Source organism: Chrysemys picta, chromosome 3 (assembly GCF_011386835.1).
Source record: "Chrysemys picta bellii isolate R12L10 chromosome 3, ASM1138683v2, whole genome shotgun sequence".
NCBI classification, from domain to species: domain Eukaryota; kingdom Metazoa; phylum Chordata; order Testudines; family Emydidae; genus Chrysemys; species Chrysemys picta.
The window spans coordinates 114,836,195-115,938,981 of record NC_088793.1 but is presented as its reverse complement, the minus strand read 5'-3'; the positions used below and the strand labels follow the sequence as shown (position 1 = coordinate 115,938,981).

Below are 1,102,787 nucleotides of genomic sequence, written 5' to 3'. Positions count from 1 at the left end.
CGACTGACTGCTGCCAAATGTAACTACCTGAGTTTTGTCAACCATCGTGGGCCGCTACAGCCTCAGTAGATAGATTTCAGACAATGAGAGAGCAGCACAGTAGGTCATATTTAATTCAAGCCTTCCTGTTCTTAGTGCTTGTTCATAGAGTTCTGTCAGAATGCTGCATCCTGACTTGGTGTATGCTCAGCTTTTTTCTTAATTTTGTAATCATGTTGGGAATAGTAGTACAGACCAACCTCTATCAATGTCTAACATTGGTTAACTCAGATCTAAATGGTTAACATGCCAGTGTCTGCCTGAGCCTCATCTATACTAGTGCTCCTACAAGTGGAGCTATAATGGTAAGAATATTTTAAAGTCTAATGTAGACATGCTTTTCTGGCCAGGGGAAGAATAGTGTTTGCAGGGGAGATGGCCAGGAACTGGAAAAGATAAGGTTGCTTTAGTGATTGCTTTTTCATATAGTTGTAAGATGATACATTGAGCTCAATACAAAGATTTATAGTTTAACAAACTTATGGATTGTAAAATATGTTTTGTTGTATCCATCATGTCTCACCGTTATAACACTTTCTACAGAACAGACATTTTGGTTGGGGCCATAGGACTTCCCCTTCTTCTGCAGATCTCTGCCAACAGAGCCAAGCATTAAGTCTCGGACCTTTTTGGCAGAACATTCAGATGTCTTAACTCAAAACTTTTCTATGCCTGCTTTGGAACTTAAGTTTATTTAGCCAGCAAATTTGCCTTTTGGAGAGGTCAGACTAAGGAGAACATCTATCTTGCCAGCAGGACCCAGTTCTGTAGGTGTGCTCTAATGCGGGCCACTGATAGGTTGGGTGCAGGACAGCACTCAAGAAAGCCAGGAAAGGAGGCAAGCATGAGGTGTTGTGAATGAGCAGGAGCCATGCAGTTTTGGCTATTAAACATGGGCTACCTAAGCAGCTGACCTGGCTTAGATGTTTAATTCCAGGAGAAGTTCACAGCTGAGGATTCCAAGTGGAGTGTGGTGCTTATCTAGCCCACCAACCAGGTCAGTCAGCTGCTTGGGTGCCTAAGCCATTCTCAGCATTTTATTCCTGACTAGCTTGGGCAGCTCCCTGCTCAGCTTGCTGGCTTCTGAAAATTCCTTTCTTAGGGCTTGTCTACAGTGTTAGTGCCCACCAATTGGGGTGTGAATTCTACTACATACCAGTGTGTTGTGTGCTAATATGGCCATGTGGAGCCTGCTGGTTTCCATTAAAAGTTTCTAGTGTGTTGTAGTTCAGTTTCACAGCGCTATGTCAGCACACACAAGAAACTTGGTATGATCCAGCAGGGTCCATATGGACAGGTTAGTGCATGACATGCTGGTGTGCACTAGAATTTACCACCCAGCTGGTGTGCACTAACGCATCATGTAAACAAGTCCTTAGAGACCTAACCCGCATGGTGAATTGTTTAGGAAGTGTGAGTGCCTACTTGGTGGCTGAGGATTCTACTAGGCAACAGGGCATGTAGCAGGCAGGCATTGCAACATTGAACTGAGCAATGTCTAAGCCAGTGGTTTTCAAACTTTTTTTCTGGTGACCCAGTTGAAGAAAATTGATGCCCACGACCCAACGGAGCTGGGGATGAGGGGTGTGGGAGGGACTCAAGGCTGGGGCAGAGGGTTGGGGTGGGAGGTGAGGGCTGTGGGTTGGAGCTGGGAATGAGGGGTTCAGGGTGTGGGAGGGGGCTCTGGGCAGGGGTTGGGGTGTGGGAGGGGATCAGGGCTGGGGGTGCAGGCTCGGGGGGGCTGGGGCAGGGTGTTGAGGTGCGGGAGGGGGTCAGGGCTCGGGTGGGGGTGCAGGCTTGGATGGGGCTGGAGATGAGGGGTAGGAAGGGGCTCTGAGTTTGGGGGGTCTCAGGATGGGGGTGCGGGCTTACCTCAGGTGGCTCCTGTGCAGCGGGGGTGCTAAGGCAGGCTTCCTGCCTGTCCTGGCACCGTGGACTATGCTGTGCCCTGGAAGCAGCTAGCAGCAGGTCCGACTCCTAGGCAGAGGCACGTGGCTCTTGCTTGCAGGCACTGCCTGCCCCTACCCCCAAGTTTCCTATTGGCTGGAAACTGGCCAATGGGAGTGCAGAGCTGGTGCTTGGGGTGGGGCAGTGAACGGATCCCTGTGCCCCCCCCCCCCAACCTAGGAGCTGCATCGGCTGCTGCTGGCCACTTCTGGGGCAGAGCGTGGTGTCGGAACAGGTAGGGTCTAGCCTACCTTAGCCGAGCAGCACCACCGACGGGACTTTTAATGGCCCAGTCGGCAGTGCTGACCAGAGCCGCCACAACCCAGTATCTTACGTTCTTCTTTGAGTGATTACTCATGTACATTCCACAATACGTGCGTGTTTGCCATGTGCACCGATGCCGGAAAGTTTTTCCCTTAGCAATACCCGAAGGGGAGCACCCCTAGTGACCCCTGGAGTGGCGCTACCATGGCGTGGTATAAGGGGCGCTGCGTGCTCCCCCCACACTCAGTTCCTTCTTGCTGCCAGTGAAGGTGCTTCGGAACTGCTCTGCTGTAGCTTTACCTCTCTGGACTTTGTTAGTTCGTAGTTAGTTATACCTGTAGTTACCAAAAAAAAAAAAAAAAAAAAGTTTAGTTAGAATAATTAAGTGCGCCCAGGTCAGGGCATGCCCTGTGTCCCGGGCTTTAAGTTGTGCAACACTTGCAAGCGGCCTATGCCTGTGAGTGATCTGCACGTGGACTGTTTACGCCAGTGGTTCTCAAACTTTTGTACTGGTGACCCCTTTCACATAGCAAGCCTCTGAGTGTGAACCCCCCCCCTTATAAATTAAAAAGAAATTATATATTTAACACTATTATAATGCTGGAGGCAAAGTGGGGTTTGGGGTGGAGGCTGACAGCTCATGACCCCCCATGTAATAACCTCATGACTCCCTGAGGGGTCCCGACCCCCAGTTTGAGAACCCCTGGCTTGTGTTGTCTGGGAGAAACCCACCTCAGCAATCACTGCAAAATTTGCAGATCCTTTGAGCCTCAGACCAAGAAGGAGTGGGACACAGGGCTCCAAGCCATTTTGATGGAGTTGGCCCTGACCCCGACACTGCTGCACTTCTCCAAGTCAGCACCGAGCACTGCAGCATTGATGCGCGGCTACCCAATGGTGCCCTCCACCAGTTAGCACTGCTCCCCATCCACGGGACACTCTAAAAAGGCAAAGAAGTGGTCTTCTCCGCCAAGGCACCAGAGCAAGGCTGTGGGAGAGACTAGACCTGCATTGGGCAGCTCTCGATCCCTCACAGCCTCCCACTCAAGTGGAGCGGAGTAGCCCGGCCCACTCCGAGCCGACCTCCCCAGGCACCAGTGCTCACATTTGGGTCCCCTCCACGCTGGAGGCCCTGCAGGCGGCTCGAGATGTTATGTCTCTACCGGTACCAGTTGCACCGATGCCAGCAGCTCCACAGTCCAGAGGCAAGCCGCCGCTTGGACCTCCACAGTCAGCGCCTGGATGCTACCGCTCATGGTTGAGGGAAGGTTCCCGATGCTGTTCTCTGCACAATGACCGTCCCGCATGCAGCCCGCACCAGTCTCCGTCGACCCCCACCAGTTTATCTGGCTGGGTCCTGAGCACCAGGGGTTCCAGGCACTGTTCTGCCTCGAGGAACCGCAGATCTCGCGATGAGAGCATGCCCCACCGGGACAGACGGCACCAGAAGTCGTTGTCTCCGAGAAGCTATCGTAGCCCTTTGTGGTACGGATGTCGATGCCACTCCCGCTCATCGTCACGCTTGAGGTCCCCACCATGGCACTGCTCCCGCTGCCCCAGATGTAGATTGCCAGCACCATGCCATCATGGATCCGCCCGTATGAGCCGTTCGTGGAGCAGCCACTACAGATGGTACTCCTGCTCCTTCACGCCGAGATCACGGTCTCGTGCTTGGCACCTCTCACGACGACGCCACTCGTCCCTGTCCCGGGATAGCAGTAGATCATGTGCCAGCCCGGCATCCCTTTGAAGTCGACAGTCAGTGGGCCAGGGGAGTTAGGCAGGGCAGTCTGCTCTGACGGTGCCACTGTACCTGCTGTGGCACTGGGCCCCATGGGCCCTGACGCAGCTTCCAATGGTGGCTCACTCGGTGGCCGGAGCCTCGGAAAGACCATCGGCTTTCCTCTCTCAACCCCCAAGAAAATGGTCAGCGATGCGCTCATCCCCAGTCCCGCGCTTAGAAGGGGACCAAGTGGTGGGACCTGTGGCACTGGTGGGGATGCAGAGTACCGCACCCCCATCCTCATCCTCCCCTGATGAGGCAATTACGGCCCCTCCTCCTCCCGTCCCACAGGAGGACATGAAAGCCCACCAAGAACTGTTGAAAAGGGTGGCATCAAGCCTCAACCTAATGGCGGAGGAGGTGGAGGAACCCTTGGACTCCTTCTTCGATGCCGTCTCGGCTACGGCACTGGCCAGGGTGGCTCTCCCACTCCATGAAGGGGTGGCAAAAATCTCAAATGCCCTGTGGCAAACCCCGGCTTCCTTGCCCCCCCATCTGTAAGAGGGCCGAACGGAAGTATTTTGTGCACCCCAAGGGGCACGAGTATCTATATACCCACCCCGCCCCCAGCTCCCTTGTGGTCAAGACGGTCAACCATAAGGAGCATCAAAGTCAACGCGCTCCTACCCTTAAGAATAAGGGCTTGAGGAAACTAGATTTATTTGGTGGAAAGATTTATTCGTCTCGAGCTTTCAACTGAGGTTGGCGAACCACCAAGCCCTGCTGGGCAGATATAACTTCAACTTGTGGGGCTCAATACCCAAATTTGCGGACTCCTTCCAGGAGCATGATAAAAAGGAGTTTAAGGCTCTAGTTGAGGAGGGCACAACTGCCGCCAGGGTGGCCCTTCAGGCAGACTTGGACGCTACGGATACGGCTGCAAGATCTATGGCCTCCATGGTGTCCATGAGGAGAGTGTCGTGACTCCTGTTGTCTGGGTTATCCAGCGAGACACAGAACTCCTTGCAGGACCTTCCAATCGATGGCAAGGCCCTGTTTGCGGAACAAACAGATATGAAGTTACACGGTCTTAAGGACTCCTGCACAACATTAAAGACCCTTGGTCTCTATGTCCCAGCCCCGGCCAGGGCCAAATTCAAACCGCAGTAGGCCCCCAATCAGGCCACCCACTCCAGATATGAACCCCCTTATAAAAAATCAAGGGACTATAAAAAGTGCCAACAACGGCAATCCTAGCCTGCGCCCCAGTCTGGGCCCTCTAAGGGCAAGCAGACAGGTAAGTGCCAGTTTTGATAGGATGCTCGGGAGCGACTTACCAGTTTGCATCAGGGATCCACCCGACCTTCCCTTCTCCAACCGCCTATGTACTTTCCTCCCGGAGTGATTGCTGCTGACCTCGGAGCGATGGGTCCTCAACTCCATCTCCCTGGGCTATACCCTCCAGTTTCGTTCTACCCCAGCCACCCACTGTGTCTCCCTCCCTCCCCGTACCTCTTCAGGGACCCCTTGTGACAATGCGGTTCTGGCGGAACCCAACTGAGAGTGCCAACTCAGGACAAATTGCTAAAACAGGGCAGTTCCAGCCCAAGGCTGGGGTTTTTCCACCTCTAAGGCAAACCAAACCAGCCAGACTAGGAAGACTTCGGTCTCATCCCACTGGCTAACCGCAAGTCTCACAAGCAATCTCCTTAGACACTCCAGTTTCCCAGTATTACCACCAGTGCCACACGTTATGGGGACAAATAGTTATGAAAACCAATACCCCAGTAAAAGAAAAAAGTTCTCCTGATCCCAAAGGACCAAGCCCCAGACTCAGGTCAATATACAAGTCAGATCTTACCCACAAATCACGCTGCTGCCAATCCTTTAGAATCTAAAATCTAAAGGTTTATTCATAAAAGGAAAAAGATAGAGATGAGAGTTAGAATTGGTTAAATGGAATCAATTACATACAGTAATGGCAAAGTTCTTGGTTCAGGCTTGCAGCAGCGATGGAATAAACTGCAGGTTCAAATCAAGTCTCTGGAATACGTCCCCAGCTGGGATGGGTCATTCAGTCCTTTGTTCAGAGCTTCAGTTTGTAGCAAAGTTCCTCCAGAGGTAAGAAGCAGGATTGAAGACCAGATGGAGATGAGGCATCAGCCTTATATAATCTTTTCCAGGTGTAAGAACACCTCTTTGTTCTTACTGTGGAAAATTACAGCAAAATGGAGTCTGGAGTCACATGGGCCAGTCCCTGCATACTTTGCTGAGTTACAAGGCGTATCTGCCTTCTCTCAATGGGTCCATTGTATAGCTGATGGTCCTTAATGGGCCATCAAGCAGGTTAGGCAGAGCTAATCTCAGCTTGTCTGGGATGTCACCCAGAAGCATAGCATAAGTTTGCCATACAGACAGTATAGAGCCAACACTCATAACTTCAACCACAAAACTGATACACACCCACAGACAGCACAATCATAACCAGTAAACCATAACCTTGTCCTAGACATCCCATTTGACCCCCTTTACACAAGATTTGGGTGCCACTACAGGACCTTGGTTGCAACAATGATCTATACGGTCCCAGTTTATGTCAATAACGTCACACCCCTCTCATGAGAGCTTACTCGAGCAAGAGGTGTGGAGGCTCCTCTCTTTAGGAGCAGTGGAGGTGGTACCGGCAGAGTTCAGATACAAGGGGCACTACTCCTGCTATTTCTTTATCCCAAAGGCAAAAGAGGGACTCAGGCCCATTCTGGATCTGTGAGGCCTGAATCAGTACATGGTAAAGCTCAAGTTTTGCATGATCTTTCTGACCTCCATCATCCCCTCCCTGGATCCCGGAGACTGGTATGCCGCCCTCGACCTACAGGATGTGTACTTCCACATTCATATATTCGAGGGCCACAAGCATTTCCTCCGCTTCACAGTAGGGCAGGAGCACTACCAGTTCACTGTCCTCCCGTCTGGCCTATCAACGGCATCCAGAATCTTCACAAAGTGTATGTCTGTGGTAGCGGCCTACCTCAGGCATCAGGGGATCCAGATCTTTCCCTACCTCGATGACTGGCTGGTCAAAAGCAGCTCCGGATCACAGGTACAGGATCACATAACACTCCTCCTGGCCACGTAAACCACACTGGGGCTGCTGATAAACAATACCAAGTCCACATTGGTTCCGGTGCAAAACATAGAGTTCATTGGCGCGATTCTGGACGCGACATCAGCCAGAGCCTCCCTCCCACTGGACAGATTCAAAACCCTGAGGGAGCTCATCAGGGTGGTCACAAGGTTTCCTGTGATGACTGCCAGAGTGTGCCTCCAACTCCAGGGTCATATGTCAGCATGTATGTACGTAGTTCATCACGCCAGACTCAGGATGTGGCCCCTGCAGCTCTGGTTCACCTCAGCATTCTCCCAGTCCAGAGACAGGATGGACAAAGTCCTCACTGTGCCCAAATTGTGCTAGCCCCCCTCCGCTGGTGGTCCAACATGGCCTCGATGTTCTACATCAATAGGTAATGCAGGGCTGCTCCTCAGCCCTCTGCCAGGAAGCCCTCAGGCTGTGGGACTTCTGTATAGCCCATGATATCAACTTGGAAGCCCACCACTTACCGGGTGTCTGAAATTCTTGGGCAGATCGGCTGAGCCGGGACTTCTCCTCTCAGCACAAATGGTCGCTGCACCCGGAGGTGGTGCACAGGATTTTCTGAACATGGGGCACTCCCCAAGTGGACCTCTTTGAGACCAGGCAGAACCGCCGGTGCCTCCTCTTCTAATCCAGGAGAGGGCTGGGCAGGGGCACAATCTCCAATGCCTTCCTTCTGTCCTGGTCGGGTCAGCTTTTCTATGCTTTTCCCCTGATTCCGCTGATTGGCAAGGTCTTGGAAAAGATAAAGACAGACAGGGCTCGAGCCCTTCTGATTGCCCTGGCGTGACCCAGGCAGCACTGGTACGGGACTCTCACGAGCTTGGCAGTCGCCCACCCCCAGCCGTTGCAAACCTGCCTGGACCTTCTCTCCCAGGACCAAGGTCGCTTCTTCCACCTCAACATAGCAGCCCTTCACCTCATGGCGTGGCTGCTCAATGGTTAGTCCGGGAAGAGAGAACTTGCTCGGGGGAGTCCAGCACGTCCTCCTGGAGAGCAGGAGGCCCTCCACACGTCAGGCCTACCTGGCGAAATGGTCTTGGTTTTCCTGGTGGGCCACCAATCGGGGCGTCTCACCAGTGGCTGCTCTGATCCAGCTCATACTAGATTACCTCCTTCATTTTAGGGCCCAGGGCCTTGCGCCCTCATCCGTCAAGGTGCATCTGGCAGCCATATCGACTTTTCACCCGCCAGTGCAGGGCCACATGATATTCTCTTGTGCCATGACCAGTTGGTTCCTTAAGGGCTTGGATCACCTCTTTCCCTTTGTTAGACCCCCGGTACCTCAGTGGGACCTGAACTTGGTGCTGGCCAGGCTAACAGGACCTCCACTTGAGCCGCTTGCTATATGCTCCTGGTCTCACTTCTCCTGGAAAGTAGACTTTCTTGTGGAGATCACATCTGCTAGGAGGGTGTTGGAGCTCCAGGCCCTGACCTCCGAGCCCCCGTACATGGTATTTCATAAGGATAAAGTCCAGCTCCACCCGCACCCATTGTTCCTCCCTAAGGTGGTCTCCGCCTATCATATGGGCCAGGACATTTTCCTGCTGGTGCTCTGTCCCAAACCCCACACATCCAGTGAGAAGCACCACCTTCACATGCTAGATGTAAGATGGGTTCTCGCCTTTTACCTAGAATGTACAAAACCGTTCAAGAAGTCTTCGCAGCTGTACATGGCCAAACGCATGAAAGGTCAGCCAATCTCCACTCAGAGGCTCTCCAACTGGATCACCTCTTGTATCTGTACTTGTTACGACCTGGCAGGAGTTCCCCCACCACCGATTACGAGGGCGCACTCGACTAGGGCGCAAGCCTCGTCAGCTGCTTTTCTGGCTCACGTCCCTATTCAGGACATTTGTAGGGTTGCCACATGGTCTCCGGTCCAAACGTTCACCTCACATTATGCGATCGTCTCCCAAACTAGGGAGGACGCTGGGTTTGGCAGGGCAGTGTTCCATCCCGAGTGTCTGTGAACTCCTACCCACCTCCAACAGATATAGCTTGGAATCATCTATTGTGGAATGCACATGAGCAATCACTCGAAGAAGAAAAGACAGTTACCTTTTCCATAACTGGTGTTCTTCAAGATGTGTTGCTCATGCCCATTCCACGTCCCGCCCTCCTTCCCCTCTGTCGGAGTTGTCTGACAAGGAGGAACAGAGGGTGGTGGGAGCGCGCAGCGCCCCTTATACCACGCCATGGTGGAACCACTCCAGGGGTCACTAGGGGAGATCCGCTATGGGTACTGCTAAGGGAAAAACTTTCTGGCACTGGTGCATGTGGTAAGCACACACACACCTATTGTGGAATGGACATGAGCAACACATCTCGAAGAACACCAGTTACAGAAAAGGTAATCGCGATGGAGTACTGGGTCACAACCCACAGTTTGAAAACTATTGGTCTAAGCACCTTGGAGGATTTGGGCCAATGTGTCTTCATTTCTCCAGCACCACTATGTCTAGAGCAATTGGGATGCAATAGCCTTTAGAGCAGGGGTTCCCAAACTTGGCTTGCAGCTTGTTCAGGGTGAGCCCCTGGCGGGCCTTGAGACACTTTGTTTACCTGAGCATCTGCAGGTACGGCCGCTTGCAGCTCCCAGTGGCCGCGGTTCGCCGTTCCCAGCCAATAGGAGCTGCAGGAAATGGTGGTCCGGCCCACGCCGCTTCCCGCAGCTCTCATTGGCCGAGAACAGTGAACCACGGCCACTTGGAGCTGCGAGAGGCAGTACCTGTGGACGTTCAGGTAAACAAAGCATCTCACAGCCTGCCAGGGGCTTACCCTGAACAAGCTGTGAACCAAGTTTGGGAACCCCTGCTCTAAAGACTATTGCATGCCAATTCATGGGACATTGCTTCTATGGCTTCTATTGCTGTCCAAGGTTCCCAGCCTCAATCCCAGATTGCCAGTTGTCAGAATCGATATTTGAAAGGGCTGAGAACCAATTCCACAATCCTCCGTCAGAGGGATATTCAGCCTGCCCCAAAGAAGTAAAGCAAAAAGAAAAATGCCTTCCATGAGTCTCACTTATCCCCAGAACTCATCCCACCCCAACATTAAAGATCTAATAATAGGAAGAAAGAGAATAGACAGGTAATCTTGTGCCCTAATTCTGCTTTTGACCCAGACTAGCCCCTTAAGAATTAGAAAGGTTTTTAAGCCTTAGCCCTTTGAAATTCAAAGAAGTCATTTACCTCAAGACAAGTCTAAGAAATCAAAAAGCAAGAAAAAGTTTTGTCACTTAGTTTATTGTTCCCAAAAGAAGAGGGAACTCCCAGTGAGATGGAGGAAGATGACACTCTAGGAGACTTCTCCTGTACCTTTTCAGATAGTCAAATAAGATAATTATATTAAAGATCCAACCTCAGCAGCCAGAGGTAGTGAAGGATGACAAAAAGAAAAGCATATTCCCCCAGAATCTAAGCTATTAATGTAATCCACCTGTGAGGAATGGCCTTTCCTGCAGTGAGAATCCCATTCTTGAGATTGGCATGGAGGAAACATAAGGGAAAATCTTACCTGATCAATTTGGGTTTTGGACCCTTCATGTTCCACAACCTATTCTGACCCTCACGTGGTAGATTGTCTAAGAAATTGCAGAATTAAGCTATATTTCAGACACATTGCCAGTAGCTGAAGGTTCACTTACAAATGGCTTACATTTTACATGATGAAGTATTTTGGTTAACAAAAAAATTAGTCTTTCATAGCTTTGGAAGTTATCATTCTGGGAAAGGTTCAAAGGCAGTATGCTCCAATCAGGACCAAAGGTTTTGTCTGCCTGTCAAATCACATAGCAGGAGAAGAAACCCATGTGAGACTGTGAGATATGAAGAGTCCAAGAAAGGAAACTCTCAGATAAGACTAGAATTTCCCTTCCTGGCAATTATACTATATTAAAGCGTTCTTAAAGCTAAACTGTGCCATGCAAATGGAAAACCACAAGATGGTGCTCTTGAAACATTGCACAAAGTGAGTTTCATAAACTTCCTTTTGCTGGCATCATCAGGAATCTCTTAATCTATTTCCCTTGCATATAGACTGATAGCATTGAAACTGATCATTAACTTGCTATGGATTTTGCAGTCAAAAATTAGTGTTCATAGTATTAGTTTTAAATCAACAGCTAAAACAAACTTGAATTTAAGCCCTGATTTTAAACGTTGGTTCCAAAAGTAATGTTCATTCTCAACTAGGGTGACCAGACAGCAAGTGTGAAAAATCGGGACGGGGGTGGGGGGTAATAGGAGCCTATATAAGAAAAAGACCCAAAAATCGGGACTGTCCCTATAAAATCGGGACATCTGGTCACCCTATTCTCAACTGTTGATAGCAGAGGCAATCCTGTTTTGTTATCTCTGTTTGATGAAGTGTAGGCTACCTAGCTAAAAGGCTAACAGTGCTGTTCAGTAAAATGTATGCATCTTGTTCAAACAGTGACTTGCTTTACTAAATCAATTCTTTCTTCAGAAAGTTTCTTCAGAAACTTCATTGCTACCATGAAAGTTACTAAGGGTATGTCTACACTACGAGAGTACTTCGATGTAACTTAAATCGAATATGTGGAATCGATATTACAAAGTCGAACGTGTGTTTCCACACTAAGGACAGTAATTCGACTGTGTGAGTCCACACTAACGGGGCAAGCGTCGACATTGGAAGCAGTGCACTGTGGGCAGCTATCCCACAGGTCCCGCAGTCCCCGCTGCCCATTGGAATTCTGGGTCGAGCCCCTAATGCCTGCTGGGGGAAAAAAATGTGTCGAGGGTGGTTTTGGGTAACTGTCGTTATCCAACCGTCACTCCCGCCCTCCCTCCCTGAAAGCGCCGGCGGGCAATCAGTTCGCGCACTTTTCTGGTGATTGACAGCGCGGACGCCATAGCACTGCGAGCATGGAGCCCGCTGCGACCATTGCTGCAGTTATGGCCATTGTCAACACCTCGCACCTTATCAGCCACCTTTTCCAGAGTCAGATGGTGAGAAATCGGGCGAGGAGGCTACGGCAGCACAATGAGGACATGAAGTCTGAGAGTGGCACAGACCTGTCACAAAGCATGGGACCCTGCGCCGTGGACATCATGGTGGCACTGGGTCATGTTGATGCCGTGGAACGGCAATTCTGGGCACGTGAAACAAGCACTGACTGGTGGGACCGCATAGTGCTGCAGGTCTGGGATGAATCCCAGTGGCTGAGAAACTTTCGCATGCGGAAGGGAACTTTCCTTGAACTTTGTGAGTTGCTGTCCCCTGCCCTGAAGCGCAAGGACACCCGGATGCGAGCAGCCCTGACTGTCCAGAAGCGAGTGGCCATAGCCCTCTGGAAACTTGCCACGCCAGACAGCTACCGGTCAGTCGCGAACCACTTTGGCGTGGGCAAATCTACCGTGGGGGTTGTGGTGATGCAATTAGCCAAGGCAATCGTTGATGTACTGCTGTCAAAGGTAGTGACCCTGGGAAACGTGGAGGTGATCATAGATGGCTTCGCAGCGATGGGATTCCCAAACTGCGGTGGGGCTATAGATGGAACTCACATCCCTATCCTGGGACCGGACCACCAGGCCAGCCAGTACATTAATCGAAAGGGCTACTTTTCCATGGTGCTGCAAGCACTGGTGGACCACAGGGGACGTTTTACCAACATCTACGTCGGATGGCCGGGCAAGGTCCATGACGCTCGTGTTTTCAGGAACTCTGGTCTGTTTAGACGGCTGCAGGAAGGTACTTACTTCCCGGACCACAAAATAACTGTGGGGGATGTGGAGATGCCTATAGTCATCCTCGGGGACCCAGCCTACCCGCTAATGCCATGGCTCATGAAGCCCTATACAGGCACCCTGGACAGTGAAAAGGAACTCTTCAACTACCATCTGAGCAAGTGCAGAATGGTGGTGGAGTATGCTTTTGGACGTCTCAAGGGGAGATGGAGAAGCTTATTGACTCACTCCGATCTCAGCGAAACCAATATCCCCATTGTTATTGCAGCTTGCTGTGTGCTCCACAATCTGTGTGAGAGCAAGGGGGAGACCTTTATGGCGGGGTGGGAGGCTGAGGCAAATAGCCTGGCTGCTAATTACACCCAGCCAGACAGCCGTGCGATTAGAAGAGCCCAGCGGGACGCGCTGTGCATCCGGGAGGCTTTGAAAGCTAGGTTCCTGAGTGAGCAGGGTAACCTGTGACAATTTTGTTGGTTTACAGAGAAGCTGAACCTGCCCCCGTTTCTTTACCCAGTGACTGTTCACTATCCTCTCCAGTTTCATACCCCGTTCACCGCGTTCACCCCCTTCCAACCCACGTTTAAAAATAAAATCACTGAAAATTTGTTAATGAACAACTTTTTCTTTATTACTGTTTTCGCAGTAAAGTGTTGAAACTGGGACGCAGACTGTGGTGGGGAGCGGGTGTAGTGTACTGATGCAAAGGACGCTTCTAAACTCGAGGAATGCCAGGCTCCTGCTTCTACAGTGGTCCGCACTGGCGGACTGATTGTTTGAATGGAGCCTGCCACCCCTCCTGTTCGGGACTCTGTGTGTGGGGGCTATGTAACTTTGTGGCAGGGGGAGGACGGTTACAGATTCCCTGCTGCATGGCTCTGTGATCCAGGATAAGGACCACTGCATAAGATCTCTAACGGCCCTCCCCCGCCACAAAGTCACATAGCCCCCCCCCCCCCCCCCGACAATGAAAACCACCTCCCAGACTGACCAGGGTGCCTAGTGAATGCACTGTGTGTGTGACCTGCTGCTGAACCTGCCCCCGTGTCTGTACCAACCACCTTTCCCCCCCTTAAAACAGACTGTCCTCTAAAAAAACATGATGGAAACAGCAATTAACAGAAATGTATTTTTTATTAGCAAATGGACAGTTAGGGGATGAAACTGGGATGGGGGCTTGGGTGAGGCGGGAAGGAAAGGACTTATCACATTTTGGGGAATGACAGCCTTCTGCCACTTGAGCAGTCTGCAGGGGTTGAGTGACAGTTTTCACGGGCTCTGCAGCCCCTCCTTCTGGGTACTTTTGGTGAGGGGGGTATGGGACTTTGTGGCGGGGGACGGTGGTTGCAGATAGACTGCAGCGGGGCTCTGTCCTCCTGCCTCCGGTCCTGCAGAACATCTACAAGGCGCCGGAGCGTGTCTGTTTGCTCCCTCATTAGTCCAAGCACTGTTTGAGTTGCCTGCTGGTCTTCCTGACGCCACCTCTCCTCCCGTTCGCTGTGTGCTCTCTGGTGTTGGGACATGTTCTCCCTCCACTGACTCAGCAGGGTTGCCTCGGCTCGGGAGCAGCCCATAAGTTCTGAGAACATGTCGTCCCATGTCCTTTTCTTTCTACGCCTAATCTGCGACAGCCTCTGGGAGGGGGATGACAGGGTAGGTCGGGAGACAGCCACAGCTGTGGGATGGGAAAAAGGGAGTGAATTCCTCAGAAAGATAAATTTTTGGGTGAACAAAGAAAATAGTCTTTCTCTGTGAAAAAGACCATTCACAGCACCTATCACATGCGCACTCAGGACAAGGTCGAATTTTCGGCCTTCGCATTCAGTCCCTGGGGTCTTGCAGTGCAGATCACAGAATCGGAACAGCACAGCGGAATTTGGGTAGCGGGCTGACATGGTAAGCCGTAGACTTGTGGCAGCTTAAAACTGTAATAATAGCACTGCCCTACTTTCACGTTCAAAGCAATGCTCCTAGCGTTGGCCAGTTCCTGCTGCCAGCAATCCGGCAAGCATGAACTCTGCCCCTGTCCCACCCCCTCGCGGCTGTCCCCGGGAAAGATCCCTCTATGCTGCCCCTCTCCCACCACCACCGCATGGCTGTAAACCGGCGGTTACAGTTCTGTAAAGGAACAGGGAAGCAGTCCCAATACTAACATTCCCCTAATTCAATGCAGGTCACCATGAGCGACATCACTCTGATGCGTATTTCAGACAGCGACAAAGAACGCATGCTTCGGGAAAGCCTGCAAAGACCAGGGCCGTATGCCGCCATGCTGTGCAAGGCAATGATACTGGAGTACTTGATGGTAGCCTGGCGCGGAAACGTTTCGTACTACGGAGGACACAACATGGCCGCTCTGCCAAGGAACCTCATGCAAAGGCTTTCCAATTACCTCCAGGAGAGCTTCATGGAGATGTCCCCTGAGGATTTCTGCTCTATCCCCGGACATATACTTTTACTGTAGCTGCACTGGCAAGGGCTAAACAGTAGAGCGCCTAGGGCAAACCAATCAAGATATACCGGACATTGTTAGATTTTTTTGCAGCAGTTGCACTACCAAAGACTAGAACTTTAAGTGCCTAGGACAATCTAATCATGAAAAAGCCACAGTTAATATTAATATTCTTTTCAAAATAAATGTTTACATGTTTAATCCAGTTACCAACTGATCCTTCCCCTGATTCTGGGTCCGAGTTAACGCCTGGGGACGGTTGGTACAGGATCTCTGTGAGGGTGATGAAGAGATCCTGGCTGTCTGGGAAATCAGCATTGTAAGCGCTGTCGACTGCCTCGTCCTCCTCATCTCCTTCCTCATCTTCCCCGTCCACTACCATCTCAGAGGAAGCGGGCGTGGACAATATCCCATCCTCAGAGCCCACGGTCAGTGGTGGGGTAGTGGTGGCGGCCGCACCTAGGATGGAATGTAGTGCCTTGTAGAAACGGCATGTCTGCGGCTGGGATCCGGAGCGCCCGTTTGCCTCTTTGGTCTTCTGGTAGCCTTGTCTCAGCTCCTTGATTTTCACGCGGCACTGCGTTGCATCCCGGCTGTATCCTCTCTCTGTCATGGCTTTGGAGATTTTCTCGTAGATCTTTGCATTCCGTCTTTTCGATCGCAGCTCCGAAAGCACGGACTCATCGCCCCACACAGCGATCAGATCCAAGACTTCCCGATCAGTCCATGCCGGGGCCCTCTTTCTATTCTGAGATTGCATGGCCATCTCTGCTGGAGAGCTCTGCATCGTTGCCAGTGCTGCTGAGCTCGCCACGATGTCCAAACAGGAAATGAGATTCAAACTGCCCAGACAGGAAAAGGAATTCAAATTTTCCCGGGGCTTTTCCTGTGTGTCTGGTCAGAGCATCCGAGCTCGGACTGCTGTCCAGAGCGTCAACAGAGTGGTGCACTGTGGGATAGCTCCTGGAGCTATTAGCGTCGATTTCCATCCACACCTACCCTAATTCGACATGGCCATGTCGAATTTAGCGCTACTCCCCTCGTTGGGGAGGAGTACAGAAGTCGAATTTAGGAGACCTCTATGTCGAACTAAATAGCTTTGTTGTGTGGACGGGTGCAGAGTTAATTCGATTTAGCGCTGCTAAATTCGACATAACCTGCTAGTGTAGACTAGGCCTAAATGTTATGGGCCAAGTCCTGGCCCCCAACTCTGTGCCCTTTGTACCACTCTGAAGACACAAAGGGGGTGAAAAGCTGAGGAGGGCTTGGGAATAATAAATAATTGACCCAACACTGCTGACTCCCTACTGGCATTGTGCAAATAACTGATTTTTCAGCAAACCAAAACTTTTTTACATTTGGGGGGGGGGGGCAGGTGGGAGTGGAGAGACAAACAAAATGTTTTCTCAGCCTGAAATGAAATGGCTCATTTTGCTTTTGAAGTTTTTAAAACATCCTTAAGGTAAAACTGAAGTAAATTTAAAAACAAAATCCATTTTGAATAGAAAAATTAAAATGTTTCATTTGGATATGTCAAAGCAAAATGTTTCAATTTTTCTAACATTTGTGCTTGATAGTTTTTTAACCAAAACAATTTGCAAAATTCAAAAGTTTGGGGCTAAACATTTCATCCATCTCTGCTCACCAGCTTTCACACAATGGGTGTTCTGGGACAAGCAGAGGGGATGGTCATTAGGTGCTGTAAATTATGCTGTTTGCCAAACTGTCTCCTTCCCTCCCCCATTTCAGGTCCCACAGCAAGTGCAGCTTGGCCAGGCCTGGGGATCCGACTGAATATCTCTGTTTTACTAGGCTTTCACTCATTCAACATTCATGTAAGCTATATAATAGCATTACACTGGCTGTTTCTGAGTGACATTGGAAGTGTTGATTTTGACCTAAAAAGCCTTAAATGGCTAAGGAGGACCTGACAGAGTTCCTTTCTTTGTGCCATACCGCCATAGATGAAATCAGCAGAGATGCTTGAACTGAAGCCCCAAGTGGTATACTGTATACAAGATGGTGCTGTGGATTGGGCATGCTCTGTGATGTGCTTGTGCTCTCAGTTTTGGAAATCAGTCCCCACCCACAGTGCAACATAGACTGAATCAGATGACCTTCGGGGTATGAGGAAAAGCTCTTCCCTGCCCCCACAAGGCACTTAAAAATGGGAAGGAGGGGGAATTTATAAAGGTGGGGAGTTGATGGAAGGGAAGAGGAGTTGAGCTTTTACCTGTCTTAGTTGCTCAGAGTGGGTTATATTGAATTGTACTGATGCACTTTAATTATGCTTAGGTATTAATTCTGTTGTACTTGTAAGTTATGTCAAGGGCACTGATAGCAAATGGATAGACATTCTTATTTAGTGTGTAAATAGACCTAAATAAACAAACAAATTAAAACAAACAAAATCTCTAAAAGGCGCATGTTAGAAGATTTGTTTTTTTTACAATTACCTTTATTAGGATTTTATACTCTCAATAACAAAATATTCCACATAGCTACATCATCATATGGCTTTTTTTTTTAAATAGCTAATACTTTTTATCCCTTGAAGGTTGTTTCTGCTTCTTCAGAATATTCCTTTCTTTCACTGATTTTTTTAAAATACTACTTTGAAATCAAAACTTGCTGATGTGCTGTATAATAAAAGTCAATAAGTTGCTGGTAAAGTAAGTTTCAGTAATAAACCAAATAAACAAGTAATTGAGAGATTTTTCTAGGATAAAGTATCTTCATTTGCAACCTTAATTTAGTTCACTGTTACAGCAGAGGTTAGCTGGTTTATTAATTTCCAGGAACTCTACATTGATAGGGCTGATCAGCAATTTTCATCAGTGCTGTTTACTTTTACTGATATCTTCAGCAGCAAATATATTTTTGAATAATTCTCCAGCCCTGAAGTGTATCATGGTGGGCATGACTGACGGTTGATCTGTAGTTACCCATGTCATTGCAGCATCCATCTCATTTGTATTTGAACGTGTATCCGTATTTTGGGGTGCAAATATGGGCAAAAAATGAGGTGCAGTAAGTGCTTGCTGATCAGTTTCTTCATTGCTTGCAATGTATCCTTATGTATCCTTTTCTGTAGTGGTTCCTAAAGTTCCTTCCAAATTTCAACCCCAGCAACAATGTAACTGCTTGTCTGGTTGCAGTTAGATGAAAGCAATTGAAATGGGTTTCCATGAACTGAGCATGTCTCCTACATTTCTCTCCCAGTTCTTTGTTTACTTCTTGGCAGTGATGGTACCATCTGTTTGTCATAATTTTACTCACAAATTATCATCATGATAGGCCAGTTCTTAACAAAGTGATCAAAACAAACAGCCACCAAATTCCACTCTACATCTTGGGGTAGGAAAATTTTGACCCTCTGGCTGTTTTACAGAAGCTGATGCTATTCCAAAGTATTTTACAATTTCAACAATGTTTTCTTTTATTTCTGGGGCACTTCAGTGTTTGGGTAAAAGAGGCATCAGGTGATACTGCAACCTTAGCTAATAAGTTTCAAAAGCAAAAAGGATTCTCCTATCACCACATGGGCTATTTAAGAGTCTGGCAGAATTGCAATCTGCACTCAAAGGAAGGGAGTCTGCTGGACCCCAGACGGGGCTAACAGTGTGTGTGCACTCCCTCTGCACAGGAGGAAGCTCAGGGAGACAGTCTGCTTTCCTGAGACAGAATGCCTCCTGACAATCCCTCTGGAGTGGTGCTTCTCACTCTGGGCTGCTACCTGTATGCACTGTTTGGTCAATCTAGCCCAGAGGGATTCTTCAGCAGTTTTCAGCAGTTTGAATTAAATCAGTTTCTACAAAAACAAACAAACAGAACTCCGAGTTTTGTGTATTCTGGCTACATACACATCCTTTCTCCTCTTAGCTGAGGTTGTGGAAACAGCAGCTCAGGCTTCACTCAATTTATCATTATCCCACTCTTGTAGTTCTCCAGTCCACCAGAGAGCACTCTAGCAAAGGCAGGAAAGTCAAGAGCTGATATCTGTAACATAAAACAAAACAAGCAGAGGCTGTCTTTACATGTAAAGAAGCAGCAAGAAGGCACAGCACAAGCAAAGGGATCGGTCCTAAGATGGTGTAAACTATAGCTCTGTTGAGGTCAATAGAGCCTTTATTGCCCTTTCTTATGGTTAGAGAGAGTTCCTCCTAGGATTACTGCTTTAGTATATTTCTTAGGACAACATTGTTGCCTGATTGCAATATTTTTGTTACAAACTTCAAGTTTTTCTCACTTATTTTTCTTATTTCCATTGTATTGGTACATACTTGTTTATAATTCTGTGCATTAAAATATACTCTTGGAAGAGTGTGTTTTGTGTTGGATAATAGAAGTTTAATATTTCATAACAAAAAATATGGGGGAGGGACAGAGGAAATAAGCCAATGTCCAAACCACAGCCAGCATGTGCACACATATTCTGTATCAAAGTGCCATCTTGTGGTAACTGCAGCTATGAAAGGGCTGGTCCACACTAACCCCCCACTTCGAACTAAGATACGCAACTACGTGAATAACGTAGCTGAAGTCGAAGTATCTTAGTTCGAACTTACCGTGGGTCCACACGCGGCAGGCAGGCTCCCCCGTCAACTCAGCGTACTCCTCTCGCGGAGCAGGAGTACTGGCGTCGACGGCGAGCACTTCCGGGATCGATCCGGGATCAATTTATCGTGTGTAGACAAGACGCGATAAATCGATCCCAGAAGATGGATTGCTTACCACCGAACCCGGAGGTAAGTATAGACGTACCCAAAGAGGAAGTAGGCTGGACAGAGCCATGGAGGCAGGTTAAGATAAGCGCTTCTTAGAATAACATACTGAATTCAGATTAATCCATTATGCTGTTGATGTAATTGTTAAATGAAAGTAATTAACCTGAGATTGCCTGCTTCCTTGAGAATAGTACATGATGTATTTCAGATGATCTTTCTGAAATACTAACCAGCCAATAATTCTGGAGGTCTGTGGGGGAAAGATTTGTGTAAGATCCAAGCTCTTCCTAGCAAACTGCAGTTTATTCCATATTTGCTACTTTCCTCCCCTTTTTTTCAGAAGTCCATACTTTTATTTGTTCAAATCTCCCATGATGCAACCACTTCCCTTCACCAGGAGACGAGACCATGGTTTATCATAGGAGATGTAGTCTACCCAGGGAGCCCATCACACAGAGCAGAATGAGAGCATAAAGACACCCCAACTATAATTCCCACAAGTCACCAAGGCAGCAGTTCAGAACTGAAATTTTTTGGCTTTCAACTTTTCATTGAAAAGTATATTATTTATTTATTTATTGTTTCAGAAAAACGCTCATTTTCTGAGCTGCTCCAATCATCACTAAATTAGAGCATAGATTATTAGATAGGGCTAATTTTGCATATCTTATTATATCACAATACTTAAATCAAGGCAACTTGTGTGTACCCTTTGATCAAATCAATCAGTTACAGTTTGAGGAAGAAACAATTTTCCTTTGATAGGACTAAGAAAGAAGATAAAACAAACCACTTGACTCCTCAAGTTAACGTACTGCCTTTGTGTCATTTTCTAATCAGGGAATTTACCCGAAACATTGGTGTATCATTCTCTTAACCAAGTTTAGAGTGTAATTTGTATTTTCTGTCTGCCTTTGCATTTAAGCATTTCAAAAGTGCCCATCATCATGCACTGCCAAAGGCTTGAACACTGTCTTTTATTTTATGTTGTTTTTACTTAATAGATTATTGTATGGAAAGAGCATTGAATATTGTAACCTTCTATATAACTGCTAAGTATGATAATGATTGTTACCTGTTGAAACTCTGGATTTCTGTGCTCATTTTTTCTTTTTCCACTAGAGGTCGCAGTAACACCTTTTCAATAAACTACATGAGTGACGAACTCTCATCCAAGGGACTTTATGGTAGCTTTATAGTGCATGAATCATAATGCAAACAGTATGATACAAGGCCTGTGAGAGACACCTTGTACATTTAATGTCAGTTTATGAGAGTCTATCTCTGTTTAGCTAATTGCATTATACTACAGTTTTTCCTTAGTCATATTTAGAACTCATTTTTCAAGCTTGTCCCAGGACACCAAATTACTAGGGAAGAAGTCAGTTGCAATTTGCTTACAAATACATTTTAAACACCAGCTGCTTGCAAAAGAACATACAAATTATTTCAAATTAGAATGCTTTACATTTCCCAAACCAAAACATATTTACATCAAGACAGTGGAATAATGTAGCACTAGCTCCCTCTGATACATTTACGTGGTGTGACCAGGTGCTGACATGAAAATGAAAGAGTCCCCCAATGGCTTACATATCTCTGCCATTCCTTACTTACTGCATTTAATGACTGTGTAATGGATCATTACATAAATTATAGCGAGAAAAGCTCGCTCTGGTGGGTAGAAACAATCTGATGGCAGAGTTGTCATCATATGTTGAAGGAAAACGAAGCAATGAAAATAAAGCAAGGTTTTATTCTAGCCAGCATAGATTCTAGATAGCAATTTGGAACAGCAGCTGGTTGCTAATAATTCTAGTCTTCCCTTCTTATTTTAAGGTAACACTTTACATTCACTTAAATTTTGTGCGTGACAGTTGCCTGAATGACAGTCCTAGAGACTGAAGTCCAGTATTGTATTGTACAGTTACAGTATGGGCAAGCTTCCATGCTTCAAGCTTAAACTACTGGGGTCTCCTATAGATGCAAGAAGTGAGTATTATCTTATAGATGGAGTGTGGCCTGGTGGATAGCATACTGAACCAGGAGCCCTGGGTTCTATTTTTGACTCTGCCATTGGTCTGCTGGGAGAACTTGAGCAGGTCACCTTACTGCTGTGTGCCTTAGTTTCCCTACCTGTAAAACTGGGATAATGATTCTGCTCTCCTTTGTAAAGTGCTTTGAGAGCTACAGCTGAAAAGTACTCTATTAGAGGTCAGTATTATTATTATTCCAAAGCCTATTCAGTGTTTGGCCTCTCTGCTCAGCCTGTCAACAGCTTTGGTAGTGACCTTTTGGTAGTAGATGCTGCACAGGGAACTGGACTGTTACCACCCAACCTAACTCATCTAGACCACTGAACAGCCAGCTGATGGTAACAACTGTAGTTATTCTCTGTTTCCTTTTACAAGAAAAGGTATTTCCTTTTATTAAGAATATTTTTGTTGTTTTCCTACTGTTGTAGGAATTTAGATAGTGTGGGGGAGGGCGCCCTTGAGTCCACACCCGTGCCCAATTCAAGTTGTTTATAATGTCCTTCCCCTGATTGTAGCACAAGGAGCCCCCCAAACAAACTAAAGAAAGGTCCTTTTCCCTCAGTCTCCCTTATGAGAAAGGGGAATCTGAGTAAAAGAAATGAAAAACTCATGTGGCCTGTCTTGTAGGCAGTCTTTCTGGAGCCAGCCCTTTTGGGACTTGGTTTATCAGCTGGCCTACTGTCCTTAACTTTCAGCCTCTCCTCTTGGGTACTCTGCTTTACAGCTGGTCCATGCACTTTCAGGGGCAGTGAGGTCTACAACTATTTCCCTCTTGGGTGATCAATCTCTGAGGTGTGGCAGTCTTCTTCCTATTTACTACCCCCTGTGGCAGGTTTTCCCTTTTTACCCCCCAGCCCGGCCCGGACCACACTCCCCTTATAGGTGTGTCTCATTAGTGCCCAGAAGCCCTCATCAGTCTCCTCTCCACCAAAATGAGGGTGTGCCCCTTCACAGATGGAATATATGGACTACAGGTGTAAACATAACCCAGTCACTGTTCAACATTCTGGGGGTTGGCATAGAGGGATCTCAGTTTGTTTAGTTCCATGTCTAATACACCATTAAAATCCTTTTACCTTTTTAATACAGACACAGGAAAAGGACAATCAGTTAAAAAATTTGAAAAATAAAGTACTAAATCAGGCTTTCATTTTAACAACATCCCTTTCCCTTTAGCTGGTGAGAGTTTTAGAAGGAAAAAACCCCTTGTTTGACAGTCTTAGATGGTATCAAAGATGGTAATAACTGTCCTCTGTGAGGAAATAAGAAGTTAGTTGAGATGGGCTGGATCTATTATTATTTCTTTTGTTGTTTATGTCTCACCCCATTTCCTAAGAAGACAAAACAAGACAAACACATATATAAGAGGAGAGAAAAGAACAGCAAAGATAGAAAATGCAGCTTCTGTCTTTGGTGTTGACTTTCACTTGCTGTAAAAACACAGGCAAGGCACAGTCTTATCAGCCCACTCTAAGACTTGGCAAATTTGGACCAGCATCAGGCTGTTTAGGGCATTGCTTTTATTTGCCCCTCTCTGATCATAGGCTTATAGCAACACTGCAAAATATACAATCTTGCCTGGCTAAGCAAGACAGAAAGAAAAAGACAGGATGAGGAGAAATAAGGCAGGATTTAAAAGGACACACAGTGGGAGGGAGGGCGCCCCATATCCCAGTTGGTGTTTGGGATTCAGCTGGAGCTGGTGGAGATAGCAATGTCATTTGGGGCCCTCTCTCTGGCCAGGTCTGGTCAGGACATCTCTCAGGATCAAGAAAGTCTGTGGTCCCAGAAGATGGTGGAGGTGGTAGCCATGATGGCAAAGCTCACTCCAGTAGCCATTTTTTCTCTCCAAAGTCTGTTTCTGTAAGGACCTACAAAGGGAGTGATGGGTGGAATAGTCTATTCCCTCATTATTTTGTCCACCAGTTAGGCCTAGTTTCTGACACACCAATTGTGGCTCACTGATTTCTAGTTCCACCCTTTTTTATTCTTTTGTTTACTGACCTTGATCTTAACACAATCCCCAAGTTATATCAGTGGGCCTTTTTATTTGGAATAATTCAGTCTTTCTGTCTTCCTTTTGTACCTTTTCCCAGTCCCATATGTCACTATAGGTTATTGTGACATCTTACGAAATTTTGCATACTTTTTCAGTTGAGGGCACAATTAGGGGAAATTTGTAGAGCCAATTATTACAACACTACTGACATGCCACAGCATTATTGCTGTCCATGTTGGGAAGATTCTATATGCCACAGTACATATTTATTGTGGACCTAAATATTTTTGTGTAAGACTCTACCATAAAAGTGTGAGACATCACAAAGTAAAAAAAAAAAAGTAATCTTTTATAACACTTTTTGTCAGTGGATCTCAAAGCACTTTATAAAGGAGGTCAGTGCCATTATCCCCATTTTACAGATAGTGAAACTGAGGTACTGAGCATTGACATGACTTGCCCTAAATCTCCCAGCAACAGAGCCAGTAATAGAATGCAGGTGTCCTGAGTCCCAGTCCGGTGCACTATCTACTACCATGCATGACCTGAGACATTGTGAGAGTCTGCCAGAAAAACAGGCTCGACATTCAGAATATTTTTAAGGTAAAATCCGGCCTGGAAAACCCCCCCACCTTTTAGTCTTTCTTTATACATCATAAAGAAAAAAAAGGGGGCACAAATCACATTTTTAGAAAATCATGTGTAGGTCATCTCTAAGTTCTGAGTAAAAATGTAGGCCCTGATCTTCTCCACCCCCCACACACACTTAACTTCACACAGCCAACTAACCCATTCCCCATCCTGATTTGTTTTTTTCTTTAAATAGCAAAAACTGGGAAATAAGGAAGGTAGCTGACATACAAAATAAAGGCATTTTACACACTCCTTACATATTACTTGTCTCTCATTTACTGACAAGTTAATAAAAAAAAAGTTACTTTTTCAGGTTAAACTTTAAGGGGTTGGTTCACAAAAAGTGCATGTGTGGGGTTTTGGTTGGTCAGTTTTGTTTTATATTTTTACATTAGTTATTTTTTCCATGTATTTTCTGTAGCTCCCCATTGTTCGTTGTCCCACATACTGTATTACAAATGTAGGCAAAAAAACAACAACAACAAAAAAACAATTAAGTATCTCACATTTGCACTCCACTAGATTCCAATTCAGAGAAGCCCTTTGTGTGCATTTGGCTTGCTTTATACATTGTTCCCCTCCCCCTGCCCTTTACCTGGGAATGTCATATTTAGAAATAATTCTAAATAAAGACATGTCCTCTTTAATGAACCAACCCCCTGATCCACTGAAGATTCAGTGTGAATATCTACCGTTCTTAGTGCTCAGTGCAACCACCAAAGCCATATCACTGCTATGAGATAACCATGAAACAGAACACTCATGGTACAGATATGGGAATGTGATCTTGTGATCATTTGCATGTTAATACCCAGCATGCTCTTCCAAGTCAGAGTGCTCTCATGGTAATCTCATAACTCTAGAATAAAAATGGAAAAGTTTGGCTGCTGTTTTGGATGCATAGAGCCCTTTTTTGTGTGCTCTGCAAACCACAACTGAGAAACGGTTTGCTCCACTTTTAGCCTCCATTCCTGTAATGAGTGTGGACTGCAGTGGACCTATTCAGCTTTGCCTTCAGAAAAATAGATTTCGTCACAATTCTTCTGATCTATGGTAGGTCAAAGTGTTTGTTTATATGCCAGGCTTGGGCAAGGCTGACTTTAAAATACTTTGTACCATTACATGATTCTGATGTAAAGTGAGATACTTTATCAGTTCATTTCCTTGCTAATACCCAGAAAGCTGGTATCTAAAATCAAAGCTAAGTTTGGGGCATATTTTTAAGTAGTTATGCAAAACACATATACAAAATATTTAAGGAGCAAACAGCTATTGTATATGAATAAACAGTAGTGAAAAGTATTGAAGTGCTAAGTGAAATGATGACAAACTCTGGCACTATTAAAGAAAATTGGCTGGTAGGAGAGTTAGCACATTCAATTACAGCTTCATCCTATGCAGACAATTTGTTTGAAGATTAGAACAGGACTAATTTACAACGAGTCAGTGTCTTTTGCTTGCAGTGGAGAATTATAAGACCCATACACCCTCAGCAGCCAGTGAGTGCCCAGAGTAGGCTAGATAGACCCTGGAGTGCTGTGAAATCTGTCCAGAGAAAGCATTTTAAAATAACTTTATATTATTTGTGTGTAACCCTTAGACTTCAGAAAGCTTTGGATCAGACCTCAAGATAGCAGGTGTTTTACTATGGGTATTGCTATCATGTGTAGTCCCTGGGAATCAATGAAATGTCTTAATTCCAAACGTAAGTGAAGACCTGTCTCATTCTCCATCTAAGAAACAACTAGGATCATCTGCGACAGATTTTTATATCAAATTTATAACACTCTTTGGATTAACCAGTCATATGGAAGGGCAAAGAGATCTTCAGAGAAATACACTTATAAAGAAAGCTGGTCATAACATGGAAAAGAAAGTGTGTAAACATTTTTGAACATTTTTTCAGTTTTCATTAAACTTTCACTCTTTTTTAAAATATTCCAGCCAACTCTACTTATTACTTCAGGTTAAAGAATTGTTCTTTTCCAGGGGTTTCTATATAGGCATCTGTCACTGTTCCTTTGAAGATCGCTTATTCAAGGCTAATACATACATTATATTGGTCACAATCCTCCACTAAAAGTTGTGATTAGAGCTATGGAGAAAATATTTTGCAGACTCTTTTTGAAATTTTGCAGTTGTTTCCATTTCTCAGTGTTCAAAATGGATCAATTTTCCATATTTTGTGACATTTTCCATATTTTAATCCTCATTTTTATCAAGATCGTTTTACATTTTTTTTACCAAAACAGCATGTTCTTATTAAAATGAACTTTGTAAAATATTCAGTTACAATCACAGAAAATATTGAAACAAATATAAAATTACCATAAGGTTGAAAAGTTTTGGCAACAGGTTTCATTTTTGATCGAAAAAATTTGACCCACTTTAGTTTTGATCTTTCTTTCATTTTTGATCATTTAAGTCTGAATTCAGGTAAAATTGTCATAGAGCTAAAATGAAAGCCCATTTGTCAAAGACAATGGGATTAGACAGATGATAGACATAGAATAAGAACTGCACTTTAAATTCTTCAGAAATTCATGGAACTATCACAGAAGTGCTCAATACAGCATGTCACATTCCAGATCAAAAAGATGCATAACTAAAAAGTGTATTTAATTAAAAGCACAATATTTCCTTATAAGACACCACGAATCTCATGATTTCCTGGTACCAAGCGCTATACCTGGTAATGCTTGCAGGATCAGAAGAAAGTAGGTCACAATTTCAGTTCTCTTCACACTGATAACCCTTCATAAAGCATATCTTTGAAAATTACTTAAACCCAGCAAATGAGGGTGTCTGTTTAAAGTTTAACATAACAAGAGGCACCACCCCAAAAGTCTGTCCCAAGCATGTCTTTCGGGGGCCTGCATATAGCTCATTGCAGGATTGAGATGCAAAACATTAAGGACTGTGAACCTAAATGTGAGAAAATCAAAAAACGGTGTCACAAACCTCTGCCAATTTATGCACAGAATATGCCAGAGAGCTAGCCAATGTAGAGGCAGATCGGGAAAGTGAAGGGCCAAATTCTTCCCTGGTGCATCACCAGTGTACTCAGTAGTGTCACATGAGAGATGAATGAATTTCTCAGAGAGTTTGCTGCACTGCTGTTGTGAGACAATTACGAAGAACCAGTCCCCCTCAGATTGTAACATTAACATTATTCAACTGTTTTGAAGTTAGAGCCATTTCTTCCTAGTGATGAGCGTTGGCTCTCTGAGTGAAATGAAAGCAGCACTTTCATTTCACATTACACTTTAGATGGCATCAACTTCGAATTCAGAGTAAAAATAGGACTTTTGCTTAAGATTAAATTGAATGAATAGAAAAAGGAGAATAAAATTCCCTCCAGTAAGTGTAATTGGATATAGTTAGATATTTAGTTAAGCAAAGGAAGACTTGATAATGGAAGATGTCATCTAGTTTGCTTAGCTTTATTGTGTACTTTATAAAATCTTAAATTCTATTGTCAGTTTAGGGCTTTGTATAATTTTAATAAAACTTTTTGTGTTTTAATCCCTGATCCCCATCATCTTATTCCCATCATGCTGCTGATATGGCAGATTTAAACACTTTCAAGAGCCTTTCATGAGCTTTCAAGTTAAGACTCTCTGAATCAGCAGACTTGACCTCTGAGAAGGTCCTCTTAGTCAATGGCCACCGGGGACCAAGTACAAAAGAGTCAGACTACTTTTAAAAAAAGAGTTTACTAAACCTTCCTACGCTCCTGGTTTCTTATTCCTCTATAATCTGAGGATGAAACAAAACTAAAAGATACATCTGGGCAGTTTGCTGTCCATCCCAGCGCAGGAAGAGTTAATGAAATATCCTTTGGTTTGGTATTGCTAAGTCTGAAGTAGATGTAGATCTCTTGATAAAGTTACTTTCTTTAGTTTATTATTTGTTTGCTCCTTTGTTTATCTGTCCTGGAGCTCTCCTTCTCTAGACCAACTATTATTATTTATATTGTGGGAACATTTAGAGGACCCAAAGTTCTTACTACTGTATATACATGCAGTAAGAGATAGCCCCTGCCCCAAGGAGCTTAGGATACTAAAGGTGAGAGGGGAAACAGAGGACCAGAGATTTTTCCAAATCTCTGCAAACCAGAGATCAGTGGCAGAACGAGGACTAGAACCAATGCCATCCACCAGACCATACTGCCTTAATTCTATTTACTGTACAATCTTGGCCTGCAGGTTGAATTCTGAGGACTAACATTGAATTTCTATAAAAAGGACATGTGGGAGTTGCAGAACAGATGTTGCATTTCACTGTTCCAAGTTAACACATACAAAATTAAAAATATATATGATAGGTGAGAAATTTGAATATAGACGTTTTATTTTGTTAGAAGATACTGGGTTTATCAACATTAATAAAAGTTTCACTGGTGTATTTATGTCAATGGAGTTACCCCAATGCAAAGCCCTAATATAGACATGATGTATTGGCACAAAGTGGGGCTTAACCAGGATAGCATAATTTGTCATGTCCTAGTCTAGACAGGGTCATTGTCCACTGGCATGTCCTGCAATCCCTTATTTACAAAGATAAATCGCTGATTCAAGTTGCTCCATTGACCAAGTTGCCACAATAAGTAAAAACAATTAACATGGATTAGTGCTTGCATGATCAAGGAAAAGATTAGAAAAAAAGGACTATAAAACTGATTACTGAACACTTGCTGAATTAAACTGCTCCATTGTAAGTCCCCATTTGCACTGGTACAGCATCCCTACATTAGGGGTTTGCACTAGTGTAAGTGCCTCTGGGTAGTTACACCAGTGAGGATTTTCATGATGTAGACAAGTTCTGCAGCTGCACAGCCATTTATGCCTGTGCAAAGTGAGTATGCAGCGCTACCATTCTGATCTAACATTTCACACCCACTTTGCACTGGGGTAAATGACCACACAAAGTACAAGGCAACTGAGACTCAGACCCCTTATTGGTAATTTCAGCAGAGACCAAGGATGAACTGGGCATGCAGAGCCTGATTCTTGGCTCTGGCTGGGGAGTCTTCTGAGCAATGTGTGGAGAAGGATTAAAATAAAGATTTAAAGCATCTTTGCACTTCCTTGCTCCTGGCCATTCTGCACCATACTGATACCCCAGGGTGAGTTAGAGCAGCATGAAGGCTCCTCTAACTTACAGCAGCTGCAAATGGCCCCCAAAGGCCATTATAACAATCAAGATCACAATACACATGAATGCATAAAAGGTACTTTAAAAAGCAAACAAATTGCTGTGCTAGGTCATCAGTGTTACAAGCCTTTTGCCTATTCTTTTCCTCAATTCTGCAAATGCTAACTCATGTTAGTGGTGTTCTTTACTTCTGGTTGCACTGAAACCAATGGGACCGCTTGAATCAGGAAGGACTCCTGGCATGAGCCCTGGCTTGCAGAATCAGGCTCATAGACAATATGGCCTTGAGGCATGGTTGCCCTGCACCCTGTGGTGTCCTTTACACTACTGTAAACTGGGTGTAAAAAGCTACCAAATCAGAACTGTTTTGCACCAGCATTACACTCACTTTGCACAGGTGTCAATGATGATTACACAGAGTGCAGAAAGCACATCTGTTAGTCTTAAAGGTGCCACAGGACTCTCTGTTGCTTTTTACAGATCCAGACTAACACGGCTACCCCTCTGATACTTGACAGAGTGCAGAGTCACAGTGAATCAGGCCTAATCTTAATAATCATGGCAATTGGGGGGATCACACTAAAGATGCCAATACCCTGATATACATGCAAAGCAAATGTCCTCCTGAGCTGGAGAAAAGGCAGGCATGGGAAGAGAAAAAAAGTCTTTATTAAATAAAACAAGAGCCAGGAACTTCTACTTTACATCAGAGATTTAACAAAAAAAGATTATCATTTGGCTTCCATGTTGGGCAGAATTCCAGCACAGTGCTTCTGTGTCATTGATAATTATTCATTTCCAAAACTCATTTGAGAAAGATAGCAGAGCTCAAGATAAGAACATTTCGCTGAATTTAAATGTTTGCCTGGTTATATTAACAAAAGGATTGGGGTATTTTTATTTAAAAAACCCGCAAATTTCTGGGAATGATGCCTTGGTTTTGTCTGTGTATTTTTATTATTGTTTAGTTTTAAATATTATTATTAGAGTTAATAGAGAGATTCTCCTTTTAGTTTCAGTTTTTATCCTGTCTTAATAAGAATTAAAAGTTATTGCTGAGTATAATATCCCAGGTATCATCAGGCTAGATTCAAAATTAGGGCGTCTTTCTCTTAATCTTAAATCCTCAATTCCGCAATGACCTTCTCCTCCCACATTTCTGGATTACTCTAAAATTTGGGGGTAGCTTAATCTATTGAAGTGCTTGTCTATGATAACGTTGCCTTATTATTGATTGCAGACTCACTCTCACTGATACATACTCACCCATCCTGAAAAAAGAAACATGTTGTTTCACACTATACTTACAGAGACAGATCCACAGCTGCTGTAAGTTGTTGTAGCGCTGTTGATTTCATAATGGGAATTGTTCATAAAAGAACAATCATAATTCTGATAGTTGTATTACACTAGTGGTTCTTCATAGTGTGGATCATAGAGACTAGGTTTCAGTGGACATATTCCAATTTACACCCTCTTACGATGTGACCTACAGTCTTAATTAAATGTAGGTCATATAGCAATTCATCAGGTGCATGTGAAGAACGTTCTGTTCTCTGGCCAAGGTTGGAAAGCTAACGGCAATCACTTGGACTTCAACAGTATAATATACAGATTCCCAAACTGTGGTCCACAGAACATTCCATGCAGAATTGGCTGGTTATGTGGTGTGGGCTCCTTGTCCTTGTTTACAGTTGCTAAATAGCATTAAAATAAGATAAAAACACATTAAATACTTCCCTAATAGTACTGTTCCATGTAAACAATTGTTGTAGTTGCCACAGGGATGTTATGTAATCTGCTCATGCACAAATCAGAGAAGAGGGATGGTCCACGTGCTAATCTCTCTGTTAAGAGGTGGTCCACCCAAATAACTAGTATAATGCAGCGTTTCAGTTTATGATTGTTCTTTCCTAACAATCATACACACTCTTAATTTGTTAAAGACTCTAGACAGAGAAGCCATTTTCACAGCAGTATTTTAGAATTTGTTTAGCAATGTTTCTATTGTGGGTTAATGGGAATGTCTGGTTTAGAGCAAGGGACATGGGTACATTCCCAGCTCAGCTGTTGATTGCCTGTATGAGTTCAGGTAAGTCACTTACACCATTTTCAAAAGTCACTTATAATTGTGAGTGTCCAATTTTAAACCCCTGGGGTCTGATGGTCAGAGGTGTACCAGGAAGTGAGCACAGAAGGCAGCAGCAGGGGTAACGGTGGAAGGTGGGGGAAGATGGCTGCTGGGATGATGCAGATGCTGAAACAGCCCTTGGCATAAGTTAGAGCAGCCTCTGAGTATTCTGATTTAAGGCATTTTCATGAGGGTTGCCTATGGGCTGCTCTGCTGTCCAGAGCAAGCCAGAATTTCTACAGGATAAGTGTGCTATGAAAACGCTCAATCCTAGCCCTCAGCTGATTGTCCCGTTCTGTCTCCTACCTAGCCACCTCACATTGCACCGGAGCTTATGAGGGTCCAACATACAATGACATTTTTATTTTTCTTTTTAAATTCCCAGTTGAAAAATACTTAGTTTCCAATGAAACCCCATTTTTAGGATGAGATTTTTTCAGTCAAAAAATTTCAACCAACACTGGTGAAAATGCTCTTCCAGCAGCACCCAGATGTTCAAATGTAGGGACTGCAGGTGAGAATGCATCATCTGATCCCCTCTGTCGCAGGAGTGTACAGGGAGAGAGAGAGAGATTCTCAGGCAGCTAAGACCAAAGTCATGCAGGTCTTTAAAGGCCACTAGCCACCATGCCCTGACTCTTACCCAGAAGTGAATGGCTAACTAGTGTTGTCTTCTGTGCACTGGTGCACACTCACTGAAAATAGCACTACTGAAGAAAATGCCTGCTGGCTAGCTAGGACTTTAGGATAGATGGTTTGTTGAAATTAAAAATAATTAAATAAATGATATACATTCTACATTAGCTGTAACTTTCAAGGGATTTCTGTCTAAGTTGGGGTCTATAGCTTACACTTGGTGGGCCATAGTCTAAGCTGGTGTAAATCTGAGTAACTACATGGTTTGCCCCAGAATCTGATCCAATGTGCGCGTCGGCAATTTCTGTTATATTACTAAGATATATGGGCCTGACTCTCCTCTCACTTATACCGGTGCAAATTTGGAGTAACCCCACTTAAGGCAATGGAGTTACACTGATGTGTGTGAGAGAAGAATTAGGTGCTAAATCAGTGCCTATTGAGAAGATCTAGATGCCCAGGCTTTTTTCCCTCTTTGGGTTTAGAACATAGTGAATCTGTATTACATATTCAAGCATTGGGCAGTCATGCCAAGTTTAACCCATCATAGTGTTACTCACACACCGGATTTGTGAGTGAATCAAAATGTATTTAAATATGATGTTTTGTATGATGATCCTGTTGATTTAATGCCTTTGCTGGGCAAAATACCAGTGACTGAGATTAATTGATGATGCTGAAGAATGGAGAATGATATTGAAAGTGACAGGCTTTTTCAGGCAGAAGAGGAATGCAAGGGAGCATGTGTAATATTCTATGTAATATTCCAGGGCAGTATCTCTTTGAATAATTCAGCAAAGAACTGTCATCAGAGCTGCAAACGATCATAATGAGACTATCCTTGTAATGATTCTTATAGGACTGGTATTCTCTAAAAGGTCATTTTTACAAAATATTGAACAGCTAATAATAATGTATGGTGATTTAGGAAATCTGTTTTTACATCTTATGAATTCTGATTGATATTGGGAAGTTGTTCTTATGAAATTGCTGTATTTTTGAACTCCTCGATGTGTATGTGAATTCTGCCCTGGCTGTCCTGGTCTGAGTCACGTCCTCCTAGACCAGATACACTGGAGGATGGTTAGAACTCAAGGGCTGTCTATGCAAGTGAAAATACCTTGGAACAATGGGTGAGTTCAATCTAGGAAAAAACAGTTTTATCCTCCCCATCTGCAGGGGGTCGGGGGGAGGGTGGAAAATCCCTAAACACAGGACAAAGAAACCAGGTGACCAAGCAGGACTCTACAAAAAAGACTAGGAGACACTCAGGAAGTTTGGGGAGGAGGAAGAAAGGGCATGGACTGGCCAAGGAGAGGGGAAGAAACATGACCAAGGTAGAGAAAGCTCCATGTTTCAGAACACAAGCAATGCACTGGAACCAGAAGGACTCTAGATGGGCCCAAAAGACTATGTATGGTGAGGAAACAGAGACAGGGAAATGTGTGTAGGGTTTGTTATTTTTGTATAGATCTGTGTGATCATGAGTGATTAAGTAAAGAACAATGATGTGTTAGATTTCTGTGCAAAGTGCCTGTGTGTTATATGCTATGCCTTCCACGTGACCCCTTGAAGTGGGAAACAAGAAGGCTCACACCTTCGGGAGGAGTTCTGGGTAGAGTGGCCACTCTCACATCCCCAGAACACCAGACATTCTGGCATTTCCAGGAATGGCATGGGTCCACTCCCGACTGCATGACCTCGCCCCCAGTGGCATGATATTGCACACACTGTGCATGCCAGGTCATACCACACAGAGGATGCCAATTTGAAAAGTGCCTTGCCCTACCTCCGCTAGTGTGACCTCACACAGATGCACATGCTAGGTCACGCCAGTGGTGGCAGAGTGATACACTCTTCAAAATGGTGTACCCCCATCCTTGATATGGGACAAAATCGTGTCCAGTTTTTGGACAGGGAACAAACCATTTAAAAATGGACTGTCCAGCTTAAAACTGGATGAATGGCCTGCCTAATTCTGGGACAGGGTGCGTTTAAGCTAGTGAGGTATCTTGGAGGTCAGTGCTGGTCCTAAGGCAGGTGGGCTGAGGAGCTCCATTTCAGAGTTGGTGCCTAGGAACTGTGGCAGAGAGGCCCAGGGAGGAAACAGAGCTGCAGCATGCTGAGATCCAGGGTTGCTTAGAGCACATGGGGGATTCAGGATTGAATCCCCACATAGCTATCTAGTGAGTTGCCGGCAGGGGAAGACTGACCAACTCTGTGACATAGCTGTATCGTTGTCTACAATTTTCTAGAGTATGATTCAATATACGCACATGGCCAAGATTTTTTAAAGTGACTAGTGATTTTGGATGCCTCCGATTTTGAGGACCTAGCTTGGGACACCTAAGAGGGTGTCTCAGGTATTTTCAGAAAGTGCTGAGTATCCACTACTGAAAATCAGACCCCTTTAAGGTGTCTCAGGTCAGGCCCCCAAAACTGAAGAAACGGTCATTAATCATTAGTCACTTCTGGAAAAGCTTGGCCATCGTGCATGTTAAATCATAAGCATCACGTGTTTTTTTCACAACCAGTAATGCTTGAGCTACTATATCTTCCTAGATGATATAATGATTCTAGAGTCTGTCTGATGGTATATGATGCTCTTTGTAAGCCTACAGATAGTTGGATGGTTCTTTCCCTTCCATGGAAAACTCTAAACAGCTCTAGTCTTGTGGAGCAAACAGTAGTAATTACCTGGCTGGCCACATTGAAAAGTTCTCAGGAAAGGAAAAACTTGCATCTGCTTGTACACTATGACTTGCTATCAGTCAGATTTGAAATCTATGAATTTATGTCAAGTGTAATGCATATATAAACTTTGCCTATTCAGTGTGACAGTCTGTCTCCCTCTAGTGATGAACCTGCTACAGCTTTGGCTAAGAGAGCAGGTTCTTTCCGTTCAGGCAGTAGAGATTCAGGTACTAAAATCCAGAAGTCCCAGGTTCAATCCCCACTGCTGATAACCCACCCAGTGGTATCAGATTAAGTATGTAACACTAATAATCAATGTAAGTGGTGACTCAGAGCTGACTGTTGTCAAAAGATGAGACTAGCTGTACTTCGAAGCTGTACTTCGAACATCCCTCTCAGAATCTGGGGATTGTTCAGCAAAGGATTTAACCATCCTCCCCTAAATAGAAGGCTGGGGAAGAGAGACAGGCTGCCAGGAGTGTGGGTTTTTTCTCTCTCTTCCCTCACAATAACAGCTCCCTAGGGTGGCTGTAGAAGTAAAGGCAGCAAGACAGTTGCCGTGCAGAGGGATCTGTAGGATCGACTACTGCTCAGGAGCACTTCCAGGAATTGCTCGCCTTTTATTGCCCATTTCATTCATGTTAAGGGTGGAACCGCTTGTATAAATACATGTATGATGCCCCATTGCCTGCAACTGCCTTAGATTCATATCTTTGCTGGTTTGCTGTCACTGTCACTAGCAACAATTGATCCCTTTGCTTCAGCTCTCCAGCCAGTTCCCACCTGTGGCTAATAAATGCTGTACCTTTTACAGCACATTTATAAACAGCAGCATGACCTTGTCTGGCAGGGTGCATACGTGTTGATTCCCCTCCCTGGCTTACTGTGGGCCTGATCCTGCAAGGTATTAAGTAATACAAGCAAGATGAGGGGGCTCAGCACCTCCCAGAAGGCACTCATCAGCTTGCAGGATCAGGCCCTGTGTGATTTGGACACTTCCAGAAAGGGGAATTGGGTAGGTTGTTGTAATCAACATTTTTGTGCTGCTGCTTTTTTTTTTTTTGAACAGATGCACACTATTGTGCACAGATAGATATTATTGGGTATTATCATATGTGCATTTTCTTTCTAGCGGTGTGAGTCTGTCTCTTTCTGTCTACACTTGACAGCTTCAGGTCCTCTGCAGGTGAATTTACATGACTGCATATTCTCGATACTCAGCAAGTAATAATTGACAGGATGACGCTCTGCTGATGATGAATGGCTCACCTCCAATATTCCTATAAAACCAACTGAGAGCTACAATAAACAAACACTTTGTGTCAGGAAAATGTGTTTATATGGTAATACAGTATTACATAGTATAGGCATTGTTACTGGTATTGTTCAGCGTTTCTCTCCTTTGTGTATCTTCAAGTCAGGCCAATCTTATTTCATTTAGAGGATGTATTATGTCTTGTAATATGTATAATCCAAAAAGGACTATTAGCCATTGAAAAAATAACCACCTGTCACTCTATAGATTTGTGCAGCCCAATGAGTGTTTGTTTAATGCATGCAGCAGCAGCTCAGACTGATTTACACAGTGATGTGTAATAGCCTGATTACCAGATTATCCGGGGTTCAATTTCCATTTCAAATGTGCATGCCTGAGAGGCTGCTGGCCTGAGAAGGCTGAAGATACGGAGCAGCAACTAAGAACAATGCCAAGTGTGAGCACCAAAGAGCAGGACTAATATTATATAGGGTGATCAGAAGGTTGGAATTTGTGAAGATGAGATGGAGCTGAGCTAAAGTCAATTTATGCTTAATATCAGCAACCGTCTCCTGAGGGGTCACTTGCACTGCATGATACTCCCTCTTGAGAAGGAGTGGAAGCCACATTGCTTGTGTGATTTAACACTAGTCTGGGCAAAGTGCTAAAGAATTGTAAGGCTAGAGGCAATCCGTTTCTGATAAAGGGGGTCTGGACTAGGTAGGCCATAATGATTGTTTTCAGTCTTTAGTACCAGAGTTCAATTAAATTATGAATTTTAGGCACAATATCTCTGAACTGAAGGGTATGGGCCAAGTTGTGGTACTTAATTACTGGCCTTTGGTGGGGTCAATGTCAAGCCACACTGTGACAAGTTGTAAAGGCATTTGACATTGAAGGCCTGGTTTATCTGGATGGGGTTAATAAAGGAAATGGAAAGCTGGTGCAAAGCAGGCTACCAGAGGGGAAGGCAGTATCCACTCTGCTCTCAAGATTGGCTGAAATTGGCAAGGCCTCAGCTGGTGGTTACCCAGCAGAATGAGTTATTTTTTCCTGCTTTTGAATTTTGGTTTTGGAAATAAAGCAGCTATGAGGAAAGGGATGGGAAGAGACCTGTAATTAGAACTCTGAGTTTTCCTTCCCTTGCTGGTGACTCTGGACTGGCCTACACACCATGCTGGGGGAGCTCTGGTAGGAATTCTGGCTCCCTCCCACAGCACCTTGGCATACCAGGGGTGGTATTCATGTTGCACGTTCCTTTGGGTTGGCGCAGTATGTGCTCTCCACTGTAGCTGGCTAGTACTCTGTGTGTTAGCCAGGAGCCTATTCCGATCCATCTTGCTCCTTTTGAGACAATTTGAGCTACTCGTGGCACATGTGCATGGCGACTGCCACTGTCTCTACCCTTGTACAGACCACACAAGGGACTGGAGGGAAGACTGTTGGGGTCCTGGCACTCTCTAAACATAGGGGTCATGCTAGAAACAGGAGGAGGGAGCATTCTGGGTGCCACTGCCACCCACTGGGCTAGGTTGCCATCACTTAGAGGAAATCCTTGGGTTGCTCAATTACAGTAGGGACCGTTTTGGCCTATGGAGCATCCCAGTTAGGAGGACGCAAAGGTGGATTAAGTCCTCTCTTCTACAGAGCTGTGAGTTCTCTCGTTTGCCTCCTAGAGCCTCTGTCAGTATAATGACTTCTCCTGTTGCATTCTTTAATTGGTACAGTCTGATTTAATAGTAACACACCGCATGTTACAATTTTTAAAGCACTGCAAAAACATTATCTAGCTAATCTTCACAGCCACTTTGTATTTCAATTTTGCAAATGGGGAAATGGAGGCAAACAATTGCAAATCAGTTCAGAGCCAGGATTATAACTTAGGCATTTCTGGCTCCTGTTTCTGTGTTCTGCTTATTACATCACCATATTCCCTTTATTTTCATATCTCCTTTCTTCAGACTGAAACAATATTTCATAAAGAGATGTAAAGATCTAAGTATTTCAGGGCCTTTATGAAGTCTGAATCAGGGTCTATACGGGGGTTCCCATTGTAAATTAAAATGACTTCTCTTAGCTACAAAATTCCCCTCAATGCCCTGTAAAGCTAGCCAAATGTTTCAGTCCTCTTGAAGACTGAAAAGTTGCACCAAATTATGTGACTCGTCCATTTTGGATTTATAACAAGAGAATAAAAGGTAGGATAATGTGCAAGAAGTGAGATGATCTCCTACTTTGAAACCTCATGTCTTCCAAATGACTTATTGGCCTTGCCTCAAACATTCCAGAGAAGTTTCACCCCGGTATAATCTGTGAAATTTTGGGTGAATTGGCTTAGTCTGGAGAAAGTTAGTTTAGAGAGGACAAATATGAGGGTTATGATGGAAACCTTAGTTAAACCCTAATTATGGACAGACTAGTGTGATACCTGAATGGCTAATAAAGAATTCTAATTAGAATGTTTAAACTCTCCATACTGATAAAAAAATTCCTATTAGAATGCTTAAAATCTCCATACCTTCTGGAATAAGCTTCTATATTAAAATAATAAGAAGTGGTTGATTCTCCTCTCATCTTCACTAGTACAACTCCATTGACTTCAGTGGTGCTATTCTTGACGTACACTGGCATAAGTATGGAGAGACTCAGGCCCATGTTTTTACTTTCCTATTGATCCCTAATTATTGTTCAGATTACAGTAGGAAAAAGAATGTATTGTAGGGTTTGAAGAGCTGTGTCTAAACTCTGGTGTTTGTCTGAAGCGCACTGTGTACAGCTCAACAATGTCAAACATCTCTGATTTGATTTGGGTAGGACCAGATGTCAACAAATTGGAATTTAATGTTGTTGAAACAGATGACAATGCAGGAAGCATAAAAGGGATTCATTGCCAATTAGAATTAGAGGGAAACATTCAGATATGGATGCACAATTTTTATACACTATAATTTAGATCCATTAAAAATGTTCAGAAAGTCATTGATTCATATTTTTATTCCTTCCCAAGGAAGAAGCTATGATTAGGATCTTAGGATGTATAAAAGAAAAACAACAAAAACTCAGGCCACTCAATGAACACCATATGACATTCAATGGTGCCTGACTTCCTTAGCTCCTCTTTAACAATACTAGCACCAGTGTTTGTGATAGGACCAGAGTTGAACAGAAATTCAACAGGACTCCCACATTAAGCCAAAAAACAAATGCTTCCCATGTCTTTAGGTTTATTTACAATAGCGTGAAGTGAATAAGGCAAAAGAGGCTCTGAGTCTTTGTTTGACTCATAAAATGAGTTTCCTTTGGTTATGCTCACACCAGCAAATATGCAAATAATAGAATTTTACTGGTACAAATGATTGCATAACAGATTTCAAAGTCACAAATGCAAATATTCATGGAAACTGGATTTTAAATTTGCCCATACAATCTTTCACATCAGGAGAGCTTGCAAACTCATCTGGTGAGAGAACCGAATGATACAATTGTCTGCCCAATCAGGGTAAGTCTGCGTTGCAATGTTAAGCAATGTGTACTTGAGCCCACAGACATGGTGTTTGTAAGTCTGGGTTTGAGCATCCACCCTGAATATTGACCTTGAGTTTAGAATTTCTGGACCCAATTCTTATACCTGTGCTTATGCATCTACACTGCACTACACAGACCTGAGTGAAAATGTGAGGGCCCAGGAAACTCTCCCTTTTCTCTCGCAGCCAATTTCACCAAAAAGGCCCACATCCTAAGTCAATCAGTTCACCCTCCCTTGCCACAACAGGTTCTAAAGTAATGTATTCTAGTTGCATTCTACACACATTTAAGCAGGTGCATAAGTCTTTGCAGAATTTGGGCCTTAAAGAGGAACTGATGGGCTTTGGCTACAAGAGAAGATACTGTGGTGTTCGGGACTAGTGCCCCATTTGACCTCACCTTTTTCTCTCCCCATCCCTCCCATCTTTTCAAGTGAATCCAAAATTCACCCTCTTTGATTCTCTTTGCAAACTGATGCTACTGAGTCCAGCCTGCCCATCGCTGAAATGTTGGGTTACTTACATGTCTGGCTTAATACTGTCCCACTTTCATACTCACCTGAATGAATATTTCCAGATCCTGTCTGGAAGGTTGTTACATAATCTAGGGTACATTAAGGATGGGCAAACTCTTTCAGATAAAACAAGAACCAACATGAACTGTAGCCCAAAACTCAAACTGAACTGTCCTGGAGTCTGATCTTGCAAGGTTTCCATCCCAAAGTAATTCTGATAAAGTTTCTGAACAACCTTTCCCCAGCCGGTAATTAACAGGATATGACATATTACTTCTAAGAGATTTCAACAGAAAGAATATGAAATACATCTTTAACAAAAAAGCTACACTTTAAAAGAGATTTTCGCTGGTCCTTTTTCTTCACCTGACTGAGAAAATACTTTTGTGAATTATGCTTATATATTGTGCTGTCCTCTTGAGCCTTTTCTCATCTTCCAATTCTGAGTAGCCCTAATTAACCGGTTACAAAGCAATTCATTCTTTTAATAAAGATCTTTCTTAGCGTTGTCAAGAGATCATGTGGCTAACGTCTGTGCTTGGAGATCCTGATGAGTTTACAATAGGTGAAAGACAAGTGACATTAAAACGTTGGTACAAATCTCACTTTCTTTCCTTAGAGTATATGTTTAGCAGTAGATGGTATCTCTCTATATCACCCTGTTGCATTCTATTTTGCTAGCTAGAAATACCACTCTGGGTTGCAATTGACCTTAAAAGTTAATTATGCTAGGATAAGTACCCAGTAAATATCTACTCTTTCTGAAGTGAGTGAAAATTGAGCTCTCCTTTCAGGTGTATGTGATAAATTCAGTGTTTCTGGGATTAAAGCCATTGAAATGGAAGCTCTTGCTCTCTCTCATAAGATCTATCCACACTCTCAGTGTAAACTTGAACCTAGGGCCTGCAGAACTTGTTCAGAATTTGGGCTCTTCATGCAAAAGAAACTAGCAATCCTAATTATCCATACTCTTACCTCCCTGTTCCTCATTTAGTTATTAATTAATTTGTGTAAAACACTAACTGGAGCATCTATCCATATACCTTAGGCACCCCTGGCATTACTCAAAAGTGTAACTGAATGGATACCCAAACAGTGCTGACATGCAGAACCACTAACCTCTGATCTGTGAGTCTTTATTTCTGATGCATATAATTTCAAACAATAAAAGTGGGGTGAGCACCAAACTTGTGTGAAACAAAGAATTTTGGAACTAAAAAGAGTGACATCTCACAAAATGAGGCATCTGTGAGGGAAGGCCAGATAGTGCCCTGCTATCAGGGGAAGGGAAGAGTTTGTTGTTAAAGAAGGAAGACAATGTTTGTTTGTTTACAATTATCAGATGGGTAGCTAGCACCATTATAACGGGCATACTAAAAATGCCTATCCATATATTGCACTATTCTTACCTTTTGAGTCCAGCAGAAGGGGAAAATGCTATACTGATATTATAGATCTTCTGGCCAGACAGTTTGACAAAGATGAATTTATAAATATCTGAGAGCAAATAGCAGCCTCCTTCCTCATCCAGCAGTATCACCACTATTTCTAGAAATACCCCATTCCACATAGAAGATACTTCTGGGCCTAGGCCTTTCTTCTGATCCAGATACTTGCACTTAAAATCATATTACTTCCCCCCGTCCCAGTTTGACTTTTATGAGTTTAATTAGTAGCATCTCTGGCTCAACTCTCCTTAGACTCTTCACTACCGAAGTCAAACTGCGCCTCATCCTTTCCTTCCTTTTCTTCTGGCCTATTGATAACGTGCTCAGAAGTTGCACTAAAAACTGACACCTCAGAGATTTGCCCCTGGAAGGCCACCATCCTCTTTATTCCTGAATCTGTGTCTATTGTGGTACCTGTGATGTACTTCCTCTATTTCACATTCATCACTGCTGTAGAAATTCATTGTTTACCGTTGCCAGCACGTAATATCATCACAAATTCTACTTATGCCCATTTTCTTCCTTCTGTGTCACTCCACATACTTACAATGCAAGAGATAGAGGCTGTGTCATGGTACAGAGCCCATCTCTTGTCCTTAGTTTTATTTCTCTTTTATGTTTAGAGTCCTTCTGGTTTTAGGATGTTTTTCCTTTTCTATCCCGATTTAGCTTTGCTCTCCCTTTCTGTTTTATTTTCATCCTTAGGCTCCAACAGACTGTTCACCCCAGTTTTGCTTCGTGCACAAAACTTTTACATAGTTCTACAGGGCAGAACACTGGATGCTTAGTGAGTATCTGGAAGTAAATACCGTAGCACTTCAACATCACTCCTACAGTTTAGAACTAACAAGGTGGCTAATTCTCTCTTGTACCCAGAGAGGAGCTCCAACACCAGAATAGTGACATTAATCATGTTACAATGCTGCCGCAATTGCTATATTAAAGTTTGGAAAGATCTTGAAAGAAGTCAGATCAGACAAATAATCTCACTTAAGCCCTTTACTATTTTAACATTGAGAATGTTGCTCAATGTAATTATCTCTATGAAATTATCTCCTGTCTTTAATTCCTTAAAAGACAGCAAAAGGTTGGCATAGAAAGCTCTCTGGCTTCTATTTATGAAAAAAACAAACCTTACTATGCACACTAGACAACATTTTTTTTTGCCAGCAGTATTATGTATTAGATTTAATAGAGCATATTGTTCAACTGTAATACATCTAATTTTTTTTCCAGACTCAGTTGTCTTGCTCTTTGTCTCCTAAGGAATCTTTTTCACATTAAGAACACATTGTTGAAATAATAATTTGGAGGGTAGTAATCCCCTCAATCCAATGACAATGGAGACTCTATAACAGCATTTCCTCTGTATATACATTTTGTTCTGATATCTCTGGTGTTAATATTGGCTTTAAGATCTGGCTATCTTGGGTGACATTAGTCTTTGGGGGCTCTGGAATTCACACCTCTCCATGTTTTTTGATCTTCATTGTCATCTTGTTGTCACATTGTAATGGCATTCTCTGATTTTAGCTCTTGAGGGAGCCAGGTAACTTTTATGCATAGGTTTACTCACCTAACAAAAGCTGATTCTAGTTCAACTAAAGCTAATGGGAGTTTTGTCACTGATTGTCAGTGGGAGCAGGAGCAGGTTTTATGGCTGCTGCTAACAAGGACAATCTACCATGAGGGCAGAAAGGGATGATAAAAACTACACACCTCTTCGATTTGAAATCAAATACCTAGATTTTTCCAAATAATTTTTTTCCGGTAGCAATTGTGCTGCTGGAATGATCAGACCATATTCTCATCAGATTCTTCAAAATAAGCTGGATTCACCATTCTTGGCTTTTGTGCATCAGTCTGCACTTAAATGTAGTTTGTATTTTTTGTTTAAATAGAAATGATAATAATGTATCTGCCTGATAGCTTCCTATATCACCTCAAAGGTCTTTAGGTGCCTAACTCCCAATTAAACCAATGAGAATTAGGGGCCTAACTATCATTGAGAATCTGAGACCAAGTGCCTGTATTCCTTGTGCACTTGGGAATTTGGGTTGCAATATGTGGGTGTTACAAACTGATGCTAATAAAAATATTTTTTGAAAATAATCAAAACTTTAAAAATTGGGTGTAAAGTGTGCTCCAAATTGATGGTCATTTTCAAAACACATGCATAGGGTTATGTGTAATATGATAATCATATTAGAACTGGCCAGAGCAGAGCTGTCAGACAAAGATTGCCCAATGTGAAGTGAATGACAACTGATCAACCACTTGGCCACTGATCCATTTGTGTCTGGTTATATGAACACAACTCCCTCCCGTTTCTTTGAGAACACAATCCTTGCCCAATGTGCCTACTTTTAATCATGAATGCCTGTCTACCCAGACAGTATGTGCTAACCACGGAAGTCACATTTTATGATTGTGTCCTGGTATTCTATATAAAAACAATTACACACAAAAATGCTATGTTAAAAGAAAATTTATTTTGGTTGCAAAGTCAAGCACTAAAAAATTAGAAAATTCCAGACTTATCGGGGCTGAACTAAGGTGGCACAGACAACCTGTAGCCCGCGGGCCACATGCGGTCTGTCAGGGTAATCTGCTGGTGGGCCGCAAGACAGTGTTTACATTGACCATCCTCAGGCATGGCTGCCCACAGCTCCCAGTGGCTGTGGTTCGCCGCTCCTGGCTAATGGGAGCTGAGGGAAGTGGCGCAGGCTTGTTGCCCACCACTGAACTAGAGTGAATGGCAGGGGAAGACACCCATGTGTCTCCTTCCTTTCACTGTTCTACAATTCATTATTGTTACCAGGTCATCCTAGTGTTCTAAGGCCCATCATGCTTTTCTTAGACTGAAAGAAAGCCTTATGATGGATCCAAGGCATCAGTGGCAGGAACTGGTAGGACTAATTCTATGCATGAGCCAATAAGGTAGGTGGTGCAGCATGGTTTGTGCTTAGCAAATTTCTTTTCTTACCTATCCTGAGATTTGGAAACACAGTATGTGAAGCTCTCTAAGCCAATTTCTATCTGTCTTTTTGTGCCATGTTCATCACCATGGTATCTGAGCATCTCTTCAGTTATTAGGCCCTTTTTATGTTTCACTTATATAAAATATGAAGAAAATGTGGGTTATCTTATATTTTTCAAGCTTTAATCCCCCAACAGGATGCAAAAGTTGGCTGACTGCCTATTGCCCATCATCTTAGTCAGCAATGAGAACTAACTAATAATGGTACTTCAGCCATCACACTTTTATGCAGTAAAGATAATCAGTTATCAGAACCCTCGCAGAAGTGCATTTTATCTGCCCAAGATAAAGGAAGCTTTAATCTTCAATTACTATTTCCTGTGCTTATTGACTTCATATTCACTCTGCAGAGTACACTATGTTACCACAGCCACAGAATTAGGGCCAAGTCAGTTGGAAGGTGAACCTCCCCTTTACTTCCCACTTAAAATGTATTTAAAAGGTTTTGTAGTGGTGTCTGATTCCATTCATTCAGATGTTTTGGATTATTTTGATTATTTTAACTGCTAATTGATACATGTAGCTTAGACACACACAGTCACTTCTTCATAGTAGTGTTGGTTGTTATTATTATTTATGCAGAGATAATAGGTATGCTATTGCTGCCTGTGAGCTCAAGCTTCAGCCTTTTGTAAGTGATTTCATTGTAGTTTCAAGTTCTGGAGACCAAATTAATCTCTGAAACTCCACTGTTGTCAGTGGAGTTACACCAGGAATGACTTTTGTCTTGAGTGTAATAAGTTCGCGTTTGGACAGTGCAAACAAAGAATTGGGTAGACTTTTGTTCCATCTTAACAAAAAACCTTTTCTCTCCTCAGTAGGTGGTCTGATTCACCTCTGCCAACAGAATGAAGTAGGTATAAAACATTAGCAAATCAGGATTGCTCACTTTGTACTGGTGCAAGGCCGTGGAGAATCAGGCCCTTTATTGCTTTTTGATGCTTTTTGATGCATCAATATAGTACCACAAATGCTGTCAAGGCTGATTTCCTACTCTGGCACTTTGAGTGCAGAAGGTGGGGGCCCGCAAGGATTCTAAAAATTAATGCTGGCCACTCCAGGCTTGTATTAAACTTCCAAGGTTACAGCTTCTCTCTGACCTTGGATGGGTAGATGCTGCCACCACCCAAGTGTATAAAAAAAACAACCCTAGAACCCAGGAAGGTGCACTTGGAAATTCCTTCCTGTGGGGTACTCTCAAGCCCTTTCACTCCCACTCTGGGGAAGAGCTGAGAAAGAAACAAAGAAAATCAGCTGTTGCCACCAGTTAATTAAACAACATGTGCACAAACCTCTTAGGACACAAAAATCCAATCCTGTTATTAAAAAAGGTAAATTTTATTAAAACCAAAAAGGAAGAAAATACATTTGGAACTTAGGCTTTTTGCTAGATTTTAAAAAAACAATTACAAGAATTAAGCATAAAGATAGCTCTCTTGAGGTCCAGCTTAAAGATTACAAGCAAAAAAGCACCTGGGGTTAGCACAGAGGAGTCCACAAGCCATAAAGAAATAAAAGAAATAAACCTAATCCCGTCTTCCTAGACATTTCCTGGTCGACTTACATATCTGGCGTTTCACATGAGTAGTTTCTAGGTATGATTTGATGATTTTGCATACCTGGTGCAAGCTTTTACAGCGTAGTTCCAGCCCTGTCTCTCCTCTCCAGGAGAACAATCACAGACAGACAAAAGGGGAGTCTTGTTTCAATTTTAAAAAGTTCTAGCCTTTCCATTGGCTCTTTTGGTCAGGTGCCCACTCCCTTTCTTTTACCCTTGCATGCAGTCAGACTTAAAGCAAGTAGAGAACAGCTACTAACAGGGATTTTATAGCTAGCTGGCTGGCTGGGTGTCCATAAAAGGGAGCTTCCCTCCCCCCCACTTCATTTATCACAAGCGCAAAGCCATGTGTCTGAGAGGGTTCAAGCAAAGATTATCAACTCTGCAGTTTTAATACCCTAGCACAAAAACCAAGTCCTCTCCCACCTCCATACCCCTGAACCCCAAATGCAATTCTAGACTGAAGAATACAGAACCAACATGATTCTTAATAATGTCTTCCAGATACATTAATCCAAAGATGGACATAAAACATCAATCTTTCTCCCTGTGGACTGGATTGGCACCTTGCAATCCAGTTTGAATATGTGGCAGCAAGCACAGGAACTGAATTGTAACCTGTAAGTCACAATTTTGTCATTTGTTCCCCCTAGCTCCATGAGGGTCATAGGAGCTGGAATGAGGGGTGCTGCTGCACCCCCAGACTTGAATTGGTGTCTATCATATACAGGGTTTACAGTGTGGCTCAGTGGCTCTCAGCACCCCCACTGTACAAAGTGTTCCAGCACCTTGATGAGGGCAGTAAACTCCATCCCCTTTCCTGGTGCATGTTACTTCCCCTCCACACTGGCTCAGCTGCACAGTCTATAGGGAAGAGCCCAGTCTCCTTCCATTCCCTGCCCCTGCCTGCTCGCTGCCTGTTCACCTGTATAGAAGGGGACATAGCAATCTGCTTGTGGCTACTTCTCCCCACTCCAGAGCCCTCACAGGGTTTGGCAACATGAGTAGCCCATGCAGGGTAATAAAGGTGCTTCTTATGCCTGCACAGTTCAGCAGCCAGACTCATGACTGAACCTTAGATGTTTGCATAGCACCTAGCATATACTGGAGGCTTCTGTAACATAAATAATATCCTGAGGTTGGGAACCACTGCAGAGGTGACTCTAGTAGAGGTCCCAGTGGCCATGGAGATCCCTCAACACACATAGTTTTAATTGGTGGCAGCCCCTTTTCATTCTACAGGGGGCAGGACAATCCTCATCCCATAATAGAACAATTAGAATTCCATGAGCAGGGTTTTGCAGCATTCCTCATCCCTTGCCAATTAGCTTTCTTTCTTTCTTTTTCTTTTTCTTTTTCTTTTTAGAGTGAGCAAGAGAGAGAGCGAGAGAGCACTAGGTATAATAGGCCAATTCGATAGGAATGAACACGTGTGTGGGAAAGAAACAGAAAACCTCCAAATAGTGCTTCTACCTAAAATCATTCACTGAATTTTAAATTAAAAAAATATCACCGTTGTAAGACCAAATTGATCTGTAATTAAGCCAGAGCTTGGGCATTTTCAAAAGAAACTTTTACTAAATGAAGGTGTTTCCTTTGCATCACAAATTGCTATAAAGAGAAATAATATTTCAGCTAATTCATTTAGCCTGAAGTACAAAAAGCTTGTTCCAAATAGCAATAGTGATCCCAATAATGCAATGATAATTCTGCTTCTGTCTCCTTTCTCTGGGCATACAAACAACTTTGGTATCAGGGATGAGTAAAATAAACACTTGAGCAAATTAAATTGCTGCTTGCTGATTCTTTCAGATTGATATCAAAATGCTTGCCTCCTTTTCCTGCACTACTCTGGTGATCTATGGGATGGTGTAATTCTAGTTCCTGACAACTCTACCTGTGGCAATAAAGCCACTGGGTTTAAAAAAAAAAAGGCAGAGTGGATGGGGATAAAGAGCTTGAAATGCCTCTCTTTGTTCAAAGCACTTTGCATCTTACAGGGACAAGCCCTCCTTATGTCTAAACCTCTGACTCCTAGAAGCCAGGAGAAGATGAGTGGATCACTCCAACTGCTCTGTTCTGTACACTCCTCCTGAAGCTTTGCTGTGGGTCACTGTTGGAAAAAGGATACTGAGCTAAATAGACTATTGGTCTGACCCAGTATGGACATTCTTATGTTTCTTGACACACAAACTTACAAGGCCACCAGCACAGGGACTCAAGGAGCTGCAGTGGGGAGTTTGCGATAAAGTTTGAAAACTCTCACCCATCCCTCCTCCTCTGAATCTATCACTGACCTCGTCTCATCTAACACCACCAGAAAGTCCTCATGTACATCCTTCCAACTTGGGTTGTTTCTTGCCTCTTTAGTCTTCCTTTTTACAGTGGTATCAGACTAAAAGTTTAGGGCCTTATTCTTCTCTCATTTACATCTAGGGTTGGCAGAATTTGTTTTTGTTTTTTTAATAATCTTGACAGATAATATCAATGTTTATATTTAAGCATTTTTTAAATTTTTATCTACTTAAATTTTCAGTTGCAGGAAATTATTGGCAGCCAGACAAAGGGGGAAGCAGACAATAATTATTTAATGACAGTAGACACTGAGATATAAAAAGTTAAAACTTTATAACCATTAAAACACAAATTGCCAATGTCAAATATAAAAAGTAAATATTCTTAAATCAAACTCTAAGAAATTCTCAAGCAGCATTTTTCTTATCTGTAAATCTTTATTATTATTGATGGAAATGTTTTTTTCATAGGTTTCTGTGTGTGGTCAGTGAAATTGATATTTACTGGAAAATATCTAATCCTTCCAAGCCTACTTAATCATTTCCACATAAATTGGAGAAGCTGAGAAAGAAAGGCAAAGTGACTTCCCTGAGGCCACAACAACAAATCAACGTCAGAGTAAGAACACAGGGTCTCTTGATTCCTACCCTTGAGCTTATTTTTCCAGACCACTCTCCCTCACTGCTAAAGGAGCTGTATCTCCCTTTGACTTCAGCTGCAGTTGTGAATGCTCAGCACTTCCAAAAAGCAGATTCCAGATGTCTCAAGTCAGGAACCCAGAATCTGAGGAACACATAATTAGTGACTACCAGTGACAAATTTTAGTTGACAGGACTTATCCAGCATTACATAAAAGGCCTGTGACAGAGAGGAAACCAAAAACTCCAGGTTGGCATGCAACTGCCTTAACCAAGAGATCACCCTTTCTCTTCCTGCAGTCACCTCATCCTCTACTTCTGCAGCAACTGAGGCAGGGCCCATCCCTGATTCATCCCCAGAGCACTGTCCATCTGCCTTCCAAATGAGATATGGATCCTGTAGTAAAAATTGCACATCATCATATATGACAATACTTATACACAAGCAGAAGAATGAAGGTTGTGTGGGCAGCCATAAGTCTGCTATTTCCTAACTTTTGAGGGCTTGATGTTGCAATCTTAATATTCATTTAATATAGGTTTTTAATATAATTTTCTGGACTAAAACATTCTATGATGTGCATCTAGGTTTGAACCCTAGACCTGCACCACAAACTTCTGCCACTTGAGCTAAAGCAGTGGTGGGCAGCCTGCGGCCCATCAGGGTAAGCTGATTGCAGGCCACAAAACATTTGGCAGATGTTGAGCATCCGCAAGCACGGCCCTCCGCAGCTCCCAGTGGTTGCGGTTTGCTGTTCACAGCCAAAGAGAGCTGCAGGAAGCAGTGGCCAGCATGTCCCCGTGGCCTGCCGCTTCCTGCAGCTCCCATTGGCCGGGAACGGCAAACCACGACCATTGGGAGTTGTGGGTGGCCATGCCTGCAGACGGTCAATGTAAACACTGTCTCGTGGCCCACCAGCAGATTACCCTGATGGGCCGCAGGTTGCCCACCACTGATGTATAACATTCAATTAGTGGGTTACAAATGCATGATTTGCCCCACTGTACTGTCTGCATAGCCTTTCACATAGGTTTAACAGATTCCCTGTGAGAAACGGTGTGAGACCTGGGTTTTATCATCAGCTCTGCCAGAAGTGATCTTGGGTAAACTCTTTGTGGGTCAAGAGGCCTTCCTCAATAATAAAGGCTGTGAAGTATAAAGAATTATTGACACCTGTCAGAAGAAGTGATCTAGATTTCATGATTTCCTGGCTCCTAGTGCAGTGTACCTTAGAACCACAAATCAGAGAACTGTAGGGCTGGAAGGGACCTTGAGAAGTCAACAAGTCCAGTCCCCTGCACTGAGACTGGACCAAGTAAGACTAGATCATCCCCGACAGGTTTATGACCAGTCTGTTCTTAAAAACCTCCAGTGATGGGGATTCCACAACCTCCCTTCGTAGCCTATTCCAAAGCTTAATGACTCCTATAGTTAGAAACTTTTTCCTACTATCTAACCTAAATCTCCCTTGCTGCAGATTAAGCCTATTACTTCTTATCCTACCTTCACTGGATAGGGAGAACAATTGATCACAATATTTATAATTACATTGTGTTCTTTTCTCAAGAGTAAACATGCATAGTTTTTTTTAACCTTTCTTCCTAGGTCAGGTTTTCTAAACCTTTGATCACTTTGTTGCTCTCCTCTGGGCTCTCTCCAGTTTGTTTATATCTTTCCTTAAGTGTGGTGCCCAGAACTGGACACAGTACTCCAGCTGAGGTCTCACCAATAGAACAGGACAACTACCTCCTATGTCTTACATACAACATTTGTGTTAATACAACCAGAATGATATTAGCCTTTTTTTGCAACTACTTCACATTGTTAATTTATGTTCAATTTGTTATCTACTATAACCCCCAGATCCCTTTCAGCACTACTACTGCCTAGCCAGTTATTCACCTGTTTGAAGTCTGCATTTGAGTTTTTGCTTCCTAACTGTAGTATTTGCACTTATCTCTATTAAATTTCATCTTGCTGATTTCAGGTCAGTTCTCCAGTTTAAGGTCCTGTTGAATTCTAATCCTGTCCTCCAAAGTGCTTTGCAACCCCTCCCAGAATGGTGTCATCTACAAATTTTATAAGCATACTCTCCACTCACTAGCCAAGTCATTAATGAAAATATTGAATAATACCAGATCCAGGACTGACCCCGTGCAGGACCCCACAATATATGGCATCCCAGTTGGACAGTGAACCATTGATCACTACTCTCTGAGTATGGGCTTTCAACCAACTGTGTACCCACCTCATAGTAATTTCATCTAGATGGCATTTCTCTAGTTTGCTTATGAGAATGTCATGTGGGACTGTGTTAAAAGCCTTACTAAAATCAAGATATAGCACATCTACGGCTTTCCCCCTATCCACCAGTAACCCTGTCAAAAAAGGAAATGAGTTTGGATTGGCATGCTTTGTTCTTGACAAATCCATACTAGCTATTCTTTATAATCCTATTATCGTGTAGGTGCTTGCAAATGGATTGTTTAATAATTTGTTCCAGTATCTTTCCAGGTATCAACGTTAGGCTGATTGGTCTATAGTTTCTGCGGTCCTCTTTGTTCCCTTTCATAGATAGGCACTATGTTTGCCCTTCTTCACTCTTCTGGGACATCAAGCGTCCTCCATGAGTTCTCAACGATAATTGCTAAACATTCTGAGATTACTTTAGCTACTTCCTTAAGTACCTTACCCTGCCAACTTGAATACATCTAACTTATCTAAATATTATTTAACATGTTCATTCCCTATTTTGGCATGTGTTGCTTCCCCTTGTTGTTAATATTGTGTTTGATACGGGATCACCATTAACGGTTTTAGCGAAGACCGAAGCAAAAGAGGCATAAATAACCTCAGCCTCCTTGATGTCTTCAGTTCTTAGCTCTCCTTCACAAAAGGATTTACACTTTTTTGTCATTTCTTGCTCTTGCTCTTATTCCCATTTATGTCCCTTTTATGTCCCTTGCTAGGTGTAACTCACTTTGTGCCGTAGCCTTTCTGATTTTGTCCCTACAAGCTTGAGCTATTCTCATGTACTCCTCTTTAGCAATTTGTCAATGTTTCCAATTTTTTTAGGTTTCCTTTTTGCTTTTTCAGATAACTAAAGCACTCCTGATGGAGCTATACTGGCCTCTTACTATTTTTTTTAATCTTTCCTTCACACTGGGATAGTTTGCAGGTGTGCCTTTAATATTGTCTCCTTAAGAAACTGGCAGCTCTCCTGAACAACTTTTCCCCTTATTTTATTCCCATGGGAGCTTACTACCAGTTCTCTGTGTTTGTTAAAGTTCTGCTCTTTGGAAGTCGATTGTTTTTATTCTGCTGCTGTCAGTCCTCCCTTTCCTTAGAATCATTAAATCTATCATTTCATGATCACTTTTCACGCGAATTGCCTTCCACCTTCAGATTCATTACCAATTCCTCCTTCTTGGTCAGAATCCAGTCTAAAATGGCCGTCCCACTGGTTGTTTCCTCCACTTTCTGTAACAAAATACATTCCCAATACCTTCCTCGAGGTTAGATGGTATTTTGATGTGGGGGGAGGGAGAGAGAAAGGATGAGCATGATGATGATGGCCCATTTTGTCTGTGTCCTCTCCAGCAGTTTAGCTCTATGTATAGGTTCAACCACAGAAAATGCTGCGTATTGGGGGAGAGAATGATGTAGAGGGCAAATAATGATTTTCAACAGCTTATAACTCAGCCATATGTGAACAGATCTTCACAAAGTGAGCAAAAGGTACTTCTCTCATCCCAGGACTGTCCCCCTGCTAAATTTAAAGTTCCTGCTTTAGACTGTAGAGGCTTGAGAGAGCTTCCAAAAAAGGTAGGAAACCAGTTTATAAAGGAGAGGGTTAGGCAACATAAATGTAGGGGTCACTACCACTCCTCTTATAATGCAGTCCCCGCACAATTCAAATTAAAAAACAAAAGTTGTTTCTGAATTATATGAGTGTAAAAATGTATCTGGAAACAGAGAACCTTTATATGTTTCATACACGTAATATATAAACAGCCAAACAGATTATTTATTTCAAATTTCCTCTTTCAGCCAAGAGCAGATTATTATGTCTGATTTATATAACCATGAAAATAGGGGGGTTGCAAAGGAAACACTGACACCATCTCAATTATCCTGGTGCTAACAGATGGTACTATAGTAATGAGTGCTACAAAGGCCAGAAATAATGGGACATTAGCCCTGCTTGAATTTTAAAAGAGCCAAGTGAGAATGATCTTCTGCTGCTAACATCCTGTAAAGCAGTTTCATTTTAGACACGTTAAAATAAGAAACATAACACAATAGGGTCCTTTTTGGTAGTCCTAGTCAATTCCTATTTAAGTACCTTGTTTTTGTCCAGACATGAATTATAGGAATCCAAAAAATTCGAAATAAACTTCTTTGATGCTTTGTTAACTTCCTAAAGTAAAAAATGGCTTATTATTTTCCAATACTGTAGATTGCAGTCTATATGCCTACATACTGGGAATGGATTGCTTTTGCAATGTCGATTTAAAATGCAAAGAAAACACTTAAGATTTAACGTAAGAGTAAAATTTAATATTTATAGTTTAAACCTTGGGTAAAGCTGACTACAAAGTCATATGCAAGCTCAAAAGCTAGGGCAGCAAAAGGTGGAGAATGCTTTCCACAGTTCTTCTTGGTCAAACAATGTAAATACAGCTACACTTTCACTTATTCACTTTGTTCCCAACCTCTGGTTATTGGAATGAGGAGCATTCTGGGTACTGATGTGTAAATGAGCTCATTAAACACTCAATTTTTACTTCAGAAGCCCCAGGCCTAAATTTGTAATGTTTTTTTCCCCCTACTTTCTTTCAATATTATATGATTCCACCAACACATCTTTATTAAGTTTTAAACATTTGCCTTAAGTCCTATAATTGTCAAAACCCCATGGGAAATATTTTCTTTTACTCCTTTTTTTACATGGTCTGTTATGTAAACACAAGTCTGCCAAAAATTAAACCTATAAAAAGCCCCTCCCCCCAAAAAAAGCACAGCAATCAGACAAATCATATGCAGGTTTTGGGATTTGTTTGGGGTTTTTTTTAGAAAAAGCTCACACGTAATAAAACTGTTATTTCAAACACTATCGAAGCTGTTGAGGCTCTTCAGATACCAAATGCAGCGTAATTTCACAATGTGTTCTGTATGTAGCAACGTGTATCGAACAACATCTTATAGCATATGGTGTGATGCTGGCAGACCAATTGACAGCTCATGCCAAGGCCCAGGCCTCACTGAACACTGATAAATGCATAGCTGGAAACCAGTCTGGCTCACCTCTGTTAGTATGGTTAAAATAGGTTTTGGATTTATAGATATGTGTTTAGTGTTTGGACTTTATGAAATGCTTGTGAGTTGCTGCATGTATTAATCTCACTTATAACATCCCATGTTATAAGGTAATATTTAAGCATTTGCTCTGTAACTATGAAAGTGTTAGCTATGAAACTGGAAACTCCCACAGTCAGGAGAGAAGAATTACTGAGTGCAAAATACTGTTTTACCACACGCGGTATCATTTTCTGCCCAGCAAAAGAAGGCCTTTAGACACCAGACAAGTCATTGTGGATCATCAGTGGACAAAAGACTTTGTTTTCCCCACACCCATGAAGAGGGGACATGCGCAAATGCTCATTCCATCACAGCTTGAATTGGGAGGACGGGAATAAAAATTTCTTCCTGACAGGGATTATCATCCCTATGCTTCTTGGACTTCAGGGAGAAGGCAAGACTTCTAAGCATAAGCAAGGGTCCCCTGGCTGTTTAGCTTGGGTTCGCCCTAAGGGCCTTAGAGCTTGCATATTACAGCAGCTTCTATTACCTTTTGGAACCTAACACAGTAACTCATTTGTGTGTCTTTGTGTTTACCTCCTTTAACCATGTAAATAATTCATTTATTTTTCCTAGTTAATACATCTTTAGTTAGTTTATTATAGGATTGGGTGCAAGTGTTGTCTTGAGAGATCTAGGGTGCACTTGACCTGAGGTAAGTGACTGGTCCTTTGGGATTGGGAATATCCTGAATAGTGCTGTGATTTCTGTATAAGGGACTATCTATCACAAATGCAAGCTTGCCTATGTGGCAAGATAGACTGGGGGTACCCAGGCGGATTGTCTATGACTCCATGTTAAGGCTGTTATAGTGCTTTAGGAGTTCACACTTGATACTTAGTTGGTGAAACAACCAGTTTGGGGTTTGTGCCCTGGTTTGTAAGAGTCTGCTCTGAGATGTGCACCTACATTCATGAGCTATTCTAGACAGCTTGACATAGGGTATAAAATATCTTTCTCTGATATTTGAATCTACTCTTATGCATATGATTCTATAAAGTCTACTAATTATATACCCATGTTATTTTCATTAAATCAATTAAATATAGACCTGGAAGAGACCTTGAGGGGTCATCAAGTCCAACTGCCTGCAATGAGGAAAGACCGAGTATATTTAGATCATCCCTGACAGGTGTTTGTCCAACCCAGTGGTTCTCAAAGCTGGTCCGCTGCTTGTTCAGGGAAAGCCCTGCCAGGCCGGCCCGGTTTGTTTACCTGCCGCATTCGCAGGTTTGGCTGATCGCGGCTTCCACTGGCCATGGTTTGCCGCTCCAGGCCAATGGGGGCTGCGGAAAGGGCGGCCAGCACATTCCTCAGCCCATGCCGCTTCCCGCAGCCCCCATTGGCCTGGAGCAGCGAACCGTGGCCAGTCAGAGCCGCGATCGGCCGAACCTGCGGACGCGGCAGGTAAACAAACTGGCCCAGCCCAGCAAGGGCTTTCCCTCAACAAGCGGTGGACTGGCTTTGAGAACCACTGGTCTAACCTGTTCTTAAAACCTCCAATAATAGGTATTCTACATTCCAGTACTTAACTAACCATATAGTTAGAAAGTTTTTCCTAATATCAAACCTAAATCTAACTTGCTTCAGATTAAGCCCAGTACTTCTTGTCCTACTGTCAGTGGACATGGAGCACAATTGATCACCATTCTCTTTATAACATCCTTAGGGTGACCATATTTCCTAAAGGGAAAATGGGCCACTGTGCAGGGCTGGCTGAAGACCTCATCCTTCTCCCCGCCTCATGCAGGGCTGGCCCAAGCCGCTTGGCCAAGCCCCCCCGCGCAGGGCTGGCCTGAGCCGTTGGCCTGAGCCTCCCTCCCCATGCGGGAGGCAGGCAAGACTCAGGCAAGCAACGATGTGAAGCACATTATTTCCCAAATTCTGTGGCTGGCTTTGCTGCCGCCTGAGCCCTGCCTGCCCCCCAGGCAAGGCTGGGGCTCACATCACTGCTTGCTTGGGCCCTACCTGGCCCCTGCCGGAGCCTTGCCTCCCACCCCATGTGCAGAGCTGGTATGGCCACTCGTCCCCCCCCGCACATTTCTCCACACCCTCCTTTTTTGACAAAAGTGGGCATTTGTCCTGTTTGCTCTTGCCAACTGATCAAGTCGGCAAGAGCACATGGGACAAATGCCCACTGTCACACTGCACGCCATATTCTTCACAGTGATATTATTATGATATGATTATGGCATAATTATGATGCATTTTATGCAAGACGGGTCATGTGAGAGGTCATTGAAAAGGTTATGATTTGCTGAATATGATTATCCTATTTGTGTGCATATATCATTTTTGTATATGAAGTAATGAATATTGCCTATATATCTGTATATCAAATATAGTTACACCTGGGTAACACCCACTAGATAAGATGCTTTCAGTCTAGATAGCTGTTTGGGAAGGGCCTATTCAGGGAAATGGGCCATTAGGAAAAAACAATAGGCCTTAGGAGAAGCTTATCTCCCACCTGGGGAGCCTTCCTGAGAACGCTCCAAACAGCCTGTAAGTAATGGCTGCTATGATTCAAGCACCTGTGACCAGGCCACATGTTGCTGGACTCCATCTTGGGATGTCAGTATTTTTCCACAGGCTGGTCAGGGAACCAAGCTTTGGAACAAAGGGTACCCAGCATATGCAAAAGCTATATCAGGCAGGGAGTACATCATCTGGTGTTCTTCATTCCCCACACAAGAAGACTCCTGGAAACACCTGAGGAACAAAGACTGAACTGAGGGAAGTGCCGGACCCAGGCTAGCTGTGAATGAAACACCTGGGGATTCCAAGCTGTAAAGCAAGTGCTGCTTGCCCCTTAATAATCTGCAGCATACTTGTATCATGTCTTAGGGTGAGAATCTGTTATTCATATCCAGTCTATTTAGTATATTAAGCATAGTTTGCATGTTTTGTTTATTTGCTAGGTAATATGCTTTGATCTGTTTGCTATCACTGATAATCACTTAAAATCTATCTTTTGTAGTTAATAAACTTTTTTTGCTTTATCTAAACCAGTGAGTTGGAGTGAAGTGTATGGGAATCATAGTGTAAGGGGCAAAGGCTGTTGCATCTTCCTCTCCACATTGAGGGAGGGGGTGAATTTTATGAGCTTACACTGTACAGTTCCCTGTGCAGCGCAAGATGGTATAATTTTGGGTTTATACTCCAGAGGGGGTGCATGCCTGGGAGCTGGGAGTTGCCTTGGCTGTAGTCTTCCTATGCAGGGGCTGGTCAGAAAGCCTGCATGTAACTTCAGCTGGGTGTGTCCCTACTTGTATGAATGCTGGTGAAAGTGCAGGCTGGAGGGCTTTGCGGCTGGTCATAGCAGTACAGTGTGAGAGGGAGCCCAGGCTCGTGGGTCAGGGGGCTCAGGGATATTCCAGTTCCAAGTGGCACCCAGGGGGACCCGTTACACTCACTTCTGCCAAAAATTGTCAGGGTAGCCAGGACAGGGCTTAAAAAAGGTACTGTCCTGGCCAAAATGGGATGTATGCTAACCCTAAACATCCTGGAACATACTTGAAGACAGTCTTCTTTTCTGAAGGTTAAACATGCTCAATTTTCTTTTTGGTCAGGTTTTCTAAACTCCTTGTCATTTTTGTGGCTCTTCTCTGGACTCTCTCCAATTTGTCCACACCTTTCCTAAGGTATGGTGCCTGGAATTAGACACAGTACTCCAGCTGACACCTCACCAATTCCAAGTAGAGTGGGACAATTATGTCCCATGTCTTACATACAACACTCCTGTGAATAAACTCCAAAATGTTAGCCTTTTTGTGTGTGTGTGTGTATGTGCAAGTGCATCACATTGTTGACTGATATTCAATTTGTAATGCACTATAACCCCAGTCCTCTTCAGTGGTATGACTGCCCAGCCAGTTATTCCTCAGTTTGTAGTTGTGTATTTGATTTTTTTTCTTTCCTAAGTGTAGCACGTTGCACTTGTCTTTATAATTCTTGTTGATTCCAGACCAATTCTTCAATTTGCCAAGGTTGTTTTGAATTATAATCATGTCCTCTAAAGTTCTTGCAACTCCTCCCAGAATGGTTTCAGCCACAAATTTTATAAGCATAATCACCCCATTATCCATGTCATTAATAAAAATATTGACAAGTACTGGACCCAGGATTGACCCCTCTGGGACCACAGTATCTACACTCTCCCAGTTCAACAGAAAACTATTAACAACTACTCTTTGAGTACAGTCTTTCCACTAATTGTGTACTTGTATTATAGTAATTACCTCTAGACCACATTTCCTTTGTTTGCTTATGGGAATGTCATGTGGGACTGTGACAAAAGCCATACTGAAATCAAGATATATCATGACTACAGCTTTTCCCACCATCCACTAGGGCAGTAAATTTGTCAAAGAAGGAAATTAGTTTGGCTTGGCATACTTTGTTCTTGACCAATCCATATTGGCAATTACTTATCATTATCCTCCAGGTGCTTACAAATTCATTGTTTAATAATTTGTTCCAGTATATTTCCAGGTATCAAATTTATGCTAGCTGGTCTCTAATCTCTGAGTCCTCTTTGTTCCCCTTTTTAAAGATAAGTATTTAAATTTTGGTCACCAGAAAGCTGGTTTTATTTCCATTAATTGAAAAGGTTCTCAGAGTTATTAGTACAGCAGAAACACTCATTACACCAAGAGCATTGATTTCTCCCCAAAGACATTCATTTTATATTAGAAATGATGAGGATCATTTTATTTTCCACCTCTGAGACATCAGGACTTCCTTTGAGGAGAAATCAGGCACTTCATCATAAGGAGTATTTACTTACATTCATTTCTGAGTGCCGTTCAAGGTGTCGTAAATCTACAAAACCCTAAATACTTTCAGCTTTGGGTATCTGAAAGACCACTTTTCTCCTTCGTTGGTAACACTGCAGTTGAAAGCAGCTGAAGTTTTTAAGCTTAGGCCCTCACTTGTCTTGACTGGGACTGAAAGGTGTTTTTGTTCGGAATTAGCTCATACATTCTAACTAACATGTTCTAAAATTCAAGCATAGATAAGGCACTGTAACTCATCCTAAATTGCTCATGTGCAAAGCTAGTCGAGCTGAAGTCTAGGCACCCCACTAGGATTCAACTTGACCATCTTAGTACATGTTAAAGTCTACAGTGCCTTGTCCTCTGTAGAGTTGTAGAACATGTTAGTTAGAAGGTGTAGTGAACACCCGCTATCAATACACCTTGGAATTCTAGTCAAGACAAAGCCTCATCAGACTCTGAAATACACTTCTACCCCAATATAATGCTGTCCTCGGGAGCCAAAAAATCTTACCGCGTTATAGGTGAAACCGCGTTATATCGAACTTGCTTTGATCCGCCGGAGTGCGCAACCCCCCCCCCCCCCCGGAGCACTGCTTTACCGTGTTATATCAGAATTCATGTTATAACGGGTCGTGTTATATCACGGTAGAGGTGTATATGACCAGACAAACTCCTAGTGTATTAGCTACAGCATTTGAAATTCAGTAAACTCCACATCCTCCTGTGTTTCATAAGGGCTCTAGAGAATTGTTTTAGAAGTGGTATACATGAAGCTGGCATGGAGTTGAGCACTGCTATAGGCAGGTGTGGGGGTATAATCACTTTGGCTTGAATGAATTTCACCTTTACTTATTTTTTATTATCCTAAAGTACAATGGGACATATCCTCAGCCAGTGTAAATGGGTGTAGCTCCATTGACTTAAATGGAAATATGCTGATTTACACCAGCTGAGTATCTAGCCCTTTGTGTCTTCAAATGTATTTTCAAGTATTCTATGCATCTGCCTCACTGTTACACCTGTATAGTAAGTTTCCCCATCTATGTGGATCTTTCACACAGAGAGGAAAAGAAAATATTATGCATTTGGTTAAACCTCTTTGAAACTCTGTGTGCGTGGGTGCAATCACAATCCTTCATTTAAGATAGTTGTAAGACACCATTACACTCCTTTATGGAAGCAAGTAGCTAAAACAAAGTGGCCTCTAATTAAACTTAGGCATGTCACTGTCCAAAATAAAGGCACACGTGAGGCCACTCAGGAATTTGAACAATATGAGCAGAGGCTGTGGGGTTGGCTGGGTATTATTTTAATGGAGGTGTGGAGAGGGAGTAACATCACAAAAGCAGACACAGAGAAGCAAAGACAGAAAAAGCCAAGGACACAGAACAAACACTAGCAGTGTGGCCCTGTGAAAAGCTAAGAAAGAGAGAGAGGTTTTGGGCAGGATGCTGACTGGAAAAGGGGCTTGGAACTGCAGGCAAAGATATTGTCCCTAGTATTCTGATTCTCACTGTGTTCAGGGAAACAAGACTTCATACATTCTTTGTAAATAAACCAGATTGCATCAAAGAAACACCTGATTCCTGCATCAAAAAATCACCAATTTTTCTCCCTAACTGAAACAACCTGCAAGATTCTGAATTTTTAGTTAAGCACTCAGGTCAAAGAGATAACAGTGTTTTAAAATTGTAAAACATGATTAGATTTCCAGTTGATGGTGTCACTTTAACAGATATATAACAAGCTTTGGAATCAGAGATACTGAATTGGAGTATTTGCCGAACCTTACTACATAGTTCAAAAGGAAAATAGACACTTAAAAATAGTTAATCAAATCAGGGATAAGGATCAGACGGAAGAAATAAAAAATAGAAGAACAGCCTTTGGGGCATCAGTTGGATCCATCAAAGTCTGATCATTATACAATTCTGGCATTTTGCTTCAGCGCAGGGCACACCCCAAGCACTGCTGTTCAGCAGCTTGCTTAGTAAATGTCAGTTTAACACTATTTTCCTGTTTTGTGAAAAACTCCTGTAGGGTTCCCAGTCAGCTAACCAATTTTATTACTTCCCCAATGCTTTTTAGTCAAGCGTGAATGGTTCTTCTAGATGTAGCCAGTTTCTCAGATTCCCTTGTTTTCACTAACTCAGTGACATCAGATCTTCTAGCCTGTGGGGGTCAAAGGTCAGCTATTTTCAAACCATGAACTATTGGTAATTCGGATGCTTTGTGCAAACTGCATCCCTGAGTACGTCACTGAATTCATTGAGGGTAGCAGCCATGCAAACTATTGTTGCATCTGTCTTTAAATTATTAGTTCCGCTTTAAATGTGATCCATGAATAATATAGCAATGTGAGTGCACAGGAAATATGCTGGTGTTTGGTACTTCTGTCATGGACACAAACAAGATCAAGATAAAGCTTATGATTTGTTTCTGTCTTACATATGGAGATCTCTTAGCATTTCTATTGCCATCCCCTTATTAAGGAGGGATTTTATGGTGCTGCCTATTTCAGCCAATTTAATTTGCTTCATGCTGAAACTTGATGCGCAAGTCTCGGTACTAATACATACTTTGATTTAAATACAAGATTTCATTTACATTCGACTGGCTTTTTAGGAAAATGTAGAGCCAAAGGGAAAAAATGTTCTCTTTGGTTTCAGATACTTTTATTTGACACATTGTAGCATAACAAAAATGTCATAGCCATTGCAGTTGATCATTATCAAGGGCTTATCTACACAAACATATAGTTTGTGGCAAACTGGGGTGTGCATCTACCCAGAACTAGCCTGCAGTGGACTAACTGTGTGAACCCTGCTGATGCACATTAAAAGTGTGATGATGTGCTTTGAGTCATCTTGTTTAAAAAAGGACTGGATCAAAAGTGTACTAACCAACTGTTAGTTCAGCAGGGTCCCCATGGATGGTTGGTGTGCAGCAGGCACATGCCAGCTTGCTACAAACTAATTTTGATGTAGACAAACCCTAGGAAGGATGTGGACAAATTAGAGAAAGGAGAGCAACAAAAATGATAAAAGGGTTGGAAAACCTGACCTATGAGGAAAGGTGGAAAAAAACTGGGCATGTTTTACTCTTGAGAAAAAAAACCCTGACAAATAGGTGAAGGGCTATTATAAAGATGACAGCAGTCAATTGTTCTCCATGTTCACTGAAGGTAAGATAAGAAGCAATGGGCTTAATCTGCAGCAAGGGAGCTTTAGGTTAGCTATTAGGAAAAGCTTTTTAACTATAAGAGTTGTTAAACTTCGGAATAGGCTACATAGGGAGGTTGTGGAATCCCTGTCACTGGAAGCTGAACAAACCTGTCAGGGATTGTTTAGGTTGTCTTGGTCCTGCCTCAGTGCAGGGGGCTGGACTAGATGACCACTTGAGTTCCCTTTCAGCCCTACATTTCTATTCTTCTATTATTATCATCAAAGTGCCATAAGTGTACGTGGTGTTTTACAAGGAACAAAAGCCCTATCCAAAGGACTTCACAATCTAAAGGGTTGTGCAAGGAACAATACAACGAGGAAACACAGTGGCATGAAGAAACAAATGGGTGTCTGACACAAAAATCATGATCTCTATACCTTCTTCACTTCCGCTCCTCACTCCCTGCCTGTTTATGTTATCTGCATATTTAATTAAACTATGAACTACTGGCCTGTAGTTATTCTGAGGAGTGGGGATCCTGCACCACATCTTTTGTTATAGATGCATCATTCTTCCACTTGGGGATTAGAATTAGACTCTGTGGGCCTGATCCTCGGGTGTAACAGGGACAGAAACAGTCCTTTGGCAATACCCCACTGGGCGAGGGGGTTGTAGCTGATGTAAAGCTAGTGGGACCATTCTAATGCTGGGCCCCTTCACAGCTTTTGGCATACAGAACATTCCTGAGGTGAGGAGTGGGCATGGAGATGCATGGACACATCACTCTAGTACTTTTTATCTGTCCCCAAGCCCCTTCCCCCCCCCCACCCCAGGGCCAGACATGCCCCTGGATAGCCCAAGAATACAGACATGCATCTGACGAAGTGGGTATTCACCCACGAAAGCTTATGCTCTGTCATAACTATAAAGGGAAGGGTAACAGCCCTCCTGTGTACAGTATTATAAAATCCCTCCTGGCCAGAGACTCCAAAATCCTTTTACCTGTAAAGGGTTAAGAAGCTCAGGTAACCTGGCTGATATCTGACCCAAAGGACCAATACGGGGACAAGATACTTTCAAATCTTGGTTGGGGGAAGGCTTTTGTTTGTGCTCTTTGTTTTGGGGGTTGTTCGCTCTTGGGACTGAGAGGGACCAGACATCAATCCAGGTTCTCCAAATCTTTCTGAACAAGTCTCTCATATTTCAAACTTGTAAGTAAACAGCCAGGCAATGCATGTTAGTTTTTATCTTTGTTTTCTCAACTTGTAAATGTACCTTTTACTAGAGTGTTTATCTCTGTTTGCTGTAACTTTGAACCTAAGGCTAGAGGGGATTCCTCTGGGCTCTTTAAGTTTGATTACCCTGTAAAGTTAGTTTCCATCCTGATGTTACAGAGATGATTTTTACCTTTTTCTTTAATTAAAAGCCTTCTTTTTAAGAACCTGATTGATTTTTCCTTGTTTTTAGATCCAAGGGGGTTGGATCTTGATCCACCAGGAGTTGGTGGGAGGTAGGAGGGGGGATGGTTAATTTCTCCTTGTTTTAAGATCCAAGGGGTTTGGATCTGTATTCACCAGGGAATTGGTGAAGAGTCTCTCAAGGCTACCCAGGGAAGGGAATTAGCACATTTGGGAGTGGTGGCAGCGGACCAGATAGGGTGACCAGATGTCCCGATTTTATAGGGACAGTCCCAATTTTTGGGTCTTTTTCTTATATAGGCTCCTATTACCCACCACCCCCGGTCCTGATTTTTCACACTTGCTGTCTGGTCACCCTAGGACCAGATCTAAGCTGGTAGTTAAGCTTAGAAGTTTTCATGCAGGCCCCCACATTTGTACCCTAAAGTTCAGAGTGGGGAAGCAGCCTTGACATGCTCCAATACATCTGTTAGTCTTAAAGGTGCCAGAGGACTCTCTGTTGCTTTTTACAAGAATACAGTGGATCTTAAAGCCATCTTAGCCACACCCACTGTTCATCTGTGTTCCTGGTGCAGAAATGAAGCAACGGAGAATCGAGGACTGTGAGTGCAATGGAACTGGATGCAACCCTGTCCCTATTGAAATCAGTGGCAAAACTCCATTTGACTTCATGGGCCTCAGATTTCACCTTCAGTTTGAGAAGATTTAGCAATGTGACATTCATTAACCTAAATGAGACTCACAGAGCTGACTCCTTGCACAGTGCTTTGAAAAGTCGAACCCTAAAGTTCTCAGGCCCCTAGCTGTCTGATACTTATGCTACCCCCATTACTTTAGTATCAGTACCTGACAATAATCTTGGATGAATTTTTACCTCTGAAGTATGGACTTAGCCAGGATCACACAGGAAGTCTGTGGTAGGGCACGGATTTGAATCCCAATATCCTAAATCTTAAACTAGTGCCTTAACTGCTGGACCTTTCTTTTTCTCCTCAAAGATGCCTTGATTCTATAGATGTGTAAATGCCACTGATGTCACTGGGAGATGTGCTTCCAAATCAAAGCTGCATATGGCCATTAGACTGAGCTGGTGTTTGGCCACAGGATTTAGCTTTGAAAAGTGGCTTGCTGTACATGGGCTTTGCAAAGTGCATTCTAAAATCCCTATTAAGGTTTGATGGAGATGTTTAAAATATCAGTGGAAGAACCTTAACAGTGTGGTGCTAAGGGAAGAAGCTTCCTCCTGTATCTTTGGTATATACTTATGGCAAGAAGAAGAAGAAAAATAAGGTGTTGTCTGCAGCAAGAGGTTTCACCAGTTTAGCTGAAATTGTGATATTGCAACGCTTTAGTTGAACTAGTGCAACTTTGTGTGTAGACTGGGCCTAAAACAGCAGAAATTAGATGTAAAATACTTTTGTGTAATGAGTTAGTTTGGTAGACATGGCTCTTTATATGACTAATTAATATTTGTTTTATCTCTTAAAATAACATTTTCCTGGTCTGTTTAATTCTTGTTGTATTTAATCTTTCATTTAAATTAAAGTTACTTTAATAAATTCAGTCCTTTTATCCCACACCCTGCCTCTCTTCTTATCAGCTGTATGGCCCATAAGTGCACACAGACTATAGCACATAAATATAACCTATAATTTAGTTACACTGCACATCCAGTGCAAGGCTAATTCAATATCCCTTCTCTGGATTTTCAGTACTTAAAGGGACCATTGCTCAGTAACCCCATGCCAGTTGTCTGGAGTGCATGGTTCTGAAAACTTACTTACTAGTAACATGCTGCCCTGGGATGTGATCCACTTCTCACCACAGTCATTGGAAAGGCACCCATTGACTTCAGTGGGATTTGGATTAAGACCCTGAAGATTAACATTTATACACTTTTTCTCAAATATGCAATATTGCTGATCATTCTTGTTGTCCCCATCACACTTCATAGTCAGATGTTCACTGTTTTTTTTTTCTCCCTTTCAAAATCTACCTTCTGTCCTACAAGACTCTCCAGGAACCTTCTCCTCTCATCAGTCTGATATAATTTCTTCTTGATCCTTATACTGCTGAAATTCTAGACATTTTCTGCTTCTTCATCGTGTTTCATTTTCACAGTGGGCTGCCAACATCTGTAACAGCCTCACTGCACCCAACTGTTTCTCTCTTTCTCTTCAAATCCCATCTCAATCTCAAGACAAGAGCTGTCTTTTCTACTTGGTGTGTGACTCCTAATCCTGTCACTAATATAACAATCAAATCCTACTCTCTGAGACTCATAATTTTTACATATTCAGTCATTCACCTTTCAGCTATTTACTGTACATTGCTTACTTGTATTTGTACAGGCTTTAATTAGCGCTGGTTTTTATATGTTGGATTTCAGATGTCACATAAATATGTGTAATTTGCTGGTAATTGAAAGTACATACATATTGTGGGGACGGTAGATCCATATTCTTCAGCATACCAGTAATCAGTATAGTAAGAAATAAACTTATGTATTCAGTTTATTGGAAATGTATAGTTAATTTTCTACATTAATCCTTAAAGTGCACTTCTGTGCTGAAAAGTTACTATAAAGATGACATTCTGTTATTTAATATAGTTGCTCTGTGTGTCATAACTAACACCTTGAGTGTCTAAAATAATTTTGACGCCTGTTAGCCCTTCAGAGCCACCATACCACCAAAGTGAAAATAAACTAGATTCTGTCCCAGCTGGTGCATTATACATGCATTCTGATCCATTACAATTGTGCAATGGGATTTATTGAGGTATCACTGAGGGCATAATTTGGACTGCAGAACTATAATTACTATTATTAACTTTCAGATCAGGCTGAGTTTTCAGGGCTGGAAGTTAAGGGGGAAAAATACCAAATATATTTTTCCTTTTAACTGAATAGGTTTGATATGAAAGAGGCCGAGAGACATTAATGTGGAACCCCATTTTTCAAATGTCTATATTTAAAAGTATGAACTGCCATAGAAAGCTTATTTTACTCCTTGTCCTCTACCGTCTGTTAACTTCAACTGTTCAGCTTTCAGTTACTGATTTTATTCTTTCCCCTAGCCACAAAGGCACACGGGTGGCTATCATCAGCATGGTGGTTACTCAGACATGTTGAAAGACTTTGGTTTTAAAAATGTGGTATATTCTATATTTGGCAATCGAAGGATTGCGATTCCCCTATCCTGCATCTGGTTTACAGTTGCTATAAAAAAGTAAAAAGTGGGTGTAAAATATTACCCAATTTAGAAAGCTAGCATTTTTGCATCCACATTGCACAGATGTAAATAACCTTATAAGGAGCAAGGCAGTGGAGAATCAGGCCCATTTTCTATTCTATAACAATATGGATTAGTGCAGTGGTTCTCAAACTAGGGCCGCCGCTTGGTCAGGGAAAGCCCCTGCCGGGCCGGTTTGTTTACCTGCCGCGTCCGCAGCCCCCATTGGCCTGGAGCCGCGATCCGCGGCCAATGGGAGCCGCAATCAGCCGAACCTGCGGACGCGGCAGGTAAACAAACTGGCTCGGCCCGCCAGGGGCTTTCCCTGAACAAGCGGCTGCCCTAGTTTGAGAACCACTGCATTAGTGCATTATACAGGATTTTTAGAGTAGTATTTTTAAAGCCATTTATGGGATTTGGATGTCTAATTCCCATTAAAAATTAATAGAAATTGGACATTCAAAAACATTAGGCAGCTTTGAAAATCCTGTTCTTATTATGTGCAGAAAAAAAGAACAGTAAGCATTTCTTTGTTACACTTGTATAAAGAGGTCAGAACCCACAATGATCTGCATTCTACAGCCATAGTTTTAAATGCATATTGTATTGAGGGGAAATGTGGCTGTTGGGCTGGAAATCACAGAAACAGTGAACTGATGAAAACATACAATGCTTAGGATGCTTGGTTGGACTCAGTGGGCAGATCCTCAGCTGCAGATTGGCAAACAACTCAAAGGTGCCCTTTGCACTGTCCTTGTCCTAGAGCCACTCTGCACCAGGGTAGTCTCTTGCAAAGGTTAGAGCAGCCTGAGGATTGCTCTAACCTTTGCCACCTGCTAATGGCCTCCAGGGACCATTATAGCAGGCAGAGATCCCTATGGCACAGGGAAGCCCCAGCTGTGCCTGCTGTCATGCTCCCCACCCTAGCAGCTGTGGGATGGGAAGAGTGGCTAGTGTAAGAGCTGTTCAATAGTTGTGTGCCATCTGAGGATCCCTCTATTCAGGCCTCTATTTCTCTCCATCTTCTGGGCCTGACTCAGGAAACTGGTAAAATAACCATTAGGGGAAGTACCGAGTAGGAAAAACCAAAGCTACCTTTAAATATCCTTGTGACCTGGAAGTGAAAGATTATGAGTTTCAGTCATCCTCACAGGTGCAGAAGGTGCCATTTGCAAAGCTCATGACACAGGAGGGCATCTTGAAAGTAGAGTCAGAGCTCTATAGCAGCTTCACTAACAGAGGCAGCCTCAGAGATTCATCACATCTTTCAGGTGCCCTCGCCGTAAATCACCGTCCTTTCATCTGGCTACACTTCATTTCTGATCTGCATGGCTGGCTCAGGTTCTTCTTCACCTGTGGCGGTGAGGTCGTGCAAGGCTTGCAACGATGTGCATGGCTTCCTACCTCAGTGGCTGACATCTGCCAGTCGAATTCTAGCAGTGACTCAAACTCTAACTTCTGAGCAGCAGCTTTTCATCTTTCCCTTGTCCTGCAGAATATATACGAATTGTCTGGCAGCTTGATTGCCTCATAAAATAAATGCATCCGTTGGCTTAAACCAACAGAGGCTAAAGTGGCCATCATCAGTTGTTGCTGGATCAAGCTCTGTTTATCAAGCTGCCTCTTTCAGGCTGGCTTGGGTGAAAGTTCATCTCACATTAGCCAGCCAAGCAAACTGTTGTAGTTGGCTGACTGGTGTGAATGGAAGAGGAGAAAATGGGCAAGCAAATGGTGGTATTAGGAAGGTTATCAATAATAGCTTGTTGGCCGCAATGTTAAGCAGAAAGGAGTGTGGTCCGGTGGCTCAGTTCTAGAACTTACTAGTAAGTGATGTGAGTTTCATCCAAGCTCTATCACAGGCTTGCTGTGTTAAGGTTAATTTCTTCATCCACCTAATGTTAGTAATACTACTTCGAGCTGCTCAAAACTTCTCATTCAAAAATACTTTTTAACAAAAAAACTTTTTTGAGAATGAAATTTTTAACTGAACTTTTTTTTTTCTCATTTGTCAAGGAAAAAACCAAAAACCAGAAACCCTAATATGTTTCAATTTTCAAAAATAAACCCCCAAACTTGTTAAGTTTTGAACTATTGGATTTCCCCCTCCTTCTTCTTCCCCTTTTTCTCCCTTTGTCCATGGCAAAGTAGGAAAAGGAAAGGGATAGAAAGTGCCAAAAAAACCAAAAAGTCAACACTTGTGGTTTTAGTTGTTGTTGTTTCTTTTTCATCAAAAACATTTGAAAAAAAAAACAAATATGTTTTAATTTGTTTCCCAAAACATACTTTTAGACCAGCTCTAATAATTATCCTACTATGTGAACTGCTTTGTAATATATGGATCAAAAGTACTAATCCACAGAGAGGCTGGAGACTATGTGGAAAAATGAAGAAAGCATTTTTCTAGCTGTTTGCTTATCTACCTCTTTCTAAAGCTACCAATAAACAAATATGAAATGTAGAACAAATACCACTTCATTTTAAGATATCAGGAATTCAAACTTTTCTGGTAACCTGTACAAAGACCAGTTAATCTAGATATATATAAGCACAAATAATGGTGTAGCAATTGTTCCATTAGAGATCCATACAGATAAAACATTTGCTTGGCACACTATGAATGTATTGCAAGGAATATCATTTTTCAGTGCTGGGCAGAGACTGGTGAAATGTGGCCTGAGACTTGGCAGGTGAAGTCTGCTTTCTTCCCTCCTCCCATGGAGGATGCATCAGAACAAACCAGTAATGGCATAATATTATTTACATAATATCTCTCCTACCTTTAGTCAAAACATTTGGGAAGCCAAATGTGTAAAAACAAATGTAATATAATGAAAACATAAGTCTGGGGCCCCATCTACCAAGGGGTTACAAGCACAAGTCTAGATATGGCCAAATCTGAAAGACAGCTTGCGCCAGGTGTTTGCAAGTGGAACAGGTGAAAAGGTAACAGGTGATAATGAGGGTTAATTATCTTCGACTGTCAATTGGCCCATGAGTGTTCTGAGTTACATTAAAAGAGAGTGTAGGAACAAAAGAGGATGTTTCCTTTGGGAATGGGATAGAGCAAGAGCATTTTGTTGATTAGAGATGAAAACCTAGGAAAATACTGCTAGATTTATTTCTGTTAAACTTTCATGTAGGATGAGAGTAATAGCTGTAGGAAAAGGGAGAGAGCCACAAACTAAAGTGGTTGTAGCTTGCATGTTAAGACCATTTTTATTTTCCTAATAGGTAAACAGGGCTGATCAATAGTGCTTTTTCCCTTTCATATGCTCTCTGATTTCTGTAGCTCAGTGTTACAAATCTATACATTCTTGTATCTCCGTGACTTATTGTTACTTACACACATGCTCTTTGTTACAGAGTTAAGGTATACTTTAAATTTTTCTCTTATTTGAGTTTTCACTGAATTTTCAATGGCTTTTTTTATTCCCATATGTGCACAAAGTGCTCGTAAGAAATCACATTTTTTCTAGTGGGGGGCAAACTTAAGAATCAAATGCTTATCCAAATCTTTTTGGATTGAAAAGCTCATGACAACAGGTTTTGTTTGAGGAAAAGTGGTTTAGGAGTTTGATTTAGAAATTTTAGGTATGGGATTGGGAGTCAGGCTATAGGGTCTTTCCCCTGCCTTGCTGTAGACTTGCTGTAACCTTGGGAAGTCACTTAACCCCTCTGTCTCAGTTTCCCTATCTGTATAGCAGCAGTTTCTTATCTATCACACAGGGATGTGGTTGGATTAAATGTACCACAGAGTGTATTGGTACCAGTATTTCCTGATTTCAGCCTGGTTGGGAATAACACAAAACTATATATATATATATATATATATATATATATACACCAAAAACATTTAAAGGGCGTAGAAACTGTTGATAACGCTTTCTCACATTCCTAAAAAGGTTTTTTGGGGTTCTGCATTACATGTAGACCAAGGTTTGAGTTTTGATCACTTTCATGATGTGTGAGTCTGTATGGAATTTTTACAATAGGGTTGTTCCAAAACGTGTCCTTAGCTTCTCTGTTCGTAGAATAGTTGTGTTGCCTGATTCCCCAGGTGCATTTTGGCAATAGGTATACTTAGGGAGTGGGTATACTTCAGCACCAGTTCTTCACGGTTGTTAACAATCTTCAACACAGCATAGTCTAAAAGAAGTTGAAAATGAGAATATAGATGCTAAACTGAAATGTCAATGAACTTAGAGTTAACATTTAACACTAGACTCTGGAATTAATCTTTCTAGAACCATTCTAATAGATTATTGACTATTTAAGATGTTGAAGGATAATTGAATTCAAAGCTTGTCACAGGTGAATTATTAGGTTTAGACTTTCATGTTGCAATGTGGGTGATAGAGTCACATTTGCTGAAAGAGGCCATAGTAGCAGGTGTCCCTCCATACCTATGGGCTCTTTATCTTCCTAGCACTTACATAATCTATGCCTGTGGACATCTATGCTCTAGTCAATACTATCTGTATGTGGGGGATGTGCTGGACATTAACACTGTGGAGGCTGTGGACATATATGCACACATTCCCCTGTAGAATAAGGCAGACATCAAGTGACATGTAGGCCTTGTGGCTGAAGACTTTTATAGAGGAAATGGACACAAAGGAATGAAGGGAAAGGCAAGTGTGGAGTCAGAGGTTGTTCCAATCAATTAAGGGAAAATACATTAATAGATCAGAAATGTTGAGAAATAATAATAGTTAGGGGTAGTAATATATTGTTTTGTAATATCCAAAAGCTCCACTCAGGTTTGGGGATTCAATTGTGGTGGGTGCTGTACAAACAATGGATGATGAAACCGTCCTTGACCTGGTGAGCTAAATTTCTCTCCAGAGGAATGGGCTCATTGTTATACTGCCTGCTGATGAAGTTTTCCACTTAAAGTCTATCTACCTTTGATAGGGTCACTCAGACAGTGGCCTAATAGCCAACAGGAAAGTGTAACAATAAAAACAATCTAAATGTGTTTATAGTGTTACCCCTTTTGACCTGAGCAGTTAGCCAAATCCGAGGTGATCCAGTTAAGAAATTGATGATGGAGTCAGGAATTTTCTTTGGTGCAATCTTGTTTATTTAGAAGGAACATACAAAGTCCTTTCCCTCCAAAACATGAGAGTTGCTTTTCTTACAGGGCCAAGCCTCTTTCCTCAGCACTAGACTCGGAACCCCACTCTGTAGGCTTGTCCCAGGTGTGTGCACCATGCTTGTCCAGGCTGCATCTGTGTCTGTCTTTTGTGTGTGTGTTGTGTCCTGATTCTCTTATATACAAACACTTTACCTAAAACAATGCCCAGCCAAAGCCCTCTGCCCATACAGTTCAAATTCCAGGACAGGCTCAGTGATGTATGCCTTTCTTTTAAGCTGGGGGCTTCTTAACTGTTTCTCACAGCTGTCTCAGCAATGCACCACCCAACGCACAACATTCATTGCTGATTAAATACATTTGTCTTATGGATATGCTCGTTTTGCAGAAATTCTAACATATGGTTTTACCATTTGAACAATGGTGAAAAATATGCTCTAATATCAGGTGAAATGGATAGTTAATGAGACTTTGTGAATCTTCATGTAAAAGAAGAAATTTCTTGTACTTTTTGCAACCTGCATAGGCAGACTAAAGCCCCAATCCTGAAATGACTTAAGTTTGTAAGGTGCTCAGCTACCTCAGTGATGAATGTGGTTTAAGAACCTATATAGAACAGAATGTGCAAGAATCTCTCTCGGATTGGGGCTAAAGCTACAAGTCGTCCAACTTGCTCAAAATCAGGGGGTTCTAAACTTGCCTTCATTACAGCGGGAGAGGTAAACTGAAGCAATATTAAACCATCTAGCATTTGTTTTGAGTTGATGGGTTTTCTTGTTTTTGTTTGTTTTTTGTTTTGTTTTTTTTATTGTGGCCAGTTTGTAAATCATGTTTGTGTCATGTTTAATTTGAATGGTGAGTTTTAGTCAGATATAACTATTGCCTGTTCTGGGACCACTTAAATAGAAGCCTGAAAGTGCAGCAGACTTTTAGTGTTATCTGATACGGTTTTATAGCAAAGAGTTGTCTGTGTATATCCACAGTGGTTAATATCCAAGAATCTCCAGTTACTAACTGTCTATACTTACATTCTTGAAGCCAAATTGTCATAGCTAATTTAGTTATAGCAAATCCACAGATCCATCAATAATTGATAATTAAATATATTTTTAATTTTTCTGATTACAGCTGGCCATATACCAAAAATATTTTAGTCAGATTAGTCAACTAATACAACTGGTATTGGTCGGTTCCTAAATCAGAAAGATAGTGTTGAACCAGTACTTATTGCTGCTTGAATACACAAAATAAGTAATTTACCAAAAATGTTATAACTTGTATAATATATTAAAATAAACATTCTTAATCAGAATAGAGCTGGTAGTACATTTCAAAGTCAGGCCTTTAATCTTAGCAGTATATCATCATACAGAGTAACTATCACATTTTATTTGTCTTGCTTTCTGTATTAAACATCTGTAATATGCCCATCACTTATCAGGGTAATGGAATAGACTGGGTTATCTAATAGATCTTTTCCCTCCCTAATTCCTGCAACTCTGATCACACTGGCATATAGGCACCTTTTCCCCTCTTTCTCTGCTTCTAGGCACCAGTCCATCTACCCCAGTCTCCCAGCCCTCTTTTTGTGTAGTTAAAGGGTTAGATTTTTAACAATATCCATTTAACTCAAATAACATTTAATCCCACAGTAATTAATTGGCTGCTTTTTGCAGAAAACTTTCAATAACACACCCCAGAGTTCGACAGTCTGCTAGATTCTCCGTTGGATGTCAATGGTGACAATGATTAGAGATACCATTGGCTAAAAAGTCCATTATTAGGCTGGTTATACCGGTACACTGTTTCACATACACTCTTAAAAAAAAACAAAAAAAAACTATTTTGCCTGTGCTGCAGTAATGAAACAAGTATCTCTTTATTCTTTTAATGCTAAAACTGACCTTTAGAGTATAAAGATACAGACAGCTGTATTTCATTTTGTCTCAGTGCTGTATCCAAAAGAGCTGTATTCTGCCCTGACAAGTATATTTGTTTGCTTAAACTTACAGTTAAGGCACATGAGTCTCGTACATTCTTTTCTCCTTTACCACTTCCATTGGCTTTTTTGACAAGGCAGTTTGGGAATTTCTGCACTTCAACTTGTAGAGCTATCTTTGTAAGACAAACCCCATTTTTGGTTTTTCCCCCGTGTTGGTGATGCCTCCCAACATTGTGTTATCAACATATTTCAATAGCGCGCTCCTACTTTTTCTACCAAGGTCATTAATGTAAATATTAAAGAAGATTGGTCCCAAGCCTGATCCATGAGGAACTCCATTGGTCCAGTTACTATATCTCTTCTTAAGGATCTTGGGCCAGATTCATCCCTAGCAGATCCCTCTGTCCACAGGGAGGGCAAGCAACCTTCTCGAAGTTCTGTTAGTGGAAGCAATTGATTTTACAGCCAGAGATGAATAAATACCTTTCTGTCAGAGACCATTCAGTAGATGCAATGAATCACATCAGATACACATGCATCTGCTGTGCACTGCTCCTGGAAGATATATGGCATTTGGGGCCTGCTGCCTGGAAAAACCCAAGTGATGAATGTGTTCCTTTGAGTATTTTGCATCAGTTAGTTTTACAAGCTACTGAAGGCCAGTAGTACCTGTTCTATACTGTGAATTATTTATGATAAACTTCAGCTAGGCTGACTTGAGAACAGACTCTTTGCTACATCAACAGACTATGCAGCATGCCATAAACCACATTAACACATATGTTGGAAAGAGAAATGACTGCCAGAAAAACTCACTCACTTCTTTTACAACTTTGTGACATACAACCGACTCTGCCCAGTTTGTCCAAACTTTTTGGCACACTTCAGGAAATCAAGCTGTTGCTCATGCAAGGTCAGGCAGTACCTGCCTTTGCAAGTTAATAGGTACCAGGGACATTGGATAGGGTGAAATTAATCAGTCAGGGAACCTGGAACAGCAATTAAGTAGGGATGATCTTAAAGCACTATCCTGAATAGGCACATCATCCCTCTTATGTGCCTCGAAGTTGAGTGGCAAAAACATCACAGAATTTTGTGACTTAACATAATTTCTCTTCTAGACAATATATAATTAATCATCCTCTTGCCCTTTCTTAGATAGATGGAACTGAGAATGAAATTACATGCTCATTAGAGCAATTAGCTCACAAAAAAGCTTCACTTGACTTAAATCACGTGGCCTAGTACATAGCTTTATTTCTTACAGATAGAAGTGGCTGTAATACTAAGAACCTGCAGTGCAATTAGACACCTCTCTTTCTTGTATACTGAATAACTGATCTTCATGTTATCTCTCTAATCTCATTGTGTTATCGAGCTGCTTTGATCTTCCCAGAGAGATCTGTAAATTGCTCTATATTTATTTCTTGAAATGAATGTCAAATTATTTTCCCCAGAAGAGGTAAATAATAATTATACCACAAAAAGTTGGGCAAAAGTATCTTAAAAAGAAACAAAATTAGCCTTCTAGAAAATTTCAGTAGTACAAAAAATAATGTAATTTCATACACTGTAGGTTGGATTCAAAGAGATAATAGGAAGATGGGTTGAAGATTTTCATTTTTTAAACAGTGGGTAGAAATCCTGACCCCAATGAAGTCAATAGGATTTGTCATTGAATTCAATGAGGCCAAAATTTCACCCACTGTTCCTACATTCTCTCCACTTTATAATTTTAATATAATTCAAATAATAGCTTTCAATTTCTATATAGAATACCAACAATTCAGTATTCATGAATCAGCTGTTTCTTATAAATTAAAGCACCCCTTTACTCCATGAAAAGACCATTTCCAGTGACCATGAAGGTTCTCTAATCACTAATTCATATTTTAAATTTGGAATGTAAATAAAAAAATCAGTGGGAAATAAAGCCAATTGAGAAGGAAAAGGAAATATAGAAAGGAGTTGGAGATATATAAGGCCCAGTCATTGTGGATACAAACCTATTTTCATTTGCGGTATAATGGGAAGGCAAGAATTTAATGGCAATATTATATTCTGGGATTTTTGTAGTGTCACTAATTCCTATATTTATATATTTCAAGGCCAGAAGGGGCCATTAGATCATCTAGTCTGACATGGGCCATAGAATATCACCCAGACTTGCACAGACCATGGTAACAGTTTAATGTATGCTGAATTTTATTCAAGAGGAGATAACAAGAACTTTCTGGACATGCTCTATAAATAATTATTTCAAATTTATTTGGGAGCTATCCAGCTCAGGGAAATAATTTAAAATTCTTTATCTCATAAATCATTATGAATAATTACTTAGGTTACATGGACGATATCAGAGACTAAGGTGGAAATGGTTTGTTGGTGACCTACTTAAAATATCGGCAGTCCACAGCTGGCAAATAGATGTATGGAATCTAAATAACCCAAAAGACCTACATTTTATTTTTATTTAACATTAATCAGTTTTACAGTTGGATAGTTTTTGTACAGAGTACTGCTACAGCAATAGCAGCCTATTGGAGATAAATAGAGGTAGCAAATATGGATTGTCATTAAACCAAAAACAACACAGGGGAGGTTGAATACCGTATTGAGTAATGTGTACTAGACATTTTTAAAGAACAAGAATCTCTCTTGAAATCAGTACAGGCCCCAGATCAATAAAGGTCCAGTTGAAACACAGGAAGGATTCTAGAAGGTTAACATGGCCTATGGTAAAGGATTGAGGTTAAAAATCTTAGATTACATTCAACAAGAACTGAATGAAAATATATCAGAATTGGAAATGCAAAGATGGCTTGAGGAAGGGTTTATATGGCTGAACCTACAGAAAAAGAAACTGTGAATGAATTGGAAAGAAATATTAAATTAATCAAATTTATCAAAAGAAGACAGGGTACAGACTTTCAGTTGAAGCAAAGACACTGGGGTTGACTTCCATTTACACTAAGGATCCTTCACACAACTTTGGCAATGTAAAGTGGCCATTGTGTAAATTTACACTCGACCCTGCCAATGTAAATGAGAATAAGTCCAATTCTGTATATGAGACTAAAGCAGTGACCTTGCTAGATAGCTATGTTAGACAAAGGGTGACAATAGAACAATTGTACACATTCAGTTAAATTGAAGAAAAATTCAATTGGATGTGTTATTCCTTGACTTTAGCAAAGCTTTTGATACGGTCTCCCACAGTATTCTTGCCGCCAAGTTAAAGAAGTATGGGCTGGAGAATGGACTGTAAGGTGGATAGAAAGCTGGCTAGATCGTCGGGCTCAATGGGTAGTGATCAATGGCTCCCTGTCTAGTTGGCAGCTGGTTTCAAGCGGAGTGCCCCAAGGGTCGGTCCTGGGGCCGGTTTTGTTTAATATCTTTATTAATGATCTGGAGGATGGTGTGGACTGCACTCTCAGCAAGTTTGCAGATGACACTAAACTAGGAGGCATGGTAGATACACTAGAGGGTAGGGATCGGATACAGAGGGACCTAGACAAATTAGAGGATTGGGCCAAAAAAACCTGATGAGGTTCAACAAGGATAAGTGCAGAGTCCTGCACTTAGGACGGCAAAATCCCATGCACTGCTACAGACTAGGGACCGAATGGCTAGGTAGCAGTTCTGCAGAAAAGGACCTAGGGGTCACAGTGGACGAGAAGCTGGATATGAGTCAACAGTGTGCTCTTGTTGCCAAGAAGGCTAACGGCATTTTGGGCTGTATAAGTAGGGGCATTGCCAGCAGATCGAGGAACGTGATTGTTCCCCTTTATTCGACATTGGTGAGGCCTCATCTGGAATACTGGGTCCAGTTTTGGGCCCCACACTACAAGAAGGATGTGGAAAAATTGGAAAGAGTCCAGCGGAGGGCAACAAAAATGATTAGGGGTCTGGAGCACATGACTTATGAGGAGAGGCTGAGGGAACTGGGATTGTTTAGTCTCCAGAAGAGAAGAATGAGGGGGGATTTGATAGCAGCCTTCAACTACCTGAAGGTGGGTTTCAAAGAGGATGGAGCTCGGCTGTTCTCAGTGGTGGCAGATGACAGAACAAGGAGCAATGGTCTCAAATTGCAGTGGGGGAGGTCCAGGTTGGATATTAGGAAACACTATTTCACTAGGAGGGTGGTGAAGCACTGGAATGCGTTACCTAGGGAGGAGGTGGAGTCTCCTTCCTTGGAGGTTTTTAAGGCCCGGCTCGACAAAGCCCTGGCTGGGATGATTTAGTTGGAAATTGGTCCTGCTTTGAGCAGGGGGTTGGACTAGATGACCTCTTGAGGTCCCTTCCAACCCTGATATTCTATGATTCTATCCTCTGATTCTTACTGATCCCACCAAAGGTAATGGAGACGTTGCCTATGTTTGTAAAATCTATACAATTCAGAATCTTTAAGGAATATGAGGACATTTATCTACTTATTTTCCAAAATTAGTGGTATCAGCATTGGAGAGAGACAGTCAAAGAGAGCTGAGATACCCATATATTACCATTTGAAGATGTAATAGAGCCAAAGAATGGTTTGCAACATAGGAAGTCAGCAGGAAATTATGGTTTAAAAAACTTTAAACAATTCTGAGACTAGATTCTAACCATACTGACACTGGTGTGACTGAGGAGAAATATAAAAAGTACTGTTTTGGCTTTAATGGGATTACTTTGGATTGATACCCATGTAACATATTAAAATCTTGACCACAGTCTTCACTCTTAGAGGGCCTTGTTAAATACATAATTGATATGGTATAGAGTCTACCCACAATACAAATACATTGAAGTTTCATCTCCAGACATGGAACTGACTATCTGTTCAGCTGTTCCAGAGCCATATTGTTGTTAAACATGGACTACAACATTTTTGTTTAATAAAAGCAAGCAGACTTTATCAGATTTTATTTCTGTCCTGGTTATTTTATAATATGGGATTCATGCAAGCAACACAAGCTGCTGAAAAGTAGACTTTTATACCTAACAGAAAAACAAAACAAAACAAAACAAAAACTTCTTATGACAACAGTGACATTATCAATAGATGCTGAAAATGCATTTGATAGTGTTGAATAGGACTGATTATCTTCCACTCTGACTGAATTCAGCTTTAGAAGAAAATTTAAAAATATGAAATATTTTATATTCTAAACCAACAGCATCTATAAAATAAATGGTCTTCTATTAACAGATTTTTAGAGGGTCTAGATAAGGATGTCCACTATTGCCATTAGCTTCAGAATCCTTCATCATTACCATTAGGGAATAATAAAAAAATCAGAGAGATAAAACTGGTAGAGGAAGAACATGAAGTAACGTTATATTCAGATTTTATAGTTGTTAATTCAATAACGTAATATATCAATACAAAAATTAGGTTAAAATCTGAATTCAGCCAAAAATCTGGTCATAAATTTATCTGTCCAAATCAGATGTTTTACCTAAAATTTTGTCCAGTGACCATATGTAAAAGCTGGAATTCAAACATGAGGCAAAAATAAAATATATTTCTATATCACATCTAACTGGAGATTAGCGTTGAAGACATGGCTAAAGTCAAATTAGGAGAGATTATAATAAAAACTGCTAATACATTGGCTAGATGTGAACCATTTAACCTTAATTTTGTAAGAGACAATATAATAAAAATGATTGCAATAGTTGTTGAAAATAAATGTTGTATGGCAAATGCTGCCCAGATGATTCACTGCAAGATTTGGATGGAAAATAGAGTGTTCAGGGTCTCAATTTTTTTATATCAAAGAAAGTCCTGAGTCCTGAGATGTAAGAAAGTGATAGGAGACTGTAGATAGATATCTAAACACTGTCTCTCCCTGTAAAATGAAGCAGTTCAGCTTGGGTTGAATTCCGAGGAATCATTTTGCTACCCCACCCCAAAATCCTAATGATGGCTTTATGCATTGCTAAATGATTACGGTGGGCAGGAGCTGGGTATATCTATGGGCAGGTGATTAACTTTTAATATGTCCATCCAAAAATATTGTCAGGTGTGCATACAGATCCAAGAGGTTTGGACGATATATTTGGCTAGCCATCTGAAGTTTTGGGTGCTTGTATTTTGTGAACATCATTTTAGCTAGTGACTTAGAAATACTTTCTATTAATGAGTTAGCAAACACAACAGGATAAAAGACCATTTCAGGAAATGCCAAGTAGAATGCACAGTAAATGCAGCAGGGCTGATTTAGGCTGAGTGAAAACATTTCAAACCCTCTTCAGTTATAACAGGAATCTGGGGGCTCCTGCACGGTCTCCAGTAGCTAGTCATTCTGCTATCATAATCTCAGGTAATTTACCAAAGTTTGGTGAAGTCTCTTTAGTGAATGCCTGATGACTTTTATGATTATTAAATTATGAAATATTAATTGTATTACCTTAGCACCTAGAAGCCCTAGTCATGGACCAGGACCCCATTGTGCGAGGCGTTGTACAAACATAAAACAAGACAATGGTCCCTGCACCAAAAAGCTGACACTTGTATGCAGATTTATCCATAATGGAGCTGGTATTCTTACCAACTACAATAGTGATGGCTAGGCCTCTGACTGTGCTTGTTCTCATGGTACGTATGCACCTGGATGGATAGAATCGGTAAATGGTAGCAACGCACACACTATTTGTCTCAAAAATGAAGAACTTTTAAAAAGAAAATGGAGACTTAACTGAAACCCACAAGAAGCACCCACACACACCACACACAGCACAGCATTTATTCCTGCATTTAATCTAAACGCTCTCACTGTCTGCTTCAGTCACACAACAATGTTATTTCCAAGTTGTGCATCCCTCGACACCGGCTCTGAGAGCTGCCCTGCCAACAGCCTAAACGGAGAGGAAATTCAGTGACATTTGGGTGAGGATGATTCAGCTCATGTGTTCTGCTGCGATGGGGAGGGGGGGAAATGTATTTATGCATGTCAGGAGCACTGAGCTGATGCTCCCAAAACATTTAGGATCTATATTGTAAAAATGTTCTGTGAAACTTAGATACTGTAGTGACAGGTGCTACAGAAAACCCAACGAGGTCTGAAAACAGGTTCTTTCCCGTGCAAATGCATTTCCAGGTTGGCATGCATGGAATGGAATAAAATACACAAGGAAGTTTAAACATTTGCACATACAGTGCACATACAGTATTGTGCAGTTGCTTAAGCACAGCTCCAAAAAAGAATGGAGAGTGGGCAAGGGTATAACAGATGCACAAATAGTTGTGTAACTGTCAAAACAATTTGTGTAGCCAACTTCCATTCCATTTGTGTAACTTTAAGTGACTGAAATCCACAAATAAGGCACGTTCCTAAAGTATTTCCTAAAATTATATGACTATTACAGCAGGAATAACTCTGCTAACTCATACTAGATGCTAAAATTGATTGTCAAGGCATGGATAACCAATAATAAGGATTATTTGTGAGAGGCAAAATCCAAAATCAACCAAAAATGAACATAAGTGGTTTTTGGTCAAGTGTTTTGATTCTATCTGGGTCTGTATGAGCAGAGAAGACTAAGACCCCCCAGGATTACAAAGCACTTTGACACAATGCAAGCAAATCTCCTCAGCTGAAAAGACAGAGATAGCCTTTGCCAGTTATTCAAAATGTTTCCTCCTGTGGGCAGACCAACCAAAACATATTACATCTGTGCTATGGACTCTGCATTGGCTGCTAATTCACTTTTGAGTGAAAGTTATTAAATTAAATTAATGGAGATATCCCATCTCCTAGAACTGGAAGGGACCTTGAAAGGTCATCGAGTCCAGCCCCCTGCCTTCACTAGGGGACCAAGTACTGATTTTGCCCCAGATCCCTAAGTGGCCCCCTCAAGGATTGAACTCACCAACCCTGGGTTTAGCAGGCCAACGCTCAAACCACTGAGCTATCCCTCCCCCGTAATGATGTTGATTACTATCCATAAAGCCCTAAATGAGTGCTAGGCCCCCAGTAAGGACCATCTCTTTCCCTTTTTCTCGCCACCACAACTGATCCTTAATGGAATGCGGTGTGGCAATTTGCCTCAAAGATTAAACTTACAGTAGTGGAAGTAGAACTTTCTCACCCTTGAATCAGAAATTTGACCACATCATGTGTAACATCTAATCCCAAACATGCTCTTTTTTAGGGTACGTCTTCACTGCAGAGTTAACCTGGGAGATCAGGATCCAGGTCTGAGCACTGGGTTTGCCTAAGTTGAGAGCAGCCACATTGCAAAGCCATATTTGAGTTGCTGTATCTTCACTGGTGCCATATTCACCTGGGTGATCCACTAGGATTTCTGGGAGCATAGCCCATGGTTCTTTGCAATGCAGTAAGCTGTGCCACTCTATGAATTCTTTCACAGTGTACTGTAGGAGAACTTGTCTGTCCTTCCTGGATGCCTGTGCAGATTTGGTCTTGTCCCACTAATTCAGTAAAGCAAAACACTTCTGGTTTGGCATGCTCTAGATTTCTGTCCACAGCCTCTGTTCCAACCAGTGGCCGAGGTATGGAGCCAACTCAGGATGATGACTTGCTCCAGCAACCAGAGGCAGATACAGGACATGAGATGCGATGAAGGGCATTTTCAGGGGCGTATTGCCCTGACAAGGCGGCGGTGTGCTTTGTAGGGAGATTACAAAACTGTGTATAGACATGCCATAGTGGAGCCAGATGATTCAGGATTTAATATTGCGGAATCCCACTGTGCTGGAGCAAAGCTATATGCACAGTGATGGGACCACGTTGTCCTACAGACTTAGAATAACCAGCAGTGGACCCAGAATTTCCACATGAGAAAGGCCACCTTCCTGGATCTGTGTGAGGAGCTTGTCTCAGCCCATTGGCATCAGAATATGGAGATGAGACGGGCCATACCAGTCCAGAAGTGGCTTGCGGTTGCCATTTGGAAGCTGACTACTCCAGACTGCCACAAGTCAGTGGTTAATCAGTTTGGCATGGGCATGTCAACTGTCGGTGCTGTGGTGCTTCATGTATGCCAGGCCAATTATCGCTGTGGTTCACACACAGATGGTGGACATATATCAGGGATATTAACTAATAGCAGGCTTTAAGAGAATAGGCTTTGTGAACTGTCATATAGTGATCAAATTTAATGCCAGAAGGGACCACCAGATCATCTAGTCCGACCTCTTGTACATCACAGGCCACCAACACTACCCCGTACCCGCACACTAAACCCAACAACTGAAATTAGACCTAAGTATTACAGCCCACTGGAAACAAGATTGTTATGTACCACAGGCAGAGCATAGGAGGGACCAAGGTGCACCAGTGCTCGAGGCCCCTGCAAAGGCAGGAAAATGATTAAGTGAGACATACCCAGATAATCCTGGCAAGTTACCCGCACCCACACACTGCAGAGGAAGGCAAACCCCAAGGTCCTTGTCAATCTGACTGTAAGGACCCAGAACTGTTAGAACATGGGTCTGCAGAGCCTGGGGAGGGCAAGATTCCCACAGTGCCATAAGAAGACCCTGCAGAGGCACAGCCAGGGAGCACTGTGGAGAATAGGTGCCATAGGAAGTACTGCCCACGAGATCCAGAGTGACCGTACACTGTGGCCCTCTGATTGGCCAAGTGCCCTTATTTAACCCCAGCGATTGCCCCAGGGAGATGTCTGGGCAACCACACAGATCTTGCTACTACGCTGGACTTCACCTTGTCTCCTGATCTCCGACTCCAACTTGACTTTGACACTGACTCCTGTCACATGATTCTTACCAGGTACCACCTCTGATCTCCAGTCTGTACCAACAAATCCTTGCTACCAGACTAGCAATCTCGTGCCAGTTCCTTCAGTATTTTGGGATGGAAATTAGCCTGTCCCCTTGATTTGAGTGCATCAAGCTCTTTAAATTTTTCTTCCACCTTATATGTGGTAATTTCCATTTCTGGACAGACGTTTCCATCAGCTGTACTGCCTTTATGCACATGTTCCATATCATCATCCTTATTGAAAACTGAGGCAAAGTATTCATTTAGTTTTTGGGCCCTACCTAGATTAGCTTTACTCTCCTTCCCATCCAGTCTGTATAGTGGCCAAACCTCATTTTTCCTTGTTCATTTTTTATCTATATAACTTTAAAACCTCTTATTTATTTTAATTTCCTTGGCAAGTGCTAATTCAGCTTGACTTTTACCATTTTTCACTTTATTCCTACATTTTATAACCCATTTTATAAACTCCATGATGTAGCTTTGTTCACTGATCAATCCCTTTGTCCATTCCCCACAGGCTGTCATCTACCACTCTTTATTTCTTGTGTGAGAAATAAAGTAGTGTTACACTGCAACCTTCCAGAAAGAGTATTTTGTATTTTAATCTAACTTCTCTGTTTGTATGCCATGAACGTCACATACAACAAGGGCAGTCTAGCTGACACAAACTAAAGAAAGTGCTACAAACCAAAGTGCAAAGAAAACAAAGCAAAAAATAAAACTTAAATGCAATGTCACTGCCAATTTTCAGTGTACTTGTTCTCCTTCCCCTGGGAATGCCCAGTGATGGAGTGCATTGGCTACATCTGCCCATATGCACTTCCATTCATGAATTGCATTGACAGGACCAGGACAGTGTCTAGGGTGGCAAATTCTGCTGACGATCATGCCAAGCAGCTGCTCAAACAGTTCTTCTGCTGGCAGTCCTGCTTCCTCGTCACACAGTTATGCTCGAAATAGTCCACTGACATTGTTTTCTCTTTCTCTAGCATGGCCTGAGCTGCAGCCTGATGGTCCTGCTCCAGCATCTCCCTCTGGACTTCCAAGAGCGGGTCCAACCTGGTGGCTAAGTCCTTCTGCATCTCCCTCAGAAGGCTGTGCCTGGTCCTCTCTCTTTTCTCCCAAAGGTTCTGGACCCTCTTTCTAACAGTTAGTGATTTCCTAGGTGGGTACCTTGCCTCTACAGAGATGGATGACCCTCAAAAGCAATGAAATGGCACATTATTTTTCTGTCTGGAGTGGGGAAATTTCTCTCCATTAGTTTTCTGTGTCACAGTAAGGCAAAGGTTGCAACTTTTAAATCCTTGGCACGCATGCTCCTCCATCTCTGCTCTAAAGTGGCTGCCTCCCAACATTCCTCTCCACCAAGATATTGGCAAGTACTTTATGTATATTTAAATTTAAAAATTGGCTTTTGTGAGTTTGGGTGGGAGGGGCCAGGCCAGGCATCTTTTACTAGTGATGGTCTTAATATTATTTCATCATGTTGTGGCATTTGAAGGTGTGAACTTGCTGGAGAACGTGAGGGGAAAGGAGGGTAGTTGTTCCAGGTATCTGGTAGGAAACCATCCATCTATGCCATGGAACTCTCTTTGTCACCTTGTGACTGATGAGCAGATTAATGACTGGAGGGGATTTATGAGCTACAAGGGAGAGCCTGTCAAGTTTGCTTTGCCTAGAAACCTGACAGACTGTTTGGAGTTCTGCTGCATGAGACATTCACCTGCATCATTACCCGGGAGTGGACTAACATTCAGGCCAGTATAAAAAATGAACTAGGATGCAGCAGCATAGAACCACCACCGATGTGGGTTTGCAACCTCTCCCTTCCACCTGCAGCAGCTGAAAACTGGTCTTGTGGTTCTGAGAGACTTTGCAAGGGTTCGCAGTGAACTTAATAGCTTGTCTTGCTCTGAAAATGCTTTCATGCTAGTGCCAGTGTGAGAGAAAGCACATTGATATATGCTAGTCCAGCATGAAAATGGGCTATATGGTCAGGCTGGCGCTGAGCACAGGGTACAGCTCATGTAAAATGGGGCATGACCTCCGTGAGTTGCTGGACTGGGAGTTAGTTTTTGGTCTACCAGTACATGTTCTTGAGGGGGTTTATTTTCTCCCTGCACTGAGTGCCCATCCAGTGAATCCTCTCTTCTGCCAGCTTCTTGGAGATGGCCTTGTAGAACTGAAGATTTTGGGTCGATCTCCCCACATTATAGCTTTTACTGACCTCACACTAGAGGTCCACCATGACCTTGGTGTCAGCCTCTGGCCAGCTGGCAGCATGATGTGCCAGAAGTCCATTCTGTTCAAGAGCTGTGGAAACACAGTAGAAATGCAGCTGATACAGAAGACCACATACAATGCGAGGTTTAAATGCCAAATGCCAGTGTGTGTAAATTGGTAGGTGACTTCTTGTGCAGAATAAGGGAATAAATAGAAGTCAAGAAAATATGGCCCAGGGAGAATTGCTGGAAGGTATCGGAGGACATAGCAGCATCCCAGTTGACTAGCCTGTGACACAGTGCAAAATGGGTGAGTTACCTGCCAGAGTGTAAGCTTCACTCTGGTTTTAAGCTATAGGCCCAGACCAGCCAACTAGCCTGTCTGTAGATGGGCTTATAGCCACCAGATGTGGGTCACAGATTGTGTGTGTAGATGGGAGAACACCGGGTAAGAGCCTGGGTTAACTATGTAGTGAAAACATACATCTCACTCTCAGGGTATCACTCACCTTTTTTGTTCAAAACATCCACTAAATGCGGGCCTTGGGGTCTCCTGACACTTAAGCCTAATGTGTTCCTGGCGTGAACCTACAGAATAAGCAAATCTCCCCAAGTTACACTTGCTCCAGTTTCCAAACGTGTAGACATGTAGTCACACGTAGAGCATATTTAGGCTTGGCAGAATTCTATTTTTACTTTTTAATATTTTTTGACAGAGAATGTTTATTCGTAAGTACTTTTACTTATTTTTATCAATTTTAAGTTTTTACAGTTGAGCAAAACTGGGTTTTAAGTGTTTTTTCTGTTCTCAATTTAAATTGTCATGGTTGTGGGAGATTATGGGGGGGGGCAGGTCAGACAATAATTATTTAATGACAGTAGATCTTGAGATTCAAAAAGTTAAAGCTTTATAACTATTAAAACACAAATTGTCAACATAACATATCAAAATGTACAAAGTGTCCTTAAATCAAACTAATAAATTCTCAAACAGCATTTTTCTTGTTTTACCTATCTGTAAATTTCAGTTATTATCGATTGGAAATATTTTTTCATTGATTTATTGTATAGTGAAATCAATGTTTACCAGCATTTACTGATAAAAATCTAATCCTTCCAAGTCTAAGTACCCTAAAGCAGGGGTGGGCAAACTATGGCTCACGGGCCGGATCTGGCTGCCATCCATTTTAATCCGGCCCTCAAGCTCCCGCTGGGAAGCGGGGTCTGAGGCTTGCCCCGCTGGCACTCCAGCCAGGGAACACAGTCGGAGTCTGCTCTACGTGGCTCCCGGAAGCAGCTGCATGTCTCCCCTACAGCTCCTATGCTTAGGGGCAGCCAGGGGGCTCCGCTCCGCATGCTCCCTCCACAGCTCCCATTGACCAGGAACCGCAGCCAATAGGAGTTGCAGAGGCGGCCACCTGTGGACAGGGCAGTGCACAGCAGAGCTGCCTGGCTGCGGCTCCATGTAGGAGCTGGATGGGGGGATATGCCACTGCTTTCGGGAGCTGCTTGAGGTAAGCACCACCCAGAGCCTACACCCCTGAGTCACCCCCCCCCCCTGCACCCGAACCCCCTACCCCAGCCCTGATCCCCCTCCTGCCCTCCAAACCCCTCAGTCCAAGCCCAGAGCACCCTCCTGCACCCCAAACCTCTCTGCCCCACCCCAGAGCCTGCACCCTCAGCCGGAGCCCTCACCCCCCTGTGCCCCAACCCCCTGCCCCAGCCCTGATCCCCCTCCCACCCTCTGAACCCCTTGGTCCCAGCCTGGAGCACCCTCCTACATCTCAAACCCCTCATCACCAGCCCCACCCCAGAGCCTGCACCCCCAGCTGGAGCCCTCACACCCCCTGCTTCCCAACCTTCTGCCCCAGCCCAGAGCCCCCTCCTACACCCTGAACTCCTAATTTCTGGCCCCACCCTGGAGCCCATCCCCCCATCCAGAGCCCTCACCCCCTCCCACACCCCAACCCCAATTTGGTGAGTATTCATGGCCCACCATACAATTTCTGTACCCAGATGTGGCCCTTGGGCCAAAAAGTTTGCCCACCCCTGCCCTAGAGTAATCTTATCTCGGTGTGACAAAGACATGGACAAATGTGGCAAGATCCACAGCAAACCAAAAAGGTCACACTCTTCTTGCCAGGCATAGGTGATAAGAAACTCTTTTGGCCACAGAAGTTATTTAGGTCCTCTAAAAACAGCACAGGATCTAGGCCATCTAAATTGTGCACTTGTGCAAAGACTAGCTGTGGTACCTCATTCAGTTTCCCTCCCCAACAAAAATAGTAATATTTAATATCCAGATATTTAATATCTTTAAGTCCTTGTCCCCAAATGCTGGCCAGTGAAGAAAACTACTCAAAGTATTTGGTGATTAAAATGTTGATATTAGAACTGGGTGTGAACTGGAATTTCTGTTTTATGGGAAATTCTGTGGTTTTGAAATTTTATTTTTGTCTTGAATCAGAACAAGAACAAAAAGTTTGAATTTGTGGAAAAAAAAGTCATTTTGAGTCAATCAAGACATTTTGTTTTGATAAAAAGAAAAGTTTCATTCCAATTTTGACTTAAAAAAAAAAGAAAATTCAAAAGGAAAAATTATTTTGAAACAAAAAATCAAGTTGTTCTGATAAAGCAAAATGGAATGTTTCAACATAATTGAAATGCTTCGTTTTTATTTTTTAAAATGAAATCTCATCAAAACCGACACTTTCCCATAAAACATGTTGATTTTGATGAAATGGCATTTTCTGAAGGAAAAACTGTTCTGATGAAAATTTTCCAACCAACTCTATGTGATATACTATTTTCTCCATGGAAGTATTTGTATTTCTGTATGTGCTACAATGATTATAACTACTTTTTTCAATAAAGAACCTTTTAAAGCATTCTCATCACTGTGATTTGTATATGAAAATTGTGTATTTAGATGTGTAACTGTTCAATTTGCAGGTACAAATTCTTTTGTTCATGCAAATCCAGAACTATTCCATCCCTTTACTGGAGCACTATACTAGCTTAACTGTAAAATGCTGTTGGGAGGTGGGTGAAAACTAGCTGTGAATAGTGGGGGGCAGAGGGATGGAAGGGGGAGTGAAAGGCTCCAGGCTGTGAAGGGACCTCCTGGCATTTCCTTGGCAGCTGATGCCCAGTGCCCTATGTTCCCTCCACATACCCCATTTGCTAGCGTTCTGTGCACCAGTGTCCCACTTCCTCCCGCCCAGGTTTTGGTGCCCTGTCACCCACTCCGGTGGCTGCTACTCTCCTGGGCTGGATGTCTCCACAGGACCACGGGTGGCTGGAAAGTGGGGGGAGGGAGAGCTCTTCCAGTGGCTCAGGAATTTATACAGACACAAAATCATGTGGCAGAGGTGTGGTACTGGTACTTGACCAAATCAAGACTACATTACTGCTGTTCCCACTGCTCCCTGATGGCCAACTCATCTTGTGCACTGTGACTGCTGCTCCAGTCTGTCCTCCAGGTCTCACAGTCACCTCTTCTCTCCTGCCCTCCCATCCACACATCCATGCAGGATGGAAATACAGCTAGATTATAAGAACATAAGAATGGTCATACTAGGTGAGACCAATGGTCCACCTTTGGTCTTTCAGAGGTGGCAGTCAGAGGTTTGGGGACATCCAGAGCATGGGATTACATCCCTGACCATCTTGGCTAATAGCCATTGATGGACCTATCCTCCATGAATTTATCTAGATTCAATTTTACTTTTGGCCTTCACACCATCCCCTGGCAATAAGTTCCACTAGTTGACTCTGTGTTGCGTCAAGAAGTAACCCCTGATGTTTTTTTTAAACCTGCTGCCTATTAAGTTCATTGGGTGACCCTGGAGTCTTGTGTTACGTGAAAGTAATAACACTTCCTTATTCATTGTTGTTTACAGTGTTGTTGTAGCCCTGTTGATCCCAGGATATGAGAGAGACAAGGTGGGTGGGATAATGTCTTTTATTGGGTCCATAAAAGTTCTTACCTCACCCACCTTGTATCTCTACCTTTCTTATTTACTTTCTCCACACCATTCATGATTTTATGGATGCCTATCATATCTTCCCCACCTCCCTTAGTCATCTCTTTTCTAAGCTGAACATTCTCAGTCTTTTTAGTTTGTCCTTGTATGGAAGCTGTTCCATAACCCTAATAATTTTTATTGCCCTATCTTTTTTGAGATGGGGCGACAAGAACTAAATGCAGTATTTCAAAGTGTGGGTGTACAATGGATTTATATAGTGGTTTTATGATATTTTCAGTCTTATCTATCCCTTTCCTAATGGTTCCTAACATTCTGTTAGCTGTTTTGACTGCTGGTGCACATTGAGTAGATGTATTCAGAGAACTATTCACAATACTCCAAGATCTCTTTCTTGAGTGGTAACAGCTAATTTACACCCTATTGTTTATATGTATAGTTGGGATTATTTTTTCCAATGTGCATTATTTGGCACTTATCAACATGAAATTTCATCTGCCATTTTGTTGCCCACTCACCCAGTTTAGTGAGATCCCTTTGTAACTCTTTGCAGTCAGCTTGAGTAATTTTGCGTTGTCTGCAAACTTTGCCACCTGACTGTTTTCCCCCTTTTTCCAGATCTTTCATGAATATGGTGAACAGCATAGGTCCCAGTACAAATCCTTGCTATTCAACTCTCTCCACTGTGAATGCTGAACATTTATTCCAACTCTTTCCCCCCTATCTTTTAACCAGTTACTGATCCATACAAGTACCTTCCCTCTTATCCCGTGACCCCTCACTTTGCTTAAGAGGCTTTCATCAGGGACCCTGTCAAAGGCTTTCTGAAAGTCCAAGTACACTATATCCACTGGATCACCCTTGTCCACTTGCTTGTTGACACCCTCAAATAATTCTAATAAATAGGTGAGGTATGATTTCCCTTTACAAAAGCCATATTGACTCTTCCCCAATATTATCATGTTCATCTTTGACTGATATTTCTGTTCTTAACTATAGTTTCAACCATTTTGGCTGATACTGAAGTTAGGCTTACTGGACTGTAATTGCCAGGATCGCCTCTGGAGTCTTTTTAAAAAAATCAGCATTACATTAACCATCCTCTAGTTATCTGGTGTACAGAGGCTTATTTAAGCAATAGGTTAATAGCTCTTCAACTTTATATCTGAGTTCCTTCACAACTCTTGGGTGAATACCATCCGGTCCTGGTGACTTATTGTTTAATTTATCAACTTGTTCTAAAACTTTCTGTAGTGACACCTGAACCTGAGAGAGTTCCTCAGATTTGTCACCTAAAAAGAATGGCTCAAGTATGAGAATCTCCCTCACATCCTGCAGTTAAGACAGATGCAAAGAATGAATTTAGTTTCTTCTAATAGCCTTGTCTTCCTTGAGTGCTCATTTAGCATCTTGATAGTTCAGTGGCCCCACTGATTGTTTGGCAGGCTTCCTGCTTCTGATGTACTTTTAAAAAATTGCTGTTAGTTTTTGTGTCTTTTACTAATTGGTCTTCAAATTCTTTTTGGCCTGCACGAGTATACTTTTACACTTGATTTGCCAGAGTTTACGTTCCTTTCTATTTTCCTCAGTAGGATTTGACTTCCAGTTTTTAAAGGAATTTTTTTTTCTTTTTTTCCACCTTTAACCCCCTCTTTTGCTTTGTTTAGCTATGGTGACTTTTTTTGGTCCTCTTATTTATTTTTTAAATTTGGGGTATACATTTAGTTTGAGCCTCTATTATGGTGTTTTTAAATAGTTTCAATGCAGCTTCCAGGCATTTCCTTCTTGTGATTGTTCCTTTTCATTTCCATTTAACCAGCTTCCTCATTTTTTAGTTTCCCTTTTTATAGTCAAATGCTATTGTGGTGGATTTCTTTTGTATTTCACCCCCCACATGGATGTTAAATTAAATGACCTTGTGGCCACTGTGTCTGAGCCATTTAGCTATATTCACTTCTTGGATCAGAACCTGTGTCCCACTTAGGACTAAATCAAGAATTGCCTCTTCCCTTGTGCAGGGCCAGCTCTAACATTTTTGCCGCCCCAGGCAAAAAAGAAGAGTGCCGCCCTGCCATAGCACCCCCCCCCGAGCGCCGCGCCGCCGCCCCCCCCCCCAAGAGCCGCGCCACCAAAACCCCCGTTCCCCCCAAGCGCCACGCCGGGCTGCCCAACCCCCATCCCCCCCAAGCGCCGCGCTGGGCCGCCCAAACCGCCCGGCGCGCTGGGCCGCTCAAACCCCTGCCCCCCCACACCCCCCAAGCGCCGCACCAGGCCATCGAACCCCCTCCACCCAGTGCCGTGCCAGGCCACCCAACCCCCCCCCCCAAGCGCCGCGCTGGGCCGCCAAAACCTCCACCCCCCAGGAGCGCCGCATCGGGCCACCCAAACCCCCAGTGCGCCACGCTGCGCTGGGCCGCCCAACCCCCCCCCCAGCGCCGCGCTGCCGAAGGCCCCCCCCAGCGCCGTGCCACCGAAACACCCCCCGTGCTGCCCGGCCAAACCAAAACAAAAAACAAAAAAAAAACCTTGAGCGCCGCCCTGCCGAACAACAACAACAACAACAAAAAACACACCGCGGGCGCCCCCCACCACCCCAACATTGGCCGCCCCTTCTAAGGTGCCGCCCCAAGCACGTGCTTGGTTGGCTGGTGCCTGGAACCGGCCCTGCCCTTGTGGCTTCTAGGAGTAGCTGCTCCCAGAAGCAGTCATTAGTCATGTTTAGAAATTTTATCTCTGTATCCCATCCTGAGATGACATGTACCCAATCTATATGAGGAAAGTTGAAATCCCACAATATTATTGGGTTTTCTGTTTTTGTTGCCCCTCTAATCTTCCTGAGGATTTCACAATCACCATCACCATCCTGGTCAGGCGGTCAGTAGTATACTCTGCTACACTCTTATTATTCAAGCATGGAATTTTTATCCACAGAGATTCTATGGTACAGTTTGATTATATTAAGATTTTTACTATATTTGACTCTATGCTTTCTTTCATATATAGTGCCACTCTCCCTCCTTATGACCTATTCTGTCATTTCTATATATTTTGTACCCTGGTATTACCATGTCCCACTGAGTATCATCATTCCCCCAAGTTTCTCTGATGCCTATTATACCAATATCTTTATTTAATACCACCCACTCAAGCCCACTCATCTTAGTATTTAGACTTCTAGCATTTGTATACAAGCACTTACAAAATTCATCAATATTTAGTTGACTGCCTTCATTTGATGTAATGTAATGGGACTCTTTTTCTCTTCAGTTCCTATCTGTACTTTATCAACTTAAATCCTCTTCTCTTTATTAGGATATAGAGAATCCCCCTAAACAAATCCTCCCTTAAGGGATGTCTGTGTCCAAACCATGTGCTCCTCTGCACCTGTCGTTTCCCCCAGTTCTGTCTGCCATGAGATATTGTGGGGGACAGAAACATACATCAAGCCCCCACAAATATTTGCATTGTGGGGTGCTAGTCCTGCCTTTTGGTTCTGCCACCCCTAAATGCTGTAGTATAGGGGAAATATCTTGCTGACTCCCAGTGGAGTTCCTTTTCTGCACCACAACCTCTTATTCAGGAATAACATTCCCTTCTCCTTCACACAGATGCAACATAAATATTCTGTCAGAAGAGAACCATGCCAGCTTAGGCCCTTGATCTCAGCTTCTCATTATGCAATCCACCCTCTGATTCACTTGAGGATTTCCTTGATGCTAATTTGCACAATACTTCATTTTGTTAACTGAACACACAGGATAGCTCTTGCCATGAAACAGAAGCCAGATACTTTAAACAAGATGAGTGGGGAAAGAAGTTTTATCTAAATAAAAATATTAACTCAAGCAAAGCTAGGAGTAGATTACAAATGTGGGCTAGCTCACTACTTTAGAAGATAGACTTACAGTTAGAACACAAGACTGGGAACCCTTGATTCTATGCCTGCTCCAGCAACAGACTGTGACTTTGGACAAGTCATGAAGGCTCACATTTGTAATTGGCCACTAATTTTGTGTGCCTCAGTCTTTGGATACCCATCTTCAGACACCTAGATCCTGATTGTCAGAGCCCAAAAAATCCAGCTTTGCTGGACAAGGAAGGGGAAGTTTATTTCAACCTGAGTAGCCTTCATGGAAAAAGACTTGCGAGCAGGTTTTAAACCAGGGGAATGCCAGCAGAAGTGTTCCTGCTGGTTGCACGTGCTGCAGTATCACACAGGTGGTCTTTCAGGCAACCAGGGCACACATAATATGGGTCAACACCAACACTATAAACTCTACTTGGAACCTTTTTGGAAGCCATTATATGAGACACATGCCATCTCTCTGAGAAACTCCACTTAATTAGCAGGGAGCCACATTCTTCACCAGCTTATATTTCTGACTAACCTTGAAAATGGATTACAGTAGTCTAATGTGCAAGTGTTACAATTGCCATCGTAGTTCTGGGAGTCAGAAAGTTAGGGCCCCATCTCTAGATATAAGGATGTCAGGGGTGGTAAGTTATGTAGTATTACTCCTGAAGGCAAAAGAACTATGTGCACCTTGTGTAAGGAAAGGAGACCTGAGAGGGGAATGTTTTTCATTATAGCTAGTTGTGTCCCAACATAGATTAGTTTGGGAATGTTTATTAGGGTTCTTTCTAAAATGTTTCTCCTTCCTAAATACTATGGCTGGAATAAGAAAATCTAGAAATTATGACAAATTAACATAACATAAGAACATAAGAACAGCCGTACTGGGTCAGACCAAAGGTCTATCTAGCCCAGTATCCTGTCTACCAACAGTGGCCAATGCCAGGTGCCCCAGAGGGAGTGAACCTAACAGGTAATGATCAAATTATCTCTCTCCTGCCATCCATCTCCACCCTCTGACAAACAGAGTCTAGGGACACACATAATATAGGTCAACACCAACACTATAAACTATACTATTGCCTATATTGCAACTATATTATTGCCTATAAATTATAGGCAATAATAATTATACTTTGCGCTCACATACAATAAACTGCTGCTATTACTGTTAGCTTATGGGAAATAAAAAAGTGCTTAATTGGATTTATAATTCTGAGTGCTCTCATAAATTATTTTAAGTGAATTTAGTGGTGGTTTGACAGGACTGGGAACTAAAAAAACTCTCTTTATAGAACAAATGCTTCACAGCTCAGACAGTGGCAGTTCAAACTACTACACACTGCGCGGCCAACATTCTACAAGACTAAGCTTAAAGAAGCAAACCTCTGTCTGAGGAGGGTAGTTCAGCCTCCATACCCATTCAGTCTTTGACTGCCAATTAATGATGATTGCAATGATATTTTTGTGATATGGAAACCTGGGACTGGATTAGACTAAGATCAACACCTGTCACATTCATGTGTTGGAACTTGTGAGCTATGACAAAAGACTTTTTATCCCATTCCCCTGCCCACCCACTCCATTCTCAGAATTCCCTCTTCAGAAGCGGGACTGGATGGATTAAGTTCTGAACTGTATACATCTGCAAAACAAAATTATATAGTGATGGGGGGGGACCCATACAGTTTGCAAAAATTAATGTATTCAATTATTATAAGATTAACATTTCTGTGCCACCATTGCTTTGGATACAATGGATTTCTGATCCAGAAGGGTCTGAAGCAAATTACCATGTTGTACTGGACTAAGTGCTGTAATGGCAAATAATGGACTGAGCTATTTGTCTACTTATAATTTATCTCTCTCTTCTGTTATGTACACACCATATTAATGTGAACTTACCACACATCCCTGCCCTGATACATAAAATAAGATGTTGTGCAGGACATATGAATAGGATGCTAATTACAGCCCCTATACAGAACTCTGCTGCCAATTTCCACTTCACTAGCACAAAAGGAGTCGTATGTGGCTATGCTGGTGTACCTCACTTCAGCAGCATAGTAATGCACGAAGTGTAACATGTGCATTGAACAGAGCTGTCCATGCGTTAATGATTCTGCTGGGGTCTGTCATGGCTCAGACACTACAATCTCTTTTGATTTTGTACAGGGGATGATGGCTCTCTAGATGGCAAACATGTTCCTTGATAGGATTTTAAACAGCCGGAGGCTTGTCATCCGTTTTGAAGACTGCGAAGATATGACATTAATCAATTTTCAGCAAATCTCTGATTCATGTCTGAGCATGAAAGTCTTACTCCTCCTAGTCACTGTTGTAATTGAATGCAGCAAATCTACAGCCCTAGTATCACTAGCCCTTCATCTCCTTTCCCAAAACTTCAGATTACTCCATCGTTGAAAATATTAAATTCAGAGGGCCAAATATTTTCTCACCTACTCCAGATTTATACCAGAGTCAACAGAGTAAGTTACGTAACAGAGTCAGTTTAGATTTGCATCATTTAAGTGACAGCAGAATTTGGCCCAGAATGCCTAAATATAGAATGCATTCTTGCTTTCTCTATTGAAACCCCATTGTAGCAAAACATTAATATGCCTCTATACTTTTGCATTAGAAATTGGTCCCTATAAAGTCCAAAACCATACAAGTGAGTCAATTTGCCATATAGTAAATTATGCTAAGTGGGAGTAATGCAGGTAAAGCGTTATACATTTGCACTGTCATAGTCTCACACTTTTATAAAGATCCCCTGTGAGCAACTGTTGGCTAACAAATGTAGAAGCTGAATTAGATTTAGTATATTGATGATTATACTTCAGTTATAAGCTGTTCCTTAAGAAAAGTGTTTAACCAGTTTGTATCTTTATGTGAACCTTTTTACTCAACCTAAGTGATGTATTTGAACAGCTGCAAGTAGGCAAAGTGTGAGACTTGGTAAAGAAGGTGTGTAGCACTGCCTGGAAGGGCTGAACTGATTGGGGGAAGTGGCTGCAGCTGGGGCCATGCCCCAATCAGGCCTCAGCTGGCCCTATATAAGAGGCTGGGAGCCAGGAGCTCAGCAGAGTCTCTCTCTTCCTTCAGAAAGAGAAGGGCCTGGCTGCAGGGAGCTGGACAAGGAGTACCTGAGTGGAGCAGGACTGGGGACAGGCTGGGGAGCTCCAGCCTGGAAAGCCCCAGGCTGCAGTCTAGTGGAAGGCCAAGGAGTATGGGGGGTTGCAGAGGGCAGCCCAGGGCTAGGCCAAGGCAGCAGGTCCAAACCTCCCTTGCCAGTGATGAGTGGCCTATACTGCAGTCTGCCCCAGGGAGCGGGGGCTAGTTGCTGACTGGCAGAGGTCCTAGTGCTGATGCAAGATGGGGATAGTGAGTGGGGGTTCCCCAGGGAGGGGAGACCCAGATCTATGGGGTACTGCCAGGGGGCAGCATCCCAGTAATAGGGGCACCGGGTCCTGGGAGGGACACGGGCGCCAGCAGAGGACAAGGCGGATCACTGGCCTGCAGAGGGCCCTCCAGAGGCTGGTGAGCTAATTCCCTGGATGACCAGTAGGAGGCGCCACAGGGGTGAGTCTGTACCCTTTACATTTGGTGAAGAATGTGGGCATACGCGGTCCACCCCGTCACAAGGGGCAAGGTGAGGACAGCAGGACTATTGCCCAGAGACGGTGGAGAAACACAGAGAATGATGGATCCTGGGTACACTGGGGTATACTATGGAGAGACCCCAGGTGGTGTCCCTAGGTGGGTCCCCATGTCAGCGTCCCCGAGATAGGGGGCTGATGTCCTACAGGGAATCTGGGAAACCCAGGAGGGATTATGGGAGGCGCAGGAGACCCTCCATGGACAAATGGCCCAGCTGGTAAGGGAGCAGCGGGCCTTGGCACAAGTTCTTTGCCAGCTGTTCCAAAGAAGCTGCGGAGGGCGTAGGCAGTGGAGTGCCAAGGCCAGGAAGCCAGAGACAGGGCACAGGACTCGCTACACCTACGGAGTAACTGGACATGTGAGGGTGACTTATCCCTACTGGGATGGGGGCAGGCAGCCTCACCCAGGATGGGGGAAGGTGCAAGCCCCAATGAGAGGCCACCTGGCAAAGGAAGGCAGGCGGCAAAGGAGGTGTTGGGCCTGTCGATGGCGGGGGCACCTATGGAGGGAGTGCCCTGCCCAGAAGAGCATGGCCTAGGGCAGCCCAAGGAGGGCTGGCCCTGAGAAGGACCAAACAGGGAAGTCCCGGGCAGCCCAGAGGCCGGAAGCCTGCTGGGGCTGCTGGGAACCAGGCCATGTAAAGAGGCACTGCCCCCTCAGAGGGACTGAGGACCAACTGTCAGAGGTGCCTGTAGGCCTGGTGAGACCAAACGTGGCCGAGATGGTGACTGGGACAGAGGGGACCCCACAAGAGGCTGGGACTCAGCCTGTCGCCACACCAGTTATGAACAGAGAGACCCAGACGGACTGGGCCCCGCAGGAGGCCGGGACCCAGGTGGTCATAGAGAGGGTCATGGTAGGCATCCAGACCCTCAGGGAAGAGGGCCCGGAGGAGTCTGGCCTGCGTGCACGGCTGGAGGCCACAGAGCGAGCCCTCCACGAAGCTCAAGCGAGTGGGGTGGACCTCGCTAAGGAATATGCGGCCATCGTGGAAGAGGATGTTCGCTTGCGGAAGCAGCTGGAGGACTCCGAGAAGAAGCGGGCGGCTCTGGAGGTGCACGGGCGACTGGTCCAGGCCAGGAGACACCCCTACCCCCAGGGGTGGTGATCTTGAGGGGGTGGAGATGTGTAGCAGGGTGGACACCTGCTCCTGCCTGGAAAGGCTGAGCTGATTGGGGGAAGTGGCTGCAGCTGGGGCCACGCCCCAATCAGGCCTCAGCTGGCCCTATATAAGAGGCTGGGAGCCAGGAGCTCAGCAGAGTCTCTCTCTGCCTTCAGAGAGAGACAAGAGCCTGGCTGCAGGGAGCTAGACAAAGAGTACCTGAGTGGAGCAGGGCTGGGGACAGGCTGAGGAGCTGGGGAGCAGTCTAGTGGAAGGCCAAAGAGTACGGGGGGTTGCAGAGGGCAGCCCAGGGCTAGGCCAAGGCAGCAGGTCCAAACCTCCCTTGCCAGTGATGAGTGGCCTATACTGCAGTCTGCCCCAGGGAGCGGGGGCTAGTTGCTGACTGGCAGAGGTCCTAGTGCTGATGCAAGATGGGGATAGTGGGTGGGGGTTCCCCAGGGAGGGGAGACCCAGATCTGTGGGGTACTGCCAGGGGGCAGCATCCCAGTAATAGGGGCACCGGGTCCTGGGAGGGACACGGGTGCCAGTAGAGGACAAGGCAGATCACCGGCCTGCAGAGGGCGCTCCAGAGGCTGATGAGCTAATTCCCTGGACGACCAATAGGAGGCGCTGCAGGGGTGAGTCCGTACCCTTTACAAGGTGTTAGTCTCAATGAATGTAAATTCGTGTCACTGCACCAATACGGCTACCAAAGAAATGGTCCCTAAGCAGGAAAATCCTATGTTATATTTGTGTGGGGTGACCCAAGAATCTCTTAATGCCAACTGGGTTACAGAAATGTCCTGATTCTGGTATGCACCTTCTGGTTCACCAAAGAATGTCATGTGTGGGCTTAAATGAAAGCCGGGGTTACCCTGGTCACTAATCTCATGAAATGTATGTACCGATACTGTCTAAGGAATTGGGTATATACTGAAATTATGTCCTTAGATCTGTGTCAAGGTATGAGTCACCAGCAGAGGTGAATAAATAGGTTTTCTGTCAGAGAAGTGATGTTTATTCACCCCTCTCTCTGTCAAATGTAAATTAAGCATTGTAAGCTAACACAATGGATGCCTATTTTACACATGATGTCATCAAAGAGATGTGAAGTCAACAGGGAAGCAGCACACAGGAGAAACAAGCCACAGGTGGTTACCCAGTCTCTGAGTAAAGACAATGAATGTTGGGGAGTATAACTAGAAGGCAAAGAAGATATTCCTTTATATTGCATCTAGGAAACTAATGAGCACTGTTTACATTCATGAGGTTGGGATAAATATCTTTAGGCAAGAGGTTAACTGCTAGTAACATTTAGTCTCTAGAAAGCATGTTATGATTTAGTTTTATAAGTAAAAGTTTGTTTCCAGTGCCCTTACTCACTATCACTTGAATCATTGTAATAAACTTAGCCTTGATTTCACTATATATAAAATATCTCAGTGCTGTGATGTTAAGCAAGGTGCTGATCCTGAGTTGAATCATACAAGCTGGCATGTACACTGGTCTCCTAAGGACAGCAGACCTGGTATTTCTGTGACCGTTCAGTGGAGAAGGGGCTGGACACTACAGGAGAATGTATCAAAGGGGCTTGGGGGCTGGGATGCACTTATTGTTAACATGCAAGGCAAAGTCAGGGCTGCCATAGCCCAGAGGAGGGTGTTTGGATAACTCTCAGCCTGGTGGTGTCAGGGAGCTGACACGCGGTGAAGCCCAAAAATGTCTCCCTCACGTTAGAGGCAGGGGCGTAACAACATGACTCAGAGTCCAGAGTATCTCAAGAACCATCATATGTAAGTGTGAAACAGGGATAAGACCTAGTGTCAATTAAAATAGGATTAGGAGTACATTGTCCTTTAACTTAGCTTGGCGAGAGAAGCAAATTTCATTTCAGATGTGCCCCGTGGGCAGAATGTCAATGAACTGCACTAACTGAATTAATCTAGAAGGCTATTCTCTTCTTCAAATTCCTCCTTGGAACTCACTTCTGCTATGATGCCTATCTTAAGTCACACAACCAATGCTAGTTAGGTTGTGCAATAGTCTGGAATAGCTGATTTTGTTGTACATAATTTAAAAACTTGATACTAATTTGTAGCCAACAAACAGTACAATAAATTAACCTATGTAACCACTGGTTTTATTTTCATTACCTTTATCCTCTTTCCTGCTTTCCCTCTAGTAGTCATTGCACTCCCCTGTTCCCTTCTGTAGTTTTTTGGATAGGAAGTGTATCTTCTTATGTGTTTGTATGGCAGCTGGTACAATGGAGCCCCCAAACTAGATTTGGACATTTTTGGCACTACTCTGATACATTGTTTGTGGAATTATTATTATTTGTAACTTATGAGCCTCAGTGGAGCCCTACCTTTTAATCATAATAAAACATTTTTTTAATTCATTTTCATCTTCATCTCCTCCCTGAAATAAATTTCTGTGGCTTTAGCGGTGTCATCATTCAGATTGGCAAGAACTATGTAAATTCGATAGCTCTGAAAATATCGACACAGACACCATGAAGAGATGAACTTCACAGCTCATACTGTGAGGAAAAAGAGAAATAGCCATCGCTTTTATACACTTGATTTGCCAGTTATCATAAATTACCTCCTGTTGTTCTATTACTGAGGACTGATGGCAGTATTCTTGTGCCATGCTGCTGACCAGGCTATTTGTGTGTGGATAAAGCTCACTACTAACAGTCCATTCAAAACCCACAACAGGGGACCCAAAATGCCCCTCTTTCCTGCATTGCATGCAAACAAATGTGACAAATCATGAGACATCTCTTAGAACAGTTTATAAAGAAAATATGTGCTTTATTTAGATGACTAAAATGAAAATTAAACTGGATGTTGTTGCCATCTAGTCCCCACAGCAACTTTTTGGATAGCTTTTATTTTGTATCAGTTACTGCTGCACTCTTCTTAAATTTGTTTTTATTCCTCTCTCTGTGCCTCAGTTCCCCCATCTGTAAAATGGGGATAATGACACTGATTTCCTTTTTAAAGGACGTTAAGATATATACTATTGAAAAGCACTATATAAGAGTTAAGTATTATTATTTATTAAAATTTAAAATGCACATTTTTAGAGGTCTAAATGCTCTGAAGCACTTGAACTTTCAGTAAAAACTATCCTTAGAAGTCAAGGTCTCATCTGCTCTGTGATATTATGTAAGAACATAAGAACTGCCATACTGGATCAAAGCAATGGTCCATCCAGCCCAGTAGCCTGTCTCCAACAGTGGACAGTATTAGAGCTTCAAGGAGAGTGTATAGAACAGGGCAGATACAGTCATCCACCCCTGTCTTCATCTACCATCTTCTGAAAGTCAAAGGTTTAAGGTTGCCCCAGTGCCATCCCTAGCCATTCTGGGAGCCCACGCAGCCCCCCTCCCACCCTTGGGGGGGGGGTAGGGAGGAACCACTCCCCAGCACTCACAGGTGGCACGGCTGGGCCTGGGTCGCTGCACTTCCCACCGCCGGTAAATGCAGGCCTGACCCTGTTGCAGGCCTCAGGGGAGTGGGGCTGGGGTGAAGCAGGGGCAGGAAGGAGTGGGGGCAGAGCAGAGGTGGGGGGCTTTGGGGAAGAGGTGGAGTGGGGCGGGGCTGGGGTGGAGCAGGGGCGAGGACCATGGGGAAGAGGCAGAGCAGGGGCTGGAGCAGCACGCAGCTGCGTAGAGCACCAGGAAATTTGGTGCCCCACATTTCCTGGTGCCCTATGCAGCTGCATACTTTGCGTATGGGTTGGGACGGCACTGGGTTGCTTTTCTGACCATCTTGCCTAATAGCCATGCATGGACCTATCCTCCATGAATTTATCTAGTTCTTTTTTGAATCCAGTTATACTTTTGGCCTTTACAACATCTCATGGCAATGAGATCCCCAGGTTAACTTATGTTGTGTGAAAAAGTACTTTTCTTGTTTAAGTTAAACCTGCTGCTTATTAAGTTTTTGTATTGTGGGAAAAGGTAAATAACACATCTCTATTCACCTTTTTTTCCATACCATTCATGATTTTATAGTTCTCTATCATATCCCCTCCTTAGTCGTCTCTTTCCTAAGCTCGAACAACCCTTATCTTTTTAGTCTCTCCTCATACAGAAGCGGTTCCATACCCTGGATCATCTTGGTTGCCCTTCTCTGAACCTTTTCGAGTTCCACTATATCCTTTTTGAGGTGGGGTGATCAGAACTGTACACAGTATTCAAGGTGTGGACGGACCATGGATTTATATAGTACAGTGATACTCAGACTGAGGCTCCCAAGGTTCTATAATATGTCTCCTGTGGCTCTTTGCAGCACATGATATTAAGACACGGTGAGATTTAATTATTAACCAATCTAAGTTATTAACCAATCAGGATGCTTTTATTATGTTAACCAAATGTAGTTGATCAAATATTAATACTTAGTCAGCCATTTTCCTGTGGGAATAATGGTTAGGTGGTCTGTAGTATATGCCTACTGCTATACTCTTAATTACTCAGTCATGGAATTTCTATACATAGGGATTCTATGGTACAGTTTGTTTCATTTAAGATTTTTGCCTTATTTGACTCTGTTTTCTTTAACACAGAATGCCACTCCCCTCCTACCCAGCATGACCTCTGTCCATACGTATATATTTTATATCCTGGTGTTCCATAGAATATTCTCATTCCCCTAAGTTTCTCTGATGCCTACTATTTCAATAGCCTCATTTAAGGCCAGGCACTCCAATTCACCTGTCTTAGTATTTAGACTTCTAACATTTGTATATTAAAAACTTGTGCAGTTTGTCAATATTCAGTTGCTTGCCTTCATGTGTAAGATTTCAGTGAGACTTTGATATTTAACTGCTCCTCACTAGCCCCTATCAATATTTTATCATCTCTTTACTATTCTCTTTACTAGGATATAGAGTTCACCTTTAATAAATTCATCCCTAACCTAAATTCCTCCTCCCTATACCATCATCTCATCCACACGTTGAGACTTTGCAGTTCTGCCTGTTTTTCTGACCCTGCACATAGAAAAGGAAGCATTTCAGAAAATGCTACCATGGAGATCCTGGACTCCTAATCTCTTACCTAGCAGTCTGAATCTTCCTCCAGAACCTCTCTCTCTCTCCTACATTTCCCTATGTTGTTGGTACCTCTGTGTACCACAGCCATCTGCTCCTCCCCAATACTACCTATAAAGCTAGCTATACATCTCGTGAGATCCGCTACATTTGCATTGTATAGTCACTTCACAATGTAGTTCTCCTGGTCATCACAAGCCCAACTATCTATGTTTGTAATAAGTGAATCCCACACTACTATTGCCTGTCACTTTCTAATAACTGTACGTGTCACTCGGGGTTTCTTCTGATGATCTGGGATAAAATTTCCCTTCCATTGAATGTTGTGCCATATGCTATGCTCTAGATGGCTGCCACTCTCCCCAGCTTCGGCAGCTGCATTTTAGTAGTGCCCAATGTATTTAGTTTTGGAATGGCTTCTGTCTCCTTGATGAGGAAAAGTACCATATGAATGTAAAATGCTACTGTAATTTGTTAGATGTTTTCTCTCCCTCCTTCAATGTTACATTCCAAAGCTCATTCAAGTTAATGGGTGTCTGTCCATTAACTTCAGTGGGCTTTGGATCAGGCCCTGAATAAACATTTCAGGAAAAATGTGGACAAACTGGAGAAAGTCCAGAGAAGAGCAACAAAAATGCTTAAAGGTCTAGAAAACATGACGTATGAGGGAAGAGTGAAAAAACTGGGTTTGTTTCTTCTGGAGAAGAGAAGACTAAGAGGGATATGATAACAGCTTTCAAGTACATAAAAGGTTGTGACAAGGAGGAGGGTGAAAAATTGTTCTCCTTAACCTCTGAGGGTTAAGGACAAGGACAAGAAGCGATGGGCTTAAATTGCAGCAAGGACAGGTTAGTCTGGACATTAGGAGAAACTTCCTGTCAGAGTGGTTAAGCACTGGAATAAATTGCCTAGGGAGGTTGTGGAATCTCCATCATTGGGGATTTCTAAGAGCAGGTTAGACAAACACCTGTCAGGGATGATCTAGATAATACTTAGTCCTGCCAGGAGTGCAGGGGGCTGGACTTAATGACTTTTCAAGGTCCCTTCCAGTCCTATGATTGTATGATTTCTAGAAGGAGAAATTAACTAACAAATCCCAAAGTGCACTATTGCACTGAATACTCACACAGTCCAGAGTTTCAACAACCAATCAGATAATTCCTTTTATAAGGTAGCTAATGAAATGTTTTCTGAACTCTAAGAAAAAGTGTAGCTTTTGAATTGGTGGTTGATGTTATATCACCTTCCAACTGCTATGTCTAGTGAAATAATGTACATATAGTATTAAATGCAAGTTATCTGAAAGAAACTGCACTGTGTAGTTATGAAATTTTAAGATATTAAACTTATGAGGTCTCTTAATAAAACACAAGCTGGAGCTGGTAGAGTATTCATGATCAATAATTATTACTTTCGCTCTATTTTGGTTAGTAAATCATTCAGCACCCTGTCCCAATTTTCTAAAAAGATATTTATTATTTGTAAGCATACGCCAGCTTGTTTAAATGAATAATTATCATTGTTTGTTTGCAGACTGCTTGCTTTGGATATCACTATTAGTTATTTGTGACATATGGAATAGATGACAAAGTACATGATATTTTCTGCTCCCTGAGTGGAGTGAAACATTTTAACCAAGAATATAGCAAACTGCAAATACTAAAATATAAATTACATACTTCCCTGATAAATCTTTAGATAAATAATCATTCACGCTGAAAGTCTTGAACCATTTTAGATTTGGGCACATTTTCATGACCACTCACCACTTGTGAATAACTAATAATCTGAGCTCACTAATTATTTTGAAATGAACTGGGCTCTTGTATTCATGGATCAGTTTTCTTAGTATTTGCGCAGCTCTGATAGCAGGCCAATGACATCTTAACTATATACAAAAAATAACCTCACAGACTGGTAATGTCCACATAAAAAGTTAATTTCCAATTCTTTTAATGACATTCTGAAGAGCTTTATTACCCTGTGGAATAGGCTCCTATGAAAAGAAACTCCATTAGCTCTTTGGGGCATAATATGCAATTCTTATATCATTTAACTTCACTGAAAGAAAAATTGATTTGTAGATGTGTTGCATCCAGTTACAAATCTGTCTATAATGTCTTTCCAGTGACACAATACTAATATTTACAGTATCTTCACGAAATCATTGCAGTTCTCAAATCTGATTTCAAATGATACCCAATGCAAGCCATTGCTGCTGGAAAAAAGCTTTATTTATGGATATGTTTTGTATATTAGACCAAAGGTTTTATGATATTCTCAGCATTCTGGGATCAGTATTGGTGACAAGGTCAAAAAAACAAAACTACATCCCTTCAGGCCCTAAAGAAGTGGTTCCCAAACTGTGGGTCACAACCCCAAATGGGCTTGCATCATCAGCAGATTGGGTGGTGATCCCTAGTGTATGGAGGATGCCATTTTGCTTTTCAAAATGTCACCATCCATGCTGTCTGGGTCTCAGCAGGAAATACTTCATTAAAAAGGGGTTGTGCCAGCAAAAAGTTTGAGAAGTCCTGCCCTAGAGGAATTAAAATGGCTTCTGATTAACTTTTGAGAACATATATATTTGAGAATATATTGATAGGGATGGGCAAACTGATCCAGAAAAAAATGAGAACCAACCTGAACCTTTGCCCCATATAACGCCACCTGATATAACACGAATTCGGATATAACGCGGTAAAGCAGCGCTCCGGGGGAGCGGGGCTGCGTGCTTCGGTGGATCAAAGCAAGTTTGATATAACGCGGTTTCACCTATAACGCGCTAAGATTTTTTGGCTCCCGAGGACAGCGTTATATGGGGGTAGACGTGCATTTGTTTTGTCTTTGGCACTGAAAGTGGAAATGCCAAAATATCATGAGTTGATGCTTCCAGCCCAGTTCATGAGAATTTCGTACCAATTTTGCAATCACAAGAAGATCTGATAAGCGTACCATCTTAGAGTGTTCGGCTGTGAAGCCAGACATTCAGCAAGATAGGAAGCCACATTGTGCCTCTTCCCTATACTGGTGCACTGGGGGAAGTTCAAGTGGGGGAGGCTGCTGGAGGCCACTGCTTCCCCACCTTGTCCCCTGACAGGGATCAAATGCACTGGCAAATTTGTGCTTTTCTGAACCGGACTGAGGCTCCAGGCTAGTAGTGCTGCTGGTGCTACTCTGTCCATGGAGGATAGGGCCATTTCCAGCCTTCCTCCACATCATTGAAAAGAGTTGGCCTCTACGGAAGGTGAGGGGACAACTAAACCCTGTAGCAAGATGGCACAGCAGCCATACTTCTTCTGAGGTGCTCCTTTCCAAAGGCAGAATGCCTCCTGGTACTTCTAGTGGGGTATTTCACCTTCACACTACCCTGCACTATGGGTTGTACCTAAAGGCACAAGCAAACTCTATTCTGTTCTATTCTATTCAGGTTCTTATATTGCCTATCTCCTGGCCACCTTCCAGTAGTGCATTAAGTTACATGATTAATCTCTCTCACGCATGGTTCATTTACTTTCTCATCTTCTCTGAAGGGGGAGAACTGTGTGTGCAGTGGAGTGTTTTATTTTGGTAGGGTTTAGGTTTTGCGGCTCTCTAAAAATAGAGGCTACTATGTGTATGTCAGAGAAGGCAAATCAAAGAAATGTGCCTTGCACTTATAGTGGAAAGTGTTAAGGTTTGTGACAGGCCTTAGGTCCTGGGGGAATTTGTTCCACAGTCTTTAGCTGGCCCCCGAGAGGGCTCGTCTCCTGCACAGAGGAGCTTCACTTGTGTGGTAGAGTTCAATAGTGCCTGAGGAGCAGAGTTGTTTACCATAGTCTTTATCCTGGAGCTTTAGGCGATCTTTTAGATAACCTGGGCCTAGACCATTAAGCACCCAGGTACAGCATATCTAAACTCTTATAGGCTTCAAAAAGTCTACTTGTCTCAGTCCTCAATAATCAGCATTCAGAGTAAGGTCTGCATTTGTCCACTTTAATTTTTAGAAAATCATCATCATCGTCATCATTTTATAACAAAAAGTAAAGAACAGATTTAAATAGCAAACTTGGATTTATATAAAACAGGAATAACCTTTCAATTGCAATATGGGTGTATTAACCTACTGGAACAGAATGTAGATGATAGTTGTCAACAACAGATGTTCTATACTCCATACTTCTTCATAACATGTTCTGACTCATACTTTGGGTGCTGTTTCACAAGGTTGACAGTGGTAACTATTAGCAGGCCCTATGGCTAGGTTCCAGGTCAAATCCAAAACTAGAAGGGGCCTATTTTCTGCACATGGTTTGATGCATCTGACAAGCATTCTCACAAGATTCAGTATCAAAATCACAGAAAGCTACTGAGTACAGCTGATCTTGTGAGAGTTTAATCACTGAGGATGACCAAAGAGCTTGTGAGATTTTTGGAACCATTCCCAATCTGAATCTAGAGCCTACACTCTAATCAGGAACTATATCTGAATCCTGTCTAACTGGCCCATCTCTCATTTCAATATGTTGAGCGATCAGCCTAATTACTGTCAGGGCATTCAGCACTTTTGTGTGGGAGTCCTTTTAAAAAAATAAATTTAAATCTAAAGAACTAAAATTCATTGCGGCTGATATTTTCCCAGTTTAGTCTGATGTGCCTCAAGGTTCAGTTCTTAGATATTTGCTATTTTTGTCATTCTCCAATGATCTCAATGCTGTTCCTTTTGATCTTCTGTCTGATGCTGACCACACAGTCATTATTTTCCAGTGACAAATTACTGTCTTTATTGAATAATAAAGCACAAATCTGATTTTAATAGCCTTTTCCTCAGGCTGAAAAATAATAAAAAGGAAGCAAAACTGAATTAATAATGTTTACTTTTTAGCAGTCCATAAAATGTGAACCTGACTCACTAATGTTGTTTCCAGCTTTGTCAACAAATCTTGGTTAAACATCTGAGCTTGGCAGTTGATTCCAAGCTGCCTTTTAAAGACTGCAGAGCTCTAAAATGATAATAAAATAAACAAACCTTGGTGAGCTGTGGAGAGTTTGGGCTCATCTTAGTCCTGCAGATTGACAGCAGGTGGTAACAAGTATGATTCCACCTTCTCTCTGATTATGCAGCTATTATTTGCCCATACTGCAGCTGCATCTTATTTTGGAACAACTGGATGTTCTTTAGCAGAAAAGGGTTTCTAAATGTTTCCCAAATCAACAAAAATGTACTCATTATACAGTACCCTCTATACTAAATTTGTGGAGTCAGATCATGGCTCTATTCTGAGATATCGATGGAGGGACAAGGAAACTGCCCAAGGCTTCTTCCAATGCAGGGTACCTCTTCTTGTGTAAAGAAAATGGGGACTATGTGAAGGGAGTGTCTTGGAGATCTGCCGGAGACATAGCACCATTTAACCATGCTGCCTCAGTTTCTCCATCTTTAAAGTGAGACTAATAATACTTTCACAGCATTCCCTTTTCCCCTGCCCAGACACTTTGTTGCCCTCAACTTGGGACTTCGACAGGGCCCCCAAGCTGCTGTCATTTCATGCTCCTCTCCCAGCATCTCCTACTCCCAATTCTTCCAAAGAAGGATCTGGCAGCTCCTGGCCCCACATTGAACATTCCGGGGGCAAAAATTTGTCCTTGTCCTGGGAGAGCAGGTTTTTCAAGCATTTGCCCTTAGGTCATCCTCCAGTTGCTCCCTCGTAAAGGTGTTCAGAAAAGGACCACCTTCTCACTGGTAATCTGCATGAGATGCATGCTGGATCCTGGACATACTGTCCTTCTCAGGCCTGCTCCCTCTTTTGTGCTAACTAGGGTAACATCAGTGGGCCAAAGAAATCTCCTAAGGCAAAAGGACAGACAAGCTGAGAGAATGGCAGAACTGCTGAGAGAAACTCCCGCAGACAGCAAGGTAAAATAGCTCAGGGGAGCAATGTGAAAGGCACTATAGAAGAATATCAATGGGACTTCTGTAGTGGTCACTATATCATACTGATAAGCAATGTAAAAAGAAAGGAAATATTCAGGAAAATCATAATGAAAAAGGTGAACATTTTTAAGACCTGATTTATCTTGAAAATTAAGATAATTTCTCCCTGTGCTTTATTAGAATTCATGTCCCAAAAGGACACATGAGAGAGTGAGTCAGCAGGAAGCAAAGTGAATCAGAGGATATTGCAAGCAAATGCCACCTACTGATGATTATGGCATTCATCAGACAACTTTTTATTCAGAGAAATTAATTCAGTCAGAAGAGCTCTGAGGTCCAACGTATAGGAAGGGATCATAGTTAACTGCTGAGAAACTAACTCTACCATTATGGCAACTGTCAACATTTCAAAACAGAATGATGAGTATACAATTTCCTAGAAGATCATTATACTGGGTTTAGAAAACAAGTAGGAACTAGACTGCAAAGAGGAGAAAAGCTGAATGGGAACGGCACAAAAGCAGGCACACATTAAACTTGATGCTGCTATTTTTCTACCTCTCACAATCACACGATTGCAGAGTCTTACTTTAATAGCAAGGAGTAATGGCTCCAAAAAAGAACAAAATGAGTTATTCTTAACAGCTGAATGGGGCGAATAATGCAAAAAATGTGAATATTGTGTGTAATACTGACCTGTTTTTCAATTCAGTCATGTTTGCATCCCTTTTGTTCATTTTGCCATTAGCATTTATGCAAACTGGTTTTTGTGCACATAAATGTTAGGGAATGGCTGTTTTTCCATACAAATACCCAAATTCTCTTGTATAAAGTTTCAGTCATCCAGTCAGAAAGCAGAAACAAATCCATGTGACACCATGAATGATGAATAGAAATAGTGGAATTGTTTTGCAAACACCCAATAGGCTGCAGTATGCACAGTTATAAATAACTAAGGACCAGATCCTACCGCCCTTACAGCCTAAGTAGTACCTTACTGTGCAAGTAGTCCCCTGACTACAATGGGGACCTCTATTTGCCAATGTTTGGAAAACAACGATTACAAATATTTATATATGGAAAACTTCCCCCAACAATTTACATAGGATGCAGTTGTGCCTTTATAGTAGAGTTCTACTCTGAGCTCTGTGCATTCTAAGCACATGGGGAATATGTGAGAATTGTCAAAGATTAAGATGTATCTGGACCCTCTCATTTCTGACAGCTGTAAAGAGAAGGACATCTATAGCAACATGGTGCCTTTTTAACTGTTCTAAATCAGAATAATAACTATGGGATATAGCCATTGTAATCATTTTGATTCTTAAATACTTGTTACACTACTAACTCCATCCATCATATACCCTCCATTGGGTAGAGCAGCTTAGACAGCAATGACAGCTTGCTTTGGAACTGTGCCCGTTGTTCTGTTTTACAAGGATATCTAAGATTCCGGAGTTGTGGTTGTGATAGCATGACTTTAATTATTTTAAAAACATACATTAAAATGTGTTGTTTGAGAATGAGATGTGAATAAATTAAAGTGCCTTTGTGTGTTGATTTTTAGTTTCTTCTCTGCCTTTGTTGCATTCACCTGACACACCAGTTTCACGCCAGTGTCACTCCGATTTCAAGGGCGTTATTATTTATTTACTCCAGTGTAAATGAGATCAGAATCAGGCCCTAAATATCAGCTCCTACCATAGTCCCATATCACCTTATCCAATACATTATCATTGATTTTTGATAATGCATTACCATGAAATTATGATGATCTCTGTGCATATAATTCTTTCATAAATAAATTCCATAATTTTCTATGGATTTTCTAGAAAATTAATACAGTTAATTAAAAAACTTACCCGTGCTGCTGTGACTCATAACTAGCTGTGAGTCAGAGTCCCCTAAGCCATTTCTGTAAAGGGCACCAATCCAGCTTCAGGAGCCCCAAGAAAAAATAGACGTCAGTAAAAACAGAATAGTATTAACTTTGAGCAAACTCACAGAGACTCTTTTCATCTCACTTTTCTGTTGTTTTTATCTATCTCAGCTGGTGACTGTCCCTCAGTTCAACAGCACCATGCACTTTGCTCTCAGTTACAAATCAACAGCACTCAGGGCCAGGTTGTAACTTTACAGTCTGCCCTGAGGAAGGGGCAGCACAAAGTTGCACCATCCCAGGAACAGGCCAGAGGACGGATTGTCACAGTTCCTTCCTCTTGCCCCAGGGGCGAGTCATTTCAGAAAAATTTGAGGGGGGAGGGACAAAAAGGTGGAAGACATAATAGAACATATAGAACCAAGAAAAGTCTGGGTGTGGGGGAAGCGCCTCATAGCAAATTACACATCTGGCTCCCCATAACCTCTAGACAGTTACTCCTCCCAGTCCCTGCACCTCTCCATGCCCTCCCATCTACTCATTCAAAGTAGGGTGCAGCTGCAATCTGTAGAGAGCCAAACGGGGGAGTGAAGCAGAAACTTTATCTAGCCCTGCATAGCTGCGTAAGGTCTGTAATGCTTTAGCCCTTATGAAGCATTGCCACTATGGATGAGTGACCCAACTCCCATATAATTATTATTCTTATTTAGTAACATAAGAATTGCCAGACTGGCTCAGATTCAAACTCCATCCCATCCAGTGTCCAGTCTCTGATGGTGACCAGTATTCGATGCTTCAGGGGAAGGTGTAAAAACACTGCAGTAGGCAGATGTGGCATAATTAGCCCCTACATTAGAGCTTGTCCTGATCTTCAATAGTTAGAGGTTGACTTAAGCTCTGAAGCATGAGATTTAACATCCTTTCCAAAATGTTCTTTAGCAATAACATTTATAACTCTTGATATTCTTCCTCTCCATATAAATCTCCAGTATCTTCTTGCATCTTACTAAGTTCTTGGCTTCAACAATTGCTGTGGCAATGAGTACTAATTATGTGTAGTGTGAAAAAGTATCTCCTTTTATTGGTTTTGAATTTGCCACCTTTCAATTTAATTGAATGTCCCCTTCTTCTTGTGTTATGAAACCAAGAGAACAGCTCTTGATCCACCTTCTCCATACCATTCATTATTTTATATACTTTAATGTATTTCTTACTTTAGCAATGTATTTCTAAGGTTCCCATCGCCCTAATATCTGGACTAAGATTGGTTTACCTTTCAAAAGTTGTCTCTTAATCTTAGCTGGAGGTAGGACTCCCAAAATATTGGCTAGGTTATTCTCACTAGTTATTCTGCAACTGTGAGATTGTTCAGCCTAATATGTAAACCAAAATGGCTCAGTGAAATTCTTGAGAAGCTTTGAAAATTTTGGATGCTTAGCCAAATTTTGGGCTTGAGCTAGCACCCAATAAATCCATGATACAACTTCCATAGAATTCAATGGGAGGTGGATTGGGCCTCTTACAAAGATTGCCTATCTCTAGTTGCTGCCCACCCCAAGACCACAAGTCAAAAGCAGGTCCACCATCTCTAGTTTTGTTGAGGTCTCTGGAGCTATTGCAACCAAAGGCAAAGTTCCACACGCTCACTAAATGGAACCTTAAAAGATTAAACCTTTTCTCAAAAGCACAGACACTTCTGTCCAATGCTCCCTCTGACTCATGGTCTGCTGATTTTATTTTGTATGAGGAAAGGAACAGTAAACAAATTCACCTACAGTACAATCCAGGTCCCTAAAGAAGCTTTTTACAAAGTCTGTGGGTAGGAAGTGCTATATGTACAAACCACTGCAGTGGATTAAAGTGATTTCTATTGAAAACTTAGCTGATTCGTTTGAGCTGAGAAATGTTTGTGGGGTTTTGTTTTGTTTTGAGACTTATTAAATTGTCTTCATTACATTTCTGCAGCCAGCACAGATGTCTTTTGGTATTGTGCTATTCATCTTTTATTAATTATCTACTTTGACATATGAACAGACCATTTGGATCCTATAAACATTTGGGATCTGAACTATTCTGTATTGTACATGTTTATAGTTTTCCTCTTGTAACAAAAATGCACTTCATCTGAAGAAAGCATTCAGGTACCGAGACAATAGCCCTGCATTCATAAACAGCCTGGGATTGAACTCAGTCTCTAAATTGTTTTTCTGATAGAAGCGAGAGCACTGAAAATCTCTGTGCTGCTTAATTTTTTAAAAATAGTTGCATACATTTTGTGTGTGTTTTATGTTTCTTTCCCTGCTCCAAACTTTCAAGTGTTGTGTTGTGTTTGGTTTTTGTATGTGCATTGCTAAATAGCAAAAGTTATGACAACATCGTAGGAGGGTGAATCCCACTTTTGAAATATTGTTCTCCTCAGTTAACAGTTACTTCATGACATCCTCAGAGTTGTTTCCATACAAAATTTTGTACCCATTTCTTTAAGAAACTGAAGTAGTTAAATCAGTGCAACCATGTGTGTGGCCACTCAATCAGTGTTAAGAGTGCTTTATATCCATTTAGCTTAAGTCAACTCCTTTCCACCCTACCTCATCTGAAATTGGCCCAGCCCTGGTTTTGGGAGCTTTCCAACCAATTTGGCAGGCCAAACCGGTTCAGATAGTCCCCATAAGCATTCAAAATATTGGATGCTTTTCAATATTTAATCTCTTAATTTTTGACCATTTGTCCATTTCTTACTGAGAGTGAAAATTGTGCTGAAAATTCTGTGCACTTTAATCAATTATCGTTCCATGATGAAAACATTAGCAACAAAATATCTACTTCAACTCATGGCCACGGATAATGAAAATAAAAGTCCAGTTCAGTGTTGGAAAAGTGTCCCTGTGGACTAAATGTGAGACAGATTCTATTTTTCATAGGCTCCATCTCCACAGCAGCTCAGAGCATGCTTCACAAAGCAAGCAGGCCGACATGTCCTAGCTCTGCTCAAGCTAGCATGCTAAAAATAGCACTGTGGCCACACAGCAGCACAGACAGCAACCCAAGTACGTACCAAGGGGGCCAGGCAGGCTTCTACTGGTGGTTGTCCCAAGCTGCCACTGAAGCCACACTGCTATTTTTAGCACGCTAACTCGAGCACAGCTGGAACGTCTCTATCTGTGCTAGGAAGCGCCCTCCCAGCTGCTGTGTAGATATACCTTTAGAGGTGTTAGGGCATCCCTGACACTATTGACTATGGAGCTCTGCCAGACCTCTGGAAGGTATTACCTCTTGGTAGCATGTCTGGTGAGTACTTTTTGGACTCTCATGTCTGATGCCTTTAAAAGAAACACAAGTGTGACAATGTTTCTTTGTTTGAAGAATCAGCTCTGTGAGGGAATAGTCTTTAAAAATACATTTACATTGGGTGGCAGAAATTAAACGAAGTTCACTGTCAAAGATTGTAAGGCTGGTAGTGCTTTTAAGCCCCGTCAGCATACACCAGAGACCAAAGCTGAAATGAGGGACATGAAGTTAAGGGCATTCCTTTTCAGAAAAGGGGGAGAAGCTGGGCACCATTCCTGGCCATTATACTTCCAGAAATTGGAGGCATTTGATTTGGTGGATATTAATCCCTAATTTTTAATGCAAAAATTCACAAGTTATCCAATCACTGACTGTTTTTAATTCCCTCCTTCTGACGTTTGCTCCTCTAAACTGGTCATAGTGCGTTGATGTCCCAGATCACAAAGAAAATCTTGGGAGATCAACTTGCTCCTTGTGAAGTGTTTGTCCAAGGGTTATCCACATGGTACACACTCTTTCCAAATCAGCCAAGCCCAGATATTTCCCAATTCATCAGCCCCATGAGTAGCTTTCTATGAGGTCGAGTGCAGCGCTTAATTTGAATAAAAAGGTGATTGCAAATACCTTCATATATTGGCTTGTGAATCTCATGCTCAGGTACAATACTGGAAATGAACAACTAAAAAACCAGAAAGGAGGGAAACATTTTCTACAAAGAAGGGTCAGGTAAGGAACATCAAATTATGGCCTTAAACAAACTGAAATACATCACAAGAGGTCAAGGGTTTAGTAATTAATCTGAGTTTACCCTGTGTCACGGATGTGCTCAGACTAACTCAATCCAGATTGAATCATATTTTTTTCTCTCCCCGCTATAGCAGATCTATTTGTGTTAGTGTGGCACTTATCTTGAGCACTAAATTCACTTACAGAAAAAGAAAAAAAATCCGAATTTCTTGATGTTGTGATCACCTATTTGGGTCAGAGCCTGAATACCATCTAACATAGAAGCCATATTCTGTCCTCAGTTATCCATTTGCAACCCCATCAATGGCAGGTTCAGATACAAATCATGATATATGGGGTGCCAAAATTTGAAAGTGTGTTTTCTTGACCACAGGAAACTGCATATTTTGAGTTTAATAATTAAATATTTCCATAAGGTATATCCTTCAACGTCTGTATATTAACACAGTATATTATAGTGATCAAAAGACAACTCCCCTTATCCAACTATTTTTCACTGGGACTACTCACGTGACTGAGGCCAGGTAGCTTTGCCCCCATGTGTGATTCCAGTTAGGATCAGATATTGTGGTGCTGGGAGCCATACAGGCATATACTATACAGGTATATAGATAAACATATATTACTAACTATTCAAAATGTTTTGAGAAACCTCTTTGTTGGTGCACATAAATCAGACACAGAATTACACCTCCAGTACATAGCCATTTAGGCATAAAACAAATAAATCTATCTCGTATGGAAGACAACAATATACATTGTCATTTAGCCTCAAAGTCACTTTTCTTTGGTATGCTCAATAAAGGTCTCATCAAAGCTCATTGAAATGGAAGAATGGGGCTCAGTGCAGGTTCAGGGCTGTATCTGTGCGCTGTAAATTGCAGGATTAGTGCCTAAATGACCGATTCTTTTGGCAGACCTTCATTTAATAGAAAAAAAATTATCTAGCGCTTTTAAAGAGATCTATACAAATTAATTAGAATGAGAACTGAGCCATCAGAAAAAATATTCCTTTCAAGGTTTTCAATAAATATTAGGATTACCAGGAACAGAGTATATTGTTTTTGTGCTTTAAGACTAAAACTGTCTATCAGCAGCAAAATGAAATCTGATTAACTGATTCTGTGTTAATTTCCACAAACTTTAATCAGCTCTGTCAATGACGTCTGCCCAATGTGCTGCCAATCTGAACTGATCATATTATTAATGCCTCCAGAGGAGTGAACCTTAAGATTTAATGGATTTATTAATTTAAGTTAAATCTTTATGGGTCAAATATACTGGCAGTCACAGTTTAACTGTTCTGATGTCATTTCTGCTATTTTTAGGTAGTTTAATAGGGGAAAACAGTAACTTCATTTTAAATTAAGTTTGCATAACTGATATGTAGCAAAGCCTTACGCAAGTTTAGTAATGGTAAAGAAGTTAGGAAAAACACAAAAATAAACATAGGTGAAAATATGGCCTTGATTTACTTCCTTGTCACTAGTGTAACTACATTGATTTTAATCAATTACATCAGTTTAAAACTGGAGTAATACAGGCCCAACAAAGAAAGTAACAGAACGCCACTAGCCGTCACCTTCAGCCCCCAACTAAAACTTCTCCAGCGCATCATCAAGGATCTACAACCTATCCTGAAGGAGGATCCCTCGCTCTCACAGACCTTGGGAGAAAGGTCAGTCCTCGCTTACAGACAGCCCCCCAGCCTGAAGCAAATACTCACCAGCAATCACACACCACACAACAAAAACACTAACCCAGGAACCTATCCTTGCAACAAAGCCCGTTGCCAACTCTGTCCACATATCTATTCAGGGGACACCATCATAGGACCTAATCACATCAGCCACACTATCAGAGGCTCATTCTCCTGCACATCTACCAATGTGATATGTGCCAGCAATGCCCCTCTGCCATGTACATTGACCAAACCAGACAGTCGCTACGCAAAAGAATAAATGGACACAAATCAGACGTCAAGAATTATAACATTCAAAAACCAGTGGGAGAACACTTCAACCTCCCTGGTCACTCGATTACAGACCTCAAAGTCGCAATACTCCAACAAAAAAACGTCAAAAACAGACTCTGAAAACGAGAAACTGCAGAATTAGAATTAATTTGCAAACTGGACACCATTAAATTAGGCTTGAATAAAGACTGGGAGTAGATAGGTTTTACTTTGTGTAATGACCCATTTCCCCATGCTAATTTTTTCCCCCTACTGTTACTCACACCTTCTTGTCAACTGTTGGAAATGGGCCATCCTGATTATCACTACAAACTTTTTTTTTCTCCTACTGATAATAGTCCACCTTAACTAATTACCCTCGTTATAGTTAGTATGGCAACACCCATTTTTCATGTCCTCTGTGTATATATATCTTCCTATCGTATTTTCCACTGCATGCATCCGATGAAGTGGGTTTTAGCTCATGAAAGCTTATGCTCAAATAAATTCATTAGACTCTAAGGTGCCACAAGGACTCCTCATTCTTTTTGCTGATACAGACTAACACAGCTACCACTCTGAAACAAATGGTAGTGTAGCCGCAGTATAGTTACACCAGTACTTTAACTAGTATGGTTTAATAATACTAATTGGATCTGAGATATCTAGGCAGTTCTAGTGCTCCCATTAGCAAGGGAGTATCCACTGTAGCATCTTAGCATAATTCTACAAATATAATACATATATTATACTGTTTTATTAGAAAACTAATATGTTAGCTTTCCCAGAAATTAATAAAACGGACAGAAAATAAATCGATTTCTATTGCTTAGCTAATTTTCCACCAGTTCTAGGTGCTGTAGGCTGCACATGCATTCATTCTAGACAACTCTTTGTCAATAAGGCAATGTACCAAAATTGTAAATTTTAACATATTGGCACATCTCTTCCCTGATATTTTTACCAGGTGAGATCTTGGCTTCAGTGGAATTATCCCAGTTTATACCAGCTTAAGATCTGACGCACAAGTACCACAGGAGCATGACAAAACTCTTGCATTTTTAGCCATCCATTACTGTCTGCAGAGTCTGAACAGATCAGATGAAGTTTGTTTCTATAACTATAAGCACATAGCACAAATTTTTGCACACAACACATGACCACATAATTGTGCATTGTTCTCCTATTCTTTAGCTGCCCACTCAGTGAAAAACTAATGACTCTTATAGCACATCCGCCAAACTCCTTTTCTGTTAAGGCACCAAAAATCACCAGAGCTATAGTACCATTGATAAATAATTTGGCATCCGAAAAATGTACTATACTTTAGATTATTTGGTAGATCTGGTGGTATATTGCAATGTCACCCTTCTGGGGTCTTTAAAGTACATTTCCATGCCGAATAGAGAGTATCTGAAAGAGCCATGTCTTTGTGTCAGTATCTGCAGTCAGAAGAGGCATAGTACTGGTCCCCATGGACTGAGGGGTGCTACATTTAATTTCAACACCTTGTGTTTCTGAGAAAAGTTTCCCACTTTGCACCTCACATCCTGCAATGGCAGGAGCATCTAAACAAAGCAATCTGTCACCACATTCACAGGTGTAACTCAGCCTTTCACAGACCCTTGGCCAGCATGGGCATGTGGACGAGATATTTTCCTGTGCAGCAGAAGGTGTGCTAAATACAGTGTCAGAAGGTAAACAGTTGTGGGTGAATAATCCTCCACACCTTTTCCTTGCCTTGAAATCTCTACAAAGGAAGCATGCAGAGCGCAGCTCGGAGCCTTCTCTATGCTTTTTCTGCTGCCATTAATGACACTTGCAGTATTACAGGTATTCCATAACTATGAATCAGGCCCCAAAATCAAGAAATGTTAAAAATAATACATCTTTTCCTTTGACTTCTGGCTTTTAAATCTTTAGGGGTCATATTTTCAAGTTTTTCTTCACAGCCATGAGTGATAGAAACTTAATTTAAAAAAAAAATTGAGATTCTCACATAATACATGACTAGAGGAGGTGGGGCTTTAAGAAAAAAACAAATATTGTGAGACTCGCTATAAAGAGAGTTGGCAACACTACATAAGATGGACCCCTTTCTTCTCTTGACTTGTGTATGCATTGTCAGGGGCAACTGCTAGTAAGACATGGATAACTGACAGACTGGAGCCACAGCACGTCCTGTAGCAGAGGCCAAGGTAACAGGTGTAACAAGGACAGATGAAGCAGGGTCTTGAATAAGGAGAACAGCATAGGGGCAACAGAGTTCAGGAAGAAGAGGGATAAAGATTCGTGCTGGGATGAAGAGGAAGAATATGAGAGAAAATACGGCAAGAGATGAGGTATCTGCCCTCTTGTAGGCCTAGATCTGGAAGAGATCAGAATTATGAGTGAGGCTCCCTATAAATATTTTTATGCAATTGAAAACATTTTTGAGATTTCTTCGAGTGCTTTCCCTGTACTTGTACAGGAAATGCTCCTGTTAGCCTGTTACATGTGTCAGGGACCCATTGGACTAAAATCTGCTCACAGCAAAGCCAGCGTAATTGCATGGGTGTAACTGAGGGCAGAATTTGGCCCATTCTGTATATGCTATGATGAATCAGAAAGGGGTTAGAATGTCAGTAGAAATATGGTTTACATTTTTCTTGCATCATACATTTGGACTATGTTTAGCACATTACTCTAGTTCATTGGCAAATACATGACACCCAGCAGTGTACAAAGGAATCAAGAAGGTGCCATTTCTGTCCTGCAACCCCCACAATAGTATATGTTTTTTACCTGTCTATATGTATTTTCCTAGTGTATTCATGTTTACATCTTTGCTGCTGCTTCTGTTTCAAACTATTTAAATCAAGGACTGTATCTTTAAATATGGGTGCATGGAAAACAAAAAGTCCTCAGAGTCAGTCAATATAGGGTGTAGCAGACCCTTCCTCATTTCTTTTATTCTGCTGCCATCATGTGGCCATTTAATTTCATTCATTTAAAGATGTTACACATTTTACACATTTATCTGTGGTTTTGTGCCTCTCGTGTAGATACCATTCACGTGCCCTTCACATGCTTTTAAAGCTTTTTACTTATGAATATTTTAGAAAATGTAGACAGATAAATGAGAGGCCTTCTGGATCAATGTAATACAATAAACACAAGCAAAGATGCTGATCTCCATAAGACCCTTCTCTGTTTCAGGGCTAGTGTTGTTGGGTCATAACCTGTACATCGCATGGCACAATAACTAGGAAGGAAGAATGCACATTCTGTCTTAAGAGTTAAATAACTAACTTTTTTTCTGTGTTAGTTCACACAACACTTCAGAACAAGGTAGAATTAAGAGAATCATTTATAATGTGCTATGTGGCTCTGCATGAATCCTAAAGTGACTCCCACTTATCAGACAATGGCTATTTCTTCATACACGGTGCATTTTATTGTAACTTTGGCATTCTGCCATTAAGCAGTGCTCACAAGTGCTTTTGTCCTGGATTCCACATCTTGAGGCAGAAAATACCTTCTTCTGTATAAGTTTTGGCTGCAGACCCTAAAGACCTTCGTGGAGGTAGGAGTAGAGAAGGGAGTGACTTACACCATTTCCTGTGCCACAAGAACTGTTATGTCCTCCAATATGTGCAGTACCTGAAATGATTGAGAAGGCTTATGCATCACGGCATGGCCACCAACCTCCCCAGAAACTCCATTAAAAAAAATGTTGAGATTTTGACCTTTTCAATTTCTCTGCACATCTTTCATTGTGATTAAACCGGCTGTGCCCAATGAGTTTCTGTGATCTGAAGCAGTCCTCTTGCCAATATATTGAAGCTCAGTTTCAAAAAGTAACATTTTCTGTCCTTGAAATTCCAAAATGATTTTTTCTGTGCTCCTGCACTGAGCTGTTCAAGACAATAACCTTCTGTGTCTTGTCATATTCTAGGCCCCTCAACCTCTTTAGGCTGCAGTACCTCCAGAATCTGCCCACGCTGCAGAAACCTAGATTATCGTACCTTTGTGCACCATTCCAAGGGGAAGCGTTTCTGTTATGAACTTATGGTTGAAGTTCTGGAGAGGACCAAAAAGCAGGTTGAGTACCAAAGGCAAAGGAACTTACGGCAAGAGGAAAGCCATGCCGAGAGGTTCAGTCTTGCTTCACAGCTTGAGGACAAGGTAGCGATGCAAGAGCAGGCACTCACTTCACAGTTCCTGGAACAGGAACTTTGGTAAAGGGAAGAAAGATAGAGCACAACAGAGAAAACTGTTTGAGCGGCTGCTGTTTCTGATGGTCCGAAGAGCAGGCTCCCGCTGCGCCCCACAGGCTCCTGCTACGCCCGCATCATGGGCTGCAGCCCTTCCGTGGTACCCTGTCCTGTGTTCCAGAACCAGCTTGAACAACTCTATGGCTGGATGGCCCATGGAATCAGGTCCTATGAGTTACTGTGCCCCATGCAGTCCCCAGTGCTGAACCCCTCCCTCATGGACATCTCCACCTCTCTACTCTGGCATCAGGTGCATGGCGAATGGGGGACCAGCAGACACACACTAGTGGTGTGTTTGGAGGGGGTGATCTTGCACATAGTTTCATTGTTTTCACTTGTTTATGTACTTTGTTCTTGATTACTTTTAAACCTTCTGGTGTTGCTTGTGTTTTGGTGTGTTAATGGCAGCTGGCCCAACAGGCAATGGTTTAATATTGTACTTTCCCAATAAACGTGTAAAAATAAATGCTTTTATTTTATAAAGAAATCTTATTGCTCTCACCACAACACTGATCTACGTAGAGACCATCAGCGTCTAACCCGAGGGTTATGAGCAGCATCAGCCAGTTTGAGTCTGCCATGTCTGTGTCCCCATCCTTCTGCTACATCATTAGCTCTGTCAGGTGTCTTTGGTGGGTCAGAAAATGCTGCCAATGTCTCATGGAAGCTCTGCCTGGGTCCTGAAATAGGATCTAAAGCCCATGCAAGAAAAGTTCTTAAAATGGTGATTCCTCCATTTTGCTGGCTTTGACAGTTGGAACCGCAGAGAAAAAAATGACAGCTTGGCAGGATGTATTAGCAAGCTATTCAAACTTCCTGTTACATGTGGTGTGGACAGTCAAGTTTTCCAACACTGCATCATGAACAAATGGCTAGCTGGCCACATTTTGGGAGAGCACTAGGAAATCTGAGATATGGTTGGTTGAACTTGGTTCTGCACACTGCAGTTTGGACACGGGAGCCCTGGGTTCAGGCCTGGGTTAAAAAATTCTTAACCTAGGGTTGTCAATCAGTGTAAAGCTCTGGGTGCTCAAACCCAGGGTACACTGACTTGAGTTCCCCTAGCCCTGGGTTTATATTCAGGGTATGTCTACTCTGCGGTGTCCTTAACACTTGGGACAAACATAGCCCTTTGTCAGGAGGCAGAGTTAAGGTTGAGCTTTCAACTTTGACTCTACATTTCCTGACTTTTGAGTAGGGTTGGGTGAATACTGCAAAACATTTCCCACAAAAATACATTTGACATTTTTTTCACTTTCAGCTGTGTTTTAAGCGCCTTTTGCGTTTTCTTTCCAAAAAATATTCCAGTGAACAAATTTACTGGCAAGAACATTTATAGAAACAGCACATTTTTACCAAATATTGAAAAATACTGGCAGAAAATGAACTCATGGTTATCTGTGTTTCTTCATTTGCACTCATCCAATCAAGGAATAGAAACCTACCATGTGATCTTTGAAACATCACAAATTATGAATACTTGTACCAAACTACAAAATTCCAAATAATGAACACAATAAAAGATGTAAAGATGAATACAGTGAAAGAGCTGCAGTCTGCTTGTGGACAACGTGCTAAAAGAAAGAGCAAAAATTCACAAAATTAATGTATTTCTCAACTTTAATGTTGACTAATGCTGTAGAGGAAGGGATTGCATAGGATATATCAGTTTTCAGTAATTCTCCTGTACATTCAATCCAGAGGATCTCAGAGCACTTTACCAAAAGTGATGGAATAATCCTCACAACCCTCCTCCCATTTTATATATCAAGACACTAGGGGTACGTCTACCCTAGACTGTAGCCCAAGCTTGAACAGTTACGCCACAATTTTACAACCCCTGAGCCTGTGCCCTGGAAGCAGTCAGGCTAGACACAGGTGTTTAGTTGCAATGTAGACATATCCTAGGATAGAGAGAGGTTTGTTTATTTTATTTATTTATTTTATTTATTATTATTGTTATTATATGTATTGAGATAGAACCTAGAGGCCTCAATCAGGGATCCTCAGAGCTCCATTGTGCTAGCAGTGCCAGCACTTCCACTAGGCGACCCTAGGGGGTCTCCTAGGGTGGCAGGATTTGGGAGGCGGCATTTTGCCATCCTCAGCGGAAATTCGGTGGCGGGGGGTCCTTCCGCTCTGGGTCTTTGGCGGAAATTCGGCAGCGGATCCTTCACTCGCTCCGGGACCCGCTGCCGAAGTGCCCCGAAGACGCGGAGCGGAAGGACCCCACCGCCGAATGCTCAGAGGAGGAGCGCTGCCATCTAGGGCAGCAAAAACCCTGGCACCGCTCCTGTGTGCTAGAAACCGTACATGAATGTAATGAAAAGACAGTTCCTGCCCCCAAAACAGTGTACAAGCTAAGCTTGGAGTCCTGCAATTCACCACACAAGAGCACAACAAATTGTAGGATCGAGGCTTGTGTATATATTGGGAGACAACAGGTGGAGAGAACCGGCAAATGGTAATAGCACAAGGTGAAGAGCTTCAGTGACTTGCTGAAGGTCACACAGTGGATCAGTCAGATTCCTGTGTTTTAGCCACAGTGAATTAATGTTGAACAATCACACTTGACAGCAAGACATATCGGCCCCTCATTGTGAAAATATGAAAATTATGGAGAACATTGAGCGGGAGGGCATGTGGGAGGTTGTTTTTTCAGCCATGTTCTTAGGAGTGGCAGTATTAAATTATCATTGTTTTTGGTTTGGTTTTGTTTGAAAGTGCATAATATCTAATGATGAATCTCTTGGTATTTGGAACGCACAAGTCAAAGAAATGAAATCCTAACCTCCTGGAGAACACTACAGTTTGATTAACCTAGAGGGATGAATTCTAATAATTTAACTTGCCACAGTGCTTTACCGAAAAGAGGGGAAAAGTAGTTTTCAGAGATGTAAATTATTTAACTCTCTGTTATGAATCAAAATCCTCAGGAGGGGAAACTTTCCAGCTAGGTCCTGATCACATGCAGATGCCGTAATTACCTCAAGTGTGGTATATTAATTTTACAGCAAGACACTAGCAGAGGCACCATGGTATTATATGATGTTTTCATTTCTTGGGGAACTCCCAGGGAATGTTTCTTCTTAAGTCAACTCATTCCATCGTAAATCTTCCTTCCTATTCTTTATCATGATAAGCACCTAGGGAAGCTAATGTTTGCTAAGTGCTCTGAGGATGAAAAGTTTAATCATTATTATGATGACAGGTAAAAAGAGAGGACAGAAAGAAAGATTGAAAGCAAAATGGGGGAGAGGGAATTGAAGCCTGAAATTTTACCACATCTGAATGGGAAGAAGATTCCCTTTAGGGCATTCATCTTCAAGAGCAAGTGGAAAACATTACTCTGGTCTGAAAGTTTAAAACAATTTTGCAAAGAAGCATCCACTATCATGTGGAGGCAGCATACTGAGCCCATGAGAGAAAGATTGCCTTTTTTATCTCTCCAGTGAGCAAAGGGACCTTCATCCTGCTTTTCTCTGCCACGAAAAGTCACTACACTATGGGACCTTGATGGACTGGGGGGATCCTCCACTGCAGACTGCATTTGGAATAGAGAGAACCCTCCATTGGGGAAGAGTAAAATAACTCTTAGCATTTTTAAGGATTTCTAAGGACCCGTCTTGAGAAGAATGCAAACATTCACTGAATCAGATTTGCGACACTGCTTTGAGGTAGACATTATTGTCTTCATTTTACAGATAGGAAAACTGAGGCACAGAGAAGTAACATGTAACATGTCTACAGTCACACCATTGTAGAAGAGTCAGGAATGGAACTCAGATCTCTTGACTCTAAGTCCCATGCTGTTACTCTTACGTAGCACTTTCTTCTTACCATAGACTTTGTTTAGGTGACTTATATTAGCAGATGTGACTACTTCAGCTCTGGGATACACCATATTGATATTATAAGTAGGTACTACTATAAAGTACAAATTAAGGGCCCATTTCTGCAAGATGCTGAATAAATACCAGGACTGGGACCTAATATAGGTGTTTTCTTCCTGTACCATTATTATTAATAATTATTTTATTACTAACTCTAGAGACCCCAACTGAGATAAAAGCACCATTGTGCTGGGCATCATACATACAGTAAGTGAAAGTCCCTGCCCTGAAGAGTTTACCATCAAAATAGACAAGAGAGGGTACAAGGAAGGGAAACTGAGCCAAGAAATGTTAAGTGACTTGTCCTAGACCATACAGGAAACCATTGCAGAGCCAGAACCAAAATCTCCTGAGTCCCAGTCCAGTGTCTTAATCCCAAAACCATTCTACCTTTCCATTTGAATCTTAGGAGTAAATAGGGTTTTGCTCCAACTTTTTTTTTTCTTCCCTGTGTGAACCAAAAAAATGTTATAATAAAATTATGGAATCGTATTTTAGCTTGGAGTTAAAACCTGGTTCCCTCAGACATTTAGAACACGATTTCTGTCCACACAGACAAGAAAAGGCACTCTATAACAGAGCTGGGACATCACAGCCAGGCATTGTAAATATGTTTAAACATAGTTATTTTTGTAGTGCAGAGAAAGCTGTCCTCTCTGGGCTCATTGCAGAGTTCTCAAGTTCACATTACTGATTATGAACCACTAAATACTAATTTGCATATTATATAAAACCATGCTCAATATTCCCACTCATTAGCAAGCACAATGAAAATAGCACAGGAAAAAAGAACGGCATTACTGTTTTATTTACGTAAAGAAATTTCATTAAAATTCTTTTGATTTTCCTGAAGGCAAAATTTTACATTATTAGGAATACAGATCTGGCCTAATTTCCCAACTGCAAATTAATGAGTATTGGAGATATTTAAATTGCACTCACAGAGCTCAGACGTTTCACAAAGAATTTTTTTAGAAAGAGAGGTTGTGAGAAAAAAATACTCTACTAAAGTTGGAAAACAGAAACATAACTTTCTATGGTTCAGTTTTATTATGATTGGGGCCTATTTACTGTAAATGGTGTTAAGAAAAAAATATTTACTGTGAGCTACAGGGGGAACAATAAGTGAAAGCTCATTGTGGCAGTACAACAGGGAGACAAATGTATGTGATTGTCAAAGGAGATTAAAAATTAGCTCTTCTTGGGAATTAAAAGCTCTCTTTTTCTCTTCTGCTTTGTTTACAGTGCTTAGCCAATTTTCAATCTAAGTAACAGTTTTGCCATTGGTACTGGACTCAGTTATAACTCTGCAGAGGCAACGCAGCACTGAGAAAGGGAAGGAGATACAGTCACAGGAGGCAGTCTGCCATACCAATACCTCTGGAGCACTAAGTGGGACATGCTGGACAGCGAGACTTGCAGTACCTACATAAGATTTGTAGCCAGCACTCCTCCCAGCACAACCCCGCTAAACATATCCCTTCTATCCACTTGCACTGCCATCAGGTTGCACCTGCTTTGTGCTCTGCAGGGCAGAATTATGGATATCTGCTGCAATTAAAAAAAATATGTTCCCACCCCCGCCCTCTCCTTCCTCCAGTTTGGGCCCCCATTCTTCAACCTAAAATTTGGCTCATTATTTGAGCTTGTTGGGAATGATTTTTTCCCAAGAAAAATCTATGATGAAAATGACATTTTAAAAAATGTCCTAGGCTATCTGTCAAAAAACTGATCATCCAAAACCCAAAAGTTTTTGGTTCAAAACCAGAAAAATATTAATTTTTTCAATGAAAGCCCAAATGTTTTTGGCAAAAATTGATATTTTGTCAAGAAAGCCATTTTCCCTCCAAAAAAACTTTTGGCAAAAAATTTTCAGCCAGCTCTATGCCTCGTGTTTACTATCGCCCCTTCAGCTGCTAATTTTATCAATTTGTTTTTTCTAAATCAGGCAGCATTTATACTTCATAAATACTCATCTTTCTGTCTCCAGCAACCCCTCAGAGAGGTATCTGCCTGGTAGCCCATCTCCACTCAATCTGTGTTTTGGTAGTTTCATCTTACAATACTACTCTTGGTTCTTGAAAACAGAACCTAAACAACAAAATGAGATCTAAAGACTGGGGTGAAATTCACCCATGGTGCAAAGGGCTCGCACAAGTCCCTCTGCACCATTTTAGTCTTGCATAGTGACTGCATCCATTGTCTGTCTGATAAGTGACTGCACAGGAGTCCCACAGTAATGGTTGCCACACTGACCCCCCCAAACATGGATAGTATAACTTTGGCTGGGGCAAGGTAGGGGTGGGGCCATGGATACATGTTTGCATAGCTACAGTGGTCCTGACAAACTCTGCAACCAGCACAGGTGGTTTTCCAGCCCATTGTGCAAAATAGCAGTTATAGGGGTGTAGAGATGGAAAGTTCTGCATATTAGCTAGCATCCATTCTCTGGGCTGAGGAATGGATTTCACTTTTCTAGCTATCCTGCATTTCATTTTCACAGAGCCCAAGTACTCAGGCTTTATGCAGGTGGGGTGAATTTTGTCATCAATGTTTTTGTAAATGCTGTGGCCTGCAGCTCTAGAGGATAGGGAGCTCTCTGCTCCCATCTGTTGGTTAACAGGGAGAAAAACAGACACAGAGCAGCTTCATTTGCATGAAGTATTTACCCAGAATTCCTCCAGTGACACTTTGGGAGTAACTGCAACTGTACATAGACTCAGAATTGGCTAGGAAGTAGAGATGAATTGAAAGCAGGAACAGAACTCCTACATGATAAGCAAGGAGGTGTAGCTTCAATGGTAAGGAGCCAGGATCAAGGGTCTTATATGGTATTGTTCCCCCTATAGAGAATTTTGTGCTGTTGGGAGGATTCTTCAATGGGAGACAATGCATAACTGGCAGTTTACTGAAGCTAAAGGGATAGTGGGAGAGCTGAGTGAGTTCTGATGAGGTACTTCCGATCAAGTCATTAAATAAAGTTGGAATCACTTGAGTTGAGTTAGGTAGTGGAGCGCCAGGACAGAACCAGGCAGCACTTTCTGGGGGACTGGGGACAGGCCTGCCCAAGTGCATCCCAAGGGCTCTGGGACCATGCTCCCCGACACCAAATCCTGAATGGTGTTTAGTAGATGGGGAAGGGGTAAGTGATGTGATAGAGGGACATTTGCATATCGTTCATTCATGCTGGTGGATGGGGAACTGAGTTAACAAACTACTGTCAAAGTTACTATGGGAGTGTTTTATTTATTCATTTAGATATATTGTTTCCAAGTTGATGCTGTGTTCACTTTTCCCCTAATAATGTTTTCTTTGTTTCATACACAGACTTGTTAAGGGTGCCTAGGGAAGGTATTTAGTGATCCCAGAAATTCTGAGTGGGGGCTTAAGCTGGTGGCATTTGTTTGTTTTAAGAGGGACACCTTGTGATTTAAACCTGGTTCTTGTTGCTTCTGACAACACTTGGCAGAAGGGTTACAAATAAATGCGGAGCTCAGGTTATTATTATCGGCAGAGAGATGGACAGATGTGCATCTGAAATATTTTGTTCAGAACTCGCATATCAGTGTTAACATGAGGAGGTCAAATGTAAATATGTAGAAAAAAGAAAAACTTCTCTAACGTAATCCATCTTTGATTGCGTTCTTTAATAAAAACTTGTTCTCATCTCTTCATGTAAAATTGAGATAATGCATTTGTCTGATACTCTTCAAATTTGTTCCCATGTAAAAGACTTTCCATTAATAATACTGTATAGAGTAGGTGCAGCTGTGACATAGAGATTAATTATTTAAGAGTAGTTGGTATATAGCTTGAAATCTCTACCAGCTTTAATACCTGGAAATCTGCCTCTTTTATGAATACCAAATTTAAATAGTGGGGAATGGTGGATTGCATGGAGAGGGCATATTTAGGCTGTGTGGGTAATAAATGACATGCTAAACTATCCTGTTTATGATGACTTCACAGTGGAGATTAACAGTTTTATTGGAAATGCCATAAATTAATACCTTTACAGCAGTTATGATTTTTTTTTATCCTGCAGTTAAAAACATTATCCTGGCACTTGGTATGCAACATCGCATTACATGCAAACCAAATGGTGAAAGATGCACACAGATTTTGGGAATTCCTACTGACTATTCATTTGTTCAACTGAGCTTCAAAATGGCAAGGAAGAGACAGGCAGCAGCAGCTGTAGCCTTCAAACTAGGATTTTCCATCTGCCAAATTAGGTGTCTTATTTGTTTGTATATTTAGGTTTTAAAATGCATTTAATCCTAGGCATTAGGGTCCTGATTCAGAAAAGCAGCTAACTACATGTTTAAACCCATCCCTATTCAGGAAAAGCACTTAGTATGAGCTTATGACCCATTGATTTCAGGATTTAAGCACATGCTTTCCTGAAAGAGGGCCTCGGTTCATATCCTGCTATTGACCCACACATTTAACTTGCATCAAAGTCAATGGGAGTTTGCTTGGATATGGCCATACAATAGGTCTTCACTCTTTAAAACCTGAGCAGTGATTTATTGTTTTTATTAGTTGTGAATGAAATGAGGGACAGTGACTATATTTTGCCTTAAATTGTAAGAATTTGAAGGTTGGCAAACCAGAGCAGAATGTACAAGATTTAAGAGGAAGAGATTCTGTTGAACACTCAGAGTCCATATCTAAACCGTTATTCCTAGTGAAATGATTCTCTTCTGTAGCATTCGATATAAAGACAAGAGGCTAAAGTACAATAAACCAAAATCAACTTTTATATTTGGAAAGCTATTTGTGAGTCAATTAAAAAAATATTTTAGTTCCACTCTAGCTTGGCATATTCAATCCCATTGATAATGTTTTATTAATGGCTTGAAAGGAGTCAGCAGCAAGCTAACGAAATTAATGGATATTACAAAATTGCAGTGGGATGAATTAAGTACTAGTCAATACAGATGGTAACCAAGCGGGTCTTGAGTAATTAGTAAATTGGACAGAAAGAACAAAATTTGGGTCTTGACCCTGCAAACTGCTCAATGCTTCTTCACTCATGTGGGTCATTCTCAATGGGACTTTGCGTGGGCTCAGGGCTCCACAGTCATGGATCAGCTTTGCAGATCTGTGCCACAGAGGAGATCACATGGACAGGACTGTGAGGATTGTTTTCTAGGAGAGCAGCAGCTGACTTTATAAGACGTATGCATTTCCCTTCCTTAGCTAAGGAGTGTACTCATTTGTCAAACAATAGGAGACTAGTCTCTAGTTGCTCTTCTGTATCATATTAGACCCATTGAGAGAGAGCGAGAGAGCATAAAATGAGAGAATGTAAAACCAAAGAAAAAGCAGACTGGAATGTACATGGAAAAGAGTGAACAGAAAGTTTGACTATAGAGGTGGAAGACAGAATAGAACTGGGGGGGAAAAAGACTCAAGAAAGAAGAGAAACAGAAAATACATGAAAAAAAGGGAGGGAGAAAAGAATCATGGGATAGCAAAAGCCAGCTGTACAACTCAGATTTTAGAAATATGTGTTTGCCTCCAAAATTATCAATAGGAAAGATGTCATTTTTTAACAAATACTTTTCCAGTGTGGTATAAAATATATAACATGGTTTGGATTTCTCAAGATTCTAGACTACATCCATATGCTGAAAATAGTGATGGGCAGACATTGAAAGGTCTAGAGCTTCAGATCAGGTAAGTATACAATATCTTTAAACCTTTTGAGTCCCCTTATCAGATTCCAGGACCTGTTTTTCCAATCTCTTCCCACCATTATAATCTGACTATAATCAACTGAAACTGCAAGTGCTGCTTAGCACCTCTTAAAAACGAAGACACTTTAATTTAGGCACCCAGTTCTGAAAATTATGGCCTTAACTCAGCTGTAGCTCAATTTCTCCTGTACAAAATTGAGCTCTTTACTTTACAGAAGGTTGTGATGATTGATTGATGTTTGTAAAGTACTTTGAGATTCCCTGGATGGAAGATATGAAAAAAAATCGCAATGTATTATTCTTATACAAACTAAAACATCCGGCCAGATTCTCTGGTGATTGGCATAGCTCTATTGACTTATTTATCAATAGCCTTGCCTGTAATGTTAATCTACACCAGTTGAGAATTTGGCCTTTTATTTTTTTAGATTAACCCTTCACTATTAAAGTGTTTGTTACAATTCAGCCTATACTTAATGCTTATATTCTCTTGAATTGCTCAGTGAATTCAAGCAGAGGGTAATGTTAAAGCTTGAGAGATCATTTTTTCCATCAGCACCTGGTCTCCCTTACCAGCTGATATTTCATATTAAATTTTACTCGTGGTATTTCATCAAAATAGTTTGTAGTTTATATCCTTTATTTGCCTCATCCTTTACTCAGCTCATTGTAAATTTGCACAAAGGGAGACTTAGGGAAACAGCTGTGATTTCTCTGCTCCTCAATACACGCGGCATATTTGTAATCAATTACATTTCAGCTTCTCTTCTGAGCTCATATTCTCTGTGCACATCAGAGATGGCAAATTAATTATTATAATGATCTGGACTATGTACTCATTCCACGTAAGACAAGCCCATTCAAATCCAGAGATCGATTTTTCTAGAAAAAGAATAAGAAGAAAAGAAAAATACAGTCCACCCCCTCAATATGCTTTCAGGCTTTAAAGTTATTTCAGTCTCTTTTAAAAAAAGAGAAAAAAACCTCCTTAAAGAAATTATCTTTTAATTTTGCCTAATTGTTTTCTTTTCTACTGGATAGATAGGCCAGATGTGCATGTTGGGATGGAAGATTTCACACACAGAGCCCAACAGAATGACATGTAGACCATCAGCAATGCTTAGCTGTTGCCTTTCTCTTTGTCCTACATTTAGTACTCCCTGTGGCAAGTAATCAGTTTCTGAACTTCAGAAATAGTTTCTTGAAAATGTTTCATGCTGCACTGTATTGGCTCAGTACCACCTTGCTGGGGCTAGTTAATGGATACAGAGACTACTGTAGTCTATGCCCCAGCTCCCCACATCATACAGTCCAGATCTTATGTCGCCCATCACACGGAGAAATCCTGTAACATAAGCCATTTATTTGGGATTTCAATGGGGAAGGGTAGATTTAGCTCTAAATGAAGTGCAATGAAAGTCCCAGATGATTTCAGTACTTTTAAAATGTCCAAACTGCATTTGTGATAATAATGAACTTCTGCTTTTATAGAGCAGGATCTTGAAATCCTTATTCACTTTTCATTCAGTCCTTTTTTGCTTTGAAAGGAGTTTTGTCAAAGTAAAAAGTAAGCAGGAACTTCAAGATATGTCCCCTTAAGTGCAGTCCTCCCTATCACATGGCATGGCCCTTTAAGAGTTTGGGGTGGTCTGATACTCAGAGCCTGAGGACATAGGATTCCTTCTAAATATTACTTCTTCCAGGGACCCCTTTCTTCTCTTGTCATGTTACTGTATCTTTAAGGACCCAGGACATGGAGCCTTGCAGAGAGGGTGCGGCAGGTCTCCCATTTCTCTTGTCCTATAAGGAGTGAGCTGGGAGAAGCAGCCAGTATAAATATTGGCCTCCTCCTTCATAGCAGCTCATGTGCCTGCAAACACTAAAAGGAGTAAAAGGCTTTTACAGGGTCCTGAGTTAGCAGGGAGCAGACACCAGCAGGAGAAGATTGCCAAACCCTCTGAGCCGGAAGACTAAGTGGGGCCAACTGAGGGAGATAAATTTCCACCCAACTCCAGGAGGAGAGCTTGGGTTCCTGGTATAAGAGACTTAAAGACAAAGAGACCCCTGAGGGGTCTGGGAACAGAGCTTACAGGGCCGGTTCCAGAGGAACCCTGAAAGCTAGAGGATCTTTTGTTTCTTTGGGACTTTTTGTTATGGCCCCTTTTGTAGGAGGCTCTCTAATAAACAATCCCTAAGTGGGGTATAATTGAATCGAGCAGAAAGAGTGGAATTATTGGCTTCCTAAAAAAGGGAAACTGGGGCTCAGCAGGGAGCACTGCAGGGCAGGCATGCCATATCACAGACCCATAGTGAAGTTGTTCTGCAGAAAGAATAACTTTCCTATAAAAGGGCCCTGCTGTAGTTCTAGGACATATTTTATCTCTTAGCTTTCATTGGTCAGTGTATAAGACTCAGCCTCCATATAACCATGTTTTACAATATCAGAGAAAGGCAGACAACACATGGAAAAGGTAGTCAGGCTTTTTCTGCAGCACTGGGCTTTATGTGAAAGGCTACAGTAATTATTCCTTGGGTTGAAAAATACAGACATTGGTTATTTTCTTTTGGCAAAGAATGTCCCAGATATTCAGCGTGTGTACATTGGCACAACTCTATTGACTTCAATTACACTACATTGATTTACTTCAACTAAGGATCTAGCACAATACATTTCTATTCAAATACTGTAGATCTGATTCTCTTCTCATTCACAATAGTGTAAATCAAGAGTAATTTCACTGAAGTCTGTGAACTTACATGTTGTAAAACCAGTGCCATTAAGAGCAGAACCAGCCACTGCAATTTTTATTTTGGATCAATCACACCCAGGGCAAAAATTTTTGAAGCCCACATCATATCACCAGGGAGGTGGTAACTAAAGAAATTGAATATTGAGCTCATAAGTACAATTTGAATTTACCAACCTTGGACTTGGGAAAATTCCCCTTTATTGAATAGGAATTGGAGCCAGTCCCAGCTTGATAGTAGGTTCTTAACCAGTTTCAAAGGCAGTAGATAACTGTATATTTGCTTGTCCAAAAGAGCAGTAAGCAAAGGGGAAGAGCAATGAATTCCCCTTACTAGAAAATAAAGATTAATATAACAAGACTTCACAGATCAGGGCCTGCATTCCAAGCTGCCTTGCTTTGGGATTGTTGACAGAATATTGGGGTTAAACAATGAAAAAAAATTAAGACGTTCAAAAACAGTAAGGAAACAATGTGAATATTTCCTGAGGTCTGATGTGGGTTTTTAATGTAATAATCTTTTTCATTTATATTGAGCAGTGTCAAGAGAAAATGGTATGTGGGCCCTTCCTTCCCTAGGATCCAGCTGGCAGAGCAGGCAGGTGGAGGGAGACAATATGAAAAGGGGATGATTTCATTTTCCTGCACATCTGAAGATCAGTGCGGGGCTGAGTTCCTTCTTTGTTTACTGATCAATCTAAAAAATGTGCTTATCTAAGAGCATGCACGAAACTTCAAACTAGCACAACTCCCTGTATGCTGAATAGACTCTCTCTTCAATATGACTCCATCTTTAACTTTTGCCTCCCCTCTTGGGCAAGTCTGAGTAAGCACCGTAGAAAGACTGGGGAGCTCAAGAAGAGATGTATTCATATACTTGGTATTTGTCTTGTTATATCTCCTCAAGGCAGAGGAGGGAAGGGAAGTGGAGAGATTAGTGAGGATGCAGATATACATTCATATTCTTGGAAATCAGCACTATGAATCTGGATTTTCAGAGATACTTTTATAAGACACTTCTTAGAACAGTGAAGTTAGATCTCCACTGCTGAAGGTAGCTTTCATTAGTCATCGCAACAGTTATTTACTTATTTGTGCTTATTGTTACAGTTCCATATGTTATGCTGTCTGGAGTGTGTGACAGTCAAGCCGGATGGTTGCAAGAGGGTCTCGGAAGGCCTATATATAAGCCCTAGAATGTTAAATGCCCTTTTTTCTACTAGCTGAGAAGGAGTTATCTCAGGTCAATTAGGAACACCTGAATCCAATTAAGGGCTGCCTGAGGCCTTTAAAAAAACCCTCCTCTGGGGATAGCAAAGGGCCTAGAGGCAGTAGGGAAATACCTGGAACAGCCTAAGAGACTGTGCTCCCTCCCATAGGGGAAACAGCCAAACCTGAGTGCCTGCTAGGGGAAGGACTGACACCTCAGGGCAACCACAAGACAACATTTTGTCCTAGCAAGGGTGGCAGAAAAAGATACCCTCCTGTTTTTTTGTTTATGAGACTGTTTCCTTTTTGTTTGGTGGAAGATAACTCCTTAGGCCGACCCTCAGGCCTACCCTGAAAATACGACCAAGGGAGCACAGAAGGGGGAAGGCAAACCTTGCCTGAGTGGGGCTGATTACCCCAGACCCACCATCGCCAGAGGGGGAAGTGCTAAGTATGGCGAGAGAAAAGAGGTGCCTTGCCACAAGTGGTTCACAGCTCAGCATGCTTGGCTCAGGGCAGTCAGAAAACAGGGCAGACACCCCAAACTGGATTTCACCAAGCCCAGTGACAAATGTGAACGCCTGATTCACTATATCAGTCTTACCATGAAGTCACAGACAGTCCCCTTAGACTCTCCAGTCTATCTTGCCACCTGGACAAACTGGACTTTGTGACAAAAGGTCACTTAAACCAAAAATGACACCACACCAGGTTGCTCCCAGTCCCAAGAGACCAGTCACTTACCCAGATCAATTGGTACTCTAGATCTTACATCAAAGACAATGCTGGTAGCCAATTCTATAGTAAATTAATTAAAGGTTTATTAGCCAAGAAAAGGAAGTGATCCTTATTGAAAGGTTGAAGCAGGTAAAATATACGCACAGGTGAGTCACAGTTTGTAATTCCAAATGGTGGTAGTGATGTAATAAAGTGCCAGTTTCCCAAAACTCTTTTCAGGGTACCCAGATCCACTTTGCATCTGGTACACTTCCCTGTAAGAGTCCAAACAGTCCAGAGATGCAGGATCGTTCCTTGAATCCATACGTATATTTTCTTCTTGCAGAAAACAAGCTGGCAGTGTCACTACCCACGTGGACTTTTCCTTTGATGACGGAGAGTGAGGAATGCATTTTGAGCCTTTGACCTCCTATCGTCACACACCATGACCACTGGCTTTGAAATTAGCACTTTTTTCTTAAAGTTCTTCATTTGCATTCCACAGGGCTTCTTTCTCCTTTGATGGGGGTTGTTTAATTACAGGGATATAAACAATGAAAATGTTTGCTATTACATCATAACAGGATACAGATAAGTGAAAACAATGCAAGTAATATCCTACTTGTTTTCATGAAGTTTAAACACCAAATATACTCTTACACATTTAGCAATCACTTCGATGTATGCTAAACTTGTTGATGGCCAGCTTATATCCATTTGTTCTTTTGCAACATTGGCCCTTAAATTAAATAACTCCTCTCCTTCCCTGGAGTTTCCCCTCTGATGTATTTATAGAGAGCAATCATCTCTTCCCCCCCAGTCTTTGTTTCATTAGGCTAAACAAGCCAAGCTCCTTGAATCTCCTTCCATAAGAGATTCTCCATTCCTCTGATCATCATAGTGGCCCTTCTCCACATCTGTTCCAATTTGAATTAATCTTTCTTAAACATGGGAGACCAGAACTGCACACAGTTTTCCAGATGAGGTCTCACCAGTGACTTGTACAATGATAACAACACTTCCCTATCTGTACTGGAAATACCTTTCCTAATGCATCCTGGGATTGAATTAGTTTTTTTCACATCTGCGTCACATTGGCATCTCATAGTCATTATGTGATCAACCAATACACCCAGGTCTTTCCCATCCTCTGTCACTTCCAGTTGGTAAATCTCCTAGCAAAAACTCTTGTCATTAGCTCCTACGTACATGATTGTGCACTTTGCACTCTTACATTTCATCCTATTTATATTAGTCCAGTTTTTAAGGTCTTCCAAATCTTATTGCGTGCTATTTTGGTCCTCCTCCCTATTGGCAATACCTCCCAATTTTGTCATCTGCAAATTTAATTAGCACAATTCCACTTTTTGTGCCAAGGTCATTAATGAAAATGTTAAATAAGATTGGTCTCAACACTCATCCCTGAGGAATTTCACTAATCACCTCCCTCAAGTCTGACAGTTCACTTTCAGTATGACCCGTTATCTCCCCTTTAACGAATTCCTTGACTATCTTTCAATTCTCCCATTAATCCCTATCTTCTCCAAACAAGCTGTCAGTTGCCTCTTAGGAGAAGGATTCAGTGTGTCTATTTGCACTCCCATGTATACCAGACCAATCCTCTGTCTTTATTCGTAAATAGGACATGCCCCTTGCTGTTTTTTTCTTCCTGTAGATTTTCTGTTTTGTAGTTTTTGCACTCTTTCAGTTTGCACCAGGCTCAGTATGCAAATAGGCACACAGTATGAGACATACAATACATAAATATGCAGGTAGGTAAGTAGGTGTCAGTTTTCTCCTGCCTGAGGGGAACATCTCTGCGGTATGTCACATCTAGGACATAAGAGTATAATTTTCAGTATAGCTATATAACTCCTCAAATATTATCCATACATACATTTTGCAATGATTATGACAACTAGTGGGCTACTGGTTCTTGGTAGAGACTTCACATGCCACCCTTTGCTGAACTATTATGCAGATAGCTGACCTAGTGGATCCCTGTACATCTCTATGCTCCCCCTGTGTCCTCTGCCAGGTGGCAACAAAGGGTCCCTGGGTCACAGAGGCATTCATGGAAAGAGGACTATTCCCAACTGACTGACTCCTCCTGAGAATCTGGGGTATTTACTTTCTGGGATCAAGATTGGTAGAATAGACAAGAAGGGCTTTAAACTAGGAAATCGGGGTGGGGGGGAGGGCGGGGTGGACGTTTGGGAGAGACTTGTATAATCTCCACAGCTAGTTTTAATACACAAGAGAGAAAAATCAAATAAATGGGGCTACAGTAAGGGACAGAGAACACCAGACATTAGGTGAATGGACAATATCTAATCCAACTAAGAAATTGGGTGAAGTCAGAAAGAACTAACTGAGATGTCCACACACTAATGGAAGGAGTCTAGGCAACAAAACAGAGGAATGACTGAACAGGTGCAGAAAGTAAAACAGGATATTACAGGGATAACAGAAATATAGTGGAATAAATAGCACGACTGGAATACAGATATTATAGGGTATGCACTGTTCAAGAGAGACATAAATAAATGTACAGGTGGCGGGTAGAGTTGTACATCAATTATGCAGTATATTGTAAAGAAATAAGTGGTAACATAGATACAACAAAATCAGTTTGGGTCAAAATCACTTTGGGAAAGGACTATCAAAGAGGTTCTATTGGGACAGTGTCGTAGGGGTCTGCTATAGACCTTAAGGATCAGCTTTGGATATGGAGAGAGATCTCTTTAATATAATTAAGGCAATAAATACTACTTGAAATTGTGTCATTATGTAAGAATTTAATTTCCTATATATAAATTGGAGAGCGAATGCTACTAATAATGGTAAGGCCCAGTTATTCCTGGAGGCAATAGCTGACATATTTCTTCACCAAATAATCACTGAACCAACAAGAGGTGATACAATTTTAGACTTGGTTTTGATAAGTCATCTTGCATCTGAAGAAGTGAGGTTCTTACCCACGAAAGCTTATGCTCCCAATACTTCTGTTAGACTCAAAGGTGCCACAGGACCCTCTGTTGCTTTTTATGGGAAACTAAGAACTAGTTTGTGAAGTCAGATGGATTGAAGATCTCAGGGACTTAAATGTGGAGGCGTCTTGGAATTTCTTTATGTCAAAGATGCAAAATCTCTCTGGAATTTGCATCCCAAGCAAGAGGAAATAACTTTTAGGGAAGGGCTCCAGACCTAGCTATGAATGACCACTTGAAAAAGGTTAAGCTGAGAGCCTATAAGAAACAGAGGTAGGGACTTCTTAGAGATGAAAGCTACATCTGGGAGGTTAGAAAGTATGAAAGTATTGGGGTAAACTGAGAATTGCCAAAAGTCAAGCTGAGTTAGACCTTGCAAAGACAATTAAAATAAATCTTATAAGGTTTTTTTAGTCATACAGAAAAAGAGGAACAAAGTGGGCTGCTATGCAGCAAGATTGGGATAAAGGTTAAGAATGAATGAATACTTTGCCTCTGTTTTCAATAAGGATGATAATGTAGAACATGGGGGCACAGGCAGGATGGCTAGTGGTAATGAGTGTATGAAATGAGTGAATGAGGAAATAAGTGTATGAAAATGACCACAACTGAGGTAGAAGCAAAATTCAGAGAGCTTGTTGTGGTGACCGGATAATCTCCATCCCACGGGGGCTCTGTGCACTGCCCCCACCCCAACGTCGGGTCCGCAGTTCCCATTGGCTGGGAAGCATGGCCAAAGGGAGCCGCAGTCCCCATTGGCTGGGAAGCACAGCCAAAGGGAGCTACAGAGGCAGCGGCGCCTAGGAGACTGATGGATATGTCGCTGCTTCCGGGAGCCACCTGAAATAAGTGCTGCCCAGAGCCCGCACCCCTTTCCATGCTCCAACCCCCTGCACCAGCCCTGATCCCCCTCCCAAACTGCCTCCCAGAGCCTGCATCCCACACCCCACCCCAAACCCTCATCCCCGTTCCCACCCCAGAGCCCTCACATCCCCCTACACCCCAATCCCCTTCCTCAGTCTGGATCCCCTTCCTGCACCCTGAACCCATCATTTCTGGCCCACTCCTGAGCCTGCACCCCCAGCCCAGAGCCTGAACCCCCTCTCACACACCCCATCCCCCTGCCCTAGCCTGGAGCCCGCTCCCACACTCCAAGCCCCTCGGCCCCAAACTCTGTCCCGGAGAACCTTCCTTTACCCCAAACCATTCATCTCTGGCCCCATCCCGGGGGGCCTGCACCCCCAGCCAGAGCCCTCACCCCCTCTCGCACTCCAGCCACCTGCCTCAGCCTGATGAAAATGAGCAAGTGAGCGAGGGTGGGGGAAGAGCGAGTGACGAAGGGAGGAGGATGGAGTGAGCAGGGGTGGGGCCTCAGAGAAGGAGTGGGTCAGGGGCATGGCCTCGGGACAGGGAAAGGGTGTTTGGTTTTCTGAAAATAGAAAGTTGGCAGTGATGTGAACTTATCTGGAATATGGTGTACAATTCTGGCCACCCGCGTTCAAAAAAGATGAATTAAAGGTGGAACAGGTTCAGAGAAGAACTACTAAATCTCCAGTCCATGATCGTCTATTTTATGAAAGTAGATTAAAAGAGCTTGGCCTATTTAGCCTAGCAAAATGAAGGCTGAAAAGGGGATATGATTGTTCTCTATAAATACATCCGAGAGGAAAGGAGAACTGCTAATTAAGCTAATAGACAAAGTTGTCACAATAAAATTAGGCTATACATTAGAAGAAGGTTTCAAGCCATCAAAGGAGTGAGGTTCTGGAACTGCCTCCCAGTATGAGTAGTGGAGGCAAAAGCCTAACTGGTTTTAAATTGGAGTTTGATAATTTTATGAACGAGATTGTAAAATGGAGTTGCCAACTGATCTCAATGACCAAGGAAGTCTCTTCCAGTCCTGTGTTCACCTGAAAATCAAAGGAATTTGGGTTTTACAGACACAATCAGAGAAATTTTGATGAATTTGGTCTTAATATTTTAGCACCACATTAAATATCCATGTCACAGTACTTTCCACTAGGAATAAAAACCTAGTATAGGAGACTTGAAGTTCCTTCCCTTTAACTATTTATATGCTGAGATCTCTAGAGGAATTTTAAACCACTCTTAAAGATGTATTTGTTTCTCTTACCCTGGACATGATTAAATTTCTGGTGTCTGAACAGCGGCCACGTATGTATATTTCTTCTCTATATTTTATTACTAGCTGATAATTTTATTGTATTCCATTTTGAAATTCATCTCATGAACACACTATGTGTTTTTGCTTTCAGCTGGTCTTTTCTTATTTTTAGATTATGTCTGATGCGCACACACACACACACAAATATATATTCCCAACCTTGCCATTTGTGCAGTACCACTTTGAACCACTTAAAATCATTTTGGGAATTTACACACACATCCCTCACCTCCATAATAGAGACAATAGCTTCTGCACTAAAAGATGCTGATTCAAGAACTGGATGTGCTCAAAAACATATATGCGCTGTGTCTTTTTAATTGGTTTTTAATATAACTGTGCAATTTCTTATCACCTTCTCTGAAGAATGGATTATGTAATCAAAAATACAATACAGTGGATACAGTTTTCCTGATAATCCAAAGAAAGGGCTCAGATATTTCCTCTGGGTACTGTATGTGGAAGACAGAAGACAGAAGACAGATCAGACACACTTAGGGATGGAAGCATAGAAGAAGAAACAGAAGCTCCACAACATGCTCCTCACCTTCACATCATGTCACAACTGCCTTTCTATGGGTACAGCCTGGATGGTGGGGCTGTACAGGTCTGCAAAGGGTACACCTGAGAGGAGAGGCCTTCCACATGGTATCAGCTCTCCAAAGCAAACTAGGGAATTTTCCCTCAGTAAATTCTTGAACTTTTTTGCCTTCTTAACATTGTAACACACTCCAAGCTCTGAAAGCTCACATTCTGGGGCAATCTCTAGTGGTGACTATATGAGAGCATAGATCTTGAGGGAGCCAGTTTACTATATGGACTGATATCATTTGAACCATAGTTCAGAGGCATTTATCCCAAGATCCATGTGCATAAATGCCAAAGTATTCCAGTACATATGCTGGTTCTGAGTAGGACCAGAGCTATGGAACTCATTTCCTGTGGATTTGAGACTAACTGTAAAGTTTATCACCTATTGATCCAAATGAAAATCTCACCTCTTCAAATTTGATTTCCCGTGTAACAAGAGATACTATAATTAAAACACACGTTTTTTTGAAAAGTCAAAAAATTTTGCTGCCACTTGAGAAAAGAAAAGATGCATAATAAGAATGGGTCATCCTGATTTACTTCTCCATTCTGGAAGGTGCTCCAGTTCTATGTTTCTAATGGAGTAGAAACATAGAACTGAAACCATAAAACTTACTACCTGAAGTGTCAAGACAGGAATATTGCTCATGGTGACATTTTGCCACCCTCAGATATTTTATAATATTAAGTTTTGAAACATTTCCAAGCTGATTAAATATTATTTTAATCCAGCAGTTCTCTCCATGATATAACACATAATTCTCATTTAATCGAATATTTTAATATTTAATATTTAATATTGTGAAATAACTAAGAATGACAAAATCTCAGTAAGGTGATTGAATATTTTGGAATAACCACTGATTAAATATCATGAGAAGATTAATGTTTTCATTGCTCTTTACAAAAACTTGAAAGAACCAAGAGTATTATTCAGAATATATGATATTTGTATTTAAATCTGAGATCAGGGTGTTTTCAAAATGGAACAGTAAATAAATGTACTAAAATTATTTTTTTTAAAAATGTGCTGTCAAACTGTAAATGTCAGTGATCTTAAAATTAAGCATTGTTTTTAAACAGCTAGAATATAGTACTGTACTCTACCTACAATGAGTATCTTGGAAAAAATAATTTCTTCTTTCCATTGCCCAGGGAGTTAATACTGTCTGGCCAGATCACAAATAGCACAATTGTCAGATATTCACATGCACAGTAGAACCTTGATTATTCAAATGACTTGGGAGTAACCAGGGGTTCTGGCGTTATTGATATTATTATTGTTTTATTGTTTTTGTAGCATGTAGGAGCCCCAGTCAATTGGTGAGCTACATCAGAAGACTTTAAAATTTTTCAAAGGGTTTACTGATCATGAACACAGACTTCAAAGGCTGAGATGTTCCTGATACTATAGACAGTTTGGCAAGGCTTTAAAAATTTCAGCATATTAATACTTTTGCACACGTGTCTATATGTACTGGAAATATTTCAGCACATTCAAACATCTGCAAGGAAGACTTTATGTACTGATGTATTTTCGATGTATATTGATTTCTGTGCAATGTGCTTAGGTCATGCTGAGCCAATTGCCTTGCAGAAAATGTTTGCTTCTTAAAGGGAAACTTCCTCTCCGTTAAGCAAAGAAGGGAGAATAGGAGTCCGGGAGTATGAACCACACTTGATCTGAACTTCATGTATCTTTCTATGTCCTCTCATGTCTTTATAATGGGCCTGTTGTTGAGGCATCTAAACACTTCGAAGAGCTCCCCACCAGCAGTCAAGGAAGTTTTGATTCAAAAGGAAAGCCTCAGCCAAATAAATAAATAAATAAATAAAGCCATGGGACAGATGTGCATTAGGGTTCAACCATTTATCAGGCCTTTTAACTTTGTTGCACAGCAGCAGTGGAAAGTGTTTAAAAACAAAGATTGTGGTTAGAGGAGGCGTTTCAATATTGGTATACTAAAGGGGCTGATGTGTAAGGAGAGACAGAAAGTTTTCTCAGGAAAGAAGAGATGGGAACTAGGGCTGTCAAACAATAAAAAAAATTAATCACAATTAATCATGCGATTAAAAAAATTAATTGTGATTAATCGTGCAATTAATCCTGCTGTTAATAATAGAATTACCATTTATTTAAATATTTTTGGATGTTTTCTACATTTTCAAATATATTGATTTCAATTATAAAACAGAATACAAAGTGTACAGTGCTCACTTTATATTTATTTTTTATTTTGATTATATTTGATTAAAAAAACAAGTATTTTTTAATTCACCTAATACAAGTACTGTAGTGAAATCTTTTTATAATGAAAGTTGAACTTACAAATGTAAAATTATGTACAAAAAAAAACCTGCATTCAAAAATAAAACAATGTAAAACTTTACAGCCTACAAGTCCAATCATTCCTACTTCTTGTTCAGCCATTCGCTCAGACAAACAAGTTTGTTTACATTCACAGGATATAATGCTGCCTGCTTCTCGTTTACAATGTCACCTGAAAGTGAGTACAGGTGTTCGGATGACACTGTTGTAGCCAGAGTTGCAAGATATTTACGTGCCATATGCGCTAAAGATTCATATGTCCCTTCATGCTTCAACCACCATTCCAGAGGACATGTGTCCATGCTGATGACGGGTTCTGCTCGATAACGACCCAAAGCAGTGCGGACCGACATATGTTCATTTTCATTATCTGAATCAGATGCCACCAGCAGAAGGTTGAATTTCTTTTTTGGTGGTTTGGGTTCTGTAATTTCCGCATCAGAATGTTGCTCTTTTAAGACTTCTGAAAGCATGCTCCACACCCCGTCCCTATCAGATTTTGGAAGGCACTTCAGATTCTTAAATCTTAAGTCGAGTGCTGTAGCTATCTTTAAAAATTTCACATTGGTACCTTCTTTGCATTTTGTCAAATTTGCAGTGAAAGTATTTTTAAAATGAACAACATGTGCTGAGTCACCATCAGAGACTACTATAACATGAAATATATGACAGAATGAGAGTAAAACAAAGCAGGAGACATCCAGTTCTCCCCCAAGGAGTTCAGTCCCAAATTTAACTAATGCATTATTTTTTAATGAGTGTCATCAGCATGGAAGCCTGTCCTCTGGAACGATGGCTGAAGCTTGAAGAGGCATATGAATCTTTAGTGAATCTGGCACATAAATATCTTGCAACACCAGTTACAACAGTGCCATGCAAACGCCTGTTCTCACTTTCAGGTGACATTGTAATTAAGAAGTGGGCAGCATTATCTCCCGGAAGTGTAAATAAACTTGTTTCTCTGAGCAATTGGCTGAACAAGAAGTAGGACTGAGTGGACTTGTAAGCTCTAAAGTTTTACACCATTTTGTTTTTGAGTGCAGTTATGGAACAAAAAAACCCTACATTTCTAAGTTGTTCTTTCATGATAATGAGATTGCAGTACAATACTTGTATGAGGTGAATTGAAAAATACTATTTCTTTTATCATTTTTACGGTGCAAATATTTGTAATAAAAAATAATATAAAGTGAGCACTGTACACTTTATATTCTGTGTTGTAATTGAAATTGATATATTTGAAAATGTAGAAAAACATCCAAAATATTTAATAAATTTTAATTGGTTTTCTATTGTTTAACAGTGGGATTCATTTTTCTGAGCTGTTCGCATGAGTTAACTGTGATTAATCAACAGCCCTGATAGGAACTCTGAGACACTGAAGTTAAGCTTCCAGATAAAACAGCGTGGGATACCCCAGAAAGGTTCCCGTGGAAGTGTTGCTACTGTAAGTAACTGTAATAACTTTGTTTTTGAAGTACTGCAGCAGTGCGTTATGAGGAGTCAGCAAGGATAGCGGCCATTTTGTGAGGCAGAACTGATGCAGCATATTGACAGGAGGGATGGGCCATTAGTTGGCCACTTATAGTTAGGCATACAAATATGGATTAAAATGAATTTTAGATGCTTATTTTAAAAATTCTGGTCCACACTCAAGCTATTTATTTTAGGTGACGAATCTGAGCAACTATCCCAGATTAAGATGCCATTAAAGGAGGTTTTAGAACAAATTGATAAATTAAACAGTAATAAGTCACCAGGACCGGGTGGCATTCATCCATGAGTTCTGAAGGAACTCAAATATGAAATTGCAGAACTACTAACTGTGATATGTAACCTATCACTTAAATCAGCCTCTCTGTCGTATGATTGGAAGATAACTAATGCAATATCGGTTTTTAAAAAAAGATCCAGAAGTAATCCTGACAAATACAGGCCTGTAAATTTAACTTCAGTACAAGGAAAATTGGCTGAAATTATAGTAAAGAACAGAATTATCAGACATAAATAAACACGATATGTTGGGGAAGAATCAACACGGCTTTTATAAAGAGAAATCATGCCTCACCAATCTAATAGATGTCTTTAAGGGTGTCAGTAAGCATGTGCAGAAGTGTGATCCAGGAGGTATAGAGTACTTGAACTTTCAGAAAGCCTTTACAAGGTCCCTCACCAAAGGCTCATAAGCAGCCACGGGATAAGAGAGAAGGTACTCTCATGGATCAGTAACTGGTTAAAAGACAGGAAACAAAGGGTAGGAATAAATGGTCAGTTTTCACAATGGAGAAAGGTAAACAGCAGGGTCCTCCAAGGATCTGTTTTGGGATCTGTGCTGTTCAACATATTGGTAGAGTGAGGTGCCAAAGTTTGCAGATGATACAAAATTACTCAAGATAGGTAAGTCCAAAGCTGACTCTAAAGAGTTACAAAGGGTTCTCATAAAAGTGGGTGACTGGACAACACAATGGCAGACAAAATTCATTGTTAAGTGTGGGTATCATAATGGCATTGTATAATTTTACCTTGGTTCTTCTGTGAATCTCCTTATTTTTCCAGCTGTTTGCCAGTCTCAGGCTCCATTTACCTTCCCAGTTTTTGTTTCCACTGCCTTATGGAGTAGGCCAGCAGCCCTGATTGTGCTTCCAAAATATACAAACTTGTTAACCATGCTTCACTATTGACCATGTGTGCACCATCATTGGCAGCCTCACCTTTTACATGTGCCGTGGTCTTTTTCATAGCACCATCATCTGTGTAAAACAGATGTCATCTGCAAAACTGAGATCTTGAAGTTTTCCTGCACGCCACATAATTCCTGTATCTTCCTTTGATGTTGCTCTTCGCATCTCATAATCTATCACTATGCAGGAGAGGTGATGAAATGCATCCCTGTTGCACTCCACTGGATGATATCAGACCAGTCAGTCTCTCCCCTTTGTCGTACACAGCACTTTGGACCTTCTTACAGCATCTTAGCCAGTGATTCTACCTTTCTAGCAAGCCCATATGGTCGCAAGAGCTTCCATAGTGACTTTCTATGGGTGCAGTCTGAAGCTTTGGTGAAATCTATAAAGTTCAAGACTAATCTTTTCTGATAAGCAAGCCCTTTCTCAATCAATCATCTCGAAGTAAAGATGTCATCTATACACAGTCTTTTTGGTCTAAAGCCTGCTTGCTTAGTAGACAAAGTAAACTACCCTATGCCAGTAGTTAGTGTCTTGTACGAAACTCTGCTCCACTGTATGGTGCTTTTCTATAGCATGGATTTTTACTCTGATTTAGAAGGAGCAAATACTGGTTGTCATATAAATCCTGCATTCTGCACGATTCATTGACCGGAAGGGTCATTTTAGCTCCCACCATGCTGAGGAAGCACAGTGTTTCTCTGTAACTGCCATGTACAGACACAATATTTGTGCCAAATCCCTTTGCCAAGTTGAACAGAAAAAACGAATTGTGGCACACGCTTATTAAAAACCATTTCTAAATGAAATGACATAAATATATAATATGAGGAGAAGTGGGGGGAGATGAGTGTTTTAATATGCACGGCTCCATATTTGTAATTTGTTTACTCGGGAGGAAAGCTCAGCGCAGATGCAGCATTTAATTTTCAGTGAGGTCCTTTTCTTTTCTTTTTCTGCTCAATGTTCCAGCTGGGTTGACTGAAGCACGAGTAGTTTGCTTGTGGGATCTTGTCATGAGTCAGTGGTTCAGATCAGATTACCCAGGATCCTCTTTGTTTTTGTCCTAATCCAGAAAAAATTGACTTGGTCTGTGAGAATTCAGCTGCAACTTGTACAAAAGCAGCAATCAAATACTTACTCAAGCTGACAAGTAAAATCTCTAAAATACTGTTTGTGTAACATTGAAAGTCCCAATATGTACAGAGCTGTGTATAACTTTATGTCCACAGGCATATTAGAAACAAAATCATTTGATGGAATACAGGGTTTAGTATGTCAGTGGGACAGATCCTCAGGAGTTACGGCAATTTACACCAAATGGAAATTTACTCTAGGATATATTCTGCACTGGCAGAGAGATTGACTAGGTGTCTAAATGATAAAAAGCCCTTTCTGGTTCTAATTTTTGTTTGTTATAAGATCTAGTGATTTCTTTGTATCCTGGCTACACAAAATATTCATCTGTTTGGTACAAGATCATGAGACAGAGGTGGGAGTTCTGTTCTCCAAAAGTTAAGCAGCTGTAAAATATATATAGTTTGTGCATTATTTGTAAACATACAAAACAATTGGAGGGAAGGGCTTTGAAAAATTAAATATTTTTAGTGCAATGTCTACTTCAAATCAATCTCAGGACCATAGGAAGTTTTAAAGAAAACTCATTAACATTTTAAAATGTGATTATTTGGCCCTAAGAAAATTTGAATTTAAGGTGAAATTTCAACCAAATTACAGCTCTTTTCTAGTTTCTTGACTATTTTTAAAGCAAATTTAATGCTAGTGAAAGACACCAGATTGACTAAAATCCTTTATTTATGCACAGAACAACTATAATATGGAAAACATTCATATAATCTTCTCCACATTTTCACTTGCCTGGGAAAGACCACATGGACTGGTGATGGGGATTCAGTTTTCATGCCCATTCAATATTAGGCATTATGTCGACTCCACTAACAACGGTGCCAATTAGTGGTAATTATGATGATGGAGTTTTCTGTAATATGGATGGGGAACTGGACTGAAAGGGTTTAGGACTATTGCCCAGTTGACTGAATGAATGATTCTGTAGCACATAATTACACAATAATTAATTATTTTTGTTTTTCTCTGTTCACATGTGGTCTTTAAGGCTCATTGGGCAAGCATGAATCCCTCAGTTTTATGGTCTTTCCATCAGAGATGACGATTCAGTGACCTGTTGTATGAGTTAGCTTTCTCAGAGCAAGTCTGAGAGGACATGTGGACACACGCTTCTAGCTGGCACTAATTGGCTCCTTTGTTGTCAGTCTCAGCAGAAAGGCCAACAGTTGAATAAGAATGAAGAGATGGTCCTCCATGTTGTGATTTGAGATGTATTGGTGGGGGAGTTTGCACTGCCGATACCCATTCTGTCCCTCTTTTTTGGATATACAGAGGGCCTCAGTTTTCAGGGCTGTCAGTATAGCAACTATGAACACATTCTTTTTTCTTAAATGAAGTTCCGAGCCTTTCACAAGGGAGATAACTGCACAAAATGGCTCAAGATGAGCAATTCTTGTTCCATTTCCTGCAGCACATTCCCACATACCCATTGTCGCTTTTTGTTAGCGTTTGAGATAATACATAAATTATATAAGGGAAAGCTCTTTTATGTGTCATGCATGAAAAACTCTCTACTATCTCTCTCCTAGTTCTCCTTATTGGCCAGAGAGTTCTTACTTCCTGAACAATTTGGTCTAGATCATTTAAACTTAATTCACAAATGGCTGATAACTTAAGCATTGCTAGCACTTCAGCAGATTATTTGCAATTACACAATTTCAGTTCAGGGGTCAATATATCTATCCAGTGAATAGAATAGATTCCTTATTTTTAAACTGCCAAAACTAAATTAATATGTATCTGTCTCCTGTTCAGCACAAGTTTAGGTCGTCTGTTTTTGGTTTGTGGGCAATTATTTGGAATTTGGATTGTTCTGGATGAGCAGCTTGTTTGAGCATGAATATAATTTGTTGTTTTAATCTTCTTTTTGTAATTTTTCACCACAGCATGAGCAACAATGGATTAGATGTTTCATAAGTCTAAATACATACATTAGCTAATATAGTAATTACATTTTCCAGTTCTATAGTCTCATACAATAGAATTCAAACTAATACTGAGACCGAGCAACAAAACAAAATAGACTGACCCACAAGCTGCTATGAATCAATAAATGTGAAATATAATCTATGTATTAGAACCAAAGAGCAGGGACATGAGAAAAGAAACTCTGCAGAGAGCTTCAGACACTAATAATGAGGAAGTGTCATTGACTTGTTTCCTTTGATAGTTATCAGTAGCTTTAGTTTAGGGAAGAGGCACAAAGAAAAATTATACCCGGTGAATGCAAATCCAACTAAGTCTATCGTCTCAGTTACATATGAAATTATCCTCCCTGTCTGTTGACACCTTTGCAACCCTTTGATGGCAAAGCAGGGGTGCTGGAACTAGGGGTGCTGTTGCACCCCCTGGCTTGAAGTAGTAGCAACAAACACCAAATGCATTGTTTCCATCATCAGCACCCCCATTATCAAAATTGTTCCAGCACCCCTGCTTTGCCATTATGAATAGTAAATAGACTATTTCTTCTACTAGAATTATCGCAGGATAGAATATGAAAGAACCTTGAATGTACACTAATATGATATAATGGAAGCTTTTCAATATCAAAGCAGCTTTCTTGCTGGGCTCCCTTTTCCCTTTACAAAGTGCTGGAGAGAAGACAGTGAGCATGGTACATGTAAATACTAGTGACATAGGCAGGTCAACAAATATGTGGACAAGGGTGATTCAGTAAATACATTGTGCTTGGACTTTCAGAAAGCCTTTGACAAGGTCCCTCACCAAAGGCTTTTAAGCAAAGTAAGCAGTCATGGGATAAGAGGAAAGGTCCTCTCATGGATCAGCAACTGGTTAAAAAATAGGAAATGAAAAGTAGAAATAAATAGTCAGCTTTCACAATGGAGAGAGGTAAATAGCTGGTCCTCCAAGGATCTGTACTGGGACCAGTGTTGTTCAACATATTCATAAATACTCTGGAAAAAGGGTAAACAGTGAGGTGGCAAAATTTGCAGACAATACAAAATTACTCAAGATAGTTAAGTCCAAAGCACACTGCAAAGTGCTACAAAGGGATCTCACAAAATTGGGTGACTGGATAACAAAATGGCAGATGACATGCAAAGTAATGCACATTGGAAAATGTAATCCCAAGTATACATACAAAATGATGGGGTCTAAATTAGCTGTTACCACTCAGGAAAGAGATCTTGGAGTCATTGTGGATAGTTCTCTAAAAACATGTGCTCAATGTGCAGTGGCAGTCAAAAAAGCTAACGGAATGTAAGGAACCTTTAGGAAATTGATAGATAATAAGACAGAAAATATGATAATGCTATAAATCCATGGCATGCCTACACTTTGAATATTGCATGTAGTTTAGTTGCATCATCTCAAAAAAGACACATTAAAATCAGAAAATGTACACAGAATGTCAACAAAAATTATTAGGGGTGTGGAACAGCTTCCATATGAGAAAAGATTAAAAAGACTGGGACTGTTCATCTTGGAAAAGAGATGAATAAGGGGGGATATGATAGAGGTGTATAAAATCATGAAAGGTGTGGAGAAAGAAAATAAGCAAGTATTGTTTACCCCTTCACATAACATAAAAACCAGGGTCACCCAATGAAATTAATAGGCAGCAGGTTTAAAACAAACAAAAGAGAGCACATTTTCACACAATCTGTGGAACTCATTGCCAGGAAATGTGAATGTCAAAGTATAACTAGTTTAAAAAAAGAATTACATAAGTTCTTGGAGGATAGGTGCATCAATGGTTATTAGCCAAGATGGTCAGAGACACAGTTCCATGTTCTAGGTGTCCCTAAGTCTCTCACTGCCAGATACTGGGATGGGACAACAGGGGATGGAGCACTTTATGATTTCCCTGTTCTGTTCATTCTCTCTGAAGGATCTGGCATTGGCCACTGTTGGAAGACAGGAGGAGACTAAACTAGCTGGACCATTGGTATAACTAGGGCCCTACCAAATTCACGGCTATGAAAAACACGTCACGGACCATGAAATTTGGTCTTTTATATTCTTTTACCCTATACTATACAGATTTCACGGAGGAGACCAGTGTTTCTCATATTGGAAGTCCTGGCCAAAAAGGGAGTTGCAGGGGGGTCACAAGGTTATTTTAGGGGGGGGTCACAGTATTGCTACCTTTACTTCTGGGCTGCCTTCAGAGCTGGGCGGCCAGAGAGCAGTGGCTGCTGACTGAGGGCCCAGCTCTAAAGGCAGCAGCACAGAAAGTAAGGGTAGCAATACCATACCGTGCCATCCTTACTTCTGCACTGCTGCTGGTGGCAGCTCCTCCTTCAGTGCTGGGCTCCTGGCCAGCAGCTGCCACTCTCCAGCTGCCCAGCTCTGAAGGCAGCACCATCTCCGCTGCCAGCAGCAGCGCAGAAGTAAGGGTAGCAGTGCCACAACCCCCGCTACAATAATCTTGCGAACTCCCACCCAACTCCTTTTTGAGTCAGGACCCCTACAATTACAGCACTGTGAAATTTCAGATTTAAATAGCTGAAATCATGAACTTTACGATTTTTAAAATCCTATGACTGTGAAATTGACCAAAAGGGACCATGAATTTGGTAGGGCCCTAGATATGACCCAGTATGGCCATTCTTACGTTATGTTCTTTACATGTTCTAAGTTACTTCACAATGCCAACCCTTTTCATATGTCAGGATACAGTCATCTCAGCTCCTGAAGCTATGGTAGCAAAGGGCAGACTTGACCCTTTGGTTCAGGATGACTCCAACAGAATTATTCGAGTCATTTGACATTAAAATCATGTTCAGTGACTCTGTCATTTTCAAGCAATTTCCTGAATAATTTCCAATCTATTAAGACACAGGAAACTGCTACTTAACAAAGGTTGGATTCAGTGAATCCAAGAGCACCATCTAATTATTAACTTCCCTTATTAGCTAAAATGAAACCTGTTATGACACAACCACATCTTTGGTATGAGACAGTGAAGAAGACAGAAGGGTCAGTTGTAAGCACAGAATCAACATCTTTGCCTGAAGCACTTGTATAAAAATAAATTCTATTCTACAGAGATTGTTTATTATTTGCTTCTCAGTCATACAGTCTTTGCATGGGGGAAGAAAGGATAAAATGAATGTATAACTGTGCTGTATTGAACTTCAGAGACTTTGCTCCCAAAAATAATAGAATTATACAGAGGAATAAAACCACATACACATGGGGCCCCAGTCTGAAGTACACAATGTGAAACCCATTTGGCTGGATTCCTCTATATCTGCAGCATGACATGCATATTGACAGCTCCAAACATCTTTAACGACATCCACCGTTGCTGCAACCCTACAAAGCCCAACATAGATTCCATCTTCTTTCTTTGACAAACTTCTTAGCTGAATGAATACCAAAGGGTAATCAGGTAAATCTGTAATCTCCCTTATGAAGTATTAAAGGTGTTTAGCACTTGACTTTCTTTGTCCAGTTTTAGCTACCAGCACCAGAACTGTAAAACTGAGCATCAGTCAATTTAGTTGCTCCATTCTCAAATGTCATTATCTGATCATGTTTTTCCTCAATTTCCTTGTTCTGGTCTCATGGATTTAGGCACAGACATGTTGAAGCTCAGAACCTCTGAAAAAAAAGGCCACTTCTAGTTAGGTGCCTAACTTAAGAAATTAAAGTTTAAACATAATGGCCACAGATTTTAACTGGGATTGTGTTCTGATAATGTCTATCACTATTTAAATCAAGCTCAGCTTCATGACATATGAGTTTTTCATTGACTATCAGTCAATTTGTCCCAAACACTGTCTGGTTCCAAATCATTTCACCTAGCTTGGTAAATACAGAGTCTTTAGGCAGCAGCTTTAGCTCAGTCACAAAAAACTGTTCTTAGGATTCATTTGGTTCTTTTACTTTGTTATAAAAGGTATGGTATGCAAACACTTGGCCGGATATTAAGGTGGCATTTTCATTAAAGCTATTGCAATATGTCCTCAGTTGTTGTTTTCTCTTCACTTACAATATCTTTCCAAGTATTATAAATGTAAATAAGCGTCTCTCTCCATTCAAGATTAGATGACAACAATTTTTTCTTCCTAATGCTTGGATTTCAGGGGATCTTTGCTGGAAATCTTCTCCTGCTCGGAAGGTGCATGCTTTTACAAGTTTAAGGTAGGCATCTGGACTTCAGCCATCTCTGCAAGATTGGCCAGTTGTCCTTTCTCAGGCTATTTCTACACTTGGAGGGCTTCTGATATCTGATGTTTCGGTTTGGTTGCACGAGTATAACCTCTAGACAGCAGCTTTGCACCTAAGAAATCACTTAAAATGGTGTAGAGGCATGTATCTCTGCAATGATGGCTTTGGCTTTACCGCTGATTCCCCAGGATCCATTCTGAGCCCTGGGGAGGATTGGAATTGAACCCACTCTCTGGGGCAGAATTAAAGAAGCACTCTGTGCTGTGTGGGGATCTAGTGGAGATTTTCTCCTCCAAAGCTCTTTCTGCCAGGTTTTCACAGCCTCTGGCAGTTGGTCTGACAGTAGCTGCCGGTGCACCCAATAGCACCCGAAACTTCAAATGAGACTCTTATTCCAAACACTGCAGCTCTGAAAGATGAAAGAGAGGATTCCTGTGGGTGTTAGAAGAAGTGCTTTTATGAGACCCTTACTCAGACTAAGCGACACTTACTTTAGTGGGATTGCTCACTTGCAGCTCAGCTATGCCTAACGGGCACAGCCCCTGTGGTGGGGGCAGTGTGGAGTCACATTGTGACAGAAGGAACACAAGGAGGCAGAATGTCTTCCAGAGTTCCCTGGCACACAGAGGTAACAGACCTGCTGCTACATTCCCTCACACTCATAGGGTGCAGCTAATTCCCCACATCCTCCACATGGTTAACCAGTGCAGCTGGCCATTGCATGGCAGAACAGAGCCATGTCCTCCTCTTTCTCACCCTCTCAGAGGCACTACAGAGGGAGCAGTCCCTGCACGCCCCTGAGCAAAGGCACTGCCACTGGGGCTGACCCTTACACAGCTCATGCAAAGGTCCATCTTCTCTCTGGCGGGTCAGCCACAATATAGCCTTTGAGTAAGCACTACATGTTGAAAAATCAGAAAAATTCCAGAGGCCTTTCTATAGCTTACATAAATCACTCTTATGAATTCCTTTCCACATACGTCTTATTTTATACACATTATTTATGTTGTTTGCTGGGAGGGGCTGAAGTTCAATAAGGGTCAGCAAGCATGGAACTTCCTCACAGGGCAGGAATGGAGAAATCCTCCCCACTGTTTATACCTTCCTTAATATGCAGAGAAATCATAGAGAAGCCAGCCAATTAGCGTGTGACATACGGATGTAATCAGTGTATTTTTCAGTCACAGGGAGGTAGGGAGCACATTCAAACTCTGACATCTCAAAATTTGCACCCAGGTTGTTAAAGAACATACAAAATATCCCACTTTCCATTATAGCTTCAAAAAATTGTGTTTCAGAATCCTCTGGATCTGTTCAGATGATAGGTTAATAGATAATATAATACTAAAATTACTGTGTGTGTGTGTGTGTGTGTGTGTGTGTGTGTGTGTGTGTGTGTGTGTGTGTGTGTGTGTAAAATAAGCTCTTTGGGGGCAGTGACCACGTCTCCCGATGCATTTGCACAGAACCTAGCACATTTTAGCTCTTATTTTGTTTGGGTCTCTGAATGCTACTGTAATATGAATATTAAATAGTATGACATAGCCTGATTTTCAAAAGTGTCAGCACCTTTTGCAAATCAGAACCAATATATTGTGAACTCGGGAATCAATTTTTTAGGTAGCTAAGACAATTCCAATTTTGCAGTGTACATCTGATTAGCTATTTCTTGGCAGCTTGAGGTATCTGTGCTAACAGATGTCTCTGTCCCAAGCTAGCTTAAGCTTGATAGAAAGATCTTTGCTTTACTGAAGTGGCTGAGTTTATATTGTGAGCTAGTGAGAAATGGATCATTAAAGAGTTTATTTTCAGCAGCCAGACCAAGGAATGACGTTGGTGGATTGAGATATGACATACTGTAGCACCTTGATGAATCTCTAAGATTGTCTCTTGAAGAAAGATTGAAGGACCCATTTGTTCTAATGTCAAGAAGTAGATAAGCCAAGGGGGAAAGGAAAGGAAATCACAAGATAAATTTAATTCAACTGTTGAAATAAGGCGAGTACAATGTGATGATTGTTATATTAGTGATTATACTGTTGTCAATTAAATTAGCAAGTGGCTCTGGCAGTGATGTTGGATGAAGTGGTGATGGGAAGTATCGTTTGAACAGCAACCAAGTGGCTTAGAGCAAATTATATAATAAGGGTTCTAGCATCTTGTCCAGGCAGGCCCATGTGATATGAAATTTCAAGCTTTGTTTATAGATAAAGGTGGTGGTGTTAAGCATCTGAATTGTTGGGTAATTATCCAAAACAAAACAAGCCAGAGCCTGGCTCACCTTCCCTCAGAGCACTATTTGGGGGAGGCAGAACAACCATGAACATTCCCTGAAATCATTCTGGCAGAGGGATTAAAAAAAAATGGGCACTCCTGTTCCCTCCTCCATCCCCCTGGAATAGGGAACGTTCCCCTACTTATGAAAAGAGCCATGGTATCTTTATTATCTACGCAAAACAAACAAGACTATGGTGTTTAAATTCTCATCTGAAAGGCCCATACACTGTAAGCTCCATGGTGTTCAATTTCTCTCTGAAGGTTAGAAAAAAATCATTACTTGTGTTCTCAGTCCCTGCATAGAGTGAGTGGTGCCGGGCAGGGCCGGGGGAGGGGGAGGAGGGAGGGTGTGTGTGTGATGAATTACTTCCGATCTTCATATTGAGGAACTTCTAAGAGTTACTCTTGACATTGTGTGTGCATTATAAGAAGAATAACAGGTAAACAAGCAGACAGGAAAGCATATTTCCCTGAACTGTACTGCTGACATATGGTCCAATCCCGCACCCATCAAGGTTAATGGAAAGACCTCAGTGACTTCAGTGGGAGCTGGAACAGGCCCTTAATGAACCATGCCCTTCGAGTTGGTTACTAGACCTTCAAAACAAGATTTCCAAACTCTTCCCAAATTGAAAAACAGCGCTTAACAACAGAAAACCAGCAGGAAAGGTTGATAATTCAAGTGCGGTTTGTTAATCAAATTGTATTGCAGCAGATAACAGAGTTGATGAAGCACAGTACATGACATAATTGTTTCAAATTACTGATATGATTGAACCAGAAAAGTAGCTATACACTTCTGCTGCTGGTCCATCCCAAATTAAAATACTGCTTCTAAAATATGTTATATTTCTAACATAAAGGACAGATTGTTTTACTTCAGCAAAACAAGCCATAGGAACACAGGGATTGACATACCATAACAGCCTATCTAATAAGCCTCTGAATGTGGTCTGTAACAAATGTTTCAGGGGAAGGTAGAATCCCTCCAATCTCAGTAATGCTTCTGGCATGGATAGAAAGCAAACGCTTCAGAGAAAGAAAGAATGCCTACCCAGGTCCCAAAACTGTGATACGCTGCCAGTATTTTAACCTACGGATCCCCAAAAAGTTTCTCCATAGTTGATGTTAAAGCCACTGTACCAGATATATGTGCTGCAAGTAAGGGGCTACAAAATTCATTCCATTTATTTTCCCCTCTACCCAGCAACTAGCCGTCATAAATCTAATCAAAGAGGAAGAAAATGTCCCATAGGAAACAAACTTGGTAAGCTGCTCTCTCTGTTTATGCTTGGTTCCTGAAAACTCTATTGAGTACATTGATAGTACAGGATAACGTTCAGCATGTACTATTTGAAGCAGGGCATAAGTGAGAACCTGGATGTCTCTTATTCTGAGAATTTTTAGACAACGCCAGCCCTTTGGTGCAATCTGGTCCATTCTGAAGGTAAAATAGTTGCTCTTCAGACTTATTTTTATAAGCTCTAGAGATAAAAAATATCTCTGCTAGGGAGAGGGGGAGGACTGCACCAGAGACAGCAAATTTACCCCAACCTCTCCTTCAGCTATGTAGCAGAATTTCAATAGGGAGCCAAGCAGGTCAGGGGGAAGGTTAGACCTCTAGATAAACAGAAATAAACTGATTGTAAAGTCAGTGTTGAAATAACAGATTCTTAATCGAATATAATAATAAAGCTGATTACAATTGTAGGAATAAATAACCTACCTCTAAAATGGGGTTTAAATTGGATCCCAACTGACCCATGATTCTACTTCATAAAAGTGTTCCCTGATTAAATTGTGTTAGATGCTGGAGAGATTTCAGTGCCATGCAGTCGTGCTCACCTAAACCCAGAAGACTGGAATTACAGCTGCTGATTCCACAAGGGGCATGAGAGATGGAAGCTACATCACAAAGTAAAGAAAATGTTCCTTTGGCCTGGATTTATATATAGTATATAAAGTAGTAAAATGCAGGAAATTTACCTCTTACTGGAGGTAATAACAGAGATTTGTTCAAAAGAGTTCCATAGTGGTAAATATGGGTTTGTTTGGTGTGCAATCAAATAAATCTGGCATAGGTTAATTCTGCTAATAATTTAAGTATCCACTTAAGATCCAGCTACATTCAGTCATTTTACCTGTTCTAGTTTACCATATCTAGAATATCAGGCTAGATGCACACTTTGGATTTTTTTTTGATTGTTCCAGAGATGAAAAAGATGGCCTGGCCCCTATTTATCTACCTGGTCAGACTGGGCATATATCCGCTTTTGCATCATCAACTTTTGCATGTGCAAAGTAGGCACTGTGTTCTGGTGAACGGAGCCAATTAGTTTTTAACAGCTTGATTCCTTGGTTTATCTTTAGTATTCCGGGATTTAAACCTCATAGGCATTGCTGCAATATGTCTTCAGAAAAAAGAGCATTTAAAGAAATAATTATATGTATCACTATTTGCTCAATGTTTTAGTCCTCTCTTTACAAATCCCATTTATGTACTCAGCACTGTAAACTGATTATTGCCCAAATCAAACTAATTGACCAATTAGCTGAAAGCAAAGGTAAATTAGACATTGTGAACATTGTGTAATTAGGTTTACTGTCAGTTAATCAACTAATAAAGATACAGTACATCCACCAAAGTATATCAGGGAAGAGGAATAAAACAGACCTGTCTCAAGAACAAATTGTTAAATATTGTTCTACAAAAAAGGATCTTTTTATTTTCAGGGGGTGGGGGGTGGCTTTGGTACTTGCTATAAAGTAAAACTAATCCACAGGGCAACTCAGAATGTACAGAACTTAGCTTTGGTGTAAAAACCTATTGTCTCTTTGTTTATTGAACAAAACACACAAATCTAGACTTTTGCTAAATTGCAGACTATTATGACAATTAATGTCTGGTGTGCTGATTGTATTTCACTCACACTGCTCATTCCACCATTCACCAGTTGGCAAGTATTGTGAAGGGCAGAAGGGGCATCTTTAAACCACTAATTGTTAGGATTGCTGAATGACAAGAATTGCAAGCAGTAAAGGGTGTATCTCAATAGCTTTGGAAGTTTGATTCAGTTAAGCCCTGAAAATCCTTGATGCTTATCAAAATCCTTTGAGCTTTCCTTTCTATTTTCCTCTCCTTCCTATTCTTCGCCTTGCCCCTGCCCTGTCCCATATAGCTTTTAGCAACTTGCAACAGCCCCCTCAAACTTTTTCTCCCCGACCCTATTTTTAGCAACAACGGTCTAAAAACTTGTTAGATCCAGTTGTCTGGCTGGGCTTGAGCTGATTGCGCCATTTGTATTATGCTCCCTCCCTCTTGGACTTTCTTCTGCAAAGACACCACAATATGCATTGTAGACCAGGTTTTTTAAAGGTATTTAGGCCTAAAGATGCAGATATATGCTTTTGAAAATTCTACTGGACACCTAACTCCCACTGAAATCTGGTTAATTGATGATGAAGGGTTCAGTCACTGAATAGGAGCCAAAAGGGCCCAGACCAACAGAGGATGAAATCAAAAATATTTTCCCATGATAGGATGCCCGAAACACCTGGGTTCTTGTAATGCAGAGTTCCACAGCTACCTGTGAGCTCATCATCAAAATTCATTTCAGTGTGTCAGAATTCTTTTCACTTTAGACCAGAGGTGGGCAAACTACGGCCCGCATCTGGCCCGCGAGCTGTTTTAAGCTGGCCCACAAGTTCCCGCTGGGGAACTGGGTCGGGAGCCACACTGCGCAGTTCGGCCCCACTCTGGTGCTCCAGCCAGGGTATTGGGTTGGGGCCGCACCATGCAGCTCGGCCCCATTCCAACCAGGGCGCTGGGTCGGGGGCCGCACCACGTGGCTCCCAGAAGCCGTGGCATGGTCCCGCTCCGAGGGTCGTGGGATGCCTAGGAGCCGGAGAAGGGACATGCCACTGCTTCCAGGGGCTGCTTGAGGTAAGCACCACTCGGAGCCTGCACCCCTGAGCCTCTCCCCACACCCCAACTTCTCGCCCCAGCCCTGATCCCCCTCCCGCTCTCCAAACCCCTCAGTCCTAGCCCGGAGCACCCTCCTACACCCCAAACTCCTCATCCCCAGCCCCACCCCAGAGCCCTCACCCCCTCCCACATCCCAATCCCAATTTTGTGAGCATTCATGACCCGCCATACAATTTCTATTCCCTGATGTGGCCCTCAGGCCAAAAAGTTTGCCCATCCCTGCTTTAGACCATGCCTATTTCACAGAATTTTCATCAGACCGGGGAAGGATGAAGTACATGCAAGGGCCAGATTGGTCCTTGGGAAAGATTTTCAAAGGCACATTTTAGTTAGGCATCCTCCTGAAAGTTGATGGGAATCTACAGGAAGAGGTTTCAAGCATGCCTAATATAAGGGCCTAGACTCTTTTCTGTGCTCATGGGCACTTTGCACCAGCTTACTAGCACAAAGGGACTGTAAAGCCAATGGATCTTTTGATCTGTGGTGTCATCTGGGATGGGGGAATCTTCAGCTGCTTTCCAGCAGCACTCGCCAGCAATCCTGTGCAGGTGCATTACATCCTAATATATATATTGGATGGTCAAGTGGTAAGGATATCAGCCTGGAGCCCAAGTTCAAATCCCTGTTCTGCCACATACTTCTTGTGTGACCTTTGGTAAGCCACATAGGACCAGGTATTTAGGTGCTCAAGTTTGCAGATGGGTGCTTAATGGGATTTCCAAAGGCTTGTTATGTGCCTAACTCCAATTAATGTCAATGGGAGTTAGGCGCCAATGCCCTTTTGAAAATCCCACTTGATGTCTAAATACTATTAAAAATCTGACCCCTGGTCTCTCTGTACATCAGTTTTTCATCTAAAAAAAAGGAGATGATAATACTTCTCTCCCTCCCAGGAGTGTTGTGAGGGAAAATACATTAAAGATTGTCAGGTGTTTCAGATACTACAGTAATAGGTACCATATAAGTACCTTAGATAGATCTGATCCTGAATGAACATCAATTCATTTTCTTTAGAAAGTTGGACTTTCTTAATCTACCTCCACTCAGAGTGTCATTTCTGGTGGACAAACTAATATCCTGACTGTCATTTTTGATGGACAAACCAATACCCTGACTGACTTTTGACCTCTTATCCATTTCATACCAAAGAGGAAAAAGAGAGAAAAAGAATAGAAGGAAAGGAACTCTCGCATTCGATATCATAAGAACGGCCATTCTGGGTCAGACCAAAGGTCCATCTAGCCCAGTATCATGTCTTCCAACAGTGACCAATGCCAGGTGCCCCAGAGGGAATTAATAGAACAGGTAATCATCAAGTGATCCATCCCCTGTTGCTCATTCACAGCTTCTGGCAAACAGAGGCTATGAACACCATCCCTGCCCATCCTGGCTAATAGCCATTGATGGACCTATCCTCCATGAATTTATCTAGTTCTTTTTTGAACCCTGTTATAATCTTGGCCTTCACAACATCCTCTGGCAAGTAGTTCTACAGGTTGACTGTGAGTTATGTGAAAAAATACATCCTTTTGTTTGTTTTAAACCTGCTGCCTCAATTTCACTTGGTGGCCCCAAGTTCTTGTGTTATGAGGAGTAAATAACACTTCTTTATTTACTTTCTCCACATCAGTCACGATTTTAGAGACCTCTATCATATCCCCCTTAGCCGTGTCTTTTCCAAGCTGAAAAGTCCCAGTCTTATTAATCTCTCCTCATACAGCAGCCGTTCCTTACCCCTAATAATTTTTTCCAATTCCAGTATATCTTTTTTGAGATGGGGCAACCACATCTGCATGCAGTATTCAAGATGTGGATCTACCATGCATTTATATAGAGGCAATATGATATTTGCTGCCTTATTATCTATCCCTTTCTTAATGATTCCCAACATTCTGTTCGCTTTTTTGACTGCCGCTGCACATTGAGTGGATGTTTTCAGAGAACTATCCACAATGGCTCCAAGATCTCTTTCTTGAGTGGTAACAGCTAATTTAGGCCCCATCGTTTTATATCTATAGTTTGGATTATGTTTTCCAATGTGCATTACTTTGCATTTATCAACATTGAATTTCATCTGCCATTTTGTTGCCAGGTCACCCAGTTTTGAGAGATCCTTTTGTAGCTCTTCGCAGTCTGCTTGGGACTTAACTATCTTTAGTAGCTTTGTATCATCTGCAAATTTTGCCACCTCACTGTTTACCCCTTTTTATCCCTTTTTCCAGATCATTTATGAATACAGACCCCTGGGTGACACCACTATTTACCTCTCTCCATTCTGAAAACTGGCCATTTATTCGTACCCTTTGTTTCCTATCTTTTAACCAGTTACCAATCCTTGAGAGGACCTTCCCGCTTATCCCATATCTAAATAGCCAGATGTCACAAATCACATGGCAATACCTTGTATTGATTCTTTCAGCGACATACACTAATTGAAAAGGTTTACATTTTCCTGGCCAGTTCCATAGTCCTCATTGACTGTCAGGGTGCTGTGTCTTGTATGTGAACTTCTATGTTCACACAGCTCAGCCACACACCTATATTCTGTGAATGCAGAAAAGCCATCCTGGACACGTCTGTGGAAGTCTGAAGTAAATTCTAAAAGTAATGTTATCTCTGTGCCAAGGCCTCTTTCCCCACAGGTGAATTCTTGCCTATATTTAGTATCATTGGGCGATATCTGCAAATGTCACATACAGACCTTTTGATTCCACTGAACCACTTCAAATTTCATACAAGGTAAATGTTTGGCCAGACACACTTCCATTTTCATGAATCCAAAACAATCCCTGCCCAATGCCCTAGTAGTCTGAGCAAATATTTCCCAGTTTTGTTGTGCAAATAGATGACAGTAGTTCAATAACTCTTTACTCACCTTTTACAAATATAAAGGTCATTCGAGGGCTCACTTTTAAAGCTTCCTCCCCTAAACAAAAAATTCCCAGTTCAAAGTCAAAAATTAATGCCATTGAGTGGAATTAATATATTAGCTAAAGTTATTGACCCTTTTTGGGCCCTCTCTTCCTTCCTCCCCCAAAACTTCTAGATATAGGGGCAGCTCCTCAGCTGGCACGAATTGCCACAGCTCCACTGAAGTGAATGGAACTATGGCAGCGTACAGCAGCTGAGGAACTATCCTATAATTACTAGCTCACCAGGGGCCCAATCTTGTAAGGCACTGAACTCGCTCAACTCCTGTCGAACTCAGTGGATGTTAAGGGTGCACAGCACGTCATAAACTCAAGCCCAGCAAAAAGAATAAACTTTAGATTTTCTACAAGAGAAACAGACTATTCCAATATTTCTGTTTTACATTTGCTAGTGCTCTCCCTGGACCACACCCGGCATTGGTGTTCCTGTGAACCTATATTTTTTCAGTGTATGAATAATTACATAGGAAGGGTTATATCCTGCTCTGGAAAGCCCAATCAACTGCAAAGTCAGCTCGTCATGAGGCCTTTCTTGGATTTAATAGTAGAACAAACAGTTGTTTTAAAGAAGGAAACAAACAGCACAATCAAAAGCATGAGCTTTAAATAGTTTCCTTGAGAGGGCCTGTATACAGATGGCCTAAAGGGCGAGGAAGGAAATGGATGATTATAGCACATTGGTCTTTCTTCTCTTGTATATCTAAGCACATAAAGATTGGGAGATGGTAATGCTAAAGACTGAGTTCTACTCTTCATCTGTAAGTCATGTGGGTTTCAAGTGCCTGCATTATAAACATTCAGGGCCAGAGCCCAGCTGGTGTAAATTAATATTGCTCCATTGATTTCACTGAAGCTAGTCTGAGTTCCACTAGCTAAGGATCTGATGCTCAGGTGCCTCACCAGTGACATATCATTGAACTGTTTCAAAATCCCTAGCACTGATAGCCCATTTGATGTCCCCAGTTATTCAGTTGTAATGAAATATGGAAATTGTACATGAAACACAACATCCGCCTTTTGGAATATCATGCAGTGTCAACGGCACCATCAGTATCTTGAGGAAATGAAATCTCCCACTGGCCTTTGGTTACTATTTCTGCATTAAAGCTTTCTCTTGGAGTCATTATTTGTGGTGATATTTCTTGATTTCACTTTCCATGCAAATGTCAGATGTATTTAGGCTTTTGGTGCTATAAGATAATCAAAATGGACCCTGGGAAGCATCCATTATCTTAACTAGGTTGACCTTGAATTTGATATTTTAAAGTTTGCAAAAAATTATCATGCTGCCTTCTGATTTTATTGTTCTATTTTTGAATGCAGTTTTGGAACTAGCCCTAGATGGTTTATAAGGGAAAAGAGGGGGGAGAAATGGTGACAAGAGGCTCAAAAAGGGTTAATATAACTGAGATTTTTCACTTGGAAAAATGGGTGCACATTTTGACACCCAGAAGCAAACAACTTTCTGAACTTCCCCACACACCAAATATATTCACAAGGTGATTTTTTCTCCCGGTGAGAGTCTGATAGTCAAATGTAAAGTTGCAAATTTCACAAGGGTGTGTTGTCTGCTTTTCCTCTCCACATTGATCTTGCATGGTTCCTCAGACATGAAGGGTCTGGTCGAGCTCCCACTGAAGTCAATGGGAATCTTTCAATTAATTTCAATGGGATCTGGATCAGGCTCATATTGAAGAGATGTGATAGCGATTTAATTCCTCTCTGTTGACAGGCGAAGTATTTGTAGAAATGATTACAAACTGGTAGACTATTCTGAAAATAATCAGGGCATTCTCAATTCCACTATGAACTGATATGGCATGAAATTGGCTTATTCATAGATTTTAGGAACGGTAGGGACTATTAGATCATCTAGTCTGATCTCCTGTATACCACAGGCCATCAGGGCTGGATTAACCTCTTGTGGGTTCCAACCCCCGCTCCACCCTGCTCTTCCCTGAGGCCTCGCCCCCACTGAGCCTCTTCTCTGAGGCCCTGCCCAGTGCTCGCATGGGGGGAGTGGGCAGAGAGGAGCGAGCAGCAGGTGGGGAGGAAGGGGGTGGAGATGAGCGAGTGGGTGGGTGTGGCCTTGGGGCATGCAGTCAGAGCGGGGGGGTGGAGCTATAGTCCAGGCACTGGGACCCCTTCTGAGTGTGGGCCCAGCACCATTGTAAATCTGGTTCTACAAGCCATAGATTTTTATCGAGGTTACTCTGGAATTGAAACCAATAGCTTGTGTTTGACTAAAGCAGATCTTCCATAAAGGCAATCAATCTTGACCTGAAACATCAAAGAGATGGAGAATCCACCACTTCCTATTGTTCCAATGGTTAATCAACCTCACTGTTTAAAATGTGTGCCTAATTTGCTTTTGTCTAGCTTCAGCTTCCAGCCAGGGTTTTGTTATGCCTTTCTCTGCATGATTAAAGAGCCCTTTTGGTACCCAGTATTTTCTCCCCATAAAAGTCACTTTCCAATCCCCTTTTTGTTCAACTAAAAGGATTGAAGTCTCACAGTAAGGCATTTTCTCCAGCCCTCAAAGCATTTTCATGGCCCTTTTCTGAATCTTCTCCAATTTCTCAACATCCTTGTTAAAAGTGGACACCAAAACTGCACACAGGGTTCCAGTATCAGTCTCACCAGTGCCATATACAGAGGTAAACATCACCACCTTATTCCTACTCACTATTCCCCTGTTTAGACATATCAGGGTTGCTTTAGCCCTTTTTGCCTAAGCATCACACTGCAGCATTACAGTACAGTGAATATTATGAAGAAAATAGGCAAACAGAGTAGAAATCCAGGCATCAGCAACTCAACTCAAACCATTAAGTAAATCTAAATCTAAACTAAATCTAATTTTGAGTGGTAATAATATCATCTTGTACTTCTATAGCACCTTAAATCTAAGGATCTCAAAGTAGTCTTTGGACAAAACATGGAAAGGAAACACTGTCAATGTTGTTCAGATCTTGTCCTTCTGTTGATAATACAACCTTACCCTTTATTATATTATTGCTTGTGAACTCCTCTTTGGTTTGGTTGTTGAATTTAAATAATTTGTATTGAATAAGACTGATTTCCTAATTTACTTTTAAAACACATATTGGAAAAAATTGCATACTGAAAAATTATCTAAAAATATTCCTAGCATCATACTTGCGGGGGTGGTCTCCAAAGTAATAGGAACTTTGCATCTTTTCAGTTTTGCCTGAAAGTGATTTCTCAGGCTATATTACAATTACTAACTATGCTATATTATGTTACACTTTATTTCTGTAGTGCTAATCACTGTGACAGCTACTAATTTAAATTATAAAGATTAAACAAAAATACTCAAACTCAAACAGAATCTTGTTCCACAATATTTTCTAATCCATTGCATTCTAGAGTTATCTTAAATATACGTATAATTCTTTATACAGTTTTAGTGCATTGTCTTTTTTTTCTGATCTTCCTTGTAGTTTCCATAATGTGTGAGGTTGATTTTTCCCCCTCAGATTAGAAAAGTGCAGTGGTCACATTTTTTATATAATTATAGTTTTGTCAAATCATCTTTATATCTATTTCACTTGCTAGAGCCAACAGCAAATTTGCAACCTTAAATTAAGGACAAAAACTGTTAATATACCAAGCAAAGCTTATGTTTACAATTTCAACATTCATTTGGGATATCTTTTAAATTTCCTTCTTTATCTGTAATTTATCCATCTCTGTACTTATAACATTCCCATCACCATGATATTGAGCACAGCTATGTGGCGTTAAGAGCCGTGTACTAATTATGATCTTGATGTTCATGGCTCAACTTCAGTGGGAATTGGATCAGGCCTTAAACAATTGATAATTATGTGAATGTTTTTATATGATTTTTTGTAGGATTACAGTAACATTCTGAACATACATGGACCCTTCATATTTTTCTGCACTAGGAAGTAAATGTGATTCTTTTATCTCAGAAGGAATTTTCTGCTCAAGGTTTTTCAGAAGTAAGCAACTCGTCCTTTTTTAATGGGGATCTTTTGCAATAAAAGTAGAGTTCACTCTTTTTCACCCATCCATGGATTAAGCAAGAAATTAACACTGAGCTAATATTGCCTGGAAGTTGCTCAGCAGCAGAAAGGTCAACAAAAATGGATGTATATTTCATTAGTCCTACTTTCTGGGCAATAACAACCTTCTTGAAACAAGGATTGAAGCTATTGAATGCATAAATCAACCTCCGTTATTAGAGCTCCATTATATGAAGTAACAGCAAGAGTGTATGCAGTTCTTAAGATAACATAACAATTTCACGGAGCAAGTACACACATTAAGAAACTATGCTCTAGAAAACCAATATGTTCAGTGACACTTTAAAATGCAATGTGTGATACTGAGGTCTAAATTATATCTTCCCACAGAGATACCCATGGCAGGAGTTGTGACCAGCCTCTCTGGTTCTTAGTGATCCACTGGTAAGGGAGCCTCTAGTCCCCTGGTTGTACTGCTCCTCTAGTCCTCACCTGTAAAATCTTTTCCCCCCCACTGGTTAGGCACACTATCCATCTACAACCTGCACCCTTCCCTTCTCCCCACCCTCCCCCCCACCACACACAGGTGTGCAGGTGTGGAGCCTGGGCTGATACAGCTCCAAGCAGCATTAACTTGGGTGCAGATATCTGCTTGAATAATCAACTGCCTCTTTAGGGAATGATTGAATGGGAGCAGCACCCTGCCTCCAGGCCCCTCTCTTCAGTTACACCCATAGAGCCCCACTGCATACAGTTGCCGTGCAGAGGGCAGAGTTTGCTCTGCAGTGTTTTTACCACTGGTGTTGATGCATGAGAACTCAGCTTGAGTTGCAGAACTGGCAATTAAATAAGTCATTTTTCTACTTGTAACCTGAGCAAGTTAACTCTTGAAAGCAAACACAGAACTACGCTTCTCAGAATTACTCCTTGGCCTTTTCTTCTTACTCCGAGGTCATTTTCAGTGTCTCTCCTCAGCGTAGAACTGCACTTTTTAAGGTTCCCCCAGTAAGAATACGGGGTGGCTGATAACTAGAAAATGAATTGGAAGCCCTACTCTCCTCCTTCGCCATTCAATTATTAAGTGTGTGTAAAGAGTTAAATCAGTTGGCCCACCTTCACTCACATTCTTACTTCAAGGTATCATGGGAATGTGCAGTCACCTAAAATGCCAATTTTTAGTTTGTCGTTTATGGTACTAGTTTTTCCATGGATATGTAGGGCAGGGATTCTCCAGTTTTGTCCTTCTGCAGAGAAAGATCCTCTCCCTGGGCCACTTCAGCTCTCAGCACCGCAATCTCCCACCATTTAGTTGTCAGAATATTTCACAAGCACTCCATAGTGGTCCAGAGACTGCTAATATAGGGGAGTATGTATCTCTTCATAAACCAAAAACTGCACATTCACTCATTTCTTTGAAGTACGCCCAATGGCCAGATCCATTTCTACACTGCAGTGGCTGCTCTCATTAACAGCTATGACCTACTGTGTGACTGGTGACTCTACTTACTGTCTCGTTGATACTATCATTTCTTCATGACTAGATTATCCTCTCATACCACTGTAGTTCTGGTTATTTCAATAGAGTTGCACTGGTGTGAATAAGGAGAATCCTGGGTTTTTTTGTTACACATTTGTTCTTCTGGTTCCTATTTGGCAAAAATGTTTAGACTAAAAAGCTGGTTCCAAAGCACCAACCCTCTCCAAATTTTCAAGGTGCAGCTTCTTTCTATTCAATTTAGGATAGGTATCGGGAGTAAGAAACAAACTGCTCTCCCTGTAGGGTGCTATGCCATAGGGCAAACTATGGGAACAAAGTCAGGAGCTATGTTACCAGAAACCCTCTATCAGAATTGTTATCGACTTCACATAACGTATGCAGCAGAGACAACCAGAAATTTCTTCATCGTACTCTCTCCAGTAAACAAAAATACAACTGCAATGATATGCATTAATGATAGCTAAACAGGCTATGTAGTATATAGCCTAAAAGCAACTTGAATTCTGCATGCATAGAAAAATGCTGCTTTGGTTTCATGAGGCTGTTATTTCTACTACTTATTTCTTGTGAATATAAAATTAGTTTTAAAAGGTATGTAATAAAAGCAATATTTAGAAGATTGATTTATTTAAAAAATCCTACTATAAGTATAATAAAAACCTTAAACAGGAATAGAAACAACTTCGTAAATTCAGAACCAACTTGCTTTTGTAGATATTACATCATGGGGAGATGCAGGAGCCCAGCCTGAGTATTCTGAGCACCTTCTTCCTCAGCACTGTATACTTTGTAATAGTGTAGCCCATAGAGACTTTTACACTAATTATGGGAAGGGGGAGCCTCAATCATCTGGAGAAATGATGGTTTGCATCATTATTTCAATGATAGCTCTGGCACCATCACAGGAAGAGATGAATGCTTTAGTAGGTAGGAAAGCCAGCATCCCTAATGCAAAATTAAGCCATTTTGATTAAATGCTTACTGCAAATGAAAGGAAATAATTAGGAGAGGAAAATAGAAGCTGGTCATTTGCAGAGCATGAGAAGTTAGGGGAAGCTGTATATTTGCTGGTAATTACAACAGATCTGAAGTCAAAGTTATGGAAGTCTAACTTGTTTTTTAACAGAGTTGGGAAGAGCCTTGTGTGTATAAAGGATGTGTGCTTGGGTCCTATGGGATTTTCAGATCTAACGCTGACAACATTCAAGAGCACTAGAAGCTTTGCTGTTAATGGTGAACTGCAATGATAAAATGAAAATTGAGTTAAGCATATATTTACTGGGGGAATGATCCCACTCGCTAGATCATGGGGGCACACGGCAAAGAAAAATGTACAAGCTTGTAATTATTTTACTAAAATAATTCCCCTCTGTGAAATCTTTCTGGTGCTTCCTGGTTTGCTGAGCACATCCTAGAAAGCAGCATTCCCTGGCATCCCAGTGACAAAGGGTTTGCAATGAGACTTCAGCTGAGTTGTTACAGAATGATGCATTCAGTGCCCAAATCTGGGCTTAACTCAGTCTCCACATTAGCTTTGCCATTTATCTAGTATTGCCAGTGCCTGAGATTTTGATTACAAGTCTCATGATCTTTTGTTTTTCTTAAACCCCCAGGTGCTGGAAACAAGAGACTGCATAAGAATTTCAGCTTTTGTTTAAAAGTAAAATAAGTTACTAGCCCTCACAGATGTGGAGAAAAGCTTGAAATCATGAAGCAAGTGCACCCTAAGGCTCAGAAAGCAGACCGCAAAGAAAAGAAACCAAAATTTACTATTGTTTTTTTAAATCTCATGATTTTGCCTTATGAAAGTTTGCAAAATCCCCAAGTGACAAATGGTATCATTTGTTGGGAAGAACTGGGCTATTTGCTGCAATTGGTAAGAAGTGGTGACCAGTGCTGCCAGAACCATATTAAGAAAATAAGAGGAGCATAAGAATGTTGTTACTGCTTCATTAGAAGCAAGTGATGGAGTAAACAGGCAGAACTGTAGGAAAGAGATTTTTATTGAGCATGCTGACAGGCCTGTGTCTGCCAAATAGCAGCTTGACCAAACTTGTACTCCTGAGTCCCTGGTGTCACACCAAACTGGTGTCTTCTGGGATCTGACCCCTTTTCTCCATTTCCACACATCACACAAGTAGAGATTTCAAGAATTGCCAGGGGAACCCTTCTTACAATATCAGGCAGTCCCATTGTCCATGATAGAAACCTGCCTTTGAGCTTTATCCAAATGGAAGAAAAATAAATTTCCATCTTTAAAACAGAGCAAAAACTACATATAACTGGCTGAGGGAAAAGTTTGCCATTCAGACGAGTCACTTTTTCAGTTCTGTTCCAATGCTAACGCCATACTAGAATAATTTCTCTCATTTTACAAGTTTGATTCACTTTTGATTATGCTAGCCAAGGCACTGTCTGGTGGGGCAAGGGGAAATGTAATGCAGCCTCTGCTTGCAGGGATCCCAGAGAACAATCACAACTTGCTGCTCTCTTCTAGGCCAAATCCTCAAAGGTGCAGCTGTTTCTCCTAGTGAAGGAGGATGGAAGAGGGGGGTATAATCAAACACTGCAGGTGTAACTCATTATCCAAACAAGCTCCTCATCGTTTTGGATATAGGTAGGTTTGTGCCCCAATGATTGTCCATCACTGATGGCTCAGTGCCCCAGTAAAGCAAGCTGTTTATTTTAAGAGCAAAAGACAGCTATTGAGTCATTGTCTTGTGTTCGAAACTCAGTAAAGGAGTGGGTTCAACTCAAGACAAGCTGTGGGCAAAATGTTGGGCTGCCAAAAGCTTAAAAATGAAAGTCAGTAGATTGCAGAGACACATCAATGTGCATATATTTACACTAATTTACCTAATTTGAACAGAAATGCAGATGAGGAGAAAGGTGTAGAAAAAGAGCAACACCAGAATTTCATTCTCTTCCCCCTATATCTTTAGAAGCCTCCTCTAGGCTTGCAGGACTTGGGGATTCCTGGTGGTTTGCCCCTGTCTAGGCAGGATATTGCAGAGAGATGCCCTGCACTGTTCTCCTTGGCAAACTTGATTCCCTTTTGTGGGACCAAGGCAATGTTTGGAGTCCTCTCACTAACCCCCTACAATTCTCGAGGCGGTGGGGATAGGGACAGGGCGTGAAGTCTCCTCACCCTCTTCCAACCCTGCAGGATTGCCTTGCACAACCTCCCCCACTCCCACAAACACATGCACATGCACACACACACCTTCCTCAGACATTGTTTGAGCACTATAGTCTTTGTATCTTTTTAAAAATTCATTTGTGTGCAATTTTCAACATAGCTCTGCAGCTCTGGAACAATATTCATTCCTTGGTGGCCAAAATAACACCCTCATATTCCTACTGATGTTAGCCAAATGTGCCCCCTATTTCATCCAGAATGGTTAAATAGCAAGAACCAAAAAAGAAAGGAATAGCTCTTATTAAGCATGAAACAGGAAATGCAGAGCCAGCTCCAAAATTACTTCTGTAGCAAATATAGGGTCTTCAACCTATCTCCATACAAGATGTACAAGTACTTGATTTATGGTAAGATATAAGTGATCTCAGAGACAGGAACTGTTCTTAAATAGTATGAATCAGTTCAATTCTCTGCTGAACAGAGGCATCACTGTTGTTTTATTTTCTAATTTGTTACATTATACCTGTCAGACTTTCTGATATGAATATAATTATAGAATTGTTGGCACCAATTCTGGCCCTTACAGTCATGAATAAGGGCTATATACGGAGTTGCAAGGGCCCGCTATAGGAGCAGTTAGAGCGAACATGAACAGCCCTGTGCCTCCCCCTCAGAAGCCCCAGCATATGGTGGAAGGGGGTTGGAGTGCATATGCCTCTAGCTCTGAGCGCTCTGGGACTGCTGCAAAGCCATAGACAAGCCCTGAGAAGGCTATTGTAAGTCAGCGCAGTCCTCAGGGACCCATTTCACACACACACACACACACACACACACACAGAGTAGCTCACAATCTAGAGGTAGCAAAGGTGGCATAAATAGAACTGGTCAAATCAGGACACATTTTAATGAACATTTCTTTTGAAAAATTGTCCTTTTTCTCATAAGAAAATGTTGAATTTCGCTCTAGGGTAAAGCTGTCTTTGACCTGTTTTGCTCCCTATGCTGCATCTCCCGGGAGGCACAGCAAAAAAGATAGCCCTTGGCTTTTATCTTTACCAATATACTCATGTAAAATATAACTTTGCTGTACTAGAAACAGAGCTAAGAAAGCGGGCAGTTGTGTTATGCTGATGGTTCCAGAGGCGTAGCGAGCGCCCTCCATACGCTCCGACCGGAGGGGGCCCCGCAAGGAAGGGGGCCCCTAAAAGTGGCAAAAAAAGTGTAAGGTATAACTAGGTAAGTGACATTTATTGACGCTATTGCACAATCCATGTCGATTTTACTGACAAAACCGTGAAGTCATTATGATACATCATAACGCTATTGGCTACATCAGTTGTCTGTCGGTCAGTTTCGAATTTTAGTTGGACCCATTCAAAGAATGTGTATTTGCGTTCATAATGGTGGTCAGCAGATAAATGTTATTAATTTAGTTGTTTAATTTTTTATCATTTGAAACGATTTGTTTCCAACGGAGAAGCGTGCTTTGTGATGTCTAAGAGAACGTATAAGAGCTAGTAAGCAAAAGATGCCGAGAAGGAACTTGAGAAAATTCCAAAGTTGTCAACGTATTTTGCGCTGCAATCCAACGTACAGGTACAGGCACATGAAACGGACAGCGCTAGCAGCGACGAATCGTATCCAGAAGTATCCAGAAGTGCTTCAAGTGAGGTCGAAGGTGAAGCCAGTTGTTCTACCAAACAAACTGTGACAGATATTCCAGCTGCTGCCGGGAAAGAAATATCTGAATCTGAACCACTGACTGATGATCCAGGAGATTGGCCGTCTATAATATCGGACAGGCAAGTGTGTGACATTGTTGCACGTGGCCCACCGCAGCAGAATGAAAGTTACGAATTTCCATTTAACGAGGAAAGATGGAGGTTCACAAGTACTCATTTCTATCGAACCATGGCAAATGGCGAGAAAATAAGACGTTCATGGTTAATGTACTCAGTTCAGAAAGATGCCATTTTTTGTTTTTGTTGTAAATTATTTGGCACTGGCAACATACCGCTACGTCGTGGAACATCTGCTTGGAAAGCACTGTCAAAAAGACTTCAGCAGCATGAAACAAGCAAAGGTCATCAAGACTGTATGGTGAAATGTTTTGACCTTCGGTCAGGCATAGTAAACCGTACATCTAACAAGAATTTTAGTTATAAGCTGGGGATGCATCAGTTGGAAGTAATGGAAGAGCAGAAGGACCTCGGAGTCCTGGTTGATCGCAGGATGACTATGAGTCGGCAATGTGACGTGGCCGTGAATAAAGCTAATGCGGTCTTGTGGTGCATTAGGCGAGGTATTTCTAGTAGGGATAAGGAGGTGCTGGTTCTGTTATACAAGGCACTGGTGAGACCTCATTTGGAGTACTGTGTGCAGTTCTGGTCTCCCATGTTTAAAAAGGATGAAATCAAACTGGAACAGGTACAAAGAAGGGCCACTAGGATGATCCGAGGAATGGAAAATCTGTCGTATGAAAGGAGACTCGAGGAGCTCGGTTTGTTTACCTTAACCAAAAAAAGGCTGAGGGGAGATATGATTGCTCTCTTTAAATATATCAGAGGGATAAATACCAGGGAGGGAGAGGAATTATTTCAGCTCAGTACTAATGTGGACACGAGAACAAATGGATATAAACTGGCCGTTGGGAAGTTTAGGTTTGAAATTAGATGAAGGTTTCTAACCATCAGAGGGGTGAAGTTTTGGAACAGCCTTCTGAGGGAAACAGTGGGGGTGAAAGACCTCTCTGGCTTTAAGATTAAGCTTGATAAGTTTATGGAGGGGATGGTTTGATGGGATAAAGTGATTTTAGTCAATAGGTCAATAACGCGCCATCGCTGGTAATTAGTAACAATGGTCAATGATGGGATATTAAAAGTTACTACAGAGAACTTTTTCCAGAGGGTCTGGCTAGAGAATCTTGCTCACATGCTCGGGGTTCAGCTGATTGCCATATTTGGGGTCAGGAAGGAATTTTCCTCCAGGGTAGATTGGCAGAGGCCCTGGAGGTTTTTCGCCTTCCTCCGTAGCATGGGGCAGGGGTCGCTTGCTGGAGGATTCTCAGAGATTTTAAGTCTTTAAATCATGATTTGGGGACTTCAACAGCTGAGTCAAGGGAGAGAATTATTCCAGGAGTGGGTGGGTCAGCTTTTGTGGCCCGCATCATGCGGGAGGTCAGACTAGATGATCATAATGGTCCCTTCTGACCTTAGAGTCTATGAGTCTATGGCCAGGTCTACACTAACCCCCTAATTCGAACTAAGGTACGGAACTTCAGCTATGTGAATAACGTAGCTGAAGTTCGAAGTACCTTAGTTCGAACTTACCTTGGTCCACACTCGGCAGGCAGCCTCCCCCGTCGACTCCACGGTACTCCTCTCGCCGAGCTGGAGTACCGCAGTCGACGGCGAGCACTTCCGGGTTCGACTTATCGCGTCCAGACTAGACGCGATAAGTCGAACCCAGAAGTTCGATCGCTCGCCGCCGAACTACCGGGTAAGTGTAGCCAAGGCCTATGAGTCTATGAATCTATTGACCAACTCGAATTGCAGGCTTTTCTGAAAGAGATTTCTGGAGAAATGTCAAATGCATGGTTGATGTCGTTATTTTCTTGTCCGAAAGAAACTTGGCATTTCAAGGAAGTAATGAAAAGCTCGGCGATCCTTCAAATGGCAACTTTTGGGGACTGTTTGAATTGCTTGCAAAGTATGATACTGTCCTCAGCGAACTTTTACAGAGGATTAAAAAGGCAGAGACACATGTTCAGTACCTCAGTCCACAGATCCAAAACGAGCTGATTCAACTTGTTGCCAGTAACATTCAAGAGGCCAACATAGCGCAGCTTAAAAAAGCAAAATATTATTCAGTTATTTTGGACTGTACTCCTGACGTGTCACATGAAGAAAAGATGTCTGTGGTGTTACGCTTTGTTGAATGCAACGGTGAAGATGGTGTCAATATTTGTGAAGCGTTTGTTGGTTTTCTTAATGTTCATGATACAACTGGCAAGGGCTTATTGGAAGCGTTTCTTGAAAAGGCAAACAATTTAGGAAGACATTGCTGACATGAGAGGCCAAGCTTATGATAACGGCGCAAATATGAGAGGAAAGAATAAAGGAGTTCAAGCCCGCATGCTAGAAATAAATGACCATGCCTTGTATGTACCATGTGGAGCTCACACTTGGAATCTTGTGATCTCAGACGCAGCAAAGTCATCGAAATATGCCATTGACTTTTTCGGTCTGATTAACAGAATATACGTTATCTTTTCTTCTTCACCTTCATGTTGGGATATACTTCAAGAACATATGCCAATATCTGTTAAAGGGTTATCGGACACTCGTTGGGAGTCGAGAATTGATGCTGTGAAGCCATTGCGTTATCACCTTGAAGAATTGTGCAATGCTTTGTCATCTTTGCGAGAATATGCACTCGAAAAGAAAGATGGCAATACAGCAACAGAAGCCAGTGCGCATTTAGACCATGTTACTACGTGGCCTTTTGTTCTGACTGTGTACACGTGATACGATATACTATTTCACGTCAATAAAACCAGCAAATTAATTCAGTCACCAGATGTGTCAATTGACGTACTGCAGGCAGAAGTCGGTGCTACAAATAAGTTTTTGGAAGACTATCGAAATACAGGATATATCTCTGTGGTCACAAATGCACGTGAAATAGCAGAGCATATGGGTATTGAGCAGGTGTTTCCAGAAACCAGAGTGCGACATAAGAAGAGAATGTTTGATTACGAATGTGCTGATGATTCGAGTCGTCTTTCTGCCGAAGAAAAATTCAAATCGCAGTTCTTTCTTGTTCTCACTGATCAGGCTATATCTTCTGTTTCGTCGCAATTTGACCAACTCATGGAGTGGTATAAGTTGTTTGGATTTCTGCACAACGCTAACAGCCTGAAGCAGTGTCACAGAGAAAATGAACTGGAGAATCACAGCAAAAATTTTGAAAGAAAAATGGGAGACATTGATGCCAACAAACTCATAATGGAATTGAATAGTTTTATTTATGTCATCAAGAAAGAGAGAGGACTTGTCACGGCAAACAATTTTTTAACATACATATACAAGAACAGCCTTCAGGAGATATATCCAAATCTTTGCATTTGCATCAGAATTCTTCTGACCACACCAGTTACTGTCGCTGGTGCTGAAAGAAGCTTCAGCAGAATGAAACTGATCAAGAATATCCTGCGCTCAACCATGACAGATGACAGGCTTTCTGTGCTTGCAGTTATCTCAATTGAAAACAAGATTGCCAGATCTCTGGACTATGACGCATTGATTAACCAATTTGCGGAGAACAAGGCTTGAAAGAAGCGCTTTGCGTAAATACGGAATACATGTACACTGTAGGCCTATGTATACATAATATGAACCCTGTATATTGTATAAAATAAATACCGCATTCCAGTTTCTGCATTGCATCCGCCCGGACATATGTTCGGAGGGGCCATGTTCTTTGTTGCTACGGCCCTGGATGGTTCTGTGTGATTTCAATGGCAGCATCTTCTAGAATACATTGCAATAATCTAATCTGGAGGTGATAAAATACATGGATAACTGTGGCAACGTCCATGTCTCATGGACAATGTCCCATCTTAATGAAAAGATTGTGAAAACTTGCTCTTGGCTATTCTTGCTATTTGACTTTCTGAAAAGTCCAACATTACCCCCAGATTGTAGGCCTTCTTAAGAAAAGGCAAACAAGCTCCCTCTAGATATCAAGTACTAGAGCTGAGCAAAATCATTAGTTATTTGATTCAGTGACCAAACTGAAAAATATGGGGGGGGGGGGGGGAGGATAAAGTTTGGATTGACACAAAGTTCTTTTCAGGTCTCGGCAAAACATTCAACTGGAAATTATTTTTTTTAAATAAGTCTAGCTAAATTTTGAAATGAAAATGCAAGTTTCCTTTCAAAAATGTTGGAACTAAACATTTTGACTTTTTTGAAGAAGAAAAAGAAGAAAAAAAAACTGGACAAAATTTGCCAAATACGGAGCAAATTCACAAATAGCTTTGGTCAACTTGAAACTACATTTTTCAGCAAATAAGCTTTGTCTGTAATATTTTGCCCAGCTCTGTCAAGAACATATCCAGAACATGTTAGGTGAGACTATGCAGTACCAATGTTTTATCTTCATGCTACCTTAAGCCAGTTTGTCTCAGGTCACTGTATCTCTGCTGCTGCTGACTGTCTGAGCTGCTGGTTTCTTATGTAGGTAGTTAATCTGTGAGCATGAGCCGCTCCGGGTGTCTGCATTAAGACATTAGTCTTTTCTCTTTCTAAGGGAAAGAAGGTGGGTGATGTAATATCTTTTATTGGATCAACTTCTGTGGAAGGGACAAGCTTGTCTCTCATATCCTCAGACCAACGCATCTACAACAACAATGGTTAGTTTCACTCTGTCCTTTCATGTTAAACGTTTTCCTTTTTCCATTCTATTATCTCTCCATTATCCTGTTTCTATGCCTATCTCCTTCTGTATCTCTCTCCTCTCCTGTTCCTCTGTTTCACATTTCCCTCCATATTTCTCTCATTTCTCTGACAGCAGATCAGTCTGTTTTTCCATGTCCTCCCTCAACCCCATTTCCTGTCAGATCAGTAACGTTATTTGACGGTATCAATATTGACTCCATTGCCAATGGAGTTTCCAGTGGGGAATTAAAACCCAGGACAATTTGCACATCACAACAAGATACACACTGTTAATATTATAAATCTTTGCTAGGAGGTTTTCATATGAAGTTCTGACAAAAAACAATTGTCAAATCCAAATTTATTTAGTTAGAGTCCAAAAGTGAATTTACAATTAATCCCCTCCTACACACACATCCCACTTCATTAAACACCTTCTCTTGGTTTAAGGTCACCATGGTAGTCTGCTAACTTAACTGTGCTCAGGCTAGAACTATTGTTTTTTAGATTGCTTTTCTTTACTCCCAGGAAGTTGGTTAGCATGTGGGGGAACTAATTGAAGAAGGATAATCTGAGTGTGTCTCCTTAACAAGTATTCTGTGTACACAATCTATGGTATAAAACATTCACGGACAAAACTGGATTTTAAAGCACATTCTCAAGGACCTTTACTGCTCTCAGGGGAAAAAATACCATATACAAATGGCATCAACATTTGGCAGAGTAACAGTTAAAAATATTTGTCTGAAAGACTAACCTCAGTACCATCTGTCATAGAATAGCTGATAGACTGTAGTTGTAAAGCTGTCAGTAATTTCCCATTTCTCAGTGATGTAGGCACAGTATATCTTTAGCAATGCTTCCTTGCAAGTCTCCAACCTCTCCTGTAATGCTGTGCAGGTACATTAAATCTAATTATGTATTAATGTTCTCTTCCTGATCCAACATAAAGTCATTTGCTATAGAACCTTTGATTATTATTAATAGTAGCAGTATGGTAGCACTTAGGAACCCTAGTTAAGGACCAGGACCCCATTGTGCAAACAAAACAAAAAGACAGCCCCCATCCCGAAAAGCTTACAATCTAACTTGTCTTCCCTACCAGGGAGATCGATGCTGCTGCAATCGATGCAGCAGGTGTCAATTTAATGGATCTAATGAAGACCCACTAAGTCGATGGCAGAGTGCTCTCCGGGCAATCCCGGTACTCCAGCTCCCCAAGAAGAGTAAGGGAAGTTGACCGGAGAGCTGGAGTACCGTCAGTATAGACACTGGGGTAAGTCAACCTAACCTATGCCATTATTCACATAGCTGGAGTAGCGTAAATTAGGTTGACTTACCCTGGTAATGAAGATAAGGGTCCTGAGTGTAAGACGGGAGACAACAGAAGGAGACAGACAGGGAAGTACAAGGAAACGATTAGATATTTTGTTCAGCGTGGTGTAGGCTGTGGTCTGAGCACACCAGCTGCCTAGCAGTTGTCAAATCTTGTGTATGCTCCATGGCAAAAGAGCATTTTAAGGCAGAAAAAGCCATATGGGATCATTAAAAACCTGCCCTGGTCAAACCCCATTATATAAACTAAAGCTTGGATAACTTCCTAGTAGAGCAGAAGAAAGAATTTAAAAGAACCCCAAGGGATTGTTTATATATAAGAAAGGCCAGATAGTGGCATTTATATACCACCTGCCTAGAGCCACGCCTTCCCATGGGGAACTCTGAAAGAGTCAGTGTCTTACTCTTCCTCCTCATGCAACTGCACAAGAGCTAGTCACAGCTAGGCACAATGGTTACAGGGAAAATTGTGGTGGCTCTGGGCTGCTGCTAAGGGACATAGCCAGGAATTAGACTCAAAGACACCCTCCCCTGCATGGCCTCCCTGGATCACCACTGTAGTCACAGAGGCGAAAACAGGGGCTATAAACCAGGTACACCTGCTTTGGGATGAGGGAGGAGAGATGCAAGGAATGGGTGGAGCTCCAACCCAGCACACCTCCTACAACAGCTGAATCTTGTAGGTCAGAAGTTAAATCTGCTGCTAGCCTTGGGACAAGTGGGGGAGCAGGGAAGGAATTCTTCCCAGGGCTCATCCTTGTGTGTGTAACAACCCAGAGCTACCCCGCTGCTTCCAAGCACACTCTGCCATGTCCAGTCTTCTTTAAAACACTTATTTGCTTAAAACAGGCAAGGAAACAAACAGAGAATAGTCTTAACTCTGTCCTTTGTCTCAGACTTCAGGTCACCTCTCCCAGGGGTCTCTAAAACTGGGAAGCTGCCAGGAGCAGGAATGCCAGTAAGTTCTGCTCCCTTCCTGGAGCAGCAGCCCAGGGTTGCTTCCCTGAGTACCTGGCCACTTGTTCCAGGGACCCACCACTGGAGTCAAAACAGCTCAGCAGCTTCCCTTCCCCAGGCATAGCCTGAGGCCATTTTCTGCCCTTTATAGGCCCAGCCTAGCACCCTTGAATTAGTTGGATTGGGCTCACCTGCTCTGACACAGGGGAGCTGGGCCTACCTTTGCTCACAGGGACCAGGTTCTCTGTGACAGGTGGTATAACGACACACTGCTCCTTCTTGGCAATTTTAGTTTTCCTCAGTTCAGCTGTGTTTTGCCATTTCCAATTCTAGCCCTATCTATGCTTGAAATGGCAAAAATAATTGTTGTTAACATGTTTTAATTGATCTTTGCACTTTGCTTTTGATGTTTAAACATCTAATCCTGTAAGGGCTAGTGCTTCAGAACAGGGCTCTAGATTTGTTGGACTGAAATCCCTGGAGGCCTGCAAAGTTCACCTACCTTTCTAAAAAGGTATTAGTATTATTACAATAGCACCTGGAGGACCCAACTATCTCAGGGCCCCATTGTGTCAAGATTGTACAGAGACACAGTAAAAGATGGCCCTTGCCCCAGAGAGCTTCCAAACTTAGATTAAGACATGTTAGAACAAGTGCATGAAACAAATAGGGGAGTAACTCTATATTTTAACCCTTCTCACCTTAACCCTTCCCTTCCTGTCCCCAGAGACTGGTAAGAGTTTACTAACATGTTTTCACTTTGACATTTTTTATTTGTTCTTTGTGCTAGAATATCAGCTTTCCAAATTATGCTTTTCTTGGTCTTTACAAAAAGATGTCAAGGTTTAATATTGGTACTTTCATGTTTCTGACACCAAAGATTTACAGAACAAGACCATGCATCTTTGGAGGTACAGTCAGGCCTGCAAAGAGCCTGGTAAACTCACCGTAGGTAAAAATGCTCCCTGAGACACCCTAAGCTCACAGTGAATGACAAATCTGGGTTTCTGTCTTTTTGGAAACCTCCAGAGCCTTGATCTGACAAGTATGAGATTAGTTGTCATCTTTAAATCATGTCAGCCTGAGATCAAACAAGGCCCCTAATCTTGACAATTCCTTTAATATGTATCTCACGGTGGTTGCCAAGGTCAGTACCTGTGGCTCATGCGTTTTCCTCTAACCCCTGAGACAGTAGCACAGGAAATTGCTAAATGGGAAAAAAAATTGGTTCCTTCAAACAAAGGGATGCTGGTCATAAAATATTACATTTTATATAGCATTTTCTGAGAGCTGCCCCCCATCGGAACAAATCTTAGTTGAAATTTGTGATTAAAGAAACAAAAATCTGAATCAAACTTGTCTAGAAACAGGAAGTTTGAGTGACATCTAAACTCATTCTCCTAGTCGGTCAAGCTCTCCCTCTCCCATCTTGTTTGAGGGGATAGGTCTTTCAGATGATCATAATGGTCCCTTCTGACCTTAAAGTCTATGAGTCTATGAGTCATTCTTGTGGGCTCCACCCACTCCTCTGGGATTTAGAATAAGCCCTCCCCTTCCCTGGGGCCTCTCGTCCTCCTCAAAAGATCAAATAGGCCCTCCCCTTCCTAGCTAGCTAGTCAGTCAGCCAGCCAGCTAGGCAATTGGAGCAAGTAGGTTCAGCTATATCATTAGAGGAATGAGTGTAGAAAATAAGGGGTGAAATACTACTGGAAATCAATTCCATTGGGCCTGCAACTGGGCCAGGCCAGTGTATGGGTGGTGGAAGGGAGAACAAAGAGTGGTAACTTCCTAATCCCCTATGGGCCACGGAGACACAAGGGGTGGGGCAATGTGACAGTTGTGCTGGAGTAGCTTTATGTCCCAGAAGTGCTGTCATAATGGAGATCCTAGTTCTGACTATTGGCCGGATGGTTTCCATTGCCACAGGGAGGAGTGTGCCATAGGAGCAGGGCCGGCTCCAGGCACCAGCTTAACAAGCAGGTGCTTGGGGCGGCCAAGGGAGAGGGGCGGCACCTGCGGCAATTCGGGGACGGCAGGTCCTTCATTCCCTCTAGGAGCAAAGGACCTGCCGCTGAACTGCTGCCACTGATCGCAGCTTTTTTTTTTTCCAATTGCCGCCGCCGATCACGATCATGGCTTTTTTTTTTTTTTTTTGCTTGGGGCGGCAGAAATGCTGGAGCTGGCCCTGCATAGGAGTAAAAGGCAGAGCTCCAGTAGTGACCCCCAAGGCTCCCCACTGGCTGCCCAGCCACTATGACCATGATAAAGTCAGAGATGGGGCAAGAGTGAGGCCTTTTTTGCTTGCTCTGCACCTGAGACTTCTCCTATTTGTCCACTCACCTCTGGCATCTAGCACTGTCATTGTACAGTCAGGTTTCCCTGTGCTTTGTGCTCAGGTAGTCACAGGGAGGAAGATTTTATGAGTTTATAGACATCATGGGTAATAAACATTTCTAAGTCATGTCACTATCAGAATGGTAGCATTTTACACCTAATTTGTATTTATTTTCCTCAGGGGTAAGTGACAACCCAAGGCACAAAGCAGTGGACAATGAGGCCCCTGTTCTGTAAACAGTTTGCAAGCAGGGTTTGGTTCCTTCCCCCACCCAGGGCTGCGAAAACAAAACCCGTGATCGGCGGCACTTCAGTGGCAGTTCTACCGCCGCCGCTTCATTCTTCGGTGGCAATTCAGTGGTAGGTCCTTACCTCCGAGAGGGACTGAGGGACCCACGGCCAAATTGCCACCAAAGAGCCGGACGTGTCGCCCCTTTCCGTTGGCCGCCCTAAGCACCTGCTTGCTGCGCTGGTGCCTGGAGCCGGCCCCCCACCCTTTCAGCCTTTGACATTTGAGCTGTTTTGATCAGACACACAGGTCATAATGCACATCTGTATTTCCTGATGAGAAATCAGGTGAGAGTGTGTCTCAGAATCAGTTTCCGGTGTGAATTCCTGAGGTGATTAATTTGAAATTTGCTTTCTACAAATAATCTGCTCAAAACTGGTTGTTTTGGTGAAAACTCCTGTCAGTAAATTCATTTGCTAGACTGTGCACAGAAAGTGAACACAAACATGGACCTGAATATGGTCAAAGTGAATTCATTTAAACATTTAAAAGGATGTTCATAGAACATCTATTTGGCAATATTTGCCCAGCTGTACTCAAGAGTGAGATGATGCATTATAAGAAGAATGCAAAGAACATTAAAGGGCTCAACAGTTGGGGATAAATTCAGCCAGCCAGCCAGCCAGCCAGCCAGCCAGGAGCTGCAGCTCAAAGAAGCTGTTCCTCTTACATTGCGTCAATTCTTGTGAATTTGAAAAAGTATTTATTTAGACTTACATTTTATTTAATGTGTTGTGCCTAACAGTTTAAATGTCCATAAATGTCTAGATTGTTATTATTTAAATTTCTAGAGGCAAACTGTTATGGGAGCAGGGATCTTTTACTTCAATGAATGGGAGCGCTGTGGGAACTGGAACAATCCCAAGGAGAATGAGGCTGGGCCAGAAAGGGGTATAATAATATAATATATGGAGATATACCTATCTCATAGAGCTGGAAGGGACCCTGAAACATCATCAAGTCTGGTCTCCTGCCTTTACTAGCAGGACCAAGTACTGATTTTTGCCCTAGATCCCTAAGTGGCCCCCTCAAGGATTGAACTCATAACTCTGGGTTGAGTAGGTTAATGCTCAAACCACTGAGCTATCCCTCCCCTCTGTAAGGAGTGGAGACAGCTGCTCAGCTATCTAACCACTGGGTCTTGCATACCCTCAGGAGGGAACAGGAATTTCATACAAATTAGTTCTCCACCAGGCTGTGTGGATCCCAGTTTCTCTCTTTGTGGAGCAAGTGGCTGTACTTAGCTTCACCAATCCACAGGCATGAAAAAGAGAGAGGGAAAGCTTGGGCTCAACAGTGCAGCAAGACCCCTCCAAGAACAAAGCATGTGAGAAAAAGGATTGGGGGGTGGGTGGGAACAATGAGGAACTCAGATGCCTCCTCTGCTTCATTTTCCGTAATGGATATGGGAGATATTTGTGCCTCATCTCAGTGCCTGGGGGGAAGGGCCTCTCTGCTCTCTCAGTGCTTTCCCAGCTGTGAGTCAGCCAAGGACACCCTGCCACCACCATGAGGGCATCACAGAAAAAGCCATCTCCCTCCACAGCAATGTCTTCACTCAGTGATATGTATGGCAGCAAGTCTAGGATTCCATGTCTGAAGGAAGAAGTGAAGTTTGGCAGTTACAGAGCAGCTCCACACTTTCATCTACAGAAAAACAAAAGCTAGGTAGATACACAAAACACTACATTTCTTGTTGCACTAAGTTAGTATTAAGCAACAGAGGGTCCTGTGGCACCTTTAGGACTAACAGAAGTATTGGGAGCATAAGCTTTCGTGGGTAAGAACCTCACTTCTTCAGATGCAAGAAGAAAGCAAAGAAGAATGCAAAGAACATTAAAGGGCTCAACCTTAAGCATATTCTCACCAGCAACCACGCACCGCACCATAACAACTCTAACTCAGGAACCAACCTATGCAACAAACCTCGATGCCAACTCTGCCCACATATCTACACCAGCAACACCATCACAGGACCTAACCAGATCAGCTACAACATCACCGGCTCATTCACCTGCACGTCCACCAATGTTATATATGCCATCATATGCCAGCAATGCCCCTCTGCTATGTACATTGGCCAAACTGGACAGTCACTACACAAGAGGATAAATGGACACAAGTCAGATATCAGGAATGGCAATATACAAAAACCTGTAGGAGAACACTTCAACCTCCCTGGCCACACAATAGCAGATGTAAAGGTAGCCATCTTACAGCAAAAAAACTTCAGGACCAGACTCCAAAGAGAAACTGCTGAGCTCCAGTTCATTTGCTAATTTGACACCATCAGATCAGGATTAAACAAAGACTGTGAATGGCTATCCAACTACAGAAGCAGTTTCTCCTCCCTTTGTGTTCACACCTCAACTGCTAGCAGAGCACCTCACCCTCCCTGATTGAACTAACCTCATTATCTCCATACTGATTTATACCTGCCTCTGGAGATTTCCGTTACTTGCATCTGAAGAAGTGAGGTTCTTACCCACAAAAGCTTATGCTCCCAATACTTCTGTTAGTCTTAAAGGTACCACAGGACCCTCTGTTGCTTTTTACAGATTCAGACTAACACGGCTACCCCTCTGATACTTGACTCAATGGAGTGAATGGTGCATTACGTTGTCTACAAAGTCGTGTGTGTAAAACTCTCAATAGTTCTTTTTTTAGTAGAAAACTTCATTCCTTTTCTGATCTGAATTTCTGGAACATCCGCAGCTGGCCTAAGTTATAGGCAGTGTTAAGTTATTAGGAGGTGATGATGACCTGATTGTAGAGGTCTGTTGAATTCCTTTTGAGCAGAAAAACTGTGATAAAATATGGTGGTGTTGTCATTTATCTCATTGTTTCGGAAGGACTGTCAGGGAAAAAGTATGGGGGGGAGGAATGAAATGAGATATTCCCAATATTGTCTTCGTTACATGAATCAGAATTGTGATCTGAAACTTCTGAGTTCAACTGTTATAGTGTACTCAGTTCTAAAAAAATTATCTGGCTGACTATACACCGTAGAAGGCAGTGCAGTAAGTTATATGAAAATAGCATAAATATTGTCATTATTTGAAACCTGCCCGTTTCTAATTCTATGTACAGTTTAAAATTAGATTGTCCTCACAATATATTAATGTAAACTCTTATCAAGTTTTGTGCATGTCTGATGAAATTCAAATGTCTTTCGGGTGCAAATATTTGTCTTCAGAGCTATTATTACAGTTAGCATTGTTAGACCATTGTTAGCAGAAAGGCTAAGAATAGAATTGGCATTGGAGACTGAACTACCATTACATCTCTATAAGGTACGTGGATTGAAAAATGTGAGAAAGTTTAAACTGGATTGCCACTGTCCAGAAAGGACTTCAGCCTCCAGGTCAGGCCCACCTGGAATCAGGCCACTAAGCACTTACATGGGGATCTTCAGCCCCATAAATACAGGCCATGAATTACTTGAACTGAGGACTGAACTGTAAGTAGTAGTAATAATTTTTAGCTCTTACATAGCACTCTTCATTAGTAGATCTCAAAGTGTTGTACAAAGACAGTCAGTGTCATTATTCCCATCTGTAAAATGGGAAAACCAAGGCAAAGTGACTTGCTTAAGGCTACACAGGATGCCAGTAGCAGGGGCAGGAATGGAACCCAGGCCTCTTGAGTTCTAGTCTAGTGCTCTAGCCACTAGTACCTCCAAGTAGTAATAATAGAAGGAGGAGTCAGGGACTAGTGTTCTGTGGTGCCACCCAGAAGTGGTGAGAAGTTCTGCCTGGTCCCTAAGGATCTGTTAGCTCCGAGATTATGCCAGGAGTGGCTAATGGGAGCCACATCCAAGAACATTAAGAACCGAGGTCCAAAGGCTTCTATCAGCCACTTCTGGCACAATCTTGGTGGAGCAGGACCAGCCACTGCTGCACTGAGCTCTGTTGGGGAGCACTGTATGCAGCTACCGTACTTAACTTTGGAGTGGGAAAGGGTGTCTTTTTTACTTCCATGTTTGGAGATGAAACTGTTTAGGTACTTCCTAATGTTTTTCAGTTCTTTACTCTGTTTGGCTATTGGGTATGTCCACTCGAATGATTGTGGATGAGGAAGAGGACAGCTTGATTGATTGGAACAGATTGAGCTATTTAGGATCAATGCAGTGAAAAAAAAAACCATATACAATCATACTGTCAACCCATTCAAGGCCACTTTTTTTTAAGTGATTTGAGTAAATTAGTCTATAAACAACTTACATGTAACTGTTGTATTCATTAAACTAAATTCCATGTGGTGCACCTCTTCCTCCAACAGATTAAAAAAAGTTAGAGGGGTTGCCAAATATGAGACCTGCTTTGTAATGGCAAAACTGTCTAGCAAGTGAGTGAGACAAATTCCTGTTTAGAAGCATTGAGCTGGGATAGCCAGTTACTCATTCATCTCTTGATTTTTATTAATGAAGTATTCACACCTGTTTCAAGTTGTTAACGTAATAAGGGCCCGATCCTGCTCACACTGAAGTCAACAGCAAAGCTCCTATTGAGTTTATTGGGAGTGGAATCAGGCTCATAATCAAGCATGCTGTAGACAGGAAACAGGCATGATGACAGCACCTAACTGATAGGATGATTAGTACATCTGTTCTGAACCATTAAAGTAATGTAAAGAAATTACCTTAGAGGCCTCCTGCAGGACAGCAATTGCACACAATTACCATAGTGTCATTATGAAAAGTTAATGTAGAAGAAAAGTGCTGTTGGAAACATAATCTCTGTGTTACATGGTGCTACTAAAGATGGGAACTGAGAAGTGTTGTCTGTGATGATTATGCACAGGGTTCAGAGTGCATTGCCTTCATATGTCTTACATTCGTGGTGAGAGTGGGTAAGTATTGGGCAGTGGTACTATATACATCAGTGCTGGGTATCTAAAAATGGAAACTTTCTCACTCCACAGCCAAGGTACATTGCTGAGAAGATTCTGTGGATTGTGAGGGCTACATGGACTCCTAGTGTTGGGTTTGAATGACTGCCATTTATTACAAAAGTCTCTTATCCTTTGATTCACAGCCCTGGTCTACAGTGGGGGGGGGAGGGAAGTAGGGGGGTGGGGTGGATCTAAGATACACAACTTCAGCTATGAGAATAGCATAGCTGAAGTCAACATATTTAGGTCTACTTACCGCAGCGTGTGCACGGCGCTGAGTCGACTGCTGCCGCTCCGTCGACTCCGCTTGCACCTCTCGTGGTGGTGGAGTACCGGAGTCGATGGGAGAGTGCTCGGGGATCGATTTTATCGCGTCTACACTAGACAAGCTAAATCAATCCCCGATAGAGCGATCACTACCCGCCAATCTGGCGGGTAGTGTAGACGTACCCACAGTGTAGTAATGACCTGGGCTTAAGGAAAAGCCACTTGCCCAGCCACACAGACAAAGCAAAAATAAGGAAACAAAGATGGGGGGAAATGACGACACCCAAGAACAATTAATCCAAGAGAGCCAACAAAGAGTTTCGCTGTAGCAGAGCCAGAAACTTTTATGGGCAAAAGCAAAAGAGCTTTAAATACATTTATGGAATTAGGACAGGGAGGAAAAGCCTTTATTTATCCTACCCTAAGAAGAGGAACCAGACTCGGTTGAGTCTTTACTTATAGAGTACTTAGATGCCATCATGAGAGGCCTGTTAGAAATCTAATAGATAAAATTGGAAACCAATCACATTAGGTGTGATATGATAACTGGGAGAAAAATAAAACAGAAATGGTAAACAGGAACAGAGAGGCCAGTTACAGGACGTAATGTGAAACTGGGATCAATTCCCGGTGGAGAGATATCAAAAAGGATTAATGTTGTAACTGTTTGATGGCCTTTGTGAAATCAAGTAGTGGTCGCAGTCCAGTTCCCAGGGCAATATGGTCCACATCACCAAAAACCACCACCACAGCTGACATCCTTATATGCCTACAGTCTGGCATTTGAGGTGTCAGGAACAGTGGGAGTCCTACAGTAGACAACTCTCCAGTGGCTTTCCTACTGTAGACAAGGATTGAATGGACATTAGAATGAGTTTTTAATAACCTTTTTACCCCCACAGGTGGTCTCTGCAAGTCAAGGTTCAGGCACATCATGGGACAGTGTGGTGGTGCTGTTTCTTAGGTTGTGCTTGTTATATAGCTTGAGAGGATTTCTGTCTATCTTTTAGAAGCACTAAGTTTTTGATTGCTCACTATTGAAATGGAGGCCCAAGGAGAACTAAATGCAAAAACAGAGTTCCAAGAAAGCTTAGTGTGAATGCAATACATGTTGGTGAGAAATACATATATGGGGATAATTTGTACATGGATTATGAAGGCAATGGGCCAGAGTGTGAAATTCTGGACCCACTGAAGTCAATAACAAAACTCCCATTGACTTCAGCGGGACCAGGACTTCACCCTGCATGTTAAAAGGAAAAAGAAGTGAAAGGGAAATTTGTAATATTGGTCAGAAATCAGGATGCTGGAAAGGAATATAGCCAGATATAAAAAGGAGATTTTAAAAAGTTATAGCAAAGGTTAAAGTAGCAAATGTAATAAAATAATAAAAGGAAACAGATACTTTATCAGTTATATCATTTAACTACACAAGCAAAAAGCCAGCCAAGAGTTCTGTGAAGCCACTGAGGGAAATACAGAAAGTGGGAAGTTAGTTAATGATGACGTTAGTATTGCCCTGAGCCTGAATAAATTCTCTGCCTTAGTCTTCATGAAAGAAGCCAAAGGTCACATTCTGGGGATTGGGATATTTTCCCAAGTGGGAGGGAAGGAATGGAAGCATTGAAAGACTTTGTGAGTACATCAAAGCAGAAAGGCAATTAGAGCTGATAAAAGTTCATACAAAACAGATACAGATAGAGCGCATCCCAGATTTTATAACCTAGCAAAGGAGACTATAAAGTATTAGTTATGGAGATTTCCAGTACCTAAAAACTAAAGAAGTATAGTACCTTCTGCACTGGAGTGCATAGGCATGAGTCAGTCATGCTGTGCAATTATTTTATTTAATTAATGTATTTATTTATTTTATTTATTGACACAGTGGGGCATGAGGAAGAGCCACTGTTATGTGAGTCAATGAGAGTAAATGCAATATGATGAGGTAGTCTAATAATCATAAAAGCTTATTGAAGTTGTCATCACAACATACCCTACAAAGGTTAGCACCTCTGCAGAATCAGGTGTGTTCCTGCTAAAAAGTTAGTTTGCTAGCGCATCATAATTCAATGACAGATCTGATAACAGTTTCCTTCTCCTTTACCGTAGAATCATGACAAAAATAATTGTATTATTATAATGTAAATAATTACACTAAAGATTACTTCAAAGGTAAATTGTTTACACCATTTTAGTTGTTTCATGCAGATGCAGTAAACAACATTCAACATGGTTAGATGCTGTCAGCTAAAGTGCCTACTCAAGTGATTTCACCTAGATTTATCTGAATGTGAATACTATTTGTTTTTTATGAATGAAAGTCAATGGCGAAGAGGATAGCCATAATGAGAGCATGAAGGGGATAATGCTAGCATGTTTCAATATCGTATACTGCATATTAAGATGGTCATAGACACTAAAAGACAAAGTTGAAGAAAATTAAGGGCCTGATTTAACATTCACTGAAGTCAATGGGTGTCTTTCAGAAGGTGTTGGATCAGAATCTATACTGTTAGCAGATGCATGTGCCTCATCTGTAAAGCCTATGAATATATGTTCCTCTTCTTTTTCTGCCAGCAGCTAATATTCTTGATTCTCTTTGTAGCGGGGTGGTCACAGGCTCCTCCTGGGAAAGGGCTGGGGCTGCGAGCAAAAGGCTCGCTGATTGGGGAAGCAGCCCCAGCTTGGCCACGCCCCAATCAGACTGCAGCTAGCCCTATAAAAGCCAGTGACGCTAGAAGCTGAGAGTTTCTCTCTAGTTGTTAAGGGAGACAGGCCTGGCTGCTAGGAGCTGAGCAGAGTACCTAGAGTGGAGCAGGGCTGGGGGAAGGCTAGGAGAACTCCAGCCTGGAAACCCCCAGACTGCAGGCCTTGTTAAAGGCCAGAAAGGTACTGGTGTTGCAGAGGGCAGCCCAAGGTTAGGCAGAGGCAGCAAGAGGTGCTGCTGGGGTGAATCCTGCCCCATGACACTCTTGTATTCCTTGTTCTGCATCCAGACTGGCAGGTAATTTTCAGTTAACATAGTGCTAGCAAAGCTACAGAAGTGTTGTCTTTTATTCAATAAAGAGACAAGCTTTAGTAAGCTGTCTAGAAATCTTGAGTTTAAATGTTTTGGCAATAGGACACCTAGAACAGCAGTGATCTCATAAAAGCTTGAAGTAGTTATCTGAGTTTTAAAATATTATGAGATGATAAATTGGAATGTTCAGTCTACAAAGATGATGGGAAGATATTATTGTAAAACCTAGTCTGGACTGCAAAATGAATGTTCTATTCTATATTCTTCTGCATTGCCTATAAGATCACAGTAAAGGGTGGGAGGTCCCATATTCCAAACCTCTAAAAATCATGGCAATGAAAGGTAGGTTTAAGTATAAAGAGGAAAGGAAATATATTGAATATGGAAGAATTCAATATCTGTGAAAGAAATCCTATTTGTAAATTGCAAGGAAGGTTCCAATTAGAGCTGAGCAAAATTGGTGATTTTTTTTAATTTTATTTTATTTTTTGCAGTCTTGAATCACGGTGTTTTGGGGGGTTTGGCTTTTGTTTTGTTTTTTTGGCACAAAAAATAGCTGACTGTCAAAATTTCCATTTCACAAAAAAAAATGCCTTTAAAAATTTACAAAATTATGATCAAAATGGTAATTTTAAAAACCCAGTTTAGGAAAAATGTATGATTGATTTATAGCAGGGTTTTTTGTGGTTTTGAAAAGATACTTTAAAAACAATTTTTGGGGAAAAAACAAAAAAATGGTTCCATTTTGAACACTTGGAAACAAAAAAGTCTAAATTTTTCATTTTTTTTTTTTTTTTTTTTTTTTACCAGCTCTCCTTTCATGCAATTTGTATTCCTTGGGTTTCATTGCTCTATAGAAAGGTATGTGTAGCGAGGTCGAGACTCACCAGTGCGGCACCTCCTGCTGGTCATCTTGGGAATTAGCTCTTTCCAGCCTTCGGAGTGCCCTCTGCCAGCGGGTGTCTCGCCTGCCTCAGGCCCAGTGTCCCTCCTGGACTCCGGTGCCCTTCTCCTCAGGGTTCTGCCCCAGCAGTACCCCCACACTCTGGGTCTCCCCTCCCCGGGGAACCTCCAACCCTCTAAACCCACCTTGCCTCAGTGGCTACTGCCAGTCGTCATCTAGCCCCTGTTCTCTGGGGCAGACTGCAATCTAATGGCCACTCGTCATTGGCAAGGGGTTATGACCAGCTGCCTCTGCCTATTCCCAAGCTGCACCTCCCAGCCCCAGTACCCACATAGGCCTTTATCAAGGCCACAGCGTGAGCAGTTGCCAGGCTGGAGCTCACCAGCTCCTCTTCCCCCTTCACCAGCACTGCTCTGCTCCAGGTACCCTATTTCCTGGCAGCCAGGTCCTTCTCTCTCCACAGCTAGAGAGAGACTCCTATAGCTCCTGGCCTACAGCCCTCTTACCAGGGCCAGCTGGGCCCTGATTGAGCTGTCCACACCTGTGGTCAGCTACTCACTCAGTGGCTCTCACTATTTTTCTCAGCTGCAGCCCACTCCAGGGCTGTTTTTAACCCCTGTTCTGCAGGAGTGGGGCAGCCACCCCACCACAGTGTGACACAGGTACATTGATGCCAACTAGCAACGGGTTCACTAATCTCTACAAGCAACTCACTATACCTAAGACACTACTTACAGGATATTTATCCATAAAGGATAGCCTGTGAGATCTCCACTGAAACCTTGTAACTTATTGATACTCGATCAGTGAGAGACGTGTGTACAGGTAACATTTAAGGAACAATTTAACTATACTAAAAATTATTTCCTTATGGTCTTGGATTGAAAGTGAGTCACCAGGGAATCATGTGTCTTCATGATAGCCCATACAAGCAGGAGGGAGTTGTCACCCCTTCCTGGCTATCCAGTTGCATAATGCATTGGTTGATTATCCACCATTGCACCAACCCAGAAAAGTCAATGGAAAGACAAACTATAAACATTGAAACCACTTGCAAGTAACAGGAAGGGGATCATCCTATCTGCGAATAAAGACAAAAGACTGATTAAGTATATCACAGGGTGGAGAGACAGACTCTGGATCCATTCACTGAGGAGGTACCTTGATGAGCAGAGATGCTTCATGAAAGACTGGTGTGACGTTACACCCCATATTCTGCATAGAAATATGGTTATGATATGAATATGATCTAACTAAAATATACTTTGTGCAAGATGGGTCTTGTAAAATATCATGGGAAAGGTTATAATTTCATGAATGTGTTTATCCAATTTGTATGCATGCATCATTTTTGTATCTGAAGCTGGGAATATTGACCATGTCCCTGTATTTCAAATGTGCTAGCATAATGATCATCCCAGGAACTGTGTGCAATAGAAACCTCTCAGATAGCTCTATACAATGGGAACTGTTTGACCTAGATCAATGTTTGGCACGTGGCTCGCCAGGGTAAGCACCGGTGCCTTAAGAATCTGCCAGCCTGTTTATCACTCAGGGTGAGAATTTGCTAATTTGTATCCTACCTATCCAGTGTGTCAAGCTTAGTGTGTGTGTGTTTTGTTTGTTTACTAAGGTAATCTGATTGTTCTGTTTGCTATCTCTTGAACCACTTAAAATTTACCTTTTGTAGTTAATAAACTTGTATCTTGTTTATTATTAAACCCATTTTTTGTAATTTCTAACCAGGGGGCAAGATGTTGTGCACATCTCTCTTCACATTGAGGAAGTGAGCGGATTTTTATGAGCTTGTGCTGTACAGATTTTTCTATACAGTACAAGACAGTATTATTTTGGGTTTATCTCCTAAAAGAGGTGTGCACGTGAGTGCTAGGGGAATCCTCTCACACAGAGTTGACTTCAGTCTGTGGTTGCAGCTGGGTGTGGCCCTACCTGTGTGTGTGTGCTGCAAGAGGCTGGAGTGCCTAATTCAGCAAAACAGGGATTGGGACCCCAGGCTGGTGCAGCAGGAGAGGCTCAGTGAAATCCCAATACATCAGGTGGCATCTCAGAAGGGAGAAGGAACCTGTCACAACTAGGTCCTAGCTCATGCCACAAAAGCCTGAACTTTGGGTTGATACCTTTCCTATTTAATAAAGTAGGTTAACTATTAATTAGAAAAGACCCTAGTTCCCATTTTATTATTTTGGTTTATATATAACCATTTGTTTTAATCACTCACACTGGTTTCTATTTGAATATCTATTCTCTCAAATTTCCTTTTGTTTTACTGTAACTGAACTTGAGTTCTGTGTGATGGAGGAGCGGTGGGCTAAGGCAGAACTGATAAAATGGGGTACATTGTTCCTCTGGGAATAGAGAATCTGGGTTTTCTGTGGGTATCTAGAGATCAAGGGCTGCATAGCGCTGGGGGACATGGAAGGGACTAGGGAGCTGGGGAGCACCTATTGTCAAGCTGCAGGGAAAAGGCAGGGCTGGTGTAGCCTAGAGGAGAGCACTTGAGTGGCTGACAAGATTGGCTGTGTTACGAAGCTAACATCAAGCTGGCACAGGCAAGACTCCCTCACGCTAGAGGCAGGGAGCAACAAGGGGACACACAGCCCTAGGTGCCTGAAAAGCATCACAAGAGAATATTTTTGAACATGCAAAAACTCCCATTTTGAACTTCAGACTGCGAACTTGGAAATTTGGGATGCGCTTATTTAGAATGGACTCCTTTTCAAGTGAAAAATGGTGATGTGGCAAATGAATTATGAAACCACTGAATGTTGAGGAATTTTGCTTTTCACTGTGAACATTATGTACCTTTTGAGTTATGTCTACACTGCACTGTAAGCCCAGGGTTTGAACTCGGGCTCAAGCCTAACACCCTTTGATCTGCACACAAATCGCATCAACCCAGGGCTCAGATCCAGGGTCAAAGGACCCCACAGGGGTGGAGGATTTGAGCCTGAGTCAAGTTAGACCCAGCATTCAAGCTCTATTGTTTTGCAGTGTAGAAACAGCCCCACTTGGCTTGTATGCTGGGAGTCCACCAAAAGTATCCTAGAACTTATGGACCTACTTTCTTTGTCCTCTGGACAGTCAAGTTTGGTGGACGGTCAAGTTTTCCCACACTGCACCACAAACAAAGGGCTAGAGCAGCCACATTTTGGGAGGATGCTAGGAAGTCTGGGATATGGCTGGTTGGTCTTGGATCTGCGTACTGTGGTGCTAATGCTGGAGCCCCATGTTTGCACTCCAATTGGAAAATTCTTAACCTAGGATTGACAATCAGTGTAGATGTTTGAGAGATTGTGTGTCACAGGCAGAGACTAGGAGGGACTGAAATTCATCAGTGCTCAAGGCACCTGCAATGACAGGGAAATAGTCCTGGCAAGTTACCTGCACCCATACACTGCAGAGAAAGGTGAACAATCCCCAAGGTCACTGCCAATCTGACCTGGGGGAAAATTCCTTCCTCACCCCACATATGGCTATCAGTTAGACCCTGAACATGTTAGCGTGAGCAAGAACCAGCCAGCCAAGCACATGAGAGAATGCTCAATGCCACCCCAGAGCCCCGCCCACCCTTCCCAGTGTCCCATCCCCAATTGTGGTCATCCCTGGTGTTTCAGAGGAAGGAAATAAAAAACCTTCTAGGCTACATTTGGGGGGTGGAGGAATCCCTTCTTAACCCCTGCCGGTGGCCAGCTGAAGAGCCAGTATAAGTTAGAGTGCTTTACAGTAGCCCACGCCTTTTTAGACCTAACTACACCTGCTTATTGATGTGTACATGTAAGGGAAGTTATATTGATGTAATTTAACCACCAAGGAGCTAAAGAAGGTGTAATTAAAGTAATTTAATTTACATACTTACACCCTCTTGTTAGTTGCTTTTCTTGTTGGGTTCGCTCTTCTGATACCTCAACTTGTAAGTTAAACTAACTTAGACTCCCTGAACCAAATTCAGATGAAATATGTAAGAGGATACTGGGTGAGTTCAAGGTTAGTAGATGGCTGTAAAAGAGACTTGAATTTGGTGTATCTCTTCACCTACCAAAAAACACACTAGGCCAGATTCCTCTGTGGCGTAAATCCTTTAAAGGAAATGGAATTACACCAGGAAAGAATTTGTCCCTGTATCCTTAATATTAGAGAAACGGAAATCTTAAAACCATAACCAGTATACAAGTGCACAGTGAAGCATGGGTTTATATGCAGGTATACCCTGCCCTTCTACTTGATGAATGATAGAGCAGCTCCTAAAATATGTCTAGCAGTTCCCTCTATTGGCTGAGATAGTGAAATTGTTCCCTACAGTTCATTGAGTAAAGACCTGTTTCAGGAAGTGAAGGTGCTATATTGGATTATAACGTTGCATATCTGACTGGTAACCGGGGTGTCTTTATTATTTGAATGCCCCTAAAAGCATCAAAACCTGAGGATCTGTTTTTTCTTAACTTCTTTTGTTTTAGTATAAATGCAGACTTCGGTCATAGCAATGGAAGTAAGCCACTGCGTATAACTACAACATGCTAGCAATGCACTTTGCTTTGTGGGACATACCCAAGTTTAACATTGGCCTTCTACAGTATTTGCTGGATTCTTCAGTGGGCCTCATGCTTTTTAGGATCTTTTTAATTGGAAGAAGTATATTGTGTAGTGCTTAGGACATAACATGCACAATTAGGGGTATTGGGTTCTGTTTCTGGCTTTGCAGTAACTCACTGTCTGACCTTGGGTCTATCACTTACATTCTCTGTGCCTCTCTTTTTGCCCCATCTGTTAAGACTATCATAGTACTAACTCTATTTCCCAGGAACATTGTGATTGAGGCTTAATATTTGTAAAGTGTTTTATGATCCTTATATACACACATTGTAATATAAATGCAAAGTATTATTAAATTTGTGAATTAATCAAAACCCAAAAGATTAATAATATGCTTAATACTGTGCAGAATTTTGATATTTTCTGTTGGCAGGTTTCATGTCAAGTAATGTGGTTGTGGACCTTCACCTGCCCAGAGGAAGGGAGCTTTTGACTGAAGAATTTTATTACAATCTTTTTTTAAGTGTCATGTCTAAAGCAGTTATAATAAAAAATCTGTGTTGACTTCAGAGTTCTCCAAAGTAGTCAGATTTTTTTTTAAGTAAGTAACATTATTCATCAGTGATATGGTGGCAAAATAGAACTCTCTCCCACGCAGGCAAATTAGATGAAAAGTGAGCTTCATGACTGACAAAATCCCATGTCAATTAAGGCATGCATTTTTCAAAAAAGGATTTCCAATATAGTTTTTAAATGCTAATGATTTCCAGATCCAGTATTTAATAAGTTGTGTGAATGCACTGGATTCCCAGTCTGAATCCAGCCCCTTTCCACAGTGACCAAAGATCATTCCTATTAAATTGTTATTCAGTGGCATACATGAAATGTTTTGATTGTCCCAGTCTAGCACCTGATGAACTGATATGCATCACATTTGCCATGAACTGCCACCCTTGATGGCACTTTCAACAGAGAAACTAGACTTGTGAATGGGCATGGAAACAAAACTAACCTTGTCGCCCTGCAATAGGGTTTACAAACCCCACACTGAGCATAGGCAGAAGGGAGAGGAGATACTTCCCTGCTTACAGATAACCAGGGTGACCACACCCCAGCACATATGCCAGAACTGCCAGGTATGAAGGCATGGATGAGGGACCCCCAGCTGAGACCAATAAGGAAAACAAGCCCAACTATAAGACCAAGGAGAACAGAGAGAGATGGGAAGGCAGAAAGGCCTGGAAGAGTGGAGGGGAAACAGCCCTACACCAGACTGCCTTTAAGAATCTGACAGGGAGACAAAGTAAGACTGCAAGCCCTGGAGTTGAAGGGCTGATTGATTTCTTTTAAGTTAAATTGATGGACTGGGCTAATTTGTCATGAACACAGGAAGACCAGTTAGGACGAAGCTGGTTGCTCTACAGGGATTGCCTCTCAAGCAGTTAACACACCCATTAAAAGACAGTGTTATTTGAGGGTTGCACTTTAGTGAAGCCGTGCTGGGAAATTGCTGCCCACACTGTACCTCTTCTATTGAAAAATAAGACTTCACTCTGCAGGGATGTCTAACACTTTACGTGAGCACTACATTTACCTAAGGGAATTAATTGATGAAATGAGTACTGACAAATGTAGCATTGATTCAGTTTCAGTTCAGTGTTGCTGCCATTATAGTTAACTTCTTGAAGTCTCACATAAGGTTTACTAACATCTGGGTCCTTCGTGTTTTTATACTTAAGTCATAATACATTTCCCCTCTATATTAACTCTCCTAAAGCATTTTATTCATGCTGTATCCAATCATAAGAAAAACAAGACTTAATATTTGGAGAAATCTAAGATGTCACTTATTCTCCCCCTTTTTGGCAGTAGCTACATCTCACATCTGGCTTTCAACATCTACTGAGAATTCCACTGTTTGCTTTTAATTAAAATTGTCAATCATTTAGCATATGCCATTAAAGTAAATGTTAAATTCTTAGCTGAAAAAAGTCCAGTTGGACTGTTAGTATGCCACAGTAAAATGGCACTTAAATGTTGATATTTGTACAAGAAAAGGAGTGCTTTATACATGTTGTTGTTGGACCATTAATAAACTAGTATTATACACTAGCATTAGATATGTGATGAAGACAGAAGGGAATTATGGGATTTAGGAGATCTATGTTCGATTCCTGGCTGTGCTACCAACTGCTGGAGTGTTTCAACTGAGTCACGGCACCTCAGTCCTCCATCTGTAAAATGGGGATAATATCTGCCTTACAGAGTGTAGTGAGAATACATTGAGGTTATAATACTATGTTGACGTGGACCATATAAGTAACTGAAAGCAATTTTACTTCACCGCTTCCACAACTGAGGCTATTCCCTGCACTCACTGTCATGGAGATAATCAGGGCTCCTTGTAGGATGCGGTCAGTCTAGGAAACACTTCAAACAGTTTTTGCTGTAAAAATGTCACTAGTTATCACACACAATAGCTTTTGATTAAGATTTCATCAGGTATGAAGGAACCACATTACAATGTGGACCTTCCTTGGTATTAGACACATATTGGCATATGATTAGGATTCATTCTGCATAATAATGGAGTTTCCCCAATTTACATGAATATGCTGGGTTCAAACAAGACTTTGATAAAAAGCTTTCTTCTAAAAAGCAAGTTCTCCGCCTTTGAGGTGACAACTTTCTTCGTTGTTTTCTGACAATACGAATTAACAAAACTTCTTGCATAAAGTTTAATAAGCTTTCTTTTCATACTGCAAATGATTCCAGATAACACCTGGCTGGAAGGGAGTTCTATTAACATACAAATAAACCAGTGGCACTTTTAGCTCCTTTGTACAAGCACAGCTCATGGATGAGAAGGTATTAGAGAATCCACAATTGGAAATCAGAAGTATCGCTACATCAAGTAAGATTAAAATGGAACATATTTATTACTTGTCATCAATACGCTGTGCACCTCAGTTCAAAAGAAATAGCTGCAATTTCTTTATAGCTAGGACTTCCGTTTTGGACAATTTATTAATTTCATTTGGGGCGGGGTATGTTCAAAAATAAGAGGTTTTCAGGGCTTTGCCTTTACTGTTCATGGTATATATAATGTATATTAGATACATTACTCATTATAGTACATATTACTGTAATGAGTAATCTCTTTGTAATGTTCCCTGGTGTGTTTAAAGGTAGTACTGTTTCAAACAGCATAATGTTAAAGTGCACTAAGGAACCTTTAGTGCACAATGGCAGGATTTACACAGACCAATTAATGCACAACACATTAGTGTGCTTTAGAAATCATACTCACAAGCTCCACATTACTGCTTGCCCCATATAGACAAGCCCTTCGATACAAGTAAACATTTCCATTGGTTTTTCTATTGGATAACCACCCCCACCACCCCACTCCACCCCCACCACACACACACCCCACACACACCTTTTTGTAACAGAGTGTTTTATCAGTGTGTGTTGGTTAAAAAAAAAAACAGCTCTACTTATAGCTTAGGGATGCCTTCTGACTGCATAGTAACCTGTGTCCATTTGTCCTGGGTTATATCTGGAGGGTGCCCCCTTGGGGTGAAGGTGAGCACCCCTGTGACCTCAGATGTCCTCCTCTGGCTGCAGGAGCCACCCGAGTACAGAGTGCAGCCTCCAGCTGTATGCATTAGGGAGGTAGCTCCCCCCCACACACCCCCCCGCATCTGGGGATGACTGCAGTCTAAATGAAAAGGGCAAACAAAATAATCCTGCAACCCAGGCTCACCCCACTGCTCCCCACCAGGCAAACAATAAATAGTCTGTGAACAGTCTAGGTTCCTAGCCAGTGTGTGTCTGAGGGGCTCAGGCTGAGTACCCTGGCCTCTAATAAAAAGGAAGCCAAGGTAAAGAGGGTCCCTCTACCTCTCCAAAGGGTCCAGGTAGCAGAGGCTCTTCAGCAGCTTTCCTGGTAAGCCACTCCCCGGCTCTGTGGGGCTAGGGAATAGTTGCTCTGTTTCTCTGAGTGCCACACTGCACTGAGCAGGGATCCGCTTGTTTAAGGACCAGCCCATCTCCAGGCTTGACAGGCCTCACAGGTGCACCAGCTTTTTAACCCCTTCCTGACTGGGGTGGGATCTTCCCCTCCACACCAATGTTCCCTAAAAGTGTGGGAACAGAAACAATTTTAAAACATTTTTTTTTTGCATTTTCTTAGATAAGTAGCTTTGCTAAGGTCATTCTTTTACTTATTTTATAAATATAACCCTATTTTTATATTACAATGAACCAAGAACGCTACACCCAACCACAGATATAAAAAACGGACCAATAAAGGAAATTACGTTCAATTTAAGTTCAAATATTTATGCCATGCCCCTAAATGTCTCTGGCTGACTTCTCAATTAATAGATAATGATAAGCTTTGGGATTTCACCCAGACCAGTAGCGGGTTGTGTCACTGCCTGCCTTGTAACCCTGGTTGCTTCTGTGCTGTGCTGCTTTGGCTCAGAGCCCTGAGACCAGCAGCCTGCTCACAGCACCCTGGCTTCCACCAGCCTGGCTAGTCCTGTCAGGGTGACACCAACAGCTCTTCCAGGCCTGAGTCTCCCCCAAACCCTCTCCCTGCAGTGTCCAGTGCCTCTCACAGGACACTCACAGAAGTTATCATCTTTGCTGCCTCCCAAGAGACAGAGCACACACTAATCTGGTAGTTTGGCTCAAGACCCACACTTCGGTTTAATATACAGCACTGAGATGGTTATGTAATAAAAACAAAAATAAGTTTATTAACAAAGAATATAGGGTTAAGTGATTACAAGTAAGAATGAAAGGGAGAGGAAAGCTTAGAAATAAACCAAACAAAACACGCTTTCTAGTGATTAAAACTTAATTATACTGCGTTGCAATCTTTACCTGAGCAATTTACTTATTTATATAAAGATATTGGCATCCCTAGTCCTTCAGACCAGGTGACCCAACTTTCATAGACTCAAAGGCTGCTGTATCCTATTGTCTCCTCAGTGATGGATGACAAAATGGCTTTTTGCTTCTGCTTATATCTTCCCAAATCTCACTGACTCTGTATCAAGGGGCAGGCAGGCTTTCCCGGGGTGAAATCTCCATCCCCATCAAGATTGCTAAGTGGCCATCTTCCCCTCCTCACCCGATGGCTTCATTTAACCTTACTTGTAAGTGTGCTTTTCATTTTCTTTGGTCTCCCCTTGCTCAATTTACACTGGAGACACAGTCAAGCCTGCAAAACAACATTCCTTTGTCTAGCACAGGCTGGGCTTTGGCTCTGCCTGCCAAACAAATTTTAGGAACATATTTCCAACACACATCTATAATTGTTTATACACTGCCCATACATACATCACACAACATTAATGACTAGCATGTTGCCAGTTTGTATATGACACCTTACACTACGTGTTTTAGATACAGATTATGACAACAGAGAGTTGTGGGCAATTAGTATGTCAGGTCTGAAGAGAGTTATGGTATGGTGTGCCCTCTGCCAATTTTCATTGAGGGCTCCCTGGGTCACATAAGAGAGAACCTATTTCAATAGATTCTGTACATTTATTCTCCAAACCCACTTTGACATTGGACTCCTTTGTCCAATAAAATATCAAAAGTCTAGCTACTGGCAATGCTATTTCAAATAGTTTTCTCTGTTTAATGTTATTTGTTCTCATTCATCTGGTTAAATGAATCAAAAACAGCCAATGAATACTGAATAATATGTACATCATTTTTAATCAACAGTTGGCAATTTTTCTATTTTTCCAAACTATGAGACAGCTAGTGTGGATAGTATCAGGGGGTAGCCGTGTTAGTCTGTATCTACAAAAACAACAAAGAGTCTGGTGGCACCTTAAAGACTAACAGATTTATTTGGGCATAAGCTTTCGTGAGTAAAAACCTCACTTCTTCGGATGCATAGAGTGAAAGCCCCTAGTGTGGATAGTCACAGCTCCATCTACAGCCCCTATATGCAGCAAATACCCAAACTCCATTTTACACTTAATATGCAGTTGCAAAAAGAAGCATTTGAAGTTAATTGGTTTTGGCATGACCAATATGAGAGGAGCAACTCACCAGATATTATTCCGTTTTCCTTTAAAAGTAGATGCTCTCCATTACCACGCATTGTCCTGCCCTGCCCTGGAATAACCTGTACCCTGTAAGACTTTCGGGAAGGAGAGCTGACATTTTCTACGAAGGCCTCTGAACTTAACAACTTTTAAAATAAGAGTAAAAAGAAATTATTTCAGTTTTTACCAAAAATGAGGCAGATGTTCAGCTGGTGTAAATTGGCATTGAAGTCAATGAAGCTATGTTGATTTACACCTGCTGAGACTCTGATGCAATAGATTTATTAATTTAGAATTTGCATGGTCTTACCTATAATAACCCTGATTCACCACTGCATTACTCCTGGTGTAACCCCCCGAAATCAGTGGAATTATACCAGCATGAAACTGGAGTAACACAGTAGTAAATTAGACACGATGGTGACATTTATTTCAAAGATCAAGAGCTAAATTTAATGCGAGAGTGTCAGATTGCCAGAGTGAGAGAGTGATAGGAAAGCAGCCCATGGCAATCCAACAGCTGGAAAGATAGCTCATCAAACATGGTTTAAAACTCCATTGTCTTTGGTAATCTAAAAGTTAGGATTTTTCTGTAAGTCACTGCACCCCTTCATTACTGCACTTGCTTATTTAATCCCCCTCACTTCAAGAAGCAAATGCAGCTTTATTAGGCAGATTAGTTTTTCTTTCTGTATATTCCTCACAAGTGCTTACCAATTAACATCGGACATCAACAGCCTGACGTTTGGAACAGCTGCTGAGCTAAAAAAGTATCTGAGTTGCGAAAATTACTATGCTCTTTCTAGGAATATAACCCAATGAAGTTACTTCCCTACAGTACATAATGAACTAGAGCAATATCATCCCAGAAGGAAAGAGAGTCTACAGCAGGCTTTTCACAAAGGTCCAGTTTAATATACATATTTAATGCATGTGCCTATTTAACTCCATAAGGATGTGGTCTTACTTAATGCAAGTTTTGTCTGAGTAAAAAGTGCAGGCTGGGCCCTATGCATCTTATAAAATATTTAATTATTTTAACGTTCACTTCTTATGCCTAGGCGGTTAACTATTTTATGACAGCATATGGCTCCTTTCAGAAAAGAAAACAAAAGAAAAAAAAAAAGCAAAATCTCTGTCCACATTGATTACAGAGATGTTGAGGACTCTGTTTCCATGGAGCCTAATAATGGTTATTAGGGACCAAAATTATATATTTTCCTTTTCCTCACTGAGTTTTGATGCCTGAATTTTGGCTTTATCTTTCCTCCCACAGACTACAGCAGCACATGAGAACATGTCACCCTCGGGCCCAAGATATGGGTGACACACCAGTAATTGAACTGGGCATGGATTGAGAGAGTGGTGAGATGCACAAATGACAGATAGGCCAGTCACCAGTGAAAGGAAGCAAACAATTTTCTGCAGATTCCTATGAAGTTCTGCTAGCAGGAATTTCAACACTGTGGAGTAAAATGTTCATTAGGAATATCTTTAAGTTCCTTCAGTCCATTTGCTACATAGTACTAAGAGCAAGAAGACACATTTCCTCTGTTTCTACCTTACTGACAGTTGCTTCAACAGCCAGGGAATAAGGGGATTTAAATTCTTGTATAGAGCTGATTTGTGCCATTTTCATATATGTTTGCATTATATGAAAGAGGATTGACCCGTAGCCGGAGCATAATGAGGAGGTTTCAGAGAGAGTTTGGGGACTGCAACATCAAGGGCTTCAAAAATTCAAAGTCAACCTGCTACTTTCTAGGCAGGCAGTGTAAAGTGTCAAGAATATAGAGCAGGCTTTAACAGGCTTTAAAAGCTCAAGCCAGCAAGCAAATGTGCTGCTGCCTTTTGCTCAGTTTCCAAGTGCTGGAGAAACCTTGCTGAGAACCCTCTCACATAGGAATTGCAGTAATACAGTATCATTGTCATAAGAGCATGTGCTGCTGTAACAAAATTGCAATGAAGTAAATGTCATATGTACAAACTAAGCTCTTGTTATTTCTGCTGTTCCCTGGGTGAGTATGTGGAGTATATTTTATGATCTCAAAGGAGTCAAGACATCCTTGCGATTTAGTCAGTCCTGAAGGTCTTCCATGAACTGGCTCAATGAGTGCTAACAGGCTGACCTCTTAAATACTGGATAAAAAAGCATACTTATTGTCATCTTACTGGGTTCCCCAGGTGCTTGCTGTAACCTTTCTGACAGTTTCCAGTGTCTATTAATTCCATGTCTTCTCTTAATGTCCCTCTATTTCTTTTCCTTTCTCTTGAGGGATAAGGAGATCAATGTAGCTAATAAACTGTGAATTAGTGCAGCTGAATCATCCCATAAATATGTGGTTTGGATCCTTGTGTAGGAGGCCAACAGGTCATTTTAGTTCAGAATAATTTTTCACCTTGTGGTAGACATTTATTGTGAGCCTCAATGCAATGGAAAGTTTTACTTAACTTCTCCTTCTCTTTCTATACTCATCGATGTGCCCTAAATCATTAGGAATTAAAAATAATTTGAGATGAGTGACTCACCTGATAATTTTTCTACTTTCTATTAAATGTATTGTACCTTGCTGAGAGTTTTATAAAATGGACTGCAATTAGCATAGCACCTAGAGTGCTATGATTAAATACTACTTTGGGGGATTTTGCCTGTACTGTATCATATTGTATTAATAAAGAGATCTCCCGTTTCATTTTAAAGATGATAATTGCTGCTACAGGGCCATGTTATGGATATATGTTGCAACTTGTAATGGGGGTGTAACATGTAAATGACATCAGAATTAGGACCAGAAAGGCAATCACAACAACAAACCTATATATAACAATTCTATATGACATACAGTATGTCACCAGCCTTTGACTGCAGAAACAATTGGAGCAAATTTTCATGGGAAACTTATGTGGCAGAAGTAGAAAAAATACACAACACTTTATATAAGTAAGCTCTATCAGAGATGGAGAGAAATCTCTTATACAAAGGGTTTGAAATCACTACAGAAGAAATAAATATCCCCAATAAATATCACATTAAGGACACTTTGAGATAATGCTGTCTTGAGGGAATTAATTAGCAGCATCTGAGCTAATGGGTTAAATTCATCTCCAGTGTAATTCCTTTAACTTCAATTACATGCTTATGAGTGGGTTTGGAAGAATGCACACACCCCCACACACCCATTTTTAGCAGTTCTGTGAATATTGCCAATGTTTATTTCCAAGTAGTTAATTTTAACTTTGATTAACTTAGGGCTCTATACTACAAGTGACTCCATACGGAGTGACTCTATTAAAGTCAAAGGGGCTTCATGTGGGATTGCCTGCTGGCAGGACTGGGGTCTCATATTTTCATACTTGTATCCAAGTTTGTTTGAGTTTTTTGTTGTTTGTTTAGTTTTGGTTTTGGTTTGTGTGTTTTAATCAGCTTTATTTTTTTCATCTGCAAAACATAAAGAAAAAAATGGAAATTGCCACTTAGTCAAAATGCATTGACAAGTACAAGTTCAGATTCATTTAATGCATTCAGATATAGGAATATAATATCGGATGATAAACTACGGCATTATCATTGCTTAGTATTTCCCTAAGGCTCAGATACTGCCACTGACTCCATGCAAGCAAATTGGCACTACCAGCCAACTGTACAGGCTCAGGCCTGAGCTTTCTGTTTCATTTACCTGCAAGCATCATGTAGGTTCTAAGGCCTTGGCTACACTTACCCGCTAGTTCGGCGGCTGGCAATCGAACTTCTGGGTTCGACTTATCGCGTCTAGTCTGGACGCGATAAGTCGAACCCGGAAGTGCTCGCCGTCGACTGCGGTACTCCAGCTCGGCGAGAGGAGTACCGCGGAGTCGACGGGGGAGCCTGCCTGCCGAGTGTGGACCAAGGTAAGTTCGAACTAAGGTACTTCGACTTCAGCTACGTTATTCATGTAGCTGAAGTTGCGTACCTTAGTTCGAATTAGGGGGGTAGTGTAGACCAAGCCTTAGGCACAGCCACATTTAAACTTTTCTTTTGCAGACAATTCAGTTAATAATTGACAGAATTATTTTCTGTCAGGTTCTGGCTTGAAGGAGAAATGGATAGTTACCAACATTCACCCTAGGATTCTACAGGGTGTTAGAAGTTTTCAGTTCCCATTGAGTTCAATTATTTCAGTGGCAGCTGAAGTTCACCAGCACCTAGCAGGCTGGTGCATTTAGGACCTGATCCAAGGCACTTTCCATTGTCTTCAATAGGCTTTGACTCAAATTCATTTTCAGTCAATGAGGGCTTTTCTGAAGCCCATTTATAAAAACCTTGTCCAAGTCCTGTCTCTCTCCCAGTCCCAGTTTCTAATTATAGTACTTGTATTTTGTTTGTCATCAGCAATATTCTTCTTGAAAGCCACATACTTCCGGGTTTTCTAGTTCAATAGGATCCAACCCTGCGTACCTCTCCTTAACTTCAATAGGGATTTTGGGTGCACAAAGAATGCAGACGGGCTATGCCACTGGCAGTGTTTTCTGCATCACGCTTTCTTCCTCTTCTAACATAGATTGTGGCTTTTGTTTAAGCTTAGATGCTGCATCAAAAGACCAGGCCCTGGAAAATATGTATTTCCTTGCATAATACGCTTCCTGCCTCCTGAGCCCAGGAGCATTAAGTCAAAGAAAATATATGTTTCTTTATTCTTGATTATGAAAAGTGAACTTCAGCAACCTACAGTAACCTTCAGGATACTGATAAATAACCTTCAGATTAACAGGGCTTTCATTTCACTGTCATTTCTCTTGGGAATTACAAGCCAACAGTTGCCTGGAGCCAGAAAAATAGCTGAGTATTAAAGTAAAATGTGACATCAAGGCTATTTATAAACAAGTAAAAAAGTACACATTCTCAGAAGGTTTGTGCATTTGCAAGGCAAAAAGGGTGGAAAATAAGTGCAATCTGTTCCAGTTTCATAGCCCTGCAGCAGGTTTCACTTGAAGGCCAGCAAGCCTAGTGCACAGGCTGTGTCTCAACAGTCTTTCCCATCAATTTGTAGTGGGTTCTGCTCAGAGGCCAGCAGGCCTAATGGGCAGGTGGTGGCTTGACAGTCTTTCCAAAGTCCTGGGATAGACTTTCCTGACAGGCAGCAGGCAAATTGGTCAAGGAACAGCCCATTGCTCCCCAGACAGATGTGGGGGATAGCTAGGGGGACTGGCCCTCCCTGTAAACCAGGTCCCAGCCCAGGGCCCAAGGGAGAGAGGCACTCGGTCACCTCATTCTGGCATACCTAACTAGCCTTTCGTGGGCCGCTTCCTACCTTTCCTTTGCCTTGAGGCCTGGTCACAGTCCCTATCTCCCTCAGTGGTTTAGTTGGTCAAAAAGTGTTCCCCAGCTCTCTTCTCGATGATCTGTTATTCTCCCTCAGCAGGGAAGGGGAAAGGATTGGGCCCCTGTTGGGGTCTGACCCCCAGTCCAGACACTTCTTTGGTGGATTACTCTGTCGCAGAAGCTGCAAACTGACTTTTACATTTCAGAGACTCTCTCCTTCACTCTCCCCCACTTGACTGTTACACCCCTGCTTTAGAGGAGCTCCTACATTTTAAAGAGGTGTTATTTACATTTATGCAACAGTGACCTGGGCAAAGAATCCTAATGAGAATTTTTCAAGGAATGTGCTATTGGACAAGTGCTACAGATTTCAAGATCCAGTGATTGGAAACTGAAGCTAGACAAATTAAAGCGGGAACAAAGGTGCATACTTTAAAGTGAGGGTAGTTAGCCATTGGAACAGTTTAACCAGGGATGTGGTGAATTTTCTATCCCTTGTAATCTTGAACTCAGGACTGGGTGTCTTTCTAGAAGATAAACTTCAAGTCAACTGTAAATCATTGCGATCGATGCAGGAATTACTGGGTGAAATTCTATGGCCTATATTACGCCCAGTGATCCCTTCCAGCCTTAAAATCTACTAAAGACCCCGGCCTTCCCTGAGAACAAATGAAACTCATGGAGTTTACATATGAGGCTGATTTTAATAAAATATGTTCATCATTGTTTTTAATTTTTTTTTTTAACTAAACTAGTAGTAAAACAGAGTTATCACGCAGGGCTAGATTCACAGAGCATCAGTAGATTCTACTTGATTCTTCCTCCTGGTTGATGTACTTCTCAGGGGGCCTCTCAGCAGGAACATGCAGCATAAATCTACTAACAGACAACCTTGTTGTATCAGAATGTTGCTCATCTAATAGCTATTTGCTTAAGAGGATTCTTCTGTTTGATAAAACATTGCAAAAATGTATTCAGTGGCCAAATCTGTTTTTAGTGTCTAGACAATTTTCTACTGTTTTTCTTTGTTTGCAATCAAACCTACCCTTCTGACAGTCTTCAGTGGTTTGTTTTGGCCTGCTAGAACCAAGTAGTCATTGGTTTGAGTGAGCTCTGCTCCTACATGAAACATCAGTCACTCTATTAATAACACATAAAATTTTAGGCAAGAAATATGCCTGCAAGCATTTTCAGTCATTGCCAGAGTTCTGCAACATCATTATTGGGTATGAAATTTCATCATGAGGCAAAATCCAGGTGAGAATTTTTAATCTATTCATCTGTACCATGAATACAATATCCAAAATGTTCATGGCCTTTCAAACAAGCACAGCTGATACCTATTAGCTGAGGGGCAGGTGATCATTTTTCTACATCCCTCTTGGATGAGAGAGAGGTCTGTAAAAGGTACAGCAGTTCTAAGATTTGTACGCAGTGTTGCTTCTCTGCTCCCACAAAAGGCTGTTATTACCAAATGGCCAGATTCTGCTAACCTTGCTGAGGCTGCCTAGTAATTTACTTCACACGCAGTCCCATTGAAATCAAAGGAATTATTTCTGGAGTAAAGTGTTATTCAATATGAGGCTGGGGTATCACATTCTAGCTCCAATTCTCTTGTGATCTTCTCCAGTCTTGTCTCAATTCTTGCTTACATAGAGAAGATTCCACTTCCTCTGCAGGAGCTTCATGACTGAAGATAGGAAATTATCAATGTTGCTGAACTTAGTAATAACTTTAAAAAAGAATTAATATGACGATGATGACGATGCTTAGAAGAAAAGCTGATAGAAGCAGGTGAACATCTACACAAGAAAAGAGCCAAAAACAAAACTATGAAGCTTGATTAGGAACTGCAGAATAACAGCCATCTGCTATTGAAAGGTTCACCATTTGCTGATTTATAGCTCTTACTGTATCTTGAATTAAATAGTCTGTTTAAAATTGGCTGGGGAAATTTCCCTTCAGTTAATGTAAAGCCTTGATTTACTAAGAACAAATCTTTCTTGCTTGCATTTTTGTCCCTAGTTTAATCTCACTTCAATCTTGACATGGTAGTGGTGGGCTGGGTCTCTGTTCTTCCCTTTTGCACCTCAGACTGCAGGTCTACATGAACAACCTCATGTGTGACTTTGTCTCTGGTTCCTAGCCTGAGTCATGCAGTTACCAGAGCCATATGCATAAGTAAAACCTTTACATCTCTAAAAAGGCATTTAGGCAATGCTATAAAGTGCCAAGGAAGTCAATGAAATCTTCATCACCAGAGATACATAAGATTAGACCTGATAATCTGCTATGTTCATAATAATAATGAATAATGACACTCTCCTGACAAGATGCTGAATTATATGACCCCTGGAGTTCCCTTCTATATTCCTTTGTCTGAGATAAACCTAATAAGCACTTCCAGAGGTTTCACTGTTATTCTCTAGATACTCTCAACTCACCCTTCTTCATCTTCATGACTTTCTTTAAAGGCAAACCTAAAAAATGCTCCTAAAGATTTTATGATGGGGCAAACTCAGCTTTGGTGTAACTCCATTGCCTTCATTTAGTTTGTGCCTGCTTACACCCGGGTTGTATGTGGCATACTAAGTAAAAGAGAGCAGCCAGATTGGTGTGAGAAAAGGGCCAGATATTCTCTTAAACTGGATAAAAGGAAAGAAGAGTAAAGCGGAGTAGAGACAGTGGTGACATGAGTCACTGACTGAGGCCCAAAGCATCCGCTATGCGGATTTTCAACCTGCTGAGTTTCTAACCATGGGAGAAGATGGGGGGGGGGTTGTCCCAAACCTCTTCACTTCCTTAATGCTCAAAAGGTATGGCCTTAAGAGACCATTGTGGGGATGAGGAAATATTCAGCAGACCCTTGGCCTCCACCACAGATAGAGGGATTTCAAAAATCCATGCGAACACAGCACATAATTAGCAGAAAGAAACTGGTGTAAGTGCAAAAACACTTTCCTTCTGCCAGAATGTGAATATGATCTTTACTTGTAGTAGTAGTTAGTACTAGTATTTCATACTACTACTTGATCCGTTATCACAGTAGAAAGGTAATGAATTAACTGAAGAACACTTTGATTGCAACACATTCTCCTGATATTGTCTAGACTGAAAAGGGGAAGCTTATTAATTAAATGAATTACCTCCTAACTGAATCAAGTTCTTCCAAGCACTTTGTTTACAATCCAAGTCTGGTGGAGTCTCAGTCACTGGCTGTCAATATCAGCAAAAGGAAAACAAGATTAAAAGCATTAATCTGCCTGTGTGTCAGTGCCACCGGGTTTAGGGAGTCTAAATGAACGTTCTGTACATGCACTCGAAGGGTTCAGTATAAAATGCTCCGCTACTAATGAATATAAATTGGAGAGACACTACTTGTGGAGAAATTGCCACTTTGCTTTTACTTTAATATTTACTTTTGTTTCTTGTGTGGAATATTAACAATTTCAGTTCTTCATTACAGGATATATTTGCATCAAAGCTACAGAATGCAAAAGAAAAATGACAGGCGGACAGTCTACCCATAATAACTTAATATGTTGTATGATAATTGACCAGGGACTATTGCCTGGATGAAGTTCTATAATCAATACAAAGTTTGAAAAGCAGTAATTGAAGAAATAACTCAAAAAGCAATTGAAGTAATATGGATTGATTTGATGTTTACACTTATTATTCTTTGTGTTAGGCGGGGGGACACTGAAATGTTCTGAGTTTACTTTTGTTTCAAATTAGCACCCAAAAGTTCAGAAGCTGTTCATAAAATTTGGGACGGAAATTTCAGGAGAGCAGGCTTTCGAAAAAAGATTTCAGGCACTTCTGGTGCTGGCCTGAAATGATTTTTTTAAAAAAAAAAAAAAAAAAAAAAAAGGTTTCCTCCCATTATTTTGGCACTCCAGTTTCTGATGACAGGAGGAAAGTGGAGGTGGAAAAACAGAATGGAATGTTTCAGAATTCTGCAATAAGGTGAGGGTCAAGTTTGACTTTTAGAAATCAGCAAAGATTTGGAATTGTCTTTTTTTTTTTTTTTAGCAACAGATTCACTGTGATGGGATGTCCACCCCCATGCAAGTCCTGAGATGGTTAATGTGGGCCAGAAGAGGCCAATTAACCTAATATGTTGCACCTGGAGAGGACCCTGGGCTTCAAAAGGCCTAATGGCAGATGAAGCCCTGCTGGGGGAGAAGCAAAAATAGTAGTAGGAAACCAGGATGTTAAAAGCAGAAGGCTGTAGAGAGAGATTCTGCAGTCTCTCTATAGCAGAGGTTCTCAAACTGGGAGTTGGGACCCCTCAGGGGGTTGTGAGGTTATTACATGGGGGGGTTGCAAACTGTCAGCCTCCACCCCAAACCCCGCTTCACCTCCAGAATTTATAATGGTGTTAAATATATAAAAATGTAGTTTTAATTTATAAGGGGAGTTGCACTCAGAGGCTTGCTATGTGAAAGGGGTCACCATTACAAAAGTTTGAAAACCACTGCTCTATAGGAACAGAGAGGTGGTAGGGAGAACATGTGGGAGGTGAATAAGCTCTGGACAGGGGCACCAGATCCAGTGAGAGCTAATTCCCAGACCCAGCCTCACACAGGCACACCTGCAGTGAGTGGAACCCCCTTTTATATTCACCATTACTAATATTCATACAAAGCATCCATATGACTAAGCTTTTCTAATGTATCTTAGCTTGAAATATCCGGACTGAGATGCTATTTGATATAATGGGTTCGAATGTCTCCTTGGTGCTGACCAGCCTCTAAGAAGCCAGAAAGCTAATGGATCTCCCCAGCTGGGGATTCCTACAGTGCAAGGGAGTCCTCAACTGGTGCAGAGTTAGCTCGTATGCCAGCTCTCTGCAACAACTACAGTAGTGGTGATGCTGGAGTTGAATTTGGCATGGGAGGGTGCGTGAGCAGTACACAGGTTACATTGATCACCTTCAGCTGATGGACAGCTCTTGTGAGCTATAACCAGCCAGTGTAGATTAAAGCAGCCCTGAGACTGTTTTAAATTTTGCCAGGACCAATGTAGAACTGGACAAAGGCTCAAGGAACCATAACTGGCTCCTTTTTGGCCCTCCACTGTTGCAGCCAGTAAATAATAGGGGAAGTAAAGAATCTGGACCCAGAATTTATTCAGTTTTTAATCAGAAAGGTTTTTTTTAATTTAGACAGAAAAATAGCACTTATGATGGCTTGTTGTTTTTACACTCAAGTTTACCACACAACACAGAACCTCTCCAAAGCAAGATTTCAGATAGATGGATTTCTTTTAGTAAACAGTTAAGCGGTAACATAATTAGACATGGAAAATAGAACATTCATTTGGATTAGGTATCTTTAGTACAGACAGTAAAATACCTGCTGGCCAGGCACTTCTTATTAATAAGGTCATGTAAACCAAGTTTTAAAAGAATAGAAAAGAAAGACTTTTATTGAAATGCTGTTCTGACTTTATTAAGTGATGTTCTGGATGTTCTGCCATCACAAAGCAACTTAATTATTTCATGTGTTGTGCTGACACCTTTCAGAATACCAAAAACATGCAAAAGCTATTCAGCTGAATTGAAGCCAGGGAAATGAAATTTTGAATTACCCACTTCTGCAGGAAAATATATTCAAATAGGGCCTGAGTGCTATAGAACCTGCTACAGCCAATTCAATCCAGTCTTTACAGAGCTGGGGCTTTTTTCTGTGGGAGAAGGGCACATTAAGCATTTGCGTTCTCACCTCCATGGAACAGAGAATGAATCATTAATCAAACAGCAAGCATCAAATGACCCAAGCAGTTCTCTCAGCTGGATTTCTTTATTCCTGCACAGCAACAGACTAATGATCCAGTAGGTAATCCCTCTGGTAATCCCTTTAGCTGTGGATAAAAGGAGACCCCCACGCCCTACTAGTCATTGGCACTACACTTTTGCATGATATTTTAATATACACAAAATACATCAGCAAGTGAGTGCTGTAGTAGCTGCCTTTGCTCTTCCTTTTACGTTGTCACCTCACTGCACTCTTACAGTGAGCAACCTACACTTGCACTGAATTGCCTCTATAAGCCTGGTGGTCCGTTCACTAATGTGCAGTGGATTGACCCTCAGGTTTCCCTTCCTCAGAGTGGCAGAAGATAGGAAAGTTGCAGAGGTGATGTTCACAACAGAGGAATGGGTTCAGATGACATTACATCACTCTCCAATATTCCTTCGCAGCTGACTGAAGAGCAGCATTAGAAATGGAGCTCTCAGCTGCCTTGGCCTCAGGATAAAGGGGAAGGGTAAAATCCAAGGATCAAGAACAGACCACCAGTATGCAGAGTCTCAGCTGTTCCACAAGGTCAGAGTTTCTTTGTGCGTGCACCCTTGGTTGATGTGGATGAGTGCAGACCCTCATCAAAATACATAACTTTTTCAAGTGACTTGTGATTTTTGTGCCTCAATTTTGATGTCCAACTGGAAATACTTTAAAGTTGTCTGAATGCTGATCATCCTGCCTCTGAAAATCAGCACCCTTCAAGGCATCTCGAGTTGTCACTAGACACTTTTGAAAATGTAGACCACAATTTTACAACAGAATAAAACCCATCGTAGTCATGTCTGGATATATCACTTATCACTGAGTACTGTTACAAGGAGATTCTTTCTTGCTCACTTACACTCTCTCTACATATCTCAATTTCTCTTTCTCACTCTCCAACTATATGTTACTGTCCTCAGGAATGGGGCTCAGACCTTCTCAGCTACCACATGCTGTAGAAGAGCAGCACATTCTGATGTCTCCACGACATAGTGTGCAGTATAGTGTTATGGCTGGAATCACCAGGTGGCACTGATATATTTAGGCTGTGTCTACAATACAATTCGGGGTGCAATACACATCCTTGCGCTAGCTCTCGTCTGAGCTACTCTTTACAAATAGTAGTGTAGCCATGGTAGTATATGCAAGGGTTGCGTGGGCAGGCTGCCCCAACCATATACCCATGGAGTTCAGGCAGGTTTGTACTTGGGCCAGCTAGCCCATTCTGCCACTGCCTGAGCTATGGCAGCTGCAGTACTCTTATAGATGGTTAGCTCAGATAAGAGCTAGTGGAAGTATGTCTATGTGAGCTGGGAATCACACCCCCAGCTCGGAGTGTAGACTTAGCCTTACAGGGTCTTAGTGCGTGAGCAGAGTTCAGTCTTCGAAGAAACGCTGTATTGTTTTGTGATGGAGTTGGTTTTTACAGGAGCTGGTGCAAGCACAAAGGGTTGCACCCTGCCTTAGTCTCCCTAATGAAAGTCAACTCTTGAGCAGGGCCGGCTCCAGACACCAGCTGACCAAGCACGTGCTTGGGGCGGCGCTCAGGGGGCGGGGATTTGGGCGGCCCGGCGCTCGGGGGGGGCGGGGGTTTCAGTGGCGCTTGGGGGGGGTGTTACGGCAGGGCGGCGCTCTTTTTTTTTTTTGCCTGGGGCAGCAAAAATGTTAGAGCCAGCCCTGCTCCTGAGGCAGAACTGTTCCTTTGGAACTGGGCATTGTTTTTTGACTGTGGCTCTGAAAAGAAGGGATAGTCTGCATGTTCTGTGTGACACCAAGCATCAAAGGGTATATAGTGTAGAATAAACAAGTGCTATTGATAATGTATCCACATCACTCTCCACATCACTGATTTCTCCTCCATCAGGAAGCTGAAGGGCAAGTCCCTGACTCAGCACGGGGGGCAACAATACCATAGAATCTGACATGCCACATTCTAATGTTCTGTTCTCTTTGTCACTGTCAGCAGCCCAGCTTCATAATAAGGTACTTGTCAGAATTACTGATTTCTGTATGTTTCCAGTCTGGAAGGTTATCATTGATTAAAATAAATCAGCAGGGGAAGAGTATGACTCGAATACTCAGCAATCAGGTTTTCCTTCTGTTTTTTTCCAAGTAGAAAGGATGCAATGTGGATAAAAGTAAATGTTTATACTAGGGGTAAAATTTTCCAAAGTCCCATTTTCAAAAGTGACTGAGCCATTTAAGAGCCTAGTTCTCATTGAAGGTGTATGGGACTTAGGCTCCTAAGTCCTAGGTCATTTGAAAATAGGACTTAGTCTCTTAAATCACTCACTTGCTTTGGAAAATTTTACCCTAGGTCCCTACGTCTTGCATTTAGAAGTTAATAACTCACATATTTGAGGGGAGGGGATTGTTGCTGAAATTTAGCCTGTTCTTTTCCCTCCAGGATACCACTCCTGCAAATATACTTTGCTCACAGAGTGAATCTTTCTAAAGATCATATTTAGAAAACAGAAATGTTTTGTTTGCTATATCACACTATATTCATTCTCTGAGCTTAACAGAGAGGATCATTTTCTAAATTCAGATATTTTTTGATCTCTTAAAATTATTGTTCATCAAATACTGGCTTTTGGTGTTCCTCTCATAAAGGGGTAGAAATTTTTTCCTTCCTCATAAGTTTATGTACTGATGCACTTTTAGTACTAGTACGGCCAGTGTGTCTGTATATGAAAGAGAGAAATAAAGTGAAATAAAACTTTTCTATTCAGTAATAGGGTTCATATTCTGCATCTCAAAAGTGAAAGTCATATATAATTACTCCAAGTATTTTTTGCTAAAGGTGGTTTAGGAGATCAACGCTCTCATAATCCGGCTTCAGTCCTGAGCCAGCTTGTCAAACTGGCAAGCAATTTGTTTTTGTACGTTCCAAAGCAGAGCTGAGCAGAGCTGAAAATATCTGTGGCCAGCTGAGCCATACAGGCCCCAGAAGACCACACATGCAGAATCCACAGAAGGTGGATTTATCCAAGGGAAAGGTCAGCATGCTGCAGTAGTCACAAACCAAACTAAAACTCGAATTGTGTGGAGGGGAGTTGGAAAGCTGTGTGGGAGCAGGAGAGGGAGCTTTTGCAAATGACATCTCCACCTCCTGTACTCTGTTTGTGCCAGTGCTCTGGAAAATTAATTCCCTATCCAGGGCTGGCATAAGCATTTTGTGCGTTGCCTACAAGACGTTCTCTGTTGCACCCAAAAGTTACCTACTTCTGTCCCAACCTTTCCCTACCCCCAAAAATATGGCCAATCCTTGCTCACTCTGCTGGCACCTCACCCTGCATTCATGGGCATGAGCAGCACAATCTGTTTTTATACATGACTAGGGTAACAATGAAAACAAGGATGTCCCTCTTCTCAGGGTCTGATCCTGCCATCTTCACAGGAAATAGTATTATGTGCTGGCTTGTTTGTCTTTTAAACCACATCAGACTGGCCACATGAAAGTACGGCCAGACGACTAACTGGGGAAATTAATGTGAAGGCTGAGTGAGCACATATACACTGAAGGAGACAACCTGCACAGCACAATGGGGAAGGGTGTGTAAAGGTGGCCAGGTCCGTGCCCCCTACACCAGCAGTGAGCAGGGGAGGTGGCACAAGGCCACTTTGTACCAGCAGTAGGGTTGGAAGCAGATACAAGTGCAAAATCTGCACTTAAGCATCTGCTTGCAATTGATGAGATTATAGACCATGCCCCTGGGTTATCACTGTATTCATGGTGGCTTGGGACACTAGCTGGGATAAGGCATCCGTGCTGCTGCTCTTCATCCCTGCACCACAAGTAAACAAATGCTCAGGCAGAGTATTGAGTGAAGGGGACAACAGAAGGGAAGAAGGGGGAACTTAGAGGACTGAAAGTAGATGTGATAGAGAGAATGATTGTGCACCGAGGACAGGCCTCCCAGCCTAGCACATGGCTGCCTCTATTCTCTCCCAACTTGAGCAAGACACAGAGAAAGGTCACAGAAAGGTCAGGCTTTGAAAGACAGAGACATGCCAAACAGAATAAACAAATAGCTTTTTGCTATGGATACAATGGTGACCGAGCTAGGGAGGGAGGAGGAAAAGGGGAGACCGTTTGAAGCAAGGGGAAAGTGAAGAAATCAAGGGGGGGATGAGGGAAAGGGTGGGGGAAAGATAAAGGAAAGCATAGGAAATATCAGAGGGAGGACTGGGCAGCCTTTTCTCTTACCTTCTCTAGCCCCTGCTCAAGTAACCAGAACCCTCCTATGCACATCTCACTGACCCTGCTAAGTAATAGCCTCCTCCCATAAAGTTTTTTCACCTTGAAAATCTGGTCACCCTCTAAATAAAGTGAGTCAGATCCTCAACTGATATTAATCTATTATGTGAATCTGTCCTAGTATTTCTGTTTAAAAATATAAGAATAGTATCTCAAACTATCCAGTTATAGCAAACATTTGCAGCCACTCAAACTCAGGCAGCTTGAAGTTTCAGAGGAAGTCTCCCAGTTCCTAACATTGTCAACTTTTTTGAGTGTCACTGTTTTCAGAGAACTATTCACAGTGACTCCAAGATCTCTTTCTTGAGTGGTAACAGCTAATTTAGACCCCATCATTTTGTATGTATAGTTAGGATTATTCTTTCCAATGTGCATTACTTTGTACTTATCACATTGAATTTCATCTGCCATTATGTTGCCTAATCACGCGGTTTTGTGAGATCCCTTTTAACTCCTCACAGTCAGATTTTGACTTAAATCTCTTGAGTAGTTTTGTATCATTTACAAATTTTGCCACCTCACTGTTTGCCATCTTTTCCAGATCATTTATTAATATGTTGAACCACACTGGTCTCAGTACAGATCCTTGAGAAACCACTCTATTTACCTCTCCACTGTGAAAACTGATCATTTATTCCTACCCTTTGTTTTCGGTCTTTTAACCAGTTACTGATCCATGAGAGGACCTTCCCTCTTATCCAATGACTGCTCTTTGGTGTGGGACCTTGTCAAAGGCTTTCTGAACGTCCAAGTACACTACTTCGACTGAGTCACCCTTGTCCACATGCTTACTGAGACGCTCAAAGGACTCTAATAGATTGGAGAGGCATGATTTCCCTTTACAAAAGCCGTGTTGACTCTTCCAATATATTATGTTTATCTGTATATTTGATAATTCTGTTCTTTACTATAGTTTCAGCCAATTTTCCTAGCAACAAACAGGTTTTCTGATTTGTTATTACCAGAATCACCTCAGAAGCCTTTTAAAAAATAGACATTATATTAGCTATCCTCCAGTCATCTGGCACAGAGACTGACTTAAGCAATAGGTTACATACCTCAGTTAGTAGTTCTGCAATTTCATATTTCAGTTCCTCCAGAACTCTGGAGTGAATACCATCTAGTCCTTGTGACTTATTACTGTTTAATTTATCAGTTTGTTCCAAAACCTCCTCTATTGACACCTCAATTTGGGATTGTTCCTCAGATTTGTCCCCTAAAAAGAATGGCTCAGGTGTGGGAATCTCCCTCACATCTTCTGCAGCGAAGACTGATACAAAAAATTCATGTATATTCTCCACAACGGCTTTGTCTTCCTTGAGTGCTCCTTTAACACTTCAATTGTTCAGTGGCCCCACTGATTGTTTGGCAGGTTTCCTGCTTCTGATGTACTGAAAAAAAGTTGTTGTTTAGTTTTTGTGACTTTAAATCAAATACATCATTCCAGATTATGAGATCCAAACTGCAGATATGTAAAGATAATTTGGCCTGTTAGAACTATACAATTTTAATTACTCAAAATCTGCTTAATTTTTTAAGAGTTAAAAACACTTGGAAACGTCTGTCCTATACATTATTTTCCTATTTTGTGTACTTTAAAATGATTGAATGAACTTTTCCTATTTTAAAACAAAAAATATGGTGTGATATGTATATCAATTTTTATTTCTGAAGGAGTATTTTTCCAATCTATAATCTTTTAAAAAAAGGTTTTGTCATGGAAATGCTGAGTGAATTCAACTACATTGGATAAAACATCACAAAGTAAAAAGTTATTATGTGTCAGCAATGTTCAACAGCTGTTTGTTCACTCATATTCTCATAATCAGTTTAGGTAGGAATTGCCAGTGGAACACAATATTCACTGTGTGTCCAATTGCAAAACTGAAATTGTGTGTAATTTTTGCACATACATGCACTGGCTTATGCCAAAAAAAAATTAAAAATCCAAGACAGGTAACTAGAGAATCAGTTACTTGATTTATGGAAGCTGATTTCCATTTGGGTACATAAATGTATGTGTTCAGAAAAAAACTGGCAACCTGCATGTTGTATGAACCTTTTTCCATGTAAGTCTCAGGTCAAGCTACACTCAAAAGTTATGTTCACCCAGTATGTTGCTCAGGAATGTGAAAAATCCACATCCCCTGAGCAATATAGGGAAGCCAGCCTAACCTATAGTGTAGACAGCACTAGGTTGACAGAAGAATTCTTCCGTGGACCTAGTTACCTCCTCTCAGGAAGGTAGATTAACTATGCCAATGGGATAACCCCTCCCCTCACTGTAGGTAGTGTCTACACTGAACCACTACAGCAGCACCTATGTTGCGTTTCAAGTGTTGACAAGCCCTTAGGCTTAGCATGCGCGAGCAACTTTGAGACATTTTCTTTTGAAACACATTGACATTTCCCAGCATGAATAAAAGAAAAGCTTTTATGTGTGCACACTTAACTCAACAGTAATTAAAGGACCAGTCCCATACTCATAGAAGTCAATAAAGTTTTGCTGCTAACATCAATGGAAGCAAGATTAAGTCTGTAATACATAAATGTAAGTAAAATTCCAAATGGAAAGATGCATATTGCTAAGCAGCCTCTACATGCTTTCTTCACCTTTTCCAAACTTGAAAATATTTTAAATTATGAATGGGTTTTCTTAGCTTTACGCCTGGTATTCCATACAAGTTTGTACTGAGGTGTCTATGCTACATAGCTAGTACATACAATAGATCTTTTTCATACTGTACTAGAATTACCAAGCCCTATAAGCAACCTCTGAAAAGGTCCTTCTTGAGCAAATGATTATGTAGCTTATATTAAAATACACAGTGGGCCTGATTCACAGCAACATTCTTCCAGTTTTACATCAGAGTTACACTGACATTAAACTGGAATAACACTATCCGGAATCAGGCCCATTGTGTCTTTTAATACAATCAGAGATACATATAGTATATCCCAGAAGAAGAATGTGTTTATTTTGTCTCTGTTATTAATAGGGGTCTTGTCTGTTCAGGCAATTAGCATTGAAGCAAACCAATAATAGTTGCAGTGATAATAAAATGTTTTTTATTGCCTGCGTATTTCGTAAGTTACATTCATTTTGAAAAAATAGTAAACTGTCTTCAGATCTACTTTATATATAAGGAATGCGCTCATCAGCAAAGTTATACACAACCAAATGTATAATAAACTTACTGCTATGACTTTAGCACATCAAACATTAAGGGGTAGCTTTTTTTCCCTTCTCCTTCTGTGTGCTTTGGCAACTTCAGATTCAAAAGTGTTCACCATTAAAAATAAAGGCAATATTACTGGCTTTAACTTAATGAAAACATTCAAAATGGAGGAGGACAAAAATAAGGTTCTATGAAAGATCCAATAATTTTAAATGCCTTTTTATTTATTTAAGTTGGTGAATTGTTAGAAAAGCATATATTTTTGTACAGATCCTACCCCCGACACAGTTTGAACATACTGAATACAGTTCCTTTCTATGGTCTTTTGTATTTATTTATTAAGTTGTCTGCAAATGTATCCATTGCATCATGCAATTTTACCTGAAGTGTTACCATAGTTAAAATAAGCCAGTTAATCAGTAATTTGGTGCTGTCTTCTGGTGTGCATTCCTCTTTTTCAAATGCATTTATTGAAGTAAAGGATTTACATCATATGAAATCACAGGGTTTTCATGAGTTAGACTAGCATACATATGTACAGCTTTAGGTAGAGATCGCTAAAGTAATATTTACAGTGTAAACATCAACTTTTATTATATCAGAAACAAATATATCACAACTGTCACTTCACAACATATTTGTTTTGGTTTGAATACTGAAGTCATTTCTTTGAAATACTATGTGGAACTCAAAAAATAGTTTGTTCTTGTCATAGATTTTCCCAGCTCTCCTTCAGAGACTCTGAAAAACAAGAAGAATGTGTGTTTCAAAATCAATGTTACAAGTGACTGCAATATCAGATAACTTTATCTAAAGTGTATACAACCTACCCAAATCCTTCAAACACCAACTACTGGGTGTAAGTGTCCCTACTGGGAGTAGCAACTTTGATATCTATGGAACTCCTATTCATGGCAATAAGCACTCTGCCTGGTAGGAAGTGTTTGTAGAATCAAGCCCAGCTAACAAGAATGTTGTTGAATAGCATCATACTAGGCAAGAGGGATGATACTGAAAGCAGTTGTATCCTTGGAGTGAATAAGTGCAGATTACCAAGCTGACATGGCACCAATGGATACTGATAGAATAATGGACAACACTGACCAGATTCTCCCTCTTCAGGGAAATCTGTAGCATGGTTACAGTCCCCTAATCTGGGAGGGAGGGAGGAAGGAACAAATTTAAGAATTGCCAGGATCAGATCAATGGTCTAGTCCAATATCCTGTCTCTGACTGTGGCCAGCACCAGAAACTATAGAAGAAGGTGTAAGAAAACTTGCAGGAGGAAATGATGAATAACCTTCCCACAAGGAACATTTCTTCCTAAACCCATCATTTAGAAGTTGTTTTATACCCTGAAGTGTGATCTTTTGGATTTTTGCTTATGTTTGGAAAAATGCATTTTCTTCTATTATCTGAAGGAAATGAAAAACTGAAGAAAAACATTTTCTTACTCGTATAAGGCTAGAGCGTCCCTCAAATGCTAGGATGGGTTAAATAATTACTTTTTGTTTATTTGTAGTCCATTTTTTGCCCAACTGCATCAACAGCACCACTGATACGAAAAATCCTCTAACAGAGCTTAATATATTTTCAAGAATATCAGGCCTGATTCACCACTGTTATCACTCCAATGTAAGGTCCGTGTAATACATTGAAATCTATGAAGTAGAGTAACACAGTTGTGAATGAGGTGCTTTGTCTCCAAAGATTCTGACACAGCTAAATAGGAAGTAGTAACACAGATATTAAGTAGTAACTCAGATATTAAGCATATCAGAACAGAGGAAAAAAGGATCTTCCCCACTTGATACACAGTTTCAGATAGGAATCAGCTGTCACATAGGTTGAGGGTGGTAGTGCACATGATTCTCATTCTACAGTTTTAGGGGGAGCTTGGATTTCAATTAGAAAGAATGATATAAGGCAGAAAGTGGGGATGGAACTTTATTTTTTAATTAAAGAAAACCAGTGAATTTATTCTCAGAAGCTAGAATATTCTTCCTAATTAAAAATAAGTCAATTATGCTTTTTTTCCTCAGTGCATGTGGTTTGAAACACCCAAGTGAGCTAGGTGCATTACCAACAGTGTCAGACTGTTCATTTAATTAGGAAGTTAGAGTGAAAGTAATCATGGGGATCATTTAATTAATCTTATTAAAGAGGTCATTACACTGAGACACATTCCCTGTAGACATATAAAATATATAATGGAACGTGGCTCATGCCAGAGGGATGCACTTTACAGAGAGGCCATCTTTTGTGTAGGATTACTATCTTAAGGGTGGGGTGACTACTGCTGAACTGGAAGGGTAAAAGTAAATTTGGACCTACCAATGGGAGGCGGTTCAGCAGCTCATCTACTGTAACATCATCATAGGTTTCGGAAAAGGAGGGTTCAAGCAATTCTGCTTCATCTCGAAGGCTGGCAGGGTTTAGCTCTTCTTGGCTGTTGCAGATGAGAAACATGGATTTTGTTGCACTCAGAAAAATAAGACAGAACTAATCATAGTAACTTTCTGTTTCATTAAACTTTATTAAACAATTTTTTAATTCAGTGAAGTAGCATGTCTAGCACTTCCTTCGATAACAGCAAATTTCAAACATTGTGCATTTTCATTGTAAAATTGTTACCTGATAGCAAGTCCTGTGCATAAGCCCTAGCTCTTTAGTTCTTCCTTTACTAGGATGTTTGTTCTAAATAAAAGCACTTTAAGAATATTTCAATAGCATTTTCCTTTATTTTAAGACTCCCAAATTCTCTGTGTTATTCTTGTTCTTTCATTCTAATTTGACTGTGAAGTGTGCTGTAAATAAATCACTAGGAGAAAATGTTACTAATACTTGTCTATATATTAAGATTACATTCCAAGATCATTAATGTTCATTGTATTTTATTTTATTAATACCTTCTTTTTCCAGTTAAAACTGAGTTTAAATATTTCTTCACGGCCATTTGCTTTCGAAATCGGCTGTAGTTGTCAGTGAAGACGGCATCAGAGTGACGTTTGACGGGCATCTGTTCGTCCATGAGGTTGTTGCTATGTAAACACAAAAAACAGTGGAAATTATCACAAATACATTCAACTAGAAAAGATAAAGACTTTGAACTATATGCAGTAAGTCTTTCAATTGCTGATTAGCTGAGTAAAACATTCATTTCCATTCCAATTTTCTTTTACTACTTCAAAAGTCACTCTGATCATATGGGTAATATCCTGAATTTTTTATTCAGTCTTCACTTAGGCAAATCTGTTGACTTCCTCCCATCTCAGTGTAATTAGAATTCACATTGATGTCTCTGGAAGTTTTGTATGAGCAAGTGTTGAGCACAGACTTTTTAGGATTTGGCCCATTCTGTTTTCTAATAATTAAAATCACAAACCCTTATGTGCCAATTCTTGTAACTTAAGAAACCCTTTTAAACAAACTGAAATCATCCTGATTTACACTAGAAATATATTTTAGTAAATTATCAAATTATATAGGCTGTCCGAAATATAAGGAACCTCTTAAAGGGCCTAGTCTTGTTCCCATTAAAGTCAGGGGTAATTTTGCTTATGACTTCAACTGGAGCAGGCTCCAAGTATTACAGTATGTTTATATATAGCTTTAAAATGTTTGCTTTGGGCAGTAGTGTAGTCAAGAGTAAACATAGGTATATGGAGTTTACCCACTTCTCATTTGAGGAATAAGGAGTTTAGGTTAGTTTACCCACTTCTTTTTTTTTTCTTTTTTAACCACTGGCTTTAAGTAAATTTCAGAGGAAAAATAGCACTTTGGGAAAGCCAAAGTTGAAGTCAGAAGTTTCCTGCCTCATAGTTTAGAGGCAGATCTTCACATGGTGTAATCTGCCATAACTCTACTGAAGGAACTACACAGTTTTACACCAGCTGAGAATCCAGTCCTTTGTATTTAGGGACAAAGTAGCCTGGGTAGAAATAAGTGCAAATTCAGTGCCCAATTTCTAATCACCTTCTGGGCATGTAAAATGGGCATTTATGCACCTAAGTGTAAGTTTGAATGTCAAAGTGTAGGATTTGCATGGCCTGCAAAGGGAAAAATATTAAAAAATTAGCCCAATAGTTGTCATATTACTGACAGCATTTATCATTAGTCTGAACAGCATACAGTCTGATTTTTTCAGAAGTGTGTTTAGTGTGTGATGTGACTCCTCTCAGGTGTCACAATATAATTCAAAAAGTCACTTTTGACAAAAAATACAATACATATAATACAAATAAATAATACTGTATTAATGTTAATGAATTATATTTAATTACTTAGCTCTTATATCTGAAGATCTCAAAAAACTTTTTAAAAGATAGTAAATATCATTGCCCCAATTAACAGATGGGGAAACTTGTGCACGAAATGGTAAGTGAAGCAAGTAGAATAAAAGCTCTATTTAAGTGTAACCTCACCTAACCCGTTTTCCAATAAGTGATTCCAGATATCTCCTTGCAGAAAGTTGACCCAAAAGTTTGCTGTAGCCACTGGTGAAAAGTCCATCAGCATGTCTTGCATTCCTAATATAGATGAAAAAATAACTCCACAATAAAATCTGGGCTCCCTATATTACAAGTAAATACAGTTTTTATTTTCAATTTCATAAGCACTTCTTTTGAAAATCATCATTGCTTTGATTTATTAAATAAAACAATTTTTTTAAATTTCCAAATGATTTATTACTACTTTCCAGCCCTTTCAGTGCTATAATGACAATGAACTCCAGAAAACTTTGCAAACAAACATACATTCTATGCTCCCTTTTAATACTCAATTTTTCCTTTCAAATGTCTTAAGCAGTTTGAAAAGTTCATTTAAATAAATGCAGGAAAAGCACTTTCTACCTTGGTATCATTTGAGCAATGCATCAAAATTTATATTTATGGCAACAAAAATTCTCACCTATCCATAGCTCTGGACATGTCAAGATAGAATTTGTCATTTTCTGGCAGTGCATTTTGCAAAATGTCAGTTTCAGGTTTTAATGAACCTTGGGCTTGATCAGGTTCACTTGCTCCATCAAATGGCATTCTGTTTCCCAACCTACTGAAGAAGAAAATCTCGTAAAGTATTGCAAAATGAGGATATTTAATACTGTCTCTTTCAATGCAATTTGCATGCAGTCTCATATGTGTCAAACAATATACATGTATCTAATGCCCAAGACATTTTAAAGCAAACTGGATAAAGCACAAGAAAATACTCTGCAAGTAATAATCCTTCATTGGCAAGATGATAGAGTACCTGGTGTAATAGATTTTCTCCATCTTTAACCATATATTTATATGAATCTACATATTGGGTCAGCATTCACATTTTCATAATTTTATCATTACAAATAATTGACTTAAGGGAATACCATGCAATCCATGGTCATTATAATTACTTGCAAATGGCAATTGTAAAAATTTTAATGGCAACCATTGCAATATACAGGAATAGGTATAGGATATAAACTACAGATTAAATTCACTTCTGTGTAAAGGGCCAGAAGATCTATGTGCTATTTAAGTTCCAGTCAAGACCTTAAAATGGTGCCTAAGTGGAACTAAATGGTTCTTGGGCCTTTGTTCAGGTTCTCTGAAGAGGGATGAATTTTACCATATAAGATATAAACATATAGCTATATACTGATTTTTATTGTCTTTTAAGACTGATTTGCTAGTAATTCATCAGAATATCTCACTGCTAATAATTAATGTGTTTTTCATCATAACCATAATTCTGTTAAAGTAGTGTTAATATCCCAAACATTGACCAATCAACAAATAAACTAACAAAAAGTTTATGTTGCCCACTCCCACAGTTTGATGCATGATCTCATGTATTATTAAGGATAGCATGACGATGTTGCAATGGTATGGCAGCAGACATTCCTTCTGGTCACTCTTGTATTCTATGGAAAATGATAGCTTCCTGTCAGAGTGGTAGATGCAGCATGTGATGATGTAGCAAATCACACACTGAGGTCGGGAAGAGATTTCATGCTAACATTGTAGGCATACACTCCCTGTGGACAAATTATACCTATTGGAGTAAGACATGCAGGATTTAGCTCTTATGAGTATTCCTTCAGCTACAGATATTTTATGAACCAAGTACAATTACTGTTGTGTGAAATAAACCAACCCAAGTGGAAAATTTTAAAATTACATAACTATAGTTACATTCATTTGTTCTTTTCAGCATATACATTTGTTTCAATTTAATACTGAAAAAGACATTGTAACATTTGACTCTACCTTATCTAAACAACAACCCAACAAAAATTCAAAATATCAAACTTCAATGTGTTCTTTATGCCAAAGCTATGCATAGATGTAGGCAAGTCACTTTCTCACAATCTACTGTAATACAGTCTGCAGCCATAATTTGAGGCACATTGAATCTGTTTCTACTCTTAAGCATGCTATATATTTGAAAAGAATTACAGGATACCAGTCCAGCTATAATGCTAGGGGTGAAGTGAAATGTAGGTTTTGCCATAAGAAGAGCTGATACTTCTACTGATACTTCTACTTCTACTTACTATTTGTGATAGGCCAATGCAACCCCAGAAACACAATTCAGCATGTTTACTTTACTATTTGTCATATTCTTCATGTAAATAGTAATAATTACTAAAGGGCTATTAGAGTGGAAATGGTACTTAGAACCTTTAAAATAAGAAGTCATTTAATTGCTATCCACCAGTGGTGTTGGCACTGGCTGAATGAAAGGATCACGTCACTTCCTGGTGTTCTTGGGGAACAGATGGAGAAGGGATCGCCACTTCTTAAAACGCTTTTAACGGTTTACGTTATTTACAGAGAGGGGAGGTAGACCAGCCCATACCATCCATGCTACTGCCAAAAGGGGAAATCTTAACTGACGCTATTGCAAAGATTACCAGCGTAACCAATCATTATTAGTCCCTTCCTGTAATGTTGATGTGAGAATGTAATAGATGAGCCTTTCAGCTAAGTTTGCTAAAGAGGCATGTATTCAAGCCTTGGATTGGAGTTTCCAAGATAACAAGTACACTAGGACGCTGCTGATGCTAACTAATTAGACCGTTTGTTGCAATATCGCCTTTCGCAGATCGTGTTGTGTCATTAGCGAGCAGCCGGGTGCTTTAGCTCGAGGTCTCATGAGTCGGAACAGCACTTACCTCATAGCTGAATATGTCCCCAAAGGAGGTAATGCCAGTGCTGGCGAGCAGAGAACACTGAAGAGTGTGAAGGACAGAAGAAGCTGGGAGCTGCTTCTATGTTCCATCATGCTGGACCTGAGTTAATGAATAGGAGACAATAATTACCTCCTATCGGCACGGGTTTCCGACTGCATAGACAGAGGGCCATTTCTAAGATGCTTTTGTCGCTGTCTGAAGGAAAGGGGGCGGAAGGTTTTGGATCCCACGTGGAAAAGTAAGGATCCCTGCTGCGGGCTACACCTCATCCCTCAAATATGGCATGCCCGGGTACTGCTGTTTAAAATTTGCTGCGAGCTGTATCTTTTGCTTTAGAAGTCGGGGGGCACTCGCTCGGTAATACAGATCTGGTTGACAATAAACTATTTTTTCTAAATCACCTGGAAGGAAACTATTGCTTCTGCTTTGTAATTCCTAGTATCTGATGAAGGCCGAAGGCAGGGAGAGGGTGAAAGGGAGAAGTTCTATCCAAAACGTAAACCTCCTTGAAACTCAGACATTAGTGAAAAATAAACCCGTTTGAATTTGAAGAATGAAGAAATAATGTGAATTAACATTGTGCATCCTCTACGTTGTGCTCCGCTGGGGAAGCCACGTACACTTACTTCTCTTCAGTAGTTGAATAACTTAAATCTGATTAAATAAAGAATGATGGTTCTCATGCTGCACTGTACAATACTGCCGTAGAAAGCGGAACTGCACCTTGTTTCAAGCAACCAAAAGGCAGGAGCAGCAGTGAGGAATTTGAGTTGAACATTCTAAACATGAATGTTCATGTTCACTCAAAACCAGCCTGCATCCCTTTGAGCTCGAAACAGAGACTTTAAGTGGAAACTTTTTGTAGAGTACCAATACCTCTTCTAGTTCCCCCCCCACACACACACACACACCCCAGGCAGGAAAGAAAAGTGCAGGTAAAGCGAGAAAAGAAAGATCGGCTTGATTTGGTTAATTCAGTGAATTTAAATTGAGGATGTAAAATAATAAAAGCGCTAAGAGGAAGCACAAGTAATAACTATCCATAAGGGAGAAATCGGCACTCAAGGAGGGGCAGCTAACATGCAGCAGTAAGGAGAAGTAAAAGGGAAGGCGCTCCCTCACCGAGCAAAGCAAAGACACCCTAAATTGGTTAATCTGAGCTAAAATCCATAGGAATTGATCAAGGATTAAGAAGGAGAAGGTAGCGTCAGAGAAGGCAGGACTGTTCTATACATTCCCATTTGCTGGTTGGTCAGCAACTTTTTAGCGTTAAGACTGTTTGCATTGCTCTTATAATCGGGGGGTCCTTTCTTCTCTCTACTCGCTAGGAAGTTCCAGTGGGTGTATTGAGACCAGGGCTAGCTGGCGGTACTCACGAGGCAGGGAGAGGGTCCTTTCTCCTGGGAAGTCCGCCCGGCGCTGGGAGTTCTCCTAGGTGCTGAATTCCTCGGCTGCTCGATCCGCACTCTGTCCCGGGTACTGAAGGGGAATGTGTAGGGGCTGGGTCCGTGTGGCCGGGGCTGCTGTTTCGGTGGTGTTCCCCAGCCCTCCTCCTTAGGCTGATGCCGTCTCTCCCCTTCAGTAGCACTCTGCCCAGCCCTCCAAACCGCCTCGTTTTATAGGGTTTATACATAGGACCACGTTTCTGCTTCAGAAAAAGCAATCACGTTACTTGGGAGACGTCACTATTCCCAAGGGGATGAATGGAAGTCCGTGATCGCTTTGTTCAGGATGCTCTGAGCCGGGGAAGAAGTTCATATTTAATTCATGAGCAGCCTGCGTACCCTATTTTTATTGATTTATATTAATGAATGGCTTATCCAGTGAGTAAGACTTGGCTGACAACATAATTCAGCTTAAAACAACAGATGATAGTTGGGCAGGTCCTGCCACTCAGTGTGCTGCAACAGGGAGCCCCGTTGTATGTTTAGCCTGTGTATGATTAACCGGGAACTGTTAGCAGCCTGGTTCTCCTTCTGTACATTAAAGACAACGAGGGATGGGGGGGAGAGAGAAAACATGTGGGCAGCAGCTGAACGTATGGCCAAGCATGAGTTCTGAGCAGAGCTTCTGTCTAGAACAGTCGCAACGACCTTAGCAGCCTCACATCCACTCCCAGGAAAGTTTTGGTGTCTTGTAAACTGTTAAGTGTCCCGCTGAGGTTGTGTCGAAGGAGGAGTTTGTTAAAGCTCTTTTTCGCTATCACAGCACACAGCATTCGGGGGGGCTGCTTCCACTCTTTGATATAGATATAGATATAGAAAAATCTTTGTTTTTTGGGTGTGTGTTACAATTCTCTAGTCACGGTTTACTTATGAAGTATAAGGATTCTGCCAAGCTCCGCTTTCCGAGAGCTCCCGCTCTCTGCAGATAGCTGCTCAGTAAGAGTGTTATCTGCCGTCCTCGGGGAACAGCGATGAAATATCACCATACTTGACACAGTTAGAAAGCTTTATACCGCGAGAGAGCTTTCCCGTGTAACCTTTAAAGCAGAGATTTAGGGCAGTATAGTTGGATTAGAAGGGGTGTCGTTTTTTAACTCTCTATTTGCCGACAGATATGATTTTTATGAATTAAGTTACTATTCTTTGTTTTCTCGTTTAGAGCGTATTTGCTCACTCAGATTATTCGGGGGAAATAAAGCAGTAGTAGGTGCTTGGAAACTAAAACAAAGACTGGAAGACACTTGGCTTCCAGAATAGAGAATAGGTGAAGCCCTGACATTGGGCAGTTGAACGGCAGGGGGACCTGCGCTTGCAAGGAGACCCCACTCTTGTTCCGAATTTGAATCATGCCCTGAGCACCAGAGGTGGAATCAGTACCACGGCATGTGACGAGTCCTTTAGTTTTAATACAGCCCCCAATTTTTGCCTGAGAAGTTGTTTTGCGGGGAAGCAGATTGGAAGGCACGTGGTAGTTAGACACGGTATCCTGCCTAGCGCTAGTCTGATTTCTACAGCCTAGGAAGTTTTCGCACGTTCCTCTTTTGTTTGCCGAATTTACTTTTTGTATCTAAAACTCATACATCAAAAGAGCCCCGTCAAGTAATCATTCCAGTAAAGGGTCATTATCCAGTTCTGCTTTAGCTTTCTTGCCTATGTGATGTACACCTAGTCCTCCTAACCGAAGATACCCGATGTACAAAACCAGTGCAGACGATTTCACCATTTCCTCTGACTTATAATAAGTTTTTTCCGTGCTTCTGTGTTTCATGTATTCGTAAGGTTAGACAGGCTCGACGGTGAATATTCTGCGAGCCTTAATCGCATTCTCTAATTCGGTTACATAACAATTAAGTGAATTAAACTAAAAAATGCCTGGAAATTTGTTTCTCGGATGTCAGCTGTGACTCAAACCAGAGTTCCTGCAATGGCCTAATTCCAGGAAATTTTCCCTTGTTACTACATAACTGGAGGTCGAAGAAGCAGTTCTGTTCTGGAATGGCATGATGAGCATTAATAGCTCTTCTTCACCTAACTCCTCGTGAAGTTTTTCCTCTTAAATGCTCGACTTGGAGTTTACAAGGTGTCGCACTGTAGGCTAGTGATGATAAACAGAGGCTTAAATAAAGTGCTTCGAACGATTGGTAAATGGCATTTTTGTAAGTTCGGGTAGCGGAAGGGGTCTGTGGACGAACACAGGGTAAAAGTTTAAGGGAGGATACTCCTAACTTTGAAAGACGAGTTATCTGTGTGGTAGCTTGTGACTTTGGCAACGTTAGACTATTCGTTTATTTTGTAAACGCACACGTAGAACTGAAGCTGCACTTGCAAAGGTTATTCATGAACAGGTTCTTTGTCCAGCCAATTCCCTGGAAAAGTTTTACAACAATCAGCTGGCAAAAAGCATGCAGTTGTGTGTTTCAAGAAAACGTGAAACCTCAAGATGTACATGTGGCGAGAGCGCCACCTACACGCTAAAGCGCTGACATTCTTGGCTTGTGATGGCTTGATATAAAAGGAGTTCCCCTGCGTTTAGCTTAAGAAACCGAGTACAGGAATGAATGTCAAACATGGATATTCTTGGTCTATGTTGGGAAAAAATCAGGTACCTCCTGATATAAGAAGCATGCTTTTGCTACGACCTTGTTCCTAATCTCAGTCACAAGGCATGTATGTGGCTAGTAGAGAATTAGACTGGACAAAGCACTAACAAATGTTTTGTGGAGCTCAATTCTGCGCTGTGTGGATGAGGTTACACAGCAGGCCCTGTCTAGATGTGACACCTTTCCTGAAAGAGCTGTCTATCTTCTATAGCTCCCATAGACTAGGGTGACCAGAGGTCCCGATAAAATCTTTGGTCAGGACACAATTAGTCCTGATATTTCACGGTACACTCAGCTAAGTGACTTGCCCAACGTTATAGATGAAGTCAATGGCAGATCTGGGAACTGAACCTACCTTTCTTAAGGTATGTCTAACCTGCAATTAAACACACACAGCGACTCTGGCTCATGGGGCCTGGGCTAAGGTACTGTTTAACTGCAGTGTAGACATTTGGCCTCATATTGGAGCCTGAGCTCTGGGACCATCCCCACTCAGGGCGTCCCAGGACCCTGGCTCTAGCCCAAGTCTCAACATCTATACTGCAATTAAACAGCCCCACAAGCCCGAGTCAGTTGACTTGGGCCAGCCGTGGGTGTTCGATTGTAGTGTAGATGTACCCTTATACTGCAGACTCCTTATGGCAACATGCAGAATACATACTCTGTGCACACGGCTAGAATAGGTATAAGTAGCAGTGTAGATGGTGAGGCACTGCTTAGGCAAGTAAAGACATGCTAACACCCTCTTTCCAGATTGGATTATCTTTCCTCTCCAAAGATGACCCCATGCCACCCTCTATTTCCTCCTGTGAAACCAGGCTAAGTGGTGCAGAAGGGGATTATGTCACTTCCATAGCATGCTTCCTCTTTTCCTCTTGGCCCTCTCTCCCCCTGCCACAGAGGTCTCTCTTTAGGGTAGATATCTTCAGGATGAGCAAGGAGGAGGCTGGGGTGGCAAGTCGAGTTCCCTACCAGACTCCTCTCCTTCAAAATCTGCTGGGGAAGCCACCACAAATGACTACTTCTTCTTCTGTGTTTTGGAATCTCCTCTTGGAATAATAATAATATTATTGTGTTGTATTTCCATATTGCCAACACTTGGGTAGGCACAAGCCATGCATACAAGAAAACATGACTGCCTAAGGAGACATAGGAGAGACAAGCAGTCCCTACACGAATGCTGGTTGCCGCTTGCTGATCCCCTGAGATCTAGGTGGATCCAGAGGCTTGGGGCATTTTCCACTGATGGGAAAAGAAAACCCACCAGGAAACAATATGAGATAACAATTGTGGAGTTTCCACTAAGAACTGGGCACAGATAATTTTCAGGAAGATAAGAAGGACATAAGAATGGACATACTGTGTCAGACCAATGGTCCATCTAGCCCAGTATCCTGTCTTCTGATAGTGGCCAATGCCAGGTGCTTCAGAGGGAATGAACAGAACAGGAATCATCAAATGATCCATCCTCTGCCACCCAAGATAGTATTTTGCGGCTGACATCCCATGAAATGTCAGAGTTTTCAACAGGAATATCTCTGCATAGTACTCCACTTCTACGTTCACTCAACAAAGAGCCCACATTAACTAGGGTCCTTTGGTTTATTTTTATTCCTCTTACCTAACTACATCTTACCTTCTTTTAGGCAAGCAAAAGAATAAGAATATAGCTGTCCAAAAGTATTTGAAGGGTGTAATCACCAAATAATTCAAAAATTTATTTTGGGTTCTAGAGTGTGCTGTAACTAGTAGTGAGATGAAATTAAATTAAGGAAAGTTTAGTTTGAATATCAGAAAAAGTTTCTCAAAAATGGAATTGTAGAACACTGAATAATGGCAGAAACACTGTCATTTGAGATATTGCAGGAAAGACTGCAGAATTTGGAAAAATTTGCAGGAAAAGTGGGGTGTGTGTTCGTATACATAGGTGTTTATGTACACATAGCATACTCAACCATATACTGTGAACTAAAATGGCCACAAACTTTCTGGAGGAGAGCTGGAGATTTGTTGGCTGGCTATGAATTTCTGGCTAACATAACTTTTGTGTATAAGGCTATTTATTATGTCTGAAATGTGCTGAAACTGATGTATTAAAAAAAATTCTTAGGTAAAAACTCTTCAGCTGCTGAAAATCAGTATGGTTTCATTGAAGTCACCATCAGTGCTTACCAGGTTTATCACCTCTTCATATCAAGTAAGTGAAATTAAATTGGCAGAAATGACAAATGACTTTATCATAGTCTTGGTTTTTTAAACAACTGTATAAAAAGACAATGGTTTCAGTGGCTTGCATGCTCTGAAAGAAAAGTAAAATGTCTAGCACAGAGGTCGGCAACCTTTCAGAAGTGGTGTGCCGAGTCTTCATTTATTCACTCTAATTTAAGGTATCGCGTGCCGGTAATACATTTTAACATTTTTAGAAGGTCTCTTTCTATAAGTCTATAATATATAACTAAACTATTGTTGTGTGTAAAGTAAATAAGGTTTTTAAAATGTTTAAGAAGCTTCATTTAAAATTAAATTAAAATGCAGAGCCATCCTGGACCGGTGGCCAGGACCCGGGCAGTGTGAGTGTCACTGAAAATCAGCTCACGTGCCGCCTTCGACACGTGTGCCATAGGTTGCCTACCCCTGGTCTAGCACATCACAAGCCCTGCCTCAGGAAGTACTGTGCTGTGCTGTCATCTCTTGCATGTTATAGGTTGTGTTCCAATGGACCTGTTTAGAATCTCCACTCTTCATACTGTGCCCTTGCTTTTTGTTCCAGGAGCTTCTAGGAACTTGTCCATTTGAGCTGGTTCATGGGTGTCACTTTCCAGCAGCAGCTAGAGCAGCATTTTCAGCATACTGTATCTCTACAAGAGAAGCACCAGAAAAGATGTCAATGACTTATAAAATACCAGTAAAAATACAAGCAGGCACATGCTAACCTCCCCCAAACCATCCATCGACATAACATGAATTCCAGACATGGGTGTTGAGATAGTGAGGAGGGAGTAGGACCCTGCAGGTGCCCCCATCCCTCTTTCCACACATGTGGTAGTACAAGTGTGTGTGTGTGTGTGTGTATGTAAGATGGGTTAGGGAGGAGAATAAGGGATCTTGAAGTGACAATGCTATAAAAACCTCTGCTCCCACCGCTGAGACCTTTGCACAGTGGCTTTGTGTGTATTCACACTAGGACAGTTTTCAAAATCTGTGCAGGACTCAGATTATATGCCCAAGAGTTCCCAGTCATGCTCCCACATTAAGAAAGGCTGATGTGCTGTTAACCTATGCTACTGCACCATTAATGTGTCGCAATTGCTGGTGCATACCTAATCTGTCAGTGTATAATATTCCAGGTAAAAGGCGTATAAATGCAGGTGAGTGGCTGCTTCCAGTGGTGTCCCCAGTGCTCTCCCCCTAATTTCTTGCTATCATCCCCCTCAAAGCAAACCATCACTGCTTGTACCTCAGCACCTTGTTCCCACTGGCCACCCCTCCACTCCTCACCCCAACGTCCTCTCTCTCCCTCCCTCCCACTACTGCTCCAAAACTCTGTGTCACTTTTGTTTGAACGCCTCCTTTACTTTGACCTAAACATACCCTGTACAACAGTGTGATTAGGTGGAACGTGCCTGTTCCTGAGACCACAGTCACTACCACAACTATTTGCTCATGCCCATGTTTTGATGAGCACATTGTTCACGTAACCACCACCACTCCCCCTTTGAATATCATACGTACACGCACTCACACACTGCTTGAACCCCACGTGGAGATGGGCAATCAGATAACCTTTTGAAAACATGTCACAAACATACTGGCTTTAATGCTTCTACTTTTCTTTCAGAACTATCTCTTCTGCTAACTACTTTAGCCTAACTTGATTCCATTTGTCTCAATAACTGGAAAGGGAGGCAGTGGTAACACAGAGCTAAGTATGATGGCCACACTGATAAAGGTCATATTTCTCCCAATTTGAGGGTTATAATCTTCAGCCTCCAGCAAAGAAGTGATAATTTCATCAGTAGAAGTATGTGTTGCTTCCTCCTGCAGTTGCCCTGGTGCTTCCATTCTTCTGGTTAGATCAATAGCATGTGCCTTTAACATGCTACAGCATGTAATCTCAGTTACCTGTTTATTTTTCTGTGAAAACAAAACACAGTCTTGTTTTCTTCCTGCACTTTTAAAGTATTCAAAGCAAGTTAAGCTGTATGACTATCATATATTCAAGCTCTTGTGGGAAGATGCTTTGGGACTTTGAAGAAACCATATAAACAAGCATATGTTTTGAACCAGATATTCAGAAGTGGCTTTCAAATTTTCATGTCTCCATTTTCCCATGCTTTCTCTGTAGTCCCTCAGGACAGATTCTGCCCTAGGCTGTGGCCCTTTTGCAGGACTCTGGTTGTATAAAAGGGACACAAAGGGGACAGAACTGTTATGTAGGTTTCCCTGCTCAGAGTAAAATCAATGTAGCAGCTCTACACTGGGCCCCTCCCAGCTGCAAACCCAGGGGTTGTATGGGGATAGTAGACGGAAGGGGTCAGAGACGACATGGCTGGAGCACACTGGGCTCCAGTTATTCAACGTTGACCTCAAGGCCCATGGATGGCTGCTACAATCCAGAGCAAATTCAAGGAGCGCTAAGGGCCATGATGGCTTCTGTCCAGGTACAGATTTTGGAATGCACAAAAGTGGCTTGAGGACACGTTTACCCTTCTCCCTTCTTCCTGTACCCATTGCAGGAAAGGCATAGCCGAGAAATTGCCCCATTGGCTCATTCGCTTTTGCATGCACAGAATTTTGGATGTGGGTGCACAAACTGTATTTCTGTGAGAAAACTGGGTGTTTATCTGATTTGCATGTACTATTTTCAGGGCATACAGAACCCCCAGCCCCCATCCACTGTACATGTGGCCAAGGTCTTTCTATACACCCTAAGGAGCACCTCTGCTATGGCGCTGGTTGGAATCTAGCAGTGGTACCAATTCAGATGTTTCTTGGGGGAAGGGATTCTGGATTCCCATGGGTAGAGACCCCATTCCAGCACTGGCTCGTCTTTCCCCCTGACAATCAACCTTCTCTCTTACTCACACAATGCATGAGCTGATGCCACTGATAACTCAACTCCTGGTGGACTCCCCTGTGCTCTGCCATACAAAAATAGACTCCCCATGTGCCAGGTCACAACACCCTTTGGCCCAGCTACCCCTCCATCCCACATTTCCTGTTGACTAAACTCCACAAGCCAACAATTTCAAAGTGATTGTGGAAATTAACTAAAAGATGCTTCAGTCTCAAGCAAATTACTCCTATTGTTTTCATTTTAAATCAGCCTAAAGATGTTTTCTAAAATTGCATGCATGTATAAAGAGTGCAGAGGACATAGTCTGATGTGCTGATGAAGCTTTCTATGTACCTTAAACTACCCCTATTGTACACTACTCTGGCTGAGAAAAAAACAATCAACATAATTAATTCACTTAAATAAACTACAGAGAAGAAATCATCAATCTGTTAGTTTCTTCTTTAATACATTTCAGTTTTGATCTTATTTTTAAAATTAATTGTGAAACCATTTCTACAGTGATCATGAACAAGAGAGATACAGTTCTAATACAGTGTTAGTTCAACTCCACAAGTCACTGGAACAAACAAACAATAAAACCCTACATCTAGTTTAATTTGCTTCTTGGCTGATAAATCAATGGCTCATTATCCTTTTTTTCCCCACATAAAGCATTAAAAAATGTTCCAGTGAACATGGCACTGCAATCAATGTATTCCACGTTATTAACTCCACATAAATAAACTTACGCCTAATTGGATTCCTAACAATTTTGGAAGGAGGATGAGAGAAGTAAAAGATAGACTCAGTTGCAACAGACAAAAAGAGAGATTAATCGACACAGCAATAATTATGACAACTATCACATGTACATCATTGTACGCCCTGGTTTCTTAAGTGAGGAAGTGCAAAAGAATTAAAGGGTCTTTAACAGACACTAATGAAACATTCAGTACAGAAGGGATACACATTAAATGCAGTGTTTCCTCTTCTGAGGGAGGAACATTCTAAAATTTTGTTAACTACTCTTTAGACATGAGCTGAACAGCAAGCCTTAGATTTTGGATACCTTCAAACTTAGGAAGGTCCAGGTTGTAATTGCACTGAAGCTTGATTTCAAATTTCATTGATCCAGATCTGATCTTAGGGATCCAGATGAATGATCCAGCTACATCAGTAGCTGTACTTGTGCTATTCCCTTCTTCCAGAATGTAGCTAAGATATTTTTAAGGCACTGGATTGATCCCAGGGCCATAGCTAAGCACAAGAAATAGAAGCAACTGCAAGGGGATCCATGATTAGAAGGACCCTATGCAACTCAGTAGCAGACCTGAACACCCCAATCCAGCAGCAAGGCCAAAGGCAGATGATTCTAATTGTCCAATCTTGCCAGAAGTGGGACCTGAAAAGGAGAAAACTCATGACCTGATCTACTACTGCTTGCAATTTGGAATCTTGTAAATTATAAGGCAGACCCTGGTGGCTTCCTGTAGGAGAAAGGTAAGTTGGCACCAGAGTGAGAAACTATTATTATCAGCAACTTTTGTATGTCACCATGTCAATAGATAAGTTATTTGGCAAATCAAAGTATTATGACACTTGGGAAGCTCTACAGGTAGGTGCATGTGCAAACTCAGAGATCATGCATTACAGTTTCTTGTTGAAAAGGAGAGGAAAGTTCAAAAGGCAGGGAAAAGATTATTACCTGTCAAACTTGAAACCGGTTGATGGGGAATGATATCATCGAAATTCTGGCTGTCTATCCTTCAATAAGAACACTAGGCACAGAGGACTCAGACCCAGAAATTACACAAGTGTAAATGTAGCCATTCTTACACCTAAGGGATTATAGAATATGTGCTAAAATTGTGGCAAGAGTATAAATTACCTCTGGATTCAATCTAAATTAACACCTGGTACCTTCACCTGGCAATCTCCAGGAAACAAACAAATATTACTTAATGCAGAGCTTCTGCAGAAGTAGCAAAACACTGTAGGCAACCAGATTGAGATTTAGACACAAGGTTGCCTATTCATTAGATAAGGGTGAGGAGGACAAGGAACTTGGGTCAGTGGTTAGATAGGATTATAGCAAGTGAAATAGAAATAAACTACAATAAATGCACTCCATTTGTCCCTCCCACAAGCTATAATCACAGATACTTCTGCACACTAGTGATGGTGAATAACAGAGTAACCTACACTGTGTTTGCTGGTTATGCTGTTGGATTCCTCAGGTTGTTATAATGCAACAAAATGAAGGAGATGAGTTTAGTGGGGGTTTCTCATGCTCAGTTATAACTGGCTTTTCTGCCTTTTGCACAATTCATAGGAACATGTCTGTTGCAGGGCATGTCTGCTTTGTAGTGCCCCCTCCTAACCTAATGTGGCACTGCAGGCACTCTCTGCATCTGTTTCTCTTTTCTCCAGACCCACTCAGCACAATCCAAAAGGGCATAAGACAAAATTCTGCTGTCGGGGTTCTACTTTATTAAATACAAATACACTTGAAATAAAGTCTCTCCCCTTGGTATCAGAGGTTGCACAGCCCTTCTGCTTAGGGCCTGAGTTCCTCTGAGAGCTCCACTCCCTTAGGAGAGCTTCTCTGTCTGTGCCCACCTCCCTGTAACTGAGCCCTGATGGCCTTTTAATTGGTCGAGGTGCTCATTATTTAATTACAGAGCTGACCCATGCCTGCCAATAGTGGAAGGGGGGGCGAGTGAGGGCAGCCCTCTTCAGCAGTGTTACTGAGCATGCTCAGTCCATGTAAGCATGCTCAGTTCAAGCCAAGCTGCAAATCAGGGAGAGGAGGAGGGGAAGGAGGGGGAGGGTCGACCCTGCCCACCTCCCATGAATCCCCACTGTTTAATTAACTATCTAGATGGGCATGTTCCCTTTAAATTAGCTCATCAATCATAGCCTGGACTTGGACTCCCTTTAAAGGGACCAGCAACCCGTGACAACGCCACTCTGGTGTCCAGGTTTTCTGGTGCTGTTAGTCACTGCTGAGGCCTCACGTTGCTAGAGTCAGTTCAGCGCTGTGCTGTGCAGTCTCCGTGGCAGATCAGGTGGTGAAAGTAGCCTGTTTGTGCTGGAACTGGCATTGTGCAGCTTTGCTCTCCAACTTCCCTCAGTAACTTCAGGACGCCCAGCTGAGAAGCGTCTCTCCCAAATGGACACCCAGGAATGACCTTGTTCCCCTCCCTGATGCCGTGCCTTCCCCTGGCAGAGGCCTCTAGCAGTGAGAGGCAATGACCCTAAAAAAGTTTCATAGAGCCATTATTGCTGTCAGTCCCCATGTCACTGATACATATAGGTGCCATCCAGAGGTTTGAGATGATGTGGCATTCAGAAGAAACCAGGTTTAAATAAACAACTGAACCTACATTGCCTCTGACGAGATTCTGATTCAGGAGTTCTCCTCTTTGATCTTATATCACACTAAATGCCTTACAAATACTGCAGTGAAGTAAAGGTCCTCTTCAAGGTCAAGCAGGACATTGATTACTGATTAGTCACTAAGAGCTCATTCGTGAGCCCTCTTACATGCCTACACAGTGGGTGTAAGGAGTCCCTTTATGTCCATCAACAGGCAATCCATGGTGGAGGTACCATGCTTCTTTCATACCTAAACAAGAACAAAAGATGAGTAGAGAGGCCTGGTAGTGTAGCCATTAATTTAACACTCAAGTATGACATTGCACTCTATATGATTTTATGAAAGTATGCTGATGAGTATGAATATAATGTACTGTGGAATATGCTTCATGCAAAAGGTCTCTTGTAAGGTATCTTTACAAAGCTTATAATCTACTGAGTGTGGTCATCCTATTTGTATAAATATACCACTCTTGTATCTGAAACTAGAAATATAAAATATAACTCTGAGGGCCTATTGTAATTATGCAAAGTGTGGGCCATTAATGATGGTTTGGAATCTTGATGGCTCCCATTAACCAGGACAATTGTCTGTAGATGGCTCTGTTTTACTTGTAAGTCTTCCTGTATACGTGTGTGCTGGCAAGTGGATAATGAAGTCTTACAGTGACATGTGATCATGTCACCTGAACTGGAATCCATCTTTAACCTGGTGCTTTTCCACTGAGAAGGAGGGGTGGGAACCCAGAGGGACAAAGGATTCCCACCTTATGCAAAAGATATATAAGTGGGTGGAAAAGAACAATGGGGGAGCCATCATGAGAAATCCCCTAGCTACCACCTGAGCTGGAACAAGGGCTGTACCAGGGGAAAGGATTGTGCCCAGACTAGGAAGGCATCCAGTCTGTGAAAGAAACTTATTGAAACATCTCTGAGGGTGATATTTTATCTGCATTCAGTTTTATTATGTGTTAGGCTTAGATTTGTGTGGTTTATTTTATTTTACTTGGTAATTCACTTTGTTCTGTCTGTTACTACTTGGAACCACTTAAATCCTACTTTCTGTATTTAATAAAATCACTTTTTACTTATTAATTAATCCAGAGTATGTATTAATACCTTGGGGGGGCAGCTGTGCATATCTCTTTATCAGTGTTATAGAGGGCAAACAATTTATGAGTTTACCCTGTATAAGCTTTATACAGGGTAAAACTGATTTATTTGGGGTTTGGACCCCATTGGGAGTTGGGCATCTGAGTGTTGAAGACAGGAACACTTCTTAAGTTGCTTTCAGTTAAGTCTGCAGTTTTGGGGCACGTGGTTCAGACCCTGGGTCTGTGTTGGACCAGACTGGCATGTCTGGCTCAACAAGACAGGGTGCTGGAGTCCCAAGCTGGCAGGGAAAGCAAGGGCAGAAGTAGTCTTGGCACATCAGTTGGCAGCCCCAAGGGGGTTTCTGTGATCCAACCCATCACAGCAAGAAGCATTTTAACAAGCAACATTCAGTAGTTAGGGCACAAATTATGCTCCTAAACTTAATCACTGGAATTACATGGTTTAAGAAATTAGGCTCTGAGTCAGCAAAGGACGTTAGCCCATGAGTAGTCCCACAGAAGTCAATAATAGAGCAAATCCTAATCCAGTCAACCATCAATGTGACTATTCACAGGCTTAAAATTAAGCATGTGCCTAAATGCTTTGCTGGACACACAATTTTCCACACCTTAGTCATCAACCATGCGGTTAACATGCACTATTTGCAAATCTATCCCCAGTGCAGTAATATTTAAAGACCCATATTACTTTTCTTTTCTTTTGGTATCTATGCTATAGCTGACCCTGAAAGGAGAATGGATTTGCCATCCAGATGTAAATTAACCATGGCTAAACAGCTAGCCTGAAAAGTTTCCTCCATCATTGATTTAGTCTGAGTTCACTGTCAAGAAATAAAATAAAATAAATGAATATACGTATAGATATGTAATATCTACACTCCGTTTCTTTTGTACATCTTTTGTAAATGCGGACAGTAGCATTTAAATCAACTGGCAGTTCAATGTTATCCAGGAGCTCTGGAGGAAGCAAGAGCACCTATTTATATCTCTTGTGATCCCAGTAAATTCATCTAAATGCACTCGATGACATCAAGGACTATGAGTTGTGTGACATCCTCACTTCACCAGTAAATTTATCAAGCAATATGTGGCCCTTGTGAATTGTTTTCAGACATGGATTTGTTATTGCCCTGGTGATTGACATCCCTGTCACTGTACTTTAAGACTTCACACAAATACCTGTAGACCAAAAAACACAGATTGAGAGAGAGAAAATATTTAACAGGCCGTGTGAGTGGAAATGCTGTTTAACCCTTTATGGAAGAAAATAAAATGAGCGCATTTTATGCACTAGTCACAGACCAGAACTGAGTTCATTTGCAGTTAACAAGAGATGTACCATGCTCCTCATATCACTCACAGACTTATGCCTTCTTGAGCCTACTTAAACTGCAAGTGGCTCTGCCAGTTCAAATTCACTGACTGCCTGAACTAATAATGATGCTCCCAAGCTGCAAGGATGCAGAGCAGTGATCAAACTCTGGAAGGATAGCACACAGCTTATTTGATGCTTGATGACTGCCCACCCTTACTCCCTGCCTCCCTCCCTGACTGTGATTCCATGGAGATCAGGATCTTCAGATGCCAAGTGAAGATCCTCTTACCTCCTTCTGGACCTCTGTGGATTCGGATTGTAGAATGGTAGAGTAAATTTTTAGTACCCCTATTGTACTAGCTTGACCATTTTCAAATCAGTCAGGTTCACATACAGCTACCCTCAGTGGGTACATCTACACAGTGAGCGGCAGGGAGTGGGGTGGGCTTCCGAGCCTGTCAAGGCTGATTCCCCACTCTGGCACTTTGTGTAGAAGGTGCGGTCCCGCAAGGATTCTAAAAATTAATATGGGCCACTCCAGGCTTGTATTAAAATCCCAAGGTTACAGCTTCTCTCTGACCTTGGATGGGTAGATGCTGCCACCACCCAAATGCAAAAATCCCCTTTGAACCCAGGAAGGCACACGTGGGAATTCCTCCCTGTGGGGTACCCTCAAGCCCTTTCACCCCCGCACCAGGAAAGAGCTGAGGAAATCAAAGGAAATCAGCTGTTGCCACCAGCTAATTAAACTACATATGTACAAACCTTTTAGGACACAAAAACCCATTCCTGTTCTTAAAAAAGGTAAATTTTATTAAAAACAAAAAGAAAGAAACTACATCTAAAAACTCAGACTATTGCTAGATTTTAAAAAGAACCACTTATAAGGATTAAGCATTAAAATAACTTTCTTGTGGTCCAGCTTAAAGGTTACAAGCAAACAAAAGCACCTGGGGTTAGCACAGAGGAATCCACAAGCCTTACAGAAATAAAAGAGATAAACCTAATCATATCTTCCTAGACATTTCCTGAGCTACTTACATATCTGGGGTTTCAAATAAGTAGTTTCTAGGTATGATTTGATGATTTTTCATATCTGGCGCAAGCTTCTTAAAGCATTGCTGCTCTGTGTCTCCTCTCTGGAGAAAACAACAGCAACCAGACAAAGGGAAATTTTTTTCCTAATTCTAAAAAGTTCAAGCCCTCCCATTGGCTCTTACGATCAAGTGCCCACTCCCTTCCTTTTACCTCTGGGCTTTTTTAACCCTTTACAGGTAAAGCAAGTAAAGAACAGCTACTAACAGGGATTTTGTAGCTAACTGGCTGGCTGGGTGTCCATAAAAGGGAGCTACCCCTCCCTCTCTTCATTTATCACAGAGACCAAGTTACAATATCTACACAGCTATTTTTAGTCCAGTAGAGCAAGCCCTGCTAGCTTGAATCTGTCAACCCGAGCTTAGAGGCTTGCTGCTGAGGGCTGTGCAGGCATACCCATGGGACTAGGAGGCCTTAATGGTCTTTAGGATTTGGTGCAAATAAGTTAAAATTACAAAAAGAGAAACGTAAAGGAAGATGGTTGTGTGATGTTAGTAGAATCAAGGAATATGTGAATTTAATGCATAACAAGAAGCATTACTAAAATATTATGAATTTAATACAAATTATCAATATTTTTACTAATTGGTTTTTTTTATTCATGTTCTGTGAAGATATTGCAACATGAGACCTTTTTAATTCCAGTTAAACCAGTAGAGTGGTCCAATCAAAGGCCCTGAACCCACAATTCACTGTGTGTAGGCATACTACTGTTTCTGTAGAGAGCTTGAGGAGTCCTGTTTCAAAATAGTTTGTGATCATGTTATTAAAGGCTGTAAAATGAATGCTTGCCCTGACATCCTGCCATTTCTTAATTTTTGAGTGCTTGACTTTTCAACCTTTAACATATTAAGCTTTTTTTAAAAAGGCATTTGTAAAATTTACAAGGGTGCCTACATTACTAAGGAGCCTAAGTTCTATCTTCAAAAGTGACAGAAGCCAAATTCCCAGAGAAAGTCGATGGGACTTAGGATCCTAAGCCACTTGGGCACTTTTTGAAAAGTTTACCCAATATATATGTAAAACTATGTTTGGTCAGTGCACAGGGATTTCTGCAGGAGACATCTTGTTTTATTCAGGATGCTCATAAATATCTGAATGATGAATTATTATAATATGGATTTACCAGGATTTTGCAAGGCAATTCAAAGCTTTACAAAATGACTATCCATACCATTTTTATGACATGCGCCTAAAATCTTACAGAAAAAAAAAATACAGTGCTTCAATATTGGCAAACTAATTCATAAGGGTTTATCAAATAATGCAAGCCAATACATTTCACAAACTGATTCTTTGGTGTCACCTTTTCTATTGCTTGCCAAAGCAACAAAAGAATTAGGTCTCAGGAAGACCTCTGGATTTTTACCAACATTTTGACAGAATCCACAGAAGGAGGGATAGAAGTTCCTTACTGAACTGCCTGGTGTCATGAGAAATATCAGTTTTTAAATCACTCTAAAAATAGTCTCTATTAAACGGTATACTTGAAATTCTTTCCTTTTGCCCACAATGAAAATAGCATATGTTATGGATGATAATATTTAGTTTCCAGTGAATTCTGTGCTTTTGAGAACACTGACAATAGAAGTCCACAGAACACATGTAGCATGGGGAGAGAAAACTTCCTCACTCTGACTCACCAGTGTGCCTTAGCCCAGTTCTAGAAGGACCATATGCAGAGTTAAGGGAGTAACGTAGTCTTAAGGTGCCTCTAATCATTGATGGCTTCACTGATCTTATCCAAAAGGCTGTACATTATTGCCAACTGTGATTTTCACACCTATCCACCAGGAACAGATTGGGTATCATTCCCTTTTTTCCACATAAATCACCATCTGGCAATAACTTTGGGTAACTACAGACCTGAGTCTGGATAAATAAATGGAGATATCCTATCTCCTAGAACTGGAAGGGACCTTGAAAGGTCATTGAATCCAGCCCCCTGCCTTCACTAGCCGGACCAAGTACTGATTTTGCCCCAGATCCCTAAGTGGCCCCCTCAAGGATTGAATTTACAATCCCTGGGTTTAGGAGGCCAATGCTCAAACCACTGAGCTATCTCTCCCCCCCCAGTGGATTTGACCTAGTGGTCTAGATGTGAAAGGTTTGTCTAACTGCCAATAGTCTGAGCCATCCTACCCGCCCCCTCCGCCCCCCCCAGCCAAGCCTTACTTAAACCAAATGAAAAAAGAACAGGAGTACTTGTGGCACCTTAGAGACTAACAAATTTATTAGAGCATAAGCTTTCGTGGACTACAGCCCACTTCTTCGGACGCATATAGAGTGGAATAAATATTGAGGAGATATATTGCAAGGCAATTCAAAGAGATATATCTCCTCAATATTTATTCCACTCTATATGCATCCGAAGAAGTGGGCTGTAGTCCACGAAAGCTTATGCTCTAATAAATTTGTTAGTCTCTAAGGTGCCACAAGTACTCCTGTTCTTTTTGCGGATACAGACTAACACGGCTGCTACTCTGAAACCTGTCATTAAACCAAATGGCTACTTAGCACCAGTATTTCTATTGTTTAGTGTCCATAAGGGCAAAATCGGACTGTTTTTGCTGCTGAACAAAGAAAATCCTGTTTTCAGTGCCTGTTGCCATTTCATCATGTCTGTACAAACAGAAGACATAAAACTGGCTTACAGCAGTACCTCAGCAGAGTCTGTTTCATGCTTGTCATACGTCTGCCACCATCATATAGCAGCAAGTGGCAATGTAACCAGCATCAAACCTTTCCAGATGAGGTACAAGGAGGAGTGTGCTCAGTGAACCTGCTGAACCTTTGTAAGCGATTTGTTACTATTCCTTAATTTCTGCTTGCACTGGACTGGTTAGTGGCCCATAGAACATTGTGAGCTCTCATTCAAGCTGTTTACTTAGACTATATGCTTTTTGGGGCAGGGATGGTCTTTAATTAGGGTGACCAGATGTCCCAATTTTATAGGGACAGTCCCGATATTTGGGGCTTTTTCTTACATAGATGCCTATTACCCCCCCACACACCTCCCATCCTGATTTTTCACACTTGCTATCTGGTTACCCTAGATCTTTTCCTTCTGTGTGTGTATAACACCTAGCACAATGGGGCCACCATCCTTGACTATCACTGCTGGTGGTATTATAAATAGTCAATGGATGAAGTAATAAATCCTAGATTTTAGAGAGACTAGGGAGACAGTAGATGAGGGAGAGAATACTGAGGGGATGATGGAATGAGGATGGGATGGGGGAATGATTCTCAGTGTGCTGTGGAAAACTTTCCCCCTCCTGTTGCTCTCTGAGGTTCAAGAAAAGCTGCTGGCAGCCCCTTCCAGTCCTGAGGTTTAATCATCCTACTGGATGAAAAGTACTACAGAAATACAAGTCTATGTTGTTATTACACCGAATTGTAGCCCACATGTAATTAGGATTTTGTCCTTATCACCATTTTTTAAAAAGGTAAATAGGCACGGAAGTCAGCCCCTCTGCAAATCAGGTCACTTTTGTCAAGGTGCCAAAAAAAAAAAAAAAGATTTGGGTGCCTAATATTAGGCACCTACGTTTGAAAAGGTTGGACAAAGTTGATTTATGGTCCTCCTGTCTGTAAAGTACATCAACACTCTTTTCTTTAATCTGTTTTGGGCATGGTAGAGGTACATTTCCTATTAGTGTTTTCTTTCTTTTCTCCAGAAGCTGCAGTGCATCACAGACATGGTCTAATTTTATAAAGTACCTATAGGTCAGGGATCTGGCATCTGTCATTTCGTTTCTGAGTGGACATTTCCAGTAAATGTAGTTTTCAGTTTACACTTAAGATGAGATGTCAAGATGACTAAAAAACTTCATGATAAATTGCAAGTGAACTTTAAAAATTTGATTTGGCAAAGACATGCCATGTTCAGAGACGTAGTATTATAATCCAGTAGATGTCTGAATAAGCAATCAGAAATTCTTCAGTAAAGAAAAGTCAAGGAATATAGTGGAAACCACTTGTGTTAATACCTTGGAATGGCATTAATCTGTTCTCTGCATGAAACATGGGCAATAGTTTATGTGTGTGATTTAAGGTATGGACAATGTTTCATTTTAAGAAGAGAAGAGGAAACATTGTTTAGTGCTTAAAAAGTGCAGGACTGGGTGTCAAGATAGCTGAGTTCTGGTCATAGCTCTGCCAATGACTTCTTGTGTGACTGTGGGCAAGTCTCTTAATCTCTCTGTGCTTCACTTGGTGTAAGTAATGATTACCTACTGTCCAGAATTGTTATGAGGCTTATTAATTCATTATTTGAGGGTGCATTGAGATCTCCCTGTGGAAAATGCTGTTGTATAAGGTCAGTACAATATCTCTGAAAAGAATGACCCCCTCAAAAAGCCTTCCTGCAGCATGACAGAAGGTGAAAAGCACTAATAATTTCACCTGCTAAACAAATAGAATGCATTTTTTTAAATCATAAAACACCTCATTAAACATTGACTTGATAGAGACTACTCGTGCTTAACTGTATGCTTACCCACTTTCCTGGATCAAGAACATACTGCTCAAAACCCTGCCAGTTTGAACCCCTTTGAGCATATTTCTTAGAAAGATATCCAATCCTGATTTAAAGACTTAAGGTGACAGAGAATCTACCACATCCTGTGGTTCCAGTTGTTAAATACTCTCACTGTTAAACATTTGAGCCTTGTTTCCTATTAGAATTTTTCTAGTATCAGCTTCTAGCCATTAGATCTTATTATCATAGAACAAATGCTGAACTTGACATTATTTATATAACTTTTCCAGCTCTTTGTCTGCTTTCTACAGCAAGGGTTTTACATATAAATTAGTTCTTTCACATGTAAAATGTAGCTTAAGGAAAATCATGCAGTACAGATTATAATTTCTACCTTTATTTCACATTTCAAAGTCTCCACAATGCTTACAAAATATTCATATCCATTATTGTTTAAGCTGTTAGTTAAGCAACTGACCTCCAAATTGGTTATGCACAAAATATTTCATATTTTTAACTTCCCTAATCCAGGGAATGTAAAACAGTTTTTGTGTCCAATGCAGTTTTCAAGAGAGAAAAAAATACAGTACATTATAGCTTTTCTTCCTATATTACTTACTAAATATAGTGTAATACAAGGAATAATATATCATGTAAAGCTCTATTGCAAATCCTGCATTTATAACCCATAAGTACATATTCAGTTATTTTAAAATAATTTGTCTGTGAAGGAATGATCGTTTCTAACACCTTGGTTACACACTATGGATCAAATCCTCCTTGTTGTTCTCATTCAAGTAGACCTCTAAAGTCAATGGGCAAGGGGGGCAGGATTAGATGCAATTTTTCATGGGCATGTTGCAACAGATGACGTTGTCTGCAAGAGAGAGCTTAGACACTGTGTAAGCCTTTAGAGTACAGTGAAGCCTACTGAAAATCTAAATAAAAACAATAAGAGATCTAATACAATAATAGACGCCTCCTCTCATAAAAGAGTATCATTTTACATAGGAACATAAGAGCAGCCATACTGGATCAGATCAACGGTCCATCTGGCCCAATATTTTGACTCCAACAGTATCCAGTAGTATCAGAGCTTCAGGGAGTATGGACAGAACAGGGGACTTTAGAGCAATCCACCCCTGTCTTCCCCTCCTAGTTTCTGGCAGTCAAACATTTAGGGTGGCCCTAAGCATGGTGTTGCATCCATGACCATCTTGGCAAATAGCAATTGATGGACCAGTTGACCATGAATTAAGGTAATTATTTTCTGAACCCAGTAATACTTTTGGCTTCACAACATCCATAGCAATGAGTTCCACAAGTTAACTGAACATTGTGTGAAAAAGGACTTCCTCTTGTTTCATTAAACCTGTTGCCTATTAATTTCATTGGGTGAGTTCTGATTGCTGTATTATGGGAAAGGGTAAACAACACGTCTGTATTCACTATTTTAGGGCCATATCCTGGCATCACTGGAGTCAGATAGCATTTTCAGACATAGTAGTGTTCTTAGTTTACTATAAACCATACTTTCTGCAATAAAATGCTGTATGCAATCTGTATGGACAAAGTGCATCTCTAGCAATCAAGTTTAACTTCTTAAAATGAAAAAAATTGCTCATAAAAAGAACAAAAGCCAATCAGTCTGATACATTCAAATGAGTTTGCCTTTAAAGTTAGAGAGCTGGACAGGTTGTTTAGCATTAGTAGTAATGGTTGCAAAGAGAAAATAGCAGGGTTAGAGACTGCAGCGATAAGAGCAGTTATGGTTACTCTGGGCCCATTCATGAGAGGTGCTGAGCACTGCAATGCAATGCAATGCATTCCCTCAGCTGCCGCTGACCATGGAGGAAGTTTAAGGTGTTATCCACTTTGTCTGTTCCTGACAGCTGCTCCCATTAACTACCCCCATTAACTGTGATTGCAGGTCCTCAGTAGATGCACAGGATCAGGCCCTCTACGGATCAGGCCCACTGTAACTAATACCTCTTCCCCTAACCCTCCGTAAGAGCCAAAGAGTTCTTAATAAGCCAGGAATGATAGCGTTGCACAGCAGCAGGGCCAGATTAAGGCAGGGGCTCTAGGGGGTGCAGCCCAGGGCCCTGGCTCAAGGGGGACCCGCAAAAATAAATCACAGGAAGCAATCTCCGGGCCACTAAAAGGGGCGCTCAGGCAGGCTGCTGCCTGCCATACCCCACGCCACTCCCGGAAGCGGCTGGCTGCTGGCATGTCTCTGTGGCCCCTGGGGTGGGGGGGGGAGGCGGCTCCATTCACTGCCCCTGCCCCCAGCACTGTCCTCACAGCTCCCATTGGCTGGTTCCCAGACAATGGGAGCTACGGGGCGCGCAGAGACATGCTAGCAGCCAGCCCCTTCCGGGAGTGGCGTGGGGCTATGGCAGGCAGCCTGAGCCCTGCTGCACCGCTGGCCGGGAGCTGCCTGTGGCAAGCGCCTTCCGGCTGGAACCTGTACTTCGCACCCCCTCCTCCACCCCATCCCCCTGCCCCAGATCAGAATCCCCCTCCTGCATCCAAACTCCCTCTCAGACCCCACACCTCCTCTGGCACCCCAATCCGCTGCCCAAGCCCCCCTCCTTCACCAAACTCCTTCCCAGGAAAAAGACTTCTATACAGGGGAGGGGCCCCACAAAATCTAATAGCCCACAGGAGCGTTAATCCGGCCCTGCACAGCAGGTGGTACTTTCTAAACCGAAATGCCCTTCTCTGTGTTCAAATGCTCCACCTTAGAAATGATCCAGCTCCCATTGCAGTCAATGGGAGTTGGATCAGGCTCCATGTGTCTGTGCTATCTCCGTTGCTTCCAAGCCTGGATTTCTCACATGTGAGTGCAATCAGTCATCTCTGAGCCAGTGGGCCAGTATGTTATAATAGCTCTACAGGTCTGATAGTCAAAAATGGGCATTAATCTGTCTTAAGCATCTTCATACTCTAAAGCAGTTTCATAATTATAGACTAAAGGGTTGAAATCCTGGAGTCAATGGGAGTTGTGACATTGAATTTGGTCAGGCCAGGATTTCACCCTAGACGTCTAAGAAATTTTCTTTTAGCAAAATGCAGGATTTCAATGTATTACACACCAGGAAGGATGAACCACTGATACAAATAGAGAAACAATTTAAAGAAAGGAAATGAGTATTCCCACAGAGAAACAGGAAGCGCAAATAAAAAACAGTTGCCATTCATGTTGTTTATCTTGGGGACCAAGACCAGTATCCTTGTAACCTTATAGGGTAATAAAATGTGATCCCTGTTAGGTTGCAGGATGAAGTCCTTTTATAGAGTTATTCTTTTTTCAGTTGGTTAGAAATTTCTCCCATTGCACATATTTTGGGATACTCCATCTTTGTTGCCATATTTGTGGGAATTTGTTGTAAACAGGACTGGCCAGTGGTCATTTGGAGCCCCCTACAAATGTCAAAACAGGGGCCCTAGTACCTGCCACAAGACTGTGATACTAAAATCACTTTAAACTCTACTTCTGCCAAGGGATTCCTGAGCTATAGGGAACCCTGTGGTTCAGGAGGCATAGAAGCAGCCCAGGATGTAAGAGATGAAGGAAAGTATCTAATGAAAATGTAAGACTCACAGGCAAATGTACAAAACCAGGATGTCTAACAAACACAATGAATGAGTGAACTTTGCAGGAAATTAATAAGCGATTATCAACAAATGGTTCTTAATGTGGCTTGTTTCTTCATTTAAGTTGCCAGTTTTGTAGACTGCAGAAGTTTCTTTCTTCTAAACTAAAAGCCTTACAATGATTACAAAATAAAGGTATAATATAAATACAGAATTACACTGCAGACCAGTTAAGTTGGGGGGTGCAAGGTCCTTGTGGCTGCAGGATACCACACCTTGCCCTAGCAAATCAGCGTCATCTGCGCATGTCCCTTCTGTTTGCCCGCGGCATGCCGCGGCACCAGGGAGCTTCCCAGAGGCCTTCAGAGCATACAGAAAATCTGCGTCAGACGACAGAGAGTCCTCCATTTAAAGAAATAAAGGAAGACTCCAGTTCAAGAGTCTGGAAAAGCTTTAATGATGGTCTCATAGGCAGGAGGAGGTGTTTGTGTTGAATGACAGATGCGGAGGCTGTTGTTGGACCAGTGGAATTCAGGACGAGTTAAGCTGTTGGTGGGGTTCCCCACAAGGGTAGTGGTGGTGCTGGTGGGAGCCAGAGTAACCAGCTGACTGTTAGTTTCCACAGGGAGCGGAGGGCATTGCAAAAAGGGGTGGAAAGTGGAGGCTCGGAAGCTTGACTTTCTTGGGAAGGAGTTGGCTTGCTCCAGGGAGGCTTGCCGCTGGAAGGTGAGGCTGGCCAGGCTGAGATTGCTACGGCGTTCGCAGCTGTTGTTACGGTAGAATCCAGTCCTGTTGGCAGCATGGCCCTGAGAAGAAGGTCTGGAACGGCGGCTAGAGATTGACGAGCTCCACTGCGAAATGTGCGCACTGGCTCTGCGACGGGACAGGCAAGTAAACAAAGCCCAGATTATCCCTCCAATCACCAATCCAATCACCATGGACACTGAGAAGGCTATTATCATCTGACCTAAAACACAGAAAATAAACAGCAAGGTTGCTTTATTTACCATACAGACTATTCAGTCTAGAAAATGAATTTGAGATGGCAGGCTTCTTAAAACGTGCCCAAACAATAAGGATTAAAGATATTCATTTAGTGACATTATAGAGGGCACATGCAACTTGTAATTACGCTGCAACAGAAATACAGGGTTGGATGCTGATCTCACTTACACTAGCGTTTAACAGTGTGACTCCAATCAGTAATTCCTGTTTGATATCAATAAGAGCGAGAGAAGACTGGAAGTGGAAGGTACTCATGACCTTGCAGGAGGCTGTTAGTACCTATTACAATCAGATGCAGACCAGATGTACAGCTCTACCGGAAAAGCACTGGGATGACTTTGGTCAGAGGTGGCCACTGAAACACAAAAAGCTAATGGACGTTTTCCTCCTCCTGACCCCCAGTTTTGGGGACATACATATGTCAAGTTGTCATTGCACAAAGCGTAAATTTCTAGCCCTCTTACACTTGCCTGCACTCTAATAATCAGCATTGAGAGGCTCTGGAAAAGGATTCTAGCTAAGATAATTTTCTTCCCCACGTGATCAGGTTTTTTTATTAGATATTAGGAATGGCAATATACAAAAACCTGTAGGAGAACACTTCAACCTCCCTGGACACACAATAGCAGATTTAAAGGTAGCCATCCTGCAGCAAAAAAACTTCAGGACCAGACTTCGAAGAGAAACTGCTGAACTTCAGTTCATTTGCAAATTTGACACCATCAGCTCAGGATTAAACAAAGACTGTGAATGGCTAGCCAACTACAAAAGCAGTTTCTCCTCCCTTGGTGTTCACACCTCAACTGCTAGAAGATGGCCTCATCCTCCCTGATTGAACTAACCTTGTTAACTCTAGACTGATTCTTGCCTGCATATTTATACCTGCCTCTGGAAATTTCCACCACATGTGTCTGACGAAGTGGGTATTCACCCACGAAAGCTTATGCTCCAATACGTCTGTTAGTCTATAAGGCGCCACAGGACTCTTTGTCACTTTTTAAATGCTCAGTGGGTTTTCCTGGTTCTCCATGCATGGTAGGGGGCTCTGTGTGCAATCTGGGCCTAGTAGCAGTCAGATTGCAACAGACAGACAGCTTACATTAAGATGGGGTGAGTTGTGCTTCTCTGTTTAGGGAACAGCCTGTTTTGTCTCTCTGTGTTTTTGGTTCTTGTGTTGATAAGGCTCTAGATTTTAAGAAATAAAATAGCTTTACAGTGCAACCTTTCAAAAATATGTTTTTATCTAACCTTTCTATATGCATGCCATGAACATAACATGTACAACACCAAGAGGGTGAACAAAGGTTTCATTTGAAAGGCTTTAGTTTCAAATAGTAAATTTTAAAAGTAACTCTAAGTTATTGGTAATTGACATACATGGGTAGCCTTGACAGTGAATTTCCAAACTTTTCTCCAATTAAGGGCTAGAGATTATCCCTAGGGAGCCGCCTCTCAACCCCCACCCTCTGCTTTATGTCTCATTCAAGGTCCAAGGCAGAATTCCATTCCCTGGGCTCAGAGGACTGTGGGATTTGCTCCTTCCCTATACTCCCAGGTAGAACACTGCTCTGCCAAGGGTGGCACAGTAGAGCTCCACCCATGACTAACCCCACTCCACTAGCAAGTTGAACTGACCCTCTAAATGGGGGAATAAGTAGTGCCCTACAAAAAGATGTAGTAGCAGGTGTGCAAGATGCTTCTCAGTGTAGCAACCTGCAGGGAACTTGGAAGTTGGAGAATGGGCTGCAGGAGGAAAGAGTTTGGAAAGGAACAAATTAATCAGTCAGTGTGCACATGCTGCAAATACTAGCTGAAGTTGCAGCACCTTTGTAAACAGTAGCTTTAATAAAGACGGGGTGCTAGAACACTTTGTATAGTGAGCATCTTGAGAGCCATTGAACCAAACTGTAAATCCAGGGTAGTCAATAGGCAGATTGTGGGCCAAATCTGGTCCGCCAGATGTTTTTGAATGGACCCCAAAATATTTTTATGTATTTATTAGCATTATTATAATTTTATTATTTTCTCTGGAGTCTGGACCTTAACTATACCTTGATCAAGAAATATGGACCTTGACAAAAATAACCGACTTAACCCTTTATATAATGGAAACCTCTTCAAGCCAGCCAGCCCCCTCCCCCCCAACTCCCACCCACACACACCCTATGTTCCAGCACCTGTGAATAAAGAGACAGATTAGCTTTTCAAACTTGGAGTCCATGCACATTATTACCTGGCACGTGAAACATCCAGAACTCCCCCTGGGATGAGACAACTCCTTACTGTGGACTATGACTAAAGCACCTAATTAAAGACCATTGAAGTCAGTTGAAAGATCCCTACTGATTTCAATGGCGTTTGGATCAGTCCCAGATACTGCAATCTACTCTAAGGGTATGTCTTCACTACCCGCCGTATCGGCGGGTAGCAATCGATTTATCCGGGATCGATATATCGCGTCTTGTTAAGACGCGATATATCAATCCCCGAACGTGCTCACCATCGACTCCGGTACTCCACCAGAGCGAGCGGCGGTAGTGCAGTTGACGGGGGAGCCGCAGCCGTCGATCCCATGCCGTGTGGACCCCAGGTAATTCGATCCAAGATACTTCGACTTCAGCTAAGCTATTCGCTTGGATCGATCCCCCCCCCCACCCCAGTGTAGACCAGCCCTAAGATTTTGGGCCACCACATTCTTTTATTACTGTTTTGTTAAAAAGGAGAATAATTTAGTAACCTTATGTGAAATTTAACAAAGTTTTTTGTTTGAGAATATTAACTTAGCGTCAGGCAGGAGAGTCCTTGCTCTGAATTCAAGTGCACAGCCTCCTGTAGAGAAGGATTTGTTCATGCTAGGGCAAGCCTCTATTTCTCCACAGTAATTGGGAGTGATTCCCTCCCCCACTGAAATCTCACAGCAGCTGAATAGAACATAAAACAAATAAATGAAGTGCTATGTATCGGACAAGCAAATTCTACTGTCTGGGGATTCTAGCAGATTCATGCACATAACATGTCATACTCAAGCTGCTTGACTTTGGTTGGGTTGAAGGAGGATACATCAGAAAGTGTCTGTTGTACAATGAAGAAGGATTATTTTTGTCCCTTCCCTTTTTAACTGCTCTCCCTCTCATGTTCCTGAAAGCATTTCCTCCCTTGTGCTGGGACAGTAGATCAGCACATGCTGATGAGACAAAACTTGATTCAACCCAAAGCATGCATGCTATTTGGAGACTCATTTTTTTCTCTACTGCCCAATCCACAAAATACAGTGTTTTGAAGCTGGAAACAATGGTCCATCAGGTATTTTCCATCTCAGGCATGCAGACTTCCAGACTGCAAGCCAGCCAAATGGTCTTCTTCATCACAATTTTGCCTTAATGCTAAATGAAATAATCTGTGATATGGAAAGCCATATTTGAGCAGGTGATTGAAATGTAATGTAGAACATGGACTAGTGGACAAAAGATGAATTGCACCTGCATACAATCAGCAAACTCTTAAATAACTGGAATAGAGAAACTGTGAGTGTTGTGATTATTCTGTTACGATAAAGCAGTCTCTTCTCAAGTTGTCAGCCGTAGTTCATTCTGCAATCTGATTCATGCAAGATCACAAGCAAACAAACTAATACATTTTCCTAGCACTTATGAGATAAGGAGTTGAACCTGCTAGGGTTTGGACATTGCTTCTAAAAAGCCCAGCAAGGTACTTGAGGCTCAGATCAATAAGCCAACCCATGTGGCATACAGCATTATTGTTGTGTGTAGATTGACAAAGCAACATCCCTACAACTGACAAGTGTTTAGAATTATTCTATTCCCTGATCTTTATCACTAATTGCCATGTCCAAACAACCCTCTGATTGTTTGTAACAAATTCCTGATTCAGTAGGCTGGGTGAATCAGTGGGTTGGCAGAATGAACCAACTATGATCTTTGTCATGGCAAATGTTGGGAAAGGTCACAGTGTGGTGATGGTGAAAAGAACAGAAGTGATTGTCTGCAGCACAGACTGATTCAGGTAATTGGGACATTGGGAAAACAGCAGGCCTGATGGTGGTGGGTTAAGTAGGCAGCTATCTAACACTCTTCTACCTGAAGGGTTTCTAGAAGCTTCTGGAAATAAATCATTAGCCAAACTGAGTCAATAATAGGAAAATCATGAGTCCCTGAGGTGTTGTTATTATGTTTGCCATCAGGAGAACAATGCTCATGAACAGAAAGTACAGAGGTTTAAATTTCATAACCAAGCCACCTACCTAGTAACAAGATTGCCCTCTGCTGGCAATCTACACTGATGAAAATAGAGCAAAAGATAAAAGTTTAGATGTTGTTGTGCTAGAAGTACACACAGCAAACATTCAGGAGCTGGAGAGCACCATGACCAATGCTCTATTTGGTAACTACCAGAAACTCAGGAGGATTCTGACCTCTCTGGTGTAGACTCTTGGGTTAGTATCCTGCTCAGAGTTTGGAACACTCACCTGAAGGGGAATGTTCAAACAAACTTTGTGAAGTACTGTTTACAAGGGATTTGTGAATGTTTGCATTAAACTGTATCTATCTTAGGGTTGGAGCAGTAAACTTGCTTTATGTCTACATTACCAGCCTTTGTCCTTGATAAAAAGCTGAAAAGAAAAGTTTAAGATGTCATATGAAAATCATAAAAACCAAGTCAAGCTCACTTGCTTTCCCTAGTGACCAGCATTGAAAGGGGTAATAAAGACAGAGTAATTCTAATGACCAAAAGGAAACATCTAAGATCAAGACATCAACGTGTTTAATTTCCTGACATCAGCACAGTCATGTAAAGAACTAAGCAAAGCAGTAACTGGCTCTTCTAAAAAATCCTGTGTGAAGGCAGTTGTAGAAACTGTTACTTCAGGGCTTCAGCCTATTTTCCTAAACGCTACTGAAATAGCAACATACGGTTTTCATCTGCTCACACGTGCAGCGCACGAGCCTCTAGCACAGCATTACTGTCTATCTCGTACAAACAGAGTTGGAGTAGCATGCACTTTTAAAGAACTTAAACCAATTGAATGTACTGATACAGTGAACATAATTCCACAGTGCAATATTGCATAACCTTTTATTGTAGTAATTACTTAGCTAATAAGAATATCCTATAAAACCTGACAGTAAAATCATTTACAATTTTGATATTTAACATTGTGGTTAAAATGGAGACTCCACAAATGAAGAGGGATTTCTTTAATGGGATACATGGTAGTTAGCAGCACAGTACAATAAAGAAAATGTACAGTATTGGATCAAAGATGCAGATCTTCAGCTTGATGTAAGGACTTGAGAGTATGTGATACTTTTAAAAGGTCCTCAATATTAACACATGCAATTCTATAATATTTTTGTTGGCTGCCTGATGCTGAAGGACATCCTGCTGGAACCTAAAGCATTAGAAAAATTTCTCAAAAACAGTCCCTCATTAAGTAGAAATCTGTGACCACTGAAATGCTGCCAAGGTCAGTGGAGAGAATTCTGCTGATGGATTTAACTTCTGCATCATCAGTTCAAAAATATCCCATGTGTTTCCTTAATGAATCAACTTATATTCTCCATTACTTGTTCAGATTGTCCCATTTCCCCCCATTCTTTCCCCTGTCTGTATTTCTTGTTTTCACTTGGAGATTGTCTAATTTTTTTAGCAGTTAGTGCATTTTGTTGAATACTGACTTCAGGCTGGTAACATGGAGGGAACCCTAGTCTAATCTATATAGATTCTTATAACATTCTCATCACCATAATATCCACTAATGTTAAATTTAGTGTAGCAGGGAAATAAAAAATTGCATCTTCTTTTTTTGTGAATGCCATTTTGAGAATAAATAAAGTAAATTAATGGAGATATCCCATCTCCTAGAATGGACCTTGAAAGGTCATCAAGTCCAGCCCCTGCCTTCACTAGCAGGGCCAATTTTGATTTTGCCAGATCCCTAAACGGCACCCTTAAGGATTAAACTCACAACCCAGGGTTTAGCAGGCCAATGCTCAAACCACTGAGCTATCCCTCCCCTGGATAGGTGGATGAGAACTTAGAATACAATGCTAAGTTCTCATCCAGTAGTAATTGGCAAGGCATCTTCTCAGATTTTCAGAAGAAAGTCTGCTGCACCATAAGAGTTAGCTTTTTGCATTTAGAAATGGTAAAGGTGGTTGTTTGTTTTTGAAGAGTCAATAGAGGGCTGATTGTGGATCTTATAATGGAGCACTGGTTGCAACCTTAGCTATAATATGGCTACCAGAATCTCTATAGTCAATAGTTTAAATTAGACTCATGCAGTAAGTTAAAATTCTGCTATAAAGAGTGAGGAAAATATGAGTCAGAACTAAACCTTGTTCCGTATGACACTGAACTTCTTTAACTTCCTCCCTCCACCCCCAGTTACGGGGCATAAGATTGGGTTATGTGTGTAAGGATAGTCTTGTAAAGCACAAGACTGTGACCTGGGCATCTTAGTTCTATTTAGTGCTCTTACACATATTTCTTTTGTGATTGTGGGCAAGTCACCCTGCCTCTCCATGCTGCAGCTTACTCATCTGGAAAATGAGGACAATAACACTTGTAATAATAATACATAGCTCACAGGAAGACTGAAGCTACATTTATGAACGTAGGAGGAACACTTTGTTTCATGCACTTTAATGTTAAAGTACCCCGAGGTAATCGGATGGAAGCCACTTGGTAACAACAAAGTATTATTCTTCAAAAGGCTTTAAAATGAGGGCTCTTTAACAAGCCTAGCTGAAGAACAGAGCTTGGCCCCATGACATGCTGGTCAGATTGGATACTGGGTCCTGCTAGATTTTGACATGTGTGATCCCTAAATCTAGAATTCACCTGCATGTAGCTTATCCTCCAGAGAAGAGAGAGCACAAAGAAAGCTTGTTTCCTTGGGTTGCTACTGGTGCAGACACATTCAAACACTGACTGAGTCCTTGGCAGAAGAAATACCCTTGACCTCCTCCTAAAACTACTTCCAGGGTTTGGAATATTTTCTCAAATGAGAAAAATCCATGACCCTTTGGGGAGCTATCAGCTGTGGGAATAAACAGCAGCCCTCAGCTAAGCAGCATAGTAACTGTTGGACACATTTTTTTGGCAAATATAGTGTAAAATATATTTGATTAACTTAACCAAGTAATACTATTAAGCAACATTTTCTTGGCCTTTCTCCCCCTTACCACTACGCTCGGTCTGTGTTCCTCCAGTGGAATGGTTGAGCCCTGAGAAAGCAGTGATTGTATGAGCAAAAGGATCAGGAAGGTAGTAGTTAGCAGAAGGCAACATACGTAGCCTGCAGGGAGGGCACACAAGCATAAGATCATGCCCCCTTACCATTACAGGCTACAGCCACTGTAATGTTTACTTCAGGTTTAGCAGAAGAATGGCAAAGGAAAACTAAATTCCCAGTACAATGCACACAGTTTCTCTCTCCGGTGGGTCTGCACCTATGTAGCTTGTGATTTGTTTTATCTGCTTGCCTGTGTGGATCCCAAAATTCATCAATGACTTCATCTGAATTATACCAAGGATACATTTGGTGTCTTCTCTGCCAAATCTCCATCCTCAGCAGTCCCCTGATAGTGACATCAGTGCAGTTACACCAGTCTAAAACTGGTCTAAATAAGACTCATCGGAAGAGGGTGCATGAGTGTTTTAGTTTTATATTTACTGAAGTTTATATAAAGGATAATAGTCAATATTTGACATACAGTAATAAAGGGGGCTAGCTAGAAAACAAAACACAATAACATAGCTGACACACCACTGTCCCTCCCAAGGAAATGGTGCCTCCTTTCAAATTATGACCTCTACTCATACTCATGATCAAATTGGGAGGAAGTTTTAGCTTCCTGCAGTTGTTGGGTGGGTTGCAAAATTGGCAGGCACAGTGCATGGGTGAATACCAAGTTGCTTCAGGTGCTCCTTAGTAACATAGAAAGACAACAAAAGCAGCAGCCAGAGAGACATCCTGCAGCAATGCTGCCAAAGACATAAGAAATCTGACTGACAAACTGCTTACAAATCCCTCATTCTCAAATATTACTGGTGAGTACAGAGACTTGACATGCTGGAAAAGTGGCTGGGAAGATGAACAATGGCTCTGTTTTTAAATACATCATACAAATAAATCCTGTCTTTTCTTCTTCAGGTACATGAATATTTCTAATAGATTGGGGGGGGGGGATGCCCTCAGGAATTACAGAGCGATGAGAATCACGGCTGTTGGTTTGCCAAAGGAATGGCACTACATATAGCTGCCATCATCACGACTATCATAGGAATAGATGACCAAAGGAGACTAAGGTTCAGCACTGCAATGCCTAACTGTAGGCCCCTTGCCACCAGAGGAACCCTCAGCCCTGAGTTAGGCATCCAGGCACCCTATATATAATGCATGGGAACAGTTAGGTGGCTAAGCAAGGGATTCACAAAAGCTACTGTGATAAGTTGGGAGGCACCTAATCTGGACAGTTGGAAATGCCAAGGGGACAGGAAGTCGAGGCCAGAGGGAGGCACCTATCTTCACTTGGAATTCACAGCTGTGAACCCATGCCTGGAGCTAAGTACCTAAGCCAAGTCAGTCCTTTCTTGCAAAAAAGTTAGGAGGAGGTGAGCTGCTGTTGCCCCACCTATAGCTTGCTGGTCAGGGCCCTCACCTCTGATATGCATGACCTAGGTTCAAGTCCCCACTCTACCTGATTTGGAGCAGCGACTGGAGCCCTGGGCCCTTTAAATTGCCACCAGAGGTGGCTGGGACCCCTGGGGCTCTGGCAGCAGGGCTCAGGTAGCAATTTAAAGGGCCCGGGGCTCCTCTACGTTAGTGGCAGGTGGAGCCCCGGGCCCTTTAAATGGTCCCCAAGTGCCGGGGCTCCAAGCCGCCTCTGCAGCTGGTAGCTCCAGCAGTGATTTAAAGGGCCCAGGGCTCCCAGCCGCCACTACTGCAGCGGGAGCCCGGGGCTGTTTAAATCTCAATTTAAAGGGCCCGGGGCTCTAAAGGCCCCACCCCTTCTGGTTCAGTCCATGCCCCTTCCGGTTAAGGCCCCACCCCCCTGCTCAGGAGTCCGGCGTACTGGTAAGTTCTTTAAGTTACTTTCATCCCTGACTATAGCCCAGTGGTTAGGGCTATAGACTCATTCCAGTCCCTGCTCCAAAGAACAGTTACATATTTCCTACAAAGTGAAACAGCTTCAACAAAAGGCTCACCCCTGAATGCCCAATATCCCAATAGGTAGGGCACTCACCTGGGAACTGGGAAACGTAAGTTCAAGTCCCTGCACTGAATCACACAAAGTGGGGACTTGAACTCACATCTCCCACATCCTGGGTTATAAAGAGGAAGAAGCATGCTCACTGGCAGCTGTATTTTGTGTAAAGCCCAATCTGATAAGCCTGCTTTTAGGCAGCCTCTGAGCATGCCTACTGGATTAGGCCCCATCGGTGAGATTGGCAAGGGAATGCCTAGTTTGAGGATCTCACCAGGGCTTAAGCGCTCAGTAGTGACAGAACTTAGTTGGCTTTGTGCATCCCACTGGCAGAAATGTAGGCATCTATGGGACTTTATAGGCAGAAACGTAGGTTACTAGGGAATTTACGAACCTACAGGGTTAGGCAGCAGCTGATCAGGGTTTCTGAGGGTCTAAATTTTGGATGTGGGCAGTAATCTGGCAGCTAGGCACCTAAATCCCTTCACAGATCAAGCTCTGACTGAGTACTATTTCCGTTCTCCAACTGCCTTTTATTTACATCTGGTAGTGTCAGCCTAAACAAGAACAAATGTTTGAAATGAAAGCAGTGTCTCAAATAGTTTAATGTGGGGCAATTATAACAGTGCTATACCTTGTGTCACTTGTACTCCATTATAATATGGTCATTGCCCTAATCCCCTCTGATTTAAAGCTAAGGCCCCTGGCCCAGCCTGTCCTATAGCCACTCTATGTCATACCACCTGTCGGCGGTGGCAGCGATCCCTCGAGGTCGAGGATGATCTCCTTCACAGGTTTTATTTTTCATGGGTCCTTTGGTGACTGAAGAGGCTTGTTGGCAGACATTGTGGGTGGTGTTAGAAGCATAGGTGCTTACCTTTGTTTTTGCCAGTGGTTGCTTTGGAAGAGGTGTGTGTTTGGGTGGGTGGGGAGGCATTCTGCCAGTTTTGGGGGGAGACTATTTTCAGCATATTTATACACTTCTTTCATATTCTAGTTATTGAATGTGTTTATCATTGGTATCTTTACTACTTTAATAATGATTCAATTGTTATGAACTACAAAATTACATTATCATGAATTACAGTGTATTAAGATCATTGCAATCACCTACAAGCTGTCTTCACTAACATCCCAGTTAAAGACATTATGTCTCACTGTAGCTTTCTGGATGACACTGTCAGCAATCTTATTTACACCTAGGTTCCCTGGTATTATTTTGATGCACGTTAAGGATCGCTACCTTATTCAGTTGTGTCTATCCCACTGATGACTGGAGATAATTTTTAAGTCTTCTGAAGCAGGACAATGAGCATTCCACAGTTCAAGATGATACAGGAACAGTGAGAAGGATTCTTATGAATCTGCAATACTCTGGAAACATAGTGCTTCCAGAGTACTGCAAATGACTCCAGGATCTCTTTATTGATGGGTAACAGCTAATTTAGGCACCATCGCTTTGTATGTATAGTTGGGATTATATTTTGCCATGTGTATTATTTTGCATTTAACATTGAATTTCTGCCATTTTGTTGCCAAGTCACCCAGTTTTGTGAGATCCCTTTGTAATTCTTTACAGCCTGTTTTGGATTTAACTATCTTGAGTAGTTTTGTATCATCTGCAAACTTTGCCACCTCACTATTTACCCTGTTATGAATATGTTGAAAAGCACTGGGCCCAGACCCGTACAAGCCCCTCAGGGGACACCTCTATTTACTTCTCTCCATTCTGAACATGGACCATTTATTCCTACCCTTTGTTTCCTATCTTTTAACTGGAGTGCCTGGGAATGCTTTCAGGATCATCTAAAGATCCTTAATTTAACTGAATGACAAGCCTTTTGTTATCTTAATCACCCTGTCTCTGTTTATAAACAAACTCCCTGCCCCAAGGGCAGAAGTTGTTAGCAGCTCAGAAATCATCACATTCCACACTCAAGTTCTGACTGTTGGGCGCTGAGCACCCATTATTTTTTTTCTGTGGGTGCTTGAGCCCCAGAGCATCCACGGAGTCGGCGCCTATGGTTGAAAGACAGGGTTGGGCTGCGATTGCTGCATGACTGTTGTCTTTCCTTTCTTTTCTGGCATTTTCCTCCAACCAGAGCAAGGCGATTTTCCTCAAAAGTGGACGTTCCCTCTCTGACAAGTCTTCTCCAGTTATCCCTATCCTGAGCTATTGTTAGGGTGACCAGACAGCAAATGTGAAAAATTGGGACAGAGGTGGGGGGTAATAGGAGCCTATATAAGAAAAGGACCCAAAAAATCGGGACTGTCTCTATAAAATCGGGACATCTGGTCACCCTAGCTACTGTCCCCCAGTGTGTGGTGTCGATGCCACATCTCTTGATATTATCTTGAGGGTGTCTTTAAAGTGTTTCTTTTGACCTCCTCGTTTCCTTTTTCCTTTGCTGAGTTGGGCATACAGCAGTTGTTGTGGTAAGCGTACATCAGGCATGCGCACACAGTGCCCGCTCCACCTCAGCTGGTGCTGGATAATCGGGGCCTCAACACTGAAGATCATAGAATCGTAGAATATCGGAGTTGGAAGGGACCTCAGGAGGTCATCTAGTCCAACCCCCTGCTCAAAGCAGGACCAATCCCCAACTAAATCATCCCAGCCAGGGCTTTGTCAAGCCTGACCAAGATGTTGGCCTTTGTGAGGACACTGACATTAGTGCGATGATCCTCCCACTTTATGTTTAGGATCTTCTGAAGAAAGTGCTGGTGCTGGCGTTCCAGGTTTCTCAGGTGTTTTCTGTAGATCACCCAAGTCTCACACCAATAGAGGAGAGTTTGGATTACCACTGCTTTGTAAACTAACAGTTTAGTATGTGTTCTGATGTTGTGATTGTTGAATACCTGGCAAGACAGTCTGCCAAAGGCAAGGCTGGCACAGCTAATTCTGTACTGAATCTCGACATCTATGTCTTCCTTCGGTGAGAGATGGCTGCCAAGATAGGCAAAGTTTTCTACATTTTCCAGTTCTTCTTTGTCAATGTAGATCTTCCTTGCTGGGTCTGGTGATTGACTGGGGACTGGCTCGTGGAGAATTTTTGTTTTGCCGATGTTCAGAGTTAGCCCTAGGCTTTTGTAAGCTTCAGAGAAGCAAGTAAGGGCTGTTTGAAGATCCTACTTTGAGTGCGCAACTACAGCACAATCATGTGCGTACTGGAGTTCGGTTATTGTTGCTGATATTACTTTAGTTCTGGCACAGAGATGAGAAAAGTTGAAGAGGTTTCCATCAGTCCGATATTGGATGCCAATCCCCTGTGGTAGACGGTCTTGGGTTAGTGTTTACATAGCTGCTAAGAAAATGGAGAAAAGGATGGGTGCCAGTACACAACCTTGTTTTACACCAGTTCGGATGACAAAGGACTCAGAGGTAGAGCCACTGTACAGGATGGAGGCAGTCATCTGGTCATGGAGGAGTCTTACAATGATGATAAATTTGCTTGGACAGACAAACTTTGACATGATTTTCCACAGAGCCTCATGGTTGACAGAGTCGAAGGCTTTGGTCAGATCGATAAAGGCCATATACAGCTCCTGTTGTTGTTCTTTACATTTTTCCTGGATCTGCTGGCTGTAGGGTGACCAGACAGCAAGTGTGAAAAATCGGGACAGGAGGTGAGGGGTAATAGAAGCCTATATAAGAAAAAGACCCAAAAATCAGGACTATCCCTATAAAATTGGGACATCTGGTCACCCTAGCTGGCTGCAAAAATCATGTCCATGGTGCCTCGTGATGGTCTGAAGCCGCACTGGGACTCTGGAAGTACTTCCTCTGCAAGAGGGAGCAGGCAATTCAGTCAGATTCTAGCAACAATCTTCCCAGCGATGGAGAGAGGGCAATGCCTCAATTGTTGCCACAGTTGGCCCTGTCCCCCTTTTTGAAAATGGTGACCATGTTAGCATTATGTAAGTCGGAAGGGATTTCTTCAGTGCGCCAGATTTTGAGAAGCAGCAAGTGAAGCTTGTTAGTCAGTGCTTCTCCCCCCACTTTCAGCTGGTATGCCATCAGGACCTGGTGCTTTATTCTTCTTCATTTGTTTAATTGCTTTGCAGACCTCCTCTGGTGTTGGTGGGTTAGCAAGAGTTTCCCAGATTCGGTGCTGAGGGATGGAGTCCATGGTGTTGTCAGTCACAGTCGATTCTTGATTTAGAAGCTTTTGGTAGTGTTCCTTCCAGTGCTCTTTGATGGATTTGTTATCTTTAAGAAGGGTACTACATCTTCGGATCTCAGAGGTGTGAGGCCACATGAGCTAGGTCCATACATGGTCTTTGTCTCACAAAAAAAGCTCCGCATATCATGTCTGTCAGCGAATGTTTGGATTTCTTTTGCTTTGTCCTCCCACCATTTGTTTTTGATTTTTCAGATCCTCCTTTGAACTTCAGCTTTGAGCTGATGGAAAGAGCTCTGCTTCTGACTGGATAGTGGTTGGTTTTGCCAGTCGCAGAAAGCTTCTCTCTTCTGGTCCAAAGGGGCTATAATATCAATGTTGTTGTTGTCAAACCAGTCCTGTTGGTGGCAGGTAGCAAGGGCAATGGATTCCTCGCAAACCACATGGATGGTCTGTTTTAGGGCTTCCCAGTCTTCAACACTTGTGTTGTCATTTCCAGGTGTGCATATGGCCAGTTTTTCACTGAGGTGTGTTTGGAAGTTCTCTTGGTGCACTGAGGATTGAAGTCTTTGAATGTTGTATTGCCATCTGTGTGATTTGGATTGCTTTCTATGTTTTGGTGCAATCCTGATGGACTGACCTCACCATACCACCAGTACAGATCACCCTAAATTCAATGTAGATGGGAAAAGGAAGACCCTCAAGTGGTGTAGAGCTGGTATAATAGCTAAAACACCAACCCGCCTCACTTCAGCCAGTGTAAGAGAGGTAGCCAATGTATGAGGAGATGCCATAACATCCCCTTGAGGTCATTATCGGAATTATTAGGCAGCCCTCAGGCTGTTAGCTTATGCCTGATCAGATCAGCAGCCAGCCAGCCCAGCACTTGGGGAGTGCAATGGTGAATAGCTGTACTGTGCACTCCTCAGCTGTACCTGAGGATCAGGGCCTAAATACTTGATGGGTTTGCATTGAATTATATCAGCTCCAATAAAGAAAGCAGGAAATTGGCATTTCATCCAGAGAGACGCATCTTGCCTCAGAAGCCATCTAGCAAATGTGACACTGAGACCATTGGGAATACACACGTTCTAGATCCCTCCTCAGAAAAAATAGCCTTTCCAGTGCTTTCAGTCTCCATTAGACAAGGTTTATATTGATTACAATTACTATATTCATTTATATTGCAGTAGTGCCGAGAGGCCCAAAGGAGGCCCCATTGTGCTGGTACTGTATGCACACTTCCTAACCCAAAGGGCTTACAATCGAAACCGAGTTGGCAATTGGAGTCATCCCAATTGCCACAAATGCACCATGTAAACACATTGTCACTATGCTCCAGTAATAAGAAAAACAGAATTACTCATACAAATGAAATCTTTTGATAAGTCAAAGGAGAAATTTTATCACTATCAAATTCATGTCATGGTGTAACATTTCACTGTGGAATTGGAGGAAGGTCTTGGAGGCACATTGTATCTGAGATTGCTCGTAAGGTGGAGAGAAAAAAAAGGAGTTATCTAATCATGCTCTAGGATTCCTTCATTTCTTTCATAATGCTGTTTTAAGTGTTTCAGTTTTGGTGATATATAGGTTTCCTTTCTGTCCCTAAAATAGATTTACTGTTAAACAACTATACAATTTTTGTGAATTTCCAGGGGATTACACAAAAAACACATCAGTCTGCCTCTTTGTCTATCAGATTGTGTGTTCTGTTGTAGGTATCCCCAATTACCATAGTATTTGATCATCTCAGAGTCTGTAATGTATCTATCCACACAACACCCCTGTGTGCTAGGGCACTGCTACTATCCCTATTTTACAGAAAGAGACCTGAGGCACAGGGAGACTAAGTCACTTGCCCCAGGTCACACAGGAGGACTGTGCCAGAGGAAGTCTCCCAAGTCTCAGGCTAGGCTCTAACCACGGGATCATTCTTCATCTTCGTTCTACAGCACTCTGAATTGCCGCAGCTATCAGTGCCCCAAATGCTACCCATGGCTATTAATGAAACACTGTCTGACAGTGTAATTCTTTCCATAGAAAGTCTCTACCTGCTGCAGCCAGACAGAACCAAGTTCTGGTTGTTCCCAAGAGAAGACAGCACTTCTAATCTCTCATTGGGTATGAAAAAAATTAACACTTCACCCTAAAATGGGCTCCTTAACCCAGGAATCTGAATACATTTCAGAGTATTCAATCAGTGAGTAAAATCCTGCCCTCTATTGCACAGGTTCACTTGTCTCCTCATCACCCTCTCCAAGCACAGCTACATAGCAGCTAGACATGGTACACTTTTAGCCATCTGTTGTTTGATAGAACTCGGGGGCTGGCTAACTCACGTGCTTGTGATCCATAGATCCAGAAGGGCAGGGTCTGCCGGTTGGGAGGGTGTGGTCAGTGTGGGGGTTTATATGCTCCAATTGGCAGTTTATGAGAGATGCTGACACATTGTTCTGGGAAGAATTTAGGGATATTACCAGCTCACTAAATCTCTACCCTCCCTTCCCTTCCCCCCCCATGTTGCTTAAAAGTACTACTCTTTGCTTTGCCCTCTTTACTCCTCCACAGCCTGTTGCTAAATTTGGCTTGATATTTACATAAACACTTTCTGAGTTAATCTATATTTTATATATGGTAATTAATTAAAAAAAACCCCGCAGTTAAGTTGACAATTAAAGATGGCAAAACAATTAAAATAAATAATTTTAAGACAAAGAGAGCAACATCAATTCATCCACATTGCACATACTGTACTATATATTGATAACCTGCTTACCCAGGCATCAGAATTACTGCATATGTGCATTTTGTGCCATCACAATATCTTTAGTTGCATACAAAAGGCTCCATCATGGCTCCTAGCTACTAGTTCATGATGGGAGTGGTGGAGAGCCCTACTGCCCCAGGGAGAGCTCTGGAAGGGATTGTACTTTGGGATGATACAGCATGGCTGGATAGTTCTGCCGCAAGGCTACAGCCCTTCTTCTCCCCACTCTGGTCCCATGGGATTGCTACCACCTACAAGAGTTTGTAAAGACTGCAATTGTCTCATGCCTGCCCAGGCGGTGCAAGGCCAGAAGAGGCTCCTTACACTCTTTCCCCACATCAGTTGTAAATCTAGGCTGGGGTCAGTCTTAATCCAGCCCAAAGATTCTGCAGAAGGAGGTCACAACTGCAGGGGGAAAAGATGGTGCTTAGAGTTAAGTTGCCCCTCTGTGGTAAGTGGGGTGATATGTTTCAGAGGGTTGGCATCTTTTAATCTTTGGGTTTTCCACATCATAATAAGGGTCCTAGAAAAGTGACAGAAAGAAAACGATTGCAGGGAAAGTTACAATTGAGGTATTAAGCCATCCTGCCCAGAGACAGGTTTGGCTCATCCCCACTGAGTAAAACACGGTTTAAAAAACAGCCGTTACAGCATGGAATGATTAAAAAAGAAAACCAGTAATATTGTTTCAGGAAACAAGGCTACTAAGGGTGACGCAGCACATGGAGGCTGAGGCCCTGATTGTGGGGTGTGTTCCAGCTGCTTTGTTCCACTCCAGCTATGCAAAGCTGCCCTAAAGCTGGCTTAGCTGGCCTCTTGGGGAGTGCCCCTGCATAACAGAACTTCAGGTGGTGTGGAGCTTTTGTGCCTTGTCCTCCCACCTCCTATCTGCTGGCACAGGAATTGTGTCTGGCCCATCATACACCCTAGTGATCATGGGCTGCCAGAACAATGGCCCCTTCAGGTTGTGCCAGGGAAGTGGCCCAGCACAGAGCAGCCCTGGGACTAGGTAAGAAAATGATGTGTTAAAGCCACCATTGCCCTCCCACCCCATGTGCACCACACATGGACTCAAGGTTCTGGCTCTCAATGTCCGTAACTATAGCAAGATAGTAAGGCAGCTGTGACATTCTCCAGGGTACAATCTGGACTGTTGGACAGCTATGTGCCCTCAATTCTCCAACCTGGGGTGCCACTTACAATGCTTCGCTGTGAGAGCAACCACTCCTGGCCTGCTCATACACAGCCTCCACCAGGTAAATTACCCCCAGCTGTACTGCAAGAGTGCTTCAGCCAGCCAGCCTACCACCCTTGAATTATACTGCAGAGCAACACCAGCAAATTCCCAGTCCCAGACTTTCCCCCAGAAATGTGCGTCTTTTACTGCCCAGCACCCTCCTGGACAATACAAGTTCATATAAAGTCCATCATTTCATTAATAGAAAATGATATGGACAAACCTTGTTAACTCAAGTGGAGTTTCCCAAACACTTCAATCCAAACACACTGACTTAGATAAAACAATGAAACAAGTTTATTAACTACAGAAAGATTTTAAGAAATTACAAGTAATGATACATAAAAGTCAGAATTTGGTTTTAAGAAAATTAAAGATAAAATACAATTAATAGCTAAGTGAACAAGCTAAAGTGAATTAAAAGCAAAGGCTCTTTAAAGCAGTCTGTCTGGAATCCTTTCAGCCAGGACCCTTCCCCAAGTTCTATAAGGCTTCTTCCGTCTTTCAAATATTGTTGATGCCATGAGTAGAGAGGAGGGGAAAGAGGTAATCAGGGGAGTTTGCTCCCCTTTTTTATAACAATTCTGTCCTTTGTGAATCATCTCCAGCTGGGGTTCAGGCGACAGCCAGTCTGTTTGCACAGGAACCTCCATCTGTTCCATTGCCAAGATGTAAAATTATTGCTCACACCCTTCTTCCTGCCAAAGAATGGCTGCTTACCCAGGTGATAGTCCATTTGATTGTTGACACCTGGCTGAGGCATCAATTTGCCTTTTGTCTCTGAGGAACTGGTTTATGCCTGCTTTTCTAAACTTGGAGCCTGTCTTAGTCAAGCCATACAGTAGAATCTTATAACTTTACATAATATGTTGCCACACATATTTTACTAGGACAGTAATGATCCGCATATTCTGAGTTTTCAAATGATACCTCACAAGGCATACTTTGTACAAAATCCATCATAGTCTTGTAAAAAGGGTGGACATAGGGATATAGACTGTTACAGCAGTTGTTGGAACTGTTATGCTGTACTACTAAGGGTAAATTGGAGGACTGCAAAGAGTGTAGAAGGAGCATGGGGGAAGTGAAAGTGTGCCTAAAAGGAAGTGACAATGAAAAGAGAAGTGATAGACACAGTAGGAAGAGTGGGAGACTCACTCAGAAAGTGGGGAATGGGAGACACACAACTATTCACTTTCAGAGTGAGTTTCTAAAAGAATTCTGGAGGAAGATGCCCCAGACCCTGTTCCCAAGATGCCATATTTAGTGAGTACACAAGAAATGCACAGATACATTAGATTATCCTACAACATTTCCTGCCAGCACTTCTCTCCATCAGTAGTATTTCAGTGAGATCTATGAGCCCGTAGCCACCATTCTGATGACACGGCAGTCTGAACCTCGTTTACACAAACTAGTACTACTGCATCTTCACACCTAATGCCCATTTCCCCCCAGAGAGAGTATATTGGCAACAAAACATCTTGGCAGGGGGTAGACTACATGACCCTTTCGGTCCCTTCTAACCCTATGATTCTATGATTCCATAAACAGATGGGATCCAAAAAGAGGTAAGTGGCTACAGGGGGAGGTTTCTTCCTTGCCAGATTAGTCCAGCCAAGTTGTCTGAGACAGGCATATGCTTGCTTTCCAAGTGGAAAAAAAATTCCTCCTTGCAACCAGGAAGCACCTCTTGAGATCTCTTTAATTGGCTAGGCAAGGAGCAGAGCTGCCAGAGGCTACAGCAACCTTGCTAAGTACCTCTAGGTGACAGAAAGAGAAGGTATCACATGTTTGCTATGGTTTCCCTATTAAACAGAAGTTTAGTCACAAGGCCATGACATCTATTACAAAACTCATGGAAGTGTACACTGGGAAAGGAGGTTAAAATCAATTTTTCTATACCTAATAGAAAAACCTCATGATTTTTATTCCCACAAAATTATTCTGTTTACTGTTTATTCATGTATTTGTGCTGTATGTTGCGTTTGGGGAGTCATTTCTCAAGGTGTTTTTTTATGATGTGGACAGCTGTCTAATAGGAAGTGGGCTGAGACCACTAACACAATTCACATAACATGACTCAAACCAAGCTGTGCATATATTCTGCTCCTATCATATATATCTACACATTTGCTTAGCTGGTGTGATGGGGTGCTCACTCCTCACCTCACCTGAAGGGGAGAAGGGAACTGGCTAATTAAGCTAAGAGGCTGCACCTGGGGAAGAATTAGGCTGGACAGGCAAACCCTAACAGAAGATGAAGCTCAGCTGAGCAGATATAGGCTGGGCCTGTACAAAGCCAGCAAGCTGAGACCAGAAGGGGTCTGTAGGGGAAGTAGTCTGTAGTTAGTTCCTGGGAGAAGGGAGGATGTTTGGGGCTATACAGTTAAATAGTACACTTGCTTCCTGGAAGAAGAGTGTTTAGGCTGGAAAACTGGGGGGGAAATAGAGCAGAGAGGTAGAAAGGAGTCCTGGGAGCAAGCAGACCATAGTTGCTAGACATAGGGTCCCTGGACTGGAACCCGGAGTATGGGGTTGGCCTGAGTTTCCCTTGCAGCCACTGAGAAAGAGGCCTAGGACCTAGCCTTGGATTGGAAAACTGTCTGGAGCGGCATGAAGCTAGCTGATCTAGTGGGACTTAATACCTTAAAGAGGAAACACTGATAGTGATCTGCCTGGAGGGCCAAGTCATGAAGAGAGAGTCCCAGAGAGCAAAAAGAGCTGCAGTGAGAGCAAATGACAGAAAGGGGCATCAGATCAAGATGGAGCTAATTCCCTGAATAGCCAGGAGGAGGCACCCTAGTAGCGAGTAAACCCCATTACATGTGGGTCTTTAATAATATACTGTGGCATGGACTGGTTTGGGAAAGAATAATGTGTGCTCAAATATAAACAAACAGTAAGTCTCACAGTGGAGACTTGACTTTTGTTCATTGTTTTAAAATTCTTAAAATCACTTCTAAAAGAGCTATAGTCTCAAGTTAACAGTGGAAACTTCAAGAGTTCCAGAAAACAGGATTCCTGTAGATAATTCCAGAGTATGATACCAGCTACTGGACAATAGATTAATAATGATGGTGAATTGTTCTAACAGTTTTTACAGTATTTAATTGTGTCCACCTCTAGTAAGTCCCTGATCAGCAAACAATTACACCCACACTTAAGTCTATACATTTATTATCCCATTGAAACCAACTGGATGACTCTCAAGAGTAAATTTAAGACTGTGTGTAAACTACTGCAGGATTTGGTCTAAGTAATTTGTTAGTGCTCACAATACTATATGCTTCTTTAAAAAAAGAGTGTAAAATGTATTCTTAAAGTCAGACTTTGTTGAAAGCAGCTATGCTATATCCTCATTTTAACTGATGACATCTCCTGAAAATCAGTGCCATTTGATCTCCTTTCCTATTCCACCCATTCCCACATGATATGGTGGGAAAGAAAGAAGTGCCAATCCCACTGCTATGTCCCAGAACTATTTGGGAGAGAAGCATTGAGCCAGAGGCATCTCTATCTTCTCTCTGTAATCATGGAAGTCCTTCCACAGGAACACTGGATGGTTCACTGAGAAGTTGATCTACTGTGTGGGTGCCACCAAGTGGAGGGATTTGTGGTGCTGTGCAATATCAATTCCTTGGCACCAACACAAGAACATTTTTATGGAAGTTAACGCTGACTCTCTCAGCATTATAGCAACTTGTGCAGGTGCTACTCTGTACAGTCAGCCATGAGCATGGAAGAATTAGGGGTTTGGCAAGCCCTGGGAGGCATCAAAAGTGAGCAGAAAAGTAATGGCAATACAACTACTAAGGGGGCCATAGTGCCAGCCCTAGTCCCAAGGGGTAGAGCAGATGCCCAGCCCTCAGTGCAGATGAAGGACCTTGTCCACAGACTCCTCTGGCTGGAAAACCACAGAACCTGTTGAGTTAGAAACTCTGGATTGTGAATCACAATGTCTCATGCAACTTTGTCCTTCTGATGGATTTTTCCATTAGAGAGAAAATAAAGCCCTCTGGATACTTGGCTCAGAATGGAATAAAATCTGCGGTTTACAGTAGGTAGTGCCTCCTACTCAAGGATTCTCAAAGTATCGGCTATATGAAAGCACTCTTTCACTCCTGTTCTGAAATAGCTACTTTACAAAAATATGCAGTTTCACTCTTAAAAATTGGCAGTCATCTTTGCTTCAGATACCAGAGGACAGTACCCAAAACAAGGAGAGCACATCCTATGAAATGCACGTATCAATACAGGAATCAGAGACTGGCACTCAAAGGTCTGTTACTCACACAACGTGACACAAAGGAACTCCCTCAAAAGTGTCCCATAAGCTTATCTCTCACTTTACTCCCAATGCATCCTCATAATAAAGGAGGCCTCTGTTGTTTTTAATGTATATTATTTTGTAGATTTACATATTGCAAGATCTCCTGAAAAGATCACAAGGGATGGTAAGAATAAAATAGGCAAATATACAATATGTGACTTATGTAATGCAAAGCAGGGCAAGTTTTAGGACTTTTTGGAGTGAAGAGATCTCCATGGTTGCTGTTGGGGTTTTTTTTGTTTGTTTTTGTTTTTTTTTGGTGAATCTACCTACTCAATTTTGGTATTACTAATACCCCTGTCTCATACCCAATATATTTTGGTTAAGGAACCCTTCCCAGTTTTTAACGATAGCACATTAGAGTTAATGGACAAAGAACAGGTCAGATTCTGAGAGACAGTGAAGATGAGTTGATTTTGTGAGGCTCTCAGCTTATTCAAAACCTTTCACAGGTTGGAAAGACAAACCGATTATTCCAAAGATTGCACTTCCTTAAGTCTTTGCTACATCCCTTTCATCTGAAAATGGGCCAAATCCTGCTTGCTTTCCTTATGTGAGCAGTTTCATTAAATTACTGAGATTAGGTGCTTAACAAACCATTGAAATCAATTGACAAGCTCTCATTGACTTCAATAATGGACTTTGGATCAAACCATGGGTGAGAGCTGGCCCAAAAACCCACTTGCTAGATCTCAACTGTTTGTATTCATTAAGAAACTATCCTGACACTTCATTAAGGAGCATTTGGAAAATATTTGCACCACAAAAATAAGTAATCCATTAATTGTTTCAGTGGTAATAATTCTAGAAATCTGCCCCAGAGATAACATGACATTTTACAAAGTAATTGGTGTTCTAATTCCTACTAATAATACTCTAGTTAAAAAAAAAAATCTTACCCCAAAAGTTTGGCGGCCATGAACTATCCGAATGAGTACTGTTTTTATCCATAACAACCAAAATAATAAATGCGAAACTGGTATGTCCACGATGAAGCACTAGATTTTGATATGTCTGCGATTCAGCAGGAGAAGAAATGCGTTCATGCAGCCAGTCACATTGTTTTGCTTGCATAGAAGGAAATAAAAAGTATCACATTTCCTGCTTTTAGACTCAAATTAGCAACTGTTTGGCTTATCTTGGAGTGCCACATGGTTCCTGAGACGGGACAATTTCCTTCTCGTCATTTCCTCAGCTAAGGAGTGAATTGACTTAAAACAATACCAAATCTCCTCCTTTTCTGAAGCTTGCCACTGCATCCAAAGTCATCTGAGAGAGATGAGGGTTCCTTCCTCTGCCCCACAGCAATTCCCCTCATCCTGCCTGCTTTAAGCATTCCAAAACACCTATTGGCTTCAGTGGGGAATTTTGGATATACCAGGAAGGCAGGATTGGTGTCTTATTAAATATCCTTTCTTTAAGTGTCTCATGAGAGTATGTTTTTATTTGTTACCCTCCATTATTCCTCAACTAGCACAAAAGCTTAGGCCTGACAGTCTGACCACCCATATGAATATTTTTTTTAATTACTATATTTCACAGTTCCTCTGTTAATCTAAGGATGTATGCGGGGAGGAAAGAGCCCATGTGCCAGAAAACAATCTATTTTTGTGTTTTAAACGCTGCCTAGTTCTGTGAGGCCCTAATCCCTGCTTGGAGTTTGTACCTACCACTGCAAAAGAAGTAATAAATAGTAGGGCTGGTGATTAATCACAGTTAACTCACACAATCAAAAAATGATCGTGATTAAAAAAATTAATCGCAATTAATCAGTTTTAATCGCACTGTTACACAAGAGAATACCAACTGAAATGTATTAAATATTTTGGATGTTTTTCTACATTTTTATATATATATTGTGTTGTAATTGAAATCAAACTGTATATTATTTTTATTACAAATATTTGCACTGTAAAAATGATAAACAAAAGAAATAGTATTTTTCAATTCATCTAATTCAAGAACAATCTCTTTATAATGAAAGTTGAACTTACAAATATAGAATTATGTACAAAAAACCTTCATTCAAAAATAAAACTTCAGCACCTACAAGTCCACTCAGTCCTACTTCTTGTTCAGCCAATCGCTAAGACAAAGAAGTTTGTTTACATTTATAAGCGATACTGCTGCCCTCTTCTTATTTACAATATCAACAGAAAGTGAGAACAGGCATTTGCATGGCACTTTTGTAGCTGGCCAGATATGCTATGTGTCAGATATGCTAAACATTCATATGCCCCTTCAGCCTTCAGTCACCATTCTAGAGGACATGCTTCCATGCTGATGACGCTCGTTAAAAAAAAATGCATTAATTAATTAAATTTGTGACTGAACTCCTGAGGGGAGAATAGTATGTCTCCTGCTCTGTTTTACCCACATTCTGCCATGTTATAGCAGCCTTGGATGATGACCCAGCACATGTTCATTTTAAGAACAGTTTCACTGCAGATTTCACAAAATGCAAAGACGGTACCTATGTGAGATTTCTAAAGAGAGCTACACCAGTCGATGCCAGGTTTAAGAATCTGAAGTGCCTTCCAAAATCTGAGAGGGATGAGATGCAGAGCATGCTTTCAAAGTCTTTAAAACAGCAACATTCCGATGCAGAAACTACAGAACCCGAACTACCAAAAAAGAAAATCAACCTTCTGATGGTGGCATCTGACTCAGATAATGCAAATGAACATGCATTGGTCCACACTTCTTTGGATTGTTATCGAGCAGAACCCGTCATCAGCATGGACGCATGTCCCCTGGAAATCTGGTTGAACATGAAGGGACATATGAATTTTTAGCTCATCTGGCACGTAAATATCTTGCGACGCTGGCTACAACAGTGCCATGCAAATGCCTATCACTTTCAGGTAGGGTGACCAGATGTCCCAATTTTATAGGGACAGTCCCGATTTTGGAGGCTTTTTCTTATATAGGCACCTATTACCTCCCGACCCCCGTCCCGATTTTTTGCACTTGCTATCTGGTCACACTACTTTCAGGTGACATTGTAAACAAGAAGCGGACAGCATTATCTCCTGCAAATGTAAACAAACTTGTTTGTGTGAGCAATTGGGTGAACAAGAAGTAGGACTGAGTGGATTTGCAGGCTCTAAAATTTTACATAGTTTTATTTTTGAATGAAAGTTTTTTGTACATAATTCTACATTTGTAAGTCCAACTTTCATTATAAAGAGATTGAACTATAGTACTTATATTAGGTGAATGTAAAAAATACTATTTCTTTTAGGGTTTTTTACAGTAGAAGTACTTGTAATCAAAAATAAATATGAAGTGAGCACTGTACACTTTGTATTCTGTGTTTTAATTGAAATAAATATATTTGAAAATGTAGAAAATATCCAAAAATATTTAAATAAATGGTATTCTATTATTGTTTAACAGTGCGATTAATCGTGATTAATTTTTTCAATCACTTGACAGCCCTAATAAATAGTAATAATAATATACCCTTTATGCCCCAAAAATATAACCAAGAGACTTAATGGTATGTACATTGTTATATGCTATATTTCAGTGAAAATGTAGAAGGAGCAGTAGAATACAGATGACCGTGTATTCTTGTGAAAATATTGCAGGTCCTAGCGCAAAAGCTCTTACTTCTTAAATGCACCTGCAAATTAGTGATAAGCCTGATCTATAAAATTCTGGTGCAGATTTCAAACCTCTTTTCTCTTCCAGAGTTTTTGTGGGGTGTAGTTCAGACTTTCATAAACAATGGGATCAGTTACATCATCCATGTCTGGCTTTGAATTCCAAACCCCTAAAGTTCAGGCATATTTAGATCTGAGGATTTGGTTCTGGACCAATATTACTGATTCTAAGCTCTGATGTTACACAAAGCTAAAATGTATTAAAGAAAGGAACATGACTTGCTAGTGAAACCACAATGACTAAAATTTTCAAACCTGGGGCCAAGTATTAGACACCTAAGTGAAACAGGCATGACTTTCAGAAGTATGAATTATTTTGAAAATCATTAATAGGGAAGAAGTCTTCTCTCTCCTAAACAAGTCTAAGATCTAAAACATCCCTTTTGGAGTATGTTGAAAAGAGATCATAAAATACAGTGGCCAGAACTTTCAAACCTGGTGCCTACATCCATGTCTAGGCTCCTAATCAAAAGAGGCTGTTTTTCAGAGATGTTAAACATACAGAGATGAGTAAACAGAAGGGCAATCAAGGTCAATATAAAGAACATAAGAAAATTTGCTGGTTTTGGAAATGTTCTGCAGATCTAGTTGAAATAACATTATAGTGATGCCTTTCACACCATGTTGCCAAAATGAATGAATCTACTATAGTAATTATCCAGTTTCCAATCATTAATAAATAGAAAGGTAACAGAGATGGGTGATGAAACAGATTAGAAGTATGAAATCCATTTCTTTGAAAAGATTAGGACTGTTTATTTTAGAGAGGAGACAAATAAGAGGGCACATGATAAAGATATACTAGTGAATGGTATAGAGAGTCATATGGTCACTGTTCTGCCTTACCCTTTCATAATATAAGAGCAAAAGGATATTCAATGAGATTGTAATGTAGCACATTTTAAAATCATAGAAGTAAATCTTTTTTACACAATGGATAATTAGTCTATGGGAATTATTATTACTAAGGGTACGTCTTCACTTACCGGAGGGTCCGGCGGCAGGCAATCGATGTTCTGGGATCGATTTATCGCGTCTGGGTTAAGACGCGATAAATCGATCCCGGATCGATCCCGGAAGTGCTCGCCGTCGATGCCGGTACTCCAGCTCGCCGAGAGGAGTACGTGGCATCGACGGGGGAGCCTTCCTGCCGCGTCTGGACCCGCGGTAAGTTCGGACTAAGGTACTTCGAATTCAGCTACGTTATTAACGTAGCTGAATTTGCGTACCTTAGTCCGAAGAGGGGGCTTAGTGGGGACCAGGCCTAAGTATCATTCAGAAATAGAGCTTAGCAAAATTCAGAAAGAACTGGACATCTATATGGATAATGCAAACATCCACTGTAGAATATAAACCTTCATGCTTCATGATGTAAATTAAGCACTAACAGATGATGGCTAGGAAGAAAGTTTCTCTATGGGCAGGTTATTCCATCATTGGAGTTCTTTCACCTTCCTCTGAAGCATCATGTATTGGCCACAGTCATATAGAATACCAGACTATTTAGACCACTAATTTGACCAGTATGGCAATTCCTATTTTATCTCTATATGTTAAACACTACTAAAAATATGACAGTGGTGAAAGTTTTAAATGTCCTGATTATAGGTTTTTAGAAATGTTGCTGCATTCCTTCAATGGGCAAATTCTGCCATACTCTCTCATATTGAGAACTACCTTACTCTGCAAATGGTATTATTGTAAACAAGACTACTAAAATACTACTAACCTTGAGTAAGGATGGGTTAAATCTGGCCCACTGACTTCAGGCAGACACGAGATGGTGGATAAGTGGACAACAAGTTGTCAAATTCATTGCTGGTAGATGTGGACATAACTCCACTGAAATGAATTAAATCATCCACCCCTCAATAAAAGGGAACTAAATTTTGTGCTTACACATTGTCAGCAAAGTCAGAGGAGTTACTCTGATTCACACCAGAGTAATTAGAAGCAGAAATTGACATTATCTCCATTTATAAGTTAGCAATGTACATCTGCCCTGAGATATTAACTGTTTTTTGAAAACTAGGCCCCATTTTATTAGCACCTTTCAGGGTTTAATGCACTGTATGTATTTATGTTGAACTCTTTTGAGAGAAGTTGAAATCCTTTGTTTGCCATTCAAGAGCCTATAAAGCTCACTGAAAGGAAAGAGTGAGACACACTACAGTTTGAGTATGTGCAGTAATTTATTCTACTCTTTCCATCTGAAGGCTCTGATTTAGACTGGGATTTCCTTTAATTGTTTCACTTTTCAGCCATCTCAGATTTGTCCTTGGTTCATTTACAGCTGTCCAGAGGCATGAAGAACAACTGAGGAATAATTGTTTTTCCTTAACTAGCGATGGAAAAATGCTCCCATCTCATAGTGGGCTATCTATTTAAAGGGATAGTCATAATATGGTAAATGACAAAGAAATTATCGCTGAAAGTTACACTCAATAATGATTCATTTGTGCATGAACAAAGCCATAGACTCAATGCAGGATTTTGCAGTTTAGTTGCTGTGGAGCGTCAGCTTCACTGAGAATATTAAATTGTCTACTTAACCTATCTTCAAAATGATGTCTCTAGCATGTTGCTTCTTTGAGCCTGCCTCCCGCTCAGTGGATGCTAAAAGAATATGGCTTTTAGAGATGGCATCAGCATGTCAAGAGGGGAAGAGGGTTCTTGGTTTCCAGTATAGGCAAAGACTTAACTGCTTTTCATCATACTTACCAGAAAAATTCTCTGTGTGCGTAGCTTAGAAGGAAAGCAACTTCTTGACTATTTCTGTAGCACTACACTAGTGATGGGACAATGCAACATTGCTGGATGTGAATATGCCTAATTTAAAGAGGCACTTTTTCAAGGTTTTTTAGGTCCAACATTCAGCACAAGACCTTGGAATCTTGAATATCACTGAATGTGATAACCATGTGGAATTTAGCTGAGGATGAGGAGAGGAGGCAGAGAAGATGAGTCCCCTCTCTTCCTGCCAGCCCAGAACTGCAGAGTGATGTTCTTGTTCTCTAGAAAAACAAATCTCTGCGGCCCACTGACTTCAGTGTGGGGCTGAAGAATGAGACACAGAGAGGGGGGAAAGAAGGTTCACTGGTCTACCTGCCAACTCCAGTATGATACTAATTACTCAGCTTGAGCTTCTCTCTGGTATTTCATTTATATTGCATTGATCTGTATCTGGCCGTCTTACATGCCCGTATGATTGATGTCTTTCTCTTACAGTTGCCTGCTTTAACAACCACATGTAGAAACCTGGTGGGGAGAGGCCGTTAGCTCTCTCCATCTGATGTTGCTGTGTGTACATATGAATTCGCTGAACCTTTTATTAACTATTTGTTTGTATTACCATACTGCATAACTCCCCACCCCCATAGCCTACGACACAGAAGGAAAAATTATGTTCCCTTGTGGAAAAATGAAAAATCATTCAATAGAAAATAACATTGCTGTAGCCATCATGATTTCCGGACTTCAGTAACTCAGCCAGAGGTTATGGGTCTATTACAGGAGTGGTTGGGCAATGTTCTTGGCCTGCAATGTGTGGAGGTCAGATTAGTTGATCATGATGGTCCCTTCTGGCCTTAAAGTCTATGAGCATTTTAAAACCAACATATAGGAGGGACATAAATTGTGCATCCAGCTACTATATCTTGGCAAAGCCATTTTTGAGCTATTGGGTTCTTACACACCCTCTGTTCTTTTTAAAAACAATGAAAGAAAATCATACCAATTTTGCTCACCCGCAAGGAGGCCTGAAATTTCAAAGGACAGTGAAAAATAACTTTCATAGATCTGCCTAAATTTATTCATGTTGTATGATGCTTCTGCTGCTTAACCTAGAGAGATGATTTTTTTTGAAAGACAAGGAGTCTACTTTACCTATTAAACTACATGACATATATCAGAGCAGAATTACATGTGTCCTAAGTCGCCAAACAGTTTTTAAAGGATATGACATCTTACATAACCACAAACATATTGCTGAGCAATGTTGTTTACACATGGACTTGCCTAATAGTTGATGTGTGAACATAAGAATGACCATATTGAGTCAAACCAATGGTTCATCTAGCCCTGTATCCTTTTGCTGATATTGGCCAGAGCCACATTCTTCAGAAGAAATGAACAGAACACGGCAATTTCAAATGATCTATCACATGTCCTCCAGTCCCAGCTTCTGGTGGTTGAAGATTTAGGGACACTTTGAGGATGGGGTTGCATCCCTGACCATCTTGGCTAATAATAACACACTGACATAGGCTCTGGCAGTTTCGCAGACAGACTAGGGTCGGCTGCCCCTGTGCTACTTCCAGACTCCCCCTCTGGTGGTACCTGGGTCATGGTGGTGTCTCTGTAGGGTCCAGCACCATGGGTTCCTCAGGGTAGTTGGTGAGAGGCAGATCTGGCAACTCCTCTGGGTAGCTGGCTCAGGGCAGGCCCGGCAACTCCTCCAGGTAGCGGGCGAGGGGCAGGTCAGGCCAGCCCTTGAGTGCACCTAGGGCCACAGGGGCTTCCCAGCCGTGGGCCAGGCCGGAGGCATCTGGCCTCCCCAGCGGCTGTCTCTCCAGTGAGTTCTGAGGTTGAGCCTTTGTACTTCCAGGATGCCGCCTGACCCTCTGAGGGGCGGGCTCAGAGCTCCCTAGTTCCACCCACTCTGGTGTCCGGAAGGGCTCGTCCCTCTCCGGGGTGGCGAGGAGCCACACCGCCTCACTACACCTACACAAAACCAAACGTCAACTTTAGTAACACACAGCTGAATGCTGTTACAGGCTTCTGCTCTCTTGGTAGTGTATTGTTACGACTTATCAGCTCCTGGTCTATAGTCTGCCAATATGAACTTTGTTGATACTATCAGGCAGAGTCTGGCAGCAACATGGTATTAAGCATCAAACCAAGTTAAGTCTATAAAGTGGTTGTGCTACTCAACTTGTATGGGTGTGAGACCTGGACTTGCTACAGGCATCACAAAGCTGCTAGATAAGTTCCATATATGACATCAGTGTGCTATAGTCACATCGTATGACAGGATAAAGTTACCAGGAATGAGGTTCTGGAACATAGTCACTCCTCAGAGATTGAAGCCAAACTTAATGCATCATAGTTAGGCTGGGCTGGTCATGTGTTGAGGATGGACGACACCAGAATGCCAAAGCAGTTGCTGTACAGTGAACTGAAAGTGGGCAACCACATATAAGGCCAGAAGAAACACTTCAAAGAGACACTAAAGCACAACTTGAAACAGTGCAACATCGAGGCTGACATCTGGGAGTCATCAGCAACAGACAGATCACTCTGGCAAGCAGTAGTCCACGATGCGGTTACCCAGATTAACTGCCCTATGGATCTTGAGGCACAGAGGATATGTCAAACAGTGGCAGACTCAGGAGATGCAGATTGTAATCCCTTCCCCAGCACCAAGCTACCTATGCACTTCTTCATGTGGAAAGGACTGCCACTCACATCAGCCGTTTTAGCCACAACCATACTCACAAGACTTAAAATTGTTGTCAGTGTCATCTTTGGTCGCAAAGGACATCATCATCATCACACATAGCTCCATAACTGGTTTGTTGTTGAACAGGTGGATCCTACTATCTATTGCCCATATTCTACCATGGCCTGGAATATATAGTCTTCATTTTTTTTTTTTAAGCTGTGCTGAGAGAATCTGAATGTATGGGGCGATGCATAAAAAAACCTCTCTTTGGGACCAAATTTGACATTGAATTTTTCAGAAATGCTGCCCAGCTGTGGATGCAGTACACATATTATGTAAGGGCCTAATTCAAGAGGCACTAAAGTTAATAAAAAGACTTCCGTAGACATCAATGGGCTTTGGATAAAATTCCATATACTAATGGAAAGATAAATACTTCTGTAGTGATGTTAATATTTATTGCTGCTGTGTATCTGAAATCTGTCCCAGAGATCTAATGGGAGGATTCCATGAGCAAAACCATGCTGTTGCTGCTTCTAGTATTACTGTTTCCAATACTAATAAGTTACCTCCAAACACTTTTTTCAGAACTGATTTAACATGGGTTTGCTCCCAGTCTAATGTCAGATACTGGGTCCAATTAACCCCCCAGCTGGTGGATTTGGCTTGTGGAGACACAAAACTGTCCCACATGGGATGATCTGCCACAACACCTGCAGTATACCCTGGTTTGGTTTTTATTAATGGGTCTCATGTAGGCGTTAAAGTTGTTTAATTTTTCAGGACTGCTTTTCTTTAGGTGCCGATCTAGGCTGAAAATCCCTCTTTCATCTTACTACCTGAATGACTTACAATAGTAAAAGTTTGTTTTCTGAGCCAGACCATTTATAAGCACACAATGCTAAGGGAAACAATGGTAAACTTTTGATCATGATGGCTTTTTACATCAGAGGAGATAAATTGGTTTACTAACACTATGAAGACATTGTTTACTGGAAAAATAAAGCCTTTCTGAAATTTAGAACAAAAGGAAATCACGGAGGAAAGGGTAAGAGTGGAGGTAAGACCAACAATTGAAGGAAATGCCTTTCAGCGATCATTGAATGCTTAATTTTCTTGGGCCTCACATTTACTGATTTACGTAGGGTTTGGGTATTTTTTTGTTTTTTTTTTTGACCACTCACTAATTGCAGAATATCTATTTTTATCTTAAATCAAGCCATTCTGGAATATAAATGATAAACAATTTATTTCTGTTGCTGTATGTATCACTGTTCTATATTATCAGTGATCTGATGGAAAATGATATAATACAGAAGGGTATGATATGATAACCAAGTATATTTTAAGGGCCTGAACTTGCATCCTTGCAAAGTTTTGCACAGAGTGTGAGGAATATAGGTCTGGACCCCATGCACTGAAGGTTTGAGTCAGCAAGGTACTTAATCATATACTTAAAATTAGGCATACGGTTAACCCCCCTGCTTTCAATGTGCTTAGTTTGACATGTGTCTTAGTACCTTGCTGCATCAGGATTATAATGTCCAGGTATAGCTTATTTTCTATTATTTCTATTGCAGTTGCCCTAAGACTTATGGCCCCATGGTACCAGGCAATGTACAAACAACTAACAAAAGCAGTTTAGGAATTTTTGTTTTTCTTCTGTGCCACCTAAGTAACTTCCTTCTTGGTTGTGCTGGGGAAATCATATTATGGATTTATTTTATTTTATTTTTTTAAAGTCCCTTATCAAACACTCCCCCTTCTACCTCCCCATCCTCCTGAAGGAGCATTCTAGGTTTACAAGGCAGGGCTTTCCAGTGTTACACATCTTATGCGACAGTCTCAGTTGCCAGCCCTGTCATTCCTGCCCACAGCTTAGCCTGTATGTCATGCATTCAGCTGCAGTTCCACCTATAGGCCTTCTAGAGGCTGCTGTGGGGCCCAGCTGCCTGAAGCCAGGCCCCATTACTCCTGGTGACATTCTACACCAAAACATTAAAAATTCTGTGCACAATATTTTAAAATTCTCCCAAATTCTGCAAATTTTATTTGTCAAAATAACACTACATAATCACACCAGTTTCAATTATTTTGGTAATTTATTTCAAAATACCTGTCAGCAATTATGTTTGCAACAATACGTACAAACACAAAAGTCCCCCTAGGATTAGAGAGTTAAAGAAACCCCTATGACAAGCCAGTTCCTGTTTCTCTGCCCCCTCCCCAGAGTGCAGCCAGGGGGCCAGACCCCCATAACCCCGCCCCTCCAGAGCCCAACCATGGCCCCCTCTTGCCCAGACACCCATCTCCCTCCCCACCCCTGAAGCCCAGGGATCCAGAGGGAGAAACAGCCTGATGCTCAGTCCCAGGTTTGCATAGAGTTTCCTGCGTGTTGCCCTCTCCTTCCCTTAGGGCATGCTGGGAACTGCAGCTGCCAGGAACCCTCTAGCTCCCTCTCCCAGCAGTGTCTTCTATGTGCAAGCTGGGCTTTGCTGAGTCCAGTAGCCCTAGTGGTGGCTAGCAGCACTGCAGTCCATTTCTGTGGTGGCGGGGGAGGGGGAGAAATTCTGCACGCACAACATTAATTTCTGCAAAATTCTGCATTGCACAGTGGCGCAGAATTCTCCCAGGAGGAGCCCCATGTCTCTCTTCCCTCTGGCTGCCCCCACTGCTGGATCTAAGCAGGGAAAGAACAGCAGCAGGTGTTTGCTCAGCGGGTGGTGACAGAAGACGAAGGAGCTCCATGCTAGTCCTCAACTCTCTCTCTCAGCCAGACCCCAGACTACCACTCGCCTCCACCCCCTGAGTGACAGACCTCCCACTACTCCTGGGTTTCATGAGACTGTCCTGCTTTGTCCCATCCCCCACCCCCGAAGCCCTCTGTCCCAGTTGAAGTGGCTCCTGTCCCATAGGGCTGGCTGGGCTCAACTCCCTGCTCTGGGCACTGTGACCTGGTCCCTGCAGTACAAGGTTTCAATGTCACTCACTCAGATTTGGCTGGCTGCCCCACCATCAAGGAGTCAGGCCAAACCAAGCAGTGCTGCAACTTCCCTGGGCTTCCCACCCCAGGGACAGGACCCATCCCCCTTTTACCACTTTAAATGTTGGGAGGTAGGCAGTCAGACTCCTGCTGCTGAAAGAGACCACAAGCATATCCCAGGCCTTTGCCCTCCTGAGAGACCACAGCCACCAATTCCCCAGCTGCCAGCCCCCAAGAAACACCCCAGCTCTCCTCCCAGACAGCCCTGTCCTATCTACCCCAGTAAACCCAGACATCCCAGCACCCACCAAACCTTAGCACCCTCACCTTAGGACCTACCTACATACCCCTCCAGGGCCACTGCCAATAGCATCAGCTATCCCCAGGCATGCCCTGCCATGCCCCTGTCCTCCCTGCTACCTCCGACCTCCTCCAGCACCCACTGACCTAAGCACCCAAGTCCCTCCTAGCATAACCGATCAGTACCCCAACCCCTCTCACCCTAGCATCTTTAGACACATGCCCACATCTTCACAGCTGCCAAATTCTATGCAGCTCCATATCCTGCCCCTGCTTGGTGATATTTATGGGCATTTTACTTAGTATGGCTAAACAATACTGTCATTCCTGTGTTTGATCTAGATAGAGACAATTGTCAGACATTTCACATTGGGAGGCATTGTCTAGAGCAGAGGTCGGCAACGTTCGGCATGCAGCTCGCCAGGGTAAGCGGCCTGGCGGGCCGGGCCAGTTTTATTTACCTGCTGACGCGGCAGGTTCGGCTGATCACGGCCCCCACTGGGGCGGTTCGCCGTCCCAGGCCAATGGGGGCGGCGAGAAGCGGCGCGGGAGAGCGATGTGCTGGCCGCGGCTTCTCGCCACCCCCATTGGCCCGGGACGGCGAACCGCGGTCAGTGGGGGCCGCGATCGGCTGAACCTGCCACGTCAGCAGGTAAATAAAACTGGCCCGACCCGCCAGGCTGCTTACCCTGGCGAGCCGCATGCCGAACGTTGCCGACCCCTGGTCTAGAGAGTCATTCCCCAGAGACTTTTTGCCCTATCAGGGCTGGAAGGGATCTCAAACAGTCATCAAGTCCAGCCTTCTGCACTGTGGCAGGATCAAGTAAACCTAGACCATCCCTGACAGGGGTTTGTCCAACCCGTTCTTAAAAACCTCCAGTGATGAGGGTTTCACAACTTCAACTTTTGATGAATTTTAAATGATTAGCATGTTGTATGACTTGTAGCACAATATTTTGTATTAAATAAACACTTCAGGTCAGAAAGGTGGGAGACTGTCTATCCCACACCACAACTGAACGTGGGGATGGGGCTACTGAGAGAGCCTTGAGGTGCTCCAAAGTAAAAGGAAATGCATGAGACGGAAATTGCAGGATCAAGCTCTATCCACACACTTTACTGAAATTCAGCCACTTCCCAGATGGAGCACAGGAACTGTGCAATAGTGGGCAACAACACTGCACAACAGTTCAGTAAAGTAGTACTATAAAATTATAGAAGTCTAGGAAGAATTCGTGTAGGCTAGCATTACTTTGGTGTCCTATTGATTCATGGCCTTTCAGCATTTCCATTAGAAAACCCGATCATTCACAGCCTAACTTCTGCCAAAAATTATATCCTAGGATATTTTCCTGCTAAACTCAGTTTAACTCCACCCCAAAATGGAGAGCAGGGAGTTACTTCGCAAGTAGAGAACCAGTGTTGACAGGGCCAATTCAATCAGAGTGGATGTAGTCCACTCCCAATAATGGATGAGGAGGTGTCAATTCCAGGAGAGGAAAACCTGCTTCTGTAATGAGCCAGCCACTCCCAGTCCCTATTCAAGCCCAGATTAATGGTGTTAAATTTGCAAATGAATTTTAGTTCTGCTGTTTCTCTTTGAAGTCTGTTTCTGAAGTTTTTTTGTTCAATGATAGTGACTTTTAAATCTGTAATAGAATGACCAGGGAGATTGAAGTGTTCACTTACTGGCTTATGTATGTTACCATTCCTGATGTCTGATTTGTGTCTATTTATTCTTTTGCGGAGGGACTGTCTGGTCTGGCCAATGTACATGGCAGAGGGGCATTGCTGGCACATGATGGCATATATAACATTAGTGGATGTGCAGGTGAATGAGCCCTGGAATTGACACCTCCTCATCCATTATTGGGAGTGGACTACATCCATCCTGATTGAATTGGCCCTGTCAACACTGGTTCTCCACTTGCGAAGTAACTCCCTGCTCTCCATGTGTCAGTATATAATGCCTGCATCTGTAACTTTCACTCTATGCATCCGAGGAAGTGAGGTTTTTACCCACGAAAGCTTATGCCCAAATAAATCTGTTAGTCTTTAAGGTGCCACCAGACTCCTTGTTGTTTTTGTAGATACAGACTAACACGGCTACCCCCTGATACAAGAGGGCTATAAAATATTCTGATATGGCACTCCCTCAGTCTCTCCTGTTGAAGCTGTTCTACTGCTGATAAATAATTAAAAAAAACAGTGGTGCAGGGGGACTAGATCCTGGGTCTTCTACCTCCCTGGGGAGTGCTCTAGCCACCAGTCTACAGCATCATATGGAACAGCTTTAACAGAAGAGATTCAGGGAGCACCATATCAGACTATCCTATATAACTGAGTGGTTATTGAGCGATGGCAGATCCCTGGTCACATCCCTTTTTCTTGGATGGAGGTGGGGACTTCAGTCAGGGGTCTCCTACATTCCAGGTGAGACCTTTTAGCCCATAGTTTAGGGTAAAGAAGGGAGTCCTCCTCTGTCTCTGCTTCTTGCAAAAACAGCATAAGAACCTAACACTAAGGGCAGGTCTTCACTACAGGGGGGTGTCGATTTAAGATACGCAAATTCAGCTACACGAATAGTGTATCTGAATTCGACCTATCGGAGCCGACTTACCCTGCTGTGAGGACGGCGGCAAAATCGACCTCCGCGGCTCCCCGTCAAAGGCGCTTACTCCCACCTCCGCTGGTGGAGTAAGAGCATTGATTCGGGGATCGATTGTCGCGTTGCGACAAGACGCGATAATTCGATCCCCGAGAGATCGATTTCTACCCACCGATTCAGGCGGGTAGTGTAGACCTAGCCTTAGAGAGGGCTTGCAGCTGAGAATCTCAGCCATAGAGTGGTGCTGAGCTCCCTCAGAAGATGTAGGGTTTAGGTCACACCTCTCTCCCTGGGCTCTCTCATTGCTTAGCGTAGGCAGCTCCCCATCTAGTTGGCTGGCTTTTGTGGATCCCAGTCTCATGGGCCTATCGCTCCCTTTTGTATAGGGAGCCAAGGCACCTAACTCAGGGTTTGTGAATCCCAGTGACTTTCTAAGCACCTAAGTTTCTTTGAATGTGGTCCAAAGAGCTCACTTTACTTAGTTGGGGAGGGGGCAGAACTTTGATAATGAAGGGCTCTTCAATGTAGCAGACAATGGGATAAAAAGATCCTCTGACTGGAAGTTGAAGCTAGACAATTTTGACTAAAAATAATGGCCACCTTTTTAACAGTAAAGATAAATAACGATTTGAACAATTTACCAAGGGTTGTGGTAGACTCTCCATCACTGGCAACTTTTAAAACAAGATTGGATGTTTTCTAAAAGATATGCTCTAGTTCAAAGAAGATTTAATTCAGGGAAGTCCTATGGCCTGTGTTACAGAGTAGGTCAGACTAGATGATCGCAATGGCCACTTCTGAATGTGTAATCAATGAATGAACCTGCACTGGGAACCAGACTGCCACAAAGCACAACTTTCTGTCCCACCCCACTCCCTTCTTCCTAGTTGCACCAAGCAGTGCTGTAGCTGAGGATCTGGCCCATTGTATTCAATTCACAATGAACTCCCTCCCTGGCGCCTTTAGCAGAAACTCTGCAGGTTTCTCTCGGATGGTAACCTTAATCTGAGCAGGTATTTCCTTCTAGCTAGGAGCTGTGTAATGCCATTTTAGACATTATGCAGCCTCCCAAAACCTCCCAGCCTGATTGCTCAGCACCTCTTCCAATGTCCTGGTGTGAATGAGAGTTCTCCCCTGCTAATGATATATGCCATCAGCCCTGATTGTTTTAAACAACTTTAAGCTTGAGAATTTAATTGCACAAAAATCAGAAAATTCAGATTTTAGATTCCCGCTGTAACTTTTTATATGTATCTCTAGAAATAGAGGGAAGAAGGAGACAGCAAAGGAGGAAGTTGAGGTTATAGCAGTGGTCCCCAAACTGTGAGGGGTGCCCTCTCAGAAGGCTGTGGAGGAACTTTTTTTTGGGGGGGTGGGGGGGTTGCACGGCCCAACTCAGCTCCGCTCTGCCCCCTTCCCAGCTCTGGCCCCAGCCATAGCTCCACTCTGCCTCCTACTCTGCCCCCAGCCCACCTCTGCCTCTAGCCCCAGCTCCTCCCCCATCCCCCATTCTGTTCCCAGCTCTACTATCAGCCCAAACTCCTCTGCTGAGCCAACTGTGTAGTAATTAAAGATGGGGCGTGGACAGATTCCGTTACTGGTAAGGGGGGTGTGACAGGAAAAAGTTTGGGCACCACTGGGCTAGAGGCATTTTTCACCCTCTGAATTGCACTTTGGAATTGGAGCTCGAATAAACCCCAAAGGAAGCCTCAGCCAAATCTGCCAACATTCCAGTCACATTCTGTTTGACTTACTCTGAGATCTGGGCTAATTATAAAAAGGCTGGAAAGACCCCTCTCCCTCACTCAGCACATAGCTTGTGAGAGGTCAGCAATGTCTTTCCTCTCCATTTTTTGACTGACTGTGAAAGGAGGGAGCAAAAAGGTGCTGCTTTGTTCAGCAGTTCTGAGCAGAGTATCCCTTCTCCCCTCCTTGCTGCTGTCAATCAGCTGGTTAGCTGGTTAGGCTCAATAAACAAGCAGGAGTTGCACTTGCAGTGCCCTGCCAGCAAGGGCTGCTATGTCTGTCCACCTTGGGAGGCAGGCGCCTGAGCTCTGGCTCCAGCCTGAAGCCCTCAGGCCCAAACAGGGCATGAGGGAGCAGCACCAATGGGGCAACAGCTATGGAGGATGGGCATAATAGGGACACCACTTTCAGAAATGGGGAACAACACAGGCACAAGGGAGCAGCTCTGGGCTGAGTTTGGGGAAAGGGGAAAGGAGATGGAAGGACTTTGGAGAGAGGAAAATGACTGGGACAAGAGGCAATTTTCAGAAGAGAGAATGAGGGGTGTTAGGGGCTATATTGACAGAGACAATGTAGATTGTGGCTGAGGGAGGAGACACAATGTTACCAACTCTGTGTTCCAAAATCATGAGTCAGGCACAACATATAATACACTTTTTGTTTTTAACAATATATTGGTTTCTTTTTATTTACCCTCTGGTTATTGAGTCTTTAGGATGCACTCCCTTCATGTTTTCAAGCTTTTCTCTGCAATCATGAGGGCCAAACACTTAATTTTTTTTTAACATGGAAGCTATGATTCTCTTGGCTTTGCTGGATTCCAACACTTGAGGGTTTAAGAACAACACCAAATATTGTGAGACTTGTAATAAAATCATAAGAGTTGGCAATATTGGGGTTTTGAGAGAAGAGACTGAGATTTAGTGAGAGGAAAGTCTTGGGAGAAAGAGAAGAGAGATTTGGGTCAAGGGAAAGTGAAGAGACATTGGAGGACTTAGTGGATATAGGAGCATCTGGGAAGATTTCATATGGAGAGACATCTGGAAGTGGAAGAGGAGAGACTAGGGAATTTAGGAGGATGTTGGAAGGTCAGCAAGTTGTCTGAAGATTTCTGCAGCACCCAACAGGAGCCAGTCAAAGACTTCACCATTATAAGACAGGAAGGAGGAGACAAAATAAATGCTGCAGGTCTGGTTTATTTCTAAGGGGGGCGGGGAAACAATAGCTTTTGTTGGTACCTGTTTGGTTTACGGTGAAAGAGGGTGACGTTATGGTGCTACAGAGAAGTGTTTCTGTCTTGTCCTCTCATCATTTGGGGAAAAATTATTCTACTGCTCATGTGACTAATTCATTAAATGTCAACCAACTCACTGCTAAAGTGAATAAAGTCAGCAGGGTCTGTCCTCTTAGTTAGTTTCATATAAAAGAAGAAGGAAAAAAGCTATGACCGCTGAACATTCCTGATGATGTTCATTGAAATGATATAACCATCTTTGCTTGGAATTGGCTCCATTTCCCTCAGATCAAAACAGCCCAGTTTTGCCAAAAGATTTGTGAACCTTTTGAGTAGCATAACGTGAGTTTCAGGGCAGTTTGAAATGCAAAGTTCCTTCCGTTTTGCTACCTTCAGGGTTCTTAATGAAAATTTTACATGGCTCTAGCCCAGCTTATTTTGTCGCAGGCCAGCAGATGGCAGTATTTGATTATATTTGTTTTGTACTGCTAATTTGAAGACTAAGTTAAACAAGTAATTACTTTTGACATGTTTCATTCGCATTTATTTTTTAAAAACTCAACTGTTATACAACATACGTTATTTTTAACTGGTGAGCTGGTTCTTTTAGCTGCCTATTAACCTTAGTAATCCTGTTTTAAAATATCAAGCTCACTAGAGGTGGTTGATGTCCCATTCCTTTTCCCCACCCCCCACTCCTAAAAAATGTTTGACAAAAATGGGGGGAAATTGTTTACAAAAAGTTGTCACTATTTCCCTATTTTTCTATGAGCTCCGTTTATGATATGGAATTTTCAGAAATGAATTTAGAATTTAACAGAACTTTTAAAGCACACAGTACAGAAAAGTTGTCACAACAATAAACTTTTCAAAACATCCATACTTAGCCTCTAGAAAACATTAAAGTAAATGGCATTAGAAATATAATGCAACTCTTTTTAGGTCATCCCCTGCCAAGTGCCATATTGTGCTCAATCTGTACGTGTTTTTTGTCACTCGTAATTAGGAATATCTCTGGTGACAGAGCTTCAGTAACTTCATCTGCAAGAAAATTCCATGGTCTAATTGAGATTTTTTTAAATTGAGATAGCTTCAGTTTCTCTTTGTACAGTTTCATCCTATTGCTTTCACTTGTTCATCCAAATATAAGGTAAGGAAAGCTAATGTTTGTTTTTGTTTCAGTTCACATAACTCAGGATAGTTAAGTTTAGATGTGGCATATTCTTTGTGTTCTATTGGTGTCCTACTTTTACCCAACTTACTGCTGAGATTTGTTGGCCCAAGCTATGCCACTTTTAAAAGAAAATAATGTTAATAAAAATAGATTCTTTATCCAGGATATCCCCAAAGCATTTTACAAACAACCTATACTGTATAGGAGCCACTTCCCCTACAACAAGAATGCAGACACCTCTTAGGTGGGATGTTGCAATTATTTAGCAGTGCACACCAACAACACACAACAGTTTAGGACAGGGAGGAATGGTGAATATCATATAAAATTGAAACTGGAGAAGGAATGTAATGGGAAGAATTTAATTACCCAAATTTTTGAATTTGGCAAGGACATTAGGCCTAACACCCCCCACTCTTTTGAAAAGTGCTATGGGATCTCCAGAGGTAAGGATCTCCAGGCACAACTCAGCTGAAAGTTGGCACGGTAATAGTGCTGTGGCCTCCACCATACAGAGGCACAGTTAACTTTGCAGGTGAAATACCACCTACCATGTCCTCAGCATCATTGATTGTACTGGCTAGTTTTCCTTGGAATTTGTCATGTTTATAGATTCATAGATTCTAGGACTGGAAGGGACCTCAAGAGGTCATTGAGTCCAGTCCTCTGCCCGCATGGCAGGACCAAATACTGTCTAGACCATCCCTGATAGACATTTATCTAACCTACTCTTAAATATCTCCAGAGATGGAGATTCCACAACCTCCCTAGGCAATTTATTCCAGTGTTTAACCACCCTGACAGTTAGGAACTTTTTCCTAATGTCCAATCTAGACCTCCCTTGCTGCAGTTTAAGCCCATTGCTTCTTGTTCTATCCTTAGAGGCTAAGGTGAACAAGTTTTCTCCCTCCTCCTTATGACACTCTTTTAGATACCTGAAAACTGCTGTCATGTCCCCTCTCAATCTTATCTTTTCCAAACTAAACAAACCCAATTCTTTCAGCCTTCCTTCATAGGTCATGTTCTCAAGACCTTTAATCATTCTTGTTGCTTTTCTCTGGACCCTCTCCAATTTCTCCACATCTTTCTTGAAATGCGGTGCCCAGAACTGGACACAATACTCCAGCTGAGGCCTAACCAGAGCAGAGTAGAGCAGAAGAATGACTTCTCGTGTCTTGCTCACAACACACCTGTTAATACATCCCAGAATCATGTTTGCTTTTTTTGCAACAGCATCACACTGTTGACCCATATTTAGCTTGTGGTCCACTATAACCCCTAGATCCCTTTCTGCCGTACTCTTTCCTAGACAGTCTCTTCCCGTTCTGTATGTGTGAAACTGATTTTTCTTTCTAAGTGGAGCACTTTGCATTTGTCTTTGTTAAACTTCATCCTGTTTAACTCAGACCATTTCTCCAATTTGTCCAGATCATTTTGAATTATGACCCTGTCCTCCAAAGCAGTTGCAATCCCTCCCATTTTGGTATCATCCACAAACTTAATAAGCGTACTTTCTATGCCAATATCTAAGTCGTTAATGAAGATATTGAACAGAGACGATCCCTAACCTGTGCACTGAATGAGGCAGGATTCTTGTTGAAATAATAAGTGATTAAGTATCTAAGGCTGTATAATAATACGGGAAGCATTAAGGTGCTGAGTCACCGTTAACTGTGAGGAGTCCGGTGGCACCTTAAAGACTAACAGATTTATTTGGGCATAAGCTTTTGTGGGTAAAAAAACCCACTTCTTCAGATGCATGGAGTGAAAATTACAGATACAAGCATAAATATACTAGCACATGAAGAGAAGGGAGTTACCTTACAAGTGGAGAACCAGTGATGACAAGGCTAATTCAATCAGGGTGGATGTGATCCACTCCCAATAATTCATGAGGAGGTGTTAATACCAAGAGAGGGAAAATTGCTTTTGTTGTGCCAGCCACTCCCAGTCCCTGTTCAAGCCCAAATTAATAGTGTTAAGTTTGCAAATGAATAGGAATTTATTAAATTTTGTGTGTTTCACTTTGTAAACTTAACATTATTATCATGTTTTAATTGACTGTAGAGCTATTTTAAGTGTCTTACACTGTTCTATTTATAGCTGGTAACTGAGGCACAAGGTTGTCTGGGTGGTGAGTGTCTCATTTCTTATTTTAATACTGATTCCTTACTCTTTGCTGTAATCACTGGACTATGCCATCCAAGTTAATTTAGACCTTTTCCCCCTTCTCATTTTTTGGCTAGGAATAATATTTTCTTCTGATCATAACAAATCCCCTGATTTAGGAAAGCATCCCTACTCAGGAAGGACCCCACTTAGACTCATAGACTCATAGACTTTAAGGTCAGAAGGGACCATTATGATCATCTAGTCTGACCTCCCGCATGATGCAGGCCACAAAAGCTGACCCACCCACTTTCCCTTAACTCAGCTGTTGAAGTCCCCAGATCGTGATTTAAAAACTTCAAGTCGCAGAGAATCCTCCAGCTAGCGACCCCTGCCCCATGCTGCGGAGGAAGGCGAAAAACCTCCAGAGCCTCTGCCAATCTACCCTGGAGGAAAATTCCTTCCCGACCCCAAATATGGCGATCAGTAGAACCCCGAGCATGCAGGCAAGATTCTCCAGCCAGACCCTCGTTGACCATTGATACTATTTACCAGCGATGGCACATTATTGACTAATTGACTAAAATCATGTTATCCCATCAAACCATTACCTCCATAAACTTATCTAGCTTAATCTTAAAGCCAGAGAGGTCTTTCGCCCCCACTGTTTCCCTCGGCAGGCTGTTCCAAAATTTCACCCCTCTGATGGTTAGAAACCTTCGTATAATTTAAGCCTAAACTTCCCCGCGGCCAGTTTATATCCATTCATTCTCGTGTCCACATTAGTACTGAGCTGAAATAATTCCTCTCCCTCCCTGGTATTTATCCCTCTGATATATTTAAAGAGAGCAATCATATCCCCCCTCAGCCTTCTTTTGGTTAGGGTAAACAAACCGAGTCTCCGTTCATACAACAGGTTTTCCATTCCTCGGATCATCCTAGTGGCCCTTCTCTGTATCCGTTCCAGTTTGAGTTCATCCTTTTTAAACATGGGAGACCAGAACTGCACACAGTACTCCAAATGAGGTCTCACCAGTGCCTTGTATAACGGAAGCAGCACCTCCTTATCCCTACTAGATATACCTCGCCTAATGCATCCCAAGACCGCACTAGCTTTTTTCACGGCCACGTCACATTGCCGACTCATAGTCATCCTGCAGTCAACCAGGACTCCGAGGTCCTTCTCCTCCTCTGTTACTTCCAACCGATGCGTCCCCAGCTTATAACTAAAATTCTTGTTAGTCATCCCTAAATGCATCACCTTACACTTTTCACTATTAAATTTCATCCTATTACTATTACTCCAATTTACAAGGTCATCCAAGTCTCCCTGCAGGACATCCCGATCCTTCTCCGAATTGGCAATACCTCCCAACTTTGTGTCATCCACAAACTTTATCAGCCCACTCCTACATTTGGTTCCGAGGTCAGTAATAAATAGATTAAATAAAATCGGACCCAAAACCGAACCTTGAGGAACTCCACTGGTGACCTCCCTCCAACCTGACAGTTCACCTTTCAGTATGACCCGCTGCAGTCTTCCCTTTAACCAGTGCTTTATCCACCTCTGGATTTTCATATCGATCCCCATCTTTTCCAATTTAACCAATAATTCCTCGTGCGGTACCGTATCAAACGCTTTACTGAAATCGAGGTATATTAGATCCACCGCATTTCCTTTATCTAAAAAGTCTGTTACTTTCTCAAAGAAGGAGATCAGGTTGGTTTGGCACAATCTGCCTTTTGTAAAACCGTGTTGTAATTTGTCCCAATTGCCATTGACCTCAAGGTCCTTAACTACTTTCTCCTTCAAAAGTTTTTCCAAGACCTTGCATACTACAGATGTTAAACTAACAGGCCTGTAGTTACCCGGGTCACATTTTTCCCTTTCTTGAAAATAGGAACCACATTAGCTATTCTCCAGTCCAACGGTACCACCCCCGAGTTTACAGCTTCATTAAAAATTATCGCTAACGGGCTTGCAATTTCTCATGCCAGTTCCTTCAGTATTGTCGGATGAAGATCATCTGGTCCTCCCGATTTAGTCCCGTTAAGCTGTTCAAGTTTGGCTTCTTCCTCGGATACAGTAATGTCAATCCCCCCTCCTTTATTCCCCTCTGTCACGCTGCCTCTATTCCTAAGCCCTTCATTAGCCTCATTAAAGACCGATGCAAAATATTCGTTTAGATATTGTGCCATGCCTAGATTATCCTTAATCTCCACTCCATCTACAGTCTTCAGCGGTCCCACTTCTTCTTTCTTTGTTTTCTTCCTATTTATATGGCTATAAAACCTCTTACTATTGGTTTTAATTCCCCTTGCAAGGTCCAACTCTACACGGCTTTTGGCCTTTCTCACTCCATCTCTACATGCTCTGACCTCAATAAGGTAGGCTTCCTTGCTGATCCCTCCCCTCTTCCACTCTTTGTACGCTTTCTGTTTTTTCTTAATCACCCCTTTGAGACGGTCGCTCATCCAGCTCGGTCTAAATCTCCTGCCTACTAACCGTTTTCCTTTTCTTGGGATACAGGCCTCCGACAGCTCCTGCATGTGCTTAATTTTAGGCAGATGCTTAAGTCTCAGTGGAGTCCATGGGGTTTGAGTATGTACCTAAAGTTAGCATGTGATTAAGTATGGATAAGGATGGACTTAAGCACTTTCCTGAGTTGGGGCCAAAAGGTCATCCAGAAGGATAAGCTGCAAAATGGTGTCATGTGGGATGGCCACCCCCTAGTTATGGTTCTGTCCTTTGGGGCTTCTCTTCAGCCCATCCTCTGCGCCATCTTTGAGAGTCTTTCTGGCTCTGGGATACAACATTCAGCCTCCAGGCTGGTTCCTTGGAGTACTGTTTTCAGCCCCTGCTGGCCCTTGCATCCTTCCCTGCCCTGGTACAGAGCACTGCACCCCTGACTGGTTCCCCTTGAGTGCCCAGCCTCCTGCAGACCCTGGCTCAGGGCCTTCCCTAGCAGCCTGCCCATTCCCCCAAGTGCTATCTTAGTCATTTTAGAAGGCCAAGGTGTCTATTAAGGTATCACCTGATGCCCTTATCCCCACCCCCTCAGGGTGGGAAGCAGCTAATTAATTATGGCACAGGTGTGACTGGCCCCATCTCCCCTTAAAGGTGCCAGTCACCCTGTGACAAATGGTATAGGGGTCTCAGCAGAAATCTATACTGTTTGTCTCTTGTGCCACAATAAGCACATTTTTCTTAATCCTGAAAAACTGTCATTTTAAAGAGACATAAGACTATCAAAACATATTTAAATTGTAAGTTCTCTGGAGTGGGAAGCATCTTTTTGTTTGGTGTTTGTACAGAGCCTAGCTGGGGCTCCTAGTGCTAGGGTAATACAAATAATAAATAATTAATAATAACCAAGATGTAGAAGTGACAGGATGTCAGGTGCCATTGATATGGAGAGCATCAACTCTGTTCACTATTTTCTTTTATAGTCTCATAAGAAGATAAAAATATCTGAAGATCTTTTATGTTCATGGGCTTCCCTTCCCCACAAGCCCCAGCAACACTGGCTTAATGTGTATTGCAGGACAGGTGGATCCCCCTTTCAGTCTTGCTGCATTTTTGCAGAAGTAATCTCGCTTCCCGTCAGAGGCATTATCTGCAAACATTCTACTGACAAACAGGATTTCAGTTTCTGAGTTTAACCTTTCAAAAACAAAACAACCTATTGGAGGAGAATTGTAGTATAGCTTCACTGAGATGTCACACTAGATACTTCTCTAACAAAAAAGCTGCAAATAAGTTTGGTTATTTCCTCTAGATCTCATAATATTAAAAGAAATTAAGGTACAAGAAGCAATTACTGCAGAAGGTCTTGTTCATAACAATTTGATAAACGTTATTTGGTTGTGAGAAAACAATCTTAAAAATTGGCTTAAAGGAATACTCTGCTTTCAAGAAAGATATAAGCCATGAGTCTGAATGAAGTTACTGTCACTCCTTTGACTGTGGCAAAAATCTAGATCTATGCATTTAAACAGTGAAGTTCTGAAATGTAACCCAGTTTAATCACTGAACACATTTCTTTTTCAGGGTGGTCTCCAGTTTGTTCAACTGTGGGTATGATGTTTTGTGTCAGGAGGAAGGATGATGCCCACATTATAGTTTTGTGTAAAACACAAAAAGGGGGAAATTTAAATAAAGAGCCAATTCTTGCTTTCTGTGACATCACAGTAAATCCCAAGTAACTGCACTGAAGTCAGTGATGTTTCTCTGGGCTTATCCAGTGTAACTGAGAGGCAAAATATATCTCAATAGTTTTAACTGTACAGTTAAGTTGCATAATACAACAATGAAGATAGTATACCCTCTTACCATTTTGTATACTTTTATGTGCTCATTTATTTCAATAATGGGATTTGATTATAGTGTAATGTCTAACACTCTTATAGTGAAAAAGATACTCTTATTCTCATATTCTTTGCTCAGGAAGATGAAAGAAAACCAAATTTTTGGAAAGAGACAGCAAGCAAGAAGAGGAATTTATCTAAGAACAAGATGTGGTGTGCCTTAAGGGGAAATTCAGCAAGTATGTCACCACCCACTTCCTTTTACTACCTTCTGTGCTGCAACTGACATGATGTAACAGACACAATAGCAAGGCCAATGGAGATTATTTTTTTAAAGACAAAACAAATGTTAAGGGCTCCATGACCCCCCTCCTACACAGAAACCTGAAGAAGAGGAAAATGTAAGGAAAAATACCCGTGGCTATGCTTGCCCAGGGGTAAAGAGGTTCTGGGACCTACTAGAAGTGACCCAGGGTAGGCATACACTCCAAAGTGCCATAGAGAATCCTTGCCATGTAATTCTGCAGACCTCAGATCCACCCCGGGATGTCCTGGCTCCAGCTTTCTGGTCTTACTGTCTGTCATACTATAGGCAAGTCTACACTACAGCTGTAGCACGTCTGGTGAAGATGTGCTATGCCGATGGGAGAGTTGGGAGGAGAGCGTCTCCTGCCGACATTGCACCGGTGTGGACAGTGCTTAGGTTGCTGTAACTTATATCGCTCGGGGTGTGTGTGTGTCTTTTCCACGCCCTTGAGTGACGTAAGTTACATCAACTTAAGTGATAGGACCATCCCATGGGCTGCATACTTACCCCTCTGAGCAAGATAGATGCTACAGATTAGAAGTTCGTGTTGGAAGGGCAATATTAACATCCTTACTTAAATCATGGGTATTCTGTTGGGAGGATGCCATGTAGCACTTCTATTCCCTAACTCTGACTCCCTCCAGCTAGCCAAAGCACCCACAACCCAGAGTGCTCTAATGTTGCCAAGTTCTAGTTGCCACAGAGAGGCTCTCAGAGCCTTGGGAAAGGTAAAGAATGTGCTACACTGGCTCTGCTCCTCTTCCCTTCTCACTTTGCAGCCAGATACCACTCCTTTGTTCCCCTCAGCGCCACAGAAGAGAGGTGAGCAGAGATGCCTAATGAGGAAAAAATCCTCTTATCTTTTGCATGAAAAAGCTTTAACCAAAATGTAATAAAAATGGAAAGGGGAAATAAATAAAGACCCTAAAATAGAAGGGACATCTGCAATCCCTTACTAACAAATACAGCATTATTCTACAGTAATGGTTCAAAACCCTGCAGTAATACCATTGGACAAAGGTTAATCTTGTGTTTCAAACTCAGGAATGGGAGTCAAGAGACCTAGACTGTATTCCTAGATCCCTTAAATATTTCCAGTAAGGTCATATTATGTAAGTCACTCACATCTCTCTGTGCTTCAATTTCCTCAAACAGGAATGCTTAACTCATTAATACTTCAGAGGGGTAGCCGTGTTAGTCTGAATCTGTAAAAAGCAACAGAGGGTCCTGTGGGACCTTTAAGACTAACAGAAGTACTGGGAGCATAAGCTTTCGTGGGTAAGAACCTCACTTCTTCAGATGCAAGACTTACCCAAGGTTCTTACCCACGAAAGCTTATGCTCCCAATACTTCTGTTAGTTTTAAAGGTGCCACAGGACCCTCTGTTGCTCATTAATACTTGTGAAGTGCTGTGAGATCCACACTGAAGGCCCCAAACAAATACAAGGTATTTTAAGAATATGCTGTGATGTTTTGGATCATCACTACAGAATATTTTGGCCTCATTTTTAGCTGGGTCTGAAGCTTGCCTCTAATATCACAGGTGCAATTATAGGTTAGTGCAAAATTGCAGTGCAATTTAGATCCTAGTATTGAACTGGTAAATCAGGCATGTCGAAGGATGGCGTTGGGGCCCAGGTTGATTGCACTTGCAATTTTGTCCCCAATTACGTGCCTCCAACTGCGTTCACGATATGAGAGTCTGTGCTTGAAAAATGTGGGGCTTGGTATACACATTCCCCCCCTTAGAAATAATGTGCTTGGACTCTGCAAAGCAAATCACAGGGAGCCGAGAGAAGGAGACTGGAGAAACGCGTGCTGTGATGGCCAGCCCATCCTCCTCCCACTAAAGGAAATCTCCCCGGGGAGGGAGGGGACAGAGAGAAGGCCGGGGACAAATGACAGCACAGACGCTGCCTGGGAAACACTGCAAGGGGGCGGGCTAGCGCGCGCGCGCGTGTGTACTGCTGCTGGTGGTGTGTGTGTGTGGGGGGGGGTCTCTGAGCAGGGAAATCCTGCATCGCCTACATACGCGCAGCATCTCCCACTGCTACACGCAGTGCATCCCCGGAGCGATGCACTGCGTGTAACGGCGGGGAGGGACCAGAGCCTTGAGAGGAGGGGCGCCTGTACGTGCCAGGGAATTGCCAAAGGGCCACAGAGCCCTCCCCCCCTCACACACACTCACACACCTGCTTCCCCATTGCAACGGCGGCGAGAAGCCCGCGGTGCAGGGGGAAGGAGGGAGTCTCCGTCCGCCTGGTTTGACTGCAGAAGGGCAGGGGCGGAGGGAGGGAGGAGGTGGTGGCCGCTGCTAGGTGCAGCCGCGTGTGTGTACGGACAGAGCGTGTGTGGGATTGTTGCACTCGGTAACCAGGCAGCCAGGGGGCTTCCTGTCAGCCCTGCAAACACAGCCCCGGGACTCGGAGACGAGGCAAGATCCCGCGGAGAGCCCAGGGGCCGGGGCACCGGGAGGGCGGCCGAAGAGGAGCAGAGCGCTGCGGGAGAGAGGTACGGTGCTGGCCGGGGGAGCAAGCGGCGATCCGAGCAAGCCGGCAGCCCGCGCTGTGCCGCGCCGCCCGGCTGACTTGCCCTCCAGAGGATGGGCGCAGTTTGGGTCTCTGCGTCCTGGGTGAAGATGGCTCAGTGCCGACAGTGTCATTTCCGTTAGGAGCAGCTCTCTCTCTGCCTCAGGGCTAGCTGGTGCGAGACAGGAACCAGGGACAGTGGTCTTTTGGGGATTTATGTTGTTAATAATAATGTATTTGATTTTGAATAGGAAAATATAGGGTTGTAATCAAACCCTATGAGACAGAGCACCCCACCACAGAAACTATTCTTGGGCCTGAACCAAACCCCAGTGAAATCAGTGACTTTCCATGGACTTCAATGGATTTTATAGATCAGGTCCTTACCCAAGGGAGAGGGGGGAAATATGCACCAAAGGCTAGGGAACTGCACACGCAAATGCATCCATTCCTGACATTCACTACATACACTACAGAGCAATATATATTTCACCTAGAAACATATGACTTGTCAGGTTATAACTGTATGGATTTGCCCAGCTTGGGCTGTACAGAATGGTAATACATTAAGGGCAAGACTATTGCAACAAAAATTCAAACAAAAATGCACTGGGGTGTGTGTGTCTGTGTGAGTGAGAGAGAGTGTGTAAAAACTTTGAAGGATACCAGATCTGAAATATTAGCAGTCAAGGCTGTTTCTAGGATTTTGACATTGAGGCGTGATGATTTCTCCTCTAGTGATTACAGTATTAATAGTGGGAGAGCTGCTTGTTTGAACTATTCTCAGAGTCTCCTGTTATGGGCCGGATTGTGTGAGCAGATACTCATGAGATAGCCAATTGATGTCAGTGAGACTACTCCTGTGAGTAACTGAACAGCAATGTCAGTAAGGGGCTCATAATCTGTTCCTGTGTGATTTGTGGGGAGATTGTATGTTGTTTCTGGGTGCCTACCAAAACCTTGCAAGTGCTGAGGTTGTTTTCTGAAAGAAACCCAAAAAGGACGTATTTTTCTGTTGTAGTATTGATGATAATCAATTTTGAGTAATCTCTGAGAATCATTTTCACAAAGGCTAAGATGTGTTTTAACACTTCAGGTCTTTATAACAAAATGTTGCTAAACTATATTAAAAATGTTACTTTCATCTGTCTGGGTGCTATGTTGGCTTAATTATGAATAATAGAAATACTTTATTGTTTATGGTGCTAACCTTAAGTGGTAAATTATATGTCACAATGTTTTATGAGTACAATATTGTAATTTTTGGAGATGTTCACTATTTCTGACAGCAACCACCTGTTCATTATTTTGTGGATATTTGAAACATTCTTTAATAAAATGTCTTAAAGAAAAGAGGAACTACTGTCCCAAATCAACAGATCATGCCCAAATGTGAAGTTTGAAAGATTGTCTCTGCTTTCCTGAATTTCTTTTAATTTGTGATGTTAATTTTTAATATGTTGTCTTCAGACATTGACTAAATCAGTGGCAATTCCGTTTTATATCATTCGTTATGAAATACAACTGGATGGACATTAATCACTGAAGTGCTCAAAGTCGTGTGATTTGTGTTTAAATTAAATCTCCTCTTCTTCTAGTATTTGTTTCCATCGATATGGGATCATCTTTTTGAGTCCTTCTTCTCCATTCTAGGCTGTCTTGAAGCAGTTCCTTGGAAACTTCGCAGCTAATGAGATCCTTTTGTATAACATTCATCCATCCAGTTTTCGGTCTTCCAATCCTTCACTCTATTTCTTATATTCTTCTGATCTTCTTTTCACATGTCCAAACCACCTAAGCCTGGATTCCTTCAGCTTTTTTATAATTGGTACCACTTTCACACTTCCCTTAGATTGTTTGTTCTGAATATGGTCCATTCTGGTAACTCTAAGCAGCCATCTTAACATTTCCATTTCCATTGTATTTAGGATCTACTCCTGGCTCTTCCTTGGTGCTCAACATTCAGAGCCATACAAAAGTGCAGGCCTAATTGCTCTCTTATAGGTCTTGCTTTTCAATTTGATAGGCATTCTCCTATCACAGATCACTCCACTCATTTGTCTCCATTTAGTCCATGCCTTTCCTGTTCTGCATGTAAGTTCATTGTTGAGTACACCATTATCCTATCAAACCTAGGTACTTGAATTTCTGTACCTCTGGGTAGTGATTGGCTTTCCCAGACTTAGTCTCATTGTCTTTCTGAAATGCATCATCAAATCTATAGACCATATACTCTGTTTTGTGTCACTGATTTCCATGCCATTTCTTTCAAATAGATACTTCCATCTCTCTAAATCTTCTGCCACTCCCTCTTTGCTCTCCCCCATGAGCACTGCATCTTCTGCAGAAAGCATGCCACTCTCTCTGCATGTTTTCTGTAAATCAAGCACCAACGGAAACAAAAAAGGGCGTGGTGCTGACCCTTGATGTACTCCAACTCTTACAAGAAACTGCTGGGCTTCTCCACATGGCCTTCTAACTGTGGTAACAGCACCTATGTACGTGTTGTGGATGACTCTACTATATTCTTCAAGTATCTGTTTCATTCTTGTACACAGCCAGATTATTTCTCTCATAACGTGGTCATTAGCTGTTTGAAGATCAATGAATACTATGAGCAAGGTTTTCCTCTTTTGCTTGTGGAAATATATTGGGAAATCTTAATGCAGCAATAACATCCATTGTTGACTTGCCTGGAACACATCCAAACTGATTGTCACTGACCTTTTGCTTTTCTTCATAGTCTCTTATCAATAACATTCTCCAAAATCTTCATCGTGTGGCTCATACGTTTAATGCCAAGGTAGTTACACAGTCTTGTATGTCTCTTTTTCTCTTAGAGCACATTAGTACCAGTATTTTTCTCAGGCATTGCTGTCTTCTCAGTCCTCATGATGGAATTAAACAGTTGTGCCAATATATTCACACCGATTTGACCCAGGCATTTCCATACTCCTACTGCTATGCCATTGGGGCTGAGAGCTTTCTTATTTTTCATGTTGCTTGTTGGTTCTGCAGCTTCTTTTAGGACTGGTGCCAGCAGACCCTGGTTTGGTTTTATCATGCAGCATGGTTCTCTTGGAATCTCCTCATTCATAAACATTTCAAAGTAATTTCTCCCCTGTTCCTCAATCTGGTTCTCATTGATCAATGTATTTGCACTTTCAATTTAATTATTTTGATCTCACCAATGTCTTTAATAGGTCTTTGCCAGTCTATATATTTCCTTCTCACCCTCCTTTGTTTCAAGACAGTCATATAAGCCTTCCATCATGGTTTTAGCATTAGCGGCTGCCACCTCTTTTGGCTTTTTTATACTGCTGAAAATCCTACTGTTGGACGTTGCTCGCCAAAGTTAAAAATGCTTGTTCTTTTTTCTCCACAACCTCTCAAACTTACTCATTCCACCATCAGATGTGATTGGGGGGGAAAAAGGGTCTTGCTTTTGTTTCACCAACCAGACTCTTTGCACATTCTGGAATTTTGCTTGCAGTATGCTTCCATCATTGATTTGTATTTTCTCTTAACTCTTCGAAATAGATCTCCAACATGTTCATTTTAAACTCCTTGTTAACTTTCATTAAGCTTCCAGCGCTTGGTTTTCTGTATTGTTTTGGACCATTTTCTTCGCATATTCACTATGTACCCATTGTCAAGAACTAGCATTCTATATTGAGTTGCACTGCTTTCCCCTGGGATGACCTTACAGTTTTTGATGTTCTTCTGATAAACCGTCTGCTACCTTCTACTACTATTCTGATCCAATGTTTTTCCTTCTCAGTGAAGAATGTATTGACTACCAAATCATATGTCTGGGTGTACTGTAAGATAGTTTTTCCTTCCTTGTTTCTATGTCCAGACCCATGGCTGCCATGCTACCTTTTTGAAGCATTTACTGTCGCTCCCCATGTGGACATTAACATTTATCCTTGGAGTCACTCTTTCATTCTTTATCATTTTTTGTACAACAGTGTCCATTTCCCCCCAGAAATTCTCTTTTTCTTGTTCCTCCCATCCTACTTGGGGTTATGCACATACAACATTTAGGGGGACATTTTCAAGAGCTAACTTAATGAAAATTATCCTGTGACTTATCCTATCCACAACCACGGCACATTCCCGCATCACTTTGTCTAAAGCTCCATTTCTCTTATTCAACATTGCATAGTATAATGGTTAATAGCCTTCCCCAGTACCTCTTCTCTTTGCTCCCTTCCATTTGGCCTCTTGAATGCAGGCAATCCATACTTTCCTTTTCATCACCAGCTCTGCACATTTTCCAGTTAATAAATTCATTGTTTTAATAAATGGTAGTTGTGCTTCAAACTGTTACAATTTAAATAGACTGTACTCAAGAGTTTTCATAATCATGAATATACATCAGGATGGGGCATTTGTTTTAGTTTATTAAAATTTGAGCTTGACTCTTTAAAGGATACTTCATCCTTGGATTAAAGAATACGTGACTCATTAAAGGATACTTCGCTAGGACCAGCTCCCCTACTAGCATAAATTGGTACAGCCCATTGACTTCAGTGGAGTTATGCTGAGGCATTGGCGCCTAGTGTCAAAGAAAACCTCTACTATGAATTTTCTTTCTTTTGGACAGGAAAGGGAGTGTTTATCACCATAGGCCACGTGCCCCTTTTTGCTTGGAAGTCTCAGGACTGATCAAGAATTTTAGTGTTTTTCTGTCTGAATGGAACAGTTAAGAGTTAAAGTTGCGGAAAGGTAAGTCTATACTTCCAGCTGGAGGTAAAATTTCCAGCTTGAGTAGACATACCCATGCTACCTCTGATTGAGCTAGTGTGCTAAAAATAAAAGAGTAGCCGTGATGCAAGCTGCGGGAGGGGCTAGCTGCCTGAGTACATACCCATCCGAGAAGGTAGGCACCTTAGTATTGTTATATTTTGCCTGGCTTCACAGAAAATATAAAAAGCAAATACACGTTTAGCTCTCCTTCCTACAAATGTTTATACAGGTGCTTAACTTGTAACAAGTGAATAGTTGCACTGAAATCAGTGGGACTGTTCACACACTTGAAGTTAAGCATATCCCTATATGCTTGCAGGACTGGAGCCTCATTGACCATTTTACAGTCTGCAGAGTAAGGTACAGGGAATTTGCACGATGATTATGCCATATTCTAAAATGTCAAATGTCCAGCTTTCGTTAAATATGACCCCTCACCCAACCCCCCCCCATATGGTCAATTTATAAGCCCTCAACTTTATGTTTTAAAGTTCAAAAGCATGCAGAAACATAACTGTCAGAACAAGAAGCATCTGAAGCTCCAGAGAGGGTACTTCACTTGCTTTTTTCAGGAAAAAAAAACTGACAATTTTCCAATATTAATTCTTTCAGTTTCGGAGTGGAGGCATTTACAGTAGCTTAGAACCTGGTGTCCTGTTTGAATGTCTCTATTTTGTGTTCTTTTTGAAAGGTCAACATCTACATCTTCCTTTACCTTCTTTTTCCGAAAGCAATCCATGATGTAGAAAAAAGGAAGTACAAAGTGACAGGGATGGAAGTTGGGAACAGCAGTATCTAAACACTTTCCAGAGCCAAACTGACGTTTTTTCCATGATCTTATGTAATGTATGTTTAAGACCCAGCAGATTTTGGGAGAGCACCAGCACACATAGACTTGTTGTATTGCACAATGTATTAGCAAATAAGTACAGATTTGCAATTTAAATGTGGTCCAATAGCAGTTTCTTTCTTTTATTCACAAGGCTAAAAACCAAATGGTATCTCTGCTTGAAACACTGTTATCCTAATGCTTTTCATGTTTAAATTTTCTCCTTGAAACAGACTTAGTGCAATGTAGTTGCTACAGCTGTAGGTGAGCACTTTGGGCTATATAAGAGCATATCTGGCTGCTTTATTAAACTTTCTTCCAGAGGGAACATAATTTAAGATATTGGCACGGGGCTGGAGGCCAGGAACTCCTGAGTTGTAATCCCAACTGTGTCCTTGTCAACACACAAAACTAGCACCAGTTTAACCAAAACCAGTTTTTAAATCATTTTAATAAAGCCCTGTGTGGACATTTTAAATCTGTTTGCACCAGGCATATATCATGTTAGCTTAAGTCAGCTATTGACTGTTGTTTAAAAATTCTGATGACCAGTGGCCAGATCCTCAGCATTCGCTGAGCACTACAAACATTGTGATACACAGCACATGATTAGTAATATCAAAATAATAACTAAAAAAATATACTATAGTTTTTTATTAAGTGTTCATCCTGTCATTTGCATATTTCTGCTTTTACCTTCCTCTTTCTACTTCCTCATACTAACATAAATATGAATTTGTATTCTGTTGGGTTAGTAAATTGGACTGTTCCCAACTTCCATCCCTGTCACTTTGTATTTCCTCTACCAAATTGATTTATTATTACTAACAATAATTGTAATTCACAGTGAACTACATACTATAAATACGATAAAGATGAACAAATTAAGCCATTTACCTACATTTTAAAAAAATTAATTGAGGCCTAAAAAGGCAGCAGGATCAATTTATAGGCGGGCCAAAGATTGCTAATTTGAAAGGGGTGAAGATTTCTTGAATGCTCCCCTTAAATAGTGTGTGAATTAGTGTGAAATGGTGCTCATGTAAAAGAGCAAACACTACAGCTTCTCAAAAAATAGTTTTTTTGACCAAAACACAGACACGTATTTTGCGGTTTCCCATTTTTCAACCAGGAAACCCTTTTTCTGTCATCAACGAGAGTGTTAGATTGGATATAGAAATTAAGTATAGTCTTTTTTAAGACTATTGCATGTTCATTAGCTATCACATGTTTTATAAACTCTGGAGACTAGAAGAATGAGATACCACCAGATCTCCTAGTGGTTGTTCCAGGTTTAACAATAACTGGAAACTTGTTTATTTTCATTTAGTGGCCTGATTTTAAGTACAGCTAACGAGTTTCTAAGTGTTGTGAAATAATTTAGGCCTTCTAATCAAAAAGATAACACAAGAGATTTGGTACTAGTATTCTCTACATGAGATAAGATTTCCCTTTTCTTGAATTTGCAGAAAAAATAACATATTCTACAGAGTTTAAAACCAATGCCATGCAAGAGCCAATTTCTGCTCTTGGGTTGACATGCACAGCTGCCATTGACTTTACTGGGGTTTGTGCTTTTATCTGAGGGCAGAAATTGACTTTCCATCTTTTATTTTTATTTTAAAATCACACTGGGCCACACATGGACCCAGTGAAGGAAACTGAGTTATACCAGGTATTATTTTGTCCCATTGTGCCCAGGCAGATGGCAATGATGTTTTTAAATGAGATGAACATTTATTACAATGTTAAGGATACTTGTTCATTTTTATGTCATATCCTTAGTCTCTGTACAGTAGAACCTCAGAGTTATGAATACCAGAGCTACAAACTGATCAGTCAACCACACACCTCATTTGGAACTGGAAGTACACAATCAGGCAGCAGCAGAGCCAAAAAATACCCCAGAGCAAATACAGTACAGTTCTGTGTTAAACATAAACTACTAAAACAATAAAGGGAAAGATTAAAATAAAAGATTTGACAAGGTAAAGAAACTGTTTCTGAGCTTGTTTCATTTAAATTAGGATAGTTAATAATACAGCTTTGAAACTTTACTATGCAGAAGAAAAATGCTGTTTTAAGTCAATGTTCAGTTGTAAACTTCTGAAAAAACAACCATAACGTTTTGTTCAGAGTTACGAACAACCTCCATTCCTGAGGTGTTTGTAACTGTAAGATTCTACCGTATATCTATGTCAAAAAGTAATTAATAATATGGCATAACAATAATAATGTAACAAAAACAAGGCTTTAGTCACCTGTAGAATGCTAAAACCTAGAGCAGCTTGCAGAGTACTGGGTACTTCAATTTAAGTTTTATAGAAATGCTTGTATTTAGAGCTAATTTTCTAAAGCATTGCTATTTTAAGCCATGTAATTGCCATTAAAGACAAGGACTCCAAATAGTTACAAACCTATGCAATGTTTTGAAAATTATTCCTTCAGGTTTTTAATACATATGGCTGATACACAATGGGAAAACCTGCTAGCTTTTTATAATGAAATGTTTTTCTGAAGTGCTGTAAATATGTTTAGTATAATGGGATTTTTAATAGTATTTGCAACTCTGAAGAGTAAAACATTGTTAGCACAACAAACAAATCTTATGGCTTGAGATATAAACTGATTGCCTGTAGGAGTGAGGAAAAAATATACTCCCTATTACACTGCAAAACTGACTATGTGCACGTTGGATTTTATTTTTTATCTTCCTTTGAAGCATCCGGTGATGGCCACTACTGGAGACAGGATACTAGACTAGAAAGAATATTCCTTTAATCTGTGTTGGTTATGCCTACTATATGTTCCTATGGTTCTTTCTGGTTGATGAGGTGACTGTAGTGATGCTGTTGTTTCCGTGTCTGCTAATACCGTTTTCTCTCCCCATCTGTTGCAGCTTAGTTCCCCCTCTTTACATTAGAATCACTTCCCACTGCTTACAAAGGATTATGAATTATGATTTAGGGCCACGGATTCTCACTACACAGCACTCATTCTTTAATCTCAGCAAGATAATTTATTAATTGCTACAATTCCATTTATAAAGGTGAACCGGTTCAACCTGTAAATTTTATGCAGAGAAAACAGTACGTGTAAGGGAAATCTAAATATACATGCACGGCACCATTTTCTAGATTATTTTACATTGGAATTGGAATTTACTAAGGAGTGAGTATCTTCCTCAACTGGTCTAAAACAACATTAACTTCAGTGGCGCTTCACTGATTTATACCAGCTGAGGATCTAGGTCCACATGTTTTGAGTGGGTTAATAATGATCATCCAGACCCAGTTCATACAAGCATATTAAGAAAATAATATTTTTATTCCATCAATAGGAAAAAAGAACTCTGTTTTTGACAACAAAACTAACAAGACTAGTTCTCTGAAAATTAAAAATACAGTGTATCTATCTTTGGACCACTCACTGAATAAGCTGATAAACTGTGCATATAGATACTCAAAGTTAATCATTAAGAGGGCTGAATAGTTCTGGGCATCCTCGACTCAGCTTGGTGGACTAGGTTCACTGCAATCGGAGGAGAGAGCTACAAATTGCAACTATTTTCACCAGCACAATCCACTGCTCTTCAAAGGGGATTTAACTTTTTGGGGGAGGGCAAGCACTGTTTCCTTTGCCAAACTACCTTGTAGGTTTTGTTAGGGAAGGGTAGCTTTAATTTTTGTCAGGAGCACCAGAGGGGGCTCTGCCACAGTGTGTGACCTGAATTGATGCATCCCAGAATTGCTCTGGCCATGCTTCTCTCTAGCCAGAACCATCCACTTATCAACACCAGCATTTCACTATTTGCTATAAGAGAGAATAATACATGTGGTACAGGTGCAGCTGTCAGGGTACTTCTTAAGTTTTTAGCTGGAGAGTAGACAGTAGGGAGGTGTTTTTAATACTGTGTCAGCTAGCCCTGCACAGGAGCTCCTCCAGCCGCATGCAGTTAAAAATGCCTGCACCTTGTCTACAGGTTCATTACTGTTCAAAATGTTAGCAAATCTGTTCCAGCTGAACCCATGTTTCACACTTCCTTAGTGTTGGCACAGAGATAACATACAGATAGTGCTGCAGAGCCTGATTATCCTCTCACTGAAACTGGTGCAATCAGAAACAATGCCACTGAAGTTAGTGGAGCCACACTGATGTAAAACTGTTAGGATTAAGAGGAGAATTAGGCCTGCAGAATCATACACTCTTTGGTCTGAGATTTTGAGCACAGCACTGTGAATAGGAACAATGGGCTGGATCCTGACTCCCTGTTCTGTGGACTTTGTACTGCTCTGGCACTGTAAAGAGGACCAAGAACTGCCTAAAATGGCAGACAGGGATTCCCTGGACATAAGGGTGTAGGGAGTATTTCAAGGGCAGAAGGGGATATGATGAGGATCAGGATGGAGCTGGAGTATGATTTGCTTTTACAGTTCTCAGATGGTGGTGCAGACCCTACCGGACCATTCTAGACTGCCTAATGTAGAACAGTCCAACGGCTGCTCTCTGTTAGGGCAATGGGCATTTTGGCTCCAGCTACTTTTCCCACCCACTCCCAGGCTCTGTGTCAAGTGCAGTTCAACTGTGTCTGGGGGGGCGGGACGCTGGCCCTGTGCAGGGCCGGCTCCAGGCACCAGATTACCAAGCAGGTGCTTGGGGCGGCCACTTCGGAGAGGGGCGGCACATCCAGCTGTTCTGCAGCAATTCGGCAGATGTTCCCTCACTCCTGCTCAGAGCAAAGGACCTTCCGCTGAATTGCCACCGCAAATCGTGATCGCGATCGCGGCTTTTTGTTTGTTTGTTTGGCTGCTTGGGGCGGCCAAAACCCGGCCCTGGCTCCGTGTATGCACTATGAATAAAACAAGGTAGGAAAGAATGTTCTAGGTCTGTATCTACTCATTTCTCTTCCACTGAGGAACTAACCCCCCCTGGAAGTCCAATTTTTTCTTGCTGTTCAGATATTGTTTTACAGGAGCATTTTGGAGGCCCAAGGTGTTGCTGTAACAGGGCAGTTTTACACTGATGTAACTCCATTGATTTCAGTAGAGTTACTCTAGCATAAAACTTGAGTAACAGTGGTGAGTTAAGGACCTGTAATGTTAATTACACTTTACATTTTATGCCAAGTGACCCAAAAAGCAACTTTACTGTACATTACTACTGTGATTAAAATATTATAATAGGCAAAGTAAGACATTTCAGATTATGGGCAGTAACTTAGTAGAACTAGGGATTAACATTTTATCCTGATCAAAAAGTTATTACCTGTTATTTTTTAATGCAATGAAATATAGTGATAGTTTTAAACTGTTTCAGTTTTACCAGGGACTTTATATTTCTTCCTTTAGATGCAATATTATTTTAATATTTGATGTACCATAACCTTCTGAAACAGCGTACTCAATCCTGTCATAAAAAGTATCAATGTCTGGCATGTTTTCAATTGACTTTAATCATTTGTTTGTGTACTTTCAGTTGAAGTAGTGATTGCCAACCAAGTTTCAGCATTAATTGTGTCTCTGACTTGAGCGATACAATATATGCCACACATGCCACTCTTTATGCGTTAGAATAGCTAATAAGATGATGGTTCTTAGTTTTACAGGAACTGGTGCAGGTTTCTCTAAAGCCCACGTCTTTCTTTTTTCAGACTTCTGAGGTCTCATGAAGGAAGGACAGTGCTGTAGCACAATCATTGCAAGCAAGTACTGTGCTTTCATTGGGGGAAAGGCTGCTATGACTCATCGTAGGCATTCTGTGCTCAAGCTAAGTGATGCTTTCTAAAAGGAAGTAGTCCAAACTCTTCATCCTGTTGAGGTCTGCGGCTTGGTGTGGAGATTCTGTCACTGAAAGCGTTCTTGCTACAAAGAGACCATGGCCTCCTCCAGGCTAGTGGGGAGATCTTCCAGGGATATTGCTGATGTTATGCAAAGGCTTCAAGGTAAGTGACTGATTCTGAATGGCTGTATCTGTCATCTGTTCATGTAGATGACAAATATAATACTCTTTAAAGCCAGAAAAGCATTTTAAAATGATTTATACATTTCAAAAACCTACTGTTCTAAACTAATCTATAGGAAAATGTTTGCTTATGATGTGTTTGCAGATTTCTGGTTATGTTTCCTCTAGTATTACATTATTAATTATGTTTAAAAGCATATGGCATTATGCAGCATGGTTCATTGGATAAGGCAGTAGATTGGCAGTATGGACATCAGGGTTCTATTCCTGGCTTTGCCCCTGACCTGCTCAGTGACCTTGGGCAAAGTCAGTTCACCTCTCTGTACCTCAGTTTCCCCATGTGTAAAATGGTGATAAAGACACTTACTTTCCTTCTCTGCTTTGAGCACTACAGATGAAAAGTCCTCAATCAATATAATAATTTAAAAATGATTGCTATTACAATAAGGTCTAGAGGCCCCAAACAAGATTAGGGCCTCATTGTGCTGGGTATTGTTACAGACACACAGTAATAGATAGTCTCTGCCCTGAAGAACTTACAGTATAGAGCTAAGTGTTGTTGTTGTCTGAGTTGATATCCTTACGAATCATGGGACTTCTGGTTATTGTTGCAGTCAGTTGTCATCAGATAGAACTTAATAAGTTGCTTTAAGTTCTCTTTATCACAAACAAGCATGGCTAACTGAAATGATAATGTTCATTAAAACTTGTTAAAGTTTATAAACTTAGAAGTAAAAAGGTATCATCTAATATAATTTTTTTTAAATGCCTGCATTTTAAAGTATTCACTAGCCATCTGTAAACACTTTCTTAGCAGCACTTTTGTTACCAGCAGTAGGGTGACATTTAGGGACTAATGGCTCAATCCTGCTCCCATTCAACTCAGTGGAAAAACTCCCATTAACTTTAACGTTTCAGGATCAAACCCTAATTTTGCAGTTCCTCAACACACAAAACTTCCATGGACTTCAAGAGTTCAGTGCACAGAATTGTCTAGACTTTCTACATCTTGAAGCTTCCTTTGTTCTCCTGTCCTTTTCCTCCCATTTCTGTCATGGTGGCACGTCTAACCTTAGTCCCCCGGTCAAAAAATTGGACAATCAGGCAGTGTTGTGGGTGTTTACAGGCAGCTTTTCCCAAGAGTAAGGGGCATGGAAAAAGCAATAAAGGTGTTGTTTGAAGATTTAACAAGTGGAGGGATCGTGGAGCTGCGTAGTAGTTAGTGCAATATAGTGCAGGACTTCTGCAATGTGGTGCATTATTCCAGATGATGTCATGATATTCCCTTTGGGGAGTCTCCACAGGCAGGGTTAGCTGCCACGTGTGGAGGGGGGAGAGTCTCCCCGGGTGGGGTTAGCTGCCGTGGAGGCATGCTCCCTGGGCGGGGTTAGCTGCCATGGAGAGGGGGTAGCTGCTGCGGGGGGGGCTCCCCAGACGGGGGAGGTGGTGGGTTCCCCCGGTGGGGGGCTGGGTTAGCTGCCGCAGGGGGGGCGAGGTTAGCTGGGTGGGGGAGGGGTGCAAGATGGAAGTTTTGCCTAGGGCGCGAAACTTCCTTGCACCGGCCCTGGGAGGCAGCCCCAGGTATTAGGAAGAAACAGGTGATATTATTGGGGGACTTGATCATTAGAAATATAGAGAGGTGGGTTTGTGATGATTGGGAGAACTGCATAGTGAATTGCCTGCTGGGTGTGAAGATTGCGGCTCGCTCGAGATATCTAGAAAGGCTTATGTGTAGTGCTGGGGAGGAGCTGATGGTCATGATATAGGTAAGGACCAATGACACAGGGAAAGGTAAGAGAGACATCCCGGAGGCCAAATTTAGGCTTCTAGGTAAGAGACTAAAGTCCAGGATCTCCATGGTAGCAATCTCTGAAATGCTTCTTGTTCCACATTCAGGGCCAATTAGTCAGGCAGAAGTGCAGTCTTAATGTATGAGTGAGACAATGGTGTTGGGAGGAAAGATTTAGGTTTATTAGGAACTGGGGAACCTTTTGGGAAAGGGGGAGCCTATGCAGAAAGGATGGGCTCCACCTAAACCAAAATGGAACCAGATTGCTGGCATGTAAAATTAAAAAAGTCATAGAGCAGTTTTTAAACTAAGGGCTGGGGGAAAGCTGACAGGTGCAGAGGAGCACACAGTTTGGATGGAGATATCTCTTATGGGAGGATTTATTAAAGGGGATTCTCTATATCCTAGTAAAGAGGAGAAGATAAAAATATATAAAGTATAGGTAGGAACTGAAGAGAAGCAGTCCAACAGAACAGAGTCCCGGGAGAGGCATAGCTCAGTGGTTTGAGCATTGGCCTTCTAAACCCAGGGTTGTGAGCTCAATCCTTGAGGGGGCCATTTAGGGACCTGGGGTAAAAAAAATCTGTTTGGGGATTGGTGCTGCTTTGAGCAGGGGGTTGGACTAGATGATCTCCTGAGGTCCCTTCCAATGCTGATATTCTGTTAAAAAAAAATTACATCACATGAAGACAGACAACTAAATAGTGACAAATTTTATACGTGCTTGTGTACAAACGCTAAAAGTCTAAATACGAAGATGAGTGAACTTGAGTGCCTGGTATAAATGAGGATGCTGATATAATAGACATCACAGAAATTTGGTGAAACTATGATAATCAGTGAGACACAATAATACCAGGATATAAAATATATAGGAATGACCTGGTAGGTCAAGCTGGTGTGGGTGTGGCACTGTATGTTAAAAAAAGCACAAAGTCAAATAGAGTAAAAATCTGAACTGAATCAAACAGTATCATAGAATCTGTATGAATAGAAATTCCATGCTTGAAAAATAAGAATATAGCAGTAGGAATATTCTACCAACCACCTGACGAGAATGGTGATGGTGATTGTGAAATGATCAGGAAGATTAGAGAGGCCACAAAAACAGAAAACTCAGTAATAATGGGGGATGTCAACAGTCCCCATATTGAGTAGGTACATGTCACCTCAGGACGGGATGCAGAGATAAAGTTTCTTAACACCTTAAATGACTGCTTCTTGGAGCAGCTAGTCCTGGAACCAACAAGGTGAGAGGCAGTCCTTGATTTAGTCCTAAGTGGCGCACAGCATCTGGTCCAAGAGGTGAATGCAGCTGAACCGCTCAGTAATAGCAACTATAATATAATTAAATTTAACATTATTGTACGGGAGAAAATACCAAAGAAACACGCCACAGTAACATTTAACTTCAGGAAGGGGAACTACAGGAACAGTCACAAGAGTGAAATGTCTGCAAACTGCATGGACAGTATAATTAAGCCCACTAAAAAAAGAATTTGAAGAGCAACTAGCAAAAGACACACAGACTAATAGCAAAATTTCTTTTAAGTACATCAAAAGCAGGAAACCTGCCAAACAATCAGTGGGGCCACTGGACAGTTGAGGTGCTAAGGAGCAGTCAAGGAAGACAAGGCAATTGAATTCTTTGCATTTGTCTTCACTGCAGAGGATGTAAGGGAGTTTCCCATACCTGAGCCATTCTTTTTAGGTGACAAATATTAGGAACTGTCTCAGATTAAGGTGTCAGTACAGTAAATTTGGGAACAGATTGATAAATTAAACAATAATAAGTCACTTGGACCAGATGGAATTCACCCATGAGTTCTGGAGGAACTTAAATATGAAATTGCAGAACTACTAACTGAGGTATGTAACCGATTGCGTAAATCAGCCTCTGTACCAGATGACTGGAGGATAGCTAATGTAACAGCAATTTTTTAAAAAAAGGCTCCAGAGGTGACCCTGGCTACTACAGGCCTGTAAGCCTAACTTCAGTACCAGGCAAATTGGTTGAAACTATAGTAAACAAGAGAAATCTCAGACACATAAATATGTTTGGGGAAGAATCAACACAGGTTTTGTAAAGGGAAATCATGCCTCACTAATCTATTAGAAGTCTTTGAGGATGTCAACAAACATGCAGACAATGGTGATTGAGTGGATATAGTGTTTTTGGACATTCAGGAAAGCCTTTGACAAGTTTCCACACCAAAGCTCTTAGGCAAAATAAGCAGTAATGGGATAAGAAGGAACGTCCTCTCATGGATCAGTAACTGTTTAAAATAAACAAAGGGTAGGAATAAATGGTCAGTTTTCACACTGGAGAGAGGGACATAGCGACGTCCCTCAGGCATCTGTTCTGGGACCTGTTCAACATATTCATAAATGATATGGGAAAAGGGGTAAACTGTGAAGTGGGAAAGTTTGCAGATGATACAAAATTACTCAAGATAGTTAAGTCCAAAGCTGACTGTGAAGAGTTTCAAAGGGATGTCAGTAAATTGGGTTACTGGGCAATAAAGCGGATTAAATTCAGTGTTGATAAGTGCAAAGTAATGTTCATTGGAAAAATCTCAAATATACATACAAAATGATGGAGTCTAAATTAGCTGTCATCACTCAGGAAAGAGATCTTGGAGTCATCATGGATAGTTCTCTGAAAACATCTGCTCAATGTGCAGTGGCAGTCAAAAAAGCTAACAGAATATTAGGAACTGTTAGGAAAGCGATAGCTAATACGACAGGAAATATCGTAATGCCACTATATAAGTCTGTGATATGCCCACATCTTGAATACTGTGTGCAGTTCTGGTCACACCATCTCAAAAAAGATATATTAGAATTGGGAAAAGTACCACAAAGGGCAATAAAATGATGAGGGATATAGAACAGCTCCCATATGAGGAGAAATTAAAAAGACTGGGACTGTTCATCTTAGAAAAGTGATGACTAAGGGGGAATATGATAGAGCTCTATAAAATCAGGAATGGCATGAAGAAAGTGATGTTATTTGCCCTGTCACGTAACACAAGAACCAAGGGTCACCCAGTGAAATGAATAAGTAGCAGGTTTCAAACAAACATAAGGAAGTATTCCTTCACACAACACACAGTCAACCTGTGGAAATTGTTGCCACGGGATGTTGTGAAGGCCAGAATTATACCTGATTCAGAAAAGAATTAGATAAGTTCATGGAGGATAGGTCCATCAATGGCTGTTAGCCAAGAATGATCAGGAAAGCAAGCCTGTGCCCTTGGTGTCCCTAAGCCTCTGACTGTCAGAAGGTGGGGCTGGATGACATGGAATGGATCACTTTATAACTGTCCTGTTCTGTTCATTCCCTCTGAAGCATCTGGCACCAGCCACTGTTGGAAGTCAGGATACTGGGCTAGAATGACCCTTGGTTTGACCCAGTATGGCCGTTCTTACGTTCTTATCATGTCTGCTATATTTCCTTCTTGTTCCGCAGAAGTTATGAGCAAGGATGCTGCTGCAAGTGATACTTAATTAGTAGCTGTGTGTAATCCTTGTGGAGATCTTGTGTCTTAATGGTCAAGTTGTTGCATCTTATTCTCCCAAAAAATTGGTGCCTCATAGCCATTTGTGAAGCATTTAGTCTTCAGATACCTGTTCATTTGTGGCACTGCATGATTTTTAGATTATATTTTTTATTTTTTACGTCTTAAAAATCTGCTACACTTGTTACAAAAATTGCTATAATAATTTTGCTCTTTAGATTCATGAAAGGCATCAAACAAAAACATAACGAATTGACATTAAAATGTAGTAGACTGAAACCAGACATGGAGTTGCATATGAATTTTTAGTTATCAGAATAGCTTTTAAAAATCATTTTCTAGCTTCCTTGCTTTTCAAATGAAAAGCCTGATATTGTTAGGATTTGGCTTCTGCTGCAGTAGCTAAATAAATATTTTACTTTTGGTGAGATTGATAGTAGTTTGAGCATAAGCCTTTTATAGGTTGTGGCCCTGCATTATGGATGAGCGGACAATCTCCTGGGCAGGCTCCCTTTAGCCCTTACAAAGTACAGCTACCCTATCTCTGTCGTCTTAATTTAAATACCGCCATGTGAGGACAGACAGGAATGTAGAGGATTGCAGAGCTGTGTGCCTGGCGTAATTGCACTGAATCCCAGGCCCTGCTCCTGCCAGGTGCTGAGCACTTGTTTCCCACTGAAAGTGGAGTTGAGGGTGCTCAGCACCTAATAGAACAGCCTTGAGTAGGGGAATCCTGGACTAGTGTAGAGCCATCACTCTGCCCACTGCACTGGCTATACGTCTTCTGTTCCTGCCCTGATGTTGGGGTAGGATGGTGCTTTTCCTTGGCATGGCTGAACTGTGCTGCAAGCTGATGATGGTGGGCCTTTGGAAGGGCCTGTGGGAATGACTGGGAATGGGTGACGGGACAGAAAGGTGATGGAAATCCATCTGTGTTCTTTGCCACTGTGTAATGAGTTTGCTCAGGTTCACTTGACAACCTCCCATAGATGTTTTGGGAAAAAATATTTACTAGTAGGGATCCTTACATCTAAGTTTTGAAATACCTAAAGTAGATATTGTATGTGGATCGAATTACTAATGATCACCCCCAGGAAACTTCAAGGAAGACAAAATAAGCTTTCTTTGTTTTAAATCATCAGTTATTTCAGCTTGGTAGAGTAATTATGGCAGATGCAGAATGTAAAACTTTCAGTCTGTTCAGTCAATGCTAGCACCTCACCTGGCCAGATTGGGAAAAGGTCTAGAAAAGCTGCATTGGGGCGGGGAGCATGTAAGGAATCTGTTCCACTTTCCGTAGCCTGCAAAGGAGCACGATTCCAGTCCCTGCACGCAGGACAACATAGGTACTGTTCCTCAGCCCAGCTCTGAGGGAAGGAGAGAAGTGAGGGTACGGCTTCATACCCCTCTGGACCAGCACTCAAAGAAGGGTAGCAGGCTACAGCATCTTAAAGAATGAAGAATCATGTGCAGCCACCATATGCACCAAGCTGCTTGAGAAGGAGACATGGTTCTTCATTGAACCTTATGTAGGCCAGTTGCTAAATCCCACAAATTACTGCCATCATTCCTTATTGTGCATACCCTTGTGCAGTGACCTTGTGTGATTCACCTTGTACTAACAAAAAGCAAGATTCTGTAACTCCAACTGTAATTTATATTATTAATATTTACTTATGTATGTTACTATTTATATTACAAACTAGTTATCGTGGTTTTCTATCAAACTGGGAGGACATATCTAATGGGAATCCGTCTTTGGTTCAGTCTATTCAGTCAAGGCGCTGGTGAGACCTCATTTGGAGTACTGTGTGCAGTTCTGGTCTCCCATGTTTAAAAAAGATGAACTCAAACTGGAACGGGTGCAGAGAAGGGCCACTAGGATGATCAGAGGAATGGAAAACCTGTCGTATGAAAGGAGACTAGAGGAGCTTGGGTTGTTTAGTCTGACAAAGCGAAGGCTGAGGGGGGATATGATTGCTATCTTTAAATATATTAGAGGGATTAATACAAGGGAGGGAGATGAATTATTCCAGCTTAGTACTAACGTGGATACGAGAACGAATGGATATAAACTGGCCGTGGGGAAGTTCAGGCTTGAAATTAGACGAAGGTTTCTGACCGTTAGAGGGGTGAAATATTGGAACGGCCTTCCGAGGGAAACGGTGGGGGCGAGGGACTTGTCTGGCTTTAAGATTAAGTTAGATAAGTTTATGGAGGGAATGGTTTAATGGTAAAACATAGTTGTTAAGGAAAACCAAGCAATGGTAGGTAAATAGCATAATGGCTAAAAGGGGTCAGGATGGAGACTCTTGCCTATATGCTCGGGGTCTTACTGATCGCCATATTTGGGGTCGGGAAGGAATTTTCCTCCAGGGCAGATTGGCTGAGCCTCTGGAGGTTTTTCGCCTTCCTCCGCAGCATGGGGCAGGGATCTCTAGCAGGAGGGTCTCTGCCGATTGAGGTCACTAATAACAGGATTGGGGACTTCAGCAGCAGGGTCCAGGGAAGGGGCGGGGACGGTTTTATGGCCTGCAGCGTGCAGGGGGTCAGACCAGATGATCATAATGGTCCCTTCTGACCTTAAAGTCTATGAATCTATGAATCTATTCAACATCTTTATTAATGACTTGGATAATGGAGTGGAGAGTATGCTTATAAAATTTGTGGATGACACCAAGTTGGGAGGGGTTGCCAGCACTTTGGAGGAAAGGATTAGAATGCAAAAGGACCTTCAGAAATTGGAGAACTGGTCTGAAAGCAGTAAGGTGAATCTGCCAGGTGCAAAGTACTACACTTAGGAAGGAAAAATCAAATGTATAACTACAAAATAGGGAATAAGGGGCTAGGCAGTAGTACTGCTGAAAAAGCTCTGGGGGTGATAGTGATCACAAATTGAATATGTGCTAACAATGTGATGCAATTGTGAAAAAGGTGAATATCATTCTGGGGTGTCATATTTAAGACACAGAAGGTAATTGTCTCACTCTACTCAGCACTGGTTAGGCCTCAGCTGGAGTACTGTGTCCAGTTCTGGGAGCCACACTTTAAGAGAGATGTGGACAAATTTGAGAGAGTCCACAGGAGAGCAGCAAAAATGATGATAGGTTTAGAAAACATGACTTATGATGAAAGGTTATAAAACTTGTCAGATTTAGTCTTAAGAAGACTGAGAAGGGACCTGACAACAGTCTTCAAATATGTTAATTTACTGTTACAAAGAGGACGTGATCTGTTGTTCTCCATGCCCACTGAAGTTAGGATAAGAAGTAATGGGCTTAATCTGCAGCAAGGGAGATTTAGGCTATACATTAGAAAAAACTTTCTAACTATAAGAGTTGTTAAATTCTGGAATAGGCTTCCAAGGGAAGTTGTGGAATCCCCATCATTGGCCATTTTTAAGTACAGGTTGGACAGGGATGGTCTAGGTTTATTTGGTTGTGCCTAAGTGCTGGGGGGCTGGACTAGATGAGTTCTGGAGATCCCTTCGAGCCCTATGTTTCTATGATTCTGTTATTAGGATTGGGACTCTGTTTTCCTGGATGCTGTACCAAGATGAATAATACTCATGACATTAGTTCCGTTGATGTCATTGTGATTACTCATGGGAGCAAATGTTAATCATGTACGGGCCGAACTGTTAGGCCCAGAATAAGTGCGAGTTTCCCCAGGAATGCAAGAATGCATGTATTCCTATCCAAAGGAATTATAGCTATTGAGAGATTCAAGATTTTTTAGAGCCCTTGTAATTGCTGTAAAAATCAAAATATAACCCTCCAAAGATAAAGCTGGGAGGTGGAGATTCTAGTGCCTTACGTCTTTGTACTCTTAAGACTGGCATGGGTGTAATTTTGTTCTTTCCTCTAGTGATATGCTTGTACAGTTAAAGCTATGTGGTCATGCTTGTGACAGTTGTCAGGTAACTCCCATGCAGTCCTATTACACAAATGACAGTGGGTCAGTTCTTCTTGACCTTGTCACTCTTGGCCCTGGTCTACACTACGAGTTTAGGTCGAATTTAGCAGCGCTAGATCGATTTAACCCTGCACTCGTCCACACGACAAAGCCATTTTTGTTGACTTAAAGGGCTCTTAAAATCGATTTCTGTACTCCTCCCCGATGAGGGGATTAGCGCTGAAATCACCCTGCTGGGTCGCATTTAGGGTAGTGTGGACGCAATTTGACGGTATTGGCTTCTGGGAGCTATCCCAAAGTGCTCCATTGTGACCACTCTGGACAGCATTCTCAACTCAGATGCACTGGTGAGGTAGACAGGAAAAGCCCCGCGAACTTTTGAATTTAATTTCCTGTTTGGCCAGCGTGGCGAGCTCAGCAGCACAGGTGATCATGGAGTCCCAGAATCGCAAAAGAGCTCCAGCATGGACCGAACGGGAGGTACTGCATCTGATCACTGTGCTATCCGAACCCGTGCTATCCGAACTCTGTTCCAAAAGACGAAATGCTGGAATATTTGAAAAAATCTCCAAAGGCATGAAGGAAAGAGGTTATAACAGGGACCCGCAGCAGTGCCGCGTGAAACTTAAGGAGCTCAGGCAAGCCTACCAAAGAACCAGAGAGGCAAACGGCCGCTCCGGGTCAGAGCCCCAAACATGCCGCTTCTATGATGAGCTGCATGCCATTCTAGGGGGTGCCCCTACAACTACCCCACCCCTGTGCTTCCCTCCTCCCCCACCCCTCCCGGGCTACCTTGGCAGTTATCCCCCCATCTGTGTGATGAATTAATAAAGAACGCATGAATTTGAAACAACAATGACTTTATTGCCTCTGGAAGCGGAGATCAAAGGGGGAAGGGGAGGGCGGTTGGCTTATAGGGAAGTAGAGTGAACCAAGGGGGCGGGTTTTCATCAAGGAGAAACAAACAGAACTTTCACACCATAGCCTAGCCAATCATGAAACTGGTTTTCAAAGCTTCTCTGATGCACAGTGCACCCTGCTGTGCTCTTCTAACCGCCCTGGTGTCTGGCTGCGCGTAATCCAGGCAGGACTGAATCTCCATTAGACGAAACTTAAAGAAGAGAATGATCTGGAGTCATTCCCATTTTTGTCCAGGCACCCCTGACCATTCTCATCAAAGTTGGCCAGGAGCACCCATGTCTGCCCAGGCGCCCCCGACCAACCTAACTGAGGTCGGCCAGGAGCACCCACGGGACGACAACGATGGTTAGCAGTCGTATTGCACTGTCTGCCGTCCGCAAGACAAGGCAAGGGGATGCTGCTGTGTAGCACTGCAGTACCGCATCTGCCAGCAGCACCCAGGAGACATACGGTGACAGTGAGTATGTCGTCTGCACGGGTAACCCAGGAAAAAAGGCAAGAAACGATTTTTTGCCATTGCTTCTACGGAGGGAGGGAGGAAGGGAGGGGGGCCTGATGACATGTACCCAGAACCACCCGTGACAATGTTTTTGCCCCATCAGGCATTGGGAGCTCAACCCAGAATTCCAATGGGCAGCGGAGACTGCGGGAACTGTGGGATAGCTACCACAGTGCAATGCTCCGAAAGTCGACGCTAGCCTCAGTACTGTGGACGCACACCACCGACTTAATGCACTTAGTGGAGACACACACAATCGACTGTATCAAATCGATTTCTACAAAATCGACTTCTATTAAATCGACCTAATTTCATAGTGTAGATGTACCCTTATATGCCGACTTGCTCTTGCCTGTAAAATGATATCAAAGAGTCAATATGTCATACTACTATTGCAGTTTTTTTCTCCTTCCCATTCCTCCTCCTTCTTCTAATTTGTCATTTGTAATAGCCTTTCTCTGCCAGGTTGGGAAGAAGGAATTGTTTTGAGTGGTATTATATTCACTGATTTTTTTCTATAGTATCACAAGTGCCTTTTATAATTTTAAAAGTTGAAGCTAACACAAAAGCACACTGTAATGAGATTGATTTTAAATATAGCTAATAGAGCTGATAACTTCAGAATGTCTGGGTAGTAAAAATTCCACTCAAGAGTGTTCTTTATTTTAGCTGATTATAATAAAATAGATTATAATAATACTTAGCACTTATATGGCGCTCTGGAATTTTAGTGTCCTGTACAACATTGTGTTTGATTCACCAGGGAGCGCATTCACTCCAGGGAGTGGGTAGACTGTGTTTCTACCACTGACCTCCCTGGGGTTTGTATCACAGGAAGACAGTTTTGACTTATAGTCAACTCCACAGGACCCCGCCCAAGGGGGATGCACTGAATCAGGCATATCTAGGCACTGTGGCTGTGCCCCTCCTAGTCTGGCCTCACCAGCATTCTGGGCTGTGCCAACTGTAGACCCCTGAATGGAACGAGGGTTGTGGGTGTGTTGTGCTGCTGCAAACTCCCTCCTTCCCTCTGGTTCCAGAGACCTTCCACCTGGCTTTGGAAAGAATGCAGTACAGTCATTCAGCAGGGCAGGCAGCAGTGGGAAGAGGAGAGCCAGTGGACTCCAGGTTTGAAGAGAGCCCATTAACTACTGTAACACGCACAGTAGCACTGACTGATTTCAGAGACTCAGGAACCAATTGGCTAAAGGCCCAATAATGATGCTATTTCAGATTACATAACCCTGGATAGGTTCTGCTTTTGTAAGTGGTAATGACCTCCTTCTGCTAATGCTATCAAAGACAGTGTATTCTTCCTCTGTATATGCCTCCTTCCTTCTCCTCCTCTCCCCATCATTTCTATCTCTTCTTTCTCTTTCTTTCGAATTTTTCTTCTTCCTTTCCCATAAAGGGGTAGCAGCAGTCATAGATCAGCTACTAGAGTTGTCTCCTCATACTAGTGCCCACTCTGCCTCCAACAATCTTCCTGCTTTTGCTGTTTTCTTTTTTTGAAGGCAATGGAACTAAGTCTTGAAGTTAAGCACATGCTTAAGTGCTTTGCTGAATGGGGGCAGCGTGCTGAGCACCTTGCCCAATTGAATCTTTATTATTGATCTGTATTATATGTATTACTGTAGCACCTTGCGGCTCTAGTCATAGACACTGTGCTAGGTGCTGTAGAAACACAGAACAAAAAGATGGTCCCTGCTTCACAGGGCTTAGTTCCTAATCACATTTGCTTCCCACCCATGCTCTTTGCATGGCTGCCTTTCCTCCCAACCCCTGATACTTGCTGTTTCCAAATTTTCCTTCTGGTGCCTTCTCTTTGTGGAACCTCCTTCCCTAAAATTTCCCAGTTGGATCCCAGGGATTGTTTCTGAAATACAGCAGTTACTGTGTTAATTTGTTTTTCCTCCTTAAGTGAATGAGTCTTCCAGCCAAGTTAACTCATTACGCACTGGAACTGGGTTAAAGGAAATGTAATTGATAGCATTCCCCTACAGTATCTCTCATATAGAAGGACAAGGAAGAATTAAAAGATTTGTACTAATGACGTAAGAAGAAGCAAGTCTGAATGATGATTTGCAAGTCTAAATAGGAATGTTGACAGCTGATATGTTGCTTAGCAGGAAATTGATTTGTTACAATGTGAGAGAGATATAGGTGAGAAATACTCAAGAGAAAATGTTTGGAAACGAAGATGTGTGAGGAAAGGATAAGAGAGCTGGGCATGTTCAATGCAGCAAAAAAGAGACTGAGGAAACTCGACAACTGTTTAGGACTAAAAGGAAGAGAAGAAAAGAAGCCAGTTGTTTTCATTTTTTAATGGGCAGGTTAAGAAGTAAAAGGTTTAAGCTGCAGCCAGGGAGATCCAAGTTAAATATTAGTTAAAACTGCACAAGGGGAGCTGCCAAAGCTGGTTGTGAAATTGTCATTGCTGGATGTATTTAAGGCTTGACTAGACACCATCTATTAGTGGTGACTGAATATACTGAAATCAGTCCTGTGGTGGTGCAAGGATATGAAGTAAGAGACCCATTAGAGGTCCCTTCCAATGCAGGTGATCCAATAAAGATATGCCGCGGTAATCTAGTATTTTGCTAAAACCCTGACGTAGCATTGTCCTGAATCACCTTTAGGAGCTACAGAAACTTACTGGAAAGGATATCAAGAAAAAGTGGCATGAATTAGTTGAATTAGTCTTAAAAAATAACAAAACATGCACTGGTTGTTCTGTGTGATGTTTTGCAATATGGATCAACAAAAATAGTTCAGTATAAAGGACCATATGCTGTCCTGGATCCACAGTATATTACTTTAATGATGCTTTGGGTTCATTTGTATGCTTTCCTCAGAGAAGTTGTGTGTGAGGGCACTATGTGGGATGAAGCATTCATTTTAGTGCAGTGCAGTTAAAGGGGGACTGTAGAGCGGAGAATGTACGTACTGATGTTTTGTTTATTAATTCACTTTTTTATTTTAAACATTTCCTTTGTTTGCAAATCTTTCTGAGCAGGTTTAAAAATACAATTTCTTTTCCTACTGATTTTGCCCTTTCATTTGTCCTTTCCTATTTCTTTTCATCCCAGAATTAATTGCTGTGCACAGACCAAGAAGTTCCTATTTAGTTTTCTTCCTTGCTTCTTCCCCACACTTACTGATAATGTTAGCACAGTTCTCAAGCAAGGATTGGCTAGTTAACTTGTGCTCTTCCTTCTGGCTGGCTGTAGAGTACAAAGCACTAGAGGGACTACAGAAAGTGTAATGTAAGAAAAAATATACTCCTCTATTGAGTAATGGATTTTAAAAAATTATCTGAGAACCTACTTCTTCAGATTATAAAACTGTTCTGTTTTCCATGGCAGAAAATGATTAAAATTCCACCGTGCAACAATGTCATTGTTTTGGCTCATTCTTGGGGAAGTGGTTTGTAAGTGACCGCTGTTCTCCTATGGAAAAATGAAAATGCAGAGTGACCATTTATCTTACACAATTACTTTGAAAGGTATGTCCAGTACCCTATGTTTATAGACAAGAACTAACACGTTCTTAAGTCTCAGAATATATATACTATTTAAGGCATTAAACATTGCCAAAAGACTGTTAGTCATTTTTTGCTGACAAAATCGAAGGGGCTGATTATTTTGGGACTTCTAAGTGTGAACAGAAAAGTGTCAACTATGAAGGTAGCTGTGAGGGTGTAACCTTAACAATGAGTTGTTTTACAGTGTTTTAAGTTGGTCCCATGGCCACAGTTCTCAAGTTTCCTAAGAATGAAAGTAGCACAATGTTGGTTATTAGTGTGAGCAACGCCTATATTTTGCAATGGAGCTGCAGATATAATATAGCATTGTTTTAGTAGTAGAGTTGGGTTTACAGGGCAAATATATAAAGTACTATGGCTGGCTTCTTTCAGACCATTTCAGTATACCTCTTTCTAAACAGATTATGGCACTGAGACCATTCATTAGCTTTGTAACATCTAGTTCATTGACTGTGCGTACACTGTTTATTACAGACCTAATAAAATTTACTCTTTATCTTTGTAGCGGTGTCTCATACTAGTAGTTTCCTGCAGTGAACCCTGTGCGTTTAATGTTACTTGGACTCAAAGATTTTGTGTACCATAAATACCATTCCTTTTTGAACTTTTGGTTCTGTGATTTTTTTTTTTTTTTTTTTTACTAATAGAGAAACTGGAAATTACAAAATGGCATGGTTCTTGTCTTTTGTTACTAATTAATAAAACATAAAAGCAGTTTGGTAAAGGAAGTATTGTCAGTTATATTGCTATACTAAGATAAAAGACTCCTATAGTGTAAAGGAAAAAAAACGTAACCAGGACATTCTGCTGTATTTCTATAGTTTTGATTTATACTTTCATGGAAATGAGAAGTTTCATTACCATTAATTAGCCGTGATGATAATAGAGTGCAGAGAAAGTACTTCAAAGTAAATTAAAACATGCATCTAAAATAACACCTAACAATTACTGATAATTTTTGCCATAGACTATTTCTAGTGAGGAAGTCTTGTTTGTAAACCACACCTGCTGAAACAAAATGATTTATTTTACTTTCTGTCACAAAGCTTCTCTTTTGTGAATCAATTTCCAGAATTCAGCTTTTTGACTCATACAGGCTTTTATTTATTAATAATCCTATGTATCTAAATGGATCACTTCCAATTATATGCCATCAATCAGGGCTTGAAAAAAACACTAATTTTCCCTCTTACCTGAGATGAGAAGGAAGCTTTCCCAGGCAAGGACCATCAGCTTTTTTAGAATCCAAGCTTCCCTTAAAAAAAAAAATCTAACTTAGAATTGCAAGAATAACTTTTCAAACATGAACTACACGTAAATTGATTAAGTGCTATATGCTTGAGTCTATAAACTGACAGGTCCACAACCTCTGCCGCTTCTCAGAGTCTTGCAAAGACGTGGACGGAAGAGTTTAATCACATACAGTAAATTAGAAAAGAGAAGATGTACAATATATTAACATTTAAATACAGTGTATAACAGGGGTCGGCAACCTTTTTGGGGGAGGGATAGCTCAGTGGTTTGAGCATTGGCCTGCTAAACCCAGGGTTGTGAGTTCAATCCTTGAGGGGGCCACTTGGGGATCTGGGGCAAAATCAGTACTTGGTCCTGCTAGTGAAGGCAGGGGGCTGGACTCGATGACCTTTCAAGGTCCCTTCCAGTTCTAGGAGATAGGAAAGAAGTGGTGTGAGAGCCTTCATTTATTCACTCTAATTTAAGGTTTCGCGTGCCAGTAATACATTTTAACATTTTTAGAAGGTCTCTTTCTATGAGTCTATAATCTATAACTAAACTATTGTTGTATGTAAAGTACATAAGGTTTTTAAAATGTTTAAGAAGCTTCATTTAAAATTAAATTTAAATGCATAGCCTCCCAGACCGGTGGCCAGGACTTGGGCAGTGTGAGTGCCACTGAAAATCAGCTCGCGTGCCGCCTTTGGTTGTCTACCCCTGGTATATAACAAAGAGTGCACAACTGTGCCATTACTTTACATTGCATTGTCTTAAGTGGATCTAGTGATGGGTATTTTTCATCCTGGGCTAGTCCACATTCAGTAAATTTTCCCAGCCTTGTTATAAATGATTACAGATCAGCCCCACAAACTTCTGAATACTGTATGTGACCTGGTTACTGGGATAGTTACTGTATGGGCATATGTTTACTATATGCATATATTGATTTGGTTCACTAGCTGTTAGAGAACTAACAGGAAATCAACAAAATGTTTCTAGATAAGTATCCACCAGGTAAAATTGGCAAGGGTTAAGAAACCATACTAAGCTTGAAGATGCTACTTCCTTGGTTCTAGCCCAAATTTACATAGCTGTTTTGCCAAAGCTGGGAACATTGAGATTAAAAGGATTTGAAACAGTTAAAAAGAGGCTCACAAGAGAGAAGGGGAGGCAGCTGTCAGGGGCTGTTCCCGGGGTACAGGCTGAAACAGAGGTGGGTCCAGTGGAGGGGTCTGAAGTAGTTGGGTCTTCCTAAGTTTTCAGGGGATAGTAAGCCCTAGGTGTGAGAGACATATATACAGACTGTTTTACTGCTGTAAAAATCATTTTTCTTATGCTTTGCTATGTTTCTGCTTTTAAGATTAAACAATACTTTGGTGTGAGGAAGCTGTCTGGTCCCTGTATTAACCACTGGCCATAGCTCCCACAGGGAAGACTTCTGGGGGCCAAACCTAGTCAGGCCTGCTGAGCAATCATGGCTAGTCAGAACCTAGTTTGAGTGGGAGAAATGTGGTATCCCACTCCAGGACAGGTGAAGGCAAGATGTCTAACACCTGAGAGGGGGCACTCAGAGAAACCAGAAGAGAAGACAGAGATCTAGCCCTGTGTAAAAATGATCAGACAAGAATGGCAAGGGCTGTGGGGGAGTGGGAGGAGAATTTTTTTTTTTTGGAGGGGTGTCTCATTGTCCAAACAAATTAATTTTCAGGCTACAACCAGCAAAGCACAAAATCTACCTAAGAGAATCTACCCCACCACAAAGTCCTCCCCAATAAAGCTCTGTCTCTATCTTATTGATTTAAAATGCTCCCATCACTGTGCTATCTAGGCATTGGTTTATACCATTATGAAATATTGTCTGAACTATCATTGTATAGAACATGCATATTAATTGGTGTACAACTGTTTTAATTAATGTAACTTCTTTATTGTTTCACCAGATTTTGTACCTCACTATTTGGTACATAGGGTTTAGTTTTTTTAAGAGGATTATTCATTCATACATGCAGGGCTGGCCCACAACATTTTGGCATCTGAGGTGGGGAGCTCAAATGTCACCCGCATGCCCTCTCACTTGGGCCAAAACTTTGAAAGGTCTCAATTCTGCCTTCTTCCTGTTTTACTGCTCTGCTACCTACCCCAATAAAGGAGAACTAACAACTTAAAATGCCTTGTTCAAAAATTTTAAGTAACACTTAACTTTCAAATGCCTGAACACCAAATGTAACTTTTCTTGTCTGCATAGTAAACACTGGCATTTTTATCTGTTTGAATAATCAAAGTGGTGCTTTCGGTGCCTTCTTAATTGCAAAGATTTGAACTGCTTCCTGAAGGTCCACAGTCTGGGCCAGCTCATGCTCTGTTGAGATGGTTGCAAGGCCGACCAGCCTCTCCTGTGTCATTGTGGAGCGTAGATGTGTTTTTATTAACTTCAGCTTGGAGAAGCTGCGTTCTCTACTGGCAACTGTTACAGGAAGTGTTAGAAGTATGCGCAGAGCAACAAAAGCATTTGGAAAGAGGGTGGTCATCTTATTTGTGCACATATATTCCAGAACAGCCTTTGGAGTTGATCCTGCCGAAATGTATCTTGAAAGGGCTTTCAGTTCATCACCTAAATCACTCTCATCAATATCGCGCATGTCATCATGTGTCAACACTGTTTCTAGTGCCCTGCATTGCTGGTGCATGTCTTCAGGTATAGTGAGGAGTTTTGGAATATCATATTACATCCCAAATATACTGCTGTGTTCCTTGAGCTGCATGAAATGTTTTTCAACTGACTGTATTGCACAATCTAGCACCTGGTTAAAGAATTCAACTTTGAATTGTTGTTTGGAGTCTCTTATGGGATTATCCCGTGCCTCGTAATCAAAATGTCTTCTTCTTCCGTGACTCTTGTATTCTCGAGTGGGTGGGAAAATAGCTTCAGTGTGAAGTTCCTCTGCCAACTTCTGTGCACTCTTCAGAAGGTTTTGAAATCCTTCATCTGACCGGTAAGACTGTAGGTATGACTTTGCTTTGTCCAGTTGTTCCATTGCTCCAGATATATCAAGGTCAACACCTTGGAGTCTCTTACTTACAACATTTATTTCACACAGTATGTCATGCCACAACACTAAGCCACACAGAAATTTGAAGTTATGTATGTTTCTGGTGATTCCATTTCCCTCTGCCACTATCCTCCAGAATGGCAACTATAGCATCATCTATCTTCTCAATTTGGTGTTTGATAGGTTTCTCACCTCCACTCAACTTTCCCATCGTGTGGCACTGAGTGGTTTCAGTGTCAGAGAGGCTGTTCCCAGATGTTGCTTCAAAATTTGCCATCGATGAGTTGATGCAGAGAAAAATACATAAATGCTTTGAATTACATTAAAAAATTCAGCAGCCTCACTAGAAGCTGATGCTGCATCACTGACCACCAAGTTCAATGAATGAGAACTGCATGGGACAAAAAAATCTCAAGGGTTTAACTCTCGGATCCGTGTCTGCACTCCTCTGTTCTTTCCTCTCATCTTGGCACTATTATCGTAGCCTTGACCTCTCATGTCAGCTATCGCAATTCCCGTATCTTCCAGCTTTTTAAGAAGCACATTTGTCATACCAGCTCCTGTAGTATCATCAATGTCAATCAATTCTAGAAAATGCTTTCTGATAGTCACCTTTGCAGAGACATTTTCATTAGGTTCTGTTGTTGTTACAAAACGCACCATTAAAGTCATTTGTTCCATATGGCTGATGTCAGCTGTGCAGTCCAGAATAACAGAGTAATATCTTGCTGACTTCAGATCTGCCACAATCTTCTGTTTGACTTTTGTTGCCAGTAACTGTATGATCTCATTTTGAATTGTTTTTCCAAGGTAGTGCTGTGTGTACATTTCTTGGGTGGTGACTCTTATTAGATGCTCCTGGAGTGCAGCATCAAACTCAGCCATCAGCTCCACAATTTTAAAGAAGTTTCTATTGTTTGGCACATACAGCTGATCTGAAGTGCCACACAGTGCTAGGTTTTGGTAGCAAGCATTCTCACAATGGCAATGAGCCTTTTCAGAACATTTTACCAGTAAAGAGATTCTGATGCAATCTTCTCTTGATGCTGATCATCTATGGTGGCCTTTAACCTTAGTCTCATCTTAAGCTTTTTCCACCTATGGAATACTCTCTGGTGATTTGCTGCCTTCTCATGGCATTCCAGATTTCTAGCCAGATTTTTCCAATCCTTTGTTCCTATAGAACCCAATGTGGCTGGAATATTAGACTGGAAAAGTTTGCAACAAAAACAGCATGCAGCATTCTGGGTTTTTGAGTACATAAGCCATGGCCTCTCCACTTTGTCACCATTGGGGATTTCACGCCAGTAATGTGTTGGATGGAAACTTCTATTTTCATTATCTTTGGGGAACATGAAGTTTTTCACTTGCTGTGGCCCATGCAGTACAAGGAAGTCCCTCAGGCTAGGGGGTCCACAGTCCTGGATCATCTAGACTTAAGGAACTAAACTCAGCAGCAGCTGTTTCTTGCACCTCCACCACACTCTTCTCTGATCTACACTTTTCTTCAGGAATGTGCATGGTTACATCCACTTGAGATGGGGATATGGATGCTGCAGTAGCTGCCAGGTCACCTGCACTCTGACTAACTGGAAGATCAGGCATCTCCTCACCACTCACATCCTCACTGGGGCCGGAAGGCTCATCGTGAACATTTGTGTCTATGTATCTCAGGAGAGCTCCTTCCTGCTTTCTTTCTTTTTCTGAATGCTGCCCCAGAGGGGCATTTTCTTCTTTCACTCATGACTGCTGTTCTGTGCCAGCTATAGTGGCTCTCAACACTCAATTGAAGGGGACAAATAAGTAGGTTGGTAGCAGGGCCTGAGTGAGGGAAGATATCAGCGTCTTAAGGGCCTAACTGGCTCCTACTACTTCAGTTGACTGCCTGTTCTCCTCAAGTGGGTGCAGGGAAGCAGCAGGAAACAGGAAGCTCCCTGAGAAGCTGGTGTTAATCAGTCCAGGCTCCTGGGGGTGCTAGAGAGGTACATGAGAGGCTCCTCCTCCTCTCTCTCCCTGCAGCTCCTGCTGCTTTCTGTTATTCCCCTCTCACCTTTTCTCCTGCCTGCCTGTTATATCTCTTGTGCCCTCCTTCCTCCAGCACAGCACTCCACCATCTCTGTGCATCTAGAGCAGAGAGAATACATATGCACCAGCAGCAGACACAATTTTCTGAACTCTGTGTCCTAGTGGCGCCCCCCCACAGTCTGGCACCTGAGGCGGCCGCCTCAGTTCACCTCATGGTAAGGCCAGCCCTGCATACATGCACATTGGTTTAACTGTCTCTGCAGAATCTGTGCAAGCTGTTTATAATACTATTAAGCTTATGACACAAACCAGGGGAACCAATGGAATTTCATGTGAAGGACTGTCGTTGTAACTCAGCATGGTACAGCATGTTTCCTGGAACTAGCAATGACTTCACATTGACCTCACACAGCTGGTGCTACAGAATGACAGTTACAGACTTTGCCTTAATTCATCATTTGCTTAGCTGTGCCAGCATACTTCTAAGGAAAATCAGCCACCTCTTTCATGGGTGCAGAGGGCACTGCATGCCTTGGAATGGCATGGTAATGATGCACAAGGGGGAACAGGATTGCTCTAGACTGAACAGATGATATGCACCCTCTGGGACAGATCCTCAGCTAGTCATACTGCATAAATTGCCATTGCTCCATTGACTACAGTCCATTGGAGGCAATGGAACTATGACAATTTACATCTGCTGTCTGTCTATGTGCCAATGATCACATTTCTGTATAGGATCTCAGTACCCTACTGCTCAGAGGAGTTTTGGGAAAGGGCTGTTGGATCCATGACTTTGTGAACCCACCAGCTGTCCCCTAGGGGCTGATCATAAGCCCTCTAAAGTCAATGGAAGTATTCGCATATGTGTGTAGGATGAAGGGGGATAAACTACACATAGGAACAACTGTATCAGCAATAGCAGCAGATAAGGACTAGCTCTGCTGCCACTCCACAGTCCTGGGAGTAGGATACCTCACCTCACAACTCCAACTCTCGTGGGGAGTCATGGGCCAAGCCTATGTCCTCAGGCTTGTTGCAAAGTAAGGTACAGGATTTGGCTCTTTGGTTAACATGTCATATTTGTTTATTGATGGGAAAACATGGTTGTCCCAATTTTGGGGCTATGGACTCATTTCTGTCAAATAAATTAAAATGAAGTAATGTTGCAGCTATGCTTGTCTAAAAACATTTCTCTGCATTCTGTTTGTTCTGGACTAATGTCTCAGGGTGTCTCATTTTTATTCTTTTTGTCCTAGTCTAACTCACATTTAATCTTTTATATTTAGTTTTGTCCTTGCTTTAGCATAAACTAAGCTGTGTCTACAATATGGGTGCTACAGTGGCACAGCTATGGTGCTGCAGCTATGGCACTGTAGAACAGAGGCTTCCTACAGCGACGAAGGGTTTTTTCCATCTTTATAGATAATCTGCCTCTCTGAGCAGCAGTAGCTAGGTTGATGGAAGAATTCCAGTCATGTCTACATTGGAGGATAGGTTCAGATTTTTTCACACCCCGAGCATCATAGCTATGTCGACCTAATTTTTAAGTGTAGACCAGGCCCAAATGGCACAGCCATCCCTAGTCTGAGAATGAGTCAGAACTGAGACTGAGGGCATGTCTTCACTAGCAATGTTAAAGTGCTGCCGCGGCAGCGCTTTAACATGGCTGTGTAGCTGTGGCACCACAAGGGGAGTAGCTACCAGCTCTGTCTACACTGGCGCTTTACAGCGCTGAAACTTGCTGCGCTTGGGGGGGGAGGGGTGTTTTTTCACACCCTTGAGCGAGACAGTTTCAGCGCTGTAAAATGGCAGTATAGACCAGGCCTAAATCTTGTCTTTCCTGCTGTGTTAGCTTGAGCTATAACTTGAGAGTTGTCCCAGTCCAGCTACCATCCATACACAAAAATATCTAGCTTGAGTTAAGTGGTGCTTTAAACTTGAGCTAGCAGGGTAGAAGCTCCAGTGCTGCTGATTCTGGAACTAGTAATGCTGTGGGGATGAGACATCTGTAGTACAACTCCTCATCAGATGCTGATCCAGTCACTCTGATAATCAGATCGCTCTGTGTTGCTAATCAAATCACTGTGTAGCTGGAGTGTTGTTTTGTAGTGTGGATACTTTCATTCCACTTGCATTTGAGGTAGGCTAACTACTCGAATAGAATAATTAGTAAATTAGTAACTTGAAGAGAGTAAAGCTTGAGTGGAGTAACCCAAAGTAACTATTGCAATGAAGGTTTCAGAGTAGTAGCAGTGAAGATAAGCCTTATGTTACAGTGTATTTCAAATGCAAGTTAAAATTCTAATGCCTAAATGACGCTATGGATAACATCAACCCAGTTTGATAGCTTTTGTCTGTTTGAAATAAATCTGATTAACAGTCTAAAATTATAAATCTACATTGCATGCCACTGTGGATTCCTAATGGATCACTGATTTGAAGCATCATAACAATCCCAAAGGAACTGTTACAATATTACTATAGAATGCTGATACCAAAACACATTTATCAAGAGTAATTTCTAGGGATATGCATCAGTCACTTTTCTTACCTTAATAATGAGTAGTTTTACCATGTTTTAAGTTAGTCCCATGTTCACATTTCAAAAATAAAAACTTTACTTTAGAGCAGTGTTTCTCAACCTATTTACAATTGTGGGCCGCATATGCAGCTCTCTATGTGTTTATATGATCTGCATCCACACAATATAGATACTACCTATATGGCCCTGAGGATGTCACCTGGGCCGTGATTGATGTCACCTGGGCTGTGTTTGGGCCACAAGTGGGCCAAGGGTTGAGAACCCCTGCATTAGAGGAATAAAGCATTTGAAACGAGAGAAACCTGTTTTATTTTGTCATTTTCTAACTTAAAAATGCGCAAACAAATTTTATTCAAATTTGAAACCACATGGTCATTTCACTTTATACCAAGTTTCAGCCTGAGGTTAGTTTTCATTGAATACATTTTTTAAAACCCTCAGAAATGGAGTTTATAATGGAAATGTTGACTCAGCCAAAGTAGCAGACCAGCCAAGATTGCTATAATACAATTTTTCTTGGCGCTTTTTTCCTCCTGAATTGAAGTTTATTGAAGTGGTCTTGAAATGTATTGAATATATTTTCCCAATTCAGCAGCGTTTTACTATCAAGAATACTTGCTAACATAGATCAGATTATTTGATAAGGAACATTAGCTGCTTTATTTTTCTCTGTGGACAATTTAGAGACAACGATGCTTCGCAACAATTAGGTACCAAGTAGCATTGTTCTAGGTTACAGGTTCTGGTTTAGTTGTCTCCAAAGGAAGCACAAGACTATTTTTCCATGTTGTTGGTTACTTAATAAGGGTTAAGATAGAAAAACTGTACTGCAAACACAAAACTGACCACCAAAAAAGTAAATGTTACCATTTTATTTTTATAGTGAAAAGTACAGATTGTGCTTAGATGGACTGATAAATCTATTTTCTATTCTGAAAGTATAAGTACCTAGGTTGTAAGTAGAAGATGAAATCCCTTTTAAATCAGCTCTGTGTTATTTGTGTTTCATCCAAAAACCTTGAAAAATTGCATATACATTTGTGTGTTGAGCAATTTTTCTCAAGAGCCAAAAATCTTGGATTTTGTGGTCAACAATAAGAGCATTTTCCTTGCTTTAATATTACTGCCAAATCAGATTTCCACAATATAGACTGGAGACAACATGGTGTCCTTTTCAGTTTTTAGTGTGTCTTCAGAAGCAAACATCTGAATTACAAGAATTGTAGTTGATTTTAAGAGCCTGTCTTATAATATTTCTGCATGTTTTTTATTAGTTTCTTACACTGCATAGCAACAACATAGTATGTGAGTATCTAGGATCCATGAAGACTTCTGGGCTGTATAGCTTATGCTGCTAGTGAGCTTATTGCAAGGTAGCTGTAGAAGATAGGCAACGGATGTTTACTCAGAACTAGGTCATGTTCTGCCTTTGTTTGACTGGATCACTGATGTTATTAGTGATGCCATATAGGACGTTGTCAAAGCCATATCACAAAACATGGTGGCCTCTCTTTCACGTCACTGGATTGAACAATTAACAGCAAATTCTTCCTCAAAGTTCTTTCTAGTTCTTTCACCTGCCTATGGTGTCATATGGATGCCCGTCACCATACTATCTGAGCACCAGCCAAACATTTTAAAAAGACATAATACATCTCTCTCTCCCTTCCTAGACAGTAGGAGAAAATGGTTCATTAGAATCAGTTTTTTTTTTCCTGTGGGAGGAGGCAAGAGGGGAGCTGGGTTAGTGTGTATGTGTGGTGTGTGTGCATGTGCGCATGAATGAGAGGGGGAGTAGAGGGAATACTGATGGAAAGCTAGGCTGAAGACATAAGTCAGTTCTAAATGTGAGGGAGGTCCATTTTCATTCTTATCTTTGATGGTAATGAGTCCTGTAGCGTTGGGCCATCTCTCATGAACTTCTTTATCGGTTGACAATCTGTTTTTTTTCCAAGAATTCAAAGTTATTGATGAAGAGATGATCTTTCAGGTAGCCAAAATCAATCCTATAGAGGGCTTTAAAGATCAAGACAGAGAACATCAGACTCAATTCTGTATTCAGTGGCAAACCAGTGCAGAAAGCATTATGACCAATCAGTTATGTTTTGTATTAGCTGGAGCTTTTTCGGGGCTTGTAGTTTCACTGATAGATATGAGTTGCAGTAATCAAGTCTGGAAGTCATGAATACATGGATCATTGTAGTCAGATTTGAGCTTGATTGAATAGAACATTAGGTTAATTAAGCTGGATTTATGGCTGCTTTTCCTCACTGGAGAGGCGCAATGCAGTGAAGACCAGATTTTTAAAAGGTATTTAGGTATTTACATATGCAAATAGGTGCCTACTGGGATTTTCAAAAGCACCTAAGTGCCTAGCTGTGTTTTCAGATGCCTAAATATCTTTAGAAATCTGACCTCCAAGAACATAAAGGTGAATCTGGCCCATGATTTGGGATATTATTTCCATTCAGTTATCAGAAGTCTGGAGGACTTGATTATTTTTAGATGTGGTTAATAATATAAAAATGTTAACATTGTTGAGTTCTGATTTTTCATTCATGAACAGTCTCATAAGAAGTTATTGAGAGAAGAATCCCAGGCATCCCTTTTTGTTCTTTAATACACATAAATGATATTATAACTGATGCTATTTATATAGCAATCTTGTTGAATATAAAACTCTGGAATATTACTGCAGAGCTGGTGGTGACTGCTAAGTGAGCAGACAGGAATTCATCTTGTTTCTTAATATTGGCTGTCTCAGTAGTGGAGCAATATATTGTAGAAAAGGGAAGAATATGTTGCATAATTTTCTTTCACTAGATTGTAACACTGTTGCACAAAAAGCGAACATCATGCTGGGATCTATTAACAGGAGTGTTGTAAGCAAGACATAAGATGTAATTCTTCCTCTCTACTCATCATTAATAAGGTCTCAGCTTTATCCATCCAATCCTGGGTGCCACACTTTGGAAAAGATGTAGAAAGTGGGAGAAAGTCCAGAGGAGAGCTACAAAATGATTGCAGATCTAGGAAATATGACTTGTGCTGAAAGATTGAAAAGAATGGGCTTGTTTAGTCTGGAGAAGAAGACTTGAGGGGGGACATCACAGTCGTCCAGTACATAAAATGTTGTTATAAAGAGGATGGTGATAAATTTGTTTTCCCTCTCCACTGAGGACAGGACAAGATGTAAGGGGCTTAAATTGAAGCAATGGAGATTTAGGTTACACATTAGGAAAAACTTCCTGTCAGGGTAGTTAAGCACTGGAACAAATTACCTAAGGGGGTTGTGGAATCTCCATCACAGGAGGTTTTAAGAACAGGTTAGACAAACATCTATCAGGGATGGTCTGGATAATACACCTCTACCCCATTATAACGCGACCCGATATAACACAAATTCGGATATAACGTGGTAAAGCAGTGCTCCGGGGGGGGGGGGGGGGGGGAGGGCAGGGCTGCGCACTCTGGCGGATCAAAGCAAGTTTGATATAACGTGGTTTCACCTATAACGTGATAAGATTTTTTGGCTCCCGAGAACAGCGTTATATCGGGGTAGAGGTCTACTTAGTCCTGACTCAATGCAGGGGAGTGGACTAGATGACTTATCAAGGTCCCTTGCAGTCCTACATTTCCATGATTCTTCCTACTCCAGTTAGTTAGCACAGTATTTAGAATGTCCTTTTGCTTGAACAGTGTGCTAAAGTAATATACAGAATATCTAAATAATACCTTTTCAGGATTCCTGAAGCTGAAACCTGGCTTTATATTTGTGTTGTTACTAAGAAAGCTATGGCTGTGACAAACTGTCCAAAGGCGACTTGAATAGTTAACTGAATCTGAAAGGTTAATTTTAATGTTTACAGCTAGTTCCTAAGAAACTAACTCCCCCACTCTCCCTTTAAGCTTGCAAAGCTTAAGAACCATGTTTGCTCTCTCAGTGATTTTGTGTTTGATATTTTAGTGAATAATTTAAACATATCCATGTGTTTGTTCCCTACATAAACATGTTTGTTTTTATAACCCTGCATCACATTTATGGTTACCTTCCTGAATCTGTTGTTAGCATCCTGACTGTGAATGGTGGTAAAACATCACTTGCCAGAGTCCAGGTCTGGTAAAAAAGCCGTGTACATATGTTTCTGGTTATAGTGTTATGAGGTAGCTCTCCTGAAATACTTCAGAATAGAAGGACTATGTTTGGGTGGAGGAGAGAGAGGTGGCAATGGTACAAAGAAAGATGATATGAAGACTTTCAAGTATCATTTCACACTACTGTATGCAGTGGGGAAAAAATGAAGCCGAGAATACCGCAGTACAAACAGCAAAATTTAAAGCATTACAGAGAAATAACAAACTATTACATTTTTAAATTTGTCCCAGCTAGATTGAGATTAACCAGTACTTTTGCATTAGACTGAGTATAGGAAACAGAAGGAAAACGTTGGCTTTGTTGGATGTAAGTCTTGTACACTTCAGTCTCATCTGAATTGTGGATGGCATCTTCACTTTAAATCCCTAAAGACTTTGATGCAGCTAGAAATATCAGAGAACTTAATCTGGAGTACAAGGGATGTACAGAATGCCACAATTATGTGGTTGGGTTACATTTTCAAGAGACACTTTGAAAGGGACTTGAACCCCTATCATGCATAACAAACATTGAAGAAGAGATTAGAGTAGATGGGTCAAAATTAGAGGCTGCTGAAGAGTTTCTGGACCCGCTAGATATTTGTTATTCTAAAGCAGGAGTGTGATGGAAAGAGAAATCAAGGCTGAATGGGAGAGTAAGCTTTCATAAAGAGAGAGCTCCCATATTACTAAAAAAAAGCAGAAACATAGGTCTTACCCTCAAGAAAGACCAGTAACTAAAACTTGACAACCAGAGATAGAAAAAGGAGTGCTAAGAAAGAAACAGAACAAACTAATAGGTGGGAAAACACATTAAAGTGAAATACATTTTGAAGACATTCATTGTATGGCCATTTGGTGTTCCTTGTTATGTCGCATGAAGAAATGCTGAATGGAATAGAGTGGAATGGAAAATAACATATGATAGGGACCACTGGTGATGCTGCCTCCAGAAATGAAAATGGAGAGCTTGCCTTTGCAAGACATAGGGCGTACTCTGCTCAGGATAGGGGCACCAAGTCAAGAACTTAATCTGCAGTAGATAGAGTGTGATGATGGTTAGTGTTTGTCCCCAAAAGCTATTTTCCCCACAGTTTGACTATAGTTTATTACCCTCTTATAAAGACACAATATAGCAGCTGTCAATAAAAGATCTATCTGGCTTCCACAGAGCACCTGCACCTTGTTGTGTTTAACAAGCATAGATTTCAGCCATGGCTCTCTCTCATTATTCTGTTATGAAATCCTTAAATTGAAGATGAACAAGGCTTTAATCTGTATACATAATTTTTAACTCCAAAACAGCAGAGTAAAATGTACATGCTAGCATTGTTTTATTTGTTCTATTCTGAGATTAGTCTGTTTTACAAATATCTTAAAAGATGCTGCCAGCCAAGTTACTTTCCTAACCACATAACATTCTGTTACACAGTCTTAGAAGAGTTCTAACCTATACACCTGTAGCAATATATTAATCAATTACTGAAAATTACCTTGGTTTCGCTTCTCTTTCTGCACTCTAAAAATACCTTCTATAAACCTAATAATGGGAGCTTGTTTTCTGGGTCATCAATTCAATTCGTCAATTCTTGGAAGCCCTTAGTCCATGTAATTAGACTAGCTACATACCAGTCAATTGTTATCCATGTTTTCAAGGTTATTTTTTCCCCTCAGACTCTTTAACTAGAAGATTTTTCTTAGATCCTTGTAGACTTTCAAAGCTTTCAGTTTCATTTAACCTTTACTAATAACCAACTGGGTTCAGGGCAAGTAATTTCAACATTGTTTGGCTTGTCAAATATCTTTTCCTTTTTTGGTGCGAAGCCAAAAGCCGAACAAGGAAAAAACCTTGTATTAATAGCAGATAGTAGCTTGTGATAAAAATGTTCTCTGTCTAGCAGGTCAGGTGTATTTTTAGGGATTGTAGGCTATATTTATCTTCTAATATATACATATTTAACCAGAAATATTCACCTGCAAAAATACAACCTAAAGTAGCATGTCACTGAAAGCCATCTGCTACATATATGTGACCTTTTTCATTTTATCTCAAACCAGTGCTATAGGATGGTGTTCTGGTTGCCTTCCAGAAGGCTGTTTCTCACTGACTAGACAGAATTTGTGGCTGCTTGCCAGTAGTGTCAGCCATAAGCTGATTTGGTGGATTTTCCTTTCTGAGTCTTTTGCATTATTGGGAGGGGAAATTGTATCCCACGCTACAAAACTTCAGAATGAGGCTGAGATATGCCCAGTGAAAAAGTAACAAATATAATAAGAGTAGCTGTGTCCTAGGCTGAAGATTTCATCCTTCTATTCCCTACATCTGTCTCTAATGCCTGTAGAGGCTAACTGTGATGTGGCTAGCATGAACAAAAATGAAATAAGATAAAATTGTTAGGTTTTCCTTAAACCCACAACGTGTTCACTCTGGTCTAACTTCTCTCATAAATAGAATCCTACACTAGCTTCAGTAATCAAAGAAAAGTAATCTTTCCAGTGCATTTAATAGGGAGCTACAAACCTAAACCCTGTTATTGCTAATGAGACGTAAGCACAGGCAGAAAAATGTACTCCGTGTATTTATCAAAGCCATGTACAGTGGCAGGGAAATAATAATCCCCCACCCCAGTATCTTAGCTGCTGTGTAAGTAGTCCCACGGGCTATGTCTACAGAGCAGCTGGGAGGATGCTTCACAGTGTGGGTGGAGAGACACACTAGCTGTGATCGAGCTAGTGTGCTAAAAATAGCAGTGTGGCTCTGGTGGCAAGGGCATCGTCTGAGGCTAGCCATCCTAGTTCGTACTCAGGCCGATAGCCCAAGCCGCTCCTTGTGACACCACGGCCACACTGCAATTTTTTAATGCGCTAGCAACAGTATTCATGAAGATTCGTGTAAGAAATCTCTGCCGTGATTAACAGAGAAGTTAACACACATTCAGGGTAAGATTTTGCTTCGTACTGTGTGGGTGCACAAACATGGGTGGAGGGCAAAGGAAGGGAGTATAAAATCAAGGTGCCTTCCCAGCTGTTACACCCATGAAGGAATGGGCACAGTGTGGTCTTTGCACTCTCCTTTTAGTATAAGGGACAGTGACCTGAATGGACGGTTTCTATTTACTTCAGTTGGAGCTGGAGCAGATTTTAGAATCATAGAAATGTAGGCCAACAAGGGACCTCCAGAGATCATCTAGGCTATCCCTGTGCATTGAGGCAGAATTAAGTATACCTAGACCATCCCTGACCGGGGATGTCTAACCTATTCTTAAAAAACCTCCAGTGATGGTGATGCCAAAGCCTCCCTTGGAAGCTTATTCCAGTGCTTAACTATCCTTGTAGTTAGAAAGTTTTCCTTAATACCTAACCTAAATCTCCTTTGCTGCAAACTAAGTCAACTACTTCTTATCCTACTTCAGTGGAAATGGAAAGCAATCGATTGCTGTCCTCTCTGTAACAACCTTTTACATATTTGAAGACTGTTATCATGTCCCCCCTCAGTCTTCTCTTCTCTAAACATGCCCAGTTCTTTCAACCTTTCTTTATAGGACATGATTTCTCAACTGCTTATCATTTTTGTTGCTCTTCCCATGACTCTCTCCAATTTTTTTCACTCCTTTCTAAGAGTGGTGCCCAGAAAAGTACACAGCAGAGTGGGCCAATTACCTCCCAGGTACAAAGCTAATGTCCAACCACAGGTAGGACTATAGAGCGCAAAGACGAGAGGGGTAAATGGCCATCCCTCCTTCACATTCCACTGGTCTCAGAGAAAAGTGGTCTCTGTGCCTTTTTCAGGGATGGTGCAGCATCCTATTGCCTTGTGCTGAAAGGAGCTCCAAGAGGCACTGTGCCTGCTTCAGGAATAGCTGCAGACCTTACCGTGTCATCATCTTCCACATGGATACCTGCTTGTATAACCATAGGCTGAGTAGGAGATGACACTATGCTGTTTGGTCTCTGTCTCTGTCTCACCTCCTGCAATGCTTCAGCTGAAGGAATTCTTTGGAGAGCCAGGAGGGGGAGAGGGTGCAGCAGGCACAGCTTTCCTCCCCTGCTGCATGGGCAAGAAGAATTGTGCCTTCCTAGGTTCCCTTTTTTTCCCTTTCATTTTCCACCTTTACTCTGCCCTGCCATCGATAAGAGGAATTGGGAATAAAATCAAATTTGGTTGAAATTTCCCTTCTCCATTAAACAAAGACAACCAAGAAACCATTGACAAACATACGGTATAGTGCAATATTTTCAGATATTTGCAGCCACAATTTCAAAAGTGGCCACTGATTTTGGTTGCCTCAGATTTTAGGTGCCCAACTTGAGACACCTTGGGCCTGGTTTAGCTTCACATGGAGTTGTGAATGCTCAGTATATTCGGAATCAGGAAATTCAAGGTGTCTCAGGTTGGGTACTCATAACCAGAGACAACTTTTGAAAATATTGCCGTTAGTGTGTTGAGAGAAGGAAAGGAATGTACACAGAAACATGGAAGTATATCCAGAAGGACTTGCCAGTCAGGATCCAACTATCGGTCAATTTACAGTAATCCAGACACATGCCCTCACCAGCAGTTAATACACAAGAAGGGGGGAAATCCTTCCTGACACCTTCAGACGATAAGTTTATTCTCTCCAGCATGAGATTTGACTACCATTAGCATGATCCTAGTTTATCTAGCTACAGCATTATTGTTGGGCATACGATTATCCCATCTCTTAAATCCAGCCACAGTATTTGACCCAATAACTTCCTCCAGGAGTGAATCCCACAGACATGTAAGAGAAGGGATATCCCCAAAAGAAGCAATTCAGGAGCACATGTATTTAATGACAAGTACAGTGGTGTCTTCTATTAAGTATAGATCACATACAGGGAAATGTACAATAACAGCTAATATGGGAACTCACATATATCTTATTTGAAAAGTTATGAAACACCTTAGCATGCCCACAATTTTTAAAAAGAGTTTATTCATTATCTTCATATTTCATTACAACAGTGTTTGGCAGTTAGTTAAGTTATTACAGTACTTTATATAATGAAGGCCGTAGCTACTGTATCCAATTCAATGTACACATGGGCCCATCCATACTAAACAAACCCCCTGGACTTGCATATTCATCAGGTCACTTGAGGCCATTTCTGTAATGGGCTGAGTGAAAACTACAGATCCAAATATCCCTGAATGTTAGGAAAAATCTGTAGATCTGAACTTTGTGTCTTGATCCCATCTCTGTTTCAATGCACTATATACAGATAATATTGAGCTCAGAGTGGCTTCTTTAAAATAATAAAATAATAATAAAAGGTGTTAGAAAAGTATTTGGTGTAGAGATCAAAGGCATATAAAGTTAAATGTTCAGAATTAAGTATCAAATGATAGGCAATGGCTGCCACTTGAGACCTCAACTCTGAGAGCTTGATCCAATACCAGTTAAAGTAAATGTTTTTTTCCCCCAGAGGCTTAACTGAGCATTGGATCAGACCCTGAGACTCCTATCCCTTGTTGACACAAAGGCCCTGACGATATGAGTGACTACTTTTATGAGTGTGACTGGCAAAGTTATTACGGTTTTGTAAGAGTGTTTTATAACTACTTTCAAGCTCGTCCCTCCTAATATTGCTTTAGGGAAAGGAGATGTAACAACTTTTTTTTTCATTTTTAAAATGTAACATCTGCAGTAATGTTTGGTTATTAATTATTGATTTTGGCTCTTTGCAGCACCTTTTTCAATAAATGCCGTTTTAACTAAATCTGTAATTATTCTATCCTCCTGATTTGTAGATCAAACATTTGATAAGATCAATTATTTGGAAATCGTTATCTCTGTAGTCACATGAAGCCATGACTTTATAGTTTACTTGTTTACCCTGTCCTTGTTTTGTATAGACTCTGTTGGCCATGGAATTAATATAGCGATGTATGTGTGTAGGGGTTTTTTTTGTGTGTGGTTGAAGTTGGTTATGGCCTATTGTGTAAGCCTAGTTTTTGTAGTCTGTTTTTTAAAATGATTGATTGGCAGCATGAGGCATCTATATATAATATATGATTAATTTCACTGCATCACAGAGTGCTTCCCACAGTTGATCATTGTAACCCTTGTTTTTGAATGTACTAACCTTTTGTAATGTCTATATTTAATATTGGTATAAAGAATGTCAGCTTCCCACTTTCTCTGTTCACCTGTGACCACTCTGTTTTGGATTAGATTGATTTCAGCCCTGGTGGGGACACATGTATGCACAAGAAGCCTTTTTACTTTTGAAACATGAAACTGCTAATCACAATAGCAGTCCTTGTGAACAGGGCCTGCTTGTTCCCTCTTCACTCAGTGAACCAATTGCCTGAAAGAGGGCAGGGAGGAGGTAGAGGTCTGTGGAATGGGACTGGCACAGAGGGGAGAGCAATCTGTCTCCTCCGAATGGGTGTTATAGAGTGCACACCTCCTATGTACACTGAGAAGCCCCAGTTGAGATTCTTTCTGAGACAATCTCTGTCCAAGACCCTCCTGAGGCAAACTCTCTCCTGTGCTCTTAGAGCAGTGTGGCGCCACGTTGCCCTTACACAGGGCTTTGTTAACTTTGCAACTAGCACGATTGTGTTGAGTGATAGTCCTATGGGATTCTCCCATTTGGATGAGAGGAAAAACGTGTCCGTTCCTGTGGATGGGAAAGGCAGGATTTTTGTGAACACACTGACTGTAAACTCTTTAAACTGAGCAGTGCTATCACTCAAAAAGCAATGATCTCAGGTTGGGCAAATACTATTGCATAAAGTGACCTGGAGATAGTGCGTAAGAGGTGGTGAGGGGAAGTGAAAAGAGGAAAAGATCAGGAAATAATAAGAGGAACTTATTAAAGTGAGCAAATTCCTCTTATAACCTTTTGTCTGGCTATGCTGAAAGAATGACAGTAGACATTAGTTATGGGTTTAATCAGGCCGCAACTTTATTATTAGACAGATGTCTGGGACTAACCCGGAGGATAAAATGTGTGCAGTGCTGGTGCAAAATTTATGTCCCTCCAGCAGATTCCCTGCCGGGACCTTACCAATTCCAGCCAATTTTGGTGGTGTTGGGGCTTCCACAGCTCCACCCCTATTTATCCAGGTCCCTCCAGCAATTCCCTTGCTGGGACCTTACCACTTCTAGCCAATTCTGCGGGGGGGGGGGGGGAGGAGGGGTGGCTTTCACCAACTCCCCTCCCCCTTTTCATCCAGGTCCCTCCAGCAATTTTCTTGTGGGGATCAGGTCCCTCCAGCAATTTCCTTGCCAGGACCTTACCAACCACACATCCCTTGTAGGAGGGGTTAAGGTGTACTGTAATGAAGTGGGGGGGTTGGCACCCGGCTGTACCGGTCATAGGAGTCCCCAACTGCCCCTGGCTTTCTCAGTTACCAAGTACCTCTCCTTAATTCCTTTTCCAAGCCATTTTTTGGTTCTTTTGTGCCTTAATTTATGGAGTACCTGCACTGAACATCAGCCCCAAGCATTAGCTTGGCTGCCTCCTCCCCACACCCTGGTTCCCAGACATCTCCAAATGGCCTTTTGCCTAGCAGCCCTAATGGGGATAAAGGACCCATTGTCCCATGTGTGATCGTTGAGGGGTACCAGCAGCTGCATTGTCCTTGACCTGGTGCTGCAACAACCGCCCTCCACGGAGGGCCGCATAGGCGACCCATTCTCTGGATCCTAGAATTGATAAGACTCCTTAAAAGAAAACGAAATAAACAACTTGTAAACTGGAGCCAAAAATCTCCATTCCGCCGACCATGTTGAAGGTTAAGCTTTGTAGAACAAACGCCCTTACCAACTTCATAACCCTGCGATCTGGAAGTTTGGCAATTGATAGCCAGAAGCGCACCCTTATATTAGACAGCTCTGATCCCCAAATGACTTTTTTTCTAACCAGGGCAATAGTCGCTGTTGTTGTAGGCCCTGCTGATCAGATTATGATCTGCAACCACAGGATTAATACATCCTGAGCAGGGTGGATTTGATTTAAATCAAATTGATTTAAATCATTAGTCAGCAAGACTCGATTTAATCATGGTTTTCTACATAAAAGTGCATTCTTGTTGGTTGTTATAACCTTAATACATATTCTTCACAACTCAGAGATAGATGTAGGTTTCATTTTTAGAAGGTACACACTGTACATTTTTAAACAGTGATTTATTTTGAAAACTTTTCAGATTAGTTTTACAGCTATATCAGAAAATGAATGATTGTTTGGTTATTTCATTTATCAAAGGTAATTGAAGCAGATATTTATGAAGTCATTGGGAGGTGAACTATCTCCAGTTCAACAGGTTAATCATTAATATTTGGAGGATTTTCTTGCCATGCTGTGTTAGGAGGAGAACATCACCAGACAGACATTTAAATTGTTTTATTTAACTAAAACAACAACTTTAGGTATTCTGGATTGTTTTTTTCAACAGCAAACATATAATATTTTAACAAAACAAGCATATGTCCCTCGCTTCTCACATTTATCTCCAGACTTTTTCTCCTTGTCCAGATCTATTCCGCCCCCAACTATCTTCTATTCATTGAACTTTCTGAAACTTTGCACTTTTAGAGAGAGGTAAGGGATTGACTCTGTGTACACAAATTTGCAGAGGGACAATAGAGTTGAGGTCTGTTATTTCTCACCTCTATATATTATTTATTTATTTAAAACATTTTTGCTGTTAACAAGCATGTTACCTCTGGAGACACAAATCCACAGTTTGAGAACTGCAAAACTAAGCATCTCTGATGGTATCTTCTAGACTGAGCACTGAGTCCCATTGGGTAGATGCAGGGCCGGCTCTAGGCACCAGCAAAACAAGTTGGTGCTTGGGGGGCACATTTTTAGGGGCGGTATGGCCGGCGCCAGAATGCCGCCCCGCCGCCCCTAAAAATGTGCCCCGGCCGCCCTAGCTCACCTCCACCGCTGCTGCCGCTCGTGCGCCGTGGCGCGCGAAACAGCTGATTCGCGCGCCGCTGCTCGCCCTCCCTCCCAGGCTCTCAAACCTGGGAGGGAGGGGGAGATTCCGAGTGGCCGCGGCGTGTGAAACAGCTGATTTGCGCGCCGCTTGAGAGCCTGGGGGGAGGAGACAGGGCTGGGGATTTGGGGAAGGGGCGGAGTTGAGGCAGGGCCAGGGGTGGGGTAAGAAAAAAACAGGGGGGCAGGGGGGGCGGCCAAAATTGTTTTTGCTTGGGGCGGCAAAAATCCTAGAGCCGGCCCTGGGTAGATGGAAAGATTAACCTAAATAATCTATACCGAACCCCATAATCTATACTGTGGAACCCCATAAGATTGGGTCCCTAATCAATGAACTATTGGAACTCATTTACAAAACTTTTCTTAAACATCACATGAATATACTGTCTCATACTATGGAATTAGAATTTATAATCCCTATTCCATGATGAAATCTATTTGAGCTATAATGTATCTTAATTAAAACTATCTTTAGATAGGTTTTTTCCTCAAAAAGCATTTTATCAAAAAAATCTGATTTAAATTAAAAAAAATCTGTTGTTTTTGATTTAAAAAAAAAAACCCACTGATTTTTATCCACCCTGATCCTGAGCCAAAGGTGAGGTCACTTAATGGACAGCAAGATCCATTTTCTAAATGGCAAAACTTGCACGAAGTAGAGCCATAAGTGCTATTAAAAATAGGTTCTAAGAATTGTAACATCATTTTTATCTTTGAAATAGAACAAAGTAATGTTCACTGCTGTAAAAAATATCATCATCACCGGGGACAAATAAATACTAGAGTTCAAAGGAAAAGGATGGCAAAGTGGAAGGGTGGATTGATGCTATGATCAGAAGCAGCTATAATCTAATGAACTGAGTATTAGTGCAGGGGGAAAAAGACACTTTGATTCTGATGCTGTTACTCGTTCACTGTATTTTTCTGCAAGTTACTCCTGTCTCTGTGTAGTAGTTGTATGGTCCTCATTGCCATTGTATCTGAGCACCTCACAATATATAATACATTTATCTTCACAAAACCCCTGTGAGTCAGGGAAGTACTATTATACTGTTATCCCCATAGTACAGATGACAGACTAAGGCACAGAGGGTGAGATCAATGAAGGGACATCACAGGAAATCACAGGAACAACACTGCAATCCACAAAGCTGAAATAGGCATCTAGGCACCTATACAATAAACGGGGAGAGACAGGCACCTAGGAACGTGAGCCACAAAAGCCAGTAGTTAGTCCAGAGCTGCCTAAGCTAGCCAATGGGAGATTCTGATAAGAGGGGTGTGTGCTAAGTGCTGCCCCTCTCTTGGAGTTAGGCATCTAAGTATGAGCTGCAGGGAGGCACCTATCTCTGCTGAGTGATCTACAAATGGGAACCCATCTCCTGGAGTCCGGTGGTTTAGATGCCTAAGCTGTTCTTTGCAGCAATGAGTAAGGCACCTGCCTCTTCCCACATATAATGGCTGGAGGATTTTTAGGGATTGTACAATTCCACTGTGGACAGATAATGAAAGAATCATTGGAGCAGGGGGCTGGACCCACCTCCCATGCGAGTGGCCTGACAATGGACTACAGAGTCATTCTCATTCTCTCTCACATGCCCTCTCTGTCCCAGTGACTGATGCTTTGTGGATAAATACTTAAACCATCATTGGGTGAGCGGGTGGGGTGTGAATAAGCATCCAAAAGGTCAGGTGCTTATCAAAATTATGCAGAACTCTTGGGGCTTCAAAATACGGCCTGAAATCTCATGAGAGCAGACTTTAGGGGATTTCTGGAACTTCCTGCTTCTGGCAGAAATGCCAATATTAGCTTCTCTCTTGTAGTCTTTTGGCATTTCTGTAGTCACAGGACATGCAAATCAAAAAATAATGTGAAAAAATTATCTTATACTGAAATGATTATTAAAAAGTTTTGAGCAGGAGGTTTGTAGTAGGGGCCATAGATACTCTTTTCTGGATCATCAATTATAATAAATCTCCCCTTTGTTTAAAAATGTATGCAGTTCTAGTAATCTTTTGATCTCTGTTCAGAAATATTGTGCTGACTTATCAATCGCTAAATGTTTTGTTGTATGTTTTTGCTCTATGCTCCTCTTATTAAACTGGAGTAAGTCTTTTTGAAAACTGGGAGTGAACAAACAGCACCCCATAAAAAATGTTTTCAGTGAAAGAGGCCTGACTGTTCTGCTTTAACAAGAATAAGTGATGAGGTCATAGCAGTTCTTTCCAGTCTCTACAGTGCTCCACCCATACACTGTTTTCCTGAAGAATTGAAATCCTGACAGAAAGTCAGGAAAAGGAAATATAATTCCTGTGTTTATTTTTAAAAAAAACATAAATTTAACTTTAAAATATTGAATTATGTCTGTGAAGGGGGGGGGTCTTTCTTAAAATGTTGATGTTTTTTAGTCTTCATAAATATGAGAGACTAACATTGGGTGAAACTAGGAAAGTTGTAAACAGATATAATAGTTATGCAAACTTATCCACACAACATAACTCAGTTGCCTCTGCCCTGACCTTACTGATTGTTGGACTCTCTTAAGCAGAGACAATTAGTTAACCCAATATGTGTAGGGAGATTGTGATGAGGATGGATGGCCTCTGTAGATTGGCTTTTACATGAGATCACTAGACTAATTTCCTTTGTGTCTAAGTCAGATGTAAATGTGCATCTTCTTTTACCAGTGATAACAAATATTGGACCCAACCTGTGGCTGTTCTGGTGAAGTTTTGTGCTGTTCCAACAGCACAAAACAGCTCCAAAGCCATCTTAACAGGCCACAGAAGGATTTCCCTTCATAGGAGTATCTTTGGGAGTAGTAGAGTTGCCTTAATGGCTCCTATATCAACCCCCTCTTTGCAGCTGGTGTAAGATATGCTCCTAGGGGATGCCTGAGCTCCAACAACCCCAGTCTGCTATAACAGCTTCTTGAAAGCATGCTGCTCTAATTTATGCCAGGAATTGGCCCAATACCTGAACAGATCAGAATCAGAGAAGCAGAGAGTGTACTTTTGTGCCCCCCCCCGCCATCCTTCTGAGTTGCATTAAGCATTGGGCCTACTAACTTCTGTTGAGGTGAACATCACAATGTATTGACCTGAAAGATTTGTCTTGATTATTGTTTACCTCAAAGACAGTCAGTACTGATGCTGAATCAAACAAAATTCTGTGTGTGACTGTGGGTACATACAGAGAGAGAAGGAGTTTTATATGTGTGTGTGTATGTATATATATGCACACATACACACACACAAACACACACACATACACATACACTATATATATATAGAGAGAGAGAGAGGGAGAGAGAGAGAGTTATATAAATTCTGAATAATTTCATTAGGAAACATCTGAAAGAGTCTTTCATTAAGGTCCTGAATGTCTTAAGTGTTGACAATGTGGTTGCCATTATATAAGATACAGAAGAAGACCCAAGTCCCTACTCCAAGGAACTATCTCAATTGACGAATAAAATGTTGTAAGTTCAAATATGCAAACTGGATTCTAAATGTCCTTGGAGACTCACAGGAAGATACTTGTCTTTGAAATGTTTGGTTTTTTTTATCTATTGGGGGTCTGGCAGCATTTTTACGTAGATGGCTTAACATCTGTGGGCTTTATGGAAGAAGTAAGTTCTGAGGAGGGATTTGGAAGAGGAAAGGATGTAAGCTTGGCACTCTGGGATAGGGAGGGCATTCCAGGTATAGGAGGAAGCCTGAAAGAAAGCATGAATACAAAAGAGAGAGGAAAAAACTAATGGGAAGAAGAAAAAAGCAGGGCCAGATTCATGGAGAGCTTGGAAAGTAAGGATGAGGCTATGGAAAGTGAGAAGAAGCTAGGGGAAGGAATCAGATAGGGGAGGTAGAATTTTCCAAGGTGTGGGTGAGGAAGATGATTTTAGTTGCTGCGTTCTGAGTACTGTTGAAAAGAGTGCAATTATGATGGTGCGAACAAGACAAGAGAAGGAGTTTGGAGTAGCTGAGGTGGGGAGATAGCCCCGTGGGCAAGCATATTGTCTGTAGGAATAGGGAGGAAGTGTTTGAATTGTGTGATATTGCAGAGAAAGATCCGGCAGGATTTTACTATTGCCAAAATAAAAAGGAGAGGTGAATATTGCAACAAGGTTCTGATCTTTGCTGATGAAGTGTGATTGGAGATGCTGTCAGTGTCAATGGAAAATAGAAGATGAGAGAAAGAGAAGGAGATGAGCTTTTGCCATGTGGAGTTGGAGTTGCTGACTGGACCTCTAGGATGTTATGTCAAGGAGATAATTAGAAATGTGAAACTGGATAACTTTATTTTAAAATAGTGTTCTAAAGGGATGATATAACTAAATGCAGAACAAATTACTGTTCACCGCTAAAGAGTCATTCACAACAAATATATTTGTGTTTGCCTCCCAATTGACTTGCTGGGATTGAATAACTGTTTTATTAAATTCAGCTTTGGCCAGGTAGGGTATAAACCATCTGAATCATTAATATTACTATAGACTTGGGCTGAGTAGGAAACAGATATCACACCTGTGAGAATTTTTAACATTTGGAAATTTTTGCTGTCTTCAATAGGGATGAAAAGTCAAAATCTTGAAGACTTTCACCAACCAAAAATCAGATTTTTTTTTCTGTTCAGATCACTTGTTTTGATAATTTAGAACCATTTCATTTGATTGGCTTTCCCCCCTTAAAAATAGTGTCAATTTACTAAAATTTCAAAATGAAAAATTGTTTAGACTAAAAAAACTGAAACTTTCTGGAACAAAAATCTCAATTTTTTTTTAACCAAAAATTTGTTAAGTTCAGCAAAACACCTGACATAACATTCATTCATGAAAAGTTTCACTTTTGATGAATCAACATTTTCCAATGAAAAAATGTTTAGCTGGGACATTCCCAAATAGCCCTCACTAGTCTAACTTCTGAGGTAATCAGGAGTAGGGTTGCCAACTTTCTAATCCCACAAAATTCAACACACTAGCCTTGCCCTTCCCACGATGCTCTTCTCTCCGCTCACTACATCCCCCCTCCCTCGGTGTCTTGCTGTCCCCCACCCTCACTCACTTTCACTGGGCTGGAGCAGGAGGTTGGCATGCGGGTGGGGGTGAGGGTTCTAACAGGGCATGCAGACGCCAGGGTGGGGCCAGAAATGAAGGGTTCAGGGTGCAGGAGGGGGCCAGGGGTTGGGGTGTGGGCTCTGGGTTGGGGCTGGGAATGAGGGGTTCAGGATGCGGAGGGGCTGCAGGTTGAGGCAGGGGATTGGGGTACTGGGGGGGTGAGGGCTACGTCTGAGGGTGCAGCTCTGGGGTGGGGCTGGGGATGAGGGCTTTGGGGTGCAGGAGGGGGCTCCAGGCTGGGGGATGGGGCAGAGGGGTTCAGGATGTGGGAGGGGGCTCTGGGCTGGGGCATGGGGTTGGGGTGCAGGGGGGGTGAGGGCTTACCTCTGTCTTGGGATGCAGGCTCTTGGGTGGGACCATGGATGAGGGGTTTGGGGTGCAGGAGGGGGCTTCAGGCTGGGGCAGGAGTGTGGGCTTATCTCTGGTGGCTCCCAGTCAGCAGAGCAGCGGGGGGGGCTAAGGCAGGCTGCCTGCCTGTCCTGACTCCGCACTGCGCCCCGGAAGTGTCTAGCAGGTCTGTCTCCTAGGCGGAGGCGCGGCAGGTGGCTCTGCACACTGCTCTCGCCCACAGGCACCATCTCCGCAGCTCCCATTGGCCGCAGTTCCCAGACAATGGGTGTGCAGAGCCGGTGCTCAGGGTGGGGGCAGAGTGCGGAGCCCCGTGGCCCCCCTGCCTAGGAGGCAGACCTGCTGGCTGCTTCTGGGATGCAGTGCGGAGCCAGGACAGGTAGGGACTAGTCTGCCTTAGCTCTGCAGTACTGCTGACCGGACTTTTAACGGCCTGGTCAGCAGTGCTGACCGGAGCCGCCAGGGCCCTTTTCAACTGGGTGTTCTGGTCGAAAACAGGACACCTGGTCACCCTAACCAGGAGAAATGTTCTGATTTTGTCACATGAGCTGGGCTTTCTATTGCCTGCTAGCTCATGTAAAAAATATAACTTGTATGAAAAAATCCTACTTTTCTGAGGCCGCATTTATGCCTTAGGTAATTTTAGCTGTGCAGTGTATATATTTCCTGCTAAGTTTTGACCTAGGTTTACCTCTCTCACCCCATATGTTTTTGATGCTGTGCTGTAGCATGCTTTGCTTGCTGCAGTAGATTTTCATGGCCTGAGTTCTACTGCCACAAACAATTACCCATGCTTTCTGCAGTTGCCTCTGCTCACTCAGCAGCTGCTTATTAGAATGTCTGCCTCACCTGGCAGGCCCAGACTAATCAATTTACCCTGGCCGCACTTACTGATCTGACCATAAATAGGAAGACAGGCTCAAACTCAGAGACATTTCCATTATTTTTTGTCTGCAGATCGGATCTGTTTTTCATCCAACTGGCTGGAAAACAAGCACACCTAATTTACCCAGCATAGTAGATATGACTTTTCAAAAAAGTGATAGCGTCCCAATGTTTTTCCACTTTTCCAGTAACACATATATGCTTGTTTACATAAAATTATATGAAGGTCCAGTCTCGGCTCTCATTGGGCAAGATTGCTACAGGCCCATCCATGTTTTCCTCCCCACCAGGGGCATCTCTCACTGCACAAGGATCTGTCACAATTGCAGTCCCTGCAGTTGTGGGAATTTAGGGGCTACTCCTTCAGTGGATCTCTGAGGGGTTAAAGAGCATGGAAGGAGGTGAACAGCCTGGTCTGGTGAGAAGCCTGCTTGCAACAGATGAACAAGCTGCACCATTCTAAAAGATGGTGCAGCCTGTGCTGTCCCCTTGCTAACCACAGATTACAGTTAAGGCATCAGGGATTGTTCTCTCATCCTGTAATTGAAGGGATGGGATATATTTAACAAAGACAGCCTATTTCTCAAGTGTTAATTTGGCACTGGAGTTGAAAAGGTTTTCACAAAAACCAAAGAATTGGAAGCCACCTGACCAACAATCAGTTCCCCTCTTAACTATTCATTTTCTAGTCTCTTGTGATCTCATAATCTCGCTAGATCTCCAGTCATGCAAGATTTCCAGAGTAGATAAGAGCAGAATATCTAATGTAAAACTTAGTAGGGAAAAAATCTTTAACAAAGAGTAAAAAATAGCAGGCCTTTTTCATACTCAGTAAGGAAAAAAGGAAATAGTCACTTTTTTCCTTTGCAAGTTGCCTTTAAAAATGCACAACAGTACTGCAACAAACCATATCATTCGATTTAATCTGCAAGGGAAATCTGGGCAACTAGAGAGTAATTGCTCAGATTGGAATTTGGCCAAGACAATGGGGTTAATACCCCATCTTTTGTGGAAAGGACAATCTTTAATTACCTTAGTCATGACCCTCAGTTTCACATAGTCCTTGAAAGAAGGCATCTCTAGGAAATGTACATTTCAAAAGGACAATTAAGTACATATTTATGAAAATATAGGGTGAAATCTTGGCCCAGTTGAAGTCAATGAGAGTTTTGACATTGGCTTAAATGTGGCCAGGATTTCACCCGTAGTGCCTGCAGCTTAGCTATTAGTTGCTTAAGCCCAAATATTGATCTATCCTATAGAGTCTGGTCCTGGATGTTACCCAGAGAGTTTATTTTTAAAGCAGTGACTCAGTAATAAAATGACACAGTCTCACTTTAATGATTACAGCTGTGAAATATTCGTCAGGCTCCATTAGTTGCGAATGTAAGAGTTCCTGCATATTTACATTTAAAAATCTTCAGATTCAAACAAGAGCATAACACAAAACATCAGGCAAGGATAAGATAGCTCATGTAAAGTCTCCAGTGAGTACTTGGTTAGACTTGGCCAGTCATGGAGCACTCGTCCTTGGTAACACTTTTCCAATATACAGTTCTTTAGTACTTGTTCCTAAAAGAGAGATTCTTGTTCCTCCAAATTTAATAGTAAATTAAAATCTTGTCAAGATAATGAGTGGATGGACTATAGGAACTTGAAGAGTGGGTTATTTCTTTTAGGAAAGCAAAGAAGTGAACAGCAGGCACAGGATTATTAAATTATCCTAATCTTTAATTATCCTAATCTACTTTCATTTACAAATGTGAAATTCTTGCCATTAGATTTTGAAGCAAAAGCAGCATTTTTTCAGGCTTGTGGAGAGAGGCTGTCATCCAAATTTTCTCTTAATGTTTACAGGTGCTTTAGAAAATTTTCTCTATATCCTCTTTCAGCACAACTCAGATTCTTCTCTTCCTAACGTGGTATGCAGATTTAAAAGCTTCCCCAAAGAGATCCTGTGGGATGATGAGAGCTCTTTAAATCAGTGGGATTTAGGGCACTGAGATAGAAAAGTATCTGTGTTTGGCAAAAAAAAAAAGACAAAGAATTAATCAATGTATCATGACAAGAGAAACCTTGGATGACAGCTTTAGGTCATCCATATCTAGTTATGGTCTTAATGGAGAGGAGGGTGGGGGGCTGTTTAAAGCATGTATAGTATGTGGCTTCAAGAGACCTCCAGATCCAATGACATGAGACCCTATCAAGCAAACCCTACATCTTCAGGGATAAAAACAACAGTCTCAACATCATACTTGAAACTCCCAACAGTATCACTGAAGCAACTGCTGGTGGGTATCATGGAAAACTACTGCAGAAAATTCCATTTTCAAAGGGAGTTGGGGGTGGCATCATAGACTTTGTCACTGGTAGAATTCTGACTCTCAGTATACTGAAATTTGAAAAGGGTGCTAAAATAATCCTATATTTCCCTGATGTGTGTGTGAGAGAGAGAGTATTACAAGGTGAGATCCAGAAGCATGAGGGATACTATCATGTAGTATTATTTTTGCCTAAAAAGTTACTTGATGATGGGACATCCACAATCAAACAATTATTTTTAGTGGCACACACAGTGGAGATTGGGGCTCTATTAATTATCCTTCTGAGGCCTCGGGGAAGCCTTAAGATTTTTCAGCCTAGCTGCAATAGGTCTAGTCAATCTATTTCTTTAAACCCAACATTTCCAAATCTGTGTACCTACAGCTAAATCCATATTTAGACACATTATACGAGTGTGCTATTTTTCTAAGATGCAGCACACCTGCAGCTCCAGCTGACTTAGTGGGGTTTGTGGGTTTCTCTAATAATAAAAAATGAAGCTCCTTGTAAATGCGCAAGCAATTCTTTTACCCTGTCATTATAATACTCAGGCTTGAACATACCCAAAGAAAACTATTCTTGTGCATTATTAAATTAATTCACAAGGAAGGTTGACTGACTTTGATGTTGATGAGTTGTGACAAAACATTAGTTCCTTTCAAGTTTTTACATTTAGAAGCCTTTAAAAAGCCCTGTTTTGTGTTTCCTAATTTGTTTTTCAATATTCAAATAATGTTAATTGCTACAAAGCATTTAGCTATTTACTTACATTTACAAAAGTACCCCCAAAAATCTCTGGGTGCAGTACAATCCTGCTAAAACTTAACATCTAGTAGATCATTGTATCATCCTGGTGGGCAACTCAGTGAAGACCTCTACTCAGTAAGCAGCACTGATTAAGAAAGGGAATAGCATCTTACAATAAAGATGTAATGGTGAGATGGAGAATAGTACTAACATTTATAATGCCATTATATAAACCAGTAGTACACTCTCATCTAGAAAACTGTTCAGTTCTATTTGTCCTATGTCAAATAGGATGTGGCAGAAATGGAGACGGTTCAGGATGGGGGCAGAGAATCATTAGAAGCATGAAAAAATGACCATATGACAAGAGACTGAAAAGATTGGGGATTGTTTACCATTGAGAGTTGATGAATAAGGGAAGAGATGATAAAGTATAGAAAATAATGAGTGATACAGAGAACGTAGGCCAGGCATTTCTAGTTACTCTTTTGCATAATGCAAGAACAAGGGGACACTGGATGAAATTGAATGGCTGTACATTTAAAAATGATATATATAATTTTAAATTGGTCCATTTCGTAAGCTAGTGAACACATTTTTTTTTTAATTTTCAAATTCAATTGTTCAAGTTTCAAAGTTAGCTGTTTTGTGTTTACATTCTTCAACAGATTTACTTCTCACTAACCCATGTAATAGCCAAGATATCCAGAATTATGAATTAATATGTTGAGAAATTTGTATTAAAAATGTAGTAGCTAAAGATCGTTTATTACATCAGGAAATAACTATGATTCATTTTAAAGATCAAGTATAATCTCGTAAGACCTACTTCAAAGCAGCTCTTTTATTTGATTGTGTTTATCTTATAATTTTTAAAGTAAAATTTAAATCCGCATCAACCATGATTATGTAAACACATAGTAATACCATTGCAATATTAGCTATATGCTCTATCCTCATCCTGCTCTTTTGTCATCACTTCACTACAGCATGTTTCATATACGGTCCAGTCTTGCCAAGACTTAAAGATATAGGGCAAGATCCTCAGCTGGCGTAATTCATCCTGTCTCCATTCACTTCAGTTGAGCTATACTGATTTATGTCAGCTGAGGATCTGGCCTGTAATTTTATGCCCACATGTATTTGTCACTGATGTCACTGATATCACTGAGGTGACTCATGGGTTAAAGAATAAGCCCATCTTTTTGGGATAGGAACTGTGTATTTTGTAGGGGTCTGTTTGGAACCTAGCACACGTTTGGGTCATCGGTGCATGCATAATATCTATTAATTAATGAACTAATGGACAACTTTGAAAAAATAATAGCATGAAATAGATTTGCTGTAAAAATGGTCATTGGTACCAGAGATTATTGTAATTATTATGGCTGCTCAATGCTGAAGTACACCAACCCCTTAGGGTGTCAGTAGTGTGCCAGATAGGGAGGCCATTTGTCTGGTTTTATACCAGACAGCCCTCTTTTTGGCTGATTTGGCCCTCATCCTGGACTCAGACAAAACCGGATGTGGCTTAGTCCAGTATAAAACAGGGGACGCCATTTTGAACAATGCACCACTCCATCTCCATCAGTGTGACTGTGTATACATGCTGCATGCGAGGTTAGGCCGGCGGGGACAGGGTGGTGCCCTCTTGAAAGTAGCATCCCCCATGTGATGTATGAGGTCATGGTGGCAGGGGCCAGGTCATGCAGGCAGAGCAGGTCCATGCCATTCCTGGAAGTGCTAGAATGTCTGGTATTCTGGGAACATGTGAGTGGCCACTCTAGTGCCAGGTGTATCACGATTGGGAGGCAAGCACTGTAGTTTTTTCAGCAGCTAGGCTTTGTCATTGCTAGCCCTGGTGAGTCCCCAAAATCACTCAGAAACATGGCTAAGGGAAAAGGTATTTTACTAGGACTGGCAGGAAAGGGAAAGGTTGCAGATAGCCAGGCATCGTTCAATGGGAGCAGTAGTGGTTCTGGTTTGGGCCTCTGAGCTAGTCAAATGAAGAGTCAGGTTCTTCAGATTTTTAGTACTTGGGGTGTCCTTTTCAGTCCAGGGTCTATTCCAGAAAATAGGAGCTTGTGGGTTTCCAAGTGAGGCTCAGTTAGTGTCTCTTCTTGAGGCCCCTCTGCACTGGCTGCCTGCCCAGCTGCTGCTGCTCCCACATAAGTCCCACACAGACCTGCACCCAGATGTAAAGTTTGGCAGTCACAGCCTGTTCCACATGCAGCTCTGCATATGGTTCCTGGGGATTTTCTGCCTCCAGTTTCTGTTCAGCTCCTGGCTTCAATGTGGCTGCCAGTGCCACTTCTCCAAACAGAGCCCAGCACTCCTGGTTCAGGACATTTCCTCTTACCTGGCCAGGGAGAAAGGGAATTGCAGTGGCGCTGATGGGAGTTGTAGTCCCCTGCTTAGCAGCTCCATCACATAATTAAGAGGAGTTTTTTGGTAAAGAACAAAAATTTCCCACCATCCCCTGCTGATCCCATGATGACTGCAAATCAAAGCTGAGTCTCCTAAGCCCCAAACTCTTTAATTTACAGGATTTCATGTTTTGACTCTCTCTAAATGAATAATAATTTGAAGAAGGCATTTTCTATCTCCATCTTATTAAGCCAAAAGTACTCTCTTAACCTAGTAAACATGATCAGAGGTTAAGAATAGATTGGTTTTCAATTTCTAAGAATAAAATACTTGCATTATGAATTCTAAATAAAACAATATAAGTTTTCTTGTGGTAAGAGGATCCTCTTTTATATGCACAAAGTGCTTAGAAAAGGTACATTTGCAGTATCATTATATTTTCTCTGGCATTAAAAAAACTACATCTCTGCTAGATTCTGCAGGTTGGGTATTCTTTATTCTTTCTGAACTGTAAATTGAGGCCAAATCCCAAGGTCTTTACTCAGTTATTACTCTGCTTTTATTTGTTTTTATTATTTTTTGCCAAGGCAAAAGGAGTTTGCTTGACTAAGTAAAAATAGAGGAAAACCCAAGTATGGCTTACAGATTTGCCCATAGTGGGCATGGTAAGACTTATAAAGATACAGTAGAGATTAAGCATGAGCTTGACAGTGAGTAACAAGGAATAGGCAATTTTTGAAGCATATTAAATGTTGCTTTTTTCTCCGGGGACCCTTTCCAGTGGAAAGATGTGGATCAGGCTTTGCATTCACATTCTCTGCTGTTCAGCAAAAACTGTATTGCCAGGTTAATAAACCACAATCCGATACCTCCTTAAGGCCTTATGTGGAGTTGTGTGTGTGTGTGTGTGCAGTTGCATGCATGATGTGGGCTGAAAATGCTCTGCAGTGATTCATGCTACCTCTGCAGAACTTCCTGCCTGGTTCAGTAGTACTTAATCTTGGCACTTCACTTTGTCACTTAAAAATAACTTGAAGATAGTGGGAACAGTAACACAACTTTGATTTTACACTGTTTTCAAAGGGACTAAAATAAATGCTGCACAACATCATAGTTATGATAAAACCCTCTTCTGCTCTTAGCACACAGATCCTTTCCCATGAATCTTATTTACCATAATGAATACATGTTGTTTTATTTGCACAAGTTAAACTTTTAAACAGGAAAATGGATCTGTTTGTCCAGCACTCATCTGGACCATGTACAGGAAGTTTCAGACAAAAAGTTTTTTGGTAATTTAAACAAAGGTCAAATGACATAGACCATTCAATAAAGCAGCAAGGACCTCTGAATTATGAAGGTGCTAAAAATTATGGTACCTTAAGTTGAGAACTACAGTAGCTGACCACGTTACTTTCTTTCTGTGGTATGTGTAGCCTCTAGTACTTACACATGGGACTACACAGTCCCATGCTTGCTCACAATGAGAGTTACTGCCAGGATAGTGCGCAGAGCATTAAATAGTAGAACAAGAAACACAATAAGGCATTTTCAGATAAGGCTCTTCATCTCTGGAACAAACTTCCTTGCTTGGTTTTACAGCATTTGGATTTTGTGATCTTTGAAGTGTGCTGTAAGGTCCCTTTAGTTTTTCAGGTCCTGATTGCAATGTTGTCAAACATCACAATATTTGGTAGTTTACTGAAAGCCCCAGTTTCTCAATTCATGGGATTCAGGGCTGGCTCCAGGCACCAGCCCACCAAGCAGGTGCTTGGGGCGGCCAACGGAGAGGGGCAGCACGCCCGGCTCTTCGGTGGCAATTCGGCGGCAGGTCCCTCTCGGAGCAAAGGACCCACTGCCGAATTGCCGCCGAAGACTGAAGCAGCAGCGGTAGAGCTGATCGCGATCGCGGCTTTTTCTTTTTTTTTTTTTTTTTTTGTGCTGCTTGGGGCAGCAAAAACCCTGAAGCTGGCCCTGATGGGATTACATGAAAAGCCAAGCTTTAATTAAAAAAAAAAAGGTACTAATTTGCATAAGGTGGTGACAATAGCTTGCTACATAACCCCCAAAGGCTATGACACCAGAAGACAAATAAAAAGATGCCAAAGTCATTCCTCTCAAAAATGTCATGATTTTAAAGTCAATCTCATGATTTTTGAAGGGTCTGATGCACATAATAATAATATATGGAGATATACCTATCTCATAGAACTGGAAGGGACCTTGAAAGGTCATCAAGTCCAGCCCCCTGCCTTCACTAGCAGGACCAATTTTTTTGCCCCAGATCCCTAAATGGCCCCCTCAAGGATTAAACTCACAACCCTGGGTTTAGTGGGCCAATGCTCAAACCACTGAGCTATCCCTCCCCCCCATTTTGTGAGCATGTTGGGTTGGCAATACTGTCACTAGCCCTGACGTGGGTTTGTATGGGGGGGGGGGGGGCGGGAAGGGGCTCAAGGAGTGTTCCTTCTCACCAGTGCATGGGTCAGGGACAATTGCAGTCCTGTGCTGAGGGGAGTGCTGAGACTGCACCCTCCTTGAGCTCTGGAGAACACACATCACCCCAAAATGTGTGAAGAAGAGGAGGGGTAATGGTTCCCTCTGCTGAGCTCCTTATGGGTTAGGGCTCAGGACTGTGCCTTAGGCTGCCTAGAGTTGCCAGGTGTCCGGTTTTTGACTGGAATGCCCGGTTGAAAAGGGACCCTAGCAGCTCCAGTCAGCACCGCTGACCAGGCCATTAAAAGTCCGGTCGGCAGCACAGGGGGGCTAAGGCAGGCTCCCTGCCTTCCTTGGCTCCGCGCAGCTCCCGGAAGCAGCAGCATGACCTCCCTCCAGCTCCTACAGATAGGGGCAGCCAGGGGGCTCTGCACATAGCCCCAATCCGAAGCACCAGCTCTGGAGCTCCCATTGGCCAGGAACCGCGGCCAACGGGAGCTGTGGGGGTGGCGCCTGCAGATGGGGCAGCATGCAGAACCACCTGGCCACGCCTCCATGTAGGAGGGGGACATGCCGCTGCTTTCAGGAGCTGCCTGAGGTAAGTAATGCCCGGAGCCTGATACGCTGACCCCCTCCTGCACCCCCACCCTCTCCCCCAGCCCTGATCCCCCTCCCACTCTCCAAACTGCTCGATCCCAGTCCGGAGCACCCTCCTGCACCCCAAGTCCCTCATTCCCAGCCCCACCCCAGAGCCCACACCCCCAGCAGGAGCCCTCATCCCCACCATGCCCCAACCACGTGCCCCAGCCCTGATCCTCTTCCCGCCATCCAAACCCCTCAAACCCAGCCCAGAGCTCTCACACACAGCCCCGCACCCCAACCCCCTGCCCTAGCCCAGAGGAGCCCCCTCCCACACCCTAAATCCCTCATCCTTGGCCTCACCCCAGAGCCTGCGCCCCCAGCTGGAGCCCTCACCTGCTCCTGCATCCCAACTCACTGCCTAAGCACAGAGCCCCCTCCTGCACCCTGAATTCCTCATTTCTGGCCCCACCCTGGAGATCACACCCCCCAGTTAGAACCCTCACCCCTTCCCGCAACCCAAACCCCTGTCCCAGCCCGGTGAAAATGAGCGGGTGAGTGAGGGTGTGGAGAACGAGCGACAGAGGGAGGGGAGTTGGAGTGAATTGGGGGACGGGGCCTCGGAGAAGGAGCGGGGCATCAGAGGAGGGGCAGGGCAGGGCAAGGGTGTTCGGTTTTGTGATAAGGTGATTATTATGGGTTGGGAATAGGAGGTGTTTTTATGGTGGGTTGGGAGTTTAGTGGTTCCTAAGCGGCTAGAATTTTGTGTGGATTTTTTCTAATAAATGTTAGAAATAATTTACCTCCAGGTACCTAGATTTTGGGATAGGTACTTCTAGTAGATCAAAATAAAAAATTCAAACCACTGTACAGCTGGGGAAGAAGGAGGTTAAAACCAGAAATATTTTTCATGAAAAAAAACACTGGAATCATTCAGTAAGGGTTGATTCCTCTTGCTCCTTTTCTGGTAGAGCTAAGTTTCCATAATCAGAAATGTGCAACTCTTGCTTTATGCGTAACTGTTGCCTTATTAACCAGCTAACTGCCGCTACTAACCAATGATCCACTAACACCATTAAGCACTACAATAATTTCAAAATTCTTAATACTGATTATACCTCAGATTAGTGGAGTTGTCATGGGTTAACACCTTGTATACCACATTTCTGTTGGCTCTGTTATTTAGTATGAACCCATTTCTTCTAAGCTGTTTGTTCATTTATTTATATTTAAATAATAATAGTAAAAATGCCTGTTCAAAAACAACTTCAGCGGGACTAGTCACATGCTTAAAGTTAAGCATGTGCCTAAGTGTTTTGCTGGATCAGGGCCTGTAGTAAGCACATTTTTGGAGATTATATTTATTGCTGGTTTAAGTATATATTTGGAAAAGTATAATTTACCAGCTGCACATAGATTTGTGAAAGGTATAAATCATGTTCTAATGAAATAACTAAATCGTTTGCTCCTGTTTACCCTTTCTGATAATACAAAACAAAAGGGACAGCAGATGAAAATGAACGGAATCATAGTCACACTTTCAGGTCAAGCTAAGCATAGTTTAATTAGGCATGTTAAAAGCATCTTTATGTACTCTATCAACAGTGTGATATATTTGATAAGTTCAAGCAGAGTTTGCTATGGCTTTACAAAAAACATAGGTTTGTCTGCATGTGGAGTATAGCATTCAGTTTTAGTCATTGTCTTTGAAAAAAGATACAGTTGAAAAATGAGAAATTTAATTAAAAGTTTTAAAGTTTAAAATATGAAAATATTTGCTGGCCACAAAAATACTTGTGTAGGAATGCTTGTGAACTAATTAAATTATATGGCACATAGATGGCAGAGTTGTCCTCAGACTGTTCCTGACATGAAGGGCTTATTACTCCTTTCTGTCCTGTGTAAGTTGCATGATGACTGGCAAACATTTGTCATTTGCCTTCAGGATAATTCATGAATACTCCGCTGGTTAGTTTAAAAAAATTGCATGTAGACTTGGGCTAGTCCGGTATATCAATAGCAAACTGGAATACTTGCAATTAATATAGTTTTTCTTCAGTTCAGCTTAGACAGCAATCAAAAGCCCACTGAAGGCAATGGGAGCTTTTGAACTTTGAATCAGGCCCTTTGTATCTTTTGATTTTTTTTTTGGAAGAAAAACTTTATCTCTATAGCAACTAGGAAGCATCAACTATTGTATGTAGTTTAGTTTTCAAGGGAGAAACTAGGTAGTCATTTCTAGCACTGTTCTTCTAGCTTTCTAGAATAAAAATGTATGTGCAGCTGCTAAGCAGTATGCAAAGAATCTAAATACAGTTGGGGCGGATAGTGCTGTAAGTAGATTGGTTGCAAATCTGTGATTGTTACCACCTGCATGGCAGCTGAATGAAATATTTGAGCTCTGTATGCTGTTGCAGTACTTTCCGAAAGACAAGTATGGGCATGTTTGTTTACTAGACAGTGTTGGATTTTCTGCCCTTTGACAGATTAAGAAATACTGCTTTTCCCAGGATAGGGAAAATGATGTCAAAAGAAAGAATTACAGGAAAAGCCCTGAATTTGAAAAAGCATTTGAATACAGTAATTGTCATTAGTGCTGGAATGGTAATTACCGGTAAGTTGATGAAAAAGTGGATTCTGTACAAACTTGTGAGACATAATACCTGATTGATAGCCAATAGTAAAATAGCACTGTTAATAATAAAGGAACCAGGTTCTCCTAGATTCTTACTCATGTAAGTAGTCCCACTGAAGTCAGTGGAACTTGTGTAAGAAGTAGTCTAAAGATGGAAGAATTTAGCTCAGTATTAATAAAGTGCTATGAATATCTCTGTTCTGTTACGAGTAGTTGGATTCTGGTCAGCCCCGAGCTGTAGGGTCAAGTCAAGCACAGCGTTCTTAACAACGATGTTCAAGGCATGAAAACCTTCAGAAAGTTGAGTTATTTTGCAGTCTTCAACAATATGTGTCATAATCCTCTTCACGAGACATGTAGAAAACCAAATTTATAACTAATCATATAGGAAGTCTGCTCAGTAGTGAACTTACTCTGGTGACTAGGACCAGGACTTTTTCTGAAACAAACAAACAAGCAAACAAACCAACCCTGTCACCATTTCCATGGAGATTGTGGCTATGACAGACATACACAGCCTTACCGAGAAGCTACAGAAGAACAGAGCTAATTCAGTATTTTATTTGAGCAAATACTTGCAGAAAAATTTCAGCGTTATTTGACAGTTGTAATAATCAGAAAATTAAAATGCAATATGTAAATATTAATTTGCAAAGTGGCATGTAGTTTGGTTTGTCTCTGTTATCACAGCAATTTGCCTCACCTATATTTAAAGGTGTTAAAGAAACTTCAGAATTACAGAAAATTGAAATACTTGCCAAATTGCTGCTATGCTCCAAAAATGCTGATCATTTTTGCAAATCTAATTCACTTTCTGCTGCTGTTAGCCAAGGCCATGGTTGCAATACCTGGATAACAACTGTGGTTATATAGATAGTATCTCTAACACAGGAAGTGGAGTAAAATCATTTTGTCATTCTGCTTACTGATGTCATCACATCCTTCTGCAGTGCCAGTTTATAAAGAACTCTTTTATCATTTCATGATTCCTGCATAAAAATAATACAAATGGTTAGGCGTTGTCATTTATTATAAAGATGTAGATAAATAAAAAAGCCATTGCTATCATTTTTTCACTGATATAGTTTTTTGCTCGAGCTGCATTAAACTCCTTGTATAAGGAGTTACCTATCAGCTACTATTGGTAAGGCACTTATAATGTTATAACTAATAATGTTATATTGCATCCAAAAAACCTATGTTAAGAGAACATTAAGATTGCAAAATTAAGCATTCAAATGTTAGGAAATGCTAGAATGAAGGGTTCAAAGTCCTGTGAAAAATGTAATACATGTGACCATGTAATAAACTAATACATACACACATACTACTTTGATTTGAGTGCTTGACTTTGCAACCTGAGTGTTTTCTTATTATATTTTAAAGTAATTTCCTAGACTTTTAAAACTTAAACTTTGAAAACATAAAAATGTCATCTTGTGGAACCATACTGTCCCTCTCACCCAGATGGTGAATCAGCAGGATTGGGATCTTTATACCCACAGTACAGTGCTCTGCCACTTGAAATAATAGTGGAGTAACCTGCCACTAGAGGGGAATAGAGTCTTATTTAGTGGTTAAAATCTTTCAATCCCAGTTTCTTCCTGTCCCCTTTTTCTTCTATTCTCACCTCCTCAGTCCTGTTATCCCCTTCTGCCCTGTGTCTAACTCATCCCCTAGCCTCACCCACTGCTCCTATCTTTCCACCCAGCCCCTACCCCTGCTCCCCCTCTGTTCCTGTCTTCCCTCGTCTGCCCCTGCTTCCCTTCACTGTGTTCATAGCCTCACCATCTTCTGCCCCCTCTGCTCATTTCCCCGTTCCCCAGCTTGGTGGAGATGGTGCATATGTAGTCTCATCACCACGTAGGAACATTGAGGAGATGGAGCATGCTCAGTGTCTACAGAATCTTTGGAGAATTTAGCTACCAAACTCTAAGATATCTCTACTGAGCGTGTGCAAACTGAGATTTTTCAGAATCTTATAACTTGGCTGAATTTGGGCTGATATTAAAGGGACAGCAAATGGCACATTCCTGACATTACAGTGATCAGCCTGCCAAATTTCAAGTCTCTGTTCTAATGCGAGGGAATGCTAGAGTTTCTTAAAGAAACAGTTGCAAGAATTTTTATACGTTGCAAACTAACGTATTTTACCCTAACCTCTTTTTACCCAACTGAACCGTTTTAGTTGAAACTTTTGTATATATGTTAGCCTGAAGCAGACACCTGGCATGAAAAATTTCAACCCAAATGGTTTAAATTTAGCAAAGTTCAAGATGGCAATTACACTGATCTGTCTGAAATGAGTAAACCTCTGGAATTTTGTTTGCCAATTAGGACATTCAGCTAATGGATATCTGTGTGGTGGCACCTTCATTTTCTTATTGTTCGAATAGAATAAAAGTATGATAGGTAATCTCAAAAGAAAAAATGGCTGTTAAAAAGGGAGATTCCAAATAAATGTGGTCTGATTCTCCTCTGACTTATGTTGGATTTACACCAGATAACTCCATAGACTTCAGTGGAGTTATTCCTGATGTGCACCAATGTAACTGAGATCAGAATCAGGCCCGTACTGTATGCTTACTAGAATTATTTATTAAAAAGATACCTGTGGGTCTGCTTTGCTCTCACAACAATGTAGACCAGGAGCCATTTTAATGAAGTAGATGGAGTTACAGCAGTTATGAGATCAGGCCAGGCTTTTAAGTGTTCAACTTGAGCTTTTAAGATGAGATCAGGCTTTTAAGTGTTCAATATGACAGCATTAGGACACTTTGCATAAAAATGCCTTCTGGGATGTCATGGAATACACTAACACAGAAAAAGAACAGACATGCACTAGACATAATGAAAATGAAAGACCAAATACTGTTCTCAGCAGAATGTCAGATGGTGTCCTACATATTTAGTATTAGCTCCAAAGAAAGACTTAAATTAGTATTCTTATTAGTTTACTGTAATATTTGTAAATTCAAACAAATAAACGACATGCTTAGTTGTTGGATAGTACGTGATCTTTATGGTACGGAAACAGAGAAATTAGATAAAAATGAAAGTACTGTGTTACCCTACTTTATTTCTTAGAGTTCAGAACATACAAGAACCCAAAATAGAGAGCGAAAACATGCTGCTCCACTAAGGCAGTGTGGCACAACTCACCCCACCTTCCTTTAAGCTCGCTGTTTCCAGAATGACTGTACCTGCATGCTTTGTTACAGAGATCTCTAGCCCGCAATCAGGACCTGGACACCTCTTCAGTGCCCGTAAAGTGATAGCTTGCAATTCCAATGCAGCTCTCAAAACAACATACCACTCCCTTGTAAATTCCTTGATTAGTAAACACAATAATAAAAGAAAAAACACAAGTTTAACCTTAAGATAGGTCTGCAATTTTGTTGTAGCTGGTGGTACCTGCCAGGAAGGGAAAGTGACACCTGACTTTTGTCTGTTCCTTATTGATTGGATCGCCCTGAAAAGGAGCATTTTATGTTACCACGTTCTCAGCCTCCTCTGGCCAGGCCAGCAAAACTCATAAACATTGTGCCCCTGAAATGTGTAATGGTGCTACTGTGCTGATTACAAATCCCTATTGAAACCGTAACTAGCCATCTAGTGTTCACTATCATTGCCATTACATTTTTTAGTAGTAATCAACCTATTCTTGCACCTGACCCCTACCCAGTGTATTTCCCCTTTGCATTGCTCCAGCAGAACAAAGTTGTTTTAAAGGGCAGCTTGGGATTTTCCTTTTGAGAATTCCCCAGTGGCATGTAGCCAGGGTATTGAACTCTGTGTCACCCACTCTCCCCTTCCATAGAGGAGGTGAGTCAGGGACAGATTAGGGGCAGGAGGGAGCATGAATAGTGCATGCAGCACTCTGGTTACTATGAAAATACCATTCAACATAACAAACAAGCTTTTAATAAATAGTTTGATACTTCTTGTTTAAGTGTTTGGAGTTTTGTTTATTTCACCAGACTACAGACAGTGCCATTACCATATCCTTGGGGGATGCAACCCCTGTAAGGGGTCATGAGTCGGTCTAGGGGGTTGTGATCACTCTCCTTTTTTTTATGGCTATTTGGAAGGAGGGGTCCCAACATTTATTTTCCCTTGTGACAGTTGCTCTTGTTGAAGTGTAGCCTATTAATTTCTCATTGACCTTAGTTCTTTGCAATGTGTAGACCTTAGTGTCTTTTTGGCAGGAGGAGAAGGATTTCATTGTCTTGCCCATGGTTTTCAATTTTGTTTAAAATATTCAGGTTACCCCTGTTGTTTATGTTTCAGTCTGCAGTTATCTTTTCTCAACCATGTACCAATATTTTCTTCCAGAGTCATTTTTTCTTATGTGTATCAGTCCCTTAGCTTAAGAACCCTCCGTATTCTCTAAATACTTTGTCTAAATCCGGGTCCCATTAATGTCAATGGCACAACTCCCGTTGACTTTAGTGGAGCCAGGATTTCACTCACTGTCTCTATGCTTCACCAGTACAGTTCCTGATCCTACACTTCTTACTCAGGCAAACCTTGCATTGAGGGTGTGGGAAAGCTTTGCTGATTAAAGAACTAGTAAAAACTGTTGGATTTGGTAAGTACTGCGTTCAATATAGTGTACAGCACACCCATCACATGCTTCCTAGGGAGATTCAAGATGTTCTTGTTTTCTTTTTCTTTTTAGAGTCTATGATGGATGTTGTTTTATTTACTGTATGTTTGGGTGATGGCTATGGGATTTTGTTTTGCTTTCATTGGTTTTGCACCTGCTCTGTATACAATCATTATAATCTCTGGCTTTGCTTAAAACATATTTGATTACATTTTGTTAGGCACCCAGATGTCTTAGGCCCTATAAGTAATTATGCATTGCTATTGTTGTTTTCAGTTATACTTCTTCAGCAGAGAAACATGTCCCTAAACAAGGACACTGTATTATATAAATTAGTACTTTCACAGTGAAACAAACATGAACCCTGCCTGCCTGTGGCTGTGGACATACTAAAACTAAACCTTATGTAGTTTCACATTTTTGCCACTTACAAAAAAACACTGTCTCCAGTTACAAATAGCAAAATGTAAGCTGAGAGAGGTTAAGAGATTTGACTAAGATTACTCAGCTAGGGCCCAATCCAACTTTTGTTGAAGTCAATAGAAATACTCCCATTCATTTCAATTGGAGTTGATTGGTTCCTATATTAATGTCAGAGCCTGGATTAGTCCCAAGTCTCCTGACTTGCATTCCTGTACCAAAATTACCAGATCTCAGTACCTCTCTGGAAGTTACTTAACTTCTCTGCATCTGACTCTCCAGTGCCCCCAGCCACAATGGGATTACCTCCAGCATTCTTTACCCCACTCTTCTTCCCATGTTGGAGGCCTGGAGGAAGCAGAAGGCATTCAGGCCAACTCACCTAGAATTCTGCCTCGTAGCTCAAAGGGCTCTTTTCTAAATTCTTGCTCCAAGCACTATGAAAGCATGACTGTTTCATTCACAATTCACTTCTCAGTAAGGAAATGCCCAAGGGATAGAGATCACAAAACGCACTCTAAATTAAATGTGTTTAGGGCTGGATTGTACCTTTAGATGTAATCCTGCATAAGGGCCTGTATGTTTTTGTACTGCCTGAGAAGGAGCCCTGAGAAAAGACTGTGAAAATCATAATTCCTTCCCTGCTTTGCCCTTTCCCCCCAAATCCTTTGCTGCCGTAGAGAAAAAATGATGAGTAGCAGGAGGTACAGGGCTAATAAGCCTTTTTATTATATCAGTCAGTTACCCACAATGACCTTGTTGTTTTCTTAAGAAGAGTTGCCTTGTATCATTAAAGATTAACATATCATGTTGTTGGCTTTTAAGGGAGGAGGAGAAGAATTATTTGCCTCCAGGCCCCTATTCTCCCTCCACTATTTACTATTTCCCCTGTCACCTCAGTTCCTCAGCTGATTTCATTGCCCCCCCAGCATTTGGTTCCCAGTCTCCACTCCCCATGCACCCCTCAGTTTCTTTCACCAGCTTCCAGTCCCAGTTCTCCCCCTCCTCAAAGCCCCCAACCTCCAGTCTCCTTGCCTAACCCAGCCTTGGCTCCCAGTATCTTGGCCCAACCAGTCCCAGTCTCCCCCTCCAATTTCCAGTCAAGTTCCTCTCCCACCCCTTCCAGTCCCAGTCTCACCACACTCTTTTCTTCAATCTACTTCTTTCCCTCTCCCCAGTTCAGCTTTTGTCCTGTCCACATTTGAATTAGAAAGCTATCTTCTCCATGCTGCCGTGGTGCCAGAGTGGGGTTGTGTGTGCGCGTGTGTGTGTGTGTGTGTGTTATTGAGAACAGAGGCAACAGGCTCTCTGTCTCAGTTCCAGTGCCTGGCTCCAGTCTGTCACAGATCAGCTTTTAGAGGGAAATCCTTCTGTGCCCCCCTAGCTGTGGGCTTGGAGCATGCTTAGTCACTCTGTGGTGATGACATATGCACTGTATGATCAGCACTAGTAGCGATGAGAAGATGGAATATGCTCCATGAGGTTGGAGTCTTCAACCTCTACTGAGCATGTGCAAACTGCAAATTTCAAAGGCTTATTACTTAGCCACATTTTTATGGGGAAGGCAGAAAGCACATCCCTGACAGAAAAGTCAACCACTGCCACATTTTAGATTTCTACTCCAAAGTATAGGGGGCGATAGAACATTTAAAAGAAAAGGTCTTGAGAATTTTTTAACATGGGCAAAATTATATCTAATTTTTCAAGCCTCATTCTCTGATATGGCTGAACCATTTTGGCTGAAAATTTTATATATATGAGGCAGACACCTGGCATGGAAAAGTTAAGCCTAAATTGTTAAAGTTAAGCAAAGTTGTAAAGCAACTGAAAACAGCATCTTTTAATGGGAAATGTCAGGGAATTTTAATAACATGTAGGTCCAACAGCCCTGCCTATAGTAACAGGTATGGTACAAGGCAATGAGATACAAATATATGAATAAAAAGTGTAAAAAACAAAACAAAATAGGCATGAGGGTGAGGACAATGACAATCTAAAATTAAAAGAGAGGTTTGACATACCTATATCACATATGCATGTATACATCTACATCTATATATCGTTACCTACATGAGTAGGCAAAAAGTACTGTACTTTTCTAGAAGTCTTGGTAAGACATTGCATCTAATAAATCACCACTGCTTTTATATCTCAACCACAACTCCTTCTCTCAGGAAGAACTGGTTATAACAGAAAACAGAACAATATTGAGCAACTATGTAGCCTTCCAACTCTTTACCTTACTGTAACAAAATCTTCCATAAATATCCAGGTTTCATTAAGACTAATCAAAACATGAGCATATATTGTATCTCAATACCTCATCATGGAAAAGAAACAGAAATTCAGTTTCTCACATTTAGATTGTAAGCGTCAGGCAGTTCTTCTGTTGAATTGCCACCATTGCTCAGGCAGGGCACTGGCTCCCTCCTATTTAATTCATCCAGGGAAATGTACTGTGCCTGACACATATTCAGACTAGTTAAGAAATGAGATGCTTTCAACCAAGTATTTGTATGTTAATTTCAAAGATGTTCCCAGTGAGGTGAGAACCCCCCCACCCAGCCCTGTCAGAACTTAAGAGTTCCTAGACAATATTTCCAGTGCAGCTTTCACTTAAAAAGCTGATTGACAAGAGTGGTACCTAATCAGTGAACAGAATTTTCCAAAAATTACACAAGATGAGTCACTTTTCCAGGGCTCTAAAGATAGATGTTGTGATAGCCACCAAGATAACTATGATCCTACTAGAATTTGGGTTGGAGATCAGGCTGTGTGCCTAATTTAACTTTGTTTTGGCATTGACATCATGGAACATTGTACATGCTGCAGTTTATATTCCTACCTGATGTCCGTTTGGCAACTCATTTTTCTCTCCACAAGCTATGCTGATGAGTTTCATTGTAGAACTCTGTGGGATCTGTGATTGGATGCCAGAAAGCTAGTGCTGCTTTAACCTTTTTACCATTCTTCACTTACTTTTCCTTTAATTTGAAGGTGTTTTTGTGATTTTGCTGAGCTGTTTTTAATTGCCCATTGTGTTTCTGTAACTGCTCAGAATTTATAAGCAGCATAAAGAAAAGTTCCACAAAAATGAATGGAGTTGATTGTATTGTTAAAAGTTCCAAAGAATTATGTTTTCAATTTATTTGTTATGGATCCAAATTGAAACCCTTTCTCATGTGAGTAATCCTGGAGATTTCAATGGGATCATTCTCGGGAGTGACAATTAGTTGCGTAAGGGTTTCTGTATTGTGCTATGTGGATGTTGCTCTCTACAGTTATGGTGATGTAAAAAAGAGTTATAAACTATGTCGATTTGAATATGGGCTTGCTGGGAGCTGTTGTTCTCAGGGAGCAAGAATTATGTTGGTAATACAGCATTTGAACACAGTTTTAAAGACACATACGAGGTGGAAGATTAAATCTAGTAGCTCAAGGTAAATAGGAAAGATGTGGGTGAGGGTTCCACCCCTGAGGTCTGTGGACAATGCTTTGGTGAAAAGGGAATTCTCTTGCCCTTTTTGTCAATTTCATGGATGCCCTCAGGGCTCTGAATGGCAGCCATGACATTGACTATAGTTTTCTTGTATTTTTAAATAAATTGTATATTCTACAGCAGGGGTTGGCAACGTTTGGCACACGGCTCGCCAGGGTAAGCACCCTGGCGGGCCGGGCCAGTTTATTTACTGCTGACGCATGCCCGGTCCCCAGGCTTTAAGCCCTGCAATCGCTGCAAATGGCCTATGCCCGTCAGCGATCCACATACCAGCTGCCTAAGGTACTTAGGCGAAGGGCACATAAGTGACAAGTGCCATATCTGCAAATCCTTTAAACGTAGGGGTTTCTGGCATTTGCGTACAGATACAAATGTACAGACTTAATTCCACATACTGCCTTTTATCCCTTCCAGCAACTTCTGCTGCCCTGGATTGAGGATCCAGACCATATTTTTTACCCCCTGGGTAGTATTTTTTATAATAATGCTATTTTATGGTTTTCCCTTGCTTTTTGCATCTGTAATGTGATGTGAGATGTTCAGGATGAGCACAGAGAAATAAACAATTCTTGGAAAACTAGCCATTGTAGGATATTTAATCATAGTGATCCTTCTCTGCTTGCCTTGTTCAAGCGGAGTAATATGTTATTTAGTGAGCAGTCTCATTGATTCCCCCCTTGGGACTACTCACTGAGTAAGCTACTTCTCAGCCTAAGTAAGAATAGCATAATTGGGACAATTATAATTTAGTAAATGAATTTTAAAAATGTTTAACATAGTAGCATGTTATTTAGAACATTAATTCCGTTTGGAACCCTGTTCTGAATGGCTGTAAATAATCATTTGCTACAGTTGAAGATATCATATATTTTTTAATCAACTGACATTCTTTTGTGTTACTGAGTTGTTGTAATAATTTCTCAAAGGAGTGAATTCTTTCACATGCATGTAGCTTCGGTATACTACAGTCCATTCTCTAAAAGAGCTTGCAATCTAAGGCCCTCATCTAGCATACACTTAAGCATGTGCGTAACTTTACACACGACTAATTCATTGAAGTCAGTGTGATAGCTCACATGCATAAAGTTACACATGTTCTTAAGTGTTGGTAGGATCAAGGTTCAAGAAACTCTTCTGATTACTTTGGGCAAGATTGTGAATCCCTTGCTCACATTGGTAAGCAGTTATTCAGAGCAGTAGTCCCACTGACTTCAAAAGGATTTCATGTGCAAATAAATGATTCATAATTTAGCCCTGTCAAGGTTCCTTCCCCACTCTGAACTTTAGGGTATAGATGTGGGGACCTGTATGAGAAGCTCTAAGCTCAATTAACAGCTTAGATCTGGTCTGGTTGCCACCACTCCCAAGCACTAATTCCCTTCCCTGGGTAGTCTTGAGAGACTCTTCACCAATTCCCTGGTTAACACAGATCCAACCCCTTGGACCTTAAAACAAGGAGAAATTAACCATCCCCCTTCCTTTCTCCCACCAACTCCTGGTGGACCCAGATTCAACCCCCTTGGATCTTAAAACAAGGAAAAATCAATCAGGTATTAAGAAAAAGGCTTTTAATTAAAGAAAAGAAAGGTAAAAGAAAACCCTCTGGGAGAGATTAGCATACCAGCTACTCTCACAGACAACAGATTCCAAACACAGAGGATGCTCCCCGGGCAAACCCTTAGTTACACACAAAAAAAATACCCAAATACCAAATTTGACTATTCCTCTAATTGCACAAGACAGGTTACAAAGAAATAAACATAAACCTATTTATTTCCTTCACTAATACTCACTACTTAATAAGAGGCTGAATTCTGGAGCTTTCCCACTCTGGTCCAAAGTGAAACTCACACAGACAAAGGGAACTTCCCTCCTCCCTTTTTAACCATCTTGTCCTCCCATTGGTTCCTCTGGTCAGGTGTCAGCTAGGCTAGGTGAACTTCTTAACCCTTTACAGGTAAAAGAGGCATTAACCCTTAACTATCTGTTTATGACAAGCCCTCAGTTTTTTGAATGTGCTCTAACTTCTCATACTCTTCCTGTGTCCAGAAGAACTGTATTCTTTCCTCTGGGTACATGTTAATGGAACATCATGCCTCTATTATGTTGTAACTATTGCAATGTGTTCTCAAGAGAACTTTGGAAGTCATCCAGACTATCCACGGAGTAAATAAAAAGCATTGTACATTGTATAAATCATAAGTTAAAACTACTCATACAGTAGTTTTGGTTGGAAAGCATAATCTGCTTGAAGTGATGCCATGACATTATGATTTTAGTGAGTTCTCTTTTACTTGTTGATAAGAATAAGCCCTTTTAAATAATAGTTTTCATTTCATTTAATTTTGGCCATTTTATTATAAAAATCACTGAGCTTTGATTGCAGAAAATGTCTCTTTAGAACAGACATGTTTTTCTATTAGTGCAAGAATAGGTAATATACACTGTTGTTTTCAACAAAATATTTAAAAGTGAATGTAATTATTATAACATTATCTAGAGTATTTTGGTAGTTATTAAAATGAAAAATCAGAAGCAAAATAGAAGCTCTTTATAACTCTGACATGGAACTTGTTTCTAAAGTGGTTCTTTCTTGATTATTGTTAAAATGTTAGAAAAATTGTTTCACATATATGACACAAGCAAAATATTTAATTAGACTATATAATGTGTTTGCAAATATTTTATTATTTTATTAGATCTAAATGTTGCTTTGTTTGCTGTTTTGAAATTACTCTTAATGATCCTTTTTTCTCCTCTATGAAGCCTACTTAATATATCATACTTTTTTATATAACTTTTTGGAGATGTTTATTCCGAAGTAGAGATTCTTTCTGGTGATTGCATTGCCACCAGAAATGTAGAAATACTATGCAATATGCTAACAGAACAATATTTTTTTTCTCTTGTCCTCATTACTGATAGCCTATGCCTGGGATGCTTTTTTTACTGACAGACTTTGGTACTGTACGTTTCAAAGATTCTTCTTCTATTCTTATTTGTCTGAAATAATATTTGTAGTGATGTAATACTGTTTAAATAGGAAATTTATAAAAATCACATTTTTACACCCTTTGTCCCAAAGTTGTATGAAAATCTCTTGGCATTTGTGCAATAGTTGGAATCTGAGGAGCAGAGAAGCTGGTGGGGAGGCAGAGGAGAATAAAAAAGGATAATGATGGAAATGTCTGTACAGTGGGGTTGCTATAGCAATGCCTGGAGGATAATTCTACTGGGCTACTTAGAGGTTTCCTTGGTAAAGGCCTGTGTTTCATTTAGCTTCTGATTCTGATTGAATTAGGGCATCTCCAAACTACAGAAGTCAATATAACTGGTGAAATATGACTGAAAATAAAATAAAACCTATGTATTATCTTATTTATTTAGGGATTCTCCTCCCCCCAGTGTCCCATACTGAATGATGATATTTGTTTAATGGTGTTTAAAAGAAAAAAGTATTCTGTGTAATGGCCTAAGAATGTACACTTGCAGTATTTTCATATGGTAGTTATCAGTACTGGTCACTAAAAATGATTACGGGTCAGTGAGTATTCCTATGACTTCAGTGGGAATACTGACATGAGGAAAGATGGAAATGTCTTCAGGATCCTATAGACCTTATTCAAGCAAAACTCCCATTTGAGTCCATATGAGTATTGCTTGAATAAGGACGGTAAGAGTGGGCACTGAATATGAGTGTAGTGTTATTACTGTGAGCTAGCTTCATAATATCAGTGGAGCTGGTGCCTTTTTGACATAGATTTGGTAGCAGTCTCATAAGGTTAAGATGTAACCACTAGGCTGACAAAGTTTTCATTTTTGAGAGAGATGTATTTTGTAAGGAATTTGCAGAGATGTGAGGTTTAGGATGAAATCCTGACTTCATTGAAATCAATGATAAAACTCACATTGACTTCAGTGAAGCCAGGATTTTGCCTTTAATGCTCAAGTATTCATGGCATCCCAAAGAGCAGTCTCAAAATCTGTTAGTCACACTCCTTAAGGGTTCATGTCTCCTGTGGTCTGTTAACACATGGTGCAAGGGTTTCATATCCTGTGTTGAACCTTGTAATTTGGAAATCATGTTCTGGAATGGGGGATATTTTGGACCCCGAAGTGTCAGTTTGACTGATGTAAAAATCCCTTGTTCCTGAGCGATTAGGAGTTTGTTGTGATGAAAACAACTCTACGTCAGGCTGGATAGCACTACTTTGGTTATGATTATTCAAGGTTTTCAGTACAAACCCCTATTTTCAGTTCAGAAAAAAGAAGTGTCTCCTGTAGAAACCTGCATGCACCTCAGAGGGAGTGTGGCACATGAAACACCTTCTTCTTTGCTGCCCTTACTTCTGGAACACTCACCATAAACTCGAGTGGCAAGCAATCTCCTGCTCCTCTTCAAAACGTGCTTCCTCAGTGAAGCCTCCCATGTTAATCCACTACTGAAAGAAATGCTATTATCAAGGCTTAAAGTGGGCTAGGTCACCTACGGTTAATGTCCCAGCCAAAACAACTGAAAAGCTCTGAGGTGTGTCTGTGGGGTTTGAGTTGTGCTGGCAAAGGGGACTGCATGGCTGAATCTAATGTAGTGCTTTCTGACTGGGAAACAGAAAGTGCATTACTGTATCAGCTATCCTCAGGGGAGTATTTTCCTGATCATTTCAGGACATGCTGCTGCTCTCAATGCTGCCATAATAGGTATTTAGGACACAGGCACAAATGTACCAGGAATGGATTGCACATTCATTTGAGGTTGGAAATAAATCACCTGGGTCTAATTTGGATTGTACTCTGATTTTAGAACTCTTGGAGTTAGCAATACTGCATTTACCCACTTGTTGGCAACACCCCAGACTCTGCTGCAGTAGGGACTGACCTCAGTAGCTGATGCAGACATGCTACACACCCTGGGCAGCAAAATAAGGTCATTTTCACATTTGCATCCACTCTGCTGTTGCTGACTAGTATTACAACTATTCTGCACGCTGCAAAGGAAGCTAAGGAGAAGGGCACTCATATATCAGAAGACTTCTTTGAGACAAAAACAACAAGGAGTCTGGTGGCACCTTAAAGACTAACAGATTTATTTGGCCATAAGCTTTCGTGGGTAAAAACCTCACTTCTTCAGATGCATAGAGTGAACGTTACAGATGCAGGCATTATATACTGACACATGGAGAGCAGGGAGTTACTTCGCAAGTGGAGAACCAGTGTTGACAGGGCCAATTCAATCAGGGTGGATGTAGTCCACTCCCAATAATAGATGAGGAGGTGTCAATTCCAGGAGAGGAAAAGCTGCTTCTGTAATGAGCCAGCCACTCCCAGTCCCTATTCAAGCCCAGATTAATGGTGTTAAATTTGCAAATGAATTTTAGTTCTGCTGTTTCTCTTTGAAGTCTGTTTCTGAAGTTTTTTTGTTCAATGACAGTGACTTTTAAATCTGTAATAGAATGACCAGGGAGATTGAAGTGTTCACTTACTGGCTTTTGTGTGTTACCATTCCTGATGTCCGATTTGTGTCCATTTATTCTTTTGCAGAGGGACTGTCCGGTTTGGCCAATGTACATGGCAGAGGGGCATTGCTGGCACATGATGGCATATATAACATTAGTAGATGTGCAGGTGAATGAGCCCTTGATGGTGTGGCTGATGTGGTTGGGTCCTCTGATGGTGTCGCCAGAGTAGATATGGGGACAGAGTAGGCAACGAGGTTTGCTACAGGGATTGGTTCCTGGGTTGGTGTTTCTGTGGTGTGGTGTGTAGTTGCTGGTGAGTATTTGCTTCAGGTTAGCGGGTTGTCTGTAAGCGAGGACTGGCCTACCTCCCAAGGTCTGTGAGAGTGAGGGATCATTTTCCAGGATAGGTTGTAGATTGTGGCTAATGCGCTGGAGAGGTTTTAGCTGGGGGCTGTATGTGATGGCCAGTGGTGTTCTGTTATTGTCCTTGTTGGGCCTGTCCTGTAGTAGGTGATTTCTGGGTACCCATCTTGCTCTGTCAATCTGTTTCCTCACTTCCCCAGGTGGGTATTGTAGTTTTAAGAATGCTTGATAAAGATCTTGTAGGTGTTTGTCTCTGTCTGAGGGGTTGGAGCAAATTCGGTTGTATCTTAGGGCTTGGCTGTAGACAATGGATCGTGTGATGTGTCTTGGATGGAAGCTGGAGGCATGTAGGTACGTATAGCGGTCAGTAGGTTTCCGGTATAAGGTGGTGTTTATGTGACCATCACTGATTTGCACTGTAGTGTCCAGGAAGTGGATCTCTTGTGTGGACTGATCCAGGCTGAGGTGATGGTGGGGTGGAAATTGTTGAAGTCCAGGTGGAATTCTTCAAAGGCCTCCTTTCCGTGGGTCCATATGATGAAGATGTCATCAATGTAGCGCAAGTAGAGGAGGGGCACTAGGGGACGAGAGCTGAGGAAGCGTTGTTCTAAGTCAGCCATAAAAATGTTGGCATACTGTGGTGCCATGCGGGTACCCATAGCAGTGCCACTGACTTGAAGGTATAAGTTGTCCCCAAATCTGAAGTGGTTGTGGGTGAGGACAAAGTCACAAAGCTCAGCCACCAGGCGTGCTGTGGCCTCATCAGGGATACTGTTCCTGACAGCTTGTAGTCCATCCTCATGTGGAATATTGGTGTAAAGTGCTTCTACATCCATGGTGGCCAGGATGGTGTTTTCAGGAAGAACACCAATGCATTGTAGTTTCCTCAGGAAGTCGGTGGTGTCTCGAAGATAGCTGGGAGTGCTGGTAGCGTAGGGTCTGAGGAGAGAGTCCAAATAGCCTGATAATCCTGCTGTAAGAGTGCCAACGCCTGAGATGATGGGGCGTCCAGGGTTTCCGGGTTTATGGATCTTGGGTAGCAGATAGAATACCCCTGGTCGGAGTTCTGGGGGTGTGTCCATGTAGATTTGTTCCCGTAGTGTAGCTGGGAATTTCTTGAGCAGATGGTGTAGTTTCTTTTGGTATTCCTCAGTGGGATCAGAGGATAGTGGCCTGTAGAATGTGGTCTTGGAGAGTTTCCTGGCAGCCTCCTCTTCATAATCTGACCTGTTCATTATGACTACAGCACCTCCTTTGTCAGTCCCTTTGATGATAATGTCAGAGTTGTTTCTGAGGCTGTGGATGGCATTGCGTTCCGTACGGCTGAGGTTATGGGACAAGTGATGTTGTTTGTCCACAATTTCAGCCTGTGCATGTCTGCGGAAGCACTCTATGTAGAGGTCTAGTCTGTCATTTCGACCGTCAGGAGGAGTCCACGCAGAGTTCTTCTTCTTGTAGTGTTGGTAGGAGGGTTCGTGTGGGTCAGTGCACTGTTCAGTGGTGTGTTGAAAATATTCCTTGAGTCGGAGACGATGAAAGTAGGCTTCCAGATCACCACAGAACTGTATCGTGTTCGTGGGGATGGTGGGACAGAAAGAGAGTCCCCGAGATAGGACAGACTCTTCTGCTGGGCTAAGTGTGTGGTTGGAAAGATTTACAATGTTGTTAGATGAGTCGAGGGTACCACTGTTTACGACCATGGCTGGCCCGTGTCTGCTGACTTGGGCTTGTGGGGCTCAGGATATAGGGCAGTTTAATTGAAGTGTAAACATTCGGGCTCAATCTCGAGCCTGGGTCCTTGGGCCCTCCTCCCTTGCTAAATAATTTGTTACACCTTGTATTTATCTATGACACTCCGAGTATGTTTCCTAGCCCTGAAGAAGAGCTCAGTGTAAGCTGGAAAGTTTCTCTCTCTCTCAATAGAAGATTGCTGGTTCAATAGAAGATATTACCTCAGCCACCTTGTCTCTCTGATCGCCACCCATTGGCATTTATTGGCCTCCTTTCTGGCAGTCTCAACAGAGAGGCTGGGAGTTGGATGGGTATTGAAAATGAAGTACCTTGTCACCCCGAGAGGTGATCCATCTAGGTCAGGGTTGAGGCTTGCGGAGGCAGAAGCTTGTGCTGCTTCTGCTGTACCTGGACTGTGAATAATCAGAGCAATTAGGCTACTAGGGCTGCCAATCTGGCACCTTTCACAAGCACTAAATTCACTTCAAATAATCACCTCAATAGTTGATTATACTGATTTTAGCTAATAACCAGCTTTAGATTAGTGCCCTGAAAGGCGGATTAAATGCATGTAAATCTCTTGAAAACTATAGCAATGATTTTCCAATAGGAGGTTGTTTTCATTTGCAGCTTTACTCACTTCATTGCGAATAGTATGAAGGAAGGTAATATAATCCACACAGGTCCAAAAATTCTCTGTGCAATATCAGGATTTCAGAGTGGAGAAAGCCTCAGGTCACCACATTTTTATGAGGATTGTTGTCTACTGATGGTCTTTATGAGTTGACTGGCCTGGATACCAAAAAGGGAAGGCTTATTGGAGCTGGTTCGAAGCTTTATTATTTTATTTTATTTTAACAGGAAAATAATCAAATACTTTTTAATGGCAGAATGTAAGAAGAGAGGGTTAAAAAGAAAAAAATACATATACATCCCAGTGAATACAGGCTAGAACAATAATCATTTAGTAGAGAAAGAGGAGAGAATGAACACATGCATTTAAATCCCCAAGGAGATTAAGACAAAGGTTAATAAAGGTAATAAGAACAATAAAAGAGCTGCAGTTCACAGGGGAAATGCTGTAGGGATGAAATGCAATTATAATCAGTGAGTGGGGCTAACTGTGCTCCCGTGCTACCATTAGTGGAGGGGAACAAAATGTAGCAGACCCAGGCAGGCATGCTGCAGAAGTGGGGGAGTGCTGGTTACATAGTGTGTGCCTCTCCACCCCCAACCTTTCAGAAACCCATGTGTGAGTACGCTGCAGGGACTGGCATCCACAGATGGGAACAAGAGGGACAGGTTGTAGAGAGGTCACTGTCTATAGCATCATCCCAAACCCTCAACTTGGTGCAGATTTTCACCATAAATTAATGTTGATTCTAGTTGCATTACTTTATGTGGGTTCTCTCACAGATCAGGGGATTGTGGCAGCAGCAGTTGGTAACACAATGAGAGCACAGCTCCTGAAGGTGCTGTCATGAATCTGGGACAGGAGATAGTGTGGAAGCACAGGGCTTCTGTACAAATGGTCTGGCTTCTTCCACAGATCCCCTGAAATCTGTGTGTTCCAAGTAGCAACCCCCATTCCAGATCCATGGAGTGTGTGTGGGGAGATGCAAGGCAAACCAGGCTCCCAGAAAGTTCTATCAGTGCGTCCAAACTAATTTGCTCCTCCTCTCTAAATGAGAATAAACTGAACCAGGGAGGATAGGTTGTTAGTTTGTAAATGTAAATAAGTGCATTTCCAACTCATTTTTCTGTTACATATCCTCAGTGTACGTGAACAATTATTGTGAAGCTAGCAATAAGTTTATTTCTTGAAAAAAACTGGCAGGCACATAGTCCAGAATCTGTTTCAACATCATTTTATCCAGTTTTCTTCTTTTGTGCTGACCTCTGCAACAGTTTCCACCAGGAAGTGATTTTGACATTGCTGTAGTTTTCTTGGGAAAGTTTGTGGTATTTTAATTCTTTGGTATCCTTATAGAACAGTAAATGTGGCAAGTTGGCAGGCACAATAAGCTCTCTTGTTATGTGTGCAAGGGAGCTGCGGGCAGTTTTCTTCATCAGCACTCCTAAATTTTAGAATTCATTCCTCACCTTGGTCAGAAATAGCCCAAATATGCCAACCATCCAGGCACGCTGCAACCCTGTCTGTTTTTGTTGGAGTTTGAGGAGGGTAGGAATATAGGATGATTGGAACAGAATTTGAGACAGAATGTCCTACTCATTCATTTATTTTTAATACTTGACTATACCTGGATTTTGTTAAGGGGTAAAGCTGATTTGGACAAGTGACTAATTTTGTATGTGATTTTAAGAGATGGCAGGGCCCCTAGAGCTTTGGATGGGCATCTTTTCTGTTTTAGAAATGGGAAAAAAATTAAAATATTTATAGCAAACTCCAAACAGGCAGTAATCACAACTGCCCTTGTCCTAATCAAGCCAACAACCATCGACTGCAAGGGTAGGCAACTTATGGCACGCATGCCGAAGGCAGCACGCGAGCTGATTTTCAGTGGCACTCACACTGCCCAGATCCTGGATACCGGTCCAGGGGGCTCTGCATTTTAATTTAATTTTAAATGAAGCTTCTTAAACATTTTAAAAACCTTATTTACTTTACATACAACAATAGTTTAGTTATATATTATAGACTTATAGAAAGAGACCTTCTAAAAACATTAAAATATATTACTGGCACGCAAAACCTTAAATTAGAGTGAATAAATGAAGACTCAGCACACCACTTCTGAAAGACCCCTGATCTATTGCATATATAAACAGCTGATATACTGTACTTTTACTTTTCTGTTTCCTCAACCATGTCCACCACTTGGAGAAGGTTTCGCACTCTCCAAATAGACAAACCAGGTCTTAGAGCCAGGACTCTAATATCAGGTGATGAGGCTGTCTTACCATTTCCATTGGCACACTACGGCCTGAGAAAATGTCTTCAGTGGAGACAGATATAGCCCAAGCCCATACTGATTCAAATCCTGTTTTTTTCCCTTTACCACAAAAAAAAAAAAGGGGGGGGGGGGGCAAAATCCACGTGAATACATAGAGTATCTCAAAAATATTGCCTCTCCCAACATCAGTGCATGCACATTCTTGAATGTCAGTGGCTTCTGTGTTGCTGTTGGTGTTGAATCTCTTTTCATCTACCTTCATTTTCTTCCTCCTATTCCCAATCATTTATTTCTGGCCTGATTGAAGCAGACAGGGTAGGCTTAGCAAGTTACAAAGCATACACTGGTTTTAGCGTCGCTATCATTCTCCTTTTTGTTGTGAAAGAGGCATAGTTCTGGCAAAGGCCTGTAAAAAAATAATTAAAAATACAAAAAATATAGTTAAGTCTTTCCTGGTTCCCCTTTGTCTAGTTAGTCTGAATGGGGTAATTCATGTATTCAGAGGAGTAGATGTGCAATAACTACTATGTAAGCTTAGAACATTGCTACCTTTTATAAGTAAAGAGTCCACATTGTTGCTTTGACTTGGCAAGCCTTTGTACAGCTGCTTTAAATTAAAAATTGAATAAATGGAAATGAAAATTGCCAGATAATATTGCTCACTTAAAACTTTACAGTGCCAGTGCCAAACTACTGACCAAAGGAACTTTCCTTGAGCAGTGCCATTCACATCTCTGTATGCCGATTGTTACATGTTCCCAGATGATATCTTGACATGCTGTAGCTGATTTGGCAATCTTCTGTGCAGTTGTGGCTCTCTTGACACTATTCCTAGCAGCTCTGAAATCCCCCTGGAAAATGAAAATGAAAGCAGGTTAATGAGAAACTCTTTATAGTTTTTAAGACTAAACTACAACAAAATTGAGGTTTTATGGGGAAAAGTAAGCAGCTGGAATACTCTTTTTTGTTTCATCAGAGCAAACAATCTGTACGGTAGCCTAAGAAACTATCAAAAGATATATTTTAGTGGCCCAGCTCTATAATTTAATAGTACACATAGTTCAATGGAGCTGTGCTGCTTTGCACCAGCTAAGGATCTGGCCCATAAACTTGAGCAGAAAGTGTGGAAAATGAGGTGTGATCAGTGCTGCCAACCTTAAAAGTATAGATATAGGTTTTGCTTTGCTGGCTGCTTAGCTGGACATTATCCTGTGACAACATTCCACATGGGGGGAAAATTTTTAAGGAACAACTGACAGTTAGGCACCTAGCTGTCATTAATTTTCAATGGGAATTAGGCACCTACCTGCCATTTGGGCCTTTGAAAATCTCTCCATTATCTGCTAAATGTCTCATAGTGCTATTCAGTTAGCCAAAGTCTACACTCCATGTTCAAGACTAAAGGGAGTTTTGCCTGCATGAGAAGTGTAAAGTAGGGGCCATACTGCTTAAAATAAAATAATAATAATTGATAACTGAATGGCTTTGTCCATTGATCATTAAAATATACATGTTGCTCTTGAAGATTTCTGCAACGTATTTGCAAATGTCTAAAAATAGAAAATTATTTTTGTTCATCTTTCATAGCGTCTTATCCATAGTTATTATAAACAAAAATAGCCAGTTACTATTGCTTTTGAGCTACCTGAAAGTCATTTGTTAGTGATGCATTAGGGAAAAAAAGACTTGTAAAAATATGTAAACACTTCAAGTCAAATAAAGGAAAGGTATTCTATAAAAAATTCCAGGCCTAAATTCTTTCTTTAGTCACATCTGCATAAATTCATGGGGCTTCTCAGGCATAACTGCAGACAGAATTTGAAACGCCAAATGTAATTTATTAAAGTGAATTTTTAAAGCCTGTACATGTAAGATACATTAGATAAAACAGCACACACAAAGTGGACAAATTTTATCCTCTTCAAAATTATATGCTATTATATTGCTAAAATAAACAGAATGTGCATCGCATTTACATATGCTCCAGATCTTATTGGTCATAACTACACCTCTACCCCGTTTTAACGCGACCCAATATAACATGAATTCGGATATAACGCGGTAAAGTAGTGCTCTGGGGGCGGGGGCGGGGCTGCACACTCCAGCGGATCAAAGCAAGTTCGATATTATGCGGTTTCACCTATAACAGGGTAAGATTTTTTAGCTCCTGAGGACAACGTTATTTCGGGGTAGAGGTGTATATTTATTTTAGTACAGCAAAATAAAATCTATTTCAAACCTACACACCTCAGATTTTTTGCTTTATGAACTAGGAAATACTGTATATTTTCACGTTTTTCAGCATGTAGAATGCTTCCTCAAATACACTACAAAATTCTGTGCTTCACTAGATATATTTCATATTCACTATAAAATAGTTCTAATACATTATTGAAAGCTAACTGGCCTATATGTCTCTTCAGATTCATTACTGATTATCTCTTCCAGTTCAGTACTTCAGATACAAGCTGAAGGACATCCATGTCTGAACATACAGTGTGATAAAATGAATCCAAGTGGTTGTTTTTAAAAGCTACATACATATTTGCATGTCAAGCAATAACAGAATATTTTATTCAGTGTTTTTAAGCTTATTGTACATTATATTACTATCAAAGTTCTGGTCAGAAGATTGAATTGCTTTTTACAGCCACACAGCCTGCTGCTTTAGGTTCTCAGCATTACACTTGGGTTGTCCCAATCCCTGGATAAATTATTCAGGCTCTTGACATCACAGATTTCCACTAGCCGATTGGCTGGGGCTTACAAAATAAAATCTTTCCTCGGGAAAACAGTTAGGAGGAATGATGGCAGTGAGACCAGCAGGGTTGTTACTCAGAACACAGCTGGCTTTGTCGGGTAGTATGAAAAAAATATGTGAAAGATGCTATAAAAAACCTGCATTAATGTGATCCCATTTTAAATGGGAAACGGTAGAGGGATTTATGCAAGAGGCATGCATTTTTGGTAAAGGAAATAATATGATCTTTCCTGAAAAATTACCTCTTAGCTCAAGTCTAAATAACCGAGGCTTACTATATAAGACGCAAAAGTAGCAGCAGCAGCAACAGCAGCAATGGCTCGTTACAAAGATGCTAGTGGCAAAAAGGTTACGTCGTTAAATTTGGTGACCGGATTCTTTCAATACCAGCTGGGTAAGTGGTGCAATTTGAAGCAGTGACACCCCTTGCAAGTGGGATAAGCAATGGCATACAGGGTGTAAAAATTGTAAAGTGTTTGTGTCTTGTGATCTTGGAGAAATGTGAAATCTAAGGAGAATTCAAATTATCTTAACAATGGAAAGAACTGCCCTCCTCTCCATGGAAATTGTAAAAAGTACATGCTAAATTCCCATGGTATTTGTAAAAATCAAACTACTTTTCTATTTTACTTGTATCTTGGATCTCTAAATGGTGTAATTCAGTCTATTTATTTTACACTTTCAAAGAATAAGTACTAAAACGTAGGAAACTATTGAAAATAGTTATTTTACAGATTGTAAGGTATATGAATTAACAGAGTTTGCTTTGGGATTGGTCACATTAAAGAATATTTCTCCTATCTGCTGATCTAAACTGACTATGTCTACCATAGGTCAGCTACTAGTAGCTAGGAGTTTATTAGCCTGATTTTCACCTGATTTTCAGTATGTTGTCAGAAGGGTTGTCAATAAACCCTGTGGGTGTTCTGTCTAAGGAGTTTTCCAAGATTTCATGAGCAGGCCAGAATTGATTATTTTTCCCTTTTGTTTTATTTCTTTGATCTGAAAGTTGAATTCGAATTGCCCAGTTCTCATCTCTGGTCTGACATACTATTGATTTAAATGGAGTTACTCCTAATAAACAGTGATGTAAATGAAATAGCAATCAGGGATTAATTTTGCTCTAAAAGACCCTTGGGTGGGCCACAGCTGGCTTGGGCTTGCTGGGCTTGGGCTGTGCAGCTAAAAATCTCTGTGCTGATGGTTGGGCTGGAGTCCGAGCTCTGAGATCCTCCACCCTCCAGCCTAGAGCTCAGGCTCCAGCCTGAGCCTGCACATCTACACAGCTCAAGACCCACGATCCCGAGTAAGCTGACCTGGGCCAGTCATGGAGTTTTTATCCTTGTGTAGACGTAGCCTCTGTGTCTCAGTCCCAATTCCTAATCAGGTTGAAGTGTACTTTTCTCTGCAAGTAGTTCCACTAAAATTAATGAGGCTACTTACATGAGCAAATGCTCATCGATTCCGAATTTGGCCTTTATGACTTACTGCACATCACACGTGAAATACCCTGTTTACATTGGTTACCAAAAGAAACACTCCTGAATATAGTCTTGTTGCACACGTAACTAAAAACTATTTATTTTGTTTTCATCTAGGATCATTTTTATATGGTCAGTTAGATTTGAAATATTTTATGGTAACAATTTTACTATTGCACGACAATATTCCTTTTTCTAAGATGTACAGATTTACAAATTATATATAACTTTATAACTGCAACTCTGTGTCAGGGCAGCTGCAGTTGTTGCACTTTAAAAATTCATTCAATTTTGAGAGATCCGCTACCAGTTTGGATGATATTCCTTATACCTATATAAAAGGAAATACCAGTGGAACCAATAGAGTCTCTAAAAGCTGAATGAACTTAACAAGGGAAAACTGGATCAGACTCACCAACCATAGCAAAGATTAACAAAATTAAGACTGCAAAAATAATTTGCAAGTTTCAAATTATTTCCGCCGGTCCAGTTCATAGCTCCTGAAATGTACAGTAGAGGCTAAATACTATAATTATAAAAAGTTCACCACTTTTATTCATGGTGAACTCATCTCACTAGTATATGTAATGCCATTTCATCAATGTATTTTTCCCTCTTTTACTGTCCTTCCTTGTGTATATGCTAACCATTTAAAATATTTGCCCTGCTATTTGTAAAAAAAAAAAACCTTCATACTGTGTCAGTCCATACTATTACTCACCACTTTGGCAAGATTATGCTAAATTTTGTACAAAGTATGCTTTGTGGTGTATCATTTGAAAACTCATAATCTGTTGATCATTATTGTCCTGATAAAATATGTGTATCAACATTATATGTAAAGTTATAAGTTTCTACTTTATAACATTGCTGTAACACATTCCAGAGTTAGAAAGGCAGTGGTAGTGGGAAGGTAGGGGTAGTGATAGTATTGTCAGAGTACTTGGTAGTATGACCACAATGAAAATGGAAATGAGGGGGCATTTTATTAATAATGTTATTTAACACTTTTCGTCTCTCAATCTCAAAGCACACTAGAAAGATGATTAAACATTATTTCCTACTATTTTTACAGATCAAGAGAGCTCACATGACTTTACCAAGATGACACCACAAGTCAGTAGCAGAGGCAGGAATAGAATCCAGGTTTCATGGCTCTAGACCTGTGTCATCTGGTGAACCACAGTGCATCCTTATTGAAAGAAAGAACTTCAGCTAGCATTGGATTTTCTGTAGTGTAGGACAAGAGCAATGTTCAAAACTATTCAGTGGTGATAAAAAAATCACATTATTGGTGAAACAGGTAGTTCTTTAAAAAAATTAACTTTATGCATTTGACCCCAGTGGTGTAAAATTATTTCCTGTACCAAAATTCACTCACCACAAGAGAAGGGGTGGACCTTCAGGGAGCCAGTTATGACTCTCTGAGTCTCTGCTTTTTACAGCTGTAACCCCAGCATAGGTTAGAACAGTTAGTTCAGAAACTCCTTTCACCTGTATCAGCTATCAGCAACCTGCAAGGGACCAGCTGAGAATTGGCAGAGCTCATTGTAAAGCCAGTGCAAGGAGCAAGAGTGCTGTAGAAACTGGATATACCAGCAGCTCCTGCTTGCTACGGTGCATTGTAAACTGGTCAGATATTGGCAGTGTCCCAAAAAGTTAGGCTTCTAAATCCATAGTTGGTCACCTAAATAAAAGTGGCCTGATTTTTAGAGATTCAGAATGCAGTGGAGGTTGTGAGTGTTCAGCACCTTGAAAAATCAGGCCACTTTTTTCAGTGCCTAAACTCAGATTTAGGAGTCTAACTTAGGCACTTCCATTTGTACTATCTCTCAAAACACAAAGAAAGTATAATTCTTAAACATTGTTGTGAAGCACTGCTAATAAACAACTGTCAGGACATTACTGGGAGACTATACAATTTTTTGTTACAGGGGAATTACAGGCAAAATTAACAGATTTACAAGAAAAGGTGACATTTGTGGAGCTGTTGCATGATATGTAATGAATATTGTTCCCCACATCATGTAACTCCCTGGTGAGCTTTAGCAATGTCTAATCACATGGGTTCCATTTTTTTTCCAGATGAGCAAGAGGCAGTGCAAAAGAGGACTTTCACAAAATGGATCAACACTCATCTGGCCAAGGTAATAAACATCTTGGAAAGATCTTTTTTTTTTTAACTCAAATCCTGCTCTGCAGATAACTAGGCACTGGAGGGTGTAAGGCAATGGAACCTCTGCAGTTCTGCTGATCGGGATAGAAGTATGTTGCAGAGACCCCTCAAAACGGGATCCACATTACTTGTATGTTATAGAGGTTTAATCTGTTTCAAGATGACAATGGTTTTGGGGGCTGTGGCATGGCCAGTAGAATCACAACTGCTCAGCTTCACTGGCCAAAACCCAGGGCTGGCGCAACCCATTAGGCGACCTAGGCGGTCGCCTAGGGCACTAACATTTCGGGGGCGGCAACCGCGGCGGCCGGATCTTCGGCCGTCCCGGTCGTTGTCGGTATTTCGAGGGCGGGACCTTCCGCCGCCTAGGGTGGCAAAAAAGCTGGCGGTGCTCCTGCCAAAACCCCTTGCCTGGGAAAAAAGGGTAGCACAGCAGCTGCTACTACAGTCAGTAGGAAGTAATGTGTGACTGCCTTGTACAAAACAGGACATTATGCAAGCTGAGCAGTGTTGATACCATCACTCAAAGTATAGTAAGATAAAGCTTGACCCAGCTGCTCCTTAGGTGCTCAGTCTCATAGGGTATGTCTACACAGCAAAGAAAAATCTGCGGCTGGCCCGTGCCAGCTGACTCAGACTCAGGCTGCAGGGCTGTTTCATTGCTGAATAGACTTCCTGGCTCGGGCTGGAGCCTGGGCTCTAGGATCCTGCTCCAGGACACAGCTCTACCAGTGATTATCAATTAAATCGGTAAATTACAATATTTAAATACAGGCAGTGCATTTTGAAGGTCATATTTTCTAAGTCCTGTATCTAAAAGCCTGGAGAGATGTTTTACTCTATAGAATGCACTGGTTAATACATTCTCAAAAATGTCCAGGCTGAAGGGTGTATTCAATTCTATATATTCTAGATAATCAAATGCATCCATCTGATATGGCCTACTGTGTTACTTTAATGGATCAACAAAGCTTACTTGCATTATAGAGGAAAAAATAAGAAATACCCCCATATGAAATGAATTGACTTGGCCTTGCAGAATTCAGCTGCAAGAGCAAGGGCATTTTTAAACCATCCTGGTTCTGAGTGCTCAGGATTTGGAGTAGGAATGAGCTTCATCTCCCCAACCCTCCTGTAATAGCAGAGCATAGGCCCTGATTAAGCAGAGCACTTAAGCACATGCTGAAGTCACATTTATTTCAATTGGATTTCAGGAGGACTTCAGCATGAGCTTAAGTGCTTAGATGAATCAGACCATAAAGATTTGCTGGAGGGGGGAAAACTCACCTCTTTCTTTGGGATTCTTCTATTTTTGAGACAAACTTATTAATTATTATTCATTGCTAACAGTTGATCATTTCCATTAGGGATGTAAATGCCATTTTTAAAAGTACCCATCTAAACTATTAAAATTATATTGGTTAACAGTTTAATCATTAACAACTTCAGCCATCTGCAACTGGAGAAGGCTGTTTGCACATGAGTGGTGTGTGCGTGCGAGGTGCCGGGAGCCAGGGCAGAGGTGGGGAGTGGGATGGGTGCATGGGAGAGGTGGCGGCCGGGGGGGGGAAGCATGTTGTAGAACTCGGGTGGCCGCCGCCAAGTGGGTGGAAGTTGGCAGAGACTTGGGGGCCCAGTAGCAGACTCTATTAGGACAGGAACATCCTGCCTGGCACATGTCCCTGCAGCGACCACCGCCACCTCCCCCAGGTACCAGCAGAGGAGAAGGAGCTGCTGGAAGCAGGGGGAGCCCAGAGGCACCTGATTTACCAATCTGTTTTAAATGTTAACTGCAATATATTAACAGCAAGACTAATACTTACCGGTTATCTGTTTAACCATTAATATTTTAATATTTTACATCCCTAATTTCTACAGGCTCACAAGTGTTTGTCTGTCCCTTAACAGAATTAGTTTACGGAGTTTAGATTCAGAAAAACAGAAGGAATATGCTGAATATTCTATTGAGTGTTAAAGTGTTATCACACTAGTCACAAACATGATTTTGAATAGTGTAAAAAATGTGTACGTCAATTTCTTCATACTTTGCAGTATCTGCTGATGAGATTTCTAACCCCCTGGAATGCACCCATACTCTTGATATATAGGGAAAGAAAGTAAAGACTCCTATGTGTAGATTGTCTAACACTTTCCACATAAAAAATTCTTGTGACCTTTACTTGAGCTACTCTCACACTTCTGTTGTTTGCAGTAGACCGTTGACATTTGGCAGGGGAAAGCCCTGGAGATACATCTTTCTTTTTCCCCATGAAATTCCATTCAGGTTTGGTGAAGATATAAACTTTTAAATTTTGTCCATCTGCCAGAATAATAGCCAATCTTGACCATTCCAAAGTATTGGGGTCATGCCTCCACCATAGAAACTGCTCATGATATCCTGGGAACAGCCAGAGCAGCTGTAGTGAGGGGATGGGGAGCAGCCAGGCCCCATTCCACTAGACCATCACAGCCCAAACACATGGTCCATGCCAGAGGTTCTCAACCAGGAGTCCGGGGTCCTCTGAGGGGCCGCAAGCAGGTTTCAGGGGGTCCGCCAAACAGGACCACTGTTAGACTTGCTGGGGACCAGGGCAGAAAGCCAAATTCCCACTGCATGGGGCTGAAGCCTGGGGCCCTGAGCAACTTAGCTTCATGGTGCCCCTTGTGGCATGGGGCCCTGTGCAATTGCCCTGCTTGCTACCCCTTAACCCCGCCCCTGGCTTTTATATGCAGAAAAGCAGTTCTTGTGGCACAGGTGGGCTGTGGAGTTTTTATAGCATGTTTGGGGGGCCTCAGAAAGAAAAAGGTTGAGAACCCCTGGCCCATGCAATCTTAGTTCTGCATTCTTGTTTGTATGTATTAGGATACGGTTTGAATTGCACGATCACATACTGTTTTTTCCCTGCCTCATTCAGTGGAGAGGATGGACACACAAATAGGAAGAATTAACGTTTCAAGGGCAACTGTGTAAATCTGACATTTTCTAACTTTCAAGTGTTTGACTTCTAAACCTACATAACATTGTTAACATAATTTTTGTATGTAATATATTTAAAGTATTCACTACTAGCTAAATACTACATTTACCGTTAATTAAAACCAGCTACCTCGATGTTGTAAGGTTACAGTCTTTGGCAGAGAATATAGTTCGCTATAAAGCTTATATTCAAAGTGAAACCAGGCCCCACTGAAATCAGTGAGAGTTTTGCTATTTACTTCAGTGGAGCCTGGATTACATCTTTAGTGTTTTTAGCCTTTTCATTTTCAGAAACTGGCCTCTTGTTATCTCATGTTATATTTTGCCTTCTATTGAGTTAATAATCTTTTTCTGAAACTTGGGAAGTTAGCCTTTAAAAGGATATTGTTTTTTAGATGTCAAAGTAAATAAATTTGGAGTGCAAATAGTATAAAACTCATCACATTTATTGCCTAAGAATTGTTTTTTATAATGATGGTTGTTCAATAAGCAAGCTTCATTCCGTATTACCCTGTTCCTCTCCTGAGAAACCTGTCTTGCTTGTTGTGACATAGTATAGTTCTCAGAGGTCTTGATTTAGCATCTGATCGATACTTGTCTTTTTATATCCCTCACATGTAAAGCACAATCCAGTTCTAACTAGGTTTCATAGGAGGCAATATTATTTTGAGGTCGTAGATAGGGAACTTTCCTGATAATGGACTTATAATAAGTACTTAAATTTAAAATACATTGATTGTTCTTCATAGATAAACATGATTTTGATATGAGTTTTATCAAGAAAATAGCAAAAATATCATGCTGTGAAACAAAATGTTTTTATTTCCTTTCTTCTAAGAAATCACACATCATTTTAGGTATTCTGGCATCATGTGAATACATTTAATAACTGATTAGAAACATTTTATAGCAAATTCCAGATGATTTCTAGGACAGAAATATTTTTACAGAGATTTGAATGCTGTACTAAAACTGTAAATGCCAAGTTTTAAAGTGCTGGACAATGAAAATATGATAAAGATCTTGGTATGAGCAATGTTAACTTTTGTGATAATCTGCTTTCAACAAGTAATATATGCAGAAATCTATTTTTCTGTTTAAAGTGAATTTAATATCAGTTGTACTTGCAGCCCTACAGTCTGATGTCCTCTGTCCCAGAAAGAACAGCTTTTGCTTTAGGATGAAATGGTAGTTCAGCCTCCATACCAATTCATTTTGTGACCTCTGCTGCGACCTTTTGAGAGGAGACACTAAATGGTGTCCCATCTCCAGCTGCTGGGGATATTTGCTATAGCAGTTACAGAGGAGCCACATGCCATTGTAGGCAGTTAGGGCTCTGAGTTACCAGGTGTCTGGCTGGTGGGTTTTTCCAACATGCTCAGGGTCTAAGTGATCACCATATTTGGGGTCAGGAAGGAATTTTCCCCCAGGTCAGACTGCCAGAGTCCCTGGGGGTTTTTCACCTTCCTCTGCAGCATGTGGCATAGGTCACTTTCAGGTTTAAACTAGTTTAAATGGTGGATTCTCTGTAGCTTGATTTGAGGACTTTAGTAACTCAGCCAGAGGTTATGGATCTATTACAGGAGTGGCTGGTTCTGTAGCCTGCAGTGTGCAGGAGGTCAGACTAGATAATCATGATGGTCTCTTCTGGCCTTAAAGTCTATAAGTCTATGAGACCTGCAACAAGATGTCTATTATGATATGGGCACTAAGGACTGGACTGATATTTTCACCTTATTCCACATTGCTCACCAAACAGCCATTACATGGTAATGACTTTCTGACACTATCAGCATGGCTCAGAATCAAACTTGGATCCAAAGATGGAAGGCTTCATATTCCATTACCAGTCCCCTAGGCAGGTACTTCTGAAAACAGGTGTGTCCAGAATCCTGGTTGGATAGTCATGATCACAGTAAGGTCCATAGTTCTGTAACAATAGGTCTTCAGCTGGCCTGTATATTGGAGAGCAGCATCCCTTCCACTAAAAAACACCCTAGTTTCATTCTGCCGCCTCAGCTGCAGGCAGAGTTTATGCCTAGGTCCAGTGGTTCCTCCCTTTAGGCTGAGGGGAGGGTCCTTTAGATGTGGGTGGGGCCAAACCCTCCCATCCCTGGAGCCTCAATAAGTGCAGGCAGCGTTCACTAAAACATCCCTGTATGATGAACAAAGAAACATGTCCTTGTTTCTCAACAAAATAAACTGCCCTCATCTAAATTGTTAGCTGTGCTTCAGGGCTGCACTGGGCTTAGAGGACTTCCACTTTATTCTCCCCTCTATTTTATTTCTCTGCTGAGGTACCGCAGCAGCTGAAACCTCTGGATTCTCATGGAGTGGCAGGCAAGGACAAGGAGAACAGGAGAGAGAGAAGTTTTCAAACCCCAAAATTATAAGGTGGCAGTAAAAAAGGGACACAACACCCCAAATTTCATATTTCATTGGTAGGGAGAGGGGAGAAGAAGGTGACAACAGAGAGAGAGGAATGAAGAGAAGGATTTTATACAACTCCTCCCTCCCCAAAACCTTAAAAAAGACTGAAAATGATGCAAAATTCATGTACAGGAAAAACACCAAAAAACATTGCCAGAAGGCGGTATGGCTAGGCCAAGTATGTGATGTGCTGCTTCTGCTCCACTTGTGAGCATCCTTGGGAGCATCCACCATAATTTAAAAACATGGAAGTGGTATCACTTCCTGACCACTCTTGGAGTGAATGCCGCATGGGGCTAGGCTGGTTCAGGGATGTGTGATTTACCATTGCTATGTTCAGTGACTGGTCCTGAAGTGTTGCTGTAAGTTTAATTGGTTTGCCTCCTGTTGCTCTCAATAAATGCCTGCTTAGCATTTTCATGATACATTAGATTGATACCTTCTGCCTTTTTTTGGATGTGTACTACAAAGTTTCACCATAACTGATTTCTGCCTTGTATCCTGGATTATAAGCAACTGATAGCTCTGCTGATCCAGAAAAGTTGCTTAGGGCTAGTTCCTTTTTAATAAAAACAATGAGGAGTCTGGTGGCACCTTAAAGACTAACAGATTTATTTGGGCATAAACTTTCGTGGGTAAAAAACCCACTTCTTCAGATTCATGGAGGCTGAAGAGGTGGGTTTTTTACCCATGAAAGCTTATGCACAAATAAATCTGTTAGTCTTTAAAGTGCCACCGGACTCCTCATTGTTTTTGTGGATACAGATTAACACAGCTACCACTCTAATACTTGGTTCCTTTTTAATTTCTCTTTGGAGAGGAGAGTTAGAATATGGTGACCTCAAAGAAGATACTTGTGGCCAGATCCTGTCCTTGGATATGCACATGAGGCTTCCATTGAAGTAAAAATTGGATTTAACTTCAACAGCAGCCCTGTGTGTGTGCATCTGAGAGCAGAATTTGTCTCTGTAGCATTGCTTGTCTTTACATCATTTTGGTCAAGTATGTATGCGTGTGTTTCCAGAAGCCAGTATTTATATCACCGTCTGCTACATGGGTATAAACAGGAATATTCATCAGTTAATAATAGAGTATACACATTTAAAGGTTTTTTAATGTTACAATGGGTTTTCTCTCATTTTCCATATTCATATCATTTCACCTTCTAGAGTATTTGCACCTATATTTTGTCCAGAATCGGAAAGTGTCCTATAGCAGTACTGCATTATTAATTGAGCAGGACTTTGTTCTGTATTGATCTAGCTGACACCCTCTGCTCAGTGATTCTCTCGTTCAGTAATAAGGGCAGTGGTGCAGAGTGCATGATTGAATTAGGAATTTTGGGCCAGAAGGCATGCCAGTTTACCTCACTTAAGAATCTAGCCCTCTCTACTGTCCTAAATGTATAGCTTTACAGTTTATTGGACTATTCCTCCTCGCTCAGCAGTATAAATTGTCCACTGAAGTCTATATAGTTGGTGAGCTGGGCATAAGCAAATAGTATGTGTTCTAATACAGCCAAATGTAAATGTACACATCTAGGAACAAAGAATGTAGGTCATATGACGGGGTGGGGGGAGACTCTATCTTGGGAAGCAGTGACTCTGAAAAAGATTTGGGGGTCATGGTGGATAATCAGCTAAACATGAGTTCCTAATGTGACACTGTAGCCAAAAGAATCACTGTGATCTGTGGATATATAAACAGGGAAATCTCCAGTGGTAGTGCAGAGTTTATGTTTTCTCTGTATTTGGCACTGTTGTGACCTCTACTGGAATGTTGTTTCCGGTTCTGGTGTTCACAGGTCAAAAAGGATGTTCATAAATTGGAGAGGGTTCAGAGAACAGCCTTGAGAATGATAAGGATTGGAAAACATGCCTTGTAGTGATAGACTCCGGGAGCTCAGTCTATTTAGCTTAACAAAGAAGGCTAAGGGGTGATATGATCACAGGCTGTAAGTACCTACATGGGGAACAAATATTTGATAAAGATATCAAAGTTAGAACAAGATCCTATATCTGGAAGTTGAGGCTAGACAAATCCAGACTGGAAATAACAATAATTTAAAAAAATAACAGTGAGGGTAATTAACCAAGAGTTGTGGTAGATTCTCCATCACTAGTAATTTTTAAATCAAGATTGGATGTTTTTTCTAAAAGATGTGCTCTAATTCAAAAAGGAATTAATTCAGAGAAGTCCTATTTTATGCAGGAGGTCAGATGAGATGATCACAGAGGTCCCTTCTGGCCTTAGAATCTATGAAGTTATACCTGTGTAAAACAGGTCTGAGAAGAGAATCAGGCTCTGCAAGTGTTGTACGCATAGCATGAGAATGACCCAGAAGCGTTAAACATTGATACAAAATTCCCTACCTGTCATTTTTAATTTAATTTTTAAAGTTAGTTATTTTAATTACTTATCCTTTTTCTTCTTGCCCTTACACTGATTTTTTGTGTGTGTGTGCCAAATTCTGCCTCAGTTACCAATCCAGAGGAACTCCTTTGAGTTCGGCCCTTGTTTTGCAGATTTCAAAATTAACACTAACTTGTGAAAAAAAATCATTGTTAGCACTTCATTGTAAATATTCCATCCCATTTTCTCTGCTGCTATCCTAAAGTTCCATTACATTTTGGGTGATGTTTTTTTTGGAAGAAGCATTTATAGCTAGTGTCTTAGCTGCTCTTCATGCACATTTGGTAAAAATAGGGGTTTGTGTTGTGTTCCTCACCAAAATTTCCCCTCTCCTCCATCTTGTGTAGCAAACAATGCTACATAAACACCTCCCTCCTTTGCCCCCACATAGGTGACACCCCTGTTCACCACACAGATGTCTGAATTACAGTGGAGAGGTGATTGCTGTGTAAAATGCTCATTGACTGAACGACACTAGACTGACCCTCCCATCTCACTTCTTGGACATGGGCCATAGTGCAGAGGGAAAATATGTGAAAGTTAATGTTTGCTCTTCAGATGTGAGAGGGGTGGAAAATGTTATGGAGGATGGCAAGTCTCTAGGTTTGCTCTTTTGCATTTCTTCCCCACCAAAGAGTCAGATGAAAAGCCTTATATAAACCTAAGATATTATTTCTTTATTTTATCATCCTATTGCTATAATCCTTTGGTACCAGCTGATTAGTTTGGTTCTCCTTTGCTGCATGATGCATAGAGATGCAATGTGGCATCACTTGGGGCCAGATTGTACCCTTATATGCATTTTGTTATTGCTATTGATATTGTTGCTATTGTTATTATTTATCAGACACCAGAGTCCTGCTCAGGCATTCTACAAGCATAGTAAAGAGACCATCTCTACCCTAATGAGCATGTGCTCCATTGACTTTCCTGGAAGCCATGCATGTCTCCAGGGTAGAATTTAGATCTTAATGTTCACACTTCCTAGGATTTCCCAATGACCTCTGTTTTAATGGTTATCATACCATCTTTTGGAAAAGAATTAAAATCTGTAATTGAGTGAGGGCCTCGGAAAGATTTTCAGTTTTTAGTGAGGATAATCTCTTTTTATCAGATTTCTCCTTTGCTGCTCCTTTCTTCTACTATAGTAAAGAACTTGTTCTACCTCTCATGTTGGATACATATTCAGGGCAAAGCCAGTATTCTCAGGCTCAGGGAAGACTGGTCAGTCAGTAGACACCTGGTGATTGCCATGAATCTGAGTGAACTAGGGAAATTCTCAAAGGACCTAGATTCCATTCTTTAGTCATATAATTCTTACCCTTCTGCCCTTGTTTTCTTATGACACCCACCCAAGTAATGAAGTATAAGTGCATGGCATATAAGATTTTCATACCCTGTCTCTGAGGAATCCTGGATTTGCTAGAAAATGTGCCCACTAACAGATTGTGTTCAAACAGTTTTAAAAAATACATTTTGTTTTGAATGTTGGGCCCAATCTTGAGTTCCTTGCATAGTTTTTACTCAATCCCTTTCATAGATTCCAAAGCCAGAAGGGACCATTGTGATCATCTAGTCTGATCTCCTGTAGAACACAGGCCATAGAACTCCCCCAAAATAATTCCTATAGCGTATCTTTTACAAAAAACATCCAATCTTAATTTAAAAATTGTCAGTGATGGAGAATACACCACGACCCTTGGTAAATTGTTCCAGTGGTTAAAAGTGTATACTTTATTTCCAGTTTGAATTTGTCTAGCTTTAACTTCCAACCATTGGATTGTGGATCTCTTGTTTCAGTGAAAATCTTGCCTGAGAAAGGACTGAATGAAAATTGAGTATGGACCACAGGATATGGCCTATTGTTCCTTTGTACCATGAAGAGTGGAAGAGAAGAGAGCAAACAGCTTGCAGAGAAAGATAATTAAGAAAGACAAATCTGAGTTTCTTTCAGTTCATAGATGTGAGGTCTGGAGGCCCATGGGTACAATTAGCTTTAACAAGTTAAGTTATGTGTGTGTATTTAGCTAAATTCCAAATTTATGCATGCATGTTTTGAGAAAAACCTGAAGTCTTTAATCAAGACTCCATGTCATTCTCCCATGGAAAAACCCATGGGAGGAGAAAAATGAGTTAAAATATCTGTGACTTTGAAGCCATGGATATCTGGAGAAATTCTTTCCCCGTGTGAGAAGGGTTGCCAGCTCTGTGGCGTGTTTCCAAACTGCATAGGATGATGGGGAATTCAGGAGTCATTCCTGCAGACATCATAGAACCTCTATGCAGAGGGCCTGCCTCACCATGCCACTCTATTGGTACTCATTCCTCTCCCCATTGGTAGTGTGTTTCCCCAAAGGGTAAGTGTTGAATGTCCCTGTGTGTCTGTGTTGTAGAAATCACAAACCGGTCACTGCAGAAGTTTGATTTTAACAGCATTACTCCTAGTGCATTTTTCACATGGAAAGTAATGGAATCCCAAGGAGAGCAAGATATGGAGAGTGGCTGCTCTCTTACCCACCTCTGGTTCTACCTTTGAAAACAGGCAGGGCCTCAATCATGCAGAGTAGGTGCAGAGGTGGGTCCAAGGGCTTGCAAGAATGGGGAGCATAATGGCTCATTGTGTCTCTGTTGCAGGCTTAGGGTACTTTGTGTTCTAGTTCTTCCTCTTTAAGTTTCGGTTCTCTCTGGACTGTTTAATGAAGCTGGGGGATAGTGCCTTTCATCTTTACTCAGACAAAACTTCTAATTTTTGAGAATATTGTTTGACTGGGGATCAAATCATTTGAAGCATAATACATTATAAATGTAGCCAGGATGGCTAGTCCTGAGGGGTTGGTGGTTCTAAGCTCCACTACTAATGTCCTAGCTGTCTGTAGATGTGGTAGTAGCTATAGAGTGGCTGCTCTACTGTAGTGTGCAGAACCACCTGCTTGTACTAGGGGCTCCCCTTAAGGTTCCACTGGCTGCACTACATTGGGCTCACCTGGTAGGTCACCTGGTAGGGCTGGAACTGTTCCAACTCCACCTGGAGTCTCTATAGCAGATAGGCTGCAGGTACAGAGCCTCAGCATGGCTACTTTATCTTAGAACTTCACAGGTTAGGTAAGGGGGCTCTCTGCACATACTTCCTGCTCCAGTTTCTACAGGCCCAGCTTTGAGTCAGGGGGAGTTTCTGAGCTCCGGCATTAAGTGGGATTGATGGAGTTTCTGAGGTAAGGGGGTATTTCTGTGCCTGGGGTTTCTGATAGGAGGGGAGGGGAAGATTCGGAGGCTGGATAGACAGTTTTCTCTCGGGATGGGTGGGTTGAGTTTAGCAGGGAAGGGCTAAGAGCATGAGGAGGAGTTTTTTGAGTGTGGAGTGGAAGGTGTTCTGAAGATGTTGGATGAGGGGAAAAGAAGTGTCATTTTAGAACTGGAGTGCGATTTCAGAGCTCTGGAGATTGGCTAGGAAGGGGTGTTAGGCCAAGGGAGTGGTTTGTGTGTGAAGGGGTTTCTGTGAAGGAGCTGGTTGGCTTGGAAGGAGCCAACAGGAGCTGTTGTGGGGTGGGATTTTGAGCTGGAAGTTAGGTTGGCAGGGTTGAATGTGACTGAATGGGTTTGGGATAATAGGTATGAGTAGAGGAGAGTGAAGGAAATGGGTAGATGAGGGTGTGAGTAGCAGTGAGCTGAAGGATTGTGTGAATGAGAGTCTGTGGGTGAGATGGGAGACAGTAGGGCAATAGGGGAATAAAAGCTCAGTTGAAGAGGGAGAAGACAGAGATGATGCTATGACTGGCAAAAACAGTATAGGGGTGATAGCATAAGCAGATTTTTATTTCATCCTGTCCCTTACTGTGAAGTGTGTCAGTTTTTTATTCTGTGTATTTATCCAAAGGGGCCTTCCCACACAGACACCCATGTTTCCCTTAGTGAAGGAAAGGGACCAAATAAAGGACCTGGCATCAACTAATTATGGGGCAAAACGCAAACCAGAATTAAGGCCAAAAATTCAGTAAAAGAGTGCCAGAGGGGACACTGAGCAGAGAAACTCAGGCAGTGCCCACTGTTCCATACTGAGGGAGTCATTTAGATGCTGCTGAGAGGAACTGTGCCTGGGTGCATGTGTGAGGCCAAGGAAAATGGTCACAGAGAGCTTCTCTGTGGTCAAGATTCCTCCTCCTGCACTTGTGAATGACCATTTTGGGCAATGCCAGGTGGCAGTTTACAAGAAGGTCTCTGGATATAGTGGGGCTGTGGGAAACAAAAAATAAGAAGGTGTGTAGAGAAATGCAACCTAAAGCAAAGGAGTAGGTTGTAATCAAGCTGGACAAAGGATGTAGCCTGGCACACTGGACATAGGTACGTGCCAGGGTCTCCATCTCATTTCAGAAGTTGTAAGTGTCAGAGGAATCAGTGAACTGTGCCAGCAATATGCCCAAGCTCACAACACCATGAAGGAGCCAACAACTAATGTCTTTGGTAGGTTGTAGAACCACAATGGAATATACAGTGATCCATGAAGGATCCTCACCCTCAGATGAAGGCAGCTGGTCCTGCCACTTGGTGTGTGGTCAGGACATTAGAGTAAGAAAAATAGATGGGAGCACAAATGAGATCATCCAGGGACCAGTGCTAACATATATGTTGCTGTTCTTCAGTTATAAGAGTAACTGGTCGGGGAAAGCATGCTGTTAACATTTGTGAGGATTGTCCAGAGTATAACCACTGGATTACATGACTATTTGTGAAACAGCACTAGAAAGTTGGGTATCAGGATTCTGGGGTTCATTTCCTGACTGAGAATAGAGTATAATTTTATGGTTGCAGACAGTATCGCTAAGTGTAATATAGGCCCTACTTGGGTCTTCTGCTGAGTTTGAACTCTGGGATATCTGAGCACAGGCCTTGAACTACAGGATCATTCTACTAGTCTGTAGGCAGTACCAGACTCATAAACCTCTACATATGGTCTAGCCACCAGGGAGGGGCAAATAGTCACTAAGAGTATTAGCATGGGTTACACAAGCTATTTGACCTATTTCTTCTGAAAGTCAGTGTAGTAAAGTGGATGAGACATAGGTTCCCAGCTCTACCTGCAGTGACTCTGTGCAACCTCTCAGTTTCCTTGTCTGTAAAATGGGTAAATGATAGTTGCCTTTCCTTAGTCTGGATTATGCAGCCTTAGTCAATAAAGGGTGTGAAGTGAATGGAAATATTAAAAGCTTCAGTAGAAAAGCAAGAATTAGATCCTTCAGCTCTTAGCCTGTAGTTTAGTGAACCTTTTCCTACAATACTACTGTGGCTGGGCAGATCTGCATCCCCCTTTCTGCCTCCCTAATTTACTAAATCCTTTCTGCTCCCCTAACCCAGCAAGCCACCTTCTGCTATGCCCGTTGAGCATCAAATCTGTTCTGTCCTTCTGTCAGGTGTACCATTCGCAGACTGGTCCAAGGATTTTTCTTTAAATGTTGGCAACTGTTATTTTGGACACAAGCTCCCACTGAAATGTAATCTATTCTGTTTGTCTAATCTAATCTTATTTTAGTGTGGTTTAGTCTACTCTTATTTTATCAAATGTGTCTAATCTATAACAGGTCTATCACCTTGGTAAGTGAGGGTTGAATATGAGTGGTATCTGAGTCCTTAATAAATCTCCATGAAATGTAAGGTTTTTTGTTTGCTTTGTGTAATGTAACAGTTGATCAATGTAAGGTTAGGTTTATTTTTAGTTATGAAATCATAAGTGAATGAATGTATCTTTAAATTTATAGAATTTAGGTTTATACAAAGTTATAAATAAAAGTAAAAAGGGGAATGGATATCTCCATGGATTGTTAATGAGATATAGAATCGCTTTACCTCTAGTTTACTTATTTGATTCTAGCTCAAGATGAACATCACTGAAACACTCACAATAGATAAAAAATAGATACAAAATATGCTGAAAATATTTTCAGTATACAATGCATATTTAAAATCTCCAGTCAGTCAAAAGTTACTAACTAAAAAGCTTGAGATAATTTCAAATTTAAGGCTACAATCCTGTGAAGACTTACCTGCTTAACTTTGTGCATGAGAAAACCCACAAAGACAGTGGAACTACTCATATTCATAAAATTAGGCATATGCATGATTGCACAGGATTGGGGCTTGGGCCTTAAAATCAAATTGTTTGAATGTACTCCAAAGTTTTTGGAGTTAGGTTATTTATCTCTGTCCAGAGCAGGCGTAAAAATAAATCTGAAATAATTTGAGAAAGCTGCCTGTTCCTGATTTGGATGAATTTATCTAAGGCCTGAGTTTAACAGCACTACAAAGTTAAATTGAAATATTTGCAACACTGATTTAGTACAGCAGTTCTGGACAGCAGTTACTCAAGAGTTTTCCATTTCAGTGTTTGTTCTGAATTTTTAGATAAGCCTTGAGTGATTAAAGAAGAGGAAATAATGATGTTCACTGTCAGAATAAACAAAAGACCTATCTTTTTCTGCTAGTGTTATCATTGGCAGAAGGTGATTGAAAATAGTAATTTCAAAGCTTTAGAAAAGGCAATAAACTAGACACAAGCTTAACCAGTCAGGAAATGTCAGCTTTCCTTTGAGTGTTTGTCTTTATGCACATTCCAGTGACAGTGTGCATGTGTCTCATGAGCCAGAAGTTGGAGTCTTTTTGGCCAGCAGTACCCGTAGGGCACTCATGCACTCTTTCAGTCCTCATGCTCTGTAGCGAGATCATATAAGAGTGAGGCTTGCCAGCTAGTTCCTCTCGCTTCCTCATGGCTTAGAGATGGAACCCTGACTGTCTGAGATACTGCCAGCCTTTCTATTATAGTTGATAGCTTATTACTTTTGCAGTTTAGTTCATAGCTAACCAGTAATTATAATTGTTCGGTTGCTTTTAGTCTTAGAGTTTTATTTGTCGCTGGTATGGCGTCATCTGGTTCTCCCAGTTTCAAACATTACCCCTCATGTGAAGGAATTATCCTAACCTCAGATGGACACTCAGAGTTCCTTTGTTGTTTGGGAGAATCACACTTTCCCAATAAATGTGCAATTTGTAAGTCCTTCAGCTCCTATGTTAGGAAGCACTTGAAGGCCCACCTTCAGGTCTTCCTGATGACTAAATTTATGAGACCCACTTCCAACTTGGGCTTGCTAGATGACACCCCTTCCCCCGCCCCCAGTTCAGGGACCTTCAGAGCCCAAAAGCGAAAGTGCCAGGCTTTTTGCTGTTGAGAGCCTCGACTAGAACCATGGCCATGATAACAGAGTCGTCCTCTGACAAGCTGCAGGGAGCCAGAAGCCCCAGAGGTAGATTGCTGAACAAGGCTTCCTCTGAGAAGAAAACCTCCCCTAGTGCTGAACATCATCTGGGACTTTGCAGCTTAGAATGGTTCCTGCTGAAACTCAGTCTTGTGCTGGTTCCCCACCACACATGGTGTTCCACTCAGTGTCCATGAGAATGCATCCTAAATTTCTCACAGAAGTAGTGACAGTATTCCATTTGAATCAACAAATACATCTACCAATATTCATCCCGAAACACCATGCAGCCAGATCTGAGGCAATGTTGCATACATTAAGAGAGTCTTGGCTTGCTGCTTAAACAGAACAAAACCCTTTAGAACATCAGCAGGACTGTTTTGTCTCTATTGCAGACAGGACAAAAGGTTCTGCAGTTTATCCCAGAGACTATTGAACAGGATTTCCAATTGCAATAGAACCTTCTACAAGGCGACCAAGGTAGATCCACAGTCCATAATCAGAGGTCACTCCGCTAGAGCACAAGCTGCATCAGCAGCATCACTGCAAAACTTAACAGTACTGGACATTTGTAAAGCAATGACTTAGGCTTCAATCCACATGTTCACATGACACTATGCTCCGACTGAAGCCTCCAGGTCCAGTGCTGCATTTGATAAAACCCTTCTTCAGTCGTTGTTTACCTAACTACTCCAAGATCCCATCTCCTTAACAAAATTTCTGCTTGGGAGTCACCATCAGTTGAATGTGCATAGGGACAAGCACTTGAAGGAGAGCAAAAAGTTACTTACTGTGTACAGTAACTGGAGTACCTCAAGCTATATTGTCCATATGCAGATTCCACAACCTGCCTTTCCATCCCCTCTAACTCAAAATCCTTACCTCCAGGGATTCTACAGTGAGAAGGAGCCAAATGATGATTGGTGGGCCTCATCCCATTGCTCTCACTTCAAAGCACGAGGTCTGAAAGAGCACATGGGTATTGCTGGCCAAAAAACCTCTCATCTCTGGCTCATGAGGTGCATATGGACAACACATCTCAAACAACCCTAGTTACTCTACACAGTAAGTAACTTCTCATTCCCCCAACTTTGGGAATACCTAACTTCTGCTACCAAGTGTCAGGCAGAACAGGCTACTTTCTGAAACAGACACCCACAGAAATGAACTAATATGGTTCACTTAATAATTATATAAAAAGGAGAATGGAGAGTATCATAAAACAAAAGCAGATGAGGGATAATAAACCAAAATAAAGCTAAGATTGAAAGGTTTTTAGGATATATTTATGAAACACTACTCTGCATTGTCGTGTTGTACTATAGATGTATCTCTATATTCAGGATTGTAAATTGGAAAAAAAAAACCTCTATAGATTTAGAAAAGAAAAGGAAATAGAAATATAACCAAGAATAAATATTGTCATCTATAATAATAGTTACTGAATTTTTGAGACCATAACAAGGTCTTATCTAGTCAACTGTGAGCTTAATTGTAATAATACTTTGCACTTAGAATATGTAGTGGCTTCATACAAGGAGCTGAATAGTTTACATCTATTAGATAAGTAACCATCAGAATTGGGTACTATTATATTTATTTTTAAAATGGGGAAACTGAAGCATGGATAAACTAAGTGACTTGCATGGAGTCACGCAATAAGCCAAAAAACAAGCAATCTAATGTTGAGAAGAAAACCCAGGAGGTTTGACTCCCAGTCTCCTGCTTCAGTAATTATGGTATGTTTCCTTTAATAATTAAACATTGGTTAAAGATATCCTTGGAAAAAAAACTGCCACATTAAGTCTAGGGCTTAATCCTGCAGCCCTTGCTCACATGGATGGCACCCAAAGCTATGAGCATGCCTGTAGAGAGGGGGCTTGTGACCTAGAGGCTTCAGGATAAATCCTTTAAATTGGCATTGTGGAGTAAAGGTCAGATATTCAAAACTGCCTTTGAAATTACGCACATCAGCTTGTTCAGACAAATCAGTGCAAACAAATCAGGTAATTGCACACACAGATATCAATTTGTGCGAGTGAGTGCATGTGCCAGATTTGCTCATACAGTTTTGAAGCTATTTGAAAATTCAGCTACCACTTATTTTAGTAATGGAAGTCTCACAACATTCTAGAGATCATTTTACAGAGGATCTGCAAAACACTATTGTTTTCATTTGTACAGCACCAACAGTGATTTTTAGGCAGTGTACTCAGGTATGAAGAAAGATTCAAAGCAGTTACAGTTTAGAGAGACAACAGAAAAATACAGAAAAGGAAATGCAATGCGACCAAAAACAGTAGGCCAGAACAGAGAAGTTTAGCAAATGTCTTGTTTGTTCCATGATTTTTGTCTGGGTTTTTCAAAAAGTTTTCTGTTACTTAGTTTAATACTTCTGAGAGAGGAGAGACTACAGTTTGTAGGCTGTTTAAAAATCTGCTTTTCTGATTTTAATAATTACATACTAAGTATATTAATTGATATACTCTAAATTGTATTGCTTTCAATGTTCAAAGACGTTTTCTGAATACTAGCACAAACGAGAGGTCAGTTTCAAAGAGCAACGGGATTATCCAAAAAATTCCCACATTAAGTTACATTTGTGATCAGTTCTAATCTATATTTAAATAAAATACTCAGTATGGGAAAATATCAGTTTGCTAACCTTTAAAAAGCTTCCCAGTTAATTCATATGCCTCCCACAGCGCTCATGAATTTACTTGTGGTGAGTGTGCCTCACCACTCATGTCTTGCCTCCTCACAGCCACTCTTAAATATCATTATTACCACAAGTGTAACCATCATGCAGTATGTGCTGGAGTTATGGAAAAGTTAGTGTTGATATAATATGTGTGCTTTGCTATTGCTTTGATATTTTGGAGGAAGTAAGCAGACACCTAAGGCCTTGTCTTCCTTAGGCAAAGAGGGTGTTAACACATCAGCTAACAAACTAAGATGTATTAAAATCCTAGTATAGACAAGGCAAGTTGTAGTTTACATACATGTTAGGTGATTGAGGAAAATTATATGTTTACAACTTGACTTGGCTACACTAGGATTTTAATGTATGTTAGTTAATATATGTTAAAAATACACCCCTTTTCCTAATGAAGACAAGGCCTTTGTTGTCTGCTTACTGCTTCCAGTATAACAAAGTATCAAAGCAATAGCAAAGCATATATATTATATCAACACGAACTTTTCTATAATTGCAGCACATATGGCATGTTAAGATCAATGTTATTGATTCAGTCACTGTAGCTGTAGGGACCAATCACAAAGCCAATGTCTGGATATAGATCTAATATTTTCTAAGTTCAGGTATGTTTGTACCACGAGTTTCTACAGATTTCATGTTAACATTTTGACAGTAAAAAGCAACAGAGGGTCCTGTGGCACCTTTAAGACTAACAGAAGTATTGGGAGCATAAGCTTTCGTGGGTAAGAACCTCACTTCTTCAGATGCAAGTCTGAATTTTGACAGTACACACTGGTAGTTGGATGGAATGCTTGTTAAGTTCTGGTCCATCTATAGTATAAATAGTATTCAGTAGATTTTAACTTTATTCACATTTTTAACAAAAGGTAATGACTTGGAGACTACCAAGGAAAAAGTACATGTTAGCTGACTCACATTATTCAAGTTGACATTACATATGCAGCCAAGGGACATGTGCTTATCTATTCTAGCAAAAGGATCACTCTGTGTTAGTGTGAATGGAAAGTTTTTCCATGAAAAACAGGAATTTTATTTAAACTATCATATTTAGTGGTGCATATACAATAATATATAAATAAATATCTAAAAACTTTTAAGTGTCAAGAAGTTTGTGCATACCACTTGGGATATACTGATTTTCATAGGTACATGGAACTGAACTACAATAAGGCTGATGTCCACAGTAACCTTAAAAAGAAGAGTTAGTGATTGCCATTAAAAAGTCAACATTTGCTAACCATTCTCACACTGGCATGAAATACTCCAGGAGATAATTGTGGTATCACAGGCATAACAGTGGGGGAAATGTTGAGTTTGTGACCACTGTATATTGATAATAAATACATTGGAGATGGATCGATGTGCGTGTTGGATTTTTTGAAGTTAAATATCGCAGACTAAATACGTGCTTCACATATAGGTGCTTCTAAATGCAGTGTGCCAAATCATGCAGTTCTGACTTAGATCTTACTCAGGCAAAATCCCAATTTACTTCACCACACTCTGCCCCAATATAACCAGAATACAGACGGAAGTCAGTGAGAACTCTGAGTAAGAACTGCCAAAGCATTTGGCTTTATATTTTTAAATTTGTTTCTGCTAAATCAGTAATGTTTTAACTAATGCAGCGTGTCCACGGCAGCATACAAAAAAACAGAACAAAAAAAAGTTATGTCATTTACTTATCGTTCGTAAGAAAGAGTCTTGAGTTATTAGCTATGCATACACGTTATTTTTAAACGGGTCCTTAGATGCTTTTCTCTTTTGAAACAGATGTCAACATTTTAATGGCAGTAGAAGACTTTACATTATGATGTATATTGCACCAAGCATTTTGGGTTAGGAAGCAAGCTACCTATCTAATTTCCAGTTTATAAGGGAATGGTACCAATCTAGTAATTGTGTATTGCACAAAAGTTAGTTCTTAAGTGTTCATATGTCACTTATCTGTGTTTTCTGCTTCCCTTTTATCCCTTTTGTACTGGTTTTATTTATATCTCCATGCACGTGTTCTCTTCTGCTATGCACTGTGAGTGATTGTAAAGAGAAAAAAAATAAGACAACTTCAGTCAATAGAATACGCTGAGGTTTATTTTTACCAGCTAGCACCAGCAAGAGATGAATTGCAGTCTCTTAATTTAAGAGGAACTGTTGTGGTTTCCTTACTTCTCAGCATTTGGTCTCAAAATCTTTGCTGTCAATAATTTGGCTGTTTCTTTGCCACTTCTCATCTTTTCCAGCACTCTTTATATTTTGTCTCCTTTTCTAAGTTCTATGAAATCTGTCTTCAGAGATTTAGTTTGCATGGAAAGCACAGCATTTTAGAAGTTAAATTTTCTGGGAGAAATCCTGGTTTCATTGAAGGCAATGGCAAAATGACACGATTTCACTCACTGTTATTGATGTGATGACCGCCCTTATGGATCATTATCTTCACTGCTAAATCCAAATACTTGAAAGAAGTACAATGTTGCTTCAAAATTTAATTGGGAAAAAACATCACAGAAGGAAATGAATTGTATCTCTACAGTATCTGTAGCATGTAATGCAAGATTGCCTGGGACAAATCCATTCTTAGTGAATTTGTTACGCCATTGATTTCACTGGAGTCACAGTGAGGAAGAGTTTGGTCTAGCATTGGGGTATTAGTAGAAATGTAAGTGTGGTAAGCAGAGGGTTTTTCTTTAAACAAAATTATTCCATGATCTGATACTGTTAAATTTACCTGCCGGTGTTTGGTGACACTGGCATATCAGAATGAAAAGAAGTGTAGATGTTATTCTGATCATCTTTTTTAAAATTGTACAACACAGGTGTACAGTAATCTAAAGGAAACCTGAAGTTCTCTTACTGTAGCTGTCAGAGCATAACCACATAAGAAATCTTAAATGTACAGACTCATTTCAACAAAAGAATGTTCTTTTCACCTAATGCTAAAAGTATTTTTTCATAGAAGAAATATATAATCTAGATTAAACAACAAAGGGAGAGTATTTTCAGTGTTGGAGGCTACAAACCTAGGGATGCTTTGCATTTTCCTGCCTTGTTATAGCATCACTGCTCCTGAAAGGAAATGCTTCTTTTTTTATCTCCAGCTTTTCAGTTACTTTCTGTATTAACTATACAAGAGCAGTACATCAAGTTAGTTGTGCAAGCATGATTTTTCAGATGTACATCTGATATAACCATAAAACAAAATAGGCACCTCTTTTGCAGTTTAGTGTATATTAGTCCCTGATGCTCATAGGTTATGTTCTCACTTATTTATCTGTTTAGTCACTGTAACAATTATTGCCCTGCATGACTTCTGTGAGCTCAGGGTTTTTTGTTTGTTTCTTTTTTTCTAGGTTTTACAAACAATGAAGACTGAATTTTGTTATTGTTTCATTATGTTTATATTTTATATAAAGAAATAACATTTAGAAAAAAAGTATGCACCTGAAAAATCGATGTTATTGTTGCCCTATTAGACAATTATCAGCAACAAAACATGTGGATGCTTATAAACTTGAGGTGAAATCCTGGCTTCAGTATAGTCAGTGTGAATTTTTCCAGTGACTTCAATGGGTCCAGGATTTCACTATATTTTTTGATCTGCTAGGTTAGGGAAAATGCATGAAATTGTTATTGTACTATCCAATTGATAGAGTTACATAAAATGGCATAAGAAGTGTCAAAGCAGTTGAGAAAGTAGAGTTTAATGATGACATCTTGTTCAGAATATCTGGAAACAAAATCTGTTTAAGTATATTTTCAATATTATCATATTGTCTCTGAAAATTTAATAGCATGTGTTACAGTAATTTGTCATGAGCGGGAACTGATGTTCTGAGTAACTTAGTGTTGGAGAACTGCAATGCCTCGAGGAGAAAGAGGGGGGGAAATATGGCAACCTTCTGAAACAATTGTCAGCAATGTAAAAGTAGTACTGTCACTCTAATAGCCCCAACACACTAAATACTTCCTGCCACACCTTGTCTTCCCTTCATACTACTCACCCAGTCGTATGTTTCAGGTTTATAGACAGTTGAAATTCCTATACCGTATTGAATACTAGGTGGATTATGAGATAAATCAAAATATGGCTGTAATTTTGTATTCAGGAACTGTGTGTTTGACCTTACTTAATAGTTTCTTAATGTGCATGTCAACATTGTAGATTCCTCCCAAGTTTACAGTTTTTAATAAGAATGATAGATTTTTGAGTTTCTACAGCAAAAATGATGGTGAATCTAAATGTAGATGAAAGATGCTTTTAGGTTTGGAAATCAGTAGTGATTATTGAAATTGTAAACATTCACTCAAAGCTGGGACTTAAGGTAAAGGGTTCAGTGATGTGGGCTTAAAGTTTAAGAATAGTTAAGGTGCCACCGTATTATTTTTTACATTGCACATCTGTATAATAACTTTGTATCCTGCAAGTCTATGTGTTCATTGCAAGTGGATGTGGAAGCTATGCATGGGCATTATTAATAAGATTAAAAAGTAGGCATAGTCCTTCATATGGAGCATCTAAGCCTATTGTTTGCATGTTCCCTTCCTCTCAAGAACACAGAATCAAAAACAGGACTAATTGTGGGAGGGCAAATTAGTGTGCATGAACAGACTTAAGTTGAAGTGGGATCCTGAGCATGAAAATTGAACATGTAACTATACACTCCTCTCTTTGACCTTAATGCTGCTAGTAGGTGGGAATAACTTAGCAGCTGCATATCTCACTAATGCAGAATATAGCTCCCTTTCATTCTCCGTCCCTCTTGTCATTTTTACCTGGATCTTACGGCTAGTCAATGGAGCTATGCTGATTTACATCAGCTGGGGATCTGGCCCTATATGTTCAACATTCCATGCCTTCCCTGTGCGGGGCAGTAGATTTATTTCAGGTCCTTCCATTATGATATTAATGCATCTTGTATTACATTCCAGAGCCAGCATTGCCAAATGATAACTGGCCCATTAAACCATTGCTAACAAAGACCAGATTAATTTTCTATCCCTTTCTATTTTAACAAAGTAGTAGTGTTGGTAGTTATGATATCTGATTTCTTTTCACCTTTCAGCGCAATCCCCCCTTGGTGGTCAATGATCTGTTTGAAGATATCAAAGATGGGGTTATGCTACTTGGTCTTTTGGAGGTTCTTTCTGGTCAGAAACTGGTAAGGATTTGTTTCCATTTGAATTGAGATAAGATGGCTCTCTGAACTTCTAAGTTGATTATTATAATTAAACAATTTTCTGGGTTTTTTGTTTTACATTGTAATATATGAAAGACAACAGGTGCTTGTGTGTTACAGCATAAAACAAGCTTATTAGCTGTGTGGTCTGCCGGGTTAAGGTATAGGGAATACTTTATTATAGACTGACATTTTTTGTTTTACTCCCTGTTTGTGTTATGCTGAAAGTATGCACATAGTGTCTGTTGCTTTTCGTTTTGTCTTTTTCCAATCAGCAAATGTTGATTATTTATATGCATCTTAGCTATCAGTGTGTACGTGTTTCACTGGAGCTTAACATTAAAATGGCACTTGTGTTGTGTTTGTGTACCAGCATCATCAGAATCTGAAGTTGACAACAATCACAAATCATTAGAGCCAGTAGAGGGAAAATAAGAACACACCGCATTTTCTGTACATCTCAAAGAAATAGTGGCTATCTTACTTGTTTAGTTTATTCATTTCTTTATGAGAGTGGTGAATAGTTAATATTATCTAGAGCAGCGTTTCTCAAATGTGGCCACCGGCCACTAGGGGTTGGGCGGTGATTGGAGGGGGACGGGACGGGCAAAGCAGTAGCTCCTCCTCTGGGGCTGCCAGCAGTGGTTGGATCCTTCTCCCCTGTAGAGCCAGAAACACCAGAGGAGCAGGCAGCTAGTGTGAATTCCCCTCCTTCCTGGTGGCAGTAGGACTTGGGCTTCTGGCTTCAGCACTGGGTCGGTGGGCTCCATTCCCCCAGCTGCGGGTCGGTGGGCTCTAGGCACCTGGCAGTGGACTCTAGCTTCAGGTGCCGGCCCCACACACATTGTCCCTGGCCCCCACTATCTCCCTAGCCTGCCATCCAGCCCCCCCATTGCCCCTAGCCTCTGCTGCCTTCCTACCCACCTCCTCATCCAGGGCTTAATTTGTCTCCTGGCTTGCAGGGGCTGAGTAAGTCTGCTGTGAAAAGTGATATTTGTATGTTTGTTAATATCACTTTTGAGGGCCTCCCAGTTAGCTAGCAGACTTACTAGCTAGCAAGTCTTTAAAAAAAAAAAGGGGGGGGGGCAACCAAAAAAGCAAAAGAAACAACAACAATAAAAGACAAGAACATGCAAAGTACCTTATTTGTGTTTCTATTCTGTTTAGGTCCAGTAAAGTACAGAGACAACTGTACATTATTTTTATTACTGAGTCCGCATATAAAAATTACAATGATTAGGACATGTATATAGACACACTTATTTGTTTTTCCTAAAGTTAATTAAGTATTTTAGGAAAAATTGTCAGAGCGGCCACCAGCAAGAGCCACCAAAAAAATTGTGAGAACCACTGATCTAGGGTCCGACTCTCATTTGCACTAAGGCCCCTTTGTCCTGCTCTTCTAGCGAAAAGGGCCCCCATTTATACCATTTGAAGGCCCCTCTGCACTTCTAGAGTTGTGTGAAGAGGCTTTGGGGTAACTGAGAATCAGTCTTTAATTCTGGGGCCAACTTGGCCCTATGCGGGTCCGCAGACGTGAGTAGGGTTATCCGTTAGGAGTGCCAGCCTCTTCCCAACCAGCCCAGGGATCAGATTGCAAGCTCCTAAAGGGTAGAGATAGAATCCTTCCCTGAACTCACTCTAGGGCTCAGGCGTTTCACGCTGCCCCCTACTCAAGTCAGTATCTAAATGCCACACTTCAGCCGTTATTCTTTAGTCGTATCTAGCTATCATCTGCTTCCATAAAATATAGGGAGGCATTTTGATTCCAGATGGCAACCTACACTAGATTATAACAGCTTTAAAGTCATTCTGATTGTGGGTCTAAACTACTTGCCAGTCTGACAGTAAGCATGCTTAAGGATACTTCGCTTGAATGTGGATTGCTTAATTTGAGTTATGTGTTCTGAAGGGTTACTAGGATTTCTGCTGTGTTGAACTGCACTAGTTTTTTTACTCTAGTCTATGCTTTTCCGAGAAGGGAAGTCTCCCCCTTGTGGTAAAACGTTATTCATGATCCAAGAAAGGAACTTTACCTTAGTCAATAGTGACATTGAAATTCATTATATCAAAGCCAACATAAATACACTATTGAAAGAAAAGAGGCAACGTAGACCCAGAAAAATGACTAGACTTTTAAAAAGCCACTGTATCAGGTTTACTGAAAGGATAGGCAAAAGAATAATAGATAATTTACAGGTTGAAAAGGACTTTTAATCCAGTATGATCCCAGAGTGTTTTATAATGTATATATAAGTATTAGTTAGGATTACCATCTATGGAAATACAGACACTCCTGGGGTGGAACATAGTTGGTGTTTTACAGTGCACAGCAACAGTACACTACAGTTTAAGACAAGAAGTGAAGATTATTAGAACCCACTGAAATTGCAGGGGGAATTTTAGGATCCATAGCAGACCTTTGTTAAAGTTGTTTATGATTTTCTGAATAGGAATGAAAATGGAAATAGTTAATGATCCAGTGATACCAAAATGTGGATTGCCTATTAGGTGCATTCTATAGAATGAGTTGTTCAAGATGGAGAAACCTATGGGTCTGGGTCTCAGAGATCCATTTTTCAGATATGAAATTTACATGATCTTAAAACTTGTCTAGACTACACTTTGATTTTAAAATTTACTGAAGAGATTTCTTGAGAATGATACAACCATTCTCTATCTTTCTTGATGGAATAATGTATCACAGGATGATTAGATGTAAATTTTAATGTTCACTTTCAAATTTTAAAAGTTTGTGTCTTGATAACATTCAAAGACTTGTATGTCTCCCCGTTGGAGAAAATCCTGTGTTCAGAAAGGACTCATGATAATTTGCTGGCCTCAGAAAGGCTGCAAACCGTATTTGATAGAATTCCCCTGGAAAAAGTGAAAAGATCTACTTAAAATTGAATTTTTGAAGTAATAACCACCATTATCATTCCCTTTGTAAACAATACTTTGGAGATGGCATGTTCACTTCCCTTACTTATGTGTCCAAAGAACAAAACCTCCTTAAATACATAAGCGTTATTGGGAAGAAAAATAGTTATTAGTATTATAGGAATTGTGATTTGTCATTTAAACTTCAGTGAATCTTCTACATTTATATGTTCAGAAAAAAATGTAGTAAAGAATAGAGAAATTAGTGAATATTGTTTTTGACTAGCTTGTGTTGTGAGGTTGTTAACTAAATAGAACTTGATTATACTTTTGGATTGCAATACATAGATTAAAAATTTAAGCAAAGCTGTAAAATTCGCCTTCAATATTTGTATCTATTATTATATTTGCTGTATATCTATTTGCATATACAAAAATCCTAATTTGAGTGCATTCAACAATATTTTCACATATCAATCAGGTCACTGCACATGTACGTGTGCTTTTATAGTGACATGGCCGTCACTTTGTAAGAACGTTGATATAAATCTGATTGTAATTTGCACTATTCTTTCTTTAAGCCCTGCGAGCAGGGACGTCATCTGAAGAGAATCCATTGGGTGGCTAATATTGGCTCTGCCCTTAAGTTTCTAGAAGGAAGGCGGGTAAGTTTAATTAACATTCTGTCAGCACCATTTTGTTTCCCCCTGTTGTTCTTTCCTGAAGTCCATATTCTATCTTCACCTAATTGCTGTAATCTTGAAGAGTCCGGGCTACACAGAATCCTAAGTATCTATGTGCTGTACATAGGTATGCTATAAAGGTATGACACAATGAAATCCCAATATCAACTTCCAAGGTATGATATTTATAGTGCAACTTTTCTTTTTTGGACATTGAGCAACTATTAATGGACTCCTCAATTATTATGTGTTCTTCAGTTAATTTTCTTAGATCCCGTTATGAATACAGATAAAAAGCTGCCCTACCTGTTGATACATTTGGGGTAAGCAGCTCATCTGCAATTAGAACACATCCCCAAACTTAATTAAATGATATTTGCAAAAATAAATTCCCCAAAAGAATAGATGTGAGAACTTGAAAACATTCTGGTCATTATTTCCCTTACTGGCATTCAGGCCAAGATCCTGCCTGATTCTGGAGAAACCGAACTGTTGCCGTTTTAGTACCAGAAATGAAACAAAACACATTAAATAACATTCAGAATGTTCTTGGTATGAATGCCAAATAAAGTAATCCTACTTCTGCATGTATTCCTGGGTCTCCTCCTCCTGCTAGCTTTACTCTATTGACTGACGTTTATCTTTTTTATTAGCTTAGATGTCTTTAGTTCCTTTTTACATTTGGCTTTTTTTTAAATTTCTGCAACACCAGATTGCATTTGATAGCATAGTGATAAGAGAGATTAAACCTATGAACCAGCCGCCCTCAGTTGCCATCAGTGATTTTTGGCACATTTTGCTTCCATCTCACACTATGATATCTCTGACCTATTTACTTTTCTGCCACACAAGAGACAGTCATAGCAGCTCCCTGTAGAAATAAATCCAGCTCAGATTGTTGGGTTTTTTTGGCTCAGTCGTGAGTGGGAAAGGTAGATTTCAAGAAAAGACAAAAATATTCCCAAAACAAAATTTTGCTTCAGCTGACCTAGTGAAGTTTGTTAATACAAACTGAGCTATAGCAGCCGTTCACCCTGAGAACTTTGTGCTCAAATGCAGTGAGGGCTGCCTTGCCTACTCAGACTGGTGCCACCAAAAAAATGACTAAGACCAGGGAAAGAGAGAACCCGGGGTGCAAAAAGAAAGACATACCTATTTCCCTTCTCTCAGAAAGGCCTGCGTAATCTTTAGTAGAGGCCACATTACATAACCTAAAGCAATCTCATGTGATTTCCACTATTTCATCAAAAAACGCTCCTTCTGTACAGAAGGAAAGCTGGACCATCTATTGAAGGAGCCCTGGGATCCATCTTATGCTCTGTTGTTGAATGTTGTCTTTGGTCTCGGTTGGGGTAGCGAAGCTTTTGTCAGATAAATTTTATGAATTTATCCAGTGATTCTACAAATACTACAGGCACATCTTTAAAAATGCAGCTAATATATTATATTTCTGTGGTAAGGCTGGGACTAGGGATTCACCCAAAGTTCCCTTTGAGCTACAGCATTGCTTGCCATTTTCATATATTTGGAGGTAGAATTGAGTGAGTCACGTACTGCATTGTGCAAAAATCTGAAAACTAATTGGTACTAACCTAATATCTTTTTGGACAAAACTGGGTTTTGCCCTGGACCTGGAAGATTTCCTTTCTAATTCCTCGATCAACTTTAATAGGGTACAAGCCAAAGAAAATACAGAACTTGAAAGGATATGTTCATATGAGCAGTTGCCTAATCAAAAGCTTTTTTGAGAGCCCTGTCAATCTTTTTATCTGTGGGATCTGTTAGGGAAGCTTCGCTCTCTAGAGGAAATGAAGATTTATTGGGGCTTGAGGCAGTTTTGCGGGATGAGCCCCCAAATATATATTTTTTGAGCTAGGCTATATACAGTAACTTTTCCTTGTTAACCAGTAGAAGAAATACAGAATCCTAGTTTCCCCAGGAGACTTATACCAGTTTTTTGTGGAGTGGATTGTCAAAATATCCTGTGGGGAATTCTCCTCTAGGGCTCTTTCTAGGGTTTCTGTGGGATTTTAAGAGGGGAGGGAGTTAGCTGTACAACCCTACATGAAAGTTTTGCCAAACAAACCGTGATCCTTTGCTTTAAATGTTATAGCACAAGGGTGGGCAAACTTTTTGGCCCGAGGGCCACATCTAGGAATAGAAATTGTATGGCGGGCCATGAATGCTCACAAAATTGGGGTTGGGGTGCGGGAAGCGGTGCAGGCTCCAGTTGGGGTGTGGGCTCTGGGATGGGGTTGGAGATGAGGGGTTTGGCATGCAGGAGGGTGCTCTATGCTGGGATCGAGAGGTTTGGAGGGGGAGAGGGGGATCAGGGCTGGGGCAGCAGGATGTGGGCGGGGGAGAGAGGCTCAGGGGTGCAGGCTCCGGGCGGTGCTTACCTCAAGCGGCACCCAGAAGCAGCGGCATGTCCCTTTTCTGGCTCCTACACAGAGGCGTGGCCAGGCAGCTCTGCATGCTGCCACGTCCGCTGGCACTGCCCCTGCAGCTCACATTGGAGCACCGGCAGGGGCCATTGGAGCGCGTATGAGCCAGAGGGGGGCCATGTCACAGCTTCTAGGAGCCGCATGGAGCGGCCCCCGACCCTGCTCCCTGACTGGAGTGCCAGAGCGGGGCCATGTGGCTGTTAACTGGGAGCCACGTGGAGCGGCCCCTGACCCTGCTCCCTGGTTGGAGCACCGGAACGGGGCCATGCTGTGGCTTCTGGGAGCCGCGTGGAGTGGCCCCCGACCCTGCTCCCTGGCTGCAGCGCCAGAGCGGGGTCGTGTGGCTGCTACTGGGAGCCACGTGGAGCGGCCCCCGACCCTACTTCCTGGTTGGAGCACTGGAGCGTGGCAAGCCCCAGACTCTACTCTCCAACGGGAGCTAGAGGGCCAGCTTAAAATGGCTGGTGGGCCATATTTGGCCCATGGGCCGTAGTTTGCCCACCCCTGTTATTGAAGCTTCTGTGGCGCCTCTGTTGCTGGATCAAAGGACATTTCCTTTCTCCATATGGTTAAAGGTCACATGAAATTAGTTTCCTATCCTATTAGTGCCAACCAACATTTGAAGGTACTTCCAACCGACCCCCACCATCATCCCCATCCTTCTCTCACAAACATACCTGCTTAACATGAACACCTTGGGAGTCCATGGTCAGAGATAACACAGTGACTGGAAGCACCCAAGGAGTGTTTTAAAAATTATTGGTGGTGACTGGCAGTACTAATGCTTTTTACAGAAAAAAGGAGGAGCTGTCTGCCCGAGGATACAGAACATTGACATTAAATTAATTAATTCATTCATTAATATATTTTGGGAGTGCATGGCAGGGCTGAAATTCAGAAAAGTTATTCATGATTTACATCACCGTCACTGACAGAAGAATCAGACCCACTATGTATTTATCTTTGCTTTTAAATGCTAATTCTGTGGATATTCTCTCTTATTCTGTTTCATGGATTTCTGTTTTGCTGTTACATTTTCTTTGATTCTACAGTCTATTGTATATTCAGCCTCTTCTTTACTGAGTTTTGTCTTTTGGCGTTATTTTGGTGAGCATATGTCTACTGGTTAGTGTAGGATCCTGAGGCCATGTCTACACTTACCGGTAAATCAGCACTGCTGCAATTGATGCAACGGATGTCAATTTAGCAGGTCTGATGAAGACCTGTTAAGTCTATGGGAGAACACTCTCCCATCGATTTGTGTACTTCACCTCCCTGAGAAGAGTAAGGGAAGTCGATGGGAGAGCATCACCCATCGATGTAGACACCGTGGTATATCGACTTAAGCTACGTCGACTTCAGTTATGTTATTCGCATAACTGAAGTAGCATAACTTGGGTCAATTTACCATGGTAGTGTAGACCAGCCCTGAATCGGATTCTGATCCTGGATTCTGTTCTTGTCTTTGTGATTAATTTACTGCATGATTTTGGAAAGTCATTCATTCTTCTCTGTGCATCTATTTACTTATGTTTAAAAGATACATAATAATGCCGACTTCACTAGGGATGTAGTTAATCTTAATGTTGTTAAAGTCCTTTACAATGCTTGGATGAAAGGATCTCTACTAGACACGTATCTCATCTTTTCTTTTCAACGTCTGTTTATTCTTTTCTTGCTCACCATTTATTTCCTGTTCCCTTCTTCTCTCTTTCCCTGATCATCTTCATACAAAATATGGCAAGAACAGCTTGTTCATAGGTAAATGAGTAATTTGAGATAACAGCAAGTGAATACAAGAATGGAATACTGTGGATTCTATGCATTGCATTGCTGATTAGACTTGTTATAGCAGTGCTTTCTTTACAATCCAGAATTTAATTACCAGTAAAATGAATTAATTTATCACATTAAGCTGATTTTATATATCACTGTTTCCTCTTTGCTTTTCATGCTAGTCCATGTACAGAGGATCACCGGTTGGTACAAAGATTTTCTGGAATTTTTAACTCTATAACAAACTTGCATAAGTACAAAAAGTATAAATTAAGTGGTATATTTTTTTCCATTTGAAGTTGAATATATTATTGGAACAATCCTTTATTGGCCAAGGTAGTAGTTTAGATTAGTTTTTACATGTAATGTCTATGATTTTATGATAAATCATGTTTAATCACAAACTGAAAAATATATTAATTTTGTTATACTTCCGTTTGTTATCTTGCTTCATTTTAAGTCATTACTGTAGTTGTGCAATATATTAACTGAAGTTCTGGTCACTGCACTGAATTTTTGAATAAAAAAACTAACTATTTTTGCATAAATTTGTTACACACCATTCAGAATCCATGTAATAACTGTCACTCTCTCCTGTATATGATAATGTGTATTTTCTTTTCTAAACAGATTAAGCTAGTCAACATCAATTCAACTGATATTGCTGATGGTAGGCCTTCTATTGTACTTGGCTTGATGTGGACCATAATTTTATATTTCCAGGTATTGTATTTTCTACATTTGACTATTATTTTTTGAAGTAATGGGCCAGATCCTCACCTGACATAAGTTGGTGTAGCTCCAGTGACTTCAATAAAGCTATTCCAGTTTACACCACCTGAGGATCTGGCCCAATGTATGTATGAGGATGGGACTGTTCATTATGTATAAAGTTAAACGTGTGTGTAAGTTTTTACAGGATTGAGGCTCAGGAATGTACCTTTAAAATGATGTCAAGTTATTATTGGCATACACTCCCACTTCTTTTCCTGAAGAAAGCAAACTATATATATATATATATATATATAAAACCAAGTAAAGAAAAAAGGACTAGTTGTAAACAAGCACCATCAATCACTGTAAGCCTTATTTATACTAACAGAGAGCCTGCTAGCGAATGTACCAAGTTTTCAAGTCCAGCACATTTAATATGTAAACATAGTTTACTATTTAATGGATGAAGCCTGGCCTCACATATACATGTGTGGCACCTACTTATTTCACTGGGAGCTGCAGATACTTTCAAGGACAAAATTTGATCCTGTGTGTAATGAGACACTCACCTTCTGAGCACTTTCTTGTAGCTGGGTGTGGTACTGCATGCCTTTTCCTGCTCCTGCCACCCCCGGTAGGTTGCTGGCTGACTTTTTGGGATCTTCTGTGGCTTGGCCCTTTGACTGAGTCACAAAGTCCAAATGAATCCCTACCACAATAGTAAAGAGCTACTAAATGAACAGTTCTATTAAGTCCCTGGCTCTGGTCACTTTAAATTCAGCCCTTTGTTCAGGCTCTCAAATAAGTCCTGCCCCCTTCTTGTGGTTGATGCTACTGTGGCCAGTGGGGGAGCCTGGGCCCTCCCACTACTCTGAGTTACAATCCAGTAATCCTGAATACAGCAGCCACGTACGGCTTGATTTCAGTTCATTGCTGCTTCTTCCTTGGCCCTCTCCCTACCTGGTCCATGTTAGCTTATCTCAGGGTAAGGTTCTTAGACCCTCCCTCTCCCTGCAAACCCAAATAAAGAAAATGCAGCCAGAAACAAACTTTGGTTCTTTTTCAAGGAGTGTCCCTGTGGGTGCTCCACTTTAGGTGTCATGGTGCCCTGCACTTGCAATCGGAGATTTGTAGTAGCAGTGCCCCGGTTGTCCGAGCGGCCACTTAGTGTGCGCAGCCAACCATTCCTCAGTTCCTTTTCTATTGCTTTTGGCTTGAGTTGGACCGCCAGCAGCGCCTCTCTCAAATCGTAAATAGCTACGCTTTCCTTTCATTCTCTTTATAGTTTCTTTCTTTCACTCACCCTGCCTCCAGCGGGCCCCACTTTGAATAACAACAGCTAAGTGCGGGACTCATCTCCTTCCCTCAGGCATGCCTGGCTCTCCTGGTTTCAAACGCTGCTCAGTGTCTCCGCTGCTTCGGAGAGACTCATATTGCCCAGAAGTGTCCGCATTGTAAAAAGTCAACTGCTAGGACACGAAAGGCGAGGGATCTCCAATTTAAACTGTTAAGGATGGAAAAATCCCTCAGACCAGCCTCTGACTCTGAGACCAGAATGCCTCCGGGCCAACGATCACCATCGGCAGCCTCTGACAGGGGTTCTACCTCTAAGCCTGTTACCAAGGAGCCTGCTTCCAAAAGGATGCAAAAAAGCGGACCCATACATCCCCACAGAGAGATTCGTCCAAAAGAAAGTGATCTCTGGGTGGAAAATCTGCCCCAGTATCTACAACACCGAAACCGTTGGACTGCAAGGCTCCGGGAATGTTCGGTAGGGAGACATCCCGCGGCGCTAAAGACCCAGCACAGGTAAGCTCTCTCTCAGGTATGTGCCATAAGAATAAAACATCTACCTTGGCACCGGCAGAGCCAAGGAAATCCTCGGCACCAAGTACTGCAATGAGGTCACCCTCGGTACCCACGCAGCATAGCAAGTCTGCGGTACTGACAGTTCTGACATCAACAGCAAGTTAGAGTGTACTCCCTTCCCCGGCACTGAGCTTCCCGGTACCATGCCAATTCAGCAGGCACACGGATCTCCTAGTCACCTCCATGCTGGGGACTCCCTTGTTCAGCACTGATGGTACCCCAGTCAGACCAGCACTGAGCCGAATAAGCACTCCTAGTAGATTTGTACCTCCACTATCTAGTGATGAGGATGAAGAGGATGAATCAGGTCTTTATACCCCCTTGTCATTCCTCCCTGAAACCGGGACCCTCTCACCAACAACCACCTATGCAAGGGCAAAGCTAGCAGGCACAACCACGGATGCCACTGCCTGTTGTTATGCCACCCAATTGGCCATATTGGGACTCATGGGCAATCTACAGAGCCCAGAATCTTAAACCCCCCAACCTACCAGCGTCAAGGGCACCTGGTCCCCTTCACCCACGAACCCACCACCATCAGAGGCCCAGGAGGAAGAGGGAGCCGGAAGAGGCTCCTGAAGGCGGCACACTACCACCCACCCATTTTTCATCCTTGTCTCCAGATGAAACAATTATGCCACTGCCTCCCACCACAGGAGATGACTTCAAGTCCCTCCAGGACTTATTCAAAAGAGTCGCAGAATCCCTGGACATCTCTCTAGCAGAGCTGCCAGAGACCCAGCACAAACTTACTGACATCCTGCAGGCATCCCCATCAGCAAAGATAGCTCTGCCCATCAATGCTGTTATAATGGATCCTACAAAGATAATATGGCAGACACCTGCCACTGTCCCACCCTCCTGTAAATGCTCGGACAGAAAATATTATGTACCAGTGAAAGGGGCTGAGTTCTTATTTACTCACCCGGCTCCAAATTCACTGGTCGTAGAGGCAGTAAACCAAAGGGGAAAACAGCACTAGCCAAAAACTACCCCGTATGACAAAGACTAGAAAAGGCTTGACCTCTCTAGACACAAAGCCTATTCCTCGGCCTCACTGCAATTTCGCATAGCAAACTACCCTGCTCTGTTGGTGAAATACACTTACAACTTTAGTAAAATTACATCTTTTATGAACAAATGTTGGAGGAATAAAAAAAAAAACAATACAAAGCTAACATTGTGGAGGGCTCCTTAATTGCCAAAACAGCCCTACAGGCCTCCCTTGATTCCGCTGACATGGCAGCTTGTTATATCGCCACGTCTGCGGTCATGCGGCGAGCATCAAGGCTCCACCTCTCTGGATTCCTTAGGGAAGTACAAGCCACAGTTGAGGACCTGCCCTTTGAGGGACAAAAACTATTTGTGGAAATCACTGATGCATCTCTACATACCTTAAAGGACTTGAAAACCACCTTGAAGACCTTAGGTATTTACATCCCCCCAAACAAGAAGAAACAGGGCAGATTCTACACTCAAAGATTCTGCCCTGCTCTGTACACCCAACCCCAGAGATATTACGATCAATACCGCAAACAAAAATAATTGAGGTGCAGGCAGAACCAAGATCAACCCGCCATGTCTCAAGCTTCAGCATCACATCAATCATTTTGAAATATCGGTCGAGGCCTCGAGACTTCTATGTTCTCCCATCCTGGAATATCAGATGACCTCCAGTCCATTTGGAGACCGCGTGCTACCACACTACCTAGTCTGGAACAACATCACTACAGACAAATGGGTTCTGGAAATTATCCAGAAGGGTTACTTTATCCCATTTACTTCTACTCCCCCTACCCACCCACCTTCCCCATCCCTCTTCAGGGACCCTCTCACACGCCCCAGTTACAGCAGGAAATAAACCACCTCCTGTAACTGGGAGCCGTGGAACGAGTACCACCTCAACACAGGGGAAGAGGGTTTTATTCCCATTATTTTCTCACTCAGAAAAAGAACGGTGGATGGAGACCCATTCTGGACTTACACAAACTCAAAAAGTTTGTGAGGATTCAGCATTTCAGAATGGTAACCCTGGCAACCATAATTGCGGCATTAGAGAAAAGAGATTGGCTCTTGTCCCTCGACCTACAAGACGCCTACTTTCACGTCACCATTCATCCAGCGCACAGAAGATTCCTGCGCTTCACACTAGGACATCAACATTACCAATACAAAGTGCTACCCTTCGGATTATCGACAGCCCCCAGGGTATTCTCCAAAGTCTTAACCATTGCTGCAGCTCACCTCCGCATGTAAGGGGTAATGATCTTCCCATACTTGGACGACTGCCTCATAAGAGTATCAGCACAACAGGCAGCAGTCCAAGCTACACAAACCACAATAACCCTCTTCTCCAACCTAGGGTTTCAAATAAACGTCCAAAAGTCCACCTTGGTCCCTGTCCAACAACTAGAGTTTATAGGGGCCTACCTCAACTGCCTCCCAGCAGCGATTTCTCAATCTAGCCACGCTGATAACTACGGTCACAGATAGTCCTCAAACGTCCGCCAGGACCTGCCTACAACTCTTGGGACATATGGCTGCTACGACTTATGTAGTCAAACATGCCAGACTACATATGGGATGCCTACAGGCCTGGCTTTGCACTTGTTATATACCACACAGGCATTCCTTCCACAAAAGACTCACAATGCCCCGCAAGGTGAAGGATTCCCTCCAGTGGTGGTTGCAACCGCAAAACGTCTGCTCGGAGATCCCATTTCAATGAAAAGCTCCCACCATAACCATCACCACGGATGCCTCCCACATGGGATGGGGAGCTCATCTGGATAACAACACTATCTAGGGATGCTGGTCCCGTGGAAGCCAACTTACATATAAACATTCTAGAGCTCAGAGCAATCAGTAAAGCATGCGAGCACTTCCTTCCACTCATCCACAACAATACAATCAAAGTCCTCACGGACAACACAGCCTGCATGTTTTATATAAACCGACAGGGGGGAGCTTGATTATATCCTCTGTGCATCAAGGCACTACACCTATGGCAATAGTGCATCTCCAGCAATGTAGACATTTCCGCATCTTACCTGCCAGGGCTTCAGAACACCACGACAGACCAACTGAGCAGCCATTTCTCACAAACCCACGAGTGGGAGATGGACTACCCAACTCTCCTGATCATATTCCACCGGTGGGGGTTCCCTATTATAGACTTATTCGCAATGGCTCACTATACAAAATGCCTTCAGTATTGCTCCCAAGTGGGGCTCGGTCAGCACCCCCTGGATGATGCCCTTCTTACAAAATGGGAGGCGTCACTAATATACGCCTTCCCCCGATTCCTCTTTTGAACTGGGTGCTACACAAAATCAGACAGGATAAGGCCAGGGTCATACTTATTGCACCCACATGGCCCAGGCAAACATGGTTCCCATGCTTGAGGCAGATGATGGTGAAACCACCTCTAACTCTTCCACTACTTCCTCACCTCTTGACACAGGATGACAGCTGAGTCAGTCACCCCAACGTAGCGGTTCTTCACCTCAAGGCCTGGTTACTCCATGGCTAATGGGGCTGGACAATGACTACTCCAAGGAAGTTAAAGACATTCTCTTGAATAGCCGCAGGCCAAGCACATGGAAAACATACACTCGGAAGTGGATACGATTCTGCACCTGATGTGAGGCTAACCACATGTCTCCTCATTTCGTTCCACAAAGGTGCACCTAGCTGCAATCACCTCACTACATGATAAGGTAGACGGAACCACCGTCTTTGTTCACCCAACAACTAAGTGTTTCCTAAAGGGCATGACTAACATCTACCCATCTCTGAAAGACCCTACTCCTATGTGGGACCTTAACCTCATGCTACACACCCTCATGGGCAAACCATTCGACCCCCTTGCGACTTGCTGATTGCTACATCTATCGATGAAGGTCTCCTTCCTTATCACGATCACTTCAGCAAGAAGAGTAGGAAAACTAGGGGCCCTAATGGCACACCCGCTATATACCACATTCCATAAAGACAAACTGATCCTAAAAGCCCACCCCAAATGTATACCTAAGGTAGCCTCCTCATTTCATTTAAACCAACCCATTTACTTACCTGTGTTTTTTCCGAAACCCCATGCCGACACTAGGGAGGCATCCTTTCACACTTGCGACTTCCATAGAGCTCTGGCCTTCTGCCTAGAACAAAGACATTTAGAAAATCGTCACGTCTCTTTCTATCAGTCACAGAGCGATGGAAGGGTGAGGCCATCTCTAAACAAAGACTAGCTAAGTGGATTTCTGGCTGTATCCACCTGTGATAGCATCAGAGCAACACCCCGGCTCCAGCTGGGGTTCGTATGCACTCCACAAGAGTGCTATCCATGTCAGTAGCGTTTCTCAATAATGTACCCATCGTAAACATTTGCAGGGCAGCTACCTGGGCCTCGGCCCACACGTTTACCAAACACTATGCCCTGGAATAACACTCCTCTGCCAACACTCAGTTTGGACTCTCGGTGCTATCCATCATCGACAAAGATACTCCAAAGCCCCTCCTTCCATCGAGGGGTACTGTTCCATAGTCACCTAAAGTGGAGCATCCACAGGGACACTCTTTGAAGAAGAAGAGACTGTTACTCGCTTTGTACAGTAACTGTGGTTCTTCGAGATGGTTGTCCCTGTGGGTGCTCCATTACCCTCTCTTCTCCCCTCTACTTCGTAGTTTCATGCTGACTCTTTGGCATAGAGAAGGATGGTTGGCTGCGCACGCTAAGTGGCCATTCGGAGTGGCGCAAGACAGCTGCTGTGCGTGCGTGGCCAACCGGGGCACTGCTACTACAAATCTCTGATTACAAGCGCAGGGTGCCAAGACACCTAAAGTGGAACCTCAGTTACTGCACAAGGTGAGTAACCTTCTCTTATCCCTCAAGTTTCTGTGGCCAGAGAGAAGCCTCCTTCCTCGCACCTCTGGTCCTAGGGGCAGCTCCTTTTGTCTAGGCCAGCAGGGCCCTGATTGGTTGTGATAGCCCCTCTATCCCTTGGAGAGCCACATCTCTCTAGCTTTCAAAATGACTACTCCAGAGAGTCCTCTCTAGGCAAGCTTGAAGGACCCACATTAGCTGCTCTTTTCCTTTCAGCTCACTGCTTCTTGGGGCAGGGTATGATATGACCATGGGGCCTCCAGTAGGGAACTGTAAAGGCCGAATGCACCCTGCAACACTGTAGGTGGTAGAGTGGAAATCATTTATGCTCTCCAGGGGTCAAAATGGGGAAAAAGATGGTGTTACTCTTCAGACTCTGCTCCTCTGAGCTGACAAAATGAGACACTGCTCACAAAGGGATGATTGTGTGTCCTTTTTGGCTCCACAGGGCTCCTTGAGTTTGGCTTCCCCTTGGCATGGCTTCAGTTGGCCTGTGGGCTTTGCTAGGCTTCTTGGGCTTGGCTCCTCCTTGACCAGGGGAAAAAATAAAGTGGTGGTATCTCCCAAATGCAAAGCATATGTGGCACCAACATTACAACAGTAAATTGTGCAGATCTGAGATTCTCCCTCTCGTTTCTTACATGAGGAATGCAATAATTAACCATGTTGACATTTAAATTATCATCACTGGGCAACTGAGTTAATGTCTCACTGAGATGAGTGGGGCACTTCTCACCTGGCAGAGCTGTTATTCCAAGCTGTCTCTAAAGCAACCTTTGCACCAGAGAAGTGCTAGTACAGTGTATGGGCATGTAGCAGCTGTTGCCAATCCCTGATACTCTCTAGGAGAGCCTGATTCTTTAAGGTACTGAGCTGTTCTGTGATGTTCTCTGAGCAGTCTAAACTCTCTGAATCTTTGTTTCTTCAAGTAGGCAAATATGTGCCAATCATCTATATATCCATTTCCTATTAAAACCAAGTTGTGAATGTAATGCTCTTAAAAGTGTGGAACTAATGGTTTTCATTTGAGCCAGGCATGGGGCATATAAGTGCTCTGCAAATTGCCTCACCGGTATTTGCTAATGTACACCCCTGTATTATTCCATTGCAAGACTTCTCCTAACTAGAGACATCCAGTCATTCAGAATCAAGCCATAACAATGGACTAGTTTGGGGATGAAAATGAAACTACTACAATGAGGTCATCAGAGTCACTTTAACTATTTTGAGGAGGTCATGGGAAGAGGACCGAGGCCTTGTTAACTTCCCCAGCTGCCACCAAATGCCCTCTTTTTTGGCCATTGTTGGTTAAACATAGCATATTTGGAAAGGTCACTTTCAAGTGTTCACTTTGATTCAAATTCACCAGTGGCATCAGGAGATGCATCTCTATTTAAGTTGATGGAATTGTATTTTTTTTGTGCTAGTGGTGAATTTGGGCCAGTATCTCAGTACAATAAACTAGTAATTTGCATAAGAATGTGTAATGCTATGTAAAGTGATACATTTACACATTGTTCAAGCAATAGGACATCAGTAAGAGTCAGCAGTTGCTGGATGCTCAGCAAGTCTGAAAAGAAGGCCATTTATTTAGGCACTTAAATAAGGATTTATGAAGTGACTTTTAGGATTTTTTTTTAAATCTTGCTCATTATTTTTATGTTTTTTAATCTTAGCCCATGCCTAATCCTGTTAATGTCCTGTTCATTATGATTAAAATAAATATCTGTATTACAATAAACTGATGTCATTCTAAACACAGATTGAAGAGCTGACAAGCAACCTTCCACAGCTGCAGTCATTGTCTAGCAGTACGTCTTCTGTGGACAGTGTCGTCAGCTCTGAGGCTGCAAGTCCACCAACAAAACGGAAGGTAGTAACCAAAGTTCAAGGAAACGCTAAGAAGGCTTTGTTAAAGTGGGTGCAGTACACAGCAGCAAAGTAAGTTAAACTCACAAATTAATTTAGATTGTAAGCTTTTTACTTAGGACTGGAATTCTTTTTCTGTGTTTTTACAATGCCTAGCACAGTGTGTTCCTGGCTCATGACTGGGGCTCCTAGGTGTTACTATAATACAAATAATAATAATGAATAATAATTTAGATTACGTTTGCAAAGCAATCCCATTTTATGGTATATGAAGCAGAATTATCCCTGAGACAGTGAAAAACCGGAAGGGGAGTTGGATGTTGTCAGAATGGCACAGCATTGGCTCTTGTTGCCAAAACCTTTCATACAACGTTTGTCCCATATTGAAAGGGCACTCTTTACCCACTGTGCTTTTCTGTCATTTCTGTCTCAGTGAGTGAGTACAATTGTACTTGAGTGCGAGTTGTTGAAAATCGTGACTATCATGCTTTAAGCATTGGTACTCACAGTTACATATTATTATATAAATTGCATTAATTTTCATTTCCTATTAAACTAAATTGGCTCAGAGGTTTAACAGGGCACCCTCTTGTTAGGTTCAAAACATTTATCTTCATTTGGTACAATTCTCCTGTTTGCCAGTTCCAAAGAGGGCATAAAAAAAAAAGGAAATTAGATCAAAGAGACAATAGTGATCTGATTGCTTCCACAATAAGAAAATAAAAAGACAGATCCTTCCCCCCAAAGCCATAAAAGAATAAACTGTATTTAATTGTTCAAATAAAGTAAATAATTATCTGAACATACAGACATCCACAAAAATATCCAGGGAGAACAACCAGCACAGAGAAATAGAATGGAGCCCCAGAGAGAGTAAATCTGATCATAATGTCATAGAACTCTATGCCTGGGTCTCTATAACACCAGTGCAGTCAGTATAAGGCAATTTACAGTTCAATGCAATCTACTTTGGCATAGTATTCTTCCTACAAAATTGTTTGCAGTGAGAGACAGACTACTGAAAGCCGATAGCAGCACCATCTAGACAGGTGGCAAGTGAAAAATTCTAGTGATGGGTGAATACAGCAACCAAATTGACCCAAACATGGGGAGAGGAAGGAGCATCATGGTCCCCATCCCTCTATACAAACTCACAGAGTAGAATGGCTGCACTGCAGGAGCAGGCTGTGCCATCTGAAAGCATGGGGTACCCTGAACAGCCCTCAGGAACTGATCCAAAGCCCACTGAAGGGATTGGGAGTCTTTCCAAGGATTTCAGTGGGCTTTGGATCAGGCCCTCAGAGAAAGACACTGCCTCCATGAAAAACAAACCTCTCTAAGCTACCCCTGCGACTCCAAACTACCCAAAGAGAGGGCAAGCACCTGAAGGCCGCAAGATGGCCTCACTGGAAGTTTGCCTGGATAAGGACTGAATAAAAAGCAGGGTTAGGACCTCAGTATCTGGACATGAACATAGTTTTCAGAATTACTTTGAAAAATTTAAGTATTACCCATTGCTGATTATTTTCTCTTTAGGATAGTGCTAATCACTTAGGCCTGGTCTACTCTGGGGAGGGGATTGATCTAAGTTACGCAACTTCAGCTACACGAATAACGTAGCTGAAGTCGATGTACTTAGATCTACTTACCGTAGTGTCTTCACTGTGGTAAGTCGATGACTGACGCTCTCCCTTTGACACCGCCTACCCTTCTCGCTCTGATCGAGTACCGGAGTTGACAAGAGAGCGCTCAGCGGTCGATTTATCGCATCTAGACTAGACGCGATAAATCGACCTCTACTGGATCAATCACTGCCCGTCAATCCAGCGTGTAATGTAGACATGCCCTTGGGTTCCCTCTTTCACAGTGGCAGTGTAGGCAGATTGGATACCGTGAGAGAACATTATCACTCATGCACGGAACAAGAACTGTAAGAAAGTACTCCACATTACCTTTTTGGACTGAACAACAATGACATTACTTCCTAGGATGTTATTTTAAAAGAGAAAAATATTATTGTAATCATTTACTTTAAAAATCCAGATGCAGATAATGAGGTAAGTATACTTATAGTGAAGGAAGACTGGAAGGATTCAGTAAGGGAGGAGGGAATAGTGAGTAGTATTTTATATAGCAACATACTTTGTAGTGTCTCACATACAAAAAACAGAGTTGTAGTTCATTTGCTCATAACACATGGGGCTTAATGTAACCAAACAGCTCACTGGAAATAGAAATTTTAGCTTGAGGCATATTGGAAAATGCACTCTTGGCCACTGATAGAAAACATAACCTTGTATCCTGTGTCTTCATATGACTAGACTGATATATTGTCTCTTTTTTTTCTTTTTGTTAAATTTTAAGGCAGGCTGGAATTGAAGTCAAAGATTTTGGACGAAGTTGGAGGAGTGGTGTTGCCTTTCATTCAGTTATTCATGCTATTCGTCCAGAGCTAGTGGACATGGAGAAAGTGAAAGGAAGATCTAATAGGGAAAACCTAAATGAGGCCTTCACAATTGCAGAAACAGAACTAGGAATCCCAAGACTTCTTGATCCAGAAGGTACTTTACGTAAACTATACTGCATCAAATTTTGGACTAGGATGGGCTAATTTTTGTTTGAAAGTTTTTCAATGGTGTGTAATGTTTTTGCTGTTCAATTATGAATTAATTTACTATATATTCTGCACTTTTCCAGATGTGGATGTTGACAAGCCAGATGAAAAGTCTATCATGACCTACGTAGCACAGTTCCTGAAACACTATCCTGATCTTCATAATACAACTGAAATGCAGGAGAATGATGTAGGTGTCCATTACATTTCCATTTTAATCAGTTGCTTATGCACATAATGGGCATATTTTGACATCTATTTTCAAAACATATAGGTTATCTCTGTTTTTTTTAAAAGGGCAGCTGAGTGAAGAACCACCAGAGCTAGAAAGACCATTGTCCAGAAAAGACTAGCTGACTATAAAAGAAGCCAATGTTGTAAATGGACACTAGTAACAATTTTGAAGTGGGAGAGAATAGAATGATGGTGGAAATAGTGACCCTGCAGATAACAGCAGAAGGCAGAGGGAGCAGGAGTAGCTCTGGTGAACAGTAGCAATCTCAGACCATGTCTACACCAGAGGGTCTATAGTGGCATATCTGTGGTGCCATAGGTATGATGGCATAACCCCATAGTGTAGACATTGCCTATGGTCACAGAAGGGGTTTTACCATTGCTATAGAAACACCACCTACCCGAGCGACAGTAGTTAGGTTGACAGAAGCATTCTTCCATCAACCTAGCTGTGTCTACACCAAAGATTAGGTTAGAATAGCTATGGTGCTCAGGGGTGTGGATTTTTCACCCCTGAGCACTGTAGCTATGTTGACCTAAATTTTAAGGAGGAGGCCAGGCCTGAGTAACCCTAAGAAATTGTAGGTGGCTTTCAAACATAATGGCAGTGAAAGTGGAATAATGTATTACCTGAAGGAATGAGTTATTTTTGCTATATTTCCATCACTGCTTTTTTCCATCAAGATCTTCTGGACTTGGGAGTTAGTTATGATGGCAAGAAGGTCTCCTTTCCATTGCCCAGTCTGGCTTGATTTTTCACCTTAAAAAGGTGCTTTCAGTCAAGGATTTTTCTTGTTATTGATTCAATTTTACATATGCTCTTTGGCACTGGCCTCCCTTCTAAATAGTAGTGCTCTATGCAAGAGACCATGGCTTAGTTCTTAATCCTGATCGTTTGCTCCTTGAGTTGTCAGAGGCTGGAAACACTGCAGAGACAATCTGCTCAGCCTCTGACAAAGGAGAGAAGAGGGAAGATATATCCAATACTTTTCAGCCACAGTTCCTGTGGCTGATTGTGGAGAGATATTGAGGAGCTCAGAATGGAGCATAATCTGATCTTCCTTGGCTAAACCACCAGTGACTGTGATGCATGAGTTGGAAAAGGAGGAAGATATTGATTTATCCTACGAAGTTCCCTAATGGATCATCTGGAATAACAAGAACAAAATTATTATTCATTTGACATCAGTCAAATGTCTGCCTGTCTGTCCAGAATCACCTCTTCTCATTGTGGGTTTCTCTTCTCTAAGAAAGATTTAGAGGTACTTTGATATAACTAGCACTTCCCTGAACTGTAAAGAATAAATGTTGCACTGCTTAAATCATTGCTGTGGATGCCTGTTATGATCTGTCAAGGCCTTTTAGTTTTACTCTCAAAGGAGTTTTAAAAAGATGCAGCTGAACTTTAATAGACATTTCCTGTAATCCTGTTTTGTTAAAATACAAGCATGGGAAATGGTTTGGAAATTAGACTCTGGAAATTCTGAGTTATTAGCATCTGTTTTAAATTCCAGGAACATAGGGCCAGAAACATAGCCCATTCAAGTCCATGGAAGGGACTGCCTTTGATTTCAATAGGGTTTGCATTGGAGCCATGACTTGCTGTCTGGTTTCTGACCACTCCAGAGATACCACCCGGATTATACTAACCTGGGGGAAGCCTATATTTTTTACTGAATGTCAGCTGGCAGGCTGTGGGCTTGTCCAAGAAAAATAAATGATAGAACAAGTAGCACACCAACATTTTTAATTTTAGCTATCATTAATCTTATATTATTACTTCCAAGAAATCTTAATTCCCTTGAGGAAGAACTCACCAGCTGCCCTTTTTCACATCACCAATGGATTGGTTAATCTGGAACTGATTGCTGCGGAGGCTTTTTGAGAAAGCCGAATATCAACAGAATGGCAATGCTTTGGTAGAGTCTGGCTTCGATATACAGTCTCTTGGTTTATTGCTTTGAGATCCTTCACTTGGCAACCTCCACACTTGTATTATTGTAAAGGATTTCTGTGAGACAAAGGATTAAGAGGCTTACTCTGCACCACAAACACTTTGGATCTGATCTACTCATGATTTGTCAGAGAGTATCATCAACATTAAAATGGATATTTCCCATGATAGCAGATTCTTGTAATTTAAGATGTTCTCTGTGTCCTTGCCAAGCCCATTATGATGACTTTGGAAGAGCATCACACACAGATTCCAGCAAACATTAGCATCTTAATTTATGCAGTTCTTACACACACAGAAAGAAGCTGGGAGTGTATGGCTAATCCTGTTGGCAACATCATACCTAGTTGTAATGCTTTCCCGGATATTCTTTTATGTGCAACACAGTATCTTTAATTCACATTGCATGTTGCACATATAGGGAGTCTAGTGTTGTAAAGACTAATATATCAAACGATGAAAAAATGTATATACTGCATTACATTTTTATATGGTAAATGATTAGCCAGGTGAAAGGAAAATTGAAATGATAGCAGGCCAAGATTAACTATGAAATTATATCATCTAAAATAAATATCTCATTTTTTTTTATTAAGATGCTTTTCATTTGGGTTGCCCAATTTCTAACTTTTAAAGGGTTGGTGAAAATTAGACAAAGTGTGGTTTGAAATCTGCAAAGTAAGTGTTTGGTTTCCGGAGGGCTACCATAGCAGCTGGTCTAAATAGTGGCGGAATTTCATTATGATTTTAGCTGATTCTTTCTCTCTTTTTAACACTACCACTCTGCATTAATAGAGGTCTTTTTGCAAGCTAAGGCTTGCTCAGACTAAATATCACAGTTTACATTTTAAGTCAGACTAAAAAGTTAAATAGTTGAAAAGTTGAATGGGGCAAGTAGTAATTTTGCTTCAATATCTGTGGGAGGACAGCTGAATTTGTAAGGCAATGCCATTTCTGCTACACAGAGCAGCAAATGTGCAACCAGAGACTGATCTCATGAACTGCTGAATCTGAACATATACAGTTTCTATTTTACCAGAGCTTAGAGAGGCCAATTGTGGTAAAAAACGATTGCTTAAAATAAACATAATACAGCCACCATTTTTTTTTGGTACTTAGTATTATGGAGGCGAGAAACTAAGAGTGGAGATACAGGGTTTTATAGTATTTTGGACCAATAACTGGGCTGTGCTATTGCAATGTAGAAAAAAATTACAGTTCCAGAAAAGGGAGACTGAGTGTAAAACCGCACATGTGTCAGGTCACTGTGGAAAACAAAATACATTAAGCATGTAAAAGTCATTCTGTGCTGTTTTTGTGATGCAATCACTACAGGCAACCAGCGTTTTACTCTTTATAGCAGCTCTAGACCTTGACCTCACAATGTCACTTTTTCTTAAAAACCACTGCAGCCAAGGGACTGCTTTTCCAGCCATAAGAGCCATAAAAGTAACTTCTTCCAAAGCCATCTCTCATGCTGTTGCCATTGATTGGCCAGAAAGAAGCCAGCATCCTAATGCATGCACACAGCAAGGGGAATGAGCTAGAGTGAGAGTATAGAAGTGAGCGTAGTCTTCTTTTCTCAGACATAACCCATTTGTCCATCTATATAATTTCACTTAAAAGGTGGTTGGAAACTTAGTTGTTCCTTATAAAATATGTTCATAAATTAGCAGTAGCTAATAGACCAAAAGCATTGGTTTGGTTTGCAAACCAAACTCCTTTATTGGATTTACTGAGATAACAAAAATACATTAATATTTAATAACTTGCCTCAGAGAAGTTTCAGATAATATGAACCTCTCTTTCCAAGAAGGTCACTTCTGTTTCTTTAGATGAGTGACTTTTTTAATGTACTTCTTCTCTCTGTACTTCTTTGTACCTGTTCTGCTTTTTGGTTTGGTTTGGTTTAATTGGCTAGCCATTGTTTCTTCATACTGCCAGGACACACTTCAAGCAATCCCAACTTTTTCCATTATTATTCCTAAATTAAAAGTAAGGTTTAAACACTCTGGAATAAGAACGTATCCCTCAACTGAGTGTTACTGCTTGCTACTTTTTCACACCAGTTACTCCTATAAACTTTTTCACTAACACTTAATTTAGTAAATAATTCTATAGCGATATGGTAGAAAAGCAGATCAACTTATACATAGGGTATCTCAGGCCATGCTTCATTATGGTTTTGTTAAATCTAAGTTTATATATAGAAAGACAGGGTTGGATGGATAGATGAAAAGATCTATCTATCTATGTTTGTAGATAGATAGAGTTCAGCATGCACCATGACTCCCTTCTGACAACATAAGAACGGCCATACTGGGTCAGACCGAAGGTCCATCTAGCCTAGTATCCTGTCTTCCGACAGTGACCGATGCCAGGTGCTTCATAGAGAACGAACAGAACAGGTAATCATCAGATGATCCATCCCCTTGTTGCCAATTCCCACATTTGGCAAACAGAGGCTAGGGACACCATCCCTGCCCATTCTGTCTTATAGCCATTGATGGACCTATCCTCCATGAATTACTACACGACCCTGGGTGGGGGGAGAAGGGAGGGGAGAGGGGGCTGGAGTTCGAGCCCTGCTGCCCCCAGGTGGGGGGTGGAGCTCAGGCCCACAGTTTGAAAACCACTGGGTAGCTATTAGGTTGTTTCACGTACCTGTGGTATATATTGTATGTGTTTGAAAGAGAAAATATATGCATAACAGTGTGAGGTTTGATGAAGCTTTTATTACCATATGTCTGTGATGACTTTGAGGGTGCCATTTTCTAAGGTGCCTAGCATTTGGGTGTCCAATGCTCATTAATTTGGGAATTGGGCCTTTCAAGCAGCTTTGAAATTCTGAACTTATAAGTTTAACAGATGGTTTTGTTTTGAAATGAACATTCTAAATGAGAGATGAAATAGGTATATCAGTATAGGTAGGGGCTGGATTCTCCACCCTACCCGAGCAGGTAGATAAAGGATCCATGAGGGATCTGTTGCAACTCCCGAGTGCTGCATGGCCCAGCCCTGGTGTAAGTTAGAGTTACTGAGGAGCAGCTCTAAGTTACACTGCCAATGGTGTAAGCTCCTTCATTGACCTCACATCAGAGGATGAACAGAATAGTATAGAGGAGCTTCCATGCTCTGGAATCCGCCTGACATGACCCCTCCCCCCACTTGTGTCAGTGTGGCAAGTGGCTAGTGCAGGAGGTGACTCTGCCACATTGACAGCTTTATGTCAGTGTAACGGTCCTCTATGTAATGGGAATTCTCCCTTTGGCCAGCTACTGCCAAAAATTACTACTTTGTGCTGCTTGAGCAGTGCAAAGTGTCTGTAGGGGACTAGAGAATCTGGCCCATAACTCTCCTCTCAGGATTCTACTTGCAATGGTATTCATGGTATATAGCTTTGTAAAGTCATATGTTTGAGTGTAGAAAATTCAGGAGTGTTATGTCTTTGTAAAAATTTTATGTGCTCATATTTTTCAAACTAGAGACCATAGTTGAGCACCTAAATTCATATTTAGGCACCTTAACAAGTGCCCTGATATTCAGAGTAGCTGAGCTCTTGAATCTGTCATAGATCAGCATTTCTGAAGATCAGGCCATTTATTTATTTGCCTAAATATGGATTTAAGAGCTGACCTGTAAGGGCCCAACTTTGAAAATTTTGCATAATTACATATCAGAAAACTGGATAATCCAACTAAATACTCCTTTTTCGATCTGTAATTAAACTCCTTAGGATACACAAATGTATATACTTAGCTGTCTAGCAAAGTGTCTTGGTTTTGTAATTTTCAAATTAACCTCAATGGCATCAATTTAAAAACTGTTATACGTTGTTTTGACTTTCTGACTGGGTCAAAAATATTCTGGGTTAATTTAAACTGCTTCACCTTCTTGTCATAGGTGAAGCCAGAAACACTTTTCCATTGTTTAATTTCATGCCTTAGCTTTCATTGGCTGTTTAGAACTGTGCTCTTATTCAGTTGCTCTTCTCTGCAAAATCAATGAATATTTATGGAAAGATAACAGGATAAGCTATTATTTTAAAATGTCATTTAGGGTTAACATGCAGGGAATAAACTGCAGAAAATTAGAAAAATTAAATGTCAAGCAAATGAGATCAGAGATCAGATCTCTTACCTAAAAGGAATAATTTTAGTTCTACTAGCCAGCTATATTTATAGTTGCTTACACTCCAGTCCATATGCTGTTCAAGATGGCTAGTCTTCAGAATATAATTTGCCTATTTAGAAATGTACCCTTTTGATGTTTCTGACTGAGTGTGCAGAGCACTAAGCATTGATAAATGCCTTGTGTTAAATATGATAGTTCATCAGACATGAGGTATGAATGGTAGGTCCTGGGTGCTTAAGAAACTGTGATTCATTTCCATCTACTACCACTGAAGTTGTACTTGCAACCATTATAATCAGAAGGGGGTCTTCGAACTGCTTATATATCAACCAAGGAACCTCTCATCTGACAAGTGGGGCTGAGACACAAGAGAGCTATATTGATGCCTCAGATACAGTTACTGAGGATATATTCCAATGTGTGTAGAAAGAAAAAAGAGTCCAGTGAAGCAGGCTGCAAAAACAGAGTGGTAAAATAGGAGCATGGCTAAAAGTTTAAGAAATTAACAAACAATTATTCATAAGCAAAAACATTCTGGGCCAAATTCATCTCTTGTGTAAGTAAATACAAATCCATTTACTTTATGTTGATTTTACAGCATAGCTAAATTTGATCCCTTCTCTATAGTGGGGCCATATCTATCAACATGAATAATTTTTTTATAGTGTGGTAAATTGGAGAATTGGTCTGAAATTCAATAAAGACAAATGCAAAGTACTACACTTAGGAAGAAAAAAATCAAATGAACAAATACAAAATGGAGAATAACTAGCTGGGCACTAGTAATGTTGAAAAAAATCTGGGGGTTATGGTGGATAACAAATTGAATCTGAGTCAACAATGTGATGCAGTTGCAAAAAAGGCAGATATACCAGGGTGTGTTAATAGAGTATTGTATATAAGACATAGGAGGTAATTGTCCTCCTCTACTTGGCACTGGTGAGGAGGCCCCAGCTTGAGTAATGTGTCCAGTTTTAGGTGCCACACTTTAAGAAATATGTGGACGAATTGGAGCAAGTCCAGAAAAGAGTAACAAAAATGCTCAAAAGAAATATGAGCTATGAGGAAAGATTAAAAATACTGGACATGGTTAGTCTTGAGAAAAGAAGACTGAAGCAGGACCTGATGACACTCTTCAAATATGTGAGGGATAATTAAGTACGGGAACAGGTTACCAAGGGAGGTTGTGGAATCCCTGTCATTGGAGTTTTTAAGAGCAGATTAGACAAACACCTGTCTCAGATGGTCTATGTATGCTTAGACCTGCCTCAGCATGTGGGGGCTAGATGGTCTCTTGAGTCCCTTCTACTCCTACATTTCTATGGTTTCTATGAAATACGGTATTGGAATATACACATATAGGGTGAAATTTTGGCTTCATTGAAATCAGTGGCAGAACTTCCATTGATTTCAGTGGATCAGGAATTTCACCCAGAGGTTGTGTGCCACTATACAACGTGCTATATGGAGTAAAGAGCTAAACTTCAGGGTTTAAATCCTGGCCGTATGGCAAGACTCCCATTGACTGCAGGGGAGGTACTATTTCTTCTCATATTCATAAGTGAGCATATCATTTCTGTGTTACACACAAGATCACATAAAGTTTTCTAACCTATTGAGTATCTCCCACCCATTGGTATTTATACGTCAGATACAGACTGTATGGAAGCCCAGTTGAGGAATAACACAAAACCTTGATGCCTGTCATTCTTTTAGAACTGAAATGTCTTAAAAATCAATCTTACTGCATATAGAAGTAGCTACTTTTTTTTTCTTTGCTGTTAGATGACAAGATTGTACACTTCAAAGGACATTATGGAAGGATTTATTTTAACTCTTAAGTCTACTTTCAGCTAATGTAGACATGTTCTTGCTGCTGCTGATTCTGTATTTCAAAGAATCTTGAGCCTGATTCCCACACATGGCTTTGTGGCTTATAGAGTCAGTCACCAAGTCAGAATGGTAGTGTTTTACACCCATTTTAGACTTGTCTTTATAACACTTAGTGTGCTGCAAGCTGGGGTACAAATCACTAGCCTGCTGTGCACTAAGTTGCTGTGTGGACCTTGCAATCGTGCACTAGAAGTTCCATAGTGCCAGGGCCGGCTCCAGGCACCAGCTTGGCAAGCAGGTGCTTGGGGCGGCCACTCCGGAGAGGGGTGGCAAGTCCAGCTATTCGGCGGACGGTCCCTCACTCCCGCTCGGAGTGAAGGACCTTCTGTCGAATTGCCGCCGCAAATCGCGATCACGGCTTTTTTTTTTTTTTGGCAGCTTGGGGCAGCCAAAACCCTGGAGCCGGCCCTGCGTAGTGCACTTTGACCCACTGCTGTAGATCACAGCACACGATGGAACTTTCAGTGTGCGGTAGCAGGGTATACATAGCTGTTTAGTGTGCAGCAGACCAGAGCGCTATAGATTTATTCCCGTTTTCTGTGTACTGCCAGACCATGTAGACAAGCCCTTTGTACATACTTTGCACAGCTATAAATGATTCCACAAGATGCATGCAAAGTGAATGTAATCTGGAAGGGAATTCTCATCAGGCATACAGCCAGTGGAAATGGCTCCTGTGCTAGTTTTGCCTATCCTGCCGCCTCAGCACCGAGGGACTGGGGAGGGATTGGGTTGCTCCATTCCCATACAGCAATTCTCAGCTCATGGATGGTCCAAAGAGACCATAGCTAACGGTTGTAAAATAATAGCCTCCCCAGGGTTGCTCTAATTTACTTCTGGGCTGAGGGCAGCTTGAGAATTAGAGAGCTATAACTGACTCCCTGACAACCCTCTGTAATGAGAGGATGTTGGTAAAAGAGGGAACCTTAAATATTTAAGTTTAAAATGACTGTTCTTTAGTACATTTCAGTTGCTTTAAAAACATATAGGTATTTCCTCTACAGTTGTGTAAGCATGAATCCACTAATTTGGTGTGATGTTTGAAACTTACTCACATACTTTAGGATACTAGATAATATGGGTTTAGTTGAATCTAATGGGCTTGCTTCTCCTCTGACTGGTTTTACAGGAGTGTATCTTCATTCATTTCAATGGAGTTACTCCTGAGTTACACTAGTATTAGTGAGAGGTGCATGTGGCCTACTGTGTGCAAATCTCAATCAGTCACTTACATCCCGCTTAAGGATTAGACTGTTTACATATTGCACAAATGCCTCTTCTATCATATGCTAAATCCTGATATGACAAGCTTACAGACCTGTGATTTCCTGTTGGTATTTTTCTGTTGCTGACTCTCTGATCACATTGTTCCGGACACAACATTAATAAGAACTGTGTGATTGACAGTACACCGTACTAAAGCAATGTTGAAACAAGTCCTCTAATAGAACAGTATACTGTTATTGAATGTAGAAAGATCAGTGTGTTGTGGTATATAAGCAAAAGAAACTGTGACGATCAGTACCTTGCAATGTTTTTTTTTTTGTCCTAACTAAAACGGTAGAATATGTAAGGATTTGTCATTTATACCAACTTGCTATTTGATACCAGATGGTGCACTTAAATCAGGGAGCCAATAGTCTGGTAATGTAGGATGTCATTATGACACACTGTTTATCATCAATACCATAAGTGATAATAAATGATAAAATCAGGAATAATCCCCTTTTCCAAACAAACTGACCTTCATTTAAATTCACTGTGAACAAATTGTGATTTAATCTGTGGCAGATTAAAATTAGTTGTTGTGATTTATTGCAGTGGCTGCACATTAAATTGGCTTTAAATGAGAATTCCATGTGACACTATGTTCCATGTGAGACTGCAGTACCTCTTGCTAGTATGAACCTCATGTCTAGGGGTCTAAATTCTACTCTCACATCCAGGCACCCCCACTCATTCAGGTTGCATGCAGATAATAGACAGTCGAATTTGACCCAAATGTCTACATTGACTTTCTCTGTAAATGAAATTGGCCTGCTAGGAAAGAGTAATATATTGCCTATTTTTGGCACTGACTAATAACCATCTACAATGCTGTTTGCGCTTCCCATCTCACAGAAAGAAGATAGACTGATGCTGAGAGACCTCAAAGTTTGGGTAGAACAGTTCGAAAGGGACCTGACCAGGACACAGATGGCAGAAGTAAGCTTACAGGAAAAATACCAGGTAAGCCGTGGAAAACTTTAAATGGTGGAAGATTTTTGTCATGATTTGATGTAACATGTGCCCCTGAATTTGTATCCTTCTTCCATATAACTAATACAGTATGCTGACTGTATAAAAGTATGCAGTGTTTCACCGCTGAAATAAATCTAAGTCTGCAGATGCCCACATTGTGCCCCCTAGATCTTCAAATAAAGGGAACTTGTCTAACACAGATCTTCCTCCTGCAGGATGGAAGAAGGGCTAGGTTGCCCTTAGGTGGGCAGCTAGGGGCAGCTAAGTCCTCTCTCCCCAAACATACATTCCGGATGCTGCAGAGGCCGCTCTGTATGATAGAGGTTCTGTGATGGGGAATAATTGAAGGGGAGGTGGGCCAAGAGGAAGAGTGGGCAGGCCTTGGGCAGGGGTGAAGGTCACATTTTACTCCCCTCCAGCCAGGTCCTAGAAATTAGTCAAAATGGCTAATGCAGAATAGGCCTGTATTATATTTGAATGGAAAACCCTTCTTCCACTGGGGCAGTCATACCCCAGGGGAGGCCTTGACAGTGTGGCTCCAGTGGAGCCATACTACATGGGGTGGGGGGGGAAATATGTGGGTGTGATAAGAGCCAGAGTCAATATGGAGGCATAGGATCTGTCTCCAGTGGATATGTCTCCCCTGCCTAATTTGGGTGCAGATCCTACCACCTTTTCTAGATCGGTTAATTCTGCCCCTCTAATAGGATGATGTAAGGGAGGTTTGTAGAGATTTGCTTCCTCTGAAAACCCTGCCCTGGGGTTTGCTGTGGGAGGAGATGATCTAGGCCCTGACAACGGTCCTAAAATCATTGAAATAAAGAGGCAGTTTTCTTTGCCTGCACTTTACTGTATTTTCCTTCTATCATTAAATATATGTATTTGGGTCACATTCTGCTCAGTTATAATCGTGTGAATTTGGAGTAACTCAAATAAATTTGTTAGTCTCTAAGGTGCCACAAGTACTCCTGTTCTTTTTGCGGATACAGACTAACACGGCTGCTACTCTGAAATCAGTTGTTGGTGTGAATCCTGAAGAAGTCTGTTGAACTTCATGTGTGACTCTGGATTTAAACTGCTTTAACTCTAAAGAGTGGATTTCAGCAGTTTTTGTTAAATCATAGGTTTTTTTACCTCAGAGCCTAGCTTCTTATTTTGTCAGATTCAGCAGTGAAGTCCCAATTCTATGTTTTTGATACCATAAGTCCAGGGCCGGCTCCAGGGTTTTGGCTGCCCCAAGCAGCCAAACAAACAAACAAACAAACAAAAAGCAATTCGGCGGGAGGTCCTTCGCTCTGAGCAGGAGTGAGGGACCGTCCGCCGAATTGCCGCTGAACAGCTGGACGTGCCGCCCCTCTCCGAAGTGGCCGCCCCAAGCACCTGCTTGGTAAGCTGGTGCCTGGAGCCGGCCCTGCATAAGTCTTCCTCTCAGAGTCCTACCACAGCCAAAATACCTGTTGATTTCAGTGGGAGTGCCATACATAGGACAGCTTCAGGACCAGCTCCTGATTGTAAGATGCTGGTTCAAAAATCATGGTAGATCTTTGAAGCAGATGGAATTCCCATCTTCTGCTGAACAGATTATATGTACAATGTTTGAATTCCAAATGGAGGCCCTGATCCTGCAAACAGTTATGCATATAAGTAAAGGCACACAAGCAAATAGTCCCAGCGCATTCAGGGCTACTTGTGTGTAAAATTACTCAAATACATAAATGTTTGCAGTATCAGAGTCCTGCTCCTTCCTGGGGTTTGGCATTATTGGTAACACCACATCATAAACTTCAACCTAAACTTCAAATATGGTTATTCATAGGAGTTTCCATGCAGGCCATCTCTGTACCAAAACCTAGTTTTCTCTGCCTGAGAGAGGCTCCAACCCCTCTTTTAACCTGCTAAAAGCTAACTGAATGTAATTGCTAGTTCTGCTCAACAGTAATTTCTGCCTTTCATGTAGGGTTCAGGTACCTAATAACTGGAGGACAACAGAGGAGTCCTGTCTCCCTACAGTGGTCCCTTGAGTCTCTTACCCTGTTAAAATGTTTAATAAAAATGTATTTCAAGGAAGTTCATAATTAAATACATATTCCCACTTGGGAAGGATAGAATCTTTTATCAATTCAGAATTGTAATATGGCCAACCTTGCCCCACACATGTCCTGTTCTTTCCTTCCATGCCTCATTGTACTGATTTTCTTTTCATGCAGTCATTTAAACACTTCCGAGTCCAGTATGAAATAAAGAGGAAACAGATTGAACTTGTAATCCAGTCTTCACGTAAAGATGGTAAATTGTCACTTGATCAAGCTATGGTGAAGCAAGCCTGGGACAGGGTTTCTTCCAGGGTAAGTTAAAAAAATTAATACACTAAATACATTTTATTAGACATAAATTTTTAAGTTTTGATGAAGCAAAGATTGAATAAGGTCTTTAGGATAGGGCACCTACCTTGAACTGCCCTTTCTTAGAAAATATGTTGATAAAAACATAGTAGTATTGAGTATTTTGAAAACACAACTAATAGTACAATTCACAGCTCCCCTCAAACTGGATTGACAGAACAGGTTTTAAATAATATTGAATGCCCTATAAAATTCTACATCTGTTCATTTACAGAACAATTTGTGTCCGCCTACCAACTACTAAATGTTGCAGTGTGTTGTAAAAGTGTAATGGTATTCATTTGGCATGGACACATTATTTATGAGTGGTGAAGCAACAAATGAGTTATGTAGGTCATTCCAAATGAGAGTCAATGAAACCTTTATAAATGACCATGCTGTCATGAATTTTTCTATGTCATGTATTTAAAATAAACTATAATGGAAATATTTTGAAGCTTTATAATTTTTATTGACATTATTTTCCTCTTTCTTAATTGGGACTCTTCCAGTAAGACAGGCTACTTTACTTCTATAGATCCAAATGTACAGGCTTCTGAGGAAGAGAAAAATTAATAGAGGCCTTTCAGTATTACTGAAAATAGCTTCTTTGTATAATTAATATTAAAGCTTCAGATATGAACTTCCACAGTCTACCAGGGTAAGAAACAAGTGCTGTATCCCATTGGAAAAAGCATTCTTGGCATTCAGTGGGATAAGGAAAGTGTTACTATCCCTGATAACTGATGACATTTGGAGCTTAAGCTTGTCAGGTTCAAGTCTGCATAATGCCAGACAATTATAATTTGGGGAGAAATGGTGGAAATCGGTGGAAGAAAGTTGCATTTCTCAAGAACAACTTATAAGCATCTGTCTGAAACTGCTGAGATCCCTGGAATGTTGACATTTGTCTCCTCTGAAATGGGGTAATGAGCAGAAGGCAGATGAAACTATCTAACATGTATGAGAAGTTCAAATTATGACATGGTTTCAATTTTTTTTCACAAACCTGTCATCACCACATCTGTGGTATAAATATTGCTGATTGCTTTTGGTGGTGGACAAGTTTTACTAATGTACATTTAGGGTAACCTGCACCATTAATGAGTAATGATGCCATGCATAGTTTATCCAGAACAAATTGTTGTAATAGAAAATTATAAATTACCATCCTTAATATTGTAATGCCATAAACTGAATATCAACATTTACATTTTATACATCACTTATTGTTCTTTTAATTTCTTTTTGGCCTTGTAACTATCCAGTGCCAGGTTTGTTAGGAGTCTGATTTTCAGGATAGTTACTTGTGCAATTCATCCTGGAAGGATATTCAGTATTCTTAATTTTGTTTTCCAGCTACTAGATTGGCACAAATATCTTGATAAATCTCTTCCTGCGCCTTTGGGTACCATAGGTGCCTGGCTTTACAGAGCAGAAGCTGCCGTTAGGGAAGAAATAATTGTCCAGCAAGCTCATGAGGAAACAGCAAATACGATACATCGGAAGCTTGAACAGCATAAGGTAACTCTGTATGAGATATCTCTATGCATGACATTTCCAGTTTCAGTGGGGCCACTGTTCCTAGGATTGTGGGTGACTGAGAACTCATGCTGTATGAACAACAAATTTTCGTGGTTGTTGTTAATAGGTTTGTTTTGAAAGTGAGTTGTGACGATGCGGCAACTTGGACAACATATGGAGTCCTAAGATTTCCTTGATGCCATACACATTGGGGTTTTGACATGCTGTAGTTAGGAGGCTACATGTACTAGTTATATTGGTAGATAATCTCCTCCTGGTGGTAGATGAAGATCAAGTGTCCATGCCTATTCTTTTAGATCTATCAGATGATACCTTTGACTATGAGGTTTTATTAACACATCTGCAGATCCTAGAAGAAGTAGTTCGAATTATTTTTGAATGGCTCTTATTCCTTTCTTTTTGAGAGGTCCCAGAGTGTAATATTCCATAGCTGTTCATCTGCTCCAGGAGCTCTCTCCTACAGAGCTCCACACTGTACCATTCTGTTACTCAACCTATATGGAAGCCAAGTTGAAATAGTGAGGTAATGGAGAGACTACAATACTTTAAATATGCTGATAACCCGCATTGCAGTTGGTCTTAACCAATGCCTAACCAAGACTGAGGCTTGGAAGAGAACGAGGTGAACCTAGATCATTTTGCACCTGAACAGGGCTTGAAAAATCCACTTTCCTATGGTCAATAAGAAGCTTTCATAGGCAAATTTGAATATTAGTGCCATCAATTTCTGCAGATTCTAAGCTCTCATTTAAAAGTAAGTTGTATATAGAGAGACAGGCAGATAAAAATATTTGGGGCGGAGTAGGAGAAGAAAGCTGAGACAGGAAATATAGAGGATGAAGTAAAGAACACAATGTAGGGAAAGAAAAAAAGGGTATATAACCTGGAAAAGAGAGGAAGAAAAGAGAGAACAGAGACTGAAAATATAGGGATAGAAAAGAAAGAAAAATTGGAGTGGAACCAGCAAGGGAAAGAAGGTATAACAGAAGCAAGAGAGATGTTTGTAGTAAGTTATCTTTTAAAATGTTTTATATTGAAATTTGATTGACAGCATGATATAAAGATTTATTTGGGCATAAGCTTTCATGGATAAAAACCTCACTCCTTCAGATGCATAGAAGAAGTGAGGTTTTTACCCATGAAACCTTATGCCCAAATAAATCTGTTAGTCTTTAAGGTGCCACCAGACTCCTTGTTGTTTTTGTAGATACAGACTAACATGGCTACCCCCTGATACTTGACAGCATGTTATAAAGAAATACAAGGCACAACTGTTTTATTGCTGTAAAAATAATCTGGCAAGGATTTATTTAAAATTATATTTGTAGTCCTTTTAGCTTCGTTATGGTGTACAGTATAATGAAGGCCTGAAAGGTTTCTTAACAAAAAAGATTTTGTTAATCTTGGCAATATCATGAATGTCAGCCCTTGTTTTTTGCTAGAACAATTCCTGGAAGTCTTAGAGATATGTATTTTGAGCTCTCACATCTTAATTAATCAGCCTGACAAGTAAATTTAATCCTTAGGTAAGTAGATGTCAGGTAAATTTTTCAAGCCCTGTATCAGTGGTTCTCAACCTATTTAACACTGTAGGACGCATATATGTGTTATGTGGGCCACATCCAATACTATCTGTGTGGCCCTGAGGATATCACATGAGCTGCAGCTGTGTGTTGATGGGTTGCAAGCGGCCCTCGAGCTGCAGGTTGAGAACCACTTCCCTATATGTCGTGAATGTGGGATGGAGAAAGCATCAGAAGAATTAGTAGAAATCAGCTCCCTGTATTGTATGAGTTTGCTCATCTTTGTCACTCAGGTTCGTGACGCAGGGGTCATGAAGATCCTCAGCTGCTTAGGTAGCAGCAATGGCTCAATGTGTTTTTTCCAGCTGTGCTTTACAATTTTTTTTTATTTCTCTCTGCTGGGAACCTCGCCACATTATCCATACCTTTATCACCTCCAGAAGTTGTTACATGACATTGCATATTATATGGCCCCTTATGGTTATTCTGAACTTCCAACTAATGCAGAATACATTATTATTAATAACAACATCTAGCTTTTATATAGTGCTTTTTATCAGTATATTTCAAAGTGTGTTTTGTCTTCTTAGGCACCATCCTGCACAAACTTTGCTGTCTTCCAGTTCACATCCATAAGTAGTCCTATTGAAGTCAGTGGGACTACTCACAGTTGTTTAACTCAAAGTTAAACACATATATTAGTCTTTGAAGGGTCAGGACCTTAATAATTAGTAATTCACTTGGGGAGCAAATTGCATCTGAAAACCAGAGTTTTTACTGGCGTCTACTAGATTAGTGGGTGAAGTTTCAAGTACTGGTTTTGACTAATAAGGATCTAAAAAACTTGTTTCTATCTAAGGATCTCAGGCTATGCCTACAGTTTGGACTATGGGGGTGGGAATAGAAGTGCACACCGAAGTGCTGTGTTGTAACATCCCTCATTTAAATGCGAGAGGGCTAGCTGCAGGGAATTCTCAGCAAGGGTTTCTTGATTCTTAAACTCATTTATCCCCTTTGCCTTACAAAGCCTGAGAGTTTTATCTCTTCTCTCAAACTTTCTTCCAAAGGGGAGGGTTGAGTAGAGTCAGGAGGGTTGGTGGAGGATCATGGGGGATATTGGGCACAATTTTGTGAATTGAGCCGATAGAATTGTATATTTATCTCTGCTGTTGCACAAGTGCTCAGTCAGAGCAGTCTGTGGAGAGGTGATATTTTAATACATTGAAAAAATAGACATTTGAGATAAATTTACTAGTTTGCATTTTGTTAACCCAGCTCCCTCAGCCTGGGGAGAGGAGGAGCTGTGCATGATTTTCTTTGTCAGTACAGTACTAATCAGGTTCAGCAAGGGACTGTACAATAAGCTATCTACTCCCTCATATTCTGGAAGCCTTCTGAAGACTTGACATCGTTATGGTTACCGCTTTGGAAACCGTTGCCAGTCATTCATTTTAATAAGTAATCTCCAGGAAATCCTTTGAAGTAGTGTTGCTTGGTTACTATAGAAATGAGCTGTTATTATGAGGCTTATGCTTGTTCGTATCTTATCATAAGCCTACAGGTTTAGGTACTGCATTCAGTGTAGGTTTGTGTAATATATAGCATATAATCACTGAAGCTTCTGATGCTGAGAGTCAGGAGTTCACTTCACATTGAATATGCAATAACATCAGGAACCCTGAATCTGCTGCTTTGTAGCGGGGGGCAGGCGGGATTAGACTAATTGTGTAATATTTGAAATAGCAATTAATAAAAGCTGGTATTTGTATTAAAGACATAAACAGTAAATTTAGCAAAATTATGTACTCATGAAATTTCAGCAATTGCAGACTTTATCTCAGATTAGTCACATATAACCAGAGTTCATCGTGTTTCTTTAAATCTCTGAAAGAATTATTTGAGGCAGTGCAAGTGCCATCTATTTTAAAAACTGCCAGAATTATAAGACACAGCTTTAGCAGAACATCTCATAAGGTACTTTCGCTGTGCAGATGCTCAAGCTGCTATATAATGCTTTTATATTAGGCATTAACTTGCATGCAAATGTGACAGCATGTTCAAATACTTAACTACATTGACTCATCATTGCAGCCTTAAAATCATGCTTATTAGTTAGTCTACTGTGAGCCTTTTCTCTCTCTTTGAATCAAACCAGGACCTGCTTAAAAACCTAGATGGTCACAAAAAGGCATTCCAAGGGATCCACCGGGCTAGGTCTGTTAATGGAGTCCCTGTTCCACTGGAGCAGTTAGACGATATGGCAGAGAGGTAAGAAAAATTTCAATCTTAAATGAAACCTCCTCTGTGAATGACAGAGAACCTGTTTGCTTTATAATGTTTTCATGTAAAAATCAGATTTTACATTTGGTTCTTAGTTAAGAAGAATGGGAGCAGCAACAAATGAGAAATATATTGAAAAGCCTGATATTAATAATTGATAATGGTCAATTTGAACAAGCAATTGATTTTCAAAAAGGAATAATTTTGCAGACAGACTCGGCACAGGAAGGAACATTATGTAACATCATAATGCTTATGAACAAACTGGAAGAGGGATGTCTTGGTAATGAAAAAAACTTAGTCTCAGACCTAAACTGATGATTTACTTCTGTGTATAAACAGAATTATAACATGCTTTATTTTAATGAGCAGCCTTCAGAGTGGCTATCATACAAAATTAAATATGCCTTTAGGCTTTGCATTAGATCAAAGAATAGAGATATATCTCACACATAACAAGGTAGCTTGAACCTATAGAAAAATCCTTCCGTTCCTCCTACATATTGAATGTTGCACTTTTTTACTATAGTGTGATTCATTCCTAGGTTTAATTTTGTTGCATCTACGTCTGAACTCCATCTGTTGAAAATGGAGTTTCTGGAACTGAAATACCGTCTGCTGTCACTGTTAGTCCTTGCAGAATCGAAGTTAAAATCATGGATTATCAAATATGGAAGACGAGAGTCGGTAGAACTACTTCTACAAAATTATATTGTAAGCTTTTGTTCTTTGTTTAATTTTGTTGCATCTACATCTGAACTCCACTGCCTTGCCCCTTGTGTTGTGATTCACACTTATGTAAAGACAGTGTAAAATGCTACCATAAGAGAAGGGACGCATTTTACATCTACTTTGCACCCAATTTGAAGAGGTGTAAAGGACCACAGAAAGTATAAGACAACAGAGAATCCAGCAGATGGCCCCCATCCTGGCTGCGCTCCAGCTGGTTCATGGTGCTCCTATGGTACAAAGTTCTTCTAAACCCAGCAGATCCAGCCTCTCAAATTGGAGGCTCTTTGGGTGGTGCAGAACTACTTTGGGGACTTCTACATCATTGCTCCTTGGAGACGGCTGCCCAGGGAATTGGGGAAGAGGGTGTGGTCAGGGATCTCTCACACCGTAGTGCCCAGCTGTCACTTGGCTCCTTGAGACCACTGGTGGCTTATGGAGAATAAAACAGCTTTCAGGTCAGTCTAACCTGTGTTGGGGGCTTCACCCTGGGCAGAGCAGCTCTAAGAATGGGGAAACACATAAGGCACATTTGAGCCCCCCTCAGCTGAGCTGAACATTCATTAGCTGAGGTTCTTGCCCAATGTATTTATTATGTGTGCCATGTAAGATTTATGAAGTCCTCACATATTTATTCCCTTGCTTTGATGTGTTTCAGTTTTGTAAATGATGTGATAGTTCCCCACATTACTGTTGTTAGCAATATGAACTGTTCCTTTTCAATAACTTATTGTTTTGGGTTTTTTTTGGAATGCATACACATGCCAAACTCAATTTACAGAGCAACAGATCAGTAATTCAAAATAAAACACAAATTCACTACCTGAGATAACTTTTCATTTAATAGTTAAAAATAAGATTTTTTCCTGCTTACTATAAAATAATGATCCAAAAGCATCTTTCTCTCAATTATTTCACTTCCATTATGCTCATCAAAGCAGCTCACTGACGGTATTAATTATTATAGTTCTCTAGCCATTGCACGTCAAGAATTCCATACTTTTAATGCTAATTTGGAATGGGCAAACTGTTTAGAGTAGAGTATACTCAATAATCACGTGCTTAACTTTGGAGAATGTGTGTTCCCGTTTACTTTAGTAGGATTACTCACATCCTTAAAGTTTACTAATGTGCTTAATGCTTTGCTAGATTGGGGTGGGGCTTCAGTGTGTATCTGATGACATAAAGTATGCTTGTATACTGCATAGCTAAGTTAGCCCAACATGCCTTCATTGTACAATATATGCTCTCTCAAAATGTTGGCAAAAAGTGTTTAAAAATCATATCAAATTATGTGTCCAATACAAAACTGGGACCCAAGTCTTTTGGTGCCACTGTCAGTGGCAAAGCAGTGAGCCTGGTTAGCCTATCTGAAAAACAGGGCTAATATTTCTTGCACTTACATATCTGAAAGGAATTTACAAAGGTAGGAGAACATTATTTCCTTTTGACAGTTGGCCTAACTAAGAACTCAACCTTGAAAACTCTTAAGCACATTAACAACTTCAACAAATAATTTTGAAAAACAATTACATTTGAAAAAAAAAAATCCAAGTGACTGACCATCCATGAACAAAAAAAGGGGCAACATTTGTTGAATAAGTATTCCCTATAAATTATTTACCCAGCTCTGTTTAAGAGCAAATGTTCAAAGCAGAATATAGAGTTTTAGCATCAACCGCGAAGGTAAAAACCTATGCAACACTTTGTAAAGCAGCATCCCTTAATGTAGGATTTCTTTAACATCTTGTTCCATCTCTTCTGGAAGATGTGAATGCAAACTGAAGTTTGACGGAATATATTTCTTTTCTTTGAATGAAATCTGTCCCTTTGCAGAGGGTCAGTACAACGGCTATTCTGAAGGCTTAAGTGAGATTTAAATAGTGCATAGGTTTTGTGGTAGCTGTCTGCATGAAGATGAATTTTGCCCTTACTGAATTGTTTTCACTTAGATCTCAGCAGAGGAGGAGTTATCTAATAAATAGAGACTCTTCAGGCAATTTTTTGGCTTCTGCTGAATTCTAAGTCCGAAGAATTCCAGCAAGAAAGAGCAATTAACAGGTTGCCTTATGCGCATGTTAAAAATATTCATCCAAAATGTACTCTTGAAAAGAGTCTCCTATGGGAGGAGACTATCCTGTCCTGTCATTGTCAAAGGGAGCTCTGGATAGCACATTGTAAATTAAAGTGGGGGTTGGTTTGGTGAAATTTGAGAAATCGTATCTTAATGCAATTGTAATTCAAAGGAATTGTCATTATTCCATGTGACATTTACTTTTGCCTCTTATAACCATTTTTTTCCTTTTCAGTCTGTTATTGAAAACAGTAAATTCTTTGAGCAGTATGAAGTTACATACCAGATCTTGAAAAGGGCAGCTGAGATGTATGCCAAAGCTAATGGCTCAGGTAAATACCTCTGTATCTGTTGCAATTCTGAAGGCATTTTAGTCCTGTTGATTTTAATATCCTTTTTAAATTAGTTCCTCAGAGTATATTTAGAAGCCAATTCCTTCTGTGCAATACAGTTGTACTGTATCTGTAATTAACCACGTGGGATCTGACAAAACTAGAATCCAGTGGATTTCTGCCACTGTGTGTTGACTGTGTGATTGTTAGAATATGCTACTGGAACATGAGGAAATCTAAGTGTTAATTGTAAAAGTGTTCTTCTACTTTTGACTTGTAGAAAATCACCCCTGGTTGTAACTGAAGATGATTTTGATTCACAAAGTGTGAAATTCACTCCAGTGCAGAGGGCTAGCACAATGCCCATGCACCAAATAAGTCTCACATACTTTGTACGGGCCCTCTGCACTGGGGTGAATTTCACCCACTTTGAATAACTTGAAGGAGTTATGAAATGATAATATCTGAGAACTGAGTAACAGAGGTCATCTGTGCTTTTGGGGGAGGGAGGGAGGAGGGCGGTGTAAAAAAGCAACAACCTCCTCTCAAAATATCTGGAATGGGGATTTAATGACAGTCACAACAAATAATGATGATGCAATTTGTGCCATTTTGAACAGCCTTGTGTTGGGGCAGTTCAGAGCAGCAGCTATCCAGGGGGAAGTTGTAGAAGGATTGTTAGCCCTCGCTAAACTCCCCAGTACACAGCGGGAAGCAGCACCATCCTGTTATCTCCAGGCTCAAGGAGTGGCCTTTTATTCCTGGGGTGCAAGCTGTGGAAGGATCTTTTGTATTACTCTGCCTCTGAACCTACATGCAAAGCAGTCTCATCCAGAATTAGTAGCACAGTATTCACTAAAGTACCTTTCACAAGCCTTCCAGAATGACAAAGAATGATCACAATGATAGGTGCAGTATACGATGACCTATGGATGGATCGGCTACTCTCTGTTACACCTATACAACCCCACTGGGTACAGTGAGGTTGCATGGATGGCTCTGGAGGCATCTGATAGGGACTACTTTAAACACTGTCAAATAATAGTGCAGAAATCTCTGGGGTGAGATGCTGCAGTTGTTAAAATGGTTTATGGATAGGGAGTGAAAAGGAATATCTTACCCATTTAAAGTGACACTTTCAACTCAAATTTGTCCCCAAAGTTAGATTTTTGTAAAAATACACTTTACAAAATGTAAGAGCAATATAAACTATTCCATGATTTTTTAAAAAACCCAACAATAAGTCATTTTCCAACAAATAAATATTCACCTGAGTTATTTGCAGCATAAATAGTGCAAACTAAGGACACCTAAGCTATGAATTCATTTCTTAAAGGATCCTGCATTGCAGATGCATTATCTTTTTTCCTTAAAAAGAGGGAATCAACTGCAATGGTATGGCCTAGAAATCAAGTACACCACCTACAGAAAATTAAAAAAGTAGATGACAAAAATCCAATGTCATTAATCTGGATTTATATAGTTGTAAATGAGAATAGATTTTCACTTAATATTTTAATGCAAACTCAGCACTGAATCAGCCACACATATAGTTTTCTATTTCTCTTTCCTTGTTAAATATAACCCTTCCTATATTACCTTTCTGTTATTAGATGCATACACCAATAACATGCAGGATATGCAACATGACTGAGTTAATGTGACATTCGTTGTATACTTTATTTTTTACAATGTATGCTTAATTTCTCAACCTTAATGTTGCAGATGACATAGAGCTTGGGGGGATTGCCAGTACTTTGGAGGATAAAGCTAAAATTCAGAACTGGGTTATAGATAAAATGAAATTCTACAAAGACAGAGGTGTAAGGTGCTACCCTTAGGGAAGAAAAACGAAATGCATAAATACAGACGGGGGAAAACTGGCTTGGCAGCCGCACTGCTGAGAAGCATCTGGGTGTTGTGGTGGATCGCAACCTCAACATGAGTCAGCAATGAGATGCTGTTTCAAAAAAAGCAAATATAATTTTAAGTTGCATTAACGGAGGCAAAGCATGCAAGTCATGGGAGGTGATAGTACTGCTCTACTTGGCACTAGTTAAGCCTCAGTTGGAGTACTGTGTCCAATTTTGGTCACCACTATCTAGAAAGGATGTAGAGAAACTGGAAAGGATGCAGAGGCGAGTGACAAATATGCTCAAAAGGATGGAATGCAAGCCATGTGAGCAAAGGCTGAAGGAACTAGGTATGTTTAGTTTAGAAAAGATGAGATTAAGGAGGGATGGGGACATGATAGCAGTCATTAGATACTTGAAAGGCTGCTACAAAAAGATGGAGAAAAATTGTTCTCTCTTGCCACAGAGGGCCGGACAAGAGGCAATGGATTCAAATTACAGCATAGCAGATTTAAATTAAACCTCAGGAAAAACTTCCTAACTGTAAGAACAGTAGGACAATGGAACAGACTGCCTATGGAGGTTGTGGAAGCTCCTTCACTGGAGGTTTTTCAAAAGGAGGCTGGATAGCCATCTGTCTTGGATGGTTTAGACACAACAAATCCTCCATCTTGGCAGGAGGTTAAACTAGATGACCTTGCAGTCCCTTCTAACCCCTATGGTTTTATGATTCTGTGATTAGGTTGTGCATTTCATATATGTTTAAACAAACCTACTGATGCTGAAAAGAATATAAAATAGAATTACTTAACAAGAATAATAAAAGAGATTTAATAATATTTGTAATAAAAGAAACACATGCTAAATACTTGGATAAATACTTCCAGCAGCTCCAAGACTTTAAGTTGTGTTTAAAAATTCAATATGCTTTCTGTGTCTTAGTGGAAGAAGCAGAGAATGTGATGAAATTCATGAATGAAACAACAGCCCAGTGGAGGAACCTGTCGGTAGAGGTGAGAAGTGTGAGGAGCATGTTAGAAGAAGTGATTGCTAACTGGGATCGATATAGCAGCACGGTGGCCAGTCTGCAGGCCTGGCTGGAGGATGCGGAAAAAATGCTGAAGCAGCCTGAACATGCCAAAAAGGTAAGGAATATTAGCTACTTCATCCAACCCCTGCATATGGCTTTTATGACAATTCAGTAAAAGTTTTCAACCTACAGGAAACAAGTTTAAAAAAACCCATCAGTGACCAGGTAGGGGGCTGTTTGCAGAAGACTGGGGAGAAGACCTTGATGATAAGAGTTGTGGCAGGTTGAGATTTATGCATGGAATAATTCCTACCTTACTCTCTTCACTATCAGAAACCTTCACAGATGCATAGTACACTTTCTATCTGAGCATATTTGTCTTAGGTTTGTGTGTGTGCCCATGTGTGCACTCCTGTATGCATGTATAAATATGGAAAGAGAATGAGCACATTTATGATGTTATAGCGTAAAGGCTTTATTTGCATGAATTTAGGATGGCTGCATTGTTCACAAATGGCAAAACCAAGAATGTGTTGTTATGCAGCTGACTCAAAACAAGTGCCATATCACACTGCATCATTATGTGTTCTGTATATGCCACATATTTTATAGTAAAACTGGTTTAATCCCTTTTCTTCTTTGCAACAGTTTAGGAGTTTAAGTGAGATGTTTTAATAAGGTCTGCTTATACAAGCATTTATGTAGAGTAAATATGATGCTTTTGCCTTTTTGTTTACCACTTAGGTTATTCTCTGAATAACCACTCTGCCTACAGCCAGTTTATCTACGTATATATGTAGTTATTTGTCCAGCAAATTAAAAAATAAGGATGTTTTAAAAACTATTTTAGAAATGATTTAAATAGTTCTAAAAGTTGTTCCAACTATTGTGTGCATTTATATATTTCACCATAAGGCCATCTGCCTTGGTATCATGAGTTGTGCTCTGACCTCAGAGGGGGTGAAAAATTATAACAAATACATTTTAGAAACGTCTTTAAATGACCTAAAATAGTTTTTCACACATATCAATGATAACACTACAATTTTAATGGCACAATTTTAATATCTATTATCTTCGGGGCTACCAATAATAAATATCTCCTATTTAAAAAATATCAGACTTTAATCCTGACACTAGCTAAGGACAGAATATTGCACATTGTGGGCCACAAGCCAATTAATTTTTTTTTTTTTAGAAATTCAGTACTTTGAGTTGGGGGGAAAGAAAGGAGTATTTCTTATGTTTAAACAAAATTTGTGGCTGTAAAAGTTGTCTCAGTGGTTTGGCATCTTATAAATTGTCCTGTCAATGGTAGATTAATGGGCAAGTGAGATGGTCATACACATGATAAATGCACATGGGTGTCAGTGGCTTATACATGTGGTTTATGTTTGTGTGTATATATTGTTTAAAATGAAATATTGATATATTCTTTGTATATGAACATTTAAATCAACATCTGTGTGTCGAGTCTGTTCTACAGTTTCACCTTAAAGCAGATTATGAACATGTGTGTATAGTGCCACACGTGCTACTGATATCCATGTGACATGTGATGAATTGTGTTCATTATGCAACTTTGACCATCCCATCTGCACTCTGTTCACTCCGCTAATCTGTCTCCACTGGGACTCTTTGACTGTTAGGGTTGCCAATTTTAGTTGGTCATATTCCTGGAGTTTTCATCACATGATATAATATTTAAATAAAGATTAATCTTTAATTTCTGGAGACTCCAGGACAATTCTGGAGGGTTGGCAGTCCTATTCCAAATCTCTCAGCAGCTTCAAATAGCCAGTTTAAATAAATAAGTAAGTAAATAAATAAATAAATAAATAGATACAGCACTCTGACACAGGAATATTACTCCCTTTCCCCCAGAATGTGCAATTTCTCCCTCATATTACACTGGCTCAAGAATCAGAATTGTTCCCAATTATGAGAAGGTAACAGAATTTGCTTCTGGTCCTAGGTGTTGTCAAGATGCTGTACTAGACCTTAAGAGAGTGACATCATCATGTATGGCAAATCTATTTTAGGTCATTTAAGAGGCTTTTATAATTTATCAGTTATAACTTTCACTCTCACTGGGGTTTGTACGGTTCAACTAATGTTAACAAAGGCATCCTGGCTTCTAGATGGATAGAGGTAATTAAATAGCATCAGTAACATAAAGTAAAACTTACTGAAATATTTCCAAAATATTTGTTCTGTAATTTATGTGTCACATACAAAATCCCCGATGCTGTGGCATGATATTGTGGCACTCACATGGAATGACCTACATAACTCACTCTTAAGTTCATCACTCATGAGAATTATGGTGCATCCCAAATGTAGGCCATAAAATCTTCATACAACACCATAATGCTTTCACTCTCTTTTATCTCCCTGTCTGATTACAAGTTCTATATTTGCATGCTTGTTGTGTTTGCAATGCTAAAATGTAAGGGTCTTCCCTGTTTTCCATTGGTTATCCCTAGTTTAAGGGATTCTACCATGAACTCATTAACCTAAATAATTTTGAAACTTGCCAGAAGTGACCATCCTTGACTCTCATATTTCTCATACAAATAATTGAAATACAACAGAACAAATTCATCACTGAACAAATCCATTTTTTTTGTAACTCCATCAACTACCAGGAACTTTAACTAAAGATAAATTTGACCCAGTAATTTCAAAGTTGCACAAGGATGCTATTTACTGGGAAATATCTGGGATGCCCCTGCACCATGCTGTCAGGCGGAGCAGGGTTTGTCACCTGCTGAGACCTGCCTTCCAACTTAGTGGATTCCTGAGGACCTGAAGATGGCCTCAGCTATTCACAGGGAAACCCCACACCCTTTCAACCCCAGCAGTCCCTCTCAGATCCCTCCCAGCACAGCTCCATTGGAGCCATGCTCCCAGGGCCTCTGACCTGGCAGCTTCATTCAAGGCCCCAATAGGGATTGTGGGGGGAATCTGAAAATAGTATAGCCTGGGACGGTTTTCATTTTTTTAAGTCTTCCTTTGGGTCAGAGACAATATGTGCCCCTCCCCCCAGCTTGCTCTGACTCTGCTTCCTCCTTCATGCTGAAGGGTCTCTGCAGAGAAACTTCTGCAGGGTCTGGGGTGGGAAACGGTGCCTCAGAGGCATCCGGGCTCTGCTTCCCATTGTTGGAGAAGAGATTCCCACCTGGAATGAAGAACGTCTGCCTCTGCAGAGTAATTCATTCTCCCATCTCATTTCTTCTTTGACCTCTTTGCTAAGTCTGCCAACAAGAGAACTGGTCAGTGCCTGTTCTGATGGGGTTATTTTGTTGTGAACAATAGGAACAGGACTGCTGTTTTTGTTTTCCTTCTAGCATACCTGGCATGTGTACAGCAGTTTAAAAAAACAACAAGGAAATGTTTATATAATATATCTGGGATGCTGTTGGTATTTCCTGACAAATCAATATTGTTATCTTGGGCACCCGGGGAAAGCAATACTATTCTCAAACTCAAAGAAGATGGAAGATGACGCCCAGTCTACTCAGAGAAGATGAAGCTTATTCACTAATATGTCTATGTACATAGTACAAGTGCTCTTTACTCATGTCTTCTTTAGGGATTTAAATAACATTGTGTTCAATTATCTGTCCAACACATTTAAGCAATATGCCTTCATTTGACATTTTCTTTGTAGCTATATGGGAGGTGTTTTAAATATGGATAAGTTATGACATCTGCATCAATTATTGTGTTGTCACAAGACTTTCTGAAACCTTGAGATTGCGCTTTTTGGTACAGCCATGAGCAAGAGGCAATGTGTAAACGGCACCATGCCTGGAGCAGTGCTGGGAAGAATTGTACTTCAGACAGCCATTTGAAGCACAGTTCCTCCCTGGTTCCCCCTTGCTCCTGGGGCAGAATAAAGAGGAAGGTAGGGAATCATTTGTTGGGGACCTCTCACAGCAGAAAATTAACACAAACACATACATGCTCTCTCTCTCTCTCTCTCTCTCTCTCTCTCTCTCTCACACACACACACACACACCCTCTCTCTCTCTCTCTCTCTCATACACACACATTCTCTCTCTCTCTCTCTCTCTCACACACATACACCTCCCCTCCCCTCTACCCCAGCTCAGCAGTGCAGCCTAGAATACTGGAGTGAGACAGAACCAAGGCTCCATCCATTCTCTTCTCCCTCCTCACTCACCCGTTCTGAGGTGAGAGTAAGCAGCCATGAAGCACTTGTTTTCCCCTCTGCTCTGAGGCCCACAATTACCTGCCCTGGGTTTACAAGGGGGATTCTTACTACTGTGCTGGCAGGAAGTCCAAGTTGCAATTCAGCCCATAGTGAATTAGTAGTTCATTGGCTTCAAATGAACAAAAGTAATCCTCAAGTGTGTATAAATTAAACAGAAATTAGATGAAGCAGTGACAATATTATAAATTAAGACTCAGATCCTTTTATCTTACTCAGGAGAGTAGTCCCATTGACCTCAGTAGTGCTACCTACTTGATTAAATTGAGAAGGTACTGATTGTTTATATCTATATTATAGATATACAATATAGAGTCCCCTCCATTAACACAGCAGGTTATCTTGATAGCTGTATTTTAAAATATTAGTTTGGAATATAAGAATTTACCAGAGTACCCAATGTTGGATGCTTCAGAGGATAATGTGCCTTGTAGGGAAAAGGTTTATCCATGTCCTTAGTTGGTGATTAGATTTATATTTTATTGTGTAACATACTGACTTTTGCAAAATGTTTAGCAATGTTGCTTATATTGTGTTTAGGATTTTTTCCGACATTTACCTCATTGGATCCAGCAGCACACAGCCATGAATGATGCTGGTAACTTTCTTATTGAAACTTGTGATGAGACTATTTCCAGAGATCTTAAACAACAGCTGCTGCTACTAAATGGAAGATGGAGAGAGTTGTTTATGAAAGTTAAGCAAGTATGTGTTGTTATGGTTATATTTAAATAATTATTTTACCATTGCAGTGCAGCAAGGCTGCCTAAGGTTTGCACCACTAAAGGCTGCATGGACAATTTACCAGGAGCCCAAGGGCCATGTCTAATGTAAATGTATATAAGATGTAAATTGTAAATCAATACATGCCACCAGAATAGTTGGTTGCATTTGTTCCTTTTTAAAAAGATGGATAGAGATGGTTTGTTCAAGTTGATCAGCAAACATTGTAGCTTATCTCCATAATATTTGACCTTGACTTTTTAAAAAAATGCACATTCTCTATAGTTGGGAAATTAAAATCATTTTCAAAAAAATAGCCATTGTTTATGTAGAATCTATAGAGCCAAATTTAGCCCTAGTGTAAGTGGATTCATCTAATGCTTTTTAATGGGAGTTGCACCTACTTCTCATAGGGCTAAAGCCAGTCAGCAGTAGAGGCAGCACACATTAATCAACCGATCCCATTCCCAAAGCTATTCTGACATCATTGTTGTCTTGTGCTCTACAAGGCACAGAGAACAAAAAACTTCGCTTCAGGAAAGAGACTCACCTGGTTGGAAAAGAAATGTTATTTTAAGAAGTTATTCGAAATGGCGTGAGGGAAGATGAGAGATATAACTTGTACCAAAGTATTTGACAGCTTTATATACACATTTAAAAATATCTGCATTGAAGTAATCATATGGCTAATGAATTTTTTTATTTAATTACTTTTGACTGCTCACCTGAGGCCAAATCCTGTTCTCCTTACTCTCATGAGTATTCCCATTGCTGTCAATATATCACATAAGTAAAGCGGTCAGCATTTGGCTCTTATTTTTTTAAACCTTTCAAACTGTTACTTGTAGCACAGTCACAGCTTTATTATTTACTAGTGATGGGCAGGGTAGTTTACTTTGCAAACACTAATACCCAGAGTTTGAATGCTCCCCTGCACATTTTGAGACTATCTCCTCACTCCTATTCCCCATCCCTCTCCATGACCTTCTAACAATTCTCCCACTCAATTCTTTCCAGTATATTTTGTGCCATCCAACAGTTCCTCAGTTCTTCCTTCACCCCAGCCCTCAACTAATTCCCTGACTTCTCTCTCTCTCTCTCTCTCTCTCCTCAGTCCGCCCAGCCTCCCCCAATTTTGTTTGGCTGCCTCTCTCCCTACTGAGCTGCAGATGCTGATGCATTTATATTTCCTGATGTTAATAGCTTCACAGTCAAATGCTGTCAACAATGCAGAGAATGTGAATGGACTGGCACCAGGACCTTAGTGGAGAGGCTGCCGTATTTGCTGTATCATTAAAATCAGATCCCCAAAGACACTGTTAGAGGGTTGCAGTGACTGAGAATACTAGGAGACTATTTGCATTTTACCCCCTGAACTGATAAACTAGCAAATCACAGTTTGAGAGAACGTAGATGCTCAGGTGGGATGTGTCCCGGTCTAGGGCCAAAACCGAGTAAAGGGTAAAATATGAAGCCTCAAAAGGAAGGCTACTGGTAGGTCAGGAGTAGTGAGTTGGGGAGTTAGGTCCACTTCAGAAACTGGAGAGAGAAAGGAGTTCTCGAAGTGATCCAAATTTTAAAATATGTTTGGGTTTTCTTTCATGGATGGAATTGAAGTGAGGGCCTTTTGGGGGGTTGGAAACAAGGTTTCCCATTTCTAAAAAGAACTATGTGCTTCATTAATCAATACTAAAATTTAAAAAAACAACCAACCAATGACTTGCTGGATCCTTAGCTTAAAAGATCACTAGCAAATCACACTGAATAAAAAGAAAAGAAAAATTAAACAGTTAAACCCAAGAATGTATTAGTTTCCTTATAGATTCATAGATTCTAGGACTGGAAGGGACCTCGAGAGGTCAACGAGTCCAGTCCCCTGCCCTCATGACAGCAGCATTGCATATTTTGACATGTTCTCTGTGTTTTTATTTTCCATTTTTCATAGTATGCTCGGGCAGATGAATTTGACAGAATGAGGAAGGAATACTTGGATGGTGTTGCCACGTTGTCTACCTTTGCTGATGGCACTAATAGAAAAATTTCTGTGCCTGTTGAAGTGTCCTTTCTAAATGTCAAGATGTTTGTCCAAGATTTGGAGGTGAGTTTCTTCTTTCTGTCTGTCTGTCTGTCTGTCTCTCTTTCTCTCTTTTTTCTTCCCAGAAGAGAGAATTATTTAACTATTTAATTTTATGAAAGGATCAGAAGGTTATTTATTTACATAGCCATTATCAGCATTTTTATACTACAATGGTGCATTTTGTGTTTTAGGTAATCTAAAAGATTGCATTCTATGAGTGACGTTTCAGGAACACATTTCTAATGCAACAAGCAGGGGTGTCACTAGATTTTCGGCTGAATGCTGAACTTTAATACAGAGCTTTGCAGATGAACTCCTCCACTTAGTATATATCAAATACATTCTGGACCTGGTCCAACACTCGTTGAAGTCAATGGAAAAAATCCCATTGATGTCAATGGGAGTTGAATCTATTGCCTACAGCTGTTGTGAGAACAAGCTAATGTGCCACATGAATTCGTAACAGTACCTGGTAAAATATTTGTTGCAGGATATTAAACAGAAGGTGCCTGTGATGGAAGCTCAGTACAAGATAATTACAAGGACAGCACAGCTTGTTACAAAGGAAATTCCCCAAGAAGAAGTCAATGAAATGCTTGCAACTATGACAGGGATCAAAGCACAGATAAGCAAGGTCCTGGAATATCTTTTCTGCTGTGCAGTATGTTTACTGTTGGACTAGTAATTAAAGATGAGCCCAAACAGGCATTTAGCCAAGTGTCACACCAACCCCAAGCTCAGGGGACTCAATAAAATGGGACCCATATCTGAACCAGGCCTTGTGTTGGTTGCTTATGATTTGTTTCACACAGTGAGTTTGTATAAAGCCAAACCTACACTCTGGTTTTGACCCCTTTTTATTTCCAATGGACACGAGCTAAAACCTAAACTAACATCTCTTCTCCCCTTCCAGACCTTAGGGGGTTAGATAAAATGGGGTTTGTTTGTTTTGGGTATAACTGAAGTATTAGAGCTAATGCATAAACTTGGAAAAAATCATTGAAGTTATATATATTATAATGTTTCAGGTGTATGGATTTAGACTGAGTGCTAGCTCCCATACCAGGATGTCAGTACATATATACAATAGACCAGTGCACACTTTTCATATGCAAATTCCTCTCCACACCAAATGCTCTGCATTAGTCAGACCTGCCCTTACAGTCAGAGAGTGTTGTATGCAGCTTTCTCCTGAAGTCATTAACACTCCTCCTGAGTTGAATAGATGGTTTTATTATATATGAGATACTCTTTCTTACCCTTCAGAGGGGTAGCCGTGTTAGTCTGAATCTGTAAAAAGCAACAGAGGGTCCTGTGGCACCCAATACTTTTGTTAGTCTTAAAGGTGCCACAGGACCCTCTGTTGTTTCTTACCCTTATCATCTCTTGGAGCTTAAGCCTGAGCATGGAACCTCAGCTTGTGTCACTACCATTGCACTACTTCTAAACTGACAGGCTGTCCCCAAAAGCACACCCACACTTCTATTGTGAAAGGGTGAGTGTTTTTGTCCAACTCAGACTGGCCAAGAGCCCCACCCTGATTGCTCTATTGTTGGGAAATACAGAGAAATATATAGGTGTAAAAATCCAAACAAAACACACACCCCAACAGCAACAACCCTTTGTCAACATTGTCTTCTTAACCAATACAATAGTTCAAACTCACCTCAATAAAGGGGATGGAGTAGTGAAAGACAGAAGCTGAGTGGGAAGTAGTGATGGAGAACTGAAGAGGTACAGTGGGGAGAGATAGATGATCTTGCAAATCATATATATGCAACACTCCTGTGTAAGGGATGCAGGACTGGGCCAGAGACAATGTAGAGAATGAGAGAAAGAGAATCAAAAGAAATGGAAAAAGAAATGGGTATGTAGAAAAAGTAAGAATGGAAGGATGGGATGGAAGAGAGAAGGAGGGAGATGGAAGGAGCGGAAGAGAAATGCAGGAGAGAGACCATGAGGTAGAAGATAGCAAATAATGAACGGAGAATAAAAGATCTCCCACACACAAGTTCAAATGCTATTCAGTGCACAGATATTAAAAAAACTATGGGTGGAATAAAATAGCAAGAAGATATTACCAGATCCTGAAGTACTTGATATTAATGGTAATTTTTGCTTGAATAAGAACTAAATATCAGGTCTATTTACCTTTAAAAGAGGGAGGGGGCTTATGTAAAGCAATGTACATGGAAAGGTTATTTATTGTTTATTGCATTTCAGTAACTTTCTGTTGTAATGAGATTTTTTCTTTATGTTGCCAAAAGACTAAGGAGCGTTGTCCTGTCCTGCTCTATGAAGCTCAGCAGCTGCTGTCTCCTCTGGAAGAATTAGAAAAGCAAATTACATATTTTTATGAGTCTCTTGAGAAAGTCAATGAAATAATTTCTGCCCTAGATCCTGAAGTGCAACCTGCAGCTGTTTTTAAACAAAACCACCAGGTAAGTTTAAAAAAAACCCACCCAAAACCCTATCTGGAAAATATAAGAGACTCCCTGTGAGCATTTATGCAACACATTAGATTGTTAGGACTCTGGATTGCAGCAGCGAGAATTGAGGAGCAATTCTTAACTGAGTGGCAATTTCTTAATCTTCATTTAATAATATTTAAACACTTTCTTTGGGCTACAGATGCCAGCTCTACAATTCACCTCTGCCCACCAACTTTCCCACAAACTCACATAAACTGAAAGTGGATTTCTCTTCATATGGGCCCTGTTTCATCTCTCACTGAAATCAGTGGGAGACTTTCCTTTGATTTCAATGGAAACTACATCAGGCCCCTATACAATTGCACACAGCATCAGTGAACATTGGGATTTCCTTGAGAATGCTTAGGAACCCCCATTGATTTTCATGGACATTGGTGGGCTTCCCATGTGTTTGACAAGAGTTTTCTTTGAAGTCATTGGGGGTGGGGAGATATAATGTAATGGAGCCTTAAATTTCCACCTGTCCTGCAGGAAGAAATGCAGGAACTCAGTGTTAGACAATGGAAGGATATATTGGATCCAGAAGAAAATATCTTGCATCTGTAATGTAAGGCTGGAATGTTAAAGGGCTATTTAGAGTCAAGTACAAGGAGATAATATTGTTAGCAAAATAATGGACTTAGTGCAGTATATGAAAGAACAGTTAGAAATTATTTTATAATTGCAATGACTATGGAGATGTGAGCCACACTTCAGTCAGGGAGGGCCTGTGCTCCACCAGTGACTTGAAGCTATATCTTTGTTTTTGGAAGAAAAATAATATTGGGCTGCTGAGCTTGACTGTGCATGTGAGCCAGTCCGGCCTTGATCTAAACTCCCTCATTGTCCTGAACAAATCCTGTCCTGTCTGAGCATAGACACCAAATGAAACAGGTGTTAGAGCTGCAGAATGAGGAGAGTGCATTATCATGGAGTCTCCAGCTTTTAGATTACCATAGCCCAGACATCATAATTTAAGTAAATGGCTTATTTCTTCTAAAAGGATTTACCAACCATGGAACTGAGATCCATGACAGTCTGCCAGATTATACAGGGGCTGCTGATTTCTGCTGAGTAGATCATGGAATAGATAGTGTTGTGAGAGGCTACCGGTGTGGTGCTTCTGCTTTCTCCTGTTGATATCACTCGGCTGCGTGCGTGTGTTCCCTCTGTGTGCTGCCCCAGCTCTGCGCAGATAGCTGACACAGCAGACCCGACGAGAATCCCCAATAACCACAGAGTCTACTAAGATACAAAGGCCCCTCGGCCAGGTTTATTGCGACCCTGACACAATTTCAGTTCCCCGTAGATTACTTAGTCTACCGGGCATACTGCTAGAAAGTGCCGCTCGGCAATGGACTCAGCTCAGTGGCGGGACTTTCCACTGCCCCCTCAGCCGGACAAAGACACCACCCCAGGGACACATTCTTATACACAGGTACAAACAAGTTACACATCACTCTTGACGTATTGAGGTGCAACCCCTCTACGTAGCAAGGTACAACCCCTCTACGTAATAAGGTGCCGCCTCTCACCTTGTACCTGTTGGTTCGATCAAAACAACTCTATCCATCATTTTACCCTTTTGCCCCTGTCATTGGGATGGGTCGGCCTGTTCCATGTTATCTGTGGAATGTTCCGGTATAGTGTGTCTTGGTACCATGTTTATGCTGTAACTATGCAACATCAGCCCTTTCCTTGCCAACTTCTGTGAGCAGGGCCTGCCTCTTGCTCACAGCTTAACTTTGCTTCATATTAGCAAAGTCTTGACCATTACTTTAGTTTGGTTCAGGCCTCATACTGGGCCTTTATTAGTCCTTTACTTACTACATTGCCTTCACTTACTACAGATAGTTCATTAAATAGTAAAGGGACACATTGTGCTTTCCTCTCATGAGAATTAATGAAATTTTTCTTCTTATTTGTGTAGTTGTAGTTACTGATTCTCTTGTCTAATGATTTGTTGTGGTCATTTAAATTCCAATAACGGGACTGATAGACGGCAAGGACCATATGTGTAAGCATTTTAGCAAGCTACGGAGAGTTGTCACTCTTTTATCTACTCACTGAATAAATGAAGGCATCTGTTTTGCAATCGATACTGTGGGTACAGATATTAATAATACCCAAATCAAGAGTAAATGACAGAATCACACAGCCAGAAAAGACCTTGGCATTTTGTGAAACTACCCGGATGGATCCTGTCCTGCAAGCTGTATGATTGAATCCCTGTGGATGGGGCTGAGACCCCTGGAAAAAAGTTTGCAGGATCTATATTATTCTCTCTAATGTCTTGTTTAAATTGTTCTTAATGGAGCCTGACCACTTCCATTTTCTTATTGTCACAAATGCCCCCCTAGGTTTTTTTCCTGAACTTTTCCTTCCTTTGTTTCTGGCCAAAACAGAATTGTGTTTCTTTCTTTCAGGATCTGGTAGCATACCAAGAAAACTGCAAGAAAGCTCTGTCCCTGATTGAGAGAAACAGTCAGGGCCTTCTGAAGTTTGTGGCTTCGAGTAAGGTGTTACAACATTTCGATCCATTGATGCTTCAGAAGAAGGTCACAGAGATCCAGGTTGCTTTTCAGGTAGTTTTGTTGCTTCTTAGTATATTTTTGAGAATTTCTTAGAGTATGTCTACACAGCAAAGAAAAACCTGCGGCTGGACTGTGCCAGCTGACTCAGACTCATGGAGCTCGGGCTGCAGGGGTGTTTCATTGCTTTGTAGACTTCTGGGCTCGGGCTGGAACCCGAGCTCTGGAACCCTCCAACCTCACAGGGTCCTAGAGCCCAGGCTCCAGCCCGAGCCCCGACATCTACATAGCAGTGAAACAACACTGCAGCCTGAGCTCTGCGAGCCTGAGTCTGCTGACATGGGCCAGCCACAGGGGTCTAGTTGCTGTGTATACATACATACCCTTAGTATGCACTTGTTGTTACTGTGTTCTCTTCGCTTTCTATCAGTCTTCAGCTGTTGCCACAGGGAGCACAAAGAAGTTTCCTTTCTTTTTCTCTTCTCCTGACACCCACATACTCTTTAAACCAAACACGGGGCTTATCTGTATTATAAAACTTGCACTGATGTAACTAAATTACTTTAAAATCTAATATACCTTTAATACTTTAATACAATATACTTATACACAGCCACAGATGCTCATTCTCATTGAAATCTTTCCCTTACTCCCATCTGTACCAACAGTGCCATGATGCAGTGGGATAATTCCCCTTTTTTAGAATTTGAAGTTGCAGTAGAAATAAAGACTAGATCAGTGGGAGGGGAGGAGATACTTCACAAAGCTCTGTGAATTGAGATTCTCAGGTTTTCATAGTGTCCTGTGCTCAGGGAGCTTGGGGTCTGCTTCTCCATGTAATGACCTAGAGGTGTCAGAAGTCCTCTGCACCCCTCTGATAACCTGAGATCAACAGAGAAATCCCACAGATTTCAGGCCATCTGTTCACGGTGTTTGAAGATCCACACATAGGGACTGCCCTTCTGTGTTACTGCCCAGACCTCTCTATCAACATGTGTTATCCCGGCTCTCATTGGCAACCATCTGTTCATGCACCCTACCTCACTCAAGGAATGGAGCATGGCGATCTTTGCAAAACTCAGTGTTGCTGGGTTTGTTTTTCCACTGGAAATAAATCACAGTTACAGTTGGTTAATATAGTACTCCACATTTAGTGCCAAAATCTGTCTCACTTACTCACTTGAAGTAGTATTTTACTCTGTCAATAGTTTCATTGATATTTTCTGGACTATTTGAGTAGTAAAGTACTTATACAACTTTAGTAAGTGTAACAAAGTCTGGCACATAATTATCCAGTATGGTTTTAGGGTCAGATTTTCCAAATGTTGGTTTCAACGACACTCCTTTTAATGTACTATTCAATATAAGGGTGGCATAATTGGACTCTTAATTACTCTATGAAATGTAGTGTCTTGAATTTTAAGCTACACTGAAGTGCTGATTGTCTAAATCAGTTCTTAAACTGGGGGTCGGGACCCCTCAGGGGGTTGCGAGGTTATTACATGGGGGCTCGCAAGCTGTCAGCCTCCACCCCAAACCCCACTTCGCCTCCAGCATTTATAATGGTGTTAAATATTTTAAAAAGTGGTTTTAATTTATAAGGGGAGTCACACTCAGAGGCTTACTATGTGAAAAGGGTCACCAGTACAAAAGTTTGAGAACCACTGGTCTAAATGCTATCATTGAGCGTTTCTGAACATCTGGATTCTCAGTGAAGATCTGTAGATGTCATTTTATGACTTATCATTTTAAAAGTGTTAAAAGGCAGGTTCAGTTGATGGAGCTTGATAAGTAGCTCATGTTATACATTATTCCAATCTTATAAGAGTGAGTAGTTAGTTTTATCTCAGTTTACATTTGAAGTAGAACTCCTGCTGTCAGCCACCCGGCTGGCAAATTTGCGGTGGAGTCCTAATATTGTGGGATCTGCAATTTCTGCAATATTGCAAATTAAGCGCGGCCTTAAGTAGGAGTAAACATTTTGCAACTGATTTAATCAGATGGACTTTTTTGGACAATACAAGGCTGCTGATGCAGTACACAGGAAAGTGTTGCCATGTATTTAATTATAAGCCGACGATCATTTCTATAGCAATAATTACCTTTCCCACCTTCCGGTTCAGGATATCGTATCCTGTCATTACAGCAAGCAGTTATGCCGTGCTTATTCCGCTGGTGAAAAATGGATTGGTAGTTATTGCCAAAGAATGGTAGTGTTCCGAAACGAAAGGCAGAAACTGAAATGGCTAAAGTCATTACAGACAAAAAATCTGCAAAAACAAGAAAATATGATGAAGCATATTTGCATTTTGGTTTCACTTCCATTGCTGTTAGCAGAGAAATCAGGCCTCAAATGTTTGGTGTGTGCAGTAACTTTAGCAAACAATAGCCTGAAGCCAACAAAATTAAGATGCCATTTAGAAACAAAACATGGAATCTGGTAGGAAAGAACAGAGATTTTTTCGAACGAAAGCTACAAGAAATTAACCAACAAAAAAACACAGTGAAAAATGTGGTATCCACCACTGCAAGTGATTTAAAAGCATCGTATCCAGTTGCATACAACATTGCCAAGAATAAAAAGCCTTATGCAATTAGGGAAAAACTGATTCTCCCAGCAGCAATTGACGTTGGCAGGACTAGGCTTGGTGACAGTGTGGCAGAGAAGTTAAAAATGATCCTGCTGTCAGACAACACAGTCAGCTGCCAAATCTTTGACATGTCAGAAAATATAATGGCATAGCTGATCTCTCGATTGCAAACCAATTTATTTGAAATCCAGTTGGATGAAGCAACGCATATATGAAAAGCTCATTTAATTGCTTACGTTTGGTACTCTCACGGAACATCAATATTGGGAGATTTTTTTTGTTCTGGAAGCCAATTAAGATTCATGCAACTGGATCTGAACTGTTTAACATTTTAAATGACTTTCTAACTTCTCACGAGTTGAAGTGGGAAGCCTGCATCGAACTCTGCACGGATAGAGCCCCTTCTGAGTCTGAAGGTAGGGCAGGTTTAAAGGCCAAAGTGTTTGAAATTGTGCCACATATTTTGTGGACTCATTGTGTGATACACTGCAAAGCCCTTGCAAGTCGAAACACGGATCACGTACTTATAGTTCTGCTGTTAAAATCGTGAACTTTATCAAGACACAGCCCACAAAGGTACTTCTCTTTACAATGCTTTTTGCAGAAATGGAAGCGGAGCATGATGCTTTGTTGTTTCACATGGAAGTCAGTTGGCTATCAGTGGGAAAGTGTTGCAACATGCTTATGAACTGCGAAACGAAATTTGACTTTTTCTGGTGGATTTGAATTTCACCAGTGCAGAGACACTGTGTGATCCCTGCTGGCCTGGGCTTTTGGCTTACCTTGCTGATATTTTTTGATAAAATGAATTCTTTTTGCATTGTCTTTTTGCAAGGAGCAGAAAGTACAATTTTTTACTTGCACAACAAAATATTGGCATTCAAGAGAAAACTAGATCTCTGGAAAACAAAAATCAAAACTTGTTTAAGCATTCCAGTTCTGTTGTTAACTGATGTTATCGACGAAACAGAATCTGAACTATTCAGTGTTGTGGAGCCAATTGAGAATCACTTGACTTCTCTCAGAGCCAGTTTTGTAGCTGAAGCAATGACCTTGTCCCATCTCTCAAATGACATTCAGGATAAGCTGATTGAACTTCAGAGTGATAGCACCCTGGACAGTCAATTTAAAAAAAAGTCTTTAGGGGATTTTTGGTTGAAAGTTTGCTCATAATATCCTGCTTTGTCAAAGTGTGTGATCGAAGCCCTTTTATTGTTTGGTTCATCTTATTTGTGTGAGATCAGATTCTCTGTGTTGGCTATGCTAAAGACAAAGTACCATCTGAGATTGGAAGTGGAGGACAACCTCAGAATGTCAGTTTAAAAAAAAAAATCCTTACAAATTGATAAACTGTCCACAGAGAAACAGGCACACCCTTCACATTAAAGTATCGGTGTATTTGTAATTTAATTAAAGTTGTACTAAGATCTCTGTTAGGTTTATGAATAGGCTATCAAGCATACTTTTGCATGTGTCTATTTTTGTGTGGGTTGGGGGAGGACACAACCAAAAATTGTAATTCAGAGGGGGGGGTCTCTGCTCCAAAAGTTTGAAAACCACTGTTCTTTAAAGGTTCTATGGTAAGCAGGGGTTGTTGCCATTGTTGGTATCTTCAGGCTTCTTGCTGCAAGAGAAGTGCAGCTAGGTACGCTATAGAAAAGTTTTTTTGATTGTTGGTTTTCTGGGGGGGCTTATTGCTTCGAGCCCTTTGCGTGTTTTTTATGCAACTTGGTGAATAAGAGAACTTGTGTATTTGAACTCTAGAAACATTAGCTAACACAAACACAATATATTCTCCATTCTCTTCTTCTCATCAGTAAGTATTGTTCCTCTCATTTTGCAGATTAGGAAACTAAAGCAAAAAAGTTAAGTGATTTGACAAAGACCACAGAAGGATTGAGTGTTAGAGTTGGGATTAAACCATAAGAGTGACTGCCTTTCACAGTACTGAGCAGTATTCACAGTGCTCAGATGCAGGCAGCTAGATGGAAATAAGTTTTTTGCCAACCTCCACATCTGGAGGTTGGTTTAGGCCCCTCAAAAATCAAGAGACCTGTAGTTCATGGGTCTCAAATGCCAAACCAGGGTGTCTCTGATAGGAGGGGACCATGAATAACTTGTGATCCTTAGAAAAATCCCAGTGACAAACTTCCTACAGTACCAGCCAGTTTACATTTCAAGACTTGCTTCGCATAAAAAAGGTCTAAAAAAGGTCACAATGATAGGTCATATGGAAATCCCCCAGATTCATTACATTAGTTTTATTTTATTTTAATGGGAGAATGAGATTAACATGGACATTTATAGGTACCAGAGGAGAAGCTGTGAACACCATAAACCCAAAAGGCAGCAGGAAACATTTTAATGAAGGACTGTGGATAGTATAGTCAATAAAGATCATAATTCAGAAAATAATCTGGGGAAAAAATACAAGATCATTTTTTCTTCACTTGTAATTTAGGATATGGTCAAGAAGACTGGTGACTGGAGAAAAAATGTAGAAGCAAATAGCCGTTTGATGAAAAAATTTGAGGAGTCCAGGGCAGAACTAGAGAAAGTGCTACAGATTGCCAATGGATGCCTAGAAGAAAAAGGAAATCCTGAAGAACTTCTCAGGAAACATACTGTGAGTAGATTCTCTGACATTCATTGCAGTCACTATGTAGGCTTTAACAACAGACATATGTTACACTAGTACAAAGTCTATTTAATCTTATAAATGACATGGAATCTGATGTTAGAATGATACTGTTCAGGAGGACGTAGTGGCAAGAAAAAATATAGGAGTTCTTATTAAGTAAATGAGCTCATTGGTAATATTACTACTTTTATTCTTCTTTAAAAATACTGTTTCAGTGCAGAATCCTATGTGTATAAGCTACCAACTCTGTACAGTTGCTGAAATGTACAAGAGTTAGTTGATGCTCTACTTTAGAAATTATTCAGGAATATCTCCTGCTAACTCCTCCAACTTCCTGCTAAATATTGTACCATTTCTTAACTTGAATTCAGTCTTTTTAATGCAGCTATCTTCCAAACTTGCAGAGAGCTTGTATGTGGTAGTATAAAATATGTAATTCTGAACTTCATTCCTGCTGCTTTCCATAGCAATAACATTAAGCAACTTAATCTTCTAACCTTTACTTTCAACATCAGGAGTTTTTCAGCCAGTTGGACCAAAGAGTGCTTAATGCCTTCCTGAAAGCTTGTGATGAACTTACTGACATCCTTCCTGAGCAAGAACAACACAGCCTGCAGGAAGCTGTTAGGAAACTCCATAAGCAGTGGAAGGTTAGTATTTAAATTAGAACTCTGGAATTGTAAACTGAATAGCTCCAGAGGCCGAACTGTCCAAGCAATATGTTGTGGATGGAAACTGGGGACATCTTGTCCCTCGTCTTCCTTTTTCCTCTTTCTGAATAAGAGAAAAAGACCCATTGACTGTAAAATCAAATACAATTACACAAAACTATGTTAAAAGAATATTATTACAGTTGCAAAGTCAAGCACTCAAAAGTAATGGAAATGCCAGAATTAAGCTTGCCAGTGCAAGTTTAATTTGGTCCCCCTGTGCATATGCATTATGATACAGTCATTAATTACATGGTCACATACTACTTTTTCCATAGGATGCCTGTATCATTCAGAACACAGGATGGACAGTGTTCACTTAAATAGCAGCTATTCAATATTTTCTTTTCCCCTCATTGTTTAGTGTGTGGCTCTAGACCTTAGTTATTGTACTATTCAAACACAGACAGAATTATTAATTTCTTCATGGGCATTCTTGTGTCACCCATCACTATAGTATCTGAGTGCTTCATAGACATTAATGAGTTAATCTTCACAATACCTCCGTGAGGTGAGGGAAGTTATCCCCATTAGAGAAATGGGGAACTGAGGCACAACTGAGGGTTAGGTCAAACATATTGCTCAATTTGAAACACTGAGGACTTGATTTTTCAGAGTATTTAGTAGTATATTGCTTTATATCTTTATATATTTGAACACAGTTCCCATTGTCTTCATTTGCACCTGTGAATACTTAGCACTTCTGCAAATCAAACCCAAGTTGGGCACCCAGAGAATGAGGAACACACAGCTAGTGACAACCTGTGAAGAATTTAGTGTAAGTGAGTTGCCCACTGTCACACAGAAACTTGGTGGCCAGTTTTCCAGGGCAACATTCAGCTTTCTAAATCATGAGACCTACCTTTCTCTTCCTGCAATCCTCTGCCTCATTCACTACACACCTTCCAACTTCTGAAACAAATGAGATAGGTGTCCTACAAATGACAACCTCCTTTGCTATGCAGCCCTGATTCATCTTCCAGAGCAGGTCCGTCCTGTGCACTGAATGATGCAGGGGTCATGTGGAAAACACAATATGTGGTCATGTATTTAAGGACTGTATCATAATGTATACACACGGGTTAAAGTAAGATTTCTAAGACATATTTAATTCTGGCACTTTCTACTTTTGAGTACTTGACTTTGTTCTTTTAATGTAGATTTTTGTGTGTAATTTCCTAGGTTTTTTTTAAAAAGCAAACTGAAAAAAAAAATTCCATCATGTGGCATCATGTTGACACCCACACGGATCATCAGCAGAGTTGGAACCTTTAGATTCCACCACACAATCCTCTGCTACTTGAGCTAATGGACTAACTGATAGCAATAGTAGGTTATCCTCCTCTATATGGACCAGCACAACAGGGGGAAGAGACACATATTTTGTCAGTGGGTTTCACAGATATTTCCTGACTGAAGAAGAATGGTGAGACCCAGGAATCTTGGGCTCCATTTCAGGTTCAGGAGGCATGTGTGTTTTAGTGGGTAGAAACTCTTCTGCCTGTGTCCTCCCTAGCTTGATCCCTTCTGTTACATCCCTTCCAACTTCTTCTTGTTCCAGTCCTATCTCTTTCCCTTCCCTGACCCCTCATCACAATCTCATTCTCCTCACCTACCCAATCTCCACTCCTCAGATTTCTAATCTCAGTCCCAGTCTCCGTTCCCACCCAGTTGTAGTCTACCCCACTGGAATACCAGTCCCAGTCTCCCTCCCCCCGTGTCCATGATTTGGTCTCCTTTCCCTGTTATTTCCAGTTCTCTCCCCAGGTTTTTAGTGCCAGTTTCCTTGCCTAGCCAGTACCAGTTTCCCCCTCTCGACTCCTCATTGAAGTAGTCCTCTTCCCCCAGCAACCAGTCACCCCCTGCCCACATTCCCCCTCGCCATTGGCTCCCAGTCTCAGTCTCCCTCCCTCCCTGAGCTCCAATCTCAGTGTCTCTCAACCAGCCATCTCCTTGTCCCAGATCTCCGCTTACATCCTAGCTTCTTGTCAGATGTGTCTCCCCTCCACCCAACCTTCTTCCCACTGCCCAGCCAGTCCCAGTCTCTTCCCAGGGTCCTCATCCAATCTCAGTCTTTCCACTCCATCTATTTGCTCCCAGTCTCACATCCCGCATTTCCAGTCTCTTTGCTGAACCCGTCCCAACTCTCATTTCTAATGCCCCGACTTTGTTTTTTCCCTAGTATCATTCTCGGAAATGGCTGAACTGTTTTGGCTGAAATTAAAAAAAAAAAAAACACCATCAGCCTGAGACAGACATCTCACATGGAAAATTTCAGCCAGAACAGTTAAAGTTTGAAAAAGTTGAAAGCAGCTGAAAACCGAGTTTTATAATGGGAAGTGTCGAGCAATGAGAGGTGGTACCAGTGCTGCTACTAGTGCTGCCTTTAATATCACCTAACCTTTTCATGCTTTACACTGAAGCAGAGCTGCCTGTAGTTACTGTAGTAACACTAATAAAACAGATTTTTAATAGATTAGGCTTTCAGTTTAAACAATTTAAACAGTGCTTACTGCCAAAGACTAAAGTGACTGAGCAAAGACTGATAATAAGTCATGGAATAATTTTATTATACTTTATGGGCCAAGTTTTCAAATAGTCCTCTCAGAATATGCCTACAGAATATTCAGGTTCAACATCTGGGGAAGCACAAAGCTCTCCATTTGAGTTCATCTTGCATACATCATTGGGGTAGCTAAATATCTAGAGTGGGGGTTTCAAAAGCATGCAGCATTGGCCTAATTCTCTGGGAATTTTACCATTGACTGCAATGCAAGCAATATTAGGCCAACACTGGCCTTTTTGGAAAATCCTGCCCCTAATAAGTCACATTTTGTGTGAGCCTGTGGCTTTTCATATACACAAAAGCAGGTGCCCTTGGGGGGCTGTTGCTAATGTCGCCACACTATTATTATCTTCATTATTTATTTTTATTGAGGTAGCACCTAGAAGCCCCAGTCATAGATCGGAACCTCACTGTGCTAGACACTGTACACACTATTGTGAAAACAACAAGGAGTCCTTGTGGCACCTTAGAGACTAACAAATTTATTTGGGCATAAGCTTTTGTGGGCTAGAACCCACTTCATCAGATGCATGGAGTGGAAAATACAGGAGCAGCTATAAATACATGAAAAGATGTGAGTTGCCTTACCAAGTGTGAGGAAGGACAGTCTAATGAGACAAATCAATTAACAGCAGGATACCAAGGAGGAAAATAACTTTTGAAGTGGTAACGAGAGTGGCCCATTTCAGACAGTTGACAACAAGGTGTGAGTAACAGTAGGGAGAAATTAGTATTGGGGATTTTAGGTTTAGGTTTTGTAATGACCCAACCACTCCCAGTCTTTATTCAGGCCTAATCTGATGGTATCTAGTTTGCAAATTAATTCCAGTTCTGTAGTTTCATGTTGGAGTCTGTTTTTTAAGTTTTTTTGTTGAAGAATTGCCACTTTGAGGTCTGTTATTGAGTGACCAGAGAGATTGAAGTGTTCTCCTACTGGTTTTTGAATGTTATGATTCCTGATGTCAGATTTGTGTCCATTTATTCTTTTGCATAGAGACTGTCCACATACCATTAAGTGCCTGCAATACCCCTCTGCAATGTACATTGGCCAAACTGGACAGTCTTATGCCCAGATAAATCTGTTAGTCTCTAAGGTACCACCTCGTTGTTTTTGCTCATACAGACTAACATGGCTACCACTCTGAAACCTGTCAATATTGTGAAAGAAGGTATCTGTCCTAAAGAGCTTGTGATCTAAGTATATAACTAATAATTCTGTGTAATAGATTTATTTTATTTCCCTTCATACATGAATGCTGAAAAACATCTGTTCTGTGTGTGTTATAGCATGTATGTGATTTCTGTTGCACTTTAAAAATTGTTCTATAATTCTCATTTAGTAGCCTTACATTGGATGAATGAGAATCATGCTTGCTTTCTGTGTTTGTTTTTTTTCCCTATGGAGTATAGGATCTCCAGGCAGAAGCCCCATATCATTTGGTCCATCTAAAGATTGAAGTGGAGAAAAGCAAACTCCTAGGCACAGTGGAAGAGTGTAGATCTGAACTTGCTAGAGAGAACAAGCTGGTATCCAGCAAGGGCAGTGAAAAGATCATCAAAGAGCACAAGGTATGCACCATGTGCCACCAAGTGGATATGTGTGTAAATGCATTCAAATACAAAGGATATAAAAACCAAGGTCTCATTGACCACAATCAAGTTACTCCAGATTCACACTAATGCAACTCTATTGATTTCAGCGATGTGAAACTGGTGTAACATGGCAGTAAATTGGACGCCTGGATGAAGGTTCTATAAGTTCTCTGAACAACTTTTAAGTGTACTAAGATTTGAAACTTTAAAGGAAAGGTGAATTTGATTTACTTTTGTACTGATATGCAAAAGCTGGGAGCCTACTTAATTTTATATAAAAAATAAATGTGATTTGTGGCTTTGCCAGTTTGTATTATAGTTGCTTTTTCCCCCTTTTCAGTTTTTCTTCAGTGATAAGGGACCCTATCAGTTGTGTGAGAAAAGGCTGCAGCTGATTGAAGAACTGTGCCTAAAACTCCCAGAATGGGATCAACTTAAGACTACATCAGAAAGCAGCCAAGAAACCCTCAAGGAACTTAAATCCCAGATTGATAGCACCTATGTGAAGCTAAAAGAGAATCCTGACAAATGGAAGGAGTACAATAATAGGTACTAGTTCGGTTGTTAGCTGGGTATGACAGAGCCTTGGTCAGAACAATTAGTATATGTGCTCTTCTTTAAAACTTCCAGTCATAGAAAAATACAATTCAAGGAATAGTAAATGCTTTTTTTGTTCACAAACAGAAAACTCTATTTTATATAGTAGGTCCAAAATAATCTATTTTTCTTCTTCTTGTTGTTGTTTTTTATTTAAGCTAATAATTATCAGCTGTGGCTTGATAAAGGCTAGTTTACAGCTAACTTTTAACTTGTTTTCTGTTGTGTGGTCTTTGATTTCAGAATTTCTGAATTAGCAAGTTGGATTTCATCAAAGGAGAGTGAGCTAAAGAAGATGAAGCATGATGTCAATGATACTGCCAAATACAAACAATTTAAAACAGCCACGGAGGTTAGTTCTTAGCTTATATTCAACTAAAGGAGAGTGATTTCTTCCCTGGACTTCAACGGTGTTCCCCATCAGTTCAACTGCACAGAGTCGGCACCTAGGGCCTATACAAAAAGAGAAGCTGGAGGCAGGGTCCATCTCACCACCTACCTTCACATCAGTGAGCAGACCTGGCTGGCAACACAGAGGCATCGCGTTTAAGGCCAGAAGAGACAACCAGAATATCTAGTCTAACCTCCTATATATCACCGCAACACCACCCAGCACCTGCACACTAAACCCAACAACCAAAATTAGACCAAAGTGTTACAGCCCCCAGAAGACTAAACTGTTGTTTGCAACAAACAGAGAATAGGAGGGACCAAGGTGCATTAATGCCCAAGACCCCTGCAATGGCAGGGAATATAGTGAGGGATACCCCAATGATCCTGGAGAGTTAACAACACCCCATACTGGGACAACCCCCCAAAGGTCATTGCCAATCTGATCTGGGAGAAAAATCCTTCCCAACCCCACATATGGCCATCAGTTGGACCCTGAGCATGAGAACAAGAACCAGCCAGCCTGAAAGAGAGAAAGTTGGGCACCACCTCAGTGCAACATCCCACCCTGGCCAGGGTCCCATCTTCAGCAGAGGCCTTCAGAAGAAGGAGACAAAAGACCCTAGAATACATATTGGGTGGAGGAATCCCTTCCTGACCCCTGTATGTGACTGGCTGAACCCCCAAAACATGAGATTTTAGGAGCATAGGACATAAACTGGAAGGGATGCCAAGCCCTGCCCTCCACCATCACAAATGGCCCCTTCATACAATTGCACTCATAAATTTGTCCAGCTTCCTCTTAAAACTAATTAAGTTGTTTGCCCCCGTGATTCCTAATGGGAGGTGGTTCCAGAACCTCTCCCCTCTGGTGGTTAGAAATTTTTCTTGTAATTTCCAGCCGGAATTTGTTCATGGCCAGTTTGTATCCATTTGTTCTTGTGCCAACATTGTCCTTTACAAACTCTTCCAGTCTCCTCCCATAAGACAGGCCCTCCATATCCCTGATCATCCTAGTAGCCCTTCTCTGCACCTGTTCCAGTTTAAATTCATCTTTCTTGAACATGGGTAACCAGAACTGTACACAGTATTCCACATGAGGTCTTACCCTGGCCTGGTACAATGGCATTAATACTCCTCTATCCCTATTGGAAATGCCTGGCCTGATAAACTTAGGACTACATTTGTCTTTTTCACAGCTGCATCACATTGGTGGCTCATAGTCATCCTGTGATAGACCCACACACCTAGGCTCTCTTCTTTTCTGTGACTTCCAACTGATGAGCCATCAGCTTGTAGCAGAAATTCTTATTAGAGCCTAAGACCTTGCACTTTGTAGTATTGAATTTCATCCCATTTCTGATATTCCAGGCTTCAGCGTCATCCAGCTCTTCCTGTACAATATTCCCACCCTCTTCTGGATTGATGGTGCCTCCCAACTTTGTATCATCGGCACATTTCATTAGCGCACACTTACTTTTTATGCCAAGGTCATTAACAAAAATATTAAATAAGATTGGGCCCAAGACTGATTCTTGAGGATCTCCACTAGTAACCTCCCTCCAGTCTGGTAATTCACCTTTCAGCAGAACCTGTTGCATTATCCCCATTAGCCAGTTCCTTTTCCACCTTACAATACTTCTCTTGATCCCTACCTTCCCTAATTTAACTAATAATTTCCCATGTGGTATCATGTCAAATGCTTTCCTAAAGTCCACAAATATTAGTTTTACTCCATTTCCCTTATCCAAAAATCAGTTATTTTCTCAAAGAAGGAAATCAGGTTAGTTAGGCATAGTCTGTCTTTGGTAAACCCATATTGCATTATATCCCCTTTTCCATTTGCCTCCATGAATTTAATTATTCTTTTCTTCACAATTTGTTCTTTTTCTCCTTGCAAACAACGGAGGTCAGACTAACAGATCTGTAATTGCCAGAATCACTTTTTTGCCTTTTCTTAAATATACCTACAACGTTAGCTGTTGTGCCATTTTATGGCACTACCCCTGAATAGATAGAAGTATTAAAACTCCTTACTATCAGGCTAGCAATCTATCATGCCAGTTCTTTCAGTGTTTTGGGATGGAAATTATCCAGTCTCTTCCTCCCCCCTTCCCCCCTTGAGAGCATTAAGCTCTTTAAGAGGAGAGCGCTGATAGAGTAGCTGAGGAGCTGAACCTTTGACTAAATTCATTGAGGTTAATAACTCAGGGTGTATATCGGGACAGAATTTGACCCTTTTTCTTTTTTACAGTAGAAGAGAAAACAGGACTACAAATTAGTACAGTTTATCGAGGTTCATGAAAGTCATTAACAGATTATAAGGCTTACCTATGCAGAGAAAAGGAATTTGAGTGACCTTGAAAAAGCATACAAGTCAGAGGATTAATGGCATGACTCTGCTATATCCTCTTATTAGCACTGGCTTAGAGACATAAATAGTTGGGAAAAAGTGAGTGAAATCGGAAAAAAATTGCTATTTTAGAAATTTTAAAAAGTATATAGATGCTTATATAATTTGAAATATTATTCAACAAATAACACGCTAGGGAAAATCAGAGTTAACAATAAAAAATAAATTATTAATTAAAAATTATAATTAAAATCTTTATTACATTCTATAAATAACTATGGCTTCTTTAACAAGCAGCAGGGAGATTTCTTGTGCTGTTAACATTCTTCACCTTGTAAAAAATATGAAGGTGTAATCAGAAACATTTTGTTTCTATTCGGGTCATTCCTAATTTCCACATCTGCTATGTTGAATAGAAGAGCTGGTGCAGTCACCTATAGATAAAAGCCATTTCTTGGTACTTAATAAAAACCAGTTAAAGCTAATGCAATGCTTTGCATACCATGCCATCCAGTTTTATTTGGAACTCCCCATTGATTTCGCAGGTGATTTCTACATGCCATAGAAGGCAAGGTTTGACTGGTTTAAGTACCAGTTTATTAACACTGCACTGAGGTGTTAATACCTCATTGAATGACTTCATTGTGATGTGATGAGAAGGTATACACATTCGAGAGATATCTGTAAAAATGGCAAAATAGTGGTGTTTTTGGTAAATAGCCTTTCAGCCCTTACACCTCTGAGCAGCTCCATTTTAGTCAATGGGACTTCTCACATGTGGAAAGGCTTTACCATTGGTCCCTAAAATGACCACATCAATATTTTTTTAAAAGCATGGGTTTTTATTTGTCGGGAAAATGTGCTTCATTTACCTTTTGTACTGTAAGTGCTAATACACCGAAGGACTTAGGTGCCTAATTGCCACTTTAGGCACCTAACTCCCCAAATCAGGCACCACTGGGATTCACAAAACCCACTCCTCCAACCCTGTAGGCACCTACATTTGGGCAGTAAAAGTTCCCTGGGTGCCTATGTTTCTGCCTTTGAGCAAGATCACAGCAGCCCCACTCCAAGGGTCTGGATGCCTAAGCCTCAGAGCAATGCACAATCCAGGACAAGATCAGTGTTCCTCCTCCTAAATTGCCCACCCGGGAAGCGTGTTCAGTCCTCACCTTCCAAATTCGGCACTTATAGACAAACTGATACAAAATGGAGGGGTGAACCTCCCTCTTAACTTTTAGTGGTTAGCGTATTCACCTGAGATGTGGGAGAGCCTGCCACCTGAGGGGGAGAAGGGATTTGAACCCGTGAGTGCTCTAAAAAGTTTCTTTGTAACTCTGGCCTAAGTATCTGAAAACAGATGAAAACATAATAAAATGTTGCTAATTTGGCTAATCCCGATACTCTTTAAAACAGGGATCGGCAACCTTTGGCCTGCGGTTTGTTTACCTGCCGCGTCCGCAGGTTCAGCCAATCGCGGCTCCCACTCTCCGCGGTTTGCCGCTCCAGGCCAATGGGGGTGGCGGGAAGCGGCGGCCAGCACATCCCTCGGCCCGCGCCACTTCCCGCAGCCCCCATTGGCCTGGGATGGCAAACCGCGGCCAGTGGGAGCCGCGATCAGCCAAACCTGCAGACACAGCAGGTAAACAAACCAGTCCAGCCCGCCAGGGGGCTTACCCTGGAGGGCCAAGTGCCAAAGGTTGCCGATCCCTGCTTTAAAATATGCAATGTAATCCTATTTTAGATACATATATGCAGGATATTGTATGGTCAATATATGAAAAAATATATACAGTAGTATATACCATGTGGATAATGAGCACCAAAAATGCCAGCCTGTAGGGGAAAAAAACAGGCTTCAGCAATGTAATCAGTAGGGGACAATCCTGTATTGCTTGTGGAAGGAATGCAGGATTCAGCCCTATGTAGACCATGACAGACTCCGTGGGAATTAGAGAAAAATACTATCCTGCAGTCTTCAAAGGAAAGTACACAGATTCTTACACACATACTTTTGTGCTGCTAACCATAGGATTGATGGCAAATTGCCCATGAATATTATTCGCTGATATATTTAATTGATTCTAAGCTTGTACATTTGTGATTCTTTTGTAGTTAATCCGACAAGATATCAGCAAACAAGGAGAAAATGTCAACTGGCTGAAATCTAGACTTGCTGTCCTGACTGAGGTTTCTGCCGAGGATGAAGCCAGAAAGAAAGAGAATGAGCTATCTAAACTTTCTAGTGACTTCAAGGGACTCCTACATTTGCTGGCTGAGGTAAAATATGAGAAACACAATGCCACTACATTTACAGCATCATATGTAGTGACATCAGCCATGCTGCACAAGACTAAGTGACCTGCTGTTTTTTTTAATTACACTAGAAGCACACAGCAACCCAAATTCATTCAGATTCCAGATGCAACAAAGCCTTGAGTCTAACAAACAAAAATATTGACAGAGCTGATCAGCAGACTCCTGAATCTTTCTCTGCTTCAGATGAACATTTCTGAATCCTGAATATCTGCAGTGCTTTAGGAGTTTTTATCTAGAAGAGGAACATTAGTTTGCTATAATTAAATACTATCAAGCATTTTACATTGACAGCCTGGTGATGTGGGTGTCTCAGGTTTGGAAGTCTCAGGATTCAGTTGTTGCAACCACTAGGCTAAATCACACCCTTGCTCTCCAAAGTAAGAACATCTAACATGAATTAGATTGGCAGAATCAGGCTCTAAGTGATTGGGCCCCCCTGCCATCCTTACTGGCTGATCTGCAACCAAATTCTGGTACCACTGAAGTCAGTGGGAGTTTTTGGCCCCTAAGAGACAGCATTCTAGAACACTACTTTCTGGCCTGAGAAAAGGGTTATTGATGAGTCATTGTAAACAGAACTGTTTTGCATGGTTCATCAATGCCTGAATCACATCTTTTGGGCACTGATGTTTCCCCAGAACACATGGCACCACGTCAGCCCACTTCACTTCTGACCCCTCCATTCTCTAGTGAGGAAGAAGATACTGAGGAGGAAGGTGTCTTCTTATCTCAGCATTCCTCTCCCATAGAATCTACTCTGGGTCCACCTGTATAGCCTAAAACCCGTCACAGGGCTGACATCCAGACCTGGTAGGGCTTCCCATGGATGCCACTGCTTATGCCATTCCCCACTCAGTGACCCTACTGGGACCCCTGAGGGCATACAGGAGACATTATCTCAGACCCTCGAGCCTATACAGAGAGAGGCTTAGATCTCCCCCATCACTCTCCATTGCTGCACCTTCAGAGCCCCCTGAGGAGAGAGCTGAAGAACAGGAAGAAGCCTGGGAACAGGTTACAACACCAACAGCCAACATTTCTTCATCGCTCGACGAGGCCATAATGCCACCGCCACCCACAGTGGCAGACGATTTTAAACCCTTCCAGGAGCTCTTTAAAAGAATTGCTGATATCCTAGAGATTCGTCTAGAGGAGGTTCCAGAGTCCCAGCACAAACTACTGGACATTCTCCATACATCCTCCTCATCTAAAATTGCGCTTCCCATACATGGTGCACAAATGGAAGCAGCCAAAAATGTATGGCAGACCCCAGCTACGATACCGCCCACCTGCAAGAGAGTGGATAAGAAGTACTATGTTCCCTCTAAAGGACTAGGCTTCTTATTTTCTCACCCCGCACCAAATTCACTAACGAGGCAGACAACAACAACAGAGATCCACTCCATACAACAAAGAGTGGAAATGTTTGGTAAGACTTACGCAACTCCGAAGCCCCTTCCGTCTAACAAGGGGCACTTCTCGACAGTCACCTGAAGTAGAGGACCCACAGGGACACTCCTCGAAGAATAAGAAAGTAACTGAGGGAAGTCTGGTAGTATGGCGCTAGATAGGCACTGATAATGGCGCGACATGGGGAGAGGACATGCACGAGTCAGATGAGCACTGCTGCTGAAATTCTCTGCTCAAAGGTGCAGGGACACACCAACACCTGAAGGGGAGCACCCACAGGGACACCATTTCAAGGAATCTCAGTTATTGCACAGGGTGAGGAACCTTCTCTTGTGAATCCCTGTACCAAAGGGGATGAATCCCTGTACCAAGTGGTGTAGATTTTGGACTTGTGTTGAAAGCAGGTGAAGGAAATGGCATGGGGCAAACAAAGCAAGGGAGCCTGAGGTCTGGAGTGGACACCTGCTCATACTTTAGGAGTCCCAAGGTGGAGTTTCTGAGAGACAAAGGGTGAAAATTTCCCCCACCCCTCAATGTTCAGGCAGGAGCTATAGCCGTGGAAGGGAAAAATTGAGCAAAAGATAAGAAAAAAGCCAAAAATATACAGGAGACACTAGAAAAAATCCCCAAAGCACTCCAGCTCTTCAACTCCTTCCATGAGCTCCAGTTCCTTTCCTAAAGAGGGAAGACTCTTGATTTCAGACTATTACTCTGAGCCAGAGAAGCAGGAGGAGTTTTTTCCCCTGGACATGTTTCAAACCAGGAGGAGGAAAGTGGTGGCCAGCATGACAAAGTTTTGCTACCCCCTACATTCCTGCATCAAAGATGTTAATGGGGAGAAACTCTAGGTAAAGGGGAAAGGATCACTTGGCATGTCCTGGAATTTTACAGGATCCTAGGACCCAAAATTATGTTTGCATCATTCTTGTTGCTGATGCAATAGTGCCATTTGTGGAAAATGGCAAGATAATTCTCGCAAAAGACTAGACGATGGAAGTCATCCTCAGAAGCGACTTCAAAACTTCTTCAGCTGCCCCCAGAACTCTCTAGCAACACCAGTTTTACTGAGCCAAAATATTTATATTTATATTTATATAAAATGCTTGCATCTCCAGATCTATGATTAATTCAAGTAAGTTGATACAATAGAAGATATTCCTGGCTTCCATATTCATACCAGTTTATCTGTAGATTTCTTAAAGTTGCCAGCTAGAGTCATGGCAGCAAACTCAATGTCCAGGCACTGACTCTGGCTTCTGACCTGGGCAGCACATTATTTATAGCAAATTATCTGTGCCTCAAAAATCTCAGGAGGAAATGATTGATAAGGTGGTGGCTGACAATGCAGATAAGCCATAGTGCGAGCTATCTACTCCAATGAAGCCCCCAAAGCACTACAAGCTCTCCTACAAGCTCAAAGGACTACAAGCTCTGGTACAAAGATAGAAGATCCTTTCATTCTTAACCCAAGGAGAGACTCTTCACATTACAGGGGCAGAATCTGTGCACAAACCAGCAGAAGAAGACTAGATTCAGTTACAGGATATATCCCTCATCAGTGTGACTGTTCAAGGGCCTGTTTCTTCCAAAAATAGGCAGGATATCTCACTTAAGTTTATGGACCCTGTCAACTTCAGACACATGGATACCCTCACAGCTCTTATCTATTTCCCATCTAGCTTTGACAGACAACGAGAAGCATCAAACTGTCCTGAAGAAATTGTGCTCCTCTTAGATCTAGGGGCAATCGAGCCTGCCTCTCAAGTCTCTACTCCATATTTTTCATAAGAGAAAGACTAGGAGGAGTTTGGGGATGTCCTTGTTAGGAGGAAGATGAAATTCAGGATGGAGACTCTGGTGGCACTTTCACTGCAGTCTCTTGCAGAGACCTTCTTACATCATTGTAATTGCTCAAGATTTATACAGGCTCCAAGTATTTATTCAAACTTAATTTAATTTTCCTTGGTGTGAAAGTTGGGCTTGACATTTTGTGAAAACTGTTGGTTCATAATGTCCTGATTTCCAATGCACTGGAAATACAGCATAATATAACTGTTCATGGTATTTAAGTGAATTTACCTCTTGTCACATCCAAAAGCAAGAGCCAAGAAAAGCAGAGATCCATGAACATTTAAAACAAAAACAGGAAATGGTTACTAAACTTTTTCAGAACCTAAATATGGTTTGGCTTTATGTTGTCCTCAAATTTAGAGTGAAGGTTCTGTTGATCCTTAATCTGTCTGAAATATTTCACACATTCCTAAAAACTGAAATCTGTTTTCTGACTAACTACATTTTGTATTTGTATTTTCTTCCACTGGTATATTATTGTAGAATTGTTGATGAATGCTAGGCTAATAGGAAGTACAAATAATATACTGAGAGAGATCCTCAAATTGTGTAAATTGTCATAACTGATCTGAAATAAATGGAGTTATGACAATTTATACCACTTGAAGATATGACCCATAAAGTATTACAAAGACATTGCAAACAGATAGAAATTAGGGTAGGGTAGTCATGTTTTAGGGCTATGAATGTTTTTAGTTTTTCTTTAAATACAAAGCAAAAAGAAGGTCCTAAACGACCTGGAGATGTATGGGTTTTGCATTACAGACAATTATCATGTGTTACAAAAAATACCCCAAATGTAAATTAACCCTGTTCAGCTATTGCATATTTCAATTTTGTCCATAAATATAGATTGAGAAGATGTTAAGCACTGTTGGGGATTGTGTCCAATACAAAGAAGAAGTAAAAAGTGCCCTAGAAGAACTAATTACCAACTCAAAAGAAGCCCAAGTAGAGGCTGAAAAAATCTTAGATACAGAAAGCTTATTACAGGCTCAACAACTGCTTCTGCATCATCAGGTAGGACAACTGGTCATACCAGATTTGATATACTTGTTATGTGGAGTTTGTGTCATTGACAAGCTAGAGGGTTTGTGTGGCTTCTCCTATGGTGTACTGCAGTGTATTTAATATGACAATGTCAGGTAAAAAGTATAGCCCCAGCATAGGGAAATAGTGCCTCTGTAAGAGTGCTCATGTAGCCACGCTATGCTGATGGGAGAGAGCTCTTCCATTGACATAATAAAATCAGCTCAATGAGCGACATAGTGCTGTGCACATGAGTGCTTATACTGGCAAAACTTATGTCGCTCAAGGGGGTGGGTTTTTTTGTCAGACCCCGGAGCAACAAAAGTTTTGCCGACCTAAGTGCTAGTGTAGACATGACCTAAGTGATACTAGTTTATAATGATGGCATTTACTTTGTTTTGAAATAAAAAGACCAAGATTTTCAAACCTGGGTGCCCTAAATAAAAATAGCCAGATTTTCAGTGGAGATGAGCACTAGCAGCTCTCACTGAATTCACTTGCGTTCCAGACCCTCTGAAAATCAGACCATTTTTATTTAGGTGCCAAAGTTTGAAATTTTTGACAAGGTGCACTCTACGGCCTGGTCCCCACTAAGTCCCCACTTCGGACTAAGGTATGCAAATTCAGCTACGTTAATTACGTAGCTGAATTCGAAGTACCTTAGTCCGAACTTACCGCGGATCCAGACGCGGCACGGAGGCTCCCCCGTCGATGCCGCGTACTCCTCTCGCCGAGCTGGAGTACCGGCGTCGACGGCGAGCACTTCCGGGATCGATCCCAGAACATCGATTGCCTGCCGCCGGACCCTCTGGTAAGTGAAGACGTACCTTACAAGTATTACCATTTTTAAAGGCTAAGATTCTGATCTGATTGATTTTAGCGTAATTGGAGGAATTATTTACAGCAGTCATTTTTTCAGTACTGTGCCTCCAGTAACAGAATTTGGTTTGATGATATTATATTGCCATGGTTCAATTAACCCAATGTTTCAATTTGCACAATTAATATTTTTAATATTGAGGGCCAGATTCTGCCTTCAGTTACACGAGTGTATGTAACTGAAGGCAGAATTTGTCCTTAATATTCTGGTTGAGTATGTAAAACTATAAAAAGCTGTTTTGTGTAGGTTACATTAATTGATACGTAATGCAAGATGTCATATTTTCACCAAATCAGATGCTCAGCTACCGCAGTAATAGGTTCAATCCTTAAGGGGACCACTTAGGGATATGGGGCAAAATCAGTACTTGGTCCTGCTAGTGAAGGCAGGGGGCTGGACTCAATGACCTTTCAAGGTCCCTTCCAGTTCTATGAGATAGGTATATCTCAATATATTATTATTAGGACTGACCCTTGGGGCACTCCACTTGATACTGGCTGCCAACTAGACATGGAGCCATTGATCACTACCCGTTGAGCCCGACGATCTAGCCAGCTTTCTATCCACCTTACAGTCCATTCATCCAGCCCATACTTCTTTAACTTGCTGGCAAGAATACTGTGGGAGACGGTATCAAAAGCTTTGCTAAAGTCAAGGAATAACATGTACACTGCTTTCCCCTCATCCACAGAGCCAGTTATCTCGTCATAGACGTGAATTAGGTTAGTCAGGTATGACTTGCCCGTGGTGAATCCATGCTGACTGTTCCTGATCACTTCAATCATACTAACAAATACTTCCTTAATAAGAATCACATTATTGTCAGTGTCGGTGCATGGTGTAAATGGTGTTTATTAACCTGTGTTTCTGCACAGTTGGATGTGCCTTGTTGTCTAACTGGAGGATGCTGTGTTGTAGCTCTGTTTCTATACAGCATGTGTCATATTTGTAAAAACTACATCTGTGTTATAGTTGCTGTATCTGCTGGGGTTTTAAGGCTCCGCAAACCTGAGCCAATCTGAGAGAGGCAGGAAGAGGAGCACTACTCACAGAGACTTGGCAGGTTTATCCTTGCATAAGCCAGGAAGAGTTATGGGTGGAATTCTCACCCTGTCCTGGCCCCTGTATGGCAGATGGGGGCAGTGGTACACATGGAGTCTTTAAAAGCCCTGGAACTGGCCAAAAGAGAACTGAGACACACAGCTGCAGGCTACTTTCTGAGGATTCCTTCACAAACCCCAGCAAAGGGACATGTCCGAGGCAGGGCTGGAGGTGGGTGGGACACCCACATGCAAAGGGGTGGAGCTTTTGCATTTGCTGTTTGCTTGCTGTGTGGCTGTACAGTGTGCTTCCCTCAGTGCTGCTCTGCATCTGGCGAGTGACACAGGGAAGGAGCAGGGCTACTGCCATGTCCACAACACAACCAAAGGTGCTCTGGAGCCAGGGGATAGTGAAGCAACGTGAGCCAGCCTCCAGCCATTACTCACTACTTGGTAGCCAGCTTATGCCTGCCTCCTGTGTGGGTGCACAAGCAGGGCAAAAGGGCTCCATGTGTCCTCGCCTTCTGACTGTATTTCTGTTCAGGGAGGAGATAGTGTAGCCCTTTGTCTGTTATTCCCTTTGTATAGATATACACATACAGAAAGCTGTGCGTGTGTTTCTGGTGTGCCTGTTTTCAACACTGAACTAAGAAACATTTAAATTTGTATCAATCCTCTTGAATAAATGCTTCTAGCAAAGGACAAAGAGGCTCTGTGCAAAGAGGCAAGATGTTCAACAGCAGATTGCACGAGCTAAGCAGCTGCAGATCGAAGGAGGACTGCCTAGCACAGTGCAAGAAGATTTACAGAAGCTGGAAGGTACACTAGAAAACATGCAGCAGAATATGGAGAAACGGGAAGAAAAATTACAGGTGAGTGTTCTGCATGTAACATTACAGAAATGAGTATCTTGTATTCTATTTTCCCATTTTTTCATGTAATTTAGTTATAGGATTGACAACTTGCTACTTCTTCCAGTGGTAACAGGTCAATGCCCTTTTCTTTAACTTGCTCTTGTATCCGTCTGATGAGAGTTGCATTTACTCTACATTTTAACATTTTTAACAAACCTGTGATCAGTTTCTCACCTTTGAAACTTGGTATGTGGGAACTTGACGGTCAGAACCCAGCCATCCCTCCTGATACTTTTCTTTCCTCGTTTGAGCCAAATGTGTGAACCCTTTTGGATTATAGTACATCATTTACTTTTTTATTAGCTTCTAACTCAGTCCTAATTGACTGTGATAATTCTCATTTAATAAACAAAATGCTTATGAATTCATTTTTAGATGGGGATTATGTGGCATATTTATTCACTGCACAGTAGTGAAATTATTTAGGTGGCATTCAATAATAATACCTACCATATGTACAGCACTGTGCAAACAATTAAGCCTCACAACAGCTATATGAAATATCCGAATTTCACAGATGGGAAAACAGAGGCACAGAGCAAATCACTGACTCCCTCCTGATTCACAACCCTAAACTCAATTCACCAGACTACACCCGCCCTTCAATTTTTGCTGCTCAAGGGTGATTGTGCCATTGGATTTGTCATTTTGCTTAGAGGTTTGAAGACACCACAGTTATTTCCTGTTACGATAGGTTAAAACTATATGATTGACATTACAGAGTATTAGAAGACATCTTAATTGTAATTATTGGTGGAAGCAAATTAGGATATTTCTAAAAGGGTTTACCTTCTGCCAAGTCTTAATAGGGGCTTCAGTTTATTTCAGAAACTTGACATTTCAAGGATATGTTCATTACACTGATGATACTAGGTTGGGTTCCAAACTTGGAGGAGCTAATAATCAAATGCCACATGTTAACCAAAATTTACATTAGATAAACAGAACAGATAGCTCTCTATATTCAGCTTGGTATTAATATAATTACCATTTTGCCTGTTTAGTTTTTTTTTAACCAAATTTATTTCTAATTCTATAGGTATCATTGAGTAGAGATCCAGTCCTTCCGCCTTTACTTATATAGCCTTGAGGTTTAGTAGGTTCAGCTACATGCTTAAAATCCAGAGAGAAACGTACTAGAGAGAACTGTGCTTTTCTATGCAACAAAACAGAAGATGTGCCAGGGACCAACCAGACCTTAACTGTCTTCTAGATGGTTGTGTCTGCACTGTAGCTGGGATTCTGAGAGGAAAAAAAAATGATGGCTGTATTTTGCATTTAGGTCTGTAACCTTTGACCTTCTTCAGTAATTTACAACCAAACTCTTTTCTGTTATTGTCTTTTTGTGTGTGTGTGTGTGTGTGTAGGTCACAGTAAACAAATGGGAACAGTTTGAAAGAGACAAAGAAACAGTAGTCAAATATCTTAAGCAAGCAAGCTCTGCACTTGAACGCATCTTAAGCTTTAGCAGTTTAGAGAGCCTCTCATCAGAACTGGATCAGACAAAGGTATAAATACCACTGTGTAAATTAGTAGAATTGTGACACTGTTCTTATTTGTAAACACGTAGTGCCAAAAGTTGTCTTTTGATCTCTATATGGTTCTCCATTAATGAGAGAGAGAATGTAGGTGAGGTCATATCTTATATTGGATCTACTTCTGTTGGTGGAAGGGACAAACTTTCAAGCTACACCGCTTTCAAGCTCCCGTTAATGTCTGTAGAAGCTGTGAATGCAGGTTGGAGACATTATAGTGCCTTCAGCAGTTAAATGATAATTTCACCACTGAAATGAATATATCTGTCAATGAAGCACATATATGGAGAGTAAAGTAATTGCCTGAGCTTTACTATTTTACTCAACACAAGTATTATAAATATAAGGGTAGATATGAACAAAAATATTCACTTCCCTACCACGCTGTCTGGAGATCATGTATCTGATATGTGTTTCTTCTTTACAGCGTGCACAGCAACAGCCTGTTATTGCAAGTAATTCTGAAGTCAGTAGACCAAATAAGTTGATTTTTTTTCTCACATTCAGCATAACACTACACTAGTTAATTCTTTTTTTCTTTCTCTAAATCCTCTTTCTGTTTTCTTTCTGCTCTTCCTCTGGTGTTGACAACACAACTCATATTATCTAAAGTCTGATCCTTTTCCTATAGAGCTTTGGTACTGACTTTAAATCGGGGCAGGTTTGGGCCCATAGTGCTTGCTTTTTCCCCTAGCTAAGTGTATTGTTTTTCTCAATGCTTATACCTTTCCCTGTTGACTATGATACCAAATTGTATCTAAATCTGGTCAATCTAGCAATCCACCATTATCTTGTATGAAAGGAAATAATGCTAAACATAGAAAAACATGAAACTAAAAGATACATGAAGCTATAAATCCACTGTATATGCAGGGGTTATAGCACCTAAAATATATTAAATGTAATGAATATTCTAGACACACTGCCCTCTGCAATTTCATTAATAAAACTGCTTCACAATCCATCCAGTACACTGATTTTTAACTGAGTACATTGAAATATTATTGTCATTTCATAGTAGTTTCTTGCCTTAATTTGATCGGCATAGTTAACTAAAATGAGCATTTGCGAATAGAAATGTGAAAATAAAAAGGTCCTGAGTTTTTACACATACCTCAAATAAATATGAATAATCATGGAAACACCGTCTCTCCCCACAGGGGAAGAAAAAACAATAATTTTAGGATCAGGAAATGTAAAACATTTTTTTTTATAATAACTATGATGCCTCTTTACAGGAACTTTCTAAACAGACTATAGCCATTGCAGCACAGGCTGAGAATCTTGTGAAGAACTCCTCTGAGATACAGCTGGGCTCGAAGAACAAGCAATCCCTTCAACAGCAGGCAAAGTCAATCCAGGAACAAGTGAAAAAAGTGGAAGTTACCCTTGAAGAAGAGTATGTTCTTAACAAGTCCTAGTATTTCCTCTCTGCTATAAGAATGTATCCGATTTTTACATTACATTGTCAACATTTCATGTTAAGTCTCAAAGGGCACTGTAAATTTCAGCTTGCCATGGGATAATAACCGGGAGAATAGCACTAAACATTGCTGAGAACACAAATACCTACCAATAAAGAAAATAGTGGCTTGATAATACAAAGTAACTACAATGATTCCAGGCATATTTAACCAATAGATTTTTTTTTTATTTCTAAGCCATAGGCACAATCTTGTGAATTAGTCATGTTCTCTAGGTACTAGAGCCTTTTGAAAGCTACACAATTACCATGTTTGTTTTACATTTTCCCACTTTCTCCACAGGAATATGTCAAGAAGTGCCTTTATCTTAGTGAATGCCCCAATTTGATTTTCACTGGCAATGCAATAAGTATTTCTGCTGGTGAAAATAAGAAAAGGTTTGCCAAAATTCGTGTAACAATGGAAAGATCAAGATCCATGGAAATATTGAGCAAATCCTGAAAAATAAATGTGACATTTTGCATTTGTAAAAATATAATGCATTTTCACAAGTTTGTGAATATTTCAGCTTGGGCAGTGACATATAGTGAAACTGTTGGTAGATTCACATAGTTCTGGCTGTTAGTACCAAAAACTCTTATCAAGCCCAGCTATAGAGGCCTGAGTGCAGGTGAAGCTGGCATTCAGTGTCAAAAAATATTGGTTGCACCATGTTGTGATCTCAACAATTTCTTTAGAATTTAAGTAGGGCTGTCAGGCAATTAAAAAAATTAATCATGATTAATCACGCGATTCAAAAATGAAACGCGCAATTAATCATGCGATTAATCACACTGTTAAATAATAATGGAATACCATTTATTTAAATATTTTTGGATGTTTTCTACATTTTCAAACATATTGATTTGAATTATAACACAGAATACAAAGTGTACAGCACTCACTTTATATTTATATTTTATTACAAATATTTGCACTGTAAAAAACCAAAATAAATAGTATTTTTCAATTCACTTAATACAAGTACTGTAGTACCATCTCTTTATTATGGAAGTTGAACTTACAAATGTAGAATTATGTACAGAAAATAACTGCATTCAGAAATAAAACAATGTAAAACTTTTAGAGCCGACAAGTCCACTCAGTCATATTTCTTGTTCAGCCAGTCGCTCAGAAAAACAAATTTGTTTCCATTTGCAGGAGATAATGTTAATAGATTCATAGATTCATAGACTCTAGGACTGGAAGGGACCTCAAGAGGTCATCGAGTCCAGTCCCCTGCCCTCATGGCAGGACTAAATACTGTCTAGACCATCTCTGATAGACATTTATCTAATCTACTCTTAAATATCTCCAGAGATGGAGATTCCACAACCTCCCTAGGCAGTTTATTCCAATGTTTAACCACCCTGACAGTTAGGAACTTTTTCCTAATGTCCAACCTAAACCTCCCTTGCTGCAGTTTAAGCCCATTGCTTCTTGTTCTATTCTTAGAGGCTAAGGTGAACAAGTTTTCTCCCTCCTCCTTATGACACCCTTTTAGATACCTGAAAACTGCTATCATGTCCCCTCTCAGTCTTCTTTTTTCCAAACTAAAGAAACCCAATTCTTTCAGCCTTCCTTCATAGGTCATGTTCTCAAGACCTTTAATCATTCTTGTTGCTCTTCTCTGGATGCTCTCCAGTTTCTCCACATCTTTCTTGAAATGCGGTGCCCAAAACTGGACACAATACTCCAGCTGAGGCCTAACCAGAGCAGAGTAGAGCGGAAGAATGACTTCTCATGTCTTGCTCACAACACACCTGTTAATGCATCCCAGAATCACGTTTGCTTTTTTTGCAACAGCATCACACTGTTGACTCATATTTAGCTTGTGGTCCACTATAACCCCTAGATCCCTTTCTGCCATACTCCTTCCTAGACAGTCTCTTCCCATTCTGTATGTGTGAAACTGATTATTCCTTCCTAAGTGGAGCACTTTGCATTTGTCTTTGTTAAACTTCATCCTGTTTACTTCAGACCATTTCTCCAATTTGTCCAGATCATTTTGAATGTTGACCCTGTCCTCCAAAGTAGTTGCAATCCCTCCCAGTTTGGTATCATCCGCAAATTTAATAAGCGTACTTTCTATGCCAATATCTAAGACGTTGATGAAGATATTGAACAGAGCTGGTCTCAAAACAGACCCCTGCGGAACCCCACTCGTTATACCTTTCCAGCAGGATTGGGAACCATTAATAACTACTCTCTGAGTACGGTTATCCAGCCAGTTATGCACCCACCTTATAGTAGCCCCATCTAAGTTGTATTTGACTAGTTTATCAATAAGAATATCATGCGAGACCGTATCAAATGCCTTACTAATGTCTAGGTATAACACATCCACCGCTACTCCCTTATCCACAAGACTCGTTATCCTATCAAAGAAAGCTATCAGATTAGTTTGACATGATTTGTTCTTTACAAATCCATGCTGGCTATTCCCTATCACCGTACCACCTTCCAAGTGTTTGCAGATGCTTTCCTTAATTACTTGCTTCATTATCTTCCCTGGTACAGAAGTTAAACTAACTGGTCTGTAGTTTCCTGGGTTGTTTTTATTTCCTATGTTGCCCGCTTCTTGTTCACAGTTTCACCCGAAAGTGAGAACAGGTGTAGCCGGTGTCGCAAGATATTTACATGCCAGATGTGCTAAAGATTTATATTTTCCTTCATACTTTAACCACAATTCCAGGGGACATGTGTCCATGCTGATGACGGGTTCTGCTCAATAACAATCCAAAGCAGTGCGGACCGAAGCATGTTCATTTTCATCATCATCTGAGTCAGATGCCACCAGTTTTTTGGTGGTTTGGGTTCTGTAGTTTCCACATTGGAGTGTTTCTCTTTTTTAAGACTTCTGAAATCATACTCTACATCTCATCCCTCTCAGGTTTTGGAAGGCACTTCAGATTCTTAAACCTTGTGTCGAGAGCTGTAGCCATATTTAGAAATCTCACACTGGTACCTTCTTTGCGTTTTGTCAAATCTGCATCAAAAGTGTTTTTAAAATGAACAAACATGTGCTAAGTCATTATCCAAACCTACTATAACATGAAATAAATGGCAGAATGCAGGAAAAATAGAGCCGGAGACATACAATTCTCCCCCAAGGAGTCCAGTCACAAATTTAATTAACGCATTATTTTTTCAATGCGTGTCATCAGCATGGAAGCATGTGCTCTGGAACGGTGTCCCAAGTATGAAGGGGCATATGAATGTTTACCATATCTGGCACATAAATACTTTGCAATGCCCCTACAAAAGCTCCATGAAAACACCTGTTCTCACTTTCTGGTGACATCATACGTAAGAAGTGGGCAGCATTATCTCCCGTAAATGTAAACAAACTTGTTTTTCTGAGCGATTGGCTGAACGAGAAGAAGGACTGAGTGGACTTGTAGGCTCTAAAGTTTTCATTGTTTTGTTTTTGAGTGCAGACATGTAACCAAAAAAAAATCTACATGTGTAAGTTACACTTTCACGATAAAGAGATTGTACTACACTACTTGTATGAGGTGAATTGAAAAAGACTGTTTCTTTTGTTTATCATTTTTACAGTGCAAATATTTGTAATCAAAAGTAATAATATAAAATGAGCACTATACACTTGGCATTCTGTGTTGTAATTGAAATCAATATATTTGAAAATGTAGAAAACCATGAAAAATATTTAATAAATTTCAATTGGTATTCTATGTTTAACAGTGCAATTAAAACTGCGATTAATCGCGATTCATTTTTTTTTAGTTAACTGAGTTAACTGTAATTAATCAACAGCCCTACATTTAACCTTTCATTAAACATATGCATTTCCGAGCATAGTGGACCAGATTCTCAGCTAGTTCAAGTCTGTGTTGCTCCATTTACTTCAGTGGAACAATGATGATTTATGCAGTTGGGGATCTGATCCACTGGTTGTAAGATAAACTTCCAAGTATATCCCAGTCCCATGCTGCTTTATTGGAGTTACCCTTGGGTTGAATTTGCCTCAATAGTTCCAAGAAGTAAGATATGTTCCTGTCCATCTCAGTAGTTGCCTAACCAAAGGCAACTCAAATGCCAACATTGTTGACTATTTCATTATTGATCATTATCCAGCTACTCTGAAATTTTGGAAAGAGCTTGATTATAGTTCAACCACTTTTTCTTCTCAATGTGAATCCTGATCCCAACAGCTACTATAGCATGTATTTGGCTATTGGCAGTTTCAATCTTTACACACTCCCTCACCAAAATGTGTGAAATACTATATTCATTTACTATCAAATATTTTATAATTTTCAACTTAATAATTGACTTGCTAGTGTGATTTTTCCCACCATCATTGAGCAGGCCCCCACTGTCCTTTGATTCAACAGATTCTGAGTAGCCCCTTACTGCCAGTGATATATATTCATTTTTGTTTTTAATAATGTGGTATCATTTTATAAAGCCTTGTGGAAAGCTAGAAAGTTTGGCCATATTCCCATGCAGCCTAGGTTTGGAATAGATTTTCATTTGGAAGTAAAATCAAGTAATATGTCTGTGGTACTGTGATAGAACAGGGCATCTTTACCCAATAGTCCATAACTTCTTCCTGCAAAACATGCATGCCTGTATAACTGGACATTAGAACCAGATGAACCTGCAAAACATGTATTTTACATTGAAGTGAATATTTTGCACATATGGTCATGGAGTGGCTCATGCACACTGCAGAATAGCAGTGCCAGTGGTTAGAAATGTGGTCCCAGAGATTTGTATTGAAGATGTCCACCTAAACACAGCAGGTCTCACACACTGCTCTTCTATGGGAAAACCTTCAGGAGGAGAAAAAATAACCACAGCTCTGCATGGTCAGCTACACAGCAAAACTGACACACATTCTTTTTGTGCACATGGATTTGTAGCTGATCAGAGGGGACATAGAGTGTCCTTGAAATACTGCAGAGTCCAAGGAATCATAAGGAAATCAGATCCCAGTTGCTCAGTGTTTTGATTCCTGTATTCTGATCCCCAGCCCACTTCCTCCTGGCATCATGATACACTTAGGATACGTATTGCCACCTTATCTGAGTGTAATGCCGACAGACCCTTGTCGTTGGTTGGGATCAAACCTGGTACATCTAGAGTTTAACGCAATACCCTTTCCTGACTGAGCTAAAAAATGCATATCCCTTAGCTAAGACTGTAGCAGGCTCATCAATCTCAAGCTGGTCTAGCTGCCACTTGCAGGGGACAGAGTGCCACATCAAGCAAACATGGATTATGTACTTCTTCTAGCTGGGGAAGCACATCCTGAGCTTCAGAGACTTCCGGATGAGCCCCCACTTGTAACACTGACAGACTCTGGTCATCATCAGCTGGGATCAAACCTGGGATCTCTGGAGCTTAATGCATGACCTTCTATTGCCTGAGCTAAAAGACAAACCTCTCTTAGCCAAAACAGTAGCAGGTTCATTATTCACTAGCTGGTCTAGCTGCCACTAGAGGAGATAGAGTGCCACACCAAGCAGGCCTGGGTTTCATAATCAGTGTCATATTTTTTGAGAGGAGTTGAAGCTATGGCCAAGGAGTTAATTTTGATATACCCAATTGGGGGCATATGAGAGAAAGGAAAAGGGTACTTCTTGTGTGAAGCCTTGGACCCAAACCAAGATCAAGCAGAATCTCTTCCTGTTTTAACACATCTAAAATGTACATTTATGGACAAAAAATATTTTGGACCAAGCTCAGGAGTCATCAGTTTTCTGTTCTTTCACTCGGTGTTAACTCTTTGCTTGCGAAAAAAGCAGCTACTTGCAAGGCTGGCAGATTGTTGTTTATATCACAAGAGAATAAAGCAGTCAGTCCTCATTGATCACATGCAGAGCTACAGTATACTGGTCTTAGTCATTTTGCTGTAAAATGAATTCAGACCCCTTTATTTTTAGGGATCTGGTACAGCCATATAATGTTCATATTCCACACAATATTGTGTGTATATGGTGCCTGGATTGCTTCTCTTTGTTATTTCCTGATTTCATATGTTCCTTGATACACAGATTTTACACTTACTCATATTGTATGTACCACTATTGAAATTAATGTAATTGTTCAAAGTCCGATATGACTTTGGTCCAAAACACACATCTACATTCTCTAAAAACATTCTTTTGAAAATACAAACTGCCTGTAATTTGGGTAAGAAGTATTTTTTTAATTAGACCTCGAAAGAAAAGTTTCACTATATTAAACTGTTTATTTTCTCTACTTAATTTGGTTAATTTTAGTATTAAAACCATGGAAATGGTGAAAAGCAAGTGGGATCATTTTGGCAATAATTTTGAAGCTCTGTCCATCTGGATAACTGAAAAAGAAAAAGAACTGGATGCCTTGGAAACATCATCATCTCCCTTGGATATGCAAACCAGCCAAATGAAGGTGATTGGTTCACATGTTACATTAAGCATTAAAACCTTGTTTCTCTCTCTCTCTCTCTCTCTCTCTCTTTCTTTCTTTTTTTTTTTTTTTTTGCTAGTGGCTGCAAGGGCGAGGAACAGACATTTGACTCAAGTTTCAGAGCTACAATGATGTAAAGATGTTACACTTTGTATACAAAGATACCAAGCTCAAAGATTTTGCAAGAGCTAAAGGAAAAACATTATAGGCTGGTTTCTCTGTTAGTGGCTATTTATACCTACAAAACCTTCATTGTATGTAATATTAAAACATTTTAATTAATGAATAGTTTTTTTCTTTTTTTGAATGAAGCTCACTGGCTTACAAAATAGTCATGTGGTATATTTATACAGAGTGTAGAAAGCCTTTGTATTGTAAAATGTACATCAGTCAGTGGCTATAGCACCTTATTTTATAGCACCTGATGTTCTGTGTATCTTTTATGCTGAAATAATAAAGGAACTAGTGTGCTCACTAGCTTGTGCACCCATAGACCTTTATTGCTACAGTATTTGCAGAATTCCAAATGATCTGTACAGTATTGTAGGTACACATTTTCTCCTAATTCATTTATTGGCCTCAGAGATGCCTAGTAACTCCAAAAGTTGCATTTAGTCAAAAATACGCTGTCAGTTCCAAGGATCACTTTACATCCCCCTGCAAAAAATAATGGTATGTCTTCTCAACCTTCGTGTGCTCATGGGTCCAAAGTTCCCAAACTGTAGAGTTTTCTATAAACCCTTTAACTCTGTAATGGCTTGCAGTTCGGCTGCTGCAGGCTGTTACAATATATTTTGAAAGGGTCCCAAGTCTGATTTGATTCAGGTGACTGGAAGAGTTTCTTGACAGAATATTAATTTCTGAAGGTGTGATCATATTAACATATACTAAATAAATGAAATCATCTATCTCTTGGTTGCGGCAGTGAAAAATAAAACACTGCTTGAATTCTTGCCTTGTCGTTAAATCCATGTTTCTAAAAAACTCTGAGTAAAATTAATATTTCTGTGTTTTTCACAGAGACACATTAAATCATACATCCCTATTTGTTAGCAGCTACTAGATAGAACCCCAGTGACTCTGATGCAGGAAATTGAGCACATCTGAATTACACATGACATTATGTTATAATTTAGAAATACGTCCCTGAACTGGTTCTTCTGCATGAAGCCTAACTGACTTATGCAAATACATAGTGGTTCATCCATGCAGATCTGATTGGAGAATTGATACCTATTTGTGTGCTGTGCTTGAACAGATTAGCAGTGATTACATTCCATCCCAGTGTAAATTTATGAGAAATTCAGTATAACACTTCAACTAAATGCCAGTTATCAGACTGAAAATTATTTTAAATAGATAAACATTTGAGTGAATTACCATAAAATAAAGAAAGTTCTTCAACATGAAGCTACATGAAATAAAGATGAGTGTGTTTCTAATGAACAAAAGCAAGGCGATGCACGATGAAGTGTGAAACTAGCCATGTGTCCCTCAACATCGAGACATAAATAGATGCCACCTCAGTTGCTTTCATAATGTTTATAGTTCTGTCTACATTTGAAGAACTTGTGTTGTGTATTGTAGTGTATTTGCTGCTTTGTGTCACATTCCTAATCATGCTTATAGTGTAGTAGACAGTATTAAACAATGTCACAATCTGAGTGGCTCAGTGGAAAAATTGTGTGATACACACTTTCTCATCTCTAGATCACCAGAACAGATGAATATAATTATCATTGCATGACTGTTCACTAACCCCTATGTGAAAAGTCTAATGAGGTTCACACGTTGGCCTTGTCGTCAGTGGCAGAACTCCCACTGCTTTCAGTAGAGCTAGGGTTTCACCCTTGACGATTTCACTGTAATTCCTAATTCCACAGAAATTACTACTACAGTTATCACTAAATGGTACCACTGTTGGCAGACTCCGTTATCCATCTCCTCTTAGGTGCACTGTAGGTGCTCCTGTTCTGCTGAGAGAGGGGGAAGGGATAACTCAGTGGTTTGCAAATTGACCTGCTAAACCCGGGGTTGTAAATTCAATCCTTGAGGGGGCATTTAGGGCTCTGGGGCAAAAAAACAACTGTTAGGGACAGTACTTGGTCTTGCTAGTGAAGGCAGGAGACTGGACTCAATGACCTTTCAAGGTCCCTTCCAGTTCTATGAGATAGGTATATCTCCATATATTATATTTTAAAAAATATATTACAGCTTCAGTGCTGTCAATCTAGTACCTCTCATTAGCATTGTATTCTCATGCAAAAAAAGTTATTTCATAATCTGAATTAATTCAAAACATTACACACAGATTTTATAACTGCTGATTTATTATAGTGCATTCTAGCTATACTATATAACTTTGCTGTTCTAGATATTAACCTTGCAAAATTCTATTCATCCAAAATTGAGTAATTATTTTTGAATAGCAAGTAAAATATAATTAGTATTTTTGTTATCATCATGATGACAGTGGTTGAGTAGATCTAGTGCCTAGAATGGTACAGTTTCATGACAATTTTGGAATTCTTCCATTCACATATACCTTTACAGAACCATTTATGAGGATGATAGAGCATTTCCTAACATTAGTAAAAGAGGGCTTCTCTCTCTCCCCATTGCCAGCCAGTTCTGATAACTATATTTCACTACTTGTGAGCAAAGCTTCACGAACATGCCACATGGTCTAAGTGAACAGTCTTCCCTGGTGAAGAAAACGTAGTTTTCCATGTGCACAGAAGTTTAATGAGTAAATATGTGTAGGTGTCACAAGTTTCCAACATGTGTGAAGGTCTCACGCTTATCTCTAATTGCCAATGAAAATAAGCATAGAAACATATAAAATAGGATAAACTATGATCAGCTAGTGCCTACCTGCAAAGCAGTTAATGAAATCAAAAGCCAATGCTAGATTATCCCAGACCTCTGCTCAATGACCCAGAGCAAGTTGGAGGAGAATGTCATCTTGAACTCCAATCTGGCTTTCCATTTAAGCCTGTGCTTGAGAGGCAGAATCACCCAAGTTAAATTTCTAATCTGATTTATACTGAGAGATCATAAAATTGAGATGGAAAATACCTATTTTCCAATGTATAAAGTGCTCCTATTTACACTCTAGGGCACATGCTTGCAAACTGTTAAATTACATTTATATTTGCTTATTTTCTATCTCCTGATCAATATAGTTTGTTTTTCATTGTACATTTACTAAGTTTATTTGTCAAGCCTAATTTTAAATGTCAATTGCTGACTAAGTTACATTTATTTTTCCTTCTTGAATCTCAACCAGAATTATTCAACCAATTTTAAGGGGCAGAAGATTCTAAATATCATCCTGTCTGCTTATACTAATGTACATTTCATTTAGCCTGCACTAGTTGGTTTTCGTAGATAATGTTTTTTAAATCAGCTTTCCAACATTAAATCCAAGAAGGAAAGGGAGCTTAGATAATATAATAAGGATTTTTATAACCATATGTGTAGGATGGTCTCTGAGTTGTCGTGAACATTGATTTATAAGAAAATTACTGTGACTACTATTAGCACTAATAGAAAGAAAATTGAAAGTGATTATTCTGATCAATTGAAAATCTATTGTGGCTACTGATTTATTATTATTTACATTTTAGGTTATTAGTAAAGAAATAGATGGTAAAATAAATGGAATCCCAAGTTTAGAAGAGGAAGCTCAGTCTTTTTCTCAGTTTGTTACTTCTGGAGAATCTGCGCATATTAGAGCCAAGTTAACACAGATCAGAAGGTACTGGGAAGAGCTTCGAGATCATGCACACTGTCTGGAAGGAATAATTGCAGGGAACGCATCACAGCAGCAGAAATATGAAGAAAATCTCAATCAGGTAAACATTGCAAATTCTCAATAGACTATTTATTCACAGACAATTTATAGAATGTCTATAGTTTCCCAGTAGAACCCTAAAATTACACATACAGTACCGTATTATATTATACAAGAGATTGTATTAAGGTCTATTTTTAGTTAGCTAAGCAGTTTCAAATCCTCCACTGGTAAATTTTGTTTAAAATGATTTAAAAGGTAATGAAATAGAGAAATCATAATGCAGAACCATAGTGTTATATGTCTTTAAAATAACAGAGAACAATTCTTTTGGATGCTACAACAGTAAATCAAGTCCAGACACTTGACATATGAAATTGTCCATCTTCAGTACCAGGTTGGAATGAATATTGTTTGCATAAAGGGCCAGTCCTGTGAGCTGCTTAAGCATCTCCTGAGAGCAGCTGAGTGCCCTAGACTGCTATTAACTTCAGGAAGCACAGAGAACCTCACAGGGTCAGCCCTTCAAACTGTAGTTGGCTCTGGATACTTAATTTATTAGTAAATATATAATTTTAAAATGTGTCATTGAATTTGTTTTTTGCAGTTTTTTTAAACCTCTGTTTTGTATATATGTCATAGGTGCAACAGGCTGTGTCTAGATTTGAAGCTAAACTGGCTGAGCCAGCTACTTCATGTTTTTCATCAGCAGATACTTACAAAGCTCTTCAAGATCACATGGTAAAAACATGCTCCATAATTGTTGCTTGTATATTTATTTACTAATTGAGGGAATATGTATTATATTGACCTTCTTACAGAAAACAGAAATAACTTACAGATGAGGGACTGATTTACCTCCATGGGCTATGGAGCAACTGGACCTGGGGAGGAGCGTGCAAGTTACTGCTACCAACCCCCACCCTGCCATGCCTTCTGAGGGGTTCTGCCTGAAGGCACAGCTTTTAAATTTGGGGCAGTGTTCCACAGGAGACTCCTTGGGAAATACACAAAATCTACACATGTCCCCAGACAGCCCAGTCCCATAACCAAGTGGGATTTGTCACTACATCTCCCCATCCCTTTGGGCAGACTTTCCTGCTCCTAGGGGGCACAGATAAAGGAGTGAAGCAAGCCTTGAGAACTTATAAATTCGTCTGCATTTTAAAACGTTGTCATAAATAAAAGATAAGAAATGCACATAGTTATGAATGTTCCTGTTGAGAAATTTCAAGAATTTTTGTCTTCGTTTACAGCAGTGGTTTCCAACCTTTTTATGCACAAGATCACTTTTTGAATTTAAGTGCAACTCAGGATCTTCTTTGCCCCTTCCCTGAGGCCCCGCCCCCTCCCTCCCTCTATCCCCCCTCCCTCTGTCACTTGCTCTCCCCCACCCTCACTTGCTTTTACCGGGCTGGGGCAGGGGGTTGGGGTGCGAGAGGGGGTGCAGGAGAGAGTATGGGGTGTTGGCTCCAGGAGGGGACTCAGGGCTGGCGGTTGGGGTTGGGAGGGGTGCGGGCCCCCACTGGGCAGCACTTACCTTGGATGGCAGCAGTGCAGGAGGGCTAAGGCAGGTTCCCTGCCTGCCCCGGCCCCACTCTGCTCCCAGAAGCAGCCAGCATGTCCATGCGGCCACTTGGGGGGCAGGGGAGCACATGGCTCTGCACACTGCCCTTCTTTGCAGGCACCATCCCCGCAGCTCTCCTTTTTCCCGCAGTTCCCCATTCCTGGCCAATGGGAGCTGTGGGGGGTGGTGCTTGCAGGCAGGAACAGTGCGCGGAGACCCCTGCCCCTCCCCTTCTTCCCCGGGACCTCAGGGGCATGCTGGCCGCTTCTGGGAGCACCGCGTGGCCAGGGCAGGCAGGGAGACTGCCTTAGCCCCGCTGCACCCTGGACTTTTAGCGTCCGGAGATCACGATCGACTGGCAGAGGCTCCAGGATCGACCAGTCGATTGTGATTGACAGGTTGGTGACATCTGGTTTAGAGAAATCTATGATTAGGAATGGATTTTCTTTTGTTTATTTTCCCTTTATCGCACTGACTATTCACACTAGACATGGCCTTAAGCTGGAAAATTCAGATCTAGAACCAGATTTCTAGCTTCTAGAACTCTGGGGGTGTTTCCATTTTGTGTTTTGATGTCGTCCATTATAAAGATACAGATAATTAGCAAAATTTGGATTTGGATTCAGATTTCAAAAAGCCAAAGTTCAGGGGAGTTTCCTCCATGGTTTTGGTTCACCTCTCTCTATATATTACATACACATTCATCATTACTTCTCTTTTATTTCCTCTAGGAAAATAAATACAAATCTTTGGTCAGAATGCCCTTGCAGATATGTGTGCATAATTCTTACTGATGTCAATGACAGCTGCTTGGAAAAGCCATCTGCAAGGACAGTCTAACCCCTTAAACTGCAAAAAGTTGTAGATAGTAGCAACAACAGGGGTCTGTTTAATGAGGAAAAATTATTGTTGCATGTAGGATATGTAGCCATACACTAGGTGAAACTGTTTCTACTATTATTGCTTGTTAAGCAGCCATAATGGGGTTGCCGCTTAAGCGTTACTAATGAATACTGTACCATGACAATTTATTATCTTTTGAGAACAAATTCTGCATCCTTATTTACCTTAAAATATTAGCGTTCCTTTCTCTGCCATTCTTGTTTCTTTTTGAGATACTCACTGTAGATTGATTCTTCTGTGATGTATTATAATTGCATCCTTTTCTACACCTTGTAATTCATTTGGTAGAAGTGCTTTGCTATTGCAAGCTTAGGATTCTGTGTGTGGGGGTTCAGTCTTCCCTTTTTTAAATCATTTGTATTGTTTCTGGTTTGTTTCCATGTAGACATTGTAGCCCCAGTTCTCCTGAGATGGCACATTAGAAGGCTGGCTTAAGACTGGCAGTGCATGATTCCCTTTGCCTAAGTTAGTGTATATCCACTGTAACTGTTCTCATGCCTTCCCCCACTCCAGCACATAGGGCATGGCTGAGGGTCCCTACTCTGTAGCTATCCTCGGCTGCTGGAATGACCCCGTAGGGCTATGAGCTGCCAAAATAAATTAGAACAGCCTTAGGCAGCTGTTAGGGAGTCTGGAACTTTGGCCCCCAACCGAGCCTTGTGCCAGGCACAGCCTGTCCAGTCCAGAGGATCTCGCCATTTCATAGTTGAGTGGGTTTTTCCCTAAAGTTGTTTACAAGGAGATTCTTACCCCAAGTACTATAAACCTTCTGTGTTTGATGTGTTCATGTTGTTTGTTTCTAATAGAAGACAAATTCTCCGACCTAATGAGAAAAGGAGCATTGTGCAGTGGACCTTTGTTGGGGGACAGAGGTGTTGGAATCCTTTCTCTAAGGTCATGGAGCACATATGCAGGAATTCCATGATCCTTGGGCTGTAGCAGTGCTGCAGATACTGTGCTTCTTTCAGCAGGATTTGTGCCACTGGATCTTGGTAGTTATTGATGCCCTGGCACACTCCTGCCACTTCCCTGGCCTGCCTCCCAAAGAGTAGCATGGATCAAATCCAAGCATTTATGGAGTAATGCTCCATGCCATTCAGGGAGCGAGGAGTCCTCTCTGTGCATGGCTTTTCCCTTCATGTGTTGAGAAACCTTACCAATTCCATGGCCCTCTTTGAGCGCCTGTAGAGAAATAGGAGTTGGCTCATGGGTATTATTGTTTGTTTATTCTATTTGTGGCTTGTATTTCCTTATCACCATCAACAGGATCTCTGCCAGGCTGTAGGGAAATTGAACAACACTGTGACCTCCCTTTTAGCCTCTGCCCATAAGGTCACCAACAAAGAAAAAGCTATTCAGGAGGTTACAGTGTTACAGGAGAGATATGAAAAGCTGCTAGGAAGAGCTAAAGAGAAACAAACCTTACTAGAGACTCTGCTAGCACAGTGGCAGAGGTGAGTAACCCGCTCACCTTTATTTTGACAAATACAGAGACTTTTCTGCAGATTGTCCAAGAGAACATGGGGCGCTTGTGTTGGTAATGTTCTATGCCATGCTTTTGTTAGGCAGGAGAAGGAGCTATCTATCTTCCTGACCTGGATAGAGAGATGCGAAACTGCAGCCGGACCTCCAGACCAGTATGTTTCCGCTGATAGAGTCAAACTGGAAGGTGAATTACAGTCAGTACAGGTAAATTTTGGGATTGAAAGTTAGCCCAGAAGTGTACTTGCTTTTATGGATTGCCTTTTCTGTAGCTTTATAGGAATGGATCTGGTCATTTGACCTCTGACAATCTGGCTGAAGTTGAATTGTAGAGATTCACTCAACTGAAAGCGCTTACATTATTATTTATTGATTCATTTATTATCATAGTGCCTAGGAGCCCCACTCAGGGACTAGGACCTCGGTGTGATAGGTGCTGTACAAAAGAAAAGATATTAGTGTTTATGAAAGTGCAGGCAAAATCGGAGGTGGGGGGTTTAAGGAACATTTTTATTTTGCAATTAGTATATGCTGTTTCCTGGGGAAGAGTGCTACAGGACACCCTACCACCCACCAGAGACTGAGGGACTTCAGGGTGAGTGCCACAGGATCTTCAGACTGCAGGGCTGTATTTTCTTTAGGTCATACACTTGTGTATTTTTTTATTGTATGAGAAGACTTTTCAGAGAGCAAAGCTTGCAGGGATTTTGCATTCAGAATGGAAATGGTGATTTTGCAGCACTTCCACTGAGTTTTTGAATATAAAATTTCACACAGGTCTAAGGCACTTTTCCCTCGTGAACAAATGCCCTGTGTTGTATGGACTAATGGGAAACATTTGGGCAAAAGCAGCTCTTTTTTACAAATCCAATGAAGACATAATTTCATTTTCAGCAGCAAGAGAATGGAGAGGTTTTTCTATGTTCAGGCCAAAGTGTGATTTTTTTCACACAGCTCTAGCACTGGTGACAAGGACCAAATTCTGAGCTAGATTTTTCAGCCATTTACTGATGTGTGAGCACTTAATCTCACAAGCAGTTTCATTGTCTACTTGTTTGAATAAGTGCCCACAAACATGAGAAATGATTGCAAAGCTTTGCCCTTCAAGAGGTACTGAGCACTTGCTGAGTGTCTAGATGTTCTAAAAACCCTGAACACCTCTAAGGATTTGGTCATACCTGAGTCTTGACTGAGAGTAGTGTGTTGGAGCTCCCCAGCTGACTACAGTCTGACATGTTTACTTACATATTATGATACCGTATTTACCCTAAAATGTGCAATCTACTGTTCCCCAGGATTTGCAAGCTGATATTACATCCCATGCTTCACTGTACACCAGCCTATTACAGTTAAATGAGTCACTGTTCACAACAGCTTCTGAAGAAAGCGTGAAAGCCATGAAACAAGAGTTCAAAGAGCTGGATGGGAGATGGAAAGCTTTACCACAGACTGTTAGCAAGAGGTTTGTGTTTCAGGGTGTGTCTAACATGGTTTACATGCTCAAAAATAGTAATCAACAATGCAGATGAAGAATACCCTGCCCCAGTCACAGCTTTTCAGTGTGACGCTGGAAATGTTAGGTTTTATGGGCCATATGCTCGCAAAAGTGGAGAGTATGGGAATCCAACAGATCCAGCATGCTGCCTCTGTGAAATCATTCTTCACCTTCTCCAGTGGAAGTGTTGAGGATCTTTGTGCTAGGACGAGGGTGGGGCAGGCGGTGGAGGTAGTATTGTCCCCACACAAATACCATGGAACTTCCTCATGTAAGTTAACATTGGCATTAACTTACCGTGCTTTCCTGCTCGGTATGATGGAACCTTCCTTTTGTGGGGAGGCCCAGGTCTAGCAGCTGGTGAGGGAGCCCTTACTATCTTGACCTCTGCAAGAACCATGCTGATAGCAGTTGTGAGTTAGAATCCACTCAGATATTCTTGTCTCCATGGATTCCTCAAGATCCATATGGATCTCAAGTATCCCCTGATTTTGGAGCCTAAACATTTTACTTCTTCAGAGAAAATGCCAACTCTCTCGAGGCGAATATGTATGGAATTCTGCAAGGGAAATCTTGCAGCATTTCTTGTCCCCCTTCAGTCTTCTCCTGCATAGGAAATGATATAGCAGGTTTTTTTTTTTTTAGTTTAGTCTGTAATGGCTTAATCTTGAGTACTCCTGTGAAAGGATGAGCATCTATCTGGATTGCTCAGCACCTTTCAGGATGGAGCCCAAAGTGCACTTGCTTGAAGTTACTTTAAACAGAATTGTTATGTCTGAAAATTCAAGTTTAAGATCATGGGCCCACTCCTGCAACCTTTGCTCCCATGAGTCTTTCTTTCTTTCTTTCTTTCTCACCTGGAATGTATTTTAATACTGTCTAGTCAGCTGCAGTTTTGATTAATCAAAGTGACTCACTCACACTGAAAAGTTAACTTTTTATTTTTATACTTGATATCCTGTAGGATCAGTTTCCTTCAGTCTCTTGTTGCTGAACATGCGGAGTTTGATGAACTGCTGCTCAGTTTTTCAGAATGGATTAACCAGTTTCTTGGTGAATTGCAAAATACTTCTGAGATAAACACAGCTGATCAGCACCCAGCTGTATGCCGCAATCAGGTAAGCTATCCAGTTGAAATATTAAAAAATATAAAGAAAAGCATCCTATGCACAGTGCATTCCAAAGACCATGAAGCTAAAATTATGATGAAGCTGCTTAACCTGTTGGAAATCTGATTGTCTGTAGTACACAGTTCACTTTTTTGATTGGGTTAATGCAAATCAGCAATGCAGCATTGTTCTTACTGGGTTCTATTTAGTGATAATCGTACTGATGAACTTAATTTCTTTTGTCAAGACTTCTCTTTGAACCTTTGTATGGAAAATCAGTTTGTTTCCTTTCTTTCCAAAAGGACCACTCTATGGAGGTGGAAAGCAAGAAACAGGAACTTCAAAGTCTGAGGGAACATGTAGAAAAGCTGTGTTCTTTTAGTCGCCCAGAGGAGCACCACATGCTACAGGGGAAGGCTGAAGACTGCATCCTGCTCTTCCAGGAGGCCAGTCAAATAACCAGCCGAAGACAAGAGGCTCTGAATCAGCTTGGGGTGTTCCTAGAGTTATATGCTGCTGCATCAAGTGTGCTTCATCACCTGAGGCAGACAGTAGAGACTACTGGAAACATGGATAAGGCTAAATCAGAACTGCTGGAGAAAGAACTGAGGGATGTTGTTCAAGATATTAACAAATTAGCACCTGCAGCAATCACTTTGGATGGAGCCCTTACAAAAGCACAATATCATCTAAGACATGGAAGTTCTGAGCAGAGGTCATCCTGTAGGGCTATGGCTGATAATCTGTGCTTAGAACTGGAGTCAGTCCAAAATCTGTTGGGAACCAAACAGAGTGAAGCAGAAGCCCTTGGAGCCTTACAGAAGTCTTTCATGGAGCGTAAAGAACAGATGTTAAAGAGCATTGAAGATATTGAGGAAAGAGCTGACAAAGAAGGATTGAAGGAGCCAACACTTCAGGCACTACAACAAAGGTAAAACAAAAATATTAGGAAGTACTTGATCTTTGGTGCCTTTTTTTTTTTTGCTTGTATTCCATAGTATTAGATGTTTTGATGACAGACTACTCCATAATCATTTTATTCCTTGGGTTTAATTCACTCCTGGGAAATCTAGGTCTCCAGTGGTAGAAAGTCTGCAAAGGAAAAGGTTGCAGTGGTGCAAGTTACACACAATCTGTGGAGCCAGCCAGCACAGTTCCAAAAGTGAGCAGTCTGGCAGAAGAGAGGGCATGGCAGATGCTCTGTTTCAGCACATCCCTCAGATCTCTTTCTCTGGAAAAGCAGATGGTGAAATCCCTGCCACTAAAAGTTGCTTTGTCCTGAGAGAATCCATACTGTAAAGTGACAGTACAAAAACTGCTAGCCCTTTCTTAGGGCACAGCTGCCTCCATTAGCACAGACATTGCAGATTGTGTATTCACAAATTAGCAAGGCATGAATGGAACCCATTAACTGTAATAAACTGTCAGATTATAAAGGAGACTGATTTAAAAGGGATTCTAAAATTCTAGAAGAATATTTCCAAGTACACTTTGTGTGAGAATTGAGGAGAGGGGGCGTATGCATGTATGGTTATAGAAACACAGAGGACTAGATTCTGATCTTAGTTTCACCAGCATCAGTCCAGTGTAACTTCGTCTTCAGTAGAGTTGTCCCAGATTCACACTGTTACATCTAAAGTCAAAAACTGACCCTCAGACATATTTTATATACAATCTCTCTCTTTCTCGCTCTCATTTCATTTTCAGTGAAGCTAAGAAGTAAATGTGTATCCACTCTTTCAATTTGCAGATTAAAGATCTTTAACCAACTAGAGGATGAACTGAATTCATACCAGCATGAACTGCAGTGGTTGATGGACAAAGCAAAACAAATGGCCCAAAAGGATATAACATTAGCGCCTGAAATTGACAAAGAGATAAATCGTTTGGAAGCTACCTGGGAGGATACCAAGAAACTAATCCATGAAAAGTAAGTAGATTTTGGATATACTTAAAATGAAGGAGAATGAGTACCTTTCTTTTGGTAGAGGAAGAGAGCTTAGGTATTTGTATATTATTTCTTTTGCCACATCAACTTCAATATATAATAATACCACCTCGCAATCATATACTGTTTGATATCTTAAAAGCACTGTACAAACATGACATAATTGGGGGGAGGGATAGCTCAGTAGTTTGTGCATTGGCCTGCTAAACCCAGGGTTGTGAATTCAATCCTTGAGGGGGCCCCTTAGGGATCTGGGGCAAAATCAGTACTTGTTCCTGCTAATGAAGGCAGGGGGCTGGACTCAATGACCTTTCAAGGTCCCTTCCAGTTCTGGGAGATAGGATATCTTAAATTAATAAATCCATATTAATTATGTGCTCTTTTGTGCTTTTCTGAACTTACCCTGTGGTTGGAAAGTTTGGAAATGTCCATTAAGACTACATGAATACTATATAATTAGAATGTACATAATGCACTGTTTCCCTGCATGCTACCTCTGCTACATGCCAATCTTCCACTGGCTTGAAACTACTCCTGAGCTTAAGTCTCTTCTATGTCTGCATGTAGCACCACCCTCTAGGCAGTCAGCCCAGCTCAAGATTGTTTTGAGTAAAATCATAACTCAAGCCATTTGTTAGATCAGAGGTGGGCAAACTATGGCCCGCGGGCCACATGCGGCCTGTGGGACCATCCTGCCCAGCTAGTCCCTGGCCCCTCCCCTGCTGTCCCCTCTCGCCTGCAGCCTCAGCGCGACGCGACGCCTGCTCTGGGCGACGTGGTAAGGGGGTGTGGTATAGGGAGCGGGGGGGGGGGAAGGGGTTGGATAAGGGGCAGGGGGTTCCAGGGGGTAGTCAGGGAGCAGGGAGTGGTTGGATAGGTGTGGGATTTGGGAAGGGGGGCTGTCAGAGGGCGAGGGTGTGGATAGGGGGCAGGGCAGTCAGGGGACAGGGAGCAGGGAGGGTTGGATAGGGAGTGGGTTCCTGGGAGGGGGCCGTCAGGGGACAAGGAGCAGGTGGGGTTGGATGGGTTGGGGGTTCTGAGGGAGGCAGTCAGGGAGTGGATAGGGGGTGGGGGCCAGGCTGTTTGGGAAGGCACAGCCTTCCCTACCCGGACCACCATACAGTTTCGCAAACCCGATGTGGACCTCGGGCCAAAAAGTTTGCCCACCCTTTTGTTAGATAATACTCAGTAGGGCATGGTGGGGGTCTATCTGTCTATATAAGAATATAGATATATATTCTCTTGATATATATTCCAGTAATTTTTTCTCAGTCTTAACTGCATTTGCATTTGTTTGAAAAGAAAACTAACATTCTTTTAAGGTTTTTTTGCTTGTACATTCATTTTTTTGCTGGAATAAGTGGTAGGCTCTTTCAAACATGACTCTGGGTTACACTATAAAATTCCTCTCTCTCCTTAGTACTGACACCCTTCAAATATTTGTATACATGCTGGCACTTAGCCAAGCTATGTGTATTTCACTTCTATAGATTTCATCCTCTGTCAGTCCCTTTATCACAGTCACCACAGGTGTTATGTTCATTTGAATTCACTCTAGTTTCCCAATATCTATCTGGTAATGAGGTGTGCAGATCTGAACAAAGGGGAGGAGGAGGACTTAATTTACCAGGCTCTTATACCTATTCTGTCAAGGTCACTACCTGCTCCTCATCTTTATTTTATGTGCTGCAAAGGCATGGTTAAGGCAGCGAAAGCTCACTTTGAATGGGGGGATAGAGGTGAATAGTGAGATCTAAACACACAAAGCATTGTATTAAACCTGGGGAGTGGGAGGAAGTCAGCATGGCTGATCGACATGGGGAGTGGGAAGAGTCAGGGACAGTGGGGGAGGTCGGGGTTTGAGGAATAGGAAGGGGAGTCAGGGTGGGTGCTCTGTATGGGGAATGAGGAGAGCCTCATAGACTTGGGGTCCTTTGGGAGGGGGCAGCCAGCTCCAGTTTTGGGAGGGGTTCTGGAGGTTTGCATCTCTCTTGCTGGGGTAGCTGCTCCCAACCTGAACATCCCAGTTCCTGCCTGCTCCCGCTATGACAGCTGCTCTGGGTCCTGCTCTCACCTCCACTCCCAGAAGCCGTGGAGCCCCACTCAGCCTGAGTGCATAAAATAACTCACTTAAGAATGACACACGGAAATGGAAATATAGATCAGCATCCACAGTATTTCCATTGTGGAGGCACTAGCCCCAATGCCCCCCAGTTCCTCAGATGTCTCGGAGGCCAGACATAACCGCCTGGGAACTGAAGATACCATGCGTATATAAAGCCATACCTGCTTGCTTAATAATAAATAATAATTAATAATAGCACGTACATGTTCAAAGCAATGAAAAGACATTACCTAACTAATCCACATAATATCCCTTTGTGGAAGTATATTTATCCCTATTTTACATATGGGGAAATTGAGTCAGAACAGCAAAATGACCTACCCAAGGACACACAAAACAGCAAGTCAGAGGTAGAGCCAAGAATAAAACATGCAGTTTTAAGAGTTATGTAACTGGGTTATTTAGCTCCCTTTACCTCACCCAGCTACAGCCCAGCTATGGCAGTGAAGAAGAATGATTTGGTGGCTCGGGCACTAGACTGGGACTCAGGAGACCTGGGTTGAATTCCCTGTTGTGTCAGACTTGCTATATGGGAAGTCATTAGTCACTGAGTGCCTGAGCTCTCCATCTGTACAATGGAGATAACAGCCCTTCCCTATCTCACAGGGGTGTTGTGAGGATGAATACAGTAAAGACTATGAGTTGCTCAGATACTATGGTAGTGGGAACCATATAAGTACCTGAAAGTCAGTTTCATAGTGAGTCTTTCTGACCTGAAGAAATGTAATTTTAACTTTCATTTTTTAACAAATATAATTATTTATTTGAAGCTGTTTTCCTGTAAGCCAGAGGGAATCTTGCTGTGCATGGTTATTTCTCTGGTGTGCTCCTGAGAAGGAGATGAACTCAGAAATGACCGACGTTCACACTTGGCCATCTGTGGCTCTCAAATTCCTTTTGTCAATGGAACACTGTTTATAACAAAGTACATTATATAAAGAAAATATGGGCTTTCTCTTCTGTCTGACTCCTCCTCATGAAGAGCTTGAATTGGTTGAAAACTTCTATTGAACCTGAAGTTCCCTGTCTAGGCAGGGAAATCCAAAATAAAATCATAAGATCTGGCTTCAGCAGCAAACTGTTCCCTTTTCCAGGTGAATGGTCTCAAGCCAGAGGGGTTTGAAACAGTATTTTAAACTTAAGAAAGAAAATATTTTGACTGAAAAATCAGCGACGCCAGACAGGTCTCCCTCTTCTTCAGCCTTCATTTCTACTTTTTCCTTTTTAACCAAGAAGCTTGAAATCCTTCACTGAATTTAATTTAGTTGATACAAGAGGTTGAAAATGCACAATCAGAAGCCAGCTACATGGCACTGTGGTTTTCAGACAGCATGGTCCAGTAAGTAAGACGCTGAACTGGAAATCAAGAAACCTGGGTTGTACTACCAGCTCTGACATGCTGTGTAGCCTTTGGCAAGACACTTTGCTCAGATACCCCGCCTGTACAATAGCAGTGAGAGACCCTTCCTTTGTGAAGTGCTTTGAGATTGATGAATCAAGAGTGCTGTATAAGTGATAAGGATGATTATGTACATAACCACATAGATCCTGCTGCTTTAACATTCTAACCTGATTCCCCTGGGCCACTCCGGGGGAAGTTCTCCCTGACAAATGCCTGTGTCACATCCCCTGGATTCACAAATGTCAGAATGAACACCATTCTTTCAACACAGCTATTTTCCATTACAGACAGGAGCAGTGCCGCGTCCTGGTTGATTTGATGAAAGAATATCAGAGTTTGAAATCAGCAGTAACTAAAGTCATAGAGAATGGTGACAATGTGACTATGACCAAATCCATTTTGAAGGATCAGGAGGATATCAGAAGAGCTTTATCAAAGGTAATTCAGATATTTTCATTTAAAAATAACTGAATGGATCTTCGGTTTCAACAAATTTGGTGAATCATTTCTTTTTGTGTTTGACGAGAAGTTGGTCTGATCCTTGCTTAAAGTTCCTTGCAGTATTGGGGGCCAAATCATCTCCCTCTGAAATCAATGGTAAATCTCCCATTGGCTTTGATGGGGGAAGAATCTGGCCATTACTGTGCACTCTGCACATTTTGCAGGGAAACCTTTCAATTTCAATCTCCTTTTCTATTGTTTTAAGTATATTGTACATTCCTTTAGTGATTTTAAATGTACATTTGTATACAAGGAGAAGCTGTGCATAGATACTGGAGATGGATACTCTACTCAAAGGCACTGAGAAAGAAAATGCCTAACATGTTTCTAATGCTTTACCATAATAACCTCTTGGATGATTTTTGTTCATCTGAAAACAAAATGAAAGGACAAGCCAATAACTGAACTTCAGTCTCTTCCATGACAGTGCAGGGCACTGATGCTGCAACATCAGCAAATTAGCCTCTGCTTCTGAAACATGACACATTCTCTGTCTCCTTCCCCCAGCAATGGGATTAGTTCATAGGCGCCCACTCCAGGGCTGGAGCACCCCTGGGGAAAAAATGGTGGGTGCTGAGCATCCAGCGGCAGCCCTCCTATCAGCTCCCCCCAGCCACCCCCAGCGCCTCCCGCCCGCCGGTGAGCCCCGTGGAGCAGCACCTCTCCCTCCCTCCCACCCACCATGAACAGCTGTTTTGTGGTGTGCAAGAGGCTGGGAGGGAGGGGGAGGAGCAAGAACGCGGTACCCTCGAGGGAGGAATTGGGTGGGAAGGGGTGGGGTGGGGTGGGAAAAGGCGGGGTGGGGGAGGGCTTGCGTGGAGTGGGGACGGAGCCTGGGTCAGAACCGGGGGTCAGAAGACGGTGCCTGTGGATTAGTTTATCCAAAGTGGTTACTTTGATACAGTACTGGACACGGAAAAGTGTCAAGGACTTTGGTTCCCTATATTCCATACACTTCATGAATTACATTTATTACATTTCCAAATTCTGCTGGCCTGAAGTCACTCTTAAGACTCAACCTGCCTTGAGAGTAAGTTCTGAGTTAAACTCTCTCCATTCATTAGAAAGTGTTAATGTTGATGGGAAGCCTGTAGTGGGTTTATTGCAAAATCCTCATTAATATTCGGTAGTCAGCACCATAAAACACACAGTATTAAAACATGTCTCTTTATGGGCTATGTTTTATAAAAATCATAATATCTGGAATTATAATTCAGATAATCATCCTGTTAAAGTGAAGTTCTCTGAATTATAACTTCACAAACTGTTGCATAGAAGACTTTTAGTCCATAATGCTACAATGTCTGTTTTACAAAGGGTTTCTTTTATTTCTATTTAGTTTATTTTGATGTTGCTGGTAACATTTTTTTAATATAAGCCTTATGACAGTGACCTCCTGACAACATTGGCCAAAAGAACATATGCAGGAGTTTGCAAGATCCCTCATACAGCCATGCCAGCATGTGTCAACCCTCACTTGCAGCACATTCTGCATGCACGTCTGTCTGAGGCTCTCAAAGCACTTTTCAAACATTAGTGAATTATGCTGCATGACTGTTATGTGTTTCTGTTATCCCCATTTTGCAGGTGGGAAAATGGCGGCTTGGAAAGTTTGTAAATTATTAGCCCAAGGTCCCACAGCAAGTTATTGCAGAGTGGGAAAACAACCCAGGTCTTGTTACTCCCACTCAGATTTTATGGCCAGAAGGGACCATCATGATCATCTAGTTCAATGGTTCTCAAACTTTTGTATTGTGACCCCTTCCACACAGCAAACCTATGAGTGCGACCCCCCCCTTATAAATTAAAAATACTTTTTTGTATTTAACACTATTATAAATGCTGGAGGTGAAGTGGGATTTGGGGGTGGAGGCTGACAGCTCGGGACCCCCCACATAATAACCTTGCGACCCCCAGTTTGAGAACCCCTGATCTAGTCTGACCTTCTGCTCATCACAGCCACAGAACCTCACCCACTCAGTCCTGTAATAGGCCCATAACCTCTTATTGCATAACCACTCATGTACTTTAACTGTCAGAACATTATTTTCTTATTCCACTTATTCCAAGAACTACAGATTGCCTTGTCTTTAGTGACATCGACAACTGTTAGTAAGAAACTAGAATAACTATAAAACACATTCCATATGTTCAGTGACTTTAGGTCTCTAGAGGTGGATGGCTGGGGAGCTGAATTTTTATTTATTTATTTATGACTGTATTAAACAAGCAAACATTTATGTTTACAGCATGAAGCTGTCAAGAATGAACTAAATGACAGACAGAAAGAGCTGGATGCCTTCACTAATAAAGGAAAACACTTGCTAGCAGAGCTGAAGAGAATTCATAACTGTGATCCCATGCTGGTGAAAACAGATATGAACAGTACTGTGGACAAATGGCTGGATGTAAGGACAATGAATGATGTTTTCCTTATACGGCAGACTCAGTTTACAGTCCGAGAATACGTTGCAATGTGTGTGCTTCTCTTAGGAACTGAAAATACTTTTTTTTTTTTAACTAAAGGTGACTTTGGAATAAATCTCAGAGGGCTAAATCATAAATATTTTGGGATTGGTTTGTACCTACAGTATGTGCTCATAGAAATATATATCAGGTACATTTGCTAGATTTAAAAAAAGGCATTTTTTGAGAAACTGACTATTTGGATGTAATTTACTATAAACCAGACCAGTGCACACTTCTGTTGGTGTCTGAAATACAGGTATGTGTAAATTTGGACCAGATCCTCGTCTGCTGTAAATCAGTGACGCTTCTTTAAAGTCAATGCAGGTACACTGATTTACACCAACTGAGTATGTGGCCCATCGTATATTACAAAACATAATATTTTAAGATTTCATATCTATAGAACTTTATTTGCAAATCCCTTTATGGTTTGAAATCCTTCTGAAGCTCTTAGTGAGCTGCTCTTTTCTGTTCTTGTACCATACATTTGGGGTTTGCTCAGATGAGAAATTCCTTAGCGTGCATGATGAACTGCTCCCTACTTACCTCCTGACCCCAGGTTAGTTGCAAGCCTCATGAGTTTTGAAAACCGCAGCCTATTTAGCTGAGACTGCTAAGCCATTTGAGGTCCCTTGATGGGTTTAAGCAGAGGTATGATGCTTATTTGAAGTCAAAGAAGGGAAACCGGAAAGGAGAGTGTGTGTGTGTGTGTAGGGGGAGTGTATGTATGCAGAGAGTTAATCTAAAAGAAGGTTCATGTTTGGTTTGAGACTTGGATTTTTTGGACCCATTTCATTCCTCACTACTAATGAACTAGTTTTGATGCATCAAAATTGGCTCTAAGGTGAATTTTCAATGTTTGGTGGGATCCTAGCAATATAACACATTTTAAAGTCAATGAACATTTGTTCAGCTAATTCCACTTGCGACTCTTTTCCTAGTCAAAGTATACACATTCAGAGGCATCGGCATGTAGTGGTTTATGTCAGTTTTACCATAAATAGACCTGAAATGCAGATAATAGTCTTGCTGTTCTGAATGTGTTTCTGTTTGTAAAATAAGAGACCCGAGGTTAGGTTTTCCAGTTGTTTCTGAGCTACTTTTCTTGCAATTGGATCAAGCTTAAAGAAATGTGAAATTAATTATTAAGGATATTGATGTCTGTCCCTCTCCAACAGGTGTCAGAGAGGACTGAAGACAATGTAGAAAAGTTGAGTGTAAGCGTGTCTCTATGGGATGATGTGCTCACCATTGGAGATGAAATTGATGCATGGTGCAGTAATGCCATCTCTCAATTGAATGAAGGTATCAGCAACCTGAACAGCAGCCAGAAAATGGAGGCCTTCCTGAAGGAATTTCAGGTGCTTACCAAAAAAAATGATACAAATGTTTGAAATGCTTTAATTCAGAGTCTCAGCTGGTGTAAATCATCATAGCTTCACAGAAGTAAGTGAAATTATGCCGATATACATCAGCCGAGAATCTGGCTTTTTTTGTTCTTGATCTTTTGTTCAGTTACACTATTACCAAACATAGCAACCCATTAGGGAGAATGTAAAAATCTAGTAGCTATATCCCACTCTCTTTTTGAGACTGTCTGTTAGTATCAGAACTAATACTGGCATTAAACTGCATTTAACTCCATCATTATCTTTCTTATAACCACGCCTCCTTATATGAGGCTTGTCAAAAAATTAAGGATGGGATTTTGAGACAGTCAGCATTGGCTTTACTCTAGTCCCATTGGAGCTGATGGGAGTTTTACCATTAACTTCAATAGGAATAGAGTTAGGTCAATGCTGAGCACTTTTGAAAATCCCAATTTAAAAGTCAGACGTTCCTGTAGATACAATGAAGGTGATATGGTGTGCTGAAAGGTAAAGGGCAAATTATTTGGGCCTGGTTTGATTTCGCTCAATATGTTCAGAAACTAATTTAGTAAAATAAGAGCAAGCCCACCTATGTGGACACTCTTAAATTGGTTTAAGAGTGCCTTATATCCCTTTTGCTGTTGATTCCATGCAGCACCCTTTCTTGCAAGTCTCACTCCATGGTAAATCTCTCTGCATATCTGGAATGTTTCAAACTATGGCTTAGTCACACAGCAGGTGGTGGATCCAGTGTTGAAGTTCACTAGTACTTCATTTCTGTAACACTATGATTACTCTGCATTAACAATAATTACAGCAGATTCGCATTCATTAATAATACTCTAATGCATTACTTTGGCTTTTGTCTAGAATGGGCTGTTAAATAAGAGTTGATTTAATACATTAGACCAGAGATTCCCAAATTCTAGTATGTGACCATTGGTGGTATGTGAGCTTGATGGTCCATCAGTTCACTTCTCGACAATTTTCTAAGAAGGTGGGATGTGAACCAATAAAGTTTGAGAGCCACTATATTAGACTCTAAATCCTAGAAAAGTGAAGGAGCTGTGGTACTACAGCACTCCCTTGCTATGGGTATTTATGAAATTAGTGTTGTGTCAAAAATATACAGCAGGTCCATTGTAGAATGGGCTTCTTCTACTTCCTCTGGAATTAATTTAAAAAAGTGATCGTAAATTAAACAGATAATGAGTTTATATTAGTAATACAGGTAAATAGTATGAAAAGCTTCAAAGGGAACATATTTGCTTTGATTACATTAAAACTGTATTCCATTGTCTCCATTTCTCACTGGGACCAGCCAAACAAACTGGTGTTAAACAGTTTGGTTTTGCATAGAACCAGACTGTGTCCAGGCCTCAGGTGTGCAAGGGACAGACTGAGCTCAAGAACTGTACAGGAGTTGATTACAGTGGATGTCTTTACACTCAGGGACTGCAAGAATTCTGCACAGCTACCACTACTCTGCATTGGCTTCTGCAAAGGAATGAGCAGGACTGTAGCCCATTAGCCCCCCCCCACCCCCTGCCATCTGGACCAGCCAATAGAAAAGTCTCAGCACAGAGAGAAGCACACACTGTCCCTACTTTGCAAGTGCCACAGCATCTGCATGTCTCAGGAGCTCTGGAAGGCATTGTGCATCCCTGAAGCACAATGCGTCCTGGAATTTTTGCTGAGGTGGTTCTGCACCACATTAATGCCACAATTTAGCCCTTAATGTACCTCTTCTAATCAATGAGATCTGTGTTAATTTAATGTTCCCTGCAATAGCATGCATATTTGTATCAGAAATTTGTTTAGTATTTCAGATCTCAGGAAGCTACAAAGTGAAAGTTATGAGCTTTCTCTGTAATGTTTAACAAATAAAATGTTTCTCTAGAATTTTCATTGAAATATAAACAGTAAACTAGAGATCCTGACATGTCAGTGAATAAAGGGCAGTAGTCATATTACAACTCTTTTCAACACAGAATTTAGTTCTACATTTGACTTTTTTTCAGAGCTCAGTAATAAAAAACAGAGGGTTGTGCACTATACTCTGCATTCCATTAAGTGGAACCTAATGACCATAGTAAATTTTTCCAGTCTCATAAACAAAGACATTCCCATTTTTACTGAGCCACTTTTCAGAGACTCAAGCTGTTAAACATTTTAAACTCTAAAATGACCTGTGTGTGGTTTTTTAGTGAAGAGGAAAATTTCTGAACTTAATATACAAAAGGAAAGAAGTGAAGTATTTTTGTGAAACAAGGAAACCAAGGGATAATGATGTTTAACTTTGTTTGAATAGCAAAACTTCTTTCTTTCTTTCTTTCTTTCTTTCTTTCTTTCTTTCTTTCTTTCTTTCTTTCTTTCTTTCTTTCTTTCTTTCTTTCTATTTATTGAGCACCTACCAATAGCTTCATTCAGCTCTTTATGATCAGTATAAAATATTTATTACATTCTGTTTTACAGTCTGAAGTTTTAAATAAAGGACAGAAGTTGGAGGAGCTTAGTTCAAAAGTTTCAGATCTCAAAGAACTGACCAATAGTCAAGAGTCAACTGCAGATCTTCAGGTAAGAGTTAGGTGTCACTCATCACAATCTGTATCCTTCTGAAATTGTGCCCCTTCTATAGCCTTTGTCTATTGGGGGGGTGGGGGGAGGCATATTACACTTGCTCTTATTCTGATAATTTTTCTTCCTATTGAGAGAGTTCTCAATTAGTTACTGACATTGTTTCTGAACAAAATACTGTAGAATACAGAGGGGTTGAAGTTTTATAAGCACTTGCCACCATCTGAATTTAGAGTTAGCTTCTTATTTGAAAGGTAATGTTGCACTGGAGCATAATTATGTTGGCCTACTTTACAAAACCAAGAAACAGCACATTGGATTAGAATCAGTGCATCAAACTAATTATTATTAGAAATTGGCCAAAACAGGAACCTTGAATCCCCATTTACTGTTTTTTTTTATTATTATTATTTTAGAGGTCTGATTCAGATGAAGACTCATTTTGTTTAATGACTCCAATGTTGAATCTGCAGAGAGGGAGACTAACTTTTTAATTTTCTCAGAGTTGGATAGCCATTCATTCAGGGTTAAATTTTGGCTCTACTGAAGTCAATGACAAAACTTCCATTGACTTCAGTGGAGCCAGGATTTCACCCTCAGTGTCTGCCATTTTCATTTACTTTAAATATTTGTATCCATTCACATAAAAAAGAAAAAAAAGGGCCTTACATCCCACTTTCCCTTTTTTCCATTTGTTATACCACGTGAACTGCCCATCAGTTATAATACTAGGCCCAAGTGATTCACTGTAGTGCTATAATGTATGAAATTTTGGTTTTAGTTCCTAGAAGCAGATTTAAGGCAAAAACTGGAACATGCCAAAGAAATGTCTGAGACAGCAAAAGAGACACTGGAAGATTTCAGTGCTCAGAAGATGCAGTTACTAAAGTTTATAGATCACATGACAGACTGGCTCACAAAAGTAGAAGAGTCACTGTTAAACTGTGCTTGTAACCAAGATCCCAAGAGTTTAGGTAAAGTGAAGGTAAGTGTTACAGAAGATATACTTTCCATTGCATAGTGGCTCCTGTATTTAATTCTAGCATTGTTTTATGTGATTGGTCATAATGACAGTCAATTTATTAAAATGTACATGTTAATTTTAATCTGATCAGATTAAAATGATCTCAGTTTATTAAAATGTACATGTTAATTTTCATCTGATCAGATTAAAACTATCTATTTTTATACTTTAGGATATCAATGAAGAACACACTGTCATATTTTTAAAGAAATGAATGGCATTTCTGATCTTTATTTTTTCTCATTGTATTGCAAAGCTTTTGGAGAAATGAAATGAATAGCAGTCTTTTTTATTGTGACAGGAACTAATGTTGTTTCATCTAACTGTTTTCAGGCATTGCTTTAGAATGTTTGCTATCCTGTTTTTTGCTCTTCTAATTGTTGTGAATTTGGAGCTCATGCAATTAAGGGCTAATAGCTCTGATAGAACTCAGCATAATATTAGGTTCTACCCTAATGCACCTCAGTTGTCACCTACAGCAGCTCCTCTATCTAAATCCTAGACTCTCCGTTAATACTGACTACCACGCATGGCCATATTGTGACAAAAAGCATGGAGGTTTTTGTGGTGTAAATAAATGGCAATTCTGATGAAACAGCCACTCTCAACTTTAGTTTTGATATAAATTTAGCTTTGTATGCTGTTCCCCAGATGGATAAAGGCAATGCTAATGATCCTCCCACTGTCTCCCAAACTCCCAACTCACATTGCTTTCCTAAGGTACCTTTGAACTGGGCAGAAAAATGCCGACAAAACTTTTTTTTTTTTGCTGGAATTTGCCAATTTGTCAAAATAGAAATATTTTCCAGAGATGGTTTGATTTTTATAAAGTTCTGATGGGACACAGGCTGGGACCAGTGAAACCCTGTCAGCCAGGCAGGTTTTGATCAGAAACTGATCTGCTTTTCTGCCAGCTTGCCCACCTGGTTCCTCAGCAGCTGGAGTCAGAGACTCCAGTGCTTCCAGAGTCCATGGCTCTGGGGCTGCCCACCAGATGGACTGCCCTGGAGCTGGGGCTCCATCTCATTTAATGGAAAATGTCCAGAAAAATTGTTCCAAAGCAGAATGAAACCAAGTTTAGAAATTCCATTAATGGAATTATCTTTCTCCACACAGCTCTTTTGTACCCCAAATGAACCCTCACTGTTGACTGCAAATAAACATTATTTTCAGTTGTGCTTTAAAAAAAATATATTTTTAAAAAATGACAGTAGTGATTGCTAAAAAGAGCTATTTTTCTGTGCTGATTTGACATTCTCTAGGAGCCAGTTGGGAAATATCAGGAAATTGTATAATCTAGTACCCTGTTCCTCAATTCCCTCCACAAATTCCTTGCTGCAGAGTGCTCTTGGTAACTGCAACAAGTGGCTGGATGAAGGGCAGAGGAGCAGGCAAGTAGAGGAAATAGGCAGCTGTTTTGTTTAGCTGGGCGTGTCGCACTGACAATGCAATCTTATCCTTTAGGAAACACAAAAAGAGCTTCAGCTCCAGCAGAGCAGCATCGATTCGACTCAGGAGAACCTCAATAGCCTGTGTCGCAAGTACCACACAGTGGAACTGGAGACTCTGGCTTGCACTGTCACTTCACTGATACAGAAGTATGAAGCTGTGACCCAACTGTGTTCCAGAACGCAGGCCAGCATGCAGGAGTCCCTGGAGAAACACGTCCTCAGTGAGTCTGAGTGCTTGTTAAGATGAGCTGTTAGACCACAGCCATGAATCAGACTGCCTCAGAAGAGTCTGCCAGAGAGTGTTGGTGGAAAGTTTCCGTTGACATCATTTACAGTGACACTCTTGTTCTTGTATAGAGGCTTTCATAAAAGTGCTTTCACCAAATGCTAGTTTCAATCTCTGTTGCAAACTGAAGGGTTTACAAAAACAAAATTCAACCTCATTTAATACACACAGTCCTCATGACAGGAGTTCCAATTCAGCCTTTCCTGATGAAATCCTCCTGTGTTTCTCATCTTCCACTTAGTCCCATTATAATCCCCCTTGTTATAAAACATCTCTTTATAGCACACAAATGCTCTATATAGTCTATCACCAAGGCCAGTCTCATGGTGCCTGATGCAAAGGCCACTGAAGTCAATAAGAGTCTTTCCTTTAGCTCCAACAGGCTTTGGATCAGGCCCCCAATGAGGGAGGATAAGATATCTGCACTGGTATTTTGGATTGTACAAGCGTAAAATGCCTTTTTTGGAAACTTGTTCATATCTTCGGTTTCTTTTTAAAAGCTTCGATGCAGGAATTCCAGGAGTGGTTTTCTGGGATGAAGGAAGCAGTAAAAGAGTCGTCTGATAGGTCTGGAGACAGCAAAGCCATAGAAGCAAAGCTACATGATTTGCAGGTAGAGTTATCAAATCAAGAGGTGATAATTAGCTACTTTTGGCAATTTGCATCCATGTCTTACCTAATTTACATCTACAGAAATCTGACAAATACATTTTTTCTAGAAAGAAAATATAAAAATGGATCCAAATAGCAATAAATTACTGTACCACATCCAAAAGATGTCAACCAAATGTATTTCAGCTTGTGGGATTTTTTGTTCTGTTAAAACTCTTCTTGCTTCCTCTCTGCAAATTTCTATATCCTATTTTCTCCTTTGTCTCTGTCTTCCTCTCACTCTGTCCCTTATCCCTTTCCTATCTTTCCCTACAATATCTTTCTTTCTTCTTCCCACTCCTTCACACTTTATTGCTCACTGCCTTACTGATATGATATATACAATGATATGATATATTAGGACTTCCTTGATCTGATCTGTCATGGAAAAGACTGCAAACAGGGCAAACGCTGCTCCAATTCTTGTAAATAACCGTAATCCCTAAAATGTCTGCCCATAGTCTTGGAGATTACATAAAACAAGCAGAGAGGGCTGGGTATGTATTGGGAACAGATGGGAATTGTCCATTCCATCCATCATAGATTTTAATAAAATGGTCCAGTTGTAATCAGTTCCACTACTAGACATTGGCTCTGAACTTCTTAGAGAAGTCTGGCCATCCCTAGTGTATACAGTGCTTCCTTAGCTATTGGCTAATCCTGCTTGTTTAACCTGTACTCTTTTCTCACACAGAGAGTGTTGGACTCGATTAGTGAGGGACAGAACAAACTAGATGCTGTCTCCAAGCAAGGAGAAAATGTGTATGCTTATTTACCCAAACCAGTTGTGAGCAGTATCCAGGAGCAGATAGCAAAGTCACACCAAGACTTCCAGGGGTTCCTGAAACAATGCTTGAAAGATAAAGAGGCTCTGGAAGACTGTGCCTTAGAACTGGGAAGGTGGGTTATTTCAGTAGAACCAGATGCGCTGCAGAACTTTATTATAAAATGGCTTGGAGGTGGGGCAGTACAGTGGATGCTAAAATTTTCAGACTGTGAGGATATAGATGATGATTTGAGATTAAAACTTGCAGTTAAAGAAGTAATAACTATGGACCGGTTCACTCCCTCCTCTGGAGAGAAGTTCAGAGATTCATCTCTGTGCTAATAATTTTGGGGAAACAATTGGGCACTGTATGTTAGATTAAACAAACTCAAAAGCCAAAGGCTCTAAGGTATTTATTGGCTCAGAATATGTTTACTGCTAATGTAACAGGAATAGTATTAATGGGTAGTTGGATGAAACAGCAAGATGAGATCAGATGGAAATTTCGTGTGTGCCTGCATGTGCATTGAAGTAAGATTTTCAGAAAAAGGAAACTAAAGTAGACTCCTAAATCCATGGCCTTATTTTTCAGAAATGCTGATCATACAGAAACTCCTATTAACCTCAGTGGGATCTGTTGGGTGCACAATACTTTTTAAAATCTGATCACTTGTTTATGTGCCTAAGTTTGATTTTAAGAGCCTAATTTTAGACATCTTTTAAAAAAAACAAAAACAAACTTGGTTTAAATTTTAATTACAAACAAGATTTGGAGAGACTTTGTTTTAGCCTCTTTATCTTTACTGAATATGGTAATAAATACAAGCATTGTCACTTTAAATTTTGGAAGGTTCTTTTCCCACCGTAATTCCCATGATCTCGCAGAACATTTTTAGAGCCTTGCTGAGTATTTTTAGATTAGTAGTCACTGCAGAAGTATGCTGTGTGTGGAGCTCTCATTCACTAAAAGTTAAAGTGGTATCCAGCCTGCTTTTCTGCTCTACTGGGTATGCATTATACTGTATAAACTGAATAGTATCTTTGCACACCTAGGAATTGAGTTTAAAGGGATACTTTTCTGTTCTGTAGCTTTGAGGATCAGCACAAGAAACTGACCCTGTGGATCCATGAAATGGAGGAAAGGATAAGTACTGAAGCACTAGGAGAGAGCAAACAGCACATCCCAGAGAAGAAAAATGAGGTGCAGAAAGTGGAAAATTTTCTTGAAGAGTTACTGGCTGCAAGGTATAAAAACACGTTTTCTAATGTCCTGTTGCCACTGTTCTTTAATCCTTCTGTTCAGCCATAGTTAAATGAACTGACTGGGTAGTATATGAGAGAGGTGCTGGAGGATGCAGTTTGTCAAAGGAACAGCTTACAAGAGGCTGCGTCCAAACAGCTCCAGACTTTGGGGAAATTTGAATTTGAATCCAAACTTAATGGCTTAGGCTCATTTCTATTAAGGGGAAGTTGAAGTAACTTTGTTAGTAAAGATGATCTGCACAGCACTACAGCACAGCACCCTCAGCTTTAGCAATATGGTTTAGATGTCCCCCAAAAGTCACACTAATAGTTATCACATTGTCCATTTAAAAACTTTTGTTTTCTTGCTTTTGTCCCCTGGCATCCAGTTCCACTTGGATTGCACGCTCATATGCTGACCTCCAAGCACTGTGCCTATGAAACCTCTCAGCCATGGAATCCTACTTCAGTTGGGAATCAGCTAGTGGATGAGGTAATTGCCATTTTTAGTATACTGTGTAGTTGTGCAAACATTTTATAGTTTGTTGGAAAAGGTAGAAAAAAAATATTATTCAATTGTTTTGCTAAACTTCACAGTATACTAAAAGAAGGTACTTACTCGATCCTCATCCATCCATTCCAGGGCTGTTCCAGCAGGGTTTTTGTCTGATGTGACTTCAGCATAGTACATACAGGAACAAGAGGGAGGATAATCCAGTGGTATTAGTTTAGGACTTGGGAGACCTGGGTTCAGTTTTCTGTTCTGTACAGACTTCCTATGTGACCTTGGGCAAGTCACTTAGCTCTGGTTTCCTGTGTCTTGGTTTCCCCGGTCGTTAAATGGGGATAATGATACTTCCCTACCTCGCAGGTTGTGAAGTGCTCCGATACTACTGTAATGGGAGTCAGATAAATATTTAAGATAGATTACATGTTAGAGAGGGAATTGGCAATATCAGTAGAGGTGGATGTCATGGGAAATAAAATTAGAACGTGCTGATCGCTGCTTTTAGCTTGATTACTGTTGCCACCAAACAGTTATTGTTAAAGCAAGAGTGTAGGCCCTCATTAAGGTTATTTATGTTACTTTAAATCAATATATGAGTTTCATATTATACACTCAAATTTGGCTTTGTTCAAATAACTTTTCTAGCAACTATGAGTTGTCTGACTGCAGTCAAACTTGGTTATGCCTGCAGCATTAAGTAATTTTCCATCCTCACTCTGGCAATAACAGTTCACGTGGTTTCTAAAATTAATTGTCAATCCCAAATCTTTCTTTTAGAGAATCCTTTGCTAAACTTTCCCAGAGGGCTCAAGCTTTAAATGAAGAAGGACATGGTGCTGGGAGGGAAGTACGTCTGGCTTCGCAAAACCTCACCAGCTATCAAAACCTAGTCAAAACTGTCAAGGAGAAGTTGCGAACATGTCAGGTTGCACTCCAGGAGCATCAAGCCTTGGAGGAAGCACTGCAGAGTATGTGGTCCTGGGTGAAAGATGTTCAAGATAAGCTGGCTTCTGCAAAGAGCACTGTCGGCAGCAAAGCCACATTAGAGAGGCGGCTGATGCAAATTCAGGTAAAGCACAGGGCTACATGAGCTAGCACATCAGGTCAAAATTGCATTAGAGTTTAATTCATGGAAACAGAGGGATTTTTCCTGCCACGGTCATACAACTTGAGGGCATAGCTATTCGTTAGCTGCTGCAAAATAGGTAAATGCCATAGGAGGCACCAGGTGACACTTATATGGCTTTATGCTTTGCTGCTACAGACCTTCTGCATAAATATAAATAGAGAGACAAGATGGGCGAGGTAATATTTTTCATTGGACCAACTTTTCTTGCAAGCTTTTGACATAGAGGCAGTCCTGAGAAAGCATGGTCCAGGTTGACTAGGGATGCACAGGAGTATGGTGCAGAAGGGGTAAATGAACTAAATGACAATGGTGAATATTGCTAGAGGAGTAGCAACTTGGAGGTTTCCTTTATGTTTGCTGGATGGTTGGATTTGATACATGTGATCCTTTTTGCTGCACAGGAGATCCTTTTAATGAAAGGTGAAGGTGAAGTTAAATTGAACATGGCCATTGGTAAAGGCGAACAAGCCCTTAGAAACAGTAATGAGGAAGGGCAGAAGATGATACAGACCCAGCTACAAACGTTAAAGGATGTATGGAATGATATCATCAACACTTCAATGAGCTATCAGAGGTAAACTCACTGTGTTTCTCTTTAAATATAGGGCCAGATTCTGACATCCTTTCTCCCAGTGATGAGTACCTTACACTGCAAGTAGTTCCACTGATGACTACTTGAAATGTAATGTGCTGCTCGAAGTAAGTAATGCTGGCAGAATCTGGCCCAGAATGAAATGTAATTTAGAAGTGCTTATCTGAGAAAAAAATACAGAGAAAGACAATGTGGTGATTCCTCTGCTTGAGTTCAGTGTAAACTGAACTGGTCAGAAGGTTGAAAAAGCTACTAGGGGGGAAGCTGTTCTAGACTTGATTTTAACAAATAGGGAGGAACTTGTTGAGAATTTGAAAGTAGAAGGCAGCTTGGGTGAAAGTGATCATGAAATCATAGAGTTTGCAATTCTAAGGAAGGGTAGAAGGGAGAACAGCAAAATAGAGACAATGGATTTCAGGAAGGTAGATTTTGGTAAGCTCAGAGAGCTGATAGGTAAGGTCCCATGGGAATCAAGACTGAGGGGAAAAACAACTGAGGAGAGTTGGCAGTTTTTCAAAGGGACACTATTAAGGGCCCAAAAGCAAGCTATTCCGCTGGTTAGGAAAGATAGAAAATGTGGCAAAAGACCACCTTGGCTTAACCACGAGATCTTGCATGATCTAAAAAATAAAAAGGAGTCATATAAAAAATGGAAACTAGGACAGATTACAAAGGATGAATATAGGCAAACAACACCGGAATGCAGGGGCAAGATTAGAAAGGCAAAGGCACAAAATGAGCTCAAACTAGCTACAGGAATAAAGGGAAACAAGAAGACTTTTTATCAATACATTAGAAGCAAGAGGAAGACCAAAGACAGGGTAGGCCCACTGCTTAGTGAAGAGGGAGAAACAGTAACAGGAAACTTGGAAATGGCAGAGATGCTTAATGACTTCTTTGTTTTGGTCTTCACCGAGAAGTCTGAAGGAATGCCTAACATAGTGAATGCTAATGGGAAGGGGGTAGGTTTAGCAGACAAAATAAAAAAAGAACAAGTTAAAAATCACTTAGAAAAGTTAGATGCCTGCAAGTCACCAAGGCCTGATGAAATGCATCCTAGAATACTCAAGGAGCTAATAGAGGAGGTATCTGAGCCTCTAGCTATTATCTTTGGAAAATCATGGGAGACGGGAGAGATTCCAGAAGACTGGAAAAGGGCAAATATAGTGCCCATCTATAAAAAGGGAAATAAAAACAACCCAGGAAACTACAGACCAGTTAGTTTAACTTCTGTGCCAGGGAAGATAATGGAGCAAGTAATTAAGGAAATCATCTGCAAACACTTGGAAGGTGGTAAGGTGATAGGGAACAGCCAGCATGGATTTGTAAAGAACAAATCATGTCAAACCAATCTGATAGCTTTCTTTGATAGGATAACGAGTCTTGTGGATAAGGGAGAAGCTGTGGATGTGGTACACCTAGACTTTAGTAAGGCATTTGATACGGTCTCGCATGATATTCTTATCGATAAACTAGGCAAATACAATTTAGATGGGGCTTCTATAAGGTGGGTGCATAACTGGCTGGATAACCGTACTCAGAGAGTTGTTATTAATGGTTCCCAATCCTGCTGGAAAGGTATAACGAGTGGGGTTCCGCAGGGGTCTGTTTTGGGACCGGCTCTGTTCAATATCTTCATTAACGACTTAGATATTGGCATAGAAAGTACGCTTATTAAGTTTGCGGATGATACCAAACTGGGAGGGATTGCAACTGCTTTGGAGGACAGGGTCAACATTCAAAATGATCTGGACAAATTGGAGAAATGGTCTGAGTTAAACAGGATGAAGTTTAACAAAGACAAATGCAAAGTGCTCCACTTAGGAAGAAAAAATCAGTTTCACGCATACAGAATGGGAAGAGACTGTCTAGGAAGGAGTATGGCAGAAAGGGATCTAGGGGTTATAGTGGACCACAAGCTAAATATGGGTTAACAGTGTGATGCTGTTGCAAAAAAAGCAAACATGATTCTGGGATATATTAACAGGTGTGTTATGAGCAAGACACGAGAAGTCATTCTTCCGCTCTACTCTGCTCTGGTTAGGCCTCAGCTGGAGTATTGTGTCCGGTTCTGGGCACCACATTTCAAGAAAGATGTGGAGAAATTGGAAAGGGTCCAGAGAAGAGCAACAAGAATGATTAAAGGTCTTGAGAACATGACCTATGAAGGAAGGCTGAAAGCATTGGGTTTGTTTAGTTTGGAAAAGAGAAGACTGAGAGGGGACATGATAGCAGTTTTCAGGTATCTAAAAGGGTGTCATAAGGAGGAGGGAGAAAACTTATTCACCTTAGCCTCTAAGGATAGAACAAGAAGCAATGGGCTTAAACTGCAGCAAGGGAGGTCTAGGTTGGACATTAGGAAAAAGTTCCTAACTGTCAGGGTGGTTAAACACTGGAATAAATTGCCTAGGGAGGTTGTGGAATCTCCATCTCTGGAGATATTTAAGAGTAGGTTAGATAAATGTCTATCAGGGATGGTCTAGACAGTACTTGGTCCTGCCATGCGGGCAGGGGACTGGACTCGATGACCTCTCAAGGTCCCTTCCAGTCCTAGAATCTATGAATCTATGGTCACTGCAAAAATACTTCTCTCAATAAGAAAACAATCACAGTTCAGTGTGCTTGGTAGTCTGAGAGAACTAGAACTGAGCAGTCAAAAATGGTCAGTTTTTCAATAATTACTGAACTGCTGCACTTTTTATTATTGTTATGAGAGAAGGGCTGTTTTTTATTCAGGAGTCAGGATTAAAGTACACTGGAGTTTCATGTGAAACCTGCAGAGCACCTCCTTGTCTGGAGTTAGTCAATGTTACCCAACTATCTCATTTATTAGCACTTCCCCCCACCCCTATTCCACAATTCTGATAGAGACATGTGTGTAAGATTACAATGATAAACGTTATCTAAATTTTCACTTGATTCTGTGGCTAAATTCACCCAGTTTATGCCAGTTTATGACAGAAACTTGGGGTGAAATCCTGGTCTTTTACATAAGAACAGCCATACTGGGTCAGATCAATGGTCCATCTAGTCAAGTGTCCTGTTTTCTGATAGTGGCCAATGTTAGGTGCTTCAGAGGGAAGGGACAGAACAGAAAATCATCAAGTGATCCATCCCCTGTTGTCGACACCCAGCTTCTGGAAAACAGAGGCTCAAGACACTGCAGAGCATGGTTTTGTATGCCTGCCCATACTGGCTAATAGCCACTGATGGACCTATCTTCCATAAACGTATCTAATTCGCTATAGTCTTGGCCTTCACAACATTCTCCGATAAAGAATTCCACAGGTTGACTGTGCATTGTGAAGGCCAAGGCTATAAGAGGCGGCTCCGTATGCTGCCCCCGCCCCGCCCCGAGCGGTAGCTCCGCAGCTTCCATTGGCTGGGAATTGTGGCCAGTGGGAGCTTGGGGGTGGCACCTGTGGGTGGAGGCAGCACACAGCCGCCCGCCGCGCTTCTGCCTAGGAGCAGCCGGGACAGGTTGCCACTTGCGGGGAGCCATCTGAGGTGAGCGCCCCCAGATCCGGCACCCCGAGTCCCCTCCCACACCCAAACTCCCTCCCAGAACCTGTGCCCCACACCCCCTCCTGCGCCCCAAGCCCCACACCTACCCACAGCCAAACTCCCTCCCTCTTAGTTAACCAGCATTTTTCACTTACCAGCATCCCCTATTCCCACAACATGCTGGATAAAACAGCTTTTACTGTAACAGTTCAGATGATAGTGAAGAGGTCTGAAGTAGCAACAGTTTGAACTGATAAATGGAAAGGGTCAGTTTTGCTAAAGAGAGATACAGAAAATATCTGGAAGAGGACATGTATTCAAATGTATGAGACACGTGTACAATAAGAACTATAAAAGGTGGGTTTTTTTACCAGTAAGTAAAATACTGATAGCTTGAAAAGGTACAGTGGATTAAAAGATGTCTATTGATTTCAGACATTTACTGGTTCTGTTTGTATTCTGCACTAAAATATATGAAATATATCTCAGACCAGTAGAGTCTTTCTAATCAGAAGAATTTTTTAAAGTGTAATTGCTGTATTTAGTACAATTATGAAGAGGGAATTGGGCTACAACAGGTAATATCACCTTACCAGTAAAATGGTGAATGAAAACTTTTTGATTGCACTTCACTGTTCTGGGGCTGTGTGAAATTCTGAAAATATGTTTGTGAAAATTTTCACAATTGAATTTCAGGCAATTTGACTCTTACAAAATACTACTTTTTAGTGAAAATAGTTTTAGTGAAAGAGGGGTTATATTCTGAACAGCATCTGTCAATGTGCTAGGCTGTAGAACACTTGCTGTCCTTGGCAGCACTTATTCCATGGGGCTCCTCAGGTGAGTATTATAGTGCCACTGAATTGGTTTTCCTTAAGGCCTGCAAGACTTCTGACCTATACTGTATCTGTGTCTTTAATGTAAGCTGTTTGGAGTCTGTGATTAGGCAGTGGAATGACCATCTGGAGAGGAAAAGCCAGCTCGACCAGTGGTTGGAGTCAGTGGATCACAAAATTGAACAGCCTTTACAGACCCAGATTGGTCTGAAAGAGAAGTTTTCTCAACTGGATCACTTCCAGGCTATCGTTTCTGATATAGAGGATCACTCTAGTGACCTGCATAGACTCACTGAACAAGCCAAGGAACTATATGAGAAAACTGAGGATGCTTCTATCAGGGAAGCAGCTGAAGAGGAACTGAAAACACAGTTTAGTGACATCACCACTGTGGCCAAGGTAAATGCCTCATAAGAGAAAGCAAACTTTTACATACTTGTTTTGATAAATGAGCCTGTGCCAAGATTTCAGTTCCATTTCAAGTAATGAGTATATTTACACACACTTCTGTAAAATCAACATAGAAGGCAATTAAAGGACCACATCCTAAATAATATCCTGCTTGCATATTTATGCTGAAACATAATCAGAGGGCAGCCCTGGCACTCAATTTCAATAATTTTATTTGCATGAAAAGCCATGTAAGTGTTGACGTTTTCTTGGCTTTTTTGCTTCAATTATTAAGATAGAGTCTAATTTAATTTGCTGTAATTCACTGGGATGCAACGATTTGTTTCCCTTGGGAAATTGGGGTTATCAGATGGAATATTTATGAATTTTGAGTAGTGAGAGCTATATATTTCAAGCTTGAGGTCTTATATACAATGATATTTCTGCAATTCCTTTTTTTAAAACTTTATTTCTTTCTCATTTATTTCCATCATGTTTCACTTGTGTATGTATGGGAAAGAAGGGGGGGGGGGTGTTTTACACAAGCACGAGAGAAGAACAAATTGCTTTAATGAACAGAAAACACATTTCTATAAAGAAGATGAAGATGAAAGTATCTGTTTTATGGGCCATTGAATATTAGACATGTCATAGGGCACATCTTTATGGTCTCTGAGGAAAGAGGATACAAACTGTTTGTTCTTGGACCCCTTTTGCCAATGTCCTCCCCCAAGCTCACCGAGGGAGGGATCTTTGACAGACTGCAGGAGATGCAACCTGGTGCCCAAGTAGAGAGAGAGAGAGTGTGTGTGTGTGCGCGTGCACGCGCAAGGGGGCATATGTGGCAAAGGGGGGAGCCCACCCTCCCTCAGGTCTGCCACTTTCCCATTGGCTGAGGGTGAGTACCCAGGCTAGCTAATTGACTCCTGTATGCCCCCCCCCACCACCACCATATTTATACTTTCCGTGGCCTTTCAAAAGCCTCCTGCTCCTGCTAGCTGCCCTCCCTCCGGTGTAGTGTAGGAGCTGTGTTTTTTTTAAGGTGCTGCAGGTCTGACAAATCATCTGTTTTTAGATCAGGGAGGATTTTCTTTGCATTGGACCAATTTTCCGGAGGTCTTCTGTTTTTCCCCACCTTCTTTGCAGTGTCCCGGAGGCAAAGTTGGATTGTAAGCAATAGATTCATAAATGTCTAGATTATGAGGCCAAAAGGGACCACTGTGACCATCCAGTCTGACCTCCTCCGTAACACAGGCCACAGAACTAGTTTCTTATTGGATACAATATTTCTTTGTTTTTCCTTCCTGTCCTGAAGCTATGTAACGTTGCAGCACAGCTGACATATTTCATCCCTGAGAGGCTTTTAGTGGTAGGTGAATAACCTATGTATGTTTCCGTTCTGCCCTGTATACCCTAAATGGGTTGGGACCTGCCTGTCTGACAGACTACCTCTCTCCCCATGCCATTATGCCTCAGCTGCAGTCAGCAGAAGTACTCAAATTGGAATTTACTCCATTTAATAAGGAGGGGCCAGCAATATAATATTCTCCATAAGATTAGGCTTGGAAGGATTAGATATTTATTAGTAAATGTTGATAGACTCACCAGACACAGGCAAACCAATGAAAAAATGTTTCCACCAATAGCAATAGAAATTTACAGATAGGCAAAATAAGAAAAATGCTGGCTGAGAACTTGTTACAGTTTGATTTAAGGATATTTACTTTGTATGTTTTGACATATGAAGTTGACAATTTGTGTTTTAATGGTTATAAAGCTTTAACTTGATGAATCTCAACATCCACTGTTTTTAAATAGTTATTGTCTGACCCCCATAACTTCGCACAACTGAAAATTTAAATAAAAAATCCTTTAAACACCATAAATTTGCCCAACTGTGAAAATGTAAATAAATAAAAATTGAATTCTGCAAGCCTATATAAAATATAAAAGCCTATATAAAAGCCTATGTATGGTATATCTTGACTTTAGTAAGGCTTTTGTTACTGTCTCGCATGACCTTTTCATAAACTACCTAGGGAAATACAACCTAGATAGAGCTACTATAAGGTGGGTGAATAACTGGTTGGAAAATCATTCCCAGACAATAGTTATCAGTGGTTCAGTCAAACTGGAAGGGCATATTGAGTGGGGTCCCGCTGGGATCAGTTCTGGGTCTGTTTCTGTTCAATATCTTCATCAATGATTTAGATAATGGCACAGAGAGTACACTTATAAAGTTCGTGGACAATACCAAATTGGGAGGGGTTGCAAGTACTTTGGAGGATAGGCCAGACTGTGCATCTAAACTACAGCCAGTGAAATGGGATAAGCTTGTTTTTTGGCTTATTGTGAAAGCTGGGTTGCTTATTTACAGCGTGAAAGTTGGCAACTTTTGCTCACTCTACCAGAATGCTGTCTGGGTCTACAAGGGAGCACATGCTACATCAGCACAGCAGCAGCTTTGCCATCCTTTAAAGGATATACCGAGTGTTCTCCCATCCCCTACAGCCTCCCTATTGGCCGGTGCAGAAGGGAAGCAGGGCCATGGCTCTGCTCTCACACTTTCCCTTCCTCCTGCACTTTGGGGAAGCTAGTTTCTCCTCTCCTCAGCCAAACTGTGCACATCTTTAATGCTGAGGCATCATGGGGAAGGGGAGGACCAGGCAAAACATAACTCTTTACTGTGGATAGTTTATAAGGCAATTATTAAAATGAATACTTTGGAGGCAGCCCTGCAAACAGTGTGCAAAACAGCACTGCAAACTGAAGGGGAGGAGAGACCAAAGATTATGCTACTCCTTAAGTGCACAAATGAGTCTGTTTTCCATGTGATTGACAGGAGAAAATGAGGAAAGTGGAAGACATTGTGAAGGACCATTTGCTATACCTTGATGCCATCCACGAATTCACAGACTGGCTCCATTCTGCAAAGGAAGAGCTGCACCGCTGGTCAGATGCATCTGGAGATACATCAGCCATACAGAAAAAATTAGCCAAAATTAACGTAAGAAAAGTCAACTGGACTGGTTTTACCTGTAACTTTGTCCCTGGGGACTAAAACAGGACATGGCCAGAAGTGGTGTGGGATCTAAAGATACCGTTTCCCTTTATTTGTTTGAAATGGTTGTTACTTTTCACTGAGCTGAGAGTGCACTTGCTATGCCAAACTCTGTTCTCAGCTGCTGTGCCTGTGGTTTAAGTAAAACCAAAACTGAGGCTTTCAGTCACAGGCCCACACTGGAAGCAGCAGCATCTCAGTGGGCTCAGAGAGCAATTGTGCCTTAATGCCAGGGTTCTCAACTTTTTTCTTTCTGAGCCGCCCCTCCTCCCCCATGCTATAAAAACTTCACAGCCCACCTGTGCCACAACTGTTTTTCTCAATATAAAACCCAGGGCCGGCATTAAGGGATAAGAAGCAGGGCAATTGCCCAGGGCCCCACACCACAAGGAGCACCATGAAGCTAAGTTGCTCAGGCTTCATCTTCAGGCCCAGGTGTTGGGGCTTGGGCTGCAGTCCTGCACAGCTTTCTGCCCTGGGCCCTAGCGAGTCTAACAGTGGACATGCTTGGTGGACCCCCTGAAACCTGCTTGCAAACCCCTGGTTAAGAACCGCTGTCTTAATGGGCCAATACACAGGCTGCATCACCTTGGTCCTCCGAGTATGCCTGCCCCATCTGCAGAGCTATATGGAGAGGAAACAGAGACAAGGGCAGGGCCACCCCTCTGCCACACCCCTTCCTGTCCTGTTAGGGCAATGTGTGCCCTGGGGTGCACAGAGAGATCAATCCTTGCACTGGGGAAGTGCTGATGCATGGGGCCCGTAGAGTGAGGGAGTCTCCTTGCACACTCCCTGCCCCACTTGAATCTCTGAGGCCCTGTCACTGTCTGTGTTTATACACTCCAGAGCAAATTATGTATCCCTGCATGCAGTATAAGAGCAGAGTTCACATATATTTGCTGTCAAAACATTTCACTTCAGATGTTCATAGAGGAGTTTTATTTTAAGGCAAAGTGTAGGAAGCTGGTCTGGTAGGCAGGTTTTTAGACTGACACGAAAGAGTCCTGGGTTCAGTTCCCACCTCAGTCATAGCCTTATTGTGCCATTTAATCTATCAAGTGCTTCAGTTCCCCAATTTGTAAAATGGGGAGAGTTCTTCCCTACCTTACAGGGCTGTTGAGAGATAAATACATGAATGATTGAGGCGCACTAAAGTACTACTGATATTAGGGTCGTATGCTGCACAGATGGCTATTTAGAGAGCTTCTTCTTCCATGCTATATTCCCCCAGGTTATAGAGGTCTTTTATAGTTCCTATGACAGCATGTGATCTCACATTTATGTATGAAATCAAATATGACACAACATGCTGTCTCGTGGAAAGTAAGAAATTGTGCAGCCAATAATGGTGCATCACAAATTATGGGCAGAATTGCAAAGCACTCCTTCTGCACTTCACATTTCTGTTTACGTGTCCTTAAAACAATTGAGATCAGCTACACACTAGCATTTATTATATTAAAGATAACATGTTTTTTCCCATCTTAATCTAAAAAAGCTTCTTTGCATTGTCTAAGGAAAGTTGTTTTTCTCCTACTCTTCTGAAAATTTAAGAGTATACTAGCTTCAGAGTCACCCTGGTTAAAGCATTCTGTCTGCTTTGTTATTTTAATTTTATTTTAACCTTTCACTTACATTTTTAGATGGTGTGGGTATTGTGAAAATGTTTTTGTTGAAACTGCTGCTTTGTTCACCACAAAATGCTGGCTGTTACTTCCCAGTAGAATGTGCTGCCCTCCATTTGTAAGTGTTCAGATTTCCAGCTGTAGTGAATCACAGCACTTTCAGTTACCATGGCAATGTTCCATTGCAGGAGCTGATAGATTCCAGGCAGATTGGTGCAAGCCGCCTAAGCAGAGTTGAGACACTGGCTCCTGCAGTGAAACAGAACACAACTCCCAGTGGGTGTGAACTGCTAGATGCGGAGATGCAGGCCCTGCAGTCGGACTGGAAGCAGTGGGAAGAGAGCATATTTCAAACCCAAAACAACTTGGAGGATATAGTTAGCCAAATGGCCTCCTCGGAGCAGGAGTTCACAGCACAGGCTGCTCAGCTGGAAAAAGCCCTGCAACAGTTCACCACGCTTCTTGCAGCCTGTTCTCAAAAGCTGACCCTTCTGGACGGCACGCAAACTGATAAAGAAATAATTGAATGCTGGCACCAAGAAAAAGTAAGGCCACTTTCTATTCTCTAATCCTTTTTTTGGTTGTAAATATACAAGTACTCTGTCGAAGAAAACTTCTTATCAGCAAGTGACTGTAATACACAGGCATAGGACAAGTAGAAAGCTTTGAAATACATTTTTAAATATAAAATTCAAAGCTGAAATCTCTAGTAATGACTTTGTAAACTTTTTTAAAGGGAGTCACAGTGTGCAGTGTTTTTATGGAGACATTTCTCTTTGGCCTCCATTGTACAAGGCATAATATACGTTTATCAGCTCTCCCGACACTGAAAACAGGGCCTTTCAGCAGAGGCAGACACCAGTGAATGCTAGTTTTGAGTTTTCCTTCCAACTCCCTCAGTATTTCAAGCCACAAAAGCACATGATTGCAGAAATGGGTATTGTATGTTGTGGTTTTCCGTAAGGTCAGATAGCCATCATAGGCATCATGTTTCCTTGTATTTAATCCTTGCTTTTTGCCAGTTTATTCTTCTCATTTCTCAGAACATCTTTGCATAAACTATCTGTGTACATTTAGAGAAGAGGCATTAGAAGCTATTATCTACTTGTTAACTGTTCCCTTAACTAGCTCAGCAGTACTACTTCAAGACAGAGAGAGAGAGGCAGTCAAAACGCTTTCTCCTTCTTACTTCTCTCCAAGCTGATCTTCCACAGCAAAGGCAAAAAGATTCCTGTAATATTATAACTGTGAATGTTATATGCAGGGCTTTGGAGCGGAGCCTGGAGCGCGGAGCAGCTCCGGAGCAGTGGAGCTGCAGATTTTTGCCTGGAACTGGAGCGGAGCCGGAGCACAGCTCCAAAGCCCGGTATATGCCCCAGTGTTTCAATTTCGGCTAGCTTTGCACCAAAGCAGTCCCAATAGAGTGAGAGAGCCATGTAACGTTTGCACTATGACTCCTTCACTGAGGATCTGAAATGTTCTAAAACTCCCCGAGGTGTTCTTCCTTTAACTGAGATTATTAATCTCCATCTCCTGCTTAGTTAGTTCCCCTTTCACAGAATTCCTCTCTGATGCGCAGATTTACAGTACCAGTATGCAGCATTCAGTACACAGCAGCAGGTCTGATGAGGCTGTAATACCACTTTAAACATTATGGGAATGAATATGCAAAATTCCCCTTGGCTCATACTATTTTTAACCTTGTATTATTATCAACACACATACAGTAATTACCAGAGATTTTGTACTTAAAAACAAATATTAAACTCCTTAAAATCTCAAGAGACTTCAAAATGTTGCTTGTTAATATTTATACTGTATACAAATTGTAGCTGAATGTAGTACTTGTCTAATATACTTGCTATTTTAATAACAAATATGCTGACTTATAATATGTAGAATGCAAAAAAACAGAAGTCTTACTGTGTATGCCTCTACTTTATAATCTAATTTATAGTAAAAAAGTAGGAAGTACTAAAAATTAAGAGTCCTAAGGAAAATTAATAATGTGGACAAGGGTGAACCAGTGGATATAATGTACTTAGACTTTCCAAAAGCCTTTGACAGGGTTCCACACCAAAGGCTCTTAAACAAAGTAAGCTCTCATGGGATAACAGGGAAGGTCCTCTTATGGATCAGTAACTGGGTAAAAGACAGATGACCAAGGGTAGGAATAAATCGTTTTCTGAATGGAGAGAGGTAAGTAGTGGAGTCCCCCAAGGATCTGTACTGGGCCCAGTCCTATTCAACATATTCATAAATGATTTGGAAAAAAGAGTAAACAGTGAGGTGGCAAAATTTGCAGACGATACAAAACTATTCAAGGTAGTTAAGCCCAAAGCAGACTGCAAAGGGTTACAAAGGGATCTCTCAAAACTGGGTGAGTGGGCAACAAAATGTCAGATGAAATTCAATGTTGATAAATGCAAAGTAATGCACATTGGAAAACATAATCCCAACTATACAAAATGATGGGATCTAAATTAGCTGTTACCACTCAGGAAAGAGATCTTGGAATCATGAGAAATAATAGTTCTCTGAAAACACCTGCTCAATTTGCAGTGGCAGTCATAAAAGATAAAATGTTAGGAAACTTTAGGAAAGGGATAGCTAATAAAATAGTAAGTATCTTATTGCAAGTTAATGGGAATAGGATGTGCGTAGCACCTTTGAAAAATCAGGCAATTTCTGTTTAGGTACCTAAATTTGATTTTGGGAGCCTTCTTTTAGGCCCTGAGAATTAAAAATATTGGCCAGATCTTACAAAAGAACTGTATATGACAGTATTTCTTACAGAAGTACCAAACACTTTGCCATCATAACATTTAAAATATTCTGTGTTGATTTTATTTATTTGTTTATTTAAAAGTTACAGCACTGAGGAACTGTACACCTCCCATTTTTCTGAGTAATGGTACAATTTCACTTTAACATAGCACAAACCGTGTAAAGCACACCTCATCTAAATTGGCTGACAACAGTATTGAACAGCCACAATTTCAGTTCTTTTCACACTGCTGTTTTTTTTTCCCCACCAGGAAACACTGGATGCTCTAACAAAGGCCGAGACTATGACAGAAGAGCTCAAGACTCGGTTAAATGACCTTTGTAGATTTTCCAGGGATTTGAGTACCTATTCTGCAAAAGTTTCAGGGTTAATTAAAGAGTACAATAGGTAAGCATTCATCTTATATACAGTTAAACAATACTCTGTGTGTATAACATATACATTTTGATCTAGGATATCATAAGTTAGAAATTGACAAGTAAACAGCGGATTGATTATTTACCGATTTATTTATTGATGGCAATAAAGGTTGAAAAAATTGCCAACTTGTTTTTTAAGGCCTCGATTGAGCCATAAGACTCAGCTTTGAATGGTTAAGAATTGCCACTGTGAATGACAACAGATAGAGAGAGTGGGCCAGAGAGAGAGAGTGAGAATAACTCTATAGCCTGGTGATTTCGACACTCACCAAAGATGTGGGAGAATCAAATTCAAATCCCTGCTTCAATGATTATTTAATTCTTTATACAAAGTGGAAAAGCTTCCACAGGAAAGATTGAGAGACTATCCCATAATCTAGTGGCTAGGACACTCTCCTGCAGTGTAGGAGACCCAAGTTCGCATCCCTTTTTCACATCAGGTAGAGTAGGGTGTGATGGGGTGTACCAACCCTGCACTGGGCTGCTGGGGACCAATCATTGTGGGCACAGGCAGCTACACCTCCTTTCCCCTGCTGCGCATGCTCCAGGTGGAGAAGCCAGATAAAAGGAGGCAGCACAGCTCAGTCGGGTAGGTGAAAGAGGAGGAAGGACGTACACTGCTGGTTCCTGCAATGCTTCTGGCGGTAGAGCCCAACTACACTGCAGGCGACTCGCCGATGGCGGAGACTGCCTGGGAAGCCAAGCCACAGCCTGCTAAGGAGGCTGCTGCCTGCTCTACATCCCAGTCCAGAGGGAAATAAGGCCTACAGACTGCTTGTTTGTTTTGCCCCACCCAGGGCCATACACTAATTGATGTTTTGTTCTGCCCAGGGGCTAATTCTCCAAGTAATACTGCCTGCCCCAGCCAGGAGGCTGCAGGGTTCTAGGCTGTTTGCTTGCTTTGCCCTACCCCAGGGCTGCAGCCTGCTCGCTGCTTTGCCCTGTCCGGGGGGCTAATTCACCAAGTGCCACTGCTGGCCCAGCCAGGAGAGGGCTCCAGACTGGTTGTTTTGTTTTGTCCGTCCCGAGACCACGGACTAGTTGGCTAAGTGACTCCTGTCAGGGGACCTGAGACCCACTTGGCCGAAATCACCCACTTAATGGGAAATCCTGACAACACGGTGATGGGGTGTACCAAGCCTGCACTAGGGTGGGGGCACCCCAGTTCAACATGCAGGGCCCCCGTCACATGTGGTGGAGAATGTAGGCACTGGTCAGGTCCTACTAAGAGGACGAACCCAAGGAGAGCTATTTGAAGGAGCCACACAGACACCATAGATACCAACATGATATTAAAATGGATGTTGGAAAGCCAGCAGCAACAATAACAACAAGCCCAGCTGCTACAGCAAATGGCCGTTCAACAAAACAGATGGCCCACCACCAAGAGCAGCAGCAGTAGCTGATTGACGGACAAAGGAGCAATGGTCTCAAGTTGCAGTGGGGGAGGTCCAGGTTGGATATTAGGAAACACTATTTCACTAGGAGGGTGGTGAAGCACTGGAATGCGTTACCTAGGGAGGTGGTGGAGTCTCCTTCCTTGGAGGTTTTTAAGGCCCGGCTTGACAAAGCCCTGGCTGGGATGATTTAGTTGGGAATTGGTCCTGCTTTGAGCAGGGGGTTGGACTAGATGACCTCTTGAGGTCCCTTCCAACCCTGATAATCTATGATTCTACAGAGCTAGCTGCACAACACCAATCCCAGCAAGAACAGCTAGTTCAGCAGATGGCGGTGCTCCTGCAACTAGGGGCCCACCCGGACCTGCTGGGGTGAGCCAGGGTTCAGAGAACAGTCTTACTGGGTTACCAGTGAGACTGGCCAAGATGGGACCTGGAGATGACCTCGAGGCCTTCTTGGTCACATTTGAGCGGGTCACCATGGTGGCCCGCTGCCCTCCAGAGCACTGGCCTACTCTCGTGGCCCCATACCTAACCGGACCCACACAAATGGCCTACCAGAACTTAAATCCTACAGAAGCCCTCAACTATGCTGAAGTGAAGGCTGCCATACTGGGGTGAGCCCTGAAACATTCCGACCTTTGGCGGTGGCTCAGCAACTCCGTGATTATTGCTGAAGATGGTTGGAACCTGAGAAGTTGACCGGGCCTCAAGTGGCGGAGGCTATCATACTGGTTTGTCGACATCGGCCAAGAGCTCTCACTGAGGCAGTGTCCTTGATGAAAGATTACCTGGCCGCAGAGGGACCCCAACTTCCAGCTCCTAAACCAGGTAGTCCTGAGGACCGCAGGAGGGACCCAAACGAGAGACAGTCCAAACCAGAAGAAGATGGATCTCGGAGTAGGCCGGGAGTGCAAGGGTCAACCTCCCAGCCAGAAGTTACACAGACACCTAGTGTGAGACCCCAAAGGAAAGAGGCCCCAGCTGGTGGGCTGAGGCCAGTGCCACAGAGCTCGAGGCGGACACATTGAAGGGTCGATATTATGAGTGTGGCCAGAAGAGACACTTCAGACGGGACTGCCCTTTCATGGACTGCAATTATGGGCAGGTCTAGGTAGCAGGTTCTCGAGCCCAGCAAAGAGTCTCAGCGAAACTGATAATCCTTATGCAGGTCAATGGCACCCCAGTATCTGGTTTTATTGACTTGGGTTGCAGCCAGACCCCCATACGGGCCAATCTGGTGAAGTCACTGGACCTGACAGAGGCCCCTATATGCCTCCAGTACATCCACGGGGATATACAACTGTACCCCGATGCTAAGGTAAAGCTAACGGTGTGTGATCACAAGGAGACATGCTGGGTCGGCCTGGCCAAAAAGGTGGCATATCCCACTGTCCTAGGTCACGACTGGCCCTGCTTTAGGGAGATCCTGCAAGAATGGAGGTGCCGTCCGCTGTTAGAAATGATCCAAAGGCCACAGGTGAGGGGACTCCTAGGCCAGAAGGAGGAAGAAGGATGGGAGGAGAGACCCTCCTGCCCTGCAGAAGGCTCCGGACCACACCCCACAGGAGGTGAGACGGTGGAAGTGAAGTTGGAATGGCTGATGACTAATGGGGGACTTCCTGAGCGAGCCAGTCCTTTTTCACACAGATTTTTTTCAAAAAGGTTTATACTTCAGACCGATGCTTCGGAGGTAGGCCTTGGAGTGGTCCTGTCACAAGAGCATGATGGGGAGGAGCACCCTATGCTCCATCTGAGTAGAAAGTTTTTCCATCGCAAGACAAGGTACTCCACAATAGAAAAAAGAGGCACTGGCTGTGAAATGGGCCGTTGAAGCCCTACGGTACTACCAGATGGGGAATCACTTCCAACTTATCACAGGTCATGCACCCCTGTGATGGCTCCATTCTATGAAAGACACTAATGCCAGAATTGAGATGCTACCTTGCCCTCCAACCATACGAACTTGAGATACTTCACTACCTGGGCCGAGCCCATGCAAATACAAACTTCTTTTCCTGGGTAGGATTGGGAAAGGAGAGGAGGGGAGGCAACCGTCTGATCTGGATTTGTGGGGGAAGGTGTATGACGGGGTGTACCAATCCCACACTGGGCCATGGGGCGGACCATTCATTGTGGGCCCAGGCAGCCATGCCCCCTTTCCCCTGCTGCACATGCTCCAGGTGGAGAAACCAGATAAAAGGAGGCAGCCCAGCTCAGTCAGGGCAGGTATCAGAGGAGGAAGGATGTACACTGCCAGTTCCTGCGACACTCCTGGTGACTTGCCAATGGCGGAGACTGCTGGGGAAGCCAAGCCGCCGCCTGTTGAGGAGGCTGCTGCCTGCTCTATGTCCCAGCCCAGAGGGAAGTAAGGCCTACAGACTGTCTGTTTGTTTTGCCCCACCCCAGGGGCTGCAACCTGATTGCTGCTAAGTACTGTTCCCTCCCCCCCCCCCCCCGGCTGTTTGTTTCTTTTGTCTGCCCAGAGACCACGGACTAGTCAGTTAAATGACCCTGTCAAGGGACCGAGACCCACTTGGCTGAAATCACTTAATAGGGAATCCCAATGACAGGGTGACGGCGTGTACCAACCCGGCACTAGGCTGACGGGGGCACCCCAGCTCGACATGCAGGGCCCCCATCACAGAGGGAATTGAATTTGGGTCTTCCAAATTACAAACGAGTGCCCTGAACACTTAGCTAAGAGTTATAAGGATGGCAGAAGCATCACCACTGGCCATTTTGTAAACAGCACCTACGTTCGGGGTGGGGAGAGTGTCCGAAACTACTTAGTGAATTGCTGTTGAATTCATGAATAGTCTACCAAAATGTCATCTTTTTTTGGTAAACTATTCAGGTGGAAAAAGTCACCCAGCTCTAGCAAGGGGTGCTACTCATCAGAATGAGCCCTGGCAAAAATCTGTGTCTCAGGCTCACAATTCCTCCCCTGTTTTTTCCCTTTTTCCTGGGAGGAATTAAGTTGCAACAGCTCTTTACAGTGTTCATTTTAGTCCCTCCTCCCTACTGCCATCACTTCAGCTCAGCTCTGCTGGCAGGTGCAATGTCGGGGTGGAGCCAAGGCTCTGCTCACTCCCTCTTACTTGTTTGTGGTGGTGGGACGTATGCACTCTAGACCTCTTAAATTTTTAAGGAGATGGTGGCTTTTTCTCCCGTGGCCATGAAAGATAAGAACACAATCTAACCCTAAACAGATTGCTCAGTTGCTTTTAGTCTCAAACTATATATAATATGAGTCTTGGTGTAATACCTGTGGAAATGCCTATTTCATTGTATCTAACTGAATCTCCCGTTCCCCCCTGTTTTCATTTAACTCTGTAAAATGACAAACTCAGCCTCTGTCTACAAGCTTCAAAGGGCTGTCAGACTAAAGAGCAGGTTTTGCAGCAGAGATTCCGGACAGCTTTCAGGGACTTCCAACAGTGGCTGGTCAGTTCAAAAATCACCACCGCCAAATGTTTTGACATGCCTCAAAATATCAATGAAGCACTAGCAAGTCTACAGAAAATACAGGTAATTGTACCGCAGTCAGATAGTGATTTAAGAGAGACATGATTAGCTTAAAACCAGCTCATCTATCTGAATTTTGTTTACTTACTATTTTTAGTTTACTGTTACAGCAAGACTAATGATGATTATAACTGAGGAGGACTAGAGAATTATTTTTTTTTCTCTGTTTGGTTTGTTCATTTTGTGGATAGCCGTTTTCACTATTTTCCCCATTATAGGATATGTCTATACTGTAAACACAGGGTGTGATTACAGCCCAAACTCACATACCTGAGCTAACTTTACTCTAGCTAGCTCAAGTCTCAGTAGCGCAGGCATGGTCTATCCAGGGTTCTGGATAGGCTTGTACAGTCTGCGCAGAAACCCATTTTACCAGAGTGTCATCACTTGGGGACCCAAGCCAGCTATATTATTCTTAGCTCAGGTATGTCAGCTTGAGCCGCAGTCACGCCGTGTGATTAAATTTAGACATCCTCATAGTCAGTTTCCTCCCTCCATCTGGGTCTTTCACACAGTGATGGGGGGAAATGTATTTTAAAAAAATGGTTGTAAAACAACACAAAATGGAAGGCAGGAACATTATGTGGTACCTGAAACTATTTCAAAGTAATAGTTTCTGCAAACTTTTCATCATGTATGAATATAATCTTTATAATATAAGTAAATGACCACAATCATGCCAGCAGGCAATTAACTTGTATATTTTTCATTTAAAGATAATACTAATATGTCTCCAATAGTTTCTGCAGATTCCAAGTCCCAAAACAGATAGTTTTCCCCTTGGAATTGTACTTAAAATTTTGCATAATGTTGGATTAATATCTCCACTTTTTCATCTAAGGAAGCCCACTTTAGAAGGAGAAAACTCTTTGGCTGTTTCCGGTAACGATGTTTGGGAATAACAGAAATGTCAGCCCATTAAATTTTAAGTTTATCATTAGAGCAGTGGCAAGAAATTTTTATTCATGATGAAAACCTTGCATGATTAAAATAACCATTTGCTCACCTTCTGCCTAAAAGCATAAATCAGTGGTCCCCAACCTTTTTTTGACTAGTAACACATTTATGTTTTCAGAAGAGTGTGGTGGGCGCCAACAATTTTTCAAGGCTTATTTTGTATTTGTACATTAAATAATACGAAAAACATCATATTTAACATTACATAAAATATGAATCCAGAGAGGAGAGAAGCCATGAGGACAGAGAACACTGGCGCCCGCAGCCCTGGAGTACTCTATCCCTAGCAGGCGCGGGGCCCCGGCTTCTCTCTCCTGCTGGGCACTAGATGGGCCCCGTGCCTGCCAGGGACCGAGAACACTGGCGCCCGCAGCCTGCAGCCCCGGAGTTCTCTGTCCCCGGCAGGTGCGGGGCCGTGGCTTCTCTCCCCTGCTGGGCACTAGGCGGGCGCACATAAATGCCATGGCTCCTGCGAGCACTGCATTGGGGTGCTTTATATTATCGCAATCATCATCATCATCAATATCTTATATATTTCCTTTCAATCCAGAGATTCACAAAATACTTTTACAAATTATACATAGAAATTTCACCCATAACTGAAATACAGTACTTCTGAAGTGGAACTTTGAAATCTGTTCATTGACATATCCACATTATGCAATAGCTCCATGAAGTGAAGAATACCTTGAATTGTGGTAGTAACTAAGCAGAATGTAACTACCGCAATTCGCATTTGTCCCGAATCCAGCGTTAACACCCCAACATTCTTGGGTTTTTTTTTTTTTTTGTTTTTAAAGGCCTGTGGTTATTGATGATTCCAAGTGAGTTACACTGTGTATTTCACCTAAAAGATGATCTCTTCAGTAGCAAAGTAACTGAGAACACCCTGCCTGGGTATTGCTTCAATATCTACTCTGAGCAAAGTCTACCTGTCACCTACTGAATCCCTAGTATTGCTTCTTCTTACAACACACTGAAATTTTCAAAGACGTATCCTATCCCAGTAAAGAATGGGTCATTTTATGAATTCACACACAGTCCTAGCTTGTTAGAATACCTTCGTTAAGGCTTGTGGTACCTCTGGTCCAGGTTGCTGCTGTCCATAAAGCCTCTGACTTTTACTGGGTATAAAGTGGAATGCATTTAAACAAATATGAATTAGTGTGATTGTGAAAGCTCTTTCTGCACATTATCTATAACTAATTGGCTAATTTCTTTTGCCAAGGAATCCTTATCTGAAAGTGAAAATGGCCAGCATAAACTAAACATTGTAGTGTTCAAGGGAGAATTGCTGAGCACTATTCTGCCCCAAGAAAAGGCTAAAGTTATCCAGGCCAAAGTTGTTACTGCTAAAGAAGACTGGAAAAATTTTCTCTCCACCCTGCACCAGAAGGAATATGCTTTGGAGGTATGGAGCCAGTCAAACAGGGAATGGATTGGCTAGAAAGCTTTTTATTTATTTTTTTTCTTTTGCCTTTCTGATCGTAAGCATCTTGATAGACTGAGTGCTCTTGTTACTGAGTAAGGTCAGCTTTGCTGTCTGGCTCTTGCTCACATGCTCCGGGTCTAATTGATCACCCATATGTGAGGTCAGGAAGGATTTTTTTCCTAGGTCACATTGGCAGTGGCTTGTGGGGGACAGGGGAAGTCGCCTTTATCTGCAGCATGGAGTGTGGGTCACTTGCTGGGTTTAAATGGGTATTATTGTGTCTCGGTCCCTCCTATTTTCTGCCTATCACATATAATAATTAATCTCCTGTGGGCTGTAATATTTTGGCCTAATTTTGGTTGAGGTTTAGTGAACAGATGCTGGGTGGTGGTGGTGGCCTGTGATAGATAGTAGGTCAGACTAGATGGCATGGTTCTCCCTTCTGGCCTTGGAATCTATGGCTCTATGACAACTAGTTCTAAGTGCCCCTTCTTTGATGCAACTGGAAAATGGCTAAACTGAGAGGGTCAGATTCTGCCACCCTTACTCGCATTGAGTAGTTCTTTACCAAACAAGTCATCTCATTAATTTAAATGGCATAGCTCACATAGTAAGGTACTAGTCAAGGTAGAGAATGGTGGAATCTGGCCCAACCTCAGCTGCTTGAGCTTCATCCAATACACCAAATAGCCAAGGTGCATGAAAATGCATTGTTTTAGGGCAAGACTCTGATACCCTTGCTCCATGAGTAGTTCGACTGATTTAAATGGGCCAGCTCAAATAGCAAGGTACTATTAAACACGAGTAAGACTATCAGAGTCTGGGCCTTCATGCAAGTTTGTTCCACTGAAATGTAACTAAGAATTACCCAATTTTAATCATAGATACAATGTGACACCACATAGTCTGCTTCTTTCAAAATGTCTAATTCAAGTAGCATAGGAAATTAAACATCTTTAAAACTACACAGTATACTTCAAGTCCAGAAGGGGCCATGACACAGAACTTCAGACTGGATGAACATAACATAGGCCATAAAATCTCTCCCAGTGATTCCAGTTTCAAGCCCCTAACTTCTAGTTGAGATAGAAAATACCTTTTAGGTCAGTTTTAAATTGCATTGACAGGAAATGTAAGAAACTCTTTGTCCAGATCCTCACCTCATGTAAATCAGCACCGAAGACAATGGAGCTATACTGATTTTAGGCCTTCCTTGTCTCAGAGTGGATGTGTGGAGAGATGTCACACAGTACAGTGGACACATCCTGTGCTGTTTTCACATGGACTGGGATTAATCCTTCTAAACCCAGAAGTTTCAGATCCACATTCTAAATCTTTCATTCTGAAGTGATAGGGATGAAAAGAAAAGAAAATTGGTCTAAAAATCTTGAGGAAAACTAAATTACTTGAACTATGCTGGTTAGAGCTTTTACTCCACATTGGCTGAGAGGAGAATATCTAAAACAATCAATGGAATGAGTCCATGGGGGAAAAAATGCAGTCAGCAAGGGCTTTTTAAGGCTTATTTATAAGGACTTGGAAGTAAAGCAAATTACAATCAGAAAGTAATGGTTCAACTAAGTCCTACAGCTCTTGGCTGTGAAGACATCCATTTTCAAATCATTTCCCCCACTCTGGCTACCAAAAGTAGCCTTTCCCCATAGCATTTGTTCAGGATAGGGGAGAAAGCAGAGCTGAAATGAACCCTTCACACCTTAGCATACCTGTGTATGCTTACCTCTGTGTTTGGATTATAGATTGCATAATAACATTGCAGCAAACATAGTGGTGCATTGATTTTTTTTTTAATGTGCACATCACATGTCTCCACAGAACTTAAAGATCCAGATGAAGGACTTTGAAGCAAATGCTGAGCCTCTCCAGGACTGGCTGAACACAACTGAGAAGATGGTGCAAGAAAGCAGTAGTCGACTTCATGACCTCCCTGCAAAGAGGAGAGAACAACAAAAGTTACAGGTGATAAGGGCCTAAAAACACATCAAGCCATCCCTAGCCTGGTTTCCTGTATCATGATTTCCTAATAAATGCTTGATCATGCTGGCACCCTGATCTCCAACTAAAGGCTGCATCCAATTTTGGGGCCTACTTCAATCCTCAGGCAGATTTTGTGTCGCAGCACTTCTTGATGACATGTGGTGTTTCCTTTCTGTGACTGTATCATGTGCGTAATGATCAACTGTTGCCTTTGTTTAAGATGCTTGCTAACGGCCAGGGCATGAATTTCCATGTTAACAGGGCTGCTTGCTTTCTTTTTCGCTTGCTCTTTTGCACCCTCACTTAATAGTAACATGCTTGTGCTTTACAGTCTGTCCTTGAGGAAATAAGCTGCCACGAGCCTCAGCTCAACAGGCTAAAAGAAAAAGCTCAGCAGCTGTGGGAGGAGCAAGCTGCCAGCAAAAGCTTTATGCGCAGAGTGTCTCAGCTATCTTCTCAATACCTAGCTCTAAGCAATCTAACCAAGGTAATGCTCCCCCCGTGCGCGCTGTCCGGCAGTTCTTGTGAATGTGACTGATGTGAAAATGAACGGTTGAATTCTGAAATATCGCAACTGTCTTGCTGCTGTATTGTACGGTATGTCTGCTCTATCCTATGTCTGAGGCTTGTGCTATAGAGGGGAAAGGTATGTGTGGATCGTTTACCTGATTGAACGCTGAGCTAATTGTTTTTTCCAATGCATTGGTCTGAGAAGAGAAACTGAGTGTCCACATACATGGTATATAATTCCTCCTACCTCCTTCCTACCCCCCCCCCCCAAGTGATAATTTGTAGGGAGTTATGTTTGAAATGAAACAAATTTGGGTGTTTTGAACGGAAATAAAAGCAAGCCATGATTTACAGCATTTAGGATAATTTAGTTTGATAATTAGTATCCCCAGGAGCATGTAAGGTACCTGTAATTATTTTTCAAAACCTGGGGGTATTTTATACAGAGTCACAATACTGAAATGTTGCTAATACTTAGCCAGTCCTTATCTTAAAGTTTATTATCTGCATTATGAATTTCTGTGTCTAGAAGTTGGTAGATTGGTTTCAGCATTTTTAAAAAGCATTTGTTAGCTGTTAGTGTGCTTTTGAGTTATCAGAGCGAAGTAGCATTCTCCAGTGGCTTGGGCACTGGATTGAGGCTGGGAGACCTGCATCCTATTCCCATCTATCCCACTGACCTGCTTTGGGACATCGGGCAAGTCAGCTCATCACTGTGTGCCTCCCTTTCCCCTCTTACCTTCTGTCTTCCTTGTCGATTTGGATTGTAAGCTGTTTAGGACAAGGACTATCATTCCTGTGATGCCTATCGTGGTGGGGCCTTGATCTCAGTTGGAGACTACAGGCACTACTGTAATATAAACAATTATGAATATTAGAAGTGTTATTTGAGACCATTTAATTAAAGTATCTCATTTCTATTATTAATAATTACTAATTTGTTAATTTGTCAACTAAGTGTGTACAAATAGAGAATTATGAAACATATTGTCATATAATGTAAAAAAAATTGTTTATGGGGCCATATCCCGCTCTTCTTGATTTAAAAAAATAAATAAACACAGGAAGGGAAAAGGAATATGGGGAAATTCTCACAAGTTGAAACTAATGGAATTCCTTGCACATCTTAAAGTCAGAGAATGGGAGTTTGTGGAATGTCACGCACTCCGGGCTCTATGTGCTTTCCTATATGGGGCAATCCCAAAGATCTGTACCCAATGCATCAGCAGAGTGCCACTGCTTGCACAGCGCTGTGAGATGCCTTCTACAAAAGTGTGTTCTCACATTCTGTACTACCAGAAGTTTCTAAGTGATCTTCAGGTGCAGCCCTGTACGGAGTGTATTGAAGTAAGTCAGTCCTGAGATGATGAAGGCATTGGTAAGGTAGTGCAAGTTCCACATATAAATGTAAGAAAATGGAAATAGGTCTAACAAAAACCAATGGCTTGAAATTGAAGTGAGACAAATTCAAATTAGAAATTATATGCAATTTGGGGTCCATTAACTACTCTAAATCTCTCTGCCATATGACACTTCAGAACATAGACACAATGGGTTGAGTTAAAGATAGTAACTAAAATTAAGGAGTGAATTTACTGTCCACAAGGTCAGGTTTTGTGTCCATCCTCTAGAAGGATGATAGACTATGAAGTATACATATTTTTATAGAGTTAAGCACTAGTATCTAATATTATTTTAATCATTCTTTGTATTTAGCTCTGTATAGAGTATATATTGAAGTGGCTAACTGATAGATCTCAAAATGTAATTGTAAATGGGGAATTATCATTGAGTGGTTGTGTTTCCTGTGGGATCCCTCAGGGACCAGTTCTTGGCCCTATGCTATTTAATATTTTTATCAGTGAACTGAAAGAAAACATAAAATCCTCACTGATAAAGTTTGCGGATGACACACAAATTTGGGGAGTGGGAAATAATGAAGAAAACAGGTCATTGATTCAGATGTGGATCACTTGGTAAACTGGGCACAAGCAAACATTACGTGTTTTAGTATGGCTAAATGTAAATGTATTCATTAGGAACAGAGAATATAGGCCATCCTTACAGAATGGGGGACTCTATACTGGGGAGCAGTAACTGTGAAAAAGTTTTGTGGTGGGAGCAGAGAATTACTTGAACATGAGCTCCAACTGTGATGCTCTGGCCAGGGAATCTCGAGTAGAGGTAGAGAGATTATTTTACCTGCATATTTGGCATTTGTGTGACTGCTGCTAGAATACTGTGTCCAGTTCTGGTGTCCACAATTCAAGAAGGATGTTGATAATTTGGAGAGGGCTCAGAGAAGAGTCACGAGAATGATTAAAGGATTAAAAAACATGCCTTACAGTGATTAGACTCTAAAAGCTCAATGTATTTAGCTTAACAAAGAGAGTGTTAAGGAGTGAATTGATTACAATCTATAGATATGTGCATGTGGAACAGATATTTAATAATGGGCTTTTCAATGCATCTGAGAGGTTTAATAATATGATCCAATGACTGAAAATTGCATGTAGACAAATTTAGACTGCAAATAAGACATACTTTTTTAATGGTGAGAATAATTAACCATTAGAACAATTTACCAATTGTTGTTGTAGATTCCCCACCACTGACAATTTTTAAATCAAGGTTGGATGCTTTTCTAAAAGATCTGCTCTGGTAATTATTTGGGGGAAGTTCTATGGCCTGTGTTATACAGGTGGGTAGATTAGATTATCACAGTGGTCCCTCCTGACCATGGAATCTATTAATCGAAAAAATGTAAATGAAAATGGCCACTTTACGTAAAAAAAAATTCTCACTTGTAACTAGATCCTTCAAATGGTTTTGCTAATATCGTTTTTTAGGAGACTTACTGATCTGTTTAAACACTTTAGATCTGTTGATACTTTGAATAGACTGAAAAAGGGAGCATTTGAAGAGCCAAATCTTCTAATTTGGGGGACTAAATGGAGTGTACTTGTAAAATTGGCACATGCGTATAGTGTGTGCACCACTCATGTTTGTATATGCAAAGTAGATAACTGCACGTATACGCATTTGAGCATGCAACATATTCATGAAATATGGTAGACACAGTTTAGCCACCTGCATCTAAAGCTCTAAGTGCATACTGAGCACTCACTGAAATGATTGGGAGTGTTAATTTCCATATGAATTTCAGGAAAAAGTTTCCAGAATGGATAGGATTGTTGCAGAGCACCATCAGTTCTCTCATGGCATGAAAGAACTCCAGGACTGGACGGCTGATGCAGTTCATATGTTGGAATCTTACTGTCTCCCTACAGCAGACAAAAGTGTTCTAGACAGCAGAATGTTAAAGCTAGAGGTATGTAAACAAATGGATACAAAGATGACACACATAAGACCCATTATTTCAGTTGCTATGAAATAGTGACCACTGTAAGTTTGCAAAATTCAAACACCAATTTTTCATGTACGTCAAAAAAAAATTGGAAAAATGTTGCCTTTTGGAGTAAAATGGGCTTTTGTAAATGAGATAAAGATATACTGGACCATTGTGACATGGACAATAGTGTAAATATTGAAGAAAAAGTTTCAAGATAATACATGGTTAACTAAGGCTATGGAGAAAGTATGATATTTTCTTTAGTTACACAATCGTACTCTGTCAAATTTTACTAGTGACTTAAGTGCTGTATTGTGTAACCATAACATTCTGATCACGTAGTTTGTTGTTTTTTTGTAGTAACTAATGCATTGCTCATTCGGGGTAGATTGTGGCTAGGGTTACCATATGTCTGTATTTTCCCGGACATGTCCGGCTTTTTAGTTGTTGTTCGCCATCCGGGAGGATTTTTTAAATATATAAAAACATCCGTATTTTCCGGATGTTATGATAACCCTACCCTCTCCTCTTGGGGTGTCAGCTTGCTGCAGCCTGTGGATTGCAACTTCCCTGCCCCCCCTCCCCCCCAGTGTGCTGCAACCCCACGGCTAGGAGCAGTGGCGTCTCTGCAGCCAGCTGCAGGTGGGGGGACCCGTGGCTGCTTCTCCCTCCTCTGAGCATCCCCTGCGGCTCTGGCAGAGCCTTACTCACCCTCCTTCGCCCCGGCTGTGCAAGGAGCCCCCCTGCCAGCGGTCCATGCAGCCGGGCTGCCTCCCCCCCCCCCCCACGGAGCCGCTGGTCGGGGGGAGGGTCCAGGCACAGGGGACAGTTTCTCAGTGCGCGGCGGTGGCTCCCGGAAGCCCTCTCCCCTGGGAAGGGCCCGTGCTGCAGCGCCTCCCGCAGCCACCCGGCCTGAGCTGCCACAGCCTCGCCGAGTCCAGCTGGTAGTGGGGTGGAGGCCCCCCTGAGCCAGGGGGCAAGGCCTAGGCCACGCACGCAGCACTTCTCTGCTCCAGCCCGGCCAAAGTGGGAGCCCGCGGTTGGGATGCAGCCTTGCAGGTGGGAGCACGTTGGGGCTGGGATGCCCAGCTCGGGGGCAGGCCCGGGGCCCGAAGCAACTTCCCGCCTACCCCCCCCCCCCCCCCGGGCTCCGGCTGCTGCTGCGCAGGGGAAGCACCCAGCTCGGGGCGCACGGGCTGGAGAGTGGCAGGAGCCGGGAAAGTTGGAGCCTGTGGAGGAGGCAGCTGTTTTGGGTGGCTGGGAGGGAAGGGGGAGGAGGGAGAATGTGGCCCGCTCAGGGGAGGAAGTGGGGCCGGGGCGTGGATTTGGGGAAGTGGTCCAATGGGATAGGGACTTTGGGGAGGGGTTGGAATGGGGGCGGGGAAGGGGCGGAGTTTGGGCGGGGCCGGGGGCCCCCGTGGAGTGTCCTCATTTTTTCAATGTTCAAATATGGTAACCCTAATTGTGGCTTTCAGATAGAATCTTGCATCGAGGGTGCTACACTGCCACACCACAGTTGGGGGGAGCATTGAGTGCTAGGCTTTCTCTTATGGCCCAAACTCTTCCTTTGAAAGGCCTCTTTCACTAGGGAGGCCCAGCTGTCAAGCCCATCCTCCCGATAAACAGCTTGTACAATCCATTCAGGGTGTAGTGTAGCAACTCCTTTTCTAATGATGTTTATTAATCATTTCCTCTCTTTTGTGGGAGAAGGACTGTATACGTGCCGCAACAATGAAGCTAGAACAAGATCGGTTTGCTTTCTAGGGACTGTTATCGGTGAAGCAGGAGAAGGAAATCGAGATGAAAATGATGTTGACAAGAGGAGAATCTGTTCTGCAAAACACTTCTCCAGAGGGAGTGCCTGTCATTGAACAACAGTTACAGACGCTTAAGGAAACGTGGGCTTCTCTCTTGTCCTCTTGCATTCACTGTAAAAGGTAAAAAGAGATGTGAGTGGGGAAAGGTAACAGAAGACAACACAGTTGAAAATATTAGCATTATCTCCCGAATGATTACAAGACAGGCAAGGCGGGTGAGGTAATAGCTTTCATTGGACCAAAATCTGTTGGTGAGAGAGACAATCTTTCAAGCTGCACAGAGCTCTTCTTCAGGTCTGGGAAAGGGTGTGTGTGTGTGTGTGTGTGTGTGTGTGTGTGTGTGTGTGTGTGTGTCAGCTAAATGCAAAGTGGAACAGATATTTTAGCCTAAGTAGTGAGCACAATTCTAAGGGACCATTCAAAGTGAAGTGGCTAGTTAACACCCCTGTAGTCATAGGACAAAAAGGGGGGTTGTGAGATACAGATTGTTGTAATAAGCCGTAACTCAAGAGTCTTTATTAAGACCATGATTTTTATTAAAAATAATATTTTAAAAAGTAATAGTTGAATAAAAATCATGGTCTTAATAAAGACACTGTATTTATGGCTTGTGTTTAGTTGTGACACCCTTAGTACATTTCCCAGCCCTGAAGAAGAGCTCCTTGTAGCTCTCTCTCACCAACAGAAGTTGGTCCACTAAAAGTTACTACAATTCTAGTCTCAGGGCTTGTCGACACAATAAATTAGTGCGCGGCAAGCCACGTTGTGAATCTACAGCACACCAACTTGCCACGCTGTAACTTGCCATGTGGACACTACTGCAGGGCATTCTGGGACTCTTACTGCATGTATCCATACAGCGAGTTATTATGTGACAAGCTGGTGTGCTGTAGATTCACACCTTAGCTTGCCACACACTAATTCACTGTGTAAACAGGCCGTTATTGTTACCATTAAAAATGGACTCTGTATTAATAATTTGATTGTAAGCTTTATTTTCAGATATTTTAAGTTTCATTCAGTTATTTTAATCGCTCTGCTGTATGAAAAGCATGGTATGAAATCCAAATAAAAGGGACATTAAGAAAATTAAGGGCAAAATCCTCCAAGATCCGGACTTCAGTAGAACTGTGTGGCACTAGGCACTTCTCAGGAGGTACTCATGACCTCAAAGGCTGGAACAATGTTATGTAAAATGTTATGATAGTAATTCCATCACTGTCAATGAGAGTCATGGTGATAATACTTAAATAGGAAACACAGAAAAATGCGGTCTGATATGGTGAGCATCACTAAATACAAACGTTTCCAAGTTTCAAACAACCAAGACTATTTATCAGTAGATAGTGTCTGCTCCCTAATATGTGATAAGATATAAAGTAGGGTACTTGGAGTCAAGACTCTATTCCTTTATACCATGCTTTACCCATATATTTACTACAGCTAATGAACACATGAATGAGGGATATGCTGGGACTGCAAGCATCCTGTGTCCACCACTAATGTCCTTTACTGTCCCTTTTCAGATGTGAGCAAGTAGCTTCAGCATTGGTACCCTTCTATATATTAGCCAGCCAAGATCTGTAGCAGACCACAGTTTCTTGCAATTTTTCGTAGGGCAGTTCAGCATATTACATGTCTCCTTTCGTTCTGTCCCCCTAAAAAACATAAAGCTTGAATGATTGTTTATTGCCTTATCTCATTGCTAGAATAACATGAGATACTGAATATCAACTGATATGTATTTTTAAATTGTAGTCAGCTGGACGGAGCACTGTCCAAGTGGACAAGTTACCAGGATGATGTTCGTAAATTTTCCAGCTGGATGGACAAAGTAGAAGCGAGCATGAATGCTTCTGAGAGACAGTGTGCAGAGCTGAGGGAAAAAACAGCTGTCCTCAGCAAAGCAAGGGTTTGTTTACTGTTACTATATTCTTAAGAAAAATCCTCCTTGGTTGTATGAGTAATAGTTTTATTGTATGTTACAATGGAATAAAAATTACGATGATGTCTAAACAGACAGATACAAATGTTTGATACCTAGATGTTACCCTGGTGTACGCACTAGAAATCTGGCAGATAGCTGTTCAGATTGAAGTCCTGTTTCCTCATTAAAATCTGCAGCAGCAGCCATTAATTTCGGGGGGGGGGGGGTGAACAGTACTATAAACCATACTAGACAGGAAATCTATCCATGATAGGGTGAAGTTCAAATTTTCGCCATCGGACTTAAAAAAAAAAAAAAAAGCCATAGAGATAAATCTTCAAGTTTATATTCTCATCATTCTCTCATATTCTTGTGCAAAATGGCACAATATGCTACCAAATTAGAATGGATATGTTTTACTTCACAGCATTGCTTCGGTGCTGGTGTATATAACTACACAGAGTGCTGGGCAACAATGAATCAGACCCATTCTGCATTATAGCCATACATTGCATGTAGTTAAGTAATAATGTGTTTTGAGTCAGACATTTGATTGAAGTAAATAGCCATTTAAAGGAGTTAAGGGCCCAAAGTGAAGCCTCAGGTGCTTGATCCAGGTGGTTATTAATTGCCATGCAGTGTCATTATTGCAGTTACTTCTCCAGTGAAGTGTTATGTTGGATAGTTTCTTACACACATGCACACCCTTAACCACTTTAATATCTGAGTGCTTTTGAGTAGTGCATTAAGCAATGTGGCTAACATCTGACTGTGATTCATTCCCATTTTCATCCTCTCCGAAGGGAGAGAGGGGTATGTGCAGTAGAGTTCTATTTTGATAGTGATCTCTGGCTTTGGTTTTTTTTCCTAATGCAAACACTGCTATGTGTTTGAGAGAAATAGTAAGGTAGAAGAAATTAGTCTTGCACTTGGAGGAACTTGAACCATAATAAATTCAATGGGCACAATTCCACTATCACTTAGGCCTCTGCAGACCTATTGAGAGCAGAATCTGTAAGAGCAGTATATCTAAGCAACAAACAGACCAAAAAAACCACACTAATTACCTTACAAACATGCTGCCTCTGGACTTGTTTGAATATTGATCATTAGTAAACCTGTCCATTTACTCTCTGTTATGCAGTTACTCAGTGAAGAAGTGTTGAGTCACAACAGCCTACTAGAGACTATTGAAGCAAAAGGCACTGGCATGACTGAGCATTATGTAACCCAGCTTGAACTCCAGGACCTCCAAGAACGATACAGGTTCCTCAAAGACAGGACAATGGTACAGTTTATCTTGGCAGTACTCCAATGTTTTTCTTTGAGTTTGGGGTGGAGGGAGAGAGGGCTTGTTTGTGTTGGTTTATTTCAGAATTTTTTAATGTGTATAATTTGGGGGGCAGACTTAATATATCTGGCTATCTTGAATTCAAAAGCAAAACTCTCATTGACTTTAGTACAGCTAGGATTTCACCCAACAGGACCAAAAGCTTAGAAACATCAGTGCAAATATAAAGAAGGATTTTTGTTTGACCATGAATGCATGTCATACAGCAAATGTAAACACTAGACAAACTGTTAAGTAATTCACCAAGGGCCTAATTTTACAAACAGTTACTACTACATATAGTGCTTATTACTGGGCTGAGTCCCATTGACTTCTATGTCATATGACCCCTCAGAGTAAGTGCTACACTCAGTGGTAAGTGCTGGCGGGTTCCAGCACTAGCCCAGAAAGGATTCTGGAAAGTTTTATGTCACAGACTGATGAAGGCTGAAGCAGTTTTAATACAATATCTTACAAAATCATGAACTTTTGAAAATTATGTGTACTTGCAGAAACCCTTCTGCAGTCGTGCCACATTGGGCTGTGGTTTTGTGGCATCTGATTTAAAAAAAAAAAATAACCAGTGAGGGCCTGGACAAAATTTGGATGGGAAACCCAGGTGCAATAATAGTGTTGAGATTCTCAATCAGTCCTGAAGCAGTAGTCCAGCATAATGCTTGGGTCATTATCTTTTACATGAGATGTAAAAATGAAGCCTAACCCTCTTGTAGTCAGCAAAGATCTCATGCCACATCTAGTAAGCATGAGACTTAACCTTAGTGTCCTGACGAAATTCCTCTGCTGGTAATTACAGAATTCCCCCTGCAGTTTCAGTTGCAGATAATCTTTTAGTATTGCCCCTGAAAACACCATTCTGTAATGTTGCTGACCATATGATGGCTATGGTGGTGTGCCCCAGATACGGCAGTACCTTTGGGCCAGATTGTGAAATCAGAGGGACTACTCATGAAAGTGATTGTTCATCAGTGTAAGTATAAGGTTCACAGTCTAGTTCTTAGTGATCAGCAAAGTCATCTTTAGATATAGCAAAACACTCTGAGATTCTCCATAATGAACACTATTATATACTCTAAATAAGAGGTGGAACTATTATTGTATGTAGTTGACAAGGGTCTGAATTCCTGAAAAGAAAATGGTCCAGATTCTGAGCTCACACTTATGGCAATCAGGAATAGTTCCAATTAAGTCACTGGAGTTGTGCTAATTTAAAAACCAAAGTAAATGAAATTAAAAAATCAGGCCCATTGTTACTGTTAATCAATGCTTTAACTATAAATGGTCTCAAACCAAAAGAGCAGATCCAAATAGCCTTAAATTGAGCCAAAGTTCCCATCTGAATCTACATCTCTATCTTCATAGATGTCCCCCTCTTTCTGTAATTACACAAACCATCCCCCTGAATCTAGACCCCCTGAACTTTGGGAAAGCCGCTCTAGATCCAAACTTTGTATTCCATTTCTAGGATTTATAACTTACAATACTTAGTCCTGCCTTGAGTGCAGGGGACTGTACTAGATGACCGCTCGAAGTCCCTTCCAGTTCTATGTTTCTATGATTCTGTAATCTCTTAACTGGCTGTGGCTCTAATGAAGTATTTTTAACAAACAGGAGGCTGTAAGCAAATCTGAGAAACTGCTTCACTTACATCATGAGTACCAAAGAAAACTGAAGGCCTTTGAAATATGGCTGGAAAAAGAACAGGAAAAACTTGAATGTTTATCATATCTTGAAGGTGATGCTCAGACACATGAGTCAACACTCCGGGACCTACAGGTATAGTATGTGTGGCATGGCACCCAATCTAAATGAATCCCACTTGTAAAATACAATAACAATAATGGCATGACAGAGAGGTTGTATTCCTTGTTTATCTTGGGGGGGGGGAATTAATGCACAGTAATGCAATTATTTTGCTGTTTTTTAAAACACGTTCTAGACATGCAAAAGACTTACAGACCTTGATTTTACAAGTGGACTTCATCAGGTCCTCCCATTTGCAGGCACAAATAATGACATTTACTTTGTCCAACAACTTGATTTCTGGATACAAATGAGAAGTCTATATGTCACCCATTGTATTGGTGCAAAATGAGAGTGAAATCCTGACTGCAATGAAATCAATGGCAAAAATCCCATTCACTTCAAAGGGACAAGCAATTCACCTCCAGCCTACTAGTTCATCTTAAGAACATAAGAACAGCCATACTGGGTCAGACCAATGGTCCATCTCACCCAGTATCCTGTTTTCTGACAGTGGCCAATACCAGGTGTTTGAGAGTGAATGAACAGAACAGAGCAATTATCGTGTGATCCATCCTCTGTTGTCCAATCCCAGCTTCTGGCAGTTGGAGGTTTCGAGATGCCCAAAGCATGGGGTCACATCCTTGACCATCTTGGCTAATAGGTTCACAAATGGCTATCCTACAATGAACGTATTTAATTTTTTTTTTTAACCCAGTTAGACTTTTGGTTTTCACAGCATCCCATGGCAATGAGTTCCACAAGTTGACTGTGTTGTGTGAAGAAGTACTTCCTTTTGTTTGTTTGTAAACCTGATGCCTATCAGTTTCATTGGGTGACCCTTAGTTCTTGTGTTATGGGAAGGTGTAAATAACACTTTACTCTTCTGTTTCTCCACACCATTCATGATTTTATAGACCTTTATGATATCCATCTCCCTTAGTTGTTTCTTTTTCTAAGCTGAACACTCCCAGTCTCTTTAATTTCTCCTCATAATTTCCCCTCATCATTTTCATTGTCCTATTCTGCACCTTTTCTAATTCTAATATATCTTTTTTGAGACGGGGAAACCAGAACTGCATGCAGTATTCAAGATGTGGGCACATCATGGATTTATATAGCCTCATTACAATGTTTTCTGTTTTATCATCTATCCCTTTCCTAATAGTTCCTAACATTGTTAGCTTTTTTGACTACTGTTGCACATTAAGCAGATGTTTACAGAGAACTATTTATGATGACTCCAAGATCTCTTTCTTGAGTGGTAACATCTAGTTTAGACCCCATCATTTTGTACATATTGTACAGATTATTTTTTCCAATATACATTTGAACTTTTCAATATTGACTTTCATCTGCCGTTTTGTTGCCCGGTCACCCAGTTTTGTGTGATCCCTTTGTAACTCTTTGTAATCAGTTGTGAACTTAACTATCTTTAGTAAATTTGTATGGTCTGCAAATTGAGTTACCTCACTGTTCACCCCCTTTTCCATATTATTTATGAATAAGTTGACCAGCACAGGTCCTAGATCCTTGAGAGACCCTACTACTTACTTCTTTCCATTGTGAAAACTGACCATTTAGTCCTACCCTTTGTTTCTTATGTTTTAAGCAGTTACTGATTGATGAGAGGACCTTCCCTCTTATCCCATGACTGCTTAGTTTGGTGAAGAGCCTTTGGTGTGGGACCTTGTAAAAGGCTTTCTGAAGGTTCAAGTACACTGGGGATCCCCCTTGTCCACGTGCTTATTGACATCCTCAAATAATGTTGTTATAGAGTGGTGAGGCATGATTTTCCTTTAAAATAGCCATGTTGACTCTTCCCCAACATATTGTGATTCATCAAAGGCTTTCTTCAGTTTCTTACAGTTCCTTTTTATGGCTCTGACTATATTATTGTTGTTATTGGTACTACTATTTTATTTAAATATGCAGTGGAAGTAGAGCAAAAATATCAGGTAAAACCTAGTATTTTCAGCTGAGTCATTTTTAGAGTTTCAGGGGTAGTTTGAACTCAGAACTCAAAGAATCAATGTCTTCATGAACCAAAACTGGCAAAGTGGATCACACAAACCACTGCAAACTGAAACCGGTAAGTTTTGTAGATCTCTAGATATAGTGTGCTTTGGGCTTGTTAATTGATTTACATTTTGCACAAGGACTCTTGTATGAGGTCTTTGCTGCCCAACTAGTGCACTCAGTCCTGGTGCCTTTAAACTCCTGTTTAAAATCCTGTCGACTTTTAGGGATTGAGTTTTGTGACTTCCAGTTGACCCCATATATCAGCCCATAAGACCACAGTCACACAAAACTTTTGCAGTTTTGCAGACTGCAGTAAATTTGGCCTGAATTTAAGTCTTTAAAAAGAAAACTTTGTACAACTCTCAATCTACAATATAGTCAACAGTATTACAGTAAAGTACAGTCAGGTTCTAAAAGCCAGAACTGAAGAGATCTGAAGAGGAAACGTGATAGTATGGATTTATTTCAGCTGATTAAGAGAAAAGTTGTATCATATTAGAGAGTATTTTGTTCATTGAGTCTAAGTCTTTCATGACTTAGCAACTGAGTGAGAGAGGGATTTTTTTGTAGTCCTGTTCTTGACATAGCAATAACACAAAAGGGCTATACAGTATTAATCAAATATAACATATTTATGAAGTTGGTGGGGCAATTCGTGATGAAGGGCTGCAAATGTGAAATACCCACTATCTTACACATGATTTTTTTAAAGGATTAAAGTCGGTGTGGATATGCGTATATATCTCTCTACAAAACTATACTTTTTAAAATATTTACATGGAAGGAAAGCTTCTTAAAATTAAGGATGGGATCTTTGTTCCATAGCAATAAATGTGAAAAGAAGTATAAGTTTCAGGCTGCTGTGCTCTTCTCTTGTGCAGTGTTTGAAAGATGGTCCCTTCTTGGCTTTTTTATTAAAGCCATTTTCATTCTGTTCTGGAATGAACAGCAAACACCCAAGTGTCTCTTCTGTTTCAAATATCTTCATCAGAACTGGGGACCATCATACTCTGTAATTTGGTTAGTCCATTTTGGTATCAAATGGATTTATGACAAGCCTGAGTTGCACAGTCTCAAAATAAAACCAGACTGGCTTCATACCCTGGAGGAGAAAGTTAATATCAGGACCGGGCAACAGTCTAACAGAGTAAAAACCAGCACGTTGTAATGCTTAACTATAAAGGATGCTGAGAATTTGTTTGTAATTGTATGTGAAATATTTACAGGGATATTTATTACTAAAAAATCTGGGCCATAAATCTCCTCCAAACTAGCTGTTTCCTGATTTTTGTATACCTTTTTTTAATCAACTATTTAAAATGTGGTTCCCTTTGTGGCTTTTAGCTACATAGGGCAAAAATAAGCATCCAGCTAAGAGCAAGGAAAACAGGTCCAGGAATCTAATGAAACAGATTTGTTTTTAAAAGTTACCACATTTGCAAGCAAGTAGTGTGCTGGCTGCCAGCCTGAAAGCCTTGAGTTCAAGGATGTGCTGAATTGGCTCAGGGATCCCAAGTGCCCATGCCAGCAAAGATGACATATGTTTTGGAAGTGCTGATAAGCTCAGCAGCTAAGGGAGGAACATACAGCACATTTTGGCCATAAATATATCCCTTAATTCATTGAGCAACACTAGTGATCATGTTAGAAAAAAAAATCACTCTGCCAGGCTGTGTTAAGGTGTTCACGACCAGACTACCACTGAGGTGGTATAGGGTACTCAACTTTAAATACACTGGGTGATGTCGTGGCTCCACTGAAGTCAAAGGGAGTTTTGCCACTGACTTCAAAGGAGCTAGGGTTTTATCTACTCTGCAAAACACGATTACCACTGTTAGTGTAAAACATGTAAACAAGTTATCCATGTAATTGTAAACTTGCAGGAACTACAGGTCAATTGTGCAGAGGGACAGGCATTACTAAATGCAGCGCTCCATGGCAGGGAGGACGTGATACCTTGGGGCATACCCCAGATAGAAGACAGAGCACTGGAGTCCATGCGACAGGATTGGCAAGTTTACCAGCACAGGCTTTCTGAGGCCAGGACCCAGCTAAACACTACTCTAAACAGACTGAGGTTAATGGAGAAAAAGTTTCAGAAGGTAGATGACTGGCTTAAGACCCTGGAGGAGAAAGTTAATGTCAGGACTGGCCGGCAGTCTGACAGAGCAACAAAGGAGATGCAACTACAGCAAATGAAGGTAATCACTGTCCATCTGTTTGAGAAACCCTGTATATACACTTCTACCCCGATATAACGCGACCCGATATAACTCGATTTCTGATATAACTCGGTAAAGCAGTGCTCCGGGGGGGCGGGGCTGCGCACTCCGGCAGATCAAACCAAGTTTGATATAACGCGGTTTCACCTATAACACAGTAAGATTTTTTTTTTTTTTTGGTTCCCAAGGACAGTGTTATATCGAGGTAGAGGTGTATCACACATGGTTTATACATTACAGTGTAGTTCTACGATGAAAAATGACGGTAAATACAACATTGCCATTGCCTTTTAGGGAGTCCAAATCAAACTTGCTCCGCTTACAGGTGAAGAGATGATTTTGCCAGAGCTGTAATCTCAGTGTGGGATCTGAAATTCAATTGGCCTGTGGAGTGCACAGGCACAACTGAGAAAAGAGTTTGGTCCTGGACCTGGAATCTATTCAATCCTTTTTTTGATGAGGGAACCAGAATTGAATCCAGTGCACTCTCTCATGGCTGTGCTGAGTGTCTCTGCCTTGCTGACCAGACTACATTTCCAGTGTTAAGACACATAGTTGTAATCACATACACTTGATAATGTCTGTCTTCTTTGTCTCAGAAGTGGCATGAAGAAATAACAATCTACAAAGATGATGTTGAGGAAGTTGGGGTATTAGCTCAGCAAATCCTGGAGGAAAGTCATACTACCAGTAGAATGGGAAATCAAGCTACCCAGCTCACCTCTCGGTACCAAGCTCTTATCCTTCATGTACTGGTAAGTAATGGAAATTAATTCATTATAATATTATGCAATGTCAGCAAAGGGGGAGACACAGGTAGGTATTATTCATTGGGCACGGTTAGCACGAATTATTCATTGATGTAGAATCCTCAATCATATAATGTGCACATACAAGAACCCTCCCCTCTCTAGATTTCAGTGGGCTAGATGGATCAGGGCATTGTTAATAGGAAACAGACCTTTCAGCCAACTTCTGCAGTAATCATAAATTGTCACCATGTCATGAGTGTTTAGCAATCTGTGTGAAATGTATTGGTGTCATATTCTGTTTTCTTATGGACAGTTTGTGTAAGTTATCTACATCACAAAAAATCATCACAGGGGATACCGACTGATGCCTCTCTTGGCTGTCCCAGCAGACAAGTTGAGGGTTCAGTGTGCATGGACACTGAATGAATTTTAGAGAAGTGCCTTCATGTTGTCATGGAGGAGGCACATTGGTGAGGCGTTGTGGGAAAACTTGAACTGGCAAGGTCCATTCTGCAGATCACTTCAGAATATGGTACTTTCAATCTGACACCTCTCACAGTCACTAAGGGTACATCTACACTTTAAAACGCTGCAGCAGCGGCACAGCTGCACCACGTCAGAGCTTCAGTGAAGACGCTACCTATGCCGACAGGTCATAGGGTGACCAGACAATAAGTGTGAAAAATCGGGACGGGGGTAGGGGGTAATAGGAGTCTATATAAGAAAAAGCCTGAAATATCGGGACTGTCCCTTTAAAATCGGGACAACTGGTCACCCTACGACAGGCGAGCTTCTCTTGTAGGGATAGGTACCCCAGCATCCCAAGAGGTGATAGCTATGTCATTGGGGAATTACCCCCATCAACCTAGAACTGTCTACACTGGGGGTTAGGTCGGTTTAACTGTAATTGCTCAGGGTGTGTACGTTTCACCTACGTAATTTCCTAGTGTAAATCAGGCCTAAATTCACTTAAAAATATAAAATAGAATTTTATCAACTGTACCTTCCTGCTTTAGTGCTAAAATATTACTCCATTTTAACATTGGTGATTGCTATACACACACATTGAGAAGAGAATACAGAAAACCCCCATGAGAACAATTATCTGGTGGCTCTGACAGGAATTAATTACAAGTCAATGAACTTAGTAAATTGATTATTTCATAAAATAGTATTTTGTTGCTTTTATTAAACATTCTTTTGTCAAGAAATGCACAATGATACGCATTTCACTTTCTGTTTCCAACATTTGTTTAAAGGAACAAATAAAGTTCCTGGAAGAAGAGATTCGAAGTATGGAGGAGTCAGAATTAGCTTTCTGCACTTACACAGATTGGTATGGAGCCACTAGTCAGAACTTTAAAAATGTGATAACCAAGACTGATGTAGTGGATAAAACAGCCATGGAGAAGAAAATGCAGAAACTGGAGGTACGTACAGTACACCTGAACTTGGGCTTTGTTAGTCATTTTTCTTCATGAGTTAAGTCACATACACTAGTCCACATTTAATAGGGTACTCACAATTACTCAGAATTCTGATTCCAACAGTCCAGAGTAGTTAGCAGCACAGAGAGCATTGGGTGTAAAATTTGATGTTCTCCTAGTGTGTGGAGTTCGATGACATTGGATGAATAGTTTGGTAACTCTTCATAGTGAAATTCATGGATGATGCCAAATGGTATAATCCCATTCTTCTAATAGAGGGTGTTTATATTTTGATTTAGTTTAAAATAAGACACCCAAATGATCATGTGATATAAATTTTATTGTAGAAATGGATTGTGGGGAGCAAATCTCTTCCTTTCCTCCCACTGAACTAACCCAGTGGTAAAACTCACACTTTACCTCAGAGTTGTGAATGAATTCCTCTGTCTCCTTGCAATATTTAAACCTACTGTGCCGAAGAACAGTTTTCAACTATTCCACATTATCTTGTGCACTTTGTATTTGACAAACTCCGTAAATAAAATTTCCTAGTTCAACTCCTGAAATTTCATCACCACTGGCTGATTTCTATTTTGTGGTTTTAAAACATTGTCTCTTTAAATTAATGAAAGCTTTAATTCCTTTCTGAGATGCACACTGTTTTGTTTTTCCAGCTAGCCCTATTAGTAAGCAGTGGAGAATGAAGAATTATATTTTCTTGTATCTGTTCCACTTAAGCCAGCCTTTGAAATATTGACCTAAGTGATAAAACATATAGTAGTCACACTACATCTACTGTCCACATTCATTGTATTGCAATAAAACAGTACAGTGAATTTGAATTGTTTAGTTATCTGTTTTAAAGTGAATTTCTTGATTTATGAAAAGTGATGAGCTGATAGTCTTGGAGAGAGAAGTCCAGATCCTCACATGACAATATTGTGTTGAATTACAGATGAACAGCACAAGTGCAAGCTTCTCCACACTTCCCTGCTCAATCTCCTTGGCCTCAGTAGTTTGAAAAAGACATTGCTACTAGCATCTCTTTGTTTTAATTTTGATGTCAAAGAGATAAAGACTCCGTCTACTTTCTCTGTTAATCTCCATATTTTTCTTTACAGCTTCTTTTGAGTGACATGGATGTAGGCCACAATTTGCTGAAATCTGCCCGTGAGAAAGGTGATCGGGCTATTAAATACATGGAAGGAAATAAAGCTGACCAGTTAAGGAAAGAGATCAGTGATTACATGGAGCAGCTTGAAGAGCTGGCCAGCTCTATCAGGAAGGAGCATATGACCTTAGAGAAGTGTCTCCAGTTGTCAAAGGAATTCTCAGACAAGTACAAGGCACAGACTCAGTGGCTTACAGAGTACCAAGCCATATTGCGCACACAAGTGGAGCCCAAAACTGAATTCTATGAGAAGAAGGCCCAGTTATCCAAATACAAGGTAAGAATTGATGCTGTGACTCCATCATATGAATGAAGTTTTGAGCTAGAAGTCCTTGAGGTCCAGTTTTCAGCTGTGGAAGCCTTAATAGATTCCATGCGATCCCTCATCTGGATGCTCAAATCATAAATGTATAGTGTCCGTGCCATAATAAGTCTTCCATGTTTGAAGGTTACCCACCCGGGGCCGATTTTTGTTCTCATTTACATAGAATAGAATAAGTATGGAGTAACTCCACTGATAGCAACAGTTATTCTGGGTCTACACTAGTTTAAGTGAGACTAGAATTTGACCTGCAGTCTTCTGGAACTTTTCTGTCACTGCTGACATTGCCTCCTTATGCTTTTGGTTTTTTTGCTATATTTAAGTTTTCTATATAATGGAAAATAGGTTGTAGTACTACACCTCTACCAATATAACGCTGTCCTCAGGAGCCAAAAAATCTTACCGCGTTATAGGTGAAACCGCATTATATTGAACTTGCTTTGATCCACCGGAGTGCACAGCCCCGCCCCCCCGGAGCGCTGCTTTACCACATTCTATCCGACTTCGTGTTATATCGGGTCGCGTTATATCGGGGTAGAGATGTACTTATAGTACAATTTACCACAAAGATAATGAGAATTAACCTGAAAACTGAGGCCCAGATTCAGAGGTGACATAAATGATGGTGTAAATTTTATGGTGGTAACTCATAGAAGTTGTTATAGTTTTAAACATTGTGGGGAATGGAAGGGCAAGGATGTAGCAGGGAAAGCAACTAATAGGAGGGTGAAAAGGAAATCAAGAGACCTCTAATTAGTGCTTTTCTGACTACACAGTGCCACCTCCGTGTGTAAATTACACGTATAACATGTGTAAGTTACACATTTTCCTAATTTAGCTTCCCCTACTCAGCATCTAAACTACACACTTTCTGTTGCATCTTTCCTTGTATTCCTAAAGTGCATACGTTTTCTGCTAGCAATACATGCTAGTATAGATAATGTACTGCATACTGTTATTTGTATCGCCTCCGATTTTAACTCTGAATATTGAAGGAATGAGAACTCCTTCTCATTAGTCTACTAGCTTTATAGGTGTAATGACACAATGAATTGAGCCAAATTTTGTTCTTCAATACACTAAAGTCAGTGGGGTTGCTCTGGATTTATGCTGATGTAGCTGAAAGCAGAATTTGGCCATGCCACACATTTGGCTAATTTAAAATACCTGTTGATTTATTAAATGGTCTGAAAAATTCCGGCCTGTTTTGGTCTGAGATAAAAGATGCACAATTCAGAACTCTTCTGAGATGTGTTTTTTTATATAAACTAAACCTGAACCTGAAAGTTCCAGTTCAGCTGACATGGGAGATTGTAGACTCCATTGCGGTTAATTAATTTTAAAAACATTATACAAATATTAAGAATTAAAATAGTTTTAGAGAGACAGGATGGGTGAGGAAAAATCTTTTATTGGACCAATGTCTATTGGTGAGAGACACAAGGTTTTGAGCTTACCTCTGCACCAGCTCTGGCCTCTAGCACTTGCCCCCTTCCACACACGTGCTCAGTCTCTTATTGTAGTTGCCCCCAGAATTCCTGAGGGGGCTCCAAGGAAAAAATAATACAGCCCTGGGGGCTGGTTGAGGAAGGATGGTGCCACAGAGGTGACTGCGTCCTCTACTGTATGAGAAGGGGGAGATCCATGATTAGAGGGGGCCCTCTGAGCCTGGAATTTAAGGGACGTGATCTTACCATATTCTATTTACAGTATATTTTTTCACTATAATGCTTGCACTTGTAGTCAGTACAACAGACGGTGCTGTCCCATGAGCCTTCGATAAAATCAATGACTGAAAAAGGAGAAGCCCTTCTTGAACTTGTGCATGATGTTACTTTAAGGGACAAAATTCAGAAACTTCAGGCCAATTACCAGGAACTCTGCAATGCGGCAAAGGTAAAAGGAATCAGCAAGAGGGCTGTGGGATCCTTTCATGTCACAAACGTACAATATGAGAAATTTTGTTTCCAGTTTAAAGGGTTGAGGTTTTTTTCCTGTGGGTGACATTTCATCCCAAGGCAGAGTGCTGGCAGAAGCCCCATTTATGTGGGGCTTACAAGGTTCATTGAATCTCATGTGAGCTCTGTGCAGTGAGGTGAATTATTACCTACATAGTAGGTATTATTAATTAATTATTACCAACTCCGTGGGTGCTCTGGGGCTGGAGTACTGATGGGGAAAAGTTAGTGGGTGCTCTGCATCCACCAGCAGCCAAGCTCCCCTCCCTGCCCCATCTCACCGCCTCCTCCACCGAGTGCACTGCATCCCCGCTCCTCCGCCTACCTCCCAGCACTTGCCAAACAGCTGTAGCAAGCTCCGGGAGGGTGGGGGGAGGAGCAGGAACGTGGCGTGCTGGGGAAGAGGCGGGGCCAAGGTGGGGATTTGGGGAAGGAGTCGGAATAGGGGCAGGCAGGGGGCGGAGTTGGGGTGGGGAATTTGGGGAAGGGGTTGGAATGGGGGTTGGAGGGGCGGGGCCAGGGGCAGAGGGGGGTCAAGCATCCACTGGCACCAGTAGAAGTCGGTGCCTATGATTACCTATGTAAATATTACAAGGAAAGCTCAAATGAGTATTGAGGTACTAGGGGAGAAGTCTCCTCTTGAAACTTACAGCTTAAAGGAGAGTTGTTAAAAGATATCAGTGACCACTCTGAACTTGAAGAATGGGCCAGGAACGAGCATATGATCTTAGAGAAGTGCCTCCACTTAGCAAAGGAATTCTCAGAGAAGCACAAGGCACAGACCTGTGTCTAATCATCTCATTGCATAAAAATAATTTCCTGAGTAAATGACACTTCAAAAGTAAAAATGTCCTTGAATCGCATCACCTTCTACAGTGTTCCTGCCAGAACTCACAAGCTAGGCATGGCTGAGATCACAAAGGAAAATTTACTTAAGTAATTTTAATTAATTAGTTAATGAGTATATAATATTTTGAAAATGTAATGCTGATATATTATTCCTAAAGCTCTTAACAGGTGATGCCTCCAACAGTACTAAGCTACAGTAAAACTGTGTAGTGTCCCTTTAATTGCTATTCCTCCTTCCCATGGCGGACGAAGAGAGAACCAAATTTGTCGATGTCTTTTTGTTTTGTTTTTGTTGTGAGAGTTATAATGATTTTTATTGTGTTAGATTTGTTGTTTGGCAACCTGGATGATTTCAACTCTAGCGTGTATACATAAATTTTAATAGAAAAAATCCACAGTAAAATATATTTTAAAAGGACACCATCAATTTAAAAGTAACATTCTTATCTGTTACTTGTAATTATAGTAGACAAAATAACGTGTGCGATTACTGAAAGTGACAAGGATTAACTACATTTCAAGTTGTCACCCTTTAAAAAAAAAACCTCAATTTTCTTTATCATTAATATTTTTGTACATTTTTTTTTAAATTGGGCCCAACCCATACTGATGCAAGAAGTTCTTCTGATGTGTTCATTGTGGTCTAGACATATAAGCACTACTCCTATGAAATAAATATTTTGCAGGATCAGTCTCTTAGTAACTTTTCAGGTTTCAAAGCAACTTTTGACATCCTTTCTCTTTAAAGTGTCTCTAAAATTGTATTTTGGTTTATATGGTCCCACAGGCACATGCTGAAAGCTTGGAGGTGAAAGTAAAAGAGCATGAAGATTATAACAGTGACTTACAAGAAGTGGAAAAGTGGTTGTTACAGATGTCCAGCAGGCTGGTCACTCCTGACCTTATGGAGAGCAGCAGTGTAGAAATAATAACTCAGCAACTAGCCAACCACAAGGTAGGTCTTTGTGCTTGAACACATGTAATTTACTCAGTAAAAATAAAAAATATTACTCCAGCAATTCCCCATCTCAGTTCTGAAGCTGTAATTTTTTTATCATCCTTTTCTGTACTTACTTGAATATCTGTAACATTGACTGGGTTAACAAGAATAACTTGATGCACTCACTGTCTACATCCAGATCAGTGTGTTTCTGATTCATGTCACCTTCAGTGAGCAGCAGTGACAACATGTGACGGTTATGTATGTGTGTCTGAATTTTGTATTAGATTTTCTCTTGCATGCTGAGAAGAAATAGACCACAAGAGGCAGAGTAGGGCCCTCCTACCCCGGGGACACTACTGATTCCTGACTCTTGGGAGGACAAAAACCTCCTAGTTTTTAGAAGAGTTTGTATTATAATTCTCTTTTGTTATTAGGTTGTAAAATACCCTCAAATACTCTCATGGAAGGCATAATTATTGCTAGCAACCCACAGCTGTGGTTAGTACACACTGACGTTAAAGATTAGTCAAAATCCTTACCTCAAAATGCCTTCAAACTATGGGCCAGATAGTGATGTCCTAACTTACTTTTTGGTTAGTATGTTACTCCTTAAGTCGTTTCATTGTGTGAAATCTTTGTTCCCTTGAAGTCAATGGCATAATTCTTATTTACATCAATGGGGCCAGGATTTCATCCATTGTTCTTAATGGGACCACTTTTGGATCAATTACTGTCAACATCAAAATCTGACCTTTAATATTAGATTTGACATGGAAAAAGGGGTGATAAGCAGCAACAGAGAGGGACTGTTGACAAGAAAAAATGAAAGTTCCTCAATTTAGGACAAAGCGCATCATGACATGCATCTGACGAAGTGGGCATTCACCCACAAAAGCTCATGCTCCAATACATCTGTTAGAGAGTCCTGTGGCACCTTTAAGACTGTTGCTTTTTACAGATCCAGACTAACACGGCTACCCCTCTGATACTTCACATCATGTTGGTTCATTTAAGATGTTTGTAATATGTCTAGAGGATACCTATGTATGTGAATTTGCTGGATTCTGTTGATTAAGTGACAGCCTAGGATCTATTGGGTGACAAAAGGCTTTAAGACTGATTGTATGGTCCAGTAGCTGGAACATAACAGTTTTCTGATTAAATCTAATGACAAATACAATTAAGAAAAATATTCAAGCATATAATGAATTACTTTAAGAAGTCATCACTCAGAAGCGGTTTGACTATCAAAGTATTTCTTTATGGGTTCTTTAACTTTTTCTAGGCAATGATGGAAGAGATTGCAGGATTTGAAGACCATTTGAACAGCCTTAAAAATAAAGGTGACTATTTGATCAATCAATGTGCAGAACATCTTCAAGCAAAATTTAGGCAAAACACACAAACCCATCTGCAGGGGACAAGAGACAGTTATTCAGCCATTTGTAGCACAGCTCAGAGAGTAAGTCTTTTTTTTTTTTCTTTTTCCAACAATGTATATCAGATATAACTATAAACATGCTGGTTATGTACAGTATTGTAATAATTCTGTGCCGGATGAGAATAATGTATTCGAATTTCTGTAATAATTTGATGTTTCATGAAATTGTGTAAAAACTGACTCTACAGTTTACTAATGTAACTGTGCCACCATTCCTTATGCTAGAGATTTGATTAAAGTGGACATTTTTTTTGCCATAATTTCTACTCCACATAACCCCGGATTGACTTAAAATCCCTATTTACAAGGGTATACAAATTTATTAATATAAAATCAGGGAAACATGGTCTCCATCCAGAAAGGGACTGAGTGGTTTTTTTTGTTTGTTTGTTTTTTAATCAAATTTTAGAAAAAGCGTTTGACTATATTTATTTTTAAAGCATAAAGGTTAAGTTTGGCTAAATAAATAAAATCCACGTGTGTAGCTCCATGCAGTACATAATAAAAGGTGTTAAAAATTACCTGAGGTCAAAGTTCTATTGAAGTTTATTTGTTTTGAGCAAGCTTAGGTTTAGATTCAGTCATATACACGCAGATTCTGCAAACACTTGCCCACTTGCTTCACTTTATGCAGTATGAGTTATCCCACTGAAGTCAATGGAATTGTTCATAGTGTGTAAAGTGAAACATGTTGGTAATTCTTCACAGGATCGGGGCAGTAGTGAAGTCTGTTTCAACTCTTTAGAGTGAATTCACCCCTCTGAAGACAACCCTGTGTGGGGTCACCTTCATTGGGATGAACTTCATTCTTAGTGCCAGCATTTTGGGAACATCCAGCACTAGCAACTGATGATGTGCTAGGAAATTCTATCTTCCCTGGCACAATAAAGGAGTCTTAACTGGGCCATCCTGTTGATCCAGTTAGCAGAAAGGGCCATTTTCTGTAAAAAGGGGTGTGTGTATGCAGAAAACTTGTCATAAAATGAAAATTAATGAATAAAGATACAAAAACAACCTAATAATCACTTCATTCCATCTCTGGTTTTTTTCCTCCTGAAATCTCTGGGCTACACGGTATCTGTTTCCTCCTCAAGTGTCCAAGGCACGGTGAGAGCATGAGGAGCTTTCCTCCCTCTTACACCCCTGACTGCACGGGACGAGACACCACTGCAGGGTTTGCTCTCACAAGACTCTACAGTGTTAGGGCTGCCAGTCTCCACAGGCAGTAGAACCATGGTCCTGCCTCTCTGTACGTGCCAGCAGATCTGACCAATCATAAAAAGGATTGTGCAATACACTCCATACATCGATTTAACTAACTATGGCCTGGTAGGTTGCTCCAGAAAGCATAATGCCCCCCAGACCTCTGCATTGTCCCCACACACATAGATGGAGTTGTATCTACAAGGCATGGAACCAAGCCTTTATTTGAAAATGTCTCTATTAAAAGTCCAGAGCTTAAATTTTCAACACATAATTAAACATCACTGAACTAATAAACACTAGCCAAATGCTTTCCCATTAAGAAAAATGAATATTAACATGCCAAATAAGCAACAGTCATCGCCATTCAGAGTTATTAACCTAAACTCCCTGAAAAGTATGTGAAATTGCCTCATCCTATTCAATTAAGATATATTACATTGAAAAAATAAATATTTCTAGAATGTGATGAAATTGAAGTAGAGAAACAGGATATTATGGATATTATAATAGACTGATTTAGAGTTTTTTAAAGCATCTGAAGTATGAATAAGATTAACGAATTTAACATGCACTAGGGAACTTCTAGTGCATGCCAGCAAGTTCCACCATGGGCCAGTTAGTGCACCATGGTTCAGACTAAGGCACCGTGTAGACAAGCCCTTAGTCTCTTTGGAAAATTTTACCTAATGTCTGAAAAATACAGCTTGGTTGGAGTTTGAGAGACCAGTATTTTATATTATCTTCAGTTTTTTATATCCATGTCAGAAGTGTCAATGACCTTTTTATTCTAGGTGTACCAGAGTTTGGAACATGAACTCCAGAAGCATGTTAACCATCAGGATACTCTACAACAGTGTCAGGCTTGGCTCTCTACAGTTCAGCCAGAGTTAAAACCAAGCATGTGGCCACCTTTCAGCCTGGCAGATGCAGTTAAGCAGGTAAAAGTTGTGCACATGAGTGACATTTTGAGCAAACTGGGTTTATACACTCAATTACCCTTTTTGGTGTGAATCCAAGTAAGTGGTTAATATAGCAGAAAACTGCCTCTGTGGCTCTTCACTCATGGAAACTTCAGAGCCTCACTGGCTACTCCCAGTTCCAAGTGTTAAGTGTTCATGCACTAGGGGCAGCATAATGCAATTTTAGGTACCATGCATCTACTCCATTCTAAGGGTATGTCTGCACTACGAAATTAGGTAAAATTTATAGAAGCCGGTTTTATAGATATCGGTTTTATACAGTCGATTGTGTGTCCCCCCCACATAAAATGCTCTAAGTGCATTAAGTCAGCGGACCGCGTCCACAGTACCGAGGCTAGCGTCGACTTCCGGAGCGTTGCACTGTGGGTAGCTATCCCACAGTTCCCGCAGTCTCCGCCGCCCATTGGAATTCTGGGTTGAGATCCCAATGCCTGATCATGCAAAACAGTGTCGCGGGGGGTTCTGGGTACATGTTGTCAGGCCCCTCCCCCTCCGTCAGAGCAATGGCAGACAATTGATTTGCGCCTTTTTACCTGGGTTACCTGTGCAGACAACATACCACGGCAAGCATGGAGCCTGCTCAGTTCAGCTCAGCGTCACCATATGTCATCTGGGTGCTGGCAGACGTGGTACTGCATTGCTACACAGCAGCAGCTAATTGCGTTTTGGCAGTGGATGGTGTATTACGACTGGTATCCGTCATCGTCATACTCCTCAGTGAGTTCAATCAGAGGCACCCGGGAAAGTTCTTCAGCAGATTGCTCAAAGAAATACTGCACCAAACTTTCCACTCTGGGCATCTGATTCTTGACAATGATGGCTATTAGTCGTAGTACATCATTTTCTTCCAAGCACCCAGAAGATGACGATGGCTATCAGTCATGCTGCACCATCTGCTGCCAGCTTAAGATGTAAAAAATAGATGGACCAGATTTGTTCTGTATTCATTTGCTTCCCCCTCCCTCCGTGAAATCAACGGCTTGCTAAACCCAGGGTTTTGAGTTCAATCTTTGGGGCGGCCATTCTGTGTGACAGTTGTTTGTGTTTCTCCCTTTGTTAATTTTAATTCCCTGTACCTGTACGCCATGTCGTCAGTCGCGCCCCTCCCTCCCTCCGTCAGACACTAGTTTCATGCCTTTTTTCAGACCAGACGCCATAGCACTGGGATCATGGAGCCCGCTCAGATCTCCGCAGCAATTATGAGCACTATGAACACCACGCGCATTGTCCTGGAGTATATGAAGAGCCAGGACATGCCAAAGCAAAACCAGGACCAGCCGAGGAGGTGATTGCAGTGCGGCGACGAGAGTGATGAAGAAATTGACATGGATATAGACCTCTCACAAAATACAGGCCCCAGCAATGTGCAAATCATGGTGTTACTGGGGAGGTTCATGGCGTGGAACGCCGATTCTGGGCCCGGGAAACAAGCACAGACTGGTGGGACCGCATCGTGTTGCAGCTGTGGGACGATTCCCAGTGGCTGCGAAACTTTCGCATGCATAAGGGCACTTTCATGGAACTTTGACTTGCTTTCTCCTGCACTGAAGCGCCAGAATACCAGGATGAGAGCAGCCCTCACAGTTGAGAAGGAAGTGGCGATAGCCCTGTGGAAGCTTGCAACGCCAGAGAGCTACTGGTCAGTCGGGAATCAATTTGGAGTGGGCAAATCTACTGTGGGGGCTGCTGTGATCCAAGTTGCCAGGGCAATCAAAAACCTGGTGATATCAAGAGTAGTGACTCTGGGAAACGTGCAGGTCATAGTGGATGGCTTTGCTGCAATGGGATTCCCAAACTGTGGTGGGGCGATAGACGGAACCCATATCCCTATCTTGTCACCGGAGCACCAAGCCACCGAATACATAAACTGCAAGGGGTACTTTTCAATGCTGCTGCAAGCCCTGGTGGATCACAAGGGACGTTTCACCAACATCAACGTGGGATGGCCGGGAAAGGTACATGATGCTCGCGTCTTCAGGCACTCTGGTCCGTTTTGAAAGCTGGAGGAAGGGACTTTCTTCCCGGACCAGAAAATAACCGTTGGGGATGTTGAAATGCCTATCGTGATCCTTGGGGACCCAGCCTACCCCTTAATGCCATGGCTCATGAAGTCGTACACAGGCAGACTGGACAGTACTCAGGACCTGTTCAACTATAGGCTGAGCAAGTTCCGAATGGTGGTGGAATGTGCACTTGGACGTTTAAAAGCACACTGGTGCAGTTTACTGACTCGGATAGACCTCCGCGAAACCAATATCCCCATTGTTGTTGCTGCTTTCTGTGTGCTCCACAATATCTGTGAGAGTAAGGGGGAGACATTTATGGCGGGTGGGAGGTTGAGGCAAATCGCCTGGCCACTGATTACGCGCAGCCAGACACCAGGGCGGTTAGAGTACAGCAGGGCACGGTGCGCATCAGAGAAGCTTTGAAAACTAGTTTTGTGACTGGCCAGGCTACGGTGTGAAACTTCTGTTTTGTTTCTCCTTGATGAACCCTCCGCGCGCTTACTCCCCCCGCCCCCCCCCCCTCCGGTTCACTCTACTTCCCTGTAAACCAACCACCCCACTCTGCCCTCCCCCCTTCAAGCACCGCTTGCAGAGGCAATAAAGTCATTGTTACTTCTCATTCATGCATTCTTTATTAATTCATCACACAACTAGGGGGATAATTGCCAAGGTAGCCCGGGATGGGTGGGGGAGGAGTGAAGGAAAAGGACACACTGCAGTTTAAAACTTTAACACTTATTGAAGGCCAGCCTTCCGATGCTTAGGCAATCATCTGGGGTGGAGTGACTGGGTGGCCGGAGGCCCTCCCACCGTGTTCTTGGGCGTCTGGGTGAGGAGGCAATGGGACTTGGGGAGGAGGGTTGTTGGTTACACAGGTGCTGTAGCGGCGGTCTCTGCTCCTGCTGCCTTTCCTGCAGCTCAACCATATGCTGGAGCATATCAGTTTGATGCTCCAGCAGCCGGAGCATCGACTCTTGCCTTCTGTCTGCAAGCTGACACCACCTATCCTCTTCAGCCCACCACTTGCTCTCTTCAGTCCGCCACCTCTCCTCTCGTTCATATTGTGCTTTTTTGCACTCTGACATTGACTGCCTCCACGCATTCTGCTGTGCTCTTTCAGTGTGGGAGGACATCTGGAGCTCCGAGAACATATCATCCTGAGTCTGCCGTTTTCTCCTTCTAATCTTCGTTAGCTTCTGCGAAGGAGAAACATTTGCAGCTGGTGGAGGAGAAGGGAGAGGTGGTTAAAAAAGACACATTTTAGAGAGCAATGGGTACCCCTTCACGTTAAATTTTGCTGTTCACATTACACAGCACATGTGCTTTCGTTACAAGGTCGCATTTTTCCTCTTATATTGAGGGCCTGCCGGTTTGGTGTGAGAGATCACTCACGCGGTGCCAGACAACCAGAATTCGGCTTGCAGGCAGGCATGGTAAACCACAGTCTTTTGGCTTTTTTAACCTTCATAACATGTGGGAATGGTTTCAAACAGCAGCACCCTCATTTCCCATACCAAGAACCCATTGGGTTGGCCATTTCAAATGGGTTTGCAATGTAAAAGTAGGGGCTGGGGTTTCCGGGTTAACATGCAGCACAAACCCAACTCTCCACGCTGGGCAAACAGGAAATGAAATTCAAAAGTTCGCGGGGCTTTTCCTGTCCACCTGGTCAGTGCATCTGAGTTGAGAGTGCTGTCCAGAGCGGTCACAATGAAGCACTGTGGGATAGCTCCCGGAGGCCAATAACGTCGAATTCCATCCACACTACCCCAAATCCGACCCTCAAAGGCCGATTTTTAGCGCTAATCCCCTCGTCGGAGGTGGAGTAAAGAAACCGGTTTAAAGGGCCCTTTAAGTCAAAAAAAAAAAAGGGGCTTCGTCGTGTGGACGTGTCCAGGCTTAATTCGATTTAACGCTGCTAAAGTCGACCTAAACTCGTAGTGTAGACCAGGCCTAAGACTGTGACTCTTGCTAGCCCAGCATCAATAATGAAAATAAGATATTTGAACATTAAAGTTGAGCAACTCAATAAACATGCTCAGAGATTTCATTGAAGAGCTTAACACTGAGGTTCCCTGTCTGCCTAGCCATCCATCTGTCTATTTATGTTCTTGTTCCAGCCCCATTACAATGGTGTCATTGGCACACAGTGCTGTCATGGGAAAATTTTTAAAAGGTTTCAGCCTGAGGTTATTGGGTTGTCCCTGGCTGACCGCTTTCTTGTGGAGTTCTGCCAGTGAAAAGAAGCAAGGAGATATGTAGGCTTCCCAGAACCTCACACAGAAGTATGGGACTTGAAAAAATGCATCCCATCCACATTCTCCAGTGGAAACCAAACAATAGAGGGTGGCAGACACTCTCCTTTTCATGGCACATCAGCACTTGGAAGTTGGTAGAGAAGATCTGTCCCCAGATGCTTCCAGGATTTTTTTATTTTATTTTGAAGTGCACAAGGCTAAGTTCAAAGCTGATCAATTCCTCTACCCACAGCTGCACAGTGAAGTTCTCCCAGATCCTAGACAAACAAAAATAATGCTGGCTGTTGCATAGGAATACTGACTGTCCGAACCATCAGGACTAGAAGACCTTGGTAGCAGTGGTGATAATGATGATATAAATGACAAGACAGGTAGACAGTGGAGTGCAGAAACTGGGGAGCTCCCGTATGAATTTCCGCATCTCCAGACAGCTACATGCTTTGCAGCCATCACACTGGCGTTGTGGCAGGGTGGCCTCCATAGTCATCCCACCATTCTCTATGGTGGGGCTAGTTATGGGAGACGGCTTTTCTATAGTATACAGTTTCCTTGTCAGCCACATATGACTTTAGTAGGTAAGTTAGTGCAGTGCTTGTCAACATTAATGTAACCCATTCCTATCTGAGGGGGAACCTTCTTCAAGGGGCATCCCATGGACAGTAGCTGGAGGGAGAGCCCCTTACCCTGTCAGAGTTGTGCTGCCATGGAGGCAAAGGAGGTTTGGGAGGGCTCTGAAGGGAATGTGGAGAAACCAGCCCTCTGCACAGATCATCTTGAATCCCCCCAGAATCTATTCAGATCTTGGAGAATTCATAGGTCTAGACAGCCACCCTTCTCAACTCAACAGTGGGGCAAATCCTGTTTCCTTTTCCACTGAGGAAATGATCTAGATGAAACTCTGCCTGTTTAAACATGCAGAGCATCCAGTTCTTTATAAGGGAATAATCCATATAGGAGACAGCATGTCCCTCAGTGCTTTGATCTAAAAAATAAACAAGATATAGTCCTCATTCTTTAGCATTGTGAGCAATATATTTCACATAAGCTTATTTGTAAATAGTCCAGGTAATTTGTGGTTAAGACAAAATCGCCTTCTCTGAAGTGCTGGTCTCTTACATTTACTATCCATCTGAAAATGATGACAAATGAAACTTTTAATGCAATGTGATGAGTTCCAGAATATATGTGAGGATTGTCTTCCTTCAGGTTAAACATTTCCGAGCTCTGCAGGAACAGGCAAGCACATACTTGGATCTCTTGTGCTCCATGTGTGATTTGTCAGACACCAGAGTGAAGAATACAGCAACAGACATTCAGCAAACAAAGCAAACGGTAGGAGATAAACCACAGCAGCCAACCTCTAATCCTCCTTAGAGTGTTAATTGCTTGATCTATCCTCTTATACAAGGTTCATATTAGGTAATGGTTAAAGAAACATCTTCTGTACTTATTACTTAACTTTCTCACTGAAGAAATTTTACTTTTTTTAAAATTATACTTTCATGTTGCCATCCTGCTATGCAATACAAGCATCTTAGAGTAAGATTGCTGGAGTGGGGATATTCAGGAACAGTGCTTCAGGGCAGCAGTATATAGTATATATTATGGCGGTGTGAAAAAGAACTGGGCTAATGTATTACTGTTTTCAGTTGCACAAACATGACTTCGGCTATTTTCTAATTCATAAGTTTACATTTTCTTAAACGCTAAGCAACACTAGGCTGATTTTCCTGTTTATCACTAAAATTGGTATACCATAAAATCTTCTACAATGGTACTTTTAATTTTTAAATAAAAATATACTTTTACATGTGGACGTGTAGAAATATACTATATCAGAGTTTTAACTTAAAAATATATACACCTAAGTTATCCACGAAGAATCATCATTTACATTCTTCCATAAAAACATCTCACTGCAGTATACACTTTACCAGGAGAAATCACATTCTGATAACATTTAAAATTCACTCCATTGAGTGTAACAGTCTAATGCATACAGTAACCAAATTCCATATTAGAGAAGCAAGTTAAAATCCAAATCCAAGCAACCCATAAACTACAGTCTGCAGATATATACAGAATAGATAAAAGGTGCTTCAAGCCTTAGCGATGGGAATGGCTTGTTAAATAACAAGCAGGAGGAAAAAAAACATAAGTAGGATAGCACCAAGACATTTTAAGCCTTTTGAGAACCTGTCTTAAAGGCATCTCACTGTTGCATTGGAAGCAAGTGACACTGTTAATATGGGTTTAACATGACTGATGGACTCAGATTTGGTAAGCATTCTCCTTGCTGAATTCTGGGAATTCTCCTAAAAGACACACAAGCAAAAGAACTGTGTTAGGCAAATTAGAATGAAACACACAAATTGAATTAAGTTTTCACTAAGTCGGTGAGAGGGTGTTTATACATATATATGTATGTCACCATCTGGCATGATTCATGAAGTGCAAGCAGGAGAGTAAAGCGACTTTAATTGTATAGTTGATTTGAGCTTTTAAAGAAATCATTGAGCCCTGAATTATCTCTAAATAATTGTTAGATTCTTTTTCTTTTTTAAGCCTCTTTCACGATTGAATCATAATACATTTCTTTGTATTAGCTTTCCTAGTAATTTCTTGTTGCTTTCCTCTGACACTATCTTTTTTATGACTTTCCAAGGTTAAGGCTTTTTTTGGACAGTAATGCCGTCTACAAGCTCCACTTAGTCCCCTCAAGAATCTACTCCTCAAATCTGTCCTTTGCGCAGTTCTACTGTACATGTCACACAGCACATGAATAATTACATTAAAATATCCCCATCACTATTCTTTTTTTTGTAGATCGAGCAGCAGATAATGCACTCACAGTACCTGGCTCAGGGTTGGGAAGAGATAAAACAAATGAAGGCTGAGCTTTGGATATATTTCCAGGATGCAGACCACCAACTACAGAATATGAAGAGGAGATGGGCAGAACTGGAACTAAACGTTGCCCAGAACATGGTTTTGCAGGTTAAGGTAAGGAGTCATTGTGTTCTAAAAGCAAAGAAAGGAGGAAATGTATCCAACAGTTCATTTTATTATAGAACTTGCTATATCCCCTGCGTAGATGCATTAATTCTGTAACAACCGTGCAAGGAAGGATGAGAGGGGACTGTTTTTGCTTATTTTGGTGCTACAGAGAGCTAAAGCAAAAAGGGAAATACTTTAATACTTCCCTATGGTTTTAGAGCAGACAGTCAAATCTTTACTGTGCTAGGTTCCCTTTGCTTTCAGGAGGCTAATTTCCTATTGCATTTGTTCTGAAGTTAAAAATCTGTGACATACTATGAAAACTAACTAAATAACGTAACTATTTCTAAAGCAGTCTAAACTATTATCAGATAGAATTTGACTAGGGCTGTTGATTAATTGTGATAAAAAAAATTGCTATTAATCGCAGTTTTAATCGCAGTTAAACAATAGAATACCAATTGAAATTTATCAAATATTTTGGATGTTTTTCTACATTTTCAAATATTTTATTTCAATTTACAACACAGAATACAAAGTGTACAGTGCTCACTTTATATTATTTTATTACAAATATTTGCACTGTAAAACTAACAAAAGAAATAGTAGTTTTCAATTCAGCTCATACAAATACCGTAGTGTGATCTCTATTGTGAAAGTGCAACTTACAAATGCTGATTTTTGTTACATAACTGCACTCAAAAACAAAACAACGTAAAACTTTTTAGTGCCTATAAGTCCACTCAGTCCTACTTCTTGTTCAGCCAATCACTCAGATAAACAAGTTTGTTTACATTCACGGGAGATACTGCTTCCTGCTTCTTGTTTACAATGTTGCCAGAAAGTGAGAGCAGGTATTTGCATGGCACTGTTGTAGCCACCATTGCAAGGTATTTATGTGCCAGACACACAAAACATTCCTATGCGCCTTCATGCTTTGGCCACCATTCTAGAGGACATGCTTCCATGCCGATGATGCTCGTTAAAAAAATAATGCATTAATTAAATTTGTGACTGAACTCCTTGGGAAAAAATTGAATGTCTCCTGCTCTTATCTGCATTCTGCCATATATTTCATGTTATAGCAGTCTCAGATGATGACAGATTATGTTGTTCGATTTAAGAACACTTTCACTGCAGATATGACAAAACGCAAAGAGGATAACAATGTGAGATTTCTAAAGATAGCTACAGCACTTGACCCATGGTTTAAGAATCTGAAGTACCTTCCAAAATCTGAGAGGGATGAGATGTGGAACATGTTTTCAGAAGTCTTAAAAGAGCAACACTCCAATGTGGAAACTACAGAACCTGAACCATCAAAAAAGAAAATCAATCTTCTGCTGGTGTAAACATGTATTCTGGAATGGTGGGCGAAGCATGAAGGGATATATGAATCTTTACCGCATCTGGCACATACATATCTTGCAACACTGGCTACAACAGTGCCATGCAAATGAATGCCTGTTCTCACTTTCAGATGACACTGTAAACAAGAAGCGGGTAGCATTACCACTTGCAAGCAAGCATTAACACTTATTTGTCTGAGCGATTGGCTGAACAAGAAGTAGGACTGAGTGGACTTGAAGGCTCTAAAGTTTTACATTTTGAGTGCAGTTATTTTTTGTACATAATTCTATATCTGTAAGATCAACTTTCATGATAAAGAGAGTGCTCTACAGTACTTATATTAGGTGAATTGAAAAATACAAATATCTGCACTGTAAAAAGAAAGTAATAAAAAATAAATATCAAGTGAGCACTGTATATTTTGTATTCTGTGTTGTAATTGAAATCAATATATTTGAAAATGTAGAAAACAACCAAAATATTTAAATAAATAGTATTCTATTATTTAACAGAGCGATTAATCACAATTAATTTTTTTTAATCGCTTGACAGCTCTAAATTTGATGTTGAATATTATTCAGAATATTATTATATGGTTGTCAACACTCCAGGATTGTCCTGGAGTCTCAGGAATTAAAGATTAATCCTTTGTTAAAGGCTACCTCGTGATGAAACCTCCAGGAATACAGGCAACCCAAATTGGCAACCCTATTCAACCCTATTTCTGTACAGAACAGAAATATTCCATTAGAAAGAAACCTGATTTGCTTACACACATGGAGACATTAGATAAGCAGCCTTCAAAGCAATATGCATTCCTGTTCTTTTAGAAAATAGAAAGCTGCAGTGGTAATTATCTCTAAATAGCCAAACACCATTAAAATTACAAAGAGAAATATGTTCTATCTTCCATTGACGCATCATGATCATGAAGAGCCCAAACTTGCATTCTTTGGACTAGACTTTGTCCAGCTCATCATTGATGTGTTAGATGGAAGGTACAGAGCACTCTTCTCACACTTGTGTCCCAGTGCAGGGGCTGAGCATAGTTGCAGTCCTTGCACTTCTCTGAGTGTGACAGGAGGATAATGGCACTAGTGACCACTAAAGAGGAGGGGAGAAGACAGGAACATGGATTTCTCCTCCCCCACTGCTCCAGTCAGCAATGTTGATAGACCAGGGATGGGAGTCCCAATGCACACTCTGAAGGAGAGGTACAGTGTCTACACTTTCCATGTGTACCCTTCAGCTGTCAGAGGTCCAGTGTCTTCTGGGGCAGTGCAGCTCATGTAAAGCAGAGTCCAGGCCATAGTTGACCTGTAACCGGGCGCAGACTCACCTGGTGGCGCCTCCTGCCAGTCATCTCTGGGAATTAGCTTCCAGCCTCCGGAGCGCCCCTTCTCAGCCAGTGTCGTGCTACCACTTGCCCCCGTGTCCCTCCGGGACCCCGGGTGACACTTTCACTGGGTGCTGCCCCCTGGCAGTACCCCCACTGTTTCTCCGGGACTCCCCACTCAGGGGAACCCCCAGCCGCTACCCCCACCTCGCCTCAGTCGTAGGCTACTGCTAGTCACCAACTCACCCCTGCACCTTGGGGCAGACGGCAGTATAAGCCACTCATCACAGGCAAGGAGGGTTTGGACCTGCTGCCTCGGCCTAAGCTTGGACTGCCCCTCTGCAATCCCAGTACCTGCCTTAGGCCTTCAGTTAGGCCTGCAGCCTGGGGGTTTTCCAGGCTGGAGCTCCCCAGCTCCTCTAGCCTTCCTCCAGCCCTGCTCCACTCTCCGTATCCTGCTCAGCTCCCCAGCAGCCAGGCCCATCTCTCTCTACAAGCAGAGAGAGGCTGGTTGGGCTTCTGGCTCGCAACTTTTTATAGGGACCATCTGGGCCTGATTGGGGCGTGGCCCGATCTGTTACTGCCTTCCCCAATCAGCCCAGGCTTTCCTTCACAGCTTCACCCCTCTCACAGGGCTGGCTTTAGCCCTTCCAGGGCTGGAGCGGGTGACCGCCCCGCTACATGACCCCATTATGCAAAACTCTCCCTGACTTCAGTGAAAATGCCTAGTTCTAAAAGAATGCAGGACTTGGGCCCTCCTGTGGATAGTCATATGTCTTGGAATCGGAAAAGGTTGCTGTTCAGTGCAAAGTGTCAGGGTGTGTTTAAGCACCGCAAAAAACATTGAAACATGTTAGGCTTACTTGCCTATATTTGTATATTTTCAATTCGATTCCCCTTTGATTATGTTTTTTTTAACTATGGAAATTTGTATGAAAATGTGTCTTTAGTATTTAGGAGTTCATCAGCTCTTGCAGCAAAGTCCCCACATGAATTCGTAGTCCGCTTTGACTTGATAAGTAGCAATGGCTCTGATGTCCTATTAGAAAGATGGGAACTAATTAAAGTGTGATTGTCCATCCAGGTGGGAGCTGATGAAGTCCTAAGGAATTTACATCCTATGTTCAGGCAAATATCTCTTATAATAACAAACAAAAGAGAAAAAAATTAGAGCTGTCAAGAAATTTAAAAAATTAATTGTGCTGTTAAATAATAGTGTAATACCATTTATTTAAATATTTTGGATGTTTTCTACATTTTCAAATATATTGATTTCAATTACAACACTGAATACCACCGTACAGTTCTCACTTGATATTTATTTTTATTACAAATATTTGCCCTGTAAAAAACAAGAAACAGTATTTTTCAATTCACCTAATACAAGTACTGTAGTGCAATCTCTTTATCCTGACAGTTAAACTTACAAATGTAGAATTATGTACAAAAAAAACTTGCGTTCAAAAATAAAACAACGTAAAACTTTTTAGAGCCTACAAGTCCAATCAGTCCTCCTTCTTGTTCAGCCAGTCTATCAGACAAACAAGCTCTTTACATTTGTAAGAGATAATGCTGCCTGCTTCTTGTTTACAATGTTACCTGAGAACAGGCATTTGCATGGCATTGTTGTAGCCAGTGTTGCAATATATTTACATGGCAAATGCGTTAAAGATTCATATGTCCCTTATTACTTCAACCACCATTTCAGGGGACATGCATCCATGCTGTTGACAGGTTCTGCTCGATAACAGTCCAAAGCAGTGTGGACCAACACCTGTTCATTTTCATCATCTGAGTTAGATGCCACCAGCAGAAGGTTGATTTTCTTTTTTGGTGGTTTAGGTTCTGCAGTTTCCGCATCAGAGTGTTGCGCTTTTAAGACTTCTTAAAGCATGCTCCATACCTCATCCCTCTCAGATTTTGGAAGGCACTTCCAATTCTTAAATCTTGGGTTGAGTGCTGTAGCTATCTTTAGAAATTTCACATTTGTATTTTCTTCGCATTTTGTCAAATTTGCAGTGAAAGAGTTATTAGAACGAACAACATGTGCTGGGTCATTATCTGAGGCTGTTGTAACATGAAATGAATGGCAGAATGCGGGTAAAACAGAGCAGGAGATGTACAGTTCTCCCCCCCAAGAAGTTCAGTCACAAATGTAATTAACACATTTTTTTTTTTAATGAGCGTCATCAGCATGGAAGCATGTCCTCTGGAATGGTGACCGAAGCATGAACGGGCATTCAAACGTTTAGCATATCTGGCATGTAAATACCTTGCAATGCCAGCTACAAAAGTGCCATGCAAACACCTGTTCACACTTTCAGGTGAAATTGTAAATAAGAAGCAGGCAGTATTCTCTCCCGTAAATATAAACAAACTTGTTTGTCTTAGCGATTGGCTAAACAAGAAGTAGGGCTGAGTGGACTTGTAGGCTTTAAAGTTTTACATTGTTTTGTTTTTGAGTGCAGTTATGTAACAAAAAATTCTACATTTCTAAGTTGCACTTTCATGATAGAGATTGCACTACAGTACTTGTATGAGGTGAACTGAAAATACGATTTCTTTGTTTATCATTTATACAGTGCAAATATTAATAAACAAAAATAATATAAAGTGAGCACTGTACACTTTGTATTCTGTGTTGTAATTGAAATAGATATATTTGAAAACATAGAAAAGCTTCCAAAATATATAATAAACTTAAATTGGTATTCTATTGTTTAACAGTGCGATTAATCGCAATTAATTTTTTAATCGTGATTATTACTATTTTTTGTTAATCACATGAGTTAACTGTGATTTATAGGCAGCCCTAAAAAAAGTGTGAGATATATAGATATATATAGTACTGGCAGAATTGACTCTAATAAAAGCTAGACTGTTCTGCCTTGTGGGAGAGGTGGGTTAGGTGTGTGCCCAGGAGAAGTCCAGGGAAGGGACTATAACTCCAGTCACAATTTCTCCTCTTGTCCACCCTTGCTCCCATAAAAGATGTAATTTGCTACTAGCCTCTTTCCAATTGCAGCTTTGTGGAGATTGCTCTTACACCCCTCCCCCAGCCGGTACTTGGAGCAGCAAGCCAGGGTCGGGAAAGGATCTTGTTCCCCCTTGTAAACCTGCACAGATGCATAAAGCTGCGCCACAGCCTAGCTCTAGGGTGACCAGATCACAGGGATGAAATATCGGGACGCGGGGGGGGGGGGCGGAGCAAAAAAAAATGGCGGCGGAGCAAAAAAAAAGCAGTTTCGCAGGGGCGGGGGGCATTAGCAGGCCCCAGCCGCGCCGGGCGCACGTGCTGCCCACCCCAGGGCAAAAGCTGGCCCCGATGCAGAAGGGGCTGGGGATAAAGAGGGCATGGGGGGGGGGACACCGATAAGAAGCAAAGTCCGGGGCTGGCCGCGGGGCAGCGGCAGTGCATGTGAGCCGGGGACCCCGGGGGCAGCGCAGCGCGGGCGTGCAAGGGGCCAGGGCTGGCACAGCCGAGCCACAGCAGCGGCCGGTCGCCTGAGGGGCTCCCCGGGGCTCCAAGCTGGGCAACGGGCAGGAGCCAGGGCTTTTCCCAGCCCCGCAGAGCCTCCCGCCCCCCAGCCCGCCGTGGGCACATGCGGCGCGTCCCGCCGCCGGCAGGGAGCCCCGCGCCTCTCCCGCTCAGCTGCGCTCCAGCGGCTCCTTCCCGGCGGGGCGAGCCGCTGGAGCGCAGCCGAGCAAGAGAGGCGCGGGGCTCCCTGGCAGCGGCGGGGAAGCTTATGGGGACCCCGGCTGGCCCCTCGCCCCTGTCCGCCGGCCTCCCTGCCTGGGACAAGTCTCGCCCCCGCAGCCTCTCTTCGCCGCGTGTCTCCGGCGGCCCACGCTGCCCACCCGGGCCAGAGCCAGCCCCGGCTGCTGTCTGCACGCAGCCCAGGCCATGCCCAGCTAGCCCCCGGCAGCCGCGGCAACTTTCCCTTCCCCTCCCACGCTCCTGGTAGTTGCCCGACCTTCCTCCTAACCTCCTCCCTCCATGGAGAGATCCAGTGGGGGAAGGAGGGGGTGGAGTCGGGGTGGGGGGGGGGCGTGAGCGCCGGAGCGGAGGGCAAAATTGCTTTTTTGTCCAGTGTCCCGACCGAACATTGGTGGGGACGCGGGACAAAGAAGGAAATATCGGGACTGTCCCGATAAAATCGGGACGTCTGGTCACCCTACCTAGCTCTAAGCACAATGTTTTCAGAGTTTTCATTCAAACCTCAGATTATATTTGTAATGGAACATCTCAATTTCATTTTTATTTTGTGTCTCTAACAGGAATTCAGTCAGAAGCTGCATTCTAAAGAGACAGCTCTTACCGCTGTGACTGAAAAGGTGAATAAACTAACACAAGGACAGGAGTCTCCTGAGCATAAGGAAATAGGTCACTTCAGCAACCAGTGGCTGGACCTCTGTCTTCAGGCAAACAATTTGCTCACACAGCGGGAGGAGGATCTTCAGAGGACAAGGGATTACCATGATCGCATGAATGTAGTAGAAATCTTCTTGCAAAAGTTTACAAAAGAATGGGACAACCTGGCCAGGTAAAGAGGCCTGACTCACACAAAGCTGACACATCCCACACTTGTTAAGAAACCTTACTAGGGTTGCCAACGTTCTGATTTCTGAAAACCAGACACTACAACAGAAGAGCCGGAACCTCTCCCCTCCCCACCTCTTCCCCTTAGGCCCCGCCCATGCTCCGCCTCTTCCTCTGAGGCCCTGCCCTTGTCACTCTCTGCTCTCCCCCTTTCTCCTCACTCGATCCCATCCACCTCTCTCCCCTCCCACCTGCTGGGATCCCTCTGCTCTGAGGCTAGGATGGGAGCCTGCCTGTCCATGAGATGCAGGTAGGAGGTAGCCCCAGCTGAGCAGGGGCTGGCGTGGATTGATGACCCAGAGCCTCCTCTCTTGCCTCCTCCCCCACCCTGCCTCCGTGGTAACTGGAATCTTAGTGTCTGGTCAGTATATGTGACCGGACACTGTACAGGTCCCCTTTCAAGCAGACTTTTCAGTAGAAAACCAGACAACTGGCAACCCTACTTCTTACAGTGTCTTACGAGACTATGTCCACTAAAATCCTTTTTCTATACCTTGCTTAATAAAAACTCCTAATAGCAGAATTCGTTATTTTGAGGTGGAAGGTCGAAGTACACAATGCTTGTATTTTTTAAATAGACGAGATCCTCAGCTCTTGTCTTCAAGGGCTGTTCACTAACTCCAGCTGAGGATTTGGGCCTATACCTGTGATACCTTTTTCCCTTTAGAAGCCCTTTAATATTCACAGCATAACTGAGAACTGCAGGGTTGTCCAATCTTGCAAGGTTATAGTTTTTTAACTATTCAAAATTTCATGCATGTATAATTCTGTGATCATAAATGAATACATCACAGAATTAATCAGGAATGCACTTCCAAAAGGCATGCTTTGATATTAGTAGCACATGTCTAAACTATTCCATTGTATTTTATATAATGGTTAGTTTTAATTGTCAGATTATTGAAAGCTTAATTTCTCCTGCATCATTGAGATAATATTTTGTGCACTGCCCAAGACTGTATTTTAAAAGAGTTAGTCCAATTCTGCTCCCATTGAAGTCAATTGGTAAAACTCCCTTTGAGTTGAATGGATTGGGTCCTAATCAAAGGTATATTTTGTTGTTGTAATATTTTCTCTAGTGCAATATTTGATTTATTTACATATACAATATGTTACATGTGTGAACTGCCAGTACTTACATTGCTAATTTGAATGTTTTACCAAATGACAAACACCTTGTGGGGGAGGGGGAGGAATAGTAGAAATATTAAACTTGTAGTTAATGATTGAGGTGGCTATCTTCAAAAGAGCTAAGGGATTTAGGCACCCAGATCCCAATGAACTTCAATATGATGTGGGCACCTAACTGTCTTTGGCTCCTTTGAAAACGTACCCTGAGATATCATCTGGTGTTTCATTTGTACCATGCATTTTATCAACAGATCAGATGCTGAGAGTACGACTGTACACCTTGAGGCACTGAAAAACTTAGCATTGGCTCTGCAGGAGAGGAGATTTGCCCTTGAAGACCTGAAAGACCAGAAACAGAAAATGCTGGAACATCTGAATCTAGATGACAAAGAATTAGTGAAAGAGCAGACTGGTCATTTTGAACAACGCTGGTCTCAGCTGGAGGACCTAGTCAAGAAAAAAATCCAGGTTTCTGTCACAACCTTAGAGGAACTGAGTTTGGTGCATTCTAAGTTTCAGGAACTAATGGAGTGGGCAGAAGAGCAGCAGCCTAGCCTCTCTGAGGCTCTTAAACAAAGCCCTCCTCCAGACCTAGCTCAGAGCCATCTCATGGATCATCTCACCATTTGCAGTGCATTGGAAGCCAAACAGGTTGTTCTCAAAGCACTTATAAAGGATGCTGATAGGGTGATGACTAATCTTGGCCTCAATGAAAGGCAGATCCTCCAGAAGTCCCTTTCAGATGCACAGAATCACATGGATTGTCTTAGTGATCTGGTTGGCCAGAGGAGAAAATACCTGAATAAGGCATTATCTGAAAAGACTCAGTTCCTCATGGCAGCTTTTCAAGCTACAAACCAAATTCAGCAACATGAGAAAAAGGTAATGTTCCATGAACATATCTGTCTATTGCCAGAAGATGTGAGCAAACAGATCAGGACTTGTAAGAATGCCCAAGCTAGCCTGAAGGCCTATCAGAGTGAAATAACTGGGCTGTGGGCTCAGGGAAGGGATTTAATGAAAGAAACAATGGAACAAGAAAAGAGTGAGGTGTTAAACAGACTCCAGGAATTACAGAATGTGTATGACACTGTTTTACAAAAGTGTAGCCAACGACTGGTAGAACTGGAGAAAAATATGGTTTCCAGGAAATATTTCAAGGAAGATTTGGATAAAGCTTCTCATTGGATAAAACAAGCTGATATTGTCACATTTCCAGAAATCAATTTAATGAATAGTAACTCTGAATTGTACTCACAGCTGGCAAAGTATCAGCAGATTCTTGAGCAGTCTCCTGAATATGAAAATCTTTTACTTACACTGGAAAGAGATGGTCAGGAGATCTTGCCATCACTTAATGAAGTGGATCATTCTTACCTGGATGAAAAACTGAATGCCCTGCCACAGCAATTTAATACTGTCATTGCCTTAGCCAAAGATAAATTCTATAAGGTTCAGGAAGCAATTCATGCTCGCAAAGAATATGCTTTATTGATTGAGTTGACAACTAAGGCTCTAACTGAACTGGAAGATCAGTTTTTAAGCATGAACAAAGCTCCTGTGGCCCTTTTATCCAAAGAGGGTGTGTCACTCCAGCAGGATTACAAAGCTCTCTTAGGTGAAGTGGTGAACCTTGGTGCAGCAATGTATGAATTGAACCAGAAGAAGGAGGCTTTTCGAAGCACTGGCCAACCATGGAAACCTGAAGAGATGTTAAAACTCACCACCCTGTATCACAAGCTGAAAAGGCAAATAGAACAGAGAATTAATCTTTTGGAAGACACTATAGAGGCCTACAAGGAACACGAGGAAATGTGCCTGCAGCTTGAGACACAATTAGAGGCAGTAAAGAGAGAGCAGATGAAAGTGAATGAAGAAACACTCCCAGCAGAGGAGAAGCTGAAAAGCTACCATTCTCTGGCTGGCAGCCTGCAAGAGACAGGGATTCTTTTGAAGCGAGTTACTGAACATCTGGAAGCACTTTGTCCTCAGCTTGACCCATCCACATATGAGATGGCAAATCATCAGGTACAGTCTTGGCAAGAGAAAATGAAGTTGTTGCATGCTGCCATTGGTGACACAGTGATGGAGTGTGAAAACAGGCTGGTGCAAAGCATAGATTTCCAGACTGAGATCTGCCGTTCACTTGACTGGCTGAGATGGGTGAAAGCAGAACTTAATGGAACATTAAGCTTGGACCCAAAACTACAAAACATTCAGGAAGAGATCCGAAAGGTTCAGATTCATCAGGAAGAAGTGCAGTCAAGCCTGAGAATAATGAATGCGCTGAACCGTAAAGAAAAGGAGAAGTACATAAAGGCTAAAGAACTGATACCTGCCGACTTGGAGAACAGCCTCGCTGAGCTATCGGAACTAGATGGTGAAGTTCAAGAAGCCATTCATGAGAGGCAGGTTAGTGCATCATTTAGTCTGTATTTTATTTATTTATTTATTTATTTATTTTGCTTCTTGTGAAAACAAACATCATTATAAAGTTGCCTTGGCTTATTGTCTGTGATCATGATGAACAGATTGGCTTTGCTAATCATACTGTCTTTTCTGAGGTCCTAGGCACAGTTCATAGCCCAGCCCTATGAAGCGGTATAGGGACAGAAAAGGAGTAAGACCCACCCCAGCACACACACATACTCCTTGTGGCCTCCTCAGAGCTTGAGTCTCAGTAGTGGGCACAGAAAGAACGCTGTCCACAGCTGCTGTTCCCCCCAATGAGCAAGAGGATGGAAAGGAGTGGGGAGTGGGTGGAGCTGTCACACCTTGTTTGGGATTTTTTGTTGCTGTTGTAGATAGTTGCCTCTGTAACTGTGTGCAGTATTTTCACTGTTGTTTCAGGTTGTTTTGACTAAACTCTATAGCCTATGCCAAAGGTACTACCAAGTGATACAAACAGCTGGTGACTGGCTTGAGGATGCCCAGCAATTGCTACATTTGGCAAGGAATGGTCTGGATGTGGAGAGCTCTGAGGAGAACCTGAGGAATCACACTGAATTTTTCAGCACAGAAAACCAATTCCTTGGTCATCTGGAGGAGCTACAAGCCCTGGTGTCTGAGATGGAACCGTTTATCCAGGCCACAGCAAGAGAGGAGCTGTTACATTCTGTAACTGTTTTAGAAGAAAAGGGCAAGGGAACCAAGCAAGAATCTGAAACCCAGCAGGATCAACTGCAGAAGTACCTTTTTATTCACTTTTAAAATTTAGCATCTTTTGTTGATGAGAGAAAGGGGGACACTTCAGAAACTTCACTGGAGTTTGTTAAAGAGTGTATTCTGTTGAATAGAGCAGTAGCTTGTGACTGAGAACTCCTGGATTCTGTTTTCTCCTGTGCTGCTGACTTGCTGTCTGACCATTAGGAAGTTCTCTAAGTTTCAATTTACTAATTTTTAAATTAGTATAGTGGTACCCATCAATGTTATTTACAGGGCTTCATGATTTTGAGAGATTTATGATTGTAGGAAATGTTGAGTTTCTCTCATGAAAGGTATTAGACTCATAGACTTTAAGACGAGAAAGGTCCATCATGATCATCCAGTCTGACCTCCTGCACATTACAGGCCACAGAATCTCGTCCACTCACTCTTGAAAAAGACTCATAACCTCTGGCTGGGTTAATGTAGTTCTCAAATCATGGTTTAAAGACTTAAAGTTACACAGAATTCACCATTTACACTAGTTTAAACCTGCAAGGGACCTGTGTCCCATGCTGCAGAGGAAGGCAAAAAAAAAAAAGCAAAAAACCCAGGGTCTCTGACCATCTGACGTGGGGGAAAATGCCTTCCTGACCCCAAATTTGGCAATCAATTAAACCCTGAGCATGTGGGCAAGACCCACCAGCCAGATACCCAGGAAAGAATTATTGGTAGTAACTCAGAGCCTTCCCCATCTAGCGTCCCGTGTCCAGCCATTGGAGATATTTGCTAATATCAAAATATGTGAAATGTAGACCTTAGTGTTACAATGTTTGATTCTAAATGATTTTGTGTTATATTAAAACTTTCTTGCTGGTGTTTCATTTTCCAAGGCATACATCTCAGTGGCAGGAGTACCAAACAGCAAGACAGCAGGTTATTGAATTGATGAATGAGGCTGAGGAGAAATTATCTGAATTCTCTATAGCCAAGGCTCCTTCTGGTCATGAAGCAGAAGAGAAATTGTTAGCACATAAGGTAAGGTTACTGAAAACAATATGAATCCAGTTAAAACTTGTGCCATATGCAGGATACCAAGGACAGTCAATGACTTGCATTGTTGTTTGTTTTCCACTAGATAAATATGTAAGGTGATGAGGTGTCAGATTTATAATGTAGACTTTTATTTACAGGCTAAATGAAATAACAGTTGATTTATAAGAATGACTTCTTCCTATACATAGTGTTTTCAATGGTAGACTCTGAAAAGGCTTAATTAAATATAAAATAACTGCACTGAACTATTCATATGGATCTATTTTAAACAAACAAAAGTTAAAAATTCTGAGTTGAGTTCATGGTATTGCAGGGATATCTTAAACATTTGCGTTCCACTGTCACAGTCTGGGATGCAATCCAGACTGGTGAGGGGTTGTGTCACCACCTGCCCTGCAACCTTGGGTTCCGTCACAGTGCTTTGCAGTTGTAGCTCCCAACCCGGGCCCCCCTTACAAACAGCATGCAGATCACACCCTAAGTGTCTGTGTGTAGCTTCAGCCTGTCAGGAACACTCCAGTCACACTCAGGCTTTTCTCAGCCTGGGTTACCACTTGCAGGGTGACCCCAACACACTCCCAATCCTGAATTTTCTCAAAGAAGTATGTTCTGCATGCTCCTGGGCAGTTCAGATATTAGAGGTCAGTCAGTATGCAAACAGGAGTCAGTATGCAAACAGTTTGATACTTTAACTGGAATTACCCAAAGAGTTCAGTTTAAACACAACACTGGAATAGTTTTGATTAAAAACAATAAATCAAGTTAAATAAACTACAAAGAGAGAGGTTTTAAGTGAGTACAAATATAAGGCACTAAAGTCAGAAATGGTTATAAGAGAAATAAAGATAAAATGCTTTCTAGTAACTAAAACTTAACAAACTATACTTGGTTCAAGGTAAAATTCTTACCATATATTCCCAGCAACAGGGCTGCCCAAATTCTTTGGTCAGAACCCCTCCCAAAGTCCAAAGGCTGGTTCCTTTGTCGTCTTAGATGAGAGAGAGAGAGAGAGAGAGAGATAACATTAGGGTTACCATATTTCAACAATCAAAAAAGAGGACGGGAGGAGCCCCGCCCTAGCCCCGCCCCTGTCCTAGCCCCGCCCCCATCCTGTCCTAGCCCCGCCCCTGCCCCTTCCACTCCCTCCCACTTCCTGCCCCCTCAGAACCCCCAACCCTCCCCCCCACTCCTTGTCCCCTGACTGCCCCCCAGGACTCCACCCCCTCCCTAAGCCTCCCTGCCTCTTGTCCCCTGACTGCCCCCTCCTGAGACCTTCCCCACATCCTAACTGGCGCCCTAGGACCCTACCCCCTACCTGTCCCCTGACTGCCCCAACCCTTATCCACACCCCCACCCCCTGACAGCCCCCCCCAGAACTCCTGACCCATCTAAACCCCTCTGCTCCCTGTCCCCTGACTGCCCCCTCCTGGGACCCCTGCTCCTAACTGCCCTCCAGAACCCCACCTCCTACCTAAGCCTCCCTGCTCCTTATCCCCTAACTGCCCCTTCCTAAGACCCCCCCAACTGCCCCCCAGGACCCTACCTCCTACCTGTACCCTGACTGCCCAAAACCTTATCCACCCTCCCCCAGAAAGTCTGCCCCGAACTCCCGGACCCCCCCCCGGCTCCTTGTCCCCTGACTGCCCCCTCCTGGGACCCCTGCTCCTAACTGCCCTCCAGAACCCCACCTCCTACCTAAGCCTCCCTGCTCCTTATCCCCTAACTGCCCCTTCCTAAGACCCCCCCCAACTGCCCCCCAGGACCCTACCTCCTACCTGTACCCTGACTGCCCAAAACCTTATCCACTCTCCCCCAGAAAGTCTGCCCCGAACTCCCGGACCCCCCCCCACTCCTTGTCCCCTGACTGCCCCCTCCTGGGACCCCTGCTCCTAACTGCCCTCCAGAACCCCACCCCCTACCTAAGCCTCCCTGTTCCTTGTCCCCTAACTGCCCCCTCCTGAGACCCCCCCCACCTGTACCCTGACTGCCCAAAACCTTACACCCCCAACCCCCAGACAGCCCCACCCAGAACTCCCAAACACCCCCCCCCGCTCCTTGTCCCCTAACTGTCCCCTGAGACCCCCCCCCACCTGTACCCTGACTACCCAAAACCTTACACCCCCAACCCCCAGACAGCCCCCCCCCGAACTCCCTGACCCATCCAACCCTCCCCCCTGCTCCCTGTCTCTTGATTACCACCCCCCCCGAACCTCCCTGCCGCTTCTCTGGCCGCCGGCCCCCTTACTGTGCTGCAGTAAACACAGCGGGGGGGAAGCATGCTCTGAGCTCCAGGCGAACGGCCGGCGATCTGTGAGTGCAGGGCGGGCGGGGGAGGAGGGGAGTGGTGTCAAGTTTCAGGAGGGAGGAGCGGGGAAGTGCAGCTCTGGCTCTGGCTTTTGGAGCACCGGCTGCCCTGTTAGCCGCGTGCACGCTCTGCATGGGGGGGGGGGAGGAGGGGAAGTCCGGACATTGACAAATTCCCAACGGACGCTATTTTTAACCTGAAAAAGCCGGACATGTCCGGGGGAATCCGGACGAATGGTAACCCTAGATAACATGGGTTATTTTTGCCCCTCACTTTTATAGTCCAGTCACCCTTTGAAATGAATTTTCCTGAGGATAATCCCGAGATAAATTTCCTTCCCGCTGTGGGGATGGAAACATGGAGTCTTTTGGTGAAAGAGGTCCCATGTGGTTATTTACTAAAATGAAGACCCATCTGTTCCTGCCCTTCTTCGTTGCCAAAGAATGGCCACTTGACAGGCAATTGCCCTGTAACTTTGATGACATTTGGTTAGAGGCATTAGTTTGTACTTTGTCTTTGAGGAACAGGTTTACCCCTGCCCCAGACTTGTCTGGTAAACACATTTCTGTCATAATTTCATTTTATGAACATAAGTTTACATGTAATGTTGCCTCTCACATTTCACCATGATATTCTTGACCAGCAAGTTATTAGTTATCAAATGATACCTCACAAGGATTATTTCAGTGGTGCGTAGGTATAAATACAGGGGTGCATTCGGTCACACCCACCCCTTTTTTACCTTGTGTTCTTGAGAGTGAGATTGTCCACACAGAGCTAAGGGTGTGATTTCCCTGCTCATATACACCTATTCACGGTAGCTTTCATCAAGCCAGTGTGAGTATAAATAGCAGTGTAGCTGCAGTAGCATGGATAGTGGCAGCGGAGGCACGGCTGAGCTGTGCCGAGTACTTATCCACTGGTTTCAGGTGGGTTTCTGCTCGGCATGGCTTAACCATGCCTCTGCTGTAGCTACCAGTGCTACTGCAGGTACGCTGCTATTTACCTCTCATCAAACTAATACGAGCATAATGTGAGCACACATACACGAGCAAAGAAATTACATCCCTAGCTTTAGCGCATACATAGCTTAAGAAAGCAGGTACATATGGAGCTTCAAATGTTTACTCGCTGTAGAGAACTATGCGTAGGGCCAGATTCTCCAGATTCCTTAAAGCTAGCATTGGAGACCAGCTGGAGATTACCAGCAGAGAATTTCCACTGACATAGAGCTGGTACTGGTGACCTATCTGCCTCCTTTGCCAAGTGAATGCACCGTCCCAGTAGGTTGGGGATTGGGACAGAAATTAGAGTTGATTTCCTTCTGCTCTGACTTCTGCTGGAATCAGGTGGCCCTGAATTGAGGAGCTGAAACTGGCTCCTTTTGGCTACTAGTGTCTATTATGTCCAAGTTCATACCAAGTGGAGATTCAGTGTTTAAACTCATTAGTGTGCACACACAGCTTCCACTCAAGCTACTGCTGGTATGCACAACTTTTTGCATTCTGCTCATGGACTCCTCACTCATTAAGACCTATATAAATACTGCACAGAGCTAAACCAAGTTTGTAAAATGCAGTTACAGTCTGAGGCATACCCACAAGGCATTTTATAAATTAAATGTGCTTTAAAATATACAAAACTGATTTGGCTAAGTTGGCTACTCATTAGACAAACTTGCAATTTGAAGTTACTGAATATAAATCTTCACATGCAAATATTGATAATGGATACACTTTTTAAAATTGTTATGTATGTAAAACATTATAATGGCAGAAAACTATTTTGAAAATAATTGCCCTGAGGCTAAAGCCTCATTTCAGCCCATAGCTGTGCTATAGACTTCACAAGGGAAATGTTGATGTATCTTCTACTCTGGTACTGTTAGGCATTGCTATATAAAGGAAAACCCTGCCATTTGTTTTGCTTTTTCAGTCCCTGGTGTCTATGGTAAACGCCTTCCATGAGAAGATCACAGCTCTGGAGGAAAAGGCCTCTCAGCTGGAAAAAATCGGAAATGATGCCAGTAAGGCAACCATAAGCAGGTCAATGACAACTGTCTGGCAGCGCTGGGCACGGCTCCGGAGCATGGCCCAAGAGCAGGAGAAGATATTGGAAGATGCAGTGCAGAAGTGGAAATGCTTTAATGATAAGGTATAAGGGTCTGGGTAACTCCTTTCTACTTCATTGTTTGTACATTTTCGCTACGTGTAATATATAACGTTTTACAGATTCAGAGCATTGTACAGACATTACCTCACAGGGCTGAAGGCTGAATTAGTTACATAGGTCCATTAATGTTGTCATCCCTGTTTTACGTGTGAGGAAACTGAGACTAAGAAGCCCAGCTACTTGCCCAAGGCCAAACAGCAAGGGATTAACAATGGCAGAATCAGAATTCCTGACACCTATGCCTATTCCTCCAGACCATATTGCACTCCTGAAATGGAATGGAAATAATATTCTGTACAGTAAATTCAATCCTTTTTTTGCTTTTGATACTTTTGGTAGTTCTCTCTAATCCCTCATTCTTTCCTTGGCCTTCCCAAAGGGCCAACTCTAGGCTGACTCCTCCTTCTGAATAAAGAGAATGGGGTACAACGCCTGAATCAACAAGATGTCACTCAACACTCAATGGCAATGCAAGGCATTCCCTTACCATCCTCCCCATCACTACCAACTACCAGAGTGAAAGTACAGTCTCTGAACCCAAATGAGATCTCCCGCAATCACTACTGGGTCAGCCCAGTATCATAGAATTGTAGAAATATAGGATTGGATGGGATCTCAATAGGTCATTTAGTCCAATCCCCTGTACTGAGACGCGACTAAATATTATCTAAACCATCCCTGACTGGTGTTTGTCTGACCTATTCTTTAAAACTTGCAGTGACGGAGAATCCATAACCTCCCTAGTTAATTTGTTCCCATGCTTAACTACCCTTCCAGTTAGGAAGTTTTTCTTAAATCTAACCTAAATCGTCCTTGCTGCAAGTTAAGCCCTTTACTTCTTGTCCTGTTCTCCATGGTTAAGGAGAACAATTGATTACCCTCCAGTCCATATCTTTCCCAAAGTGTGGTTCTCAGAAGTGGACACAGTACTACAGCTGAGGCCTTATCTTCAGGGATCCTACTTCTTTTGTGATTAAAAAGCACAACATTCTCAGATTTAAAAAAACATTAAAAATCTGTTTTTCGACAATTAAAATGAAATGCTGAACTTTAGTTTCCTTACCCACAATATGCAACGAAACCCCATTTATCCAATCGAATAGGGACCGGGTCCAGATCGGATAGGCAAAAAATTGGATAATCCAGAGAATGGGCACAGAGCTTCAGCTCTAGGCAGTGGGGCTTGAGCTGAGCTCTGCTGCCCGGGTCTGACAGAGGGAGTCCCACTGTTTGGGGCTGAAGCTCTTTGCCCATTTTCCAGATTATCTGAATTTTTTGCTTATCCGATTTGACCCTGGTCCCAATTAGATCGGATAAATGGGGGGGGTCCCCTGTAGTTAATATATATTTTTTATATATTTACAAAATGTAAAAATGAAAGATTCACTGTAAAAATACAAATTCTGCATTTTTCCATGGCAAAAAGATTTCTATGATCCCTACTTATCAGTGCTGAGTAGCGTGGAAGAATTACACCTCTACCCTGATATAAAACGAATTCAGATATAATGCGGTAAAGCAGTGCTCGGGGGGGAGGGGGGGGGGGCTGCACGCTCTGGTGTATCAAAGCAATTCAATGTAATGCGGTTTCACCTATAACGCAGTAAGATTTTTTGGCTCCCGAGGACAGCGTTATATCGAGGTAGAGGTGTACTTCTAGTGTCTTGCTTACAACACTCCTGCTAATACATCCCAGAATGATGTTTGCTTACAGTATTACATTGACTTTTACTTAGTTTGTATCTACTTTAACCCCCAGATCCTTTTCTGCAGTACTCCTTCCTAGGCATCGATTTCCCATATTGTATTTGTGCAATTGGTTATTCCTTCCCAAGTGTAATACTTTACATTTGTCCTTATTGAATTGCTTCCTATTTGTTTCAGACCATTTCTGCAGTTTGACAAGATCATTTTGAATTCTAATTCTGTCCTCCAAAGCGCCTGTGACTCTCCCCAGCTTGATATCATCTGTGAACTGTATATGTGTACTCTCTATGCCATTATCCAAATCATTTATGAAAATATTTAATAGAACCAGACCCAGATGAGGATGGAACTCTGTGGGACCCTCACTTGATATGCCATTGCAGCTTGATTTTTGAGCCATTGCTAACTACTCTCGGAGTATGCTTTTACAATCAGTAGAGTCATCTAGGCTATATTTCTCTAGGTTGTTTACGAGAAGGTCATGTGAGACAGTATCAAAAGCCTTATTAAAGTCTAGATATACCACGTCTAACGCTTCCCCCCCCCCCCCCCCACAAGGCTTATTAGCCTGTCAGAGAAGGCAATTAGGTTGCTTTGATATGATTTGTTCTTGGCAAATCCATGTTGACTGTTATTTATCTCCTTATTTTTTCCTAGGTGCTTACAAATTGATAGTTTGATTATTTGCTCCATTAGCTTTCCGGGTACCAACGGTTAAGCTGATTGGTCTGTAATTCCCTGGATTGTACTTACAGTACCTATCTATAAAAAGGGAAATATTTGCCCTTTTCCAGTCCTCTGGAATCTCTCACATCCTCCATAAGTTCTCAAAGATGATTGCTGATGGCTTAGATATTTCTTCAGCCTGTTCCTTAAGTATTCTAGGATGTATTTCATCAGGCCCTTGAAGACATCTCATTTGTCCAAGTAACTCTTCTATTGGAGCCTCTGATCCTACCCCATTTAAACTGATGTTCACTATGTTAGTTATCCAGTCACTACTAACCTTGTTTGATGAGAACTGAAACATAAAAGGCATTTAACACTTCAGCCATTGCTGCATTTTCTTTTAGTGTCTTACCCTCATCACCGAGTAATGGGCCCACCTGTCCTTGGTCTTTCTCTTGCTTCTAATGTATTTGAAAAATGTTTTCTTGTTACCCTTTATGTCCCTAGCCTGTTTAATCTTGTTTTATATGCTGGCCTTTCTAATTTTATCCCTACATGTTTGTGTTGGGTTTTTTTATATTCATCCTTCATAATTTGACCTAGTTTCCACTTATCATATGACTTTGAATGTCAGATCGTTGAAGATCTCCTATTTAAGCCATAGATACTCTCTGTCTTTCCTATTTTTACATTAGTGTACTGTTGGCAACATGCTTTTGTGCCTTTAATAATGTCTCTTTGAAAAATTCCAACTCTCCTTAATTCTTTTTTCCTTTAGACATGCTTCCCATGAAATCTTACCTACAATTCTGAGTTTGCTAAAGTCTGCCTGCAGTCCATTGTTTTTATCTGTTTTCTCTCCTATCATTCCTTAGAATCATAAACGCTATCATTTCATGATCACTTTCACTCAAGCTGCCTTCCACTTCAAATTCTCAACCAGTTCCTCCCTGTTGATCAGAATCAAATCTAGAACAGCCTCACCCATGGTCCCTTTCTCCACCTTCTGTAATAAAAAGTTGTCTCCCACGCATTCCAAGAACTTGTTGGATAATCTGCCATGCTGCAGTGTTTCCCCAACAGATGTCTGGATAGTTGACATCCCCCTTCATCACTATCTCCTGTTTTGGATGATTTTGTTAGTTGTTTAAAAAAAGCCTCATCCATCTCTTCTTCCTGGTTAGTGGTCTATAGCAGACACCTAACATGACATCACCCTTGTTTTTACCCCTTTTATCCTTACCCAGAGCCTTTCATCAGGTCTGTCTCCCACTTCTATCTCAGTTTCACTACAAGTGTACGCATCTTTGATATACAAGGCAACACCTCCTCCTTTTTTTCCTGCCTGACCTTCCTGAACAAGCTGTATCCTCCCTTACCGATTAAAAAAAATCCAGCTTTGATAGAGGCAGATTGGAACAACATGACGGTTTTTGGTTTTTTTACTTCCGATTTCTGCTATAGGTTGGATTTGAACTCACTGCCTGGTGTTGTTGTCAGGTTTAATGACCATAACATAGCTTTAGAATCCCCCAGGTCCTGTATAATCATAATGCGTTACTGATCTAATGATGCAGCACTAAGTTTAGATCTTTTCCTATCAACTGTATCCACCTTTTGTTTTACTTTTATTGTCAAAACCTGTATCGTTTCCTTAGATTCAAAAAGCCACCATAATGATAGATCAGCTACAAGGTCGCTTACCAGAGAGCTCAGTTGAGAAGGCATCAAAGACAGAGCTTCTGGATCTTCTGGGTTACCACAGCACTTTCATTCTGGAGCTGGAACAGCAGCTGTCATCTTTGGGTCTGCTCAAGCAACATGCAGTGAGCATGCTCCAGGATGTGGAAATGGAGACTTCTTCTCAAGAGGATCTACCATTCATGCAAGAAATCAAAGCAATGCAAGACCGATGCCACAAGTAAGGAGAAAACAGTATTTAAATAAAGTATATTTGCTAGAAAAGTCATGTTCTTTTTACATTAGTGTATTGTTGGCAACATACCAATAAAAAGTTCAGAAACTCCAGTTTCTGACTCAAGTCCTCAATGGGAGTGTGGTAAATGTATTTAAAGTCAGGGTAGCCTAATCAAGTAGCAAGTCCAAATGGCTAAACTGTGTCTTATAACAGCTACTCTATCAATACCAGTCCCTTTCTGGGTGTGTCAATAATATACAGTCATGAGAGAGAGGTGAGTGAGATAATTTTTATTGGGCCAACTTCTGTTAGTGAGAGAGACAAGCTTTCACGCTTACAAAGAGCTCGTCTTCAAGTCTGGGAAATGTACTCAGGGTGTCACAGCTAAATACAAGGTGGAACAGATTGTTTAGCAGAAGTAGTTCTATTCCACCTTGTATTTACCTGTGACACTCATACTATGTTTCCCAGACCCGAAGAAGCGCTCTGTGTAAGCTCATCTCTCTCATCAACAGAAGATGGTATAATAAAAGAGATTATCTCACCCACTGTGTCTTTCTAATATCCTGGGACTCTTACGCCTAAAACAAGACTGCATATATACAGTCAAGACACACTAAGTAAAATGGGTAATCTGTGGAGTTAAACTTCTGAAACTTAGTATTTTTGTGTTCTGTAACACCACTTCATTTTTATTAGTCACGCTGTAAATGCATAATGTTGTGCAACAGTCTCCCTTTGTTCTTTGTATCATTCAGTAAAATTTTTGACAAAATATAATGAAATTTTTAGCAAGCTGTAGTTCTTCACAAATACATTTTTTTTAATGTTTTGCAGCATGCAACAGAAGGTGAAGAAAAGTGGGAAGTTGGTGAAACAGGAACTCAAGGAGCGTGAGGAGGTGGAGCTAGAGATTAATATAGTGAAGTCTTGGATTCAGGAAACTAGAGAATATTTGCCAAACCCCACCATGGAAATAGATGCTCAACTTGAGGAGTTGCAGGTATATCAAACTTGTAATGTTCTCATGCCCCTTGTGAAACATCTTTGGTGTTTTCTATTTATGAGCACTAAATCCGATTAAATTATAATGAATTGGAATTATACAATACGAATGAAATCTTTGCACTAGTGATTGGACAAATGTATAAAACAATACCATCAGCTTCAGAAATGGTGTGTAGCAAGAGAGCTATGATACATTCTCCCTTCCTAGATACCTAGGATAGGAGTTAGCAGCTTTCTTCATTCTATCTCAAATAAAAGTAAACTCTAGAATATGGATGGCAGAGTATAATAAGGTATTTATTTTCTTCTTGGGGGGGAAAAACATTTTAAATGAAGATGCTCAAAGTGTATGGACAGAGTATAATAAGGTATTTTCTTCTGGGGGGGAACCATTTGAAATCAAGATGCTCAAAAATGTTTCAATATAGATGAGCTCACACAAGTATTTTCTTTCTTTGGGTGGCAAAAAGTGTTAGAAGGTGAACTTCTGAAATATAATGGCATATACAGAAATTAGCTATGCAGACAACTACCTGTCTAACAAAGGATTGAGTGGTTAAGAGCCAACACACCAGCTTTTATAATAATCTCAGCACCAGTTTACCTGAGTATTGATTTACATTTTATGTATGAATGAACCCAAAATCTCAGTATAAACTGCTGGTTTTGTATTAAAACCATGTTATGAAACAGAAAACATTTGCATGATGCTTTGATGCAAAATTCTAAATTGTTTGGTTTACTTTAGCTAGCAAGCATTCAGATGGAACTGGTCTGAATTTTCAGTTTTTAGTGAAACTCAAAAACTGGGGATTTTCATGTGATTCTAGGCTTTGTTACAAAAATTCTCATGCCTCTACTCTTGATACCTGCAAGCTAATTCTATTCAGTCTTAAGAAATATTTTTTCTCAAAGTTATTGTTTTTCTTTTACAATATTCCTGAATGACACCTTTTTTTCTATCCTCTAGGCTCTCCTCAGTGAAGTAACTACTCACCGCCAAGCTGTTGAGAAAATGGCTGAACAGCAGCAGAATAAGTACCTGGGGCTTTACACCATTTTACCTTCTGAACTGTCTCTTCAGTTAGCAGAAGTGGGACTGGCCCTGGTAACTATACATGACCAGGTAAAACCTACTGGAAGAAGGCACTATATAAACCCATGATACTATGATAATCTTCAAAAGAACAGTAACTGAATGAAATGTTGTGATATTCCAAGTGTGATCATACTAAAACTCTCTAAAGCATTATCTCCTTAGTTTTGCAAGAGAATCCTCCTATGAAAGAAAAGTGTATGATTAATTGGTTTGCTGCTTACTGCTGCTCTTTTTGGCAGATTCAAGCCAAAGAGAAGGAAGTCCAGCAGAGCAAAACATTAAACCAAGAGTTTGGTCAGAAAATCCAGGTGATAGCAAAAGAACTAAATGTAATTCTGTCCAAGCTGAAGGAGAAGACCAATAATATAGCACAAGCTAAAATAGAGCAAAAGGTAAGAAAAACACTTTATCTGCTTATATGGTGGAATGTTCTGAATTGACACATTCCAGCTCACAAAGGGCTGAATGGTGACTTTGCCTTATGCAGCTAGAAGGAGTAAAGGTTCCCTTTTTCCAGGCTGTCTGAGGGTTTCTGCATATGTGCACATGCAGGGCTGCCCCCAAATGCTTCCCATGGGAACAAATATGAAGTGGGAGAGAGGGACAGGGAGCAGGCAGAGCTGTCAGGCCATATGTAGAAGAGTATGCTCCCACCTGCTCCCCCCAAAAAGGGGTGTGGTAAATCACCCCCATCATACCCAGTGCAATTAGGGAGCCTCATGAGACAACCACAATGCCCCTTTATTCAGGCGGCACCAAAACAGCATGAGTTATCCCAATGGGCCATCCTTGTTCATGCTGATTAGTACCTTTCTCAGAAAGTAGTTCCATTGATATCAGTGCTCAATGTGCTGCTCAGTTTGACTAAGGGTGACACAATCTGGCCCTTCATGATTTTTGCTGGGTTGCAGAGGCTATTAGACATGTATTGTGCTCACAAATGCTCATTTGTATGAAAGAGTTGCTATTAAGTTTGTCACAAAATATTACAAATTTTTTAAAACTACACTAAGGTAAGATGGACTTGGTCACTAGCCTGAAGTGAGCAAAGTGCTGCACACAGAGAAAAATTTATTGACGTGACAGAAAGCACCAATCTCTCTCAGTATGCTGCTCTAAAATTTTGCCTCCCAAGTATATTTATCTGCTGTATAGGGTCACTGAAATGCATCCCACTGAAACTGGTTCATAATTGCCCCAGTTAAGTTGGTGTAAAACCAATTAAATGTGTTTTCCTGTATCTCCAACTTTAGATGAAATGTTCTTGCATCATTGGACAGCTAGTAATATTTCCACAACTGCATTTATCTGTTAATTGTGAGACAAGGTTGGCTTCTATCACAGCAGTAATAGTTTTGTTTTAATGATGTAACTATGGCTGTAATATACACCTCTACCTCGATATAACGCGACCCGATATAACACTAATTCTGATATAACGCTGTAAAGCAGTGCTCCGGGGAAGGGGGGTCGGGGCTGCGCACTCCGGCGGATCAAAGCAAGTTCGATATAACATGGTTTCACCTATAACACGGTAAGATTTTTTTGGCTCCCGAGGACAGTGTTATATTGAGGTAGAGGTGTATGTGGAATACAAACTAGTTTTGAATATATCAAATTATTTCTAGTTGCTCCATTTTTAAAAATTGGAACTTTAATCAATATAAATTCTGCAGCTTTCAATACTGCAATGTAGAGATAAACATATGCACACCTATAGTACAATAGTGTGTGTGTTGCAATAGGTAGATGTATATCTATGGGTAGATTGATTAGCTATGTCACTTTCGTGATGCTGATTTACCATGAACCTTTACCCATCCCATTTGCACTCTAATCCATCACTTCCAGAATATTCCGCACCTCTGAATAGCTTGAAACAGATCTTATTAAAAATAAAGATTAACCTGCCAGAGAAATGTTTCATTTCCTCCCACACTCCTCTCCATCATAGAAAAACAATCCAAACTAGAATTCCCCCCACAATAAAACTGTTCTGAGATGCATCGTGGACAATGTTCAGTCCTGGACCAGATTTTGTCTTTGTTTGATTTGTGTAATAATAATTGTAAAGGGTACCTTGAACTTTTTTTGTTTGAACTTTGTGCCACCAGAAGTGAGTGATTTCCAGCATAATACATGTAATATTCTTGCAGCCCTGAAAGATTCCAAGATGTCATATGTCACTGTGTAAAGAAAAACTTTTAGATCTTTTTTAAAAAATTAACTTTTCTAAAATGGAATAGCTAATATTTCTTCTCTCCTTCATAGATTTGTGCAATAAGAATCATAGATAACTAGGACACCTGCCTTTGCATGTGGTGGGGTACATAAAACACTATTATATAAAACATTTCCAATATATTTTTAAATACATCCACAGAGGACAAAATACATTAAGGTCTGGTATGTTAGAAAGTTTTATTGTCACTCATTTAAGTTGAACTGCATAATTCATGGCTTTTCCTGTTGTAGTAGATTCCTCCCAAACTCTTATAACATATTTGTTATCACACCACACCATTATACACAATGAAGTCTATTTCTACCTAAGAGATTCTGTTGATTAAGTCTTCTTTTTTTCTACTGAAATGTTGTCCAAACTCCTCCAGTGACCAGAACAAATTGTCTGGTGCACAGCACAAACTGATGATGCTAATAGAAATAAAAACAAAATAGTTTGGACACATTGATATTTAATGACACATTCTGAATTTTTCAGAAAAGGTGGTTTTTTTTTTTTTTTTTTTTTTTTAAATCAATCCATACTCCATATGACCAACCCAAACCTTCATCATGACAACAATGTGTTGACCTCTCAGTTTGAGGACAAACATAGGACCATGGCCAACACTAGTAGATGTAACACTAAGTGACTCATTTTTCTGGTGGGGGAGGGAAAATGTTATCCATCTTGTACAGGAACACGGGGAAGAAACAGCAATGACAGTCATTGAAGAGATGATCACACATCCTGCTCTGCCTTTTTGCTTAAAGAAACATTACTGGTATGCAGCCAAAATAGAAATGGAACAAACTATGGAAACTTTGTGTCAAAATCACAAAAAGGCTGTTAAAAACCAACCCCCACTCACTGATTTTGTCAGTAAAATGTTCTCTCCCTGTTCCAGATCCTAGGTGAGGAATTGGACAGCTGCAATATAAAGCTGGTGGAACTGGACGCATCTGTACAAGATTTCGCAGAGCAGAACAATCAGCTGGCTAAACAGCTGGCTAATAGGATAGGGAAACTGACTGGGTTACACCAACAGACCATTAGGCAGGCTGAGTACAGAGCAGCCAAACTCAACCAGGTATGGTGTCAAATCATTTAATTTATTTCCTTTTAGAGGCTCCAAGAAAATGGCGATTTCTGATTAATGACTTATTTTTTGTATAGTTACATAAAAACATTATTGTCTCTTGGAATAATGTGTAATGTGCATATTCAGGGCCAAATTCACTCCCTGTGGATGGGCGTTAGGCAGATGTAAGTCTGGCTGAATGAAGTGTGGCCAAGTCAGGAGGGCAGAATAATTCTAACTTGGAGAGATGCTGATTCAGCACCTTTGCCAGGAAACGTGTCAGCAAAGTTCCTATGGAGATCTAACCAGGTTTAAAGCTGCCTTCCAACAGAGAGCATGCCCAGTGCAGTACCTGCCTCCTCTGGAGTTAAATCTTGCTAGTGCAGCTCCCCCTTCATATTCGTTTGGATGGAAGTTGTAATGCCCTGCACCATGAGGGGGGAACGGTGATCATAGCCTGGATACAGCAATAGAAAAGTCTAGAAATAAAATTATTAAAAATGGCTCCAATTCAGCAGTCTGTTCCTACTCAGCAAAGCACTTAAGCACATGCTTTGTCCTATTGACTTCAATATGCAAAGTCTTATTGAGCACATGCTTTGTTAAATTTGGATCAGTACAAGCAATTGAGCCATAAAAAAAGGGGCTAACAAGGAAGGAGATTGAGGTACCATCTTGGCATGTTGGTATTTTTAATAGTTGAGATAAGAGTGAGGGAAGGGACTTTTTGTGGTTCTGCCATCCATAATCCTGATACGTCATGAGCCCCATTTTCAAAATGCTTTGAGAAGATATTACAGAACTTGAAGTGGATAGTGTTTCATGGTATGCTTTTCCATTGCCTCTGCAAGAAAGTTTTTTCCCCAAAGAAGGTCGGAAATATCTGTCAGAATAATTTTCAATCAATGTTACTTTTAGCAAAAAGTACTTGGTGAAAGAGTTATTTGTTGTCGGGTTGTCGAGTACAAAACACAGAAGAAACTCCATTCCCCATCCCAAGAAGCTTACAGTCTAAGTGCTTTAGACAAACAATACAATTCAGATACACAGGGTCTGTCTCCATTCTCACAGTGCAAATCCATTGATTTCAGCAGAGTTATTCCTGTTAAGTGAGTAGAGAATCAGGCCTGGTCCCCACTAAGCCCCCACTTCGGACTAAGGTACGCAAATTCAGCTACGTTAATAACGTAGCTGAATTCGAAGTACCTTAGTCCGAACTTACCGCGGGTCCAGACGCGGCAGGAAGGCTCCCCCGTCGATGCCGCGTACTCCTCTCGGCGAGCTGGAGTACCGGCGTCGACGGCGAGCACTTCCAAGATCGATCCCAGAACATCGATTGCCTGCCGCCGGACCCTCCGGTAAGTGAAGACGTACCCTCAGAGTTATAATGTACTTGCTAACCAGAAAAGTGGGTGTATCAGAAATCAGTGCAGTTTTTGGCTTTGTATTTTTAAAATAAGTATACCACTTTTCTTCTTTTGGAAAATTAACATTGATAGGCTGGACAGGTATATGGGATCTTGGGGAGCAATTACCACACAGGTGGGGTGCCAATTAATTTCTTTATTAAAGGAAAAAGGAAGTGGTGGGAATTTAACAATGAAATACGATGGGATGGGGTGTATAGGGTGTTTACAATAGACAATGATGGGGGGGGTTCTTCTAGTAAATGGGATAGGGGGTTTCAATAATGGGGTACAATACAGTGGGGTACAATACAGTTGGTAACCAATTAACACTGAAGTATAAATGTAACAGGTAGCTAACAATTTCTATGTAAAGAGTGTGTCACAGCAGCATATAACCAACTAACAGTATGGGTAAAATGGGTTAAATAACCAACAATTTTAGGTAAAAATGTGTCAGAGTGGTGTAAATGTAAAATGTGAGGTGTGTTAGAGAGAAAAGGGGCAACCAAAGGGGTTTTATGCTAGAAAGAGAGAGAGCAGACAGGCTGTAAGTTTAAACAGCAGAGAGGAAGAGAGAGAGAAAGAAAGTGGTAGAGAAGTGAGGTTGGGGGATGGGGGAAGAGGAGCATGTGGTGGAGGGAGATTTAAACTCAGGGAGACCCATAACAGACAGGCTGCAAGTTTAAACAGCAGAGAGACAATTCTACAAAACACAGCAAAAATCTTATCTATTATTTAACTTAACCAAAACTACACAAATTAGCAAGTAACAAAACACAATGCAACAATTCTTTAAGCCTAACTTACAGGCTACAATGCAAGCAATTTTCTAAACCTAACTTAACTACAGCTATGCAAAATGAAATTACAACTTATCTAGACTAAAGGACAAAATCTAACCTAATGGGTGCACCTTATACTAGGGGTAGTTCCAGAGGGCAGAGTGGTGTGTGCCCAGGATACAGCTCCAAGGGGGGAGGGGGATTTAACTAGTGGTGGCTGCAAGCGAGGGGGGGGGCAGTGGCTGCAAGCTGGCAGCCCAGGATACAGTCCAGGAAGGCACAGGCTTATTTCTAGCAGCAAAGGCACTGCAAAGCAAGAAACAGATTACAGATACAGACCAAGGAGTTTGAGAGGTTTTAAGACACAGACCAAGATTTAGCTTGAGTCTGTGTGCTGGGGAAACAGAGCCAGAAGCTAAAGTAATAAAAGTATAGAAAGTTTCACAGAGGGATTCTTACCAGTCCCCAAGGCAGCAGCAAAGGCAGAAGCAGCAACAACATCAGAAGAAGCAAGGAGGGCTCGGTACGGTCTTGATAATCAAGAGGTCTCTCAGGCAGCAATTCGTTCTTCGTGGGGGGGGGGTTAAAAACGGGGGTACGCTCAAAAATAAAACAAGAGCGGAGAAAGGACCCCCCAGAACCCCTGGCTGATCAGACCAGGTAGCAATGCAGGAACCTTTCTGATGTTTGTTTCAAAAATGCCTGTTCTTAAAGGCAATCTCAGGCAGTTTCCCCACCTGTCCCTGATAGGCTCCTTCTGTCACAGGGTAGGAGATACAGGGAAAAACTGCAGGTGAGCATAGAGACGTGTCTGGGCAGAGTCCTGGACCATAGGCGTGAGTTCCCACCTCAGGACTCAAAAGCACATGAGGCCTATGACTCATGCCCAGGATCTCAAAAACACATTAGGTCTTGCAGCTCTGGACATTGCCTACCCTACACCAAGCCCAGGTTTAACAAGGTGATAACAGGACCAACCCTTTGAACAGGGCAGTGGTCCCACTTAGCACGCAGCATAGGTGGCCATCCCTTTGAGAAGGGCAGTGGCCCTGGTAAACAACTTAACAGCCAGGGAGGGGCGGCCACAGGAGGAGAACAAAAACAAAATGGAATAAGGGGACAGCTGTAAGAAACAAAATGGAATAGGGGGAAAGCTGTAACAGACAAGAGAAAGCAGGCTTTAAATGGAGGGGGGGAAATGTGTGGGATCACAGGCGGGGAAAAGAGACATAAGGGACAGCCTAAGATAAGGCACAAAGATAAGTGACTATACTTAAGTGGGAGTCTTGAGATGAGCAAGAAGGGAGAATACATTCATGTGTGACAATCTCAGGCATGCACATCCACCCACATACTCCTAATGTGTCCTAGTTTCTTTAGGAAGAATTTAAAAAAAAATAGTTACTCCAGCCTTTAGAGGCATACATACATTATCTTCATAATGTGGAATATTTTTACTAAATTCAGTAATAATAATAATAATTAATAATAGTGATTGAAAAATATTACAAATTACCCTCCCCACCAAAAAATAGGTAGATTGATCTACTTTTGTCACTTTTAAAAAATGTTCAGAGACCTACTGTGCAGGTTTATAAAATGGATCTTTTTATTTTCAGGCTGCTTCACACTTGGAAGAATACAGTGAGATGCTGGAGTTCATACTGAAATGGATCGAGAAAGCTAAAAGTCTAGTGCATGGTAGCATCACATGGAATTCTGCCTCCCAGCTTCGTGAACAGTTTATGGCATATCAGGTGACTATATGAGCTACAGATTTCAAGGGACAGTTTAATGCCCATTTGTGACATTCTGTTCAGGATCCCCAGAACCATAAGCCACTGTGTTACCCCTCTGCCTCAGCAAGAGAGAGATTGAACTGTGTGTGTCTATCTGCTTTACCAGCAACCCCCTGAGACTCTGCCAGTCTAAACGTTGCCTTGCAGGTAACATACAGTGAGCCCGAGTTCTCCCAAAGACAGCTCTCTGCAGTGTTCAGTTCCTCTCACTGGACATTCACAGAAATCATTGTTTGCTGCTTCCAAAGAGACCGAGCCTGTTAGTTTAACTGAGGACTCACACTTTAATTCAGTTATAACAGCACTGAACTTTAGAATAAGTAAAATTAAGAATAAGTTTACCAACAAGGAACAAGAACAGGAGTACTTTTTTGCGGATACAGACTAACACGGCTGCTACTCTGAACCCTAACAAGGAACAGAGATTTAAGTGTTACTAAGCAAGAGAAAGAGACAGGTATGGTAATAAACAAAACAATGCTAGCTTTCTAGTGACTAAAACTTCATTTTAGCAAGTTACGGTCTTTGCCTAAGCAGTTTTCTTACTTACATATAGCTACCAGCATAGGGAATCCACCTTTCACAGGCTCAGAGTGCTGTACCCCATGTGCACTAAGAGATGGTGTACAAGAGTTTGCCGGGGCTCGACCCTCTCCGGGGCGGCGGGGGGCCACACCGACTCACTACCCACTGGTGCTTGGGTACTTTGTCCGGCTGCAGGGTCTCCCTCGACAGCCCTTGAAATCCTGGAAGACACTGTAAGCCCGACCCTGGCTCAGGGTGGGCACCAATGCTATGTCAGGGCTCAGGCCCTCAGTCAGGGCTGAGCAGCAAGCAGGAGTATTTATCCCAGGCCCTAGGTCAGGATGGGGCAACAAACGCTGAATCAGGAGCTCAGACCCTCAGTCAGGGTTGAGCAACAGTAGTAGGCCGAAGCCTCAAAAGGCCTGGGAGAGGGGGAGACTGCCACCCACGGGTTGGGTGGCGGGGGGATGCAGGCCCACCCACTCCACTGCATCCCAGCCCGGGGCCCTAGCAGCAGCAGAAGGCCCGCTGCTTTGTCAGTGGGGATCCTGGCCACAACACACTGACATAGGCTCTGGCAGTGCTGCAGCCAGACTGGGGTCGGCTGCCCCTGGGCTACTTCCACACTCCCCTCGGGGCCTACCTGGGGGCTGGTGTCGGCCTCGGGGAGATCCTGGACTGTGGGTTCGGCAGGCCAGGGATCGTTCGGCAGGCCCGGCAGCTCCTCCAGGTAGCGGGCGCCCCGGGCCACGAAGGTTTCCCAGCCCCGAGCTAGGCTGGAGACGTCTGGTCTCTCCGGCGTCTGGGGCCTGACTGAGTTCTGAGGGTGAGCCTTTGTACTTCCAGGTCGCCGCCTGATCCCCTAAGGGGTGGGCTCAGAGCTCCCTAGGGTGACCAGACGTCCCGATAAAATCGGGACCGTCCCGATAAAATCGGGACCGTCCCGATATTTAGGTATTTGTCCCGCGTCCCGATTGATCTTCGGTCGGGACGCTGCACTCCGCTTTTTTTTTTTTTTTTTTTTTTTCTCTGCCGGCAGCACTCAGCTGTTCTCGGCTTTTTTTTTTTTCTTCTCCTCTGACTGCCGGCAGCACTTAGCTGTTCTCTGTTGTTTTTTTTCCCCCCGCTCCTAAAAACCAGAGGCTGAAGGTATGCATACCTAAGGAAGGGTAAGCATAATCTCCTCTGACTGCCCGCAGCCCTGGGCTGTTCTCAGCTCCCGCCCCCGACTGCCGGCAGCACTGGGTCACAGTAGGGAATTGGGAGAGGGAGCTGTTTGTGTCCTTACACCGGCAGTACTCGGTTTTTTGGTTTTTTTTGCTCTGCCAGTGACCCCCCCTCCCCCCCCCCCTTGTGTCCCGATATTTTCTTCCTGTCATCTGGTCACCCTAGAGCTCCCTAGCTCCGCCCACTCCGGCCTCCGGATGGGCTCTTCCCCCTCTGGGGCGGCGGGGAGCCACACCGACTCACTACAGATGGATAACTAAAATGTCTTTTTGCTCCCCTTATATTTTCCCCAAGTCCATTGTCTTGGTCTCAAGAGCTGAGAAGCCTTCCTGGGATGTAGACTATGTCCCCTGGCATACTTACTAAGTTGTCTCCTCCATGACCTGTTAGCTTGATGGCTTTTTTTACCTTATATGTAAATATAATTTCATTGTAATCAAGCTGGTCAGACAGGTAAATCCAGATTCATTTGTCTAGGCTTTGTTAGGCGTGGAGTATGCATTGCCTCCCAAACACACTTTTTAAGAACGTATTTCCATCACACACATAACTCTTTGAACATAACCCATACATAAACTACACAGTGATTTTTGGGACCAGTGAATCATTAGTTTACATAGGAAAGGTTACATGACACCTTTTTATCTATGTACTATGACAGCATTGTGTTGGGGGTAGTGAGTGTGTCCGTCCTGAGATGAGTTACAGTATGGTGGGCTCTCTACCAGGTGGCACTGAGGCTCAGTTAGGATCACCCCATTTCAATAAAACAAATAAAAAATGCTAGGCTTTTGTGACTGCAGTGGCCACAAGAGATGATTTTTTTTTCAGGGTTAACAGATATTGGAAAAACAATATATTTATTGTTCAATGCAGTAGGTCCCCATATGATTCTGGCCTCATCTTTGCTTTTATATTTGCTTACTAACAGCATTTGTCTGGGTATGATGCTGTAAGTGGATAGTGTGAAGTACATAGAGATTGGCTCATGGCAGGCAGCTCACCTATGAAACAGATCACTCTGATTCCTGTTGATAGATGTTACAGCACATAAAACAGCAGATTAACACCCACTGGCTCTGCCACCTCACTGTTTGCTCCACCTGAGATCTTTTTGTTGCTACGTAGGCCCAGCAGATGTTCAGGCTGAATCAGGGCCATACTTAATGTGTATTCTATTTTTATCTAGCAACATGCTAATTATATGGAGAAATTCTTAAACTGGTGTATGGAGAGATACAGCTTCTGAAATGATAAATTTTATGCTAGAGCTGTATGGCCATAATAAACTAAAGCACTGAAGTTCATGCTCAACGTGAAGATTTGCTTAAGTCTAATTGAAGTCCATGGAACTTAATCACATGCTTAAGAATAAGTAGGTTTTTAAGTGCTGTGCTAAGTAAAGGTGTGCTTAAAGTCGAATACATGCCTACATGTTTTGCTGAATCAGGGCCTAAACGGTGACACTTAACTCTGGTGATATGGTTCTTCCATTCAGACCATGCTTGAGGAGTCTGGAGAGATTCATGGTGATCTCGAGTCCATGAATGAGAAGATAGAATATCTTTCAAGTGTTTACTATACTGAAGGGATGACTCAGCAAGTGTCAGAATTGGGGCGGCAGACGGAAGAGCTCCAGCAAATTATCAAACTGCGGCTCCAGAATCTCCAGGATGCAGCCAAGGTACTTGAAGTGCCCTTCATAACTGAAGTAACTGTTCATGTCGTCATGTTTGTAGGAGCAGCAGTAGAACAGGTCATCTGTGGTTTATAAGGAGTTTATCATAGAAAAAGAAATGGAACTGATGTTGTGCCATTTCCTAACTCTTCCTTCTACAAGGTCTCATCCAGCTCCTACTGAAGTCAGTGGGAGGATTTCTGCTGATTTGACTAGGAGTTGGATTGTGGCGAAACTGTAGTGTAAGGTCCCCATTTCCAAATGGGTGTACCTGAAAGAGTGTGCACTTTCACATGTATCATGCTTTAATATGCAAACTCCTCAATGTGTGTGTTAACCCTACCTAGTGCATGTGCATGAGGGATTTGCACAGTTCGGCAAGGGCACGTGCAAAGGGCAGAAATGTTTTTCAGTGCACCCACTAGAATTTTTTTTTTAAACTATCACTTTTACGGCCAGAAAATGGCTCAAAGATTTTTTTTTTTTTAAGCCAATAGTCAAACAAGAAACTGCTCTATCATAATGCAGCTTTCTTGGTGCTGGAGAGGGTTTTCCTTTGCAATTATGGTATTTCTTCTGATGCTGTACAGAAAAGATACAAATTGATAAATATGGGAAATTTATATAAATTCAGTTAAAGGTATGGCAGATAGCTCTGCTTTTTCTAGCTAAAGCTGAAATGCGGTCCTTGACCCATCACATAATCTGAGCTCAGCGATCATATATTGCAGTGTAGCAGATGTTCTGTAATAAAGCACAGTAAGGTGATACAGAACTTTTAAGTAAAATCTGAGGCACAAAACATGTCAAAACACAAATGCTCATAAAGTCAAGGCTGATTTTATTGTTTATGGTAGAAATCAGACACTGGTCTGATTTCTGAAGTATCGTGGAAGTGAATGGCATCACTTTAATCAAGTCCAGATTGAATTTGCTTGAGAAGATACTGTCAGTGATATCTATCTGTGTCTTGGAGAGCTCCTTTTCCAATCCATCCCAGGGTGTAATAAGAGTAAAGATTTTTCACACTCTCAATAACTTAAAATTGTAGTTTATATTGGGAAAAAAACTGGTGTTGTGTGTGGATTACATAGTGGATACTATAATGCCAGAGACATCTGTGGTGTTCATTTCTTTCTTGTTTGTCCCTGAATTTTTATTTTTTGCAGGATATGAAGAAATTTGAAGCTGAAGTGAAAACTCTACAGGCTGCTTTGGAACAAGCCCAAGCTACCCTGACCTCTCCAGAGCTTGGGCGTTTGAGTCTAAAAGAACAGCTATCTCACAGACAGGTAAAAGGGTTAAGCTACAAAAATAACATAGAGGCGAAGTGAGCAGCTCTAATCAGTGGGGCTGCCTATGGAGTAAGGCACTACAGTAACTCCTCACTTAACGTCCTCCCGCTTAACGTTTCGAAGTTACGTCACTACTCTATTAGGGAACATACTCGTTTAAAGTTGTGCAGTGCTCCCTTATAACGTCGTTTGACTGACTTTACAAGACAGCATTGCACAAGTTCCTCTTCTCCACCTCCTCCTCCTCCCTCCCTCCCAGCACTTTCCCCATACTTTCAGGGAGGGATGGAGGGAAGCTGCCCCCTCCCCCCCGGGCAGGCATGGCCACCCAGAACGCAAGGGGTTTAGGGGCTGCAGGGCCCTGGGCTAAGGGGGACCTGGGGCCCTGGCCTGCAGCTCTAAAGCCCCTTTTGGAATGCGGCCCTGCGAGTATGGGCCGGAGGACTCAGGAGGATCAGGGGCAGCCGCGCAGCCAGCGGCCCGAGAGAAGTGGCGCTTTCCCCTTCAAAGCCGGCCAGAGAGAAGAAATAGGTATGCACCACTGACCTTTAGTTCATTCACCCTCCTTCATAAAAGGAAAAATAACCCACAATACATTAGGTGTCCCAGATCTCAGGGTCTTCCCCTAGCCCATCACCACAGTTCCATTGCCGTAACCCTGGGGGCACAATAGAGGGGAAAAGGGACGAGTGTCTGTACCTCATACTGTCAAAATTTTGGTACTGAGGCTTCAGCCTGTTGAATTTACAATTTCAGACTGCATATGTTTATACATGCCTTCATTCATGCATTTTTTTTTATATTGAGAATTCAGTAAACTCCTCAATGACAATAAAAAGAATGTAGACCTAATCTATCCCCCTGTAATTGTGCATATGCAGATCTCATGCATATGAATAGAAGTTAGGCACATGCATTGTGGGAAGAATAGATGCTTGGAGAGAGGCCAGATAAACAAAGGAGGCCAGATGGTGCTTATTCAAGGGGAAGGATCTTTATGTAGATGCATTTTGTTCCATTTAGTTGCTTATTTAATTTTAAACATCATCATTTTTAGCCATGGTCCAAATTTTGAAAGGAGGATTATGAGCAGAAACAATGGGCAACTGTATCTCAGAAGGGCTCTCAGTTTGGTTTTACGTTTAAAATGTGCATATAAACAAGATTAAACAAATGCTGTTGCTCAGAAACTACGTTTGGTTTTTAAGCATTTTTGTATGTATTTTCTAGAATAGTTTAAAGAATTACTTTCAGTCTAGACATAAACTCATAAACAGGGATAAACATTGGTTTGTTTCAAAGGGGGCTCATAAAGTGATTTAATTTAAATCATTTTTGTTCCTCCTCAATAGGTGGAATACATTTTCTTTAATTAAGAATATAAAATAATATTTACCACAAAATCAACAAGCAACTCCACTCTGAGCATGCCCTGATTATGCTTCATTTAACTGTGGGTAATCTAATTCATCTTTTATTTTGCTGGTTGAACTCACTCTTGTTAATAACTGTCTGTGTGAATAGTCTTTGGAATTCATGGGAGAATGACTTACTATGGCACCAATTTTATTTCTAGCATCTGCTGTCTGAAATGGAGTCACTGAAGCCAAAGGTTCATGCCATGCAGGTCTGCCAGAGTGCCTTAAGGATGCCTGAAGAGGTGGTCACCAGCCTGCAGATATGTCACACTGCTCTCAGACTTCAGGAGGAAGCCAGCCGTCTGCAGCACATGGCTATCCAGCAATGCAATATAATGCAGGCAAGTGCAAACTGAGCTGTGGGTGAGGGTAGGGGGTTAGAGATTGTGCTACCACTAGAAAGGTTTATATTGGCACAGAATAATTCACATATTCATTTTTTTTTCTTTTAAGCCCAATGTTTGCCTGGAAGAATAACATGACTTCCACTTATATTTGAAAGATTTTGAGCTCCATATTTATTGGAATTTTAAGCACATTATTAGACCATTTTCTCAGTCTGCATTAATTCCCAAAAAAGTAAGGAAATAAAACTTCAATACCCTATTAGCCTTTTACCCTGTAACCGTTGAAATGAAAAGGGGAGTAATATTTTTTTACATGTGCCTGTGAAGGGTTATTGCACAACCTATCAAGTTATTGTTTTAATTTTCAAAAATCTAAATTGTATTTGCTTGTTAATCTCCTTGGTCTTTCATTTGTCACCATGGCATAATTTGACTGTCTGACCCATCCATTTTGATTGAAAAATGAAATTTGCATTTCATATGTAGTTAATGGTTTCTTTACTGTATGGTGGATAAGAACTTGAGGTGACCTGTAGCAGTCTCTTACTGATGATGATGTTGGGGCCATGCAGTTTTGCCAATCCTAAACATTCAAATATCATGAGGCAGGACCTAAGCATCATGAGATTATCGTGAAAATCATGAGTTTATGGTTTTCCCCCAATTATTAATTCAGGGTTCTTTTTATTTGTTTTCTGGTTTTAGAGCCTTTAACATGCACTCAGATCCTGTTTCTAAGCTTTTCTCCACAAACAAGAGAGCCAGAAACTTTTTTTTGTGAAAATGAAAGCTGAGATTCTCATACAACCCCAGGACTTGGAGCTTTAAGAAAACAACAAATACCACAAGATTTGTGATAAAATTGTGAAGAGTGGGCAACACTGCGTTGTTGGTGGGCATGGTTGGTGAAGCAGCCAGTGGAAAGTCTTGAGCCCCAGTGGTTGACATTTGCCCTTTTAAAAAGGCTTCTTTATCATTTTTATTTTTTTACTTGTGTTGGGGCATTGGCAGTTCAAAACGCATCTTAATTGCTCAGATGCCTAAAGACTTTTAAATTATTTGCTTCCTTGCAACTCATAATGTTCTCCCAATGAACTATCTTTTCAGTGAGAGCACTCCTGCTTTACTTCAGCTGTAGCCAGTGCTGACCTTCATCCCATCATTACACTTTGGCATTGCGGCTTATATGGCTGAGATTTTTTCAAAGCCAACTAGAGGATTTATTCTCACACTTCCCAGTTCAATTAATGAGTCATGCAGCTAAATCCACTAGTCAGCTTTGAAAGTCTCAGCCTGTTATTTTTTCATGCTAATACAAAGGTGGAAGATGACATCTTTTGAATAATTTAAAAACAGCTTGTACAGTATAGTCAATTGTTTTTTCCAGAGTAATTCATCATTGGAAAGGAGATGGGCAAAGTGAATTCTAATTTTTTTCCAGTTCTAAGTTCTCTGCGGTTATTTGCATGGTAACATTGTAACTGTATTATTCAGCAACCCTCCATATTAATTACATGCCAAGAAAAAATCTATTAATTCTTCTGTCTACAGAAATATATCTCACCAGAAAAAAATTCTTATGTAGTGAGCTCTACAATGTATTTGGTGATATTTTTTTCTAGTCATGCACCATTGCTTTCCAAATGTGTATAGACATGGCTCTTCAGTAAGTCTTATTGAGTGAAGTTTGTTTTCAAATTAAATTAGCTTTGATTATAAATGTAGCTGACAAAAGGTTGCTGTATCCATAATAAACATCATTTTATATGGTGCCAAAGGTTTTTGTGGGCATTACAATCCTTTAATTCTTACAGCAGCCTTGGGAGGAAGGTAAATAGTATCACAACCTATTTATTGGTGGTTGAACTGGGACACACAGAGGTTAAGTAACACTCCAAATCACACAGTAAGATAGTGGCAGAGCTGGGACTAAAGCCAGCAGTTCTGATTTAACCCCTAGACTACCAACTCTCCTGTTAACTAAGGAATTGATAAAGTGTGATTATGTGGCCCGTTCTCACTTGACATATTGACTCCCTATATAAGTAGTATTCTCTACTTACTTTGCAGCCAAAATCAAACTTTTACTAGTGTTAGCTATATTGGCTTTGCAGTACTATCTTCAGAATACCGGTATTTTCTGTCTTGTATATTCTGAGCAAACCTATCAGCTAAAGTGTAATGCAGATAGGAAGGAAGCAAGTTTATCTTCAGGTCCCAAATGAGTGCATTTACAGTGGTGTATGTATTTAAAAAACGCATGAGTTTTAAAATAAGAGAATCTGATACGAAAGTATTTTTTTTTAAAAAAAAAAAGGAATTTGAAGCTTCCCAATGTCATTTTCCCTGTCACATTTCTGAGTATAACCAGTTTTGAAGTGTGTAAGCAGAAGACTTTGTACTACTCAGCTGTAAGTTATGCTATCTGTTCATATCTTGTTTTCCAGGTAGCTGGCTGTTTACAGCACTTAGGTTTGGTCTACACCGGGTGTGGGAAGGATCGATCTAAGTTACGCAACTTCAGCTATGTGAATAACATAGCTGAAGTCGACATACTTAGATCTACTCACCACGGTGTCTTCACTGCAGTAAGTCAACAGCTGACGTGCCCCCGTCGACTCTGCCTGCGCCTCTCACTCCTGGTGGAGTACCAGAGTCGATGGGAGAGCGCTTGGCGGTTGATTTATCGCGTCTAGACTAGACACGATAAATCGACCCCCGCTGGATCGATCGCTGCCCGTTGATCCTGCGGGTAATGTAGACAAGCCCTTAGAGACATGCTTAGGGAGGGGATAGTGTAATCGAATGAATGCCATCAATGTTTTATTTTTGTGTACATCTACTGTATCTTCTCTCTCTAGGAAGCAGTGGTACAGTATGAGCAATACGAACAAGAGATGAAGCATTTACAGCAAATGATAGAGGGTGCCCACCGTGAGATCCAAGACAAACCTGTTGCAACCAGTAACATCCAGGAGCTGCAGGCCCAGATTTCACGCCATGAGGTAATGCAGTATAGATGCAACTGTCCAGGCTCTGAGTTAATTAGTTTGAGAGATCTCTTGGTCAGCTTAAGTTCTCTTGAGGTCACAGAGCAGTTTTTTTGAGGTCCACAAAGGCTAGCTTAGCAGGGAGGATTTATACTTTACATACTCACAAATAGCAAATTCCTGTTAACAGCACAGTTCCAAGCATCTTTTATTTTTTTCTTTACCGAGTAGGTCTCCCGAAGGCTTGAGAGCATGGTAACATACTAAAGCATTAAGTAATTACCAAGGGTTGAAAGACACAGGGTGCATTGATTGATGTGTGGAATTCCAAAATATTTCAATGGGAACTCTTTGCATCATGCGGTAACACAGTGCTGAAGATTATTGTCTCTTAGTGATCTTAGGCCCAGTCCTGAAGACCTCATTTACTGAGAGCTATGCCTGAGAACAGACAGAGTAAAAGCAAGGGACAGGATCACCCCTCATGAGGTAAAGCCCACAGAAGGCAGTACTAGAGGAAGAAAACTTGGCAAAGATCACCTTAAAGGGTCCTTTTCAAGTTACTCTATCAGGGGGAGCAAAGTTTTGTCTCTGAGGAATGAGCTTCAGGTCCAGACCTCAAACCCTGAAGATTTCAGGAGATCATATGAGGACAGGGACAATCTGTGTGGAGGCTCCATGCCACCACACTGATTTTGGAATCCCAGGTCTTCACATTGTAGTATGCCATGCATTAGATTGCCAAATTGGTAGTGGCTCTCTTGCCTAGTTTTTGGCACTAGATGGCATTATGCTTTAGTTTTAGAAGAAAGGGTTAAATTTGTCTTTCACAGTCTGTGTTTATCCCTGAAGTACTCCTCCTATACTGCTTAGTTAGCTTCTATGACCATTGTGACAGACAATTATTTAGTACAATGAAAAAGAAGCTATTTGATACAAAGGCTGTCTGCTGTTTTCATGAAGGGTATTCCTAATAATGTCTCCACAGACAGATCTGAAAACATCGGTGCAGAGGGAGGCATTAAGAGTGGGGCAGGCACGGGGTTCACTGGACCAACACATGTATGAGTAGAGTAGCTGGGAATCCCTTCAGAGGAGCATAGAGAAGCAATAGATGCTGTTCCAGTCCTTTTATTTGAACCAGTAGCTGTAAAACGGCTGTGGTGCAGACCTGCAAGTTGCTCCAAGTTTGGGGAGGTGCAGTCTATCCCCTGCCCAAATCCTATTTATTCAGAGTTTGGGTGGCAGTCGAGATGGGGTGCATGAATTTCACATGGTGGGAAGTAGAATTAAAATGGAGCTTCATTCTGGAGTATGTCTGAAACATCTCAAAGGAATGCATTTAAAGAGACACAGATGACACACATTTCTGCATTTAAGTTTTTGTTTGCTTAAGTTTTGCATTAGAGTACACGATACAACAAACAAGACTTAGTCATTGTATGATTACATCTTTTATTTTTAATCAGGTGTACAAGATGCAGATTGCATGCATAAATGAAAAGAAAAATTACAGTTTACCCGGACATATAATTGTAGTCCGCGTGTGAAGGTTAACAGGACACACAGTAGCTATGTTTAAAATACAAAGATAAGACGGGAAGAAGAAAGTCATTGCCCCCTGGTTTTGCAGTAGCCTTGCACATAAGTAACACAGAGTATCATTCTACCCAATAAATCTGTTTACAGATGTCTTTTTCTCTGGGTTTCCATGTTATAGAATGGCCACCTATTCTGATGTTTCTGGGAGCATTGTGATTTTGATGGGCAATACAGTAGCTTGCAAGATATTAGGTGTCTTCTGCAATCATTAGATCCCCATGCAATCGTGAGATTACAATATAGCCTGATCATGTTCTGTCACAGTGTTATGTTGCATTGCAATGTGGTGACACAACTTTGTTGGAGGATATTTCTAGTGTAAACATGATGATGCAAGCAGTTGTCCTACCAAAAAGTCGAATTTGGGTACCTATGACATGAAGACCAGGCACAACATGTAGTTTGTTGAATCACATCCATAAAAATAACTTGGATTTACATTGTGGCATATTGATTGAAAAACCGAGCTCCCACAAAATGACGAGTGCAAAGAAATCTGATACTTCTGTGTGTACTCACAACCCGCCCACCTATTTTTCTTTACACCCATACGTTTCTCTTCTGAATCTCAGTTTTAGGCCTGTTTAGTCTATATCGGGGTCCCCAACGCGGTGCCCGCGGGCGCCATGGCGCCTGCCAGGGCATCTAAGTGCACCCACGTACTGGGCAGCGAACGAGCATCCGCCAAAATGCCACCGAGAAGCAGCGTCATCCAGAGGCGTCGCCGCCGAAATGCCGCCGATTTTCGGCAGCAATGCCTCTGGATGACACTGCTTGTCGGCGGCATTTTGACGACGACACCTATTGAGCATCCGCCGACAAGCGGCAATGTCATCTGCCGCCATGGTCCTCCATGGCTCGTCGTCTGGCGCCCACCAGACGAAAAAGGTTGGGGACCACTGGTCTATATAATGTATCTGTCTATATAATATATTTTGTGTGTGTGTGTGTGTGTGTGTGTGTGTGTGTCTCTCTCTCTCTCTCAAGAGAGAGAGACACGCAGACACACACAAAGCATTATGGTTGTTCGTTCAAAAGTTTACAACTGAACATTGACTTAATACAGCTTTGAAACTTTACCAAGCAGAAAAAATATACTGCTTTTAACCATCTTAATTTAAATGAAACAAGCTTGTCAAAACATTTTTTTAAGTTTCCCCTTATTTTTGTAATAGTTTACGTTTACCACAGTACTGTACTGGGAGGTGTGGGGGTCTTTTGTCTCTGCTGCTGCCTAATTTTGTTCTGCAAGTTCCAAATGAGGTGTGTGGTTGACCAGTCAGTTCGTAACTCTGAGGTTCTACTTTATAATACTGTATATATTTTGATGGAGAAGGGTATGTTACATACTCATTGTGCTGGTTATTAACTGTGCAGATGTTACTGATTCCTAATAATAGTAATGGAGTTAAATAACTAAAGCCCAGTGGGTAGAATTGTGATAGACTTTCTGCTCAGCTCCTGAGTTGGAGTGGGGATTGGCTCACAATTTAGTATCATGGCAAATGGAGCAAATAACTGTTTGGGGGCCATTAGTCATTGATTTGATTTAGAAAGTTGTTTATTCCAAAACCACTTGCTTCACACCTGAAGCTCTGCGTAGCTTCCTGATGAAGCTGGAGAATCCCTTTGGTTGCTGACATCTGAAAGTGCAAAGAGTATAAGGAGCAGAGCACCAGTCAAAGGCTAGTTCAGGTCAGAAAGGTGCTCACCCTAAGTAATAAGATGTGTCGGTTTATAACTCTGTATCTCACCTATCTGGAAATTGAGATGTTGAGTAAGTAGTTTCATAAAAGTTTACATAACCTGCAGAGTCGAAAGCCAAACTGCCCTGGGGCTGCCATAACTTATCCACTTCATTTTTTCAATATATGTTAATTCCTGAATATTTTACCTGTTAGGCTTTGCAGCAGCTGTTTAATTGTTGTTCATATACACAGAGCAGGTAGTGCTGAAGAGAAGGATCTCCTGGGCAGCCCCAGAAGTAAAGGGAATAGATTTCCACTGCATTTAATAGTATTAAAATATTGAAATATTAAAGGTACTGGCACTCATGCTTTATAAATAAGGCTGTGAGTCTTTCACGGAAGTCATGGATTCCGTGGCTTTCTGGGACCTCTGTGACTTCTGCAGCGGCCAGTGCGGCTGATTCCCCCGGTCCGCCTGAGCAGCTGGGGCGGCCCCATGGCCAGTCACACCTGCCACTGCTTGGGTGAGCCCAGGCAGCTGGCTCCAGGGGCCTCCAGAGTAGCAGCGGTGCCCTGGAACAGCGGTCCAGACCAGCAGTGGGTCCCCAGGCTGCCCCCCGCCCCCCAGAGCAGCAGCGGTGGGCCCCCAGAGCCCCCTGCTCCCCAGCACCTGCAGTGCCCCAGAGCACCTAAGATTTAGTCATGGATATTTTTAGTACAAGTCACAGACAGGTCACGGGCCCGTGAATTTTTGTTTATTGCCCGTGACCTGTCTGTGAGTTGTACTAAAAATACCCATGACTAAATCGTAGCCTAATTTATAAATAGACATTTCTTCTGTCTTTTTGATTTGGGAGCCAGCATTAGAAAAACATCTAAACAGATGTTAAAGTAAAATACAGATATCTATTTGAAAGAATAAACATAGTGGTTGCTGGTGTAGCAGCAATAACTCTGCACATTTAGTTAGCACTTGGTAAATCAATATGCTGCTGTGTTACTGAGTTTCCAGGCAGAGACGTCTCAAGACACTCTGTGCCCTGGGCAAACCTTCAGAGTGCCACCTCTCTCCTACCTGCTAGAACAGAAGTTCTGTGGGAGAGGGAGACGCCAGTCTTTTGTGGGGCGGTGCAGTGAGTCTTCTGATGGGTTTGGTGGTTAGGTTTGGTCGGGGGGAGATGTCAGCATCACTCACTCAGGTTGGGCCCAGCTGCTCCTCCATGATGGTGGGCTGGACGGGTCAAATTTGAGTGAGTGACATTCTGACCTGGCACGCGGGGTCACAGCGCCATTCAGGTTTGGCCTGGCCATCCCTGCTTTTACAAGTCAGAATCTGCCACCCTAGGCAGCTGTCTAGTTTCCTATGACTAGAGCAGCTCCTGTCTCCATGGAGACAGAAACAGTATCTCTAGCAGAAGTGGTCTTCCCCCACTGATCTTTTTTAGTATTGTTTTATATGAATTTAGTGCTCTGAAAATTGGTGGACTGACAACACTAGACATGCCCCTGTTGGGCGGGAGCAATCCTATGTGTGAAAGGATCATTCAGTCAATAGGCCTATTTGATTGTGTGTCCTTTTGCAGTCACTGACATCATAGGTGTGACTGTGTTTTAGCAGTGTTGGGAATTGGATCGATTTCACACAGACTACTGCACAGCAATGAGAAAACAATGGCTTTTGGTCAATCCTGTCTTCAGCCAAATTCTCGAACTCACATTCATGTAGGGACATAACTGTCAAATTTGGATTTTGACTGTGAAGACATAAGCAAAAATATGTGTGAAGTTACACATAGAAGATCAAATATATCCACTCCAACCTCCATGCAAACACATATGTGTTATAAATAGGAGTGATCCAGCATGTATTTACCTTACTAAACCACTATGTGTATCTGTTTCTGCTACTCATTGTGTTCAGACTGGTGAGAGCTGAGTGTTGCATTTTTTTCTGCAGTTCCAGTCATCACATGACCTCATTTCCATGGTATGCACCATCTGGAGATTTTCATCTTGTTTTAGTAACAGGAGAAAAAGAGAGAGAGCTTCCCCTTTCCTCCGCTTTAAGATAAAGGGTATAGAATTTGCTGCAGATTAGGAATTGTATGTGAGTGTGACATATTCTTCCCTTTTGTCAGTGTCATACAGAGATGTGGCTTTCAGAGAGCTTTTCCGGTGTCACTGCATAGCTTGCTCCTTTGTGGTTTAGCTGTGCCGTGAGATGCTGCCTGACTTGTTCTCTACCACAATCAACATCCTGCCTTTCAGCTTGTGCTGTTGCTATCTGGGCTTGAGACACAGAGCTGTGATTTTTATTGGCTGGCCTTGGAGAGGTAGCCTGCCTACTTAACGGAAGCTGAATTGCTATTAGTTAGTTTTGTGGCCTTTATATCCTGCATCTGACCCACTGAATAAAAAATGTTTCCTCAGGAGCTGGCGCAGAAGATTAAAGGATACCAGGAGCAAATAGCCTCTTTGAATTCCAAGTGCAAGATGCTAACAATGAAAGCCAAACATGCCACTATGTTGTTGACAGTGACAGAAGTGGAAGGGCTGTCAGAAGGAATGGAGGAGCTGGACTCAGAACTCCTCCCAACACACTCGGCTCATCCCTCTGTGGTTATGGTAAGAACTGAATTGGTATCATTACTGTTCATTGGGTGCTGCTCTCTTTTGTGCTGTTCAAATGCTACCATACAGCCAATTGCCACAATGCACATTGTGTGCTTTGCTTTGCTGACATGTTTTGGGAGTTGCAGATGTAGAACGAACTGCAACTTCTTATAGTGTATTTGTGTCACCTCTACTTTCTAAGCCAACAGATAGGGAATGAAGTTGTTTATGAGGATAACAGAAATCAGTCTGTTAAAAGGAAAATAATATGTAAAGGTCTCTTACCTTTCAGGATGGGTGCTGAGTTGTTTTCTCAATGCACCACAACAAACATTGAAAAAGCACTGAATTGAATGACAAAAGGGGGTTGGGGGTGCAGAATCAAATGTATTCTACAGCATGTTTTATACCCCAGATCTTTTTGAAAAACATTTTTGATTAAATATGCTGCAATAATTGACATTGTTGCTGCTATATCCTCGCATTTTATAAAGGATGAATAAATATATACATGCTGGAGTTCCTACTTTATTTTGCTCAGTCCAGATGCAAATATAACCCCCACTGATGTCAGTGGGAGTTCTGTCTGAGAAGGACTGAGTAAAAATGGAGTGAATTTGTCCCTATATTAAAACCTTAGAAAAGCAAAACTGAGATGTTACTACTATAGTATATTGTGGTTTTTTTTAAATCTGGATCCAATTCTGCTCTGCAACATTCTTTCCTTCATCGTTTAACTACGCCTGAAAGGTAAAGTATTGAGGGCAGTAGTTCTGGCTATCTGCAGCATTACTCTGTGGCTTTCAATAACTTCTCCTAATGCATTGTGTGTGTTACCCTTTAACTTATTTTTGATGTGTTGGCTGTAGAAACTTTTTTAAATTCCCTAGCAACACAGGAGATGGCCAACATCTCAGTAACAAATTATCAGCAGTAAATACTCTGCTTGCCTGTTGCTTTCCTAAACTGTTAATATAGCAACTCTAAGGGGCTTGAAGGAAGCAGCAGTCCTTAAATTGTGTCTTGGTAATTCCAACATTGTGTTAATTTTCTTGTTTTGATCTGCATCTAATGCAAATGTTTACTGAGATGATTGACTGATCTTCCTGTCCTTTGGGGTTGCATTTCCTGTGACAGATGACTGCTGGTCGCTGTCACACACTACTCTCACCTGTCACTGAGGAGTCTGGGGAGGAGGGAACCAACAGTGAGATTTCTTCTCCACCTGCCTGTCGCTCTCCTTCACCTGTGGCTAATACAGATGCTTCTGTTAACCAGGTACTTGCCTCTTGGCATTCATTCAGCTGTGATCTCTGGAAAGATGCATGGTCCCATTCTGTGTACTCTGTGGTTGATTCCTTCTTCAGAAAATTTGGGCTGATTTTTCTTTAAATGTTGGGCACACAGTTTCAGTGTCCCATCCCGTGAATTGAGAATAGTCATCAAGCATAATCAGGACCTGGCTTCCGAATACATAAAGGTTACAAATACTGTGCAAGAAGCTTAAAACATACCAATTTGGTGCACTTTGTCATTGGCAAAAAAAGACTTTGTTGGTTACCTTTTAAATAAATTTTCAGTGAGCATTACACAGTCTTTCTAATTCATTGGTGTATCTGTTGCATTTATAGCATGGTTTTGTTTTCAAAATAGTACACATGATGGCATCCGGCATTCTGAGAGAACACAATTTTGTACTTCGTGTGATGAAATATTACATTGTGTGTGTCTGTCTGTCTGCCTTGTGTCATTGTCCAACTGATGCCATAGTTCAAAGTCTTCCATTGGTTCAAGCTATTCAGATATCAACTGTGATCTATTTTGCTGGGGGTTGTGTTCATTGTACACTTTGGGTCAAATTCTGTTTTCAATTATAACTGTTCAAACCCCATGAAATCACAGGGGTCACATATGTAAACAGAGAGTAGAACTGAGACTTCTGGTATTCATGTGACCTGGTGTACATCACACTTGTTTTTCTTGGTAGGCTGGCTTATTGTTTGTGCTTTCAATATCATGTACATAGATGCATATATGCAGTGTGTATGAGTAGTCTCAACTCCATTGACTTCAACATCTGATTTTTATTCCTCATGTCTAAACAGTGTTTTTCTTTATTGTTTTTGTGGCTAAGTATGTCTGGAGTTGAGTAACTGAAGACATGAAGCTTTCCTTGACCCTGTATTTCTTTAAGTTCAGTACCAAAGAAATATCATGTTATTTTTTCTTTTTAAGTATAGTTATGGTATTTGCTAAAACTCTTCTAAGCTTCCCACAATTTCTTTCAAAGATGCATGTATTTCTGAAGTTATTGCTAAATATAAAATGATTCTGCTGTACTGGCTAAGACAAGAACAAACATAAAAATAAGGCAATTATCAGTGACAAGCCATATGAAGAAAGAAAGTCAAACAAAGGGATTTAATAATCCAGGAGCTTTTTAAAGTCATATTACACTAACACAATAGGATAGTTCCCAGTGAAGCTTGCCTGCAGTGGAAAGGCAGTTCCATTGTTCAGCAGAAGACTCTGGAGGCCATGTTATTGAAACAAACAGTGAAACATCTACAAGGACAGATAATGAACACAATACAATTGGTAATGAACACAATGCAATTCAATGTCAGTTCACTAAAATTCTCTTCTAAGAATGAAAATCAGGTTAGCAATGTAGACAGCTCAAAGAACAATGAAAGTCCAGTGAGAAATTCTATTACCTCAAGAATTGGAATAAAAAGTACAAAAGTTGTAGAACCTAACTTAGTAGGTAGAAAATATATTTACACAGTGTCTTTCACAAAATGTCACTGAGCCCTTAAAAGCAGTAAAATTATTGGTTATGTCAGGATAGATAAAAGCATCAGCAGACATAGGTTTCTTCAGTCTGGTGATAAGTGTTGAAACAAACTGGATGATCTAAGCAGTAAAAGGAGGAAAGTTCCACAATCAAGTGGGTTACTTACAAAATGCTTAGGTTCCTATTCACATGAGTTTATAACCTAAACAAGCTAAATAACCTTGCCAGTTCAGATCATAATAAATGTCTAGGAATGTACAAGGAGAGAAGATAGGCTAAATATGCCAGACTGCAGCAATTCGGGTCCTAAATGTAAGTAAAATAATTTATAGTCCATGCAAAACTTTACAGGGAGCTAAAGTAAAGATTTTTAAATGAGAGTAATATGCTAAGAGAGCAGTGTTCCTGGGAGAGTGTGATCTGCTGCATCCTAGAAACTGAGCAGGAACTCCAGGAAATTGTAGTAATCTAACCTTGAAAGAAATGAAGGCTTTTACAGAATAATTCTAAGGGCTTGTCTACATGGTGGTTTAGTCTGTACTAGAGGGGTGTAAATTTTCTTCAATATGTGTGGACCCTGCTAGTGTGCACTAAAAGTTCCTTAGTGCATGTTAAAGTAGTGCTGTTTGAATTGTGACTACATTTACACACATGAGGGAACTTTTAATGCATGCCAGCAGATCCATGCAGACCAGTTAGTGTGCAACACGCTAATGTGCACTAGAATTTCCACCTCTTCAGTGTGGCTTGACATACCATGTAGACATTTAGCCCATGTAGACATGGGCTAAATCTTTCTGGTCAACACTATGTGCGGTAGAAAGGGGGTAATTTTAGTTGTTGGACACCATGTAATTTTCTTTTAAAAATTACTAGAAATATTTAGTCCAGAGGAAACATGAAATGGTAGGCCAACTCTGTTTCTCGTACTGCTCCCCCTATTTTAGTCCCAAAGGTTCTCTTACATATCTCAGTGGACACCATGATAAAGACTAAGGAAAATAATCACAATTATTAATCATGGTTGTATTATTATTACAGAAATAAAGAGACAGGCCAATTATATATATTAAGAATCTTTAAATCCAGTTAAATTCCACTAATTCTCAGTTTAACAAGGTTTAGCCCTTGTTTCTGCTCCAGGAACACATGGTCTAACCATGCAAGTGATTAACAGGAGAAACTGTTAGTATTTTACATTACAACAGCAATTTCATATCCCAATCAAATCATAACAAGAGTTTAAATCTAATCCTTTGGCTGTGACTTAGTTAACCTTCTCTCACCATCCATGTTCAAGTCTTGGGGAGCTTTTCCTTGAGTTAGTTTCTTCTTGAATATTCTCTGTTTTTCTTATCTGTCTGTGGCAGCTTGCTAGTAGAGATGGACAGGATGAGTTGTGGAGTGTTTGCTGTCAAAGCTGGGTAGCATAGGGTGTTTGCCTGTGGTGCTCACTTCAGTTTTTTATACCCTTCTCCTTCCTATTTTAATGAAATTATAGGAAAACACATCTCTTTCTGCCTTGTTTAGATGCAGAGTTGGTTGCTGTTACCCTTTCACTGGCTCCGAGCCTTGGGGGTTGGCTTAGGTGACACCTTCAGTTCTGAGTATGCAGTCTGCCTAATGAATATGCAACAGTCTTTAATTACCTTTGTTGTTCTTATGGTGGGAAAGTATCAAATAACTGTTAAAGTTAGTTTTAACTTAATTTATTGAATCCATTTTCTGAGATATTCTTTCAATTTCATTAGATTTTGACAGGAAATTAAATTCTGTTTTCAAAAAGTCCAGACACTCCTGTTCCTTATATACAAGGTTTTAATTCTCAAAACAGTCTTTAAGAATTATCTAAATTTTTATCTTTTTTTTAATAATTAAAAAATTGACTCATAACCATTTTTGGAGAGATGATTCTTGTCTTCCAGAGACTTGGGGGAGGGATTTTATGTACACTGCCAGTATTAATTAATTCCCTTTTCTGTACATAAATGGCTTCCTGCATTAGTAATTAGTTTAGCAAGGTCCTTAGATTCCATATTGGTACATCAAGTTTTTTACCATTCATATAGCAGTGATATTAGAAGCTTTGCATTTACTAACATATGCATTTCACAGAAGTGTTTGCCATTTTAACATTTAAGAAACAAACAAAAGTATAAAATATCTCTAACTACACTTGGGTTTTTTTCCTAAAGCTTTAAAACACAAGAAGGGTTTTTCTTTGGAAATAAATGGTTCACGAAACAACAAAGTATGTAAAACATTTACATTTTAGGAAACCAAATGCAGGGTGGTGTTGTCAGAACAATAAGCCCTCTTTACCTTTGGATTTATTGTTCTGACAACATCACCCTGCATTCGTTTTCCTAAAACATAAATGTTTTACATACTTTGTTGTTTCGTGAACCACACTCCTTAGAATTACAATTGTTTGTTAAACTGCTTTTAAATATTTTGTACAAAGCACAAATTTCAGTAAAAACTAGATCTTTTAAATATAGCACAAGTGAAAATAATATAAAGTTAAAGCAAGGTAAATTTTAAAACACAGCTTTTCTGAATTTCCATAAACACTCTTAGGGTCATAAAATCTTCTTAGCCATAAAGCCATGTTTATCATCCTTGGGAGCTAAAGTAGAAGCCTCCCCAAATTTCTTTGGTTAGCTTGAATATTTAAAATAATTTAGTAAACAAAAATATATGCATGTGAGGTACTTTTCTCCAAGCATCATATGTATGAAAGTAATTTAAAAATATATTGTAAGCTTCACTAAAGGCACAGGCAAGCTTAATGATAAAATTAATAATATTTTTGCATCAATATTGAGGTCTCTCCCCTACAACTATCAGCCTGGCGATATTTCATAGTTGGTTAAATAAGGTTTTAGCAATAGCTCGATGAGAGAGAGAGAGAGATTTTCCAGTGCATCTTAAGGAAGTAAATGTCTACGCTTTTTCAGTTTAAAGATGGAATCCTTTTAAATGGAGAAGTCTAGGTAAGAGCACTTCACTGCAGTGATCATGTAGGGCAGTGTTTCTCAACAACTGGTCTGTAGACCAGCGGTGGTCCCTGAGACCTCCCAGTTTAGAAAGGCAGCTAGTCCGGTCTGTGGTATCAAAAACACTAATCTAAAGCTACCATTCTAGATCTGCTGTCCCAGTTTGGTAGTAGTTAATTACTGCCCCTCACTATGGAGCGGGCGAACCCCAGTGGAATCATTGAACACTGGATACATTGTTTCTACATCAGGAAATGTTGCATTTCAGGAGAGGCATGATGTCTCTCTAACAACCAGCATAGAGGTAGTGTGTCTGCTGTGCTACCACTTATAACAGGATAGTGTACAACCCCCTTCCTTGCTCAGTCAGCCAGCTTTTTGAGGATAGCTTATGCCCAAGGCACTTGGAAGGAATACTATGCAGTTGTGCTAGTACTAGACAGGAGGGAAATCTAGGACAGGAAGCTTCTTGGTACCCTTCCACTGATTATGGAAGAGTCCTATAGACCAGTGGCTCTCAACCTTTCCAGACTACTGTACCCCTTTCAGGAGTCTGAATTGTTTTGCATGCCCCCAAGTTTCACCTCACTTAAAAATTACTTGCTTTCAAAATCAGACAAAAAAAATACAAAAATGTCACAGCACACTATTACTGAAAAATTGCTTACTTTCTCATTTATACAGACGCTCCCCGGGTTACGCAAACCCGACTTACGGAAATCCAGACTTATGGAAAAAGTTCCGTAAGCTTTTCTTTTCTTTTTTTTTGCATAATTGTTGGAGATACGTTCCCAACTTACGCAAAATTCGACTTACGCAAGGAACGGAACGCTTGTGTAAGTCGGGGAGCTTCTGTACCATATAATTCTAAAATAAATCCATTGGAATACAAATATTGTACTTACTTACATTTCAGTGTATAGTATAGCAGTATAAACAAGTCATCGTCTGTATCAAATTTTAGTTTGTACTGACTTCAGTAGTGCATTTTATGTAGCTTGCTGTAAAACAAGGCAAATATCTAGATGAATCCTAGATGAGTTGATGTACCCCCTGGAAGACGTTTTCCTATGCTCAGGGGTACATGTACCCCTGGTTGAGAACCACAGCTATAGAATGTAATAGCCACCTTATAGAATTCAATACAGAATCCTCCCCCCACCCCACACACACGAGTAGTATTCTATAGGATGTTTCAGTTTAACCTGTAGAGAGGAGATAATTCTGTATTAGTTTCTATAAATATTTTTGAGTAATTTTTATAGATCCTACTTAAGTTTCTGTAATGGTCCCTTGGTTTCATCCCTATTAAACATCATGGACCTATTACAAAAGGGGTACTTTTTCACACCTGCACGGTGCCAACCACAATCTGGCCCCAAAGGTCTGTTTGATTGGATTCAGTTTTATAAAGTTATGGGAGATCCCTTGCTAAAAGGCTACAAACTACTGGTGAAAATAGAAACAAGATCATGTCTCATCCTGGAGTGCGATCCCGAACAGTGAAGAGTTGTATCACTTCTTACCCTGTAACCCCCTGTACTGTGGCTCTCTGCCTGGGACACCCACACTCAGCAACAAGCATCATGATGATTAAGCTGCTGTTGGTTGTTCGTTTTCATTTATATCCAGTGATTATTTCAGTGTAATCATTGCATTGAAGACTGTATGCTTTAGCAAACAATTTAGATTTGCTGTGTTACTATATGCACTACGAAAGTCAAATAAAATTCAGTCTCCTGCTCTGTTTGAAAAAAAAAAAATGCATGCACTTTATGTCCATGTATTAGGCAGCTCTGGTCCAATGCTTTGGATCCTGCCTGCAATACCACAGACTTCCACTGGTCTCCACCAACCTTGGTTAACGAGTGGTAAAGTTACTCCACATTCTCTCTAGCCCCACATTGTCCCAAAACATGTGTTCTGAAATGTCCAGCCTTTTCCTGGAACAATCAGAGAAACACTAAACTTTGTTGCTCCTTGAAGAATCAGTATTCAAGAGTTTGCTTTTTTTATTGGAGTTACCAAACATTTCAGTTTAAACACAGCATTGGACTGTTTAGATTAAAAATAAAACAAGTTTATTTAATTAAGAGAGATGTAAATGAGTACAAGTATAAGGTTTAAAGTCAGAAATGGTTACAAGAGAAATAAAGATAAAACATTTTCAAGTAACTAAAACTTAACAAGCTCGACTTGGTTCTAGGTAAAATCCTCAATACACCTTTCCTTCAAGATGGCTGACCAAACTCCGATCAGGATCTAGCTCCCAAAGTCAAAGGGCTGGTACCTTTTGTCTTCTTAGATGAAAGATAACTTGGGGTTTCTTAGCCCCTCTCTTTTATAGTCCCGTGAATCTTTTGAAATTGATTCTTCTGAAGAATACCTCCAGATAAGTGTCTATCCAGCTGGAAGGTAGGCAAAATGGAGTCTGTCTTGAAGGAAGTTTCCTGATGATTCTTCCTCTGCTGGAGATGTCTACTACAATGCAAATTTTTTTAGTTCCTCCCCCCTCCACTTCAAATGAATGAACACATGATTGTCAGTTTCCTCCCCTGCTGTGATAATGTGTGGTTTGCCTCTGCCACTTGTTAGCTCGGTGAGTCTGTTTACAGTACATGTAAATACATTATCATTGTCTTTCAAAATACTATGGAAGTAACTCCCAGGGGGGGAAACCACATTTCTTTCCTAGGCTGGGGTAATTTCTGCTTGGCTGGCAAACATATGTTAAGAATTATAATTTCAGTTTATGTCCATAACTGCATCAGTTGCTTACACCTACATTACACAAAGATGTTAGTAAGCAGTGAGTCATGAGCTTTTCATTGATGCCTTGCACTACACTTACCAGGTAAATTTCATGACATTAAAGAAGCGCGGTACACATGAACTGGTTAAGCCAGCTGCTGTTCATCACCGCTATCTGGGTGCCTTTTGTCCTCTGCCTTTGGGCTGTTCTTAATATCACAGGTCATGAGCATAACAATGGCAATGCCAAGATACTACTTATAATTGACCAAAATACAAGTGTATAAATACTAAAAAGATGTCCCAAAACCTAGGATTGCGGTAAATTGACACTTGTACATTTTTAAAAAAAATTATATCAGTTGCTCACTAAATACAGCAGCCCTTAGGGCTGCTCTAAAGAGATCAGAACTAAAGGAGAACAACACCAAAAATATTAAATATGGGTATAAGCATACTTTTTAACCCCCCAAAGGATTTTAAAAGTTCTTACGGTGTACAAAGTTTCTGTAACAGATAGCAATCGCGTCATGCAATTTGTTTTGAAACATAAGGAAATTAAGCAAATAGTTTGTTCCTCATAGGCCCAGTTCTGTGAGATGCTCAGCTCCCACTGAAGCAAGTGGGTGTGGAGGATGCTCCGCACTGGATTCATAGCACTCCACACCTCATGGGAATACATCCTAATATTGTGTGTATGTTATTCATAAAGAGACTCTTACTTGAATCGGTCTTTTGTTTGTATGTCTGTGATATAAACACAGACCGTATATCAGCATGCTAGCATGCACTGCAGCTATGAAGGAGGAAGCAATAACAGAAAGCCCCTTTTGGCTTGAAGTTTCTTGTACTTATTCTTTATTCAAAAAATTTTTTTCATTTGGTGCAATTTTTTAGATCTAAAAGCGGGGCAGGGCTTGAACTGGGAAAGCTGAAGGGTTGACACGCACCCATTCTGGCTGCAACGAGTCTTGTAATCCAGCACCAACACCGGGCCACAGTTAACATTGTCTCTCCCTGTCCAGGACTTAGTTAACAAACCTTCATCATCTCTCACCCTCATGAAATCTAGACAACAGCAGTAACAGCCCTTGTCAGATTCATTATGAAACCAAAATATCCCCCCACCCCCACCCTTAAATAGGGGAAACATCATAAGGAAGCATCAGTGCTGCTCTTGCTTTTGGACAGTTTCCACAGAGGAAAAAGGAGGTGATGTTAGACTTCCATCCCTGTGCAGGGAAAGAATTTTTTATATATAAAGCACACCAAAAATACACACTAACCGGAAAACCCTGCCAAGATTGATTGTGCTTAAATCTTTCTCTCCTTCCTTCCCACCTCTCTGTCACTACTGAAATCTGACAACAGCAGCTGACGCACTGTGAACGCGTAGAATTTACTAAAAGGGGGAAAGGGACTGGTTCAGTTCAGTTCAGTTTTCCCTCTCCATCCTTCCTTATCTTTAACGTCAAGTCCTTCATCCTGGAACCATGATTAGAAAGTCTCAGAAATAAGTCAGCTGTCAAGGCTATGCAGGTAGGCAGGAAGGTCCAGTGGAGACCTGAGTTCAAGTCCCTGCTCCACCACAGACTTCCAATGTGAAGCTAGGCAAGTCACATAGTAACTTTGTTCCCCATCTGTAAAATGGGGATAGTATTTCCCTACGTCACAGGGTGTTGAGATTAAATGCATTAAAAGATTGTGAGGCAATAGAAATGGGGGCCTATAAGTACCTTAGTTGGACAGATCTCATCTCCCTGACAGGAGAGAAGATATGATGACTACTTACCCAGTATGAGCATAGATGGCAAAGTCAGGACTTCAGTTATTTTGAAGTGACTTTGACTCAGCTATGCTTGTGCTCTGTACTACGATAACTTTCCACAAACATTTGAACAATTTTGTCCATTTTTACTTATTTCTTTATTTGCTCATCAGCTATTCAAGAAAGGACTAAACCATTTGTTTTAGATTAAAAAATAAATTGTTCCCATGTTGCATGCCAAGTTTCAGCTTGAGCTTTGTAACATGTGAGCCAGCAATATATTCATTCCTAACTGATCAGAAGATATTCCAAATTCTTATGAGGAAAAGAAGGAAAACATTTCTACAATATTCTGTGATATTAAACCGTAATTTCAAAAATGGAATATATCTAACTCATGTATGTGTACAAATAAATAGAAATGTCCTTTGGCAACAAGGAGCTGTTGCCTTCATGAGATACAACACATAGTTTCGGTCCCTTATTTCTAAATTCATACTCTTCTATACTATTTTCAGGCTTATTACTATACATTAAATGTTCAAAAATAAGAACAAATGTTATTTAATTAACAAAATTATTACCAATAAATATGACACAATTAAAAATACATATTACCATGGTTATGTTTCCTCCATATTTAAGCAGAATTCCCCACTGAATTCAACTGAATTCCCTCAAATGATTACAAATAGAGGACACAGCATGGCCCCATATTTATTTTTGTAAATGATTTCTCAAGCTTATTTATTAAGCTACTCCTTTGAAATCTAAGACTTGGATCCCACACGGAGCTCTGCAGAGGCAGATCTTTGCGCCTGAATGCAGTCTCATGGAATTCAGGTGGGGCTCTACATGAGGACAGGAGTCTATCAGTGTGGAGCTCTCTGAAGGACTGGGGCCAAGCCATTAGAAAAAGATATGATGTGAAATAATGGACCTGAATCCTGGTTTAGGTTATATGGATGTAAATCAGGAGTAACTCTACCGAAGGCGATACCAATAAAGTAATCAGTAATTGTTGAATTGGTGTATAATAAATGAGATCAAAATCAATCTTTAACTGTTTTATGGGAGACACCAGGTTAAAAGTCATGGACTATATCCTGTAGCCCTTTATTCCAAATTCAGTCAAAACTCCCACTGAATTGAGTGGGAATTTTGGCTGGTTAGGGAACACAGGTTTTGACCCCTTCTAGTTCAAAGGAACTCTTTACCTGTGTTATTGGTGACCCCCTAGGTTATAAAAACTGAAGGATATTTTAAAAGCATCACTTATTTCTCCTACTTCTGCTCAATGTATGTCTGTTTCTTTGTACCTTTCAGACACTAACCTATCATTTTAACTGTCGTTCACAGCCAGTTACACTGTCTCCTTTGCTTACACTAGCAAAGTATTTCCCAAAGTGTGCTGCATACCAGGGGAGGGGGCAAATTGTTACAATCAAAGTGGGTTGACATTTAACAATACATTGCAGGGTAGGTGTGATTGGTTTCATTTTCCCGAGTGGAGCCTCAGCCTCCCAAAGTTTAGGAAAGGATGTGCTCACACAATATGGAGGAGTCTGGATTGCTTGTTTGACTGATTCTCTTCCTATCTCTCTAACCGCTCCTTCAGTGTCTCCCTTGGTGACTCTTCCTCCCCTTCCCTCTTTCTGTCACAGTCCCTTGGGGCTACGTTCTTTGCCACTTCTACCCCTTATTCCTGAGTGATCTCATCCACTCTCATAGCTTTGACTGTCATCTCCTCACATTTGACTCCCAATTCTAGCTCTCCAGCCTTGGCTTTTCCCCCTCTGTTCAGACTTGAGTTGCCCTCCTGGCCTTTAGCTCAAAGACAATAAGGCAAAAACACATTATGTTCTCTCCCAAGTGCTCCCTTCTCCACCATGGTAGAGCTCCAAACCGTATGTCAGCAGTTTTGCTTAAACCACTGTGCACCACATTTTAATGTTTGTATGTTTGTTTATTAAAAAAAAAAAAGAAAAACCATCTTGGCTGTCCATAGATTTATATCCTAGAGTAGCTGTTAAGGGAATATAATTACAGCAAGGTGGTATATTTTTTTTGTTTTGAAAGTGCAATGTTGTGCTTGATGCTCGTAGGACATTGCTTATTACCAAGCCTTATCTGCTGAACAGTTGCAGACAGAAGCTGCCAAGATTCAGCCCAGCACATCATCCACTCAGGAGTTCTATGAGCCAGGCTTAGAGTCAGCTGCCAATGCCAAACTGGATGATTTGCAGCGTTCTTGGGAAACACTGAAGAATGTGGTAAGTCCTTGAATGTAGAGGTATCAAAACTGACCTGTGGTATGTCCATTTCATAGGAGTAAAATGCAAACAACTCATTTACCTCAGAGGTGCAGCTTTACATAATACTTCTCAATGCTTTTTGGCCTAAATGCTGGCATTCATGTGGCAACAAGAACTGCCAGTCCCACATGGTATTATACCATGCTGCATATATACGATAAAGGCAGGCTGTGGCCAGAGTGAATGAGGATGATGGACTATCAGAGAACACACAAGGGCATGATTTGCATAGGTACTTCTGATTCACTACTGGTGTGGAAATAGGTGTCTGAACGGTAGATGCTGAATCTTGGAGGGAACCCTGTGGCTGAGTGTCTGCACTCAAGAGCTTAGCAGGGAGTGCATGTGGGGAAGCCCTATTCTCTCCATCACCTCCATTGGGGCTTATTATTATTTATTTGTGGCATGTAGATGCCCCAATGAGGAATTGAGGGCCCCTTTGTGCTAAGCAGTGCAATGCAAAGATAGCCCCTACCTCAAAGAATTGACACTCTAAGTCTGAGAGACAATGGGTGAACACAGCAAACAGATGGGGAACATATGATTGTGCTTGGTATGATGGCCAGTGGTCACAGTGTAATAGCTGTCCGCCCATTTTCAAGTGTTTGTAGGCAGTATGGCAAAGGTGAGTTTTGAGGAGAGATTTGTGGAGACTCTGATTCAATTAACAACTGTGCCAAAGCCAGGTTCAATATTATCCCTATTTTTGCTGGACATCCTGGCATTTACCCTACTTACTTGCACTGCGGGGGAGGGGGGGGAGGTAGGTGTGTATACATTACTTGCAGTTGGTCTATATTATGCCATTTTCCCTACTTATTTAAGCCCTACTTTTTGAAAGTCTGTTGCAAAATAAGGCCATTTGTAAGCCAGAAACTGAGTAAGTCATAAATGATGATAGCTCCCTCTAGAAACACCAACTATCATTAATGCCCAAATTCTTCTTTGGTAGTTCTGTGACTGAAGGTATACCGTTCCAAAGGAGGCTTGAGTAAAGATGGGCATGTACCATCCAAAGTGACATTCTAAGCATGCTAAGGAAAAAAAATTATTTCAGTCTGTTCTAAGCCCACAGGACTTTATTCCAACTATGAATTGAAATAACCCTGCACAAAAATCCACACATCCTGTATGGGATGGCAGAGAAAGTCCAGGGATCCTGTTTCTGAGGATATATCTACACTACATTCAGAGGTATGATGGTAGCTCATGTAGGCATACCCAGGCTAGCTTTGATCTAGCTAGTGCAGCTAAATACAGAAGTGAGGACACAGTGCCGTGGACCTTGGCACACGTGAGGAACGTGAGTACACACCCAGGGTTCCTGGCAGGTTTGTGCAGCTCACACAAAAGCCCACGCTGCCAAGTCTTCATTGCTATGTTTAGCGGCGCCAGCTGGATTAAAGCTAATGCGAGTTTGCCTACCCAAGCTGCAGTCAGGGCCGGCTCCAGGCACCAGCCCACCAAGCTTGTGCTTGGGGCGGCACCTGGAGGGGGGCAGCGCAGTGCGGTGCTCCGGCTCCGGCCACCGGGGAGAGCGGAGCCGCAGTGGGCTCACCACCCTCCCCCGGCACTCTGGCCGCCGGGGAGAGCGGAGCCCCGGCCAGCTAGCCGCCCTCCCCCCGGCGCTCCGGCTGGTCGGGGAGAGCGGCCTGCGGCCGGGCTCGGTGCCCTCCCCTGCCACACTGGCGGGGGGGGCGGCGAGAGGGGGCAGCAGGAGGCTTTTTTGCCTGGGACGGCAAAAAAGCCAGAGCCGGCCCTGGCTGCAGTCACACCTCTGATTGCAATATAGGTATATCCTGAGAAGGACTGGATCAACCTGATGTATTTATGCACAGCAGCAAAGCCCAGTTATCCAGTAATGTACAAACATAGCCCATGCTATACACTTTTCCCCGGAGTTTCACTTACGTGGTATTAATTCGAATTCTTGCTAGAGACAGAGTAGCTATTATGTGGAATGTGGAACCATGCCTGTAGCAATTTATGCACATGGCATGTTTGTGTACATACAGCCCAGAATGTGGCAGGAGAAATGTGTTTAGTTTTCACTCTTTTATTAAAATAAGGGGGGTTAGGCATAGAAACTAGAATTTGGCCAACAGTGACTAAACATCCTTAGTATGACTGTTTTGCTATATAATTTATATTCTTAAAAACTGGTATTGCAGACCAAGCTCTTGGCTTAGTGTCCCATGAAAACCATGGATGTAGGAGGGAGAAGAGAGGAATGAGCAAAAACTTACTTCAGGAGACAGAATATCTGCTTACAGCTTTCTTTCTTCTTTAGATAAGTGAAAAGCAGCGCACCCTCTATGAAGCTCTTGAACGCCAGCAGAAATACCAAGACTCACTCCAGTCCATATCCACAAAAATGGAGACCATTGAGGTGAAGCTGAATGAAAGTTTGGAACCTGGCAAGAGCCCAGAGAGCCAGATGGCTGCACATCAGGTAAAAAAAGCTAACTAGCTACAGCTTTTGTTGGATTAAATGGCTGTATTATTACTCACGGAATGCTTCACAAAAACATGCAGGCTGATCGAAACATTGCTTTAAAATGTAATTTTTTTATTTAGGAACGAGCTCCCTGCAGACTGCTCCTCCTCTTGAACTCCCCTCTGTTATGGCGATAGAACAAGATTTACAAAGTGACTCAAAAAAAAAAAAAAGAGAGAGGGGCTAGACCATTGTTTTCAGCAAAGCACAGTGTGTCAGTCAGTGCAGCATTTGGCCGTTCACAATGTTTAAATTTGCCAGTTAAGGGAAGAGAAGACTATAACTAGTTTGGGTGCATTTTAATCAGTTTCATTCTGATCTTTGGCTTGTTATAAGCACAGATGATGGTTATCTTAGGAAATGAGGCTCTGAAATAATAAGACTGTATAATAACCATTTTGTTCTGATAGCCACGCAACAGATCTTCCTCCGTGCACGTTTCTAACCTTGACACAAGTGATAAGAGCACAGGGGAAGCAAAATAATAGAGTTGAAATCTCCCATGTAGATCTCAGAGTAGGATTTTTCCCTTAGCATATACAACTTTACTGTCAGAGCAGTGGGCTATAGCAGTATTTTCATTTTTGACTCATTTTATCAGGGTTCATACTCAGCTCCTTAAAGCTTCAAATTAAAATCTGGAAAATTTCCATGCCACAGAAATCTGGATGGCCTGTGCCACCTGGAGATATTTGCACTCACAAGTGAACAAAGTCCATAGGGTAGGAGGGTAGATGATGCTAGAGAGGACGCACTTGTCCCACCCCTTCATGTGGGAAGGAGGAAGATGCAGTGTCCCACCCAGCTAGTCATTGTATTTAAAAATGGGTTCTGTTTAGCCTTTCAAAATTATTTATCCCAAGGAAAAAAATTATGGGCCTAATTATCTGCCCACATTTAATCCACCCTCCCTTTTTGTGCTCACAAAGTAATTGACATGCAGTTTGCTATTTAGACATGCCTCTGACTGGGACTGTTTATCAAATTGTTAGATATATAAATTACATAATTTGCATCCCCAAATAATTGTGGGAACAAAACTGTACATGCAGATGTGGATGCAGAAAGGTTGCAAAAATCTGGACCCAGACATTCTTCTGGGTTGCATATGTTTTCTAGCCATGCTCTGACAAAAATAACATAATAGAGAATTGAACTCCCATTGTAATGGAAAACCCTTCCAGTATGTCCTGTTAGTGAACAGTATTCAAACTGCACACTTCAGACAATTAAAACTTGACTTAACAAAATACTAGTTCAGAATGTGGCAACCTGCCTGCTTAGCAGCTACTGTAGCTGAGTGCTCCAGGTACTTCAGGAACTCCAGTCAAATACTGGATTCAGTACAAGCCCTGGTCCTGATCTCCAAAGCAATCTATGAGTTAGTATCAAGCTGTCTAAAGAGCCACCTTTCCCTTCAATGGGAGCGTTGTGCAATTAAGGAACACAGAATTTGGTTCTTTGTAATTAGAGCCCAACAAATTTTTCTGGATCTGACGCATCCATGCAGAGGGGCTGGCAAGGGGCCGTCCCCTACTGATTTGCCTGGAAGATGGGCACTAAAATGGGAATGGTAGAAGGAAGTCCCTATGCAGCATAGAGGCATCTTCTGAATGTTTGTGTCTGGGTGGATGTTTTCAGTTCCTCCTTAAAACTAAAACCCACTATAATTTTAGGTGAATTGAATTTTCTGGATGGACCCATGTCACAGCCATATTTCAAATAATATTGTCTTCTCTGTCTGCTATAGACAACCTTTTGTACAGCCTTAAATGTTTGCTGTGGAGCTCAAGCTCACTTATAAAATTTCCTACAGATTGCTAATAATTATATATTTGAAATCCACGTTTAAATTACAGGTGTAATGATCCCCAAATAAGCATAGAAATGAAAGCTCCAATCTTTCTAGCCCCTTGATCTTGAAGAGTAAAATATGATAAACTGCATTGCAGTAAGTTCTGTTTTAACACATTTGCACTCACTTGGACCACTTCCATTTTAGTTTCTTATACCAGTATATGTTTCTTTACATTTTTTTCTCAATAAGAAATTAACCAATTTGTCTGTCTGCTTCTACCTTGAATAGGCTTTGATGGATGAGATTCTGATGTTACAAGATGAAATCAGTGAGCTTCAAACATCATTAGCAGAGGAACTGGTGTCAGAATCACTGGACACAGATGCTGCTGATCAGTTGGCTTTGCAGTCCACGCTCACTGTCCTGGCAGAGAGAATGGCCACTATTAGAATGAAAGCTTCAGGAAAACGACAACTGCTAGAGGTACACGAGAACTTTGAAAGGATTTTTTGTTTCTTGCCCCACATTTCTGATTTTGAAAACTGCTTTTAGCATATTTAAATAGACATTTAAGATATTTTTTCTTCCAAAGACTTCAGTTGCTGCAACATTCCACTCTGCTGATATCACAATGTGTACTTCAGTGTATGTAAAATGCTACACGAGAGATCTTGTGCTACTGTACTCTTCTCTGGGTTTTTGCCATGTTGATAATTGTTTTTACTTTCCTCTTACCACCTGACCACCCAGCTTCTATCCTGATTGATCCTCTGTTCCTCCTTCCCTTCTATTTTAGGTAATTCTCCCCAAACTTTAGTTCAGCTTCAGTCTGATTTCAGTTTTTCATTCTTTCACATTGAGAAACTTGCCACAAACATCCCATTAACCAAAGTGCCAGCCTGGTTCCCACCATAATCACAGTACTAGATATTTCTGTTTCCCTCCCATTAGCCAAAGCAACACACAGAGATCCTTTTACTCTTAGGCAATCCTCCCCTGTACCTGCTAATCAAAGGACCAACTTTATTCTTTCTGTCCCTTCTGCCTCCTCTGTGTATTAACTTCAGTATCAGCCAATTTCTCTTCTCTCATTTTTAGAAAAACTCCCCATTCACCAAGCAGAATTTCCACAAACATCCGCCCCTTTGACTCCTCACACTTCAAGTTGCTCTGAAAAAATTGCAATATAAGGTTGCAAATTTATTGTTCCTCAGTGACTTCCAGTTCAGAGCTGGCAGCCCTGAAACGTCACTCTAGGATATTGGTGGCAAACAATGTTGTTTCCAGCTCACATATCACCACCAGTAATAAAAAATTTTCAGGCTTTAAAAGCCTGACCCTTGGCTACACATGCCCATCCCTATTGTCTTCATGGGATCTTCAAAGGAGTTGTACATGTTAACTGGGGGGCAAAATGTAACTCTGTAGTTGGAAGCAGTAAACTGTAATTTTTATCATTACATAAGCAGGTATGATTTTTAATACCAACAGAAAGCAGAACTATTGTGTAATAAGGTGACATTCTTAGTCACTGTTCAGAGTAGAACCACATTTTAAGGAATTATTAGCCAATCACCCTTAAATACTCCCAGTTAAATGAACACTGGACCAACCCCATTTTTGCTTTCTTCTGACTTTCCCTTCCACAAAGGAAATGCTCCTCAAACCTTGTTTAATTTTTTTTAGCAATTCAGTCCCTAATCGCAGTCCCTGAACACTCCGTTCAGTGGTCAAGCATAAATTTTTTTAATTCGCCTTAGTTAATACTTAATTAGTTCAGTATTTAGTGTTCCCTAGATATTATACTTAACTCAGGAGAAGTAAAATAAAGTAAATGCTACACATACTGAGATAGTATTATCTAAGGCAGGGGCAGGCAAACTTTTTGGTCTGAGGGCCGCATCAGGTTTCGTAAATTGTATGGAGGGCCAGTTAGGAAAGGGGGTCGTGACCCGGCCCCCACCTCCTATCTGCCCCCTCCCCTGGACTCTTACCCCATTCAACCTCCCCTGTTCCCTGACGGCCCCTCTGGGACCCCTGCCCTATCCACACACCCCCGCTTCCTGTCCCCCGACGGCCCCCCAGACCCCTGCCCCATCCAACCCCTCCTCTCATTCCTGACGGCCCCCTCGGGACCCCTTCCCCATCCAACAACCCCTGACTGCTCCTGGAACCCCTGCCCTGACTGCTCCCTGCCGCCCCATCCAACCCCCCCTCCTTCCTGACTGCCCCCTGGGACCCTGCCCCCATTCAACCCCCTGTTTCCCCCCTGACCACCATCCAAACCCCCGCCCCCTGATCACTACCCTGCCTTCTATCCAATCCCCCCTGCCCCCTTACCGCGCTGCCTGGAGCACCAGTGGCTGGCAGCACTACAGCCGCGCTGCCCGGCTGGAGCCAAGCCACGCTGCTGCCGCCATGCAGCACAGACTGGTCAGGCCAGCTCTGTAGCTGCGCTGCCCCAGGAGCTCACAGCCCCACGCCCAGAACATTGCGCTGGCGGTGGAGCGAGCGAGCTGAGGCTGCGGGGAAGGGGGAACAGTGGGGGAGGGGCTGGGGGCAAGCCTCCCAGGCCAGGAGCCCAGGAGCCGGGCAGGACGGTCCCACGGGCCAGATGTGGCCCACGGGCTGTACTTTGCCCATCCCTGATCGAAGGTGATACTAGAATGTTTTAAGGACAAGGACTTTACATATCTTACACAGTAGGGTTACCATATTTTGTGCCTCCAAATGGAGGACACTCCACGGCCCACGGCCCCGCCCCCAGCCCCGCCCACACCCCTGCCCAACCCCGCCCCCTCCCCAAAGTCTCCGCCCCTTCCCCTGCTTCCCGCGAATATTTGATTCGCGGGAAGCCTGAAGCAGGTAAGGGGGGTGTGGGGGGAGGAGGCGCGGCCCAGGCTGGCCCCCCGGCGTTTCCAGCCTGGGTCAGCTCGGGCCCTGGGGTGCCGGCCCCGGCCGACCACCCCCGGCCCGCCCAGCACTGCCGGCCCCCGGCGGCCCGGCGCACCCCCCGGCTCCCGGCCCCGCGGCCCCGGCTCCCCGCCGGCCCGGCTGACCCGGCTCCCCGCCGGCCGGGGTCCCCGCCGGCCCGGCTGACCCGGCTCCCCGCCGGCCCGGCTCCCTGCCGGCCGGGGTCCCCGCCGGCCCGGCTGACCCGGCTCCCCGCCGGCCCGCCTCCCCGCGGGCCCGGCTGACCCGGCTCCCCGCCGGCCAGGGTCCCCGGCTCCCCGCCGGCCCGGCTGACCCGGCTCCCCGCCGGCCGGGGTCCCCGCCGGCCCGGCTGACCCGGCTCCCCGCCGGCCGGGGTCCCCGCCGGCCCGGCTCCCCGCGGGCCCGGCTGACCCGGCTCCCCACCGGCCCGGCTGACCCGGCTCCCCACCGGCCCGGCCGACCCGGCTCCCCGCCGGCCGGGGTCCCCGCGGGCCCGGCCGACCCGGCTCCCCGCCGGCCGGGGTCCCCGCGGGCCCGGCCGACCCGGCTCCCCGCCGGCCGGGGTCCCCGCGGGCCCGGCCGGCCCGGCTCCCCGCCGGCCGGGGTCCCCGCGGGCCCGGCCGGCCCGGCTCCCCGCCGGCCGGGGTCCCCGCGGGCCCGGCCGGCCCGGCTCCCCGCCGGCCGGGGTCCCCGCGGGCCCGGCCGGCCCGGCTCCCCGCCGGCCGGGGTCCCCGCGGGCCCGGCCGGCCCGGCTCCCCGCCGGCCGGGGTCCCCGCGGGCCGGCTGGCCCGGCTCCCCGCCGGCCCGGCTCGCCCGGCTCCCCGCCGGCCCGGCTGACCTCCCGATTTTCCGGACATGCCCGGCTTTTGGGGATTTCCCCCCGGACGGGGATTTGAGCCCCCAAAAGCTGGACATGTCCGGGAAAATCCGGACGTATGGTAACCCTATACACAGGAGTCCAGCTAACCAAGCTGGAAGTTAAGGGATGGAGTGAAAACTGAGGAACAAAACAGTTTGAAAGAAATGGCATTAATACACTGTTCTATTTATGTTGAGTTTTGCAATAAATTGTGTACATGCTTTTTTCAGTTAGCAGGAAGATGGGCCCTTCCATTTTTCTGACTACTGACTTTAACAGAATTAGTTTAAGGCCTTGAAGGCATTTTTAATTTTTTACTAACTGCGTACATTCAGAAATGTTGCGGAGTTTTGCAGATAAGAGAATGCAATCACATTATGAATCTGGCTACAGTCTTTCACATCAGATTACTTTAAATACTGAAGGTTTGGTTCTGTTCTGTGTTGTGCTGTGTCATTTGACATGTTTATACCGCAATCAGAGGTGTGTGTGATTGTAGCACACTCACAAAAGAAATACTCAGACAAGCTTTACGTGAACCAGCATGGCTAAAAATAGCAATGTAGATGCAGTGGCACAGACTTAAGTGTGAGCTATACAAGCATGCCCAGGACCCTAGATACTCACGTTGCTAGCTCATCTTGCTGCATCTTCGCTGCTATTTTTAGCCATGCTAGCGTGGGTACATCTACCCATGCAGCAGTCACACCTCAGATTGCCACACAGACATATCCTAAAAGGCAGAGCACAGAACTCACAGCCCAGGGGGAGGGGAGAGGAGGCTAACATGGCTTCCTAATCCTGGTCTGCTCTGGAACCCCCAGCATAATTTAGCCCAGGGACCCTGTCTAAATTATGGCAGCTCCTGGGGCTGCCCTGTGTGTAGTAGTGCTGAGTGCTGCAGTTGCACCCTCGGCACACCTCCTGCGACCCCAGGACTTGAAAAAGAGTCCTTAGGAGGCAGCCTTTGGACTCTCCACAGTGCCTGAACTGGGAGAATCCTCTCAGCCAGAACCAGGGCTCTTAGGACCCTTTTATGTACCATAAAGGTCCTGGAACAAGAATGAGGACCTCCCTCTGTATAGCTTGCATTGTGTAGCACTGGGCTGTATGTTTGCTTGATTGCATTTAGGAGATCATAGCAAATAAATAAAAAGAGGCAAGTGGTTATGACTGATTTTACATAAATGCAAGGCCAAATACTGCTCTGTTATACTAGAATATTGATTTTATAGAGAGCAAATTTATCCCCCGGTATGAATCCAGTCATTATTTCCAGTCCTGTTTGTACCTACTGAAGAACATCAGTATGTTACTGTGTAATATTTCACAGGCTTAGCCAATGTAGGGTATTATTGCTCTTGTCTTCTGCTATTTTTTCTTCTTATTGTACAGAAAGCAAGCTCTACCTACATCCGTGAGGAATATAAATATAGAAATATTTTTAGAGCGCTGTGATATACAGATTGTACTGCCATGAGTGTGGGATGTCCATGTTACTCCACATGTGGAAGTAACTAACAAGTAAACCAGAACTTTAATAGTGTTAAATTCAGTGTTCTCTGGCTGAGATACTTAACCAACTACAGAATTCTTTCAACAGTCCTGCCATGTAATTAATCTTCTTTAAGATAAAATTAACAAGATAAACATCTAGAAAACTACCCAGATCCTTAACATACGCTGTGTCTAGTATTTGCCTAGCCCCAATAGAACCTGATCCATAACCCAATTAATTCAACGGAAAGATTCCCATTCACTTCAGTTGGCTTTGGCTCATATCTATAGAGAGGAAGTATGAACTCAGTATGTGTCATGGAAATGTTGGGCCAGATCTTCAGCTAGTGTATAGCAACATAGCTCCGGTGACTTCAGTGGAACTACACCAATTTATACCAGCTGAGAATCTGGTTCCTTTTATAATAGAGAATTCAAGGTGTCAAAGAACCCTCTTTGTAGGTGGAAGCACTATTATAAGATTTTCCAGTTGCTATGCAAAAATGGACAAATGATGGCTGGAGAAGTTGTGTGTGAAAGAGAGAGAGACAGACAGAAACATACAATGTATCCGTATTCTTTTAAAAAAGACAGAATACTCTTAATGATGGAATAGTATGGTAATTTTATTTTATTGTACATTCTGCATATAGAAGTTATTGGTTCAAACTTGGTTCTACATTCTGGCTGCAGCGGCCTTTCTCACATCCTACTATATTGCCATTTAAGGTACCTCTCATCTGCTTTATATTGTATTTCTAAAAAAGACTCCCAAATAACAGCCCACATTGTACCACTAGGAAAAACTCAATGAGCAGCTAGAAGAACAGCGACAAGAGCAAGCCCTGCAGAGATATCGCTGTGAAGCTGATGAGCTTGACCATTGGCTACTCAATACCAGAGCCTCTTTGGACACCACTTTGATTACTTCTGAGGAACCCATGGACATGGAGGCTCAACTGGTTGACTGTCAGGTAAAACAATAATCATGGTTTGGTTCTTCAACTATTACACTGAGTAATACCTGGCTCCATTAATAGTTCCAGTGACTTCAGTGACATCACTGTGGAATTAGAAAAGTAGAATCAGGCCTATTCTTTGTTACCATGTGAAGGGACACACCCTCCGGGAGGAGGCTAAGAAGCTCTTCTGGGCCTGTGCTGCACTAGCAAGGCGCACCTGCAGGGCTTGTTCAGCCTAGAATAGGAGGAGCTTAAAAGGGGAAATTTACCATGGTAAGGCATGGTGAACAGGAAGAAGACTGCTCCTCCAAGAGACTGAGGGTAACAGAGGTGGTCCGGCCAAGGAGGAGTCAGCTATGGGAAAAACTATTCCCAGAGGTGCCCTGGCTGTCAGCAAAGCAGTATGCCCCAGGAAGAGGGATAGGAGGTAAACTCCTTGAAGAGGCAATAGACTTTGGGGAGATTAAGCTGATAAAGCCAAACATCCTGGGGCTGTCCAAGATACTGGCTCTTTTCCAGCCACCCCAAGTGTTGCCAGCTGGGGTAGAAGAGAAGGTAAATTATGGACAGTGGGACCTGTGGGGAGGGAGGGCGTGTCTAGGAAACTCTTTCCACCCACATACCTACAAAAAGAATGATCAAGCACAGTCAAAACATGTTTTAAAAGGCACAATATTTAAACATAATGTTAAGAAACTGTTATATCCTGGTTACTGAGATCCTTGGGATTATAACCTTCCAACAAAAAATGGAACCTTAATATTTGAAACTTTTGTTAAGGCAGTTAAGGATGCCTAGTGATAGCTTGTGCCCTTTTACAACATTGAGTTCAGCAAAACTCAAACTTCTGAAAACCAGAAAATACTGAGTTTAGGTTAACACCCAGCCAACCTTAAGTCTACCCCCTTTCAAGATGGAAATAGCCCCTGGGAATTATCTGCATACACTCCAGCTGCGTTAGGTGTAGCTGGTCTGCATGGCGGAAGAATAAGTTGGAGTAGCTTGGAAGAGCTGTGATTGTGATATGAGGAGATCTGGATCTGAGTCCCCTCATGTGAGGCATCAAAGGAAAGAGGTGCATGAGTACCTTGAGGTCTGCATTTCTGCAATACAGAATTGTGGAGGTGGTGACAGTAGCAGGGCACAGGGGTCGTCTGTGGAGGTAATGATGGGAGGGGGAAAGTACAGGTGAAGGGGTTATATAAGGATAGGAAGTGGCTGTTAAATTTTACAAGTGTAGTATTGTGTCGGACAAGTAGGCTCAGTGTTTGAGTGTAGTACAGGTGCAGGTAGAGCCTGTCCTTCACAGTGAAAAGTCAGTGTGGGAGTGTGTGTGTTGTGAGGCATCGCTCAAAAAGGGCAGAGTTGAAGTTGGATAGGTGTTTACCTGAACTTGGTATGTCCTGGTTTTCAGAAGTTTGAGTTGTGCTGAACTCGATGTTCTGGAAGGACACAACTATCACTGGGCAGCCTTGACTCTGCATTGATGTAGTCGTTTTTGCCATTTAATTTCCTAGTTTTTTAAATAGAGAAATGTTTGTTGGTAGGAGGTAGTGATCATTTAGGCAGTTGTTTCACCGAGGTTTGCAGTTGATAGCCTACTGTGGCTAGATAATAATCAAAAGACCTAGCCTTCATACAGTGTGTTTCATCAGTAGATCTCAACGAACTTTATATCATTATCCCCATTTTACAGCTGAGCGACAGAGGTGAAGTGGCTTGCCCAACGTCAGCCAGCAGGCCAGTCACAGAGCTAGCAATAGTCTCAGTTCAGTGGCCTTTCCACTAGGCCACATGGCTGCTATGTAATTCCTCAGTGCTCCTCCCCCCTCCTGTTTGTTTTGTATAGTAGAATGGGGATGATGGTCATGGTTTGAAATGTTTGCAATGTATAGTTGCTAACAGGGCTGTTCCAAGAAATCTCAACCTATCTATGTTCTAGTCGACCCCTCTCCCAACCCCGGCTCCTCCCCCACACATGGGCCAGCCCCCACACTGGGGTTAATGTGTATATTATTAACTATTCACTTTCTTGATTTCAGGTGTTAAAATTTGTGTTAACTTTATTCCCCCCACCTGAAATTCCAGCTCCAAGAGGATCAGGGTCTCCCTGAACACACAGTGGGCAGGGAGAGGGCTCAGACCCTGCAGAGGGGTAGGACTCCCCCAGATCTCAGCACATCCCCAGAAGGGGAGAATTCAGCATAGCAGACTCACAACAACATCATCTTCTGCTAGCTCTCACATTCTCCAGCCCCTGTCATCTTCTTCCCCTAATTGCTACCCAATTTCCCTGTATCTTAGGCCCGGACCTACCACCCATTCCCATTTACTCCATTCCCCTTAATGTCCCCATCCCTAGCTGCAGACTCAGCCCCCTTCCCCCACATTCCCAGCCCAATCACCGCTCCCCTCTCAGTAAGCATTTGAATGCATGTGTAATTTATTTTCTTTTCAAAAATAGTTTCAGTGTCTTTTGAATATTCCACTGTACACAGATGACAGTTCTAAAAAAAACCAGAAATAAATAAACCCATATCAACACTTGACAGAAGCAGATTTTCCCCAGATGTTTACAGCTCTTTCTCAGATTCAGCCCAGGGTGGGTTTCAAACCTCAAAGTTGCTAGAATCTCTAAACTTAATGAAATATTGTTGTTTTTTCTGGGAGCTGTATCTCAGGAACCCCTTGCTCAAACAAGCCCACATTTGGATCACTAATCCTACCCTACACGCTCATAAGGCATAACAATTTTCAAGTATCGGGGTAGCCGTGTTAGTCTGGATCTGTAAAAAGCAACAGAGAGTCCTGTGGCACCTTTAAGACTAACAGATGTATTGGAGCATAAACTTTCGTGGGTGAATACCCACTTTGTCGGATGCATGACGGATGCTTATGCTATAATACATCTGTTAGTTTTAAAGGTGCCACAGGACTTTCTGTTGCTTTTAACCATTTTCAAGACAATCTGTATGAGCACATAGATTTTAGAGCATTTAGAAGAGTCATTCTTGAAACCAAAAGCTGGCCTTAACCTTAACTCTGGGGAGGGGCTCTACATATCCCTTAACAATAGAGCAGGCTTAGGGGTCTGACATTGCCCATTGATCTCAGTGGGATGTTCTCAAGTGAAAGAAAAATGGAGATGGATACAGCCTGAAACAAGAGTTTTGAGACTTGTGAATTATTCCATTCATGTCTGTAGGTGTTCCATCTCACCTCCACCATGCTGGAGACTCTCTGATACATGTCAGGCATATCCAATCTCGGCTCCTCACCCTAGACTCAGCACTGTGTTCTTGGGGAATGCTCCAAGCATGCCTGTTCTAAGCTCCCAAACCAGAGGGGCAGGGCCTCCCCAGACCCTGGTTCAGAGTTGAGGGAGAGTAGAGAGATGGGCTCAGAACCCCTTAGAGGGACAAGACACCCCAAATCCCAGCTCACATGAGGGGTGGCGGAGGGAAAGGGGCTCAGACACCTGCAGAAAGTCAAGAACCTGGTTTACATGATGGGGTAGGGATGGAAGGTCAACCCTCCCCTAGATGGGCAGGTGCCCCAGATCCTAGCACAGACTCAGTGCAGCAGGGCTCAGACAGTTAGACTCCAGTAGGGAGGCAGAGACCCCCAGATTCCAGTTTACTTATTAAAAGGTAGGGAGAGGGGCCCAACCCTCCCAGAAAACCAAGCTCCTCCAGAACCTGGCTCATGTTGGGAACGAGAAGGATGGGTCATACCGCCATAGATGCTCAGGAAGCCCCAGCTCTGGACACGCACATGGGGACAGCAAGCAGGGCTCAGACCACCAGATAGGCAAGCCCCTTCCAGAGCCTGGCTCCTATGAGGGTGGTGTCAGATGCTTGTAGATGGGCTGGGGGCCCTCAGACTGTGGTGCACACAGGAAGGGGGGGGCTGATAGATGCCCCACCCCTATTCTCCCAGCCCCATGTCCCCCGTTTTAGTGTTTCACCCTGCTTCCCACTCCTAAGCACCCTCCCCTCCAAGTGTGCATTTGTTAGGGTCATTTATTTTCATTTTAAGAAGTAGTTTTGGTGCCTTTTTCTTAGAGATCAGAGGTCTCAAACCCTGGTCCATAGGGCTTGTAGGCACCAATAAGATCTAACCTCCCATCCAATGATCTGCTAACAGTTTCCCAACTAGAATCTGAACTCCAACAGAGGTCTCCAGTGCTGGGCTACGATTGGCAGAGCTCTGGGGGGTCCTGATTGGTTCCCTGCTTGTACTTAAACTGAGCACAGGGGCAGAAAGTTGTTTGCACAATTGGGTTTCCCCTGTTTAGGACTCCTTCTCCTGCAGTACCTGCTCCTATTGTCACTAATTTCCTGGTAACCTGACCCTGCCTCCCTCCTGGCACCTAACTCTCGGGCTGCCCTCTGGTCTGTCTCAGACTCTGACGTCCTGGCATCTGAGCATGGTTGGCTCCCAACTCCTGCTCTGACCACTAGGTCAGACTGCCCACATGCTGGTCGTGACATTTCTGAATATTCTACCGTATTCAGATTATATTTTCCCAAAATAAAAATTCCAGTTTGATAGAGGTAAATTGGAACATCGAGCCTGCTTTTTTCACTTCAGATTTCTACCCTAGGTTGGATTAAAACACAGCCAGATGTGGTGCTCAGATTTAACAATCGTTACTTAGCCTAAGAACCACCCAGGTCCTGTAATGTAGAGGTAGTTTTCCAGGTAATTAGTACCTCTCTCTGCAGATGCGCATAAGTGGAGAAGCAAACTCTTTTTTAAATAATGTTTTAATATGATTTCCCCCAAAAGGACTGGTGGGTGCCACATACTCTTTTGGGGTAATCCTAGAGTACTGGAGATCCTGGTATGAAGATCTGAGCCCTGGTTTGGTCCCTGATTTCTGTGCTGGTTAGCCTTCTTTTATGCACTGATTCAGAGCTCAACTACCCTGGGGTAAATCATGAGTAACTCTGTTGAAGTTAGTGGTGTTATACTGGTTGAAAATTGATGTAATAGAGAATGGAATCAAATCCAGTCTTTCCAGTCTTTAAGACCTCTTCAGTAGTTGGATTTCCAGTCTGCCCAATCCTGCCATGATCTTTCACTGTTTATTCTTGGGAAATGTGATGCTATCTGTAGACTAACACTTTGAAGTTAAACTAAAATGATAGTATGATTTATCATTTGTATGTAAACTATTGGAAATGGATTAGTGAAAAGGCAATAGCTAATCTAGTGTGGAAAAATTAGTGCTGCTCTTCAAGTAATGGTACTTTAAATTGCCTGTTTCAAAACTCACAACACAATCCTTTGTGTAACAAATTTAACAAATGTTTTCATTTTTTCAAGTTCTGCCCATCTTTTACAGCACACATTCCTTCAGAGGGCAAAGCTGCTAGAGCAATAGTTCTCAAACTTTTGCACTGGTGACCCCTTTCACATAGGAAGCCTCTGAGTGCGACCCCCCCTTATAAATTAAAAACACTTTTTTTTATATTTAACACCATTATAAATGCTGGAGGCAAAGTGGGGTTTGGGTGGAGACTGACAGCTTGCAACCCCCCATGTAATACCCTCATGATCCCCCGAAGGTCCCGATCCCCAGTTTGAGAACCCGTGCTCTAGAGCACTTGACAGATGCTGTGGAAAATGGAAACGCACCTTTATCAGACTAAATCTGAGTAAAAATCTAATATGATTTTTTAATTTGGAAGCAGCAAAATGTGCCTCATTATCTATTTAATATATAAATAGTGAGCTGCATATCAGGAAAATAGATTATGAAAACAAGTAAGCCACAGATTTGTCGCTGTAAATCGCTCTCTAGACTAAAGAGGATTATACAGGGGATCTCAGGGCCATTCACGCACCAATCAGAAAGGGCAAACAGTGAGAAGAGAAGCTTATCAATACAGACACAGTACTGTGGGGAAAGGCGGGTGGAAAGGCAGAGAGAGTGCCTTCTTTCTTGTTGTATATTCAATGAAGAGGAAAGGAGTAGCCATAGCTGTGTGTGATCTATTTATTGTCCTTATGCAGTGGTGTCACTGTCCAGCACAAAAAGGATGGAATAGCCACTAGGCATCTTAGCCACAGTTGCCTTTGAAATGCAAAAAAGGGTGTCTCCTTTGCAGCACATTTTTCTGTTTCAAATAAGCCAACTTTTCAATGAACTTCTTTTAAAATTTACAACCAAAAATAAAAAGACGAGACATGCAAAAGGTTGCAAGCATATTTCTGAGGACTCTGGAGGGGACTGGAGAGCAAAACAAGGAAAATTTTTAGTTTAGAAGAGGATGAGGTAGGCCACGGGTCTCCTTGCCAGGAAGCTCGGTGGATGCTGGAAAATGTATGAATTTGCCTCTTTGTTTTTGCTGCTGCAGAACATGCTGGTGGAAATAGAACAGAAAGTGGTGGCCTTGTCAGAGCTCTCCGTGCACAATGAGAACCTGCTCATGGAAGGAAAGGCGCACACAAAGGATGAGGCAGAGCTGTTGGCCGTAAAGCTCAGAACTTTAAAGGGAAGCCTTCTGGAGCTGCAGAGAGTGCTGCATGACAAACAAATCAACATTCAAGTAAGCAGCTCTTTGTAATTGGCTTTGGAGTGACCATATTTTTCCCCCTAACAAGTGAGATGGGGGTTTCAGACAATTGGGAGAGGGAGTTAAGAAATGTTTTACCATTGTAATGTAAGTTACACATATTAAAACAACAAGTAGCAGAATGCTAAAACATATACAGAATTTCTCTAGCAAGCTGTAGCTTAATATTTGCATGATATAACACAGATAATTGATTTCATAATTAATTAAGCTATTTTATCACCGTATCTTTTCTAGACAGCAATAACATACTATTTGATTAGTTGGCCTAAATTTACTGAACCCTTGTCCCAAGTCTTTTGTCTGTTGTAGATTGTAAGCTCTTTGGGGCAGAGACTGTACTTACTTTTTTCCATACAGTGCATTGTGGGCACTACAAGAAACAAATCATCAACAAAATAATGGAACATATTATTAAATATTGCAATCAGTAACTAGTATCATCCAACTAGATAAGGTATTCTCTCTCTTGAAGAAATGAGGAACAAAGGTTGACAGATTTAACCTGAATATTGTTTTATGATATTATTCCCAGCAGTATGGCTGTACCTAATGCAACTAGATAATGTCTTTTGTTTTAACAGTTATCTTATTTATTCTTTAGGCTAAATTAGCATGGGGAGAAGTGAAAGCACACAAGAAAGTTGAATATGTAACATGACAGACTGGCTTTTGGTTTTGAATTTGCTTGCTCTGGGATTTTTTTTCTTCTTCTCTAGCCTTTGGTGTGCAAATCAAATACATGATAAGCTTCAAAAGATGTCTATATTGTAATACAGATTAATGGAGCACTTAGCTTGAAAAATTACTAGGAACTATTTTTAGTCCTAGTGCCTATGGAAGAGAAAAAGAAAAAAAAAAGAACAAAACGCTATCATGCTTTTGCTGTTCAGATTAGGTATTAAATGTGTTGAAAATTTTTTATTCTGAAAAGAAAACATTTCATCCCAAGTACCCCTTCAACATTATTCTTGCATAGTAAATCTCATGATTATGCAAATTAAATAAATGTTACCAGCAGTGTGCTGAGGTATAATATTGTCACATATATGTCATATAAAATCACTAGCAAAATGCAAAGATAGTAATAGGGTATCAAAACTTGATTTCTTCCATGATGGATTTTTAAATACGATACAATAAAAGTGGGGTTCATTTATCTTAAGCTTATTTACAGAATTTTTGGCTACTTTGCTAATATTACAATAATTTTTGTTATAATTTAAAATTATTACCGGACTTAAATCATCTGCTTACCCCAAAATGTGACATAAATGCAACACTTCCATTTTATTTAAAGACCATGTTCTTGGAAGTTTTTATATCCATGTAAGCAGCTATTCTAGCTTTTAGGACTTCTGTTGCAGGTCATGAACATAAGAAGATAGAGGAAGCTGTGTAACATCTAACTTTTTAGAATAGTGGTTTAAACTGATTATCAGATCAGTGAAGGATATTTTAGTAAATGACCCATTCTTATAATAATTTCCTAGTCTGAACTTCTCGTTCAAGAAGTTACAAGTTATATTGCATCCTCTCGTCTCTTAAATTCATGATTCTCATTTTATAATGATTTCCCTGATTAGGTGACCAAGCATAGGGCATTTCCTGTGGATTAATGATCAAAGGAGGTGATGGCCTGACATATAGTGGAGGGACATTAACCCCAGCTGATCACTGATCCTGAGGAGATGTTATGTGCCAAGGCCATTATCGCTCTCATCAGATGAAAATGCAAAAATAAAATCACAGGCTTATCATTCTCTCCTGAACCTGCATATTCTCTAGGTCACTGCTCTTGGGTACAAGACTGCCGCAGAGAGCAGTAAGAAGAAGGTCTCTCCTCAACCTATACCAGACAATAGAGCTGGATAGCAATGAAGGGAATGCATGTTGTTCTGTCCCAAGTAATATTACAGCAACCACTTTGCCCCTGTTCCTCAAGGAGACCCAGGAAGCATTGTGCCCTTTGAGGTGCTTCACTTCCCCCCTGCCCCCGCCCGCTGCAAATGTGACCCAGTATATAAACTGCTGCAAAATACTCTTGCTCTGTGCCTGTGCCTATCCTAATAGTTTGCTCTCTAATATGCTGGAGAAGTTAAACTACTTTGATGAGCACAAACTATTTTGCAGACAAAATTCTTTCTTTATCTTCCCGCACCCTCTGATTCACCTGGCATCCACCAGTTTCTGCCTTTTATTTTGGTCTCGTGCTGGTCTGATCAGGCTTTTTGAGTATCATGTTGATGGATATACTTCTTTCTCTGTTGTTCTGCTTAACATTTCTCTAGATTGCCCCCTTTTTCTCTTTCCAGGTAATGTCCATATTATCACTTCCCACAGAAGTCATGGTGGTGGCATACTTAAAATGTGTCCTAAATATGGCCATCACCATCATTATCTTACCATGTTTGATGCTTTAGATTGGTTTACTCTACTTAGACTCTCTGATACTGTAAGAAACTCTTTCCAATGGACTCTGAATATTGTTCATAGGCATGAATGATGATTGTCCATAGGCATGATCTTATCAATTTCTGTTGTAGATTTCCATGACTCTGCTCTATAAAGGAGGACTGACATGATGCTAGTGTTAAAAATGTGTAATTTTCTGTCAGTGCCAATCATGCAACTTCTCCAAATCTTTTCCCAAGTGTCTGAAAATTGTTTGCTGCTTTTGATTTGTTGCTTGACATCAAGTGTGGTGTGACCATCATTGCACAACTCACTCCCTAGAAAGATTAAAGTACTTATTACTTCTAGTGTTTCTTTGTCCATTCAAATGGTTATTTGGGGGACATTGATAGCCATATATTTTATCTTCCCCTTATGGCTGAACAAACCAGCTTGCTTTGCTGTTTCTGCTAAAAGCTGTGTCTTTTCTTCTATTAAGCAATGTGTTGAACTGAGGCAGGACAATGTGTTCAGCCAAAATGAGGTCATCCAATTGTATTCTATCATCTTTCCATAAAATTCCTCAGTTGCCTTCTGTGGTTATTGCCCTCATGGCAAAGTCAGTGACCAGTGCAAACAATAGTGGGGACATGATACACGCTTGCCTTACTCCAGCTAACCAATTTTCCCTGCAGCCCATCCTCATTCTGCTGCCCAATTTCTCTACTTCTCCCTGATCCCACTTTCTGGCCCCTTCATCCACTTCTTGCTCTTATATGGGGAGCCATGTCATCCCCTCTCTCTGCTTTTTCCCCAGTCCCTGAGTCTACGTCCCAGCCTCATTCTGCTCCTTCCCCTCTCACTGAGCAGGAAGCAGGGATTCTATGAGTGCATGGAAGCCAAGGAGTCAGAAAAAGAAGCAGAGAGAAGTTCTTGGATGAGGCTGGGAAAAGGAGGTGTTCAGTGGAAAGGTTTAGAAGGGACTAGACAGGAGGGGCGAGGAAGCCAGAGGCTGGGGGTAGGAAGGAAGCAAAGACTTGTAAGCCAGAGACATTCAATTAAATGTTTACAGGTCAGGTCCTTTTCCCATCTCCCATCCTAGGCCCAATCCATTCTAGCCCCCCCTAAATCATGGGCTTGCAACCAGGAATGGTGATGCAGAGTGGCAAAGATGAGGAAAATGGTAAAGATAGTGGCCATAATTTTCAAAAGTGATGTCTAAATTTAGGCTCCTATGTCCACAAATCAGCCTGATTTTCAGAAAGGCTGAGCACCCACAACACCCAGTGAAGCACTTATTTTTTCTAATGCAATAAAAGACTGGAAAAACATTTTATTCCTCAGAAAGTTCCTAAATTTGTATAGTTCAGTTAAGGTTAAAAGCCCACTAACCACAATTTCAGTGTAGTTACTAAAGTGTTGTTGGCTAACTTTCATGTAGCTTTTTAAAAATCAAGCAGAGGCCTAAATTTACCATTGAATGCACATATTTGGCTCCCAGTGAAATCAGCGGGAGCTGTCTGTGCCCCTGTGAGGGCAGGATTTGTCCCTAGTTTCCTACAAATTCAGTGACTATTAGATTCTTTCACAGTTGTCTTGTCTGTATTGTTTTTTTCATTTCTTGTAGCTCTGTAAGCAGTGCAATACTTAGTCTTTCAAAGCAAACAATATATTTTGGAGTTTTGGAATCAGTAAAGAAAAAAAACAGGAGAAAGTCTTCCATGATAGCCTGGTATTTCTGTATCCAGTTATTTAAAAGGTGCTAACTTTGAATATACCCAGACAACCACAAAACCCCAAAATTCCAGAACCATATAAGTTCATGTCTGTAAAATGCTGGAGAAGACAATTTGTGCTTAAATCCCTGCATTTAAATACATTCTTGTGCTGATCAGCAATAGCAGTTCTGAATTTACGATGGATGTGGATTTCATTGAGTATTTTAGGGGTCAAGGATTATGGAAAGGTGGCTGGATCAAAAGAAATATAATTTGTAAAATCTTCAGTACAATTGAGGGCTTTGTTTTCTCTTTGGGGTTTGTTTATACAAAAAACTTGTCTAATAATTTATTTGAGAAGAAAGGACCTATTATATATAGTAAGGGAGTGTGAATGGGAATCAGTTTTCCTAAAATCACTGTCTGTCCATCTCTTTATCTCTCTCTGTCAATCAACACTCTGTCTTTTGTATTTATCTTTTTATCTACCACAGATAAACTGATTCAAATCTACTTATTAATTTTAGGGCTTCGTGTGTAGGCCAGAATGACAGCCAGCATTCTCTCATTTGTAAATAATCAGTAAACTGATAAAAACAATCAACTGATTCCCATCATTGTCAATTGGAACTTTTAAAGCTGGTAGGCATTTTAGGCCAGGGATCAATTAGTGGAGGTCTTCATTTTTAAAAACCAAATGTAATGTTTGAGTGAGGTGCTGGATTAGCAGCCCTGAAGAAAGTGATCTGCAGTTTATCCATGGAATAACATGCACAGGACAGCTGCAACTGGAGCTGGGTGAAATTTTTCAGACTAGTAGTTTCTTCAATGAAAAAATGCAGTTCTGACAGACCCAAAATGATTCATGAATTTGACCCAGTTAGTTTCATCTGGGAAACATTTTTCAGGGCCAGTTTCAGAAAACTGTTTGTGTCACCTTTAGCCAGTGATTAGGGCACTTAGCTGGGAGATGCAGGTTTAAATCCCCACTTTGGAGCAACACTTGAACTCAGTGCTTCCCTAGCCCAGGTGAGCTGCCTAACCACTGAGCTATACTACTCACAAACTCTTCTGCTGAAATTGTTCCACTCTATATATTAACTATAATTGGTTCAGAGAGAGAGAGAGAGGCTATAACTTGGTGATTAAGGGATTCACCTGGTGCTAAGAGGTGTGGATTCAAATCTTCTCTCTGTCTGATTCAGAGGAGAGATTTAAATTCACATCTCTCACCTCCCAGGTGAGAGCTTTAATCAGCAGGCTATGGAGTTATTCTCTTGTGTTCTCTGGCCCAATGGATAGTTAAGTAGTTATACAAAGCAGAACAGGAGAGAGTGAGTAGCCTGCCCCAGAATAGCCAATAGCTTGGTGGTTGGGGACTTACACAGTAGAAGAGGGTGCCTCAGTTTAAGTCTGTGCTTAAATATGTATACAAAGTGGGGTATGTTCAGTAGGTGAAATTGAGAGTAACTCACCCCAGGATAGCCTGGAGGTGAGGCTGCTCAGGGGGGAGATCGGAGTTCAAATCCCTGCTCCAGAGTGGGGATTCACAGCTGGGTCTCCTACATGGCAGGCCAGTTCCCTCATCGCTAGCTAAAGGTTAAAAGGAAACACACTCTCTCACTTTTCTGAAGCTGACTGGACTTTTCCAGTTTGCTGACAAATTCTAAACATTTTCTGAATGAAACTGAACCAAATATTGTCCCTAATGTTTTGGTTTGCTGTCTGAACTGAAAGATCAATTATTTGCCCCATTCTAACTGCAACCCTCTTCATTGCTGTCTCGTTAATGTGTCTTTTCTGTGAACTGAAGGGACCTCCTGTAAGAGAGTGTCTCCAAGTCTATGCCAGTCCTGTTCCTCTGATTCTGCTAGCAAGATGCCAGTTGTGGTGGAGGTGTTTGCTTGGTTTGTTTTATGGAGACCTACCTGATACAGGCCAACAAACTAATAAATCAGCTCAGCTGTGACTTGAAGTTATGTAAACCAGCAACTTAAGAGTTGAAAGGCACTATACCACATTAATATGGACTGAGCAAGCCAGTGTCTCACATCTTATTGTAACATAAAAGGTCCCTGTTATATAAAGTGATTGTTTCTTTTCTTCTTAATCAAAGCAGGGAGCTTTACAAGACAAGGAGGAGTGTGAGTTGGACTTGGTATCCTCACACAGTCCCAGTGTCCAAGAATGGCTGGCACAAGCACGAACAACCCGTTCCCAGCAGCAACAGAGCAGCCTCCAACAACAGAAAGTTAGTACTTTGTACTTCCCATGCACCAACCAAAGGGTGGATATGGGGCCATGTTTCCGCCACCTCTACTCACAAGCCAGCCAAGCTACCTAGCTACTGAGAGGGAGCCATGTTGAAGGGTTTTCTATAGCACCACAGAATCTAAGACCCCAGTGCAGCAAATTACTTAAGTATGTGCTTTAATACTTTCTGAATCAGGGCCTAAAAGTTTTGTGCTAGCATGCTGCATTATCCTGCATACCTGGAACACTAAAGAGATTATGCTCCCCATCAAAGGTCTGATAGAGCCAGCCAGACCAGATTAAAGATGACTTTGTGGTTATGGCACTGAATGGGGACCCAGGAGGTTTGTGTTTTGTTTCTGGCTCTGCCCATTATATTTCCTGTGTACACTTGGGCAAGTCACTTAATCTCACTGTGCCTCAGTTCCCCATCTGTACATTGAGGATAATACTTGCCTTACTTCACAGAGGTGTTGTAAGCATACATTCATTAGCGTTCTGAAGTGCTCCACTGCTGTCTTGATGGGGACAATAGATACACACACCCTTGTGGTGTCATAGTTTGGCATGACTGAGTCATAAGTAGTATATTGGGTTTTTTTGAGATTACTCACCTTAATAACAATGAGGGGAAGGCTATGGACATCAATATCATTCTGGGAAGGCTGTGGGCATCTATACACATCTCCTGAGCATTTATTTGGATGGCTGTCCAATTCTGATGGTTAAGAGAGGTAAAAACATGCATAGTATACGCATGAATTTACAACAAGAAAAAAAAACAACCTATTAACATAGCTGTCTTTGTTCTCTGTTAGGAGCTGGAACAAGAGCTGGCAGAGCAGAAGAACCTGCTTCGTTTAGTAGCAAGCCGTGGAGAAGAAATCCTAACCCAACACTCTGCTCCAGATGGCCGTCAAGCTAGGTGAGCTTTGATACATTCTTTTTCAGCAGGGATCCCTAAGCCTTCATACTTTGGCTTCCTTGCTTCTGTCTGTTTCTTCCACATCGTGTTCTCTAATTTTTGTTCTGTCTGTGTTTGTACAGAGCCTAGCACAATGGGGCCCTAGTCCATGCCTGGGGCTCCTAATAATACTATCCTAGACCATTGTGATCTGAAAGCATTATCTTATTAACAGTTGAAGTGTCTATAATTTATTTTCTCCGCATTAAGTTAATTAAGACTTTTATCTTTGGCTCCTGGAGTGTTTCTTGAATTTTGAGCCTTAGGGTGAGCTTCTCACCCTCACTCTGGACCATTTATGCCAGTCCTTGGTTCAGGCTGGGGGAGAATTCTCCCTGGCAATAACTGAAGAAGACAGATACAGCCTGCTTGAGGATTCCCGCAAGCCTTGGCTTGGGAGCATGCAAGAGTGGGGCTGGGGAAGGTGGAGAGTCCTGGATTTCCATTTGCTGCAAAGCTGGCCATTAACAGCCCTGGGGGTGGGGCAGGTAGGATGCCATAAATTAGAACAGCTCTCAGAGCTGCTTAAATAACCCTGGCTCCTGCAATATGCCAGTATCTGGGAGGCATAAAGGTGGCTCATAGGATTGCGGAGCAAAAGCTTTGATGCTCAATATTAGGGATTTTTACATCAAAACCAGTGTGTGTGAAATGACTCAATTTGGGAAGAAGGCCAGTTACTCTCAGCAGTTTGTCTTCCTCGTGGGTTAGTGTTTACAACAAGGAAGTATAATAATTTAAAGTAAATTGAAAATCTCCCAAGTTTGGGATTCAACCCAGTCCTGTAATAGTTGTGGAACAGTTGTTTTCCAAATAGCCACATTCACAGCCTTACCCTTGAACTTGGTTATAAAAGAAGGGGGAAAGTTGAACTTAACCTTTTATTCACCAAGGTTCAGGTAAGATGGCTGACATGAGGAGAAGTAGTGCAGGATACATGTGGGGGAAACAACTCTCTCTCACACAGAGAGAGAGAGTTGATCCAAATTAATAACTAGTAATTTAAATAACAACAGCTTCTCATTCTTTGAAATAAAAACTGATTTAGATTTTAAATTTGAATGTAATATATTTTTCATCAATTTGGGGGTTATATGTGTATTTCTATTAGCTTAGATAAGTGTTTTCAGCTCCATACAGTTCATAAGAGTTGAACTTGTCTGGTTATATTTGAGTATTTATTTCTGTTCTAAATGTATCCTTCATATTACTGCCTGAAAGCACAAGTAAAAGCTTTTTTTTTTTAAAGGCCTTTATTTCAAAATTGAATTATGTGAAAAATCAAAATTGAAAGGGGCAAGAAACACCTTTAATTACAATACTTCCTGTATAGTTTGAGCTTAACTTGTATTTTTTTGTCACAGTGAGAAGCCTGATGTGTTATCTCGGGAGTTAGGCTTGGAAGGTGAGACTCCATCAGCCGAAGATCAAATGAAAATGAAATGGGAAAGCTTGCACCAGGAATTCAGCACCAAACAGAGACTGCTGCAGAATGCTTTGGAACAGGAAGAGGCACAGCCGGTAGCTATTTTTAATGTCTACGTGCGCTCTTGTATGAAAAGCTGAGCACACACAGTACAGTTTATGCACAGAAAATGCCTTATGTAGAATACATATATATAAAAGTAGTCAGTTCAAGGAGCATAAAACGTGATTTTTGTAAAATTTTACAAATTAACCAGAATTGAAAGTATTATTAATCCCAGACAAAATACTTTGAACCACATGCTTCCATACATCTGAAAAATCTATAAAACGTCTAGGAAATTATGGACCAAGTCCTGCTCTCATTTATTCCAATATAATTCTGTAGTCGCTCAACTCAGATCAATTATGTTATGCTGGGGTGAATCTAGAGTAAATCAGAGAAGAATTTGGCTCTATGAGTTTAAACTCATTGGGTGGGATCCTGGTCCCATTCAGTTTATTGACCTCAATGAGGCCAGGATTTCACTTATGAGGTTTTACTGCAAGAGATAAATGGTTCAAGATTTGCGTGGATCGCAGATCACCTTCACTTTAGACGTAAGCAGAACCATTTGTCAACTATCCAAGGATCTGGCTGAGATTAAAACTAATTATTATTATTAGTTTATTTGTATTTTAGTAGTGCCCAGAGGCCCCATTTAGGATTGGGGCCTTCCTGCGCGAGATGCTGTACATATGGCAAGAGACAGGCTCTGCGTGAAAGAGCTTGCAGCCCAGTTTAAAGTGAAATGCAGCAAGTGTGTGCAACAAACAGAGAATGACGAAAGAAGAATAAGAACAACAGTGATGAAGGCTCATGTTTATGTAGACTCACTCTGGGCTTGACTCAGCTCGCATAAAACCTACTGAAAACTTTCCCATGGATGTTAATGGAAGCTGGATTGGGCCTTATGTGCAAATGTAGATGGTTTTGTGATTTAAAAATATGGTACAATATAAATATAGTCAGCAATCCTCATTGGCATCTCATTTGTCCTGATTAATTTAAAAAAGCTGAGCACCCACTATTTTTTTCCATGGGTGTTCCAGCCCTGGGGCACCCACAGAGTCAGTGCCTATGCAAGGTAGAGAAGAATTTGTCTAGCTTCAACTCCCAGCCATTGGATTGTGTTATACTTTTTCTCTTGTTAGGCATTGGCTTAGTGCTCTGTCCCAGAATGGTGTAGTAACTGTAGCTTTCCAACATATAAACAGTATTACTACTTCAGCATCTCTGGGTATACATATCTCATTGCTAAGTCTAGCTCATCTAAACTGTCCATACATGCTGTGAACCTCCAGTGTGAGCAGCTTTCATGCAATATGAATTTATAACAGCGGTATGTGTGTGACTTATTTAATGGTGTAGGGGCTCCTCAGCCGGTAGTACTATCTATATTTTCGTTTGAGAGATCCAGTGTACATCAGAAATACTCTAACCAATACTTCTCTCCTAACAGCTTTACAACAGACCAAACAGACTGATGTCTGGCCTACCCTTATATAAAGGGGAAGGACAGGCGCAAGATAAATCATCATTTGAATCTATACTGGTTGGTTTGAACCAGGCCTTTGAAGATGTTTCATCTCAGGTACAGTGGCATTGTTTGTTTTTAAATCTAATTTTATGCAGAGCTGCTATACAGAGTGAACACTCCTCTAGTTCCCACTTGGCAGTGAGCTGGCCTCCCTGAACACTAGAGAACCAGTGGACATTAGTAAGGTATATAAGGCTTCTCTGTATGGAGACAGTATGAACTGACAGACTTTCCTGTCACTTTGGCACCTTTCACACAGGCTGGAGGAGCAGAGAAGGAAAGCCTGCACTTAGAACAGAAGCTGTATGATAGCGTCTCAGCCACCTCTTCTTGGCTAGATGGTGTTGAAGAATGCTTGTTTGTTGCTACAGCCCTGCTTCCGGAAGAGACAGAAACTTGCCTGTATAACCAGGAAGTAAGTATTTTTAGTTTTCCAATCAGATTCTGTTTTGCTTTGTATTTTAGTGAGAAGTAAGACTCTAGAATAATAGTTTTGCATAACTGAATGCAACTGGAAAACTCCTTCCAGTTAAGACTCTCCCCTTATAAGGATGAGGGACTTCACAAAAGCAGACGTCAACAAACGTAGAGAATTGGTAGGTAAGATACTATGGGAAGGAAATCTAAGGGAAAAAGGAGTTCAGGAGAGCTGGCAGTTCCTCAGAGACAATATTACAGGCACAACAGTAATCTATCCAGATGCAGAAGAGAGAGGATGACTGTATCAGCAGCTCTTCAATGATCTAAAATCAGAAAGCAATAATACAAAAAGTGGAAAGAAGGACACATTGCTAAGGATGAGTACAAAGAATAGCACAAACATATAGGGGTAAAATGAGTCGCACCTAGCAAGGGACATAAAAGGCAACCAGAAGATGTTCTAGAAATACCATACGAGCAAGACAAAGACAAAGGAGAGTGTAAGTTCAGTACTTAGTGGGAAAGGAGAGTTAATAACGGCTGACAAAAAAAGGCTGAAGTATTTAATGCCTATTATTTTTCAGTCTTCATTGAAATGATTAACACAATTAATATTATCAACAAGGGGGAGGCAACATAAGCGAGAAGATGGTAAGAACAGGTTAAAGAACATTTAGGGTATGGCTACACTTGCAGATGTAGAACTCTGTGAGTTAAACCAGCCCTCAGAAAGCGCAGTTAGGAAAGCGCTGCAGTGTGTTCACACTGTCAGATTCAAACGCACTGACGTGGCCACGTTAGCAGCTCTTGCAACGCCACAGAGAGCAGTGCATTTTGGTAGCTATCCCAGCATGCAAGTAGCTGCTACGTGCTTTTCAAATGGGGGAGGGGGGTGAAGTGTGACAGGGAGTGTGTTGTGTGTATGTGGGGGGGGAGAGTGGGTTTTTGGAGGGCTGAGAGCATGTCAGCATGCTGTCTTGTAAGTTCAGACGGTCGCAGACCCCCTCTCCCCCCAGCCTCTCTCTCTCACACACACACACTCACAGCAAGCAGCATTCCACACTATTGGCTTGCTTTGTCCTGGAGCAGAAAAGCATGCCGGCTGTCAGAAACAGAACTTTGAAAGGGCATATCCGCATTCCTTCAGCCGAGTTCAAAACTATGACAAGAGTGGCCACTTGACATAAGGGGATTATGGGACATTTCCGGAGGCCAATCACAGTGCAGTAATGCAACACCTCGTTCACACTAACGCTGGGGCGTTTCAGCCAAGGCATAGCAAGCATTATGCTTCTCATGGCGGTGGATTACCAGGAGCGCTCCAGCTGCAGAGTCCAGGCGCTCTAAGTGCCTTGCCAGTGTGGACGGGTCATGAGTTAGGGTGCCTGGGGCTGCTTTAATGCACTCTAACTTGCAAATGTAGCCAAGCCCTTAGATATGTTAGATGTATTCAAGTTGGTGGAGCCTGATGACATTACCCCTGGGTACTTAAGGAAGAGCCCAAGCAATCTTGGAACCATTGAGAATTCATAGAGGATGGGTGAGGTCTCAGAGGGTTGGAGAAAGGCAAAGAGAGTACATATGTTTAAAAAGGGGGAGAAGGAGGACCTGGGAAATTATAGACCAGTCAGCCTAACTTTAATATCTGGAAAGATACTGGAACAAACTATTAAGCAATCAATTTATAAGCTTCTAGAGGATAATAGGGTGATAAGCAATAACCAACATGGATTTGTCAAGAACAACTCATGCCAAACCAACCTTTTATTGTTACTGAAAATATTTCCTGGGCTTTTTAACATGGTTTTAAAGTTTATTGAGAATGAAGGGGTGATAGTTACATTAATACAGTAGGTCTACTTGCTAGTGTCTAATTCCAAAAATTGTTCTGTTCTTCTATAAAAACTCCAGTCTCTTGCCAAAGATATCAAAGAGATGTCAGAAGAAATGGATAAGAACAAGAATTTGTTTTCTCAAACATTTCCCGAGAACAGTGATAACAGGGATGTTATAGAGGGCACTTTGGACTGTCTACTGGGGAGACTGACCATGCTGGAGTCAGTAGTAAACCAGAGGTGCCATCAGATGAAAGAGAGACTTCAGCAAATACTCACCTTCCAGGTAGGTTGCCAAGGACTTCTCTAGACCCTCCCCTATGTCACTTTATCTGTTGAAAGTTTTGGGGGTTTATTAGCGAATAGAATAAATGGGTAAAATTTCCACATGACAAGTGGAGTTTTAAGACAGGATTTTCAATCATGACTAGAGATATTAAGTGCCTCCGTTTTTTGGAGTCTGACTTCTAACACCTTAAATAAACCTGACTTTCAGAAAGTGTTGAGTATGCACACTGTGATGTCCGTCTCAAGTTGAGTATCCAAAAATAGAAGCACACAAAATCACTAGTCCCTTTAAAAATTTGGGCCAAAGTTCCAACTCACATTATTGTTAGCGGAATCGTTGTACATATAGTTCCCCGTGTGCTACAGTGAATGTTCATGCAATAATGCATGGCACACTTGTTTGGTATTACAATAAACAGCAGTCTTTGACTACTATACCTAAGGGGGGGAAAAGTAACTATAGCTTTCAGATTTCTAAGGTACAAACCGCATAGTGCTTTGTTGATAAGGTCGGATACAGAGCAAAATATATACCAAACATTAGCCTCGTTTTGATATCTGCCTTCTCAACTTTGTTTACACCATCCCATTATCCTTTAACAGCTCCTACCTCAAGTGTCCTATTGTGTGAAAAACTCTGTGTACATAATACCCTCACCCTTTATTCACCTAGAAACTTTTTCAGGCATCGGGGGGTTACTGCTATCTTCTCCCCTTTTCCTGCCACATAAAGCCTACACTGCCAGTCACTTTAGTAAGTTTCTTACAGGAATTAGAACTTCCAGCAACTGCTGTAAAATTGGTATATCCAATACCTCTGTCTCTGTTTAGATCAGGATCACAAACCGAATGACTTTTTAAAAAGGATTTTCAGAACGTTCAAGAGTGAAGCAAATACAGTATCTGTTTTAGTCACATAAGCCTCGTTGTCTCATCTTGAATGAATATCTTTATTCTACATATATTTGGAACTCCCCTCAATACACAACCTGTCGTGTTTCTTTGTTTTAAACTCCAAAACCCATAGAGATGGTTTGCTCTGGCACAAATGAAACAAACACTAGCAACAAGTGTTAGGTGTAAAACGCCTAACTGATAGAGAAAAGAGATCAGAAGTGTATATTGTTGCAATACCATAGGTACTATTGTATAAGAAGTCATCATATGAAAATAAAAATAAATCACCATTATTTTCTCCCTTTGCTGGGTGTCTGAAAATGTAGTGATGTTGCTGATGCTTTCCGGTATTGTGAGCATATCTAGGATAAATATGTGAACAGAGAAATAAGCACGAAGATTGATTGAGGGTAGTTCTGAAAAACAACAAACAGATTAAAATGTAGTTCTGCTCTGACAAATGACTGAAAATGGCAATATTGGGTTCCATGTTTGTTGTGTCCCGTTGACTTCCATGTTAGATTTGCTCAATTTACAGGCAAAAAGATTTTTTTTTCATAGAAAAAGAAGAAGCTTGGTAGCTAAAATGAGCGATTAGAAGCATTTGAGCTGTCATTTATTCATTTTTGTTAAATAAGGCATTCTTAGGGGAAGTATGAATTCATGTTGTCGAATTGGAATGGAAAGAGCCCACATAGGTTTTTTTTTTTTTTTTCTCTGACCGTTACGCTTGCATAATTATGTCCCCTTTTTTTGAAGTTGTCGACAGTGTCACATGCGGTTTTAAAGCACTTTGTACATCTAACATCTAATTGTATGTATTTGTGTTCATAATTCCCATTCTGAATACATACAAGTAACATACCATGTTCTGAAAATTTAGTCCATGGTGTCAACAAGTGATATACTCTTGTTTGGGAAGAGACTAATGTTTAATTGCTGTGAGTTATGATTGGCTAACTTTTTTTCTTTTAAAACTTCATTTGAACTTTATTGTCTCTTATAGAATGATCTAAAGCTACTGTTTACATCATTGGCTGATCACAAATACATAGTTCTGCAGAAACTAGCAGAGGCAGCTGAGCGACCTGAAATGGAACAAATGCAGGTATTATCAAATATCTATTGTGAACAAGAAGAGCAATGTGAGTATGGTGAATGCGGAGAGATTTTCTGCTTGGGATTGAAATAGTCTCTGTCGGACAACAACCAGGTGTTTGGAGGAGGAGGATGTTTATAGTGTGTACATTGTATGTGAAAATAAAATGTGTGCATGTCCAAGAATGTACTTCTGAGTTCTGCAAAATATTAAAACTTCTAAAATAGAAGGAGCATGGAATACACACACAGAAAACCAAGACAGCTAAGGAGATTCCTATAGACACACAGAGACCATCCAAAAGTGTGGTCATTTCAGTACAGACAAATTAGAAGGATAAGTTTTTTACCTAGATCTCTTCAGTATGTTTTGTCTTGCTGGTGACTGATTACAAATAAGTGGCATGTTTTGGTGCTCTGAGGTGTTCAAATCCTGACCTCCACATTCTGTGTTTTTCAGCCTGAGGAAAATATGCTCTATCAGGAAATGTGCACTGAATAATTAATCTTAACCTAGATATCTTTTGTCCCATGTTTTTGTTATTCCTGGTATTGAAAACAAGCTGGTGAATGTAATGTGCATCAATGACCACTTTCTGGCTTTTTTGTGGTAGGAAATAGGTGGGAGCAGAGATGTAGTAGCAAAGTGATTTGCTCAGGTACTACCGTGATGAGTACCTATATGAGAAACTAAATAAATAAACTGATTCTGGCAGTCACTCTGCCTGTATTGGAGAAACCTAAACATAATGGTTCGAAGTTCTCCAAAGAGCGGCTTTTGAAAAACTCATTTGGTTCTTGCTCCAGCATCTGTTGCTTGATGCCAGCAAGTGGGTAGGGGTTAGACATTAGGCATCACACACCCTTACAGTGCAGGGAGTGTTTAGGTCTGTATTCTGACAGGCTCATGCATGGTGTGTTGAGTAGTTCCCAGTACCCTTCCTCCCTAGCTTACCTACCCAAAAAAGGCAGTCAGAATTTAATTCCCAATATATAAAACACAAGGAGGGAAGCAAGTAGGCAAGGAAACAGACTGAAATAGTATGTTAGCTCAGCTGATAAACCTAGACCTTTTAATCTCAGTGTCATGGATTCAAGCCCTGCACTGGGTAAGTACAGTTTTAGGGCCCAATTCTGAAGTCAGTAGAACTGCTCACATCCATAAGTGTTTGCAGGATTAGATCCTAAAACTATACTTGCTCGGTGTTTCTAGAGGTCAAAGGGTCTGTGCATGTGAAATATTGAAATACCAATCACTTGTATAAATGGTTTCAGGAGAGGAGCCTTAAAAAAGAAGGCTGGCTTTGTGGTTAAGGTACTATACTGGGTCTCAGGAGATCAGCATGCTACTTCTGGCTCTGCCAAAAACTTTCTGTATGATCTTCAGCAGGCACCTGAGGTGAGATTTCAAAAGGCATTGGCCTCACTGCTTCCACTGAAGTCACTGGTAAAACTTTCATTGACTTCAATGAGAGAAGAGTTAGGCCATCACTGAGAGTCTTGTAAATCCAACTCTTAGTCACTCAGTTTCCCATCTACAAAACGGGGCTAATTATACATTCTTACCTGACAGCAGTGTTGGGACTCATAATGAGGATAATTGCAAAACGCTTATGTTCTTCGTTGGTGCAACATCAGGGTCATTGCAAAGTAAATTAATTGTTTGGAAGGTTTCTAATATAAACATTATATATTACTAATCAGTAATACAGAACTAGAATCAGATTTTGTTTTAAACAATTCAAATATAACATTCAGTGTATGTGATATAAAAGTGCCATGCTGTATTTCTTCAGGTTATTCAGTTTCCAGGGTTCTCAGTGAAACACCATGAATACAAAATTCACAATTTAAAAAATGGGGACAGACTAATACTTCATATCTAAAACGGTTCAAGTAGATGGTAATCATGTAGTGCAGGTAAAAGATTGTTCTGAGACCTTCTAGCTAAATGTTGCAATTCCCTGATACAGGCTATACTACAGGCAGAAGATGGTCTGAAGGAATTGGATGCTGGAATCAGCAAATTAAAGAAGCGTGGGGACAAGCTACAGATTGACCAGCCTTCCATGCAAGAGCTATCTAAGCTCCAGGTATAGTTCCCTTCCAAAGAAAGGTACATTATAATAACTACCTACTGATATTGAGGATATTTGTAAACTGCCCTTATCTTTATTATACATGGGGCAATTTACAAAAATATGTCTCAAAGAACTTCACTGTGTATAAAAGAGATTTATGATTTTCTTCATAACATCCTCCTTGTTTTCGTATTTAACACTTTTGTAGCATCACCGACCTCGATCCTGCAAATCCCTACATGCTTAACTTCCAGCTTATGTGCAGTCTCATTGGCTGCTCAGGTGAACAAAAAGTTAAGCATGTGCACGTTTGCTGTATATTGGCCTCTGTTCTTTCCAGAGCTCTGTGACCTCTATTATGTTCCATCTGAATTGAATTATTTCAAAAAGATATGCATCTATTTTCTGTAACCTGTGTGTATCTCTACTGTTGTTCAGCTTGCAGGACTATATATTAAGTATTCTTCAAAATAGCTATGCAGGGGTAGCACATTCTAGAACTCGATTAGCTCTTCACTTGCTGGATCCTTTTGGGTGGGGAGGTGAGGACAAAGACCTAGAAATCAGTAGGACTAACTCAGTGAAGGTGCATGGGAACAATGAAAGGGTAATATAACTGTCACTTACAATGAAGTGATAGTAAATCTGACGCAAAGGAAACAGCTAAACTTTAGAGGGGACCTGGAGATTTATTAGCTCAACAAAACAGCCATATAGTCACAAAAGACAGACTTTAATTGCTCATGTCCATGTTCACTGAGATCTAGTTAGAGCCTGCAGTTCCTTACCCTTCAGGAAGGTGAGAAATCCGTCTTTCCTCCAGTCATCCTGCCTGGTTACCTATGAACTATCTATTTTGACTTTTCTCTTTTATAGGAGCCTCTCCCAGCATGCATCTCTGCTAGCTCTCCCTTTAAATCTGGAGACCCATCTGCAGCCTTAGGGTAGTCATTTTGCCTCTCAGCACTTCAGACTGCAACTCTTTCTTTTCTAGCTCCTCTTATAATTGTGGAGTAGAAAGGAGTAATTTTAAATTGTTGGACACTAATTTTATTTTTAAAAATACTTCAAAATAAGTAGTCCAGAGAAACAAGCCAGCTTTTATTAGTTGTTTCTCTTATTGCCAACTCATGGAGGTTTTCCTTGGGTTGCTTTCTTACTGAGTCATCTCTGTTGTTCTTAGCTGTCTGTGGTAAAGATGTAAAGATGGACAGGATGAGCTGTGGAGTGGTTGCTTTTTGTGGCCCTAGGAAGGTAGGGAATAGCCATAGTGCACACACATCTTCTCCACCAGGCAGCATTTAGTTACAGCCCTTATGCCAGCATTCAGTTCTGCATTGGCCGGGAAGGCGCTCTACGTAGGGAAAATTTTAGGGGTCCTTTTCTGCTGATTGTAAGGGCTTGTCTTCATATACAGCGGTGCACCGCTGTAGCGATTCAGCAAAGACATGCCTTTTCCCGTCAGCGTAGATAATCCCACCTCCCTGAAAGACAGTAGTTATGGCAATGGGAGAAACTCTCCCATCAACCTAGTGCTGTCCATATGGGGGGTTCAGTCGGTATGACTGTTCCTCAGTGACATAATAAATAATAATAAAAATAAATTAATGGAGATATCCCATCTCCTAGAACTGGAAGGGACCTTGAAAGGTCATCGAGTCCAGCCCCCTGCCTTCACTAGCAGACTAAGTACTGATTTTGCCCCAGATCCCTAAGTGGCCCCCTCAAGGATTGAACTCACAACCCTGGGTTTAGCAGGCCAATGCTCAAACCACTGAGCTATCCCTCCCCCCCGATAGCTATCGGGACATAGCTATCCCGATATAGGTTTGTAGTGTAGTGTAGTGCTAGAGCAGTGTAAATGGGTCTTGGCATAATTGAGACTGAAGCCTAAGGTGTCTGGGTGTGTCCTTTCTCCAGTTGCTCTACTACTTAAGCAAGGCCACTTCAGTTAACTTCGTTCTTAAACACAGGGTCTCAAGAGCGGTGCAGTACTCACCTGTTTTTCTCTTTAAACACTGAGCTGTTAATTTGCCAGTGAGTTGTGTGTGTCTTCAATGTCCGTTTATGCCCTCTGCAGGTTCCCAGCTCAGATACTTAGGCCAGGACTACACTCCAGACCTATATCAATATAACTATGTCACTCAAGGGTGTGAAAAATCCACATCCCTGACCGACATAGTTATACTGACCTTCTCTGCACCCTGTGTAGATAGCGCTATATCAGCAGGAGAGCTTCTCCCGCCAACATAGCTAGCGCCTCTCGGAGAGGTGGATTAACTCTCCAGTAGACGTAGTACATCTTCACTGAAGCACTACAGCGGCACAGTGAAGACCAGCTCTAATTATGGTAACATTGTTTGAATATAGTGAGTACATTTTCAGTGTGTTGACTTATAAGTAATGTGTTCAATAAAAGTATGCATGTAATGAGGAATGCTGTTGTTGCTTGTCTCCCAAGGACATGTATGATGAACTGATGATGATCATTGGATCCAGACGCAGTGGTCTGAACCAAAATCTGGCCCTCAAGGGTCAGTATGAACGAGCTTTGCAGGACCTGGCTGACCTAATAGAAACTGGCCAAGAAAAGATGTCAGGTGACCAGAAAATTATTGTTGCTTCCAAGGAGGAGGTCCAAATGCTACTAGACAAACACAAGGTAAAAACAACATATGCATTTTTAAAAAAACTGTTTATTTGAAGGCTAAGTAAAACTCTTGTCTTGCACTCCACTAACTTCTGACCATTCTATAGCCAGCCTTCACACCTGGAGAGGCATCAGGGATTTTGATGGTGATTTACTGCTGGTTTAGGATACATTGCAGTATTTTTTAACTAAATGGTGTTGAGTGCACCATCAATGACTAGCTTGGATTTTTTGGCAAGTACTCTTGCAGTAAGTAAATTCCATATATTATGGTAGCCACTTTCTCGCTCATCCTAGTTTATTCTGACTTTGAATAACAAGTCTGATGCTTTTGTGCTGCCTAGCAAAGATGGAGAACTTGGGAATCTCTCTGGAATGCATCATTGTACTCAGTATTCTCTTATTGCTTGAAAGCAACCTGTTGAACATGTTAAAGCTATTGTCAGGAATACACTGCAAACTTTAGAAAGAGAAAAGTTGCTTGATTTATACACTAGTTAATGCTATTTTCTTTAGATAAGGTTTTGGTTTGCTACTAGCTTCCACAAACACAGGAAGATGTGGCTGCTTTGTACACCAAAACTTCTTACGTTATTAGACCCAAATTCTTCTCTGATATACATCCTTGAAACCAGCTATGTTGCACAGGGTGTAAGGGCAAAATGTGTAGTTTAAAGATTAACTGTTTTTCTCCAGTGTTAATGAGATTTTGTGTGGCGATTGGTGGGGAGTGAAGCTTAGTTCATTGTATGTCTCCAGATACTTATATGGCCTCCTTCACAATAGCGTTGCAGCACCTTTGAGTTTGGCAATTTTTTAATGATGACTTAAGTCTTAACTGGTACATTCTGAGCTTTTGTTTTCTGGAATCCTTTCAGGAATATTTCCAGGGTCTGGAATCTCACATGATCCTGACAGAAACGCTGTTTAGAAAGATAAGCAGTTTTGCCCTCCTGAGGGAAACCCAGTCACATACGAAACAGATGGCACAAGCCTCCGCTGTGTTAAAACAAGCTCATAAGCGGGGTGTTGAGCTGGAATACGTTCTAGAGGTGAGGGGTTTCTCTGTTTTCTCCTTCCTCTGTATTGATACACTATTAGGGGTGCATCCCACCTGTACCTGCAGAGGGAGGGCAGTGTTGGTGAACTTTGGTCCCTCTTGTCATATTCCCCTATGTCGGAGTGGAGAATTATGCGCGATCTTTGATGCTCATGTATTGTGAAGCAATGAGAGCATCAGGTTCAGCAGCCAAACCATACTGTTAGTAATATTTTCAAAGTTAAATGGACTTGACCCGTCAAGGAAGAGAAAATGTCATCCTCCAAGCAGAAGCCAAGTCTGTGATTTGGATCACATGACTAAAGGCTGATCCTTAGTGTCTATGACAGAGGTAACTTTATATTATATACACTGTGCATTTCCTTTAGAGCTGGAAAAATGCATTTGGAGAAATTTACATAAAGGATGTAGATAATATTTTTAAATTTAGTTGGAAATAAAAACCTAGAAGTCAAAGCAAGTATTCACCATACGCATGTATAAATTATTCTTGTAGACCTGGACACACCTGGACGAGGACTATCAGGAACTGACCAGACAGCTGGAGGCTGTTGAAAGTAGCATTCCTAGTGTTGGTTTGGTAGAGGAGACGGAGGAAAGGCTTACAGACCGGATCACGCTTTATCAGGTCAGTGGCAGCATGGGATTTTCAAACATGATGTACTTTTTGATCATTCATCATAAATCTCTTAAGCATGGTAAAAGCTAGTAGTTTACATCTGTGATTTCTACTAAATCCTGCATTCTTGGTCTCATTTTATGGAAAGGTCTTCTGCTTTATTCTCTCTGTCTTGACAGATGTGCCTATCTTTGTTTTTCCTGATTATCTTCTAACTGGCAAGATTGTCCAACCCAGAGGAAGAGCCAGTCGCAGCTAGGTTTCTGATGCTGTCACTGCTGAGTTTTAGTGAATATTTTGGATTATTCTTTCTAGACTACGTTACTGTTCACCAGCTGGAACATTAGATGCTTCCTTGTAGTTTGAAAGCTTTGGAGCTATCTTGATGCTCTTCCACAGTGGTGATTTTCATATTCTGATCTTCCCCGTCTGCATTTTCTGCTCAAGAGATTTTCCCCCATACTGTGTGGTTATTCTGATGTTGTGTTTTACCTCTTAACCCTTAGAACACTGCCATATACTCTGGACTACCTTAGAGGATGCTTGTATATGTATCTCTAAAGTCTCCACAGCCTCAATAATGAAACCATGTTTTCTTAATGTCTCTGAAAAATGCAAATTATGCTACCAGTCAGGGTCAAAAGATCCCCCCCCATCTTTAATCAAAAAATTCAGATTTAGCTTCCCATTCTGCACAATTTAAGACTCTCACTTGCCCATGCTCTTTTCCTTTCACCCACTTAACTGTCCATCCTAAATTGTACTGTACTTTGCATATGACCCAGATGTTCCTCCCCCCCAGTTACACAGTTTATGGCTGATAGCCCTACCTCCTTACTCCCAGTTGTGGTGATTGTCCCTCTTAATTCCACACCCCCTAGATTCTGAGTATAACACTGTTGATGACAATGAGTACAGCTAGGTGGAAAATAGCTTTCCTATCCTGGGAAAATATTTGAGGTTTCCAAAAATTATCCTATTCTGAATCTGGACAAAAAGTTAAAATTTTGAAAATGTTCAACTCTTCAAACCTTAAAAAATTGAAAAGTCATTTTGAATTAGAAAACCATTTTTTTTTTCAGTTAGAAAATGTATGAATTGAGTGTTTCAGCAATTTTGAATCTTTTTTTCAACATTTTTTAAGTCAAGAAGTTTGTAAAAACTGACCCTTTCCCGCGAACAGCGTGTTTCTACAAATTGATATTTTTTTAATGGGAAAACATCTCAGAAAATTACCAACCATCTCAACCAATATGCTGTTCAGTCTTCTATTCTTTCCTGCAGCTCCATTATTTTTCCAGTCCTAACCTGCCAAGTTTATTGTGTTTCCCAAACAGTACAGGCTATTGGCTTTTGTACAGGTTAATAGGAAATATTGAGCAATATCTTGTTTGTTATTTTTTCTGATGCTGGGCTCCGTTTGTGTGTGTTAATAGACCAGCCACTAATTTATTTTGTTGTCTTCTGTTTCCCTGACTTCTTTCATAGTTTAGAGTAAAATAATCCAGATTACCCTGTGTGACATACCAGCATACAAACCAGACTAATGTGCAGCTGTGTCACCCTTGCCCTGCAACCTTGGGTACCTTACAATGCCTTGCTGAAGTAGCTCCCACCTGGGCCACTCACAAACAGCCTTCCAGCATGCAAGCCACATATTAAGTGTCTGTGCCACACTTGGGTTACACTTTGGCTCTCCCCAGCCTTGGCTATACTGCAGGATGACCCCAACATACATACATACAATATACACAACATTTAAGTCCATTATTCCTTAAAGGGAATAATATGCCATTTTACTGTCTCAAATAGTTATTCAGACACTTCAATTTAAACACACTGGGGTAAATAAAACAGAAAAACAAGTTTATTAACTACAGAGAGAGATTTTAAGTGAGTACAAGTAATGAGGCATAAAACTGAGAAATAGCTACAAGTAAAATAAAGTTCAGACATTTACTAATACCTAACTTGAAAAACTATATCAGGTTCAAGCAAAGTATCTTACCACGTAGTTTCAGCCATTTTACTAACCAAACCCTGTAGGTCACAACCCCTCCCCGAGAGTCCAACAAATGCTTCCCTTGTCGCTTCAAGTGCAGTGAATACAATGGGGGGGGGGAAAGAGAGAGGGGTCTCTTGGGGTGTTTCCCTCCTTTTTTATAGTTTCAGTCCCTCTCTTGAAAAACAGTTGCAGCTGGCCACTAGGACAGAAAGAGTCTGTGTGGAAGAATGTTCCCTGCTGGCTTTTTCTCACCTCTTTGAGCTTTCTTCATTTCCTTTCCTGCCTGATGACTCTGTTTACTGCTTAAATGCAAATTAAGCAAAGCACACATTCCTTTATTTAGGGCAGACCTGTTTGCCAACCTCAGTTTGGGAAGAGCTGTGGGGTTTGGAACATGTGTTAATAACATCATGTAGGGAAATCTCATAACTCTACAAACAATGTTGCCACACACATTTTTATCAGGACAATACTGACCAGCAAATTATGAGTTTTCAAATGATACCTTACAAGGCATACATGTACAAAAATGATTACAATAGTATGTAAGGTGAACATGAGGGGAAATTCTGTCATACCCAGGCTCTCCTGTGGGCAATTTTTTTTTTAATGACCACATTCTCAGATTTCCCATCTCATGCTATTTAAGTTTGAAGTTTGCTATGAAAACTGTATGGCTGCATTGGAATTTTTCAGGTTGCTCCCTGAGAAATAAATGCTTTTGCAGGGACTGAGTGAAAATGGGATTTTTTTTTTTTTTAATCCTTCACTTTTCAGAGTAAATCCTTAAGATATCACTACCAGCTTTTCAAAGAACAGATTATTTAAATGGCTCAATTTTCCATGTTTTCTTTTGACATGTCCAGGGTAGTATTGATAGACCCTCTAGCACCCGATTGTTAGAATTTGTCAGCATGGAAGAGAAAAGAGAAGTAGTCATGGAAATTAACTCACTGCAGGTGCCATTAATAAGTATCAAGCACCCCATGTCATGTTTGGTTACAGCATAATTTTTAAATGAGAAGGCATGTGCATTTGATGCTTGAATTTATGCAGATGTATGAACGTTTATGCAAACTTGCAATTCCTGTATTTTGTTAGCTGTTTGTTGGCAGGTAAATTAATCTCTTTCATGCTCTCATATATCTATTATCAATCTTTAATTTCTGTATCTGAACCCATGTGCACAATTCTGTGCCCTCCGCCATTCTCTCCCTGTTGGACCTCAGGCACGTGAATGAACATACAGTCTTAGCTTCCTGTTGTAACACCATGACCTATGGGGGTCCCATCCTCTCTTCTTTAACCTTTGCACGGCAGCATTGTTTCTCTTCCCCCCCACCCCGTTTGGCAAGGCAACAGTTAGATCCAGGATTCTGGGGCCTGGACAGGTTAGTGACTTTTATTTTGTGCGCCTGCACAGCTGAAAGTCACAGTGATGATGGAAGGAGGAGACACATAGAAGACCTGGTGGCAAGGAGAATCACTACAGGAGATACGAGGCTTGGCAGTTGGTGTCTGAGGGTCCAATCCTGCAACACTCTAAGCACTTTTAACTTCCATTGAAGTCCAGGATGCTTAGCAGTCAGAGGATTGGGCTCGGAGTTTGAGTCTGCTTTCCTTTCAGTAGTAATGTTGGCTTCTGCAGGCTTCCCTGAAATTTCAGGGATGCAAACACCACACACACCATGTTGCAAGTGTCATTTTCAGCAGAGCAACTTTATGGCATGGTAAATGATGAACAGGAGGTCCAGCCGGTGTTTGCTTGCCTGGTCTTTTTGAGCTCTAGAGTTTGAATTAAAAGAGAGACCTTGAAACAGGGAGGAGTTTGATAAACCAAACAAAACAGCAAAAGGAAAATGGGGTACTGAGAAGCTACCGATCAACTGTCTTTCCTGTCCTCTGTTATTACAGCGCCTGAAATCTAGCCTGACTGAATACCAGCCCAAGCTTTACCAGGTGTTGGATGATGGGAAAAGACTACTTTTTTCTATCAGCTGTTCAGCTCTAGAAAGTCAACTGAACCAGTTAGGAGAGCACTGGTTAAACAACACCAGCAAAGTGACCAAGGAACTGCACAGACTGGAGACTATACTAAAGCACTGGACAAGGTAGTGCTAATGAAACTGAGGGATTAAGTGTCTGCTCCTGTGCCATTAAAATCAAGGAGAGTTATGTTTTCAAAAACTCATAGAGTTTATTTTTTAAAAATCCCAGGAAATTAATATTAAAGTTGCACTTCCCAAACTACCTTACCTCTTCCCCCATAGAGTGCAGGCTGATGCTCTTCTTTGCATAAAAACTCTCCAATTGTTTTATGGTACACATTTTTTATTATAATTTAATAGGTACCAATACATGTTTCTGATACTAAATGGGCTGATTTGTCACTATACTAATCTTTGCTTTTTCTGAGAGCGCTAACTCCATGATCTGTATGTACAGTGTTGTATATGGAGGTACTCAAGCTCTGTGTCTAATGACCCTGGGTTAATTGGCTGGCTAATCATCTTTCTCATCACAAACCACCATATCTCTTGGCATAATTGGCAATCTCTTAAAGAGAGACCATGATGGAAATATAGGACCCTGCCATTAAGATGTTGTTCATCTAACGGAGATATTTTGTGCCATTCACATTTGGTAGAATCAGCCCAGTGAAGAGTAGGGAAAGCTTGCCTCATTATGTAGTTTGTCAAACCAGGAAAATATTAATAACTTTTGTAATTTGACTTTTATTCACTAATTATTGATCCTGGTTACCAGATCTCTGCAAGGGGAATCTGACAAAATAGGTTTCATCTGTCATCTTGCTTCTAGATTGAGGGTGGGGATTGCTCGAAAGTGGGGAAAAGTACATTTCTGTAGCTGTCTTTAACAGTTCTAATTTTAGGACGTCACAATTAACCAAAACAAATTTGAGCTTGGCCCCAGTTCTCTCCTACCAACTTTCAAGACCGTATGATGTTTTTGTGGATTTTAGGAGGGGAAGGTGGTGTTCTTTGTAAAATCAGGCTTCCAGTGTAGAACCTCATTTGTTGAGAGACTACACTAGAGACAAGGGTTGGCAATGACTGTGTTTTTATCATTAACATCCCCACAGATATCAGAGTGAATCAGTTGAGCTGATTCATTGGTTACAATCGGCAATGGACCGGCTGGAGTTCTGGACTCAGCAGTCAGTGACAGTCCCTCAAGAACTTGAAATGGTGCGAGATCATCTGAATGCTTTTCTGGTAAGTCAGTTTAGGAATCTTAGGCGCCTTTTCATCTCTTATTGCAAACAAATGGTCCCACTCTCATAAGGTTTAGGCATATGTCATCAGCAAAATGTTGCACGTGAAAAAATGTTCTCCTTGTCTGTGTGTGTGGCCGGGCTGTACACAATGCTTGCTTTTTAACCCCCCCCCCCAAATGTCTGAATGTTAAACAGCACTGTTAAATACAGAATGTCTGAGCAAAGTTACTAGAAAGTGCCCTTCGTACTTTGTAACACCTATTGTATGTAGTGATTGTAGGCCTTGATGGTTTTTGTTCTTGTACAAAGATTTTGTACTTTTAATTAAAACACAAAAAAATAAATTTTAAAACATTTATATTTTCACCTAGACTAAAATGTAAGAGGCTACCAAATCCAATACATATTTTAAAAGATGTTGTTTCTTTTTGAGTACAGGAATAAAGTTAGTTTTAGTTGGTTAATATCACATATTTATCTCTGCGAAATTATGATCCTTTTACAGGAGTTTTCAAAAGAGGTTGATGCCAAATCATCCCAGAAATCTTCTGTTTTAAGCACTGGAAACCAACTCCTTCGGCTAAAGAAAGTGGATACAGCAGCATTGCGTGCAGGACTGTCTCAGATCGACAGCCAGTGGATAGAGTTACTTACACAAATTCCAGTAGTACAAGAAAAACTGCATCAGGTAGGGGAGAAGTTTACTGCTACTACAGCCTTTGATGTTCAGAGAAATATAGTCACTGAATTAAAAGCTTTTGCATTTGAAATACACCTCTACCTCGATATAACGCTGTCCTCGGGAGCCAAAAAATCTTACCGCGTTATAGGTGAAACCGCGTTATATTTAACTTGCTTTCATCCACCGGAGTGTGCAGCCCTGCCGCCCCGGAGCACTGCTTTACCGTGTTATATCCAAATTCGTGTTATGTTGAGGTAAAGTTGTATTTATAGTGCAGTTGGGTGGCTCAATGGATCAATAACATTGCCTTTCACTTAAGTTTCAAATTGTGACCAATTCAAATTAAAATGTATTCTCCTCGTCGTCTTTTTCATCACAAACCACCATATCTCTTGGCATAATTGGCAATCTCTTAAAGAGAGAGCATGATTCCCCTCCAACCTCCTACACTTGGGCTGGGATAGAAGTCTTTACTAATGTGCAGTAGCAGAGTTCTGTGGCAAAGCTTACACAATGTGTTCCCCACCCTGTGTCTGACTCTAGTCAGTGCTAGGAGTCCTTTGCTTTCACAAACGCTAAGTGCAGCTGTAGTATTACATTTTATCTTACAAACTGAAGCAAAAAGCCTGAAGTGTTTTTAAACATATATATTTTTATATTTTATTAGAACTTTATTATATCCATTTGCAAGAAACGGGGGGAGTCACTTTTACATTTTGCAGTCTAGCCTTTTAGTAGCCCGTGGTCAGAAATGTCAGGTTAGGAGGGGTTTGTTTGTTAAGGGCTGTTGCTTTTATTTTATTTATTTATTTTATATTAATTAATTATGCCAAAATTGCATGTGCAGAGGTCAACTCTGGGAAAGACAAAAGCAAGTATAGAAAAAGCAAATGCAGGCCTCATAGGGGAAACTGGATGTTTGAAATAGGAAATTTTACTTTTCCTTTGTTAACTTCAGTACTATTGCACAGGGTATAATGGTCTCAGTGAAGAAGTTTTCTTCTATTATTTTCATTAGTTGGTAAGGTATTATGGGTTCATGCAGGTATAATTTTCGCTATATAATGAGGAATACTGCTAGACCTGGTAATAGTGTACACACTGGAAAAAAGGCAAAAAAGTTTTAATTGCACTCACTGCATTAGATGGCTTGTCGTACATGCAAAATAGTACCATATTGTAGCTTTCTGAAACTTCTCCTAATGCAGGTTATATACTTTTGTTTTTCTTAAGAAACAGAGAAGCAATCGGATAGATATAAGCTGCCATCAGGGAGAATAATTTTCTTGTCCTTTTAAAAGAAATGAAGAACTAAATTTAAGTTAAAAATGATGCACCAAAAACTGAAAATGACTTTTTTTTTAAAGAATCCAGTCTCCAAAATCCATTGAGAAATCAACTGCAATAGGAGGAGGGCACAGAAGTAGGAAATCGTTGCAGCAGACTTGCTCATCAGCCATTAACAAATAAGGAAGAGGGTATAAGATATTGTCCAGGGACCCATGTATATCTAGTACAGTGTGTAATTAGTGTAGTTAGAGCTGATAATTGACAGGTTATTAAAATTCAGTAGTGGAATCTTCATAGGCTCATCCACATGCCTACCTAAAAGTGACAGTGACAATGGAAGTAAATCCAAAACTGCTTATGGTTTACTACCAGTGACGGTTTAAAAATATTACTTAAAATATGGTTCTTTGCTTATATAGACACATTATATATTAATATGTACAATTATATATGTAATATAATATACTTCCAAAAAGAACTTATACTTTATAGTTTATAAACATCCAGAAAACCAGACCAAATGATCTATTAAGTATGCAGAATAATGAAGACAGAGAAAGATAGAGTATGCTGAATTAGCAGAGCAAAGTGCTTTTATCCATTCTCTTGACAGTATGTCATTAATTGAAATCCTTTGCCTTTACAGCTTCAGATGGACAAGCTTCCTTCTCGTCATGCCATCACTGAACTCATGAGTTGGATTTCACTGATGGAAAATATCATTCAGGAGGATGAAGAGAATATAAAAAATGTAGTAGGACATAAAGCCATTCAGGATTATCTACAGAAGTATAAGGTAATTAAGTGGGGATGGTTGGGAAATACATGAGATTTATTTTATCAGATTCAGCGTATGAACTAAAGCTCTGTATTGTGTAACTTCAGTACGAAGGCAAGGTGACATGAAAATAATTGAATTTTATTATGATTGAATTTTGTCCAAAGACCACAAAACATTTGGCAAATGTTGAATATTGATTTATGAATTCTTTACATAGAAAGATCACCTACCTCTTAGATAGGAAGGTAACTCTTGTTTTCTAGCACCAAACAATTCTAGACATGGTTTAGGCCAAATAGGAAAAATTCCTTATCCAAATGAAATTTGAAAGACGGATTTTTAGAATGTAAATTCTTAACTCCAGTTCCTTTCAAATTGGTAACATTCTTACTCTGATAAATACATCTGCACATAAGCATTTTATTTTCAATGTCAGATTTTTTTTCTCTAAAAGAGCATCAATAACAAGAACAAATCGCTGCAGACATGTATTCCCTCAGGTGTATTTGCGCAAAGCATGCCAGAGCCGGAGACTTTTTTTCCCCCACAATAGTACCCTTGGAGAGTGACTAAAGCTTTGGATAGTCAAGCTGAACTGGTATAGGAAAATACCCATGAGTTATTGGTCATCCTCCAGGCAACAGTTCCAGGAAGAGTAGCTGTCTTGATTAACAAAGCTGTCTTGCAGCCAGTGAAAGCCTTATGCTTAATCCAGAGTGTCTAACCCCAACAGCTAAATTAACAGACAAGAGATACAACATCCCATCCCAGTATCAGAGGGGTAGCCGTGTTAGTCTGAATCTGTAAAAAGCAACAGAGGGTCCTGTGGCACCTTTAAAACTAACAGAAGTATTGGGAGCATAAGCTGAAGAAGTGAGGTTCTTACCCACGAAAGCTTATGCTCCCAATACTTCTGTTAGTCTTAAAGGTGCCACATCCCATCCCAGGGATTTGAGTGTTTTTATTCTCACCCAGCACCAAACTCCCTAATTGTCATGGCTGCTAATGAGAGTTGCGGCAGGGAACTTTAAGTCGATTCCAAAGGAAAAAGAGCCTAAAAGACTGGACTCGTTGGAAAGATTTATTCCAATGTCTTGCTCCAGATGTGAATAGTGAACCAATGAGCTGTATTAGCAAAATATGACTTTTTCAACTGGGAGGCAATGTCTAAATGCTCTGATACACTGCTCTACAGCCAAAATGCTTCTGAAATAAATGTAGTAAAACTTTACTAATTTTGGGTCACTGAGAACGGAAATGATGCTTAAAATTGTTGATTGGCTCTAGTTTTCAAGATATGTTATTGGGTCAGTATATATGACCCTTGCCTTGGGAATGGCGGAGGATAAGTGAGTTATAAAGGGAAGTGATCTCAATTTAAACCAGAAATGACTAAAATACATCTTTGACTGGATCTATGAATAAATCTATGACTGGGTTTGGACAGTACTTGCTTTTTAGGCAAAACAATGAATGATGGAATCTGAAGCTGGTATTGCGTCATACGTGATATGAATTGCATCATGTTATTCCTAGAAGTCATGGATAATGCAATCATAACAAAGTTTACATCACTCTGCTGAACAAATTGCCCTATATCAGCTCTAGAAATCATACAGTGTCGTGCTCTCTTATTTGTCAAAGGGACACATTTCTGTTTAGCCAAAGTGAGCAGAAATGCCTCGTACTTGTGTGAACAGTGCAGATAACTTCTGCTATGTTTGTGGTGAAGTGACTTTTGCATCACAAAAGCGCACTATAACCACTATGGTTAAGAAAGCCTATCACCTTTATTTTGGCTGCAAAATTGGAGATCAGGACAAGAGGTGGGCCCCACACATATGCTGCAACACTTGTGCAACAAATCTTCGCCAGTGGTTGAACAGGAAAAGGAAATCTATGCCTTTTGCAGTGCCAATTATTTGGAGAGAGCCAACAGATCATACCAGCAATTGTTACTTCTGCATGGTGCCTCCAGTTGGGAAAGGTGTGTCAAAGAAGAAAAAGTGGACTGTGCATTATCCAAACATTCCATCAGCTATACGCCCAGTACCCCACGGAGAAGGACTGCCGGTTTCTGATGCACCAGAATCATTCTCACTTGAGTCAGACGAGGAAGAGGATGAAACTTCTGGTCCTGAACCATCAATGTCACAGGACCCACATTTTTTCCCATCCTCCTCCTCTGAACCACACCTCATAACACAAGGTGAACTGAATGACCTTGTCAGGGATTTGGAACTACCCAAGAGTAAGGCAGAGCTGTTGGGCTCCAGACTACAGCAGTGGAATCTCCTGGCAGGTGATGTTAGGGTTTCCATATTCCGTGACCGTGAAAAGGATCTTGTCCCATTCTTCTTCATGGAAGGTGATCTTGTAGCCTGCAACAACATCGATGGTGTGATGGTAGCCCTCAACGTCATTCACGATCCAGATGAGTGGAGACTGTTCATTGATTCATCGAAGACGAGTCTTAAAGCTGTTTTACTGCAGAATGGCAATGTTTTGCCATCAATTCCAGTTGGTCATGCAGTCCATATGAAGGAAACCTATGACAACATGAAACAACTTTTGAGGTGCATAAACTATGACCAACATCAGTGGAAGCTTTGTGGTGATTTGAAGGTTGTTGCTCTCTTGCTTGGTCTGCAGACTGGATACACAAAGTACTGCTGTTTTCTCTGCGAATGGGATAGTCGTGCAAGAGATTCCCACTACATCAAGAAAGATTGGCCACTCCGACAGTCATTGGAGCCAGGGAGGAAAAGTGTTCAGCATCCACCACTTGTTGAATCAAGGAAGATTTTGTTACCACCCTTACACATCAAGCTGGGTCTGATGAAGAACTTTGTCAAGGCCATTGACAAAACACAAGCAGTTTTCAAGTACCTCCGTGGAAAATTTCCAAGGTTAAGTGAAGCTAAGATAAAGGAAGGTGTCTTTGTTGGTCCTCAGATTCGTGAACTTCTTCGAGATGATGCATTTGACCATGCACTGTGTGGCAAGGAAAAGATGGTATGGAAAGCCTTCCAGTTAGTGGCAATAAATTTTCTCGGAAACAACAAGGCAGACAACTACAGGTTGTTGGTGGAAAACCTCCTCAAGGCATACAAAAGCCTTGGTTGCAACATGTCACTAAAGATACATTTTTTGCACTCTCATCTAGATTTTTTTCCACCAAACTGCGGAGCAGTGAGCGGCGAGCACGGCGAGCGATTTCACCAGGACATTGCAACAATGGAGCAACGCTATCAGGGCAAATGGAGCCCATCAATGCTTGCAGACTATTGCTGGACAGTGACAAGAGATGCTCCATTTAATGAATACAAGAGACAAACCAAGAAGCGCCGAGTAGACACTGAAGAGGACTAAACTATGTACATAATATTTTTTTGCCTTTTGTTTCATAATAAATTTTATTTATATAACCCTTTTGCTGATTTTTAAAGTGTTACATAAACAGGGCAGGTGAAATATTATCATGTAAAGCAACCATAAACACATGAAAAGACCTAGGTTTACAATTTATGATTAAAACTCTACTATCTACACAATATACATAGACATAAAATATAAAAATTTAAATATCTTAGAAACAGTAGCCAATCAGTTGTTTTAATTGTCATATTTGAATTCAGCACATCAAAATACATAATAAATAGCACATTTTATCTCAGAAGCAGACGACTTCTCAAAAATTGTAGACCAGTGTAAATTGCCAGACTACTCAAAAGAGGAGTTCAGGGCTTTCATAGCAGAGGGTTGGTTGGTTGCAAAGACCTCGCCCCAGTCACAGATGCTCCCTCCAGGGTGATAGCTTCTGTAATTATAGTAAAAAGGGCATCATAATTATATAAATCTGGTATAGCGCCAGATATTGAACAATCTTTTGAGGACCTACTCTTTGATGCGCAATCTTTGTTTTCAGGCAAGACTGACCAGGTGTTGACTCTTTTAAAGATTTGTGTGCTTCTCTCCGCTCCCTAGGAGTTTATAGTCCAGCCATCAAGAGATGCCAATATAAGCCTCCACAGCAATATTCTCACCAGTACCATTCAGCCCTTCTGTTCTCAGAGGCAACAGACATCTTGAGGAGGAAACATAAGCCTCAGAAGAGAGGGTCATCTTTCTTTTTTAACCAATCTTCTCCTCTTCAACAAGCTGTCAGGAAAGCAATACAGCCAACAGCGATCTTCCCATTCCTCCCCCCTCCTGCTGCTTTTGGGGAAAAATTATCTCACTTCTTCAGTGCTTAGTAGGTAATAACCTCAGATAAATAGGTCCTGAGTGCTGGGACTGGTATATTCAATCCAGTGTCTTTCCATCCCTCTTCCACAACCTCCTTCTCTGTCCCTTTTGAGGGATCCATCTCATGAGTCTATATTCTTACAAGAAGTTCAGACTCTGCGTACTCTGAGGGCTATAGAGAAAGTTCCCCTGCAGTTTCAGGGGTGGGGTTTCTACTCCTGCTATTTCCTGATCCTCATGTCCAAAGGACACCTGAGACCCATATTGGACCTTCGGGCTCTCAACAAGTTTATCAAGCAAGTCAGATTCTGCATGGTTACCCTAGCATCAGTCGTTCCCTCCCTAGTCTGTAACAATTGGTTCACTGCCCTCGATCTTCAAGAAACGCAATGTTGCCCAGTCCCAGGAAATTCCTTAGATTATGTGACTGGGGGCCACCATTGTTGGTATACAGTACTTCCCTTTGGCATATCATCAGTGCCTCTTGTGTTCACCAAATGCATGGTGGAGCTCACAGCCTACTTAAGAAAGACCAGAATCCATGTCTTCCCTCACCTCAATCATTGGCTGATTCGAGGGCCGTCCCAGGACCAGATTCGTGGCTTCGTCAGGTTTACCATCAGTCTTTTCAGTCATCTGGAACTCACCCGGAACAGGGAAACATCAACACTTATTCCTACTCAAGACTCAAGTTCATTGAGACCCTGCATGAATCAACAATTTTAACTGCTTTTCATTCTCCAATAGAGATTTCAAATGATTCACAACGTATACATCCATCCACCATGGCTTGGACTAGGTAACAAAATGGCAGATGAAATTCAATGTTGATAAATGCAAAGTAATGCATATTGGAAAACATAATCCCAACTATACATATAAAATGATGGGATCTATATTAGCTGTTACAACTCAAGTATGAGATCTTGAGTCATTGTGGATAGTTCTCTGAAAACACCCACTCAATGTGCAGCGGCAGTCAAAAGAGTGAACAGAATGTTGGGAATCATTAAGAAAGGGATAGATAATAAGACAGAAAATATCATATTGCCTCTATATAAACCTATGGTATGCCCACATCTTGTGTGCAGATCTGGTTGCCCCATCTCAAAAAATATATATGGGAATTGGAAAGGGTTCAGAAAAGAACAACAACAATGATCAGGGGTATGGAACAGCTTCCTTATGAGGAGAGAGTAATAAGATTGGGACTTTTCATCTTGGAGAAGAGACAACTAAGGTGGGGATATGATAGAGGGTCTATAAAATCGTGAGTGATGTGGAGAAAGTAAATAAGGAAGTGTTATTTACTCTTTCTCATAACACAAAAACTGGGGGTTACCAAATGAAATTAATAGGCAACAGGTTAAAACAAACAAAAGGAAGTATGACTTCACACAACACGCAATAATCTGTGGAACTCTTTGCCAGAGGATGTTGTGAAGGCCAATACTATAGCAGGCTTCAAAAAAGAGTTAGATCGGTCCATCAGTGGCTCTTAGCCAAGATGGGCAGGGATGCAAAACCATGAAGTGTCCCTAGCTTCTGTTTGCCAGAAGCTGGGAATGGACGACAAGGGATGGATCACTTGATGATTACCTGTTCTGTTCATTCCCTGCGAAGCACCTGCCATTGGCCACTGCCAGAAGGGAGGATACTGGGCTAGATGGATCATTAGTCTGGCCCAGTTTGGCCATTCTTATATTCTTATGGACTCATTTGAGGTTGCTAGCCCACGTGGCTTCTTGTACCTATGCAACCAAGTGTGTAAGACTGTGTCTTCATATGCTTCAGGCGTGGCTGAAATTGGTCTATTATCAAGTAAGCACCATTTTGACAAGTTGGTCCAGCTCCCACCTGCAATGTTGCATGCCCTATGGCAGTGGATAAACCAGGACAACATATGTACAAGCATTCCCTTTTCTCACCCCCCCACCCCCACCCCAGCTGCAACAGTTGTAACAGATGCCTCTTTGATAGGTTGGGGAGCTCACCTAGAAGGGTCATGGACACAAGCACTCTGGATGGAGCACGAGTCTGGTCTTTATCAATGTCCTCAAGCTCTGGGCAAGTCACAGAGTTTACTGAGCTTTCCTTCCCTGCATTAAGGGCTGCTTGTTCCAAATTTTGGCCAACAGCACAACGGCAATATACTATTTAAACAAGCAGGGAGGGGCTCACATTAGCCAGCTTTGCTAAGGCAATGAGCTTTTGGCAGTTTTGCATCACAGAGGATATCACTCCTGTGTCTACATACCTACTGCGCACCCAGAACCAGTTGGCCAACTTCCTCAGCAGTAGATTTTTCCCACAACCATGAGTGGTGTCTCAAAACCAGGATGCTGAGGTCCATCCTTTGGGCATTGGACATTCCTTCAGTCAACCTACAAAAGACAACAAGAAGTATTGGCAATTTTGCTTTTGGGCAAGTCAAAGTCTGGGCTTACTAAACGATGCTTTGATATTGGACTGGAGACCGGGGCTAATGTATGCATTTCCCCCAATCCCTCTGATGCCACATGTCATTCACAAACTGAAACAAGATCACATCATGTTAATACTCACAGCACTGGCCTGGCCAAGGCAGTACTTGTTCTCAGATCTTCACAGTCTCTCAGTTCAATCTCTTCACCATCTGCCTTAACTCCCAGACAGACTGTCGCAACACCACAGTCAAATGCTACAAATGCAGCCTCCATCTCATGGCATGGCTTGTGAGTGGCTAGGCCAGTATAGGGCATGTGATTCAAGAGATTTTACTCAACAGTAGGAAGCAATCAACAAGTTCAACTTATCTGGTTAAGTGGAAAAAAATTTCCATCTGGTCCACTAATCGTTGAATACAGCCTTCAAAAGTGAGGATCCAAGACATTGCAGAGTATCTTCTGCATTTGAGATCCTATTTCCATGAGTTCTGAGGGTGCACCTTGTAGCTATCTCTGCTATTAACCTTCCTGTCCAAGGAGCCTTGCTATTCTCCAACCCCATGATTATTAAATTTCGAAGATGGACCTCAGCACACTGGTTGGAGAGACCATTCGTGGTAATGGGAAAATCTTCTGCTGAGTAAGTCATCCGAAGATGTGGCACATCTTTTCCCACCTATTTAAGGACATGGTACTTCCTTGGGACCTCAACCTTAGCAGCTTCTTACGGGATTTGAGTCCTTGACAATCTTCTCTTCACTTCACTTAAGCCAAAAGATCGCTTTCCCATAACTGTTATGTTGGCCAGGAGAGCATCTGAACTAGAAGCTTTGATGACAGCCCCTCCTTATACCGTATTTTTCAAAGACAAGGTAGTCCTGCAACCCAAAGTTGTTAATTAAAGTAGTGTCAGCTTTTCATTTAAATCAGACAACGCATCTCCTGGTTTTCCTCCTGAAACCACATTCTGATCTATGTGCCTTAGATGTCTGGAGGGCACTGGCCTTCTGTCGGGCAGGACCAAGCCTTTCAGTCTCCTCATCTTTTTGTCTCCAGTGCTGATTGCATGAAAAGTCAAACAGTGTCAGCGCAGATGATCTCTACATGGATCACCTCCTGCATTACAACAGCCTACAGGGTAGCCAGTACTCCTGTGCAAAGATTCTCTGCCTTTCAACAAGGGTCCAGGCTACATCTGTCACCTTCCTGAAGATGTTTCTATACTGGACATTTGTAGGGCTGCCACTTGGACCTCAGTATATACGTTCATTCATTATGCCATCACCACTTCATCCAAATTTGATGTGAACTTCACAAATATGTGTTGCAATCATTGTTTAAATAGATTCAGTAGCCCCCCACTTACGGTACTGCTTATGAGTTGCCTCAGTAGAATACACATTTGCAACCTCTGGAAGAAGAAAAATGGTTATTTACCTGTTCTGTAATTGTTGTTCTTGGAGATGTGGGTGCAGACGTGTATTCCACAACCCATCCTCTGCCCTTCTCCATCAGAATCTTACAGCATCTTCCCTGGTGCAAAGGAACTAAAGGGTGGGGGAGGGACCACCCTTATATACTCTCAGGAGGGTCTAGGAGGTGGTATAGGGCACATGCACAAAATCTCCAGTTCTGGTACTCCTTGCACAAACACACCTTAGTGGAATGCACATTTGCACCCATATCTTGAAGAACAACATTTACAGAACAGGTAAATAATCATTTTTTGAAAATATACTTTCCAGAAGTTAGTACATACAGTTTTAAGGACTGATATTTTTACATTCATTTTTTCGTAGTTTATTGTCTGGATATTTTACATCTTGGTTTATTGCTAGATCATAAACCAGAAATGCTATTTTCCATGCTAACTCTCCAGGAATAAGCATGAAAAGTGATGATGGATCCTCCTCTTCTCCCCTCTCTTTTTTTGCCAGGGATTTAAAATTGATGTAAACTGCAAACAGTTGACAGTAGACTTTGTGAACCAGTCCGTACTACAGATTAGCAGCCAGGATGTGGAAAGTAAACGCAGTGACAAGACTGATTTTGCAGAACAGCTTGGAGCAATGAACAGACGTTGGCAGATCCTCCAGAGCCTGATAACAGAAAAGGTAAGCAAAAGGCCAATTGCTTTTAAGTGTGCATTTAAAAATAGATGCAACTCATTCAGGAGTAGACATACTAAAAGTAATTTAGCATGTCCTGAGTAATATGAACACCACCTTTGGCTAAACCAAACATCTAGTGTCAACATAATTGCTTCAGTGTTCTCAGAGACTTGTCATCTTCTTTCCGGTAGTAGTTTTACATTTATCTTAATGCATTTCCTAATTATTTCAAATGCTCCTGCACACTTATGACCGTGGTGTCCAGATTGAAACAAAGAGTGAATGAATGCTTTCTGTTTCTCCAATGTTTATTAGTTAAAGTGCTCAGAAGATTGATGCTGTCTTAATCTGTCACTTGTGGCAGGTTGAGCTTAAAATTGGGCATTAGCAGACTTTTCGTGCTTGTGAAGTCAAACTACTAGCAAATTCTGCTAATCTGTCAAAGAACACACGTATAGTTATATTTTTATTTGTTTGTTTGTTTTATAATAGAATAGCACAGAAGGTCCCAATAAAGATCAGGAATCCATTGTGCCAGGCACTCTACAAACATAAAATAGAAAAGTGAATAACCTACAATCTTATTTCAAGTAAAATATAAATGTGCATAATGAGTGGCGGTTCTCACTAACCACAAATGCATAGCAGTAAATTACATTCAAATAATTTTGGCCTGGAATTCTTCTTCACTGTAAATGATCTTTCACTCCATCACCATTCACCTGAAGAGCACTCCACTCCATGTAAACGTTTATGTGGAAAGCTCCTTCCATCTTGTCACAAATTTGGGGTATCATGAGCTAGATCGCTAGAGAAACTCCTCAGTGAAATACTTCTTTGAGTTGTTTCTTTGCTGTTTAATCCTTAATAAATCGAGAATGAATAAAATAGAGTTTGACTGTATACTCTGTTCTAAATTTTGAATGCAGGAATACACTGAATTCTGAGGAAAGCACAAATCAGTATTCATCTGCACTGAATTATTTAATTTTCTTGACAGAGAAGCTGTTTCATTTAGGATAAATACATATGTGTTTCTTTACAGATCCAGCTGTTGGAAAGCCTGCTGGAATCCTGGACAGAATATGAAAACAATGTGCAGTGCCTGAAAACTTGGTTTGATACCCAAGAGAAGAGATTGAAGAAACAACAGAGAATTGGAGATCAGGCTTCAGTCCAGAATACCATGAAAGACTGTCAGGTAACATTTTCTTGAAAACCGCGGGTTCTCTTTCCTGCATGTAGAAACAGCACCTAACAAACATGGGGTGAAATCTTGGCTCCATTGAAATCAATGATGAAATTCCCCTTGAGTTCAGTGGGGTGAAGATTTCACCACAAAAGTGCAACTTGTAAAGGAGTAATAGTGTGCTGAACGTACTTAATGCATACACTTATGTGAATACTAACTTAATAATTGTAATAGTAATAATGAAGCAGGGCCATGCCCAGGTATGCTGAATTTCTATGAGTTAAAGGGATACATTCTGTTTTCTGGGCAGCCACTTTTCTGGATTTCACTGTTATGAACATTGCGCTTGACTGCTTAAAAAGTTTACTTCCCCTCCTTCAGATGCCCTCCCTTCCTTGGACATGCTGGGGAAAATGTGCTTTAAAACAAATTTGGCCTATATACTCCTTCCCCATGGAAAATGCACAAAGAAACCAAATTAATTCAGATTTTCCGGACCACTAAGGCCATTTTGTGTCACATAAGCAACTCAAAGGACCTTAAATCAGCCAGAGACAGTTAGTGGAAAACTCCCACTGTGCCGGGGAACTCTCTGCTGATGGACTGCTGGAGAAGATGGCTCCTCCTGAATCATCTGCCCCCCACCCTTGCCCCTCCTGTAAGAGGGAGGAGGAGACGAGGCATGGCATGGATGGAACCTTCCACAGGCCTTAAGTCACTGAGCCTATGCAGCCCTAACGTGCTCCAGGGCCTGGTGGCCCTGAATCAGGGAACCACAATCAGCTCTCTAGTCCAGTAGGGACAGCATGATATTGGGAATTTTAAAAGTGAAGGAATGTCTTGCTTCTTTTCAGGTCAGGGAAAATAGAGTAGGAGCCTCTAGAGAAATCAGCTTGGATATGGACTTCCAAGCCAGAGCATCAGTATGGTATCAGGGCTCAGATCCCGCCAGACTGATTTAATCTACTAGACAACAAACAGGAATTACCTATTTGAAATGGTGAAAAATTCAAAGCTCTAGGCCAGCTATATCCCCATGAGCATGGAGAGTCTGTAATGCTCAATGTTATGGTCCTGTTAAGAGGAATAGGGGAATTTTCACCTATTGGTGCTATTCATTTCTTTCTTCCCAAGCTTTCCATCAACACGGTATTATGACGCTGTATTAGTTAAGTCACCAGGTAAATCGTCATAATCAGAAGGGCTTGAAATTTTTTTTCACATGAAAACTGAGATCCTAGAAAGTACAATAAAATATTGCCAGGATTCACAAATTTAGTAACTCCATCTGTGTTTCTGTAAATGCAGAGGGCTGGTATGTTTGGCAGTGTCAGAAGTTACCATTTTAAAGTTCTCTCCCGTGAACTTCAAACTGAATCCAACTTGTGGCTTCAGTACAAATGACTTTATTATTTCAGTACAATAAAGCAAATAACCCATACAATGAAGCCACCATGCATAATTAGCACAACTTGACATAGTTGGCAGACTCTGCTTGGCAGAGGTCCAAAGCTTGATCCGATTTATTACACTCGTGGTTCCTTTGGGTCAGGGATGTCAACAAATTCACAGCTGTGTGAATGGCAAGACTTTGATCATTAGAAAAACAAATTGTTTAAAAAATAACTTCACTAGGGTGTCAAACATTGTCAGGTATTCAGTTAAACTAACACAAAAGCTACAGTTTATGTATTAACAGGTACTGAGACTGATCCAGTATCACTTAAATAGTTAAGGGCAGCCTTTATTTTTTTCATCATAGATCAGAAACATAAATGACTCTTTAACAGAGTTATCAGATTGAAAGGATAGACATCTCAGTTTCCTCTGTAAATATTTCTGGCTCCCTGTGTATTTCTGGCGTTTGATGCTTTGCCAGTTTAAATCACATCCACCTTTTTTTTTTTTTGGAACAACCACATACAGACTTAAATAATACATTTTAACATTAAAATCAATTAGATTGGTTAAAAATGTCAGATTTAATTGGCACAGCTAAAAAGTGAACAATTGGCTGTTTTGGTGTCAGATGTTATGAAAATGATGCAAGTATTAATCCAAGCTTATGCTCTGGAGATGGACCAAGGAGTCCAGGTTTTTATTTTCTGAAACCTCATTGATTCCAAAACGCAAACTTGGTTTGGAAACAAGCTCCATTTTATCTAAACGACCAAAACTAAGAAGTGGTGAGAGTACAATAAATGTTCTGGTTTGGGTACTTCCCAATTTATATGCCATTGTCCATGAGAATGAGGGGAAAATATGTAGAAATACTGAAATTCGATAAAGAAAAATATGCCAAATGCTTTGACTATCAACTAGTTTCTACATTTTAGTTGCTAAAACAGATACCATGAGCTCAGAAAATAAAGAGCATAAGAGAAACGGAAAGGATTATAACAAAGTTAAAAATAATGGAAACGTGGAACAGAATACATGAAATGGATAAGAATAAACAATAGACTGAAATTCATCATACTTGTAAAACTTGGAATGTGCTTATGTCTGTGTATGCTATAGATTGAGGCCCAAATTCTGCCCATGCAATCCTACTGGTATTATGGGTTTTCAAGGGTGTAACTTGGGTAGGGTTTGGTCCTTAATACTCACTTGCTACCTGATGAATATTAATGAGTATCTACAGTTTTTGTCTGATTCATCTCTTCGAAAGGAGTAGCTTTGGGAGTATAGAGGAGGTGGGGAGTGCAGACTCAGATACCTCAGGATCAGTGGTTTCCAAACTTTAACAGCCTGTGAACCCCTTTCTCTGACATATCAAGTCTCACGAACCCCCTCCTAAAAATGAATATTTCCAGGGTTTTTCTCCTTTACCTAAGAATAAATTATAAAAACAGTGATCTTGGAAATATAACATTTGTTTTTATGATGCTTATTACACACTATTTAGTATTAATTATTATTTATCATTACAGTATTTTTATTACATTATGAAAACGGCAACACTCTTCCAAGATCTCACTTTCGTACCTTGTATCACTTTGAATAAGCCTGTTATAAGACAAGGCTCTCCTACGTTTCATCAAGGAGTATCAGATGTGAAACAGCAGGAAGGGATTTAAGAAGCCAACTCAGAGTTCCTCCTACACAAGCATTCAGGTCTTGAGCAGTCCAGGCAAACAAAGCTTAAACTTGTTCTTCATAATAATTTAAAAACAATACTAGCTGCCTATTAAATTTTAAAAACAGCAAAAAATATTCACCTCCCTTTCTGTTTCTTATAAGGAGTCTTGAAGTTTAAATCTCCTCAGTATGATAGATATGCTTACTTTGATCTGCTTAGCTCTTGGAAGTCCAGGGGCTCCGGGCTGCCGGCCCCATGCTGCCCGGGGTCCCTAGGGACAGTTCTGTCCACCATTAGGGAATTTTTTCCCGAGAACCCCCTGTAATATTTCGCGAACCCCAGTTTGGGAACCACTGCGTCAGGATCAATGTGCAATCCAGAAGGCAGACCTATAGATCCCAGGCCATGACCTGGCAGCATTGATCCCTTTACACTACCTCCAAACAGGATAGGCATAGATGAGTAATTACTGCTCCAGCAAGCTGTTAGGGATTTCCACTTAGAAGTGCACCAGTTATCCAAAGGAGCACGCCATGGAGAGCATTTGTTTTCTGGGTTCTTCCACCCTCCATCCAAGTTTGTCACTCCAAAACTGCTGGAGCCTTGGAGAAGTTGAGACGTGTGGGGTCTCTGCAGGCAGAGCAGCTCATGCAGCAGAGCTGCTGTGCTCCATTTCTTAATAATGGGTCCACGTTGAGATTACTAAATCCAGATGCCAATGACCAGTTAAAAGGTATGTGAAATGAATGAACTAAGAAACAAGGAAATGCTTCTCTTTTGATAATGAATAGAGCAGTTTCCTGTAGATCCATGTGTCTCCTAACTATTGTTTTTAATTATTTTGGACCTGTATATGAGAGCAAGACATTCTGCATTGTAGTAATGTAAATAGAATCATTCACACTCAGCATTAACGTTGTTTTTTTTCTTTAAAGTAAATATGGGAAATAGAAAATATGCCATAGAAATTGTTGATGGATTTTTATTGTTAAGGGAATAATAAGCATACCACTGTGCTCTTCCCATTCTTATAATTGCAGAAGTTGAGGGTCTGCAGAGTTTTTGTATCTGGAAGCATTATCGATCTAAACCCAATACATGAATGCTTGTGTCTTTCAGGAGTTGGAAGAGTTGATTAAAGCAAAGGAAAAAGAAGTCGAGAAAATAGAACAGAGTGGCCTTTCCTTGGTCCGGAATAAGAAGGAAGAAGTCTCTAATGTTGTCATGAGTACCCTGCAAGAATTTAACCATTCCTGGGCCAATTTGGACCACATGGTGAGAGAACGTGGTTCTGTTAATCAAGAGGCAAACTGTGTCTGGTATCCCTATAAGTGGCCCTTACCAGAAAGCAACAGGTGGATTTCTTCTGAGTGGGAGGGAGGGGAGTAGATAGTCTAGGAGACTGGGCAGTGAGTCTGTACCTACCTTCATGTGATTACACATATAAAATGGGTATAAAAATTCCCATTTCACAGGGGTATTGAATTCTTATTCATTAAAGTTTTCACAGTGCTTTCAGATTTCATATGAAATGCACTGTATTAATTACAAGGACAGCCTTTTAAAGTACACACATTACAAGTACAGTGTATGCAGTACTGCCCCTAAGCCTATAAATAAACCTACAGCCATAGGTCGAATTAGGGGGAAAATGGCAGGGGTGCTGGAACTAGGGGTGCTGGGGTTGCAGCAGCACCCCCTGACTTGAAGTGGCTTCCATCACATACAGGGTTTGGAACTTGGTTCAATGGCTTTCAGCACCCCTGCTTCCAAGCTCCACCCACAAAAGTCATCTCCACCCATAGGAGTTTCCAAAATCAGACGCTGCTCCCATTAGATTGTGGAGAGGATCAAAATAAAAAAATGCTGCTCTCGGAGCTCCACTGGGCGCCTTTGATTTGACTCCCCCTGCATGGGGCATGACTCTGCTGTTGGTTCTGCTCCGTGGGCTAGGCTGCTTCTTGATTGGTGGGGGAGGAGGGTGGCAGAACTTTACAACGCAACTCACTTTTGGCACCAAATGAGACACCATTTACAGTAACTCACGCAGGTCGGTCCCTTTTCTTTAATGAAGAATAAAATCATTCAAATGTCAGCATTATTATCTATCATCAGTAGGCTTCTGAGTTACAGCCTCACTAGGATTCAGGGGGCAGTTCACAAGTCTCAGATATACTGTTCCAGGTTTTCTGCAGACAACGCTGCAACGGTTACACCCAGTTTGTGTATCTGAGATTTTATGTCTCACCCATAACTACTAGAAATTTGCCTTTTTTAAAAAATGAAAGCTGAGATTCTAGAGAACAAGACAGGAGCTTCAAAGACGTTCTAGTACCTCACCCTGCTGTGAACTGGCCCATGAAAAAGCCTGATCAACAGCTGTGAAAAATAGTTTTTCTCATAGTCACTATGTGTGCTATCAGTAATGACAAACCATGTGATTTAAGGGCTAAGTACTGAACATCAGACCCCCTTTAAGGTGTCATATGTTGTGCAGCCAAAGATTGAGACACCCAAAGTCACTAATCACATCTGAAAATCTTGGCCAGAATTGTTATGTGACCAAGCACATTTCTTGTTAAGCATGACTGTAGAACAAATACCACTGAGCCTGGAGTGCTTAACCTTTTTTTTAAATTCAAGATCAAATGAAGGGAATTAATTTAAGCAAATAGCAAATGCGTCTCACACATTCCATATTGATTGATTGTTTTTTTTCTCCCAGGTCGGCCAGCTGAAGATATTGTTGCAGTCTGTGCTTGATCAGTGGAGCATTCACAAAGTGGCTTATGAAGAACTGAATAGTTACCTGATGGAAGCTAGATATTCTTTGTCTCGCTTTCATCTCCTCACAGGTTCCTTGGAAGCAGTGAGAGTCCAAGTCGATAATCTTCAGGTGACTAATGAGTACTGAACCTCCTGACTTCTTAAGAAAAGATTTAAAGATAAATTCTGCCCTCACTACTGCACAGATGTAGCTGACTGCAGAATCTGGCCCTTAACATATGGAATCTTAGATACGCTGCCAAGCCACAACATTTGATGTTAACAAATGTCCTTATACACGTTTCTAGAAGAGCTGGTCCTGAAATTTTTTTAAAAAGTAATTTTTTGTGAAATTGCTTTTTTTATCAAAATATTTTTTCACTAAATTTTCTAACCATCTCTAGTTGTTAGAAATATATGAAGATTAATAGAATTTTTAAAATCCAATTTACTTGTCTTTATTCATGTACTGATAACTTTTGCATTTCTCCATCCCTGAACAATTAAAGTCAGTTTCACTTGTTTAGCATAAGTTCAAGTGCTTGCACGTGTCCATTTCACCGTTAGGGAGTGTGGGCCTTGTGCTCAGTTGTCGGAGAGCTCTTTCCCTTAGCAGTACCCCTCAGGGGGGCTTGAGCGACTCTGTCTCCATAGGCCACTGCATGCTAGTATAAGAGGATAGAGCCGCCCCCAACCCTCCTCAGTCCCTTCTTACCCCCAGTGGCGGTTGTCGGAACAATCTCAGACTTGTTGTCATAAGCTTCCTCCCTCTTTTGTATCTGTACTTTTGTTACTGTTAGGAAGTAGTTAGTTAGTTAAGTTTTAGTGATAGATTTTTTGTCTTAGGTCTTTTTGGACTAGTTTTCATCTGCTGGTACCGAGATCAGTACCAAAATGGTGCTGCACTCACCAGGTTTTAAATCCTGCCGCGCTTGTGCTAAATCTATGCTGGTCAGTAACCCACCCCCGGCCTGTTTGAAATATTCAGGAGAATCCCACATAAGTGACAATTGTCACGTTTCTAAGGAATTTAAGCCCTACTTAAAGAAAACTAAAGTGGCAAGGCTCAAATATTTGCTCATGGAGGCAGCACTTCATCCCCCATCAGACTCTTCTCACTCGAAGAGCGCCCCAAGTACATTGGCCTAGGTTTGGATCAGACCAGAGGTGTCAGCAGCTCCTCAGTCCCATTCACGATACCAAAGAGAAGGCCTAGACCCTCCTCAGGCTCGGTACCTTGCTCAGGCATGTTGGTGCCGAAGCCAAATAGAGGAAGAGACTCTAAGAGACGCTCAGGGAAGAGTCTCTCACTGGAGCACTCTACAGCTAAAAAAAACGGACCGCCACCTCCAGAGCCTGTGCCAGGTCCATCAAGGGCATCCCCAAAAGATCTCTTTGGCAGAGCCATCACTCATTGCTGCTCCCCACCACCCCAAAGACATATGCAGCCACAGGGACCTGCTTTGCTTCTCACTACCGGTATCTCCAGCAGTGCAAGAAAGTTTGCTGTTAGTACCGATGCCTGCAGCACCTACCTCTCTGTGTCAGGAACTCGCCGTACCACTACTTCCCAAGCTTCCCCAAAGGGCAGTGCCATTGAAGGGCAAGCTTCCAATGATATCCCCGGTACCACCATCCCTGGGCTCAGGCTACCTATTCCCAGTCCCAACTTGTTCTTCTCCCCCTAGGTTGGATGTTTGATTCTTCCTCTTTAGACTCAGAGGTACATTTGTCTGTGTCCCATCAGAGACAGTGGGCATACCCTCCATCAGAGGTTTGGGGACTAGGGGTCACGCAACAGTCACAGCACTGGCCTCCTCCTTAGGAGCAAAAACCCAGCCAAGGCCCATATCAGTGACCATTGTAGACATCCTGGGGCATTCCTCCTTCCACTAGGACCTCCCTGCCACTGACTTGTTCTTTGTCATTGAGACTGTTCTGGGAGCATCGGCACCAAGAGCATTATTCTCTGGTACCGAGCAGCCAGAAGTCACTTGGGTGGCTTCCCCACCACAAGTCATGGAGCAGCCACTATCTCAGAATTCTGTGGTGTCCTCTTCGTCATCACCAGATGATGCTGTTGGCGGCAAGATATTCAACACCGCAAGAGGACCACAGGCCTCATCACAATCTATTGAGAAGGATGGCCTCTGTTCTTAACATTCAAGCAGAGGAGTTCTGTGAAAGCTCCCTCAAGTTGGTGAACATTCTGGTATTGGCAGCCCCTACCAGGGTGACCTTGCCAATTAATGAAGCCAATTAATGGAATCTGTCAGGGCGCTATGGCAAACAACGTCCTCCTTACTCCCCACAGCAAAGCGAGCTGAGAGGAGGTCTTGCATCCCCTCTAAGAGGTATGAGGTTGCCTAGAGCATAGGCAACTTTGTCAGCTTTCTTGGCACAAGTGTTGATCATAGAAATTTGTAAAGCAGTGACTTGGTTATCAACCCACACTTTTGGTTCTCATTATCCTGTTTCAGTCTAAGTTGTCATACAGTCACAGTTTAGGTAGACTTAGCCCACCTCCATGTTTGTCCGCTTGTGAGTCACCTACAGTGGAATGGACATATGCAAGCATTTGAAGACGAAAAGAAGGTTACGTACCTTTCTGTAACTGTTCTTCTTCAAGATGTGGTGTACGTGTCCATTCCACGACCTGCCCTCCTTCCCCTCTCTGTAGGAGGTAAAAAGGAACAGAGAGGTTGGGACAGCTCCACCCTCTTATGCCAGCATGTGACAACTGAGGGTGCTTGAGCTGCCTCGATAGGTACTGCTGAGGGAAAAAGTTTTCTGACAACTGTGCACGAGGCACGTACGCACCTACAGTGAAATTGACATGTGCAACACATCTCAAAGAACAAGTTACAGAAAGGCAAGTAATTGTTTTTTTTCCCTTTCAGGTTTCAGTGTTGCAGTGTATGGGTTTCAAACACAGTATTGCCAACCCCAAACTTTCAAAACCATGCGACTAGCTTAAAAATCATGAGGGTTTAAAAAAAAAAAGTCCTTTTTATTTGCCTTCAGGTTTCTGAGTCTTTAGGGAACACTCAGGTCACATTTTCAAGTTTTCCTTTTCGATCATGAGGGCTAGAAACTACACTTTTTTAAAAAACGAAAGCTGAGATTCTCACATATTCAAATGACTCCAGGAGTAGGGGATTTATGAAAAACATCAAGTATCACGCGCTCATAATAAAAACATAATTGAAAACACTGCCAGCACAGAAGTGTGTTTGTTTTAAAACAGTTGTTTTTGGAATTAAAAATAATTGTTGATACATTTCTTATGTCTTAGGACTTATTTAAAAATGTGTTTTATTAATAGTTAATTGGGGGCAAATTTAAGTTGACAGTGTTGCAATGATTGGCAGTCTAGGTAGATGTATATACATGTCAGTGGAGTTGCAAAGATACAAGTGAAGGTGAAAATGGCATATGTGTAAATTTGCAATTCCCAAATTGAGGTCCACAGAGCACTCGCTGACAAATGGTGCTGCCTCTTTTCCTTGTTCCCAGATATTACATTTCATAAAAGGCAGCAAGTAAAACAATAAATATTTTTTTTTCTTTGGGACAGATTGTGGCCCAGCTTGTGGGCCCAAGGTGTCACCTTACTACTTTGAGCTGACAGCCTGTACTGCCACTCACAGCACTGGAAGGGAAATAGGCTCAGCAGAAGCACTGTATTCCTCCTCTCCTTATTTGGGTGGGCAGGAAGAGGTGACTGGGCAGCGCTCCCTTTTACCTCTTCCCCCCCCTCTGCCCCGAACACAGCCAGCAGCAGACAGACCCCGTCCAGTTTACACCCTTGTTGAAAGCAGCAGGGAGACTGGGAGAGGATCTGAGGCTATGCCGTCGAGAGGTGTGATTGCAGCACATGTAAGCATAGCCAAGCTAGATTTGATCAAGATAGTTCGCTAAAAATGGCAACATGGATGGTGACATGGGCTGGCTGACGCAAGTATAAGTCCAACCAGTACCCTGGGTACATACTCAGGTGGCTACCCAGTGCCACTGCCTGTGTTGCCACAGCTTCACTGCTGTTTTTAGCAAGCTAGCTAGATCAAAGTTAGCTCAATTATGCCTACACGTGCTGCAGTCATATCTGCTATTGCAGTGTAGACATCCCCTTAGGACTTGTCAACGCGAACGTTTAGTTTGCAGCAAGCTGGGGTGTGAATCTACCCTTCACTAGCCTGTTGCAGACTAACTCTCCATGTGGACCCTGCTGCCATGCACTAACAGTTCCTTAGTGCACTTTCATCTACTCCCATTTCAAAGCAGGGTAGATCAAAGCACATTAATAGACTGTTAGTGTGTGTCAGCAGGGTCCACATGGAGAGTTAGTGTGTGGAAGACTGGTGTGGGATAGACTTACACGCCAGATTGCTCTGAACTAAATGTTCCTGTAGATCTCCCCTTAGTCACAAGTTCCTTCCCAGGCTTCACTATCCCTCGCTGAGGGTAGATTGTTAACTCATGCTCTAGCCTTAAGCAATTATTGTAGCTGTTCATGAGTCCAAGGATGGGTTGGGAGGTCTCTTAACAAAGAGAGCATCTCATGATCACATTGTTTAAAAAGTTTGAGATCCCTTAATGGCGATGATTTGAATTCCACACTTGTTTAAACTTCTGCTCAATGTAAATAAATAGATTAACAATATTTTTGTAAACATACTTCTTTGTGTTGCTAAGAACATCCTAAATTAATAAGCGGAAGAATTTTAAAAATAAGGTTTATTTTTCACTACTTGTGCTGTTAGTTTACTTTTGTGCATTTCTCTCACTTGGACTGTGGAAAATAGACTAGTCAATTTTAATATTGTTTTTTCAGTAGTTAACCTCCAGTCAGTTTTGCTTTTTATTCCTGATAGACTAGCATATAGTGCAGTCTTTTGGTTGCAAGCACTGCATGTGAATATTTGTTTAAAACTAACTTGTTTCGTTGAAAGGTTTTTACATTTAGGTAAATGGATTTGGTAAAAATGTAATTTTTATAAAATCTAGATTTTGAGCCAAATGTAACCCAACAATGTTTCTTTAAACATATATGTAAGTATGATTTGAATTAATATAGGGATACAAATAAGAAATGTAACTTGATTTCATGAAGTCATATGACTCATGCACTTTTATGGTGAGATTAAAATCTTTTTTATTCTACAGGAGTGGAATAGATCTCAATGGTTTATTTTCTTTTTTCTCTCTATACAGAGACTGCAGGATGAGTTGGAAAAGCAAGAGAACAGCTTACAGAAGTTTGGTTCAGTGACAAACCAGTTATTGAAAGAGTGTCACCCACCAGTCACTGAAACACTTTCTGACACTCTGAAAGAAGTCAATATGAGGTACAAAGCCTGCTTTTGTGTTGAACTTTGTTAAATTGAAAGTTATGGTTGAAAGCTACCAGCTCTCAAAACCTAATTTAAATATATTTGGATCATCTGATTCCCTCATTTTATTTTATTTTGTTCATTGATTTTGTATGAAATATTTTAGAGCTTTAAATATACTTTAAAATGTTGTAAATTGTTCAAAAATATTTAGGTTACTCGAGTCCGGAGAGGACTGAAGAAACAGAAGGGCATAACCAAGTTATTTGCCTACATAATGGCAAATAAAATTAAATGTTGATAAATGCAAAGTAATGCAAAATGGAAGGAAAAACTTAAAGATTCATATATATATATGCACCTTACAGTGTTTAGATGTATTCTAAATTAAATGTATCAACTCTGGATGGGGACCTGGGCTTCACATAAACAGCTCAATGAAAGCCTCTGTTCAAGATATAGCTGCAGTCAAAAAACCAAACAAGATGTTAGGATGCACAGGGAACAGGATGGAAAATAATACCAAAGACATCTTTATGCCATTATATAAATCAATGGCTTGCCCTCATCCTGAATACTGTTTGTAGTACTGATCATCCCATCTCAAAGAGGATACTGCAGAATTAGAAGGCTCCACAGATGAATGAGGAGAATGATTAAGGTTATGGAAAATTATCATAAGAGGAGAGATTGAAAAGTTTGGGATTTTTACTTTACAGAGGAATAAGACAGGACTTGACAAAAGTATTAAAAATAATATACAATATTGAGAAGGTAAACTGGGAATTTCTGTTTTCTGTGTTCAGAGTAGCAGCCGTGTTAGTCTGTATCCGCAAAAAGAACAGGAGTACTTGTGGCACCTTAGAGACTAATTTGTTAGTCTCTAAGGTGCCACAAGTACTCCTGTTCTGTTTTCAGTGTCTCAGTTCTGGAAAAGTGAGTGAATTGAAGGGCGGCAAATTTCAAAACTGATAAAGGAAATGCTTTTTCACACAACACGTGATTAGACTGTAAAACTCTTTGCCACAAGATGTCATTGCAGCCAAGAATTTAGCAAGATTTAAAGAGGGATTGAATGTTTGTATGGATAACAAGAATATCCAAAGTTGTTATAGTTAATACTTTTTTTTAAAAGGTTTTTTTTTAGAAGGGATGTAAACCCTCAGACTTCAGAACTTTAACCAATTTGTGACTATTAGTGGCTAGTAGGAAACTGTATCGCCCCTCTTCTGCCTGCTGTGGGGGTTTTCTTGCCCCTTTTTTGCAAGCATCTAATGCTGGCTATTATCAGAGACAAATATGATGCAGTATGGCAGTTCATGTGAACATACATTCCTGTGTTTAAGTGCTCAGAGAAAATATTGTACTACTGATTTTTTTAAAGTATGATTTAAAACAGCATCAGTTTATATAATAACCATGATCTAATCTAATTTAAGAGTCATAAGAGTTACTCACTTGTTTTCTAAACCACTACTTGTTAAAGCAAACAGATGTGTAATTCTTTACATATCTATGAACAGTATATAATTGCTACTTTAGGCCTTCTTCTGTATAGCTCTGTTAACGCACATGCTTTGACATATCCATTTGATATATCTGCCAGGTGGAATAACCTTCTGGAAGAGATTGCAGAACAGCTACATTCCAGTAAGGCCCTGCTTCAGCTCTGGCAGAAGTACAAAGACTGTTACAGCCAGTGCTCCTCCTCAGTCCAGCAGCATGAGGACCAAACCAATGAGCTGTTGAAGACAGCCACTAACAAGGACATAGCTGATGATGAAGTCACTGCTTGGATTCAGGATTGCAATGTACGTTCAGTAAGCTTACTGCTTTAGCACAATTGCATGGGCTAATATCACAGCAGGGTTTCCTATACTAAACTGTTTATCCAGGCTAATCAAAATAGTTTGAGATTTGTATATAGGGGAGATATTTTCTCTTCACTAAAGAATCCTTCAGGCATTAACCGTGGGCTTTGCCTTTCCTACCCAGATCCTACCATGGGACAAGGCCAAAGGGGCCCTCACCTTCCTGAATCAGGAATTCAGGGTACTGAGTTCTCCTGGGTTCCTCAGATTTTCTCACACAAACTTCATTCCTCGTCCTAAATGTTAGTTCAGACACTTCTGTGTATTGGTCTAGGCCCATGCTAGAGGCAGATGAATTGAATTATTGTGTGCACCTATCTTTGGGCCCAATCCTTTGGTCTTTCCTTATCCAAGTCACAGTTACTTGGTCAAATATTCCATTGATTTCAGTGGGAGTGCTCACATGAGAGAGGATTGCAAGGTCTGCTGCTATGATTTAGCCTACATACTCTAGACTAGAAAATACATAAGGCAGAGCAGAAGAGATCAGTTTAAAATCTTTTCCCGCCTCTCTTTCATTGTGAAAGGACATGATGCACTCTGTTGAAATCTCAAGATTCTGCCCCTTCACCAGTTTACCCACATCTCATGTCAAAGGTACAATTTATCTCCTAAACTTAGACAAATTTCTTCATTTAGGAGTTACGATAGCCCATTATACCTCTGCCTTTGATAGGCAGATTGTCATAGAGGTTGCCTGGAGCACCCTCCAGCATCAGGCCACGGCACAACAGGCACGTCAGCCTCAGTTCACTCTTTCTGAGTCCTCAGTTACTCCACTCCGGCTCTCCTGCTTTAATAATATCCCTTCTTAGAGCTGGTTATTACCAAAATATAGCTCATTGCATCTGCAACAGAAGTCCCAAACATAGTCCATCTCCCACATCTGGTGGATATAGTCTTTAAAGCCCTGCTCTTCCCAGCAGGCACCCCTCTCCCGCCCTCTCTGTGAGTAGTCCTTCCTTACCACACTCTGGTGCCATCTGCCACATGTAGGCTCCAACGTCCCTCTGCTAGGACAGCCACCCCAGCCCTATCAGCTAGAGTACAACCCCGCTCTTCCCAGCAGGAAACCACACAGCTGCTCTGCTGGGAGATCATCCTCACCAGGGGAGTATCCTTCCCTAGACCCACGTGTTAAGTCATCAGCAAGTAAGCCCCTCCACTGGTCTCCTGCCATCAGCTCTTTGGCTTGGGGATGCCATCCAGCAAACCCCTCTTCTGCTATCCTGCCTTCAGCTTTCCCCAGGAACCTTCCACAGCTTCCTTCTGGGACCTTCCACCATCCACCTGGTATCTGGCAGCTCTCACCTGCCCTTTTCCTGAATGACTCAGACTGTGCTCTAAGACAACCCTCACTCACTCACTGAGAGAACATCTCCGATTCTCCCCATTCTTTATAGCCCCAGGTGCTGACAGGCCCTCTTAATTGGCCAAACTGGTAGCTTTAGATTTTCAGAAAGCTTTTGACAAGGTCCCTCACCAAAGACTATTAAGCAAAGTAAGCTGTCATGGGATAAGAGGGAAGGTTCTCTCATGGATTGGTAACTGGTTAAAAGATAGGAAACAAAGGGTAGGAATAAATGGTCAGTTTTCAGAATGGAAAGAGGTAAATAGTGGTGTCCCCTAGGGGTCTGTATTGGGACCAGTCCTATTCAACATATTCATAAATAATCTGGAAAAAGGGGTAAACATTGAGGTGGCAAAATTTGCAGATGATACAAAACTACCCAAGATAGTTCAGTCCAGGGCCGGCTCCAGGGTTTTGGCCACCCCAAGCAGCCAAAAAAAAAAAAAAAAAGCCGCGATCAAGATCTGTGGCGGCAATTCGGCGGGAGGTCCTTCGCTCCGAGCGGGAGTGAGGGACCGTCCGCCGAATTGCCACCGAATACCTGGACGTGCCGCCCGCTCCAGAGTGGCCGCCCCAAGCACCTGCTGCCAGGCTGGTGCCTGGAGCCGGCCCTCCTTAAGTCCCAGGCAGAAGAGCTACAAAAGGATCTCTCAAAACTCGCTGACTAGGCAACAAAATGGAAGATGAAATTCAGTGTTGATAAATGCAAAGTAATGCACATTGGAAAACATAATCCCAACTCTACATATAAAATGATGGGGTCTATATAGCTGTTACCACTCAACAGCAGCAGTCAAAAAAGCAAACAGAATGTTAGGAATCATTAAAAAAGGGATAGAGGATAAGACCAATAATATCATATTGCCTCTATATAAATCCATGGTACGCCCACATTTGAATACTGCATGAAGATGTGGTCACCCCATCTCAAAAAGGATATATTGGAAAAAGTTCAGAAAAGGGCAACAAAAATGATTAGGGATATGGAATGGCCTCCGTATGAGGAGAGATTAATAAGACTGGGACTTTTCAGCTTGAAAAGAGACTACTAAGGGGGGATATGATTGAGGTCTATAAAATCATGACTGGTGTGGAGAAAGTAAATAAGGAAGTGTTATTTACTCCCTCTCATAATACAAGAACTAGGGGTCACCAAATGAAATTAATAGGCAACAGGTTTAAAACAAACAAAAGGAAGTATTTCTTCACACAACACACAGTCAACCTGTGGAAATCTTTGCCAGAGGATGTGAAGGCCAAGACTATAACAGGATTCAAAAAAGAACTAGATAAATTCATGGAGGGATAGGTCCATCAATGGCTATTTGCTAGGATGGGCAGGGATGGTGTCCCTAGCCTCTGTTTGCTAGGAGCTGAGAATGAGCGATGGGGAATGGATCACTTGATGATTACCTGTTCTGTTCATTCCCTCTGGGGCACCTGGCATTGGCTACTGTCAGAAGACAGGATACTGGGCTTGATGGACCTTTGATCTGACCCACTATGGCCGTTCTTATGTTCACCTATTCTGGCACAGAGAGCTGGACCTGTTTCATTTACCGGGGCCAGCCACCCTGTGACACAGGTCCTCGCCATTTTCATTCAATTTAGTGTAAGCTATCAAAATATACAGATAAAAAATTGCTACCTAAAATTGCATTCATGGGTTTTGCAGGCAGTTGGGTTCACAACCAGAAATGCCAAAGTAGGATTATTTCCTCCTGTGCTCATTTGGCATGCTTTTGCCATGAAGACTAAGCAAAAAAAAATATATATATATATGGATTTAAAAAATCTTCCAACTAGATTAGTTAAGTTAAAGAGAGGGTGTTTCCAGTCAAAGTTGAACTTACTGATCCAAAGTGAGGTATTTTCGCTTCTAGAAATGACGACATATCATGCTTTCCACATGTGTTTCTGATCAGTGCTCAAAATTTGCATGTAAATAGCTGATCAGTCACTCCTTTTCCAATCCTTTGAACATATGTATTAAAACATGTTCTTTTTCATACTACAGAGGTCAATCAAGAGTTACTAAAGGCTTTTCCAGTGGAATGTAGTAGTATTTATGTTTAAATGTAATCAGTTTTTTTTTCATGAGTTACATGACAAATTTTGAGAACCCCAAGAGCTCAGCTGAGATTGTTTTGAAGCAGAGTGATTTTTAAGCTTTTGTTCACTACAGGATCTATTGAAATGCCTGGGGACAGTGCAGGATTTCCTGTTTGTTCTCCATGAACTTGGAGAGCAGCTTAAGCAACAAGTGGAGACTTCTGCAGCAGCAGCTATTCAGTCTGATCAACTCTCCCTGAGCCAAAACTTGTCAGCCTTAGAGCAGGCTCTCATCAGGCAAAAGGCTATACTTCAGGTATGAAAAGCTTGCTTGTATTCATTGCTCCTAATCATTCCATTCTGCCTAAAAAAATGTGTGCACTAATCTAGCCAAAGTTGCACAGAAAATTACACCCAAAGAAAGGTGCATTATCTGCACAGGTGTATTCGCTAGAGATCCATGTAGTATGTGTAGTACAGCTAAAGGTGGGAGAATCCAACTAGCATGCCCAAACCTATAGTAGGAAATTAGGAAGATGAATCCCAGTGCTGAAAAAAGGACAACAAACCTTGCAAGAGGGGCAGAAATTTACCATAGGAAGCTAGAAACCCCATCGTAATTGTGGACATGACAGTCAGTCAGACAGTGTATAGAGCTAACCTCCAGATCCACAGGAGCTACTTAGCTATAAGGAACTAGGAAATATCAAGGAGTCCCTCACAGTCAATAAACATGTAGAGAAACCAGGGCTGGATTTTTAAAAGCATTCATCATTAATCTAGCTCTTCGCCTATTGAAGTCAGTGAGAGTGCTACCATTTACTTCAATGGGAAAAGGCCACTGCTTTTGAAAATTCCACGATAAATATGTACAGGAGTCACTAAAGAAACTGGTTTCAGAGTAGCAGCCATGTTCGTCTGTATCCGCAAAAAGAACAGGAGTACTTGTGGCACCTTGGAGACTAACAAATAGTTAAGGTGTTTGTAGCCCACGAAAGCTTATGCTCAAATAAATGTGTTAGTCTCTAAGGTGCCACAAGTACTCCTGTTCTTTTTGAGTAAAGAAACTGTGCTCATAGATCAGTAGCCAATGGCATGGGAAATGTCCAGTTCTGCTGATTAAAGCACAACAATGAAGGCACAGCACAAGTCCTTCAGCAAAAGTACACATGCATGAAAAAAGTACAGGGAAGTAACTTATATCCAGATGGCTGTGTGCTGTAGAAAGTGCTCATAAGACTGCCGGTTCGGTTTGTTAAACCTATAAAATAACAAACATGCATGCCATTTTATAAAGAGTGTAAAAGAAGGGGGCTTTTATAGCAATCTAGAATTTAACTGTGACTACTATTTATTTTTATTAACAGTATTAAGCCGACAATTTGGTTTTATAAAGGGAAAAGTTTAATTATCTCAAGACACCTTAACTATTTTTAAAGTAACATTACAGTTTTAGCATTCAGTCCTGAAACCTTAAAATTAAGATCAAGCTAAGAATTTGGGGGGTTAAATTTTCTCTTTTTAAATTAATTTGTGTGTGTGATTTTATTTGGAATTACATTTATGCAGAGTTTCAAGTGTTACAACAAAGCTATTTTTATGGTAAAGGATCTCCAAATTAGCCCTAATTTTTTTGAAAAGTGCCATTGTTAATTCCTTTGAACTCCTAACAGAACTGATTTACTCGCAACTTTCTTGAAAAGTAAAGGTTTACTGTTGCCCTCTATTCATCAAAGCACTTAAGCTGTATATTCAGATCAGGCCACCCCCCACAAAAAAGAGGCTCCACTGACCTAGCAAGAGATTGCCAGTTACAATCAGTAGGAGCAGATCGATGAAGTACTACACCCAAGCAGACCTAAGAGGCAGGGGCAGAGCACACACCTGACTGACAACAGGTTCATACCACCTCAAAATATGTGCTTAAGTCCCATTGACTTCAGTGTGCATGTGCTTAAAGTTAAGCATGTGCTAAGTACTTTGCTGAATTGGTGCTTTAAAGACTAAATGGTGTATGTTTTGTTACAATCAACTCTTGTTTTCATGCCTAGCAAAAGGATTATAACCTCACTTTCAAAACAAATACAGCCTTTACTATGAAGGCAGTATCACTGCCCCTGTAATCAAAAAATATTGGTTCTACTGTGGAGAAGCAATCAGCAGTCACATTGCTACCAGTGAGAATTGCTATTATAGGAGTTGGAGTATCAGAATGACTGAAAGGGCAGTGAGGAGCATAGCAAGAACATGAATATTATGTGACCTCATGTTAAGCTTTTAAATTGTGGACTTTCTTTTGTGCCTAAGGCTGGAGTTCTAGACTATGAGACATTTGCTAAGAGCCTAGGAGGCCTGGAGGCCTGGATAACAGAAGCTGAAGAAATGTTGAAAGGACAAGATCCCAGTCATTCATCTGACCTCTCTACAATCCAGAATAGGATGGAAGAACTCAAAGTGAGTGGCAAATATAGACAGTGTGACATTAAATTAAGGTCAGCACGATCCATGTAAAGATGCTCACCGACTTATGCATGCATTCCGTTCCGGAACGCCTTGCGTAAGTTGAATTTTGCGTAAGTCAGGAACGCATCTCCAACAATTACACACACACATACACACAAAAAAAAGCTTACAGAACTTATGGAAGTTTGTCAGTAAGTGCGGATTTCCGTAAATCGGGGTTGTGTAACCCAGAGAGAGTCTGTACAGTATAGCATACGCACAAAATCAACATATGCGTTCACTTATCATCAAAGACCTCACGTACACACACTAAAGATAGAAAACCAAAAGTTAATTCTGGCAGTCTATCCTTAACTGCCTTCCTTGTGCCTCAGTGTAAGAAGGATCTGGATGGGCAAACTAGTTGGAATAAAATAAGTACCAAAACATCCAAACTTGAATTGAACAGTTTTAGAAGTTTAGAAAAGTGTGTGTGTTTTCTTTTATCTCTGTTCTCTTCATATTCCTGAATCTCTGCAATTCATGAGCCTGGCACAGAAAGTAGAAAAGGTAAAGTACCACAAAAGAAGCTCTTTTATTTCTGCCGACATGGAAGCAGGAAGACTGTTCACCTAAGCTTTGCAGATACAAGAGGTTCACATAAGAATGATTTGGACATCCAGACCTTTGGGTGCTTACCTAAACTGAACCTTCAAACATTTGGACAGCTAACTGGATATTATGTGCTGTGTCTCATTTCCTCTCATATCTGGATACTGTCAGGAAAGAAAATAAATACCCCAATGTGACATTTCAACAGAGATGCAAGATGCATCAATGATCCCTGAATATGATGCAGAGTTTAATAGTCTGATCCCATGAGTATGACCACACTTTGAAATTTAATATATAATTTGCTTACTATACAGGGGATTCCCAGAATACTGTATTGGAAATTCAGGACCAGACCCAAACTTCCCCGAGTTTGAGTGTGTGCACATCCACATTTTTGGTCTGTTACCAACTCTAGAAAGTATTACACATTTTAAAATGTATCTTAACATCTGCACAAGTGGCAAGTTAAGTCAAATGAACTTTATGGAGTGATATTTTCTACACCCTAAATTAAGTAATTTCTCTCATATACTCATTTTTAATTTCTTAATAATTAAAGTGAATGTGTATGTGTATCATACTATATATGACATGCGTCTGATGAAGTGGGTATTCACCCACAAAAGCTTATGCTCCAATGCATCTGTTAGTCTATAAGGTGCCAAAAGACTCTTTGTTGCTTTTTCCATATATATATATATAGTCACTTGTTCATGTCTTTTTACTTCTGTCAGGGACAAATCCCTGACAGAAAGTTGATGACACTCCTCCTCCCCCGCAAACCCAGTATTTCCTCCATTTTAGCCCTGCTGATATCCTTCCACCAGAAATAGCTGCAGAACTTCTCTCCACTATGTCTTAATTGATGAGTGTACTGATTAGCACAAGACATTTCTTCTCACAGGCTAAGTGCACTATCTTTGAAGAGATGCCTCCTTTTGCAAGGATCTAGGATCATGAAAAAGTCTCTTGCCTGGCAATGGAGAGCACTTACCACAAGGTGGCAATCCAAGCCATCACAAATTTGTCAACTGGGAGCTTTCCCATAATTTTCAGATTTCAATAAGATAATTACTGAATTTTTCTGTCTATAGCTACATACGTTCTTTGTCACTTGTTCCAGAGCCAGATGTTAAAGTTCAGTAGCATGGCGCCGGACTTGGACCGTCTGAACGAGCTGGGTTACAGGCTACCCCTGAATGATAAAGAAATCAAAAGGATGCAGAATCTGAACAGGCGGTGGTCCATGATCTCATCTCAGACGACAGAAAGATTCAGGTTGGGTCAGCTAAAAGGACATGTATTACTCTCTGTTAGTCATTCTGAGCTGGAAAAGGCAGTTTAATGCATGGCATGTGAAACTTTTGCTTTGCCTGCACTATGTGAATTTTGCTGGTATAGCAAAACCAGTAAGAACAGAAGAATGGCCATACTGGATCAGACCAAAGGTCCATCTAGCCCAGTATCCTCTCTTCAAACAGTGGCCAGTGCCAGGTGCCCAAGAGGGAATGAACAGAACAGATGATCACCAAGTGATCCATCCCCTGTCACCCATTCCCAGCTTCTGGCAAACAGAGGCTAGGGACACCATCCCTGCCCATCCTGGCTAATAGCCATTGATGGATCTGTCCTCCATGAATTTATCTAGTTCTTTTTTGAATCCTGTTATAGTCTTGGCCTTCACAACATCCTTCGGCAAGGAATTCCACAGATTCTGTGTGTTGGGTAAAAAAATACTTCTTTTGTTTGTTTTTAAACCTGCTGCCTATTAGTTTTATTTGGTGACCCTAGTTCTTGTGTTATGAGAAGGAATAAATAACACTTCCCTATTTACTTTCTCCACACCAATCATGATTTTATAGACCTGTATCATATCCCCCTTTTTTCCCCAAGCTGAAAAGTCCCAGTCTTATTAATCTCTCCTCATATAGCAGATGCTCAATACCCCTAATAATTTTTGTTGCTCTTTTTTGAGATGGGGTGACCATGTCTGTACGCAGTATTCAAGATGTGGGCATACCATCCATTTATATAGAGGCAATATGATATTTTTGGTCTTCTTATCTAACCCTTTCTTAATGATTCCCAACGTACTGTTTGCTTTGACTGCTGCTGCACATTGACTAGATGTTTTCAGAGAACTATCCACAATGACTCCAAGATCTCTTTTTTGAGTGGTAACAGCTAATTTAGACACCATCGTTTTATATGTATAGTTGGGATTATGTTTTCCAGTGTGCATTACTTTGCATTTATCAACATTGAATTTCTGCCATTTTGTTGCCTAGTCACCCAGTTTTGAGAGATCCTTTTGTAGCTCTTTGCAGGCTGCTTGGGACTTAACTATCTTGAGTAGTTTTGTAGTCATTTAAGGTGTCAAGAAACTTCATCTCTGCATCCCATCCTGAGGTGACATGTACCCAGTCAATATGGGGATAGTTGAAATCCCCCATTATTGTTGATTTTTTTTATTTTATTTTAATAGCTTCTCTAATCTCCCTGAGCATTTCACAGTCACTATCACCATCCTGGTCAGGTGGTCGGTAGTATATCCCTACTGCTATATTATTATTTGAGCATGAAATTACTATACATAGAGATTCTGTGGTACAGTTTGGTTCATTTAAGATTTTTACTTCATTTGATTCTACAATTTCTTTCACATGTAGTGCCACTCCCCCACCAGTTCGACCTGTTCTGTCTTTCCGATATACTTTGTGCCCTGGTATTAATATGTCCCATTGGTTATCCTCATTCCACCAAGTTTCTGTGATGCCTATTATATCAATATCCTCATTTAATACAAGGCACTGTAGTTCACCCATCTTATTATTTAGACTTATAGAATTTTATATATAAGAACTTTAAAAACTTGTCAATTTTTAGCTGTCTGCCATTACATGATGTAATTGAATGGGACTTTTTTTCATCCTTCCTGTATAGGCTCCCCCTTTCCCAAAAGTTTCTCCAGTTCCTAATAAATCTAAATCCCTCCTCCCTACACCATCTTCTCATCCACGCTTTGAGACCCTGCAGTTCTGCCTGTGTAACTGGCCCTGCACATAGAACTGGAAGCATTTCAGAGAATGCTACAGTGGAGGTCCTGGACTTCAATCTCTTACCTAGCAGCCTAAATTTGGCCACTCTCCTATCCCTCCCTATGTCATTCATACCTACATGTATCACGACCACTGGCTCCTTCCCAGCACTACACATAAGTCTATCTAGATGTCTCAAGTCATCGCAAACCCAGCTATCTGTGTTTCTAATGATCGAATCGCCCATTACTAATACCTGTTTCTTCCTAATAACTGGAGTTCCCCCTGGAGAGGTATCCTCAGTGTGAGAGGATACCACAACATCATTCGGAAGGAGGGTCCCAACTATGGGATCATTTCCCTCTGCTCCAGTTGGATGTTCTCCTTCCCTGAGACTTTCATCCTCCTCAGCAGCACAGAGGCTGTTAGACAGGGGTAGGACCATTCTACTGTGTCCCAGAAAGTCTGATCTATGTATCTCTGTCTCCCTTAGCTCCTCCAGCTGAGCCACCCTAGTCTCCAAAGCCCAGACATGGTCTGAGGACCAGGCGCTCCTTGCACCAAATGCACACATATGCCACCTGCCCATAGGGCAGGTAATCAGACGTGCTGCATCGGGTGCAATAAACTGGATAGCCCCCACTCTGTTACTGGACTTCTGCCTGCCTATCTTTTTACTCCTGAAGTTAGTTCCTTTGTTAAGGTTTTGTTTTTTTCCAGGGGGGGTTTTGTGGCTTAAGTTTAAAGAATGTTGCATGTATCTTAAACTCCCTCGCAAAACTCCCCTGTTAGCTAGCTTCACTGGTCATTTAGGAGCTGGCTTTTTAAAGCCCATGTCTTCCTGAGTATAGCTACATTGGCAAAAGCCTCTTGTGTGGATGTAGTTATATCAGTATAAAAGTTCTTATACTTTTCTCTGAAACCAGCATAAACTATGCTGATATAGTTGTTCCAGCATCACTGCATGTATACCAGGGCTTTTGCCCAGTATATTTATGTTGGTAAAAAAAAAAAAAAAATCACATCCCCAACCAATGTGGCTGTGCCAGTAAAACTTAAATGTGGATCAGGCCTTTTTATGTTACCAATATTGCATTAACTGATGCTACTTTCCTTTGGGATCACAACTAGGGTTTCCGTCTACACTCAAAAGTTTTGTCAGCACAATTATGTAGATTAGGAGTGTGAAAAATCACCCCCCTAAACAACATAGGTTTGTTGGCAAAAGCCCTAGTGTAAACCCAATTCTCCTGGCAAAAAACCCAGTTAGTATAGATGCAGTTATCCTATTTTGGTATTGCATTCAGGGTCTTGGTTTAAGTTATATCATCAGAAGAACTTTTTTTTACCAGTGTGAGCTATGTCTCCACTAGGGAGGTATAGCTCTGCTGGTAGATCTCTACTGGCAAACCGTTTTAAGTGTAGACATGACTTCAGGCATTGTTATAAAGTAATAATGAGCTTGTTCCTCTATATATTGAGCTAAGAGGCAAAGGGAATTCTACCAAAAGAAAAGTTATGGTGATTGTCTGTTTATGAACACAAGTTAACATTTTAAATTATACTGTTTTTGTTTACATGTAGACTAAACAAATGGGGAAAAGGGTGAGAGAACAAGGGGGTTCCACATCAAACAGTTTCCTAGGATAAGGCAGCATGTGGGTTTGTGATGGAAAAGCTGCATCAGCCAGAATTGTAATGGCTCCATGGAAAACCACTGTCATTTTATTTTGTGTGAGCTGGAGGCATTAATTAATCGACCTTTCATCATTTTAGTAAGCTGCAGTCTTTCTTGCTGCAACACCAGACCTTTTTGGAGAAATGTGAGAGTTGGATGGAATTTCTGGTTCAGACTGAGCAGAAACTGGCTGCAGAGATTTCAGGAAACTACCAGAGTTTGTTGGAGCAACAGAGGGCACACGAGGCAAGTTAAAACAAATGGACTTTATGGAGAGACATTTTACTGTACCCTGAAATAAGCTACCTCTGTTATATCCTCACTGAGAATATTGTATCTTAATTATTTAAGCATGTGGATATATAAAAATATAGACCATTAGTGTGCAATCTGTGGCTCATATACCTATATTCTTTATATAAAAATCATCAAGTTTTCAAGCATCTTGTAATTTCACAGGGTTGTTTCTTCCATTTGACATCCCATTATCCTCATCTGCAGTGTTTGCTGCATCAATTCCCAGTCTTTTAATCTCCCAACACGCTCTTAGCTCCCATTGCTTCCCTGCTCCATCCTCATCTCCCTGTCCTACCCAATTAGCTTCCTAGACTGAGACTGAGATGATGGGAACTTCTGTAAATGTATTAACTACTAGCTTCTTAGCTGCCTTTCTGAAATTCTCAGGCCCACAATCCTGTTTTGGCAATAGCGAGATGATTAGGTGATAAACTCCTTTCTGTCCCACATACCTACCTGTAACAAAATTGATACTAGTTTTTTACATGGATTAAACATACAGATGGTGGGTGTGGGTGTGTGTGTGTGGGTGTGTGTGGGTGTAGATTCCTACATATCCCAAAAAATACTGTCAGAAAAATTCTGCAAGGATATCAGAAAGCACCATTCTTCTGGACTAGATGACCTCTTGAGGTCCCTTCCAACTCTGATATTCTATGATTCTATGAGATATATTGGATAAAAAAATTCAGAAGGATCTAAGGTCCAGATTTTTGAAGATATTTAGGCACCTAACTCCCATGAGAAGTAGGCACTGAAATACATTTTAAAATCTGGAAGTAAGTAACTTAGGAGCCTAAACAAATTTTCAATAGTAATTTAGGTATTTAGGGGCCCAAATCCTATTGACTTTGATTAAGACTCAGGGCTTGTAAGTGCCTAAGTCACTTTTGAAAATGGGATTTTGGCTCCCAAGTCACTTGGGCACTTCTGAAAATATTACCTTGTCTTTTTTTCTCCTTGAGTCCTTCTGAAAAATATATTTTTAAATAATCGCACAATGGACCATATGCTCAGCTGATGTAAATCAGCACAACTCCATTGACTTAAGCAGAGTTATAGTGATTCACTCCAGCTGAAGATCTGGCCCAGTATTTCTACTAAAAAAATTTTAAAAATCCAAAATTTTGATTTGATTAGTGTAAAAATAAAAAAGTAGCTAATACATTTTCAGTGTTACCGTGCAACTGTGCACCTCTGTCAAAAAGGGTTTATCAGCAATGTAAAATGGTCTTACAACGTTGTTAAGTTTGTACCAGGTTTTGGTTCAAAAATTCTTCATGCAGATATCTGACTTCAAAAAGCAAAGAACTATAACATATTTATATTTAAAAACATTTCAGAAAATGAGAAGTGCCCAAATACTCCTGAACCACAAGATTCTAAATTCCTCATACAGCTTGTGTTTAAAACATGCTGTCAATCGCAGTATTATTGCCAAAGGATGCCTAGAGCCCAGGTTCTGTTGAACTTGTTTAGCTTTTATGTACAGTAAAAAATATTCCATTCCTGGGAAGAATAATCACTCCTCCCTCCTCTTCCCCAAGACTGAGGGTTTAATCCCATTCTCACTGAAGTTGATACCAAAACTCCCATTGAGCTCACCTGGAACAGGATTAAGCCTTGAGTGAATTAAATGAGAAGTGAAATTTTTGCCAGTGATAGCAAAAACCTTTCAGGTGAAAACCTTTGAGACCTTTGCTTTGAAACCACTTCTGTCTCTTTTTTAATAGCTGTTCCAGGCAGAGATGTTCAGTCGCCAGCAGATTTTACATTCAATCATCATTGATGGGCAGCACCTACTAGAGCAAGGACAGGTGGATGACAGGTAGACACTCGTGTGTGTGTGTGTGTTAGTTATTTATTTGTGTGTGGTAACACATGCTGTGTACTAGATAATTTCCAAACAGAAAAGAAGGCATATGGTGCTGACATTGAGGAGAACACCATATAAAGCCAAACAGGCAGAGGGTAGGTGAAAGTCGCAGAAGATGTAAGTAAAGCAGCTAAGGTACTGATTGGCCATGTCTTGGTAATACAATGCTGTATTGTAATTACCAATGTGTCAGCACAATACTGGGTTTTTTAATGTAAATTATTCTCACTTACTCCTCCAACTTGACATTTTTGGGAACAGAGCAGCTCCCAGGCTGTTTCTGCAGGCTAGAATGCACATAGTCCCTGTCACCTTCCACAATGACGTGCCTCCAAAATGCCCCCTACGCCAAGGGGGCGAGCAATGGGTGGTGTACAGCCAGCTACACCTGCTTTATGTCATTTGGGAATTACACTATCCCAGGAGAACCACCACTGACTCTTCATATCAGTTTTCTACCCACTTTGCACCACAAATGGGATGGAGTGAGAACCAGCATGTGGCTAGAATTAAATATTAATGATGAAACAAGTAAAAATCAACACACACCACTAATGTATATGGAATGCTTTTGCTGTAGAGATGCCAACCTTATCCAAACTGTACTATATATCAGGACTTGCCATAAATCCCTCCCCCAGTACAAATGTTAATGTTTGTTTCCTACTTTGAGATCAGTGATAGGTGTCTTTCATGCCTAGATTTGTCTGAGAGAGGGTTGTGAACTTTCATTGGGTTTGCCAATAATTTTTACAAAGATTTCAGTTTGGATTAAGATGTTTTCCTTGAGAAGAGCATTACAGCCTTTTGTTTCTGGCTATTGTCCTGAAATGTGGTAGTTTTAGATCCTAGTTGAATGTTAGCTGCCATGTGAAAGAGTAGTGCATCCCTTTCTACTAGGATTTTATAGATAGCTGTCAGAAAACATACATTTTTCAGCTTTTCATTTATTAAAGAAATGGATCAAAGATACAGTTCTTACCCCAGGTTTGTATTGTTTGTTTGTTCTCTAATAGGGATGAGTTTAATCTGAAACTGACGCTGCTCAGTAATCAATGGCAAGGAGTGATTCGCAGGGCACAACAGAGGAGGGGAATCATTGACAGCCAGATCCGCCAATGGCAACGTTACAGAGAGATGGCAGAGAAACTACGCAAATGGCTGGTGGAAGTGTCCTATCAGCCAGTGAGTGGACTGGGTGGTGTTCCTATTCCACTGCAGCAAGCCAGAGCCCTGTTGGATGAAGCGCAAGTATGTCCAAGACGTTAAAATACTTGTATAGTCCTTTTCCCGTATGCTTTAATGTTTAGTTGAAAGAAGTTTTGTTTATCTTAAGTGTGCTAGAATCGAATTAACTACAATAGTCATGTATCAGTGGAGTCCAGCCACAGAAATATTGGACATAGTTGTTTTTCACAGTAGAGAATAGACTTAGTAGCGTACCTCAGAAAGAATGAAAGCTCGATTTATAGATCTAAAGAAATCCCAGTGACATAGCGTTTAACAAAGACTATGCAAGCAACAGCTGAGGATTTCCTTTCACCAGTTACCTATTTCCTTGATTCACAACTGACCTCCCAGTGAAGTCTGTATGTGCTCCTATATGGTTCTTTTAATTAGTCTTTGGTCTTAAAGACATACCAGAGCTAAGATAATGTTTAGAAGGCCTTGATCTCTCATGCTGTCAATCTTTGTGCAAAGTCAGACAAATCCACTTATTAGCTTGGAATTGGCAAAGCTGAAAATAGCAGTGCTGATGCACATACGTGTCTGCTGTGCTCTTCACAGCAGAAGTCAGAAGAGAGGAGCTTCTCCCTTGCAGAGTTTCTGAACTACTCAAGTGGAGGAGGAGGGGGAAAAAGTCAGTTTTCTCATCCCCACCACCCTCAAAATCTCTGTGTGCATTGGGGATGAAGAGAGGAAACCTTCTGTCTAGTGACCTACTGGTTGAACTGTAAAACAATGCATTTGGGTAGCAGCCCACTGTATCTAAGCTAAGATCTCTCATGTAGCAATGAAAAATGTATTTTACCAATCCTGGCTTTAGGGTCACTTACACGTAATAACTCACTGGAATTAAAAACAAAATGCTAACAAATCATTGGCTCTTTGCAGCTTAGAGAGAAAGTTCTCCTACGGCAACAAGGGAGTTACATTTTAACTGTGGAAGCTGGGAAGCAGCTGCTGCTCTCTGCTGATAGTGGTGCTGAAGCAGCCCTGCAGATAGAACTCACGGAAATTCAGGAGCACTGGAAATTAGCCACCGTTCGTCTTGAGGAACAGAAGAAACAGCTCACCTTCCTACTGAAAGTAAGTGCATGTGCTGAATGAGTAGGCACAAAACCACACACAATAACTGTTATGGCATAGTGAAGAAGTGTAATCAAGAGGAATGATCACAGGCCTTGGCATCAGGAATTTCTGTGTATTAAATCTTGCTTTGCCACTCGCTCACTGTATAAACATGGGCAAGTCATTTAACTACACTGCCTCATTTTCCCCATCTATAAAATAGGGGTAATAATACTTCCCTCTCTTATGTGACTATTGTGAATATTTACTAGTTAGCGTTTGCACAGCACTGATGTGTAAATGTCTATATTTGTATTAAGTATTATACTGATATTTTAGTGAACATTGCAGAAAGCATGTGCATTTTATTTTGCAACATTATGATTAGTCATTCCACGTATACATTGTATTACAAATATTGCAAATCTCCCCCTTCAACTCAAATGCCAGTATATGGACTTACCTAGCCACCAAGTAATCTAGTTTTCTCTCCAGCGTCTTGACTACTCATTGTTTAAGACAAATTTCTTAGATCTTGGAGGAGAGACCGTTAAAACATGTTTTAATTTAAGCAGTCTCGAAAATGCATGCTAAGCACTCAACATGCTAGACTGGAATTTAGCCACATCTTTCATCTATTTCATGAATGGAAATGGGGCATGTCATTAAATTCCCATGATGAAATATTTTTGCACCTGCAGCACATTGTTGACTCTCATTCAGTTTGTGATCCACTATAACCCCCAGATCTTTTTTCAGCAGTACTACCACCTACTCAGTTATTCCCCATTTTGTAGTTGTGCATGTGATTTTTTCCTTCCTAAGTGAAATACTTTGCGCTTGTCTTTCTTGAAATTAATTTTGTTGCATTCAGACCAGTTCTCTAGTTTGTCATGGTCATTTTGAAATCTGAATCTGTCCTCCAAAGTGTTTGCATCCCCTCCCAGCTTGGTGTCATCCCCAAATTTTATAAGCATACTCTCCACTCCATTAAAGAAAATACTGAGTAGTGCTAGACCCAAGATTGACCCCTGTGGGACCCCACTAGGTACACCCTCCCAGTTTGATAGTGAACCATTGATAACTACTCTTTGAGTATGGTCTTTCAACCAGTTGTGCATCCACCTTATAGTAAATTAATCTAGACTGCATTTTCTTAGTTTGTTTATGAGAATGTGATGTGGGACTGTCAAAAGTCTTACTAAAATCAAAATGTATCCCTTCTAATGCTTCCCCCATGGATTTAGGCCAGTATCCCTGTCATCTTCTAGCATCCCCCCACCTGACAATACAATAATTTCTGTTTGGCTGGGGAGCTCACATGGATGATCAGACAGTAGGGGGCATTTGGACACCTCAGGAGACCAGAACATACACACATCTTCTGGAACACAGGGCAGTCCGAGAATCTTACAAATCATTTCTACCACTCATCCATGTTCTCAGATCCTCATAATGTTGGACAGTTTGACAACTGTATTCTCCATAAACAAGCAGGGAAGAGTGAGATCAATCCCCCTGTGTATAGAAGCGGTCACCTTATAGAACTGGTGTATCAAGGACCATATCACCCTATTGGCTACATACCTTCCAAGAGCTCAGAATTTGTTGGCAGACAGCCTAAGCAGGCATTTTGCCATTGATCACGAGTGGGAATTATGTGATTCAGTGGTGAACAGCATTTTGGGCAAACAGGAAGTACAACAAATACTGCTGCACGGGAGCTCAAGGTCAGTACTCCAGAGGTGATGCTATACTACTGCCTTGGATAGAGCACTTCAGCTATTCCTTCCTTCTCATCCCACTACTACCTCAGGTTCTATGGAAGATTCGACTGGATAGGGCACTCTCATCGTCCTCAAATGGCCCAGGCAATTCTAGTTTTCAAGTCTTCCAAAAATGTCATCCCATCCACTTAAAAGTATTTGGCATAAGGAGAATAGCAGATTCAGACATCCCAACCCATTTCATCTCATGCATCAAGCTTAGTATGTTCCTGCTCTGAAGCTATGCAACTCATTCTTAATAGCAGAAAGGCTTCCACCAGAAAATGTTACCTGCCAAGTGGAAACATTTCTCTCTTTGGGCCAAACAAAACCAAATATCCCCAGAGACCACGATATTCCCTCTTTTTTAGACTATCTTACTCTTGTGACAGCAGGCCTTTCTCTTAACTCACTACAGGTTTACCGGGTGGCAGTCAGTGTATGTCATCCAACATCGGGTGTTGTTTGATTTTTTTCCCTTACTTTTGAAAGATCTGTCAGAACCTTTCCTCCAGTAAAGAAACCAGCCTCTCACTGGAATCTTAACTTAGTGCTTTTAGCACTCATTAAGCTACCCTTTGAACTCCTAGCTAAGTGTTCCATGTCTCAACTGTCGATAAAGGTTGCCTTCCTCATTGCCAACACTTTGGCCAGAAGGGTAAGTGAACTTGGGGCCCTGATGGCCAATCCATCATACACAATATTCCATAAAGACAAAAGTTTTTCTCTCTGACCACAACAAAATTCACTCCTAAAATAGTTTCAGAATTTCACATAAACCAGTTGTTTCACTTACCCATGTTTTTCCTGAAGCCCTGTGCCTCTAACCAGGAAAGGAGACTTCATCCCATTGACATGTGACAAACACTGGCATTTTACCTGAAGAGAACAAAATCGTTCAGAAGGTCACCTGGCCTGTTCGTTGCCATAGCAGAATGAGTACAAGGACAAGAATCTCCAAGTGGATCTCTGGCTATATCGTATTCTGTTACCAGTTGGCGCAGTCTCCTCCCTCACCCAGGGCAAGGGCTCTCTACAAGGGCAGAAGCAGCCTCAGTAGCATCACTTCACATAGTTGCCCTCCAAATATTAAGCAGGAGCACCTCTTGGAGTTCCATCTTCATGTTACACCTTGGCTGAGGCATTCTTTGGGACAGTGATTTTGGAAGCAGTAATCCACCTGCATCGTTGCTCCCTCCTTCTCTTTGAGTACTGTTCGTCAGTCACCCACAGTGGAATCTCTTCAAAGAAGAGAAAGTGACACTTTATTGTGTAACTGGAGTTCTTCAAGATGTGTGGTCTAGGTCTGTATTCCACTTCCCACTCTCCTTCCCCTCTGCCTTGGTTTTTGGCAAGATTCATGGTAGGAAAGAAACTGGAGAAATGGTCAGTCTGCCCCACCCCTGACATCCTCAGTGAGGAGCATGAGGAGAGGGCACAGGCCAACGGACACTGCTAGCAAGATTTCCCCCATCTCATGTTCATGGAGCACAAATGAACCCAGAGTGGTATACAGATAGGGACCACGCATCTTGAAGAACTCCAGTTACAGAAAGGTAAGTAAGTTCTCTATCCACTGGGCCCTGGCTTCAGTCTCCTTTCTCAGCTACGCTGGAGTTTTCTCCACCAGCTCCCATACTGAGCCCTGGCCCCTCGACTGAGCGTTCCTGAGGTGTCTGTTCTCCTACAGACTCTGGCTTAGGACCCTTCTCCGGATTCCCAGTGGTTCCTCCCCTCAGACTGAATTCTCTCTCTTATGAGGCCCTGGTTCCATAAAGTCATCACCTGATGCCTCTTAGTCCCACCCGTCTCGCTGAGAAGCAACTAATTGATTACGACTTGGGTTCAATAGATGTAACTAGTTGGCTCTTAACCATTTTTCATAATCTCTCTAGTTTTGTTATAAGTAGGAGGAAGCAAAATAGTTCAAGAGAGCCAAACCATGTATGTTTTGTAAAAGCTCAAATAAATAATTCTCTCTTTCCAGCCTCCTTCCTCCATACCCAACTTCCACAAACTTTGCCGCTATGTCATCAAATCCCTTACCAGGTCTGGAAGTGTCATGCACTTGAAGTCTTCCTGGTAGTTAGGGAAGTCTAATGGATTCTGAAATCCCTGTGATCAAGCAAAAATATGTAACATGACATTCACACATGGAGAAGGGGAAGAAACTTAGAATGAGAGTTGTACGAACAGCCTAGTGCCAGCTCACATTAATTTCAGGTACCTGGGTCCCTTGTTGCACCCCAGGGGAAAAGACAGTACCACAAATTGGAAGGTCTGCTATAACTATATACATTTATTTAAGTAATCATATAATGTAATATTTTCAGATTCTTATTAATTGTACATTTTAGTATGTAAGAAAATACTGAGTAATATATTGCTTATTTACTAGATAATTAACTTTTGCTCATGATTTGTGTCAATCTGCATTAAGATGGTAACTGGGATTTAATTATACATACAAAACAATTTTTTTATTTAAATGTTTTACGAGATTATGATAAGTTTAGGCCTTAATGTATTTTGTATTAAATTCAGATTTCATTTTAAACCAGTTCATTTTTTAAAAGAAAAACTTATTATGATTTAAATAAAAAATTAATCTGAATACAAAAATCATTGATGTTTATCCACCATAGTTATGCCCTCATTAAGACAACAGAAATGTCAGCAGTGGCAATGGAAGTTCTTATTGAAGATGAGTGGTGCCTTACATTTCAAAACTTGAATCTTTAGATAGGTAAAAGTGTGCATCAAAAACTCCAGTAAAAATACATGCATGACGACGACTTATGCCACTTATGAGAAATTTTGGCTAAACAGCTATAAACAAGTGGCACTGCAAGTAAAATCCATCCACATAAACTCACAAGGCATTCTTTTTCATGCATTTCACTGTTGAAACCAGCAAGGTCTAATGCATTCAACAACTTGCACATGCAACTTTACAGAGCATGTATCTAGTTTATTCATTATGTGATATTTAGAAATAGCCCTGATATTGAAATGTTAACTGGGTCTGTGCTTTTTGATGGAATGATGCATTTGCCTTCCTCTTGCTTACTACATCATCTGAAGATGGTCGAAAATCTTTAATCAGAAGGAAACTTGTAGTCTGTGACTGCAAAGTCTTTGTTTTATTTTTGAAAGCTAATATGACAGCAAAACTCTTTCTTATGCTGAAACTCGCACCCAAAAAAATTGTATAGAAATAGAATCTTACCACTTCAAGGGAGAAATCAGATGGGGTGTTCCCTGTATTCTTAACTGTTTCCCCTCCCCCCCCCCCCACTTTTATCTGCTATCATAAAAAGGAATTTGTGAAGCTAAGTCCTGGCCTCTCTAGTATCATACAACTGACATTCTGCAAAAGAAACGTATAGTTGTACTCCTCTGAGTTCTTTAGTCTGGTCAATTCCTGCAGTATTTATGTATGTCAGCTGTTGTCTACTAGGATTTTAGTAGACTGAATGGGATTACTTCTTCAAAGTACAATGGGTTGCCTAATGAAGTCATTCCTAAGGGACGCATGGAACCCTTTTTGGCAGAGAGAAGCAACATTGCAAGGTCAAAATCAGACCTTGAGAACTCTGTGGCAATAGAAGAGGTTTAGTTTTTCCTGCTGCTAGCACTGGAGTACAGCACAATAGACAATATGCTCTACTGGTGCATGCCATCCAGACTCTGAGACTTGAATATTATATTAAAAGGGCTTATGGAGACATCCTATTATGCAAATATCCTCACCGCTTGTTGATATTGGTGCCATGAGTGCAGGGGACTGGACTAGATGACCTCTCGAGGTGGCTTCCAGTCCTATGATCCCATGATTATTTAGTCAGCTTGAGTGATTCAGGATGATGAGCCTCTTTCCACTCTCTCCCCTCTCCCCTCCCCCCTCCCCTTCATCTGGAATAAAGTCTAATCATAATTGTTCTTCTTTCAGGACTGGGAAAAATGTGAAAAGGGCATAGCAGACTCCCTGGAGAAACTAAGATCCTTCAAGAAAAAGCTTTCTCAGCCATTGCCCGATCACCACGATGAGCTGCATACAGAGCAGATTCGTTGCAAGGTACAGCACTCTGTTGAGCACCATCTGATCTGCAATTTGCTTGTCTTGGAGCATCTTTAGCCATTATAAGCCTTGGCATTACTGACTATATACACCAGCAGCCCATAATTACTGCATGTGCAATTTCCTGCCTGTGTCTGCATGCACATTTTGTGTGTGCATCTGTTCGTTAGATAGTGTTTGCACAGCACTGATTAATGTTTGTACAGCAGTAGGAAGATATAGGGCCTGTCTTTAATCTCACATTGGTGTAAATTAGGTTACGTCAATGTAAAACCAAAGTAAATTGGATCAGAATTAGGCCCATAAAGAGCTATAAAAGTGCTAAGTATTGGTGGTTCTTTTAAGTTTAGAAGTTCTTACTGCATGATTCTTTCAGATGAGACAAGTAAAAGTTCACAGATTTAAAACCGTGTAATTTCGATGCTCTTTACTCCTGCTCAGGATAATTGTATGTCACAAACTTTTATCCTGCATTAGCTGCAATTTAGAAACAAACTGGGAATCCCAATCTCATTCTTCCTTTCTTAAAATCAGAGGGTAAACATGCTGCAGACTGCAAAGGGATGGGCCCAAACCAAAATCTTGAGTCCAGATAGCCCTGAACTTTGGAGAAGTTAGACTCTGGGATTTTAGTTTAGACCCATTTCAACTTGTTTAAGGGCTGATGTATCTTGCTGTATCAGTTTTACTACCAATGGGACCTCCCTTCTAACTCTGAAAAAAAAAAAAAGACCACGTGTAAGACAGCAATTATAAATAATACTATTAAATATAGTTGTAACTCTCCATCTAAACATTGGCTCTGTTAACAGACTTGGTTTGCTTGATACAATAGGACTTCAATGTTAGGGCCTATGGTTAACAAGTAAACATAACTTTGTATAATACAACTATTGCCAAACCTCTAGTAGCATAAAGAGCTTGATTTTTTTTCTCATGCATTTTTTTTTAAACCAGGAGCTAGAAAATGCTGTTGAAGGGTGGACGGATGACCTTGCGCATCTGACACTGCTGAAGGAGACTCTAGCTACCTACATCAGTGCTGATGATATCTCAATCCTCAACGAGCGCATTGAGCTGCTGCACAGGCAATGGGAGGAGCTGTGCCACCAGGTAAATGTGACACTGAACTTGGATGTGATTATGCACATGAAAGGGGCATAGGGACAGCTGAATGTGGTTAGCAACTGTTAGAACAGACAGGTACCAGCTGGATGACAAACTGGCATTTGAATTTGAACTGAGACTCATCCATTTGTAAGGTATAATTTCATCAGTCTCCTAATGCAGAGGTAGAGCTAAGGAAGTAGAATTTGGCATGTCAAATGCAAGCTTTATCCAGAGGAACAACACACACTTTTGACGGTGGGGCAAGGTGGGAAATATTTTCAGCCATACTGATTTACAGATATTTAAAACAAAAGAGTGGAGAAAATACCCACTAAAATTCAGGAGTTAGCAGATGTAACCTTAAAGTGATCACTCACTTAATAGCAAACTTAGAGTGGAATAACCAAAAGTCTGCCCATGAAATGGAACAATAACCAAGAAGATTGCTGGAAGGAAATTGTGACTAACCTAATAGTTAAAGGATGTGTACAGTATGTGTCTGCAATCTCTAAACGGGTTCATCCTTACATTCCTGGAGACCAACTTTTCTGGTGAAATGTCCATTGAAAGCAATGGCCATGCCAAGACCAACAAAAGAAAGAAAGCAGGATTATGTATTTTATTATAATAGCAGAACATTTCCTTTTAAAAACTTTGCTTCTCTGTGGAGCTAAGATTAATAACAGTCCAGTGTATCTTCAAGTATTTGCTTTAGTTACCACTAATATTTCAAGATTTCCTGTAAATGATCACTTCACTGAGCCAGGGTATAAACAAACTCAGAAAAAACTATATTAAAGATAATGTTAAACTTATGGCATAATTGGCCCACAGGAATACAGAAGAAACAGAACAGCATCATTGGCTTGAGGGAGGTGGGGACAAGATAGTCTGATGTGAGAAAAAATCCACTATACCTTGTACTCTGTTGATACACTTTTCCTTGTGTTTAAAAAAAAGACTACACATTTCTCATTCTCTTTGGCTTGGCTGCCCGCTTAATTCCTTGGCACCATGTGGGAGATAAATACACAGTGCTCCCAGTGCATTTTATAGTTGCTGCTTATGCTTAGAAATCCTGGCTCCAGATTTAAAGTTGCCACCTATCCCAAATTTTCCAGATTGCCCTGATTTTACTTGTGTACTCCAAAATGTATCGAGCAGTGAAGAACCATTTCACTTTCAAAAGACAAACAAACAAACATTGTAGATCAGCAAAACATAGTTACATTGTGCCAGTGACGTGATATCCTTTCTCATTATGGTATGGTGCAAACAAATCTGTCCTGTAGGATAAACATTAAAAGGTATCAAAGGAATAGACTTAGTTTTGGAAACCTGTAGAATTCCAGTTGGGCACTCAGACTGGAGGATGCTTTTCCTGTCTTTTGAATGAAGTTGACAGGGTCATGAGAGAGACAATTAAGCAGCATTCACGGGTGAAAAGCTTTCATGCATCATAAACTCTCATGAAACAAAGCAGAAGTTGAACTGGCTGCATGTTGGTGAATGGACTACAAGACCTTTTCCATATAGACTCTGATTGGTTTTCCCAGATTCCTGCTACACACCTTTCATGCTAAAGGGGAGGGCTGATTAAAGATTGGAGGTCTTAGTCGAGGGGTAGGCAACCTATGGCACGCGTGCCGAAGGCGGCACACAAGCTGATTTTCAGAGGCACTCTCACTGCCTGGGTCCTGGCCACCGGTCCGGGGGGCTCTGCATTTTAATTTAATTTTAAATGAAGCTTCTTAAACATTTTAAAAACCTTGTTTACTTTACATACAACAATAGTTTAATTATATATTCTAGACTTATAGAAAGAGACCTTCTAAAAACATTAAATTGTATTACTGGCACACGAAACCTTAAATTAGAGTGAATAAATGAAGACTTGACACACCACTTCTGAAAGGTTGCTGACCTCTGTCTTAGTCTGTTATGTATCAGAGGGGTAGCCGTGTTAGTCTGGATCTGTAAAAAGCAACAGAGAGTCCTGTGGCACCTATAAGACTAACAGATGTATTGGAGCATAAGCTTTCGTGGGTGAATGCCCACTTCTTCGGATGCATCCGAAGAAGTGGGCATTCACCCACGAAGTCTTAAAGGTGCCACAGGACTCTCTGTTGCTTTTTAGTCTGTTATTTACATATTTAACCTTCCAGGATGTAACCAAATGAATGAGGCTTTTTTTTTTCTTGTTCAGTAGTTGGGTGTTACCACAAAAGGAAATGTGCTGTCATTTGTATCTGACTTTAAAAATCAAAAGCTTCAGTTAGAAGAGCAGTAAGTTGTATACGAAAGAGCAGGTGCAATGCTCATATGATCAGTGGAGCTGATGTAGAGTCAGAAGCAACTCATATTTCAGATGAGGAGGAAGAAGCTGTAGTAAGTAGGATGCCATTACATTGTAGCCATGCAATTATCAGAAATTTTGACAGGAGAGATTAGTTTACTGTGAATACTGTGTTTAATATTCTTTCAAGTCCTCTTCATATTTGCCCAAATGTCTTGTAATTCACAGTTTGAGATGGAAATATCGTTCTTCTAATTTCTTAAATATACAGCAGTCTCTTACTTTTCAAGTGACGTGTGACAAGCCTCCATTTCCTGTGTATGCTGTTGCTTTGTTCTCTGTTTCAGTCTGCACTTATCGCCTGTTCATTTCTGTCATAGCATTCTTTAGCCCTTGGGACTCTCTGGTCACGGAGTACCAATGTTGCAAAATTAGAGGCACTCACAAAATATGTGCATGTGGACACAAGCATGGAATTGCACATGCATTTGCAATTTCTTGGTTTATGAGTGCTGCCTATCTCACCCGTGCACACATTTTGCAGATACAATTTACATACCAATTGTTTATAGTTTGCCCATACCATGTATGCATCCTCCTGGACATCCATTTGGTTTGCAGTCTTAAAAATGTCATTGTTCTAAGGGTCAAGCATCTATTTTGTGCTAAACAGTCTGTCTCTGTTGGGGTTTGTACTTCCAAATAAAGAAACAAAAGTATCAATGTACATTGTAATTCTTAATAAATGAAAATATTGACTCTAAACACAAGGAAAGGGCTATTTTTTAACTGTGCTATGGAAACCTGAATTAAAGACCACAGGTTTGTATCTTATCATGAAGCAAATTATATTTAGAGTATACTCTTCCCCATGTGCCACAGGATCTGGCTACCGGCATCCTGAGATTAATGCTAACCTTGAATTTATAATGAGTCATGCAAGATTTTTGTAGCACAACTCCCATTTACCTTAATGGCAGCCAGGTAGCTAAAACTCTTTGCAGGGCTGAGAATTTACCTCTGAGAATTAGTGTGTTCTCATCTACTAACTGTTCTCTCTTTTATTGACTCCCTCTGTAAACATTACAAGATCTCCTTGCGTCGGCAGCAGGTGAATGAGAGACTGAATGAGTGGGCAGTCTTCAGTGAGAAGAACAAGGAGCTCTGTGAGTGGCTGACACAAATGGAGAGTAAGGTCTCTCAAAATGGAGACATCCTCATTGAAGAGATGATAGAGAAACTCAAGAAGGTAAAGTTCTTTTGGTTTTATATGTTTAAATACTGTTATGTGCAGCTTTTCTTCTTCTCTTTCTGGGTTATCAGAACTTGAATAATCTGGTACCACCTGTGTTATAGACAGAACACTGTATTAAATGGGCCACTGGTCTGATCCAATATATGGCAGTTTGTATGTTCCAATGAGAATTTTTGTCAATGTTTTTCTCTAATTATGTGCCTTTTCCCTGTGCTTCTTGAAGTGGATTTCTCAAAATACAAAGAAATACCCCCAAATAAATACATCACCAAGAAAGGTGAATGCTTTACTAAATGCCTGATCACAAGTGTCCGTAAACCACTTATGAATTATTATACATGCATTTGCAAAATATTTTTCTTTCTTTTGATTATTTATGTTTATATGGTGGTGGTGTTTACAAGGATTTGTTCATTCACCAAACTATTTCCAACTTAGTATTAGACACTGCTTATGTTTATTCTAGTTCTTCCAGCAGCGCTGAGCTGAATGTGTTCTGAATAAGCTTCTTGATCTCTGTGATTCCTCTTTGCCATCTAGGATTATCAAGATGAAATTGCCATGGCCCAAGAGAATAAAATCCAGCTCCAGCAAATGGGAGAGCGTCTTGCCAAAGCCAGTCATGAGAGCAAAGCATCAGAAATCGAATATAAACTTGGCAAGGTCAATGATAGATGGCAACACCTTCTGGATCTGATTGCAGCCAGGTAAAAACAGCTGCTTTGTTTTTAAACATTTCATGGAATAGAATCCTCTATTGGAATTCATAAGGCAGCTGAGTTCCTAGCTCAAGGAAGGACTCAGAACTTTTTCTTACCTGTCTCCACCCACTCCGTCCACTTAACTGTGATCTGTAATTGCTCTCAGCCTACATGCTTGGTTGAACTTATCCTTCCTGATCCACTGTATCTGCTTCAGGAAGTTCAAAACCAGTATCTATTAGAGTGACCAAGACTGGCTGTAGTCAGAAGTGTAGTGTCTTCTGGTCAAGGGTGGTCATTTTAAGTTGAAAGGGGGTACCTAAAGCAAGACTTAAATCTTTAGTTTTCTTTAAAGGGCAGCACAAAGGGTGCTAAGTGAATCACTTTTAAAAATCCTACCCAAAGGACAGTTTATGGCAGGTGGTTTAATTTTTCTATCTGTTTTTAGATTAGTGAAGAGGGAGAGAGAGAAAATAATGTAAACATTGGGCCTAGTAGCTTGCAAAAAAAAAAAAGTTGTTTGCAGTAGGTTATCTACAGAAGTATATACTGTGCACATGCGATTCTCGGTTAGTTCATGAAGAATATTCGTTTAAATTTCTAATGTCCATTCTGAGCTGTCATGCAACTACTCTCCAGCTAATAGACAATCATTTTTCCATAGCTTTGGCTATTGTGTCTGTATTCTGCAGTATAAAGGATGTTCAACATGTTGTTTGAGTTTCCGTAACTTGAAAGATATTTCTATCTATACCAATTCCCAGTGTCCTATTTGCAGCAATTCCTTTTACATTTCTTTCTTTATCCAGTAGGTTCTGTAAATATGTTTGGTCACTTCCCTGACCCCAGTACTACAACATTCCTCCTCAGAATTCTGTGAGTGTGGGGAGTCAGTGAATTTCACAGTGGCAAAGCCATTAAGGGGTACAGCTCTTTTAAGATGAAGGTGGCTGTCTTTTGTTTTAATGTAACATTATTCAGGAAGTGACATTTCTTACGGACTAAAAGTCTGTTGGTTTCAGAGGATGTGGTGTCTCACCGGGTCTTAAGCAAAACAGTTACTTACCTTAATTCTATACTTTTCTCTTGAAGGCATTTCTAATGTTTAAACATAACTGTGCCCAGGCCAAGCTTTAAGAGGTTTCCAGCGAGAAGCAATGGTATATGCAGATGGCAAAGTGTACTTCTAGATATCTGTCTGTTACGGATTAGTGTTATACCTTGGGAGAGTGATCAGGGTCTCAGGATTCTATTTCTCAGTGGTCTTTTCAGCTGAGCTGTAAAACTGAATTGTTATACACTTGTTGAACTTCCCATGCCATTTTCCTCAAGTACAGAGTGATAGTCCTCGCCATAGATTAATTTGTGTGATTACAGATTTCCCTCTATTTCCCAGTCAGTTTCCGTTGGATACTTTCTTACCTAATAAATTTAGTGTTGCCCCTTATCACACAGAGCTGGTTGCATTTGAATTGTGAGTGAAGGGATCCCTATGTGAAGTTTGTATATCATGTGGCTAAACTTGGAGTAGTGAATGGCTCAAAAGATTGCTGAAGGAATAGAGAGCTTGTGCCAATTCGTCTCTGGCCCAAGTGGGTTGTGACTTATCTAATGTCTGTTGGTTAATCTGTTTGAAATGAGCTTGTGATCTAAGACCAGTTCCTAGGGAAAGAGGCCCACATCTCAAAAACCAGTTTGTAAAATACATTGGATGAAATTTGGTATATCAGAGTATGTTACTATCTTCATACATTCAGCTGGAAAATGCAGCTTATTTTTGGCACTGCTGACATTAGAGTGCAAATTCTGCATTCTGGATCCTTGACAATATTAATATTAACTCTGGGCACACATTCTCCATGTTGCTGCTCTCTCTGTCAAGCCAAGGCCATCTTTTGCTCGAATGTGCTTATTGGTTTGTTTTCAGCTGCCATCCTCCAATGGGAAATACCTATTTACAGGAAAATAGAATACAGAGTCGTAGTGTGATGGTCCACAATATTAGAGAAACAAGGTGGGTGAGGAAATATCTTTTATTGAACCAACTTCATTTGGTGAAATAGCAAAGCTTTCAAACTACACAGAGCTCACCCACTTTGTCTCTCTTAGGAACGCAGACTCATAGTATGTTTGTTTGTTTCAGAAGATGAATAAGAATATAATATATTTTGGCTACATAACATTTTATTTGTGTTTTTAAATGACATCTCTTGTATTAAAGACTCTTGACTTTAACCTCTGAACAGGCTAAAATGTTATGTTCTGTTGTTTACAGCAAGTTGTTCTTCCTGGAGAAAATATTTCAGTCAGAAAATTAATTTTTCATGCCATTTGGGGTAATAATTTTAAATATTCCTTCTGGCCTATTTTCTTTTTCAGCAGCATATTTCCTTTTCACTTTTTCTTCACCACCCTCTGACTCCTTCTGTGGAAGGGAGGGGAGGAGAAGGGAGAACTCCCCAGAAAGACAGCTGCCTCTCTACTACAGTGATTTCCCATTTCTGGCCTCTCATGTTTGGAAAGTTTTCTCCCTACGAATTGTCCATTATGATAAATAGGCCAGCTGCATATGTGCACAGTAAAAGAGTAGTGTGTGGCTGCATGCTTTACACAGGACTTTTCTTGGGCAGTTAAGTTTATAACTGAAGGTCTTCGCCTCCCCCCCCCCCCCTTCCTGACACTCATGGCCTACATTCCAGGAGATCAAGCCTGGCGCATGTTGATGAATGTAAGTTTTATTTAGAAACATGACCACTTGTCCCCGCTTAGTCTCATGTTAGCAGGCCGGGTCTACTAACATTTGTTTGGAATGTGAGCATTTTTATACGGTACTCGCAAAGGCAAGCTTGCCTGTATCACAGTCTGCTGGGCTACAAGCTTTTGGACTGCAAGTTCTTGGTTTTAGTACTGGCAAGTTTCATGGTGGTAGGAGAGGATTTATGTGCTGTGAGGATGGCAGAGGACTGCAGTGTGGATTCAGACCTCCCAGACTGCAATTGCGATGTCACAAGGCAGGCAGCTATTTACTTTTCTTATGCATTTCTTTGGAATTTGTTATAGCTTGCTGAGGAACTAGTTGTCATAATATTAATCCATAGGCATGCTGCCTTACCGAAAAACTTTTTTTTTTCTGCCCAGAATTTTAGTGTTGTTGATGAGTGTTAGGAAATCATGATGTGCTTTGTTGTATTGCTATAATTCTGGGATCCTCAAATGTTTGTCTTAACTGAAAACAGCCTGACCACTACTAGTAGGTGGTTAAATTAGGCTGAATGAAACCATAGACCTGATTTTACTACTGTTTTTAATACAAGATCATGTAAACATGTGAGAGGATCCATGGGGTTGTAATTTACTACCTGCTGTTTGTGTAATCAAGGGGGCCTGGCTACATCCAAAAGTCAAAAATACGGAGAGGCTCTGTAAAAGTACTTCCAGCAGTAATGTGTGCTAAGCTCATCCTTCATGTACATATTATTAAAATGTCTGTAGCCAGATAGATCTTTGTAGCTTAGTTTTGAACAATGTATATAGTTGGATTGTAAGATTTTTATTTTTTGTCAAATATTCTTCCTGGATTTTTTTCCATCTTGTATTTTTTCACAATATTTTTAGTGCAAACTAATTTGTGAGTTGTAAAATTATTTTTCAGTAAAGATAAAAGTATTGAATCTGAAGCATAAATGTGGCATTTTCAACTACTCGTTAGTTACTGAACTTTGCAAGCTAATTTTTTTTTTTTTTTTGCATTTCTCTATTTAATTTATTTTAGATGATGAAAGAATTTTACAATATGTTCAGGGGCATGCATAACATTTCCCATGGTACTATTCCCCAAACAGAAGCATTCAAGTATGAATGAAATAGTGCACTTGCATTATGTTCTTGCAATATATTTGCCTGGATTTTGAGAATTCAAGTATCTCCAAATGGGTGGAGTAATTGTTTCTCATTGTTTTCTCCCTCTTGAGTTGGAATTCCAGTGTTTTGCCACTCTAGTTTGTTTGAGCTTAGATATGACTGTAGACATTTTGTGCGAATGATTAACAGCTAATTAAAACTATAAGCTGGTGATAGATTCAGCTGATATCACATTTTTGTGCATACTTTTTGTGGTTGGTTTTTAAGTTAATGTTAGTAACCAGCTGTCTAATGACTAATACTGAAGTTATGAATTCTGTACGATATACTGTTGTGTGTTTATGGGTTAGTATATGTTTAGACTTAAGCAGAATTTAAGCTTATCTAGTTTAACTCTAGCTAACTGTTTGAGTTTTAAAAGACCTTCCACATTGTTTTCAGCTCCAAAATATTTTCTGAGTATTTTTCTTGGTTTGAAATTGGCTTTTAAAAAAGAATCATGTTGTTTTCCTTTAAATATTAAATTATACCAGCAAGTGTAATGAGCTAATTTAAACTTTCAAATGTTTTCTGATTAGCAATTAACTGCAAAACTGAGCAATTGGATTACATAGTATTTTCCTTCCTGAGCAAGGACAAATGCCTGAGATTTATATGGGCTACAAGAAAAGTACAGCAAGCTTCAGGGACTTCCTGTACTTATATGTCAGGCTTGCTAAATTTATACAACCCTGCTTAAACCTGCCATGTGATAGTTCCAAGCATCTAATTTGAATTGGGAATCCTTGTTAGCAAGCAGGGGAACTCAGCCAAAGCCTCTTACAGTAACACGTTTAGTGGGATTTTCCAAGAAGAATTTGCTTTTTTTCATATAATGCTATTGCAAATGAAACCCCAAAAGGGCACAGCTGCATTTTGCTCAGGGGGCTGCAGACCCCCCATATGTAGACTCTATGCAGCCTGCTCCCTGCCTGCCTGCTGGCAGAACTCCATGAGTCCCACCATCTTTCAGGCCCTGTAGGGGCCGGATTTTAGACGCTTGAAGAATGTAGAAATAAGTTTCTTGAAAAAAAAAATATTGCCTCTGCTATATGCACAAAATATGTAGTTGTGCACGTGCAATTAATTTCAGTGGGTGGCACAAAAGAGCTTAAAACTTCTTATATGCTCAAACTAGAGGGGGCGAATAATTAGGTGCGCATATAAGCATGTTCCACTGCATAAGCATGCAGATATGTTTTCAGTGTAATTAAAGACACATATTGAAGTTATTTGAGAGATTTACACATTTGATGAATAATTAAAAAGCCTCTTAGAGCCCTACACATGGATCAAAATCCCATTGTGCCAGGCACAAACACAGAACAGAATGACAGAACTGTAATGATTTGCTTTTAACCTCCTAAAGACTAGCGAGATGGACCTAAGCCACAAAGTTTGCATTCAAACTTGCCCAAATTTCAAAGATACTATGATCTGATTTTTTTGGAGGAATCATATAAGCTGAAGTCCTGAAAATAGCTCTGTGTGGTGCACGCTTATTACATGCTCTGCTGTGAGTGGTGGAATCGCAGTTCCACAGAAGCCCCTGCTTGGAGGCATTGTGTCTGAAGCAGGCCCTATAATTCCAGGAGAATACATAGCAGCAGTTACTGGTGAGCCCGCTAAACCAGTGGTTTTCAACCTTTTTGTTCATTTGCAGACCCCTAAGAAATTTCAAATGGAGGTGCCAGACCCCTTTGGAAATCCTACACAGTTTGCAGACCCTCAGGGGTCCACAGACCACAGGTTGAAAACCACTGCTCTAAACAGAGTGAAGCATATACTGTCCCTATGCCAGTTCCACTCCACAAAATAGTACACTAGTAGGGATAGGACTATGACTCTGCCTCTCACACACTCTCTTTGGGATTTTTAACACTAACAGCACAACCCTGATATTTGTGGAGACCAAAAGGACTATCCATAAATTCCAAGGCCAAAATGGACCATTGTGATTATTTAGTCTGACCTCCTGTATAGCACAGGCCATAGAACTTTGCCAAAACAATTCCTAGAGCAGATCTTTTAGAAAAAACATATAACCTTGCTTTTAAAATTCTCAGTGATGGAGAATCCACCATGACCTTTGGTAAATTGTTCTAATGGTTAACATCTAACCATAAATACTTATGGAATGTGGTTAGGTCTCTCTCATTCTCCTATCTAATGTGCTCTTGAAAAGAAAGCTGATTGGTGTCCTTGGTGATTATTGTTGCACAGCAAGGTTACCAGTCCTGTTACAACCAAGAAATCATTGTGGGGGCAGATTCTGCTCTCAGTTACATACCAGTGTAAATCTGAAGTAACTATTACAATCCAGTGCAAGTTAGAGTAGCCCTTAAGATTGGGGAAGGTAGAAGAGTGGGTTAGTACTGTGGCTCTCAACCTTTCCAGACTACTGTACCCCTTTCAGGAGTCTGATTTATCTTGTATACCCCAAGTTTCACCTCACTTAAAAAATACTTGTTTACAAAATCAGACCTAAAAATACAAAAGTGTCACAGCACACTAATACTGAGAAATTGCTTACTTTCTCATTTTTACCATATATTTATAAAATACATCGATTGGAATATAAATATTGTACTTACATTTCAGTGTATATTATATAGAGCAGTATAAACAAGTCATTGTATGAAATTTTAGTTTGCACTGACTTCGCTAGTGCTTTTTATATAGTCTGTTGTAAAACTAGTTGAGTTGATGTACCACCTGAAGACCTCTCTGTACCCCCAGGAGGTCTGGGTTAGTGTACTGAGCTCTGTCCCAGCTAAGGACCGAGCTCACTATCTCTAAGGGCGAGAGAGTTCAGTCTTTAGAACTTACAGGTGAATAAGTCTTATTAAATGCATGTAGTTCAACACCAATGCAGGTCAATTTCCTTTTGTTAATTGCAATAGCTATTTACTTGTAATCTGACCAGGTGTCTACATTAGTGAAACAAAAGGCACAACTAATTTAGATGGATTTTTTTACACTGACCATATTAAAATACGGTTTCTTTCCCCAAAGCAAGCTTTGATTCCACCGGCAGAGATACAGAAGCCTATAAAATTTCTGTGTGTGGCCTCTGAAAATCCTGAATTTCTGTTAATTAGAAATACTGGGTTTGGACACTATTTATATGCTAGTAGTGCTGTAAGTAGTAAGGGGAAGCCCTAGATTAGCAATTCTGTTGTTTGAGTGTGAAGTTAAGTTGAATTTCTTTCCCAGTGAAAATTATACAGAAGTGATGTCTTATAAAGGCTGTTTAATGATGTGCACGTGCTCTTGTTTCTCTTTTTGGCAGGGTGAAGAAGTTGAAGGAGACCCTGGTTGCTGTGCAGCAGCTGGATAAGAACATGAACAGCTTGAGATCCTGGCTCGCTCACATTGAGTCAGAGCTGTCCAAACCCATTGTCTACGAAACCTGTGATTCCGAGGAGATACAAAGGAAACTGAATGAGCAGCAGGTAAAATACAAAATGAGGTAGAAGAGTAAAAAACCTGACACAGTCACCACACTGGCAGTTGCACTATGGTGTGGGGAGACCCAAGTAAAGTATACCCTTGGGCTGCCGGTATCCAGCTCAGTGTTGAAAGAAGGCACTGATGCAGAGAAGATGCCCTTAGATTTCAAGGCAGATAGTGCTTATTGCATCAGTCTGGTAGAGTCTTCTGCTGGCTTTGACATTGAATCTACAAGGAGCTGTTTGATGCTGCCAGACAGAGGTAAGGTACCATGATGTTATGTCCAGAATGTGGGTTACTGTTGTGGTTGAGGTTTTTTCTTTGTTTTTTTTTAGTATATAATGAACTACCGTCCATTTCCAGAATTAAAATGAAACCATACTGTAGTGTTCGCTTGCAAGTTTTATAAGTGCTTGACATTGTCCGTCTTTGGACATGCCTTCTGATTTTGTTTTGTTTTGCAGTTCATAAACATGTTTGAGTCCCTTTGCATGCTGAGTTGCATGAGTGGTACAAAACTGATGTTTAACTTTAAACTGATTTGCACTGTGCAAAGCCTGCACACAGTGCTGGAATGAAGCAGTTCATGCTGCAAATGGGAAAAGTGGGATGAGGCAGATAATTTCTTTTGTTTGTTTGTGTGTGTGTGTGTGTTTGTTGGTTGGGTTTTTTTTGGTAGTAGTAGTTTTTTACATTGTACTACACTGTTAGTATGCTTCCCTTCCCCTTTCCTGCTAAACTATGCACCTCCATCACAACTTAGAAAGAGTAACATCAGTTTTGCAAAATACATGTTTCTGTACATATTTTTGTTACTCTATGCCAGTTCTGTTTGACACACTGGGCAGAAATTCTGTTGCCTGTCACGTAGCAGATTGCTTTCTCGTCAGTTATTTCTTGGCAGATTGGTCACTGACTGATATCAGTGCAGTTTGTGATGAGTGTGTGAAAAGCAAAATAACACCTCTCCTTAACACACAATAAAGTAGAGAAGTTTAATTTTTTGTGGGGAGAAAAGTACTGTAACATTTTGCAGACAATTGATTTATAAAGCATGTAGAATGACAATGTAGCTCAGTGAACAGAGTGAAAGTCCAAAAACTAAGAATCTCCTCAATTTTAATCCTAGCTCCTCAACTGACATACTGTGTGGCTATGGGAAAAAGCTTTTTAACCTCTTTGTACATTTCACTATCTGTAACATGGGGAGAATAATACAAACAGGACAGATATGAAGAGAAGCTAATACTGTGCAGAGCTTTGAAGATGTAAAGTGCTGTACAGTGCTAAGTATTAATGTTAAACCAAATGTTTAGAGATTTTTCTGGGAGTGTACCTACATGGGCATCCCAAGGTTTGTTATGACTCCTTTACTACTGCATTCATTCTGGGTACAGACATCAGTTGAACTCTTTATTCTCTGCAGTTCTGCGTCGTTGTTTCTGTGCAATGCTAGATGGTGGCAATGTTCATTTTGAAGTACCAGTGGTTCCATTGGAACTCCAAAGGGGACAAACAATGGAAGTGTATTTTGCCTTGTAAGCATAGTACGTTTGGCAGCTCCCTGCCAATTAATTTGTTATAACACTAACAGCAAAGAAAACATGAACTTTTAACATAAAGAAGAAAGCATTTTTATTATAGCTGTTACTAGTAATATTCATTTGGTTTTCACAACACAGGTTACCTCAGCTACCTTTTCAGCCAGCTATGTCAGCACTAGTTTTTCTTTCTGTTTGATCTGTATGTTTTTCCACATTTGTTTTCTCTTAGGGACATGTTATCTCTCCGCCCACACTGTCGCAAACTATCACTCAACTACAAATCTCAAATTTAATTAAAAATGTAGCATTGCCTGCCAGAAAGTAGGGCTGGATCCCAGTTCTATGGCTCCCACACTCAGACTTGGCTGATGAGCCAGTAGAAGCAGAGTTGGAGGGGAACACACATAATAACTTTGCAGTTGCTCTTCTGGGGCAGTTAAATTAGTACGACCTGAAGGAGAGTGAGTGTAACCTCACTGCAATCTGCCAACCCTGGAAAACTAGTCAGATTTCAAAGACGTTTTTTCCTTTTTTGTTAATCAGGCCACAACAAGTGTGAAACATTGCAAGGTGTTGCAGAAACCTCCCTCCTATTTCCTTGCAGGTAGTGTTACTCTCCATCTTTAACCAGCCATTTGAATCATGAGGTTCAATCCAAATGTAGTCAGCAATTGGGCAGGAATTTTTCTTACACATATCCAGGAATAATAGCAGATCATTTTCATAGTCTGTCTCACAAGCACCAGTAATGTGCTGAAGACAAATATGTTGAAATGACATTTCAAGATGGAACATCAGTTCCAGTGGAAAAAGGTCATGAAAACCAAGAAGCGGAGATTAGTAATAAAGAGGATCACACCTGAGCAATGTAATCCTTGAGGATGCTGCAGATAGCGTTCATAGTTGTCCTGTACCATGCATGCCCTTGGGAGTACTCCCAAGAGTTAAAACACTGTTAGGAAATATGAGCTGCAATAGTGTGGATTGCTGGTGCTGGGGCAGATTAGCAACTAACCTTTGTGAAAGTAAAAGCAGTAGAAGTAAAAGCAAATGTACAGTAAATCATTTATGGATGCAGACTGGACTTTAAAAACACTGAAGTGTTCATTTGTGGATTGATTTTTCAGCAAAAGCATTCATTAAATTCGTGGCAACAACTTACTCATGTTTGAGTTCCATTTCAGAAAGGTGATTCTGAGGTTATGCTATGTGCAGATGAATAATGCAGCTGAGGAAGTCACAAGGAAGGAGGCAAGATCTATGTTCATTTAACCAAACTTGTGCAAATGGTTGGTTCTGTATTGGCTGGTCCCCATGTAATCTATAATTCCAAGGCCACAAAATTTACTGCAGAATCTATACCATCGTGTGGAATTGTACTTAAAAAATATCAGTTTTCAGTTTGTTTTTTTTAAATTGGCTTTTAGCCCCTAGAGTTGCAGAGAAAACCTTGAAAATGTGGCTTACTGCAACCAATGCATCTTTCTTTTCTTGAGCCTACAAGCCACGCAGTAAATGTGGCTATCCTCACTGCAGGCTCTCTGGGAAATGTAAGATTCAAATAAATAGTACACGTGCTATTGAACTGACTCTGACGTTCATTTTCACTAAAAAGATCCATTTTTAAAATAAAGCTGCCAAAGAATTTCCAGTTTGCTGTAACAGTGTTGCAGAATGCTGGGACCTTGCCAATCTTGATTTTAAAATTGCCAGTGATGGAGACTCCAACATGATCCTTGGTAAATTGTTCTAGTGGATACCCTCACTCTTAAAAATGTACACCTTATTTCCAGTCTGAATTTGTCTAGCTTCAACTTCTAGCTATTGGATCGTATTATATATTTGTCTACTAGATTGAAGAGCACATTATCAAATTTTTGTGCCCCATGTAGGTACCTAAAACTGTTGTCAAGTCATCCCTTAACCTTCTTTTTGTTAGACTCAAGGAGCTCAATCTATTTTGTTTATCATTCTAAGGCATATTTTCTAATCCTTTAATCATTCTTGTGACTCTTCTCTGAACCTTATCAACATCCTTTGTGAATTATGGACACCAGAACTGGACACAGTATTCCAGCAGGAGTCACACCAGTGCCACATCCAGAGGTAAAATAACCTCTCTGCTGCTACTTAGGATTCCCCAGTTTATGCATCCAGAGATCACAGTACAGTAGCCCTTTTCACCACAGCATTGCACTGAGAACTCTTGTTCAGCTGATTATCCGCCCCAACCCCCAAATCATTTTCAGAGTCATGACTTCCCAGGATAGAGTCCCCCATTGTGTAAGTATGGCCTACGTTCTTTGTTCCTAGATGTATACATTTACATTTAGCCATATTAAAAGGCACATTGTTTGCTTGTGCCCAGTTCACCAAGCAATCTAGATTGCTCTGTATCAGTGACTTGTCCTCTTCATTATTTACTGTCCCTCTAATTTTTATGTCATATATGCAAACTTGATCAATGCTGATTTTGTGTTTTCTTCTAGGTCATTGATAAAAATGTTAGATAATGTAGGGTCAAGAACCGATCCCTGTAGGACGCCAGTAGAAATACATTCACTTGATAGTGATTCCTCATTTACACCTATATTGTGAGATCTATCATTTAGCCAGTTTTTAATCCATTGAATCTGTAGAATGTTAATTTGATATAGTTCTAGCTTTTTTTAATCAAAATGTCATATGGTTCCAAATCAAAGCACTATTACCTTTATCAACCAAACTTGTAATCTCATTTAAAAAAAATAGTTTGACAGGATCTATCTTTCACAATCCTTCTTTGATTATTGGCAGGTAAATAGGCCCAATGGTCTGTGATGGGATATTAGATGGGGTGGGATCTGAGTCACTACAGAGAATTCTTTCCTGGGTGCTGGCTGGTGAGTCTTGCCCACATGCTCAGGGTTTAACTGATTGCCATATTTGGGGTCGGGAAGGAATTTTCCTCCAGAGCAGATTGGCAGAGGCCCTGGAGGTTTTTCGCCTTCCTCTGCAGCGTGAGGCACCGGTCACTTGCTGGAGGATTCTCTGCACCTTGAGGTCTTTAAACCACGATTTGAGGACTTCAATAACTCAGGCATAGTTTAGAGGTTTGTTACAGGAGTGGGTGAGTGAGCTTCTGTGGCCTGCATTGTGCAGGAGGTCAGACTAGATGATCGTAATGGTCCCTTCTGACCTTAAAGTCTATGAGTCTATGATTCCTTACTCACGTTGTCCACATGTCTCTAGTGTCTTCATTTTTTGTTGTGGATTTTACTATAGATGTGAGGAGTTGGAAAGCTAACCAATTTCAGGATAAATTTTTTAAATTCCTATGCCCTCCTCTTAATTTATTACAATGAGATGGACAGAGATTAGTTAGAGTGTAATTGCTGTAAATGTGCTGACACTAGGAGGACTGCTTTTTCTTTCCATGTCTATGAAACTTCTGTGGAAAGTCACTTTTCTCCCCCATTTTCCCCTGCCATCCCCAATTAAAAATAATGTTATAATTGGACAGCTGAGAGGAAAACAGCAACATTTCATATTAAAGATGTACTGCTATAGACGCGCTACTGCTGCCCAACCTGCAGAACGTGTCAAGAGACACACTCGTGACTTAGTGAAGAATAGAAGGGAACACAGTATAGCAGAATGAATGCCCACAGTACAGTGAAACTTATTTATTTTTCTTGCCATTATTATTATCATCCCTCAGTACGACATCATAGGTATGTGGGTTTTTTAAGAAATAGCCTTCACAACATAAAGGATACTTAAGGGGAAAGCTACTGTCTAAAATGTATCCCCATGAGTCACCAATGAATCCTGACCACGAACTGACTCTGTAAGTTTGGGTAGTCAGTACTTTTGTTAAGCCCTTCGCAGAACTCCAGCATTTTAGGTGCTCAAATGCACTGATTCACCTTTGACTTTCTTTAAAATTCTCACGGGGCCTAAGAACACTGTCATCTGGAGGTCACTGATCATGATGTCTTGCACACCTAACATGCTCCTGAGCTGCTCCTTCGTACCCTTAGAGGTTGCCCCAAGTGCTCCAGTAATCATCTTTGTTCTGTTTTCTGTTCTTCGTGATAGAGTTCATTATACTTAGACATATAAAAAAGGAAGAAGAGAAGATGATTATCTGCTGGTATGGCAATATCAATTAACATGGTCATGTCTATCATCTTTTCTACAGCTGCTATGTCCGGCCTATTTGCCTGCACCATTCGGGCTGGCACAATTGAGAGATCCCATAAAATCTTAGCCCCACTGTGCTAAGCACCCAAGAAACACAGTACAATAGGTGGTCCCTGGCCTGCAGAGCTTACAGTCTAAACAGCCAAGACAGACGCAGGGTGGGGGAAGGGATAGAACACATAAGCAGAGGGAGCAATGTGATGGTGACAAATGGCTTGTTAGTTTCAACAGGGGGCTCAGCTAAATGGAAGGAAAAGGAAAAGAGGGTGAGAGGGATGGGGGACAGGTGTGGAGTGACGCTGAGGTGAAGAGACTGTACCGGCGGGGTAGGTTTGGAGCAAACACCAATCAGCACAGGGCAGAGAAAATCCAGTCAAAACTGTAGTAGGTTCTCTGAAGGTCCGAAGGTCCTTGTGTTGGCTGCTTCTGCTCCTACCAGCTGGATTTCTGGCTGGCTCCTCTCTGCAGTTTTCTCCCAAGCCCATGTGGCGAGGGGCACATGTGGTGAGGCACATCTGGATCCTAGAGCCCCCAGTGTGTGTGTCGGAGTCTCTCACCCCTAGTTCAGTAGTCCCTGCTTTGTCTACTTCTGTCCCTGTTGGCTGTCACTTTTTTTTCTCTTTTGAACTTCTGTTTTATGTTTCTGGAGGGGAGGAGGGAGGAAGGGGGAAAAGCAAACAGGTCCATCGTAATATGGCAGTGGTGAGAAATGCCGATGAGACAAAACTTTCATTGGCTGTTGTAAAGCTATGACAGTTTACACCAGCTGAGGATCTGTCCTCTATCTGCAGGTTTTCTCAAGTACTGGATAGCTCTATACTATCGCCTGCCTCTACTAACCTACTTGTTTATTAGTAACATTGCAGCAATGCCATGTAGGTTGGGCATTTTAATACTCATTCATCCTGATTCTTGTGAGCTTGCCTGACTTTTTATTTTATATTATTTTAATAGCATATTAAATAGCATATTTTCAAAGAGCACGTGGTTTGGCTTACATATTTAAGCTTTGATTTCTTGACCTGCAGGAACTCCAAAGGGACATAGAGAAACACAGCACTGGAGTTGCATCTGTTCTCAACCTGTGTGAGGTGCTGCTCCATGACTGTGATGCTTGTGCCACAGAAACAGAGTGCGACTCCATCCAGCAGGCCACCCGGAACCTGGACAGAAGATGGAGAAACATCTGTGCAATGTCAATGGAAAGGCGACTTAAGTAAGTACAAAATACTCATAAAACCCAAGAGATTCTCCAGATGTTTCAATCTGGAAAAAAAAGTTGCTATTTCTCAGATATTCACTTACCTGAGAAAATATTCTCCGTATTTAAAAAGTAGACCAAGTCCCAGCTCTGGCAAGGAGATCTGTACAAGCAGGACTCTGCACTTGTGTGGAACCAGATTGATGTCACTGGGGTTATGTACAGTCCCAAAAGTCTGTCCATTTAATTGCAGGATCAGGACTCAAATTACATTTCTACTACATGTATAATTTATAACAACATTGTTTTTTCATCAGCTGAAATGTTTTTTTCAGTGACTTATTTCATGTTTTAAAAATACATTGTTACAAAAACGTATTTGCAGTGGATATTCTTGTAACTGATTTTTTACTGATGAATGCAAAAGAATGTCACCACATCCTTATGTTAATTCAAAGTAATTTATGACAGATATACGTAGTCATTTTAATGTTTGTTTTTAACTAGCACCAATACACTACCTCCTCCTGGCTGAGTTACCCTGGAAAATTTACCAATTCATGCTGCAACATTTTGGTTTCCTATAGGAATGGTTTGATTCTACAGTTGAATGTTGTCTCTAGAACAGCGGTTCTCAGACTGTAGCAACCCAAGGACCCCCATTTTGATTTAAAAAATTTTGTGGACCCCCAAGCTGGCTTCTAATTTTCCCCAGGGGTGCCCAACTCCCGCTCAGCCCCAGGCCCTGCCCCCACTCCACACCTTCCCCCAATACCCCACCCCTGCCCCTCCTCTTCCCTCCCCAAAGCACGCCCCATCCCTGCTCCTCCCCTACCCTCCCAGCACCTCCTGCATACTGCTGAACAGCTGTTCTGCAGCATGCAGGAGGCACTAGGAGGGAGGAGTTGATCAGTGGGCCTGGACATGACTCTCGGACCCCCCTGGAGCTGGACATGACTCGTGGACCCCGTGGAATACTCTTGTGGACCCCCAGGGATCCGTAGACCCCAGTTTGAGAACCATTGCTCTAGAACATTCAGCTAATTGTAGTTTGTATACATAGGACTACATTTTGGCAAATGGCCACATTTTTAGAACTCCTATTACAGCTCATAATGTTCTTTATATACCAGTTGTAAATGAAGATTTGCAGCACACACAAAAAAACATTGCTGTCTTATTCCAGCTTAAACTGGAATCAACCAGCCATTTCTGTTGTCCATTTATCAACCTTGCAATCAAGGCTTGGTTAAGAGCCAGTTATTGTTCAGTGCAGCCCTGGTTCCCTATTGTAGCTTATGATCAGGCAGAGCAATGCAGGGCAAATGACCTCAAATCTAAACGTACCCTAATTTTCCATTTTCTGTCGCAGAATTGAAGAGACGTGGCGACTGTGGCAAAAGTTCTTAGATGACTATTCTCGCTTTGAAGACTGGCTGAAAATTTCAGAGAGGACAGCTGCCTTTCCTAGCTCCTCTGGTGTGGTGTATACGGTTGCCAAGGAAGAGCTAAAGAAATTTGAGGTAACTTATTATGTTTGAAATTTAATATCTCCAGATCCTATTACAGCAGCCAGCTGGTTCTCCTTTCAGTACATAAGCTGCTCAATACAGACACACGATACAGAAGAGTTGATGATTTTGCAGCTGTCCCCTAGCATTTTTTAAGAAAAAAAAATTAGAGGCTATAGATATATGGATATAGAGATATAGATATAGGAAAAGACATACTAGGTCATTCAGTCTCTCACCCTATCAATGCAGGATTGTTCCTTACTGTGCATCGTCCGTGGGTCTGTCCACTGTAATTTTTAAATGTCCCAAATCCTTCTACAATTTCTCTTTGAAGACTATATACACCCTAAATATTTTCTTTTCCTATAGTTCATCCCATTGCTCCTGGCTGTAATTTCTTGTATGGTACCCCTTAAATAACTCCTCTCCTTTTTCATATTTACACTCTTCAGATATTTGCAAAGTGTTACCACATTCCTACCTTAGATCCTGATCCTGCAAACACTTACACTCGCAAGTAACTTTACGCGTGTGAGTATTCCCTTTGATATCACTCAGACACACACAAGCTAAACGTTAAGCATGTGCCTATGCGTTTGCAGGGGTGGGGCCTTGCCTGGGGCTTAGCCATGTTGTAGTTATGTAACTGATTGGTGTTTGTGACTAATGTATGTGTGGTGTGCAAATAAATGGAATTCTTTGGGGCCGTTCAGGTGAGTTAGTTTCAGTTTTCTTTCCTAATTGTGAACACAAGAAAATAAACTCTTTGGGCTTAAAGAACAGGAGTATGGCACCTTAGGCTTTGGAATGCTTCAGCCAGGCTCAGTTTTTATTACCTGTGTACAAACCTCTGGTCATTACTGAACCACTAACCGACCTCTTAAATATAGTGAAGCCAAAGGCTACCAGATAATAATCATGTAAAGGTTGAAATTTATCTGGAAAATCAGTATTCTGTTTGCAGTCCTGTCCATTCGTTCCATCCTCCCTCCATTCAGTGACCAGAGTCTAAATCATGTTTAGTGAGTTACTGTAAATGAGAGACTACCATGCATCTCTCAGCTGTCTCCTATGATCACAGCCGGTTTCTCTGTCTATGCTCTCACTGTGTCAACCTTTATACACTGACCTTTACCTTCCAACACATACCACAGTACTCTCACACAGACATATGGAGCTTAGATTGCAGACAAGGAGAATAGTTTTTAGTCTAGTACTCCTGTTTAAATTGGTACATCTACATGTACCTACAGCTACTATCATCTCAAAGTAGGGATGTAAGTCCAAAATTAGTGTTCACTTGGGGGCAGCCATGATCGGGGTAGAAAATTGAGTTCCTTCAGACTGTAACTATTTTTTTCCTATTTTATTCTCCTATCCATCCCACCAATAAGATAAAACCTTTAAGAACATTAGCAAAGCACATTAGATGGCGTCAGTCATCCAGTATGTCATGAACTCCATTGTACAAAATCACACAGTAGTCCAGTATTTCACTGACGCTGTAATGCAAAGAGGAACATCAGCAAATGAATTACTGCATTGCTGAACTGTACATTGGAAAACATATTTAATTGTTCTTTTGCTAAACAAGACTTGGTAACAGGTGAGGTGGCATTGTAATTTACACTGAGTTGTAGATTACAAGGTTAAATCTTTTGAGTTAGTAGTAAATCAGTGGTCAGATGTATGCCTCTTCCATGAGAGAATGTGCTTCTCACTCCAATTACAGAACTGCATGTTGGTTGCTTTCTTATTTCATTGGCATTTAAACAAAAAGAGTAATTATCGTGACAAGGACCCTTTGGTGTATTTGGTTGTTTCTAACTAGCTCCTTTAGCTATCCCTGTGACTTCATTGCACAAAAGTGCTTATTTTCATTTTTAATTAACACGCATTCTGACAAGTGGCAGGATTGAGGCAATATGCATCAACATAGCTGATGCTGTTAATGAATTTGTATTCGGGTCCACTAGCATATTTGTTTTCCAGTGCTATCGTTTCTCTCCCTCTTCCTGTCCTCATCACTTTTTTGGCTACCTAATGCTAGAAAATGCAAACTTGCACAACTGTGATCTGGAACCAAAGCGAATTCACTTCTTTATCATTTCCTTTAAATTGCATGTGTCCCAAATAGAACTGAGTGAAATATTCAACACATTTTGCCCTTTTCTCTGTTCATGAGTTATCAGCAAAACAAACTTTGCTTTTGAGAAATTCAACAATAAATTTGTGATCAAATTCAAGCCTACAAAGTGCTCACCAGGTTCTTGCTATGACTTGCTTTTTGAGTATTTGCTATTCATATAGTGTGATTGATCATCCAAGTCACATGGTACTGTTTCTGTTCCCGAATTGGTTGACTGAAACTTTTATAACCTGGAGAATGTTACCAGATTTGCCCATTACTTTGGGGTATGCTCATTTATTAGGGTTACTCCTCTGTGGGGGGGGGTCTGTAATTCTATCAATGTACTGTTTGTGTCACGTGTTCTTATACGGAGCTCTACTTCTCCCTTCTGCAAGTTCCCTCCCAATGGAGCTATCTTGCAGGGCCTGGTTCTTCCAACCCCAGAATCAGGCGAACACACACACACACACACACACACACACACATTAACAGAGCACATCTGAGAGGACTGGGTTATTCAGCACTCCCAAGCTGACCCCTTATATGTCCCTGTACTCAGGAGGCTGGGTCAAGCAGCATTTCCAAGCTGTCACCTTCATATGCCATGTGCACTGCATTGGAATAGAGCATGCCTGAGCATGCTGGGTCGAGCAGCACTTTCAATCTGCCACCCTTATATGCTCCTGGATGCAGCAGTCTGGGTCGAGCAGCACTTCCAAGCTGCCACCCTCACATGCCCCAGGTTTAGCACGTCCCTATCCCCACTTTCACGTTACAATTGTTCTGGTAATAACTCACTCGATGAGCAAATTCCACAGGATTTTTGAGTGCTGCAGGGATCTTTAGCTTAAGTACGAGGAGCGTTCCTGCAGAGCAAATGGAGAAGCCAAAAAACACCCCCTAGTGGCGGGGGGGAGAGAGAGAGAAGCAACCAGCTTAACCATGAAAGTTATTTATTGCCAGGTAATAACCATACAAGGGGAGCCACACAAGTCAGGGTCAGAAGGTTCTACTTAGAGAGAGAACGAGAGAGAGCTGGGATCTCATCACGCTGTGAAGCGTGAATCGATCTGGGGTCCCAAGTTGGTGGTAGCTGAGGGTCCAGAGTTCTGGAGGCAGGCAGAGCCCCCAGCACAGTCAGTCAGGAGAAGATGAGGTCCCAGTGGAACTGATGAAGATGTTGGATACAGGCATCAGAGCACTTACTTGAACATAGGTAGGAGTTTTTGTAGGGAAAGAACAGTGGTTCAAGGGAGAACACTAGATTTACCAAAGTGATTTTGTTCAGGCTAGCCCAGTGGTTCTCAAACTTTTGTACTGGTGACCCCTTTCACATAGCAAGCCTCTGAGTGCCACCCCCCTTATACATTAAAAACACTTGTTTATATATTTAACACCATTATAAATGCTGGAGGCAAAGCAGGTTTTGGGGTGGAAGCTGACAGCTTGCGACCCCCAGAAGGGTCCTGACCCCCAGTTTGAGAACCCCTGGGCTAGACAATAGGAACTGCTCATTCCTGGCTATGGGCGGTGTTCCTTCGAGGACACTCACAATGCAATTAGGCAGCTTCTGTATTTTGGATACCAATAAAGGATTTATTACTAGAATTGGTCTGATAACTTCTGAGCTGGGTGCATGCAGGCATAGGTTCATTAACATCTGGAGCAGAGGTCCCCCAGAGTTCAGTGCAGTTCTTGCCTTTGAGTCTCTGTTCTCCATTCTGTATGCTAATGGAGATGCCTCCCTGTCCCATCCTTGATGCAAATGAGGCAAGGGAGTTTCCTTAATCCTGTCACCCTTGTCCAGAGGGGGTTTAGGTGTGCCTCCCAGTGCCTTTTCATTGCTTTCTGTAAGTCTTTCTTCTGATCGGCTTAGGTTCAAGCAGAGGGTGGGGGGGTAGTCTTTGGTGAGTCAGACAGGCTGGGTACTGCGCCCTGGTTCCCCAAGAACACAGAGCTGGTAGGTAACCAGTAGGATTTGAATAAGTCACATGTGGCCTGGCCATTTGCTCAAATGCAGAGTTGTATAAATATTCACAAAACTTTCTTTCTCTGTGACTGTGGAAATAAAAATGGTTCTCATACCTGTCATATTAAAGATAAATAAAAGGTGCTTGGAATACTGTCAAAGCAAATTCAGAATTCAATTATTATTCATATGAAGACTTCTCAGCATCTGCCAAGAGGTAGTTCTAAATAGATTAATTGAGACTTGAGAAATCTTATAAAATTTTTGCTTTGATGTCTTTAAAAATTTGACATCACCATTTACAGTGCTTGTTTGTAACCCACTGAAATTTAATTAGTCAATATCCAGTCCAGCCCTCTAATGTAACATTTTAAGAAACTTTTAATTGGTTTCAGAATTTACACCCTCCATATTCTAAAATATGCAGGTGAAATATTGGACAGCCAAGAAAAGACAGTACCTCATTCTTGGAATAAAACTGTGCTTGCTGCTGTCATTGTGACAGGAGCATTCTCACTGAAATGCTTGGTCCTTACTGCCATTTATTGATTTTGTAAACAACGACATTTCTCTTTGCTCATCCCAATCAAAAGGCCCCAATCCTACAATCAGGTCAGTACCAGCAAATGTTTGCACCCATGTTGGTACAGATCCAATTTCAGGATTGGAACCAAAGACAAGAACAATCTGAGACCATTTACCAATTTCAGAGGCTGACAGTCTGATAGTGTCTTTTGTTGTTTCCATTGTTATTTTAGGCCTTCCAAAGACAAGTGCATGAAAGTCTGACACAGCTGGAACTGATTAATAAACAGTACCGCCGCCTGGCCCGAGAAAACCGCACTGACTCTGCTTGCAGCCTCAAACAGATGGTCCATGAAGGGAACCAGAGATGGGACAACTTACAAAAGCGAGTCACTTCTATCCTGCGCAGGCTAAAAGTATTTCTCTATTTTCAAGCCATTCTCTTACAGAACTAGACTGTATGCATGAAGGATGTTGTGAGCTTCTGACTCCTCAAGCCCATGCAAGTTTTCTCTTTGGCTGGGTTATTTAAACTTTATTTTGATGATTTTGTGGGTGCTCTATCTAAAGTAGTTAAGTAATACACTGCAGGAAGATGTAGAGTTGGACCTGGGTGCCCTACTTCCCCTTAGAAGAGAAGAACAAGAATACTTGCAGTTGAACTTTTGTAACTCTGCTCTTCGCTGCTAGAGGCACAATGGTACTGAAGTGGGAACCTGAAAGAGCATAGAGGAGATCAGTGAAGAACATGTACTGATTTCAGTCAGACTCAGAAGATAGTGAAGTGAAAACTAACTTTTGTGGAAGCCTCACATTGTTTCGGTTGTGTTTTCCCTTTTGTTTTTTCAGCATTTTATTGGCCAGCGTGAGGAGTTTGAGACATCACGTGACAACATTCTGGTCTGGCTAACAGAGATGGATCTGCAGTTGACCAATATTGAACATTTCTCAGAGTGCGACGTCCAAGCAAAGATAAAGCAACTCAAGGTACGGGAGGCCAGCCAGTCTGTGGCATCAAAAATATCCAAATAGGAACTGAGAGTGTAAGAAATGTTCCATGAATAGTGTTATGTGATTAAAACCCTTTATTCCCAGGACATGGGCTCAGCCCCAGTCAATCAATGGAACCATTGCTCTTTATAGAGCATGGTGTATGTGCTGATGAGTTCTTTAATGGCTGCTGAGTCCAATGCACTAGTGACAGTCCTGTGCATAGGTCGGGCACACCCATGCACTAGCAATGCTCTGAATCTGAGCAACAGATTCTTTCCTCCTCTGATGCCAGTCATTACAAAGCTTGAGCCAGTCCACCTCGCAACTCCTCTTTCCATCTACAAGCTGTCTCCGCCAACCAGAGCGGCATTCTGCACTCCTTTTCCAATCATCCATGGAGATTCCAAAGGATACTACATCATCTTTGTAAGCATCCTGAAATCTGCACAGCAGTCTGCATCTCTTTCTAAACGCTTCGCAAGCTTCAGAGTACAGCATACTCTTTGGGATCCTGTAATCCGGCATCTGCTTGGCATGTCTAAGCCACTTGAGTCTTTTCTTACTAATCAAGGTTCCCATTAACGACATACCAGCACAATTTAACACTTCCACATGTGTCACCCTGTCTTGCCATCTTATTAGAAGAATTTTATGCAAGCATCTAATATGAAAGCTGTTTATTCTTTTGATATGTTTGGCATAAGTCGTCCATGTATCTGAGCCAGATAGAAGGATGGATAAAACACATATCTCATAAATATGGATTTTCACTTTAGTTGACAATTTGTTATTGTTCCAGACTCTGTCTTGCAAAAGACCAAGGTTCCTAGCTGCTTTGCTGATTTTACTAGTGAGCTCAGCATCCAGATCTGTATTGCTGGTAACAGTAGAGCCAAGGTGGCAAAATTGGTTAACAGCATCCATATGAATAAGGTGATATCTGGAACTGGTTCTGAAGAGCTTTGGTGCATGATCAGTCTTATTCAAGCTTATTGATAGCCCAATGATTTTGCATGAATCAGAGAACTTGGTAGTAAGATGTTTTAGGGCATCAACACTGTGAGCCACAAGGGCTGCATCATCTGCAAACAACAGGTCCCTTATGATATCTCCTTCACCTTCATCTTAGTTCTGAACCTTGCAATGTTAAACAAACCTCCATTGTGTCTAGAGCTAAGATAGACACCCTCTCAAACATCATGGAACACATGTTGAAGCAGGAATGAGAAGTAAATATTAAACAATATAGGAGCCAGTATGTAGCCCTCCCTGCTTCACTCCATTGTTGATGTTAAATGAGTCAGACTCTTGATTTTCATACATTATAGTTGCCTTCATGTCATTGTGTAAGAATTTCACAAGGTTTAGCAATATAGGCGGACAAGCAAGCTTCTTCAGAACAATGTAAAGCCCTGACGGACTAACCATTTCAGAGGGTTTTGTTAAATCTATAAAAGCCATATACAGCTTAATACGCTTCTCTCTGTACTTTTCCTGCAGTTGTCTTATGAAGAAGACCATGTCTATGGTAGACCTTCCTTAGTGGAAGCCACACTGGCTTAGAGGATAGATTCTCTCAGCTAAAGTTTGGTAAATTAGGTAAAATAATATAGTTTAAGGTCATTTTAACGATGTTAAGAAGAGAGATACCTCTGTGATTATCACTTCTGTCTCCTCTGTTTTTGGAGAGTTGGCTGAAACGAGCATCCTTAAAATCTTGTAGAACAGTTCCTTCCTTCCAAGAGCATAGCAATACCTCATGCAATCTTCGCAGCAAGTCTTTGTACATTTGTAGATTTCTGCAGAAACAGATCCTGAAGCTTTGTTGTTGGGAACCTTTTGGGTGCTTTGGTTCCTCTAGTGTAGGTTTGGCATCCAGAAACTTCAAACCCAGGAAATTTGTGTAGCACACATTGGCCTACTACAGACTCCCTTGAGTATATCATTCCATAGTGCTCAATCCACCTCACCCATTGCTTTCCTTTATCTGCTATGATATTGCCATCCTGATCTTTCAGCAGAGCTGTCTTGTTCTTTATTGGCCCAAGGGCTTTTCTAATGCCCTCATACAACCGTCCACTGTCACCTCTGTCAGTTGCCTGTTGGATGCTGTCACAGAGACCCAATCAAAATTTTTGAGCACACATCCTGGAAGCTATTTGAACAACCTTACGAGCGTCTCTTAGATTGTTGAACAAATCAGTAGTAGAAGTAGACCTTCTAAGTGATCAGCACAGATCTTTTCCTGTCAGTGAGTGGCAGCAGTATCTCCAAATGGTCTACATACCATTTTTTCAGTACTCTTTCCAAAACTCTTGATGGCCACATTGTACATACTTATCTTCAGCACTTCCCATGTATCTGAAGCAGTTTCATTTGTTTCAACTGTCTTTGCTACTACTTCTTTATAAAGCCCGTTTCTTGATAGGATCATTGATTTGGCACATGTCAATACGAGGTTGCATGGCAATTTTTTAGGTGCATCCTCTTAGCTTGAAATTTCACTTTACAGCAAGCAAAAGAGTGTTCTGAGTCAGTCTGAACTTTGGAAGGATCATGTATGCAAGATATCTTTCAAATATGTATATCTTATCAGTACCAGTTCCAGCTGATGCCAGTGCTTGGCCCTCCGGTGTCTCCACCAGGTGGTTGGTCTGATGTTACCAGCAAAGAAGGTGTTGGTTACGGATAAGCCTTGCCTGGCATAGAGCTTAAGAACTCTCTAACCCTTATCATTCATACATTCAATGCCATGCCTACCCAGAATCCGAGGCCAGATCTCAACATTGGATCCAACTCTTGCATTGAAGTCTCCAAGTATTAGGATGGGTTCTTTCCATGGAATCTGCCAATCAGTTCTTCCAGCTGTTGGTAAAAGCTATCCTTCTCCTCATTGCTAGCCTGCAGAGTTGGCACGTAGACACTGATGAGGTTAATGAATCCTTTCTGTAGACTTACTTGAAGTTAGTCTATACGTATGGACCCTGCAATCGGAGCTTCACACAATGACATAAATTCATTTCTGAGAGCAAAACCCACACCACACTCTCTCCTTACTCCTTCGGGTTTGTCATACCAGTAAATGGTGTAGTCCTTCTTCTCCCTTCTGAACTCTGTGTCGGAGAGCTGAGTTTCTGAAAAAGCTGCAGTATCAATTCTGAAACATGCAAGCTTGTTACTCAACACAAACATTTTCCTCAAATCCGAATTCAGATCAAAGTCGTATCCAGGGGTCAAAGTCCGACTATTCCAGCAAGCAATTCTATTTGTAAAAGCAGCAATTCTATTTGTAAAAAAAAAAAAAAGTAAACAATGAGAAAGGGCTTGTCTGACCCACCTTTTCTAGGGCTACCCTCACATGAGGCAAGCAGGCCATTCCTAAACTGTGCTGCTTAGAAATCTTGTTAGCTGCCCCACAGCCCTTATGCCTCTTTCAGATCCCTGCAACCATCTTGCCAAGACCTTCAGCTCATACGCCTAGACAAAATTATGGAGGAGCAGAGGCTGCCATAGACATGTCACCCTCCCCCCTTTAGACCACGGTTTGTGCACGGTTTCTGCTCTACCACAATGTGACTCATTATTTGCTGAGCGCTGTGGAACATCTGCAGTGTAAATGTAAAACAACTTGTTAGTATGTGTTAATATAGCTTTAGAATATGTATTCATTCTAACGACCGTATCTACCTAAGACTTTCAAAACTCACAGGAGTGGCTTGTTCAGAGGACAGTCCTCTTCCCAAATACAGCACGGTAAATCATGAGACTTGCTGGGTAGAACTTTAAGTGCTACTTCATTAGCTTATATGGGAGAGTATGGCAAGGGAATGCTGAGTTGCACCATCAAATTGTGCTTACTCTGTGTAATGGTCCTTGTTTGTGTTTGGTAAATATACCATCTCTGCTACAAAGCTCTGTAAGACATAGCATTCTTGGTAACTGAGAATTGCTTAATGTTGGTTTTAATGATAACATAAAGTCATGGCTTTTTATGCTGCACAGGCTTTCCAGCAAGAGATCTCCCTGAACAACAATAAAGTTGACCAGATAATTGTCCAGGGTGAGCAGCTGATAGAGAAAAGCGAACCCATAGATGCAGCTGTCATTGAAGAAGAATTGGATGAGCTCCGGCATTACTGTCAAGAGGTCTTTGGTCGTGTGGAACGCTACCACAAGAAGTTGATCCGCCTTCCTGTATGTATCCTCTTTATTTCCTTTTTTTAAGATTTATTATTAATTTACAAATATAATAATGGTGAAAGAGTTTGTGTGTGGGGTGTAATATATATGACAAAACACCCCATAATCTTTACTTCTTGTAACCCTGATCCTTCCCTTCCCCCGCACCTCTGTGTGTTATCACATATTGTGGTGTTTTGTCTTGTTCAGACTGCAGACTCTTCAGGGCAAAGAACCTGTCTCATTTCTATAAAGCATCATGCACACCTATGCATTATAAATCAGAGCTTTATGAATGAGAGTTTTGATGCAGTACTGGAGACATAAAATTCTTCTTGCCCTGCAGGGTGAATTCTATTGAATAGCATTGAGTTTACTGAAATAAAGACACTCCTTCCTTGCAGGGCAGATGGAACTTTAAATATCCAGAACTGAATGTACAGCTGGGAAGTGAGAGAGGGTGATTTTGGAAATCAAACTGGAAAGCACCCTGAGGGAAAGCAGTGAGAAGCACTTTTCATAACATGAAAGAATAGATGAGAGCAGCAATCAAGATAAACGCCTTTTATAGTTTCTATAATTTGGTTCCAAAATGTTGCTCTAATTTTGCTGTCTGTGTAGAGATAATATCTAGAGAAAATTTGGAGACAGTTGCCTTACATGAGACTATACAGATGAGCATTAAGCAGTGAAGATGAATTTATTCTTAGCCTCTTTTACTCATTTTATCTTTTTATTTTATATGCATTTTTAAAAAAATCAAAAGAGGATCAAAGAAAGATACAAAATGGGAATCCTGTCAGTGTTATCCAGTGACATTTTTATCTCATTGACCCAGGTAGAAAGGACATTGTTTCCAAGGGTTGAATTAATAGTCTCTGTTCTGGTGTTTCCTTCTAGCTGACAGACGATGAACATGACCTCTCTGACAGAGAGGTGGATCTGGATGAATCAGCAGATCTCTCTGACATACACTGGCACGACAAATCTGCAGACAGTATTCTGTTCCCACACCCCTCCTCCAACCTCTCACTGTCACTTGCCCAACCGATGAGAAGTGAGCGGTCAGGGCGGGATACTCCTGCAAGTGTAGATTCCATCCCTTTGGAATGGGATCATGACTATGACCTCAGTCGGGACTTGGAGACAGCCGTTTCGAGGGCACTGCACTTAGAGGAGGAGGAAGGACAAGAAGACAAAGATTTCTATCTTAGGGGAGCAGCTAGTATAGCAGGTATTGATTGTTTCTCTCATATCTCTCTCAATAAAGGGAAATAAATATTGCATATAGGATCATATTGCTGGGGAGTTCCTAGGAATGGGAAAATATTCCAAAGAGCTTCAGAAGACCTCAAATAGCTGTCCTGGAATGGTCTCCTGGTCTTTGACACAATATTACAGGCTTCTGGATGAGTGCAGGCTTGGAATATCACAGAGGCATATTCACTGAATGACAAAGAGGGAACTGGCTATTTTATTGCACCCTGTGTCTGCCAGATGTGACTGGTGTTGCCTATAACAGGGTTGGCTAATACAGTCTTTTGACTGGAGGAAATGGTACTGGATGACTGCAAGAAAAATGGAAGGGAGAGAAAATTCCAAGGAAACATCTGACATATTCACCCACTGGACCACATGTTAAAGTCTAAGTGAGTTTTTACTCAGTCCTTACTCAGGCAAGACTCACATTGACATCTTTGGGACGTTTGACTTAGACTTCAAGACTTGGCCTTTTATGCATTCATGAAACCTGTCTGTCTGTATGACTATGTGCATATTGTGTAACAAATACTAATGAGGACTAATGTGTCTATATGTTTGAAGCATGTAGACATGGTCCATTTATTGTTAGAGAGGCCTAAATTCAAGATTCTGTTCTGTCTTTAATTGTGATGGTCTTGTGCTTTTCAGTTCCTTGACACCTTCTAAAAAGAGGCTAACTTACTTAAAGCTATTTTCAGCAGGAATTCTGTGATGCAATTTAACTCTGTTTATTCAAAAGGAATATGGAAATTAGAATTGGTGATCTACTCTCCTTCTGGGAAAGTTGGTTTCCTGGTACAAGAAGACAACAATTGCTGAGATATCAACTCAGATTGTGCTTGTATTTTTGCAGATGTAGAGATCCCAGAAAGCCTCGAGGCCTATGTAAAACTTACTGAAAATGCACTCAGAAATATCTCTGGTAGACATCAAAAAAGCCTAAGCATAGCCAGACCCAGATAACCCGACCCAGATAACCCAACCCATACCTGTAACAGTGTCTTCTTCTCTTAGCTCATCTGCTGTACTTCTCACAGCTCACAAGATAGATATTTTCTCACATGACAGCACTAGCATGTCAATGCAGAACTTTCCTGCTTTACTACCATTCATAAAGGTCTTGTTTCTTCCATGCAACCAGCAGGAGTGGAAAGAGTTTTAAAAAGCTAGCTAGGGTGCAATATCTTTTAGCTAAAGTACTGGCTAATTAGATGTAGCTAATCAGTATTTTACTCCAATCGGTACCGGCTCCTTGTTGTCCAGACTCCAGTATTGTAGCAGAGGGATTCAAAATAAGAGATTCTAATAACAGGGTTATTAAAACCCTTGGTTTTCCTCTGGGAAGAGGCTGGTTTCATAAGGGATCATCTGCAGCTGTTAAAAAAAATGTTGTTTTTGAACATCTCCTCCTACCTAAACCAATGGAGATCAGGTGTATTCCAGAAGTGACTTGATCTCTAGGAAGAAATTACAAGTTTGCCATGTTTTAGAAGCATTGCCTGCTGGAGCTGGTGGATGTAACTATAACAGCATTGCTTGGTATTTACATACTGCTTTTCATGTTCAAAAGTAGTATAGAAATAGAATCCTTAAGGTACACCAAAATTCCACTCTATTAGCTTCAGGGGAAATGCCAAAATGTCTACTGTAAAAAGAAGTGAGAGAAAAAAATTGAACTTAGTCCTGAGTGATTGCCAGGTCTGAAAAGGAGCGATGTCACAGAAAATCTCACTGTGAGAGACTGGTATAAAGCCCACTGATAATTTAGTCTTCCAGGGGGATCAAGAATTATTTTGGGGAAAGAGTCTCTTCAAAACAAGTTGCAGGCCTATTTGCACCTATGGAAGCTTTAATACTGTCCTCATGGCAAGTATTAGTATTCATCAGTATAACATCTGTGCTCTGGAAAGTTGCTAACCCGCTAACATAATCAGTTACAAATTTGTTTTGTCATTCCCCAACATGTGCTATTGCAGCCACCTTTTCCATGCTGTCTAACCTGGTTAGTAATTCTTATGTTTTTCCTTGGATACAAAGCGAAGGCTTTGAAAAATCTCAAATCAGTAGACACATCTTTTGTAATTTTGCCACAGGAGAACCAGGTGCCTTGGAAACACACATCCGTCAACTGGACAAGGCCTTAGACACTAGTCGTTTCCAAATACAGCAAACAGAAAATATCATTCGCAGCAAAACACCCACAGGACCGGAACTAGATTCCAGTTACAAAGGATATGTGAGTACAAGGTGTATTGCCACCTAGTGACTGAATTTAAAATAACATTACTCCTCATTTTTCTGGATACAGACTAACACAGCTACCCTTCTGATACTTAAAATAACAGTTCTTGTGACAGGGCACTATATTTAGAGTACAAGTGCTAATAAATTAACATAGAATAGCCATTGAAAAAATGGCTCTTGCAATGGAACAGATGGTTCGGTATAAAGCTGTTACCTCCTCTCAGCCCCATTCACAAACATGCAATCTCTACCCTCGATCACATACAGTTATTGTTACTTTAAGGTTATGTAATTATTTGTGAGTTTATAATACCATGAGATTGTAGGAACATAACCCCAGTAGGTTCATTTTCCAATTAAATTTGTGTCGATATCCCAGAGTAATTTCACACGCACCCATTTATCCCTCTGAGATCATTCTTGTTTTTTAAAAAAACTTCCTTACCTCTTAAGGTTTTTAAGAATTTTATAGGCTAATGCCTGATATTTGTTTTAATTACACATTATAAACATGTTGTATATGGGAATCAGTGATAAAAAATTTTATGAGAAAACTTTGTAGAATAAACCTCAACAAACAGCATTGTAAGCAGCTAAGTTTAATTTGGTCCTCCCTTTGTGCAGCAGGATGGGCTTGATGACTTCTCAAGGTCCCTTTCAGTCCTACATTTCTATGATTCTCTGACATTCCTGTCATAAAGATTTTGTGTGTGGATACACCATAATTTTTCCACTCTTGTGTTGTGTAACTTTCTTTCACTCCCCAAGTCTCGCAGTATCCTCTTCTTTCCAGCTATAGGGCAGATGTCCCCAAACTGTGGCATGCGTCTCCCCTCCCAGGGGCACGCGGAGGAACCTTCAAAAGGGCGTGGCAGGGCCCAGGCCAGCCCCCACGGGGTGCAGGGAGGGAGCGTCATGCAGTGCTCCCCGCCCCCAGCTCTGCTCTGCTCCCACCCACAGCCATATCCCTGCAGCCAGTCCTGCACCTGGCCCTGTCCCCAGCCTCACTGCAGCTCTGCTCCCGGCCCCGCCCCCAGCCTCAGCTGCTGGCCACGGCTCCATTCACGGACCAGGTTTAAGGCGGGGGGGGGCAGGGCTAGGAGCAGAGCCACACCTGGGCAAGGGCCCAGCTGCTAGCCCCCACCTCAACCCAGGTCCTGCCCAGCCTCGGCCCGGGGCTGTGGCTCCAGCTCCACCCCACGGCTTGGGGGGGCGCACAGGGGTAAATGGGGGGCATGACACTCAAAAGTTTGGGCACCACCATCCTAGTGTCTTAATGTTTATAGAAAAAATGTCACCTGAAGACATCCATTCTTTGACTCTGGCAATATCCTGATACAGTGGCACTGAATTATTTCTGTTAGTGGCGTTTGGACCTCTACTCTACGTTTAATCCCTTAAATCTCACATGTACAGTTCTTTTTTTGTGTGTGGATTAATGCAAAAACGATAAAAATAATATCGAGACACACAGCATCTCATTGAGATTGTATTGGCCAAGGTATCTAATGGCTTTTGAAACAGAAAGATACCCTCACAATTGGCAGATCATTAAAACAATAGACTGCTTCCCATTCTGTCATGTCAAGACCCATTTTCAGAATGTTTTTGAAAATTGCTTTGTAATTAGCCTTTTACCTCTAGAGTTATTCTACGATGGCATAGATTAATGAGAACTATTTATTTTTAAACAGATGAAGCTACTGGGTGAGTGCAGTGGCAGCATAGACTCAGTAAAAAGGCTTGGTTACAAACTGAAAGAGGAAGAGGAGAAGCTCTCTGGATTTATAAACCTGAATAGTACTGAAACACAAACAGCTGGTACGTAGTGTTGAATCCTTCCATGGGAAACGCATATGAAATAAGCAGCAATATGTACAGTATTGTCAGAGTAAGCACTTGGGATTATGCAGGAAAGTAGGAATTTGCTTCATATTGACCATTTTAAGTAACTTGTCACATTATATCTATCCCTAAGCACTTGAGCAAATCTCTCTATATGCTGTACATACAAGTTAGATATCTTCTGATAGGAAAAAAAGTGTTTAAAGTTGAGTTTACAAAATACCCTTTGTGCCTGTTTTAATCACTGATCTAAATTACCATTTTTAGCAAAGCGAATATTGTAACCTGCTCCTCTCTAAACCACATACACACTGGGTGAATGACTATGGAAAACAGCCTTTACTTATCTCCATGTAACATAGATGTTTGTCTTCTACACTGGCAGTAATTTAAACATATTTATGGAAGGACAAGCGTTTTTATTGAAAAGGTCCAAGGATGTGTGCAGATAGCAATAATTATATGTGCAGATGGCTAGTTAAATATATAAATGGCCATCTGCAAGTACAAAATCCTTATTGCACACAGTCATTCATTATATGAATGAAACAGCTTTATCCATGGGGCTAGGGCTTCAGGAGAGAAATAAGGCACTCCTGAGTTCTAATCCTGGCTGTGGCATGGATTTGCTGTGTAGCCTTGGACAAGCCACTTAGTCTCTTGCCTCAGTGTCCCCAACTGTAAAGTGGGGATAATAATACAATTGCCTACATCGCAGGGCTGTTGTGAAGATTAACTAATGTCTGCAAAGAGTTTTGTAAACGTAAGTGCTTAATATAGGTAGGTATAAGTGTGCATGCAAATATAGATGGATAGTATATCCCTTGTAAATCACACAGTGGGCTAAATATTTAATTGCATAAAGTCATAGAAGTGAGAGTTGAAAAATACTTAGATCAGCTGGTCCATCGTTTGCTATGTAAAGCCACGTACCCAGTGTTGTCTTAACTTAATGTTCTGTGTGATAATGTTTTGTTTAGGCTGCCGTATACTCAGTGTTGTATTTAATGTAAACATGGATGTAATTGTGCATATTATGTATATGCCTTTGTTTTTATTGTATTATGTCTCTGTTTGGCAGGTGTGATTGATCGCTGGGAGTTAATCCAGGCCCAAGCTCTAAGCAAGGAACTCAGAATGAAACAGAACCTTCAGCAATGGCAGCAGTTCAACTCTGACCTGAACAACATTTGGGTTTGGTTAGTGGAGACTGAAGAGGAGCTAGAGAAACTCTGTCATCTTGATCTCAGCACCGACATACAAACCATTGAGCTCCGAATCAAAAAACTGAAAGTAAGGTTTTATCTCCGTTTTCTGGCAGTTGCTTCAGTAATGGTCTACCATGCATCCTGTGCATTGCACTCCATTCATGAGATACAGCTGATATTTGGTATTCACTTTCTGCATTCCCTGCACAGGAGAATGTGACTAATGATTGGGGTGAGGAACTGGAAAAATGGTTTGAGAAATCACTTATTTGCAGAAAAATAAACCACCACCATTTTCCTGAAATTCCAAATAAATGTTGGAAACCACTCTATATGCAAGCTACATTTTCAGCATAGCAGAAGCCAGCTGAATTAATGAAGCTGAGAAAAGGCCAAGTTAAGTAAATTAAAATCTGTTTTAGCCCAGCTCATGGCAAAACCCAGCCATTTTTAAAAGAAATGGTACTCTTCTATTTTTCTGTTCGTTACGATCTCTTTTTTTCTCTGGGTCCTGACATTGTGCCCTCCTAGGGTTCCTAAGCTTGGTGCGCTCTGCTACCACTCTACCAACCCAGGTTCAGTTGCTGGATTGTGTGTCTCCTACCCTGGGCGAGAAGAATGTCAGAGCCAATGTGAAGGCAGCATGTTCAGCACTTGGAGTATTGGGGAGAGGGAGAGTGCTGCTTTCAGTGACCCCTCTAGTCAATTCAGGAGCAGCATTAATGTGTTTTAGATGGAATCCAGTCCAGCTGCCCTCACTGTGATATGGGGCATTATGAGGACCTGGGGAAAAGGCTGTAAACTAGGGAGAAAAATGGAATCTTCCATAAGAATCCTCTTTTTCTTCTTTGGAAGAAAATAAATAATATGGACAGTGGTCTCAAGATGATGAACATAAAAAAGCCAACATAATTTTCAACATAACTGAGAGGCAGACGCTTTAGTGTTGTCAAGCATTTGTCAGGAGCTACACCACAATTTTTCCCTATATCTTATATTTGCTCCAACATTTGCATAACTAGGCTGTATGTTTTTTGCCAGGCCTTCCTCATCTTTCAGACATTTGAAACACAAGCCAGTTCTTCTGATCTTTAAAATTCAGCCATGACAACAGGGTTTTAAATCTTAAAAGTTTAACTGGCTTATACTAAGTTTTATTGCGAACATAAAATAGTAGACGTTAAAGAGTGAACATTTGCATTATTACCACAATTGCCACAGATATTTCCTGTCCTAAGTAAAGAGGGAACCTGGTTAGCTAAAATACTCTTGCATTACCGTACAGCAAATAATTGCTCTTTAATGGCAACCACTACATTTGATTCTTCTAAAAGTCTGTAGCATGCTTACTTGGTGTTTTTAACTCCATTCTCCTGTCATCCAGGAGTTGCAGAAAGCTGTTGATAACCGCAAAGCGATCGTCCTGTCCATCAACCTGTGCAGCTCCGAATTCACTCAATCTGATAGCGAAGAAAGCAAGAAGCTGCAGGAGCGCCTATCTCAGATGAACATGCGCTGGGAACGTGTATGCAGTATGATTGAAGAATGGCGTTGCTCACTGCAGGATGCGCTAATGCAATGTCAGGTCAGTATTGGTGTGTGGGATCTTGTTCCCTTCTTGAACATAATGAGGAATTCTAGAGATGATGGGATTCATTTTCTCTCTCACACACACACACACACACACACACACTTCACAGTTTCCTACTCTGAAAGATCAAACCTAATTCTGCCCACATATGCAAACTAAAATGCAGTTTGTGAAGCCTGGCTCTTAAAAGATCTCTGTGCATTACCTGAAGCATGTATTCTAAGTCCATGTTCCAGGTATTCTAAACTGAAGTATAGTTAAAAGATGATTCTCCACAGCTATATTCTGTATGCTAGCATTCACACCTATGCAAAGCAAATGCAAAGTGGGTGTAAACCACTACCAGAGCAGAACAGTATTCATGCAGTGGCAGGGGTATCAGGCCCATCAAGTATTTGCAATACTACTGTAATATAATATACTAATATAGGCTTGTAATACTATAGTAATATAAGAATATAGCCAATCGAATCTGTTGTGGGAAATAGCGATGTGGCAGAAAACCTCAGCATAATTTAGGGCTCTCTTAAGCTCTCACATGTCTCTTCTAGGATTTCCATGAAATGAGCCATGGTTTGCTGCTTTGGTTGGAGAACATTGACAGAAGAAAAAATGAGATCTTGCCTATTAATCCAAACCAAGACTTGGACACTCTGCAGGATCATCACAGACTGCTAATGGTAGGATCATAAATGCCTGGAATGTTTAAAGCCTTCAAAAAAAATTGACAAGCAGAGAGAAGGTAGTTCTTGAGGTTAGTGATTGGTCTGTGAGGTATACAGTATACTTAACCCTGTGGTACTAAGAAGGTCAGGGATTCTCTTTAGCATGGGTAGAGGGGGTAGTGAAATTGGTGGTTAAAAACATTTGGTTTAATATAGAAAACATCTGTCTAATTACCTTATTGGCTGTTGTTTATTTGTTTTTAGTTTGGGGTTGTTATTTTGGAAAGGCTATTTTTCATTGCAACTTGTTGGGCTATACAGGAAATCTAAAATAGTCTACTGCTCGTGATATGAGGTTTAAAAGAAATTGGAAGGCATTTATCACCTTTCTTCATTATAACCTGCCAGAATTTTAGGGCTAGTAGAGCTTTTTTCAGTGTGTCTATAGTGGTCGTCTTGGAAATTGAAGTCATTGCCATCTGTCTGTCTGTTTTATTGTTTTTGTGGAAGTTCTAGCATTCTCTTTCACATGTTTCATAATATTTAAGTAGAAAAATGTGATTCTTTGGCTTTGCAATAGCAAATCAGACGCGAGTTGCTAGAGTCTCAGCTGAAAGTGGTGTCACTCCAAGATATGTCCTGCCAACTGCTGGTCAATGCTGAAGGCAAGGACTGCCTGGAAGCTAAAGAGAAAGTCCATGTCATTGGAAACCGACTCAAGCTCCTACTGAAGGAGGTCACACATCACATCAAGGACCTAGAGAAAATCTTAGACATCTCAAGCAGTCAACTGGTAAATTGTCCTATTGTATTCTCTCCTTTACCACTCATTGAGGGCTAGTTTTGTAATCGCACTGACCTTTTTCAGATGATCAGCTGTAAAATACACTATTGGCCATTATTTTGTTGCTTAGGACTGTGATGCTCGACTAAGTGGTATGGAACCATTATGAAATCTCCTTCGTAATTTGTACTGTCCAATAACTTTCCTGTCTCTGAGACAGCAATTCATAAATTCCAAGGCCAGACAGGACCACTGTGATCATCTAGTCTGACCGCCTGTGTTACATAGGCCAAAGAACATCCCCCCCCCAAAAAATTGCTACAGCAGATCTTTTAGAAGAACATCCTATCTTGCTGTAAAATCGCCAGTGATAGAGAATCCTGCATGACCCTGGGTAAACTGTTCCAGTCATTAAATTACCCTCACTGTTAAAAATTGGCATCTTATTTCCAATCTGAATTTGTCTGGGTTCAACTTCCAGCCTTGGCTGCCTACTTTGCTGCCATTGATTCAGTCAACTGGCAGAGTACATGGGATAGCTACTGTAGCTGCAGTATCTGAACCTGTGGCATCTGAGTTATTTCCACAGAGTAAACAGCATCTACTTTCCTATTGACATACTAATGAAAAAGCTTGAAATAAATTCTCTAGTGTGCTAACAAAGACCCTGTTTGTTTGTGTTTTCTTAGCTTTGGAAGTGTATTCCATAGCAGCACAAGTTCTCTTGCAGATGAGAGTTGGGAATGTTATGCTTGTGTCTTCATTGTACATGCCCCAGTCACACAGAAGACTTTAACACTCTCCATTGTTTTCAGTCCCTCCTCTTGTAGTCCCCAAAACCTGAATTAGCACAAAGTATGAAGAATGTGATCTGTTTTCAATCTGTCTAGTGTCTGTCTCTCTCTGTCTTTATCTGTATAAAGTGATGTCTGGGATTCCAGTGGGAATTTTCACTGAGTACACAACACCTCTTTACCTTTTAAAAACCAATAAAGAGCCGTCGTTTTCTTGGTAATGCCTTTGCCTTACCTTGGGCAGTTAAATGTTCTTTCTGGCAGCATATTTGTTTGCCTGTCTTTCTCTTCAGAGCCTAACATGTAATTTATAGTGATTTAATCCTACAGATTTGCGTAAATTTAAACCTCCCTTTGTCATATTTCAAGGATCAGTAGTGCAAAGCACTCTGCTAAAACCAAGGATTTCATTCCCTTTTTCTGAGTGTGGTTTCCTTGGCAGATTACTTATGTTCTTCTAATCTCTTATGATTCTGAACTTTAGGATTTGTCTTCATGGTCCTCAGCTGATGAACTGGACACTTCAGGATCCCTCAGTCCTGTATCTGGAAGAAGCACCCCAAGCAGACAGAGAACGGTAATTTCATGCCAGATACCTTCTATCGCCTCTTGGGCGGAAGCACCAGATATTTACAGTAGCTGGAGCCAGATGAGAGGTCTACACCGTCTCCCTGATAGGAAAGAAAAGGGCACAAACCAAGAATTCCCCTCAAACAAAGCTGCTTCCCCAACCCTGCTGCATCTCTCTCCCTGCATGAAATCAGAATTAGAAAATGCTCTGTATAAAATCTAGGCTCAAAGTGTGGCTGGAGTTTTGTGGTATGGCGCACACTCTCTCTTGTGTTCTGTTCAAGCGATGGCAGCATCCCAAGGTCTGGTCTTGTCCCAGCACAGTTGCAGCCAATCCCTCTGCTTTATACCTGGCATCCTCTGCAGAGCTGCTTTGTCAAGAACCTCAATAAAACTTTCTTTTCATGATCGATTAAAACTGTAGCTGGAGCCAGAATTTTATTGAGACTTTGGATGAGAGGCTGCATAGAAAGCTTATAAGGCATTGTCAGAAACACTGGAACAGAACCTGATCAATGGCTGTGACAACAGCTCTAATGTTTCATGTTGTCACCACTAGAACACAATACAAGAAACGCAGCACGCCGTGCTGCACTCGGCTTCTCCACACTTTGATCCCCGTATGGAACTGGAATTTTTGTCTTTCTTTACAGTTCTTTTGTTTGATTTATTTTAATTATTATTCAGTTTTCCTTAGTTCTTAACTATCGATTTTTCATTTGCACTTTTTATAAAACATCTGAGTTCTGTCCTGATGAACTTTGTGGTCTCTTGAAATTGATCTTGCTGCATTCACTAGTTTTCTTTAGATCCTAGTTTGAGAATGTAAAGGAATACTGGCTTTTCAAAAGGGTTGAGAACAACATGAAACATCATTTTATTTCTGGAGTCATTAATTTCATATTTTTATTAGCCACTTTTTACAAAATTACTAATAAAAGTCATGATACCATAAACTAGAAGATGCCTGCACGCTGCAGAAAGTGATAAAGTAATTTACTATAGCAAACTTTGGCTAAAGAATTGGTAGAAATGTAGTATGTCTTATATTAACCTTTTAATCTGTATTTGTTCATGTCTAATACAATACTGTGGTTTACATACATTATTTTCTTCATTTTTGTCCATAATGTACAGTGTAAGATGAAAGACTCCTGAGGGCCTCCCTTTTTGCAGCTGTAATTTTGGAAACAAAAATTGATGTCTCTTAGAATTCTAATGCCAAGCGCATCACCAGTGCTAGATCTATAATTGCCTGCCATCCAGAGACTTTCAGCTAGTTAACCTTCTAAGCTGCATTAATTATGCTAGGAAATAATTGCAAGTGCAGTAATGCACCCACAGTTATTTGGCCCTCAAAATTATGGGTGGAAAGAGGGAAGCCAGACTTTTTAAAGGTGACATTTAGAATATAATTTTTAATGTTCTACAGAACATTAATTTAGCTGCAATTAAATATAAACACCCTTAAGTGCATCTCTTTCAATAAGATGAATTAATTCATATCTCATGTAACAAATTACTTGAGCTAAAAAAAAATTTAACACTCTTTTTTTGGTACCAAGTCTAGTATGATTTTAATTTTAATGTTTAAAACATTCTGTCAAGTTCCTTTTGTCTGTTCAAAGCATTTTCATATTCCGCTCGAAGCAGAAGAAAAGCCAGTTTCCTTGGTTCATGGGTATTGGTCACTTCATTTGATTTTATGTTTCCTTTGCTGCACTTTTAATTTGATTTCATCAGTAGCTTGTCTTTATTTGCCTGGACTGAACATTCTTCTTTCTTTACCCCCTGTTCATTGCAAACAGCCACGGGGCAAATGTAGTGTCTCACAGCCTGGACCCTCTGTCAGCAGTCCACACAGCAGGTACCTTATTCTCCTGGTTTCCGCACTCTGTTCTAGAATTCCAAGAGGATGATGGAAATTGCCCATGATGTCCATTAAGTGTCTCTCCACACTTAATCTGTCAAAGGGACAGTAATTAACCATTTCAAGTGCAGAGTTCCTTTGTAAGCAGGATTCAATTATTACAGCCAAAATATCTGTAAATAGAAATATCAGGTAATTCTTGGAATATACAGCTTTTGCTTTCCATTAGCATCATTTAAATTTAAATTTGTTTTATTTATTTGATCACATGGGTGTTTGTTTACATTCATAATATTGCTTGTTACATTAAGACCTGATCAGCAGATACACCATGAGGTTCATGGCAAAGACTTTTTATCATCCTCTTTATTTCTAGATATTAAATTAAGGCAGGTATTACACCAATACAATATTTTAGAATTTGTAAAACCCACAAATCTGAAGAAAACACACTAACATCCTCTTTTTTTTTTTTTTAGTTTTTGTTAATATTTTGTTCAGTTTGTGGGTTTTCAGTTCTCATAATTCAGAATGAAAAGTCAGAATTTGAGAATTTTCATCCTAAAAATTGGTAGCATCTTTTCTCTCTGCAATCATAGAACTTCTTTGCAGATATTACACACTGACATTAAGGTGACACTTGACAAGTGCTTGCATCCACTATCACTCTAGGAGCAGCGCTGCCCCATTTCTGGATGACCACTAGAGAGCAGACTTGCAGCTGCAGCTTTTTGCTTTCCACCTTGTCTCCAGCAATCTGTCATCTCTGCAGCTAACAGTGCTTCTGCATTCTCTGTTGTTGGTGTGATGTGTGTGTCCCTTCACTCTTTCACTGATCAGTTCACTTTGCCCTATAGAATAAACAAAATAATGTTTTAAAAAACAAAAATATATATAAACATTGTAAGGTACAGGCCCTGTCCCATTCAGCATCTAGTGAGTTGCAACAAAAATTTAAAATTATATTGGGGGGTGGAGGAGAAAGGAGGGGAAATATATATGGAACTGTAATTAAACTTACACTTTCTTTGTCATCTATGTAGTAAAATTGAAATCCATTAAAATAGTTCTTGTTCAAATGCAAGAAATTTTAGGTTTGAAGCAGGGCCAAAATAGATTTATACAGTGATTGAGCAATGGTCAGGCATTCAAAAAAACTTGAATGCACTTTGTACTTGATGACCTTCATTCCATAAAGACAAACCATGCTTTTGCTCAACAAAGCAACAGTGTGAAATATTGGGGGAGGGGGGAGGAGCAAAAACTGCTAGCATTTAGAACTAGTCAATATCCAAATTATTTTCAAGTAATATTTGCAATGTTTTAAATGTGTATAGAGAATCAGTTCATGACTTTAGCTGTACCAGTTCTCAATCAAAATCCAAGTGATGTATGGTAGGTAGAACATTTAGGCTTCCAATGCTTCCAAGAAAGTATATTGCTTGTTTGAAAAAACAGTAAAATAGCATACAGAATAAGTGATGTATACTTAAACAAGTGACCCCAATTCTCTGTTCTTCTCTCAAATGGAGAACCAGGGAGAATTTTTCTACCTCCAGTCAGTATAGGGCTTGGCATTCTGTTTCTTATAGAAAGGGGGAAGGGGGGATTGGAAATTTAATCTATGACCATTAACAGCTAAGCATATGTCTTTTATGAACCTGTCTGAAGAACAGCGTTTAAATCAGGCAGGTAAGCATGCTTGCACTAGCAACACTAAACTAAAGGAATACGTTGTGTCTGCTCCTCTGCTCCCCTTTACATGCCCAGCCACACATGCACCCCTTTGAGAAGGCTTCTGTGTTGTGGGGTGAGCGACTGGCCCAGCGTGCGTCTTAGCAGTGCTTTGCGGCTTTGGGATCAGCCCACGTTCTAACAGTGGCATCTGCGCGGCACCTCTCAGATCAGCTCTCTTCAGTGCTGTATATTAACACATCTCATAGCTGTTCAACACAATATTCAATTTGTCATTCAGACAAGCGTGGAATACAAATGAGTTACTACTGAATGGGAAACTTAGTCAAATGCGCAAGCCAGACAGGTTGTGGTTGATGTGTAACGTGGTTTTAACTGATAAAGCAGTACAAGCTGTCACTGTGTTCTTTAATATTTTGACATGCCTCTGATCAGAGTACTTCGTGTTTGATCTTGCACTGGATCAGCAAACTCTAATAGACTATAGTGTAAGGGAGAACCAAAGAGAAATTAGACATTTTTATCCCATAGGATTTTGCAATGGAAAGTTACTTACTTTAAAAATTAGAGGGTCAGTGGGGTTTTATATTAAGCTTGATGACATTTTACCTTTCCATTATCATAACAAATAGGTTAACATATTTACTGTATCCTGTTCATTTGTCACATAACCCCTGTCTGTTTAGCAAGATATCCTCCCAGATCTCCACGATTACAGTATGGCATGAATCTGTTTTGCCAGGCAGTACAAGCTGTTGCATGCTAATTAGGAAAAGCAAATCCCAAAAGTGCATTTTCCCTTAGGCAGCTAACATAGCTTTCAGAAAATGCACGCCTGGACCTATGCCTGCCTGCAGACTTTTTGAAATGATAAAAATGTTAAAAAGACCAAAATAATTGTACAATTTGCATCTGTGTGTTTACATTGTCTCTCTTGGGTAGCTTTATTCAAGTTCTGGCGCCACTTCCTAACACCACCACCCCACCTCCACCCCGAATCAAATAGCAAATTTATAAACTCACCTTTAATTCTTGAACCAAACTATGCCACAGGATTCTTACTGGCTTCGACTGCATAATAGCAGGCAGTGTACGCGTACTGATTAGACCTGGAGATTTGGGCTCAGATCTCCACGGTTCTGTTCCCAGTTCTACCACTCACTCTTGACTTTGGGCTTGTCAGTTAAACTGCCTGTTTAACCACCTGTAAAATGGATATATTAATCTTCTTTACAATGTAAGCGAGCTAACTTTGGGGGAAGGAGGGAGGCAGAGTAGCCAATGTAGAACACGCAGTAGCAAAGAACAACTAATTTAGCTGCATGCTGAGCAGTAAGGTGAAGATACACTGGAGCTGAAATGAGAATTCCCCCCTGTTCATCTGGTAACCCTGCATGATAGTTTAACTTCCACCTACCAGCTAAGCTTTTCAGAAGAGACGAGTAGAGCTCCAGTTCTCCAGACTTTGCAAACTCCATAGGTGAGGGATTGGACTGCTTTATGTAGCTTAAAGTCAAGTCATCAGAGCTCTTGCGCAGATGACTTGGTTTGACATTAGGAAACATGCAGTTGGTCAGATTTGCAGCTGTGCCTTCCACAATATCTAGTCACTAGAATCTGTTTAAGGGAGTAAAGAACAATTGTGAAGTGGTCTGATTTCAGTCCAAACTGAGCAGCTGTCACTGTGACAAATGGCAGAGCGGTCTGAAAGAGAAGGCAGGGAATCCATGGGCAAGAGAAACGAACTACGCTTTCCCCCCAAAATAATATACTGTATAGCATTTGGGCCCAGTCCCCACCCACTGAAATTGATAGTAAGTTTTCCATTTACTTCAATAGCGCAGCGGGTCTTTGGTTGCAGATGTTACCATTTAATCACCCCTTTTCACCCGCATTAAACACTTTGAGCTGCGTATCCAGTTTTCCATCACTATTAATGTGTCCATTATGGTATGAGTAAGTGTGATAAACAGCAGTTATGTCGCCAAAGGAATATAGCGCTTGAACTTTTTAAAACAGACCCTTTGAAGTAGTTTCCTACAGAGACAAATGTTTCATTATTCACTTCTTGGGTCATTTCCATACAGTATTAACCCGTTAATGTTTACAGCCCTGCTCTACTACTACTATATTTCAGAGCACTTTTCCAATAACGGCATTAATGCTTCAAAGAATTAACTAGGCCCATCATCGAGAGCCTCCATACACTTCCCACCACCACCTTTTACTTTGAATGTTTTTATGTTTTTCAAGAAATACAGAAACAAAATCAGTGGTGCATTTCTGCTGCCATAGTCTTGAGAAGAGAGGAAAATTACTAGTTGAACAAGCCCACTCCTTTGATCTGTCTCTTGGAAATTCCCTTAGAGACCCTTTTGGTAGCCCCAGAAAAACTTTCAGGTGACATTCAGGTCACTGGATAACTATTTAAAAAAAAAAGACTCCGCTTTCCACATCGTGATCATTAACCCCAATGACGAGTGGACACTGTACAAAATGTGGCATCTGTTGATGAGCTGTAAGCAATAGTATTTATGCAAAAAGCCACGTAAGTAGGTAGACTGTGCAGCGAAATGCTTGGAAGGTAATTAAGCACTCCATGTTCCTATTGTTCCTACCTCAGCCCATTAACTCTCTGTGTTGGCATTCTTAGACAGTGGAAGGCCTGGTCTAATTGAACTTTAATATGGAATGCTCTGATGCTGTTAAATGTGCCATGTCCTTTCATTGCGTTCTATATAATATATGATCTTACATGATGCAAGAATAAGCAGCTTTCCATTCTGGCTCCAGCGCTGTGGATTTAAGCAATGTGTAATCTTTTGTTTTGATCTTGACCTCTTGACCTAATCATCCCAGTAAGTTAATCATTTAGGGACCCGAATATTCAGCTCTCCATTAGACAACTAAACATAACCAAAAGCTGCCTGGCTTCATTTGAAGTCTTCAGCATGGGAAGACATCTGTAGATAAGTGAGCTAGTAACAACAAATGATGTCCTCCAGAAAGATATTAATAATTGGAGAACTAGTTTCTTCGGTGATCCAGAAGGTACAGGGGAGGGTACATGGCTATGTAACCAACATTGCCATCAAGACACAGGTAAATCTGAAGATGGCTTCTCATCTTTGTGCTGTTTTACATATGTCTTTCTACCTCTTTAACCTCAGTACACCATTGTGTTCTCGCTGAACTGTAATCAAATTACTGTGAGACTTCCATATCCGATAGACACTTAATAATAAAAAGAACTGAAGCAAGATTGAAGTAGGCTGCAATATTAGGAGATAGCTTGAGAACCATTAAATTCCCCTGCATTTTAGTACTTGCCAAAACACAGTACCTTTTGGTGCCACATAATTAATGTATCTAACTCATTCTGTTTGGGTTTTTTAACCTTCAGGCTTTATCAACCCATCTAACTTCTAAGAAGCCTTTCGGTAGGTCACCCATGTAGTAGTTTTCTGACAGGTTGGGTCAAAAGGACAAAATGGGAAGGTTTGTGCAGAGGTGCTGGAACAGTTTTTATAGTGGGGGTGCCAAGAACCATTAAACCAAACTGTAAGCCCTGTATATGATGGAAGCCGCTTCAAATAAGGGGGTGCAGCAGTACCTCTAGTTCCAGCAACTGTGGGTTTGTATCAAAATGGAATTCAAACAGTTTCCAGTGCTAGTAAGGAGAACTTCCATGTTACAGGGAAATCTAAAAACTTCAGTCAGAATTTTCAAATGTGGGTACCTAAAATTAGGCATCTAAATTGATAGCCTGATTTTTGTTTTTCAGAGGTGCTGAGCTCCCACATCTCCCATTGATTAAAAAATTGCTATGGATTTAGGTGCTTAACTTCAGACATACAGGTTAGAAAATGTTAACCTCAAGACCTACCTCCCCATCAGATATTGAGAGTAGGCTGTGACTGCCGTGCTAGTAATAGGTTTTTCATAGAAAGACAGCAAGGAAATAAGTTACACAGAAAGGATAAGACGTCCATTCAAGTCCAGGAACTTTAACTTCTGATTCAGTGCAAAATGAAGCTATGCTGTACTCTGTGGACACTGAGATCCCTTTAATCCAACACTGGCATATTATTGCTCTAGTTGCATTGACTCATCATGATACTTCCTAAAAGGAAATGCAGTTGACACTTAAAGCAATGGGGTTTCCCTTCTAGACTGTGTGCAGATATTGACTGAGTCAGCAGCTGACATGATAGAATATATTTTGTCTTGTCTAGAGAATACAATCCATTCATTTTTTCACATGGAAAATCTTTCATGCAATTAAGTAAGAATGATGGCACTTGAGCTGCCCATGTGCTATTCTTTTTGATTGATCAGATGTTTTTTTTTTCAATCCCACCAGTGCTAAACAGTGACAGTGTCAGGGTAATGGCATATTCAGTATAAAACACCTCTGGCATTTGTTAATGATAGGATTTGTACTGATTTTAAAATTAATGCTCCAGGAAGAGTTGTTGTATTCCAGAGAGCAGTGTCCATTTTCATAAGGCTTATGTTTATCCTGCATTGATTTCTTTTCTCAGGTCCATAAGAGGTGGCTCAGATTCCTCCCATTCTGAGACACTGGCAGCTCAGCAGCACCCATCCTTCTTCCTGAGAGTCCTCAGAGCTGCTCTACCACTTCAGCTTCTTCTGCTGCTCTTGATTGGTCTTGCCTGCCTTGTACCAGTGACTGAGGAGGACTACAGCTGTACCCTATCGAATAATTTTGCCCGGTCCTTCCACCCCATGTTAAGATATACTAATGGCCCTCCTCCTTTATGAAGCAGTAGAAAGGCTATTAAAGTTGGAGAAGCATGACAGGAAATGGGCCTGTTTCAAATGTCAATGCACTCAACATGGCAGCTTTATCTATCTATTGTAGCCAATGTTCCCATATCATTCTGCTGGCACTAAATTAATAATGTATCCGTACCAAAATGTGTAATGCATTATGTGAGTAATATCCTTTCAAAACTCACATCCCTGGCACTAAGAAGGCTATGAAATAAGTGAGGGAATTTTCTTTCTATCCAACATTCTGGATCTTCTGGCCACTTTATATCTGGGTCACTGCCCTGTGCTATGCATAGCCCAAGGACTTTATACCGTCAAGAGAACCTCTCCTGTGTGCGGCTCTGAATGAGCTATTAGCCGATCTTTGTTAAATATATTATCAGTATCTAACAGTATTCAAACAAACCAGTGCTAAGGACATTTGAAAGACTTTGTAACATACATTTTTAAAGAGCTTGTATGGCAATGTACTATTTTTCCTTGGTTTTTGTTTTGGGCATGGTGTTCTAACCTTTTCTTTGGATGCACAGGCTGTAAATCTGAAAGGCACTTTTTTAAGGTTTAAAAAAATGGATGTAATAAATAAGATCATGGAAGGTTTTATGAGAAAAAATATTGAATATCAAGTATAAAAAGGAACCTATTTATGTATGTACAGTTTGCTAAGCCAAGTTTTGTTTGTAATGATTTCTTTGCATTTATTATAGATACCATACAATATTTTGTCTACGTGCTTTTTAATGACAATTATAGAAACCTGTACGTTTAGAATGAGAAATGTATGGTAAAAACAATTATAAGACCATGTATATGCTGCAATTCTCAAAGAAAAAAGTAAAATAAAAAGAAATGCTGTAATAATGAATTGTAGCAGGAATCTGTGGGAATGGAAAGATGTTGCAAAATTGCTGCAGAACAGTATGAGATACGGGAAAGTATATAGTTATAGAATCAGTGATGAATATAAAAAGCTGTTTAATTATGAATTAACATTTGGAAACTCCAGATTTTTCTAATATGTTTCTTACAGTCCATTTTTCCCAAACCGTTAGATTTATGTGTATATATGCTGCCTCCCATACTCCAGTTATTATTATGACCAGTCAACATTGAAGAAGACTGTTTTTTGAGAGCTGAAAACATTTAAATCTTCTCCATAGCAGCTTGATATAGACTGACATTAAGACTGATATTTATGCTAGACCAATAGCTGAAGTATTGTCATGGAATATACCCAACACACAAGCATAAATAGCAGAAAAACAGAACAAAATGAAAACTCATAAATTTCCCAGAAACATTACAGCAAACTCTCTCTCTGAGCAGCGGCAGGCACTTCACATAGCTTATGAGTCATAACTTAACCAAAACAAAATTCTTTTCAAGTTTGAGAAATTGCAGAGTGTTGCCCTAAAGTTATCTCTGTTTTAATAAGTTTTTTTTTCTGTTTTAAAAAAAACCCATTACACATACTGTATATTTTCCCATTAATTTTAGGAACAAATGTTTTCATTTAAAGAGAGAATAGACTGGAGTGTGTAAGCAGAAGCAAAGAGGCCCTTTGTTTTTGCTGAGCCTGGAGAAAACAAAACAAAACTTGCATTGTTGATGCTTCTTGGGATTGCCTTTCTGGGTAGCAATGGTTTGAATTGAGACTGATTAGAATTGAGCTATTGAGGCCAGTCAGGGAGTTCATTAAAATTATCACCAGTAGGCATCCGAGTTAACATGTGGGGCAGTTCATAAATCTTAGAGCAATTGTTCTTGGGTAGATGTCACTGAATTGGATACAATGGATTTGTGTTTTTTGAAGGTTTCTTCACAGCCATACGGATTAGAGGTTTTTAATAAGGAACGCTGAGATTGTGAAGCACGAGATGGCAACGCAGGCAAGGGAGCCAGCAAATGTTATCTGAAAGCAAGCATACAGCCTGAAATTAATAAACAGCATTAAAATTTTATCTTCAAGGAGTTCACCAAAGAGGGTGCTAGGAAGAGTACACAGACAGCCTCACCTGTGACTTCCTAGGGATCCGTACATTCTAATGTACATGAATTAAAAATTAGAGGGAGAAAAACTTTATTTAAATAAAGTCTTATACAGGAGGCAATAGGTAAGAAATTAAGCCTTAAATTAGCCTGCCAGGTGTAGATAGGTGAGCACCTCTCACATTCTCAAGTGGAACAGATGTTTAGAACAAGGTGGGCTCTTAGTCACTCCCATGATTTTCACTATCATTTCTGTTTTGCCAGCTCGGAAACATGTCTCTCTACCCTTTCTACACATTGTCACATCTTTCTCCTGCATCTCGAACCACTAGCACAAACTCTCCATTCAAAACTGAACTTCCTGTCCTCCTACCAGCCTTTCCCATCTGGTTGCAGCTTTGCTATTCTCTGTGTCCTTGAGGTTTGAAAGCTTCTCATCCTTGGCTCCCCTCCTCATTCAGTTTCCTTACTGCTTACTCCACAATACCTCTGAATGCTGGGGCCACTTGGGCAAGGCTGGTGTATGGTGACCGTGCAGGAGCCTCTGTCTTTCAAATCGTCTGCGGGAGCTGAGCCTTCCACTACAGTATGGGAGAAGCCAGCAGAGACAGTGAAGCCTTCCCAGAGTGCCATCCCTCCCCCATTCTCCAAGGAGGGGAGAAGTGTCAGTATCTTCAGAGAAACTTCTTGGTTTGCAGGGACTTTTTACTATGTTTAGGGCATCTCTTGATTGGTTCCTCTGGCCTTTAACTCCCAACCCCTGGGCTACGGGGGTCAGGGGTCATAGACTATGGAGAAAATCAGAAATGTGGAGGGAAGAAGGGGTGCAATGGAGACTGGCCAATCCTGGTTATCATGGAGAGGGAAGGAAGGTGGGAGGGGGAACTATTAGGAAGGATACAAAGTAGGGCTGCCAAGCGATTAAAAAAAATAATCACAATTAGTCATGCTGTTAAACAATAATAGAATACCATTTATTTAAATATTTTTGGGTGTTTTCTACATTTTCAAATATATTGATTTCAATTACAACACAATACAAAGTGTACAGTGCTCACTTTATTTTTTTATTACAAATATTTGCACTGTAAAAAAACAAAATAAATTATATTTTTCAATTCCTCCATTGCAAGTACTGTAGTGGAATCTTTTTATCATGAAAGTTGAATTTACAAATGTAGAATTATGTTAAAAAAAAAAAAAAACTGCATTCAAAAATAAAACAATGTAAAACTTTAGAGCCTACACATCCACTCAGACCTACTTCTTGTTCAGCCAATCGCTCAGAAGATAATGCTGCCCACTTCTTGATTACAATGTCACCCGAAAGTGAGAACCGGCGTTCACATGGCACTGTTGTAGCTGGCATCACAAGATATTTACGTGTCAAATGTGCTAAAGATTCATATGTCCATTCATGCTTCAACCACCATTCCAGAGGACATGCTTCCATGCGGATGACAGGTTCTGCTCAATAACGATCCAAAGCAGTACAGACTGACACATGTTCATTTTCTTCATCTGAGTCAGATGCCACCAGCAGAAAGTTGAGTTTTTTTGTTTTTGTTTTTGTTTTTTGTGGTGGTGGTTTGGGTTCTGTAGTTTCTATATTGGAGTGTTGCTCTTTTAAGACTTCTGAAAGTATGCACCACACCCCATCCCTCAGATTTTGGAAGGCACTTCAAATTCTTAAACCTCCAGTCGAGTGCCGTAGCTATCTTTAGAAATCTCACATTGTTACCTTCTTTGCATTTTGTCAAATCTGCAGTGATATTGTTCTTAAAACAAACAACATGGGCTGGGTCATCATCCAAGTCTGCTATAACATGAAATATATAGCAGAATGTGGGTAAAACAGAGCAGGAGACATACAATTCTCACCCAAAGAGTTGAGTCTCAAACTTACTTAATGCGTTGTTTTTTTTAACAAGTGTCGTCAGCATGGAAGCATGTCCTCTGGAATTTTGGCCAAAGTATGAAGGGATATAAGAATGTTTAGCATATCTGGCATGTATATACCTTGCAATGCTGACTACAAAAGTGTGAACGCCTGTTCTCACTTTCAGGTGCCATTGTAAATAATAAGCAGGCAACATTATGTCCCGTAAATGTAAACAAACTTGTTTTTCTTAGCAATTGGCTGAAAGTGAAGTAGGACTGAGTGGACTTGTAGGCTCTAAAGTTTTACATTGTTTTGTTTTTGAGTGCGGTTATGTAACAACAAAAAATCTACATTTGTAAATTGCACTTTCACGACAAAGAGATTGCATTGCAGTACTTGTATGAGGTGAATTGAAAAATACTATTTATGTTTATCCTTTTGGGAATGCAACTACAAAAACCAAAAATAATATAAAGTGAGCACTGTACACTCTGTATTCTGTGTTTGTAACTGAAATCAATATATTTGAAAATGTAGAAAAATATCTAAAAATATTTAATAAATTTCACTTGGTATTCTATTGTTTAACAGTGCGATTAAAACTGCGATTAAGTATGATTAATTTTTAATAGCGATTAAATTTTTAGATAATTGTGTGAGTTAACTGCAATTAATCAACAGCCCTAGTACAAAGGAATAGTTTTTAAAAAGAATTGTAATAAAATAAGTGTCGTCAACCTCAGTTTGATCCCTTGTTGCTCCACTTACTCTATTATTTGTCATTATTTGTTATGGGCTAGATCTACTTTAACTGTTGGATTTAGATATTAGTCACCACTGAGATCCTCAAAACCCTGCTGCTTAACCCTGGAGGTGCCTGAATTCACTGCAGGTGGGCATGTGCAAAGCTGCCTAAATCCTCATGATGCTGAGCAGTTCGGTATCCTATCTCAGGGCTAAGCCCTGGTGAGATTCTCAAACGGGCCTACCTCAGAGTGTGCCTGTTGGATCCACAGGAGTGTTGATGCAATAGCCCAGTGGCTGGGCACTCACTACTCAACAGAGGTAGGAGGCCTGTTTTCAAATCACCACTCTGGCTGATTTGGAGCAGGGAATTGAAGCCATGTGAGTGCCCCAACCACTGGAAATTATTCCAGGTTGGAGTCTCTCAATCTCTCTTGTGAAGCTTTTCCACTTTGTACAAACAATTTAAAAGGCATTGGAGCACTGATTTGAATCTGGGTCTCCCGCAACCCCACTGGGCTATGGGTTATAATGGGTGTGGGGACTGGGGGGGCTGGAACAATTTGTATAGTGGGGGTGCTGAGAGCCATTGAACCCAACTGTAAATGCTGTATGTGATGAAAACCACTTCAAACCAGGAGGTGTAGTTGCACCCCTAGTTCCAGCACCTATTGTGGGGAACTCTTTCTCTCGCTCTGGTGTGTGGTTTTTTTGTTTGTTTGTTTTTCTGTTGTTCTTAAGAAAGGGCTGAACTGGCTTAAGCATGGAACTCTTTGGGAGATGACTCATGGCTGAGAATCCTGAGCAGAGGGAGGGGCCTCCTTCCAGCCTGTCAGCCAGGTGCCTAAGGCCCAGATTAATGAGAGTTAAGTGCCTAACCACCTTTGAGAATCTGGGTGCTTAGCCCTGCCCTTTTCCTCAGCATTTCATTCCTAGATAACTTAGCCAGCTCCTTGCATGGCTTGTTGGCTTCTGAGGATCCCTTCCTTAGGCACCCATCTCTCCCCATACATTGTATGAAGAGCCTGGGCACCTACTTCAGGACTGAGTATGCTTCTGGGCAGCCGGGTGCCTTGCAACACCAAAGTACCTTTGTACATCTAGCCCTATGTGTCCATACACTGCCTAGTGCAATGGGGATACAAACAGGATTGAAGCCTTTAGAAACGAACATAAAATCTGCCCTTTCCATCCCGATGGTCAAATTGCTGGCCCATGTCTTGATTGCCTCTCCCCTCTATTACTGCCCTCTCAACCGCTCAGGCCTGCTGCTGCCTCGCCCCTCCAATCCACTCAACTGTTGCAAATAAAATGACCTTCCTTCTCCCAACCCCTTCTCTGCTCCTTGAATCCTATTACTGGGTCCATCTCCATTGCTACATAATATTCAAGCTCCTTGGTCTCCCCTTCATAATTCAGCCAAATTCCACTCTGCCTTCTCTCATCTCCTCCTGTCCTTGCTCCATGTCCCCCACTCCCTCCAGTCCTTTCTCTAACAGCTCCCTTTGTCTCCCACTCCCGCCCTCAGCTTGGAGCCTCTTGTCACTTAGCCGCTACACTTACAACACCCTCGCGCTTGGCACTCAAACCCTTAGAGAGAGCCCTCTTAGCACAGACGGGTTTCTACTGCCCCTGGGTCCTGCTGTCATCTTGTGCTTTTCTTGTTAGTCTCTGTGTTTTAGCTTGGAGTGCCACAGGAAGTTGCTGTAGCAACAAAGCTGTGTGGGACAGGTGGGAGAACAGGTTGCTTCGGTGCCTATGGGAGTTGGCACTTGGCTTCATTTCTGTGATACTCTGGAGTCAGGCAGGAGAATAGGACTAACAGTGCCCACAAACCAGCTAGCTGGCATCACAGTGGCGCATAGTTTCCTAGGCCGTGGCTGAGGGAGAAGGAGGGACTCAGGGGAGGAGAGCTCTCCTGTGATTGGTTTGGAGGCAGGAGCGGGGAGGGAAGGGACAAGTTACACCCTCCCCTCCCCCCGGATCCTAGCCACAACAGGATGCTGCCAAATTTCTTTCCCAATCTGCAGAGTAAGAGCCCTTGGTGACCCCTGCTTGCCCACCGCTTCTAGGTCACCAAGGGGAAGGGGGATAAAGCAGTGTTAACAACTCATTGCAGCGAATAAACCTTTAGCTCCTGCTGGAGCACCCCGATTGCCTTGGGCAAATGTCTGTGGGGGAAGCGCTGTAATTATTTCTGGGCTGGGGGGGGTGTAATTAGTTAATTATAATTTTGGGGAGGAGGGGCAAGCTCTGTACCATCAGGCAGCCAATGAGAGCTCTTGCAATGAGGCCAATATCATTTTTATACATTTGGGAGAGTTGGCAGTACTAAGCTACACTACAGAGCTTTACGGCGGCAGCACTGCTAGTGCACATACTCTAAGCCGAGGGGAGAGAGCTCTCCCGTCAACTTAATGACTCCAGCCCCCGTGAGGGGTGGTAGCTATGGCAGCGGGAGAAGTTCTCCCACTGACACAGCCCTGTCCACATTGGCACTTTCATCACTCAAAGGGGGATGGCTTATTCACCCCCCTAAGGCACGTAACTTATACCAACGTAAGCTGTAGTGTGGACATAGCTTAATTGTCACCCAGACGAGGGAGTGGGTGAGGGGGGTTGGAAAGCGAAAGGCAGCCCAAAACTCATGATACAATCTCAGGATTGGGCAGCCAACTCGGAACTTCTGAACGTTTGGGGTTGGCCGTGTTGTCACGTTAAATGACTGTTCCTACTCACCTGTCATGAGTGCTTGTAATCCCAACAGCCATAAGCCTGACTGATCAGCCTCATGTCTCACACCCAGGGCCGGCTCCAGGCACCAGCCCAGCAAGCAGGTGCTTGGGGCAGCCAACGGAAAGGGGCGGCATGTCCGGGTCTTCGGCGGCAATTCGGCAGCAGGTCCCTCAGTCCCTCTCGAAGGGAAGGACCTACCGCCGAATTGCCGCCGAAGAATGAAGCAGCAGTGGTGGAGCTGCCGCCGAAGTGCTGCCAATCGCGACTCACCCCCCCCCCCCCCGCCTGGGGTGGCAAAAATGCTAGAACCGGCCCTGCTCACACCCATCCCCCAGAGCCCCAGAGGTCCCTGTTTCATTTCCCACCAAAGCTAACTACCTGGCAGCTGCCCAAACGTGTGATCCCAGCTACTCTGCCAGTTCTCACTCAACACACAACCCCACCCCACCCCCCAGCCTGCCAGTCCTATGAAGCCTGTCCCCACTACTGGTTAGTAACCCTGGACTGGTCGGTGAGTACAGGGCATATCAGGATGAAGGGATTGGAATGGTTCCTTGTAGTAATGAGATAGTAAAGATCTGTCTTCCTCTCCCCTGTCCCCCACCTAGGCCTGGACAAGTTAGTTTTAGATGACTGACCATCCACTCCTATTTCCAGCTGCTAGTTACTTCAGAACAAACTGGTGTTCAAAGGGTTAATGGAGATGGAAGTATCTCAGCAACTTGAGACACTCCACAGCAATAACTCCCCAGGATTTAGCTAGTGTTTGTAGGAGGATTCTGACGATAAGTGGGAAATAATGAAGCCAGAGCCATGGGTGTGAAATAAACACTTCAACTAGCAGACCCTTGCTGTGAGCTAGAAAGTCAGTAATATGATGCTTAGAAGTGGGGCAGGAAGCAGGGTGAATGGAGATACTGTGAAATCCAAATTGTTGTTTTTTTTCACCTGCGTCTCAGGGAACTGGTCAATGGAAGCAAGACCAGCGGGAGCAAGAGATGGCCTAGTTGAGGTTGGACCTATGGATTTAGTACAAACAAGGTTTGAATCCTCCTCCGAGTGGCTGTAGACTTCATGATTTTAAGGTAAAAAAATCTGACTTCTGTGTAAGTCCTAGGGGTCTTCTATGTAAGCCCCTGAATATGGACATTCCCCTCCCCCACCACCTCCAATTCATGAGTTTCCATGGTTGTCATAGGCCAGTGACTTTGCCAGACTATCCCATTACTGCCCCCACCAGCTAGTAGTGTGTACACCAGCTGGTTGTTGACCTCAAACCCGAGGGTGACTGATTGTTTTAATTGTAATACAAAATATAGACCTTGTGGTAGCGTACCTCTAAAGGGAGAGCTCTGACTCGCTTAATAATATTAGAATTATTTGAATATAATTGATGATAAAGGAGTAGACAGCAGTGACCAAACAAATACAATCTACTTGGTTTGCCAAAAAAAGCTTTAAATAAAGTTGCTGAGAAGCGATAAAGGAAAATAAATAATCCCAGGGACTGGGGCAAAGGCCTGTCATGGATTAAAAACTAGTTAAGAGATAGGAATCTGAATTATATTACATGGCTGCTCCGAAGAGCAGAGGGAAATGAATAGTGGGAGATCCTAGGGTTCTGAATTATTTAATATATTATTTTAAGTGCAAGAGGAAGTAGACAAACCTGTTTGGCTTAAAACCAGTGAAGGCCCTGAGAAATAGCAGATGTATTTCACCACGGTGCAAGATTGAGCAGCAAAATGCCAGATTAAATTTAAACTATTTTGGGGAGGAATATACATTATTTTGCTAATACATCTTTTTCAGAAACACTGGTGGGTTCAGGATTTCCAGGGTACTCAGGAAAATGGCTTAGGAACAGAAAATATGCTGATCAATGGCGATGCAGGTAGTGTATGCCATAGCAACTAACAAGCTGCAGTCCTCATTTGGGCAAAACTCCCTTTGCATTTTGAGGCTCCAAATATGATTCATTTTTAGAAAGGATGGGAAATAGCTTCAATACAGCATTGGTATGGCCTCATCTGCAGTACTGTCACCTAAACGCAAAAGCCAGTCTTGACGGAGTCTGGACAAGGACAGCTACAATGCTTGGAGAGCCTACATACTGAAACACTATCTAGGCTTAATTAGTTTGGAAAGACCAGGCAGTGGGAACTAGATACTACTTCCCAAAAGGGGCAAGCTCCAGATAGAAAAGAGAGAGGAGGGGAGGAAGGAAAAGAAAATAGCTGGGGAGATGAAGTTCACAAGGGCAAATGGAAGATGAGGGGGAAAGGGCAAGAGGATTGGAGAGAGAGGCTAATGGTGAAAATCAGACACTACTTTTAGTACAGATTTGGAATTTGGGCATAAGACATTTCCTCTATGCCGTACCGTGAAGGAGCTCAACCATTAAAGCCTACTTCTTCTGGCAGATGTTAAGGCTATTCAAAATGTTGGCTTAGTGCCTGAGCTGCAGCCAAGGAGTGTTTGGGCCAGCTCAGGAGGGTGGGGTGCCAAGGTGGCTTTAAACCACCTTCCCACTTCCCCAATCCTGGGGCCTTATGATCTCCTGGCATTACTCAAAGCTGCTTTAATTCCCATTGCCTGTTGGCCAGAAGACCAGCAGATTTCTGAAGCTCAGCATCACCAGAGGTGAGGTGGTGCATGACATTCCCCAGAGTACAATCTGGACTGATGAATAGCATGTCCCTTCAGTTCTGCAATCTGGGGTGCCTTTTACACTGCTTTGCTGTGAGAACAACCACTCCTGGTCCTGCTCACCCAGCCTCCAGCATGCAAAATCACTCCCAGCTGAATTACATGAATACTCTGGCCCGTCACTCATGAATTATATACATGGTGATACCAGCAAATTCCCAGTCCAAGACCTTCCCCAGAAATGTACATTTTGTACTGCTCAAATCTCTCCTTCTGGACAATACAAGCTCATAGAAAGTCCATCATTTTATCAATGGAAAGTGATAGGCACAGACCCTTTGTCTCAAGTGGAAGTTCCCATAGATAAAACAATAAAACAAATGTATTAACTACTGAAAGATAGATTTTAAGTGATTTCAAGTAATGAGGCATAAACGTCAGAATTGGTTGCAAAGAAATGAAAAGTAAAACACTAACTAATAGGACCCCTTCTCCAGTTTAAGGACGCTTCCTTTGTCTTTCAAACGTTGTTACTGCCGTGAGTACAGATAAGGGGAGAGAGGTGATTTGGGGGGGCTCTGTTTCTCATACTTATTCCCTCCTCCCCTCTTTGAGGATTATCTTCAACTGGGTTTCAGGCAACAGCCAGTCCATTTACACAGAACTCCCCAGCTGTGTCTTTGCCAATATGTAAAGTTTTTGCTCACACCTTTCTTCCTGCCAAAGAATGGCTGCTTATCCAGGTGATAGGTCATGATAGTCCATTTGATTATGCTGATACCTGGCTGGAGCATCAGTGTGTCTTTTGTCTCTGAAGAATTAGTCTGGGCCTGCGTTTCTAATTTTGGAGCATGTTACACCAATGTTATACAAGAGAATCTTATAACTTTACAGACAACTTTGATACACATATTTTACCAGGACAATAATGTTCAGCAGATTGAGTTTTCAAATGATACCTCACAAGACATACTTTGTACAAAATGTATCCTAGTCTTGTAATAGGGATGAACATAGGGGTATGGTCTGTCACAAGGAGGGAGATGAATCCCACAAATGTGAATACACAGAGGCAATGTTCTCAAAGACAAACTGAGGTATTTTTTCAGCAACTTCAAGGCTTTCATGCTAAGCAAGGGTCTTTCAGCCTCTATTTTGTAAACATATTTAGTGAAAGAGCAACGATGCATGCCCACAGATAGCTGATCTTTGTAATATGCAAGCTCTTTTTCCCTGAGAAAAATCTCAGAGTATACATTATGTACCAAAATCCCTACGGTTGAAACCTCGCTGCAGGGGCATTGAGTGAAATAATACAATTTCAGCTGCATTTGAATTAAGTTTCCTGAAATGATGGGGCAGCCAAAGCTGGAGCTAACATGGACACATCTAAGACCTGAAGGAAGCAGAAGATAAATACAAGCATCATCTATGTGACAGAGCAAAGTCAAATCATTCCTAATGACGGTCCCTTGGTGTTAATATCTAAATCCGGAAAAAGCAGAGATCCCAGAGAGACATTTCAGCAGGGAAAAGATCTGAAGTGCTCTAAATATAATGTTTTGCCTGTTAATTGTCACGTCCCACTAGCTGACATCCCCCTCAATTTGCTCTAGATGTTTCAGCAGGTTGCCATGATAAAATGGAAATAACTGCAGCCTGGTGGGCCATAGAAAAAGAACATAAGTGGGTTTCATTCAGCAGGTGATTTTACACTTTCAGCAGCACCGACCATAGACTGCCATACTGCTGTGGTCTGCCTAGGTTTCTTTCTTTCTTTCGAACTAGCTTGATCTGAAGGAAGTGACTTTGTAATAGGCTGGAAAGGACTTCAGTGTTTAACCAGACCAAGAAACAATCACTGCACAAGGATTTTAAAGGATAGTATGATCATATGTGGATGAAAAACCCCACAGACTTTCATATCGCAGTAAGAATAGCCTGTGCAGCTGCACTATAAGGATTACCGGTCGCCAGAGTAATTATTATTCCTTTTTCATTTAGTTTACCTTTCTATCTTCTTGTCTTCAGCCTGTGCTGCTTCTGGCCTGTGGGTGTCAGCAACTGTGCTCTGGTTCTGTGGAAGGTGCATCAGCTTTTATAGGAAGAGCTTGTTACACAGGATGTTTAAGCAGGCCACGCTGCAATGTAGTGGCAGCATTAAATGTTCTGTTCCAGCGCAGATCCCTGACCTGTTATCATTCCATGGCAATAGGCTCTCCCTGGCTGACCCAACTAAGGCTAAAAGTTGTCAGTCATAAATATACTTACTACACTTGCATATGAGCCAGAAAATTAAACAGTTTTGAATGGGCCAGTTTCATTGTCAGAGGAGTGCTGTGCTGGGCAGAATGATAAATCATTTGTAGGCTGGGAAGCAAAGAGAGACAAAGCCAGTATCTTTAATGGAAACAGCAGCTGGAGCAGGCTGGATGAAGGGTGTTTTTGGGTTGGGGGGCAGGGGAGGAGATGGGGTGCTGTAGCTATACAGTGATTGGTTGCCTGTGCTACAACAAAGGAAATGCCATGAATGTGAATCCTAATCCGCTAATTGGGGTTACTTTATAATAGAGTAGAAGATCCTCCCATTTGGCTGATTTTTTTTTCTTTTTTTTTTTTAGAATCAGATCACTGTTTGGCCACAATCCAGTGTACTATTACTAGGATAATGACATGATATCATTATTGATGTCACTAAGGCTCACCTCACTAGTACAGAGTGAGCCACAATCAGCCTAATTTTAGTTGATTCCCTTAGAGAGCTCAGAGGAAGGTCTCTTGGGTAGGTATTGGGGAATGCACAGCTTGGGAAAAAAATGCCACAGAGAAGCAGGAGGTGGTGATGGTTGGGTGGAGGGTGGGGAGGTCGTACGCAGGGCCAGGGTCCTGAGCAAGGTGTGTGTGTGTGGGGGGGGGGGGGCTCAACTGGAAGGGGTGGGGCCTTGGCAGAAGGGGCAGACCCTTTAAATTCCCGGCGCCTTGATCGCCGCCGGAGTCCCAGGGCTCCCGGCCGCCGCCGCTACCCCAGGGCTCTGGTGGCGATTTAAAGGGCCCAGGGCTCTGGCTGTGGTAGCAGCAGCTGGGAGCCCCGGGCCCTTTAAATCAGCACCGGAGCCCCATGGTAGCGGTAGCTGTGGTGGCGGCAGGGAGCCCCAGGGCTCTGGCAGTGATTTAAAGGGTCAGGGGCTCTGGCCGCTGTGGGAGCCCCGAGCCCTTTTAAATTGCTGGCCCGGGGAAGCTGCCCGCTGCTGGTACAGTGGGCTGTGTGCCGGCTCTTACTGGTACGCTGGACTGGACGGACTGGCTTACTTTCACCTCTGCTGATTGCAGAAACTGTATCCGTGATCAAATATGCCATTGAAACCCTGGCGTGATCTCTTCCATTAGGGTGTATTAATGATTGTTGTTATTTATAATGTGGTAGTGCCTACAAAGAGGGCCCATTCTGCTAGGCACAGTGCAAACATATAACAAAGAGACAGTCCGTGCTCTGAAGAGCTATGTACTCTGCGTTGCACTGAAGTGTCTGTTCTGTCACTTAAAAGGTTGGCCAGTTGCTGGGACAAACACATAAGGTTTTGCAAGATCCCATGAGCACAGCCAATACTCACAGATACTTTGGCGTATTTCTGAAGGAGAAACCGCTTAGTGGCTGCTTTTGAGTTTGTGAGATCTACAGGATCTGATTTTCAGAGGTGCTGGCAAGCCAAAACTCCCATTTATTTCACTGATCAATATGCTACAGCTGTGTGCGGTAAAGTTTGTGTGACAAACAGTTTGGGAGCCTGGGCAATAGGATGGGAAAGTTAAGCTGAGTGGTTCTAGCCCTATTTCAGAGCTGGCCATGGGCACCTGACTGGCATAATGTGGCGGGCTCCCTAGCCTGCTGATCGACTGTATTACAGTGGTTCAGCAGCACCACTGTAGTTAAGGTGGTGTCACATTAAAGTTCTGTTTAAAGGGCCTCTCAAAGCGACATGCTTAGTTGAATTCCTTTGAAATTTGGTGTGTTTTAGGACAGTGCAAGGTAGCTTGAATGACCCAAATTTACCGTCATTTGAGCTAGGGCCTGCAGAGATAAAAGCTCAAAATAAATAGTCATTTTTCAAAATGTTTCTGGGGGGGGTTGTTGTTCGGTTTGGGGGTGGGGGTTTGTGCAGAGCTAGAGATCAAATTATTGATGTGGTGCCAGTCAAAGTGGGTGTGTTCCCCGCGGTGCTGCATGGCACCCAGTAAATCTTTGGGAGACCTAATCTGAGATCACTGTTTAAGACACTACATTTTTTGTACAGTGCGCATGGACCAATACAGAAAAATGCTGAGAGGTTTCCATTCCTGCCATTTTATATGCCAGGGATGACCAAACTGCTCGTGAGTCGAACTGCTCTTCTACAGTTAAAGTGCAGCTTGCGGCGCCACCCACGCCCCCTCCCCCCTCTTCTCTGCCTACCAGATTGTTTGGGGGAACTTTTAAAAAGAGGACACTCCATGGGGCCCTGGCCCCGCCCCTTCCCCGCCCCCGCCCCTGCCCCAAAGTCCCTGCCCCAACTCTGCCCCGGCCCCGGCCCAACTCCACCCCTTCCCCAAAGTCCCCGCCCCAACTCCGCTCCCTCCCCTGAGCGCCCCGCATTCCCCCTCCTCCTCCCTCCCAGCCACATGAAAAGGGCTGCCTGAGAGCTACCGGCTTCACGGTTTGCTGGGCAGCCCCCAGACCTCCAGACCCTGCGCCCCGGGCCAGGCACTTCCCCAGCACAGCCGGAGCCCGGGAGGGGAAGCGCCTGGCTGGGGGCACAGGGTCTGGAGGTCTGGGGGCTGGCCGGCAAACCGTGAAGCCGGTAGCGCTGGGGCAGCTCCGCTCTTCAGCTGCACAGCTGAGGTTTCTGTGGGGAGCTGCAGGCAGATTCCCCTGCGGCGGCTGCTGCAGAGCTGAGGTGTCTGGGGGGAGCAGCAGCCACCACCACCGCAGCGGGGAATCCGCCTGCAGCTCGCAGCCGGAGCCATTCAGGTAAGCAGGGGACTGGGGCAGGGATGCCGGCATTTTCCCAGACATGTTCGGCTTTTTGGCAATTCCCCCCGGACGGGAACTTGAGCACCAAAAAGCCGGACATGTCCGGACGTATGGTAACCCTTGGCTTCTGCCCAGTGGGGAGGAGGGGAGGTCTCGGGCTTCAGCCCACAGGAGGCACCTGCTGGGGCTCAGGGCTTCAGCCCCACTCCCACTGAAGCCCCTAACCCCACCCAACCCTGCAGGGCTAAAACCCCAAGCCCTGGCAGGCGCGCCCCAGCTCTCGAACTTCTGAAGGTTGTCGTCTGCAGCTCAGATGGTCAGTGAGTTTGGCCAATTATATGCTTTAAAGCTCAACTCTTGCAAGTGCTCTAAAATATGACCAGCTACTTGGATTGCTTTGAAATTTAGTGTGCCTCATGGGGATGTGGGGTAGCATTAGTAACCCAAATTTAGGGTCGTTTGACCAACGGATTCCTGAGTTGCAGCACTTTCCCCTGCCTTCCCCTGCCAAATAAACTGGTGTCCTTCTACCGCCTTGAACTGAGAGGTACAATTGACTGGTGAAGCACAGACCTCGCTGAGAGTGATGGCTGTGACCTCACCCTTCCTTGAACATAACTAAGGCCCCACCTAAGACCAAATGAGTTTTGGATCGAGTGGCTGGAGATTGCTACAATTTGAGAGGCATGGGTGGCAGTTTTATTTGGGGTGGGGGGGGGTGGAGTCAAAGTAGTTGGAGGAAAAAATTAGACGAGAAAGCTTCCTGGGTGGGAGGGGTATCGGGGCAGAGGGGTTTGGGCTGCAGTGAGGGGAGGGCGTTATGGGAAAGAGGGCTAAATGGGCTAGGTGGTAGGGGAGGGGACATAGGTTGGGGGCTCAAGTGAGGAGGTGTGGGATAGTGGTAAGGGGGATGTGTGGATGAGTGGCAGAGGGCCTGGGGAAAGAATAGGGGCAGGGATACCTGTCAGCTCCACATTCTCCACTCCCATGTGTGTGCTCTTGCCCCTTGAGGGGGTGTCTGAGAGCCCTTCCTTGCCCCCTCAGCCATGCTGTGATACTGGGGCATGCCCTTCTGCGAATGTCTGAGCCCCTCTCACTGCCTCCTTGGTGTCTGCCAGTATCTGGGGGTTGAATTCTAACATCCCCCTCACATGAGCTGGATTTGTGAGGGAGGGGTCTTGCCATTTTGGGAGGGTCTGCCAGGTTTTCTCCATGTGAGCAGGGCCGCACAGAGGATTCAAGGGTCCTGGGGCAAAGCGGGGGAGCTGCGGTGCTTGTACTCACCCGGTGGCGGTCTGGGTCTTCGGCGGCATTTCGGCGGCGCGGGGCCCTTCAGTCGCTCCGGGTCTTCGGCAGCACTGAAGGACCCGCCACCGAAATGCCGCCAAAAACCCAGACTGCCACTGGGCCAGGGCTCGCGGGGCCCCTGCAGGGCCCGGGGCCTGGGGCAAATTGCCCCACTTGTCCCCCCACTCCCCGGGCGGCCCTGCATGTGAGCCAGGATCTGGATGGAGAGCCCTTTGGGTGGAGAGCTGAGAACAGGCACAGTTCATGCATAGCACTGGCTCCAAAAGTGGGATGGAAACAGCCACTGAGGTGAATGGAGCTGTTCACATGTCTCAGAGCTATAGTTTTGGATGGTATTCATTCCCATGGCGTGATCTCATTCACATTGAGATCAACAGGCCACTTCACACCTTGCAGAGCCTCCTATGGTGCAGATGGATGTGCAGATGCACCCTTTCCCTCCACCGCCCCTCTGTCCTTCCTGTTTAAAGGACAATGCTTCCATCCAACTGCTCTAAAATCTGCCTGCTTGCACCAATTTTCTTGACGTGCTGTGCCTTGTGGAAGGGTTAGTGACCCATTCATGGGGTCATTTGAGCCAGGCGTTCCAGAGATATAAGCCCAACCTAGCCATTTTTCAAAAAGTTTTTTGCTGTTTTGTTTTGGGTTTTTTTTTTTGGCACAGTGCTAGCACTCACATTATTGCATGATGCAAGTCAAAATGGTCTCAGTCACTCAATTATTATCCAAGGTAGGTCCTGGCGCCCACTAAGTCTTTGGGGGAACCCAAATTGTGACCAGCCTTTAAGCACATGCTAACTTCTTTGCTTGCATAGATGTGCAGTGTGGATGGAATACAGTGTGATGTGCCAATAAAGAAAAAAAATCATGGAGGGTTTCTGTGCAGCCACTCTTTGCTTGCTGGGTAGTTGGCAGGAGTGTGCCAGTTGGTGATCTCCCTGCCACCGATGTGTCCAGATCAAATCTTTGTACACCTGTGCAATAAAGATTTTAATAACTGATGTTATTTGAGAAAAGTAGGGGCCTGGGGAAGAAGTGACGGATTCATCTCTTCCAGGACCAACCGTGCCGGCCAATCACACCAGCCCACGGGCCCCCCCCAAAAGCGTGGGGCCCAGAGCGGGCGCCTCAATTGGCTCTACCCAAGGGGCAGCTCTGACTGGTGGTACCTTGACTGCTGAGGGAAAAGCAATATGTGCATTGCCAGTGTGTGGATTCTGGGCAATTCCTGGATCACAAGGTTGCAGATGTTTGCAGGAGAGCTAGGGGTACACCATGACATGGGGATTGCTGCCTACAGGCTGATCTGAGTGGGGAGAGGTGACCTTCATTGACATCACGTTTTGCCCACTCAGCAGTGTGTAGCCGGTGACTTAAGAGGGTGGGAGTTATTGGACATTGTGCTGCTTCACTTGGGCAGAAATCATGCGGGCTGCAGAGATCACATCAGAACTTTGTGTCCAGGCGCTGTGGCAGTTTGCTCTGATTTGGCTGAAGGTCTGAATAAGTGCTACAGTGACAACAGGAACGCTATTAATAAACAAAACATTAGAGAGTTCCTGGCTGACTAGAAAATTTGTACTAGAAACAGTACAAGCACTGGCACCTCACTGTTTCTCAGGGCTGGGGAACAGCTGTTGGACAGGCGCCAAGACATGTGTGTGACAGCGCTGTTTATGATATGAGGTGTGCCATGCTTTGCACCCTCTGAGGTGTTGAACGATGGGAAGAGCTACATGGGAATGCTCCGGCTCCGGTACACATCATTACAGTGTAGAATTGTGTAGGTGATAGAATTAGCAAGGCTTGGGGGGTGGTTAGTACCCAGGCTACTGTCAGCCGTGAGGTGGACTACGGGAGGATTCACATGTTAAATGAAAGCGTAAATGAGCTGGTATTCTGTGCGATGAGTGTAAGGGAGCTGTAAAAGGTTGCAACATGGTTCTTAAACTGTACACGTGCAGAATATCAACCTTGCTTTGAAACTCTTAGGGATGTTTATGAAAAAAATAAGGAGGAATGAGGGCAGTTGTTTGGACCTCTCTTCCCTGTCCCTACCCCCGGGCAGAAACTGGGACTTCTCTATTACCCGCCCCCTTAACCCCAGAAACCAGAACCGCTCCCCACTCCTCTCATCTATGGCTGCGGGGGTGATGGCTCCCTGCTCCCCCCTCCTCTCTGCAACCTCTGACTCTCATCCCCAAGCAAGGAGAAAGGGAGGGGTCAGCCCTAGGAAAGCTCCCTAGCACACGTTAATGTAGTCCAGTGGGGCCCACATGGGGCAGTGAGATCACAACACGCAGCCTATTGCTTGGGCGCAATGCCAGCAGTGCACCACCCAAGAGCACCGCTTGCCTCCCACAAGACCCACTCTGCACATGTACCACGGGTAGCGGAGAAGAACGTCCCCTGCAGCCATGGTGCTATTTACTGTGTTTGTTGGACCCCCAGCTTCCTAGATTTAAACCTGAATTAGTAATTTTTGTCATTACCTGTTCAAATCAGGGTGCTTATGGACAGTTAGAGAGGGTTGGTAGCACTGCACATGTGGTTTTCTCTTTGGGGGTTGGCTGTGTGGGTGTGTATGGCAGGAGCTGGAACCGCCTGACGTTTACAGTGCCAAAGGTGAGTGTGAGGTCAAAGATGGCAGATGCTAGCGAACGGGTGGGGTGGGCAGCCTTTGTTGCTGTCCTTTAATAGTATTAGCTTGAATGCTGTGGATGAGCATGAATGGTTTGTAAAAGGTGGTGGTGACAGGCTTGTTCATTTCAGCAACTGTGGGTTGGCAGAGTAAAGGTGTTAAGGGGGTGTGTGATGGGATTGCTGTAATGCTGCCCTCTGTCAGCAGTGCCCTGACAGCACTCTGAACTGTGCAGTACCTGCTCTTCAGCCGATTTTGGGCAACTCAGCGTTCTGCAAGGGGATGCCCTCCCCATCCCCAGCTACCCTCTAACTGTGCATTAATGGAGGGTTTAGCCACATGCAATGACATTTCAAATAATGATTTCGGACTGGCACCATGATGGGCTTGACACTGAGCTCCAGACCGTTATGTTCACATCCCTGGCTGTGCTGTGGTCTGTCGGTGAGGTATGCAGTAGCTCTTGCAGCCCTATGCATGGCATGTCTGGTGCCAGCAGCCAGGAGCAGGAGCACTGGTTGCCCCACTGCCAGCTCAGGTTTGGCCTCACGGCCTGTCCACCATGAGGGAGGGGCCATGTGACCAAACTTGAGTGAGTGGCATTGTGACCCCAGGCATGGGGGGAGGGGACACTGCTCAGACTTGGCTCTGTGCCCCCTCCATCATAATGAAAAGGCTACGGGGGGCAAAAATTAAGAGAGTGGTGCTGTGATTCCCCCACCCCATGCACTGGGGTGGGAGGCAGTTTCAACATTGCTCACTGCCACAATGGAGGGGGCACAGAACCAAACCTGAGTAAGCATCTGGGCAGTGGGGTGGTCAGCCCTGCTCCTCTTTAGTGCTGCTGTGGCCACAGCCCCTGCACCAGGCTCCCTGCCCCCAGTCTTAGCCTGCTTGCCACATCCCGGTGAGTCAGGGGAGTGACACTGCAGCAGCATGGGGTGGGCTGGAATCAGGGGCGGCTCCAGGCACCAGTGCACCAAGCATGTGCCTGGGGCGGCAAGTCGCGGAGGGGCGGCCTGCTGGTCGCCGTGAGGGCAGCAGTCAGGCTGCCTTCGGTGGCATGCCTGCGGGAGGTCCGCCGGTCCTGCGGTTTCGGGGGCAATTTGGTGGCGGGTACGCCGAAGGCACGGGACCGGCGGACCTCCTGCAGGCATGCCACCGAAGGCAGCCTGCCTGCCGTGGTTGGGGCGGCAAAATACGTAGAGCCGCCCCTGGCTGGAATGCGGGGGCTGAGCTTGGTAAGGACTTGGTGAGTGAGGAGCTAAGGCCGGGGGCTGTACCATGGCTGGCTCCACAGAGACTGATGGGGAAAATGTCTTGGATTGGCCCTGGAAATGTGTGAACCAAATTAGCAATCTTAAAACAGTTTTCAGTGATCAGATAACATCCCATTTGTGATTTACAAATATAGCGTCAGATCGATCAAACGGATAGATAAAACTAGATGCTGCCAGTGAGTGCAGCTAGATTGTGAGCCAATCCTGTGATCTGAGATATTACTTCAGTTCATGTCCGTTGGCTTATGCGTTTGACCACATACAGATGTGCAATCAACCTAAATCTTTGGCAAATCTTTCACGTGCCCCAAGGCATATATGTGAGGGTGACTGTGTGGGGAATGACTGAGGCAGTGTTGCCCAGTGGATAGAGCACTGGACTAGAACTCAAGAAAGCTGGAGTCTATTCCCAGGTTTGCCTCAGGCCTGCTGCACAACTTTGGGCAAGTTACGTTCCCCTATGTGCCTCAGTTTCCCCACCTGTAAAATAGGGATGGGGATGCTGATCTCCTTTCTAAATCGTTTTGAGATCTGCTGATAAAAAGCACTTTAAATGAGCTGGGTTATTCACAACTGGTTTTCTTATCTCTAAATGCAGTACTGATAAAATGTTTTGTTTTGGGGTTTTTGGGGGGGGGGGAAAGGGGGGGAACCACTGCTCATTTCTGCTAGAAAAGCCCAATGCTGGCCCTCAAAGACCCAAAGCTTCCTTTTAAAACAAATAGCTCATATGCAATCATGTTGGGCAAGCTGCAGAATAATGCCTGCATCTGTAACTTTCGCTCTATGCATCCGAAGAAGTGAGGTTTTTACTCACGAAAGCTTATGCCCAAATAAATCTGTTAGTCTTTAAGGTGCCACCAGACTCTTTGTTGTTTTTGCAGAATGATCTGTTACTCATACGTAGAAAACATGCTACAGATCTTGACCAAATTATTGATAATCTTCTAGGAATAATACACTTATTGGTTCCTATGCTGGTCTATGTACAGTGAAAAATTACATTGCTTAGAAGCCAAAATGAAGCATTGTGCAGCAGGGATAAATATAATCCAAAGATAGACCCATAGGGTGGGATTCACAAAGGCACCTAATTTCTGTTGATTTCATCCAAAATTAATTGAAATCAGTGGGAGTTAGGCACCTAAACACCTTTGTGAATCCCACCCTTACTGAATGTACAGGCTCACAGTCAGAGGAGCCTATAGTCCCTTCCAGAAGTAGCACTGCAAACAGATTTTTGAAAAAATCACAGCATGGAATGTAATTAATATACATTTTGCTGCCGTGATTGTGCACAGAGACCCACCATTATTTTGAGGCTATACCTGTATGTTTTTTGCAAAGGGTAAAGTCTTCACTAGGAAAAAGATGTGTTCTTACCTGGTATTAGCAAACACAAGATAACACCCGAGTTTTCACTCTAGGCTCCTCTGCAGTCTTTACCTTGACCTGCTAACACAGCCGGTGCCCTCCTGCACCCTGTCCCCCCGACTCCCTGCCCTAAGCCCTGCCCTGAGCCCCCTGGTACACCCCACATCTCTCCTGCACCCAACCCCCCTGCTCTCCACACCCCTTCTGCACTCCAACCCCCTTCCCACGCCCTAGGTGAAACTTCCACCTTGCAGCCCCTCCCCCCCAGCCCTGTGGCAGCTCCCTGCCACCCCTCCACCCTGAGGCGCCCCCCACGCGGCACCTCCCCCCCCCCCGTGGCAACTCCCCCCCCCCGGGGAGCCGTGTGGCAGCTCCCCACCCCAACTCACCTCTGCTCCGCCTCCTCCCTGAGCACGCTGCCCCCGCTCTAATTCTCCTTCCCTCCCAGGCTTGCGGCACCAAACTGCTGATTGGCGCTGCAAGCCTGGGAGAAGTGGAGCAGCGACCGCGCGCTTGGGGAGGGGATGTAGGAAAGCTGTAAAAAAAAATTGGGGGTACCGCTTTCGGCGCCCCCAAATCTTGGCGCCCTAGGCAACCGCCTAGTTTCCCTAAATGGTAGCACTGCCCTGCCTGCTAACAGGTAGTGAAAACCACGAACGACCTTGTCTTCACTAGGATGCACTTAGTAATACTTGGTAAGAATACCTGGGAGTATTCATACCAAGAATACTTGGTAGAATACCTGGGAGTATTCATGCCTAAGTGGACTCTCAGGATGCCTCTTTACCAAAAGGTTTTGGTAAAGAGGCATCCTGAGAGTCCACTTAGGCATGAATACTCCCAGGTAGTAAAAGAATCTAGACTGCAGAAATAAATGTGTTTGAACATCACTTAAGAACGGCCATACTGGGTCAGACCAAAGGTCCATCCAGCCCAGTATCCTGTCTACCAACAGTGGCCAGTGCCAGGTGCCCCAGATGGCGTGAACCTAACAGGTAATGATCAAGTGATCTCTCTCCTGCCATCCATCTTCACCCTCTGACAAACAGAGGTTAGGGACACCATTCCTTACCCATCCTGGCTAATAGCCATTAATGGACTTAGCCTCCATGAATTTATCTAGTTCTCTTTTAAACCCTTTTATAGTCCTAGCCTTCACAACCTCCTCAGGCAAGGAGTTCCACAGGTTGACTGTGTGCTGTGTGAAGAAGAACTTCCTTTTATTTGTTTTAAACCTGCTGCCCATTAATTTCCTTGGTGGCCCCTAGTTCTTATATTATGGGAACAAGTAAATAACTTTTCCTTATTAACTTTCTCCACACCACTCATGATTTTATATACCGCTATCACAGGGGTGGGCAAACTATGGCCCGCGGGCTGGATCCTGCCCCTCAGGGCTTTGGATCTGGCCTGCGGGATTGCCCCTCATGGTGCCATGGGCCCTGCACCGCTCTCAGAAGTGGCCGGCACCATTTCCCTGCGGCCCCCAGACGGAGGAGGCAGAGCGCTCCGTGCGTTGCCCTTGCCTCCAGGCATCGCCCCCCGCAGCTCCCATTGGCTGGGAATGGGGAACCACAGCCAATGGGAGCTTCGGGGGAGATACCTGGAGCCCTCCGCCACCCACCCCCAGGGGCCGCAGTGCTTCCTGGAGCAGCGCGGGCCGGGGACAGGGCAGGTATCCGCTGCTGCCACCCCGGAGCCACTTTAAGTAAGCGGCACTGGGCCGGAGCCCAAACCCCTCCTGCACCCTGTCCCCCTGCTCTGAGCCCCCTCCTGCACTCCACACCCCTCCTGCACTCCAACCCCCTTCCCTGAGCCCCATAATACACCCCTAACCCCTCCTCCACTCCAATCCCTTGCCCTGAGCCCCTTCCTGTACACTGCACCCCCTCCCACATCCCAACCCCCTGCCCCAGTCTTGCATACAATTTCCCCATCCAGATGTGGCCCTCGGCCCAAAAGGTTTGCCCACCACTGCGCTATCATATCCCCCTTAGTCGCCTCTTTTCCAAGCTGAAAAGTCTCTCCTCATATAGGACCCGTTCTAACCCCCTAATCGTTTTAGTTGCCCTTTTCTGAACTTTTTCTAATCCCAGTATATCTTTTTTGAGATGAGGAGACTGTACGCAGTATTCAAGATGTGGGCATACTATGGCTTCATATAAGGGCAATAAGATATTCTCCATCCCTTTTTGAATCATTCCTAACATTGTTTGCTTTTTTGACCGTTGCTGCACAATGCGTGGACCTCTTCAGAGAATCATCCATGATGACTCCAAGATCTCTTTCCTGATTAGTTGTAGCTAAATTAGCCCCCATCATATTGTATGTATAGTTGGGGTTATTTTTTCCAGTGTGCATTACTTTACATTTATCCACATTCAATTTCATTTGCCATTTTGTTGCCCAATCACTTAGTTTTGTGAGATCTTTTTGAAGTTCTCCAGAGTCTGCTTTGGTCTTAACTATCTTGAGCAGTTTAGTAACATCTACAAACTTTGCCACCTCACTGTTTACCCCTTTCTCCAGATCATTTATGAATAAGTTGAAGAGAATTGGTCCTAGGAATGATCCTTGGGTAACACCACTAGTTACCCCTCTCCATTCTGAAAATTTACCATTTATTCCTACTCTTTGTTCCCTGTCTTTTAACCAGTTCTCAATCCATGAAAGGGTCTTCCCTCTTATCTCATGGCAGCTTAATTTACCTAAGAGCCTTTGGTAAGGATCCTTGTCAAAGGCTTTCTGGAAATCTAAGTACACTATGTCCACTGGCTCCCCCTTGTCCACATGTTTGTTGACCCCTTCAAAGAACTCTAATAGTAAGACATGATTTCCCTTTACAGAAACCATGTTGACTTTTGCCCAACAAGTTATGTTCTTCTGTGTGTCTGAAAATGTTATTCTTTACTATTGTTTCAACTAATTTGCCCGGTACTGATGTTAAACTTACCGATCTGTAATTGCAGGGATCACCTCTAGAGCCCTTTTTAAATATTGGCGTTATATTAGCCACCTTCCAGTCTTTGGGTACAGAAGCTGATTTAAAGGGCAGGTTACAAACCATAGTTAATAGTTCCGCAATTTCACATTTGAGTTCTTTCAGAACTCTTGGGTGAAAGCCATCTGGTCCCGGTGACTTGTTACTGTTAACAAGTGCAGACAGACAGTGATCTTTAAAAAAATGTATACGCTGGTTGTGATTAACTCATTACTATCTTTGTCTGCACTAGATGCTAAATGACTAACCGCTTATAAAACACAATCTATTTGATTAGTCTAGTCATGCCTGTTGACTCTGGAAAAGGTGAGTGTGCCGCACAGTGCTCAATGAGTGGCTATGCAGGGAAGTTGCCCAAACGCTGTGACATCAAGGACTGATTCAGTGGCATCTAATAACAGAGTCACATTTAAAAAAAAAAAAAAAAGACAAAAGACTCACAGCCATAAGGGTTTCTCTTCAGCCTACAAGTGCTCAAAGATGGTGCAGCCCATAGCCACATTTTAGGACTCTGCAGTCAGCAGGTTGAGCATTCATGCTCTGGCAGCAGCCCTGACTCAACAGATACAGACATACATGCACACAGGCAATGCAAGGCCTTTGGAAGTGGGTAGTACCATGGGAGAATTCAAGAGGTCTCTTCTCTCCCTGCAATGAAGGCAAAACTCCTGTGGTTTTTGCAAATGCACTTAGATAAATGTAATAGGGACATTTTTTATAAATCTAAATGACTACCCCTCATCTAGCTAGTCATCAAGAGCCAATAAGCAGAAAAAGCAGTTTTAAAAACTATCCAACAGACCTTGTTTTAGTTAATTCTTTATTTTGACATCAAATAGGTTGAGAAAATCTTGGACAGGTCAAGTATGCTGCTGGATTTTTTTAAAGTCTTCTGTAACATTCGTTTCAAGGTGCGAAAGAGGTTTACATGTGTGTTTCATGTAACATAGCAAAACTTTAACAAAACAAGACGACGTCAAAATCAGTATACGCATCAGCAGAATAATCCAACAAATACATGATGGCACTTGAGCCTTGTACTAAAGGGCTCTACAATGAAAAAATAGGTAGTGCACAAAAGAAGCTTCTTTTTTATATATATACACACACACAATAAGGGAGCATAAAGTGGCTTTTTAATGCAAGTCTTTGTGACTAGCAACTTCTTTCTTTTCATTCTCAGATGGTCACTATCTAATGAAAACAGATTACTTATTGGAGATGCGCAAGGATACAGAGCACTCATTGAAGAGGGGATTGCAATATGGCAGCATATATTTCTTTAAAAGTTTAGGCACATTTGAATGCAAAAAAATGCGTTTTAAAAAAAAAAATCTTACAGACAGTGCAAAATTTGAAGTGCCCTCACAAAGGCAACAATCACTTAGAAAACAACCTTTAGGACATAAAAAAATATCTACATTTGAATTAAAACATAAAAAAGAGAATGCAAGTAGAAAGAAAAGGTTTTTAATGAAATATGAATTTTTGGTACCCAAAATTTAAATCACTGAAGGCAATCTGAAATTGTGGTATATTTTTGGGTACTAGCTACGCATGCTATGCATTAAGACCTGGTCTTAACTTCGTAAATATAAAAATATTCAGTTTGTAAAGATGTAATATATTTGTAAATAGCTTTCAAAATAGCTGACATAATGTAGAGTAATTGATCACACTAATTCTGCTGTCACTATCTTAGTGTTTGCATCCACACAATCCTGCTAGTTTTAAATTGGGTTGCATCCTAGTTTTAAAAGCAGGATATATATATATATATATATATACACACACACACACACGAACAGGGATTTATCTTGTTCCCATTTAAGTCTATGGTTAGATTGACTTCAGAGGGGCAAGATTTTTGGTGGAAACAGTTCTAATTCTTAGATGTTTGGTTTCATTTTTGGCACAGCTCTTTAAGAATTAAAATACCGGTAATCAATTATTGAAATAGATCATGACTCCAGTATGAGACCTACCACTTCCACTGCAAAATATACTGACCTGGCATTATCAGTAGAAATGTAAGCTATTCATTCTTTCTTCCTTAGTGACACGTTTTCTAATCTACTAATCTCTTAAATGTACAAAAAGGAAAAATCAGGAAAGTCACCACAAACACCAAGAAATTGCTCCTGCTTTTTTGTTTGTTTGTTTGTTTTATTTTTACTTCAGAACAACTCCTGTTGTCTTTCATAGGAGTTTTACCTGAGACAAAGTCTGCAAGATCAAGTCCACTACAAACAAGAAGTGGCTTTCATACTCTGTTGGAAACCCAGATATCATCAGATGAGCAAGTTCACATTACTACTTTCACATGTGCCCTGAACTTCTTAAAATGATTGTTATTTGAATGGCAACAGGTTTGCTATGCAAAGCAAGTTCATCTGCTCTACTATTGTTTGGTAAAAGCATAATTAGCTTCCCTGAATATTTTTCCTTCTCAAATGTAGTCTCTACAGGATATTATTTTTCTTTTTCATATCCAGCACTCGGTGTCTCAGTTAGTGCTGGCTTATCTACTGCAAATATAAAAGTATATATGAAATATAATCATCATATAAGCTAACAATCAGTTAGCCTCAGGCACAGATAACTACATATGTGATATGGTACCTCAAAAGCATATGAAAACATATTTTGTTTTATGTATTATAGACTTTGTCAACTGGGTTTATTGAATGGCTACATTCAATTGTCTGATATGTGAGCAATGCGTCTTTTACATATAACATTATTTAAGGTGCTATTTAAAGAAAAAAATTAAGTTTTGAACAAGTTAATGATGTCGATCACAGACATTGCCTCCAAGTTAAAAGTATGTATTGTGGGAAATCATTTTTCTCTCTTGGGCTCCCACTGCTTTTGTTACAATATACATTTGAACTAAATGAGGTCTTATTGCAAAGGACAAGGCTAACAAAGAATCCCAAGTTGCTGGTGTGCACCCCTATTTGTCAAATTATTTTTAATAGTCTGGGCCATGTTTTGATACCCTTCCTTATGTTGGGTAGCACTTTATCCCATATGCAGGCTCATTGACTTCAGTGGGACAATTTGCAGCTGAGGGTGCTACTCACCATGGCTAAAGTATCAGAAACCATGGCCCAAATTCATTTATTTAAATTCATCCAAGGATTAATTTGACCCAGTGTGCTTATTTGTTGGGAGAACCAAGGAAGGAGCCATTAATTTAAATAATGTGAAGTTTAGAGGAGCTCTGTCTAGTTTATAATAAAGAACATGGAAGTTGTTAACACACTATATTTGATGGGCAACTCTGGGCTACAATTGGGTGACATTTGTCTTTTAAACTTAGGTACAAGATTCCTGTGGCCCATTCAGATCTTCACCTCTGCTTATTTATGTCAATAATATACAGTACACCAAGATTTTCTCAACACGAAAAAATGGCTACAAAATGAAAATACAAATGTGTACATTTTGGACAAGGCACTTAGGAGCCCCCAATGGCCTTTGGGTAATGAATTGCAAAGAAATACCAATTCTTTCTCTGCATAAGCACAAAGACAAGTGCTTTATCATATTCACAAAAAAATGAGTCTACTGGAAACGAAACTAGTGATATGCATTAGCAAGAGGGTTGTTAAATTAAGATGAGATGAAAGCGCTTCACAAGTTGAGAGCTCACCAGCTTCCTAGGGATTCTGAAAAAATACAGCACATGCAGCTAGTAGTTACCTGCAGATTTAGAACTAAAGTCTGTGTTCTGATATATACATCCTCCCTCCCCACCCGCCAACTCCCACTGAAGTCAAGATGCACATGCCTGAGGGTATATTAGGCCTTGCAGCGTAAACTTGTACTGTCCCTCTCTATGTCTGTTCTTCCCTACCACAAGTTGTTTATCAGCATACAAGGAGTTCTACTTTTGTTGCAGTGGGGACCATTAGAAATGATCATTTATTGCAATGTTTGCAGTATTCTCTTTAATTAGAATGTGAGATACTAGAAAGGGTGGTAAGTGCCTAATTTTTAATGGTACCCAGTAGAGGGAAGTTTAGAGTTTACCTTCCCCTTTATTAGATGCCCTTCATAAGTGGTTTAAACTCCTATTAGTGTCAGTGGGAATTACATACATTCATGATTCCAAGGCCCAAAGGGACCATTGTGATCATCTAGTCTGACCTCGTATAGAACACAAGCCATAAAGCTTCCTCAAAATAAATGGATGGGTGAGTTGAATAGAGTTTGACAACACTTATTAATATTAAAGGCAATGGCATACATCCACAGAAAGGCACACGTTTTCTAGCTGGCTTCCCATCAAAGTACTACCCACCCCAGGACTGAGATAAGAGAAGATTAAGTGCATTCAATCCAGTATGGTCATTGGATTATATAACCACAACTGGATATAAATTCTATGTATTCATGAAGGGGGAAACATCTGCTGATGTCAGCAAGGAAGGGAAATTTTAAAACAATATTACTTTCGGAAAGGAGCACTTTGTCACGGTATGAATATGACAGGCTGGAATCTCCCAAGAACTGAGCTATGTAACTAGGCAGTCTTTAGTGGGGCTTCCTTGTGGCTCAGCCTGGAGCCACTCAACCTTTCAGTGGAAACATCAATTACTCAAACTCAGCTCGGGCCCAGGCTCAAATGATTCCCAGCAAACAGTCAACAAAATCTTGTGCTGATAAAGACTCCAGGAATCCTCACCCTAATTAATGCATGGGGTAAATAAGAGCCATTTCAAATTAAATGGGCCTCCCATCCTTGCAGGCCCTCCATAATAACAAAACCTCTTCCATTAAGGATTTTAGCAAGTGATCAATGAACACTCAGACTGGAAATCACTGGTGCCTATTGGAGTGTTTACACGTGTGGCAATTTAGCTAAAGTGATGTATGAACTAGGTAGTATGCTGTTGGGATTCTCAGAACCTTGTAGGCTTTTTTAACATGTGAACGCTCATACTGTATTTTGCAAATTCTCATCTTCCCTGTTTACATAAAAGGTCTGCAAGGAATGTGATGAAGTTGATGCAGTTGTCAACTGGCTCCGATTCTCTTCTTCCATCTGGGGAGCATTTTTGGCTGCTGGGGCATGCAATCGGTGAGCATCTAGCATTTCCAGCAATAAATCATAAAGCGGGACTACATTTTTGCACTTCATGTTGTATAGGTGCTCCATCCCTTTATTGCTGTGGATTGCAATGAAAACAAAGTCAGAGGACACTCCATAATGAGATGCCACTCCATAATATTTATAGTGATTGCCATTAAAAAGCCACCATCTGGCAACAGTTATTACACAATGATACCTAAGATATCACAGCTTCCCCCACAAAGTGTTGGCTTTTAATGGTAATCGTGTATCCAGCCCATAAACTACCAAATCAATGATTGTCAGACTTACCATAACAAGAAAAATAACTTAAAAGTTTACAAAAGTAAAAAGAACAAACAAAAACAAAAAAACCAAACCAAACCACCACTCTTTGCCTGAACGTTTAGATCAGTTCTGGGAGGAAAAAAAATTAGGGATTGTTATTGACCCTTTCACCACCCACATTTGTAACTTTAGTGACGCTTGCCACTATTTTAAATGCCACTTATGTAGTGGGATGAAGGAACCCTAACTCCATTCACCAGCCAACCAGTGTGCTTTGGCACCTTAAAAATAAACAGTTTAGAACTGTTTAGAACTGTCAGATTTCTAACACTTCAGCTATAAGGTATAGGAGCCCAATTTCACTTCAAGAACTGAATAACTGAATTGATCAGGGTTGTGTCCCTCGCCTCTGTTTGCCAGAAGCTGGGAATAAGCGACAGGGGATGGATCACTTGATGATTACCTGTTCTGTTCATTCCCTCTGGGGCACCTGCCACTGGCCACTGTCGGAAGACAGGATACTGGGATAGATGGACCTTTGGTCTGACCCAGTAGGGCTATTCTTATCTTATAGACCTTTTGCTTAGACTAAGAGTAAATTAAATTCTTCAAACACATCACCTCTGTTAATTATTATTAAAAATCATGGAGATAGAGTCTGAATCCCCTACTTTGATATTGCCTGTCCCTATCAATGTGAGTAGGGGTTGCAGAACTGGGGTGTTATATACTGTTGCAATTTCCTCGGTATGTTATAAACAGAATAAGACATTGTGTATAACACAACAACAATCAGGTCCTGCCTCCACCATCAGACCCATTTGCAGTATAGTGACACCAGAAGCAGAGGAACCATAAAGAGCACAAGAAACAAATAGTGTTAGGGACAGTTTCCCCTCCCACATGATATTAAGCAGAAGGGCTGTTTGTATTTCAGAATTATGGGCCACACTGTGACACCCTCATTCACACTGACTAGCATGTTGCCCCACAAGTAGTCTATGAAGGAAAAGACCACTTGTGGAGTAAGTTACTATTCAACATGAGTTTATCAGAATCTGGCTCTATCAACAGAGCAAAACCTTCCCTGAATGCTGAACTTTGCATAGTTGCCTTGTACAATGGAAGAAGGCTGCATGTGCACTCTCTCACCTCATGTGCCTGATGTGTGAGAGTATGAGGAGGAGCTGAGCCAGTCGTCTGTGTTGCTGATCTGGAGAGAGACCCGACTTGGCCATTAAATGAATCAATGTATCTGTGATTTTGTCCAGAACACGATGAATATGCTCCTTCTCTTCCAAAGATTTCAAGGTGCTGGAAAGAAATGTATACACACCTGGGGGGGGGGGGGAGAACAACACAAAGAGAGATTAGATTTTCATAGCTACAGTCTCATAGACTGGTATCTTAAGAGGCCAGAAGAGGCATGAGAGCCAACCGCACTGTGAACTTTGTCTGTAACCTCTTACTGCCAGAAGAGATCTATCTAAAGAGAACATGGCTAAGGAAAGAATGGAGGTTTCTCTAAAATGACAATGGTGAGAATCAGGAGTGGACACATTGGTCTAGATGAAAAACAAAACAATGGGTATACTCAGAAATTATTATACAACCCAAACTGCAAATATGAGTAAGAAACAATAATCAGTTTTCTTGTTAAGCCTCCTCTACTCCTGCTGCTTCAGCTCCCAGAGATTATCATCAAACAGTGGTGGCTTTCATGCACAAACCAACCCAACTTCCCCCCGCGCACACACAAAAAGAGGATATGGTGAAAGCAAACTGATTGGCACTTTGGTTGGAGTCCTTTGTGCTGTACCTAGAATAAAACAAGGTAGAAAAATGTTTCGGCATGAGGAAAAGTGTTTCTCATAAATGCACATACTGTGGGATAACCAAAGTGACTGAAAGGGAAAATTGCCCTGCACCCTTAATCCCACCTGCTCCATGTTTTAGGGTCTCTGGCTATTTCAAAGAATCTTTTTTTCCCCCAGGCAAGTGATGCTATTAGGTCAGTTATTGTATTGTTCAAACAAGATGGGTGGGGTTTGTGAAAGACTAAACTCCATTCTTTATAAATTCCAAGCCACACACTTTCATAAACAATCCACAATAAAATCTAGCACTTGCAGTTTACTATTTCTTTCAATGCAGACTGATAGCACTGGTGCAATCTGAAAATAAACCAGCAGTCAGTGTAGTAGTGATGACAGCATCTGGAGAAACAGTCAAGTGGAACTGGAGATAATGGGCCAGATTATGAGTTCAGTTACTCCAGGTTTAAACCCAAGTAAGAGATCAATTTACTATAGTTATAATAAATTTCCCACTTTCCTTGCTCCATCATGCTGTGTATTACACCTCATTGAGTAATTGTGTAATCTGTTTGAAGTTACTCCTGTCCCCACCTCTACTGTCTTGTCATCTCCTAGTCCCTCACATTTGTTAGCTGTTTGGTACAGGGACCATGTTTTCCATCTGTATTGAGAGGCATCTAGAGCTCCTTTGGACACCATTAGAAATAATTGTATTAATAATAATGACCGTAAGTGTAATTCTGTTGATTTCATTGGCATTAACACCAGAGTAAGTGAGATCAGAATCTATCCTACTGACCGAGAACAGAACAGCTATTACAGTGTGGCCTCTGGAAGGGAGCAGTTGCAGCTCTTCCTTTTATTCGTTTGCCTGCACTGGACTATTGCTATGAAGTTGTTTTAGAAATATGAAGCAGTGACTGCTTGTCCTAGATCATTTTTCAGACTGGAGCAATTCCATTGAAGAGAACAAGGGCCTTAGACCTTTCTTAGCCAAATGATTTTCAACCCTCCACACATCCATGCTACTAACAGGTTTTATGGTTTAGCAATATTCTAGAGGGACTAATTTCCTAATTCTGACTCATTGGGCTTAATCCATTAGTGGGAAATGTTTTCATAGTCCCATAAGTAGCACCAGCACAGCTCAGCTTGGCCAGGGGATACTGCCATGTGTTATGAATACTTTAGGAATTCCTCCTAGTTTCAGAGTTCTAAAACCCTCTCAAAAGGAAGGAGTCCTGCCAGGTCTCACACTTCTTTAGCATAGGAGCCACAGAAGAGCTTTGTTTAAAAATATCGAAACAAACACCCAAAAAATGCCCAAAGACTTGGACAATTGGCAACCCATACTAATTAAATGTTGAATGAAAGACAGCTAGCGGTTATCTCACTGCTGCCAGGTGACTACTGCTGCCTTTCCTCACTGAGCAGGCATTTCAGAAACAGGAATATCAGCTGTTCATCACTAGAAAGAAGGGCTGCTGCCTTCAGAAAAGTTCGCTCAGCAAGGCAAGACCTGGCTGCCTTAAAGCAGTCTCGAAGCCCTGAAGCAGAAAATCTAAGATTAAGTAAGTACCTTCAAAACTGTTTTCTTTCAACTCTGTATAACAATCCAATATCCTGAACATCATGGAAGGAGAGCCACAGGGAAAACCACAGCCACTGCAAGGGTAAGGCCCACATTCTGTGCCAATAAGGCAAAGCTGTGCTTCAAATGGATTCGTGGAGGGGGCTAAACAGTATGTTACCATATATGCTGTTGGCAAATGGTAATGACAGACTTTTTGGATGCTATTGTTGAGGAGAAAGCCCATTTCACCCTTTCTAGAGCCACACAAATGGAGTGTAAAGTGTCTGTTCAGCCTTGGAATCCGAAGACCACTACTGGCGATTCAACATCCCACCCTGCATGTTTCATCTGTTACAAGACATGATGACCTAGATCAGTGGTTTTCAACCTGTGGTCCACAGTCCCCTGGGGGTCCGCAGACTGTCTAAGATTTCCAAAGGGGTCAGCACCTCCATTTGAAACTTTTTAGGGGTCTGCAAATGAAAAAAAAGGTTGAAAACCACTGACATATAAGAATGACTCAGTGGGAAAGGATGTTTAAAATCCACGATATCAATGGCAAAGAACAACAGGTGGTTATGATGTCCCATACGAAGCCATCCACCAAGTGGTTTTAAGGCTGTATAGTACTCTCCCTGAAGTATTCATACAACTAACTCAGTTCTGTCAGTCTCCATAGGCAAACCAATTAAATTAATTTTCTGCCTAGACAGAAATAACACCACATTGGTTTCCAGAGATAAAGGGTGATCACTTTGCCACATACCACTGATCCTTTTATCAGATCCAATCCAACAGCAAGAACTCCGATTATGTTGCTGCCTTTGTGTTTCTGGTGCTTGTTCTCCTTGACCCCAATGGTAAGGAAGAGCCCTTGAAGCACTGCACTGCTGAACTGAATGTGCTTTTCAAAATACAGCTTTGTTTTGTAGCTGAAGGGTTTATTTCGTTTTCTGCAGCCCTGGAGGGACAGATTCTGTTTTGTTATTGAAACGGCAGCATTGTCCTAGTTATAAGAGACAAGCTGTCGCCATGGTATCTTGGGAGAAATTCACAAATGGTATCAATATAGTGTATCTTGCAGTGCAAATACAAACTCTCACTTCTCCATACAGAGGGAGAGAGGCTTTAAGAAAAAAAAGTCACTTTAACTTTTTTCTGATTAAGGCCACAGGGAAAGAAAGAAGTTACAAGAAACAGTGAAAAGGGACAGAGACCTGATTGGTGGTGGAGGAATTGTGGAATTAGATATTATAGGATGATATTATCAAGGAATCCTCATCATTGAAGGTTTTTAAGAACATGTTGGACAAACACCTGTCAGGGATGGTCTAGAATTACTTAGTTCTGCTATAGCATAGGGGGATGAACTTGATGACTTCTTGAGGTCCCTTTCCTGACCTATATGTCTACAATTAATCTCAATATTCTCTAATGTGACCATGCACTAAAAATTCCAGGAAAAGGAAAGTGTTCTAGACTTAATACAAATCATTTGTCTGGTGCAGTAAATCTACACAACACCTTGGAAATACAATTTAACAGATTAGATTTGAGATTGATTTTAAATATTTATGGCTAATTCAAATTGGCTGAAAACACATTTAAATCCTCTTGAGATCAACTGTGTTTGTTCCATGTATATGTAATTTGTGTAACATGGTTCTCAATAAGTTTTTCCAAGATTTGTGTGTGCATTTTTCATCTGCTCTTGCTATGTGAGATTCATGTGTATTTTTATAGGTTATTTTTCCAAATATAATGTCTGTATGTTTTCTGTATATTTTCCACAGGAATCCCATCTCCTTCTGCATACAGGGAATGAGGTAGCTGTAAATTATTTCTTTTTATCCTCCTCATTCAATGTGTGGCCACAGGCATGATTTACCACACACGAAGTACAGAATTACTCATTTCTTTTTCTATTACACTTACCATAGTAGTTTAAGTGCATCACAAATATTCATTAATTTATCTTTATGACATCCCTGGAGAGAGGGGGAGTTTTTAAAGATGGAGAATTGAGGCAGAGAGAGATTAAGGGCAAAATTTGCAAGCATTTTTTGTGGGTGGCTCAATCACTGGACAGCCAGCTTGAGACACTGAAAACCTGATTTTTCCACAGAATACTTAGCATTTTTTAGCACTTTATATGTTTTCAGCACTGTACAGATAATTCATCATCACAACACCCCTGTGAGGTAGGTGGGTGAAATACTATGACCCCATTTTATAGATGGGGAAATTGAAACGCAAAGTGACTTGCCTAGGTTTCAAACACAGGGCCTCCTTTCTCCTAAGCCATGTTCATTCCTCAGACCATACTGCAAGGGGTTTTAAGAAGCTGCAGCTCTCACTCAATTGATCTGCAGTTGCGAGAGCTCAGCACTTTTGCAAATCAGGCCCAGGAGTCTCAGGTTAGGCACCCATAAAATTAACAGTTCGTGACCACCTGGGAAAACTTTGGTTTAAGAGACTTTCCCAGCATCACACAAGAACTCTGTGGCAGAGGCAGGGATATAATCCAATTATTCAGGGTGGTATTTAAGAGCTTAACCACCATGTTATCCTTTCTCTTTCTGTGGCCCATTACCTTTTTCTCTACACACATTCCGGCAATAAACAAGCAACAGGAGTCTTACAGACACCTCTATACAACCCTAATTCATTCCCAAAGCACTGGCCATCCTAGGCATTGAATGAGGTAGAGACCTGTGGAAAAACCAGTATGTGATTGTGTAATTAACAAATGAACCATAATGTGTACACACAAGAGGATCTAAACCATCCACAAAAAAGTGACATTGACCTGAGGTGAATTCTGGGCAATATTCACTCCTGGACCTGATTAAAGTTCTGATATCTCACAGCCCAGTATAACTAGGAGGTGGGGGAGAGTGTATGAAGTTTTGCTACATGTATTTCCAAAGGACACACAGCATATGCTGCTAGCCCTGTCTCTCTCTCCCTCTGAAGGCTGCAGAGTTGTTCTCTTTGGTGCTGAGTGAGTAATGCAGCCATACCATCCCAAAATCATTACAATAAAATGTTTCTTTAATAACACACCACCACATACAAAATAAAAACTTTCAATAAGCAGAAAATAAAGTCTTTGCATTCGTTTTTCAATAGTGCATGCTATTATTACGGTTATTTTGCTCATACACGCAAGAGGTAAGAATACATCAACCACAGACTATTTAGATCCAAGTGCACTCACTTCTTAGTTTGTACAATTTCCCCATTATAAGAAGAAAACAAAACCCTCTATAACAAAAGCCAGATAGATACCACAAAGCACAGTGGGCAAGGTCTGGCAAGGACATTGTCTAAGCAAGTCCTGGTATTGCCAATCTGAATGGCATTGCACCTGGAACAGTCAACTTGCTAAACTCCAATTGCAGAACAAGGAAACTTCAAAGTGTGGGTCAAACAAAACAGACAAGAAACATAAATGGAATGAAAAACTGGAATGATGTAGTAATCATTTTCTAGGGTTAAATCAGATATTCCTTGTAAATCAACAATATGCAAAGAGGATAATCCAGTTTCAATGCATTGGCTAAAAATTATCATAATTGCCATGATAATCACTTATACAGATCTTTTTTATTTTCAGGAAGTATTAAAATGTTTCGCTCTTCTGAAGAGACTATATTTTGTTATTTTATCTTCCATTTATCACATTGATAATTATGTTTGCCATATCAATTTAAAGTATGCTGAATAACTGTGTTACCTCAGATGCACTTTGTGATAATTACTGACAAAATGGTGTGGCTAAAGCTATTGGTAAATTCATTAAAAACCAGACTGGGCTGAGATTTGTGGGGATACACATATGAGGCACTGTAGAGATGATTTCCCATGTAGAAATTGCCTCAGAACTCCCTTCCAAACTATTCATAGTAGGGGAAACCAAGATGTCACACTACCATTGGCTGGTGTCTCACAACCACTCTATGGCTAGGTCTACACTACCCGCCTGAATCGGCGGGTAGAAATCGACCTCTCGGGGATCGATGCTCTTACTCCACCAGCGGAGGTGGGAGTAAGCGCCATCGACAGAAAGCCGCAGAAGTCGATTTTGCCGCCGTCCTCACAGCGGGGTAAGTCGGCTGCGATACGTCGAATTCAGCTACGCTATTCACGTAGCTGAATTTGCGTATCTTAAATCGACTCCCCCCTGTAGTGTAGCTGTACCCTAAGTGACCTTCTAAACAGTTATCAAAGGCTTAGAGGACCCATTACAGCTGCTCAGGTAAGCATGCCACACAGAGCAGCTCCTTTTTCCCAATCCAATTCAAATCATTGGGGTTTTTTTCCCCACAGAGTTTGTAAACTATTTCATTTTGATAATTTCAAAATGAATATTTGATTTTTTGCAATGAAACGGTTTTCAGATTTTTGTCTCACTGAGAATTTTGAAATGCTTGTTTTTTGTCCCAAAATTGGAACCAAACCAAATTTTCAGAAACATCAGAGTTTCAGTTCTCCACCCAGCACTTGTTGAGAAGTACTGCCAGTGTCCTAGCAGCCTGGGAGTGAGTCAGAAGGCTAAGATTCTAACCTGACTTTCTGTGTTCACCTTGGGCATAACCTGAAGAAGGGTAGGAGACTCTAAGGGTAAGTAGAATAAGAGTGTGGTCCAGTACCACTGGAAAATCATTTTCCATTGTGATAATTATGCACTTTACAACAGAATCCAGTTTGCTCCCCCATGGCTGTTTTGACCCCACAGTTACCAGAACTCTACATTATTCAAAAGTTACTTTAGATTCTGACTAAAAATGACACTGTTAGGTAAGGTGGTATCAATTTTATATAATCACTTTTGGGAGTAGAACCTCTTAACAAAAATTAAGATTATGACTTTAGAATATTGCTGTATGCTTCAGCTTGCATTTAAAGTAAATATTTGTCTATTTTCTCTAATTTTAAACAGACAAAACATTCTGCAACCCTGCATCCCAAACTAAGGGGGGAAAATCGTAGGGAAAGGTTGCAGACCAAACTGGATGAACAAGCATCTCAAACAGGTTATTAAGAGAAAGCAAAATGCCTTCAAGTAATGGAAGAAGGGATGGATCAGCAAGGAAAACTGTCTCTTGGAGGTCAGAAAGCATCAGAAAAAAAGTGAGAATTGCCAAAAGCCAAGCTGAGCTAGACCTTGCAAAGGAAATAAAAAACAAACAATTGTAAAAGGTTCTTTAGCCATATAAATAAAAAGGAAACAAGGAAAGAAGCAGCAGCACTGCTAAATACTGAGGATGGAGTGGAGATTAAAGATAATCTAGGTATGGCCCAACAAATACTTTGCCTCAGTTTTTAAAATAGGTAATGAGCAGCTATGGGGGCAGCGGCACAGGGCTAATAGGAACATGGATATGGAAGCAGAAATCACCACATCTGAGTCGGAAGCCAAACTCAAACAGCTTAATGGGACCACATCAGGAGGCCTAGATCATCTCCATTCAAAAATATTACAGGAACTGGCACATAAAATTGCTAGTCTAATAGTAAGGATTCTTAATGACTCCATAAACTCGGGGGTCATACCCTATGACTGGAGAATTGCAAATATATTATATAGTACCTATATTTAAGAACGGAAAAAAGTGATCTGCAAAACTACAGGCCTGTTAGTTTGACCTCAATTGTATGGAAGGTTTTAGAACAAAATGTTGAGAGAGAGAGAGTAGTTAAGAATAAAGAGGTAAAAGGTAACTGGGATAAAATACAACATGGTTTTACAGAAAGTAGATCATGCCAAACCAGCCTGATCTCTTTCTTTGAGAAGAAAACCAATTTTCAGGTCAAAAGAAATGCAGTAGCTCTAGTCTACCTGGATTTCAGTGAAGTATTTGATACAGTTCCACAAGCGAATTATTAATTAAATTAGAGAAGATGGGGGTTAATATGAGAATTGAAAGGAGGGTAAGGAACTGGTTAAAGGGAAGAGTATAGTGGGTCATGCTGAAAGATCTACTGTCAGGCTGGAGGGAGGTTGCAAATAAAGTGCCTCAAAGATCAGTCTTGGGACCAATCTTACTTAACATTTTCATTAATGACCTTGGTAGAAAAAGCGATAATGTGCTAATAAAATTTGTGGATGACACAAATTTGGGAGGTATTGCCAATATGGAGGAGGACCAGAAATAGCATACAAGAAGATTTGAATGACCTTGAAAACTGGAGTAAATGAAATGGTATGAAATTTAATTGTGTAACGTCATAATTTTAGGGACTAACAACAAGAATTTTTGCTATAAACTGGGGATGTATCAGTTGGAAGCAACAGAGGAGGAGAAAGACCTGGATGCATTAGTCAATCACAGGATGACTATGAGCTGCTGACATGAAGTGGCCGTGAAAAACGCTAATGCAATCCGAGGATGAATCAGGCGAGGTATTTCCAGTAGAGATGGGTGTTAGTACCATTATACAAGGCACTGACGAGACCTGATCTGAAATTCTACGTGCAATTCTGATCTCCCATGTTTAAGAAAGATGAATTCAAACTGAAATGTGTGCAGAGAAGGGCGACTAGAATGACCAGAGGAATGGAGAACCTACTTTATGAGGGGAGACGTAAAGAGCTTGGATTGTTTAGCCTAACCAACTGAAGGCTGCACTTAGGACGGAAGAATCTCATGCACTGCTACAGGCTGGGGACTTACTGTCTAAGGGTATGTCTAGACTACGAGAGTAGTTCGATTTTACTTAAATCAAATTTGTGGAACCGATATTACGAAGTCGAACGTGTGTATCCACACTAAGGACAGTAATTCGACTTTGTGAGTCCACACTAACAGGGCAAGCGTTGACATTGGAAGCGGTGCACTGTAGGCAGCTATCCCACAGTTCCCACAGTCCCCGCTGCCCACTGGAATTCTGGGTTGAGCCCGCAATGCCTGCTGGGGCAAAAAATGTGTCGAGGGTGGTTTTGGGTAACTGTCATCATTCAACCGTCACTCCCGCCCTCCCTCCCTGAAAGCACCGGCGGGCAATCACTTTGCGCACTTTTCTGGTGAGTGACAATGCGGACGCCACAACACTGCGAGCATGGAGCCTGCTGTGACCATCGCTGCAATTATGGCTGTTGTCAATACCTCGCACCTTATCATCCACCTTTTTCAGAGTCAGATGCTGAGAAATCAGGCGAGGAGGCTACGGCAGCGCGGTGAGTACATTAAGTCTGAGAGGGGCACAGACCTCTCACAAAGCACGGGACCCGCGCCATGAACATCATGGTCGCAATGGGTCATGTTGATGCTGTGGAACGGCAATTCTGGGCCCGGGAAACAAGCACGGACTGGTGGGACCGCATAGTGCTGCAGGTCTGGGATGAATCACAGTGGCTGCGAAACTTTAGGATGCGTAAGGGAACGTTCCTGGAACTTTGTGAGTTGCTGTCCCCTACCCTGAAGCGCAAGGACACCCGGATGCAAGCAGCCCTGACTGTCCAGAAGTGAGTGGCCATAGCCCTCTGGAAGCTTGCAACGCCAGACAGCTACTGGTCAGTCACGAACCACTTTGGCGTGGGCAAATCTACCGTGGGGGTTGCTGTAATGCAAGTAGCCAACGCAATCGTTGAGCTACTGCTGTCAAAGTTAGTGACCCTGGGAAACGTGCAGGTCATCATAGATGGCTTCGCCACGATGGGATTCCCAAACTGCGGTGGGGCCATAGATGGAACTCACATCCCTATCCTGGGACCGGACCACCAGGCCAGCCAGTACATTAACAGAAAGGGGTACTTCTCAATGGTGCTGCAAGCACTGGTGGACCATAGGGGACGTTTTACAAACTTCAACGTCAGATGGCCAGGCAAGGTTCATGAGGCTCGTGTTTTCAGGAACTCTGGTCTGTTTAGATGGCTGCAGGAAGGTATTTACTTCCCGGACCACAAAATAACTGTTGGGGATGTGGAGATGCCTATAGTGATCCTCGGGGACCCTACCTACCCGCTAATGCCCTGGCTCATGAAGCCCTATACAGGCGCCCTGGACACTGAAAAAGAACTCTTCAACTACCGTCTGAGCAAGTGCAGAATGGTGGTGGAGTGTGCTTTTCGACGTCTCAAGGGGAGATGGAGAAGCTTACTGACTCGCTCTGATCTCAGCGAAACCAATATCCCCATTGTTATTGCAGCTTGCTGTGTGCTCCACAATCTCTGTGAGAGCAAGGGGGAGACCTTTATGGTGGGGTGGGAGGTTGAGGCAAATAGCCTGGCTGCTGATTACGCCCAGCCAGACAGCCGTGCGATTAGAAGAGCCCAGCGGGACGCGCTGTGCATCCGGGAGGCTTTGAAAGCTAGGTTCCTCAGTGAGCAGGGTAACCTGTGACTATTAAGTTTGTTTAAAGAGAAGCTGAACCTGCCCCCCGTTTCTTTACCCACTTAATGTTGACTATCCTCTGCAGTTACATACCCCGTTCACTCCGTTCCCCCCCTTCCAACACACGTTTAAAAATAAAATAAATGGAACTTTGTTAATTAACACCATTTTTTTAATATGGATTTCGCAGTAAAGTGTTGAAACTGGGACGCAGACTGTGGTGGGGAGTGGGCGTAGTGATGGAAAGAACGCTTCTAAACTCGAGGAATGACATGCTCCTGCTCCTACAGTGGTCCGCAGTGCTGGACTGGTTGTTTTAACGGAGCCTGCCACCCCTCCTTTTCGGGACTTTGTGTGTGGGGGCTGTGTGACTTTGTGGCGGGGGAGGACGATTAGAGATAGACTGCAGCGGGGCTCTGTCCTCCTGCCTCTGGTCCTGCAGAACATCCACAAGGCTCCGGAGCGTGTCCGTTTGCTCCCTCATTAGTTCAAGCAGCGTTTGAGTCGCCTGCTGGTCTTCCTGCCACCATCTTTCCTCCCGTTCGCTGTGTGATCGCTGGTATTGCGACATGTTCTCCCTCCACTGGGTCTGCAGTGGAGATCAGACAAGCGGGGCAGGACAGCGGAATTCGGGTAGCAGGCTGACATGGTAAGCCATAGACTTTTGGCTGCTTAAAACTTAATTTATAGCAGGGCCCTCCTTTCACGTTCAAAGCAATGCTCCTAGCGCTGGCCAGTTCCTGCTGCCGGCAATCTGGCAAGCATGAACTCTGCCCCGTCCCACCCCCTCACGGCTGTCCCCGGGAAAGATCTCTGTATGCTGTCCCTCTCCCGCCTCCACGGCGTGGCTGTAAACCGCTGGTTACAGTTATGTAAAGGAACAGGCAAGCAGTCCCAATACTAACATTCCCCTAATTCAAAGCAGGTCACCATGAGCGACATCACTCTGATGAGGATTTCTGACACAGAGCAAGACCGCATGCTGCGTCAAAGACAGCAAAAACCAGGGCCGTATGCCGCCATGCTCCGCGAGGCAATGATCCCAGAGTATTTGATGATAGCCTGGCGCGGAAAAGTTTCCTACCACGGAGGACGCAATAAGGCCGCTCTCCCCAGGAACCTCATGCGAAGGCTTTCCAATTACCTCCAGGAGAGCTTCGTGGAGATGTCCAATGAGGATTTCAGCTCTATCCCCGGACATATAGACCTTCTTTTCCAGTAGCTGCACTGGCAAGGACTAAAAAGTAGAGTGCCTAGGGCAAACTAATCATGAAAAACCCATTGTTAATATTCCTGTTCTGTTCAAAATAAATGTTTACATGTTTAAAACACTTACCGACTGATCACCCTGATTCAGGGTCGGGGTTATACCTGGGGAGGGTTGGTAGGGGATCTCTGTGAGGGTGATGAAGAGATCCTGGCTGTCAGGGAAATCAGCGTTGTAAGCGCTGTCGACTGCCTCGTCCTCCTCATCTCTTTCCTCATTTTCCCCGTCCGCTAACATCTCCGAGGAAGCGGCCGTTGACAATATCCCATCCTCAGAGTCCACGGTCAGTGGTGGGGTAGTGGTGGCGGCCGCACCTAGAATGGAATGCAGTGCCTCGTAGAAACGACATGTCTGGGGCTGGGATCCGGAGCGTCCATTTGACTCTTTGATCTTCTGGTACCTTTGTCTCAGCTCCTTGATTTTCACGCGGCACTGTGTTGCATCCCGGCTGTATCCTCTCTCCGTCACAGCTTTGGAGATCTTCTCGTACATCTTCGCATTCCGTTTTTTCGATCGCAGCTCCGAAAGCATGGACTCATCGCCCCACACAGCGATCAGATCCAAGACTTCCCGATCAGTCCATGCTGGGGCCCTCTTTCTATTCTGCAATTGCATGGTCACCTCTGCTGGAGAGCTCTGCATCGTTGCCAGTGCTGCTGAGCTCGCCACGATACCCAAACAGGAAATGAGATTCAAACTGGCCAGACAGGAAAAGGAATTCAAATTTTCCCGGGGCTTTTCCTGTGTGGCTGGTCAGAGCATCCGAGCTCGGACTGCTGTCCAGAGCGTCAACAGAGTGGTGCACTGTGGGATAGCTCCCGGAGCTATTAGCGTCAAATTCCATCCACACCTATCCGAATTCGACATGGCCATGTCGAATTTAGCACTACTCCCCTCGTCGGGGAGGAGTACAGAAATCTAATTAAAGAGACCTCTATGTCGATCTAAATAGCTTCATTGTGTGGACGGGTGCAGGTTTAATTCGATTTAACGCTGCTAAATTCGACATAACCTCCCAGCGTAGACCAGGCCTAAGTGGCAGTTCTGCAGAAAAGGACCTGTGGATTACAGTGGACGAGAAGCTGGATATGAGTCAACAGTGTGCCCTTGTTGTCAAGAAGGCTAGTGGCATATTGGGCTGCATTAGTAGGAGCATTGCCAGCAGATTGAGGGAAGTGATTATTCCCCTCTATTTGACATTGGTGAGGCCACATCTGGAATATTGTCTCCAGTTTTGGGCCCCCCACTACAGAAAGGATGTGGACAAATTGAAGAGAGTCCAGCGGAGGCCAACGAAAATGATTAGGGGGCCGGGGCACATGACTTATGAGGAGAGGCTGAGGGAACTGGGCTTATTTAGTCTGCAGAAGAGAAGAGTGAGGGGGGATTTGATAGCACCCTATAACTACCTAAAAGGGGGTTCCAAAGAGGATGGAGCTAAACTGTTCTCAGTGGTACCAGATGACAGAACAAGCAGCAATGGTCTCAAGTTGCAGTACGGGGGGTCTAGGTTGGATATTAGGAAAAACTATTTCACTAGGAGCGTGGTGAAGCACTGGAATGGGTTACCTAGGGAGGTGGTGGAAGCTCCATTCTTAGAGGTTTTAGGCCCGGCTTGACAAAGCCCTTGCTGGAATGATTTAGTTGGGGTTGGTCCCGCTTTGAGCAGAGGGTTGGACTAGATCACCTCCTTAGGTTTCTTCCAACCTATATCTTCTGTGATTCTATGAAGGCTGGGGGGAGATATGATTGCTCTCTATAAATACATCGGAGGGATAAATGCCAGGGAGGGAGAGGAGTTATTTAAGTTAAGCATTGGCATTGGCCAAGAACAAATGGATATAAACTAGACACAAACAAGTTTAGGCTTGAAATTATACAAAGGCTTCTAACCACCAGAGGAGTGAAGTTCTGAAACAACCTTCCAAGGGGAATAGTGGGGGCAAAAGACCTAAGTTATAAGATAGAGCTTGATAAATTTATGAAGGGGATGGTATGATGAGATTGCTTACAATGGCACATGGCCCATCTACAACTGTTATTTGTAAATATTTCCAATGCCTGTAGATGGAATACTAGAGGGGGAGGGCTCTGAGTTTCTACAGAGAATTCTTTTTAGGTGTCTGGCTGATGGGTCTTGCCCACATGCTCAAGGTCTAACAGACTGCCATATATGGGGTCAGGAAGGAATTTTCCACCAGGACAGATTGGTAGAATACTTAGGGGGTTGTCAACTTCCACTGCAGCATGGGCCACAGGTCACTTGCTGGTTTGAACTAGAGCAGGGGTTCTCAAACTGGGGGTTGGGACCCCTCAGGAGGTCATGAGGTTATTGCATGCAGGTCGCAACCTATCAGCCTCCACCCACCCCTCCAACCCTGCTTCACTTCTAGCACTTATAATAGTCTTAAATATATTTTTTTAAATGTGTTTTTAATTTATAAGGGGGATCGCACTCAAAGGCTTGCTATGTTAAAGGAGTCACCAATACAAAAGTTTGAGAACCATGGAACTAGAGTAAATGGTGGATTCACTGCAATTTGAAGTCTTTAAATCAAGCTTTGAGGACTTCGGTAACTCAGCTAGAGGTATGGAGCTACTATAGGAGTGGGTGGGTGAGGTTCTGTGGCTACAATGTGAAGGAGGTCAGATTAGATGATCGTGATGGTCTCTTTTGGCCTAAAAGTCTATGAGTTTAAGGTGGTGCCAATTTTCTGTAATCACTTCTGGAAGTAGAGCCTCATTTAACAGAACTTAACATTATGGCTTTAGAAAAGTGCTGTATGCTTCAGCCTGCATTTAGAATAAATCTTTTTCTATTTTCTCTCATTTTAAACAGACAAAACCTTCTGGTCAGAGATGCAAGATCCTTTCTTTTTGTGCCTTACTTCTCAGCTTTATTTGGCCATTTCAACCTCAAGGTCTTTACATAAGTTCTGACAAATTTAGCCATGCCTTTGCCATCCCTTCCCTTAGTTTTACCACCTAAACAGGAATGTTTATGCTCCAGTTCTAAAACTAAAATTAGAATCACCTCTTGACATTATGAGGGTTGCCTCAACTACTGTCATCACCTCCTCTCAGATCTTTTTCATATTAATCTTGACCCACCCCCAATCCATCGAAAATACTACCCAAATCATCCTTCAGGTCTGTTGCTTTCAGTATATCAACTCCTTTTTTAATTAATTCCCTGGCTCCCTCTTGTACTGCAAAAGTTTACACTGTCTGTCTTTGCCTTAAGGCTTTACATCACAAATTCCCTGTCTAATTCTCTGATCCAGCCTCTTTTGGCATCCAAACAACAACTGAAATCAAACAGCAATAGTAATTAATTAAATTATAAAAGTGTTATATGTGAACATGCCACTTACCTGAATTGAGCAGGATGATTGACTTAAGGCACACAAATTCCTCCCCCTGGAGATTCATCACACGGAACCGAGCAGCAGTGGCCAGCAACATGTCAAAGATCTCCACCATGCCCTCTACGCACTTCCCTTGATTCCTGCAAGAACACAACCACAGAGATTTCACAGATTTATCCAAACAAAGAGGTTTTTCATCCTCAGATCCTTCCACTACACTTTGACTTCTTAATTATCCACTCCATTCTGATTGTGTAGTGCATTTACTCACTGTGCTCACTTTGCACCAACGTGTCTAAACAAAGTGGAAGGCAGTGGATAAGGGCCAACATCTCAAAGCTAAAATATAGAAATGTTTATTTTTCCAAAAGAGTTGCTAATTACTTAATGGTCTGTACACCAATAGGAGTCATCATGAAGGTTAACTTCCTGTGAGCAAATGATCTTAAGAACAAAGATATTTTTAAATGATATTTTCCTTTTTTCTTTTCCCCTTTACTGCTTTGATTAATTTGTCTTCTCTTCTTTTTCTTTACTCTTTCTTTACATAACCCCTCAAACATTTTTCTTTATGCTTCACAGTACTTCTCCCTAATCTTTTCCTGTTGGCATTGTAAACTAGTATTCTGACATGTTACTCATATTTCTCTTACATTAGTGTAATGATTCAGGAGTCCCTTATTATTTAATGGCACTCATGTCATGACATTATATGATTTTGTTTATCTCAAGACAAAGCTCAGTGATGCTGTAAAGCCCACTAACAATGGCATTTAATCCACGACCCACTGTTCACAATGACAGACTCTGGGTGATTAAATCAGATGGTTCAGATGCAGAGTAGTAGTTAGTATTAATAAATATTCATGGATGGAGAAGAGGAGGAAGAGGAAGAACGAGAGTGACTCTATAGCCTGGTATTTACCTGGGAGGTTAGAGACCGAAGTTTAAGTCCCTGCTGTGAATGAGGCACTCACGGTCCAGGTTAATGCCCTAACAACTGGGCTATTGCCTGTTCTGGAGTGGGTCTCTCTCAAAATTCTAGTTATCAGTCACTTGATTTCAGAGCAGCAACAACAGCTAAGACACAGGGTGTGGTCATTTGCAACAGCAGCTGCTGCTCAGCCTCAGTATTGACTCACTAACATCACAGCAGCAAGACTGTGAAACTCTGCATGGGTAAAATAGAGTGGAAAGCCTGTCCATTGGTAAGGTAAGATGTACCTCTCTGTATGGACATCAAGAAAGTGAAAAGAAAAGAGGTGTTAAAGATTTTCATGGGCAAATAAAATAATTACTAATGCAAAGCAAGGGGTAAAAGATACATACAATTCATGCTTTTCCTCAAATCTCTACTTGTTAAAATGTACATCCTCAGAAAACAAAACCCTTGAATCATTACATGAAGTTCTATAATAAGACAGGCATCTTGTTCTGTTCAGCTTGTTTGTTTCTGGCAGAGCAGCTAGTAGTTTTGTGTTAAAGTGGAGCAGGATTAAACCTCCATATGTAGAATTGTGCAAGGTTTCAGAGGAGCTAAAAGTCTTCATTTCAACAGTTTGCAAATTCCCAGATAAAAATGAGATAAGAATTATGGATAGCTAGCAGTAAGAACAGGATTTCAGTATGCATTGGCTCTTGGCATATTCTAAAGAATGTTTCCATTGCAGACCATTAAGGAGGCTGTGTAAGAAATATACTTGTTCCTCAAAAGCCATCTAGCTACTATCCGCCAGTTTTCAGCTTAAAGCACCTAAGAATATCATACAGTCTGGACTGATTCTGAGATTTTCACATTACTGTTTTCAATGTATATTTCTTGGCAAAGATAGATGTTTTGAGGTGCACCAATGAGCTCTCATTTTAAGGAGTCATATGATTCAACTGAGAGGAAAAAGATCTTGCAGTAGCAAGTAATATACTTTGGTCAATCAGGTACCCTACTGATAATGTTTTTGTAAAGAACTTCAGGAGTAACGATACTGACCTATTTAGATATTTTAACAGCTATTAGTTCACAAGTTCAATATTCCAATCAAGGATGTCTTGTCAAGTGGCTCTACTGTAAGGCTAAAAATTTAGATTACTTTGGCCTCAGCAAAAATCTTAAAAATTTATCATTTAGTTATCTGCAATATTATGGCCTTAATTTTTGAACTTGTGTCTAAAAAGTACTCAATTCACATTTAAGCACCTACAAAAATATTACCTGAATTTCAGAGATTCAGAGCACCTGCAGTTCCCATTAATTCAATGGCATTTGCGGATACTATAGACCCTCAGAAAAATCCAACTTTTTTTAATTAGGTGTCAATGTGGGTTTAGTTGCCTAACTCTAAGTTCCCAGATTTGAAAATATTGGCTTATGAGACTTGTGCCTTCTTCACAGATGTGTGGAGCAACTTCAGTTCCCACTGAAGTCAATGGGAGCTGCAGATGCTTGGCAGCTTTGAAAAAAATCTGGCCAGGAGTCTAATATTGCCAGGATGGCCAATAGGCTCTTAATGCCCTTTGCTGATAAATTATGCCCTTTGAATTAATATCTGTTCCAGAAGAGAAAATAAGAAACTTCTCTGGTGAGGACTCTCTGCTATTTGTTCGTTTTATTTCAGAGATCCTGTCAGTCACAAGGATTTTTAAAGTTTGACCAACTGTGCATGCATTAGAAGGCTTAGAGTATAAGCCATTAATAGAATGCTCATATGACAGAACTTATGGGGAAGAAATTCTGGGATGTCTGTATCTTGGTTTAAGAAGGAAAGTGAAAACACCAGTGAATATTTGATTATCCATTAACTCCCTGCCCACTCAAGATTGCTCTCCTCATCTTAAAGAACCCGCATGATCCCAATATATCTCCATGATTTCATCTCTCCCTATGCTCCCTGTCACAGTTCCCAACATAAATGCACCTCTGACTCCTTCATGGCCTATCTGAGAGCACCACACTCAGCAATCACCTATCTCAGAGGCAACAATCCTCTCTCTTCAAACTGGGGACTTAGGCTATAGACTCCTGCAATTCACTGTGATCACCTCACCATATCTGACCTCAGTTCAGCATCTGTACTTCCACTCTCTCAGGAGCAATACTAGGGTTATCAGTGACCGTCAGCTCTGATAGAAAAGTGCTATTTATTCAGAACAAAAGCAATTCAGAGAAAACATATAATAAAAACAAACAATTTATCTGCATTTTTAGCTTACCAGCTGGTCAGCCATCTTCTACATGGAGCCCCTCATAGGATTAGTATACTTCAGGTCCTCTCATAGGGCCTGTCTCTGGTCATAGACTCATGTCAGTTCTTGGATCAAGTGTGAGTGACACCCTCTTTCTAAGTTAGGAATGGGACTTTATCAACTTTCAGGCATTTTGCATGTTAGGCCTCTTGAGCTATTTCCAGGGAGTGAAACTTCAAAATGACTCGTTACCTACATTGTTTTCAGTATTGGAGATTTTCATTAATTACCTCTCGTTGACTTTAGTTCCTGCCAGACACCTCCTTTATCTTACCCCTTGAGATAGAAATCCAATCTCAATCACTTGCAAGCTCATAAAGATGGATCAAACACATAAATATTATAGTCTTTGAATATACCATATCTCTGTGGCATCTGTGTCTCCTTATAATACACTTTGAATATTCCATGTTTCCAAAGTCTCACATGTGTCACACCCCCTTTCTCCAGTGTTGACCTATATCAGAGGTTGCTCTTTTGCTGCTACCACAGCAATTATTGGGTGAAGTCTGCTCTCATCCCTCCTGATTCCTCATCCCTTTTTCAAATGTAGCTCAAAACTTCTACCTCTTCTGTGTTGCCCACAATCAGGAAGCTGTAATTCATACTTGCACTCTGTATTACCAACCCTTCACATCTCTCATTTACTTTCCCCTTTGTATTGTGGTAGCTGGCTGTTGCACATTGTGAGATATATTGATACAGTTAACACATCCGCTGTCAGAGGTCTGCTCTGTTGCCTTTCATTTTTCCAACAAGAGTATTTTCAAACATTTAGAGCTTGTACATCTATTTAAACCAGTGTAGGCTAAGTATAGCACACTATGGGACATGATGTCAAGTTAAATTAAGTGACAAACTTGAAAATCACTACTTGAACTCTCAAGTTGCTATTCTCTACTTTGTCAACCCTACTAATTTTGTCAAGAGCAGTGAAAGCAGCAGTTGTCTGTTTACTCTGAAATGAGAGACCTCATGGAGGTGGGTTTTTTAGAGCTCTCTCCCAGCGCTCTGCCATGACTACGCAAGCTATGTTAAAGTGCTGCCGTGGCAGCGCTTTAGCGTTGCCAGTGTAGACTAGCCCTCAGTGTGAGATATTTCTGTACTTATAAGCCCCCAGTGTCACCTGATCCCTTATTGTTATACTATAGTAAAAAGAAGGATTTTAAGTGAGTGCTTGGAGAGGTTCATGGAATGGTCTAGTTCCAGCAATTATTTCTTACTAGTGTTGAGCCTTTTAACCAAGTATACAAATACACAGCCAGCACCTGAATACAGAATAAAAGCCTTTACATCACCCTCTTTCAAGATGGTTTCCTCTATAAAGACAGCGGCAAAAGGTTTATATTTGGACTACTGTGGTTGTAGCTTGTGCTTCAAACTGGCACTGAGTGCAGATGTGCACAAAAATGAAAAAAGGTAACCGAGCATGAACTTTTCATTTTTCAAAAAGCTCTTTAGTTTTGGTTCCGATTTAATTTTGAACAAAGATTTGGAGGGAGTGGAGATTCTACTTTATCCATAGTGGTCTGTTCATTCCTAATACATTATGTCCCAATCCTTTAATACATCTTATTTCTGAGCCTCATATTTCTATTTAATTAGAAATAAATAACAAATGTATTACATTCGTCAGTCACGTCCTACGTATGGACTTTGTAGGTATGATTTTCCTCAGTATTTGCTGCTTTTTAATTTACTGGGGATTTTTTTTTCAGTTAATATCTCAAGCCCTAACAGCAGCTATCTTTTGTTGTTCAGATAACACTAATATTTTGTCAACTTATGCAAAAGCATGTGCCAATAGAGTCAATGTACGAATCACAGTCTAAGAGTCACTAGCAGTATGGTGATTAGAACTGGGCCCAAACTAATAGGTGGAATGAAGTCTGCTTGCCCCCAAATAGTGGGGAAGTTTAGTTTGGGTCTTTGCAACTCCAACCTTTTTCTCTAAGAGGCCAAATTGGAGCATCAGTTCCAAACTAACCTCAAACTTTGGAGATGTTTGGATTCGAACACTATTCTGGATCTGAAAGCTTGGGCCCATTTTTAACTCTGCCTCAGGATGCTAGGGTATGAGATGTCATTTGGGGATTGTTGTGGTAAATATCCTTTAAGTTAAAAAGAAATAATTAACCTGTACAATCCATCAGTATATTTATGTAGCAACTATCACTGTAGTAACTAGATGGCAAACACAGAAAATTATGCAAGAGGGTACACTAGCTGCAACCACCATAAAAGCACAGTGACTCATTCTCAGCCTACATGGGAAATATCAAAACAAAACAGCAGCAGCAAAATGCATGAGGACTGGGAACAGATAATAAAGCAATTCAGAACAGCCATAATGCATTATATTATTCGTAAAGGATGCAAGAGCTGTCTAATATTTCACAAATATTACATGTTATCTGTTTTGGTATTATTGTGGGGTTTGTTATATAATTACACAGGGTTAAATCAAGCAGGGATTATTTGCATTTACACAGGAGACAATAGCATCAGATGGTACTTAAAACTTCAATGTGAATGACAACCGTATTATCCTTTACCTCTGACCATGCTGGGTTCAACTGTCTAGCTCAGGGGTTCTCAAACTGGGGGTCGTGACCCCTCATGACCCCTGAGTTTATTACATGGGGGGGAGGGGGTCACAAGCTGTCAACCTCCATCCCAAACCGCGTTTCACCTCCAGCATTTATAATAGTGTTAACTAGGTCGCACTCAGAAGCTTGCGGTGTGAAAGGGGTCACCAATACAAAAGTTTGAGAACCACTGTTTTAGCTGGTAACTCCAGGAGGGTGGGAATCAAGCAGGAAAAACTGAAACCCAGATAAGATAGGGTTACCATACATCATTTTTTTCCCAGACATGTCCGGCTTTTCGGCACTCAAACCCCCGTCCGGGGGGAATTGCCAAAAAGCCGAACATGTCTGGGAAAATGCCGCCCAGGCACTTCCCCTCCCGCGGCGGCTCTGCTCCTCCCTGACTCTTCGGCTCTGTTTAAGAGCCGAGCGCTACGGCCTTTGGGCAGCCCCCATACCTCCGGACCCTGCGTCGCCGGAGCCCGGGAGCGGAAGTGCCTGGCTGGGGGCGCAGGGTCCGGAGGCAAGGGGGCTGCCCAAAGCCCAAGCGCTACCGGCTTCACGGTTTGCCGGGCAGCCCCCAGACCCTGCGCCCCCGGCTGGGCGCTTCCCCTCCCGGGCTCCAGCTGCGCTGGGGAAGCGCCGGCCAGGGGCGCAGGGTCTGGGGGCTGCCCGGCAAACCGCGAAGCCGGTAGCGCTCGGGCAGCCCTTTCTGCGTGGCTGGGAGTGGGAGGGAGCGAAGTTAGGGCGGGGAGGGGGCGGAGCCAGGACCCCGTGGAGGGTCCTCTTTTTTTATTTGTTAAGTATGGTAACCCTAGATAAAAGGACAGCCTCTGAAGACCAAGAGAGAGAGAGGAAGGCAGGGACTGCTGGGGAAAGGGCCGGAGTCTTGGATAAGCTAGGCTTGTCTGGGCCATAAGATAAGAGACAGATGCATGTAGACTGGTTGGTTGTGTGAAAACCCTTCTCTCTTTTTATGCTTTGTTCCTACTAGTGAGAACAAACAATACTCTGTTTAAAAGATTGTTTTGGGTTATTGTATTCACCACTGGTCACAGCTCCCAAGGAGAAGACTTGCAGTGGTTGAACCCAGGGGACCAGTTAATAACAGGAGAATTGTGCATTCCACCCTGAGAGAAGTGAAGGCCTGTCATCTGAAAGGGTGCACTCAGGGACTAGAAAGTGATCCAGGGGACAGCTAGCCCTGAACTATTATTCTCCTTGATACTAAAGGAAAGGAATTTTATAGAAAACCAAAAAACCTCTTTACTGTAGTAAGAATCAATTCCTTCATTACTGAAGTACAGGCTATGCATATTTCTGATCTACACAGGTGGCATTATGCCCCACCGCACACTGTAGTTCTCAATAGCAACTGCCTCTTTCTTATAGCACTGTTCTGAAGAGATGCTAACATCCCTCACAAAGGTTTGGATCAACTGTAGGCCATAACCTATATAAATGCATTTTAATATCAGTTTCTTGCTGCTGAATAGGAATCCATACTTCCCTAGATATTATGGAGATGAGTGCTTTACAAATGCAAATAAATACATAAATAGTAATTTGTTTAGCAATCATTTTTCACTCACTCGTAGCATTATTTGGCACTGCCAGATCTGTGTATCCTCTGCTATACACTTAATTATGGGGAGAATAAAGCAAATGAGCATTGGACAAGTCAATTTAATAAAATTTAGCAGTTTTATTAGAAAGGTCACATTTACTGTTCCATTGAGGTTGATGGAGTTTCAACCCCCGGGGTGAATTTATCCTGAAGTGTGCAAGCAGCACAGCATCTTTTCTAGAAGGCTTCATTCATCTTGATGAGAGGTGATATTTAATAGATCTGTAGGCTAACAGATGGCAGAAATCTCCATCCTTCCTCATGCCTCTGCTATGATCATTATAAAACGGGGATAGCTATTGTGTTCAAAACATGACAGCAGTTGACACAGTGGTGCGGAGGGTGTAAGACACTCTGATCAAGAGTTTCTGCTAGGGAATCATATTTACAGACCTCTGGGGGTACCTTTGTTCTTAATAAAGGAACATCACCACCACCACCACCATCATCATTATGGGATTTTGTTTATAGTTCCAAGTTCTAATTTCAAGCATACCTTACATAAAATCATAATGTCATCGCCATAATATAAATAGAGTACCCAAGATGATCCAAAATTCTAGAGAGACTTTCTCCTGATTATTTTTAAAGTTCTTTGACTTGTGAAATACCCTTGAAAAGTATTCACTGTGGCTTGTAGAGACCCCAAATTCAAGTAAGCAGAATTGAAAACTCAAAAAAGAATTGCAAGTCTGATACTAAAAATGCATGTTTATCTAGTTCTCCATAGCCTATAACTGCAATGTAATAACAAGCCTCAAAGTATATCAATAAAGCAAAAAGTGGAAGAGAATTTAGTCAATTTCTGCATTTTATTAGCTCTCTGCAGGCTGCTGCACTCAGCTCTGTTAAGTAAGTGACTTGTTTACAGACTGATTGTTGGAGGTTTGGTTTCCAGAGTGGAACACATTGCTGTCATTGGTTAATTGAAAATAAGTCTATGTATAGATTTAAAAAAAAAAAAAAAACACAAAAAAACGTTTTTGAAATGCAGCAGTGGATTTAGTTAATGTTTATGTGCTTGCTTCCTTGGCAATAAATACAAATAGTATGTCACTAATTAAATGCTTTGAATCAAAGCTCTGTATCCACCCTGCTTCTATTTTTTAGAAGATTGCTCCAATTTACTATCATATTTACTTTGTTCTGCACCAAAGTTTTGCTGTCCCTTTAATCAAGAAACAGAGTTATTAAGAGTGTGATGTCCTGAGGCATTTGAAACATTTTACGAGATGTGAGAGACCAGCTAAGCATCCTATTGTCCCTTTCTGATTTTATTCTATTGTGCTTAGCCTTTTATTACAGGCTCATTGCTGTAGAATCTGAGTGCCTGAAAGCACAACATGCACAGGAAACTCAGTAAGAGACAGTTTTCAGATGTGGTGGGACATTTTCAAACCAAAGCCATAAAGCTAAATAAGAATGGAAACTGTTAATCTGCACTCAGCTGATGAATGCAGCAGATATTTATGCTAGTCATCAAATTATTTGATTCACCCATAACTGTGGGTTAAGCAGGATACCCAACCAATGCCCTTTGCCATTGCTCAACATAGAAGGGAGTGAAGAGACACCTTTGTGGATCCCCAGGAAAAGACACAGAGAGGGAAGAAGGCCCAGAAGATGCTGGACATGCATTTGTCCCCAACACACCAAATAGGACCAGCAAGCCACTGAGTTTCTCCCCAACAAAACAAAAGTAGGTTGGTAGAAGAGTTGGGGTTTGCATAACAGTATTATGTACAGTATTATGTTATCCATTTTTGAAGTAATGATGATAGAGTCTGGCACACTTACATGTAATTATGAAATATTAATGGTAGGTTGTTGCCTTAATTAATGTCATTATTATTATTGTTTTCCTGGTAATTCTAGCAGCAGGAGATGAATTGAAAGGGAAAGACCAGCATTTAGGCCAGCAGCTTAAAAGGTTGCTCACTCCATGGAATCAACTCCAGTTGGAGAGTGCTCCTTTTGTGGTCACGGACGGAGGTACTCTACAGCCAGACACCCATTCAACAACCCTTCTGTTGCTCTCTGGACCCTGTTGCTCTGCCCAGTCATCCTCTCCAACAAGAGACAGAAGGAACAAGGCTGTTGACACTGGAGGTCACATGATGTCAGAGGCTAACATTCAGCTAAATTTAGGTACATATCTGGAGCTTAATACAGCACTACCAACATAACATTGTACCAGGAAATCTGATAGAATCATAGCCTTAGATGATATAAGCCAGTGATCTAATTCTCCCTTGCCATCTGTTGAGGACATGGGGGGGAAGACCTCCGTGGCAGAGCCTATTTGCACAGAAACACCTACTTTGCCAAGGTATGCAGCAGAATGTTTTGCCAAACTGTGGCTGTTTTGTGTTAAAATTCACTTAAATCTTGACTAAAGGGCAGCAGAACTGTACTTAATATGCCCTAGTTGATTACCACCCAAGATACTGTGGGGCAGGTGTTTACTTACTGCTTGCACTCTTTTCCTAATTGATGCTGTGTTCCCTCACCTCTTAATAAAAGCTCTTTTTTTTTTTAAATGCACAGACTTGGTGCTTGCGCGAGAGGAAGAATTTTGTCTTAGAGTTGTACCAGAGTAGTATTTACTGTTCTTGAGCTGGTTCTGTTTTGTAATGTTACATTTCCATCCCAAATGACAATGAGCTAAGGGTCAGATCTAACAAATGTCAGTCCTGGACTAGTGACATCTTTAAGATCTATTTTCTTGGGAACCATCCAGACTAGCAACATCTGCCTTGTCCTGTGGAGAGCTAAGCATCTCCCCTTTTCAACAGCTTAGAGCATCTGTTTCTAGCTAGGCCTGTTCATGAGATATAGTCCTAAAAACAGCATCTCATTCAGAAGAACCGTGTACTTTGCATGACTTTGTGAAGTGTGTCTATTTTTCTACTTTACAATAAGTATTAACTGAGCTTCTCTAACAAGCCCAGCTATCACTTTAAAATTGCACATATTGTACCAATCTCACCAATTATTTTAACCCTTATAGAGATATCGGTCTCATTAGTTACACTAGCAACAGTACAACAGAAACAGATTCTTGTTTGTACAATTGCTTCCTGACTCCCAAACAGCATTCTTTGCTCTTAAAGTCTATTACTATTCCATCTGCACTAGGGTGGCCAGGGAAATGATCACCCCATCCAGGAAACGAGGACAGAGAAGAAAATGTTACCTGTCAATGCAGACCTCCTCTTCTCTGAATGTTTCCCCTCAGTTCCTCCTCCTCTCCCCTCCCCCAGTTAGCTAAAGGGAGGATAATAATAGAATATCAGGGTTGGAAGGGACCTCAGGTGGTCATCTAGCCCCTGCTCAAAGCGGGACCAATCCCCAACTAAAATCATCCCAGCAAGGGCTTTGTCAAGCCTGACCTTAAAAACCTCTAAGGAAGGAGATTCCACCACCTCCCTAGGTAACCCATTCCAGTGCTTCACCACCCTCCTAGTGAAAAAGTTTTTCCTAATATCCACCCTAACCTCCCCACTGCAACTTGAGACCATTACTTCTTGTTCTGTCATCTAGTAACCTCTGAGAACAGTCTAGAGCCATCTTCTTTGGAACCCCCTTTCAGGTAGTTGAAAGCAGCTCTCTCTTCTGCAGACTAAACAATCCCAGTTCCCTCAGCCTCTCCTCATAAGTCATGTGCTCCAGCTCCCTAATAATTTCTGTTGCCCTCTGCTGGACTCTTTCCAATTTTTCCACATCCTTCTTGTAGTGTGGGGCACAAAACTGGACACAGTATTCTAGATGAGGCTTCACCAGTGTTGAATAGAGGGGAATGATCACGTCCCTCGATCTGCTGGCAATGCTCCTACTTATACAGACCAAAATGCTGTTAGCCTTCTTGGCAACAAGGGCACACCGTTGACTCATATCCAGCTTCGAATCCACTGTAACCCCTAGGTCCTTTTCTGCAGAACTGCTGCCTAGCCATTCAGTCCCTAGTCTGTAGCAGTGCATGGGATTCTTCCGTCCTAAGTGCAGGACTCTGCACTTGTCCTTGTTGAACCTCAGATTTTTTTTGGCCCAATCCTCTAATTTGTCTAGGTCCCTCTGTATGCTATCCCTCCCCTCCAGTGTATCTACCACTCCTCCCAGTTTAGTGTCATCTGCAAACTTGCTTAGGGTGCAGTCCATGCCATCCTCTAGATCATTAATGAAGATATTGAACAAAACCAGCCCCAAGGCCGACCCTTGGGGCACTCCGCTTGATACTGGCTGCCAACTAGACATGGAGCCATTGATCACTACCTGTTGAGCCCGACGATGTAGCCAGCTTTCTATCCACCTTATAGTCCATTCATCCAGCCCATACTTCTTCAACTTGCCGGCAAGAATACTGTGGGAGACCGTATCAAAAGCTTTACTAAAGTCAAGGAATAACACGTCCACTGCTTTCCCCTCATCCACAGAGCCAGTTATCTCATCATAGAAGGCAATTAGGTTAGTCAGGCATGACTTGCCCTTGATGAATCCATGCTGACTGTTCCTGATCACTTTCCTCTCCTCTAAGAGGTTCAGAATTGATTCCTTGAGGACCTGCTCCATGATTTTTCCAGGGACTGAGGTGAGGCTGACTGTAGTTCCCCGAATCCTCCTTCTTCCCTTTTTTTAAAGATGGGCACTACATTAGCCTTTTTTCAGTCATCCGGGACCTCCCCGGATCACCATGTGTTTTCAAAGATAATGGCCAATGGCTCTGCAATCACATCCACTAACTCCTTTAGCACCCTTGGATGCAGTGCATCCAGCCCCATGGACTTGTGACATGGGACTATTTAGAAAAGTTGGATGAACCACTTCTTTCTCCTCAGAGGGCTGGTCACCTTCTTCCCATACTGTCAGGGCCGGCTCTGGGTTTTTGGCCACCCCAAGCAAAAGAAACAAAAACAAAACAAAACAAAAAAAACCAACAACAACAAAAAAATACCTGCGGCGCGGCCGGAGCACAGGTGCAGGGGACCAGCTGGGGGGAAGGGGAGGGAGCGGGCGGGAGAGAGAGAGAAGGGGGCAGCCAGGGCTACAGCAGGGGTGCTGCCACGCAGCCCCTCCCGCTGCGTCGCCTCCTGCCACCAGGGCTCTGCTCCGGTCGGCGGGGAGGGAAGGGAGAGAACTGCCCTGCAGGGTGCTCTGGTTCTCTGCGCTGCCGCCCCCTACAGGACGGCTGGAGCGGAACAAGAACAAAAAAAAAAAACCAGCCATGCCGCTCTAGGATTGGGCGGAATGCCGCCTCCAACAATCTGCCGCCCCAAGCACCAGGTTGCTCAGCTGGTGCCTGGAGCCGGCCCTGCATACTGTGCTGCCCAGTGCAGCAGTCTGGGAGCTGACCTTGTTCATAAAGACAGAGGCAAAAAAAGCATTGAGTACATTCGCTTTTTCCACATCCTTTGTCACTAGGTTGCCTCCCTCATTCAGTAAGGGGCCCACACTTTCCTTGACTTTCTTCTTCTTGTTAACATAGCTGAAGAAACCCTTCTTGTTACTCTTAACATCTCTTGCTAGCTGCAACTCGAAGTGTGATTTGGCCTTCCTGATTTCACTCCTGCATGCCTGAACAATATTTTTATACTCCTCCCTGGTCATTTGTCTAATCTTCCACTTCATGTAAGCTTCTTTTTGTGTGTGTTTAAGATCAGCAAGGATTTCACTGGTAAGCCAAGCTGGTCACCTGCCATATTTACTATTTTTTCTACACATTGGGATGGTTTGTTCCTGCAACCTCAATAAGGATTCTTTTATTTTAAAGAAGTACTTTGGCTCTGCTCTCTATTTTGCAAATGTTCCTCTGCAATTTTCTTAGAAAAATATCAAACGTAGAGCAGATTGGTCCTTGGAAGGTAGATATGTACTTTATGTTGTATTTTCCAATAATATTCTGTATTTTCTTTCCTGAAGTAATAAATTATACTGCTACTGTGCAAAGACTTAAAATTTTATTCTGTTTTCTTGATTTTTTGTCCAGTATAAGCACTGGTGGAAATCTAAGTTTAAATGAACAGAGAAATTCCTGCTCTGTACAGAGAAACTGTTTTATACATTTCCTAATGCCAAAGCACACAGAAATATGATGTGCTTCAATGTATCAGAGGGGTAACCGTGTTAGTATGAATTTGTAAAAAGCAACAGAGGGTCCTGTGGCACCTTTAAGACTAACAGAAGTATTGGGAGCATAAGCTTTTGTGGGTTACGCTTATGCTCCCAATACTTCTGTTAGTCTTAAAGGTGCCACAGGACCCTCTGTTGCTTTGTGCTTCAATGGAAACTTAAGCAGAATAGGGCTTTTTCTGAGGCAATAAATATATCTTTTTCCTGTTCTATTTCAGAGTAGTTAGTATACTGTTATATATTAGCATTTATATTGAGCTGTTGCTTAAAAGTACAAAAAACAAAACCTTGTTTCTTGCAGATTGCTCAGTGCTAATCCTCTGGCTTGCACCAATCGTGTTGGATCAAACTTTGCAGAGCAAGTCTGCTCCAAAGGCATGCAACAATTGGATGAAGCTAATCATTTGCTATGAAATAAGCCAGTGGAACTTATCAGCACAGAAAATTGAGGAAAATACATTAGCAAGCTTTTCTTTAAATAGTTTTGGTGGATAGTGACCCAATCCAGCACCCAGGTATTCACACCCTACACAGTATTTTAATATCTCTGTACGAAGTATTCCTTGTGAAGTATCATTTGAAAACTAATAGCTCACTGATCATTAATAATCTTGTCTATTAAGAGTTATGGATCTATTCCAGAATTATGACTAAAGTGTATTTAAACACCAGGCAGGTCAAGGGGAGTTAGTAAACAGGTCTGTATTAAACAAAGGAATGTGGGTTTACCTCAGTTTACATACAAGCAGTAATCAGGACTATCAAGACAGCAGAGGGAGGAGATGCAGGAAACAGAACAATCTGCATTTTAGCAAACATTAGTGGGGAGAGGGGGAACAGCATTGAGTTTCCTTCACCACCAGACCCCATGTCACCTTCCTTATAGATTGAATAAACTTTACTTTGAGGGATAAACCTTTAAAACAATCCATTTCAAAGGTTCACTGGACTATAAAAGGAAGAGGCAGAAAACACCAAGTGATCGCTTTCACCTAAAAAGACAAAGGAACTAGGGTGATCAGACAGCAAATGTGAAAAATCAGAATGGGGTGGGGGTAATAGGAGCCTCTATAAGAAAAAGATGCAAAAATCGGGACTGTCCCTATAAAATTGGGACATCTAGTCACCCTAAAAGGAACCAGCACTTTGGGGCTTCTGGAGGAAATCCTGACCAGGGTGGGGAAATCAGCCACCATCTTGCTGGAACACTATGGGTGAGAAAGTCCATTATGAACAAAGCCATCTTGAACAAAGCCTGTGTTTTGTTAAATTAAGTTTTAGACGCATGTTTTCACTTTTCATTGCTTGCAACCATTACTTTCTCTCTTGTACTTGGTCACTTCACATTCTTCTTTCTTGTTGTTCATCAATTTGTTTTTCTATTAATCTCAATGAACAGCACTATCTTTAAGTAAAAATGAATGTTAACTCCAGTCAATGTGGCAAGCTGTTGGGTTTTGTCTTTAAAAGAGCAAAGAGATCTTTTTATTCCTCTGAATGTTGCAGGAGAGGGCTGGACATTGCAGAACATGCAGGTCTGGGAAAGTGTTGGTCACCTGTTAACATCAACCAAGTCGGGTAGAGACAAGAGTGTGTCTGTGATAAAAACCAACAGCCTGCCAGCAGTTAAGTAGTTGAATCAGAACTGTATAGCACACAGAACATGAAGCGCATGCTGGCTGTGTGTGTGACCCCAGGCAGGGAGCCAAAACTAGCAGAAGCATTTTGGGGCACTTCGGTTTACAATGCAAGGTGTGACACAACCTTTCAATGGTCTGAACTGCTCACCAGAACATGACATGGATATTATAATGTTAGTTGTGGTAACTATTATAAGTTTGAGAGACTGTTTCTCTTCTCATTCACTTTTCAGCTCTTTGTATCTTTCTCCAGAAATTCCTTTGGGGTTGAAACATGATTGTTTTCATAAATATAAGGAAAGCACTTGAATTTCTAGTACATTAGCTAGGATATGTTTTAAGAGATGTCAATTCTCATGCTTCAGTGCATGAAATTAATGCCAGCTGAAATCAACACCAGCTGAAATCAACAAGAAATTCCGCACTTTCATAGAACCGTATTGTATAATTAGATAGTTGGTTTTTTTCCATCTCCCTTTGAAGTATGTAGTAAGAGACACTAAGTTTTAGGATACTGGATTTGACAGAGCACTGATCTGTTCTATAGCATTCCTGGATCGGACCCTCCAGTCCAGCCAAGATGAGCCCAGAACAAGAGATTAAAGGTGTGTGAGGGGGACAGGGTGGGGCCTGCTTTAAACCACTTTTACAGCGCAGACCCGTGGAACAAATCAGAACATCCAGTGAACTGTTTTAATTATTCTGCTGCCCAAGGAGACATTTGGCAGTCATAGTTGGCTGGGCTGGAGGAACCCCCAGTCCCATGTACTCTTATGTAACATGCCTTCCACACCTGGGGTAAAGAAGAAGATAACATAAGAGATGCTGCAGCAGCTGTACCACCCACTGAATGAGTCCTCAAGCGGTCAATTAAGCCAGCTTTTGGGTGGCTTGGTATAACCAGACTATCACAAAGCAGAGTGAGGTCTAGTATATGGTTTTCTTCTACAGTGGAAAACTAGTCTCCTCTAAAATGGCAAGTGGCAGCTGTTTAATTGCACATAGCACTAGTATAAAACTGGCTGAAACTGCAGGGGAGAATTTTTAAGGAGGCAGAAATAATAAACAAAAATTTCAGGACACTGGATTCCGTATCCTTACCCTTGCCCTTGCCAAAAGCGCAATGGACTCTTTAAGGACTACAAATGGCACGTATCTTAGTTTTCTGTCTCCTTTGAAAGTAAGCACCTGCAGCAGGAGAGGACCTTCTAACACCATATTCGCTCACAACTAAAAGTGCCATTTATTGAATCACGAACACCACTTCCAACAACACCTTCAGTGGCGTTCTTTAGAGGTACCTCTTTCAATACTAACTAGGCCAGTGCTGCTTAATTTATGAAATGTGATGGGATCTCAGCATCAGGTGGGATGGCTGCAGGCTAAAAAGGACTAGAAGTGCTAGAGATACATTTCATTTAAATAAACAAACAAAAATAAATAATAAGTGGACTAACCTGTCCAGTAATAGATTAGGTGCAAATGAGAGTTTTCCCGGATGTTCCATTGAACGCCAGACTAAGCCAATCATCAGTATCTCTAACCAGGCACATTCCAGTAGATGTACCTGATCATGGAGTGTTAAATCCACAAACCCTGAAAAAAATAAACAGGTTACAAGAGAACTATACTCTGCATGAAAACAATAATTAAATATTGCTGTTAGTAAGCCAAAGTATTTAGAAAATCAAATAACAGGATGTGTTAGGAGGCTTTAGGGCTGGGTTCTAGATGGTCTGAATTTTAAAAAAAGTTAGTTCCTTGTTTTCATGTCTGACTCATATCTACATATACTAGTTATTTTTACCATCCATTTAGAAAATATGACAAAATGGTAAAACTGACTAATAGTATGCAATAATGGCTCTAATCACCAGAACCTAGAACATTATGAACTTCATGGTAGAACAGATGTCGCATGAACTCTGGAGCAACTAAGCACCTTGTAAATGTTGAGTCTGCGCTTTTGCCTGACACAGTGCTACAAATATATTAGCTAGGGTGACCAGATGTCCCGATTTTATAGGGACAGTCCCGATTTTGGGGTCTTTTTCTTATATAGGCGCCTATTACTCCCCACCCATTGTCCCGATTTTTCACACTTGCTGTCTGGTCACCCTAATATTAGCAAGTACTTGTGAAAGCCTAACTGCAGCTCCTGGATGCAATTTTCTTTTGTAAGTTAGTCCCCTCACCAAAGACTTTGCAGTCTGTCTCTTACTATGCAGTTGTACATCCCTTGGTGCGATGGAGCTGATAGGAATGTGGCTTCTGAGTGATACTTCAATTCAAATAAATAAATAATAAAATAATAAAGGAAGAGAATGTGTCAGCAAGGAAATAGATAAATAAAATAAATAAATGGTAAAATAAAAAGCACATTGTCTGGGTAGTCAGGGAATATGCTAATGAGATACACAGCCTTTCAACTCCTATGGCCCTGATTCTGATTTAGTTACACTGATGTAAAGCAGAAATAACTTCAATGCAGATATACGGGTGTAAAACCAGATTAGGCTCTATGTCATTGGCCTGAAACAAAGTAGTTGCTTAGAGCAATGTTTCTCAATGACCAGTCCGTGGACTGGCACCAGTCCCTGAGATCTCCTTGGCACAGTTTAGGAAGGCAATAAGCCAGTCCCTGGTATCAAAAAGTCTTAGAGAATGATCTTCTGCTTTGGCTGTCTGCTATTATAATCTGTTTGCTAAGTGAAATGAGTTGGTAAGATTAATAGAACTACACAGATGTCCATATCACAAAAACAAAACAAACCCACCCAGTTACAATCATCACAGTAGACACACCCAGGCTTTACTAAGAATGGAGACTGAATCATCTCACACCTAGAAGTTGTCTCTTCTAGGGTTGCAGTAAATTGGTAGGGCAGTGAGGAGAAGCATCCACTACTATTGCCCTTGCTGTACATGTTCAGTTTCCAGGTCTGACAATCGGGCTCTTTTTATAGGCACTACATTCAGTCCAAAGGAATAAATAATGTATTGGTTGCATAATATAACCTACTAGATGACAAAACATATCCTGGAAGTTATAAAGATGTACAACAACATGAACTGAACAAAAAGAGACCATTTACAAAATAACATATCTATATGTACTTCATTAAAAGGTTCGTAGATTCCAAGTCTAGAAGGAACCACTGGGCTCATCTAGTCTGACCTCCTGTATAACACAGGCCACAGAACTTTCCCCAAATAATTCCTAGAGCAGATCTTTTACTAAAACATCCAAACTTGATTTTAAAATTGCTAATGATGGAGACTCCCCAACCTTGGTAAATTTTTCCAATGGATAATTACCCTCAGAGTTAAAAATGTGTGCCTTATGTCTAGTCTGAATTTGAAATTCCAGTCTGAATTTATAGAGAGATTGATGATATACGAAATTCTCTTGAAGCAAATGTTATTTATCATTTTTATATAATTCTCTCCAATACAATTTAACTCTGATTTGAACACTTAAACCATACTGCTGATCTTTACCACTGTGAAATATTTTTAAAAAGATTTTATAAATGATTCATACTTGCACATTAAGGCACACAGGTTACATGGTAAACAGCCTTATTAACCAGGTAAGTGCTCTTGGCTTTCAAATAATATTCTCAGCAGAAGTAAATGAATAATTTCCAAGTAATATACTACTGTATGTAGTCAGTAGTGTAGAATTGGTTTCTCTCTGTCTCTCTCTTCACTACATTGAGATGTCTAAGAAACTGGCATTGTATTTATCTCCATGTTTCAAGCTGTTTCTTGTGTTAAAAATGTGGTTTTGAATTCATACATAAAATAAAGAGGAGAAAGAACAGATATTCATAGAAAATAAAAAATATGTTCACATCTCTCCCTCAAAACACTGAACTATGAATTTGTATGTAATGCTGTTGAGTGTTAAATGGGTCTGTTTGTGAGCTGCATCCTACTCAAATTGTTGGTGAACTTGATTATATCCTTGATTATATCCATTCAGATATGACAAACAGGGGTGAAGTGGGCCAGCTCAGCACAGCTCGGCATGCTGCTACTGTTTTGGAGGATGCAATCTTGTGTCCAAAAAAAATCGAAGCTTTCATTTAAAAAAAAAAATAGTTTTCTCCCACTTTGAAGATTCTCTTTGCAACCATAAACTGTGCACTGATACATTGATGTCTGCCTGAATTTGTAGACAGACTAAAACAATAGAGCTGCAGCCTAAACATGAACGTTGTTAACTATCACAGTGCTAATCAAAGCATGCAAGAATGGACACAGATAAAGATAACCTGATATCACTGCATGCAGAGTATGCAAGGAATAAGAAAAATGATCAGACTATGAAAGCTATCTAGTGTAAGTGGTGCATCTCATTTTAGTGCCTCCGGTTGATGGTACTTGAGTTGTAAGCAATAACTTGGAAGAGTACCACTACTTTTCTTGTCCAGTTTGCCCCCCTGATTACCTTTATTTCAAATTCCCATTCAGCATATTAAAAGCCAATTATATCGCCACCGTTTCACACTGTCCCACAATGGAATGCTTCTAAGAAAAAGAAAATGCTGCAGACAATTAGAATTTTTTGCAATTGTCCTAATCCACTACACTGTAAAACTGTGGCAGTTTTACAGTACTTTGAATGCCAAATTTTTGGCACTCCTGTAAAGCCAGAGCCATATTTCATATTTGGATTCAACCTAAAAGCAAAAACAAACAAAGCCACCACTTCCTTTTTGAAACTCAGCAGAGTAATAAGTTAAGTAACAACAATAGAATCTCACATAGCTCTTTTCATTCCAAAAGTTCCCAAATCATTTAATAAAACATAAGAGCCAACTTCAGAAATACAGTCATTGCTATTGCTTAGGAACAGAGTAACTAGTGTGACAAAGTTCCTCCTCTATCTTGGTGGGTCCTGCGCTTATTGGCAGATTTTCTTGCCTCAGAGATTCACCATGTGGGTTGGGGAACAGCCCAGAGACCTTCCCCTCTGGAAGAACCCACAGTCCAGGTCAATTGGGAGCAGGGCCGGCTCCAGGCACCAGCCCACCAAGCTTGTGCTTGGGGCGGCACCTGGAGGGGGGCGGCGCGGCGCTCGGGCCCCCGGGGAGAGCGGAGCCACGGCCGGGCTCGCCGCCCTCCCCCCGGCGCTTTGGCCGCCCTCCCCCCCGGCGCCCTCCCCCCGGCCGCCGGGGCTCACCGCCCTCCTCCCAGCACTCCGGCCGCTCTCACCCCGGCCACCGCCCTCCCCCCGGGGCTCCTGCCGCCCTCCCCCCCCCCCAGGGAGGGGGGGGGCGGCCGGCGGCTTTTTTGCTTGGGGCGGCAAAAAAGCCAGAGCCGGCCCTGATTGGGAGGTTTGGGGGGAACCCGGGCCCGCCCTCTACTCCGGGTTCCAGCCCAGAGCCCTGTGGACTGCAGCTGTCTATAGTGCCTCCTGTAACAGCTGCATGACAGCTACAACTCCCTGGGCTACTCCCCCATGGCCTCCTCCAAACACCTTCCTTATTCTCACCACAGGACCTTCCTCCTGGTGTCTGATAACGCTTGTGCTCCTCAGTCCTCCAGCAGCACACCCTCTCACTCTCAGCTCCTTTCACCTCTTGCTCCCAGCTCCTCACACTCACACCACAAACTGAAGTGAGCTCCTTTTAAAACCCAGGTGCCCTGATTAGCCTGCCTTAATTGATTCTAGCAGCTTCTTCTTAATTGGCTCCAGGTGTCCTGATTAGCCTGCCTGCCTTAACTGGTTCTAGCAGGTTCCTGATTACTCTAGTGCAGCCCCTGCTCTGGTCACTCAGGGAACAGAAAACTACTCATCCAGTGACCAGTATATTTGCCCTCTACCAGACTCCTGTACCCCACTGGTCTGGGTCTGTCACACTAGAAATGAGCAAACGTCATGGAACTTAAAGTTTTGTGAACTGTTTATTGGGTTTGCAAAATAGGATTTGTAAGCCTTTTCTTCCTGTTATTTTAACTTATTTTATTCAATTTTAAAAAAAGCAAAACCACATGTTTTTCAAATGAAAAGGAGGCCTCTGCTACGAGTTAGTGATAGAAAACAATGTCTCAATGCTAGACTGCCCTTTATAGAATGTTTATTTCCGCCCCCCCCCCCCATTAGAATTTATTTTCCTCTGTTCCATTTCTCACATGCTCTCTGTCTTTGTTTTTCAAATGCCTATTTTCTGCTCCATTTTTAACCCTATTTTTTTCCACTGGCTGTGTTTTGGTCCCCCTTTCCTCCCCCAGCCCCACATCAGAGCAATAACATTCAATTTTGAACTGAATTTTGAAACCCAAAAAGGACAATTAGGAAAAAAGTTTGCTCATCCCTAGCAGCAAGTCTACATGACATTTAAAGACAGGAAGCAACAAAGTGCTTACTTAATAAAGCACTTTGCCAGAGCTATAGATTGGGATACTGCATTACTTTTTTTCCTTACCGACACTCAAAATGTACGGCGTACATTTGTAAAATCCCATTTTTGGCTACATTCATGTTGTTAAAGTCTGAAAGTGAAATTCTTCCAGATTCTAATATCTCATTTTGGTGCTTTAAAAAAAAACCACACTCCACTGCTGACAAATTAATAATAAACTATAAAATCAGCCCAGTTCACCTGCAATTAGAGCTGTCACCGGCTCCAGTTGACACAGACACACACACAGTCCATACGCTGTCCAGTAGAAGGCAGCAGTATATGTCACATACACCAGCTGATATGTTATACCTTATACCAGAGACTAGGAGGCAGAGCATGTTAAAGCAGCAGCAAATCAATGGAGCAATACAATATTCCTTCACTGACAAACTGCAAAAAATGGAATAAGACCAGGGAATCAAAGTTTGCAGGTCTCACCATCTGAAGACAGACAGAGTAGCCACACATGGTGGAAGGAAGCTCACACCTCTGTAGACTCTCCTAACCTTCTTTATTTAGCATTTGGAGCATTGCTACTGGAGGAAGTGTCACCATGAAAAGTATTTCAAGGTAGTTGGGAAGGCACCCAATCACATCAGTGGCTGCTGGGTTAGAATTTATTCCCATGCTGACTTCATGGAAGATGCTTGTGCACAAAGTTGTTTTGTTTTGACAGAGCTCTATGTAGTGCTCAATTGGTTTTCATTTATTGTTACACTGATGCATTCACATTCATTTAAATTTGATTCGGACCACAAGAAATAATGTGTTTGCTGAACTGCAAGTGCCAGAAACTCTTCCACTGTTCCAAGTTCCTTGACAAAGGGCACTTGTTGTCTGTGTGTTTAAGGGACAACAACCACTTGTATGTTGGAACACGCATCTCCACTATCAAGCTTGCAGGTGACTTTGTGCTCTTCTGTTGGAGCTTTACTGATACCTGCATCTTGCTTATGAACAGCGAGAGTGTTTTAAACACAAATATGAAGCAACCCAGCCAGGAGCTGGTTATTAAGAGTCCAATCCACAAAACCAATGGATTCATTTTTCTTCAGCGTGTTAGACAAAACCATGCTCCTATTCAAGCCAGTGGCAGAACTCCCATCAGTTTCAACAGGGAAGGATCAGACCCTATACATTCATTATAAGACACTATTGCTTTACATCATTTGTATTTACAACTCCCTCAAGGTGTGACAGACAACTTGTTATCTAGAACATCTTTCTCCATTACTGCTTGGTGGAAGGGATTGCAGGAAAGGGTATTAAACTTTCCAAAGATCTGTATAATTACAAAATTATCAAAATGATGCAGAAGGGGCTTTCATTTATTTACTTATTTTACTTTTAAGGGGTCAGTAGAGGAATTTTTCCAGTGTGGCCTATGGAAAAGTTCAAAACTAAATTAGATAAAACCCCAGAGAAGCGGTGGATGAGTTATCCTCACTAAGTACAAGAGGTTTAGACTTGAAAGCATACAGGAGCTCTCTTCAAACCTAAATGCCCTCCACAGAAGGCCTTAAAAGCAGTGCAATAAGATTATAAGATTCCATCATTTTGACAGCTATCTTGCACTTCTTTATTCCCCAAATAGCAGACTCTCCACAATTTTCAGAAGGGGGGAAAGGAACTAAAGCCATACAAACAAGGCTGTCAGCCTACATATGCAAAAACAATCCCATTGATTGCTTTCGCACCACAAGGAGGATCATTACAGTGAACGTCTATCATTTCTTAAAAAACAGACCAAGGCTCGCCAGATGAAATGTATAAAGTTTCTCTCTCAGTAGGAAACAATACTAATAAGTCATCCTCAGTTTATCCTCTAATGCAATTATAAATATATCTGCTTTTTTTATTTTTATATCATGGATTATAATCTCAGTCTCTAAGGTACAGAAGTAAATAAAAAAAATTGCAAGTAGGTGACGCCTGCCACATTAACATAAATATTCCTAAAACTCAAACTCCATTGGGGGCGGGGGCGAGAAAAAAGCAAAGCAAAGCAAAGAAAAAAAAAAACACACTCACATACGACATTTCAAGCAGACCTTAAAGAGATCCTTTAGCCTCATCCCTCTGTTCATACAATATCCTGTTAACAGTCTCTTGAGTTCTTGTTAAAAGAAATACATTATTTGCAGTTCTTATTTTTTCTCTTCCATAACTTATCCAGTAATACTGTAGGTCAAACTTTATTCCTATCCCCAGTATCCATCTTCTACAACATATCACTCTGTCTCTTTACTCCACACAGTGTTATTTCTTTGGGATCAAGAACAGATATAGACAAAGTGATTTGAATAAAGTAAGAATCTAAACCTTTGCCCAAAACCTGAACCAAAACTTTGGTCTTCGTTTTTCCCTTCTAATTAATTTTTCTATTTTTTGTGGCCTCTGCCTTTCCAGGCTCTGGCCAGGCCAAGAACGGCTAAAAATTTCACAGTTCACTATTTCTAGCCCAATGGAAATGGGAAATACAACAAATATTTTCAGAAACCCTACTCTTCGGAGATTTTCAGCCAGTTTTGCATTCCTAAGAGTTTTGGATTGTTCAAATCCTTGGGTGGCAGGAGCAACGAGCGGGTGCAACTTAGGTAAAGAATCACAAAGGAACTATTTTGGAATCCTCTGGCCAGTTTTCCGTTATCTCCCAACATAGTTTGTAGCTGAGGGTGCACTAAAACTACACTTGCCTGCAATACTCCCTGAATAGGTCATTACACCATCAGGGAAATTGCAATGTGCTCCAGCTCTAGCAGAATGCCAGCCAGGGATTCCTCCAGAGTAGTTGACCACTTAGGGTAGCTTTTTGGCCTCTTTGCCACACCACAGCAAAGCAAAAGACCAGTATTAGACCAAACGTGTATATCTGAGCAGAACCAAATATACAACCCCTTTGAGTTTTCCACTCACCAGCCAAGAGGTTTTTCCCCACTAGGATTCCAACATTGATCAACAACAAGAGGTCTCTTATAATCCATACACTGTAGAAGACACTACCATCCGGGGACTTCAGGGAAATCTGAGATATGGTCCTTTTTTCACATACCTTGGTATTCATTATAACAAACTATTGTTATTTGCAGTATTGAAAGTTTTGAAAAACAGCATTACACATTAATAGAAGCTGCTTTCTACTGTTTTATACAGTAATTCAACACTTCAAAATCAGGTACAAAAGGCATCAATCTACATTGGGAACAAAGCTCTATGGAAATGAGGCAGACACACAATGGTGGGGGGAACAGGGGGAAGATGGTTATGAGGTAACATCCCTCAACCAATAGCTACCATCAGCCCCAACACAAACATGAAGAAATGGTAATAGATTATATAGATTAAAATAGATCTATTTAGATGAATCTGACAACCTGGGAAGAACTACTCTCACAGCAAGCTCCCCTCTCAGGCTGAGAATAAGAACAGAAGTTAGTCATGTTTTTAATGCATTACTGGAAGGTGCTCAGATATTCCCTGGATGAGCATGGTATAAGAACCTATACAGAACAGAATAGAAACAAAAACAGCTTCAGTTCTTAAAAGGAGATGTGCCAGGAGAGGATACGCTCCAATCACTTGGATAATTTTGATTTTTACACATTGCTTTCCTCCTCATGTTGTATATTCTCTACCATGAATTGCAAGTGCCTTGAGGCAGACAGGGTTTTCCTGTAAATGTTGTACAGCATCAAATACATTGCCAGCACTCAAATACATAAAGAATAATAATTATATTGAAGGTCAATGGTGGCTTTGAAGTTATCAACAGTGGTCTTCTTAGTATATGTTCAATGTGCCTCAGGTGGCACATGACCAGGATTAATCACCAAAGTTAGTCCGCTGGTTGGATCATTAGCTTTCTCAGTCCAGCCACTGATGGGGAGTGTGACGTGAACACTGATCCATGTGCCACAATCAACGGTGGTAGGGAGATACTGAAAGTGCAGACTCAGATTCGAAGACAAGGGTGAGGCTAAAGGAATGGCTTATTTTTACTCACTTTATCTCAAAATGTTGGGGATGAAAGGGCTGTATTGTTTCTGGGGCCTCCATCCTAGAAACGTTTATGCATGCACATAACTTTAATAGTCCCACAAGAATTCAGTGGGACAACACACAGACCTGATCCTGAGTAATTAAAGAGCTGATCCTGTAAAGACTTATGCATATGCTTAACTCTTTGCATGGGTGTAGTCTCATACTCAGGTACATAATGTTAAGCCTGTGTATGATTGTAGCCAAAAACACCCAATTCTCTTGCAGCAGCAGTCCTCCCATTGACTTCAATGGGAATAGGATCGGGCCCTTGATCTTCCTATATATTCTGTTCTTTATGTAGGATTTTTATATATATCTATAAAAGGTTTTGTGTTTTTCATTGGGGAAAAAAAAATCTCTCTGCAGGTCACCATGAGGCTAAGTGTCAACCATAACTTAATTTCCTGGCTTCTGTCAGCATGTTTCACAACGTCTAATTTGAGTGAAATGTACTTTCATTTGGCAACGCATTCATTTTGTTAACAAAAGAATATTCCAGAAAGTGCATTAACATGACCATTTTGTACAAAAATGTTAAGGCTTTCCATCAGGGCAACATCATAAAAATACTTAGCACTCACACAGCACTTCACATTTTCAAAGGACATTAAATATTATTAGCTGCATTTTACAGACGGAGCACAGACAGGTTAAGTGCTCTGTGCAGGGCTGCACAGCGAGTCCGTGGCAGACCAGGATTAGGATTTAGACACATCTGGCTCCCAGGTACCAGACTCCAATCCTCTAAAATCTTCAAGCTGTCTTTGAAATCTAGTTCAACCTTCACTCTGGTACTTGTGAATCGATTAAAGGAACAAATAAAGTCAAGTGAAACCAAACTGTTCCTAAAGAGCAGATGAAAGCCTCACCATATGAGAGCAGGGAGTAACTGATTTTAAAATATGAGCAGAAAGTCCTGGCTGGAATGAAATAAAGGCACGTGGATTATTCTGTACAAACCTTCATTAATATGAGCAAAGTAACTGAGAATCATTGCATCTGGCTTGACCCAACTTCCCCCTCCACCTCAAAGAAAATCCTTTGGCGTATTAATGTAAAATGGTTATTTTTAAAGAGTATTTGTTAGTAAAGGCTGCCAACCTGCCAGTAAGAGTTTGTTATACTGTATTTATAAAGATAAAAGGAATAACTGCTGTATTTTGCCTCTAAGAAACAATTATTTTGATATAACAAAGATCAGCAAAATGATGTTCATCACCATATAACAGTCAAATATAACAACACACATTTGTTGTCCCTAGCACGTGTTGTTAATTGTCTGCTTCTGCTGTGTCCCTAATCTAGTTGTCCCGTAATGGTTATCCAGGACTCATGCTAGGTTTTGATGAATGTATCACTTTCTTTCTTCTGTTTATTCTTTCTTTCCCTTTAAGGTTGTCTGTTTTCCTTGGGAAATTCAGATTTAGAATCTAAATGGATAAGGCCTTGGCTGCCCACAGAGCAACACAAGCCTGATGCTACTCCCACTGAAGTCAAGAAACAAACAAACAGTCAATGGCAAAACTCACACTGGCTTTAGTGGTACAGGAGCAGGTCTCCCTCCTCCACCCTGGATACTCGGTACTGTACAATTATTCCAGGTTTCAGTCCAGTTGAAGGGAGCTTTTGTTTTATTGATTGGTCGATGTTTGGTACGGCTACAAGTGAGTTCGAGTGCTTCATTGAGAATTCAATGTGTTTTATCAGTTAACTAGATCAGAGGTTCTCAAACTGTGGTCCGAGCTCCATTCAGGTGGGTCCATGGATAGTTCCCTCTAAGGCGCGCGCCTGGGCGGCCACACACAAGAGAATGAAAGGCCACCCACCTAATTAGTGGAGCCGCGCAGGCATGGCTCCACTAATTAGATGCCTGGGCCCTGGAGAAGACACACATGTAAGGTGAGGTGGTGGCCTTGGGGAGAATAGGGGGTAGGTGGGAGGAGGCAGTGGGGTGGGAAGAGGGGGGTGAAGGGAATTTGGGATGTGCAGGGCTGCAGCGGCCAGAGAAAGAGGCGACTTTCCCCAGCTCCAGGGCTGCATCTGCCGGGGAGAGATAGCCCTCCTTCCCATCCCCAGCTCGGGGGGTACCGCAGCAGGGGAAGAGAGGAAGAGACCCCCCTCCTTCCGCGCCTCAGGTCGGGGTCTGACGTGGTAGAGAAGGGAGGGCACATCCATCACATTAGAAAGGTAAGACTACTGATATTAAAATATGAGTTGTGTGCTTTTATTTGTAGAACAAAAAAACATTATTATTAAGGGTTTTTTTAATATAGCGCTTTTATCCAAAGCACTTTACAATAGTTAGCTAACAGTACAAACAACATTTGGAAAGATCATTAAGTGGTCCACCGAATCCCTCAGCAATTTTCAAACGGTCCACGAAAAAAAAAGTTTGAGAACCACTGAACTAGATGACAATGTTACTAAAAGGAAAGTCTGTGTTCCAGCAGTGGTCTAAATCAGAGGTTGATAAATGCTAAGGTTAAGATAAGGGGGTTATTTTTGTAGTTGTTACAGACCATTATTTGAGCAAAACCTTTCATTCTATTACTATTTTCTTATCACTCATATGCCAGGTATAAAAGAAAGTGGCCCAGGCCTGTGTCTGTATTTGAGCTTTTTCAGAAATTCTCTGTTAGTGTAGAATCAGTGCAGCTCCACAAGTGCTAGCAAAAATTGGTGTATTAGGCCTGGTCTACACTAGGAGGTTATGTCAAATTTAGCAGCGTTAAATCAAATTAACCCTGCACCTGTCCACACAACGAAGCTATTTAGTTCGACATAGAGGTTTCTTTAATTCAATTTCTGTACTCCTCCCCGACGAGGGGAGTAGTGCTAAATTCGACATGGCCATGTCGAATTTGGGTAGGTGTAGGTGTCCACTCTGTTGACGTTCTGGACAGCAGTCCGAGCTCGGATGCTCTGACCAGCCACACAGGAAAAGCCCCGGGAAAATTTGAATTCCTTTTCCTGTCTGGCCAGTTTGAATCTCATTTCCTGTTTGGACATCATGGCGAGCTCTGCAGCACTGGCAACGATGCAGAGCTCTCCAGCAGAGGTGACCATGCAATTGCAGAATAGAAAGAGGGCCCCAGCATGGACTGATCGGGAAGTCTTGGATCTGATCGCTGTGTGGGGCGATGAGTCCGTGCTTTCGGAGCTGCGATCGAAAAAATGGAATGCGAAGATCTATGAGAAGATCTCCAAAGCCATGACGGAGAGAGGATACAGCCGGGATGCAACGCAGTGCCGCGTGAAAATCAAGGAGCTGAGACAAGGGTACCAGAAGACCAAAGAGTCAAACGGATGCTCTGGATCCCAGCCCCAGACATGCCGTTTCTACGAGGCACTGCATCCATTCTAGGTGCGGCCGCCATCACTACCCCACCACTGACCGTGGACTCTGAGGATGGGATATTGTCGATGGCCGCTTCCTCGGAGATGTTAGCGGACGGGGAAGATGAGGAAGAAGATGAGGAGGATGAGGAAGTCGACAGAGCTTACAACGTTGATTTCCCCGACAGTCAGGATCTCTTCATCACCCTCACGGAGATTCCCTACCAACCCTCCCCAGACGTTAACCCGGACCCTGAATCAGGGGGAGGATCAGTCGGTAAGTGTTTTAAACATGTAAACATTTATTTTGAACAGAACAGGAATATTAACAATGGGTTTTTCATGATTAGTTTGCCCTAGGTGCTTAGCATTTTAGTCTTTGGCAGTGCAACTACTGCAAATGAATCTAACAATGTCCGGTTTATCATGATTAGTTTGCCCTAGGCGCTCTACTTTTAAGTCCTTGCCAGTGCAGCTACTGGAAAATAAGGTCTATATGTCTGGGGATAGAGCTGAAATCCTCATGGGACATCTCCACGAAGCTCTCCTGGAGGTAATTGGAAAGCCTTCGCATGAGGTTCCTGGGGAGAGCGGCCTTATTGCGTCCTCCGTGGTAGGAAACTTTTCCGCGCCAGACTATCATCAAGTACTCTGGGATCATTGCCTCTCACAGCATGGCGGCATACGGCCCTGGTTTTTGCTGGCTTTGACGCAGCATGCGGTCTTGCTCTGTGTCAGAAATCCTCATCAGAGTGATGTCGCTCATGGTGACCTGCTTTGAATTAGGGGAATGTTAGTATTGGGACTGCTTGCCTGTTCCTTTACATAACTGTAACCGGCGGTTTACAGCCACGCCGTGGAGGTGGGAGAGGGACAGCATACAGGGATCTTTCCCGGGGACAGCCGCGAGGGGGTGGGACAGGGGCAGAGTTCATGCTTACCGGATTGCCGGTAGCAGGAACTGGCCAACGCTAGCAGCATTGCTTTGAACGTGAAAGGAGGGCACTGCTATAAATTAAGTTTTAAGCAGCCAAAAGTTTATGGCTTACCATGTCAGCCTGCTACCCGAATTCCGCTGTCCTGCCTCGCTTGTCTGATCTCCACTGCAAGACCCCAGGCACTGAATGCGAAGGCCGAAAATTCGACCTTGTCCTGAGTGCGCATGTGATAGGTGCTGTGCATGGTCTTCTTCACAGAGAAAGACTATGTTCATTGTTCACAAAAATGTATCTTTGTGAGGAATTCACTCCCTTTTTCCCATCCCACAGCTGCGAATGTTTCCCGACCTACCCCGGCATCCCCCTCCCAGAGGCTGGCACAGATTAGGCGGAGAAAGAAAAGGACACGGGACGACATGTTCTCAGAACTTATGGGCTGCTCCCGAGCCGAGGCGGCCCAGCAGACCCAGTGGAGGGAGAATATGTCGCAATGCCAGCGATCACACAGCGAACGGGAGGAGAGGTGGCGGCAGGAAGACCAGCAGGCAACTCAAACGCTGCTTGGACTAATGAGGGAGCAAACGGACACGCTCCGGGGCCTTGTGGAAGTTCTGCAGGACTGGAGGCAGGAGGACAGAGCCCCGCTGCAGTCTACCTCTAACCGCCCTCCCCCGCCACAAAGTCCCATACCCCCCTCACCCAAAGTCTCAAGAAGGAGGGGCGGCAGGGGCCGTGAAAACTGTCACTCCACCCCTGCAGACTGCTCAAGTACCAGAAGGCTCTCATTCCCAAAAATTTGATAAGTCCTTTCCTTCCCGCCTCACCCGAGCCCCCGTCCCAGTTTCATCCCCTAACTGTGTAGTTGCTAATAAAAAATACGTTTCTGTTAATTACTGTTTCCATCATGTTCTTTTAGAGGAGAGTGTGTTTGAAGGGGAGGAAGGGGGTTGGTAATTGGAGAGGACAGTCTCCTTTACCAGGGTACAGACACGGGGGCAGGTTCAGCAGGAGGTCACACAAAAAATTGCAGTCACTAGGCACCCTGGTCAGTCTGGGAGGTGGTTTTCCTGTTCTGTGTGGGGGGGCTATGTGACTTTGTGGCGGTGGAGGGCGGTTAGAGATCTTATGCAGCGGTCCTTAGCCTGGATCACAGAGGCACGCAGCAGGGGATCTGTAACCGTCCTCCCCTGCCACAAAGTCACATAGCCCCCACACACAGAGTCCCGAAAAGGAGGGGTGGCAGGCTCCGTTGAAACAACCAGTCCACCACTGCGGACTGCTCTAGGAGCAGGAGCCTGTCATTCCTCGAGTTTAGAAGCGTTCTTTCCATCACTACGCCCGCTCCCCACCACAGTCTGTGTCCCAGTTTCAACACTTTACCGCAAAATCTGTATTAAAAAAACGGTGTTAATTAACAAAGTTCCATTTATTTTATTTTTAAACGTGTGTTGGAAGGGGGGGAACGGAGTGAACGGAGTATGTAACTGCAGAGGATAGTCAACATTAAGTGGTTAAAGAAACGGGGGCAGGTTCAGCTTCTCTTTAAACAAACTTACTAGTCACAGGTTACCCTGCTCACTGAGGAACCTAGCTTTCAAAGCCTCCCGGATGCACAGCATGTCCCGCTGGGCTCTTCTAATCGCACGGCTGTCTGGCTGGGCGTAATCAGCAGCCAGGCTATTTGCCTCAACCTCCCACCCCGCCATAAAGGTCTCCCCCTTGCTCTCACAGAGACTGTGGAGCACACAGCAAGCTGCAATAACAATGGGGATATTGGTTTCGCTGAGATCAGAGTGAGTCAGTAAGCTTCTCCATCTCCCCATGAGACGTCGAAAAGCACACTCCACCACCATTCTGCACTTGCTCAGACGGTAGTTGAAGAGTTCTTTTTCAGTGTCCAGGGTGCCTGTATAGGGCTTAATGAGCCAGGGCATTAGCAGGTAGGCAGGGTCCCCAAGGATCACTATAGGTATCTCCACATCCCCAACAGTTATTTTGTGGTCTGGGAAGTAAATACCTTCCTGCAGCCGTCTAAACAGACCAGAGTTCATGAAAACGTGAGCGTCATGAACCTTGCCCGGCCATCCGACGTTGATGTTTGTAAAACGTCCCCCATGGTCCACCAGTGCTTGCAGCACCTTTTCAATTAACCTTTCTGTTAATGTACTGGCTGGCCTGGTGGTCCGGTCCCAGGATAGGGATGTGAGTTCCATCTATAGCCCCACCGCAGTTTGGGAATCCCATCGCGGCAAAGCCATCTATGATGACCTGCACGTTTCCCAGGGTCACTACCTTTTGACAGCAGTAGCTCAACGATTGCGTTGGCTACTTCATCACAGCAACCCCCACGGTAGATTTGCCCACGCCAAGGTGGTTCGTGACTGACCAGTAGCTGTCTGGCGTTGCAATCTTCCAGCGGGCTATGGCCACTCGCTTCTGGACAGTCAGGGCTGCTTGCATCCGGGTGTCCTTGCGCTTCAGGGCAGGGGACAGCAACTCACAAAGTTCCAGGAAAGTTCCCTTACGCATCCTAAAGTTTCGCAGCCACTGTGATTCATCCCAGACCTGCAGCACTATGCGGTCCCACGAGTCCGTGCTTGTTTCCCGGGCCCAGAATCGCCGTTCTACAGCATCAACATGACCCATTGCCACCATGATGTTCACGGCGCGGGGTCCCGTGCTTTGTGAGAGGTCTGTGCCCCTCTCAGACTTAATGTCCTCACCGCGCTGCTATAGCCTCCTCGCCCGATTTCTCAGCATCTGACTCTGAAAAAGGTGGATGATAAGGTGTGAGGTGTGGACAACGGCCATAACTGCAGCGATGGTCGCAGCGGGCTCCATGCTCCATACTCACCAGAAAAGTGCGCGAAGTGATTGCCCGCCGGCGCTTTCAGGGAGGGAGGGCGGGAGTGACGGTTGAATGATGACAGTTACCCAAAACCACCCTCGACACATTTTTTGCCCCAGCAGGCATTGGGGGCTCGACACAGAATTCCAATGGGCAGCAGGGACTGCGGGAACTGTGGGATAGCTGCCCACAGTGCACCGCTTCCAATGTCGACGCTTGCCCCGTTAGTGTGGACTCACAAAGTCAAATTACTGTCCTTAGTGTGGATACACACGTTCGACTTTGTAATATCGGTTCCACAAATTCGATTTAAGTAAAATCGAACTACTCTCGTAGTGTAGACATACCCTTAGTGTACACCGGTGTTGTGGCATAGTGTCATCCAACCTACACTGAGCAGATCAAGACAACCCAGTATTATAATGCCTGTAGCTGGTCTACGGTAGTGCTCCCACCATTGCTACACCTGTGCCAGCACATTGGGGAATTTCTGAAAATGCTTAGTGAAGGTGCTGCCCATGAAAGGAAGAAAACTAGACAGTTGTTGTGTAGGCTGATTTTTGGTTTCAAAAAGCCATTTTGATCATTGTGCATGCTGAAAAGTATCCCTTTGAAACCTAAAGGGGGACTGTTTTTAAAGTTTTTTTAAAAAAAGACCACGAAGGACTCCATTGTAGCCAACTTCATTTTGTTTCATTCTGTGAGAGAAGTATAATACCTACTTATTATTTATTTATACTGCAGTAGCACTTAAGAGGCCAAAATCATGACCAGGACTCTGTTCTTCTTGATACTCTACAAAACCAAAAAGTACCATTTCTGCACTGAGGAATGCACAATTTAATAGGAAAAGAAACATATGAAAGGTAGGGGAGATGAATGGACACACATGCTCACGTGCACACACGTTTACAAAAATTTAAATAGATAAAAGTCATTATTAGTTACCCCGGCTGTCAATTAACTGAATTCAATTATACTGTTACACGTCTAAAAAAACAATTCGGTTGTTCCAACTTATTTTAAAATGTTGGTTTTGGGTAAAACTCTCAAAAGCACATAAGTGTCTCAGCAACCTGAGTCCCGTTTATTAGGTGTTAAGGTATGAAAATAGGTCTCAGTTGCTGAGTCACTTATATGCTTTTGAAAATTTTAGCCCTATCGTTTTTCTTTCTATTTTTTTCCTTTTTAAACCTCTGATTCCATATTCTCCTCTATTTTAAGCCTTTGCCTATTTCTATTGATTTTGAACCTCCACCTGGGCCTAGTTTTTCCCTTTCAAAATCACTAGAGCACCTACTATCTGTATTTTTTTGGAAGCTTAAGTTTCAGTTTTGTTTTTAAACACCTGTGTGAGTACAATCACTTTCAGACTTTTGAAAGAATTGAGAAAAATGACAGGTACGATTTTTTATTATTATTATTCATAGTAAAACCAAAAAGAAGAAGACACTTTACTAAGCTTTCTATCCCACAGCATGTTTCAGTCTAATATCTCTGAACCCATCAGTAATCATTTCAGGTATGGCAATATATGGGACAAACAGAAAAAGTGGATTCTTCTGCAATCCAAAGGGGGGAGGAATAACTGTCAGGCAGCTGAAGAATAAAACAGCTTCAAGACTACAATTAGAAACTGTTCAGAACATAATGTACTGTACCCAAGAAATGAAGCATAACCTCAGAGTTCATGGTCTGGTCGTTCTTTTTAGTCATTTGAAAATAAAATCAGTCTTCCACTAAGACACCTGCAGCCATTTTATATCTTCCTATAGCTGAATTTTGGAAAATTCCTCCTGCTTATTGCGTGTATCTATGTGCACAATACCAACCAAATATAAATATATATTCTCTCTCTCAAAATAATTGCATTGGCTTGTATATGTCACCCAAAGCAGAAAAAAAATAATAATTGGGCTTTAAAATGTAGCTAGTGTAAGATTTAAACGTCAACTAGAGATATTCTTCTTGTCATCAGAAAGTATAAATGAAAAAATAAACCTTTTATAATCTTTATTAAAAAGTTTATTTTTCCCTTTCATTCCCCCAACTCCCAAACAATTGGTTTTGAATAGAATCCAACCTCTGAAAAATCATCCAAGGAATCATGAGGACACATCAAAGAGAAAAGAGACAGCAAAATTAATTGCAGCAATTTCCTTTAACCACTGCAATAACATGAGCACTTTAGCTGCTGTGTGGGAGTGTCACAATCTAAAAGAGCAGAGGAATACATAAGGGGAAGATTTAGAAGTTGGAATGCAGCTGACCATTTGTATTCATTTTCCTGTCTAGTAAAACTTCAGTTAACGAGCGGCATGTTCCCAGAAAACACATCGCTCACCTAACAAGCTCAAGCTCCTTTTGCTGTGAACTACATCTTGTTGAACAAGACCTACTGAAGTCCCTGGCACCTGCCAAGCCTCAAACAACCAAAGAAACTTGGGGTGAATGAAAATCCTTTGCATGCATACACAACACAGTTATTCTAACTGGAAAATCTGCCTTTTATTTGTAATGGTAAGCGCCCACACATACATTGAAGCTACAACTGGCTAGAAATTTTCCAGTGGAATGTTTTTCAATCAGAAAATACCAATTTGATCAAATCAAGACATTCTGTAGGAGCGTGCTGATTTCACCAAGGTTCTGACTTGCAGGTCCGGCTCCGCCCCAAGCAAAAAAAAAAATCGTGATCAGCGGCGCCAATTGGGGAGAAAAAAAAAGCCGCGATCGGCGGCGGCAGTTCAGCAGCAGGTCCTTCGCTCCTAGAGGGAGTGAGGGACCTACCGCCCCCGAATTGCCGGAGGTGCCGCCCCTCTCCCTTGGCCGCCCCAAGCACCTGCTTGTTAAGCTGGTGCCTGGAGCCGACCCTGCTGACTTGAACTTGCCCAGCTTCCCAGTTGAATTCCCATTCCTCAGAAAGATTAGAAATTTCTCTCTTTTCCAGTTTTCGGCCATCTCTAATTGAAGCTGATTCCCAATTCAGGTGAAAGCCCAAAATTTCACTCATGATGCAAACTACAGAAAAAGTTATATAAACAATATTTTAATATATATTTTCACATGCCACTGCATTTCCTGGTTTTGGTTAGGAAAGTGAAACAACAAAATACCAAGCACTGTTGTTGCATTATTTCCAAACTGGATGAAATTAGGAAGCACAGAAACTCTCAAGAGAAAGCTTGTTCCCATTAACTTTTTAGCCAAATTTCCAATATAAAGATTTGAGAGAAGTCTGAATAAGCATCTGAAGCTGCATCCAATCTGAACTGGACCTATGAACCCTACTCATCCTTCACCACAGCTGAAAAACTGATTAGAATGTCATGACAGACAAAAGTGTAACAAATCATTGTGATTTTTAAAAAAATAACTTGAGTAAATTGGCAGAAAAAGAGAAGATGATATAGGGGTAATTTATGATTATGAAAAAAAATCTTGCTTTATAATCCCTGGACAGACCTTTGAAGTTCTAAAAAAGTCTACAGTTTGCCTTGTCCTGTTTTACAATAAAGTTTGATTTGCTTTTTCTTCTCTCTTTTACCTAGTTATTGAATTTGACAGCTCACAGGTGAGAATGAAAACTTTGGCTATGGCCTTAGAGACTAACAAATTTATTTGGGCATAAGCTTTTGTGAGCTAGAACCCACTTCATCAGATGTATGAAGTAAAAAATACAGGAGCAGGTATAAATATATGAAAGAATGGGGATGCTTTACCAAGTGTTAGGTCAGTCTAATGAGATAAATCAATTAACAGCAGGATACCAAGGGAGGAGAAATAACTTTTGAAGTGGTAAGAGAGTGGCCCATTACAGACAGTTGACAAGAAGTTGTGAATAACAGTAGGGAGAAATTAGTATTGGGGAAATTAAGTTTAGGTTTTGTAATGACCCAACCACTCCCAGTCTTTATTCAGGCCTAATCTGATGGTGTCCAGTTTGCAAATTAATTCCAGTTCCACAGCTTCATGTTGGAGTCTGTTTTTGAAGTTTTTTTGTTGAAGAATTGCCACTTTGAGGACTGTTATTGAGTGACCAGAGAGATTGAAGTGTTCTCCTACTGGTTTTTGAATATTATGATTCCTGATGTCAGATTTGTGTCCATTTATTCTTTTGCGTAGAGACTGTCCGGTTTGGCCAATGTACATGGCAGAGGGGCATTGCTGGCATATGATGGCATATATCACATTGGTAGATGTGCAGGTGAACGAGCACCCCCATCCTTTCATGTATTTATACCTGCTCCTGTATTTTTTACTTCATATATCTGATGAAGTGGGTTCTAGCCCAGGAAAGCTTATGCCCAAATAAATTTGTTAGTCTCTAAGGTGCCACAAGGACTCCTCGGTTTTTTTGCTGATACAGACTAACACGGCTACCACTGAAACCTGTCACCATTAATGGGGAAACTGAGCCATCCTGTCTGTCAAAAGGTAGATTGGGCTTTTTAAGAGGGAACGGGTGCAGACCAGCTGTGCCTCACTAACAGCCTCTTGATGGGCCCAATAAATGACATCTGGTCTCTATAAAGAACCAGAGGGGAACTGGAAACAAAGTTGTGGCAGAGACTGCAGAAAGCAGAAGGCCCCTGACCACAGGAGAAGTTTGGGCCTGAAAGCCAGAGGGAGCAAACACCTGGGGAATAGGAAAAAAAGACTCCAGCCAGGTAGGGCTGAGAACGGCCAGTCAAAGAAGGGAAGCACTGCAGAGAGCAGAGTCCAGGGGAAAAGGGAAGCCACAGGACTGAGTTTTATGTCAATAAATTAGACCCAGGTAGGAGCAGCATTATTGGACAAAATGTCTGTGTGGAGTCTATTAAGGAGCCCTGAAGAGGGGTAACTGAGGCAGAGCATCACAAAGCCACCCAGTCCACTGGGGGGGGGGGGGGGAGGAGGTGCTTAAGAGGCAGTGGCTCTGCCCAAGAGTGGTCTCACCCAAGTGTCAGTACTGTAATCTTTCTGAAACTAATTTGACTAGCAGTGGCCCTTTCAAAATAATCGAGGAATACTTCCATAGGAATAGTACCATATGGGTAGCTTGGAATAAATTCTATTTCTCAGCTCTGTTTCCTAACAAGTATATTGCTACATTGTACTAGAATGAATTCTTTCAATGTTATATGTAATTCTGTTTTCCTATAGAGAAACTTGGACATTGGGGCCAACTTGACCATTCCCTAAGGCACATGTCTAACGGCATGATGAAACAGTGTTTGAATTACCTGGGAAAAGTAAGAGACATTGTCCCAAAGAGCGATGTACTGCTGATCATGGGCAGTTATAATGCTGTAAAGTGGGAGAAAAATAATAAAACCAATAATGTGCAGTTGTATCATACCTTTAAGCCAAGAATGAATGTTTTATAAAGATTGATTAAGCAAGCCTCACAACACTCCAGTGTGACAGGTAATGGTCACGATATCTGTTTTACAAATGGATAAACTGAGACACAGAGAGGGTAAGTGACTTGCCCAAGGTCAAACACTGAGTCACTGGCTGAGCCAGGAATAAAGCTAGAAGCTCTAGTCCCCTACTCTAAAGGGCACATTTCCACCGAACAGATGCAATGTAATAAAATATAATATGATTTGCATTTGGTATTCATATAAATGCCACTGCTTCTCCATAGCTGCGTTCATATGAATACTAAACAGAAGAAAGGGCATGTTGTACATATAATAAATATTTAAAATGACATATGGCAGAAGCCTTTATTAATATGCTGTGTCCCTATTTGCAGCTCCCCCCTACCCACCTGTGATACCCTCCTATGTAAAATGCTTTATTATCTTCAGTACCATGGAATAAGATACACTAGTTGTCTCCTGATCAATTCCACAGAAACTAACATAATTTTGCTATTCAGAAGAAGAGGAACAAATCTGAATTCTGTAAAATTTTGCCTTGTGTCTATATTGACTCAGATCACCAGCTATTGTATGCAGAGTTCAAACTTCAGTTGAAAGGCCTTCCAGAACTTATGCAAGGCTCTCAAGTTCATTCACGGACAACTCCAGATAGAAGCAAAACAAACAAACAGTTTGATGTACTGCTGGTACATGAAGGCAGAAGAATGAGTTCTGAAAAATAAGTAATAGCCACTGGGAATGACAATTATCACTAAGCATAATACAAATCAGAAGAAGTTCTTTAGGCCTACAGATAACACAAGTGACTGAACAGCAGAAAAGGTGGTGATCCATTCCATTGGAGAGGTTCCACAGAGTGATGTTAAAAATCCATCCAATTAAATATTTTGGAGCAAATAGACCTATAAAACCACAACAAAAGGTGTATGATATATACTTCCATGAGTGACATGAAGACTGAATGGTATCAACACTTCGAAGTCAGGTTACAGTGAAAATTCTGCAAGGGCAGAAGGAAGTGGAAATTTAAAAAAAGAAAAGAATGAAATTTTTGACCTTGTCGAGATTTTTGTTACTACTAAACAGGCATTTAACCAAAAAAGATTGACATGGAAATGTAATGAACTAGTGCATAAAAGGACAAATTCTTAATATGCTTGCTGAACGTATCAAGAGTGTTGATGGAAAAAAATTACTTCTAAAGAATGCTCTGTAAGGCCATGTTGAAGACTGGATAACAAACAGTCCACTGTTACAAGGTAGTTTTTCCTTGCCTATCAAAACAATTTTTTTGCAATTTACCAAACAAAATAAATATATTGTTATCCTAGCAAAAATGAAGATAACAGAAACAAGTGTATGTCAGATCAAATATTGTTCAATGTTTTAGTACAGAATGGTTGTGCATTGTTGTTGATGATTACTCACAACTAGTATTTACAATTGTCACTACTGTTTTCACAAGGATAGTGTGCTGCTATTGCATCCACTGCAAGAGAGACTTTTCTTCTGAAACATCAGGCACTGTCTAGTGACAGAAACAGGAGACTGGAACTGATGGACTAATGGTCTGACCTGGTATAGAAATCCTATAGTTTTAAGATCCTAGAACCAGAAAGCAAGGTGAAAAAGTTTAAGAGAAGAGAGAGGAAATCTGGCTTTAAAGCTATAATTAAAAGTCTCGGAATCATGTCAAATAACATTGGTTCAATTGAATTATTTACTGGTAAATCCACACCATTAGAGAATCTAGCAATATGCCATATTTTCTATGTTAATAAATCAAATGAGGTTTGATGACTTCTACTGATTCCAAAATGTCTCAAACATCCTTAAAATGTTACTAAATAGGGGACACCTCAGATGTTGTCTAGATCTAGAACATAGATCTTATTTTAAAGTTATAGTGTCCTGCATATGCATATTTCTGCATCACTCCTCTGAGTAGCTACTTCCTACTGATAAACATTGGCTTACAGAAAAGCTAGTGTAGTTTTGTGTGTAGATGTCTATTTTGTTAAACATTTCTCTACAGGGTTATCAGTGTCACAATCACCACACATCCTGGTTATCCCCTATACAACCAACCGATGGTTTGAACTCATTTCCTTAGTTTAATCCATTCATTCTGTGAGATATATTGAACACCCTGAAGGAGTCTCAAGATCTGGGAGTCCAAACTGTGCCTTTCCTGGTATAAGAGTAGAATATCAAGTCAAGTTCAAGGTCTCAATTCTTGTCTTCAAGGCACTCAATGGCCTGAGCCCAGGATAGCTAAAAGATCACCTAAATCTCCAGGATGAGGATGCGGGTTGACATCTCTGCTCCTCAGGCACAATGGAACTTTCTACAACAAGGCTGAACATCATCAGTGCAGGAGACAGAGTTTCCATTGGGAAACAAACCCCCACAGAAACTATAGACAATCACAAACCTCATCATTTCCTTCAAGTGAGGGGGCGCACTTCTTCGACCTTGCCTTTTCTATTGTAAACACATAGCAGTGTGTGTATATTAAAAAAAGTAAAACCAAACACTCCACTATATATATTTCTCCCCCTAGGGAGATGATGAGAAAAAGAATGAACCACACGTGACAGATGTTAGTCATGTTGCTTAATGCACCGCGGGAAATCTCTCAGATACTATGGTGCGGAGGGCTGAGTAAGAAACTATACACAATAGAAGTTATCTTTCAAGTCCATTTAAGCTATTTATGTCTATGTAATGCTGACTCTAATATATATATCTATCTGAGTATTCACTGAATGTCTTATTTGAAGAGAAAAGTAATTGAATTGCTATACAAATGAGCTTTGGGACTGGAGTTATAGCTGGCCTTACAAACAGATGTAGTACTGTGCAGTATTGCACAAGAGACTTTATATAGGCTCCTATTACCCCTCACCCCGTCCTGATTTTTCACATTTGCTGTCTGGTCAATCTAAGTTTCAATCTGATAATAATAAATTCACATACTTGCATTTCCCTTTAATTGCTTAAGGGATAAGCTCCCTATCTTTGAAGAATTTTTCAAAAATGAATTTTACGGGCTTATAACATTTATTATTTAAAATATCAAATATTATATTGTTGATGCTTGTTTTTCATATCCTTTTCACCTGTATAATAAAAAATCCTTTTGGAAAAGTGTTCTGAGCATGTATAGTATTGAGTGGACAATGAACTCTTAGTAAATGGATAAAAATCTCCAGTTAGCTATAACTAAAAGAATATTAGCAAGTTTTAATAAAGTTATCAGACTTTGCTCCTGTGGCCATATAGCGAAAGGAAAACAAAAGGTTAGGCTAGTTATCTGTAGAACAACATCTACAAGCCAATACTAATGGCAAAGAGATGTATTCTATAAGGCTTGGTCTACACTAAACCCCCAAATTGAACTAAGGCACGCAACTTCAGCTACATGAATAACGTAGCTGAAGTTCGAAGTACCTTAGTTCGAACTTACCTCGGTCCACACGCGGCAGGCAGGCTTCCCCGTCGACTCCACGGTACTCCTCTCATCTAGCTGGAGTACCGCAGTCGACGGGGAGCACTTCCGGGTTAACTTATCGCGTTAACAAGACGCGATAAGTCGAACCCAGAACTTCGATTGCCAGCCGCCGAACTAGCGGCTGGGTGTAGACCTACCCTAAGAGAGGTGGTCCCCAGGTCACAAAATTCAGAAACAGGTCTGGGACCAGATTTCAAATCCTGGAAAGTTTTGAGTGGATCTGGCTCATGTTACCAGTTTGGGCCTCAATCTGAAGAAACTCTGCTGCACATAAGCAACTTTACACATGTGAGTAGTCCTGTTGAACTCACTGGAAACTACTTACATGCATTACTGTTTGTGGAACTGGGACCTGCTAAGTCTGGAAAATGTAGCCCTTATTTTGTAAGCAGTCTAATAAAACACTGGGAAATAGCTTAGTGTTTAGGCTGATGAAATGGTAAAGCTGAATGAACAGACTCAGAAATTGACATTTATCTTTCTTGCCACTCATTTTTCTCAAGTTTCTTATTCATAAGGGGTTTGAGTTTTCAGTATTTATTTATTTATTCAAAGTGGAACAGCTTCCACAGGAGAGACAGAGACCTCCCCTCCCCCAGTTACCTGGCAATTAGGGCACTCTGCATTCAAGTTCTGTCTGATTTGGAGTAGGAAGTTGAATGCGCCCTAACCACTGAGCTATTGCTTATAATGAGATGGGGTGTTATTTCTTGCTTTGCATGAGAAAAGACTGACTTGGCTTAGATGCCTAATTTCAGGAGAGGGTTCACAGCTGTGAATCCTAAACAGAGATAAGGACCTTACTACTCTTGAGGCTTAGGCTCTGCCCCTCTCCTTAGCATTTCCTATTGGCTAGCTTAGGCAGCTCCCCACCAGGGCCGGCTCCAGGCACCAGCATTCCAAGCAGGTGCTTGGGGCGACAATCTGCAAGGGGCGGCAGTCTGGGTGTTTTTGCCACCCCAAGCAGCGCGCCGGATTGCCTTTGCTGACGGCGGGGGCAGTCCGTGTGCCGTTAGGGCAGCACGCACGTTTCCACGGCGGCAGCAATTTGGCGGCAGCTTCTATGTTCAGCTGCCCGCGGCGGCAATTCAGCGGCAGTGTTTCTATATCGTGATGCCAACTTTTCCAAACCTAGCGCTAAAAATTTCCCAAATCTGGTGAAAAATTCCCAGATAAAGTTTTTTACAGTGCTTCCATATCCTGGGAAATTTCCCCAAATCTGGGAATTTGTGAGTAAAATGTTTTGAATGAAAATTCCCAATTTCCCAAGTTGAAACATTTTACTCACAAATTCCCAGGTTTGGGGAAATTTCTCAGGATATAGAAGCACTGTTCGGCGGCTTCTGTCTTCCGGCTGAAGACAGAAGCTGCCGCCGAATTGCTGCCACTGTGGAAACGCACGTGCCCCCTAACGGCACACTGACTGCCCCCGCCATTCGTGGCGGCAATTCGGCGCGCTGCTTGGGGCGGCAAAAACAGTAGAGCCGGCCCTGCTCCCCACTCAGCTTGCTGGCTTCTGAAAACCCCTTTCTTAAGTGCCTAATTCTCCCCATGCAATGCATGGAGAGCTTCAGCACTTAACTTGGGACTGTGAATGCCACTGGACAGCACAGCAGGGCACCTAAGACCCTTTTGTGGATCTGCCCCTTGATCTAGCCTAGGATAAATGAAATCAGGGTCTAAACTGGTAACCAGAACCTAAATCCACTTTGAACCTTTTGGGGCAGGATACATAAAATTTGGTCTCAAACCTGAACCCTAATTTTGTGACCTATAGCCCATCTCTTTCAAAGAATGGCCTACAAGTCCTTTTTAGCAACAGGCTTAATTCTTCTCTCTATTCCTCATCTCCTTTCCCCTCCACCATTCTCAAGATCCTCCACCTCACTTTCTTCCATAGCCTCACACCATGTACTAGGAGAGAGAACTTGACTTTAGGCAAACTTCAGATTGGACTCCCAGAGGTTAAAAATACTAATTCACCACTGGGATAAGTAAGCATATTTCCACCGATTGATTTCAAGGTGTTAGCTCCAGGGTGTTTTCTGGCCAACCAACTTAAGTTCTACTTGAAGTATATCTTTTCTCTGAGTTATAGTGCAATCTTAAATGTAACACCGTAGGCATCTCCTATCCTTTCTATGCTCAGAGGGCTGGTTTCTAGCTGTATCCTTCCTCTAAGACTGCTTTGACAACCTCCCTCCCCCACAACAAATAAAGCAATGTCTGAAAGACTGGTTACTGGAATTTGAAGTTTGACAATTGCCTGATTGCAGACAATTGTCAAACTAGTCAAGGCTTTATGAGGTGGAGGAAATAGATTTCACCACACTGGGGCAATGTGTTTGCAGAATAGGGCATAACAAGAGGGATGGTATCCAAGTACCACCTCACAGAAATGCTTTTACTTGAAAATATGGGACAGATGAACTTTAAATTCATATTACACATTAATTTATGTATAAAAAGAAGCTTTAAGAGTAGGGACATGATGCCATTTTATTGGCCTATGATCACAGAATAATCATTATAACAACAAGGAGTCCAGTGGCACCATAAAGACTAATAGATTTATTTGGGCATAAGCTTTCGTGGGTAAAAAACCACTTCTTCAGATGCATGAAAGCTTATGCCCAAATAAATCTGTTAATCTTTAAGGTGCCACTGGATTCCTTGCTGTTTTTGTGGATATAGACTAACATGATTATCCCCTGATACTTGACAGAATAATCATTACAATCAGCAATTTAATTTAATTGGCCTCTACCCCCACATTTGTCTGAAAAAGTTCTACAGCTCTTCTAGAAGCAGGGAAACCAAAATATTGGATCCTATGCTTGATTCAATCTCTCTCTCTCTCTCTCTCTCTCAACTCCTGCTGGCATCTACATGTGCAAAGTAACTGCATTTCTGGAATGAAATGTTAGCATAGCACTTTCTAGGAATTACTATATTGCTGAGTCTTTGTAACCTGAGAAATGATTAATTATTGCTGTGCCTTTAAAGAAAGTCACACAGCAGATACAGTTCTCATGTTATCCACAGCAAAGTTAGGCATAGAACCTTCTTAGGCAGAGACAAAGATAACAGACACATTTATCTTCCATACCATAGTATACTATAGTATCAGCGCACTTAAATAGACCAAAGTCTTCACTGCTGTAGTTCTTTAACAGAACTCCCATTTTTCCCCTTTACAGATTTGCCCTTATCCAGGATTTAAAATGGCAGAATTGGGGTTATGAAGACTATAAATAACTTGATTCTGGCACTTCAAAAATCAAATGGCAAACTACACATTTTTCTTTAGGGATTCTCCTAATGCAAATTTTACAAATTAGTCCACGGCACATCTCATTACTTTCTGATTGAATAAATCATAGTTTTCTCCCAATTCCAATCAAGTTTCCTGAATCTCAAAACAACCAGATTACCCCTGATGAAAATAGACCCCAAAGAGGAGTGTCACAAATCCAAGAGAGAAAGGCAGTTAGCTGAAAGTTCCCAGTCAATGGGATAACTAGGAAAGAGTCACTTCCCTGGTATTCATTTAATTTTGTGCATGGTGTGATAATTGCCTGCAGCAAGTTAGTGATTACATCTATGGACTTTAACCCTAACCTGCAAAGCCACTGAGGAATGCTGGCCTGGGGAGGAATAATTTTGCTTCCTTTCTCTTAATTACACTCAGCCAGTAGTAATTCCTTTTATTTATATGAACACAAATGCTTCACTGGAACATGAGTTCTCCCTGCTCCCAAATGTTCTGCTCACTGAGATCTCATTAATTGCATCAGCAGTTCTTTCTCCTCTTTACATTTTACTGGACTCTGCCCACAACAACAGCTCATGTCTACCCCAAAGTCCTCACACAATTCAAATACAGGGTGGAAAGCTCCACGTGAGTTCATCTATGTTCATTCACAGGCCTTGCTATGACCTGCAGGTTAGTGCACATAACATTCTGCTTAACAAACCCAACAGTTAATATTAGCCTGTTTTAAAAGTCAATGAATAAATCTCTGAAATTCAGTCTAAAGGTAACAACTTGTGCAGCATCTTGGAAGGAGAAAACAAAACAGATGTGCGGTATTTAGGGTGACCAGATGTCCCGATTTTATAGGGACAGTCCCGATATTTGGGGCTTTTTCTTACATGGGTGCCTATTACCCCCCACTCTCTGTCCCGATTTTTCACACTTGCTATCTGGTCACCCTAGCGGTATTAGTGTTAGGCTACTGCTTTAATCTCCTAGGAGTCTTAACAGAGAATTATAAACATTAAAGATGGAAAAGATATTGGGTCGCCTTTCCATATCTTCACTGCTAAAACCCTTACCCACAACTTAGTCAGTCACCTTGATTACCATAACTGTCTATTTTCTGGTTTTCCTCTTCTGTCTCCACATCAAATTCAAACACCTGTCATCACCTTCCAGTCTATATATATACATCTCTGATCTCCTTTCCCCTTACTCCCACTGCTGAACCCTGTGCTCCCCCCCCCCACCCCAAATCCTTACAACTTAATCTTTCTTTTGTTTATTTTTTACCTTCTTGCCTTTGTGTCTTCTAACATGCTACTGCTACTCTTGCGATACTAACTTCCAGTTTTCCCAAACTTTTGAATCAATGTCTTACACGGATATTTCTTTCTTCTCCTTACCTATAATCTCTCCTTGCAGTTTCTTCTCTAAACTATCCTCCCATGTCTTGTCATGTTAATTTGTCTGGTCCATCTTCTATTGGAAGCTCAGTGGGGCAGGGGACATACCTTACTCTATGTTTGTAAAGAATGATGTATATTTATAGACTCATAGACTCTAAGGTCAGAAGGGACCATTATGATCATCTAGTATGACCTCCCGCATGATGCGGGCCACGAAACCTGACCCACCCACTCCTGGAAGAAGTGGCACTAAATAAACTATTCCTACTATTTATTAATAGTCTTGCCCATTGCCTCATCAGAACAGTATTGTTCCTGACAGCATATTCATCAGTATTTTGTCCTGACTAGATATAAACAATTCAAGCGATGGAGCTCTTCACACAGAGACAAGTCCACAAACTAACAGATCAGAGGTTTTACTTGATATTCAGCTTTCTTTTTTTCTTTTGCTTTATTTCATCTCATTACTCCTAGTTATACTTCCCTTGGACCAATACCTCTCTCTATTTGGTGTCTACCATCTTCAGAGGTGTATAGGTGGTTACTATATCCTGCCATCTGGATTTTGATCCCACTTACATCCATGTAAATCAATAGTAACTTCATTGAAGTTACGCTAATATACAGCTGGTTTGGAATCCGAATCAGGTTCATCATCATTTTTCATTTAGCTACACATTTAATTCTCTTAATCTTCCCTAAATATGTGGGGTACCAAACCTCCAGAGTGTGGTATATGCCAGCTCTATCAAAGAAACACACAACTGATTACAAATAGAATATTACTTGATAACATTGTCACAGTCTCCAATACAGCTCATTAGCCAACTCAGATAAGAAAACATAGTGAATATTTTAGAGGATTTAAACAACAGCAACTAGAGTCACTGGCACTAAATGCACTTTATTTGCCTGGATTAACAGCATCAGAGATATAGATTATCTATTGTCAGGAAGGCTACTACACTGAACAGTGCTGCAAACCACCATGTACATAAACACGTACATTTTTATCAAGCATTCTTAAAACTACAATACCCACCTGGGAAAGTGAGGAAACAGACTGACAGAGCAAGGCGGGTACCCAGAAATCACCTACTACAGGACAGGCCCAACAAGGACAATAACAAAACACCTCTGGCCATCACATACAGCCCCCAGCTAAAACCTCTCCAGCGCATTATCCACGATCTACAACCTATCCTGGAAAATGATCCCTCACTCTCACAGACCTTGGGAGGCAGGCCAGTCCTCACTTACAGACAACCTCCCAACCTGAAGCAAATACTCACAAGCAACTACACACCACACCACAGAAACACCAACCCAGGAACCAAACTGGACAGTCCCTCCACAAAAGAATAAATGGACACAAATCGGACATCAGGAATGGTAACATACAAACGCCAGTAATTGAACACTTCAATCTCTCTGGTCATTCTATTACAGATTTAAAAGTCACTATCATTGAACAAAAAAATTTCAGAAACAGACTTCAAAGAGAAACAGCAGAACTAAAATTCATTTGCAAATTTAACACCATTAATCTGGGCTTGAATAGGGACTGGGTGTGGCTGGCTCATTACAGAAGCAGCTTTTCCTCTCCTGGAATTGACACCTCCTCATCTATTATTGGGAGTGGACTACATCCACCCTGATTGAATTGGCCCTGTCAACACTGGTTCTCCACTTACGAAGTAACTCCCTGCTCTCTATGTGTCAGTATATAATGCCTGCATCTGTAACTTTCACTCTATGCATCTGAAGAAGTGAGGTTTTTACCCACGAAAGCTTATGCCCAAATAAATCTGTTAGTCTTTAAGGTGCCACCAGACTCCTTGTTGTTTTTGTAGATACAGACTAACACGGCTACCCCCTGAAACACGTACAGTAGTAATATGCACTTCAGTATATCAGTACTTTCTTTCAAACAACAATTTTTTTTTTTTTTTTGCTGTCAGTAAAACACAGTGTAAAATAGTGGCTATTGTTGGTCCCTTCACACACTGTTCCTAATTTAACAAACAGAGCAATTTAGAAGGTCAAATAAGAAAACAATATCTTAAGAAAATAGCAACTTCTGCAGCTTTAAAATAAAAATTCAGTGCCAAAATGTTTATCTTCTCAGTTCATGAAACCATAAAATAAGTACAGCACCGTGAATCATCTCAAAACTTCAAAGCCTGTATGCCCAATGTACCATTTTAGGGCCATTAAACTGTTCAGCTACTGTACTCAGAATAAATAATTAGCCAAGCTTGTATCAGCTGTGCCAAAAACTGCACCTTTTAATCCAAAACTCCTCAAAACTACTTTCTCTCTCCCCTCTGCCCCTCCACTATTTATACAACCTAAACATCTAGCAAACAACCCCTCAAACACGCTCAACTGTCACACTGAAAGTACTAACTTCCTTCCTTGCACGTGATGCTCCAGATATGAATATAGTGGTATATATGAAAAATAAAATACTGTACATGAATTCCCAGCATTGCTATTTCATCAGGATTGCTATAATACTGTGATGCCTGTGGATGTGTTATTGGCAGCAGGGATAGAACCTAGGACTCCCCTGGGTCTAAAACCATGAACCTTTACTGCCAAAATTAAAAAAAATCCCAAGTATATTAGCTCCAAGGCTGAAGCAGACTCAAAAACATTTATATAGTGCAGACATTAAAGGAGGACAGAGAGCCAGGCTATGCCATCCTAGATCAGACTCTTTACCCATCTACGCTGCTATATTATTTGCACCAGTAGCCTGTACGTGATGCTTCAAAGGAGGTGAAAATAAATCTGCAGTGTACTTAGCCAATTGTGAGCTGCATTGTCACCTGAGAGTTTTCTTCAGGGCCTCAGCTAGCAATCATGTTATACTTTGACACTGTAGATTGCTTTTGGGGGGTACACGGATCAGGCTGTCACATAAGAAAATAGTAATTTAGGAACATCACTCAAGTTACTGGACTGATTCAGATACAATATTCAAATGTGAGGTCAGAATAGATCCAAACCTCAGACACACAATACAATTACAAGAAAGATCTAGATCAACAAGGAAACTCAGAATAGATTTAAAAATGTTATTGAAGCTCATGTTAAAAAAATGATATAATACATAGTTGTGAAAAGAGCGTGTGTATATCTGGGCATAGTACAATAGCTTCCACTTCCATCAACGGAAGGGAAAAATGAATTTAATGGTGACAGTGGCAGCTGTTTCATTTGAGGCTTACTTAGTTCTTTATAGATCCTTTATAGACATAGCAAATGTCATGTTAAATGACTGAGTAGATTTAGCACAGTTATTGAGCTAGAAAAGTTGACATAATATTGATACTTGACATGTTTGTTTTGGTAAATGTAGTAAGAGTCTAGTCTAGTGGTTAGAGCAACAAACCAGGATTCAGGACTGCTAGGCTCTGTCCTTGTTTCTTCCACTGACTCCATGCATTGCACTTTCATCAAGCTACTCAAAATGTGATTCTACTCTGAAAAGTGATTTTATAAAAATGGCTCCTTTTTTGTTCAACAGATCTACTCCCCAAGTCAACATAACCAGGATTAACCCAGCCTGCTTTTTACTGTGCACTAACAGAACTATTTACCAAGTTCCAATTAGTTACACCAATGCAACCCCATTGAAGTCAGTTAAGTTGCACAGGTGTAATTGCAGGCCTAATTGCCTTTATTCCTGGTAAAAATACTCATCTTGACTCTCAAAACCCAGACTGAGTTTGCAGTTAGAAAAAAAAATCCTTTTACTTGTAACTTTAGGAAATTGGATATGGAAATAGTTGATAGATACATTTGGAACATGATATTTTCACAAGATTATTTCTCAGAACAGAAACTCATTTAAATGCAGTCATAGAGCGCTTACGTATGTGTAAAAGGTGTATAATAATGTTTCCCTAATTCAAAAGGTTGCTGTAACGCATACATCAATCAATATTTGTAAAACACTATGAGATATTCAAATGTAAAGTGCTATAAATGGGCAAAATATTATCACTAGATACATCCCCTTTAAATGTTGGTGTTCATAGACTATCTCTGTAGAGAGCCAGTCTACAATTTTAGAGCAAAAGATTTAGGCTCAAAACCTGCAAGGCGTTCAGCACTTTTAACTCACATTAACATCAATAGGCATTTAATGTACAGCGCACCCACAATGAGATGATGAACACCTCAAAGTTCATGATCTGGACTTTTGCACAGGTGCTGTAGCATATTTGTGAAAGTAGGAAAGGCAGTTGTATTTTCACATTCTGTTTGGATGCATAATTGTTGTTGGTAGCCTTTTCAATCATTGAGCGCCACATTATAGAGATATCTTCAGCATGGGTTAAATTTACTGCTGGGCAGAGAGCCAGCACAAGGCCAATGCACTAAGTCTGATTTAAGAGGTGCATAGGTTGTGTGCTGGCCCTCTGGACAGGGATAAATTTCACTTTATGTAAGAGAAAGACAATACAAGATAGTATGTTATAAAAGTATTATCTGTATGAGTTCAGGAGAGCTGCATTAACTCATGAGTGCTGAGGCTACCAATAAGTTTTGCAGATCATGCGCAAAGAATATCAGTAAAACCTCTATACCATACCACACCATCATAGATTCTATTGGCACTGCCTGTATTACAGAAAAGCATTTTAGAAATGTTTGATAGTGTTTTCAAACTTTTATCCAGAATATTTTATATCCCTACACCAAACCAGGCTACCTTATTAATCACAAGTCCCACTGTACAATATTCAGAGGGAAAAAAAATCAAAACTAACATTTTGCAAGGCCCCCTCCTACCACAAACCACTTTTTTATATAAAATCACGCAAAGTTTGAAGTCCTACATCACACAGTCTACTAGTCATAGACTGAAAATTGCCTGTCATGAACACCAGTGTAAACTAATTTTGTGAGGAAAAAATAAACCATTTTGGGAAAAGGTGTGTGGTTTCTTTTTTAAAAAAGCAGTTGTTTGAAACTGCTCAGAGGTTTGGAATTTTGAAAGTAGTCCCACTAGAGGATTAATAGGCAGATGAGATGGACAAAGGTGTATGATTAATGCAATGTATCAGATGGCTCTGCAGTTTATCACATAGATACTTACCACCATGTAGGTAGTCCCATTTCAAATCCCACCATTAAATCACCATTGCCCACTGCATCGAGTTTAAACTTTTTGTCCTTGCCTTAAATGGCCTGCACATATTGGCCTTGCCCTACCTCTCAGATCATGTCCTTATCTTTCTCCTGTGCCCTCTTTACTCTGCCAGTGCAGACAGTCTCACTACTCTATTCATGTTCTTTTGCCACTTCAGTTTCTTCCCTGCTGCCTTTTCTATGGAATAATTACCCAAACCCAGTATGCCAGTGTGACGAAGTGTGGGGGGGGGGGTTCTTGTTTTCTGTGGAGTTTCAATGGTTTGCATGTGGAGGGGGTGGGACTCAGTTTCCCTGGGTGTTACTGGTTTAACGAGGTGAGAGGAGAGGGAGTTTGTTTTACAGAGGACCGGAGAAAGGACTTGGGGACCCAGCCGATGGCCTGGAGGATGGATACCCCAGCGACCAGTGACCTGGCGACCTGGCGACCCGGAGGCCCAGCTGAGGAGACGCAGCCGGTTCTGGACAGTGGGCGGACAGTGGGCTGCAGAGTGAGGACCCAGTGACCTAACCAGCCGGTTCCAGCCAGAGGACAGAAGTGAGGAGAGGAGGCCCCAGTTTACGACCCTGTTTGCCTGGAGAGAAGACAAGCGGGGCCTGGGGCGGGTGATCTCAGATGCCCAGCTGGGAAGCAGGGGGGCTCTGGGCTGGAGAGGGGGAGCAGGCAGAGTCCAGCCAGAGGCAGAGAGACTGGGATGTGCTGGGCTGAGGGAGGCCAGGCCTGAGGCCCTGATAGTTTCCTGTGCTGTGTTCAACCCTCAATAAACCCTCCTGTTTTATGCTGGCTGAGAGTCACTCCAGTCTAGAGAACAGGGTGGCATCAACCCCTTTGGGGGTGAAGGCCCGGGGGGGTCCAGAGCGAGTGGACTCCCTGAGGGGGCCCACGGCGAGAAACAGGTGTGCTAAGGCTCCGAGAGGTGCGGCTCCAGGAGGTGGAGGGGCCTGACCCCGAGAGAGAGTGGACCCCCGAGAAGGGCTGTCTCACTAACAGGGGCACCCCCCACGGACCACACGGGGCCAAGAGTGGGCATGATCTGTGAGTCTGTGACAGCCAGGTCCTCACCCTCTTTCATGTTCAAATGGCTCTTGAAGATTCACACCTTCCACAATAACCACACACGGCTCCACTCTGCTCCCCATTCCATGGGCCGCTCCAACCGTCCCACAAACTGCTCAGCTCTGCCAGCCGCTCCACTCCACCAGCCGTCCCATGAACCGCTCCAGCTGCCCCCGCAAATGGCTCAACTCCGCTCTGTGCTGCTCCGCTCCGCTCGCTGTTCCATGGGCCGTTCCAACCGTCCCACAAACTGCTTGGCTCTGCAAGCTGCTTAGCAATATATCTTCAGGCTCCCCCACTGGTTAACACAGCACTCAGCTCAGCAATTTTAGCTCTTTTAGTGATTTCAGCTTGTAGTAGGGGAGCTGCAATGCTGGTGCACCATTGGCCCAAAGTGAATTCAATTCAGCAACTTCTAGCTAGACTCCTAATGGAAGCAAACTTAGCTCTGCTATTCAACAATGGAGAGAGGGGACAGTGCAACTGGTGTTCCAGGCCCTCAAAGGGGGCCCATACCATCAGGTACATATACCTGTCCCCAATCTCTCTCAATTCACTGGGTTTTGTAACCCATGCCCCTTGTCTAGCAAGTGCTACTTAGTTACTGGTGACTCCCTGTGTCATACAACAGTTCCACTGGCCTTGATTCACAGAATCAGAGTAACAATACTTTATTCTTCCTGCCCCAATAACAGAGAAACTGGGGATCCCACACCAGCCAAAGTAACCACTTTCAGTTGTTGTTGTCCCAGGCTAGGCGGGTGGGTGCGCCTATGCAAACAAGATCAGCCCCTGAAGTTCTTTTCCACCCTCGCCATAATTCACCACCAGATGTCAGGGTAGAGCTTATCCTGACTCTGCTTACATGGGGATGGAGCAGAAATCCTCCAGGGACATCTCCAGAAAGCTCTCCTTCATGTACTCCCAAAGCCTTTGCAAAAGGTTTCTGGGGGGGACTGCCTTATCCCGTCCACCATGGTAGGACACTTTACCATGCCAGGCCAGTAGCACGTAGTCTGGAATCATTGCATAACAAAGCATGGCAGCGTATGGTCCCGGTGTTTGCTGGCATGCAGACAACATCCGTTCCTTATCTCTCTTTGTTATCCTCAGGAGAGTGATATCATTCACGGTCACCTGGTTGAAATGGGGTGATTTTATTAAGGGGACATTCAGAGGTGCCCGTTCCTCCTCAGAAGTTTCACACTGTAGCCTGGCCAGTCACAAAACTCGTTTTCAAAGCTTCTCTGATGCGCACCGCGCCCTGTTGTACTCTTCTAACCACCTTGGTGTCTGGCTGCGCGTAATCAGCGGCCAGGTGATTTGCCTCAACCTCCCACCCTGCCCTGCCATAAATGTCTCCCCCTTACTCTCACAGATATTGTGGAGTGCACTGCAAGCAGCAATAACAATTGGAATATTGGCTTCGCTGAGGTCTATCCGAGTCAGTAAACTGCGCCAGCGCACTTTTAAATGTCCAAATGCACATTCTACCACCATTCGGCACTTGCTCAGCCTATAGTTGAACAGGTCCTGAGTACTGTCCAGCCTGCCTGTGTACGGCTTCATGAGCTATGGCATTAAGGGGTAGGCTGGGTCCCCAAGGATAACGATAGGCATTTCAACATCCCCAACGGTTATTTTCTGGTCCGGGAAGAAAGTCCCTTCCTCCAGCTTTTGAAACAGACCAGAGTTCCTGAAGACGCGAGCATCATGTACCTTTCCCGGCCATCCCACGTTGATGTTAGTGAAACATCCCTTGTGATCCACCAGGGCTTGCAGCAGCATTGAAAAGTACCCCTTGCGGTTTATGTACTCAGTGGCTTGGTGCTCCGGTGACAAGATAGGGATATGGGTTCCGTCTATCGCCCCACCACAGTTTGGGAATCCCATTGCAGCAAAGCCATCCACTATGACCTGCACGTTTCCCAAAGTCACTACCCTTGATATCACCAGGTCTTTGATTGCGTTGGCTACTTGGATCACAGCAGCCCCCACAGTAGATTTGCCCACTCCAAATTGATTCCCAACTGACCGGTAGCTGTCTGGCGTTGCAAGCTTCCACAGGGCTATCACCACTCGCTTCTCAACTGTGAGGGCTGCTCTCATCCTGGTATTCTGGCACTTCAGGGCAGGGGAAAGCAAGTCACAAAGTTCCATGAAAGTGCCCTTACGTATGTGAAAGTTTCGCAGCTACTGGGAATCGTCCCACACCTGCAACACGATGCGGTCCCACCAGTCTGTGCTTGTTTCCCAGAATCGGCGTTCCATGCCATGATCCTCCCCCAGTAACACCATGATTTGCACATTGCTGGGGCCTGTACTTTGTGAGAGGTCTATGTCCATGTCAATTTCCTCATCACTCTCGTCACCGCGCTGCAATCGCCTCCTCGCCTGGTTTTGCTTTGGCATGTTCTGGCTCTGCATATACTCCAGGACAATGCGCGTGGTGTTCATAGTGCTCATAATTGCCACGGTGATCTGAGCGGGCTCCATGATCCCAGTGCTATGGCGTCTGGGCTGAAAAAAAGGCATGAAACTATTGTCTGACGGAGGGAGGGAGGGAGGGGCGAGTGACGACATGGCTTACAGGGAATTAAAATCAACAAAGGTGGCTGTGCATCAGGGAGAAACACAAACAACTGTCACACAGAATGGCCACCCCCCAAGATTGAACTTAAAACCCTGGGTTTAGCAGGCTGTAGATTTCACGGAGGGAGTGGGAAGCAAATGAATAGAACAAATCTGGTCCATTTATCTTTTACATCTTAGGCTGGCAGGAGACGGTGCAGCATGACTGATAGCCATCGGCATCTTCTGGGTGCTTGGCAGAAGATGCTGCATTATGACTGCTAGTCATCATCGTCAAGAAGGTTCAATAGGACTGCCGGCAGGACTGAGTCTCCAGGAGACAAAACATGTCTGCCCAGGTGCCTCTGACCCAACTCACGGAGGAATACGACCATGATGGATACCAATCGTAATACACCATCCACTGCCAAAAGGCAAGGAGCTGCTGCTGTGTAGCAATGCAGTACCATGTCTGCCAGCACCCAGATGACATATGGTGACGGTGAGCTGAGCTGAGCGGGCTCCAGGCTTGCCGTGGTATGTTGTCTGCACAGGTAACCCAGGTAAAAAGGCGTGAATCGATTCTCTGCCGTTGCTCTGATGGAGGGGGAGGGGCCTGACGACATGTACCCAGAACCCCCCGCGACACTGTTTTTGCATCATCAGGCATTGGGATCTCAACCCAGAATTCCAATGGGCGGCGGAGACTGTGGGAACTGTGGGATAGCTACCCACAGTGCAACGCTCCGGAAGTCGATGCTAGCCTCGGTACTGTGCACGCGGTCTGCCGACTTAATGCACTTAGAGCATTTTATGTGGGGACACACAAAATCGACTGTATAAAACTGATTTCTATAAAACCGGCTTCTATAAATTCGACCTAATTTCATAGTGTAGACATACCCTAAATTAACACGCTCATCTGTGAGACAAGGTGGGTGAGGTAATATCTTTTATTGGACCAACTTCTGTTGGTGAGAGAGACAAGCTTTCACACTACGCAGAGCTACGAGCTACATATGATCATCCATCTCTCCTTGTAAGTCCTTGTCTCTCTACCCCTCCTTAGGAAGCAGCTTTCTTTCTTTGTGTTGTGTGGCACTTGACAGTGACATTAATATATATATGACATACTAATAAAACATGTAATATATACAAATGGCTGACAGTCTGAACTGTTGATTTTCCAGTTTCAGAAGACTTTTTTACAATGGCATATACTTAGTAATACATGCTGCTTTTTATCATAAACAGCTGTATTCCAGTAGTAAGCAACTTTATGGATTTCTCATCAGTGATAATTACAACAATAAAAATAGGTTTCAGAGTAACAGCCGTGTTAGTCTGTATCCACAAAAAGAAGAACAGGAGTACTTGTGGCACCTTAGAGACTAACAAATTTATTAGAGCATAAGCTTTCGTGGACTACAGCCCACTTCTTCGGATGCATCCGAAGAAGTGGGCTGTAGTCCACGAAAGCTTATGCTCTAATAAATTTGTTAGTCTCTAAGGTGCCACAAGTACTCCTGTTCTTCTTTTAACAATAAAAATTAATTTTAGTTCCCCAAACACAATTTATTCTCTATCTGAATATATTCATTAAATTAACAAACCAAACCCAAATGCCATAGAAGACTAACTTCTTCACTTAACACTGCAAAATGGACTATAGATAAATAATTAATTTAGAATGGGACAAATTCATCCCAATTGTAACTTCATAGGCTTTAACAGAGACTTATACTCTCACTGACTTTGAATCAGGCCCTAAAAATGCAACTATGTTAAAAATAAAATTCCCCATGTGATTTCCTTTAAGTTTCTATGAGAAATGACACATCCCTTACAGCTTCTCATTGATCACAGCTTGAGCCCACAAAGTGACATGTGAAAGGTGGTAAAAAAAAAAAAGAACACATAAGGACTAGAAAAAGATTGTGTATGTTATTGATTTACTAAGTAAAGTTTTGCCAAGTTTAAGTAAAGGACACAGAAAAGAGGCATGACCTACAGCATTTGACCTAACTAAATCTGTAGTAGTGGACATTCTCAGAACAGTTGTTCACAGAATCTACATAATATTAATGAAATAAAGGGCTAGAATATGAAATTAAAGTGATTAAAAATTGGCTAAACTAGGCAAAATACACTACTATGTATATTGTACCAGTAGGCCTAGTAAAGAGAAGTGCTGTGATAAAATTAAAGATTCAGCATTCAAAATAAATGTTTAGTGAATATAATGCTTATGAAAGCATTTGATTGATAGCTCTGGAGGCTAGTATCTTCTTTTTATCCACAGAACAGGATCAGTCCATCCAGCAGAAATGCAATCTTCCCCACACTACCCTGTCAATGACCTTCAACTCGGACGACTTCAGATATCAAGAGGGTTTGTAATGACCATTCACTGGTTTCTCTGCTTGGACTGTCATCAAGGGTGCCAATCAGTGCCAAATTTGGTAGCGTTTTTGATCTGGACACCTGTGTGCTAGGAAATAGACCCAAGATAACTAGCCCATTTCACATAGGCCTCTGAACATCTTTTATACAGTAATAACTTGCATTTGTGACAGATCTAGGCAAAGTTTGATTCACTGACCTGGCAATGAAAGACTATATCCTGGTGCCAGTTACCCCCAAGCTACCTAGTATATTTGCCAGACAATATATTATAATGTACAGTAATGAATTTTTCTTAACAAGATTTTTTCCCTAAAATTTTACCTGTGTTTCCCAAAGTTTCCTTCTAAGGAGCACCACATGAAGTTTGTAATTTTACAAATAAGGATATTTAAAAGAATGATTTGTAGATAATGAGGAAACTGTGTCTGTGGAGTAGGGAGAGGGAGAAGGAAATTTCTTCACTTAAATGTAATATTGGAACTTTTCCAGTTAACCAGTGTTCAAATGATCTGTTTCCTTACCTGGGACCCTTTTTGCCCAGTTGATCATGTGCACCAGTTCCCTGTCTGCAAGGTTGGTCAACAGGGTCATCATGGAGGCTTCACTGAAAGGTCTGTTAGGATCATACTCTGAATAGACTATGGGTGGTTCAGCTTCCAGTAAGGCACTGACCATCTGCTCTGCTGTAAGGGACAAAGCTGGACTGTTCTTCTTGCTATGCTTAATCACAAGAGGACTTGTCCAGAGGGTGGGGGTTCTCATCTCAGTAGAAGAAGTCCCTGCAATCCTGGCATCCTGTTCCTCTCTTTGACGTTTGTGTTTCAGCATACGTCCGCCTCTGCGGTCTTTTCGGATCCCTGGAGAGACATAAGAATATGATTAGCTACCTTTCCTTAAACTTGTACAACTAATCATGTTTATAACTTCAACCAATCAGCAGATCTTTGGGTAGAGTCATGCAGCACTTCTTTTGGGTTTGTTTTCCCAAGAAGCAACAGAGGGTCCTGTGGCACCTTTAAGACTAACAGAATTATTGGGAGCATAAGCTTCCGTGGGTAAGAACCTCACTTCTTCAGATGCAAGTAATGGAAATCTCCAGAGGCAGGTATAAATCAGTATAGAGATAAAGAGGTTAGTTCAATCAGAGAGGGTGAGGTGCTCTGCTAGCATCCCAAGAATCAGTTGTAAACACAGAATCTTAAGCTAGTACACAGGGGGAACGTTATGTATATCTGTAAAGTAGAATATTAAGAATGCTTCTTTATTGTAAGTGATTCAGAACATTTAAATGGATTTGGTTTTGGGACAGGCTTGTCAACCACCAGCCTGGGGGAGCCATGATTTGATGCTCCACTCCTCTCAAAAAATAAAAAAATCAGTAACTGAACTGAATAAATATTGTCCTACTATATGAACTGCCAAAGCATGCCCTAGCTTCTAGCATACAACTAATCACACACGTTTCACTGAGCAGGTCATCAGGGATAGCTGCACGCTATGTGTGGCTCAAATAGATAACAAATGTTGGACTCCAAAACTGCTCATGAATGCTGCGGTGCTAGTGTTGAAAGCCATAAGAGGTTTGAATCCACAAACTATTTTAATTATAACTTAATCCAGCACCGAACACTTGTTCTTTGTTAGTGGGGAAGAACCACTCAGGGAGGTTTTCCCCATCATATGTTGTTCAGATACTATGGTAATGAGTGCTACATAAGCAGACAAAAACTATATAATAAGGATAAATATAAAATGAGAAGATAGGTCACATGGCAACCCTCTTGTTAAGTGAAGAGAAGCACAGAAAATACACCTGGACTGTAAGCTTTCTGGAGCATGAACTGTCTTTGTTCCTTATTTGGATAGTGCTTAGCACAGTGAGGCCCTGATCCTTGATTGGGATACCTGCCATAGTAGTCATAACAGCAGCAGTAACAACAGAAGGCCTGGTCTGAGCAGAACAAATTCTCCCTTTGTGGAAAAAGTTACAAGGAAAAATAGTCTGAAGGGGCCTAGGTGGGTTCCATCAATGCAGAGAGAAGACAGAGGTCAGATAGGGAACTGGGGAGGAGGCTGGGAGAATAGTTTAGAACAGAGGTTCTCAAACTGGGTTCGGAACTGGGAGGTTATTCCATGGGGGGTCGTGAGCGGTCAGCCTCCACCCTAAACCCTGCTTTGCCTCCAGCATTTATAATGGTGTTAAATATATAAACAAGTGTTTTTAATTTATAAGGGGGGGTCGCACTCAGAGGCTTGTACTCACTTTGTACTTTGTACTCACCAGTACAAAAGTCTGAGAACCACTGGTTTAGAAGAACCACCAGAGAGTGGTCAAGAGATATCATGCTGATTGGGTGGGGTGGATGTGTCATATTGGGCACTCACTGCACCCACTGAAAAGCAATTCATCTCAAGCCCTCTCAAAGGTGTCAAAATCGTCATGCTTATGGGCATGCTTTAAATATAACAAGGGGTCCCAAATTTGGTAGCATTGACACCACACTCCCCACCCCAGCACAGTGCTTTCTTTCTGTAAACAAACATCCATATAAATGGTTTTCAAACTTTTCCATAATGTGAATCAATGTTACAAGATAAGACACCCACCCACCCACACACACACTCCATAAAGAAAAGGAGGGTGGCCATGACTCTCCTGAAACCTGTTCATGACTTCCAGGCTGAGAATCTCTGATCTATATGAATAAACATCTTCCCACAGAAAATGACATTTCACTGAACCAGGGCAGTGTGAAGAGGGCAGAAATTTTATTCTACTCTACTAATACTCTGTAGCTCTGCTAACCATATTCAATGAATCTTTCCACATACACTGGGTTCATTACATCTCTCACACCCATCACCTGACCTTTTCATGTTTTACCCATTAGTTAAACTAATATTTTTTCTAAGCCAAGTACCTTAAAAGGTTTGCTATTCCCATTTTTCATAAATTCATTGCTATTTTTCCTACCACAAAGGCTTCCTAACAGCAGGAACAAAAGACATATTGGCAAAACTTCATCCTACACCAATTCTCACAAGTAGATTACTGGAGACTATTGAATAAGAGATCTTAACTACAATTTTCTATTGCATGGTTTATAGGACTATGATGTTTGTGAATTAAAACTTGCCTATGAAATCAGCAAGCACAATTGTGCGAAAAAAAGCCATGTGGTTCACATATACTAGAGCACATCATAACTTCACCACATCCTGGATTATAGAATCGCTGATTCAACACATCTCTGGTTTAAAAAAAAATTCAGATTGATTGAAATATAAAATGTGCCTGTCTATGAAACCTGTTAACATTTACCCGCTTGCTGTGATTAGCATTATAGAATCGATTGACATGCAAATTCATGCCCATTTTGTGTAGGCCAAGCCCACTCCAAAACCCATCTATTAAAAATCACCACTTGGCATTAGCAAGAATGCAACATTCTGTTGTGTGTGAAAAAGACTTTTTCTTATATGCTTTGCCCATCCAGTCATTCCTTCTTCCCAGATCATTGTTTCACAGAATGATAGGTTTGGTGTTAGTAGAGGTTGAAACCAGAAGACCACATCTGAACTGGCACTGAGGTCATAAGAAAGCTTTGCGCCTGGGGGTAGAGGCAAGATGGTCTCATCACAATTCCTCCTCACACATTCTCAATACCACCAAATTATTTACATTCCTGATAAAGTCACATGGCTCATTACAGCAAAGAAGATCAGAGAACATTCACTTAGAGCACAACATGTGATATGCTGTAAACCAACACCAGATAGTGCCATTCAGTGGTCAAATAGACCTGCACTGAAGACAAAAAAAGATTACATGAACATTTTAGGCCCAGAAATATTCCAAGATTCAATAAGTGTATACACTAATAATTAATTTCCATACAGGTGAATTTTGTCTTGCAAATTTAAGTCACCAGTAAAGTTGGCTGGCCTATATTTCTTATATCTGACACAGTAGTGAAGCATCTAAGTAGATGTCTGGTGTAACCAATTATTGTACAGTATCTTTTTTTTTGCTATATTTGTGTGAGGGCTTTTTTTTTCCTCTTCAAAAACACAATATACTCTTCTATAGTTAAGGTTTAAAGTTTGACTCTTAAGTGCTCTACAATCCATGTTTACTCCGATTTTCTACAAGTTTTGTCTATGTTCTAAATATGTTCTTCCGGAAACCAATCACACTATGGAGCTGATCCTGCACAGCAATCCACACACATGGGGTCCCACTGACTTTACACAAGCATACAGGTCCATATGGGCCAATCCCTGTGCAGGATCAAGATCAAATTTAAAAATGGAAGATTCCTCACTAGCAAGGCATGGATAAAATTACCAAAATGTTTGTGTTCCTGTAATCAAGATGCAGAGGGCAAGATCCTCACATGGTGTAAAAGTTAGCTGAGTTCCATAACACTAGCTCAGGATATAAACCCAAAAGACTATTTCTGTACTAAACAAGAAAAAACACATTGGAGAGACAGAGCATGTAGTTGTTGCTTTGGCTCACTTGTTTTTGATAGATGTGCCAAAATTGTTCTACACACCCACATTTCATTCCTGGACACCTCCTGATAGTGTTCATGATTATTGCTAGGAGCAGAGGGTTTGAAGTAATTTCTAAAGGTAAGGTACTGCATTGTAGGATGGAGCTAGGAGGATCTGACAACTTCATGAGTCTGCTAAACTTGTTGCCTTTTATCCATACTGCAGAGGCACATTTGTAGACCTTCATCAGTTCACCAGAATTAAGCTAAATATCTCATTCCAGTGATGATTAGTGGTACAGTCAACTGGGACACAAAACATGGTACAGTCATGCATATGACAAGCAATACACTCAATGCTTGTTAAATTTTTTTGTAAAATACTGTGCTAATATGTAGTATATACATTGCAGCACAAGGCATTGCAAATAGTGGCTTCTGGTGACATCTTTTTGCCTATGAATGCAATTTAAGGTGTTGAAAGTGATCTTTAAAGTCTTATCTGGGTTGGACCATATATACCTGAGATATCACCTGTCTCTCTGTTTCAGCACGATCTTTCAGATCAACTAGAGTGCAGTGTTCTTTCTAATATTGCCTTGACTTGCATAGGTGGTGGCTGCTGATAGGACAACTACAGTACTGAAATTCACTTCCACAGTGTTTCAAAAGAGCCAGTTTGTCAACCTTCAGTGCATGGTGTAAAGACCATCTATTTTCACAGGGCTCTGCCTGGTGGTGAAAGTGGGGAATATACGGTATTGATGGTGTGCTTATTTTCTAGATGGAGCATATTATTTTTATTTAATGTCAGTTAACTAATTTTGTTGTTTTGTTTAAATTATGTGTCCAGAGACAAATGAAATGGGTACTTTATTATAAATCAGGAAAATCAAGTTTAGACCGGGCCATATTGTATTTTAGATTGGAAGTTGTCACTTAGGTTAGGATTTAGATTAGTTATGTCCTAATCCAGGATTTTTCCTCTCTATATGTTAAGGAAATATTTAGGGTTCCTCTGACATCAGTGAGATAAATTGTCTCAGTGGGAAACTGTTCAAAATGGAGCATTTTAGAAGAATACAGAGCAACCTGTTAATTTCGGTTTTTTGCTGGAACTCTTAGTTTTGGCACTTAACATCAACAAAAGCTGATATGTCAATTGAATATTTAATATTGAATATTCACTTAGTTAAACAGGTCCATTTCTGCTGAGTCCTAAGTGAAAATAATCTGTTTAAGAAAAGATATTCCTTTTTTCATTTCCCCTAGGCACATCTGCGCCTCCTCTAGAAGAAATCAGAGGCAGCCTCACAATTTGAGAATGAGAGCATTAATCTACACAAATACTCTAACCAAAATTTATATAACCTGTCTCCTCAACAGCTCCATATTTGGCTGTCTGTGTTCTTAAGTCAGACAGGGAAGTGTTGGGCAATACACACAGGTGAAGTATGCCTGCCAGTTATTTTATGTGCCATATGCTGTTGCTGACCTGTAAAAGAACTGACTACTTGTAATCATACAAATCATACAATCATACATTTCAAATGTGTATATTGGATTGATTTTTGAGAGTTTCCACTAACTTTATTTTAAAAATGAAGAAAGCGGTTTCTTCAGAAGTCAGTTTTTTGAACCCAGAGAATGTACCCAACATACCTTGGTGCAAACCAAGCTTTATATTTTACTTCAGAAGAAACATCTTAATAACTTAGGTTCTGCTTTGCAGCCTCAGAGACTGAATCTGAGAATTTTAAATGCATTCCTCATGTCTCACATCAGGCAGTGAAATTATTATGATCACAGACAGAAAGTCCTTTAAATCTGTATAAGAATTACTGCTCATCAGAGATTTATGTAAGTTTCTACTACTAACTCTTCACTTATCTCCTAGATGGAGAAATGAGATGTTTATTCTATTATTCATTATCTTGGACTAAAGGAATAAGTCTCTCCCTGAAAAATTTGAGGGCCTCCAAATTTCTTTCAGCCTATCAAATTTTAACTTGGGTTTTTATAAGTAAAAGAAAAACAAGCCACAAACCCGTATTCCTAAGGCAAACATTTCTATCAAGCTACAATTTGACTAACCCATTTCTACAGCCAAACTTGAACTGAATCTTTAAGTTCCTACAATGTATGGATACATTAATTCCAGTCTGTACAGAACCAGAACTGCAAAAATACTCTGAGGAAGGCTATTCTACCAAAAATGGAAGTACTGAGAATCTTGCAAAAAAAATCTTGTTCTTGCGCTATTTCCATTTGAGTTTTAAAGATACGATGATGAAGATTTTCAAACTCCAAATAAGTACCCAATTTTCAAAATTGTTGAGCACTGGCAGCTCCCATAGAAGTGAATAGGACCAGCTCAACAGCTGAAAACTAGGGCATATATTTAGTGCCTATATATGGATCTAGCCACCTATTTGTGAAAACTTTTGCTAATAAGCTCAGATAATTTAGAAATGCTTTGAATAATCAGTAGAACTCTTGGGTAATTATTTTATCCTAACCAAAAGTTCAACTTCTAATCTTTCTGACAGTCTCTATTTTTCCTCCCATCTACTAGTGGAAAGTGATAAACATCAACTTCATTTGTACATTATGTCAATTATTCCCAAGAGAGCAGGAAAATTTGTTTTGTATAGAATTGACCCCAAACTGTATATTTTAGATTTAGAAAATCATTCAACATTTTTGAAATCCAAATTCTGCTTCACTCTGGAAAAACCTTAGTACTGGAATGATTTATATGTTGCTTTTTTAATTCTTCTGTAGTCCTAGAAGCTTGGCAAAAATGACTATCAAACAAATAACTTATTGTTTTCATAGCACAGCAGTACTTAAAGCATAGTTCTTTTTTAAATTAAATTTTTGTTTAAAAACAATGGTTTAAATTAAGGGGGGGGGGAGTATTTCACAAAACTTAAGGAAACTTTTGTGAAACCTAAAAAAAAGTTCTGCATGTTTTGTAAACTCCAAACTACCACTGGATTCTTCAGTCATCATTGTGTATTCACTACCTCAGAAGTACTAAGTATGACAAACAGAAGGAGACCATCAACTCTACTAAGACACTTTAGACAATCTTTAAAATATCCTTCTTCTTGGTTTCAAACATATGTTCATGCAAATATGTCGGTGAATATGAATAGTAACAATCGATCTGTGAAACCAGTTATTACTAATAGGGATAGTGAGTCTAAAAGCTGCAGTAATAACAAAACATTGCAAACCTCTTGAAAAGGGATGATACAAATAACTGATGAGCATGTAATCATGCAAGTAGAGATTGTATCATAATGCATATGCACAAAAAGGCTAAAATAAGTCTGCACACAATCTTAATTCTGGCATTTACTAACATTTGACTGCTTTGCAATGTTAATATTCCTTTAATGCATTATATATATTTTATATAACACATAGTACACAGGAATTGCTGTATCTATAACTGAAATGTAGTTATCACTAGATGAAACAACAGCTATTTAACAGCGCACATTAGGACAGGACATGAGTGCAGTATTCTGTAAAAACTGTAGAGCAATTTAAGTAGGCTAAATGAGAATTCAGACCAGCAGTGAATATCCCCACTGTTGCAATAAGTGACATAGGATCTTAATGGACCACAAGTGGTCAGATCCTTAGTTTTACATCACATTCAAAAGACAGTGCCTACAGCAGTCCAGATCCCACCTTAGTAGCAAGCTGGGGCCCTGGTTCAGTAGCGACGGAGACTGAAAATGTTATTGAAGACCCATATGTTGCAGCTATGGCATTCTTCTCAAGGTATCCAGTTAAAACAAAAACAAAAAAAACCCATGACCTAGTCCAACTCCTTGTAGCTTGTGAGAACTCTCCATAGCACTGATTAACCTGGTAGCAATGCAGGCCTTATCACCTTTCTTCAAGAAATCATCTGGAAGTTCATCATTGATGTGCAACTTGACCTCAGCTAGCCATTCATTTTCAGTGACAACTTCTTGTTTGTTGATTTGTCAATCGGTGTGCAAAGCTATATAAATTACTTCACTCCTTGCATGCCCTTAATGTCAGGTCAGACAGGAGATCTTGGCTCTATGATAGTGGGCTCCTAAGGGGCTTTCTGACTCTATATAGTAGGTCAATGTGCACTTTATCTTAGAAAAACAGACTTATAAATGTAAGCATTAATGTAAACTTTTTTTGTAATAAAAACTGGTTTTTATCCTCAGTACTCTCTAACTTGGAAGGGCTTTTTTTGTTTGTTTTGAAAGAATAACAACTGAAAAGAGTTTCTCTCCCATCATTCTTGGCTTTGGTCCATGATCAAAGACAGATCCTAAAAGGGAATTGTAGATATTCCTCCCTTTATTGTATGGTAATTCTCACTATTCTCTCCATAAACCTTTTCTTCCTGGTACCACTTACGTTCCTGAAAGGAGGGCAGGATAGCAATGTTTCTCCATCAATAGGCTGGAAGATGACTTGTCTATTGTGAGTCTATTTCCTTTCCTTCTCCCCAAATCTAATATTATCTCTATGAAAGACATCCATTCTTTAGGCTGTGCTCACGATCATGACATAAGAGGCTTCCCGTACCCATTGTTCTGTAGTGTATATCTCAGTTCTCCTATTTAGCTTCAGTCACAGAAGGGTAATTAATGATGGCAAACAGCACGTTCATATCTGTTTACCCCACAAAACACCACATGGATCTTTTATTTACAATTTGCAGTACTAATACTATATTGAAGATTTCTTAAACAGGTTTGTTATCATAGAATCATAAAAGATTAGGGTTGGAAGGGACCTCAGGGGGTCATCTAGTCCAACCCCCTGCTCAAAGCAGGACCAACACCAACTAAATCATCTGAGCCAGGGCTTTGTCAAGCCGAGCCTTAAAATCCTCCAAGGATGGAGATTCCACCACCTCCCTAGGTAACCCATTCCAGTGCTTCAAATGACAAATATATGTAGATCCAGAATATTTGTCCTCCTGCGGGCAGTTGCTTAGCAACATGAAATAACCAATGGTTTCCTATAGAACAGTGATACTCAGATCTCAGTGGTTTAGGAGCCAAATTACCCAAAAGAGCCACAGTAGTGTGAATTCATTGTTTCATTTACTAATTTGTGTGTGTGTGTGTGTACACACAGAGAGAGAGCAAAATGACTGACCAAGTATTATTATTTTATCAACTACAATTGGTTAATAACATCCAAATTGATTATAAAAGCATCTGGGTTGGTTAATAACTAAGATTGGCTAATAATTAAAAGCACACAGTTTTTTAATATCATGCGTTGCAAAGAGCTGCAGGAGACACTTTAAAGAGTCACTTGCAGCTCGCGAGCCTCAGTCTGAGTATCACTGCTATAGAAACACTAATTATTCTGCTTTTTGTTTGTTTCGTTAAGAAAGCCGTGCTGAATCAAAAATCAAAATCTGGTTTCTAGTATCTCCTGCAGACTGTTTATATATATATCTATAGATATATATATATAAAAGCAGAAATATTTAAATCAGCTGTACAGACTGCATGTGATGAAATAATGGAGAAAACCCTATATGCACTTGTAGCATGATAACAAATTTGATTACTATCACCCCTTTCGCCTGAGTATCTCAAAGCAGCTAACAAACATATGTGAGTTAAGTTCCCAATGCTCCTGAGAAGTAGGAAACTGGGATATGGTGAGATTAAGTGACTTGTCCAAGGTCACACAATATATACGTAGCAGAGCTGAAAATAGACCCTAGATCACCTGACACATTGCTGTGCCTTAACCATGAGTATCTTGTCTATTAAGTCACTGTTTGAAATACATTTAACGGAAACTTTTGGCCCACAAAAACTGTGCAGTTTTTTGAGCACATGAATGCCAGATGCGTGCAGCAAGCTGGAGATTTGTCGATGCAGCCCTGACCCGTACATGCCCACTGGGCATTTTGCATATTCAGCTCACACATTTTTGCACATGTATTTTTAAAAATCTGGATTCTATGACAGAGGAAAAAGTTTTGTTCACATAAATGAAATATTGCTTTTTAATGTTGTTGTTTAATTCTGCAGATGCAATTGACTGGACTGGCACAGGAGTTCTGTGCTGCCAGAAGAAAAAAACATTCCCACTCTACCTCAAATTCCCTACTTCCTTGTATTGTTGCAGGCTATGAATTTAATGGTAGAGACAGCCAGAGGGTCTGGAAGAGGAGCCATCTTACATTATCTTTAAAAACCTGCTCCCTGAGTTAGAATACCACCTCAGAAACAAAATACTCAAGAATTAAGGCATTAATTTGTCAACATGGTGGCCCAAAATAATAACTTACAAGGACCATCCCTTCCTTCATGCCTGGTCTCTTTGTCTTCTAACCTCTAAACACTCTAGAGTAAAGCTACCTCTAAACAGCCTGCTACCTCTCAATTTCAGGGTCCTATAGTCGATACCCATTAGACTGAAATCCATAAGGATGACAGATAGGTAAAAATCCAAAAATTTACAAGGCAAGGAATCCAATAGTCCTGGAAACCTGATACTTCTATCAAGCTAAGAAAGCAAATATCTGAGAGGGCAGGAGAGTTAGAGTCTGGTTACTAGGCAACTGGTTGTAGGTAGCAGCTTCTCTCCAAGGACCCGAATACTGCTTTGTTTTTCCCCATCAGTGCTATTGCATATAGAATTTCTGCTGATTTGCCAAATAAACAGATTTTAAGATGGGAAAGAAGCTTCCATCTAGACATTTGCTGCATAGCTTTGGGCTTTAGCTCTCCTGAACCAGAAATATGTTCTCCCCATTTTGGATTTCTGGTATATAGACTTTCCTTTTTTCTTTTTTTTTTTCTGGTCATTTTATTCCATCTTCAACAATACAATTGGTTTATCTTATGAGATTAGATCAAATATATGGTTTTCGGCTATCAATCATTTTATCTGTGCAACTTGTATGACAGTGTGGTGTTTCACTGCAATAACCTACTATATTATATACCACAATAGCAAAACCTCATAGACTCCTCTCCCAATACATGTACAATCTTTCTCCTGTAAAGAATCCCACATTTAGAAGGAACTGATATAATTAAGCAGTGGATTTAATTTAAAGACTGGATTAAACAATAATATGACTAAAAATATAAACACCTGATGAAAAGAAAGAAGATTTCAGAACTACACAAAACCAAGCAGAAACAAGTGAAAAGGATAATATGAGAAACAAGACATAATGATCAAATTGTAGAGAAAAATGTTCAATAAAAGAATTCTATACAGACAGAAGTTAAGAGAAAATTGTAAAAATTGTTAAAAAGGAATTGGAGAGAAATCTAAGGAAACAACAGTTATTTTGCAGAAGTCTTTAAAGAGAGGGAAGAAGAAGCTGAGCTGCCAAAGACAGTGATCATACTTTTTGGCCTACTATTACATAACACCCACATATAGTGTAGGCAAAACAAACATAAGCATTAATGAAATAATGATGAATTATACTTGGTAGAAATAGGAAATAATGAAAAATTGAATTGCTACTATACTTCTGAAATTGCCAAACTATCCAAAACCTTAAAATACAATCATTTTTTAGATAACTGTGGTTTCTCCACCAGTAAGTCCATGCCATTTTGAAATGTAAGGATATGGGTGTGGAAGTGGGGAGGTGTCCAGCTGCTTTCTCTTCCTCTTGAGAGCATTACAATGGATGAAATCGTTCAACATTACACTGGGCAGACCTCAGCCTTCCAGTCCTCTTAGGACTTATAAAGAAGAGGCCAGTTAAAATAGATAGGTACTTTCTAAATGTTCTAGTAATAATCAACCTCTTCTAGTGAAAACTTGCACATTATTTGCAGATAAATAGAGATAAATTGTCCAATGTACCAAAGGTACCTATTAAGCTGTTATCTTAATCATTCTAATTTGTATGAGTGAATATTAGCATGAACTGGGTGAAACAGAATAAATTTAAGAATAAACTGTATGCAATATATACGATTATAATTTTATCACCATTTGTGATTTTCTCTAGTCCTTTGCAATGAAATATGGAAATGACAGGGTCTGTTAATGGATTGCTGTGTTCTACATTTGAGAGATGAAGTGGGAATAGAAACTGTTAGTGTAGTGGATGAGTGGCACTGCCTGCACAGGTTGTAGGTATAATCCAGCCCACTTGCACACTGAAAAAAAAAGTTATAACTGTTTAATTAAAAATCAGATGCTCCTTCCCAAAAATGTACTTGGTTCAATTTATTTTTCTTACAGACCATGACTGGATACTACAATTCTCATCAGAATGCAGATAATATTTTGGGGGTGGGAGTTGGGTTGTTTAAGATACTCTATAGTCTACATTTATTTGCAGATGTAACTTTACTTCATTTCCAGAATTTAGACTCCATGCAACTTGGAAGCTTCTTTACCCTTGCTGGTGCCAAAAAATACATATAGTAAAATTAGTGACACTTCTTCTAATTGAGTTGGAAACTGATTTGATTAACAATTTGAAAGCATAAATATAATAGAGAATAATGAAAAATGATTTAATTTAGCAGCAATGGAAACACTAGTATGGACTGGGCACTGACAGAAAAAAGGAATGTATGTGACGTGCACACAGAATGGCATCAGCAGGACATGGATCAATACTCTCTGACATGTCCTATCACACAAAGAACTGGAAAGGAGAAGGATTTGCCCAACTGCTTTGTGTCTACACTAAAACCTCTACAATTGCTACCACTGGTGGAGCTGCACTAGTGGTAGTACAAGGGTGAGAGATTTCCCAGGAAAAGTAGCATAGACAAGCCAATAGTGGCATGGTTGGCACTAAACATGGTATGGTCTGAACACAGCATGGTCAATACTTAGAATACATGGCAGCTAGTTATGTTTCACTCTTGCCAGAGGCCTGTACTGACACATCTAACCACTTCAGTGCCTTTATTTTGCTTTATACACAGGACCCCCCAATCATGCACTTCTTTAAATCAATAGTTTTAACAAAGTGAAGTGAAATTAAGCTCTAAGGGTACCCCAAAAATATATGGTTGCCGGGGCTGCTATCTGGCCTAGATAAGAGCAGAAGGCTGTGTTGTATTGTTTTTTCAAACCAATTTTCATTATTTTAAAAACTATGTTTATAGAAGATGGAGATTTGCCGAAGCCACTTATGATTATGTTCTAGGTCCAAATGTCCTATTGTGTTTCAGCATGATGGTCCTCCCAAAGAAATTTAGAGGCCTGGCAGACTGAGATGCTTTCTTTTTCCATTTTGTTCTCTCTCTATAAATTACTGTGATCATTGGGAAGCTGACTGTGAAAATATTCCAAATTCAAGATTTATAGATATTAATGTACTACTTTTGGAATCAGTTCAGACCATCTGAACACTCATTTATTATAGAATGCTTTTAAGAATGCCATTAAATAGAAACTTGAATGGTGCTGGAGTCCCAGCTGGGTAAACAGTTATTTTAAAAGAGAATTGTTGTCAGGAATTAGCTGAAAAAAATTTAGAATTAAGGTCTGTCTTAAAACAAATGTATATTCAACTGCACAGTTAAGGTGGTAGCCCATAAACACTTGCCCAAATCCATAGAACTAGACTGGGACTTGGACTACGCATCTTATGTAAGGGAGGAAGAGGGAGTGTGTAGACCATCTAGGTCGATCGGAGTTCCTAGACCTTACGTTCAGGTGTGTAGGAGGACATGGATGCTGCTTATTTCCCATCCAGACAAAGTGGATATAGAATGAGCAGAGCCTGGTCTTCACACCCCACATCACTGACAAACAAAGCTGAGTTGGCACAGAGGCGGTGGTCATTTGTTGCTGTTATAGACCAGCAGCAAAATTATAACACCCCCACCCAAAGCAAGAATGAAACACAAAGGAATTGTGAATCACTGGTGTTTCCCATAGACATAATGCCTGAAGGACATGCTTATGGGGACATAGGTTACACACCACCACCTGGCTCTTCTGAATCCTTCCCACATCAATCATCAGATGTTACTTATGGTATGAACAAGGCTTCACTATCCCTGTTTACCCTGGGCCCTCTTTGCATGTCCTGTGTTGTTAAGACCCATATGTTTTCCCTCTCTGAGGATATGTAGATCTATCTGAGCTAGCTTTGGTCTAGTTAGATCAAATGGCAGTGGAGCTGCAGCAGCATGGGCAGCATTACCTGGGTACACATAGATACATGAGTGGCCACTGCCTATGCTACTGCAGCTTCACCACTACTGCAATGCATCCAAGGGTGTTGAGGGAGTTGGCTAATGTGATTGCAGAGCCATTGGCCATTATCTTTGAAAACTCGTGGCGATCGGAGGAGGTCCCGGATGATTGGAAAAAGGCAAATATAGTGCCCATCTTTAAAAAATGGGAAGAAAGAGAACCTGAGGAATTAGAGACTGGTCAGCCACACCTCAGTCCCCAGAAAAAATCATGGAGCAGGTCCTCAAGGAATCCATTTTGAAGCACTTGCAGGAGAGGAAGGTGATCAGGAACAGTCAACATGGATTCACCAAGGGCAAGTCATGCCTGACCAACCCATTTGCCTTCTATGATGAGATAACTAGCTCTATGGATATGGGGAAAGCAGCGGACATGACATACCTTGACTTTAGCAAAGCTTTTGGTATGGTCGCCCACAGTATTCTTGCCAGAAGTTAAAGAAGTATGGGCTGGATGAATGGATTATAAGGTGGATAGAAAGCTGGCTAGATAATAGGGCTCAACCGGTAGTGACGAATGGCTCGATGTCTAGTTGGTAGCCGGTCTCAAGCAGAGTGCCTCAGGGATTGGTCCTAGACCAGTTTTGTTCAACATTTTCATTAATGATCTGGATGATGGGATGGATTGCACCCTCAGCAAGTTTGCAGATGACACTAAGCTGGGGGGAGAAGTAGATATGCTGGAGGGTAAAGATAGGGTCCAGAGTGACCTAGACAAATTTGAGGATTGGGCCAAAAGAAATCTGATGAGGTTCAAGAAGGCTAATGGCATATTGGGCTGCATTAGTAGAAGCATTGCCAGCAGATTGAGGGAAGTGATTATTCCCCTGTATTTGGCACTGGTGAGGCCACATCTGGAGTACTGCGTCCAGTTTTGAACGCCCCACTACAGAAAGTATCGGACAAATTGGAGAGTCCAGTGGAGGGCAACGAAAATGATTAGCAGGCTGGGGCACATGACTTATGAGAACAGGCTGAGGGAACTTGGCTTATTTAATCTGCAGAAGAGAAGAGCGAGGGGGGATTTGATAACAGCCTTCAACTACTTGAAGGGGGTTCCAAAGAGGTTGGTGTGAGGCTGTTTTCAGTGGTGGCAGATGACAGAATAAGGAGCAATGGTTTCAAGTTGCAGTGGGGGAGGTTAGGGTTTATATTAGGAAAAGCTATTTCACTAGGAGGGTGGTGAAACACTGGAATGGGCTACCTAGGGAGGTGGTGGAATCTCCATCCTCAGAGGTTTTTAAGGCCCAGCTTGACAAAGCCCTGGCTGGGATGGTTTAGTTGGAATTGGTCCTGCTTTGAGCAGGAGGTTGGATTAGAAGACCTCCTGAGGTCTCTTCCAACCCTAATGATTCTATACTGTTACTCAAACTAGCTTTGACCGAACTAAAATCAAAGGTAGCGTAGGTATGTCTGCATGTGCTACCATCACACTTCTGGACTGCAGACTAGGCACGCTCGGAGTTGTATTTAACATAGGATTCTTTCAGTTGGCCCCTTTTGCATATTCTTGCAGCTGCCCAATGGCACACTTGCCATGGCAAACACTCTGGCTTAATTCTTAACAAATGTCTACTCATCTGGATATCTTTAGTGATAAGGGGTTGTTAAATCTGACCAACCTTGGCATTTGTTATTAAATTGGTCCATTTTATACCCAGTGATTTTCTAAGGTATTTGCTTTCAGAATTATTTAGATATCTGTCTGCACCCTTTTGATGGATTTACACTTGCTCATGGCTATGGCTAAAGTCACATTCTAGTCTTTAGGCAGTAATAACTACCTTCAGTAATACTGAGATACAGCAAGTATTCAGAAGTACAAGGGGAAACTGCTAATCATGGGAAACTCTGGTAAAATCAGCACGTTTTTAAGTGCTCCACTTCTGTAGTTTGGGCATGCAGTTACTGGAACTGTACATGCTAATTACTTATTTGTTCAATCAACTGGCCAACTATGTGTCTGATGGACCATCCTCCAGTACAAATACTTGGTTTTCATGTGCAAGTACAGTAACTGTATGTGCAAACTGAGTATGGAGTTGCTTGCAAACTCGGTATGCAGTTGCCCAACTTCATTTTTTAAAATCAGTGTCTTACTCTTAAGTCACTTTCCATCTTAGGAAAAGGAACTAGAGTTAAAATACAAGAATTTGCAATATCCAGTGCATCCATATTGATGTTCTTAAACTATAGTATAATGTTCTGAATACACATTAAGATCATGAATTTGAGATTTGTTGAATGCCCTCACTCTATAGGAGGTGCTCAGAACCCTGCACTCTCCTTATCCTGTTGTACCTACCATCAAGCAGGAACTGTAAATGCTTTGAAAGGTCGTTTAGCTTTCTTGTAGTTTCTGTAAGTACCTCCTTACTAGAGCAGGAATTGTAACGCCTCTTATAGCAGCAGCACATTGGGAAAAGAGCTTTTCCATAATGATTCATAGATTCATAGATTCTAGGACTGGAAGGGACCTCGAGAGGTCATCGAGTCCAGTCCCCTGCCCGCATGGCAGGACCAAATACTGTCTAGACCATCCCTGATAGACATTTATCTAACCTACTCTTAAATATCTCCAGAGATGGAGATTCCACAACCTCCCTAGGCAATTTATTCCAGTGTTTAACCACCCTGACAGTTAGGAACTTTTTCCTAATGTCCAACCTAGACCTCCCTTGCTGCAGTTTAAACCCATTGCTTCTGGTTCTATCCTTAGAGGCTAAGGTGAACAAGTTTTCTCCCTCCTCCTTATGACACCCTTTTAAATACCTGAAAACTGCTATCATGTCCCCTGTCAGTCTTCTCTTTTCCAAACTAAACAAACCCAATTCTTTCAGCCTTCCTTCATAGGTCATGTTCTCAAGACCTTTAATCATTCTTGTTGCTCTTCTCTGGACCCTTTCCAATTTCTCCACATCTTTTTTAAAATGCGGTGCCCAGAACTGAACAAAATACTCCAGCTGAGGCCTAACCAGAGCAGAGTAGAGCGGAAGAATGACTTCTCGTGTCTTGCTCACAACACACCTGTTAATACATCCCAGAATCATGTTTGCTTTTTTTGCAACAGCATCACACTGTTGACTCATATTTAGCTTGTGGTCCACTATACCCCTAGATCCCTTTCTGCCGTACTCCTTCCTAGATAGTGTCTTCCCATTCTGTATGTGTGAAACTGATTTTTCCTTCCTAAGTGGAGCACTTTGCATTTGTCTTTGTTAAACTTCATCCTGTTTAACTCAGACCATTTCTCCAATTTGTCCAGATCATTTTGAATTATGACCCTGTCCTCCAAAGCAGTTGCAATCCCTCCCAGTTTGGTATCATCCGCAAACTTAATAAGCGTATTTTCTATGCCAATATCTAAGTCGTTGATGAAGATATTGAACAGCGCCGGTCCCAAAACAGACCCCTGCGGTACCCCACTCGTTATGCCTTTCCAGCAGGATTGGGAACCATTAATAACAACTCTCTGAGTACGGTTATCCAGCCAGTTATGCACCCACCTTATAGTAGCCCCATCTAAATTGTATTTGCCTAGTTTATCGATAAGAATATCATGCGAGACTGTATCAAATGCCTTACTAAAGTCTAGGTATACCACATCCACAGCTTCACCCTTATCCACAAGGCTCGTTATCCTATCAAAGAAAGCTATCAGATTGGTTTGACATGATTTGTTCTTCACAAATCCATGCTGGCTGTTCCCTATCACCTTACCATCTTCCAAGTGTTTGCAGATGATTTCCTTAATTACTTGCTCCATTATCTTCCCTGGCACAGAAGTTAAACTAACTGGTCTGCAGTTTCCTGGGTTGTTTTTATTTCCCTTTTTATAGATGGGCACTATATTTGCCCTTTTCCAGTCTTCTGGAATCTCTCCCGTCTCCCATGATTTTCCAAACATAATAGCTAGAGGCTCAGATACCTCCTCTATTAGCTCCTTGAGTATTCTAGGATGCATTTCATCAGGCCCTGGTGACTTGCAGGCCTCTAACTTTTCTAAGTGAGTTTTAACTTGTTCTTTTTTAATTTTATCTGCTAAACCTACCCCCTTCCCATTAGCATTCACTATGTTAGGCATTCCTTCGGACTTCTCGGTGAAGACCGAAACAAAGAAGTCATTAAGCATCTCTGCCATTTCCAAGTTTCCTGTTACTGTTTCTCCCTCTTCACTGAGCAGTGGGCCTACCCTGTCTTTGGTCTTCCTCTTGCTTCTAATGTATTGATAAAAAGTCTTCTTGTTTCCCTTTATTCCCGTAGCTAGTTTGAGCTCATTTTGTGCCTTTGCCTTTCTAATCTTGCCCCTGCATTCCTGTGTTGTTTGCCTATATTCATCCTTTGTAATCCATCCTAGTTTCCATTTTTTATATGACTCCTTTTTATTTTTTAAATCATGCAAGATCTCATGGTTAAGCCAAGGTGGTCTTTTGCCACATTTTCTATCTTTCCTAACCAGTGGAATAGTTTGCTTTTGGGCCCTTAATAGTGTCCCTTTGAAAAACTGCCAACTCTCCTCAGTTGTTTTTCCCCTCAGTCTTGATGCTTCAGAGCTGACCCAAAGTCTAGTCATTAAGAAAAAGAATAGCTATCTTTGGGAATAGCAGTGAATTAAAAGGGATACTGATGTTGTAAGATTCTTAGTATACTGGCCTTCATTCTGGATTCCACTCACAAATTCCAATATATGGAAATAATTTAGTTTAGAGCAAACCCAAACAGGAATTTACAAAGTGTTCATAATATTAAACATATCCCTTGATCTTTCACTGTTGTAGTGCATGTCTCCCATACCTCTTTACTTATTGTCATCCTTCCCAATGTTAGTCATCTATATGTAAACAACTTGGGCAGATGATTTTTATGTTTGGCACTGTGTAAGTAACAGCGTTGGCTGAGTAATGTATTCAATTGATTTTACTACCACAAATAACTTATTCAATTAAGTTTTCTCATTATTCATCAAGCTCTAATAAATACAAATAAAATAGAAAGTAAATAACAAAGGTTGATTAAACCCCCAAATTTAGGTTTTTACAGACAAAAAACTATGTTTTTGATTTAAACATTCCCTTGAAGTGTTTGTATCCCAAGCACTACAACACTGGACTAGTCCCTTGGCAATAGATCATGAGACTAACTGATTTTACACAAAAATCAGACTAACAAACCTGTTTGCATTGTCCAAGTACAGTGAAACAGAAGACTGGAGGGAAATAATTATAATATTCCCTACCACCTAGACTGCACTTTACAAACATTTATTAATCAATTCTCACAACATACCTGTGAGGTAGGTAGATGGGATAATATTATCCCCAGTTTTTGGATGGAGAAATTGAGGCAAGGAGATTAGATGATTTCCAAGGTTACACAGTGAGCCAATGACTGAGCCAGGACTAAAATCCAGCCTCTTGACTCCAACTACGATTTTTTTTATCTTTTACTATTATTTCATTTGTAATAATCTAAGATGTTATTTGTAATGTAGGTAAGGAAAATGGCCTGAAGTGGGGAGGGAAGGGGTGTTTTTCAGATGTAATTTTTCACCTGATAGTTTCACCTTAAGTAAGGCTGGGTGACCTCAGTTGCTAGTTACTATATTCAAAAGGTCTAGGGTAACATGTAATGGGAAATCTGCCATTTTCTAATACTTAAACATTCAGAAAAGAGAATGTGATTCATTCGTGTGATGGCAGATGGAGATGCTGAGTTACAGATTTATCCTCATCTTTCTGCTGCCCATTGCTTACTTTTAACCAACCATTTATGAAATGCATAACCTTGCAGGGGAAGAATGGTTTGCTCACTTATCAAGATAATTTGCTCCTATGTGTATATCTGTATCCTCAACACAGGTGTTGTTTTGCTGCAGTCCTCCCTGTTTCATTACTGAATATTGCACTGCACAGCAGGTTGTTTAAAAAGAGATGGTAGCTAAATCCAGGCTCTGTGGGCCAGAAAAGCACAGACGGATATACTTTGGCATTTGGATCATATGTCTGTGTCTCATTTGGTGGATTAAGTGGTTATGTAGAAGCTCAAGAAATATATCATACTTTCAAGTCCTGTTTGTTGAGAAATAGAACATCTCTAGGCTTGGTGTAGGATATATTTTGGTTGGCTATGAAATAGAGTACATTTCTGGCTATAACTTACCAACATTCTGTGCAGGGGATGAACTACTGCAGTATAAAGACACAGAAAAATGTACGCATACAGTACATACAAATGGGTCCAGAAAGCAGCTTAACGTATAGGCAATTACAGTTTAAAACTAATTGCTGAAGACAGCAGATGCAACATTTAATTGAACAAATGTGAAGACTTTGATAATCCTTTGTAAAGGGCTTCCCTTACCCACCAAATAAGTACTGTATGTAAGGTGGCCTGGAGGAGTCACCGAGGAAAATAGAGCTACTAAAGTTTTATTATGTTCCTATAAGGGTATGTGAATTTTAACAAAAACTATCAGTAAGTCAATATATTTGGCTACACAATTCCTGGAATGCTTTCAATGCTCCTTCCCCACCCCCTGACCCAGAGTTAATTCTGGTTTGGCTTTGCAACCCCTCTGTTGGCTTAGCAGAGTTCAAACTTCAATCTCTGCAAAAATGGTCTTTGGCAGTAAGAAAACAGAGGGTTTGAACTGTGAAAGTAAAAAAGTTAAGTCTCTCCCCCCACAGTTTTATTAGCTGTAAATTAAACTGATTATCCAAATTTTCTCCCACAATTTATTTTGCTCCCAGCACCCTCCTCAGTACCTCAGCCCAGTTTACACACACACACACATATATATATATATCTATATATCTATATATATATATATATATATATATATATAGATAGATATATAGATATATATATAAAAAGATTTTCCTTCTTAGGAAAAAAAAATTCCCATAGTGATCTTTGATTCATATTCAGACGCTCTGATTTTCACAGCCACGCAACAGTATAATGGACTTGACTATCCACAGACAAAAGCAGATAGAATTTGTTTCAAAAAGAAACAAAACTCCAGAGTTACCAATAAATATTTCAGGAACCCTTCTGATTATGCTGAATTCTGCACATGAGCCAAACACAAGGACATCTTTAGGTAGATAGCTCAAATGGAATGAAACAAAGATGTCAAATTAGATTTCTGAGTCCACTGGAAACTAAGTCTAGTAACACTATATGCTAGACACTTTTTTAAAAGTCTTGTGGAGCTTCTAACTGTTTAAACTTAGTTTGGTTTGGCCATTCTCTATCAAGCGAGTGAAGGTTGCTGGAAAATTCAGTGTGCACGCATGCACCCTTACGGGGGGAAAAAACAAACTAATGAATTTAATAGAAAGTCACAGCTCTTCTATATGCTTTTTGGACCATACTAGAGCACTTAGATAATGATATCCTTGCTACAGAATTTATGTAATGATTGTAAGAGACTTGCATAAAGGAAATCATTTTATATTAAATTCCATAGGTGTTTAAAAGGTTCTGTGGAAATTATACTAAAGTTCTTATAGAGCTGGTTCATTCTAGTTAAATTATGTAGAATAACTCTATAAGGGTGCCATTGGATAGGCCAACCTTAATATTGTCATTTGTCATTATAGCCCAAATAGCATTACTTCTCCCATAAGACTACAGTTGTAAGAGCAGCATCAGAAGACAGTCCAGATTTCTAATACAACAATATCATACCCAAAAGTGGCCCTTCTGGGATTGGTACTTCTGGAAATGGGGGGAAGTGAAAGTGCCCATTTCAAATAGCATTACAGGTAGAAAACTACATTCCAGATACATAGGCTGCTAACACTCCAGTTTTCCAAATCATTTCAGGGAAGTTATATATTAGGAGAGCCACTCATTGCTAATTACTGTTTCACGTATAGCTATGTAACTTGATTATAATTATTCAATTCCATAGTTGCTTCATAAAATCTTCTCAATACATGAATCCATCTACCGAAAGAAAGAGTAGTATTGTGGCTACATCACCAGCCTGGGTGATCAGCTGATTTAATCCTTGATCATTTTGTTCTTTCAAAGAATCTCTTTTCAGCCATTGTGCATTATCTGTACTGGAGAATTAGAACACTGTTAGGAGCAAAAGCAACATCAGGGTGAGCCCTGGGAAAGGTAGAGTTTAGATAAATACTTTATTACATCACAAATTGAATATGAAGACATGACCATTGTGAGGTGGATGCAAGCACAAGCTCATCTATTATAACTTATGAACACTATATTTTGCATACAAGGTTGTATACAAAGGTTTTATTAGCAAGAGAAATCATTGCTGAATGCCAATAGCCCTGCAAACTGACATTCATTCCAACCTTTAATTTCTGAGCAATCTGACCGAGAATTTAGCAAAGAATAGTCTCCCATTTCCCCTATAGCTGCCATTTCCCAGATGCCTCTCAAGCAGATTTTGTCAGGATTCCAGCTATGAGGTGCAAGTCAAGGCTGGGCCTGGGTTGGAGGGGGGGCTCAATAACCAGATCTGAGTTCAGTCCAAAGGATAAAGGCCAGAAGCAGCCATCCGTGCTAGTGTCACTCTGTAGGATCAGGACAGAGTCAAAGTTGATGAGCCACACTGGGTCGGAGCCAAGTAGGTCAGCTGACGTCAGGGTGAGATGTAAAGAGGCAAGGTACCTAGCCTTTCACAGTATCAGGAGCAGTGCTGGGGCCAGGAACCAGAAACAAGCCAAGGTATCAGGGACAGGCAACAGCATCTATTGTAGTAGCAAGCTGGGGATCTGCCTACTTGTGCAAACAGCCTCCAGGTGTATTCCCTAGGCCTTAAATAGCATACCTGGGACAAATCAGGGAATGCGATAGGCAGTGCTAGTCAGAACCTCCATGGGCAGGACATCCAGCAGCTGCTCAGGAGCCAGAAGACCCTGAATCACATTTGTGGATCCTCACAGGTTTCATGCAAGGGCATGAAACTGAAACAACACCAGATGCACTGAGAGATGACTTCCTCTTGTCTGTGGACAAGGGGCTTACCATCCATGCTCATTCATCTGGCTCTCCCTGTTGCATTTGATACCAATCATCAAAATAGCCTATCCCACCTTGAAGAGGCTTCAGGGGAGAACAGAAATGTCAAGAATTAGCTCAGGTCTTCTCTCTCAGACCAAACGCAGATAATCATAAAAGGAAACTGCTCCACTGCCTGCAATGCCCTTATCCGTGGAGTCACATGAGATTCAACCTCCTCCCGCATCTACTTGACATCTTATTTATAATATCAGGTCACTCAGGGGAAGTTGCAAGATAAACACACATTTAAGTGACATCAACAGCCAGATGACATCCAGCTCTATGTCTACTTTACATCAAATGAAAACCATTTCCAAGCTATCGCAATGGTGACGCCACAAACAAGTGTCCAATACTTTATACTACCATATACTGTGACGTATTTAGTTAAACCACATACCACAGAAAAATCAGGTTCCCTTATGGCTACAAGTGCAATTTTACCAGCTTCAGTGGCAGACAGAAAATTGTAACTAATACATTTTAGAAACTTCCAAAACTGACATTAGCGTCCCTATAAATCAGGGTGTTTTGATTATACAGTCGAATATGACTGCAGTTCTTAATTTGCAATGAAAGAGGTGCCGGGACTCAAGCAATTTTTTTACTTTCATAACTGTCGTGGCAAGCCCAGAGATACCAGGGCTATGAGTTGCCATGCCTAGAGAGGTACCGGGGCTCAGCCCTGGCATAAATTAAGCACTGCATGACTGGCAGTAGAAGAACTGAAGTCTGTATACAACTGGAAATCATGTAATCCCAGCTCTCCAATGCAATGCTAAAAAAACAAAACAAAAAACTAATAACTCACAACTTTGTGCTTTATGAAACACTGGTCCGGAAGTTAATATAACATTTCTGACACAGCCTGGTAATTCCTGTTTTTAGCTCATCCAAGCAATTTTAATTCTGGGGTGAGGTGAAAGAAAAAAATAAAAGTTGACGCAGTGTTTTCCTTAGTGATGGCTGTTTAAATATTGATTGGTTTGAAAAACTGGGATAAATCTTAGGGAGATTGATTAGTAGGCAGAATGCAACTGAAGCAGTAAAAAAGTTCACAATAAACACTTTTTCATAGTTCTTCTCTCAGCCACATGGTTGAAGAATTAAGAAATGTATTCTATAGTTATAACCTTTCATATGCATACAGTGGGAGAGAGAACGAATACATGATGGTGTAGGATGGTATCAGGGCTGGCCCTAGAGCAAATTGTGCCCCAGGCAAAGAGCATGTTTGGTGCCACCCCTCCATTTGTTAAACTTTTGGATGCCTTATTTTGTATTGCATTTGTAGCCCATTTCACAACTTTGATGCACAATTTGCATGCATGATTTATTCCCGTCATATAAGATGATCAATTTGCATGCTAGGATCTGTAAATCTGTATTTATTCATGCCACATGTAAGCAAATAAAAAAAATCATTGCCTCTAAGCTTACAGAAACTTTTTAATTTTAAGAATAACTGAAATGTAGTAGCATCAAGAAATTGTACCAACATTGGGTGGACCAGTATTAAATAGTGTTACGATAGGTGCCAGCCTTAGAATCTTAACCCTAGTCCTTTAAATCAAAAGGTCGCTTACAATTACACAATAAAACAAAGTTCACAATATTGCAGCTGGGCTCTCACTTCACTGCGTTCTTATATCTCACTGACTGATGGTGACGTCCTGCCCCTTATGTGCCCATGAGGACATGGATGACAACACTGTAGGGGGTTCAAGGAAAATGTAGTTCTCAGAAAGTCTGGAAGGTTCCACAAGATTCTACAAAGGTCCAGAACATTCTAGGAGGTTAATGAAAAATTAATCCACATACAGAATACCTGATACATTTTACTTCAAACACTCTATTTTCCCTTTTGATGCTAACAACAAAAACAGCATCCTGAGCCTGGCGCCCTCCCAAGCCCAGCAATGGGTTGTCTGCCACTAAATCTGGCCCTGGATGATATGAGTTTTGTTAGCATGAATTTGGGATGATCTGCTTTACTCAATAATGACAAAGCAAGGAGAGTCAAACGCAGGGAAACTAAGGAATTCTAAAGCTCTACAGGGTAAAGAAGCCAGTTATCTGTAGAATTCCAAAACTCCATAGGACAGTGCAAGCTACAGATAAACAGAGAACCTACAGTCCCATAAAGTTCTCATTTTATGGAGAAGTTGGGGAGGGAGTTGGTGATCCCACAGAGATCCAAAAATTTGCCCTGACCCCTGTTTTTAAAGGAAATTAGCAGATAAATACCTATAATGTTACCTATAAGTTAAGGTTGCCTCATTAACATACCCATTGTCAAGAAATGTCAGACATAAATAGATAAGTAAAGGTAAATAAATATCCAAATATCCTTAGTTCATACAATCTTAAAAAATTGTACATGTGTAAACCATGAAAAACTGCACAACGAACATTCTTACATCCCTAGTAACAGCCTAGCAGTCATTGCATATGACCAAGAGGTATTTTCAAATAATAAACAAGCACATGTGCACCTAAGAATCAAGGTTCAATACGATCTACCCTTTGCTTTGTTTGGGGAACAGATTAAACTTTGGGATGATACTACAATAATCATCCACTCTGCATGTGGACACAGTGGGTGAATAGAAATTTCAATAAAGAGTCAGATTTCAGCTCCAGCTTCCTTCCAAGTGGCTATTATAAACAACACTAAGAAAAAACTATTTTAAGAATACTTTGTCTGCATCCTTTTAATCAATTATTGCTTTAAAATAAGCAATTACTCATATTTGTATTAGTTTCCACCACCTGTACCAATTTGCATGAGAACAGAACAGCATGTCTAGTAAATACTATAGAGAGTCACTTCAGACACAACACAAACAGTTTCATAGCTAAGTTGCTTTCTTCTTATTCACCAATTTCTATTTTTAATAAATTGCTGCACTAGAAGATAATTGCATGACAAACTAGAATGTTTGGAACTTTTCCAGTTGTTGCATTAAACATTTGCTTACCCCTGTTTCTAAAAATGCTTTTAATAACTCCCTGGCTTTTTTGTTTGATCTTTTAACATCTTATGAACCTATACTATGAAAAAACGAAGTGCAGCTCCCCTCCCCAAAAGATGAAAATCAAAGGGTTTGGAAGTTCCTCACAAGAAAAAAAAAAGATAGGATATGAGTGGGTACTTGGTCCAACGGTAACTGAGAGGATACCAGAGAAGAGTGGCTTTTTGCATCCAGTCTTAGGAACTGGAGGTTTCCCTATTCCAGAACTGGATGTAAATTAATGTATATATAAGTTTTTATTACCATGAATTTGGGATGATCTGCTTTACCCACTAGTGATAAAGCAAGGAGTATCAGAAACCCATGGGAAACTAAGGAATTCTATTGCTCTACAGAGAAAAGAATCCAGTTATCTGAACTCCAGAACTCCATAGGATGACTGCAAAACTCCAACTGGAATGTTAACTAAAATGATGACAATACTTCAATGTCAACACTAAGTATTGCAAAGCTGATCATTTTAACAGATAGAATGGGGATGGAGTGGAAGACAAGCTCAGAGTGTCAGAACTGGAAACTGCTGCAGGAAAGGAAAGGAAAGGAAAGAAAGGTAAGATTCTTACCTGATACTTTCCTTTCTGCTAGCAACATCTCCCACAATTCTGAAATGTATGGGTTATTCCCCTTCTGTCTGTAGTTTCCAGGCAGTTCAGAACTATAGCACAGCCCATGATAGCTATGCCTCTTTCTGTAGCCTGATGCCAGAAGATTCATTCCAAAGTTGTGTAAAAAATGTATAGAATACGATTAGCAACAATAACTTCATTACCAACCAGTAAACTATGTATAGTAGGCTATGGCCAACCAAACATATAAAAATTAAATATGGTCCCTTGGTTAGGAAGCCAACCACAGAAGGTAGCATTGTGAAAGACACTACTAGCAGAAAGGAAATCATCAGGTAAGAAATTTACCATTCTGCAGCTCAGCATCTCCCACAATTCTAATATGTATGGAAAGTAGCAAGCTGTGAACAGAAATAAGGATTTATAAGAAAAGCAGAGTGAGATAGGGAAGACGTACGCCCAAGTTAATTGCCCCAAATGTCATTATTATTACTGGACCTCCAGTTGCAGTGTCTTCCTGCCAAAAGGTACTTCTGCAGAGAACAGAAAGTCAACCTTATAGTGTCAGATAAAGGTATTAATTGATGACATTGTTGTCCTGCAGATCTCTGCAATGGAAGCAAGCTCTTTCTGCCCACAAAGTCACGATAGCTCTTGTGGAGTGTGCCTGGATGCCATCTGGAACAGAAGCACATGACACCTTGCATTGTAGATGCATACATAGCTTGATCCATTTTAGCTAGTGATAGCTTGGATACCCTGAGCCTATGCAATTCAGATGAAAGGAGACAAAGAGCCCAAATCTTTTTGTTGATTCAATGTGCTTGACAAAGATCTTCAGCAATCTTCAAACATCTAAGGTGTGCCACAGCTTTTCTGTCAGGTACCGTGGTTTTGGACAGGATGAAGGAAGAACAATCTCCTGTGAGGCATGGAAAGAAATTCATTCTAGTCAAGAATAATTTTTGGGTTCTTAACACCACTTTGTCACCATGGATATAAAGTAGAGTTTCAGTACAGATAAATCTGCCAGTTTAAAAAAAAAACAAAAAACCCACTCTCCTAGTAGACACGATGGCAACCAGAAAACAGGTTTTGATGGATAGGTAGAATGGAGATATTGATGTCAGTAGCTCAGAAGGTTGTGTGGTTAGACCTTTCAATGCCAGTGGCAGATCCCACTTAGGAAAGAATATTCTGACCACAGGTTTAACCAGACTAACTGCTCTGACAAATCTGGATATCTGTCAAGGAATCAGAGGATCCTGCGAATATAACGCTACTTATGCTGACATCTTGTACCCTATAGAGCTGGACTGAAGTCCCTAGTTTACATCTTCCTAAAGAAAGCCCATGGTAACTGGGAAACCAGGATCCTTGGGATTTTTGTTGCGTTCGACACCACAAACTAAACCTTGTCAGGTGGAGAAGTAGGCCTTTAGTGCTGAAGCTCATCTAGAGGAAAGGAGCGTTCCAATCACTTTGGAAGAGAGCTGTGCTAGAACTAATGCTTCCCTCTCAATAGTCAGGTTGTCATTTGAAGGCAGTCTGGATCTGGAAGGAGGAATAGGCCTTGGTAATGGATGTCTGGTCTCACTGATAGATGCAACACCGGTACCATTTTCAACTCTATCAGATCAGTGAACCATGGTCTCCTTAGTCAGTGCAGAGCTATCACTATCACCTTTGCTTCTTCTCATCTTATCTTCTGGATCTCCTTTCCTAGAAATAGAAAGGGTGGGAACAACTGTATCAGGCCTTGTGGCCATCTACGTGAAAAGGCATCTGTCCCCAGTAATTTGGGATCTGCTTCCTTGGTGAAGTACTGTGAAATCGGGGTGAAGACTTCCTGATTCAGGCACCATTCTGAATTGCTGACTGTGAATCTGCTGAGCCAATTTGCTTTTTGGTTCAGCTCTCCTTTTATGTGTACTGCACTAATAGAAGGAAGTTTCCATTCCATTGTCTCCACCACTTCTTCGGGTAGAGTTGCACTCCTTGGTTGTTGATATATACCGCAGTGATCGCATTGTCAGCTGAATCAGAACACAGTCACCCTCCAGGTAGTTCTGGAATTTCCATAGGGCAAGCTTGACAATTCTGATCTCCAGTAGGTTTATTCTCTGGTTCCTTTCCCTGGGAACCCAAGTACATTCAATTCTTCTGTGCCCCAGATGCACTTCCCATCCTGTCAGATTGGCATCAGTTGTGTGTGCATAGATCTAAAAGGTACATGGGAAGATCCTTGCAGACATTTGTAGGACTGTCCACCTCATTAGAGTTCAGCACCTTGTTCAGAATCAGTACCTGATCTTGTGTTCCAGTGAATTGTTCCACAGTTTCATGAGAAAGGCATGGAGGCATGGAGGCACCTGATATGGGGCTTTGCCCTAGAGCGAATCCTGTACATGAAACAAAGTGGTCCAATAGCTGTAAACACTGAGCTAGGGTCAGCCTTGCACATTTTACCAACATGGATATCAGGTTCCATATCTTGTGGAATCTGTCCAGTGATGGGTAGACCTTTGCCACCACAGAAGCATCTATTTCCACTCCCAGGTGAATTACTTCTTGGTGTTTATTGTAAATCTATGTATTTGAAGCAGATCCAGCATCTGCCACTTGGGCCAGAAATCTGATCAAAATGTCATCGAGGAAGGGATACAGGTGAGTGCTGCAAGACCTGAATTTCGCTATTACCACCAGCTTCTTGGTAAAGAGCCTGGGGGCTGCTGAAACAGAAACATTTGGTACTGGCAGCAGGCCAGGCCATATGCAAATATCAGCAGTGTGTGGTGGCATGGTCATATGGGAATGTGGAAAAATGTATCCGCTAGATCAGCGGTTTTCACACTGTGGGTTGGGATCCCAAAGTGGGTAACAACCGTGTTTTAATGGGGTCGCCAGGGCTGGTGTTAGACTGGCCCAAGACCAAGCCCTAGCCGCACTCCCTGGGACTCAGACTTCTGCTTCAGCTGAGGGCAGTGGGGCTAAGGTTACAGGCCCCACACCCGGGGCTGAAGCCGTTGGGCTTCAGCTTTGGCCCTACACCTGGAGCAGCAGGGCTTAGGTGGGCACATGCTTCAATCTCCCTTCCTGGGTCATATAGTAATTTTTGTTGTCAAAATTGGTGGTGGTGGAGGTGGGAGTTTGAGAATCCCTGCGCTAGATCCACTGAAGCAAGAAACTCCTCTTGGTATAGGGATGCCACCATGAAAGCAAGGATCTCTATCTGGAGTCTCATTTTCTGTATCAGTTTGTTCAGCAGCTTGAGATCTAGGATGGCTCTGACCCCCCCATACACTGCTGGACAATGAAGAAAATGGAATACAGTCCTAAGAATCTTTCTTCTGAGGGAACCCTTTCTATTAGTCTATGTCCAAGAGATGCAAGATTTCATTTTATGGGGTCACTCGAGATGTGGGAAATGGATGAAGAGATGGGGTATGGCCTTTCGTTCAAGGGAGTATCTGCAACTCATTCTCTCTCTCATCCACTTGTCTGTGGTAAATCAAGACCATTCTACTAAGAAATGGGAAATTCTGCCTCATAGGTTCAGGTCTGGGCAGAGGCATATTTGTTTATCATCATAGTGGGCTCTTATAAGCTGTGGATCCACCCCTGGATTTTCCACTTGATACCCTTTTCCAGGGTTTTCCCTTTATATACCTGTTTATTTCCTCTGGTACCTTTGTGAGGATGGACAAAAGGAGTGTTTTTGTCTGTTGATGGCCTGGTAGTTCCTCCTTGGAGCACTGAGAGTGGAGGGGAAGGACTGTTTCTGTTTGGCAGTACTCTCTGCCACTACTTGGTTTAGTTTTTCCATAAAAACGGGGAGAGCCTGGGAATTTAGATGAGCACAGAATTTGGAGTGAGCATCAGACTTCTGGGGTGAAGCCAGATATGGCTTAAAATCTCACGGCATACATTTTTAGGCCTCTACCACAAAGGCTGATGTTACAGAAATTTTCTTAAGTGTAGATCATTAGTCAGGACAGTCTATCCTTCAGGGCCTTAAGGTCATCCAACCAGTTATTGCAAAGCATATAGCTGCCAAGGCTGCTTTAAAAGTGGCTGTCAAGGCCTCAAAGTCCCTTTGAGGGTGGTTTCCACCTTTCTAATAGTTGAATGGAATCATCATATATTTAGCTAGAGATGCCCCTAAAGAATCAACCATTGGTATACCTCTAATGGCATATTTCAGCTCTCACAACTCATATCTAAATGCATGTCTAGTTATGTGTTTACCCTTATCAGGTTTTTTCCCATTCCTCTCTGATCATAACCTGAAAAGATGTGTGCAGTAAGATTGCTGTCTCAGGTGAGACTTTGGACAGCAGGTACTGTATTTGCATTTAGTCTTGCCTTTACTTCCTGTTCAGGGTGGATCAGGATATTGAATGCAACCTTTTTGCATACGCTTTTGAATATTTAAGGAGGGAAAAAATCCTTTTTGCATTTTTCCATGTCCTCCTCAGTGCCTGAATCGGAGAGCTTCCCTTCCTCAGTAGATAGTCTTTATTTTCCTTTTTGCTCTTTTTGGATTTTTTAGCCTTTTGGCCCACTTTGCAGGCATTGCTGCCCAGCTGTGGCTAAAACATGGTCTTTCTGCTGTTTGTTTTATGCAGCATCTTGAGTCCTCCCTCTCAGGGTTGCACTTCCTGTCTGCAGGATGCAGTTTTATTGCCATAAGTTCCCTGACTTAAACTGGGAAGAAGGGAACTTGGGACCCATTTCGGGGCTGGGGGGGACACATACCTGTTAAGGGTTTCTCCCTCCCCCCCTCCCCTGGCCTGTTCTGCCTTGGAACTTACCCCAGGCTGACTGAAGTTCTCCTCATCCATGGAGTCTCTCCCCCATTCTGCTCAACACCTCCAGATCAGACTCTTGTGTGTGGGAATCGTGACTTCTTTGGGCAGGTGGGGACCCCAACATGCCTGCCCGACAGCCCCTTGCCTTAGCAGTGCAAGGGTCAATTGGCTGAGAACAGGCAGGGCACAATTTGCCCTCCTGTGAGCTGCCTCACAAATAGAACACTGCTTGGATTTAAGCTTGTGTTTGCATGACAGCTTTACCACGCCTTGCGGGGGCAAAGGAGAGGAGTCTGTCAGTGAGGTGTTGCAGTACTGGCTCTGGGTGGATGAGACCATGCCACGATTCAATATTCAAACCAGGAGAGGGAGAAGAAAAGCTGTTTGCTACTGTCTGAAAAATTGGATAAAATAATATGCTGTCAAAAAAATCTGGAGCAAAGTGAACCACCACTTGACTGTTGCCACAGAGGCAACAGAAAGATCTGGCAGCAGGCTGAAGAAGGGGGAGTGGCTAGCACAGGTTGTGCTACAGCTTTGAATGGCCTCCTCAAACTGCAGACAGAAGGGGTACAGCCTATACGTATCAGAACTGTGGGAGAGACTGAGCTACAGGAGAACAGAAGAAAAACAAAGACAAAGAAGGAGGCATATTTTCCCACTGAGTGATAGTGATTGTGTCAATAAATACTTCATAGTAATTAAAAGTTTAATTACTACATACTGGCTAGATTACACCCTTGATCTTTGTGCATCTTCTCATTGACATCCATGGGGATTCTGCTGTGGATGGAAGGAGAAAAGGTATCCTAAATGTATGGCTACGTACCATAACTAAAAATGAATTCCCCCTCCTCCCCCCTCCCTCCCTGCCCCGCGAAACACCTGTTTCGCGGCGCAAGCGCTGGGAAGGGAGAGAAACAGGACGCGGCTGCGCGCTTGCAGAGGAAGCGGAGGTGAGCTGGAGCAGGGGGGCGGGGCATGGAGGGGAGCTTCCGCCCCTGCAAATTTGTCGGCCTAGGCAATAATATGGCACTGCATGTAGTGTGTCCTGAAAACAGACTGACTCAGTCTCATCTTCTACAATTGGTCATTCTACAGGCAGTCTCCTTGACCAAAAATACCTTATCTCCAGATCTCATGAGCTGAGCATCCTGGGCACTGTTAGCTGAATTTGCCACAAGAGTGCTTCAGTGGTTTCTGTTGTAACAGGACTGAATCCATTTGGACCAAAGTCTTGCACTAACATGAGAAAGAAAATGGGAGTCAATGGAGGTGCAACAGCACTGGCAGTGCAGTGTGTTCTTGGGTGTTTTTTCCTATTGAGGTGCACTCCACACAAGTTGGCCTGCAATCTTTGGTCCCAGATACAGTGAGTTACAATAGTCCAATCTGCAGGTGACAAATGCATGATTCATAGAAACTCATCGGAGATGAAGAAGCTAGTTTACTGGCACATTCTGATGTAATGCTGGCAGACTAGGGTGCTAAGACCTCTAGGCCCCAACTGAACACTGACAAATACATAGCTGAAAACCAGTCAGTCTTACCCTTTTTTGCTAAAATAGGTATTAGGTTTATGAACCAGTGTTCAGTGTTAAGACTTAATGAAATGCTTGCAAGCTGCTGCATGTATTAATCTCATTGAACATCTGTACGCCATGGTATATGGTTATAAGAAGTGTTTGCATTATAAACCTCTAACTGTGTAACTCACCAAACAGGAAAGAAGCATAAATTAATATAAAGGCTGGCTTCCTATAGAAGGCATTGGGTCCTGCCCACAAGAAGCTAACTGAAATCAAATGAGCCATTGTGAAACATCAAAGGACAGATACTTTGTTGATTACTTTCCCTTTGTTGATTACTTCTCCTGCCTGAAGAGGAGATCTGCATTTTGACTTATCCCATCAGCGTGAACTCTAAGGGAAGGGAGTAAAAATCCCTGACAAGAATAAACTGGATCTCTATGCTGCTTGGACTTGGGGAGAGCAAGATTTGCATTAGCAAACGATCCCCATTGCTTGACCTGGGTCAGCCCTAAAGGACTTATAGAGCTTTCTAGAGAATCTAAAACTAGAACTCATTTGTCTGCGTATATTTAACCTTGCAAATAACTCATTTTTTTTCTTAGTTAATAGGTCTAGTTAATTTATCATAGGATTGGTTACAAGCATTGGCTTTGGTGTAGGATTTAAGATGCAATAGACCTGGGGTAAGTGACTGGTTCTTTGGAACTCGGAGTAACCTCAATATTGTTGTGATTTTTGGTGTAAGGGACCATCTATCACAAAGACAGGCTTTCCTGGGTGGCAAGTATCCATGGGTACAGTCTGTGACTCCATGTTAAGGCTGTGAGAGTGCTTGAGGAGTTTGTACTTGATACTTTGTTGGTGAAATCTAAGTATAGAATTCACAACCAGTTCGGGATTTGTGCCCAGTTTGGGATTTGTGCCCTGTTTCTTAATAATCTGCCCTGGAGGTTGGTATTCATGCTCCTGAGCCCCTCCAGACAGTTTGACACCTGGAGGAAGGATTCTCACTGGTGTAGTTACTTGGACAAACGGATTAGTGAGGAGTCCAGTAGGACCTCAAAGGCTTCATGCTATGTCACTGAATGGAAGGCAGAAGATGTCTCTATGGCCATTTACATCAGATGACTCTATGGCCTTACATACGCAAGCAGAAAAGCCTTTACTAATTTATTTATTTAGCACGTCTCAGGGCACTCATTACTTCAAGATTTTTGCACTGAATACAATAATTAAGATTTGCATAGCGTCATCTATAGTGGACTCTGCCATTTACTTTTCTTGGGTTCAGTAGCTCTCTTATTGTTACTATTAGTATTTGTATTACTGTAGCACCAAGAAGCATTACTCATGGATCAGGACCCATTATTGGGAGAAACCTTCTGCCAAAAAGGTGTCTCATGTAGCCAGTGGCGGATTAATAATTTTAATGATTATTACTGGAAGGAGAGGTCAGAGTCTTGACTGGCTCCTTAAAACATTTTGTTCTTCCCACCAACATCACTATGGTGGAAGAGGTATTTGTCTGAGCAGCTTTGATTCTGGTACTGCACTGATTGCCTCAACCACACTGCCACATCTCACCAGTTCACAACCTAACAACCTGCACTCAATGCACTATAGAGGACACCTGCAACCTTACTGGAGCAGGTAAACCCTATCACAGGTTTCTCATGTCTTTGTGTGGAACCCAGGCATAGAGTTGGATGAGCTAGTGACCTCTCACCTGACTGTTATGAAACTCATAAAATGTGCTGTGTCTCAGATCAACCTGACTTGAGACCTATAAAAATTAATCTAACAAATACAGGTTTTACATATCAGAATGTGGAACATGTTACCCTTGAAGAAGGAAGGCTCAAAGGCTATGCTTGTCAGAGAAATGTCTAAGTTAAAGATGTCAGTCATTGGTCTCACTGAAATCCACCTTAAAGACAGCAGTTAGGAAAGAATAGGTGCCAGTCACCAATGCTCCCTAAGGTGGTATGGTCATCTGCTCCAAATGCCTACCAACCTCTTTGTAAGAATCATTTTCAAGTTTTCTCTGCTGGTTTCAAGCACTCCTGGAAGACCTAAAACATGATGGCTGTCCTTCAGAAGTTTTCAACCATGTAACATGCTAGGTTTGGCTCAGGACAGAACATCATGGAGGTACATAACTCGTTCAATTACCTCTATGCTGTCCAAGCAACAGAATGAGAATTAAGTGACCACCAACATCTCCATCGAGTTGCTTGGGTGTAGTTTGAACTATCAGCTCTGGATCCAGGTGTTATCTTGTCAGACACTGAAACTTTCTGATGGAAATGGTCATAAGTTCTGAGGAGATATAGAGCCTGGTGATGAGGGATATTAAGAAGTTTCTACAGGATTGCATTAAAACAGGAGGTTCTCAAACTAATGTCTGTGGACCACTGGTGGTTCACATACAGTGCTTGCTTGCGGTTCACAGAGAATTGGCTGGTCACAGGGCATTGGCTCTTCCTATTTTCAGCTATTAAAGTGAGCTAAAACACATTAACTGGTTTTCTAATATTTTTCAATATCAGTTGCTACAGTTGCCATAGGGGTGTTATGCCATCATGGAAAGGTCCATGGGACTGCAAATGGGAAGGATGGTGGCCACAAAAAGTCTCTCTATTAAGAGATGGTCCACATTATTAAAAAGTTTGAGATCCCCTGAATTAGGAGGTGGTCAGGGACAAATTTAAATTTAAGAGTAGCAATTCCTTTTTGACCTAAATTTAATCCCCAGAACCGATGCTAAGGCTATACTGCTGCTTAAAAATAGAAGTATATGTACATTGCTGTTGAATATATCACAGGTGAGAAAATTATTAGAATGCATACCTAAGAGGGAAGAGAATATCAAAAAGTCTTAACTCAATAGAGATGTACTGGATTATTCTGACAATGTAAGCAATGTAAATATAAATGAATGAAAATATATCAAGTGTAAGGTGTAGCACAAAATGATAAAAATATCTTGTATTTGAGAAATAGTATATTATCATATAGCTAAAGATTATATGTATGCATATATACAAGAGGGCAGAGTTAAGGTAGCAGCTGCAGCCTTAATTGTGATATTTTCTGATTGCTTACATATATAGCCCTAACATTTCTTTACTGTATTTTTTGTTTCTTTTGTTTTGCAAGGTCTACGTTTTTCATGATGGAAATGAACTCCAGCCAAGTGCTCCAGAATATTAAGAGAGAGCCACAATACACACATATGTATTCCATGAATCAGTTATCGAAGTTCTATTTCAGTCTGAAGCTAGAAGCCAGATGAAGGGAGTAATTGGCTGCTCTGAATCACCAGGATGATAGAAATAATGACAGAGAAAAGCTGGAACATTCTGAATAGCCTAAAATTGGAGTCCTGAGCCAAACCTCTCTCACCTGAAAAAATAAAGAATGAGCACTGGAAACCCTCCCAATGAGTCTGAACATTCAGAAGTCATCACCATCACCATCCAGAAGTCTCTGCAAGATACTATTGCTAAGACTTCTATTACAAATAGGTTTAGATGAGGTTAGTAATCATTTTTAAAATAAATGTTACTTTGAAATCTTCCTTCCATTTTAAATCAGGTGCATCTAATCTCCAGTTTTATAATTCCCTGCATTTCAAAATTAATTTCACAGTTAAACAATAGAATACCAATTTAAATGTATTAAATATTTTTAGATGTTTTTTCAAATATATTGATTTCTATTACAACACAGAATACAAAGCCTACAGTGCTCACTTTATATTTATTACAAATATTTGCACTGTAAAAATTATAAACAAAAGAAATAGTATTTTTCAATTCACCTCATACACGTACTGTAGTGCAATCTCTTTATCGTGAACGCGCAACTTACAAATGTAGATTTTTTTTTTTGGTTCCATAACTGCACTCAAAACCAATGTAAAACTTTAGAGCCTACAAGTCCACTCAGTCCTACTTCAGCCAATCACTAAGACAAACATATTTGTTTACATTTACGGGAGATAATGTTGCCCGCTACTTATTTACAATGTCACCTGAAAGTCAGAACAGGCATTTGCATGGCACTTTTGAAGCTGACGTTGCAAGGTATTTACGTGCCAGATATGGTTAACATTCATATGCCCCTTCATGCTTCTGCCACCATTCCAGAGGACATGCTTCCATGCTGATGATACTCGTTAAAAATATCTGTTAATTAAATTTATGAATGAACTCCTTGGGGAAGAATTGTATGTCTCCTGTTACATTTTACCCGCATTCTGCCATTTATTTCTTGTTACAGCAGTCTCGGATGATGACCCAGCACATGTTCATTTTAAGAACACTTTCACTGCAGATTTGACAAAACACAAAGAAGGTACCAATGTGATATTTCTAAAAATAGCTACAGCACTCAACCCAAGGTATAGAATCTGAAGTGCCTTCCAAAATCTGAGAGGGACGAGGTGTGGAACATGCTTTCAGAAGCCTTAAAGAGCAACACTCCAATGTGGAAACCACAGAACTTGAACCACCAAAAAAGAAAATCAACCTTCTGCTGGTAGCATTTGACTCAAATGATGAAAATGAACATGCATGGGTCCGCTCTGCTTTGGATCATTATCGAGCAGAACCCATCATCAGCATGGACGCATGTCCTCTGGAATGGTGGTTGAAGCATGAAGGGAGATATTTAGTGCATCTGGCATGTAAATATCTTGCAACGCTGGCTACAACAGTGCCATGTGAACGCGTGTTCTCACTTTCAGGTGATATTGTGAACAAGAAGCAGGCAGCATTATCTCCTGCAAATTGTAACCAACCCTGTTTGTCTGAGGGATTGGCTGAAGTAGGACTGAGTGGACTTGTAGGCGTTAAAGTTTTACATTGTTTTATTTTTGAATGCAAGGTTCTTTTGTACATAATTCTACATTTTTAAGTTCAACTTTCATGATAAAGAGATTGCACGACAGTACTTGTATTAGGTGACTTGAAATATACTATTTCTTTTTTTACAGTGCAAATATTTGTAATAAAAATAATATAAAGTGACTACTGTACACATTGTATTCTATGTTGTTTATTTATAATTTAAATCAATATATTTGAAAATGTAGAAAACATCCAAAAATATTTAAAGAAGTGGTATTCTATTATTGTTTAACAGCGCAATTAATCATGCGATTAGTCACGATTAATTTTTTTTATCTCTGCCTGTCCCCTCCCCTTGCCTTCTGTCTGTTTCTTGTAACTAAAAGGAGCAGTAATTTAAAGGAGGGAGAGAAGACATCTACTGGGGAAATGCTCAAAAAACTCACTACTAAAACATCCCAAAGGCCTCTTGGAAAGAACCTTTGCTCTGAGAACAGCACAATAAAGGTTATTTGATGGCAGTGTCATCTATTTATAAAACTTTTCCTCTAAACATTAAACACCAGATATCTCTAGTACAATCAGTTTTGGGATGTGCAGCAACCAGTGTTGACATCTAAAGCTGATTCTTCTCTCACACCAGCATAACTCCAGTGTCCCAGTGTAATTACTTGTGATTTAGCTCAATGTATCTGAGATAAGAATCAGGTCCTCAATATTTCAATACAGGAAAAGGAAATTAATTCAGGTGCATTGTGTGCTGTTGCATGGTGCTGGAATAACAGCTCTGAAGGTGGCAACCCTTTATTAATCCACAGAAGTAGTACAGTAAGAGCAGCAGTACTGCAAGTTTCTCCAAACTACCCCACCAATGTGCTTCATACCTGACCTAGATACATGGTAATTAACCATCTATTCCCATACAAGTCTTGGCCTGCCCTCAGAAACAGTCCACAAGATGGCAATAATGATGCTGGGTTTTACGATGTGGATACCTGTTCACTGGGAACTGAACTGAGACCATCGATTTGTTTCACAGAGTGAATGGCATATTGCAGAAAGAAACAACATTTAGGATTGGATTTCACTCATGATAGCCTGGGGCCAGACAAATCCACTTGTGAGAAAACAAATGAATTATAAAATATTAGGGGTGAAATCCTACCCACACTGAAGTCAATGGCTAAATTTCCATTGACTTCGATTCAGCCAGGATATCACCCTTGTTTTGTCATGGTTGGGGTTTTTGGCCAACAACAACAGTTGCCCTTTGCTTAACTGTGTTGGTTGTCCAGTTAAGCATCCATCAGTGCTAAAAAATGTGTTTGTTGGTGTGTACGTACCACCTTTCATCATTCCCACTTCATAGCACTTTCGCAGCCGGCAGGCCTGACAGCTCTTTCTCCTGTTCTTGTCGATGGTGCACTGGTTAGTAGCGGGACACATGTAGTCGTTGTGCCCTGTATAGCCAGAGGGAAAATATAAAGTAGAATTAATGAAAAATAGACAATCCCTTAACAGAGTAGTTTCCAGGGTTCCTGTAATACTTTATCTTAAATTTCTCTTTGAGTATTTTTCACGGCAGCTATAATCATAAGGAATTTGATAGCTTTCCCCAAACAACCGTGTTAGGTGTATACTTGTGCTTTATTACGGATGTGTTGGTGGTGGCGCTAGAGTGAAGACAGAATCTATACTTCCACTGTAAGTTCCATTTTTAGTATCCCATATCGAAGTAGTGTTAGAAATATGTCAACACTTACTTAATAAAAAGAATGGACACCACAATTCTAATAGTCAAAACAGAGGACTGTCATAGAGTCATAGACTTTAAGGTCAGAAGGGACCATTATGATCGTCTAGTCTGACCTCCTGCACAACGTAGGCCGCAGAATCTCACTCACCCACTCCCGCAACAAACCCCTAACCTATGTCTGAGCCATTGAAATCCTCAAATCATGGTTTAAAGACTTCAAGGTGCAGAGAATCCTCCAGCAAGTGACCCGTGCCCCATGCTGCAGAGGAAGGCGAAAACCCCAGGGCCTCTGCCAATCTACCATGGAGGAAAATTCCTTCCCGACCCCAAATATGGTGATCAGCTAAGCCCTGAGCATGTGGGCAAGACTCACCAGCCAGACACCCAGGAAAGAATTCTCTGTAGTAACTCAGATCCCACCCATCTAACATCCCATCACAGGCCATTGGGCATATTTACTGCTAATAGTCAAAGATCAGTTAATTGCCAAAATTAGGCTATCCCATCATACCATCCTCTCCATAAACTTATCAAGCTTAGTCTTGAAGCCAGATATGTCTTTTGCCCCCATTACTCCCCTTGGAAGGCTGTTCCAGAACTTCACTCCTCTGATCGTTAGAAACCTTCGTCTAATTTCAAGTCTAAACTTCCTGATGGTCAGTTTATATCCATTTGTTCTTGTGTGCATATTGGTACTGAGCTTAAATAATTCCTCTCCCTCCCTGATATTTATCCCTCTGATATATTTATAGAGAGGATTCATATGTCCCCTCAGCCTTCTTTTGGTTAGGCTAAACAAGCCGAGCTCTTTGAGTCCCCTTTCATAAGACAGGTTTTCCATTCCCCGGATCATCCTAGTAGCCCTTCTCTGTACCTGTTCCAGTATGAATTCATCCTTCTTAAACATGGGAGACCAGAACTACACAGAGTATTCCAGATGAGGTCTCACCAGTGCCTTGTATAATGGTACTAACACCTCCTTATCTCTACTGGAAATACCTTGCCTAAAGCATCCCAAGAGCGCATTCGCTTTTTTCAGTGATATCACATTGGCGACTCATAGTCATCCTATGATCAACCAATACTCTGAGGTCCTTCTCCTTCTCTGTTACTTCTAACTAATGAGTCCCTAAATGCATGACCTTGCATTTTCCACTATTAAATTTCATCCTATTACTATTACTCCAGTTTACAAGGTCATCCAGATCTTCCTGTATGATATCCCGGTCCTTCTCTGTATTGGCAATACCTCCCAGCTTTGTGTCATCTGCAACTTTATTAGCACACTCCCACTTTTTGTGCCGAGGTCAGTAATAAAAAGATTAAATACGACTGGTCCCAAAACCGATCCCTGAGGAACTTCACTAGTAATCTCCCTCCAGCCTGACAGTTCACCTTTCAGTATGACCCGTTGTAGTCTCCCCTTTAACCAGTTCCTTATACACCTTTCAATTTTCATATTGATCCCCATCTTTTCCAATTTAACTAATAATTCCCCATGTGGAACCATATCAAATTCCTTACTGAAATCGAGGTAAATTAGATCCACTGTGTTTCCTTTATCTAAAAAATCTGTTACCTTCTCAAAGAAGGAGATCAGGTTGGTTTGGCATGATCTACCTTTTGTAAAACCATGTTGTATTTTGTCCCAATTACCATTGATCTCAATGTTCTTAACTACTTTCTCCTTCAAAATTTTTTCCAAGACCTTGCATACTACAGATGTCAAACTAACAGGCCTGTAGTTACCCAGATCACTTTTTTTTCCCTTTCTTAAAACTAGGAACTACGTTAGCAATTCTCCAGTCATACGATACAACCCCTGAGTTTACAGATTCATTAAAAATTCTTGCTAATGGGCTTGCAATTTCTTGTGCCAGTTCCTTTAATATTCTTGGATGAAGATTATCCGGGCCCCCTGATTTAGTCCCATTAAGCTGTTTGAGTTTGGCTTCTACCTCGGATGTGGTAATATCTACCTCCATATCTGCATTCCCATTTGTCATCCTGCCATTATCCCTAAGCTCCTCATTAGCCTCATTAAAGACTGAGGCAAAGTATTTATTTAGATACTGGGCCATGCCTAGATTATCCTTAACCTCCACTCCATCCTCAGTGTTTAGCAGTCCCACTGATGGCAGGATTCCTGTGTTCTATTTCTAGCTCTACCACTGACTTGAGGTAATTTGGGCAAGTAACTTAGGGCCTCAAGTTTAGCTATCTGGAAAATAGGTGAAATATCTACCTACCTCCCACACAGGTCTGTTGGGAGGATTAGGTAACTGATTACAATACTTCACAAAAGGTCCTTGGAATGGAAAGGACCATCGAATATTTTTTAGCACCCACTACACTTTTGGGCAGTGAAAAAAGTACATGAAATCATAAAAACATAATATAGAAGTGCCAAATATAAATCAAACAATCGACTAATTGCATTTCATATCTAGGTGGGCTTCAACTTGGGTTAAATTACAAATTTTAAAAGTGACAGTGTTTAATAGAGTATTCCAGCAGTAGTGCCTTTTCACTGTGAGAGCCACTGCATTTGAAACCTGTTGATTCTTGTTGCAGACCGTTACCATATAGTCAAGTCTGCCACAATAGAGGTGATTACTTTCCATAGGCTTGCTATCTATTCCTAGTAAGAGGTATTAAATTTATTCCCAAGGATTTTTCTTGTCTCACATATTTAAAAAAAAACCCTACAACTTTCCAGTTATAGAGAAAGTTTGCTGAGGATGGAAAACGCTGTCCAAACAGATCTTGCCGAGTGTTCTTTATTTTTCCAACTAAACAGGACAAGGTACAGCACAGAATGAAACAATTTTACTGCAGAACTGTTTGTTCCTTATTCAGGTCAGGGATCAGTCTGAGGTAGAGTGGGGGTGGGGGCTTGACAGAGGCCTTGGTCTCATCAAACCCTCTATCCTTGATTATACATTAGAAAATACAGAATAAAAACGGCTATCAGATTACACCAAGAACATCTGCTGTTTTATGCTGCATAATTGGGATCCAATCAAAATCAGCTGCAGAACTGGTAACTTGCTAATATGCTGACAGCAGACCACACACTGTCTGAAATAAATAGGCATATTAATTATTAGAATTAATATTATTTATAAGCCCTGGCTAATAGAGTGGTGTGACTAGAACAACCTGAATCTGCAGGCTGTGCTCCAGGACTGAGCTCAAGAAATATTTCAGAGATACTACCTCAATCTAAGCAAGCCCATTTTAAATTTTCCACTTCCTTCTGGTATTATACAGTGTGTTCTATATCTGATTCAAAACATTTCACATGTAAAAAAGTCAAGCTGGAAAAAGAACAGTTCCCACCACATAAAGATGTGGTATCTATTAGAAAAAAAAGTAAAGTAACATTAAAAAAAAATCTTGTTTTATATGGTCAAGTTAAACAGCAGCAACAAAAAAAATCACTGTAGATCTTGTCCCCATCCTCAGTCTCAGTTTATAAACCAAATGTGAGAGCGCTGAAATGGAGGAAAGAGTGTAAGCATACCCATGTGAGCTGTGTGTGGTGTTGTTGCTTATCTTGACTGTTAAAGATCCTGACTTTGCTCCTCAGCAGTCAACAGGTTAAACTCACATTGAGACCAGGAGCAGGCCCTAGTGCTTCAATTCAGCAAACTACTTAATGACATACTTAACTTTAAGAAGGGAGGTGGTAGTTCCATTGAGGTTAAAGTTAACATATGCCCAAGTGTTTTGTTGAATTGGGATCTAAATGGCTAATTTTCCTATTGTGGGTGTTTTTAGAGATATCATGGGTTTACATGGCTCAAAAGTTCTTTTTAAAAGTCTGCCTTATTAATTATTAGTAGTAGTAGAATATCAGTATATTTTACAGCACCTAAAGATATTCTTGGCACTTTATAGAACAGTTTACAAAACCTGGTCCCTTCCACAAAGAGCTTGCATTCCAGTTATAGAGGTGAAACCACATGCAAAGGTAACAAACATTTGGGAGGGTGGGTTTGAGGCAGCACAATGGCAACAGCAACAAGCTCAAGGTTATTCATTAGGCCAAAATGGTTCTCTCTCATGATCAGAGAATATTTCTTGTTGCACGTGCTGTATGAAAGATAGTAAAACACTTCTGTGGTGAACTGTGCTTTCTCATAAGTGTCATCAAAAGTCAGGTGGCAAGTGTCTAAGTCCAGGCCCATCGCACTTCTAAAAGACTTGCATTGTACAGTCCCTATGAGGGCCTGCCTCATAGACAAAGGCCCTGACCCTACCAATGATTCCATCTAGGTGGATAGCAAGGATGCAGATAATGCAAATGGTAATACTGGTTGTGTAGTGGACACCTCTCCACAAGAAATTTGATTGAGATCATCAGTTCATTTCACATAGGCTAGTAAACAGCCATCAGCTGGTACCACCTTTCAGTCACTGGACTTAAACTACTAGCCTATCCTATTACTATTCCGTGAGCACTCCCACAAAAAGTTTAATTTCTAATTTGATGGATGACTTTCATTTCACTTCAGTGAAGGAAAATAAGAATCTATCCCAGAAATGATGAGCTCAAAAGTATGTTTAATTTAATTAGTGTAGTCACCACATATACACAAAAACCTAACCTGAAACCAATATAGTTTTCAATACAGCAGCACAAGGTTTCAGACACTTTGTATAATTAGATGCCACCACCTTCTGTTCCATAACACATTCACATATAATTTATAGTCACTGGAATTATAAGAGAGACAGTTAAACTGATTAAAGTGATTGCGGTGATTAAATATAAATTCTGCTAATTTAGGCCAAGTGTTCATTTTAAATGTTGCTATTTCAAGCATTCTTCACCCCAGTTGTATCAGAATAGTAGGTTCTAGGGCACTGCGTTGGCGATACAAAGCTATTCTATGGACCCATCTTGACAGCCACATCAGCAGTATTTCATTAGTCCAGCTCAAAAGATAAAATATGGAGTTTCTCTAAGGCAAACAACAGACTAGGGCTGAGGCTAAAGTTTTGCAAGGCAAAACTCTAGAAGAATCATCTCAGATGTTCAGAGTAAGGTTTATATTGTTGTCTTGATTAGGAATAAAGGAGAATCTTTGGAAAGGTGGTGAGATTTAGACACTATTCCTGGGCCTGCACACACATCATGTCGAATGACGGTTGGGAACTGCCAGTTCACATCTGTCTCCAAAGTTTCTTTAGTGTCTCCCAATAAATCATCATTTTGATTTCAAGAGTTCACCACTTCCTGACAGTCCCCACTAAATAAAAGGTCACACCTACCTCCGTAACAACTGCTCACATTGTGTCCCCAAATACACAATTTTGGTTATTGTCTGGTATGTCCATAATATGAACTGAAGGCCCCTGGACTTTGGATGAAATGCTGAATCACTGTTTTTAAATCTAAACTAAAAGCTGCTTATTGTATGTAAGATGAAGTTTTTAATATGTGGTAAAGGGCCTCCGGTATTGTCTACATCCATTATTTTCTTTTCATCCAGTGAGCAATTGAGTCTCACTTTGTGGCCTTTCAGAGGAAAATACAAAGACACTGAGGAATGACTTAGGCCAGGTCTACACTACCCCCCTAATTCGAACTAAGGTACGCAACTTCAGCTACGTGAATAACGTAGCTGAAGTTCGAAGTACCTTAGTTCGAACTTACCTTGGTCCACACTCGGCAGGCAGGCTCCCCCGTCGACTCCGCGGTACTCCTCTCGCCGAGCTGGAGTACCGCAGTCGACGGCGAGCACTTCCGGGTTCGACTTATCGCGTCCAGACTAGACGCGATAAGTCGAACCCAGAAGTTCGATTGCCAGCCGCCGAACTAGCGGGTAAGTGTAGCCAAGGCCTTAGAAAGAAAGAAGGACCAAAATCTAAAAAGTACAAACTTATACATGTCTTTGCTGTATAGTTTCACTCCAAGAAACAAACTGGGATATTCAGCTGCAGAGACATGAAGCCAAAAAAAATATACAAAGTCAGCATTTGAGCAATTTCAGACCAGTCACTAGGTCATAAAATAGATTTGACATCCAGACCTCCTTTATAAGGCTGAACTGAAGTTGACAGAGCTGCAACAATTTATACCAGCTGAGGATCTGCCCAGCATTCTGAGAAGAGCAAGAAAAATCATACAAATCAATCCAGTTCCTTGAAGTAAGAATGAAATTAGCCTTTGCAAGGTCAAGTTAAATTTTAAACTCCTCTCTGGACCAACCATCTTTTTGATCTGGCTCCTAGGTGGCATGGTAATACAAATACAATAGTAATAAATTCAAGTTTTCAGGGGATTCACTGCTCAGCTACACTCTTCCCCTCCAGCAAACTTTAGAGCCCCTTTCTCATCTTAGCTACCTTCGAAAAGGGGGGAGTTGTTGATGAAGGAGCAAGAGAGGCTGATTGAGAAGAGGGAAGTTTCCTATCTACATAAACCTCAGCCTTGCTTAGCATAGACCAGGGTATGCGAATGCAGATCAAAGTTGACCCAAAACTGATTTTGAGTACTTTGGGGCTTTCATTTGAATATTTCACACTGCTTCAATTTTGAGCTTTACAAAGGAGGAAATGCAATAGTGAAACTGATCAACCGCAGAGTAATTTGTGTGTGTCACTCTGACGGACAGAATGTCTGTTGAGTCAGTGTGAAGTGATGAAAACAGCTACAAGTATGGCTGAGAGCTCTTTTTATTTAGAATATTACCAGGTTCAATCATCACTGAATTTGCAGTATGTTACCATCCAATTTTTATGTTCTCAGCTAGTTGAATTTTACTAATTACACCCATGTTCTCAGCTAGTTTGACTTTACTAATTACAGCTACAGTAAGGCATCTATGTGCATCATGCCAAAAGTCCTAGTCAAGAGGTAACTCAACCAAACATCTTAACTCTACAGCTAATTTACATGCAACAATTCAATTGATTGTAATGAGGTAGACTCAATAGACGGTGGATTGCGTGGCCCAGCAACCACACCCATGTAACATCATGGGCTTTCAGCTACTAATGTATATTAAGTGCTGCCCCACGTGCCAGATTTTGTAGGTCACTTTCAAATTCCAGTGAAACCCTCTCCATGTTCATAAAGCCCTTTGAGTCTGAACAGTCCTATGTCTTCAGTAAGATTTCACTTGAACTAACTAATGAGATTCCTCTCTGCCTTTCACCCCTCCTTCTGCCAATCCAGTTACCCAGACAAATTGAAGCAAGAGAGTTGGAGAGCACACATTGCACAAGAACTGGTGTGGACACTGAATTTGCTGTTATCTGGACTATTTCATAATCATTAAGCACAGAAGTCCGTAAAGAATGACACAAAAAGCAAAACATTACTTTAGAAATACATCTAATTATTTTCTATTATAGCAGATCAGTGGAGAGTTTTTCCACCAGCCTCTGAGCCCAAACCTTAAATGGCATTTCATTTTTTTACTTAGAGATCATATAACAGAATGAGAAAAAGACTAAAGCATTGTTTGTGCATTAAAATTCCTCCGCACCCCAATGTGCATCTTTTCAATTGTAGACAAGGTAATAAAATAGGAAGCATGCTTTTTCCAAATGACATTTTTTTTTTAATAAGACTCCAGTCCACTTGACTGTGGCAGATCCCAATCTCTGAAGGAGTCTGGCAAGGAACTGTGACATTTTCTTTCAGTCTCTCTCTACTTGATAAATCACAATTGTTTTAAATGTCTGGCACATGATCAAACCAACAGCTGTATTAAAGGAAAAAAAAAACATGATATATCACTTGCCCCCATCTCTCTCAATGTGATCCCTCCAGAGACAATAAGTAAGTATTTTCAATGATGCTTCTTATGGCTCAGAAACAAAGTTACAGAGTTACACAGTCATGTAGGACCTGATGCAGGGCATGGCCTATTATTTCTGGAACTTTCGAATTACACTTCTGGTATCTCCATCCTCTTAAACTACCTATGTAAGAATGGGGAAAAATACTATTATGCAAACACTTCATAGCCAACATGGGGATACAAACTAAAAATCAATTAAACCCTCTTGACCCCTCCCCCCACCAAAATTCAGTCAGCTACTCCCAAGCAGAAAATAAATATATCTAATTGAATTTCACATATAGCCTCTATTGCTGGATCATCATGGGGTACATGATAGTTTGGCTAAATCTTAGGTACTTATATGATCTTGATTGCTGTAGTATCGGAATACCTCACAATGTTTAATGTACTTATCCCTGAGAGATAGGGAAGTGTTCTATTACCCCCATTTTAGAGATGAGAAACGGAGACAGACAGGCAGGCAGGCTAAGCGACAGTTGAGCGAATTTTCAGTGTAATTAACAGACATCAGTGGTGATTGCTGTTTTTAACAAAGGGAGTTCCCAGCAACGGAAGTTTGCTTAACTGAAGTTGTAGTGTAGTCACCTAATATTTTTGTTTAAATACTTTTGAAAATCACTACTTTAACAGAAAGCCCATTCTGCTTATTCGGCACTTTCTCTGTAAAATAAAACCTGCTACAATTATTCTTATACCTATTAATCTACACCAATACTCCCTATGTCTACTTTATCCAATTAAACTAAAATAAAGCAAAGATTTTAAAATCCAAAGGGATCATTAAGATACCTAGCGGGACCTCCAGTATAACACAGGCCATAGAATTTCACCCATTAATTCCTCCAGTAGAGGAAATTATTCTTCCCTAATAACTGAACACCCTTGAGCCCAATAATTTGTAGCTGAATTACAGCAAATCTTTTAGAAAGATGTACAGTCTTGATTCAAATCAAAGTAATAATGAATTGCCAATTCTGTTGGTACATGTTTCAATGGTTAATTACCATGTAAACTTAACAAGTTTAATTTTTTAACAACCCTTAGCTAATTTAAATATTTCAATCAAGTGGTGTTAGTCTTCTCTGAAAGCTAAGTGTCACCAATTTCACAAAGGTCTTTTCACAGGTGAATCCCTTCCGTACATTTATCATTTTAGCGATCCTATGATGCTCTCTCTCCAATTTGACTAAAATAACCTTTTTTCAAAAAATACAATCAAAACTGGACATTTGGACCAAATTCTGCTTTCGGGTATTCTGACTGCAGTGGAGATTTCACTGATGTAGCTGAGTGTACAGTCTAAATCAATACTCCAATGTGCTATAAAGGCGCTTCTTTTCAGATACAATTTCAGGTCTAATATGCAAAGAACTTTGAGCCTGTTTCTCCACTCACCCAGGTGTAAATCAAAAGTAACTCCACTGAGGTGGATAAAGTTGCTCTGAAGTAAAACTGGTTTGATAAGAGAGTTAAGCCCCTTTCTGCTAGACAATATATCAGAATATATATAGTCTTGTAATGAGGACTTTCAGCTTTTATTTTTCTAGTGAATTTTTATGCTGGTGAGATAGATAGCACTGAGTATAACATGAACTAGCATTGGGTACATTTAATACAACCTGCTATACCAGTCAGTGCTGGTGATTCAGCAGCCACTTCAAAATGCTTTCCTGTGGGCACTATTAAGATTGACAAGCCAATGTGGTAATACTGGTGTTTGTTCTGAACAGAGTATCCTAGCTCCCTCACTGAAAAAAAAGCCAGCTACATGCTTAAGAATCCAAATGATCGGATCAACACATCATAAAAAATAGTGGTGGTGATCTTTTGAAATTCATAAATGGTCCTATGGCTGGATTTTCAACAGAGGACAAGGAAGCTAGGCACCCAACTCCCATAAGAAGTCACTGGGAGTTGGACACAACTCACTGATGCTGTATGGAAAATCCCACCCTCAAATCTTAAAGAGTGATTATGGTCTATCGCTTAGAGCTGAGGTCTGAAAGTCAAGAGTCCTGATTCAATTACTGGCTCTGTCACGGACTGTTTGACCTCTCATAAATCACTTAGCACCCTCAGTCTCAGTTTATCCTCCTAACATGTAATAATTTACAAAAATGAACTAATCCTGACAACTCCTTAAAGCTCTCAGAAATCCTCATATTTACATGGCTAATATGAAAAGATTCATTGCATTTATTTAATGGATTTAAATGCATGGTCTTCTCAGCCTGGAATCAAGTCTGAAGTGCAGTGTGCAGTCTGGAGTGTGAAATAACATGTGAGGTCATTTGTGGTGTCTTTCCAACTAAACAACCAAATATACCTTGAAGGAGGAAACAGGAAATATTAGAGACTTTAATTTTAATTCCTGGTTAGCAAGGTCTAGGAATTCTGCCTAAGACCTTGCGCACAGCTTTGGCATAGTAAACAGAAGAACCTCTCATCACTCAATACCAATCTATGTGATCAGATAATAAGTGGCATTCTCCTCATGTTAGTGAAATACGTTGTCCAAGTGAATACAAATTTTAAAACAAATTAGAGATGCACTAGCATTGGCTGCTCTTCCAAAAGTTCCCATGCAAAGCTATGCTTCTGTGGAGCAGAGAAAGGAAACTCTTGTCACTAAAACAGGACTGAGAATCTCCTGAATTTTATTCCAGGCTCTGTCAACTGACATAACTCTTCTGTGCCTAGCTTATCCATCCATAACATGGGGATAGCACCAGTTATGGTTACTACATCACTAATGTAAGTGAGGCTTATTTCATTAATGCTTGTAAAATGAAGTCAGATACTCAGATGGAAGGCACTATAGAAATGTAAAGTATTGTTATTGTGTACATTACACTGTCCTCTGCTGATTACTCTAAATATTTAAGATTGGAGACATTTTGATGTTTTTAAGTCAGTCATTGCCTATAGTGACATTATGCTCCTGAAGCCTTCACAACATTTATGTCACTTGTAGCCTGCTGGTTATTTCTGACCTGCCATTCCTTTCTTACCAAATTCAGTTCTGTACCTGTGATTGGCTAGACACAACGCTGCACTGTGCTGTAGTTGAATGAGATTAGAATTACAGACAGGAAGAAAAATTACCATTACCCAATTAATATTCTATTTGCAGTTCACCTGATTTAAATATCAGAGGGGTAGCTGTGTTAGTCTGAATCTGTAAAAAGCAACAAAGGGTCCTGTGGCACCTTTAAGACTAACAGAAGTATTGGGAGCATAAGCTTTTGTGGGTAGGAACCTCACTTCTTCAGTTGCAAGTAATGGAAATCTCCAGAGGCAGGTATAAATCAGTATGGAGATAAAAGAAGAACAGGAGTACTTGTGGCACCTTAGAGACTAACAAATTTATTAGAGCATAAGCTTTTCGTGGACTACAGCCCACTTCTTCGGAGTCTATATGCATCCAAAGAAGTGGGCTGTAGTCCACGAAAGCTTATGCTCTAATAAATTTGTTAATCTCTAAGGTGCCACAAGTACTCCTGTTCTTCTTTTTGCGGATACAGACTAACACGGCTGTTACTCTGAAACCTGTCATTATGGAGATAACGAGGTTAGTTCAATCAGGGAGGGTAAGGTGCTTTGCTAGCAGTTGAGGTGTGAACACCAAGGGAGGAGAAGCTGCTTCTGTAGTTGGATAGCCATTCACAGTCTTTGTTTAATCCTGATCTGATGGTGTCAAATTTGCAAATGAACTGGAGCTCAGCAGTTTCTCTTTGGAGTCTGGTCCTGAAGTTTTTTTGCTGTACAGCTGTACACAGGACCCTCTGTTGCTTTTTACTGATTTAAATAGGAAATCAAATCAAAGCCATTCTTAAATTAATAATGCAAAGAAGAGACTACACTGCAGGCTGAAGAAATCCATATGACCTGGTAAGAGTTTCTTTCTAACAATTCACTTCTTTGTTTGCATTCTTTTCATTACATGTGAACTGATGTTTTTCAATGTCTCTATGCATCATTGTTAGTCATGTTAACTATAACACTGATAAAAGTTTTCATTGTACTATTATTTCCAACATCCAAGTGCTTAACTCAGAAGACGGTTCAGAATAATAAATTAGCTTCTTAAGTAATAATAACTTAGCACAGAGATTGTATCGACATTAGAGGACATTAATGCACATGTAACAAATTTTAATACTGAAGGGTATGGAGGGACCTATTTTACTTTATCTAATGCTATATGCTATCACCAGAAAAGGCTCATTTCAATCTCTTTTCAGAATGAAAACTTTCACCACTGTAAAAATGTGAGGAGGAGTAACGAGGATATCAAGATTCTTGTTTTGACAATTAGAAAACAATAAGAAACTTAGAAAACTGACTAGAAAGGAATGGGTAGAGACACTGGTGACTGGGAGAGGTGTTTGGTTAGTGGATATGATCAGTTATCATTAGATACTGGAAAGAAGGAAGCAGGTGATACGAGCTATTGTGGGGCTTGGTTGGCTACAATATAGAAACTTATGGAAGGTGGATGGGTGCTTTAAAATGCGGCTCTATTTAAAGTTGACTAGCTCACCTTACTTTTCAGTCTTTAACATTGTTAGATTCATTAGGTTTCCTCATTCTAACTGCAGCATGAAAGATGATCAGTAGTGTAAGTGGGTGATCTAGGGCTTAGTAACTAGGGCTAGGTCTACACTAGGGGGGGATCGATTTAAGATACGCAAATTCAGCTATGCGAATAGCGTAGCTGTATTCGACGTATCCTATTCGACTTACCCCGCTGTGAGGACGGCGGTAAATCGACCACCGCATCTGCCCCGTCGACAGTGCTTACTCCTCCTGACGAGGTGGGAGTACGCACGCCGATTTGGGGATTGATTTATCTGTCTAGATGAGACGCGATAAATCGATCCCCGAGAGATCGATTTCTACCTGCCTATCCGGGCGGGTAGTGTAGACGAGCCCTAGCAAACAGAAGTGTATGGATTTATCTAAGATGCCTTAAGAAGTGGTAGAAATCAAGCGACTGCATGAGCTAATGAAAGAGATGGCTCTATTAAAGTAAAATGTATACTTTGTGGCAAGATAGAAAGGATTTGTATTCAAAAGTGCAGCAAATCAGTTTCTTTGGATTTCTCAAGCTCAAATGTATCACTAAATGAAACACTGTACACTGAAGTGAAAGGATAGAACACTGATGAATGTAACAATCCTGTGAGTGAGGCATTTCATAGTTATCATAATTGAAACATTGGCACAATGGCTTAATTTATGTCCCTGCTTCAGGCCTTTCAGCAGCATCTTCATTCAGAAGAAATCTTCATTTTTGAAATCACCACTTACCCCCAAAACCAGCAAATGACTTGAACTTGATAAGAAAGTTGTAACCTTAAAATTCCATCAAAATAGCACAAAATACTAAATCAAGGAAGCGAAGCACTCCAACCTATACGTAATTTAAATATTCAGGTCCACTGGTAGATGCTGCAAGTGAGGAATCAGAGGAAATTTTAAAGGGAAAAAAACCCCAACACTATTGATATTTCAGCACAATGCTTAGCTGAAACTGAGAAATGAACTGATAATGGATACAAGCATCCATCCATACTGGGAGAAAACACATTCCTACATAAAACTATTGATTCTATTTCATAAAATAGAATTGCAGAATATTGTGTTTGATTTGCTGACGATGCAATCCAAGAATTCAGAGAAAAACATGAGAAAGCATTTGCCATTTGGGCAGACAAAGGATATAAAAATGAAAAGTGAAAGAACTTCTCAAGTGCAAACATCCTAAGATTTTTACATACGCATGTTGAACATACTACTTTCTCAATAAGGTTTAAATAGTAACATATACAGTCGCAAAACATGCTGCAGAAGTTCATAAATTCTTCTATAACTACCATCAGCCTCAAAGTTGTTTGACTGAAAGAGAATTGATGCCCTTGAATCCCAATGACATCTGTGTCTCTGCATTGAGATCAACTACCCTAAAAATACTCACGTTTTCATTGAGCATAAGGAGGGTTTGATCAAAACATAATTAAAACAAGGGACTCCACAGAGAAACACTAAGTTTGCAAAAGCTACTGAAAGATGTTCCAGAAGGATTTGGAAGATTATAGAGTAATGGCACTATCACAGTTACCAGGCTAATTGCACCTTTGAGTGCACCCCCTCTTGGTCACAAGTTTCTAGCTATCATCACTTGTCTCAGGATGGAATCATACAACTCTCAGACTAGTTCTGGCTGCAGTCCTCTAGTACTAACTTCAGTTACCTCAGCAGGTCTGACTTAGGCTCAGGCCCTACTGTTATGTTCCCTCTGAGGGAAATGACCATGGTAATCAGTGACCAAACAGCTTCCTTAAAGCAAAAGTATCATTTAAAATAAAAGCATTTCAGAAAAACAACATATCTGAACAAAACAGACTGTGCACATCTCTAGCTTTTCCTATGGTTTATCATTCCATGGATCCAGCAAGGACCATTTTCTTTAGACTCTGTCAATCTCTCTCTCTCTCTCTCTCACACACACACACACACACACACACACACACACACACACACACACACAAGCAAGCTCCTGGCAACTCACCATCCTTTGTAGGAATAAAGACACTAATTGTTCAGGACCCACCACATGGACCATACACAGCACCCCAACATCATGAATTTATCAAGACTACCTCTAACCAGAGCTGAATTACCTGTACTCTCAAGGGACCAAATTTCTGCCCCTCCACAGAATCTAATACCATATCAACACGTGGAGAACTAAAACATTATTTTGCCAACTTCACCTCAAAGAATTCTTTCACAACAATGACACCACCACCCACAACTACCACACCCACACCAACAGTCATAAGAAAAAAGAATCATCTAATTGGATACCCCACAGCAGGTGAGACCACACTCTTTATCATTACATTGATTGCTTCACAAAAAACAAAAACAAAAAATTGACTGAGATCTTTAAACATCACGTTCACCACAACCTCTCCACTGCTGAGAGGACAGCCATATAGGCCTTAAAAACCAACCACCAGATAGTGATCAAAGACAACAGAGGTTCCATCATAGTCCTCAACCATGATGACTATATTAACGAGGCCAACAGACAACTCTGATACCACCTACTATAAAGAACTCAGAGAAGACGCTGCCAGAACAATGGATGCAAAACCTGCAAACATATCTCCACTCCTAGGAGGATCAATACCTCCCACAACACACCTTTCAAGCAGGGCCAGCGCTTCCATTTAGGACACCAGGATTTGGGGGGGGCGCATTTTGCCTCCCTTGGCGGCAATTCGGCGGCAGGGGGTCCTTCCACGCTCCGCGTCTTCGGCAGCAATTCTGCGGCGGGTCCTTCACTCGCTCCAGGATCCACCGCCGAAGTGCCCCGAAGACCAGGAGCGCGGAAGGACCCCCCCGCCGCAGAAGTGACGACGACGACCGGGAGTGCAGAAGGACCCCCGCCTAGGGCGCCAAAAACCCTGGCGCCGCTCCTGCTTTCAAGATCCATTGGTCCTACACATGCCTATCAAAAATGTGGGGTATCTCAGTCAGTGCATTAAATGGTTTCACCCACATAGTTGGTGGTGGGACAGACTGTCACTGTGCATTCGGAAGAACTCATATAAAAAAATGATACACAAACACACCTTATCAACCATTGGTGAAAACTTTTCACAGTGATCATTCCATATCTGACCTCTCAGTCCTCATTCTCAAAGGAAATCTGCACAACACCTTCAAAAGACAAGCCTGGAAGCTTAAATTTTGCTAAACACTAAAAATCATGGATTTAATAAAGACACTAGATATATGGCTTATTACAACAAACTAATCCACTAGCCCCCTTTTTTCCTTCTTTGACTGCAGAGGTGTTCACTGGCCACTGCACCTTGAATGGTCTTTCATAATGTGTGTTAACTACTTACGCTAAACAATCTGTTTCACCATGTATTTAGCTGTGACTCCAAGTACTTTCCCAGACTAGAAGAAAAACTGTGTAAGCGCAGAAGCTTGTCTCTTTCACCAACAGAAGCTGATCCAATAAAAAACTGTTTCTAATACCCTGGGACCAACATGACTACTACTACAACATTGCCCTTTGATATGTTAGGTCCCAGCATTGTCATTCAAGTGTGGATGGGGATGTTCTTATCCGTAGCCACTATTATTTTACTTCACACAATGCACAGTTAGCCAGTGGAATTCTTTGCCAGAGGATGTTGTGAAGGCCAAAGCCATAACAGGGTTTGAAAAAGAACTAGATAAATTCATGAAGGGTAGGTCCATCAATGGCTATTAGCCAGGATGGACAGGGATGGTGTCCCTAGCCTCTATTTGCCAGAAGCTGGGAATGAGCAACAGGAGATGGATCACTTGATGATTACCTGTTCTGTTCATTTCCACTGGGACACCTGGCATTGGCCACTGTCAGACAACAGGCTAGATGGACCTTTGGTCTGACCCAGTACGGCCATTCTTATGTTCTTTCCTGTTTATTTATTCGCCGCAGAATTGCTGCCGAAGATGCGGAGCATGGAAGGACCCCCTGCCGCCGAATTGCCGCCAAGGGAGGCAAAATAAATAGGACACAGCCCCTTATTCAGCTAAATGAATGCATTCACGCAGGAAAATCTTAGACCCTCAATGTGAAATAACTTCCACTTATTGACCAGTCACATACAGTGTCCATAAAATTGTTATAGCTTGGTATTGTGATGGGGCAAGGGCAGATGGCTACAGTAAAGTAGTGAGGAACAGGTATGGTAGCCCCAGGCTAAACAAATCCCTGGTACCATGGTAACCAAATGACAGTTGCTCCAGGTTAATCAAGACACTTGGGGCCAATTAAGATCCTTCTAGAAGGCAGTGGAGACAGCTATATTGATTGGGACACCTGAAGCCAATCAAGGGCTGGCTTGAACTAGTTAAAAGCCTCTCAGTTAGTCAGTGCGGTGTGGGTGTCAGGAGTTATATATGTGCTGTTGGAGGACCGAAGCAATACAAATCTATATCAGGTGCAAGGAAGGAGGCCCTGAGGTAATTGTGAAGAAGATATTGAGTGGGGGCTGCTGTGTGGAAGTGGCCCGGGGAATTGTACCCATCCTATTTCCAAAAAGTCAGCTTCCATAGCTGCTAATTTTAGGGTCCCTGGGCTGGAGCCCAGAGTAGAGGGTGGGCCCGGGCTCCCCCCTCCCCTCCATGATTAATCACTGAGAATGGGAGACAACAGAGACTGCGAGGGAGGGCTGCTTCTCCTCACCTCCCTTGTTGGCTTATGATGAAAATGGCTCAGTAAGCTGTGACCCTTGTCTCTAGAGAGAGAAGGGTTACGTGGAGGGTCACAGTGAGCCTCTGAGGCTAGCAAAATCCGCCAGGAAACGCAGGACCCACAGAGTCAAGGACAGTACTTTGTCACAGTATTCAAAGCATTATTACAGATTATTACATAGTAATGCCACTTCTGTCACAAGCACTACTGCTGCACTATCAGTGGAAATACGGCATGGCCTAATTAATAAAGAACTGGAATTACACATGGACAAAATGTTTAAGAGAAGTTTCAGAAAATTTCCATAACTTAGCCATCATGTATAATCCTAAATACAATGCTCACAAGGTGAGCTCAGAACAAGAAACTAAAACACAGTTGATAGAACATAATCCAGAATTCCTTACTTCTCTTTCAGTATTTAAATTGTAACCTCCTTGGGGCAGGGACTTATTTTTTGGTCTATGTTGGTATAGGGCCTAGCACAATGGGGTCCTGGTTCATGACTAGCTCTCATAGGTGCTACATCACCGTTACCTTATCGGCTGTTTTGTGTGGGGCCCAATCCCGTAGCATGTTCTAAGAAAGCCTATTGTATCGGGCCCCACAGGCAAAATAGGTGGGGAAAAACACCTAGTTCAAGGATCCCGATGGAGTTTAGGCACCGAGCTACATAGAGTCATCAGGTTTGCTCAAGCAAACAAACTTAGTTGCTCAGGGAATTTAGGTATCTACGAGGTTAGATAACAGTTGAGAGGAGGTTTTGAAGGTCCAAAATTTGGACTTGTGTGTGTAAATTGGCAGTTAAGCACCTAAGAATCTTTGTGGATCTAGCTCTTTGTTTTTAGCACATTCAGATTGTCCAAGGCTCATAACGTCTCAGATTTTGAAAACATTGGTAAAACTACATCAGTATCAAAGGGCAGGTACATAAGAGCTATGCCTGAATACAGCAGGTAGGAATGTGTCTGTACTTGGGGTGGGGGGAAGGGAGGAGAGAAGAGATGTTGAAATTCTGGGAGGAAAAAAATGGCTTTCAATTGTTTCATTTCCACCTAGCTCTATAACTGGTCAGAACATAGAAAAAATATTAAAAAGTTTCAAAAAAAATTGTTTCCATTTTTGTTGAAATATTGTTGGCAGCTCTATTAGTTAAACTGGAGACTTGATTATTGTGTTTTTACATTTTACTTTCAGAATTCCAAGAAGCTTTTCATTTGGGATAATGCAAGTTTGAAGAACAAATATACCTATGAGGTAAATCACATATTATGCATTTTGTTTTTCATTTGATAAAACATGTGAGGGTGTTGTCAGATCTGTTCAATGGTTCTTTTCTGGTTGGAAAAAAAAATCTCAACAACTGTTCCAACAGACTACCCTGATTACATTTTCCATGTTCCCAGACAGAGGGAAAAAACAGAGGTTTATCTTTATTTATGCTCCAATATCAGTGGGAGCTATGCAAGAACAACTATTCTGATAATACTTATACAATCTTTAGTTGATGTTTATAGCGGAGCAATGCAATGGGCTCACTGGTGAGTTACTGGATACACAAACTTATTCAAAAGTTTCTGCCTTCTTGGTTGCAGGATGATTTGTAGCAGTTGTAGCTACTATCAAAGAGGTTAAACAAGGAAATACAAGGAGGAGGCAGGCAATAATGAAATACCGGTGTGAGCGGTTCATGAACCCCACACTGGGACTAGCTGAAAATCCTGGCGTTAAGGTATTGTGACAGTAATACCTGCACTCTTCTCGTTAGGCATCTTTTGCTAGTGGAAACGAAGACATTGGAATTCCATTCTTGGCCCTCCCCACCCCCAACACACACAAAAAAGTTACTACCAACCCTGAAAGTTTGCAGTTCAAATGTTTATTTCAACAGGGTCCAGCACTATCGCTCTGCAGCTAAATCAACAACTGATAAAGCCCCATATCCACTGCCAAAAGGTTCTCCTCCCTGTGGCCCAGAATGCATGACTGGTACATACAATCCATTCTCAGCTGCATGACTGAAATACTTCATTTCTTTGGGTTATCCCCACAGTGCTAGAGACCCAGACGTCTGGGTGGTTTAAGAGATTAAGGAATGCTCATTCACATCGTCAGCGAGTTTCTTGTGTTTAGGAACTTGGGAAAAATGTATTTTCTGGTCTCAGCTTTTTCCTACCTAGCTGATCTTACCTTAACTTACTGTACAGCCTCATTTGTAGAAATCTGTGAAATTTCAAAGAATTTGTAAAGACCTGCAGCTAGAGGGATAAAAAGGAGGAAACAGACAGAAAATAATGAGGGGTGGGTGGAAGGGGGAGGTGAAGATGTGAGACACTTTGGCAGTTCTGAGATTGAGAATTTCTCATATTGGGGGTTTAATCCTGCTAGGTTCTAGGCACCCTCAACTCGCACTGTAATCAGTGGAAGTTGAGGGTGCCCCATACCTCAGTCATGCACAGCACTTTGCTGGACCAAGCTCTGGGAAAGGAAGAGTAATTCCTTCACCTCCTATGGCCTTGACTGCAAAGGAGTACAGCAATAAACAGGGGAGGAAAAAAGAGGAGAGGAGGAGTAGAGAGGGAGTTGTCCTTCTATATAGGAGACTGACAAAACCAACACTACATAACTAGATGTGGTATTCGTATCCATGTGTTCAAAAGGATGGAGAAGTTAGAGGGCTAGCAAAAATGCCCGACCCAAGGAACTCAATCTGTTTAGTTTTTTATAATCAAGAGGTGACTTGATGATGATTTATAAGTATTTTCATAGGAGATGAATAGTAGGTATTAAAGGGCTCTATAATCTAGCAGAGCAAGGCAAACAAGAACAAATGGTTGGAAGTTAAAGCCAGACCAAAAAAAAAAAATCAGACAATTTTTAACAGAGGGTAAATTAACTATTGGAACAAACTACCAATAAAAGTTTATTAGCTTTTGGAGTCCACAAATCAAGACTGGATGCCTTTTTGGAAGATGTGTTTGATTAAAACAATGTATTAGACTCAATAGAGGGACAATTGGGTGAAATTCTATGCCATGTGTTCTAAGAGGTCAGATTAAATTATCTAATGTCCCTTCTGGCCTTAAATCTGTGAATAGAGAAGTACAATTTACTGTGGCTGCTTGTAATACTAGAATAGCATTTTAGATAGGAGAACCGTTACCTTCCAGGTCACTTCCCATGGGACAAGAAAGACAAAAAAACAGGTCTGTGGGTTCTGAAAAGCTTGATGTGTGCTGGCAAACTTTGAAACTCAGCAACATTTAAACAAGGTATCGAAAAGGGGGGACATGGAAGAAAGAGCAGAACACCACATCTATGAATAAGTGCAAGTCAAACCATTTTCCCTCCTTATTTTTATTGAAAAAGATATAAACCAGTTCCATTTATTTTCTAATTACAAGCATATGCTTGGATTCTTTTTTCCTGCATTTAGAACACAGAGAAGTTCAACTCTTAGAAGCAGAAGTCACTAAATGGCTGTTCCTACTGAAGCACCTCCCTGGAGGTCTTAAAGAATTAGAAACAGAAAATAAAATAGCTAAAAACTTTTTGAGTGCTCTGGCCAACTCACAGTGTGTGATGAGCTCTCTTAATTGTGTCAGCCAGTGACCAATTTTTTTATTTAAGGAATCTGAGTGGTTTTAATAGATTATTCTAGTTCTATCATACCTTCAATCTGAAGCATTTCTAATTATTCTGGCAGTGTGTGCCTGGTACAAGAACCACTCCTACCATACCTCTAGATTCAAGGTCAGTCAAACCAGCACATCCCTGCCCAAAACGCCTACAGTTTGCATGCCTCTGAGGGGTAAAACACCTTTACAATTGCCAAGCAAGGCATGCAACGGATTGGTCATTTTATTATCTGGTTTGCTTTCTTGTTAAATATTTGAGAATATTCTGAGGATTATTATTCACAAAAACACCCCTAACTATGTGACACTAAAATAGCATTTGTAATCAGGACAAATTGGCAAAAGGCTTAAAATCTAAAACTACAGGATGAACTTGACACTACCATTAACTCATGCTGCTGTTGAATCAAAAATGAAACATATATGTTGTGTGAATGCAAAAAAGCACTAGAGAATCCAACTCTGGCTATATTTTGAGCTTTCAGCTATTTGACGTAAGAAAGTCATCCAAAGGCTGCAAAAACATCTCCTAAACCATTCCAGTCACTGTGGGAGAAATACAAGCAGTTCACCATCACTATTTGACCTTACTGACCAATAGACCTATTGCAAATTATTTGAATTCTATGAATTCATGAATAAGTGAACACATTAAAAAACCTCAAGGATAACAGATCACAAAATGTGCTATGTTCATTTAATTGATATCTGTAACTTTGAAAGCAAAATCTTCACCTGGTACCTCCCTATAGCAACCCTACTATGAAACCTTTGAGAAAAGAAAAAGACCTATACTGATTGATTAATTAGGTTCTGCTGTATTTTAAGCCCTTTCATTTAAATACAAAGAAACAAAAAATTGATTTAAAAAGTGTTATATAGTGTTTTAGACATGCTCACACATGCACCCCACTTCATTCATATCAATGTGATTTCCTTATATGGATCCAAGGGAATTTCTCTCTCTCCACACACAGAGTCTGGATCATTCACAACTACCCCTGGAAACAAAGCATTTAGCACTTCACAGGATTAGGCTCATGCATGTTACAAACTAGTGCATGAAACTTTCTTTAAAGAGGTTTTTTGACCCAACTGATTATCACAATTCTCTGATAAAATAGCTAAGCCCTTTGATTATTCATCCTCACTGACATTAATGACTCCATTCTATTGTGCCAGCTAAATTGTTCATGAGCATGAAGTTAAAAATCTGTACACATTTATTTAAAACAAGTACACATTAGAATTGGTTGAGTGATATTTATCTGATAAATGTCCTGAAAATTAATAAAATGACCATTTTTCCATAATTCATCCACCTTATATAATTAAGTGTATTCTTTGTAAATGTGTTTAAATTATTTAGAAATGTATGAAAATCATCAAATTAGTCTTTCATTGAATGTTTTATTTCATATTGGCCTATTCTCATGCACTGCAAAGATGGTTTCCAAGGCTCAAGACACAAAGTATGGATCTGAATTAAAGTTTTTCTCATGTATTCAGTTAGGATTTTACATTGAGATCATTTCTGGTACTTGGATATTTTAAAATATCCAATAATTTTCAAGCTGTAGTAGCACTGAAAAAAGAAATAGCATTAAAAGCAACTAAGTTGTCACTGATTTTACATTACTGGCACTCAAAACCAGCATGCTTTTCAGCCTTTTTCCATATAAAAAATTAACCCCTAAAAACAGATCTTGCATGGCAATTTATAACAAAGCAAAGCTTCATTGCAGTATTAAAAGGAGTTATTTATAATCAGGGCCTGCTCCAGCATTTCTGCCGCCCCAAGCAAAAAAAAAAAAAGCCATGATCGCGATCGCGATCAGCGGCGGCAATTGGGAAAAAAAAAAAGCCACGATCGACGGCGGCAATTCAGCGGCAGGTCCTTCGCTCCCATAGGGAGTGAGGGACCTGCTGCCCCCGAATTGCCGCAGGTGCCGCCCCTCTCCCTTGGCCGCCCCAAGCACCTGCTTGTTAAGCTTGTTAAGCCGGCTCTGTTTATAATAGGACTATTGAGAACTACCAACAGGGACATGCATACATATGTGTGTGTGTGTGTGTGTGTGTGTGTGTGTGTGTGTGTGTCAGTCAGTGATCTTGGGAGGTTGTCCATTTGCACCACTATATTAAAACAGCCCATCCAGGAAGAATAACCTATCAAGGAAACTAAAATATAGGGCCTGACCTGTCAACACTTATACAAGTAACCTTTACTTGTGTGCTATTTCCACTGACATCAGGAGAACTACATGTGAGAGAAAGGATTACTGAATGAGAAAAAAAAGATTTTGAAAAAGCATGTTTGAAATTATAGGATTAAAAAAATGTAGATTAGAAGTACTCTGAACCTTCTGAAGCAATTACTGGGTTTTTTATGAAAGCTTAGGTTGTGTCTAGGTGAATTGCTAAGAAATATTGCAAGTAAACCTATACTTCTTTGCCAGACATGATTGTGTAAATTGTGTAAATTATCTCAAAGCCAATACTTATTCCAAAATGCCCTTGGGGAAGGGGGTGGGTGGAGAGACTGCTTAAAAAAAGAGAAAGAGACGGAATTATTATTTCCAGTGCCATTGCTCTGATTTTAAGACTCAGATTTTAAGGCCAGAAGGGACCATCATGATCATCTAGTCTGACCTGCATATTGCAGGTCACAGAACCTCTCCCACCCACCTCTGTAATTTACCCATATCCTCTGGCTGAGTTACTAAACTCCTCAAATCTTTGATTTAAAGGCTTCAAATTAGAGAATCAACCTTTTACTCTAGTTTAAACGAGCAAGTGACTTTTGCCCCATGAAAGAGAAAAAGGAGAAAAAAACCCAGGTACTCGGCTGATCTGACCTGGGGGTGGAAATCCAAACATGGCAATCCATTAGACCCCGAGCATGCAGGTGAAATCCACCAACTAGACACCTAGGAAACAATTCTATGTAATAATTCAGAACCCTTCCCATCTAGTGTCCCATCTCCAGCCTTTGGAGATATTAGCTCATGGTAGTCACAGTTCAGCCATATGCCATTGTAAACAATCTCATCATACCATCCCCTCCATAAATTTAACAAGCTCAGTCTGATAATAAGTTAGGATTTTTGCACCCACTACTTCCTTTGGAAGGCTGTTCCAGAACTTGACTCCTCTGATGGAGAAAAACCATCTAATTTCAAGCCTAACCTTGTTCATGTCTAGTTTATATCCATTTGTTCTTATGCCAACACTGGCCTTTAATTTAAGTACTGTAATTGCTAATGAGGTTGGCATTCTTTTATAGGGTGAAATTTTGGGGTGTTACTGCCACAACTGAGTGATCTCTCCTTGTTTTTCTCTTACTGAGATACTAACCAGTACCCAGGTCTTCTGGCCAGGCAAAAAATTACATGGTAGAATAATTTGTATTGAGTGCTAACAACTTACTTAGATGTGAAGTTTTATTTTTATTTTTTTAAAGTTCTTACACTTAAAGATTAGATTACCATCCAACCTGCAAGTGTAGCAATAACCAACTTTTACCAAGTAGAACACAGTACTATGGAATGAATAGACAGCTAAAACAATGCCACTGCTAAGCACCATGCATGGAATGACTAGAGAATACTGATTCAAGCCCTGAGGGCAAGGGGTATAACAAGGAAGACAAAAAAACAGGGGAATAGACGATTTCTCCAGTTTAGATATAATGTCATCATGTTATTCTTGTAAACATCAATGGTAGCAAAGGAGCCAATACCTGGAAAAGGGAGTGCTCAGGACAAAAAGAAGCAGTATAGGATGAGCACAGGGTGACATGTTAAAGTTCTGGATGTGCATAAGAGGCATCCACAGAGTTCAAAATTTTACAGGGACAGTAACAGAGTGATGATAGGGATCTTGGAATATCCTTCCCAGGAATAGTTTGTGATATTTACCATTTTGTGCATTTGACATGCAAACTGCTCTTCATAAATCTCTTATTCTCCTAAAATTGTAATTTCTGTGGATATTCTGTCAAAAAGCAGAAGAAACCTTAGAGCAGTAATTTATGCATGAATGTCATATGTTTCTGCCTGTCTTATGTATAGACCATATGGCTCAAACAGTACAACTAGCAATAAGGAACACCAAAATGTATAGGTATCCACTAGTGCCCTCTATTTTTCCTCAAGCATAGTCAAACGGAAGATAGTACATAACTTCTTTAGTAATCAGGCATGCATTCTGCTCTCTAAACCTGCTTTGAAAGAATCAGAATTTTCAGGCTGGAAGGGACATTGAGAGATCATCAAGACCAGACTCCTGCACCGAGGAAGGAACAAGTAAACCTAGACCATCTTTGTCCCACCTGTTCTTAAAAACCTCCAATTATGGGGATTTCACAACCTTCCTTGGAATTATATTCCAGATCTTAACAATCCCTATAGTTGGAAAGTTTTTCCTAATATCTAACCTAAATCTCCCTTGTTGCAGATTAAGCCCATTATTTCTTGTCCTATCTTCAGTGGACCCTGAGAACAAATTGATCACTGTCCTCTTTATAACAGTCCTTCACATATTTGAAGACTTATCAGGCCGCCCCCTCAGTCTTTACGCAAGACTAAACATGTAGTTTTTCTAACCTTTCCTCATTTGTTCAGGTTTTCTAAATCATTTATCATTTTTGTTGCTCTCCTCTGGACTCTCTTAAAATCTTTCCTAAAGTGTAGCACCCAGAATCGGACACAGTACTCCAGTTGAGGCCTCACCAGTGCCAAGTAGAGTGGGACAATTATTTCCTGCATCTTACATATAAGATGCCTTTTATCCACTCTGGCGTTTAGTATGAGGCTTTTTCGCAACTGCATCATATTTGTTGCCTCATTCAATTTGTGATCCACTATAACCCCAATTATTTTCAGTAGTACTACTATCTAGCCAGTGATGCCCCATTTTGTAGTCGTGCATTTGATTTTCTTCTTCCTAAGTGAAGTATTTGTTGAATTCAGACCAGGTCTCTAATTTATCAAGGTTAGTTTTAATTCTCACCCTCTCCTTCAAAGTGTTTGAAACCCCTCCCAGCTTGGTGTCATTTGCAAATTTTATAAGCATACCCCTCTACACCATTATCTAAGTCATTAATAAAAATGACAACTAGTACCAGATCCAGGGATGTCCACAGCAGGACTCCACTACATACTCCCTCCCAGTTTGCCCACAAGCATTGATAACTACTCATTAAGTACGATCTTTCAACCAGTTGTGCACCCACATTATAGCAATTTCATCTAGACCACACTTCCCTAGCTTGCTTAGGAGAATGTGTCATGTGGAAGTGTGTCAAAAGTCTTATTAAAAATTAAGATATAGCCTGTCTGCTCCCCCCACCCCATCCACTAGTCCAGTAACCCTGATAAAAGAGGAAATTGGGCTGGTTTGGCACAATTTGTCCTTGACAAATCCATGCTGGCTACTCCTTATAACTCCATTATCCTCTAGGTGCTTACAAATTGTTTGTTTAATCATTTGTTCCTGTATCTTTCCAGGTATCATAGTTAGGACGACTTGTCTATAATTGTCAGGGTCCTCTTTCTTCTCCTTTTTAAAAATAGGTACTAATTTTTGCCCTTCTCCAGTCCTCTGGGACCTCACCCATTCTCTAGGAATTCTCGAAAGGTAATTCTTAAGGATTCTGAGATTGCTTCAGCTAGTTCCTTAAGAACCCTAAAATGAATTTTATCAGATGCTGCCAACTTGAATACATCTAACTTATCTAAATATTCTTTAACCTATTTTGGCTTGCATTCCTTCTGCCTTGTTGTTAATATTAATTGTGTTAAGTATCTGGCTATAATTAACCTTCTTAATGAAAAGAGAAGCAAAATAGGCATGCCACACCTCTGCCTTCTTGATATCAGTTATTAGCTCTCCTTCCTTGCTAAGTAGAATGATTACACTTCCCTTTGCCTTTCTCTTTCTCCTAATGTAATTTAAGAACCTCTTATTATTGCCTTTTATGTTCCCTGGTAGGTGTAATTAATTTTGTGCCTTAGCCTTTTTGATTTTGTCCCTACATGCTTGTGCTATTCTTTTGTGCACCTCCTTAGCAATTCATTAATGTTTCTATTTTTTTCCCCAGGTCAGTAAAGAGCACCTGATAGAGCCATATTGGCCTCTTACTAGTCTTCTTATCTTTCCTTCAAATTGGGATAGTTTGAAGATGTACCTTTGTCTCTTTGAGAAACTGCCAGCTCTCCTGAACTCCTTTTTCCCTTAGATTTTCTTCATGACACCTTATCTACCTGTTCTCAGACTTTGTTAATATGTTTTTTGACGTTTATTGTCCTTATTCTGCTGCTTCTTTCTATCTATCATTTCATGATCACTTTCACCCAAATTGCCTTCTATCTTCAGATTTGCTAGCAATTCCTTCCTGTTGGTCAGAAACAGGCGTAACATGGCTGTTTTCCTCATAGAATATCAGGGTTGGAAGGGACCTCAGGAGGTCATCTAGCCCCTGCTCAAAGCAGGACCAATCCCCAACTAAATCATTCCAGCCAGGGCTTTGTCAAGCCTAACCTTAACAACCTCTAAGGAAGGAGATTCCACCACCTCTCTAGGTAACCCATTCCAGTGCTTCATCACCATCCTAGTGAAAAAGTTTTTCCTACTATCCAACCTAAATCTCCCCCACTGCAACTTGAGACCATTACTCCTTGTTCTGTCATCTGCTACCACTGAGAACAGTCTAGAGCCATCCTCTTTGGAACCCCCTTTTGGGTAGTTGAAAGCAGCTATCAAATCCCCCCTCATTCTTCTCTTCTGCAGACTAAACAATCCCAGTTCCCTCAGCCTCTCCTCATAAGTCATGTGCTCCAGCCCCCTAATAATTTCTGTTGCCCTCCGCTGGACTCTTTCCAATTTTTCCACATCCTTCTTGTAGTGTGGGGCCCAAAACTGGACACAGTACTCCAGATGAGGCCTCACCAGTGCCGAATAGAGAGGAATGATCACGTCCCTTGATCTGCTGGCAATGCTCCTACTTATACAGGCCAAAATGCCGTTAGCCTTCTTGGCAACAAGGGCACACTGTTGATTCATATCCAGCTTCTCATCCACTGTAACCCCTAGGTCCTTTTCTGCAGAACTGCTGCCTAGCTGTTCGGTCCCTAGTCTGTAGCAGTGCATGGGATTCTTCTGTCCTAAATCCAGGACTCTGCACTTGTCCTTGTTGAACCTCGTCAGATTTATTTTGGCCCAATCCTCTAATTTATCTAGGTCCCTCTGTATCCTATCCCTACCCTCCAGTGTAGCTACCACTCCTCCCAGGTTGGTGTCATCTGCAAACTTGCTGAAGGTGCAATCCACGCCATCCTCCAGATCATTAATGAAGATATTGAACAAAACCGGCCCCAGGACCGACCCTTGGGACACTCGCTTGATACCAGCTGCCAACTAGACATGGAGCCATTGATCACTACCCATTGTGCCTGATGATTTAGCCAGCTTTCTATCCACCTTATAGTCCATTCATCCAGCCCATACTTCTTTAACTTGCTGGCAAGAATACTGTGGCAGACTTTATCAAAAGCTTTGCTAAAGTCAAGGAATAACATGTCCACTGCTTTCCCCTCATCCACAGAGCCAGTTATTTCATCATAGAAGGCAATTAGGTTAGTCAGGCATGACTTGCCCTTGGTGAATCCATGCTGACTGTTCCTGATCACTTTCCTCTTCTCTAAATGCTTCAGAATTGATTCCTTGAGGACCTGCTCCATGATTTTTCCAGAGACTGAGGTGAAGCTGACTGGCCTGTAGCTCCCCGGATTCTTCTTCTTCCCTTCTTCCTGGTTACTTCCTCCACTTTATGAAACAAAAAGTTGTCCCCAGTACATTCCAATAAGTTCTTGTAATTCGTGTTTTGCCATAATTTTAAACATATCTGGGTAGATAAATTTCCCATTACTACCGGGTCTTATATTTGGGATATTTCTGTTTGTTCAAGAAATTCCTCATCATCTTTCTGATTTAGTAGTCCTCTACCATGACATGACTCCTATTTTTTTAACCCCTTTTATCTTTACACAGAGATTTTCAACTGGTCTGCCTCTCATCACCTTCTGGACCTCAGAACAAGTCTATATATTCTTGATGTATATTGCAACACCTTCTCCCATTTTATCTAGCTTGTCCTTCCTGAACAAGCTGTGATCCTTTATACCAATATTCTAGTCATGAGACTTATACCATATCTCTGTCTTAATTGAAGACTATTAAAAAATATTAAAGGCCAGAAGTGACTTCCTGCATAACACAGGTCAAAGAACCTCACCTAACAATTTCTGCATCAAGCTTCTTACTTCTGTTCGAACAATAGTATTTCATCTAGAAAAATACCCAGGCTTGATTTAAAGGCTTCAGTGATGGAGAATCCACCATGTCCTTAGGTGTTGCAATAATTGTTTATTTTTGCTGTTAAAAATGTGCACTTTACATCTAGTCCATATTTGTCTAGCGTCAGCTTTCAACCATTGGATCTCATGTATTTTTTTCTGCCAGATTAAGAAGCCATCTACAATTAGAAATGTCTTCACTATGTAGGTATTTGTAGATCATGATCAAGTTACTTCTTAACCTTCTCTTGGATAAACTACATAGATGGAGCTTCTTAAAGTCTCTCATTACAAAGCATATTTTCCAGACTTCAAATCATTCTTGTACCTCTTCTAAATTTTTCAATAATGAAGTAGTTTCTGAAAATTCAGGTCTGCAATCTTCCCAAATGAGTGCTCTGTCACTTGAGTTCAAGTACTGGCTGCATGGTACAAGACAAATGAGGAGGGTCTTTTCTGTTTTACCCACCTCTCTTCAGAAGTGGCAATGAAATGAGATAGGTTAGCATCCTTTAAATCGCTTCATTTTCATCTTAGATCCATAAATGTCCATAGAGAAGGCCTATTCATTGGAAGAGCAGTGACCCTGATAAAGTATAAATGAATAGAGATATGGTGGAAAACTGTTTCCATCCCATGAGAATTTGGGATTTTGGGAAAAAAATCCCATACTGAATCAGGCAAAAGTCAGAAAACCCCAAAGTTTTCATGAACTAAAAATCCAGAACATTCGTTTTGGGTTAATCAAAATGTTCAGATAATTTTGAAATGTTTCATTTCAATCTCAAACTTTTTTTCCTTCTTTCAGGGTAAATTTTCTAAAATTTTGAAATGAAAAGTTGTTTCAACTCAAAAAACCTAAAACTTTCTGTATTGACAATATTAAAATTTGATAGTCTCAAAATATGTTACTTTAACTGAAAATATTACAAGTCTGGTATTTTGTTGACCCCAACATTATTTCGTGAACAGTTTCAGTTTAGACAAAAAACCCTTTTTTTGGAAAATTCCTGACCAACTCTACAAATGAATTCTTTCACAGATGCCTCTCCATACTCTGTTATGAGGACAATACAAACTGCAGTAATAGAAACATATGATATTTCATCTAAGATCCTTTCCATCCCCATTTGCCATGTCACCTGTAACTAAGGACTCAACTGATTAACACTTAATTAGGAGATCTGTTCTTTACATAAACTTATATTGATTCAATGAATTTATCAAGAGAACTGCATTTCACTCTGCCTCCCTCCAGTCCCCCTGATAATTGAGTAAAAATAACAAAGCCATGGCTAAGATAACTTAGATGAGCCTAGGAAAGCAGAAATACAAATGATTAGTAACCAACCACTACCACTAAAATCCACCAATGTCTCCCCTGGAGCCAACCTTTCACTGAAAAGTTACAAAAACTTTTCCTGCAGAAACATGAGAAGCTTTAGCTGAATGCTCAGGGGGCAGGCTAGCTTGAGGGAGGGATAGCTCAGTGGTTTGAGCATTGGCCTGCTTAAACCCAGGGTTGTGAGTTCAATCCTTGAGGGGGCCACTTAGGGATCTGGGGCAAAATCAGTACTTGGTCCTGCTAGTGAAGGCAGGGTGCTGGACTCCCTTCCAGTTCTAGGAGACAGAATATCTCCATTAATTTTTTTTTATAACAACATTTCCCTCATCTAAGTGGTAGCTATGCAAAGAGGCAATAATCACATTCTTGTGATAGGAGATAGAAATATTCTATGTTTAGTTCAAATTGTGAAAAAAGCTACAAGAGCCTTCTGTGCTGATATATGAACTGGAGGTAATGTATAGAGGTCACCGAAATTTCATGCTTGATTAGTTTGTATTCAGAAAGAAACAAAGTTGTATCAATTTGTTCCCTACTGGAGTAAAACTCAGAGGCCAAGTATGTTTTTTAATAAGTTTTAACTGCTTCTTACCTAAATTTGGAGCTGAGCTGAATGAAATACCAGGCAGTCAAATGATTTGCCCAAGACAACAGAATCAGTTGCCCAACAGACACTGTACATGCAAGATATTCCTGGGTGCCATTCAGTAGCTTTAACTACTAGATTTCAGTTCTACTTCTGCCAGGTGTACTCTGTCCCACGGGGTTTTACATGGACAGTGCCACAGGACCCTCTGTTGCTTAGTGCAGTTTTTGGGTCACTGATTTTTGTGACAGTGTGCTGTACCTCCCTGTGTGATACCAAGTGGCAAGGCACAGCAAGCCATGAAAGAAAGAGACAACATGAGGGTGACTCTTCCCACCTCACCCCCATTCCAACTGCTTGCAGGACACAATATATTTTGAAAAGGAAACCTCTTTTATTGTGTTTGCATTCAAAGAAGTGATGTCCTTAAGTTGTGCCTTGAACTGAACTATCTTGCTAATCTAGCACTGAATTTATAATAAATCAATGAGCAAAAATTAAGCTGCACTCTGACAGGGAACTCACAAGAAAAGGCTGTTTCAGATAAGGATAAATAACATAAAGGAATATTTACATAAAGAGCTTTACACAGTATATGTGCAAAAGGAAGGCAGGCGGAGGGAAGAGAACAACCCAGCAGCGTTGAATAGGATTCGGCATAGAGTTTTATTTTGAAATTAGATTCTTCACCAGTGCCATGATGAGACATACACAAACCCAAAGATAGAAAGGAGAAGTGTTTGTTTTTTTAAAATCTTGGACTAAACTAATTACAATGTTATTAGTTGATATATATAATTTAACAAACAGGGACATAAATGCATGTGGGTGAGCATGGTGATTGTCAGCTTGTGAAAGATACTGTTTTGTTCTCCAGGAATCAATTTATAGTCTCCGTACCTTCACAAATACACAATTCCCTAGGAATAAGGAACTTACTACTACACTTCCACAAGTTATTACCTTGAATGCTTCTTTTGAAGAAGGCCTTACAGCCCTCGCAAGACCAGACTCCATAATGGTAGCCTGAAGCATAGTCATTGCACACAGCACAGTAGCGGGTTTCCTTGGTGGATTCCATGGACAGACTGCCCTTTTCACTGGTGCTGGACATCCTCTCCCTGCTCCCTTGTCGCCTGTTATCCGAGCTTGGCCTGTAAAATGAACATTCAGTGAATTTATTGACATTAAAAAGTCTCATTCCAGCTGCTGAGTTACATTAAAAGATATTAAATACTTTAACATTACTTTTACATGTAAGCAATTACCTCAGACATGTTATATGATCACAAGGAGGGAAAGGAACAGGAATGGAAGTGATGTGTGGGATTGCAAATGAAAGGGAATGTGGTCAGAGACACTGTTGAGATGTGGTCCGCACGATGAAAATATTGAAGAACAAGACTGCTTTGAGAAATGGAATGCAACTAGCTGAGACAGAATCATGAGACCAAAAATACTAAAAATTATTTGGCATACTATTTAACATACTAACCACTTACCAAAAATAAGTTTATTTAATTTTCAATTCTTGAACAGATGCCAGTTAGCTTACCAGGATCACATGACCTTGTCCTAGCCAATTACATTGTATTTCTGAATCTAACAAGTTGGACCTTCCTCCAGGTTTTACTTTTAGGTGCGGACATGTTGTCCTCTTCCCCACTTTGAGTGCAGCAGGATTCCCTGTTTTTTTATTAATGAGGCATCTAGCACAAACAGGAACTTCAAGCTTCTAGCCAAAACTCCCCAACAATTCTCCAAAGACTCCCGCTCTTAAATGCCATCTTCCTTTCATGTAGCTAAAATTACTCCCCAACATCTGCTGCCACTCCTCCCAAGTATCCATATCAGCCAAAACATCCTGGAAGCATTCCTCTGCCACTCCCAAATGCTACCTGTCAAAACTCTTATGCCTTCTGTGCCCAAATTAAATTCATTGACATTCAACTGCTTAGAATGGATATCACTTATAGAAATCATAAGGCATTGTCATGTTAACATATTCCAAGCAACTTTCCCTGAATTATGCCAACAATCCAGTTTAATAGCATTTTTGAAGTCAAGCGAAAGCTTTTGCCTCAAGCCCTGTGTTCCAGTTCATTTTGGACTCTTCTTTTAATATTCACCTGTGGTTTATTTGTGACTTGTGTAAGTGGAAAACAGCTGTGAACAGTGAAATGCTGACATGGTGGAACTCTGGATCTTTGGAGGTTCTAGAAAGTGGGGAGGTGACAGAATTCCTGATACCATAAGCATGACCATAATATGCAAAGTAACATTCATTTGCATATTTTGGATACTATTAAAATTTAAGAGGAGGAGGGAGACCTCCCTCCCTAGGTCTACTTTTAACCCTTTCCTGTTTTCCCCATCATTTTATTGTCCTTCATTGCTTTGATTTCTCTCTTTGAAGCTGTTTTACCTCAATGTCTCATTTAACCACATCCCTTTTACTGTATCACTTCACTACTTCTTCTCCCATGTTGCCTAGATTTAGAAATAAGCAAAAGAAGCTGATCACTAATCAAACCTGCATTTTTGTACTTTCCCTGTACCCTTCCACCACAGCTGCAAAGATGCCAGACCATCCCTTTCCTTCCAACACATGGAGCTGCTAATACCATCACCTAGTGGAGGAGAAGAGACATCTCCACACTTCAGCCTTTGCTGCTTTTTTTGAAATTCCCAACCCTCCCATTATTTCCTGGTATGAGGGAGGGGATGGGACCCACTGGAAAGTGGAAGTATCTCACAGCAACAGGGCCAGCTCGGAGAAGAGGATGGTTCTGGCAGGGAGAGGTGGACTAGCTTGGACTTATAAACAGAATTCATGGCCTAACTCTGCCTTATTATGATCACAGATCTTCCCTCTTGTCCGCCAGCCCCAATAGCCTCAACATAACTCAGGAAATTAACAGCCCTCCAGGGGTAGGACTTTTTGAAGTTTTCATTGTTTTAACTCCAATGAAAAGCAAAAATAAGCTAACAAAACACCTTTAGCCACATTTTAACAAGGATAACCTATATACCAGTTTAGGTGAATGAGACTATACACTTAACTATTAATCAAAATGATTAATGGATTTCAAGCCTGGAAGGAATCATTGTGATCTAGTCTGACCTCCTTCTAGAGACCATATAACTTCCCCAAAATAATTCCTAGAGTGTATATTTTATAAAAGCATCCTATCTTGACTCAGAAAGTGTGGAAATGACGGAAGTGTTGAATGACTTTTTTGTTTCAGTTTTCACCAAAAAAGTTAGTAGCGATTGGACATCAAACATAGTGAGTGCCAGTGAAAATAAGGTAGGATCAGAAGCTAAAAAAGGGAAAGAACAAGTTAAAAATTATTTAGACAAGTTAGATGTCTTCAAGTCACTCAAGGAGCTGACTAAAGAGATATGAGTCATTAGCGATTATCTTCAAAAAGTCATGGAAGATGGGAGAGATTCCAGAGGACTGGAAAAAGGCAAATATAGTGCTCATCTGAAAAAGGGGAAATAAGGACAACCTGGGGAATTACTGACCAATTAGCTTAACTTCAGTACCAAGAAAGATAATGGAGCAAATAATTAAGCAATCAATTTGCAGACACATAGAAGATAATAAGGTGATAAGTAACAATCAGCATAGATTTATCAAGAACAAATCATGCCAAACAAACTTAATTGCTTTCTTTGACAGAACAACAAGCCTTGTGGATGGAGGAAAGCAGCAGATGTGGTATATCATTACTTTATTAAGGCTTTTGATACTGTCTCGTGTGACTGTCTCATAAACAAACTAGGAAAATACAACCTAGATGGAGCTACTATACTATAATGGGTTGGAAAACCGTTCCCAGAAAGTAATTATCAGTGGTTCACAGTCAAGCTGGCAAGGCATATGAAGTAGGGTCCCACAGGGACCAGTTCTGGGTCTGGTTCTGCTCAATATCTTAATCAATGATTTAGATTACGGCATAGAGAGTACACTTATAACATCTGCGGATGATACCAAGCTGGGAGGGGTTGCAAGTGCTTTGGAGGATAGGATTAACATTCAAAATTATCTGGCAAACTGGAGAAATGGTCTGAAGGAAATAGGAATAATTTTCAGGACAAATGCAAAGTACACGAATTAGGAAGGAACAATCAGTTGCATGCATACAAAATGGGAAACAACTGTCTAGAAAGGAGTACTGCAGAAAGGGATCTGGGGGTCAGTGAATCACTAGCTAAATATGAGTGAACAGTGTAACAGTTGCAAAAAAATAAAAAGTGAACATCATTCTGGGATGTATTAGCAGGAGTGTTTAAGGAAGACTTGAGAAGTAATTCTTCCACTCTACTCCATGCTGATTAGGCTTCAACTGGAGTATCAGGAAAAAAGTGGACAAATTGGAGTAAGTCCAGGAAAGAGCAAAAAAAATGATTAAAGGTCTAGAAAAATGTGACTATGATGGAAGATTGAAAAAAAATGGGTTTGTTTAGTCTGGAGGAAAAAAAAGACAGAGGGGGCAGGATAACAGTTTTCAAGTACATAAAAGGTTTAGATGGAGAAGGGAGAAAATTATTCTGAGGATAGGACAAGAAGCAATGGGCTTAAATTGCAGCAAAGGTGGTTTAGGTTGGACACTAGGGGTACATCTTCACTACCCGCCGGATCGGTGGGTAGCAATCGATCCCCAAACGCGCTCCCCGTCGACTCTGGAACTCCACCAGGGTGAGAGGTGGAAGCAGAGTCGACGGGAGAGCCGCGGCCATTGATCCCGCGCCGTGAGGATGGGAGGTAAGTCGATCTAAGATACGTCGACTTCCAGGGCCAACTTTAGGCCGATTCAGACGATTCGGCTGAATTGGGCCCCACGCTAAGAGGGCCCCGCGCCGCAGCTCTCCACCCCGCCCCCAGCTCACTTCCCCCTCCTCCCCTCCCCTGAACCCTCCGCCCCCTGCTCCTCCCCCTCCCCTGCTTCCCGCGAATCAGAGGTTCACAGGAAGTCTGAAAAGAAGCAGGGGCGGGCAGGCAGTACCAGGTAAACTAGGGTGGCAGGGGGTGCGAGAAGGGCTCCGGGAAGGCGCGGCCCAGTCCGGCCCCGGTTCCGGCCGAGCGCACCGGCCCCAGCGGCTCCGGGCCGGCTTGGCTCCGGCCCGGCCCCTGCGGCGCGGTTTGGATCTGGGTCTGGCCCGGCCCCCATGGTGTGGCGCAGCTCGGTCCGGCCAGGCCCCCGCGGCGCGGTGCAGCTCCGGACGCTGAGCAGCTCTGGGCCGGACCCAAGCCCGGCGACCCCGGCCGGAGCGCATGCCTGCCCTGTCTCTGGCCCCGCGCCGCTCCAGGAATCACTGCAGCCCCTGCGGGAGGTGGGGCGCAGGGCTCTGTGTGCGCTGCCATTGCCGCGCCTCCAGGTACCTCCCCCGAAGCTCGCATTGGCCGCAGTTCCCCGTTCCCGGCCAATGGAAGCTGCAGGGGGCAGTGCCTGGAGGCAAGGGCAACACACAGAGCCCTCTGCCCCCCCGCCCCGGGGCCACAGGGGGAAAGCCTGTGGGCCGGATCCAAAGCCCTGAGGTGTCGAATCCAGCCCGCGAGCCGTAATTTGCCCACCCCTTGTCTAGATAATCCTTAGTCCTACCATGAGTGCAGGAGACTCGTGCAGGACTAGATGACCTCTCAAGGTCCCTTCCAGTCCTATGACTCTATGAAGCTAAACAGATTGAGCTCCTTGAGTCTATCACTATCAGGCATGCTTTTAATCCCTTGATCATTCTCATGGTCTTGTCTCTGAACCCTCTCCAATTTATCAACATCCTTTTTGAACTGTGGTCACCTGAAATGAAACAGTATTCCACCAGCAGTTGGACCAGTGCCAAATGCAGAGGAAATTAACTTCTCTGTTCCTACTTGAGATTTCCCTATGTACACATCCAAGCAGCCCTTTAGGCCACAGCATTGCACTAGGAACTTCTGGTCAGCTGATTATTCACCATGACCCTCAATTCCTTTTCAAGGTCACCGCTTCCCAGGATAGAGTCCCCTATCCTGTAAATATGACTTACATCCCTTGTTCCTGATGTATACATTTATATTTAGCCATCTTAAAAACACAATGTATTTGCAAGCAGTTTACCAAGTAATGTAGATCAGCAACCTATAGTATTCATTATTTCCCACTAGGGTGACCAGATGTCCCGATTTTATAGGGCCAGTCCTGATATTTGGGACTTTTTCTTATATAGGTTCCTATTACCCCACCCTCTGTCCCGATTTTTCACACTTGCTATGTGGTCACCCTGTTTCCCACTCCCCCAATTTTTGGGTCACCTGCAAACTTTATCACTGATGATTTTATGTTTTCTTTCAGGTAAAACACTTGATAAAAGTGTTAAATAGCATAGAGCCAAGGACCAATCCCTGCACCCATTCAGTGATGATTCTCCATTTACAAGTACATTGAGACCTATCTGTTAGCCAGTTTTAAACCCATTAAATGTGTGCCAGGTTAATTTTATATCGTTTTTTTTGAAAAACTAAAATACTGGGTGTTATCAAGTCAAATGTCTTACAGAAGTCTCGGTATATTACATCAGCACTATTACCTTTTCCAAGCAAACTTGCAATCTCATCAAAAGAAAAAGGTAGTTTGACAAGATCTATTTTCCAAAGACCCATGCTAATTGATATTAGTTATATTACCCTCCTTTGAGTCTTATTAATAGAGTCCCACAATAGCCGTTCTGTTATCTTGCCCAGTTTTGATGTGCTTTCCATCAGCTTCCCTCATAATAGAAAAAAGCTGCAAGAGAGAAACCCAGTGGCTCAGCTTTGGGGATTCCTACAGCTGTGACTCACCCATAGGAATGCTCAGTTTCTACACACAAACTACTGTTGACAGAAGAAAAAGTGGGGTTAAGTGTTTCATTGCTGTTGCCACATGCCAATCAGATCTGAACTACTTGTTCCAAATACCCTGGTTCCTGACCTACTAGCAAAGTTCAAATGTTTGCCAACAACTCCAATTCAGCTGTACAGGGCTTCCTGCAGTTAAGTACAAGTGATTTTTTTTTAAAAAGGTTCCAGTAAAAGGCATCATTATCCCAGCAAACATTTGGAGATCTTCAATCATCAGGGTAGCCTACCAAACCATTTGAGATCAAATCACCTAAGTCATTTAGGAGCCTAAATCTTATTGATAGGCTTTGGACCAGGCCCTATTCTCTACATTGTACGTTCACACTGAGGTCACAAAGCAATGTCCTACTCTGAACATACATTTTTATAATGGCACTGTCACTGGTTCCCACATTTGAAATAGTTTAGGATTTCCCAGTGGCTCTGTGAACGTAGGTAGAGTTTTTCAAAGGTTCACTTTCATTAAGAGCCTCACTAACAAATACATAGTCATAAGGTTCTTTCTTCATTGTGTTCTTGATAGGATAGGGAAGATTTTATTCTTTATCAAAATCTTTATATCATTTCTGGAAAATGCATGAATAAACTGAAATATTGCAACAGTCCATTTATCTTGTTAGTTACGGAATGTACAGCTAAAACCCAAACGGAAAAAAGAATGCATGGGATGGAGATTAGAGTGAGTCAGAAGTTAAGGCTGCATGCACCTGACATGATACTCACATATTAATAACAAGCATTTTTTCCACCCCACAATTTGTGATTAATCCATCTTGGTTTGCATTCAAAATTATATCTACAAATCTGAACTAATACCTTTACACGTTATTCTTTTGCCTCCAAGTATTGGTGTCTCAAGATACTTCCTTGAGAATTCACCACAACTGAATATGAATATGTATACCCGAACAACACAACTTCTGACATATTTCCCATTGCTTTTGACTCCTCATAAACACTTTATGGGTGTGGTTTAAGCTGTTGTAACATGAATATCCTATCTAAAAAAGCCCCAACAACCTACTGCTGAATCTTGCTAATTCACATGAATGACTGTGGAGACCGATGGCAAATTAATAAATTCTGGAAAATACAAATAAGCAAATACTTAAAGTGGAGATAATGCAGCGCGGAATATGCTTTGTTTATTTGACCAGTGTAGCTTAATTATTTATTTAATTTATTTAATTATTTATATAAATACACTTCAAGGTATACTAGACATGTAATAAATAGTAATACTTTCGGTAGTATAATTTGCAAATATAATGGAATTTTAACATCACACTTCTCTACTGCACAATTTTAGCAGAGATGTGGGATCAGAACATCTTTGTGTGCAAATTTTAGGGTGTGCTGATTAACCAAGGATTGTTAGGCCTTCCAGATTTTTTATGAGATAGAAAGAGTCCTCATATGGCTCTTAAACTGGGTTAATGTGGGCCTCAAAGACCAGTTATGCTATCAGGATGCACCTGGAGGGTGGGCCAGACTTAATTTAGAATGAGTTCCAGCTAGGTGATTACTTTAAACAGAAGAGGTTTAGAGCAGAAGGGGGCTGTACTCCCAGAGAAACTCTGCAGTCACTCCCTGGGAAAAGAGAGAGAGAGACCAGAAAGATCAAGGAAGCGTCTCAGAGGAGGAGGAGGCAAGTGTCCTATCTCCAGGAAGCAGGCTGAGAAGGAGAAAGGGAAATAGAACAGACAGGCTTCTCCAGGGGCAAAGTGGAAGCCTAGCTGAGAGTAGGGGTGCCAATTTTGGTTGGATGTATTCCTGGAGATTTAATCACATCTTTAATTCAAGATTAATCTTTAATTCCTGGAGACTCCAGGCCAATCCTAGCTGAGATGGGCACCCTGATACTTGCAAGTATTGAATCTGTGAATAGCAAGAGAAATTTTATTAAAAGGGAAAAGAAACCAAATATTAATTTGGGAAAACACCACAACCACATTCAAAAACATATGACCATAAGCAAACCTGACCCCACAGTGTATTGGGCAGTGTCTTTTGCCTCAGTTTCCCGCCTTGCGGTGGGAAAGTCCACCGAACAAATGTTCCTTTAACACATCACTCCCTTCTCCCTCTGGTGCACCCCACTCACAATTGGCTGTCCTTGGTTAGCAAAGATCCAGAGTTCCAAGGTGCATTCACAGGGCGTCACCCGCCCAGAAAGCAGGGAGATATCATGCGATGTCTTTGTGCACCTCTGCAGCTGGCGGTTTGCCACTGCCTCCATTGCTTTTCTCGGTAGTCACTGGTCACGCACTGTCACGTTCTTATGTTCCACCACTTAACCCAGGTCTTTTAGGGATTTCAGTGGAAAGCAGGGAACCTCACCACCAGTACAATCTCTGCATGGTCTTTCATTTCACCACTGTCCCTATACCAAGTTTAAGGCATAGCCCTTAGACCTGCTTATCAGTGATTCAGCTCTGGCAATGGCTGAACAGAAATGATGACGCTCAGTTGAGTTTAATCAGCACAGTCTTTAAGCACTGGGGAATGAAAAGTCAAATGGCACCCACACCACCCAGTAGGAACACCTTTCTGCACCCCTGCTCTTCTTCACTGGAATTTGCCATCCCTACCTGCTACTTAGCAAGTGAGTTTCAGTTTAGAGTGACCCCCTCAGTCAGGATAGGCTAAGAACAGTTCTGCTGCCCTTTACTCATACAATAAGGATAACAACATACCTCTAACCCCATATGCCACTGTCTCTTGTTATTCCAGAGACAATGCAGAGTTTAAATAAAACTTAAATATGGAAGGGAAGCCAGAAGTCAGTCCGTCATCTCCATTTCTGCAGCACCATTTGGGTTTCCTAATGACTCACTGTCATGGGGCAGCCCCCAGCAGGCTGCAGCACAACATGCACACTTGCCTCGGTTTCCCTTTATATGTCCCATGCAAACTTGCAAAGGAATATTGTCTCATCAGGAGATTGTCTCATCAGAATTTACTAGAACTAATGTTACTTTACACTTTGTAACTTAATCCTACTAAATTTGTAGTTAGTTTTATATGAAATAAGAGGATATAAAACGCAACTGAGTTTAGCTGACAAGCCTATAATGCATAAAGACAGAAAGAAAATATGCCCCAACTGCTGCATAAAGACAGTATTTAATATGAGGGCCAAATTCTGTTCTGGTACTCAGGTGTTATACTAGTCTGTGTGTGAACTGACTCCAGTGGGGTTACAACAGATCTACCCATTTAAACTGAAAACAGAATTTGACCCAGACTCTTTATGACCTATATATGCTGCAGCATCAATCTCAGGGCTTATCCACATGGCAAAGCTATTAGAATTCACACCCTAGCTTATTTCATAACTGCCCATGTGGATACACTTATTCTGCACTAAGACTGCCATTTTGCAGATTAGTTTAATCCACTTCCAAAGTGTTTTAACCAAAGTCACACAAAAGCACTCTTAGGGTACACCACACTTTGAGCTGCAGGTGTAATTTCCATCTCAGGTAGACTTATGTGCGCTAGCTTTGCTCGAACTGGTGTGCTAAAACTAGAAATGTAGCCACAGCAGCCCAGGAGGTGAGATAGGCTAGCTGGCCGGAGTACAATAGCTCTAGGAGACACTAGGTATTTACTTGAGCAGCTAGCCCCTACCGCCAGAGCTACACTTCTCTTTTTAGCATGCTAGCTCAATTAAAGCCAGCATAGGTATGACTAGCCAAGTTGGAAATTACCCTCCCAGCTCCAGTGTAAATATACCCACAATGCAGAGTAAGAGCATCCACGTGGGGAGCTAGTGTGGAATATCTATTCTGCAATAGCTATTCTGGGCTATTTCCCCATGTAGCCAAGCCCTTAACTTGTGGAGGGCTTCTGGATTTGACTAACACCGAGGCCATCAAAAAAAAAAAATACTGGCCAGGTAATAAGGCAACAGTACACAGGGCCGGCTCTAGGATTTTTGCTGCCCCAAGCAGAAACAATTTTGGCTGCCCCCCCCCCTTGTTTTTTTCCTACCCCACCCCCCAGTTCTGCCTCAACTCCGCCCCTTCCCCAAATCCTCAGCCCTGCCTCCTCCCCCAGGCTCTCAAGCCTAGGAGGGAGGGGGAGCAGCGGCACGTGAATCAGCTGTTTTGCGCGCCGCAGCCGCTCAGGATCTCCCCCTCCCTCCCAAGTTTGAGAGCCTGGGAGGGAGGGAGGGAGGGGGAGCAGCGGCGCGCAAATCAGCTGTTTCGCGCACCGTGGCCGCTCGGGATCTCCCCCTCCCTCCCAGGTTTGAGAGCCTGGGAGGGAGGGCGAGTAGCGGCGCGCGAATCAGCTGTTTCGCACGCCGTGGCAGCAGCAGCGGAGGTGAGCTAGGGCGGCCGGGGCACATTTTTAGGGGCGGCATTCTGGCGCCAGCCATGCCGCCCCTAAAAATGTGCTGCCCCAAGCACCAGCTTGTTTTGCTGGTGCCTAGAGCCGGCCCTGACAGTACACAATGATTTTAGTTAACCAGACTCTACTTCAGCCAACTAAATTGAATTTGGCAATCCAAGAGTCAAGAGTTTATACACAAATATAAACCCTTGGCTCCTGGATTATATATATGTGTGTGTTGATGGCACTAACTGAGCTGTTTAATGCCTATAATGAATTTCAACTGGCTCCTTTTCAGATCACAGCTATTTTTAACAGCTACCAAAGTAATCTGTTTAATTAAAATATATTGGAATTCTGTTTCCTTGAGGATTAGTATGAATAACATAAATCAGTGTTTAGTGTAACATTTATTAATCTGGCCTACACTGGGATCACGAGATGCCCTTTTTTTGAGGGATGGTTTCAGTGTCTCAGACAGTTTTAGTTAAACCCATGTTTTGTCCAAGTTTCACTGGACCCAAACTAGTGACCACCCAACCTACTCTGGGATTAACTTCCTGCTGCAGTCAAGGCACAGCTGTGCCTGAACGCTGTATCTTTCTTTGCCAACCTCTTACTCTCTGAACCATGCCAGCCCCCTGCCTGTCGAGTATGAAGTGCAATCTGAGACAACCCATAATTCATTGCACAGAAGCATGCCAAATTTGATGAGGAAGCAGTTGACAGAGAGAGGTGCAGCACATTTGGCCCCCATCACAGATTTGATTATGTCTGGCAGCAGTAAAAAGTGTGTGTGTGGCTTTGACAGTAGAGGAAGAAGGAAGCTGAGCAGTAGCGTCAAGGGCCAACAAAGGCAGCTGTGCCCAGAGGTATATTGAAATAGGGGGACTTGGCAACAGAAAACTAACTGCCTCTGGAGGAAAACAAAATGTAGTGCCCACGTAAGCAGTGTAAAAGAAGAGAGTGAATCTGAAAAGCTGGAAGGATAAGAAAGAAATACAAGTCCTTGTTAATCCTCAGCTGCTCAAACCATGCTGTCTGGCTTCCTCTCCAGCATACACATTTCATAAAAATATGGTCACCTTTACCTACTCTTTTGTTAAGCCTTAAGTACACAGAATTGGAAAGTCACATTTTAAGGGTAAGACAGCATAAAGGCCAGATCAAGTCTTATCTCCAGGCTGGCTGCTCCTAGATAGGACCTCCTTCAAAATTATTCAGTCCATACCCTAGGGTCCTCTCTCTTCTAGAAAGTCACTCCCACCTCCCTTAAATCTGCAGGGAAAAGGGTAAGTGGGGTCTGATAACTCAGTGTGATAGGATAGGGAGTTTCAAAGAAATGCTGCCAGCTTGTTACACCCACCTACAGAGCAAAATGCAAACTGGAATTACAGTTGATTTTAATCAGTCATAAATCTGTCTTCACCGCTTTGTGGTGTTTTGATAGGTTCACATGCTTCTTTCATTATTAGGCAATCCCTCTTTTTGACTTTTTAGGATTGCATGATAAAACAACTAAGGTTAACTGACAAATAAACTAGTTTAAGGTATTACACTGCCTTTAACTTTAAAATTAAATTGTGATGTTAAATGCGTAAAAATTTGGAATTTTGTAGGAAAATCCCTCCTCAGGCATTGAAACAAGTAAATAAATTGTTCCCATTTACTTTGAGCTTAAAAACTGTAAAGTCTATGTTAATACAGAGTGTTCTAATATTTCTTTACATCTCATTAATGTCAACATGAAATGTAAACTTAACTGTCGAAACTGAGAACACATTACTCCACTATCTGCTGGCTTCATTTATTATTAATAATCCCTTTGTTGTGAGCATAAACAATACACAGAACACATGTGTGTTTTACATTTTTCTGTTTAAAAAAATCATTAAAGAAGACCCAATAACTTCCACAACAGCACTGGAAAAATCTGTGTGACCTGCATGAGACAACATCTCTTTTTAAATTATTCTAATGGACACAGCAATTGCAGTTCCATCACAGCTGTACTGAGGAAACCAGGTAAGTTGAGCTGGTTGGAAATCTAACATTTATTTTTATTCCAAATTGGTATAAAAGGTCAAAATATCAAAATTTGTCATGGAACTGAAAATTCAGAAAAAAAAATCAAGTTGGAAGTCAGGTAGAGCAGGGATTTGAGAAGAGGTCTCCTATCTCCCCACTGAGTGCCCTAACCAGCAGGATATTGGCTACAATGGGATAGGTGAGGCTGTCTTTCTCCTCTGCTGCTCTACCCTGAGAAAGGGCTGACCTGGCTTAGGCACTTAACTCCAGGAGAGGACTCATGAATCTTGAGCAGAGATTGATGCCTTCTTCCAGCCTGGGGAGTCTGGTACTTAAGTCCTTTGGAGGAGCTGGGCCCTATTTCCTCTTCCTTTCATTTGTGGGCCTGGCTAGTTTATGCAGCTCCCTACCTAGTTTGCTGGCTTCTGTGAATCTCTTTTTTAGGCATTTCTCTCTCTCCAGACAATGCCTGAGAAGCCTGGGCCCCTAACTCAGGCCTGTAAATGCCACTAGGTGGCAGGGCACCTAGTAGTTAGGCATTGTAATGCTGAACATTGTAATGTCTAAATCCCCTTTGAGAATTTGGCCCCCTATTCCTCTTACTAGATCCATATGTCATAATGGCTGGTTCAAGACTCCTTATGCTGCGAGTTTCTGTGGGAGAAACTGTGTGTGAAGATGTCTCACAAAGCACTTCTATTCAAACTTCCCCCTACTGACTCCCTACAACAAACTGCAGGAGCAGTAGCTGACTGCCCAGTGAGAGTTGGTGCTGCAACAGCACAAACTTTGGAAACCTGGTAGGGTACTGTCACTCCCAAGCCCCCCATAAAGCCCGGGCATTAGACAACAGTCCCAGTTGTTCCTCTATTGTTAGCAGCTCTGCCCAGGGATAGTGTTGACAGGTGCTGTGTGTATCCGCACACAGTTCAGACAATAAAAACAATGAGGAGTACTTATGGCACCTTAGAGACTAACACATTTATTTGGGCATAAGCTTTCGTGGGCTAAAACCCACTTTATCAGATGCATGGAGTGGAAAGTACAGTAGAGAGGTATATATACACAGTACATGAAAAGATGGGAGTTGCCTTACCAAGTGGGGGGTCAGTGCTAATGAGACAATGCAATTAAAGTGGAAGTGGGCTATTCTCAGCAGTAAATTTCAAACTGTTTGAAATGGGCCACCCTGATTACATTGCCCTTGTTACCACTACAAACGTGATTTTTCCTCCCTGGTATTCTACTGTTGAGAATAGCCCACTTCCACTTTAATTGAATTGTCTCATTAGCACTGACCCCCCACTTAGTAAGGCAACTCCTATCTTTTCAGGTACTATGTATATATACTTGTCTCCTGTATTTTCTACTCCATGCACCTGATGAAGTGGGTTTTAGCCCACAAAAGCTTATGCCCAAATAAATTTGTTAGTCTCTAAGGTGCCACAAGGACTCCTTGTTGTTTTTGCTGATACAGACTAACACGGCTACCACTCTGAAACCTGTCACCGTGCAAGTTCAGACAGTGTGCCTCATTCTTCACTTGTAACATGTTCAACTAAAGTCAAGCCAATCCAATCAAGTTTTTTATATCACAACCCATCATCTTAATGTTTGACCTCCACTGTTCTAATCTTCAGCTTCTGTTTAACAAAGACTGGAAATTATACTGGATTGTATTGTGACATGGAACAGCATAAAATCAAACTCATTTCATTAGTGACCCACAATTATTTGAACTCAATAATCCATAAGAACATAAGAACGGCCATACTGGGTCAGACCAAAGGTCCATCTAGCCCAGTATCCTGTCTACCAACAATGGCCAATGCCAGGTGCCCCAGAGGGAGTAAACCTAACAGGCAATGATCAAGTGATCTCTCTCCTGCCAACCATCTCCATCCTCTGACAAATAGAGGCTAGGGACACCATTTCTTACCCATCCTGGCTAATAGCCATTAATGGACTTAACCACCATGAATGTATCCAGTTCTCTTTTAACCCCTGTTATAGTCCTAGCCTTCACAACCTCCTCAGGTAAGGAATTCCACAAGTTGACTGTGCGCTGCATGAAGAAGAACTTCCTTGTATTTATTTTAAACCTGCTGCCTATTAATTTCATTTGGTGACCCCTAGTTCTTGTATTATGGGAATAAATAAATAACTTTTCCTTATCCACTTTCTCCACATCACTCATGATTTTATATACCTCTATCATATCCCCCCCTTAGTCTCCTCTTTTCCAAGCTGAAGAGTCCTAGCCTCTTTAATCTCTCCTCATATGGGACCCATTCCAAACCCCTAATCATTTTAGTTGCCCTTTTCTGAACCTTTTCTAGTGCCAGTATATCTTTTTTGAGATGAGGGGACCACATCTGTATGCAGTATTTGAGATGTGGGTGTACCATCGATTTATGTAAGGGCAATAATATATTCTCAGTCTTATTCTCTATCCCCTTTTTAATGATTCCTAACATCCTGTTTGCTTTTTTGACCGCCTCTGCACACTGCATGGACATCTTCAGAGAACTATCCATGATGACTCCAAGATCTTTTTCCTGACTTGTTGTAGCTAAATTAGCCCCCATCATATTGTATGTATAGTTGGGGTTATTTTTTCCAATGTGCATTACTTTACATTTATCCACATTAAATTTCATTTGCCATTTTGTTGCCCAATCACTTAGTTTTGTGAGATCTTTTGGAAGTTCGTCACAGTCTGCTTTGGTCTTAATTATCTTGAGCAGTTTAGTATCAGAAGTTAAAAGGTTAATGTACTAATTCATTACGCCCTAGTAGCAAATCAACTCCCTTTTAGTACTAATCTATATATAAACTACAGACAGTTGAGTGTTTGCAACTTTTGACAACAGTCTTACAAGCATGATCTATGAACCAGGAAATGTATATACTGAATTAAGGACAGAAAGTCAGTTGGAACTCCTTGGATGGCTCACACAGTTCCTGCTCATACACAAAACCAACAAGGACAGATAACAATGAACATTTAGACCTGGCATCCCATGGAAACCTTGATTCTATAAAATATGTTGAATTAGCCCATTGTGTATGATACAGAGAACCATACCGATGTGCAATCAAACAGGTTCTGCCAGTAGTTGGCTATTTCTGTGCATTTACCTGGCCTGCTTTTGGAAGGCAGGAGCCACAAAGAAAGTAGAGCTGTTCATATTATTTTTCTCTTCTCAGGTCTTTTTGAGCTGAGTCTACACTGTGGAATTAAACCATTTGTAATTGGACAATTACTGACCACTTAAGTACAAATGCTTCAGTATATTTAAGCACCTTTGCATTTTTGTCTTGTATCCACAGTAATGCTCTTAACTGTTTCAGCTGCAATCAAAAGGACATCAGTGCACTATGGGACACTGGTGGAAAGAATATTTGAATCATTCCATCTTGTCTGTCTGCATTGACACTAGAATGGTTTGGGTTGGACAAATTCTTTTTCAAGGACTTGTGTATTCCCACTTGTGCAAATTGGCATCTCTGGGGACAAAGTGAGACACTGCCTTGAAAAACCAAATCTGCTAGGGAGTGCATAAGCGTTCTCATGAATGGGTGATATCACTGCTATATTTTTTTAGGAGGAAGTGCACTTGCCTCAGTTGCCCGAGTTCCTTCATCACTGCTGCAGAGAGTGAACAGATTTAGCTTAATGTCTTTAGGACTAGACCTTCACTTAATCTTTTTCTTATATTTTTCTTGTATTTGTAATACAATGTGCACCATATCACCAGTCCTCCCCCTTCGTCCCCTCCCTGTAAACCCTGTCTCTCCCCCTTCTATGTTGCCTGCTGCACAAATACTTCCAATCTACTGATGTCATTCTTACAATGATCATGCCAATGGAGAATTAGAGAACTCTTTTTGGCTTCTGTGTCATGGTACTTCATTAACTTTCTCACCATTTATTGTCTTTGGACAGTAGCACTCAGCTTTTCTATAAAACTACTGGGATTGGGGAGGGAAAGTCTAACAGAAAAACAGGGGTAACTGGGATTAAATGTTCAGTGTTGTGGACACTGAGTCAGCACCCTCATCATAGCGTTTTACAATCACATTATCACCTGCTCACATGGTACCACTGTGGCATGCTGCCAATGCACAAGACCCACAGTTTCCCTTTTGAATCCTGTTTATCCTTTTTCCAAATATGCCTGTTTTTATATAAATGTAGAGACAATCAGTTTTCATCTATTTGTTGGATTATATTTATACTGTAAATTCCATCTATGCACTTGTGTGTATGGAAACAGTATTACACACCTTGACCAAAGTGTACAAACTTGGGTATCTAAATTAAGGCTCCTAAAGTAAGGGACACCTACATAAGCAGATTGATTTTCACAGATAATGAGCACTCACAAATCCCATTGAATTCAACTGGGAGTTGCTGGTGCTCAGCATTAGAGCTGGTCAGAACATTTTTGATTAAATGTTTTTTTAATCAAAATATGCTATGTTGTCAAAGCTAAATGTTTTGCAGAGACATACAAAGGATTCTCCAAGAACTTGCAGGGCGGGATGGAGGGAAAGAAAGAATAGAGAAAAAGACAACAAATAAAAAAACAGACCTTTTCCATCTGAAAACAGGAAAATTGCTTGCTTGAAAATTTCTTTTCTTGAAGTAATTAGAGCCAGAGATCCATGACACTCTGCTCTATGCAGCCTTGGAAGTAGGCCAAACCTGTCAGTCAGAGGCAGGGGACTTATGGCTCCACCTGAGAAACCATCAGTTGAAACACTTCCATAGCCTAGGAAAAACTAAGTATTCTATATCAGTAAGGAAAATTAAATATTGACTAAATTGAATAATCCTCTGCAGAGCAAGGAATTCAATGAACAACAGGCTTTGAGTGCCAATTAATAATTCAGTACTTTTTCTCAACTAATACCCCGTTCAGGGTGGGTTGGATCTGTAGACCTCACTACTCGAAAAAAGGAAATTGTCAGGTAAGACTCAGATAAATTTTCCTATTCTTACTTGTAATGAGATCCACAGATCCATGACATTGGGATTTTTATAGCAGTGTCCACTCAACAGGAGGGAACTCTATACAGTTATGTACAGATGTGAAAGGGGATAACCCTTTCCTCGTAGTTATTGTGATGCTATAGCAAGGAGCACCTGTCTACTGAAGGCAGCATCAGATGATGCCTGATATCCAGCTTGTAGAAGTTTGAAAGTGGCATGAACAGATGACAAGTTTGCTGTTTTATAGATTTTCTGGTATGAGACCTGCAATCTTTTGCCCATGAGGCTGCCCTGGCTCTCAGGGAGTGAATTCTGGTATTGGAAGATGGAGCTACGCTTTCTGACTTCTAAGATACAATATCTCATCCACCTGGAAATGGAAGATTTTGAAACCTTCTTTCCCTTTCATATTGGATAATAAAAAACAATTTGTCAAGCATTTGTCCTTCTGATGTCAGCTGTGTGCTGAAGCTCTTTAGTATGAAGACGGGGTTGGTTCTGAGTACCACTTTAACCTTATGGGCTGAGGCTGTAGCAAAAGAGCTTCTAGCTCAAATACACTGCCAGCAGAAAAGATTGTTATCAAAAAAGCCATTTTAATGATTAGAAAGTAATGAGACGCCTTTGTAAGTGGTTCAGGGCCTGCAATGACAATGAGAAGCAGCATGTCAGGATGATGTAGAAGAGATGCTGCCCTCATAGAAAAACGCTGGACATGTAGGTAAGATGAAATTCACTACTTTGTCTAGCATCCTTAGTACAGCAAAGCAGCAACTTGACCTTTTAGAGTCTTAACTGCCAGGCCTAACCCGAATTCATTTTGAAGAAATTTGAGAATCTGTGGTACTGAAGCAGATTGAAAGTGTGTGGGGACAAGACCCCTGTCCTGGCACAAATTGTTAAAGCTCAATAAGAATACACTAAGATAATACAGAAAAGAATACACTAAGATAATAGATTTATTCCTGGAAGCTAAAAGTGTGGATATTAGCTGTCTGAATAACCTCTTTGGCTTAAGAGGCTCTTTCAAGAACAAGGTAGTTAGGCTCAAACTGTCTGGACCTTGATGCATGATTGGCTTTTGTAATATCCTACCCCTTCTCGATGGAAAGTAGATGGGGAGGTCTTTGTACCAGGTCAAGGACATCAGAGAATCAAGGCCTCCTTGATTAGAATCGGAATACCAAAATTACCAGTGCTGCTTCTCTCCTGATCTGTTCTTCTGCAATATTTTTGTGAGGAGAGGAAAAGGGATGGAAGGCATATAAGAGTCTCTTTTGGCCATCCTTGCAACAAGGCATCTGTTGCTGTGGCTCTGTGATCCCACTGAAAGACAACAACACTGAAACCTTTTGATTCAGGTGGGAGGCCAACAGATTTATCACAGAGAGAGACTACATTTTTTACGAGGAAATGAAACAGTTCTAGACATAGTACCCATTCTGGATGACCTAACTTTTGCCTGCTGAGCCAGTTTGCTGTAACATTCAATTTTGTCTTGGATGTGAATGGAGCAAATTGATTGCAGATTCTTTTTTGACCAAGTCATCATGAGGTGAGCTTCTCTTTGAAGGACTGTAGACCTTGTCCCCTTTGTCTATTGATGTCTGACATCACTGAGGTGCTGTCTGTCATGATCAGCACTTGAAGTAAGTCCAGATATGCAAGCAGAGCCTTAAGACCATATTGGATTGCTCTGAGGTCTCGCCAGTTTATGCTGTGCTTCCTCTCATGTTTGCACCAGATTCCTTGGACAGTCCTTGACCCCATGTGAATGACCCAAGAATCCTCCTGGGATTACACACCTTCATTGAGGCTCAGATAAGAGATAATTTAGGAAGAGATAAAGGGAAGCTCTGTGATGGCCTCATGAGCACTGGCCCATTAAGAATATCCACATGGGAGACCACTGATCCCAGAAGAGAAAGATACACGTGAAAGGTACTTCCCTTGAAAGGTTGACTGTTTTGATAAAATTTCTCCACATCTCCATCTTTTCTGCAGTAAGCAACTTTGCAGAGGTCATTAACTGACTCTCACAAAACTGTGGCTCTGCAGCATCCTTAGTGTTTTGGTGGTACATTCTATGAGGCCTAGATAAGGTGGTCACCCAGGAAGGGGTAGAAGAAGACCCCCTTCCTTTCTTGGAGCTGATAGTAACACTGCTAGCATTTTCATAAACACTTGCAGTGCTGTTCCTAAGCCAGTGTTTCTCAAATGTGGCCACCATGGCCACATGCGGCCATTGAGGGGTTTTCCTACGGCCATGACAGCCTCCCCTGAGCAGAGATGGAGAGGGGACAAAGCAGTACCTCTTCTCTGCTCCGGGGGAGGGCTTCAGCCCCCCCCCCCGATTCATCCAGAGGTTCTGGGAGCGAGCTTGAGCCCTCTCCTGTCCGTCCCCCCCGCTCCCCCGCTTCAGCCATGGTCTTCCGGGGGTGGAGTTCAGCCTCTCCTCTCCCACCCCAGCTTCAGCCGTGGGGCTCCGGAGATGGGCTTAACTCCCCTTGCCCCTCCCAGCTTCAGCCACAGGGCTCTGGCAGTGGGTTCTGGTCTTCAGCCTCCTAGGGCAGCGGGGCTCCAGGCTTCAGCATACACACACCCCGACTCCAGCCGTAGTGCTCTGGCTCTGGGCTTCAGCTCGGGGCAGCAGGGCTTCAAGAGGACCAGCCTTACTGGGCACTATGGTCAAGAGGCAAGAAGCAAGGTGAGACTAGGGTGTGAGGTCATGGAAGGGAGCTCAGGATAATGGGGGGAAGCAGCGAGACCGGGGGGGGAGGGGATTCAGGGCCGGATTTACACCTTATGCGCCCCTAGGTTCAGCATCTTCAGCACCCCCCTGCCTACAGCTGACCTTTGTGTTTTCCATAAAAAATGAAACGAAAAGAAATATGAACAATAATGTAAATATTTATTCAATACAATAACAAAAATACATGTAATTAAAACAATCACATAGGTAGCAGGTAGGAAAAATATGAAGGTGAAACTTATTTTGTAATGTATCAAATCCATGCTGGCTGCAATATACTATGGTAAAGATAGCAATAGCATTTTCATACACGCATGAATAGAGCCGCAAGCACAGAGGCAAGCTGGTAACTAAGTGTACCTCATATACATGAGCATCTAAAGACAGTGATGACGTTGGCCAATCACAAACAAGCAAAGCCAGGACCACGCGTGATGAAATCCAGGTGTAGAGTTGCCACGGTTTCCCATGTAATATCATCACTGGGTTGTTTATAATTTTTAAAATAAGTTTACGCTAACCACTTTTAACTGCGTATGTATTAACTTTTTAACTTTTAACCCACCTTTAACTTTTAGGCACCCCTAGGCACATGCCTACTGTGCCTAATTGGAAATCTAGCCCTAGGGGTGATGGGGAGCCTAGGGAGCGGTGGGGGACCGGGGAGGCAGCGGGGGCCAGAGGCGATGGGTGAGGGAGGCAGCGTGGCCAGGGGCACCAAAATATAACTGTATATTATTTTCAATATTGAGTCTGCAAAAAAAAAAACCTACATAAATAAATTACAATGATTTGGGCATGTATATGTGCATATTTATTTGTCTTTCCTAAAGTTAATTAAGTATTTTAGGAAAATTTGTCACAGCAGCCACCAAAAATTTTGTTATGAAAACCCCTGTCCTAAACCAAAGGGCAAGGATCTGCATCGGTAATGTGCTTCAAGAGCAAAATTTTAAGAAGCATCTGTGGGACTGTCAAACTGTGATACGGAGATTGGCATCATTCAAATGTCATGCCCTCTATTGATGGTGGCTAGTGTGGATTTAAAGGTCTCCATTGTGAATTTTTTTTTTTAATCGATTTGTTGATATAGTTGAAGTCAAGAAGTGCTCTGTAGTGTTCTGGCTTTTTTTTTTTAAAGAATGGTATGGAGTAAGGCTTTTTCTTGGAGGAGGGACAGGTTCAATTGTTCCCATTATGTTCTATGGTCAGCTCTACTCAGCACTTTGAAAATAAGACCTTTTATTCAGGTGCTCAGATATGAATTTAGGAGCCAAACATTAGGGCCCAAGTTTGACAACTAAGCCTATTTTATGTTTATGCATATAAAAAATACAAATTTATAAATGTTATATATATGAACTTAGATACCCACACAGGCCATATATTTCCAGACAAGAAACTTAGTTAAATTAGAGTTCAAATATTGTCTTTAAAACACTTTAATAGGAGGTTACTTAGGCTACTAAATTCATAATAGGCTTAGTTGTCAAACTTGGACCCTAATGTTAGGCTCCTAAATTCATATCTGAGCACCTGAATAAAAGGTTTTATTTTCAAAGTGCTGAGTAGAGCTGACCATAGAACATAATGGGAGCAATTGAACCTGTCCCTCCTCTTCAAAGGAGAAAAAGCCTTTAAAAAAAGGGCTCCTAGGCACCGGGGTGGTCTTGGGGCTCTGTGCACTGCCTGTGCCCACAGGGGCCATCCCCGCAGCTTCCATTGGCCATGGTTCCCAGCCAATGGGAGCTGCGGAGCCGGTGCTCGGGGCAGGGACAGCACGCAGAGCCCCCTGGTCACCCCTGCACCTAGGAGCTGGACATGCCAGCCTCTTCCAGGAGCGGCACTGAGCCAGGACAGGCAAGGAGCCTGCCTTAGCCCCACTGCGCTGCCGACTGGACTTTTAGCAGCCCAGTCACCAGTGCTGAACGGAGTTGCCAGTGTCCCTTTTCGACTGGGCCTTCTGGTCAAAAACCAAATGCCTGGCAACCCTCAGAAGTGTGGGGGGGGGGCAATGGCCACCAGCACTGGAACCTGCTACTCCTCTCACCCTCAGACCCTTCCCCCTGCTCCTCCTTTTTCCCCCAAGCCTCTCCCCCGCCAAGCCAGAAGCCCGAGTCAGGCCATGGGAAGAGCCACCCAAAGACCCTGGGCTGCTTGGGGAGCCCCGTACCTTCCACCGGCCCTGGATGGGGGGCACGAGAGGCCTAAGAGCAGCACCCAGCCAGTGTCTCTACTCCCCAGGAATGCTGCCCAGGACAGGTGGCGTATCCAGGGCTCCCCACAGCAGCCCCGGCTCCCTGTGCAGCTCTTACCCAGGCCTGGCTCCGGCTTTCAGCCTGGCCGAGGGCAGGGCCTCAGGGGGAAGAGGAGGAGCAGGGGACAGGGCCCTGTGCTAAAATGGGGCTAAGACCCACCTCAACCTCCACCGGAAAAGGCTGGTGTCACTATCAGACAAGGCCGGCACAACCCATTAGGCGACCTAGGCGGTCACCTAGGACACTACAATTTGGGGGGCGGCGACTGCGGCAGTATTTCGGCGGCGGGACCTTCCGCCGCCTCTGTGGGGGGCGGCATTTCGGGGCGGGACCTTCCGCCTCCTAGGGCGGCAGAAAAGCTGGCAGCACTCCTGCTAGCAGGGGCTGTACTTTGCAGCGAGGAGTTGATTAGCTCACCACCACCACCACCAAGCGTAATCCCTGTCACTGCTGCTCCACACCTGACTATTACACCCATGTTAAAAAGTGGGGGGGGCTGGTTTCTGGTGCTTCTGAGCCCCCAACTACCCATGTTGGGATGTCGTTATGAGCACTGAATAGACCGCAAGCTAAATCCCTAATCCAATGCAGACAGTGTCTCTTCCCAAATGCATGGGCCTGTCCTGTAACACAAGGGGCTCTGCAGCTCTTCAGGTAGCAGCAGTACGAGTGAAATGGTTTCTTAGGAACCTTTATAAATATAATACGCATACATTTCATAAAGCTAATGTGCTTAATTTTGTCATCTTCTATTTTTTATGTTTAAAATTAACGTGAACAGATGTAAAAGCAGAAAAACAAAAACATGTACATAAACAAAGCTACAAATAACCTAAAAAATGAGTAGCCCTTGATCCAAATTTTACAACCCAGTGTGCTCACTACACAGGTTGAGGAGACTGAGGACCACTGACTAGTACACAATGTACCACATGTTTACCAGTTACAGAAACACCTGTTATAAACATTTTCTGCTGATCCCATGTAATGCTTCACAATACTATTCAATATGAACCGCCTTCCATATTTCTTATCCCTGAACTGTGCTTTCAGTGGCTGCAGTGTAAATAAAGAACTGATACAGGTCCCATACTTACCAAGTACTTACATTACCTGCAAGGTAGACCTATTCCTTGCTATTTTTCTTTTATCTCCTGAGTTAGTTCATTGAAAGTAGAGAAACACACATTTCAGTATCACTCATACTCAAGAGCGTCCATGTCCCTAGCCTGAACCTGGAATGTCCAAAATGTTCAGACATTTGGGGCTGAAACTAAACCCCAGAATTTTCAAATGACATCTGGGATTTCGGCAACAGCTCTCTGTAGAGTATGGCCCCGGTTCTCCTTTTCAATCTACCCCTTCATGCTGTTCCATTATTACAAAGGAAGTGGGTAGCTGGCAGAGACAGCCCACAGGGAATAACCTTAGTGCAGGGGGCCTTCTCCTGTTAGTGCAGAGCCTGATGGAGAGTTCTGTGCCAGTTCCTGGAACAGCAGCACACGGGGGCGAAGCCAAAGTACTCTGCACTTCAATTATTCTGGGCTGCTGAGCCATCTAAATATGGCTCCAGGAAGCAGCTACAAATCAGAACAGCGCAAGAGCTGCCTTTACTTTTGTAGGACTGGAGACAAGCAGGCTCCCCGCGAAGTGCAAAATTCAGGAGCTACCTTTGTCCCACTCCGTCCTCTTCTGGGTTGTGCCTCTGTTTACCATCTTCTCAGAGGCCCGGCTCAGAATCTTTCCCAGCCTATTTGCTACAGCACTTCCTCAGGGTGTTATAAATCACCAGAATGAGCTAAATTTGCTGACAATAATGTGAGTAAGACAGAGGCGGAAGCAGGACACATTATGAGGCAGGATCACAAATCAAAACAAATTGAAAGTATTAATATTTAGTACTGACATTTAATCAGCTATGAAAGAAGAACTGGGACTGACAGCAGCTAGCCAGCTAGTGATTTTATAGATCTTATAGTTTATTTTTTAAAAAGGTAGCCTCAATCAGATTATTTTCTTAAATGCTTTGGTAAAAGCAGCATGTGTGCACACCGCAGTAATGTTGCAAGTGCCCCAGCGTGTTATCTTTTATTTTTTGTTGGTAAAGGAATGAATTTTAATTTCCCTAACATCACCTTGGTTTTTCTTATTTATTATCAATAAAAATATGTAATTAATTAATTAATTGGTCAAAACCATCAATAACGCAGAGTTGAGGCTGCCCAGTGATAGTTCATGCCCTTCCAGAATGTTGAGTTCAGCAAAACTCAAACGTCTGAAAACCAGGAAATACAGAGTTAAGGTAAACATCCACCCAATCTTCACTCTGCCCTCTTGAGCTATGCCCCAAAATACCCATAACACAGTTTGCCTGTCAGTGTAATGAATGCAGTGTAGTTGTAGACATGTCAGTCCCAGGATATTAGAGAGACAAGGTGGGTGAGGTAATATCTTTTATTGGACCAACTTCTGTTGGTGAAAGAGACAAGATTTCGAGCCACACAGAACTGGTTCGAAAGCTTGTCTCTCTCACCAACAGAAGTTAGTTCAGTGAAATATATTACCTCACCCATGTTTTCACTGTAAAGGACGGCACTAACTGCACTTGCCCTGAGCTCAAACACTGAGCCTACTTCCCCGACAAAATACCACACCTGTCAAATTTAACCATTTCCTATCCTTATACAATCCTTTCACACTTGCACACAGGATACCGCCTAAACCAATACTTTCCCCTACACATCCCAGATCACATGTGGAGGGGGCGAGGTAGACCCCCTAAGAAAGGCATGAGGCATACCAAATTTCAAGGCAATCTGAGTAACTGTGAGGATTTTAGAGCACTAAGAAGAATAATCCTTTATATAGAAAGGGTTTCTCAACCTTAACTATAGTGGAACTAGCGCTCCACTATAATATTATTATGAGACATCTAATTCTTAAGAGTAAGACTTTCAATGTCTCATTAAAACACAGTATGCACAATTCTTCACCTGAGCTGCGGCATGTAAGAAATTAGGAAGAGTAGCTCAAAGAATGCATGTCAGAAGAAGGAAACAAGAGGAGCCTAGGGGATGGTGTATTGACTCTGTTCTTGTGCAATGGTCCCTCATCTACCTACAAAGTAACCGTATACAGATTAATTAAACCTGAACATATATATTTGAATACATATTGAACTTTACCTAAAACTAGCATTCAAAGCTTTTCCCATTGATTTCTAGGACCAGTCTTACTGAATTCGCAAGCTATTCTATAATTTTTTCCTCATTATTCAACCTGTGGCCTCATGCCTTATTTACTGTACACTTTTCAAACCCTGCTCTAAAGACAGAATTATGAATTTCCTAACGGACTTTTCCATGGTGCTCACCGCTGTAGTATCTTAAGTACTTCATAAACATTTATACATTTATTCTCACAACATCCCTGTGAAGTTAGATGGTATCGTGAAGTTAGATGGTATCGTTATTCTCGTTTTACAGATGGTGAATTGAGGCACAGAGAGGTTAAGGTAAAAAATTAATTTGAATTTTGGGTGCCCAATTTGATGCTTAGATCCTGATTTTTCAGGATATTTAGTAGTGTATAAAACAATATATGTTAAAAGCACAGCTCCCATTGACTTTATTTGCAGTTGTGAGTGCTCAGAACTTCTGCAAATCAGACACCACTGTCTCAAGGTGTGCATGATGAACATGAGGAACACACACTTAATGATCACCTGTGAAAAGTCTGGTTTAAGTGATTTGCTCAACATCACATAGGAACTTAGCGGCTGATACTGGGATAGAATCAAATTCTCCACGGCAGTACTCAATTGCCTTAACCATCAGACCATCAATTCTCTTTCTGCAATCCTCTGCCTTTTTCACTGCATGTCTTCCAACTTTTGCAACAAATAACATAGGGGTCCTACAGATAACAGCCTCATTCACTACACAAGCCTAATTGATCTGCAGAGCATAGTCCATCCCGTGCACTGAATGATGTAGGGATCCTGTGGAAAAATAATATGTGATAATATAATTAAGGTCAGTACAATATGGATAAGGCTAAGATTTTGTCACGGATATTTTTAGTAAAAGTCAGGGACAGGTCACGGGCAATAAAGAAAAATTCACGGAAGCCCGTGACCTGTCCCTGACTTTTATTAAAAATATCCATGAGAAAATGGGGAGCTGCTGGGCAGCTGCGGGAGCCTGGCTGGGAGCTCCAGGGGCCCCCATCACCTGTGGGGGCTTGGAACTCCAGGGTCCCCCTCCCCCGCAGCTGGGAGCTGTGGGGTCCCCTGCCACCCATAGCAGCCAGGAGTTGTGGGGGCCCCCTGCCACCCACAGCAGCTTGAAGCTCGGGGGGTCCCCATCACCTTGGGTGGCAGGGGTACCCACAGCTCCCAGCCACTGGCAGGACCTTACAGCTCCCAGCTGCCTGCAGGCTGAAGTCACGGAGGTCTTTGGAAGTTACAGATTCCATGACTTCCACAACCTCTGTGATAAAATCATAGCCTTAAATATGGATATCACGAGGGGACCAAATTAAGGTTGTATGGGCAACCTTAAGTCAGACATTTCCTATTTTTTTGTGAGCTTGACTTATTAATTGTGTATATTTGCCTTGGATTCTTTTTTTTTTTTAAGTAATTGAAAAACAGAAATTCTACATGTGGAATCATATTGACACCTACATGGGACATCAGATCCACTGCACAGACCTCTGCCACTTGGGCTAACGAAATAACTGACAACACTAGTAGGTCATCATCCTCCACATAGGACCAACACTAAAGGGAGATGAAATATACACTTTGCCAATGGGTTTCACAGATATTTGCTGACAGCAGAAGAATGGTGAGACTCACTCTGGAAGCTTGGTTTCCATTCCAGGCTCTGGAAGAGAGTGTATTCTAGTGGGGACAGACCCAATAGTACCCCTGTTCCCCTCAAATCTGACTCCTGTACTCTCCAGCCTGAACCTGTCCCAAGTCCTGTCTCTTCCTCCCCTCAGCAACTCATCCTAGTGCCCTTGCTCACCCAGTCCAGGTCTCGCTCTCCACACCCCCTGTCAAAGTCCCAGACTCCTTCCTGGGCTCCGTATCCCAGTCTCCTTGTCCAGTCAGACCCAGTCTCACTCCTGCTCCTCATCCAATCTTAGTCTTTCCACCCCCACACCAGCTCCTAGCTCCCAGTCACCTAACCCAGTCATTCACAGTCTCCTCACCTGATCTCCTATTCCCAGTTTCCACCCCACTCACAGTCTCCCTTCCCTCTCCCCCCACACTCCTTGTACCAATCTAGTCTCTACTCTCTCTCTCTGTCCCCCTGCCCAGTCCACCTCTTGACTTCTCTGCATTTGAGTCAGGCTGCTTTTTCATGCTGGCTGGGCCAGCAGGAGGGTCCTTAAGAGTACAAGAAAGACAGTCTTCCAGATATCAGTTTCTGTGGCCTGACACCACAGTGATCTGCATCAGCCAGGAGCAGTAATTGCAGTGAAAGTCCTGCACAGCCCCAGCTGCCCTGGGATGGAGCATGCTCAGTCGCTTAGTTGGGGTGATGCATACACAGTCCAGTCAGCATATAGGAACTGTGAGGTGATGCAGTGTGCTCCATCCAGATGAAATCTTCAGAGAATCTCACTGGCAAACGCTAACAAATGTCTATTGAGTACATTCAAATTGAGATTTTTAAGAGGCTTATAACTTGGCCAAATTTGGGCAGGATTTCCTGGGAAAAGCAAAAAAGCACATCTCTGACACCAGGGTGACCTCCAATGCCAAACTGTTCTACGGCATGGAGGCACTAGAGTGTCTCAATTTTAAACAAAAAACAAAAAACAAACAAGACCATTTTAACACAGGCAAAACAAGGTATTTTCCCATCATTCTCAGAAACAGGTGAGCCATTTTGGCTGAAACTTTAAAAAAGAAAAAAATCATCTTGAGGCAGACACTTGGCATAGAAAATTTCAGCCTGAACAGTTGAAGTTTGACAAAATTATAAGCAACTGAAAACTGGGTCTTAAAATGGGAAGTGTAGGGCAACCTTAAGTATAGGCAGCACTACCAATTCACTGTGTCCATAGGAACAGTGAAATTTGCCTCCAAGACATTTGTGAAAAATTCTCTTTGTAGTATTCTTCGATGTGTTTCCTATTTCTTTCATCTTGTTTGTTATACTTCTGACTTGGACCAGCAAGAAACAGCAATAATAAACATTCACTCAGCCACCCAGCCTTAGCAACATTTGGCTTCCTTGACTGGCGCTGTGCGTGCCTCATGCACACTCCTACACCTATTCCAAGTGTACTGATTTTCACATGCTTATCATAAAGAACAATCCAATCTTGAGTGCATGGGGCATATGTGCACCTAGAGTGGGACCCACACTGACACCTACTCAAAGAAGAACTAGTAGATATAGATCTCTTAGGTACTTTTATGGCCCCCATCACCATAAAATCAGAGCACATCACAATCTCTAATGGATTTATTCTCACAACACCCTTATAACATAGGGAAGCCTGGTGCCATCCTTCCTCTATAAGCCATTTTTGCAAAATTGACAGGGACAGGAGGACAGGCTCTATAAACAGAATCATTCCTAGTGTTCAGGACATAACATCAGCATTCCTATATTATGGATGCCTAACGCCAACTGTGAAATCAAAAGGAAACTTTCCACAGAAAAGAGACTACTACGTGGATATTCCCTTATACTAGAGCACACCACACTATATTTAAAAAGAAAAGGAAACATTTTATCCTTAGATTTTGTATATACTGTGGCACTTTTTAAAATTCCGCTCCCTCTATAAACAGCCATAAGGTTTAGCCACTGAAGTCATTCAAGCTAAAGAAAACAGCTTAGGCTAGCAGGGTCAGCTCTCTTTTTCCAAATTCTGATACCCTGTGTGGGGATTTATGAACTCCAGCAGGATGGGGATCAAGGTATCTTTGTCATTTTTTTTTGGACCGCTTTAGGCAAGTGTTAAGAATTAACATGATCACATTGATGGGAAACAGCCAAGAGACATTTTATAATCATTCAGCTTTAATAAGCTTTGGAGATATTACTCATCTGCAAAATTAAACAGATACTTTAGTCATATGCTCTAGGCTTTAGGCACCAGAAAACATTCCGGCTCCATTTGAGAGAGAAAGACAGAGAGTGTTACTGATGCACAAATGCTTTTCCATAGAATGTTTCCTCTAGTGTATTGACTTGACTTGGTCTTGTGTTTTGCTACAGACAAATAAGTGGCTCCATAATCAACTGGATACTAGGTCCAATCTGGTTTTGTGTGAGTTTGTGCTGAATTTGGAGCCAGCTTCCTAGCCAGACAGAGGGCAGACAAGTTTTTATATCTGACCCTTAGAAGGTGCAAGGCCCGTGGGGTAACCTTTTAGTTTTCTAATAGGGCAACAGAAAGGAATTAATCTGTTGCGTCTATGGGGATTTACAGGTGTTAAGTTAACCACTGGAGGGCTCCTCTGGTGTTTCCTGAATGAGACAGAAACCTATTGCAAAGTACAGTGAAAATTTTTACACCAAAATCAAATATAAAAACTGAGATCAGCTGAAGTCATTTTCTTAGTTGATAGCAAGATACTCATACACACAAAATATAAATGGCAATATTGTCATTAAAATACATAGTAATATTTGATAAATTAAGTACTGAAAATAGCAAAAAGACAATAAAACATGCAAAAATTCCAAGAAAATTAAAAGATTAACCCACAGCTACTCCTCACTCATGATTTGAACATACTACCTTTGTAAGATAAGAAAAGATAGTATCCAGTACTAGACATACAGTATGTCATTAGCATGCAGTGAAATTCAGAGGAACTATTTTTCAATGGAAATGTATTGAAAAACACAAGGAAAAATTAATAAATAAATCAAATATAAGTGATACTGAATTCATACATAGATCTATCTGTATACATGCAAAATGTCATGCTAATTAAATATAATATAATTTGTATTTAACTTCTTCAATAAGAGAGTGAGGAGAAGGAGGAAAATTTCTAACATTTTAACCACGTGTTAAAGTGGGGCAGTGCATGGCAGAATACACCTTCATCTCCTACTTATCGTAAGTAATTATTAAATAGTTACTGCTCCAGCTGATTTGGCCCCAGAGAATGCATTTGCATCCCTAAACCATAATGTTATTGTGATGCTCCATTGCAAATATTGTGACTCTCCAACACAATCATGCAACACTATTACACCAAAAGACTAAATTCTGCTCTCCTTACTCATCTAATCCCATTGAAGTCAATGGGACAACTGAAATGAGTAAAGCAAACTGGAGATGTGTGGAATTTGTGCCCTCTACTGCCTTTTTTCGAAATGCCTGTACTTTAACTCCTGATTTTATCTTTAAATATCTTCATAAATTGAGCACTATTAAAATTATTTTATTTGCTGGGATATTTGTGATTGGGTCTGTGCCCAAGAGGAAAAAAGAGCTAAAGTTTAGTGTTTTCAGGGCAATATCCTATCCAGTAGAGCCCTACAGAGACAGAAACAGCACTGCTTTTTCTAACTTAGTTCAAGTCAATACTGTGGCTGTCAATGTGAGATAATCAGTACAGACCATCAATAGCAAGTTTATTGTAATCCCACACTATAATTTTTTTAAAAGGTGCTGCTTCCGGTTCCATCTGATACACAAATCCTTTTCAAAACTTCAATCTTCCTCTCTGATTTGTGGCCTGATTCTTACTCATACTGAGTATTATTTTACTGTTCAATAGAGTTAGGGTGCAAGAAGCTGGCAATATTAAATATTACACACAGTAATTTTTCCTAAACTGCAGTTTGTTGCTCAGACCTCCCAGATAACTGAAACAGAGACACAGATTAAGAAGGGGGGAAATCGCCTTTAACATAACCCAGCACAATATCCTGCAAAATTTTGCTACCAAATATTAAAATTCGGAAGAGAGTGGATATAGGGTCATTGCATTCCTGGTATTTTCCCAAGGAAGAAATACATTTTCATTTTGTCGTGGAGATTTATTTATTTATTTATTTTGCGGCTGGGGTCTTTTATTTTTAAATTAAGAATAAGGAAGGAGAGCTGATAAAAACCTGGGCATCTCTTAGAGATGTTTTATATATTCTATGCCATCTAAAAATTGTCTGCAGCCACATTCCACCACCTAATCCAAAAAAAGTACTGAAATGCATCTACAACTGCAAAAATATTAATGCTAATACTCCCCCATAGAACATTTTTATAGAAGTGTTCCACTAAGAAACACAAGACGCTATAGAGAAAAAAATGTAAAAATACCCTGTCTTTTAATAAAATGTGCTAGCTTAGGGAAACAATATCTCTTTATCTCTCTCCAACCAAATATGCATTTCAGGTATGAGGCATTTATTGCCACTCCTAAAGGCTCTGTATGATTGAAATGCTGTTTGCCATTAAGTCGACTACAACAGTTTTGCTAAGAAGGACACTGAGTTTCTGAACAGCTTCTCGTATAAGCCACCCATAGCATTCTACAGGCAGTCAGAGGAAAGAGCCTCTTGCTACAGACTCAAACTATCACTTACACCAGGTCTGAAGTTAACCAAAGGTGGTGGAGAAATCCCTTCTAGTGTATTTCAGACTCTCATTTTTATTTAATGTAGTTTTTGTTCTTGTTTTCCATACTTTTGCAGATTATTATTTTAGGCTTGTTTTTCCTAGGTCACATTTATGTTCATTATCTTTTTTTATGCTTATTTTTCATATACGTACACTTTCTAACATTTACAGCAACAATTACTCAACAGTCACAACAGCTGTTTTGTTTACTCCACGCTATCATTTACAGTCTAATTATTCGCTGGTGACTCAATTGATCAGACTACATGGCCTTTTATACAGAGATAATTCTGCATGCTTCTCTACATCCTACTTTACATATCCTGTTAAAATAAATCAAAGGTAAGATTTACCTGTAGAAGGCTGGAGGGCCAGCTTCTCTCATCCCAAAGCTGCTTTGATCATTTTCAAGGTAGTAGGGTACCTGTTGGCTGTGGTGATGGATGAAGGGTGAGAGCTGTGGCGCAGTTTGTAAGAATACCACGGGGCTTGGAGGGACATTGTTCAGCGAATGAAACCCTCCCAGACTGCTGGACCCAAATGATTCAGAAGCAGGGGCATAACTGAGGCTAGTAGAGCTGTACACCGGAGCGGCAGTGGCAAAGTCATAAGTGGTGCCTTCTGGGTAGTTAAAAACCCCTGTCTTGTTGCTCTCTACATACATCTCACTGAGTGACCGATCCAGGGGAATCTTCAGCTGAGGTCTGCTCAAAGTCTCCAGTTCAGTGCCTTGAATCTGGTGCAGCAGGGCAACTCCAGAGGTTTTGGTATGAAGGGTCATGGTCATTGTTAATGGCAGCGAGCAATTGGCATGTCTTTTTTTACTGTCAGCAGAGGGATCAACAGCTGATAGTCCACCTGAAAAAAGAGCAGAACCTGGTGTCAGCCTTGGCAAAAATCATGTTAAGGAAGCACTGCACAGGTATTCAGCTGGTCTCAGCAAGGAGGAGAATACAATCCAATGCAGCATGAGCTGTGAGAAAACACTCTCTTTCTCTCTCCCTGTCTCCCTCTCTCTAACATTTAAGTACTCCTCATCTGAGCTAATATGCATTACAAAGGTGCTGGCCATAGGCCAAGAACTCTTGCCTTGCACTGACATTGGTTTAAACATCTCTTCGGAAACAATTAGTTTTGGAGTGATACCAAATAATTGTTCCACTAAACTTTACTCCTATTAGCTGTTTAATTTTTCACTTCGTGGGGTCCTGCGGCTCTAGGGTGGCTAAGGGAAAACAGTGCTTATACCAAACTAGGAAGACTAGTCCAGTGGTCAGTCAGCTTACTGCTTTTTATGCCCCCACCAGGCTCCAATCTATCTCTGTTTATCTCTACTCCTGTTTGATTCATTTTCATGTTTGCTAGAAATATGTAATGTGTACATTGTAATGACCCTGGGTAGGACTACGCTGTAACTGAGATATGGCAGAACAGAGTATGTGTGTGTGTGTTTGTGTTTGTGCAGCCAGCCAGTCAGTAAAACTGTATTTAACAGAAATCAATGGATGTATTCTATCTATGTAGGAGAAAAGTCATATATAAATGTGCTCAATTATAATGATTCCTGGTATTTAATTGAAGTGTAAAAAGTAACATGAAAAGGCAGGGGAAACCTTTAGTTAAATTCTTCTATACATTTCTGCCTGCTTCTTGTTCAGCATGTAAAATCAGAGCAACATAAACTTAAACGTGAAACAAGACGTCTTTCAGACCATCATGTAAAACCCAAGACAGTTAGACAAAATTCATGTTAATTACGTGAAATATTAACTTAATATTAATAAATCCAGCAGGAGGATGTTCTTCCTCCTTGTCCATTGACAAATATCTGGCACACTTCAAATTAGAGATCAGGGTTTGGGAAATCAAAATAATCCAAAGGGACCAACTTTACAATAAATTGAAATGTCCCCCTTAAAACTATATTTAAAACTCAGCAAGAGAAAACAGAATTGTAGAGGAAAGGTGTGGCAAGCAAGTTTCATCTTGCAACTTATTCCCATATTATTTGAATTTTGCAGAAGCTACTTGTCTTGCATCAGCCTAATGAAAACCTCCGAAAATTGTTTCAAGTTCTATAGCAATGCTATAATGGTCTACGGTTCAGCTGGCACAGTTAAGTTAGTGCCAACCCCCAACAGACGCATACAAGGCTCTAGATAACATGATTTAGTTATTAACGTAAATCCAAGCCATACTAAAATAATTCTACATTCATTCAGCCCAGCATTTGGAAATTCTGATCATCAAGTGAGATGGAGGTTTAAAAAGAATCCACCGAGAAATTTATTTTTTTGTCTTCAACTTAAAATAGTTTCAAAACAACTTTACTATAAATTGTTTAATTCAATAGACAATAATTGAATCATAATATTACATGTTTAGAGCTTTTGCTAAAAAAGCCAATGATTAATCTGCACTTGCAAGATTTCACTGAAGTAAATACATTTGAATCACTGCATACATACAGAGACAGCAGCAGACGTTTAAATATATATGTACTTGATAGATTTCCCCCCACCCTTCTTTTCCAGCTCAAATTTCAGGTTATAGACTTTGATCAAAGAGATAACAGTGTTTAAATAAGGCTGAACTATACAAGTACCTGGTAAGAAAAACATCAGACAATCATACTCAGCAGAACAGCGAGAGTCTTCCAAGAGATATTCTAAAAATATGCCGAAGTGTGTAAATGCATGTGTATTAGAGGGAGTGAGAGAGAGAAAGTGCGTGTGTATGCGTACGTGTGTGTATTTGCAAGGGCTCGCGAAAGAGCAAGCAAGCACAGCTCTCAACATCTTCCTGAAGATAAGAGCCAGTAGCTGTGCTCCACAGGCTATAATGAAGGGCAATTACCAGTTTAAGGTAGGCTACTGCCTACAGAGTCACTTGGTGAATCTCTAATATTTAAAACACAATACTGTCTAACATACTATGGTATTATATTGCATAATCTGAGAAACAATGTGACAGTATCCCAGAGGAAGAGTAGCATTTATTTTTACAACGTGCTGCAAGAAGGAATCTAGGGCTTTATTTAAAATGTTGTTTGATCTATTATATCATTATGTAATAATATACTACATTATAATGCATATACAGAAGAGAGCAGATTTAAGGTTAAGCACACAAATTTAACTTTACCACTTCCTGACTTTTAAGTATTTCAGTTTGCAACCTTAATGTTCTTTTAATACATTTTTTTTAATTGAATTTACCCATGTACAACTATTTTCTAGATGGCATTAGAACCCTCTGTGTGGTACAGTAAGTACAAACCATGGTGTAGGAACCTTGATTCCTTTCCTATATCACCTTAACTCAGGGTCTCTGCACCAGTTCCACATAGGCCAGTGTGGATGGCTGCAAGGAGGGTAGGCAGGACCCATCAGAGGGGTGGAAACATGGGATCTGCATTTACATTGGCCCAGTATCCTATGCAATTGATGCAGAATGGCTGCTAAAATAGACCCTTAAGCTAAACTGTAATAGGTTGTCGGTGTTTGCCTGAATTACCCAACCTAGTCAGCAGATGCTGATCCTGATGCAAAAGGGTTAAGTGGGCTCTGCTGACTCACTATCTCAGATGGCTTGCTACCCCCACTTACATATAAGGAAGGTGGGAGTGGCTCTCCAAAAAGAGGATCTAGAGAGTGAGCTGAGCAGTCCTGTGGTAGGAGTCCTAGAACACAGCCAAGCCTGGAGAGAACGCTCTGGGTGAATTTTATGATATTCTTTATTAATAAAGCCAAATGCAAAGAAGGGGTTGAATTTTTGACTCTGCATAGTGTATAGACTTAGTTTGGAGCAAGAAGAATAGGCATCGGCACATCATTTACAAACTAGTTAGTCTTTGATAAACCATAATATTTTTCACTTTTACTTTCTTCTATAAATCTCAAAGCAATTTACAGATGGGGCTAAATGTTCTGCACAAGTTTACATAATAAATGAATGTGAGACCCAGAGTTTAAAACAAGGTTTTTATGCTTAGAGGTCAGGGGGCTTATTCCATTACACACAAGTCCGTCTGTGAAATATGCCTGATAATAATATTTGGCACTTGTTCATTGGTAGATCTCAAAGTGCTTTACAGAAAATTAACTGAAAAATTAGTCATTTGCTTAAGTTTACATCATATCTTGGAAAGTAAAACCTGCCTCATTTGCTGTGCACTTTAAAAGATATGTACATTAACTAAACCGCAAAATTTACCCCAGGCACGTGTTGCAACGCCTTCATTCCACACATTGGTCAAAAGTACTTTAAAAATACCCAGTCAATGGCAGATCCATTGGTTTCAGAGAGAGTGCTTATATTCAATTCCAGCCAAGCTAACAAACATCTTGCGATATGTCTACACAGCTTTTTGGCGGGAGCAAGAATGAGCTTGTCAGCCCAGGTTGACAGACTTTGATTAGCAGGCTCGTGCTGGCACTCTAAAAATAGCTGTATAGATAGTGCTTTGAAGTTGCAGCTTGGGCAATGATGGAGGGGCAGCTAGGCCAAATTTGAGTAGTGTTGTGACCCCTGCGTCTGCTTGGTCTCCCATGTGTGCAGTCCTTCGGCACCCAGGGGCACTCGGTCCCCCAACCCCTGGGGACAAGCAGAACAGGGGGCCCCGGAAACTCCCAGTCCCCAGGAGAATGGGAGAACTGGATCTTGGCTTTGATGCTTTCAGGGGAAGTGGAGATGCAGAAGGAGGATGGGACTTAGGGCTCCCAGAACAGCCTGGACCCTGGTGCAATTCAGCCTGACTGCCTCTCTGGGGAAACAGCTTAGCATTGGGTGTGGTGCAGGGGGCGGGGGAGCTCAGAGCTGGGTGTGGGACACGATCAAGGGAAGAGCATGTGGCTGCATGTGGAGAGGAGAGACCATGGGGGTGAGTGCAGAGGGGAGAGTTTGAAACTGGGTGTGGGGTAATGCCTGGGGGAAAGCCCAGGGATTGGTGTGGGGCAGCAGGAAGGGAGTCTGTGTGGAGCTCGGTTCAGGAGAGCGAGCACAGGTCTCAGTGCAAAGGCAGTGAGAGTGAGCTCGGGACGGGTATAAGGGAGCAGCAGGCGAGAGAGCTTGGGGCTGGGTGCAAGGCAGGGGAATGAGAGCTCTGGGCCCCCTCCTTAGGAAAATTCCAGTTGTGCCCTTGGCATGTACACAGCATATATTAACAAGACAAGACTGGGTCACTCTCTCTTGTAAAATCTGGAGAGAATTTGGTTTTACAAAACTTCAGCAGATGAGATTTACAGAACATCAGTGAGGGGTGGATTGGATTTTATCTAAATTCCCAAAGTTTAGAAGTGTGCAGATAAAAATAGTTCTGGCTTTGATCCATCTCCAAATATGCCTATGACCAAAAAGGGATGAAGAAAGTAAGGAAAGAGGCAAAGGCAACAGAGGGACATTGTGAGGGAAGGGCCAGGTCTCTGCAATTGAGGTGTGCCAAGCACACGACAAAAAAACCAAAGCAGAAACTATCTGTGCATGCACACACACACACCGACCTTCATGGTGATAGAGACAAAAAGCCTATGTCTGAGTGTAGCAGGGCAGTTACCCGCTCCGATAGAAAAAGCTAGGCTGCTTGGGGAAGCAGCCACAGCTGGGGCCTTGCCCAATTAGGCCACAGCTGGCCCTATAAGAAGGGCTAAGGGAGGAGCTGGGAGTCTCACTCCAGGGCTGGAGTGAGAAGGGCTTAGCTGCCTGGGAGCACAGGGTACTAGAAGCAGAGCAGAGGAAGGGCAAGGGCAAGAAGAGCTGGGGAGCTCCAGCCTGGCAACTCCCCAGGCTGAGGCCTTGTTAAAGGCCTAAAAAGGTACTGGGGCTGCAGAGGTGTAGCCTGGGAATAGGCAGAGGCAGCTGGTCTGACCCCCTTGCCAATGATGAGTGGCCATTACAGACTGCTGTTTGCCCCAGTGAGCGGGGGCTAGATGATGACTGGCAATAGCCACTGAGGTAAGGTGGGTGTAGAGGGTTGGGGGTTTCCCTGGGAAGGGAGACCCAGAGTGTGGGGACTACCGGGGGGAAAGAACCCCAGGGTAAGGGGCACCGGGGTCCAGGAGGGACCTGGGGGCCTGAGGCAGACAAGACACCGGCCACCAGGAGGCACTCTGAGCACTGGAAAGAGCTAATTCCCAGATGACCAGCAGGAGGTGCCACGGCGAGTCTTCGCTCTTTAACACTGAGATTCTGAAAGCAGTCTACAAGAGCTAGATATATGTATTTTATTAATGTTATTGGAAAATATGTGGCTAAATCTTCTGCTGTACTTTTAATATCCCAAACTAAATACTGCTATTTTGGGACACTTCAAAGCTGCACTTGGAACTGCACTTAATAAAACCTATATAGTGCACTAACTGAATCATAATTCTATGGTTAAATGAACGTTGTTTACAATTCATGGATCTCTCAGCTTGAGAACGTAGATTCTTTTTCTTATACTGATAGGCATTCCCTATTCATTTCAGGGCACTGATGCAACCAGTTGGCTTTGTAGTTCCTACAGTTCTGCTGACTCCTTTGGTGAAAACCTAGTTTCAAATAGTTAGATCTGCATCATGTGACCAACAGCTGCATTCACACTAAGTTTTGGCTCCTTTTCCCCACTGATCCAATAAACTCACCAGCAAAAAAGAAGACACTGAACCAAATTAGAATTTTACAATAGCAGAAACATTGGCCCATTTCTGGGAATTAGCACAAGCAACAGAAGATGGGGAAAAAAGATACAATGGAAGCCAGAATTGTGGAAGAAATGACATAAAACTCTACCATAATATTGGAAATGAAGTTTCAGGGTTTCCAATCCTCTTCGCATTCTACCCTGGAGAAGTTTTCTACTAAATGAAAAGACCTGTCTGAGCATCAAGGAGTGGTAGAGCAGCAAGGTATGCTTATGGGGGGAAAACCAACAGCGTAAACATGAAGACAGACTCCCAGCTAGAGCTGGTCATTTCCAACAAAAATGCCAATTTGTCAAACCCAAAATGTCTTGTGAAAATAAGGTAGATTCAACAAACTTGCTTGGTTCCCTGCTTGCTCGCCTGGTGGCTGCTGGGAAGCCCAGGATTCCAGGGTCCACAGCTCAGAGGCAGACCCATCATATGGACTGCCCCAGGATTAGGGAGCCCAGAGTTTACAGGGTCTGACTCAAGGGTAGCGCCACCATGCCAGTGCTCCCTGCCATGGACCTGGGAGCCTGGAAAGCCTGAACGCCAATTCAAGCTAGGGCTCACAAGGCTATTAGGACTTCCTGGCTCCCTGCTGCAGAGATGGGAGTCTGGAGCATTCTGGGATGGGTTTCCAGGGCTCACAACTCCAGGACAGCCCAGGGAGCCAGCAACCCTGGAAGTCTGGAAACTCAGGAGTCCCCAGAGCAGAGCAGTCCATGCTGCCGGGCTGCCCTGGTGCCTACAAGAATTTCAGTTTCAGTCAGCAGCTGCCATGATCCCAGGGAGCATATTTCCTTTCAGAAACACTGTGTCCATATTTCCAAAACTATTTTTTTTAAATTTTCAGTTCATGCGAAATTTCCACATTTCAAAATATTTCATGTGAATAGAAATCTCAAGTTTCAGCCAGCTGTATTTCTGTCCCTGGAAAACTACAACAGCTTGAGGTACAAGATGAAAGTGAAAACAGTAGTTATATGAAAAATATTCAGATTATAGGTTCAGGCAGTATCTTCAAGGAATCCTATTTTTTTTTTAATCCTGACTTTCAATTTTATTAGGAATTCCAACAAAATATGGCACATTCAGAATTGAAAGAGTACACTGCACATTTGCCCTTAAGTCTGCTGACCATGAAAGACCATAAATTTTATTAGTCTGGTTCCCACAACTATTAAGAGAGAAATTGTTTTAGATGCTGCAATTAAAGAAGAATCTGTTGCATATAACAGCAAGAACACCATGTTTTCCCAAGATTCTTCCGTTGCATTGCAGAGAAATCATGCAACCCTTAGAGGAGTGAGGAAGCTCCTCAAGCTAGATGGCTAGAGATACAGCACCATCTATCTGTTTTATAAATCTTCACCAGAAAAGAACATAAAACCTTCACATCACTAGATGAAGCCCTGAAGTATGCTCAGGGTCTGCTTACACCAGGGGTCAGCAACCTTTCAGAAGTGGTGTGCTGAGTCTTCATTTATTCACTCTAATTTAATGTTTCGCGTGCCAGTAATATATTTTAACATTTTTAGAAGGTCTCTTTCTCTAAGTCTATAATATATAACTAAACTATTGTTGTGTGTAAAGTAAATAAGGGTTTTAAAATGTTTAAGATGCTTCATTTAAAATTAAATTAAAATGCAGAGCCTCCCAGACCGGTTGCCAGGACCCGGGCAGTGTGAGTGCCACTTAAAATCAGCTTGCGTGCCGCAGGTTGCCTACCCCTGGCTTACACCATCAGCAAAGAGATAAGCTCTTCAATATATTATGCAGGGCTTATAATGTTTGTATGTTCATATGCTGATATGGGGGGGCATATGTAATCTGCAGTTTCCCAGTAACATACTACAAATACGGATGGTGCCAAAAGGCTTGGTCTTAAGATCCCTAGTTTTACACAAATTTTGGATTGGTTTATAGAATTAAAGATGGTGGTTTAATTTTTCATGAAAAAAATCTGACCAAGCAGCCCAAACAAAAATAGAGAATATGGGAATTATTTTAAAATAATTTTTAAAGTCAACATATATATATATATATATTAGAGATTAAGCTGCCTAATTTTTATTATTTTAAACATGATAGTTTTCGGAGAATCCTGATACTTCTATAGTAGATGGCAGCCTATTGTATACAATGTTTTTAGCACTTATCATGGTACCATGTTACTTTTATTATATTCAAAATATTACAGGGTGGGAGTGATCTTAAGTTCTGCACTTGGAACATCCAGGGCATTTAGAACCCAAACAAAAATTACATGGAAGACTCACAGGCCTTTGTGTCAGGGATGAGCCTTTTGTCACTCCCACGAAAATCCACCCAAATTTGGCCAAGTGCCTTTGAAAATAATCACAGTTCACACTTGTTCAGTAGAGACTTCTTCAAAAGTTTAAATCTATGAAGGTTCTATACTCATTGAGCATGCTCAAACTTCCCACAACCGCTAGTGATAACCAGATTGCACATTCACCATCCCCATAGAGCACGTGAGCATGCTGCATCCCCTCACAGCTCCTGGACTGCTTATTTGCCATCACCACAGACAGACTGAGCATGTTCAAGCTTGGGACTACAGGACTTTACCTATAATTTCTGATCCCAGCGGTTTTGGGCTGGGATAGGGCAGAGCACTGGAATTAAGAACAGGGAGCCTGTCTCTCCTGTGCTCTCAGTGCACCCCTGCCGAACTCAGAGAGTGTGGAGGCGGAAGGCTCCTGATTCAAATGCCAAGGGGACAAAAGCCTGACCAGTGGCAAGGGAAAGGAGTAGATTAGGATAAGTAGTGTGGTGTGGCTGGGAGTTGGAGGGGAATATTAGGATTGATTGAGCAAGGAGATTGAGACCTGGGGGGAGACTGGGATTGGCTGGACAGGGAGGCTGGGCCTAAGGCCCAGTGGGGGCAACTGGAGCAGGCCAGGAATGGCCTTAGAGAAAATGACGCCCTGAGTGAACTTATTTTTTTTGAACCCCTGGGTCCCCATTGCCTCCCCATCACCCTTGACACCTGATGCCTCCCAAGGCTCCCCACCTATCCCACATAGCAAATGCTGCCTCCCTGGGCTCCCCACCCCACATCAACCCTGGGCCCTGAAGCCTCCCCCGCTCATTGCCCCGAGCTCCTTTCTGCAGTCTCACACCCTAGGCCCACACCACTCCTTGCCTTTTGACCACGCCACACCCCTTGACTACCTGTAAGGCTGGCCCTGAGGTGGGAGAAGAGATAGATCTGACATAGAGCTGAGGTGCATAGACAGAAATTGAACTGCCTGGGCAGAAAGACTGTTTCAAAGAGCTAGTGAGGAGTCTAGGGGTGGGGGGAGACAGATTGGATTAGGAGTCTAGGAAGGGAGTCTGGATGGAAGGGAAAGGGGAGAGACAGATTGTATGAGGAGCTGGGATGGGGGAAATGGGACTGGCTGGTCAAGGAGACCAAGAGTGGGTTGGGGAGTGGGAGAGATTGGGAGTTGGGGAGGAGATTGGGATTCAGACAATAAGCCCTGAGAAGGACACTAGGATTGGCTAAGCAAGGAGACTGGGACTGTGATGAGAAGTCTGTGGAGTGAAGAATGGAACAGGGACAAGGAGTTGGAGTAGGGAAAAGACAGAATTGGGACTAGGAGAGGTTGGAGAGGATGGGGCAGAAGGAGTCAGACTTGGTGGGAATAGGCAAGAGTCTGCACCCACTAGAGCACACACCCGTCCAGGGCCTCGAATGAAACCCAAGAGTCCTGAATCTCACTATTTTTTTGCTGCCTGCAAATGTCTGTGAAACCTACTGACAAAGTGTGTTTCCCCCCCTTATAATGCTGTTTCCCACAGATGACTATGACCTATAATTTGGTGCTTAATTTGTAATGAATGAGATGCTGGGGTTCAAGCAATTTTTTTTTCACTTTCATAACTGACGCAGCCGGGGCTATGAACTGCCAAGCTTAGAGATGCCGGGGCTCAGCCCCGGCAAGCCATGGCACAAATTAAGCACTGTTATTATTGCTGTCAGTTACTCCATATGCTCCAGTTATTGGTCTGTGCAGTGGATCTAAAGATTCCAACCCTGCTGATGAACCAGTTCGGTGTCAATATGATGCCACCGATTGGAATCTGTTTTTTCACTTTGCTTGTTTAAAAACCTAGGAAATTACATTTAAAAAACAAGTTCAAAGAACATTATTAAAATTGCACAGTTACGCACTCAACAGTTAGACAACTTTAATTCTAGTATTTCCTATGTAATCCTAATCCGCTCCTTTGTATGTATGGATTTTGATACAATCTTTAATTGCATGTGTGTAGAACTAGGAAACAATTGTATTATTTTTTTATAAATGTCTTGTGCTCCTCAGTGTATTTGTGTGATTTCTACCATGACTGAATGCATAAAGTGAGATCAAAAGAGGTAGTGAAAGAAACTCGGCAGGAAAGGTAAAACAATGGCCTAGACTACTTTTGCTCTGCCCCAGCCAGGAAGCTGGGCCATACACTGTTTTCGTGCTGCCTGTCCGGCAGGGTGGGAGCCTGAGTGTTGGCAATTGCTCTGCCCGGCCCAGAGGGCTGAGCCTGACCATGCTAATTCCCTGTTGATAGCCGTTCAGCTGCTAGATGGCGTAGCAAGGTGGAACAGTCTCTTTCTGATGCTGACAGGGAGGAACCACTCCAAGTCACTACACTCACAGAGATTTTGGACTATAATGAGAGCACCATAAACAATTCCTTAAGGAAATTAATAATTCTGTCCTCGCAGCAGGGTTTAAATAGTGTGCAGTAAACATAGCATTGTTCAGACATTGTTCAATGATGAAAAAACAAAATATTGAATAGCTACTCACTGAGTGGGCAGAATCCATACTGTGCAGAAGTCCAGTGGAAAAAATAATTTGTAATCATGTAATTAAAGATTGTATCATAATGCATATGCACAAGAAGGGGGCTGAACTAAGGTTGCACAGGCAAGTTAGGCAATTCCGAAGTTTTGAGTGCTTGAACTTTGCAACCTTAATCATTATCTTTTCACATATGTTTCTTTTAGTTTTTGGTTTTAATAAAATAATAAGAATGATACATAGACATATATGTATATATATATATATACATACACACACACATACATATAATGTATATACACGCTCTGACATTTTTTTAAAAAGAGAATTGAAATTGCCTACTTGCAAGAAACACACCTAAAAAGAAATCAGAACAAACAACTGGTGGGAAATTGTGAAGGATAAACATTCTGTATGTCATTCACATCACATCAAAGCAGCACTTTTTTTTTTAAAGTTATTTACATTGTAAACGTCTATAGACACTGATGCTGTAATATCAGAACTCTTAAATGTGAATAAGGTCAATATTGACAGTATATGAACTTTAAAAAAATCAACTGAGATTAGACTGACTTAGATTTATTTTCAATAGATATCAACATATAAAGTGGAAATTACCATGAAATATCAGACAATGGATTGGCCTCCTGAAATATTACATAATTCTCTCTTTCAATAAATGAAATCCAGCTACACTCCTCTTTTGCTGACAGCCCTGGTGTTGACAAATAAAGACATTTAAAGTAGAAGTAGATAATAAGCAAGATAAATTAAGAGATATTAAATATAGGAAATTGATAAGGGAAGTTAAAGTCATCAGTGAAAACTCCACAGCTGCAAGGGCTAAGGACCATACGAAGGAATTTTTTTTTAGTATATCAGAAACAAAAGAAATTTTAATAGTGATTTAGACCCAATACTAGATGGAGATGGTAAAATTGTTAAAAATGATGCAGAAAAGGCAGAAGTGTTCAATAAATATTTCTGTTCTGTATTTGGAAAGAAGCAGGATGATGTGCTTGTATCACATGTGGATAACGAAGTATTTTCCAGTCCTTTAGTAACAAATGAGGATGTTAAACAGCATCTACTGGGGTAAACATTTTTAAATCAACAAGCTGAGATAATCTGCAGCCATAAAAGAATTGGCTGATCAGATTTCTGGCACACTGATGTTAATTTTTAATAAATCTTGGAATACTGGGGAAATTCAAGAAGACTAGAAGAGAGCTAATGTGGTGCCAATATTCAAAAAGGGCAAACAGAATGACCTGGTTAATTATAGATTGGCTAACCTCACATCAATCCAGGACAAAGTAATAGAAAAGCTGACAAGAGTCAATCAATAAAGAATTAAAGGAAGGAATATAGTTAATGCAAATCAACTTGGTTTTATGGAAAATAGATCTTGTCAAACACACTTGATTTCATTTTTGATGAAATAATAAATTTGGTTGATAAAGGTAACTACGCAACTATAATATACTTAGACTTTTGTAAGGCATTTTACTTAGTATTTCAGAATATTCTGATTAAGAAACTATCACTACATAATATCAAAAAAGCATGTTACATGGAATGAGAACTTGCTAACTAACAGACCTCAAAATGTAGCTGTTAATGGGGAATCATTATTGAATAGGAGCGTCTTCAATGTTTCTGCTGGGATCAGATTTAGGCTTGACACCATTCAATATTTTTACAGTTATCTGGAAGTAAATATTAAATGACTGCTAATAAAATCTGTGGATCACACAAAGATTGGAAGAATGGTAAATAATGATGAAGAAAGGGCAGTCATACAGAGAAATCTGTATTGCCTGGTAAACTGGGTCTACTGCATTTAATACAACCAAATGTAGGTCATACATCTGGGAACAAAGAATACAGGCCATGCCTACAGAATGGGAGACTGTATCCTGGAAAGCAGTGACTCTGAAAAGAATTTAGGGGTCATGGTGGAAAAACAATTGAACATGAGCTCCTGCTGCGATGCTGTGGCAAAAAGGGCCAATGTGATCCTTGGATGTGTGAACAGGCAGTAGTGAGAAGGAGTAAGGATTTGATTTTTACCATTGTATATGGCACTGGTGAGACAAATACTGGAATAGTGTGTCCAGTTCTGGCATCAACCTCTTAAAAAGGATGCTGAAAAATTAGAAAAGTTGCAGAGAAGAACCACAAAAATTATTTGAGACAGGAAAACAGTGCCTTACAACGAGAGACTAATTGAGCCCAATCTGTTTATTTTATCGGGGAGAAAATGGCTCTTCATTCTTGTAGGTAAAGGCATAACAAGAACTAATGTCTGAAAAAATTAATGCCAGACAAATGCAAATTAGACATAAGCACAATTTTTTAACAGAGAAGGTGATTGACACTTGGAACAAATTACCAAGAGATGTGTAGGTTCAGCAATAGGCCTCATAATAATTTCTGATTACACTGCTACCTACTTTTGAATAGGTGATTTAGTGCCTGATTTAAAGCTCACTGAAATCAGCAGGAGTCTTTTCAGTGGGCATTGGACAGGCACGAAAGACCTAAGAGAACACCGCCACCACATAGGACATTTCTTACTTAACTTTAGATAATCCCTATTTTGTCATGTTTATTATTTCACAAACCTAATATTTTTTTAAATTAACACCCTAAAATTATTTTCCACACAATGGAATTGCATGGAATTACAATAGAACATACTTCCTGAATCAAGAGGGATTTCCTAAAACAAGTGAATAAACAAGAAAGCTATTAAATGAGCAGCATGAAAACTACATTTAAAATTTTGACTCTAACCACTTGTAACAGGTAACTCATGCTAAAAAGGAACTGGGTATATTCCCTTATCTGAAAAAAAAATAATAGAAATTTATAAGAAACAGAAATTATTCAAATTTGGGACCAAATCTGGCAAAATGCTGGCCAATTTATATAAATTCCAACATCAAAAAGCTATTATAACATAACTCAAGTATAGTGCATTATTTATAAATTGCTATCTCCAATTAATAAAATATTCCTAAAATTCTCTACACACATGTGCACTCCTGAAGAGGAGTCATGCTGACATCAAAAAATTCCTGCAGAAGATACAATTCCCCAAATTAACAAAAAACATACCACAAATTTAAAAGAATGACATTAGTTTAAATTCAATCCAAGAAGCTATTAGACAGCTCCAAACTAGTAAAGAGCTGCAGGTTCTGGTGGATATAAACATACAACTTTATAAGAAATTTTCTAATACCACAATATATATTTTCCAAAATTTAACAGTGACAGTATTGACTAATATAATGTACAATCAGAACTTGCAAGAGAAACTAAATAAGGCTGTGCTTTACTACGTATGGGTCACTGACTTAATGGGACTAGCTGGGAGCTTACACTTAAATATGTGTTTAAGTGCTCTGCTGGATCAGGGCCTGAACTCTCTCCCTCACTCTCTGATCTTCAACTATTGCAGCAGTCAAAACTGGCAGCCATGGAAGTAATATTTCACTCTTTGCTAACCACTCTCCAAAACTCTGTACCTCAGGCATAAGGTTTACTCCTTACTTTAGGGAAGCTGTTCAGTCTTAAAACTGATTTAATGTATCTACAGTTATGCCCACTGGGGCTGGTACAAAAAAGGTCCTGCCAGAAAAATGTCCATTCCAATTATTACTTGCACTAGAGTAGCACCTACAGTCCCTAATCAGGAACTGGGGGCCCACTGTGCCAAGTACTGTACACATATACAACAATGGGTACCTACCGAATGTAAACGTAGGTCCAGGAGTTATAAGACTAACAAATAAAAACAATATCATTAAAGAAAACATAGAAAACATTGCATTACTACGTCACACATACAGACAGATCTGATAATGTGGCAGGATCTCACACTTTCATCATGGGGCAGTGTTCATTTAATAAAAGTAACTACTTTACCTCTGTAAAAAAAATCCTTGTGTCAAACTATCAGACAATTGGTAATAGAAAATACAAGGGGTTTAGGATTAGCATTAGTAAATTGTAATTGTTGAAGGAAATCGAGGTTCTCACCCTGACACACCAGAAACGCTATAACTATGAAGTCTCACTACATATGTTACGGGTATGGTAAGACTTCAGTTCTTGACCAAAAAATAAGAGTACACGCATACACAAAAACCCCTATCTTCAAGTGCTTTCCAAACACCATAAGTTGTCATGAAGGGCTGTCACCATCATCCATAGAATGCGTCAACAGTCAGCAACACATCATCCAATCATCAAGCCACCAAGCAGGCTAGCAAAAACCTGGCATTGCTGGATGGTTACTTCAAGTTTTCTAGGTTGCCTCTATGCTGCTGTAGAAAGATAAAAATGCATTGTCATCTCTCAAGCAGAACAAATAGGACCTCAGTGATGCAGTAACAGTTGCTCTTTCTTGGCAGATGTTTGCTTGTTCAAGTCAGAGAAGATCAAAGGACATTACTGGATGCCAAAAAAAAAGGTCAAAGTTATTTATTATTTCAGCATTCTCATTTCTTTATTTGTTTTTCTACCATGTTCATTGTTTTCTGCAACAAGATGGAGTTCTTTCTGAAGTAGACAGCTATTGTCAATAACGTAGTGCAATGGCTATTTTGCAATGTAAACTGTTCAAGAAGTTCATCAAAACTGCTTGAGCAACAAGTTTCCTATTGCTAGGGGTATTTGCATGTACAGTTGCTAATACTTACAACCTCTGGTGACATTCTTTCACTTACAACTTCTGCAGTGAAATTGAGGGCTGTTTTCAAAAATGCCTCACATAAATAAGAACTAGAGGATGAATTATTCAGGGTAATAGCTTCATGATTCAAAGCATAGGATTTATTTTTTATCATTTACGTACTTTGGAACATTACTATACTATACTATCCACTCAAATTAATATCATCAATGTAAGCCTATGCCCAGCAAAATCTGAAGCCGAGGCAGCAAGAGTGACTGTTCTTTGCTTCTAGAATCATAAGCTCAGAGTTTGTGTATTTATAGAAGTTTAAAAAGCCCTAGTGTGAACTCAAAGACTCCCAAACCTATACCCACACTGAAGAATCACTTGAATAGCTGTTCATTACTGAATGATTTTCATATTTTCATCAGCCATCATTGCAAAATAGTTTGTTATTCGAAATAGTAGATAAATGCCGCACAGCACTCTGTCTGTTGCACAACATCGCATTTGGGCAAACACCCACATTATAAAATCTCATACATTGTAGCTCATGTCTTGGAATATAAACAACTATTAAAAGTTCCCTTCTAGTTTGGTATGGCCCTAACACAGAATATACAATTACAAAGTGTTTTCAGTTGGTGCAGCAATTACTGTCCTTATTGAGGCCCACTTCTATAGTCATTACTCTTGCTGTCAGTTAAACCACACACATGAGCAAGAGCCATAGAAACAGATTTGGGTAATTTTTTCCCAATAGAGTTTGATACTGTTGGCCTACCCAACAGGGTCATGTTTATGGTTTTGGAATATCATTTCTTGGAATTAGTTATTTTAGGGCAGGTGGATTTCTCAGATTTGTCCTTTAAATCAATTTTATTGGTTTTGGAATGCCAGTGAGACAGTTGCAGGGAGAGGTTGTGGTTAGCTTTGCTCTATCTGATCCTTGCCTAATATTTCAGTACTATTTAGGTGTTTTTTTAATATAGCAATATATTTGTGGCATATTCAAGTAAAATGGGGAGCCCGGGTTTGGTCTGAAACCTGAAATGTCTTGTGGGCACAATTTGGATGATTTACAATATCAGTTGGCTCTCAATCTTCAATATATTTATATTTTATACGCACATAATCTGGCACTGGCAGATTATGTGCATATCCATATGTTGAATACTGTATCTTGAGGTTGTTCCCTTGGGGTGAAAGTGGGCACCTTGTTCCCAGGGTGACAGCAGTACTGTGGCCCAGTCCTGGGGTATGAGGTATAGCCCTGTATTTCTTAATTAGTTTACCTCCGTCTGGAGGGTGGACGGGGTATAAAACAATCCAAGAAAAGAAAAAAAGTTTCATGGCCCACAAGGAGTCAGATCCCTCCCTCGTGCAAAGGAAGGAAACTGTTTTTCAGCAGACTCCACAGGAAGTCTCAGCTCCCATCCACGTACACAACCAGAGGCTATGACTTAGTCCTGGTGATTTCAACAAAAGAAATAAACAAGCCTGTCTTCTTATCTCAGAGGGGTCGGGCTGCAGTGCTCTGAAGCCACGCTTCAGCACAGTGCCCTGGTCTGGGAACTCTAGCTCTTTTTGTTTCAGACTGCCAGCCCAACTGTGCAGAGTTCCTCCCTTTAAAGGCTCATCTCCAGGCCTGACAGGCTGCTCAGGTGTGGCATGTCGGGGCTGATTGTGACCACAACAGTTTTTTAACCCCCTTTTCACTGGGAGTGTGGGTGGGAGGGGATCTCAATGTCTGAGCCTGACTCACCCACTTCTCACAAGAAGTCTGGGTTGCTGCATACCTTTCCTGTGCAGAGTTGAACTTGAAAGTTATAGGGCTGGAGAGATAAATACCAATATAGGATGTGGGAATTCATTTCCTTCATCCTATTCAGCCACTCCAGTGGAGCATGATCAGTAATGAGAAAAAAAGGATTACCCAACAAATAACATCTGAGAACGTCTATAGCCCATTTGACCATGAGAGCTTCTTTTTCAATTACAGAGTAGGCTCTCTCACTCTGGGAAAACTCTTTTGACTTAGATATAGGACAAAATATTCCTCATCGTTCACTCTCTGAGAAAGACCCACCCTGTTTGCAGGATAAATGTTTTTCTAAAGTTTGGATTAAAAGGGACTGGTTCTTGCATAACCATTTTAAAGGCTTCCCCAGAAGCCTCAGCCTATTGCGGGGGTTCTCAAACTGGGGGTTGGAGGTCATGAGCTGTCAGCCTCCAGCCCAAACCCCGCTTTGCCTCCAGCATTTATAATGGTGTTAAATATATAAAAAAGTGTTTTTAATTTATTGGGGGCTCACATTCAGAGGCTTGCTATGTGAAAAGGGTCACCAGTACAAAAGTTTGAGAACCGCTGGTCTATTGGAGCTTTCAGGCTCCCATCCTTTATTAGATCTCTGAGAGGGGCTGCAAAATGGTAGCAAAACCAGGTATAAATTGCCAGTCGCATTCAGCCAGGCTGAAGAACATCTCACCTGCCTCTTTGTGTGAGGTATGGGACACATCCATAAAGCCTGTACCTTATTAACCAGCAGTCTAAATTGGCTTCCCCCATGGTAGATCCAAGGTGTTCTCAATTAGTGATCTTACTCTTGGCCAAACTTGCCATATGACCAGTCTCAGCCAAAGATTGGAGGACTGCTCAGATCTGACACAGGCAAGTATCTCAATCTCCATCATATATGACAATCATTTAAATATGCAGCAGCATACTGATGATGGGCCTGAGAATTTGATTCATTAATTGCTGAAACATTGCTGTTGCTCTGTGCAGGCCAAAGGGTATCATACAGAACTGGAAGGGTCCTAAACACGACAAGACGACTGTTTTCTACCAAGATTGTGATGACAGTAGGATCTGCCAATAACCTTTTGTAAGGTCCAAGGTGTTGATATATTTGGCAGATCCTAAATGTTCTAGTAACTCTTATACCTGCACATAGGATATGCATTTAATTTTGAAATTGCATTCAGTTTCCAAAAATCTATACAAAAGTGTGTTGAGCTGGACTTGGGAATGAAATAATAGGGCTCCACCAGTCACTCTGAGACTCTTTGATGATCCCCAAATCGAGCAGGGCCCATAGTTCCTCCTGAACCACACCCTGGATCTTCCAGGGTAGGGGCTGAGGTATCTAACTCATTATCCTGGGATTGTTTTGATGTGGTAGTATATGCATTCAGCTAGTTGAATCGGACTACTTCGGATAATATCCCCAGGTGGTGTCTCAGTACTCAATCTCATCCCCACAGAGGGGCGTATTTGTATAAATGCTCCTACCAGGATCAAATCTGCCACTTGTGCTCCAGTCGGCTCTTTAGGCCGTAGCCACTGTTAGTTATGGTCTCTGTTTTTGAGCCACCATTCATGACCAGACTCCCTGGGGGCATTTTTCCACCCAGAAGCAACTGCAGTGCAGCTCCTCACTAATGTCCAGAAAATCCAGGACAGCCACCTAAACTAATGAATAATCCTGTACAGCCATGGAGTCTAGCTTCTGATAGCCAGGGCTAGGCCAGTCAGGTAGTGGGCCAGTACAAGGGCCCAGTGTTCTGGTGCCCATTGTGTGGCCATCACCACCCATTCAAAGGTAATCAGAAATACCTTGGAGTCATTATCCAGACTCATCTTTGTAAGTTTTATGGGTAATGGTGGCCCCTAGCTGTTCCCAGTAGCTGTAACCCCACCCCATTAGTGGCTGCACCAGTTGTTGTCATTGGTCTTTCTGCTGGGTCACCAGTTCACATAACAGCTGCTGCTGCTGGGCAATCTGAAACTGCTGCTGTGTTGCACACTGCTACAATAATTGTTGTTGAAACTGCTGCTGCTACTGCTTGCTGTGGGTGGTTCTCAGCTAACCACTTCAACCACTGTTCTGAATCCATGTTGCATTTGTCTACGTCTCTTCATATGTGTTAACTTTCAATCTATTACAGGGCTGGGATGCCTGCCCCACTTCTCCACTTGTTGAAGTTTATGTCTCGAGATCACCCCCTTGGGGTAAAGGCAGGCAACTTGCTTACCTCATACATCATTCCCTTGCTGAGAGCAGCACTGTGGTCTGGTCCTGGGGTATAGCCCTCTGGCTGTACCTGTTAGTGAGTCCGCCCACTTCTGGGAAGATATAAAATGGTCCAAACAAAAAAGGAAATAGTTTCGTAGTGTGATACAATGACCTCTTGATGTCAACTGGCAGAGGTCACAAAAGTACATCATGACTGGTGTGGATAAAGTAAATAAGGAAGTGTTATTTACTCCTTCTCAAGAACTAAGGGTAACCAAATGAAATTAATAGGCAGCAGGTTTAAAACAAACAAAAGGAAGTATTTCTTCACACAACGCACAGTCAACCTATGGAACTCATTGTCAGAGGATGTTGTGAAGGCCAAAACTATAACAGGATTCAAAAGGAACTAGATCAGCTCATGGAGGATAGGTCCATCAATGGCTATTAGCCAGGATGAGCAGGGATACAAAACCATGCTCTGAAGTGTCCCTAGCCTCTGTTTGCCAGAAGCTGGGACTGGACCATAGGGGATATATCACTTGATGATTACCCTGTTCATTCTCTCTGAAGCACCTGGCATTGGGCACTTCAGAAGACAGGATACTGGGCTGGATGGACCATTGGTTTGACCAGTATGGTCATTATTCTTACATAGGGTAAGGGATGCCTTGGGTTCACTAAAAGGGGTCATGTATGGCCTCTACTGAAAGCATGTGTTACACTGGTCATCATAATCATTGTGAGATGTATGTACAGAAAATATGTGAGGAATTATGTATATATACTAAAAAATATGTTCCCTGGATCAGTAGTTAAAAGCAGCTCATTCAAAGATAGGGTATCTTGAGACAAACTTCTTTAGACAGAAGGGGGGAGACACTTATCGCTGTAGTGGACCATTGTGTATACTGTTTCAGAGTAGCAGCCGTGTTAGTCTGAATCCGCAAAAAGAACAGGAGTACTTGTGGCACCTTAGAGACTAACAAATTTATTAGAGCATAAGCTTTCGTGGGCTACAGCCCACTTCTTTGGATGCATATAGAGTGGAACATATATTGAGGAGATATATATATACACACATACAGAGAGCTATCTTGATTATCACTTCAAAAGTTTTTTCTCTTACTTAATTGGCTTCTCAGAGTTGGTAAGACAACTCCCACCTGTTCATGCTCTCTGTATGTGTGTATATATATCTCCTCAATATATGTTCCACTCTATATGCATCCGAAGAAGTGGGCTGTAGCCCACGAAAGCTTATGCTCTAATAAATTTGTTAGTCTCTAAGGTGCCACAAGTACTCTTGTTCTTTTTGTGTATACTGTGTCATACAACACAAGTCTGTTAGCATACTGAGTCAAATGTTAATGAAGAGCTTGTGGAGTGTTAATTTCTTTGTAAACAGGAAGAAGTGCACAGAGTGGGTAAGACCCTATTTTCAGGTGAACATCAGAGGTCTGTTCTGGCATACCTGAGGGTGCAGAGACACACACTCTGGTATTACTTCAAACTGTGAGGACATGCCACTGATGCATTTGATCTTATAAGAAGGGATCTCAGCCAAACGAGCTGAAAATGTGGAGAAAAGGACCTGGGGAAAGCTATCTTGTAGAAGATACTGGAATGCCCTGTTAATCTCTAGAAAGCATATTATGATTTTGTTTGATATGTAACCATTTGTTTCCAGAATTCTTACTTTCTATCACTTGAATCTCTGTTCTTTGATAATAAACTTGTTCTTGTTTTCACTGTATGTAAGTGCTGGGTGTTAATTAGAGTGGTGATCCTGAGTTGAATCTTGCAAGCTGGCATATACTGTTCCTTTGGGGATAGCAAAGCTGAATGTTCTGTGACTGTTCAGTGGAACAGGGGCTGAGCACTCCAGAGGGAGGCTCAGAGGACTTGGTGTGTGTCTATCGCTAACCTGTACAGAGACAGCAAAGCTTGTTAAGGCCTTCAGCGTGTAACCCAGTTTCCTGGTCTAGGAGCTATAGCTGCTCTTGTTTCAGAGTGACACTCCAAATGGGCTGAGTTCCTCCACAGGTCTGACATGACACACACGTTCAGCAGATTGGGATTGATTGTGACTCCCAGAGTTATTTAACACCTTGTTGACTTGGGAGTACGGGGAGAAGAGTTTATCTGTTCCACACAGCATATTGCAAGATCTGGACCCATGAGTCAAAAGTTTCCAGCATACAGAATTTTCACTTTCCATCACAAATCAATTTTACAGCACAGTGACTCTTTACACAAAAATGGCAGCCAAGGTCCATTATTGGCTTAACGTATTTCTTCCTCTTCGGTATTTCTGGCCTCATTGCTTGTTGCTGTACATTAAATGGCAAAAATATGTATTTTGCCTTTATTATGAAGTGGTAATAAGCACCTATAATTATTAACGTGCCTTAGAAATCTGCACTCTGTCACAAAACAGAAATATATGCAGAATTCAAGCAGCAGGTAGATGGAGTAGCTGTTTTCGCTAATAAAAACATTTAACCTACAGGACAAACTAACCATAAACATTATGGTGTTGATTGTTGAACACTTATGCAAATAATCCCAGTAAAATCAGTTTGACTATTCCTGTGAGTAAGCGTTCACTAATATGAGTGAGGGGTACACAACAGGGCCCTACATTTTATTAAAAGATTCCACTGCAAATTATTATTCTTTTGCCCCATTTCTTTGACTACGCTAGCACCATACTGAGATCAGCAGCTGATTTCATGACAGGATTTCCCACTCACTCCTTAAAATTTATGAGGCTGAATCAAAAGATGTAGATACTTCAGATAAAAGCTTCCCTAGTAGCAGCCTGAATTGCAGGCAAAGCTGAATGACTGAATTATCTTCAAGTGCTCACTATGAGGGGATAAACTCATTCATTTATTTTTTATTTCCCTTATATGCCAATATCAGTGGCTATACTATAGCATCTCTTGGCCCACAAGAAATGTTGTTTCATAAGCTCTCAGTGTTAGAGGATCATAAAGGGAAGCAGAACAGATCTACTTTCCTAAAGGCATGGTAGGTGACACTTACACTTTACACAGAGATGGCAAAACATGTCCATTTGCTCTTACATGCTTTTCTTTGAACAGATACTTCCATTTAAAAAAAAATATTTAGCAAACAACTGGCCTTATTAAAACATTGTTAAGGTATCTCGTGCCAACACAATGATTGAGAATCAAAGCTAACATTGCCTCCGTAATACTTCATTTATTTCTACTTTGATACATTAAAAAAGTATCAACCCAGTCTTTGGGTTCTTTAACACATTTAAAACCACAAATCATACAATAAAAATAATAAATCCAACAGTTTACCCACAGCTTATATTTAAAAAAACCCTGAAAACGCCTCACCCTTCCAGCCTTTCACCCTTTCCCAAAAGCTCAAGAAAAAAGATGGGCCTTGCAACATAATCTAAATGAGTTGACTTTTAGGGTATTTCAGATCGGGTGTGAGGAGTAAGTTCTAAAGTCAGTGGGCCTTCGTAAAGAACATCTTGCCAGCAACCTCCTCTTTGAAGGGACTCCAGTTCAAGCGTCTCTACTGACTGCAACTGCAGCAACATCAAACCAGGAGAGACGCAATCTCTCAAGGAAGCTTTTATAGACCAATAACAACTTAAACACAACCCAGAAATGAACAATCAGCTGATGAAGATCATGTGGGACTGGTGTAAAGTGATCCTAGGGAAATACTTTGTCTAATAAATAGGTGTCCCACATTGTGCACCAGTTTCAGTTTCCAAAAGGATTTAAAGCATAGCCCCATGTGAAGCACATTGCAATAATGTGTCACCTCAAGATTAAAGGAATGGATAACATTGCTGCATTCAAGCCAGAAGCAGATAGAAAAAAGGAAGTCTAATCACATCTACTATCTGATCATCTCGCAGCAGCTGGGGATCTAAAAAGACACTCACATTAAGTCAAGTGACAGATGATAGTTCACATCCTCCCGTAATGTCTCCATAGTATCAGACCATTGCTTTCCTAAATTTACCAATCTGGTCTTGTCTACATTTGAAATGCTACAACAGCTCAGCAGCAGTGCTGCATCGGCTTTGCTGGAGCGCTTCAGCGCAGACACTCCCTACATTACCAAGTGGGGTTCTCTTGTAGGCATACTTAATCCACCTCCCTGAAAGGTGGTAGATTGGAAGAAATATTCCACTGACTTAATGCTGTCTATGCCAAGTTTAGGTCAGCTTAACTACATTGCTAAAGGGTGTGGATATTTCATACCATGTTCCAGTCTCAACCAGATACTAGGTAAATTAAGCAAGATGGAGAACGGAGTTGGGTATCAGCAGAATACTGAAGACTTCATGTTCTTTTTTTAGAACAGGAATAAAGGTGTTGTTTGGTTTGCTAACCAGTGGATAGACACTGGGTCAGACAACCAACTAATTATTATTAATATAGAGTCCCCAATGCAATTGCTGAATGTAATTGTGCATATACCCTGCACACCACAGTGGCTTAGATGACTTGAACCAAATCCCTTGTAGATCACAAGTAGTAGCTCCACCAGGTGAGCAAAAATGGAGATTTCCTCAGGCAAGCCAGCTCCCTCACATGCCAAATAATCTTGGATCTCTGATATTTATGATGGAAGTCAGTATGATGACAAGGCAATTGCTTCCAATGCAAATGAAGAGGCATTCAATGTAACAGTCACTCCAATTAGAAATGACACTAGTTCAGTTATTTGAACTGATTGAAATTGAGTCCATATGCCGTTAAAACAACAAGGAGTCCAGTGGCACCTTAAAGACTAACAGATTTATTTGGGCATAAGCTTTCACGAAAGTTTATGCCCAAATAAATCTGGAAGAAGGGAGATTTTTTACCCACAAAAGCTTATGCCCAAATAAATCTGTTAGTCTTTAAGGTGCCACTGGACTCCTTGTTATTTTTGTGGATACAGACTAACACGGCTACCCCCGATACTTGACATATGCAGTTAGATTTTGTTAGACTTTCATATCTAAATGTTCCCAAAACCTTGCTTCTATCCCTCATGTAGTTTTGGATGAGCTTATATGCAAGGGAAAGACTTCAGAATGTATGCAATTGGCCACCAAGTGAAAAAGGTCTGGCTTGCTATTTCACAGACCTAAAATTCACAAATGAGTAAATATGTAAATAGTTGGCCAGAATACTGGCTGGTTTTCAGTGGAATACTTGAGAGTTGTTTAATCAAATTTGTCTTCAATTTGGCTTTATTATCTTCTAAAAATTCCTTGGGAAGACTCTTAAATTTTATCCACCACTGGGCACGTAAGAAGGTGAAGGTAATAGTCTTTGTTCTCAGTGCTAAAAAAGTTCCTTCATACCCAAGAATTGAGACTATCTTTTCCACATACTGAAGCAATCTGCCATGTCTCAAACTTGCTCAGTTAATAGGAATCCTTTTAAGCTCACAGCAACTATAGGTGTTGATTATTACCTCTCACCTCACGTTTTGTTGTGTGCTTTGCAGTATGTACTCTACTGTCTGGAATACCAAAATACTTTGCAATAAAGCTTGCTATAGAAACAATTCGGTATCAAACAGTTATGCATGTACTTCTTCGGAGCATGTGTGGGTTTTGAAGTTTTTGAGTTCACATAAGGGATTTTCAAACTTTCTTTTGATCATGTTGCAGGCCCCTCAAAATGTTATAAGTCTTTCTCCAATGGACAGACAATGGAGCTTCTTCTTTAATTTTAGCTCAAGTGGTAGAGACTTGTGTTTTCATAGCAGGTCATGAGTTCTTTCTGCTGATGCCACTTATGAGAAAATGGTAAAATCAGAGTAAAAACAACATGCCTGCATAGTATGGTCACAAAGAGAACCAGAGAAAGAATAATATTTACTACAATAGTTTCCCCATCTTTAAGAATATGCTCCCTAGCAGCATGAAATGATGTGTCTCTGTGCTTTCCAGCAGAGGGTCTATCCTTGTGTATCAATCACGCCTTCCCCTCAAAACCTTCAGTATTTCCACCCTCAGAAGGCAATGCTGTCCACAGATTTAGAAACTGACGTGACTGTTGATTTGGAACCTTAATATCTTCCTTCCTGTGCAGGATGTATTCAGACTTCTGATATAAAATCCTGTACAAATGGCAAAAAGATTTTTTTACTCACATTCACCCCCCTCCCACATCAATTGCAAAAGAGCATTTTAAAATACTCAATGAATGGGTCTTTCCACCTAAAAAAATTTAGCTCATTAAGTATTTTCTAAGATGATCTTGTCTCTTGGATGAATAATAAGCGGATTATTATCTTAAATAAAGCTGTTCTCTTAAGTAAGATACCAAATAATTTGGTTTTTAAAATAACATTTATATGTTTTGACTTTAAAATGTCAAAATGCAGTAAAATTTAAATTGGTGGTCAATACTCAATTCTTTCCTTAACTCAAGCCATGGCCTCTTTTTTTCCATGAGTTAAAGACAGAATAACAGTGTTAACTTTTCATTCCCAAGCTTCTGTCAATGTTTTGGAGTAACTTATGAAGGTGATTCAACAGTATGGACTTTGGAGGCTTATCAGCTGACTGCCACTGTGTGAAAGAATTATCACTTCAGTCAAACTACAGGAGAACCTATCCTGCATCTACTTCTTACCAACAGAGAGAAAAGCATTGACAATGTGAGAGTAACAGAGAAGCTTGGAATCATTCACCACAAGATATTTGAATTCAGCATAGGAAGGAATATGACCGCAAAATGTGTTCCAGGGGAATACATTTCAGAAAAGTAAATTTTGGGGAATTATTAAATCTAGAGCCCAATCCTGAAACCTTTACTCATGAGTGTAGTCCCAATTGTCCAATGGCACTAACTGTGTGAGTAAAGACTACTTGTGTTAATAAGGGTTACAGAATTAGTCCCCTAGAAAGTAAAGTCTGATAGAAGGACGTATTCAAACCCATCAATGGAAAACAAGTATGGGGAATTCAAGAAGATACATAATTAAGTCACAAAAGATTACAATTCCCCTGAAAAAGAAGAATACAGGCAACAAGGAAAGAGACCGCTCTAATATCTGAGGTTGAAGAAATCCCCTCTACTGTTAATAGAAATGTGGAGACGCAGTCCAACATAAACAGTTGGTAAAGTAAACCTTGCAGAGAGAAAAAAAGACAGCAAGAGAGCACAGTGAAGTGAGGCTAGCCAAAAGAATTAAAGGAACAAAGAGGGTTTTAATAAATATTTAATGGGGAAAGTATTAGAGATAAAATACTCCTAATAATAAATGAGAAAATTAATGACTCAAAAATGGCCGAGATACTACATTTTTAACAAACAAAAGGTAGTTTGAATAATTAGGAAATGAGGAAGACTACCAAATTAGCTGTTGATAAAGACTAGGTAAAAAATCCATGGAAATTTAAACATATACAAATCAACTAGCCCAGATGATGTGAAACTTAGAACCCCAGTTCTGCCAATGCTTATACACATGCATTACTTACTCCATGTGAGTAGCCCCTTTGGAATCTGCTCCACAGACACAAAGCAGAGTTAAAGCTGGCTTATGTACCCAGCTGAAGATTCTCCTTGCGAATCTCCCAATGGCATGTGTAGCCAGCCCTACATCACCCACCCTTGAATTCCCCAGTGTAGAGCACATCAACAGCATAGTTGGGGAAAGAAGCCATTGCAGGAACTCTGGTGATCCCTGGCTGCCAGAACAGCTCTTTGGGGGCCATTGCAGCTGGGAGCAAATAAGAGGAGACCTGGGGTTGCTCTAATTTTCACCAGAGGCTGAACTGATCCTTTGGTAGTTCCAGGAAAAGAGAGAAAGGAATAAATATTGCATACAGCCACCTTTGCCCTCCCTCCCCAAGGTTCTGTGCTGAGCAGAGATTGGCCAGACCTAATGAATTAGGTTTGTGTCATAATACAGTCAGAGAAGGTAGCAAAGTTAAGGTTGTGTAAGCATTTGTGCAAACAATGTAAGTTTGGCATTTCCTCACTTGTGAGGAAGGTAGCAAAGTTAAGGTTGTGCAAGCATTTGTGCAAACAATGTAAGGTTGGCATTTCTTCACTTGTGAGTGCTTCTCTTTGTGACCTCAATGATTTCTTCTGACTTGCTTTTTATTTTATTTTTAATTAAATTTCCTAGGGTTTTGTTGTATTTTTTTCTGAAGAAAATATTAAAAATAAAAAAAAACTTTTATTAGTTCTATTGAAACTAGGTGTGTTGCCACTACATTGAAAACTTCATGCAACTTGCACATTTGGATCAGATCCTAAATGACTTCAATGGAGCTAGGTTGATCCACACCAGCTGAGAATCTGGCCTTTTAAAGTTGCCAGTGGCATCAGATTCCACCATTTAACACAGAAAATTTATGTGAAGGGGGTAAGGGCTTTCCAGGAACCTTGGAGTGCCTACTTCCTTCACTGAGGTCATGCTTAAATGAAGAATGCAAGATTTCCTGTATTCTTACTACGATACTAAACTAGCTGTGCATACATATGCAGTGCAGCACATTCTTTCAAACTGTTGGAGGAAGACAGTTGAAAAAAGTACTAATGTTCTTTTAAAGACTACTGCTCTTGCACAAATTATGATTTTCAAACTCTTTTAACTCATCCAAACCAAAAGCTATATTTCACAGAACATTGAAATGCACCTCTCCTCCCTCACAGCCATTTCCCTGCCAAATTTTCAACTTCTATTTATTTTTTAAATGGAACTGATATACAAACTACTATACTAGATTTGAAATTAATGTGCATCATAAAGCCCACAAACAAGGGAATCTATATAATAAGATTCCAGGAGTGTCACTCTGTAGGTCACTCTGAAGCCTAATGTATTTGTATAGCTTGGCTGAGAGCTCTTTTTGATCAGAATATCACCAGATTGACTCATCACTGGGTTTGGTAGACTGTTATGGTCCAATTTTTAAGCTTTCAACCATTTTGACTTTACAAATTACACCCATGCAGAGTACAGCTACCATAAGGAATGCTAAGCATGCCATGCCAAGAGTCCAAGACCAGTGTGGTATCAGAAGTAACTCAACCAATCACCAGCCTTATTCTACAGCTAATTTGCATGCAATAATTTCATAGCTTGTAGGAGAGAGACTGCACAGATGAGTGATTACTTGCATCCATGCAACTGCCAGTTTTTCAAAACCACCCACACAACAACACAACCAACCTGAAACACACATAGTCCCCCATGGCAGCACATACCCCTCATTCACTATGAACACAAATTTTTCAGTGTGAACTGATGAAAACAGCTACAAGCATGGCGGAGAGCCCTTTTTGCTCAGAATACCACCAGGTTCAGTCATCCCTGGGCCCTGTAAGAACCAGATGGAATGTTGGAGTCCACAGGTTCTGTGGCAGTTGGGATGTGACAGTTGATCAGAGAAAGTGAGAGTAACAGCTGTGTGGGATAACAAAGAAGTGTTTGTGCGTCCAGCTAGGGGCAAGTCCCGTGACCAAACTTTGGGGAACATGTACAAACAGCAACATTTTTCACTACAACACAGCACATAGAAACAAGACCCCCAAAATACTACTTACCTATCTGGCTTTACTGCCGTTCCATATGATTGACTGTTCACTAAGACATGCAGCTCTGTGTTGTTTAGCGTGTTTACCATGTTTTGTGACTGTGTTTCCTGACACAGTGTTTGGCAAAAAAGTACACAGACATACTGGTGTGAAGGCCTCCCACTAGTACTGGAATAATCTGATGCCAAGCCATACAGGATTGGGCACAAGTAAAAATGGTTCCCGTGTGCTCCCCTCAAAGCTTTGACCACACACAATGCTAGGAAAGAAGGCTACCCTCACCAGCCACAGAATGGATACAAGAAGGAGAACATAAAGTGAAAATTAATTGAATACAGAATATAGATGATGGCTCCCTTCACCCAACTACAACACCCATGCAATGGCAACAGCTTTCAGTTACTGGTTCTAAAATAAAGCTGTCATATGACACAGGAGTGGCTCTAGCCATTTTGCTAGCCAGGTTGGAAAACAAAAAAAACAAAAAAGGCCAGCCAATCAGACCGGAAGGGGGGAAAAGAGCACAATCACATAACAACTGTTCCACTCCTCCACCCCTAGAACCAGCCCTGACTTTGCACATATAATTATCTATCAGTCAAGCTTGGTTGACGTGACATACAGATAGCAGGTGAGTGCGACAATGCCTATGCAAAACAACAGGTAACCTTGAGGCTACTGTTGGATAGTATACTTGCCCTCACTAAAGTGTACTGCAGTACACAGTAATACAGATAAATATATTCATCTGTGAATTGCTCTCACTAACCTTGTAACTTGCCCAACATACCTCCTAGGTTTTCAACCTTCCTATTTCCCAAACCCGCACACAGCTTCCAGCTATGCAATTTCCCCACCCAACTGCCATCTAATAAAGTTAATAATATAATAATATTAATTTACATGTATACATCAGCTTTCATAAATGTTCTCAAAGTTATTTATAAATATTAAATAAGCCTCACTACACCTCTGTGACCTAGGCATGTATTTTTATACCCTCTATACAGCCACAAAGAGGTTACATGGATTGTCCTAGGTCCTAAAACAAATTGGTGGCAGAGCAGGAACAGCTAGAACAAGGTATCATGGCTTCTAGTCCCTTCATCTACCCACTACAGAATGCTCCCTCCTCAGATGTCATTCACCAGGAAATCAAATAGCATTATAAAGCTCACCTTTGTGGATCTGTATCTCTAATAAAAGAGATTAAATTAAAATAAAAAGTTACGGGAACGCAAATTTAAACCTCTGAAAACTAGGAAATACAGAGTTAAGGTACATGCCACACACACACACCCCAATCACAAACTTAACTCTATCCACTGAAGCTGGAAATAGCCACTAGGAATGGTTCAATAAAGTTCATGCCATAATAAGTAGACATGAGTACCAGGGGAAGGCACTGTTGCATATATTGTGTTGTGTTCCACAGATTTGAATTCCAGCATTTATCTGCACGTATTCCAGCTGCATTCACTGTGTTAGGCGGTGGAGGAATTAGTTGGAGCAGATTGGACAAGCTGTCACTGTGATATGAAGAGATGTGTATGAGTACCATGAAGATTCAAGTACGGCTCATTTCACCACTGAGTTCCATAGGTTGCATCAATAGTGGTGTACAGTAGCCTTCTTGTCTTGGGGACTGGTCTCTGGAGTTTAGTGATGGGTAAGAGAGAGCAATGTCTTAGGAGGAATCCTCTGAGCAACTGTGAAAGGGTTGTAATATTTAGCAAGCGGGAGGTGGTTTGTGTGGAGCAGGTTCAGTGTTTGAGTGCAGGCCAGGTGTTGGTAACTCCTGTTCCCTACACTGGACCTAAACTCAAGTTTTGTCTTAGCAAAGAGAAAGTGTTAGACTTGGTCCTACACTGCTCATATGTTCTGTACTCTGAGTGTTCTGTTGCAAGTGAAGAGTACTAGTATATGTGTTATCAATGTGTTAGAGCATCTCTCAAAAAGGGCAGAGTTAAGGTTATGTTGTGAGCACGGCATGTTCCCTAACTTTCTATCTCTTGGTTTTCAAAGGTTTAAGTGTGTGTTACTTCAACTCTTCTGTTCCTTGTTTTTAGAGGTTTAAGTTCAGCTGAACTTGATGTCACAAGCCACCGTTACTCTGCTTTAATTTAGTCACTCTCAGTTCCATTGCTCAAGAAAGGGTTAACAGTATGAGTCATGATTACATTATCCTAACTGCTGACTGAAGTCTTTAATTTTCCCTTTATTTAATTACTGATAATATCCTTAATAACAAAATCAGAGTCTGCATATGGATTTTGGAGCACTTTAAAATCTCACTTTTAAAAGAAAAATTTTGGTGTCAGGGAAAATCTTCCAAAAGGAGCCCCTGCAGAATGTAGACAAAGCAAAAGCAATGTACACAATACACATTCTCGAAAAGCTGCCAAGAGTTAGGACTCAAATTCACAATGCATGTGGGCTCAAATTCAACAACCACAGCATATTACTTTAAGCCACCCACTTACTGTGACAAACTGCCTGGAAACTTTCTTCTGTCAACAGAGCCCTAGTCTTGCTGGCTGTCTGAGTCTTCCCCATTGCGGGCAAGTGCTCTAACCACTGAGTTATAAGGTGGGCCCCACCACAACCATCTCCTCCTTCAGCCATATTTTACATGGGACCTGATCTGATAGGAAATTTCCAAGCACACCTACTGGCTCGAGCCCCACATGCCATCTATGTACCCAAATGCCTGTCTTCCCCCAGTTTGTGAATCACTCTGAGGCTTACTCATAGACTCATAGACTTTAAGGTCAGAAGGGACCATTATGATCATCTGGTCTGACCCCCTGCATGCTGCAGGCCATAAAACCGTCCCTACCCCTTCCCTGGACTCTGCTGTTGAAGTCCCCAATCCTGTTTTTAGTGACTTCAATCGGCAGAGACCCTCCTGCTAGAGATCCCTGCCCCATGCTGCGGAGGAAGGCGAAAAACCTCCAGAGGCTCAGCCAATCTGCCCTGGAGGAAAATTCCTTCCTGACCCCAAATATGGCAATCAGTAAGACCCCGAGCATATAGGCAAGAGTCTCCAGCCTGACCCCTGTTAGCCATTATACTATTTACCTACCATTGCTTGGCTTTCCTTGACTACTATGTTTTACCATTAAACCATTCCCTCCATAAACTTATCTAACTTAATCTTAAAACCAGACAGGTCCGTCGCCCCCACCGTTTCCCTCGGAAGGCCGTTCCAATATTTCACCCCTCTGACGGTCAGAAACCTTCGTCTAATTTCAAGCCTGAACTTCCCCACGGCCAGTTTATATCCATTCGTTCTTGTATCCACGTTAGTACTAAGCTGGAATAATTCTTCTCCCTCCCTTGTATTAATCCCTCTAATATATTTAAAGATAGCAATCATATCCCCTCTCAGCCTTCGCTTAGGAAGTTAGGTGGCCAGATGCCTAGAAGGAATCAGTAGTGCACGTGCCCAGAGGCAGAAATGTAGGCACCGAGGGAACTTTTACCCTGAAAACTTAGATGCTGAGTAAGTTTAAGCACCTACAGCGTTCAGCAGGAGTTTTGTGGATCTCAACAGAGCCTAAAATTGGGACTTAGACACCTAAACTCGACACTTAGGTGCTTATGAGTGGGATTTAGGCATCTAAGTAACTTTGTGGATCCCACCCTTTGTTTCTAAATGGACAGCCTAGTAAGCACTGACGGCACAAATATATTTATTTGTGCACAAATAACCACATTCCTATGAATAAAAGTCACCCTCCCCCCCCCCAAAAAAAAATGTATAAATAAAAAAATAGGGTTTCAGGTGGTCACAGTAAAGCAAATTGAAAAATGGGTACAAATTTAATTTTGAATTAGATTTAGTAAATATGTTCACAGATATATTTTCCCACTATTTGCTTAGCTCTACCATTTAGAGCTCAGTCATCTATTACTGTTGCCTGAATTGAAACAGCATTCTACCAGGTTTCATACTTCTGCCAATCTGGATGAGGAAATAAGAAATTAACTCTCCCATATGAAACAATTAAAGAGCACAAGTGCTTCTTTAAGTGTTTTTTACATATGAGGAGGCCAGTAAATACAGTAAAAGCTGTGTTATTCGGCTCTGTACCAACTGGAAAGCTTTCTAAATGGGCATTTCTAAAGTTCATAGAAAGTCCAGTTTCTAGTCCAGTTGGCGTGGGGCCGGCAGGCTCCCTACCTGGCTCCGCATGGCTCCCCGAAAGTGGTGACATGTCCCTGCTGCTCCTAGGCGGAGGAATGGCCATGAGGGGTTTGGAGTGTGGGAGGGGGTGCAGGGCTGGGGGTTGGGGCACAGGAGGGGATGCGGAGCGTGGGCTCTGGGAGGGAATCTGGGTGCGGGAGTGGGCTCAGGGCAGGGGCACGGGAGGAGTTTTGGGGTGCCAGATTTGGGCATCGCTCACCTCGGGCGGCTCACGCGCAGTTCCCGGCCAATGGGAGTTGCGGAGCCAGCGCTCGGGGCAGGGGCAACACACAGAGCCGCCTAGCCACGCCTCTGCCTAGGAGCAGCAGGGACAGGTTGCCACCTGCGGGGAGCTGCCTGAGGTGAGCAACCCCCAGATCCGGCACCCCGAAACTCCACCCAAGCCCCAACCCTCTACCCTGAGCCCCCTTCTGCACCCAAACTTAGTTAACCAGAATTTTTCACTTACCGGCACCCCGCATTCCTCCAACATGCCTGATAAAAAAGCTTTTACTGTAATTAGGTTATTGGAATAAAGGAATATGATGAGAAGTAGGGCACTAGGAAATCCATGGAGAAATTTTTTAGGGAGAAAGCTTGGCTCAGTTATTAATACACACAGCTGGGAGTCTGAAGAGCTGGACTTTACTCCTGATGCTACCACAAACTTGCTGAGTCACTTTGAGCAAGTCCTTCAGCTTCTTTGGTTATATGTAGACTAGAATCTGTGGCCTGGTTGTAACCTAAATTTGCCAATTAACTATAACACCTTTGTAAATACTAATCTAGACACTCCACAAATGTTTGTGTGATGGAACAAACATCTGTGCAGTGTTTACATTAAGATGTACAATGGTGGTAGTTAAGTATTGGCAATCAATTATCTCAAGTTACAGTGGGACCACAACTCAAGTTAATCAGTTAACTCAAGTTAGCCCAGGGCCAAAAAATCTAGTCTAGACATACCCTTTGATTCAATTTCCGCTTGTGTGAAGTGGAGATAATAATACCCACCTCACCTGGTTGTTGTAAAGCTTAATTCATTAATCTTTCCAAAGTGCATAGAGTTCTTCAGATGGAAGACAATGTAGAAGTGTTAATTATTAATTATTATTAATAATAATAATTAGAAGCTTGCATAAACTAGCCAAGCATAACAACATTCAGCAGACAAAAGAAGAATCCTTCTGGTATCTATTTTTAATCGGGATTTTATGACAAAGAATATCACTAGCATTACAGACGACACTGAAAAAATGCAAATTAAATAGCATGTCACTCTAAACTCATTAAGGGATTGCTCTTGATCTCATTGAACTCCATAGTAGTTTTGCTGCTGACTTAAATAGGAGCTTTGTCAGGACCTAAAAATCAAAATGCAGATCAGGAAACTACTAAAAAACCAGATGACTTTGCTTATTGGCCAATTCTGTTTACACAAGAGTAAGGAAAGAAATGGAATACACTCAAGAAAAGTATCAGAAAGGAAGGATCTGGCATAAGAACAGATGCAACATGCACTCACTGCAAACACAAACACAATCAAAAGATTATTGCTCAGCATGAAACAAAAGACACAGAAAATGCAACTAACTGGAACACATTAAGATGATCCACTGCACTAAAATGGTGAAATAAATAGTGGTTGGAGGCACAGAGTATGAATTAGGAGCATTGATTTTAGGACTGATTACTTGTGAAGAGAACAGTAATAAATAGCAAGTAGCAGTACGGCTATATGTCAGAAGAGTGAATTTTAAGATCAATGCAGATGAAGATATAATTCCAGTATCCCAGAAATCATTTCAGTACATAGCACAGCAGACGTTGCTGGAGCCTATGATAACCAATGTACACATCTCACAAGGGAAATTACATTTGGGCTATTAATTTTAAATTTCTAGTAACAAACAAAAATTTACTGTTTACAATGCAGTCTGTAGAATGGGCCTCCTGCAGTAGAGGAAGTAAACCTAGAGGTCCAAGAACACTGGTCTTATGTTTCAGCTAGTTAAAACTGAAATGAAAGATCTTCTTCCAAAAATCAATCTCCTTCCCATAGATTTGATACACAACATGGTGTGTCCTTTTCAAATGCTTCCAAAAGTGAAAGCAAACATTAATCAGAATAAAAAATATAAACTTCAAAGAGGAAATTAGTGAGCCAATGAGTTGGGGTGTATGCCAATAACCCTAGAGGCAAAAAAGAATGGGAGAATAAGAATTTGAGCAGACCTTAAGCTATTGAATGAGGCAGTGAAACGAGAAAGATTTATGCTTCCTACATTAGATTAATATTGCTCCTAAATTAGCTGGAGCTTGTGTTTTCTCTTCACTGGGTTTTGGCTACCTCTGCACAACGACAGTGTCAAAATCACATTTATAACCTCATTTGGAAGAGTCTGTTTTCAGCAAACTCCATTTGGAATTGGCTCTTTAATTGAAATCGTCTAGAGAATAATGTCTGAGCTCCAACGTGCTCATTAGTAATAATGGCTGTCTGTGCCGAGGGAGACAGTGTGGATTAGTGAGAAACAGGTTGAAAGAGCTTGAAAGAGGGGGTAATCTATTGGTGAAAACATACAGAAGCATGGAAGTTTGAAAAAAAACAAGCACAATGACAACAGCGAAAAACTCAAAATATGACCAGTTGTTTAACTGGTAGGAAATTCAGAGATCCCAGACCAGAGGGGCATCATCTAGGAAACATCCTCCTCATTCTCTCCAGGGTCAGTTAAAATGGACTTTACTGAGACATTCTTTTGCAGATGCCTGTAAACCCACCTTTCCTAGGGGATGACCCTACATGAAATATAGGAAAACCCTTCCCTCCAGCTTCTCTGTGTGTGAGATTCTTAGGGTATGTCTACACTGCAAATAAAAACCCGCGACTGGCCTGGGTCAGCTGCCTGGATCAGGCTAAGGGGCTGATTAATTGCGCTGCAGACATTTGGGCTCAGGCTGGAGCCCGAGCCCTGGTCCCAGAGCTCGGGCTCAAGCCCAATGTTTATGCCACAATTAAACAGCCTCTTAGTCTGAGCCCCGCAAGCCCGAGTTAGCTGACCTGGGTCAGCCATGGGTGTCTAACTGCAGTGTAGACATACCCTCAGGGACAAATGTTTGGGAAGTCGTAGCCCCAGTTGTACTGCTCCAACCACAGATCCTTCAATTCACTACTACCACCTTCAGTCAGGTCCTGAGCCCTTTTCTGGAGGGAACCCTCCTTCAAGAAGCATGAAGAAATTCTTCTGGTTAATGTAAAAATCTTAAAAGTCTGCTGGTTACTTCCAGGTGAATGTTACCAGGAGCAAGGATTTTAACAAAAACACCACACTTTTAAACCCAATGAAATGAGCCACAGCACTTTCCCAAACAGCAAAACAAATCCCACCTCAAATATTCAAGCTTTGAAGCCCAACTAAACAGAGTCCTGGTATAGTAACCCATTTCCACAGCTACAGGTGACACAGGTAGCCCAAAGTGACCCATGGTCACAATGACATTCTTGCACCCAGAAAGACAGAAGAGGTACATACTTCATGTTTGAAAACAATGCTGAACACTGTGATTAAAACTAAAGCAGGGCAAGTGCCAAGTTAAAAAAAAAAGTGAAATCAGGGGCATAACAGTAGTTGTATGGGCCCTCAAGCACAAATTCAAATTGAGCACCCAACTTTGAATACACCCTTCTCACATCCTTTCTCTTTTGGTTTATTTATTATTGGTATTTATAATATGTTCATCGCCATGGTATCTGACTGTCATCCAAAGTGACCACCCAAACCATGCCACCCCCTTCCCAGTCCTTGGTGGTTCTGCCCTCCAGTCCTCATTCTCACCACCAAGTCCCTGGTGACTTTGCCCTTCTCCTCACTTCCTTCCCGAAGTCCTTTGTGGTTTGGTCCCTCTCTCCAGCGCGGTGTCTCTGCCTCACCCTAAAGTAGTGATTGGCAAAAGAAGCTGCCATCATCTGCTACCTTCCTAGACAGATGGCTGTCTGCTGATTTAGGAGTTTTCTGAGGGAGCTTGGGATTGGGGAGGCAATGGTCACATAGATGTACTTGCTCCCTGAGAAGTGGGAATTAACTGTCTTAATAAAATGGGTTGGTTAGATGCCTATAACAAGTCATTAGCCACTTCTGCCATTTCCTGGTAGCAAGTGGAGCTTCCTGCAGTAAAGGAGGCACTTTTCCTCAAGTCTGCTGGTTCTCTGAAGGGTGACCCCATTGCTTAGAATCTGTCTCTTACTCCTGAGACTCCTGCAGACTCCGCTGGAATCATGAGTCCCCAGGCACTGTCACAGTATGATTTATCCCCATGAGGGAAGTTCAGAATTTTGGACATATGGGCTAAAATGCAACTCAGTTCAAATCAAAGACATCTAAGAGATCTTATCCCTCAGAACATCGCAGTTATACTAAGTATTTGGAATGGTTAACTATATGAAGACATTACTCCCAAACATGACATCAGAGATCCAATTAACGCAGGACAGACAGACATCATTTGTGTGTACAGATGCGCTGGGCAATGGGCTTCCAATTATGTAAAAACCTATATCCCCTGTGCCAATGCTAAGACCCACAGCCATGCAGGCATTGCAAGCAGTTCTGGTACTGTCATTTTAGTTCCTGGGGGGAAAGGTGTTACTTCACCGAGGATTAAGATCACTTTTTTCTACAGTTTGCCAAGAGGGAGAGGGAAATTTGTCTTATTTTATTTTTATATTTAAAATTAACTTTTGCATTAATTCAAATGTGGATCAGTAAGAGAGTTAAATGTAAATCAAGTTACCTTTCAACAATGTTTCTAGTTCCTCTCCTCATAGTGCTTTTTCTGAAGTTGTTTGTGTGAGAAGCAGACTTTCCCCATATCCCTCAGTCCCTTCGCCAGTTTCTTCTTTGTATGGAGAGCTCATAATCCTTTGTGATCTCTGTCATTGTAAAATCCCAGCCATTCCCACAGCAGCAGTCACTAACAGGAAACAATGAATTCTAAGAACGAGTAGGAAGGAAAAAAGGTCATTTTACAGGGAAAAGGCCCTGGCTTGGATAACATATGGATAACCACTTGACCAGCCTGGCACAAACAGGTGAATGGAGACTTGTTGTCCCTAAGAATATGCTAGTAGCTAGGGATTAAAAGTAAGGGGGAGTGTGTGAAAGCAAAATTCCCCTCTTCCTGGCTACAACAGTGGGAGATTTCTACTTCCTGTCCCTTTCCTGAGGTGAGAGAGCACCCCTTCCTCCTGCCTCTTCAGTGGCTGAAGAAATAAAGATTCCTCAGCTGGGAGGTTTTAAAGTGCAAGGATTAGAAGAATCTGGTGCCTGACTGAAGACCAGGGGACAGAGAAGGAAAGAAAGACAGCCTGCTACCCTCAGTTCTCCCCTACATGGACAAAGGAAGACCGCGGCACTGGCTCCCCCATTCTGTGCCAAATCAAGGGGAAACATGACCATGTTAGTGCCCTCTCCCCTTCTGGCACTCTCCAGTAACATGTAGGGGTGAGGAAGGGGTAAAAGCTAAAGGTGTTTGGAACACAAAGGATGTTCCCTATACACAATGCACTTTTGCAGGCCACACACCCAGCTTTGTTTGGATGACAATGGACTTGGGCAGGAACAACTGACTCCTTTCCAATTCATTTATTTCCTTTTCCCTATTGTTTTCCCTTTGCCATGTCCCATCACAAGATGATTCAATGTCATTTCATCACATGTTGTCAACATCCATGACAACACACAACCACCAGCACTGGTGAGCTCCCTCTCAATTTTGATGTACTTTAATCACTGCTTAAAAAGCATGAGATTATTGTTAGGGACTCTCAGATGGGTAAATAACAGTTGTAACATTATAGGACTGCACTCTGGCTTTCCTCCTGAAAGGAGCACTGGAGGGAGGATCAAAGCTCCAGAAGCCACGCAGAAATTCCTTGCAACTTTCTGCCTTTGTACAGCAGAAGAAAGCAGAGCGGCTAAGGTGGAGTGGCACACTTTGCATTGGCCCTTACAATTTCATCAAAAATAAGAAGTATGCCCTTCCCACAGTGCCTGCAGTTGGATGCCAGCAGGTGTACGGGGAAGGCAGGGCCCTGGCCACCTCCCCAATTTACTGCCGAGCACACTAGCCAGTTCCTTTGTAGTGTTTATGGAATGCTAGAGAAAGCATTCTGCCAGGGTACTGTGCAGTGTCAATAACGTAGGAGAAGAGGCTCCATGTGCCCTTTTCCCACCAGCATACTCGAGTAGGACTAGCCAGAATTTAGTCTATAGATTGCAGCTCACCACCTTGGGACGTTAATCTGAAAGTGTTATGTGCACATTCACAAAACATTTATGCAAAGTGTGTTAAACACAATTGTTCATGGGTCGCCACTAATAAACTTGATAATTCAATTAATAGCTGTTGTTCATTCATCAGTAATTATATAAATGGAATATTCCCATTTTGTCACATATTATATCCTCACCACTTAATTCATTCTAAGACCTGTTCTTTCAAGAGCACTATAACCTTCTCAAATGTAAAACTCATTTAATACATTATAGGGGAGCTGGAGGAGCCACTTATTAGTATAAGACTCCGTTTTCAATTGCTTATAACTTGGCCAAATTTTAACCATTTGGGCTGAAATTTTCCATGATGGGATCTGCCTTGTGCTGATTTTTGTTTAAATGGAAAACCTCAGCAAAAAAGTTCAGCTATTTCTGAGAACAAATCTTGGGAGGGGGGGGGGGGGGACGTCATTTTGCCCATGGTAAGAAATTCCTATTTTAACAGCTCTAGCATCCCTTTGATTTAGAGAAATTTGGCAGTGGAGTGGCCCTTGTATTGGGGATGTGTAGGGTGACCAGACGTCCCGATAAAATTGGGACCGTCCCGATATTTCGCTCCGCCGGCATTTTTTTTTTTTTGCTCTGCCGGTGGACGCCTCCTCCCCCCGGTGTCATCTGGTCACCCTAGGGATGTGCCTTGTGCTATTCCTGTGAAAATCCACTCAAATTTGGCCAAGTTATAAGCCTTTGGGAAAAAATCACAGTTCACACATGCTCAGTAGAGACTTCTTAGACTTTAGCAACTAAAATCTCTGATGATTCCATCCTCACTGATTATGCTTGGGCCTCTCTCAGCTGCCAGTGTGACTGGATTGCACATGCACCCTCTCTACAGACTGAATGAGCATGCTCAAGCCCTTAGCTACAGGAACGAAGCTGGACTTTCCCTGTGATGGCTGCTTCCAGCTACTCTGGACTTGGGCTGTGGACTAGAGCTTAGCACTGTAACTGAGATAAGGGAGTCTGTTCTTCCTGTCTCCTGAATGCACCCCAGACTGGACCCAGGAAGCACAGAGCAGTGGGGAAGAGACAGGACTGGGACAGGGACTATTTGCAGGGGACAGGATGAAAGCATCAAGCTTGGGGAAAATGGGCACAAGAGTGTGTGCCCACTAGATCACTCTCCCCTCCACAACCTAGAATGGAAACCTGGATTCCTGAGTCTCACCATTCCCCTGCTGTCAGCAAATCTTTGTGAAACCCACTAGCAAAGTGAGTGTCTCATCCCCATCTGCTGCTGGCCTGCATAGAGGATAACAAACTACTTCTGCTATGAGTTATTCCATTAACTCAAGTGGCAGAGGTCTGTGAAGTGGATTTAAGGTTCCAACCCTGCTGATGAACAATATGGATGTCGGTACGATGCTACATGATGGAATTTCTGTTTTTTTTAACATGGGAAATTACACACAAAAATCCTATTTTAAAAGAATATTATTAACGTTACAAAGCCAAACATTCATAATTTAGGAAATGCCCGAACTAAGGTTACTTGTGCAACCTTATAGATCCAAAGGCTAGAAGGGACCACTGTAATTGACTAGATTGACTTTCTGCACAACACATACCATAGAACTTTCCTGAATTAATTTCTATCTGAACTACAGCATATCTTTTAGAAAAACATTCAATTTTGATTTAAAAATTGCCAGTGATGGAGAATCCACCACAGGCTGAGAAAAAATGTACCAATGATTAATTATCCTCACTATTAAAATTTTGCACTTTATTTCTAATCTTTGTCTAGCCTCAACTTCCAACTCTTGGATCTTGCTATATCTTTCTCTGCTACACTGAAGAACCCGCATTATCAAAATTTTGTTCCCCACACAGGTACTTAGAGACTGTGATCAAGTAACCCCTTACCCTTCTCTTTGTTAAACTAAACAGATTGAGCTCCTGGAGTCTGTCACTCTAAGGCATGTATTTCAATCCTTCAATCATTCTTGTGGTTCTTCTCTGAACATTCTCCCATTTATCAACATCCTCTGGTATTGTGGACACCAGAACTGGAACAGTATTCCAGTAGTGGTTGCGACACGTGCCAAATATAGAAGTAATTTAATCTCTTGATACTCCTTAATTCAGCCCCTTTGTGCATATGTATTACAGTCTTTCATTACGTGATCACGTACTATTTTTTCCACAGGACCCCAGCCTCATTCAGTGCACCAGATTGATCTGCTCTGGGAATGAATCAAGCTTGTGTACTAAAAGAGGCTGTTGTCTTTATGACTCCTGCCTCATTTGTTTCACAAATTGGAAGGTATATAGTGAATGAGGCAGTGAATTGTAGGAAGAGAAAGGAGGGTCTCATGGTCAAGAAAATTCAAAGCTGCCCTGGAAAATTAGATTCTATACCTGCCTCTGTCACAGAGTTCCTGTGAGATGCCAGATGAGTTACTTAAATGAAATTTTTCATGTTAACTAATTGCGTGTTCCTTCTTTTCTGATGTGGATATCCGCAGATATAAATAGGTATCTTCCAGGGCTCTACTGGGAACTGAAGCAGCAAAAGCAGCATCCTGGTGGGCCGCCACTTGCAGGAGCCAGCACCCCGCACTGGCAGCTCCTCTGGAGTGGCTGTACTGCCCCCAGCCCTGCCTACTGGGGCAGGCAGCAGGCTCACTGGCAGCTGTCCCTGGTCATGCTAGTGCAATGGGTGGGGCTGGGGACAGAGCAGGGGGCAGTATAGCCATGCTGGAGGAGCTGCCAGTGCAGGGCATTGGCTCATGGGAGTGGCAGCCCGCCAGGCTGCTGCTTTCACCGCTGCGGTTCCCAATAGAGCCCAGCAGCACCACGGATACCGATTTATATCTATGTATAGGTTTATTCCTGAGGAGGTTGTGAAGGCTAGGACTATAACAGAGTTTAAAAGAGAACTGGATAAATTCATGGTGGTTAAGTCCATTAATGGCTATTAGCCAGGATGGGTAAGGAATGGTGTCCCTAGTCTCTGTCTGTCAGAGGGTGGAGATGGATGGCAGGGGAGAGATCACTTGATCATTGCCTGTTAGGTTCACTCCCTCTGGGGCACCTGGCATTGGCCACTGTCGGTAGACAGGATACTGGGCTAGATGGACCTTTGGTCTGACCCGGTACGGCCTTTCTTATGTTCTTATGTATACTTTTAATGCAATTTGATTTCATATTAATTTGATGCACATTTTATGTAATTTGATTTCTTATTAATCTGGTTTCATATAAATTTGATTTCATATTTTAACATAGATTAAGAAAACACATTGTTTTCCAGGTAACATGCTGGAATTTGTGCCAGTAGACATTGTTAACACAGTAGGAATTGTTGTGATATTTACCAATATGTAGGTGTAAATATTTTTGTAAAAATCCATTCCTTATTCTCACACAAAGCCACAGAAAATAAATATTGGGAGATAAGAGGAAGGTAAGCAGTGTTTAAGGGATCATAGCCATAGTAAAGCCACTACTCTTTCTGCCTGTGTTTTGAGAACATTTTCAAAACTTCTTGACTATCAGTGATAAAACACCAACAAACACCAGGAATTCTTCCTTTCAGCACATGCTGTTTAGTTTCCCTTTGCACTCCCAGGGGTAAATCAAGAGAAAAATTATCTTTTCAACATGAAATGCAAAGATGTGAAGAGATTCAATTCCTCAGAAAAGTGCTGCTTTCATACTACGTGCAGATGCACATGATTACTGATAATTGAAGATACTTGGTTTTAGCAAATCTGATAGATAGTAAAAGCTGTCTCTTAACAGAAAATTGTTGTGTGAGTAATAAACAGATGTTATATGAGCTGGAGTAATAGTCTCTGTGACACTATCCAGTGGCTCCATAAAGCGTTTGACCATGCGATCATCACATGTATTCAAGCACATATATTAAAACAATTGCACAAGTACTTTTTCTTCTTCTTTGTTTATTTTGTTTTCTTTTTTAAAAAAAGAACTTATATACACATATCAATGTGAAAAAAGATATGACTGACAGTTTATAGGCACAGATGAGGACACTGAGTATGATTCTCACAGTAACTGTACCAGTAGCTGTCTGTTTTGGTCCTGCAGTGAGAACGAGGCCAGATGAGCCTTGCATACATGCAAAGCCCCAGTGTTTTCAAGTGGTCTGTATGGTTCTGATAGCAGGTTCAGAATCTTAGTTTTCCTACACCAGCCTAAGGTTGACATTTTGCACATAGCAACAGAGAGTCCTGTGGCACCTTTAAGACTAACAGATGTATTGGAGCATGCCGACGAAGTGGACATTCACCCACGAAAGCTTATGCTCCAATACATCTGTTAGTCTTAAAGGTGCCACAGGACTTTCTGTTGCTTTTTACAGATCTAGACTAACACGGCTACCCCTCTGATATTTTGCACATAGACATGGATTTCTGGGTTGTGATTCATTCATTTTTAGACAAAGTATGATTCATTCTTAGAAGTAAAAATTAGGGTATTTGGGTTTTTCTTAAATATCAGAATCTAAAACTTGTTTTCCTTTAATTATGTAAAAAAGAAAATTAGGTTCCATCCTCCAAAGCCTTTCACTTCTGGGACGTTATTCATGTAAATGTGGAAGATCTTCAGGGTTTGCAAGATTCTTCTTCAAACAAATTTCAACACTGCAAAAGCGTGTGTGTGTGTGTGTGTGTGTGTGTGTGAGAGAGAGAGAGAGAGAGAGAGAGAGAGAGAGAGAGATATTATGTAGTGTGTTTGTGTGTTATGTGCATGAGCACTTGTGTGTATAATATTGCATTTATGTGGCATATCTGCATTTTATTCTAGATTGGCAATGAGAGATCAATATATAATTTTTACTGCTTCTCTCTTTCAGTATATAACTGGACTACAGAAAGGCTATTAAAATCATGATCCAAAGGGTTACAAAATGTAATCAGAAATTATCATTAAAAGGCAATTAAAATCTCAAGTCAAAGATTTAGTTTGTGCTGGTGTGAAGAATCTGAAATATCCACTTCGGGGAAACATTTCAGTGGTTAAAAAACCATGACCAAAGGACATACCACTCACAACCCATTTGGCTAATCAATGGTTCATTCATTCGTGTGTGTTACATGGAAACAAAAACATATTTGTGATGCTCTCTGTGAATTTGCTGGTGTCTCCTTTGCGCTTAGACTATCAGAGCATTCGTGTACACAATATTATCTGTTTATGAGAAACTGATTAGCACCACACACTCCCCTCTCCATTCATACTGTGCTGAATGATTAGCAAGGGAGGGAATAACATACAAGCTTTTGACCACTGTAATTGCCTTTGTATCCATGTAATTCAAATAATTTATTATCTTGCACGAGACTTTAATAGTATAAAACTTCCTTCCTGAAGATGAGGAGGGCGGAATTAATGTTTCAAAATTCCTGACTGTGAAAAATAAAATCAAGGTATGTGGGTTGTATTTGGGAAATAAAAGTTGTAACCTCATTTCATTCCATACTGAAAATCCTCCTCCGCAAAATGTACTGCCTGGCCTCAGCATCTCGCAGCCTCACATACCGTCTCCATCTCTTTACTACTTCTCTCAGCCAGAACAATAAGATTCATATAAATGAATCTGTGTATACAATGTAGTTGGATTATATGAAGGATATTCTAAATAACCTTCATGCTCAATGACCAGCTTACCCTACATTAGTCAACTAGTTTCAATACATACATCTGTTCCGGCTCAGACAGAACTTAGAAACATTTTTATGTAATTAATCACATTATTTATTACCTGCCTGACAGGTGAATTTTAATATTTCTCTCTTTCTACGTGTCTGAGAGACGGAGGACGCATGCGCTCACACTTGCTCACACAGGGAGTCAACCACAAGAATTACTTAAAAAGAGAGAGAGAGAGAGAGAGAGAGAGAGAGACATTCCCAGAAATCCAGTCAGAGATAAAAAGCAATAGGACAATTTCTGTGAATTTTAAATGATGACTAGTAACTCGGCACTGGTCACAGTCCCTGAAGCTATAGCACCCCCTGCCCTCCTAAGTTAAGAAACTGTAGCAGAAGATAAGTCGAGGAAAGTAGAGCAAGATGAGTCTTCAGTGTGACTCTCATCATGAAGTTCCTGTAGATGCAAAATGCTTTCTTTATAGTTGGAATCAATCATATGTAATTGTAAGCAGAATGTATTAAAGGCCCTGCATATTGAAGCCCAGTGGCCATTTCATAGATCCTATTGCACACAGAAGACTGTATTTCTATTCAATTTCCTGGCACTCATTAGGGTGCAATAATAGCTACACAAAGGGCAGAGGGAGGCTCTATAAATCTCCATGATGCACAAGACTAAAGGACAAATCCATATCGATACTTAGGGAAATGCAAGAAAAATTAAAGTGGTTTTGCTTTGTCAAGTGTGCTCTCATTTCTGTTTCAGTAACAGCAAGGTTGAAGAAAGAGTATAATATATAATAATAATACTAATAATAATAGTCACTGTCTCGCTACCAGTAGAGGATGTTGCAAAGGGGATCCAAAGAGCTGACAAGACAGCAGGAGGTAAGAAAGAAAAAGGGGATGAGTAGGATCTAAAATAGAAATCTTCACCTCGTATATAATGTGGTGCAGGAGTTTGGGAAAGAGCAATACAATATAAATAAGCTGTTCTTCAAACACAATCTGAAAGCTTTTAAAAAGCAAGCATCTCTTTAAAGAAAAAAAACATTCATATTGTAAAAGATAAGGGTACCAAATCCTTGAGGCATACACAGCCCAGTGGCCAATAACACTAGGATGATACTACTTTACACTTCCACAGAACCTTCCATATGAAGATTTCAAAGAGTTTTACCAATATGAACAAATTAAGCCTCACAACACACCTGTAAGGCACTATCCCTGTTCTAAAGATGGGGAAACCGAGGCACAGAAAGGTTAAGTGATTTCCCTGGAGTCACACAAGGAGTTTGTGGCAGAGTTGAAAATAGAGTCAAGGATAATGCAGCAGGAGTACTGAAGTGTCCATTACAGGGTAGGAATAAGGAAATCACTGGAAGTTATTGTGACCATTCCCAGTCACCCAATTCTGAGTCCTACACTTCAGCCACACCATCTTTTACCCTCCAGCAATACAGTGCTCACTTCACAAACACACAACTGGCCCCATATTGTTTCTTGATACCATTTTTCCACTTCATTTCACTTCTACGGAAGGAATTGGTGTATCCTCATTTCTTCCCTGTCCCCAATCTCATTATTTTTAGTTTTCCAATGTTGCTTACAGGGCAGGGAAACAGAATGATGGCTTGTGCCTCCCTTTTATTGATTTTATAACACTATGATACACTATTTTCCCCGCAGCAACATAAAATCTCCAATCACCTTTGCAAGTGACAAATTTCATAAAGTTGGATGAATCAGTTCAGATAAAATACACAGCCCTTTCCCCAGCCTGCATTCCACTTGTTGAAGAACTCATATCTACAAACCCAACCTACTTCTTGAGGGGGCAGAAAATTGGCTTTTCTTTACACAGTATTTCATTTTTGTACTTGGCTATACTTCCATGTTGCTATGATAGACTGCACAGGCACTGCAATATTGTTGTTTATTATCTGGTAAGTGCTATCTGTATGCTTTGTCCTGTACAAGGTACAAAAGAAGAGATATCCACTTCCCCAAGGAACATCCAGCCTAAAGGCTGTTTTCTCACTATTTCCACTCCAACTGCAAGCAGGTAATACTAGGAAAGCCCACAAGAACTGTGTTTGAGATTTCCAGCCCAATTTTTGTAGACTTAAGAGGTTTAGTTAAGTTTGGATATACTTACCTGAGGGGAACCTTAATGGTCACCTCGCTCTTACAATGACATATGATTTTGCAGATATGTTAAAGTACCAAGGGCTGCACAGGCAACTTGGCACTAGCCTGAGAACAGCACTTAACTTTCATACCAATCTACACAGAATTTTAGTTATATAAATGTACAGTTATTCTTTTGTTACAAAATGCTTTTAAGGGTACACAGCAGAAAACAAAGACAAAATGTGTTTTCCCAGGACTGCAAAGGAAGGAGTATCAAGGAGAAGACCAGCAGTGCTTCTCTGCCACCAGCTTCTTGGTGATTGGCTTTATCCTTGTGGTGGACAAATGCAACATGGAATGTAGGTGTGAGCCTTTTTCTGATGTTTCCTAGCAGAAAAGGTTTGTTCACAAATATCAGTACTTCTAGCGAGGTACTGATAGTAGTACACAAATAGCAGCCTTGTCAGACAGTTCTGTCACTAAGGCCTTGGCTACACTTACCCGCTAGTTCGGCGGCTGGCAATCGAACTTCTGGGTTCGACTTATCGCGTCTAGTCTGGACGCGATAAGTCAAACCCGGAAGTGCTCGCCGTCGACTGCGGTACTCCAGCTCGGCGAGAGGAGTACCGCGGAGTCGACGGGGGAGCCTGCCTGCCGAGTGTGGACCAAGGTAAGTTCGAACTAAGGTACTTCGAACTTCAGCTACGTTATTCACGTAGCTGAAGTTCCGTACCTTAGTTCGAATTAGGGGGGTAGTGTAGACCTGGTCTCAGAGATCCATCACTCAACAGCCTATAGCCACCCAAAATGTAGAGCTTCTGTACATCTTTGTGAACATGTGGCTTCAGAAAAAAGATTGGTAAATATACTGTTTGATTGAGGTGGAAATCATATACCACTTTGGAGAGAAACTTAGTTTGTAGCCTAAATTGCACTTTGTTCTTATAAAAAACATTTCCAAGATCAATTTCCAGGGCATGTGGCTCCCCCACATTCTTCTCACAGAAGTGATGGCTGTGAAAATGGCCACCTTCACCAAGAGGTGTAGCAATGAGCAAGAGGCTAACAGCTCAAAAAGGGGGCGACATCAGGGCTGATAACACTAAATTCAAATCCCATTGTGGGGTAAGGTCTCTGATAGGTGCAAACAATCTTTCTAGGCTTTTCAGGAACCTGGTAGTGATGGGGTTAGAAAATACAGTCCTACCCATAATACAGGGCTGAAACACAGAGATTGCAGCTTGATGGAGCTGACTGCCAAACCGGATTCTTTTTAAAGATTATAAATAGTCCAAAATCTTTTTGAATTGTAGACAGAGTAAAAGACACACCATGGCTAGCCACTTAGGTAGAGAAGCACTTCCTCTTACTAAGGTAAGTAGCCCTTGTGAATGGCTTCCATCTATTCAGCAGGGAATTCTGGACTGCTGCCAAACAGCGTGCCTCCTCTGGGCTTAGCCACTGAGGAACCAGGCCATGAGATTCAGTGACTGGGGATTCAGATGCAACACCTGCCCATGGGTCTGTGATAAAGGGTCTTTGATGAAAAGGAGAGGGGGAAGTTCACAGATGGGTAACTTGTGCAGGTTGTGAGTTCCATGGTTGTCTCACCCACACTGGTGTAAGAGGATCATTTCCCCTTGTTCTTGTTTCAGTTTAAGAATTACCACGGGGATAAGCAGCACTGCAGGACACACATACAGGAGGCTCCTGACCCATGGGAGGAGCAATGCATCCAAGATGGACCTTGAGTTGTGGCCCAGCCTTGAGCAAAATTGGGAATATTTCCTGTTCTGTTGGGATGAGAATAAGTCTGCTGCTGGGACTCCCCCTACTTGAAACACTAGTTTTAGAATAGCCATGTTGAGAGATTATTTGTGGTTAGAATGGAACGAGCTGCTCAGTCAGTCCACTAAACCATGGTGAGCCCCTGGTAGATATGATGCTATGAGAGTCAGGGAATTCTGTATGCAGCAATTCCAAGCCTGACTGCCCCCTGGAATAGGCTGTTTGATCTGGTGTCCCCTCTTCACTGACAAAAAGCAGCGATGTGGTGTTGTAGGTAAACACTGGATAGTCCTGCCCTGTATATGTGGCAGAAACTGGTGGCAGGCTCTAGTGATCGCATATAACCGTAAGATAATATATGTAGTCTAGCCTCTTGAGTGGCCCACAATCCCTGAGCTTGCAGGTTTCCTACATGCGCTCCCACCCAATGGTTGAAGCATCCATTACCAAAGTCAAGAGGGGAGAGCTGGGGAGAACAGGACTCCTGTGCAAACATTGTCTTTGTTAATCCACCAATCCAAGGATGATAGGATCTTGTCTGGGATAGACACTAGTCTGTCCAGGTGATGCACCTCAGGGCAATGCACGGACCTGACCCATGTCTGTAAACCTCTGAGATGCAGCCTGGCATATGGGGGAGGGGAGGAGTCAGGAATCCCCAATGACAGAAGCCACAGTGAGCTGTGCATGGTTACTCCCATCGACATGACTCTGGCAGCTGAGTCCACAGCATCCAGGGAAACCTGCAGAGCTGACCTTGCAACCACCTGACCTTCCACCATGAGGAACTGGAACTCGCCTTCAGACAGCCCTTTGGTAAACTTGGACATAGCATCCCAGTTTACATAATCATAATGGTTCACTATGCAGAACGGTAAACCCACAGTTGAATAAACTTTTCTACAAAGAAGGTTTCGTTTCTTTGCGTCCTTTTCTTTGGGAATCACTTTTTCTCTACCTTGTAGAGGTCTGCTCAGGCCTAATTTTAAAGCCCTAACAGGACCCGAATTCAACCTGGGGGGACCTGACCTGAGCCCGAGAAGGTTGAGTCATTTTCAGACCCAGACCAAACCAAACCCTTGTCATTGTCACCGCCTCACTGTACTGTACATACTGCTGAGTGAGAAGAAGCTGTGTCCCCTGATCCCACCAGCCACCTCTGCCTCGCCACACTTTGCACAATATTGAGTGAGAGGTGGGCCGTGTGCACCCACCAACACTGGCTGCCACCTTCGCAATTTGCCATATGGTGACAGACACTGCAACTTGTTGGTACACTGACTGCAATACACACAGTGCAGCAAGGTGGTGGTGGCCGGCAGGAGCAGGGCATGTGCCCAGTAGGAGCGGGACGTGCAGCCACCACTGCACAATCAGAGATGACCTGACCCAAGCCCTAGAAGGTCATGTCATTTTCAGACCCAATCCAACTTGAACCTGACACTTGTAGTTGCAGGACTCTATTATCTTGGTGGTATCCTTCATTTACTGCTGCTGCCACCACTAGGGAGTGTGGTGCAGGGTGCTGGTAAATCTGTTCATACCCCTGCAATGGAACTGGTACTTGCTTTCCATGCACTTTGCCACAGATGTGATGGACAATTGAGTTTGCCAGAAAGCTTTTATATGCTGCATGTGTTTCTTCATGTGTAGGGAGAGCAATTTTCCATTTCATAGCCAGGTGTAAAATGACTGAGTTTGTGGGACTTCTCCTGAACAAGTTCTACTTGTATCCCTAGGGATGTAGCCATCCTTTTCAGGAGGTCTTGATAGGATTTAAAATCATCTGACACTGGAGAAGACTTTTCCAATATCTGGGTCTCATCCAGCAATTATGTGTTCAGAGGAGGCAGGTTAGAACCTTTGTCAAGCTGGTCTAGAACTACCAATGTAGAAGGCCTGACCAAAGCAGGTAACAGGTTGTTGCAATCCTTGATACCCCGCAGGAGCTTGCTGCCAACATTGAGTGCCCAGTCAGTACCATGTGGAGAAAGTTCTCCCCTCAGAGATGTGTTTCATTAGTGTAATGGTTGCCTAATACCAACTTTGGACAGTCTGTTGCTACCAGGCAGGTAAACTTCCATTCTCAGGGATCCACTTCTTTACTGAAGTGGAGACAAAGACCTAGACACCAGAGGCATTGTCAATGTTACCCAGAAGGGCCTATGATGGGATAGTATCAGAAGCCAACTGTGCCTAGACTGGCAATCAATTCCTTCCATCTGCTCTTGTCAGGATAACTTCTATGAGAACAGAAATCCCAGAGAAAGCCCTGGATTCCCTAAAAATGAATATATAGGAGCCCACTTCAGACTGAGGAGTATGAGAACTCCCCAAACGCCAAGGTAGAGCAGTACCAGCCAGCAGCATCAGAAACCAGGACTGTAATCTATGGCAAGCCTGCAGTGCAAGTGGCAACATGGCTTGTTATCAGTACCATGTACTGAGGTGGAGCACTTACCAGTGGTCTCTGAGCTGGCATCAAGGTGATTGATGGAAGGAGTACCAGACCTGAGGTTGCTGGTGCCATAACAGACCCCATTATGGAGGCCAATGTGTGCACCACATGCAACAGTCCCAGCAGGACTCTGTCAGGCTGAATGATCAGTGAGGGTGGTACAAAAAGACTCAGCAGATATTTTGTGACTATCTAGGCCTTCTGGGTGGTTGGTACTGAAAAGGACCTTTGCCCCACTGTGAGCAGGGATGACAGCTCACTGTCTGCGCCAAGGAAGTAGTCAGCCTCAACAGTTCCCAGAATGGGAACCAGAGTCATTAGCTCTGCACTCAGAGAGCCACTACAATGCGGTACAGGGGAAGGGAGGGAATCCACACCTCTGAGCAATGCAGTTATACTGACCTAACTCCGGTGTAGACAGCGCTCTATCAACAGGAGGGCTCCTCAGGGAGGTGGAGTACCTAGGCCAGTGGGAGAAGCTCTCTCAGTGCAGGTAGCATCTTTGCTAGTGCTCAGCCTCTGGGAAGATTGGTTGCTGAGAAAATGATAACTATAAAACAACAGCCATCCTACCTGAATCACTGTAAGGCAATCAGTGCTGCATGGACACAGTGGAAGCCTTACGCCAGTTCAGGATGGTTAGTGTGGCTAGAGCTGGTTGGAGATTTTCTGACAGAAAATGTTGATTAATCAAACCTGAAATGTTTTACAACATTGTCTCAGGGTGACAACCTTCATCAAATTGCAGGCAGGATTCTGTCAGAACCCTGCCTGGTTTCCTGGCGGGCTGCTGGGAAGCCTGATCCAAAATCTGCAGCTATGGGGCAGCCCCAGCAAATGGGCTGTGCGCACATTACATGATAAAGTGATGCAGATTAAATGAGTCAAAGAGCAAGCAAAAAGGGTTTTTTTCCCCCTAAAACCTGAACCATTTGTATCAGTTTAAGACAATGAAGATTTTGGTTCAAATTCCTTTTGTAAAATCAAGTTTTCCTCTTCTGGTTACCAAGAAAAAGTGAACAGAGGTGCTGAAATCAACTGTACAAATTCTTCTACAAGCATTTTATTTTACTGATGCTTCCCAGAACATGCTAACATCCTGTGAAGTTAGTTGGCAATTTATAGGTGTACATTTTAGTTTGCCATTGAAATATAACAGTCATTGCAGGAGAAAGGGAACATTTATTCTTCAAGTCCCTCACAAAAAGCCTTGAACAGCAAATTAGAGTTATTAGAGTTTTCAGATACTATCTCTTAAAAAAAGAAACAGGCATAGAGCAAGCAGCTGTCACAAAGTAGGAGGTAACATCCGTGTTCTGATGTACAAAGAAGGGAGTAAGGTTCATGGTTTCAAGTGTATGAGTTTCAATGATTTTGCAAGAGCCCATAAACCCTGACAAAGCAGAACAGCTATTCCCTTACATTTTACATTTGGCTTCCACTTCCATGGTATATTTCTCAGTGTCCCACAATTTGCTTTTCCAGTACTGCAGGACCAATATTTTTTACAAAGTGGGAGAGAACAGATCTCTCTTTTTAGTGTAACCTCCAGCTTTTTTTTCCCAGCTAGTAATGTAATTAGTGCACCTGCACAGCTGTCTTACTTCTGCTATCATTACCCCAGGAGTTAGACTTTAAAAAGAAACATTTCATAGCTGTTAGTAACTTTGTGGTTTTGAGGCTCTTTGATGTCACTATCATTACAAAGTGCAGTCCCTTTTTCAATACAAGAGACTTCTTTCTAATGCTATCACCAGACACTGTGGATGAACCCATCGCCAAGAATAGTAACCTTGATAGCATAAAGTCGGCTTGTGTAACTCATACTTCAGGGTCAAAAATTTTGTAGGGAGAGAAAAGGAGAAGGGAGGAGGAGAAGTAGGAGGAGGGAGAGAGGTTGAAAAGGGAGGACAGGGGAGGAAGAGAGCCAAGCAGGGAAAGTATATGAGAAAGCAATGTGGGACTTGTAGACAGGATGAAGAAAAAAAGTATAAAGTAAAGAGAAGAGAGGGAAGTAAAAAGCAAGATAAAAGAGTAAGAGTGGTAATGAAAAAGCAACAAGATGGAACTAGAGCCCTGACCCAGCAAAGCACTTAGGTATGTGCTTAACTTCAACCATATTATTAAACCCACTGACGTTTACCATTAATTTAAAATTTTAGCATGTGCTTATGTGCTCTGCTGGCTAGCTAGGGACAAAGGAGAAAAGGGAAGAAGAGAAATAGAAGAAGGACCAATGATGTAGAGAAAAAAACAGTGGAAGGAGAGTAAAAATATAACTTGCTTTGTTATATAGCACCTTTGCTTTGTGGTTTGGAGGTATTGCAATGTACTGGCAGGTGGTAGGCCTGGGTTTATAGGACCATTAATTAAACGGCCAATGACACTTAGAAGAAGTGCATAGGCTCAGAGAGGAGGGGTGAAAGGCTGCAAGGACTCCAGAGACTATTGACACCTTAAAAGCACAGTATCTTGAGGGTAAAGGCTGCCCCACTCCTGTCACAGCCTTTGAGATTCTGCCTCACAAAATCTTAACTGAAAATGTAAGAAAAAATCATTGAATTAAATTGTTCATTTTGGCTTGAATAAAAACATTGCCATGTATATCTCAAACTGACTAACATGCATGCTAAATGACAGTATATTGAGTTGGGTGAGGTGCAGGTTATTTAATAACTTATTTACTATCTGGGAGAGGAAATAAACAGCACATCAATGACATTTGCAGAATAAGCTAAATTGAGTGGAGCAGTAAATTCCTGGAAAAACAGAGACATAATACCAGGGGCCCTTTAAAAATTGTGAACATAAGTAGAAAATAAAATAAGATTCAACTTGGAAAAATGCAGTTTTTGAACTCTGAATAGATGAACGGTTTGGAAGAAATGTACAGGTACAGAAACATTCTCTCAAGAAGCTAAATAGAACTTTACAGCATTAAGACTGAAATGGTCACTAACAGTATCTTCTCTTTGTACATCTTTAACTTTCCTGGGAAAAGCTCTTCTGCACCTCAGTTGGTCTTAAACTTCCTTTGGATTGTATTTCTCACTGCCCAACAGTTTACTCAATTAAGGGGAAAGGTCCCCCAGTCATCTCCATATACTTTCACCAGTTCCCATAGCTCCCTTGTTTTTTCTTCTCTCTCTGTCAGTGTTCCCTGTCCTAACCTGCTCTATTACTTTCCAGAATGGCACTGCTAATGAACATAATGAAAAACTGAACCAACAGCCCAGTTTGGAACAATATCTCCTATTGAACTTTCCTGTTGAGCAAAACTCTCTGTTTAACACTGTTTTAAATGTGTTTTTCAGGATGTGAACATCACTCTACTTTACATAAACACCAGGACTGAAACTATGACCTCATCCTTCCAATTTCCTACGCAAGCGAATACAGGGAAAAATCATTTTAAACATATATACTTAATGGATGGAGTAAGAAGGAAACTTTGTAAGCAGAAACACTGAAAGAGACATGATAAAGCAAATATGAAATTAATGATGTGTTTGCAATGTGATAAATGTGATCACAGCTACAAGAAAATGACAATATGATTTTAGGATCTATAGGCTACGGTATCATGTCACAAAGCAGAGCGGTAATAGTCTCTCTCTTGATATGATTCTACACCTATGGTAAGATTCTCACTGCCACTGGATCCTTTATATCAAATTTAAAGGCCAGAGAGAATGAGTGTTCTAACTGGTAAAGAACAAGTTGAAGAGGACACGTCACTGATACAGAACAATCTAGATCACTTGGTAAGCTGTGCGCAATATGTGTTTCAGTGTATCCAAATGTAAAGTCATACATTTAGAATCAAAGACTGCAGGCCATACTTAAGAATTGGGAACTCTATCATGACAAGCATGAACTTTGAAAAAGACTTGGAGGTCATGGTTGATAACCAGCAAAACATGAGCTCCCCGTGAGACACTGGCTAAAAAGTCTAATGCAATCCTTGGATGTATAAACAAGAGAATATTGAGCAGGAGTAGACAAATTATGTTACTTCTTTATTTGGCACTGGTGTGACCACTACTGGACTACTGTGTCCAGCTCTGGTGTCCATAGTACAAGAAAGACAGTGGATAAATTGGAGAGGGTTCAGAGAAGACCCATGAGAATGATTAAACAACTGGAAAACATGCTTTATTGTGAAAGACACAAGGAGATCTCTCTCTTAAGCTTAACAACAAGAATGTTAAGGATGATTTGATCACAGTCTATAAGTACCTATACAGAGAACAGAAATTTGATAACAGAGCTCTTCAATCTAACACATAAAGATATACTAAGATCCAATGGCAGGAAGTTGACGCTAGGCAATATCATAGTAGAAATAAGGTGCAAAATGTTATCAATGAGAACAATTTACCAAGGACTGTGGCGGATTCTCCATCACTGGCAATTTTTAAATCAAGATAGGAAGATTTTCTAAAAGATATGCTATAGTTCTAACATGAATTAACTCAGGAAGTTCTATGGCCTATGTTATACAGGAAGTTAGACAAGATAATCACAGTGGTCCTTTCTGGCCTCATAATCTATGAAAAAATGACCTTAAGAGCCCTATATCCACCAGGAAAGAATTCCCCTGGTACAGGCACTGCAGAAGACTGCTGTAAGCCTACCTTCCAAGCACCCTCTTGCAAGCCCCATCACAGGGTGTATGCAGGAGGCAAGAGCTCAGGTGGGAGGGATATGCCATATATGGGGCCGCAACACACAGTATTGTAGAGGCTCTGGACAGAGCTGCCACCCATAGAGAAGCCCAGAGAAGCTACCATAACGTAGACAGTCCTCCAGAGAGCTTTCTCGCTCGCTCGCGCTCTCTTATACTTTGTGTGTGTGTGTTATCATGAAAGGTGCTGAACCTAGGAGACAAAAGTTCTCTATCTACTAAACAGATGTGACATGAACTGTAGGAGTTCAAGCTTCCCATATTCACCTACCACTATCCCTCAGCTCTGACCTGGACTTATGTGAATGAGAATGTCATTCAGTTCCCAGGCCAGTTCAACCTTTGGCATCTTTGCAGAAGTTGCAAAAGTACAAATTGTGATGGTGGCATTTTCTGATGTGAATATCAATCTGGAGTGGGATCCCCAACAATTTCACAGGACTCACCAAGGTTCAAAATATGGTAGCAACTTTCAGTCCCAACAGACCTTGGCTAGATTTAAGCTATTTTTCTCTGGAAGAATGAGTGTTCAATATTCACTAAAGATGCCTACTCTTTCTTCTCTGTTTTGCTTTAGTTTTTTAACCCCCTGGCTATTTTACAAATCCAAAGCTTGGGTTCAAGGATGCTACATTGCCCCACAGCTAAAAACAGGAATTTGTTGATGACATCGTGTATTACATTGCCCAGGCCTAAAATCTCTGTCTTGAACATAATTAATTAATTGTCAGTGTTTTGTCTAGCTGTCAGTCATTTGAGACTTAGAAGGTCAAATGTGCTTGGTAGTTTCCTTGACAGAGCGTAGGATTTATCCATTAGGTACGAAAACAAAACCTTCATTATACATGATTTCTCTACCTTTTCATCAAAACACCACTTTGTTTCAATACATGGTACTTAAACCATTGCTTTCTTGAGTCCCTACTGATTTTGCACTTAGCTGTCTTTCTCTGTTACATTTCTAAAGGCTTCTCCTTGTAAAACAAGGGGTAGTGTATCTTTGATATTACTATGTTTTGAGAGAAAAAGCTCAAGGAAGAAAACGAAGTATTAAAAAAACAACCAAAACAACCCAGTGCTGTGACAACTGTCACTCCAGAAGGTAAAATGTGCATGTGCCCCTGCCCCCTTTAAAAACACAAAACAGTTTTTCTGCGCTGAACATACGGTAATATGAAAATGAAGGAATAATAAGGAATGTACTGTTGACAGGAAGACTATCCAAGAAAATGAGGTGCTAACAAAATAATAAAAATATATTTATTGGTGCCATTAATCCCCAGGTTCTTTAAAAGTTATATATAGAGGAATCACTGCATACACAAACACCACTGACATGCAGCAATGTCTGGCGCAGAGCACAGCAGCTGTTTAACAGTGCATAGCAACACAACACAACAGTTTAGAACAAGAAGTGAATCCAAGTGAAATGTATTTAATGGGAACTGAAAGGAGAATTTGAGCTGACACAATCTAACAATCCAAATTGTAAATTGGCCAGGATACTGATATTAAAACCCTTACTCTTGTGAAAAGCAACATGGGATTTTTACGGACCATGAGCAGTCAAGATCTCTGTTTTCTATCTCATCCACAAGTGGGATATAACAGCAGGACATCAGTGCCTATATTAAAAGGGCCCTTTACACAAAGCCAGAAATCGTTAACAGCAATAGAAATAGAATGATTTATTGGCAGGATAGGGATATTGCTTGGCAATGATCATGGAGAAACATATAGCAGAGCTCTCTGAGTTTTGTGGTATTCTTGGGGGGGATTAAGGAGTTGCTTAATTATAGTAATGTAACAAATAATTACATCAGAAACAGAATGCTGTGCATAGAGATGAGCCCAAAATCACTTACCTGAACTCCACCATCCCAAATTCATGGGTTCAGATGAAATGGGACCTGACTATAAGACACCCCGGTTTTAGTTTTGCAAAACAAAATCCCTACTACCTAGTTTGCAAAACCTAATCCAGTTTTGCCTACCTCTCTCAAAGATACAAATCTGAATAAAAACATAATCACGTATCCTGCACCCACACAAACTTTCAGGGGGCTGATAAAATTAAACACATATGTGAGCCACCATTGATTTTGGATTTGAAAAATTAAAATCCAACTAATGTGGACTTTCAAAACTGGCTCCAGTTGAGAACCTGTCTCTAGCTGCCCCTCTGGAAGGGCCTATTACTAAGGCTACGATTTAGTCATGGGCATTTTTAGTAAAAGTCACGGACAGGTCACAGAGAATAACCAAAAAGTCACGGCCAGTGACCTGTCCGTGACTTTTACTAAAAATACCCCTAATTAAATCTTAGATGCTGGGGGGGAGGGTGCTCCAGCAGACGCAGTCACTCCTTCAGGCGAGGGGCAGCCCAGAGCCCCACTGCCATTTCTCCGGGTCACGAGCAGTCCAGAGCCCCACCACCACTGCTGCTCCTTTGGGCAGGGGCAGCCTGGGGTGCCGCTAGGGTGACCAGATGTCTTGATTTTATGGGGATGGTCTTGATATTTGGGGCTTTGTCTTATATAGGTGCCTATTACTCCCCACCCCTGTCCCGATTTTTCACAGTTGATGTCTGGTCACCCTAAGCACTGCTGCTGCTCCCGGACCAGTTGCCTGGGGCCATCGGAGCAGCGGCCAGTGGGGCTGGCTCCAGGGCTGCCCAAGCTGCTCGGGCAGCCCCGGGGGTCAGCCCACTAGCTGTTGCGGAAGTCACGGAGGTCCCAAAAAGTCACAGAAGTCACAGAATCCGTGATTGATGGGAAAAGTTGGAGGAGCAGATTATGGCATTGCAAGGGGATGGGGTGCAGGCAGGTGTGGGGGCAGGAGGGAGCTGAGGGGGGTGCTGAGGATAGTGGAGTAGTGGATGATTGAGGGGATGAAATGGCAGCTCCCCCAGCTGTAGGGAAAGGGAGTTCCCTCCGAGCAACCAGGGAAAGGCCACGTTCAGTGTTGTCAACTCTCACAAAATTGAGAGTGAGTCATGGGATTTTGGTGCCTACAGGAGGAGCTATTGTGATGACAGAAGAAGCTCCTCTGGTCCTGTGATTTTCAGGGTAGCACTCAGGCAGAGCTCTGTGCAAAAGCCTCAGGGCTATGGAACAGACCTGCTCTGCCAATGAGACCTGCCTTCATGTATGGTCCTCCTAGAGTAAAGAGAGGCAGCAAAAGACAAGCGAGGGTGAAGTTGGGGAAGTGGTGCGGCTGGGACCCAGGCAGAGCAGAAGCTCCTGAGCAACAGGAGGCAGGGACAGTGCTTAATTTGTGCCAGGGCTTGTCGGGGCTTGGACCCAGCACCTCTAGGCTTCGCAGTTCATATCGCCCTTGCACCTCTGGGGCTGCCACATCAGTTAAATCATTAAATGATTGCTTGAGCCCTGGCACCTGTTCCATTACAGTGGTCCCTGCTGGCTTTGGAATCCATGTTTCAGTTAGGTAATGTGAGCCAAAGCAGTCACATGTGTGCATACGGCAATTTGACAATATGCATGTTTTGGATTTGTATCCTTTCTATGTTTGCTGCCTGATTTTCTTCCAGCGGTCACTGTCGCTTCACATGATTTTACAAATCACACCTGGGCAACAGCACAGGCTTTCAACTATTAAAACTAATCAGCTTCTACAGAAATTTAATAGGCTGATATAGAAATTACTCTAGAAAGCTTTAGAATTGCACTGAGAATTCTCTCCTCTCTGTACATTTTTTGAACCATTATATGGGATATAACTCTCCATTCAGTGCTATTGGAGATGGTTCACAACTTCTTTAAGGAAAGGTTATCATTTTTTTAGGACTTTTCCATAAGGGAACTCTAGTCCAACTTTCAAATTAACTAAAAAAATGTTTTTCAATTCCTAAAAAAAAAAAAAAAATCAAGTTAGAGTTTTCATTTGAAAAATCTAGATTTTTTAAAATATGGCCCCAATGATCATCCCCTTATTTACTGACCTAGTCTACCAAATAATGAAACGAAGACAACAACAAAAAGTGCCCGCAACCAAAATTTCAAACCTAAGGGTATGTCTGCATTGCAGTTGGGAGATGTGCCTGCAGCACATGTAGAGCTAGTTTGATCTAGCTAGAACAAAACTAATTCAGGGGTTGGACTAGATGATCTCCTGAGGTCTCCTCAACCCTAATCTTTTCTGAATTCCAGTAACAATAGCAGTGAAGACATGGCAACACAGGTGACTGTACAGGCTAACCCTGCCCACCCAGGACCCTGGTTACATACTCAAGCAGCCACTGTGCATGCTCAAGGCCAAATTAACACATAGGCAAACTACACAAGTCTAGGCCCAAATTTGGGGAGAGGGGGTGGAAATTCATGGAGGTGCCAGTTTGGCTTGGCCACCCCCCCCACCCTGAATTCATGACTGGGCCAAATCTGAGTAGCGCTGCAACCCCGTGCACCTTGTCACAACATCACTCACTTGAGTTTGGCCCAGCCACCCCTCCATCATGAAAAAGGGACCAATTTGAGCAAGAGGCACTACAACTTGGCACATGGTCGTATTAGAAGGTAGGGACCTAGAAGCATATGTTTGCCTAAGGCCCAGTGATGGAGTAATCAGGCCCTGCCCATGCTGCCACAGTTTCACTGCTATTGTTACCCGAGCTAGCAAAATCAAAGCTAGCCCAGGTACGTCTACACGTGCCTCAATCACATCTCCCAAATGCAGTGCAGACATATTGTAAGAAATTATTAATGCAGTTAATTAGACGCAACTAAATTTAGCATATTATATGATGGGGGGGGAAACAGTATTTTTTGGATACCAAGAGATCAAAAGGCCACACTGCTCATGACAGGATGTACAGAAGGTGTAACACCACTTCATAAGCAAACGAAATGTAAATGTATCCTATACATTTAGCAAATGTTTAATATCACATAGTATGATTTAAAATACTGCAAAAAATATGTCAAGCTTTCTTTTCTTTTTCAAACCAGCTAGTTGAGTGCTAACAAAATAGCTGACACAGACACTGATGTCTTAGTATGTGTTAATTTTATCCCAAACCATGAGAATTATTACAATGTACAGCTTTAAAAAATTATCAATGAGGAGTGGATATACCAGTAAAGAAGTCTAGTGTGAACTTCCATCTGGAAAGAAGCACTGTATGAACTCCTATCACGTTTTGCCAAGGGCGTTGTCACCACAAAAGAAGCCAGACTGAAAGAATTCAGTCAAAAGAGATATAGTCAAATTCAGTTCATATTTTTAAACTTTACCTCTCAGTTACTAATAAACCACAACATAGGGCCCTCATTCAGAAATGAATTAAAATACATGCTTCATTTTAAACAGGTACTTATATCCCATTGAAATCAATGTGACTTTAGAATGTGGTTAAGTGCTGTGTAGAATCAAAGCCTAGATTATTAAGGCAGAAAAAAATAGGAGTTAAAACTGTTCAGTGTCCTTTTTCTATTTAAAATTGATGTTCGTGTATTATTATCTGTTAATGCTTTTGTGAAGCAAGTTAAATAAGCTTTCTGTATTTTCATTCTTCGGTGTTTCTATTTTATAAGTGAAGATATTTTTACTTTGATTTTACATGTCACTATTTTTGCTATTTGTTTATTTAGACTTGCTAAATTGTCCCACATTTGTCTCCCCCATCCCACAGGCCCACTAGGTTGTCTTGCATACAGCAAAGTTGTGCAATAATGTATTTCTTTCTTTTGCTATAGCATGTTCCTCTAGCCCATAATGGCCACTCTGAAAAGTGCTTCCTCGCTTCCTTTCCCAGCTCTCAGAGTTTCCCTTGCTGGCTCCTGCAACCGTTGTTCAGCCTGTGCAATGATCCTTGCTGCAATAAGTTGTACTCAAATATGGTAACATGGCAGCACACAGGAAGTGTGTGTGTGTTGATCCTCTAGTCCCACTTTTGCCACTCACCCTCTGCCTGCAATGGTCCAATCTCAACCACAATCCTTTCTCTCCCTGAACTTCTTCATATTCTCTCTGGACCTGTCACCCTCTCCCTTGGCTTCCTCCTGACGGTAGAACATGCTACTGTTCAGAACCAGAAAGCAGCAAGTCTGGCCACCTATTCCTCTCTACTAGCTGCCTCTCTTTGGCACACTGAGCGGCTCCATGGGCCTGAGTGACTCAGTACAGGTAGCACTAAGAAGAAAGAGGTTAGAGAAACCTTTGGCTGCCTGAGCAGAAACCCAGAAGTAATCTCTAGCAGCCAGGAGGAAGAGCTGAAGGAGACACATTGCTCATTTTCTGCTGCACTGCTTATGAGTGACATCTCAGCTGGCTGGAGTGAGACAGTGACAGCTTGGATGCATGTGGCGGTCATTCCAGCTGAGTAGCACTTGTCAAGTTTAACTGAGGTGAGACCAAGATCAGAGGAGGACATAACATGAGGGAAAGAAAATATTTTAGAATTCATACACACGTGACTTCTGATTTCACTCCCACTGGTTTTATGGTGTGGTCTAATCTCACAGCTGTGATTTTTGTTTGTTTGTTTGTTTTCTAATGAAACTGAAAGTAAAGGAGGAGGCGAATGGATAAGCAGCAAAGAAATTTCAATAGCAGAAAACAAGGAAGCAGGAACAGAAGTGATAACAGCTCCTCCAATTAATTATGTTTTATTTATAATTTGTGTACTGCATTGTATTGCTGTTTCATGGGAAAACTGCCACATTTCTTTAAATTTGGGGGCAGATGGGAAAGTGCTCAGATGCCACTGTGCTGAATAAGTGTATGCATGGCATTATTCAGCTGTTAATGTGACTTGTCTCACAATTATGGATATGTTAAAGTTAGGCCCCCTGCTCTGGTAGGAGCTGAGCACCTCCTACCTAGTGCAGATCATCCTCAATTCCTCGTGAAGTCACTGGGAGTTGAGAGCACTCAACACCAGGGAGGAATTGCTCAGGATCTTGAAGGAAAGGTTGTTACGTTGAATAAAATCAGAAATATACTTTAAAATGTTATGAACAACCATATTTCTTTAAATGGCAAAAACTGAATACATTCCCCTTCCCAGCCTGTGCAACTTTGACACAAAGGAGTTACCACCAAATACAATTGTTCCTGACTTCCCACTCAAAATGTTAGTGAATCTATTTGCTTCCTGATGCTCACTCAACTTGAATAATGCAAATAGTCTTCTCTTTCTAATTTGTTTTTATTTCTGAATATCATGCACTGACACATGGCAGTTGTGTTTGGGTTTCCAACACCACAGGGGGGAATACTGAAATCAAATACATCAGATATCTGAATACACGCTACCTTTCATCACGTACATTGAAATGAGAAGCTGGATTACAAAGGCAGTACTCCTCACCAATTTATTTCCTTATTAAGATTCCAAAACCTCTCATTTGTTTTGTACGCCATCTGCTTCGTACACTTTGACAATAACCCAGTTGATCACTTTTTCTTTTGGTTTACTATCTTGATGTTTTCATTTGGATTTATGAAATTTTGGTGTTATTGTTTTGGACTATATTAAAAAATAAAATAACCTCTTTTCATTTCAATTTAAACAATTAATGAAAAAATTCTATTCATATTAAGTCTGAGAATTTTTATGTCACAAACAAGCAAAAAAGTAAATAACCCCCCCCTCCCCACCACCCCTTAAATTATGAGCCTGAAACATCCAGTTAAACAGAACTAAAATGCACAGAGTACAACACACAAAGAACTACTAAGAGATATGTCTGGGCTTCTTTGTATCATTTTTCTTCTGTGAAATTGGTTCATTATATGTACGAGAGATATGCCTCATGATTAAGTATATATCTTAGCTACACAAAAATAAATACATAAATAAGGTAACAAGCTCTGATGGTGGCCTTTGAACCTAAAAGTGCTGCAACATGGGGCCTGATCTGAAGGCCACTGAAGTCAATAGAAAGACCGCCAGTTAACTTCATCGTGTGTGGGATCAGGCCCTCACTACAAAGTTTACTTTCAAATTCTATGCAAAACCCAAAACTATCAATTGGTATCGCCCCCATACCGATGTACAAAACAAAAATAGGCCTATAAAGATTATCTGTAAGCTTCAAAAAGTATATCTGTAATTTGTCAAAATAATGAAGTAGTCAAGGCAAAATACTATGTATTTATGTGCTACTAGGAAAATAAATACATATTATCTCAGGGGAAAAAAGGCCAACTATGCAAAAGGCGGCTCAAAATACTTGAGATAATCTTTGCTTATTAAGTTGAAAATTTTGCCCCAGAAATCCTTTTAATGGAAAAGCTGATACTCAGATAAAGACCCTCAGCTTGGGTTAAAGAATGTACCCATAACAGTAAAGAAAGAGAAAAAAAAAACCTCATTATACCCACTACTTAAATATCATATTCTGTAAATACATTTCAGCATCTGTTAGAATCAAAATACAGTACTTGCACTCATTAAAGGAAACCAGGTAGACTTTATGACTCATGAAAATAATAAATACATCACCCCAAAAGGTACTGCATTCCTTCTCTTTATACATATTTAATGTGTCTTGGAATTGAAATTATTGAACCCTTTAATTGTTCAGTATATTGTGATTGGTTGAGACAGGATCAAGAGAGCTAATAATTTCATTTACAACTGTTCTCCTAGCTGATCAATTTTGGCTGAGAGAGTCATGTGACTGTGTCTGGAGCTTCAGCATAGGGTAATTTTAATGTTATTGCACACTTAAGGCTAAATAATACTGCATTAAAGATTTTCACTGGACACTTATTCCATACTTAATGGCAACATTTGGAATGCATTCCCTTGGTTTTCTGCTGCTTTTTGCTGGACACGGAAAACAAACAGTAAATAAAATTGACGTTAGAAGAAGAGTTAAAACAATACTTTTAAGCATTCCCCGGAGCACCATGAGGTGTGCACAGCAATGTTTTGAGTAAAAACAACATTTAAAAGTGAGCGTGAGGGAAAGAAACTGAAAAAACAGAGCTATTTTCACTTACATTTATCCAAGAAGGCTGTTGGCATTACTTCTGGAGTTCTGTTATTGGCTGAGAGGGTCACATGACCCTGTGAACTAAAATAGAAAAGCCTCAGTAGAGGGAAACTGAAGCAGCAACAGGTTTGAGACAAAATGCATGTTAAATGGTATGATATAACACACACATTCTAGACTGGAGTGTTTAATTTATAGGGGAAAGTATGGTCCATTGGATTGAAAAGGTGGCCTCCAATAGGCCACAATACCCTTAGCTTTGAGCATTATATCCCAATATCACTCATCTTTTCAATGCATGGGGAAAACAGTTTTCTGCTGTAAATTTCAACTCCCATCAGTGTTTAACTGAAACACTAACAATTGTCAATATATTACCAGGACCTTTAAAAAAATATATGATCTGGTTCATTTAAAAACCAAAAGCTTCCACTATTCTAACTGTTTTAATTCTCTGTCTAAGGTTTTTATATCTCAGTCATACTACTGGTATCTAAAAGGGAAGTCATAAGAAAAATGCATATTTTCTCAAGGTAAATGGCAGCGCTATACAACATATGTAGCAGAGCAGTCCAGTTTTCACATTCTTTCATAAGTAAAACTTATGGTTGCAGTTGCTAAAACATGTGCAATAAATCCATAAGTTATAAATAGAGATAAAGTGCAAAGGATCCCAGACTAACAAACTGTGCTGATGTCCTAACAGCTAAATGAAAATTAGCTACTATGATAAAACACTGTCTGATTTCAAGGTCATTGCTTAATTGCACCATTCAAAAAAGAAGCTGTTCCAGACACGTTATTTTAAAAGATTCAGGCAGATAACACAATGACATTAGCATGAATTACTACAAGTCCCCTAGGTAACTTTCACACCAGGAAACTTTTTCACGGTTTACTCAGGTTTCTTATTGAGTTTTTAGATTGATGCAACTTCAACTTGATAAATTGCCAAGTGTCTCCTTTGTTTTATATATCGGTCACATTTGTTACTGAAGGGGGAGGGATACTAAGGGATGCACAGAGCAAGAATGTGTAGGGGAGGGTGATGAAGCAGCAAGGCATGTCTGCTGTGATATGATGGCAGGACAAGGGCAGCAGAGAATTTATTGTTTCACTGGAAAGTTCTTCACTGTAATGACCCTCACCTTACAGTTCCAAGGAAAAATATTGAAACTCCAAAACTTTCAAAGCAAATATTCAGACAGGCTTTGGGACAGGGAACACAATATGAAAATTTTGCTCAGAGATCCACATTGTTGAAGAGAAGTGGAAATCACAAAAGGAGCGGGGGAGAAGGGAGTAAATTAGGTTAGCGTCCCTTTGCTAAAGTAATACAAAAGGAAATCTGTTTGAACTATATGATCTCAGATGAACATTTAAAAAAAACAAACCTGTGAATATGCACCAAAGAACTAATTATACATCTATTCCGACAAAGAGAGCAGTTTTTTTTCAGCTAACATTTTGTAAACTGCTTTGGGCCAGATTCTACACTTTATATTAAGGAGTATTTTACTCCATGAGAAGTCCCATTAATTAGGGTAGAAATTCTTATGGAGTAAGGTACTACACAGCATAAATAAGGGTATCAAATTGGCCCTTTATCATGTCAATTAGGTGAACCCCACTTTTACTAACCCTTTCCTCAGTATTTGAAAGGAAAAATTTGGGCATTCACTATAAGTATAGGAATGGAAGCATGTATCTAGTTAATGTAACGGCCTATCAAGTTCAAAGAAAATCTTCTCAAACTTCTTTGGCCTCATTTTTTTCTTATAATAAAGACTAAAATGTTTGTTACATGATTCATATAAATAAGAATATGAAGGTGTTTGTTATTATTCTATCAGTCATGCAAAGATACCCATCGCTGTGCTATCTGGGTACACCTTCATAGTTTGAATTTGGTTATTCACAGGGCCGGCTCCAGCATTTCTGCCGCCCCAAGCAAAAAAAAAAAAAAAACGTGATCGCAATCGCAACCGGCGGCGGCAATTGGGGGAAAAAAAAAAAAAAGCCACGATCGGCGGCGGCAGTTCAGCTGCAGGTCCTTCACTCCTAGAGGGAGTGAGGGACCTGCCACCCCCGAATTGCTGTACGTGCCGCCCCTCTCCCTTGGCCGCCCCAAGCACCTGCTTGTTAAGCTGGTGCCTGGAGCCGGCCCTGGTTATTCAGCACCCAATCCTGCATCATGAAGTCAATGGGAGTTCTCCATTGACTTCAATAGAAGCAGGATTGAGACCTAACATTCCAAATAAGGGGGTGAGAGGGGAACTCAGCGTGCTCCCCTGAGATCCAAAGTTTCAAGAAAGAAGATTGAGAGGAATCTGATCAAACAGCTAAAAGCCCACCCTATGGATTATTAATCAGTAAGGCCTAGACCAAAAAAGGAGCATCCTGAAGTTCTTTTAAATGTGGCAAGGTTTATGCTTAAACATATTTCTGAAGAGAAATGCAGGCCCTCTATCAAAAATATCCTGTTACCGGCACCCATAAGCTTCAGCCCTGGAACATGGAGCTTCGGCATTCTGGAAAGCATGATGTGCAGTGGCTTTCAGATGATGAGGCCATCCTATAGGCTGCCACAGTGAGCCTAGATGAATTAGGACTTTGTCAACAGGAACTAGTGCCCTTTAATTTCACATGAGAGTCAATGGAGAATCAGTACAGAGAACAGAATTCAAGGATGATTTGTTCTTTTTGGCACACCCTAATCAAAGGATGTGTGGTTGCATTCTGGATTACTACAGACCTTCTGAATGGCTTTCACAAATAGTCTCTGGTAGTGTGTGCTAGAATAGTCCAACCAAGAAGTTACAAAATATGGATTATTGAGGCAAGATCCATACCTAACATAAACTGAAAAAAAAAAAAAAAAAAACCACAGTCTCTTTGCTAGCCAAACACGAAAAGATGCTACTCTGGTGAATAAAACAACAGACCCTGAGACTGTAGACCAATTCAGTGATAGTTGGTCAGATGACCTCAGCTGAAGGAATCATTATATTTTTAAGTAAGGCCTCAAAGTCTTTCACCTTGCTGATCAGCATCACTTCCTACTTCTTCAGGTTGAGCTGCTAGTAGTTGGCTTTCATCACAATCTCCGACGGTACTAGTGACACTGGAGACAGCAGTGTCTGGGTGAGATGAAGAGCTGGGTGTCATTGGTATATTGATGACACTGCCACTCATATCATCTCCCTCTCTTCTGCACTGGCTTCCAGCATATGTTGAACAGAACATGACAGGACTGAACTTTACCAGGACTGGACCCACAGCTGACAGCACTTGGGAAGACGTAGTCACTCCTCACCACTCTGGAAATGATCTAGAAAGGTTTAAGTGGAACCACTCTCAGGAGAGTCTAATTGCCCCTTCCAAATCATGCTTGCTGTCATTTCAGCAACATCTCGTGATCAATGACATATCTTGATGGTGACATTATAGGTTCTAATTTCCCACCTTTAACTTTTCAGCAGTGCCACCTGCCTAAAATGGTGCAATTCCCAAAGTTCAGCACAGTAACATGCTGAGGAATGTCAGACTATACTTCCCCAAGGATAGTGGGATAGAAATGTAATTATAGCAACAAGAGAGTCAAACTCTGAAGGAAGCATAGTCAACAAAGCAAACAGGTAGAAGACTGGGAAGGTAAGGACAGAAATATGTTCTTGAAGTGGAAAGGCTTAGATGGCAAAAAACAGAGAGATGAAGTTTAGAAGACAACCTTAAGGAGAGAGATTAAGATGAAAAGGAGCATAAAAAAAGTCAGACAACAAAGGGGCCCTAATACAAGATTAAAATCTTAAGAACCAAGAAAAAGGTATTTAGAGATGAGAATGACACCCAAGATCAGAGGTGAAACTATAAAACTAATTGACATTTACTAAATTTCAGAAACTTAGAAGTGATTCTGTGGCATTCTGCTTTCTAGCTTCCCATTTTTAGTAACACTCTTCATTCCCATCCTAAACTGCTCTATAATATTGTGGAGTGCCATTAAATAGCCATATTCATCAAGTAATTTGACAAATGCTTTTTTCTGAAATATTCAACCTGTTCTATAGTTAGCCAAATACCAGTGTGTATATATACAGAAAATAGCAGGAAAATAAATCAAATACTATATTTGACAAATATGTTGGGGGAGGGCAGATTGCTATTTGACCTACCCTAATAATAAGTCCCATATTTTAAAATGTATTCAGTAGAAAGTTGATTGACAGTATGTTGCAATTAAATATAGTGCAGAACTCTTTTTTTTTTTTATTTCAGGGAAAGAGATGTAGGGCCTTTAGAGTTATTTATATGCTGGCTGATTGGCTTAGTCCTCAGGCTAGTAGATACTGGGTAATTTTTTCAAGCCTAGTACAGGGTTTTCACTTATCCCCAAAACATCTCACTATATGAAGAGAATCTCTCCCAAGCCAAAATCAATAAAGTAATAAAATATCTTCAAGCTACAAAGTAGCAAGCCTAACTGGCTATTCCCTGTCTGTTTTTAAATGCAATACTCTGATCACTCCCTGTTTACAATGTATATACAACCCTCACACAAAAGCATGTTCCTCACCACGAACATGCCAAAACCTAAATCATATCACTGTGACTGAGTTCCCAAATAAAGCAATGACATCCCTTAAGGATAGCAAAATTCTGTCAAAAGTATACACAGAAAAATTAATACTCTTTTATCCCCTATTATCTGTGCAGATTAATTCAGATTTACTTAATAGAATGGCCAACAATAATATCAAAAGGCTATTAAGTATTATCAACCAATTATAATGGAATAAAACAGTACAGCTTATTCTGTCTTGATTCAGAAAAGATATTCAATAGAGTGTTTTGGGATTTTATTCTGCAACTTAGATCCTGGATAAATTTATTTTTCCAACAACCAAGGGAAAAAATATTGTAAACAACGTACAACCTAAACTGTTAAAATGAAAAAGATGAGTCAAATAGGGTTACACTCTTTCACCTCTCTTATATGTAACAGTAATCAAACCAGTAGCTGCCTGCATAACCATTTGAGCACTCTAATATCCCTGGTGTCAAAACTGGTCTCTATGAACATAAAGATAGCCCTGGCATAACCTGTTCATAATAGCCAAGACTTTACCCAGGCCTATGGCAAGCACCTGACTGAGAGGATACCCTGTGTACAGATGACCACCTAATTTATTTAAATTCATCCCAAACCTCTCTCTCTCCAGATTTTCTAAATTAATATGGTGATACATCTGGCTTAAAAATTAATATACATAAATGCAAAGCTATTCTCATAGAACCACTCTCCTGGAAAACACAACTCTCAGATTCTCAACATAAGTGGTCACCCAATGGATTTAGATGTCTATCACTTGAAAAAAGAATTTATGCACAATTTTGGAAAAAAACAAAAACAAAAAAACCTTTCATCCCTCATACAGAAAAACCCAGTCTGCTTTAGCAAAATAACACAATCCACTCCTCTTACTCTTGGGATGCTTACATCTATTTAAAACATATATCTGCCCAAAGGCACCATTCTACACTTCTAAAGACATTCTCATATATCTCATCCCTGCTAGAAAAAACAATCACTGGATAAAACAATTTCTAAGGAAAAACAAACACTAAACAAGGGAGAGTTTCCTTAAAATGCAATTACCAACCTTTAAAGGAAGTCTTATCTTATCAAACTGAAAGATAATGATACTGTGAAATTCTGTAAGAACAGTTTTGAAACAGAAACATTTGATCCACACACACATTTACTCACTCAGGACCAACTTGTCCACTATTGAAAAATACTTGAAATAACTCACTGCCTCTCAGACCATATTCTCAACAGACAAGCCTCACCCAGTCCTTATATAGTGTAATGAAATGGCAGGAAACCAGGAAATTTCTAGGGCTGGGACATTATCTAATGCCCACCCTCCCAGCTGCCAGGCTATCACAATCTCAACTTGCCTTAGAGAAGTATTTCAGAGACTAACAGTCTAAAAGTCTCAATTCAATTGAATATTGCTACCAAGATATTCTGTATGAATTGTATGCACAAGTTAGTTAAGGGGAAAACCCCAATATACACAATAAACAATTTTTAATGTAGCTGCAACTTTGTGACTTCAGCTTATTTCAGCAGACTCAGGAAATGCAATGCTGTTTTAATGGAAATTTTACTTAAGAATTGCAAGATCAGGCCCCTTATTTGAAAGATCAGGTCTCGTCTTTCTTTAGCCAGAAAATGCAGTACAGCAGTTAATGGTCAGAAACAATTAAAAAATGGATAACCAAGATTTACTCTATAATATGTTCAGCACTACAGCCTCACGTAGTAAAAACACCAAGCAATCACACAATAATGGAAGAGAGACCTAAGTATTTAAACTGAAGAATCTGACTGGTGAGTAGCACTCCTATTTTTACATAAAATCTCAATTTGTATTATATTTGTTCAAATTAAAGGCCTTATTACCAACAGATTATATTATTGTCTGGTTATTACCAATAAACTATGGGCTCTACACAGCATATCATAAATGCCTCTCAATAAGGGCCACGTTTCCGCACCAACAATTCTTTAATAATTCAGAATTTCTGGATTCCAATTCAAAAGTTCTATCCTGCTGCAAATGGGAAAGTAATACAACTCACTTCGGTGTTATGACTTCTGGACATTACAGCCCTGATCCAGAATCCAGTGAAGTCAATGGAAAGACTACCACTGTCTTCAATGGTCTTTAGATCAAATTTATGTGAATGGCCTCAAATGTATCAGGAGATTCTTAACACATTTTTTCTGTTTGCTAGGTGAAACTTACATATACCATAAAATGATAACAGAATACGTTATATGAGATATAGTTTACATACCAGGCGTGTCTAGCCCTGGCATAACCTGTTCATAATAGCCAAGACTTTACCCAGGCCTATGGCAAGCACCTGACTGAGAGGATACCTAATGTACGTCCTCAGCTTTCTCTCGTTGAAGCAAATGGGAATTCTGTCATTGTCTTCCACAGGAGCATGATCGAGCATACAACTGTAAGAATGTTTTCATAGAACTAAAGGGACATCAAGAAAATAAATTCTCATTGATTTGGTCAATATAGTAAATTACTTAACCATTCATGGACAAATCCTAGTTCTACATTTTCAAAAGTCCCAAGTGATGTATGGTGGCCTCAATCTTTGGGTATCCAACTTGAGACTTATTAAAGGGACCTGATTTTCTGAAAGTGATGAACACATGCCCTCTGAAACCTTTAAGGGCTATAAAGTTGAGTACACAAAAACAGATGCACCTCAAAGTACTAGTCACTTTTGAACAACTAAGCTATAGAATAGAGTTCTACAGAAATTAAATAGTTATGTAGAAACTATTCTTAAAACCCACACATTTTAATAGTGAATCATTTCCTTTTCATAGAATTTTTAAATTAACCTATACAATTTAGCAGCAAGGATATAACGGATTTAAAAATTCTATAAAAAGGAGATTCCTTATAAATTGCTATAGGACCTTCCTATTTGGGATATCTGCCACATTCGTGATGTGGTCAGCATTCTCTCACATATTCATGGTCCTGGCCAGTTTCCCAGACACTGCAGCTGCTGAAGCCTGAAGTTGTTGTTCTGCAATGTTGGCCTCCTGTCAAAAGAGGATGCTATACAGAGCAAGTAGTAGGCTAGCAGTAGCTTGATGTCCCCTTTCACATCTCAGCAGCTATACACTCTGGTGTCTCCGCTTAGAAGAAACAGTTTTAGGGGTATAGAGGGGAACAGAAAGGCCGGCACGCAAGAGCAATCACAATGAGGGAATTTAGGTGAAGTCTAACAGAAGGAAGAGGGGTGTAAAAATGTGGAACGGAGAGAATCGTTAAGGGGGAAGAAACAGAGGACCTCCAAAAGGTAAAAGAAATTGAGGAGGATATGAAAGTTTGCAGGGACTGAGCAAAGGGCTTTTGCAGCTCTTGCCTCATGCCATGTATACGTTCATTACACCGTTTACTATGCAGCCAAGTTAGTCACTCAGTAGTGCACAGAGTAGCCTTTCATAGCCATGCACTTTAGGAGCTCTACAGAAAAACTCTTTGCAAAATGCACTGCATCTGTTAAGAGTGTGTTTTATAAAACTCATAACATAGCCTAATCAAAGCTATTTTCATAATAGTCAAAACCAAGTATTCTTTTGAAGACTATTTTCATGCCAAATTTTAACTTTCTATCCTCAGAATTTGCTCTGCAGAGCTGTTCAAATGTCACCCACATATTTTATTGTAATGAGATAATGGATTTTTATACTCTAATATAAAATTGCAGAACCAGTTTTTCCTCAAACTTTCCATTAAAAAAATATGACCAAAAAAACTCATCTTTGGACAGAGATCAAGCATAGAAAGTGACATCCTAAATGCTGAAAGTTTTGAGCAACTGAAAAGAGAAGGTTGGAGTAGAACTGGTCATGCAACCTTAACTAGAGCAGCCACCGCAGTTCCTGGTGAAACAATAACTATGATATTAACCAACACAAGTCAGGCAATTCAAAAGTAAAGCTGACACCTCCACCATTAACACAAGCGTCTGTGATTTTTCCATTACCATCTGAATTAAGGTCAGAGCCATCCTTCAATTATAATTAGTTGCCCTTTTTGTATTGCTATCACAATTTCATTATTTAAGTTCAGTGGGCCCAATCCTGCAGCCACTCCACACAGAAATCCTACTGGAGTCATTGGGGGTACTATATGTAGAGTGGCCACAAGATTGGGCCCAGGGTTTTGGCATTTCATACTACAGTATGTACACTATTCCAGTCTAATGTTACACAGTCCAGTATGATATATTTTAAGAAGATGATACTTTGTAGGATATGATTCTCTTATATAGTTACAAACAAAATAAAAACATTACAGACCCGAAGAAACAAACTGATATTAAAGCATGAAGCCCAGAATGTGTGTTTGAGAGACGGAATCCTTTGGAAGTAAACACTGTCATTATTAACCACAGTCAGTACATTTTTAATGGTAATTTTGTTTTCTTTAGCCTTACCAGCATCAATATTTTAAAAAGTTAATTTGCGAACATTCTCTAGAGCTCGGTTTGGATACATTTCTTTTGAAGAAAGAAAGGGAAGGGGGTTTGGGAAGAAAAGCATTTAGTGATACAGCTCTTCGATTTGTATTGGTTTTGCCAAGACACGGGAGATCTGCAGCTTGCAAATGTGGATTTATTTATTGCTGTTTTTCCACAGTCATCATAGCTCAGTGGTTTGAACATTGGCCTGCTAAACCCAGGGTTATAAGTAAACTTAGTATTCCCAGACAAAAATAATAGTATTTTATATACTATTTTCAAAGCACCATGGTGTGTTTAGAAGGCAATTTATACATCACACTATTAATTCAAATAAACTTCACTGTTAACTTAGGGTATGAGAATTAATTTTATTTAAAACAAAAAATAATCTGAGCATCCAAACAGATTTGCTCAAAATGAGCATACCAGTAAATAGCATACCTGCCAACATCTAGCAAAAAGGGCTTTTAAATTTACCTGGGTCAGCAGAGCATTATATATATTTGCCTAAAACTTATTAACATGTTTGCTTAGGGGCTTGCAGCCTCTCTTTCCCTTAGTGTGAGCAGGCACTCCAAAGGTATGGGCAGTACATGCCATCTCTTCTCCCATTGGGTTCAGGGCAGGAGAGGGTGTGATAGATTGTGACAGCATAAACGTTGGGTGAGGATCAGTGTTGCAGGGCATGTTGACTCCTCGCCCAGTGGGTGATGATGGCAGGTGCTCTCTCCCTCCACCGTTTTCAACCTTATCCTCAATTTATAGTCTAAAAATAACTCGGGTGGAGGGGAGGAAGGAATAGTCTGGATAGGGAAGAGAGGATCTGGAGATAAAGTGGTGACTAGATCTTTGGTGGGAGAGACTGAGGAGTCAAAAGAACAAAGGAGAAGTATCTCTTTCTCTTCTCCCCCATGTACCGCCCATTCTATTTCCTTCCTTCTATCATGATCCATGGGTCTCCATCCCAGGCCCACAGGAGTAGCCACACTCCAACCCTCTACCTGGCAGCCTGACGACAATTGCTTGTCTGGGCCCCATGTAGCTCAGCCTCAGAGTGAGGCACCACTCTTGAAGTCTGATTGGTGGAGTCCCATAGCAGCTGATTTGCCCATTGGCCCTACTTAAGCCATCAGCAAGAACAGGAAGCTGTCCAAAAAACTGGGCTCCACCCTGCTCTGGACCATCTGCCTTATGCTTCCGGCTCCTGCTCACCCAGCTTGATTTCCTGGCCTCTCTACTCAGCCTGACTCCCAGCGTCTGACTTGTGGTTCCTGATCTCCAGTTTGGCTCCTGCCTCTGACTCTCTAGTATCCTGACCCAGCCTGACTCTGGTTGCCTACTCATGGTTCTGATCTACAGTTTGGCTCCTGCCTCTGACTTCCACGAATCCTGTTCCAACTGACTCCTGTTTCCTGCTCAAACTACTAGGGTATGGCTGCCCATGACCCAGCCATGACACCTTCTCCCAAGCCCCCATTCAAATTCTCTCTCTTCCAAACACAGACCAATTAATTCACTGAAATGGGGTGCAGGCAGTTTCGGGCTCTTCATCTCGCAGTGGGAATGAAGAATCAAATGGGCAGAAGAAGCTGTAGATCTGGAAGGAGCATGAAGCCATCAGCCCTTAGGAAACTCCATATAGCTCAGAAGACTTCAGCATGTTTACTCGGCAACACAGTCTACCCTGAGTACTCTCCTCCACTCTCTACACTGGCCTCCTGTAGAATATCAAATCAAATTCAAAGTCTCAATCCTTCTCTTCAAGTGCCCAATGGCCTAGGCTCAAGTTGTCTAAAAGATCACCTAAAGGTCCAGGATGAAGACCATAGTTGACAACTCCACTCCTCAAAGTCAGGCTCAATGGAACTTTCTTCCCTAAGAGTAAAGCTTCTCTGTGCAGGAGACAGACTTCTCAGGGGTCAGGACCAAGACTATGGAATAAATTCCCACAGGAACTAAGAACCATCACAAACCTCACCATGTTCTGCTCCAAGTGCAAGGCACACTTCTTCTACTTTGCCTTCTTTAACAAACACATAGCAGCATGTACACTTAAAAACATGAAACAAAAGCCAACAAAATAACACACTGCACACACAATTCTCCTCCTGGGGAGAGGATGAGAGCAAGAACAAATACATGTGACAGATATAAGACGGTCAGCTTCTATGCTGATGAGGGTAGTAAAAGACCTTATACACAATAGCCATTCCCCAAAGGCTGGGAGCTCTTGCAGGAGCACTTTACCCCCATTTTTTCAGAGGGAGGAAGTACTAGTCACTCCAAGTGATGAAGAACCAGGCTGTCCTTCAGCACATGCAGTGAGCTCGAACTAGCTGCCCTTAAACAAAAGGAAGTGGAATGAAGAAAGGGCAGCCAATCAGACAGGGATTTCCCTATAAACTAGGGAGTTGCCTGCTGACCTCTACCAGAGTCAGGAAATCCAATGTAGGGGAAATCTAAACTTGGCAAGTCTGAAATGGAGTGTTCCAATGGGAAAAGGATTGACATCAATAGGACTACTTACAAATTAAGTTGCTACCAGGTATAAGAATCCAGGTATAAGAAAACCAGGCATAAGAAAAATGGCCCTAATTTATTGAGTTAACCCTGACAAGTTAGTCGCACAGAGACAGAGGCAAAATGGATACTAGCAGCAGCCACAACTTTATAATAAAAAAAAGAATGTAGAATGTCTCCAGCCCCAGGTAAAGATGTGCTGCAGTAGTCTTCATACCATACCACCTAGTGACTAAACATTAGAATGCAGTTTACGCTTTCCACCAGATATTCCCTTTTTAATTTTTCTTTTTCTGCATTTTAACAATTTTAAAACTATAAAACTATTTTTAAAATAAATGTAAATTTCAATACATATCCATCCGTTACTCATCTCTAAATCATACTGTTTTTTTAACTATATGGCCAGAATGGGTAACAACTTGGTAACTAGGCTGTCTTACTTGCAACAGCAGGTTTGGAATAGAAGAATCTTCTTCTCCTTGTTCTGCATCTGCAATTTGTAGAGTTTGCTGGGTTGATTGCTCTGGCTCTGGAATGAACTGAAGATGTCAGTGGTTTCTGTTGAACTCCCTGCGGTCTGTCTCAATAGTGTATGATCTAGGTTAGTGGTTCTCAACGTTTTTTTTTTGCAGACCACTTAAAATTGTTGAGGGTCTCAGCGGACCACTTAATGATCTTTCCAAATGTTGTTTGTACAAATGTAGCTAACTATTGTAAAGTGCTTTGGATAAAAGCGTTATATGAAAAAAAACCTTAATAATAATAAACATTTTTTGTTCTACAAATAAAAGCACACAACTCATATTTTAATATCAGTAGTCTTACCTTTCTAATGCGATGTGCCCTCTCTGCCCCGCCACAGCAGCCCCTGAGCTGGGGCTGGGAAGGAGGGGGATCTCTCCCCCGCCAGAGCAGTCAGAGAGCTGAGGCTGGGAAGGAGGGCCGTCTCTTCCCGGCAGCCGCAGCCCTGGAGCTGGGGAAAGTCGCCTCTTTCTCTGGCCGCTGCAGCGCTGCACGTTCCAAATTCCCCCCAACCCCTCTTCTCACCCCACTGCCCCCCCACCTACCCTCTATTCCCCCCAAGGCCACCACCTCACCATATGTATGTGTCTTCTCCAGGGTCCAGGCACCTAATTAGTGGAGCCACGCCTGCGAGGTGGCCCTTAATTAGGTGGGTGGCCCTTCATTCTCTCCTGTGCAGCCGCCCAGGCATGCACCTTAGAGGGAACTATCTGCAGACTACCTGAATGGAGCTCATGGACCACTGGTGGTCCATGGACCACAGTTGAGAACCTCTGATCTAGGTGATACATTCTTTTTCTTTACAACAGCTGGAGTTCTTCCATCCTCTTCCACCATCCAGTTTGGCACAAACATGGTCACCGGATTCCAGATCAGGCAATTCTCTAAATGAGTGTTGTTGGTTATAAAAGTGCTCATAAGCTCTTTTTGCTTTTTAATCCAATTTGGCTACTTTTCTCAGATCTGGCCACTTTGGGGCTAAATTCTTTTCCAGGGGAGGAACTGTAGTCCTGAGTTGCCTTCCCATTGGACTGGGCTAGAGCCTGTGGCTGCTAACAGAGTTCATCCATAGCTCAAAGAAACAAGGAATGGATCTTTCTGTTTCAATATTTTCTTGGTTGTCTGTACAGTCATCTCAGCCTCTCCATTTGCTCGTGGGTAACACGGGCTGCTAGTGAGGTGTTCAAAATCATATTTGGTTTAGAACTTAAATTCCAAATTCAGCTTCAATGAATTGCAGTCCGTTGTCTATATCAGTAGTTGTTCTGGAATACCAACATGGGAAAATGTGCTCTTCAATTTCTCAACAACACTGCAACTAGTATTTCAATATATCTAGAAAAATAATCCACTACAGCTAGATTATAACGTCCTCTGAATTCGTATACATCTTCTGCTAGCCTCTTGCAAGGTCTGTGTGGTAGAGGTATTATTAGAGACTCTTTGCATTCTGTTGGTCTGGCAGTTCTGCAAAGTTCACATGAAGATATTGTATTCTTTTTGTCCTTGCTAACTGATGGATTGGCCTGTTCATGGCATTTAGTTAGTCCTTGATATCCTTCATGGATGAGGGCTAGAATTTCTTCTCTCAAAGCATGTGGGATGACAATGTGATCACCTTTCATCATTAGTCCCTGGGACTTGCTTAATTTGCATACAGCAAAGTAGTCTCTTGCCACGGCCACAGTGTTCTTGGGCCATCCTGCCCAAATATAACTACAAACTTCCTGAAGTTGCTTACCTGCCAAGGTTGCTTTTTATAGCAGGTAGAGTCTCCTACCTGACATTGGTCTATAAGCTCCCACCGCATCCAGTTAAGCCTTTACATCTTCCTCTAGCCCACAAGTGTTTGCATGCAAGTCTGGGCTCCATGACAGTGTGTCTGCTATTATCAGATTTTTACAAGGAATACATTCAGCAATTGGGTTAAATCTCATTAGCCTCATCAAAACACACTGGCATCTCAGTAGTGCTTGATCCAGGTCTTTTCTGTTGGTAAGGGTTATAAGTGGTTTATGCTCAGTTATCTGTCTAAAGGAACCCCAATCCACACAGATATCTGTAGAAGTGCCCATATGCCCATACACTTGCCATGCACTCCTTTTCAATCTTCACATATCGTTTTTCTTCTTCTGTAAGTGTACAAAAGCAGAATGCAGCTGGCTTCCATTCAGATCCATGTAGCTGCAACAATACACCACCTGGGCTATAGCTACTGGCATCAGCATTGACTGCTGAGAGTTTCTTTACATCATAGAATTTTAAAACTGGAGCAGTTAAGATCATATTTTTATCTTTTTTAAAAGAGTTTCCTGATTTGGCCCCCATAGTTAGGATGTATTGGACCCTAATAATTCATTCAGTGGTTTTGACACTGTAGACAGGTCTTGCAGGTATCAGCCAAGATAATTTACTATCCCCAGCCTGTGTCTCAGTTCTGGTGCATTTGTTGGTGCATTCAATTCTCTAATTGCTTTTACTTTCTCAGGGCTAAACTAATTTCATCCTTGTTTATCATCTGTCCCAAAAATTCAGTTCGGTGCAGGTAGAAAAAACACTTTTCTTTATTTAGTTTTAGTTTGGACTTGTTAATCAAGCTCAGAACTTCATTGAGGGTTTTGTCATGTTCTTGCATTGACAACCCATATACTAAATTGTTGTCCATTAAAACAGCCCCATTTGTGTTCTTTAGCAGCTCTGCCATCATAATCTTTGAAAGCAAAATCTCCCAAATGGTGTAATTAATGCAGTCAGTTTAGCTCTCTCTTTAGTTAATGGAATTTGCCAGAAACCACTTGAGGCATCTCGCTTGGAGATGTTCTCAATTATACCATTCTTTTCCATGGTCTTTAACTCAGTTTCTACTTTATGAAGTAACGGGATAGGAATTCTGTGGGGTGTATGTACACTAAATGGTTCAGAATTGTCTCAAGATCATTTCTACTGGATCTCCTTTTAAAAGTCCAAGATCACCAAATAGTCCATTAAATTCTTCCACCTTTCATATTAGATCCATCATGACAACCACACTGCAACTGAGAAGACCTCTCTAATCACATATACATTAAAATTAAAGCTTACGTCTTTGTATTTTTGTTTCTGTGGAAACTTGTCCAATGCACTTCACAATACCTCCAGGGCAATTTAGGGCCACGCTTGCTGGTTTCAGCTCCAGCAGGGGTTGAAGATGATTCTAAGTCCCTTCTGATATGACTGTTATGTCTGTACCTGAAACTATTTTAGAAGTAACAGTGTTTTCAAAAATATTCAGTTCTATCCTACAGGTGGGCTCAGGAGGGTGGATGATGCGTGTGATTGATCTAAAAAAAAATGGCTCTTGATTCTCAGTGGTCATATCCTGAACTGCCTTTGTGTGGCAGACAGTAGCAAAACGTCCAATTTGGGGGCATTTACAGCATTTGACTCTCTTAGTTGACAATAACCTCTTGGACATTTGTCCAAGAGGTGATTGTCTCTCTCATATCTCTCTCATATCTTGTACATCTAGTCTGAAAAATGTTATTTTGCCTGCGGCTTTCCTCACACTGTCTGTTTGCAGATGTGCTATATCTCCCATCATGACTGTTTGTAAGTCAGTTCCTCTAGGCTTCTTTCTGGCAGCCACTGATCTCCATTTTGGTTTTTAATCATCTCTGATTGTTTTTCCATTTCTATTGCTCTGAGGTCAAATCTCTCTTCATTTGTAGTTTCTCTGTCAGTCCCTTGTCTGAAATGCCAATCACTACTCTGTCTCTAATGTGCTCTTCCTTTTTGTCTTCAAAATCAGTTTTCTGCTGTGTCATAAAAGCACCTTTTAAACGATTCCACAGATTCTCCAGGTTTTTGAACATGCTGATAGAATCATGCTCGCTTATACCTCAGCATAAGGTGGTTTATGAAATGTTCAAATTTCGACAGCACCACCACATAGGTGTTCTTGTGGTTCTCCTCTGGAAAGGGGAAGGATTTAAAAATATATTCAGCTTCCTTGCCCCTGGCATATACTAGGAAATGCACCTGCGTCTCCCGATTCTCCTCGTGGAGTTTAGTTGCAATGCAAAAACATGCAAACCTTTCCTTGCAATCAGGCCAGTCCGCTGGTCTTTCAAAGCTGAAGCTTCCTGGGGCATGAAACTATGGCATTTTGATGAAATTCAGCAGCTTCTATTATTCCTCTGACACAATGTCGGGTTAGTCACACAAAGCCAGAGGCAAAATGGATGCTAACAACAACAACTTCATTGTAAACAAAGAATGTAGACTGTCTCTGGCACTTGATAAAAGATGTGCTGCAGTATTCTTCACACAGTACCACCTAGTGACTAAACATTATAATGCAGTTTAAGCTTTCCATCACAAATCTGGCTATGTCAGGTTTAGCTAGCACAGACTAATGGCAGCTAGATAATGTCCTGCAAGAGATTCAGGCTGGTAAAAACTGGGGTATGGGAAAAGAAACCATTGCTTTACATCCCTAGTTCTTCAAAGTTTTTGTTCTATAGACTACTTCGTAAGAGCATCCCTATGGACTAACCTTACTGCCAGCAGCTCAATCTCCAAAATGTTATTGCTTGGTTCATAATATGTTCTGTTCTGAAGACCACCATGAAGTGCTATGCACATTGCTTGTGATCCCTGGACCACAATTTGGGAACCACAACTTTAAGCAGTGTTAATGGACCTCAGAGGGAACTGAAGTCCATTCTCCTTAGCCAGAAAGAGCACGGCCATGATAAAGGACATGTGTGTTTGTGGCAAGAAGAAGGAGAAAATAGAACAAAATCAAAAGACCTCCCAAAATGTAATCTCTTAACAAATTGTGTTGTCAGTAAACACAATCTTGAGAAAACCCAAGTGAAGTTCAAAGCAAGAGCAACAGATATGAAAAAGAAATAAAAGGAGGCTGTTTTGTACTGTTCTCTCTCTTGCCGTCCCCAAAACAATTTAGCAAAAAGTACCTATCAATAAATGTCTCTGACAGCTCCCATTATATTTTTGAAAGGGTCTTTTAAAATGTGATGTTGTTTTAAATTTGTGTATTCATCTAAGGACTCCATATGTATATATATACAAATAATGCAAAGAGCAATGTAAAAGGGCCTATTTTTACCTTTCAACCTTGCTCTTCCTCTGAAATATTAGTATATTCTGTTTCTTTTCAAATACCAGGCAGCAATGACCTAACTTATGAACTTCCCAATAAAAAAAATTGAGAGTGGAAAGTTTCAAATTGTATTTAGGAGTCTTCAAAATCAGCAGGTACACACTGACAGATTTACAAGGACAGATGGACTGATATCTACATTTGTGGGACTAGGTGCTCCTCAAGTGCAGGGAAACAGCTGCTCCTGAAAGGCAGTTAACACTTTCTTCAATATGCAGGCTAAGAAACATGCCTGGAATCTTGTGCCCACGGTAATCTCTGCCTGTGTGAGCAAAGGAACGAGCTCTGGTCTTCTTGATGTGATCTGGTTGTCTCTGGCATAAAAATAATTAAGAATCCAGACATGAATATGAAAAAACTCCTCAAGGTTTATTAAATACTAAGAGGTTAATTCAAACTACATGAGCAGGAGAGTTGTTGTTTTTTTCTGGTTTATTACAGAGCCCCATCTGAAAAACAATCCCAGCAGGATACTGAGTGACAACAAACCAAGCCAATGAAGTACAAGTCAGAGGTATTTACATCATTGAAATACGAACTGGCTAAATACCCTGACACAGGCATCTTTACATAACAACTAATAAGAACTGATTAACCTTTTGCAGGGTTTCATATACTACAGAACTTTCGCCTTTCACTCAAGCCTGGGGAGAAAAATCAAAGTTTCTATCCATTTTAATCACATATCACTGTAGTCTAGCTGCTGTATTTAGCTGATAAATTCCACGTTGTAAGTCAGTACAAAAAGCCAAAATAGAGAATAAAAATAATACAAATAGAATGAGGAATAGGTGAAGAGGGAATAATATCCAACTACAATATAGAAAAAAATACTTAAAGAGCACCAATAAGCAATCAAGAATCATACGAACAGAAAAAAAAAAACCTTTCTAGCCATCACAGCTGGTAGATTATGTTAGAGTATCTCAAGATAAACTCTGGAAGACTCACTTCTTGAAACATTTAAAAATAAACTAGACAAAACTCTAGAGAGTGTTCTGTAAGGGATAATCTTTCTGCACAGGAGTAGGCGCATGAACAGGCTATCTAATAAGCTTTTTCCATCTCCAGCTTTTATGATTCTATAAGGCAAGGATGGTATTACTATTTCTGTTATACAGATGGGGAACTGAGGAACAGACATTTATGTCAAAAATGTGCACTAATTTGGAGTGCCAAATATGAGAGACATAGGACCTGATTTTTCAGAGAACTTTGCATATTATAGCCTTTCATTTGTTAAGACTAGAGCTCTCATTGACTCCAGTTACAGCTGTAAGTGCTGATCCACAAATCGGACCCCAGGTGTCTCAAGTCAGACACCCAGAAAATGAGGAACACACAATTAGTGGCCACTTGTGAAAAGTTTGATTCAAGTGATTTGCCCAGCATCACGTAAGAACTCTGTGGCAGAGGCAGGGATAGAATCCCATTCTTCAGGGCAGCATTCCATTGCCTGAGCCACCAATCCATCCTTTCTCTTCATGCTCATCCCAGTCAGAATCTCATCCACCACCACCTGCCTTCAGCTCGTCCCAGTCCTACGCCCCTCCTGCTGGCTCCAAGTCTCAGCCCCCACCTGCAGGAGCGCCGCCAGCTTTTTTGCCGCCCTAGGCGGCGGAAGGTCCCGCCTCCAAAATGCCGCCCCCAACAGAAGCGGCAGAAGGTCCCGCCCCCAAAATGCCACCCCCGACAGAGGCAGCGGAAGGTCCCGCTCCTGAAATACCACCGACTACCGGGGCGGCCGAAGATCCGGTCGCCGCCCCCCAAATGTTAGCGCCCTAGGCGACCGCCTAGGTCGCCTAATGGGTTGCGCCGGCCCTGCCCACCTGACCACTACTTCCCCCCATTCCTTCCAGTCTTCCTCTTCACTACCTCCACCACCCCCAAGCCCACCTCCTTACCACTGTTCATTCACATCAGGATGTTTCCACCTTCTCCTCTTCCTCACACCAGCCGGAGAAGCACTGAGAACAAAGAGAGTCTCCCTGCTTTCAGCTCCTGTACCTGGAGCCCCAGCAGATACAGGCTGCTGAGAGGAACAACTACAGGGAAAGTCCTGCTTAGTCCCTGCAGCCTCGGGCTACAGTATGCTCAGTGGAGACGAAATCGTCAATGAATTTAGCTACTAAACTCTAACAAGTATCTACTGAGCATGTGCAAACAGATTTGCAGAGACTCATAACTGGGCCAAATTTGAGTGGATTTGCACAGGGACAACAAAAAGCATATTTCTGACACCAAGGTGACCCTTCTATCAGATTCAAGTCCCTGCTGAAGGCATAGGGGTGCTAGAGCTTTTCAACTGAACTTTTTTATCCTGAGCAAAACAATGCATTTTTAAGTAACTTAGTTCTCGGAACTGGCTGAATCATTTTGATTGAAATTTTCCAAAATAATTCAGCCTATGCAGACACGGGCATGAAATGTTTTGCCCAAGTGATTAAAGTTCGGCAAAGTTACAAGCAATTGAAAACAGAGTCTTATATTGGAAAGCACTGGGTAACCTTAACTTTAGGCAGCAAGATCTGCGCCACCGCTAAAAAGCTTTTATTGTGTTGTATCATTTTGCATTTGATTTTATTCTGTCATAAAGCACCCCCAAATACTTTGCTTTTTTTATTTATGTAGATAAATAATTATGCTTCCAGATCAAAAGTTCTCAACCATTAAGACCTTGCTTACCAAAGGTAAAACTCAGAAGTACCACCTTTGCAATTATAATCAGTGTAGTCGGAATGGATTCTTATTCTGACACCATCCTAGTTTACAAATCATACTCACCAAACTGCTAAATAATGGACGCACCTAACTCAACTAACAAATGATATTGCTTTCTTTTCTCTTCTTCTTACCAGCCTTACTTCTCCTCCCAAACCTCCACACCCACACCAGTCTCCTCTCACAGTCCCATCATTTTTCCTGCTTCTAAGTCTTTTCTCAAAGCGCTCTCATTCTTTACAATTATCAGTCCCAACCATTCAAAAGTCAGGAGTCAAGCTTTATAAAATCATAGGATTTTGAAAAATTATAAATAGGGGGTTCTTTGATTTGCCATCTGGTTTTTGAATTTTAGGGCTCTTGTTTTCCAGTAAAAAGAAGAACAGGAGGACTTGTGGCACCTTAGAGACTAACAAATTTATTAGAGCATAATACATGTGTGTATATATATCTCCTCAATATATGTTCCATTCTATATGCATCCGAAGAAGTGGGCTGTAGTCCACGAAAGCTTATGCTCTAATAAATTTGTTAGTCTCTAAGGTGCCACAAGTCCTCCTGTTCTTCTTTTTGCGGATACAGACTAACACGGCTGCTACTCTGAAACCTTGTTTTCCAGTGTCTCTCTGGAACCATGAGGGCTAATTTACTGCTTTAAATTCAATCTGATATTCTCACATAATCACAACTTCAGGAGCGGGGGGCCTCATGAAATACACTAAACATTGCAAAACTTATGAAAATCATGAGTTGGCAACACTTACTCACTACAGAGAACATTTTCTCCAAATCCTCCCAGCCTCCCTCTTCATTTTATGAATCTCTCCTCCTTCAACATTCCTCCCTCTCTCCCCAAATCCCTAAGTCCCTCTTCCACTTGTTTTCCCCTCCCTCATGTCTAACTCTCTCTTCCTACTCCCCCATCAGTCTCTTTCTTCCCCTTTTGCAGTTGGTCTTCAACCAATTCTCCCATCTCCCCCAGCACCCTTGCTCTCTAGGTTTCAGAAACTTACACCTAACGTGTCCCCTTTGCTCTGCCCCCAACCAGGATCCCATTCTCTCTTTCCATTCCCCCTGCCATTCCCTCCTCTGCCACTCAGGGCCCCATAACCACACCCACTTTTCTCCACCTCACCCATACTCCTCTCTCCAAGTGCCTCCTGTCTTTGCCTCTCCTGCCCCAGTGGAAGAGGTGCTGCTGGTCCTTTTCCCCTCAACATTTTGAACTGCAAGAGATGGGTCCAAGGAGGGAGGAAGCTAAGCCAGCTCCAGAGAGGAGGTACAGCTTCCGGCCTTCCCAACAACAGGACAGAGTGCCCCCACAGAAGCAAGAGGTTGCACTGCTGCTGTATCTCTCTCTGTGGCCAACTGCTCAGTTCAGCAGCTGGAAGGTGGAGGGAAGAGGAGAGTTCTGAGCATTACTGCAGCCTCAGATTGCTTTGTGCTCTTCCCTCCCTTCCAGCCAGCCATTACTCTGTGTGTGTGTGTGACGGGGGGAGGGGGGAGGGGGAGGACAAAGACATTGTTTTCCCACCCCTCAGGCTGAAAGTTGGACTAGACATGTCATCCAGCCCTCCTATAATTATGCTCATGCATGAAAGCCAGCATTGCAACCAACTTGGGGTAATTCTACATTAGACAGCATTCTGATGGGTAAAGATGAATTGAATTGATGGTTTCCCAGGTGCAAGTGATCACAACCTAATTTAATTTGATATGTGCAAACAGAATATAGTGCCGACCAGTCAGATATATTTTGGGTGCTTTAAAAGGGCCAGTTGCTTTAATCTGAAAACAATCACGAGTGAAATTGCATCAGAGGAAAAAGTTAAATGTAACAATGTGAATGATAATTATTTAAGAATGCTTTATTACATACCCAAAAAACACACAAGTCCCCAATCATATATGAATGCTTCTTCAGTTAAAGCACCATCGTGGTGGGAAGTGAAAGTAGCAATTAAAACTAAAAAAACAATATGTAACATATGGAAAAATGTGAAAATTGACAACAAGGAGTACAAATTAGCAATTAGGAAATACAGACAATTGATAAGGGAAGCTATCAGTATGAAGTACTTATGAAAAAAAATCTATGACCAGAGGGACTAAAAGCAATGAGAAAATTATTTAAATAAATCAGCAACAAATGGAATCTTAACAATGGCATAGGTATGATACCAGATAAGGCTGGTAACATTGTCAATCATGGGAAATAACTAGCTAGGCAGTATTACTGCTGGCAAGAATCTTGGGGTTATAGTGGATCACAAATGGAATGTGAGTCAACAATAAGATGCAGCTGCAAAAAATAATTTTGGGGTATATTAACAGGAATGTCATATATAAGACACAGGAGGAAACTGTTCTGCTGTAGTCAGCACTGGTGAGGCCTCAGCTGGAGTATTGCATCCAGTTTTGGACACCACGCTTCAAGACAAATGTGGACAAATTGGAGAGAATCCAGAGGAGAGCAACAAAAATGATGAAAGATTTAGAAATCATGACCTATGAGGAAAGGTTAAAAAACTGGGCATATTTAGCCTTGAGGGGAAAAGATGTGGGGGAACCTGATGGCAGTCTTCAGATATGTTAAGGGCTATGATCAGTTATTCTCCATGTCCACCAAGGGTAGGACAAGAAGTAATTGGCTTAATCTGCAGTAAGGGAGATTTAGGTTAGATATTAGGAAAAACTTTCTATCTGTAAGGCTAGTTAAGTACTGGAATAGTTACCTAGGGATGTTGTGGAAGCCCTGTTATTACAGTTTTTTTTAGAACAGGTTAGAAAATGTGGCAGGGGTAGTCTAGGTTTGCCTGGTCCTGTCTCAACACGAGGGTGGATAGACTCAATGACCAGTTAAGGTTCCTTCCAGTCCATTTCTATGATACTATGATGCAGAAAAGGAAGAAGTATTCAATAAATATTTTTGTTTTGTATTTGGAAGGAAATAGGATGATGTAGTCCAGAGGTTCTCAAACTTCATTGCACTTTGACCCTCTTCTGGCAACAAAAACTACTACATGACCCCAGGAGGGGGGACCAAAGTCTGAGTCCTGCCACCCGGGGGGTTCCAAAGCCAAAGCCCAAGGGAGTCAGCCCCTTGCAGGGAGTCTGTAACCTGAGCCCCGCCATCTAGAGCTGAAGTCCTGAGGCTTCAGCTTTGGCCCCGGGCAGCAGGGCTCAGGCTTCAGCCCCGGCCCTGAGCAAATCTAACGCCAGTCCTGGCAACCCCATTAAAAAGGGGTCCTGACCCACTTTGGGGTCCCGACCCACAGTTTGAGAACCGCTGATGTAGTCAAATCTTCCAATGATATGGATATATTTTCTATTCCATCTGTAACTAGGGAGGATGCTAAATAGCATCTCTTCAAAACTTTTAATCAGACAGACAAGATAATTTGCACCCAAGAGTATTTAAAAAATTGGCTGAGGGAGGAACTCTCTGAATCACTGATGTTGATTTTAACAAATCTTGGAATGGTTGGGAAGTTCCAGAAGACTTAAGAAAACTAATCTTGTGCCAATCCTTTAAAAGGGCAGATGGGATGACCTGAATAACTTTAGACCAGTTAACCTGGGCAAAATTGATCCTGGGTAAAATTATGGAAAGACTGATATGGGATTTGCCAGCTACTGAGTACCCCCTCATGGCCAATGGTCACTTTGTAGAAGCCCTGCCCCAGTTAGCCCTCTCTTGTGGGTCCCTCAAACACTCCAGACAGTTTCTGCTATGGCTCACAGCACCCCTTTCTGGGCCTGGTTTAATATGAAACAGTCCTCATAGTCCTAAATCACAAAGTAATCCAAATAATCCACAATGAGCCCCCAACATAAAGTCCATAATCGTAATTCAACAGTTCATACTTAGCTCCAGTTCTTCTGGCACACCCAGAGCCCCTTCTCTGTCAGTCTGCTCCATCTGAAGCCACCCTACATTACAGAGTCCTGACCCCAGGACTCTTCCATAAAGGAAGAGTGTCCGAGGGTCCACCACCCTGTAACACCTAGGACCACTTCCTCTCTTCCACTACCAGGACATTTTCTGGGTCTTTGTTCACTCCAAATCCCTGGAAGAGGTTTCTTAAAGGACCAATATGCCCTGTTACCGGATGAAATTCATAAACAATTAAAATATAAGCATAATTAATGTCAATCTAATTCTTTTATGGAAAATAGATTTTGTCAAACAAACTTGATATTGTTTTTGATGAGATTACAAGTTTGATTGATAATAGTCACTGTGCTGACATAATATGCTTGAACAACAGGGCAGTTTGCAAAATATCTTTGATGCCTATAGTATATACCAATGCAAAGAGTATGGGGAACAAGCAGGATGAACCGGAAGTTGTGATATATGAAGAAAATTGTGACTTAATTGGCATTACAGAGACTTGGTGGGACAACTCCCATGATTGGAGTACCAGCATTGAGGGATATAGTTTGTTTCAGAAGGATAGATATAGAAAAAAGGAGGAGGCCTTGCACTGTACATCAAGAATGTATACACTTACTCTGAGGTCCAAGAGGAAGTGAGTGGCAGACCTACTGAGTGTATCTGGATGAGGATAAAAAGGGAAAAGAATAGTAGTGATGTTATGGTGGGGGTCTGTTAGAGACCACCAAGTCAAGAAGAGGAAGTGGATAAGGCATTCTTCAAGCAGGTAACAAGATTAGCAAATACACATGAGCTAGTATTAATGGGGGATTTTAACTTCCTGATATCTGTGGGGAGGCAAATACAGCAAAACATAATACATTCCACAAATTCTTAGCATGTGTAGGGGACAACTTTCTGATTCAGAAAGTTGAGGAAACAATTAGGGGGTCATCCATTTTGGATCTGGTTTTGACCAACAGGAATGAATTAGTTGCAAATGCAAAGGTAGTTGAGAACTTGGGGGGAAGTGATCATGATCTGATAGAATTTAAGATCCTAAGGAAAGGAGGACATGAGAACAGCAAAACAAGGACCCTGGACTTCAAAAAGTCAGACTTCAACCAACTCAGAGAAAAAGTAGGCAAGGTCCCATGGAGAGATCAATTAGGAAGAAAAGGAGTCAAAGGGGGCTGGCAGTTCCTAAAAGATGTAATACTAGATGCTCGATATCAAGCTATTCCAATGCAGAGGAAAAGAAAGAAGAGCCACAGGAGGTCAATGCGGCCACACAAGGAGCTGTTTAACTATCTAAAAACCAAAAGGTATATACAGGAAATGGAGGGAGGGGCACGTCACTAAGAAAATATATGAGGGAATAGTGTGAGCGTGTAAGGACAAAATCAGGAAAGCTAAGGCAAGGAATGAGTTACAACTGGCAAGAAATGTTAGAGACAACAAGAAGGGATTCTATAAATATGTCAGACAAAAAAAGAAAGATCAGGGATGGTGTGAGTCCACTGCTCAATGGAGAAGGTGAGCTAGTAACGGAAGATGATAAGAAGGCGGAGATGCTCAATGCTTACTTTTGCTTCAGTCGTCACACAAAAAATGTGACCGGATGACTAACAAAGTTATCATAGACAATAAAAGGGAAGAGATGCAGATCAGAATAAGTAAAGAACACGTCCGAAATCTTCTGACTTATTTGAATGAATTCAAATCAGCAAGACCTTTTATTCACACCAGGGGGCTGAAGGAATTAGCTGAAGAAATCTCAGAGCCACTGGCAATAATATTTGCAAACTCATGGCCAGGAGAGGTCCTGGAAGACTGGAGAAGAGCTAACATTGTGCCTATCTTTAAAAAGGGGGGAAAGGAAGAGCGGGGAACTATAGACCAATAAGCCTGACCTCAATACCTGGAAAGCTACTAGAACAATGTATAAAACATTCAATTTGAGAATACCTGGAGGATGAAGGGCTGATCACTAGCAGCCAGCATGGATTTACCAAGAACAAATTATGCCAAACCAGCTTGATTTCCTTCTTTGACAGGGCAACTGGTTTAGTGGATAGGTGGAATGCAGTGGACATAATATACCTGGACTTTAGCAAAGCTTTTGATGCAGTCCCACATGACATTCTCATAAGTAAGCTGGAGAAATACGTGCTCAGGTAGAACTACCATTAAGTAGATACATAATTGGTTAAAACTTCTCAAACAAAAAGAGTAGTTATGAATGGAATGATGTCAGATTGGAGGGAGGTCTCAAGTGGGGTTCCACAGGGATCTGTTTTGGGTCCAGTGATGTTTAACATCTTTATTAATTATTTGGATGTAGGAATAGAGAGCGTACTGATCAGATGTGCAGATGATACAAAGCTAGAAGAGGCTGCAAACACTTTTGAAGATAGAACTAAACTTCAAGGGATCTTGATAAATTGGAGAACTGGGCTATAAACAACAAAATGAAATTTAATAAAGACAAAGGTAAGGTGCTATACTTAGGAAAGGGAAACCAAATGCTCAAATACAAAATGGGGAATAACTGGCTTGGCAGCAGCAAGGATTTGGGAGTTGTGGCGGATCTCAACATCAACATGAGTCAACAATGTGATGCTGTTGCAAAAAATGTAAATGCAATTTTGTGTTGCATTAACAGAGGCAAAGCATGCAAGTCATAGGAAGTGATAGTACTGCTCTACTTGGCGCTGGGTAGGTCTCAGCTGGAGTAATATGTCCAATTTTTGTCACCACTGTATAGAAAAGATGTGGAGAAACGGGAAAGGATCCAGAAGCAAGTGACAAAGATGATCAAAGGGATGGAATGCAAGCCATATGAGCAAAGGCTGAAGGAACTAGGTATGTTTAGTTTGGAAAAGAGGAGATTAAGAGGGGGACATGATACTGGTCTTCAAATACTTGAAAGGCTACCATAAAAAAGATGAAGAAAAATCGTTCTGTCTTGCCACAAAGGACAGGACAAGCAGTAATGACTTCAAACTACAGCACAGCAGATTTAGATTAAACCTCAGGAAAAACCTGAGGTGAGATTACATGGTTTATATTATGCACAAAGTCAAACTAGATAATCATATTGGTCCCTTCTGGCCTTAAAATTGATGACTGTATAAATTTTCTGTATCACTACACAAGGCTCCCAGAGGATTCGGGGGGCCTGGGGTCTTCAGCGGCGGGGGACCCCCGCCCAGAAATGCCACCGAAGACCTGGCAGTTCAGCGGCGGGTCCCAGGGCGGAAGGAACCCCCGCTGCGGGTCTTCAGGGCACTTCAGCAGCAGGTCCTGGAGCGGAAGGACCCCCCCGCTGAATTGCAGCCAAAGACCCGGAGTGGAAGAAGCTCTGGGGGCCCAGGCCCCACAAGAGTTTTCCGGGGCCCCCGGAATGAGTGAAGGACCCCACTCCAGGGGCCCCAAAAACACTCTCATGGGGGCCTCTGTGGGGCCCGGGGCCTGCGGCAAATTGCCCCACTTGCCCCCCCACCCCTCTGGGCGGCCCTGTCACTACATGATTCCATCCATCCAGTTATGATGACAAAGGATTCATTCTCTGCTCTGGTTTGTGGCGTTTAACTCTCCCTCTTCCTAAGCAACTTTTAACTAACCTACCTTAATTAAACATCTGAAGCCCTGTCCTCTTTGTTGTGATTCTACATGTTTTTACTGCATGATTTATTGACCCAATTATTATGACAAAGTGTTTTTATTCACTAGCCATGTGTCATCTGATTGCAGCCTACACATCAGTGCGAAAGTAAACCATTTAATAAATGAAAATGATAAATTAACTGTGACGTTGCACTCCATAATGTTTTATGGAAATATGCTTATGAGTGTGAATATAATGTGACTGGAATATGCTTTACGCAAAAGGTCTCTTGTAAGGTATCATTACAAAGCTTATAATCTATTGAGTGTGTTCATCCTATTTGTATGCATGTATCATTCTTGTATCTATAGCTAGAAATATGAAGTATAACTCTGAGGTCCTATTGTAATTATGCAAAATGTGGGCCACTAATGGTGGTTTAGAATCTTGATGGCTCCCTTTGACTAGGACAATTGGTTGTAAATGGTTTATTTAACTGCAAGCCTTCCTGTGTTCATGTGAGCCAGCCCAGGAAGAATGGAGGCTGGGGTCTCACAGGACTTGTGAACATATCACCTGATACTGGAATCCATCTTAAACCTGGTGATTTTCCATTTAGGAGGAGTGGGGACCCAGAGAGACATAAGATTCCCGCCTTGTGCCAAAGCTATAAAAGGGGGTGGAACAGAACAAAGGGCTGTCCGTCATGAAAACACCCCCAGTTTCCATCTAATATGTCTGCTGGAACTAACAAGGACTGTACCGGGGAAAGGATTGGGTTCAGACTAGGAAGGAGTCTAGTCTGTGAAATAAGCTTATTCGAACATCTCTGAGGGTGAGATTTTACTTGTAATCAATTTCTTAATGTATTAGGCTTGTGTGTTTTTGTTTTATTTTGCTTGGTGACTTACTTCGTTCTGTCTGTTATTACTTGAAACCACTTAAATCCTACTTTTTAAACTTAATAAAATCACTGTTGTTTATTAATTAACCCAGAGTAAGTAATTAATACCTCGGGGAACAAACAGCTGTGCATATCTCTCTATCAGTGTTATAGAGGGTGGAAAATTTATGAGTTTACCGTGTATAAGCTTTGTACAGAGTAAAACGGATTTATTTGGAGTTTGGAATTCTGGGTGCTGGAGATAGGTGACCTGCTGAGCAGTTTTTGGTTAAAGCCTGCAGTTTTGGGGGCGTGGACCAGACCTGGGTCTGTGTTGCAGCAGGCTAGCATGTCTGGCTCAACAAGACAGGGTTCTGGAATCCCAAGCTGGCAGGGAAAACGGGCTCAGAGGTAATTCCAGAACGTCAGGTGACAGTCCAAAGGGGGTTTCTGTGACCAAACCCGTCACATTAACAAGGACTCAAAAATAGCCAAGATACTTAATTCCACTTTAAATTTTGTTTAATTGTGGTAAAATAGCCACTGTTGGTATGGTGGATCCCACGCTTTTCTTGGTGGGGGGCTTGGACGCCACCTCTTGCACCTGATCTTGGGGCACCAAAGGCCCTGCTAGTGGCACGGGAAGATGGTAGACGAGGGAAGTGGAGAAGGGGTCTGGGTTTGCTCCTCACTCTGAGCCCCAGCCCCTCTCAACCCCTGCAGGTTTCTTACCCTCTTCCCCCTTGGGTAGGGTTACCCTCGGTCCTAGATGCTGGGGACGGGTCTCCCATTCTCTGGTTCTCTGGTCTTTCAATTCTCAGTAACACACCTCCAAACTCCAGTCCTCTCTCCTTCCTCACACCACCCTGTCTGCCTGAAGCAGGGGGTTTTATTCGGTTCCTGACAGGGCCTTAATTGACTATAGGTGCTCCACTTAACGTCTAGTAACCTTCCCTAGTCTACAGGGAACCATGCCTTAATTAGCCTACAGCAGTGGTCCCCAATCTTTTTTGTCTGGCGGGTGCCAGACGATGAGCCACGGAGGACCGTGGCAGCGGACGAGCATCCGCCAAAATGCCACCGACAAGCGGCAACATCAATAGGCGTCGCCACCAAAATGCCACCAAGCAGCAGCATCCAGAGGCGTTGCCGCTGAAATGCCGCCGAAAATCGGCGGCGGCGCCTCTGGATGACGCTGCTTGTCGGTGGCATTTCAGCGGATGCTTGTCCGCTGGCCAGTATGCAGGCACCATGGCGCCCGCGGGCACCACTTTGGGGATCCCTGGCCTAGGGCTTATATATCTCCTCTCTCCCACTGCTCCCTGGCCCTGCTGTATCACAATATATAGAAAGTTGGAACAATTAGAAAGGAAGTCCTTGTGAAAAGTATCTCTAGGAAAAGATAAAGTTTAGGGAATATATGGAAAATTTGGACATCAGCTGAATGAGATAATATGCATCATAACATATTACACTTACTGAACCATTGTAAATTCTTTTTGAAAGGAGAAAAGCATCCTATCAATTTAATCTCTATTGTTAATAAAATAATGGAACAAATATTCAGAAATATATCCATTAAAGATCTGGATGGTGACGGATTCTAGAGAATTAGACAGTATTGGATTATTAAGAATAAAAAACCTTGCCAGACATGATTCTTTCCAAAAATGCAATTACAAAATTAGTTGAAGAGGTGAATGCATTAGAAGCAATATATTTGGAATTTAGTAAAATATTTGATACAGTGTCTGACGCAGATTTTAACATGAAAATTAATTCAAATTGTCTTAGATAGCAGTACTGGTAAGTGTAATGAAAACTAGCTAAAAGACCATAAACAAAGGATAATGGTAAATTGCAAATATATCATGATAGAAAGATGTATAATGGGCAGTGATGCATGTTAACACCGGTCTTACAAATCATTTAATGAACATGTTCAGTAAGAGGGAGCAAACAGCACATAAGAGTCACGGATTATATTAAGGCTCTGTCTACACTACAAATACATATTTGTTTTTTTAACAAGTTTGAGACTACCTCATTCAACCTGGTCATAACGAACTACGTACACAGCTGAATTGTGTTCATCAAGTAGCATTTTTCACATCTGTGGTCATGTCTACATTAGAGAGATTTGGCACATTAATGACCTTTTGGTCCCCCCCTACTAGTATGCCTGTAACACACCTCACAGAAAATTGCTTCAAATAGTGCAAAGACAACACGCCGCCCTTGGATAACAGATGTTTTAACCTTGCTTGCACATCTGCACTTACAACACGCTCTAACTGGGCTTGTAACACTGCATCCTGGGAAAAACTGGGCAGCGTCCTATAGTGCCTCAGCAGGGGAATAGGCGAGCAGAGCAACACTAGCAGCACACAGGTCAGTGCACTTCAGGCTGTCCTAGCACACACACAGCTGGGAGGATAAAAGAGCTGGCAAACTGGCTAAACAGGTATGACTAGAGGGGCCAGCATGTATTGCAAAAAAAAAAGGGGGGGGGGAGGGACACAAGTTTCAGGAGAACAAACACAGCTTTGTTTTTTTAACCTTGTTGAGACCACTCCCATCTGATACGACAAACAGTTGAGTTGTGGCCACTGAGAACAGCCATGTGTCAACCTAGACCTCTAGACAGGGTGGAACACTATTAGATGCCATAATTCATCATGTTGTGTATGGACATGAATTATGTTTAGGACTAATCTCATCACTAACTAGTTACAGACTCAGTCATTAGCATGGAAGTGCCTTAATTGGGAGGAGTTACGAACACCATTCAGACTGGAGATATAATTCAAACATCTCATCCTCACCTGGGCTCTTCACAATTCTGCCTCTATCTACTTGTCTGCTCTGATGTCTCGCATTCTTCCAGCCTCCAGCCCCCTCTGCTTCACCAGTTATGCCAGCCAGTTCATTTCCCCACAGTCATCTCAGAGCAGTTTTCCACGTGTCCCTTTACATTTGGAACACACTCTCTGAACTCGTCTATAAGGTCACTATTCTCTCCTACTCTTTTCTACCGCTACACATGTAAGAAATTAGCCAAACTGTTAATGGCTAGATGGAGAGGAAGTTGGTGGAAAGAAACTTTCATTACATGTTTTATCCCTTTTCTCTACCAATCATCTGTTGCTTGTTTTCCGTAAGATCTTAGATTGCCTGAGGATTTTTAATACATTTGTACAACATGTCATAATACAAATAAATAATCATAACCAAAAAAGGCAGCAGGTCACAGAGCAGGAAAGTGAATGGCCCTCTCTGAATGTCTGTGGTACAAGTGCACAAATGTTGAGGCACCGTTTTACCAGAAAGATATTGATATGTTGGAGGGAGTTCAGAGAGGGGAAACAAAAATCAACAGGTAGCTGTAGAGTTTGACCTCTGAGGAAAGATTAAAAGAACTGCATAAGTATAGCTTGGCTAAGTGATGACTAAGAGTCAACAGTTTAAATATAGAAAGTGTACCAAGGAGGGAAAGGAATTATTTTGTGTAGCATAAGTAGGAATAATGCATAAGTAGGAATAATGGTATGAAATTTAAATAAAGAAAAAAGCTATGATAAAGCCATAAGTTGAATGAAAAGCTTCCTGACTCTGAGATCTATTAGGTTGGGAATAGTTTTCCAGAGGATGTGGTGAAAAGCCAGTTGCTTAGGGTTTTTAAAACGACTGGGAAAGACACTAAAAACTGTACTCAAAGGAACAATCCTACACTTGCCTGGAGAGGGACTGAATGATATAACAAGTCTATCTATCTGTAACGTCTATTGTGCTGCTCCCTAAAGTACTATTTTATCCCCTGCTGCAGAAACCAGCCCTAATACTAGTTTTATTAGGGTCCAAAGTCTGTTGAAATCCATACTTCATGGATTATTAAAACATAACTTGTGTTCTTCTCCTCCCCCCCCCCCCATTTTTATGAAGCAGGAGATTATTTGTCCACTGTATAAGCAATGTGAGTTCTATTGTGTATCCTTTACTACCTCCAAAGTTCAGTGGTGTATGCTTGAAAGCTCCCACATCCTCCATCTTAAATTCTGTCTTGAGTCCAGAATTCAAGGATGTACCCTGCTGCCCAAATTCTGTCCAGATGTTCCACCTTATGAACACTTATTCTTGCAGCTTTGCCACGTAAATAGTCCCTTCTGATAATTCTTGATGTCTGATAGGGCAGAAAGAAGCTGTTCCTCTGAATGATTTGAATTCCTCCATTTGTGGTATTGCAGATGGAGGCAACTTATCCCTTTGAAATTGCTTTTTTAAGAATTTCTCTATGTAACTCCTCTCTCCTGCCACCGATCTCAGCTAAAGACAAGCATTTCAAAAAGCTGTCTACTTTCCAAGGCCTACACACAGATGTCATACAGGATGCCATTGCCCTAATTAGAGTTCTTCCATTGGTATACCACCCATAAATGCACCTGCTAAAGAAGATTTGTTAATGACTGGTTTGAATTCCCCAACCTTATTCAGAAAATTTATCTGAATATTGTCACATTCTTCTAGCATAGCAAAATATATTTAAGATACTGTTGATTGTCAAGTTACAGAAGATTCTACCTTGTTTATTTTTAAATTAAGCTCACCCTTTTTCTGTTTGCTTTTGTTTTTTAAGTCTTCTTGATTTAGTAAGAAGAACCCAGTTTCCTTTACCACCCTCTTGTTCATTGTATCTATCTAGTCTAGAGCAATAGACTGGTACACATGTATGTATATAATAGACTGAACCAGCTGCCTCTGGTTTAGAATTTTTGCCCTTTCTTTGAGAAAAAAAGTTGCACAGAGTGTTCTGAAGCAGGAATTTTTTCTTTCTGGCTTCTTTTTATCTTCTGTGTATTTCTTTGATTTATTATTACTGGTTTTTTTAACAACACAAAATGAACTCTGATTTTTGCTCATGAACTAATCTTTTCAACTTCCCAGCTCACAGATATGGTTTTCATTAAATCACTATGACTATGTTCAGTGTATTATATTTCAGTTAATGACTATCCATGATTAGGTGACAACTGTGTGTTCCGGCATAACTGCTTAGTTTTAGGTTTAAATAAAGCCTGATAAAATAGTCAATTGAAATGGCACAGAAATTAAAATACCTGTTTCCCTCACAAATGAAAAAGTAATCTGATTCAGAACCTCCAATGGAATTGCAGTATGGTAGAGTACTGCCTTGGTATTAGTACAGCGCAAGATAAAATTTGCTCTTGGCTCTGGTTTGTAAGGTTTCAGAATTGCCACTCACCATATGCTTCTCTGCTGGAGCATTAGTTAATTAACATTAGTCACACTTTGCAGTTCCATGTTGCCTTTCATTGAGAACTCAGCTGAGAGGTAGTTATTAACTTTAGTTTACATATAGGGAAACTGAAGTAACTAGCTTGAGGAACCCAAACATAGACGTGGCAGAGCCAGAAATAAAAGCCAGAAGTCATGATTCCTAATCATGTGCTTTTACCACTAGGAAACACTCCTTTCCTATGTTCCTATGCTTGAAAAGCTGGAATTTTGCCTGTTTGTTTATTTGCTGATTCAGTCTGTTCCTGGAATACAAAGGGGGAAAATAACCTTTCTGAAGCTCCTGTTCTGAATCCAAAATTTCTAAATTGCTAGCTGTGCTAAGTGGAGCTTAGCAAATAGCAGACAGAATTTGCTCTCAGGAGTGGGCATCATAATTGCAAATTTATTTCAATTTTAACAACTTTTCAGTTGCTTTTGGCTTTTTTTCATTTCTCTACCTTTATAATAAGCATGGTGTGGTGGGAACACCAGCTGTTAAGTGTGCTTCCAAAATAATAATAATTCCCTTTCCTCCCCAAATCATACACTTTCAGTGCTCTCATTTCAGGATTTACATTAATTGTGCAAGCAGGAAACAAACAACTGCTGTCTCTTATGGAGGCAAAACCTATGGTAGGGCCTTAACTATGACAGCCCTGCATTGACAGGTGTGGACCACATCTCTGTTGCAAACTGGTGGATTTTATGATGAGTGAGAATATTATCTTCCTCTTTGTGTCCAAGCTCTAAGCCCAAGGTAAAAAGATACTATTTGTTAGAACTTCTCTCCTCTGTGTGCCTCTTTTTCTGCTGGGTGAACAATGGTAGAAATTTCTAGCCGCAGCTGACACAAACTGTCCATCAAAGATTTAAATTTCGACAAAGCATTTGGCTCCCCAGAGGTGCTTCTTCCTGGCCCTGTCATAGTAAAAACAGCAGTGACACAAAAAATGCTGAAGAAGCGTGGTAGTTTGTGAAGTGGAAATTGAAGTTTTCCCATTTGGGACATGTCTACCTCTCATTCTGTGCTCAGGAAATGAGAAGACAGTGGTAGAAGCAAACTAGAATGGTTACTCAGCCTCAGTACAGTTCGTTCTCTAGGCGAACTGAAAAACTACCCAAATTCACTATCCTTCATCCAGGAGGCTCAGCATGGAAAACAAGCCAGAAAGCTACCAATCCGTTATGATTTACATTCGGCATGAGAGATCAGCCAGGGAGAAAGGAAAACTTTGTGAACCCTGAATAGAAATACCATATTTAAGTATTCATTTTGAAGTAGCTAGAACTGGGAGATCTATCCACTTGCCTTTCATGAAGTTCCTGTTCAGCTTGTATTTCATGGTTACATTTTAAATGTTACAAATTCCACCCACCAGAGTGTATTCAGAGTACTAGCTGCATTTTTCTCTCTTCAGTGGTCTTTTTCGGTTTCCTTGTGTTTGACATGGAAAAGGAGCCCTGCTGCTTCCAACTTGCACTTTGTGCATGTTGCCTAGGGGAGGTGCAACTTCACTTTAGAACACTGGAAAAGAAAATTGTGTGGAAATATTGCAGTGACAAGGTAGTTTCTGATTAAGCAAAGTGAACTCCTGTTAGGGTGGCTTCAATGTGTTTGCCTTGTTCTAGTACCCGCAGCAAAGCTATTGCATTGCAATGGAGTATTCAGTCCTCTTTGCCGTGGTTGTTGCAACTGTTTGAAACAGCCTAAGTGGCACCTGGCCAGTGTGCAAAGATTAAGCTGCGTCTTAGGATGTTATAGTGAGCTAGCGCCCTTACTGGAGTCTACAGGTGAGGCTCACCATCACCACTCCTGCATCCTCCCACTTCATTCTAAATGACAAACCTACGAACAAATGATGTGTGTCAATGTAACTGCATGAATAAGGTTTAGAGTGAGGTACAATATGAAGAGTGTATAAATAAGGTTTAGGTAAATACTTACAACCAGTTGTTTAGATACCCACAAATGTTTACTCCCTCAAACAGACTATAGAAAACAAAATAAAACTGTATACAGACACCCCAACTATAGGGGGAAAAGTTCTCATTTAAAAGTGCTTTAATTTAATGCTGATCCTGTGCTTACAATCCAAAGCTTCCCTTCTCTTACTGAAAAGCAGGAGAATACATTTTAAAAGGGGTTGTCTATCCCTGCATCTCTGTCATTCTGTCTGGCAGTTACACACTGTATACAACCATAAGAAAACACCACAGTCTGCATGGGATCATCCGTTAAGTAACCTCCTTCCCAGAGTTACCCTGCAAATCCAGTAGCTCCCGCATTTGAAGCCATTTGAATTTTGGCGGCCCAGAACTAAGGGCTACAACATTCCAAGCTAAAGTTTGTGAGCTTGGACGGGCGAAGCTATGGTGGTGATCTGCTTGCTACTGCACAAAATTTTCTAAGTCAACAAACATTTTCTGAAAGACATCTCTCTAAACCTAAAGGCAACTGTATTTACTTTGTAACTAACAAATATTTACTTGAACTCACAGATTTATTAAATATGTGAATCCATATACTAGTTACCACAAATTTAATAGGGTACAGGATCATCTTTAGCTCAAATATTCTCCTTCAAGCCCATGAATAATCAACTGAACTAAGACATGTGTGATGCCAACAGGTATTCCTACATTGTGGCACTTCATACGCAGGAAGCCGGGCGCAATATATATTGCCTGGAGTGCAGAGGACAGGCTGTCATCACTACTCTGCGAAAAGGACACCCTTTTCACACTACAGCTCAGCTCATTACTATCCCAGATGTCAGTTTCCACTGCAGCAGGCTTAGTTAGAATCCCTTAGATCAGCTCTCATAAACCCACATTGTAAAATGCACAGTGGATGAATGTACTAACATGGAAGAATACACACCTAGCCACTGTATGTACACACAAACGCATGGGCTAAAGTTACCATAAATATAAATCAAGACATAAATGACCAAGAAACAAATAAGATTACCTACTTTCACAGGAACGTATGACTTGCAATCAGTCTTCTTATTTTAAAGCAAAAACAAAGCGGATGAAATATTACAATTTCATGCCCAGTGAATGGCTTCTGTGCATGTGTGCCTGTATTTTCAGCTGTGACGAGATCCGTTTACTGGCAGTAACCAGGAGGCTGATATGACCATGAAATGAGGAAACACAGTGACTGAAAAATAAAGTACTAGCACCACCATTCGCCTAGGGATGGGAAAACTATCTTAAACCGTAAAGGCCCCTTTGGATCATGTCTCTACACTGTAAGCATGATTTTAACTTACTTACCATTGCTGTTATTGGAGATGTTT

The 1,102,787-nt window shown here is 41.5% G+C and overlaps 4 protein-coding genes and 2 long non-coding RNA genes across 36 annotated transcripts; 1 reads left to right on the top strand and 5 right to left on the bottom strand.

The window, feature by feature from the left end:
* Positions 1-221,882: 221,882 nt before the first annotated feature.
* On the bottom strand, positions 221,883-230,968 carry VIP (vasoactive intestinal peptide). Of its 2 annotated transcripts, none has more exons than XM_005301414.5 (7): positions 230,570-230,968; positions 229,176-229,292; positions 226,928-227,071; positions 226,441-226,545; positions 224,926-225,057; positions 224,351-224,465; positions 221,883-222,757 (listed from the first exon to the last, which is right to left on the bottom strand). In XM_005301414.5, exons 1-7 carry the CDS (start codon positions 230,824-230,826, stop codon positions 222,749-222,751), a joined length of 879 nt encoding a protein of 292 aa, XP_005301471.1. In that variant the 5' UTR covers positions 230,827-230,968; the 3' UTR covers positions 221,883-222,748. The 2 variants fall into 2 exon arrangements, with proteins under 2 accessions (XP_005301471.1, XP_005301472.1); XM_005301415.5 differs by having other exon boundaries at positions 226,928-227,068.
* A 21,432-nt stretch (positions 230,969-252,400) lies between these two features.
* On the bottom strand, positions 252,401-277,068 carry MYCT1 (MYC target 1). The gene is made up of 2 exons (XM_005301413.4): positions 276,879-277,068; positions 252,401-254,250 (listed from the first exon to the last, which is right to left on the bottom strand). The coding sequence occupies exons 1-2, from the start codon at positions 277,051-277,053 to the stop codon at positions 253,718-253,720; spliced, it is 708 nt and encodes a 235-aa protein (XP_005301470.2). The 5' UTR covers positions 277,054-277,068; the 3' UTR covers positions 252,401-253,717.
* Positions 277,069-303,820: 26,752 nt separating this feature from the next.
* On the top strand, positions 303,821-792,614 carry SYNE1 (spectrin repeat containing nuclear envelope protein 1). 23 transcript variants are annotated; one of them, XM_008177503.4, is made up of 146 exons: positions 303,821-304,370; positions 315,619-315,909; positions 394,841-394,902; positions 417,771-417,866; positions 421,346-421,429; positions 425,850-425,870; positions 426,298-426,390; positions 434,895-435,073; positions 437,366-437,562; positions 437,699-437,805; positions 447,952-448,059; positions 450,279-450,416; positions 451,812-451,976; positions 455,676-455,788; positions 456,346-456,514; positions 458,839-458,935; positions 461,731-461,933; positions 466,596-466,760; positions 468,724-468,876; positions 469,346-469,489; positions 471,123-471,296; positions 473,753-473,911; positions 478,910-479,074; positions 479,605-479,739; positions 483,776-483,934; positions 484,299-484,507; positions 484,799-484,907; positions 489,414-489,578; positions 493,731-493,898; positions 496,523-496,699; positions 498,109-498,249; positions 498,704-498,742; positions 499,515-499,675; positions 505,994-506,144; positions 509,792-510,019; positions 510,601-510,699; positions 513,695-513,882; positions 513,994-514,117; positions 515,206-515,372; positions 516,370-516,523; positions 516,817-517,445; positions 518,265-518,444; positions 522,277-522,427; positions 524,740-524,898; positions 526,138-526,320; positions 528,805-528,906; positions 529,688-529,891; positions 531,395-531,602; positions 532,168-532,280; positions 533,013-533,218; positions 534,174-534,329; positions 535,612-535,903; positions 536,365-536,537; positions 540,985-541,294; positions 544,128-544,292; positions 546,160-546,516; positions 549,010-549,146; positions 553,929-554,106; positions 556,289-556,471; positions 558,326-558,469; positions 558,819-558,974; positions 562,164-562,328; positions 564,114-564,286; positions 565,925-566,078; positions 567,238-567,381; positions 569,053-569,217; positions 573,090-573,407; positions 574,028-574,183; positions 575,440-575,610; positions 576,729-577,055; positions 578,844-578,996; positions 580,695-580,862; positions 582,136-582,312; positions 584,289-584,435; positions 589,948-590,073; positions 591,568-591,744; positions 598,703-598,968; positions 600,407-602,567; positions 603,006-603,343; positions 604,193-604,337; positions 608,596-608,814; positions 612,867-613,129; positions 613,964-614,129; positions 615,105-615,260; positions 615,473-615,625; positions 618,365-618,547; positions 622,349-622,486; positions 625,779-625,964; positions 627,128-627,250; positions 628,830-629,012; positions 631,880-632,023; positions 637,729-637,923; positions 639,049-639,189; positions 650,332-650,499; positions 652,832-652,993; positions 655,125-655,319; positions 660,927-661,100; positions 667,454-667,645; positions 673,901-674,035; positions 674,856-674,962; positions 676,366-676,522; positions 677,929-678,060; positions 678,266-678,421; positions 680,338-680,547; positions 682,453-682,554; positions 684,518-684,637; positions 687,087-687,287; positions 688,154-688,327; positions 688,832-688,963; positions 692,874-693,070; positions 694,063-694,195; positions 694,703-694,885; positions 696,816-696,965; positions 705,562-705,738; positions 706,781-706,936; positions 711,129-711,284; positions 712,735-712,905; positions 717,990-718,123; positions 719,715-719,919; positions 723,516-723,698; positions 725,690-725,836; positions 727,563-727,717; positions 731,254-731,401; positions 733,186-733,280; positions 734,345-734,579; positions 735,444-735,638; positions 741,339-741,464; positions 742,425-742,580; positions 745,964-746,122; positions 746,669-746,835; positions 754,022-754,184; positions 760,940-761,127; positions 762,485-762,635; positions 767,485-767,667; positions 768,101-768,238; positions 772,247-772,438; positions 773,324-773,657; positions 775,780-775,922; positions 777,625-777,751; positions 778,857-779,068; positions 780,368-780,568; positions 781,126-781,254; positions 781,820-782,032; positions 783,302-783,394; positions 785,196-785,254; positions 791,497-792,614. In XM_008177503.4, the coding sequence occupies exons 2-146, from the start codon at positions 315,843-315,845 to the stop codon at positions 791,735-791,737; spliced, it is 26,412 nt and encodes an 8,803-aa protein (XP_008175725.2). In that variant the 5' UTR covers positions 303,821-304,370; positions 315,619-315,842; the 3' UTR covers positions 791,738-792,614. The 23 variants fall into 23 exon arrangements, 20 of the variants coding, with proteins under 20 accessions (XP_008175725.2, XP_065444905.1, XP_065444907.1 ...); XM_065588833.1 differs by lacking the exon at positions 425,850-425,870; XR_010599727.1 differs by lacking the exons at positions 303,821-304,370; positions 315,619-315,909 and adding an exon at positions 391,292-391,668 and having other exon boundaries at positions 781,126-781,328.
* Positions 357,911-380,365, bottom strand: LOC122173512 (uncharacterized). Of its 2 annotated transcripts, XR_010599726.1 has the most exons (4): positions 379,842-380,365; positions 372,132-372,334; positions 370,447-370,509; positions 357,911-360,450 (listed from the first exon to the last, which is right to left on the bottom strand). It is a non-coding gene; the product is annotated as an uncharacterized LOC122173512 (long non-coding RNA). The 2 variants fall into 2 exon arrangements; XR_010599725.1 differs by lacking the exon at positions 357,911-360,450 and having other exon boundaries at positions 367,621-370,509.
* Positions 785,688-788,569, bottom strand: LOC122173511 (uncharacterized). Its single transcript, XR_010599729.1, has 3 exons — positions 788,370-788,569; positions 787,976-788,156; positions 785,688-786,108 (listed from the first exon to the last, which is right to left on the bottom strand). It is a non-coding gene; the product is annotated as an uncharacterized LOC122173511 (long non-coding RNA).
* Positions 792,615-817,164: 24,550 nt separating the features above from the next.
* ESR1 (estrogen receptor 1) lies at positions 817,165-1,102,577 on the bottom strand. Of its 7 annotated transcripts, none has more exons than XM_042846311.2 (10): positions 1,102,458-1,102,577; positions 1,038,610-1,038,809; positions 1,000,217-1,000,721; positions 967,954-968,144; positions 935,564-935,680; positions 896,172-896,507; positions 854,772-854,910; positions 838,100-838,233; positions 822,882-823,065; positions 817,165-821,538 (listed from the first exon to the last, which is right to left on the bottom strand). In XM_042846311.2, the coding sequence occupies exons 3-10, from the start codon at positions 1,000,648-1,000,650 to the stop codon at positions 821,307-821,309; spliced, it is 1,767 nt and encodes a 588-aa protein (XP_042702245.2). In that variant the 5' UTR covers positions 1,000,651-1,000,721; positions 1,038,610-1,038,809; positions 1,102,458-1,102,577; the 3' UTR covers positions 817,165-821,306.
* Positions 1,102,578-1,102,787: the final 210 nt, after the last annotated feature.

Coding starts and splice junctions, on each gene's coding strand:
- VIP (XM_005301414.5), bottom strand. CDS start 230,826: ATGTATAAACCCTATAAAACGAGGCGGTTTGGAGGGCTGGGCAGAGTG. Junction 227,072..229,175: donor GGGACATATTCAGCTATGAG/GTAAGTGCTGTT, acceptor TTTCTTCTTCAG/TAGGTTGGGAAACAGAATGC. Junction 226,546..226,927: donor ATGTCCAGAGCTATGGATAG/GTGAGAATTTTT, acceptor CATCTATATTAG/GAATGCAAGACATGCTGATG.
- SYNE1 (XM_008177498.4), top strand. CDS start 391,590: ATGGCTCGTTACAAAGATGCTAGTGGCAAAAAGGTTACGTCGTTAAAT. Junction 425,871..426,297: donor CCATGTACAGAGGATCACCG/GTTGGTACAAAG, acceptor TTTTCTAAACAG/ATTAAGCTAGTCAACATCAA. Junction 676,523..677,928: donor AACAGGAAGAGGCACAGCCG/GTAGCTATTTTT, acceptor CTCTCCTAACAG/CTTTACAACAGACCAAACAG.
- ESR1 (XM_024110102.3), bottom strand. CDS start 1,002,661: ATGTTGAGAGCTGTGCTTGCTTGCTCTTTCGCGAGCCCTTGCAAATAC. Junction 1,000,722..1,002,468: donor TCTGATGTTTTTCTTACCAG/GTACTTGTATAG, acceptor CTCTTTTTTCAG/GTGGACTATCAGCTGTTGAT. Junction 896,508..935,563: donor AGTGGGAATGATGAAAGGTG/GTACGTACACAC, acceptor ATGTCTCTCCAG/GGATCCGAAAAGACCGCAGA.
- MYCT1 (XM_005301413.4), bottom strand. CDS start 277,053: ATGCAAGCAAAACAATGTGACTGGCTGCATGAACGCATTTCTTCTCCT. Junction 254,251..276,878: donor ATGGCCGCCAAACTTTTGGG/GTAAGATTTTTT, acceptor TCTGTGTTTTAG/GTCAGATGATAATAGCCTTC.